Below are 1,153,433 nucleotides of genomic sequence, written 5' to 3'. Positions count from 1 at the left end.
GTTCTGGTCCTAGAGATTTTTATGTTAGGCAAGGAGGGATCAGGGCTTCCCTGGTGGCTCAGTAGTAGAGAACTCTCCTGTCAATGCAGGAGGAAAGAGTTCGATCCCTGGGTTGGGAAGATCCCCTGGAGAAGGAAATGGCAACCCACTCCAGTATTTTTACCTGGAAAATCCTATGGACATAGGAACCTGATGGGCTATAGTCCATGGGTTTGCAAGAGTCAGATATGACTTAGCAACTAAATAGCAAAAAAAAAAGAGGAGTCATTTCTCTTATGAGTTGACTGGTTTTGCCTTCTTACCTGTCAAGAACCTCAGCCTCTGCCAGTTGCAGCCCCCAACACCTTCTCCTATAGGCTTGGCCCTGCATATTTCCTGAGCCAATCTGATCAGGCAAGGGGTCCCATCTGGAGTCAGGCCATTAGATGGAGTCTTACTACCATAGAGCTGCTTCCATGGGAGCCCAGAGCCTCTGGGTGCCCAGGCTCACTGCTTCTGTCTACCTCCGGGCTTGCACCTCTTTCTCCCTTCTGGCTCACTGTCTCGTCTGCTAGAAGGAGCCGTAACTCCCTTAAGGCTTCAACCCCAGCCCTATTCCCCAAACCCTGTCTGGAGTCCACCTGAGAATCAATTATTACCCCAAATCACGTTCCCTCTGCCCTCCTGACTTTGTACATCCCTTGGGCCTGGCCTCATTCCCCCTGCACAGGCAGCCTTGGATGCCTGCATGTCTGAGCCAAGCTCTGCTGCCTGGAAACAGTCTCACTGCCCCGGACTCGGTGTCCAGGGAACCCGAGGGATGCAAGGGGAAGTTGCTGCAAGGATGGGTATGCAAGCCAGGAAGACCGGAGGTCAAGACCCACTGCATTACCTACTAGGTGTGTGACCTTAGGAAAGTTCTCTGAGTCTCAATGTTCTCACGTGGAGAATGGAGATGATACATAGATTTGAGGTAAGGATTAAGTGAGGCAAAATTCTTGGTATAGTGTCAGTGTTGAGTAAGAAGTCAAAATAGGAAGATGCTGCTGCTGATGTCATTGTTGGCCAGTCTCCTTCGGCCATTGCTCCCTGGTGGCTCAGTGGTAGATACTCGCCCTGCAATGCAGGAGACACAAGACACATGGGTTTGATCCCTGGGTCGGGAAGGTTCCCCAGAGGAGGACATGACAATGCACTCCAGTATTCTTGCCTGGAGAATTCCATGGAGAGAGGAGCCTGGCGGGCTACAGGCCACAGAGTCACAAAGAGCTGGACACGATTGAACACACACGCACTGGGATCAGCCTCTTAGCCTTGTTGGTTTGCCCATTTCTCTTCTCTTTTCTGATGCTCATCTCCTCCTCCCTTGATCATCATTGCTGACTCGGAGGATGTTGGCAATCCCACCGACCCCAGGCCCATCATAGCCTGTGCTCCCCCAGGCAGACCCTTTCCCTGGGACAAGGCAAGCAGACCCACCTGTGGGCTCCAACCCCATGGTGTTTCTGGCACGTGGAGATGCTAGAATCCATCCGCGACACCAATACATTCGTACCTCTTTGTCTCTCCAATGCTGTTTCTTGGGCGTTGCGATGGGGAAAATTCAAGGTCAGAACAAACAAACACATGAAATCAGTTTCACCTGGGGAACTAGCTCCTTTACAGAGCGGCTGTCTGATACTCATCTCCTTTGCCCTGGTTCAGCTGAAGGGTGGCGCTTCAGGGAAGGCTGCTCCCAGGATCTTTTCAGAGAAAACACAAAACAAAACAGACCTCAGGAGTCTGTGTGTGTGTGTGTGTGTGTGTGTATGTGTGTGTGTGTGGTGTGCAGGGGAGGTCTTTTATGCTTTCTCTTTCTCCTCTCTTGCTGTCAGGCTCTTCTCTCAGTGATTTTCCTTTTGCTCTTCTCCCCTTTTCTCTGATTTTTTAAAGCCTGTCTGTTTCTCCATTTCTTTCTGTCCTCTTGTTTCTGTTTTCTCCCCACCCCATTTTTCTCTCCTCTCCCCAGATCTCTCTGTTCTCCCCTCTCTTCTCTCCTCTTTCATCCTTAATCTCTCTCCTGCCTTCCTCTCCCTGTTTCCCTCTTTTTCCTCACTGCCCCTCCCTGTCTCTGTCATCTGTTTCTGTACGATAGTAGTGGTTTACCATCGTTGCTATTGTTGTTGTTTAGTCACTAAGTCATGTCTGCCTCTTTGTGACCCCATGGACTGCAGCACGCCAGGCTTCCCTGTCCTTCACTCTCTCCCAGAGTTTGCTCAAACTCACATCCATTGAGTCGATGATGCCATCCAACCATCTCATCCTCTCTTGCCCACTTCTCCTTTTGCCCTTAATCTTTCCCAGCATCAGGGTCTTTTCCAATGAGTCAGCTCTTTGTATCAGGTGGCCAAAGTATTGGAACTTCAGCTTTAGCCTCAGTCCCTCCAGTGAATACTCAGGGTTGATTTCCTTTAGGATTGACTGGTTTGATCTCCTTGCTGTCCAAGGGACTCTCAAGAGTCTTCTTCAGCACCAAAATTCGAAAGCATAAATGAGACATTTCTAATTAGGTTTCCTCCTCCCTCACAATTCAGGAGCCCCTGGCTTTCCTCTGACCAGGTTGGGTGTTAGCTGGCCTGCTTTATCTGCAGTGGATCTGAATGTGTATCCTGCTTCCTTCTCAAGCTACCAAGTCAGGACCTTCATTAGTCTCTGTCTCCATACCTGTGAAATGGAGCCAACAATAGCCCTACCTTAGGGTATTTCAAAAATGAGAATTCCTTGAAATAATGTATACATTCTCAGAACAGCACCTGACAACCAGAAGGTGCTTAAAGTTTTCGCTGGGTGAATGGGTGAATAAATTAATGACAGATTTCACATAGCACCAGGAACATGGTAAGGGCCCTATGAATCATTAGTATCAGCTAAGGGCTTCCCAGGTGGTGCTAGTGGTAAAGAACCTGCCTGCCAATGCAAGAGACACCAGAGATGCAGGTTTGATCCCTGGGTCAGAAAGATTCCCTGGGGTAGGAAATGGCAAACCACTCCAGTACTCTTGGCTGGAGAATCCCACAGATAGAAGAACCTGGTAGGCTACAGTCCATAGAGTCCCAAAGAGTTAGACATGATTGAAGCGACTTAGCACTCGGGCAAGGGAGACTCAGATGAGATGATTTGTTGCCATACTTGGCGGGGCTGGGCAAAGGTGGAGGTGGGGTTGGGGCTGGGGCACAGACTCCCGTCTGCTTCATGGTCATGGCAGAGGCAAGGGGCAGGTGGTCACGTGTTTCTGCTTCTGTGATCTTGGTCGCAGACCAACTGACCACTTCATGGCAGCCTGTTCGGATCAGGAGCGAAGCTGACACCAGAGACCAGAGATGAGCATACTGTGGTTTTCCTCTCCTGGTAACCTGCCTCCTGAGATTGAAGCGAACTTTTGCTCTAAGCAAGAGGTAAGAGTGTCCAGACTTTGAGACTTGCTGAATTTTTTAAATGAGTCAATTCGCCTCTGGCACCTTAATGTGCTCATCTGCAAGACAGGATTATGTGTCACGACTCACCGTCCAGGAAATCCTGTTAAAATGGCAATGTGTTAGCGTGTAATATCTGCCCGTGGCACCTGGACTCTGATCTTGCATATTTTTTAACTGTAGATTTTTCTGTTTCACTGGTTCAAGCTCTCTATAGGTTTAGGGGAAGAGGACAAAATGAAGAGAGTCAGTTAAAGCCTTAAGGAAGGACATTTTCTTAGAGACATTCACAACCAAAGATTTCCATCAAAATCAAACATGATTTGAAAGTTAAAATATATATATATATATATATATATATATATACAAATACACACACACACACACACACACACACACACACACACACACACATTCGGGATTCCCTGGTAGCTCAGCTAGTAAATAATCTGCCTGCAATGCAATAGAGCCTAGTTTGATTCCTGGGCTAGGAAGTTCCCCTGGAGATGGGTAGGCTACCAACTCCAGTATTCTTTGGCTTCCCTGGTGCCTCAGATGGTAAAGAATCCACCTACAATGTGGGAAACCTGGGTTTGACCCCTGTGTCGGGAAGATCCCCTGGAGGAGAGCAGGGCAACCCACTCCAGTATCCTTGCCTGGAGAATCCCATGGACAGAGGAGCCTGGCGGATTACAGTCCATGGGGTCGCAAAGAAAGAGTCAGACATGAGTGAGTGACCAAGCACACGCACATACGCACATTCACCGTACGTGTGTATATAATATATATGTGTATTATATACATATTGGGGGCTGTTTTCATTACATTTCGGAATTTTATTTTACCTGGGAGCTAAAATTCTCCTTTGAGAGTGAATCTCTGTCTTTCCAAAGGCCACTTCTCTGCTGGAAGCAGAAGAAAGCCCAGTGGCACTTTCTAAAGACACCAGCCCAGCCTAACAACAGCCCTCCACGAGGGATTGAGGCGTAAAGAGAGAAATCAATTTCACATCGAGACCTGATGCCAAACACGCAGGTGTTCAAGTTGAGTCCTTCTCTGAAATGGCTCTGACTGGAAACTTCCTAGGAATAAAATCTCGTTCCGCCCCTGCCCCTTTCTTGACCTGGTAAAAGAAATCAAAGGGAATGTCGGTTCCCCACTTGGACCACTCATCACTATTGTTTGGGGTTTGGCTTGGGGTCTCTCATATTAAGAGGTTGAAAGCTGACCACTCATGGCTGGAGTGGATGAAAGGCTAGCTGGTTGAATGCTCAGCAGCTTCCCTATCTCTTTCTTGGACCATTTATCTCTTTCCCCATGCTTTATGTGGGTTTCCAGCCCTGGATGCTTTTGGAAAATGCTCATGACAAGTTCCCACCACTTGACTCATATCTTTGGGGATGAGTCCCAGGTTTTGTCATTTACAAAAATCTCCCTGGGGAGAATGGGTACATGGATGTGTATGGCTGAGAGCCTTTGCTGTTCATCTGAAACTACCATAACATTGTTAATCGGCTATACCCCAATACAAAATTAAAACTTTAAAGTTTGAAGAAAAAATAAAAAATCTCCCCAGATGACAGTAATGTAATCCAGGCCAAGAACTGCTGATTTTAAAAGAGCCTTAATTCTAAGCCTTAATTCCCCCTTGCCAGGCCTAACCCCCAACCTAACCGAGCTCTGATGCTGTCCACTCCCCACCCCTGGTGCCCTCTGGCTCCCTCCCTACATCCTGTCCCTGGTTCCTTCTTCTCCATCACCTTTTCCTGCCCTCACGCTGCTCCACTGACCATCTGCTCCCTCCTTCTTTGCTTGCAGGGCTGGTCAACTTTGGGTTAAATCTCTGATCCTTGGCCTTCTTTTCCCTGCAACACATATGCCAGGACTTTCTCATCTGTCCAGTCTGCCTCCACAGTGGTCCCACCATGGTTAGATTTTGATAAAGCACTTCCTTTATTTTGTAGTTAAGGAAAAACAAGGCTCTGTACATAATATGAAATCCCTGGGCTTCTGAAGAATGTCAGTTCGGACCTGAAGGACTGATTCCTCTGTCCACAGCCAATTTCTGGTGTCCCTCATATCAGGGACTTACCTGGTGGTTCAGATGCTAAGGAGTCTGCCTGCTGTGTGGGAGACCTGGGTTCGATCCCTGGGTTGGGAAGATCCCCTGGAGAAGGAATTGGCAACCCACTCCAGTATTCTTGCCTGGAGAATCCCACAGAGGAGACTGGCAGGCTACAGTTCATGGGGTGGCAAAGAGTTGGACACGACTGAGAAACTTCACTTTCTCTCTCTCTCAGATGCATCACTTTACCATCAAAGGTCCATATAGTTAAAGCTGTGGGTTTTCCAGTAGTTGTGTATGGATGTGAGAGTTGGACCACAAAGAGAGTTGGACTGAGTACTGAAGAATTGGTGCATTTGAACTGTGATGCTGGAGGAGACTCTTGAGGGTCCCTTGGACAGTAAGGAGATAGAACCAGTCAATCCTAAAAGAAATCATCCCTGAATATTCATTGCAAGGACTGATGCTGAAGCTGAAGCTCCAATATTTTGGCCACCTGAATCGAAGAACTGACTCACTGGAAAAGACCCTGATGCTAGGAACGATTAAGGGCAGGAGAAGTGGGCGACAGGATGAGATGGTTGGATGGCATCACTGACTCAATGTACATGAGTTTGAGCAAACTCTGGGAGATAGTGAAGGACAGGGAAGCCTGACGTGCTGCAGTCCGTGGGGTTGCAAAGAGTAGGACAGGACTGAGTGTCTGAAAGACAACAGCAACTCCCCTTGGCCAAGCCCCTCCCCTGTAAGAGTGGTCCTCACAGTGTGTGCCCCTCTTTTAAGGTTAACTCACATCTGTTTAAGCTTATTTATTTTTGCAAAAAAGAGAAGGAGATAAATAATTCACAAACTTGGATGCTTTGTTATCAGAAGCAGTTTGATAGCAATAACTCAGCCTCATAGCTCAGTCGGTAAAGAATCTGTCTGCAATGCAGGAGACTGGGGTTCGATTCCTGGGCCGGGAAGATCCCCTGGGGAAGGAAATGGCAATCCACTCCGTTATTCTCACCTGGAAAACCCCATGGACAGAGGAGCCTGGCGGGCTACAGTGCATGGGGTCACAAGAGTTGGACACGACTTAGAGACTAAACCACCACCAGCAGCAGCTATTAATAATATGTACTAGGCTTTCAATGTGTACTGTGGTAAGTGGCAGGTACTGTGAGGAATGCTTGATTCATTTCATAGGCTCATGTCATCCACAAATGACCCCAGGAAAGGCTCTTCTTGCTCTGCCTATTTGCAGAGAAGAGAGCCAAGGTTTGGAGAGATCAGTCTTAGAGGTGAACCCAGACAGAGTTAGGGTCCAAATTCTCATTTCTTGCATCTGAATCCAAACTTGTAACCCCTTCATGGTACACACTCTCATACTACATTTTAGAGTGGATGACACCAGTGTGTTGTGAAACCATAGCTGTCTCCAGAGAAAGAACACCAAGAGGATAGATACAGAAATAGAAGTAGAAATAGATGTTGATATAGACATAGACATGGTTTGCTCTTAAAATAGATTTATTATAAGGTATTGGTTCACCAGGTGTTGCTAGTGGTAAAGAACATACCTCCCAATGCAAGAGATGTAAGAGAGGCAGGTTCAGTCCCTGGGGTGGTTGGGTTCCCTGGAGGAGGGCATGGCAAACCACACCAGTATTCTTGCCTGGAGAATTCCATGGACAGAGGAGCTTGACTGACTACACAGTCCCTAGGGTCTCAAAGAGTCGGACACAACTAAGCCAACTTAGCCTTGGTTTGCCAGATTGTGGAGGCTGAGAAACTCCAGATCTACTATCTGCAAGCCAGAGATCCAGGAATGCTGGTGATACAGTTCCCAGGCCAGAGAGTCTGGGAGCTGATAGTGTAGATTTCAGTCTGAGTCTGAATACTTCACCACCAAGAGTTTAAGGGCAGGGGAAAGCTCCTGTCCCAGTTCATCAGTCAGGAAGAGTGATTTCAACCTTTATCCATGTTTTGGGTTCTCTTCAGGCCCTCAATGAATTGAATGATGCCCACCCACACAGGGCAGGACCGCCTGACTCAGTTCACCAATTCAAATGTTAATTTTTTCCAGAAATACCCTCCCAGACTTACCAAGAAATAATGTTTAACCATCTGGGCATCCCGTATGTTGACCCATAAAATTAACCTTCATGCGTGCATGCTCGGTCGCTTCAGTCATGGCCGACTCTGCAACACTATGGACTGTAGCCCACCAGGCTTCTCTGTCTGTGAGACTCTCCAGGCAAGAATACTGAAGTGGACTGTCATGCCCTCCTCCAGGGAATCTTTCCAACCCAGAGATCAAATCCAAGTCTCCTGCGTCTCCTGTGTTGCAGGCAGATTCCTTGCTGCTGAGCCACTGGGGAAACCCAAAACTAACCTTCACCGCAGCTTCAATTTGAATGTGCGCGGGAGTCACCTGTTGAATTGTGGGATCTAAGTCAGGAGGCCTGGGGCAGAGTCGAAAGTCTACATTTCTAACAAGTGCCCAGGTGAGGCTGATACTGCTGGTTGCAAGTCACACTTTGGACAGTCAGTTTGGAACACTGGTCTTAGCCAACAAGGACTGCCTGCATGCTAATTTGCTTCAGTCATGTCCAATTCTTTGGCTGTAGCCCACTAGGTTCCCCTGTCCATGGGGATTCTCCAGGTAAGAACCCTGGAGTGGGATGCCTTGCCCTCCTCCAGGGGATCTTCCCAACCTGGGAATTGAACCCGCATCTCTTGCACTCCTGCATTCAGGTGGACTCTTTACCACTAGAGCCACCTGGGAAACCCATGGAGAAGAGGGAGCAAGTGATCCTCTAGATCCCTGGGAATGGTAGAGGCCAAGGTGACTCATTGTGAGATGCTAAGCTTATCTCTGCCACCGTCCTTACAGAACTGCAGTGAAATCATCTGCTTGTTTCATGCAAGGCCCTGAGAGACTCTGCTATGTACAAGAATCTAGGAGCTTTTATTGCTGGCCTCCTCTGTTTCACTGCACAAGCCCTTCCCACCCCTCCCCTCCCAGCCTTCCTTTCTTCCCCGGACTTCATCTGAGGTCAGCCCTCCAAAGGTCCATTGGGATGGGTGATGGGGCTCTGAGGCTAAAAGCAGAGGTTCCCCTGGGCCTTCACCCTCACCCAAGACTCTCACACCAAGTGGATGAAATTCCCAGCTGGATACCAGGTCCTGCCACTGTTCTCAGGAGGATGTCAGCTTCTTCTTTCTCCCCCATCAGTCCTGCAGCCCTGATCAGTCTCCCATCAGTAGCTGCACCAAGATGGAGAAAAAGCAGGAGCTCAAGTTCTGCAGCTGTGCAGACAGGCGAGGACGTCAGTGGTGTCTACGGGAAGGGAGACCATGCCCTCCAGGGACATTCATTTCTCAGTGTGTGTGGTCGGAAGTGTGGCAGCTTAAGGCTGGCTGACAGGCCCCTATCAGCCTCAGAGCTAAAGGATAGCTCTGAGTTTATAATTCAGTTCCAAGTAAGGCCCACCTGAGGCTTCCCAGGATGAAGCTAGTGGTAAAGAACCCACCTGCCAATGCAGGAGACATAAGACACGCAGGTTTGATCCCTGGGTCCAGAAGATCCCCTGGTGGAGGGCATGGCGACCCACTCCAGCATTCTTACCTGGAGAATCCAGTGGACAGAGCAGCCTGGCAGGCTACAGTCCATAGACTCTCAAAGAGTCAGACACAACTGGAGTGATTTAGCATGCATGCATGGAAGGTTCACCTGGCTGCCGCCCCAGAGAATCAGGTTGGTGGGCAGACAGGAAGGAGGGGGACACTGATGTACCCTCTGAGCACTTGTATGTTCCATTCAGGATCCCATTTAATTAATTTCTACCACTATCTGGGTGGCATATCATGGCTATACCCATTACAGAGATGAGAAAACTGAGGTTCATTTAGATGGGGTCAATGTCATACACCACATTCATCCATTCTCACTCATTCAACAAATACTGATGAGAAACTACTTTATGGCAGGAAGTATTCCTGGCCTTGGGGACACAGTGACCACCAAGACAGATACCGTCTCCGCCTTGTGGGGTCCTGTATTCTAGTAGGAGAGACTAAAAATGCAATAATTCAGGTTGAGAAGCAAATAATCATGGGACCAAGAAGGAGGGTGCATTGTACTGTGGCCGCCATGTTTCTACCTTGGAACCAGTCACTGGACCTGACTGTTCTCTCCTTCCTGTCTTCCCATCTTCTTTTGATACATGCAAATCAACCTCTGCAAATAGACCCCAGGAGGTGGGCTTCTGTGCCACCAACTCATTATTTACACATAAACTAGTTGGAATCTTTCTTGAGGCTGAGTTATAATATCAGGTAAACACACACACACACACACTCGCATACACATGCACACACACCCAGAGGCAAGCAGAGCTCTCTGGGTCAATCATGTGTAAAATGTCAGCCTGGCCTTCTTGCGAATGTTTAGAAACAGGATGAAGAGCCCTTGATAAAAAGTTGGAGGGGGGTGTTGTTTTCCAAAGAAGGTTCTGTCAATATGCCTGGCACATGAGTTTTTATTATTATTATTATTTTTCTCTAGACAATGAGAATCTCCTTTTTGCAGAGGGAGGAAAATAAACAATGCCTGTTGGATAGGTATGTAAAGTAGCATTATTTCAGGTGTATTGTGTTTGGGGAATCAGCCTGGCTTTGCCACCTGGCCGCGTGAAGGTGTCAGAAACCCTGGTTCACGCCAGACTCTTTTGGCCCAATCTCCCTTTTGTTTGGAAGGATGAAGAATATGCTTTTCTTTCCTTTCCAATTCTGAGATACGTCCACAGCAAATCATAAGCAGCACCACTGTTCCAAATATATATGATGTTAACCTTCCATTTATTAGTAATAGTAACTTCCCAAGTGGTTCAGTGGTAAAGAACCTGCCTGCCAATGAAGGAGACACAGGTTCGATCCCTGGGTTGCCCCTGGAGGAGGGCATGGCAACCCATGCCAGTATTCGAATGCCTGGAGAATCCCAAGGATGGAGGAGCCTGGCGGACTACAGTCCGTGGGGTTGCGAAGAGTCAGACAGGACTTAGCGACTAAACAGCAATAGTGACTGGCGTTAAGTGCTGGGCACCATTCTGGGCATCATACATTGCATCGACTCATTTAATCTTGTATCAGCCCTAGCAGATAAGCTCTATTCTTCGAAACCCATTTGTACCTGAAGGAACTGAGGCGCAGCAGGATGAAGCTACTTGGCCAACAAAAGTGGTTCATTTCAGTCGCTTAGTCGTGTCCGACTCTGTGACCCCATGGACTGCAGCACCAGGCTTCCCTGTCCATCACCAACTCCCAGAGCTTATTCAAACTCATGTCCATTGAGTCAGTGATGCCATCCAACCATCTCATCCTCTGTCACCAAAAGTGAAAATGGGCAATAAACGCTGATACCACCTTGCATGTATGGGGCTGTGTTGGGTATCTCCATCCAATACCCAGGCTCTAAGGAGGCCACGTCCCTAAAGTGACCTACCCACGTCCCAGTATTTCTGGGCAGGTTTAGCTAGGGAGAAGCACATCCGGCTCTCCCTGCATTTGCTGGTGATACCCGGTCAAGGCCAGCCAAGTCTGGCAGCAGGAGATAGCAGGGGGATTTCTTCCTCCCGTGCCTCTTCCTCTCACTCTCCTCCTTATTCAGAAGCTCTGAGGAAATCCTGCAGCTTATGTAACTGCTTCTTGGAACCTCTAATTGCCCCATTTCCTAATACAGGCATTTCCACCTCAACGCCAGATGCTCTGCTGTGAGTCAGCATCACTGCTTTGGGAGGTTTTGCCTGTGAAGAAATAGCTTGGAGGGTCCTCGTTCTTTCCTGTGTTTATTTTTTTTATCATCACTTGTAGACTGAGAGCACGACTGGGACCCTGACAGTGTCTTCCAGTGTCTGTGCTTCACTGATGACATCTTCTGGGCCCTAGCTCACAAGCTCATACCCCTGGCCTCCAGGAGTCCAGTCGTCCCCTCTCTCTGTGCTTCTGATGACAAAACCTGAGAATCTAGATGGGAGGGTCCTGAAGAATCTTCCAGTCCAACCTTTTAGTCATCTGTCAAAAAGCATTGTTTGTTAGTAGTTGAATCTATATATATTTTTCCAACCAAAACTTACATACAATAGATAAAGCACTTCAGGTTGAAGGGATTGCTCTCAGTTCAGTTCAGTTGCTCAGTCATGTCTGACTCTTTGTGACCCCATGGACTGCAGCATGACAGGCTTCCCTGTCCGTCACCAACTCCAGAGCTTGCTCAAACTCATGTCCATCAAGTCTGTGATGCCATCCACCATCTCATCCTCTGTGATGAGGATGTGCCCTGCTTAGCTCTAAATAGTACCACCCTCACCATTTGACCGCCCTAATTCCCATTTTTTATTTCCCATCCTATTCCCATCTTCCCCAGGGCTCTGCATTGCACCAATTCAAATGCACTGCTCTGTGGGTTGGGGTGGGGGGGGGCTTCCTGCTAATCTGGTGCCCCAAAGCATCATGCAGGCTCAGCTCACATGCTCCCAGCATAGCAGCCCTCTGCCAGGTTAAAATAAGCTCTCTTTAACTGACTCACCAAGTCACCTCTCTTATCCGCTGTGCTCACAAAGGACATGGAGATGCTTCTGGCCATGTCACACAGCGCTGAAAATCCACCCCCTCTTTCCTGTCTTTTCTTATTGACCTGAGGATGAAGTCTAAACTCCTTCACAAAGATTCAAAGATGCTTCCTGTCTGAGCTGCGGCCTGATTCTCCAGCCTCATCTTTCACCATACATCTTACATGCAGCTGGTGGGACTTTGAGCTGGACCTGAAATGTGCTGGGCTTGCTCTGTCTGGGGTTTTGTTGAAGATGAGCTCTCTGCCAGAGGCACCCTTCCCATTCACCCATTGCACATTTACTGACCTCAGCTGCCGTCATCACTACCTTCTTTCACCTCTTCTTCCCTATTATGACACTGTCCCCCACCTCTGCTCCTAGAGCCCCATTGGCTTTCTGGGTCACCCCAGGGGCCATGCCTTATTTCCTATCTGTTGCCCTCACTGAACTGTAATCTCTGTGAAGACAACGATCACAGGCATCTTGGTCTGTTATGTATTCTCAATGTCTAGTAATGCTTGGTACAAAAAAAGATGCTTGGTGGGGATTTTCTGAACGTATAACTGACCATCACTTGCCCTGATCCCTATCCATTGATTTCCAGGCTCCCTCCATCCAACCTGGCTTGATCGTGGCTGGTAACTGAGGCTTCATCTGGCTGTAGACCTCACCAATGACCTACAGTTTCCATGATTTGTGCTTCCTTTCCTGGTCCCAATCTTCCAGCCACACTCTATGACTTCTTCCTTGTAGAGATGACAAGGTCCCCAGCTCCATGAGGGCAGGGATCTCCTCCATCTTGCCCATGGTGGTGTTCTAGTGTTTGACACTTACATATGTGCTGGTGCTTAGTCGCTCACTTGTGTCCCACTCTTTGTGACCGTGTGGACTGTAGCCCGCCAGGCTCCTCTCCCCATGGGAGTTTTCAGGCAATTACTAGAGTGAGTTTCCATGCCCTCCTCCAAGGAATCACCCCAACCCAGGGGTTGAACTTGCGGCTCCTGTGTCTCCTGCACTGCAGGCAGATTCTTCACCTGCTGAACCAGCGTGCAAGCCCAAACGAGGTGCTCAATAAAATATTTGTTGAGTCAATTTAAAAAATCAGTTCTGTAGTTCCTAGAAGAGCGTGGGGTCAAGATTTCATACAAAATGGGAGCCTGAGCTCATTACTGTCCACTGTGTCTGAACAGAGCTCTTCTTGGCCTCCTTGGTCCATTCATGGAATTGTTTTCAGGGTTGAAGCTTTTCCAGGGCACAGCTGCTTGTCTTGGAAACTCCTCTGATGACATTTAAGCTCTGGCTCTGATTTCCTCGGCCTGGGAGAAGGTTCCTCATGTTTTCACTGCTGTGTCCTCCCTCCCGCCCTCTCAGCATCTGCATCATAGACTATTCAAGAAGCCCAGCTTCCTGCAGGAGGAGAGATTTCAACTCTTAGGAGAATTTAGTGCCGAGATGCGATGCTGCCAAACTCTTCAATATCAGGTCGCATTTAAACACGCTCAGAAATAGAAATGAAATTCCAGTTGTCTCTTCAGAAGGCTTTTGCCAGCTTCAGAAAGCCACGGCCTGTCCTGGAGGATTGATTTTCAGGAAGATGGTGAGGAATGTCTGGGCATTTAGTGACAAGGCACATCTTTGCCAAGAAGGTCCAAAGAGCTCAGACACAAAATTCATCAGGGGGAAGGAGATGCTGTCACTCTTGTTTACCAATTGGGAATTGTTATCTTTGAAACTCACTGACATCAAGACTCCCTAGTTCCCACTTAAAATCAAGAGAATTTTATAAAATAATGGCATGATGAAATAAATTAAGCTGAATAGTGTCTTTTTGAAAAGCAGCAAAAATTTATAACGTGTCCATCACCCTGACTAAAAAAAAAAAGAAAGAAAAATCTGACAAAATGAAATAATATATATATATATATGTATATGGCAAAAAAGAAAATTCAGTTTACTGGGATGCTTAAATGGATTCACAACAATGTTAGGGTTGTGGGAATGAAAAAGTAAGATGGAACATAAAATGAGCAAACTTTCCTGAAAGACAGGTCTGGGCTCCAAACACAACTTGACTACCTTCTAGCTGTGACCTCCTGCTGCAAATCACAGGTCTTAACTGGGTCTTAACTGGGTCTTAACTGGGTCTCTTTCCCCATTTGTAAAATGGGTTTTGAGATATCGTCATGTGCTTTTGTTGTTCGCATCTCAGCATTCCTCTGGGGATATAGCCCTATCCCACTCATCCTCTTAGAAGAAGTCGGTTCTTACATCTCAACTCAGAAGTGAGCACATGGCCTATGTCTGACTCATCTCAGTCCAGTGTAGGGTGAGGACTGTATCAATGGAACCAGTTTTTCACTCTCCGCATGTGCGCTGTGGCATTCTTCTTACCAAAAGGGTGGACTGTGATGGTGGAGCTGGCTTGGGATGTGTTTTGACCAACTGGAAGTGGCAGAGTGGTGAATCATGATGCCAGTGAAGTCTTTCATGCATCCACCTGCTACTCTTGTGCCTCTGCCATCACTATGAGAACATGCTTTGGCTGATCTGCTGGGGGAGGAAAGGCATGTAGAATGGAGCTGTACCACCCCAGTTGCCTCAGTTGGTAGCCAACCAATCTCCAGTTATATGAACAAGACCACCAAAGATCAGTAGGGGTAGCAACTGACCCAAGACTGATCCCAGATGCAGGATGGATAAATGTATTTTTATGTGATTGAAGCTTTATAGTAGTTTGTTGCTCTGTGGCAGTAGAAAGCTAATACAGTCTGTGACCACACCTCAGCCAATCAGAGTTGGGATGGAGACTTTCCCTGGAACAATTAGAAGAAAGTTATTTATTTTTCTATGGGAGTTGCTATGCTGACAAGATACAAGTTTCAGGGAAAGCCTGCCTGAAACTGAAGTTTAAACAGAAGAATCAAACAAAGTTGAGAAAGAAGAATCTTACGTCTTGATAACTTCTAAATTAAGCTTACTTATAACAATTATTGTTTCACTTAGAAGGAATGATAGCTTCTTATTTTTGCTACAGTTAACTTAGGTTGGATTTTTTTGACCTTTGCAACTAGAGTCTTGATCAGTGAAATTTAAAGGATTGTTTTTTGGGGGCTCCAAAATCACTGCAAATGGTGACTGTAGTCATGAAATTAAAAGACACTTGTTCCTGGGAAGAAAAGTTATGACCAACCTAGACAACTTATTAAAAAGCAGAGACATTACTTTGCCAACAAAGGTCCATCTAGTCATAGCTCTGGTTTTTCCAGTAGTCGTGTATGGATTTGAGAGTTGGACTATAAAGAAAGCTAAGTGCTGAAGAACTGATGCTTTTGAACTGTGGTGTTGGAGAAGACTCTTGAGAATCCCTTGGACAGCCAGGAGATCCAACCAGTCCATCCTAAAGGAAATCAGTCCTGAATATTCATTGGAAAGACTGATACTGAAGCTGAAACTCCAATACTTTGACCACCTGATGTGAAGAACTGACTCATTGTAAAAGACCCTGATGCTGGGAAAGATTGAAGGCAGGAGAACGGGACCAAGAGGATGAAATGGTTGGATGGCATCACCAACTCGATGGACGTGAGTTTGAGTAAACTCTGGGAGTTGGTGATGGACAGGAGGCCTGGCGTGCTGCAGTCCATGGAGTCTAAAACAGTTGGCCACAACCGAGCAACTTAACTGAACTGAACTGAAGGACAAATGAGCTGTGAATGTGCCTCAGCTGGAAAAACACTCTAGCCGAATATTGCCATGAAGTTCCAAGCAGTAATAAAAATAATATTTTCTATGTATCCTTGTGCATTTTACTTTCTAGGGTGTCAAGGACTTGGTAAGAACATTTTGCACCCCTCTGAGTTATAGAGAGGAACTGTCCCCAGTACCTGGAAACAAGGGTGACTCAGTCCTTATTTGGGCTTGGTGACAAGGACACAGCAATTCTGAGAAAGACTCACCAGGGCGCTCTATGTGTCAGTGATTTAACTCACTTCATACTTGACAAAAACCAACTATTTTAGACTAAAAGAGATGGTAAAGAGGATATCACCCAAGATTCATGGTTTACCAATGAGGACACTGAAGCAGAAAAGGAGAGGCCAGTGATGGTAGAGCATGGTACCCCATGGTGCCATGATGGAAAGATGATGGGTGTTGGGATCAGAGAGACTGAGATTTAAACCCAGATTCTGTTATCTATATATTTAACTACCATGGGCAAGTTTTTCAACATTCTCAGGTCTCCAGTTTTACTTCTGTAACATGAGCAATGCCACACAAGATGAAATCGTATTACCCACAGAAGAGATTTTTGATATATGTAGGCACTGCCCACATTGGAAGGCACATTGCCCACACTGGAATCTTTCTTATCTCCCCTGAACCTGTGCCAAGGATGGGCTTGACTTAGTGACTTGCTTCCAATGAACAGAGTATAGAAAGGGGAAAATAGTAACCGAACAACAGGGAAATCTAGAAAACACTACCTGAACCAAATGATGAAGGTTAGGATCACCATTGACATCATGTGACTAGCACCTACTCCCTGATACGATGTGATGTACCGGGCACCTCACTCCTGTGGTTGTCTTCTCCCAAACTCTAAACTCCAGTCTGATTGTGAGAAATACATCAGACTAAGTGAGACTGGAGGACATTCTTCAAGGCACCTGGCCAGTATCCTCATGACTATATGGTCATAAAAATCAAGGGAAGACGGAGGGACTGTAACAGATCAGAGCAGACTGGGAGATGGCACCACTCAGGGAAACATGGCATCCTGGATTGGATTTTGGAACAGAAAGAGGATATCAATGAGGAAACAGGTGATATTAAAATGGAATCTAGAATTTAGTTCAAAAGACTGAGAGCAGAAGAACTGATGATTTTGAATCACCATGCTGGAGAAGACTCTTGAGAGGTCCCCTGGATTGCAAGGAGATCAAACCTGTCAATCCTAAAAGAAATTAACCCTGAACATTCATGGGAAGGACTGATGCTGAAGCTGAACCTCCAGTACTTTGGTCATCTGATTCAAAGAGCTGACTCACTGGAAAAGACCCTGATGCTGGGAAAGATTGAAGGCAAAAGGAGAAGGGAATGGCAGAGGATGAGAGAGATAGCATCACCGACTCAATGGGCATGAACTTGAGCAAACTCTGGGAGATGATAGTGAAGGACACAGCAGTCTAGCATACTGTGGTCCATGGGGTTGCAAAGGTTCGGGCGTGACTTGGCAACTGAACAACAACCACAATGTTGATTTTTCAGGTGTGACAAATTTACCATGGTTGTATAACATGTTAATAGGGGAAACTGGGTGAGGGTACATAGAAATCTTCTGCACTATTTTTAAAACTATTCTGTAAGTCTAAAATTGCTCCTAAAGCAAAATAATAATGATGATATATTGTAAATGAAATATTGAATTGATCTTAGTTAGTTGTAGGCATTGTCCCAGTCTTTTACCCCTATGGCCTCAAATCCTCTAGATCCTTGGACTTTGTGATCCAGGAGATAAACTTAAGAGCAGCACATCAGCTGCAGTAGTTGTCACAACACCTTTTTGCATCATCTGTGTCAAGGACACTATCTCCCAGTGGAATTTCCTGCGTTACTTCCCTGGGGAACTCATGCAACCAGAAGTTGATCCAGTTACCTATTTGCTTACAGTCCCTTGAATTTAAATGTTTGCAGCTATCATGTTTTGTTGAAGGCAGAGAATTTAAATGTCTATTTACTGATCACACGCTCTGTGCTAAGTACTCTACAGGTAGGCACATTTTCTCATTTCATTTTTGCAGGTACATGAGATCAGGGCAGGATCCAGAAGCTCAGAGAGGTTAAGGGACCAATCTAAGGTCACACAGGAAGAGAAAGAGCTGAGGTTTGAACAAAGTTCTTTCTGACTCCAAAGCATGTCTTTTTAACCCCTACATCCAACTATCTTAACATAGGTTGTTAAAACCTCGAAGTAGATCTTGCTGTGATTTATGTCAGAGAGTGTTTTGCCTATGTTCTCCTCTAGGAGTTTTATAGTTTCTGGTCTTACATTTAGATCTTTAAGCAATACCACTTCTGGGCATACACACTGAGGAAACCAGATCTGAAAGAGACACGAGCACCCCAATGTTCATCGCAGCACTGTTTATAATAGCCAGGACATGGAAGCAACCTAGATGCCCATCAGCAGACGAATGGATAAGGAAGCTGTGGTACATATACACCATGGAATATTACTCAGCCTTTAAAAAGAATTCATTTGAATCAGTTCTAATGAGATGGATGAAACTGGAGCCCATTATACAGAGTGAAGTAAGCCAGAAAGATAAAGAACATTACAGCATACTAACACATATATATGGAATTTAGAAAGATGCTAACGATAACCCTATATGCAAAACAGAAAAAGAGACACAGAAGTACAGAACAGACTTTTGAACTCTGGGGGAGAACGTGAGGGTGGGATGTTTTGAAAGAACAGCATGTATATTATCTATGGTGAATCAGATCACTAGCCCAGGTGGGATGCATGAGTCAAGTGCTCGGGCCTGGTGCACTGGGAGGACCCAGAGGAGTCGGGTGGAGAGGGAGGTGGGATGGGGGATCGGGATGGGGAATACGTGTAACTCTATGGCTGATTCATGTCAATGTATGACAAAACCCACTGAAATGTTGTGAAGTGATTGGCCTCCAACTAATAAAATAATATTAAAAAAATAAAAAAAACCTCGAAGTATTTTACCCAATTGATTGTTTTCAAAGTGTGTTCTTTACACACTTCTTTGTTTTGGTAAATGTGTTGACATGGATGTAGAAAGAAAAGTAGAAAAAATAAAAATTACATAAATTACTTGAAAAAAATGAGATTTTTTTTTCAATATATCTATTATCTAATGCAGAGATCAGAAAATGGTGGTCAGTGCTCTGTGATGCCCAAGGAGGGTGGGATGGGGGTGGGTTGGAGGGAGGCTCGAGAGGGAGGGGAATACATGTATACATGTGGCCGGTTCACAGTTGTTGTAAGGAGAAACCAACAAAACTTTGTAAAGCAATTATCTTCCAATAGTAAAAATAAAAAGAGATAAAACTGAGATTCACAAACAGAATCCCATCTTCAACGAGCAGATGATTTCACTTTGGAGCTGGACAATTTTGTTTTGTGTTTTTAATTTTTGGTTGTTGTTTTCTCCTTAAATTGAATTAATGACCAAAATTGGCTGTTTCACTTTCAAATGTTAGACTTCCATTTTCCTTGGATAAAAATGAAGACTCTGGCCCCATTTAAGCCTCCATCGCTGCCTGCAGCTGTCCCGACTGCCCTGTTAGATTAGGTACATGTGCCCCAGATAACCTGGACGTCCCAACTCACTTCCCTCATTTGCTTTCTCTGCCTGTCCGTTGTAGTTAGCAGTATCTGACTGACTCCAATTTATAGGAGAAAAAAATCGCCATTCAGAGAGGGCGAGTGACTGGCCAGAAGTCACACAGCAAAAACGGTGCTGTTCTGGCGGGTCCTCATTCATGTTGCTGGAATCAGGCGGCCCACCCTAGGTCCCGGCTTTCTGTCTTCTGTCTCCTCTGTGACTGACCTGTTTCAGCCTCTTACTGGCCACATCTTCTGGATCAATCTTCCCCACTTAGTCACACCACGGAAGCGGCCAGGTCACATATTTTCACAATTCATAAAAAAAATCTTTGTTCTTATTATTATCCTCAGAATTCATTAAGTTTAAGCCTTTCCTCTCAGGAAGATGGAAAAGTAGTTGGAACCTTTTGAAATTTAATTTCATCAAAAAAGAGGGAAAGGGAAACGGAGGGAGGGAGGGAGGGGAGAGGGAGGGAAGGTGATCACGAATCCGAGAGTGGAAAGTCTGCAGCGCTTATCCCTTCCCTTGGTTAGTTCTGATTGAACTCCCACCACCAGGAACTCTCTTTCGCTTTCTTCCTGGAAAGAACTAGAGATGTGAAGTCAGATTTCACAGGAAAGCTAGGGACTCCCACACCCAGTCCCTAAGCCAGCCCTGACTTTGGGTGGGACATACACATCAAGGTTCCCTGAGAGCCCAGGACCACAGAAAGACTTGTAGGGGCATCACAAACCCTCTGACAAGCTCTAACTGACCATTGGGAAAAGAATGATCCTACATGCAGGGCAGCAAAGGAGACACAGTTGTAAAGAACAGACTTTCGGACTCAGTGGGAGAAGGTGAGGGTGGGATGATTTGAGAGAATAGCATGTACCTTACCATATGTAAAATAGATGGCCAGTGCAAGTTCGATGCCTGAAGCAGGGCTCCCAAAGCCGGTGCTCTGTGACAATCCAGAGGGGGTAGGGTGGGGAGGGAGGTGGGGGAGAGGCTCCAGAATTGGGGAGACACATATATACCTGTGGCTGATACGGCAAAAACCATCACAGTATTGGAAAGCAATTATCCTCCAATTAAAATAAATTAATTTTTAAAAAGAAAAACAAAGTAAAATGTATTTTTTAATATTTGGTATCATACACAAGAGTAAATAATGAATAGAGCATACATGCACAGCTTATGGGACATTAATAAAATGAACATCTGTGAGTGTCTGCCTTTTTAAGAAACAAAGTTCTCCACATTGGTAGCTCTGTATACTCTTCTCTGATTCCATCTCTGCTCTTCTCCCTGCAAGGCTGCCACTTTCCTGTTCTTTGTGTGATTATTCTCCTTATTCACGTATTCTGTCCTGTATGTTTCATCTTTTATTACAACATTGATCAAATATGCAGAGAATTATAAGGGATGGTACTATTGAATTGAATGGAATCTGTAGGTATGTATATCCACAACTGTATTCAACAGCTTTAATCTTAATTTTTGTGCTTTCATCTTTTATTTGCAAAGCCATTATTTAAGGATTTTATTTTGTTAAGTAGCAAATCCATATAAAAGCAGTGGGTCCCAACTTCGGCATCCTCCATTTGTGGACAATCTCGTTTTATCCATTCCCTCAGTCACTCATTGCCTCTTCCACCCTGATTCTAGAATTACTTTGAAGTGAATCCCAGACATGATATAATTTCATCTGTAAATACTTCAGTTGCTATCTCTGAAAGATAAAGCCTCTTTCAAAAATATAATCACAATGTCACTATCATACCAAAAATAATAATACTCTCTGAATGTTATCATATAGTTAGTATTAGAATTGAGGGCTTCTCTGGTTGTTCAGATGACAAAGAATCTGCCTGCAATGTGGGAGACCTGGGATTGGTCCCTGGGTCAGGAAGATCCCCTGAAGAAGGAAATGGCAAACCACTCCAGTATTCCTGCTTGGAGAATTCGTGGACAGAGGAGACTGGCAGGTTACAGTCCATGGGGTTGCCAACAGTTGGACACAACTGAGTGACTAACACACAGTCTTTGAATTACTTGATTTCAGGCTAGAAACTAATACAACATTGTAAATCAATTATAGTTCAATAAAATAAATTTTAAAAAATACTTGCAACAAGCATTGCCCAAAAATGAGGGTATTATCCTCATGACTCAGCACAATTATTTTACCTAATAAATGAGTAATTATTCTCTAGTGTAATTAGATAATAATTTCTATTAAAATTATTTTTGTTTCTGTTAAAAATTTCCCAATCCTCCTCATTTTTAAAAATGCTGTCTTGAACTTTAGAAGAGTTTTAGATTTACAGAGAAATTGGAAGATGATACAGAGAGCTCTTATATACACCACATCTAGTTTCTCCTATAATTACCACCTCGCATTAGAGCACTATTTTTGTCACAGTGAATGAACCAATACTGGCACACTATTGTTAACTAAAGTCTATGCGTATTCAGGTTTTCTTAGTTTTTACCCAGTGTCTTTTTTGTGTCCCATAGTCATTTTTTTTAATTTATTTTTTAATGGGTAGAAAATTGCTCTACAATGTTGTGTTGGCTTTGTTGTACAACAGAGCAAATTAGCCACACTTATACATATATCCCCTCCCTCTTGAGCCTTCCTCCACTCCCCGCATCCCACCCCCTAGGTCATCACAGAGCACCAGATTGGGCTCCCTGTGTTATAGAGCAGCTTCTCACCAGCTCTATGCTTTACCCGTGCTAGGGTATATATGTTGATGCTACTTTCTCCATTTTGCCCCACTCTCTGCTTCCCCCACTGGGTCCACAAGTCCATTCTCTATATCTGTGTTTCCATTCCTTTCCTGTAAATAGGGTCATCAATACCATTTTTCTATATTACATATATATGTCTGACTCCTTGTGACCCCATGGACTGCAGCCTGCCAGGCTCCTCCGTCCATGGGATTTTCCAGGCAAGAGTACTGGAGCGGGGTGACATTGCCTTCTCTATAGTGGCTGTATCAATTTGCATTCCCACCAACAGTGTGGGAGGTTTCTCCCTCTTCTCCACATCCTCTTCAATATTTATTGTTTGTAGATTTTTTTTTTCTGTCCCACAGTCACATCCAGGATACGTATCAATTACATTTAGTCATTATATCTCCTTAGGCTCCTCTGGGCTGTGACAGATCCCATTTGTTTTCTGATTTCCTTTTAATCTGAAAGCTCATCTCCTATTGTCTTGAAGACTGTCCCACATTTTGGCTTTGTCTGTGTATTTCCCTTAATTTGTTCTTGTGTCCCTTGTATTTCCTAGAAACTATCAATAGAATTGAGAATTAGAGGCTCAGTTAGATTGATGTTAAATATTTTCCCTGGAGTATTTAATAGGTGAAGCTGTGTCCTCTATATACTACCTCACAGCAGTGAGGGATTAGGGTGGAAAAAAACAGAAGAGGCAGGACGGATAGCATAGTGATGAGAAGCCCAAGGCTGAAGTGGAAATAAGTCTCATTTTCCTAAATCCAGGAGAGGCTATTCCAAATGTCTCTTATATCTTGTTTTTCTTTCCTTAAACCTTACTCTGTAAAATCGATCCAATTCTAAATGTTAATCTGTATGATTGGGAAAATTGTGCTATTTTGTTTTCTTGTCTTGGAATGTGGCTGGTTGAGTTTACAGAGCATTGATTTGGGCAGAATTCAGCTATCAAAAAAGCTTCATGTAATTGACTCAAGTGGGCTTCCCAGGTGGATCAGTGGTAAAAAATCCACCTGCTAAGCAGGAGATGCAGATTCGATCCCTGGGTCAGGAAGATCCTCTGGAGGAGGGCATGGCAACTCACTCCAGTGGTCTTGCCAGGAAAATCCCATGGACAGAGAGCCTGGTGGGCTACGGTTCTTGGGGTCACAAAAAGTCGGACACAACTGAAATGACTGAGCACGCACACATACACAAACTAACACAACACTGTCAGGCAACTATACTCAAGTAAAAATCAATTTAGAAAATAAGTGAAATGAAAGGTTTGAGCAGCTGCGAGGGACACCAGCAGGCAGCTGATCTCCAGCTAAATCTCAGGAGGAAACAAATAAATAATAAAAATAAAAAAAAAAATTTCAAATGGTTTATAGTGTTAGTTATAGAAAGCTACATATATGATAGAATTGCATAAAACTAAAGACACACAAATGAATGTAGGAATGATGATATCTGAATAATTCTGTGGGTTGTACCAATGGTAGTTTCCTGATTTTGTTATTATTCTGCAATTAGCAAAGATGGGTATACGAAGGAGGCAGATTAAAGGGTGCAAGGGATCTCCCAAGAATCCTTCTTTGCAACTTCCTATGAATCTATAATTATTCCAAATAAAAAGTTTAGAAAATTAATGGGAACAATTCGTGTGCTAAATTTTGTGACCAGTGCAGAAGGACAAGATAAAGAAATGAGCTAGAATTTCAGAAGGGAAGAGATACAATTATCATTATTTGCAGGTAATACGGCTGTCTACTTAGAAAATTGTGTAAAACATGTTCTGAACCAATATAAGAGTTCAATAAGGTACAATGTAAAAGATTAATAGATACTATTCAGAATAATAGCAGCAAAAACAAATTAAAATATCCGGGAATACAACTTACTAGCATTGAACAGACCCTGTAAGAAAAACCACTACCCTTACTAAAGGATGTAAAAGATGAAAAAAATTGAAATAAGAGATTAATATCTATATTTATTATTTAAAGTTTGAAAGGCAATTAGTTTTCCTTGATTGAGCTATAAAGGACATTAGCAGGCAATTGGCGATATCTGAATATGACCTGTAGGTTCAGTAATAATGTTATATCCATGTAAATTTTTTATTTTGATAATTATATTGCAGTTATGTAAGAAAGTGTCCTGATTTTCCTAAAACACACACTACAGAGTCTATAAGTTGTTTTATTCTGTTCAGGCTGCTATAACAAAATGCCATAGACAGGATGGCTTAGAGACTTACAAAGAGAAGAAATGTACTGCTCACAGTTCTGGAGGCTGAAGTCCAAGGTCATTGTGGCAATGGTTGTATTTCGGTGAGGGCTCTCTACCCAATTACTGACTCTGTGTCCTTACAGGCCAGAGGGCAAAGGAGCTCTGCCAGGCCTCTTTTATCAGGGCCCTGATTCTACTCATGAGGGCTCCACTCTCGTGGGGGCTTCCCTGGTGGTGCTAGTAGAAAAGAACCTGCCTGCCAAAGTGAGAGATGTCAGAGACCCGGGTATGATCCCTGGGTTAGAGGGCATGGGGGGTATCATCCCTGGAGGAGGGCATGGCAACCCACTCCAGTATTGTTGCCTGGTGAATCCCATGGACAGAGGAGCCTGGCAGGCTACAGTCCTTAGAATCACAGAGTCAGACACGACTGAAGTGACTTAGCGCTTAGCATACCACCCTCATGACCCAGTCCCCACCCAAAAGCCCCACTTGTGGATTTCAGCATATCAATGGGGGTGGGGAGGCACAAACTTTCCATCTAAAGCAGAAGTAATGAATATCATTTTTATAATTTTCTTTCCAACAGTTCAGAAACTAATATCAAATAATAGTAGTATAAATCCTTATCAATATGTTATGATATATATATTTAGAGGCGGAATGTTACTTGTGGCATCTGAGTGAAGGGTATACAGAGATTCTTTTTAAAATGTTTACAACTTTTCTGCTATTTGGAATTATTTCACAGCAAAAGGCTCAAAAAACAGTAGCCACGAGAACAACAGGAATAGGGCTTCCCCAGTGGCTCAGGGGTTAATAATCCACCTGCCAATGCAGGAGATACAGGTTTAATCTCTGATTTGGGAGGATCCCACATGCCACAGAACAACGAAGCCCAATCACCGTAACTACTGAGCTTTGCGCTCTAGAACCTGGGAGCCTCCAACAAGAGAAGCCACTCCAACAAGAAGCCCACACATCACAGCTAGAGAGTCGTCCAGGCTCTCTGCAACTAGAGAAAAGCCCACACAGCAACACAGACCCAGGACAGTCAAAAATCAGTCAATAAAGAGAGAAATAAAATTATATTTAAAAAGAGCAGCAGAAATAATATAGTGATGAAACATAGGTCTCAGGGGAGGAGAAAGGAATGGTGTAGTGTAAGTGAGCTAAATTATAACATTTCGTATCTAGGAGACAAATAAGCATTTTCTGAGTATGACAGATTAATAAATGCCCTCCTATACATATATACCTAATACCATGTTATAAAGGTAATCGCCAGAAGAAATACAAGCCTTGACCATGTAAGATAGCATCCACAGGTGATTGCCCTTAGGATGCAGAGAAGTGGAGTGTGAGCTTTTGCTATTGCGTCTTTAATCCTTCTGATCTATATTCTCATCCACGAATCACACTGATAAAAATTAAAACGGCTGGTTAACAAGCAAAGGATGAATTTTTCAATGGCTGCTTCTGGTATAAGTAATTAAAAATAAAACGGTAACACATTAGGGGGAAGTTAGGGAGAAAGAGAAATGTAGGTACTCTTTGGTGAAAGGGGACTCCAACCTTTCTGGATAATAGCTGCATGGTACAGCTAGAATATCCAAAATATGTGTGTTCTCTCCTCCATTTCCATAATAAACTCCCAGAAAAATTCCCAGAGAGTGAGGAAAAGATATGCACAGAGATTTCCCTTGCGACAGTGTGTATACACAAAAACAGCCACAAACCTAACTGCTCAAGACCAGGGCATCATTTATATGAACTAACAGCAACCCCATGAAGCAGTGTCACAGTTCCAGTTTAGACTCCTCAGTGATGGGAGAAGTCATTAAGGTAAGTTGCAGTATTTAAATTTGTTACAAAATAGCATTTCTAGTGGGATGTTTGTTGTGTTTAAAAAAGGATGCATTTTCAGAATGGAATGGACTACGACAGGATGTCAACAGTGGTTATCTTTTATGTGGTGAGTTGTGGGTGACATGTATGTATGTGTGTCTGTCCCTCTGCATCTGTGTGTGTTTTATTTTAACACTGAAACTTTTTGGTCATCAGGAAAAAGAATTCTTCAGGTAAGGAATGTCTAGAACTAAGAAGAGTCCTAGAGGTGTCAGAGTAGGATGGTGTATTTGTCTCCTTGCAAAACACATCAAGGATCAGTGAGTGAACAGTGAAAGTGTTAGTAGCTCAGTCGTGTCCAACTCTTTGTGACCCCATGGACTGTAGCCCATCAGGCTCCATGGGATTTCCTAGGCAAGAATACTGGAGTGGGTTGCTCTTTCCTTCTCCGGGGGTCTTTCTAACCCAGGGATCAAAGCTGAGTCTTCTGCATTGCAAGCAGATTCTTTACTGCTGAGCCGCCAGGGATCAGTTCGTTACTTTAAACATCTCACACATCTCCATGTAATCAAATAAGATAAGGCATTGATGGAATCTGCTGTGTCCACAGAAGCCACACCTCTGGGATGGATGGCAAGGGACTTTATTTGCCATCTAGCCAAACCGTCTGACTCAATCCAGGAGGTTCCTTGCGTGTTACCTCCACTGTGGACAGAATCTCAATGTGGCCCTACCTCCACCATATGCCAGCATTCTTATTTGGAACCTTAAAGGCACAAGTTCCTTGCTCAAGACCACCTTGGTGCACCTTGACTCACCTCCACCTCTCCTGCCTTCATTAAACAACTCTTAATTTCACCATACACTGGAGTAGACATTTACCATGTGCCCGACAGTGCTCCAGTGTAGATGAAGTGAAATGAAGTGAAGTGAAGTCGCCTAGTCGTGTCCGACTCTTTGCGACCCCATGGACTGTAGCCTAACAGGATCCTCTGTCCGTGGGATTTTCCAGGCAAGAATACTGGAGTGGGCTGCCAGTGTAGATATATCCTGTCAAATAGAACACATACAGTGTTTCCTTTGTGGAACTCACAAGCTTGTGGAAGAGACACAGTTAAGGAGCTATGTGGTTTCAAATTACTAACAATATGACAATGCAAAGGGAACTGATGTTGTAATGACAGGGAAAATTAGCAGGTGCCAAACCGTGGGTGTATCTTGTTTTATTTCAGCTACGCTGACCCCACCATTGTTAGTGAACACCGCAAGCAAGTGCTGACCTCGGTGCCTTTGCACTTGCTATTCCTTCTGCTTGGGATGATTTCACCCAGATATCTACCTGACTCATGCTCCTATTAAATGTAGGCCCAGTATCACCTTCTCAGAGACATTTGCATTGAGTACACCACCCCCAACCCCCCTTATACACACAGATCACTCTCCGGGCTTGTGGCCTGCATTATTTTTCTTCAGGAAGGACTCGCTGAAGAGGTGAGCTTTGAGCAGAGGCCTGGATGAAGTGAGGATAGGAACCATGAAGACATCTAGGAAATGGGCTGTCCATCTCGAGGAAATGCAAAAGGTGGCGGAGGGCCCACAGGGAGGCCAGTGTGCCTGGGCACAAGAGGAGTGGGATTCTGAGCCTTGGAGCTGCAGTGAGCACTTTGGAACTTACTCTGAATGAGACAGAAAACCATGTAAAGGGATTTTTAAAATATTTTGAATCACTTTATTGAGTTATAATTTGCAAACAATCAAATGCTCCCATTTTAAGTACACAGTATAACGAGTTTTGACAAAGACCAACACCTCTGTAACTACCTCTCAAATCAAGCTACAGAATATATCCATCACCTCCAAAGCTCCCTCCTGCCATGCTAGAGTCGATTCTCCCTCCACTCCTGGCAACCACTGATGTGCGTTTTGTTGCCATACATTAGTTTGCGTGTTGTAGACCTTCAGATAAATGGAATCATCTAGTATGTAGTCTTCTGGACCTGGATTCTTGCCTTCAGTGTAACTTTTTGAATTTTTTTTTTTTTGAAGATTTATCTATCACTGGCTTGTTCTTTTTATTGCTAAGGTGTATTTCATTCAAAGAAGGTAGCATCGTTTATTTTTTCTATTCATCTGTTGATAGATATTTTGGTTGTTTCTACCTTTGGGATATCATGAATTGCTCTGGTATGAACATTCATGGGTAGGTCTTTTTAAAAAAATATACCTAACTGGCTGTGTTGGGTCTTCGTTGCCCCAGGCGGGATCCCTCATTGTAGCGCATGGACACTGGCTGTGGCGGGCAGGCTCCGGGGTTGCGGCACACAGGCTCTCTCCTTGCGGTGTGTGGGCTCTGGCACACGCGGGCTTGGTAGTTGTGGCACATGGGTTCTCTAGTTGTGGCACGTGCACCCCAGCACTCATGTGCTCAATAGCTGCAGTTCAGGGGCTTAGTTGCTCTGTGGCATGTGGGAGCTTAGCTCTCCAACCAGGGATTGAACCCATGCCCCCAGCATTGCCAAGGTGAATTCTTAACCATTGGACCACCATGGAAGTCCCACGGACAGGTCTTTTAATGAACATGTGTTTTCATTTATTTTGGGTAAGCTCCTAGGAGTGGAATTGCTAGGCTGTCAGGTGGATGTAGGTTTAATTCCTAAGAGATTACTAAACCATTCTCCAAAGGGCTTGTACCATTGTGCACCAGTAATGCATGAACATCAAAGAATCTTGAGCAAGGTGATAGCCTGAAAGACAAACATGGATAGATTCATGTCTAATAATATCCCTGCAGCTACTGTGTGGAGCATAGACTGTATACAGTCAAGAATGGAAATAGTGAACCACTGTACAATTGGTTCACAGGAGGCTGTTAGGTTGTTCTATGGATGATTAACACACAGAGAAGCTGAGAAGCTTATCCAAGGTAGCACAGCTAGGAGGCAGAGAAACGAAAAGGAGAACCAATCCTTGTCTGTCTTCAGGGCCCAAGTCTTGTGCTCCATTCGGTATTACCCTCTTAGACCTTCTGGATGTTTTAATAATTCAACCAGAGTAGATTATACATAATACGCATATTATATGTAATGTGTATTTATCCAGTTTATATGGGTGTACATCACCACCACTTCCTATCTACTCTATGGCATTACTTTACTTTAAGTACACAAAAACTTTCTTAATTGTAGACAGTTTGATTTCTTGTGTGCCCCTAATCCAGTCATTGAGGGGCTGTGTCCATCCATGTAAGAAATGTCCATCATTGTGACATTCTGGGTTCAAATTCCAGTCTATGGAATTCTCCAGGCCAGAATACTGGAGTGGGTAGGCTTTCCCTTCTCCAGGGGATCTTCCCAACCCAGGGATCGAACCCAGGTCTCCCTAACTACAGGCAGATTCTTTACCAGCTGAGCCACAAGGTGGGGGGCAGACAGTGCTCCATGGATAACTCTATTCAGAATTTCTGTTTGCAGTCACAGGATTTGGCCCCAAGCAGGATCCATGCAGTAGCAGACATAGTTCTGTGTTCACCCTGTTTTCCTTTCCTCCTGGGCGCACAGCTAGATTCCAGTACCCAGACTTTCTTACAGTCACTTAGGGCCAGGAGACAAAAACAAGTTTCAGAAAATGTGGGCATAAGTGATGCACCCCCTGCTCTTACCGGCCCGGATGAAGACAGGACATTATGCATTTCCTTTCGATCTTGTTTACATGTTCCATGTGCTTTGAAAGTGTTCATTATTTCAGAAGGAACAGAAGAGTCGTTTAATGGTTACCATCTAATGGAAGCTAAATAACTAGGAACTCTGGAGCAAGAATGAAAGGGAATCTCATTCTTCACTGTCTAACCTTTTGTATTTTTAAAACTTCTGACCATGTAATTCATTTACTAAATACATGTTTTGTAGTGCAAGTATCAGTGGCAGTGCACTATGGTTTCAGCATTTTCTGGGACAAGAACCTACTACGACTGATGATTACATCTTAGACTCTCAGCATATGGTCTGTCGTGAAGCAGGCAGCATTGTAGAGAGGTCAAAATGCAACTCCAGTGACTTCCCTCCTGGTCCAGTGGTTAAAAATCTGCTTTACAATGCAAGGGGTGCAGATTCAATCGCTGGTCAAGGAACTGATTCCACATTCCATGGAGCTACTAAGTCTTCCTGCCTAATCTACTGAGCTTGCACTCTCTGGGGCCCATGCAACACAACTAGAGACCCCGTGGGGTGCAACTACTGAGCCCACACACCACAACTAGAGAGTCCATGTGCCTCAACAGAAGATCCACATTATACAACAAAAACCTCCAATGCCACAATGAGGATCCCACTTAGTAAAAAAAAAAATATTAAAAATATAAAATTTCTTAAAAAAAAATTATCAAGTTCCAGAAGCACACAGACCTGGATTGATCCTGCTGCTAAGAGTTCCTCTTTGTGCCACCACGAGCATGCTTCTTCATTCCCCCAAGCCTCAGTATCTTCATTAAAATATAACATAACGCTGGGACCTATTTCCTTGGATTGTTGGAAGGCGTGCATAACACCATGGGTGCCAACATGACTTAGCACAGAGTCTGAGATGGAGCCACTGTTTCAATAAATGTTAGCCATCGCAATTAGGCATTGAGTAAATGTTTTTGAATTCCTGCTGAACTAAATAGGCAGGTCCTGTCCAAAATAAAACACAGAAAGTATAACCCAGAGACATGCTCGCATCCTAAATTAATGCTGTCCAGGTTAGTTTATCTGGATGCATTTTGACTGTAATATAATCAAACAGCCACAAAACAGTGAGTGGCAGAGGTCTCTCCTTTACTCTGTCCTTCTCATCCTATTTGGCATTTATTGATAGCTGTTTAGGAAGAATGTTTATTTTCCCCCGCAATCGCATTTTCAGAAAGAGTGAACAAGGAGGGGGAGTGGTAACTCGAGGAGGAAATTTTATTAAGAGATTATTTAATGTTATTGATACATTGCACCAAGAGTCAAGGAAATGCACCGATCGATAGATGCCCACATCAATGTTTCATCTACTTTTAGCCCTTTGCTGGAGTATTTAATTAGCTTGTGATTTCGAAAATTGCATGGAGGACAAGGCAATGAATGTTCTGGAACTAAAGACAGAAGTGATTATTTTGCTTCCAGCATCTTATGAAAAACAGTGGCCGGAAAATGTAGTGATGTGCAAAGAGAACTTAAAACTGGCATGATAATGGAGAGAACACTCCACAGGGACTGGTTTGCTCTGGGATTCATAATTATTCATATATATTTTTGTCTCACTTAAATCTCATTCCCCGCCTATGGGGGTTGCTGTCTCCACTTTGTATGTTGCTGAAGCTCCAATACTTTGGCCACCTGATGTGAAAAGCTGACTCATTGGAAAAGACCCTGATGCTGGGAAAGATTGAGGGCAAGAGGAGAAGGGGGTGATAGAGGGTGAGATGGTTGGATGGCATCAGCAACTCAATGGATATGAGTTTGAGCAAACTCCGGGAGATAATGAAGGACAGAGAAGTCTGGTGTGCTGCATTTCATGGGGTCACAAAGAGTCAGACATGACTTAGTGACAGAATAACTTTGTTTTTTCATCTCAAAGCTCCTTCTTGATTTGGAGGATATTATTCAATATATCTTCTGTCTAACAGATGCAAAGAGATGGCAACATGAAAAGGATTAAGCCTGAAGTCCCTGACTTTGAAGATGGAGGAAGGAGCCACAAGCCAAGGAATCCAGGCATCCTCTAGAATCTGGAAAAGGCAAGGAAACAGGTTCTCCCCTGGAGCTTTCAGAAGGAACACAGCCCTGCTGACATTGTGATTTTATTCTGGCAAGGCTGTGTCAGAATTTGCCTTTCAGAACTGGAATCTATAAATTGATGGCCACTAAGATATTGGGCTTCTGAGGTGGCTCAGTGGATAGGGATTCTGCTTACAATGCAGGAGACGCAGACAGACGAGAGCTCAATCTCTGGATTGGGAAGATCCCCTGGAGGAGGGAATGGCAACCCACCCCAGTATTCTTGCCTGGAGAATCCCATGGACAGAGGAGCCTGGTGGGTTATATAGTCCATGGGATCAAAAAGAGTCAGTCGTGAATGAAACAACTGAACACACACACAAGAGAGTAATTTGTTACAGCAATAGGAGATCAATACAATCAACCTCTTTTTAAAAAAATTGGAATATAATTACTCCCAGGTGGCGCTAGTAGCAAAGAACCTGCCTGTCAATGCAGGTAGCTGTAAGCAATGTGGTTTTGATCCCTGGGTCAAGAAGATCCCCTGGAGGAGGGCATGTCAACCTACTTCAATATTCTTGCCTGGAGAATCCCCATGGACATGTGTTAGTTTTTGCTATAGGTTATAGCAGTTATATGTACACACATATCCCCTCCCTCTTAAGTCTTCCTCCCTTCCCCCCATTCTACCTCTCCAGTCATCACAGAGCACCAGCCTGAGCTCCTAGTGCTGTATACAGCGGCTTCCTCCTAGCTGTTTTACACATGATAGTGTATATGGGTCAATCCTAATCTCCCAGTTCGTCCCACCCTCCCTCTCCTTCCCACAGCGTCCACAAGTCTGTTCTCTACTTCTACATCTCTATTCCTGCCCTGCAAAGAGCATATATATAATTCCATATAGAGAGAGCATATATAATTCCATATAGATGTGTTAATACCATATTTGTTTTGCTCTGACTTACTTTACTCTGTATGACAAGCTCTAGTCTTATCCACATCACTACAACTGACTCAATTTTGTACCTTTTTATGGCCAAGTAGTATTCCATCTGGAGAAGGAAATGGCAACCCACTCCAGTGTTCTTGCCTGGAGAATCCCAGGGATGGGGTCGCACAGAGTCGGACACGACTGAAGTGACTTAGCAGCAGCAGTATTCCATCAGGCAGTCTTTCTTATACTGTACTCTCTTTGTCTTTGCATTTGAGATTACTATTCACAAAGTCCTGCCCATCTCTTAGAAGGAGAAAATTCTGATAGATCAGGTTCTAGGGTAGGACAGTGTCTGGGCCATGTTTCTCAGTGGGTTGGCCACTGGGAGAGAAAAGGTAGTTAGTGCAAGTGTCTGACAAGTGTTTCTGGATTCTACTTCTCACAGAATGTAAGGCTCAAATGTAGTTCTAAAGGGAGTTCAGCCTAGCTGTCTTTGTTTTCTTGCATATGTATACCCTCGCCCCTTCAGGCTATTGTCTGACTTGGATGGCCAGCTGGTAGCCTCATTTAGCCTTTGGATGGGAGGGGAAGGGAGTACCTTAAAGACAGCAGGCTCAAACCACAGGCTACTGCTGGTTTATCAACAAGGTCCACTCTGGCCTTTTGGGTTCATGTCTAATTTAAATTAAAGTAGCGGTTGGATCTCCCATTTTTCTTTACCCTTTGATGTGATAACTCAGTCAGCGCTCTCATGGGACATGTGTTTGTGGTTTGGGATAGTGCTTAGGCATCTGACTCTATGCTATCTTAATTTCATTGAGATTTCACCTTAAACTCTAAGACGTATTCACTTGTGACCAGTTCCTTCCTGGTCCATCAGCTAATGGAGGAGGCTGCCTACCTTAGTGTCTAACAGCTTATATGCGATGCTGAATCATTGTCATTCATCACAGCAAGTATTATTATTTAAGAAACTTGGAAACAGAGTCTAAATCTTGCTAACACTGCCTCATACCTATTTATCACCAAGCAATATATTTGTACACGAATGAACGAATGGATGCACCCACTGTGATTTCCAAGTGTCTCAGCTGGGAGTCCCGGGAGTGCTCAGCTCTGTCCTGTCTCCCTGGGCTCCTGGTATGACCTGTTCATCACTGAGCATCTTGTCTGTTGTTCTCCACATGCCCCTTCCGCTGTCTGTGGGGCTGTAAGATCTCTGATGCAACTGGTTCCATCACTGTGCTGAGTCAACTTGTTCCTGTGCTGTTTGTCAGCGGGAAGGATTTATGGGGTGGCGAGACTCCCTTTTTGGGGACTTTCCTCTTCCCTCTGCACCCACGTCCTACATCACCCCTCCTCCCAGTCCTCATCCGTCAGCTACCCTGATTGTGTGTGTATATATATATAATCCTTCCCTCTCTCAGTTACCTTCCATCAAGTCAAACGCAGGTAATCAGTAGTGGAGATAAGGCACAGGCTGGTTTGCATTAGTGGCAGAGAACTCCAAGACTCTCTAGGAATGAACTTTCTGCTCATTCACGGTCTCTGCAGCTGAAATATGATCATGGGGTGCTCGGGCAACAGGCCCCAACCTCTTTTTCCTGACAGAATTGAGCCATCTTTTTCCTAAGTTGCTGCCTGCTACCAATGCTGAAAGGTTAATCTGTTCGTTTTCTCAACTAGTGCATGTATCATAGGGAAGGGGTCTGTTGTGGAAAATATTGATCAAAGGCCTGCTAGGTTCTCTGCTGGTTTGAAATTGAGTGTCGCAGTCAATCAATGGCTTGGTACTTGGTGGGGGTGAAGAGAATGCGGTGGCTTCCACATGGGGCGAGGCTAATGGAAGAAGGGTACTGAGAGACTGCCTCTCCTGATTGGCCCAAAGGGTGGGGTGGGATCAGTGTTGCTGGGCCAGGATGGGGAATCTCTGATGAGGGATCTTGGGGACCTCAAAGCCTCATGGATGGCCAGGCTCTTTGACATCAAAGGAAATGTTCTCTTAAGCCAAGCCGGTCAGAATCTATAGGAATAATGTCTTTAAAAGAAAAATGTTTATTTGTTTATTTGACTGCATCAGGTCTTAGTTGTGACATATGGGTTTCTCTCTGTTGTGGCATGCAGGCTCTAGAGGGCTCATGCTGAATAGTTTCAGTGCAAGGGCTTAGTTGCCCCATGGCATATGAGATCCTTGTTCCCCAACCAGGGATTGAACTTGTGTCTCCTGCAATGGAAGGCAGATTCTTAACCACTGAGCCACTGGGGAAATCCCAGGAATAATGTCTTAATGTAGAATTGCACTCAGGAAATTAAATTCAAACTCAACTGAGGTGGTAGAAATGGACTACACTCTCCACAAGTAAGTTTTTGTTTCCAGAAATTCAGTCAACCTCCTTTGCACAAAGGGGCTTCCCTGGTGGCTCAGATGGTAAAGAATCTGCCTGCAATGCAGGAGACCAGGATTTGATCCCTGGGTTGGGAAGATCCCCTAGAGAAGGGAACGGCTACCCACACCAGGATTCTTGACTGGAGAATTCCAGACAGAGGAATATGGCAGACTACAATCCACAGGGTCACAAAGAGTCAGACAGGAGTCAGTGTCTAACACTTTCACTTTTTTTTACTTTGCATAAATGATACCTTAATTTAGTATTATCTTTGGGCTTCTATCAGTAACTTGAATCTCCCCTCCCTCTCCTACCTGTCTGCAGGCCTCAAGTGTATGCCGCAAAGTAGCTGCTCCCTGCCAGGCATTTTGCTAAGCAATAGGAATAAAGAGAAAGTCCGGGGCATTCTCTCCCCTCCGTTTGCTCTCATCTTTGTGTAGAGAAAGACTGTCTCACCAGAAGTTGTTGTGCAATTCATTAAGCTCACTGATTGAAGGAGGCCAAAGTGATTCAACTGAGAGGGGAAGGTGTACTCCGCTTAGGGGAGTAGCACAGCAAGGAGGGCTTCAAGGAGGAGGTGGCATTGAGCATTGTCTTAAGGAATGACGAGGAATGCATCAGAAAAGGCAATGTGAAGCAGGGATAGGAGTATGCATATAGAAGGACTTGCCTATGCAAAAGAGACCAACAGTTAATTCAGTGTTGACAGGCATGAAAAACGTTGAGTTTGACTGATAAACTGAGTCATTCTACAGAGACCTGTGTGACAAAGAAAGGAGGTTATTATGAGAAGCGAATGGGGTAAAGTAAGCGATGGGCTTAACACAAGGCTTGCCACAAAGCAGGAACTCGAAATATTTTATTTTCCTGTAATAACTGTGATTATTGGTTGTAAGTGACAGAAAATCATCTGTATCGGTCAGGGTCTCAGCTGGAAGCAGATGAACATTCAATATGGGCCATAGAGGTAGAGTTGAATAAAGGAACTATTTACAAAAGTGTGGAGCAACTGTAAGGAAAACCACAAGTAACAGGAGAGCACCCAAGGAATAATATCAACAGAGTGAAAGTTGCTCCGTCCTGTCCAACTCTTTGCAACCCCACGGACTCTACAATCCACGGAATTCTCCAGGCCAGAATACTGGAGTGGGTAGCCTTTTCCTTCTCCAGGTTATCTTCCCAACCCAGGGATCGAACCCAGGTCTCCTGGATTACAGGCAGATTCCTTACCAGCTGAACCACCAGTGAAGCCCAAGAATACTGGAGTGGGTAGCCTATCCCTTTTCCTGTGGCTCTTCCTAACCCAGGAATCAAACCATGTCTCCTGCATTGCAGCCAAATTCTTTACCAGTTGAGCTACTAGGGAAGCCAGTAACAGCAAGTACCATTCCTATTGTTGTTTTAGTAGCTAAGTCATGTCTGACTCTTCTGTGACCCCACAGAATGTAGCTCATCAGGCTCCTCTGTCCACTGAATTTTCCAGGCAAGAATACTGGAGTGGGTTGCCATTTCCTTCTCCAGAGGATCTTCCCAACCCAGGGATCGAACCCAAGTCTCCTGCATTGGTAGGCAGATTCTTTACCACTTAGCTACTAGGGAAGCCATTACTATACCTAGGTCTGAAATGGCAAGAGAGAGAAACCATTGCCATATCCAGGTGGGGAGGGGGTGGAGAAAGAGAAGGACAGACTGAAGCAGGGAGCACAGTGCCATCTGCTATGTTTGGTCAAGTTTATTCAACCCACCCTCAGTGATGCAGCAGTCAGGGAGCCAGAGGATAAAACTCCGGCCTCACTCTGCCCCCTCCCTCTGATACCCTGCCAGTGTGACCTATTGGCTGAATTCTACTGGAAGTTAGAAGTCTCAGAAATGGTGATGAAGCCCACACAGGTCAGCATCCTGGGGTGGTGACCAAGGTGGAGTCGGGAGGCCGATGAGTCCAAATGGAGCACAGAAGACAGGCAGTCTGCCAGCTCAAACTGAAGTAAGTCAAAAAGAGATTTCATCAGCTATGGGAGTAGAACTGTCTTTAGGCTTTCTGATTCCAAAACACCTCTAGCCCAGCTTTTAGGAGATGGCTAAGTTTTCAGACACTATGAGACGGCCTGACGCCTTGGGGCTCACCCATGTCCAACTAGTTTAGAAACACAAGTGGAGAAAGAGTCTTTCTCAGAAGTTTCAGTAATAATCCATGCCCAAGTTGGGTCCTACCTAAATATCCTGAGTCTCATTTTCATCATTGACTCAATGGACATGAGTTTGAACAAACTCTAGGTGTTGGTGAAGGACAGGGAAACCTGGCGTGCTGCAGTTCATGGGGTCACGTAGAGTTGGACATGACTGAGCGACTGAACAACAATTTCCTCATCTTTAAAATGAGAAGAGGTTTATCCACTTAACCCAGTTGTGGAAAGGAAGGTGAAAGAGTGGTCAAAATCATGGGCTTTAGAGCCACATTGCTTAGACTTCAACCTAAGATCATAACATCTACAGGATGGCAACCTTGGCTGCGTCTTAATCCCTTTATCTTCACTTTCTATTTCATCAACATGATAGCAGCACTTATTTTATAAGGTGATTAAGCAACAGAGTAGGTAAAATAATGCATGAGAATTCTCAGAGCATTTGGAACCTACCAGGTGGCAAAGAGGTAAATAATTCACCTGCCAGTGATGCGGGTTTGATCCCTACGTTGGGAAGATCCCCTGGAGGAGGGCAAGGCATCCCACTCCAGGTTCTTACCTGGAGAATCCCCACGGACAGGGGAACCTGGGGGCTATAGTACATGAAACTCACAAAGAGTCAGACTGAGCACACACACACAAAGTATGCAATAGCTATTAGTTGATGTTGTTGTCATTGTTATTACTTTCATGCTTAGATTCTGTACAGATGAGAACAAAACTCTTTCCTTTTGAGTTTTCAGTCCCAACTGCCTTGTTAGGAACGCTCCTCTGCTATGCTAAGAATGGTACCCAGGTGTAAATTTCTAACCTCCAGTCATGGGAGAGACTGATGATGCTGACTTGCTTTGCTTCTCACATCTCATTCCTAGCTTTATCAATGAGATTGTCTACTGTTGATTCCAGCTCTTCCATATTGTCAAGAACAATCTCATCAGCCCTAGAGGTTGGTTTCCCTTGGCCTGCAGAAGCCAGGTGGCACAGACCGCTGGTCACTCCCATGGTGCCCAGATTTTTAGAGCTCGCTGTTTGTATTGTGTTCCTGTGAGCATCTGGTGAGAGCCCTGCTGTATGTGACTGCCATGTTAATATCACTAGAGATTGGAAGATGGGCTCCCCAGATCAGCCTTCCACACACTCATTGAACTTCCTTTCCCTGGGAAATGTGCAAGCTGGGAAGAATAGGGGAAAACCTCTTTATTTTCTTTTGCTTTGCGAAAAAGCCAATTGTCCGTGAAATCAAATAAAGGTGAAATACATATTAAAATATAGATGAAATAACAAAGCTCCAAAGTAATGCCAGTCATGCCTCTGAGATTTATAATCATATTACACTGCTTGTGGTTTGGTAACAACAACAACAACAGAAAATAAGTGTGTGAGCTTAAAATATGGTTCTGAGCAGCATGGTATAGTGGGGGGAAAAAAAACAAAAAACAAAAAAAACACCTTTCAGCCCAAAATGAGGTGGCCAGATTCCAGTCTTCATCCATCCACCTCCATGTTGAGAAATTACATCTCCCTGATGATCCAGTTCCCTCATCCATACAATGAAGGTATAAGGCCAGACACACCAGAAACCACTTCCACCTCACACTTTTTTGTTTGTTTCTTTCTATTATTGTTGGATTTTAAAGACCATTCAATGGGATTTTCTCTGTTAAAACGTGAAGGGATAGATGAAGCCAGCAGAAAGTTTTGCAAGCCCACCTTATTTCAACCTTCCCTGGGTATCAGTACCCTTTTAAAAAATTTATTATTTTTAATTGGAGGATACTTGGTTTGCAATATTGTGTTGGTTTCTGCCATACATCAACATGAATCAGCCATAGGTATACATGTGTCCCCTCCCTCTTGAACCTCCCTCCCTCCTCCCACCCCTTCTCACCCCTCTAGGTTGTTACAGAGCCTTGGTTTGAGTTCCCTGGATCATAGGGCTAATTCCCACTGGATATCTATTTTACATATGGTAATGTATATGTTGGTACTAATTGTTGGTACTAATGGTAAAGAACCTCCCTGCCAATGCAGGAGGAATAAGAGATGCAGGTTTGATCCCTGGGTCAGGAAGATCCCCCGGAGTAGGGCCACTCCAATATTCCTGCCTGGAGAATCCCATGGACAGAGAAGCCTGGCAGGCTATGGTCCATAGGATCAGAAAGAGTCGGACATGACTGAAGCGACTTAGCAGCAGCAGCAGAGGTGTATATGTTTTCCTGCTACTCTCTATGAGGTAATAGCTCGCCACTTTTTCCAGCAAGAGTAACGCAGTGGATGGACCTAGAAACTGTCACAGAGAATGAAGTAAGTCAGAAAGAGAAAAACATGTATTGTATATTAACACATATATAGTGGAATCTGAAAAAACTGGTAGAGATGATCTTATTTACAAAGCAGAAATAGAGATGCAAATGTGGAGAACAACCGTATGAAAACCAAAGGGAAAAGGAAGGGGGTTGGGATGAATTGGGAGATTGGGATTGACATATACCTGCTATTGATATGATGTATAAAAGAGATAACTAATGAGAACCTACTGTCTAGCACAGGGAACTCAGCTCCACGCTCTGTGGTGACCTAAAGGGGAAGAAAAATGGAAAAAGAGAGGATATATGTATATGTGTAGCTGATGCATTTTGCTGTACAGTAGAAACTAACATAACATCATAAAGCCACTATACGCCAATAATTTCTTTCTTTCTTTTTTTTTTTTTTACAAAAAGAGCAACATATTGAGCTAAGACTGCCTATGATGGGTACATACCATTAGGGTGAGGGTTCATTTCAATCTCTGCCTCCATCTAATGATCAGAACTGAAGCATGTCCAGCCCCCTCTGATGGGGAAAGGGGACTGTTCAGACAGAGCCAAACTGGGTGTGGATTGGATAATGGAATAAATAGATGACATTCTGCTAAATGGTCAGTGAGTCACTGAACGAAGACCTGATCAGTGTTCTCAGTGAGGCCCACGCCGGTGGACATGGGGGCTATAGGGGAGGACTTAGCTCTACTTGGCCCTTGGCCTTGGCCAATCCCCCTTGAGAGGAGGGAGGCTGAAGGCACAGGATGCTGAATCCATCTTCTCTACGGGGGAAGCTCTACTATGCCCTGAACGAGTGTCCTAATGCTGCTGCAATGAATTAGCACAAATGTACTGGCTTAAACCCTGGTGGTTCAGATGGTAAAGAATCTGCCTGCAATGTAGGAGACCTGGGTTTGGTCCCTGGGTCAGGAGGATCCCCTGGAGAAGGGAGTGACTACCCACTCCTGTTTTCTTGGCTGGGAAATTCCATGGAGAGAGGAGCCTGGCAGACTACAGTCCAGGGGATCACAAAGAGTCAGACACGACTGAGCGACTAACACTTTCACTGGCTTAAAAGAATGCAAATGTATTTACATTGCCTTATAGTTCTGGAGGGCAGACATCCAGAGTGGCTCTCACTGAACTTCAAATTGAGCTGCGACAGGATTACATTCCTTCTGAAAGCTTTAGGGGAGACTGTTTCCTTGCCTTCTCTAGCTCCTAGAGGTCACCCTCTTCTGTATCTCATGGCTCCCACCTCCAGGGTCAGAGCCATCAGTCACACTGCTCTGCCTTCCACTTCCATCATCACATCTACTTCTCTGACTCTGAGCCTCCTCTCTCCCTAGTATAAGGACTCTTGTGACTGCATTGGGCCCACCCCAATTATCCAGGATAACTTTCCATCTCAAGATCTTCAATGTAATCACATCTCCAAAGTCCCTTTTGCCACATAAACTAGCATATTCACAGGTTCCACAGATTAGGACATGAATATCTTTGGAGGAAGGTGGGGACTATTATTCTGCCAACCACAACCTGGATCCTAGTCTTTCCTCTTTATCCCCTCTCTTTAGTCCTGGAATTGTCTACCATTCTTGAAAAAGTGAAAGTGAAAGTCATTCAATCGTGTCCAACTCTTTGTGACCCATGGACTGTATAGCCCTGAATTCTCCAGGCCAGAATACTAGGGTGGGTAGCCTTTCCCCTCTTCAGGGGAGCTTCCCAACCCAGGGATGGAACCCAGGTCTCCCACATTGCAGATGGATTCTTTATCAGCTAAGTCACAAGAGAAGCCCAAGAATACTGCAGTGGGTAGCCTATCACTTCTCCAGCAGATCTTCCTGACCCAGGAATGGAACCAGGGTATCCCACATTGTAGGCAGATTCTTTACCAACTGAGCCATCAGGGAAGCCCTGAAAGCAAGCCTTGAAAGCCTTGGAAGCTTGTGGTAAAAACAATTATTTGGATCTTATAGTCTTCCAGAAGTCCAAAGGCTCTGGCTGCTGATATTCCCAAATCACTTGTTCCCCCCCTCACCTTTTTTTCCCTTGCTCTAAAATCCTTCCTGAGGCTATTGGTGTCTCATAATTTGACTGGCAAATAATGGCAGGCCTTGGAGTAAAAAAAATGATTGGGGCAGAAGAGATATTAATAAATGCATCACCACATTATCCTAATTACAGGGCATCCATCAATTGTGATTCTGCAGCTGGACTCTTGAAGTTTATGTTGATAGTTCTTGCAGGAGTCCAAGGTGCCTAAGTCACAGTCATTTAATCATTCTTTTATTTGCAAACTTTTCTGAATATCTACAAAATAGAGGGTTCTAATGGTCTCAGGTCAGGTAGAACTGATACAGTTAGAAGAACATCAACTGTTCACACCCAACAGAGTGACTAAAACAAAGAAGACAGAAAATACACACGTTGGTGCGGACCTGAGGCCATCAGAATCCTCCCACACTGCAGGAAGGTGTGTGCATTTTTACAAAGAAAACTCTTTTCTGGGATGCCTTCAGTGATCACACGCATACCCTAGGACCTAGCCTTTTCCTAGAAAATGGATGCATATGAGCACCAAGGAACACACACAAGAACATTTACAGTGGCCACAACTGAAATGGGCCCAAATATCTGAAGACTGATAAGAACATACAGTACAAATAGCGGACTACTGTACAGCAAATCTGTCTCAGTCTGTCCAGGTGCTAAACAAAATACCATATACAGAGTGACTTACACAACAGACTTTCTTGCAGTTTGAAACGCTGGGAAATCCATAATGAAGGCCCCGGCCCAATCTGGTGTCTGGTGAGAGCTTGTGTCCTGGTTCACAGACTTTCATCTTCAGAGACAGAGAGAGACATGGTTACTTTCACATGTTACCTTTCATATTTTTCACATCTTCTGTTTTAAAGATGATGATAAACCAGGCTCAGAGAAGTTGTGACTTTCCCCAAATCTCATAATTGATGTCAGGCCAGTAGATTTAAAACCTGCTCTTTCTGCAATGCAGGAGACCTGGGTTTGTTCCCTGGGTCAGGAAGATCCCCTGGAGAAGGAAATGGCAACCCACTCCAGTATCCTTGCCTGGAAAGTCGCATGGAGAGAGGAGCCTGGCGGGCTACAGTCCATGTGGTCACAAAGAGCCGGACATGATGGAAGTGACCACATCCATCCATCCTTTCTGGCATCATCGGGAATTGCCAGCCTTGGCTTGGCTCTATGGAGATTCTGGGTGCTTAGCAGAGTCTCCAACCCCGCTCATGAGCTGCCACCCTAAGTCACGACAACTGGAAGTGTCTCCAGATATTGCCAAATGTCCCCCCCAGATACAAAGTCACCTTGGTTGAGAATCACTGCTGTAAATTCAGTAATGGAAATCCAGAATTTGCCCCTTACCGGCTCGTGACTATTGAGTGAGTATGTCATTTTCACCAACAGTGAAACATTACAAACAGTGAGACATCAGTTTCCTTATCTCTAAAATGGGAATCAACCCCATAATACCTACCTACAGCATGAGTATAAGATATTTAGCCACTGCTTGGTACTTTAAGTGCCTCGTCTCTGGTAGTTGAGATAGTCTGTCTCACCAACCTGACTATAATTTTACACAGAGGATTTTTTTTTTTTTTTGGCAAATTAAAGATACACTGAATTACAGATGAGGACAGGCATTGGAGGCCCCTCCCGTCTACCTAATTAGTACAACTCCATTGACAGCCTGGCTCCTTCAAAGGATGCTCCCTGGGATGCGGGCCCTCTGCAGAGCTGGCTGGGAACTTGGAACAGAGTCAAATGTCCAACATCAAACGTTTCAACGCTCAGAAATGAGGCCATGTTCTCCAAAAGGGAGCTGTCTCTGTAAACGTTCCTGTGCTTATTAAATTCCTGCAGTGACCACTTTAATTGGACCCGCCTCCCTCACTTGACTAATCACGGCTGCAGAGTCCTGGGCAAGTTTTGTCTCAAGAGTGGGATTCCCAACCAGGGGCTCCCGCTTCTGTCTGGCTCAGGTCCTCAGTGCTGACTCTACAGATGCACTTCTTGGCTCTTCGTGTCTCCAAGTCAATCTTAATCAATAGCCTCTCTTCCTGCCCAAATTAAGTCACCCTCGCTGCTCCGGCGAGCTTCCCAGGTGGCTCAGTGGTAAAGAATCTGCCTGCCAATGCAGGAGATGTGGGTTCAGTCCCTTGGTTGGGAAGATCCCCAGGAGAAGGAAATGGCCATCCAGTCCATTTCCCATGAAAGAAAATAGGAAATCTCATGGACAGAGGAGCCTGGCAGGCTACAGTCCATGGGGGCTCAAAGAGTAGGACATGAGTTAGCAACTGAGCATGCATGTCTTGCTCCCTCATCCATTGTCCCTTCTTGTGCACCTCTGTGTCCACAGCGCATGGCCTGACACTGAGGAGCTCATCAATAAGTGTTAAATAAATTACTGACTGAATGGGTGATGAGTATCAGTCTTGCTCTTTGGACTCAGTGATCCCCATCAGAAGCCGTATCCAGGACCCCACATGTAAAGCCTGGGGACTGAGGTGTTCTCCTAATTGCAAGTTTCTCAACTTCTCCCAAAGTACTCCCATCATCAGAGGTCACAGTTTGGGGGCCTGCATGTGACTGTTTTATCTGACCAGATCAATGCTTTGGCAAACAGGTCATTGGATTATTTTTGGTTAGGGCACATGCTCTCCAGTTTGCTGTGGTCTCCATCATCATGCACATACTCAATCACTTAGGTTTTCTACCCATATGCTCCAGGCACCTGAACTGGGATCTTTGCTAGGACAGGACCCAACTCACCCATAAGGCTGTTCTACCTCGAATCCAACACCCCAAGCTGGATTCTAGATATCCACGTGGGTCTCTGTCCGTTTGGCTGAAGTCCTGGTCCATTGTACACTCCCATCCATTTGGGTCCCATTTCGCTCCCTCCATCTTCCTCCTGCTTTTCTTGCAGCTGGTGGTCAGCAAAGGCTAAACCGAGATGTCAGTGTTGATCATGGAGGTCCCCTGGCCCCTCTTCCTTCACTCTTAACCTTGTCTCTGATCCTTCCAAAGAGCTTTGAGTAAGAGCAGATCTCCCAGAACTATGGAAACTGACTTCCCGGCTGAATGTCTACTTCTGCCAGAGACCCAGATAGAGCAGGTTCTGAAGGATTAGGGAACCTGAAGGTGAGAAACATCAAAATCAACAGGGAGAAAGTTTCTCCCTTTGGACTCAGTTCTCAGACCACACAGCTATCCACCCCGTGCCACTCAACCCAGCACAGTCCTAACCAGCATATCCCCTGGTCCCCCTGCCCATGTGAATTTCACTCCTAAGCTGGCCACGGGAAGGACCTATTCCAGGGTGACCTGAGTAATCCCAGGATTCGGGTGGGTGAGGAGCAGCATGGGACATCGATGATGCTGACCAGGAGGGGATGGCATGAGGACAGGTCAACGGTATTCAGGGCAAGTGCTTTAGTCCCCTTTCATTTGAAGCATAAGCAAATTCTTTGCACCACACGCTGGGGTAGCACTTTACATCCAAGCAACGATAGGATGTGGGAATTCCTTGAGAACAAAGGTCCCAGAGCGAAACTGGTTATTGCTCAGACGCAAGGTAAGAGCAGCAAAAATCCCATTTTAATGAACTTGAAGGAACGCCAGAATTTCTATGTCAACGGGAGGGTTATGTCTGAGGAAACAGGGCTCAATATCACGCAGGACTTGCTCAACACTCAGAAGGCTGGTTTCTTAGGATAATAAAGTTAGAGCATTTGAAAGACACTCCCCTGATCTAATTTTAGAGGCAGGGAGACTGAGGCACAAGGGATGAGTCATCAGCATGGATACTGGAGGAATCTGGAAACCCGGCTTTCAGATGTCTTTTGACATTGGGCAAATAATATTCTTTGCCTGTAACTCACATTCCCCATCTGCAAAAAGAAAAAGTTCGAACATTTCTAAATTGGAATTGGAAACTTGGAATAACTTCTTGATCATGTCTGTTTAGAAATCCTTGACCACTATTGACCAGACCCACTATGGTGTTACATTGAAAGATGCAAAACCCAAATACGAATTTCAGCCTCTGGTCATGTATCTTTCAGACATTTAATGAAATCCTGTGGGCTTCTCTGATGACTTTGACGCAAGAGACCTGGGTTCGATCCCTGGGTCAGGAAGAACCCCTGGAGGAAGAAATGGCAACCCACTCCAGTATCCTTGCCTGAAAATCCTGTGGACAAAGGAGCCTGGCTGGCACAGTCCATGGGGTTGTGAAGAATTGGACATGACTGAGCGCATGTCATATTAATGGAAACTTGTATTCATCCTGCTATGACTCTCAATAACATATTCTTTCTTGTATATACTGATATGTGTTGAGGTTCCAGTGACTCTGAATACCTTACCTACTTTTGCTGCTAACAGAGACTCATTTACAGTGCTTTAAACAAATTAGGGGCAGATGATTTTACATACAAGAAATTCAGAGATGAGTAGTTCAGAGTTGGTTTCGTGCTTCCCAGAGTCATTAGGAAATTTCTATTTCCTATTCCACAATCCTCAAAGTCATTTGATGGCTGCAAGAGCACTGGCCTTCATGGCACATAGCAAACAATAAGAAGAGAAAGAGCAAGGGTCAAGTCTACTCCTTCTGAGTAAACCCCATTTAAAGGGACTTCCCAGAAACTCCACTCAATGATTCCCCCTAGCAACTCATTGGCCAAGCCTAGCATCAAAGAGAAGCTTCAAACACTAATATTGTCACTGGGACACTTCAGAAAAATAGGAATTTACTTTTATCGGAAGAGGAGAAAATTGATACTGAGTAGGCATACAGCAGTCTCTGCCACATTGCACCCCTCTCCTCAAACCAATATGTTCTCACCATCTTGGTCATTTCATGTTCCCACTCCTCCATGCAACCCATAAGATCTGCTTCAGACAGGCCATCTCTCACCCAGTAGGTGCCATTATTCTGCTCTGACAGTCCCTTCTTTGTGACCTATTACTCTGTGGTACAAGGATGCTGCCCAGCTTGGACAAACTCAGGCAAAGTCTCTGGTTCCCACCCACTTAGCACCCACTCCCCAACTTTCTCCTTTGTCAGGAACCTGATCTGTAAGCCACCTTGGATTCCAACTTCAGTTAGATCTCTAAAACCCTGCTTGGACTCTGGCTAGTATCCAATAAAAATAAGCTGATTCCTACTAGGCTGATGGTTCTTGGTTTGGAATTCTGATTTTTTTGTTCCCTCTCCACCTGGCTCACTCCTCTCCTGCCTCTCCTTCCCTGGACCTTGATCCTTGAGCTCAGAGAACTCAAGTGCAGGTCCACAGGCTCTTCTTAACAAACTTTGCTTTTTATTGGACCCAGAGAGCTCCCGAATCTCATAAATAAATGGAACTTTTCTCCTCCGTAGTTTAAAATCCATAGTTATATATTGATAGCATGGTTATACAGGAATTTGTAGTTGTTGTTGTTTAGTTTCTAAATCATGTCTGATTCTTTTGTGACCAGGCTGTAGACCACCAGGCTCCTCTGTCCATGGGATTCTCCAGGCAAGAATACTGGAGTGGGTTGCCATTTACTTCTTCAGTGACTTTCCAATCCAAGGATCAAACTCAAGTCTCTTGCATTGCAGGTGGATTCATGCCTTTGAAATTCTACAGTTTGTAAATGGCTAAGAAGCCAGAAAAAAGATATTCACTGCTTCAGCAAACATGCATATGCAAAATATAACATCAAAGATACTATGTCACACCCTTTTAATTGCAAAACATTAAAAAGTCCCACAATATCAAGTGTTGGTGAAAGTTCTGAAAAACTGAATATCTTATCCACAGCTGGTATAACTATCAATTTGAGCAACTTTGGTAAAGAATTTGGAAATATAAAGATGTGTGTATGCAATGAACATGCAATTTCTTCCCTAAGTTTATACATTAAAGAAATGCTTACACATTTATACAAGAATACTTGGATATGGACGTTTTTAGTGGTACTATTTGTATGGAGATTTTGCTCTAGCTGAGAAATTGGCTTCCATGCAGTCTGAAGCTGAGCACAAACCCCAGTGAATTCTCCTTCCACTCTCAACAATGTTCCTTAAGGTAATTTTCCCAGTTACGGAGGCGTGTAGCTCAAAAGGTGACTGGAACGGGTCCAAAATAAGAGCATCTTCCAGTTTCCATGTGACTCCTAACATACCAAAAGCAAGAGATGCTGAAAGGAATCATTGTTTCTCACCCAGCTTTCCCAGAAGAACTTATATTCCTAGTTAACCATTGGATGGTCCAGGATACAACCTAAGCAGATGAAGCAAGTGGGCAGTGCGTGGCAGCAAAGGAAGGGGCCAGAGGCTGTGTTCTTGGAGATGCTTAAAACCACAGCCGATCGATTCTGAGTAGTGACTGGGACAGTGAAAACAGACACCCCCATCCTCGGGTGAGGATGGCAGAGCCTCAGGAGGATGACAGATCTTGGATATTGAGAGAATAAATGAAGCTTCAGGGTCAGGCTCCAGTCCCAAGAGGAGCTAGGATTGTATAAAGATCATAAATTATTATCACCATCATAATAGCTAATTCTTATTAGGCATTTATCATGTGTCAGGAACTACGTAAAGTGACTTTCCTACTATGGTGGTTATTGCCAATTGCATACTAATAGTCACTCTCCCCTTATGCCTTATTAATGGGTCTGTGATTTCATTCAGAATGGCCATGTGCACGGAAAAAATTTTCCTACAATATCTTGTGGCTAAAGGTGACCATATGATATAGTTCCAATCACTGAGATGAGACTAGAGTACTACTTAATGGTCCTTCCAGGAAAGCTGACCTTTTGCCTTTTCTCTCCCTGTTTCTCTGCCTGGAATGTGGTCAGGATGCATCAGTTATATCATGATCAAGAGGAAAAGGCACTCAGGCTAAAGAAGGCAGTGCAGGAGAACAAAAGAACCTTGATGATGATAGCGCCATGTATAGCCTGCTTTTATGTTTCTCTTTTTGTGAAAAAAAAATCTACAAATTTTGGTTAGGACCCTGTGGCATTCAGATAAACACAATCCTTTGAATTGAAAATAACATTATCTCACTTAATCCTCCCAGCAAACTTCTGCAGCAGGCACTCTCATATACCCATTCTCCAGATGAGGAAACTAAAGCTCAGAGAGGTTAAACTAGTTTCTAGCAGAAGCTTGGCTGGAGCTCCCTCTGTCTCATACAAATTCATCCTTATTATTTTGCTATTCTTCCTGCTTCTTCACGGCACATTAAGAAGGGGTTTAATCCAATTCTTGTGTGGTGAGTCAATAGAGAGTTCATAGGGTAGGGGTCAAGGGAAGAGGGATGGGAGGCTCCACTGATGTTGATTCTGAGAGACAAGATAATAGAAATCTTAAGTCCCATCTATTTCCCCTTTCCCTGGCCACCTCCTGCTGGGTAGAGAATGCCTGCAGGAATTCCAAGGGAGGAAATAAGTTCAGTTCAGTCGCTTAGTCGTGTCCAACTCTTTGCAACACCATGAACCGCAGCACGCCAGGCCTCCCTGTCCATCACCAACTCCCGGAGTTCACTCAAACTCATGCCCATCGAGTCAGTGATACCATCCAGCCATCTCATCCTCTGTCATCCCCTTCTCCTCCTGCCCCCAATCCCTCTCAGCATCAGGGTCTTTTCCAATGAGTCAACTCTTCGCATGAGGTGGCCAAAGTACTGGAGTTTCAGCTTCAGCATCAGTCCTTTCAATGAACACCCAGGACTGATCTCCTTTAGGATGGACTGGTTGGATCTCCTTGCAGTCCAAGGGACTCTCAAGAGTCTTATCCAACACCACAATTCAAAAGCATCAATTTTTCGGTGCTCAGCTTTCTTCACAGTCCAACTCTCACATCCATACATGACCACTGGAAAAACCATAGCCTTGACCAGACAGACCTTTGTTGGCAAAGTAATGTCTCTGCTTTTTAATATGCTATCAAGGTTGATCATAACTTTCCTTCCAAGGAGTAAGCATCTTTTAATTTCATGGCTGCAGTCACCATCCGCAGTGATTTTGGAGCCCCCCAAAATGAAGTCTGACACTGTTTCCACTGTCTCCCCATCTATTATCCATGAGGTGATGGGACCAGATGCCATGATCTTAGTTTTCTGACTGTTGAGCTTTAAGCCAACTTTTTTGCTCTCCTCTTTCACTTTCATCAAGATGCTTTTTAGTTCCTCTTCACTCTCTGCCATAAGGGTGGTGTCATCTGTATATCTGAGGTTATTGATATTTCTCCCAGTAATCTTGATTCCACCTTGTGCTTCTTCCAGCCCAGCGTTTCTCATGATGTACTCTGCATATAAGTTAAATCAGCTGGGTGACAATATACAGCCTTGACGTACTCCTTTTCCTATTTGAAACCAGTCTGTTGTTCCATGTCCAGTTCTAACTGTTGCTTCCTGACCTGCATACATGTTTCTCAAGAGGCAGGTCAGGTGGTCTGGTATTCCCATTTCTTTCAGAATTTTCCACAGTTTATTGTGATCCACACAGTCGAAGGCTTTCGCGTAGTCAATAAAGCAGAAATAGATGTTTTTCTGGAACTCCCTTGCTTTTTTGATCATCCAGTGGATGTTGGCAATTTGATCTCTGGTTTCTCGGCCTTTTGTAAAACAAGCTTGAATGTCTGGAAGTTCTCGGTTCACGTATTGCTGAAGCCTGCCTTGGAGAATTTTGAGCATTACTTTACTAGTGTGTGAGATGAGTGCAATTGTGCGGTAGTTTGAACATTCGTTTACCTCATCCAAGGTAAGGAGCAGTGGCTGTGCTTTACTGGAGCAGCCATGAAGAGATACCCCACGTCCAAGGTAAGAGAAACCCAAGTAAGACTGTAGGTGTTGTGAGAGGGCATCAGAGGGCAGACACACTAAAACCATAATCACAGAAAACTATCCAATCTGATCACACGGACCACAGTCTTGTCTAACTCAATGAAACTAAGCCATGATGTGTGGGGCCACCCAAGATGGTCGCATCATGGTGGAGAGGTCTGACAGAATGTGGTCCACTAGAGAAAGGAATGGCAAACCACTTCAGTATTCTTGCCTTGAGAACCCATGAACAGTATGAGAAGGGAGGAAATAGTGGTGGCCAAATTGACTGACGGGGTGGGGCCAGGGAGGGGGGATGTTTTTCAGTGGAGCCATTCATCCTTTCAGTTACACAGAATGGGCAGAAACCACTGAATTCAGAAGGCCAGTGAATTGAGAGGGAGACTGATGTACAGGTCTAGGGTGGGGATCGGATGAGACCCCCTCTGGTTTGGAGTATCTTTGGAGAAGCTGATTACTGACAAAATCCTGGCGAGAGTAACAGATAGGATGTTTGTATCTGCCTCTCACCCCAACCCCAGAGAAGCAAGGATATCATCCTGTATCCTCAGGGAGGACAGACTTAAATGTGGGTCGTGAGAGATGATTAGAAACTTCCCAGAAAGAGGCAGTGGGAGACAACTCTGGGTTACAAATCCTGGTGCCTCAACTTAATATTTCTGTGATTTTTAAATGAGTCACTTAACGTCCCAGATTATCGGTAACCGACTCATGAATCCTCGTGAGGATGTAAAGAAAATCTATGACTATACCTAGCCCATACTGGGTGCAAAGACCATAAAAAGTGCTTCTGTCTTCTTCCCATGTGAGCCTGAAACAGGAAAGGGAATGCTTCCCTTCTATTCTCCCTCCTCTCTTGGAAGAGCTGCACGGCTCCCCAGAGGACATCCCAGGGCTGCCATTTGTCCCCAACACTCAGTGCTTTACATTTTTCATGGTTTAAAATGCTCCCATGAGCCCTTTGAAGTAGGGATTATGATCTCCTATTAAACATAAAAGAAAGCCAAGGTTCGGGGAAGTTCAAGTAATTCGTCCTTTGGCATAAACCTAGCAGGTGGCAGAGCTGCATTTTGATTCCAGCGCTTGACCTTTAACCATCACAGTATTCTTCTTCCCATCAGGAACCCAGAAGCTGAGTACCAAATCCAATTTGGACACCTAGGCTTTAGCACTCCATTGATCAAAAGTGGGGCAATTGTACACTGGATTGTGTGTCGCAGTCTATGCAGAGATGGCTGCACAAGCGTGTGGCTGCTCTGACTGGCTCTGTGACTCCTGGAATTGCGTTATTTCCTTCCTGACTTCCTCTCTTCCTTCCTTTCTTCCCTCTTGTCCTCTTTCTTTTTTCCTTCCTTCCTTCTTTTCCTCCCTCCCTCCCTTTTTCCATTTGTCTCTCCCTCCCTTCTTCCTCCATCCCTTTTTTCTCCCTGCCTCCCTCCCCCTCTATTCTTCACTCTCTTATTCTCTCCGCCTCTGTCTTATTCTCTCAGAAATATTTAGGAACATCTTCTGCTTGGTACGAAGTCCTACTTGGGGCAATGGATGGCTCATGGAGATGGATAAGAAAGACATTGTTTTACATGACTTAGATTCTTTTGACAGCAGGACACAACACAATGACTCTTGGAGAAATGAAAGGCAGAACTCTTTTTCTTATAGCTCCAAAGGAGAGGTGTCAGGCAGGGCCGCATAGGAAGTTGCATTCAGATTAGTGTAACAACAATCTGAAGCTCTAGGGGCAGCTTAAACATGGCAAGTGGGGTGGGGTTAGCTAGACCTCTGAGGTTGTTCAATGGCTCAATCGTGTCCAACTCTTTGCGACCCCATGGACTGCAGCTCGCCAGGCTTCCCTGTCCATCACCAACCCCTGGAGTTTACTCAAACCCAAGTCCATCGAGTCAGTGATGCCATCCAACCACCTCATCCTCTGTCATCCCCTTCTCCTCCTGCCTTCAATCTTTCCCAGCATCAGGGTCTTTTCTGATGAGTCAGCTCTTCGAATCAGTTGGCCAAAGTATTGGAGTTTCAGCTTCAGCGTCAGTCCTACCAACGAATATTCAGGACCGATTTCCTTTGGGATTGATCTCCTTGAAGTTTGATCTCCTTGAAGTCCAAGGAGCTCTCAAGAGTCTTCTTCAACACCATAGTTCAAAAGCACTAATTCTTTGGTGCTCAGTCTTATTTATGGTCCAATTCACACATCCATACATGACTACTGGGAAAACCATAGCTTTGATTAGGTGGACCTTTGTTGGCAAAATAATGTCTCTGACTTTTAATACGTTGTCTAGATTTGTCATAGCTTTTCTTCCTAGGAGTAAGCGTCTTTTAATTTCATGGCTGCAGAATCACCATGTGCAGTGATTTTGAAGCCCAAGAAAATGAAGTCTGTCACTGTCTCTTTTGTTTCCCCATCTATTTGCCATGAAATGATGGGATCAGATGCCATGGTTTTCATTTTTTTGAATGGTGAGTTTTAAGCCTGGCCCTGGGGCACTTAGGATGGGTGCCTACTGTGACAGTCTGATAAGGGAAGTGATTGGGGTATGAATTGCTTTCATTCAGATTATCTAGGACAGCCTTAAGCAGTTTCATCATTAATTCATTGATTGATTAAATCAGTCAACAAATATCTGGTAAGAACTCATGATAGACTTTGGAGTTAACACAATAATCAGAGCCTCTGACATTGGGGAATTCCTAGTCTGATGGAGGAGACAATTCAGTTCAATCACTCAGTTGTGTCCGACTCTTTGCGACCCCATGAATTGCAGCACACCAGGCATCCCTGTCCATCACCAAATCCCAGAGTTTACTCAAACCCATGTCCATCGAGTCAGTGATGACATCCAGCCATCTCATCCTCTGTCATCCCCTTCTCCTCCTGCCCCCAATCCCTCCCAGCATCAGGGTCTTTTCCAATGAGTCAACTTTTTGCATGAGGTGGCCAAAGTATTGGAGTTTCAGCTTCAGCATTAGTCCTTCCAATGAACACCGAGGACTGATCTCCTTTAGGATGGACTGGTTGGATCTAACATTACACAAATAGGCACACGGTTGTGTACAGGCAGCATAAGATTATACTGCCTTCAGGCATGTTTTTATCCAGTGTGGACTTGGTCTATCTCCATGTCTTTCTGTGGTTTCCTCTTATTGGCTTTATTTTTCTTTCAACATTTAAAAGTCTGATTTTATTTGTTTTTGGCTGTGCTGGGTCCTTATTGATCTGGCTTTCTCTAGTTGTGGTGAACAGGAGCTACTCGCTAGTCAGTACACAGGCTTCTCTTTGCAGTGACTTCTCTTGTTGTGACGTATGGACTCTAGGATGTGTGGGCTTAAGTAGTTTGGTATACTACTGAACTACTCAGGCTCAATAGTTGTGGTATACAGGTTTTGTTGCTCTGCAGCACGTGGGATATTCCCAGACAAGGGATCAAACCCGTGTCTCTTGTATCTCCTGCATTGGCAGGTGGATTCATCACCACTGAATCACCAGGTTCAATCCCTTTTCCCAAGATTTTAAAAAACTGAAGTATAGTTGATTTACAATGTTGTGTTAGTGTCAGGTGTGAGTGAAGTGAAAGTTGTTCAATCATGTCTGACTCTTTGTGACCCCATGGACTATACAGTCCATGGAATTCTCTAGGCCAGAATACTGGAGTGGGTAGGCTTTCCCTTCTCCAGGGGATCTTCCCAACCCAGGGATCGAACCCAAGTCTCCCTCATTGCAGGCGGATTCTTTACCAGCTGAGCCACAGTATATTAATTCAGTTATGCACACACATATTCCTTTTTTTTTTTTTTTTCTGATTGGCTTTATTCTTCATATATTACAGGGCTGTGTCCCCTGTTAGCATCTAGCTTCATGAAAGAAACTGATTTAGCCATTTCCATGAAGGGTTCCTGTTCTCACAAAAGGCTGACTCTTTTTAAACAGACTTGGTGAGAGGGATGGAGTTGGCTCACTGGACCATATCTGAGTTGCATGGCCTTCCTTGGAGCCCAGGAGGAAGGGGTATGGGCAGGCCCACCTATACTGCTAGATTTAGTGTGTTTGAAGAGTGCTTCCCCATAAAAGCGGAGTGTGACTTCCAGCTTGCCTAGATGTTAGCCAAGCAAAGGCAATCTAAATTCACTGATAGAGGAAAGACCTTGGAAATGCTTGGAAGGAAGTTGAGACCAGGTACCTCTCTGTGGGTTCTTGGCCTCTGCCTGTATTTTAAACACTGGACTCTCCTTAGTGGCCAACTCTACGAGTGGTTGGTTCCTCATCTCTGTGTGACACTCATCACCCCTCTCCCCAGCCTGACTTTCTTGTTGAGACCACCCAGTTCTATGATATTGACCAGAACCTTGCTCATAAAAAGCATCAATATAATTGCAAAGCCAAGTGGATCATGGGTGAGGTTGGAACAGTTCTTGAAGGCTATGGTGCAAGCAATTGATGTTGGCTAGGATTCAGTTTGTAAAAATTTTTTTATTTTATATTGGGGTTCAGCCAATTAAAGGGGACGACAGAAGAGGAAATGGTTGGATGGCATCACCGATTCAATGGATGCGAGTTTGAGCAAACTCAGGGAGTTTGTGAAGGACAGGGAAGCCTGACAAGCTGCAGTCCATGGGGTCAGAAAGAGTCAGACACAACTGAATGACTGAATAACATAGCCGATTAACAATGTTGTGATAACTTCTGGTGAAGAGTGAAGGGACTCAGCCATATATATACATGTATCCATTCTCCCCCAAACTCCCCTCCCATCCAGGCTGCCATATAACATTAAGCAGAGTTTCCTGTGCTATATAGTAGGTCCTTGTTGGTTATCTATTTTAAATATAACAGTGTGTACCTGGAATCATTTTTATCATGCAGTGGTAGTTAGGGTAAAAAAAAAAAAGCCCACATAGAAAGGTGATTTGACTTCTAAGTCTTTTGAACAAAATTCACATATCTCTACTCATACATCAGGGAAAAACTGTGATGCCGTTTTATGTGTCCTGATTTATATGTCAGAAAGCAGCCTCCTCTTGGGCCAGTCCTAGGAAAACTGTAATTGGAGCTACACACATAGGATGTATCAAATATGCTAAAGAAAATTAATGACTCAATGTTTCATGACCCTTTTTAAAGAACTGTAAGGCAGACCTTATTCACAATCATCACAACAGGCTCAGGTACCTCTGCAGTGGGGCTTTGCAGTGTGGGGGTGGAGGGACGGAAGATTGATCTCACCCCCCAATACAACAAGGAACAGTGGGAAATAATAGCCAAGGTGCAGGGTAGGGGCTTAGTGGATGGATGATTACTAAGGGGGAAATACCACGGTAAGAAGGGGTGCTGGCTAAACGTACCTAACAGGATCCTTGCTGGTGGAATTCCAGGGTGATTAGCCATCGCCTGGGAGAAAGTGCAGGATGAGGAACCCAATCAGATATTGAGGGTGGGTATTCTGGCTAAACCGACTTAGCAGGAATCTTGCTAAAATTAGATTATCAGAGGCAAACAGAGAAGCCCCCAAATCAGGGTCTAGTTGAGAAGACAGTTCAGAGGAGCCTGAATTTGATCAAAGGGAGATTTTTGTCAAGTATATCCCAGGTGCTAGTACCTCTTTTTCAAGCAGGGTTGTCCTTTGGAGAGCTTTGGAGTAAATCAGAGCTGGATTGGTGTTCAGAAATTTAGGAAGTGTTTTCCTTTAACAAAAAGATAAGAAGTCTTTGCATGCCAGAGTAACATCACAAAGATTTAATAAACCCCAGAATTAAACATCCCCACCCCTTTCCCATATCAGCACAAAAGAGAGAGAAGGTTTTGATCCTTATTTGGGGGCCAGGTGTAGAGAAGCATTTATCTTTTTGACATTCTTTGATTTGCATCACAAATGAATGGGCTGGGACTCAGAGAATGCCTAAAGATCCAAGCTGCTCATCACAAATCCTAACTTGAAAAAGTTCCATTCCTCAGCTAAGGGAGTGGTCTTTCTTCCCCTTTTCAGTCTGTGCCCTGGTCTGCTGGGGGTTATAACTAGCCCAAAGTTATACAACCCCCAACTATCAGCAGGGTATCCTAAGATGATTAGCTGGAAACACATAAAACGAGAGGTGAGCCTTGAAACAAGCAAATCAGGTCCCAGGAAGAGTGTGGAAGCAGAATTGAGAGGTGTGTGGTCAGCTGAGTACTGGCCAGTGTTGCTTGTTTATTAGGCTTTTGATGGGCAAGGCCTCAATGTCAAAGACACGTTTTCCCACATTTAAGCTTTCTGCATCAGGATTTATCTAACAATTAATGTATGTATTTGATGTGATTGAAGATGTGTGTGTGTGTATGTGTGTGTTGATCTCTTGTTTGTTTTCCTCAGCAAAGCTGTTAATAAATCCATGGCACATCTTAAAATAAATGGTGTTTCAGAACTAGGGAGTGAAATATTTCTGGAACAGGCAGGAATGTATAATCCCAACTAGATAAAATTCTGTACAGTGTTCATCTCTATCATTTTTTATGTACTGTTTCTTCATCCATCCATTCATCCATCCACCCGTGCATCCATTCATCTAGTTAGCAGAAATTTAGGAAAGTTATTTAACATTTCTGTGTCTTGGTTTCTTTACCTTCAAAGGGCAGTTGTAAACATTACATGAAATATTAAAAATGTAAGGTTCACATATAGTATTTTAACAGTTCCTGGTACAAAAGAAGGGCTCAACTAGCATTATTAAATTGTTAATCCCATTCATTTATTTTCATTCATTCATTCAACGATCTTTGCTGATGCCTGGCATATGCTAGACTCTATGAGGCACAGAGCTTGTCGAATTGTGGTGCTGAACTGAAAGGATACCTTTGAGGAAGGTGAAAGCAGTTTGGTCTGGATCATCCCAAAAGGCATAAATGTATAGCCGTGTTGCAGGAGGTTAATCTAGGCAGCCCACACATAGTTCTTTTCAATTACCTGCTTATTTCTCTTCCTGTTTTCTACCTCAGCAGCTCCCGTGGGTGCTGGTGAAGAGTATTTATACTAGGTGGAGGAAGGAAGGAAAGAAAGCCTCTTTCTTGCTTCCATTATCCTATCACAGAACCCTGTTTGCACTGTTGCCCATCTCTGCAGTTTTGTCATGATCCCTCACCTCCTTTCCCCCACGGGCCTGTGTTCCACTCTCAGCCTGGACTTCAACCCTGCCCAGCCTTATCCACCAGTGTCAGCCTTCCTATAGATTGGGTTGTGTCCACCAATGAGTTCCACTGTGGCCATGGGAGAAGGTTCCAAACTTCCATGGTTTCAAAATGCCCTTGTCTGACATTGACATATCTGCTGAGTTGGATACAGTCTTGGGAGAGTGAATGTCACTTTGGCAATAACCATGGGGCAATGTTCTGAAGGCTAAGGTGAATCTCTGGCTCTACGTGCATGCATCTGGGGACTAAAAATGTAAGTTCCTCAAGGAAAGGTGTTGTTTGAATGTTTTATTCACACTTTTGAATACCCAATACCTGAACTAAGCCTGACACATTCAATAAATATTTGTTGAGTGAATGAATTAATCAATCTATAAAAATCATTTCTAGAGACCTAGAGGTGAACTTCTGCTTTTTTTCCACGAAGGTAAGGAATATTTCAGAGCCTGTCCGCATTTGAGATTCTCTGGGAGTTAACTGGCCTAAAAGATGAGCAATGAAAGGAATTTGCATGGCTGCATAGGTAGGTCTAAAATTATGTACAATTGCATGTATTTGCACATTCATGGGTGCACACAGCATGTAAATGCATGTGTGTTTAAATCAGAGTGGGAATGCACACATATATATCAATTTTTCTTCCTATCAGTTCAGTTCAGTTCAATCGCTCAGTTGTGTCCGATCCTTTGCGACCCCATGAGTCACAGCATGCCAGGCCTCCCTATCCATCACCAACTCCCGGAGTTCACTCAAACTCATGTCCATCTAGACGGTGATGCCATGCAACCATCTCATCCTCTGTCATCCCCTTCTCCTCCTGCCCCCAATCCCTCCCAGCATCAGGGTCTTTTCCAATGAGTCAACTCTTCACATGAGGTGGCCAAAGTACTGGAGTTTCAGCTTCAGCATTAGTCCTTCCAATGACTGCATGTATGTACATGATATACATGCCTGTGATTTCACTTTTGATATGTGTGTGTATGTGTATGCCTTCCCAGATGGACTTGTTTGTGCATGGATGTGCAAACCACCTCAGGCATATAACTGTTCTTATACATGTATACGTGCATGAACACAGATACATGCATGTCCATGCTCACACATGCATAAATGTACTTTTGTAGTTGAGTGCCATGATTGGAGGAGGGAATTATCAGCTTGTCTGTTGGCTAATATGGTTCACAACAAATGCAGGAAAACTATCAGCCAGGGTCTGAAGATTTCTAATTTGAGGTCCACCTGTGCACCCTGGTCTCAACCAGAACAGCTAAAATAAAGGAGACTTCCTAGGATGATGGGAGAGGTTCCTGGATTTAATTTCCTAGAATAGGTAAGTGAACCACACTGTTCACACAAAAAGAAGGGAACTTTGCAGGAAAAGAAGCTCTAGATATCAGTATATGCCTCCAAAAGACTCAAAGAAACCCAAGAACTGAGACTTGTTCTGGAGTCAGACTGCCTGGTCTTGATTTTAACTGTTACCAACTCTGTAGCCTTAGACAGTTATCTGACCTCACTGTGCCTCTTGTGCATCTGTAAAATGGGAATAATAATAGGGTCTACTCCATAGTGGCCAGGAGAATTAAAAGAGTTAATATATGTGAGCATGTAGTAGGTGCTAGATAGTAAGTGACTATTTCTGACTGGACCACACAGACCAGGAATTATTTTCTTATTCCTAGGAGAAAAAGGTAGCCTTGATTATTTTACTTACATAAAACTAGTACATATTCATTCTAAACAATATCAAAAATACAGATAGATCAATATAAGAAGGAAAATCCTACTTATAATCTCTCCCTGTGTCAGATAAACATTGCTAATGTGTTAACGTGTATTCCCTGGGGTACCTCTCCCATAAACATGCTTTTTTGTAACTAGGATTCCATTAACACATACTGTGGTTGTATGTTACATCGGTGGCCCAGAGTGCAGCGCACATCCTATATTTATACACTGTGTAGTTTCCTCCCCTGGCCTCTGGGCTGGTCCTATGACTTGCTTTAACCAATAGGATGCAGTCTAATAAGGCTGTGACAACTCCAGGCCACAGCCTTAAGAAAGTTGGGCAACTTCTACTGTAGCTGTCTTGGGAGCTCTGAGCCACCACATAGGAAGTATATGTTGCTGAGAAACCACTTTGGGAAGGAAGAGGTCCTGAGACTTCATGAAGAGAGAGGCCCAGTTGGTCCAGCCTCCCGGCTGAGCCCAGCCCCCACCTGCTTTGCCCTACCCTGTGAATGTACCCATGCAAAAGTCTACTAGCAAGCCCCCAGAAGAACCACCCAGCTGAGCCCATTCTGGATTGCAGAACTGCAAAATTGCTATAAAGTGCAATAAAAATGATTGCTACTTTAATCTGTTACTTTTTTGGCAAGGTTAATTATATAGTAATAAATAACTGGTAATTGTTCCATTCTATAACTTGCATTTTAAAACTTAAAATTAGATCATATTTCTATGTAATTACATTGTGGTGAAGAGTAAGTTCTGGGTCAGTTTTCCTGAGTTTTAATTCCAGTCACACATCAATTGTGACACTAGGCAAATTCCTTTACTTCATCTATAAAATGGGCTTGATAAAACCTCATAGATTTTTGGGAAATTTTAATGGGCTGATACATGCAAAGCATATTGCCTGGATCATAGTTAAACATTAAATAGATTTGTATTTTACCAAATCATCTCTTAATGGCTATGATATGTCATTGCATGGGCATGTCATAATTCAGCCAGTCGCCTGCTGTTGAGCATTTATGCTGTTTCAAATTATTTTCCTACATGGAATATGCAGAGCAAAAATTCTCATTTCCATTTTTCAATGGCAGAAACAGAGTGAGGCTGGGAAAGTCCAGGCAACTTGCTGAGGTCACACAGCAGAGTTGAAATAAGCAGCCTCACATTCTCATTCCTAGGGCGGTGCTTGCTCCTGTATCCAGCTTGAGCATTTAGCAATCCACCTTCATACAAGTTTTGTCTACAGTCTCTGGCATTGCATTATAATACTGTTTCCCTGGAGACTAGAGTCATCATAGGCAAGAAAAGATTTGTGACATGCTAATTTTTGGAGAAAGTGAACATTCTAAACTTCTCAACTCAGCTTCAGGCTGGCAAGAGCATCTCCTGGTAAGGAAGGATGGAAGCCAATGATGAGAGCTGGTGTTTGTATCATGAAATGAACTTGACTTGACTGTTGGCTTTCAACAATCCTGTGTTTAAATTTTAGTTCTGTCTGTTCCCAAGTATATGATCAAAGGAAAGTCACTTGACTCTCTGAGCCTCTGTTTCCTCATCTGAAAATAGTGGTGTTTATCCCTCCTCTCATCTCCACCTCATAGTCTCCCTCCATTGTTGTGACAATTGAAGGAGATAACTGATGTATACTGCATGACCTAAGTGCTCAAGACAGGATAATTATCACTGGATTTTTGGTATTAGTTTAGGAATCAGCAAAGGGGGCCGAAATAGCTTTTATTCTTTCTAGCTGAGAGAGATTATAGCCCTGGGAATGGAAAAACATTTGAATCTGAAATCTGAACCTCTCTTGGTATTCTCTGAGATGTCAGGAAAGAGGAAAATAAAAAGTAAAATTTTTTTTATACAAATGGGAAGGCTTAGGAAGATAGTGCATGTCAAATTATCAGTGGGTGAAATTCTAACTTCTCACACAGCTAGCCACCTATCATAAATTTCCTCTCCCCAACATCTGCTTAACTTCTGTATATGGTACCCAATTCCATAATAATCTCCAAATGAGTGGGGGTGGTGAGAAGGAAGTGGGAAGCCATATCCATGGTGGTGGCCACAGTGGCCCCAGAAGTGTTCCTAGTCCATGGCTCTTGTCCATTCTTTCCTGTCACCCTCTTCATCTCCTTCAGAGAATGTCGTTGTATCAGTCAATGTCCAGCCACTGCCAGGAGTAATTTCATCTTCATAGGAGTTGGACAGCCTTAAAGATGGTGAAGTATCCTAGTTCCATTCTTTCTAAAATGAATTTAGGTTGATAGATGGTCATTTCGGTAACATTCCATTCTGTTTCTTTTTTTCTGAATCTTTCCTGACAGTCGCATTGGCATGGGGCTTAGTCATTAAATTCAGGTGCCAATAAAAAGCAGTTTTAGCAAAGGCTTTTGTGCTTTACTGAGAATAGTATCATTAATTTTTTCTTCTTTCCTTCCTTCCTCTTACCCTCTCGGACTCTCTCCTTCACTGCTTTCCTCCTCTTTTCTTTTCTCAAACATACACTGGACATTTTCCTTGTGCCAAATCATATGTTGGAAGTGGGGGGTGTAGATTTACATGTAAGCGAGTCTCCGCCCTTCAGTTGCTCAGTTTTAAAGGGGCAGGGAAAGCAATTAAAAAAGCAAATATTCATCATTATTGCCACACAATGCTGTATAATCAACCACTGGCTTGCAATAAGGAGTATTTGTTCTCATGCTTGCAACATGGCTAGGGCTGAGCTCAGATGGTCATCTTTGCTTTAGGTGCCAATCAGCTGCATTTTGCTCCAGTCTGAGGGCTCGGTTCCAAGTCTGTTCTCCATATATTCATTTTGAAGCCAGTTTGAAGGGTCAGCAATTATTCAGGGAAGTCTCTTTCCCTAGTGGATCATAGGAGAACAAGAGTGCAAGCCTAACCAGGCAAGCACAAGTAGGCCTCTGCCTCACATCTATTATTATCCTATTGGCCAAGCCAGCATTAGCGGGGCAGGGATCTGTTTCCCCTCACATATACTGGAAGGCAAAGAGAGTGAATATTTGCTTTAAAACTATTTCAAAGTTTTTCAGGAGGAATAAGCAGACAGATGTAGCAAAGGGCATTGTGGGGGGCACGAAGGCAGAGTACCTAAACCAGTGTAACCAAAGAAGACATCCTGGAGGAGGTGAATCTTCAGCTGAACACTTAGAATTTCAGGAAGTGAGCTGGTTGTAAGATATAGGATGGTGTTTTCTGTTCAAGGCAGACAGAGTTGCCCATTTAAATGTTTCAGAGTTAGCAATCCCAGGATCCTTTTGGTAGCTAGTGTTTTGAGCCCCCACAATGGTTTCACAAGAGATGTTCTTGGAAACAGGGATGAAGGGAGATTCTCAAGGCATGACTTAGAGGACAGATGTTGAAGAAATCTGATAGCCAGAGCTGAGGGCAAGGCAGAGAAGGGTGCTTGGCAGGGATAGGACTAGTCATAACTGTATCTTTGAAGTTTACATGGAAGAGGTTATGAAAATAAATAGAGGGGTGAGAACCTGGAACTGGGGAGACCAGACAGGGGCCCACTTTGACCTATAGGTGAGCAATGACCTCCCTTCCCACTTTGGAAGGGAGAGGGGAATGGGAAGAGATATTTAAGAGATAGAATGCCCAGGACATACACACTGAGGAAACCAGATCTGAAAGAGACATGTGCACCCCACTGTTCATCGCAGCACTGTTTATAATAGCCAGGACATGGAAGCAACCTAGATGCCCATCAGCAGACGAATGGATAAGGAAGCTGTGGTACATATACACCATGGAATATTACTCAGCCATTAAAAAGAATTCATTTGAATCAGTTCTAATGAGATGGATGAAACTGGAACCCATTATACAAAGAGAAGTAAGCCAGAAAAATAAAGACCAATACAGTATACTAACGCATATATATGGAATTTAGAAAGATGGTAATGATAGCCCTATATGCAAAACAGAAAAAGAGACACAGATGTACAGAACAGACTTTTGGATTCTGTGGGAGAAGGCAAGGGTGGGATGTTCTGAGAGAATAGCACTGAAACAAGCATACTATCAAGGGTGAAACAGATCACCAGCCCAGGCTGGATGCATGAGACAAGTGCTCAGGGCTGGTGCACTGGGAAGACCCAGAGGGATGGGATGGGGAGGGAGGCGGGAGGGGGGATCGGGATGGGGAACACATCTAAATCCATGGCTGATTCATGTCAATGTATGGCAAAAACCACTACAATATTGTAAAGTAATTAGCCTCCAACTAATAAAAATAAATGAAAAGAGAGAGAGAGAGAGAGAGAGAGAGAGAGAGAATGCCCAGGACATAAAGGATAGAAGAGAAGGGGGAGCTGAAAGACTTCGAGGCCGTGTCTTACTAACATGATTACTCTAACCAATGGTGTCCTTGACTGGGCTACAGAGGGAAGTGAACAGTCAGAAAGGAAAATGACGATTATCAAAAGACATCATAGATGACTCACCCCATTTCTTTCTTTAGGAGAGTCATTGGATGTGGGGGAAAAGACTAAAGTCTTGGAAGCAGATACACAAGGGTCTGAATTTCATTTCTACACCTACTGATTCTATGACAAGTTCTTTAACATTATTTAGCAGACTTTCACTTCACCACACTGGAATTCAGCTTCCTACTTGTAAAATGGACAAAATCTACATAATGTGGTCACTGTGAAATTAAACAGGACCGTGAATGTAAAAATTCCTAGCTCAGGCCTGACAAGTAATCAGCTCTCCACAGACAAGTTAAGTGGCTGACATGAATTAACTCATTATATCTTTTTCCAAAGTCACTCTATGAGATGGGAATTATTATGGTCAACACCCTGGTTTTTCAGAGTAGAAAATGAAGCTCAGGGGAGCTGTATTACTTGCCCTGCATCAGAGAACCCATTACTGAGAGATGCAAGATTTGGACCCAGAGAATCTGTCCAAAGGAGGTGCATCTATTCATCACATTCCATGCCCACCCTCGGGCTTTCCACTTGCTCTCTTTTTTTTGGCAGATGAGTGAGTGCAGTTAATAAAGGCAGCATGTTGGGTCAGGGTTTGCATCAGAGTCGAAGCAGTTAATGCTGCTCTGTGCTCTCTCTCCTCTCCTATGCCGCGTCTTCATCCCCTTCTGCCTCGATCCTCTTATAAAGCCTCAGGATCTAGCAGAGGACAGCACTTGACCAAAGCTGAACAGAGTAGGCTGGCACCAGTCGGTATTTGGTGAATGAATGAGTGACATGAGAAAGCCAAGGCCATGAAAGGTTTAGAAACTTGTGTTAATGTGTTAAGTCGCTTCTGTCGTGTCTGACTCTTTGTGACCTCATGGACCATAGCTTGCCAGGCTCCAAACTTGGCCTGAATCAAAACTGTTGGAGGTGGGATTCGACCCCAGGTCTGCCTGGTTCAAAGCCTTGGATGAGTCTCAGTGCAGTCACCTTGCATGCCTACAAGGCTGAGAATGACTGATGTAGCTGTTGTTTTGACAAGATTGGATTTTGCAGGAAGTTTTTTTAAAAAACTCTTTGTCTGTAAAAGTTTTTCTTTTTATTTTTTTTTGTCATCCTGGGGAGAACAAACGATGAATGGAGGGAAGGCTGAGATGCTGTTTGGAGGCACTCAGCACTTCACTCTTGTCTCCATAAATAAATGTTCTCATGTGAAACAGGCTTCCATTTTCTTGGAAAATGATCAATTTATATTCAGGTACAATGTATTTGCACAATGCACTGCTTCTCAATGTTGATAAGGGTGCCACTAAATTTTGTGCTAAAGAACATTAGCTCTGGAGTCAGACAGACTCCTGGATTCGCCACTTAGTAGGTGGGGGACTCTTTGAGGCTCAGTTTACTCACTGGTAAGATAAAAGTAAACGTAGTGTCTACTCGATGTGGTTTAACCCCATGTCAGCCATTCTGTAGGGAAGGGTCCATGCCCATGCTTAGACCTGACTGATAAAAGGAAAGCTGGGTGTCAGGGGATGTGGTGCTTCCCAGGTGGTGCTAGTTGTAAAGAACCTGCCTGTCAATGCAGGAGACATAAGAGATGCAGGTTTGATCCTGCATCGAAGATCCCCTGGAGGAGGAAATGGCCACCCATGCCAGTATTCTTGCCTGGAGAATCCCATGGACAGAGGAGCCTGGTAGGCTACAGTTCATAGACTTTCAAAGAGTCAGACACAACTGAAGTGACCTAGCATGCAACTCAGGAGGTGGGGAGCAAAGATGATCTACAAGGTCAAGATCAAGAAGGAGAAACTTAGGGAAAAGATATCAGGATTGGAAGTTTCACCCTTCATTCACTCCTGTTATAGTGATTTTTCTTTTGCTCCCCCTTTGTTTTCTGTTTCTTTTTGTTTTGTTTCTATTTGGTTTTTTTTTTTAATTTTACTAGAGTGTAGTTTATTTACAATGCTATGTTTGTTTCCACTGCACAGCAAAGTGAATCAACTCTCTCTCTCTCTCTCTCTCTATATATATATATATATATATATATTTTTTTTTTCCTGACTTCCGTGGTGGCTCAGACTGTAATGAATTTGCTTGCAAATTAGGAGATCTGTGTTCAATGCCTGAGTTGGGAAGGTCCCCTGGAGAAGTGAATGTCTACCCACCTAATATTGTTGCCTGGAGAACTCCATGGACAGAGAAGCCTGACAGGCTACATTTCATAGGGTTGCAAAAAAGTTGATCATGACTGTATGACTAACATTTTCACGTTTTTTTAAATATATATATTCACTTTTGGGGGGGATTCTTTTCCCGTACAGGTCATTAAAGAGTATTGAATAGAGTTCCCTGTGATGCACAGTTGGTCCTTATTAGCTATCTACTTCATATATGGTAGTATGTATTTGTCAACCCCAGTCTCCCTATTTATCCCACTCCTTACCACCCACTTTCCCTCTGGTATAAGTTTGTTTTCTACATATGTGATTCTATATCTGTTTTGTAAATAAGTGCATTTGTATCCTTTTTCTAGATCCCATGTATATTAATAAGTGACATCATATATTTGTCTTTGTCTGACTTCTATAACTCAGTGTGACAACATCTGGGTCCATCCATGTAGCTGCAAGTGGCATTATTTCATTCCTTTTTATGGCTGAGTAATAGTCCATTGCATATAGTTACCACTTCTTCTTTATTCATTCCTCCATCCATGGATATCTAGATTGCTTTCATGACTGGGCTATTGTAAATAGTGTTGTAATGAACATTGGAGTGCACGTATATTTTTGAATTATGGTTTTTTCCAGATATATGCCCAGAAGTGGAATTGCAGGGTCATATAGTAGCTCTATTTTCAGTGTTTTAAGGAACTCCTATTTTGAATAGTAAGGAGTTGGTGTAGGAAGATGCTACAAGTACCTTTGTGTGACCAAGGCACAGCCATTTAATCAGAGTGGGGCAAGAGGAAGTGCAAACTCCTCAAACTTTCCTACCATTTTAAACTTTTTCTTGATTCTGCATTCATTTGGTCTCTATAAATTTTTGATCATTTTCCAACGTCCTGACCAAGTTGGTTCTGACAGTTGCTGCTTGTGTTTTGATGTTTGTTTCAGAGGATGGAGTTTGGGGCTGCTCACGCTGCCATTTTACTGATTTCACAGTTCACAGTTTTTATTCATCTCTGCCATCTCTCCCCTCCCTCCCTTACCAAGCTTGCTCTGAAAGGGTGGGATAAGGCAAAGGGCGGTGGTAAAGAGCAGGACTCTAAAGCCCAAAGCCTGATTCCAAATACCATTGCCATCACTTCCCCAAGCAAGATACTTAACTTTACTGTGACTGGATTTCCTTGTATTTGAGAAAGGGACTAGCAAAAGTCTCCAGGGGCTCCTCTAGGGGCTTTGCAATAAAATGATACAAATGAACTTATTTACAAAACAGATTCACAAAGATTTAGGGAAAAAAACTTATGGTTATCAAGGGGGAAGAGTGGGGAGAGCAACAAATTGGGAGTCTGGGATTGACTTATACACACTACTATTATCTAAAATGGGCTTGCCAGGTGGCGTAGTGTTAAAGAACCTGCCTGCCTATGCAGAAGATGCATGAGATGCGGGTTTGATCCCTGTGCTGGGAAGATCCCCTAGAGTAGGAAATGGCAACCCACTCCAGCATTCTTGCTTGGGAAATCCCATGGACAGAGGAGCCTGGTGGGGTCACAGAGAGCTGGACACCACTGAGTGAGCATGAATCATCACCCTATTTAAATAGATAACTGACAAGGACCTACTGTATAGCATGGGGAACTCTACACGATATTCTGTTTTAAACTAAATGGGAAAAGAATTTGAAAAAGAATATATCTATATCTAAATCAATTTTCTGTACATCTGAAACTAATACAACATTATAAATCAACTATGCTCCAATATAAAATAAAAATTGTTTGAAAAAGAATAATTGGCAGTAGAAGACTGGCTGCTGCTGTTGCTAAGTCACTTCAGTCATGTCCGACTCTTAGCGACCCCATGGACTGCAGCCGACCAGGCTCCTCCATCCATGGGATTTTCCAGGCAAGAGAACTGGAGTGGGGTGCCATTGCCTTCTCCAAGAAGACTGGCTAAGTGCTATGTAAAAGTTAGATATTTTCTCTCTGAATATCTCATTTATCCCCAGCTTCCAAACTCCCCCTCTGTAGAATAGGTGCAAGAGAAGCTCTCTCATTTCCCTTATCCAGATTCTGAAACCACAGTCGTGTAGGCTCCTGTTAACCAGCCGCCTTGGGAAATCATTCTGGTGACATAACTTCTTCCCAAAGAGAAGCAAAGCCTCCAGGAAGCTGAGCAGCAATGCTGTGCAGGTCCCCACAAATCAATGAGTCTCCCTCTGTGCAGCTTTATTTAATTCTGTTGAGTTAGTTCATTCATTCCACAACTATTTGTTAACCATCACTATGTGTTAGTTCACGTTCTAGGTGCTGTGGTACAGAAAACGTCTTATTTCCGTGGAACTGGCATTCTGGTACATAAAGATAGATTACAGAGGGCAGACGAACAGAGCAGCAAATAAATATCCATCAGGAATTCCAGTTACCGAGGAGTGCTCTGTAGAGAGGTAAACTAGAGGAACATGCTGGGAGTGACTGGTTGGCTCTTTTGGGAAGGGTGGCCAAAGAAAGCATACCTAAGGAGGAGGCATTTAGACTGAGATTTGAATGACAGCCTCGGACAGCAAGAATATCAAACCAGTCAATCTTAAAGGAAATCAACCCTGAGTATTCCCTGGAAGCACTAATGCTGAAACTGAAGCTCCAATACCCTGGTTCCCTGATTCAAAGAGCCGACTCATTAGAAAAGACTCTGATGCTGGGAAAGATTGAGGCCAAGAGGAGAAGGGGATGACAGAGGACGAGATGGTTGGATGGCATCACTGACTCCATGGACATGAATCTGAGTAAATTCTGGGAGATAGTGAAGGACAGGGGAGCCTGGCATGCTTTTGTCCATGGGGTTTCAAGGAGTCCTACATGACCTAGCAACTGTACCACAACACAACAACAGCAAGGATTCAGCCATGGAAAGATACAGAGGGATGGGATTACATGTGGAGGAAGCAGTTGGAACAAAGGGACTAGCGTGAGAGAGACTGCCCTGGTACACACCCAAACATGGACTTATTCCAGTGCTATTGATAGACATCAGCCAAATAAGTAAGGTGATGCTGGGTTGTGATACAGCTTATGAAGTAAATAGATGCAATCATGTAGGGGGCACCGTAGGTAGAGTCCCTGGTAAAGATCTCTTGGAGGAGATGAGAATTTGAGCTATAGGCGGGGACTCTGGATACCAGGTCCAGAAAATTAAGACTAATTCTGAAACCATTCACTTCAGATTGGGACTTGAACCCATGTGCTGGAACTTGAATCCAACCAAAACCCTGTGTGGGATTCCAGTCCATGGTCTTTTAATCAGAATTACTCATTTGGTGTCTAGACCTCCTGAGGCTCAGGTTCCTTGTGTTCCAGTGCAGAAGGAATTCAACAAGAGGCAAAATGATAGGCAAGAAGCTGTTGTTGCTGTTCAGTTGCTATGCTGTATCTGACTTTACTCCTGCTCTGAGACAGTCATAAAAAAGTTCCTTTCGATTCATACCTCTCGTATTATCTTTTTCTTGACTGTGAGGTCCTATATACCTCCCCTGCTAAGCAGGTTACAGAAACAACCCCTCTCTGCATAAAATCCTGAGAATAAAATTCCCTTGGACTCAGCTATGGGAGTTAGTGTTCCTATGGCACAATGAACAGGGAATTACTGTTGGAATCATTTGGTCTTTTTGTTTTTTTCATTTGGTCTTAAATTTTGTTAAGAGGTATGTGAATAGATGACCCCTTTGCAGCTCATATCCTCATATGTAAATAAGCAGTAGGGTCCACCTCATAGGGTTGCATGGGACTTTGGGTTAATTAAGCAGCAAATCTGGGGTGTGCAACACATGGGGTCTGATGAGCCCCATTTCTTCCTTTCTTCAGTGTTTCCCTTCAGGGGACACCGACACACCTGATCTTCTTAAAACTACCCTGGTTTGGGCCAGAGGGGCATCAGGCTACTAGTCAGTAACATCTGAAACTAGTCTTAATTCTCTCTAGACCCAAATTCTTACTTCCTCACAGAGATCTTTGCTTATGACATAGTCTTCCTTTAGGGAGCTGGTTCCTGAGCCCCGAACTCTCATCACTGTCTGGAATCTTGCAGCAGCTGCAGTGGCTAAGTAGAACAGCCTGGTGTCCTCTTGAGCGCTTACATCTGTGACTTGTCTGAATCCTATTCCTAGACAGAGGAGAACTATGGCCAGAAAGCACACTCGAGTTTGGAAGTGTCCAAACTCCATGTCTTATTTCCCAACTGCTTGGATACAGCCAGTCACAGGCATAGATGCGTGTCTTCTTTTTTCTTTCTTCTTCAACATTATGTGAAAGTGAAAGTGTTAGTCACTTAGTCGTGTCCCACTCTTTGGGACCCCATGAACTGTAGCACACAAGTCTCTTCTGTCCATGGAATTCTCTGGGCAAGAATACCGGAATGGGCAGCCATTCCCATCGCCAGGGGATCTTTCTGACCCAGGGATAGAACCCGGGTCTCCCACACTGCAGGCAGATTCTTTACCATCTGAGCCACCAGGGAAGCCCATTATTACCGTCATCACTATAAATACAACCATTGCCTTTACCAATATCATCACAACCCTCACCATCATCTTTGTTATCATCTGTACAGCACAGAGGTTAAGAACTTTTTCCTTATTTGCATTCAAATCTTGCTCCACCACCAGCTCTATAAACTTGGGTCAATCACTCAACCTATTGGAGTCTTATTTCCTAATCTACAAAGTAATGATGATAATAAGAAGCTATCATTTTGAGGATTCAGTAAGGAATGAATGACAGGGATTTCTCTGGTGGTCCAGTGGTTAAGAATCTGTCTTCCAAGGCAGGAGACACAAGTTTGATTTCTTGTTGGGGAACTAAGATCCCATGTGCTACAGGACAACTAAGTTCGTGCACCGCATCGACTGGGCCCAGAAGCCCCTGCATGGCGACGAAGAGCCAGCGTGCTGCAGCTAAGACCTGGCACAGCCAAAAATAAAAAATGAAGTATGTTTTAAAAAGTAATACTTTTTAAAAATGCATGCTGATGAGCATAGCATATATAGCACTCTAACACCTATGAAGTGTTATTATTAATATTGTTACCACCAGTATCACCTTACTACCATTTATTATACATGAGCTTTAACTAGAAATCAGGGGTTGAACTTTGTTGAGTTCCTTCCATTCATTAATTCATCCATAAAGAGAATGCCTGCTCTGTGCTAGGTATTATTCGGGACTCCGTAAGTTCAGTAGTAAACACAGTGGGCATTGCCTCCACTCTCATGGGGGTTACATGTAGTGAGAGAAATAGACAATAAGTAACCTCACACAGACACTTCTGTCTAGAAAAATCATTCCCATTTTACGTATTGGCACCTCGGAGTGGTTGGAAACATGGGAGTTGAGGTGCCCAGGCCCTCTCCTCACCACTCCTGGCATCTTTCCTCCTTCTGCCCAATCACGAGGCCAGTGCCCCCAGCATCCTTCACATCATGAGTGCTCAGTCGCTATGTCATGTCTGACTCTGACCCCATGGACTGTAGCCCACCAGGCTCCTCTGTCCATGGGGTTTCCCAAGCAAGAATGCTGGAGTGGATTGCCATTTTATCCTCCACGGAATCGTCCGCATTCAGGGATCAAACCTGCATCTCCTGCATTGGCAGGTGGATTCTTTACCCCTGAGTCACCAGGGAAGCCCCGGTCCACACATCAGGCTTGGCCAAAAATACCTTCCTGGATCTGCCCCTAGAGATCTTCTTCTCTCCTGCTCCCTTTGTCCCTCAGGGCACCCTACTGGCCCTGGAAATCCTTCTGGGCTGCTTTGGAACGGAGGAATAGCTGCATCTCTAATGAGCATCTTGCTTTCCTCTGAGCATGAAAATATACAGTGCTGGATTATCTGTCTCAGCGGGAACAGCGTGTCTCCTCGGTGAAGGACAATTTTCAGCTAAGTGCATCTTATTTAAGGCTCTAAGAATGGCAGTTAAGCAAATGCAGGAGGAGAAATGTATGTGAAAACTCTCTATTGAGAGCCCCTCGGCTAAATGTATCAACTGCTGAGGGATGGTTTCCAGGTAATGGAGCACAATCGCCGCTCTCTGGTCACGGCGGGATCCAGGGTGGGGGCAAAAGGCTTCGGGGTTTGATTTGCTCTCATTGATTTTCTTTATAGATCAGTTTGATACTAGATGTTATAAGGTTAATTTTGGATGATTAACTTCTCCATATTGGGATATTTGATTTAGTTCTCCTTTCAAACACTTTCTCCCCATTGATTTTCAATATTGTACCTTCTAGGAGGGAGGGAGGCAAGCTTCAGCAAAGATGTGGCAAGCAGAGGTTCCCCCAGGCTGCCCAGACTCCCATCTAAACATCCTTCCTGGGCAGGAGGAATAATGTGTAGGCAACTGGGGGAAACTCCTGCCTTGTGCCAGCCTGGGGAAGCTGGCAGTGGCCACTTACCCCAGATAAACTTGCACAGGTCTAGGCAGATGTGAACTAGGGCAAGGATTTCAGAGTATGTTATGCCTGGGCTTAAAGTCTCATCTCAGGCTTCCCTGGCGGCTTAGACAGTAAAGACTCTGCCTGCAAAGCAGGAGACCTGGGTTCGATTCCTGGGTTGGGAAGATCTCCTGGAGAAAGGAATGGCTCCAGTATTCTGGAGAATTCCTTGGACAGAGGAATCTGTCGGACTACGGTCCATGGAGTCTCAAACAATTGGACACGATTGAGTGACTAACACTTTCAGAGTCCTACCTTGCCATTTATCTGATGATTGACCTTGACAGTCCTAACAAAGTTTCCAGAAGCTCACAGAGGTCCAGCCCATTGCCCCCGCCCTGTGCCACCTGACCACTGGTTTGTTCCCTGGTGCGGTCATCGGAAGCCAATTAGTACCTGAACCTTTATTTCAAGCTGAGGAAATCATCTCATTCCTCCCTCTTCTCCATGTTTCCTGCCCTTGAACAATGGAACACGTCAATCCTTTGTTAATCATTCAGCATATTCAATCAGAAAACAAAAACAAAAACAACCGGTTGAGCTTTATGGAGTCCCTCGTCTGTCACCCACCCTCCACCAGGCCAGTCGTGGCAGAGAAGGGGAGAACAGCAGGAGAATGGACAACTGCAAATCATCATGGTAAGTGTCAGAGAAACCTGAGTTCAAATCTGAGCTCCCCTGTGCGTGTCTGCTAAGTCACTTTAGTCGTGTCCAACTCTTTGAGACCCTGTTGACCACCGCCCACCAATCCAAGGGGATTCTTCAGGCAAGAATACTGGTGTGGGTTGCTGTGCCCTCCTCCAGAGAATCTTCCCAAGGCTGGGATCGAAACTGTGGCTCTTATGTCTCCTGCATTGGCAGGCAGGTTCTTTGCCATGAGTGCCACCTGGGAAGCCTCTGAACTTCCCTAGCCACTCACAGATTAACCCACACATCTCTCGGTTTCCTCATGCAGGAGTGGAGTAGTACAGGAAAGCATGGAGATAACATTTACTTTGCAGGCTAATTAAGAGAATATGCATGCAAAACCACTCACCCTAGGAACAGGCACACAGAAGACCTCAACAATAATAATATTGTTTAATGTTCATAACGGTTATAATTATATTATGCAATAACGTTCTGGGGAAGCCCTGATGGCTCAGGGGGTAAAGAATTCACCTGCAATGCAGGAGCTGCAGGAGACATGGGTTTGAACCATGGGTTGGGAAGATCCCCTAGAGGAGGAAATGGCAACCCATTCCAGTATTCTTGCATGGAAAATCCCAAGGACAGGGGAACCTGGTGGGTTACAGTCCAAAGGGTCACAATGAGTCAGACACAAGCACACAAGCACAATGACATTATTAAATGTAATAACTATAATAACAATAGCAATAATAGTACATTGTTATGAAAATGATGATGATGATAGTGATGAAGACAGACGGAATCACAAAGAGAACTGTGTAAATAGCACATGGGTATGTGCATGCTCAGTTGTGTCCGACTCTTTTGGGACCCCTTGGACTGTAGCCCGCCAGGCTCCTCTGTCCATGATATTTTTCAGGCAAGAATACTGGAGAGGGTTGCCATTTCCACTTCCAGGGGATCTTCTTGACCCTAGGATTGAACACACATCTCCTGTGTCTCCTGCACAGCAGGTGGATTTTTTACCTGCTGAACCATTGGGGAAGTCCCAAATAGCAGGTAGAAAGTGTATATATCTGGTTTGGGAGTCGGAGAAAGATGCTTGGTGCAAATGTCCCAGGAGAAATGATTCTTTAAATGACTTGGAAAATAACCTAAGAACAGCAAAGGGATTGAGGAAAAAAGCTGGGTCAGGAGTCAAAAGAATTTCCTAAGCAGGGAGAAGACCTGCAAAGGCTTATAGGCTAGAGAGAACTCGTGTCAGGCAACCCATTAACTAGCAGGACCCTCTGGGTACCCTGCATAATTAAAACCTCCTTCCAACATTTGACTCAAAATCTGACTCTTGCTCCTCATGCTGCCAAGTTCCCATTTCCAGCACCTCGTATCACTCAGAACATATTTAGCCTCCTTTCTGAAATCATCTTTCTGCCATTTGAACTCAGAATTGGTTCCCTCTAAGTCCCTTCTCTCCAGGCCAAAGTGTCCAATTCCTCCAAGCATTCCTTTTAGCGCATTATAGCTCTTTTTTAAAAGATCTGTTTAATTGTTTGACCGTGCTGGGTCTTTGTTGCTGCATAGGCTTTTCTCTAGTTGCAGAGAGTGGGGGCTACTCTTTCTTGTGGTGTGTGGGCCTCTTATTGTGGTAGCTTCTCTTTTTGCCAAGGATAGGCTACAGGCATGCAGATTCAGTAGTTGTGGCCCATGTGCTTAGCTGCTCCAGGGCATGTGGGATCTTCCCGGACCAGTAATCAAACTGGTGTCCCTTGCATTGCAGTGTGGATATTTAACCACTGAACCACCAGAGAAGCCCTCCTTCTATCTTTGAGTGATCTCGCCCACCTGATTGTCCCACTGAATCTTTGCTTTTGATCCTAATTTCTTGCATATTTGCTGGGAGGGGAGAACAACTGAACAATTAGTGAGTCACTTTCTCCCCATCGTAACACTGGGGCAGACGTGGAAGTCTTTGAAGGCAGTGCCTCCATGGTGCACAACTCCAGGGTCATATTCATCTCATACAATGAAGTAATGAGAAGCCACCCTGCTTAAAGGTTTCAAAAAGACCAATTTTGACTTGTGACTCTGTTAAGACTGTGTTTCCAAGCCCATAAAAACTTGTCCTTCACTGCTCCCCTTCTTCCAAACCATGTGGCCAGCCCCCACCCAGTCTTCTTATATTAAGAGCTATTTATGCTGATTAAGGAGTGTTTGCTTGGTCCCATCCAATGCTTGTGAAATTGAGGTCTGCTGCTGCTGCTGCTAAGTCGCTTCAGTTGTGTCCGACTCTGTGCGACCCCATAGACGGCAGCCCACCGGGCTCCACCGTCCCTGGGATTCTCCAGGCAAGAACACTGGAGTGGGTTGCCATTTCCTTCTCCAATGCATGAAAGTGAAAAGTGAAAGTGAAGTCACTCAGTCGTGTTCGACTCTTAGTGACTCCATGGACTGTAGCCTACCAGGCTCCTCTGTCCATGGGATTTTCCAGGCAAGAGTACTGGAGTGGGTTGCCATTGCCTTCTCCAAAATTGAGGTCATTTGACTTCTAATCAGAGTTCACATACCAGCTGGGAACTGTGAAGGATTTCCTCCCAGAGCATCATCTGGGAGGAGTCCCAGAATGTAGGGAAGACAGCAGTAAATTGTGCACGCACGCAGGTGATGGTGGTAGAAAGGACACTGTGCAGGAGACCCAGGGAGGGGAGGCAGAGGTCCAGGCTAGACAGCCAGGAGGGGAGTTTATAGCCAGCAAATATCATACTGCCCAAGGTCATGGTCCTCATCACTGACTGCCTCAGCCTCAGGCATTCCTCAGTGTAATACAACCCTTTGGACATGACAGAGATTTTTTATTTGTTCCTATATTCAGAAAAGCAGGTAAGTAAAGCACTAAAATAATTCATAATTTCTAAAACTGTTCATGATGGTTTTTGAGTAACAATCACTTCTTATTGCTGCCTCTTAGAGAAGAGAACTGATGACAATAATATCTTAAACTTGCTTTGTCTCTTCTCACGGCTCGCTTCTGGGAAACCAGCCCTTTCCCATCCTCTGTTCTTATGATTTCAGTGGTCCTCGACCTATCCCCTGGTTCAGGGAATGGGCACATGACTGAGCCTTGAGCCTATAAAGTCTATGATCTTGAACATGGCTGGAGCTATGGATAATGCAGGTATCTATTTTTCCTGCAATCCTGACTTTAGGGAGAATATAGATCGAAAGTTACTGGTATCTCTACTGGGAAGGAGCCAATCTGAGAATGAAGCCAATAAGGAAGGAAGTAGATCCGTGTACCAGAAAGAGACTCATTAACACAGAATGTTTAGATCCAGCTGTGCCACCCTTGAGGGTACCCAATCGCTGCATGCATGTGCACTTAGTCGTTCAGTCATGTCCAGCTCTGCGACACCATAAGCTGTAGCCAGCCAGGTTTCTCTGTCCCTGGGATTCTCCAGGCAGGGATACTGGAGCGGGGAGCTATTCCCTTCTCCAGGGGATCTTCCCGACCCAGGGATCAAATCCAGGTCTCCTGCATCGCAGGTAGATTCTTTACCATCTGAGTCATCAGGGAAGCCCATCCAATTGCTGAGCCACTGGTACATTTCTATTTCAGTTGAAGACTGATCAACTTGAGTTTCCATGGCTTATATCCAAAGATTCCTAAGACACCACTCCTAAAATGAGGGGATCCAGAATATGGGAAAGCAAGGAATGGGCTGAAAGTTTGGAGGTGGGTGGGAGCTAACAAACATGGCAGAATTCGAAGTAGGTTTTTCAAAATGGCAGTGACATAAGTTTCTGGTAATTCTGGAGTAACTGGAAATAACTTTAGACCCAAGTTTGACAATGCTATGATTTCGGTTATTTGTGCTTCTACAGTGTAACTTCTACCTTCTCCTCAAACCTTCATGAAAAATCTTCTGTACACACTCAATTAGGTTAATGATTTGGGGCAATTCAAAGGTGCATATAAAAGCTGCTTCAAAGCGCCAGTGAACAAAACACCCAGGAGAGGTGAGATGAAATTTGTCTGAGCTTAGGTGTGTATCAAGCAGTAGTTCCCTGGGGATGTTAAAGTTTCAAGAGACAGTGACTCTTATGCTAGCAATGAGAAAAAAAACCCAGATAATGTGCATCCTCATATTTTGGGGAGGCCAACAGAGAGCTAAAGTTATAAGGAAAATACAGAGTTCCTGAATTCCAAAAGTCAGCAAGCCCCACGGAGGAGCAATGGAATCCACAAATGATTACATCTTTGGCAGAGCATGACCAAAAATGAGCAGTCACCATTGAAGAAAGTAAGAATCAATCAATATTTAAAGATTCATGATGACAGGAAATGGCTTCCCAGGTGGCTCAGTGGTAAAGAATCCTCCTGCAATGCAGGAGATCTGGGTTCAATCCCTGGGTCACGAAGATCCCCTAGAGAAAGAAATGGCAACTCACTCCGGTATTCTGGCCTGGGAAATTCCATGGACAGAGGAGCCTGGTGGGCTACAGTCCATGGGGTCACAAAGAGCCAGACAAGATGGAGCGACTGAGCGTAAGGACAGGGCAAGCATATCAGGTTAGAATCCCTGGATGTTCCCGAGACCTAAGGAGAGGCTGTAGCCACTGATGGGATTTGTTCCATGGACCTCTAGTACTTTATCACAGGACTCCTTCAGTGTCTCAAGTTTATAGGACCTGCCAAAGTCCAGGGGTGGAGCCAGAACACTTGAAGAAGCCATCTATGCCTTAAGCTCTCAGTGACTCCAAGACCATGACCACTAGCCACCTGCGGCAGGCATGAAACCCATTTGTAACAGGTGAGACACGTGACCTCCTAGCTGCAATAGGCAGCTTTTGCTGCTTACAAAACAGAAAATTGAAATCTTAACGGCTTCTAGGTCTGCAAGCCAGTTGTAGTACAGCTGACCTAGAAAGGTTCAGCTGTGTTGCTCTGCTTTAAGTTGCAAGTCAGCTAGGTGAGGACTGAGTTCAGCTCAGTATCTTATCCTTTTGCACCAGCAGCTACCAGTGTTACGTGCTAAAGAAAAATATATTCATGACACTTGTTGAAGATGGTAAGGTGTCCTTTCTCCAGGAGGGGCCACTGTGATAGGTGTAGGTGGTGGTGGTGGTGGTTTAGTCGCTAAGCTGTGTCTGACTCTTGTGACTCCCTGGAGGGAGCTTGTAGCCCCCCAAGCTCCTCTGTCCATGGGACTTCCCAGGCAAGAATACTGGAGTCCATAGCCATTTCTTTCTCCAGGGGATCTTCCTGATCTGGGGATCGAACCTGGGTCTCCTGCATCACAAGAGGATTCTTTACCTCTGTGCCAGGTGTAGGAACAACTGCAATGGGATCTTGTAGTGAGAGAGAGACATTGGACTCAACTCTGAACACAACAAGCAAAAGTGGGAACTTACAGCCAAGGAGCACAGTGTTGGGGGAGGTCAGAGGATAGAAAATTACTAATAGGAAACATCAAGTCTAAGAAGTGTGGTAGGGAGGATTCTGGTTAAATCAAACTAGCAGGCTTCTTGCTGAAGGCAGTTCAGTGTGATTAAATATCACTTGGGTGATGGTGGAGGATGAGGAACCCAAGCAAATATGGAAGGTGATCAGATAAAGAGAATGGGGGATTCTGGCTAAACTGAGAGCAGGGTTCCTGCTAAAGTTGGAACAATATAGAGACAAACACAGAAGCCCAAAAGCTGAGGACTAGTTGAAAAGTTCAGGGGATCCTGAATAGAGCTTGGTTAAGGTCACCAGAACACAGAGTCAGGTCAAAGCACATGTGCATACTTAAGGACTCTTCTTGTGTCATATCTGAATAATTCTTTGGGCAAAGCAAGTCATATAGCTGAACCCTAAGTCAATGGTTAGGGAAACTATACACCTCCTGTATGCTTTAAAAATTCCAAACTCTTCTACTACATATGTGGACTTAGATTATTTACTTAATATTTCAGCCTCAGTTCTCCTCTAAAATGTGTTATCTCTGACCCAATATTATTTCTGTGAAACTTAAGTGAGCTAAAGATACAAAGCTCTTAGCCCACCGCCTGATGGTGGTGGTGGTTTAGCTGCTTAGTCGTGTCCAACTCTTTGCTACCCCATGGACTGTAGCCCACCAGGCTCCTCTGTCCAAGGAATTCTCCAGGCAAGAATACTGTAGTAGGTTGTCATTTCCATTTCCAGCCTGATGGTAGATGTTTATTAATAGATTTTTGGCAACTTATGTATTCACTTAACAAGTAACTTTAGTGTGCTCCATTGACATGGAATCTAAAAAAAAAAAAAAGAGCTATTGTTATGCAAAGCTTCAGAATGTTGGGGGAAAGTGAGAAATTTAAAGAATAATCTGTCTTTTAGTGAAGAATGGTTTTGCAACACTCAGACACTCCTCCTGAAATTCAGATTTAATTAAATCTGTCAAGATGTTCCACATCGAGGCAAGGTAGCAGGAAAAGGCAATGGTGCTCTTGAGATAAAATTACTCTGGAGATAAAAATTGCAAAACCTCTGTCCAGTGTGAGGGAGCATGGTGGTTTTGGGTCCCCAAGGTTCTAACTACAGCGGTTTATCTCCACTTATCCTTCTAGTGCAGACTTGATATCTGGGAAGTGTTTTCAAGGCAGTTTTGCTGTGGAGCATATTTAGCTGAGATTAGCACTGAGGGAACGATTGTCTTGCTTAAACCTTGAACCAGTACGGCCTCAGAAGTGCATTCTGGAAGTGTGAGTGGCTGGATCTTGGCAATAAGCAGCATCCTTATCTTCTAAATGGCAGAGATTTCAGTAGGTGGCAATACTGGACCTCTGGTTTTATGATCAACAATGATGTAATGTTGCTTCCAAGAGGAACCAGCTTTCGGTTGTGTTTAAGAACTTCAACCTGAATTACTAAAGCATGTGAGTTTCATCTCTGGGAATGCAAAAACCAGCTTCTTTGAAGATGAGTAAGAATTTCAGGTAGGGATGCCAGATACTATACAGAATTTGCAGTTAAATTTAAATTTTGAGTAAATGAGAGAATTTTTCAGTGATTAGTAAGTTTATACTAAAAAAAATACTTGTTTACCTGAAATTCAAATTTCAATGGTTGTTTCGAAATTTTGTTTGGTAAATCTAGAAATCTTAATTCCAGGAGGAGAAGGACCCTGAGAAACGTAAGCCTGAAGATCTGGGGAACAGACACTAAACTGATACGGGACTTCCCAGGTGGCTCAGTGGGTAAAGAATCCACTTGCAACACAGGAGATGCAGGCAGACACGGGTTCAGTCCCTGGGTCAGGAAGATCCCCTGGAGGAGGGTGTGGCAACCCATTCCAGTATTCTTGCCTGGAGAATCCCATGGACAGAGGAGCCTGCAGGGCTACAGTCCATGGGGTCCCAAAAAGTCAGAGACAAATGAAGTGACTGGACACGCCTTAAGCTTGTATGGGTCTTGAAGGAATTGCAGCAAAGACATCTAAAATGGTCTGGGAGAATCAGGGAGGACTCTGAAGGGAGGGCCAGTAAAAGAGACTTGTCCAGGTGAAAGGTGATGGCTGATGTGGAGTACAGAGCAGCAATGGCTAGTGAACAAAGCAGCAAGAAAATCATGCAAATTTTGTGGAAATGAGAGCCAGCATGACATATTCAAGACATAGGAGTCATTTTGATATGAATGGATTATAGGAGGTGGGAAGGGCGTGCTGGGAGGTGAAGAGGTAAAAAGCGGCTAGATTCTGTTCAAGGCTGTTCTTCACAAGATGAAGGCATTGCTTCTAAGTGAAATAAGTCAGACAGAGAAACATGGATATTGTATGATACCATTTACATGTGGAATCTAAAAGGTACAACAAACTAGTGAATCAAACCAAAAAGAAGCAGACTCATAGATATAAAGAACAAGCTAGTGGTTAACAATGGGAAGAGGGGAGGTGGGGTGGGACAAATATGGGCTGAGGAGCAGGAGATACAGACTATTGTCTATAAGGAGGCCTCAAGGATGTATTGTACAACACAGGGACCATAGCCAATATTTTGTCATAATTGTAAATGGAAAGTACCTTTAAAAATTGTATGAAAATTAAAAAAAAAAAAAAAAACAGAAATAGATCCAGAGACAAAGGAAACAAATGTATGGTTAACAAAGGGGATAGAGCAGAAGGATAAATCAGGAGTTTTAAGATTAACATATACTCACCATTATATATAGGTTTCCCTGATGGCTCAGTGGTAAAGAATCTGCCTGCCAATGTCGATGTGGGTTCAGTCCTTAGGTCAGGAAGACCCCCTGGAGAAGGGAATGGCAACCCACTCCAGTATTCTTGCCTGGGAAATTCCACAGACAGTGGAGCCTGGTGGGCTACAGTCCTGGGGTCCCAAAAGAGTTTGACATGATTTAGTGACTAAACAACAAATACTACTATATATAAGATAGGTAACCAACAAGGACCTACTGCATAGCACAGGAAACTGTACTCAAAACATTGTAATAACCTGTAAAGGAAAATAATCTAAAAATTTATATATATACATGTGTGTGTGCGTGTGTGTGTGTGTGTGTGTGTGTGTGTGTGCATGTGTGCAGGCTAAGTCACTTCAGTCGTGTCTGATTCTTTGCGATACCATGGACTATAGCCCACCAGGCTCCTCTCTCCATAGGATTCTCCTGGCAAGAATACTGGAGTGGATTGCCATCTCCTCCTCCAAGGGATTGTCCCAACCCAGGGATCAAACCTGAATCCCTTAAGTCTCCTGCATTGGCAGCTAGGCTCTTTACCACTAGCACCATCTGGGAACCCCATATGTATGTATGTGTGTGTCTATATATGTCTGTATATACATATATATGGGTTTCCCTGGTGGCTCAGACAATAAAAACTCTGCCTGCAACGCAGGATTGTATACACCTGAATCACTTGACTGTACACCTGAAACTAACAAGACTGTAAATCAACTATGCTTCAATAAAAAATGAATTGTAAACAAAAATTTTAAAGATCAAAAAAAAAAAAAAATTAAGGCCTGGGTTTTGTGAGCACAGTTAAGGACACTCACAGATGCCACCTCATTGATCCTCACAAGGACCTTGGGAAATACGCAGTGTTTCACCTAAGGTCATGCACCTGTGGCCGGAGCCCAGCAGCCTCCGACGTGCCAGTGCAGACTCAGCCCAGGGGAGATGTTCTGCACCAAATGGCACCAGGTCAGCCCGGTCCCTCCTCCCCTGGTGAGCTGTAAATGCGGGGAGCACAAGAAAGAGGTGGGGCTCCAAGATCACTCACCTACCTTCCTTAGCAGCGTTTGGCAATCTTCCCCGGCTTCTTAGAAAGCCCGCTGTGCATCCGAGAACCCGGGAGGCTGGGAAACAGTGTGAGTCCTTGGGTGATGGATGAATCTCTCTTGCACTGTATGATCCTGTATATTCTTAAAATCCATTTACAACAAGCTAAGTGATCTCTGAATGTCTCTTCTTTAAATCTTAGGAGACAGACCTCCTGGATCATTATAATTGCTGGGCTTTCTTGGCAGGCCACTCTCTGAAATAAGAGCAGACTTTCTCACAAAACAATATTGGAACTTGGAGTTAAACTCATGTGTGTTTCCTTTAACCTACGATGGAGTTGACTAATTATAGTCCATCTTAGATCGTTGTTGTTTAGTCACTACATCGTGTCTGATGCTTTTGAGATCCCGTGGGCTGTAGCCTTCCAGGCTCCTCTGTCCATGGGATTTCTCAGGCAAGAACACTGGAGTGGGTTGCCATCTCATTCTCCAGGTGATCTCCCTGTCCCAAAGATCAAACTCACATCTCCTGCATTGGCAGGTGGGATCTTTATTACTGAGCCACCAGGGAAGCCCCCTATTTTAGATACTAGGCAGAATGTTTACAGTTTATTATCTTCAGCTTCTGACTCCTAACAGTGGGATGAATACCAGATCTCTTGCACACCCAATTCCTCACCCAGGATAGTGGGAGAAGATCAGCTAGAATTAATTGAGGTTAAATTAACTCAATCTGATTTCCCCAGTATTTCTGAAACCACTGACGCTCAGGACCAGAAGGGGGGACAGAGACTCAAACACAGCGCCCCTATTTCCTAATACAACTAAATCTTCCATGCTTGTTGACCACCAGAAAACTGACTATCCCTTTTCTTTCCCAGTAAGGAAGTCTGGTGCCCCAGATAGAAAGGATAGAATACCAGGCCAGTGCCTCATGCATCATAGCTGCTATGAAGTATAATGAATGCATGACCATGAGTGAATTGGAGACATAGTCAAGGAAGGAATGAGAAAACAGGGAAAGGTAAGTTTGGTCTGAGATAACTGACCTCTAGTCAACCACTGCCCAGGTCATAGTCCAATAGATTCTGGTGAATCTGACCTTGGTCCAAGTTAGGGTTGATAACAGAATGGAGTGGGAAGAAGTGCTTTGGCTGCATCATGGTCCAAGTTTCCACTGTTGAAGCAGATATGTGATAAATAGCACCCAACTCAGTATCACGTAACCTTGGGAAAATTAACAGAGTGGTCCTCAGTCTCCTTATCAGTACAATGGGCATTATAATATTGCCGAACCCAGAGACTTGTTCATCCCACAAATGGTTTTGAGCGCTGACTCTGCTCATAGTGCTCTTCCTGGCAGTGAAGACTTGACAAAGAGCAAGGTAGAATGATTCCTTACTTCCCACCCCCAGTTTCTTACATCCTACTCTGGGAGACAGGTAGAAGTGAGTGAATAAACTTCACTGTGTTATAGAGTGCTAAGTACCATTAATAGCAATAAAAGAGAATGTGATTGTGACTGGGCTGGATGATGTCCCAGTAAAATTGGGATCATCAGGGAAGTCTTCTCTGAAGAGATGGTATTTAGCTTGAGGCTAGGATGAAAAGAAGAAGGCAGCTCTTTGAAGAGCTGGGTAAAGAACATTCTAGGAAGCTGGTGCAAATGTTCTGACTGTGGAAGAATTAGTATGTTTTAGGATTAAATGAAATTATGCATAGAGAATATTTAGTACAGTGCCAAGGACATTAAATATGAGATGAATAGTAGCTGTGATAATGATGAGGATGAAGATGAGAAGGAGGAGAGGGGGAGAGCGTAATGGATTATCACGAGAGTCTGGCCAGAGATTGGCCACAGGATCCAATCTCTCTAGAAAGACACCAGCAAGTACCAGGCTGTATGTACTGTTGTCCAGAGCAGATGCTATAGACAAACTTGGTGAGATAGAGAGTAAAGCTTCCACTTGGTAGGAAAACTTTTCCTGAGCTCATCAGACAGTTATCTTTGAGCCACAGGATTGGGGGACAAAGGGGATCCTCATAGCCCTTCTCCCTCTGGTAAGTTCTGGCTCTGAAACCAGGTGGAGTTGAAGCTGCAGGTTGGAGGTGATGCTGTCTGCAGTTGAGCGGAGCTGGGTCAGCAGGAGCCCATACTTCCTGCACTCGATTTACCAGTCTAATCCACAGCCCAGGGAAGCTTCAGGATATACACTTCAGAAGCTCTGGCAGCTCAGCACCAGCTCAGAGGGAACCCAGAGCTGAGTTTATAAACATGCAGGTGCCCACAGAGAGGCTGGCAGAGAAGTGCTGTTGCCGAGCATGTCCTATTCTTGGTTCTTTGTTACTGGCACCCCGGTGCCAGATCTCATTACTGCTCTGAGAAGGTCCTTGCATGGGTTGCTCCTTCCCCGACCCCTCCTTCTACGTGGGCTCAGACTGTTGCTGGCTCCGTTCCTCCTGATGCTGGGACATTTATATTTGATGGTGTCGGGATGAATTATGCACACACCCCACTGAACACAGTTTTAATGAGGGGATTTCATTTCTGTTCCTTGCTTTGGCTTTTAATGGATTCTAGCCTTTGAATTAAGCATTGGCTCAGCAAATTCACGCTGCAGGAGAGAGAGATATGTCCCTCCAACTGGGGACTTGGAGGTGGCTGTTTTGGAAATTAGCTCTGTCTGTAGGTTTGCTCCATCTGGATCATATGTCTAGGTCTCTTGGGTGAACCCAGGGATGAGGTCTTACATTAGGGTCAGAGAACAAAGAACATGCTGAGCAGGTGAGGAATAAAACAAGAGCTCTAGGAAGATGGAGAACCTAGAGATCATGATCAATCCTAGCTGAAGAAGTATAGTTCTGAAGGGAAAATATGGACCTGCAAATAGAAAGATTTTCAGGGACTCAGGAATTGGGTTGTCACTGCCCAGCATTTATCTGTTTTAATCTGTTATCAATAGCTTGATTTTTTTCTTATAGGAAAATTACTTCTCTATTTCAAAATGATATGATTCAAGGAGGGATGGACTGCCCCCTCCCTCCATCTCAAAGAATGGACTATCCAATCAGCCTTATTTCCCTTTGGCTAGATAATTGACTCAGGTGTGGGTGGTGTACTAACCAAAGCTAGAATCAGTCCCTGGATATTTGCCAAAAATTATGAAAAGAAGATGCTTTTTTTCCCCTCTCTCTCTCTCTGCAGTTGCTAAGTGGTAGAAGATACATCTATGGAACTCTTGTGGACCATCACATGGAGAGGACTCTGGTCATAAAAGGCTGATCGAGAGCAAGTAAAGCACATCTCAGAGAAACAGAGGGCAATGCTGAATGTTTATGACATTATTTGAGTTCCTGGATCCAACCATACCTGAAGCTAGTTATACACTAATACATTGCAACTTTTATTAAACCATTTTGAGCTGGCTGTGTCTCTTTTAAAAAAAAGAAAGAAGACTTGGCAACGTTTTCATGGCAAGACTTGGCAAAGACTCCATGCTGCCAGTTCAGGAGGCCTGGGTTCAATCCCTGGTAGGGGGACTAGATCCCACATGCAGCAACGAAGACCCAGCACAGCCAAATAAATTAATTAATTAAAATAAGATAAAGTAATAAAAAGAAAAGATCTTGACTTATATGGAATCTGAGAGGAAACCACAAATATTAGGAAAACAGCATAAATAAGCTCAAGGAGAAGTAAGTCAGGACATAGCAGGGAATGAAGAGCTATTTATACAAGATGTTGGTTTTGGGCATGCAGCTAAATCTCTTGCTTGTAGATAAAGGACTGGTCTGGCCATGTCTCATTTCCTGTGTCATTCTTGTCAGAGTCTGGACTTGGAACTTTAATAAGAGCAAAGTTTTTACTGTGAAATTGATCCATATGAAATAATCCAAATGAAAACTGAAAAAAAAAATTAGGAGCCATTTGTACTGTACAGAAAATTGATCCAAGTGTTAAATGGGTTTGAAGAGTTTCAGAAATAATTTCTCCTTGAAAATATAGCAAGTATATTAGAATCTTGATTAAAATAGTTAAATCATCTCTCTGTCTGAATACTTACAATGGTTTCAATCATACTTAGTATGAGTTCTGAGCTCTTTCTAAATAGTACGCGGTCTGGTTCTTGCCGACCTCTTTGATGATGTGGTTTATATCCGCTTTCTGCCTAAATAACCTCAAGTCACAACAGCCTCTTTTTGTTTCTTAGGAGTCAAGCTTGATCCTATTCCTTTGTACATGCTCTTCCCTCTGCCTGAAATGCTGTTCCTCATCCTCACCGTGTTCCTGGTGCAAACATCCCCTGCTCAGAGAAACCTTCTCGGAACAGCCCACCTAAATTAACTCCTGCATTCACTCCCTGTTCCCCTGGATAGTGTTTTTCATTATCTGAAATCCTCTTGTTTGTTTGTTTACTTGCTTATTGCTATCTCTCTCAATTACCTATAAAGTTCGTAAGATCAGGGGACACAGGTCTCTTGCTCACTGCTGAAACCTAGTAGTTATTCAACAAATGAATTCCTACCTCACACCCCAACCAGAGATGGCTCACTGAACACCATTACCCATTCTTCCTGAGTCTGCTTCAAGGCACGTACCACCTGGGTAGACCCTGAAATGTGCTTGAGGGATCCCTTTTAAAGGAGGGACTTGTTGTCCAGTTGTGGGGAGGGTGTTCTGCAGGCGGGTTTTGTATCAGCTCTTTCAATGTCTCCCTGTCATCATCTGAGTTGGTGCCCTTTCTGGGTAGCTTGCATCTAGCAACTGAGGGATGTAGAGGTAAAAAGATGCAGACATCTCAGCCCATCATGGCTCAGTTCTGATGGGTGATTCTTACTCTAGAATTTCCTATCAGGTTTTCTGAGGCATCACAATTTAACTTCTCTCTGCCTAATCCTGCTTCATAATTCCTTCTACAGGTTCTGATTCCTGATACCCATCTTTTACCCTACCCACAGGTCCAGCCTCTACTATTGGAGGATCCAAACTGTACCAAAATAAACTGTAACTTTATTTTTGGGGGCTCCAAAATCACTGCAGATGGTGACTGCAGCCATGAAATGAAAAGATGCTTACTCCTTGGAAGAAAAGTTATGACCAACCTCGACAGCATATTAAAAAGCAGAGACATTACTTTGCCAACAAAGGTCCGTTTAGTCAAAGCTATGGTTTTTCCAGTAGTCATGTATGGGTGTGAGAGTTGGACTATAATGAAAGCTGAGCACCAAAGAATTGATGCTTTTGAACCCTGGAGTTGGAGAAGACTCTTGAGAGTCCCTTGGACTGCAAGGAGTTCCAACCAGTCCATCCTAAAGGAGATCAGTCCTGGGTGTTCATTGGAATGACTGATGCTGAAGCTGAAACTCCAATCCTTTGGCCACCTGATGCTAAAAGCTGACTTATTTGAAAAGAGCCTGATGCTGGGAAAGATTGAGGGCAGGAGAAGAAGGGGACGACAAAGGATGAGATGGTTGGATGGCATCACCAACTCAATGGACATGGGTTTGGGTGAACTCTGGCAGTTGGTGATGGACAGGGAGGCCTGGTGTGCTGCGGTTCATGGGGTCGCAAAGAGTCGGACACGACTGAGCGACTGAACTGAACTGAACTGAAACTGTAGCAGTACTCAGATAACCTGACATTACCCTTCATCCCTTGCAGCTGGATGTGACCAGATGAGTAAGTTCTTGTCCATGGAAACGATGCATAAATCTTCTATCATTTCTTAAAAGTGAATTGCCTGCCCTCCTCTCTTTCTCTCTGTTTAGAAGCTATACTGTAGACAAGATGGTGCTGGGCAACTTTTGACTGTGCAGATCAGAGTAGAATGAAGAGAAGGAGTACCATGGCCTTTGACAAATTCATAGGACAGAAGCCTCTGTCTGCACTGGACCAACTTACCTCTAGACCGTGGCAAACTAAAAAGACTTCTATTTTGTTTGAGAAGCTGCACTTTGTCCCCACCCCCCACCCCCCAGTTATGGCCATTTAGCTTATACCATAGTTAACATGACTTGGGAGAAATTCATCCCTCTTGACACATCCATTTACTCCAAAGTCTCCTTTTGTATCCAAGCAGACCCAAGGCTCAATAATCCAGGATTGAATTCTGGATATCTAGGTAAATCTTTCATGTGATGGTGCTCCTAACCTTTCCCTGTGTGGACCCATTTCTACCTCATTCCTCAATCTGTCAGCACAGTGGTGATCAGCCATCTGACCCCTGGGTCACCACCACCTGGCTTCACTTTTTTCTTTTACTGAAGTATAGTTGATTCACATTGATATGTTGTATTAGTTTCTGGGAAACAGCAAAATGATTCAGTTATACATATATTCAGTTTCATATATATAGGTTCCAGTGGGATGGTTCAGCAGGTAAAGAATCCATCTGTAATGCAGGAAACGCAGGAGAAGAAGGTTTGATTCCCGGGTCAGGAAGATCCCCAGAGGAGGAAATGGTAATCCACTCCAGTATCCTTGCCTGAGAAATCCCATGGACAGAGGAGACGAGCAGACTACAGTCCAGGTGGTTTCAACGAAAAGACACCACTGAGCACACACAAATACATGTGCTATACAGTAGTTCTTCATTGTTTGACTATTTTATATATAGTTATTTATAACCTGCATTTGCTAATCTCAAACTCCTAATTTATCCTTCTCCCATCCTTACCCCCTGGCAACCATAAGTTTATTTTCTAAGGCTGTGAATCTGTCTTTGTTTTGTAAATAAAATAATTTATATAATATTTTAGGTCCCACTTGTAAGGATATTGTGGATATTTGTCTTTCTCCTTCTGACTCACTTTACTCAGTATCATAATCTCTAGGTCCACACATGGTGCTGCAAATTGTGTTATTTCATTCTTTTTATGGCTGAGTAGTATTCCATTGTATGCATATGTATGTATATATATCACATCTTCTCTATCCATTCATCTGCCAGTGGACACGTGGGTTGCTTCCATGTCTTGGCTACTATAAGTAGTGCTGCTATGAACATAGGGGTGTGTGTATCTTTTTGAATTAAAGTTTTATCTGGATATATGCCCAGAAGTGGGATTGTTGGGTCATATGGTTTCTTATCTCCACACTTCACTCACACCACTGGACACCCCTGTACCATCATTGCGCTGTTAGGGTGCGTTTACTCACACAGACAACATGCGTGTCCTTAGTTCTCACATAGCTGGCCTCTTTAAGACCACTCAGAGCACTGCTTCACTGAATTGAACTGTTCACTGAATTGTTCCTCCTGTCTCAATCTGGGTGACTCCAAACTCCTTAGTCGTAGCAACAACATGTCATCTCTCAGACCTGTTGGCATGAAATGAACACACAACACAGACATCCTCAAATGTGAATCTTAGATCACATTACTAGAATCATAATGTTTAGACTGAGGGAGGCAATAATTCTGTCCTTAAATAATCAGATTAAAGTTGAAAGACTTTGTCTTCAGCCCAAAGTGTCCTATTTTAATAGTGCAGTAGAGAAAATAGAGGATGCTTGCAGGAGGATATCAGTTTATACATTAATTCATTCAAGAAACATTTACAGAGCACTCACGATGCTAAACTTTGTGCTGGGTGATAAGGATGTACAGATAAACATGATGTAACGAGAGAGGGTGGATTGAAATGAGAAATCTAAATGTTCTCCACAAAACATTTGCCACCCTCTCCAGTATTCTTGCCTTGAGAATCCCACGGATAGAGGAGCCTGGTGGGCTACAGTCCATAGGGTTGCAAAGAGTCTGACACAACTGAAGTGACTTAGCATGCACACATAAAATAGATAATTAACAAGAACATACTGCATAGCAGAGGGAAAGTGAAAAGTAAAAGTGTTAGTCGCTCAGTCATAGCCACCTCTTTGTGATCCCTTGGACTGGGGCCCCCCAGGCTCTTCTGTCCATGTGATTTTCCAGGCAAGAATATTTGAGTGGGTTGCCATTTCCTTCTCCAGGAGAGCTTCCTGAACCAGGGATGGAACCCAGGTCTCCCAGGTTGCAGGCAGATTCTTTACAGTCTGAGCCGCCAGGGAAGCCTAGGGAACTCTAGTTCACGATGGTGACCTGTATGGGAAGGAAGTCCAAAAGGAAGGAGATACGTGTTTATGTCAGACTGGTTCATTTAGCTGTATAGTAGAAACTAATGTAGCATTGTAAAACAACTGTACGCCAATAAAAATAATAAGAATCAATTTAAAACACTAGAGATGGAAGGTGTAACACAGCTGCATGAATGTATCATTTACCTTCATGCATCCTCTCATGCATGAATTCATGCATCCAACCCTTTCTTTACATCCTAGAGAGTGCAAAATGATCCTACTTTGGTGAGGTAGGATTAAGCAGGGTTCTAAATGGGTCTATGTACTCTGTACAGTAAAAGAGTCAAGACCATATTTGTATAGATTATTCTCACACAACCTCCATCTAGAGTCACTATAGATTCCAGAAGGTCATACTTGTAGACAAGCCGGGTATAGGATTTCGTACCTTGTAGATGCTCAGGAAGTGTTTACCAATCTGCATTTGAGTAAAGAGACTTGTTTTCTATTAACTGAGCTTAACTGACCAGGGTAATTCCAGTCGATTGAGTTCCCTGGGGAGCCCCAAACATCATTAATAGAAGAAATTTGATAGTTGTGTCAGAGGCTTGCATTGTGTAGATTCTGCAAGTGGTTCATTAATTCACAATTCTGAGTTTTATTAAATTAATTTGAATTTTAATGAAAAAAAACTAAGCCAGAGTGACTCCTGTGCCAAGGGAAAAACAGTGTTTCTATGCAGGTTCAGGAAGTAGGAGGCCAGAAAGGAGACAGAGGCCTCCTTAATTTCCCCAGAGTTTAGAATCCACCGACTTACAGAACAGGAAGTTTAAAAAGGATTATCTTCTACACAGACAGGGTGAGCTTGTCATAAATGGGAAAATGTCACTTAAAGTCAGGACAGGACATGAGCAAAAATGGGCTACTAAGTAGGAGGAAGTCAGGGCTTGGCAGGACAGGGACTGGGACATTTGTCCTAGTTACAAGTAGAGCCCCCAGGAAGGTCTTTAGTAGCATATACAAGCCTGAGAATTTGGATTATTTCTGAAGGTGATCCAGTACACAACCAATGTGGTGGAAGGACAGTCCTCATTATCTAAAGGACAGGTGGTGTTTCTTCTTCAGTGGGTGAATGACGCTTCTAACCCTTCAGTCTCCAAAGTTAATGTCAGACAGTACTCAGGAAGGCTTTGGTTCCAAGCACTCAAGCACCAAATAAAACTGCCTTAGGCAATAAAGCATTTGCCTGAATTAACAGGGCTTCCCTGGTGGCTCAAATGGTGAAGAATCCGCCTGCAATGCAGGAGTCCTGGGGTCAATCCCTGGGTTGGGAAGATCCCCTGGAGAAGGGAATGGCATCCTACTCCAGTATTCTTGCCTGGAGAATTCCATGGAGAGAGGAGCCTGGTGGGCTACAGTCCTTGGGTTCGCAAAGACTCAGACACGAGTGAATGACTAACACACGACAGAAAAGGTCAAGGGTAAGGTTTTAGGAATAGCTAAACAGGTGTTCAGATGAGGCCCTCAAGAACTCTGCCCTTTATTTTCTTTGTTTGTTTTTCCCAGCACTGGCCTTAATCTCAGGCAGATTCCTGCCATATGGTCATGAAGTTGGTCACAAGCAACTCCAGAGCTTCAAGCTTATATCATATCAGCCTAATAATCCCAGCATGAAGAGAGCATATCTTGGTCAATATTCTTGTGGTAGTTCTGAGATTTCATTTTATTGGCCCAGCTTGGGTCACATGCCTTTGTTGTTGTTCAGTCGCTAAGTCATGTCTGACTCTTTGTGATCCCATGGACTGCAGCATGCCAGGCTTCCCTGTCCTTCACTGTCTCCCAGAGTTTGCTCAAACTCATGTCCATTGAGTCAGTGATGCCATCAAACCATCTTATTCTCTGTCACTCCCTTCTCCTCTTGCTCTCAACTTTTCCAGCATTAGGTTCTTAATCAACGATCCAGCTCTTCGCATCAGGTGGCCAAAGTATTGGAGTTTCAGCTTCAGCATCAGTCCTTCCAATGAATATTCAGGGTTGATTTCCTTTAGGAGGGACTGGTTGGATCTCCTTACCTTCCAAGGGACTCTCAAGAGTCTTCTCTAGCAACACAGTTCAAAAGCATCAATTCTTCATCACATGCCTATCCCCTAGTTATTGTCGTAAGAGATTGTGGTGGGATCTGATTGGCCAACTTGGGTCAAGTGCTCATCCCAAGAGCTAGAACCTATATGTTTGGGTTTTCTTTGTTTTTGTTTCATTCGCTAAGTTGTATCTGACTCTTTTGTGACCCCATGAACTGTAGTTTGCCAGGCTTCTCTGTCCAAGGGATTTCCCAGGGAAAAATACTGGAGTGGGTTGCCATTTCCTTCTCTACGGGATCTTCCTGACCTAGAGATATAAATCAAGTCTCCTACATTAACAGGCAGATTCTTTACTGCTGAGCCACCAGGGAAGCCAACCCCACAAGAAAGATACAGTCATAAACTGAGGTTGGTTAGTTCCTTTCAGGATAGTTGGGGTTCCAGTATCTTCAGGGAAGACAGCTGTGGTCTGAAATTCTAGTATCTGGGGCAAAGTGAAAATTAGGATCCGAGTCAGGAGATGAATTGTAAATTTTAGAACAACTTTGCAGGATACATGTGAGAACTTTTCTTATTTAGTACCGTATCCCTAGGACCTCTCTTTGTACCTGGCCTATGGTAGGTGTTCCATAAATATTTGTAAAATAATAACTAAAAGTATACCATAACAACAACTACTACTTCTACTAATATGATGATAAGAACAGTCATGTATAAACAATAAACTAAGCCAGATATTCAAAAGAAGCAACCAACTGCTATATAACAATTGATGAATATGTATCAAGTGATTTCAATGTGCCAAGTACTGTGCTAAGCTCTTAGTTTATAGTATCTCATTTAATCCTTACCACAATCCTGTAACAGCAAGGTCTTCATTATCTCAATTTTATAAATGAAGCCCAAAGATATTATGTGTTCAAGGTCACTGGACTAGTTAATCTAGACTGTAACAAACAACTCCCAAATGTCAGGGTGCAGACAGATGATTTTTTGCTCAAGTCCAGTGTAGCCGGGTAGATCGGGTTCTCATCCATACAGTCCAGGCATCAAGGTTGCTCGCATTGTGGAGCTATTTCTCTCTTCTAAGGCCAAGTCCTGCTTTACATCATCCAGTAGATGAGGAAAGAAAGAACATGGAGAAAATTCACTGGCTCTTAACCAGCGTGATGTGTAAGGTGCACCTCACTGCTGCTCACATTCCACTGATAGAATCAGTCAGGAAGCCTCACCTAGATCCAAGGACAGCTGGGAATACAGTCTCTCTGTGGGTCAAGGACATGGCACATTATGTATTGTTGCTGCAACAATCCTGTGTTCACCAACACTTATGACAGCTCTTCTTCTTAAACCATCCGTCTTTCCAACCTCTTTAATCCTTAGATTTGTTCTTAATCTCCCACACAGTCATGCACAAGTCAGAACCACACCACACTCATGCAAGCGCACTCAAGCACTTACACTTGTCTTTTCAGCATTATTCAAACTCTCTTTGCCTCACCCCCACTTTTGTGCTGTATCTCTACTCTGACCTCTACCTGGACTTCCCCTGTGGGCAGAGGGACCTTTGTGGGAGACCTTTGGGCCACAGTTACACAAGCTGAGCATTCCCGTGGGGACTGGATGCAAAGCATGATGACCTTGGCTCTTCATCTCAATCAAATTCCACCTGCAGAAGTCCCCTCGGCTGCGGCAACCCCAAAGCAGAAATAATCTGATGATCTGATTCTAAGGAGATTCAGGGATATTAGTTGACTGAATAAGAAATGTGCCTTCTAAAACCACCCCTCTCTCTGATCTCTTTGATCATTAGATTTGTTCTTAAGCTCACACATAGACATTCTGTGATTTCCTTTTCTTTGTGCCAGGTTAATTAAGCCTGTCTTTAATTTTTTCTTTTTCTAATTCTGTCTGAGCACTGTAAAAAGGTCCAAGTCTCTCATCTCTGGTGGTATTTGTTGTGGAATATTTCAGATGTTTGGAATCATAAACCAACCCCTCACTGAACGTGAGCTCCCCGGCACTGGTCCTTTCAGGTTGCCAGGACCCACACCTCATTGCTTTAGGAACTCTAACTTGGATGGGAGGGCCACTTACCAAGAAAATTGAACAATAAAAATCATGGGAAATTGGATATTTAAGCATTTGAAGTAATTGATGTTGAAGAAAAAGTATGATAGACTAGAATTATATCCACACTATCTACTGCCCAATAGTTGGGACATTCACCCAACCCTAATCTAAAATGATGGGAGTTCATTACAGACACAATCAGACACAATGGTCTTCATTCCATATATAAAATTCCATGTGCTCGGAAAAAACTCCCTTGTCTTTGTGTCCCTACATTCCTAAAGCAGAAGGGAGATCTGACTTTTTTTTCATATTCGATGACAATTTCTAGGGCATTGTGTCCTAGAATTTCCACATTAAATATACGACTTAGAAAAATATTAAAAATAGATAGCTGGAAGTAAAAATGTGAGAAGTGATGCCCTTAGATGATGAAAAGAAAAAAAGGTTAAGAAAAGGAAGAAAATTGCTCTATATTTATGGCTGTAATAGACTGTTGGAAGAACTCTTTACCAGCTCAAATACATACTGCAACTTTGCACAGTTGCTCTCAAATGTGGTTGGTTAACACATACCATGATGCTTAGTTTAATCTCAACACGAGCCTCAGATAACGGAGAGAAAACAAAACACAAACCAACACAAAACAACCAAAGCATGGAATCTGAGCCCAAGCCAAAGAAGCTTTGATTCACTCAATGTTTCCAGCCTCAAATATCCCCTCTGCACCTGGACCTCATTCTGCCTTCTTCCATCCCTGCTTGCTCCAGTCTGAAGGTTTTCCAGCCTCAACTGGTAGAGAAGAAGCCCTCTTTGATTTCACATTCTGTTTCTGCTACCTCTTCAGTGTATTTTTCTCTCTCCCACTTTGCATTCTGGGAGCACCAGTGGCTTTTTACATGTATGCCCGTGGTACTTGGCTCACCTCTGTGGAAGAGTTATCACTCTCCATTTTCCCTGACTCGCGGGCTCTTCCTCTCCTTTGTTGAGAGGTGGTCTCAAAGCAAGGGACTGAGTTTTATCCATAACTGCAACCCCAGAACCTTGTGTAATAATTATACATACTAATAGAATACACACACAATAATTCCAGACTGGATTGAATTGACTTCATCATCTATTACTCAACTGATATTTAAAAGAGGCTGTAAATAAGTTTATCTTCAATGTCTGGTTCAAAGATTTTCAAACTGTGGATTGCAACTCAATACAGGTGATGAGATCATTTTAAATAAGTTGCAAGTTGTACTAAGAGAAAAAAGTAAAATAGAGAAATATGAAATAGAATAGAATGGTATAGCTAGATTGACTAGAATAAAATGGCATAACTAGATTAGGCTAGATTAGGGTAGCATAGGATAGAAAATATCAGCGTGCACCTCATAGGGAAGGTTAAGTATTATTTTTAAAAATAGATATTGTATTGATATATATATCAATTATATATATATGTGACACACATATGTTGTGTCACATTGTATACATATGTGACAATATAAATATGTGCAGATACACACTTGTGTGTGTGGGGAGGTGGGTATGTTCTGGGTCATAACCTAAAATGCTTGATGGTCCCTGATTTAGATAGTTTATGCTAAGCTCCTGGTAACAGAAAGTAGATGACGACAGTGTATTTTTGTCAAGCTGCTGTGACCATCAGGAAGTTCAGAGTCAACTTTCAACACTAGTAAGGCAAGTTAATTAGCCCCCATGGGCTGCTTATTTGTGTTCTATTTTTAACGTTGATCTTGACTTTCTATCCCAATTTATATTTTCCTTGGATCAGAAACATACTTATGTATAAGATTTGCTCAAAGCCACTCTAACAGAACTTGTTGTTTTCAATTTCCTGTTTTCTACTGCAAGCATGTTAGTTTAATATAGGGGAGACATTGATCCCTCATTCTCAGCCCATATTGGTCAGATTTGGAGGACCTTGCCTCTCCCAGGACCTAGGAGTCCATAATCCATCAATGGCCAGTCCTCATAGTTCAGGTCAAGTCAAGTCCCTCCGGTTGATCCAAGGAGAGCTAATTCTGGAATCTGGGCTGGAATCTGAGAGACTTTCTTTACAAGACAGTAAGACTGGAGTCCCAGCAGGCCATATCTTGGAGACAGCCCATCCGAGGACAGTATTACGCCAAGAAACACAGATCCAAGAAACAGAGTGAATTCATATAATTCACGCAACCCCACAACCAGCCATGGCCAGATCCAGGCATAGTTTCTTTTTCAAAATCAAGCCTGTGTGAGCTGCTTTCATTTGTTACAACTAAAACAAGAGCAGAGCCTGGAAGACACAGCCATGTTAAAGCCTCTGTGACATGGGTATTGAGGCACACGTGTATGGTTATTCTCAACTATTCACTTTTCCTCCCTTTGAGAGCAGTACCTCTCCACCCCTGACACCTGATGTGCCCGTTTGTATTCTGCTTCACCATGCCCTGGACTTCAGGGTTGCTCATAATGATGGGGACAGAGGAAAGGGAAAAGTAGGTGATTAAATAGTTAATCCCACCAGGGGATTGTAAGTAGAAAATATATGGGAGACCCCTGTAAGTTCATGATTTCTCAAGAAAGCAGGTTTACTTAGCAACAAAACATGAACATGAGACAAACAGGAGCATGTCCTGAGACATGTCCTCAGGAACATGTCCTGAGACAACAGGAGCATGAGACATAGCCCAAAATAGTGATACAATGGTGGCATGGGGCTCACATTATGCCTAGTAAGCATAGTAATTTAATGCTCCCTAGGACATGCTCTTTGCATATATATATATATATATATATATATATATATATATATATAACAATAAAACAATATATAACAATATAAAACAATATATAAAACAATAACTTGTGAACCTAGCTTGACCATTTTGCTGTTATTTTAGTCACTAAATTGTGTCTGACTCTTGCAACCCCATGGACGGTAGCCCACAAGTCTCCTCTGTCCATGGGATTTCCAAGGGAAGAATCCTGGAATGGTTTGCCATTTCCTCCTCCAGGGGATCTTCACGACCCAGGAATCCAACTCATGTCTCCTACATTGGCAGGCAGATTCTTTACCACTGAGCCACCTGGGAAGCCCAGCATCCCCACCATATAGGGGCAAGAAAACTCCCCTGCCCAACCTGGAGGAGGAACTGATGATGGAAGCATGACATCTACTCCAGAAAGAAAAGAAGGTCTTGCCTCCCTCCCCACTTTTCCTTTGATTATAAAACTGTAACCGTAAGTTCTCAAGGCACAACATTCTCTTGCCTACCTGCTTGTAAGCCTTGCAAGCATTCTATTCTAACAAATCCCTTCCTATCTACCAACTTTGCTTCTCACTGAATTCTTTCTGAGCTGAGACATAAAGGACTAAGGTACTGGAGCTCTTCATAGCCCTCAGAACACCACAGAAGGGTTTCAGTATGCCTTGCTTTGGCCAGTGAAAGGTGAGAAGTGGCCAGATGTCAGCACCAAGTCAGAGCTTTACGAATTCTTGTAGGAACTTTCCACCTGCCTCAAGAAAGGCAGGTCTCAGATTCTCCCTCAGCCTGGGTGGTCCTGTGATTGAAGACACGTGGAACAGAACCACAGTCCACCCACGGCCAACCACCTACAGCCTAAGCAAGAAATAAAAGCATGTTGTTGTGGAATCGGGGCTTGTTTTCAGAGCCATAAATAATTGATTTACTTTGCCTTCATCACTGCATTCACCCCATAAGTCATTTTCCAATATAACATTGTGAGTGGACACACACAGGCATACACACACACACACACACACACACACATCCAACTCCCTTAGAGTTCTTCTCCACTGACATTTTCGCTGATCCTTAACAAGTAGACCTAAAATAGAAAAAAAAAAAAAAAAGAAAGAAAGAAACATTTCAAAACCCTTTGTGCAGATTCCAGAATGACAGAATGGAGAGAAGAAAACACTGTGCTGTAAACCAGATGAAACTATTCAGCCTGGAAGACTGGCTTCAGGAAACAGGGAGAGCAGACACCACTGTCTGCCATGGTTAGCTTGCAGCCTGCAGATCTAAGCTATAAAAGGACACTGGGCAATAGAGAGACGGGGTCTAAGAGGTCTGCTCCATCTTTTCTTCTAAATTGTAATATAATTGCTTTACAGAGTTGTGGTCATTTCTGTTGTACATCATTGTGAATCAGCCACATGTGTACATATATCCCCTCCCTCACTTACCTCCCTCCCACCTCCACCTCCTCATCCCACCCCTCTAGGTTGTCACAGAGCCTTGGGGTGAGCTCTCTGTGTTATACGGTAATTCCCCACTAGCTCTCTATTTTAGATAGGGTAAAACTTTATTTTGGGGGGCTCCAAAATCACTGCAGATGGTGACTGCAGCCATGAAATTAAAAGATGCTTACTCTTTGGAAGGCAAGTTATGACCAACCCAGACAGCACATTAAAAAGCAGAATCATTGATTTCCCAACAAAGTTCTGTCTAGTCACGGCTGTGGTTTTTCTAGTAGTCATGTATGATGTGAGATTTGGACTATAAAGAAAGTTGAGTGCCAAAGAATTGATGCTTTTGAACTGTGGTGTTGGAGAAGACTCTTGAGAGTCCCTTGGACAGCAAGGAGAGCCAACCAGTCCATCTTAAAGGAGATCAGTCCTGGGTGTTCATTGGAAGGACTGATGCTGAAGTTGAAACTCCAATACTTGGGCCACCTGATGCGAAGAGCTGACTCATTGGAAAAGACCCTGATGCTGGGAAAGATTGAAGGCAGGAGGAGAAGGGGATGACAGAGGATGAGACGGTTGGATGTCATCACCGACTCAATGGAGATGAGTTTGAGTAAACTCCGAGAGTTGGTGATGGACAGGAAGGCCTGGCATCCATGGGGTCAAGTAGAATCGGACACGACTGAGTGACTGAACTGAACTGAACTGAACGTATATGTTTCAACGCTACTCTCTCACTTCTTCCCACCCTCTCCTTCCTTCGCTGGGTCCACAGGTCCATTCTCTAGTCTATTCTTTACGTTTGTACCTCCATTCCTGCCCTGAAACTCTCTGATCGCTGCAGAAACAGAGGGGTTCTGGCTGTCTTCGATTGGAATAAACTCTGAATGTGTGAACTCAGCTGCACTGTTGTAGATGCCGCAAATAAATCAGCAAACAAGACACCTGGTTCCTGCTCCTATGATTGAAAGGAGGTAGAGCCCTAGGACAGACAAGAAATAAATAAATGCATTAGAAGATTTCAGAATGTGTTTTGAGCTGTGAAGACAGAAGCTGAAGCGGTAGAGAATGTGGTGGTGAGCTGTGCAATGTACATGCTCAGTCATGTCTGATTCTTTGTGGCCCCATGGACTATAGACCTTCAGGCTCCTCTGTCCATTGGGTTTCCCAGGTAAGAATACTGGAGTAGGTTGCCATTTCCTTCTCCAGGGGATCTTTCCCACCCAGAGATCAAACCCATGTCTCCTGTATTGGTAGGTGGGTTATTTACCAGTTGAACCACCAGGGATGCCTGGCAGTGATCAGTGGGGAGTTCTTCTGTTTAAGGAAGTTTAGAGCTGAATAATGAGGAGGCAGGGGATGATGGGGGCTGGGGGAGAGTGTGCAAAGACTCTGTGGTAGAGAACACTAGTTATTACCAATATCCAAGTTTGGTCTCCCTTTCCTGGGCACATCACTGGACTGGGTCTCCAGTCCCCTGAGGTGGGGCAGGGCCACATAACTGAGTCCTGTTCAATGGCATATAGGTGGAAGCAATTCACCATTTCCAGGCCTGGCCTTAGAACCCTCCCAGTGTTCCTGCCTGTTCTCCTTGGGTCACCAGCTTATGTAACCCTCCAGAGTCATGAGCTGAAGATGGCAGAGCCTCTGTCAGCAGTTCAGTATCCAAAGGAGTGACACCCCCTCCTCCACTGACTTCAATTAGACCGAGATGAGAGTGAATAAGAAGCAAACATGGTGTTGAATCATTCAGCTCTTGAGAGATGCTTTTTAGAGTGTAAGTCATATCTGACTCTTTGCGACCCCATGGACTATAGCCTGCCACACTGCTTTGTCCATGGTATTCTCCAGGCAAGAATACTGGAGTAGGTTGCCATTCCCTTCTCCAGGGGATCTTCCCAACTCAGGGGTCAAACCCAGGTCTCCTGTATTACAGGCAGATTCTTTACCATCTGAACCATCAAGTTAGAGTAGCTATTGATATTGATTCTGGCTCACAATTCTCTGAGGCAGGAAAGAACTTTCCATGGTATTTGAATAGAACGTCTGTGAGGGCCCTAGAAAACCCAGCCTACTCTTATGAGGAGGGCAAGAGACGTGTCCTGGGTGCCCTGCTTATTGACTCACCTCACTGCAAACCTGCCACAAGCTTCATTCTAGGCTGAGATACAACAGTCAACAAACCCATTTGTTGGATAAGGAAACTGAGTCCCAGAAAAAAAAATCTGGGTTTCCAACTTATTTTAAAACCTTGAGAAATGTAGCATCATACCCACATTACTGAAGCAAGTGAGTGGTCATCGCAGGTTCCCTGTATTATATTCTTCTGACCCTCTTTATACTTTATGCTTTGCACTTATTTGAAAAACACGCATGCAGCACTTACTATATGCCAAGCATTATTCTATGAGTTTTGCAAGTATTAACTCATATAATTATCTTAACAACCCCATGAAAGGGTTGATATTATTACACCCATTTGACTGAGGAGGAAACTGAGGTGATTTAGAGATTTGCCAAAGGTCACACAGTTAGCAGGGATTGGAAGCCAGATGTTTTGATCTCCTCACTGCTGCTTTTCATCACTACACTATGAGGCTTTTTGGTGCTTCGTTGGTCTCTTTATTTGTGTTTGCAGCCCTTTAATAAATGTTAGATTATTTTACATGAATGGAACGGAGCTGCCTTTGTTATTTCCCCTCCAAATTTCTATCTATCAGCTGGGCGATTATCATAAATTCCTTCCCACCTCTGTCTAGGCTGCTTCCTGGGTGAGAAGGTGGCTTATATGATGTCCACTGAGCCCCTTTCCTAAGTAATGTTAGGAAAAGCTTGCAAATTATTCTAAACAGAAGTCAGACAACCTTGCAAGAGGTTGTCCGTGGGAGGGAACCTCACCAACACACACGGGTGAGAAAGTGTTCCATGTGTCAAATCCAATGAGTCTCTCTGCACCCTTTCACTTTCAGAGCTCTCAGAGTCCCAGTGTCTTGAAGAGCTGTCATTTTCTTTTCTCCCAATTCCTCAGCCTCTGCCTACAGTGTCATTCACAGTGACTGCTGCTTCTTTGAAGCCCTCCAGGGAAATGCCCTGTGAGAAGTAAGTTTTTACTATTTTTTCCCCTAGAACCAAAATATTTAGGCTCTTCAGAGAATGGCCTTCCCTGGAATACACAGCATCCTATGGAAAGATTTTGTCTCAATCTGGCGCTCCAAGCATCACAGAAAAAATGTCAGGAGAACTGAACTGAGAACTTAGCTAAATCAGTTTCCCATTCAGTACAGAAAGTGCCACCACTTCATCTGCAACAAAGAAGCACTCTGCTACCACTGAAATGAGCTTCAATGACAAGGAGCTCATTACTTTCCCATTTCTAGACAGGTGGTAGGAACTGGGAGCCAACTCCTTACGTTGAACCAAATCTTGTCTTTTTGTAACTTGAATCCACTGGTCTTGCCTTGATCCCTTGGTCCACATGTAATTAACCAGCCCAATTCTCTCGCTCTCTGTTTTATTCCTATTCCTATTTCTCCTCCTTCTCTTCCACCTCATCTCACCTTTTACCAAGCACCGACTGTGTCAGGCACTGTCCTAAGCTATTGCCTACATTTCCCCATTTGGACTCTCATGACAGCAATATGAGGTTGGTGCAATGAAGACTGCCACTCTGTAAATGAGGAAAGTAAGGCTCAAAGAGGTTAAGTAAATTATTGAGAGGTTGACTTCTCCAGGATCGCCCACTGGTTAGCGGAAAAGCCACTCTCTTACCAGGGAGCTAGCAGGCTGGCCAACCATTATGTGAACACTTAACTGGCAACGCACTCCAGTCTTCTTTCTGAGAAATCCCATGAACAGAGGAGCCTGGTGGGCTATACAGCCCATAGGGTCTCAAAGAATCGGATACGACTGAAGCAACTAACACACACACAGCTAGGTTTAATGATGGCTTATGATCAAATATAAGCATGATATTCCCTCTAGTTTCTCCATTAAGTCACTAAGAAAGTGATGCATAAATGTAATCAAAACAGCATTTTTTTTAATACCTGCACAGAGCCTGCCCTCCTAATTCAGAGGTCTTAGTTGAACTTCTCAGCTTATACTTAAAGCCTAGTAAAGACCTTGATTCTCCAAACCCAACATCCTGTCCTTTTGTATTAATCAAAGTTCTCCAGAGAAACAGAATCAATATTGTTGTTGTTGAGTCACTCAGTCATGTCCGAATCTTTGCCACCCCATGGACTGCAGCATGCCAAGCTTCCCTGTCCTTCACCATCTTCCAGAGCTTGCTCAAACTCATGTCCATTGAGTTGGTGATGCCATCCAACCATCTCATCCTCTGTCGTCCCCTTCTCCTCCTGCCTTCAGTCTTTCCCAGCATCAGGGTCTTTTCCAATGAGTCAGCTCTTCGCATCAGGTGGTCAAAGTATTGGAGCTTCAGCTTCAGCATCAGTCCTTCCAGTGAATATTCAGGGTTAATTTCCTCTAGGATTGACTGGTTTGATCTTTTTTCAGTCCAAAGGACTCTTAACAGAACTAATAGGAGGTTAGTTATTATAGGAATTGGCTCATATGGTTATGAAGGCTAAGTCCCACAGTCTGCAGTCAGCAAACTGGAGAACCAAGAAAGCCAGTGGTGTAATTGAGTCTGAGTCCAAGAATTAGGGCATTGATGATGTAAACCTCAGTCTGAGTCAGAAATCTTAAGAACCAGGAGCTCTAACTTCCAAGGTCAGGAGAAGATAGATGCTCCGGCTCAAACAAAGAGCAAATTCACCCTTCCTCTGCTTTTTTGTTCTGTAGGGATTTAACGGATTGGATGTTGCCCTACTATATGAGAATGTTGACCTTCTTTCCTCATCTACTAATTCAATTGCTAATCTTTTCTAGAAACACACTCACAGACACTCCCAGAAATAATGTTGCCAGCTATGTGGGTATCCCTTAGTCAAGTTGACACGCCAAATTAACCATCATGCCCTTCTTCCCCTAAATCTAAATGATAAGACAATGGTCTCTAGTAATAATCTCTGCTGTTTGTTCTGTAACTATCCTTCCCAACCAATCTTCAGCTCTCCAAACTACATCTGATATTCCCAAGAGTCTGAACCTACACACTGCATCACCCAGACTCTCTTCCAGTTGAGTTCAGCTAGTGAAAGGCTTGGAGAAGGAAATGGTAACCCACTCCAGGATTCTTGCCTAGAGAATCCTGTGGACAGCAGAGCCTGGTGAGCTGCCATCTATAGGGTTACACAGAGTCGGACATGACTGAAGCGACTTAGCATGCATGCAAGCCTTGGAGAAGGAAATGTCAACCCACTCCAGTATTCTTGCCTGGAGAATCCCAGGGACAGAGGAGCCTGGTGGGCTGCCCTCTATGGGGTCACACAGAGTTGGACACGACTGAAGTGATTTAGCAGCAGCAGTGAAAGGCGCTTGCAGGAACTCAAGTATGTTCCTTGAGAACATACACAAGTATGTTTCATACGCAGCTTCTGTATGAAAGATATGGCCAGGTCACTGAAGCAGCCCTAAGTCTACTTGCCCATTCATTGACATTGAATCAGAAAGAGAGATTTACAGGGTTTCAATGGGGCCTTGATCCTAATTTACGTATACCTGAGGAATGGGGAAAAGAAGACAGAGCATCATGTACAGGCAGTACCTAACATGACTCAATGAGTCCACTTACTAGCAACCACAGATAGATCAGAATACCACCTTCTACTGATTTGAGCAGGGGTATGGAACAAGAAGAAGGTGTGTAGAGGCAAGCAAGCCAAGGGGAGAAAATTCTAAAATCTCCCTCCCCTGATATGTTACATTTTCTCCATGACAATTCTTTGAGCCATAATATATATGCCAAGTCAAACTCATTGGTTGATTGCTGATTGAATGGCTGCTTGATTGATATATATATATAATCCAGTACCTTCTATTGCTCTTCATTTGATATCGATTCTAGTTGCCTCACCACTTTTCCTTCACATGCTCCAAATCTTTATGGAGGACTAGTCACAGAAGGAGAACAAGATGCCAGCTCAGATGGGGGATGGGACAAGGGCAGGGGAAGATCTCCTTCCTCATTCTGAGCTCAGTCTGTCCATGTCTGTAGCAGTTTGCCTTGTCAAAGCATCACTCTAATGATTCAGAGTGTGCTCGGGGGTGCAAAGAAGCTTCAGGCTCTTTTTTTAATTGAAGAATAATTGCTTTACAATGCTGTCCTGGTTTCCACTGGACAACAATGTTCATAGCAGCGCTATTTACAGTAGTCAGGACATGGAATCAGCCTAGATGTCTTTCAACAGGAGAATGGATAAAGAAGTTGTGGTACATATATGCAATGGAATGTTACTCAGCCATAGCAAAGAATTAATTCGAGTCCACTGTAGTGAGGTGGAGGAACATATAGTCTATTATAAAGAGTGAAATAAGTTAAAAAGAGAAAAATAATGTGTATTAATGCATAAATATGGAATCCAAGTTTCTGAGATGTGAATAACACCTAAACCATATTTCTAATAATACTACAGTTGTTTTGCTGTTTAGTTGCTCATTCATGTCTGACTCTTTTGCAACCCCACAAACTATAGCCCTCTGGCTCCTCTGGCCATTGGATTTTCCAGTCAGGAATACTGGAGTAGATTTCCATTTCCTTCTCCAGAGGATCTTCCTGACTCAGGGATCCAACCCTAATCTCCTGCAAGTCTCCTGCATTGCAAGTGGATTCATTGTTGCTGAGCCACCAGGGAAGTCCATATGTACAATTATACATGGAGTAGAAGGCATGAGCTATATATACTTGCACTGGCCAGCTGCTTCTTCTCAATCATCCTTCTTGTTTGGATCCAGAGTGGGAGAAATCCCTTTAGTTTACACTCCTGTTTGAAGGAGAAGAACTGCTTACCATGTGTCTGACACCATGCTAAGTGTTTTGCATTTATTATTTAGTAGAATATGCACAACAACCTTATCAGCTGAACACATACTACCCTACTTTACACGTATAGCACTCACACGCACCCTAATTTTACAGGTGATTAGAACAAGCATCAGAGACACAAATTGTCCAAGGTTAGAAGTGGTGGAGCTACTGTCCAGACCCAGACTGGCTAACTCTTGAGGAGAAGCTTTCAATCACTCAGCCATACTGCTTTTCATGAAAATAGAATTTGGGATCCAGAGAAACCCTCTCTCATGCCAGCTCAGTCCAGGCCAGAAAGGGGATCAGTGTTCCTTGATCTTCTCATATCAGCCAGCCAGGAGCCCTCAACCTTGAAATCCCTCTAAGTAAGTTCTGAGCCTGTGTTTCTCCAATTTGCAAAGAGTTGCATTTGGCATCCAGGAAATGATTTGAAGCTGTGCCATTGCTGGTTTCATTTCCATAGCCTCCTCATGAATTTTGAGAAATAGCTGGTATTTTCTCCAAGCCTTACCCTCTAATCCCCTGGAGATGAGGACGTAAGCCAGATGAAGCTCTGTTTCCAAGCGAGACTTTCCCCTTCTATCTTGGTGGTTCTTGGATATGACCACCTAACCCACGCTCATTAGTTATAGAGACTCTGGGGGATTCAGCCACCCATGCAAATGCCACCAGGGCAGAGAGGAGAGAGGCCTTGCATAAACAGCCAAACATAGGAAAATGTTTCATTCATTGTGTATTGCTCCATTGATGTGCGTTGCCATGGTGACCTCTGATTATTTTTGAACCAGGAGAATTAATCCTATTGAATTTTCCTCTCCTAATAACTTAAGAAATTAATTTTCCATATTATAAAATTCAAATGCACAATCTCATGAACCAAGGTTTAGCAAGTTAAACTAATCCATCCAAATGCATTCTGGGCTCAGAAATGCTGTTTTCCAGATGGGAAAGGGAAGGTCCTGGCCACAGATGGGCATGGCTGACTGCACTCTTGCTCTGATAGTTGGTATTTTAATTACAAAAAGCTGAAGCTCTTATAGAATTGTTAGAATCTTCCAGAAAGGGCAAGGCACACTGAGACATATAGAGCTCTCTTTTCTTCTGCTTATATTAATAGCTTTTCAAAACCTGCCTGGTCAGCCTGAGCATGTCTCAACTCCCCTTTTCTTCACTCTAAGCTCATTCTTGTCCTAGTTTTTGAAACAAGAGCCAGAGACCTCTGAATGGATGAGTCCCAATGTTAAGTTTACCCAACTGGACTCTAGAATTGGGTGACTCAGGGAACCTTTTGTACTGCTTTCATAATATCCTTTATGAACAACTTTGGCCCCAGGCAACCCAGCTGCCTCCTAATAACAGAACTGTCATGTTAGTCCTACACTGTCCCCCTAACCTCATCCATTTTAGCTCAGATTATAGGATTCATTTTTTATGCCTTGGTCTCTACCTCACTGTTCTGTTCTCCCATCCATGGTGAATTTCACCATCAAGAGAATTAGATATCTCTTGCCTTAAACTATCTCCTATTCACTATCCCTCCTTCAAGATTAGAAAAATGCCATGAGAAGATTTTCATAGGCTTTTAACTAGCTATTTGGGTCTTCCTGTGTGGTTTAGTGGTAAACAATCCACCTGCTAATGCAAGAGATGCAGGTGACGTGAGTTTGATCCCTTGTTTGGGAAGATCTCTTGGAGGAAGAAATGGCAACTCATCCCAGTATCCTGGCTGGAGAATCCCATGGACAAAGGCGCCTGGCGGGCTACAGTCCAAGGCATCACAGAGAGTTGGACAGGAGTAAGCGACTGAGCACACAGCACGTCTGCCTGCTTCCTCTCAGCTCTCTCACCACTGTGCCTTGTCACTGTTTCAGGATGATGATGGAGATGCTTGGACCCTTGGGACACAACGTGTCACAAGTCTGGAAGAAAATCCAGAGTTGGCCTTTGCAAATGAACCATCTCCTCCAGATCTTATTCTGCAAAAGTATGTAGGTCTTTACCAGGCTCTGGGTTTAGCCTCTTCCCACCTGTCCCATTGCCATAACTACCATTATCTTCCCAACAGGAGAGTAATATCTAAACAAAACCCACATTGTTGGCAGCTTCGGTCCTGGTTCTTTTGGTTTAAAAGAGCAGAAACACTCTAATACTGTTAATAAAAGTGTTGCGTTTTATGGCAAGATTGCTCAGGGGAGGGTGGGGCTCATGGAATCATGATAGAAACCAAAACAGATCAAGATTTGCAGAAAAGGGAGCCGCTGAGATTGAAGCATCTCAGCCTCCCATGCTGACAATTTCTCTATACTTATCGGTTTCCTCTTTAATCACTTAGGTAGTGAGTCTCCCTTTCAACTTTGACTCATATGTGGTCCTTAAGTGGCCACCAAGGCAGATGGGCACTTTTGTTTATGTTGACTCTGTAACAACTTTAAAGCATTTTTGATTATAGTAAAGTTGATTTACAACATTGTGTTTGCTTCTACTGTACAGTGAATCAGTTACACATATACATATACCCACTCATTTTTAAGCTTCTCTCCCTATGCAGGTCACTACAGAGTATAGAGTAGAATTCCCTGTGTTATCCAGTAGGTCCTTATTAGCTCTCTATTTTGTATATAGTACGGTATATATTTCAGGGTTTCTCCAATGGCTCAAACAATAAAGAATCCGCCTGCAATGTAGGAGACCCAGGTTTGATCCCTAGGCCAGGAAGATTCCCTGAAGAAGATAATGGTGACCCATTCCAGTATCCTTGCCTGGAGAATTCCATGGACAGAGGAGCCTGGTGGATGTATATATTTCAATTCCAATCTCCCAATCTATCCTTCCCTCACCTAACTCCTTGATAACCATAAGGTTGTTTTCTACATATATAAAAATGTTTCTGTTTTATAGATAAGTTCATTTGTACTTATTGTACAAAGTTCATTGTTGTCATACTTATTGTATAAGTTCATTGTTCTTTTTTTTTTTTTTAGATTCCACTTACAAGAGATAGCATATGATATTTGTCTTTCTCTGTCTGACTTACTTCACTCAGTATAACATCTTTAGGTCCTACACTATCGGTGGAAATGAAATTGGTGCAGCCACTATGGAGAACAGAATGAAAGTTCCTTAAAAAACTAAAAATACAGCACTCTTTGCAATAGCTAGGACATGGAAGCAACCTAAATGTCCATCACCTGATAGATGGATAAAGAAGATGTGGTACATATATACAATGGAATATAACTCAGCCAAGTAAAAGAATGAACTTGAGTCAGTTCTAATGAGGTAAATGAAATTTGAATTTGTTATACAGAATGAAGTAAGTCAGAAAGAGAAAAACAAATATCATATATTAACACCTATATGTGGAACCCAGAAAAATGATACTGATGAACATTTTCACAGGGAAGGAATGGAGACACAGACATAGAGAAAAAACTTGTGGACACAGTGAGGGAAAGAGAGTGGGACGGATGGAGAAAGTAGCATCAAATATATACACTACTATGTGTAAAACAGAGAGCTGGTGAGAAGGTGTTATATAACACAGAGAGCTCAGTGTCATGCTCTGTGATGACCTAGAGGGATGTGTGGGGAGGGGAGGGAGGGGTGTGACATATGTGTATAATTATGGTTGAATTGCATTGTTGTATGGCAGAAACCATCACAACGTTGCAAAGTTATTTTCTTCTAATTTAAAAATAAATTAAAAAAAAAAAAACTAAAAAGAGCTACCATATGATCCAGAAATTCTACTCCTGGGCATATACCTAGAGAAAACATGATTTGAAAGGATACCTGCAACTCAGTGTTCACTGCAGCTCTAGGGCTTCCTCTTTGGCTCAGATGGTAAAGAGTCTGCCTGCAGTGTGGCAGACCTGGGTTCGATCCCTTGGTTGGGAAGATCCCCTGGAGAAGGGAAAGGCCACCCACTCCAGTATTCTGGCCTGGAGAATACCACGGGCAGAGGAGCCTGGCAGGCTACAGTCCATGGGGTTGCAGAGTCAGACACGACTGATTTTCACACGCAAACATGGAAACAATGATGCCCATCAACAGAGGAATCCATAAACACCTTTTAACTCAATTCTGAAATCTACCCTAGAAGATATGGACAAAGTAGACAATGGCTATTGAAGATAGTAACTTTCTTTTTTACTTCCCATCCTAAAGCCTGCAGGGATGTAGGTCAAGTTGGACACAGACCAAGGAAAGAGGAAAAATCAAGTCCAAGATTTTGATGGATTACACATCTTAAAAAGCACAGCGGCTGAAGGACAAAATCTGAATCCAAAATCAAGTAATAAGAAACATTAGGGCAAGAAGTTTTGCGAGAATGACCCTGATAGGATCTGTCTGATTACTGCTGTCCTAGAAAATGACACAAGAGCTGGAGGACTCAACTTTAAAGGCTCAGCTCCTCACATGACCAACACTGGGATTAAAGTGTGCCGATCGGGCCTCAGAAAATTTTAAGTTACAATTTCCTGTAGACTCTCTTCGTTTCTCATAAGTTCTCAGAGACCCTGACTTCTGAGTCATATAGCTTCTAATTGATTCTAACCAAGGTTCTTGACCTTCCTCAATCAATAGAAATTGACAAGAGGCCAGACAAGAAATTCAGGCAAGGCTTTACTGGGGCTCCCGTACTTGCAGGAGGGGGCAAAAGAAAATAAAAGTCTCCCTAGCTTACTCCCCAAAGTGGGGAGAGCTGGGTCCTTATATGCGATGAGGGTAAGTGTGAGTCCAGGGGCCAGGCTGGTTTAGACAGAGGTGGCTTTGTGGTGTTGACTGCAGAGGGAATGCATAGTACCCTGTTTTTGCTCCCAATACCCAGTTTTTTTCTCCTGTCTTTTCAGATGTGGCAGTTGGGTTTTTCTTAGCCTTTTTGTATCTTTTTTGCCCATAATTTACCCCAACTGTTCATGCGTGCAATTATCTCTAGTCCCTTACAGTTTCTTTGTATTGTGTTACCAAAGGAGAAGTTTGTCCAGTTGCAAGCATTGCCACATTTTCAGCGAGGGGTCCCAATCTCAGTCTGTCTCATATTTAGTGTGTTTACTTAGGTGAACCAGGCTCTCCATCAACCTGCTAGGCTGTCCTCTGTGATGTCCAGATGTTGTGAATATGTTCTTAAGCCACCTCTTTTCCAGTAACTCTTAACTAGACACTGTGCTTCAGGTAAAAATCATTCAGAAGAAGAAGAAGGAGGAGGAAGGAGAGGAGCAGGAAGAGGAGTAGGGAGTGGAGAAGAAAGCATTTGGATTCACGATGCCACAAACATTGAACTAGTTTCGTGGAGTGAGAGAAGCAAAGGAGAATAACTTTGACCTCAATCCAGTGTGGGAGATTTAGTACCAATTAGGATCAGTGGTTTGCTGAAGAGGCTGGTGGACAGGGGGGAGGAAGTAACTTCCTGGGAGATTCTAAGAAAGCTTAACTGAAGAGGTGACATTTGAATTGTCACTTAAAAGATGGAAAAAAATGCATCCATTAGAGAAGGCAAGAAAGACATTCTAGGTTAAAAACAACAATGACAACTTATGCAGAAGCGTGGCTCTGTAACAGAACATGACACATATTGAGCAGGAACATTTTATCTGGAAGTGATAGAAAACCCAGGTCAAACTAGCTTCAACAACAACAGGACCCAACCCAAATAAAAAGGGAGTCACTGATTCATGTAATTGACACATTCAAGAATATATTATGTTCAAGAAGGACTGAATACAAGTGCTCAAGCAATATCATCAAAAACCTCTGCCTCTCTCCCTCTGTCTCATGTTCATGGACACATTCATACCAACACACAGAATTTCTAAAGTCTTCGCTCTTCACCTGTACACGCTCTTTTTTGCATTTTCCCCTGCCCTTCTTTCCCTACTATCTCTTCTAGTCTAAGGCTGACTTGCCTGTGCAAGGGCGCGTGTGCCTATAAACACACACATACACACACATTCCCCGCCCCCATACACACACCTGACCCCACCTCCACTCCGTCTCATATTGTGATCTTTTTCACAAACATCTTATGTTTGTCTCATAAGCAATTTTCATACACAGAGACTTTTCACTCACTTTCTCTGTCCCTGGAAATCTCTCATATTATCTCTTCCTCACTCTCTCTTTTCCTGTTTTTCTCTCTTTTTTTTTTTCTTCTTCCAAACCTCTGTCTCTTCCCTAGTTCTCAATTCCCTCTGGGACATTTGGAAAGGGGAAGGGATGATAATTTTGTGTTTCGAGAGCCCTTTTCTCTGTCTCTCTACCAAGATACATCTCTCTCCTCTCTCCCGCACTTAGCCAGTTCAGTCCTGCCAGAACTTCCTCTGATAAATAACCAACAAAGAGAAGGTATAATGAAGTCAGCGCTGACCGCAGCCCTCTGCTTTCAGCAGGAAAAATGACTGAGAGGCTTTTCCAGCAAGGGCAAGGCACTTACTGCCATGACCAAGTATCTCTTTACTCTCATTGCATCCACAAATTAATATCAGCAATTGCTAAAACAAAGATTGTGGAAGAAAACATAGCTCTCAGTCAGATAGGCTCACAAACAATTGTGTAAAGGGTAGAGGGAAATAAAAGTTTTAAAACTGACTCTCTTTGTTGCAACCCCTCTTCTGATAGGCTCTGATTCTTTGCCAATGGGACTCAAGTTTGACTTTCTTAAACACCCAAATTACTGTCATGGTGGAGATGATGCTCATCCACTCCCACCAGTGGACTGGCCATTCTGTAGGTTTTCTATGTCCTTCCATCCTTCAAGCTAAAGCCTCAGTGGCCCAGGAAATGGATGTGTCCACATCAGTATGTGTGCCTGGGTCTGATGATGTATGTTTCTATAAGTCATTGTTACAATGTATTAATCCAAGCCTCTGAGCCCTACCTATATACACTGGGGTCTGTGGTTGTACTCCACGTTGGAGGAACTGAAAGGCAGTGTTTCTGAGAGTGTCTGTGTGTGCTTCTTTATCTGGGCTTTTGAATGAATCTGAATATTTGTGTGTGAACGACATTTATTTAACTTTCAATCCAACTGGGGACATGCTATTTTGAAACTCAATATAAAAAATAGGGAGATTGTTTCTTGTCTTGGAACATCTATTCTTCCAGTGGTGGATGGTCAATGTAATGATAATTGGGTATTTTAGCCTCTTGTGAAAGAAAAATCAAGAAATGGCGCGCCTCCCATCCTCATCTTCAGAGAACAGAGCTGTTAGCGCAGGAGAGAGCCATAAGCAGCGGGCATGATTCATCTGGGCTTCCCGAGATACACTTTTAGACATGAGAAGCGACACACAGTGAGACTGAATTAATTGGAGTGTGTCAAGGGAGCAGGAGTGGGCCAGGGAGAGAAAGGAAGGTGGGTTTTCTGTCTGGATCCAGGGGTCCCCTCTTGCGGGTAGAAACTCACCAGTCTCCACTACTTGACGCCTCCCTCTGTCCTATCCTTCAGTGAAAGCCCTTTCTGTTTTCCAGAGGATCAGAAGCAACGTCTTCAAGGTCACCCACAGCACAACAAGCCCCATGCTTCCCTTTGAGGCTTGTTATGTAGAATCTGCTTGAAGTTTGTGTTCCTTTGGGGGTCTCCTCCAAAACGCTTGCCTGGCTGGGCCTGTGAGTGTTTAGGTGCGAACACACGCAGCACTCCGTGTGCTGGTATCCGGCTGTGTCTGAGAGGACCCGCATGGATAAGGATGGGGAGGATACCTATGGTGTGTGTCTTTGTGTGACTTTGCTCCAAATTTGTCAGATGTGTGACTGGTCCTGTGAGGCTGGCTGCATGTGGCCACTGGTCTCTAGGGTGAAAGCATTTGTGTGAGCCCAGATGACTTTTTATGTGCATACGAATCACTGTGGAATCTTGTCACAGTACAGATTCTGATTCAGTAGCTCTGAGTGGGGCCTGGGACTCAGCATTTCCAACAAGCACTCGAGCTGTTCTGCCGCTGCTGGTCTACAAGTTTCTAAAGCACTGGTTCTCGAACTTGGCTACACAGTCAGCTCACCCAGGGTGGGGGATGTCTGGGTTCCATCAGAGAATTTGATTTAATTGCCTGAGGGTGATACCCAATCATAGGCATTCCCAAGGCTTCCTGATTATTCTAACATACAGCAAAGTTTGGGGACCACATTTCCAGGCAAACACTCCACCCCGCCCCCATGATATCACAACAAGAACAAATTCACCTGCTCTGATCCTCTGATTCCTGGTTATACGCCTCCCCTATGATACACTTTCACATAGCCCCAAGAGGGATCGTATCACTGATCCCATGCTGAAGCTCCCCTTCTGCTTCTTATAAAGGGTGTGAATTTTATTCTGCATTCCACAATATGTGAATTTCTCTTCTAATAGTAGTTTTCAAACTTGGCAGCACCTTAGAATTACCTGAGCCCTACCTGCAGAGATTCTAATCCAATTGAATTGTGATTCATATTTAACAAGACAACCATACAAGATAAAACTAAAGCCTAGGCAATCGTGATGCATGGCCAGGATTGAGGTCGACTGACTTATAATACCGAGCCCAGACCACTCTTGATGGTGAAGGTGTCTGTTCTGTTGGTCCGTCTCCAGCGCCCCAGCTTAATCCCCTCCCTCTTGTGTGGACTGTGCCTGCCTCACCACGTTTCTGGGCATTTCTCTGTATGTTCTATTGTTCCATACTTCTGCGATTTTGCACATTATATTCTGTTTTTCTGAGATGCCCTTTCATACTTTCTGTATTTGGAAAATTCCTCTTTCCAGGATTAACTCTTTAGTGAAATTCTTTCTGATCCACAATGATAGATTTAATTATTCTTTCTTGGAGGCTACCTCTGGTTCATTAGCATATACCTATGATAACCCATTGTAAGTATATTATACTTATATACATCTCATCTCCCACCTAAATCAGGAGCTCAGTGAGGAACCTGCGCTTCAGAGTGGTGTGGGAGAAAGAGTCTGGCAGAAGTGAGCAAGGATCTCTCTTCTTCTCCTACTTAACTGAAACTGTGGACAAATTATTGACCTCTGTGTGGCTTATTAAAAAGGAGAGACATTACTTGGCCAACAAAGGTCCATCTAATTGAGGCTATGGTTTTTCCAGTGGTCATGTATGGATGTGAGAGTTGGACTATAAAGAAAGCTGAGTGCCGAAGAATTGATGCTTTTGAACTGTGGTGTTGGAGAAGACTCTTGAGAGTCCCTTGGACTACAGGGAGATCCAACCAGTCCATCCTGAAGGAGATCAGTCCTGGGTGTTCATTGGAAGGACTGATGCTGAAGCTGAAGCTCCAATACTTTGGCCACCTCATGCGAAGAGCTGACTCGTTTGAAAATATCCTGATGCTGGGAAAGATTGAAGGTGGGAGGAGAAGGGGACGACAGAGGATGAGATGGTTGGATGGCATCGTTGACTCAATGGGCATGAGTTTGAATAAACTCTGGGAGTTGGTGATGGACAGGGAGGTCTGGCGTGCTACAGTCCATGGGGTCGCAAAGAGTCGGACATGACTGAGCCACTGAACTGAACTGAACTGTGGTTTGGTTTCTTCCTTTGAAAATATGAACAAGAACATATGCCAGTGAGGGCTGTGGTAGAGAAGCAAAAGGAAATGATCAGAGTAGGTGTTTGACAAATGATAGAGTTCACTATTTCCCATTACCTCTGGGCTTAGTGCTCTTTCCAGACTACAGATGGAGTTAAGGCAGTTTCATCCACCTGACCTGGAATGTTAAAACTGGGAGGTATGCACATGACCAGGACTGTAGTAAGTTCTAGAAAATAGTTTTTGGAAATTAAATGTTCTCAGTAGTAACTATAAAGGTGTTGATAATCTTTCACCCATGAACTTCACTGTGGTGAAGCCTAGGTGAACCTCCCTAGGCTTAGGGAAATGAGAGAACAAAATGAACAAGCTGCCTGCACAAAGATCTTCACGGCTGTGTCATTTACATTAGCAAAAGGAGACAAAAGGCCTGAACGGCTTCTAAACGGTAAAAAATGGAACGGGTACGGTGAATTATGGCACAGCTTTATAAAGTCATACAAAACAGTTTTTCAAAAGCTCAAAAACTAATGACAGAAAGTGAAAAAAGACTACAGAGTCTCTTCATAAGGGTGAAAGAGAGTGAAAAAGCTGGCTTAAAACTCTTCAAAAAATTAAGATCATGGTATCTGGTCCCATCACTTCATGGCAAATAGATGAGGAAAAAGTGGAAACAGTGACAGTTTTATTTTCTTGGGCTCAAAAATCACTGCTGATGGACACTGCAACCATGAAGTTAAAAGACACTTGCTCCTTGGAAGGAAAGCTATAACAAACCTGAATAGCATATTAGAAAGCAGAGACATGACTTTGCCAACAAAGGTCTGAATAGTCAAAGCTATGGGTTTTCCAGTAGTCAAGTGCAGATATGAGAGTTGGACCATAAAGAAGGCTGAATGCTGAAGAATTAATGCTTTTGAACTGTAGTGTTGGAGAAGACTCTTGAGAGTTCCTTGGACTACAGGGAGATTAAATCTAAAGGAACTCAACCCTCATATTCATTGGAAGGACTGGTGCTGAAGCTCCAATAGTTTGGCCACCTGATGAGATAAGCCAACTCACTGGAAAAGACCCTGATGCTGGGAAAGATTTAAGGCATAAGGGGAACAGAGTGAAAGAAGATGAGATAGTTAGATAGCATCACTGACTCAATGGACATAAATTTGAGCCAACTCCCAGAAACAGTAAAGGACAGGGAAGCCTGGCATGTTGCAACCCATGGGGTTGCAGAGTCAGACATGGCCTAGCAACTGAATGAACAACAACAGCCAAAGACCTATAGAAATGCAGGGAAAATGCTATGTTCCAATATTAAATTTTTAAAGACAAATATAAAATGATTATGCTGGGATTATTATTTATCTAAATTTCATCTGCAGGTGAAAAATACTCAAAGGAAATGTGTTGAAAGGAAATGTCATGCTTCTGCTTTGTGGTTGTATATGTCTTGTTTTTTCTTCCTTGGTATAGAAAGGAATTTATCTTAAAGTCTCTTTTTGATGAACCTAGTCCTTCTCTTTTCTCAGGTACAGAAATTGGTCTATTTCATAAGTCTTTGTGGAGTGCCTACATCAGATGAGAGCTAGGAAGTATACTCAGAAGATCAAGCTTCAGCCTTCTTCTTTGAGGGGCTATGGTCTCATGGATCAGACAGGAAGTGAAATAGAAAATGATACTGAGATGTGAAAAGGAGAAAGCAGTATCAGAATAAGGAAAAAGGCAAAGGGTTTAGAATGGAAAGACCTGTGTCCTGGTTTAAATCTGTTTGGGTCAGTTCTTTCCACTCCTGTTAAAACCCCCTGAGGCCTCCTTGACTCTCCCAGCAAAACAAGCCAAACTACTTACAATGGTCCCCAAAGTCCCACATGACCTGGGTCAGCTCCCTGACCTCATCACCTAGCTCCTTCTGCCATGCTCAGCTGTCTGCAGCCACTTTGGTCTCTTTGCTGAAATTCCACACACTGAGCCAAAGATGCTGGTTCCAGGGCTGTTGCAATGATTGCTTCCTCCACCTAAAATCTCTTCCTTGCCACCCAGATATCACCAGCTCTCTCATTTCCACCAAGTCTTAATTCAAGTGCAGTCACATTGCTGCAAGTGGCATTATTTTGTACTTTTTATGGCTGAGTAATATTCCATTTTGCTGGGCCTAGAGATTGTTACACTGAGCGAAGTCAGACAGAGAAAGACAAGAATCATATGATATCACTTACATGCGGAATCTGAAAAATGGTGCAAATGAACCTATTTACTAAACAGAAATAGAGTCATGGATGTAGGAGGAAAGGCAGGGAGGGATAAATTGGGAGTTTGAGACTGGTACATACACACTACTAATATATAAAATAGATAACTGATAAGGATCTACTGTATAGCACAGGGAACTTTTCTTGATCCTCTGTGATGACCTATATGAGAATATACAGCAGGACCTAACACTACATTGTCAATCAACTATACTCCAATCAAAATTAATTTTAAAATGTCCAAAAAAGCTATCATTTTAATGAGGCTTTCCTTGACCATTCTCCAAAAAACGACAACCCCTAAGTCTTCCTATGCAATGCTCTGATTTATTTTTTATAGCACTTGTCACTATCAGATGTACTATGCATTTGTCATTTAGTTTCTGCCTCACTCCACTAAAACTTAAGCTCCTCACGGGCAGGGATTTTTGCCTGTTTTCTTCACTTGCTGTTTTGCCAGAGCCTAGAATGATGCCCGGACATCGCTGGTCCTCAATAAAAATTTGTTGAATAAATAATGAGCAAGTCACAGTGTTCATCTAGAAAAGGGGGCATGTTGATGCTCTCCTTTTGTTGAGTCATGGTGTCAGAGCAGCTGACACTCAACAAGCCCTCAGGCAGCGTGGGTAAAGGGTAACTATTGAGTTTATCTCCATAAAGATCAGTGGGCTGGACAAGCAGAGCTCCACCAACCAGAATCCGCTATAAATGAGACAAGGCACCACCAACAAAGCTTCCGTGCCTACCTTGGAGACTGAATTTTAATGGAAAAAAAAAAAAAAACCAGGCTTCTTTGCTGCGCTCAGTGGCACAGGCTGTCAACAGCCCAGGGAAGAAAAAAAAGAAAAGAAAATGAAATGCACCTCGGCTATTTTTGCATCCAGGAAAGTGTACAGTCTTTTCTTTAAATAATAAAACCAGAAAAAACAAAAAGTAATCAGTTTAACAAGTTAGATCTAGCTCTTGTCAAAGGAAATCTTTTTTTAAGCCAACACTAAACAACACTCCCAACGCTGCAAAGCCTTCAAATGTGAAACTCTTGGAGCTTGAAAAGGTCTGTCTCACCCAGTGAAAATGTTTCCAATAATACCCAGAAACAAGATTCATTAAAAGCTATCTTTAGCAATATCAGCGATTTTGTTATTATCCTGTGTCCTTCATAAATTGCACCACAGATCTCCACTGTGAATCACAAAAGGGGGAGCGAGGGAAGGATGGAAAGAAAAGCTTCCCTGGCTCCAGGGAATTGCCTTCCTGTGATGGGAGAGTGAAAGAAAAACAAGAAGAGAAGGATCGAGGAATTTAAAGATAAATTCAAGCTAGGAGCAGCAGGATCTTTAAAAAAAAATAGTATCATGCCATTGGGATATATTTCATGAGTAAAAAGAGTTTTATATGTCTTCCATATGTCAGAGTAGTGACACAAAGTTTTAATAATATTTGGGATGGGAACAAAAGACAGAGTTCAAGGGACTGTTGGGGATTGTCAGAGGGACAGATGGACAAAGGGAAGTCCTAGCTACAGTGGAGTTAGCACTCGATCAATATCTGTTGAATGAATATGTAAGTGAATAGATGGATACAAAAATGAAGCGATGAACTGCCAAAATCCTCTCACATCCCATATCTTAAGTAACATGAGATTTAATTGACGGAGTCTCCCCAAACTCAGGGAGTGGGGAAGAGAGAGACCAGGACCGCTGAATTCATATGGGACAGTTAATTACCCCCCCAAAAAGAGAGGGCTTGATCATCATAAGAACCAGCAAAACGGGTGCAGGAATCAAATATCTGAGGTTAGTCTAAGATGTGTGGCAATTAATCAACCATAGGTTGTGCAGGAATAAAATCAATGAGCAAAGCTACTTTGTTCTCTGAAATTCTTTATGGAACTGTACTGCCCAAACCCTCTGTTCCTTGTGAGACTGTAATCACTTTCAGTTTATTAACATACACTTATTTTTCAGTGTATGTTGATTAGCTATCAGGCACTTACTCTGTACCTGGCATTGTACTAAGCACTTTACATGCATGAACTTAATCCTCCAAACAGCATCTGACGAAAATGTGGTTAGGTCAAGGACTCTGAAGTTATCAGGGCCAGAATCTAGCTCTATTGCTTACAAATGGAATGGACTTGGGCAGTTATGCAACCTCAGTTTACACATCTGTAAAATGGGGATAATAATAGTATCTATCTCAGACACTTGTTAGGGCTAAATCCATACCTACCACTTACAACATATCTGACACCAATAAGGGCTATAGAGGTGTTAAGTAATATTATTGCTATTGTGTGGATGAGGAAACTGGGACCCAAAGAGGCGAACATCACACAATCATGATGCTGAAGAGCTAGATTTACAAGAGCAATTTTTTTTCCCTACATTCATCTTCATTCTCTCCATTCCTCAAATTTTTATGTCAAGGAACCCAAAATCTTGAATCATATAAAAATAGTTCTTACATCAGCTCTTAAGCTGTTATATCACAATTTTGGGAAACTAGGAATGGAAACATATGGATACCAGAGATTTTTAGAAAGCAAAAATTTATAGAACTTGGAGCTTTGATCGGTTGCACAGGAGGAATGAAAGAAGTCAGTGTAATTCCTTATTTTCCAGCCTGGGAACCTGGGGATGAAGGAGGAAGACTGATTTTGAGGTGATGGGCTGGAGAAAGGATGCAAAGTGCTGGGTTAAACTTCTGGGTTTAAATTTTTTTTTGTACATCTTACTTAAGAGGCAGCAAGGTATCTGGGTCCTCACCTAAGCTTAGAATTTTGGGACAAAGTTCAGATCAGAGAGCCATCAGAATATAAGAAGGTGAAATTGGAAATATGATGGAGGTCCCCCCAGGTAGAGTTCTGAGCATGGGAGAAGTGGGGGATCCAACAGGAAGCACTCAGAAATACATAGAGGAATAAGTGGAAGAAAAGAAGCCCCCAAGTGCATTGAGATAGTCGAATTTCAAAATCAAGAGTATGTTGTCATGCATCTCCTCTCCTCAAATAAAATGCATATAATTCACAGCAAGCAATTCAACTATGCAGTTTGGAGGGAGAGAGATTGTTGTGGTTCAGTTGCTAAGTCATGTTCGATACTTTGCAGCGCCATGGACTTCTTGGCTTCCTGTCTTTTGTTATCTGCTGGAGCTTTGCTCAAACTCATGTCCATTGAGTCGGTGATGCCATCCAACTATCTCATCCTCTGTTGCCCCCTTCTCCTCCTGTCCTCAATCTTTCCCAACATCAGGGTCTTTTCCAATGAGTCAGGTCTTCACATCAGTGGCCAAAGTATTAGAGCTTCAGTTTCAGCATCAGTCCTTCCAGTGAATATTCAGGATTGATTTCCTTTAAGATTGACTGGTTTGATCTCCTTGCTATTCAAGGGACTCTCAAGAGTCTTCTGCAGCACCACAATTTGAAAGCATCATTTCTTTGGTGCTCAGCCTTCTTTATGGTCCAGCTCTCACATCCCTACATGACTACTGGAAAAACCATAACTTTTACCATTGTCAGCAAAGTGATGCCTCTGCTTTTTAATATGTTGTCTAGGTTTGTCATATGTTTTCTTCCAAGGAACAAGTGTCTTTTAACTTTGTGGCTGCAGTCACTGTCCACAGTGATTTTTGAACCCAAGAAAATTAAATCTGCGACTGTTTCCACTTTTTCCCGATCTATTTGCCATGAAGTGATGAGACAAGATGCCATGATCTTAGTTTTTTGAATGTTGAGTTTTAAGCCAGCTTTTTCACTCTCCTCTTTCACTCTCATTAAGAGAATATTAAGACAGAAAGGTAAAGAGATATACCTATAAAGACAGGAAAACACACAGAGAAAAAGTAAAGAGTAGCCATGAATTCACCTGTGATTTTCCTCAGTGAAAGTAGGTGTTTAGAATGACTATGAAACAGGACATTCAAGTCAACTGATCTTAGAAGCTACACACAGTATAGACATCTCGCTACTCTGATTGACAGCTATTAATAAACAAAACCACTAGATTTATTCTGCCTTATAGTTGAGCTAAGAGATGGAGGAATATGGGGTGGCTTATGATATACTTACTTGAGGCTTTATCTCTCTGGGAAACCTGGATTCTATTATGAAATAAACACCAATGCTGCTGGAACAGGCTCCCTGAGTGGTATAAAAGAGAAGAACCAGGGGAGATGGACCACCCAGTGAGTATTTTACAGCTGTTGAAAAAGCTATAGATTTTCCCTGGACAAGTCTGGCGTGAGAAGTGAGGCTGCTTATCTTCCAAAACTAGCTACTGAGGATTCAGTCACTCCACAGGTTGGGCTTAACCCAGAGAATGCAAATTTAACAAACACCACAGCAGTCCTTATTTGCAGATAATTTGGCTAAGACAGACTTGCAAAGAGGAGAGACAGAGGGGAAGTAGAAGCATGAGACTTGGAATCAGTAAGTTAAATTCCCTCTCCTACAACATACCAGCTGCGGGATCCCTAGCAAGCCTTTTCTCCCAATCTGAGTCTGGATTTCTCTCTTTTTCCTGGGCAATAACACTATAGTGTTTGTCTCTCAGCACTGTTGGGAGGATGTATGGTGAAATGCCAAGCTCCTGGTCCACAGGAAGTGATCATTTACCACTAGTCCTTCCAAGAGGATACGCCAAATGACATACAACTGCAGTCTAATGGAGATCTATCAACCTCCTTATAAGCAGGAACTTTGTCAAGAAACCTATGCATAGTACCTGTAGATGTTTTATTATGCTTTAACATAATAAAAAAAAAAAAAGTTTTAAATAGAAGGAAAACCAGATAAAGTAAATTTACAACTACTGAAAGTCTATTTGGTCCATTACATTAACTCCTTTAATTCTCTGAGCCACGAGATAAGTAAAATTATTCCCCGTTTAAAGATAAGGAGGCTAAAAGACATGGAGTCATTTACATAAGGAAGAGCTGGAGAACTTGGAGTTGAACCAGATTTGTCAGATACTTGAAAGTAAAAGTGAAAGTCACTCAGTCATGTCTGATTCTTTGCGACCCCATGGACTATACAGTCCAGAGAATTGTCTAGGCCAGAATACTGGAGTAGGTAGCCGTTCCCTTCTCCAGGGGATCTTCCCAACCCAGGGATCAAACCCAGGTCTCCCACATTGCAGGCAGATTCTTTACCAGCTGAGCCACAAGGGAAGCCCAAGAATACTGGATTGGGTAGCCTATCCCTTCTCCAGGGGATCTTCCCAACCCAGGAATCAAACCAGGGTCTCCTGCATTACAGGCGGATTCTTTACCAACTGAGCTTTCAGGGAAGCCCTGTCTGATACTTAAGTTGACATTATCTCCCTACTGCTCCCTTTGAACAATGCTTGCTATCATTAAGTCCAGGAGAATAGACACAGGACTGGCATAGACTTCTTTGATGCTCAGAACTAATTTCCTCATTTTATTCCCATTTTATTCATCATGTTATATTTATTTTTTACATAAGACACTTCAAATTCTTCTTGGAATACTCTCAGTTTTAAAAAAGATAGGGATTTCCCTGGTGGTCCAGTGGTTAAGAATCAGCCTTCCAACGCAGGGGAGACAGGTTCCAGCCCTGGTTGGGGAACTAAGATCCCACACGTCCCAGGGCAACTAAGCCTGTCCGCCACGACTACAGAGCTTATACACTGCGGAGTACATACACCACAGCTAGAGGAAAGCCTGCATGGTAATATAAAGTTCCCACATGCTGCAGCGAAGACTAGACACATCCAGAAATAAATAAAATATATGTTTAAAAGTTGAAAAAAAATATTTCACACATGTGTTAATGTGTACATATTAGCATGCATGTACTTATTAGCATTTACATGTATATATGAATACGTGGACAGCATGGCACCCAGTAGGTCTTCATGATGATGACTGTGCTTCACCCCTTACTTCACTGCATGAGGGCACTTGCTAGCTTTCACTGCACCTGATAGGAATAGGTGTAGTAGGCTCCAGGCTTCTTAAACCAGCAGTCCTGTCTTCTAAATTAATGAATAGCCTTGAATACTGGTAAAAGCCATTTTGCAAAGGGGAAGGATTTTATTTTTCATCTGCCTGCCATCGCTGCTGGAAAATTCCCTCTCTACTCTGGAAGCCTTCCTCACAGTCGGTGGAAATTGCAGGTTTCTGGATCCAGACAGGAGGCAATTAGACACTGAGAGTCAGTTAGCAAACATTGCCGCCCACCCATGCCCCTAAGATCAGGCAGATTTGCAAGACAGCAGGCAAGCCTAGACTTGCCAGGACCCTCACCGACTCAAGGTCTCTGGCTGCAGCTGGAAACCTCTCACCTGGGGCAGCCTGTGGGTGGTTCCTCAATGTTGGAAGAGCCCCACTGCCCTGACTTCTGCTCTGCCTCCTTGCCTCCTACACTCCCCTTTCCTTATTCCTCCCTTTCACTCTCTCTGCCAAATCACCCCCGCCCTGTGAATGTGGAAACTGAGGGCGGTGGCCTTGGAGGTGTAAGCTCCCTTTCCCTTTGAGAAACAACTTGTTATTTATCTGCAAGGAGTGCACCAAACTGAGATGCCCTCTGACATAAGTGAAAGATTGAAAGGTGATTGATTTCAACAGATATATAAATGAGTCCCTACTATGATCCAGGCATGATTATGGGTCCAGGAGATCTACTTTATGAAAAACAAAGATGGTACCTACCTCCATGGTGCTTGAGTTTCACCAAGCTGGGGAAGAGATGATGACAATAAAATAACTAATTAAGTCATAAGATTTCAGGTGGTGAGAAGTGCTACAAAGAAAATGAACCAGGGTGATGAAATCCAGAAGGATGTGTACAGGTATGTGCCTGATATACCATTTTAGCATGGATGGTCAGGGAAGGTTTTTGAGCTAAAACCTGAAAGATGAGAGAAGGCAGAACTTATAAAGGTCCCAGGTGGTGTCAGTGTACCCAAGGTAACAAAGGTCCCACCTGTCCCAGGTGGCAGGCTCCTGCCTGCCAACACAGGAGACAGAAGAGAAGTGGGTTCGGTCCCTGGGTCGAGAAGATCCCCTGGAGGAGGGCATGCCAACCCACTCCAGTATTTTTGCATGGAGAATCCCATGGACAGAGGAGCCTGGTTGACTACAGTCCATAGGATTGCAGAGTCGGACATGACTGAAGTGACTTAGCACTCATGAACACATAAAGATCTGGGGAAGAACATTCAAGGCAGAAGGGAAAAGAAGGTCAAAATTTGGTACAACTGTCATCAAAAAGCTTTTTCAAAATTGCATTTTGTGCCATATCAGGAAATCATCTAAGGGCCATCAGTAGTTTGTCTTATATTTTGGGAAGCAGAAGGCGAAATGATCTCTAAATTCCTTCTTCTTTAATATTCTTTTTTGGTGTGAATCTCCCCAGGCAAATCCAGTGTCCACATGCAAAGAAAGGTTTGGAGGAAGAGAAAGGGCTACAGGCCATGATACTTCCCACAACTGTGCAGCCCCCGACTTTCCTTACCCTTCTTCCCATTCAGGATCAGAGTAAACAACAAAACACGAAATAAGTTTGTTCCTTCTCTTCCACCACCTCCTACCATCCACCTCAATCACCTCCCAACTTTCTAAGCTTTCTGAATCCAGAAAAGAAAGAAGACCAAATAATATTGGTTGAATGCACTGTTAAGATTCTGAAGACTCAGGCCCATAATTCATTCTGGACTTTGCAATGCCTCATCCTCAAAAAGCAACAATGACTTCTCACCAAGTTATAGCAACTCCCTCTCTGTACAGTTCACTCAGCTTCTGAGCCCTGATCATGATTCTTAGGTAACAACTCTGTCTCAATCTGCTGAAGAACAAGTCAACGCCTTCTATAGATTCAGTTTCATGATGTAGTGACAGCCTGCATATAAACCTTCTCAGATTTATGTAGAACTTTGGCTATTCATATACATGGTAGTCTCCTGGACTCCTGATCTGTAAGAGATCACACAAATATTCCCTAGCCTAGGGTTTCTCAACTTTAGCACTACTGTAGCAGAAGGTATTTGATTGAAGATAAGAACACATTTCTGATTCATTCACAAAAACTGAATATGCACTGACTCCACAATATACTTGTAAGAATAATTTCAGTCATTTTTGATAAAAAGGTTGTTTAGAGATCTTCAATCTGTACCATCTATTCAACTGGATGTTCGTACACTGGGGGAACCAAAAATTGAAATTAAGAGTTCATATAAACCGAAAAATATTAAACATGCTCAATGTCACACATGATAAGAAGTGCTCCAACAGCCCATGTACTTGAAGATGCCCCCCCTTGAACAATACTAGAACTGATCAGCCACACTAGGGGTTTGTATGGTCTTGTTATGTGTCAGCTTGACTAGAGTGAGATTCATATCCCTGAATTTGCCTTCTTATGTATTTCTGATTAGAACGGCCGTAAGGAAGATTCTTGGGAGATTTGAACGGTGAAGGGAGCAGTAGCCATTTTGCAACTCAAACATGGTGTTGCTGATCTACTGACTCACCTCCTTGTCATGAAGCCTGGTCTTCCATTGCTTTACCTTCCGCTAGATTCTCCTTTACCTCTAACCCAAGGCTAGAAGTGTGTATCTAGCCTCATAAGGAAGGGCCTCAGCTTTGCAGGACACCTCATGACCAAGGACAAAGGCAACAAGATTGGACATGGGTTTCAATCCATCTCCAGCTCATGCTTATGGGTTCTAGCCCACTCATGACCTTTCATTCCCAGCCACCTGTTTTGTGGACCACAGACCGCAGCATTATACACAAACCAGCAGCTTAAGAGAATGTTTAACAGGCCCCTACAACTGCATGAGCCAGTTTTCTAACAAATTCCTTACATGTATATCAGACACAACTCCTTCCTTTAGGAATTTACACTGTAGCATTGTAGTATGCTGCTGCTGCTGCTGCTGCTAAGTCGCTTCAGTTGTGTCCGACTCTGTGTGACCCCATAGATGGCAGCCCACCAGGCTCCCCCGTCCTTGGGATTTTCCAGGCAAGAACACTGGAGTGGCTGCCATTGCCTTCTACGAGCATTGTAGTATGGGAAATACTTAAATACACTGTTAAATATTTCATAGCTACACATGAGAATGCTGCACATGTACATACCCACTAGTGGTCCAGGCAGTAAAGAATCTGCCTAAAATGCAGGACACACAGGTTCAATCCCTGGGTCAAGAAAATCCCCTGGAGAAGGGGATGGCTACCCACTCCAGTATTCTTGCCTGGAGAATTTCATGGACACAGGAGCCTGGTGGGCTACAGTCCATGGGGTCGCAAAGAGTCAGACATGACTGTATGACTAACACACCAACATACAAATACCCACATGGGCACATATGTGTACATGCACACACACACACACACACACACACATAATCTTCCTCTACTTCTCTGGCTGAACATTGACTGCTACACAGTCATCCCCACACTGATCAACACTTGAATAGCATCCAAAGATCTGTCCTTGGAAATATTAGGATTCTCGATATGGCACTCCAAGGAAGCTTTAAAAGGAAGTTGTATGATTACTGATTGGAGCTCAAAAGACATATTTTTGACACCTCGTCTTGCTGTTGAAGAACTGTGAGATGTTGAATAAGTCAAATAATTTCTTTGACTCATAGTTTATTCCCCTGTAAATTGTGGGAAGGGACAGGTGTTGCAAACATATACTGCCAGGCATCAATGTTGTCACACCCACCACCCATTTCCCGGGCTTCTTGTGGCTAGGCAGGACAATTAACTAATTCTGGCCAATAAACTGCACGTGGATATGAGGTACCCTTGCTGCTGAGACATTTAAGACCCAATGTGCATCTCTTCAGTTCTTGCGTCCCCTGACACAACAATTGTAGTGGCTACATGATGCGTTTTCAGAAACCTGGGTCCCTAAGTGACTACGTGAAGTAGGACTTCCCACTGAAGTCAGCCGGACTCTTAGCCTGAGTGAGACATAAGCTGTTGTTGAGGGAAGCCACTGAAATTTCAGGGGTAATTGGCAAATTAAACCATAACTGAAAATCATAACCAATACGCACTAACCTGGTTGATTTGAGGACCATCTGAAAGTCCTCGAGTGAAAACATCTAACAGGATGCTAGGCATAGAATAAGTGTTCAATAATCACTTACCCTCATTTCTTGATATCCAATTTCCTATTGGGTGGGTCTGCCAACGTCAAGCTCTCCTTTCTTCCCTGCATGTGAAAGCCCACTTAGGAAAATGTGAATCTGTTAACACCTCTAAATGAGGGCAGGAGAATTTTCTGCTTGGCAAAATGTTCTTTCATTTTTTTTTTTTTTTTTAAAGGATTCCACATAGGAGTCCTGAGAAACAGCAGGTGCATCTGTACAATGGATATGTTTGCTGATAAACGGTGGTGGAAAACCACCTGCTCTGGAACCTACAAACTGTGTTTCACCAAATGAGCAGCTGGCTGCAGGTGCTATTGGAGACACACAAGCGTTTTGTTATAACAAAAGCCCCAAGACCTGAAGAACAACCACTCCCTGGGAGAGAGCGACCAAGGCCTCCTATTCTGGGATCTCTTAACAGCATGATTTTATTGCCGCTGAGCTGCATATAGTGAAAATTGGAGTTATGGAGGAATCTTTTCAATGGTGCAGTTGAAAAGCACATTTACACTGGTGACTAGCACAAATAAAGCCTCAAGCCCAGCTCAGCACTAACTACCTGTGTGAATCAGCCTGGCTTTCATCTGCAAGATAAGGATAAATTATCATGCATCATGTCTACCTCATGGGTTACTGAGAAGACTGAGATACACAGATAAAGCAATAATAGTTTCTCAATAAATGTTTATAGTAATACTTTCTCAATAAATAACACTTTCTCAATACATGTTTATAGTCATAATTGTGATTACTGTCTTCATCACCATTATTATTTTCAGAACCTCATCTCTTGTTTGGCTCTGTCTTCCAGGATTACATGGACTAATAAGGAAGTGCTAATAATTACACTTAAGAGGAAAAATTTCAAGTTCTGTCTAACCTAAACTAAATTTAACAAATTAAACGTTTCTCAGTCACTATATTATGTTTCCACAAAAGTTTTTTCAACTTATTTTTATGAAACTTCTATATGATCATTAAAACTCTACAGATGGAAACTTCTGGGCTAAGGATTCAGTTCTTTGGCCCAAATGTCACAGTTCATGTTTTTTTTAATTTTAAATTTTGGAGAGCACAAACTAAGATCTTCTGGTTCTACAGACGTTGCATTGCCCATTCTTCGCTAGTTTCTAGGGACTTAAGACAGCCAGCCACCTCAAGATACGGGTGCTCTTCTTCCCCTGGCCTGTGTAAGTTTGACAAAAATATATCCCTTGTTTCTCTAAAATTAAACATTTAGTAGAATTCCTATTAAAGAATCCACCTGCAAGGCGGGAGACCTGGGTTTGATCGCTGGGTTGGAAAGATCCCCTGGAGGAGGGCAGGGCAACCCACTCCTGCATTCTTGCCTGGACAATCCCCATGCACAGAGGAGCCTGGTGGGCTACAGTTCATGGGTCGCAAAGAGTTGGACACGACTGAAGGGCTAAGCACTACCCTGCGCTTTAATTCAAAACTGTGTTTACCGGGACTTCCCTGGTGGTCCGTTACAATCTGCCTTGCAATGCAGGGGACACAGGTTCCATCCTTGATCAGGGAACTAAGATCCCACATACCATGGAACGACTAAACCCACAAGCGACAGCTATGGAGCCAGCACATTCTGGAGCCCCTGTGCCACGACTAAAGAATCTGTGCGCAGCAACAACAGATCCTGCATGATGCAATGAAGACCTCGCATGTGGCAGCTGAGACCCGATGTAGCCAAATAAATAGTTTGGTTTTTTTTTTTTAAGTGTATTTAGAGACTTGTTCTCATTTGAGTCTGGCAATAACTTTCTCGTCCAGTAGAGGTTCAGTGACCCTCTTTTTCCCGACTGAGTGGGGGATTAAGGCCCAAAGCAAGCAGGTGGTCTGCCTGGGGTCCCAAAGATACTCAAAGAGGTAGTGCAGAGGACTCAACTCAAGTTCTCAGATTCCCAGCATATGACTCCTCCTCTTCTATCCATCATCACAGAGGTCACCTGTGATTGTGTGCTGATCATCATAATAAGAGAAAATGATATTAAAATTTGGTTCTGAATGCATCCCAGGAAAAGCAAAGCACTTTACAGTTTTATGCAGCCAAACACTTTTCCAAGTCCTTTGTTTTCTATGCTGTGAAGAAAATGCAAAAGGAAATACTTACTGCTAGAAAATAACCCCCAAGGGTATGCCAATGGACTCTTTGCCTAAAAATAAACTCAATTTGGCAAGAGCCACCTGCTGTTTCTTGTAAAGGAGCTGGGGATACATATTTGAAAGCCTCAGGGATTTGTCCTCTTTCACGTTTCTTTCCAAACTCCCTATATTCTCTTCATTTTAAAATCAGCGTCACGTCACTGAGATACAATTAACATACAACAAAATGCATATATTTTAAGTATACAGTTCTATGAATTTGGCAAATATGTAGACCTACGTCACCATCATCCCAATAGAGATACAGAATTCTTCTTTCACTTCTGATAGCTTGCTTATGAGTCTTTGCAGTAAATCTCTAACTTCACATTCCAGGCAGTCACTGGTTTGATTTTTTTCACTATAGTTTTGCCAAGACTTCGAATTAATGGAACCATGCTTTTTTTTTTTTTTTTTTTTTTTAATCTGACATCATGTACTCAGCATAATGTTTTGGGGTTTCATTCATGTTAGTCTGTGTATCAGTAATTTGTTCTTTTACATTGGTTAAAAGTACTCCATGTACAAACACATCACGTATTTTAATGCATTCACCTAGACACTTAGTTGTTTCTAGTCCTTGGTTATTATGAGAAATGTTGCTATGAAATATTGATGTAGAAGATTTTTGGGGAACATAGAATTTGATTTCTCTTGTGAATTGCTAGGTCAGATGAGAAATGCATGTTTAACTTTATAAGAAACCTCCAAATTTTTTTCCAAAGTGGTTGCAAAGGGTGAGTGTTGTAATTTCACCACATCTTTTATCACTGTCTTCTCCCAATACATCCTCAGGCAACCACTGGTCTGCTTTCTGTCCCTGGAGCTTAGCTGGCCATAACATTCCGTAGCTATAAATAAAGGCAAAAGGAGAAGAGGATGGCAGAGGATGAGATGGTTAGATAGCATCACCCACTCAATGGACATGAATCTCAGCAAACTCTGGGAGATAGTGAAGGACAGGGAAGCCTGGTGTGCTGCAACCCACGGACTCCCAAAAAGTCAGACCCAACTTATCAGCTATAAATAAGTGGAATCATACAGCATGTATTTTTTTGTCTGACTTTTTCTGTAGCATCTAAATAAATCAGACAGAGAGAGATAAATACTGCATGATATTGCTTCTATGGGAAAACTTTAAAAAATGATACAACCGAACTTATTTACAAAATAGACTCACAGACTTAAAGAATGAACTTATGTTTACTCCAAGGGGAAAAGTGCAAGGAAGGATAGTTAGGGAGTTTGGGCTTGATGTGTACACGCTGCTGTATTTAAAATGTATAATCAACAAAGACCTACCTTATAGTGCAGGGAACTCTACTCACTATTCTCCAACAACAATTCTCTAAATGGGAAAAGAATTTGAAAAAGAATAGATACATGCTTAGGTATAGCTGAATCACTTTGCTATACACCTGAAACAACACTGTTAACTATACTTTAATATAAAATAGAACATTTAATAAATAAATAATAAATGTAGTCAAATAATATGTACCTGGTTTTTTTTTCACTCAGCATAATGATTTGAGATTCATCTATTTTCATGTGTTACTTCTTATTGCTGAATAGTATACCATTGTGTTGATATATCACAATTTGGTTTTTCATTAACCTGTTGATAGACATTTGGGTTATTTCTAGTCTTTGACTATTATAATAGTGTTCCTATAAATTTTCATTTACAACATTGTGTGAACATTTGCTTTTGTTTTTCTTGAATAAATACTCAAGAGTGAAATAGTTGAGCCATATATTACATGTAAATGTAACTTTTAAAGATACTGCCATATTGTTTTTCAAAAGGGTTATATAATTTACTAGTTGCTTCCTATCTTTACTAGTACTGGGCATGAGTATTCTTTTTAATTTTAGCTATTCTAGTAGGGACATAATATTGTCTTATTATGGTTTTAATTTGAACTTCCTCAATGGCAAATGATCTTTTCTTGTGCTTATTTTCCATGTGTATATGCTTTTTGTTTTGGTGAAATGTCTGCTCAAATCTGTTGCCCCCTTCTTATTTGAAATTTAGCTCTTCTTATTATTGAGTTGTAAGAATTCTTCATATTTTTTAGACACAAATCATTTTATTATTGTTTTTATTATCAAGTTGTAATAGACCCAGGCTTCCCAGGTGGGGCGGTGGTAAAGAATTCTCCTGCCAGTGCAGGAGAAGTGGGTTCGATCCCTGGGTTGGGAAGATCCCGTAGAGAAGGAGCTGGCAACATACTCCAGTATTCTTGTCTGGAAAATTCCATGGTCAGAGAAGCCTGGTGGGCTACAGTCCATGTGGTTACAAAGAGTCTGGCATGACTGAGTGCACAGACATATAATTGACTTACAGTTATAGTTACAGTTAGTTCCAGGTGCACAACATAGTAATTTAATGCTCTATATATAAAAAATGATCACTGAAATAAATCTAGTTACTCTTTTCTGCTGCTGCTGTGGTAATTTTCACTACTGTGTTTTGCAGCATGCCAATCTGTTCTTCTGTATCATCTAATTTTCTGTTAATTCTGTCTAATATATTTTTTATTTCTGTCATTGTGGTCTTTATCTCTGATTGGGTCTTCTCTTTATTGTCTAAATATTTGTTAAATTTCTCACTGTGATCATCTATCCTTCTCCTGAGTGACCATTATCTTGAACTCTTTATCAGACAGATCGTTTATCTCCTCTTCACTTAGTTCTTCATCTGGGGGTTTATCTCATTCTTTCATTTTGAATATACCCATCTGTCAGCTCATTTTACCTAATTCTTTCCTTTTACTTCTATGTACTAAGTAGGTCAGTTTCATTTCTTAATCTTGGGGAAATGGCCTTATACAGGAGATACCCTATGGAACCTGGGGCTTCTCAGGTGGTGGTAGTGGTAAAGAAACTGCCTGCTAATGAAGGAGATGCAGGAGACATGGGTTCAATGCCTGGGTTGGGAAGATCCCCTGGAGAAGGAAATGGCAACCCACTTCAGTATTCTTGCCTGGGAAATCCCATGGACAGAGGAGCCTGGTAGGCTACAGTCCATGGGGTTACAGAGTCAGATGCGTGCAAGCTTAAGTTTATGGGGCCCAGCAGGACACTCCCGTCTGGTCACCAGAGCCATATGCTTTAATGATGCCCCCTCTGTGGGTTGTCTAGACCCTTCTTTTTCAGTGGGGCCAATTACTGTCAGTATGCTAGTAGGCTGACCTACCCCCTGTACCAGTTGACTGCCAGGCTCTTCCTCATTTAAGGAATACTGTCTGCTGGTGGACAGGGCTCTGTCCTGGCATGAGTGGAAGCAAGGTCCACTGGGTCCCAGAGTTGGTGCTAGCCTGCTGTTGAGTAAGGGCCATGTCTCTGAACGTACTGGTGGCTGGAGTCAGGTCCTACGGCAGCTGATTGTGGGGCCCTCAGAGTCTCAATGCAGGGGCCAGGTCACTGCTGAGTGATCTTTCTCCCCTGCAGCTTTGTTAGTGTATCAGTATAGGAAATGTTAGGGCTGATCTAGAAAGGTCTTCCTTTTTTTATAACTCTTAAGCTGTGAACTTTCTGGTGTTTCTTACTAAAAGGCTGGAGCAGAGTGAGTAACAAGTTGTTAAGGAATGAAGCCTCTCTTCTGACCAACCTGGAATGCTAACATCTTGTCACATTTTGACCTCTGCATTGTCTCGCCCTGCATATGGATAGTCTGGTCTTTAGCTAAGAGCTCATGAGGACCCCTCACACAGACTTCTGGGATGCTCTCCTGTTCATATCTCTCTTTCGTTTAGGTGTCACAGATTCCAGCTCCTTCAGCTACCCCAGACTCTATTGTCTGCTTCCTTGGTGCAGTGCAACTGATGTTCTCTGCTTGGACCACAGTTGCTTCTTCACATGGGAATTTATCCCCTGATGGAGAGCTAAGGCAATTGTAGGACTCGCCTGGTTAATTTTCCTCCTTTCAGATACTGTAGACTTGAGCATCTGCATCTTGATGTCCAGTCTCTGAAAACCATTACCTCGTTTATTTTGTTTAATTTCATAGGTGGCTACTTTTAAAAGGTAAGTCCACTACTATCACAGCTGGAAGCAGAAACTCCCTCCAACTTCTTTTGACAAAGAAGAATAGAGAAGACCAATGGGCTAACCTCACCTGCATGTTCTAATCGACTGATCATGTCCTGAGAAGGATTTGGGGTCTGGGTCCCAAGCCATGAAATTGACTAGTAAGTTCTTCCATAGTTAATAGTGGTTAAAGTCCAGACTCATATTACTTACCAGTGTATGGCATTTTTCTTGAATCCTAGCTCTTTAAAGGAAGAAAGGTCATCTTGTTTTAATATACACAAGACAGTCAATCTTTGATGGATAAGTAAGTTTGCATTTTATTTTGGTCCAAACACTCCCCTGGACAAAATGTCATATTGAGAATGTAATTCCGAGTTTCCTTGGTTCCAGACTTCTTGTAGACAATTCCCAATGGCATAAAGCACTGCCAGTACTCACCTATGTCTGGTTTTGTCATCCTTCTTAGAAACACAGAAAGATTATGATTCCTAACTCATGCCAGTCAGGCAGGACCACATGACTAGATCAAGGTAAGAAAATGTGAGCCGAAGAGTTGACGCATTAATGGACCAATGTGCTACACACATTCTTCTCATGCCGTGGTGATCTTGGAAGCCACGTGATAGCCAGAATCAAAGGAAGAAGACCAGGTCCCTGAGTCACTGAATAGAGTAGAGCTCCCACCATTGCAAATTGACCCTTTAAAAAGTGCTGAATAAACATGTATTGTGCTGAACTACTGAGGGATTACCTGTCACAGTAGCTATTTTGTAGTTATCTAGCTTAAGACACCCTATTTCTTCACAAATGTCTTCTATTCCACTAAAATATCAGCATCCATCCTTTCTTTCTCTTCACCCTTGGATTAAAATTCTAAACCCTTAATGTGGCTTTTAGAAATGACTCAACTTCTGACATTATCAGTGAACGTTGCCAGTTTTAACCCAAGAGACTCTAAGGTCTGCAGTCCTATGCAATGGCATCTATCTACCACTTCTGGTCCTGCCTTCAGTGGTCAAGTAGTAGGTTTCTGTTCGTTAAGGACCTTATTCCTAAGCTGAAGTCTTACCCAGGCCTTACATTCAAACGGAAGGACAAGGGATTTGGTGGTGGTGAGGGTAATTGCCTTGCATGGCAGAGGCAAATCTCCTGAGACAAGTTCCTTGAGTGTTTTGATATAACTTTCTTAAATTTGGATCATATAAAACCTCTCTATCTGAATAAAGTCCAGGCTGAGACGTGGTCATGTTCCCATGGCCAGGGATATGGCATGTTGGCCAAAAATCTTTGTAAGGCCAATTGTCTCTTTTTAATTTCGATTATCCCAAGAAAATGAACCAACAAGCTTTGGCAGCCCAGTGTTCATGGAAGCATTCTTTACAAGAGCTAAGATAGGGAATCAACCTAAATGTCCATTGACAGAGGATAAAGACATTGTACATATGTACAATCGAGTATTACTCAGCCGTTAAAAAGAATGAAATAATGCCGTTTGCAGCAACATGGACGGAGCTAGAGATAGTCATACTGAAAGAAGCAAGTAAGCCATACAGAGAAGAAGTATCATGAGATTCCTTATTTGTGGAATCTAAAGCAGAAAGACTTCACAGACTTAGAGAATGATCTTATTATTGCTAGGAGGAAGGATTGGGGAAGGGATAGTTAGGGAGTCTGGGATGGACATGTACATACTACTATATTTAAAATGGATAAACGATGACTTAACTGTATAGCACGTGGAGCTCTGCTCAGTGTTATGTGACAGTCTGGATGGGAGGGGAGTTTGGGGGAGAATGGCTACATGTATATATATATATGGCTGTTCATCTGAAACTATCACAGCATTGTTAATTGGCTATACCCCTATACAAAATAAAAAGTTAAAAAAAAAAAAACCAAAAGAAAAGAATATTACCACCTGTTAGGGAAATTAAATAAATAGTATTGTTTAGGCTTTAGAGACAGAGCAGAACGGGCCTCTGACCTTGCTTCTAACATGCCTGGACATTGCCCTGACTGGGAGCGACTGGGAGTGACTGCCTGCTGGGAGTGCAAGACTTGCGGCGCCTTAGATAAGAAGGGGGAGGAATCTTGAGATTGTTGAGCCCCTGGAGGGGGCCTGGCCAACCAAGCCCCAGGCTTAACAACATTCCAAGTTTTAAGGCAATGCCAAAGAATGCTCAAACTACCACACAATTGCATTCATCTCACACGCTAGTAAAGTAATGCTCAAAATTCTCCAAGCTAGCGGGCTTCAGCAGTACATGAACTGTGAACTTGCAGATGTTCAAGCTGGTTTTAGAAAAGGCAGAGGAGCCAGAGATCAAGTTGCCAACATCCGCTGGATCATCAAAAAAGCAAGAGAGTTCCAGAAAAATATCTATTTCTGCTTTATTGACTATGCCAAAACCTTTGACTCTGTGGATCACAATAAACTGTGGAAAATTCTGAAATAGATGGGAATACCAGACCATCTGACCTGCCTCTTGAGAAATTTGTATGCGGTCAGGCAGCAACAGTTAGAATTGGACATGGAACAACAGACTTTTTCCAAATAGGGAAAGGAGTATATCAAGGCTGTATATTGTCACCCTGCTTATTTAACTTGTATGCAGAGTGCAGCATGAGAAACCCTGGGCTGGATGAAGCACAAGCTGGAATCAAGATTGGTGGGAGAAATATCAATAACCCCAGATATGCAGATGGCACCACCCTTATGGCAGAAAGTGAAGAAGAACTAAAGAACCCCTTGATGGAAGTGAAAGAGGAGAGTGAAAAGTTGACTTAAAACTCAACATTCAGAAAACTAAGATCATGGCATCTGGTCCCATCACTTCATGGCAAATAGACAGGGCAACAGTGGAAATAGCGACAGGTTTTATTTTTGGAGGATCCAAAATCACTGCAGATGGTGACTGCAGCCATGAAATTAAAAGACACTTGAGTCCTTGGAAGAAAAGCCATGACCAAATGAGATAGCACATTAAAAATCAGAGACATTTCTTTGCTGACAAAGGTCCATCTAGTCAAAGCTGTGGTTTTTCCAGTAGCCATGTGTGGATGTGAGAGTTGGACTATAAAGAAAGCTGAGTGCTGAAGAATTTTTGAACTGTGGTGTTGAAGAAGACTCTTGAGAGTCCCTTAGACTGCAAGGAGATCCAACCAGTCCATCCTAAAGGAAATCAGTCCTGAATATTCATTGGAAGGACTGATGCCGAAGTGTAAATTCCAATCCTTTGGCCACCTGATGCGAAGAACTGACTCATTGGAAAATACCCTGATGCTGGGGAAGATTGAATGTAGGAGGAGAAGGGGACGACAGAGGATGAGATGGTTGGATGGCATCATCAACTCAATGGACATGAGTTTGAGTAAGCTCCAAAAATTGGTGATGGACAAGGAGACCTGGCATCCTGCAACCCATGGGGTCACAGAGAGTCGGACATGACTGAGTGACTGAACTGAACTGAACTGACTTGAAGTTTTACAAGACAAAACAAACAGCATTAACATAAAACCAGGCTTGCAATTGGTCACAGATTGATGGTGATATTAGTTTGCATCCATCACTGACTCAATGGACCTGAGTTTGAGCAAACTCCAGGAGTTGGCGATGGACAGGCAGGCCTGGCGTGCTGCAGTCCATGGGGTTGCAAAGAGTCAGAAACGACTGAGTAACTGAACTGAACTGAACTAAACTGCAATCTTTGAAGTCTCACCCACGGAGCCCAGACACTGCCTGGGACCATTTCCTAGCTGGAACTCCAGGGACTTCCCAGTACTGTTTGAGTCTGAATGTTGGTCAAAACCCAATTTGGCAATGTAGTCTCTGCTCTTTCTTTTTCTCTTTTCTTTTAATGTTAGTATGTTGAAAGTAAGCTATATAATTCTCTAATAAATATCTGTATTATTTATTTATATAAAACCAGTGGCTTATTTTATTAACAAATCCTTTGAACCTGAGATGAAAGTGAAAACTTTCTGCAAAACACCATCATTTAACAGATGAGGACATGAGGTCTATACAAGGTGGTACTTTCCCAAGGCCATTCAGCTAGTAAATAATAGCAGCCAGGGCATGCCTGCTGCTCAGTCATGTCTGACTCTTTGCGATCCCATGGACTGTAGTCTACCAGGCTCCTCTGTTCATGGAATTTTCCAGGCAAGAATACTGAAGTGGGTTGCCATTTCCTACTCCAGGGGATCTTCCTGATGCAGTGATCAAACCAATGTCTCTTGTGATTCCTGCACTGACAGGTGAATTCTTTACTATGTGCCACCTGGAAACCCCAAAATAATAGCAGACCAAAGAGATCTTTATATTGGTTAAAAACAAACAAACAAACAAACAAGCTTTGGCAAATATTGATATAATCACCATCAACGCCTCCATCACTCTTATCAGCTTCAACACTATCACTACCATCAGGGGAGCATCATTATCATCACCATGACAGTGGCCACTATGATAATTAAAATCAGTACCACATCCTTCCCTGATGGCTCAGACCTTAAAAAGTCCATGTGCAATGCAGGAGACCTGGATTTGATCCCTGGGTTGGAAAGATTCCCTGGAAAAGGCAATGGCAACTCACTCCAGTATTCTTGCTTGGAGAATTCCATGGACAGAGGAACCCGGCAGACTACAGTCCATGGCGTTGCAAAAGAGTGGGACACAATTGAGCCACTAACACTTTCTTTCACCACATCCTTACCATTTATGTAAACACCTTCATCCATATAAAGATCGCTTCTGTAGTAATTTCCACCATTGTGCCATCATCTTTGCAATTTTCACCTTTATAATCAATCATCAGTTTTGCATCGTTTTCTATAAGGAATTATTATTAATATAATAAGTATAGCTGTTATCTTTATCAGTCAATCTATTTATTAAACAAACATGTATTGCTCATCTAATGTGGCCAAGCACCATGACAGTAGTGAACAGGTAAGTCAGAAATGACTCTTGTCTGCCAACGAAGACAGACGTTGAAACAAATATTTACAGAAAGTGTTATTATATTGATATTCATGGGGTATGGTACTGTGACAAGGCATAGGGAATAATTTAGTTTGGATGAGTCTGTGATGGTCTCTGGGAAGAAATGATTTTAAGTTGAGCCTTAAAAAAAATATGTGGGAGTTATCTAGATAAAGATGGTATGGAGATAGGAAATCTCAGGCTGAAGAAATTGTAATTCACAAAGGAAACCAAAAGCTTATGGCAGATATATGATGCTCTAGCCTCATTAGTAATAAATATTTAATTAAAAAGAAGTGTCATGGTCACCTATCAAGTTGGCAAAGAGTATTTAAATATTAATGCCCAGTTTTGTTAAGAATACCATCAGAGTAGCATTCCCTTAGACTACATGAGAAACTTGCACAGATATCTGTAAGGCACTGTCGAATAGATCAAAAACTTTTAAAAAATGTTACAATTTTAGAAATTATTTTCTAGGAATGTATCCTCATGTTCAAATAAAAAACCACAGAGACTAAAACAGTAAAAAAAAATCTGGTACAACCACATGATGAATGAATGAATGAATATTGCACAGCCATTAAAATTACATTTTAGGAAATATGTATTGACATAGGAGATTGCTTATCATATAATGTAAAATGACTAATAATAGAATATGCATCAGTGTATGCAGAGTCTGTAGTCAGGATAGGCTGGGGCATGCTGTACTGATAAACATCTCTTGAATCTCAATGGCCTAATCCTGCAAACGTTTGCTTTTCTTGCTCTTGTCTCAGGTGCAGATGACACAGCTCTCCTTTGATGAGAAAACCAGGGACTCAAGGATACTTTTACCATAAGACAGATGAGGCAGAGATAGCATGGAGCTGATAGTAAAGGGAGTTTTGATGTCAGACTGGGAAAGGTGTGCATCATTACCCTCCCGTTCTTTCTCCCAGGTTGTCTCATGTCCCAGCCAACTTTAAAGAGGGGGGATTGGGATGGGGAATACATGGAAATCCATGACTGATTCATGTCAATGTATGGCAAAAACCACTACAATATTGTAAAGTAGTTAGCCTCCAACTAATAAAAATAAATGGAAAAAAAAAAATAAAGAAAGTAGACAGGGAATTACCCGGTGGTCCAGTGACTAAGACTCCACACCTCCAAAGCAAGGGGCAATCCCTGGTCAGGGAACTAGATCTCACATGCCTTGTGGTGCAGCCAAAATAAACATATACAGTGGAGAGATGTACATATGGAAGAATATATGGATAATTGGTGAGAATGAATAATCTCTGATACATTATGACCTTTGTTTTTAGAAAATCAGTCTGCATATCTATTTGTGTATCTATTGATCATCAATTTGACTATCCACCTATTCACCCATCCATGCCTCCATTCACCCATTGATTTGTCAAATTATATTTAGGAAGAGATTGGAAGGAACACATGGATGTGCTTAGAATGATTATATACAGACACACTGGGTGAATTTTTTCCCCTTACCTTGTTCTAAATTTTTCTAAGTTTATTATGTTGTAGGGGCACTTATATAATCAGAAGAAAAGATGTTCCATTTAGTTTTAAAAAGAGCAAGCCAACACACTTCAGTAATTTCCTTGATTGAGGGGGAGGCTAATTTGAATTAGCAACATCCTGAGTTATAGACTGTTTGCAAAGAGATACAGCTTTATTACTTTTAACTAGCATCTTGGACCTGCTTTAATGAGTAGGTAGGAATGATTTATAATTAGCCTAGTAATTGTTTGCATCTAATTGAATGCTTCTAAAGTGGCTTGAGAACTTTCTTACGTGCTTCCAAATGTCAACTAAATTTCTCTTTTTAGTGTCACAAATTCTTGAATGGATAGAATCCAAATTCATGAGCTTTTATTGTGAACACATCAAAATATATGCTCACACTAAGAGGAAAATGAAACTCTACATGATAGGGGAGAAGCATTGCCCAACAGAGATATTTACTAGTGTCTCCTATGAGAGCCTCAGGAGTAACATGATTTCCATCATATAGGAATACACAGGAACTTCCCTGGTGCTCCAGTGGCTAAGACTCTGCATCTTCAGTGAGGAAGGCCCAGGTTTGATCCCTGGTCAGGGAACTAGAATTCACATGCTGCAACTAAGAGTTCATGTGCATTAATTAAAGATTCTGCATGCCAAAACTAAAACGTATTCTGAAGATCCCACATACCACAACTAAGACCTGCACAGCCGAATAAATAAATAATATTTTTAAAAAACCCCAAATGTACAGAATTATTTTTCTCTAACCCACAGAGGCAAAGATCCTAGATCCTATCCTCTACCCTAAGATAGACTCAAAGGCCCCTCTTATTTTCATTTTACCCATCCAGGAACACTTCCTGAAGGAAAGTTTGAATGTGTTTGACCACCTGTTCTATTTCGTCTTGGAGGACACACTCTCAGTTTTGCCAGAGTGGCCTTCCCAAACAGCATGCTTCCCATCACCCAAGGACCTTTGCATATGCTCTCACCATAGTCTCACTGAGCTTCCTTCCTCTTTTTCTCTACTTAACTTTCACCAATACTTCAGTACTCAGTTCAGTTTTCCTGGCAGAACCCCCCGTTTAAGCCAAATCCCTCCATTACATAACATGTATCTCTCTTTTAAGTGCTCATCTTAGGAATAGCTTTACAATTTATATGGAATTTTGATTTCGGCCTATTTCCCCAATTAAAATGCAGGTTCCATGAAGACATGGGTAGCCTGTCATTTTGTCCTTCTTTGTTTCCCCCAGGTTTAAACACTGGGGCTTGGCACAGAACAGACACTCAATAAATATGTGGTGAACTCAGGGATAAATGAAGGATTTGGTGAGAAAGACCATGGCACAGAGAGTTTAAGTAACTAGCTTTATAAGCAAAAGAAGCATTCTGCCTCCTTACACAGTTGTATTATGAAACTAGAAAAGAAAAGAACAAATAATAATTCACTTAAATAAATAATGCTAGAGATGTCTAACAGAGATAGCCCCCATTTATTGTCACAAACTTGGTGCCAAGTGCTTTAGTATGATAGTCAATCCTCACACAACCTCTGTGGTTGGTCTATTATTCAAATTTTGCAAATCAAATGTTCAGGAAGTTAAATAACTTTGGGGGAGGCATATTAAAATTCTTTAAAAATATAAACTATTTTAGACTTGTTAAGAAATAATGTGACAAAAAGTCATAAGATCAGACAGAATTAACTGGCAGAATGAAGATTCAAATTCAGAACTGCCTGACTCCAAACACCTTAAGTACAACTCTTTTGCTCACCTGGTCCCTAAAATTCAAACAATGATAACTGTTATACATTATAGAGAGTGATTAGGGAAGGATAGTGAGACTATGAAAGTTCACAGAGTAAAGAGAGGAGCCTTGGCTGGAGGAAACAGGGAAACCTTGGTAGGAAATTTGATATTTGAGTTGGTCCATCTGTGAAGACATGGAGATGGGCAATGACATAAGAAATAGCAACTATACTCCAATAGTGCCAGTGGTAAAAACCCGCCTGCCAATGCAGGAGACAAAAGAGACACAGGTTCAATCCCTGGGTTGGGAAGGTCCCTTGGAGGAGGGCATGGCAATCCACTCCAGTATGCTCGCCTAGAGAATCCCACGGACACAGGAGCCTGGCGGGCTGTAGTCCATAGGGTTGCAAAGAGTCAGACATGACTGAGCACACATACACATATATATGAGAGAGAGGAAGGGAGAAAGTGTTTACAAAACTGGCAACCTGTTTACCACCAGGAAGGAGACAGGCTGAGATTCAGCTTTAGATTCTTGGTCAAAAGGAACTTTAGAATTTTCTCTATTTTGGTAATCTGTTGCATGGAGAAGATATTCATGTAGAATCTGTGTAATTAAGTTTTAATTTTAGAAACATAGAGATCAGGTTCATTTCAAGAACAAATTTGGAAGCCAGACTTTCTCCTCTGTAGACTGAAACTTATTTTCAGAACAATCAGGTCCCTGGATGGAGTCTAGCCTGCAAGGTAACAGTCTACTCACTATGCACAGAGGTGGGGGAAGGGCAGAAGAGCAGGCAAAGGCAAGCTAAAGAAGAAAAAGAAGGCCATTTGCTGCTGCAGGGTCAGTGTTCTGGACAAGTTTAACAAAATGCCTGCTGGAGATACTGCCCCATTGTGGAAAGTCTCATTAATTCTAACACCTCCCACAAACTTTCTTTTGACAGGTTTTTTCTATTATTTTTTCCCAGTTTTATTTAGATATAACTGACATGTAGCTGTGTGTAAGTTGTGTAGCATAATGACTTGGCTTATATATATTTTGTTGATGAACTTTCTATATGGATCTCTTCCCTGGTATCTCAGGCAGTAAAGAATCTGCCTGCAAGGCAGAAGACAGGTTTGATCCCTGCGTTGGGAAGATCTCCTGGAGAAGGGAATGGAGACCCACTCCAATATTCTTAACTAAAAATTTCATGGACAGAGGAGACTGGTGGGCTACAGTCTATGGGGTCGCAAAGAATTGGACACAAATGAGTGGCTAACACACACACACAGTTTGGTTTAGATGTTACCCAGGCTTCTGGGTAGACGATTATTGGTACAGGATAAGCACTTGACCTCCTGATCTAAAAATCGATGGTAAGCAGCCTACAACATGGCTCATAATTTTCTGAACCAAGCAGACATTCCACTTTAGGAGCTTAAAATGCAAGATAGAGAGAGTGCAGTTTATAGAAATCACCCCCTGAAGCAACAGCGGAAGCAAAGAGGATAGAAAGGAAAAGTCATGACCCTGGTTCGATTCCTGGGTTGGGAAGATTTCCTGGAGAAGGGACAGACTACCCACTCCAGTATTCTTGGGCTTCCCTGGTGGCTCAGATGACAAAGAATCTGCCTGCAGTGCGGGAGACCTGGGTTCGATCTCCTGGGTTGGGAAGATCCCCTGGAGGACAGCATGGCAACCCACTCCAGTATTCTTGCTTGAAGAATCCCCATGGACAGAGGAGCTACAGTCATTTGGACGTGACTGAGCGACTAAGCACAGCACAGACATGAATAAGGAGACATCCTAGGTTGCCAGGCACTGTGGGAAAATAGATGGGGGAAAAATAGAAACAGTGGCAGACTTTATTTTCTTGGGCTCCAAAATCACTATGGACAGTGACAGCAGCCATGAAATTAAAAGACACTTGCTCCTTGGAAGAAATGCTATGACAAACCCAGGCAGTATATTAAAAAACAGAGACATCACTTTGACTACAAAGGTCTGTGTAGTCAAAGCTATGGTTTTTCCAGTAGTCATGTACAGATGTTGGACCATGAAGAAGACTGAACACCAAAGAACTGATGCTTTCAAAAGGTGGTGCTCGAGAAGACTCTTGAGATTCCCTTGAACAGCAAGGAGATCAAATCAGTAAATCCTAAAGGAAATCAGTCCTAAATATTCATTGGAAGGACTGATGCTGAAGCTGAAGCTCCAATACTTTGGGAACCTGATGCAAAGACCCTGATGCTGGGAGAGATTGAGGACAGGGGGAGAAGGGGGCAACAGAGAATGAGATGGCTGGATGGCATCATCAATTCAATGGACATGAGTTTGAGCAAACTCAGAGCGACAGTGAAGGACAGGGAAGCCTGGCATGCTGCACTCCATTGGGTCCCAAAGAGCTGGACAGGACTGAGTCACAGAATAACGATATAGAAACAGGAGAAGAGAGTCAGGAAAACTGGAGACACAAACGCTCTGTTACCAAAATGGTGGAACAGTGAGTAGAGAGCAGTGGAAGATGGTGTTCAGATCTGTGCTCACAATGACCAAGATTCTACTGCTGAGAGACTAGATGGCCTGGATATTACAGAGATGTCATATCCTGAAACCTTCCAGGGGTGTTCAGTCATTCTGGGGTTCCCACTTTGTCTTACATTTTACAGAGAAAGAGAGAATTGCTAAATGTGTGGCTTTGAAACCAGATTATCAGAGCTTCTAACTGTGACTCTACTATAAATTGTGTAGGTCACAGATCAGAAATTTTTAAAATATCACAAGTTTTTGAGGCTCAAAACAATAAAGCTTTATTTCTTGCTTCTTTTATGTACTCATTAAACCTCATTGGGAGGTTCTATGCCTGGGGGCACAGTGGTAAAGAATCCACCTGCAATGCAGGAGATGCAGATTCAATCCCTGCGTTGGGAAGACTCCCTAGAGAAAGGAAATCCCATGGACAGTGGAACCTGGGATTGCAAAGGGGTCATACATGGGTTAGCCACTAACAACAACAACAACAACAACATTCTATGTCATATATGTAATATTCACCAGGCTGATGAAACTGCCACCACCGGAAGTCTTTGCTGATGGGAAAGGTGAATACCGACTTCCACAGGGCAGGGAAGTCCAATAATTCCTTGTATCTAGAGAAGTGGAAATCCAAGCATATTTGGATGAACCCCACAGATGAATACTATAACTGCCGTTAGCAGTGTGACCTTGAGCAAATATCTTAACTTTTCTCATCCTCAGAATGGAGGTAATTATAATACCTAGCAAATCTTTCTGAAAAAGAAATGGAAGCCTGTAGAAGTACTTAGCCCAAAAAATAACTCACAATATATTTTCAATAAGTATTGCCTTTATTGTAGCTTGAAGAAACTGAAAGTGTTAGTCACTCAGTCATGCCCAACTCTTTTCGACCCCGTAGACTGTAGTCTTTCAGGTTCCTCTGTTCATGGGATTTTATAGGCAAGAATACTGGAGTAGGTTGCCATTCATTTCTCTAGGGGATCTTCCCAACTCTGGTACTGAACCGAGGTATCCTGCAATGCAGGCAGATTCTTTTCCATCTGAGCTATTATCCAGAATTATCATAGTTTGGATTTAACCAACTCCTACTGGTTAAGGGGTTTGGTTCAGCTTTTCTCCAAGCTTAAACCAATACAATGAGATATCTCTCCTTATGATTTGTATGAGCTAAGTTCTCTGACTAGCCATCCATTGTCAGGATGTCGAAAAGTTATGTCTAGAAATCTATGGCTTTATAAAGAGTTTGAGTGAATTCAGAAATGCAGCCAAATTTTTTTGATGGGTCATTCTTTGTGCCAAGGAAAGAGAAGCATGTGATTTGGAGAGTGAAAAATTGGACAGAGGGAAAGCCCAGCTGGGAGGAATGGGTCTAAGAGGTAATCTCCAAAGCTTACTCAGGGCCAGGGATAGCGACCAGGGAAGCTCACAATGTGGAAACAGAAGGAAGAGCAGGAGGCAGACGAGCAGATGGGAGTTATTTTTAAAAGGAAGCAGCAAAAAAGTCGTGGGAGGAGAATTCTATAGACAAGGGAGCCCAGGAACCACAGGTTGGAAAATGGTTCGGAAGTCCTATGGAGAAAAATGTTTGTCTAGATTGTGAAGCTGGACCACTAACCTGGGAAGAGAGAAATTCTTTGAGATAATAGGAAAATGCATATCAGAAGTATCTCCCATTTATTTCCCACTTTCCATGCCCCGGTGATCTTGGCCTGGTGGCTCAGATGGTAAAGAATCCACCTGCAGTGCAGGAGACTTTGGTTCAATCCCTGGGTCGGGAAGATCTCCTGGAGAAGGGAATGGCTGCAGACTCCCATACTCTTGCCTGGAGAATTCCGTGGACAGAGGAGCTTGGTGGACTACAGCCCGGGAGGGTGCAAACAGTCAGACACGACTGAGCAAGTAACACTTTCATGTTGACTTCCCATGCCCCAAGCTTCAAAAATAAGAACATCATTGTTTAAATCAGGGACAATGTTCAAGGGACAGAAGACTAACCTTGAGCAACTTTATTGGTCCACACAGTTGCAAAGTCCAAGGGGGGGCAACAACTTCCGGCAGAAGTGCGTATGAACGCTCAAACAGTATCAGCAACAGCATCAGCAGGGGTATTGATTGCTCTCGGTTTGGTTTGGTTTTCTCAGTATTGTTTGCATTCTCAGGCAAGTTCTTCTTTCGCAGTGCCTGAGAGCAGGCTCACCCCTCTGGCTTGCTTCTTTTCTGCCCATCTTTCTTATTACAAGAGCATACCTCTCTCCCAGTCACTCTAGCGAGCGTCCTGGGATATTCTGTGATCGCTGTTGTCAAGAGGGATGCGGTTTTCTGATTGACCAGGCTTGGGTCACATAACCACAGATGGGGTCCTCAGACCACAGATAGAATCAGCTCTACTTGAATGACATGCACTAAGTGGAAAAATAAAAAAGAGTAACTGTAAGGAAAATTACAGTGTTAAAAATGTGGGGAAAACTGGGGGACAGCGAAACAAGATAAATGAACAATTTTTGTACATCTTAGGGACAACTGCAGTTTCAGCAGCAGCACCATTGCCACCACCACTCCACCACTTCGGAGAGCATCACTCTCAGCGGTACGGAGGACATCTGTCAGGTAAGCACATCTCCAACCTGGCAGGAATTTCAAGACCCATGATGCCTTAGAGCCATAATCTCCCTCAGGCCTACCAATGGGCAATGGACATTGGTTTCCCTGTCTCAGAGAAGCGCAAATCTTTCTTTGAATCCCAGAAAATTAGCTGAAAGCATAAGAGCATGTTTATTTGTTGCTTATTCCATATCCCCAGGCCTATACAACTTTCCCTAAGACATTGACTTACGGCTCGCTCTATGTTAGACACATAACCTGGAATCAATATACCAAATCCACTTGATATTTGGAGTGAAACTGAGAGGCAAACCCTGATCTTATTTGGGGATGTACTTGGAAATGTCCCTCCAAGGACCTCCCTGGTGGCCCAGTGGTTAAAAATCAACCAGCCAATGCAGGGAACATGGGTTTGATCCCTGGTCTGGGAAGATTCTACATGCCACAGGGCAATAAAGCCCACATGCGGCAACTACTGAAGACTCTGCACCCTAGAGCTCACGCTCTGCAACAAGAGCAGCCACCACAGTGAGAAGCATGTGTCCTGCAACTAGAGAAAACCCATGCACAGCAGCAAATAAATGAAATTTATTTATTTATAAAATTTATAAATAAAATTTTAAAAGAATATTTCCTAAAAGTCCCTCAGAGAATGGGAATTTTTCATTTCTGGTTGGATCCATCACAGCACAATTTGAGTTATATAGAAGCTGAAGTAAAATCATAAGCATCTTATTTGGGACCTTCCTTCTCAACTGGACACCCTATACTAGATCAAGGCTCATTTTAGGTATCACCTGCTTTCTGGGCCATGGCCAGCTCCTCTCAAAACAATTAGTTATTTCCTTTTTACCTTGCTTCCATAATGCATAGACCATGTCCAAAGAGCACTGAGTTCCTTTAGGTCAATCTTATTCATTCTGGTATTACCAGCTCTTGGGTGGTGGTAGTAGCTCAGTTTTGTCCATCTCTTTGCAACCCTATGAACTTCAGCCTACCAGTCTCCATGCGATTTCCCAGGCAAGAATATCAGAGTGGGTTGCCATTTCCTCCTCCACGGGATCTTCCCAATCCAGGGATCGAAACTGGATCTCCTGTATACAGGGTCTCCTGTATTGCAAGCAGATTCTTTACCACCGAGCCATCAGGGATCTTGGTGATAGGTAGGCACTTAAATAAAAATGTGTGATGGATGAATGGAGGATTTGCTTATGCAGATTGAGGAGGAAGAAACATTAAGCATGTATAAAATCCCAATAATTAACTATATAGAAAAAAATTGTCAGCCGGCAAGGGCAAGCGGGTCACATAAAAACACACAGAAAATTCATAGCTATGTGAGAATTGAGGTGTCCTAATTCTCAAGTCAGAACTCTTACAGAATATTACAGCTCTCTCCCACAGGGAGCACTCAGTCTTGGCATGTTATATACATTATTTCATTCATGCTTCCTGGTAAGCCTGGCTATTCCTTATTTTAATGATAAGGAAGCTGAGTGTCAGAAAAATGATTGCTAATGTGTTTTCCAACTCGGTGAAAGCTTTAGGAACTGACTATCCAACTCTGTCTCTGAGACTTTTCCTAACTGGTAGAGAAATTGGAAAGTATATGGAACCCAGCCTATCTAGCAGAACATGCATTCAAAGGAAAACTGTGTCAAGATCCAGTAACTTGAAGTAGAAATGCTTTAAGTATTAATACAAACCCGTGTCAAGATGCCCATGGCATGGAAGCCTATTTCAACATGCCAAAAAGAGCAGGAAGACTTTGGAGCTTCCCACAACTGATTCTGCCCTGGTGGCAGACCAAGACCTTGACACAGGGCTTCCTACCACTCCCAACCTAGTCCTATTTGAGAAAGGAAAGAGATAAGGGAACATACACCAAAAAAAAAAAAAAAAAAATGGTTTATGTTGAAATTTTTCATGAAGCGTCTTTATTTTCTTCCCTGGAAACCCAGTAACTAAGGCAGGATATATTCATTCTTAATTATAATAATAACATCTTACATGTTACCTGCCATATGTACATTATGTATATTCTCAGTTGATCCTCAGGGACAACTTCACAAGGAAGTACTATAATTATCCCCACTTTACCAGTGAGAAAAAGTGTAATCATATCATGTTAAGCAACTTGTTTAAGATCACCCACTTAGAAACTGGTAGAGTACAGAATAGAACCCAGGAAGTCTGACTGCAGATTCCACGTACTCAGTCACTGAACAAAAATAAGTCATGAAAATATCAGAAATATTTGAGCTCACATCCTGTTTTGAGTTCTCTATAACTGTGGAACTCTGTGCAAGCCTTGGTTTCCTTGTCTGTAAAATGGATCTAAAAATGCCCCACTAATGAACTTTTATGATAATCAACATTGTGTCCATGGATATGTAATGTGAATGGTAATTTTTCAGAGGTAGTATAGAAAGCTTTTGAATGAAGACATGATTTGATATCTAGTCTCCTTCATACACTAACTCTGTGTTTTCAGACAAATTAAGTTTTGTGAAACTCAGACTTGAAATTAGATGTGAAAATTTTTTTGTCTGTTAAGCAGTAATAATAATAGCTATTCATTAAGTGTGGTTGTGATCAGTCCAGCATAGTGACTTGTATACAGTCAGCTCTCAGGGATGCTAGCTTCTGTTCTTCCCATTTTGCCAATTGGCTGCCTGTCACGTCTTTAATCATTCAGCCTCAATCTACCGGGAGGGCCAAATCCAAGATCCAAGCTGCCAGATGCAGACTGGAAGCGCCAAACCCAAATGAGAGAAAGTCTTTGGGGAATAAGAACATTTTGGGAGTGGGGATGAAATCTGAGAGTTAATGAAGGATTTCAGATTTTGAAGGGCACAAGGCAAAACTTCATTAGATACAGCTTAAGTCAGAAGCTGCTTAGGCAAGGTAAAGTTGAGTTATAAATATCTAAAGACAATTCACATAACTTTTATTGTTCATGTTGTTCAGTGTGTAGGGAATTTCAGGGAATACCCCCAATGCACAAAACTTCTAGAACTAATGAGCAAGTTTGGCAAGATCACAGAATGCAAAACTAATATACAAAAGTCTACTGCAATTCCTTTATATATAAAAAAAAACTCAATGAAATTAAGAAAGCAATTTCATTCAAAATAGTATCAAAAAATCAAGTATTTGTGAGTAAGTTGAACACAATTAATTCAAGTTTTATACAAAGAAAACACCACAAAACATCACTGGGAGAAATTAAAGATGATTTAAATAGTGAAATATACCATGTTCATGGATCAAAAGACTCAATAATTGTTAAGATCTCAATTTTCCTCAGATTTATCTATAGATTTTGTTCCAGTTATTTAAACTCACCATGACTCAGTTTTTCTTTGGCAAAATATAAATTATGATTGTACTTTATATGGTGGTAGTACTTTATATTAAGCATTAACTTAACCACAGGATATATCCATCAAGAGCACTATCCAGTTAAAGCACAAAGCCTGCTATACAATGTTGTTGTTTAGCCTCTAAGTCATGTCTGACTCTTTGTGACCCCATGGATGGTAGCCTGCCAGGTTCCTCTGTCTGTGGCATTTTTAATATTGGGATAGGGAGCCATTTCCTTCTCCAGGGGATCTTCCTGGACCAGGGATTGAACCTGTGTCTTAGGTACTGGCGGGTGGATTCTTTACCACTGAGCCACCTAGGAAGCTGTGACGTACAACAAGGATTTAATAAACTTCTGTTGGAAGAAAAAATATAGGAGTTGTCCAATGTGGCATAATTTTGCAAATTTAATTAATTTAGTAGAGATTGCTACCAGTTTCCAATCCAGCCAGCATGACCCAGGTAAGAAATGCAAGCCACAATTGAAGAGGATGAATTGTTATCTAAGACAGAGCAATTGCATATGCATATAATAACATACACATATGTATGTATACATAATACGCATTAAATATAAGGATATATAAATATTAATATATGGATATATATATATGAACTATGTCAATATAAGTATAATATATACATAGTCTGATTGGTTGGGGAAGTAGTACAGACAGACATATTAGGAATTAGTCTAGTTTCTTGGCTTGAACACTGGGTAAATGTTGGGACCTTTCACTAGGAAAATGGAGCCTCAGAGAGAACGAGGTTTGGATAGTTATCAGCAAATTCATCTGTCAAGACCTAGAGATGAAGAAACATGTGAAAGTATCTCGGAGCTACATCATCCAAATCTGTTTTCACACTTCCTAATATCTCATTTGGCACGGGGCTGCTTTAGTTTCCCAGAGCCAGGGTCCTTTCCTGCTCCATTTCTACTAGCTACTGTGCTTTCTCATGCTTACACAAACCACCATCTCTAAACTTAACCCATCACCTCTGTCAGCCCATCCCTCAAATGTTTAGGAGAATTTGGCTTTGACTCTGGACCCCTGGCATGGAGCTCTGTCTCCTTGGCCCCATGCACCTTCTTCTCAAATGCTATTTATCTGTTTAGGAGCTTCTGTTTACAAAGAGGTTAATGATGGAAGATGGGAAGCTGTATAAAATATGGGCCGGTTTTCAAACACGAATGTGATAAATGAACAGATTTTCCCTCAGATTGCTGAGCAAACATCAGCAGAGTAAACTAATGTAAAGATATAATCGTGATTAATCTCTTGATTAAAATAATTAATCTTGGTTAATTCCGCATTTAATCATCTCTTTTTATCAATGTCTAACATGCAGCTTTATAGAAATATTCATTTAGACTAATGGATATTTCATTCCTCCAATTAGTCTGTTTATTCGGAGCTTCTAAATGCCTCGGATTCCAGCTCTTTCATTTGCAGCAAACTTTACTTTGGTTGTATTATCATAGCTGTAGGCAGAATGTTCTTTTTATACCCAAGAAGTCCCTACAATGTTTAGTTAAGGACAAAAAGAGGAGTACCTGGGTGGGTATTAAGGAGATCTGAGGGCTTTAGGGCCTGAAGGAAGCTAGAGATGATCCTGATCAAACATTTGCTTTAGGATCTGGAGTTTTACTTTGTGGCCACTAATTGCTTGTATTGTAATGATAATATCATGCACTTGGTAGGAATTTACAATTCATTCTTTCATATCTAATATCTGACTTAATTCCTGCTAATAGAAGAACTTGCTTTCCATTTTATTAATGAGAAAACAGAAGTCTAGAGTGATTATGTGGCTTCCTCAAGTTCATAGAGGTAACAAAAAAGGTAACATTGGATTCTGGCTTCTCAGACTATCAACACTCTTTGCTAGTCTGTGTACAGATATGCAAAAACCAGAAGTGGCTGAGAAGGTCGAGGGCTGTGAATCCTTATATAAACTCTAAAGGGGGCGGACTGAGTGAGGCTGAATCAGTATTTCTCCCATCTGGGTGAAGCAGCAAATCATTCATGCCTCTGGTTTTTCATGCATGCATTCAGTGAATGTTTATTAAATATGTATCTATTTTATAACAAGCATTGACCTAGGGACAGGGATATATTGTGGTTATTGTTTAATTGCTAAGTTGTGTGACCCCATGGACTGTAGCCTGCCAGGCTCCTCTGTCCTTGGAATTTCCTAGTGAAGAAAAATGGAGTGGGTAGCCATTTCCTTCTTCAGGGGATCTTCCTGACCCAGGGATCAAACCCAAGTCTCCTGCTTTGCAGGCAGATTGCATACCACTGAATCAGCAGGGAAACCCCAAGGGATTTATTTTTGTTCAGTCACCAAGTTGTGTTTTAATTCTTTGTGACCCCATGTACAGCAGCACACCCGGCTTCCCTGTCCTTCACTCTCTCTTGGAGTTCACCCAAGTTCACGTCCATTGAATCAGTGATGCCATCCAACCATCTCATCCTCTGTCACCCTCTTCTCCTTCTACTTTGAATTTTTGCCAACATCAGAGTCTTTACCAATGAGTCAGCTCTTTGCATCAGGTAGCCAAAGTATTGGAGCTTCAGCATCAGCATCAGTCCTTCCAATGAATATTCAGGACTGAATTCCTTTAGGATGGACTGGCTTGATCTTCTTGCTGTCCAGGGTGCTCTCAAGAGTCTTCTCCAGCACCACAGTTTGAAAGCATCAATTCTTTGGCACTCAGGCTTCTTTACAGTAAGGAATACAATAAGGATACAGTAAGGAATAATGAAAAACCTTAAAACTATGATTTCCAATCCCAGTGAAGCCACATGGTTCAAGTTTCATACCTGAATCACTAAATCACAGCTTGTTCAACACAGCACTAGAGAAATATATGACAGGACAGGGGTTCAAGGAAAAGAAGTGGAGAGGGGAGTGAACCATTGACATGGGGACAGAATTAGGGGAGATGAAGTTTTCCCTTCTCAGTCATTCACTGAAACATTTCCTTTCCACCCTATTTAATTTCATCATCTCTCTTTCATTTTCATTAGATCACCTGTACTGCATGAATTTATGTGATTTATTCATTGATCTCCTTCCTCTCCTTCTTCTCCTTCTCCTCCCCCCTCCTCCTCCACCTTTTCTTCCTTTCCCTCCTCTTGCTTCTTTTCTCCTTCTCCCTCTTTTTTGGTCTCTCCACTAGAAGATAAGCCTCAGGAGACATCAAACAAGCACCTTGTTTCTTGCTTCATGCTCAATACATGAAACTTACTGACTCACAGAGAACTCTGGTAAATTCTTGCTGAATGGAGAAAGGGGAGCATATAGTGTCTGTGTGACCTTAAATAACACTGAGCACTGATCATATACCACACTCTATACATTTATTATTTCATTACATACCCACCATATCCTTAGTTATTACTGGACTCATTTTACAGATGAGAAAACTAAGACATAGAGAGGTAATTATCTAACTTTTGAACCGTGGTGTTGGAAAAGACTCTGGAGAGTACCTTGGACTGCAAGGAGATCAAATCAGTCCATCCTAAAGGAAATCAGTCCTGGGTGTTCATTGGAAGGACTGATGCTGAAGCTGAAGTTCCAACACTTTGGCCACCTGATGCATGTAGTCGACTCATTAGAAAAGACCCTGATGCTGGGAAAGATTGAGGGCAGGAGGAGAAGGGGATGACAGAGGATGAGATGGTTGGATGGCATCACCGGCTCAATGGATATGAGTTTGAGCAAGCTCCGGGAGATGGTGAAGGACAGGGAAGCCTAGAGTGCTGTGGTCCATGGAGTTGCAAATAGTCGGACATGACAAAGCGACTAAACAACAAAAGCTTGCTCATAGTCACAGAACCGTCAGACAGTCTGACCCCAGGGCCTGCCTTCTTGAGTACTATGCCCTAAAGCCACTGTGTAGTAGCTATAAGACACCCTGGAGGGAATTACTGACACCATAGGACATCTTACAGTGTCCCTAGGAGCTAAACCTTAGGAGATCCTCTTGCTGAGAGCTTCTCCATCCTGGTGTGTAACTGTCATTTTGGGAAAGATGTTGCAAGCACCATGGATTCTAATGTAATCGCTCTTTCTATAAATTATAGCAGATTCAAAGCTATAACTATATGGTAGGCACCTTTATCCTTATTTTTATTTTGATTTCTTTAGTGAGAACTGAAAGCCATTATGTAGCTAAAAAGGCAGGTTTCCACTCATTCTATAGTGACTCATAACTCAGCAGATAGGGCTGTCCTAAAAATAACCCTATTTCCCTGAAAAAACCTTCAGTGGGGGAGAGATGTCACCAAAACGTAGGTCAACACTTTGGGCTGTGTTATATGGGCATATACCTTCTATTATGCTCCAATTTAGTCTGCCCGCCACTCTCATTTTGCTTATGAGGCATCTGAGACTCTGAGAGGGAACGTGGCTTATTCCAGGTCACACACAGTTTTCACTGTGACCGTAAGGCTTGCCATCAACACTGCCATTCATCCAGTTCAGAACTGTGCATGCCTGCTAAGTTACTTCAGTCGTGGCCGACTCTTTGTGACCCTATGGACTGTAGCCTGCCAGGCTCCTCTGTCCATGGGATTCTCCCAGGCAAAAATACTGGAGTGGATTGTCATGCCCTCCTCCAGGGGATCTTCCCAACTCAGGGACTGAACCTGGGTCTCTTATGTCTCCTGCATTGGCACTTGGGTTCTCTGCCACTAGCACCACCTGGGAAGCTCTTAGAACTGTACTTGACACCTATTTTCAGGCTAAATAAGTGATGCTCTTTCCATCATCCCACTTGAATTCCACTTTACATCAAAACCCTTCTAAATTCTCCTCCACCTTCTGACAAACTTTCCTTGCTCAGATTCCTTCTTGAGCTCTAGATATTGTGAGGCTTGATTCTCACCTCTACTGTTTTACAAGATATAAAGTTTATAATGCAATTATAAAACAGATTTCAAAATAATTTGAAAACCACCCACCAACCTATCACCCTAATCCATTTTATTTCCACACTTTAACTTATACTGCAATTTCTCTTTAAAAAAAAAAAAAAAAAAAAAACCTAGATGTTGTCTTCTAGCCCCAAATAACCTTCATTCCTTGCTTTTACCACCTGAGGTAGTACTGCCAGGTAAGCCACTAGTACAGAGATAAAATTATAAACTCTGGGATAGGCTGTGAGAAATCACTTAATTTGACCCCTGCCTTCTGCAGATAAGGAAAGAGAGGCCAAGAGAGATAGTGACCCAAGTCACACTGCTGGCTAGTGGCATAATAGGGATTTAAACCCACTCTGTCTTTCTAGCTCTCATTTTCTTTCCACTGTGTCCATCCACTCTCAAGAAGATACCTGTTCTGAACACCAAAACCATCCTAAGTCCTTGGGGTAATCAAGCTTCAAAAAGCCCAACTCTACTGGCTAGCCCAAACCAGTCAATCTTGAAGTCAACCCTGAATATTCACTGGAATATTCACTGATGCTGATGCTCCAACACTTTGGCCATCTGATGTGAAGAGTTGACTCACTGGAAAAGACCCTGATGCTGGGAAAGATTGAAGGCAAAAGAAAGGGGTGACAGAGGATGTGATGGTTAGATAGTAACACTGGCTCAATGGACATGAATCTGAGCAAACTCAGAGAGAGAGTGAAGGACGGGGGAACCTGGTGTGCTGCAGTCCATGGGGTCACAAAGAGTCAGACATGACTTAGCAACTGAAGAGCGACAATTGGCTAGGACCCTCTCCTATACGCAAAGGTTTAAAAGTCAGCTAGAGTCACACTTTCTGAACAGCCGCCTTTTATAGGGTGTCCACCATATGCCAGTCATAGCAGAGGACACAGTAGAAATCCCTGCAGTAGCCTGAGGGCTACCTGCTATTATCCGTGGTCTGCAGGTGGTGAAACTGAGACATAGCAAGGTCATCAGTCACATGGCTGGTAGGTGGTGGTGGGGCACTTGTGAAGTGGTCTGGCTCCACCACCCAGGTATGCTCTTTCCATGACATTAGTTTCCCTATCTTAGAAAATAAATATGTTCATCAACCAGAAAGTGGGATGCTTTTTGTTTCATGGTATCTGAGAGTAAACTTGACTTTCCCCATGAGCTCTAAACTAGAACAGAGATTTGATAAAACGAGACAGAGCAGAGATAAAGTTACTTGCAGAACTTTCGTTTGTCTTTCCATTCAACAAATGTTTGAAAGATGCTTACTAAGGGCTAGTCCTGTGCTGAGACATAATACTGGACAAGGAATGTGACCCAGGGCCAGGGCTCTAGCGCTACATTCATCAGCTGAGGGTTTCCTTAGGATGTCTTCTCTTCTCTCTTTCGACTCTTTCGACTCAGTACAAATGTGATGGACCTGAAGCTTCCTTCTGATTGATGGGAGCTTCCTTGCTCTCTGAAAGGCAACTCAAACAGCTCAAATCAAGTCTTCATGGAGACAGACACACTGTTTATCTTCACATTAGTGGTGATTACTATTATGGGCCGAGATAAACTGTGGGCCTCAAGAAATGGGCTTAACCACATTTAAAGCTTGTAGGTCTAGGTTTTTTTCTAAGCCAGTTTGAAGGCTTCCTTGGTGCCTCAGTGGTAAAAAATTCACTTGCCAGTGCAGGAGATCAGGTTTGATTCTTGGATCAGGAAGATCCCCTGGAGAAGGAAATGACAACTCACTTTTTGCCTGGGAAATCCCATGGCGAGCAGAGCCTGGTGGGTTACAGTCCACGGGGTTGCAAAAGAGTCGGACACAACTGAGCAACTAAACAGCAGCAAGCTAGGCTGCTGGACTCTTAGAGCTACTTGTAATATCCAGTTCACTGGAAGTCTGTAGTATCCTTTGGAGAAAAATCCTGGTAAAAATGATTCTCAACTTCACCTGACCTTCAGAATCAACTGGAGTGAAAACAATAGGTATATCTGTCCTATCCCTAGAAATGCTATTTCAAAGGGTCTGGGGTGACTGCAGTGCACCTTCCCTCTGTCCGTGGGATTCTCCAGGCCATCCGCTGGAGTGGATTACCATGCCCTCCCCCAGGGGATCTTCCCGACCCAGGGATAGAGCCTATGTCTTATGTCTCCTGAATTGGCAAGAGGGTTCTTTACCACCAGCACCACCTGAGAAGCCTCCCAGTACACATTCAGGGATGGTTTAAAATGATAATATCAATGCTTTTGTGTGGTGGATACCTTCCCCATGTCGTCTTTTGGTCTTATTACGAGAGGCAGCTGGCTGGGGATTTGAACATTTGGACGTCCAAGTCCCAAACCATATACCACGTCCTCATTACTACAGAGTTTGTTTGAGGTCCAGAGTTGGCCTCCTTCACTTAAGGACTTTGCTTTTACAAGCAGTCTAAGGACTTTGGAAATGAAGGAATGGATTGGAAAATGATGATGGAATTGCATCACCCTCCCTCTCCTTTCCTGTCCCCCAAGAATTCAGATCTAAAAGAGAATTTTAACTCTTTCTGCTTAGGAGCCATTTCACAGCAGAGAAAATGCCCCAGGTTCTCTTTCAGTGAAACTTGAAACAAAGCTTACCTGCCTCAGTTTCTCCAAGATCAGAAGAAGAGTTGAGATGTTCTTCTCTCTGGGGAAGGAGAGGGGCAAGACATGCTCAGAGGCAGAGGAATAGCCTGGATGACCTGTCATCTTACTAGGTGCAGATTCAGACAGAAATCCTGTATGTCATTCTGAAACTGACATCCTTTAATTAATCTCATAAACTTCTTCATTCAGGAGGTGCAGTTGCAGCTTTGAGAACTGGATATAGTAGATGGGGCGGGGGGTGGCGGTGTCGCCAGTGTCCAGACACAGAAGTAGCTGTGTTGCATAGACAACTGTACTCTAGGGTCTAGAGCTACAGGGCTCAGGATATGGATTGGAGGCTGTGTGTACCATTTGGCAATATTGAAATTGGATTCTTCCTGGCTGGGGACCCATCACCCTGTGGAGTCGGATCAAATGTTCAGAGCATGATGCAAAGTCATCCTGGGTTTCCACACAGGCACCACCCCCACTGCCCCTTCCCACCTTTTGACAGTCAGCTGTTCAATCAATAAACAATTATGTGCACCCTGCTGTATTCTAGGCCCTGGGCTGGAGATTTATTTATTGCTGCTAAGTTTACACTGTGCACGGGACCCTGGGCTAGGTCTCCATTCATTCTCTGTTGCTTCCTGAACCTCTATGTAACCATTATTATTGCCTAAAGTAACACTAAATTTTTACCAGGTGCTATTCTACATGCTTGATGTATATTTAGGTATTTGATCCTCCCCAAAACCCTATAAGATAGGTATTATCTTTATTCTAATTTTACAGACAAGGAAACTGACACCTGGTGGGGGCCACAGAGATAATGAGGAGAAACTCTGATTTAACTCAGGCTGGGTAATGCAAAGTATCAATTAATTTTTTTAAATAAGATTTTGATGTGGACCGTTTTCAAAGTCTTCATTGAATTTGTCAATATATTGCTTTTTTTTTCAGTTTTTTTAGTTTTAAATTTTTAAGATTAATTAATTTATTTTAATTGGAGGATAATTTCTTTGCAATTTTGTGGTGGTTTTTGCCATACATCGACATGAATCACCCATGGGTGCACACTGTTTTATGTTTTGATTGTTTGGCCTCAAGGTATGTGGGATCCTGGCCCTCTGACCAGGGTTTGAACTCACATCCTCTGCATTGGAAGGTGAAGTCTCAACCACTAGACCACCAGGGAAGACCCAGAGTTGATACTCTCAACTATTCAATATGTGCTAGGCCCGTATCATGATACAAGAGTAAAGACATTGAAGTTGGTCAGGGTCTGGTTCACACTGCCACAGTTCAAAGCTTGCACCTACTACTTACTCCTTATAATTCATTTAAATACTCTGCCTCATTTCCTCCATCTGTAAAATGAGGTAAGTAATAGCTCTCATCTTCAAATTTCTTATTAGGATTACATGACAATGTGTAGCACCTTGTCAAGTATAAGGCCTGTAGTTATAAATCAGAAAATATTAGTAATGACAATAACTACTAATAATTATATAATACAGTAATACTATAATCAAGCAATATAACCACACAGAGCAATGCATATCTGTCCTTGAAATTCATCATCTAGCCAAAAGAAAGAGTTTCCACCCCTAAATCTTTTACAGTCTAGCTAATTTATGTGTAAGAGTTGGGGGACAGACAGAGATGTGCAGAGAAATGGTTCTCAACAAGTTCCTTGAGGGCAATGAACTTGTTGCTCAGTCACTAAGTTGTGTCTTTATGACCATATGGACTGCAGCACCCCAGGCTTCCCTGTCCTTCCCTGTCTCCCGGATTTTGCTCAAACTCATGCCCATTGAGTCGGTGATGCCATCCAACCATCTCATCCTCTGTCGTCCCCTTCTCCTCCTGCCCTCAATCTTCCCCAGCACCAGGATCTTTTCAAATGAGTCAGTTCTTCACATCAGGTGGTCAAAGTACTGGAGCTTCAACTTCAGCATCAGTCCTTCCAATGAATATTCAGGGTTGATTTCCTTTAGGATTGACTGGTTTGATCTCCTTGCTGTCCAAGGGATTCTCAAGAGTCTTCTCCAGCACCACAGTTCAAAAGCATCAATTCTTCAGTGCTCAGCCTTCTTTACATTTACTGTATGTGCATCCTTAGTACCTATCTTTCACAATGTAGGTGGAACCTAAATATAACACATTTAATCAATCAACTCACCAGAAATAAATGTATGAAAATAACAACCTGCAAAATAAAAAAAAAGAAAATAACAACCTGAATCTGATCTATGTCTAAGTGTCATGAATCCACCATATTCTTACTGGATTTCCAAAAAAAAGATAGAAACTTTATAAGGCATCTTGAGGTCTAGACCTTAAAAGGGCTCTAAGATTTCACAGGTGGGAAGTACGGTGTTGAGAGTGTTTAGCAAAAGTGAATGACAAGATATTAAAAAGTTTAGAATGCATCTGGGAGAACAGGACTGGTTTAGTCTGGCTGAGACAGAGTATGCCATTATTTATATAATATGAGTAATAGAATAAGCCTGCAAAAGAGGCTTTGAATTTGATCATAGTTTGAGTTTGCGTTTGATTGTGAAAGAGTTTGGACTTTATCAAGTCATCACTAAAATTTTTCCACTAGTTGTGACATACTTGAATAGACCCGGGACCTGGCTGGATCAGAAAGGGTGTGACTAGAGCCTGGGATATTCCATAGAGACACTTGCAATAATCCAAGCGAGAGGCAAAGAATCCAGGAGAGGGACAGGGTCAATAGAAAGGAAATTAGCTAGCCTGTTGCTGGGATTCTGCTAATAAGAAAGAATGGAAGATGAGACACTGGGTCGACAATAAGCAGAGTCTACCTAGAGGTAGACTCCACCACCATCTCTGGGAGCTATACCATGGAAAAAACCATGGTATCAGATGATTCTGGAATTGAACCCGGATCATTTCTTACTGACTATATGAGCATGGGTGGACTCAGCATTCTCTCTGAGGCTCTGTGTTCTCTTCTTTAAGAAACAAATAGCGAGGAGTATACTTGCATTGTGTTTGTAGATGTGTGTATGCAGGAGTATATGTGTGTGTAGAGGGAGTGTGCATGTGTGTATATCACCATGCCTGGCCTGAGTAAAGATCCTATTGTGTACGGCAGCTTTTAATCTTCTTTGTCACTTATTACCAGACATTGAAGAACAAAGACTGTGGCATGTCTTGCCTTTAGAGGTCAGGTGCTGATTCTGAAGATAGCAGTGCACTTAGGAGCAGGTAACTTGAAACAAATCTTCTTAATGTCCCTGAGCCTTAGTTTATTTATTCGTAATACATGACAATGATATCTGCCTCATAGTATGGCTGAAAATGTGAAACGAGATACCAGCACATATGATACCAAGTGTCTGGGACATCATAGGTACACAAGATAAACAAAAAATTAAATACTCTATCATTTTTTGACCCTTTGAAGATAAAAGCACTGGCAAAAGTTGAGGGAACATGTCCCAACTTTTTGAGAAGCATCTAGGGGGATACTAAGTTTAGGGTACACATCAGTGCCCAGTCTGGGGCCATCTGATATGTCTGTGGTCTACAAACCTTCTAAAGTTGTGATTTTTCAGCCACAAAATCTAATATATGTGACCAAAAAAAAAAAAAAAATGCTAAGTGAGCACCACCTGATTTCCCTCTGGAATTTAGATTTTCTCTGAGTTTTTTACAAAGCTGGAGCATGACAGGTAGCAGCCTATTTTGGAAATAAAAGCCCCAGTTGCATTTTTATTGCAGATGTCTGCTTCAAAGGAGCAGTCCCCCCACCCCAACCTGCTGCCTCCTTTCCGCAGAATCAATCTCAGGTTATTTTGGTAACTCTATGTCTTTATCTCAAAATCACTGCTCCAAATATAGATGCAAATATTTTTTTTCTTTGTCAAAAACACCTCCTACGCTCACATTGTGACTTAGCAGTTCCATGCCTCTCCAGAGCTTTTGGCAAGCCTCTCCTTTTCTTTCAAGGGGGTCTTCTCTTGACCTAGTTTACCACATAGGCTAGACTGGACAAAGGGTCTGCTGTCCCAATGCTGAAAAAAGGTCAGTCTCACTCCTCCCATCCCCACTCCTAGGAGGACATGTGCAGAAGGAGAATATGTGCAGTGCCTGTCAGGCCCTGTTTTCCCAAGAACATTCAGCCTGATTTTCTAAGGGGCACTCATCTGCCCTGTAGGTTCAGGCCTGAGTCAGACCTGATCTTAAAAGCTTTAGCTAAAAGTTGGATTGAAATGGTACAGCCCATCAGAACCAGAAAGTCATAGACTTTGACACCAGGCTCTCTTCGACCCCCACCTGGGCACCAGCTGATGAACTGGTAACTTAATTTCATGTTCTCTATGTTTCTCTCCCTTGACTGTTGCTTTCCTTTCTCTCTTTACTCATGTATTCAACAACCACTTCTCTTTGCCAGGTCACTGTTAGTGTGAGGAAGGTAAATATAGCGGACGCAATTCTGTGGAGTCACAGTGTGGCACTGCAGTATGGGAGACAGCTGCATGCATCGATAATTACTTCATAACCACACAACAGAATCTGCGTGTGTGAAATTTTAGGTAGAATTACGCTCAAGAAAAAGTTGAATATAGGCTGAGGCAACTAGTAGCTTTGCCTGAGGTGGTGAGCAGGAAGATATACACAGAACCTAAACACTGGATTTGGGCTTTGAAGGATGAATAGGAGATCAATGTCTAGGCCAGGTTGGCATAAAATCTTCTGGGGGAAAGCAACAAGGTATAAAAGAAACAGACATAATTTCATAATAGATTATCTGGGCAGTCTTGACTGCTTCTTGGCGGCTAGACTGAGCAAAAGAAACCACCAATTGATGATGATAGCAAGAAAGTTCTTATGTGAGAGTAAGCACCATAAAAATATTTCACCTCCTTGGTTACATTTCTTTCTAGGTATTTTATTCTTGATGCTATTGTAACTGGGGTAGTTTTCTTAATTTTCTTTTTAGATTGTTGTTTCTGGTTGATGTATTATGGTTGTTATTGTAGTTCAGTCGTTCAGTCGTGTCTGACTCTTTGCCACCCCATGGACTGCAGCATACCAGACTTCCCTGTTCTTCACTATCTCCCTGAGTTTGCTCAAGCTCATGTCCATTGAGTTGATGATGCCTTCCAACCATCTCATTGTCTGCTACCCTCTTCTCCTCCTGTCTTCAATCTTTCCCAGCATCAGGGCCTTTTCCAATGAGTCAGCTCTTCGCATCAGGTGGCCAAAGTATTGAAGCTTCAGCTTCAGCATCAGTGCTTAGAATGAATATTTAGGGCTGATTTCCTTTAGGATGGACTGGTTTGATCTCCTTGCAGTCCAAGGGGCTCTCAAAAGTTTTCTCCAGCACCACAGTTTGAAAGCATCAATTCTTTGGTGCTCACCCTTCTTTATGGTTCAACTCTCACATTCACACATGACTAATGGAAAAGCCACAGCTTTGACCACACAGACTTTTGTAGGCAAAGTGGGACAACTAATTTTATTTTTGTGTTAATATTGTACCCTACAACTTTGCTGAACCCATTTACTAACTCTAGTGAGTTTTGTGTGTGTATGTATTTTTTTATTTTTCTACATATAGAATCATGTAATCTGTGAATAGAAAAATTCTACTTCTTTCTTTCAAATCTAAATAATTCTTATTTCTTTTTCTTGCCTGATTTCCAAAACTTCTAGTACAATTTGGGCTAACAGTGGAAAAATAGGCATCGTTATCTTTTTCCTTATGTTAGGTAAGTCAACCTTTCTTCATTCTGTATGGTTTAATTCATTTTCTAATATCATTGAATCATATTCCAATGTCTGATTTATTTTTAAGTTAAAATATTTGCTGTTTCTAGAATGCATTCATTATAAGGAGTGAAGTAGGACTCTAGGTCATATGGTTTCCAAATTTCTCAATAAAATTTATTAATTCACATTTCCCCCCACTAAAATGCACTTCCTGTATCATCTCTGTAAATTTATCTTTATACTTGTTTCAATTTTTACATTATCTATTTCTCTCCATTAATCTGTCTTTATCCATGTGCTAGAACCACATTACTTTAATTATTATAGTTTTTGAATATTTCATTATATACAATAACATATATATGGTAAAGTTAATCCTCATCAAAGTTCTTACTGTTCTTGAGCATTTTTACTTTTATGTAAACTTTAATATCAATTTCTTTGGCTTAAAAATGAGCTTGTTGATACATTTTAGTGAAATTATATTCAATATATAGAGATAATTAGTAGTTTATATTCACTTATAACCCAAGAAAAGAATATTCCTTTCCATTTGTTTATGTAACACTTTATGTCCTCTAATATCTTTTAAAGATTCTTTTCATGTGTATCATAAGCATGATTTTTTAAAATGTATTTCTAGGCAAATTGAATCATTTCTTACAGAAAACCTTTCATCTTTATTTGATTTTGAGGTTTGAAATATCCCCACAAGCACCAGTAAATCCGGTGTTATTATCCTTGTATTATGCACAGAGAATCAGAGCCAATATTTGTACTGAAGTCTGTCTGACACCAACATCTGTGTTCTTAATCACAATGCTACAACACGTGGTTGAGGGGGAAGGACCGAGTTGCACTCAGCAAGTAAGTATTTCCCGAAGAAGGTTGGAACATACACCCACTGCCTATGCATAGATTTGGACCTTTGAAGCTTAACTAATAACAATTAAAATACAAGCAGCCCTGAAGCTGAAACTTCAATACTTTGACCACCTGATATGAAGAGCTGACTCATTGGAAAAGACTCTGATGCTGGGAAAGAATGAGGGCAGGAGGAGAAGGGGACGACAGAGGATGAGTTGGTTGGATGGCATCACCGACTCAATGGACATGGGTTTGGGTGGACTCTGGGAGTTGGTGATGGACAGGGAGGCCTGGCATGCTGCAGTTCATGGGGTCGCAAAGAGTCGGGCATGACTGAGCGACTGAACTGAACTGAACTGAACTGAACTTCCCACTCCTTTTGTTTAAGAGCTGTCTTCAAAACCAGACAAGGCCCTTCCCTTTTCACCCCCATCCCCAACATGACTCATGTATCTATTTCAGCACTGAAGGTATCGGAGAAGAAAACACATCCTACTTACCCTGATGAAGAAAGTGTTGATGGAGAAGATGATCTTTGAGTGCAGGTTCCAGGATGCCAGAAGGTAGAGAGCTATAGCCTGGGACATATTGCATTCCAAGCTTTTTAGGAAAAGTTAGATTTTGCTCCACAATGATCTATTTGTGATGATCAGAAGCATGAGTCAGTATGAAGGAGGTGGGAAGCTATGAAGTAAAAATGGTAAAATTTCTCAAATAGTTGATGTAACTGGAAATATGTGGGAAAAAATCACTTTAAAAAATTCATACCGATTTATTTATGGGGTCTGGATTCTGAAATTTTTGCAACAGCCACACAGCAAAGAATTTTGCCTGTATATTGAATCTGGTATGTAAAGATACTACTCTTTAATGCAGTGGTACTTTAAAGAAAATAGGATTTTTTTTTAAATATAGAAGACATTTCTCCATGTGGTAGGACATTTCAGGCTTTGCTTTAATACTACTTGAGGATTTAGATTTAGTCTCTAGGCATCTGGGGAGTCTTCAGTCTATGAAGCACTAACAGATAAGTAACTAATGTTAATATTTTGATACATTTCCTATTCTACCTATTATCAATGTGTTTGTGTGTTTGTACATTTCTGTACTGGGCTCATTATGCATGGATGGATGCAAGCATGCTCAGTCGTGTCCAACTTATTGGAACCCTATGAACTGTAGATCTCCAGTCTCCTCTTTCCATGGAATTCCCCAGGCAAGAATACTGGAGTGGGTTGCCATTTCCTCCTCCAGGGGATCTTCCCAACCCAGGTCTCCTTCATCTCCTCCATTGATAGACAAATCCTTTACAACTGAGCCAGCTGGGAAGCCTGGCTTATTTTTCAGCCCACCTTAATTTTTTATATTACAATACACCTCATATAATCAAACACTTGTTTGAAATATTATAAGTATGTAACATTTGTATTATGAATATACATGATTACTTTTCTTATTTTTCTTATGTGGGACTTTGTTTTATTATTAAACATGAGACTGTGAGAATATCTATTTGTGTTTTGTTCAACTCTATGAACAAAATCTAGCCAATATTATCTTCTACCTTGAAATACAGGCCAAAGACAAATGCATGAATCAGGGGTCCATGTGAGTTCACGAATGCCTGTGGCTTTCCTCTGTTACTCTGGGAGGGACCAATGGACAAATGCTCCTGGTAGTAACTCTGACTTTTGGAAAGATGAACTAGAAGAAGTATATAGCAATAATAACAACACAATAACAATAAAATATTAGCAACTAACGCTCATACAGCACAAAACACCAGCCAGGCATTATCCTCAGCACTTTCCATATTGTCAGATTTAATTGTCTTGACAACCCTGTGAGATATTGTCACCACTTAATGGTGAACTAAATGAAATCACAAAGTTTAAATGAGGTGCACAAGGTTGAAGAGCAAGTAAAATGGCAGAACCACGGCTCAAGCCCAAGTGATGTGACTTCAGAGTTTACGTGCTAACAGCTGCATCAAATTCCCTGGTGAGACCATAGAATCAGATATGAATGACTGGCAAAGAAGCCAAAAAGAGGGGCAGAATGAAGGTGAAGGACAGAAGGGATGGGAGAGGCTGCAAGAATGTACAGGCACTATGCTGGTTACTTCCGTATGTCTTCCTGAAGTCTCCAAATAATGCTAATTGGTAGAAATGTTTATCCCCATTTTTAGATGGGTAAACAGAGGCTCAAAATGATATTTTATTTGCCTAAAGAGACAGAGCTTTGGATGAAACCCATATTCTCCCAGGAGAGCCCCCCAGAAGAGTCCCCTGAAAATCTTTTTTTAAAAAAGGCTTTGTGGTCCAGATTTGGTTCCTGTCTGGGTGCATCTTTAAGTTACCCAAACCTTTTGCATGCTCACCCACAGAGCATCTTCCAGGCTTCCACCGCAAGGAGACATCTGTCATCAAAAAATGGCTCTCCAGCCACCCAGCCAATCTGCTGAGGACTGAACAAGCTGAAGAATTGCTTACCACCTGATTTTATTGACTCTAACCCCAAATCATCCTTCTTTAAATAGGCTGTTTTCAAAGGGTGAGTGGAAAGGAGTGACATTCTATCACACAACAGCCAAGACAAATCATCAAAGAGGTTGGCAGCCTGGAAGAAAACCCTTCCTGAAGTTACAGATGTGGAATTAACCTTGACATCCATCCTACCAAGTGGGAAGACACAGGCAAGTGAGAGGTAACTGGGGAAATAAAAAAATGATTCTTACCCAAGGTTCAGACAGAAAGCAGAAAATGCCAGAGGAATCTATTACAGTCTAGGGCAGGCATCTCGAAATGTTAGAATAGCCACGGGCTTGGCTTCCTCTAGCACCTTTCATCTCTGAGCTCTTTACAACATATAAATACCCTGAGCTCTCTTCACTTAGTGCTGTGAAGTTGTCACCTCTGAGAGAGAATGTAACGGTCATTTATCGCCAGAGTCACTACCTCCAGCATCTAAACTTCCCTCTTTCAAAATTCTCAGACAGGAGGGCTTCCTCAGGAAGCCACTTGATGACTTGATGATCGATCATACCCTTTGGTGTATTCAGTGTACTCAACCTGAACTCCACCCATTGTTTTGATATCACCTCTCTCCATCTGCCCCTCTAATCTCTACATTTCTACCACCTCAGGCTCCATTCCAATTCTCCCCAGCTCCAAAAGCTTTTCTGCCTCAGTATTTTGAATTGTTTTTTTTCTTTCCTCTTTTTACAATGTTGTCCTTCTCTCATCTTTCAGATCTTAAAATATATCCAGTCGCCATAAAGATCTTCTCTGTCTCCATCATGTAAAGTAGAGTTCTTGTCCCTCTCAAACCCAGTTATTCTCTGTCACCTCACTTGCTTGCTATCTTATTGAGCTTATCACAATATATCCTCTATGTATTTTCTTGTTTATTATCTGTCTCCCCTGTTAGCCTGGAGTTCCAAAGGAACAAGGGTCTTGTCTATCTTGACTTTTTTGCTCCCCCTCCCCTCATCTCCTTGTATCTTAACACCTAGCAGAGATTTTGGTCTGTAGGAGAAACTCAGTAACACATATCTGAATGAATGAATCTATGAATTCATGAAATATGTGAAGTAGCCTTGTCATTTTAGTGAGCTTTCCTTTCCTTCTTCATGCTGTGGCTTAAGCTATTTTCTCTGTTTCAGTGCCCAGTAGAAGTGGAAAATATCCATTGAGAGAATGTAGGCAAGAGGAAAAGCTCACTAGAACTGGAAATAAAAGAGCAGACTCTAAGTCTTATTTCTGTTACTTAATTACTGAGTATTTTACAGAACTACAAACTTTTAGAACATCAGTTTCCTCAGGGAGTTAATGGGGCTTCCGGGCAAATGGAGCAAGCTCAAGTTGAATCACACATTTACATTCCCTCCAAACATTCATGAAATTAATAAAAATGGTAAATGAAAGGGATCCAACTTAAAACCTTAAAAAATAAGAATGAGGAAAAGAAACAGAATACTCTGTCAAAGAGCAGCAGACTAACCCAGCTTGAATTCATGAAAGAAATACTGGGTGTTGGGAGGGAGGAGAGGAGAAGTCAATAAAATGCTTATCGATACTTCCTACTTCAAGGAGGTATGGTCTGAGGAGCTGCCCATTAAAAGTTATAGAACAGATTTTAATCTTGGCTACTTACCAGACAATTCTTTTTGCTGTGACCAGTGGAACCATTAAGTTCTGCCTTTTTTTTTCAGCTCCCTTAGACCTAATTAGGCATAATATCCAAAGTGTGAATTAGTATTCTCAAGGCATTGACATATAACTTCAACTAAGGGGAGAAAACCTAGATCTTGGACATTTAATGAGTGATACACAGAGATAGAAATATAAGGATGAGAGGGAGAGAAAAAAAGGGGGGAGAGAAAAAGAAAGTGAGAGAGAGGGGAACCTTGGAGATATAACGATTTCTATAGCAGAGCCTTCATTCGGCCTTATCTCACATTCTTCCTATGTTTGTGTATGGAGAAGTGTATAAAACCAATGTCCAGACTGAAGATCTTGCTCATCAGAAAGATATGCAGCTTTCAGATAAAGAACAAAAATGACAAAGCCAGTTCACTTATATATTAATATATACTTCATATAAAAGCATTGAGAGAGCACTTAGGGTTAGTATGAACAAGAGGCTTATAAAGGCATTGCAACACTGAAAGTCTGCTAATGCAATTAAAAGAGAAATAAAGAAGCATGCAGTACGACTCACAAAAGATAGGTGAAGAAACCTGTTGGAAAGAAAACATAGCTCATAGAATTGCATGAAGAGCACTTCAGGCTATAGAAGAAACTAATTAAAATAAGATTTCAATAATATGAAAGCTCAAGGTTGAGATAATAGAACAACAGAATGAGATGAAAGGGCTATTGCAGACTTCAGGGAACAAATTGAGACCCAAAACAGCATTATTATAAAATTAATGAATTAAACAGAAATCACAAGAGTAAAATAGGCTCGGCTACAAGTAAAATAACTGTACAGAAAGTCAGCTTTAGATAACCACACGAATAAAAAGGAACTACACAAGAGATTAAAATGTTAAAAAGAAAATAATAAGTGTGGGGTTTTTTTTCATTTTTTGTCACCACGTGGGGAGAGCCGACTTCAGTATAAGACTAACAGAGAATAAATAGGGGCCAAGAAATAATAAAGACAACTTCCAGACAGTATCACTTAATCACCTGGTTCAACTGTGCCTGAAACTAGAAATTCCCGCTATGGAGTTTCCAGTTACCAGAGCAATAAATCCTCCACTTCTTTGCATAAAACAGTTTTAGTTATATTTTTTCACTTGCACCTAAAATCAAACCTTTTAACAGAGTGCTTAGGCTGAATGATTTGAAGTAACATTGTAGGCTTTCAGTGTCTTATTTCTTCACCTGCAACATGGAGATAATAACTACATATATCCCATAAAGTTGTTCTGGGTACACCTAGCATGTTTGCCACATAGTAGATGGTATTGAGTTCAGGGTGAATTCCACTATGCTATTACACCTGGAGAGATAAATTGTGTTCATATTATTTGATTTTGAAAGATTTTTTTGACTAACTCTTTTAGGGCACTTAATGTCTAACAAGGATTTTGTTAAGCAATGTTATGTACATTGATTTGTTTAACCCTTACAAAACCTATGGAGTAGATGTTTATTATTCCCACTCACTCACATTTTTCAGAGATGCAAGGAGCTTAAGTAATCCTCCCAAGATCACATAGCTAGTTAGTGATGGAGGAGGCATGACTTCAAAAGCCATGCTCTTTGCCAGAACTTCATGCTGTCCCAAAGATAGCACTGTAAGGGCTTGTTGCAGTAGGAAAGAATCATTAAGAATTCTTGAGCCAAGAAATGACATGATAGGAGTAAGGTATGAGTTCCAGGCAACATAATGCAGAAATCTCAAAGTGTGATGCTATTGCAGCTGTGTCTGTCAAGCTTGTCTGTGAATAAGTATCTTCTGTCCACCCTCTCAAAGAGAACTAAGTGAAGACAACCAGTGAGTTCAAGTTTCAGCACCCTGGAGAGAACTTTAAGAGTCAACCAAACTTTACCTGATGACTTCCACGCAATCCTACTTCTAGCATCTAAAACAGTCCTTTGACAAAGGTAATTAAAATGTGCATAGAGCAAATAATCTTTATTAAGACAATTTCTGAAGTTCATGCAATGTGACTCTTTTCTCTTGTGATGTGTAGTCAATCATCTTAACAATATAACAAGTTACCATTGTGCATCTCAAATGGAGGAGCAATTAAAAGCCAAGGAAGGGCTGCTGGTGGTTGGAATGAAGGCAGCCTCCTTCCTGAGCTGCGGGGGTGAAGAAGGTGCTGATACAAACCTGACAGGAAAAAGGTGGGGGTGGAAGGCAGAGGGCGGATGCCAGGAGCTAAGAAAGGAAACAAGAGCAAGAAAAAAGAGGACATGTTCAAAGGAACAGGAAAAGGAAGAAGAGCCTGCTATATCCTGGCAATGTTAGAAATCTTAAATGTATTCTTCTACACTTTAAAACAGCCATAAAAATTTCAGTTATTTTTTTTTCTTACTATACAGATGTAAAAATAGGAAGAAAGGGTGAAATGTGGGGGGAAGGAATGTGTAAAGCAAGGATGTGGAGAAGAGAAAAAGGAAAGAGAAAAGAGAAGCCAAAGGCCAACATATAAATGGAGAGGTAAAAAAAGAAGAGTGTGGCTAAAAGGAGATATTGTTCTTAAAGAGAAAGAAAAATAAGAAAACCAAGATAAATCTAAACCCAAATAACCTTAAAGATAAGACATCTCTTATTTTCCAAGAGATGTTCCATGGAAAAGAGATAGTTTTGATTCTTGTCTGTGCAAAAGATGCACAAAGGAGACTTCCCTGATGGTCGAGTAATTAAAACTCTTCACTTCCACTGCCGAGAACTCAGGTTTGATCCCTTGTTGGGGAACTAAGATCCCACAAGCTGTGTGGTATGGCCAAAAAGTAAAAAAAAAAAAAAAAAAAGACACATAAGAAAGAAGAGATACCACATTAGTTGAGAAGGAGGCAGAGGTTTGGAAACTGCTTCCAGAGTGGGGGAAAAAAAATCAAAGGATCTGCTACAGTGGCTTAGATGATGGGTGACTGGGGAGCCTGTCTTCTTTCCACAGTGATCCTTTTTCTTGAAAGAGATCATCAAGCAGTTCTGAGGACCAATTACCCCACCCAGCTCTTTAAACAACCTTAGGAGGTAGATACTATTATTAACACCATCTCAAAGCTAATAAGCAACTGAGATGGGATACAAATCTGTATGTTTAACCATAGACCTGATGTTGTAAACACTTCTGCTTTTATTGCTGAATGAATAGAAAGAAAATTATTATGATTCACTCATCTTATGAGGACAGCAGGATAAAATGCTCAGCCATCCTCTTTATTTGCCCTTCTTTGACCACTCTGGATGAATAGTTCACAGGGCTGATCTGCAGGCATGTCTTGTTGAAATGTCTATGCCAGAGTTTACAAAATGCACCACTCACTGGTTGCAATCATTCTTGTAAATATGTTTTACTTGGAAAGTATATAGCTTCTTTTAAAAATTGAATTAGTTGTAAATATTAAAACATTGGGAGATTTCACATAAAATCCTAGGTATGCTTCTCTTTAAATGGTGGATTCTGGAAGCTACAGAAGACCCCAGTAAAAAGAATCCTTCTCTTTTGTAATACGACTAGCAGAAGCCCAGAAGCTGATGTCTATTGGCTCTCAACCAATCAGAGTTTCCTTGTGAATTAAATGCCCTGACTTGCCAGATTTTGGTCATATGTCCATCATCCTCATATCTGGGGTTATGGTCATTCCCATTAATACAACAGGACAGGTGCATTGGGGAGAGTGGCTTCTCAAAATGAGACCAGGATACTGTCACAGAAGGGTATATCCACATTATATGGATACTATGAAAGCAAATTTCTACTACCATTCTTAATAAACAGTGTCTGCCATTAAAAATGTTTAATGTACAAATAAAAGGAGGATGATAAACAAAAGCCATCACAGGTATGATCTTGGAGATCTTTAGATGCGGCTGTGAGTTGTTAGGGTCTCACTCATGACAAACACAATTCTGGTGTCTGAGAACTACTTTGGGCATTTTCAAGGAGCCAGGCATCAGTAAAGACACGCTGGGTCTATTCAGACACATCTCTTGGCTAATACTGTTCAAAACTAATAAATTAGGAGTTTGAGATTACCAACACACACTACTACATATAAAATAGCACAGGAAACTCTATTCAATATCTTATAAATAACCTATAATGGAAAAGAATCAGAAGCAGAACACACACACACACACACATATGTACGTAACAGCACCATTCTGCTCTACACCTGAAAATCACTCAGTGTATCATAAACATACTTGAATTTAAAAAAGAAAAGTTTAATAAAGTAAATGGCTTCCCTGGTGGCTCAGTGACAAAGAATTTGCCTTCCAATGCAGGAGACATGGGTCCAGTCGCTGGGTCGGGAAGATCCCTTGGAGAAGGAAATGGCAAGCCACTCCAGTATTCTTGCCTGGGAAATCCCATGGATACAGGAACCTGACGGGCCACAGTCTACGGAGTCACAAAAGAGTCAGTCATGGTTTAGCGACTAAACAACAATAACTAATAAAATAAATACTGTTCAGTAACAGAAGCTACCTCATTTACTCTCAGAGAGTGAAACCTGAGAGGTGAAGTGGATGTAGGTTTGGGAAAAATGCTTCCTTTCCAACGCCTGCAACCTGTCTAATATCTGAAGAAAAGGCACAGGGGAGTGATTCAAGGGAGAAAACGTCAAAGGTACCTTATTTCACCTAGATCCCACCATTTTCCAGGAGCAATTTATATTTGCTCTTTCAATCAGCCTTTACATCATCCCTGTAAGCTAGACGGGGTTTAGCACAATTAAAAATGGGGAAACTGAGTCCAGAAGCTTTCTCTGCCCTGTGATCAAGGTCACATATCTAGGTGCTTGTTGTTTTCAGACGAGCATAAATAGTGATCCCCTACGCTCCTTCTTCTGCAAATTTCCCGTTAAAGCACTTCTAACACTATTGCATTTGCTCATTTACTCACACCTAACATCACAGCATGGCACCCCACTCCAGTACTGGAAAATCCCACGGACGGAGAAGCCTGGTAGGCTGCGGTCCATGGGGTTGCTAAGAGTCGGACACGACTGAGCAACTTCACTTTCACTTTTCAGTTTCATGCATTGGAGAAGGAAATGGCAACCCACTCCAGTGTTCTTGCCTGGAGAATCCCAGGGACGGCGGAGCCTGGTGGGCTGCCATCTATGGGGTCACACAGAGTCGGACACGACTGAAGTGACTTAGCAGCAGCAGCAACATGACAGCAGACTGCAAGCTGCTTGTAAGTATATATCATGTCCGTTGCATTTGCCTGGTGAAGAATCCGCCTGCAATGCAGGAGACCTGGGTTCAACCCCTGGATTGGGAAGATCCCCTGGAGAAGGGAAAGGCTACCTACTCCAGTATTCTGGCCTGGAGAATTCCATGAACTGTATGGTCCATGGGGTTGCAGAGTGAGACACGACTGAGTGACCTTCACTTCACCACTATAACACCCAGCAAGGTGTTTGACTCAGTAACGTGAATGCATATATGGATGCACAATTTAACTCATAAAATTCAGGACATTTACTTTATTTGTTCATCACCTTGTGTGTTTCTGTAAAGTATCTCTTGGCTACCTCAGCCATTACTCACATAATCATATGCAAACCTGCACACAGAACAATGTTTTGTAAAAATTGTTTATTTTACAAAATTAGGCAATACTCAAATAAGTTCTTGCTCTTTGTTTTTCTCACTTAACAATACATTGTACATATAACTCTAGAATAATGTGTAAGTCTAATTTAGCCTTTTTAAAAAAAATAACTTCATATTATTTCATGGAATAAATATACTGAAATTTGTTCAACTCTTCCTTTATTCGTCAACATTCAGGATGTTTCTGACTTATGTATTTGTCATTTTAAGCATGCATTGATAACATTTCTGCATCCATATTTTTATTCACTCATACAGTTGTATTTATGGAATAGATTTCCTGAAGTGGGCTTTCTGGTTTGGAGGCTACATGTGATTTTTTTTTTAAGTGTAATAGACATTGCCAGACAGCTTCCCAAATAGACTGTAGCATTTCTTATTTATAGCAGAAACACATGAAAGAATCTCTTCTCCTCATATCTTTGCCATACTTGTGTGTTAACACTTGTATTTTTTTCAGTCTATTGAATGAGAGGTGGTATTTTAATTTACTTTTCTCAAATACTTATATATGCAAGGATATTATCCTATGTCTATTGGTCACTAATACCTGTTCTTGTGAATCGCCAAATTATGGTAGTCTTCCAACTGATCATCAGATCCCATTTTTCTCTTTTTCTGGAGCACAAAAGAGACACACTTTCCAGACTTTCTTGCAATTCATTAGGGTCATGTGGCTGAGTTCTGGCCAATGAATTGTGAGAGGAAGTAATGTCCTTCACTTCCAGGTCTGTTCCTCGAAATCCTCCCATGTGTGATCCTTCATCCTTTTTCTTCCAACTGTCATCCTAATGCAGAGACCTCAGCCTTAGAGATAGGCACAGTTGCAGGTGGAAGGAGCCTGGTCCTGTAACAATTGCATGAATAGCCACTTAATGCACAGAAAGACCTATTCTAGTCTTCATGTTACTGATACAGAGGCTTGTATAATGTTCAGCTGTGGAGACTTGGATGTCATTGAGCACCTATGGTTACCTTTCATAATACTCTATCGGTATCATTTGGCCTTGGTTTTTTGTATTTTTTAGATGCTTGATTTTTTTAAAAAAAATTTTTATTAGTTGGAGGCTAATTACTTCACAAGATTTCAGTGGGTTTTGTCATACATTGATATGAATCAGCCATAGAGTTACACGTATTCCCCATCCTGATCCCCCCTCCCCCCCCCTCCACCAGACTCCTCTGGGTCCTCCCAGTGCACCAGGCCCGAGCACTTGTCTCATGCATCCCACCTGGGATGGTGATCTGTTTCACCATAGATAATATACATGCTGTTCTTTCGAAACATCCCACCCTCACCTTCTCCCACAGAGTTCAAAAGTCTGTTCTGTACTTCTGTGTCTCTTTTTCTGTTTTGCATATAGGGTTATCGTTACCATCTTTCTAAATTCCATATATATGTGTTAGTATGCTGTAATGTTCTTTATCTTTCTGGCTTACTTCACTCTGTATAATGGGCTCCAGTTTCATCCATCTCATTAGAACTGATTCAAATGAATTCTTTTTAATGGCTGAGTAATATTCCATGGTGTATATGTACCACAGCTTCCTTATCCATTCGTCTGCTGATGGGTATCTAGGTTGCTTCCATGTCCTGGCTATTATAAGCAGTGCTGTGATGAAAATTGGGGTGCACGTGTCTCTCTCAGATCTGGTTTCCTCAGTGTGTATGCCCAGAAGTGGTATTGCTGGGTCATATGGCAGTTCTATTTCCAGTTTTTTAAGAAATCTCCACACTGTTCTCCATAGTGGTTGTACTAGTTTGCATTCCCACCAACAGTGTAAGAGGGTTCCCTTTTCTCCACACCCTCTCCAGCATTTATTGCTTGTAGACTTTTGGATAGCAGCCATTCTGACTGGCGTGTAATGGTACCTCATTGTGGTTTTGATTTGCATTTCTCTAATAATGAGTGATGTTGAGCATCTTTTCATGTGTTTGTTAGCCATCTGTATGTCTTCTTTGGAGAAATATCTGTTTAGTTCTTTGGCCCATTTTTTGGTTGGGTCATTTATTTTTCTGGAATTGAGCTTCAGGAGTTGCTTGTATATTTTTGAGATTAATCCTTTGTCTGTTTCTTCATTTGCTATTATTTTCTCCCAATCTGAGGGTTATCTTTTCACCTTACTTATAGTTTCCTTTGTAATGCAGAGGCTTTTAAGTTTCATTAGGTCCCATTTGTTTATTTTTGCTTTTATTTCCAATATTCTGGGAGGTGGGTCATAGAGGATCCTGCTGTGATTCATGTCGGAGAGTGTTTTGCCTATGTTCTCCTCTAGGAGTTTTATAGTTTCTGGTCTTACATTTAGATCTTTAATCCATTTTGAGTTTATTTTTGTGTATGGTGTTAGAAAGTGTTCTAGTTTTATTCTTTTACAAGTGGTTGACCAGTTTTCCCAGCACCACTTGTTAAAGAGGTTGTCTTTTTTCCGTTGTATATCCTTGCCTCCTTTGTCAAAGATAAGGTGTCCATAGGTTCATGGATTTATCTCTGAGCTTTCTTTCTGTCCCATTGATCTATATTTCTGTCTTTGTGCCAGTACCACACTGTCTTGATGACTGTGGCTTTGTAGTAGAGTCTGAAGTCAGGCAGGTTGATTTCTCCAGTTCCATTCTTCTTTCTCAAGATTGCTTTGGCTATTCGAGGTTTTTTGTATTTCCATACAAATTGTGAAATTATTTGTTCTAGTTCTGTGAAAAATACCGTTGGTAGCTTGATAGGGATTGTATTGAATCTATAGATTGCTTTGGGTAGAATAGCCATTTTGACAATATTGATTCTTCCAATCCATGAACACGGTATGTTTCTCCATCTGTTTGTGTCCTCTTTGATTTATTTCATCAGTGTTTTATAGTTTTCTATGTATATGTCTTTTGTGTCTTTAGGTAGATATATTCCTAAGTATTTTATTTTTTTTTGTTGCAATGGTGAATGGTATTGTTTCCTTAATTTCTCTTTCTGTTTTTTCATTGTTAGTATATAGGAATAGATGCTTGGTTTATTCCTAAACATTTCTGAATCACCTGTATATGAATGTGCATGCGTGCTAAGTCTCTTCAGCCAGTTTCTGGCTCTTTGTGACCCTGTAGACCATAACCTGCCAGGTTTCTCTGTTCATTGCATTCTCCAGTCAAGAATATTGCCCTCCTCTAGGGGATCTTCTTGACTCAGGGATCAAACCCGTGTCTCTTATATCTCCTACACTGGTAGGTGAATTCTTCTTTGGGTACTTGCACCACCTGGGAAGCCCTGTATATAAGTACTAATCTTCTATTTGCAATGTTTCAAATTTATATATTTTCCCAATCTATTACTAGTCCTTTGATTTTTATATTATCTTTTTCCTTCATTTATTTTTCCATTAGTGGTTTTTTAATGTTTTCTATTATTTAAGAAGCTTCCTTTCAACCTGAGATCTTACAAATATTTTCCTTGAATTTGTATTCACATTTTAGTATGAATTACTTTCATTACATCTTTTGTCCACCAGGAGTTCATTTCCATATGTGTGGTCGTGTGTAGTAGGGATTGAGCTCTGTATCTTCCTAGATACAGATAGAGGGAGGATCTGTTATGCCAGAACCTTTAATTAAATGGATCTTTATTTTCTCATTTAATTAAAATATCATCTATGTCATATATTAAGTTTATTTGCATACCAGGATCTATTCTATATTCTGTATTACTTTCTACTACAATATCTATTATTACACCAATACTGTTCTGATTAGAGAATTTTTAGAGTATGTTTTTATATAGGTAATAGCATAATTTCTTCTCCTCTGTTCTTCTCTTTTAAAAAATCCAAAATTTTTAGTGAACTTATTTTGCTTTATTCCTCTAAGAAATAGACAAAACAAAAAAGAAAAAAGAAGAAGGAGGAAAAAGAAAAGAAAACATGAGAAATTCTGGAAATTTTAGTAAATAGTTTTATTAATTTTAAAAGGGTGGATATTTTATGATACAAAGTCATCCCAAACAGGAGCATGCTATGTCTCTCTATTAATTCAGATCATGGTTTATGCTCTTCAATAAAATTTTATAGTTTTATTCAGATAAGTGTCATGCTTGCTAAATTTATTCATAGATATTTTATAGTTTTTATGACTATTGTGAATGGGCCTCCCTTCCTCCCACTTTCATTTCTAACTGTATATTTTTAGTATTGAATGATCTTTGATTTGTTGCTTCTATAATTCACACTACACTGTGAAGCCCTCCCCATAATCATTGCCATAGAGAATATGGAGGAATGCTTGCTCCTTTATTCTGACAAAATCCAGAACTTCACAAGTTATGCGTTCTAGTTGGAATATTCTGAGAACCAGATATACAAATTGTTGGGTCATATGTGTCTAAAGAATGGATGAATGATAGGGGTATGGACAGAGGTTGTGCTAAACCTACTTATCTGTTGCAGTTGAGCTGGTCCCTCTTGAAAATACATGGCAAAATATCTTGGGAAGGATGTCTCTTGGGTAGGAGTTAATACCTTGGGGGATAAATTGAGTGTTATAGCACGTTCCCAGTGATGCACTTAGGATGAACTTGGTCATCATGATGAGGACGTGATAGGACCAAGAACACATGCAAGGACATTGGGACTGAGGCAAGTAATAAGAAATACTCAGATGCTTAACAGAACGATTGAGCATAACACGAATTGGAGACCAGTGGAAGACACAGAGAAATAGATTTAAAGTAATATACAAGGTACATGATATAAGTTCACTTGTATTTCTGTATATTAGCAGTGAACATCAGAAAATTTTTTAAATGAAATGCATAGGAATAATTTTGCTACAAGATGTTCAATACCTGTACACTAACATTTAAATTGACAGAATAAAGAAGACCTAAAAATGGGAAGATATACAGAATTTGTAGTTCAGAAAACACAGCCTTTTTAAGAAGTTTATTTTCCTCAAACTCTAATCAAAATCCCAGCAAGCTCTTTTCTTTTAGTAATTGATAAGCTAATTCTAAGCTTTATATGGAAGCTCAAATAATTTAAAATAACCAAAACAAATTTGAGAAGCAGAGTCGGAGAGCTTTTACTACCTGATTTCGACACTGGTTACACAGAGGAATCAAGGCAGTGTAGCATTTTTGTAAATATATATTTATATTAGTGGAACAGAATAGGGGAGTCACAGACCCACACACACATACGTGTATGGTCAACTGATTTTTCACAAAGATTCTAAGACAATTCACTGGAAGAAAGAATAATCTTTTCAATAATAATTGATTAGCTATAAAAATATATCATAAATTAAAAAGAACCTCAGTACTTGCATGACATACAAAATTTAACTGCTGAGTTATGGATCTAAATATAAGAGCCAAAATATAAAACTTCTAAAGGAAAACACAGGAGAAAATCTCAGTGACCTTAAGTCTGGCAAATATTTCTTTAATAAAACATGCAGACACACACATACACACATACACACACACACACACAAAACCCAGAAATGATAAAAGAAACAATATCAATAAAATAGAACTTATTAAAATTTAAAAATGCTATTCTTTAAAAGAAAGAAATCAAAAGCAAACCAGAATCTAAAAAGGAATATTTTCAAAACACATATTTGACAAAAACTTGCATCTAGAATATATGAAGAACTTTTATAATTCAATACCAAGAAAATGATCAACCTAGCAAAGTAATGGGCAAAAGTATTTGACATACGCTTCACCAAAGAAGATATCTAAATAGCAAATAGGCCTATAAGAATGTGTTCCTCATGTACATCCATGGCTGGTTCATGTCAATGTATGGCAAAAACCACTACAATATTGTAAAGTAATTAGCCTCCAACTAATAAAAATAAATGAAAAAAAAGAATGTGTTCCTCATTAATCATTATAGAAACTAAAATCAAAACTCTAATGACATACAATCACTGGAACGGCTAAAAATTAAAAGACTGTCCACACCAAGTGTTGGCAAGGTGAAGCAAGAAAGACTTTCATGTTCTGGTGGCAGGAAAGTAAGTAATATGAAGAAAAACCACTTTACAAAATAGTTTGTTAGTTTCTTTGAAAGTTAAGCATTCACTTATTATACAACCAGTCATTCCATCCCTAGGAATTTTCCCAAATAAGTGAAGGCAAATACTACAAAAAGACATTTGCATGAGTATTCATGGCAGCTTTATTCATAATAGACCTAAATGGGAAATTATCCAAACACCCATCAGGAAGTGAATGGGTTAAAAAACAAGATGGTATAGTCATACAGTGGAACACGATTCAGCACTAAAATGTCATGAAATGTATTACATGGATGAAAATTAATTATGCAGAGTTAAAGAGGCCAGACTGAAACACAAAGTCTATTCTGTATAATTCTCTTTACATAAAATTATAGGAAGTGCACACTAATCTTGAGTGACAAAGCAGGTTGCTTGGAGATGAGAGTTATGTGATGGGAGGGATTACAAAATAGCTCAAAGAGACTTCGGGGCATGAGGGTTGTGTTCATTAACGTGATTCTGATAATGGTTTTGACAGTATACACATCTATTAAAACTCATCAGAGTTTACACTTTAAATAGTACAACTATAATATGTCAGTTATACCTTAATTAGGCTGTGTGTGTGTGCTTAGTCGTGTCCGACTCTTTGCAACCCCATGGACTGTAGCCCGTCAGGCTCCTCCGTCCATTGGATTTTCCAGGCAAGAATCCTGGGGTGGATTGCCATTTTCTAGTCCAGGGAATCTTCCCAACCCAGGGATTGAACACGTGTCTCCTGCATCTCCTGCATTGGCAGGTGGATTCTTTACCACTGAGCCCTACAAAGATTCAAACGCTGCCACTCTCCCCCTCTCTTGGCTGTGCTTTTTCTCTCAGCCAGGCTCTTCCCGTGAGCTGGAAGGTTTGGTCCAGCAGTTACAAGTTTCCATGCTACCTATTTAACAATCCCGGGGGAGAATGTCTCTTTCTCAATAACTCCAACAAAAAGAGCCCATGGCATTGGACTTCATCACACATCCACCCATGAGACATGTTGTGTGACACAAATAGACCTAGATTGCATTATGGGTGCAAATCTGGAACCAGAGAGTAGGGACAACTTGAAACTGACTGTAAGGACTAAAAGCTGAGGGTAGGGGGTCACAAAGGAAAATTGGGACACCATTACGAGGCAGACGGAGGGAATGGATTCAAGGCACATTCAGTCAAGAGGTCTTTACCACCATTGCTCATTACAGGATTTTAGATGGGTTTGATGATATAGCAGCCCCAAGCCAGATTGGAATAGGTTCTTATAGAAGGTCTGGCCTAAGAGCTAGTGATGCCTTCATCCTGCAGATACAGCTTTTGAGAAGAACCACTCAGAGATGAAAGTAAGCTGGTAACTTATGTTGAAACCATCAACTTCAGAATGATTTTCTCCTCCAATTTTGAAGGTCCTGAAAGAACTGAAGCTGATGGAAGAAGTAAAAATACTTGAGCTCCACAATAAATGTTTTGTAAAGGTGGCATCTGCCTAGAACCATAACAGTGCCAAGATGAGCAATTTAGAGCACCAAATACTAATAAAACAGGGAGCTAAACTCAGAAAGGATGACAGCAGCAAATGTTGTCAGGGGCATGAGCAACTGGAACTCCATCTTGCTGCTGGGGATATGAAACAAAACAGTGCAACCACATTGGGCAGGCTGAATGGGGGAGTGGGCTGTGATAAAGTCACTATCCTTGAAAACTCCTCAGCAGTAAAAAGGAACCAATTTCAGATCCACAGAGCATGTCCATAGCCCAACATTCACAAATCTTAAAATAAAAATTATGTTGAGAATAAGAAGAAAACTCTGCACTCAGAAATATACTGTGATTCCATTTCTATGACTTTCAAAGACAGATAAAACTAATGCATGATGACAAATGTCAAAAAGTGGTTGCCTCTTGGGGAGGGGTGAGAGAACTTTCTAGGATGTGATAATGTATTCTTCGGGTGGTGGTAACGTGGTTGATGTCACACTAAACACTTAAAATCTGGGCATGTATTGCATATGAGTCATACCTGAATGAAAATTTTAAAACTGTGTGAATAGTCATAATATAGTAATTTTTATTACTATAGTAGCTAACATTTATTTACTTCTTACCTGAGTTATCTCACTGACGTCCTTACCTCAACTCTGAAGGATTATTATTCCTGTTACCCTTATTTAAAAAAAAAAATTGGAGGATAGTTGATTTACAATGTTATGTCAGTTTTAGGTGTATAGCAAAGTTGAATCCGTTATACATATACCCACTCTTTTTTAGATTCTTATCTCATATGGACCATTACAAAGCATTGAGTTGAGTTCCTGTGCTATACAGTAAGTTTTTTTTTTAGTTAGTTATCTGCTTTATACACAGTAAGGTGATAAATTAGAAGCTTGAGATGAATCTGTATCCTCATTTTTAGTTGAAGAATTTGAAACTCAGAGAGTATAGAACATGACCCAGGCCATGCATGAGTCGGTGACAGGTCTGGTATCCAAAATCTGATTTTAGAGACTGCGATCTCAATCACCTCCATGGAGCACCTAGCATATTGGATTTGAGTCAGAGGTGTGCTGTCTGAGCTTCCCTGGAGGCTCAGACAGTAAAGAATCCGCCTGCAACGCAGGAGACCTGTGCTTGATCGCTGGGGTGGGAAGATGCCCTTGAGAAGGGAAAGGCTACCCACTTCAGTGTTCTTCCCTGGAGAATCCCAGGGACAGAGGAGCCTGGCAGGCTACAGTCCATGGGGTTGCAAAGAGTCGGACGTGACTGAGCAACTAGCAATCTTCATCAGCCATCCATGCTATCTCTGGGACATCTCCCTGGTGAAAGGTCATCATGAATGAACGTGAGACCCCAGGCTCCACAGCCTGGTGTGAACAGATGGAGAAAGAAGACAAGAGAAAGCTTCATGGCTCTGGCGTGGTGACCTCCTATCCACAGAACTGGTCTGCATCTGGGCAATTTTGTTGGACCAGAGCATGTAGTCTGAAAGATAGCATGGCATCTTCAGCACCTCTGAGAGACTGGGGTTTCTTTTCTTTCTTTCTTTTCTTTCCTTTTTTTTTTTTTTTTTTTTTTTGCCCTATGGCATCTCTTTAAAGCTCTTCTTTATTTTTGAAGATGTGTGCTTTTCCAGGGACTTCACTGGTGGTCCAGTGGCTTAGATTCTGCACTCCCAATGCAGGGAACCTGGGTTTGATCCCTGCTCAGGGAACTAGATTTTACATGCTGCAACTAAGAGTGTGCATGCCACAACTAAAGACCCTGCATGCCACAAGGAAGATCCTGCATGTGCGGCAACAAAGATCCCACGTGCTGCAGCTAAGATCCAGAACAGTCAAATAAATAAAGCTGTTGTTTTGTTGTTGTTCAGTAACCAAGTCACATCCAACTCTCTGCGATCCCATTGACAGCAGCACGCCAGCCTCCCCTATCCTTTACTATCTCTTGGAGTTTTCTCAAATTCATGTCCTTTGAGTCAATTAATATTTAAAAAAAAAGATGTGTGCTTTCATGGAGTAAGTCTAAGGGATACACTGTCTAGGATATCAGCTCCTTAAGTGTGGGGATCTTCTCTGTCTTACTCACTGGGATCTCTCCAGGGTAGTATAACCCTCACTAACGATTTGGTATTAAGTAAGTCCATCCACCCCTTCTTCCATTATTTCATCAGCCTCATGCCTTCTGACAACTGTCTGCCTTGTTGAACTATATCATAAATTTAGGCCTGGCATTTATTATTGCTCATGGCCATTCAAACTCTCTAGAAGGCATTGCTAAGTCTCAGATATTGACTAGTACTGATGGCCTTTCTTCCAGAGAATGAGAAGAGTGGATCTCCATGGCCCCCTGCAGAGGCCGAATGGAAGAGGACCCCCAGCCTCTCCTCACTTGGCCTCCTGCCTCTTCCTGGAAGCTCACAGGGCCAGCATTGGACAGGACTAAGATTTGATTTGACACCCCACGGGGGCACCGTTCAGGAGCTCAATTGTGCTGAGCAATGGAGTAGCACTTATTGGTTTCAGAGGGGATGGAAAACAATTTAAGCAACCTCTATTCTCTTCAGCCCAGACACACACCATTGCTCTGTTGACTTAGGAGCAGCTGCTGATGCTGAGCAGAGACAGGAGCTCTTTATGAAACCCATCCCTCATCTGTCTTCAGCACATCAAGGGAAGAGCAGCCTGCCCAGATCAGTCAAAATCCTTTCTTCAGACTATCCTGCTAATTCAAGTCCTGGCTGCTTTTCTCCAGGAAGGCAGGGTGAGGCTGGGTGATAGCAGAAGTCCTTGAGCCTTGAGGGGATGAAAGGCAGAGAGAATGTCAGAGTTTTTTGGGTTTTTTTTTTCCCCTTCTTCTCTAAGCGTATAAGTTAGACTACAGGGAAAGTTGAAAAAAATCTAGAGAAGTCAAGGGAGTGAAGAGATGACAGAGGGATTTTAACTTAGACTCAGTGGGTGATGTCTTTATTGCAAACAGGAAGACACTCGGGCCCTCATTTATTTCCCAAAGTCCAAACAGCAAAAGAAAAACAAAAAAAAAGCAAACAATAACAACAAAAAACCAGTTCAATGTGGACCAGAATAATATCCAGGTTGTGATAGTTTTTTGTGTCAATTTGACTGAATGAATCGATGATCAGACGAATAGTAAAACATTATTTCTGGGTGCGTGTAGGGGGGTGTTTCCAGAAGTGATTGGCACTGGAATCAGTTGATGAGGAAAGTTCACCCTAACCCATTGGGCATCGTCCAATGCATTTCGAGGACGTAAAGATGGAGGATGGGCAAATTTGCTTCTTTTTGTCTTGAGCTGGGACATCTACCTTCTCCAATCCTTAGACATCAGTGCTGCAGGTCTATAATGAATCTGGCCCTGTCCATGTTGTCAGGAGTTCACGGTCTAGTGGAAAGAACAGAAGCTCTGATGACAGAGTGAGCTATGGAATGTATAGTGATGAAGAGGCATGGGGTGCAGTGAGTGGAGATCAGGTATGTTTTCTTGAGGCTTTGAGCAGGACTTATCATATCAAAGGCAAGCATGTGTGTGTTGTTTATAACATCCTAAGAAAAGATGACAATTTGAACAAGGGCATAGAAATAGTACATCTTAAGGTCCAGATGAGAAACTACAGCTTTCAGGGGAGGCAGAGGTTAGAGCAGTGGTTTTCAAACCTGGCAGCAATTTGGAATCACTGAGGATGCTTTAAAATACTGATGCTCAGTCACCACTCCCAGAGATACTGATTTCATTGGTTTTGGAAAGGATTTTAGAATTTGAATGTTGGTAAATTTCCCTGGTAGTTCAGTCGGTAAAGAGACCACCTACAATACAGGAGACCCAGGTTTGATCCCTGGGTTGGAAAGATCCCCTGGAGAAGGAAATGGAAACCCACTCCAGTATTCTTGCCTGGAGAATCCCATGGACAGAGGAGCCCAGCAGGCTACAGCCCACGGAATCACAGAATCGGACGTGACTGAGCCACTAACAGTAAGCTCATCAGATGACATTATGTACAATCTGAACTGAGAGACATGGGTTGAAAAGAGCTGGCAGACATTAATGGATTTATTGATTTATTTGGCCAGTCAGCACAGACCCTCAATTCTTTAGTGATAATCCTTAATTCTATTTTAAGGAATTACCTCTCCCCACTGGTGGGCAATCATGACTAGGCGGCTACATGTGGTTGAACAGGTTGTGTACTGTACAAGGGTACAGGCCAAGGCTGAACTGGAGGCTGAAATCGAGCCCTGATTCTGTTCGCAAGCCATGCCTAAGGGAAGAGAGCTCTGTTTATCTCAAACAGGACATTTTCCCCAAACTGACACCAAGGTACCATCCAGGCTGGCAACCACTCTGATTATCAATCAAGATACCCTGCTCTCCCTTAGCCAAGAACGAGGTAAATGGTCAGATATGGCACAAGGAATCTAACTCTCCTTGGAATTTGCTTCAAGGATGAAAAGATGGAGAGAGTTAATTCGCCCTGGTGACCTGACACAATGCTATGAGCTCCTGATACAAGAACCTCCCAAACTCCCTCATCCCTGCTCTCTTCAAGTATCTCCCTCCTGCCCTCCTGTTGATTTAGTACTTTGAGAAAACAGATGCAGTTTAGGGGAGTAATATGGAAAAGGAGAAAAATACTAGTTTATGTAGGATGGCAAACTTATTGGTAGAGGTGATGCAAGAAACTACACAGTTTATTTTTTAAAAGAAAAGCCTTTTATTTTGTGTTGGGGTATAGCCAATTAACAGTGTGGTGATAGGTTCAGGTGAAGAGCAAAGGAACTCAGTCATGTATATCCATATCCCCATTCTCCCCCAAACTTCCCTCCTCTCCAGGCTGCCCCAGGACATTGAGCAGAGTTTCCTGTGCAATACAGTAGGTCCTTGTTGATTGTCCATCTTAAGTACAGCAGTGGTACAGGCAACCGTAAGTTCATTCTCTAAGTCTGAGGGTCTCTTTCTAGTTTGTAAGTAAATCCATTTGCATCATTTCTTTTTAGATTCCACCTATGAGGGATGTCATACAATGTTTCTCTTTTTCAAAGCCACAGAGAGTTCAGATGGAGGAAATTTCCAGGCAGGTGGGACAGCAGGAGAAAATGTCCTGAGGTTGGAATGAACGCAGCACATTTGACAAACAGTCTCCATGACGGTAGTGAGACTAGAGCAGGGTGGATGAGAAGGACAGGCTTTCGGTATGGGAGAGGATGAGAAGGACAGGGTGAGGAGACCCCAGACAGCGTTACGGTGTGGGAGAGGATGAGACCGTGGGCCCAATCATGTGGAATTCACCACCTTCCAGCTGTGTGTCATTGGTCACATCACTTAACCTCTCTATTCTTCAGTGGGCTTCGCTTGTGGCTCAGCTGGTAAAGAATCCACCCGCAATGAAGGAGACCTGGGTTTGATTCCTGGGTTGGGACGATTCCCTGGAGAAGGGAAAGGCTACCCACTCCAGGATTCTGGCCTGGAGAATTCCATGAACTGTATAGTTCATTGGGTCGCAAAGAGTTGGACATGACTGAGTGACTTTCACTTCACTTCATCTGCTAAAGGGGGCTAATAATAGAGCTTAGCCCACAAGGTTGTTGTGGCATGTTAATACATGTCAATTGCTTAGAAAAACGTCTGGTACGTAAGTGCTCCATAAATGTCAGTTATTTTGTTGCAAATAGTGATGGAGATTTCATTTTTATTCTCAATGAAGTGAAAGAGTCCTTGGAGGATTTTAAACAAGGGTGAGGCACTGACTGATTCAAGGTTAAAAAGATCACTTTGGCTATTATATTAAGAACAATCTTGCGACTTCCCTGGTGGTCCAGTGGTCAGGACTCGATGCTTTCACAGCTGTGGCCCCATTTCAATCCCTGGTCAAGGAACTAAAATCCCACAAGCTGAGCAATGCAGCCAGAAAAAGAAAAGAACAAGAAGAGAGCAGCCTGGATCTGGCATGTAGCGAGTCAGAGAGGCAGGCATGTGACTGGCAGCTTACGGTCAGGTGACAGCAGTCTTTATTGTTCCTGCTCTGCCGCGGTGAGTGGGACCTGCTTCGCGCTGCTTCCAAAGATCCCTAACTACGAAGGAATGTGAGGCTAAAGGTCAGGGGAGATGAGGCAGGAGAGCTAAGCATTGGTCAGATTACGTAAAATCTTAACTGTGATTCTAAGGAGGCTGATCTTTTTAGGAAGGCAATGGATACTCTTCAGAGGGCAGACGAATGATATGATCAGATCTGCATTTCCTGAAGATCCCACTGCTGCTATGTGGAAGATGAATCGGAGAGGTGAGATTTAGAGATCAGATATCCAGAAATGAGCATCATTAGCCAGGAGACTAGAGAGAGAATGTTCTGATTGTGGCTTGAAGGCCTTGGAAATAATAGCTATTTCTTGCTCCTCCCAGTGGTGGGTTAGGACTTTTAACAGGAACTTTAGCTTCCAGGTTTGCAACGGGCTGGGTCCACTAGAACCTGGAGAAATACTATCACCCATTGATTGGTTTTAAGGCAGTGCTGGAAGAATTCTATAAGGCAGAAACAGCAAGACTTAATCAAAGCTGGTGGAACTAATCTCGGATTCCAGCCTCCTGGCCAGAGGTTATGACAAGACAGCAGGTGGGCCCAAAATGACACAGACATGTTTTCTTGGCCCTCTTGTGATTGACAAATGTTGTTATGGGGATTTCATATTTGTATTTGAATTTGCTATACCCAGAAGTCTGGCTGACCAGGCAGGGATCCCCATTCCCACTGGTGGGATGGATTGAAGGCGGGGCATGGTGGTACCTGGTCTCCAGTCTGCCCCAGCCCCCATCTGGCCCATCAATGAATTTACCCTTCTGCCCAGCCCCTGTAAGCCTTTGGGTTTGTGACCCCTGCAAAGACGTGCTTTGCCTACATTCTGCGCTAAAGAGTACAACGGAAGCTGTGGTGAAGTTCAGAGCCTACCTGTAAATAGAAGCACCTGGGGTGAGTTACCTGTTCACTCCACCGGATATGCTCAGCCTACCTCGACACCCCATGCTTTGCCCCAACAGTATTCTGGCAATTGTCCCTGGAGCCCGCTCCCCCTGGCAGCCTGTTCCCTTTCTTCACTCTACGCACCACTTGTGCCTGGCTTCTCGGCTCTCAAAATAATTGGGTCTGAGCAAGCAGTCCCTCTATAAATATTAATCTGGATATGCTTGGAATACTCTGCCTCTTTTAGATGAATTGTTAACTAGATTTCTAATCGGGAGCTTCTTGACGAGCAAAGCAAGATCTCTCTGCTGGTTTGTTCCTTTATTGGGAGTGGGAGAAAGTGGAATTCACTAGAAATGGCAAGGATTTATTTAGGAGAAAGGAGTTATGCATGGTCCAGTTCCCTGAAGCCATAAGCACCCCGAGATTCTTCTGAACAATCTCAAGAAGACTACCTTGGCCAGAAAATCAGTGCTGGTTAGAAGGTGAAAGTGAAGTGAAAGTGTTAGTCATTCAGCTGTGTCCGACTCTTTGCGACCCCACGGACTGTAGCCCGCCGGGCTCCTCTGTCCATGGGATTCTCCAGGCAAGAATACTGGGGTGGGTTGCCATCTCCTCCTCCAGGGAATCTTCCTGACCCAGGGATCGAATCCCGGTCTCCTGTACTGCAGGCAGCTGGGTTTTAGCAACTGACAGATCATGATGAGAATTTCAGCTCTGTCACTGGATGAATTTGAGCAAGCTGCTTCCCTCTCTGGCCCTTGATTTGCTCATCTGTAGAATGGGGGTGATACAATGGCTGTAACATGGCTGTGGTGGGGATCTAATTAGGCACTGTGTGGGTTAGATAATAGATAGATAAGATAAAACTTAGATCTCAGTTTCTCAGAAGAAAAAGAAATATTAATGAAGGAAGAGAGAATTTTAGAGCAACTTCGGGGAGGTCAATGCATTTCCACACTTCTGGCCACTTGTACAAACTTCAGAGCTGCACAGTTTTCAGCTTTCCTGGATCCTAATTAGAGTGTGGAGGTGGTCCTGCCACACAATTGACACATGTAGGTCACAAGTGTGTCTCAAGGCAGCAAATGCAGCCACCCATTCATTCTGTGAACAGTAACTGAGTGCCCACTATGTGCCTTGTTTGGTAACAATCCTGAGGACACAGTGGGAAAGGGATGCAGAGGATGGGGTCTGACAACGGGAGGGTGTTTGTGGCTGGGAGACAGGGATTCTGATGGTTTGCAGCACAGATTTTGGAAGTAGAGAGACTACTGGGTCCATTGTGTGTGGCTATGTGATCGTCAGCTCACAGAGGATCCCAGCTCACCTTCTTCATCCGTCGTATGGAAACTGTATCTCCCACCAGAGTTGGGGATTATAGTTTCTGCTTCTCTTGCTTGTCAGAGCTTATTTTTTTTTTTAAGGTTCAAATTCAATGAACCAATGAGCGTGAACCCACTCTGCATGCTGCAAAATGCAAATGAGTGTGTACTGTTCCTCTTCTGAAAGGAAATTCACCACGTTCCAGCTTTCTCAGGGTTTGGGCCAGGCTCATATCACTGTCATGGGCAGCCCACCTTGGACTGACCAGCTAGCCAGTGACCCGTCCACTCTGTCCCAGCTGACAATCAGTTTCATTTCCTAAGAGGATGGGGAGGCAAGGGAGGTGGTTTGGACCAACAGGCTCCCTTTAGAGGTGATCATGTCTGAGTGCTTTCCTGAAAGGCAGAGGACTAGAGTTTAGGCATCTTCCAGGAGCCCTCCTCATCTACACAGGGTGGAATTACACTCCTTAATGAAATTCTAGGCCTTACTATAGCACTGCTTTCCTGCACAAAATGGCATTGGCTTGTTAACCTTTCAGGAGAAAGTTCTAGACTAGCACCTCCCTAGCAGTACAGCATTATGTTTAGTTGCTTAGACTCTGATGCCAGGCTCTGATGCCAGCCGGCTGTGCTCAACACCTGCTCTGCCATATCTTTGGCCGTGTGACCTTTGGCATGTTACTTACCCTTTCTGGACCTCAGGTTTTTTGCATAATGGAGATACTAATGAAACCTAACAGGTGTCCTGTAAAGTCAGGAGAGGTAACACAGTTACCATGACGTCTGACACATAGCAATTACTCAGTTAGTCCTATTATTACTTGAAAGTCTACATTCTTGGTGTTTCATAGTGCCAACAACTCAGACTGGACCTTCAATAAGTATAATATTAAAGTACATATATAAAGTGACTGATGGTATAAAGGCCTCAGTTTTTTTTTTTTATTTGTTACTATCATTAATATCATTTGTCATTATTCTTACTAGGAATGAAGACAAAGCTGGTGCTAAATTTGGGTGGGGAGCTTCTGGTTTTCACCCATAGGTTGGTGAGTAGTGATTAGACTGCACCAGACTGCTCAGGGAAGGAAGGCTTCAGAGAAAACTGGCCTGGCCCAGGGGGCTGTCATCATTTCCATTTTTTTTTTTTTTTTTTATCATCCTAGGAGCAGTTTTCATCTGAGATTATAATAGCTTCCATTGAGGATTGTTATCCCTTCTTTGGCCAGGGCTCAGATGGACAATGCAAAGGCATCTCTCATAAGCAGACAGAGATCACATTCAAAGTGTTATCTGCCTCCAGGGGTGTGATTAGGGACCATCCTTAAGGTAACTGGTGACAACCCTGGCAGGAACAGCCCCTGAGGCTAAGAGCTGCTCCAGCACTTTCCTCCTGCCTACTGAGGTTAAACTTGCTTCTTCCTCTAATTGCTTAGAGCTACCTGGGCCAGCTGTGTCCAAAGAGCCTCCAAGGTGAGTTTTCAAGGTAAAGGAAGCCACAAGGTTCTCTCTATATGAAGAGTTGACCTGAGAATAAGGTACTAGTCACTCCCTCTCATCTCACTAGTCTTTGAGCTCCAAGAAGGCAGGGTCCATGTCTGTCTATTTGTCTTTTGCATCCATGATGCTCAGCACATAGCAGAGTAGGTGTTGAGAAGTACTGGATGGATGGGTGGATGCATAGGTGGAAGGGATGGGGGTTAGACAAGTGGATGAGTGAATGGATGAATGAGTGGAGGGATAGGTGGGGGTACATGGATGGATGGGTGGATGAATGAATAAATAGGTGGAATAGGTGGATGGGTAGATGGATGGGTGGATGGATAGATGGGTGAGTGGGTAGATGGATGGATGGATATATGCAGGGTAGACAGGTGGATTGGTGAGAGGATGAATGAGTGGAAGGATATATGGGTGGGTAGATGGAAGAATGAGTGGATGAATGAATGAATGGGTAGCTGGGTAAATGGATGGGTGGATGGGTGGGTGGGCAGATGCATGGATGAATGGGTATATGGGGGTAGATGGGTGGATGGATGAGTGGAAGGGTAGACTGGTAGACAAATAGACAGGTGAATGAATCAGTGTGTTTCCATACATCTCTTAGTTGCAGCACACCCACAGATGTGTTCCCTAATGTCCACGGCCTAGCTCCCAACTCTTTTCCCTAAAGCAGAGGCTTCATAGTCCAGTCATTGCTTGGTATTTCCATAAGATGAGCTCAGCTCCACCTGTCTTCACTGCATTGGCTGACTCCACTCCAGGCTCCTCAGAGCTAATCAGATCTTATAGGTCCAGTATATACTTTTTCCCAGCACTCACCTCCAAACACAGGTGTTTTAATCAGGGTAACTTAGGGTAATTTCAGTCTTTAAGTTGGATCTTCATACTCTGAATAAAGAAGGTGAACCAAGAATCTAGACCTCGGTATCCACTTGCTTGCTTGCTTTGTTGCTCAGTCATGTCCAAGTCTTACAGGAGCCTGCCAGGCCCATCTCTTCATGGGATTCTCCAGGCAGAATTACTGGAGCAGGTAGCCATTCCCCTCACTAACAGATCTTCCCGACCCAAGGGTGGAATACAGATCTCCTGCATTGCAGACAGATTCGTTACCTTCTGACCCACCAGGGAAGCCCCCAGTATCCACTGTAAATGGCAAATGATGGCCAAGATCCTTAGTTAACTTTCCTTGCCTACCTGGATATCAAGCGCTCCATCTTGCAACACCATCTACCCAACTGATGAAGCCAGAAACCCAAGAGAAATACTTGACTCATCTCTTCCCTTCTCACCATACATCAAATCTATCAGTAGGTTCTATTAGATTTTTGGATCTATCGCCAAAACTTGTCTTCATTTCTGTTAACTTTATCATTTATATGGGTATAACTTATACTCAAAACATAAGTATGAAACTCCATTTTATTTTTACATATGAATGAAAAATAGTGTATAAAATTTACACACAAAATTGTATATAAGTATTGCACTCTTTTCATTCTTCCTATGAATGCACTTGTGCTACCATTTGCAAAATACACATTTCCTGCATCTGAGAGGTTTACCCCATGTCCCTTTCCAATGAATATTCTTCTAAGGTGACCACTGTGCTGACCTCTATCCCCTCTTATTGACTCACATGTTAACAGATGCATACAGCATGCACTCTTTTGCAACTGACATTCTTTTGCTCACCATGATCTGTGTGAGTTGCATGCACATTGTTGGGTGATTCAGTAGTCTGTTTACTTATTTTCCTGCTGATGGACACTTGGTTTTCCAGTTTGGGGTTTCCATGAATAAAGCTTATATACATTTTTTGTTGTTGTTGTTGTTTGGGTTTTTGTTTGTTTGTTTTGTTTTGTTTTTTGCATTTTTATGTGAATGTGAACATGAGCACTCATTCTTGTTGAACATATCCCCAGGAGTCAATTTCTGAGTTTGTAGATATATCTTGAGCTCTAGAAGATGCCTTCAAGTAATTTTTTATATGTTTACATAAGTTCGTACTCCTACCAGCAGTATGTGAGGGTCCCAGTTGTTCTACTTTTTTGCCATCAGTTGTTATGTTACTCTCTTTAATTTTATCCATTCTGGTGCAGATGGAGACAACACCTTTCATCATCTCCACCACCATCGCCCTAATCCAAGGCACCATTGCTTTGACAGCCACAGTAGACTCCTAACTGGTCCCTTTGTCTTCTGCTCTTGTCAAACCTCCTTCAATCCATTTTCTACTTAGCACCTAGAGTCCTTCACTTCCCTACTCAAACCTTTCAATGGTTCCTGGTTGCCCTTAGAAAATATCTACGCTCTCATGGTAACTTCCAAGCTTCCACATCTCCTCTTTCATCATTGAGATTATATATATATATAATGTCCCCAGAGAATCACCACCTATCAAATCCATTGCTGTATCTTCTACACATCTCTTATCACTGCCTCCATCATCGAAGTATTGACTCAACTCTGAACTATCTCTTCCCACTCACCTTGAATTCCCATGAGAGGAGGATTTGGTGTTCCCTGCTGAACCCCAGCACCCAGCCTAGTGCTGGGCACACTGGAAGCCCACTGAAAGTGTTTTCTGGGTGCATCTGCCTCTATCTGGAGGTGAGGTGTTAGGAGGCCGCCAGTGCATGCTGTTGTAGCTGTTTCTGTTGTCATCAAGCCACTACATTTCTCAGGTCAACCTCAAATTGTGGTAAATGATATAAAAGCATCAGGACCAGATGTTCAATTCCAGGCAGGTGGCTCTGATTGGAATTCAGCTCAGCAAGAAGTTTCTGACTCAGCCGGGCCAGACCCACAACCCAGCAGCCCACCTTCTCTCACTCAAGGCTTTTGACTTGTGCCTCCTTGAAACATTCACTGACTCCCAGACTAAATATCTCCCCACCTCTGAACATGCCAGCCCTCTCCCTCCCCGGCACCCTCCCCCACAGCTTCTGTAAAATCTGCCTTCCAGGGGAACTCTTGGAGATTTACTCTCCTCTTCCAGAGTCACCTGGGAGGGCAAGAAAGGTATTGTTATTATTTGCTTCATTTTTCACTTGAACAACCTGAGGCATGATCTAATGGGATCTCTCCTCCCTGCTCCCTCCTTCCCAGGATAACCTGGAGGCCTGGCCACCTCGCTGCAGAATTGAGATGGGTTGCGGAGTATCCATCTACCTCTCTGACACCGTGTTTGAGAGAAAGCAGAAAACACAAAGAGCTGCTTTTAGCAGTTTGGGGGGAAAATGAGGTCTTTTCCTAAGCAATTTCTAGCTGTGTGGAGGACTGACATGCCATAAAACAGGTAAGGTAATCACAGCTTTCAGGATTAAAACCCCTGCCAGGAAAGCACAGATCCCCCGGGGTGACAGGGGTCAGCTAAGAGCAGCAGGCAGCCTCTGTGCTGGGCGGTACTCCCCCGCCGCCTCTCTCTACCTCTCTGACTCTGTCTTCTCTGTCTCTCTCAGACTCAGTTTCTCCTTCTGATTCTTCTTCCATTCCAGTTCCTCCCTCCTACTACCCCCATCAACCAGCGCAAGCCCATGCAGACCTAAAATCCAGAAAACAAATTCCATCCCTCCATCCCTCTTTGCTTTAAGTGCACAGATACCTCTGAATGGAGAATTTTCAGAGACAGCTTGCAGATGTTTCTCTCCTACACAGATACACAAATAAACATACCTGCACACAATAGCTGGTGCACACCCACTTGCAGCACACAAACATACCCACACATGTACCATACCCTCTCATATGCCCCCTCTGCCCATATGGAGCACCTCAGTCTCTTTCACTTATTCATTTGCTTTCTAATCTCCAGTCTCCTGTCTCCTTCCAGTACCTTAGATATACTCAGACCCCTGAAACAACCTCCCTTGGAATCCTCATTCTGGATGCCTTGGTTTCACTCTGTCTCTAGATGTAGACATTCATGTATTTAGACACGCCTCTCTCTTATTTTCCTCCTGCTCACGGGTACTTACTCAAGTATCTGTGAAACGGCAGCCTTCACATTCCTGCCCCACTTTGCTCCTCAGTGGAGCATCAATGAATTCTTTCCTCAGTATAGCTCTTCCCTTGACGGACCATGCACGGTGGTGACTTTCATCAGCTTCTTTGCCTGGTGTCACCATGATTGATGGCAGTAACAGACAGTCCTGGTGTCTCTCCTTAGTGAGAGAGGATGCACAACATCATGGCAACAGCCACGTGCAGTGGCGCAAGGACCCCTACAACTGGGATCAACGGAGTGGGACCTTAGTTTAGCTCCCAGTCTGCTCTGGCTGTGTGTCAATAGGCCAGCTGTTCTGCTTTAAGGACTCCAGTCTCTTCTTCTACAACTTGAGGGTAGCACAGAAGTTATTCTTTATATTCACCAATGGCCTATCATTTATCCTTTTTTTTTTTTTTTAACTTGTTCAGTAATGACTAAGAAAAGCTTAAATAGTCAATGATCCTCTTACAGAAAATCAGTTAATCCTCTCTGAGTTCAGACAGCAAGAAATCAAGGACAAAGGGCCTAAACTGTGCATGCTTTGTCACTGAATTATCCATCTATCTATACATCCATCCAACCATCCATTCATCTACCCATCCATCCATCTATCCAACCATCCAGTCAACCATCCACCCATCTATCCATCCACCCATCCATCCTTTCATCCATCCATCCACCTCTTTCCATCTCCACATCCATCATCCTGGTAAAAGTTAATATCCTCTCCATCTTGACTGCTACAATGTCCTTCCAGCGAATCACCTGCTTCCATTCTTTGTCACCCTTCTTGCAATCTAGTTTCCAATTATAGCCAGAGTGATCTTTAAAAGATATAAAGTGATTCAACTCACTTGCTGTCTAAAACTCTCTCATGACTACCCCTTGATCTTAGCATATAATTCAAACTCCTTATTTAATTCAAGGTTCTGAAGGATCTATCTTCTCCCCACTTATTTGATGTCCTTTAGACCCCTATCCCTCCGTCTCACTATGCATAAGCTACTTGAGAATTCTTTCAGTTCCTTTCTCACCAAGATCCCACTCACATAAGGTGTTTCTATTGCCACTTAGATTTCTGTCTCCCAGTAGCTGTTCCATAGTCTTCCTGCACATCTATAAATGCCAATGCCTGATGAAGTCAGAGTTAACCTTAGTCCTGGGATGCCCTACTGGGCCATGTCATAGCTGGGTGCCATTCTCAGCTGTGATCATACGCAAATCCTCACCATTTTCTCCTTTCATTAGCCCAGGTTAATGAACTTCCACCTGACATAATATATTCATATTATGACACTCTTTGATTCAAATTCAAGTCACACTAAACACTTTTGAACTCAGAGATCAATAGACAAGATATGACACCCAGTACCACTTCCTAATATAAATAATGGTGTGATTCTATAACTAGTCTCCAAGGATGACAAGGTCTTCTATATGAAGGGCAACTGGCTTTGCTTCTAAGTGAAGTACATTTGGCCTTGACCTGGCCAAAGCCAGGGGCTTGGACTCTGGGTCCTTGCTGATTTCAGAATTCCATCACTAATTCTCAGCGGCATGTTCAGCTTTTCATATCAATACCTCGGATGTAACTTCTCAACTCCACCTAATCTTATTAAACCGCTGTTCCTGCAAAGTACCTGGGTGATTTTCAGTCCGTTCACGTGGAGATTTAGTGCAGCATGCAAGCAGCTGAGCAGATGTCAACTTCTGAATCATGAGCAGCCATCTGGCCCCAGCCTCCCCTGCCCCTGCCTCAGCCAAGGGCTTCCCCTGTCCTGGCTGGATGGCTGAGATGTCTCCGAGGGCTGCTGGACACTGTGCTTTTCTGGCTCCTGAGAATAAGGTACACAGGAAGATCAGAGGTGACTGAAGAGGGGCAAAGGGGAAAGATTTCTCCTGATCCTCTCCATCATGTGAAAAAAATTTTAAAAGACTGGGAGTTAGGAAACCTGGGTCCTACCTGCAGCTCTGCCCCTCCCTTCCTGGATGACGGCTCAAACTGTAAAGAATCTGCCTGCAATGTGGGAGATCTAGTTTCTATCCCGGGGTCAGGAAGATCCCCCGGAGAAGGGAATGACTACCCACTCCAAAATTCTTGCCTAGAGCATCCCATGGACAGAGGAGCCTGGTGGGCTACAGTCCATGGAGTCACAAAGAGTAGGACATGCCTGAGAGGCTAACACCTCACTTCCTGGGTGACAACCAGGTCACCTTCTGTCTCTGGGCCTCAGGACGCCCCAGGCTCCTCATTTGCGAGAAGGTGATTCCAACGAGTAGTTCTGAGTCTATTGTACTCAAACGCGGATCAAGTTCTTCGAGCCTGTGACCTGCCAACTGCCCAATCCAAGGCTATGGCAAGTCTGACAGGCTAACCAAATAATGTGGTGTGTGTGTGTGTGTGTGTGTGATTTTTTTGCTAACTCAAAGAGGGACAGAACTGGCTCCCAAAAAATTGTCTGCAGGATGTTGGGTTATTATAAACACACATAAAGGGACTTCCCTGGGGCTCCAATGGTTCAGATTTTACCTTCCAGTGAAAGAAGTGCAGGTTCGATCCCTGGTCAAGAAACTAAAATCCCACATGCCTCAGTCAGGGTCAAAATAATCCAAAAACATGAAACAGAAGTGACATTGTAACAAATTTAATAAAGCCTTTAAAAATTGTCCACATTAAAAAAAAAAAGATTATTCCTCTTCAACACACACAGCTAGTATATTCTCTCTCTCTCTATTCCTTTTTGTCCTCTTTCCTTCTTCCTTCTTCTTTCATTTCCTCTTAACAAATACCTATTGAGCAGTAATTACATTCCAGGATGTTTTTATAGGCACTAGTAATGTAATGGTGAGCCAGATGCAACAATGGGTTCTCATCATAATGGATGGAACATGGCAAGTGGAGGACCTAGGAGGTGCTCCAGGTTTACTCGTGATTAGCAGTACACAGATCTAAGTAAATTCAGATGCCTCAGCATGCCCCTACGATTGGAAGCCTGGGGGACAGTAAGAGTCATTTTCTTTCATCCAACTCAAGCAATATGGGAGGCTTAGTCATTTGTAGATCACTGGTTTGGTCATTGACATTCACCAGGATGATGCTATAACCTGGTTGTCTGAAGAATGGGCTCTGGAGCCAAACTGCCCAGGTTCAAATCCAGGCTCTGATGTTCACTAGCTATGTGACATCAGGGAGGTTGTTTAACCTTTGCACGTCTGTAAAACAATAATAATAATAGAAAACCTCCCTCCTAGGATTATGAGTATTTAATGTGTCAGTCGTTAAAAGTGCCAAGAACTGGACCTAGTCAACTGCATGTGCTGTCAGTGCTGGTAAACGGAATTCCTCTAACTTTGGTCTAAAACCAAGTGCATTATCTTTTTGTATATAACAGTCTCTTTTATCCATCTTCCCCATTTCCACCAATGATACCACCTGGGTCCCAGACTCTCAGGTTCATTTGGAATCCACACTGGGTGTGTTCCAGCCCTGTCTTGGTGGGTCTTTGATGAGACAGAGTGATGGAGACCCAACTCTCTGGTGAGACTCTCAAGATCCCCAAAGTTCCCTCTGTAATGAATCAATTTCTCTCCACCACTTGGAGGCTGAAGATATTCAGTGACTCCTAATCAACAATTCTCCAGCTTAGCATTTTACATCCGTTTTGTTCTAAGCTACCTGTTAAGCCTCCTGAGCACCTCTTAGAGAGGTTCCCAATAGTCTTGTCTTCCTGGACTATGCCATTCCGTCCTTTGTCATTCCCAGGCCTTTGCTTGCATTATCGTTCATATCAAGCAGGCGTCCTCTTCTCTCTCTATCCAACTAAGTGCATCCTTTCCTTCAAGGGCCAGCACGCTGTCCCTTCCACTTTGAAGCCTGTCCTGAGTGTGAAGTCACCTACCAGCAGTGGTTTGCTCCCTCTCTGAACCTCCAAATGGAAATATCTGAGCCGTGTTCAATAAAGATCACATTCTGGTTTTGACTCTGGTTATCAAGGAGATAGTAGATCACAGGTGTTAGTGGCAGAGATTCTGGGGTCAGAACACCCTGGCTTCGTCCTCTCGTTTTCCCACTTACTAGGGTTGAAACTGGGCATCCTTGGTGGCTCAGCAGTAAAGAATCAAACCTCAGGAGACGCAGGTTCGATACCTGGGTCAGGAAGATCCCCTGGAGTAGGGCATGGCAACCCACTGCAGTATTCTTACTTGGAGAATTCCATGGACAGAAGAGCCTGGAGGGCTACAGTGTTGCACAGAATCAGACATTACTGAAACGATTTGGCATGCATACAGGCACAGAGTTGAAACCATAGATAAATTTTAGCTTCAAGTTTCAGTTTTTCTGCCTTTGGAATAGTAAGACTAGTGCCTGACCCTCCAGATCTCCTAACTAGTTCTCTGTACTTCCTGGTCCTTGCAGTTCATCCCCCTCTCTGCAACTACCATAATTCTTTGAAAACTTAATGTGACCCCTCTGATTTGAAATCCTCCAAAAGTTTGTTTTTTTTTTTTTTTTTTTTTTTATTGTCATAAGAATTAAATCCCAAGCCCTTCCCTGGGCCCGTAAGACTTCTCTGGCCTCATTTCCCACCCCCTCCCCCTCTCTGCTTCAGCCTCCTGACTATGTTCCTTGGACCATGCAAACATGCCCCAGGGCCTTTACACTTGTTGTGTCCCCAATTTGGAAGCTTCTTCCCCCAGTTAACCTCATTATTCAGTTCTCTTTCATTCATTCTTTGGGGAGACTTTCTCCAAGCTACTCACTGTAAAATGTCACTTTCCCCTTACTCTGCATTTTATCAAGTTATTACCTCCAGAACTTTTTACATGCTTTGTTGTCTACCTATTTCTTATTTGTCTCTCCTCAACACCACCACATAATATCTAAACCCCATGAAGGTAGGGGACCGTGGTTCACTAACTTATTCCAGGCCCTGGAAACAAACAAAAAAAAGTCTTGGCCTACACTTGGCACTCTAGTAACAATTAGTCAATAAATGACTGAGTCTCAGCCCCGTGCCAGGATCCAGGTGGGCTCTCAACCTGCACCCACCATTATTGTTCTACCCTGTCTTCCTGCTGGTTTGCAAGATCTTCAAGGGCAGTGACTGTGTCTCATTCATCTCTCTATTACCCCAGAACCTAGCACAGAGCAGGAGCCAACCCATGCATGTTAATGTCAAAGACCTCTGCAGACATCAGAAGGCAAAAGCCACAAAAAAAGAGTGACAGTCAGGGTGAATAGGACCGGGGAATATTGCATCACTCTGTTATCCCTGGCAGCAAAGACAGATGGACAGAATGGAGCAGGAAGAGCTTCAAGGACCACGCTGGGTCCGGGCTGTTCCCTGTGGGGTCACACACCTTCCAGGGGGAGCCCACGCAGGAGTAGCTTCGGCTTCGGTCCTTACCCCACTTACCTCTGGGCCTTCTGTTCCTTCCTTCTTCCAGGAGTTGTTTCCCGACACTCAGCACCCAGCTCTGCTGTCCCAGACCCTGCTGGAACAGAAACACAGACTCCCTCCTACATATGCCTGAGTCACTCTCCAGGAAAGAACGGTGACAACATCCCATGTCAGCAGTGTCAGGAATCCGACACCTGGAGAGCCTGGTGTATTTTCCCCTAATTCTGTGTCAAGCTGTGAATGTTATTAAACTGCCCTATTTATCAGAGTGGGAAAAAAAAATCTCAGCTTAAACCAAGCAGACACAGGATTTCAAATACAGGCTGTTAAAGTAATTTCCACGGGAGCCTGATGAACCAGTAAAGGGAGGTGATTTATGATTCTCCCGGGGGAAAAACAGAAGGAAGGCAGACACTCAGAGGTGATTCTCTGCTCTCCTTCAGTCCAGCTCAGACCACCCCCTTCCCTGCTCCCTGTGGTCTTTGGAGCAATGTGGTTCCCAGCAGAGAGCTCAGCTGGTGATGCTGCCGATTGAGGGGGGTGATGATCCTGCCAGTTTCAAACATCTGGAGCATCCCCAGGTGCGTTTACCTAAAGAGAGAAGGATCACCGGGTAATGAGTATAAGGCTGCTGATTTAAAAAGCAAAAAATATAGACAATGTGCATCCCTCCCCAAAACTTGGCATCCACACAATGGAACTAACTAAGCAGAACTCAGCATAATAAAAATAGTCCACCTTTATGACTATTTTCTATGTACCATGTGTCATGTGTCGGACTCTGCCCTACGTGCTTCTCTTGTGTTACTTTATTTAATCCTCACAACCAGCCTGGGGATACTATTATTAGTCTCCTTTTCTAGATAAGAAAACTGAGGCTCAGAGAGGGTAAGAACATACTCAAGGCCACACAGCCTATAAGTGGCAGGTGGATTTGAAGGCAGACAGGTTTCTTTGATGGAGGGGAATGCCTGGATCCCACTACTGCTGTAAACATCACCTTGCATTTGAACAGTTGCTTTGCACTTTCTTATAATACTCAGAATAATGATGTGCCATGTATTCAGTCGTGTCCGACTCTTTGCCTCCCCACTGACTGCAGCCTGCCAACCTTCTCTGTCCATAGAATTTTCCAGGTAAGAATACTGGAGTCAGTTGCTATTTCCTCCTCCAGGGAATCTTCCTGAACCTGCGTCTCCTGTGTCTCCTGCATTGCAGGAGGGTTCTTTACCCGCTGAGCCATGGGGGAAGTCACAACGATAATAATTAATATTTATTGGTGCTCAGCAGGTGCTGGCCCTAGCACTTCTCTTGTGCCACTGCCTCATTTATTCCTTACAACCCCACCTTTCAGATACAAAGACTGAGGATCAGGAATGTGGAAGGATGAGCCTAGGATCTCATGGCTAAAAAGAGGAAGAGCCAGAGGTAAACCCAGGCAGTCTGGTCCCAGAGGACACACTCCTGTTATAGTCTGTGCTCTCACAAGTGCTTCAGACACAAGAAGAGATTCTAATTCAAAAGGCAAAGCTTGCCCGTTAACAGACACAGTTTCAGAATATCTCCAAGAGTGATGTACGTGTTGGAGGTATGTGCAATGCACTAGGTGGCACATGGAGGAATCATCTTAATTTACCCACGATTGTATTATTTTTACTGTGCAATTCAGGGAAAAGTTCCAGGCTCAGGTATACACTGGCCGTGTGAACCTGTGCAACTCATTTACGTTCTCCAAGCTGCAGCCTCTTCGGTTTCATCTATGAGATGGGCACATTAAGACCTACCATGTATAGGAAAGAGTCTAAACAAGTGTCTGATGGGTGGGAGGCCTTCTGTGTGGTGGGGAAGAAGGCAGGATCCAGGGAGGGAGGAGGAAATAAGGGATGTGGAGGGAAGGAAAGGACAGAGAGGAGAAGAGACGGGGGTTAGGGAGAGGAAGAGGGATGGAGGGAGGAAAGGAAGGAAGAAAAGAAAGAAACAAAAGCAGAGAAGGAAGAAGGGAAGGAAGGAAGGAAAGAAGACAGGCAGGGAGGGAACAAGGAAGGAAGCAAGGGAGAGGGAAGGCAAGATGGACTACAAATTGATGTGCACTCTTGTGCATTTAAAAAATATCTTTAAGTCGTAATAATCCTTTGAATGGGTACTTGCCCTGTACCAGGTCCATCATGCAGATGGAGACACTGAGGCCCAGAGGGTTAGATATCTGCTGACGATGGCTGTGCTAACATCTGGCACAGCTGAGACTTGAGCCCAAGTAGCCTGGCTGGAGTCCATGCTATTGACATATGGCTGCTCCATCCAAGGGTGAGAGGCACAGTTGTGGTCAGCCTTTGCCAACAGAAAAACTGACTCTGTTCCCTTCTAGTGGCTGAGTTGGCCATGGCCCCCACACTGAGCACTTGGCAGGGACCTTCAATTAATTTTGTCATGTTAAGATCTTCATCATCTGTGAGGCCAGCATTGAGAAAAGAAGAGGATGAGACAAGTAAGTCCCGGCTATCTCCTGGGTGCTGTGTTCAGCTAGGGCCATACCCTTTTCCATGCAGATTGCCCTCACGTGCAGTCCGAGTACCCCTGAGGTAGCATATGGGGGAATCAATCAGTCTTTAAAGGTATCTACTATTTTAATCTGTATTAGGAAAGACAATGTTGGTGAGATTTGCAGGATGTGCTTCATAAGGTCATGGATAAATGATATTCAAGTTAAGAATAGAATAAAGTCAATTTAAAGTGAGAAAAGTAAGGAAACCTCCACCCTGGAGGTGCAAGTACATGAGGGCAAAACAAGAGTTATGGAAGCTTAGGAAATTGCTTTGTTTCATCAGATTTTCTCTATAACATTGCTTTGTTGTTGGTGGTGGTGGTGTTTAGTCGCTAAGTCATGTTCGACTCCATTACAACCCCATAGACTATGGCCGGCCAGGCTCCTCTGTCCATGGAATTTCCAGAGAATACTGGAGTGGATTGCCACTTCCTTCTCCAGGGGATCTTTCCACCCAGGGATTGAACCTGTGTCGCCTGCACTGGCAGACAGATTTTTTTTTTTTTCACTGCTGAGCCACCAGGAAAGCCATGACCCTGTGGTATGAGTTGGTTATTCCCATTTTACAGATGGAGCTTAAATCAATCAAATAGCTTGTCTAAGGTCTCAACACTTGAAATCAGCAAAGCGGAGTTTGGAATGCATATCCAAGACTGTTTGGGGGTTCTCTCCACACCCTCTCAATGGTTTATTCCTTCTGTTACCCTTGCCCTTGAGATCCAGACCAGGCAGCCTCTCTCCTACCTCCATCCCTGACTTCCCTTCTTGTCAAAGAACCCACTGAAATTTGGAGGAGTCACTAAAGCCAAGAGAAGTGTGTTTATTTAAACTGTCAAGATAAATTAACTTTTAGAGTCCCGTTGGAGGAGTCCTGCAAGCCTGGGCTGTGGGTTGGGAGCCATGAATATGCAAGTACACGCAGCCATTGAATTAGGCGGCTGCAAACATATTTGGAGGCAGCTGCTCATTTAATAATCTGGGACAACCACAGGAATAGACAACTGGTCGCTCTGGCCCATTTGTGTGGGTAAAGTGATAATTTTATAACACAATTGCAGCAATTAGCTTTCCCCAGACAAAGCCAGGGGAACACCAGTTGGGAGCAATCTTGGGTGTCGTCAGCCGAAGCTGGCTGCATGCTCACCCCAGCTGTCAGACAGAGCAACCTGTTTCTGTAGATGCAGATAGTGAAAGGGTAGGGAGCAAGGTGCAGGAGCCAGACAGAGTCAGGTTTTGAGTCTCAGCACTGCTACCTGTGAACTATGTGGCCCCTAGGCTTGCTAAGTTTCTTTAGTCGTGTCCAACTCTTTGCGACCCTAAGAACTGTAGTTCACCAGGCCCCACTGTCCATGGGATTCTCCAGGCAAGAGTTCTGCAGTGGGTTGCCATGTTCTCTTCCAGGGGATCTTCCTGACCCAGGGATCGAATCCATATCTCTTATGTCTCCAGCATTGGCAGGCAGATTCTTTACCAGTAGCGCCACCTGGGACGCCCTAACTGATTGCCTAATCTCTCTGGATCCCAATTCATTCATATCTGGATGGAGATACATTGGTACTTTCCTTTAACAGGTCACTGTAAGGATTAAAAATGATCATGTATATAAAGTCTTAGGAACACTGTCTAGAACAATGAGTCTCAAACCTCTCTGGACACCAGAATCACTGAGAACCTTCCAAAAAGGTACTGATGTCTGGAACACACCTCTAGAGATTCTAATTTGAGTATGACTCTTCTAGTCTTTTAAAATATTCCACCAGGGGAGGGATAAATTAGGAATTTGGGATTGACATACACATACTACTATATATAAAATGGATAATAAATACCTACTATATAGCAAAGGGAACTCTACTCAATATTCTGTAATAACCTATATGGAAAAAGAACCTGAAAAAGAATGAATATATGTTTATGTTAACTGAATCCCTATGCCGTACACCTGGAACTAACACTATAAATCAATTATACTCCAATAAAAATTTTAAAATAAAATATCCCAGGTAATTCCAGTGCATTGCCAAGACTTAAATATCACTGTCCAAGTACAAAAGTGATGCTTAATAGCCAGAAGCTAGAGTTATTTCCTCACCATTATACTTGCACTCATGGGGCAAATACAAAACGTCTTTCTCACTTCTAAGGGAAATTGAAGTTTATTGGCAATTCATCCCTTGTCCTCATCTCAGATCTGGTCAATGTCTGCTCTTCTTAGAAGGGGAGAAAAGTGGGATTTGGTTGGGTTGGGGAAGCATAGCTTTGAGGAGAATTGGGTGATATGAGTCATTACCTCTCAGTACTTTTTCTAAAAGTAGAGTTTTTAAATAGTCAGTAAATTTAGCCACTGGGGCTTCCCAGGTAGCACTAGTGGTAAAGAATGTGCCGGCCAATGCCAGTGACAAGAGACATGGGTTCAATCCCAGGGTCTGGAAGATCCCCTGGAGGAGCACATGGCAACCCATCCCTGGAGAATCCCACGGATGGAGGACCATGGTGGGCTACAGTCCACAGGGTCGCAAGGAGTCTGACATGACTGAAGCAACTTAGCACGCACACACATAACCACTATGGAGCACAGTATGGAGGTTACTTTAAAAACTGAAAATAGAGTGATCACTGCTGTTGTTCAGTTACTCAGCCATGTCCTACTCTTTGTGACCCTGTGGACTGCAGCACACCAGGCCCTCACGAACTCCTGAAGGTTGCCCGAGCTCATGTCCATTGCATTGGTGATGCCATCCAGCCATCTCATCCTCTGCCGCCCCCTTCTCCTCCTGCCCTCAATCTTTCCCAGCATCAGGGACTTTTCCAATGAGTCAGCTGTTCTCATCAGGTGACCAAAATACTGGAGCTTCAGCTTCAGCATCAGTCCCTCCAATGTGTATTCCGGGGTTGATTTCCCTTAAGATTGACTGATTTGATCTCCTTGCTGTCCAAGGGACTTTCAGGAGTCTTCTTGGCACCACAGGTTAAAGGCGTCAATTCTTCGGTGCTCTGCCTTCTTTACAGTCCAGCTCTCACAACCATACATGACCACTGGGAAGACCATAGCCTTGACTACACACACCTTTGTCTGCAGAGCAATGCCTCTGCTTTTCAACACACTGTCTAGGTTTGTCATAGCTCTCCTGTCAAGAAGCAACTGTCTTCTGATTTCATGGCTTATCATATGAGTTATCATATTTCATGAGTGATCATATGATCCAGTAATCCCACTCCTGGGCATTTATCTGGAGAAAACAATGGTTTGAAAGTATACATTCATCCCAGTGTTCATGGCAATGCTGTTTGTAATAGTTAAGACGTGAAACCAACTTAAATGTCCATTGAGAGAAAAATGGATAAAGAAGATGTGGCACATATATAAAATGAAATGCTACTCAGCCATAAAAAAGAGTGAGATAATGCCATTTGCACCAACATGGATAGACCTAGAGACCATCATACTGAGTGAAGTAACTCAGACAAAGACAATATCATGTCACTTACACGCAGAATCTAAAAAAAAAAAAAAAAATGATACAAATGAACTTATTTAGAAAACAGAAATAGACTCACAGACATAGAAAACAAACTTATGGCTGCCAAATGGGAAAGGTAGCATGGAGGGCTATATTGGAATTGACATATACATACTATTATATTTAAAATAGCTAAGTAACAAGGACCTACTGTATAGCATAAGGAACTCTGCTCAATGTTCTATAAAAACCTAAATGGGAAAAGAATCTGAAAAAAATTAGATCTATGTATATGTACAACTGAATCACTTTGCTATAAACCGAAACTAGTGCAACATCGTAAATAAACTATGTGTGTGCGGGCTCAGTTGCTTCAGTTGTGTCCAACTCTTTGCAACCCTATGGACTATAGCCCACCAGGCTCCTCATTCCGTGGGATCCTCCAGGCAAGAATATTTCAGTGGGTTTCCATGCCCTCCTCCAGGGTATCTTCCTGACCCAGGGATCAAACCCAGTCTCCTGCATCTCCTGCATTGCAGGTGAATTCTTTACTACTGAGGAAAAGAGGAAGCCCAAATCAACTATAGTCAAATGTAAAAGGAAATTTTTAAGTTAAAAAAAAGTCACTAAAGATAGTACATAGAATTGTTACAGTTATGGTGAACAGTCACTGGAGAAAACAGTGTTCAAGCAACACCATGGAACACACAGACAAAGTGGTCAAAGTATGTTATCTTTTAGGATGCTCATCCCCACCCTTCCCCACCCCCGCCTTGAAACAATGCTGCTGAACCAGATTGCTTACAAGGTCTCCAACCAGTGCTATAACTTGTTCTTCTAGGAGGGGCATGAAGCATGAACCTAACCCCTGGGCATCTATGTAAGAAACAAGCGGCAGCATCCTAACTGTTCATGGCCTTTGTTCTGGTCCTCTGCGTTTCCTCCTTCATTTCCCTGATAAGACTGAAATCCATCCCAAATCCTGACCATATTGACTGAGTCATTCACCTCATGCCCAACCTTACCCTCTTCTGCCTCTGACATCTTCCTTTTCATCTGGGCTGTTCAGAGTCATGGTAACATGTTGGTAGAATACCCGAGAGCCATTCTCAGTTGCTTTTGTTGGCAGAACCCACTTCTTATCCTGGAAAGCCAGATACACTCCCAGACTTCTTTGCTGTCAGTGGTGGCCAAGTGACCAAGTGCTGTCCGATACCATAATAGGTAAAGCATCTTCTGGGAGACTTTGAGTTTCAGAAAGCAGTGAAGTTACTGATCAGCACAGCTTTATTTCACAAAGGATCAGCCTTCCAAGTCTTTGAAACTATCATAAGGGTCTTAGGAAGGTTCCCATCTGACCATAAAATAATAATGGACTCCAAAATGCCCACTGGTGATCTGATGATCTGACAGTTAAGCATGATGATAATGAATTATTGTCCATGGTTCATGACCTGATCTTGTGACTACTCCTTGCTTTTGAAAACATTAAGATGGGAATTCTCTGTCCTCTGATCTAAAGACAGCAGTCATGTACAACTAGAGCTGGCTCCCTGTTGGTGGAATCTGGGATTCTTAGCTGATGACTAGGGTGGCCTAGTGAAAGCTCTCTGGAACCCCTGGAGCACTGATAGGGAATATTATGAACATCCAGTTGGGTTATTGACTTAGAAAGCACAGATGCTTGAATACGGGGCTGGATTACTTCTAAGAATATCACTTGAAATATTTCTCTTTGGAGAAAAATAAGACCTACAGATGATTAAGGTCACTGCTATGGATTGAATTGTGTGCCCCCAAAATTCATACATTGAGGATTCTTATGATAGTTTCAGATGCTAGAGCACCTGCTCTCTCTTTCCTTCACTTTCTTTTTTAAAATATTTATTTATTTCTTTGGCTGTGCCAGATCTTAACTGTGGCACAGAGGATCTTCAGTCTTCAATGTGACATGAGGATTTTCTGCAGCAGGCAAACCCTAGTTGCGGCATGTGGGATCTAATTCTGCGACCAGGGATCCAACTGCAATGAGTGTGGAGTCTTAGACACTGGACCATGAGGGAAGTCCCCTTTCTCTCCTTTTTTTTTTTCTCTCTCTCTGTCATGTGAGGACACAGCAAACAGGTAGCCATCTATAAGACAGAGGCCTCTTTTTAAACATTTGTTTTTATTTTTAATTGAAGGATAATTGCTTTACAATTCTGTGCTGGTTTCTGCTGTATGACAACATGAATTAGCCATATGTATACATATATCGCTTTCCTGTAAGCCTCCCTCCCCCGACTCCATCCCACCCCTCTAGGTCATCACAGAACACCAAGCTGAGCTCCCTGTGTTATATAGCAACTTCCCACTAGCTATTTTACAAAATTCCCACACTGTTTTACACACGGTAGGTTATATATGACAATGCTACTCTCTCAATTCTCCCACTCTCTCCTTCCCCCACTGTGTCCATAAGACTGTTCTGGATGTTGTGTCTCTATTCTTGCCTTGCAAGCATGTTAATCAGTACCATTTTTCTAGATTCCATATATTTGTATTGATATATGATATTTGTTGTTCTAGAAAGAGAGCTCTTATCAGGAGTCAAATGGACGGGCATCTTGATCTAGGATGTCTAGCCTCCAGATCTATGCAAAACTAAATTTCTATTGTCTAGGGATGCCAGTCTATGGTATTTTGTTATGGCAGCCTGAACAGACTAGCGCAACTATATGCCAAATCATTCTGATTACTTACAGAAAGATCTAGTGGCCTAAAAGGAGGACAGGCCCTTCTCTGTGTTAAGGGGAACATGTCCAGCGGGCAGCTGGTAAATGCCTGAGTTGACTGTCTGAGGGCCCACTTCCCTGGGCTGTGGTCTAGTAAGTTGCCATTTCCTTGTACGCTTTTTGATGTGCTGGACAGAAAAGATACAGAGCATTTTCTAAGAAGTTTAGCTGGTATCTCCAGGCCTCTAATGTTCTCTTCTATCTGCTGAGACCAGAATTAGTGGGATCCTCATCACACATCTGTCAGCCCCCTAAGCATCCCTTCTGTCTTTTTGTGGGTGTGATTTTCTACACAGTCTGGAAAAGTACACAGAAGTCCTCTGTGGGTATGCTCCACGACACTGTGGCAAAAGCAAATTAAAGAAGTCTGGATTTTACATGCAAGGGAAAAGAGGCTCAGAAAGGTTATTTAACTCATCCAAATAAGGGGTGGAACTAAGACATGAAATCTAAACCCTTGCATGATCTTAATCACGACTCAGTGTTGGAAATGAAGTGTAGTGTAAGTGAGACAGCAGAACTCACCCTTCCTCCCATAACCCCAACATGATCATAATTGTTAACACTCTAGTCTGTTTTTCTCCAGCTTTACAACTTGGGATCATACCATATATATTCTGTATTTATCTTTCACTCAACCTAATATAAATATTTCTTATGACATTAAATCAGTCCATGGGGTCACAAAGAGTCGGGCACAACTGAGCGACTGAACTGAACTGACTGATGACATTAAATATTTTTCTAAAACATGAAAAAAAGAGAACTGAATGGAAGCTTCTTTTTCAGGGATATGTGTAAATATTTTATCTTCCATTTGATGAAGAGAATCCTGTACACAAATCTGGAAACTGATCCATGTTGATGATCAAGAGCTGTGTTTTACATGTAGTCACATACCTTAGGAAATCACCATGAAATGAGTCTTTATCTTAAAAGAAGGGGACAATATGTAAAACCTGTTCAATTCAGTCTCTTAATCATGTCTGACTCGTTGCGACCCTATGAACCACACCACACCAGGCCTCCCTGTCCATCACCAACTCCCGGAGTCTACCCAAACCCATGTCCATCGAGTCGGTGATAGCATCCAACCATCTCATCCTCTGTCATCCCCTTCTCCTCCTGCCCTCAATCTTTCCCAGCATCAGGGTCCTTTCAAATGAATCAGCTCTTCGCATCAGGTGACCAAAGTACATGGGCCTAAATCTCATCACTTTCAGCTATGATTGCCATCGTGTTTCTGATGAAAGAACATATCCCCTGCCCTTAAGGGGACCTACATGCCACAGACTAACTGGATGGTTGGCTTGACTTCATCTGCTAACATCACTCTTCCCTCAGCAGTTGAAACCAAACTCCACCAAAATCCAGTCTGAAGTGGAAGTGAGAGAAGAGAAGTCTATCATCCACTATGGCGTAGAAATTTCTGTCTAGCTGCATGCCTACCACGTACGGTAGTCTTGCATTCTTCGATATGCTTTTACGTTCAGTAAAATACCCATAGTTTTCAAAAAAGAAAAAAAAGAATAATAAGCTTTCTAAGGACCTATCTTATTTTCTCAGAGGAGCCCTCACATCCATTCAGCCAATCTCAGCTACTCCTGATTTTCTCCATCACGAATTTCTAGGATCTCAGGAACATAAACTTCTTTGATTAGAATAAGAAATCCATGATAAAAGGGACCAGAATAATGCCTGGCACATGCTAGTGCTCACTGGTGTTCACTGAAGGGAAGGTCTTCTTAGACCCCTTCTACCAGAGTGTCTGTTTCCTTGATTGAGAGTCACCCATTCCTCATCATTCTTCCATCCTTCATCCTTATTTGCACTCCTGAGAGAAGTGAAAAGAGGCTAAGGAAGTGGACAGGCAAGAGAAAGAGCACTGAGCTAGGAATCAGAGGAAGTGAAGGTCCAGCTACCAGTTGGGTAAGATGCTTAATTCCACTGAGCCTCTCCTGCTAAATAATAATGATGATAATGATCATAGATAATCATTGAACTGCTTCATTCAATGCTAATCATTGAGTTGATGACCCACAGATAAATAGTGTGATGTTCTGCTAAATCCCCTCTTTGGAGCTAGCACTCTTTCACCAGGTGCTGGGAATATTGGCTGTCAATGACTCTGTCCTCTGCACCAGGGAACTGACTTCCTTGCCAAGATGATGCCCCTTCTCTGGAGTGACCCAAGCCCATGAGTGACTGGTGTGCAGACACAAAGGAGCAGCTCCCTTGTGTTAGTTAGGGCTAACTCTGAAGGCCATCCCACTCCTGAGTTCCCTGTGGGAGTGTCGGAGTCATCAGTTGCAGCCACGTGGCAGGTCAGTTTCCTTTTCCGCCCAACCCTGCCGTCTCCGCTTTCTCCCAGGTGTGTCTCCAGAGAGTAACCCCAAGTAAACCTTCTGCCTGCAATTGTCCATCTCAGAGTCTGTTCCCAGGAAACCGTCTCTAAAACAATGCTGAGGACAGTGAGGACAATGATGATAGTTTATCCAACAGAACTGTGGGAGTCTGGGATGATTTAATGAGTGCTGAGAGGGCTTGGGGGCTTCCGAGTTAGCACAGTGGTGAAGAACCTGCCTGCCAATGTGGGTACATAAGATATGTGGGTTCAATCCCTGGGCTTGGAAGATCCCCTGGAGTAGGAAACAGCAACCTATTCCAGTGTTCTTGCCTGGGAAATTCCATGGGCCAAGGTGACCTGGTGGGCTACAGTCCATGGGGTCGCAAAGAGTCGGGAACCACCGAGCGACTGAGCACAGGCATGAGCGTGAGAGGGCGTGGAGTTGCTGCTGTCCCATCTATGAGAGTTAAATCTGAATCTGAAGTTTTTCTCCAGCAGAAAAAAAAAAGATGATTGATTCCCTCGAGAGGCATTCGGTGTGATTTATTTCTCCTTGTGATGTCGTCCCAGGAGGCAATCCATTAGTCTTTCTTTTCTAGCTGTTACTGTCCTGGGTGCCCATGGGGAGTTTCTCCACAGGGTGGGGCCATACCCTGTAATATGCTCTGAGCCTTTGGTGTTCTGTAAGCTGTAAATGCCTCACTCCCTCTGGGTGCCTTCATCAGAATCCATCCCCACCAGCTACCGACATCCCCTATCACCTCCTCTCTTAGCTTCCAAGAGAGCTAATCCCCTGTCTAGTGCTTTATCTGTCTATTGAGAAACACCCAAAGAAACCTGCCAGTCTAAACAGAATATAGTGCAGGAAATCGTATTAGACCTTCCTGTAATTCGCCAAACATTGCAGGCAGTAAAATTCTAATACCACACTGATTCTTTTATTGTAATGAGAATAGAAATTGAGGCAATGTCAATCCATCCTTATTGCAGTGTTAAGATTCTCCTAAAATACTACTCTGAATTCCAACTCTGGGGAAATCCCCTGCTAACCTACTCAAAACTGCCCTAGAATCAGCTGTAGATTGTTCAGAATTTTTAGTCTGATGATATCAAGAGAGAATTGCAGTTCTTAAAAAAATATCTTCCCCACTGAGATCTTGAAAGAGAGGCTCCTAGAAAATTCAGTAATGGAAGAGGGACGGATGAGATAGAAATGCAGACTGACAACTTGAGACATCCCCCATGTAAAGGATTTTGGTCTATATTTATTATTTTCCTGGGATAGCATCTTCAGGCCTTCCTGCCAAAGAAGAGCTCAGTTATGGCTCCAGAAAAATTCACAATCAGAGATAGAACCTGGGTGGGGGAGGCAGGTAGATGGTGATAGGAAAAAGAACACACTACCTGGCAAGGTGAAGTAAATGGGAAGATGTCCAGGACAGTGACACCCATACGACTTCAGACAAATTCACATTTCGTAGAAGGACCTGAGAGAATAATCAAGGGAAGGTGGCAAAGTGTGATGGTACCCACTTGACATCAGTCCTGTTTCTTTATGGTTTCAAGAAGCCTCATTTTGATCAAGTAGCAAAGTCCTGAGCACCAGGGAATGCATCAAATCTCTAAGCCAGTCAAAGTGATCTGTGGCTGGTGGATTGTTTCAGGGAAAACTTGTAATGAGCCAATTAAATGAAACAGAAATGCTGCTGAGGCTTGTGGGAAAGACATTCTTCCATGGAAAGACAAAGGAAATCCCTATTACCCTACTATTCCATCCTCAGGTTATTCCAACACATGTGCATTTTACACATAGTCTCTAAAATATGCATATGGGGAGGCATAGCAGCAGTATCCATGATCTGCACAACTTGGAAGCGACTCAGATAACTATAAACAATAGAATAAATAAGTTCTCATATATTTATGCAATGGAACACTATGCAGCAATGACAGTGAACAAAATATACTCTCAAGTAAGTAGATGAATCTGTCACAGCAAAAGCAGGATTCCATTTATATGAAGTTTTTAAAAGGAGGCAAACCTCATCTACAGAGTTTGAAGTCAGATGAGTGATTTCCCTTGGGTACCAGCTGAGATTAGAAAGTAGCCAAGGGTACTTACGGGTGCTGGTGATATTTTGGATCATGGTTTGTGTACTTTGTTTCATGCCTGGATTTACTACCTGAAAAGTCATCCAATGCACACTCTTGATTCATGTACTGTTTGCTGATTTCAGTTAAATATCAGTGACAATGTAAAGTTAAAGGAGACGGGGACTTTGGGGAGAACCCTCTGTTACTGCTACCCATCCCCTTGCTTCCTCCTTTGATGGTGTCATGTGAAGAGGCAATGGCTGGAGCAGGGACAGCCATTTCATAACCACAAGGAAACACTCATAAGGATGAAAACCCAGTAGCCAAAGAGGGTGGAGAAGAAAGATTAAAAGCGCCAGTCTTGGATGGTATGTCTGAGCCATTGAATTATCCTTAACACTGTTCACCTCTGGACTGGGATTTAAGAGTAAAACAAACATCTTTGTGGTTCAAGCCACATGGTTGAGTTTTCTGTTACTTGTAGCCCACAGAAGTCTGATTCTGAGAGTGGAAGATATATTATACAAAACCCTGTAGGAAAAAGGGACTTGGCAGGATCAGAGAGAAGTTTGGGGTAGTAGCTTTGTAATATGAGCTCTAAATCCAGCTGATTTCCCACCACTGGGCTTGGTGGGAAACGAAGGGAATGCTGAGATTCATCGGTGCCACCTCTTTCAGGTTGAATCATAGTTCTCCAGCACAATTCTCATTTAAACCAAGTTCTTTGTATTGGGGCTATGACTGGACTTCTGGTCTTTGCTCAGAACTGGCTCAGGAATTAGAATAAAACCTCTAAGGGTGGGGGTAGGGGATAGGATATCAGTGACAATTGTTGACAGAGACTTAGAGAAGGTCTCCACACAAAGCTGCAATTTATCTTCTCTTGGTTTGCATGTTAGGTTTCATTTCCTTTTCACTTTAAAAGTGTGATTGTGTTTTTGGAAAATCCCAAGTCTCTTTACTCTTCATCTTCATTCCTGAAAATCCCAACCATCACGTATGACTTCATGGCTTGGCAGGAGTTCCCTTCCAAAGATCTTATTAGAAAAACTTACAAAGGCAAGCCACCTTCTCTTCCCGGGGCTTTTGAACAAGGTAAGCTCCTTTCCCTGCTGACCTGATAATTAAGCTCCCAGAGCATCAGGAAGGAAGGGGCCCTGCAGACATGGCTGAATCCTGATGTCACAGCCTCACTGAGCTACAAAGACTTCCTCCTCCCACCTGTCTTGGAGAGTGCAGGTCAGCCAAGAGGTCAGGGAGAACCCCACCGGTTCCTGTGTAAATCTCACATGATAATGACCTGTGGTTCAAACTGGGTTCTGGCAATAGCCAGGAGGCAGAATTTGTAAAGGAGTGCGAAGGTCATTGTACCTGGGAAGGTAGCAGCTACAAGGTCACCCGATGTTCCTGTCCCCTCCGCCTTGCTCATCCTCTCCTAAACCCAGAGCTGGATTCACACAGAGCAATGGGCACCAGGCTCGGAGACCTTAAGAAGTGAGGGGCTCCCCTGGTGGGTGCAGTGGTTAAGAATCCGCCTGCCAATATAGGGGTCACAGGTTCAATCCCTGGTCTGGGAAGAATCCATACGCCGCAGAGCAACTAAAGCCTATGTGCCACAATTACTGAGCCCGAGTACTGCACCTACCAAAGCCTGTGTACCCTGGAGCCCGTGTCCTGCAACAAAAGAAGTCACTGCAGTGAGAAGCCTGCGTACTGCAACGAGAGAGTGACCCTCGCTTGTCACAACTTGAGAAAGCCTGCATGCAGCAACCAATACTCACTGCAGCCAAAAATAAATAAATAATCATAATAACAAAAAAGAAATCTGAAGTTCTGCCCTTCCCCCAGAAATGGCTTAAGGGCCCACTGCAAGGCGCAATACTGATGATGGCAGTGATTTTAATAGCGCACACATTGCGGGAAGCCTTCTTATTGTGGCATGCATTGCTCATGACCACCCTTCTGTCACCTCTTACAGAGGCATCATTCAAGGTCATGGCCTAACTTTCCCAAAGTCGCATAATTTAGTAGCAGAGCTGGGGTGTAAGGTAAGAGGAGGGAACTCCTGACTGCAACAGCACTGAGAGTGTTGACCTACTTCTGGGCCATTTTTCTGTAAGGAATTGAGCAAATTTCTTTCTCTTTTAACCACTCAGTCCCTACCTGGGAAATAAGGGCTCTAAATAAGGCCCTTATTTGTGAGTTTTTTAGCTCAATCTCCTAGAAACCAATGATTTGATAGTGAAAAATGTGCTCAGGACCACACAGAGGGGAGTGTAGAGTGTTACAACAGGGAGACCAGAAAGTCAAAAGGAAAAAAAGTCAATAGGAAGCATAGGGTCAAGAAAGAAACCTGCATCCATTAGGTGTATTGTGGCCTGAATTATGCCCCTTCCCCCAGTTTATTCTTTCCATTTCTTCTTGATCTCTTCCGTTTCTATTAGGTCTGGGTAAGTGCCAGACATCCTGGAGTGTGAAGTCAAGTGGACCTCAGGAGGCTCTGTTGTCAATAAAGCTAGTGGAGGTGATGGAATTCCAGCAGAGCTATTTAAAATCCTGAAAGATGACGCTATCAAAGTGCTGCACTCAGTATGTTAGTAAGTTAGGAAAACCTAGCCGTGGCCACAGGAAGGGAAAAGGCCAATCCTCATCCCAATTCCCAAGAAGGGCAACGCTAAAGAATGTTCTAACCACCAGACAATTGCACTCATCTCTCATGCTAGTAAGGTTATGCTCAAAATTCTGCATGCTAGGCTTCCATGTCACATGAACTGAGAAATTCCAGATATTCAAGCTAGGTTTAGAAAAGGCAGAGGAACCAGAGATCAAATTGCCAATATTCACTGGATCATAGAGAAAGCAGGGGAATGCCAGAAAAATATCTAGAGCTTATTCATTGACTACGCTAAAGCCTCTGACTGTGTGGGTCATAACAAACTGTGGAAAACTCTTAAAGAAATGAGAATACCAGACCAACTTACCTGTCTCCTGAGAAACCTGTATGCAGGTCAACAAGCAACAGTTAGAACCTTACATGGAACAACTAACTGGCTCAGGATTGAGAAAGGAGTGTGGCAAGGCTGTTTATTGTCACCCTGTTTATGTAACTTATACACAGAGCACATCATGTGAAATGCCAGGCTCACTGAGTTACAAGCTGGAATCAAGATTGCCTGGAGAAACATCAATAACCTCAGACATGTGGATGATACCACTCGAATGGCAGAAAGCAAAGAGGAACCGAAGAACCTCTTGACGAGGGTGAAGGAGGAGAGTGAAAAAGCTGGCTTAAAACTAAATATTTTTTAAAAAAACTAAGATCATCGCATCTGGTCCATCACTTCATGGCAAAGAGATGGAGGAAAAGGTGGAAGCAGTGACAGATTTCCTCCTCTTGGGCTCTAAAATCATAGCGGGTGGTGATCGCAGCCATGAAATTAGAAGGCGATTGCTTCTTAACAAGAAAACTATGACAAACCTAGACATTGTGTTAAAAAGCAAAGACATCACTTTGCTTACAAAGGTCTGTATAGTCAAGGCTATGGTCTTTCCAGGAGTCACATATGGTTGTGAGAGCTGGGCCATAAACAAGGCAGAGCACCGAAGAATTGATGCTTTCAAACAGTGGTGCTGGAGAAGACTCTTGGGAGTACCTTGGACAGTGAGGAGAACAAATCTGTCAATCTTAAAGGAGATCAAACCTGAATACTCACTGGAAGAACTGATGCTGAAAGAGAAGCTCCAGTACTTTGGCCACCTGCTGTGAACAGCCAACTCATTGGAAAAGATCTTAATGCTGGGAGAGATTGAAGGCAGAAGGAGAAGAGGGGGACAGCGAATGAAATGGTTGGATGGCATCACTGATGCAATGGCTATGAACTTGGGCAAACTCTGGGAGATGGTGAGGGACAGAAAGGTCTGGTGTGCTGCAGCCCTTGGAGTCGTGAAGAGTCATCGGACATGAGTAGTAAAGAACTCACCTGACAATGCAGGAGATCAGAGAGACACAGGTGTGATCCCTGGGTTGGGAACATCCCCTGGAGAAGGAAATGGCAACCCACTCCAGTATTCTTGCCTGGAGAATTCCATGGCCAAGAGCATAGCACAGCCCTAACTGATATGATGAAATCCTAATCCCCATTCCTCAAATGTGACTATTTGAAGACCGGGCTGTTACGTAGATAATTAAGGTGAAATGAGAAGGAGATGGCAACCCACTCCAGTATTCTTGCCTGGAGAGTCCCATGTACAGAGGAGCCTGGTGGGCTGCCATCTATGGGGTTGTACAGAGTCAGACACAACTGAAGCGACTTAGCAGCAGCAGCAGAGATCCTACGGGAAGCGGACAACTCAGACCAAGGGAAGAGCATGTAAAGACACCATGAGAAGGTTCCCCTCTGCAAGCCAAGGAGAGAGGCCTCAAGAGGAAGCAAATCTGCCAGCACTTTGCTCTTAGACTTCCAGCCTCCAGAACTGTGAGAAAATCAATTTCGACTGATTAAACCCCCAAGGACATGGTATTTTGCCTCGGCAGGCCAAAAAGACAAATACAAGATCCAGCAGATGTTGGGAAATATACCTTCGCTATATCATCTTGCATATTTTATCTATTTAGTCATTTCCAGCCTTCCTTATGTATCAGAGCCACTTGGGTCATGAAACAATGCATGTGTTTAAGGCTTACTCTCCAAGACCCTCATTTCAGCAGGGCTGGAGGTGGTCCCTAGGTGATGCCAGTGAGCACCTTGGACCTAGAATCATTGCCCCAGATCATCAAGTCATTGTCTTTTCTTACCATTCAGATCTGGGCTAAATGGTCACAGGGAGCCCCACCCTACACCCTGTGAACACCCCATCCAAGGCAGTCTCTCTCCAAACACTGTTTCAATTTCTTTAGAGCACACATCACTCTGTAAAATAATTTTTTACTTTTATGTTTATTCCTCTCTGTCTCTCTCTATTTCTCTAGAAATATAACTTTCATAGGGCCAGAGACCTAGACCATTTTCTCTTTTAATTCTGACAACACTTCTGTTAGTTATATCCTACGATGCCTATTTGTGGACAAGGAAAGTAAGATACAGAGAAATTACTGACTCACCTCCCTGCTCCATCACACAGAAGTGGTAGAATTTGGGTTTGTTCCCAAAATGGACTGAATTCAGAGCCACCCTACCAGCCCACTTACGCATGAATGATATCCTTGTTGCATTATATTTTATAGACTGTTTCTCCCACCAGAGAATCTCATTTACTCTCACAATGGAACTCTAAGGTAAGAACTATCACTAACCCCATTTTACAGATGAGAAAACTGAGGCCACCAGGGGGTTAAGTGATTCACTCATGATCATAAAAGCGCAGAGTGGGAGGGGTCAATTACCTCTGCCCACAGATTCCATGATTTTTCCCACTCTATTATCCTGCTTTCTGTTGCCTTCCCTCACCTGCCAGTCAAGTTTTTCTTCCTTCTTGAGGAAGCAGCGGCTCTCCTGGGCAGATACCTCAGGACAAGGAACAGCCCTCCAAGGAGCGTCCCAGCAGAACTGCTCCCAGCAATGAGCTGTGCCTGCCTTCTTCCTGGCAGGTTCACCAAGCCAAAGCCATCTGCTGCGATGTCACTGCTGAGTTAGAAAATGGGAAGTTTAGGGGAATGGAATTCACTGTTGGTCCAGTGGTTAGGACTTGGAACTTTTACTGCCATGGCCCAGGTTCAACCCCTGGTTGGGGAACTAAGATCCCACAAGCTGCACAGTGTGGCCAAAATGATAATAATATGGTTAGAACATTCTAGAAGGTAAAAGGGATTAGGGTCCCAGTTCTCCAGGTCTGCAAAAGAATCAGCGGGAATCAAATGGCAGAGAGCTTGTGAAAATAGAGGGACAATAACTGGAATTTACTGGGCACCTATGGTGTGCCAGACACTCGCCACACATGAGTTCATTTCATCTTGAAGTGGCTCCGGGGGGGTCTGAACGGGACACATCAGAGTCACCATTGATGGCTTCCTCCCCTCACTGCCCAGATTCTGCTCAACGAATCATGTAACAACCCCCTCACTTTGCCTTCTGCTCCCATCCTAGGGCCTGCTTCCACCATTTCCACACAAGTTGCTTTTGACCCCGTCTCTCAGCATCCTCTCCCCTCCAGTTTAGTACCCCGGCTATAGCCAGAGGGATCGCTTCAAAGTGCAAACAGGAGCGAGTGTTTCCTCTGCTTACAGCCTTTGATAGCTTTAGATTTTGCCTAAGATGAAAACCAAATCCTGAACAAGGTCCTTGGTACAAATTCCTGGAGGACCCACTGTCCCCAGCCTTCCCAGATTACCCGCTGGACTGGTCCTCTTGCCTGCCTTTCCTTTACCCTGACACAAGTGCCTTCCAGTCACCAGCCTTTGCATGAGCTGCTCCCTCTCCCGGGTACACTCGCCCCCTCCCCCAGCCCTCCGTGATAAACACCTGCTCACCTTCAGACCCGGGGCCAGTTTTCCTGCTCCTGAAGCCCCTGGACCAACACACGGCCCTTGGTCACGTGAGCCTGCTTCCTAGCCTGACTTATGCGTTCAGGAGAGCCACTGAGTTTTGTTGTTGTTGTTGTTGTTGTTGTTAATGTTTGGTTTGGTTTGGTTTTCTTTTTAACAATGTTCTTGAAAACAGAGACTTCACCTGCTTCTGCCCCCCGCCCCCCCTCCCAAGCCTGGAAACTAGCACAGTTCTGGGCACAGAAAAGCCCCCTGGTTACTGTCAAAATGCATCAAATGTATGACTTCATTTTCCAAGAGAGAAAACTGGGACTCAGAAAGCCTGGATCGCTTGCCTAAGGATGCCCAGCAGAGCTGATTCACCAGCTCCTCAACCGTCTGAGACAGAGCCTTGCTCAACCTGCAAATATGTTAGTTGAGGAGGAGGGGTCTCTGCTGGGGGTAAGAAGGGAAAGGTGGCTGGGCATTTCAGCTCCTGGGAAAATAAATGGGTGTGTTGAAGTCGGAAGCCCATCTCCACTCCATCACCAGCTTCTTAAGAGGCCGGGCTCCTCAGAGCCACCCTCAGCTGTGAGGGAGAGACTGATGGTCCCGAAAGACCCATCTCATTATCCCAGGGGCCAAATTGACACCCGGTGAAAGGCTAACTGGCTCATAAATAAACCCCACTAATTTTGCAGCTGCACAGGGCAGAGACACTGACCAAAGGCCCACGGATGCGGCCTCTTGGCACCCTCCCATCTGGGCTGATGGTAATTCTCAGAAAATAAATCGAGCCGTTCCCCAGCGCCCAGAAGCCATTTGCTATAATGTGGCGTGACCGTCTTAAGTGAGCGCCTGATGAACTAATGGGCCAGGTAAGCACAGTTCATTGTGCTTCTCCGTTCACAGGCGGTGTGCGCCGGTCGGAAACGGAGGTGTTTGAAAGCCCGGCCGGCAGCTGTTAAATCTGGACGAGAGCAGGGCGCGGCCGTGTGTGCGCGCACATCTGTGCACGAAGCCACGTCTGCAGCTGGCCTGTGCCTCTGCAGGCGTGTGTATCTGGGTATGCGTGTGCATGCAAGCATGTTAGAGCATAGGTAGGCATGTGGTGCATGCATCGCCTGGTCTGAGCCATACACTCGTAGGATCACACCAGTCATGCCGCCCTGCTTTATTATGCAGTGTGCGTCCACACTCTACGGCATGGTTCATAGGGGTTACTCATTAAATACGGGTTGTTTTAATGAATAATAAAGACTACTTACTACTACCACTCTACTAATAATACTTCTACTACTAATAACAGTAGCATAATAAACAGAGAGAATGAAGCTTTTCTAGACAGCATGAGAAAGTTGCACGTTCTCAAGGCCATTAGCTAGCTATGGCTGTATGTTGGAGAAGAACATTTTTCTCCTCTGATCCTCGATTTCTTACCTGTCAAAGGAAGACTTCAATTAGCATAGCGAGCAGGAAGTTAAGAGAATTGATGCCTACAAACCTATCTTTTCTTGTAAGAGGCAAAGTCATTCCGCGAGAAAGGGGTGGCTAGAGGACCATGGAGGGGGGTTTGAGGACAAGTGGCTAAATCTTGGAGGATTTTCCCAAGATAGATAAGAAGATGAGATGGCCCAGGTCTACAAGAATAGTCCTGAGATGCTCTGGGGGCCTGGGTGATATTTTACTCTATGAATTAGGGAGTGGAGGCACCATCCTGCATTTTCAGGTGCATTTGTAGGTCAGCATAAAGGATAACACAGGGCAGTGAGGATGCTGGGGGAGGGGGTTAAGTGATTGCCCTTGGAGTCCAGATTGCATGAGGTAGGAAGCCAGACCAGAAGAGAGAGAGGAGGGGCTTAGCAGCTTTCAACCTGCTGGTGAAGCAGAATCGGCACAAAGAAGGGAAAAAGCTATTTAGACAAACGGTTGTGGTCAGGAGGTCAGAGGTGATGGTTTCAGAGGTAGGGCAGATGGGGTTGATGCTGGGCTAGTCCATGGTGAAAGTTGATGTCATTGAAGAAGGAGAGGGGTTAGAGATGGAGGCCTATGGCAGCGACTGGTTCTTTCTGGGGGAAGTGAGGATCCTGTAACTCTTTGAAAATCTTATAAAAATTATAGGCCTTTTCCCTGTGGAAAAGCCATTTTCTCACATAACATGCAGAGACCTCTGAAGTCGCTGGATCAGCCGGACCCCTGGTCTATAGTATAACTAGCTGGCTGGCTGAACCCAGCTCAGTGAAGGCAGGGCTTGGAGAGTGCGGGGAGACCGGGAAGCAGAGTCCAAGTCCCTGTGGAAGGCAAGGCAGTGATGAGGAGGTGAAGTGACAAGGAGGCAGAGTGTGCTGCCGCGGGGGCTGCAGCTGAGACGCCTGGCTGGTCAACTGGCCTCGCGGTTCCGCGTGCAGCTCTGACATATAGTTTCCCTGGTGGAATCACAAAGAAGCACTCTTGGGCCTGACTTACTTACAACTGCCATCTCTGGGTCCATGGGTCTCAGACAGAAAGAATGAGAATCACGAGGATGGTCCCAAGATCTCTTTCCCACAGCTGCTGGCTTCTCATTTATTTTTTTCCATTGAGCATGACTTATTTCTTCTTTTTTTTTTAAATTCCTGTTCCTCCTATCCCAAGATCTGCCTCCAGCTGTCTGTCTGGCACCGCTGAGTGCTGTGGTGTCCTTACCCAGCTCCCTTGGCAGTGCTCCCAGCCTGCCCTTCTTCCCTGGGGTCACTGAGCTTCTCTCCTTCTAGGAGCTACTTCTTTGCTCACCTCCTACCTGGGGAACCCTGTGGCTACATCCACAGCGTCAGTCCCTCTGCCCTCCCTCCCTACTGGACTTCTGTTTGCTCCTTCCACCTTCCCAGAGCACATCCAGATACACTTTAGAATCTATAGAAATGAATAGTGGTGCATTTTTCCTCCCACTGCTTCAAGCAGTACCAGACTGTGCAGTGAACCTGCTCAGTGACTCAGAAAAGTCAAACCTTGGCCATTCACCAATGATGCACATGAGCAAGACACAGAGGAATGCACTGCAGCCAGCCTGACCACAGAAAGCATATAACCAAGACTTTGTCCCTGAATGAATGGCATCAGTGTCCATTAACCATCATCCTGAGTTTCTTTGCTGCTCCGTCAGAGACCTCAGCCCAAGAGTGGGGAGGAGCCAAAAACTGAAACAGACAGGAAGGACAAAGTAGGAATCTGTGGGTACAACTGAGCCAGGCCTGGCAAAGCATTTTTGGGGGAGTCTGAAAAATTTTTTATTCTCTAAAAAGTAAGGATGAGGAAGGTTCAAGAGGGAGGAGACGTATGTATATTTTTAGCTGATTCATGTTGATGGATGGCAAAAAAGAACACAATATTGTAAAGCAATTATCCCTCAATTAAACATAAATACATTAAAAACAAGTAAAGCAGAGGATCCCAAGGATGTCTGGGTTTCTTGTCTTTGTCCCAAGAAGATGTTAAAAATGCAAAGACTGGTCATGAACCCCCAGTGGTTCAGGCACAGTCCTGGGAGCCCCCACATTTGCCAGCACTACTTTATACATGGTTCACACTCTAGATATGTCATTCTGTATTAGAATTGCCTGTTGACCAGTCAGTTTTCTCATTAGACCCTGATCTCCTCTTGAGAATATATTTTGTTCACTGTTGTACCTCTAGCGTCCAACACAGGGCATGGTGCATAGCAAGTTCTCAGTGAGTATTTGTTGATTGAATAATGGAAGGCAGCTATGCTCACCACTATACCACCAATGCTATGGATGGATTAATGAATGCAACAAATGATGAAGGCTCTAATCCATAATTCATATCCTGATAATGCATTCAGGAAGAATTCAGTGTTGTGGACCACTTCATTTAAAATCTGCAAATGGCTAGAATTTAGTTGTAAGAGAATGGTCAACATTGTTCCCAATTAGAGTTTATGTATTCAGTATCTACTATATGCCAAGTTCAAGGTGCTGAATTGCACAATGAGTCAACCAAAGTTTGGAGCATGTAAGGGCTCTGCATGGGAAAATGGTGGAACATTTGCAAAGTTTATCTCAAGAACTTCCAGAAAAGTCTGAAGTTCAAGTCTGAATTCCCATGACACCTATCAGACCCAAGGCTGGCATACAGGACTGAACTGGAGTTCATGAATTATAGAACACAGCTTGGATTAAAAACTTGTACCATAGTCGACAAGTTGATAGGAAGCATTAAGCCTTTATCTTCCTAGAGAAATGTTTGTTTTTATTCTTCTCTCTATATCTCAAATGCGGAAGTCATGGAAAGTGGAGTTGAAAGACAGCTTTACAAAAACAGTAGGGGCATTTTTGCCACCTTGCTGGGCAGAATAATTCAGTGTAAAGATACAGCCGATCAAGACAATAAGACCAGAGGGATCACTGCCACTTTTTCAATTTACATAGCAAGGGATGGTGTCAGGATCAAGGGGGAGGTGTTCTTCTCTGTGAAATTTCCTTTTGTTACTCCCAGTTGAGGGTCATCAGGGGCTGCTCAGAAAGAGGCCAGGATTAACAGGCCTGAGTGGCAAATGTTTGTATAGGAGCAGGTGAAATGAAATTGTTAGTCGCTCAGCCATGTCTGACTCTTTGCAACCCGACGGACTGTAGTCCACCAGGCTCCTCTGTTCATGGAATTCTCCAGGCAAGAATACTGGAGTGGGTAACCATTCCCTTCTCCAGAGGATCTTTCCAACCCAGGGATCAAACCCAGGTCTCCTGTATTGCAGGCAGATTCTTTACCACCTGAGCCAAAGACAAGACACAAGGTGACACCAGATAATGAGGCATGGGAAACTGAGGTGTCAAGGTTACTGATCTTGGTGCAAGGCTAAGACACAACATGGAGGCAGATGACAACATAGGATAGGAAAACAAGGGAAAAGTGGACTTGATGCAATAGATGAGTGCCTGAAATTTGGAATCAGGTAGACTTCTATGGCATTCTTGCTCTGAAAACACAGGTCATTTTCTTTGTTTCTTATTTTAATATGTATTTATTTACAGTTGTGTCAGGTCCTAGCTGCAGCACTCAGACGCCTCTCCAGTTATGGCACACAGGCTCCGGTGCATGAGGCTCTGCAGGTTATGGCACATGGGTTCTCTAGTTGAGGTGTGTGGGCTCAGTAGCCCTATGGGATGTGGCATCTTACTTCCCTGACCAGGAATCGACTCTGCATCCCCTGCATTGGAAGGTGGATTCTTAACCACTGGACCACCAGGGAAGTCCTCCCAGGTTATTTTCTTAACATCACTTATAAAATGGATATAAGCACACTTTGCCATGTGAAGGAAATACAGTCTATATAAAACAATGCCCAATTTATTTATTCCTTCATTCAACACAGTTGCAATCAAGGATGATAACGAGCACTTGTTGGGTGCTTACTATGCACCAGGTAATGTTTAAAACCCTTCATGTGTATTAACTCTTTCAATCTTTAGAATGACCCTATGAAGTAAGAATTACTATCATTATCACCAGCTTAGAAGTGAGAAAAATGAGGCACAGAGAGGTTTAGCAACAGAAGAAAGGTCCCACAGCAATGAACTGCACACCCACAATTTGAATCCAGGGCAGGTAGCTATGAGTCATTTTTTCTTAATTGAAGTATAGTTTATTTATAATATTGTGTTAGTTTCAGGTTTATAGCAAAGGGATTTGGTTATACATAAATATGTATATATTATTTTTATTCTTTTCCACTATAATTTATTATAAGATTTTAAATATAGTTTCCTGTAGTATACACTAAGTCCTTATTTATTTCATTTGTATGGGAGTTTGCATCTGTTAATCCCATTCTCCCAATCTATGCACCCCCCACTCCCCTTTGGTAACCATAAGCTTGTTTTCTATGCTACTGTTTTATAAATAAGGCCACATTCTTAACCACTATGCTTACCAATCATGGGAATGACTCTAAGCATAGGAGATACAGTAATGCATAAGACAGCCAATTCCCCTGTTGTTGATAGCACTAATGTTACAGTGCGGGAGAGAGATGGTAAACAAATAAATGAAGAGAGTAACTGCAGCTAATGCTGAGAGCCATAAGGAAAATGTCAATAAAACAAGCTGAAGCGATCGGTGACAAGAAGGGCTACTTCTGATAATCCAACTTCTCTGAGTAAATGAAATTTGAGTTAAGTTGAGATTACAAAGGCTAGAAGGAGCCAACCAGATCATGACTTTCAAGAGAAGTGTCCCCAACAAAAGGAACAGAGCGAATGAGCCCCCAAAGTGGGAACAAGTTGAGAAATGTCAAAAAAACAGGTTAAAACACACACACACACACACACACACACACACACACACACACACACAGAGCCATCCTACCATCCTAATAGGTGTGAGGTGAAATCTTATTGTGGTTTTGATTTGCATTTTCTTGATGATGAGTGATTTTTGAGCATCTTTCCATGCACCTGTTAATCATTTTTATATCTTCTTTGGAGAAATGTCTATTCAAACCCTGTTGGTGAAGATATGGAGAAAATTGGATTCCTTGTACACTGCTGGTGGGAATTCAAAATGGTACGCCACTGTGGAACACCAGATGCATGTGTGTGAAGTCCCTTCAGTCATGTCTGACTCTATGCACTCCTATGAACCCACTAGGCTCCTCTGTCCATGGCATTCTCCAGGCAAGAATTCTGGAGTGGGCTGCCATGTCCTCCTCTGGGGAACTTCCTGACCCAGGGATCAAACCCACATCTCCTGCATCTCCTGTTTTGCAGAAGATTCTTTGCCACTGAGCCACTGGGGAAGCCCAGAAAACAAAATAGAGTTTTCTTAAAAAAAACAAAAAGGGAACTACCATAGGATCCAGAAAATCTGCTTCTAGGCATTTATCCAAAAGAATTGAAATCAGGTCTCAAGGAGATAGCAGCATGCCCATATTCACTGCAGCATGATGCATCATAACCAAGATGCAGAAACAACCTGACCATCCATCAACAAAGAAATGAATAAGAAACACATCTTATATATTCACAATGGAATAGTAGCCTTCAAAAGGGAGGAAATCCTGCCATATTCCACAACATGGATGGACCTTGAGGACGCTACGCTAAGTGAAATAAGCCAGTTATAGGAGAGAAATGTTGCATGGTTTTACTTATCTGAGATGTCTTCAGCACTCAAACTCACAGAAGCAGAGACCAGAATAGGGACTTCCCTGATGAGTCAGTGATAAAGACTCTGCCTTCCAATGCAGGGGAGCTGGAATCGCTCCCTGATCAGGGAATTAAATCTCATGTGCCACGGAGCAACTAAGCTGGCAAGCCACACCTACAGAGCCTACACAATAGAGACACCTGCATTCCACAACAAAGACCCAGTTCAGTTCAGTTCAGTCAGCCATGTCCGACTCTTTGTGACTCCTTGAACCGCAGCATGCCAGGCCTCCCTGTCCATCACCAACTCCCGGAGTCCACCCAAACCCATATCCATTGAGTTGGTGATGCCATCCAACCATCTCATCCTCTATCGTCCCCTTTTCCTCTTGCCCTCAATCTTTCCCAGCATCAGGGTCTTTTCCAATGAGTCAGCTCTTCACATCAGGTGGCCAAAGTATTGCAGTTGCAGCTTCAACATCAGTCCTGCCAATGAACACCCAGGACTGATCTCCTTTAGGATGGACTGGTTGGATCTCCTTGCAGTCCAAAGGACTCTCAAGAGTCTTCTCCAACACCACAGTTCAAAAGCATCAATTCTTGGTGCTTAGCTTTCTTTATAGTCCAATTCTCACATCCATACATGATCACTGGAAAAACCATAGCCTTGACTAGACAGACCTTTGTGGACAAAGTAATGTCTCTGCTTTTTAATATGCTGCCTAGGTCGGTCATAAATTTCCTTCCCAGGAGTAAGGGTCTTTTAATTTCATGCTGCTTTCACCATTTGCAGTGATTTTGGAGCCCAAAAATATAAAGTCTGACACTGTTTCCACTGCTTCCCCCTCTATTTCCCATGAAGTGATGGGACTGGATGCCATGTTTTCTGAATGTTGAGCTTTAAGCCAAGACCCAGCACAGCCAAAAAAAAAAAAAAAAAACAAGCAGAGTAGGAAAGTGGTTGCCAGGGCCTTGGGGATGGGGGAAATGTAGAGTTGTTCATCAGTAGGCACGAAGTTTCAGTTATACAAGATGACTAAGTTCCAGAGATCTGCTGCTTGACACTATGCCTCCAGTCAACAAAGTTGAACTGTCCACTTAAAAATTGTTAAAAGGTAGATCTACTAGGTGTTGTTACCACTAATGGGAAGGGGGAAGAAAGGATAGCAACTGAAATGTGGTGAGCATATGTAAGAAGACAATAGTCAGATCAAGTAGGTCAGGACAGGAAGTTGGATGGTACGGATAAGAAGTCAGATTTTTCTGAATGTGAAGGAAATACCGCTTGGATAGTCTTTAACAGAGAAAAAAGAAAAACAGGATGCTACTTTTCAAAAGATCCCTCTGTCAGATGTGTCAAGAATGGATCAAGCTCCTGCGTGGCAGAGCTTAAGCACTCAATAAGCGTATGTTCCCTCTGCAGGCTGGAAGGTGTCTGGAGGAGAGACTGGGATGCCAGTATTCAGTGCAGTAAGTGTGTCTCTCAGAACCCTTTCTCCTCCAAGAATCAAGGATGCGATAGACGTCTGTAGGGGAAAAGGACTGTAAAACTATTTTGTTTGGTCCTGTGCTTCAGACAAGATATCTTGCAGAGAAATGAGGTGTAACCTTTGCCAAGCTCTATCCTCTGTTCAGAAAGCTCTTTCTTTACCCATCTTGTGTGGTGAGTATCTGCTAATGTTACCCAAACTAGCCAGTCCTTTCAGAGCAATATTCCTGCATCAGTATCCCAATTAGACCAATCAATTTGGCTGACGGCAAAGGCAGTAACTTTATGCCCATTGACCATTCAAGACATCTCTAATCAAAAGAATATTTCCTCAGATTGGCTGCTGAGACATTAATCCCTAATGCTGATGCCTGAAACTGTTTTCTTCTTCTTCTGGACCAAGAAGGCTGACTCATTCTTCTGGTTGCCAAAAACAAGGATGACAAAACCAATTTCTTGTTTATAAGGAAAGAGAGGCAATGGATTTCATAGGAAATGCAGCACTCCAAAAGGAAAATAAAGTGTGTTAGAGGTGGTCAACCCAGAGATGCTGGACACTGTACTTCATGCACAGCATCTTCACACCATTTTCTTTTCTCTTATCTTTGAGTAGCTGCCCACAGAACCAGATGGATCCATAAAGGTCAGAGCTGAATTATATGGTCAGAAACCACACAGAGATCTTATTTCTTCTAACAAGTCACCCCCAGAGTATTCTCTCAATTTCATCATGTCTATGCCATATCTGTATGGAGACCATAATTGCCTGGCATCCTGATTGGTAAGAGAATCCATAATGGATACCCTCACACCCTGGATGATGTCACAAGCTTAAAAGTGGTAGCAAAAAGCTGGTGACAGAAGGCAGGCATTGAAAGCCGGTGCAGGTCTCCTGGTAAACAAAGTGAAACAAAACCATTGTGCAAAGCCCTATTTTTCTAAACTTGAAACCGTTACATTTCTAGATAAAGTAATTTCAAATAAATAAGATAAAATTTGCTGTCCAAGTCAAGAAAGGTGAGCCTCAGGTACTCTAAACATGGTGAGAGACCATAAGGGCTCAGAGGAGAGGAAGATCTATACCTCTGAAGTGGAAAGTTGATGTTGTCAGAGAAACTGTGGTCCAGGGAACAGGCTCTGTACGCTGCAAGGAATAGGAATGGGGACCCTTGGATACATTAGGGTGCCAGGAAAGATGCTAAGTCTGGAAATGAGTAAGAGAAATTACCTTCCAGCCCCACGGCTAAGCCCAGAAGTGAACGTATTCCCAGGTTGCTGAGAGAAAACGAGTTACTGATGAAATGTTAGGACCATGGATGTGCATAGGATGTAGATGATAAACCTGAGTTCTAAATCCTCACACAGATGTATAAAATAAACGTGTAAGCTAGCCGGGAACTGCAGAATCTCTGGCAGAGGCAACTCTGAAACCAGACTGTGGCATTCTTCCCAAATGTGCCTGTGCACAGATCCTGTGGGTGACAACTCCTACTGAAAGTGGGATCATGGGCAAAAATTACAAAATAAACTCTGCTAAAAGCTATACAAGAACTAGGGGAATTTACTACCAGAGAGAATACTTGCTGAAAGAAACTCTAAACACTATAACCTAGCAAGAAAAAAAATTGAATCCAGGTAGAAGAAGACAGATGCAAGAAGTAATACAGAGCAAAGAAACAGAAGTGAAGGGAAAGGAAAAAAGCAAAGTAAATATGGTCCCTTCTTGGCCAGACAACTGACAAATTAGCAAGTGAACACAGATCTAGCTTGAGGGTACTCCCTGACAGATAGGGGAGTACCACAAAAAACAAAGCTATGACAAATCTAGACAGCATATTAAAAGGCAGAGATGTCACTTTGCTGATAAAGGTCCATATAGTCAGAGCTATGGTTTTTCCAGTAGTCATGTATGGATGTGAGTGTTGGACCATAAAAAAAAAAAGGCTGAATGCCAAAGAACTGATGTTTTTTATTTGTGCTGGTGAAGACTCTTGAGAGTCCCTTGGACTTTGAGGAGATCAAACCAGTCAATCCTAAAGGAAATCAACCCTGAATATTCATTGGAAGGACTGATGCTGAAGCTGAAACTCCAATACTCTGGCCACCTGAGACGAAGAACTGATTCATTGGAAAAGACCCTGATGCTGGGGAAGATTGGAGGCAGAAGGAGAAGGAGGTGACAGAGGATGAGGTGGTTGGATGGCATCACCGACTCAATGGACATGAGTTTGAGCAAGCTCAAGGAGGTAGAGAAAAACAGGGAAGCCTGGCGTGCTGCAGTCCATGAGGTGGCAAAGAGTTGGACACAACTTAGGAACTGAACAACAACAGGAAGCAAGAGGAATTAGGTTTCCAGCTATTAATACATTTCCTCTTGGACGGCTGGCTGCTCATTGTCTCTGGAGCCAGGAGCTAGTCCTCGTTTTCCAGTTCCTAAGTTTTCTCACAGCCTCAGTAAATGTGTTTTCACCAGAATGAATAAGTAGAAGAAAGCTAGATTTCCTTGACCAATGTAACATTCCAATGTGTGGCTTGATGCATCCACCTGCTCCTCTGAACAGACCTAAGTACATCATTGTGTTTGGTCCATTAAGAAACTGAAGGAAGTCAAGAGCCTTTTTCTTTTTTCTTGCTTTTCACTGCAGTATCTGCTGAACTAAGCATGGCCTCTCGTGCAGCACACATGAGCCAGTGATGGCAATAGTAGACAAATCACATGATGTCAGCACTCACCTATGCATTTGGATGTGAACCTGTTGGCAAATTACAGCCTGTCACTCTCCAATGAGTGAGCTGAGATGGAAATGTCAATTTGAACGATGCCTTTATTCCTTTTTGAGCTACAATTTAAGGAGGTGGCACGAATATCAAAAAGTGCATGTCTAGTGGATGAGCTTGAAATTCAATAGTGAAAGAGGGAAGAGGTCGAAAGAGGGTGACAAAAGGATTTTTATGAGCAATAAACATGGGTAAGAGGAATAACACAGACTGACAAGACCAGCTCTTTTCTTTTACTTAGGCAAGATGCAATGGAAAAGACCAGAGCTTGGTTTCAAAGACCACCTAGCCAGGATGGAAGAGAGATCTTAGCAACATGTCTTCAGGAAGCTCAGCCCCAGTTAACAAAGTGTCATGGTGCTGGGGCTACCCCAGGGATCTTGAGAGCACAAGCAAGTCTCGAACACGGCAACATGTCTGCGGAGGGGACCATGGTATGTGGTGAGCATAAAGTCCCTTTGGGTCCCTTTCGAATCCTATGATATTAAGACTTAAGGAAAAGCAAGTTCTGTATTCTAAACTCCTCAGAGCTTTTCAAAGTAAAGAAACTAGGTTCTATTTACAGTTTCTAGCAAGCGGAGTGTAAGACAGCAATGTTGTTTATTTTCTGAAAGGATTACTTCTCCCTGCCATGGGCTCCAGGCATGTGGAGCAAAATATAAACATCAAAAGACAGCACAGTAAGCAATCACTGCATTAAGGTTCCTACTCCTCCTTGGTTCTGGTTCAAGAAGTGGGAGGTTCAGGGCAGGGGTCACTGAGAATGTTAGAGGTGAAGTCTCAGACTTTGTCACTATTTTTTGCCCACGAAAGCACAAAATTAGGACAAGTTTACAAAAGGGGACTATGAAAAGGATTTGGGGTGAACTACACTGGGTACCCAGATAAAGAGCAAAGGATATTTCAAATCGTTTGGACCTGCATTTTTCTCCTTTTCCCCCACTCTGGGCAGTGTTTCCATAGCTTTCAAAGCATCCTATCTTGGCTTCTCTTTTAGACACTTTGACAGCCCCGAAGTAATTTGAGTTGGAATCTTTTATCTTTCCCCTATTTGATGTGAGTGTTGGTAAGACATATAAAGAAGAAAAACAGCAGCTCACATTTATTGAACACTTACTAGGAACCAGAGATTAGCTTGCTTCATCCTCACAACAGTCTTCCAGGGGAGTGCTAACATTTCTCTGAGTCACTAGTTGAAGCTCAGACTCCTAAGCTCAGCAAGAGGTTGGGCAGATGGACTCCGGAAATGTAAGCTTATCCATTACTCCATAAGATCGCCCTTCTAAACAGTATACTGACAGCCAAGTTGATCACAATGACAACAGCAACTCTTTTGTTGGCAGGTGACAAAAACTATGAAAAGATGATGATGATTCAGTCATCAAATGAAATCTTTGAGAAGATATACTAATGAATTTGAAGGAAGTTTTTGGTAACAACCAGAGTTCTTGGTTAGAAATTGATGAGGCCAGACAAGAAGTTCAAATAAGTCTTTATTTGGGACTTGTGGCACCCTCTCGTTGGGGGAGGTAGGGGGCAGGGTCAGAGGTCAGACCCAGGGGTGGGGGTGGCTTACACAGTCTGCTCACCCCTCTGGTGGTGCTGTTTTTGCTCTTAGCTTCTCAGAAGTGGCAGGTGGGATTTTGGTCATCTTGCATCTTGGTGCTGATAATTTGCCCCAATATTGCTGCATGCATGCAGTTATTTTTAGTCCCTTGTAGTTTCTTCATATTTTGTTGCTCGAGAAGACGTTTGTCCGGGTGCAAGCATTGCAGAGTCCTAGGACCTAGGTCCCAGCTGGTCTCAGTTTCACTTCCAAGGTCTCTCTGCCCCTACCTGATGGCATCCTGGGCTACGGATAAGTTATGGATTATCTTAGTACTTATGACAAACTTTTCAAAAAAAAAAAAAAAAAACAACTAGTAGTTTTCATTTTTAATATAGTTTTAGTTTCACAGGAAAATTGAACAGGGTTCCATATAGACACTTCACCTCCCTGCCACCATCTCAGAGCATCAATTCCCCTACCATGAACGCTTTTGTGCACTTGTGTGTTGCATTTTTTACAACTACTGCTGCTGCTGCTAAGTCGCTTCAGTCATGTCCGACTCTGCAACCCCATAGACGGCAGCCCACCAGGCTCCCCCATCCCTGGGATTCTCCAGGCAAGAGTACTGGAGTGGGTTGCCATTGCCTTCTCTTACACATTATTATTTACTAAAATCCTTAGTTTACTACCTTAGTTTAAGTTACTTTCTTTCTGTTGTACAGTTCTATGAGATTTGATAAATGCATGTACCTACCATTATGGTATCCTACAGAATAGTTTTATCATCCTCTAAATTTTCTATGCTTCATCTCTTCGTCCTCCTCTACCCTCCTTCTGAACCTCTGGCAACCACTGATCTTTTTACTGTCTCTATTCAGTTCAGTCACTCAGTCATGTCCAACTCTTTGTGACCCCATGGACTGCAGCACACCAGTCTTCCCTGTCCATCACCAATTCCCAGAGCTTGCTTAAACTCATGTCCGTAGAGTCAGTGATGTCATCCAACCATCTCATTCTCTATCATCCCCTTCTCTTCTTGCCTTCAACCTTTCCCAGCATCAGGGTCTTTTTCAATAAGTTCTTCTCATCAGGTGGCCAAAGTACTGGGGTTCAGTTTCAGTATCAGTCCTTCTAGTGAATATTCAGGGCTGATTTCCTTTAGGACTGACTGGTTTGATCTCCTTGTTTTATCTTTTTCCAAAATGTTATCTAGTTAGACTCATATCCAAACTAGTTTCCTCCACCAAGAAAAATGTCATTTAATTCTTCTCAAGGCTTGACAGCTTACTTCTTTTTATTGCTGAATAATATTCTCTTCTACAGATATATCATGGATTGCTCATTCGCTTGTTGAAGAGCATCTTGGTTACTTCCAGATTTTGGCTATTATAAATAAAGCTGCTATAAAGCTGTGTGCAGAGTTTTCTGTGTACGTAAGTTTTCAACTATTTTGGGTAAATACCTAGGAGCATAACTGCTGCATCATATGGTAAGACTATGTTTAGCTTTGTAAGAAAATGCCATTCTATGTTCCAAAGTCACTGTATTACTTAGCATTCTCATCAGCAATGAAAAATCTTTCCTGTTGCTCTGCATCTTTGTCAGCATTTGGTATTGTCAGGTTTTTTGTTTGTTTGTTTTTCCTTTGGGAATTTTAATCATTCTAATAGTTGCGTAGTGATACCTCACTGTTGTCTTAATTTGTGATTCCCTAACATATGATGTTGAACATATTATTATATGCTTTTTTTTCACTTGTGTATGTTTTATGAAGAGGTATATATCAGATTAGGAGAAGGCAATGGCACCCCACTCCAGTACTCTTGCCTGGAAAATCCCATGGACGGAGGAGCCTGGTAGGCTGCAGTCCATGGGGTCGCAAAGAGTCAGACACAACTGAGCCACTTCACTTTCACTTTCTACTTTCATGTATTGGAAAAGGAAATGGCAACCCATTCCAGTGTTCTTGCCTGGAGAATCCCAGGGACTGCGAAGCCTGGTGGGCTGCCGTCTCTGGAGTCACACAGAGTTGGACACGACTGAAGTGACTTAGCAGCAGCAGCAGCGGCAGCAGCATATATCAGATCTTTCACCTATTTTTTTAAAAATTGGGTTGTTAGTCTTATTAATTTGGGTTTGTAAATTTGGGATAAAAGTCTTTATCAGATATGTGTTTTGCAGTTATGTTCTCCCAGCCTGTGGTTTGTCTCTTCATTGTCTTAAGAGTATCTTTCTCAGAGAAAAGTTTTTGATTTTAATAACGTCCCACTTATCATTTTTTTCTTTTATAGAGAGTCCTTTTGTGTTGTATCTAAAAACATATCAACAATCTCAAGATAACCTAGATTCTCTCCTATATTACCTTCTAGAAATTTTGTGATCTGCAATTTATACTTAAGATCTATTTTAAATTAATTTTTGTGAAACATTTTTTAGACATGCAGATGCCCAAATGTTTCAGCGCCATTTTTTTGAAAGGCTGTTCTTCCTCTACTGAATTGTTTTTGCTCCTTTGTAAAAGGTCCGTTGGCTATATTTGTGTGGATCTATCTCTGTGTTCTCCATGCTCTTCTGGTGATCATTTGCCTATACTTTCACCAATAATATGTGTCATGATAACTGCAAATCTATAGTAGGCCTTAAAGTCAGGTCTCCCTTGGACCGCAAGGAGATCCAACCAGTCCATCCTAAAGGAGATCAGTCCTGGGTGTTCATTGGAAGGACTGATGCTGAAGCTGAAACTCCAGTACTTTGGCCACCTCATGCAAAGAGTTGACTTATTGGAAAAGACCCTGATGCTGGGAGGGATTGAGGGCAGGAGGAGAAGGGGACGACAGAGGATGGGATGGCTGGATGGCATCACCAACTCAATGGGCACGAGTTTGAGTAAACTCCGGGAGTTGGTGATGGACAGGGAGGCCTGGCATGCTGCGATTCATGGGGTTGCAAAGAGTTAGATACGACTGAGCGACTGAACTGAACTGAACTGAAAGTAAGGTGGTGTCAGTATTCTGATTTTGTTTTTCTTCAGTGCTATGTTGACAACTCTCTTTTGTCTTTCCGTACAAACTTTAGAATCAGTTTTTCAATAGCTACAAAGTGAAATTGTGATTACTCTGAATCCATAGATTAAGTTGGGTAGAATGGTATCTTAACAATACTTAGTCTTCTTATTATGAATATGGAATACCATTTATTTAGCTCTCCTTGATTTTTTTTCTTTATTTTTGGTGTTGAACCAGCATTGCATTTTGTTTTTTATTTTAAATGATAATTGTTAATTTTTGGTAGCCAGGGAAATAGACTTTAATGTATTAATCTCATATCTTATAACCTTGCTATAACTGCTTATTGGTTCCAGAAGTTTTTTTGTTTTTGTTTCTGCTGATTCCTTGGGACATTCCTCTGAGACGATCATGTCATACGCAAACAGAGATAGTTCTATTTCTTCCTCCCCATGCGTTTCATTTCCTTTTCTTATGTTATTGCAATGGCCAGAACTTCCACTCCGTGGTTGAAGAGGAGAGGTGACAGGGGAAATCAGTTCCTAGTTTATGATCTGAGGGAAAAGAATTTACTTTCCCACCATTAAGTATCATTTTAGCTGTAGGATTTTTTAAAATACTTTTTAAATCAAGTTGGGATTCCTCTTTTCTGAGTTTTTATTATGAGTGGGTGTTGGATTTTGTCAAATGCTATTTATTTTATTGATATTATCATATGAGTTTCTGTTTTTTTTGTTTTTTTTTTAACCTGTTAATATAATCAATTACATTACTTGATTTTCAATGTTGAAACTCTCTTGTCATCCTGGAATAAATCCTGCTTGGTCATGCTATATAATTCATTCCATACCTTGTTGAATTCTGTTTTCTAATGTGTTGTTGAGGACTTTTGCTTCTATGTTCATGAGATATATTGATATATAATTTTCCTTTTGGATAATATTACCTGGGTTTTGCATTAAGGTAATGCTAGCCTCATAAAATGAGTTATGAAGGGTCCTCTCCACTTTTATCTTTTGGAATGTATTGTATAGAATAGCTATCATTTGTTCTTTTAAATTCTTGGTAGAATTCACCAGTGAAACCATTTGTGTGTGGTTCTTTCTTTTTAAGGGGATTGTCAATAATAACTTCATTTTATCTACAGATATAGGACTATTTATATAATCTATTTTTTTTTTGCATGAGTTTTGGTGGTTTATGTCTTTCAAGGAGTTTATTTCATCTAGAGGCACAGAGATATTCTTAATATTTATTTACTACCCTTTCAGTGTTGCTGGGACCAGTAGTGATGTCTCCTTTCATTTCTAATATTAGTATTTTGTGTCTTTTTTCTTGGTTACCAGTAGGCCCAGGGTCAGGAAGATCCCCCAGAGAAGGGAATGGCTACCCACTCCAATAATCCTGCCTGGAGAATTCAATGGACAGAGGAACCTGGCGGGCTACAGCCCATGGGGTCACAAGAGTCAGATACGACTGAGAGGGGAACACACTGCTGTTTCTTGGTTACCCTAACTAGAGGTCTATCAATTTCACTTTCCTTTCCAAAAATCGGCTTTTCATTTCATTGATTTTCTCTATTCATTTTTTTGTTTTCAATTTTACTAATTTCTGCTTCAACTTTAATTATTTCTTTCTTTCTGTTTTAGGTTTGAATTGCTCTTCTTTATTTAGATTTTTTAAATGAAAGCTTCGACTATTAACTTTTTTTTTAATTTTCTAAAGTATACATTCCATGCTATATATTACCCTCTACACTAGCTGGAAGGACTGATGCTGAAGCTGAAACTCCAATACTTTGGCCACCTCATGCAAAGAGTTGACTCATTGGAAAAGACCCTGATGCTGGGAGGGATTGGGGGCAGGAGGAGAAGGGGACGACAGAGGATGAGATGGGTGGATGGCACCAACGACTCGATGGACATGAGTCTGAGTAAACTCCGGGAGTTGGTGATGGACAGAGAGGCCTGGCATGCTGCGATTCATGGGGATGCAAAGAGTTGGACATGACTGAGCAACTGAACTGAACTGAACTGAACTGACAGTAGCTGGGTGTGGGGGTTGAAGGACCCCCAGAATTCTTGTCTGGATTCTGATACCGATTCTGCGTTTCTGTAATACTAACATTACAGGCAATTTCAAAAACAGGAAAACTCAGCTGGAATCCTTCTTTCCTAAAAAGATCGCTGTTACTTTTTGGTTAGCTTTTCGGGTGTTTTCTCTCCTTTTTCATCCTTTGGCATGTCTTTTTGTGTGTGTTTGTGTGATAGGTACACACAACATAAAGATTCCCTTCATAACCATTTTAAGGTGTACAGCTCAAGGATGTTACATTCACGATGTTGTGCAACCATCCCCAGCATCCTGCTTTAGAACACTTTCATCCCCCCAAAAAGAAACCCCAGACCCATGAGCAGTTGCTCCATCTTCTCCCCTTTCCTCTAGCCCCTAATAACCATGATGTCTGTCTTTCCGTCACTAGTAATTTTGCCTATTCTGGTTATTTCATGCTGAATGGCATGTTTTTAAGCTAAGCTTATTTGTAGTATATAGGATATTTAGTTTTATTTTCAATTTACTATTATATGTTACATAGTCTTCCATATAGTCACTGCAATCATCATGTTTGGTCCTGCATAATAGTCTACTGAAAAAAATTTCATTACTGACTTAATCCTTTCTTATTTTGGTTTTGTTGCAAAATATCTTCGGGGTTGGGGTTTGCTGCTATAGCTAACACTATAATGAACATCTTCATGCATATAGTTTCTTTCCAGGTTGTAGTTATTTCCTTAGATTTAATTTCCATATGTGGAGTTCCTAGATGGAAGCATGAAGCATGCTGGTAGCTTCTAAGTTCTCTTTTAACATCTCCAATTTATTTTTCAATAGGATTATTTTAATTTTCAATATTACTGGCTCTATCTGAGATACCTATTTCACCATATCCTTGCTACAAGGAGCCACAAATAATTGTTTGCTGAATCTCCTTGGTTTGTGACATATGACTTTGAAAACAAAGATTTTTTAGCTCCTCCATTCCCTCACCACTGTGAGTGATTTTCTCCGAAAAACTGGCATATCAAGCCAGATAACATTTCCAATTTATCGCTCCTGTGAAAGTGGCTTCAGGATAAGAACAAATACAGTCTGTGTTCAATCTATTCAATTAGAACAGAACAAGGAATTTATTTCAGCACACACAAATCAGCATATCCCATTCTGGTTGAATCCCATTTAGCATTTATGTAAGCTTAATTAAATCACCAATGGGGTTTCTTACAAGGAGAACGGCCTTCAGGAAATATGCTTGCTAAATACTCTTCAATAATGGTTGGGGGTAATAAATAAGTTATATGGGCTGGTTCTCAGAGATCCTCACATCTCTTCCAAGTTTCAGATCTCTGCTGGAGCTCTGAGCTTGTAAACAAAGGAGTTAAAGCTTGGGTAAGGGGTAAGGGAACATTGTGTAGCTAGATTTATAAGCATCAGGCTCTCTGCCAGCCCTTTTGGAAATAAGCATGTATTCTAACACACGGTTGTTCCTACATAAACAACCCAGCACTCATCAAAGTGGAGAGTCAGGCAGGAGGGAGGGAGAAGGAGGCCACTGGCTTGCTCAGTGCCTATCACCTAGCTGGTTTTGCAACCAAGTACACATTTTAAATGCTCCCTCTCTCTCTCTACAATTGGGAAGTACCCAATACAAAGTAAATGACACAACTTATAGGTGACAAGTTTCCTGTGCTCCTACCACTCAAGCCAGGATGGTAACATCCTGAGAAATTCAAGCAGTTCATGGCCCTGTGGATTTCATCCTTGATCAGCTGAGCTTCTCACTACCTTTCAGGCATGCAGCTAAGCTTGACATGAATGTGTTGGGTCACACTGAAGAAAGGAAGTACAGTAATTACCTTCATTTTAGAGGAAGAAACAGGACCAGAAAGGTTAAGGAATAGAAATTAGAGACAGACCTTTCTTGTCTGGCTTCTGAGGTCAAGTTTTTAACTAGTAAACTCAGATTACATGGAAGGGAAACCTAAAGATGCCTTTCTCAAGTGCAAGTCTCTTGTGTGGAGCCCCAGGAATGAACCAACATAATTGCCCATGACTGTTCTTTTCTGATAAAGCTTGGGATTCTGTGTCTTAAAGCATTTAGGAGAACCCAGCAGCTAATTAGACTGGCGGGTGAGATTCAACATATTAATAGGTAGGCAGAAAATGAGAAGCATTTTTTAAATTGTTTCGATTAGTCATATCTTGTCTCCTGAATTTCCTTTTATTGAACTCCCAGGTTCTGAGAATTTTGAGGTCTATTTGGGGGAAATTACTGTAAATAGATCCCATCCCAAGAAGGCTAGAGGGGCTTTGGAAGCACCTCAACAGTCCCCCTCAATTTACAGATTAGGGCCCCAGAAAGGAAGTCACTTTGTCAGGATCACACAGAGCCAGAGCCAGCTCTTTGGTCTATATACCCTCTGCTCGCTGCTCCTTGCAGGAGAGCAATGCCACTTGTCTTCTCTTTGAAAGGCAGGGGATGGCATTTCCCTGGGGTGGATGAGTTCCAACTCCAGCGATGCTTATATACAAAGATGCTAACTCCATTTGCTTTGCTTTTCAGGCCTCAGGCGGTAGTGATGGGATAGGTTAATAGCCTTTTTGAATATGAAGACATGTAAATTGGAAAGCAGCTGAGTGTCATAGAAAAATAAATTTGAGAGTTGAAGACTAGGGTTGGGATTCTGGTTCTGCAGCTTGCAACTTGTTAGATCTGGAGGAGCTCTATAATCTCACTCCAGCTGTACTATTCACCATGGTACCCAGGGTGTCTATGGCGGAGCCTCACATATATTAGGTGACACCCACATACACCCAAACATAACTAATCCTTTTTGAAAATGTCATTGAATAATTATTAACTTGGCCTCAGTTATCCAGCTGCCTGGGTCAACTTTATGCTAAATATGTGACCCTAGGCAGAGCATCATTTTTATTGTTTGAAAAATAAGGATGGATCACAGGATACATTCCAAAGGTTTGTTGAGAAGACTAAATGAGAGTGTAGGCAGAGAACCTGGCAGCTAATAAACTCTCAATTATCTTTCTAGGTACCGGTGGGGAGAGGTGGCCAGAGATGAAAGTTCAGAAGGGACCCTGTTTTGAATGACCTTGAATATTACGCTTGGAATGGAACTTATGAGCATCAAATTTTATGAAACTAATTCCAAATTGTGCATTTCTATTATGCTAGAAAAGTGTTCAAGACAAGCATATCAGAAAGGTTTCCTTCCCTCCTTCTTTCCTTTTTTCATTCTCCTTCTCTTTTTTCCTTCCTTTTTCGGCCTGGACATCAGATTGCTGTTGTTCAGTCACCGAGCTATATCTGACTTGCTGCCACCCCACAGACTGCAGCACGCCAGGTCTCCTTATTCCTTACCATCTCTTGGAGTTTGTCCAAGTTCATGTCCATTGAACTAGTGATGCCATCCAACCATCTCATCCTCTGTCACCCCCTTCTCCTCTTGCCCTCAATCTTTCCCAGCATCAGGGTCTTTTGCAATGAGTCAGCTCTTTGCCTCAGGTGGTCAAAGTATTGGAGTTTCAACTTCAGCATCAGTCCTTCCAGTGAAAGGTAGGTGTCCTTTAGGATAGATTGGTTGGATCTTCTTGCTGTTCAAGGGACTCTCAAGAGTCTTCTCCAACACCACAGCTTGAAAGCATGAATTCTTTGGTGCTCAGCCTTCTTTATGGATATCAGATGGCAGGTCTCACTTGCAAACTTTTCTCTTGGTTGCCAAATCCCCAGTTGGCTACCCCTTCCAGAAGCAAATTACCTAACCTTAAGTGGGTGGTGAACACAAGGAGAAGTTTAAATCCATCCCAGTTAGCAGAAAAGCAAAACCCCCAAATCTTATTATAATTGCCTGTTCTTTCTTTCTGTTCCTTGTCACCAAGGTAGTTGGAACCTCTGTCTTCAGCCTCCTCCTCCTCCTCCTCTCATCCTGTCTGATTCATGTGTTGATGTCTCGATTCTGAGCCAGCTGCTGCAATGAACTGTGATATTACAGGCAGGATTTATTAGTAGCAAAAGCATCTGTTGGGAGAAAGCAGGAGAGGCTGGAGAATGCACCACAGGGAGACAGATGGGCCGAGCACAGACTGGACAATGAATGAGGCGTCTGTACATTGTTATTTACTACTAAGAAAGAATAACCTATGTACTAAGTGCTTTTAAACACATTAACTTTCTTTTTCTAAATATCCTAATACTATGAAGTATGTACTATTATACCTGTTTCATAGATGAGAAAACTAAGATTCAGAGGCATTAGGGACTTGCCCAGCTTTGCATATCTAGTCATTGATAAAGCTAGGGTTAAATGTAGGTCTGAGGGAGTATGGGCTTCCCAGGTGGCTCAGTGGTATCTCTGACAAGTGGGAGACATGGATTTGATCCCTGGGTCAGGAAGATCCCCGGGTCAGGAAGATCCCCTGGAGGAGGACATGGCACCCACTCCAGTATTCTCGCCTGGGAAGTCCCCTGGACAGAGGAGCCTGGCAGGTTACAGTCCATGAGGTCGCAAAGAGTCGGACACAACTCAGCCACTAAACAACAACAACAAGTGAAGCAGTATAAAGTCTGTCTCTAACTTGAACTTTCTCCCACTTGAAGACCTTCCTCTAACATGAAAAAGAAAAAAAAAAAAGTGCGGGACTATTTTCTGCAGGGTAAGAACAAGGATCATATATTAAGACTGAGTAGAGAAATGTGTGAGAATTAGCACGTGGTTTATGCAGGAAGCAGAGAAAATGCACTGGCTTGGATTAGGCAGAAGATTTACCCTATAGGTTAGAGCAGCTACTGAGAAATCAATCTGGCTGCAAACACTGACCTCAGAGGTGCAAGTAAGCAAGTAAAGTCTGGTGTTAATGCAAAAACTTAATTCCACATATCTGTAGATTGTAGCAGGCCCTAGTAATACAGAAGTCCAGTGAGCAAGCAGGTAACCCCCCCCCCCCCCAGGTGACTCAGTTCTGAGAAGAGCAGCAAAAGATGAGACTTTAACTTTGGTAAGGAAGGCTGGCTAGAGGCAGGCAGATTTAAACTTCTCCTTGTGTTCACCACCCACTTAAGGTTAGGTAATTTGCTTCTGGAAGGGGTAGCCAACTGGGGATTTGGCAACCAAGAGAAAAGTTTGCAAGTGAGACCTGCCATCTGATATCCATAAAGAAGGCTGCCTCTAGCCTTCTAGTAAGGAAGTCAGAACCATGGACAGCGGTGAAGGCCATGGGGTAAGGCTCAAGGATGACATCCATGTACCTGAGAATTAGTCCACAATCCACTAGTAGATAATTGCAATGTAGCATGACACATGCTAGCTATCATGGGGAAGCATGTATTCCCATGAAGGGGCAACTACCTCAGCTTGAAGTGGTGATATTAAAGAAGGCTTCATGGAGTGAGTGCATACTGCTGTCTAAGCCAGGAGAAGAAAGGGGTAGGAGGTAGAGGGAAGTCTGAGCAGAAGGAGCAGCAGATGCAGAGACTTGAAGGTGGGAAACTTCCTGGTGCATATTGAAAATCAGAGTCAGATTCCCATGACTGGAGGGTGAAATGCAGATAGGGGTGAGAGAGAGGAGTTTGGAAAGTGAGAAACAGAAGCAAAACCTGAAAGCACTTTGAAAAACCTGATGGGGGGTTTGAGAAATTGTAAATACCAAGGAACCCTAGATGTCTGGCTTTTCTTACAGAAAGAGAAGAAAAAATCTTTTAACACCTGGACCCATGCTTCTGTATAATTTGGAGATGAAGAATTGTTGTCCCCTATAGGATGTTGAATGTACTCTGATTTCCTGTATCTTTCTTCTCCATGCCTTAGCAAGCCTTGGTAGGACAGTGAGTTTTATTTTGAGTATTTATTTCAAACAGAAGAATGTGATCCAATCTCTACAAACATCAGGTTTCCCTAGTGGCTCAATGGTAAAGAATCCACCTACCAATGCAGGAGACAGAGGTTCAATCCCTGGATTGGGGAAGTACCCTGGAGAAGGAAGTGGTAACCCACTCCAGTATTCTTGCCTGGGGAATTCCATAAACAGAGGAGCCTGGCGGGCTACAGTTCATGAGGCTGCAAAAAGATGGACACCACTTAGCTATGAAACAACAGCAAATTATAAACACCACCTTTACCTCTTGAGGAAGGAGGGAGTGAAGGGAGAATTGTCAATTAGCTATCAACATTCTGTAGGTGACAGATAATGGTGACCTAGATCATGATGATGCTGGAGATGGAGGCAAGGATAGATGGAGGGACAGGTAGGTAGACAGATAGATAAACAGAAGAAAGGAAGGAGGAAGGGAGAAAGAAAATGAGAAGGGGAGAGGGAGAGGGGGGTTTTTAAGGAGGAATCCCACCTAACACAACAGTAGAGGGTGGAAAGTCCAAAAGTTGCAGAGTAGACCTGCAGGCTGAAGACTTAGGGAGAAGTTGCAGTCTGAGTCTGAAAGCATATTGGCAGAATTCCCTTTACCTCCTCAAGGGAGGTAAAGCCCTTTTCTTTTTTCTTTTTACTTAAATCTTCAAGTGATTGGTTTAAGCCCACTCACATTCTGGAGGGTTCTTTGATCGACTTAAATTCCACAGCTTTAAATGTTAATTTCCTCTAAAAACACTTTCACTGAAATGTCTAAAATAGTGTTTGACCAAATACCTAGGTGTTGAGACTGTTGCCTAGCCAGACTGATGCATACATTTTACCATCACAAAGAGGAATTCTCAAGCTTGTTAATATCACCTGCTAAAAATTCAAGTGGAAAAGGAAATGACAACCCACTCCAGTATTCTTGCCTGGGAAATTCTATGGACAGAATAGCCTGGTGGGCTACAGTCCACAGGGTTGAAAAGAGTTGGATGTTACTTAATGACAAAACAACAACAACAACAACAGAAATTCAAGACTGAGTATCATATAGGTTAATGATCAGTGGTATATACGGCCCCTGAGCCAAAGCTTGCCTGCCACCTGCTTTGGTAAATAAAGTTTTATTGAAATACAGTCACATTATTCATTTATGTATTGTCCATGGCTGCTTTCATGCTAGAATGACAGAGTTTAGTATTTGTGACAAAAACCACGTGTATGTGTTAGTCACTCAGTCGTGTCTGACTCCTCTGTCAATGGAATTCTCCAGGCAAGGATCCTGGAGTGGGCCGCCATCCCTTCCTCCAGAGGATCTTTCCAATCCAGGGATCAATCCCAAGTTTCCTGCATTTCAGGCAGATTCTTTACCATCTGAGCTACCGGGAAAGCTCAGACAAAAACCATGTGGCCTGCAAAATTGAAAATATTTACTCTCTGGCACTTTACAGGGAAAGTGTGCTGTTTCCTGATATAGACAATCAAAGAGATGTGTCCGGAACTCGACTGTCAGAAATGAATTAAAGACAGGGAGGTAGAAGAGAGTATAGATTGGAAATGGAAGGACTATCTGGACAGGTTTCTGAGGTGTCCTAACATTTGGAGGTCAAGCAGAGGACTGTGAATACAGAAAGGAATCTGAAAAGTGAGACTGAAGGAAAACCAGAAGAATGTGTGACAACAGCCCAGAGAGAAAGCAGCCTCAAGAAGGAGGTGAGCTGTGTCAACTTCTCCCTAAATACAAAGTAAGACGGGGACCCCTGGACTTGACAACATGGTGAGGAGGGCAGCATTGATGATTCTTCAGTTATATCAATGAAGCTGTGAAAAAGATAGTAGATTGGAAAAAAAAAAAAATGAAAAGGAAAGGAGACTTGGGCAAGTTGATCTATCAAGAATAGACATCGTTTGCAAAAAGTTTTGCCATAAAAGTAGAGAAACAAGATGTTAAAGAAAAGGGGTCTTTTATTTAAAATTAAATATTTCTGTTAAAGTATTACTCAGCCATTAAAAAGAATGAAATAATGCCATTAGCAACAACATGGATGGACCTAGAGACTGTCATACTAAGTGAAATAAGTCGGACAAAGAGAAAAGTTGTGTATGTGGAATCTAAAAGGGAAATGATACAAATGTACTTATTTATCAAACAGAAACAGACTCACAGACTTAGAGAATGAACTTATGGTTAGTAGCAGGGAAGGGTGGAGGAAGGGATAGTTAAGGAGTTTGGGATGGATATGTACACACTAACATATTTGAAATGGATAACCAATAAGGACCTCCTGTGTAACACGGAACTCTGCTCAACCATTATGTGTCGGCCTGAATGGGAGCGTAGTTTGGGGAAGAATGGATAAATATATGGCTGGGTCACCCTTCTATGCACTTTAAACTATCACAACATTGTTAACTGGCTATACACCAACATAAAGCAAAAAGTTTAAATTTTTAAAAAATATAACTTACATAGAAGAAAGCATAAATCATAGACGAGCAGATCAAACATTTTACACAAAGTGAACATACCTGTGTAAGAAAACTTCTTCGATCATAAAACAGAATATTACCAGCATTTCTGAAGCCTCTGTGTTGGTGTCTCCCCAAAATTTATATGCTGAAATTCCAACACCCAACATGATGGTGCTTGGAGATGTGGCTTTGGGGATATAATTAGGTCATGAGGATGGAATCCTCATGATGGGATTCTTGCCCTTGTAAGAAGAGAAAGAAGAGAACTTGCTTCTTCCTCTGCCACATGAAGAAACAAGAAGATAGGCACCTGTAAGCTAGGAAGACAGAGGACCAGAATGCACCCATTCTTGCACCCTGAACTTGAACTTCCGAACTTCCGGAAATGTGAGAGATATATTTCTGTTGTTTAAGCCATTTAGTCTGTGAAATTTTGTTATGACAGCCAGAGCAGAATAAGATGCCTTCATTGTACACCTTACAATCTCTGGTGTAATCTGCTCTCGAGATGAATTTGCAGGTTTTGTTTGCTTGATATGTCTTTATTTCACCTTCATTTTTAAAGGACATTTTCATAAGGATTACAATTCTTTTCTTTCAACACTCAGAATAAATCATGATATTTGCTTCTGGATTCCATCATTTCAGCTGGGAATCAGACCATCAGTTTTACTGTTTCTCCTTTTAATGTAACCTCCCCGACCATGCTCTCTGCTAGCCGCTTTTATAATTTTCTCTCTGTATTTGTTTTTTAGCAGTTTTCTACAATGTGCTTGGGTTTTATGTTTATTTGTTTTGTTATCCTTCTTGGAGTCTGTAGTGCTTCCTGAATCTATGGGTTTCATTGATTTGGGGGGAAAAAAATCTATTTTCTCTCTAATTTCAGTTTGTGTCTCTGTCTCGATCTCTTTTCTCCTTCTGTGATTCCGATTACACAAGTGTTAAAAAAACATTTCATTTTGCCCAATATGTCTCTTAAGCTGTTTTCTTTGTTTTGAATCTTTTTATCTCTCTCTCTCTCTCTCTCTTTTTTTTTTTTTTTTTTTTGTTGCTCTGTGGTGGAGCATGTGGGATCTTAGTTCCTCCACCAGGGATTGAACCCATGCCTCCTACAGTGGCAGTACAGAGGCCTAGGCCCTAGATTGCCAGTTAATTCCCCTTTTCTCTCTTCTTAATACAGTCTGTATTTTTTTGTTTAATAAAGTCCTGTTTTCCAGTTCAATTATTTTTTTCCTTCCACTGGTTCTAATCTATTATTAAACCTTTCCATTGAATTCATAAAATTAAGATCATGGCATCTGATCCCATCACTTCATAACAAATAGATAGGGGAAAAAATGGAAACAGTGACAGACTTTATTTTCTTGGGCTCCAAAATCACTGTGGATGATGACTGCAGGCACAAAATTTTTAAAAATGTTTGCTCCTTGGAAGAAAAGCTATGACAAATCTAGACAGTAATAAAAAGCAGAGACATCACTTCATGGACAAAGGTCCATGTAATCAAAGCTATGGTTTTATCAGTAGTCATGTATGGATGTGAGAGTTGGACAATAAAGAAGGCTGAGTGCCAAAGAATTGATGGTTTTGAACTGTGGTGTTGGAGAAGACTCTTGAGAGTCCCCTTGGACATCAAGGAGATCCAACCAGTCAATACTAAAGGAGATCAATCCTAAATATTCATTGGGAGGACTGATGCTGAAGCTGAAGCTCCAATACCTTGGCCACCTGATGGGAAGAGCCAACTCATTGGAAAAGACCCTGATGCTGGGAAAGATTGAAGGGCAGGAGGAGAAGGGTGTGACCTAGGATGAGAAGGTTGAATGACATCATCGACCCAATGAACATGAGTTTGAGCAAACTGCGGGAGATAGTGAAGGACAGGGAAGCCTGGTGTGCTTCAGTCCATGGGGTTGCAAAGAGTTGGAGATGCCTGAGTGACTGAAAAACAACAGATTGAATTCTTAAGGGCTTCCATGGTGGCTCAGTGGTAAATAATCTGCCTACAATGCAGGAGAGTCAGGTTCTATCCTTGGGTCAGAGAGATCACCTGGAGAAGGAAATGGTAACCCACTACAGTATTCTTGCCTAAGAAATCCCATGAACAAAGGAGAGTGGCAGGCTACAGTTCATGGGCTCAGAAAAGAGTTGGACATGAGTTAGTGACTAAGCAATAACAACAACTGAATTCTTAAACTTAGCTTATTTTCTTTCTGTTTTTCAATTTTTAATTTAAAACTTTTAAAATATATATTTCAGTTCTCTGGTAAAATTATCCACCTTCTCACCTATTCAATTAAATCTACTGACCTACTGAGTTATTTTAACATCTATGCCCCAAGATCCAATATCTGAATCATCTATAGGTCTGTTTCTATATAGTTCTTTCTTTGGTTTGGTATCTCTTTATTTGGTAATTTTTTATTGCATGCTGGACATTGCACATGAAAAATTATGAGTCTATAAATGAAGTTATTTTCCTCCAGAGTATTTAGTTTAGCTACTCTAACAGATTGAGATAGATCACCTTAACCCAATCAGGTATGGAGGTAATTTAAGATTGCATATCAGAATTTGTAAGGTCCTAAAGTCTACCTTTAATCCCAGGGTATAGCTCTTTAGGAATACCTACTAGACTCCTGAGTGTTTTCAGGGCCCTGGAAACAAAAGCCTTGCTTAGATTCTAAGCCTCTTAAGAGTAAATTATATTAAGTTTCTTAATCTTATCCTGTGATGCTTCTGAGCTGGCAAATGCCTTTGGGGTGAAAGTGTCACACAGGTTTAGGGTTACTTCCCACTGGTGTCTTGTCCCCTCAATTTCTGGCTGCCTTAGGAACTTAGAATATCAATTTTCATTTTCCTAGTTCCAAAAGACTATTGGAAGCCTGTTTTCTGCTGCTCCAGTTATTGACATCTTGACCCTTGGTAATTAACAAATATTTTTCTATGTTTGTTTTCTTCCAATGTTGTCCTCAGAGGTTCTTTATTGATGATTACATCCAAGTGGAATGTGGGTCTATTTATAAACATGTTCTGTTCAGGCAACAAACATTTTTCTTATGGTAAACTATAGCATAAAATTTACCATTTTAACGATGTTAAAGTGTACAGTTCAGAGTAGCATTGACATATATACACTACTGTGTGTAAAATAGATAGCTAATGGGAAGCTTCTGTATATAGCACAGGGAGCTCAGGTCAGTGTTTTGTGATGACCTAGATGGTGGATGGGAGTGGGGAGGAGGGCAGGCTCAAGAGTGAGGGGATATATGTACGCTTATAACTGATTCACACTGTTGTACATCGGGAACTAACACAACATTGTAAAGCAAGTATATGCCCATTAAAAATAAGCAAAATAAAGAGTACGGTTCAATGTATTAGGTACACTCACAATGTTAGGAAACCATTACCAACATTCATCTCCCCCGATTTTTTATCATCCCGAACTGAAACTCTATACCCATCAAACTTTAACTCCCCATATCCACCTTCCCCCGCCATTCCCTCCCTCTTTACAGGAGGAAAGTCTAAGACGAGTATGAGTATATTAGTGGTGAGGTAGTGAAAAATTTCCATCATTGACTTTTATTTTCCCAAAACACATGAAGTCTTATCACTGTGAAAGAATGGCACAGAAGGCAGGGAGAATTAGAATGAAGTGTGTGAAGAGAGCAGAGAAATGAAATCGTTCTCTGGAAGATAGGAAGAAATCCTAGGGGAGAAACACTGTAGAAGGGTGGAGTGTCCGTGTGAGGTGTGTGGTCATGAGTTTTAAGCAGAACTGGTTGGTCTGTCTGTTCCAGTTTTTTTCCTCAGTGATATTTAGCTAGTTAGAAGAATTTAGTCATCTGAATGAATGAGATGCAAGGAAAGAGAGAGAAGGGAGTTGCCATGTTTTCAAGGGAGTAATTATTAAAAAGGGTCATGAAATCTAACCCACATAAGGAGACAAGCCAAGATAGGAGAAGACTGATGAACAGTGGAAAGATAATGGGGGTAATGGACTGGAGGATTGTGAACAGGAAGAATTGTTACATTGAGGGTTCTGGCATAGGTGAACAGAAATATTCAGTGATGATTTAAGATTGAGTTCTTTTAAATATGTTTTAGATGTGCAGAAGGGGTAGCATTACTGGTAGTGCAAATTTCAGGGTATGAACGCTGGAGAGAGTGATAGAGGTGGGTAGAATGAAAGGTAATTGGAGGACAGTAAGTCAAAGAATGAAGTGACTTAGTTACATGAATTTTTTGGCCACTGAGAATGATAAAAATGAGTTGGGTTATGAAGAAATGTTGTGAGTCAGAAGCTAAAAAACACAATGAATACAGAAATCCAAGGGGTATCTGTCTCCACTTTTGGACATACAATCTCTCTCTCTCTCTCTCTCTCTCTCTCTCTCTCTCTCTCTCTTTCTCTCATCAACTCTGTCAGAAGTCATCCAATGGGGGCTTCCCTGGTGGTCCAGTGGTTATGAATCTGCCTTGCAGTGCAGGGAATGGGGGATCCATCCCTGGTCAGGGAACTAAGATCCAACGCGCTGTGGAGCAACTAAGCCCATGTGCTGAAGACTGTGGGGTGCAACTAAGATCTGAGTCACCCAAATTAATTAGGTAATTAAAAAAGAAGGCATCCTATGAACAGCAGATCAAACCTCCTGCACTTTAAAGTAGCTTTATTCCACCCTGAGATAACCTTCAGAAATTTACCTGGATTTCCATGTGTCTCACTTTGAGAAGAGATTGTACGTACTGGCAAAGCCAACATTAAAGTACTTTTGGAATTTAGTTTGTACCTGCTCAAGTTCTCCCTCATTAAAAAAAAAAAGAAGAAGAAGAAGAAGAAGAACTATTAAGGCCTGGAGAGGAAGTAACCACATAGGAAGTGTTGGCTCCTTCCCCAATATCCATTTATCTTATTAGGAAGTAGCTATGTGGTTTGGAGAAGGAAATGGCAACCCACTCCTGAACTCTTGCCTGGAAAATCCCATGGATGGAGGAGCCTGGTAGGCTATAGTCCATGGGGTCGTGAAGAGTCAGACATGACTGAGCGACTTCACTATCTATCTATCTATCTATCTATCTATCTATCTATCTATCTATCTATCTATTCTCTTCTTAGGTTAATCAGCCTAACGTCATTCCCACGGACAAGATTGACTTAGTATTAGGCAAGCAAACTAAGTTTTATCGATCAGAGAGAAGCTCAGAATGTTGTATGGTTGAGAAGAGGAGCTTTGGCAGGGTCTGGTATGAATTCTAGACCTGCTTTCTGCTATTTGACTATCATGAGGACAAAGTTGAGTGGGCAAGCCTGGAGGATGACAGAAATTGAAGAAGAATCCTGATCAAACAGTGCCTGAAACCTAATGACCCTAAACTTTTTTTTTAAATATGAACCCATAAAATTCTGTCTTTTTAATCCAGTTTGCTTAGATGTTCAGTAAATTGCACTTGAAAACATCCTTACTAATACAGAAATACTTGACATGCTCCCTTCTGTGTTTATGTGAAATACAGCCGAAATCACAGCATCTTCGGATGGATGCTCATATTTAACCAGGACTGAAGCATGACCAAGGCACACACTGATAAGCTCATTTCTGTTTTCTGCCATGCTTTTGGCAAAAGTTTTCCACTGGGAGCTCCCCAGTAAAATAACTGAATGCTGAGTGACCTGAAGATTTCATTTGAATTCAGATGCCCCTGTTCACAGGAAAACCACTCGCGTGGCCACAGGGTCTCTGGCTTGGTTCCAGGCAAGGAGTAGATACTGTGCAAACACACTTGCCACCATCACAAAGGTTCTTCTCTGCATATGCAAGCTTCCTCTAACATTATTTTTTTTTCTTCAAGTCTTTGCTCCTTGATATTGGAGCTGGTTTAAGCTGTTAGATTGTAAAACACAGCTTGCTCTGATGCCCTGAGGGAACTCAGCGGAGAGACCGCTGGCAGCTGATTAGGTCAGAAATTCAGCCGTATCAAACATGCCTATTGACAATCTAACTTGAAAGCCAAGAGTTTCCCTTGCCTATTAGGCCGCTATGGTTGGCCTCGTCTCTGCGTGCACATAATGAGGAAAAAGACTCAGAAAGTGTTTGTGGAAGAACAACTTCCTCCTAAACCAGCAGCCAAGCTTGTCATTGCATAAAGAACCATCTGATTTACCTACTGGAGGGAAAGTTGGTGTTTAAACAGCTTGCAGGATCTGGGAAGAAAACAGTCTATCTAGGCTCTCCTTTAGAAACCTGGGCTTACTGGACTGAGGAGCAAGCAGAAGCCAGGATAGAATGTGTTATCCTCTTTGCCAGGGTTTTACTTAATAAAAAATAAGTTTTACCTTCTGATTTCCTCAGCTCCATTTGACTGCAGGTATTTTTTTCAAGTTCGCCATGCAGAACAGAGCTTCCCAGAAACTAAGACACCAGGTAAGGACTACATCAGTGTCTTCATTTGCACCCTTTGTCCAGGAATACTATTTTAGACACATGTCTATTTTACAGACCAGGAGCTAAAGCTGTAAACTTATCCAAGGTCACAGAACTAATAAATGTTGCAGCTGAAATCTAACCTGAGCCCCTCTAGTGCAACCCTTTTCTCTATCAGAGATTCTCAACTCAGGTTGCACATTAGAATCACCTGAGGGACTTTTTAAAAATTGTCAATAATAAGATCCTACCCAGGTTTCCACTCAACTTGTCAGAATGTTTTGGAGTGGGGCTTGGACACGAGCGGGCTTCCCTGGTGGCTCAGAGGGTAAAGAAGCTGCCTACAATGCAGGAGATTCAGGTTTGATCTCTGGGTCAGGGAGATCCCTAGAGAAGGGAATGGCAGCCCACTCCAGTATTCTTGCCTGGAGAATCCCATGGACAGAGGAGCCTGGTGGGTCACAGTCCATGGGGTCGCAAAGAGTCAGACATGACTAAGGGACTAACACTCTCACTTTTACTTTTTTTGAATATCATTATGTTATAGTATCGTCCCATAAGAGCTTAAGTTGCTGCTGAAGATAAGGAAAACAAGGACTATCATGGAGCATCTTTAACTTTAAAATGCAAATCATGGGGGTTATTGGTAAAATGCAGATCCTGATTCAATAGGTCTGGGATGGGGCCTGAGATACTGCATTTCTAAGAAGCTCCCAGGTGATGTTGATGTTAATAGTTGGGAACCACACTTTTAGTAGGAAGACTCTGCAACAATGTTCCTCAAACTTTAATGCGTATAAAAATCTAGAACGCTAAGAATAAATACATAAGCTCAGAGTTGTTGGTGTAGAATAGGACCTGGGCCTCTGTATTTGTAATAAGCTCCCCAGAATTAATGATCCAACATATAATGCATTTGATTCTCAAACTTTCTGCACATGGGAATCAACAGGGAACTTACAAAAAATGACACCAGGTCCCACCCACAGTGGTTCTGCTTATGACTGGTTTGAGAAAGCCACCAGTATGCGCAATATTCTACAAACTTGCCTTCTATAAGAAGAACAAGTGGATTCCTTGGCCACATTTCAGGCATTCCTTGTCAATTTAAACCCTTGGAAGGTGAACCTGAGAACCTATATTTTTAGCAAGCATCGCAGGTTCTTTTTCATTCAAGAAAGGTTTAAAAAGAAACACTAGGTATAATCAAATGATTCTGAGAATGTATAAACAAAATATTTTTCACTTTTCTTTGGAATGAATTGCATCTCTCTTGCTGAATCTTGGAAATTTAGATTGCATCTTCTAAAACTTGAAAGTCAGATTTTGGTTTTAATATTTGGTCCCTCTTATTAACTAAGGTTGTTGCTTTGCCTCAAAGTTCTTGAGACCTATTTTCTCCACTTATAAAGTGTCTGATGTCCCACTATTCAATCTCTAAAAATTTTTCTATATCATGTCGTAGGAAGATTAGTGAACTAGACTCCAGCTTCAAGAGCTGAAATGTGGAGGCTTCCTTGGCGGTCCAGTGGTTAAGATTTTGCCTTCCAGTGAAGGGGGTGTGGGTTCAATCCCTTGTTAGGGAGCTAAGATCCTATGTTCCTAGCAGCCAGAAAATCAAAACATAAAACAGAAGCAATATTGCAACAAATTCAATAAGGAATTTTAAAGTGGTCCACATCAAAAAAAAAAAAACAGTTGATATGTGTCTTAGTACATGTGAAGCAGAGATATACAGAGATAAGGAAAGAGACAGACAAAAGGAGAGAGAGAGAGAGAGGAATTTATTTTGAGGAATTGGCTCATGTGCTCATAGAGACTGAGAATTCCCATGATCTGCCATCTACAAGATGCAGACACAGGAAAGCTAGTGGTGTAACTCCAGTCCAAGTTTGAAAGCCTGAGAACCAAGGGAGCTAATGGCATAAATCCCAGTCTAAGGGCAGGAGAATATGACATAAGATGTTTCAACTCAAGTAATGAGGTACGGTAAAGGGGTGCTTACTCCACCTTTTGTTCAATTCAGGCCTCAGTGGATTGGATGATGCCCACTCACATTGAGGAGGGCCATCTACTTTACTGAGTCCACTGATTAAAATGCTAATCTCAGACCTCACAGACACACCCAAAACAAAGTCCAGTTAAGATGACACATGAAATTATCACACCACAGAACATAAAATAGACATAAGTCAGTCAATGTTTCTCACAACCCTGGCCCACAATTGGTTTAAGAATAAGAGTGCGAATAGGCTGGTGACCTAAATAGAGTAAAATAAAACAAGAAATAGTCTTTTTGTTTCTGGTAGTGAAGCAAGTCCTTTTTTCTCCCCTGGGACTGAAACTGATAGCAAATGAAGAAGAGATGCTATATTCGTCTTTCTTTCTCAAAGAGAGTTTGCTTGGGTCATTGAGTTTGAGAATAAAACCAACATAATACTAGAACTGGAAGTTCAGCAAAGAAACCAAATTCTGGATATATTGTTTAGCCCCTGGATTCAGCCATGCCTAAAGAAGCCCCCAGCTGATCTTCTGTAATGTGAACCAATCTGGATTTTGCACAAGCCAGCTTGTTGGAATCAAAGAAGAGTTTACTGATATAGTTGGTGTTTAGAAGGTGACTCAGGTATACTCCACAAGAATAAGGAAGCTGACCTAAAACTACAAAGAATATACATTAAAAACTGGTATATTAACAGAAAAAGTTATCCCTGATGGATATTTTTTACCACTTAATAAGGTATTAGGAGGCAAATAAGAGAGTGGTTTGCAAAGGTAGCTGCATTACATAGTAAGAGACAATTTCCTTTATTCATCATTAGAATATGTGAAATATCCAGTGACCTCTCCCTAGAATGGTACTGACTCACACCTTACATCAGATCACTTAGTGGTCATCTAATGACTGCAAGAACTGTGAATTGTTCATATTTTTTAAAAGATTCATCACAATTTTTTCAAATAATAAAATGAGCATATACCATTTCATCAGTTATTAATAAGGACAAAGCTCTCCCCAGGTGGTTCAGCGGTAAAGAATCTGCCTGCCAATGCAGGAGATGCAAGAAATGTGGGTTTGATCCCTGGGTCAGGAAGAAGCCCTGGAGAAAGAAATGGCAACCCACTCCAGTATTCTTGCCTGGAAAATTCCATGGATAAAGGAGCCTAGTGGGCTACAGCCCATGAAGTCATAAAGAGTTGGACTTGACTGAGGGACTGAACACATACACACACACACACACTCACACACACACACACACTCACACTCACACACACACACACACATACACACACACAAATAATAAGGACAAAAGTGTTCTTTCCCACTAGGGCAGTGGTCCTTAATCAGGGGCTATTTTGCCCCCAGGAGCCTTTCCAAAATATTTGGACTTTGTGGTTTGTCACCTGGTGGGGAGGAGGTGTTGCTTTCATGTAGTCGACGAAGACAGCTAAGAATGCTGCTAAATATTCTATCCTGTACACAAAAGCCTTCAAATATAGAATTACTTAGCCTCAAATTACTGTAGAACTGAGGCTGAGGACCCTCAGTCAGCTTGAGGTCTGATTATGTTTGCAATCTTTCACCTAGATTAATCATGGTTGACTCAGCATAGGAGAGGCACAATACCCAAATTTGTTTTCATTTTCTACCAAATTAGAGAACCCCAGTGCACTATTAAATATTGCTGAAAAGAGTATAAATATTCAGTAGCTTTGTTACATACCAAGGAGATGTCTTGACTGAAAATAGACCAAAAAGCTATTCAGGAACCAAAGCAAACCAGGATACTGTTTGCTTTCTCTAACCCATATGCCTTTGGTTGGATATTTTTCGTGGCACTTGTCTTTTGCCTTTACCTGTTTCAGTCTTCTCTCCTGTTGGCTGGCTAATTCCCAGCTGAGACTGATATATAGACACTACTGTATATAACTTTTCTCAGGGTTCTGTGATGATCTCAATGGGAAGGAAATCTAAAAAACTATATGAGTGTACATAACCAATTCACTCCACCATCTTAAGTGTCCTTAAGATGAGAGAACTCCAAAATTACAACTCACTGTTGAAGAATCATCAGCAGGAGACTGTTGGATCCCACCAAAAATATACTCCAAGGCCAAAGGAGAAGCCCCAGCAAGACGGTAGGAGGGGCAAAATCACATTTAGAATCAAACCTCATGTCCACCTGAGATGCTCAGAGGGCTCAAACAAAACCTTGTGCACACCAGGAGACACCCCAGAGACGGAGCCAGACCTGCCCTTGAGTGTTTGAGTGTCTCGTGTGCAGGTACAGCAGTGGTCTGCCACAGCAGCAGGGGCTCTGGGTACAGCAGACTTAGATATGCCGTGAGCCCTCTTGGAGGAGGTTGCCATTAACCCCACCATGGAGCTGCCAGAACTTACACAGGATTGGGAAAACAGATTCTTGGAGGGCACAAACAAAAGCTTGTGTGCACCAGGACGCAGGAGAAAGGAGCAGTGACCCCACAAGAGACTGACCCAGACTTGCTGGGGAGTGTCTAGGAGTCGCCAGCGGAGGCGTGGGTCAGCGGCAGCCTGGTGCAGGGTCGGGGGCACTGAGCGCAGCAGTGCATGTGTGAGACATTTTGAAGGAGGTCACTATTATCTTCATCACCTCCACCATACTCTGGCCTCAGGTCAAACAACAGCCCTGCCCATTAACAGAAAATTGGATTAAAGATTTACTGAGCACGGCCCTGCCCATCAGAACAAGGCCTAATTTCCTCCTCAGTCAGTCTCTCCCATCAGGAAGCTTCCATAAGTCTCTTATCATTATCCATCAGAGGGCAGACAGAATGAAAACCACAAACACAGGAAACTAATCAAACTGATCATAGGGACAATAGCCTTGTCTAATTCAATGAAACCATGAACCGTGCCATGTAGGACCACCTAAGACAGATGGGTCATGGTGGAGAGTTCTGACAAACTGTGGTCCACTGGAGAAGGGAATGGCAAACCACTTCAGTATTCTTGCCTTGAGAACCCCATGAATAACACAAAAAGGCAAAAAGATAGGACACTGAATGATAAACTTCCCAGGTCGGCAGGTGCCCAAAATGCTACTGGAGAACAGTGGAGAAATAACACCAGAAAGAATGAAGAGATGGAGCCAAAGCAAAAACAACACCCAGTTGTGGATGGGACTGATGATGGAAGTAAAGTCCAATATTATAAAGAACAACACTGCATAGGAACCTGGAAGGTTAGGTCCATGAATCAAGGTAAATTGGAAGTGGTTAAACAGGAGATGGCAAGAGTGAACACTGACATTTTAGGAATCAGTGAAGTAAAATGGACTGGAATGCATGAATTTAACTCAGATGATCATTATAAATACTACTATAGGCAAGAATCCCTTAGAAGAAATGGAGTAGCCATCGTGGTCAACAGAAGAGTCAAAAATGCAGCACTTGGGGACAACCTCAAAATTGACAGAATGATCTCTGTTCGTTTCCAAGGCAAATCATTCAATAGTGCAGTAATCCAAGTCTATGCCCCAACCAGTAATGCTGAAGAAGTTGAAGTTGAATGGTTCTATGAAGACCTACAAGACCTTCTAGAACTCACACCCAAAAAGATGTCCTCTTCACTACAGGAGACTGGAATGCAAAAGTAGGAAGTCAAGAGATACCTGGAGTAACAGGCAAATTTGGCCTTGGAGTACAGAATGAAGCAGGGCAAAGGCTAATAGAGTTTGGCCTAGAATATGCACTGGTTATAGCAAACACCCTCTTCCAACAACACAAGAGAAGACTACACATGGACATTATCAGATGGTCAACCCCAAAATCAGATTGATTATATTCTTTGCAGCCAAAGATGGAGAAGCTATATACAGTCAGCAAAAACAAGACCAGGAGCTGACTACGGCTCAAATCATGAACTCCTTATTGCCAAATTCAGACTTAAATTGAAGAAAGTAAGGAAAACCACTAGACCATTCAGGTATGACCCAAATCAAATCCCTCATGACTATACAGTGGAAGTGACAAATAGACTCAAGGGATTAGATCTGATAGAGTGCTTAAAGAACTATGAATGAAGGTTCATGACATAGTACAGGAGGCATTGATCAAAACTATCCCCAAGAAAAAGAAATACAAAGAGGAAAAATGGTTGCCTGAGGAGACCTATTTGTAAGAAAAAAGAGAAACTAATGGCAAAGGAGAAAAGGAAAGATATACCCATTTGAACGCAGAGTTCCAAAGAATAGCAAGGAGAGATAAGAAAGCCTTCCTCAGTGATCAATGCAAAGAAATAGAGGAAAACAATAGAATAGGAAAAACTAGAGATCTCTTCAAGAAATTTAGAGATACTAAGGTACAGTTGATGCAAAAATTGGCTCGATAAAGGACAGAAATGGTATGGACCTAACAGAAGCAGAAGATATTAAGAAGAGGTGGCAAGCACACACAGAAGAACTGTACAAAAAAGATGTTCGTGATCCAGATAACCACAATGGTGTGATCACTCACCTAGAGCCAGACATTCTGGAGTGTGAAATCAAGGAGGCCTTAGGAAGCATCACAGGAACAAAGCTAATGGAGGTGATGGAATTTGAATTGAGCTATTTAAAATCCTAAAAGATGATGCTGTGAAAGTGCTGCACTCAATATGTCAGCAAATTGGAAAACTCAGCAGTGGCCACAGGACTGGAAAAGATCAGTTTTCATTCCAATCCCAAAGAATGTTCAAACTACTGCACAATTGCACTCATATAACATGCTAGCAAAGTAATACTCAAAATCCTCCAAGCCAGGCTTCAACAGTACATGAACTGTGAACTTCCAGTTGTTCAAGCTGGATTTAGAAAAGGCAGAGGAACCAGAGATCAAATTGCCGACATCTGTTGGATCATTGAAAAAGCAAGAGAGTTCCATAAAAACATCTATTTCTGCTTTATTGACTACCCTAAAGCCTTTGACTGTGTATATCACAACAAACTGTGGAAAATTCTTTAAGAGATGAGAATATCAGACCACCTGACCTGCCTCCTGAGAAATCTGTATGCAGGTCAGGAAGCAACAGTTAGAACTGGACATGGACCAAAAGGCTGGTTCCAAATAGGAAAAGGAGTATGTCAAGGCTGCATATTGTCACCTTGCTTATGTAAATTATATACAGAGTACATCATGCAAAATATTGGGCTGGATGAAGCACAAGCTGGAATCAAGATTACCGAGAGAAATATCAATAACCTCAGATACGCAAATGACACCACCCTTATGGCAGAAAGTGAAGAAGAACTAAATTAGAGCCTCTTGATGAAAGTGAAAGAGGAGAGTGAAAAAGTTGGCTTAAAGCTCAACATTCAGAAAACTAAGATCATGGCATCCAGTCCCATCACTTCATGGCAATAGATGGGGAAACAGTGGAAACAGTAGCTGACTTTATTTAGTGGGAAGCAAATATCTTGCTATCTGTGAAAGAAACTGTAAGTAAACAAAGAGGAAAGTGGAGAATGCATCCTGAGGTATTGAACTAGAGCCAGGAACCTTTGTATTAATTTATATTTAATTTGTAAAAATTAAACATACATAATATATATTTCACATAATTATTATATTATTTTATATTATATTATATATACTAGGTATATATACTAGCCACCTTCTCTGGTGGCCCAGATGGTAAAGAATCTGCCTGCAGTGCAGGAGACCTGGATTCGATCCTGGGGTCAGGAAGATTCTCTCGAGAAGGGAATGACTACCCACTCCAGTATTCTTGCCTGGAGAATTCCATGGACAGAGGAGCCTTGTGTGCTATAGTCCATGGGGTTGCAAAGAATCAGATGTGACAGAGCAACTAACACTTATACTATGTTTAACTATTATATATATGTGTGTGTGTGTGTTTGTGTGTGTCAGATAGATAAAGAGATAAATAGTTATGGATAAGTGGGTATACATGGGTTGTGTACATATATTTCCTAGTTCTGTCTGCTGAGAGGGATCAGAAATAGTGACACCTCTGTAGCACTGAGTAAATTATAAAAAATTTAAAAAGAAACTTTTAAAAGAAAGGTGATCTTCCACATCAGTCTCCATGAGTATATACATGCAAACACATAAATACATACTTTGAAAATCACCAGTGTTTGCTTTAAATAGATTATACTAAACACATCCCTTTGCAAGTTCTTCTCATTTAGTTGCATAATATCCCATGAAAATATGCATATGCCACCATTTACCTGAACATTCTTTTCTTGATAGACATTCAGTGTATCACATTCTGTTTTCAGTATGTCCCACTGTCTTGCTCCGTAAACCATGTCTGTGATGTCCATGTTAATGCTTTGGGCTAGAAATCTTCGTGGATGGTTTTGTGATCCCCTCCTGACAAAAGGTATATCTTCTCTTTTTGTCTGTTGCAAATCCTTTTCTGTTTCCAACCGAACAATGGCACATTCTGAACGGGTGCCCACATCTCTGGTTTTGGATTCACTCTTTACCTTCTCAAGCCCTCATCTGAAAAACCATTGTCCCCTGTGCACTGAGGCAAGAGGCATTGTGCATTGCTCAGCAACATAGGGGCAGTGAGAATAAAAAATAGGAGAGTGAATGGAAATTGGTCAGAAACAAGTTCACAGGGGAGGTGGATGGGGTGAGGGGAAATTAAGACCAGGTCTGGAAAAGGCAGTGGATGGTCCAGGTTCATCATATTAAGTGGTACCATGTAGTATTTGTCCTTCTGTGTCTGGCTTACATACCTTAGCATAATGTCCTCCAGATTCATCCATGTTGTCACAAATAACAGGATTTCCTTTATAAAGAAGTTAAACAAAGAACTGTCTCCTAATAGGAAGCATGGATATTTCATTGCAGGGTTAAGGACTCATCTATCTTGAACTGTTTAAACAGACCTGGCAGAATAATAGTCAATCCAGACTTGAGTGTTTCCCAAAATTCTTACATATTCTGTAGAATTTTCAGGGCAGGTATGGAAGTGGGAGGCAATCTCCATCCCTCAGAGAAGGGAAATGGGTGTTTTGCAAAGCAGCAGGGCCCTGCCACATGGTCTAGAATTCAAGATGAAGTTCTTGGGAAATAGGCAGGCGATAGTTCGTATGAAGTAAGGAAGACCAGTGTGGACCTTTGATTCTATGAACTGGACGATCACAGAGATACGAGTTTCTGTGGGTTTCTTTTGTAGTTGTTGTTTTGTTTTTCTTTTTGGTGAGTTTGGGGGTTTGTTTGTTTGTTTTTGGCTATGCCACACGGCATGTGGCATCTTAGTTCCCCAACCAGGGATTGAACCTAAGCTCTCTGCATTCGAAGTGCAGAGTATTAACCACTGGACCACCAAGGAAGTCCTCAAAGGTCTGTGCGAATGGGGACAGCACTCATCTGGCTCATCCTTGTGTCTCCACCACCTGTACTGCACCTACATAAAGAAATCTCTCAGTTATTTGTTGAATGAAGAACTGGATAATGGAATGAATAAATAAACCAGTACGTGCATGCATGCTAAGTCCCTTCAGTCTTGTCTGACCCTTTGTGACCCTATGGACTGAAGCCCACCTAGCTCCTCTGTCCACAGGAATTCTCCAAGCAAGAATACTGGAGTGGGTTGCCACGCTCTACTCCAGGGGATCTTTCCAACTTAAGGATTAAACCCGTGTATCATGTCTCCTGCACTGACAGGCAGGTTCTTTACCACTAGCACTACCTGGGAAACCCAAATAAAGCAGAAGGGAAGTTTTTGCTTTTGCTTCTAAACAAACATGTAGTTTTCATCTTGAAGGAAAGGGGCTGCCTGTCCTAGAAATCTCAACAGCTATACTTCGCCTCCTAATTCCCAGGCTTCAATGTGAAGAAGAAGAATTAATATCCCATTTTTCCTACCTTTTCCTGAGAACAGCAACATCAAAAAACCCTAAACCTAGACTTTAGTCTTAGCTGGGTGTGAGTGAAACCTGCAGGAATGAAGCCAACATGACTGAGGTGGTTAACACCTATAGCAAGTTAGGGATAAGCACTCACATTTTTACCCATACATTGGCAAGTATTAATGCTTTTTAAAAATTTAATTATGAAAAACAGTGGTGAGGCTATGAAGAAAGAGTGACTTTCAGGTACTGCTGTTACAAAAGTAATTTGGCAATACCTTTTAAAATCAGAAGTGCTCTAAATGCTTCCATGATTGCTACCTGCCCTGGAGACACACTCCCATATGCACTGCAGCATAACTTACTTTAGTGAAAAGGTAGGAGCAACTTAATATCTATTAGGAGGGGAATAGTTAAATTAAATCAAATAAGATGGCATAGAGCTATGAAATGGGATATTTTTGAATGAAATAAAAATTTTTCAAGAATGATGCAGAATGATAGCACTAATTTAAGTCACAGAGGAATTCTATTTGTACACTTATAACAAATAATTCCCAGGTTGATGGTAATCTCTACCTTTGGGTATGGGAAGAAGAAACAGAGATTGGGTTAGTGATCAAAGGTAACATTTCCTTTATATGAAAAATTTTAACTTACTGGGAGAGTGAATATAAGTTAACTAGGGGCATCGGCTTTTTAAAATTTGATTATTTGAATTCTATCTTTGCCACTTCCTGGAGAAGGAAATGGCAACCCACTCCAGTATTCTTGCCTGGAAAATCCATGGATGGAAGAGCCTGGTAGGCTACAGTCCATGGGGTTGCAAAGAGTTGGTCACGACTGAACAACTTCACTTTCACTTCTGCCACTTACTAGCTGTGTGACCTTGGGACTTCCTGGTAAATCAGATGGTAAAAAGTTCACCTGCAAAGCAGGAGACCCAGGTTCGATCCCTGGGTCAGGAAGATCCCCTGGAGGAGGAAATGGCAACCCACTCCAGTATTCTTGCCTGGAAAATCCATGGATGGAAGAGCCTGGTAGGCTACAGTCCATGGGGTTGCAAAGAGTTGGTCATGACTGAACAACTTCACTTTCACTTCTGCCACTTACTAGCTGTGTGACCTTGGGACTTCCTGGTAAATCAGATGGTAAAAATTTCACCTGCAAAGCAGGAGACCCAGGTTCGATCCCTGGGTCAGGAAGATCCCCTGGAGGAGGAAATGGCAACCCACTCCAGTATTCTTGCCTGGAAAATCCCATGGATGGAGGAGCCTGGCAGGCTACATACTCTGGAGTTGCAAAGAGTCTGACACAACTGAACAACTTCACTTTCACTTTTTTTTTCCCCAGCTGTGTGACCTTAAGCACCTTGGTTAACCTCTCTGTGCCCCCATTTTCCTCATGTGTAACATGGTGTCATCATAATATCTGCTTTCTAGCACATTAAGGAGATTTACAATGTTAATACAAATAAAATACTTAGAAAGGTGCCCAGCACACAGTAAGCCATCAATAAATGTTAGCTATCAATGTTACTCATATAGTTAAAGTCAGCTAAAATATTTTTCAGGATATAAAAGAAGGAAAGAAAAAAAGAAGGAAGGAAGAAGAGTTTACACTACTCTCTCCAAAGTAAAGACAGCCTTTGATCAAAAGAGTGTGTTTGCAAAGCGAAACGTCCTCTTGAATCATTCAGAAATGTCATCCTCTTCCTCCCACCATCAGAGTAATTATCACGGCTGGGAGCTATTTCTTTAACACATACCCAATCATGATGTGGCGGCCCAAGAGTTCAGAGACAGGGAAATGTCTTTCTCTCTCTTTTTCTTTTTAACATAATCTAAATTTAACAAGCCCATTAAAGCAAATGTTTCAACAGTCGACATTGAACTGATTACAATATTTAATAAATCCTACTCCCAAATGAGGGTTTTTAACCGCCAGCCAGAAACCAAAGTTGTACTATATTCATCCCTTTTGTGCCAAGATTTTGTGGGAGTGTGCAATGGGGAACCCCCTTTGTGCTCCATCAAAGCGATGGAGGTAATTATGATCACCTCTTAAAGTGCCATTTGTAAGTCCCAATTGACTTCACAATGCTTCAGAAAGCTGGAGTCCAGGTTTTTTTTCCCCTACAGCAGAATAAGATGCTATTTTGACGGAGAGGAAAAAGAATCTCACCATTCTGAGACCCTAAAACACGGCCAAGGATATTTAGTTCCACCCTGGATCTGTGATGTGAGGGAAGCCACCTCGCTTTTCTAGACTTGGCTCAGCTGTAAAACAAAAGGATTGGATCAGATGGGGATTTTGCTTTGCTAGTTTATGCTTCTGTGGTTACAGTTCCAGAGTCACTGCCTTTTGCTACATGACTGGGGGAGGACACATTCCCCATGGAGATGGAGTCACAGCCTCTGTTTCTCCTATGCAGGTGTCTTCCTACACATTGAGGTCCTGCTTCCTGCTGGAATCTGCAAAGGAGAAGCCCTGCTCATTAGTGTGGCAGATGGGGTGGGGTCTCCACGTCGAAGGAAAGGGGGCTCTTTCCTTCCAAGGCCCAAGAGTGGACTCTTGTCTAACACCCAGAAATTAATTTTTCGAGGAGACACACATGCTAGCAGAGGAAGAGACTTTATCGGGAAGGAGTTCCCAGAGGAGAGAGCAGGAGAACTGCTCTGCCACGTGACTCACAGTCTTGGGTGTTATGGTGATTGGGCGGATTTCCAACCCTGGCCGATCGTTCTGACTCAGGGTCCTTCCTGCTGGTTTTGTGCATCACTTCCAGGATGGATTTCCGCAAGGAGGATTCTGGGAGATTGGTTGGACATATGGACTGGAGTTTTCTCTCTCCTTTTGACTGTTCTTGAATTCTTCCAGTTGGTGGTAGCTTATTAGTTCTGCATTCTTTACCACAACCTCCTATTTAAGATAACTCATGCAGGTGTTTACTATGGTGTCTGGCCAGGGCAGGTAACATCCCCATTCTGGAAAGGTCTTTCCTGCTTTGAGGAAAAGTGAAGTGTCTGCAGACTGGAAATAAGAAGCATGGAAAAAGTGGATCTCAGAGGTATCTGGGACTGTCCTGGAAAAGAATTGTATCTCTCAGATCATCTTTCTCTCAAAGCACTTGAGGATATATCAGTGTCACCGAGCCTCTGAGTAACTTACTCTCTGACTCTTGCCTACATCATTTTCAGGTAAGACCCAATCTTCTCAGGTATGCATATGTCTCTCTATCTCGTTTTTTTGTCTCCCAAGGGGCAGCTTTTTGCTTTTCCTTGGGGGCATGTATCCCTTGACTGTTAGCGACTTGGTCTATCTCTGCATTTCCTTCTCTTTTCTTTTTTTCTTTTTAGCCTGAAATTGACTGACCTTCTTGGCTTATGGGCTTGTGTCTAAAATAGTTGAGACTGTTAAAGATTCAAAATTTACAGCCGGATAAAAGAAAAAGGCAGCCTCTGAACATTCCAGTGCGAGGTACCAGCCCAAGGGTAAGTGCCCTTGACAGCCAGCATTCAGAGCCTTAGGGGAATCCTTCTCTCAGAGGCTCTCAGCCGCAGGCCCGATGGGAGCCACTAAGATGAATCAGCCTAGCCCCAGGTTCCCCAGGGGGAGGGAGAGAAAGCCAGAGAACTGTGTATCATCTTTGTTTTCCTGACTCACGGCTGAGGGGTTCTTAGAAAACCACCCAGGGAGGTCCTTATATCAGATGGGCTGCTGGCCTCACACCCCTCTGGTTCCCAGGGAAATCATGCTTTGGCTGATTGTAGGATGTTTTTTTGGAACAGTAGCCTGGGCATCAATATACAGCAGAAAGGCGTGTGTCCTCCTGGAAGATGGACAGGGTGTTCCAGAGGCTGGCAGCCAAGGAGATCTCTCCTTCCCCATCCCTTCTCCAGCACCTGGCTGCATCAGGGAAGGGCAGGAGGCTGAGACACAGAAGGCCAGTGCCTGCTTAGGCCATGTGGTCCTCCCAATCAGCCAAGGCCATACTGTTCCCGCCTGCTTCAACCCCCAGGCCCAGGGTCACACGAGGGCATGATCTGGTCTGTACTATGGGGTCTAATATGATGCTTGGCACGCAGTCAGGAAAAATAACTATTGACTGAATTTGTAAAGGGTGGTTTAGGCCCCTGAAGAAGGTCTCAGTTCTAGCAGAAGATTTTACACCACCCCCCGCCCCACCCCACCCCCCACACACACTGTTCCCAGCCAGGGCTGCCTCTTCTTGACTCCCCTCGTTTTTCCACTGCAAAAAAAGCAGAATGATAGATGGGAGAAAAGTAAAGTGGGTGCTTCCAAGGAGGAGCTGGGACACATTGAGGAGGAAATTTTAGACTCTGTGAACCTGTGCTGAATCGAATCTCAAAGACAGTTTTAGGTGGAGTAGAAAAGACTAGCTTTATTGCTCTGCCCAGCAAAGGGGGAACACAGCGGACTCATGCTCTCAAAACGGTGAGTCCCAACAGAGGGGATGAGGGAGCAGGAGTCTTGATGAGGAATTTTATATCAATGGTTTAAGAGCTCAGGGGAGGGGCTGCTGATAAGGATCAGGGTGTGTGGAGGGCCTGCATTCCTTTAATCTGGCCTCAGGTGGTTTGAGCTGTGGTTTTCCAGGTTATCAAACTGTGACCTTCCATCTGGAATGAGGAATGCTTCGTTAACTAGTTAACACCTTCCACTTGTTGGGGGTTTTAGTTCTGCAGAAGAGCTCAGAGATAATTTTATATATATATATATATACAAATATATATATATGTATATATATCCCTCGAGGGGAATCAAGGCCCTGCTCCAAGACTGCACTACTGTTTCTTGACTGCTCCTCCTTCTTCTCCACATCCCCTCTCTTCCCTGATTAGCAACTGTGTGAACCTTTAGAACTCAGGGAAAGTCAGGAAATGGGGGACACAGAAAGTCTCTTGTGCCCAGGAGCCCCACAGGGTCCTGCTCAGCTTCAACATCAGGGGTGGAAAGGAGACTTAATTTAACCTGTTTAGAAATAATCTTTGATCAGGATTTTCTTTTTTTTTTTTAATTATTTATTTAATTTTTAAATTTTCCAGTGGGTTTTGTCATACATTGATATGAATCAGCCATAGAGTTACACGTATTCCCCATCCCGGTCCCCCCTCCCACCTCCCTCTCCACCCGATTCCTCTGGGTCCTCCCAGTGCACCAGGCCCGAGCACTTGACTCATGCATCCCACCTGGGCTGGTGATCTGTTTCACCATAGATAATATACATGCTGTTCTTTCGAAACATCCCACCCTCACCTTCTCCCACAGAGTTCAGAAGTCTGTTCTGTACTTCTGTGTCCCTTTTTCTGTTTTGCATATAGGGTTATTGGGAATTTAGGATTTTCTAAAATTGGATTACAATTAGTTAGAAAAATGTTGTACCCAGATCGCGGAATCCCACCAACACCACAGGAGCCGCGGATCGATGCAAAAGCAGTGAGGAACTTTATTACAAGCTCGAGCAGGGACTCTCTTCACACAACGGCGAAGGAGCCCCTAGTGAAAGCGGCGAATCTTTTTTATACTGTATAGCAGGGGAAGCGGGAAGGGAAGCTTAAGGGGATTGGTTAATTCTTCAACTAAGGATGTCTTGTTAGCTACTGATTGGTGGGTTAGAGTAAGGAGGGTGAGGGACTTTCCTGTCCTCCCCTGATTGGCTCGTTGAGTTTCTTTGTCTTAAAGTTTCGTTTTCTCTCCCTGGGAGGGGGTTTTACTCAAAATGGCGGTGCTATGTTTTCTCTCCTTGGGAGGGGGTTTCACATTTCACATTATTAGTTTAAAATTTGAATACATAATTTAGTACTGCACATGGCAAAGTATTTGAAAAGTACTATGTGTGGGTGGTAATCGCTCAGTCATGTCTGACTCTCTGCGACCCCAAGGACTATAGCCCGCCAGGCTCGTCTGCCCATGGAATGCTCCAGGCAAGAATATTGGTGTGCGGAGCCATTCCTTTCTCCAGGGGATCTGGCTGACCTAGGGATTGAGCTCAGGTCTCCCGCATTGCAGGCGGATTTTTACCTTCTGAGCCACCAGGGAAGCCCTTAAAAGTGCTATATCCACTGACAATGAAGTTTCCCATCGACCCTTGCAGTTGGCAGAATAACGGTCCCAAGAGAGGTCCACGTCCTGCTTCCTGCAACCTTGTCACCTTTCATGGCAAGTGGGACTCTCCTGATGTGATTAAGCTCAGGATTTTGAGTTGGGAAGATTTTCCTGGGTTATCCAGATGGATCCAGTGTAAATACAAGGGTCCTTTTCAGAAGGAAGAAGGAGGGTGACAATCAGACTCCCAAAAAGAGATGTGATGACAGAAACAGAGGTAGAGGGAGGCAGGGCCATGAGCAAAGCAATGTGGCTGCCTCTGGAAGATGGAAAAGGCAAGTACACAGGTTCTGCCCTAGAGCTTTCGGAAAGAATGCCGCCCTCCCCACTGGTTTTAGGACTTCTGACATCGAGAAGTGTAAGATAAAGTGTGTTGTTTTAAACCGCTGAATGATGATTTGTTAAAGCAGCAATAGGTAATTAAAACAACCTCTGACTTCTTAGGTCCTCTTCCCAGAGGCAATTTACTCCCCCCGAACTCTGTCTCCTTCAAGAAACAAGATACTGTTGACCCTTGAACAAAGTAACGGTTAGGGACTCCAATCCCCCTGTGCAGTTGAGAATCGACGTATAACTTGACTGTCAGCCCTGTTATCCAAAGTTCTGCAACCCTGGATTCAGCCAAGTTCAGATCACATAGTACTGCAGTAGGTATTCAATGAAAAGAATCTGTGATAAGTGGACCCCTGTGTAGCTCAAACCTGTGTTATTCAAGTGTGAGCTATATGTATAACATATATATATATAACATATATATATATAACAAATTATTATATAGCAAAACTATATACACATATTACAGGCATATATGTGGTAGATACATAGATGCAGAGATGGGTGTGTGTGTGTGTGTGTACGTGTATGTGTGTGTGTGTGCGTGCATGCTCCATTGTGTCTAACTCTTTACAATCCCTTTGACTATAGCCAGCCAGGCCGCTCTGTCCATGGGATTTTCCAGGCAAAAATACTGGAGTGGGTTGCCATTTCTGGATATATAAATACATAGGTAATATAGATAATAGGGCTTCCTTCATAGCTCAGTTGGTAAAGAATCCGCCTGAGATGCAGGAGACCCCAGTTCAATTCCTGCGTTGGAAAGATCCGCTGGAGAAGGGATAGACTACCCACTCCAGTATTCTTGGGCTTCCCTTGTGGCTCAGCTGGTAAAGAACCTGCCTGCAATGCGGGAGACCTGGGTTCAATCCCTGGGTTGGGAAGATCCCCTGGAGAGGGGATAGGCTACCCACTCCAGTATTCTGGCCTGGAGAATTCCAGGGACTGTATAATCCGTGGAGTCTCAAAGAGTCAGACACGATTGAGAGACTTTCACTATTCACTGTTCACTAATATAGATAATATACATGTCATATCTATAAAATGTAGATATTTATTAAATATAAATATCTGCACCCAGATCTTAAATATAAAAGCCGTTAAGAATCCATGCTCAGGTACCTATGTATGTTTGCTTTATTTTACACAAAGAGTTTGTATCCTACATTCTTCCTCACCTCGCTTTCTTCTCATAACAGTGCAGCTTGGAGACTTTTCAATATCAGTGCACACAGATACACTTTGTTCCTCCAAATAAATATTTTAATAGAAAAAAATCAGCAAGAAATTCCTTGAGACTTGTGTTTTGATTTCTAGATTCTTGCTACACTGATGTGCTTCCTAGGTGCTCCTTCTTTAGTTCCCTGAAGGGCTTTATTGATGAGTCAGTGGGTGGTGATGAAGAGGAACAAAGCTGTCTTATTTCTGATACCCTATCTACTTACTACTTTCTGCCTCCCATTCTTCTCATAGGGAAGTGCCTTCTTCTAACAGAAAGAAAACACAGTCAGGCCAGAGGAATTGGTGTAAGTAGTGCCTGAACACAGTGTGTTTATCCCATAAATGGATTCAGTCCATTTTGAAATCACCAGCTACTTATTTCTCTGAAACCAGGGAGTCCTGGTTTCAAATTCTGTCTGAACACTTAGAGTTGTGAACGTGCCCTACTGTTTCATCTTGGAAGACAACCTCTGTGCATATCAGGTTCATCTCTTAGCGGCATTGAATATCAAATTAAATGAGACACCACAAATAAAGAACCCAGCACCATGCCTGTGTTGGAGGTTCCCAAGACTACCCTCAGTTTTCAAGATTCTCTAGAAAAACTCAGAAAAGCTGTTATACTCACAGTTATGGTTTATGACAGTGAAGTGAAAGTGAAAATCAGTCAGTCGTGTCCGACTCTTTGCGACCCCATGGACTATACAGTCCATGGAATTCTCCAAGCCAGAGTACTGGAGTGGGTAGCCTTTCCCTTCTTCAGGGGATCTTCCCAACCCAGGGATCGAACCCAGGTCTCCCACATTGCAGGCAGGTTCTTTACCAGCTGAGCCACAAGGGAAGCCCATGACAGTGAAAGGTTGCATATTAAAGGCAGCAAAAGCAATAGATATGTAGGGTAGAGTCTTTCCATTTTTGTTCTCCATAAGGAGAGAACTTAATGCTCCCAGCTATGACTTGTGACAACACTCGTGAAGTATTACCAACTAGAGGAGCTCACACCAGCTTTGGTGTGTAGGGTTTTTGTCAGGGGTCAGTTACATAAGATGGAGTATCCCCACATTTCAATGTCACATTGATACATCATGCTCCAAAGCTCCAGGCATAAAAAGTGATAATTTGCCCTACATCACATTGCTAGTATAAACAACCAGGCATGACCCAAAGTTCAGATATCCAAAGATGCTATTATCAGGCAGAAGAATATTTCAAGGATATTCACAGGTCATCTCCCAGGCACTGATCAAGGACCAGTCTTGAAAAGCTTTGTAATGCGCTGGTTTTGGGCAAACCGTGTCTGCTGAGTTAAACCTTTCTGCACAGTCATCATCACAGTGAATAAAGGCTTGTTTCTCTCTCCAAAACCCTACCTTCCTTTCAACTCAAAGACACCAAGCTCTGCCGTTGCGCATAAGAGTTTGTTCAGCATCAACAGTTCGTTGACGTCCACAGTGATTTTCAGTGGCATCATTTGTTTCCTGTTTTACAGACGATGAAACCAAGCCCAGAGAGGTTGAGTAATGTCTTTAACCTCACATGCCTACTGTGTTGAGGGAGAGGATTCAAATCAAGCCTCTGACAACACAGCCCGTACTATAATCACTTCTGCTTTACCCACATTTACTGAAACGGAGACCAAACAGATGACTGACATGGCATTTTGCATGGATGCTCAGCAAATTCATGACGTTTTTTTCATCTTCTTCTTAAACATCACTTCCCCAAGAAAGACTTCTGTGGATCGTCAAACTTAATTCAATCTACCTGTCAGTACAGTCACGAGCAATTTGTACTAAGGACAAACAGAAAGAAATGGAGTTTAAGTCACAAAAAGAAGTGGATGAAGACAGGGTATCTCATTTGCTGCCATGGGTCATTGGCCACCCTGTCCTTGGCCGAGAGGGTGGGGACCACTTTCTCTGTCAGTTGTCAAGGAAGCTCATCCTGGACAAACACCTGATTGCTCCCATGACAGGGGAAGTGGCAGATTTTGATGTTTGTAACAAAGGCATTTGCCGAGGGAGAAAGGGCATGACATTTGTACAGTCTTTTAAACCATTATTTTAAATGTTAAATGTTTCAATTTCTTGGACTCTGGGCCAGATTCCCAAATCACACCATTATTTAAAGCTTGCATAGTGGTGCATTTTAACGCGTCTTTGAGGTACACAGGAAAACTGCAATAACAATTATTTTAAATTCATAATAGCTATTTTTCCTATTATGTATTGTAAATTGCTTGCAAGCAAGAATCCTTTCTGATGTATTCATCAGTATTATCAATGTCTACGACAATGCAGGACACTTAGACTTTCAAGAAATACTTGATGAATAAGTACATGCATAAATTAATATAGTGAATTAGAAATGTATTCTCCTTATGGATAGTTTCTTACACCCTCTGGGAGCACTGACCTCTTAGGGAGGAAACGCTGCTTTGTTAGTACAGGCGGAAGGGCATATAGACTGAATTGCGTAGCCCAAGAATTCTTATATTTAAGCCCTAATCCCCAGTGCAACTGTATTTAGAGACAGTATCTTTATGGAGGTAATTTAGGTTAAATGAGGTCATAAGGGGGCTTCCCCAATGACTCAGCAGGTAAAATATCTACCTGCAATGCAGGAGACACAGGAGACAAGGGTTTGATCTCCGGATCAGGAAGATCTTCTGGAGTAGGAAATGGCAAATGACTCTAGTATGCTTGCCTGAAAAATTCCATGGACAGAAGAGCCCAGTGGGCTATTGTCCACGGGGCTGCAAGGAGTCAGACAGGACTGAATGGCTAAGCACAGATGCACACGTGAAGTCATAAGGAAAGAGCTCTGATCCCATAGAACCAATACATTGTGAGAGGAGATGCCAGAGTTCTCTCTCTCTCCAGCATGTGAGGACAAAGTGAGAGGTTGGCCATCATCAAGCAAGAGAGCTCTCACCAGAAACCTCACTGGTCAGCACCTTGATCTTGGACTTCCCAACATCTGGAATTTTAAGGAAAAAAATGTCTGTCATCTAAGCCACTCAGTCTATGTTATTTTATTATGGCAGCCTGGGTAAAATAAAACAAAGGCTGTAGAAGTTAAGGGCACCTGCCTAGAATATAGATTTGCCTGAATTCAATGCCTATTTCTGCAACTTTCTACCTCTGTAAGTCTTATCTTATTAATGACCCTCTCCCTGCCTCTATTTCCCCACCCATAGGATGATGATAATGGCAATAATCTATCTCACAAGGTGTTGAGGATTAAAGCTCTCATTGTTACATTGAAAGTGCTTAGAACAGAACCCAGGATATGATAAGAGCTATATGAATGAGGCAGGTTGTGTTTCCAGAGATGATCAGAGCAAGGTCTCATTCCACATGTTCTTTTGTCATGAGATCTCATAACTCACTCATGAAGAAAGAGGTGGCATCCGTGTTCTCTTTGCTTAAATCTGGGTTTCCCCATGACCTGCTTGGACCAACTCAATGTGACTGGAGAAGGCGGTGTAATTTTAGGCTTTAAAAGATCAGCTTCCATCCTCATCTTTTGGAACATGACTTTCTGGAACCCAGTCACTATGTTATGAGGAAGCTAAATAAGCCATGAGTTGGCCCAGATGCAAGAAAACCAAGACCCCAGCTCTAAGTGGTATCTGACACCAAGTGTCAGCCATGTGAATGAAGTCATCTCCGCTTTCCCAGAACTTCAGTCACACCATCTGAAGCAGGAATACCACCACCAAAAGCCCCACAAAGTCATGAAAACAATATAGTGCTATTGTTTCAAGACGTAAAATTTGGAGTAGATTTAACACAAGAGGTAACCAAAACAAAAATTAGTACCAAAAGTTGTGTCCTGTGAAAAAATAAACCTAAAGGTGTGGCACTATCTTTGGGACTAGAAGACAGCATAAACTGAAGGGCAGTGAGGAAACAGTTAATAGAGGCTGGAAAGGTGGTGAGAAAATAGTTATTGGTGGTTTGAGAAAAGGAAACCCACGCTTGGTAATAGCACAGTATTTGGCAACACTTTACCTATAACAAGGTGGCAGGTAGAAGGTATATCTAATAAATCTATGGTTGATATATCTAATAAATCTATGGATTAAGATGGTTGTCTGAATAGTATTAAAATTACCAAATGGCTTTGTTTTTTTTCAGCTGCCTATAATAAAGTACGGGCTTCCCTGATGGCTCAGCAGATAAAGAATCCACCCACAATGCAGGAGACACAGGAGATATGGATTCAGTCCCTGGGTCAGGAAGATCTCCTGGAGGAGGAAGTGGTAACCCATTTCAGGATTCTTGCCTGGAAAATCCCATGCACAGCAGAGCCTGGTTGGCTACAGTCCAAAGATTTGCAAAGAGTTGGACATGACTGAGTGTCCTCCCCACCATAATAAAGTGTGTGTGTGTGTGTGTGTGTGTGTGTGTGTGTGTGTGTGGCAGGGGGGGAAGATAACCTAAGGAAAGAAATTGTCAATATTCAAGCAGAAATTAGAGATAATTTGGACTTGCATCTTTAGAAAATAAAATTGTTTCTATTTTTCAGGTTCTCTATGCAATCAATCCTAAGTTAAAAAAAAAACAAAACCTTCAGGTAAAGATCAAATCTAGGATACTGCCACTGAAGCATAGCCTCAGGTCAAGATCAAGTAAACGTTTCTGGTCTTATATTTAGATCTTTAATCCATTTTGAGTTTATTTTTGTGTATGGTGTTAGAAAGTGTTCTAGTTTCATTCTTTTACAAGTGGTTGACCAGTTTTCCCAGCACCACTTGTTAAAGAGGTTCTTTTTTCCATTGTCTATCCTTGCCTCCTTTGTCAAAGATAAGGTGTCCATAGGTTCGTGGATTTATCTCTGGGCTTTCTATTCTGTTCCATTGATCTATATTTCTGCCTTTGTGCTAGTACCATACTGTCTTGATGACTGTGGCTTTATAGTAGAGTCTGAAGTCAGGCAGGTTGATTCCTCCAGTTCCATTCTTCTTTCTCAAGATTACTTTGGCTATTCAAGGTTTTTTGTATTTTCATACAAATTGTGAGATTATTTGTTCTAGTTCTGTGAAAAATACCGTTAGTAGCTTGATAGGGATTGCATTGAATCTATAGATTGCTTTGGGTAGAATAGCCATTTTGACAATATTGATTCTTCCAATCCATGAACACGGTATGTTTCTCCATCTGTTTGTGTCCTCTTTGATTTCTTTAGTCATTGTTTTATAGTTTTCTATGTATAGGTCTTTTGTTTCTTTAGGTAGATATACTCCTAAGTATTTTATTCTTTTTGTTGCAATGGTGAATGGTATTGTTTCCTTAATTTCTCTTTCTGTTTTTTCTTTGTTAGTATATAGGAATGCAAGATCTTCTATGACCCACCTCCCAGAATATTGGAAATAAAAGCAAAAATAAACAAATGGGACCTAATGAAACTTAAAAGCTTTTGCACAACAAAGGAAACTATAAGTAAGGTGAAAAGACAGCCCTCAGACTGGGAGAAAATAATACCAAATGAGGAAACAGACAAAGGATTAATATCAAAAATATACAAGCAACTCCTGAAGCTCAATTCCAGAAAAATAAATGACCCAATCAAAAAATGGGCCAAAGAACTAAACAGACATTTCTCCAAAGAAGACATACAGATGGCTAACAAACACATGAAAAAATGCTCAACAGCACTCATTATCAGAGAAAAGCAAATCAAAACCACAATGAGGTACCATTACACGCCAGTCAGGATGGCTGCTATCCAAAAGTCTACAAGCAATAAATGCTGGAGAGGGTGTGGAGAAAAGGGAACCCTCTTACACTGTTGGTGGGAATGCAAACTAGTACAGCCACTATGGAAAACAGTGTGGAGATTTCTTTAAAAAACTGGAAATAGAACTGCCATATGACCCAGCAATACCACTCCTGGGCATACACACTGAGGAAACCAGATCTGAAAGAGACACGTGCACCCCAATGTTCATCGCAGCACTGTTTATAATAGCCAGGACATGGAAGCAACCTAGATGCCCATCAGCAGACAAATGGATAAGGAAGCTGTGGTACATATACACCATGGAATATTACTCAGCCATTAAAAAGAATTCATTTGAATCAGTTCTAATGAGATGGATGAAACTGGAGCCCATTATACAGAGTGAAGTAAGCCAGAAAGATAAAGAACATTACAGCATACTAATACATATATATGGAATTTAGAAAGATGGTAATGATAACCCTATATGCAAAACAGAAAAAGAGACACAGAAGTACAGAACAGACTTTTGAACTCTGTGGGAGAAGGTGAGGGTGGGATGTTTTGAAAGAACAGCATGTATATTATCTATGGTGAAACAGATCACCAGCCCAGGTGGGATGCATGAGTCAAGTGCTCCGGCCTGGGGCATTGGGAAGACCCAGAGGAATTGGGTGGAGAGGGAGGTGGGAGGGGGGATCGGGATGGGGAATATGTGTAACTAATGGCTGATTCATATCAATGTATGACAAAACCCACTGAAAAAAAAATTAAAATTAAAATTAAAATTAAAAAAAAAAACAGACAAAACCCCCCAATGGTGATAGAAGTCAAAATAGCCACCCTCTGCAGGTGAGGGTGAAGGGAAAATTGATTAGAAAGGGGCACGAGATGTTCTGAGGTGCCAGAATGTTCTATATCCCAATCTGGTGATTACATAAGCATGAACACACATGCAACACCCAACTGTAAATTTGTGATCAACACACTTAATTCAGGTTATGTATTTCTGGCATGCATGGTTTATCACAGTAATAAGTTTTATTTATTTTTTTTTTAATGAGGCACCATCATTGTTGTCTTACCCCTAAAAAAAAAAAAAAAAAAGATCAAGTAAACGGTTTGGCTATAACATTCTTTGTTAAAGCCTCAGAAAAATGTGAAGAGGTAGGTCCCAGACCTCATCACTAGACAAAAGAACTTCAAGTAATGCTGTTACAAGGTCTTGCCTACACCCCAAAGTAGAGAGATATCTTTCCCATAGAGATCTGTGGAGGGATTTTTGTTTGTTTTGTTTTGGTTTTTTGATCTGATATTATAAACCTTCAGTTCAGTTCAATTCAGTTCATTCGCTCAGTCGTGTCTGACTCTTTGTGACCCCATGAATCGCAGCACGCCAGGCCTCTCTGTCCATCACCAACTCCCGGAGTTTACTCAAACTCAAGCACATCGAGTCGGTGATGCCATCCAGCCATCTCATCCTCTGTCTTCCCCTTCTCCTCCTGCTCCCAATCCCTCCCAGCATCAGGGTCTTCTCCAATGAGTCAACTCTTCGCATGAGGTGGCCAAAGTATTGGAGTTTCAGCTTCAGCATCAGTCCTTCCAATGAACACCCATGACTGATCTCCTTTAGGATGGACTGGTTGGATCTCCTTTCAGTCCAAGGGACTCTCAAGAGTCTTCTCCAACACCACAGTTCAAAAGCATCAATTTTTTGGTGCTCAGCTTTCTTCATCTTAACAAGATTCATAAAAAACAACAAAATTTTAAAGAGAATTGCATTAATGGGAGTGACACCAACTTGAAGTAAAGATACAGAGGCAATTCAAAAGAAGAAAAAAGAAAAAAAAAGACCTCTGGGCTCCCAAATTTCTATAAATAGGGAGCCATAGACAGCAAGCAACTCAGCTATAAAAATGCCTAATGGAAAGGAAAACAATTACTCAGAAGGAAAACACCAGAGGTCAGAGACCAGAGTCAAATGCAACTGAGAACGATTCCAGGAAGCAGAAGTGGATCTTAATTAATATCTATTCTCCTCCTGCAGAGCAAGGAGAACTGGCCATGTGCACAATGGATTTCAGAAATGCTATGGACCAGCAGCAACCCTGAGCCTCTCGGTCACACTGCTTCTATTGTTCTACTTTTGCTGAGCTCATGGAATCAGATGGGTTGTTCTTTTGGCTCATAGGCCTCCTCATCTGAGGAACTATATTCAAGGAACTGAATCCTAATATCTTCATTCAGGTTTAGGTGACTAGATCTCAAATCTTGAGACTGAGCCTGAAACCATAATGAAATGGAAATATTAGTGGTCTTGGGAGGAAATGAATGTAAATTGCATACCAGAGGAATGCCAATTGTGGCCATAGGGTAGACTATGCTGGACCTTTTTCTAATAGTCCCAGCCCTGCCTTTCATTCCACATACCCTTTTTTAACAAAGGAAGTTGTGGCAGTGACAAATCAGAAACAATCTAAGTGTCTAACATCTGAGTTTGGGCACATACAAGGTATTGTGGTACAAGGTATTAAAATAATGGAACAGTTGAATATTTCATGGCATAGAGCAAATAATGCTCATGACAAAATTTTTAAATAAGACAAAGTACAAGTCAAGTGTATATATAATATTTTTTGTACTGGGTCAGTCAAAAAAAGATGTGTTTTCATAAGATGTTATAGAAAAACCTGAACAAATTTTTGGCCAATCCAATAGCATATTATGTGTGTGTGCTAAGTCACTTCGGTCATATCTCACTCTTTGCGACCCTATGGACTATAGCCTGCCAGGCTCCTCTGTCCATGAGATTCTCCAGGCAACAATACCAGAGTGGGTTGCCATGACCTCCTCCAGGGGATATTCCAGACCCATGGATCAAGCCCATGTCTCATTATGTCTTCTGCATTGGCAGATGTGTTCTTTACCACTAGTGTCACCTGTGAAGCCCAATATGTGTGTGTGTGTGTGTGTGTGTGTGTGTGTGTGTATGTGTGTGTGTGTGTATTCAAAAACAGTACCCTGACACTGTCATGTTTCCTGGATTTTTGGATTTCAGAGCCCATCTCCTTCTAGTGAAAGTTCTGAGGGATCAAGTATGCAAATTCCTGTCACTGAGCCTTTATTTCTTCTTCTGAAAACTCTGAGCTGACCCTGTGACCAGTGGAGTTGGGTGGGAGAGGGCCATGCAACCTCTAAGGCTGGACCTGAAGAGTGAGGTGGCCTCCGCCAATGTCTCTTGGAACACTGACCTTGGTGCTCAGTTGCCATGCTGTAAGAAAGCCAAGGGGCCATGTGGAGAGGCCACCATGGAGGAGACCAGAGGGTGATATGCCAGCTGAACTCCCAGACATCGTCCACCACCACCTGCTCACAGCATGCATGAGGCCAAGTTTTACCTTCTAGGTTGCCTGTGCTGCCCCCATCAACATCCCATGAAGCAGAGGAACCATCTAATCAAATCTCAGAGTTATGAGACATTGTCAGTTGTTGTTTTATGCAACTATGCTTTGGTGTGATTAATTACCAAATAAGCAATGTTTATTTTTACTCTGATTTAAATATATATATATATATATATATATATATATATATATATATATATATATATATATATATATTTCCAGGGCTTCCCTGGTGGCTCAGTGGTAAAGAATCCACCTGCCCATGCGGGAGACATGGGTTTGAGTCCTGATCTGGGAGGATCTCACATGTCACAGAGCAACTAAGCCCATGAGCCACAGCAGTTGAGTCTGTGCTCTAGAGCCTGGCAGTCGCAGCTATTGAGTCCATATGCCCCAACTACCAAAGCCCAAGTGCCCCAGTGCCTGTGCTCTGCAAGAAGAGAAGCCAGCACAATGAGAAGCCCATTGCCTCCACTTGCCACAATGAGAGAAAAGCCTGTACAACAACAAAGAACCAGCAGAGCCAAAAAGGAAATATATATATATATATATATATATATATATATATATATATATATATATATATATAATGAAGCAACTCTGCAAATCACCTCTTACGCAGCCTGCTGGAACCCAAATAAAGTCACCCATCGGGATATGCCTGCGTGACACAGATATCTGTCAGACAATATGATGACGTTTAACAAGGATGAATGCAAGGCCTTGAATTTGTAGGAAGAAGTCAGGTGCCCAAGGTCGTGTGGCTTAGCAGAAACACACATTTAAAAACTCAGCCTTTGTGTGTGTTGTGTGCATTAAGCTTATAAGTATTGCAAGAGTGATGAAGCTGCCAAAAAACCTGATGAGATTGTAGATTCTCTTAATAGAAGTAAAGCACCCAGAATAAGGAAGGCTATACACTTACTGTAATGGGGTCAGACTATGTGTAAAAGACTCAGTGTTGCCCAAAGCTTAAAAAGTGAGATGGACAAACGAGTAAATTCAGACGAGAATGGCAAGACAGTTTGCAGTACTCAAGGAGACACATATTACTCTCAATTTCAAAAATACCTTGAATTAATGAGTGTATAGATGAATAAGTAAATGAGCAAGTGAATACGTTTTAAACACTTAAAAATAGCAACACCATGTCTTAATTTCATCTATGCATTGAACAAATACTTACTAAATAGAAACCGAATTATGAGCATTCTTCTAAGAATTACAGAGAGAGCAGAGAGTTCCCTGCCATCTTGCAGCTTGCATTTTATTTTATTTTATTTATTTATTTATTTATTTTTGCAGCTTGCATTTCAGATAAAACCAAGTAAACCAACAAGGTAATTTGGGAGAGTTATGTGCGGATTGGGTAAAAAAAAATCCCTGTGGGATCAAACATCTCTATGTTGGTTATTTAAAGAAAGCCTCTCCAAGGAAATAACATTTGAAATGAGATTTAACTAATAAGAAGAAAGTTGTGTAAAAGAACTGAAAAGTATCTTTCCAGACAATAGGAATAGGAAGTGGAAATACCCCCTGTAAGAGACAAGCTGACATGTTAAAATAAAAAGAGACAAGAAGTCAGTGTGGTTGGAGCATAAAGAGAAGAGGAAAATTGTGTGAGCTGAAATTAATCAGGTAGGCACATCCATCTTGAATTCAAATATTGTTCCACTGTCCCAAAGAATTGTTGACTTAGCCCTATTTGGGGGCTTGAAGTTAGATCTGAGGCTTGATTAATGCGGAAAATATATATATAGTATCTAATATAGAGAAGCAGTCAGAGGAATATTCTAGTTCCCATAAAAGCAATCATCAGCTCTCTGGAAGGCTGGCGTGGAGAATTCAGGTAGGAGTTGGGTCAGGGTTTATATGTCCCTGAGAGGTTGCACTGTGATGGGTCGATGAAAACTACAGGGGGTTGTTCAGCTCAGCAAAGGCAGCATTTTCAAACTCATACCCATACCCAACGGCAGAATCTGCCTTGGTGGGTGATGGGTTTCTCATCACAGGAAAATTCCAAGTGAAGTCTGGATACACACTGCCTTGTGGTTACAGTAGTCGTAAATCAGCAATTGATGTTAGACTGAAATTAGCATTTCCAAACTGTAGGGCACATGCCAGAGTTGGCAACATAGACATTACACATGCATACAATTAAATAACAGCAAATCAAGCAGTAAAGAGGTTATTCCTTTTCCATTTACTTTCAATTATTCCAATTTTGTCAAGGAGAACATCTCATTTGTCTTTAATACCCAACACTTGCTTTGTATCTCTCTTTTTAAAAAGGAAATAAATCCTTAGATGAAGACTCTTTTACAGGTAATAGTATCTTGCAAGACTTTTTAAACATGATTTTGTCCTCATTATAATTATTTATGTAAGCATTTATATATGCTTACCTTATGGTTCAGTGGTAAAGAATCTGCCTGCAATGCAGGAGACCTAGGAGATGTGGGTTTGATCCCTGGGTTGGGAAGATCCCCTGGAGTAGAAAATGGCAACCAGCTCTAGTATTCTCACCTGAAAGATCCCATGGACAGAAGAACATGGTGGGCTATAGTCCAAGGAGTCACAAAGAGTCAGACACAACTGAGCTTGCACACACACACAAGCATTTATATATTTAAGGTAAGTGATGTGGGATTTATATTTATGGCAGTAATATAAAGATTGGGACTGGATGCCATGATCTTAGTTTTTTGAATGTTGAGTTTTAAGCCAGATTTTTCACTCTCCTCCTTTACCTTCATTGAGAAGCTTTTTAGATCCTCTTCACTTTCTGCCATTAGAGTGGTATCATCTGCATATGACTCAATGGACATACGTTTGAGCAAACTCCGAGAGATAATGAAGGACAGGGAAGCCAGCTGGTGTGCTGTATTCCATGGGGTCCTAAAGAGTCAGACACAACTTAGTGACAAGCAGCTGAGCAACAACAACAACAGTAAATATTACTTTCAAAAGTAAATGATGTTAGTAAAGGATAATATTTATTTAAAGAGAAACTATGCATACAGGCATGGGTATTTTATGTGATGGACTGTAACTATGGGAAAAGTCATTAAAGCGTTAAGAAAATAATTGAAATTTAGAAAACTCTGGTAAGACTTTAAAGTCTTTCCCAACTCTAAACTCTTTAGATTCATGGAACAAAATTGGGCTTAAACTGCTTTGCTAATTTTGTTGAACAAAGGCAACACTTTTTAAGAAGGCACAAAGCCAGTTTACAGTTATGCATGTTCAGTTAAGGGGATGAGTCACCCCTAAGGATTATTAGCCCCATTCAACCTTTTCAATTGCAATTAAAACCCAAGTGTGATAGTTAATTTTGTGTCAACTTGGCTAGATTATAATAACTGGTTGTTTGGTCAAACATCAATCTAGATATTGCTATTGAAAATCTAGATAATTGCAGATGTGATTAACATTTATAATCAGTTGACTGTAGATAAAGCAGATTAGCCTCCATAATGTGGTGGGCCTCACCCAATCAGCTGAAGGTCTTATGAGCAAAGATTGAGGTTAGCCCCCACCCCACCCCCTGCACATGCACATAAAGACATTCTGCCTCCAAGAATGAAATATGAGAAATTCTACTGAGTTTCAGCTTTCAAACTCAAGACTGCAACATCAACTTTTACCTGATGTCCAGGCTGCCAGCGGGCCCTACAGACTTCAGATTTGCCAACCCCCGACAATCATGTGAGCCAATACCTTAAAATAGAATGTTCTAGATGGATAGAAAGATAAATAGATGTTAGATAGACATAGCTAGCTAACTAGTCAAATAGATAGAATATATCTCACATAATTTTTGCTTTATATATATACATATTTAACTCTAGATAGATAGATACATATATACCCACAAAAACAGACATATCTTTGTATCTATGTTAGATAGATATGACTAGCCAGTTAGCTGGCCAAATAGATACAATATCTCTTATATAATTGCCTCTTTATGTATGTCTCTAGATAGACAGATGGACAGATAGATATAGATGTAACTGTAACAAAAACATTAAGAGTATTCACTGTTTTGTGTTACTGATTATACAGAGATGGAATCTTAAGACAACACTTGATCCAGGGCCTCAAGTGATAGTGTGAAGATTTACTTTTACCCACTTCTTGGCTCCTGATTGTAGTTTTATCATCAGACTTTACAAGGTGGCCTTTGGCAGCTCCAGGCTTGCATCCTTCAAAGGTCAACTACAAAAGGAAGATAGTATCTCATCTCCCAATAGTTCAAACAATTGTCACAGCCTGCATGCCTATGCCCTCAATTATCAGATGCTCATCCCTGAACTAGTCTCTGAGATCAGTGAATGAGATACACTGATTGCATCACCCATGAGCCTGAGGGTAGAGTGGGTTGACTCCCCAAAAAAGAGTGAATTCAGGGCTTTATCCGAAATGAGGTGAGAGCATTTGGAACAGAGCTCCATTGTAGCATTGCTTCTCAAACATTAATGTATGCTAGAATCACCTGGGGATTGGTCAAAACAAAGATTGGGATTCATTAGGTCAGTGATAGGGCTGGAAAATGGCATCTCTAATAAACTCCAGATAAATCTGATACCGCTGGTCCAGGGACCACACTTTGAGTACTAAGCCATTATAATGTATATTAATATATCCCAGAGGCTGGCTGAAAACCATTCCTAATTACAGTAACTAATCGCTCTAAGCAGGGAGGGAGATTCTGCTTCAACACAGCTTATTGCCAGCCACTATTCACTACTGCAATAAAGACCTTGGCTTTCACATCTAGTGGGAGCCTGGCTCTTCTTTAGCTGCTGGAGGCACGAACAGAAAGGTGGTCAGATACATACATCATGTAACATGAGCCCCTGAGGCTGCTCAGTCATGCACAGGGTACATGAGGACAGATAGAGATGTCCCTGTTACCTGGATGCCTTTGTAGAGAAGCCTGAAATCCTCGGGATTTACACAATTCACCAGTTGGATCAGAGAAACAGCCCAGAGCTGCTGTTTGTATTCTATGAGTGAGATTCACTGGAGAAAACCAGAGGTCAGGTAGAGTCATATAATTTCATGGTTGAAGACTTTAGCCCATACTGCATACTTCTCAGATAAGGTGTTTATTGCTGTAGGGGAAATTTGAACTTTGTTGGACAAAGGAGACCAAAGTCTTTTACTTTTTAAATACCATGTTAGTCTTTCAGCCAAAGGCTTACAGTCAGCCTTCTGTGTCTGAGTTTTAAAGAGGATGGGATTGGGGAGGGATCTGACATGAGAGAACCACTGAGCCTTAGAGACGATGTCTACAATTGGATCAACTAACTGTTCCAAGTTATATGCCAGATAATCAATAGCTGATTCAATCATGGATTTTAGCTATAATGAGAAAGAGTTATATGTTTGTCTTTAGGGGGCATCTGATTAATCTTTTCATAGCTGGTCCAATATCAGATTTAGATATTGGCCACAAAGTTTATCAGGCTGATAATTAAAACAAATACAAAAAAAAAAAGATTTCAGTGTTCTTCAAGAAGTTGTGATTATATCACACAGGATGGTGATGTGACTCGTAATAGTAATTTCTAGCCACATTTCATAGACAGGCAAAATATTGCTCAGCCAGGTCAAGGAAACTTGAGTTCACGGTATGAGATAAAAGCTGAGTTTCAAGCCATATATTCCAGCTTCTTTGCACATCTGAATGAGTCTGAAAGCAATCTCCCTTGTTGAGAATAAATTTGAAATGATGGAGATTTATTTCTAAAGTATCTTACTTCATTTCATCTAATCATTTGATTTTTAAGTTCATCCATGTGTTCCTATATTGCTTTCCAAGATAAAATCAAATCTATAATGGAAAAAATAACGAGGAATATGTGAGTATTTTCCTTAACTGAATAGACTTCCCATGAGGACAGAGAAAGCAGGTCTTGTCCAACATGGATCTCTATCACCCAGCACAGTGCCTGGCATGTATAGGGCATATGACTGTGTTAGCAAACAGATGATACAATAGATAACTGGATTAAAACATCTAGAAACACACATTTTTCCTCGCACAGGGTTGAATCTCTGGTAGGAAGATGAAACTGTGTAAGGAAATGAAAATGTGTGTGCAGAGAAACAGAGACATAAGATTGCCTGGGTGCTTCAAAATAGGCAAAGATTTTGATACAAATAAGATGAATGGCATGGTAGGGAAAGGAGAAGGGTTAAGCATAAAAAGGGAAGGGGAGAAGTTTATGACGTTTCTTTGCCATGTTCTTTCAGCTGCAAGTGGCAAAATACAATAAAAATTGGTTTAAGCATAAACTAAATTATATTGGCATATGTAACTGAAAAATCCAGAGTATCTGGATTTAGGCATGGTTAGATCTAGATGTTCAAATGATGTCCTCAGGTATCTCTCCTTCTCTATAACTCTCTCTCTACACACACACACACACACACACACACACACACACACACACACACACACACACATATACACATATGTGTGTGTGTGTGCTAAGTTGCTTCAGTCATGTCCGACTGTTTGTGATCCTCTGGACTGTAGCCCGCCAGGCTCCTCTGTCCACGGGATTCTCCAGGCACGAATACTGGAGTGGGTAACCCTTCTCCAGGGGATCTTCCCAACTACATGATTAAATCAACTATACTCCAATTGGATGGCATCACCGACTCAATGGACATGAGTGTGAGCAAGCTCTGGGAGTTGGTGATGGACAGGGAAGCCTGGCGTGCTGCAGTCCGTGGGGTCGCAGAGTCGGACACGACTGAGCGGCTGACCTGGACTGACTGATACTCCAATTGTATCTATATGTAGTTGGTGTAGAGTTGATTTAAGATGTTATGTTACTTTCAGGTATACAACAAAGTGATTCTATTTGTAACAACAGGAACTGACCTAGAGATTCCCATACTAAGTGAAGCAAGTCAGACAGAGAATGAGAAATATATGATATCACTCACACATAGAATCTAATTTTTTAAATGATGCAGATGAACTTATTTACAAAACAGAAATAGACTCACAGATATTGAAAACAAACTACGGTTACCAAAGTAGAAATGCGGTGGGGAAGGATAAATCAGGATCTTGGGATTAACATACACACACTACTATATATGAACTAGATAACAAAGGCATACTCTCTTCATCAATATTTTGGTTCAGTTTTTGTTCTCATTTTCACCCAGGCTCTCTCCTAGGGGTAAGAGGGTGAGCATCAGTGAGGAATCCCACTGCAAACAGATACCCCCTTACCCATGGTTCAGAGAAAACACCAGGGTCTGATGCTTATTAGCTTTGGTCCAAGAGCTTAGGCCACAGGCTCATTCTTTAGCCAATCAATCAGCAGAACCCAGAGAATATGGCATTCTCATTGGCCATCCTGGATCATGATCTTATCTCTGTCTCCTAGAAGTATGATCTGTCCAACCCAAATGTCATGGATTAAATTTGGGACAAATAGGAATTCTTTAAGAAATACTAGATCAAGTTGAGAATACCAGACCAAAAAACAAACAAACAAACAAAAAACCACATAGCATATTGTATAACCCAACTTATACATTCTACAAAATGCAAACTATTAAATAATCTAGAGTGATATAAAGGAGATCAATTGATTGCATAGAGGAGGAGGAGTAGACAAGAGGAATTACAAAAAGGGCAGGGGAAACACTTTTGAGGCGATGGATATATCCATTATCTTGAATGATTCTTAGGTGTATCCACATGTCAGAATTTATCAAATGATACACTTTAAATGTATACAGTTTATTGTATGTCATTTATACTTACATGAAGATATAAAACATTTTTTTTTAAAGGAAAGGATAAGGGTCAGACAAAACAGCTGACTAAGATAGTAGCCCACAAAGCAATATGGAATGGTGCAAATCTTTAATCAGAAGGGTAATAGACTGAGGACTTTTGAGATCTTTATAGAAACTGATGAGAAAGCATCAGAGTGACAATGGTTAGGATAGGAACAAGTAGATCCTTTAAGAGGTGTATTGGATATTTCTTGTGTCCTGTCTTATATCTCTCACCCCTTCTTGTACTTGAGGCTTTGGTTTGACAACCAATTTAGTGGAAGTGTACCCTGACAGTCCCTCACCTCAGCTCCACCACATCTCTCAGGTTCTGCCCTACATCTGTTATGTGGCCAAAGCTAACCAGCCTGCAGCATCCATCCTGGCATTCAAGTATGATTCTACCCTGGAAATACGTGGGAACCAATGCCCCATGGAAGGTGAAAGTCAAATGATAAATGCTCCCTCTTCTGTCACCTGGATGGATCATTTCTTGTCATGTTTTAATCACCTCTTCAGAAGGCTTTGGGTTTCCCCAGTGGCTCAGTGGTAAAGAATCTGCCTGCAATGCAGGTGCAAGAGATGCAGGATCAATTTCTGGGTGGGGAAGATCCCTTGGAGAAGGAATGGCAACCCACTCCAGTATTCTTGCCTGGGTAATCCCATGGAGAGAGGAGCCTGGTGAGCTACAGTCCTTGGGATCTCAAAGAGTTAGAAATGACTGAGCATGCACAAATGCACCAGAAGGCTTCAGCTGGACCAGGCCCGAGTTGCCTACAGTGATAACCAGGTTATTAAGTGCCCTCTTCTGCTGGTTTCTCTCTCACCTCTTTCATTCTCCCTGAATTGCTTCCAATGCTGAAGTACCTGCATGAAAACTGTAGTCTCTGCTTTCCAGGGCTTTAGAAAACTTGGACAGGATGATAGGTGAATGGGATGATCTAAGTGAAGCTGGGAGTCTGAACTAAGGCACTGGTTTGAATGGAGAAGCAGGGAAATATGTACCAAAAGGGAAGTGATAGGACACAGTGACTAGACTTAAGGACAGTGGGAGAGATCATATGCATCTGTCTAATTCATCCAGGAAGTCAGTAAAAACCAGAGGAAACCCTATGAAAAGAATGATCATTTCACAAAAAAAAAATACAGTGTTAGAATTATCTAGGATCAATGACTCTGAGAAGGAGTTAATATTTCAATCCAATGAACATTTAAATTGTGGATAATTTAATTAGATTATTATATTTTTGCAACTCTACAGTGATTGGTTATCAATGATCCCAAGACATTAAACAAGATGCCTTTTTGAACTGACTGGTTCAAAATTGGGAAAGGATTATGACAAAGCTGTATATTGTCACACTGCTTATTTAACTCATATGCAGAGTACACGTGAAATGCCAGATTGGATGAATCACAAGCTGGAATCAAGATTGTAGGGAGGAATATCAACAACCTCAGTCATGCAGATGATACCACTCTAATGGCAGAAAGTGAAGAGGAACTAAAGAGCCTCTTGATGAGGGTAAAAGAGGAGAGTGAAAAAGCTGGCTTAAAGCTCAACATTCAAATAATAAAGATCATAACATCTGGTCCCATTACTTCATGGCAAATATAAAGGGGAAAATTAGGAACAGTGACAGATTTTATTTTTTGGGCTCCAAAATCACTATGGACAGTGACTACAGCCATGAAATTAAAAGAGGCTTGCTCGTTTAGCTATGACCAACCTAGACAGCATATTAAAAAGCAAAGACATCACTTTGCTGGCAAAGGTCCATAGAGTCAAATCTATGGTTTTTCCAGTAGTCATGTATGGATGTGAGAGTTGGACCATAAAGAAAGCTGAGTGCCAAAGGATTGATGCTTCTGAACTGTGGTGTTGGAGAAGATTCTTGAGAGTCCCTTGGACTGCAAGGAGATCAAATCAGTCCATCCTAAAGGAAATCGGTCCTGAATATTCATTGGAAGGACTGATGCTGAAGCTGAAGCTCCAAAACTTTGGCCACTGATATGAAAAGTTCCTGATGCTGGGAAAGACTGAGTGCAGGAGGAGAAGGGGACGACAGAGGATGAGATGGTTAGACAGCACCACTGACTCAATGGACATGAGTTTGAGCAAACTCTGCACTGCAGTCCTTGGGGTCACAAAGAGTGGATCATGACTTCATGACTGAACATCAACAAAAACTATACTGAAGAAGGATTCCCAAGGAGAATTAACATTTGTGTTCAGGTCAAGAAGGTATGAGCCAGGAATTTTCAAGTAGCTAGAATAGGAAGAACTTTCAGGGAAAGGACATATGTTCTATGCTGTGAGTGTGGAAAAGGACTCAACTATCCAGAACTCATCTTTTCCTGGGGTGGGATCAATTATGTTGACATTGTTTGGGGTCCCTGGAGCAGTAGGAAAGTTGATAAGGGAGACAAAGGATATTAAAGAAAGGCTGTGTCCATCTATCAACTTGCTGGGGACCTGCCCTTCAGAAACTGATTTTGTGGCCAGTACCAAAGGGAGAAAGAAGGAATGAAATTTTATTATTTTTTTTAGGACCACATCAATACCATTGCATTCAATTAACTATTCCCAAGGCAGCTGGCTACTACAGAGAGCAGAATTAGGAAGAGTGGCAAAATATAAAGCAAATGATTGAAGATCAGCAAGTCTGCCTGGAATTGCTTACTATTCCCTCTATTGCACCCTTGACCCTACTCCTGATTCATTAGAAGAATGTAGAAGTTAGAATTGAATTCTCTCTGGGAGGTGAGGTCTTGGCATTTGGTTGTATGCGATGTCAGTCTATTATTTAGACTTTTAGAGATTACCATCAAAAGAACTTCAAACATAGTTACGTAGTCTGATTGCCCATCTAATAATATGGTTATTAGGAAAATTTAACTTACCTATGTGGATTGTGTTATATTTCTACTGGAATGCATTGAACATAGGATTAAAGATGTATCACTTTTAAACTGCCACATTTGTGACAATCTGTTACAGCAGTAAAAAAAAATTAACACACAATTCCATATGTAGCATGATGTTGATAAACCTCTATCAGAATACAGAGTCTATGACCCCTTGATTTGAATACAAACAGATTTCTGTGGCTCTTTCAATCAATAGAATGATACTGCATGACTTACCGTCTCCCTCTAAGAGTGTGGGACCCAGCCATGGTTGGGGGAGACCCCCAGCCGACAGCCAGTATCAACCCCAGACATGTAAGTAAATGAGCAAACAGCTGATCCCAGGCCCTGGCCTTAAGAGTCTTCCAGGTGCAGCCCCAGCTAACATGGTGCAAAGACAAGCCATCACCAATGTTCTTGTCCAAATTCCTACATCTCCTTCCTTTCCATTGTTGTTCTGTTGCTAAGTCGTGTCCAACTCTTGGCAACCCCATGGACTGCAGCACTACATGATCTTAGTTTTTTGAATGTGGAGTATAGCTAGACTCCCTCTTTTTTTCATTCCAAATCCTCCTATATACCTTCCTTCTCTCAGAGCCCATTTTACTATGATCGTTTACTCCTTTTTCTGCCACCCTAAGATATTGCTACATTTTCCAGGGAAAAGACTATGCCACTCATCTCTTTATTCTCTGTGATTATCACAAAGTTTTTTTTCCATAGTAGACACTCAGTCATGGGGGCTTCTTTGGTTCACTGAATAGAGGGAAGCTAATTGGCCCATATGGGGGAATAAATGTGTGACATTGGCTTTATCTCCGTGAGCTTGGAGACAAGATTTGCATGCTTTTGTTGTCCTGGGTCAAGGGAGCCACATGCACTTCAAAGGACTAGGGGGTGACTACAGAGATATTTGACTATATAGCTCTATAGCTAGATAAAGGGGACCTATTTGTATACTGTGAGAAGGGAATCAATGAAGTTCCTGGCCCCTTTGACTTTCACAACAGTCTTTCCCAGCAGAAAGAGAGAGCCTCTAGGAAGGTGATTAATGTGAGATCCTGCTGAGGACTTCAAATTGATCTTAGCAAAGAAAATGCCATTTCCTGCCTGTCCCTTGGGTTCAGAGAGAAAATATGGAGAATTTGAAAGAGACAGGAGAGGATTCATAAGATATCTTCAAGGGAAACAAGCTATCCTAGGGTAAAATCAAATGCATTCATCAACTCAATAATTAAGGTTCATTCCAAACTGCACTGCCTCCACATAGAGTTGCCTTGCTGATTACTATCATCTTTAACAATGACACACCTGACCCTCTATGTGACTTCCGTTCATTTTTTCGTGTACTAATAACGTACACACTATTTGTCTGACACAGTCCTTGATTTTGAGGAAGGAGAAATAAATGAGACATGGGCCCAACACTGGAAAGTTTGTATTCTAGTACACAAACATATATCAAAACAAGAAATTATCATCTCCTGTCAGATATGTTCTAATAGCTTTACAATGAAACACATTGATGATAGAAAAAAAGTATTTACTTTTTTTGTCACTTTGTTCATTCAAGGCATATATATTAGCAATGACTAGGTGGTGTAGCAGGCTGTGAGATTAGAGCAGTGAGAAGAACTGAAAAGAGCTAAGTTGCTATTTTGAAATGTCCCTAAGATGATAAATGGGCTTCCCAGGTGGCGTCCGTGGTTTAAAAAAAAGAAAAAAAAAACAAAAAACCTCCTGCCAGTGCAGGTAGATGTAAGAGACACCTGTTCAAACCCTGGGTCTAGAAGATCCCCTGGAGGAAGGCATAGCAATCCACTCCAAAATACTCCAGTATTCTGTCCAGGAGAATCCCATGGACAGAGGAACCTGGCAGGTTATAGTCCATAGGGTCTCAAAAAGTCAGACATGATTTAATCAACTTAGCATGCACACAAGTTGATAAATACTTTAATTGTTCAGAGATCTGAAGAGATAAGAGTGTGGCTAGAGCTTAGAGGTCAGAGGGCAGGGTGACATAAAGTGAGGCTGCAGAGCTGGGTCACATCATGAAGGGTTTTATAGGAAATGTTAAGAAGTGAGTTTTTCATGTACTTTTTCTAGGTGAAGGTAAACAGGGAGTAACAAAATATGATTTAAACTTTTCCATGATCATTCCGACTGCCAGGTGGAGAATGGATTTAGGGTGGTTGAGGGTAAAAGAAGTCAAACTTTGAAGCAGAGAGATCAGTTGGGCAGTAGTGGTAGTCATTTAGGTGAGAAATTATGGCACATTAGACTTGGAAATGACAGTGAAGATGGAGAGAAGAAAATGAGTGGGAAGACATTGTTCAGACATACAGAAAGGCAGGGATGAGCAAGAGGAAGCCAGGGAAAGGGGGAAATGTGTAAACAATTACAGAGGCAGGACATAGTTCAGGAAATTTGATCTTTTCCAGAGTCATCAATAAGGGTATAATCACACCAGAAACATCATGTCCCCCACGCCACCATCATCCCCCTCATCACCACCAATCACAATCATGACTGTCATCACCACCACCTTCATCATCTTCTTCCAGAATACTGTCATAAGCACATATGTGGAATTTAGAAAAATGATTCAGATAAATCTATTCCCAGGGCAGGAATGGACATGCAGATGTAGAGAAGGGGCATGTGGACATGGACGGGTGCAGGGGCTGGAGGGGAGGTTGGGACAAACTGGGAGACTGGAATTGACATATATACACTTCCATGTGTAAAATGGAAGCTAGTGGAAACCTGCTGTAACACAGGAAGTGCCGCTCACTGCTCTGTGAATAGCAATTTGTAATGCACAACTGTTTTAATTTAAAAAATGAATTTTTGTCAGCATGAATTCATTTGGATTTCTCAAGTCAGCTCATCAGTTCTGAGTTCCCAGTCTCCGGCTACAACTTTCTTATTTGAAACCTCTTTTCTCAGCATTCCATCCCTTGTCGCTAGATGTTTGTTCCTACACACCTCTCCTTTGCCCTAGAGCTTCTCTCTCCTCTATCTTCTTCTGCCTTCCTTCCTAGGTTTATCACTTGGTCAGACATCCCAAAATAGGCCTTTACAACCCTGTAGATTTAATCATTTGCTTGAGATCTCTTACATACTCACCAAGTTCTTAAACTTGGATTACACGAGTATTCAATTTTTCTAATCATGAATATCACAAAATATTGAAGAAAGGATCATAATTCATGTTTCCTCTTTTAATCTCCTCAGGAAATACCTTTCACTTTTGAAATCATCTCCACGGCATCCCAGCCTTGATAGCATCTTGACCCTTCTCTATGCAGCAGTCAGCTCCTTGGAGAAAATCACCCCATAATTCCAAGAAAAGACAGAGAGAACCTTCACACAGGTCCCTGGACCTCCTCTACCCTGCACCTTAAACTCTTTCTTCAGATCAGTCTTTCTGTGATTTTAACTTATCTTTGTGACTGATGCTGAAGCTGAAACTCCAATACTTTGGCCACCTCATGCGAAGAGTTGACTCCTTGGAAAAGACCCTGATGCTGGGAGCAATTGGGGGCAGGAGGAGAAGAGGACGATAGTGGATGAGATGGCTGGATGGCATCACCAACTCGATGGACATGAGTTTGAGTAAACTCTGGGAGTTGGTGATGGACAGGGAGGCCTGGCATGCTGCAATTCATGGGGTTGCAAAGAGTCAGACACGACTGAACGACTGAACTGAACTGAACTGTGTCCAACTGTATCTTTTCTCAATGTCACCAATAATAGGTAACAGACTAGTTACCTGATTTAGTTCAGTTGAAACTCCATGAGCTGCTCATCAGAACAAGCTCTCTTTTGAGGGCTTTGAGGTCTATTTTGACCAAATCTTATATCTAGATAACATCTGCCTTAATGACAGTTAAGATCACCATTATTTCATTATCTCTATGCAGAGTAGAAAATGAGGACTTGATTTCTCACTCATTTCTCACCCTGAAGTGAATAGAATACAGAGCTGTGCTTTTGGGTTATCACAAAAAAAAAGTGGGATGCCCTTTTAGTCAGGGATGTATCTTGTTAGATTTCCCTGAGTCTCTGCATCCCAGAAACCTAAGTGCTCCCCCTGCAACCTGGACACTGGTCTGTTAAATCAAAACAATGTGATTTCAAATGACAACAAAAGGAGTTGATCTATTTTTTCACTGCCACCATAAAATACTCTTGAACTCAACTTAGTAATTTCTGTTAAGAGAAATCCCATATAGAAGGTTGCTTAAAAGCTATAGTCCATGATGTTGGAAATTTCAAAATATCTCTCTGGACAAAACCAAGTCACTATAGACTGCTGAGAACCTAGAAGACACAGATTCCTGAAAAATTGCTTCTTCTAAATTTATAGTGTGATAAAGTAACCACAAACTCCATTGACAATCATTATTAATAATGATTAACCAAAAGTGTTGCTGAGTACTCTGTTCTTGACATCACAAAGATCTTTTATTATGAAGGGTAACAAAAATAAACTGTGGTCATCATATAGTTAGCATGACTAACTCAAAATTCCTCTTGGAAATGGGAAAAAAGTTTCCAAAGATTGTTAAGCCTGCTGTTGGTGTTCAGTTGCTAAATTGTGTCCGACTTCTCGTGACCCCATGGACTGCAGCATGCCAGGCTCCTCTGTCCTCCACTATCTCCTAGAATTTGCTCAGATTCATGTCCATTGAGTCAGTGATGCTGTCTAACCAACTCATTCTCCGCCACCCGCTTCTCCGCCCTCAATATTTCCCAGCATCAGAGTCTCTTCCAGTGAGTTGACTCTTCATATCAGGTGGCCAAAGTTTTGGAGCTTCAGCATCAGTCCTTCCAATGAATATTCAGGACTGATTTCCTTTAGGTTTGACTAGTTTGATCTCCTTACTGTTCAAGGGACTCTTAAGAGTCTTCTCCAGCACCACAATTTGAAAGCATCAATTCTTTGGCGCCCAGCCTTCTTTATGCTCACCAAATACCATGCTTATCCATTATAAACAGAAGTTCTGGGGAACAGAGGACAGGATTCAGGCTCTCTGCAGAGGGAGGTTCAAGAGGGAAAGACACGTGTATACCTATGGCTGACTCATGTTGATGTGTGGCAGAAACCCACACAGTATTGTAAAGTAATTATCCTTTAATTAAAAATAAGTGATCATTTTTTTTTTAAACTGGGGCAGGACAGTGTGGGTTTGAATTTTAATTTCTGGGTTTTTTTTTAGCCCCTAAGTCATGTCTGACTCTTTGCGACCCCATGGACTGCAGCATGCCAGGCTGAATTTCAGTTTAGCCACTTACTAACATTGCAACATTGGAGACCTTATTTGACTCTTTCATTCTTTAACATCATCATTTCTGAAATGGAAACATAATAATATCTGCCTTGTTGGAATGTCCCTCCGTGGTTCAGTGGTTAAGACTCTGCACTTCTAGTGCAGGGGGCATGGGTTTGATCCCTAGTCATGGAAGTTCTGCATGCCTTGTGTACCCAGGGTGGGTGGCGGAAAGGTTTAAAAAGTCCATAAATGTACAGTAGTATAATATCTGGCACATACTCAGCATGTAGTAAGTTTCTGTTGCTAGAATATTGGGATACAATTTGTAATTTCTTTTCACAAGTAAATAAAGTCGGAAAGTTGACACAGTTTGACACATTTGACATATGTTCAGATTCAAATGACACATGATCAAATGTTGACACATGTTCAACATTTGACACAAGTTGACAGCATTTGACACATGTTCCCTGTAGCCTGTGATTTTGCCATTATGCATGCCTGTGTGGTGTGAACAGTCATTCCTTTTGGATGTTGGCCCTAGGCCATCTACGTCCTTACTATAGGTCATCTATGTCCTTACTATACAACTCCGAATACTGTAAAGTACTCCTTATACCTGAAAAGTTTTCATTAACATGGTTAATATGTCTTCCTTTGACCCCCAAAACACCAATAGGTGGCAGTTACTAGAAATCAATTTCAGAAGAACAGAAGCTGGAGGGAGTTAGTATTTTTAAGACTAGTTCTTTCTAGTTGAGATATTCAGTTTCCAGTGCTCAAATATGAAACCATTTAGAAGAAGTGAGAGAGAGTGGGAAGTGCAGAGCCAAAAATGTGCCATAAAAACCAGGTAGACAGCAGGGGATTAGTAGGACATGAGGTACAGAGCTGAACAGGCATCAGAGAACCTCTAGTCTTAAGGGTAAAGAGCAGAGGACTATATAACTTGGCAAAAGTTATTTAAACTCTTCTAAGCCCAGTAAGGGCTTCCCTGGTGGCTCAGTGGTAAAGACTCCACCTGCCAATGCAGGAGACGTTGGTTCAAGCTCTGTGTTGGGAAGATCCCCTGGTGTAGGAAATGCCAACCCACTCCACTATTCTTGCCTGGAAAATCCCGTGGACAGAGGAGCCTGGTGGGCTACAGTCCCTGGGGTCACAGAAGAGTTGGACATGACTTAGTGACTGAACAAGAACAACAAACACAATAAAATGCAAATAACAAACAAACAAAAAATGTAACTCAAAGAGATTATATTCAACCTATACACTTAAAAACTACCCACATTTTTAGAAAAGGGAACACTCCTGCACTGTTGGTAGGAATGTGCGTACAGTCACTATGGTGGTTCCTCAGAAAACTAAAATTAGAATTACCACGTGATCCAGCATTCCTACTCTTGGGCATATATGCAGATGAAAATGTAATTCAAGAAGATACACGTTAATAAATAAAATAAAATAAAAAGTTTAAAAAAAATAAAAATTAAAAATTAAAAAAATGAAAATTTAAAAATTAAAAAAAAAAAAGAAGATACATGTACCCCTATGCTCATAACAGCACTATTCACATTAAGCAAGAAATGGAAACAACTTAAATGTCTATTGACAGATGAATGGATAAAGAAGATGTGGCATTTATATGCAATACTCTATACACACACACACACACCCCTATATATATATCAACCATTAAAACAGAATGAAATAGTACCATTTGCAGCATCTTGGATGAACCTAGAGGTTATCATACTAAATTGAGTCAAAAAGAGACAGACAAATACTATATGATATCACTTGTATGTGTAATCTAATATATGACACAAAGGTACCTATCTATAAAACAAAACAGACTCGTGGTTACCATGGGAGAGAGGATTACAAGAGGGGGTGTAGTAGAAGGTTGGAGTTAAGCGGATGTAAGCTGTTATATATGGGCTGGATAAACAACAAAGTCCTACTGTAGTGCACAGGGAACCATATTCAAATATCCTATGATAAACCATAGTGAAAAAGAATATTTTAAAAGAATGTACATATAAATATATATATATTTATATATAAATAACTGAATCACTTTGCTTACAGCAGAAATTAACATTGTAAGTCAACTACACTTCAATAAACAAAACTATCCACTTCTTGCTTGTTTTTATTCTTATATTTTTGCCACTGCAAACAAATTAATGAGTTTGGAGACAAGTACATACCCATGAAACCATCACCATCAACAAAGCCATAAACAAATCCATGTCTTCCTAAGGGTTCCTTCTGTCCCCTTAATTATTATGACTGTGATTATTGTTACTACCACTAATTTTTTTAGTGGTGAGAGTGCTTCGTGTAAGATCTACTGTCTTAGAAAGTTTAAGTATATAATACAGTATTGTTAGCTATGGACACCTTGCTGTATATTAGCTTTCAGTATTTGTTTTTCTTGCACACTTCAACCATTCACCTCCATATTTTCCCCTTTCTCCAGCCCCTGCCTACCACCACGCTACTCTCTGCCATTTTAGATTTCACACATAAGTGAGACAATGTAGTGTTACGTCTTTCCGTGTCCAGCTTATTTCACTTAGCATCATGTCCTCCAGATACATCCATGTTGGCACAAATTTCCCTGCCCACTTCTTGGCACCCCTACTATTCTGCTCATCTCTCCCTGACTTCCATTTATATGGTGTTCATTTTTCCTTTGAAAATGTCTACTCCTCCCTGCTTCAGAACTTCGCATTTGTTCTTCTATCCTAAGTTCTTTCTCCACCTGTCCCTGGCTGGCTTCTTCTCATCACTCAGGTCTCAGCTAAAGACTGTCCCTGTCATCTGCCCTTCACATCTCCCCATTGCTTGCCTTCACTGCTCTCCTAGAATCAGTGGTGGTGGTTGGTGGTTTAGTTGCCAAGTCATGTCCAATTCTTGTGACCCCATGGACTATAGCTCACCAGGCTCTTCTGTCCATGGGATTCTCCAGGCAAGAGTACTGGAGTGGAGTGCCATTTCCTTCTCCAGGGGATCTTCCCCATGCAGGAATCTCCTGCATTGCAGGCAGATTCTTTACCAACTGAGCTAATGACTTTATCCCACTATTTCCTTGGTCAATGAGCACTCTTGTCCTAAAGAATGTGAACTTTATGAGGGCCAGGTCATTTTACATTTGGTTTCTTATAGTCTGTCTACTCCCTATCATAGAATCTGGAACACAGTGAAATTTTAATATACAGCAAAAATAAAAACAAGAAACATTAATGGCGTCTTTGTTGTTGCTCACTTGCTAAGTAATGTCCCACTCTTTGTGACCCCATGGACTGCAGCTCAACAGGTCCTCTGTCCTTCACTACCCCCTGGAGTTTGTTCAAGCTCACATCCATTGAGTTGGTGATGCTATCTGACCGTCCCATCCTCTGCCATCCCCTTCTCCTTTTGCCTCAAGTCTTTCCCAGTTTCAGGGTCTTTTCCAATGAGTCAGCTCTTCACATCAGGTGGCCAAAGTATTCGAGCTTAGTGTCACTCCCTGCAATGAATATTCAGGGTTGATTTCCTTTCGGATTGACTGATTTGATCTCTTTGCAGTCAAGGACCTTCTCCTGCACCACAATTTAAAAGCATCATTTCTTCAGCTCTCAGACTTCTTTACGGTGCAACTCTCACATATGTATATGACTACTGGAGAAACCAAAGATTTGACTATGTGGACCTTCGTCAGCAAAGCGATGTCTCTGCTTTGTAATATGCTATCTAGTTTTGTCATAGTTTTACTTCCATGAAACAAGTGTCTTTTAATTTCATGGTTGCATGGAGTCCTTACACCTGTGTGATTCTAAGTGCCTTTTACATATCTATCCTCACCAAAATCCAAGGGGTTTGTTGTTGCTGTTATTATCATCATTCCTATTTTATAGATGAGATAGTAAGCTCAGGGAAGTCAAATACCTCACCCAGAGTCACACTGCCATGGAGCAGCAGAACTGGAATTCTGCCTCAAGATGTTTAGTTCTAGAGCCCAAGCTCTTAGCTACTTCTATTCATACCCTCAATCATGTTGATATCTGGAACAAATGAATGATTATCCTCAAGATTATTGAGTGCTCTAGGACTCAGATGGTCTTTTCTGACTTCTCAGCCACATTTGTACAGGTTAGAAAAACTCATTAAAAGGAATTGAACTGGGGAGGCTCTACACCAAGTGGACTCAAGGCTTTGGGTCCACTTATTTTTCTAGGGAAGCACACCCACCATGGCAAGCTGGCCCATCAAGCTAAATCCACAGCGTGTGATGGGAGGGTTACACTTCCTAGCTATGGTTGTGTTATTAATGACTGGGGTCAGTCCTCAGGGGCTTGATAAGGGGTTAAAATCAGAGTTGCCCTTTGAAATTCTCAGTCCTTGCTTGCTCCTTACCCTCTGAAGTGTGGGAGCAGAGTCAGAAACAGCCCCCAGACTTTCTTCTTGTTTCTTTTGCCTTCTAGACAGTCTCTTAACATAGCAAGAATGAAGGACTGTGTGAATTTTTGTGTCCATGTGTGGGATGGTCTGTTTTATCATCTTGTCATAACACTTTCCTAAATGTTTCCAGAACACAAGTCTAAACACCGTGGTTGGGCTCCGGGAAAAATTATCTCCTTTCACTTTCAGGTCTTAGCAATTTTATTCCAATAGTGTCATCAATATTGATTATGCATCTACTCTCTGCATAATGAAAATATTAATGACCTATATTTATATAGTCTTTGTATATCCTCGAGTTTTCAAAGAAGCTTGAAGGTCATCAACTTTAACATAGCAGTCCCCACAACCCCCCTACCATTTACTCTCAGCATTGATTTTATCTTTTTCAATCCTCACAACTGTGAGAGGTAAGTTACATTTTTGGTTCTCCTTTAAAGATGGAGGGAGGCAGCAGGAATGACTTACCTGAGGTCACATCAGCATAAATAACAGAGCTGCCACTCAAACCATTGTCATTGTGAAGTGACATGATGTGACAGGCGTGACAATCTTCTGACTCTACCTGGCATGTATTGCTATCTAACAAACCTCCCCTAAATGTAGTGGTTTAAATAGCAGTCTTTTGGCTACCATGAATTGGCAAATTAGCCTGAGATCAATCAATGGGGTGGCATTTGGGGCCTCACTTGGGCTCTCTTAGGCAACTGTAGTCAGGGACAGAGTGAGCTGAGAGCTGCTGGCCTACAATGGATTCAGCTGAGATGGCTCATCTCTAATGGTTTCATCCTTCAGCAACCTAGCCCAGGCTTTAAATGATGACCAGCAGAGTTCCAAAATGGGAACTTAAATTGCAAAATCTCTCTTGGCCTAGGCTCAGAACTCAAATAACATTGCTTCTGTCACATTCTAGTAGCCAAAACAAGTCCCAAGACCAGCCCAGCTTCAAGAGAAGGAATATAGAATCTATCTCTTGATAGAAGGAGCTGCAAAGGCTGAAAGGCTATGAAAATAGGAAAAGAAGTCACCTATGTTTTTCTTTTTTTTAATCTACAAGGTATTTACATTTTTTAAATTTTTAAGGAACATAACCCTTATAAGCAGGACATTTATATTCCAATGATTAGACACCTTAAAGTACAAATATAAGAAAATAATCATGTTAAACAGTTGAATTTAATGTATGTAAATTATACCTTAATAAAATATGTAAAAACAGAGACTGATCATTTTCATCTATAAATATATTAATATTTGTCTTACTAGAAAACTAGTGTTTTAATGTATTTAATAACAGATCTAATTAGCCCATCTGGAAAAAAGTCAGTGGTTTTATTCTCATAAAGGTCTAAGAAGCCATCAAATTTGGAATGCTAGTGAGTTTTGAAATTTTATATTCAACTCATGACTAATTTTTCTCAATAACAGAATCTATAAGATCTCTGCATATTTCTGCTTGTGTGTATATATATATAGATATATGTACTTTTTAGGTGTGTGATATTTTTCTGCCTCTGGATGATATAACCAAAATTAATTTTTTAAAAGCTGTATTTAATTGGTTTAGAATTAAGCACTTATAAATAAATTAAATATTCCTAAAGTTCTCAGAAATATATTGAAAGACAACACAAATGCCTTCCATGAGGTTTACATGAGCTGGGAAAATACTAATTATTAAAGTTAACAAATGTGTCAGTTTCATTAAAATAGGAATGTCTTAGAGTTATCAGCATTAAATATAAAACTTTTATTCTATTAGGTTTTCTAGTCAAATAAGTTCCTGTTATCTCTCTTACAAAATCTGTCAGCAAGAAAAATAACTTGGTATGATAAAATTTTTATGTCATAATTTTTTTAAAACAAATTATTTAAATGTAACTGAGAAAAGAGTTTTTAGGTGCAGTAATTATGCCTTATGATATGTGTACTTAGCTTTCAAAATCTTCTGGTAACTTGACTCTTTAGGATTTTGCTAAGTTAATGATAACAACATACTGATATCTAGATTATTTTCAAATGGTACAAAATATTGAACACTTTGGTTCAGTTCAGTTCAGTCACTCAGTCGAGTCCGACTCTTTGCAACCCCATGAACCGCAGCACGCCAGGCCTCCCTGCCCATCACCAGCTCCCGGAGTCCACCCAAACCCATGTCCATTGAGTCGGTGATGCCATCCAACTATCTCATCCTCCGTCGTCCCCTTCTCCTCCTGCCCACAATCTTTCCCAGCATCAAGGTCTTTTCAAATGAGTCAGCTCTTCACATCAGGTGGCCAAAGTATTGGAGTTTCAGCTTCAACATCAGTCCCTCCAATGAACACCTAGCTTTTACTAAAAATTAAGATTTGTAAGGGTTAAGAATTCTAATTAACTTATGTAATTAAAACTACTAAATATAATAAGAGAAATATCTTGATATGCAAGAAAAATAAAATACATGTTTTTGGTAAGAGAAGGAGTAAAAAATAGAAATGCATTTTGTTTAAGGGAAAATAGTTTTGTCTCAGAAAGAGGCAAAAGGAAGGAAAGCATTAGAAAAAATCTGAATGTGTAAAGGAAATTATAAAGATGTATGGGAAAGGAATATTTGAAAAGAGCTTTATGCATGGTAATGCTGACTAATTGAAGTAAGTTTAATTAAGTAAATGAGTTTTAATACCAAAAGTAAGCTGCTGCAAAATTATTCAATAAAATCTGAGTTCTCTATCTGCTAAAAGGACAAACTATAAACATAAAAAGTTGAAGAGAGAAAGTAAAGGAGGAAATCTTGCATAGTCAAGTTGACTAAAATGGAATTAATATAAGCATTTTTTAAGTTAAGCTTTAATACCAACAGTGTATTTATGTAAAACTAAAAACTCAATTTCTTTCGTCTGCTAAAAGAACCAAGTTTCTTTGGTTGCTCTTAATAAAGAGATTATAAAATGTTTTTATTTATCTTTGAGAACTCTGTCTAAAAAGCAAAGATTTTCTGTTTTATCAAAGAAACTTCCTATTTGTTTATATCAGGTTTTTTTAATTGCCAAAGAAAACTTAACTTTCTCTATTATAACAGATAAATTTTACTTATAATTACTTGACCTTGTGGGTTTACCTGTGAAGTTTCTAATTGTTACTATGGTTAAATGAGTAAGTAAATATTGTTTATAGTCACTAAAGTGTCTGCCTCAAATGTTGGAGAACTGGGTTTGATCCCTGGGTTGGGAAGATCCTCTGGAGAAGGAAATGGCAACCCATTCCAGTACTGTTGCCTGGAAAATCCCATGGACAGTGCACCCTGAAAGGCTACGGTCCATGGGGTCGCAATGAGTTGGACATGACTGAGCAACTTCACTTACTTAGTCACCTATAATCCAATTTGACCAAGTGTTTTAAAACTTCTTGATATTTCTGATGAAGTGAAGTAGAGTGAAGTAAAAGTCACTCAGTTGTATCTGGGTCTTTGTGACCCCATGGACAGTAGCCTGGCAGTCTCCTCTATCCATGTAATTCTCCAGGCCAGAGTAGTGAAGTGGGTAGCCATTCCCTTCTCCAGGGGATCTTCTGAAACCAGGGATTGAACCCAGGTCTTGCTCATTAGAGGTGGGTTCTTTATTGTCTGAGCCACCAGGAAAGCCCAATATTTCTGATAAAATTCCTCAAAATAAAATTCTAAATAAAGTCTTTTTGACTTGAATGTAATTTTAGGATTTTCCCATTTAACTTACATGCAGAGTGTATCATGCAAAATGCCAGGCTGGATGACTCACAAGCTGGAATCAAGATTGCTGGGGAAAATTGTCAACAACCTCAGATATTCAGATGATACTTTAATGGCAGAAAGTGAAGAGGAACTAAACAGCTTCTTGATGAAGGTGAAAGAGAAGAGTGAAAAAGCTGTCTTAAAGGTCAACATTAAAAAAAAACTAAGATCATGGCATCCATTCCCATCACTTCATGGCAAAGAGAAGGGGAAAAAGTAGAAACAGTGACAGATTTTATTTTCTTCAGCTCCAAAATGACTGCAGATGGTGACTACAGCCATGAAAGTAAAAGACACCTGCTTGTTGGAAGAAATCTGTGACAAACCTAGACAGTGTGTTAAACAAAACGGAGACCTCACTTTGCCGACAAAGGTCCATATGAGTCAAAGCTGTGGTTTTTCCAGGAGTCACGTATGGATGTGAGATTTGGACCAGAAAGAAGGCTGAGTGCTGAAGAACTGATGCTTTAGAGCTGTGAGGCTGGAGAAAACTCTTGAGAGTCCCTTGGATTGCAAGGAGATCAAACCAGTCCATCCTAAAGGAAATCAACCCTAAGTATTCATTGGAAGGACTGATGCTGAAGCTGAAGCTCCAATACTTTGGCCACCTGATGCAAAGGGCTGACATTGGAAAAGACCCTGATGCTGAGAAAAATGAGGACAAGAGGAGAAGGGTACAACAGAGGATGAGATGGTTGGATGGCATCACTGACTCAATGGACACGAGTTTTAGCAAACTCCAGGACATAGTGAAGGACAGGGAAGCCTGGCTTGCTGCAGTTTATGGGATCATAAAGAGTGGGACACAATTTAGCAACTGAACAACAACAATAGTGTTCCTGGAAAAATCTCAAAAATGTGTTCTCTTTCCCCTCGTAGAACAAAAATATTAACCTAATCACACATATATGGTATGTTGAATTGTGCAGGAAGTTCTGTCAATTAAGAAGTAATGCTAAACTTCTATATTTTTATTTTTTAGGCATGTAATTATTCTAGAAATTATATGAAATTCCTAAAAATCTGATATGTTTTAATATGATTTTGTCATCATTTTTATCTTAAAATGTTGTACATCACAAAATAACTATACTTCCTTATGAAATAAGCTCTAACAATGGACATTTTTTAGTCTTTCATCATTTACCGACAGTTATTGTGGCTCAGCTGGTAAAGAATCTGCCTGCATGCAGGATACCTGGATTTGATCCCTGGATTGGGAAGATCCCCTGGAGAAGGGAATGGCTACCCACTCCAGTTTTCTGGCCTGGAGAATTCCATGGACTGTATAGTCCATGGAGTGGCAAAGAGTCAGACACGACTGAGCAACTTTCACTATTGTTTTACTCAGGCACTTTTACAAAAGCTTCCTGCAAATGTGTTTCATATTTAGAGAAGTTCATGGAAAGAAATCTAATAAATACTCTAGAATAAAAGTTTCTGATAACCTTTAAGCTATACCACTGAGCTGGGTAAGAATTTACATAATTCTAATGGAAAAATGCATGGCTTCATAAACCTTCTAAGAAAAGAAGAAGAATTAATTACATAGGACTAAATGAACAAAGAGGATGATTATAATCTTTATGACATTTATTTTAAGTATTTCTGATTCTTTACTTTCTTGTTTTCCAGATATAAAGAGGCTTTTCCTCTTAAACTAATTAAACTATAAGAATTTGGTAAATTATACCTTCATAAGTAGAATTAATGCATTTAAATTTTTCTCCCTATCTGATCCCTCCAGAACTTGCAAACTCGTAGTGAGTATTCTTATTTTTATGGTAACATGCTTATTTACACAAGTCAGTAAGAATCTCTTCTCTATATAACAGAACACAACTAGAAATACTGATTGTATTACCAAAGTATAGGGATGCAATATTTGCAAGAGACATGGGTTCCCTGGAAGCTCAGCTGAAAGAATCCACCTGCAATGCAGCAGAGCCTGGTTCTGTTTCTGGGTTGGGAAGATCCCCTGGAGAAGGGAATGGCTACCCACTCCAGTATTCTGGCCTGGAGAATTCCATGGACAGAGGAGCTTGGCAGGCTACAGTACATTGCGTCATGAAGAGTTGGACATGACTGAGCAACTTTCATTTTCTTCACTTTCACTTTTCTTTGTATAGATTCAGATATGACCAGACAACTTTTACAAACTAAAGTTGACTTATAGAGCCCAGAAAAGTCCTTTAAAAAAACAGCCTGGGAGCTTGCTTACAGGGTTCCCAACAGCCTTATCAGGTGAATAGGGGAAGTCACTTCCTGGCAGGTAGAGAAATCTCAAGATATTTTAGGGACCTTAAGAAGGAAGGAATTCCCCAAACTTAGAGGTATTGCAGGTGGTTCTCATGAATGATTCTTGACTTGGCTTCCTGGCCTCAAGATGTATTTAAAATTTCAATTTTAAATCCTTTGTGAAAAATTCCACAAAGCAGATTTAAAGATGAAGAAGTGAAGTAGTGTGAAGCAAAAGTTACTCAGTTGTATCTGACTCTTTGTGACCCCATGGACTGTAGACTGGCAGGCTCCTCTGCCCATGTCATTCTCCGGGCCAGAGTACTGAAGTGGGTAGCCATGCCCTTCTCCAGGGGATCTTTCACAATTTCAATTTGAAATCCTTTATGAAAAATTCCACAAAGCAGATTTAAAGAGCCTATATGTTCAATCACTAATGTGGTGTAAATAAAATGTCTAAATTCTTTGAAACTAAACTTCTTTTGTAAACAAATTACAACTAAGTTGGTTATCTTTGGTAAAAATGAGGGAAAGAGAGAATAATTATGTATCCACCTGTATGGATATGAGATTCTAGGGCTTCTTACTGGCTTTTAAGGTTCTGTTTTCTACCTGTAAACAAGACTGGATATTGCATCCTTCTAGTTTCCTTCTGTATTTGGCAACAATGCTTCAAAATAAAGTTTCTGAATTTCTTTTCCAATCCTTTTGACTTGGAATCATTAAGAACTACAAGTATCCTTTTTTCTGAAACCTTGCAAACCAAATTTGAAAAACTTGAGAAAAATCACCACAATAGTTCATGTACAGATAATCTTCATGGGTGTTGCTGTATTGGGCCACTCAGAAAAGATCCCCCAAATCTAGGAAGATCTATTAGTTTGCCACTCCCTGCCTCACTCCATCTAAAGATGTTTCAAGCTGGACATCTAGAAATCTCAACTGCCTCTCTTCAGAACTCAGAACCTAGGATTATGGTTTGCTCCAATCATTAACAGCTTATTAAACACCTGATTGCTTGCATCATAGTGATACCAAAAGCTTGGCCTCTGTGCACCATTGTGGAGTCAGAACTTGGAGACAGAGTTTTGGGTGAGGTAGAGAAGAATAGCTCTATTGCTTTATCAGGCAAAGAGAGACACAGTGGGCTCAGGTCCTCAAAATGATGTGCCCCAACCTGGGATATTTGGTGAGAAGCTTTATAGTAATGGGCTTCCCTGGTGGCTCAGCTGGTAAAGAATCTGTCTGCCATGTGGGAGACCTGGGTTCTATCCCTGGGTTGGGAAGATCCCCTGGAGAGGGGAACAGCTACCCATTCTAGTATTCTGGCCTGGAGAATTCCATGGATGTATAATCTTAGGGGTGGCAAAGGGTAGGACGTGACTTTCACTTTCACTTTACTTTCACTTTATAGCAATGGTTCAAGGACTGGAGGGAGGGGTTGCTGATAAGGATCAGGGTGTGTGCAAGGCCTGCACTCCTTCAACCTGGCCTCAGGTGGTCTCCTGATGAGCTTGTGTTGTTCATCCTGGCTATTATTGGGGATTTTAGTTCTGCAGAAGAGCTCAAAGGCATTGTTGTGTGTATTCCTTGAGGTGGAACCAGCACCAGTATGGTTTCTCGGCTGCTCCTCCCTTGTCTCTGCATCCCCTCCCTTCCCTGATTAGCCACTGTTTGAACCTGCCATTTGGGACTCAGGGGAGGCCATGGAAGCTGGAAACTTCCTTACAACAAAGGAGTGACACAGTAAGGCTTCTGCGCCTAGGAGCCCCACACCACCCTGCTCCGTTTCAACAGGCCTAACTTTGGATGGCCACTTACATCACTCACATCAAATGAGTTTAAATAAATTGACCCACTCTCAGGACTAAGAGATCGATTTGGTGTGATAAAACAATCCACAAACTTGACTTCTGGACAGAAATTTCTTGGAGAAGCTTCAAAGGCAGTATTATTGAGGAGCAAAATTTACTGCCCCAAAATGTGTCTCTTTGGCATGAGGATTTTAGGCTTTTTTTTTTTTTTTTTAAGAAACAAAAAACCCATGTAATCTTCCATTTTACCTCCCCTGTAAATGCCTCAAAGAGCTAACATAGAGAGCTGGGTCCAGGAAGAGCACTCTCACCAGAGATGACCTATAAAGAATACGGGTTAGGTGTAGTAGGGAGAACTCAGGGCCAGAAAACCAAAGTCTTCTCTGAGTCCCACTGTCTCTGCATGGAATAGAAAACATTTGTTTACCAAATGTTTGCTTTGCCATCTCCATCTGAATTGCCTCCTTCCCCTTCCTGTCAACTACAAATTGGTGCTTGCCAAGGGCAATCTGCCTCATGAAAATTTGCCATCTGCCTCTAGGAAAATTGAATCCTGTGCTGCTGAAGCTATTGACCTTTGACATGCCCTGAAGGGAGTGCAGGGTGGAGAATGAGGCATTTTGTAAAACTGGAGCACATCAAGGATTTAGCTCAGACAGTCAAGAGTCTGCCTGCAATGCCAGAGACATGACTTAGTGGCAAAACCACCACCAAAACTGGAAGAGCAGGTCTTTAGATAATCTAGATATTTTCAGAAACTGATTCCATGATCCCTATCCTGGCATGTCCTCATATCTAGAAAAATAATTAATCACTTCATGGTGATTAGCTCCTCATGAAAGTGAAAATGTTAGTCACTCAGTCCTGGGCAACTGTTTTTGACCCCATGAACTGTAGCCTGCCAGGCTCTCCTGTCCATGTGATTTCCCAGGCAAGAATACTGGAGTGGGTCGCAGCTATACTCTTCTCCAGGAGACCTTCCCAACACAGGGATTGGCCCCAGGTCTCCTGCATTACAGGCAGATTTCTTACCATCTGAGCCAACAGCTCCTCACGACTAGCATTCATCTTTTGTAAGAGGAATGCTTGATTGTGTGAACTCTCCCTTCACCAAAATCACATATATTGACCTTCTTCCTCTACCTCTTTGGAGCAGTTTATCAGAGCTAGCCGAGATGCTGTCTCCCAGGCTGCAGTCCTCATTTTGCCCCAGATGAAACTTAGCTCACAACTTGCACACTATATTATCTTTTTTAGTCAACATCCTGAACAGCTGCCCCTTTCTTCTGTCAGATGGCATATAAACCTCAATCGCATAAATTGCGCTTGGTCTCATTTTTCTTATGGGGCTCCAGAACACACATAATCAAATTTATTTTTTCTCCTGTTCACCTATCTTAAGCCAATTTAACTATTAGACCATCTAGAGGAATCTAGAAAGGGTAGAGAATAATTTTTTTTTCCCTTCCCTAACACACCTAACAGTGCTATTTGTGGGAAAGTCACTTAGACTTGCTTAGCCTTAGTGTTCTAAAGCAAAATAGGGTGCTAGTGCTTATATAGCTAGGAAAATTGCCTGAATGATTTCTATTAATAGTCTTAGTGTTATAGCCACGCTCTCCAAGAAACAAACTCACTCAGAAGGACAATGTAGATAGTGGAGTGCAGTTTATTACACCGGCGGGCCCAAGGCAGAGCCTCCTCTTAGCCAAGGACCCCGACCAGCATTTGTGAAAATCTTTTATACCCCATGTGGACGTGTCCAAACCCACCACCCCAATTTCCTTGAGACTTACCTAAACAAAGGGAGGGTAAATACAACTACAATAACCCCATCATTCACGTGTTATGTGTTCAAACAGTTAATAATCAATAAGCCTGCAGTTACATTCCAAGCAATTAATAATCAATAAGTTTGTGGTCACGTTCCAACCAGTTAATAATCGATAAGCCTGTGATTACATCCTGATAGATACGGAAAAATATTTATGACCTATCCGGAGACGGGGGTGATTACAGTATGTTTCCTCTTAGGCAATGAGTAACCTGGCTGTGATCTTCAAGATTCCCCTGTCCGGAGGGGATCTTATCCTTCCATTGTCGTTCCCACAGGCACTAAGCAGAGAGTTCAGAGTCCACTGGAGAGGTGGCCGAGGACGGTCAGCACGGACAGGCCTCAGATGGAGTCCAGGCCCTATGAATTCCTTCTTCATTAGTAATAAAATCTTGCAGAACTCTGTGGGGCTCCTGGACACATAAATTTTTCTGTGTCCCCATATCTTGTTTGTAGGTCAAGGGATACACATAACAGTATATTTGACCTCTTCTACAGAAATAAGTTCAGTTCAGTTCAGTCGCTCAGTTGTGTCCGACTCTTTGTGACCCCATGAATCACAGCACGCCAGGCCTCCCTGTCCATCACCAACTCCTGGAGTCCACCCAAACCCATGTCCATCGACTCAGTGATGCCATCCAACCATCTCATCCTCTGCCATCCCCTTCTCCTCCTGCCCCTAATCCCTCCCAGTATCAGGATCTTTTCAAATGAGTCAACTCTTCGCATGAGGTGGCCAAAGTACTAGAGTTTCAGCTTCAGCATCAGTCCTTCCAATGAACACCCAGGACTGATCTCCTTTAGGATGGACTGGTTGGATCTCCTTGCAGTCCAAGGGACTCTCAAGAGTCTTCTCCAACACCACAATTCAAAAGCATCAATTTTTCAACACTCAGCTTTCTTCACAGTCCAACTTTCACATCCATACATGACCACTGGAAAAACCATAGTCTTGACCAGACAGACATTTGTTGGCAAAGTAATGTCTCTGCTTTTTAATATGCTATCTAGGTTGGTCATAACTTTCCTTCCAAGGAGTAAGCATCTTTTAATTTCATGGCTGCAATCACCACCTATAGTGATGTTAGAGTCCAAAAAAATAAAGTCTGACACTGTTTCTGGTGTCTCCCCATCTATTTCCCATGAAGTGATTGGACCAGATGCCATGATCTTAGTTTTCTGAATGTTGAGCTTTAAGCCAACTTTTTCACTCTCTTCTTTCACTTTCATCAGGAGGCTTTTTAGTTCATCTTCACTTTCTGCCATAAGGGTGGTGTCATCTGCATATCTGAGGTTATTGATATTTCTCCCAGCAATCTTGATTCCAACTTGTGCTTCTTCCAGCCCAGTGTTTCTCATGATGCACTCTGCAGATAAGTTAAATAAGCAGGGTGACAATACATAGCCTTGACATACCCCTTTTCCTATTTGGAACCAGTCTGTTGTTCCATGTCCAGTTCTAACTGTTGCTTCCTGACCTGCATACAGGTTTCTCAAGAGGCAGATCAGGTGGTCTGGTATTCCCATCTCTTTCAGAATTTTCCACAGTTTATTGTGATCCACACAGTCGAAGGCTTTGGCATAGACAATAAAGCAGAAATGGATGTTTTTCTAGAACTCTCTTGCTTGGAAGTGGTCAAACAGGAGATGGCAAGAGTGAATGTTGACATTCTAGGAATTAGCAAACTAAAATGGACTGGAATGGGTGAATTTAACTCTGATGACCATTATATCTACTACTGTGGGCAGGAATCCCTTAGAAGAAATGGAGTGGACATCATGGTCAACAAAAGAGTCCGGAATGCAGTACTTGGATGCAATCTCAAAAATGACAGAATGATCTCTGTTCATTTCCAAGGGAAACCATTCAATATCACGGTAATTCAAGTCTATGCCCCAACCAGCAACGCTGAAGAAGCTGAAGTTGAACAGTTCTATGAAGACCTATAAGACCTTTTAGAACTAACACCCAAAAAGAAAAAAAGAAAAAAAAAGAACTAACACCCAAAAAAGATGTCCTTTTCATTATAGGGGACTGGAATGCAAAAGTAGGAAGTCAAGAGATACCTGGAGTAACAGGCAAATTTGGCCTTGGAGTACGAAATGAAGCAGGGCAAAGGCTAATAGAGTTTGGCCAAGAGAATGCACTGGTCATAGCAAACACCCTCTTCCAACAACACAAGAGAAGACTCTACACATGGACATCACCAGATGGTCAACACCAAAATCAGATTGATTATATTCTTTGCAGCCAAAGTTAGAGAAGCTCTATACAGTCAGCAAAAACAAGACCAGGAGCTGACTGTGGGTCAGATCATGAACTCCCTATTGCCAAATTCAGACTTAAACTGAAGAAAGTAAGGAAGACCACTAGACCATTCAGGTATGACCTAAATCAAATCCGTCATGACTATACAGTGGAAGTGAGAAATAGATTTAAGGGACTAGATCTGATAGTCTGATGAACTATGGATGGGGGTTTGTGACATTGAACAGGAGACAGGGATCAAGGCCATCCCCATGGAAAAGAAATGCAAAAAGGCAAAATGGTTGTCTGAGAAGGACTTACAAATAGCTGTGAAATTAAGAGAAGCGAAAAGCAAAGGAGAAAAGGAAAGATATTCCCATTTGAATGCAGAGTTCCAAAGACTAGCCAGGAGAGATAAGAAAGTCCTCCTCAGCGATCAATGCAAAGAAATAGAGAAAAACAACAGAATGGGAAAGACTAGAGATCTCTTGAAGAAAATTAGAGATACCAAGGGAACATTTCATGCAAAGATGGGATCAATAAAGGACAAAAATGGTATGGACCTAACAGAAGCAGAAGATATTAAGAAGAGGTGGCAAGAATACACGGAAGAACTGTACAAAAAATATCTTCATGAGCCAGATAATCACGATGGTGTGATCACTCACCTAGAGCCAGACATCCTGGAATGTGAAGTCAAGTGGGCCTTAGAAAGCATCACTACGAACAAAGCTAGTGGATGTGATGGAATTCCAGTTGAGCTATTTCAAATCCTGAAAGATGATGTTGTGAAAGTGCTGCACTCAATATGCCAGCAAATTTGGAAAACTCAGCAGTCGCCACAGGACTGGAAAATGTCAGTTTTCATTCAAATCCCTAAGAAAGTCAATCCCAAAGAATGCTCAAACTACCACACAATTACACTCATCTCACATACTAGTAAAGTAATGCTCCAAATTCTCCAAGCCAGGCTTCAGCAATACATGAAACGTGAACTTCCAGATGTTCAAGCTGGTTTTAGAAAAGGCAGAGAACCAGAGATCAAATTGCCAACATCCACTGGATCATCAAAAAAGCAAGAGTTCCATAAAAACATCTGCAGAACTAAAACTCCCAACAAATGGAAGATGCTAACTACTTGTTGAAGCACTCTTCAGAGAAGATCCGGAGACCATTTGAGGCCAGATTAAAGGAACCATAGAAGCTCCTCAGGACATCACCTGAGGCCAGACCAAAATAATACAAACTCTGAACACAATCTGATCCTTACCACCTGCCCTTGAATCAATCATTGCTACAGAACTCCTCACCAATTTCTCCCTCTCCCCCCAGCAAGTTGGGACACACAGTTTTGGAGGCACAAGCTGACTGTGTTCCCCTTTGCCTGGCAAAGCAATATTCTTTTCTACTTCAACCAAAATTCTGTCTCTGAGATTTGATTAGACACTGGTGCATAGTCACCTAGCTTGCATCATCAGTATCAGCTGTCTTTTCCACAATGTTGATACACAACTCATGATCAATAGAAAGTAGTGGTTATTGTTAGGTTGTTGGTTCTGAGCTTGCTTATTCTTAGATGGGTTTCTTGCCCATCCTTTGCTCTGTTCTACATTTCAGGGGGGGCTTCCAATATGCAGCTGCATTTCCTAGGCTTCTGAAGGTGAGCAGAATGTGACAACCCAAAATATGCCTCTTTAGCATAAGAATTATTTTGAGCTGGTTATTTTTAAAAAACAGCAGAAAAGCTCTAAAATCCGAGTAAGTTACCCTTTTATAAAAGATATTTACATTCATAAGGGAAATTTCTATTTGTAAAAGTGTTGTTACCTGAAAACTGGGCTTGCCTCTTGGTAGGTGTTAAGCTGATCAACTCGATCAATCCAAAGTGTGGGAGAAGGAAAAGTGTATTGTGACTTGCAGTAAGAAAGGAGAACACTGGGGCTCTTTCCCAAAGCAGTGTCTCTCCGACAGCAAAATTAAGGAGGTTTTAAGGGAAGGGCATGGGCTTCCCTGGTAGCTCAGTCAGTAAAGAATCAGCTGCAATGAAGGAGACCCAGGTTCGATCCCTAGGTCGGGAAGATCCCCTGGAGAAGGAAATGGCAAGCCACTATAGTATCCTTCCCTGGAAAATCCCATGGAGAGAGGAGCCTGGTGGGCTGCAGTCCATGGTGTCACAAAGAGCCAGGCAATACTGAGTGACTGACACTTAAAGGGAAGAAAGGGGAAAAGTGGAGAATTCAGCTTAGAAATGGGGCAAAGGTCAGCCGATTCCAAGCTGCTTTGGAAGATTGAAGTTAGGAAGGTCAACATCCTCATTCCATTCACCACCTGGGTGGGGAGCTTAGTTCCTGCAGAGCTCAAACATGCATATTCCTTGAGGAACCAGGGCTCTGCCCCAAGGCTACACTACTGTTTCTTGACTGCTCCTCTTTCTCTGCATTCTCTCCCTTCCCTGATTAGCAGCTGTTTGAATCTGCCCTTGGGAAATCAGGGAAGGTCTAGAACCTTGACTGAAACTTATTTCCTATGAAGAAGAAACAGGGGACTCAGAGAGGATTTGTACTGAGAGCCCCTGAGGGTCCTGCTTGTTTCAACGTCACTTTTTCTGTATCACTGAAGAGGAAGATGATCAAATCTCTAGAAATTTATCAATAAAGAAGGAAGTAAATTAAATCTGATTAACAGCCTTTCCCTTGTTCATTGTGCTTTTCCTGGTCACCTCCCATAACTGGCCTTCCTTTTGCCTGCATCATATTTTGGTATTTAAGGTGATGGCTTTTGGCCATTTCAAGTAAAAACATGCACAACCTGACAGTTGTGAGTTAAGTTTTATTGGGGGCAAAATGAGGACTGCAGCCTGGAAGACAGCACCTCAGATAGCTGAGAGACTGCTCCAAAGAGGCAGTGGGGGAAAGGTCAATATATGATTTTGGTGAAGTGCAATCAAAAACTTACTTTACAAAAGGCTTTCTGCTCTTCGTGTGGAGCTGATGTCATCATGAAAGGATTTAGTGATTTTCTAGATGTGAAGAGATACAAGGATTGGGATTGTGAGGCTGTGCCATGACAGGCAGCCTAGATTAGGAGTAGGCCTGGTTTTCCAGGGTAACATGATTATCAGGCCACCTGGAGCCAGCCAATCAACATGCGCCTAGCAAGAAAAAGGGAACCTATCAGGGGAAAGCAGAAAAGCCTGCGAACGCCCAAGTTTGAAAAAAAGCCAGCGAAGGTTTGGGCCAATAAGATTACTTTGCAAACATGTAACCAATCCGCTTAAGTCAGCTACCAACGACTTATGCACACCTTATAAATTGGGTAACAGCTTGAGCTCAGCGCTCTCTGACCCTGTACCACTGCATTGGATGCGCGTTGGATGCGAGTCAGCAATAAACTTCGCTTTTTTTTTTGCGAGTTGCATTGTCTTGGAAGCCTTCTCTCTTCCCGCTCAGGGATTTGGACATCGGGCATAACAGGATCATGAAATCAGTGGCTGAAAATACCTATCTAAAAACCTATTCCACCAGTTTCCCTGGAGCACAGAGTGCCTCACTATCCACCCTGAATTCCCCTCAGGGAGTGTTGAAGGTTGGCAAGTTACAGAAGCACAGAGTTCCATCTCCGGCAGAGGCAGATGGCAAATGTCCTTGTTGTCATTGTTCATGGCAAATGCTCTTGGCAAGTGCCAATTTGTCATTGACAGCCATTTGGGGGAGTTACTATTTTTCTGGATATCTCCCATGTATACATGTTATTAAACTTCTTTTTGTTTCTCTCTTCTTAATCTGTCTTGTATTACAGCAGGTGTCTCAGTCAAGAACCTAGGTTAGATGGAAAGTTATTTTTCCCCCTCTGCACTTCTAATGCAGCTGAATTCCTATTCAGCGTGGTCAAAGACAGGCACTGGCGGGATGTGGGGAAAGGAGAGGCAGGTTGCTTCCCCGTATCTGCTCTGTGTAGATGGCTTCTGAGGCAGGGGCTGTGTACCTTCCATGGCTTCCGCTCTTCCCAGGTAGATCCATCATGGTTCTAGATTCTGCCAGGTGCCCCTAAATTCTGGTAACACCACCTCTTCTTTTTGCCTCTCTGGCCTAGAGTTAGGAGCAACATCCCGCTGTATCTCATCTCTGGGTCACTTCATCATCTTATGTTTGGTCTCAGCATCTCTCTTGTCTGCATAAATAATTCCCTCCATTTTATTCCTTCTGTTTTAAATACTTCAAGTCATTTATGTCTTCCTGCTTAAATACAGACTAATAATTGTATTATCATCTCTGAGGTTTTTAGAGCTCTCAATTCAAAAAACATGGATCCAATATCTGACCCCTAATTCATCATGGATTTACTTGTGTGACCTTGGCCAAGGTAATAAATAGTACTGTTCTCCCAGTTGTAAGAAAAATGTGTGCAGGGGGCTGTTATTGACTAGAAGCCTGCTTCCAAGACTTGGACTCATTTTTTTTTTTTTCATCATTAGTCTTACTAACATATATCTCTATTCTCTTTATCACCAGCATCTGCTTGTGTGGTTTCTCTAGGTGGCTAAGCCAATTACAGAATAAGCTGGACTGGATCCAGGTTGTGGAGAGTGAGTGGAGTGGTTGAGCAAGGTGGAGGCGGCCTCCTCATCCCATGCCTACAGGAAGACCAGACAGAGAGGGTCCTCAGACCAGTCACACAAGGCTTGCCCTGCACTTGGAGAAGTTGCTGGCTCTTCATTCAACTACCCTAATGCGCACAGCCAGCAGCCCTGCTGGCTCCGTGAACATCACAGGTTGAAAAACCTAGAAATAGGAACACTCCCATCTGAGTTAATTAAGATTTCAGCCTCCAGCAGATGCTTCTGTGACTATGGAAAACACACACACACACACAAAAACCCAATTTTTTTATTCCTGAACTTTTCCTTCTCTTTTTGTAGATATGCTCTCTTGAGGGTTTAATGGAAGGAACACTGATTCTGACTCCATTTTCACCAACCATCATAACAAGCATGGAGCACTTATAGTCATAACAATAACATTATTAACAATAATAATAATCCAAGCTATCACTTCCTAAATGTTTTCTATGTTGCAGGCACCTGGTCAGGTGCATTCAAACTAAGCACCTCATTCAATCCTCACTAGAACCTAAAAGCAAAATAAATCCCATGTTCCACACTTTCAGAGGAAACTCATCTTAGGAGTAACGTCACTGCTCAAATGCTTGTCACCTTATCAAGGAGAATTCCCCTGACCCACCTTGTCTGAAATAGAATGCACTCAAATAGAAGCACATGTACGCAGATGTAGTTTTCACCTCATCTGTTCTATCTCTTGTCAAAATTTTCATCACTAACCAACATTTATGTTCATTTTTCATTGCCCATCTTTTCCCGTGGGAATATAGACTCTGAAACTAGAATCTGCTGTCCTCAATCTTTGTATCTCCAGCACCTAGAACAGCACCTGACACAGAGTAGGTGCTTGATGAACATCTGCTGTATTGTTACAGGAATGGGGACTCTTCCCAGGACTCTGGTCTAACACTTAGAAATGAATTGTCTGAGGAGACACACGTGCTGACAAAGCAAGAGAATTTATTGGGAAGGGGCGCCCAGGTGGAGAGCCGCAGGGTAAGGGAACCCAGGAGAACTATCTGACACGTGGTCGCAGTCTTGAGATTCATGGTAACTGGATTGGTTTCAGGGTTGTCTCTGGCCAATCACTCTGACTCAGGGTCCTTCCTGGTAGCATATGCCTCACTCAGCCAAGACAGATTCCAGCAAGAGGGATTCTGAGAAGTTGGAGGACATATGCTCTAGAGTCTCCTTGCTCCTTTTGAGTTTTCCTGAATTCTGATTGGTGGCAGCTTGTTAGTTCCACAATCCTTACCAGGATCCCCTCTAGTAAGATAGCTCATATAAATGAATACTGTCATTTTTGGCCAGGGCAGGTGATTTCGGTCGGTTAAAACCCCTAGTAGTATTAACTCATTACATGACTAACTCATTACCCTCACAGCATTTATTCTTGTACAGAATTATTTTAATTATCTGTATGTTGACAGTGACTGTCTGCCTCCCTGCACTGGGATGTTAGACCTAGGAGAGCAGGGTGAGGCAGGAGATAGATGGGCTTCAGGCTGAAGTGTTTCTCCCCTGTGAGCAGAAACTCCAAAAAAAAAAAAAAAGCAGGATGATGGAGGAGGCTAGGCCCTGCAGATGGAAAATAAAAATCACATAGTCCTCATTCTTGAAGTCAAGGAGACCTCCCTGACTACATGCACAGAAAGGCTCCTTGGAGGTCAAAAAGGGAGGGGGCATCACCTCATAGTAAGTGATGTCAACCTACCCATAAGGCTCTCCACTAGAATCTGTCTTGCCTAAGAGATGCAAGGCACACACATGGGAGGACCCTGATATATACGGACTTAGAATGAGGCGAGTCAAAATGGCTGGCCAAAGGAAACCTGGAAGAAATGCCCCATAAAAGTGATTCACACCTAATTAGGCTTTTCCATTTTTTTAAAAAAGTGATTCAAACCACCAAGAGGGCTTGATTCTCTCTGAGTCTGACTGTCTATCCACATGTACTGTACTTTTTTAACTCATAATAAACACTTTACTTGCTTCACTATTTTCCATTATTGTGGGAATTCTCTGCAAAGCCAAAGAGCCAGGGCCTTGTCACTGACCACTGGTCTAGTGGCTAGGATTTGGTGCTCTCACGGCCACACCCTGACTTCTATCTCTGGCCAGGAGCTGAAGTCCTGCTTCAAGCCACTGCAGGCTAAAGCCACTTGAGGATCAAGGCACCTTGTCCTTTTGGGTCCGAGCTGTATTGCTTGTGCCTAAAACCGTTCTTTGCACCTATCAGGTGGTCAGTAGACATCTCTTTAGGACCCAGAGCTGATAAAAAAGAGAAGTGGCATAGAGCTCAGTTTTCCTTCATTCCAAATGCCCTGTTTTTGTCTCCCAGAGTCAGTTTAGTCCTCAGATTAGTCGAATCACAAACATTCCTGCAACCTGAATGAGAAGAAGATCCCAGCTCCATGTCCTTATTGAAAGGGAACTCTGGAAAGTGAGGGCTATTTACACAGCATATCTTCCTTTCCGGGCACAGTCATTGCAATGGGGACACCTGGGGAGACTGGGATGTGAATCCCAATCAACATCATTCTCCCAGCTTTCTCAAACTGAGAAGGTCAGTGGAGGAATGGCCTCAAGTATTAAGTAGAGAAGCATAGGTCCAGGCGCAGGCCTGATGGAATAAAATAGGAGGAGTGCTGTTTATTCAGGAATGTTTATCTGGCACTGGCTCAGTGGTGAGGTTTGTCAACTACAAATTGGCACTAGTCATGGGCACTTGCCATCTACTTCAACAAGGATTACATCCAGTGCTGCTGCAGTGGCTGGCATGCAACACCCCCTGAAAGGAATTCAGAGTGGAGATAGGAATGGGGGCAGTTTTTGTGTTCTGGAAAACCTGACAGAACAGGTCTTCAGATAGTTATCTTCAGGAACTGATTTTATAAGTCCAGTTCTTGCATCTCTTCATATGTAGAAAAGCACTAAATTCCTCTGTGGGGACATCTGCTTCTCATGACTTAGCAAAAAACTTCTGCAAAAATATGTGCCTGATTACATGCATTCCCTCTTCACTAAACTCTCATATATACTAACCTTCCCTTACCTCTTAGGAGCAGTTTCTCAGACCTATCTGAGATGCTATTTCCCAGGCTATAGTCCTCATTGTGCCCCGTATAAAACTTAACACACAGCCCTTACATTCTGCTTCTTTTCTTCTTCTTCTTATTTTTTTTTAACATCAGCAGTCTTATTCCAGGTGCTAGAGATCAGTGGCTGAAAAGGGAGATGACAGTGTCTCTGACTTTGAGGATCTCTCATCCCTGCTCTGTGCCCAAGGTCCTGAAGCCAAGACCTTAATGCAAGCCCATCTGAGCTCCAAGCCCATGTATTTCCATGTTATATAAATGGTGGCACACACGTACATCCTTTTGGACAATAGTGCAACCTGAGGATCTCAAAGACTAAAAGATGTATGCAACTTCACCCAGCTCATCAGTGCCCCATCCAGCTTCAAAGATGACAAGTGGTTATACTGAGCTAATATGTGTTTTTCACTGAGTTAACACTGCAGACATAGGGGAAAACAGGCGGGTGTGGTTCCTCCAGGAGAAAACAAGTCGCCTCCACACCTCCTCCCTCCTCCTTTGTATTCACTGAACCAAAAAATATCTTTTTAGTGCCTTGCTTTTGACACATTCTTTCAGAGTGCTGCTGCTCTAGTCCATATTGCATTTCTCCATAAATCAGAGAAGCCAGAATTGCTCCTGAGGAAGAGGGCTCTCTGCTGGGAACCTCAGCCTCCAAGTCCCCCACTTCTTAAGCTGAAGTCCACTTCCATGACCCCTGCCCCAACACCTCAGTTCAGATCAGCCCTGAAATTCTTTCAAGTCATGACCTCTTTCTTCCAGGTTTCAGGACTTAGACTCTGTAAAGCCTGCATTGTTCCTCCATACCCTGGAATCTTCCTCTAAGTCAGACTTGACTCAATCTTCTCATTTTTCAGCTAAGTAATAAGGATCCCTGCAGTTTCCTGGCTGAGCCATGGTCAATCATCCAAGAAGCTGGACTCTGATTCTGACCCATGCTTACTTTGTCCTAAAAGTATTTTTTGTTGTTCAGTCACTAAGTCATATCCAGCTCTTTGTAACCCCATGGACTGCAGCATGCCAGGCTCCTCTGTCCTCCACTATCTCCCAGAGTTTGCTCAAATTCCTGTCCATTTAGTCAGTGATGTTGTCTAACCACCTCATCCTTGCCATCCATTCTTCCTTTTGCCTTCAATCTTTCCCAGCACCAGGGTCTTTTCTAATGAATCAGTTCTTCCCACCAGGTGGCCAAAATCCTGGAGCTTCAGCTTTAGCATCAGTCATTCCAATGAATATTCATGGTTGATTTCCTTTAGGATTGGTTGGTTTGATCTCCTTGCTGTCCAAGGGACTCTCAAGAATCTTCAAGACTCTCAAGAATCTTCTCCAACACCACAGTTCAAAAGCATCAATTCTTCAGTGCTCACCCTTCTTTATGGTCCATCTCTCACATCAGTACATGACTGCCCCCCAAAAAACCATAGCTTTGACTATACAGACCTTTGTTGGCAAAGTGATGTCTCTGCTTTTTAACATGCTATCGAGGTTTGTCATAGTTTTTCTTCCTAGGAGCAAGCATCTTTTAATTTCATGGCTGCAGGCACTGTCCACAGTGATTTTGGAGCCCCGCAAAATAAAATCTGTCACTATTTCCACTTTTTCCCCTTCTATTTGCTGTGAAGTAATGGAACCGGATGCCATGATCTTTGTTTTTTGAATGTTGAGTTTCAAGCTTGCTTTTTCACTCCCTTCATTCACCCTCATCAAGAGACTCTTTAGTTCCTCTTCACTTTCTGCCACTAGAGTGATATTGGCTGCATATCTAAACTGCTGATATTTCTCCCAGCGATTTTGATTCTAACTTGTGATTTATCCAGCCTAACATTTTGCTTAATGGACTCTGAATATAAGTTTAAAAAGCAGAGTGACAATATACAGCCTTTCCCCAATTTTGAACTAGTCTATTGTTCCATGTGTGGTTCTAACTGTTGATTCTTCACCTGCATACAGGTTTCTCAGGAGACAGATAATGAGGTCTGATATTCCCATCTCTTTCAGAATTTTCCACAGTTTGCTGTGATCCACATAATCAAAGGCTTAATGTGGTCAATGAAGCAGAAGTGGATGTTTTTCTGGAATTCTCTTGCCTTCTCTATGATCCAATGAATGTTGGCAGTTTGGTTTCTGATTCCTCTGCCTTTTCTAAACCCATTTCATACATCTGGCAATTCTCGGTTCATATACTATTGAAGCTTAACTTGAAGGATTATGAACATTACCTTGCTAGCACGAAAAATGAGTGAAATTGTACAGTCAATTGGAAATTCTTTGTCCTTGTCCTTCTTTGGGATTGGAATGAAAACTAAACTTTTCCAGTCCTGTGGCCACTGCTGAGTTTTCCAGATTTGCTGACATATTGAGTGCAGCACTTTAACAGCTTCATCCTTTAGGATTTGAATTAGTTCAGGTGGAATTTCATCACCTCCACTAGCTTTGTTCGTAGTAACGCTTCCTAAAGCTCACTTGACTTTACATTTCAGGATGTTTGGCTCTAGGTGAGTGACCACATATCATGGTTAACCATGATAGTCATTAAGACTTTTTTTGTACAGTTCTGTGTATCCTTGCCACCTCTTCCTAATTTCTTCTGCTTCTGTTAGGTTCTTATTGTTTCTGACCTTCATTGTGCCCATCCTCACATGAAATGTTCCCTTGGTATCTCTAATTTTCTTGAGGAGATCTCTATTCTTTCCTGTTTTATTGCTTTCCTTTATTTCTTTGTATTATTCACTTAGTAAGGCTTTCTTATCTTTCCTTACTTTTCTCTGGAACTCTGAGTTCAGTTGGGTATCTTTCCCTCTATCCCTTGCCTTTCACTTCTTTTCTTTCCTCAGTTATTTGTAAAGCCTCCTAAGACAACCATTTTGCCTTCTTGCATTTCTTTTCCTTGGGATGGTTTTGGTCACAGCCTCCTGTGCGATGTCATGAACCTCTGTCTGTAGTTCTTCAGGCCCTTTGTCTACCAGGTCTAACCCCTTGAATCTATGCATCACCTCCACTGTATAATCATAAAGGGGTTTGATCTAGGTTTTTGACTAGAGAGAGGGCTTTTGTTGGAGCTAAACCCCTAGATGTTTCCAGGTTGCTGGATGCTTCAGTCCCAAAACTCGGATGCATGAATCATTTAAAAAGCATAAATAAAAACAAAATTAGGACCTCATCTAGCTGAGGTACCTAGACAGTCTGTCTGGGCTTTTAGTTGTAGATCATGGGAGGAATAAAAGAAATATCTACTTTACATCCCCCAAAGTGAAAGTCCTTTTAACCTTTTAAATTAAGTACTAACTCAAGTCCTGACTTTCAAATTCTTCAATAATCTGATCCCTACTCACCTTTTCCAATATTATCCTCTAGTCTTCTTTATATGTATGCTTCACTCTCTACTTACTTGTGGGTGGGGAGCTGGGTTTCAATTCACATTATATCACTTCTTTTAGGTAAGATATTTGTAAGTATCTTATCTAAACTCCTTTGTGAAATATTCTGCTTATATGTGACATGTGCCCGGTCACTCAGTCATGTCCATCTCTTTGTGACCCTTTGGACGGCAGCCTGTCAGGCTCCTCTGTCCATGGTATTTTCTCAGCAAGAATTCTGGAAGGGGTGCCATTTCCTACTCCAGAGGATCTTCCCAACCCAGGGATCAAACTTGCATCTCTTGCACCTCCTGAATTGCAGGTGGATTCTTTACCAGTGTACCACCTGGGAAGCCCAATTTTGCTTATAAGCTGATTTAAACTGGAGTTGAAGGAACTTCTGAAAGTGTCCTGGTACCATGAAGCAGAAATCAACAACAGTGCATCAGAACCATAGTATAATTCTTGTCTGTGTTCAGTCCTGGTTCCTACATTACCATTCAGGTAACTTGTGCACATTATATGACAATAATAGGAGCACTTACCTTTTAGGGTTGTTATGAAAATTAAATGAGTCAATTTGTGTATGTACTTAGAACAGTACATGACAGAGTAAATGGAATATATTAGATTGCTAAATTAAAAGAAAAATCCTGAATTAGACCCCCAAATCAGAATTTCTGGGAGCAGTCTTGGAAACATGCCTTTTAACCTCATCCACACTCAAGACTGGGAGCTCTTATACTAGCCAACCTTACCTTGCCCCTCTGAGCAAGCCCATCATTAGATCACTCTACATGCTTTTGTTTTGGTTGTGGTTTCTAGAGAAAACCTTTATGAAATTTCCTTTGTCAACATATTCTTTCCCAGACCAATGAATTTTCTTGCAGTCTGACTCAAACATCATTTGTTGCAAAGTTACCCTTATTTTTTTTTTTTTACTTTTTTTTTACCCTTATTTTTAATGCCTAAAGTTGGTGCTTTATACGGAAAGACCAGTGAGAATTATATGTTTGCTATGTATGCTCGTTCTTTTATTCATTCATTCATTCATCCAACTGCTATTTAATGACTCATATCCTATTCCAGGGCTTCCCTGGTGGCTCAGATGTCAAGAGTCAGCCTACCAATTTGGGAGACTAGGGTTGGATCCCTGGGTTGGGAAGATCCCCTGGAAAAGAAAAAGGCAACCCTCTCCTGTATTCTTGCCTCAGAAATATCATGGCCCAAGGAGTCTAGCTGGTTGGGCAGTCTGGCTGGGATTGCAAAAGAGCCAGACATGACTTAACAAGGAAATGATAACAACAACTCTGTTCTAGATATATATGTGTGCATGCAAATGTGTGTGTAATTACATTTCTTTCTGGAGGAGGCAGTCTTTAATTACAAATAGAGTGAGTAAAGTCGCTCAGTCATGTCCGACTCTTTGTGACCTCATGGACTGTAGCCTGCCAGGCTCCTCTGTCCCTGGAATTCTCCAGGCAAGAATACTGGAGTGGGTTGTCATTTCCTTCTCCAGGGGATCTTCCCAACCCAGGGTTCAAACCCAGGTCTCACCCATTGTAGGCAGCTTCTTTACCATCTGAGCCACGAAGGAATAGAAGGCAACAAATCAAAGTACATCTGAGGGATACAGAAAAAAAAAAGATATTCCAGGCAGGACTTCCCTGGTGGTCCAGCAGTTAAGAATCTCTCTGCCAGGGCAGGGGACACAGGTTTGACCTCTGGTCCAGAAGATCCCACGATGCTAGGGGGCAACTAAGCCTGTGCACCTCAACTACTGAGACCTGAGTTCTCTAGAGTCTGTGAGCTGCAACAAGAGAAGTCACTGCCGCGGGAAGTCGGTACACCACAAAGAGAAGCCCCTGTTCGCCACAGGTAGAGAAAGCCCACGCAAAGCAATGAAGACCCAGTGCAGCCAGACATTAAATTAAATATTCCAAGTAGTTAAAGACAGTCTTTCATTCAGAAAACCTTCCAGCCTCAACTTTTCTCTGCTATGGGTGAGGAGAAAAACTGCCTTATCCCTTGATTCAGTGCTGCAGTGCAGGGCATGACTAGGCCAGAGTCGCAGATGCTGGTTCCTTAGGAAACAGAAATTCTATGTCAAAATTCATTTATGCTGCAGGGAGGAGCTGAGTAGAGGAGGCACGAATCAACAGGAGGTAGGACAGGGGACAAGGTATACCTGATAGCCATGTACCGAGGTGGCTAGCATCTTGGGGCTGGGAGCCAGACAGACTTGTGTTCAGATCCTTATTCTGCCAACTACTAGCTGTGTGAACTTGGGCGATTCCTCAGTAAAATACAGGTGTATAGTCAAGACATAAAATACAGTACAAGTAAAATTGCACTTTCCTTAAGGGATCTGGGAAGATTACTGACATAATGCTTATAAATATTTGGGCTTCCCAGATGGCTCAATGGTAAAGAATCTACCTGCCAGTACAAGAGACACAGGGTGAATTCCTGAGTTGGGAAGATCCCCTGGAGAAGGAAATGGTAACCCACTCCAGGATTCTTGCCTGGAGAATTCCATGAATGGAAGAGCCTGGCAGGCTACAGTCCATGGGGTCACAAAGAGTTGGATACGACTGAACGAGCACAACTTGTAATTTTCTATAAATACAGGAAGAAATCCTGTCCAAGGCTAATGTGAAATTTTGCCTAATTCAATGATTTCTAAGTTCTCAGTGATGAGTTCTAAGGGATCTGGGAAGATTACTGATATAATGCTTATAAATATTTAGCCCAACATCTGGCACATCATTTTTTGAAGAAAAGTAGCTGACATGGGTGGGTTTTTGACTGATAATGGTAGGGCTGGGTATTTTTATTTGTATCTGTTTTGTTTTTATTTTTTGTTTATTATCAGAGTAATGAATGTAATACAAGTTTATTAGCAGGCAAGAAAACACCAAGTGCTTATGTTTCTCCTGGGCCCCTTCACCTGGCCATTTAAGGTACCTTGGCAACCTACCTAGGACTCTACTAATACAGCTGAAAACCAGTAATGTAGACAAATGAGACCTTCATGATTGAGTCAAGAAGATTCTGAAGTCTCTTAAACAAGTGCCTCCCTTCCTCCTGGCCCCTGAGGATGGCGTAGCCTAAGAGCTTCATGATGAAACTTAACTGTTTGTCATTGTTTAGTCACTAAGTCATGCCTGGCTATTTGTGACCCCACGGACTGCAGCACATCAGGGTTCCCTGCCTTCCAGTATCTCCCAGAATTTGCTCAAATTCATGTCAAGTCAGTGACGCTAACTAACCATCTCATCCTCTGCTGCCCACTTCTTCTCCAGCCTTCCATCTTTCCCAGCACCAGGGTCTTTTCCAATGAGCTGGCTCTTAGAAGAGATGGTCAAAGTATTGGGATGAAACTTAATTAGGAGGTAATTGCTCTTCCAATCAACCTGGAATATATCCCGGTTCATGGACAAGGTGTTTCTGGAGCTGGGTAGAATGTGAAGATGCTGTTTGACCTGTCTCTGTTGAGTTTTCAGCACAAGGCATACTTTTCTCTGTCAAGGCCTGGAGAATGCATACTCCCTTTTTAGAGCTCTATAAAACACCAGCAGTTTATAAACTGTGGTATCAGAGGTAGTCGAGTGCCATCATTTTCCATTCTTCAAGTCTCTGCCATTCTTTCTGCCCCACACAACATAGACAACTTTAGAAGTAATTAGGGCAGCAGAATGCTCTCAGTATATTAAGCAGCAACTGATCACTGAGCACCTACCATTTATCATTTTCTTAACAGATATGCCCTGTGTGTGTGTGTGTTAGTCACTCAGTCATGTCTGACTCTTTGTGACCCCACGGTCTGTAGCCTGTCAGCCTCCTCTGTCCATGAGATTCTCCAGTCAAGAATATTGGAGTGGGTTGCCATTACCTTCTCCAAGGGATCTTCCCAACCCAGAGATCAAACCCAGGTCTCCTGTAACAGATAAGTTGTGATGGATGGGAATTAACCAAAAGTAGCAAATCTTTCTACAGAATAGAATGTGAATATGTAAAGATCAGAGAGGAAGCATAGTGTCAAGGTTAAGGTCAAGGACCAGTGTTAGAGCATTTGGCTCAAATTCTAGCTCATCCATGGGCTTCCCAGGTGGTGCTAGTGGTAAAGAACACACCTGCCAATGCAGGAGACCTAAGAGACGCAGGTTCTATCCCTGGGTTGGGAAGACCCCTTGGAGGAGGGCATGGCAACCCACTCCAGTATTCTTGCCTGGAGAATCCCATGGACAGAGGAGCCTGGTTGACAACAGCCCATAGAGTCACATAGAGTCAGACATGAGTGAAACAACTCAGCACACACACATGCTAGCTTATCCTCTCACTACCTGGATGCCTGGGTAACCTTAGGATGCTGACGACCTCCATGTGGCTTATCCTCCTCATCTACAAACACAGATCACATTATTATCATGAAATAATACTATATATTTCACCAGGGTGTTGTGAAGACCAAATGAAGCCCCTTTGTGCATCTACCTGTTTAATTTTTATAAACTCAGTTCACAAGTGCCCTGACACAAGATATCTCTGGCAACAGTGCATTTGTATGCAAAAGTTTTAGCCACGTGGACCCCAACAAGTTCCTGAGCCTCAGGCTTGAGAACAGAAGAAACAGGGCGAAGAATTACAGAAGACGAGAAGAAAGATCTCTTGGAGTCTATTAAGGAGTTTCCACATATAGCAAAGAAATTGGTATTTGGAAAAACAAGAAATCAATGTGCTGACTGAATCACTCGATCGGTTCACTCACTTATTAGTGCACAGTCTTGCCTCTTGGCATTTGGGAGGGGAATGGATTTTTATTGCTTAATTCCCTGTAAGTGAAGGACTAGTGAATTGTAAAATCCTGTTGCTTAACATGTAACATTAAGTATTGAACTAGCAAAGAAAAATCAATTCCAGGTTTGGTTGCTGATTAGCTTTTCTCAGGGAATTGAGAGTAAAGTGCCATTATTGCTCTTCTCTTTAATTCATAAAACACTGTGCATGAGACACCTTAGCCAATGCTTGCTGTCCTGGAGCACAGTTTGAGCTCAGTGGCCAGCATGCTACAGGCATTTCACAGGCTCCCTTCTGACGGGGTCTCAGCAGCTGCTCTGGGTGAGCCAGAGTTCTGGAGAAGAGGGAGAAGTGTGCCTGTGCAGGGATTCCAAAACTTTGGAGAAATTCTTCGCAGGGGCTCTCCTTTGAGCATCAGTTCCCTGCTGTCCTCAGGCTCATTTAACTGATTGTCTAACCACTGGACACAGGCATTCAAGGCAATAAAACCCCTATCCCCGAGGGGATGCTGCTAAGTCGATTCAGTCGTGTCCGACTCTGTGCGACCCCTTAGACGGCAGTCCAGCAGGCTCTGCCGTCCCTGGGATTCTCCAGGGGATAAATGTATACAAATAACTGACTCTTGTTGTCATGCAGCAGAAACCAACACAACTTTGTAAAGCAATATTTCAATAAGAAAATTAAAATAAACTGGAATTTTATGGATCACATAACTACATAGACTTTTACTCCCTGCTTGTAATAAAGACTAAAAGCTGACTTAAAAAAAAAAAAAAGAAAGAAAAGAAAAAACCTACCTCCACCTTCAGGTTGTATCTACAATTGGGTTTGTCTCCATAAATCCTGTGATTGTCTGACTCCTGTCTGGAGTCCAGCTTCATGGCAACCCAGTCTACTTGACTTGGGCAACTTTTCATTTCTTATTCAGCCATCTATATCAAGAGAAAGCAGAGATCAATATTTCTATGACATTGTTTATTTTCACTTGTTTACATTGAAACAGCAACAATTTGGAGCCAAATAGTCCAAATTCAGTCAGAGTAGCTTTGTAGTTTTTGAGATAAGACATCCTGCAAGCCAAGAGTTCTTTTCCTTCTTCCACAGACCCTTCTCCATTCTTCAAGCATCTCTTCTTTAAGTTTACTGATTCAATTCATTTCTGAGAGACTCTACTTTTCCAGCTCTCTCCTTTTAAATTGCTTGCACAGTTTCTAAGTTACTATAGCCAAATTGCTGCTTGTGCTAGTCTGTCCTAGAGAATCCTTCTCTTTCCTCCTTTCCATCTTTTTCAAAAATAATAATAATGTGTTGAGTATATCCTAGGCAGTGAGTTTGGAAAATGAGTCAGAAAGCAGGAAGAACTCACAGACAAGTGGGGTAGGTGGACAGACGATCAGGATGTTATGATGCAGCATGATAAACACCATGGAATTGAAAAAGAGAAAAAGAATCTTCAACTCTACCCTAGGCAGGGTGAAGAAGGCTTTTCAGAGAAGGTAAACTTTGTGGTAAGTCTTGACAGATGAGAGGGAGGAGAAAAGGGCTTAGAAAAAGTCACTAAGGAAAGTAAGGTACATTCAGGAGATTACAAGTCACTCATCACGAGATATGACCTAGAAATTGACAAACAGGAGACAAGGGAAGTAGGCAGAGCAGTGCCCAGTTCGAGAAGGGTCTTATTTTCCACACCAATTCTTGATCCTGCTGTGACTGGGCCATGTAAGATTCCCAATATGAGAATGAGCATGTTTGGGTTTGCTTTGAAGAGAGTTCTTGGTCTACCCTGCCTGGCTCAGTGGTGAAGAACCCACCTGCCAATGAAGGAGACACAGGTTCAATCCCTGGTCCGGGAAAATCCCACCTGCCGTGTAGCAGCTGAGCCTGTGCTCCAGGGCCTGGGAGCCCAAGTGCCACGACTACTGCAGTCTGCACTCCCTAGAGCCCGCGCTCCAAAACAAGACAAGACATCACGATGAGAAACCCGCTCACCGCAGCTGGAGAGTAGCCCCTGCGGGCCGCAACTAGAGAAAAAAATGCCCAGCAACAAAGACCCAGCACAGCCCAAAAACAAATAAATGTTTCTTTCTTTTTTTTTTTTTTTCCTAATAGTAAGTTCTTTTGGCAACAGTATGGAGAATGGATGGAAGAAAAGGGGCAGACTAGAGGCAAGTAGACCAGATGAGAAATTAAGAGGGTGATCTGAACCAGGACAAAAGCCATAGGGATGGAGAGGAGGCAGTAGATTTGAGATGAAGGTAGAGGGAAGAGTATCCTCCCAGTGCCTAACCCAAGCTGTCCTCTTTTCTCACTTGGATCACTGCAGCAGCCTCCTTAGTCATCTGCCTGCCTCCAGCCTCTCCCTTTCCAATCTATCTTCTACCAGAAAGGTTATTCTATGAATCAGTATGGATCCAGTTTACTCAAGTCCTTCAAAAACTATTTACTTCTTTACTTAGCAGTAGCAGCAGCAGCAGAAGCTATATGAAGGCTTAGGGCTTCCCTTATGGCTCAGCTGGTAAAGAATCCGCCTGCAATGCAGGAGACCTAGGCTCGATCCCTGAGTTGGGAAGATTCCCTGGAGAAGGGAGAGGCTATCCACTCCAGTATTCTGGCCTGGAGAATTTCATGGACTGCACAGTCCATGGGGTTGCAAAGAGTCTGACACGACTGAGCGACTTTCACTTCATTTCAGCTATACTGTGCATGCGTGCATGCTATCTCACTTCAGTCGTGTCTGACTCCATGTGACCCCATGGAATGTAGCCCTCCAGGCTCCTCCATCCATGGGATTCTCCAGGTAAATAAACTGAAGTGGGTTGCCACGCTTTCCTCCGGGGGATTTTCCCCACCCAGGGACTCAACTCCAGTCTCTTAAGTCTCTTGCATTGGCAGGTGGGTTCTCTACCACTAACATACTTGGGAAGACCATCAGCTATATCCGTGATTCTCATTTTGTCCCCATTGTGACACTTCATGACATCTGGAGATGCATTTGTTTTTCACAACTGGAGGTGGGGTGTTGGCACTACCATCTAAAGAATGGAGATCCAGGATGCTGCTAAACATCCTAGAACTTCCTACAACAGACTCGTCTGGCCCAAAATGTCAATGGTCTTGAGATTCAAATACATTAAGCTGTAGTGTAAAACCCCAAGCTCTCTGAATGCTATGATATTACTTCTTTCTCTCCAGTCTCATTTAATGTTTAGGGGATTTTTTTTTTTTTTTTTTTAAATATCTTCATGTCCTTGCTCATGCTCTGTGCTCTATGTGAAATGCCTTACTTCTCTACCTGAGGAATTTGTTCTCTTCTTCCAAGATCTGTTTCAGACAGTCTCCTCTCTGAGATCGTGCCAGTTTCCCTTGGGCAATGTTAATATCTACCTTCTTGTACACATGAGACATAGCCCTATCATAGGCCATCCATCTTTTTTCTCTTTTCCCTGTGTATGTTTTTAAAAATACATTAAATTTTTTCATATTATTCAAGTGCTTTGATTGAAATAATGCAATAGAAAATTGTATATATGCAATCCGTCATTTCCCTGTTTTTCCATTTCTCTGATCTCTCCTCCTTTTCACCCTCACAACCCTTGACTTGATAGAATGTGTCAAATGTTCTTCTAAGTTATACAGTTATACGTCATCATATGTATATGATTGATCTAAAAAAGTTGCTGTTTATTTATGTGTTACTATGCAGTTGGATTTCATGCTTGACAATCTACAAGTCAACAGATATAAATATAATCTTTTTACTAATTTGCTTATGCATATATATGCAGATATCTGTAGCAAACCAAAAAGGATCATATAGTGAGTGGGGAGTTCTATTTTTCTATTAGAATTACTCTTTTCCATCCCACTCCCGAGTCCCATAATCGTATAATCTATACTAATAAAGCACCTGTGAATTCTTCTCTGCCTTTCTCTATTTCATGTAACTATTTGCAAACTTACAAACACACACACACACACACACACACACTTTTTTGTCATTGTTAGCTTAATAAAATAGTATCATAAGCACATTTCTGTACCTTTCTTTTCTTACTCAACAATACCTCATAGAAATCCTTCTGTTACACCTGTAATTCATTCTTTAAAGCAGTTACAAAATATTCAATAGAATTATATAGATTTTTCTACACTTCCTTTGTTATTGGCACTTATTTTTTGCCACTACACGTAATGCTACTATAAATAACCTGGTGTATGTGTCCTAATATATTGATGTTTTTATTATTAAGGGTGAGATTCCCAGAAGTGGAATGGCTGGGTTGAAGAGCATATATACTTTTAATTTCAAGAGATATTGCCATTTTACTTTCCAAAAGAGCTGCAAAAATTCATACTTCTTTCAATAACCTTTGAGACAATAGTTTACCCCTTATGCCTACCAGAAATACGCTAAATTTTCCAATTTTTTTCCAAACTCTTGAGAGCAGAGTGATATTTTTGTATTACATTGACTTAAAATTTTCTGACTATAAATGAATCTGAACCCCTACCTCACATCATATAAAAAATAGATTCTATATCCACACCAAGATTGCATAGGAGCATTCTTAACAACATTCTTCATAATGGCCAAAACTTCATCAACTGGAAAATCAATCAACTTATAAATGAAATCTAAGCTGAAATATTAGGGAAAAATTGAAGAGACTACACCTACAAATTCTTAGGATAGTAAAGCTTTATGAATTGGGACAAGAATAGTTTCCCTGGTGGCCCATATGGTGAAGAGTCTGCCTGTAATGCACAAGACCTGGGTTTGATCCCTGGGTAGGGAAGATCCCCTGGAGAAGGGAATGGTTACCCAGTCCAGTATTCCTTCCTGGATAATTCTCCTTCCTGGAGAATTCCATGGATAGAGGAACCTGGCAGGCTACAGTCCATGGGGTTGCAAGGAGTCAGACTTGACTGAGTGACTAACACTTTTAATTTTGACACAAGGACTACAGAAGGATATATAGGCAATTTGATTGAGTACAATTTTATGATGTTTGCATGCTAAAGGAAATTTTAAACAAAGTCAAAAGACAAATACAGGTTTCAGGGACATTTGCAATAGAGATGATGATGCGTGATCAGTTGCTAAGTCATTTTCGACTCTTTTGCAATCCCATGGATTGTAGCCCATCAGGCTCATCTGTCCATGGAATTTTCTAGGCAAGAATACAGGAGTGGGTTGCTCTGCCCTTCTCCAGGAAACAGAGATGATATGCAATGGTTAAAAATCTACATTAGTGAATGGACTCTTCCATGTTGAAATAAAGAGGCCAATAATAACAGAAAAAAAATGGCAATGTCTGTCAAGTCATAGAAAAGCAAATCCAAGAGGCCAGGGGAAACAAGAGTTTTTATTTTCTTAATTTTAGTTTTTAAATCTATTTTTGACTGTGCTGGGTCTTTGTTGCTGCATGGGTTTTTCTCTAGTTGCAGAGAGCAGGGGTGACGGTAGTTTCCATACACAGCCTCCTCATTGCAGTGACTTTTCTTATTGTGGAGAACAGACTCTAGGTCCATGGGCTACAGTAGTCGCAGCATGTGGGTTCAGTAGGTGCAACTCCCTGGTTCTAGAGCACAGGCTCCGCGGTTGTGGTACACAGGCTTAGTAGATATGCAGCATGTGGAATCTTCCAGAACAGGGATCCAACCCGTGTTTCCTGCGTTGGCAGGTGGATTCTTCATCACTGAGCCCCCAGGTAAGCCCGACAACAAGGCTTTTTAGTTAATCACAAAATGAATACATGATTATTGTGAAAAAAGAAAGCAATGAACACTAAGAAATATTTATAATGAAAAGTTAAGCACCTCTTGTATGAGACAGGGTGGTGTCAGAAAGCAGAAGACCCGCTCAAGGGGTTTCACTGGAAAGAATTCAATTATGGTGCAGCATGCAGAGCGTGTGGGCAGGGAGAAGGAAATTGACAAGGCATGGTGGAGGACTAAGCCCCACCAGCAGCAGGAGGCTCTTGACACACGAGGTTGAAAGTGGCCAGGGAAGAGTTTTAGACCAACAGCTGGACCCGTGGAATCAAGGCCATGCTGACGGACAGAAGCTGTGACCACAGAGGAAGGCAGGCTCTATGAGAACCACGGCAAGGCAGGCAAGGTTTGGGAGGACACACCCATTCTCCTCTCTCCTCCTGCCCTCTGATCCAACGTTGCTGATGCCTATTTGCCAAAACCAACTGGAAAACAGAAGGCAAGGGAATCCTAAGAATCCGTTGCAGAGAGGTCAACCTCTTGAAGCGCAGAGCAGGATAGGAAATTGGTCAGGTGAGGCAGGCAAACAGAGTAACTAGCTTCCGTCGTACCATTTACCCTGATGTCCAGAGACAGAATAATGATTACTGATGATCTAGTTTATTCCACCAGCATGTTTCCTATGCACATTCTTTAATTTTTTATTTTGCGTTGGGATGTAGCCAGTTAACAATGGTGTGATGGTTTCAAGTTTACAGACCATAGACTCAGTCATCCATATGCATGTATCTATTTTCCCACAAACCAACCCTCCCATCCAGGTTGCACATTCTTATCATTGGTCTTTTAATGTATTTGATATGTAAATAAACTTTGGGGATCAATAAAGAAATGAAAAGAAGAACACCCAGTAGAAAAGAAGGAACATAAACTGACTCTTCACAAAGGAAGAAATACATATGGATCATATAAGGCTAGAAGAATCATCTGATTTTGTAATTAAAATACATGCAAATTAAAACAACAAGATGTCATTATTCATCCATCAAACGGACAGAGTGAGATTATATATGGAATGCCTCTTGTTATCAAGAGTGTGGTGAGATAATACACTCACTGATGGTAGGAGGATAAATTGTTTTATCCTTTCTTGAGGGCAATTTGGCAGGATATATCAAATGACTTATGCAAGTGTTTATATTCTCTCCCTTAGTAATTCTGCTTCCAGGAATTTATCCAAAGAAAATATTCAGAAATGTACATGTGATATTATCACAGCAGTATTTATAATAGTGATAATTTTTTTTAAATATTCACAATAAGAGATTTGTGAAGTAAATTATGGTATGGACATACAGTGAAACATTACTACATCATTAAAAGCACATTGAAGAGGATATTTAGTAATGCAAAGTAATGCATATGGTATTTTATTTTGCAAAATATCTGAATGTAAGCTAGGATATATTGTATATTCTATAATCTTAATTTTGTCAATAACAAAAAGTGTGTGTGTGTGTGTGTATATATATTTAGTTTCAGGTCATTTAAGTACCCAGAGTAACTACTATTTATTTGTATAGATACAGATAGATACTTATGTCTATTATATCTATATCTACATGTAGAGAGAGGAAGGTTAGACCCTATAGGGAAATATACTTAATATTGACAGAGTTTCTGTTTGTGGAGTCAGATTTTAGAAATTTTTGTATTCTGTACACTTGATTTTCCACAATGAACATGCTTTGTTACCTACATAAATTATGTGGAGGCAAGCACGGGTATTCCACCAAGTCACCTTCTATTTGGGCAGCATCCATTTCTCCCATATATGTCTACTGAGTTATGTTAAATGCCCAAATAAGATCTATGAAGTTCCTAGAATTTTTTTTTTTACATAATTACTTTTATTTAGTTAGTTTTGGTGAAAACATTTAAGTTCTTTCTTAGCAGCTTTTGGTTGCACAGTATAGTGTTATCATCTTTGAGTCACTTTGTTAGACTTTAGGTTGGCAGACCTTTTTCATCTTACTACTGGTAGTCTGTACCTTTTTATCAACCTCTCTCTACTTCCCACACTCCTGAGAGCCACTTTTCTTTCTTTTTTTTTCCCCCCAATTATTTTTATTAGTTGGAGGCTAATTACTTTACAATATTGTAGTGGTTTTTGCCATACATTGACCTGAATCAGCCATGGATTTACATGTGTTCCCCATCCTGAACCCCCCTCCCACCTCCCTCCTCATCCCATCCCTCTGGGTCATCCCAGTGCACCAGCCCCAAACACTTATGAGAGCCACTTTTCTTCTCCTTCTATGAGTTTGTAAAGTTCCTAGAATTTGAATAAGAATTGTCAGTGCTCTTCCAAATCTGTTGAGATGCCAAACTCTATGAGGTTAACTGTTTGGATGATTTTCCTATTGATGCAAAAATAAGTAGTTGGATTTTTAAATATCTATATTCTGGAAGATAAAAAGAAATCATCCCTTTGCATATATTTCAACCTCAGATTTCTGTGTTCTGCTGGCTCTCTAAACTGTGGTTGCTAATGAATAAACTGTCCCTAACAGAAAGGATTTGTAGGAGAGAACTTGGATGAGAGCATCCCTGTGTGAAACTGGCTTTAACTTTGTGGATCCTGGTTTGTTAGGACACAGTAAGTCTGTGTGCTACAACATGTACACGGAGGAGGCTGTATCTCCCAGGCTGGAGTAGTATGCGCCACATAAGGCAAAGTTTTCCACCAAAACATATTTATTTCTACCATGATAAAGTCAAAAAGAGTTAGAGTTCCTGCAAAAGAAAAGTCTAGTCAATAGGTTGGCGTAGTTCCCACCATACGTTTTTTGAGACCCTACCTCTGATCACAGCCAAGTAGGAACCAGTCACTAATCAACTATCACAAAGGCTTCTTTCTGGCCACTGAGGGCCCAAATCATGTTAATTGGTGGATGGGACTGAGATCAGGTGTCTGCAGACTTTCAGTTGGGCCAATATGCCTTAGCAGGTAAAGAATCTGCCTGCAATGCAGGAGATACAGGAGATACGGGTTCTATCCCTGGATCGGGAAGATCTCCTGGAGAAGAAAATACAAGCTACTCCAGTATCCTTGCCTGGCAAATCCCATGGACAGAGAAGCCTGGGGAGCTACAGTCCATGGGATGACACAGAGTCAAACACAACTGAACGACTAAGCTCATGCATAATCAGAGCAAAACTTGCAGACACCAGATTTGGAAAAGGGAGCTACTGAAACTGCTATAGGCGTAGGGAGCAGAGCAGCTCTCTCTGTGTGAGCTGAGCTCCAGGGACCACCTTCTGTGAGAGGCCCACACACCCAGCACCTGTCTTCATCCACATCTGGTTTCCTTGCTGCCATTATCACACCCCTGACAGCTTACACCCTGAAGCTGGTGAGCAAGGAGACAGGCAACAGTAGAAAGAGGAGTGTTATCTCAAAATACATGCATATGGCAGTGCACAGTCCCCAGCTTAACCGCTAACCTGGGAATGTGACCATCTTACAAGCTAATATGATGCCCTGATTAAGGAAGAACTCCTGACGCCTGGATCCCACATACTGGTGAAAAAGAAAAGTGAAAGTGTTAGCTGTTCAGTTGTGTCCAACTCTTTGCAACTCCATGGACTGTAGCCCACCAAGCTCCTCTGTGCATGGGATTTCCCAGGCAAGAATACTGGAGTGGCTTGCCATTTCCTTCTCTAGGGGATCTTTCTGACCCAGGGATTGAATCTATGTCTCCTGCATTGGCAGGCAGGTTCTTTTACTGTTGAGTCACCAGAAAAACTCCTATCTTCTCATACTATTCCCTAAATACATTGGGTTTTTTTTATCAACATCCTTTTGTAGCAATGCTTGAAGAATTATATTATTATTTTAGTTATTTCAATGAAATAGATTTATTTTCAATAGTTTATTAGTGTTGAAAACCTACAGGTTTTTTAATCTGAAAACTATCCCTAGAATAAGAACAAAATATCCATATAGTCAAAGCTATGATTTTTCCAGTAGTCATGTACAGATATGAGAATTGGTTCATAAAGAAGGCTGTGCTGTGCTTAGTCGCGGGCTGAGTGCTGAAGAATTGATGCTTTCGAATTGTGGTATTGAAGAAGGCTCTTGAGAATCCCTTGGGTTGCAAGGAGATCAAACCAGTCAATCCTAAAGGAAATCATCCCTGAATATTCATTGGAAGGGCTGATACTGAAGCTGAAGCTCCAATACTTTAACCACCAGATGCAAAGAGCTGACTCATTGGAAAAGACCTTGATGCTGAAAGAATGGAAGGCAAAAGGAGAAGAGGGCGACAGAGGATAAGATGGTTAGACAGCATCACCGACTCAGTGGACGTAAGATTGAGCAAACTCCAGGAGATAGTGGAGGACAAAGAAGCCTGGCGTGCTGCAGTCCATGGAGTCACAAAGAGTCAGACATGACTTAGTGATTGAACAACACAACAAGAACAAATGGTAAGATAATCCCCTTCACTTCTTTAAAAAGAGTTAAATTCCATTCAACTCTTGTTGAACACGTGGGGTCTCACAGGTGGAATCTCGGTTGTGAGGAATGCTTTAGCTTACAAACTCTAGTCTGCACTATAGCTTCTGTGTCACTCAGGCCCCACAGTCATTCTCTTTGGTGTGACTCCCTTCTTTCCAAGGCATTACTTTTCTGAGAATAATCTGAAAAGGCCACCCTCCCCCCATTCCCTAAGCTTTGGCAAGATCGTATCTGTGTGTCATTTTTTTTTCTCCTTTTATGTAGCTAACAAATGTGAATGCTTACTCTGTGCCAACAAAGAATTTTACAAATTTACTAATGTATCCTCATAACAACTTTATAATGTAAATTTCAAGTGTGGGGTAACTAAGATTCAGAGAAGTTACTTTGCTAAAAGTTACCCAGCTAGAAAGTGGTAGAATCAAGATAAGAAGACAGCAAAGTTCTTTTCCTTTCCATGTACTTTCACTGATGGAAAAGAGTGACAATTACCATTTAAAGTAACATAAACCATAAACTCTGAGGTGTGTGTGTGTGTGTGTGTGTGTGTGTGATGTTTCCATAAGAGAGTGATTTTTTTCAAAGATAAGAGAACCTCTTCATCCTTATTTTCTGGAATGAAATAATCACCAGCCAAGACAGTGATGGAACCTAAGGGGCCAGGAAGGTGTGACTTGTACACTCTTGCTTCATTTAAAGGAACCATATCCTTCCTGTTACAGTATCCAAACAAATTAGGACTTAACCTTTCAAGCCTGAGAGAAAAGGTCAGCTTTAACTGGAGAATGAAAAAGAGCCTGCATTTGAAGGGGGTGCAGACTTTTCCGAGAGTCTCAGCTCCCCCGTTTTCCCCTCACCCCAGCAATGCTGAAAATTCAGCTGCCTTTGTAGGAATCCAATTCCTTCTGCAGATTACACAGAGATTATCAAAATTGTAAACAGCAGAATATTTGCAGAGATCGGTGGAGTACAGCAAGGCTCATATGTAATGAGAGAAATAAAAGGATAGGAGCTTCTGCAGCGAGTGACCGAGAAGTATAATGTCACATTGTCAGGCTGAAGGTGAAGATATAATTGGAATCAACATGATCGTACAATGAGATGATGTGTCCTCCAGCTCTCCTGCACTTTGAGAGCGCAATTCTGATTTCATATCTGAGCAATTCATTTGCCTTAAGCAGCACGATTAGAAGGGTTTGTTTATTATGTTGCCTCTCCCTGATGTTTGAATTCAGTTAGATAGTGGCAAATTAGGTCATCTTTCAGGAAACTAGATGATGACAGATTGTTCACAAAATCCCTGCATCCTCATATTTCCAGCCAGATATTTAGGAGCTGAGGCCAAAGCAGGATTTTACAGAGGTGACAGGCACGGACTTTGATGCTGGCAAAAGGTGGCCTCTGGCTTCGTTCCCCCACGTGCTCGTTGGGTAAACTTAAGGACCTCACTTGACGTCTAGATGTAGGCTGTTATTGTTAGTTGCTAAGTCCTGTCTGATTCTTTTGCTCCCCCAGGACTGTAGCCCACCAAGCTCCTCTGTCCATGGGATTTTCCAGTCAAGAATACTGGAGTGGGTTGCCATTTCCTTTTCCAGGGGATCTTCCTGACTCAGAGATTGAACCCACTTCTCCTGCATTAGCAGGCAAATTCTTTACTGGTGAACCACCAGGGAAACCCAGACATAGGCTACTTCATCTGTAACACTGGGTCTTCTTGGCAATTAAGTGGGTAACACACGATTGGCTTATAGCAGGCACTGATCCACATTATCTAGAACTTGTGCCAATACAATGCAGCAAACCATCATCCACAACACCTCTTCCAGGAAGCCTTACTTAACATCCAAACCAGAAATGATTTCCCGACTCTGAGTGCTCTTTGCACTTAATTGTTTTTATTAGCAATTTTATTGAGGTATGGCTTACATACCATAAAATTAATTGGCGTTAAGTATGTGATTTAACAGGTTTTAATAAACTTCCTGTGTTGTGAAAGCCTCACAATAATCCAATGTTAAAGCAGTTTTACTAATATCCCAATAACATTCCTTATGTCTGGTTAGAGTTCAAGTCCATCCCACTCACAGACCCATGGTATGTCCATACAGCAAAATACTATTTGATCATAAAAAGGAACATAATACTGACATGTACAACAACACGGAAGAAACTTGGAAACATAATGTTAAGTTAAAGACATACATTGTACGATTCCATTTATATAATATGTCCAGAAAGGGCACTTTCCATTTTACTCTCTTTCAATCTTTGATAAATTTGAGTCTCTTTTTCCTTTTAATTGACCTGAAGGAGGAAATCAAACCCATCACTATTCCCCCCCATGATGCCTAATAAAATGCTTTGTAAGTTACTCAGTTAATTTTTAACATCTGTGGATAAGTTAGATCAACAGGAAACTAGCTAAGTTTTGTTGCCTACAGATGCAGCTTCAGTGTTGAAGGTATTTCCTTTTAACATCAAGAAAGAGCACTGGTTTTCCAGGGTTGGTAACTTCCTGGAGGAAAGACCAGTAGTGGAGCCACTGGTCCAGAAGTTGGGAATTATGCCCATTTCTTGATGGACCGCTGCTACAGGCAGCAACCATTTCCTGAGGTGCTCCCATGTATTAGGAAGCATCGGGTGATTTCCTTTTTGTTTTAACTCTTGCAGCAGCCTATGAGGTGAGCATTACTACTGCTGTTACTGCTCTTATTGCTGGTGAGGAAAGCAAGATTTCGAGGGGATACGGCATTTGCCCAACATCACGCAGTCAGTGAGGATGGAGACAGACACACATGTCTTAACCAAAACTATGGCGGCCATTGTTTCCTTAACTCTGCACAAAAGGTAAGAAAATGATCCTGGACTATTCATGATACTAAAGACATGGAAGCAGCCGAGATGTCCATCCACAAATGGATGGATAAAGATGTGGTACATATCCAAAATGGAACACTACTCAGCCATAAAAAAGAATGAAATAATGTTGTTTGCAGCACAGATGAACTTGGAGGTTATCATACTGAATCAAGTGAGTCTGAAAGACCATACCAAGTATCACTTATATGTGGAGTCTAAAATATGACATAAATGAACTTATCTATGAAACAGACTCAGACACTGAGAATAGACTTGCGGTTGTCAAGGAGGAGGAGGGTATGGGGCGGGGGGTGGATTGGGAGTTTGGGATTAGCAGATGAAAACTGATAAACAACAATGTCCTACTCTATAGCACAGGGAACCATATTCAATATCCTGTGATAAACAATAATGGAATGACTCGTGACTCTGAAAAAGAATGTATCTGTGTATAACTGAATCACTTTGCTGTGTAGCAGAAATTAACACAACATTGTAAACCAACTAAACTTAAAATAATGTTTAATATATTTAAACCTTATTGATGTTGAATACATTTAAACATTATTGATCTTGATGTTATTTTTTGGGCTCCAAAATCACTGCAGATGGTGATTGCAGCCCTGAAATTAAAAGACATTTGTTCCTTGGAAGAAAAGTTATGACCAACCTAGACAACTTATTAAAAAGCAGAGACATTACTTTACCAACAAAGGTCCGTCTAGTCAAAGCTATGGTTTTTCCAGTAGTCATGTATGGATGTGAGAGTTGGACTATAAAGAAAGCTGAATGCCAAAGTATTGATGCTTTTGAACTATGGTGCGGACTCTTGAGAGTCTGTTGGAATGCAAGGAGATCCAACCAGTCCATCCGAAAGGAAATCAGTCCTGAATATTCATTGGAAGGACTGATGCTGAAGCTGAAACTCCAATACTTTGGCCACCTGATATGAAGAACCAACTCATTGGAAAAGACCCTGATGCTGGGAAAGGTTGAAGGCAGGAGGAGAAGGGGACAACAGAGGATGAGATGATTGGATGGCATCACTGACGCAATGAACATGAGTTTGACCAGGCTCCAGGAGGTGGTGATGGACAGGGAGGCCGGCGTGCTGCAGTCCATGGGGTGGCAAAGTGTTGGACATGACTGAGCGACTGAACTGAACTGAACGAGAAAAGAAAGAAAATCATACTGGAGTAAGCACACTTTCCTAGAATTAAATTTCTATCCATAATTTTTTTGTAAAAGACAAAAGCAAACCAAAAACAATAGTAATACCTAGTATTTACATAGTGTTTACCACGAACACCCATCATTCTAATGCTTTACAAGTATTAACTGTTTGAGTCTCATGGCAACTCTGTGAGATAGGCACTGTTATTATCTACACAGATAAGGAAACCGAAGTAGAGAGATGTTAAGTCTCTTGCCCAAGTTCCTCTCTCTAGTAAAAGAAAGTGTTGAGGTTTTAACCCAAGCAGTCCAGTTCTAAAGTGTGTATCCTATCTTGTCTTCTTAAAGAAGAAGCACTTTAAGAGTGGCATTCACACCCCTTGTTCCTCAATCCAAGCATAGTGTATGTCCCAATGCAGGCAAAAAATATGTGGGAAATTTTCCCAGAAAATCACTGTGAAAGGGCAGTTATTCATATGGGAAGTGAGGAAATGGCATCCTCTGAGCATCCCTAAATAGAACCTATGTGTGCTAAGTCAGTTCAGTCATGTCCGACTCTTTGTGACCCCATGGACTGTAGCCCACTAGGCTCCTCTGTCCATGGGATGTTCCAGGCAAGAATACTGGAGTGGGTTGCCATGCCCTCCTTTAGGGGATCTTCCCAAGCTAGGGATTGAACCCACATCTTATGCTTGAACCCACATCTTATGTCTCCCTCATTGGCAGCCAGGTTCTTCATCACTAGTGTCACCTCAGAGGCCCTAAATAGAGGCTAGGGGCTGAAATGAGTATGGGGTGGCAAGAATGTGTTAATTCTGAAAATCAGAAGACTCAGTTTCTATGTTCAGTCTTGGCACTAACTTGCTTTTCATCCTTCATTTACCCATTGTTTCATTCAACACACACTAACTCAGCACCTACTATGTTCCAGGCGCTGATCTGTGTCCTGGGAATACAGTAGTGTGCAAGCCAGACCTGGTCTCTGCTACTTGCAAAGGAAGAACAAACGATAACCTAGTGATTGTAAGGATGATGAGGGTTATGAGAGGGCAAATTATGATGCCAAGTGTGTATAAAGCAAGCGAATCTCCCTTGTCAAGGGGTCCAGCAAAGGCCTTCATGAGGAAGTGGCTTTCAGATGAGGCCCGAAGGAGAGCAAAAGAGGATCAGAGGGAGAGATGAAGGGAATGTAGTCCAAGCTCAGAAAATCAAAGGAGCCCCACGCCAGGTCTAAGTGTTTCTGTTCAAATGGCAACCCACTTGAGTGTTCTTGCCTGGAGAATCCCATGGACAGAGGAGCCTGGCAAGCTACAGTCCATGAGGTGGCAAGAGTTGGACACGAATTAGCAACTAAACCACCAACAATATTACTGGTCATTAAGTGGAAACATACAGAAAGGATGGTGCATATGTTGATTCTCTGAATGACTGAAGAAGTAAATGATCTCTTCTTTATTATCTGCACATACAGATATTAGCAAGCTTCAAATCATGGTAGTTGAAACCTTCAGGTACTTGGGTTTGAATTTCACTTCTTAACATGACCACTTTTCTTCTCCGAGTTTCTTTATGACAACTGCAATCTAGAAGCCTGGCTAGAACTGTATGGTTTCTTCCACTTCGGTAATTTAAAAAATCTTATATCTCTAATTACTTAACTGCAGCCTGTGATATCTCTCTTGGATCCACAGATCAGGTTTCACCATCACTTTGCTGCTCTAAAATCACTTTGTGATTTGAGATATTTTGTCTAAATTGGCTACAAATCTAAGCAACATCTAAGCACTAAAGTGTGGTTTGTAGGTTAGTCCTCCATCTTGAAGCAACACGGTGTATAATCAGTAGAGCCATTACCTATAATTCCCTAATGGCCTTATCTTCTACAATTTCCACCACGTTGCAAGGGACTCTGAAACAAGGACAGATATTACACACATATAGATAGATAACCACTCTGGACAGTGACTGAAGCCTTGAAATTAAAAGACGATTGCTTCTTGGAAGGAAAGCTGTGACAAACCTAGATATCATTTACCAACAAAGGTCCATATAGTCAAAGCTATGATTTTTCCAGCAGTCATGTATGGATGTGAGAGTTGGACCACAAAAAGGGCTGAGTGCAGAAGAACTGATTCTTTCAAATTGTGGTGCTGGAGAAGACTCTTGAGAGTCCCTTGGACTGCAAGGAGATCAAACTAGTCAACCCTAAAGGAAATCAACCCTGAATATACGTTGGAAGGACTGATGCTGAAGTTCCAATACTTTGGCCACCTAATGTGAAGAGCCAACTCATTGGAAAAGACCCTGATGCTGGAAAAGATTGAAGGCAATAGGAGAAGGGGTGGCAGAGGATGAGATGGCTAGATAGCATCACCAACTCAATGGATGTGAATTTGAGCAAAATCTGGGAGATAGCAGAGAACAGAGGAGTCTGGAATGCTGCAGTTTATGGAGTGGCAAACAGGCTAAATCATGACTTAGCCACTGAGCATCAACAACAATATACACATACATACATATCACATGCACATATGCACACACACACATATATATATGTTACATGTATAAAATGGGAACTAAATATATTTTCATATATATTATGCATGTATATATATAGTTATAATTCTATAACTTATAGAGTTAATAAACCACTTGAATTTTTCAGCCATTCTGTCTGTGAAGATCCAACCATGTTTTGTGAGTGGGGTCGGGAAGATCCCCTGGAGGAGGAAATGGCAACCCACTCCAGTATTCTTGCCTGGAGAGTCCCATGTACAGAGGAGTCTGGTGGGCTACAGTCCATGGAGTCACACAGAGTTGGACACCACTGAAGCGACATAGCACACCACTCAGATGAGGCTTAGACAGTGGCAAATGATACATTTCAAAGAAATTTATATGACCATGAGTCCAAGCTATAGGTTCCAAAAGTTCCAGATTACCCATACTGAAGTGTTTGGATCATGGAAATCTTCATCTATGTTCAGCAAGTAAGATGCTTGGAATTTGGGATACTCAAAGTCAGGCAAGCAGTAAGACCTGGGTTCTGGGCTTTTGTACAAAACAAAGGGTTCAGGCCAATAATGGAAGCACAAAAAGTAGAACCTGATTCTTAGGTCAAAAGTTCCAGGTAAGTGGGCTGATTTTCAGGATTGCAGTTCATTCTTTGCAGAGAGAAAGATAAAGCTTAGACACAAAGGATGAAAGAAGAATTCAGGTAGTAAAGCAGATCACACAGGAGTCTTGCAGGAGATTATGACTCAGAAGATATTTGGATACTCAGGTTCTTCTTCATGTCTGCAAATACCAGCTCCCTACCATAAAGAAAGTGAAAAAAATAAATAAAAAACTGCAGACATTTCTGCTACTTGTATAACCAAGGAAGACTGCATAACTACTACAAATCGACAAGAAAAAGGAAGAAAACTTCACAATAGGGAAATGAACTTTGAAAGGAAAGGAAACATGAATAGCCCACCAATGTAATATTTTAACATCATTATTAATCAAGAAATTTATTGAGATATAGGACTTAACCTGACATTCTTTGGCCAGCTGTTGCAAAGAGCTCATTTGAAGAGACCCTGATGCTGGGAAAGATTGAAGGAGGGAGGAGAAGAGGACGACAGAGGATGAGATGGTTGGATGACATCACTGACTCCATGGACATGGGTTTGAGTAAGCTCTGGGAGTTGGTGATGGACAGGGAGGCCTGACATGCTACAGTTCATACGGTCACAGAGATTCAGACATGACTGAACAATAGAACTGGCAGTCCAGTGCTGGGGATGCAAGTTTGATACTTGGTCAGGGAGTTAAGATTCCACATGCTTCGTGGCCAAAAGATCAAAACATAAAACAGAAATAATATTGTAACAAATTCGATAAAGACTTTAAAAAAATAGTCCACATTAAAAAAAAAATCTTTAAAAAAAGGATCTAGTGAGACACCATTCTATCTCATCAGACTGGCAATATTGAAAGAAAAGGTCTAAAATTCTAGTGAATGTTGAGGATGTAGTACAACAAGACGGCTTGTTCACGGCTTTTGTCTGTGTAAACTGTTACACCCACTTAGGAAAGGGTCTGTCGCTTACATGATAGAGTTAAGCACGCATATTGTCAGGGTCAAGTGATTCCTTTCATGGGTATACATTCTAGAGAAACTTTTGCACGTGTGTCCTGGGAAACAAGTTCAATAATGTGTCACAGCAGCAGCATTTGTAGTAACAAAAGAATAGTATTCCAAGTGCCCATCTTCAAAGGAATTATAAATAAATTAAGGTGCATTTGTATAGTAGAATGCTATGCAGCAATCAGAATGAATGAACTACAAAGCCACATGCATGGATCTTAAAAAAATTTAAGCACAAAAAGGTAACCTATAAAAGACTGATTTACCTATGATTCTTTGTATATTATCTAAACCAGGCAAAACTAGTGTTTGGGGATGCATACTTCTGTAGAAAATCTATAAAGTAAAGCAAGGAATGAATAACATAAAATCTGAGGAGCATTTGCCTCTAAAAAGAAAAAAAAAAGAGGACATGATCAGAAAGGGACACAGGGATGACTCTCAAAATTCTGATAATGTTTAATATTCTACTCCTCAAGCAACATCACAGATACATAGTATTTGTTTGAATGCTATTTCAAATTACTTTCATTAAAAATATATTTTTACTAAACTTTTAATTTTGTATTGGAGTATGGCTGATTAACAATGCAGTGATAGTTTCAGTTGGGTAGCTAAGGGACTCAGCCATACATATGCATATATCTGTTCTCCCCCAAACCCCGCTCCCATCCAGGCTGCCACATGACTGAGCAGAGTTCCACGTGCAGTATTGTAGGTCCTTGTTGGTTATCCATTTTAAACATAGCAGTGTGTACCTGTCCATCCCAAATTCCCTGTCATTTCCCTCCATCTTTCCCCCTGACAACCGTAAGTTTGTTCTCTAAGTCTGTGAGTCTGTTTCTGTTTAATAAGTAAAAACTAATTAAAAATGAGGTACAGTTATGTATCTGTTAAGGAAGGAGGTTGGCTTTCAAATGTCTCTCATAGCATCAAACAGGAGAAGATGGGAAAGGTGAGATTTATTCCACAGTGTTATGAGAACATCCAGCAATTCCTTCATAGCCATAAGTTTCCTAGCACATTTTTTCAAATCCAGTGTTTGCTGATAGTGGTGGGAAATGGTAGAGAATCTTACATTCTTTTAGGAAGAACTGAAGCCATTTCACTCCACTAGTAGTAAAAGTAAGAGCTAATATTAGCTGAGCACTTGCTGTAATCCAGCCACTCTCCTAAATGTCCTAAATCTGTATAAGAATTACTTCCTTTAATTTTCACAATAATTTGCTAGACATATTTTTCCAATGAGGAAACTGAAACTAAGATGTTTGTTTGAAATGAAGAAGCTTGAAAGTGATAGAGCCTGAATTAAAACTAGATAACATTTGGATCCAAATCCTTTGTTCTAAACAGTAATGATGAACTGTCTCCCTGAGTTTCATAGGATTGTATTTAAACATCAGAATCTGAGTTCAGGACTTCCTTGGTGGTCCAGTGGTAATGAATCTGCCTGCTAAGGCAGGGACATGTATTCAATCCCTGGTCCAGGAAGATTCCACATGCTACGGGGCAACTAAGCCCATGCGTCGCCACTACTGTGCATGCACTCTGGGGTCTGACATCGGCAACTACCAAGCCCATGGCCCCGCCAAAGCCCATGGTGCCCGAGAGCCCAGGGCTCCCCAGCAAGAGAAGCCCGTGCACCACAGCTAGAGAGCATCTCCTTCTCGCCACAGCTAGAGAAAGCCCGTGCTCAGCAGCAAAGACCCCATACAGCCAAAAAGATAAGTACTTTTTAAAAAAAAAGAATTTGATTTCAGAAGCTTCCATTTATTCCTCTCTCTTTCTCTCTTTATTTTTACAAAGAAATAAATGCATTCACCCTCCTCTCTTTTGGACCTCTTACTTTAAGCACTAGCTATATATTGTGTAGAACAAAGAGGGATGGATTTTGGTGTATGATTCCACTCATGTTCACTCTGTTTTTGATGGTAATTCTTAGATGTAACAGGAAAGCCCCCCCCCCAAAAAAAATAGGAAAGGCTGACTGAGAGAGGCCTTCTGGGATTTCTTCTAACAACTTATTATTAAATCTATTATTATGAGTAATAACTTTCTCTCTATTAGTTTTTCAACAGGCAAATTTTTTTTGGCATTATTTAGAACATTTTAAAAATAGGTCTATATCCCCTAATTACTTTTATTTCTAGGTACTAAATCAAAGAAATGTCCAGACAGGTGTATTATGGAGTCATTTTCAGTTGTCCAGCATCCCTTCCTTTATTTCTAATTGAAATCCTTGGATTTTTCTTTGGGAAATGATCCTGTCTCTTTGTGGTTTTGGTAGGACTGTAAATAAAGATGCCAGGTGCTCTTTGGGCCAAATGGTGGATTTGGAGCAAATTAAACTTTACAGACCTTCTTCCCTGGACTTTGCTGGAGGTGATTCAAGGTCAGAAAATATTTGAAGTTGATTCATGTCCATGGCCATGGCCTCAACAGACTTTCCTGCTACTTTGATCTTCAGAGCTTCCCAGATATATCTCCTTTCTGATGTCTAGTTTGTGATGCAAATTTGTAACTTACAAATTTGTAAGTTTGTCAATTTGTAAGTTACAAATCATTCCAGTAAATGCTTCATCCCTTCAGGCTAGCCATGCTTGACTTCTGTTCCTTAAAATTGAAGGATCTTGGTTGAAATATCCAAAAATACATTGCAGGAGACATATCACTGCATTGTTCATAATAGTGGGGGAAAAAAAAAGAGGAAATGTCTTCATGTTAGGGAATGCTGACCAAGACTGTCCTCCTTGGCCGGGCACAATGATAAATACTTGCTTGGGTTGTTTCAGAGTAGGAGGTCCTGATAAAGAACACAGCAGTGAGTTCTTCAACCCCCTGGGCAGGTAAATTTGCATATACACTGTGAACACGTTCACTGTGTTCTGAAAACTAACCAGGAAAATGTGGGCAAAAAGGAGGAAGGAGACAGCAGTTCATAGTCTTGTAAAACTAACCTGAAAATTTCAGGAAAAGCCAAAAGGAGGAGGGAGGAAACGATGCATCTGGGCAACCTCCCAGCTGCCCTCACACTGGAATCCATTTAGGCTAAGAGATACATGTGCCAACAGGAAGGACCCTGAAGCAGACAAAATATGAGCCAAGAAAGGTGATTGGCCAGAGAAAACCCAGAAACTAACCCCATTACCATAAACCCTGATACCGCAAGCCACACGGCAGAGCAGTTCTCCTGGGTTCCCTTACCCTGTTACTTCTTCCCCCGGGGCTTCCCTTTCCAATAAAGTCTCTTGCTTTGTCAGTATGTGTGTCTCCTTGGATAATTCATTTCTGAGCGTTAGTCCAGAGCCCACTTCCTGGCCCTAGAAGGTGTCCCTTTTCTTGCAATATTACAATGTGAGAATAGTTAAATAAATAAGGATTTATTCAAATAATGAAATGCTCTGTAACTACTCAAACTGGTGGTGTATTTTTATAATTATTGGCTTGAAAAGTGTTTGCAACATATTGTTAAGTGAAAAGGCAAGTTACAGAACAGGATTTATAATATAATTCATTATACAATATTGTTATACACCAATGTATTAATAGTGATCATTCCTGGGTAGTGAGGTTATGAAGGTTATATTGCTTCACTATATTTGCTAATGGTTCTTCAGTGTATTTGCATCTCTCAAGAGGAAAAATATATTTTAATTTATGCTCATTTGAACAAATACATTTTTCTAGAGGAATTTTTAAGCTACAGATCTAAGAAATAAAAATTAGATTCCCAAGTATATTATTGCTAAGTGTTCCAGTAAAACACTACAGATTTTCATAAAACTAGATTCCCACCCCATGTTTTGGCAGTCTAAGTGATGCACCAAATCAGAAACAATGAAAATTACTCGAGAGAACAGTATCAATAGCTTAAAGAAGGAAAAGAAACTACTGGTCAGCTTTATCACAAATCAGAGTGTGATCAGTTATCCTTTAAAATGAGTCAGAGTTATGTAGTGGGAAAGTCACTGAACTGAAGTCAAAAGAAATGGGTTTCACCCCGGATCTGTCACTAACTAGCTCTATATCATTGGACAAGTCACTTAACCTTTTAGTCCTGCTCATACGTAAAATCAGAGTCAGAAATAGATTATCTGTGTAGTTTCTCTAGAGCCCGAGTCCTCAATTTAAAAAAGGGTTTAGAAACTCATTTTTATGTCCAACCTGTTGCACTATTTGTCTAGCATCTTCTCTGGTTATAGGATCTGATGTTGAAATGGAAGGCAATTCAATCAAAACCCATCAGATGTTAATAAATCAGACATTGTCAGTAAGCTTGTTGTCTAGTGGCGAGTCAGTGGTTGGTTCATGTATCACTGTAAGCCCCAAATATCCCCACTGACATTTCCAGGGTGGGTTGAAAGAGAGACAGTTCCTTTCTTCTAGAATGGATAAAATGGCAAAATAGTGGCCCTTGGATTCATCTTTGTCACCACAAAAGGAGACCATGGATGAAAATTATACCTGTAGAGAAGGAACTAAATCAAAGTTGAGAACAAACAGAAAATTCTAATATTGTCACTTGAACAACTGAATCCAACCTTTCCTGAAATCATTATGGTAGCTAATCAATTAACTTCCCTTTTAGAAAGCGTGAGCCCATTTAAATTAAGTTGCTATAATGATGAATTTTATGTGCCAACTTGACTGGACTAAGGGATGCCCTGATAGGTGGTAAAACATTATTTCTGGATGTGTCCATGAGGGTGCTTCCAGAAAAGATTAGCATTAGAATTGTCGAACTGAGTAAAGCAGATGGCCCTCCCAATGTGAGTGGGCATCACCCAGTTCACTGAGGATCCAAATAGAATAAAACATGGAGGAAGGGTGAATTTGCTTGAGCTGAGACATCCATCTTCTCTTCTGCCCTGGGACAGTGAAGCTCTTGCTTCTTAGGCTTTCAGATTCAGATAGAGACTTACAATACTGGTTCTAGCCTCTGCCCCCTCCTCCCTTCCTTTCCAGACCTTATACCACCAGCTTTCCTGGGTCTCCAACTTGCAAATGGCAGATTGTGGGACTTCTCCAACTCCATGAGCACATGAACCAATTCCTATAATTAATTAATTAGTTAATTTATCATTTGTTCTGTTTCTCTGGAGAACCCTGATACCATTGCCATACCAAAAGGGTCCTATTTTATAATATTTCTTTCTAGGTTTGCAAACTTCTTTATGAAGTAAAACTGCATAATATTTATTCTAAAAACCAAATCTATAACAACAAATTTGCCTGCATAGGGAGTCACTAATTGCATCCTCATTCTCACAAAAATCTGGGAAAGTAGCTATTATCTTTGTTTTAGGGACACGGACTATGAGGTTTAATGAAATATTAAGAGCTTGCCCAAGATAAGTGAATCAGTTTGTCTTCCTTTGAAAAGACTAAAGAATCACTAGTTACTGACAATTTTTGGATTACTTATTTCTCATGGGATTTGTTTACAAAACTGAAATTTAGTTTCCCTTTCCTTTGCACTATCATCTAACATTTTTATTGCATTCTGGCAAAAATGTTGCTTAGTTTCAATGATCTGTTCTATACAAACAAGTGTCTGTGGTAACTGCCAATAGTTGACCCCACTCTTTCTTCTCTGCCTCACTGGTAATGGAAACCCAATCACATGGAGGAAGGAAACTAAATTTCCCAGCTTTCTTTCCAATTAGGCGTGGTCATTTGACTAAGTCCTAATTAATGGAATGTGATATATCAGTGTCATGTGGCAGCTTTCTTAAAAGAGAGTGATAATTTACCCTCATTTATCCATTCGCTGCTTGAAACATAAATATGCTGCGTGGAGATCTAGGCATCATCTTGGGTCACAATGGATATACAAGAGGAAGAAACTTGGGTCCCTGAAGATTTTGTGGGGCAGAAGTACCATACTAGCCTTGAATGGCCTTCCTCTTGATTTTATACGAGAGATAGAAACTTAATTGTTTCTTTCTGGCTGCACCAAGCAGCTTGTGGGATCTTAGTTCCCACAACCAGGGACTGAACCTGGGCCCCTGCCGTGAAAGTGCCAAGTCCTAGCCACTGGACCACCACAGAATTCCCAAACTTCCATTTTTTTAAGCTACTTTTTTTTTTCCCCCAATCTCTCTCACTTTCTATCAAACCTAATGCAAAGTGATCCAGTTTATTTGATGGGACAATTGACATATCATAGAACTGCAAGATTTCAGTACTGGAAGGAAGCTTTCAGGTCATTAAGTTCTCTATCTACATTTTAGAAATGGGGACCTCAAGTCTTTAAAAGAGGGGAGTGCTCTTTCTTTAAAAGAGGGGAGTGCTCTTTTAAAGATGAATCAGTAATAATTTTAGTTCCCTTTCCCCTTGATATGACAAATACACTTACTATTTTAATCCAGTGGCATACATTTCAAGACTTCTCTGAGTATTTAGCCAGTTCGGTTTTACCTTTCTTAAGGAATCAGTTTTTGTTACTGTTCAGTTGCTAAGGCAAGTCTGACTTTGTGCAATCCCATGTACTGCAGCTCACCAGGCTCTTCTGTCCTCTACTATCTCCCAGAGTTTGCTCAAATACATGTTCATGGAGTTGTTGATGTTATCTAACCATCTCATCCTCTGCCACCACCTTCTCTTTTTGCCTTCAATCTTTTTCACCATCAGGATCTTTTCCAATAAGTTGACTCCTCACATCAGGTGGCCAAGGTGTTGGAGCTTCAGCTTCAGCATCAGTCCTTCCAATAAATATTCAAGATTGATTTCCTTTAGGATTGACTGGTTTGATCTCCTTGCAGTCTGGGGAACTCTCAAGAGTCTTCCCCAGAAGCACAAATAATCAAAAAAATAAAACATAAACTTTGATTTCATATACTCATAAATTTGGATCCCAATATTAGCCACTTTTTGACTCTGGAACTTCCTAGTCCTTACTCAGTTCAATTACTTGTACATTTCAGTTGATAATGCCTACTTTATAAGATTTTTTAAAAAGATGAAATAAGATAAGTTAATGTCTATGGAAACACCAGTGTCTAATGCATAGTAGGAGATCAATCAGTCTTATGTTATTCTTTCATATACTTCCATATATTTTATTCTTTCACAGTTTCACTTTATAATTTTAATAGTATGGTATGATGTAATAACCATTTATTTGAAATGCAGACACAATCTGGGTTTGATTCTATCGCCTCATCCATTAGGTATATGAGTCTGATGGTACTTCTTAAATTCTTATTTTTCAAGATTTAAAATAGGTTTAACTGTCTATCACGTGAGATGTGACAGTGATTAGATGTAATTGGTCCAAAAAATCTAATATATAGTCAGTGTTCAATAAACAGAAGCTGTTATTAAAGTTGTGGTCCACTGGGATTCCCTGAAACATACATATCTTAATATAACAGAAGTTTCTGGATTCACTGTGTTAATGAGAGGAAGATTAAGAATAGTCTTACTTAGGGGGTCTTCAAAAATTTTTATTGAATGATGACATTATGGGATAACTCAAGTTCTTTTTAAGTACATTAAGAGGTGCATCATTCACATGAATGTATCATTCACAAAAACCACCACAATATTATGATGTAATTAGCCTCCAATTAAAATTTAAAAAAATTTTAAATAATTTGAATTAGCTTGATCCCTTTTGGTTATAATGAACACCTACATGATCACACACTCCAGAAAACTTATTGTTACATAATTGAGAAGTTCAAGGAAGCTCCAGCCACGACTGAATCTACATATTTATTCTGCACGTCATTATGACACCATTATGCACATTCTCTCCCTTCCCCTCCTCCTACTTATAGCCCTGCTTACATCTATTTTGGCTTTTTTGCTAGTTAAACTTTCCCCATATGATGGAGAAGATGTCAACCAATAGATATAAACTTCCATTCTCTCCACTTAGCCATCTATTAAAAAGAGAATGTCACTCCCTAACTGTGTTTAAAAACTAAGTTAGTAGAAAAGAAGTAGATTATGAAGAGCTCTGTGTGCATATCTCGGAGTGTTGACTTCATCATGAAAGTCGTAGGAAACCACTGGAAGTTTTCAAATTGGAAATACTATTTCTCCATAAAGGCTTCCCGGGTGGCTCAGTGGTAAGGATCCACCTGCCAATGTAGGAGATGCTAGAGATGTGTGTTTGACCCCTGAGTCAGGAAGATCCCCTGGAGGAGGAAATGGTAACCCATTTCAATATTCTTGCCTGGGCAACGCCATGGACAGAGGAGCCTGGCGGGTTACAATCCATGGGGTCACAAAGAGTCAGACACGACTCAGAACACACACACTATTTCTCCATAATAGAGAATGTAAGAAGGTGAAAAGGGAAAGAGAAAGTGTTAGTCATTCAGTCATGTTCAACTCTTTGTGACCCCACTGGTGGTAGCCCACCAGGCTCCTCTGTCCATGGATTTCTCCAGGCAAGAATACTGGAGTGGGTAGCCATTCCCTTCTCTAAGGGATCATCCCAACCCAAGGATTGAACTCGGATCTCCTGCATTGCAGGTAGATTCTGTACCATCTGAGCCACCAAGGAAGCCAAGAGGTTAGCAAGGGTAAAAGCATGAACAAGAGTTAGAAGGTAGTTGCATAAATTTAAGTCGGACATTATGTCATGAGTTATAACCATGGCAAAGGAGACAGAGAAGGTAGTTCTGAATCCAGAAATAGTTCTGAGGTCAAATGATAGAATGTGGCAACTTCTACAAGAAGGAGAAATAAAGAGAGTGATTCAGGGTATTTCTAAGTTGAGAAAATTAGATCCTAGTGGAGTTACCTGAAACTGATACTCTAAGAATAATGTTGCTAGGAGGAAGTGAGGAGTTCAATAGACAATTTGAATATGACATGCCTCCAAAAGCAGAGATGTTTACAGATGGAAATATGTCCAGAACACTGTAGAATTATGGATACCAGAGATGTAGTGTGATAAAGAATTGAAGACAATTCCGAGTCACCCTTCAAGTTGATAATTGACAAATAAGAACAAATTCAGGGAAGAAAGTCATGACGATTAGGGTGCATGAGAGTTATCATTGGGTGGCCAGATGTTTTATCTATCTGCTTCTTAGTATTATGGTGAATGATTAAAGTATTTCAATGAGTGTAGGACTTTCTCAACATTACTAAACATTCAATGAAAGGAAACTCTTATTAAGAATCAAAGAATGAAAAAGTTGCTTGATTCTAGAAAGCAAATAATAAAACTACTAAAGGATTGAGTGATACACAATTACATGTATAGGTTTTCCTGGTCGCTCAGTTGGTAAAGCATCCGCCTACAATCCAGGAGACCTGGGTTCATTCGATCCCTGGGTCGGGAAGATCCCCTGGAGGAGGGCGTGGCAACCCACTCCAGTATTCTCGCCCGGAGAATTCTCATGGACAGAGGAGCCTGGCGGGTTGCAGTCCATGGGGTTGCAAAGAGTCGGACACAACTGAACCACTAAGCACAGTACATTACCTATTTATTTATATCAAATCATTGTTCTGTGCACCTTAAATATATTATACTTTTCTCAATTAGACTCCAGGAAAGTTTGGAAAATTAGAAGTCATTCACAACTATTTTCAAGGAGTAGAAAAAGAAATTCTCTGCCTACAGGTAAAGAGCATCCTGAGAACACTCCCCATGACTCAAGTAACCCTGCTCATGACCTTTGGGACTTTGTAGAAATACATTTCAGAGGTAAAAGAAAAGCAGTGTCTAACAATGTGCATTAGACCCAGAGAAAATTGAAAAATATAATGTCAATTGTCCTCTATTTGCAATTGAATACCTTCTGCATATGCCTAGTGAGGCTTGTCAGGCTAATGAAATTTGGCACTTAATCGCATTTCGATGGGAAATGAATCAGAAATTGGACTCACAGAAATTTTAGTACTGTGAAGTGCCTTAGAGATGTTTGGTACAACCCACTTACTTATAAATGTGAAAGTGAAGCCAGAGAAGTCAAATGACATCCTCAAACCCTTGAAGCTAGTTTTAGTGAAAGAGTTAAGTGTCGGAACCAAGTCATCTGGAAGGCGTCTGTTCTCTCTCACGCTGTAGAAAATATATAGATGTTAGTGCCAATCCATGGGAATGATTTACCTTCCCATGAGGACACACATAAAAAAGAAAATAATGATTTGATTTATTTGTAAAGGGATACCTTTCCTTTTTTTTTTTTTTAAAGTTTGCAGAAAATATGAAGCATTCAACTTTTCTCTAAAAATCAGTAATAGGAAACACTCTTTTCATAAGAATTAAAGAGCTTGTTTGGAACCCTGAGCAAGAAAGGCAGAGACCAAAAAGAAAAGACAAAGAATCAGAGAAAGAAAAAGACATTTGCTAGGGTGTAATAAGGAATAGGAAAGGTAGAAGATGAAGAGAGAAAAAGCTAAGCAAAGAAGTAGAGAAGAGCAATAAGGGAAGAAGAGAGGAAGTAATTGAGAGGAAAATTTGAGAACCCAAATGGAAACCCTGAAACCTAATATTAGGAAGAAAATGAGCAAATAAGGTGAAGGATACTCCAAAATCAAAAATCACAGCGGGTATAAAATGAACTTACCGGATCCTGCAATATTGTATTAAGAGTTATTATCTGGCCATACACCCAGGAGATTACATTAGAGAAAATCATGGCCAATTAGCACCATCTTTTGGATACAACCCACTTGTATTTCTATTTATCTGTTTCAGCATTTTCTATTTATCATTAATAATGATTCATATCTACCATTTTGAAGCTCCTACTGTGTACCAAGTGCTCTACAAGTGTCATTGCTAACCCTCAAAACAGGATGCCAAGCATTATCATGTTTCCTGACCAAAAAGCCAAGGTCTTGAGAAGTTAAGTAATTTGCCCAAACTCATCAGAAAACAACTTTCTTCTTTTAAAGTGTTATTATATGAGGAATAAGGCTAGTTCCTTCTCCAAATGGTAACAAGAAGATCTTACAAATTACAAAGGAAGAACTTTGATTTTAGAAATCCTTTCGTTCTATAATTTAGCACCAAAATTTATTTTTGGAATATCTTGGGCATTTAAGCCACATGTGTTGAATGAATAAGTCAGTGGATGGATGAATGGATCTACCATTATTTGTTGAGAACTATGCATCCCATACTAGATATTGAAGATTCAGACATGACTACGTATATAAGCGGGTTTCCCAGGTGGTGCTAGTGATAAAGTGATAAAGTGATAAAGCTCCAATGCAGGAGACACAGGAGACTTGGATTCAATCCCTGGGTCAGGAAGATCCCCTGGAGAAGGAAAAGGTAATCCACTCCAGTATCTTGCCTGGAGAAGTCCATGGACAGAGGAGCCTGACGGGCTACAGTCTATAGTGTCACACAGAGTCAGACATGACATGCACATATGTATGCAATTCAAAGGTAGTGTGATGACAACCGAGATTGTGGTTAGAAAACCCACATAAACCAAACAGAGCAGTTTTTAGGGTCCTAGACCCTGAATTTTCATTTCTTGGAGGTGAGAGGATTAGTAATCTATAGTATAAAATTTTCCCCAGGTGACTCTTATACACATTGTTGAGAACCACCATGGGTTCAGGGTTTCTTAAATTTGCCCTATCATACAATCCCCGAAAAATAAGGATACAAGTTCAGGGCCCCAGCCCAGACCAAGAGAATCAGTATATCAGGGAAGTAGTATCTTCGTTTGCTGGTCAGCTAGGGCTTGCTGAATATTTGATAAATTGCAGAAAGCTAATGAAATATTGTGGGGGTCAGTATTGCCCAGTTATACTGAGGAGAGCCCTGATTGCAATTTTCTTCTTCAAAATGACCCCTGAACAAGAATTCCTAATACAATCATGATAATCATTAGTGAGAAACTGTCTCTCTGCAGGGTACTGGGCTAGGATCATTCATGTCAAACAGCATGCTATTACACTCTCGTCACAACAGAAAGAGGTCAACATTCTTAGCATACACTTGTTAGAAATGGGGAAACTGAGAACTTGCCAAACATGTCCAAGATCACCCAGCTAGATCTGAGAGAGCCAGAATTCAAATCAGGTCTGACTCAATGGAACTCTCCATCAGCAATGACTACAATCCTCTATCAACCACCGTTTTGTTTATTCCGCTCCCAACCTCTCACCTGCCTGGGTTTCCACATTTTCCCTGGCTTCCATAAAACCAACCTCCCCAGGAACATTTTCCCCCCAGGCTAACCATGACCTTTAGCTCCTGATGAAATCTGCTAGGCTATGTCTGCTTTGGGCTGAAGCTGGACTAACAGTGGCAGCTGGGAGGCTAATTAGGAAGTTGTAGGATCATAGCTAAGTCCTGAAACTGCAGGCAAGTCCCCGGTTATTTTATCTGTCAAATACGGATGTTGAAGTATACCTTGCTAGGCTGCTGTGGGAATGAACCAAATAACATAAATAAAGAAACTGGCACATGTCTGGCAGGGCTGTGACAGATATTAATTCCCTCCCCTTCTCCAACTGCTGGAGCTGAACTTCGCACTAAATCTGAGTGGCAGAAAGTTCTATCGTCACCGGGAATTAGCTTGTGAGTGCGAGAAGACTCATGCTCATAGAATGCTTTAGGTCTATTTTAAGAGCGTTAAAGACTATGACCTTCCTCTCATCCATCTATATTCCACTCCCCTCCCAGTCCATGAAGCTGTATCTGGCATACAGCAAGTATCCAATGAATATTTGAATGAAAGACTTCCCAATGAACACATGGCAAGTCTGGTTACATCCACCATCTATCTTATCTTTCTTGCAAGTGTGGAGAGTTTAACCTTAGCGAGGTTTAAAGCACTTGGAGGCTTGTGTCAGAACACCTGAGATTAAATCCCGCCTCTTTCATTTACAATCTGTGTCACCTGGAAGAAGTCAAATAATGCCTCCATGTCTCAGTTTCCTCATCTGTAACAAGGGGATAAGATACCAACATCTTAGTGTTGTCATGACAACATAATTAATATTATTTAGAACAACACGTGGCAGGTGGTACATGTTATAAAAAAATCAGTTCTTGTTATAATCTCCGCATCATATGGACGAGAAAGCTAATGCTCTGAATGTTCAGATGACTTGTCTGCAGTCATAAAGTGGGTCTCTGTCATAATAACCATCTTGCACATCTAGCCATAGGCTCTGCCCAATAATCTGGGCATCTCAAGTTTTCCCTTGGGATTGGAGAAGTGCTGTGGAGGGTGGAAGGCAGGAGAGGAAAGCAAAAGTCAAGCATTTTCCAGGAGGGAGCAAGCCCCCTTACCCCTCATCTCTGGGGAGCTTTTAGCTCTCCCCCATCTTCCTCAACCTCCTGCCCCCGTACGCACATTGCAAGCTGCTATTCTCACAGTTGGCAAGCAACGGGATGCTAAACATCCATTGAAAGAAGTGACCTGTGCTAAACACCCATGGTCTTAACACAGCTTTATTAAAAACTAAGTCGCAAATTATCACACTCACTGGGGAAGACTTGCTTTCCTCCCAATTACAGCTAATAGAAGAAAATTAATGTAGCAATTAATGTGGCTGTTCTTATAGCCCAACGTAAAGTGTGCAGGGCTGGAGTCCCCTTTCTAACCGTGGCCTGATGACAGAACGAGGGCCTGGAGCTTAATAAAGTTTTGCTTTGCCTGCGTTTAAACTCTCAGGCCATAACTTACTTAAGAAACACACAAAAGAAGAGATTATTTAACATTTTAGAGGTTCCCATGAGCCATAAATCATGTTCACACACGCCATATTTGTTGAAAAGGACAGAATACATTCAATTTTACAGTATATTAAGCTTCATCTAATTTGAACGTAAGAAGAGACCAGCAAAATAAATGACCAATTTCTGAAGCAGAAATTACCATTTGCTTGGTGCCATTACAGAGCTGCTGGTATTTTATCATGTTCTTAACATAATATTGCTTGTCTAGCGATGCATAGTTATAATGCTATTCCAAATTAGAAGGCGGTGAAAGAGAAGTGCATGCGTTTTTTTTTTTTTTTTTTTAATAGGCGTCATTTGTCAGATGTTATTCTGAGGGCTTTGTGCTGATGATAATATGCAGATTAAAGAAGAAGTAAGTTAGGAAGAAGGAGCTGCCAGGAGCTGTCCCCTCTTTTGGGCTTCTAGGAGCCCCAGGTATCAGGGAGAGAGGAGCGGCCACAGTCCCAGATCCAGATAGCAGTAATTAATTTGCCCTGACAATGTCCAAGGAAAGGAGGCTCATGCTGCTGGACAAAAAGAAAAATGCCCCCCAGAATTCCAACATGGGAGTCTTAGCCTGGGCAGTAGCGATTGTAATACCCACTGGCAGGGTGGCAAGTCATCTATGAGATGTTTCACATTCGTTATCAGGCTGGATGGGCAAAGAAAGCCCCAGAGGTCATCACTTCATTCCCTAATTAAACCTAGGAAGAGCTTTATTTTCTTAGGCTCCAAAATCACTGCAGATGATGACTGCAGCCTTGAAATTAAAAGACGCTTGCTCCTTGGAAGAAAAGCTATGACCAACTCAGACAGCATATTAAAAAGCAGAGACATTACTTTACCAACAAAGGTCTATCTAGTCAAAGCTATGATTTTTCCTGTAGTCATGTATGGATGTGAGAATTGGACCATAAAGAAGGCTGAGTGCCAAAGAATTGATGCTTTGGAACTATGGTGTTGGAGAAGGCTCTTGAGAGACTCTTGAACTGCAAGAAGTCCAACCAGTCCATCCTAAAGGAAATCAGTCTGAATATTCATTGGAAGGACTGATGCTGAAACTCCAATACTTTGGCCACCAGATGTGAAGAGCTGATTCATTGGAAAAGACCCTGATGCTGGGAAAGACTGAAGGCAGTAGGAGAAGGGGATGACAGAGGATGAGATGGTCGGATGGCATCACCGACTCAATGGACATGCTTTTGATCAAACTCCAGGAGTTGGTGATGGACAGGGAAGCCTGGTGTGCTTCAGTCCATGGGGCAGCAAAGGGTCGGACACGACTGAGCGACTGAACTGAACTGAACTTGGCAGGAGAAAAGAACTTGCTGGAGTGGTCACAGCTAGGAAGGCAGGGCAGGGAGGCAAAGCCTGGCTGGTCAAGTTCTATTCATCAGTTCAGTCATTCATTTGACAAATGATAAGGTGCCAGCCTCCATGCCAGGTTCTATGAATAATAACAGAGCTTAGACTCCGACTTTCTGAAAAACTCATGGTTTAAGGAGATTTAAACTGAGCGCATAAATTAAATGCATGGATTTGGAGTTAAACTGCCTGGGTTTGAATACCAGGTTGTCATTTAAAGCTGTGTGATTTTAAGGAGATTACGTAACCTCTCTGTGCCTCACTTTTCTTATGCAAAGAGAACTTACTAGTACTACTAAGAGCTTACTAGTGCCACTTATAATGACTTGTAGAAGTGAAATCAGCCAAGTTTTACTTGGACAGTGCCCAGCTCACTGTAAGTTATTATCTGCTTTATGTCACACCAGTAAACTCTTTGTCACTGGCTAATCCAGGTCACATCATCTCTCACCTGGAGTTTCCTGCATGCAAGCTGGTCTTCCAGGCTCCTCCAGTCAATTTTGCATAGAGAAATTCTCTGGAACTTTGTAGAGAGAAAAATTTGAGCTTGTTGTGCCCTCTTCCCATTTCCCTTTGGATGAAGTCCAAACCCCTTTATCCTGGCTGGAAAAGGTCTCTACAGTCAGACCCCTGCCCATCTCTCCAGCATCTTCTCTTACCACCCACCCCCTCCAATCTATGCTGCTCCCCACCATACCAAAGGATTAACCACTCCTGAGTTTTCCAATTTCTCTCTCCCATTTCTTTGATTTCTGAAAAAGATAATCCTTCTTCCTAAAAGTCACATTCATGGTTAAGGTTAAAAAGCCCCTCCTCTGAAAAGCTAACACTCATGATCAAGACTAGCTTAGACGCTTCCTCTTTCCCCACCTTGGGCTTCCCTTGTGGCCCAGCTGGTAAAGAATCTGCCTGCAATGTGGGAGACCTATGTTCAATCCCTGGGTTGGGAAGATCCCCTGGAGAAGGGAATGCCTACTCACTCCAGCATTCTGGCCTGGAGAATTCCATGGACTGTCCATGGAGTCAGAGAGAGTCAGATGCAACTGAGCAACTTTCACTTTCACTTCCCCACCTTGAATTTAGTTCCTGGACCCAATTCCCATGTGTGTGCACAGGCTTCATACCAGCAGAAACCAGCAGAGTGTCCAAGAGTTCAACTCAACTCAATTCTGACATTATTTTCCCAGAGATAGAAGCAGATTCCCTGGTGGCCCAGACAGTAAAGAATCTGCCTGCAATGCAGGAGACCCAGGTTTGGTCCCTGGGTCAGGAAGATCTCCTGGAGAAGGGAGTGGCTATCACTCCAGTATTCTTGCCTGGAGAATCCCATGGAAAGAGGAGCCTGGTGAGCTACAGTCCATGGGGTCTCAAAGAGTCAGACATTACTGAGTAACACACAATTTCAGAAGCAGACTCTACAGGTTAAGGATTCAATCCCCCAGTCCACCCTCAACTTCAGATGCCAATCAAAAACCCAGCTTGTCACCTGTAATTGATCCCCTTCTTGAGTTTCATTAATTTACTAGAATGACTCACAGAACTCAGGAAACCCAATTTCTCACTAGATTATTAGATTAGATTATTGAATTATTACAAAGGATATTAAATGATAGAAATCAACAGCCAGAAGAAGAGGTACACAAGGTGAGGTTCTAGACAAAGGAGCTTCTGTCCTCGTGGATTCGGGGGCTTGATACAGTGGCAATGAGGCAGGAGATATATGAGCCCCAGGCTGAGCAGCTAGAGTCCATCCTCTGTGGACAGACACTTCAAAATAGCAGGAGCAACAGAGGAGCTGAGGCCTGTGCAGATAAAAGTTGTTGTTGTCTTTGTTCAGTCACTAAGTCATGTCTGACTCTTTGCGACCCCAAGGACCGCAGCATGCCAGGCTTCCCTGTCCATCACTATCTCCCTGAGTTTGCTCAAACTCATGTCTATTGAGTCAGTGATACCATCTATCCATCTCATCCTCTGTCACCCCCTTCTCCTCTTGCCTTCAATCCCTCCCAGCATTAGGGTCTTTTCTAATGAGTCAGCTCTTCACATCAGGTGGCCAAGGTAATGGAACTTCAGCTTCAGCATCAGTCTTTCCAATGAATTCAGAGTTGATTTCCTTTAGGATAGACTGGTTTGATCTCCTTGCCGTCTAGGGGACTGTCAAGAGTCTTCTACAAGATAAAACCCAGAAACCACATATTTCTCATTCTTAAGGTCAAGAAGCCTTTCTTGACTATACATATGTAGAAAGTCTCCTTGGAGGTCAAAAGAGGAGTGATGTCAACCTACCCATAGGCCTCTTTGCTAGAATCCATCTTGGCTAGGAGATACTCATACACACATGGGAGGTTCCTTTGCCAGGCAAAACAAGATGATTTGTCACAGTAAACCTGGAAGAAATGCCCCATATAAGTGATTTAAACTACCATGGGAGCACGCCTCCCTCTCTGAGTCTGCTCATGTGTCTATCCACATGTACTCTTTTTCCTTCTAATAAACACTTCACTTGTTCACCTCACTTGTCCACCATTTCTTTGTGGAAATTCATTTTCTTCAAAGCCAAAAAGCTGGGTGGGGGGCCTTGTCACTGGTCACTGACCCTGGTGGTCTAGAGGTTAGGGTTCAGTACACTCAGTCTGACTTCAGTCTCTGGAAAGAAACCAAAATCCTGCTTCAAGCTACTGCCAAATGAGAGATCAGCAATGGAAGGGTTCTGGTTGCCCAACATGGAAACTCTCAGAACCCCTCCTTTTGGGTGTCCATGGAGGCTTCATCATATAGACATGATTGATTCACTCACTGACCATTGATGACTGGTTCAACACTTTACCCCTTTCCCTTCCTGGAAATCAGGGAGTAGATGGAAACTTCCAACCCTCTATCCACAGTTGGTTCCCCTGGCAACTAGCCCCCAACCTCAGGTGCTTTCCAAAATTCACCTTCATGACATAAACCCAGTTGTGGTAGAAAGGGGCTTGTTATGAACATTCATTTCCCCTTTATGACTCTAAAGTGTTTTCAGCAACTGAGGACAAGAGACCAAATATTATAACAAAAGATACTCCCATTGTTCTTACCACTCAGGAAATTCCAAGGGTTTTGGGAACTATAAGCCAGGAACTGTGGGTGAAAAGCAAATACATATGAGACACACGTGTTGGTCATCTGAATGACCAAATATGTGTATTTCTTATAATCACAATATTGCACTCCCAAGACACCTTGTATGAATGCTCAGTTGCTTATGTCCCAAGTACCAAGCACAGAATCTGACACAAAGAAGGTTCTCAGTACTTGTTGGTTGAATAAATGATTGAATGAATGAGACCTCAGCATCCTCTGAGCTTGGACCTTGATCTCATCCTTTGTAACACCCACAGTAAAGTGAGAAGGGGCTCAGGGCTGGTGCTGTGCCAAGGTGTGCCAGGCTGAATCAGGGCTCCCTGCAAGCCTCAGATTTATGCTGTATGCTCCTGTCTGTGGGGCCAGCCTCCCGGATCACATAAATCACCATGCAGCAATCTGGCTTCTGAGTTGGGGAGCCTCCTAAGCTCATAGCACTTTGCAGAGGAGCCGCTGGAATTAGGCATAAATCCACCTCTTGATTGAATAAGCAAACACCCTACTGCTCAAAATGATTTACTAAATTACAGTGTACAATGATAGGCTTGGGAGATTCCGAGCATGGACCTGCCTAGCAATCACACCTCCTCTAACGACATGGCTTCTCCCAGCTGTGCTCCTCTCTGGCACTGCCTGTGACTTCTCTCTGCCCACTTGCATGATCAACAATCATGGAGCCCTGACATCTCACCAGGTTAGGTGCTTACACATGAATAAGTTCATTTAAGTTTAATCTATGCAGTGAACCCCAGAAATTTGGTATCACCCCCCCCCTTTCAGCTGAAGGAACTGAGATTCAGAAAGGTTAACCAACACCCAATATCATGCAGCTAGTAAGTGGCAGAGTTGATTCAACCAGCAAAACATCCATCAACAAACCCTAGAATATGTCTACTGCAATATATTCTCTTGTCCTGTTTCTTCTTTTTGTCCACAAATCCTTCTTTTCACTTTCTATTTTTATGTTTTTTCTATTTCTTCTTTTTTCCTGCATCTTTACTGGAAAAATTGTCATTGCTCTACAAAAAAAAAAACAACTGTGCATAATTAATGTGTACCTTTTGAAGAGTTTAGACAGAGGTATACAGTTGTATTACCACCACTGCAATCAAAGTAATAAAAATAGCCATCCCTGCCAAAAGTTCCCTTTATTATTTTTTTGATTGTTTTGGTTGTTTGTCTGTTTCTGGTGGTAAGAGCATTCAGAATGAGATCTACCCTCAAGAAAATTTTAAATGTACAATAGTCTATTATTATTAACTATGTATGTGCATGTGTGTGTAGTTGTGTCCGACTCTTTGCAAGCTCATGGATTGTAGCCATCCAGGCTCCTCTGTCCATGCAATTTTCCAGGCAAGAATACTGGAGTGGATTGCCATTTCCTTCTCCAGGGGATCTTCCCAACCCAGGAATCAAACCTGCATCTCCTGCCTGTCTCCTGCATTGCAGGCAGATTTTTTATCCTGAGCCACCGGAGAAGCCCTCATATTTACTAGGGGTACTATGTCATACAGCAGACTTCGGAACTCACCCATCTGTTTAACCGTAACTTCATATCCTTTGAACAACCACCTCTCATACCCTCTCTCTCATCCCCCAGTAACCATCATTCCATTGGTTACTTTTGTATGTTAGATTGTTTTGGACCTCTTAGGTACACAGAATCATGCAGTGTCTGTCCCTCTGTGACTGACTTATTTCACATGGCATAATGTCTTCCAGGTCTATCATGTTGTTATTTTCCTTTCTCCTCTACATGCCTATGTCAGGATAGGATAGGTTATGCTGAAGTGACTATATGTCCAGATCTCAGTGGCTTGATATACAGGGGCTTTTCTATTTTTTGCTCAAACTCCATGTTTAATACAGCAAGCTCTGAGTCTTTGTTCCATATAGTCACTCAGATACTTAGGCTGACAGTCTCTGCCCCTCTGGAGGGCATCATTTGGAACACATTATCATATTGGTCATTAGGCAGTAAAAGAGAGAGAATGAAATGTGCAGAAGTGACAACTAATGACTCTGACTGAAAGATGCAGCCAACATTTCTGTTCTCAAGCCACTTGACATAACTAGTCATGTGGTCCCACATCCCCACAACAGGATTCAGACGTGGTCTTCCATGTGCCTTAAAGGATATGATAACTCTTTATGGATGAGCACTACACAACATGCTTCTCCCCCTCCTCTTGTTCTCATTCACTTACAAGGTGAAACAAAGCAGACATATCTCTGCACCCAAGAAGCTTACTTTATGATTAGGACACATATACTAATTCAATAAGTATGCAGGTAAACCAGTGTCCAATTCTGTGCAAGATAAACAAATGACTTTATGGAAATCTCTAACAGTACTGTGATCTAACCTAGGAATAAGTGAAAGCTTTTTGTCCAAGTAAAAATTTTTATGACAAGTTTCCCTGATAACTCAGTTGGTGAAGAATCCACCTGCAGTGCAGGAGACCCTGGTTCGATTCCCGGGTTGGGAAGATCCACTGGAGAAGGGAGTGGCTATCCACTCCAGTATTCTGGCCTGTATGGTCTATATAGTCCATGGGGTCACAAAGAGTCAGACATGGCTGAGCGACTTTCACTTTCACTTTCATCTCTGACCAAATTAAATAGACAAGAAATGTAATCAGAGGATATTAGGTGGATCATAGACTTGAATCTACATGAGTCCTGATTCTTTCAATTTGAAATCTGGGACACATACTTTTGTTTGGCGAAGTGATGTCTCTTTTCTGGCTCAAAGAAATCCTGGAAACAGAATTATCTGGCTTCTACAGATGCCAACAAAGAATGACAAATGTCCATTGCAGCTACTCTGACAGTGTAACAGTGGAGCTGAGATTTAAAGGAATAATAGGAACTAACAAAAGGAATAGGAAAGGGAGCAATACTCTTATACTTTCCTGCTCCCATCCAAAGAAAGTCAAATGCATACAAAAGCAGAGAAGATAATATAGTGAAACTCCATGTACCAATCACTTTGCTTCAACAGTTATAAACTTCACATGGTTTTATTTATACCCTTACTCTCTTTCCCCTATGAATTCTCTGAATTCTGCAGTTAGGGAGGTCATGGGAAAAAGTAATTTCCAAATATTAGATAGGGTTTAGAGTCAGAAAGATTTAGACAATGGTGGGATTTTGTTGGTGTTGTTGCTTTTGTTATTATTATTTTTTTAATCAAAGTCTAGTTGACCTACTCATCTAGAGCCAGACATCCTGGAATTCGAAGTCAAGTGGGCCTTACGAAGCATCACTATGAACAAAACTAATGGAGGTGATGGAATTCCAGTTGAGCTATTTCAGATCCTAAAAGATGATGCTGTGAAAGTGCTGCACTCAATATGTCAGCAAATTTGGAAAACTCAGCAGTGGCCCCAGGACTAGAAAAGGTCAGTTTTCATTCCAATCACAAAGAAAGGCAATGCCAAAGAATGCTCAAATGACCACACAATTACACACATTTCACCCGCTAGTAAAGTAATGCTCAAAATTCTCCAAGCCAGGCTTCAGTAATACGTGAACTGCGAATTTCCAGATATTCAAGCTGGCTTTAGAAAAAGTAGAGGAACCAGAGATCAAATTGCCAACATCTGCTGGATCATCAAAAAAGCAAGAGAGTCCCAGAAAAACATCTATTTCTGCTTTATTGACTATGACAAAGCCTTTGACTGTATGGATCACAATAAACTGTGGAAAATTCTGAAGGAGATGGGAATAGCAGACCACCTGACCTGCCTCTTGAGAAACCTGTATGAAGATCAGGAGGCAACAGTTAGAACTGGACATGGAACAACAGACTGGTTCCAATAAGAAAAGGAGTACGTCAAGGCTGTATATTGTCACCCTGCTTATTTAACTTATATGCAGAGTACATCATGAGAAATGCTGGGCTGGAAGAAGCACAAGCTGGAATTCAGATTGCCAGGAGAAATATCAATAACCTCAGATATGCAGATGACACCACCTTCATGGCAGAAAGTGAAGACAAACTAAAGAGCCTCTTAATGAAAGTGAAAGAGGAGAGTGAAAAAGTTGGCTTAAAGCTCAACATTTAGAAAACTAAGATCATGGCATCTGGTCCCATCACTTCATGGCAAATAGATGGGGAAACAGTGGCAGACTTTATTTTGGGGGGCTCCAAAATCACTGTAGATGTTATTGCAGCCATGAAATTAAAAGATGCTTACTCCTTGGAAGAAAAATGATGACCAACCTAGACAGCATATTAAAAAGCAGAGACATTATTTTGTCAACAAAGGTCCATCTAGTCAAGGCTATGGTTTCTCCAGTACTCACGTATGGATGTGAAAGTTGGACTGTAGATAAAGTTGAGCGCCAAAGAACTGATGCTTCTGAACTGTGGTGTTCGAGAAGACTCTTGAGAGTCCCTTGGACTGCAAGGAGGTTCAATCAGTCCATCCTAAAGGAGATCAGTCCTGGGTGTTCATTGGAAGGACTGATACTGAAGCTGAAACTCCAATACTTTGGCCACCTCATGCGAAAAGTTGACTCATTTGAAAAGACCCTGATGCTGGGAAAGATTGAGGACAGGAGGAGAAGGGGACGACAGAGGATGAGATGATTGGATGGCATCACCGACTCAATGGACATGGGTTTTGGTAGACTCCGGGAGTTGGTGATGGACAGGGAGGCCTGGCGTGCTGTGGTTCATGGGGTCGCAAAGAGACACAACTGAGCGATTAAACTGAACTGAACTGAGTTGGCATACAATGTTGTGTTAGTTTCTGCCATACAGCAGAGTGATTCAGTTTATACATGTATGTTGTTTTTTAGTTGCTAAGTCGTGTCTGACTCTTTGTGACCCCATGGACTGTAGCCCATCAGGCTCCTCTGTCCATGAGATTTTCCAGGCAAGAATACTACAGTGGATTGCCATTTCCTTATATATATTCTCTTTAGTATTCTTTTCCATTATTTTTTATCCCAGCATTTTGAATATGGTCTCTTGTGTTAGACAATAGGATCTTGTTTATCCATTCTGTACATAATGGTTTGCATCTGCTAGTCCCAGACTCTCAGTCCAGCCCTCCCTCCCTCCCTGCCCCCTGGCAACCACACGTCTGTTCTCTGTAGACACTGATGTTAATGTGCTCTCACTTGTAATCACAGAATAGCAAACCCAGGGCATGTTGTTGCTCATGCTTTCCTTGTATCCTTAGACTTAATTCCCTCTCTCTACAAGTTTCCTTTCTTTTTGACTATAGTGAACCGAATCAACCTAATCAACATCATTAAAGGAAATGAAATTACAAATTTGACAGTCACTGGCAGCCTATAGGTGACAGCTAAAATATTTTCCAATTAACCCCTTCCTACCTGATAATCGAATTTGGGCTCTGTCAACAGCTCAGGAATCTGGCAGTTTAATTTATTAGCCATCTACATTGTAAGTATTGCCCTCAAGCAGTTGATGTGGCAGCCTTTATCCTTTCTCTTGCAATCTCAATGATGGCAGTGATTAGACCGGTTCTTTCCATATCTTTATTTTCCTACCATAAGGTTGCTAGAACAGTAGCAAACCCAAGAATATGCTCCATAAATGCTTCTTATAGATAATAGGGTTTAATTTTTTTTTTTCCTGTATCCTATGCCTTTTTAAAAGTCAGATAACCGGTCAAGGACCAGGTGCTTGTAGAAAAGCATAAAAGTGAAAGTGTTAGTCACTCAGTCATGTCAGACTCTTCGAGCCCATGGACTGTAGCCTGCCAATCTCCTCTGTCCATGGAATTCTCCAGGCAAGAATACTGGAGTGGGTTGCCATTGCCATCTCCAGGGGATCTTCCCAACCCAGGGATCGAACCCAGGTCTCCCACATTGCAGGTGAATTCTTTATCATCTTGTTGCAGAGAGAAAGCCAATTCTGACTCCATATTGGAAACTGTTTCTTTGACTTGTTTTTCATTGCTTTTATTATTATAATCATCGTTAGTGGCTTGCCTGAAGGACCCTGCCCCCTGCTTGACTGTAAAGTAAAGTGCCTTTGTTCAGCTGGTGGAGAGATAGTTTGTCCCTGCCCACCTGTGAACAGAAGAGATGAACACACCTCTTGTGAAGGCTGGACATTCCCTTGGAGATGTTTTGCAAGCCTGAAGACCCGTTCATTTTTCTTCCCCACTGCATGTCCCTCTCTATTCTGCCTTTTGACTTTAGTCCTCATTGCTTCTTTCTCTCTGATCTATAAAAGAAGCTGACATCCAGGCCCCAATATGATGGTTATTTTGAGGCACTAGCCTGCCATCTTCTCAGACTGCTGAGAAGTCTGCAGAAGTCACTTCCTTGCCACAATACCTTGTGTCTCAGATTCACTGGGCTATGGTGCAGCGAGCAGAGTGAGCTTGGACTTGGTAACAATCTGAGCCATAGAAAAGTATGGTCTCAAGTAATTCATTGTAAATTCAGTGTCATTCCCATCTGTCCAGAGATATCCCTTACTCAGCATTTTGGTCTGGAACACAAGGATTTGCTGGGACACTTCCACTCGTGCTGGTGGCACTGGCCAAAGCAGATGACAAACACGGACTTTCTTCTATTTTATTTTAGGTAATTTTTCTTGCCCCCGCTTGACCTCTCTGACACGTTGCAATCCACTACTCTGAGTAGAGTGGCAACTCCATCAAGCTGCCACTGGATTTGCATTCTGTGCCCTTGGGGAAGACGTGGTGGCGGGGGGGGGGGGGGGGCTGGTGAGAAGTGGTCATCCCAGCCTGGAAAAACTGCCAACATGTTTGTGGTTTTTCTTATATTAGTCTAAGCTCTCATCATCATAGTCAAATGGAAGAACAGAGACAGGCTGTCAGAACAAGGCCAAATTATTGAGTGGCTAAGATGTTAAAGCATCTCCCTGCCATGCGGGAGACCTGGGTTTGTTCCCTGGGTCAGGAAGATTCCCCGGAGAAGGGAATGGCTATCCACTGCAGTATTCTTGCCTGGAGAATCCCATAGACAGAAGAGCTACTGTCCATGGGATTGCAAAAAATCAGACACGACTGAATGACTAACACTTTCACTTTTCAGCAGTTTCTTTCCAACAAGACTTTTAATTTAATTTTTTATTTGGTTCCCAAACAAGCCTGGCATTTCAGCATTGTTATCCCCATTTTGCAGACCAGAAAATAAAGCTTATCCAGGGGCAGTGACCATACAGTTCCATTCTAGATCCTCTTGACATTGAAGACTGTGAGCAGGGTCTTCCTTGGTGGTTGAGTGGTTAAGAATCTGCCTGTCAATGCAGGGGACACAGGTTCAATCCCTAGTCAGGGAAGATCCTACATGCCTCAGGGCAACTAAGCTCATGTTTTAGAGCTCCTGAAGCCCGCATGCTCTAGAACCCGTGCTCTACAACAAGGGAAGCCACTGTGTTGAGAAGTCTGTGCGCCACAAGGAAGATAGCCCCTGTTCACCACAACGAGGGAACGCCTGTGCACTGCAACAAACACCCATCTCAGCCAAAACAGACTGTGCACTTTTACCACCATGAAAGCAGCTCTTTCCTGTTTGCCCATTTTATTCCCCTCTAACCTTCAGTTCAATTCAGCTCAGTCACTCAGTCATATCTGACTCTTTGCAACCCCAGGGACTGCAGCATACCAGGCCACCCTGTCCATCACCAACTCTTGGAGTTTACCCAAACTCATGCCCATTGAGTCAGTGATGCCATCCAACCATCTCATTATCTGACATCCTCTTCTCCTGCCACCTTCAATCTTCCAGCATCAGGGTCCTCACCAATGAGTCAGCTCTTTGCATTAGGTGACCAAAGTATTGGAGTTTCAGCTTCAACATCAGTCCTTCCAATGAACCCTCAGGACTGATCTCCATTAGGATGGACCTCTAACCTTAAAATAACTTAATTAAAGGAATGAGATCACTAAGCATGCATGCTTGCATGCTAAGTCACTTTAGTCCTGTCCGACTAACTCTTTGCGACCCCGTGGACTGTTGCCCACCAGGCTCCTCTGTCCAGGAAATTCTCCAGGCAAGAATACTGAAATGGTTTGCCATACCCTCCTCCAGGAGATCTTTCCCACCCTGGGATGGAACCCACTTCTCCTGCACTGGTAGGTGGGTTCTTTACCACTAGCACCATCTGTTTAACCTAATTCCTGACTATGCTCTCCTGATTGCACACCAAGCCTTGTCTAACCTGTGGATTCTTTTCCTAGATAAAAAGAAGAATGAGGATTAAGTAATTAAAGGATGACTGCCTCTCTACCCCCAACAGCCCCCTAAGGAATCCTGCAGGCAGATCATACAGGCAAGATAAGATCAGAAGAGAGAGATTGAGAGTCAGCCAATCTGCAGCACTGAAGACTGATGCAGATCCCAGCCTCCTGCCTCAATGACTCACTGAGCTTCTTGCCCCCTTTTTTCCTTTTAAAAGTGTCCTGGCTGAGCAGAATCATGGGAGTTGGTCTCTAGACATGAGTCCACCTCCTCCCCAGGTGGCCGGCTTTTCTGATTAAAGTGCCTTTCCTTTCTACTGACACTTTCCTTTTGAGTTACTGGCTTTTGAGTGGCGAGCAGCTAAACCTGAGTTCAGTAACAACCTCTTGTTGCTGTGGTCCAAGCTCCAATGACACCTCCTCCTTCTCAGAATAAAAGCCAAAGTCCTCAAGGTGACATCCACGGCTGGTCATTGTCAGCATGACCCCCTCCCTAGAGCCTGCTTTACTGCTGTATCCCAAGCGTCTGCCATGTAGAAAACACTCAATAAACATTTGTCCAGTGAAGAGTAAATGAAGCAGAAGTCCCTTGCAGGAAGGTATGCTGAGGTTACCATGATAAGGAATAGTTCTCAATGATTCTTGCCTCTTGATGTTCACATCTTTGTATAATCTCTTCCCCTTGAGTGTAGGTGAGACTGTGACTTGCTTCGAACCGTCTGAATGTGGCAAGGGTGATGAAATGTGTGTGATGGTGTGTATGTGATCATATACTAAGATTTTAGAGTTCACCTTGCGGGAGGTCTCTCTCTCTTTCATACCCTGTTGACTTTGAATAACAAATTGTTATGTGGTGGATTACCAATATTGAGAGGTTCACATGCCAGGAACAGAAAGTGGCCTCTAGAAACTGAAGGCAACCCCCAGTAGATAACTGGCTTCTAACCAGTCTCATGATCATAAGGAATTACAATAACCCAACAGAGGCAGTTCTTTGCTGACTGCAGCCCCAGCTGACACCCAGACTGCAGCATTATAAGCATCTTTATGAACAAGGGGTGCTGCTAAGTCATGCCCAGCTCACAGAGCTATAAGATGAGAAATATGTGTTGCTTTCAGCCACTAAATTTTTGATATAGTGTTTGCAGGAAGAGAAAACCAACACAAATCGACCGATACTCATGGTCTGTTATTCATCATATGAAGGATTCTAGGTCTGAGATAATGTATCAGTTAGCTTTCACTGTGTAACAAGTCATTGCAAGAACTCAGTGTCAAAACCACAGCATAGTTAGTTTATGACTCTGGGTTAACTGAGGGTTTCTTATGGTCTGGCCAATAGGATTCATTTCTGCTCAACACTCCCATGCATCTTTGGGCAGCTGACATTCAGTAATAATTTGAGTTCTTACAATGAACCAGGACTTAAATAATTAATTCTTTCATTTATCCAAACCATTCTTTCTTATGAATAATCTTTTTAATACATCTAGCACAGACGTACATTAGCATGTACTTGTGTACACACACATACACATTCTTATAGACTTCCCTCTTATCCTTTTCATTTCTTCATGCGAGTCAAGTGGATCTTAAATAAAAGAAGCCTTTCAAAACTTGCTACTCATGTCCAAACTTGCTCTGTGGAAGAGAAGGAAGCACTTGCAAAACAAAACATTCTGGAAGCCAGACTTCAGGGGGTAAAGGTAAGGTGTCCACTATCAGCCACCCTTTGTAACATCCAGCATAGAGAAGTCTGTACTATATCCCTTTTCATGGGAATATGAAGAAAAAAGAGATGAGATTTTAGTAGGATCTTCAATTTTTCATTTTCTCTGGAAAAACTGAGGTTTTCATTTCCCACAGACTATTGTGAAGGAAATAACCATTGGGATTACTAAATAAATCCTTTCAACATAGAGGTACTCTGTACCTCCTACATGCCTGGCACTGTGCTGGCATCCCAGGTACTGAGAGTGGGTGGAGGAAAGAAAAGATCTGCCCTTGTGATACTGTCTAGTGAAGAGAGATCCATGTCTCACTAGTAAACACATAGATACATAAGATACTCTTAGAGTGCATTAAGTGTTATTTGGGCTTTCCTGCTGGCTCAGACTGTAAAGAATCCACTTGCAAAGCAGGATACACAGGTTCGATCCCAGGGGCAGGAAGATCCCCTGGAGAAGAAAATGGCAACCCCCTCCAGTATGCTTGCCTGGAGAATCCCATGGACAGAGGAACCTGGTGGGCTACAGTCCATGGAGTCACAAAAATTCAGACACAACTAAAGTGACTTAGCATCCATGTACGCACAAGTCTTATTTTGGACAGAAAGTAGGGTACCGGGGTAGAGTGTGAAGAAAGGAGAGGCTGGTGTGGCTGGTGTTGGTAGGAGGCTCCTTCCATGTTTCTGGAACCTACCCAGAACCACATGTGAAGTAAGACAACCCAAGCAAGAGACTGGGAGCTGTCAGGCAGGTGGGACCCAAACTGAGAAGAAGGCAAGGGTGAAAGAGGTACAGCTAAGACATGTGGCTAAACAAAGTCCAAAGTCAAAGATTAAAGTTTGGGGGGTGATGGGGGCTTGAGAAATAGAAGAATCTCAGCAGAGATCGCCAGTGCCGGCTTCCTACTGGAATCACTGGGGAACTTTAAAACATAATAATATTTGCGCTTCCGGCCCCAGTGAGTCTGATGCCATTGGTCTCAAGTGGGGCCAGGGTATCAACTTGTAATCAAAGTTGGGAATCTTACTAGGCAGTCATGGGCAAGAAATCCTGGGCCAAGGAACACCCCAAAGGTTTTGTCTTTCGTGACACAACCCACATAAAATTTTGAATTCTCAGCTTTCTTCCCACACAGTTTTTGTTAATTTTTATTGAAAGAGTTGATTTACAATATTGTGCTATTTTCTACTGTACAGCAGAATGAATCAGCCATGTTGCTGATGTTCAGTCAGTAAGTTGTGTCCGACTCCTCGTGACCCCATGAACTGTAGGATGCCAGGATTCCCTGCCCTTCACCATCTCCCAGAGTTTGCTCAAATTCACATCCGTTGAGTTGGTGATGCCATCCAACCATCTCACCCTCTGCCACCCCTCATATATCCCCTCCCTTCTGGACTTTCTTCCTGTTCAGGTCAACACAGTGCATTAAGTCTATAAAAATGGTACAGACGACCATATTCACAAAGCAGAAATAGAGATACAGATGTAGAGAACAAACATATGGATACCCGGGGCAAAAGGGTGGTGGTGGGAGGAACTGGGAGATTGAGAGTTACACAAATACACTGTTGATACTGCATATACATGCATATATCATCAGCAGACGAATGGATAAGGGAGCTGTGGTACATATACACCATGGAATATTACTCAGCCATTAAAAAGAATTCATATGAATCAGTTCTAATGAGATGGATGAAACTGGAACCCATTATACAGAGTGAAGTAAGCCAGAAAGATAAAGAACATTACAGCATACTAACACATATATATGGAATTTAGAAAGATAGTAATGATAACCCTATATGCAAAACAGAAAAACAGACACAGATATATAGAACAGACTTTTGAACTCTGTGGGAGAAGGCGAGGGTGGGATGTTTCGAGAGAACAGTATCAAAACATGTATATTATCTATAGTGAAACAGATCACCAGCCCAGGTTGGATGCATGAGACAAGTGCTCGGGCCTGGTGCACTGGGAAGACCCAGAGGGATGGGATGGAGAGGGAGGTGGGAGGGGGGATCAGGATGGGGAATACATGTAACTCCATGGCTGATTCATGTCAATATATGACAAAACCCACTACAATACTGTAAAGTAATTAGCCTCCAACTAATAAAAACAAATGAAAAAAAAATAATAATTCTGGAGTGGGCTGCCATGCCCTCCTCCAGGGGATCTTCCCAACTCAGGGATCAAACCCAGAAAAAAAAAATAGACAGCTAAAGAGAACTTACCGTAGAGCATAGGAAACCCTACTTAATCCACACCCTTTTCTTAATTGTCCTGTTCTTGATCTTGTTTCCCTGACTCCAGCATTGACAGCCCTAGTTTCTGCTCTTAGCTAAGTTTTACCCATCTACTGCAAGCGAGGGTCCCAGCTTTCATGCATAATGCAAGGTCGCACTACCAGGAAGAATCACAACATGATGGAAAGAATACACAATCTAGTGTCATAGAGTAAGAATGCAACAAGGTGAAGGAAAAGCCAGCAGGGGGATTCAAATGATGCAGTGCTATACAGATATTTGGTATGGGGGCCGCAAGGCTACCCATTTCAAAGAGCTTGAACTAGAGCAATTTATTCCAGCACAGTGGTTCTCAAAGTGCCATCCCCAGACCAGCAGCATCAGCATCACCTGGGAGCTTGTTTAGAAATACAGATTTCATACCCTTTTAGATCTACCAAATTAGCATCTCTGTGTGGGAAAGGTAGGTTACAGGAATCTGTGCTTAGCCAGCCTCCAGATAATTCTCGGGCAGCCACAAGATTGAGAATCATTGTCCTACTGGCTGTTTAAAATAATGGCCATGCACAAAATTAAATTATGCATTGAGAAGGTGATGCATGTGTGATGCAGGTTAAACAGATTTCCACCAACATATATTCAGTCTGTGGGCTCCCAAGGCAGCTTGGTGGTGAAGAATCCGCCTGCCTAGCAGGAGACATGGGTTTGATCCCTGGGTTGGGAAGATCCCCTGGAGAAAGAAATAGCAACCCATTCCAGTATTCTTGCCTGGGGAATCTCATGGACAGAGGCTGCAGCCCATGGCTGTAGAAAGTCTACAGCAGAGTTAGACATGACTGAGCGACTAAACAACAATCTTCAGTCTACATTCCCATGGCTGTGATAAAGATTCTCTCCTGTTTACTTGACCTATATTCAGTTCTTCTGTTAATTCATTCAGTCAGAAATTACTGAGCACTGACTTCATCCTAAGCACACAGTGATTGCCCTCTCTTGGTGGGGAAGATGTGGACAAATCATGATGGCACAGGAGTCGCTAGACCTTGGCCATGTCTTTGAAGCCCAGAGGAGGGAGGAGCTGCCTGGAACACCACATTTCACAGACAAAGTCTGCTTGACCTGGGTCTTGCAAAGGGGCACTCATTCCCCAAACTCAGAATGGGGACTGGGAGCCCAGGCAACAAAGGCAGAGACAGAATAGAACACTGCATCTCAAGGCATCCCTGGCCCCTTGAATGTCGAGGGTTGCCATCTTCAGAAATGGGATGGGGAGGCTAGAATTCCGAGATCTGATGAACACAAGAAAATGTTTTTAATCAAGATTCTGCTGCAGTGGAATTTTGCACAGGTAAAGTATAAACTTTTCCATCTGGGCTCACCCTCTCCTACCATTGGATCCTTCAGTAAAAACCTGTCAGCTCCTGAAATCAATATTTCTGTTTCTTCTCCTCAGCCTGTCTCCCAGTTTCTCTTATCACAGTGCTTCAAACAGGGCCTGTATCTTTCTCAACTCATGCCTGTCAGTGCTTGCTAGAGAAGTGTGAGTCTGTTATGGAAAGTGGGCCAAGGCCTCAGAGGTGCATTTCTTGGAGTGTGTGTGTGTGTGTGTGTGTGTGTGTGTGTATGTATATGTGTGTGGGGGGTGGATACATACACAGGCACAAATATGGAACAGAGAAGAAGACCTGACAATTCCAGTGACTGTTATCATGGCAAATTTTAGGGCAAGAAAGTCACTTAAAAAGCATCTTTTTGCAGTAAGTTAAAAAAAAAAAAAAAAATATATATATATATATATACACACACACATTAAAGAGTGTTTATGTATCTATAAATGAATCACTTTCCTGTACAGCAGAAATTAACACAACATTTTAAATCGACTACACCTCAATTTTAAATTTTTTTAATAAATATATAAGGGACTCTAGTGAGTTCAGTGATTTTCCAAAGTCACACAACAATAATCAAGTGGATAAACAGCATGGAATAACACTAATTACTATGCTAGTGTTAATAATAATACTAACAACTATATTCTCCAATTTAACTGCCTGTTAAAAAAGTCCTGGGAATCTTTTAAAAAATAGATTGTTAGGCCTCTTACACTGATGGAATTAAAAGTGCTTAGAAAATCTGTGTTTTTTATGAAGCTCTCTAGATATTCTAGGAAGCCAGGTCTGGGAGCCAGGATATGGGAGAAAAAGCAAAGGTCTTGGAATGTGATATATTAAGATTATTTTCTTTCGAAGTTCTTAATTCATACTGGCAAAAGTCAACACAGAGATTTATTCTTCATAAAACTAATTCCAGGATTAACAGTTTCAGGCATGGCTGGATCCAGGGGCTTTGAATAAGGTCATTTGCGATCTCTCTTCATCTCTCAGCTCTGCTTCATTCTCAGCTCGGTTCTTTTCCTACAGTGGCAAAGACCATCACTAAGGTCTCAGAGTTTGAGTTTTATCTTTTTAGTAACCCTAGCATAACAAGAGCATCTCTTTCACAATTCCATCGAAACTATTTGGATTAGGTCTCATGGCCCTGCCAGTCTGATGCCATTTGCCCATCCTTAAATCAATCACTGTTGGCGAAATGCTCTAATGAGTCAGGCCTAAACCACATTCCCAACCCTGGATCCGAAGATTTGTGGAACATGTTCTACAAATAAAGCAGGAAACATTATCAAAGAAAAAACTGAGGCTACTGGAGAAAGGAAGGTAAGAGTCAGCTCAATAAAATAACAAGATATTCACTACCCTTGTGTCCAAATTTGGAGGCCATAAATTCTAGAAATGGGACTGGAACTCAGGTTTCCTCAGTAGGATCTTTCATTACATCAGGAGGTGAAATGCTTAAATATCACTTTCTGTCAATATCACATAAATGATGATGATCATCATTTCTATCATCAGCAGCTCTAAGTGTTGTTCAAGTGATTGATTTCTGGCCACTTGAAACAGATCAGAGCACAAGCCTCAGAAAATTCCAGTTGTAGGTGCTGCTTCATTGCTTTGTTTGAAACAGATTGTTGGTTGTTCACCACTCTCCAATCTGTTCTACAATGCCATTTCTGCTGGACATATTTTCCAGACTCCCTTGCAGCTATGCGTAGTGGTGTGCTGATAAACTGGTCACTGCTAGACTAATTGGCTCCCCTGATCTCCTCCTTTTTAGATGGGGAGAGGGCAAAATGGGGAAGCTGATCTGAACCACAAGAGAAAGCTTCATGTTGAGGATGTCACGTCAACCTGCTCAATCTTTCTGCCACATGTACCCCTGGACTGTTCTATGAGAGAGAAATGAAACTCCATTTTGTTTAAGACACTTGAGCTTGGAGTTTCTCCACTGCAGCAACTCAGCCTTCTCCACTATAGCAACTCAGCCTTCTCCTCACTAATAAGTCATCCTTGTAGTTCATCCAAATCACCTCCCTTTTCCTTTCAGCTTACTGATCTCCATTCCATCCTTCTCTGACTTTCTAATCCACTTACCATTTCTTTACCTTAACTCACAATATGTGCCTCAGGACCCTGACACTGAAGGTCTATTTTCCATATGCAGATAATGACCAAAGTCATATAAACGTTTGGTTAGACTGAGGAACAAGACGTAGATTCCCTGTCTCCTACTAGCTCTTGGAATTCAGAATTCACTTCTAAGTAAGTTGCCAAGACATGGCATTCCCAGACACAGACATCACGTCCTCATCAGGAATCCTCAAAATATAGGTAAAATCTCTCCCTTCTTAACACACGGGGAAGGTATGTATACCCCAAGGCAAATCAGCTGATTTATCCAATGTTCTCTTTCAAGGCTTTTCCACGGTGGTTCAGAGTATGGAGTACATCAGTTGGTCTAAGGGATTTCATGACCAAAAAAAAAAAAAGAAGAGAGAGGAGAGGAGGGGAGGGGAGGGGGAAGGAAAGGGAGGAGAGAGGAAGGAAAAGGGGAGGGAGCAGAAGAAGAAAGACTATTACAGATAACAGTCTAGAGAAAAATCTTTGTACACGAAGATATTTTCTTTTCCTGGATTACAAGTAGAGAATTTTTTTGAGGACATATATGTAGGTATATACATGTATATGTGTTTGTTGGATCATAAGGAAGGCTGAGTGCTGAAAAATTGATGCTTTTGAACTGTGGTGCTGGAGAAGACTCTTGAGAGTCCCTTGGACTGCAAGGAGATCAAACCAGTCAATCCTAAAGGAAATCAATCCTGAAGATTCACTGGAAGGACTCATGCTGAAGCTGAAGCTCCAATATTTTGGCCACCTGATGTGAAGAGCTGACTCACTTGAAAAGATCTTGAGTCTGGGAAAGATTGAGGTCAGGAGGAGAAGGGAACAACAGAGGATGAAATAGTTGGATGGCATTATTGACTCAATGGACATCTGTGGGAAATAGTGAAAGACAGGGAAGTTTGGCATTGCTGTAGTCCATGGGGTTGTAAAGAGGCAACAGGACTGAGCAACTGAATACAACTGAATATAATGTATGTAGTTTTAACTTTACTTTCTTAAAGGAAAATATTAATTTCTATTGTTTTTTAACATATTATATAAAATATATTTTAGTATCCATAAACAGTGTGTCTATGTACATGTGTGTATATATGTGTACACACACACATAAATACATACATAAAAGTAAGTCATAAAGCTGACTAATTGGATATCTTTTTATTCTGTTGAGAAAGAACCATTGCTTCCTATGTTCATTACAGTTTATGTTTCCTGTCCTAATGACAACAATGATCGTAAAACCCATGATAACCATAACAGATTAGATGGATTGAGAGCTTACTGGCATATATTAGGTTCAATGCTAAGTTCTTTTTAGACACAGTCAAGGAGGTACAATTACTATTAATTCCAGTTTAAAAATTTAGAGACGAAATAATTAGAAGTTGAGTAACTTACTAAACTGGCAAGGATAGAGCCAGAATAGTGCCGCGTGTCTGAGGCAGAAGCTCTACTATGGGAAACAAAGAATAAAAGCTATAAAAAGTCTCGGCCGGGTTTCTTCCACACAGACAACTTTGCAGACACCTCTCTGGTGACTTAGATGGTAAAGAATCTGTCTGCAATGCAGGATACCCGGGTTCAGTCCCTGGGTCAGGAAGATCCCCTGGAGAAGGAAATGGCTACCCACTCCAGTGTATTCTTGCCTGGAGGAGTCTGTGGATGGAGGGGCCTGGAGGGCTACAGTCCACATGTTCATGACTAACACTTTCACTTACTTTTTTCAGGGCCCTGTGGAGGTGCTTCATTGGCATTCTTTTATGAAGCCAATACTTCCTCTGCCAGAGGGCACTCCTTAGGTTATTAAGGGGGTAACATACTTTCTTCAACATTGGGGTACCCACTGTTTGTATGCCCTGAGGTAAGCTACTTTCTTGATTATCCCTTTTCCCACTGTTTTTTATCAGTTAATATACTGGAAGCCTATAACCCAGTAGTTCTCTAGCTTCAGCTGTTTCTTGTATAGTCCCAGCATGATTTAGATTAACTATGCAGTATCTGTTCTATAATACTAATATTACATTAATCAAATTAACTATGTAATATAAATGTTAATAGAACACAAATGCCACTTACTGAATGCTTATCAAGCTTACCATGTATTAACTCACTTCAAATTCACTACAATCCCATACCATAAATACTGCCCACCCCTATTTCTAATACGAAGAAACTAGAGGCACAGAGAGTTTAAGTCACTTGTCACAAGTCACAGGACTGATACACGGTAGAGTCTTACCCTTGATTGTTAAACCTAATTATGATAATCTATTCCATTTGTCCTAAAGTGAGTAACTTTTTTTTATCCATTTTTAATTCTCTATGTCTCTCAATCTTACACTAAACCCAAGATTCATGAACCGCTGGTTGGATGGGCTGGTTACATATTTTTTCTAAGACACATTAAAATAAATGCATAATTATTACAATAAAAATTACCTCCATAAAGTCAGTTCATCCACCTGCAGCAGTGTGAGTGCACACTTTAGAGAATTCTGCTGAGCAGAGAGAGACCTCAACTTTACCTTAACATCCCACACTGAAGCCCTGAATTTTTCACCTACTGAACGAGTGAATATGGGGGCCGCTTCACCTTCCTGTAATTGAGAATCCCTAAAGATCTTCTTCTATAAAATGGGAATCGGATCACTTACCTCTGTGAGTGGGACCTAGGGGTGATAATATTTATATAAGAAACATGAAAACAGCCAATACCATGCTTAGCACAGAGTGATTAAGAAAAAAATGTTAGTTTGGATAGTGTCTGTTCTGTGCCCAGAACTAAGGAATGCATATACATGCCTTTTTGTTTTCATGTGGATCATTTTTAAAGTCTTTATTGAATTTGTTACAATATTGCTTCTGCTTTATGTTTTGATTTTTTGGCCTGTGGGATCTTAGCCCCCTGACTGGGGATCGAACTCGCACCCCTCAATTGGAACACAAATTCTAGGAAAGTCCCATGCCTTTTGAATACACACACACACATATATTCTCATCCTCATTCTCATAACAGATCTTCAAGATACACATTGCATTTTAAAAACAGAAAAATAAAATCTAAGAAGCTAAGAAACTCATCTATAATGACACAGCCAGTAAGTAAGGTAGTCAGGACTTGAATCTGAGTCTGCTTGTATCCAGAGTCTGCATTCTTTATTATTTCCAAATTACATTCTGTTCGTCTTTTAGATATATTTTTTTTAAACAGCACAAATGAGCATAATTGAGCTGTGTTCCAGACGCTAAACTAGGCACTGAACAGAAAATAAGATACGTACTTTGCCACTGGGAAGTGCAAAATTTGATGTCTGAGACAGAAGAATAATCAAATAAGCACAGTGTCGAGAGGTAAGTCCTGTAAATGAGATTTTCACAGGATGTTTTGGGGCCCAGAGGTAATAGCTGGGCTATTGGAACTCGACAGAGACAGGAGCTGGAAAACACCACTCGGGGTTTTAGTTGTTTGTTTCCTAGGCTGGACATCAGATGGTCTTTACTGGGGTGGGGAGCAAGGGCAATTAGGGGTCTCTTTCAGCCGACGGAAACTGGATCCAGTGCAGGTGACAGGCACTGGAATCCCCAGCTCTGCTCCTGTTTAGCATCTAACTGAGGAGGATCCATTCAGCAAAAGACATGATACTGATCACCTGCCCATGGAGATGCAACTGCTTCCAGCGAACAGAACATCGCAGTCCTTCTGGTCCACGCATTCACTGCTGGCCTCCGTGTGCCTGGCCCTGTGCTGGACCCCAGAGTCTCAGAGATGCTCTGGGAGCTTGTAGGAAAAAGCAGCACAGCCAACCCTGAAAAACTGCAGTGTCCCCTGGGGTCAGAATGTAAATGTCCTGAGAGCCACACTGTGGAGTAAGGCAGGGGGGAAGGGGTGCATATCTTCCAGATAATGGGAGCTCTCAAAGGCTATTTTTTAAAAAAGATTTCTTGATATGGACCATTTTTAAAGTCTTTATTGAATTTGTTACAATATTGCTTCTGTTTATGTTTTGTTTTGTTTCTTTGATATTTTGACCATGAGGCATGTGGGATCTTGGCTCCCAACCAGGTATCAAACCTGTACCCCCTGCATTGGAAGAGAAAGGTGTGTGTGTGTGTGTGTGTGTGTGTGTGTGTGTGTGTGTGTGTGTGTGTGTGTTTTAATAATTTTATTTATTTATTTTTGGCTGTGCTGGGTCTTCGATGATGCAAGGGCCTTTCTCTAGTTGCGGCAAGAAGGGGCTACTCTGTAGTTGCCATGCACCAGTTTTTCGCTGCAGAGGCTCCCCCTGTTGCAGAGCAGGGGCTCTAGGCCACTCGGGCTTCAATAGTTGGGGTCCCGGGCTCTAGAGCACAGGCTCAGTAGTTGTGGTACACAGGCTTAGTTGCTCCAGATCAGGGACCAAACCCAGGTATCCTGCATTGGCCAGTGGATTCTCTACCACTGAGCCACCAGGGAAGCCCGGAAGGCAAAGTCTTAACCACTGGACCACCAGGGCAGCCCCCCGAAAGGCTATTAAATAGAAAGAGGCAGAATCTCTATGCTTTACAAAGAGCATTCTGGGAGAATCTTGGGAAATGGAGACACATGGTTGGAAGCCCAGGGGTCAGGGAACTCAGACCTGGAAAGTTCACCTGTTTCAATTTACTTTCCAAAAACAGCAACGTTGGCAAGAGACCAGATTCACATTTTCTTGACTCCGAAAAAGAACTAGAAGTTGAAAAATATAGCTGGAAAAAGTCAGGTATTTTTCCAGTTGCAAGGGGTGGAAAGCCAATCCAAATGGACTACAGCCAAAAGACAGTTCTTAAAATGTGCAGGAATAAGGGAATTCCCTGGTGATCCAGTGGTTATGACTCCATGCTTCCAGTGAAAGGAGTGCAGGTTCAATCCCTGGCCAGAGAACTAAGATCCCACATAGTATGGGCATGTGCCCCCCCCCCCAAAAATTTTAAATTAAAAAAAAATTTTTTTTAATGTGCAGGAATGATTGAGCCTTGGGTGAAGCTTCATCCAAAGGCTCAAACAATGTCTCCAGGAATCTAACTGTGTCAGCACTGTTTTTCTCTGCACTAGACCTATTTCAGGCAAACTTTTTCCTCCTGCTGACGAGATGGCTGCCAGCAGCTCCAGACCCATCTTTTTTTTTTTTTTTCTGAGCCCCCAGCAGATTTTGGAATTCTGCTTTCTAGTGCCTCAAAGATAGTTTTCTTTGGTGTAATCGACCAACCTAAACCAAATATTCTGGGAGAATGAGTGAAAAGTAGTTACAAAGGGAAAATGAGAATAGTGATTTTTTTTGTTTATTTTGGGTTTTTTGTTTTGCTCTGTTTTACTTAAAAGAAAAATGGATCCTAAGTGATCAAAATCAATAGATGTAGCCCTGTAATAATGTCCATATTCTATTGATAAGATGACTGTGAGTCAGTGATTCTCAATGAAGAGCAATTTCCCCATCCCTGGAGGACATGAAGCAATGTCCAAAGACAATTTTGGTTATCACAGTCTAGGGAGGGGGTGGTGCCACTGGCATTCAGAGAGCAGAGACCAAGGATGCTGCTAACATTCAGTGATGCCTTGCACAGTCCCCTGCAACAAAGTGTAATCCAGCTCAGAGGAGTAATAAGATGTTAACTAAAAATAACACGCCATGAGATAGTCATCATCATGGCAAAGGGAGACAGAGTAACTTTACACTGAACAAACCTGGCAGACCCAGGCTTCACCACATGATCAAAGTTAGCATCACCGGTAGGGAGATGAGTAGACATCGTGAGTCTCTGAATACAATGCATGGGAGAGAACACAATGGCCCCTGGATGGCATTTCTGCCAAAAGTACAGTGCCTGACTCTCCCATGAAGAAACAGCAAACAAACCCAAGTTCTAGGACATTCTAGGTAGCAACCCACTAGTACTCTTCAAAAATGTCAATGACATGAAACGTAAAGAAAAACTGAGAAATGATTCTTGGTAAAGCAGACAGGATGTAATGTACAATACAGGATTTTCTTATTGTGAAGACATCTAGGGGATAATTGATGGAGTCTGATGACTAAGGTTTGTACTTAAACAATTTTGTTGCATCAATGTTAATTTCCTCATTTCATAAAAGATTAAGCAATGAATAAGGAAGGGAAAAGTAAATTGAATACATATATGTAAGTTGAATATATATATTACAGATATGTATATATATAATAAGCTGTAGAGTATATAAAAGTAAGTTTTATATATATATATATGTGTGTGTGTGTGTGTATATATATGTGTGTGTGTGTATATTCTAAAACTTACTTTTTCCCCTCCTTAATTATTGTTTGGGGGTTCCCAGGTGACACAATGGTAAAGAATCTGCCTGCCACTTGCAGGAGACACAAGAGACACAAGTTAGATCCCCACGTCAGGAAGATCTCCTTGAGGGGAGCATGGCCACCCACTTCAGTATTCTTGCCTGGAGAATCCCATGGACAGAGGAGCCTAGTGGGCTACAGTCCATGGGGTCACAAAGAATCAGACACGACTGAAGTGACTTAGCACACACAGGCTCTATTTAGGGATGTCCAGAAGATGCCATTTCCTCACTTCCCATATGAATAACTGCCTTGTCACAATGATTTTCTGGGAAAATTTCCCACATATTTTTTGCCTGGTGGGCCTCCAGTCCACAGGGTTGCGCAGAGTGGGACATGACTAAAGTAACTTAGCCTGCATGCACATATAGAGATGAATTTTCTAAGCACAAAGGAAAGGCAAGAAGCATTAAAAACGGAGTCATCCAACCCAAAATATCAACAGTGCTGAGACTGAAAAGCCCTGAGATAAGTGACAAGTGATAAGCCTTGGCAGGTAGAGAGCTCCCCAGCAGGAAAGGTAACCAAACAGAAACTGTTTGGCTGTTGGTCCGGCGATGCTGCAATGAAAAAGTAAGGTCTGATGGTCAGACTACACCAGAATGTCTCATCTCTTAGTTCCCCTTTGGCATGGCATACAGGCTGCAGGGATCCTTCAAATGGCAGATAACATAGAAGGCCTATGAAACTACCCTTAATTTTCCCCTCTCTCTTCCACTAAAGAAAGCGTAGCCTAGGGACTTCCCTGGTGGTCCAGTGGTAAAGTATTCACCTTGCAATGCAGAAGATGTGGGTTTGATCCCTGGTCGGGGAACTAATATCCCACGTGGCAGCTAGTAACAAAGCCCACAGGCCACAACTAGAGAGTCCATGCACCACACTGAAAGCTCTCCCCTCGCCCCATAAGGCAATGAAGATTCTGTGTGCTTCAGCCAAGACCCAACACAGCCAGATAAATAATTTTTTTTAAAAAGACAGTGTAGCCTATGCCTATTTAGACTGCGTTTTATCCTCTGTTCTTCCTTATATACAGATATAGATTGGTTCTTCCTCAAAAAGCAAGCATCTTCCCAACCAGACTTGGTAATCACTGACATTCTTATTATAAGATGCCTCTAGTCCTGACATATAATTATTTGAGGCATTGAAATCTTCAAAAATGAAAGCAATCCTGGGTGAACAAGCTTAACCAGGGGAGACTGTAGGACTTATTTATACCTCTATTCCTTCATCAAGAAACTTACCAAGCACCATTCTAGGTGCTGAGAGAGAAAAATAGGAAATAAGATATATATTTACCCAGCTCTCATGAATATCCAGGTTTGATAGGAGAAGAACATAAACAAATAGAATAGTAATTATAAAATAGGATGATGAGTATTTTGATAAAGTTATATAGAATATGTTCCAGAAGCACAGAGCAGGGTCATCTGAGCCAAACTTGGGTTCAGGGAAGGATTTCAGGGAGATGACATTTAAACTGAAGGATATGAAAGAGGCTTCCAGTGAGAGTGAGGGAGAAGGGCCAGGCAGAGGAAGCAGCATGAGAAACGGCTTGGAGGTAAAAAAGATCCCAGCAGTAAGCGTTTGCCAGCTTGAAAATCTGCACCACCATGCACAGGCTGGGGAGAACAAGGTGCTGGATTTGATGGTTCTCTGGGTGAATTGTCCAGGAATTCAGTTTGGGGCCTGACCCATCTGTCTTGACATTTCCATCTCTCCAGAAGTGGATCATTTCCCACTCACTCCTGGGGTGACATTTTCCTTCCCAAACCACGAACTGTAAAATGAAATGTCTCAAGCAGCCCTGCTCTCTGAAAGGAAGACGGCGTGTTCTGAGCCTGAGCTGGAAGACATGTGTGTGTTTCTGTCTTCTTCCAGGAGAGCTGGACGGAACCCAGACATGGCAACTGCCAGAGACATTTGGGAGGAAATAAGAGGGTGTGAAATATGCTGGGTTTTTGTATGGGACAGGCTTACAGCTCTGATGCCTTGGGTATGAGAACATTCAGAAGGCTAGTGAGGAATTAGACTGCTAATAAGTGAGTCCTGCATATTTCAGAATTTTAATATGACAAACACGACCCTTGATCCAACTTCTCTTTGCTTCTTCTTCCTGCTGTCCTGTCACTTTCACTGCCCCCAATCACACCAAAATCCTTTTACTTTCTTCAAGCTGCCATATTGTCTCCTGATCCCAAGCCTGGTTCTCCTTGTGCAAAGAATAAGGGAACAATCTTCCTCTGTGTGACTTTACCAAACCAGCTCTCCTCACTCAAATGGCCTTTTCTCTCCCAGCCTACCTCTCAAAAGGAGATTATATTTCATATGTTCATCCATAGTATAACTATTTATCCTGAAAGAAAGTGAAACTGTTAATCACTCAGTTGTGTCTGACTTTTTGCAACCCCATGGACTGTAGCCTGTCCATGGGATTCTCCAGGCAAGAATATTGGAGTGGATTGCCATTTCCTTCTCTGGGGGATCTTCCTGACCCAGGGATCAAACACAGGTCTCTTGCATTGCAGGCAGATTCCTTGCCATCTGAGCCATCATCAGGGAAACTGGTAGTTTATTTATCCGAGCACCATCTTTATCACATAGCACAACAAAGTCTTTTAAATTTTCCATCTATCCTTCCAGATTATACATTCCATAGGGACATGATTATGTGTAACTTGCTAACTACATATAGCTGACAAGAAATAAAGTGTCTTTTGTACATTTTCAATAAATATTTGATGAATAAGTAAGCAATTGAGTGAAGATGTAGAGGGAAAATTTAGAGCTAATAAAAAGCACATCCTCTGTTTCTGACTTACTTCACTCTGTATGACAGACTCTACATCCACCTACATCACTACAAATTACCCAAGTTCATTCTTTTTCATGGCTGAGTAATATTTCATTGTGTATATATACGTATCACATTGTCTAGATTCACTCATTTGTCATTGGGACATTTAAGTTGTTTCTCAGTCCTGGCTATTGTAAAGAGTGCTGCAGTGAACACTGGAGTACATGTGTCATTTTGAGTTATGATTTTCTCAGGATATATGCCCAGTAGTGAGATTGCTAGGCCATATGAATGCAAGCTCCAAAATCATTGTAGATGGTGACTGCAGGCATGAAATTAAAATACTCTTACTCCTTGAAGAAAAGCTGTGACCAACCTAGACAGCATGTTAAAAAAGCCAAAGAATTGATGCTTTTGAACTGTGGTGGTGGAGAAGACTCTTGAGAGTCACTAGAACTGTAAGGAGATCCGACCAATCTTTAGGATCCAATCCTAAAGGAAATCAGTCCTGAATATTCATTGGAAGGAGTAATGTTGAAGTGGAAACTCCAATACTTTGGCCACCTGATGCAAAGAACTGACTCATTGGAAAAGACCTGAAGCTGGGAAATATTGAAGGAAGGAGGAGAAGGAGACAGCAGATTATGAGATGGTTGGATGGCATCACCAACGTGAGGGACATGAGTTTGACTAGGCTCCAGGAGTTGGTGATGGATAGGGAAGCCTGGCATGCTGCAGTCCATGGGGTCACAAAGAGTGGGACACGACTGAGTGACTGAACTGAACTGATGAATGCAGAGTTCCAAAGAATAGCAAGGAGCAATGAGAAAGACTTCTTAAGTGAATAGGGCAAAGAAGTAGAGGAAAGCAATGGAATGGGAAATATGAGAGATCTCTTCAAGAAAATTAAGGATACCAAGTGAACATTTCATGCAAAGATGGGCACAATAAAGGACAGAAACAGCAAGGACCTAACAGAAGCAAAAGAGATTAAGAAGAGGTGGAAAGACTACAAAGAAGAACTGTACAAAAAAGGTCTTAATGACCCTGATAACCATGATCGTGGGCTTCCCTGGTGGCTCAGATGGTAAAGCACCTGCCTGCAATGCGGGAGACCTAGGTTCAATCCCTGGGTCGGGAAGATCTCCTGGAGAAGGAAATGGCAACCCACTCCAGTATTCTTGCCTGGAAAATCCCATGGATGGAGAAGCCTGGTAGGCTACAGTCCATGGGGTCACAAAGAGTCAGACACGATGGAACGACTTCACTTCTTCTTTAACCATGATAGTATGGTCACTCACCTAAAGCCAGACATTCTGGAGTGTAAATGCAAGTTGGACTTAGGAAGCATTACTATAAACAAAGCTAGTGGAGGTGATGGAATTCCAGCTGAGCTATTTCAAATCCTAAAAGATGATGCTGTGAAAGTGTTGCACTCAATATGCCAGCAAATCTAGAAAACTCAGCAGTGGCCACAAGGCTGGAAAAGTTTAGTTTTCATTCCAAACCCAAAGAAGGGTAATGCAAAATAATGTTCAAACTACTGCAATATTGCACTAATTTCACATGCTAGCAAGGTCATGCTCAAAGTCCTTCAAGCTAGGCACTTCAACAGTTCATGAACTAAAAACTTCCAGATACTCAAGCTGGTTTAGAAAAGGCAGAGGGACCAGTGATCAAATGACCAACATCCACTGGATCATAGAAAAAGGCAAGAGAATTCCAGAAAAACATCTACTTCTGCTTCATGGATGACTCAAAAGCCTATGACTGTGGGGATCACAACACACTGCAGAAAAATCATCAAGAGATGGGAATACCAGACCACCTTACCTGCCTCCTGAGAAACTCTGTATGCAGGTCAAGAAGCTACAGTTAGAGCCTGACATGGAAAAACAGACTGATTCCAAACTGGGGAAGGAGTACGTCAAGGCTGTCACCCTGTTTATTTAACTTATATGCAGACTACATTATGTAAAATGCTGAGTTGGATGAATCACAAGCTGGAATCAAGATTGCTGAGAGAAATATCAAAAACCTCAGATACGCAGATGACCCCAGCCTAAAGGCAGAAAGCAAAGAGAAACTAAAGAGCCTCTCGATGAAAGTGAGAGAAGAGAGTGAAAAGGCAGGCTTAAATCTCAACATTCAAAAATTAAGATCATGACATCCGGTCCCAACACTTCATGGCAAATAGATGGAAAACAATGGAAACACTGAGAAACAGGCTATTACAGAAGAAAGTGTCCAATCAAATGCAACGTTAGGTAAGTTAATTATTGTCAGTTCAGCCTCAGACTCCTCCCTTGTATCTCTGTAAACTTCCAGAACTTCCAGAATAAGTCCATCTCCTGTTTCCTCCCTGGCTGTCTTCGCTGCATCTTTTTCAGATAGAGATAAGTCAGTGGAAACAGTGTCAGCAATTAGTACCTCAAGTTTAGTTCCTACAGATTCTATGAGAGAAGGTTCCATGTCAGATAAGGAAATCACAGCATGATCAATACTAGTTCTACCATCCAGTATGTTTGTCTGATCTAAAGGTATACTTCTGTCTTCTGGATAGTCTAGAATGCTGCTTATTGATGAAGAAATTCCCTGTTTCTTGGGCTCCAAAATCACTGCAGATGGTGACTGCATCCATGAAATTAAAAGAGGCTTGCTCCTTGAAAGAAAAGCTATGACAAACCTAGATAGCCTACTAAAAACCAGAGATCATTTTGCCAACAAGGTCCGTATAGTCAAAACTTCGGTTTTTCCAATAGTCATGTATACTACTGGATGTGAGAGCTGGACCATAAAGAAGGCTGAGTGCAAAGAATTAGTCCTTTCAAACTGTGGTGCTAGAGAAGACTCTTGAGTCTGGAGAAGACTTTTGAGTCCAAGAAGACTCTCTCCCTTGGACAGCAAGGAGATCAAACCAATCAATCCTAAAAGAAATGAACCCCGAATATTCATTGCAAGGACTGATGTTGACGTTCCAATACTTTGGCAACCTGAGCTGAAGAGCTGACTCATTGGAAAAATCCCTGTTGCTGGGAAAGATTGAAGACAAATGGAGAAGGGGGCGGCTGAGGGTGAGATGGTTGGGTAGCATCACCGACTCAATGGGCATGATTTGAGCAAACTCTGGGAGATAGTGGAGGACAGGGGAGTCTAGTGTGTCCATCGGGTCACAAAGAGTTGGACAGGACTTAGGGACTGAACGGAAACAAGCAATGTGCTAAGTGCTATGCCAACACCACCTCAATTAATCCTCATCACAATCTTACGAACATGGACATATTGTCATTACATTTTCTAAATAATGAAGCCCATTCTCAGATTAAAAAATGACACTTGAAAAAAGGGTCCAGTGGTTATATGTTAGGGTATTCTTAGGTAGTGTGCCTTACTGATTTAGTGAACAGAAGGAGGAGGAAATAATTGGAAAGTAGGGGGACTTTCTGGCTGAAGTCTTTTACTCCAAGATAAGAAGTCTGGATCCAATTCCATCAGGAATTAGGAGTCTGTCAAGGTAAGGAAACATAATCAGATTTGCCTATTTTTCTTGTTACCTTCCAGTGTGAAGATGGATGTGAAGGGGGAGAGATAAATTTAGCATAAAGAAATTAGAACGTTTGGAAGAGAGAAGATAGATTTTTTTTTTTTTTTTTCACAATAGTGGTAGTAGAGAAACAGGGTAGATTAGGGATTTCTGTGGTTTGAGGGAGAGGGTTTAGACTCATGAAGAGGACTCAAAAGATAGCTGGATAAACAAGAAAATGAGCTCCCTAAAAGGGAAAAATAAAGATGCTCAGGCTCTAAGAGTCAGACTTTGGCACACAGCATGGAGAAGTACACCCAGGTCTAGTTACCCCTCTTTGTGAAAGGCAGAGCCAAACTGTCACACGTCCAGAGGAGTCTGCCAGCCCTGTTATTTCAACTCAGTGAGAGAAGCCATCCACTCGCTTGTTCAAGGCACACTCCCTCCCCTGCCTTTTTCCCACACTGAGTTAGTCATAGCGTCCAGCCTCTTCTGTCTCTACTGAAGTCTCCTAAATCCCCCTGCTCATCACCATTTCCATGCCCCTGCCATGGGCAGACAGGATCACCTCCTACCCAGATGGAGGGCCTCTTGCATCTTCCCTTAATGGACTTGAAATTAACATATTTCAAGATTTTCTGAATGTTCTTACTTAGATCTGTAAGATGATTAACAAGGGCCTGCATGATCTCTGCCTTTAACTCTGCCTTACCTCTCCAGCTACTTTTGATTTTATATATTTTAGTAGAATTTCAGATTTCCAGAAAAGTTGCATGAACTCCCATGTTCTCACTCAGATTGATCAATTATTTCCATTTTTTCCTATTTGAATTACATTTTCTCTAGATAGGTAGAAGATAGCTAGCAATCTAGACAGGTGTTAGATAAGTAAATATCTATAGAACTATTTCTGTTCTGAGAAATGATGTGCTTTTCCAGGATCTCTCAAGAATGAAAACATTCTCTCACATGGCCAGTTAGCAAAATCAAAAACATGTTGATGTTTGGCAGAAACCAACACAATTCTGCAAAGCAATTATCCTTCAATTAAAAACGAAATAACATTAAAAAACATTATCACTGATCCAACAGTATTATCTAATCCTCAACCATATTCCAAACTTGTCAATTCTGCCAATATACCCAATTAAGCTAATTTTTAATCTAGGATCTAATCTAGAGTCATGCATGGGATTCAGTTGTCAGGTCTTTTTTTCATCTCCTTTAATCAAGAACAGTTCCATGCCTTTGTGTGTTTTGATCTTGACATTTTTGAAGCGTGCAGGCCATTCTATTTTGTAGAATGTCTCTGATTTTGAGTTTTCCCCCTGTTCCTCATGACTGGATCTGGGTTAAGAGTTTTGTCAAAATTCCACGAAGTGTTATTGTGTTTCTCTCAGCACATCATCTCATCAGGAGGCCCATGATTTCAGGTTGCCCATAATCTACAATTCTAACTTGGGTCAACTTGTTAAAACGGTATCACTAAGTTTATCTGTAAAGTTTCTGTTTTCCCCTTTTTTTTAATTAATAAGCATCTTGTGAGAAAGTATATAAATATCTCATGTCTCAGAAACTTTTACCCACAAATTTTATAATTCATTGGTAATCTTCCAAATCGACCATCCCTTCTATATTTATCATTTGTACTTTTCTGTAAGGAGGAGCTGTCCTTTCATCTAGTGTTTATGTAGATATTTATTCATCAGCTTATGACAGAGTTGACTTACTGATTTGTATTTCCCTGGATGGATTAGGATCTATTCTATAAAGATTTATTTTGATGATCAAATTGTCCCTTATTTGACCAAGGGTAGCCATTTATTTATTTACTTATTTATCTATTCATTCATTTATTTTACTGAAATATAGTTGATTTACAGTGTTGTCTTAGTTTTAGGTATACAGCACAGTATTCAGTTATATATAACATATATGTATATTCTTTTTCAGATTCTTTTCCTTTATAGGTTATTACAAAATATTTAGTACAGTTCCTTGTGCTATATATTAGGTCCTTGTTGGTTATTTACTTTATATATAGTATACACTTATAAAGAATATATGTTATAGTATATGTTAACATATGTGTGTATGTTAATCCTAAATTCCTAATTGATCCCTCCTTCTCTCCCCTTTGGTAACATTCCTGGGCTTATACGTGGAAAAAGCTCTAATTTGAAAAGATACATGAATCCCAATGTTCATAACAGCATCACTTGAAATAGCTAAGACATAGAAGCGACCTAAATGTCCATTGACAGATGAAATGGATAAACAAGATGTGGTACATATATATAATGGAATATTTCTCAGCCATAAAGATGAATGAAATAATGCCATTTGCACCAACATGGATGGACCTAGAGATTATCATACTAAGTGAAGTAAGCCAGACAGAGAAAAATAAATGTTGTATGATATCACTTCTATCAGTCAGTTCAGTTCAGTCGCTCTGTCGTACCCCACTCTTTGTGACTCCATGGACTGCAGCACACCAGGCCTCCCTGTCCATCACCAACTCCTGGAGCTTGTTCAAACTCATGTCCATTGAGTCAGTGATGCCATCCAATCATCTCATCCTCTGTCATCCCTTTCTCCTCCTGCCTTCAATCTTTCCCAGTATCAGGGTCTTTTCCAGTGAGTCAATTCTTTATATCAGGTAGCCAAAGTATTGGAGTTTCAGGTTCAGCACTAGTCCTTCCAGTGAATATTCAGGACTGATTTCCTAAATGAACCCACCTACAAAACAGAAATAAAACAACAGATGTAGGAGGTGGCACCTTAGATTTGTTCCTTGACCTTTCAATATGTCCTTATCTTTCTGAGCAGCTTATCACTTATAAGGCAAAAGATGTCCCAGCTTAGCCAATTCTAAACTTCTCTCTAAGATAATCTCTTACCCAGTCATGCTGGGCTTTTCCCCCATTTCTTTAAGCAATACGAACTCTTCTTTCTGCAGTAGGGCTGTGTTGCGTGCTTGTCCAGCTATCTACATAGCTTTCCTTCCCATACATCTGTCAGATATATAGTAAGAGTACAACAACCAGAGTTGACTAAATAAAAATGTGAAATAAGCAAATTTCTTTTTGAGTTCAGAAGACAATAATATGGACACATGAGCAGCAATTATAGTGTCAGGATTCTACTCTGCGCAACAAGGAACTTGGGAATATATTCAAGCAGTTTCTTTTGACCTCTTGCCGGCGATGTCACTGAGAGAAAACACTCCGTGGGAAAAGAATGGAGTAGAGCAGATGACCTCTGAGGCTCTTCTGATTTTAAGAATCTATATTTCTGGTATTCTACAAAATATGCTTGGGCAGACATTTTCAGGGACTCTTAGAGCCCAGCATGTAGCTGGATTTCTAACCTTCTTTTTCTTCTAGCATTTTCTGAGATTCCTGAGCACTGTAATGATTTTAAATGCAGATTTTTCCATTGAGGTTGTCATCAGTTAAGAGATGTTAACAAGCATACTCAGAAAGAATTCAGTTGTCGCAATTCATTCTTTCCAACTTTGGAAGGCATAATTACATGTCTTTCAGCAGGGAGGGAGGATGCAATCACTAAGAATCTTTTGTCCTAGAAATCAGGGTGGTACCAAGGGAGGGCAGCTGGACTAGTGATGAAGAAAGTGGATTTGTCTTATAGATTCCATGCCTGCTGGTTAAGATTTTAGGCTGGGTTAAAATGAGAATCTTAGCTTAACTATCCAAGAAGTGTGGAAAATTTATAAGGCTCCAAGTCAGTGAATCTCAATTTCTTCATTTACAAAATGGGCAAATAAAGTCTATCTATCAGGAATGCTGTAAGGATAAAGAGACAATATCAGTGAGAACTTCCCTGGTGGTCCAGCTGTTGAGAATCCATCTGCCAATGCAGAGGACATGAGTTAGATCCCCAGTACGGGAAGATTCCACGCGCTTTGATGTTACTGAGGCCATGCTCTAGAGCCCCGGAACTGCGACTACTGAGTCCCAAGACCCTAGAGATCAAGCTTTGCAATACGAGAAGCCACCCCAATGAGAAGCCTGCAACTAGAGAGTAGCACCCACTCGCTGTATCTAGAGAAAGTCCTCACACAGCAACGAAGACCCAGCACAGCAAAAGTAAGTGAATACGTAATTTTTTCCAAAAAAGAGATACTACTGGTGAATCTACTGGCAAAGCTCAAGGCACACAGTAAGGGTTAAAAACATAAATGGTTGTTGCTATTATATAAATGACATTAAGCAAGTTGCTTAAGCTCTTTGAATTTCACTCTCTGCATCTATTACACTGAATGATAATTATAGTCAGCCCTCTGTATTCACAGATTCCACTTCCATAGATTCAACCATCCTTGGATCAGAACTGGTGGATAAAGAGGGCTGACTGTAGTCTACCTTTTTATGTAAGAGACTTGAGAATCTCCAGATTTTGGTATCTGCGAGGGTCCTGGAACCAATTCCTCATGGACACAGAGGAACAACTGTATGCTTACCTTGTGAAAAAAAGTGAAAGCATTATTCGCTTAATGGTCTCCAATGGTCCAATGGCAACCCCAGGGCTTCTCTGTCCATGGAATTCTCCAGGCAAGAATATTGGAATGGGTAGCCATTCCCTTCTCCAAGGGCTCTTTCCAACCCAGGGATCGAACCTAGGTCTCCTGTATTGCAGGCAGATTCGTTACCATCTGAGCCACCACAGGGTTTTATTAAGTCTTTACTGCACTAGAGTTTGTATGAATTCCCAGCATACTGACAAGTTCTAAGTAAATGCTCTGAAAGGTTGGTTAAAATTTAATCTGATATGTAGCAACTTATACAAGAGGAAAGTTTAGAGTTTAGCAATATGATGCTCTTTAATCAAATTCTCAGACCAAAGATTGGCAAAATATAATTTTTCCGTGCAGCCTTTACATTTACAAATTTACACCAGACAGGACTTAATTGAAAAATACCTCTTTCTATTTGGTTTCCAAAATATAAAAGTAGCTAAAAAGGCTATGACATTTTAAAATATTTCACGTCTCCCTGAGAAAATAGTTTTCAATGCAAAATACTTTGGGCTTCTTACTTTTACTAATGAGACTGTATAGGTGACAGAGATGGGGGACAAGTCCAGGGTTGGCTTGTTCTAATCAAGTCCTTTTTAATTTCCTGGTCCTACTCTGTCCACACATAGTGGATAACTCACCAGGAAACTCACAATTAGACTTTGGGTTCTATATAGCATGGGTGGCATATGTACTGTAGATGTGAAATACTCCTCTCCTTCTGTACATCATTTTACTTGACTTTTCATCCTCTGGAATGTCCATCACCATGGTCACTCTACTCATCCCAGTCCTCCCGGAAAACCCCTACTCTGGTTTCAAATTCTAGCCCAAACAATTAACAATCTCTTTGCATGTACTCATTTGCTCAGTTGTGTCTGACTCTTTGCGATTCCATGGACTGTAGCCCACCAGGCTCCTCTGCCCATGGGATTACCCAGGCAAGAATACTGGATTGGGTTGTCATTTCCTGCTCCAGAGGATCTTTCCAACCCAGGGATCAAACCCATGTCTCCTGCATCTCCTGCATTGGCAGGTGTATACTTTACCACTGAGCCACCTGGGAAGCCCAACAATCACTCCGTGGTTCATCAAACTAGAAGAGATGTTTCAAATAACCTGTTTGAGCAGACAGGAGGCACTAGTAGAATTACCAAGAACTCTGGGGTATAGTGAAGGACAGGGAAGCCTGGCATGCTTCAGTCCATGGGGTCGCAAAGAGTCGGACATGACTGAGTGACTGAATGACAAGTGATATACCTATATTAGGAGAAAGAAAAGAGGGAAGAAAGTTTATGTTAGGTAGCACAAGAAAGTCAACTCACCATCTACACAATGCGAGGTCAAAAAAAAGTATAAAGTTGATAAATAAAAAGCAATACAATAAGAATATTACCTTAAAATATAGAGGTTACCACCTAGAGAGCTAAGAATGATACTGGTTAAAAGTGGAGACAAAAAATGGGGGAAACCATTTAGCAAATGACTGTTGCTTTTTTATGGTCTGTTCTCTTCTTTTACACTTTTAAAAATCCATATTCATAGATTGTTCTGATACGATAAATTAAATTGCTTCTCTCATGTGCCCAGATAGTCATTCCTGGGTATCTCTGGGATCCCCAAATACAACAACACGTTGTTTATAATTATGTTTTTATATTTAACTCTTTTTATCAAATATGAGTTCCTCATTGGCACGTATTAATATTATATCTTAATTGTCTCAGTTACCCAATGAGTCCAGCACACAGTAAGCATATAGAAAAAGATGATTGAATGAGTTCCAGGGAACTGGGATTGGAGAAGGAAGTATATTGACATGAAGCTTTCATTTAGAACTTAATTAAGTCATCATGTTACTGAAATGTAATATTCAGTCATATTGAATATTTAGTAATATGGGGAGCTTCCCAGGTGGTGCTAGTGGTGAAGAATTCACCTGCCAATGCAGGAGACATAGGAGACATGGTTTCCATCCCTGGGTTGGGAAGATCCCTTGGAGGAGGGCGTGGCAACACACTCCAGTATTCTCGCCTGGAGAAGCCCATGGACAGAGGAGCCTGGCGGGCCAAAGTCCATGGGGTCACAAACAGTCAGACTCGACTGAAACGACTTAGCACATGTGCAAGCAATAACAAACTGGCAGTAGTGTCCTGATGAGTAAGTATGCAGTTCTAGGAAACAGGGAAACCAAGGACCTGAGTTAGGCTAGTGGGGGTGATGGGGTGGTCAAGGAGGTCATAGAGGTCCTAAAGGATGATATTCTGAAAACTGGTACTAATGGGTCAAAATAAATCAAATACAGTCACTTGTAAGAAGGCAACAAAGCAATGCTCACTAGTCCAGGCTTTACATTCTGCTTCTGGTCTTATTGCAACTTAATGGCTCGGGAGAGAAAAAGGAGCTTTCAGCCAGATGTTTTCAGAGTTCAAGACAGAGAGAGATTCAGGAGCCAAAAATGTTGAAAGTGAAAAGGACTGCCATAGGAAATGGTATAAAACACACCATTCAGTGAAAGGGGGAGGGAAATGGTGTTTACAGCTGAGTATGTTGTGATTTCTCCCATTAGAAAAATGAAAGTTTTGATGCCCCTTCTACCGCTAGCTTCTGTCCTATTTCTTTTGTCTCCGAGGCAGTAAAATGTATAGTATTCTGCATTTTCTATCTCTAATTCTTCTCTTCTCTTTCTCTCTTAAATGTGCTCCATAAAAACTGCTTTTTTTTTTTTTTTTAAATCGGTAGTGACCTCTAAGTTACCAAATCCTGGTATAAATGATTGGTCTCATTAGACCTGAACTCTCAGGAGCACTTCCCATCATCATTCATTCCATTCACCAGATGTTCTATCTTCACTTAACTTTTCTGGAGTTTCCTCCCATCTCATTGGTTCTCCTTTTCAGTTTATTCTGTAGATGCTCATCTTTCCTTAACCTCTTAACCTTGAAGTATCAAGAACCCAGTCCTCAGACCTCTTCTCTAATTTGCACACAAACCCTTGGTTTCATTTAATTTCATGACTATTTCTGGTGACTCTCAGTTTTGTATCTTCAACCCAGAATTCACTCCTAATCTATAGACTCATAAAGCAGGCTCTTAGTCAGTATTTCTGTTAAGATGTCCAAGAGACATCTCAAACTCACCACGTCCAATACTAAACTCTTGACATCCCCAAATCCTGCTCCAAATACAACCTTTCCCATCTCATGTTAAGGCAGCCACAACTGGTTATCAGTGTGGAGGACAATGAACATGCATCCTTATCTAACACTATTCAGAAAAATAAAATGGATCATGAACCAAAATTTAAAAGATAAAACTAAAATGTCTATAACAAGAGAGGAAAAGATACCTGTGATCGTGGGTTAGACAAAGATGTCATAGGATAGAACACAGAAACTCAAAATCTTCAGTGATTTGAAGGAACTGCTTGTGTTGCAAATACTCAACAAAAATGCTTTCTAATTCAGTTTCCCAGGAAGCTGAAAATGCAGGTAGGGCTGAAATATGAAGGAGAGGATCGCCAGAAGGCTTTAAAGAAAACATCAACTCCGCCCAATGGTCCTTACTAACTTCTTCTTCCCTGAAGGTAGAACTCCTCAGGGTTAAGCTTGGCTCTAGAGCTGATGTTCTTTGAACAGTTATCCACTCAGTTCAACTCAACACATACTTAAACATGCCAGTGTAGAGCTGGTACTCTGCCAAAAGCGTAAGCACGCATCAGAATCACCTGGTGGGCTGGTTAAAACAGATTGCTAGACTCTAGACTCCACCTCAGACTTCCTGATGATGGAACTCTGGGCTGTGGGGCGGGGTGTAGGGAGGCCGGAGTGGGGGGCAGGGAGAATTTGCAATTCCAAAATGTCAACACTCTCCTCTGTGATTCTGTGATGTTAATGGTGCTCTGTTCCTTCTCTGGGTACTTCACTTCCAGATCTGCTGCTCTAAGCTAAGGAATCTGGAATTGAAGACACAGTTTTTTAAAATGAAAAATGCTATTTCAAGAAAAATAAATGTATATAACTTTTTAAAAAACTAAAGAGTTTGTGATTTCTTGTTAGATCAGTGGTATGGTGGAGCCAGCTTCTACTGACTTGCAAGAGCTGATTGATGGCTTGAAATCCATTATGATGCGAATATTTACACCAGAGAAACTGTCAGACTCTACAAATGAGGACTTTGTTTTGTTTCCTAGAGAGCTCCTTGCTGACATTGGCAGACATGCTGATGAATCAGACAGAACCACCCAAGATCAAATTCTAATTTTCCTGTATCTGTTAATAAGTGAACCTGTTAGCAAGGCATTTAAATCATCACTAAGCCTCAGTTTCCCCATCTACAAACTGGCTCACTTACCTCGACAGGATTGTTGTAAAGATTAACTGAGGATAACATGAAGCATTTAGTACATGGCACATTTTTATGTTCCCATAAAAGAGCTATTATTTCATTATTAGTGGGAGCAGACTGAAATGTAAGTGCAAATAGACAACTTGGATACACGTCCTCATAGAAGGATGCACAGAGGGTCATCAGGATGGTACAAAAGAAGGTTATAATTTCCAGATTGGAAGGGAATGGTCAGGGACATCTTCCTTTACCATTTCTTTAGAATCCAGTAGGATGGATATATGAAAGAAGGAGAAGGGAGGGACCCAAGAATCTGGCTATCAGGGAGGATCCTTATGAAATTAGATAGTGGGACTTGATTCCCACACAGCGAAATCCAGGTTCTGTACATCTTTTAAAATGTGTAAAACTCCTAGAGGAGAACATAGCAAAACACTCTCCGACATAAATCACAGCAAGATCCTCTATGACCCACCTCCCAGAATATTGGAAATAAAAGCAAAAATAAACAAATGGGACCTAATGAAACTTAAAAGCTTTTGCACAACAAAGGAAACTATAAGTAAGGTGAAAAGACAGCCCTCAGATTGGAAAAAAATAATAGCTAGCAAATGAAGCAACAGACAAAGGATTAATCTCAAAAATATACAAGCAACACCTGCAGCTCAATCCCAGAAAAATAAATGACCCAATCAATAAATGGGTCAAAGAACTAAACAGACATTTCTCCAAAGAAGACATACAGATGGCTAACAAACACATGAAAAGATGCTCAACATCACTCATCATCAGAGAAATGCAAATCAAAACCACAATGAGGTACCATTACACGCCAGTCAGGATGGCTGCTATCCAAAAGCCTACAAGCAATAAATGCTGGAGAGGGTGTGGAGAAAAGGGAACCCTCTTACACTGTTGGTGGGAATGCAAACTAGTACAGCCACTATGGAAAACAGTGTGGAGATTTCTTAAAAAACTGGAAATAGAACTGCCATATGACCCAGCAATCCCACTTCTGGGCATACATACCGAGGAAACCAGATCTGAAAGAGACACGTGCACCCCAATGTTCATCACAGCACTGTTTATAATAGCCAGGACATGGAAGCAACCTAGATGCCCATCAGCAGATGAATGGATAAGGAAGCTGTGGTACATATACACCATGGAATATTACTCAGCCATTAAAAAGAACTCATTTGAATCAGTTCTAATGAAATGGATGAAACTGGAGCCCATTATATAGAGTGAAGTAAGCCAGAAAGATAAAGACCAATACAGTATACTAACGCATATATATGGAATTTAGAAAGATGGTAATGATAACCCTATATGCAAAACAGAAAAAGAGACACAGATGTACAGAACAGACTTTTGGACTCTGTGGGAGAAGGTGAGGGTGGGATGTTCAGAGAGAACAGCATCAAAACATGTATATTATCTATGGTGAAACAGATCACCAGCCCAGGCTGGATGCATGAGACAAGTGCTCAGGGCTGGTGCACTGCGAAGACTCAGAGGGATCGGGTGGAGAGGGAGGTGGGAGGGGGGATCGGGATGGGGAATACATGTAAATCCATGGCTGATTCATGTCGATGTATGGCAAAAACCACTACAATATTGTGAAGTAATTAGCCTCCAACTAATAAAAATAAATGAAAAAAAAAAATTGTGTAAGATTCAGTTTGCCATCCTTGATCATGTCGAGAGTCCTATTCCTGTTAGCCCAGACTTCATAGCTGGTTGCTCTGGCGTTGGAGCTGTCTGCTCAAGATTTTCATGATGAAAATGACCGGGGTTTATGCAATACTTTACAGTTTACACAGGATCTCGGCTTCCTTATTTCATTTTCACAAACAATGTGATAAGAAATACAGGCTTATTTGTTCATTCACCTATTTATTCAGAGACTGTTCAATGGGCTCTGATATTGTGCCAGGCACTACACAACATCCTTAAGACGTTGCAGTGAATATGAGCGATAAGATCCTTGCCCACATAGAAAGTGTGGATTTAACCCACTCTTCATTCACTTCCTAGTCTAATTATCATTGGAAAAATAAAATGTGAGCTCATGATTAGGAAACCCAAAGTCTGAGAAAGTGACATTTACCCTGATACCTAAAAGGATGAAGGGAAATTAGCCAGTGATGTTGGGTAGGAGATACACAAGAGGACTCCATGCTCAGGGAGAACTTTGTACGGGGGAAGCAGCAGAAACTGGGATTGTTGATGATGTAAAAAAGGGCAGTGTGGCTAGAGATCAAGAAGCAAAAAGGAAATGCATGACATCTGCCTGAGAGAAATATCATGATATGGTTATGCAGGGCCTTACACGCCAGGCTAAGGATGTGGGTTTTTATCTTAAAAGAATTAAGGATACTAAGCAGGAAAGTAGCAACATGATCAGATCTGCATTTTTGACAGCTCTCTGTAGAAAAGGGAAAGTGTTTGAGACAAAGTTTGGAAGGAGATTCTGCAAGATTTCTTGATTCTTTGGATGTAGATGGTGAGAAAGAGGGTAAGGTCAAAGATGAGTCCTAGATTTTAGATGTGCATGTCCAGGTGGGTGGGATGCTCTAGATGGAAATGAACACAGGGGGAATTCAGTTTGGGAAACTGTGGTTGCTGTGGGGGAACTTGGGACCATGTGCAATATCTAGATGATGATCCCAAAGCCAACAGATATCTGGGAATGGACCTCTGAGGAAAGATCTGGGCCGGAATGATAAACATCCAGAAAAGTAAAAGTGTACGTTGCTTGATCATGTCTGACACTTTTGCGACTCCATGGACTGTAGCCCACCAGTCCCCTCCGTCCATGGAATTCTCCAGGCAAGACTAGTGGAGTGGGTACCCATTCCCTTGTCTAGGGGAATCTTCCCAACCCAGGAATCGAATCCAGGTTTCCCGCTTTGCAGGCAGAATCATTATCATCTGAGTCAGCAGGGAAGCCCAAACTTCCAGAGTTATCAGCAAATAGATGACAATGAAAGCGCTGAGTGTGAATGTTTTCATCTGGAGGCAGGGAGGCTGGTAGAAGAAACAGCGTCTGGGATCTCGCCCTAAGTAATTACAGTGAAAGAACCAGACAAGGAGCGTCAGAGAAGACAGAGAAACATGATGGGGAGTGAGATGGGAAATAAGCCAAAGAAAGAGATTTTTTTCTAGAAAGAGAAAGTGGTCAATAGTCCACATCAGTTAACCTGTAATGTTGACAGGTTAACTTGGCTTGTAAGCCAAGCCAGGAATGGAAAGAACTCCTTGGACCTAGCCCAATGGAGTAATTAGTGAAGGAAAGGAAACTTCTGGGGGACTGCTGAAGGCAGGGGGCCAGTTTGGAGGAGGTGGGTCTCAAATGAAGGTGAAGAAGGGGCATCAGTGAATTCACTGAGACTTTTTCTTTGAGTTCTTCACCATGAAAAGGAAGCAAAAGAGTGAGAGGTAGAGGACATTTTTGTCTTACATTCCCATTTTGTGCCCCTGAGGATGCCTCTCTGCATCAAGTAACAATGGCAAATCGATCAGCGAATTGATTTTTTTTTTCTTTACAGTTTGATTTCAGATGAATTTCAGTAAATTGACCTAGAGCCAAATCCAGAAGTCCAGGTTAATTTAAAAAAAAGAAAGAAAGAAAGAAAGAAAAACAACAACAATGGAGTATTTTCTACACAGCAGGCTCCCAGCTGGGTCAGTTCTCTACATTATCTCATTAATTTCTCACAGCTCACTAGGAAATCAGGTTGTTCCAGTCTCCATTCACCAGTCAGGGAACAGAGGCACAGGAAGGGGTCTGAAACTTGCCTAAAGTCACCCAGCTGGTAAGGGATGGAGTCTAAATTCAAGTTGGACCTGCCTGGCACCAAGCCCAGAGCTCTTCATTGCCATGCCTGGGCTCAGGTCCAGTGCACGGAAGAGGTCTGGAGTGCTATGCCAAAAACTGTCATTCTGAACCATTAGCAACAAGAGACAATCATACTTCAGATCCTAGAGTAAGAGTTTGAGCCTCATAAAGCACCATGTAAAGTTTTTCTCTGATAACTGAGAAAGGTGGGCTTAAAGTGGGGAGGTCTTCCTTCTTCTTCCCTGCTGGCTCAGATGGTAAAGAATCTGCCTGCCAGTGCAGGAAACCCAGGTTCGATCCCTGCATGAGGAAAATTCCCTGGAGGAGGAAAAGGCAACCCACTCCAGTATTCTTGTCTGGAGAACCCCACGGACAGAGGAGCCTGGCGGGCTACAGTCCATAGGGTCACAAAGAGTAGGACACGACTGAGTGACTGATACTTTTCCTTCTTCTCTCCTTTACTTAAATACAGTTTCTTCTCTCAGAGTTCAGTGTAATTGTCATTTTTCTCACTAAGTGGGGGATTTCCCTTTATGACGTGGAGTCCCATAGCTCCGTGTTTTGCGGCATTTCAGCAATTAGAGTTTTCATGTGATGTTGAGATGAGTAGCATCTAGCTTCCCCACCCCCCTTAGAAGTTAGATTTATGACATCGGGGAGTCTTCCTTTGCTCCAGCACACAGCAGAGTCCTTAAAACGTATCAGTGCTCCATAAACATTCATTGGATTAATGGATTGTGGGAGCATCTCAGCAGGCTAATGGGGATGAGGTGTCATCACAACCTCTGCCCTTATTCTGAATACCCTACAATGCTGAGATGAGCAAGATGTGAGTTCCCTGGGAGACAGTCATGAGGATGGAAAACAGGAGGGTGGCTCAGGTACTTAGGTCTAGAGATCTGTCTTAGTAAATCAAAGAGCCCAAAAAGCTAAGCCATGCTTTAAATCCTGTGCTGGGGACTCCTGGCTGATGAAATTTGCCTCCGGATCAAAAGGACATTGAACTGGAATAATCAGATGTTTCTGCTGTGTTTTTTAAATGAAAGGCCTTTGGTGTATTAAGCAGACTACGTACAAATGTCAAATCAGACTTGATGGGTGGGGACACCATGATCAGGATGTCCAATCACCTCCTCCATCCATTCTAGAATTCTCCCTGACCCACCCCCCAACATCTCTTCCCTCTGCCTTCCTCTACAACATATGCTCAGACTCATAATTATGGAGTTGTTACTGTTGTTGTTGTTGTTGTTTAGTTGCTCGGTTGTGTCCGACTCTTTGCAATGCCATGGACTGTAGCCCACAAGGCTCCTCTGTCCATGGCACTTCCCAGGCAATAATACTGGAGTGGGTTGCCATTTCCTTTTCCATAATTATGGGGTCTTCCTCACAAATCTCTCCCTAATTTATCCTCCCCTCTTCAATCTCATTGCCCTAATTCAGGATCTCACTATTTCTTACCTAGGCTTTCATTTCAACCTATTGGTATCACCTGCCATCCCTTCACTCAGGAGAAATGGTCTTTGTCAAACATCAGTCGGCTCATGTCACTCTTTTTATAATGCACATCAGCAGTTCTCGCCCTATAGACAGAGTGCATACTCTCCAGACAGGTGATGATGCCCCTTCCTCCACAATATAGTTTCATTGAATCCCTCCCACTCCATCTCTGGCTTTTTCTCTGAAGGAGAACTTTTGCTTTAGTCCTGGGAAGTCCCTGGTATCAAGGATTATGAATATTCAAGTCACCATGCCTATGAAAAGGCCACTTTCTCCACCCAGAAAGTCAGGGCCATGTGGCAGAGTCCTGCTTGTAAGAGAGTTTGGGGGGAGGCAATAAAGAGATAGAAGACCTCAACGGAGACAGTTTACCTTTATTAAGGCAAGGAGGGGTGACGGTTGGCCTGGCGACCTGACTGAGGCCCTGAGGGGACAGAGAAGCTCTCATTAGGGAGTGGTTTGCAGAAGTATGAGCAGCAGGGAAAGCTCAGTCAGGCGAGGCGGTTGAAAAGTTCTAGCTGATGTGGCGGTAACAGTCAAGCTACACCCAGGGAGTGGGGGGTGCATGGTTATACTGGGTAAGTCCAGGGGATTTTCTGAAATTTCCTCTTCCGGGTCCAGTGGCTACCTCATTACAGATCTTGAAGTCATAAAAAAAAGATGCAAGTTGGGGTGCCCTGTCTTTCTGTCTACTTCCTGCTGAACAGGGGTGATGATCTGGGGTCTGGAGCAAAAGATCGCCCTAGGGCTCCAGATCCTTATTATCTAGTGAGGAGGTGAGGCTTTGGAAGAGAAGCACTGTCTTAACTTGGTCCAGGGAGATGGCTCCAACCCGGTCTTGGAGGAACCTCTGAAAGAGATTGAACATACAGAGTCTGAATAAGAGAAGTAAGATGATGAATAGTAGGAGCCCTACAAGTGGGGCTAGCCAGGTCCATTCTCCCAACTGTCCCCAGAAGGAGGAGCTGGTTTCTCTTAGTTTAACCCATTGGTTGAATCGATTTTTCAGTTGAGTTAGGGTCTCAGTTACTATGCCCAACTAATTGGCATAGTAGCAGCATTCTTCTGACAGAAGGACAACAGCTTCCACCTTGTTGGGTTGTTAATAAGTACACAGCCCAACTGTTTTGCAATACCATGGAAGCCAGGGAATTGATCTTTTGTGGGAGAGAGGCTGCCTTTTAGACATCTTGGAAGTCCTGGTCTATCTGTTCAGCTAGGCTCTTTAGGGAAGTCTGTGGTATTCTCAGTGCGATTGCTCCCAGGGCTGTGCTCCCTGCCCTCAAGACTGTTAGGAGGATTAGGGCCACTCTTGGTGACCACTGTGTCCTATGTGGGTAGGACTGGGTGACAGGTAACAGGTGATAGGGACTGGCACCTCGTCTCCAGGGTACTTATTGATGTCTGGGACCAGGACTGCCAGAGCGCAGCAGGTATTGGTGGGCTCTATTACTTTAAAGATTCCCCAGGGGCATAGAAAATGGGTGTTGTTGGGGGCCCCTGTGATTCTGTTAGTTGTTAAGGTGTTATTTCATTCCCCCGGGATGGGGTCTGTTAGGTCATTGGTAGAATTGGTAGAATTGATGCAGGTGGCTGGTCCTATCAGTTTTATTTGGGTTTTGAAGAGGCAGGTAGAATTGGAAGTGAACGTGGACTGTTTAAGTCAATAATGACATACCCAATGGCTGTATAGCCTCATCCTTGTAAGGGGATGCAGAGCCAGCAGTCCTGGGTAATATTAGATCCTGTTGTCTTGGGCAAGGAATGGGTTGTATTTGCTAAAAGGAGAGCAGGATGTTAGGGGAGAAAAAGAAGGGAAAGTCGAAGAGTGGGTGATGCTGGGGTGCTGAGGGCATGATGGTCCTGGGCTGTACTGTAACCCTGGGTCTTCAGGGGGCCGGGATAGGGATGAAGGCCTTTTTAACAGTAAATTTTTGTCCGGGTCTTGGCCTCTCCCATATATGTGGATGCTCGCCTGGATTCCAGAGAGCCAGCATGTATGGTCTTTAATGGTATACCCTACCAGATTATCATCATTGGTGACACAATTAGACTTTGATCTGAATTGGGCCAGGGGGAAGCTCGGGTATCCTGAATATGCCATGGTACAGCTCCAGTAGGGCAGAAATAGTGAGGGGGTTCACCGCTTGCACAGTCTGAACTGGAGCCCCACTGGAGAGAGCTTTTCGGCACAGATATTTGGAGTTGGTAGTGTACTCCCTTTCCCACTGGAGGCCCATACAGGAGCCCCAGCTGTTTCTGAGGTTAATGATTCAGAATGCATCAAAACAAAGGGTTACTTGTGACCCTTGTAGGATGGTTTGATTGATGACTTGTTGGTCTTTGGAAACCTGAAACACCCAGCAATTGGTGCAGGTGACATTAGTTGGGAGAGGGGTAACAATTGACATGCACATTAGTAAGGAGAGCTGAAAGAGCATGTTAAGAGATGTTGGGGGGAGAGTGGTGTTAAGGGATGGCGCAGAAGGCATAGCACCCCAGAAGTAGGGCACTGCTGATAGGATAGGAGGCAATGAGGAGGATATGGGCGGTGGGAGACCAGGATTGAGGGGTTGTGGCTATTAGGCCTATGGCGAAGGCTATTGATAAGAGGATGGCCATGGTGAGATAGAAGGGGAGGGCCCAATCGAGGTAGGGGTAGTGGCCTTTGGGGTCAGGGGTGACCTTAGTCAGGGAGAGAGGAATGTTCATTAGAGTGTAAAAGGATCCAGAGAATGAAAGGATAGAAATCGATCTTGTCTAGGCTTATGTTATGGAACGTCCCCTGAAACCAGAGTTGGGAGACCAATGTGGTTACGTCCTTGAAGAAGGTTCCCGTTGGGGTACTAGTCCAGAGGTCCTGTAACAGCTGGGTCAGGAACAGCTGTAGGCTGAGAGTTGTCCAGATCATTCAGTCTCCTCTTGGATGGTCAACAAAGGCTGTTTCCAAGTGATTTTTAGAGAGGTGGGTCCTGTGAGGGAAACTTGATAAGAGTTACTTGGGGACAATGGTTTGCGTTCAGTAGTGGCCCTTTTGAAGCAGGTAAGGTGTATCCAGGTGGCAGTCTCCTCAAGTTTGGCTACAATGGGGTTAAGGAGAATGATTTTGAAAGGTCCCTGTCATGTTGGAGTTAGACCACTCTGGGGGTTTTCAGATAAGTAAACCGTGTCTCCAGTTTGTAGGGGAGGCAAAGGGGCTTGAGGATCTGGGGTGGGTAGGTTATGGTCGGTGTAATTCTGGAGGGCATTGCAGAGTTCAGTCAGCAGTGGGAGGTGAAGGGTGGTTGGGAGAATGGAAGCTTCAGGGAGAAACCCAGGTGTGACTATGGGCCTTCCGTACATGATCTCGAAGGGACTCAGCTTGAGGGGCTTCCTTGGCAGGGCTCATACTTTAAGAAAAGCAATAGATAGGAGTTTGGTCCAGTCCAGGTGGATTTCAAGGGTTAATTTGGTAAGGGTTTCTTTGAGTATCCTGTTCATCAGTTCCCTCTCCTGAGGCTTGGGAGTGGTACGGGATATGGAACTTCCAGGGGATCTGTAAGAATTGAACGATCTGTTGTGTGATCTTAGAAGTGAATTCTGGGCCATTGTTTGACTGGAGGGACAAGGGTAGGCCAAATCTGAGGATGATTTCTGTGAGAAGAATTTGAGCTACAGTTCGGGCTCTTTTATTGGCTGTGGGAAATGTCTCTACCCATCCTGAGAAGGTGTCTACGATAACCAGAGGATATCTGATTCATCGAACCAGGAGCATATGAGTAAAGCCTATTTGCCAATCTGCCGCTGGAAGGCTGCCTCACATCTGATGAGTAGGGAAGGGTGTGGGTTTGAAGTTAGAGTGAGGGTTAGTGCATTGGCAAGTCTGGCAGGAGCAGGTGAGATCATCTAGATATTGTCGATCTGTGGCTGATGTGTAGATGTGGTTTCAGATGAACTGTTGGAACACCTTGGTGGAGGGGTGGAAGAGAGAGTGTAGATAGGAAAGAATTTCTTTGGTTGTGGCTGAATCAGTCAGGGTTAGGGTTAGGACAGTGTGGGGTTGGAGGGAGGGATGGGTTAGGGCTCCTTCTTTGGCTTTTTGATCTGCAACCTTGTTGTATGTTGATATAGGGCCTTCCTTTTGGTGTACCCTGCAATGGAGGATGGCGGCTCTCTTAGGTAGGAGTGTAGCCTGTAGGAGCTTGTGGATGAGGTCAAAGTTGACGATAGGTGACCTTTTGGGGTAAGGTATCCCCTTTCTCTCCAGATTAGAACATTTGAATGGAGTATGTTGTAGGCATATTTAGAGCCAGTGTATATATTGACTCACAGGCCTTTAGCAAGGGCAAGAACCCGAGTGAGGGCTATTAATTCTGCCTGTTGGGAAGTGGTGTGAGGTGGGAGGGGCAAGGCCTCAACAGTGTCTGTCTGGGGGATGAGGTGGAGGTCCCCTTGGATTATGGCATATCCCACTGCAAAGGGTGGGGACTTTGGGGAACTACTATCAATGAACCAGTTAGGGGTGTAAGGGTCTAGGATAGGTTGACCTGTTAGGTGTTGGAAGGGGTTTTGGGTAAGATCGACTGTTTGGATGCAGTGGTATGTGGGTTGGCTCATGTTAGAGGCTGTGGGCAATAGGCTGGCAGGGTTGAGGGGGTTACAAGGGGAGAAGGAGATCTGGGGGTCAAGTCGAAAAGCATGTAGGATCTGTACCCGAGATGGAGGAAGGGAGAGAAAAGCCCGGTGTGATAGGAGATCTCAGAGTGTGTGTGGGGAACAGGCCATTAGCCGGAGCATGTCTAGAGAGTTTATTAGCCTCAGGTACCAGGACTGCAATGCTGGCCATGGCTTGTAAGCAGGGGGCCACCCATTTTTCACCATGTCAAGCTGTTTCGGTAAGTATGCTATCAGAGGCCAAGTGTCCCCAGCCTATTGGCACAAGAGGCCCAGAGCTTGGCCTTGGTTGACATGAGTAAGGAGAAAAAATGACCGGGTGTACTCAGGCAATTGGAGGGTTGGCATTCAGAAGAGGCTCTGTGCGAGTTGGCATGTGGGATAGATCAGTGAGAAGGGGCTGAAAAGGGGTTCATCTAAGGGACCCTTTGTAGCTTTGCACAGTGACTTAGCGATGAGGGAGAAATCGGGAATCCAGATGTGGAAAATGTTTAAGAGGTCAAGAAGAGACAGAAGCTCTCATTTTGTCCAGGGAGGAGGAGAGTCAATTAGGGCCCGGATCCTGTCGGGCAGGATAGTCTGTTGCTGGTGTGTCAGGGAGAGCCCCAAGTAGGTGATGGTCGTCTGGGCCCCCTGAGGCTTGGATCGGGACACCCGGTAACCCCAGGAGCCTAGGGCATTAAGGAGTTTGGCTCTATGTTGGAGGCAGAGTTCTCAGTTGGACCTCAGAGAAGGAGGTCATCTATATATTGAAGGAGGTGACTGGGGTCTAGGTTAAGTGATTGTAGGTCCTTTTCTAAGGCTTGTCTGAAGAAGTGGGGACTATCCTGGAATCCTTGGGGGAGATCAGTCCATGTCAACTGCTGGGAGATTTGGGTCTCGGGGTCTTGCCAGGTGAGGGTGAAAAGGGGTTGAGACCAGGGGTGATGGGGGATGGTAAAGAAGGCATCCTTAAAGTCTAGAACTGTAAAGAAGTTCACGGCCAGAGGGATGGTGGACAGAAGGGTATAGGGACTGGGGACCACAGGGAATGTGGGTACGGTGGCTTCATTGATTTTTCGGAGATCTTGGACAAGTCTCCAGGAAACTGATCCCTTCCTTACTGCCAGGATAGGGGTGTTGTGAGGTGAATGGGTGGGAACTAAGATAGAAGCTTGGAGAAGGTGTGTGATGATGGATTTAAGTCCTTTATGGGCTTCTGGGGTGAGAGGGTATTGTGGTTGGGTGACTGTTATTGATGGGTCTTTTAGGGTGACTAGGACAGGGGGATGGTGATCCGCTATGGTGGGGTAATCAGTTTCCCAGACCCTGGGATGTATGGTCAGAAGATCATGAGGAAGTTCAAGAGCTGGGGTCTGGGAGGATCCAGGTGCCATCTGCATACAGAGCATAGAGACTGAGTCGAGAGGAGGTATAGTAATGGAGACCCTTAGTTTGGACAGTAGATCCCTTCCCAGGAGTGGGATTAGTCACTGGGCATTATAAGGAAGGAGTGTACATGGGTCAATTTTCCGAGTGTGCAGACTAATGGGGGACTTACTTTAGGTCTTACTTATGGGGACCCCCAAGACTCCCTTTATTGTTACTTCGGATATTTGAGTCAGACCAGAGGAGGTCAAGAAAGAGAAGGCGGCTCCAGTGTTTACTGTAATGGAGATCTTTTGCCCAGCCACCATTCCATCTACCCTAACTTCTGAGCTCATGTCCAGGACACAGGCCGGGGGGCTGGAACCCGAGTCCCATCAGTGGAATAGTTCTCACAAGATTGGACTGGGGGTTCGAGGGGAAGCATGGACCCCCCAGGGGCACCAGGGCGTCCCTGCGTGCAGTCTATCTTCCAGTGTCCCCACTGGCCGCAGGTCAGACAGGCCTTGGTGGGAGGCCATGGGTTTGGGCATGCCTTTGTCCAGCTGGTTGCATTGGAAAGAGGGTCCAGGAGGGGTCTTAAACCCAGGTCAGGGAGGGTTTTGGCCATGTTGATCTTGTTCTCTTATTGCTGCTGTCAAAAAGGAATACTTAGCCCTTCTCTTGTGGTCTTTTTCCTTTTTGGCTTCATCTTCTCTGTTATTAAATACTTTGAAGGCCAACTCTAGGAGGTCCTTTTGGGGAGTCTTGGGTCCCTTCTCTGGTTGTCTGAGTTTACGTCTAATATCTGGAACAGACTGGCTAATAAACTGGACATGGAGGTAGAGGGTTCCAGTGGGAGTAGTGATATCTAAGTTAGTATAATTTTGGACAGTCTCCATGAGGCGGGCCAGGAACAAGGCAGGATTTTCACCTAATCCCTGAGTGACCCCTCTTGCCTTATCGTAATTGACATGGGTATGGGCATTTTTCTGCATGCCCTCTAGGAGGCAAGTGATCGTGTGATTGAGCCTCCAGGTGCCAAGGTCATCAGGCTGGTATGTCTATTGAGGTTCAGTATGTGGGACTCCCTCATCAGTGACTGGATTATGTTGGTCCTGGTTGTGTAAGTAATCAGTCTGGGCTCTAGCCACTTGCCAGATGAGGTCTTTCTCGGCAGGAGTGAGGGTGGCATTAAGGATATAGTATATATCACTCCATGTGAGATGATAGGCCTGAGTAAGCCATAGGAATTCCTTTTTATACTTGCTAGAGTTTTCAGAGAAGGATCGCAATTTCTCCTCTATCTGGCTCATGTCTGATAATGAAAATAGCACGTGTACTCGAGGGGGGCCCTCCAGTTCTGCTACCTCTGTCAAGGGAAACATATATTGGGTATGTGATTGTGTGGTGGGGAGTGAGGGAAGGGGGAAGGGGGTCTTGGAGAGTGTGGGGAGGGGGCCAAGGGTGGCTTGGAGGAGGCCCCAGAGTCGGAGGGAGAATCGGGATATGTAGGTCAGCGCCCAGGAGGAGGTGGGGTGGGTGTGAGGGTGTGTGCAGTATGGAGGGGGTTCATCTGCAGGGCCAGACTCAGAGGGGCAGAAGGTCATGGTCGGCTGCTAGGTACGGAGGAGGGGTCTTTTTGTTTCGGAGGCGAAGTGCCTGAGAACCTCATGAGTGGAGCAGCTTTTGCATAAGGAAGGTCTACTCCAAAGAGCCCAAAAAGCTTGGGCATAACAGACCTCCAACCACTTGCCATTCGGTTTGAGGAAGTTGGTGAGGTCTTTGAGAATGTTGAAGTCAAATGTGCCAAATTCAGGCCAATGGTTTTGGTTATCCAAATGGTGTTGAGGGCAGATTTGCATGCAAAACCGCTCTAGGCAGTTGGCTTTGAGTTCAGTGAGTAAGAGCAGTTTGAGATTTCTGAGGACACAGGCCAGGGGAGTCCTTTGGAATAGATCAGCCAGACCCCATGATTGAGAGGCAAACAGAGGCTCCTATTGTGTGTCTGAATCATCACCCATGATCAGAATAGGAGTGTGTAAGGAGATCTCTGTATCGATGTGGGGCATCCCCACTGTCGATTACAGAGTGGCTGAAAACCCAGAGAGGACAGTATTCTAAGGTACCGCTAGAATATGTCCGGATCTTACCTCGATTCAGGTGCCGGCAGGAGTGGAGTGCGGCATGGAGAGCGGTCAAATGGCAAGAGTTCCCCGTTCCGGAGGTCATCAGAGGAAGAGGGAGGAAAGCAGTGAAGCTGAAAGCCTGGGGGTACGCAAGCCAGCAATAAAGCCTCAGAACAAGACTTGCACTGCTCACGTAGGCACAGGGCATCCCCAGAGGGAACTTAGGAGCCCGGGGAAGAAGTGAGCTAGGTGGGTAGCTGCGCTCCCAGGTCTCAGAGTATAGAAAGGAAGGGAGAGGGGAAGCATAAGGGAGGCTACCTTGCCCCAGTTCTGGGTTTTGGCACCAAAACTGCTGACTTTACAGGACTCGAATCAGACATTTAGATCTTTCAAGCCATCCTCCAAAGCCTAGGATAATTCAGCCATATGCAGTTGATACTCAGAAAATAATCCATTGTCTCTGATCCCCCTGAAACTTTTCCAGTGATCTCAGAGCTCTTAACACATTCTGCTGTATTTATCTACATGTCTGCCTCCCTCACTGGGAAACTTGGAGGTTTAGGGAAATAGAGCCAGAGGTTGAGAATTCAGGCTGTGGTCTCATAAAGTTCTAAGTTTAAATCTTGGTTATGTCACGGTATGGCCCTGGAGTATTTATTTACCTCTACACTTGAGAAATTTTAATCTGTAAAATGGGCCCAGTAGTTACCAACTTGTGTTCTTTCTATGATAGGGGCTGAGTATAGAATGCTTAGCAACACCACTGCCTGGTTTAGCATATCGCACATAAAGCATACAGAGGTAAAAAGATGAAAATCATCAAGACACATTCATGTCCATTCATCTTCTCATCACTACAACACAATGCTTGGAACAAAGGAGGTATTAAATACTGTGGAATGAATGAAGTAAGCTTTCATAGTGAGGTGTGGGGACATACCCATGTCTTCTATCTCTACTTATGACTGGAATTTTACCATCCAGCTTTATGTTCTTCCAAGCACAGAAATTGGAGATTTGGTATTTTCCCAATCAGCCATCCTTGAACCCTGTCTGTGTTTCAGGTTACTGTGCTGTATGCTTTCATGTGTAAGCCCGATAGGAGCACCTCCATTTGTATTTTATTTGTTGCCCATGTGGCATGTGGGAATCCTAGTTCCCCAACCAGGAATGAAACCTGCGCCCCTTGCATTGGAATTGCAGAGTCTTAACCACTGGACATCCAGGGTAGTCCCCAAGCATCCCTATTTTTAAATAAGAAAATAGATACAGTGAAGGTAAGTAAGAGGTAAGAAGCACTAGAAGGGTTTAAACCAAGATCTGCCTGATTTCAGATTCTAAACTCCAGCTCCTCTAGTTAGCAGTAGCAGGATTTTTCCCAGTTGGAAAGCTCTCCCAGGTTTCCCATGCGGCCCTGGAGTTTCTTTGCAGGAAGATTCAGAGGATAGCCCATTATGCCGAGGCTGTTGCCTTGAAACATAAATAGTCACTCACTGTGGAACTGTTTGTTATGAAGAATGTGCGGACTGGAGAGAAGTGAGACATAAAATCATTATTTCATGCAGAAAGGCATTGCCAAAGGATAGAATCACTTACTATATTAATTCTGTCCTTCAGCCCCAGCTCATCTCTCTGCATAATGTCTTAGTCACAGAATCTATTGTTGGGAACTTTTCCACACTGATTTTTTGCAGAATTTGAATCATCTAAGACTTCCCAGTCTATTCCCTTTCGCTCTAACTGTCTCTCTTCTGTGGGTCCTTCAAATCATCTCCCTCCTCTCCACCCTATTTCACCCTACTTGTTAGTCCCATTTCTTCCCACCAACCTCTCTTCCTTCTACTACTCACTCATATGCCTCCTTTATTCCCTTTTGTCTTCCTCCAAACCCCTCTGTCAACCCTCCATTTCTTCTCTCTCATTTTTCCATCTGCCAGAGGTCATCTTCTACAATAAGCTGGAGGAGCTCCCAGTGGAAATTCCACATTAGTCTTAAAAATGGTACTATGGGGAGGGTGCACATAGGTCATCATTTGGAGACTCATCTGGAAGATCCTATAGACTCACCCTCTGGAATCAACCCATAGATTCATCCTGTAAAGCTACCCTAGAGAACTATCCTAGAAAACCGTCACACAGACCCATCATATAACATCTCAGAGTTAGAATAACAATGACTAAGACAGTGGGGAGGTAAACAGCATCCGTTTACGTAACTCTGTTTATATATCCGTGAATCATTCTTAATACAAGTCATTCTCTTTTTTTTTTTTTTTTTTTGGCACTTTATTTTTTTTAATTGAAGGATATTTGCTTTATAGAATTTTGTGGTTTTCTGCCATACTTCAAGAATCAGCCATAGGTACACCCTTGTCCCCTCCCTCTCGAAACTCCCTTTCAATCTCCCTCCCCATCCCACCCTTCTAGATTGTCACTGAGCCTCTGTTTGAGTTCATTGAGTCATATATCAAATTCCCATTGGCTATCTATTTTACATATGGCATTAAAAATTTCCATGTTACTCTCTCTATACATCTCACCTTCTCCCTCCTGCTCTCCCACTGTGTCTTTAGGTCTGTTTTCCATGTGTTTCTCCACTGCTGCCCTGAGAATAAATTTATCAGTACCATCTTTCTAGATTCCATATATATGTGTCAAAATATGATATTTATGTTTCTCTTTCTGACTTACTTCACTCTATATAAAAGGCTCTATCATTCTTAATGGCAGAACATGATAGACATTTCCAATTCAGTTAGAAATCCAATAGCTTGAGCTGTTGGTGGTTGATGGCTATTCCCTGGTGGCTCAATAATAAAGAATCTGCCTGTAATGCAAGAGACCCGGGTTGGATCCCTGGTCTGGGAAGATTCCACATGCCACGAAGCAATTGAGTGCCACAAGTATTGAGCCTTCATTCTAGATCCTGCGAGCCGTGATTACGGAAGCCCATGTGTCTGAGCTCATGCTCTGCAACAAGAGACGCCCCACAGTGAAAAGCCCTCGCATGGCAAGTAGAGAGTAGCCCCTGCTTCCGCAACTGGAGGAAAGCCTGAACAACAAAGACCCGGTACAGCCCAAAATAAATAAATAAAAATAAATTAAAAAAAAAGAAATCCAATAGCTTTCATTTGATGTAGTTGGATGGATCTAGCAGGAAGTGTAAGGCAGGACTGAACAATAACAAAAAAGAGTTAAAACCACAATATTCCAACTTGGATGATGTTTGCTGTCCTGTGGCCTCACTTCAAAAGATTTATGGGCTAATTGTACCAGGTGCATAGAGAGTTGTCATGTGGAAGAGGAATTTTCTTCATGGTCTAGCATGATCGCGATTATCTAATGCTGTTCTACAATTTCTTTTAAACCAACACCCACTCTTACCATCACGAGTTGAACACCTGGTGTGTTGGGCCCTACTCTGGGAGTTTTGAATTTACCACCTCATTTAACCCTCACAGCATCTGTGAGAGGCAGGGCAGAGCATGTCCAATTCAAACATTAGCAGAGGAAGCTCGGAAATGGGAAGTAATTTTCCTGATATTACAATGCTATGAAATATAAATAGTAGTTATAACTGTTGCAAGGAGGACACAAAATCTTCAAGATCAATTTAAAAAATGCTGCAAATATTTACTGAGAGTTCATAAAAGTAAACTGAAAAAACTGAGACTTATTTTTGTCTGGCAGAATAATATTTTAAAACTATTAACTCTCCTAACTTATGAGTGTAAACAATTTCAACCCAGATCTGAGTAGTTTTTCATTGATTCTTAAATTTTAAAAACAAACCTCCTGGAGCAACTAGAAAAATATTAATAAACAGTGAGAAGAATGTATGTAAGTGTAAACTAATAAACCAGTTTACTAACATAATGTGTTTCTGTTCAGTTGCTCAGTCATGTCTGTCTCTATGACCCTATGGGCTGTAGCACACCAGGCTTCCCTGTCCATCACCATCTCCCAGAGCTTGCTCAAACTCAAGTACATTGAGTCAGTGATGCCATCCAAACATCTCATCCTCTGTCATCCCCTTCTCCTGCCTTCAATCTTTTCCAGTGAGTCGGTTCTTTGCATCAGGTGGCCAAAGTATTGGAGCTTCAGCTTCAGCATCCTTCCAATGAATATTCAGAGCTGATTTCCTTTAGGATTGACTGGTTTGATCTCCTTGCAGTCCAAGGGACTGTCAAGAGTCTTAAAAGCATCAGTTCTTCAGCATTCAGCCTTCTTTATGGTCCAATAAAAAATCATTATATATAACAATGTAAAGATATGCTAATGAATAATATGTATATAAATTATAATACTAATAAAACTAATATACTTGTTTAAAGCATTGTGGAACTGGTTCAGGAATGGATGCTTTGATCAAAGAAAAAAGCAGAGATGTCCCATGAAGAGATCAATATATATGCATTAAAATGAAAAGTGAAAGTGAAGTCGCTCAGTCGTGTCTGACTCTTAGCGACCCCAAGGACCACAGCCTACCAGGCTCCTCCATCCACGGGATTTTCCAGGCAAGAGTACTGGAGTGGGGTGCCATTACCTTCTCTGATATAAATACATACAATATGATAAATATAGCATTTTCCATTCACAAGAAAAGGAAGACTCTTATTCTATATATGGTCAATCCACTATACATTTTTAAAAAATGATAACAGTAAGAAGAAGAAAGACAAGCAGAAAGGAAACATTGAATGGCTACTTGAATATATTAAACAAAATGAATAGGTGGATTAAAGCATTGCAATTTTACAAGCAAAGGAAGAGAGGAGGGAAAGAAGGAAGGAAGGAAACTAAAAATAATGAAAGATACTCTAGGTAACCAAATGTGGCATAGATAGGAAGACTTTTTAGTGTAACTCAAAAGGAAAAATAAAAGAATATATTGACAGATTTGATTACCTTAAATATTTTTAAATAGAATACTGTATCAAAATATAAAACTGAAAGACTAGTTACAAACTGTGAGAAAGATTTTATAAACAGAAATAAGATAGTTAAGTTTTTTAATGTTTAGGTTTACTCCTTTACCATTTATGTAACATTTTAAATATGCAGAGCTCTTACAAATCAGTAAGAAATTATTGATAGGAAATTACTGATAGGAAAAATGGACAAAGAGTATGAACTAACTGTTCCCGGCAGCTGTGGCGGGGGGTACTTGTGTTGGATTCACAGCAGTTAAAAAAAGCAAAAAATGATTGTGAACCACGTTTCACTCATTGACTTGGGAGTGAATTAAAATCACTGTTGATGAGAGTGTGAGGTTAAATACATGCTCATACAACAATGAAAATGGTCAAGGAGCTATGTATCAAAAGCCTTAGGAAACATGCATTATGCTTGACCCAGCAGTAAACATACGTGTAATCCAACTTAATGAATCTCCTAGAAAAGGCATTCCAAATAAGCAACAGGTACATCAATATGTATGTGGATGACGACATCTCCATCTAAGGGTATAGACTTTCACATCAACCCATGGTAAGCAGCTTCTGACTTTCAATTACCCTATCTTCTACTATTTACATCTCTGTGTCACCCCACTAGGTTTGGGCTGCACTTAGCCATTTGCTTGTATAGCAAATAGAATATAGCAAAATGATGGGCTGTATCTTCTGTGGTTTAAGTTACAAAAGCTGATTTCTGTCTTGCTGGCACTCCCTTCTCCCTTTTGCTTTCTTGATTGCTTTGATGAAGCAAACTACCAGGCTACGAACTATCCCATGCAGAGGTCTGCCTCCAGCCAGTGTGAGGAACTGGGACACTCAGACCACCAACTTATAAAGAACTGAATCCTGCCGACAACCACATGCATATGTAGGAAGTGGACCCTTCCCAGTCAAGCCTTTAGATAAGATCAGATCCCCAGTCAAAGAATCAAGGGGTTCCTTGATTATAGCATGTGAGGCCCAGCGAACCCATGCTCAGATTCCTGACCACAGAAACTGTGAGATCATAAAGGTAGTTTTAAGCTACTAAACTTGAGGATAATTTGTTATACAGCAATAGATAGAGTTGTCTATATCTAGACAGTTTCATTTATAATAATACAAAACTGGAAACAATAAAAATGTTCATTGAGAAGAGACTGAGTCAACTATGAAGGATCCAGAGAACCATATACTATGATTATATTAAAATTTTATTTAGTGCTACAGGAAAAAGTTTATGACATACCGTAAGTGAAAAAGCGAACTACCAAACAGTATATGCAATAGGAAATTATTTTTATAAACTAAATAAATCTGTATGAATGGAAACATACTGAAAGAATACACAAAGCTTTCATTATCCCTTTTGGTAAGACTAAATCTGTGGGTGGCTGGAAGGTAGCAAAACATAAACAGTAGGAATCTCACTCATTCATTCCTTAATTTCCATTTAACAAGCTACTGTGGGTAAAATGGGGAACACAAAAAATCCTTATTCTCATGAGTTTTACATTTTAGAGGGAGAGACAGTTTACCCATCTGTCCATAACATAAAGCCATGGGTTCAGGAAGGGATAAGTTTATGAAGTGAAGTGAATGATATAAAATAAAGGGGCAGGTTTTCTTGCTGGCTCAGTGGTGAAGAATCCACCTGCCAAGGCAGGAGACCCGGATTCGATCTCTGGTCTAGGAAGATCCCACATGCCTTCGAGCAATTAAGCCCATGAACCACAACTGCTGAGCCTGCGCTCTTGGAGCTCAGATCTCAAAGTTCCTGAACCCACTTTTCACAACTACCAAAAGCCATTTCCCTAGAGCCTGTGCTCTGCCACAAGAGTAGCTACCACAATGAGAAGCCCACACACCGCAACTAGAGAGTAACCCCCCACTTGCCAAAACTATAAAAAAAAAAAAAAAAAAAGCCCGTGCATGGTAAAAAAAGACCCAGCCCAGCCAAAAATAAATAATCAAGTAAAACTATAAAAAGCAAAACATAAGGGAGAATGCTATTTTATACAGAGAGGATGGGAGGTCTTGAGATGACCTCTGTGCAGAGACCTGAACGTGTGCATGCTAAGTCACTTCAGTCATGTCCGACTCTGTGCAATCCTACCCACTGTAGCCCACCAGGCTTCTCTGTCCTTGGGATCCTCCAGGCAAGAATACTGAAGTGCGTTGTCATGCTCTCCTCCAGGGGATCTTCCGCAACCAGGGATCACACCTACGTCTGTTACACCTCCTGCATTGTCAGGCAAGTTCCTTACCACTAGGGCCACCTCAGAAGTCCCAGAAACTTGAATGAAGTGAAAGTAAACCACCCAAATATGTAGGGGAGACGATTTTCAAGCAATGAGAACAGCACAGGTCCTGAGGCAGCATCATGTTCCTAAAATCCAAAATTAAATTTGCTGCAGTGCTATAAGAAGTCACAATCGGAGACCTTGAAGACAGGATTCAAGGGCTGAGCCCTACTTCCTTCTGGGGGCCCTTGAAAGAAGCTGATCAGACAATTTTAAGACACAGTTTTTCATTGTCTCTCCCAACGGAATTTAATCTCTTCTCCCTCTCCAGAGTCTCCCTTCCCTATCTCAGACAGTCTTGACCAGCATGAGAATTAATTGTTGGCATCTGGGACCTGGAGTCATTATCATGAACCAAAGCAAAGAGACAGCCTTCAAGGCAGCATCTCCCCACCAATGTCAGCTTGTTGGCATCTGTCTGCACCAGATGTTGTAAAATCCAGCCTCCCAAGGAGCTCTGTGGGTGGATGTTGGTCACTACATGTAACTGGACTTCTAGGTTATGCTGTCATGCTACTGATTAGACCAATGGCCAAAGCTCTTCCCCCAGTCTGCTTAATACTGACTATTGCTATAATAACTGACAATTATTAAGTACTTGTCTGTGATAAGAGCATTGTAGACACAATCCCATTTCATCCTCTCCACAAATATATGAGGTAGGTGTGACTATGAGAAAACTCGGGTTCAGTGTGGGGTGAACTCATATACTGTCATAAACTCAAAGTGTCAGGATTGAAATAGGAGCCCAGATTTCCCTGGTTTCAGGATTTTTTATTTGTCTTTCCCCAAGAAATCACATTTTGATTTCCTGATTTTTTCCTTCTTTCCTATCTCATAGTGTCTGACTTGTGGTGCTTCTTGGTTTTTGGAAACACATCCAGCAGAACTGCTTCCTGACCCTACCACTCCTCTCTGCCTGCAGTGCTAGCCTCTGAAATTGAATCTACCCCTCATCCCAACATCATCCCAGTCAGGCCTTGCCTTCTCATCCATGCTGTCCCCTGCTATGAAATGATGGAGGCCAGTTGCAATGCAAACTGTAAAGTGGTGAGTACCTGAGGGGGACCCTATGGATGATGTGGGATCCTCAAGGCTTCTGCTCTGGGTCCCTGTGTACGGCTTGTTCAGTGTATAACCTAGGCAGCCTATGAGGCAGCCCTGCATCCCTTATTGAGAGTTTTGGTGTCTACAAACCACTGGTTTCCCACCCAAACCTAGGCTGCATAGCAGAATTGCCTGACATCAGAGAGAGAGAATAGAAAGACAGGGAGACTGAGAGAGAGGCACAGCAAGGGCGGGGCGCAGAGAGAGAGTGTGGGAAATCCCCACGTTTCACTCCAAACTCAGAGGATGGAAATTGGGGAGCGGAACTGGTAATCTTTATTTTTTATAAGTATTTCAGGGAATTTTCAAGAAGCCTCTCTATGTCAGACATTTCCTTTGCCTAAATGGATTATGGGCTTTCCTGGTGGCTCAGATGGTAAAGAATCTGCCTGCAATGCAGGAGGCCCTGGTTCGATCCTTGGGTCCGGAAGCTCCCCTGGAGAAGGGAATGGCAACCCACTCCAGTGCTCTTGCCTGGAGAATCCCGTGGACAGAGGAGCCTGGTGGGCTACAGTCCTCGGGGTCACAAAGAATCAGACATGACTGAAGTGACTAGCATGCACACAAATATATCTATAGCACCATTCAGGTCCTTTGCAGGTGAATGCCAGGTCCTAGGGCTGATTGTCCAAGAGGTGAATTACCCATTCATCCTCTAGCCTTCATCACAGAGGATGGAATTTCAGACATGGTCAGTGAATCTGCAGGAGGTCGTGTGAAAGGCCGTGTTAATGTCTCACTGGGAGATAACCACAGAGCAGTCTATTGGCTTCACCCCTCAGACAGTCTTGTTTTTGAGCCCAGCCAGGCCTCAATTAATTTACTTAATCCATGTAACTCATAGACTGTAACAGTGTGCTAAATCTATGTTACAGGCTTCATGATGTTCCCTCAAAGATCATGTTAAAGTCCTTTCTCCCATAAGCCCCAGTATTTGGATAGTGCCTTCAAAGAGGTGACGAAGTTGAAGTCCAATATGACAAGGCGTCCCTGGTGGTCCAGAGGCTAAGAATGTGCCTTGCAATGCAGGGGACACGGGTTTGGTCCGTGGTTTGGAAAGATCCCATGTGCAGCGGGGAGACTAACCCAGGCGCTGCAGCCTCTGAGCCTGAGATTAGAGCCCATGACCCACAACAAGAGAAGCTACCGCAGGGAGAGCTGGAGAGTAGCCCTCACTCGCCAAAGCTAGAGAAACCCCATGCACAGCAGCAGACCCAGGACAGTAAAAAAATAAAATAGTTTCTGGTCTTACATTTAGATCTTTAATCCATTTTGAGTTTATTTTTGTGTATGGTGTTAGGAAGTGTTCTAGTTTCTCCCTTTATTTTACAAGTGGTTGACCAGTTTTCCCAGCACCACTTGTTAAAGAGATTGTCTTTTTTCCATTGTATATCCTTGCCTCCTTTGTCAAAGATAAGCTCTCCATAGGTTCGTGGATTTATCTCTGGGCTTTCTATTCTGTTCCATTGATCTATATTTCTGTCTTTGTGCCAGTACCATACTGTCTTGATGACTGTGGCTTTGTAGTAGAGTCTGAAGTCAGGCAGGTTGATTCCTCCAGTTCCATTCTTCTTTCTCAAGATTACTTTGGCTATTCGAGGTTTTTTGTATTTCCATACAAATTGTGAAATTATTTGTTCTAGTTCTGTGAAAAATACCGTTGGTAGCTTGATAGGGATTGCATTGAATCTATAGATTGCTTTGGGTAGAATAGCCATTTTGACAATATTGATTCTTCCAATCCATGAACACGGTATGTTTCTCCAACTGTTTGTGTCATCTTTGATTTCTTTCATCAGTGTTTTATAGTTTTCTATGTATAGGTCTTTTGTTTCTTTAGGTAGATATACTCCTAAGTATTTTATTCTTTTTGTTGCAATGGTGAATGGTATTGTTTCCTTAATTTCTCTTTCTGTTTTTTCATTGTTAGTGTATAGGAATGCAAGGGATTTCTGTGTGTTAATTTTATATCCTGCAACTTTACTATATTCATTAATTAGCTCTAGTAATTTTCTGGTAGAGTCTTTAGGGTTTTCTATGTAGAGGATCATGTCATCTGCAAACAGCGAGAGTTTCACTTCTTCTTTTCCTATCTGGATTCCTTTTATGTCTTTTTCTGCTCTGATTGCTGTGGCCAAAACTTCCAACACTATGTTGAATAGTAGTGGTGAGAGTGGGCATCCATAGGCAAAACACTCTCTGCCATAAATCACAGCAAGATCTTCTATGACCCACCTCCCAGAATATTGGAAATAAAAGCAAAAATAAACAAATGGGACCTAATGAAAATTAAAAGCTTTTGCACAACAAAGGAAACTATAAGTAAGGTGAAAAGACAGCCCTCAGATTGGGAGAAAATAATAACAAATGAGGAAACAGACAAAGGATTAATCTCAAAAATATACAAGCAACTCCTGAAGCTCAATTCCAGAAAAATAAACGACCCAATCAAAAAATGGGCCAAAGAACTAAACAGACATTTCTCCAAAGAAGACATACAGATGGCTAACAAACACATGAAAAGATGCTCAACATCACTCATCATCAGAGAAATGCAAATCAAAACCACAATGAGGTACCATTACACGACAGTCAAGATGGCTGCTATCCAAAAGTCTACAAGCAATAAATGCTGGAGAGGGTGTGGAGAAAAGGGAACCCTCTTACACTGTTGGTGGGAATGCAAACTAGTACAGCCACTATGGAAAACAGTGTGGAGATTTCTTAAAAAACTGGAAATAGAACTGCCATATGACCCAGCAATACCACTTCTGGGCATACACACTGAGGAATCCAGATCTGAAAGAAACACGTGCACCCCAATGTTCATCGCAGCACTGTTTATAATAGCCAGGACATGGAAGCAACCTAGATGCCCATCAGCAGATGAATGGATAAGGAAGCTGTGGTACATATACACCATGGAATATTACTCAGCCGTTAAAAAGAATTCATTTGAATCAGTTCTAATGAGATGGATGAAACTGGAGCCCATTATACAGAGTGAAGTAAGCCAGAAAGATAAAGAACATTACAGTATACTAACACATATATATGGAATTTAGATAGATGGTGGCGATAACCCTATATGCAAAACAGAAAAAGAGACACAGAAGTACAGAACAGACTTTTGAACTCTGGGGGAGAACGTGAGGGTGGGATGTTTTGAAAGAACAGCATGTATATTATCTATGGTGAAACGGACCACCAGCCCAGGTGGGATACATGAGTCAGGTGCTCGGGCCTGGTGCACTGGGAGGACCCTGAAGAGTCGGGTGGGGAGGGAGGTGGGAGGGGGGATTGGGATGGGGAATACGTGTAACTATATGGCTGATTCATGTCAATGTATGACAAAACCCACTGAAATGTTGTAAAGTGATTGGCCTCCAACTAATAAAATAATATTAAAAATAAAATAAAATAAAATAAAATAAAATCCAATATGACAGACGTCCTTTTAAGAAGAGAAGACGTGAAGAATGCAGATGCGCAGAGAAACGACCCCACAAAGAGGCAGCAAGAGTGGCCAGCTACGAGCCAAGGAGAGAGGCCCCAGAGGGAAACCAAACCTGCTTGTTCAAGCTCTCCTATCTCTGATTCTTTGCCAGGGCACCCTGGGCTCATTTTCTAGGGCTGCCATAGGCAAAATGCCACAGACTGCCATTTCCCTGAGTGTCTATGCCCTAATCTCATCTCCTTTTAAGGATACCAGTCATAGTGGATTAGGTCCCTTAGGACCTCATTTACCTTAATCATCTCTTTAAAGATCCCATCTCCAAGTTCACTCACCTTGTGAGGTCCTGGGAATTAGCACTTCTACATATGAATTTGAAAGGGATACAATTTAGCCCTTAACAGAGACCTTAAGAAAGATAAGGAGAAAAACCAGGACTTCCCTGAGGGTCTGGTGGGTTGAGAATCCACCTCCCATTGCAGGGGATGCAAGTTTGATTCCTGGTCAGGGAACTAAGATCCCTCCATGCTGCGGGGCAAATAAAGCCTGAGCCACAACTACTGAGCCCACATGTTCTTTGCCCGCACATCACAACTAGAGAGAAGCCAGCAACAAAGATCCCACATGCAGCAAATAAGACCTGACCTCGCCAAATAAACACATATTTAAAAAAGGAAAGAAAGAAAGAGAAAGAGAAGAACACTGGCTTTCTCTGGATAATGTGCTTTGGCCCAAACCCTGTACTGGGTGCATCCAATTCTTACAAAAGTTCCAGGAGGGAAACCAGATGGTCTCCCTTTTAAAAGTGAAAGAATTGAGTCCTAGAGAGTAAACACCAATTCACCTCCACCCCCAGGCAGCAGGGAAGGACTTGTGCGGTCTGAATTTCTTCACAGGGCAGGCCTGGGGCGCCTAACCAGCCTCATCTCTGGCCTTTCACAGCTGCCCACCAGAACCAGTTTTTGCAGAACTGATCAGTCCCAACTGGGAAACTAATGAGACCGAGCTCTTAGGCTCGCAAAGGCCTGAGATCGCTCTGCAGAGCACTCAGCGAAGTGCTCAGACCTGGCAAATGCTCTAAACAGTGATGGCTCTGCTCATCATGATGATTATCTTGTAGCCTCGAAAACTTTGAGTGCAAGAAAAAGAGGCCATCAAATTGGTGATTTTACCATCTGCCTCTAGGTACCTCGGCCGACACAGGGAAAGTGAACTAAGGATGTTTTCACACACATTAGCAGCACCAGGACTGCAGTCCCTGGAGTCTCAAAGAGACGGACATGACTGAGTGACTGAACTGAACTGAGTATCCCTGGGAAGGAGGCAATGTTATTATAGTCTGTGTAGCGATATCCCTAAAGAGGCCCAGATGAAAGTGCGGAAGTCCAAGCTTTGTCAGCTCACTTGAAGGGGCTCATCTCAATAGGATCGACCACCAATCTCAGCTGCTGCCCCACCTCCACCCCTCACACTTCACTGTGCTTCTGCTCTGAGCATCCATCCCTGAGATGTAAAGCCCAGCAAATCTCTTCTCAGCCAGAGAACACAGGACCTCATCCTGTGTCACACCTTGATTCCTTCCAGTCTTTGCTTGTCCAAGCTTCCCGGTTTTAACAGGTCATCCCTGCAGGTCCATTCCTGGGTCTTCTCTAGTCCTCTGAGGAATCTTCCATGTCAAAGGGTAGAGGAGAAATACCTAGTGGATATTAGAGCCAAGGATGGACCCTTCACACCACATATTCTTTACTGCTCCTAACTGGTCCAGACTAGGGATGAGTGAGGTCATAAAATTTTTCACATATTTTTTTCTGTATTTAATTCATAAGCCTCCAACCAATGTTACCAGTAAGGAAACCGAGAGCAATTTGGTGAGATGCTAAGGTCAGTTAGCTTCTGAGATGAAGCCGGGATCAGAAATGAGTTCTTCTAAGTCCAGTGGTCCAATCAAGGATCATGTATGTATTCAACATAAATGAATGGAGCTGAAACAAAGAAGCAACCTCAATCCATTGATGGATGAATAGATAAGCAAAATGTGTTCTATACATGCGATAGCATATTTTCCAGGCTTAAAAAGAAATCCTTACATATGCTGTGAGGTGGAGGGACCTTGAGGGCATTATGCCAAATGAAATAAGCCAGTCATATGTGGAAGAACACTGTGTGATTCCACTTGTATGAGGTACTTAGACTCGTCCAACTCATTAGAGACAGAAAGTAGAATGGTGGCTGCCAGAGTTTGGGGGAAGTGGGCGATGGGGAGTTACTATTTAATGGGCCCAGAGTTTCAAATTTGCAAGTTGAAAAGAGCTATAGAGATAGAGGGTGATAACTCTTGGATGACATTATGAGTGCATTTAATACCAGTGAACTATACATGTAAACACGGTCTGATGACAAATTTTATATTATGTGTATTTACCAGAATTAAAATAACAGAAAAATAAATGGACTAAGCACCTACTGTACCCTAGGTCACCTTCTAGTCACTGAGCATTCAGTCTCATCCCTGCCTTTCTAGTAGGGGGAGGGTAATGTACAATAAATGTAACATGGACAATCTGAATAATATGTTAAGAGGTAGGAAAAGTTTAAAAGTACAGGGCAAATGGTGGAAATTTTATTTATTTTTATTTTGAGTTTTTTTTTTTTTTTTTTTTTTTTTTTGATGTGGAACCTTTTTAAAAGTCTTTGTTGAATTTGTGATAATACTGTTCATTTTGTTTTGGTTTTTTGGCAGTGAGGTATGTGGGATCTTAGTTCCCCAACCAGGGATTGAACTTGCACCCCCTGCATTGGAAGGCAAAGTCTTAACCACTGGACCACCAGGCAAGTCCCATGGCAGTTTTAACTTTTTGTTTTTGGCTATACTGGGCCTTCAGCTGCTGCTTGAGCTTTTCTCTAGTTGCGGTGCACAGGCTCCTCATTGCAGTGGTTTCTCTTGGTGTGGAGCATGGGCTCTAGGGCACACGGGCTTCAGTCGTTGTAGTTTCCGGGCTCTAGAGTCCAGGCTCAACAGTTGTGGCACCGACTCCATTGCTCTGTGCCACGTGGGATCTTCCCAGATCAGGGATAGAACCTGTGTCTCCTGCATCAGCAGGTGGGTTCTTCACCACTGAGCCTCCAGGGAAGCCCCCACGGCAATTTTAAATGAATAAGAAGGCAGCCTTTGAGCTGGAAGGAGGAAGAAGAGCGAGGCTGTGGTTACCAGCATGAAGAGCATCTCAGACAGAGCGAAGACAGAGGGCGCTGGAACACACTGGCTTGGTACACCGCAAGAGGGTCACTATGAGTGAAGCAAAGGCAGGAATAGATGATGCCAGGGAGGAAGATGAGTCAGGAAAACTGTTGGAAAGACATGGCTTTCTAATATGAGAAATACAGGAAAGCCCATATCACAGACTCAATTGTCCCCTGGACCAAGCTGCTGATGTCCCCCCAGGACGGCCCAGGTGGGACTGTAGCAAACAGGAGGGCTTGCCCCATCTGATTGGAACAGCCCCTACTCACCTTCACTACAAATGTCCCCAAAGGAGAGGGCAAGCCTGATGTTACCTGATCTGCTTTTCAAAAGAAGCCAGAAATCTGGATTTTTATATGAAGACTCCTGATTTTTTTTTTTTTTTTTTAATGTTAGCAATGAGTTCCTTTTTGTCAGAGCACCATGTCTGCCCCTGAGAAACCTCTGATCATAGAATTGCAACAAATTGACTCAGTTTGAGGTCTTTGCATTGCACAGGGTTGCCCTGTGATTCTCCATCACCAGGCCTATCTGATAGATTTTAAAGCATTAGAGAAGAATCAGGCCATTATATTCATTACCTGCATTCAGATAGGAGATTTAACCTCTGTCCACGCAGTTACCTCTCTGCGCTGCAATGATCTGTGTGTATGTCTGTTTCTTGCACTAATTTGTGAGCTAGTCAAGGCCAGATACTGGGTTTTCCTTGGTTTTGCACTGCTAGAGGAAGGCCACACCCATAAGAGGAGTCCAGTTGAATTTTTTGAATAAAACCATAATGGTGAATGTAAAAATAGCTTGCATATGTATTGAGCATAAAACGGAAAGAAAAGACACAAAAACAAAATGTGGATTGTGTTAGAGGCTGGCATTCAAGGAATTTATTTTCTTTTGTTTCCAAAATTCCTCATAATGTTATTACACTGATTTTGGAACTGTTAATGGGAGAAACTGAGATGGTTGGATAACATCACCAACTCAATAGACTTGAGTCTGAGAAAACTCTGGGAGATAGTGAAGGACAGGGAAGCCTGGAGTGTTGCAGTCCATGGGGTCGCAAAGTCGGACACAACTTAGCGACTGAATGTCAGTAGTAATAACAATGAGAGAAAATGTTACAACAAAAAAAGATCCGTTAGTCCTCCAGGCCTCTCTTTCCAGAGCCGTGCCCTGGGATACAGATTCTACTGGGGAGAGGTCTCTACAACATCATCCTTGCTGGCTCTAAGAACTTGCTCGCATCACTGAGCTCAGAACCAGTACATTATAGTTGTACATATAGGAATTCCCAATCCAGCCCAGCACAGATAATTCTCACTAAATTTCCAGGATCTTTCTAAGAGAGGTTGTATTTAAGAAATACTGGTGTTTCTGCAGTGAGGACAAGCCTGGAGAGAAGCAGGGTCTGGGTGACAGAACAAAAAGAGATGACATGTTGACCTCACAGATCATAGTGGATGATCCACGTACCACGTCTTAAGAGGTGTGAGTAACTGTGTGGGAATTCAACTCAGCAGCCAAGGCATCAAGCAACAGAAGCCAAGTGACGATTGAACACTGGGGACAAAATACAAAATAAACATCCATCCACTTCTTTTTGAGTTTACCACTCCATGTATTCCATTTTGGGAAAAGGATGTGATTTGGGTATTTATAAATGTGCCATCATAGGCAGATGCACTGTGCATGGGGGGGAGGGGGTCCATATAGGCTCTGATGTGTGAACAAGACACTGGTATATGAGACAGCAGAACTGATCAGTCCTAACTGGAAGGGCCTATTTACAAAATCTCTGTTCTGTGAATTAAACCAATAGAGTGAAGAGAAAAATGGAACCAACTGGCTATGATGGATTCTGTTACTGAAGACCCAGCTCAATCCTGCTCCAGGGTCTGACAACAGAGAATAAAGAAACTAGTAGTCACGTGAGAGCTCAGCCATCGGCTTTATGAAAAGCCAAGTCCCTCCTTGACCCCCTTCTCTCCACAGTGGGAGGGCTTGCTTTGAGACTGACCCTAGAGTGGAGGCTTCCAATTCTACTCCTGATGCTTAGGGGTGATGTTGTCCTGAATAGCCGACCCAGAGCTTTCCATTCCATGACTGAATAGAAAGATGCTGGGGAACTGAGCTACCTCCTCCTTCAATAAAGGCAGGTCCAAGAGATCAAGATCCAAAGTTCCTGTGAGCAGTGACCAAATCCACAGGCAAGAGCTTCTCAGCACATGGCATGCTCTCAAGAGTTACAGTGGCTACCCTACCTCCCATGGGGAAGAATAAGGAAGATGGGTGGAAGCTCTCCTTACATCCTTTCTTGAAAGGTTGGAAGCTTTAACAAACATGCCTCTTTCTGAGGAAACAAAAATGAAGAGGAACATACCTACTGTGGATTAGACAGTGTCCACTCTGCTTTGTAGGAATGCTACCCTGGATCGAGGGGCCTCCCTAGTGGCTCAGCAGTAAAGAATTTGCCAATGCAAGAGACATAAGAGATGTGGGTTTGACACCTGGGTTGGGAAGATCCACTGGAGGAGGGCATGGCAACCCACTCTAATATTCTTGGCTGGAGAATCCCATGGACAGAGGAGCCTGGCAGGCTACAGTCCAGGGTCACACCGAGTTGGACACGAAGCAACTTAGCACACACGCACGCACCATGGATCAAGCCCTTTCCAGTGCTCCAGGTGTCTTTCCATATATTCATTCATTGAACCCTTCAAACAATCTTATGAGGTAGCTAAAATGAGATGAGTCCCAGAGAGACCAAATGATGCAGTTAGGAAGTGACCAAGCCAAACTAAGAACCCAAGGACATCACACCAGAATGTGCACTCTGCTTTGGAGCTGATGCATGCAACCCCTACACCAGCCCTTTGTCCTTATTTGACAGGTCAAACCTGAGGTTTGTCCAAGATGCCAAAGAAAGGTGGGTCTAAACTCTATGCCTGCTTGAATCCAGAGCATGTTCAAATACACCGTGAAAAGGTTGCTGCATATAAACTGAATAAAACCCTGAAAGCCTTGTATTGGATGGACAGGTCAAAACTCACCTGAGAAGATCCCACAATTCCAGTTGAGGCAATGCATCATGGTTCAGGCCTGTCATTTAATCTTAAACTCTGGTCAATGGAATGCACATGAGACTGGGGGGAGGCAGAAATTAATGTGCTGTCTCCCTCTCTGGTCTGGAAGGTCTGAGTCTGCAGCTGATGAGGGTGCAGGCTGTCCTGTCATCTGTGGTTGCATATTAGAACCACTTGGGATAAATGTTTAAAAGCATTTTTTTTCACATTTCTTTAAATTTATTTCTTTTTAATTGAAGGACAAATGTGTTGGTTTCTGTGTGTGTGTTAGTCACGCAGTCATGTCCAACGCCATGGACTGCAGCCCGCCAGACTTCTCTGTCCATGGAATTCTCCAGGCAAGAACACTGGAGTGGATTGCCATTCCCCTCTCCAATTTGGTTTCTACCAAATATCAAAATGAATCAGCCATATGTCTACAGTTCCAATGTGACTGAGCTGAAGTGGAGCCCTGGCATAAAGATGTTTTTGATTTAAGTTCCCCATGGGATTCTAATGCACAGCAATTGTAGAGAAACACTGGGCCAGGAAATACACCCCAAACTGACAATTAGAATTAAAATCTTCCCCTAACCTAAACTTCATCTAAGATACCTGGGGCTTGACTGAGCAATGACACTTGAAATGGAAACAATCTGCCATTATTTTTGGAGTTTAATTTCAGCTCCTGATACTAATGCTGGAATCTGGGAGGAGGGCTTGGGAAGGGGAGCTTGGGGGGAGGGTGAAATTGAAGGATGAGGCCACACAGATGTGAAGAAAACCAGCAATGCACAGCCCTTGTTTAGCAAACATACCCAGTGCTTAATGGTGCCTAATGGTGCCTGTAATTGATGTCTAAAGTTATTTAAAAATAAATTTACTAGAAAATAATTAGCAATTTTATAGTTCACTACTTCCTCGTTTTGTGGATAAAAATTCCCGTGGTTTTGAAAAAATCAAGCACCACAATCCTGCAGCACTATGAAATCAGTTGCCCAAATGGAGGGAGACATGGATCCCCTAAAGAGATAAATACACTTAAAAATTGCTTGATTAGTTATTTTCATTCATTGGAATGTAAGCCTATCTTTCCCTCCACCACCACTCCCACCCTGCCTATCTCCCATTTGAATCTGTAATGAATTATCCTTAATCAACATCAAGGGAAAGTCGTAGGAAGGCCGTTTTGGGATGGCTTAGATTTGACCTTGGGAGTTCTTAACCTTAGCAGTGGGAGTAGAGAAGAAAATTGTTTTCTCATTAGGCCAGACACATCTTTCCTTAATGAGCTTGTAGGAATATTCATTACCCCCCATTAGCTCACCTCTTCCTCTTTCTGCCCAGCTAGTCCAGGGCTGCACGGAGAGATGGAATGATAGAAATAAATCTACTAAAGATTTTGTTAAACATTTTACTAGAGAATTTGCTAGTATGTCTCTTTCTGGAGTCTTCTGTTCACAGCCACTGGGGAAAGGAGTTGTTACTGTTTTCAGTTCAGATAGAGGCTCTCCACGTCTTTTACAGATTTTCTGTGAGTACCACTTTCCACATCTGTGAAATGGATGAGATAGTCTTTCTTCTGCTTGTTCCTAAGAGTTTGGTCCATGGATTTGCAGTGACGATATCCCTGGAAGCTTGTTAGTAATGCAGAATTTCATGCTCCTTCTCAAAACTACTGAAAAAGCATCTCCAGAGATGTGGAGTAGATATTCATGTCTTGGTAAGCTTTCAGGTACTTCTGCATGCTTGAGTTTAAGAAGCAGTGCTTTATAGGAATACTGTGAACAGCAAATAAGGTAAATGAGAATATACTCTTGGGAAAAAATTGGAAGATGCTCTCAAGATTCTGGTTATTACTATCTCTGCTCATGTTATAAAGTGTATATGTTACAAAAATATTAAGAGGTTTAGGTCTAGAAGACTCATCCTGCAGCTTCTTCAAAATTCTCTATGTTGTTAAATCGAAACTTTTAGAGGTGGATGCATAGCATAAAGCAGACTAATGCAAGACTCTAAGGACAAGTGGGGAATGGCACGAAGTAGGGACCTACACTCTTCCCAGGAGCACTCCAATTCTGTATAAAAACAATGGAATTGTGTAGGCCAGAGACAGTGGTTCTGCAAGCTGAATTTGGTCTAAGGGCTAGTGATTTGCATGGGACAAATGTTTGAACTGTGCAAGAAAACTGTGTTCCCAATATTCATTTTATTTCTTTTCTTCAGTTTTTGATATTATAGAAACCAGTTGTTTAGGAGTCTAGTGGATGTCAGTCCAAAAGGTTCTGCCTCATATTAGGTTTCCTGATCATTTAGTTTTATTTTCATATGACTGTTGGTTAGCTGTGTTCACTGAATATTTTCATTTCTTAGATAACAGTTGTTAGGAAAAATTGCTAAGTATGACACTTTGTTACTGAATGTATTGGGTCTATGTCTGGGTATTTATGAATTATTTCTGCTAGGAAAATATTATGGCTGCAATATTAACTTCTTTTAGCATTAATATTGTGTTTGAAATGTGAACTAAACTCTTTTAAAATATTTTTTCCTATTTTAAAATCCACTACGGTAGCAGTTAAGAATATGAGTTTTTAGAGTAAGACAAGCTTGGGTTCAAATAGTAGTTCTGTATCTAGTTGTGTATCTCTGAAAAAATAACTTCAACTCTTTATACCTCACTTGTATTATCTGTAAAATGAGGTTAATAATTTCTACCTTACAATGCTGCTTTAGGAATCAATGAAACTGCGTCCCTTGCAAAAAATAAAATAAAATAAAATAATCAATGAGATAGGAGGGACTTTCCTCTCAGTCCAGTGGTTAAGGATTTGCCTTCCAATGCAGAGGGCATGGGTTCAATACCTGGTTGGGGATCTAAGATCTCACATACCTTGCGATCAAAAAACTAAAACAAAAAACACAGAAGCAATATTGTAACAAATTCAATAAAGACTTTAAAACTGGTCCACATCTAAAACAATCTTTAAAAAAAAGAATAAATGAGATGAGAAATCAGTTCAGTTCAGTCGCTCAGTTGTGTCCGACTTTTTGCGTCCCCGTGGACAGCAGTACGCCAGGCTTCCCTGTCCATCATGAACTCCTGGAGCTTACTCAAACTCATGTCCATTGAGTCGGTGATGCCATCCAACTATCTCATCCTCTGTCGTCCCCTTCTCCGCCTTCAATCATTCCCAGCATCAAGGTCTTTTCAAACGAGCCAGTTCTTCCCATCAGGTGGCCAAAGTATTGGAGTTTTAGCTTTAGCATCAGTCCTTCCAATGAATATTCAGTCCTTTAGAATGGACTAATTGTATCTCCTTGCAGTCCAAGGGACTCTCAAGAGTCTTCTCCAACACCACAGTTCAAAAGCATCAATTCTTCGGCGCTCAGCTTTCTTTATAGTCCGAATCTCACATCCATACATGACTACTGGAAAAACCAAAGCTTTGACTAGATGGACCTTGGTTGGCAAAGTAATGTCTCTGCTTTTTAATATGATATCTAGGGTGGTTACAACTTTTCTTCCAAGGAGCAAGCATCTTTTAATGAGTTAGTATCATGCTATATGTGTCACTTATTATTATCATTATTAATTTTAAAATTTATATGGTATAATATTGCTGCTATGTTTGTTCCTAGAACAGTATATTGTATTGGCAGATGATATCTGGTAGGAGAATGGTTCCTTATGAAATAAACCAATTTTGAAAAAGAAGCTAGTGGAGTCCAGTAGTTTTCCTAAGTGACAGATCATTTGAGGCATCTCCCCATTGTCTAATAGGATCACCTGGGAGAAGATGTTATCATTTCCTTCTGGGGAAGGGGGCTCTGTTTATTCTTTCTGGACACAAAGTACTTTGTAAGATCAAGAAAGCAGAGGGGAGAGGGCGCTGGCTAGAGTAAGGTCATCTGGGGGAGGCTTTCCTCAAGGTCATCCTTAGTAACACTGGTTAACCATGAAGAATAGTCCTTTTGTTTGAATGAAATATAATAATACAATGACCATTTTTTAAAAAAGGAAAAAAGAGGGATTTTGCAAATGGTATGGTCCTTACCCAGCAAATTGGAGAACTGTGAGGAAGTTCCTTTCTAGCAAAAATGACCAATAGCCTTGCATATTCTGGGGGGCAGAAGGCCTTGGTGTAAGTTCCTGTTCTTCCTGCCTGCTTCCTATGTGGCTATAAGCTTTCCCTGACTGGGGAGGCAAAGCAGGAAAAGGAAACTAGACAGAGTTGGAAAACCTCCTCTGCGGCGGATCACTTAACCTCTCTATCTTTGGTTTCTTTCTCTGCAGAATGGGAGTCATAACTGAAATCTGAGTCCGTGGATGGGAAAACAATTTATAACCTTCGAAGACAAGAAGTCAGCCCATAACTCATCTATGTCGGTCCAGCAATAGCTCAGTAAATCTCTTTCCTCTGGGGTCCACATGGTGACAGAGAACGGTCGGCCTGGGAAAATGTCGCACTAAGAACTTGAATGTAAAATCTCCTCTTGGCTTTTCTAGAGGAGCCTAGAGATTCTCCAAAGAGGGAGATGTTCAACTGGGCCCTGGGTGGAATCCTGGTACTGCCACCTATTAGTTATATGACCTTAAAGTGACCTCTTAACCCCTCTAGGCTTCAACTTCCTCACCTATAAAATGGAACGATATTACTACGTACCTTATAGGGTTGTTTCAAGTAGAGAATGGCAACCCATTCCAATATTCTTGCCTGGAAAATTCCGTGGACAGTCCAGCTGGGCTACAGTCCATGGAATGTACTGGTTGCAAAGAGCCAGACATGACTGGACATGCACGAGCTTAGGGTTGTTAGGTAAACTTGAGTACAATAATCTATGTGAGGTACTAGATATGTCTTCATTGGCTTGGTGAATATTTATTGAGTGCTTACTGTACGCAAGGCACTCTTGTATATCCAGGAGCTCAGGACAGAGGGGTAGACCACATCCAGGAGGGTTTTTGCCCATCTTCACTGCCCCCAACCCCACTGGGTTAGGTTCCAGTGGACAAGACAGAGTGAGCAATCAACCACACCGTGTTGATGTACACTGCCATATAACAACAGGCACTGGGAAGTGCTATGAATAAAACAGTACAGGTTAAAGGTACACGACTCCAAGGTGGAGAGATTGTGACTTTAGATGGAGTGGCCACTTAGAAATGGATGGTCTTTCTAAGATAGGGATCTTTGAGCAAAGACCTGGTGGAATGAGGCCATGGGTCATACAGACATCGGGCTAAAGAGCATTCCAGGTGGCGCCAATAGCACTTGACACTTAGTACTCGATGAACACTAGCTTAAAATAAAGGGAACAGATGGCATCTCATGTTTGCACTCAGTCGCTAAGCCGGGCCCGACTCTTTTGCAATCCCAAGGACTGTGGCCCGCCAGGCTCCTCTGTCCATGGGATCCCCAGGCAAGAATACCAGAGTGAGTTGCCATTTCCTACTCCAGGGGATCTTCCTGACCCCGAGATCAGACCCACATCTCCTGCATTTTGACAGGTGGATTCTTTACCACTGAGTCATCTAGATGGCATCTCGTCAGACATAAATGTGGGAATTTGTATCCATGATGATAACATGCTGAAAGTAACATTGATTGCGGTCTGGAGTCTCCAAGGCCTTGTCTCCAAAGAGATAAAAACTGTCTGGACAGTTTACCTTACCTTTTGGAGCCCTTAATGATGATTTCAGAGGAAAAATCAGATGCCCATCCCAACCTGGCAAAATACACAGTGGAGATGTGCGCAGCTCTTCTCTTTCTTTTTCTCATTGCTTCACAAGAGGGCAGTATGCTCAGTGGGTAAACAAATAACAATAGGAAAGTGAGATTAAGAGAAGGTAATGGGCCCATTCAAAGTCAAATATTGCATATTAACACACATGCACAGGATCTAGAAAAATGGTACAGGCAAACCTGTTTTCAGGGCAGGAGCAGAAACAGAGATGTAGAGAAAGGACATGTGGACACAGGGGGCGAAAGGGAGGATGAGACGAGCAGGAAGATTAGGTGTGACATAAACACACCAGGCTTCTTATGTGGCACTAGTGGTAAAAACCTGGCCTGCAAATGCAGGAGACCTAAGAGACATGGGCTTGATCCCTGAGTTGGGAAGATCCCCTGGAGGAGGACATGGCAACCCACTCCAGTGTTCTTGCCTGGAGAATCCCAAGGACAGGGAAGCCTGGTGAGCTACGATCCACAGGGTCACAAAAGGTGGTACACAACTGCAGCGACTTAGCATGCCTGCACAGTACCCAGTGTAAAATAGATAGCAAGTGGGAACCTGCTGTAAGGCACAGGGCGCTCAGCTTGGTGTTCTGTGATGACCTAGAGAGTTAGGACGGAGGGTGTGGGAGGGAGGTCCAAAAGGGAAGAGACGTACGTATACATATAATTGATTCACTACATTGTATAGCAGAAACTAACACAACATTGTAAAGCAATTATATTCCAATTAAAAAAGCCCCCCTCCCACAAAAAGCATATAACTATGTAGCAGAGAGAGCACTCAAGTGAACACAAATGAAGGCTGAAATCTCTTTCCCTGGTGCCCTCCTCAGTAAATAGCATGTTTACTCATTCATTGTGCTCTTCATTCATCCCTTTGTTCAATATTTGCTGTATCAATCCTAAGATGTGGCATCAGTGGAAAAGAGCTGAATGAGACATCCCTACCCTATCCCCCCAAATGATGGCTCAGAGGAATAAATGATGGGGTCTCCATGGCATTGTCGAGTATTTAAAATGCAGAAGATGGTACAGCCAGCTCAGCAAGGGACTCATGGAAGGAACATTTCCATCAGGTCTTTATGCATGAATACTATTTTGTAGGAAAAGAAAGAATTGTTGTAGGGAAACGATCACAAGGATAGGTAGAGCAGAAACTGTGTATGGCGTGATGACAAATCAGCGTGGCAGGACCACTGGGCATGCAGTGTGCCAAGGAGGAGACTGGAGGGGTCGGTTTGGGAACAGATTGTAAAAATCTTCAAGTGCTAATGAGGAACTTGGAATCCATCATGAAAACGAGAAACCGATAGGGAAACATGAAAAACATTTTATCGAATTCTCAGCATCTCCTTTTGGAATAATTCTCCCCCTTTCAATAATTATGTTTTCCAAATCATAAGGGCCAAGGGCTGGCTCTGTTTGGTCCCCAGGTGGGACTTAAGCCAGGCTAGGAGAGTGCTTTAGGTTCTCGGTCATAGTGATTGGTTCCCGAGTGACCATGTGACCAATTTTTGGTGGAGTTCTTAGGAAAATATGTTTTCTGGGGAATCGTTAAGTGTTATGTAGGTTGGACTGCAAGCAGTCATAGTAATATAATGTGAAAAGACTCTGAGAATAAGACTCTTAGAAGAGATCCATGAAGGTGAAGGCAAAATATCAGAAAACAGAGTGAGTGAAGGAGAAAGGATTGAAAAAGATGAAACTTACTGATATTATTCAACCCTTGAATTCATCTCTACCTCAAGCTAACACCTTTTAGAAATCTCAGGTTCAATGAGCCAGGAAGTTCCCCTTAGTCCCTAATCTCATTTGAGTCATGCTGTCTGTCACTGCCAGTAAATGAGGTGACTGATTAATATAAGAGTCACGAGTAGTTTATTAGTTGTTGTTCAGTTGCTAAGTCATGTCCAACCCTTTGTGACCCCATGGACAGCAGCATGCCAGGCTTCCCTGTCCTTCACCATCTCCTGCAGTTTGATTAAATTTATGTCCAGTGAGTTAGTGATGCCACTCAACCATCTCATCCTCCATTGTCCCCTTCTCCTCCTGCCTTCAGGCTTTCCCCACATCAGGGTCTTTTTCCAGTGAGTCAGCTCTTCACATCAGGTGGCCAAATTATTGGAATAGGATGTTATCATTAGTTTCCCTTGTCAGCTTACGTAGCTCCAGATTCAGAACTGATTATAAATAAGAACAGGACTAAATTAGTGGAGGGGTGACCACTGATGAGAAGACCTCAGAAGACCATAAGGGAAATGTAAATTTTGAGTATAAATATGTTTTATGCAATTGTTTGCTAAATCTGGTAGTCCTAAGTGGAGGTGATGAGAAGTAGCTGAATTCTGGATATACTTGCTTTTAAAGTATATGCAAAGGATGGAAGAAAGAGAAAAATGAGGATGAATATAAGTTTGGGGCTCAGAAAGACAAAGTAGTCATTTACTCAGATGGAGACATTGGGGTAACAAAAGTGGCTGGGTTAAAACATCTGGAATTTGACCTGAGTGCATTATGATTGAGACACCTTTGCAGTCCCCAAATGGGCAAGTCAAGAGTTGTTTGATGTAAGATTCTGGAGTTCAATAGAGAGATCTGGGCTAAAAGTATGGGATTGAGAGTCATCAGCATAGGTATGGTGTTTAAAACTATGAAAATATATGAGATCATGTGGAGTAAATGTAGATGAAGAAAAGAGTAAACCCTGGAAAATGAGGAACAAGAAAGTAAATTTGAAAAGCAGCCAGTAGTGTAGAGGGAAAACAGAAAGTCAGTGATGTGAGGCCAAGTAAGGAAGGTGCTGCATGGATGGATGAGTGATCAACTACTGCACACTGCTCTTAGGTTTAGAAGGATGAATATACAATTATTCAAAATACATTAACTATCACTATTCTCAATATTCGCCCTTAACTCAGGATAGAGACTTTGGGAGTTGTTTACCCTAAAGGGGGTTGTTGACATCCTGACTGGGATTTAATAGGATTCTTCTAACTTGGAATTAGAAGAATTGATGCTTTTGAACTGTGGTGTTGGAGAAGACTCTTGAGAGTCCCTTGGACTGCAGGGAGATACAACTAGTCCATCCTAAAGGAGATCAGTCCTGGGTGTTCATTGGGAGGACTGATGTTGAAGCTGAAACTCCAATACTTTGGCCACCTGATGCGAAGAGCTGACTCATTTGAGAAGACCCTGATGCTGGGAAAGATTGAGGGCAGGAGGAGAAGGGGATGACAGAGGATGAGATGGTTGGAAGGCATCACCGACTCAATAGACATGAGTTTGGGTAGATTCCGGGAGTTGGTGATGGACAGGGAGGCCTGGCGTGCTGTGGTCCATGGGGTCACAAAGAGTCAGACATGACTGAGTGATTGAACTGAACTGAATATGCAAGAAATATTACTTATAACTGCAAGTGTCTCAAGCCCCAAAGATGTTTCTTCTGTCACTTGACAAAAAGTTTGGAGGTAGATGGTTACAGGGTTGCATGATTCAGCAGATCAGTAATGCCAACAAAGAGCCAGGCTCTTTTCTTCAGTCCTACTCCAACATCCTCAGTGTTGGCTATGCTTGTCCTCATGGTTACAATATGGCTTCCACAACTCTAAATCTATCATCCTTCCACAATAACATTCAAAAGAAGAAAAAATTGAATTCCTATCCTATCTTATCCTATCATTGGCCACTCTATTTTTTAATCTTTAAAGATTATATTTCTCAAAAGCCCTGAGCTGTCCACTGCTTAAGTCTCACTAGCCATAAGTGTCACTAGCCATAAGTCTCCTGGCAATGGGGAATTAAATGAGCATAATTGCTTAGATTGGTCATGGCTCATTCCTTGGTGCTGTGGAAGAGGCCCACTTTCTATGTGCATATTGTCACATTTTTCCAGAACAAAGCCAGTGTTCTGTTATCAAGAAAAAGGGGACTAGATAGTTGTTGAATAAGCTATCAATAATATCTGTCAAAATAATTATGGTGATTGACCCCATAGGTTTAGGGGTTAGCTAATGACATAATTGAAACCATGGGGATAAATGAGGCCATGCAGAACATCCACATAAGGAGAAATGGACCAAGGATAGCAACCTCCACCATTAATGGGGGAAAAAAAGAAAGAAGAGGAGGAGTCTATGAAGGAGATAAAAAAAGAGGTGGGAGAAGTTTGAGAGAGATGATATGGAAGATAAAGCAGGAGTGCTCCATGGAGTGAAGGGGTAATCAACAGTGTCAAATGTTAAAGAGAGATTGAGTAGATAAAGGTCGAAAATGACCTCTAAATTTGGCAATTGCAAATTTTATTTTTGTTCTTTATGGGTTGCAAAGAGTCGGACACGATTTGGCAACTGAACAACAACTGATAGCGTTGTTAACAATAGAAGCTGATAGCGGAGCTCAGGGGTGTGAGAAGAGCAAAGTGAGAGAATGCAGAAGGTAGAATCTACTTTCCAAAACTTGAGCTGCAAAGGTGGGATAGTGTATGGGGTCTTGAAAAGTGCTACAGAAAGTTTTTGTCTTTAAATTAATGATGGGACCATCTGTTTTAGATTGGCATTAAATGTGAAGACCAGTGGGGGAGTGGGGGAAAGGTGAATGAGTAAGGTACTTGATCCCAGAGGTTAAGAACTGGGAATTCCAAGGAACTTCCCTGTTGGTCCACTGGCTAACACTCTGAACTTCCACTGCAGGGGGTATGGGTTCAAACCCTGGTCAGGGAACTAGATCCCACATGTCACGTGGAGCAGCCAAAAAATTAATTAAATAAATAAATGAAATTAACAAAGCCAAAAAAGCTTTTGAAAACTGAGAAATAACAATAGAAAAAGAGTTAGCGATTCAAAGCAAAAGTAGGACATGAGTCATGGGTGGAGGAATTAAGGATTCATACCATAGCTAGCAATTTATAATTTAGAATAAGAAATCTATAATAATAATATAATGGCTGGCTTACTGAGCTCTTTCTTTCCGCCAGTCCCTCTTTTAAGTCCCTTGACTGTGTCATCTCTCTTAGTCTTCACCCTCTCCTGTGAAGTAGGCACAATTGTTTCCATCTGATGGATGAGGGAAAGCAAGACCAAGAAGAGGCAGAGAAAGATGACCTCGACTTTCTCCATGACATCTCACTTTCTTGACCAATCAAACACAGGGGAGGGGACTAGATAGGGAATAGAAAGTTTGAAAAGTGATGGAAATCTCTGAAACAAATACAAGGGACCTGGGGGAAAAGAGATACCCAGGGAGAAATACAGGAATGAGTAACAGAACTGAGAACCTAACTGAGATCAGAAACCAGGAATTTACAGAGACCCGCATCTGCATTCTTTGCCAAGAGCTCCAGAGCAGAATATATGGATGGTGGGATTCATCCTGGCTGGAGGACTGGTCTGCGAGTCTATGATTTAGACTCAGTGTTCAGATGTGCTGCCTGTGGCATAAACAGTTTGCATTTCATTTTATTATTATTATTATTATTTTGCTTTTTCTTTCCTCTCAGCAGGATGGCCAGAGTAATGAAAGCCCTTATTTCCAAAAGCCTTCCCCCAAGCATTCCCAGAAGCAGATCCTCTCCCCTGGCACCCTTTAGAAGCCCTTCTACTGGGATAAAAATGAAGAAATCTTTTCTTCCTGAAATGACAGAAGAGAAGCTATCTCCTGCTCCATCACACAGTCTTGCCTTTGATCATCGAAGCCACAGTGGAATCTGTAGCCGTCATCTTGAATGTTACTTGCTCTTTCCTCTTGGGATAGAAGGAAGCAAAGTGATTGCTAAATATTGCTTTTTCCATGAGTTATCAAAAAGAACACACACAGCTGTTTTTTTTTAATACCATTTATTGGAGATTTTTTTTTTTATTATTATTATTCTCAAGGCTGTCCCATGATCTTAGGAACAAAAGCTCATCCCCTAAAGACATGTACATTGAAGGGGAAATATACTTTATTACACAGACACTGGTGTAATTGAGTTGTTAGTAAAGATATGACAGAGGCGGGTCTGCCAAGGGGATTGGGGTTCTTGAAATTTTTTAGGGAAAAAAGACTAACTCCTCCTATCCAGCAGAGAGCTGAGTGAAGGCTGCTCTGTACTGTCCCACCTCTGCCTTGGTGAACCCACTGTCAAGGTGTGCAGGACGTGAAGTGAGGGACTTTTAAACTTTCAACAACTGCCATTTGTCATTTTCCCAACCTGGTTCTAACCTAATCCTGCAATTTCAGCTCTTCTCACTCTCCTTCCCCCACCAGGATATTTTGTGTTTCTTCCAGGCAGGGAAAAGTTAAAAAAAAAGAAGGAAAAAAAGTTAAACATGTCCAAAAAGCTTAATACCAGCTCCTCTCTTGAGTTGAAGCTTAAAGGAAGGACATATTCAACATCTTCTATAGCCCCAGAGGCCCTTAACAATCAAATTCCAGAACTTAATGTCCCCTGGGAAGCCATCCTCGCCATTCTCACTTATTGACTGGATGGCTCTTGTATCTTTCCAGACAGATGGGCTTCTCTTTCTCCTATTAAAGCTTCATGAGGATAGGTCACCAGACTTCTTGTTCACAACCTTTCTCTTAACAGCTAGCACAGCTATGAAACAAATTCCTGCCAAGTAAGTGATGGAATAGAATAAGAGGCAGGGATTTGACAGCCTATTTGGTTTGCTTTTTTCAGTTTTAAAAAAATTTTTTGTTTTTTTAATGTTTACAGTGTTGTGTTGGTTTCTGCCATATAGCAATGTGAATCAGCCATAATTATACATACATACCCTCCCTCATGAGCCTTCCTCCCTTCCCCAACCCACCCCCTCTAGGTCATCCCAGAGAGCCAGACTGGGCTCCCTGCATTATACGGCAACTAGGTTTGCTTTAACAATAATCACTGCCTAAAACTTCCCTCTTGAGACTAATTCAGTGGATTCTAGATAAAGCTGATTCCCTGTGGTCTCCTTGGGACTTCATCTTGCTCCTTATTCAGAGGTGCCTCTTCTGGTTGACAGATGAAATGTAGACTTGACAAAGAGCAGTGGAAAGATGTGTGCACTGGTCAAACACGCACAGGTCTAGGTCCACACAAAGGTGTGCTCTTTGCAAAACTCTAGAACACTCTTACCCTTGGATCATTCATATCTTGGAAGGTAGGGCCTCTGACTTTGGGAAAACCATTAAGAAAGGTTGGACTGCATTCCAAAAAGACAAGGCAGGGGCATATTCAGAATGAAGCATAAACTCAACCCTTGCTTCCTGAAAAAGTCTCCCTGTCAGTATCTGTAGAAGCACCTCACCTCTGAGATCCATCTGTTAGACAAAGCTACTTTTAGTACCCTTGGTTGGTCTCCTTAATCTCTGATGTGAGGATATGGATAGTACATTGGGCTACAAGTCAGTAGATCCAGGTTGGGAGAGTGGCTCTTCTGTTACCCTAAGTTAAATAGAGCTTGCTTGCATGCATGCTAAGTTGCTTCAGTCATGTCTAATTCTTTGTGACTCTATGAACCATAGCCCGCCAGGATCCTCTGTCCATGAGATTCTCCAGGCAAGAATACTGGAGTGGGTTGCCCACTTCCTCCTCCAGGGGATCTTCCCGACTCAGGGATTGGACCCTTATCTCTTATGTCTCCTACATGGGCAGCTGGGTTCTTTACCATTAGCACCACCTGGAAAGCCCCAAGTGAGACAGGATGCTCCTTAATTTTGCATGGATAAAGTGAAGACTTAAGATTCTCCACAAATTCTCTCCAGAGAATTCTCTCCAGAATTTCTCCAGAAATAGAGACAAATTTCTCTATTGGCCTGCACCTGGAGTCCCACATTACCTTATTCTAGTTCTCAGAGAACCCTAAAGGTTCTTCCTGACTTTCTATTGCCTTTCTTCTCAGAATAACCTGTCCTGCAGCTCCAGGATCCAGATTCCCTGGGCACATGGAACAGATAATCTGGCATCTCTGTAAGGGAAGGTTTCTCTCAGTAGAGACAGTGAGATATAAGGGTGCGGGAAGATGAGAGCCAAGGATGAAAAATTAATTAGGGAAATAAGCTGTCCGGGAAGGAGGCATCCAGGACACCTGCTAGATAGTACTTCCTGGGGCCAGGTAGCTGAGAGAGGGATCAGCTGCTCTGAGTGTCACTGTGAATACAGGTCATGTTTTTCCTTAAAGTCTCCATCAAGTTTGTCACAATATTGCCTCTGTTTTATGCTTAGGTTCTTTGGTCCCAAGGTACACAGGATCTTGGCTCCCCAACCAGGGATCAAACCCACACCCTATGAACTGCAAGGTGAAGTCTTAACCGCTGGGCTGCCAGGGAAATCCCTAGATCTTTGTTTGATCTTAGACCAAGGGGCAGGGAATGAGTTCATGATGCTTAAGACTGGCCAGTGAGGTGTTAACCCAAAAGAACTCTTTGTCTCACATTCAGCCCTACTTGTCCCACAATTAACAGCAGGATGTCATGGGTTCACTCAGAGCCAGAAAGAAGCTGTGATGAAGAGCTTCCTGACCCCAAAACACACAGACTGTTCTAGCTCTCATCTACTCATGGCCTCAAGGATGAGCACTGACTGGTCATTCATTTTAAAATTATCCCTTCCCAAGTGGTCCAGAATGATTAGATGGAATCAGAGCTATTCAAGGAAAGCTGCTCAAGCCCAGGAGAGGTCTTCAGGAAGAGATAACAAAAATATCCTTTGAAATGTTTCCTGCTTTCCTTTAGGACAGGCTGTACTGACACCTTCTCTCCTACAATCCCCTAGTGCAGCAGCCTGTGTTGTGATCTTACTTCAGTCATTACGTTGATGTGCAACTTTGGGAATGTCCCTTCAGTTCTAAAACCATCACATTTGCCATCCGCAAATTATAAGCTAAGACTTGTTGGTCATCCCCGAACTGGAGGACAAGTCTGTATCTAACTTAAGATGTGTGAGTGTGTGTGTCTTCATTTTTACTATTATTGATGAACACATTTTCAGAAAAGTTGGCTTTCTATTGATCTGAAGTCTTTCTTGCTATGTGAATCAACAAGTAACCCACAGCCAAGGAAAGAAGGGTACCACTTGACCTTGGACTTAGGCAATGCCAAGGTGGTGGGGGTGGAGGTGGGGTCTCTGGAATGACTTGCGTTCCCTATTAATGGCTTGGTTATGGTCACTTGGAGACACACAACTTTTCTTCTGCCAAAAGATTAACTTTGATAGCAGTAATCCTCATGCACACTTCTCTCTTTTCTCACCCCTGCCCTCCAACCCCTGCCAATCTCTGCCTGATAGCCTTCTGAATTATCCAGTCTTGTAATTTTCACATTTTATTTTGTTAGTGTCTACCTCTTAGTGTGTTAGCTTAACTCTAAAGCATAAGAGTAGTTTTACGATTTGAGAGGAGGCAAAATGCTGCTGAGTAGGGTCTTAGATGCCATGAACTCGGTGGCCTTTCCTCTGCCTTAGTTATTACCATTACCATGTTTCCATGGCCCCCTGTGCACCCCCTTGTAACAATGCAAATCTATGTATTTCATTTTTCCCATATCCTTCTTCCCCACGAGACTGGGGTCCCTGTCAAGGCAAGTCAGCTTTGCTCTCTATCAACTGCCCCTTAGTTACTCTACACATATTTGTGGAATAAAATCCGAATGAAACATGGTTGTTTCTGGACAACAACTGGTTTTCTGTTCCCAGGGACACTCAGGATGCTTGCCTGTCTTCCATTCTGGGATTCACATTTCATGCATTTTCTTGCCCTTTATTTTTTGTCCTGATGGTGGATGATGTACTATTGTTACCTTGAAATAATGTATTTTCACAATTTAAATAAGTGGTTTCCAGTATCTCTTATATCTGGAAATGACACATCCTCACCCCCGTGATAACCTAGAAATCACATGAGCTCATCTCCCCCCACCGCACCCTAGTTTGTTACACAAAGAAACCGAGGAGGTCTCCCAAGCCCACTCTATTATGAGACTTGCTCCCAAGCCCCTGCCCTGATTCTCAGCCATCTTCACCTTCCAGGTAAACTCTTAGGAGTCAGAGTCCTAAGCACAGAATTCATAGCTTGGAAGCTTGAAAATGTCACCCCCATTTCCATCTCAAGGGGATCTTGTGGCCCTTTGTGAATGAACCTAGGAGTCTTGTAGCTGCTAAAAGAGCCTTGTAGAGTGAAGAGACAGAGAAAGGCCAGAGTGAGGTGACGCCATCTGGGTAGGGGGTGGTGGCGGAAGGGGTCTGACCTGGGTAGGAAGAAGGTTTCTCATTTAATTGCCTGAAATTCAGCCAGTTCTGAGCAATTTATAGACGGTAATTTTCCTTTTGACCTCCGCTCACAGCAAAATCAGTGGTGGTTCTCTTCCTCCTAGCATTCTTGTAATTGTCCAGTCTAAGTAAAGCTACACCCTTGAAACACTTGCTGTTCTAGAAGGGCTATCAGAAATCCCCTTTCTCTTCTTCCTCCTCCTCTTCTATATTCTTCATCTTCTTCATGATTCTCATCATCATCACTATGATCACTACCCAGTGTTGCCAAGGAAGCACTTTATACTTTTCAAATACCTTCCCATCTATTAATTCAATTTGGTCCTCACCGTCACTCTGGATGATATTCCAGTAGAGATTCAATATGCCCATTTTCGAGATAGGAAAACTAGAGTTCAGATGGGGAAGGCAATTTGTCCAAGACAGAGGTAAGGATAAAACCTGGCTACTTCTCTTCTGAAAGTAGTGAGACAGAAGTTTTTTTTTTGGGAGCGGGGGGGAAGGTGGGTGGGATGGTGAATAAGGAGGTGGAGGATGGGCAAATGAGAAGGGGCAGGACAGATTGGAAAGATCTAGAAGGCAGAACCAAGGGACCGAAGTTTTAAAGACGTGAAACTCAGATGAAGACTCTCAGTACCATGGAACTGAGAGGACCACTCTTTCCAGAACTAAAAATTGGCTCTTGTTTAGTTGCTAAGTCATGTCTGACTTTTTTGCAACCTCAAAGACTGTAGACTACCAGACTCCTCTGTTCATGGGATTTCCCAGGCAAGGAGACTGGAGTGGGTTGCAACTTCCTAATCCAAGGGATCTTCCCAAACCAGGGATTGAATCTGAGTTTCCTGCTTGGCAGATGGATTCTTTGCCACTCAACCACCTGGGAAGCCCCAAAATTGGGTCTGAGAGGCTCATAAGAGTGCAGGGAATTCCCAATGAATGGCCACATTCTTCCAACTCTGAAGTGAGGACTTCCATAGACAGTCTAAAGATAAATGGGGCTACTGAATGTTTTTGTTATTATTGCTGTTGTGTTTTGAGCTGGGAGGTATCAGTTAAAAGGTCAAGGCATTCATGCCTTTCAGGTACAGATCATTATGTGCAAAAAGCAATGACCATGAGAACAATGCCTGCTGCACTATTTGGAAGGACGAATTCTCCTTCTCATCTCTGAACCACTCGCAGCTGCCTTTCCAGGGCTGTGAATCATCCATTTGAGGGAAGGGAAGGGAATAGAATGTTAAATACAATTTATGCTTTGCTAATTGAAATCAAATATAAAAATCAGTCTCCTGTGAGTTGCCCCGCTCATGTTTAAACTGGGTGAAAGTGTCATTAACCTGAGACCGTTTTCATAGACTGACTTGGCTTTGATGGATAGGAAGCAATTCCTTTGTCAAATTTCCCTACCAAAGAACGGGATGTGGCTTGTTGACTTGCTTCAAGTCACAAGAACCAAGCTAGAGGAGACACTGCCAAAAAGGGAACTTAAATGTGCCAAGTTGGCATTTTTCTTCAGAACCATGAGCTTGCAACCACATCACCAAACAGATGCTTAAAATAAAAATTCTCCAGATATCAAGGCTTAGGCCTCTGCCCTAGTTCTCTAGAGAACTTTAGCCTACTGCTCTATGCAAAAGGGATAAATACTTAGGGAGAGTTTCCCACTTTGATTTTCCAGGTCAGAATGGCTCTTAACCATGGGCTAACCATTTAAAAAGTGGATTTGCTTTTCCTATCCAAGTGAGGATGCATACTCCCTATGTTTCTCTTTTAAGCAGCACTTTAGGGCTTCGCTGGTGGCTCAGACAGTAAAGAACTTGCCTGCAATGCGAGAGACCTGCGTCCAATCCCTGGGTCGGGAAGATTCCCCTGGAGGAGGAAACGGCAACCCACTTCAGTATTCTTGCCTTGGGAATGTCATGGACAGAGGATCCTGGTGGGCTACAGTCTATGGGGTCACAAAGCATTGGCCACCACTGAGCGACTAACGCTTTAAGGTCTTGGTATTCTGGGTTTATGGGGACAGGTAGACAGCCAGGGAGGTGGGACATGGACAGCGGTGTGACTGAGGGGCTGAGCTAACGTGTCCACCCACTACATAAGAGATGGAGTAGGCTAGAGCAGTGCTCATTCTTGTGTGAATGCATGCACAGTTGCCCAGTCATGTTTGACTCTTTGTGACCTTATGGACTGTAGCCTGCAAGGCTCCTCTGTCCATGAGACTTTCCAAGCAAGAATATGGGCATGGGTTGCCGTTTCCTACTCCAGGGGATCTTCCTGATCCAGGGATCAAACCCGAGTCTCCTGCATTGGCAGGTGGATTCTTTATTGCTGAGTTACTGGGGAAGCCCACTGGTCATTCTTAGCTCATGGAAAAATATCTTTCAAGTTTTCCTACCATGAGCTGCTCCTTTGACCTCCTAAGCTATAAGGTTACCCCTTACTTGATTGTTATTGAACTCCAAAAGAGACCTATTCCTCCAAGGAAACCATCAGTCCTAGGGACCATCTCATTCAGAAGTGATCCCCGCAAAGGCATGAAAGCAGGGGAGGAAGGAGGATGAGAGGGACAAAAAAATACACAGGTGAGACTTCTTGTTCTCAAACCCAGCTTCCATAACACTATTTTTGAAAGGGGAGATGCCCAGGCCCCACCCTAGAGATTCTAACCCTTTAGAAATTCTGCAATGCAGCTTAGGAAGTTGTAGCTTGGAAATACCCCCACAGCTGCCTCTAATATGTAATCAGAGCTACTCCTTGCTTTGCTCATGAAATTAGTTACTTAGTGTTAGTCACTCAATTGTGTTGGACTCTTTGCAACTCCATGGACTGTAGCCCACCAGGCTCCTCTATACATGGAATTCTCCAGGCAAGAATACTGGAGTGGGTTGCCACTCCCTACTGCAGGGGGATCTTCCCGACCCAGGGATTGAAAACAGCATTTCCTGCATTGCAGGCCGATTCTTTACTGTCTGAGCCACCCGGGAAGCCCTTGCTCACAAAACAAGGCCCTAAATCAGTCATCCCACAGTACATTCTTCTGATCAAGCAGGCCCTGTCTTCTTCCAAATAGGTGTGGATGTGTACATTGGCACAGTTTTATTTGTATCTTCTTTTACTTTGGTGGTTTAGTCACTAAGTCATGTCTGATTCTGTGACCCCCATGGACTGTAGCCCACCAGGCTTCTCTGTCCATGGAATTTTTCAGGCAACAATACTTGAGTGGGTAGCCATTCTCTTCTCCAGGGCATCTTCCTGACCCAGGGATGGAACCCACCTCTCCAGCATGGCAGGCAGAGTCTTTACCACTGAACCACCAGGGAAACCCTTTTTACTTTGGTAGTAAAGGGATATATGCTGCCTTAACTCAACCATTTTTTTAATCTGGAAAAAAAAATTGTCAGATTGTTTCTGAATCTTGCACATCAGTCTGTTCCTTGCCAGGATGGGTTAAGAGGGGAGGACACTGCACCTCTTACAGGAACTGCTTCCTTTGTGCTATTTCAAGAATCATCCTGCCCTGCAGATAGAATTCCCTGACAGAGTTGCTAACCTGGGTCCTCCTGGCTATCCCAGAGAAGGGATACTCCTAGAATTCAGGGGGGTGGAGGTGGAGGTGGGAATGGAGATAACCAATACAAACACACCATCAAAATCCATCAATCAGATTGCATTAAGCTTTATAACAACACAGTTTTCAGTTAGCGAGAGAAATGACAGTTTAATAACAGTTGAACAGATTTCACTCCCTCCCCCCACTCATACATATTTCCAATTTTGCTAGAACAGTTCCTGGTTCTGGAGATCTGTGAAGAGTGCTTCATGTCAAATGCTGCATTTTAATGGAATCAAACTAATGGGAAGGGACATTTGATGCAGCAGCCCTTGATGGGGGTGTCCGCAGACAGCCCTTACCCTCCCCCACCCCCTGACACTGGGTCTGACAAAAGAAGTCAGTCTGCTTGTTGCTGCCCCAATATATGCCATCTCTGAATCGAGCAAATGAAGCGTGAGATGACCACGAAGGGGAGATGGTGGGACAAAGAGAGAGATGGTGATCAATCCCCTGTGGGTTGGGTTGCTAAAGGTTATTCATGACAAAAGACATGCCAGCTCTCTGGTCCCTGCCCCTCGGGGGACCCTAAAGGAGACAGCCCCTCCAAAAGCTTGTCTCAGATCCATGCTGCTGACAGTCTCAGAGATGGAGACCTCCCACCAAGAAGACTGGTTTTATTCTTTCACTCCCAGAGATGGCATTCCTCTTTCCCAACCTCAGAGCTCTGGGCTCAGCTGCAATTCCCTTGCTCTAAGAGCAGTCCTGTGAGCCTGATTCTAAGAAGGGCCTAGACTAAGCTTCTCCACCACCCAGGATACTCATGAAGAGAGGGACCCAACTGCCCTTCAAAGGCTCTTAGAAGGAAGGCTTCCAGGGATGTCAGCTTTTTGTTTTTGGTGAGGAACGTGCATGCCTCTGCCTTCATCAGATGAGGAGTGAGGAAGTCAAAGGGTTGTGGGATGAGACCTTTAAGGAGAAGGCTTGAGACACCTTAAGAGGGAGGATCTTGCTCCCTAGGAGTCCTGGAGCAGTCACCCACAATTAGTATTCTGGCGAAAAGCCAAAGCAGAGGTTGACAGAGCAGAGGGCCTTTGCCAGATATGGGGCTAGAACTCGGGCTTCTCAAGTTAAAGTGAGAGGTCCCTGCCCAAAGTAGACCTTCCCTTCTTTCTTATCATTTAAACAAACATTCATGGCACTATCTCTGACCTTGACAGCTATTTATCCTGTCTTCATACTGGATTAACCCACAGAAGACAAGAATTAGCAGTGGATTCTGGTGGCCAGCTGGTCAACCAGATGCTGCTACCCAAGCAGGCCTGGTACCCTATGAGCATGCCAGGGGATCCATCCCTCTGCCAACAGCATTGGAAGCAATCCTGACTGGACAAAGAAGGAGATCTACTTGGCACCCCAGCAAGGCTGAGGCTACAGATCTGGGGGATTCAGGAGTCGGGTCAGGAGCCTCCCTAGCAACTCGCCAGGCTTCCCGCCACATCGCGAGCCTCATTTGTCACCCTCTTCCTGTTCCCACCGGAAATCTTGACCAGTCATTTGGTAAAACATCATGTTGAAGGGTTTGTAGAACTTCCGCAGTCTGTGGATCACATCCGGGTCAATGCGAGGATGAGTCCGACCCTTACTCTTGCCTAAGCACCGGGGGGCACTGCTGTCTTCTGGCTTCTTTAAGCAAGGGAACCCCTTGGTTTTGTTGAAATAGAAATGTTTCTCAGTCACAACACGCTTGAGACCTAGAAAATCCTGTACTTTGGCCATTTCCCCGGCGGGGTCCACTATGAGTCGCTCACCGCTGACGAAGAGGATCTGAGAGAGGGGGAAATACTGGAGCCAGTTTTCCAGATGCAGAGCATAGATTCCTATTCGAATGGCGCTCCAGGAGGCGTCGATCAGTCCTAGGGTCCTATTTTTGAAGGCCAGCACCTCGAAGGTGGGGATTTCGGGTTTCTTTGACAGTGTCTGGGTGTAGTCGGAGATGGCCCTGGTCACGGGGTTCCTCACCACCACGATGAGTTTGATGTCCTTGGCCATGGAGTGGATGCGCTTGGGAGCCTCGTTTGTCACAAAGTAACTTGGCGTCTTCTCCATGGTTAACTGCCCATCCAAAGTCTTGGGCATCACATTTCTAGAAGAAGGAGGAAAACAAAAGAGTGGTTATTCCTATCCAGAAATAACTGAACTTGTCCCACTAAACATATGATATAAACAGCTCAGTGGGGAGCTACCAAATAAAATTCATATACACTTGGAAGTTCTTTTTAGACGTGTTAGTTGCTCAGCCGTGTCTGACTCTTTGCGACCCCATGGACCACAGACCCCCGAGCTCCTCTGTCCATGGAATTCTCCAGGCAAAAATATTGGAGTGAGTATCCATTCCTTTCTCCAGGGGATCTTCCTGCCCCAGAAACTGAAGATGGGTCTTCTACACTGCAGGCAGATTCTCTACCATCTGAGCCAGTAGAGAAGCCCTTTTTAGACTGTATGTCTCACTATAGTTCTGATTAAAGTATTATCATAAGAGGCAGCAAAAAGCTTGTGCATTCATTCTTGGGAATGCTATACACCTGGCATTTAAATTGCAGCTCTAGCTCTTGCCAGTTATGTTTAACTTAGTTGGACTCTTAATTTCTCTGTGTATTAGTTTTATAATCTCTGAAATAAAGATAATGATAGCACCTACTTCACATGGTTGTAAAAGGATTAAAGGAGATAATGCTTTTAAAGCATTTAGCACAGAAGCTGGCATGTGTAAGAGCTTAATAAATCAAGGATAGGATTGTTGTAGTGACTTTTGGAAAGTGTTTGAGCTCAGCAAGACCTCAAAGGTGATCTAGCCTAAGGGTTGGCAAACTACTACCTGCCTCCTGTTTTTGTATGGCCCACAGGTAAGGATGACTTCTCATCTTTAAAGTGAAGTGAAAGTGAAAGTCATTTAGTCATATCCTACTCTTTGTGGACCCCATGAACTGTAGTTTGGATGGGGGAAAAACAAAAATAATAAGACTAACATTTTGTGGCACATGAAAATTGTATGTAATTCACATTTCAATGCTTATAAATAAATTGTCATTGGAACGTGGAGACTCATTCCTTTCTGTAAAGTCTGTGGCTGCTTTTTGCATCTACATCAGCAGAGTTGAATACCTGCAAACAGAGACCATATCACATGCAAATCTGAACACATTTTCTAACTGGCCCTTTAAGATATCATTTGCTGGCCCCTAACCTAGATGAAAAGGTCCATCTAGTCAAAGCTGTGGTTTTTGCAGTAGTCATGTATGGATATGAGAGTTGGACCATAAAGAAGGCTGGGTGCCAAAGAATTGGTGCTTTCGAACTGTGGTGTTGGAGAAGACTCTTGAGAGTCCCTTGGACAGCAAGGAGATCAAACCAGTCCATCCTAAAGGAAATCAACCCTGAATATTCACTGGAAGGACTGATGCTGAAGCTGAAGCTCCAATACTTTGGCCACCTGATGTGAAGAGTCGACTCACTGGAAAAGATTCTGATGCTGGGAAAGATAGAAGGCAGGAGGAGAAGGCAACAATAGAGGACGAGATGGTTGGATGGTATCACCGACTCAATGGACGTGAGTTTGAGCAAGCTCTGGGACATGGTAAAGGGCAGGGAAGCCTGGTGTGCTGCAGTCCATGGGGCTGCAAAGAGTCAGATATGGCCAAGCAACTGAACAAGAACAAACCTAGTCAAAGGGTTTCCGTGGTGGCTCAGTGGTAAAGAATCCGCCCGAAATGCAGGAGACTCGAGTTCAATCCTCGGTTGGGAAGATTCCCTGGAGAAGGAAATGGCAACCCACTCGAGTATTCTTGCCTGGGAAATCCCATGGACAGAGGAGCCTGATAGGCTACAGTCCATGGGGTAGCAAGTGAGTCGTATATGGCTGAGCGACTAAACACACAATTGTCCAATCTAGTCCAAAGGCGTCTTTATGCAAATGAGGAAACTGAAGCCCAGAGACAGGGAATCAGACAGGTTTGGTGACTTCAGCAAGTTGAGTCACATCCTTGAGCCTTATTACCTTCATCTTCAAAGTCCTGAAACTTACCTCAAGTTCAGCTGAGAATGAAATGAATGACATATATCAATAGTATGACATACAGAGTGACAACATCTAGCACAGAACTGGTTTCAGACATGGGATTTCTTCCTTCTTGGCTCCCAAGTTTGCTCAGTGAGGCCATGATAGATCCCACGCCCGTGTGCTCAGTTGCTTCTTTTGTGTCCGACTCTTTGTGACCCACTGGACTGTAGCCCACCAGTCCCCTCTGTCCATGGGATTCTCCAGGCAAGAATACTTGAGTGGGTTGCCATGGCCTCCTCCAGGGGATCTTTCCAACCCAGGGATTGAACTGCATCTCCTGTGTTTCCTGCATTGCAGGTGGGTTCTTTACTGCTGTGTCACTGGGGAAGCCCAATAGATCCCACACCAGGTCCCATATCTCTTGGTTTCCTTCCCAAGGTTGCTTCTCAAACCCACCCCTCCATCCCTGTTCACCTTCAGAGTGGCCTTGTCTTACTTGGGAGCTTCAAGGGACTAAAGGAGTGTGATGCTATTGGTTCTTTAATACCAATGTGACCAGTCTATCAGTGAGAAAATGAGGCTCAAGATCCTATTATACAGTCAATTTGCTGTAGGCATATGTGGACCAAAGTTAATTGACGATAAACCTGTTCCATACCTGTTGGTACGGCAGGCCATCTGCCACCATGTACTCCATTAAGTCTATTCACTTCTGAGCCTTGCACCAAAGTGGTACATTTAGGATTACACAAGACCTCTTTGTTATGATGACACGCTTTTAAATGTCTCAGCTAATAAAACTTAATACAGACGAAGATCCCTCAGCTTCCCCTACCATAATTAAATTTATTTACTATCGCCTGTGTGGAGAAAGAATGACTTTTCTTTTATCTCTAATTCACATGCTCTGTCAATAATTAATTGCTACTGGGTTTTGAGCTTTCTCGGCAAGCACTTTTATTAGGCAAGAGGAATGTGCCTCTTGTCTAATGCAGAGAAATTCACATGGAGTTTGATGTCGTTTGGGTATAATGATTGGGCAGTGAGCAGTTTTCAGATCAAAGCAATAGCTCTGGCCATAAATAATCATACTCATCTTGAACAGACATCCTCTCCCCAGTATTTCAAATGTCTTCACATTTGTGTGCCTCTTTGGTTTTCGTCAGATTTAATTATGTTGCTTGGAGGGGCAGTGCTAAGGAACATAGTTTTGGGGGAGTCACACTTGTCTGATTTCAGAGTTCTGACTACCCATGTCACCTTGATGAAGTGACTAAACCAACCAGTATTCTTGGGCTTCCCTGGTGGCTCAGTTGGTAAAGAATCTGCCTACAATGAGGGAGACCTGGGTTAGATCCCTGGGTTGGGAAGATCCTCTGGAGAAGGGAAAGGCTACCTACTCCAGTATTCTGGCCTGGAGAACTCCATGGACTGTATAATCTCTGGGGTCGCAAAGAGTCAGATACAACTGAGCCACTTTCACTTTCACAAACCACTCTGACTCTCCATTTTCTCATCCAAAAAAAATAGGGTTAATAAGTGAATGTGTTAGTTACTCAGTCATGACCGACTCTTTGTGATCCCATGGCTCCTCTGTCCATGGAATTCTCCAGGCAAGAATACTGCAGTGGTAGCCATTCCCTTCTCCAGGGGAATCATCCTGGCCCAAGGAGTGAACTTGGGTCTCCTGCATTGCAGGCAGAGACTTTACTGTCTGAGCCACAAGGGAAGCCCAGGGTTAATAAGAGTCCTTCTCTTATAGGATTGTAGAGAAGATAATACAGGTGAATCACTTGGAATAGTGTCCAACAAATGCCAGAATTTTAAAAGCTTAAGCCAGGGGCACACAATCATTGGAACAGCAATTGTTAGAGAAGAGCAAGGAGAAAATATTTATGTTTGACTAAATGGAAAAATTGAACAACATGGAAACTAAGGAACTGATCTAGAAAAGAAAAAAAAAGAATATTCTGATTCAAGTCCATATCACCATACTTCCTGATCAGGGGAGCTGCAATTAGTTTAGCTGGAGGTGAAGGAGTATACTGATATCCCACTTTTAATCCAATTAGAGAGATTCTCTTATTTTATTATGAAACTCATGTCATAGTATAAAAATACTAAATAAATGTTGATTCAAAAAATACTAAAGATAGATATTTTTAATACATGGCTTTTTCCAGAATTTTGCCCCTCAGTATATATATACATTGCTCTTTTATTTTGTTGCTTTTTTTTTTTTTTTAAAAGCTGCTAGGGTTTTCTTCTCATCCGGTCTCTGCTGTTGACTTCTTAGAGCTCAGTGTTTATCTTTATACTGACCTAGTTCAAATTCATCTCCTTCACTTCAGCTAATTGCTGCAGTCTGTCACGATCTTTGTGGATCTTGAGTTTTTTATCTGAAGCATCTGAGATAAATGGTATCCAGCCTGTAAGCCAGTGTATATAGGGGAGTAAGTGCATGCCTAGTTCAGTAATCAATGCAAATAAACGGTATCCAGCCTATATGGCTCAGATGGTAAAGAATTTGTCTGCAATTTGGGAGACATGGGTTTGATCCCTGAGTTGGGAAGATCCCCTGGAGGAGGGAATGGCAATCCACTCCAGCATTCTTGCTTAGAGAATTCCATGGACAGAAGAGCCTGGCGGGCTACAGTCCACAGGGTGGCAAAGAGTTGGACACGACTGAGCGACTTTCGCTTTTACTTTTCAAGTCAGTGTATATAGGGAAGTAAGTGTGTGTCTAGCTCAGTGATCAATGCAAACAGCAGTGAGCGGAGGGGGGCTAGAGAAGGCAACAGAGAGAGTAGTGGGGAACAGAGATGCCTAAATGACTTTGATTGTCATGTTACAGATGGATACCGCCATGCATTTGAGAAGAGTTTCTGCACTTGGGGCACATATGGGAAAACCGTCTCATATGTGGAATCTAGGAAAATGGTACAGATGAACTTATTTCCAGGGCAGGAATAGTGACACAGACATATGGACATGGGGTGGGGGGAGGGGAAGGTGGGATGAATTAAGAGATTGGAATTGACATATATACACTGCTATGCATAAACTAGCCAGCCAGTGGGAAGCAGCTATATAGCACAGACAGCTCAGCTCAGTGCTCTGTGATGACCCAGAGGGGTGAGATGGGGGTGGGAGGAAGGTCCAAGAGGGAGGGGATATATGTATACTTACAGCTGATTCACATCAGAAACTAACACGATGTTGTAAAGCAATTATACTCCAATTAAAAAAAAAAGACAACTATCATTGTGTGAGATATACAAGAATTTTCGCCAGTAACTAGGTATCCAGTAGATGCTCAAAATCAATGAAGTAGCAGACCCCCCTTTCCAAAAAAGATTCTGAATCAGTTATACTCATTCATTCTTTCCATAAATGCTCACATCCATAAATGGCAATATACTAGTGAACACAACAGACAAGGTCCTTCCCCCACCCCCAAAGCTTCTAGTATAACTGCTACAGCTGATAAAAGGAGAGTTCTGTATAGTATCACATAAATAACTATTTTGATCAAAAGAGCACGTATTATTACTTTTCACTTTTACAAAGAAGGAAACAGACTCAGAACCTACAGATACTTTTTCAAAGTCTCACTGGGTGAGCTTATTCTTGGTTCCTAAGCTTAATGGCCAAGCAAATATCTACCACCAGCTCCTGGCAAATAGCAGGTGCTCGGTAAATATCTGTTGAATGAATAGATGAGTAAGACATTAGGCTCCTTTTTCTAAGGTGAGGCTTTGTTGTGATGGCTTTTGCTACCCCAATCTCACCAATTCTCAGCCCTTATCCCCTCACCAATCTACTCACCTGGGTCCTTATTTCAGCAGCAATTTCTTTACCTAGAAATAGCTAGATATTTCTAGATATCTGTCTGTCTGTCTATCTACCTAGGTATATCTAGATACAGCTATTTCTATATCTAGAAATACAGCCTCCCTATTCCTAAAAAAGAAAAAAAAAACAACTAGAGGAGACAGCTCTCTAAAGTGTAAGACCAATCCCTCCCCACAAGGGCTTTGCATCTTATCTCCTTCTACCTTCTCAGGAATTTTTCATCCCAACTTTCCTTCTCTCTCCTGGTCTTAGGTAAGTTCTTTTTGACTGGATCTGACATTTCACCACGCCCGTGCTCCCACATCTTTATGTGCTTGAGGAACGGGGAGGTGGCCAGTCGTGCCAGAGGGGAGTGAGCAAGGCTAAGGAAGTAAGGAAACAAGGTCAGGGGGTGTGGAGGAAAAGACCATGAGGTTGAGGGTGGGGGCTGCTGTTCATATGGGCCACAGGCAAGACACTGGGTTTTATTCCATATATGATGAGGAACCATTGGAGAACAGGAAACAGGAGAACATAAGCTTTACATTTTAAGAGATCTTTCTCCAGCTGCTTTGCTGAGAACTCACAGGTATGTGGCAAGAGCAGAAGGAAGGCTGCCTGCTAAGAGGCCATTGCTGGAGGGTAGGTCAGAGATGGGGGTGCAGGGACGCAGGTGGAGAGGGCAACCCAGGAAATAGCATTCAGAATTGGGATGTCTTTAAAAAGTAGGGCCAATAGTCCCTTAGGATGGCTGGGATGTGTGTGAAGAGAGAGTGTCTTAGAAGACTCCAAGACTGTTGGCCTGAGCTGATGATTCAGTAGTAGTTTATCAACATGGAGAACCCTGGAAAAGAAGCCAGTTTCAGGGGAAGAAACCAAGTCTGATTTTGGACTTGTAATCTGAGATACTCGCATGAAGGAGTTGATACCAGAGTCTGAAACTCAAGGGAGATGCCAGTTGGAAGTGGGCATTTACATCACGTGTTCACAATCCACTTGCCAGAAAAGTAGGGTGAAGGAATATCAGAGTCTCTTTAACTTCACTAGGAGAAGGTGGGAAATGATTTTTGCCTATCTGGGGAGTCCTTTTGAAGAGACACAGGAGACACGAGTTTGATCCCTGAGTTGGGAAGTTCCACCAGAGGAGGAAATGGCAACCTACTCTGGTATTCTAGCCTGAAGAATTCCATGGACAGAGAAGCCTCGCAAGCTATAGTTCAAAAGGGTCACAACAAGTCAGACATGACTGAGTGACTAAGCACACACTTGAACAGGAAAAGTGTTGATAGACACTGATGTGCAAAAAGAAATTTTAACTCCATCACCAAGATTTTCACCAACTCCTTTGAATTCGCAGGGTCTCTGATAACTTTCTGTGTTACACAGCTTAAAATAATGCCATCATATGGTTAAGATAATGTCATAATGACAGAAGGAAATGGCAACCCACTCCAGTATTCTTGCCTGGAAAATCCCAGGGACAGAGGAGTTTGGTGGACGACAGCCCCAGGGGTCCCAAAAGAGTCAGATATGACTAAGCAACTGAACAACAAGCATCATAATATGGTTGGTCCCCATGCCCTCCATGACTAAGCTCAGTTTCTGGAAGACTTAGGCAATGTTTCATTCACCTGTGTATCCCCAGTGCTTGACACGGTCCCTACTGCATGGCAGCTGTCCCATAATGATGTGTGGTTTTTGGGAGAATGAATGAATGACATACAAATGGAAACATGATCCTTGGAAGTCAGGAGAACTGGGGCAGTTTGGAGGGTTCCTCTAAGTAGCTTTGTGGTGCATGGGGTTCAGCATTTCTGAATTCCACGTCATCTCCTGTCTGAAGGACCCTGCACTGCAGCATGGACCATATGGTGAGAAAACACTGCATCTGTGCTTGGAACGGCTTGTTAACAGTATCTGGGGTGCCCAGAGCAGCCGCGACATCGGCATCAACACACCATCCCGAAGCCGAGAATCATCCCGCAAGATCACGCAGTTGCTCTCACAGCCTCAAATGTTTATGAGACACGAGCCAACATGCTCTCCAAGCTCCCCCACCTCCGATCTGCCGGTGGTGGTAGTGGGCTGGGCGCAAGCCCCATCTGGATGCCGGTCACCATCTGGGGCAACAGCTTTAACAACAGAGATCCCACAGTAGTTATCAGGTGCCATTTACTGTACGTGCTGTTGGGAGGCTGAGAGTTCAAATCCTGACACCAGCTCCAGGTCTCCAAACACTTTCAGACCCTGGGCTCCACATCCTGGTGGTTAAAAAGCACAGACTCCAGATGAACCGAATCTGGATTCACTTACTGTGACAGAGCAGATCCTTCCCAGCACAGACCCTCCCCATATCCTTTACTTTAGTTCCTCTCTGAAGTCTCTAGATAACAGTAACTGATGCATATTTCCTGAGTTGTCTTACAGATGTTAAAACTCCCAGCAAATTAGATGTTAAATATCAATACTAGATAACCATGCGCACACAGCCCCCAGACTTCTCAGAGCCTAAGGACTGGTAACATTAACCCCTGTGATGCTGCCATCTGATTGGCTCATACTTTACCATCAGCCAATCAGAGAATTGTGCACAAGCAGATCACATACCCTGTGATCCCCCTCCCTCTCTCAGCCTTTAAAAATGCTTTCCTGAAACCCCTCTGGGAGTTTGGGTGTCTTGAGCTCTAGCTGTCACGGACTCCTTGTGTGCTGCCGTGCAATAAACATTGCATTTTTCTTCCCCACAACCAGCACCTGGTGTCAGTAGGTCGGTTTTATTTTGGGTGGGCGAGTGGACCTAAATTTGGTTTAGTAACATTAGTAGCCACTTGGCTCTGGGCAAATTACTAACCTAATATTTTTGGGCATAATCTGGGGAAAAAAAAAAACAACAGCCGTCATACTGATAATACCTATTTTATAGGGATTCTGGGAAGGTTATATGAGTTCATGGGCTTCCCAGGTGGGGCTAGTGGTAAAGAACCTACCTGCCAATGCAGGAGATGTAAGAGACACAGGTTTGATCCCTGGGTCGGGAAGATCCCCTGGAGGAGGTCATGGTAACCCAATCCAGTATTCTTGTCTGGAGAATCCAATGGACAGAGGAGACTGCAGGGGTACAGTCCATAGGTTTGCAGAGTCTGAACGACTGAAGCGACTTAGCACACACGCATATGAGTTAATATCTGAAAGAGTGCCTCACAGATAGTAAGTTCTCAATACATTAGTTGTGAATTTTTTTAAAAATTTTCTTTAAAAGGTACTCCTATCCTTCCCACTTTAGAGGTCAGGAAACTGAGGCTCAGTGAAATTGATTTGTTAGTCCCAAGTCACAAGGGGTGGAACTGAAATTCAAACCCCAGATCCATCCTGCACATTAGCCCAAGCTCTTAGTTACTGCCTAGCAATACTTCACCAAAAAACAGAGGCTCAGCAAAGTTACATGACTGGGTCAAGGTCACTCTGATGGTAGGTGGCAAAGGTGGATTTTGAGCCTCATTATATGTGTTGTAAAGGTGGGCTGTTACTGACTCACCACTGGGAGTTACAGAAACCCAGGCCAGAAGCCCCAGAAATTCTTGCCAGATCAAACTCCATCGTTTAATTTGTGATATCTCTCTCCGGGGCGTCATCAACTGAAGCAAATGGACACCATCATGGACACCGAGGGAGAAGGTGATCACCCATGTAAGATGTAAAGAGTCCATTCTCTCTGGAAAGGTCAGTAACTGAGCCTGCTTTTGGCTTCCCTGAATCAGATGTATACAGATACCTCACATTTTCCCAAATGCATTATCCAGTGGGATAAATGGTGCATAAATGAGCAATATTTTCTGAGCCTTCCTTATAAACTGTAACTCAAGAGAATGGCTGCTAGAGCAAGGGCATGAGGTAGGGCTGTCTCCTCTGCAATGAAGAAAGAAACTTAGAAAGTCAGTTGGGTACCCGCTACTTGCCCAGCACTGAGCCAGACAATTTCACGTATTATGCTGGCTCAACCTCACCAGTGCCATATGAATCCCTGTGCCCATTACAGAGATGTGGAAACTGAGTCCAAGAGACAATAAACCCTGCTCCGGACCACAGAGCTAGACCCTTTTCTGCCTCATTCTGTTGGAGTTCATGCTGCTTTTCAAGGTCTACTTTTATGAATCTTGAAATCCCTGAAGGTGAAAAGTCAAGCCCTTGGGAAACCACATTTCTTATAAAGAAGACCCAAGAAAAGCAGCCTTTTCCAGGGCCATGTGGCTAAGGACCACACTGAAGCTGAGAAAGAAGGGATCCTGAGTGAGAGCTCTGACTTAAGAACTAACTAGCCAAATGGGTTTAAGACAGGGATTTTTCTGTTTCTGGACCTGTACCATGAAAGGGCTATGCTAATACAAATTCTCTGGTTGATTGCATCCAGTTTTGCTGGTGCTTATTATGTCAGGCATACAGTGATGATAAAGCGGGCATGGTACCTGCCTGGCAATAGACCACGAGTTCCCTGAGGAACACATGTGAATTTCCCATTTAAAAAAAAAATTATTTATTTACTTATTTATTATTTTTGGCGGCACTAGGTCTTCGCTGTTGCACACAGAATTTCTCTAGTTGCAACAAGCAGCGACTACTTTCCAGGTGTGGTGCACAGGCTTTTCACTGTGGTGGCTTCTCTTGTTGTGAACCACGGGCCCTAGGTGCACAGGCTTAGTTGCCCCGTGGTGTATGGAATCTTCCCAGACAAGGGGTCGAACCCGTGTCTCCTGCATCGGCAGGCAGATTCTCAGCCATTGGACCAACAGGGAAGTCTGAGTTTCCCATTTCTGTCAAGTGACCTGTGGTTCAGATGCGGCATCTCTGTTGTGGGCAGAAGTCTCTTTTCAGACAAAATTGCATCTGCCTCCAAGAGAGAGAAGGGGGTGACAGAAAAAGTGTGGGTAGAGGAGAGAAGAGGAGGGAGAGAGGAGAAGGGAAGGATGAAGGTGATTAGAAAGGAGAAGAAAGAGAGAAAGACAAGAGGAAGGGAAGGAGTGGAGAAGGAGGAGGAGGAGGAAGGAAAGGACCTAGGCTGTGAGAAAAGGCAAAGAATGTAACTAACTGGAAAAGAAAGAGGAAAGCATTCCAGTTTTGAATGACATACAACCGCATGGTGGGAGACAGCCATATACCCAGATCGCAGGAATTTTTGTGGTTTCAAAGTTAGTGCCAGGCAGACACAGATATGTTAGGATTTATGAAAGAAAACGACAGAAAACCATTTCATTAATTTGGCCACTTCTTGGTGCCAACTCTGTGCCGAGATCAAGAGAGAAAATGAAGAGCGAGATCTCGCCCTGAAGAAGTCTTCGTCTTCTAAAACAGCAAAGACAGTCTAGGAGGCCAATCCTTGTGTCTCAGGATTCACAGAGATCCACAAGTTTCAGAGAGTGGAGTCATTGACTGAGGGCTGACTTGATTCCAGAGTCCCCGATCACCTTCTTCAGAAGCTCATCAGCGGGTGCTCATCCCGACAAAGGCAGGTGACTCAGTGTTCAACTTTGGGGTTCCATCTCTGAACCACAACTCACTTTGAGCAAAAGTTTCATGTCTTTGGTCCTCAGTTTCATCATCTGTCAAATGGGTGTAACAGCACCTCTTCCTCATTGACAGGAAAACGTGCCCAGCACAGAGCAAATATCAGTCAGTGTCCCCCCTGTTATTACTGCTGTGTAACGCAGCACAGAGCAGATGCCAATAAATCTGTGTGTTGAGTGAGTGACGGAGATGAGTCCTGCTTAAATTTTGAATCCAAACACCTATAATTGGTTGCCTAATACATATGCTGTTGTTGTTTAGCCCCTAAGTTGTGTCCGACGCTGCGACCCCATGGACTGTAGCCTGCCAGGCTCCCCTGTCCATGGGATCTCCCAGGCAAGCGAACTGGAGTGGGTTGCCATTTCCTTCTCCAGGGGATCCTCTCGATCCAGGGATTGAACCTGCGTCTCCTGCATTGCAGGTGGATTCTTCACCACTGAGACATCTGGGAAGACTCCCTAAAACATATACCCCTCTGTGTATGATGACCCTGATTCACAGAAACGGACTTCTCCAATGGGCATTGATATGACCCATTCTGAAAGTACCGAAATGCTTCTGTTTGGCATAGAATCCAGGGAATTTCTAGAAATCTCATTTGCTGTGCCATCCCAGGGTGCCCAAGCACTTGGGAAGCTTCAGTGATAGACAGAGCTTGGCCACTTTATAGGGCCCATGCCTCAAACTGCATGAATCGCAGGCTTGCTTTTATTTCTCCTTATCATTTCTGGCTTCTCCCAGTTCGCCCACTGGGCTTCAGCATCAACAGACCACCACATGATAGAAGTTGAATCGCTCATATGGTCTGATTTTAGAAAACACATATGGACAAAAAGCAACTATGAAGCCAACAATCCCTTAAAATGTATTTGTGACTGAGTCATCACCACTGAATCTACATTTTTAAAATTGGCTATCTGTGTGCCTATGGGATTTTTAGATTAAGTTGACACTTATTAAGTGTTTGGTATCTCTAGGGATGTGAAGGTCCTGTGCAATAATTCCCAAGCCCACAGGCTGGGTAGCAGGGCTCTAAAACCTAAGCCTTTGCCTGCTGACAACCTCAGCTCCATCAGCGTCTTCTTATCCACAACGCTCCCTCCAATCCTTCCTCTTTCGTTATTGGCCCACCTCACCCCAGAGATTGGAAAGCAAGATGCTCCCTGATTTTAAAGGAACAGGATTATGGCTCATTTCACCTGCCCCTGACTGGGGACTCCACCCGGAACGTACTTCTCTGTTACTTTATTCATACACATTCAAAGAGCGCCCCGCCGTAGAACCTCACACACCAACTTCTATCAGCTGTTTTACTGTAGCTTCTTTCCTCAGGTTCAGTGTTTCCAAGGGCAGGTGCCACGATTAACTCATGATTACAGAGACGTCAGCATTGTCTGCCCGGGCGCCATGTGCCCACGATCTAACAGACGGTGACAGGAGAAGGCACCTCTCGGGAAGGCGGCATTCCAGGTCTCTGCACCTCACACTGCACTCCCAGCTGTGTGTCAGCTCAGTACTGCCTCAGGGATACTGCCAGCCCTGCTTCCTTCTCACCAGCATTCTGTGGCTGAGCCAAGCCCTGCTTGGTCCGGCTGAGTCCGCCTCTCTCATCCTTATTTATGCACATCTTAGACCTCCTGCCTGGCTCTGCCATCCTCACCCTAAAGGACTTTGGGCTGAGACTTTCCCGGCAGTCCAGTGGTTAAGACTCCACACTTCCCATGCAGGGATGCTGGGGATGTACGTTCGATCCCTGGTCTGGGAACTAAGATTCCATGTGCTGCATGGTGTGACCAAATAAATAAATAAATGATAAAAATAAATACAGGACTTTGGGAAACCTATTTAACCACCTCCAGCCTCAGTTCCCTCAGATGATGAGGATCCCAAGCAAGATCTATCTCAGAACATGTCAAGTTGAAACGGGTGGTGCTTATGATACTGCAGTAGAATGAGTGTTTGTGCCCCACCCAAATCACATGTTAAGTCCCAACACCCACTGGGATGGAATTAGGGGGTGTGGCGTTTGAGAGGGGATTAGGTTATAGGGTGGTGCTCTCATGAATAGGATTAGTGCCCTTGTAAAAGAGACCCTAGAAAGCTCCCTCCCTACTTCTGCCAGGTAAGTACATAGTGAAAAGATAGCCCTCTCTGAACCTGGAAACAGGTCTTCAGCAGACAGTGAATCTGCCAACACTTTGATCTTGAAATTCCCAGCCTTCAGAACTGTAAGAAATAAATGTTGCTTAAGCCACGCAGGCCATGATACTTTTGTTTCAGCAGCCAAACAAATGAAGGCTCAGCACAGTGCCTGGAAGTAATGAGCTTCTCAGTACAAGTGTTAACTACTGTGTTGCTATATTTATGAACCCTGTTTATTTACTATGCATTCACAGGGAATGCCATCTTTAGGACTTGTGCTGACGGTGAGGTTATTTCATGTTTACCTCAGGTGCACCTTAAAACAAACTTTGTTTTTGTAAATAATTTGTACACGTCTCTTCCTTGTTGATGCAAGGAACCTGATCGGCTAGAGGGATATGGCTCAGTCAAAGCACTCTATGTTTTATTGGTGGAAATGTTGCTCAGGTCAACTCATGCCTGGCCATGGACATTTGTAAATAACTCGATCAAGATAGAAGCATCCACCCATACTTGACAGCTGTGAATTGTGCTGGGAAGAAGAGTGCTTCATCATACGGCCAGGCACCAGCTCTAGTGCTGAAGGAAACTCTTCTCTGTGATGAGAGACTGCAGCCCAGAAACCCTTTTTCTCTACGTTTGGCCAGAATGACAGGACCTCCTATCCTATAAAATGCCCAGGTAAGAACCTTCCATGAATGTCTTTCAGATATTTCCTTCATAAAGTTGCTTCCCCAAATCAAGATCTCTAGCTTCAATGATGCACAGCACAATCATTAATTAATCCATGCACCCTGCCAGGCCTGTACTTAGACCTGACTTTCACAGCTTGAGGTGCATGAAATACTAAACAGATTTTCAAACCCATCCATCCGATCATATAACAGATGGAGAAATGACAGATAGGAAAGAAGATCAGTGCACAACTAGAAAGATATACACAAACACACACACACAATGCCTCAAAGATTCTAATATTATATCATCAGATATTCATGCACACCCATCCCCTACAGAGTGTTTCTCTCTCTCACCACCCCCCCGCCCCACCCATCATCCACCCCTACCCCCGCTTTTCCCGTTCCTAGCTCCTTCTAATTATTCAAGTCTTGGCTCAAACATCCCCAACTCAGAGGGGCAATCCCCTTACCCAGGCACCATCTAAATCACTATGCTTCACACTGGCCTCTTTTGTTCACTTCCCAGGGCTCCTTTTTTATCTGACATTATCTTGCTTATGTGTTCATTTTCTTGTGTCTGGTCTGTCCCTAAAGGAAAGTGAAGTGAAAGTCACTTAGTCATGTCTGACCCTTTTCGACCCCATGGACTATACAGCCTATGGAATTCTCCAGGCCAGAATACTGGAGTGGGTAGCCTTTCCCTTCTCCAGGGGATATTCCCACCCATGGATCGACCAGGTCTCCTGCATTTCAGGGGGATTCTTTACCAGCAAGCTCCAAAGAAGGAAGACAGTCTGGCACTCATGTATATTGCTGACTCACTCAGCATCTCACTTAGTGCCTAGAATTGAGACATGGGTCACAATAAATATTTGCCCAAGAATTGGAAGAGATAAAGGAAGGAAGGAAAACACAGAGCCCAGTTGGAAAGATGAGAAGGGAGAATAAAGGAAAAGAGGAAGGAAGAAAGGGAGGGAGGTTCGGAGGGAGGGAGAAAGGATGGGAGTAAGAATGGAGAGTTGACTTCTTGTCATCATTTGGGTCTTACATTAAATGCATGACTTTGGGCTATTATGAAAGCCACGAGTCACATGGAAATATTTAAATGTAAATTAATTAAAATTAAATTGAATTAAAGATTTAATTTCTCAGAGATGGTAGCTATATCTCAAGTGCTCAATAGCTACAAATGGCCAATAGCTACTGTGTTGGAAGTACAGCTCTAGTGCATTCCATCATCACCTAATGTTCTATAGGATGACGCAGGTCTGGTCCATCAGCTATGATTTTTGCGACATCACACAGCACGTAAAATTCATCTCTCAGAGAGGCTCTCCCTGATCATTCTACCGAAAATCATGCCTGCTCCGAGTCACTCTCTATCCCGTTGTTCTGCTTTCTTGTCTTCTTCACACTTTGTGGCGTTGGTCAAGATTTGGAATTATCCACTTGTTATTGGTTCACATGACTTCTGATGCCTTTCTATCTGAAATTGAACTCTACAATGGCAGAACTTTGTCTTGTTCACTAGGTATTATATCTATCTTTAATAAAGCATGTTATATAACAGGTACTTAATAAATAACAGGAAATAAATGGATGACCCCTCTGAATGGGCACACGCGCATTCTTACACACTATACACTCATTTCATGCATTCACACAGCGGGAGAAGGAAGGTGAAGTAAGAGCTAAGTTGGTGGCAGGTGGGCCTCTGTCTCTTTACCACTAGTTAATGCGTCCATGCTTATTTGCTCAGTAGTGTCTGACCCTTTGTGATTCCACGGACCATAACCCGCCAGTCTCCTCTGTCTGTTGGATTTCACAGGCAAGAATACTGGAGTGGGTTGCCATTTCCTCCTCCATGGATCTTCCCAACCCAGAGATCAAACCCTTGTCTCTTGCATCTCCCACATCGCCTGCATTGGCAGGTGGATTCTTTACACTGAGTCACCTGGGAAAGTGAGAAGGTAGAAAAGGCTGAGTGCTGATAACCTGCTCTCGTCCACAGCCCGACCTCCTTCACTGAGGCTCTACACAGCTTGCCAAACTCGTCAGAGGCTGGACTCAAGAATCCTCGCCAGGCTCAAGCACCTGGTGGAGGGAATCTTGGGACGATCCAGGTCCAGGGTGTGGAATCTGTGCTGCTGGCTGGTCAAGGAGGGGCACACACAAAGTCACAGCCTTTGTTTCATGTCTGATCAATTGCCTACAAACTTCTTCTCATATCTATCTACCACGATCAGGCAGTCGTTATATCAATGTGTTAGGATAACTCCATTTTTGGAGAATGATTTCAGGGGGAATAAATATTCCCTTGCTGTTCTCCTTCTATGTGCCCACCGAGACCCTCTCACGATAGTCCCAGCAGAGTAAGATTCTGCTTTTGCTGAAGGATCCCAGCGAAGCAGGGCACTGCCTTGAGATGATTGTGAATCTCATCTTCTGCTTGGACTCAGAATTCTGAGTCCAGGTCCAACTTCTGCCTGGGTCTACAGAATTTCGGGTCCCACTCTGTAGCCCAGCACACACTTCTTCTGCTGCCTGGGGAAACAGGCTTCCCTTTTACTTGTCAACCTCTCTATCCAGTCGCTCTTTTTTTTAAAAAATTTTATTTAGTATTGGGCAATAGACAATCAACAAAGTTGTGATAGATTCAGGTGCGCAGCAAAGGGAGTCAGGCATATACATCCATGTATCCATTCATCCCCAACTCCCCTCTCATCCAGGCTGCCACATAACATTGAGCAGAGCTCCATGTCCTGGACAGCAGATCTGTTTAAATGTTGTCCATTTTAAATGTAGCCATGTGTACACATCCATTCCAAACTTCCTAAGTATCCCTTCCCCATACGTTCTTCTTTTTTAATAATTGCATTTCCTTTCATACGTTCTTCTTTTTTAATAATTGCATTTATTTATTTATTTTTGGCTGTCTGGGCCTTCATTGTGGCATGCGTTTTTCCCTAGTGGTGACAAGCAGGGGCTACTTTCTAGCTGCGGTGCACAGGCTTCTTTTTGTGGTGGCCTCTCCTGTTGCGGAGCTTGGGTTTCAGGGCATGTAGGTTTCAGTAGCTGCAGCTGCTGGGCCCTAGAGCACAGGCTCAGTAGTTGAGGCACATGGGCTTAGCTGTTCAATGGCATGTGGGATCTTCTGACCAGGGATCAAATTCATGTCTCCTGCACTGGCAGGCGGGTTCTTTACCACTGAGCCACCAGCCCCCCGCATGTTCTTGTGAAAGTACTAGTAGCTTGGTCCTGTCCGACTCTTTGTGGACTGTATCCCACCAGGCTCCTCTGTCCATGGAATTCTCCAGGCAAGAACACTGGAGTAGGTAGCCATTCCCTTCTCTGGGGATCTTCCTGATTCAGGGATCGAACCCAGGTCTCCTGCACTGCAGGCAGATTCTTTACCATCTGAGCCACCAGGTAACAAGCCGCAAACCAGGGTGCTTGAGCTGGGATATGCACGCTACTCTGATTCCAAGGGAATCAAATGTTTCCCTGTCCAGACCCGAATGGCTGACTTGTTGAGAAATATAAACACCATTGCCCCCTTTCTGGATAGAGACTTCCCACCCCCTAGAGCTCCCCATCTGCCTACAGCTACCCCTGATTCTCTGGCATCATTCATCTCATTGCTTAGCCCTCCTCCACGGAGCCCTGTGTCTTTAGCTGAGCATGGACGCACATGAGAGTATGCTGACACAAACAGTATCCTACCCTGCGTAGCATTCTAAAATTTGGGCTTTCTACTCAAGAATACTTCTTGGGATTGTCCTTTATCAGTTCACATCCCATTTTTCAATGGATGCTGCATTCTGTAGCATATGCAAGCCACAACATGCAAACCAAATATGTTTACTTATCCATTTTCCTTATACAGCGTCTTGGACTTTCATCCATTTTCCACAACAACAAATAAGGCTAAAGCGAGTAGCCCTGCACATGCCTCTCTTTGGATGTACTTGCTTATTTTCCTAACAACAGCCCTACAGAAGTTGGATTGTTGGGTCATGGGAGTTTGATACTTCATAGATACTGGCACATTGCTCTCCATAATGGTCATGCCAAATCATGCTTTCAAATTATGTGTAAGGCTTCCCTGATGGCTCAGTGGTAAACACTCTGTCTGCAGTGCAGGAGATGCGGATTTGATCCCTGGGCTGGGAAGATCCCCTGGAGAAGGAGTTAGCAATAGACTCCAGTATCCTTGCCTGGAGTATCCCATGGACGAGCAGCCTGGTGGGCTACAGTCCATACGGTCTTAAAGAGTTGAACACAATTGAGCACACACACACAAGCTGTGTAAGAGTACCCTGTCGCCTCAACTAACTTCCAATTCATTTTCACACAAAGGAAAACTGAAAGTGGATGTTTTCAGATTAAAGCTCAGCGGTTCATTTTTTTTTTTCTTTTGTATGTGTCCAGATTCTAAATACTCCTGATGTGTATGCTGACCTTCTTCATTTCCACCATCCTGGTGGTAACCATCCTTCAGGACTCAGCTCACACATGATGAGACACCTCCCTGCTCTGGACTCAGCTGCCTGTTCTCTTTCCACCATTGACCCATCACACCATATGGCATGTATGTATTTCCTTGTCTTCTTTATCAGACTCTGAGTAACTTGGGGAAAATGCCAAAATAGGCTCCCGGGAAAAGATTAACACCCTGCTCTGTCCAGATGTTACAGTAGGTCTTTGCCAGGAATACGTGTGCCCCTGGCGGCACGAGGAACAGGTGGAGTGTCATGTGAACTTTGAGCATTAAGGAATATTGATGGGAAAATAATTCTTTGTAGGAATGAATGTGATTGGATATAAGTGAGCAGAAACAGGACTTATCTGGTGGCTCAGACGGTAAAGCATCCGCCTGCAATGCAGGAGACCCAGGTTTGATTCTTGGGTCGGGAAGATCCCCTGGTAGCTCAGCAGGTAAAGAATCTGTCTGCAAAGCAGGGGAGACCCCAGTTCAATTCCTGGGTTAGATGATCCCCTGGAGAAGGGATAGGCTACCCACTCCAGTATAGAAATGTCCCGTATATATATATATATATATATATATATATATATATATATATATGGAAAGTAAAGAAACAAAGTATGCAGCTCTCTGGGAGAAACCTGTTCTAAGCACAGGGAATTTAGTGCAGAGGTTCTGGGGAAGAAGTGCTCTTGGTGTACATAGAGTCAGCGTGGAGGCCAGTGGGGCTGGAGACCACAGCAGAAGATGGGATGAGAGGGGATGGGAGGTCCAATGATGAAACTTCACTCTAAGTGTGATAGTAAGTCCTTGAAGTTTTTTTGAGCAGAAGTATCATGATCTGAATTGTAATCTTCCAGGACCACGTGATCTGATGCATTGGAAGTGACTAAACAGGGATGCAGAAGCTGGGTAGCTCTGAGGAAGTGATTGCAGCAGGCCAGATAAGAGATGGTGGTGGGAGTGATGCAGTGGGAAGAGTATGGGCATCCTTGGAAGAAAGAGCTAATAGAATTTTGTAGATGGATGATATTTGGATTGTTAGGGGAAGGGAGGTGTCAAGGTGACTTCAAGGCAACAATCCTAAACAACAGGGCTGGAGGATCGAGGGAAGATTTGGGTACGGATTGGGGGGAGATCGGGAGCTCTGCTTCAGATATGTTATCCTTGAGATGCTTTGTAGACATCCAGATGGAAATGTCAGGTAAGCAGTGAGTCCAGAAGAGATCTGGGAGGAGAAACACTTAAAAGTTGCCATATACAGATGGTATACACTAAAGTATATACAGAGATGAGAAAAGGTCCAAGACTGAGCCCTGGGACATTTCTACACTGACCTCACAGGTTGGGGGTGTGGGGAGACGGACATACCAGGAGATAAGCCCAGGAGGTGTCTCCAAAGGGACAGTGCATTTCTCCCCCAGCTCTGCACCAATTTTTGCCTCCCAGAACTGTGACCCACTGCCAGGGTACCAGCACCATGCCCATTTGCTCCCTCCCCTCTCTTCCTCCACCCTGAAACGAATTACTAGCACCCGTTAATGTTTGCTCTGGCTCATAAATGCATAATGCCTACCACACAAACCTCAACTGCCTGTAATTGAGACTCATGCCCATGCAGAAAAGATTGTGTGCGTGGAAGATATAAATGATGCCGTCGCCTGAGGTTGCTGCAGGAAACAGGGCCACTGACATGGAAATTGCATTCTGCATTTACTACCTAAACAGCCTGCCTCCCTTTGCCATTGCCACCCTGGAAGGCAGAAGGAATTAGTTGTAAATATTTTACAGTTGGTAATTTGCAGGAGTAAATCACAGTTCGTTTTGCCAGAGAGTGAATGGAACAAGCATGAAATTTTTTCCTTTTAGGGGTTATTTGTGATGTCATCGTCCTGATTTCATCCTGCATTTAATTTAGTCCTCAGCATGTTTATGTCTTTTTGGTAGGGCTTCCCAGGTGGTGCAGTGGAAAAGAATCTGCCTGCCAATGTAGGAGAGGCAAGAGACGCAGGAGAGGCAAGAGACGCAGGTTCGATCCTTGGATCAGGAAGATCTCCTGAAGTAGAAGATGGCAACCCATTTCAGTATTCTTGCCTGGAGAGTTCCATGGATAGAGGAATCTGGTGGGCTACAATCCATGGGGTTGCAGAGAGTCAGACACAAATGAGCGCGCCTGCACATACATGCACATGCATGCACAAACACACACACAGTGTAAGTTATTCTGTGTCTTTTGTATAGGCAGAAGGGGTAAGGTAGGGGTGGGGTAGGGAAAGGAAGCATGATTCTTCTTAGTGCACCAAGACTGAGGCCCACTGGGTACCAATGCTCATCACCCAGAAATTTATTCATTCATTTACTAAGCAGTTTCTCATTGATCACTAGATGGTCTGCTAAGTCCTAAAAGATGAAGATCAATATTACTGGTCCCTGTCATCAAGGAGTTCATAGTCTATTTGGGAAATCCCTGGTAATACCTAAAACTTACTCATACCAACAAATGTTCAATATTACTATTTATTGAGATCCTACTGTAAGTTCTAAGTGCTTTACAAGATTAAATCCATCTCACCCTTACAACAATCCTCTGGAGTGAAAATTACTTTTATCCCTATTTTATGGATAAGAAAACTGAGGCTCCAGTTCAATGACTGGTCTGAGGTCACACAATGAGCAGGATTCCAACAAGGCAGCTCCCTTAACCCCATCAATGCTTCCATGTGATACGTAAACAAGTAAGAGGAGGAGGTTAATGATGATTAAGCATCTATTTCATTTGCTTTATGATGTAGATCTGTGCTTGGTGGTTTCTACAACAAATTAATTTCTAATTCTGGAAAATAAGCTCTATGATTTTATCCATCTTACCAAAAAATGAGGCTCAGAGAGTGACCCCCAAGGATATCCAAACAACATGCCACCAGGCTGAGATTTGAAGCCAGAACGTTCTGCCTCTACACCAGGCTCATTTCATTCTTCCGTGGGATGAGGGCTGTTGTAGACAGAGATCTACTCAAGGCAACATGAAGCAGGGAATAACTAACACGTGAGAGCTTGGGGGGATGGTGAAGAGTGGGGACCTAGTCTAAACTGTGAAGACGAAAAAGAACATTTTAGATAATCAAGGGCTGTAATGGCAAAATAGGCAGCGGCCAGCAGGCGAGCAGCACATACCGAAGTGAAATATCTTCCCTGGCTTTCTTTGCCTAAGTTCTTGCACACAGGGCACTTCAAATCCTTCTGCCCCCAGCAGAGGAGGAGAGATTAAGCAGGCAGATGACACAGTGAAGGCTCAGGAGAGAGGCTTGGGAACAGTTCCCATGAGATCTCCCCCTCCCTCCACATCTGTGCTGGGGGACCAGCACCAGAACAAAGTTATCTGGTATCTGGTTCTATTCTTTTCCATTTACATTTTTGTTGTTTCTGAGCAGGTCACTGGTCTGGGTTTTTACCTGCCCTCACTGTTGTTAATTGTTGTTCAGTCACTCAGTCGTGTTTGACTCTGCGACCCCATGGACTGCAGCACGACAGACTTCCCTGTCCATCACCATCTCCTAGAGCTTGCTCAAACTCATGTCCATTGAGTCAGTGATGACATCCAACCATCTCGTCCTCTGTCGTCCCCCCCTCAATCTTTCCCAGAATCAGGGTCTTTTCTAGTGAGTCAGCTCTTCACATCAGGTGGCCAAAGTACTGGAGCTTCAGCTTCACCATCAGTCCTTCCAATGAATACGCAGGGTTGATTCCCTTTAAGATGGACTGGTTTGTTGTTAATAATATCCCCCAAAAAATATAAAGGCAGGGGCTGAATGCACTGTCCCTGTTCTCAGCAGAGTCTTGGTCTGAGCTTCCTGATCATGAATGAAGCCCCTTTGGGTTATTTAAACCTCACACCCTTCAATATTCAACTCTTTGCTTTTCCTTCAAGTTATATGTACACTTTTTGGTTCATCATTTAGAACACTTATTTTCAACAGGAAAAGTTTCTGGCTAGCTATCATAAATAGGGAATTTACTCGAAGTACATATGAGGTGATTCGTAAGGAATAGCTTGTGAATAGGCTTGGAAAGGTAGGAAATGGGGAAACTTGGGGACACCAGCTATAGGACCCAATCTATAGCTATTTTTAAGGCATCTCCATAGGGATGGGACAGATTCAACTGTCTGCCTTTCTCCATTTAATTCTTCTTTCATTCAAATATCTCTTCTCCTTCTTAAAAAAAAAAAAAATTATTTTTTTTAGGCTTCACCACGGAGCCCCTGGGATCTTAGTTCCCTAACTAGGGATCAAACCCCAGGCCCTTGGCAGTGAAAGCTCTGAGGCCTAACCACTGAAGTGAAGTGAAGTGAAGTCACTCAGTCATGTCCAAATCTTTGCAACCCCATGGACTGTAGCCTACCAGGCTCCTCCGTCCGTGGGATTTTCCAGGGAAGAATACTGGAGTGGGTTGCCATTTCCTTCTCCAGGAGATCTTCCTGACTCAGGGATTGAAACCAGGTCTCCTTCATTATAAGCAGATGCTTTACCATCTGAACCACCAGGGAAGTCCACTATGGCCAGGGAATTCCCTTGTTCTTCTTTCTCTTCCTTTTCTTCTCCTTTTATATACCACCCCACTAAAGATCGAAAGTCCTGGTAGAAAACATCTGATGGCTCCAGTTTATCATTCAAATGAGTGACAGTCCCAAACCACACACAATGCAACAGAGGCAATTCTCTGAGTGCAACCTGGGATGCTTTAAAGCATAAGACAAGGTCAGAGGTAGTATCTGAGTAGGGTTACAGAAGAAGCCTGATTGTAACCCACATAGAGGAAGGTAGAGGAAACCACCCTTGCAAAATTCTGGGGTGAACGTATGTCTGGTGTGTTCAAGGAGGGAGGGGGCAGAGTGACTAAAAAGAAGTGTGAGATTGGAAGAGTGGGAGAGGATCAGGGTAGGAAAGCAGATAGGACCTCTACCTATCTGGTAGGGGTCCAGATAATGCCTTCGTAAGATCTCTGGATTTTGAGTAAGTGAGGAGCCTGGACCTTGGACTGCAAAGAGATCAAACCAATCAACCCTAAAGGAAATCAGTCCTGAATAGTCATTGGAAGAACTGATGCTGAACCTGAAACTCCAATACTTTGGCCACCTGATGTGACGAATTGACTCACTGGAAAAGACTCTAATGCTGGGAAAGATTGAAGGCAGGAGGAGAAGGGGGTGACAGAGGATGAGATGGTTGGATGGCATCACTGACTCGATGGACAGGGAAACCTGGTGCACTGCAGTCCAGAGTCAGACATGACTGAACAACTGAACTGAACTGGACTGAACTGAGGAGCCTGGAGGAGGGTGCAGCAACCCACTCCAGTGTTCTTACCTGGAGAATCCTGTGGACAGAGGAGCCTGGCTGGCTACAGTCCACAGAGTCACAAAGACTAGGACATGACTGAAGCGACTTAGCACACATGCACGCAAGCAGAGAACCAGTAGATGGCTGTGAGGAGGAGAAGGACTTGGTCAGCCTTACACACTGGAAAGATCATGGGGATTCCTGTGTTGGGAAGATGTTCTGGGGGTAAGTACTGAAGGAAGACCAATTAAGAGGCTAAGGAAATCATCACAGTAAGAGACAATAGAGGCTTGGGCAAAAGAGTCGTGAAGACATGTGGCAACAGCATCAGCCTTTGCTTATAGATTGAATTGAAGGCATGCAAGAAAGAGAAGAACCAAGGATGACTCCAAGATTCCTGTCCTAACTAAAAGGAGGAGCAGAGTCAAGGTTTTCTGAAAAGAGGAAGAAGACTCAAGAGGAGCGGAGTTTAAAGAGTTGAGAAACAAAGAACTTGCTTTTGGACATGTTAATTTTGAGGCACTTCTTAGATATCCAAGTGTGAATGTTGAAGAAGCAGTTGGGTTTACAAATCAAGAGTTAATATGTCTGGATTGAGAGCTGTCACGTGAAAACCAGTATACAGGAAATGCATTAAGCTTTGAAAGTGGCTGAGCTCATAAAAGGAGTGGGTGAAAACAGAGAAAAGTTCTGAGAACTGAGTCCTGGGTTCTCCATGAGCCCCGACCGAGCTTTCAAAAAAAGAGATCAACTAATTCTTTAACAAATGTGCCAGCCCCCAAAACAGTCATGTTTCAGTCATTTATAGAGTCAAAAGAGTGAGTTTAAGATGACTTCATCTTACTGGCATATTGACCTTTGTCAACCAAGTCAATCATGAACAGCATTAAGCCTGGAGACACATAGAGACTGGAATTGGGGTGGTGAGAGAAAGTCTGGGTTCTCAGACTTCCATGAGAACAGTGTGGTCTCTGACATATTTAGGGAGGGTGACTGGTTACAGTTAGGGTACCAGAAGAAGGGACACCTTCATACAAGATAAGGCTTAGGTCTACAGATGGTTTAACTGAAGCCAGTTCATCTAAATCAACTTCTCTTAAACAGCAACCCACCTAGTGGTCAAGTTGTAAAACTCATACTTCCTTTGAAGAGTTCCAAATCTAGTCAAACTATTAAAAAAACAAAAAAAAAAAAAACCCCAAAAAACAAAAAACCCTCATTAACAGCATTTTAAGATCTAAATGATACATTTAAAAGCATTCCAATTTAGCTTTGTGTTTGTAGTGTGTGTGTGTGTGTGTGTCTGTGTGTGTGTTTTTATCAAACTTGCACATTTTATGAAAGTGGGGCTTTCTCTCTCTTGGTGTGGGCACTGTCTTATATTTTATCTACTTTCAAACACTTCACGTTGTTTTTAGTGACACTGATAAAAACTCATTCTTTAAAAATTTGGTTTCCAGGGGTAAAGAGTATAGGATACCCAAATGGATGTAGAACACTCAAAGGTATCGAATTTTAAAGGATATGATCATTAGGTGAACTTATTGTTTGATGAAACAGCATTAGATTAATTGAGCTGGGAAGGTTTGGGTTAATCATGTACCAAAAATCTCATTCATGGAGATCAAATAAAGTGGCCAGACAGATTCTTTTGAAGGAATAAAGCCAACGTATATACAGAGAAGACATCTGGGGATATAGGAGGTAAGGTAGGTGGATAAGAACTTCCTAACCAGGACAGCAAATGTTACTCCTGTCTATCTATCCTATGAAGCCAATAGCCAGGGGGAGTTTACGCCCCATTACAGCTCTCAACGCAATTTCAATGAGAGCCAGAGTGAGATCTTTTTCTTAGAGAAGAACTGTGATTCCTGAGAGGAAAACTGAGGTGGAATCACATAGATCTAAGTTCAAATCTAGATCCTACAACTTATTAACAGTAACAGTGGTGTGTTCTCTTGCAGTTTATGTCTTGGGTCTCAACTTCTTCACTGATGATAGTGATGATCAGATTTCTTGGCCATTGTGAGGATTAAACAAGGCAATTATGTAAAAACAGTCAGCTTTGGGTGGAAGAGTTAGGCTAGCTACTACCCCAAACTCATTTTCTCTTTCTTCTGAGCAGATAACTAGGGTGCACTTCTCACCTTCCCTGACAGTTAGCTGTGGTCACATGATTGAGTTCTGGCCAAGAGGATATATGCTCAAGAGATATATTCACTACCAGGTCTGTCCCATAAAAGTTCCCCACTCATGATGTCCACGGTCTTTCTTCTCCTGCATGGCGGATGTTTACATCCTAGACTAGTCTTAGCAGCTACATGTTTACCGCATCAGAGCCTCTACGAGCCTGAGCTCCTGAATCACCGTGTGGAGGAAACCTTTTCTCCTCTCGCTCAGTAATCTGCAATCCCTTGACTGCTGTTGTAAGTATAAAATAAGCTCCTATTGTATTAGCCTGCCCAAACAGAAACAGACAGATTCTGACACCTAGTAAGAAAGAACATGAGCAAATGAACAAAAACCCAGAGAGAGTAAATCACCGAACATTATACGACAGAGATGGCAGGTCGACATAACACATGGCGATTGTCGGGTGGAGATGCGATGTATTTGTTTCGTATGTACCAGATCTTGAATGGGATAATGAGCCTCATGCCGCCCAAGGGACAGCTGTTTCAAGGAATGGTATTTTGCTTTGCTTGATTTGTTACCATGTGAGGAAATGGATACGAAGAAAATGGTCACAGTAGGGGATAAAGAAAGAAAGAGGAATGGTGGTGGGACCCACAAGAAACCCAGAGGCTTTTCCCTGCAGCAACACGGAGAATTCAAAGAACCACCATTTGTGAGCCTGGAGGATCAGTGACAAATGCCCCAGCAGGTAGGTAATATCAGAACTCAGGATCCTAGGTGATGATGATGTCACATACCTTGGAGGCCTTCTTGATCGAAAAATCCTTGCGAGACTGAGCCAAGATTATAGAGACTGGATTTTTGCATGACTTCAGGTTTTCAAGTGCCATAGGCCAGTTTCAGAATTGTTATATTGACCCACTCACCCTGAATTGAACCACTGTATACAAACTAAGAGTGCTCATAGATGCAATATGCTTTTGTATTACACAACTGGTTTTTCTTATATCCTTGCAAGAAGGGAACAGATACCCCAAAATGGTAATGTTTTCCAAAAACAACCCATGGTATTATGGTAGAGCCCCTCCAGTTGGGGTCACAGAAGAATCTCTTGTCTGTTGAAAGTGAAAGTGAAATTGCTCAGCTGTGTCCAGCTCTTTGAGACCCCCATGGACTGTAGCCTACCAGGCTCCTCTGTCCATGGGGTTCTCCAGGCAAGAATACTGGAGTGGGTTGCCATTTCCTTCTCCAGGGGATCTTCCCAACCCAGGGATCAAACCCGGGTCTCCCTCATTGCAGGTAGAGCTTTATCCTCTGAACCACCAGGGAAGCCCTAGGCACCGTCAAAAGAGGGAGGAGTAGGTGGTTCCCCAATGGCTGGGATGATCCTCCCACTTATTAGCATATGAATTCACTCGCAAAACCCATCCAGACCACATTCCTTGGCCTGGGCCCTTGCCATGGGCAATAGCCCACACCCTGAAGCATGGCTTCTCTCTGAATCCTAACAAATCCACCTCTTACTTTTTGGCCGGGTTCCAGTCCTGGGATAGAGCTGAAGGACAGGAGAAAAAAGCAGTGGGAAAAACGTGCCAAGGAATCCCCTTCATAGCCTGCCAGAAAATTTGCTAAATATCTGACCGGTACTCACAGTTTTCTTGTCTGTTAAGAGAATACAATCCTGAGACACATTTCAAAAGGAGATAGAATATTGCAAAAAGGAAAAGGGGCAATCATGTAAAGAATATAGCTTGGGGACTTCCCTGGTGGTCCACAGGTTAAGAATTCACCTTGCAATGCAGAGGATGCAGGTTCAATCCCTGGTTGGGGAACTAAGATCCCACATGCCTTGGGGCAACTAAGCCTGGGTGCTGCAACTACTGAGCCTGAACTCCACAACTAGAGAGAAGCCTGTGTGCTCTAACATAGAGCCTGCACACCCTAACAAAAGATCTCACATGCCACAAGGAAGATCTCACCTGCCACTACTAAGACTTGATGAAGCCATAAATTAAGTATTTAAAAACCAACATGGCTTGGTGATTTGGTTATGAAAAAAAGAAAAAAATCTGAGATCACAAAGAAAAAAGTATATATCCATCTTTCTATCCATCCATGCATGCATCCATCCCCACATCCCTCCAATAACCACTAATTGAAGAACTTCAGTACCTAAAATGGGCTTCTCTGGTGGCTCCGTTGGCAAAAAAAAAATCCACCTGAAATGCAGGAGAGTGTCTGCAATGCAGGGAACCTGGGTTCAATCCCTGGGTTGGGAAGATCCCCTGGAGAGGGAAATGGCAACCCACTCCTGTATTCTTGCCTGGGAAATCCATAGACCAGCGAACCTGGTAGGCTGCAGTCCATGGGGTTGCAAGAGTCAGACACGACTTAGTGACTAAACCATCAATACTTAAATACTATGCACGTAAATGCAAAAGTATCAGGACAACTAACCAGGAATCCTATGGAAAAGAAGACAGTGGGACATAATGATTAATAATATATGTAAGCAATGTAAGGCTTCATTTCACAGATATGTTTAAATTCATGCATTTATTCCACAAGTGTTTACTAAGGACCACTGAGATCCTGGGCAGTGAGATGATAGCCACATTCTCACTGGAACCTACTCTCCAGAGGTGATAAGCTGCGTGGGTTTCAGACCATGAACACATGTAAACACATCACAAAATAAAGGACTAACAAATTATAAATTTTAACGAAGGAGGGGTCAGGAAACCTACCTGCAGAGGTGACACATTTAAGTTGAGATCTAAAGGAAGAGAAATGGGGTCACAAAGAGGCAGACATGACTAAGCAACTGAACTGAGCTAAACTGAAAGGAAGAGAAAACAAACCCCAAGAACAGTCAGAGGCAGTAGCATTCCAGGTATAAGGAGCAGCATGTGTTTGGGCCCTGAGTCAAGGATATAAAAAGTAGCCAACTGGCCACAACATAACCAGTAAGAGAGAGGATTGTGACACAAGGCTGGAGGGGAAGGTGGGGTCCGGGTAGGGCCCAGGAGTCTGGATTTCATTATGATTTGGGGGGTGAGTCCACTGGAAGCAAGACCTCAGTCCTTCTCTTCTTTGAAGAAAGAATTCAGCAAAAATTTCCAAGACTGTGAAACAGATAAAGGGTTTATCCAAAGCAAAGAGAGGCTTCCCTGGTAGCTCAGCTGGTAAAGAATTTGCCTGCAATGCAGGAGACCCAGGTTCGATTTCTGGGTTGGGAAGATCCCCTGGAGAAGGGATAGGCTACCCACTCCAGTATTCATGGGCTTCCCTGGTGGCTCAGCTGGTAAAGAATCTACCCACAATGTAGGAGACCTGGGTTTGATCCCTAGGTTGGGAAGAACCCCTGGAGGAGGGCATGGCAACCCATTCCAGTATTCTTGCCTGGAGAACCCCCAGGGACAGAGGAGCCTGGAGGGCCACAGTCCATCGGGTCACAAAGAGTTGGACATGACTGAGCGACTAACCACAGAAGCAAAGAACATGTGGAAGAGCACATGGGTGAACTCAGAGAGAGTTGTACCCAATAGACAGGGGCTGGATTGCTCACATGGGGCAGTCTTCTGGGTTGTCTTTGGCCAATCATCTTGCTTGTGCCCATATCTGGCCTGACTCAGAGACCCTTTCTGGTACGCGTGTATATCTCTCAGCCAAGATGGAGCCCAGCATGAAGGTTTCCATGAGGTTGGCAGGATATATAGGGCCTGGCAGCCCCCCCCCTCCTCTGGCCTCTTACCTCCTCTGAGGACCTGTTTTGCATGTATGGGGGCTGAGAAATCCCCTGGACCATAAGAATGAGAAAAATACGATCACTTTGTCTTTGACCCAATCAGTGCTCGGCTCCTGCTGGTCTCTTCTCTCAAGGGTCAGCAGGAGACTGGGTGCAAATGCTCAGCCTGGGGTCCATCTATCTCCTACCTCAAATAGAAAGCCCTTAAAGTAAAAGGATGCCTTGAAGTGGGTCGATTTTGAAGAGTCCACTCAAGCTCCAGTTGGGGAAATGGACTGGAGATGTAGGGGAATTTGAAAATAGAAGTGAAAGGCTATTTAAGGAGAGAGATGGCAGCTTGATCTTGGTGGTGCTATTTACACAACTGGAAGATGGTTAGACCCAGCCCTCATCTCTTGCCTTTAGCCCTGACTGAGCTGGGGCACTCCTGCTGTCCTATCTGCAAAATGGGGATAATTATAGCTCCTTAAATAGCTCCTAAAACTAGTAAGAGGCTCGCAGGAAATAATGGGGTAACAATGAGAAGGCTAATGCAGCAGTTGTGGGAAGAAGGAGGCTCTCCATAATGCCAGGTGATGGTTCAAGCACATTTTTTCAAGACCTGTCCAGATGATTCCAGTTTGGTTGGGGAGATTTATGAGGTATGAAATACAAGGGGGTTCAGTTTCAAAATCAGAGAGGAAAAGTTTTCTCCTTGTTGTATGGTTGCACCATGCATTGGGAAGAGGTGAAAGTGAAGTGAATGTTTGTGACCGCATGGACTTAATAGTCCATGGACTTCTCCAGGCCAAAATACTGCAGTGGGTAGCCTTTCCTTTCTCCAGGGATCTTCCCAACCCAGGGATCGAACCCAGGTCTTCCATACTGCAGGCGGGTTCTTTACCAGCAGAGCAAGGGAAGCCCAAGAATACTGGAGTGGGTAGCCTATCCCTTTTCCAGGGGGTCTTCCCGACCCAGGAACTGAACCGGGATCTCCTGCATTGCAGGCGGATTCCTTACCAACTGAGCTATTAGGAAAGAGGTGGAAGTGAAGGTCAAAATGGGTGACTCAAACATACCATAATGAGCCCTGCTCTCCTCAAAATCTAGGGCAACTAAGTCATGTTTAGATGCCTTGGGGAACCAGGTAGGCACTTGCTCATGGGCATGGATCTGGAGCATCTGAGAGGGCATCTGTGGCTGAGGATAACCAGACTGGTCCCAAATGTGCTGCCACTCTGTGGGTTTGAAGCAAGCACCCGGTGTTAAGTAATCACACCTTTTCACACATAACACTGGAGAGGATAATGTATTATGGATACCATTGTGGTGAAAATGACATGATATAATAGACAGGAATGTTCTTCCCCCAGATATCTACTTGGCCCCTCCATAGTTTCTGTTCTTTCCGCTCAGGGACACCCCATTCCTTTCTCTACTGAATCGGTACTGAAAAGGTTCAGCCCCTAAGTCGTGTCTGACTCTTTTGCGACCCCATGGACTGTAGCCCACAGACTCCTCTGTCCATGGATCTCCCAGGCAAGAAGACTGGAGTGGGTTTGCATTTCCTTCTCCAGGGGAGGAATCAAACCCTCATCTCTTTCATGGCAGGCACTGAACCACCAAGGAAGCTTTTCTCTACTGAATAGAGATAGGATAACCCCTACCTCATTCCTCCTGTGTCTCATCACCCCTGACATATTTTTGTTTCTGTATTCACAGTCTGCCTGCCCCACTAGGATGTGAGTTCCAGAAGGGCAGGGGTTTCTGTCTGCTCTGCTCACTTCTCAGTCCCTTGGTACCTGGCTTATAATGGCCCTCAGTGAACATTTGTTGAATGTATGTGAGCAAACTTCTCATGATGTGGAGCACAGGTTGGATTTCCTTTCTTTGATTCCCCTGTTGGCAGTGGGAACAAGGTTTGCCCCAGTTCATCCCAGATCTGTTCTTCATCTTGAGGTTGGAATACAGGATGGAGTCTGACTGCCTAGGTTCAAATCCTAGCAATGCTACATTCCAGATGTTTGACTCGGGCCAAGTTACCTCACCACTTCATGTCAACACTCTCACTTCTTTCCTCCACCCATCAATCAATCCATCCACATGTCCATTTGTATATTCACCCATCATCATCCATACATTCAAACTTTCATATATCACCCAGATCATTCATCGATCTGTTCATTTATTCAACAGACATTGACTGACCATGGGCTCTGTGTCAAATTTCATGTCATATCTTAGTGATCCCAAGGTACCTAAGTGTGATGATTACCTTTATGCCTCAACTTGACTGGGTCATGGAATGCCCAGATATTTGATTAAACATGATTTCTTGGTGTGTCTGTGTTTTTGGATGAGATTAAACTTGAATTGGTACACTGAGTAAAGCAGTTTGCCTTATCCAGTGTGGTTGAAAGCCCCAAATCCCTTGAAGGGCTGAGTAGGACAAAAAAAAAAACAACAACAAACAAACCCTGAGTGAGAAAGAACTCCTGCTCTCTCTCTTTGCCTGTTTTCAAGCTGGAACATTGGTTGGTCTTCTGTCTTTGGACTTGGACTAAAATTTATCCCATTGGCTTTCTTGGTTCTCAGGCTTCCAGACTCAACTGAACTTGCATTGTTGGATTTCCTGGGTCTCCAGCTTGCAGACTGCAAATCTTGGGACTTCGCCTCCATAATGGCATGAACCAATTCCTTATGAAAAATCTCAGTCTCTCCCCTTCCACCCACTCTCTCAATAGATAGATAATCTCCTATTGGTCCTATTTCTCTGGAGAATCCAGACTAACCCAATGAGACAATATTTCTCTGATAGCTCAGTTGGTAAAGAATCTGCCTGCAGTGTAGGAGACCCTAGTTCAATTCCTGGGTTGGGAAGATCCCCTAGAGAAGGGAAAGGCTACCCACTGCAGTAATCTAAACTGAAGAATTCCATAGACTGTATAGTCCTTGGAGTCGCAAAGAGTCGGACATGACTGAGGGACATTCACTTTTTCATTTTCACTTTCCATCACAGGTTCTACAGCCAGCACCTAGAGCCTCTACCCCACTAGACCTAATGATCATCAGATATGATGCCTTGGGGTAATGGTGATTAACAAAGAGCAGTGGGAGTCACACTGCTTAGCTGTGGCTGGTCTCCTAGTGACATCCCCATGCTTATTGGGCTGATCCAGTTCACATCATTTCACTCTGTAAGCCAAACAGAGCTGGGAATTGTCCTGTGGAGAAACTTGTTATGGCCAATTCTCCACCATGTTTTGGTTTTTTTTTCTGCCAAGGGAAGTGCAGCCATGAATAGCATCAAGGACAAGACAAAGACATCCCTGAACAATTCCTCAGGAGGAGGAACCTAGAGGTCCAAAAATATAATTTCCTATGCCCACCCCATCCTGTTGTTTTTTGAGAAGACTCTGGTTTCCCCATGCAATGATGCTCAGAACATATACATAACCATCAAGGATCTCAATTCAGCATTTCCAGATTTTAACCAAAACCTTTGACCTCCTACAACTCTATCACTTCTAACTCTATAACATACGTGCATGCTAAGTCACTTCAGTTGTGTCCGACTCTTTGTGGACTGATGGACTGTAGCCCTCCAGGCTTCTCTGTCCATGGAATTCTCTAGGCAAGAATACTGGAGTGGGTTGCTATGCCCTCCTCCAGGGGGTCTTCCTGATACAGGGATCGAGCCCATGTCTTCTGCAGCTCCTCCACTGAAGGTGGATTCTTTACCACTGAGGCACCAGGGAAGCCCTGTCTAACATGATCCTTCAGCAGAATTTACGCTCCATGAGGGCAGGGGTTTTCATCTTTTTGTTCATGACTGTGTTCCCAAACCCAGAGTGGTACTTGGCACATGGCAACTGCTCAATACATATTTTTTGAAAATGAATTCTTGAAATGTTTGCTTCCTGGGTCTCACTTAGGTTTGGAGTCCTTGGTTTGAATTCTATAAAATTCTTGGCACATGGGACACTTCATCAATACCACTTCCTTCTCTTCTTCCTTCCTACCTATTCTTGATACTGCAATTACTGGCTGGGATTACTGCAGTTACTCTTTTGGGTGGCAGCCCAAATATTCCATTACTAACTTCATCTTGGCATCTTCTTAGGACACGTTACCTTTCTTTTGCATCAATATCTGCGGCTTAGTAGCACCCTTCTTCAGCTTGTCCTTTGCACAGGGGTCCCCAACAGCAAAAGTGGAACAAAGGCTGGTCACAGTGTGTACCTAAGGTGTCAGGAAACCAATGCCCAAGGACATGAAAGATGGGCTTCAATAACAAACACCGCCTTGGAAAGGCTGGAAGCAGGTGGTCATGTTCTCTGCTCCTTTAAAAAAAAACCTGTATATGGATCTGATCAGGCATGATTTATATCCAGCAAGCATTTATTGACTATCTCTATGTGCCAGATCCTATGCTAGATGTTTTCAATATATCCGTTGATTAATCCACACAACAACACACCTGACAACATCTACTGAAGTTATAGAGGCTTAATATGATCATAGATCAAGAGAAACATTCCAAGTGAAAAAAGAAAGAACACACACTTCATAATTCCCCATCTATTCCTCTTCTTTATTAGGAATTGGTTAATTATCCAGAAGGCAGAGTGATTTAAATGTGCAGACATCTGCATATAGACATTGCTCTTGCTTCTTTCTTTAGTCTAGCTTCATGGTTCTCAAGCTTTAATGTGCCTAAGAAAAACTTTACAGGATTGTATAATAAAACCTCATAGACTGTGCTTTAAGGGTGATTTCAGGAATTCTCAAGGGTAATGCTCACTCTGGATGTTGAGTGAGTCTCACGTGCTCACTCTAGAAGCTAACCTAATAAATGCGACTTGACTCCATTCTATGACCTCCTCTTTCCAACACAGGCTCCTCACAAGTTCCCTGATGCATTTTTAGGGCCAGGGGAAGGGGGTCCAGGCTGGTGGAAGATTCGTTAGCTCTTTCTGGCACCATTCCACTATTCTTATAACTCAGCGTTACTGATTGTTTTCGTTGTTGCTTGGAGGTCTGGCATCTCCAAATTAAGATCTCTGATGACTATTTATGATTGCACACTCTTCGGATGGTGGTACCAATCTTCTACATGGCTCCCTGGGCTCTCCGTGGGGAGGGATGCTGTGTGGCAGTGCAGGACCCTCAGGTTCCTTTTTATGAATCTTGCCACTTTTATGTCTTTATGTTGGCATTTTGGGTGTGTTTTACTGATTCTCGAGGATGCTCCTTGTCCTGGAGGAAATTAGATGCACCCTTTCCGTGTTCCTCTGCAGAATGAAAAGAATGGGCCGTTCTCTAGGTTGGGCCCTGAAGGCTTTATAAACAATCATCCCCAATATCTTTCAGCCCATATACCTCAGGGAGTCCTGGCCAACGTGGACACAGCTCAATGATTAATGACTCCTCCAGGATGGATGAAAGAACCATAAACATCCAAATGCTGGGAGGTTTCATGTGATTTATTCAATTCTTCTTTTCAAGGAGAACTCTGGAACTGCAAATGGCTTCCAGGCCAGTCTTCCTCGTTGCATGTTCCAGTTGTGTGATCTAGGAAAAGTTTCTCAACTAATCCGACTCCCAGTTTCATTTTCTGTAAAATTATCCATAAGAGAGTTGTGAAAATTTGGAGAAAGGAAAAGAAGGGACTGACATTCAGTGATGGCAGTGTGCCTGCTACTCACAGATAGAATTTCATGGAAGGACTATTTAAAAAATTATGAAAGTAGAATTAATAATAATAATAATGAGAGGGGGAATATCTACAATGAGCCTGGTACCAGGTCAACTGTTCTCTGTGCATTTTCTCATAGGGTTCACAGGGTCCTATCAAGTAGGCGGGGCTATTTGTCTGCAGAGAAACTGAAGCAGAGAGGTTAAGCAACTTGCTCCAAGTTGCACAATCCAAGCTGTGGGCATCCAGGATTCAAACTACCAACACACTGGCACGAAAGCCCACATGTGCTCTCTTACCTCCTAGTATCATTGTTTTAATTTTTTCACGTGTGGAAAATAAAACTATGAGAGACAGAACAACTGGCCTCCAGTGACACAGCTTGGGGTCTGCCTGATCCTGAAACATGCTGCCTCTAGGATTTTCTTAATGGTTTTTATTTACTTTTTTTGACTGTGCTGGGTCTTCATTGCTGCACATGCTTTTCTCTAGTTGCAGCAAGCGGGGGCTACTCTCCAGTTGTGGCGTGAGGGTTTCTCATTGTGGCGGCCTCTCATTGTAGAGGACGGGCCCTACAGGGAGTGGGCTTCAGTAGTTGCAGTTTCCAGGCTCTAGAGTGCAGGTGATAATATAGTTATGGTACATGGGCTTAGTTGCTCCATGGCATGTGGGATCTTTCTGGACCAGGGATTGAACTCGTGTCTCCTGCATTGGCAGGCAGATTCTTTACCAATGAGCCACCAAGGAGGCCTGCCTCCAGGATTAATACGACCATATTGTCAGGGCCAGCAGACCAATTCCTGGCATGAAGGAAGCATTCAGCATACGTGAGCAGCCTTGCCTCTTTCCTTCAAGTGTCCTTGTCCTTCGAGCTGCTCTTCAGACACTCTCTGCAATGACACTTGGTGAGCTGTCCCTGTTCACAGACCTACCGTAACCTCTCTGGCTTGGTCATCAAGCCCTCGTCCTCCACCAGGCTTGACAACAGCTTGCAGAGTCGGGCTGGATACGCCCTCCGTCAGGACTGACAGGTGGTACCTGCTCTGCTCTCAGCTGCCACAGGCTGGGAGCTGCCCTTCTGCCTTTCAGCTGAAAGAAGTCAGCCTGCACCATCTGGAGATGCAGACGGTCCTGCTCTGATTTCTAGGGGTCCTTAGGTTGCTTCCTCATATGCACTTTCTCTGAGAGGTGCTGAGAGGTTTAGATAAAGATCTCCTAGGATGGAGAGTTATACCTGCTGAGAAAAACTCCCAACTCTAGGGACATGTAGGTGCAGGTGTGCATGTTTATGCACACACACACACACACACACACACACACACACACACACACACATTTACACAGACCACACACATAGACACGGAGCCTCTGCAGGAACCCTGGAGCAAATCTCCAAGCAGGCAACAAACAAGAGAAGACAGGTCCTCCAGGCAGACTCATTCAGAAACAATTCAGCTTCCGTTATTGGTGTGTCTTGACTACACCAGAAAACGACTGGATGTATTTTGTGGATTTACAGGATGTCTTTTGGATGGTTTGACATGAAATGTAACCTACATGGCCTAAGAATGATTCATGATTGGGGGTGCTTGAAGAGATCCCAAATAGAAAGAGAGTTTTGCTCCAGAGCAGCTGAAACAGAGAAGCTGAGAGGCCTGTGTGATGGCTAACTGGAGAAGGCATGGCATCCCTGCTCACCCACCCAGGATGGATGAAAGTGCGATTCACCATCTGATCTGAAGCTCTAATCACAGGTGCTGCTTTGTAATGCGCAGCCTCCCCCATGATGACCTCACACGGGAAAGTGAAAGTGAAAGTGAAGTCGCTCAGTCCTGTCCGACTCTTTGCAACCCCATGGACTGTAGCCTACCAGGCTCCTCCGTCCATGGGATTTTTCAGGCAAGAATACTGGAGTGGGTTACCATTTCCTCTTCCAGGAGATCTTTCCGACTCATGGATTGAACCTGGTTCTCTCGCATTGTAGGCAGACACTTTACCATCTGAGCCACCAGGGAAGTCCTGTAAACTCCTCCCTCATTCATTCATTGATGGGTTTGGGGCATTGTACCTGAAGTTAGAGTTGAATGAGCTCATCAGCCTCCCATTCACAGCACAATCAGCCAGCCAATACCACCAACAACCAGACAACCCAAACACAATCCACAGGATCATCAAATACCATTATAACTAACCACACACCTTGACACCCAATCAATCATGACAGCCAACCAAATATCACAGCACAAAACCAGCCAACACCACAGTTGGTCACTTTCTCAACCAACCATCCACTACAACCTACTAGGCAAGATTGCAAACAATCACAACAATCCATCAACCACAACCATAGTTAATGAAAGATCATCAAAGCTAATCAATCATCTCAACCCACTTCTAACACAATCAACCACCAACATAAACAACCAATCAAATACCTTTATATTCAACCAGTCACTCTCACAACCCAACACCACCACAGTCAACCGACATCTAGTACATTCAGCAGCCACCCCTATTAGGTAACTTTTAGTTAGCATTTACTATATGCCAGGAGGGCTTCCCTGCTGGCTCAGATGGAAGAATCTGCCTGCAATGCAGGAGATCTGGGTTCAATCCCTGGGTGGGGAAGATCCCCTGGAGAAGGAAATGGCAACGCACTCCTGTATTCTTGTCTGGGAAATCCCATGGACAGAGGAGTCTTGCTGGCTACAGTCCCTGGGGTCACAAAAAGTCAGACACAACTAAGAGACTAATGACTAACACTTGCACCTCACGTGCCAGGAACTGTGTTAATTACATCCTGTGGGTTGACTCAGGTTATCCTACCTAACCCAGCAGGATAGACATTACTGCTGCTGCTGCTGCTACTACCACTAGCTGATATTACATCATAATAGTTATATTGTACCCTGAGGCAGGGGTTGTCACAACCATGGATGCAGAAGGTATGCTGGAGAGGTTAAGTAGTTCGCTCAGAGTCACAGAGCTAGTAAAGGGCAGATTTGGAGACGGAATTCAGGGGCACTGGCTTGAAGCTAAACACTCATGCACTAAATAAAATGTCTCTGAATGAGAGGCATCATAGGTAGATTGGGCACCTCCCCAAAGACCAGGGTTATGCACTGCCACCCCACAAGAGGTCTGTCCTCTTGGTGGAGATGTCTCCTGTCAACACCATGTGGGTGCTGAGCACTCCGCTAAGTCCTGGGAGAGGCAGCCCATCACGTTCCCCGGTGAACCCTGCATGTTCTTGCTGAGTCTGCCAAACCACCAGACTGCTCCGATTCTGCTCAGGTACTGAGTCGTTTCTCCAGCTGGTCACATGGGCAACTAACTAGGTCAAGGCAACCATGGAACTGCTCACTCTCAGGGGAGGGGAGAGCCTCGTTCATGCTCGCTTCTTGTGGTGCTGGGCTCTTGGCTCTTGGTTCCTCGGCAGTAAAAACAGAATGGGCAACATTTATTTGGGGAGTGAGGGAGCCAGAGGCATAGATAGATCCTGGGTGTGGGATTGGCTCAGCAGAATGACAGGTGTTCCTTGGTTCCCTTAGGGAGCCTGGGTTCGGCTGAATCCCAATTCTGGTACTAGCTTGTCCCTTATAGGGAAAGGAGGGTCCCTGGTGAGCAGGTGGTTCATTATGGAACTCTCTGGGGGCAGCATGGGGCTTGTTCTAACCAAATCCAGGGGATTGAAATCCTATTCATTGTAAGTAAATACATTTAGCCCCTCAGAGGTGCCCACTCTGCCTGGCCAGCATCATGCCTGCCCCTGACTTGAATGGTCCAATCACATAAGCTGGAGCCCCATCAGGCGTTTGTGAAAGAGATGCTGGCACACCCTTCATGATCCTGGCCCTTCATCACAAAATAAACAGGTGTGGAAACTGGAACCCCCAACGTGTTTAAAAAACAGTTAGTCAACACGTTCTACATTAAAGGCTTGGGAAAACATCCCCGTAAAATTGAGGTGGTCTGGAGGGAGAAACTTTGCTTGACAATGACAGCAGGCGGTGAAGAAGGCTGGAGAGAAGGAAGCAGCAGTAGCAGATCTGCGTTGGGGCCAACATGAGAAGATGCCCGAGACCCAAATAAACTGTGGTCAGGTTATCAGAAAACACAGAGAAGAAAACCTAAAGATGCAACTGAAGATTACCTGATAGGGAGAAAAGTGAAGGAAGGAACCCACATTTCTTAAAGGTCAAAGGCCTCCTGCATTTCATTCATTTGGCTACCAGTCAGGCATTGTTCCAGATGTTTGGAAAACATGGCAATCCTTACCCTCATGGTGCCAACGATCCAATGGGTGCATCAGACAACAGAAGATAAGCAAATAAATATGATGCACTTGTTTGTAATTATAAGGACTATAAAGAAAAATAGAGTTCCAAGAGGGAGAGTTCAATGAGGGGGTGACATTTGAGCAGAGGCCCTGAGTGACCTGAGGAAACAGGCATTGGGATTAACTGGGGGAGTCAGCATTCCAGGCACATCTCAGATAAATTCCATTGAAAGTTCACAACCTGTTTTATAAACCCATTTTACAGATGAGAACATTGAGGGCCAGAGAGTTGAGCTGATAGATCTAGAGTTGGAAAGCTTGTATTTGGCAAAGCTGAGGTTTGAACCTACACTGGTCTGACTTTCCATCTGCTACTCTTTCAATTACACTCAACTACCCGTCTGCTGTGACATTTCATCAAGGCTTCCATCAGTGTTCAGTTCCTCAAATAACTAAAGATAGATTCTATCTTTAGTCATTTGTTCAGTCACGAAGTTGTGTCCAACTCTTTTGCGACCCCATGGACTGTAGCTTACCAGGCTCCTCTATCCAGGGATTTCCCAGGCAAGAATACTGGAGCGGGTTGCCATCTGCTTCTCCAGGGGATCTTCCTGACCCCAGGATCAAACCCACATCTCCTGCATTGGTAAGCAGATTCTTTACCACTGAGCCACCTGGGATAAGGCTGGCTTAAAGAACCAGGTCTCGGCTGACAGGAGACATAAAGGGAAGTAGAGATGGACAAAACGTCGGTCACAGAAGACAGGAGGATGGATCTCTATTCCTAACTTGACTTACCCAGAAATACTCCACGTGGTTCACTTCCCTATATTGCAAAATGTAGGTGCTAAGGTTAGGAGAACATTGGGTAGATCTCAGCTGTAAACTAACAGTTCAATCAGTGACAGCTATGACGATGGCTACAAACCTCCCATGTGTTCTTTGAGACCCAAGGATCACCCCCTTGTTGAGAGTTTCTGGATCCCTCCAAGCACAATTCATCTCTCGTATTCTTGTTTTACAAATCCCCATTAAAGTATTTATTTACCCTTTAATAGATACATAAAGAATGCTTTTTGGAGGATGAGACTAAAAACTTTTATGTGGCTTTAAAAGCCTCCGCTATACCCTGTGGAATTTTAATCAATGTCTTCATGGTTAACATATGATATACAACCTAAGATGCCCTAAGGATTCTTTTGCATTGGCATATATGAAATTCTGAAGGAAAAAAAAAAAAAAAGAAGTATCTGGACCATGAACTACAGGCTTTAAACAATCATTATAAGAATTAAAAAGATTCTGCTCCTACCCCAGAAAAGCAAGACCAAATAAAATAAAACCAGTGCTGAATACTCAAACTATGCTTTCCAAGGTTTTAACCAGAATAAACTTGCTTCCTAACCTGCACAAAGCCATAGATTACAGCATCTTTCCACTGTAATTGAGCAGCATACTTTATTGGTTAAGAACATGGTTTTAGAGGCAGATTGATCCACCTAAGACCCAAATCCTAGCTGTGGTCCAATGGTTGTTTTTTGTTTTTGTTAAATATTTTACTTTTCTTTGTTTAAAACTATTTGTTAAATACAAAATGATATAAGAAGTGAAAAATTTTCAAACACAACATACAACAGCAAGAAACGCATAGTGGGAAATTCACCATTCCCATAGCATTTGAGGAGGTGGACTAGTTTCTGTCATTATGAATGAAGAAAGTTGGAAACCACCTTCATTTTCTCAGTTTGTGAAAAGTTTCATACGATAACCTGGCAGGCAGGAAGGAGAGAAAGGGAAGCCACAAAATTGAGCATTAAAAACATTTTTATGCAATGGATCCAAGGAATTACTACCAGGAAACAAAATCGGACCCCCAAAGTATTAAAAAACTACAGGCAGTCCTAGATTGATACAAGGCAAAAAAGAAACGGACACTCTTGGGCAGGATGATGTTTTAAAAGATGCAAGGAAGCTCTGTACTGTTAGAAAATGATGAGAGAAATGAATTCAGAAAATACCCAAAATATTAATGAATGGTTAGGTTTCTTTTAAGAGGAAAAAGGGGTCTAAGAAAGAAATTCAAAGGTTTATCAGATTGGAAATCTATTATCTGTTGACCTTGGAGTTAGTTGCATAGCTTTTTAGCCTCAATTTTCTGACGTCTGAATTTGGACTAATATATATATCTTTTTCATAAGGACTAATGAGATCATTCACATGTAGCACAATGTATGGTTAAAATCACATTCAATAAATGGCAGGATATTATTATTTCTGCCCAGAGTGTAGGCCTCATAAAGGCAGTACCTGGGCCCAGTACTATTCACCAGTAATCTATAACACTGCTAAATCTCTGGATTCCTACATAGGGTCTGGTATATACAATACTCTCAATAAATGTCTGTTGAATGAATAAATGAATGAACTCACTTTGAAACATGCTGCTTCATCTTTATGCAGTCCTGTGAAATGGATATTACTGATATGGTTCCCATGTTTTTTTGTTGTTCAGTTGCTCAGTCATTTCTGACTCTTTGTGACCCCAAGGACTGCAGCATGCCAAGCTTCCCTGTCCTTCACCATCTCCTGGAACTTGCTCAAACTCATGCCCATTGAGTTGGTGATACCATCCAACCATGTTAAGAGATGAGATAATGGAGGTTTCCAGACAGGAGGAAGATAACTTGCTCCAATTACAGAAATGCTAGGGAAGAGTCAGGACTTGAGTCTAATTTTTCTGGAGCTAAACCCTCGCCTCATTTCCCCTCACTGAATTCCCTCCAGAAAATGCCAGGATGCTGAATGGGAGAGGAGGCAGGACTTTCATTCAGAGTCCGATCTGGAAGGCCAGGAGCTGTATCCCACTGGGTGAGCCACTGAACGGATGAGTTACCTTCAGATGCAGGGTCTGCAGGGAGCGTAGCAAAGGCATTAACAACCAGGACTCAAGGAGTTTATAAAGAACAAAGAAACCTATGACAAACTCTGGTCCTTTGATTGTCAAAAGGAGGATCTTAGGAGACAAAAAAATAGTGATGGAAGCGAGATCCCTGTTCAGACCAAGGAGCCTTCAATACTTCAATCCCAATAATCCTGCAGGAGAAACAAATGGGAGGTTAACTGCGGTGTGAGGTTTGAGACTTGACTTCAGAAAGAAAAGCAAAAGGAAGCAGGGCTGGGGAAAGCGAATTTCAGTGGAGAGGCTACTTCTGAAGGTCCCTGGAGGCTTGAGAAAGACAAATTCTCTAGTCTCCACAGAAAGCTCTTGGCTGGAGGCACTGAAGTAACAGTGAGGGTTTAAAGAAATTAAGTCTGCTTAGTTTGGATAAGCAGGGCTGAAGGGGAGGTATAATAACCACGCACCAACATCTTAAGAAAGGAAATTCCTGGCAGGGGTAGGGGCAGATATTATAGAAGCTTGCCCATGGGGATCTGGCCAGGAACAAAGGAAGGAAGCTAAGCCAAGGGAAGTTGGACCATCAGGGCAAAGTCTAAATTTGGCAGGGAAGCCATCACTCCAGGAGCTATTAGTCCTTTTGCTCTTCCTCAACATACAGTGTCTGTTCCTGCCACAGGACCTTTGCACAGTCACTCCTCTGTAATTCTGTATTTATTTGTAATTCTCTCTTCCCCAGATCTGCAAGCTCATCTTATATGTTCACTGCCTCAGAGAGGCCATCCTGACTTCAAATCAAGTTAGCCCTCTAACCTCCTCCCAGCAACCATCAAATGGTTTTCTCTTATTCAGGGCACTTGTCACATGTGAAACTGTTGCCTTTATTTAACACTCCATGGGCTTATTTTTATCTTATCTGCACTAGAATATAAGAATATAAGCCTCCATCTGTCTAGATCAGAGATTTGGCCAAGTACCTGACCATGGGCCATATCTGGCCCTTAACTTACTCTTGCAAATAAAGTTTTATTGGAACACAGTAACATCCATCCACTTACATATCACCTAAAGCCAGTTTCACTTCACAAAAATGAAGTTGGGAAGTATGACAGAGACCTTATGGTCTGCAAGGTCTAAAATATTTATTACCCAGCCCTTTACAGAAAAAGTTTGCCAACCCCTGGCCTGGATAGCACTGAATACTCAAGTGCGTGAGATAGATTTTATACAATTGATGAATAGAATGAAATCAAAGCGGGAAGAGGACAAAAGTCTATGATGCTCAAATCAGAAATATTCAAATTAATGCAGCTCACTCAGTTTAATACATTTTTCCAAACACCCACTCGAGTGCCAGGCACTGTGCCTACAGCTGGGGAAGAAATAATAGAAATACTAATAGACAGTGTTTGAGTGTTGGAGATTCAAAGAGTTGCTGTTGGGGAGAAACTAACAAATTGTCATAATTCTATGTGCTGCAGAGGTCTACAGGATGTGTGGTCAGAGGGCAGAGGAAGAGTAAGTAATTATTCAGATAAGGGAACAGAAGCATGTGAGGAAGAGCATCACTGAATCCATGTCCTTTCACCTTGGCCTTGAACATCATGCATAATGGCTTCTATTTATTGAGCATTTCCTTTGTGCCAGGCACTGTATTAAATCTTATCACATTCAGTCCTTACAATAGGTTAGGTTATGCTGTAGTGACCACTGATGCCATGATTTCAGTCTTAAAGTAACCAAGGTTGATGTATTGTTCATATAACTTGTGCAATACTGAGGGGATTGGGCTGAGTTGCAGTGTGAAGTCAGCATATAGGACTCCAGGGTGTCAGACACTCCACCATCTAATGAAGCTACATTTTTAATGTGAAGCTCCAGGTTTACTACTCCAGGGTCCAGGGTAGGAGAGGATGGAGAATTATATACTGTTCTTAAAATCTTCTGTGCAGAAGTGGCATGTGCCATTTTTCATTGGTCCAAACAAGTCACATGACCATGCCTAATGTCAACGGTGCTTGAAGTGCACCAGAAGGAGAAACAGGAAATAATGGTTGAGCATTAGTGATATCTACCAAAGTGTTAATCTACAAATGATGAAACCACAGCACAGCAAGGTTCGGTAACTTGCACAAGTAAACACGACTAGTGAGAATGCAGTCTGGATTCAAAACCCAGTCTGTGTGATCCTACCACATGTGCCCTTGACCAGGATGGCTAAAATGACCCTAAAGGTTGGACAAGAGCTTCTCGGGGACAGAAGGGAAAAGTTAAGACATCTTTAAGTCATGATTTAAAAAAGAGAAAGAGAGAGAGTAAAAATCAGTCAGGCAGTGAGAACTGATCAAACAGGGCTTGTGTGCCAAGTCAATTCAGTCATGTCTGACTCTTTGCGACCCTATAGACTGTAGCCCGCTGGGCTCCTCTGTTCATGGGGATTTGCCAGGCAAGAATACTGGAGTGCGTTGCCATGTTCTCCTCCAGGGGATCTTCCCAATCCAGGGATCGAACCTGCGTCTCTTATACCTCTTGCATTGACAGGCGGGTTCTTTACCACTAGCGCCACCTGGGAAGCCCTGGAACACAGCACAGCCATCACTGATGCCTGGAAATGAAACTTGATGAAGAACAACTTCAATGATGTCAAAGTTGGAGAATTTTAATAGAAAAGGAGTGATTAACAGGATACTCAGAACTCATCTCCTTAAAGCAATGCTACGCAAACCCTATGGAATACGAGTTCTGCTAGTTTCTACCTCCCTCCCACTTCAAAGAATACATCCTCTGAGTTAAATGGCATCTGCCTCTACAGGCAGTTCCTAAACGACTTGATGTCCACTTCTTGGCTCCCAACTCTTAGTTCATGGCATCTCCCCTCCCTTAGACATTCTTCTGATTGTTTTCACCTGGATCAGCCCCCCTGGCCCTAAGACACAGTTTGGACACATCCTCCCTTGGAAGCTGAGCAGAGTGTGTGCCCCAGAGTGGACCTCCCATGACACCATAAACTTACTTTAATCAACAGACCTAGCAGACAGGATTTGCAATGCCTCATAACTCCTCAAGGACCCAGACTGGGACTTATCCATCCTGGGCTCCTCTGCACCTAGTAGAGTGTTTGGCACCCTTGAGATGCTCAATAAATGTCTACTGAATGAATGACTATATTTGGAAAGAATCCTGTAACCACTGCTTCCCAAACTTTGATGTGTATATTTATTATTTAGGGATATTTAACACCATATTTTGAATTAATAGGGCTGGGCTGGCGCCTGAGATTGTACATTTCCAATAAGCTCTTAGGTGATGCTACTAGGTAGGTATGTGTCCATGGACACACTTGCATTGGACACATACAAGGCCGTAGGGATGCTATGGGTATCCACCCATATCCTCTCATCTCATTGTTTCCATAGATGCTTAACTGGGCAGAATGCAGCTGCCAGCACCTGCAACTTTTTGCTTGAAGTCTTTCTCTGGCTGCCAGACCCTGCTCAGCCACAAAGGGGGCAGACTGGAAGTGGCTTAGAATTAACACCCCCAGGAGAAGCCATCAATTGGTGACTGATGGGTATTGTTGAATAAATCCCCAGCTCCCTCATCCTTGGTTGGAGGAGACCTGATATGTCCTCCATGGTGTCTCCCAGAGTTTCCCTGTGGAACTATGCTTGCATTGTCCACACTGGTAACCTGCCCGATCATGGATTAGCTATTTGCTTTCTTTGCTTCTGTCCTATTCCCCTCCTAGTGTTTCCTGGAATAAATACCCAAATGAACCACTCGTGTTCCCAAATGAACCAAATGAACCCTCATGGTCTCAGGAATGCTTTCAGAGCAAACCAACTTAACACAGATCCCTAAAACTCTAGCTATTGGCTCTGTCTGGCCTTGGATTTCTATTAGGTACTCATTCATTCCTTCACTCCACAAGTAGGCAGTAGTGAAAGATCAATCAGTAGTTGGGGATAGGGAATAATTTTGTCTTTTTCTCATGTTCCCAATTCCTAGCAGAAAAGCAGATAAAAACAGGTTTCCAGAAAATGTTGGTGGGTGAGGGAAGGACAAAAAGGAGGAAAGAGTTATTTTGCCCTGACCTTTTGGCCATGGTGGATTGTACTCTCCAAGTATGAGGAGTGAGGCTGTCAAGTAGATACGTTCAATTTTCTCTTCTGCCAATTTCTCAAAAGGCACTTGAATTCTCTGCCCTTTGGTATCCCCATCGTTAAAACCAAGCTATCAATAGGACTTATTTCTCAGTATAGTTATCATTAAGACTAAATGAGATAATGGATGAATATCAACTCCCCAAACATGCCTGACACAGTGCTCAGAAAGCAGTAGATTTCATGATGTCCTTATCATTAGCTTCATCCAAAAAGTCAACTCTGGATGTGAGAGTTGGACTGTGAAGAAAGCTGAGTGCCGAAAAATTGATGCTTTTGAACTGTGGTGTTGGAGAAGACTCTTGAGAGTCCCTTGGACTGCAAGGAGATCCAACCAGTTCATCCTAAAGGAGAGCAGTCCTGGGTGTTCATTAGAAGGACTGATGCTGAAGCTGAAACTCCAATACTTTGGCCACCTGATGGGAAGAACTGACTCATTGGAAAAGACCCTGATGCTGGGAGGGATTGGGGGCAGGAGGAGACGGGGGAGACAGGGGATGAGATGTCTGGATGGCATCACCGACTTGATGAGCATGAGTTTGAGTAAACTCCGGGAGTTTGTGATGGACAGGGAGGCCTGGTGTGCTGCTATTCATGGGGTCGCAAAGAGTTGGACACGACTGAGTGATTGAACTGAACTGAGTGCTAAAGCCTTTATGATGCCTATATTGTCTGAAAAAGTTTGAACAGAGGCAGGAGGTGGAGCTTGATATGTGGACGCTAAGAGGAAGTTCTCTTCTCTCCACCTGAGCATAAATTATTTTGCCTATCACAGTGGAGGCCCTGGAATCAGACAGACAGACCTGCATTCAAACTCCAACTCTGCTACTGGTGATTCTGGACAATTACAAAAACCTCTCTGGACTCAGTTTCCTCATCTGTCTAATGGGCATAGTAGTAGTACTCGCCTTAAAATACTAAGATACTTTGATGTTTAAATGGCATCAGGAATATGAAGTACCTGATAGATTATAAGAGTTGGTAATGCTGCTTACATTATCAGCATTTGTTATTCACATCAGACCACTGGAAGTGACGGGGCTTTTAGTTCAGCCAGCGTTTGCTCTTTTGTGAATCCAAGAGTTCAGCCTGGATTGGTTCTCCTTGCCTGCCAGCTTCAAAAGAGCGCTTTATTTTTCAAAGGATAGGTTTGTTAAGTTTGTGAATTTGCATGCTGCCCAAAGCCCCCCGTGGCGCCTGTAAATCCAGATTATTCTGTTTATTCCTCTAGTCCCAGCTGCCATTGATCATGTAGCGGTATCTCATTTATTATGTCTCTGACTTCCCAGGCGCCTGCTCAAGGCAGCCTTTGTGAACTCCAGCTGCCAATGCTGCCGCCGAGCGACATGTTGACGGTGGCACCCGCGGTCCTGGTCAAGGAGCCTGAGAAGATGCCGGGGCTGAGACGTGCCCAGGAAAAGCCCCTTCGTTGCATCCTGCCGGGCACCAGCAGCCACAGAGTTGCCTGTTTCACTATCACTTCTCCGAATTAGTACCAACAGCTGCTTTCATCCTCATACAAGACAAACATAGTCGTTTCCCTGTTTTATTATTAACACATTCTGGCATAATTGCTTGGGCTCTCAACTGTGACCTGTTAGAGATGCACTCAGCTGTGGAATTTTCAAGGGGAATACAGCATCATCGTTAAAGACAGCAATACGCCAGTTTCCCGACCAAATCTATTCGCCTGTAAGCCCCCAAGTCAAATCTCTTGTTGAATTTGTTCAAACATAAATTAATAGTTGAATTTACATAGATTTAATGTCTCATAATCTTTCTGGTCTGGGAATCTATATTCAAGATTAGATGCATCAGCTCAGATAGATCGCATTTAAGGCTGGAAATAATTTTAATCCCTCCAAAGCCCAATCCTTTTGCACATTACTAAGCCAGAACAGCCAATCCTTTCCAATAAGACGCACAAAACCCACTGCCGCCGAAAGGTAAATACACATTTCTAGGATTTGGGCCATGTGCATGGATCTGTTTAAAAAAAAAAAATTAAAGCACAAACAAGTTGTGCAAGGGAAATGTAGTCATTTGTTATTTTTGTTGCCCCCCTGCCCCAGAAAGTGATGCAAACAGTGTTCATCATTGAGGGGCATTCAAAGTGCCTGGGATAAACATTCCTTCAATCACATCCACACAAATGTCAGCTGAATGAAAATTCATGTGTGCAACCAATATTCATGGAGTCTCTGATATGTGCCAGGTCCCAGCCTGGGTGCTGAGCGCACAGCAGAGAACAAACCTGTTGAAGGCCCTGGTTTCCTGTCAATGGGGGAGGCAGATAAGCAAACCAACACAAATAAATGTGTGAGACGTGGCAGGTGGTGCTAAGTGCTCAGAAAGTAAGTACAGCAGAATAAAGACTAAAGTGACACTGGTGTTCAGGACACACTGGCATTATAGCTTATTGGATGACGGTGGTCAGCTTCCTGCAAAGGCTGAGTGAAATGGGCAGAGAGCCATGCAGATAACCAGATGTTGCAGGTGGTGATCATCATGGCCCTGCATCAATCAGGCCTCACAGGGACCACACCCTTTTGTAACATCCATGTTGCTGCTCCTCCCATCAAGAGGTGGCATCTATGTCCCCTTGCATCTGGGCTTGCCATTGGTCAGAATAAGCCATACTTGCAGCTCTGTCTCTTGGAAGCCTGAGATCACCATGATGCAAAGAAGTCCAGGCTAGCCTCCTGGAGACCAAGGTACCCCAACAGCTGGACAAATCAGTGAGGTTACCAAGGACCATCAGAGGATTGAAGCTGCGTGGATGATCCCAGGTGAGAGAAGCAGAAGAACCACTGAGGTGTCACTCCACCAAAACACAAGAAAATATAAATCAGTGTTGTTATGCAACATTATGTTTCTAGGTAGTTTGTTATGCAGCAATAGCTTGCTGCAACAATGCGGGGAAAGTGTCCCCAGAAGAGGCAGTAGTAATCCAAAATCCTGAGGCAAACTCTACTTATTGGTGGTGGTAGGAAGACAGGGGTGGTTCAGAAAATCACAAAATGGCCAGTGTGGCTAAAATGAAATGTGTAAGAATTCTTAACCAGTCTGAATAATTTCTAAGGAACGCAGAGTTCCAATTCTATGAACCTATAAAAGCAGCGGCTACTCCTGCCTCCTGCCATCCTCATATTTCAATAACAAGTGCTGCTTGGATTGAGATACTTTCTTGATAACTCATTTAATTCTCACAGCATCTTATGTGGAAAATCTCATTATGCTCATTTTAGAAACGAGGAAACTTTGCTTGGAGAGAAGTTTTATGTCCATTGTGGCTTAAAACTCAACATGCAGAAAACTAAGATCATGGCATCCGGTCCCATCATTTCATGACAAATAGATGGGGAAACAATGGAAACAGTGAAAGACTTTATTTTGGGGGGCTCCAAAATCACTGCAGATGGTGACTATAGCCACGAAATTAAAAGATGTTTGTTCCGTGGAAGAAAACCTAGACAGCATATTAAAAAGCAGAGACATCACTTTGCCAACAAAGGTCCATCTAGTCAAAGCTATGGTTTCTCCAGTAGTCATGTATGGATGTGAGAGTTGGACTATAAAGAAAAGCTGAGTGCCAAAGAATTGATGCTTTTGAACTGCGGTGTTGGAGAAGACTCTTTAGAGTCCCTTGGACTGCAAGGAGATCCAACCAGTCCATCCTAAAAGAGATCAGTTCTGAATATTCATTGGAAGGACTGATGCTGAAGCTGAAACTTCAATACATTGGCCACTTGATGTGAAGGACTGACTCATTAGAAAAGACCCTGATCCTGGGAAAGACTGAAGGCAGGAGAAGGGGATGACAGAGGATGAGATGGTTGGATGGCATCACTGATTCTATGGATTGGGTTTGAGTACGCTCTGGGAGTTGGTGATGCACAGGGAAGCCTGACGTGCTGCAGTCCATGGGGTTGCAGAGAGTCAGACATGACTGAGGGACTGAACTGAACCGAGTGAGTGAAAAAACCAAAAATGGTTCTAACTCCAAAGGCCGTGTTTTGAGCATGATGCTTCCCTGGTTCCTAACCAGGCTCAAACAGTGGGATAACTTCTTCCAAACCCACTGTCTTGACTGCAGTCATTCTCATAGTAGTAGTGAACCTGAGATGCTCTTCCTCAATCCAGTACTTCGATTGATGCCAACACCTTTAGCCTATTAGAATGTGATCTTTGGGGTAGAGAAAGCCCTTTCAAGCCAGAGTCACTGTTCTAACCATGTAAACCTCAACATTGTGCTCTACTGAATTCCTGGGCTGCCCCTCTCCCTCCCCAGCAAATCCACGCAGATACAAGCACCGACTTCTCTCTGCCAGGCACTGATCTTGGTCTCTACTTGCGAGTGATATTGTACTTTAACAAAGCTTGCAGTCTCAAGCTACAGCCTCTGATACAACCAAGATTTCTAAGAAGGTACTATAAAGTAGATCCATAAAACTGGCTGGTCTGGGACCAGTAGTAAAGGTTGAAAAGAGGATTTTTTTTTGTCACTGATGGAGAAATAGATTATACTCAGGAATAAAGGCTGGGGATAAACTATTAAATTTCTAGATGACAATATCTAAGCCTTGTGGACATCCCAGGGAGGAGTGTTGTCACCAAACTGAAGATGCAGAGAATTATCGCAAAAAAGGAAGTGTCCCACAATGCAGAAGATAATACATTCTTTTTCAGTAATGAAAAACCAAGCTGGCATCAATGAATAATGAATGTGTGAAAGAACCTGAGGATGCCCTTTGGGAATGTATTAGGCAATATATTTAAGAAAAGTGAATCGCAACCATATTTATATCCCAACCAGGTGAGAAAAGTATGAGAGGTTCATGGTATATTGTGTCCTAACCACTTCAACCCAGTTCATTGCCATGTTCCCAAAGGTCCATGGAATATTTGCATAAAACTTCACAAGACCACAACCTGGGATGGGGCCATGCAGGTCTCCAGTTAGACTCATAATAACAAATTCCAATAGAAAATATTCAGTTATTCATTCTTTTTAAAAATTTTATTGGATGAACACTGCTATATATTCACTTATTCTTTCAGCAAACCTTTGTTAAGTATCTATCACTGATCAGGCATAGCGCTACGTGCTAGAAATACAATGTCATCCTCGTTCTCAAGTAACTATTATCTGACAATAGGGGAGACAGCATGTTAATGATTGGAATAGAGTGCCCGCCTCAACGTTCACTGCAGTACTATTTACTAAAGCCAGGACATGGACACAACATAAATGTCCATCAACAGAGGAATGGATAAAGAAGATGTGGTACATACACACAATGGAATATCACTCAACTATATAAAGGAACAAAATTATGTCATTTGCAGAGACGTTAATGGAACTAGAAATGGTCACATAAAATGAAGTAAGTCAGAAAGAGAAAAGCAAATATCATATATTAATGCATATATGTGAAATCTAGAAAAATGGTATAGATGAACCTATTTGCAAAGTAGAAATAGACACAGATGTAGAGAGCCAACATCTGGATACCAAGGGGGTAAGAGGGCATGGGATAGAGTGGGAGATTGGGATTGACATATATATGCTGTGCTTAGTCGTTCAGTCGTCTCCAACCCTTTGTTCCATGAACTGCAGCCAGCCTGGCTCCTCTGTCCGTGGGGATTCTCCAGGCAAGAATACTAGAGTGGGTTGTCATGCTCTCCTCCAGGGGATCTTCCCGACCCAGGGATCGAACCCAGGTCTTCCACATTGCAGGCAGATTCTTTGCCATCTGAGCTACCAGGGAAGCCTATGTATGTGTGTGTGTGTATACACACACACAGACACACACATATATATATACACATATATATGTATAAATGTATATGTGTAAATAAATAATATATATTATAATAAATATTCTATTATACATATGTATGTATAATAAAATAATTATATATGTAAAATATATTATAAAATATATCCTTTACTATATAAAGAATAGATAACCAAAAAACTTAAAAAAGATGCTTGCTCCTTTCCTTTCTTGGAAGGAAAGCCATGACAAACCTAGACCATGTATTAAAAAGCAAAGACATCACCTTGTTGACAAAGGTCTGTATAGTCTGTATAGTCAAAGCTATGGTTTTTTCAGAAGTTATGTATGAATGTAAGAGCTGGATCATAAAGAAGACTGAGTGCAAATAATTGATGCTTTCAAACTGTGGTGCTGGAGAATACCATTGAGAGTTCCTTTGATAGCAAGGAGATCAAACCAGTCAATCCTAATGGAAATCAACCCTGAATATTCATTGGAAGGACTGATGCTGAAGCTGAAGCTCCAATACTTTGGCCACCCGATGCAAAGAACTGACTCACTGGAAAAGACCCTGATGCTGGGAAAGACTGAAGGCAAAAGGAGAGGGGGTGACAGAGGATGAGATGGTTGGATGGTATCACTGCCTCAATGGACCTGAATTTGAGCAAACTCTGGGAGACAGCGGAGGCAGAGGAGCCCAGCGCGCTCCAATCCATGAAGCTGCAAAGAGTCAGACGTGACTTAATGACTGAACACCAGCAGCAGATGAGAACTAACTATACTGCGCAGAGAAGCCTACTCTGTGCTGTGGTGACCTGAGCAGCAAGACGATCTAAAAAAGAGTGGATATATGCACTTGTGAGGCTGATTCACTTGCTGAATAGCAGAAACTAACACATCGCCGGAAAGCAACTGTACTCCAATTAAATAAAAAAAAATTTTTTTTAAGGATTATCCTAAGCCCGGGGGCAGAGACAAACTAGTGGTAGGCAGTCTCCCCGTATGTCAGCCAGCCTATGCCATGAGGGAGAGAGTTGGGGGAAAAAGATAAACTGGAGAAGTTTCTTAGACTTAGTAACATGTTTTTTGAATCTTAAAGTAAGAGTTAATCAGACAAAGGAAATATGGACAGGCATCCCTCCAAGGAAACTCAGACGCTCCTCTTTCTTGCTTGGAGCTCAGAGTCAGCTCTGAGCTGGCAGAATATATATGGCGAACATGATAGTTGACGGACAGTGGACAGGAGATAAAATTAGAAAATAAGAATACTCACATTAAAAATGGCATTATATGCCAAGTCTAGGAACTAAAGCTTTTTTTTTTTCTGATTCCAAATGTCAAGAATTCATATAATAAGAATGATAAAAACAAAAAAAGATATTCAGCTGATAAGCCATGGCTTTTAGGGACCCAGCCTCTTTCTAATTTCCTTCCATCATTCTCAGCCAGTTAACTTTCACCTTTGTGGCCTCTCATTGTCAGATGGCTACCCAGCTCCAGGCATCACATCAACATTCAAAATGGGAAGAAGAAGGGAAGGAGGTGGTACCCTTCCTAAGTGTCCTCTTTATCAAAAACCAAAAGCATTCCGGGAACTGCCTCCACAGATGTCTATTTACATCTCAGTGTCTGGAAAGTGCCACAGGGCCCCTATCTCGTTGCCACAAAGGATGGAAATGTCTAAGCTTTTCTAGCCACAAAAGTAGACAAGGAGCCGTTTGAGACTGGGCAGGCAGACAGTTGTGTCTGATGAGGGATTTTAAGCAAAAAATTTCATCTGTGGGAGGAAAAAACAAAAAGTGTTTCAGAAAAGAGAACTCCCTGGTAATCCAGTGGTTAGAATCCCCTGGTTAGGCTCTCATTGCCAAGGGCTCAGATTCAACCTGTGCTTGGGGAACTAAGATCCCACAAGTTGTGGGGCACAGAAAAAAAAAAAAAAAAAGACTTCTGGAAGATGTGGAGAAGCCACAAGTTTCCTGCCCTTAGCGGGTCCTGAGAAGTGAAGTGGAGTAGGGGTGAGGGGTTACAGTGATCCTTCATATTAAGTGAAGGGCATTTAGTCTGGAAACTAGAAGGCTGAGAGAAGACTGCTGAAATATTCAGTAAAAAGAATCAAAATTGAGAAACTAATGCAAGTTGCCTACCAATTTCTATAATTTTTCATAATAATATCCAGACAGTGCCTTAGCGCATACAACATAAATAGTTACGATTTATCTGGTGACAGCTCAGATGGAGAGAAAACTAAGGAATCAGACTGAAAGCAGCAAAGTACCCATCTCAGGTGATATAAGTAACAACTGGCAGAAGTTGTCTCACCCAGGATTTTGGGCACCACAACCCTGACAACACCTTATCTCTTGGGAAGACTATTAAGGAAATTTAATGATACACAGAGTATGTATGATGTTTTAAAAATAATTTAGGTTTTAAGAGCACAGGCTCTAAAGTAAAAAAGCATTGTAAGTCTCCAAATTTGCATAATCCTGAAGCGTTTGCAGGAATCATTTTGACACTATACAAATTTCACCCTCAATGTTGACATCAGAACCCAGTCTCCCTATAGAATGGGACTGTGCTCTTTCTAATGGCGACTGTAAAATACAAAATAAAATAGTTCATGTAAAGTCCTCAGCACAGGGTCTGGCACAGATTTAGGGTTCCATAAATGTCTGTTGAATACATAAATGAACAAAACAGTAAGAACTTACAAAAGTAAGAACTTAATAATAAGATCTTATAATTGCAGAACTATTAAAAAGTGCTGAACATTGTCCTAAGTCTTTGCATGTATTAACTCATATAAGTCTCTGAGATAAGTGGTGGTATTTTGCCCCATTTCATAAAACTGCTCTTGGCTAGTATACTACACTGCCTCTGATGGACAAGAAAAGGATTTATTACCTCTTGGGTGCCATCTTAAATGTCTGAGGCCACCATCACACAGATATCCCTTCCAACCATGCCAGGGGCTCTAGAGACCACTGGTCTGATGTGGGTACCCATTCTGATGCTCCACATCCCATACTAAAGTCACCACCAGCTCATCAGCCAAGATTCTTCCTGGCAGGTAGAAGAAGAAACATCCATCTTCTAGACCACTCTTCCAAAAGCTCATACCCCCCCATCATCCAGAATCCAAGGTGGTCAGAATCAGAATGTCCCTGAGAAATAGCCCATTCAAGGATTTTCTGAGAATTGGAAACACCTTAGATAAGGTCACACAGTAAGTAGCTGACCCACCTGCATCCGGAATCCATTCCTTCTGGGGCTGAGGTTTCTACATTACTCTGTGCTGACTTTCTCAAATGATCCTTCCAGGTTTGATGGTCCTTCCTCCAGTTATGTCAAAACCCAAGGACAGCAAAGGTGGGGCCCCTCGGAGGAAAAGGTGGGAGGGCATTTGGCCCAAGTCACACATCTCTGATTGGGTTTCTGACGAACACTCCAAATGAGATCATGCATTCAGCAATGGTGATATATTGGCATGACTGAAAGAAAAGATGCATTCCAGGAGGGCAAAGATGAGAGTGAGTGCTATGAAGTGCCTAAAGCACCAACCTGAAGGGGGCTCCATCCTGACAGTGAGTTTTTCTTAAAGTTTGCCCACTTCAAGCTTCCCTTGCATCACCCTAGTCCTGGTCCTGGAGCATCCTAAGCTTTAAACCTGAGTCCTGGGACCAGTTATTGGTGTACTACTAGGGAACACATTGAAAAATAAATCTTCTCATTACTTTGTGAAGAGTATGACTATTTTGCATCCTATTTCCCTTAGCAAAAGCTTTAAATGTAAACATCTGATAAATGCCACCACTCATCACCATTCTGACAGTTCATGATGTTTGAATGAAGCAAAATTGCAGAAAAAAAGAAAATGTAAGTGCCCCCAAGGGTCTCAGAAATGGAGACATTTCTAAGCTCTGAAAGACGTTCTTTTCACTCTGAAATCTGTTTTTGGACTTAGACGTCCTGACTCCTGGCTCCCTGTCTGGCCTCCCTCTTCTCTCCTGACAGGTCACTCAAACCACGCCGCCTTCACCTCATCCCCCCACCACGTGACTTCCCTCTCTCCATCCCTTCCCTAACCCGTGCTGTCCCTCACCCTTTGTCTAATCCCACTGATGTGTCTCTGTTTCTTGTGCCTCCTCCTCTGATCACAAAGAATTTTATCCCCAGGGTTTGTGGAGCTGTGTGTAGCGACGCCTATGGGGCTTCATGCATAATTAATGACGACTCAGCTACACATGTTTTCTATTAGCAATTCAGGCTCTTTTAGGACTTTTTAAAACATACTTTGCAATTCACCAAAATTCTGAGAGGCATTTAAATAGGAAAAATCCATAAAAGCACAGAATGTCGGAGGGCTCTGGGAGGAGGTTTTAATGAAGAACTTCTCCCCAGAGAAGCATTTCCTGAAATGCTTTTTGCTCTGTACCACAAGTTTCTCCAGACGAGTACAAAACTAAATCGCAGGTCTCCTCAAAAACAATGTCAATGGAATGCATTTTTTTTAAAAAAATGGTCCCAGGTTACCATAACAACCAAGGTTCCAACATCGTGTTGACTAACTGCAAAGTGATATGATCAGGAAGACCAGAGCAGAGAACAAAAGTATCGGGTTGCTATAGCAACTGGATATACAGAAAATGGAGTTGTTTCAATAGGGAAGTTTTCAGTGCCGAAGTAAATGTACAGCATCCTTCCAGGGTGAATGATCACCCAAGCAATTTCTACATTAGTCAAGCGTTAGTCCATCATTTTGTCTGGCTAGCAAAGCTGTAAGGCAGGAATTTTATCAGCTAGCTATTGCTGTATAACAAACAATCTGAAAACTCAGTGGCATTAAATAATAAACCATTTCTTTTCCCCATGAGTCGATGGGTTGCCTGGGGAGTTCTGCTCATCTAGACTGAGCTCAGGTTATCTGTTTCAGGCTCATCTGATTTCAGTTGGGCTTGTTTAAGAGTCTGCAGTCAGCTAGCAGGCCAGCTGCAGGCTGGCTAGTCTAGGAATGTGTCAACTGGGATGACTTGCTCTGTTCCTTTCAATCTTCACTCTTGAGCAGGCTATCTTGAATTTGCTCTCATGTTGGAGCAGTTCCAAAAGAAAAGCAAATCTCAGAAGACCTCTTGAGCCCTTGAGTCAGAACTGGCAGGCTACCCCTTCTACCCCATTGTACTGACTAAAACAAAGCACAAGGTCAGCCCAGATGCAAAAAAGTACAGAAATAGACTCCATTCCCTTATAGGAGTGCCTGTAACATCTCATTGTAAAGGGTGTGCATAGAGGCAAGAGTGGAGAATTGAAGCCCTTTTCGAAAACAATATACCAAGATGCCAAATTTTACACATGCATGCATACTTAGTTCTGTCTGACTCTTTGTGACCCCATAAACTGTAGCCTGCCAGGCTCTTCTGTCCATGAGAATATTCAGGCAAGAGTACTGGAGTGGTTGCCATTTCCTCCTCCAGGGGATCTTTTTGACCCAGGGATACAATCCACATCTCCTGTGACTCCTGCATTGGCAGGCAGATTCTTTTACCAATGAGCCACCTGGGAAGCCTGTCAACTTTTATATATAACATACCCTTATGTTATATATAACATACCCTTCTTAAAATCTGAAGAAGGAAATGGCAAACCACTCCAATATTCTTGCCTAGAAATTTTCAGGGTCAGAGGAGCCTGGCGGGCTAGAGTTCATGGGGTCACAAAAGTCAGACACAACTGAGTGCACATGTGCACACCCACACACACCCTTAAAATCACTCACAAAAGTTGAACATACAAAAGCCAAACAATCCACCTCCATATCAAAAGCCATTTAGCTTCCAGAGAGCAAAACAATATTATAAAATGCCAAATTACAGCTTGTGCACTTGCTCTTTAATTTCATTTCCTTCCCTCAAAACTGAGGAGAGTCAAGTGACCACTTCAGTCCCAAGGGGCATGTAATTGAAGCTGGGTCTGAGATTGCCTGAAATGTTCATTCATCAGCTGATAGGAAGAGACAGTTTGGTGAAGTGATTAACAAGTGGGCTTTGGAGTCAGATTAGTACTAGTAGTGTTAGTTACTCAGTTGTGTCCAACTCTTTGCGATCCCACAAACTGTAGCCCGCCAGGCTCCTCTGTCCCTGGAATTCTCCAGGTAAGAATACTGGAGTGGACCGCCATTCCCTTCTCCAGAGGATCTTCCTGACCCAGGGATCGAACCTGCGTCTCCTGCGTTGCAGGCAGATTCTTTACCACTTGAGCTACAAGGAAGGCCCTTGGAGTCAGATTGGGTGGGTTCAAATTTTCTCTCAAACTCTGGTTACATGAACTTGGGTAAAATAACCCCATAATCCCCAGTACTCTTAATTGTAAAATGAGGGTAGACACTTTGTGGGTTCTCAGATACACTTTTCACATATTAATATCTTTGAAATTGAAGTTGGGATGTACCATATAATTGATGCCATGTTAAAAGTCACACATGAAACTGCTGGGCATCCAATGAACGGTATCCTAGTGATGGCATGTGAGGGTTAATGGCATCATAGTTGTCAACAGTGACTGTGGTGGTGTCTTCTTCAAAGAGTTGATTCATCTAAGTTTGTTGACCAGAACAGTGTCCATCCCCAGTAAGGGCCCACTAAGCGAGATTTGTGAGGAGGAAGAGGAGAAAAATCCACACCTGGCTAATATGTTGGAGGTCTAGGGAAGCAGACTTACGATTATGTACATTCCAAGTTGTGCACGGTTTGAATGCTTGGAAGGGAAAGACAGTCCGAATCTGCTCTTCTGTAGTGTCTTTTCAGGAGAAGTGAAGAAACTGAACTTCCCTGATGACTGGGTGGTGCCAGCAGCAATTTTTCTAGATTGCACAAAACTGTCACATCAACCCCAGGAGGACAACATCATCTTCCCATTTTACTGAAGAGGAAACTGAGAATCAGCGAGTTGGGAAACAATGTGCTTGGGGTCATAAAGTCAATTAGTGGCAGAAAGACTCTGAACTCAGATTTCTCTGACTCTAAATTGCCTTCATTCATCTCCCCTTCACCACTACCCCCAGGACAGGAAAAAGCAGAAAAGGGAGCATGTAGGACTCCATTGTTTTGATGCTTAGAATTACTGTGTTTACTAGTAATTACTAGTAATTACTGAGTCACTGCTGATCCAGAACCTCTCTCTAGAAAGAATCAGAGGCAATAGTTTGGTTGGAAGTGGGGCTGATGATTTTGTGTTGTGAACTGAATATCTGTGTCCCTCTCAAACTTAACATTCAAAAAACAAAGATCATAGCATCCAGTCCCATCACTTCATGGCAAATAGATGGGGAGACAATGGAAACAGTGACAGATTTTATTTTCTTGGGCTCCAAAATCACTGTGGATGGCAACTGCAGCCATGAAATTAAAAGACGCTTACACCTTGGAAGGAAAGCTATGACCAAACTAGACAGGATATTAAAAAACAGAGACGTCACTTTGCTGACAAAGGTCCACAAAGTCAAAGTTATGGTTTTTCCAGTTGTCATGTACGGATGTGAGAGTTGGACTGTAAAGAAGGCTGAGCACCAAAAAATTGATGCTTTTGAACTGTGGTGTTGGAGAAGACTCTTGAGAGTCCCTTGGACTGCAATGAGATCAAACCAGTCAATCCTAAAGGATATCAGTCCTAAATATTCAGTGGAAGGTCTGATGCTGAAGCTGTTACTCCAGTACTTCATCAACCTGATGCAAAGAGCCAACTCCTTAGAAAAGACCCTGATGCTGGGAAAGATTGAAGGCAGAAGGAGAAGGGGATGACAGAGGATGAGATGGTTGGATGGCATCACTGACTCAATGGACATGAGTTTGAGCAAGCTCTGGAAGATGGAGAAGGACAGGGAAGCCTGGGTTGCTACAGTCCCATGGGGTGGCAAAGAAATACGACTGAGTGACTGAACAAAAACAACAAAAAGTATATGCTGAAATCCTATAGCAGGTGAAGACTTTGTGAGCTAATTAGGTCCTAAGGATGGACCTGTATTTATATAACTTATATGCAGAGTACATCATGCAAAATGCCAGGCTTGATGAAGCACAAGCTGGAATCAAGATTGCAGGGAGAAATATCAATAACCTCAGACACTGAGATGATACCATCCTTATGACAGAAAGTGAAGAAGAACTAAAGAGCCTCTTGATGAAAGCGAAGGAGGAGAGTGAAAAAGCTGGCTTAAAACTCAACATACAAAAAACTAAGATCATGGCATCTGGTCCCATCACTTCATGGCAAATAGATGGGGAAGCAATGGAAACTGACAGACTTGATTTTCTTGGGCTCCAAAATCACTGCAGATGGTGACTGCTGCCATGAAGTTAAAGGACACTGGCTCCTTGAAAGAAAAGCTATGACCAACCTAGACAGCATATTAAAAAGCAGAGACATCACTTAGGCAACAAAGGTCCATCTAGTCAAAGCTATGGTTTTTCCAGTAGTCATATATGGATGTGAGAGGTGGACTATAAAGAAAGTTGAGTGCTGAATAATTGATGCTTTCAAACTGTGGTGTTGGAGAAGATTCTTGAGAGTCCCTTGGACTGCAAGGAGACCCAACCAGTCCCATCCTAAAGGAAATCAGTCCGTAATAGTCACTGGAAGGACAGATGCTGAAGCTGAAACTCCAATACTTTGGCCATCTGATGTGAAGAACTGACTCCTTGCAAAAAATCCTGATGCTGGGAAAGATTAAAGGTGGGAGGAGAAGGGGAGGACAGAGGATGAGATGGCTGGATGGCATCACCGACTCGATGGACATGAGTTTGGGTAAACTCAAGGTGATGGACAGGGAGGCCTGGCATGCTGCAATTCATGGGGTCACAAAGAGTCGGATACAACTGAGCAACTGAACTGAACTGAATGGACTAACAGAGTCTGGAAATAATGTTTTCAGAGAAAACATGTGATTTTTACTTAGCTTTTATGTTATTTTCAGGGTGGTTGGTAAGTGTCAGTTAATAGAGATAATGAGGGACAAGCTACTCCATCAGAACCACATTTCAGCCTGTCAAATGCTACTCAATACCCTCTACCTCCCAGATCCATGTGCTTACAAAGACCTTCCTACCCAGTCACACTCCTCAGAGTCCCTAGATGTCTTTATCTGTGTCTGTATCCCTGGTCCTTGGTACTGACTTTACCACTGCTTACTACATTAAATCTCCTGATGCCTAAGTAATTTTACTGGAATTCATGCTATCTACAGATTTGATGTTGAAGCAACAAATGTCCCTGAACTTCACACTGCAAATGACCCTCCTACCTTTGGACTTAGAAAGACTCTAGAGTGAGTCTCATTCCAAAGTGCAAAGCAAGAAATTACTTGCCAGTGAGACAGGAGGAATTCAGCACTGTACTCCCACTGCACTGATGTGGGTGTACAGATAGCCTTCTGTTCATTAACCTCTCACATGCATAAACACTGCAGCTGCTGGTGGCGAGTTTCATGTCGCCTAGATTTCCATTTACCCAAGAGATAGATTTTTCTGTTGGGAGTCCATCCAGGTTTCTTGCAGATATTCAGTGAGTAAGTAGAAAGAAAGAGACAGGAAAGGACAGAGGGATCCAGAAACAGAAGGGAAGAACCTGAATGCACCAAAGGAGAAGAAGATGAAAACATTTCCACTTTAGTTCATTTTTAATGTAGGAGAGATTCATTTCCTCAGTTAACAAAGATAATACAAAATGACACAATGATAATATTCTTCCTCTCCAGGGAACTGTCTTGTTCAGTTGGCACTGCTCTAACAAGGTGCGATAGACTGGGTGGCTTATAAATAACAGAAATCCATTTCTCATAGACCAGAAGTTCAAGACCCATGGGCTGGCATGATTGGCTCCTGGTGAGAAACCTCTCTGGTCTCAGACTGCCAAGTTCTCACTTTATCTCCACCTGGTAGAAAGACAGTGAGCTAGCTTCTGTTCTCTTCTTTTTTGAAACTTTTTTATGTGGACCATTTTTAAAGTCTTTATTGAATTTGTTACAATATTGCTTCTATTGTTTATGTTCTGTTTTTCTGTTGTTTTTTTGGTGATTGTTGTCATTGTTCGAGAGGTATGTAGAACCCTAGCCACCTGATCAGGGATCAAACCCACACCCCCTGCATTGGAAGTTAAAGTCTTAACCACTGGACCACCAGGGAAGTCCGTGTCCTCTTCTTTTAAAGGCAATCATCCCATTTGTGACGGCTCTATCCTGATTATTTTCCAAAGGCCCCACCTTCCAACACTGAACATTCACTGGAAGGACTGATGTTCAAGTTCTAATACTTTGGTTACCTGATGCAAAGAGACAACTCATTGGAAAAGACCCTGATGCTGGGAAAGATTCAGGGCAGAAGAAGAAGGGGGCAACAAGAGGAAGAGATTGTTGGATGGCATCATGGACTCAATGGACATGAGTTTGAGCAAACTCCAGGAGATGGTGGAGGACAGGGCAGCCTGGTGTGCTGTAGTCCATGGGGTTGCAAAGAATCAGACATAACTGAGCAACTGAACAACAACCACCTTCTAGTGCTATTACATTGGGATTAGAGTTTCAACAGAGGAATTTTAAGGGGACACAAAACATTCAGTTCATCACAAGGATCACATCTGCTAAAGTGTTCCCTATCTCTTGCAGAAAGAACACTATTTGCCCCACCTCCTTTAACAAATTATCTTTGAGGTTTAGGGACAAGAAAAGGAAGTTTTATATGATGGGCAAGTGTAATTTCCTGTATCTCACAATTTGCTCACTTCTCTCAAATTGTTCATGAGAACCTTCAACATCTCTGCCACTGCCCCACATGAAGGTTGTTGTGTCACAAGCAGCTCACTAGCCAAGCAAACCTCCTATTGAGAGGGTCTTCCTTGCATCTTGCATTTTAGGGTTCATAGTGGAGACCACCCTCTATCTTCTTTATGAGATTGTAATGACCTGGCATGTTATACCCAACACTCAATTCCAGGGGTCACATAATATCCTCAGGAAGGTCATCTCAAACACAACCTCCAGACTTTGTGAAATTCCACTCGGTTCTTTACAATGGACAGAAATATATTTTATTAATGTAGATGAGATGTAGATGTAGATTTTATTGTCTTATTCTGCCCTTTTGCACCATAGAAGCTAGAGCAAAGCTTTTTTTTTAGCACTTGGTATCGAATTGACTTCTCTCTGTGAGTCTTTGTATCAGGTTGTGAGTAGTTCAAGGTGGGATCTGTGTCCTATCTATGTTTGGTCTCCTGTAACTGGGCTTCCCTGGTAGCTCAGCTGGTAAAGAATCTGCCTACAATGGAGACCCTGGTTCAATTCCTGGGTCGGGCAGATCTGTTAGAGAAGGGACAGCCTACCCACTCCAGGATTCTTTGGCTTCCCTTGTGGCTCAGCTGGTAAAGAATCCACCTGCGATGTGGGAGACCTGGGTTCGATCCCTGGGTTGGGAAGATCCCCTGGAGAAGGGAATGGCTACCCACTCCAGTATTTTGGCCTGGAGAATTCCATGGACTGTGTACAGTCCATGGGGTTGCAGAGTCGGACATAACTGAGTGATTTTCACTTTCACTTTCCTATAACTAGGCTGGTGTGTAGAACTTAGAAACTGGACATCTCCAAGATCTGTTGACATCCATGGGCAAAGTTTTCCCTCACCTCCTTTTTTATTTCTTGTCTTGTTGTTTAGTCTATGCTGACTATCCAATCTTACTGCACTGTGTTTTTCTTTTACCAGAAAATATGAATTTTATTATTGACAACAAATACTGTCAGTAGTCTTCTTTTAAGCGAAGTGCTCATTTTGTTCAATTTTGATAGGTCATCCAGGTAGCCAATTCTGAATAATCACAGTTTATTTCTCAGTTACTCTTTTAGATTAAAAACAGAGCTCCAAGGAAACATTGGCTAGTTCAGCTCACAACAGGGAAGAGCCAAACTCAAGGTGAGGTTCATGGAACTCTAGGGTTCCCCAGGACATTTCTGGGAATTTACAAGATCAAGTCTAATTTCATAACATCATGAAGACATTATTTTTTCCCCCACTGTGTTGGTCTTTTTTACTAATGGTGCAAAAGCATCAGTGGATGAAACTGTTGATAGTTTTGCAATAGTCACTTGTAGTTATGTTTCTCACTTGAAAATGAAACCTTTACAGAGCCAGTAAATTGATAATTTTAATACATGTCAACCCCTGGGTATTCATCTTTTTAATAATCTTGTGAACAAATGGGAGGTGTGCAAAATGAACTTAGACTACATATAGATTTTCTCGGGGGAAAAAAAAAAAAAACAAAAAAACTCACACACCATGTTTTAAATTCAACCTGAAGTTTGCTTTACCACTGGACATGGAATAAATCAGCTCAGTGCTCAGTCGTGTCCTGTCCAACTCTTTGTGATCCCATGGACTAGAGCCCACCAGACTCCTCTGTCCATGGGATTTTGCAGGAAAGAATACCGGAGTGGGTTGCCATTTTCCACTCCAGGGAATCTTCCCGACCCAACGATCAAACCCACATCTCCTGCATTGACAGGCATATTCTTTATCACTGTACCATCTGGGAAGCCCATGGAATAAATAGCCAAATATATTCCTAACTTACATTCTCTGCTGGATTTATTCCCTAGATCCTCACGCTCAAGAACATACAAGGATTCCCCACAGCCCATGAATCCAATCTAAACTACTCTGGCTGACTTCATGTCTCTCTCTTACTTAGCTCTTCTTACCCCATGTTCTTCCCATCAGTACTCAGTCCCTCCAGGCCATCACATGCCTAACTCTGGCTTCTGAAACAATGCTCAGTCCTGCTTCTGGGTCTCTGTCTATGGCCCACCCACACCTGGGCTGCCTCCTATTCTCTGCTATGCACCCTCAAGACCTACTCTAAATACTAAGACAGGTGTTGGAAACTAATTTATTTTTTTTTTTGCTAGTGATTAAAAATAGCCAATATTTAAAAACTGAGTTTAGGAACTTCCCTGGTGGTACAGTGGATGGGAATCTGCCTGACAGTGCAAGGGGACATGGGTTCGATTCTTGGTTCAGGAAGATCCAACATGCCATGGAGTAACTGGGTCCTGGCGTCACAACTACTGAAGTCTGTGTGCCTAGAGCCCGTGCTCTGCAAGGAAGAGTCGCCCCTACTTGCTGCAACTAGAGAAAGCCCACTTGCAGCAACGAAGACCCAAAGCAGCCAAAACTAATACATAAAATTTCTAAAAATTGAGTTTATTTAAAAAATTCAGATTTCCATCATCTCTTGAAAGAGTGGGAGATTTGGCTACACTGTCTTTTCCTTCCTGTATGACAACTATCAGAGGGAGCTGAGAAATGGCTCATTTCTTAAAAAGAGGACTGCATTGTCTGTGGATCACAGCCCCCATCACTCCAACGTGTGTGTAAATACCAGCCCTGTTTTACCCATGTACTTTATGTACCTAGCTTCTTATTTATTTCAGTAGTGAACCTCATTGAAGCCATAAGACCTAATTTAAGGCCATTATCTCCATACGGTAAATCTTCATTGTGTTTTGTTTTCCTGAAGAAGTATGGGGTATCAATTGCCAACGGAATATTCTAATTTACTGGGGTTGACTAGTCAGCCACAATTTTGTTGGAACCCTAGGGGTTCACAACTGGCTTCCCAACAACCCTCTCTGTATCTGGCCCCAATCACACCACTAGGAATTTTCCCACGGGAGTGAAGCCAAATCAGATGACCTCTAATGTCTTTTCCAATGCAACTCAACATGGTGCTGTGAACATCTCACCCACTCACTTTCTCCTTATTACATCTCCTAACAGGGCTGAGCATGGAAATGGCTAGGCCACAACAGGGAAAAGCCAGGGGCTAGTCAGTGAACTAAAAGGATTGGGAGAGATGTTACTGTGATGCAGATGAAGCTCTAAGCTATAAGAGGAAGTTAGACTAATGAGATAAACTCCAGAGAGTATTGACAAATTCATGGGAAGGTTCACTATGGGGTAGAGGGGTACCCACAGTGCATGATGCATGGCCGTGAAGATGATTCAAGATGGAACAAGTATGGCAGGTATGTATCCAAAAAAAAAAAAAAAAAAAAAAGGCAGAAAGAGAAGGGGAAGGGATAGTTAGGGAGTTTGAGATCGAAATATACACACTGCTATATTTAAAGTGGATAACCAACAAGGACCTACTGTATAACACAGAGAACTCTGCTCAACGTTGTGCGGCAGCCTGGATGAGAGGGGAGTTTGGGGGGAATGGATACGTGTATATGTATGACTGAGTCCCTTCACTGTTCACTTGAAACTACCACCATGTTGTTAATCAGCTATGAAAGTGGAAGACTCCAATATAAAATTTAAAAAGTTAAAAAACAAGTAGACATGCAGGTTTGCAGACACCTAGCCAAAGTTCAGGTATAACTATCTCATCCTTGGAGAGAAAAAGAGAGAGATAAGAGGAAAGTAGTCATCACTGGACTGACAATACCAAGAAAGTTATGATGATAGAAATCTAGACAGAAAGACCAAGCCAGACCCCCATTGGTTAAAGTTTAATGTACACCAACACCTGTGCTAAGCAATGTAAAAAAGCTATTACTATCCCCATTTTAAAGATGAGAAGACTAAATTCCAGAGGCATTAAGCAGCAAATTAGTATTGAATCCAGCAATTGAACCAGATCTTATTCCTATGTTCTTTTCGGCAACTTCTCTGAACTGGATCTGAGAATTTTAGTGGAATTTGGACTTGAGGATCCAGCTCTGAGACAGAAATCTAATGGCTGGATAGTGGACACATGCTCTTTTAGCAACTCAGCGTTCATTAACCTCTGACTCCCACTTTCAGTCCATGTGATTCAGGGGGAATTCCATCAATTCCAGAAGGTAGGACACACGAGCTGGCCTACGAAAGTTCGGTCTCCTGGCCACAGGATGATTTGTGCAAGGATGAACATGTGACGTGAACCAATCCAAACGGATGAATCTCAAGAATTTTATAGAATTTCGAGAGAAAGGGGGAAATGGCCCTTTTTTCCCCATGGGACCTGAACCTTGACAGAATTTGAGACTTAAGCCGCTGCTTCCATCTCGTCACCATAAAATCAGAATTGATCGATCAGAGAATAAAGGCAGCGCACACAGAGATCTGAGCCCTGAGATGGAAGAAGAAAGAGAAACTGAGAAACAGTCTTGATGACATCGTTTGAGCCTGAGATCAAACTGCACTTGAAACTAGACTGACTCTTACAGTCTTCATATTTCTGAGCCAACAAACTCCTCCTAGTTGCTTAGAACAATGTGGTCAGATTTTCTGCCACTTACAATGAAAAAGTCCTACCCCAAATCTGGGCATGAAGTTAAGTTAAAAGGATGCTGAGCTCCCAATGAGCTGGCCAGGATTTCTTAAATCCACCCTCCCTCTGGTCATAATTGTTCCCAGCTGCTGCTGTGCAGCCAAGACGGTGGGTGGAGGTCAAGGAGAGCTGGAAGAAGGAAGAGAGGTGTGGAGACCTGGAACTTAGTGAGTGTGGGTTTTCTCTACCATGGACTAGGCGTGCACTCTGAGCCAGGGCCACAGCACAGGGCCCAGCAGTTAAGTAGAGATTGTGCAATGAACCACCTCTTATTAGAGAGATCGTGTAGGATCTGCAGTCAAGCTCAACCAATTTATGAGTGTTTTTTGACAGGGCAAAGAGGTATCTGGCTAAAGGAGTCTGTGGAAATAATTTAATGAGACCCCAAAAGGACAAAGACAAAAACCTTTGGCAAATTCCCACATAGAAAGCTGTTCAAAACACCGAATCATCATAGGAAAGGGGCGGGGGTGTGTGTGTGCCTTTGGCCATGAATAGAGAATGTGTTCAGAAAACAAGAACAGAGAAGAAAACAGGCTCTTGAAAGGATGGGGACACGTAATAAATGGTGCTCCTCAAGAATCAACGATAGCACTTGTGTTACTAAACATCTTTATGAAACATCGAGGATTCGTTGTAGAGTAGAAAACACCATTCCATGACTATGAGAGAAGTCTTCCAGTTAGTGAGAAGTCAAAGGGAAGGGAGAAAGAATCCCATTGGAATTCTCAGACACTCAGTAATCAATGACTGATCAGTTCATTACAAATCCAGTCTGATCAGTTGCAGGGCGGGGGTTTGAATCTACTCTGCTCTTATGGACTTTTCTAGACCAAAGATAATTAGAAATTACCTTCTTGTTTCCAATACAGTATTTGCTAGAAGGCCGAACACATACCAGGCACTCAATCAATATGCGTCAGTTGTTATACCAGATCTCAGATAACAAATATGCCGTTACCCTGCGTATCGTCTACCTTGTGGCTAATTAGAGAACCACGTTGAGAAAGAGTCCCAGTGCCTGTCATGGCCAAGTGTCAGTGTTATGATTGATTGGCAATGTCTGCTGTGAAGGGAAAAAAAAGCAGAGGGCAGTGCAAATACGTTGAGTGTCTGAAGACTGTACAAACTGAGCCATCTGAGAGCAGGAAGCAAGGTGCTTGGGTGGGAATGAATTTCAGTGATTCAATGACCACCAGGAAACTCTCAGAACAAGCATGGAAGATAACAGCTGTTGCGGAGCAGAAGTGGGGTCTACTCGGGGTGGAAAAGTTTCCAATTAACATTGTCATTGGACTTCCCAGGTGGCTCAGTGGTAAAGAGTCTGCCTGACAAGTAGGAGACCCCGTTTGATCTCTGGGTCAGGAAGATCTGCAGAAGGAAGTGTATTCTGGTATTCCAGAAAGGAAACAGATTCCAGTATCTTGCCTGGAAAATCCCATGGACAGAGGAGCCTGGTGGGCTACAGTCCATGGGCTCACAGAGTCGGACACAACTGAGCGACTAAACAACAACATTGTGTCATTGGCGTCTACCCCAGGTTACCAGCCACAGCCCCCACCAAGACTCTAATAGGAGAGCATAGGTCAAATTCAGGCTCCTAGTACCTCTTACAGAGTTTGAGTAGTCATTCAGTCTTTCCATGGAGGGCAGGACGGGGTTTCTCTAAATTGGCCATAAGGAAAACCCTTTTGCACAGACGCGGGGCTCTGACAACAGTCAATACAATCACAAGTAAAAGAACAATGATAACAGTGGGGCTTTGTGTTTTATGGATTTCAGAATGCAATATGTTCACTTGCCTCTTACTGTTTAGTCGATAAGTTGTGTCTGACTCTTTTGGGACCCCATGGACTGTAGCCCTCCAGGCTCCTCTGTCCATGGGCTTTCCCAGGCAAGAATACTGGAGTGGGTTGCCATTTCCTTCTCCAGGGGATCTTCCCAACCCAGGGAACGAGCCCAAGTCTCCTGCAATGGCAAGTGGATTCTTTACCACTGAGCCCCAGGGAAGCCCTCACCTTTCTAGACTAACTCATTTAATCCTATCAGAATCCAGTAAAGTGTCATCATCATCATCACCATGTTCGCAACTGAGGCCTGGAGCATTTATGTTTTCTGCCTGCCTCATAATGAAGAACAGAGCTGGGAGCTTAGCATATAAAAAAGCATATTAATGAATCTGTAAATGAATGAAGGAATTGGTTAATGAAGCCAGCCTTTCTGACCTATGTTTAGCACCTTGCCTATTTTTTTTTAACATTGGTACCTAAAGGATCCTCTCCAGTTCACTGTTAAGATAAAGATTTGTGAAAACAGTTCTACCTCTTTGGCCTGTGAGTTTTCTGTAAGCAAGTCAGATCTCACATCTTACAGATAGTATTTATGAAAAAGAGAAAGAGGGGAGAAAAGAGACAAGGAAAGAAGAAAAAGAAACAGCCCAAATACCACAATATTCATCATCCCAAACCCATCATTTGACAAGGCCTTTCATTGCCTTTGCATCATCTAATGCTGCCTTTTCACACATTCTGAGGTTCTGGCTAGATACGTCTCATTCTATAGCCTCATTCTAGAGGCTCAGGACAAGCTGGTCTGAGGATCTTCCCTGAAGGTCCTGACTTGAAATCATCACACTCTTTCCACCTCCCTCCAAAAGGTCTGACCCACGATTTGCTCCCTACCCTGCAGGCTGAACCCAGATGATGGATGGGGTCAAAGGATGCTCCCCTGGCACATGTTCATTTGACCTGATTGTCAGAACACCAGGGTCCAGCTCTACAGTTCTGGTTCTCCCTCACCCCTCCTCCTTCTCTGACCGTCAGCTTCTCCACCAGGACCAAAACGGGGCTGGGTGAGACATTCCATGAGGATGCTTCCAAAGCCAAGATTCTGGAATTATCTGCCTTCACGTGGAAGCAGAACATGTAAGAGAAGCAATTTCCAGCCCCACCCTCACCCCCTGATTCTACCTTTGGGAGCAAGAGGGCCAAGCAGAAATACAGCAATTCTTCAGTGCTGCTCTGAGGCTGAGACGTGATGGACAGGAAAGAATCCTGTAATCACCGAGCAGGAGAGCACGCAATCCATTAAGGCCTTTTAGTCAAAGCCGCCACCAAGCTGTCTACCTCCTTCTATGCCGGTGAGCGCTGTCACTCCCTGGGTTTGATGGCTGAGGGGCTTGCTCCTGCTGACCCCTTTAGCTGACTTGCGTCTCCATCCTCCCCAAAGCCCACATTTAAGCTGACCAAAAGGTCTGAATGAAGCCACACAATCTAAAAATACTGCCATCACTTGGGAGCCAATTTCTTTCTCTTCCTTTGGCAAATGGAAAATCTCCAGGGGTTGCTCTGAGCTCATGCCCAGATAAAGCTCCAGCACCCGGCACATGTGCAGTCCCTAACCCGGCCCCTTTCCCCTGCAGAGGAGGAAACTGGGCTTCAGAAAGGTGTGGTGATTGGCACTTCCCTGACAGTTCAGTGGTTAAGACATCCCCTTTCAATGCAGGGGCTTCCCTGATGGTTCAAATGGTAAAGAAGCTGCCTGCATTGCAGGAGACCCAGGTTCAATCCCTGGGTCAGGAAGATCCCCTGGAGAAGGGAATGGCAACCCACTCCAGTATTCTTGCCTGGAGAATTCCGCAGACAGAGGAGCCTGGCGGACCACAGTCCACGGGATCACAAAGAGTCGGATAGGACTGAGCAACTAACACTTTCACTTTCACTTCAGTGTAGGGGTGTGGGTTTGATCCCTGGTGGGGAGCTAAAATCCCACCTGCCTCCTGGCCAAAAAGCCAAAGGGAAAAAAAAGCAGTAACACTGTAACAAATTCAATAAAGACTTCAAACACGGGCCACATTTTTTTTAAAAAACAATCTTGTTTTAATTTGAAAAATAAGAAAGGTGTGATAGCTTCCTAGAAATCACACAGCCAAATTATATAGCTCAGAGAACCTCTATAATTCAAAGCTCTAATAGGGCCATTTTCTTTCCATGACACGTGTGACTCCCACTTTTCATGGTACACTTATCTCCTCCATCAGGATCTGATTAAATGCCCCCTTCTCAGGAAGGATGTCTCAGATTGCCATCCCTCTCTACTTTAACTCTCTCTCACACTTTCTGGGCAGGACTGTGCCCTCTACCTTGGACCCCCTCTGAGATGCCCCCCTCTTCTCCTCTAAGACACTCCATGATACGGTAGAGACCCTGCTGGTTTCTAGGCTCCTACATCTCTCCTCCTGACACAGACAGACTGTGATACATTACTTGATCTTCATCAGCCTTGGTTTTCCCATCTATCAAATGGGGATAATATCAACTTCACAAGATCATCTTCAAGGCTAAATATGACACTATAATGGGAACAACTCAATAAAATATACTTAATGCTAAGTGTAAACAGGAATACATCTTATAATATGAATCATGACACATACATTGAGCTTGACATCTGTGAGTATGTACATGTTAAGGATGCCAAGTTGATAGGCTGATCTTTGTTATCATGAAAGTTAAGAAAAGTCAATCAATCAATAAATGCCTGTATTGCAGCTCATTATTGGGTGAGACACAAGGATATCCATTTGTGATTTTTTTAGGGCACTGGGTGCAGGGCATTGGCAGAAACTCCTTTTAGTGAATGAGAGAAGAGCTTAGAGTTTCAAAGAGTAGAAACACATGGATAAAGAACTGCTGTTTTGTTGCCCTGAGATGGATGTTGGAGCATCTCATAGACTTGACCTTCTCACTATGCATTCATGGAACCCATGGCCACATTCTCTGTCCTCAGCTCAGGCTCCTTCTGGAGACTTTGGATTCTGACGGGGTCTTTGCCTCTAAAATAATAACCTGGTGCTGATCCACTTTGACTCCCATTATCTTCTTTCTATTTCATTTGGGTGGAGATGGCGGCTCTCCTTGGGACTCTGTGGTAAAGAATTCGCCTGCCAAGTAGGAGACGTGGGTTTGATTTCTGAGTTTGGAAGATCCCCTGAAGAAGGAAATGGCAACTCACTCCAATATTCTTACCTGGGAAATCCCATGAACAGAGAAGCCTCCAGGCTACAGTTCATGGGTTCACAAAGAGTCAGACATGACTTAGCAACTAAACAATAAGTCATTCTTCTTACATGACCCCTTTCCTGATCACTAGCTCTCAAAAATTTCCAGCTTGGCTCATTGGCTTCAGTTCTGACCATTCAACTGCCCAGCCTTCCTGGCCCCTTAATAGAAATTGACAAAGATTTGTGGAAGAGAGGCATTTAGCCCTTGCAATGGTAGGTAACCTGAGTCCATTTTCCATTCCTGAAATGGACAAGAGTTACCATCGTTCTGAAAAGTAAGAGATCTTGATGTTTATTCTTTTCTTTCTCCCCCTCTCTCAATGGTGAGGACACATTAAGATGTGAATCTATCCTGTCAGGTAAGGTACTGTGTTTACACTCCTAGGAGATCTTTATTAAATGTCCAGTGAGCCTCAACCATGGAGATAAACAAGCCAGGCTTTTTAGAACTCTGAGCCCAAACCGTAAAGCTCCCCTGTCTATATGAATCAAATCAATCAGATGTTTAGTGTGTAACTGCTTTCTGTGCATATTCAGCTGTTGTGAATTACCATATACTAGGATGGCATTCAATTCAAGGACACCTAAGAGGAAAGAAATAGAGTCTCCATATGCACCCTCACCCAATGACTCTGCAGACTCTGCAGATGTTTAGTAAAGAAACAGTGACAACTCAGAGGATTTTCTTACATGGGAAGTTTTTCTTCAAATCCTTAAGTTTTGGGGTATATTTACAGCCTTATTTCCAACCCCTAGAACACAGGTAACCCCTAGAACACAGGTAACTTTGAGAACTTAGGTAACTGCTGGAACTTAGGTAACCCTTGGAACTAGGCTGTTGCCATTGATGAGCGGTTAAGGCTGAGACTTCCCTGACAGCCCCTGGACCACCCAAATCACCACACTCCCCAGCCCGCATCACCATGACCCAAACACAGATTTAGGAGATTCTCTCTCCTAAATCATCATCATCATTGGTCCCATGCCTGCTGTGAGCTAGGCAAAGTATGGTGCTTTACAATTATCACTTCCTTTACCATCATCCAACTCGATGGACATGAGTTGGTGATGGACAGGGAGGCCTGGCGTGCTGTGATTCATGGGGCTGCAAAGAGTCAGACACCACTGAGCGACTGAACTGAACGTACCATCATAACTGGGAGTTGAGTTTCAGAGAGAGTAAATCACTTAACCTGAAGCCACACAGTTTCTGAATGCCAGAGCTGAAAGTTGGGGCTGGGCCAGTCCAACATCAGATCTTCTTGGATCTCAAGAAGTTGGGAGCCCCATCCCTCTTATCAGTGATTCACCTTAAATGGTAATCTTGGACAATCCAAAAGACCAGCTCATCAATTTAAGACAGGATAACACAGATGTGGCAAAACCAAGCTGACTGACTCTGAATGCAGTCTCATAGGAACAAAATAGAACAATGCAATTTAATCTTCATCAAGTCCTCAGAGAACCTCTATCTATTCCAGGGGTTGGGAATGCATATGACTTCAGGGGCCAGCTATGAGATATTGGGGATCCCAGATTCTTTGCTGAGCGGGAAAACAAACACCTTTCTGTGGTCAAAAATAAAGCCTTCACAAATATTTGCTTCTCTTGCCCTGCACACACAGTATAATTCTGTGTCTTCACCCACTCACCCTCAGACATGATTGTATGAATTGCTTTGACCAGTGAAGTGTGGGAAGAAGTGACATATGTCATGTAATATCCAGGGCACCTCATGACATACTTTCTTTTGCTGGACTTTGTGGTAGCAGATGTCTATGTTTCAAAGATGCCTCCATCAGCTTCCATTCCTGAACCACATGCTGGGCATACACCCGAGTTGATGCATGATAAACATGTTTTCTGAATGAGGAATAAACACTCTGAATTATTGATATTTTCATTGTGATTGCTACTACAACAAAGCCTAACCTATATTTATACTTGCCCAAATATCCATAGGAAATGCTAATAATAATAGTAATATATGAAAATTTATATACATATAAAACTATATTGGGAAAAACATATATACATGTAAGATTCTGATTTCAAGTCTCTAGGCAAGTAAATTGGGTCCAGAGAGGTCCTTTCTTGACCCCAGTGGTGCACAGGGACACATGTAGCAGTCTCTAATCAAGATCTCCTTGTACATGCTGATTAGGTCCACGCTGTCTAAGTCCCAATTTGAGTCTTTCTGAAAAAGAATGACCCATGTTCCCTTTCGTTGTTGTTGTTCAGTTGCTATGTTGAGTCCAACTCTTTGCAACCCCATGGACTGCAGCACACCAGGCTTCCCTATCCTTCACCATCTCCCAGAATTTGTTCAAATTCATGTCCATTGAGTCAGAGACACCATCCAACCATTTCGTCCTCTGCTGCTCTCTTCCCCTTTTGCCTTCCATCTTTCCCAGCATCAGGGTCTTTTCCAATGAGTTGGCTCTTCAGGTGGCCAAAGTATTGGAGCTTCAGCTTCAGCAACAATCCTTCCAATGAATAGTCAAGGTTGAATTCCTTTGGGAATGACATGTTTCCTTACATCATCATAAAGTCTGCTTCTTTCCTAAGATGCTACTATTTACATTTTCTGGAAGTAGATATGTTTATCGTCCTCTACACGGTATTTCTTTTCCAATGAGGAGTTTGTGATGGACAGGAAGGCCTGGCGTGCTGCGATTGATGGGGTCACAAAGAGTCGGACACGACTGGGTGACTGAACTAACTAACTAACTAACACGGTATTTCTATGACATGGAAGGTTCATGCTGGATGGCAGAGCAACAAGTGTTAACATTCACCAGTTGATCTCAGTGTTAACATTCACCAGTGATATCATTGAAAATGACTTATCACACTTAGACTTTCTAAATGAGAAACCTCAAACTTCCACCTGCTCTCACAGACCACCACAGAAAGATGAGTCTGTCCACTTATATGAGAAAAGGGGTTTTTGAGGGGTGTGTCTTATGTTGCCATGATACATTATACATGTAAATGGTAGAACTGGAAGAATGCCAAGAGAGTATCATTCACAAATGGGGAGAATAAAGCCCATACTGGGAAAAGGGCTTCCCGAAGGTAACACAGTAAACTAGTGGCTTAGGACTTAAGCCTAGGAATCCAGTCTTGTGGTCTGCTTCTCTTTCTCCAACAAACCTCAGAGAATCATCTGAAGGCAGCTAACAACCTATGCTATATAAGATGAAAAGAGTTCAAGAAAGTAGGCAGAGAGATTTTTAGTAAATCAGAAGTCCCAGCCTCGATTGAAATCATCTGCAGAGATAAAGGTCCCTACAAGGAAGAGAAGTCGCACAGAGTACAAAGAAGGACACAGAAATATCATCTGGTTTTCAGGGTTCAGGAAATGTCAGAAGTAGCAGGGGCCACCGCAAAGTGCAAATCACGTGGTCTTCACAGTTGCACACTCCAGCTGCTGTCACCATAGAACACACTGCCAGCATCACCAGATCTTTTGAGTTTTTTCAGAATAAGTCACAATTCTAGGTCTTGTGTTTTGTTTTGTTTTGTTTTTAATATACACAGCCTCCTGACTTTTAAATGTTACCCCTTCCCCACCAAAAGAACATTGTGTAAAACAGACAGAAAACTTTGGCAACATTTGGAAAGCAGGAGTCTGGGTGAGCAAGCTCAAGGCAATGGGAAGCGGGAGATGCAGAGGTCAGGGTGTCCCTGCCCCACTGGCTCACAGCTCCTTGTCAGCACATGGAAGGTCTCTCTACCTCGGCCTACAAAGCTGGACATGATCTGCTTCCAGCTGTCTCCTCTCTGAATGCATGCCCCCCTAGACTCCCCATTGTTCACTCAGGCCCAGTTCCAATGGACCTTCTCACTAACCTTCAAACACACCAAACTCATCCCCACCCAGCACTGTGATAGCTCAATGTTTGTTTTTCCCCCACATTCACATGTAGAAGCTGCAACCCCTCATGTGATGGTACTTGGACATGGGGTCTTTGGGAGATTATTAGGTTTAGATGAGGTCATGAGGGTGGTGCCCCTAGGAGGGAATTTGTGCCCTTAGCAAAAGAGGAAGATATGCAGAGCCTCCTATCTCCAATGAGAAGGCGGCCATCGGCAAGCTCAGAAGAGAGTCTAGACCAGGAACCAAACTGGCCAACATCTTGATCTTGGACTTCCAGCCTCCAAAACTGTAAGAAGTAAATGTTATTTAAGCCACCTTGTCTGTGTTTTTCTTGGTTGTTGTTGTTGTCGTTACAGCAGTCCAAGGAGAGTAATAACAGGCACCTTTGTGCTTGTTGCTGCCTCCATCTGGAACTCTCACTGGACAGATTCCACAGAGTTCATTCCTTTATCCTATTCATATCTCAGAACAAATGCTGCCTTCATAGGGAGGCCTCCAATGGACCTCTGCTTGAATGAGACTTCCTTATTGTCACTCACCATCACCTTGACCCTTCCCTGAAGTTATTTTACATGCTCCCTTACTTGACATTACTTTTGTTTCTTTCTCATCTACCTACCCCAGTAACAACGTAAATACATAGAAGCTGAAACATGGCGCAGTTTTTCCATTTCTGCATCTGCAGTGCTTAGACCAGCATCGATGGGTATCTCATTTGTATCTGTTTAAGCAAAGAGGAAGAGAAGAAAGCAAAGAAGAAAGGATGGGAAGAAGAAGAGAGAAAGGAAGAGAAAACGGATAACAGAAAGAGAGGGGTAGGAAGAAAAAAGAGGCTACAGAAAGAAAACTGTCCACTGCAATCTGAGTGATCCTGGACATGTCATTTCAGATCTTTAAGCCTCAGTGTCCTCCTAGATAAATAAATAAACACAAGAACACTGATTTAAAAGAAATACCCCAGGAGAAAATATGAATAGATTTAACTTGCCTGGGAAGGTAGATAAGATTTTGTGAAATAATGTTCACCCTCATCAGGAGCGCTGGTGGGAAGACAGCTGTGTTACCCGTGAGGAGGGGGCCTAGGCAACCTACACAGAGCTCCAGCACTTGTCAATCTCTGCCTGAGGTTTGCCGGGTAATTAAAGGTACAGTAGGCAGATGTCATTAACTTGTTAATCTGAAGTTTTCTTCCATCCCCGCCCCACTGGAAGAGAGCTTGCAAATGGGTTCTCATGAACCCGGTCTGACTTAGATGATTTCCTTTCAATTATTCTCCCCAGAGCTCTGCATATTTGTTGGGCTCATTATTAAAATTCAGGGGCTGCGTTGTATTAATCTGCAATACCTTTTTGGATGAACACACGAAGGATGCCAGACTCCTTAAAAGTAACTGTTTCCCAAAGGAGATCCAGGACCTGCAAACTTGCAAGGTCCCCTCCATCCTAGCTCCCTGCTGCAGAGAGCCCCGCCCCCCACAGTTCCAGCTAAATTGTCCGAGTCAGGCAATTTGGTCTTCTGAGAAGCTGTATCTTTTGCAGGCTTCTGAGTGAGGGCTGGAAAGGCAAGGATTCTCTCAATGGCACGTTGGAAACACAGAATGCAAGGCTCACAGTGAGAATGCTGACAGTGTACTTCCCCACAATTTGCAGAACGTGTTGGTACCTCTTGTCTCGTGTATCACCAGGGTGGATATATGGGGTAGGTCTTGGCTCTTTCCACATGGGGGGAAGAGAATGCTCAAAGGCTCAAAGAGTTCAAATTGCTTGACCAAGGGAGGAAGAGCGGCTGTAGGCAGTCACAGGCAATTCTCTGACCTCTTAGCTGGGACCCTGTCTGTTTTAACTCCTGAAGTAACCAGAGCATCTTGCAAGGGAATTACTCAATAATTTTTTTGGGGGAGTATAATCGCTTTATAATGTTGTGTTAGCTTCTGCTGTACAATAATGTGAATCAGTCATACACATACATATATCCCCTTCCTCTTCCCCCTCCACCTTCCCCCTCCATCTCCATCCCAGTCCTCTAGGTCATCCCAGAGCACCAATGAGCTTCCTATGCTTTATAGCGGGTTACCACGGCTATCCCTCTTACACGTGGTAGTGTATATATGTCATCCCAATCTTCAAATTCATCCCACCCGCCTCTTCCCTCCCTGTGTCCACATATCCATTCTCTACAACTGTATCTCTATTCCTGCTCTGCAAATAGGTTCATCAGCACCATTTTCTAGATTCCATATATATGTGTTAATATATGATATTTGTTTTTCTCTTTCTGACTTACTTCTCTGTATGATAGGCTCTAGGTCTATCCACAAATGACCCTATTTCGTTCCTTTTAAAGGAAAGGAAAGGAAAGGAAGTGAAGCTGCTCAGCCATGTCCGACTCTTTGTGACTCCACGGACTGTAGCCCTACCAGGCTCCTCCGTCCATGGGATTGTCCAGGCAAGAATACTGGAGTGGGTTGCCATTTCCTTCTCCAGGAGATCTTCCCGACCCAGGGGATGAACCCAGGTCTCCTGCATTGTAGGCAGATGCTTTACTGTCTGAGCCCCCAGGGTTCCTTTTAGTTGCTGAGTAATATTTCACTGCAGACTATTCCAGGTGGCCCAGTGGTAAAGAATCTACCTGCCAATGCAGGAGATGCAAGACACAGGTTCGATCCCTGGGTTGGGAAGGTTCCCTGGAGTTGGAAATGGCAATACACTCCAGCATTCTTGCCTAGAAAATCCCATGGACAGAGGAGCCTGGTGGGCTACAGCCCATGGGGTTGCAAAGGGTAGGACACACCTGAACACACACGCATGCAATGTATTTCCATTGTGTGTATGCACCACATTTTCTTTATCCATTCATCTGTTGTTGGACATTTAGATAGTTTTCATGTCCTGGCTATTGTAAACAGTGCTGTGATGAACATTGGGGTACACATGTCCTTTAGAATTATGGTTTTCTCAGGGTATATGTCCAGTATTGTGGCTGCTGGATCATATGGTAGTTCTATGTTTAGTTTTTTAGGGAATCTCCTTACTGTTCTCCACAGTGACTGTGTCAATTTACATTCCCACCAACAGTAATTTTTGTTGATAACCATTTCCCGAAAAACAAGCAGAATTCATGTTATTATGTAATTTAGAGTGTATGGATGTAGTCAATTCTGTTTATAAAGAGAAAACAAAGGCAGACCCAATCTTCCTAATTCATCCTGGCTGATGGGGGTGATTTCAAGGTATGAGAGAGCACTCACATGCACATACACACAGGTGCCCCCTTAAATATGTGCTCAGGCACACACATACACACACACACACACACCCCTACAGACACACAGGTCCCCCTCCAACACATACACAAGCACACACATACATACACACACATTCACAACTGCATCCTTCCCCAGATGCTTTTCCCAATAGTTATCACCATTCTCCTTCTTTTTCCTTGCCTCAGTCGCACAACCATATTTCCCAGGATGCAGGCTTTTGCATTCCACTTTCATCACTTTTGCCATGGCTTATCAGAATTAGTCTATTTTTCCCCCAAGATTTTCTTTAAATCCACCCACTTTAAAACAATCTTGGCTGCCTTTAGGTAATAAAGCAAAGTTTTCTATGATTATTGTAAGCGGAGGACCAGAATCGTCTGTCACAAATGAAAGGCAAGCATAAAAATTAAAGAAGATGAGAACAAGAGAATTCTCAAGTTCGAGCTGGATTCCATTATCTTCCAAGGTTCCTAGTCTTCCTCTTGGTTCAACAGGAGATATTAGCAAATATCAGAGAGGTGTGAAAGGCATGTTAGTACCCATGGCAATACTCTTCCTGAAAAACTGGAAGAAAAATGAATAGTGAGTGACTTTCTTTTGGTGGGTTGTGGTTGTTTAGTTGCTCAGTCATGTCTGATTCTTTGAGACCCCATGGACTATAGTCTACCAGGCTCCTCTGTCCATGGGATTTCCCAGGCAATTCTACTGGAGTGGGTTGCCACTTTATTCTAAAGGGGATCTTCCCAACCCAGGGATCAAACCTGCTTCTCCTGCAAGTCTCTTGCATTGCAGGCAGATTCTTTCTCATTGAGTCATCAGGGAAGCTCTTGTAGTGGGATGTAATGTTATTTAATATTGCATCCTAGTACCAATTAAAATCATGTCAGACACCATCACATGTGTGGGTGTGCTCACACACAACCAGGAGTATGGGTTTTATACAGTGAAAAGGTGATCTTGAGGGATGGAAAGAGACGAGCTGGCAAAAAAAAAACCTAGATTCACCCTCACCAACTTCCCACTGAGACATTCATGGAAAAATACAACAATAAATGCAAATTTGCAGACAAAGAAGGCCAGGCCCTTCTGCGGCAAATTCTTAGTCACGGAAACTTAGGGCCCAGGGACTGGTATCAGCTAAAAGCAGGAAAGCTCTCTGCCTTGCGTGAGAACTATTTCAGGAGGTGCCCATGTAGACTTTACCATTTTATTCCTCTAATCAGTGCATCCCTTGCTGTACTCACTCAGGACTATGATGCTCAGTTTGAGAACTCAGCTATCACATCACTTCTTTTAAATGCGAAAGGAAATAAGAGACAAGAAAACCAAGGCAGTGGAAAGTGTTTTCCACTTTCTTTCAAGAAAGGAATGAAAAGGAAGCATATCATAGTAGTTAAAAGCACAGACTCCAGATCCCCTTTCTTCAGCTTCGAATTCTGGCTCAAATACTTAATAACTATGTGGTCTTGGATTGTAAATGATACTGACTCTGTTTTCTCATCTGTCAAGTGGGGATAATAAGATTGTCAGCTTCATAGGGTTATTATGCAGATTAAATAAATGTAAAAGGCTTTGAAATAGTGCCCAGTACCACCCAGTGTTCATTGGAAGGACTGATGTTGAAGCTGAAACTCCAATACTTTGGCCACCTGATGCAGAGAGCTGACTCATTTGGAAAGACCCTGATGCTGGGAAAGATTGAGGGCAGGAGGAGAAGGAGATGACAGAGGATGAGATGGTTGGATGGCATCACCAACTCAATGGACATGAGTTTGGGTACACTCCAGGAGTTGGTGATGGACAGGGAAGCCTGGCGTGCTGCAGTCCATGGGGTCGCAAAGAATTGGACATGACTGAGCAACTGAACTGACTGACTAACTGACCACCCCAGTAAGCAATGTGTAAAAGCAGAGACATCATTTTGCTGACAAAGATACATATAGTCAATGCTATGGCTTCCCTGGTGTCTCAGACAGTAAAGAATCTGCCTGCAGTGTAAGATCCGGGTTCGATCCCTGGGTCAGGAATATCTCCTGGAAAAGGGAAGGGCTACCCACTTCAGTATTCTTGCCTGGAGAATTCAATGCACAGAGAAGCCTGGTGGGCTACAGTCTGGGGCGGGGGGAGGGGTCTCAAAGAGTCAGACATGACTGAGCGGCTAACACTTTCACTTACATGGTTTTTCCAGTAGTCATGTATGGATGTGAGAGTTGGACCATAAAGAAGGTTGAGAACTGAAGAATTTATGCTTTTGAATTGTGGTGTTGGAGAAGACTGTTGAGATTCCCTTGGACTGCAAGGAGATCAAACCAGTCGATCCTAAAGGAAATCAGCTCTGAATATTCATTGGAAGGACTGATGCTGAAGCTGAAGCTCCAATACTTTGGCCACCTGATGCAAAGAGCCAACTCAATGCAAAAGACCTGATATTGGGAAAGGCTGAAGACAAAAGGAGAAGGGGACAGCAGATGATGAGGTCGTTAGATAGCATCACAATTCAATGGACATGAATTTGAGCAACCTCTGGGAGACAATGAAGGAGAGAGGAGCCTGGCATACTGCAGTCCACTGGGTTGCAAAGAGTTGGACATGACTTAGCAACTTAACAATGTTTGTTAAGTAAATTATGCGTGCGCGCTCGCGTGTGTGTGTGTGTGTGTGTGTGTGCATACTGCACAGATACATTTCTCTGCTTAAAGCATAGAAAGAAAATTCCTCCTGAGTCTTAAAAAACTACACTGGCTAAAAGTCTTCCAAGACATCAGAAATTCAGCTCAGGGTGGTATCACTGAAAGAAGAGAAAATCTAAGAACAACCAAAGTGCCATGTGGGAAATACAAATGAATCCACACAGCCTAACCTGGGGAAACAACAGGCCCGAAAAAGAACTCTTCTTGTCTTTTCATGAAAAACTATCTTCTAAGTGCAGTCAAAACTTATACAGCAAGAAACAAAGATGCAGCATTCACACTCATGGAGCACCAGCAGAAAATGCCCATGAAGAAGACACACTCTAGACAACAAAAGAAAATTTCTGAAAGCAAAAAGGTGTTATGCTCTCTTTAAAGTTTCAAAACCATACACTCGATGAGATCAGAAATAAAGCAAAACCTATAAAACAAATAACTTCAATGGAAAGCACTGTTTCAGATAAGCTAGAATGGATGGAAAACAAGAATAACATCAGAGAATTAAAATGTGCATTAGGCATGGTAAAGGAGCAGGTCATCTTCGGCGGACAAAAATATAATCATTAATGTGAGAGGACCATTGGGATGTCATAAAGGTGCAGAGAAACAGCAGAAGATGAAAACGTTGCAAGAGATGGAAAATTCACAGATGAACTTCTTTGTTCCTAAAGAAAAGGGCATAACACACAAAAGCAACATCCCCAGGTTTAGGAGAGCACCGCGGTGAAATGTTAGACACAAGGCCTGCATGCGCAGAGCTCACCATCCAGGATGGGAAGATCCTGGCAATGAGGTAAAATCCAACAGGGAGGACAGTCTACACTTCTCATCTTTCTACATTCTGCAAGTTCTACTGTTCTACTTCCGCACTCAACTAAATCAGTATTTTCTGAACTGAATCAGTATTTTCTGAACTGAAATCTCGGGGCAGGGCAGTATGGACAAAGCTTTCAATGCTATTGGCTCTTCTGGGTAAAAATAGTACTCTGGTCAAAGAAATCTGGACAAGAATATGCTAAATTAAACTAAAACCACATTCTTTACTGCACAATTTTAATGCTGAGACGTATTATGAATTTTGAAGACAGTGCAATATGATGCCGCATTTTCAAAATTCAGAAAGGGAAGAGGTTGTTTCTGGCTCATTCTTTTGACCATGATGCCACCCCTCCGCTGTCTCTTTCATCTCTCGTAACAGCTACTGACATCTTTTAGACACGGCTCAGAAATGCCAAGGTAGACCCTGAGCAAGCAAATGCCAGGATTGTAATATGTCAGGCTCTCACGGACGTGCCCTCAATGCTACACCCGCAGCCTTTAGAGCAGCTTGATATACAAATTACACATCCACACAAGCTGTCGGTGTGATTCTGCAAAACTCATGGTTGGGGAGACCACTGTCAACCTTGCAGGAGAACACTGAGATCCACAGGCTGGTCAGCCTGCAATCCTTCCCAGAACTTAAGTGCCTCCATTTATTTCTCCTGCCACTCTAGCACTGATAACCACAGAGCATGGGAAAGCCCAGAGCAGCTCCTTCTGCCTGCCTGCAGCTTCACTGGGACATGGATGATGTGTCCCTACGGAGCTACATACGGCAGCATGTCTACCTGGGATCTTGCTCCAAACCAGCAGCCTCTGCTCCCACTGGAATCCATTCATGGTGAGAGAGAGAGAGAGAGAGAGAGAGAGAGAGTGTGTGTGTGTGTGTGTGTGTGTGTGTGTTTGTATGTGTTTAGTCATGTCCGATTCCTTGTGACCTTATGGACTATAGCCTGCCAGTCTCCTCTGTTCATGGGATTCTCCAGGCAAGCATACCGGAGTGGGTTGCCACGCCTTCCTCCAGGGGATCTTCCCCACCCAGGGATGGAACCTGCGTCTCTTGCATTGCAGGTAGATTCTTTACCACTGAGCCACCAGGGAAGCCTCCAAACATCATCCCACCTTGTAAACTTCCCATATCCGTCCCCACCCACTGGGTTGGATCCTGGAATGATGAGATGGATCTGAAAGCCTCCTTTCTCAAACACCTCTAGTCCAGCCTTCCTCCTTTCTGTACGCGGTCCAGGTGTGCCTCTGAATAGCACACGATGATGCATTGAAGGTCTCCCCCTTCCCACCCCCACCCTCTCCCTGCTGCCCCAGAACTCATTTGTCGATTTCCGCCTTTCCTCCTCCTCTTGCTCTCTTCCTGTGGAATGGCTTGGTTGCTCCTTGGAGCCCCTGCAGAGTCCATGTAACAATTAGAGCAGCTCTGATGAAACATCTGGTGAGAGAGAAACAGGACTCACTTGGGGTGCAATTACCAGATGTAGGAAGTCCTGCTGGGTTTCTTCATCCAAGTAATACAGTATGCCCAGAACTCCAAGGCAGAGAAAAGCAGAGACCTTAGAGCTGGACTGCTTGGGTTGGAATTCTTGTAACACCACTGACTAACCGTGCAAATTGGGGTTACTCATTGAATCTCTCCGGTCTCAACTTCTTGATCTATAAATCGGAACTAGTAACAGATCATGAAGGCAACCAAACTGAAGACAGTGAGATTGGTTAAATGATTCTTGCATTAATCCAAGCAAAAAGTAGTAAGACCAGGATTGAGGCAGTGACAGAGAGGATGAAGATAAGGAGGTAGAATTTGTAAATTACTTACAGGAGGTCAAATGGCACAATATGGTGATCAAGTGACCACTGGGAGGGAGTGCAGGCAGAAGAGGTGGAGTCAGATGAGAATGAAACAATTCACGTGTAGTTTCTAATTTTATACCTGGGGTAGTCAGTAACAGTGTAGTGTTAGTCACTTACACGTGCTCACTCACTCATGTCCGACCCCATGGACTGCAGTCCACCAGGCTCCCCTGTCCATGGGATTCTCCAGGCAAGAATACTGGAATGGATTGCCATTTCCTTCTCCAGGGGATCTTCCCGACCCAGGGACGGAACTCCAGTCTCCTGAACTGCAGGCAGAATCTTTACCATATGATCCACCAGGGATTTAGGTGTTAGTAACCAAGGCAGTTCACAAAAGAGATTCATATTTGCTGCGTGTGTGGCGGGGAGTAGTGTATTCCCAGGAGTTCTGTTGTAACGATGACTATCTTCTTTCATTTTTCTCACCACATTGTGGTTACAATCCTCAGATGAGGAAACTGTGTCTTGTTACCTTCCTACTCCTCAATCCAGCCCCAGGAGGAAAATGTTCTTCTCTTAACTTGAATCATGTAACAAAGTAACTGAGCATCAGAGAGGGAAAGCAACTGGCCCACAATCACAGAGCACATCAGCTAGGATTTATTTCTTTTTTTGGTGATTTTTATACATTCCTTGTTTATTGTTTGCTTTCCAAGCTCTTTTTGATTTTTTAAAAATTTTATTAAAGTATAGTTAACTCACAATGCTGTGTTAGTTTCAAGTGTATAGCACAGTGATTTAATTTTATCTATCTATACCTGTTGTTGTTGTTTAGTCGTGAAATTGTGTCTGACTCTTTTGCGACCCATGGACTGTAGCCCACCAAGCTTGTCTGTCCATGGAATTCTCCAGGCAAGAATGTTGGAGTTGGCAGCCACCCCTTTTCCAGGGGATCTTCCCAACCCAGGGATCGAACCTGGGTCTCCTGAATTGCAGGTAGATTCTTAAACATCGGAGCCACCAGTGAAGCCCATATCTATCTATCTACTTATCTACCTATATTCTTTTTCAGATTCTTCAGCTGGGATTTCAACCCAAGGATGAGCCTCCTTGAATTGTCAGCCTTCCAGTATTACACATCACCTCTCAAATACATTCTACCAGAAGAGGCATTCTGAATATTATCGTCTGTGTCATCTTCCTGCATGAAATAGTTCAGAGTCCTCTACATAATTTTGTTTGAACCCTTCTTTGTATAAGCTACCTCCAAGGTGTTTTACATAGTATGCATTGGTCACGGCTCTTTTACAAACCTGTGTGAGCAGTATGTTTGCATGGCGTGGCTTCTGTGTCTAATGACAGTGTTGAAAGCTACAACATGCACAGATAGATATGTATACAGGAACACACAGCAATACCATTTTAACATCAAAGCACACGTGCCTTAGAAGAAGCATAGCCTATTTTTAACTCTCGGGCACTATTTGCTTAGCTGATAGCTAAGTGAAATTGGGGAGTGTTAGAAAGCTGTGAATATTGTTCAATATTAATATTATAGGTTACCTGGGAACAGGGGATTTTATGGTATAAAATGAGACTGCCCAAATCCAGCTAAGGGCTTAAAAAGTCCAAACCACTCTAAATACTGATTTTACTCAATTGTGCAATTTAAAACATTCCTATTTCCCCGAAGAGGAGTCATTCCTGAGGAAAATTGTGAAAATGGAATGCAAAAAAGAAGAGAGGCGAAAAAGTAATATTGCAGATCTGCAGCGGACAGAGTTCACTTTCATCTTTGGGGAAATATCTTTCCACCTCCCGAAAAAGAGAGCTGCAAATAATGGTTCTCCCAATGAAGCCATCCCAGCTGGATCATGCTAAAAAGCTTTTAGGAGCGAAGCAGTAAGTAAATTCAACTGTTCAGATGCATTTGGATGTAATCCTAAAGCAGTAGCCCGGGTAATCGCCAAGCCATCAACAACTAAAAGGATTGAGACTATTAGATGCGGACAACAGAAAAATAATGGATGTTAAAGAGGTCGGGAAACAGAAGTGATTGCATTCACCCACCACATAGCTCTAAAGCTGATGATGGGAGAACTGAAGCTCCATTTTCTAACCACCGAACTATTAACACACACACACACACACACACACTGACAAACGTCAGCATCAGTTTTATCCTGTAGGTGGTTGAACAGTTCTTCTTCAATGTTTTGAAACAGAAGAGGGCTTTGGTTTTTTACTCATCTCAGAGTAGAAGGAGAAGGATGTCTTTCTTCTCTGCCAATAGCTCAGACTGGGAGGATTGGATGCTGGGGCATCAAAGGTTCCAGAACCTTGGAGTCAGGATGCTGGAACATACGGCAGGCAGGGACACACAAAATATCTATCCATGATCTTACAGGATTTTTGAAGAAGAGCCAGTTCTGCTTCTCCAGCCAAGTTTCTGCTACTTGCCAGGAACATCACGCTTCAATAGATCTGGGATCCTTGCAGTATGAACCCATAAAGGCTGCCAGTTGCTTGTTGAAATATAGAATCTCAGACAAAGGTCCCAGTGTATCAAGGCAGAATTGCTTGATTTGGGCAAGGATTCTTATGCCTTTGACCTTGAGGATTACCATGGTCATCAGTGGCATCAGAAGTTGTGGTCTGAGTGGGGAAAATATTAAATTCCAGGCTCCTTGAAGTTATTATGATATAGAGCAAGGGTCAGCAAACTACTGCCTACCGCCTCCTGGCCAAATTTGACTGCCCCTTTGGCAAATAAGCTTTTAACTGGACCACAGTCATGTTCATTTATTTTTGTCTTTGAATAGTTGCCACAAACACCACATGGCTCACAAAATCAAATATTTACTATCTGGCTCTTTACAGAAAAAGGTGGCTCTTCTCCAAGGTAGATCAATGGTTTTCAATCATTTCTATGCATCAAAATCATTTACAGATTTTTTTTTTTTAATGTCACTTCTCCAGATCTATTCCCAGAGATTCTGAATCACCTCACCTGGGGCTGGAATGGGATATAGGTATTATTTAGAAGGTGGTTCAGATGATTCAATGCACAGACAGGATGAAGACTACTGCTATAAAAGGAGACTGCACATGGTTTGTGAACAGGTTGAAAAGAATTTGCTCCATAGTCCGATCTCCCCACAGCTGAGTGTCTTTGGGTAGCCTATGTAACGTGTGTGTCTCAGTTGCCTTATCTATAAAAAAGAGGTATCAATGATCAGTTGGTTGGCCGAAGTGTTATGAAGATTAGAGACAAGGAATGCATACCTCCCAAGACACAGCTTAGCACCTAGGAAATCTACATAAGTAGTGGGGGTGATGAAGGTGATGGTAAAGATGACAACTGTGATGGAGGGTGATGCCTAGGGCTTTAATAATGCAATTATGTGTGCATTCATTAAGCACCAGCTCTGTGTTTGAGAAGGGGAAACCGAGATAAGTAAGACATTGTGATGACCTTCTGAAGGAGCTCACAGCCAAGTGAGCTTGGCTCACGCATAAAAAGATATTGACTGTAACAGGAAAGAAAAACAGGCAAAGAATATGGGCAGACAAGTCACAGAAGAAGAGAAACTCAATTCCAATAAATATACACAAACAAGTTCAACCTCAGTAATAATCAGGGAAATGAGAAATAAAATGTGAGACATTTTCTCCCAGGATACATGAAAATATTAAAAATACTGCAAATATTCTGCTTTCATGGAAGTGTAATTTTATAGACTTTTCAGAGGGTGAATAATCAAGTTAATATCTGTCTTCTTTTCAAATCTTCTATTTCTCTTCTAGGTGTCTCATCTGTAGGAATATATATGCACTTGCGTGGCAGGGTTACAACAATAGAAACCATCCAAATATCCCATAAGATGGGGAATGGCTAGCTAAGTCATCACTCTATACAATTTATTGAGATGTTCTTTTTAAAATGAGGAATGCATACAGGTTTAAAACAGACAGTCACCCAAAGTATTTTATGGTGATGTTGCAAAGAATAGAAAATGCCAAAACCCACTTATAATAAAGCACACATACCTACACACAAAACAAGACTTAACATTTTTATCCTCTTGTGCATATGTAAATTCCCAGACAAGATTCCTTCTGGGAAAGAAAGGTAGATTTAGAGTAGAACAGAGAAGATCTTTCACTTCACCTATGTTGTTTGAATATTTAATCATGTGAATGAATGTATTCATGTACTTCTTATATACATTAAAAAATAAAAAACAGGACAATAATTCAATATGGCAAGTATTATAATAAAAGGGTGTGTAAAGTATGATGGTGCTACTAAAAAATAAATTCTGATGGGGTGGATGGAGAAGCAGAGATGCCACAGAGCCAGGATAACACGGAGTTAGGTTTTGAAGGATGAGCCATGTGAGAAGTTGATGGCAGGCATCCCAGGCAGGGGATGAGGGGACCATAAGTAGAAGCTCTGGGCCATGGATATAAACACTTCCATTCATTTGTTCATTTATTCACTCAACATATATTTCAGTATCTCTTCTGAGCACCAGAACATTTTGGTGCTGGACATACAGTGGGAAAAACAACAACAACAACAACAAAGGTCCCTGGTTTCATGTTGCTTCTGTTTTAATCGGTCTAAACATTAGTCTGTCTAGACATTCCAGGAAAGCAAAGTCAAGTGGGCCTTAGGAAGCACCACTATGAACAAAGCTAGTGGAGGTGATGGAATTCCAGTTGAGCTATCACAAATCCTAAAAGATGATGCTATGAAAGTGCTGCACTCAATATGCCAGCAAATTGGGAAAATTCAGCAGTGACCACAGGACTGGAAAAGGTCAGTTTTCATTCCAATCCCAAAGAAAGGCAATGCTAAAGAATGTTCAAATTACCACACAATTGCACTCATCTCACACGCTAGCAAAGTAATGCTCAAAATTCTCCAAGCCAGGCTTCAACAGTAGGTGAACTGTGAGCTTCCAGATGATCAAGCTGGATGTAGAAAAGGCAAAGGAACCAGAGATCAAATTGCCAACATCCACTGGATCATCAAAAAAGCAAGAGAGTTCCAGAAAAACATCTATTGCTTTATTGACTATGCCAAAGCCTTTGACTGTGTGGATCACAATAAACTATGAAAGATTCTTAAAGAGATGGGAATGCCAGACCACCTGACCTGCCTCCTGAGAAATCTGTATGCAGGTCAAGAAGCAACAGTTAGAACTGGACATGGAACAACAAACTGGTTCCAAATTGGGAAAGGAGTACATTAAGGATGTATATTGTCACCCTGCTTATTTAACTTATACGCAGAGTACATCATGTGAAATGCTGGGCTGGATGAAGCACAAGCTGGAATTAAGATTACCAAGAGAAATATCAATAAGCTGTGATACACAGATGACACCACCCTTATGGCAGAAAGTGAAGAACTAAAGAGCCTCTTGATGAAAGTGAAAGAGGAGAGTGAAAAAGTTGGCTTAAAAGTCAACATTCAGAAAACTAAGATCATGCCATCCAGTCCCATAACTTCATAGCATATAGATAGGGAAACAATGGGAACAGTAAGAGATTTCATTTTGGGGGTCTCCAAAATTACTGCAGACGGTGACTGCAGCCATGAAATTAAAAGATGCTTGCTCCTTGGAAGAAAAGCTATGACCAACCTAGATAGCATATTAAAAAGCAGAGACATTACTTTGCCAACAAAGGTCCATCTAGTCAAAGCTATGGTTTCTCCAATAGTCATGTATGGAAGAGAGAGTTGGATTATAAAGAAAGCTGAGCACTGAAAAATTGATGCTTTTGAACTGTGGTGTTGGAGAAGAGTCTTGAGAATCCTCTGGACTGCAAGGAGACCAACAAGTCAATTCTAAAGGAAATAAGTCCTGGATATCATTGGAAGGACTGATGCTGAAGCTGAAACTCCAATATTTTGACCACTTGATGTGAAGAGCTGACTCATTGGAAAAGACCCTGATGCTGGGAAAGATTGAAGGCAGGAGGAGAAGGGGATGACAAAGGATGAGATTGTTGGATGGCATCACCAACGTGATGGATGTGAGTTTGAGTAGGCTCTGGGAGCTGGTGACGGACAGGGAGGCCTGGTGTGCTGCAGTCCATGGGGTCGCAAAGAGTCAGACACAACTGACCAACTGAACTGAAGACAGCCAAGATAGAATCAAACAAGTAAAATGCAGTGTGATGGTGAGTGCTATCCAGAGGGAAAGGCGATGGGAAGGGCTGATTAGAAATGGGGTCCCCCAAATCAGTTAGGGTTACCTAACTATGGCTGTGCTTTGAGGCACCATAGACAGAGAGCTGAAGGAGCTGAGAGAACTAGCTATGGAGGGGAAGAACATTCCAGACATAAGAACATCAGGTGTCAGAGGACCTGATGCAGGGCTGATCTTGAGTCCCAGCAACAATGAAGAAAGCATGCTGGTGTGGACCTGTAAGAGGACTGGGGGTCAGAGGGCAGACAGACGCTGGGACAGGTCATGTAAAGCTTTGTAAAATATGAAAAGGACTTTGGATTCTTTCTGAATGATGGGGGTCCCTGGAGGCTTTTGAACTGAGCAGCGGCTTGATCTGTTACACATTTTAAAAGATTCCTCTGGCTGCTCTGCTGAGAAGACTCCAGGGGCAAGGGTAGAAGTAGAGAGATCCATTGGGAGGGTCCTGTGTTTGTAGGAGCTGCTAAGGGTCTGGACAACTGGGTCTGCAGGGACTGGATCATTCGATACAAGTGTGCAAAAGAGGACCTCGGCAGCCTGTGGACATTGTTGATGCCTCTTTTTTAGGTGGGTGCACACATGCTAAGTTGCTTCAGTCATGTCCTATTCTTTGCAACCCTATGGACTGTAGCCTGCCAGGCTCCTTTGTCCATGGGATTTCCCCGGTAAGAATACTGGAGTGGGTTGTCGTACCCTCCTGCAGGGGATCTTCCTGCCCCAGGGATTGAACCCATGTCTTTTATGTCTCCTGCACTGGCAGACAGGTATCAGATTCCTAATCCTCTTCAACAAACCTGCCCATGTCATTGCAGAACCCAGGGTAAGAGTATAAACCAAGACCTCTATACCATATGCCAAGGCATCTGAAAGTTTTAAAGCAATCTCATGGCAACCCATTCCAGCATTTCTGCCTGGAGAATCCCCATGAACAGGGAGCCAGGTGGGCTACAGTTCAAGGGGTCGCAAAGAGCTGGACACGACTGAGCGACTAAGCACAGCACATTACTGTGTCCTATAAAATACACACTATTCTTGAAGACTTCTTGATGACCTGGAAGACCAAGTTCACATCTAGAATCCTCTAACATCTCAGGTTCCCTTGCCAAAACATGGCAGCATGAGGACAGCTGGTGCCTGGCTTACGGCTCCTGGATCTCTACCCTGTCTGTCCCCCACTTTTCTTTCTCCTGCCAGCTCTGTACCCCAACCCCCACACCCAACCCCCCCCCCATAGCCCCCCACTGTAGTGGCTTCTTGCACATGTGTGGGTATGTTGCAACCTGTGCATTAAAAATTGGTAGACAACTGGCTTTACATTTCCTCTGGCTTTGGTATGCAATGTGTTCTCAGGAAGACAGATCCAGGGAAGAGACAACTTGGGCAGGGAAATTCAGGTCCTCTGGTACCAAGAGAATGTTCCAGGAGGGAAAGTGCAGGCTGTGGTGAGCAAGTGCCATTGCCCCATGGTCTTCTTATCCCATGGAAAGACAGGCACTCGGAGAAGGGCTACAGTGGAGACCTCTCCACTGGGGGGTACAGAACCCAGGGTGAGGCTGCATCTTGCATGGGCTTCTTAATCAAGATGGCAAAGCTTAGGTCACGGCTCTGTACCCAAGGGACACAGGATCCTTCGATTGTTAACCCTACTAAGAAGTCACCCAGTGCAAGGGGCGTTTCTAGGAATTTGAATTGTGAATGGAGGGGCTGAAGGAAACATTGTGGTGCTGGTTTGTATGATCCACTGGTTCTTGAAGAGACGATGCCTTAACTGCTATTCTCTGGAATATTGGAGATCCTCTGGTTCCAGTCCTTTCTTAGGAAACTCTTTGTTCAGCTAAGCCTTCCATTCTGTGAGGTTTCCCCAATGCATTCTTTTTAAGGCTTGTATGGTTCAAGAGGTTAAGTATGGTGCCTGTAACCAAGACACCCTACAAGATGCAGGTCAGGTTACAAAGAATTTCATGTGTTAAGGCTTCCCTGGTGGTCCATTGGTTAAGAACTCGCCTTGCAATGCAGGGGATGTGGGTTTGATCCCTGGTCATGGAACTAAAATCCCACAAGCTGCTGAGCAGCTAAGCCCTCGTGCCACAACTAGAGAATGTGCGAACTGCACTGAAAGATGCCGCATGCCGCAACTAAGACCCAACACAGCCAAATAAGTAAATTTAAAAATATATATATTTTTGAAAAAAGAATTTCATGTGTCACATGACAGTGGGTGAACTTTAGCCCATCGAAAAGTGCAGGCTTTTAAAGAGAGGTTGGAGAAGGAGATGGAAACCCACTCCAGTATTCTTGCCTGGAAAATTCCATGGACAGAGGAGCCTGGCACACTGCAGTTCATGGGATTGCAAAGAGTCGGTCACAACTGAGCGACCGAGCACAAACGAGAGAGGAGGCCTAGGCTGTTTTTTTGTTGGTGGTGGTTTTGGTTTTATTTTCAATGTTTCTGGAGAAACACGGAAGTCGGATGGGAAGGGAAGAAAGTATTTCTGGCTTTCCTATCTCCGGCAGCCCTTTAATCGGTGCCATAAAGAGAGGCATTCATGAGGAAGTACAAGTTGAACCTCAAGAAAGAAAGAAGAAACATTCAGGTGAGCAAGATGCCAGGAGATTAATGATGGGCTAATGAGCTCATTTTCAGACAAGACCTAAGAACAAAAAGCTGCCTCCCAGGACCTACAGATTGGGCAGCATCACATCAAACCCCAGTTCAATTCTAGAAAACATTGTGGAACAGATGGTTTTTGAGCAGAGAGAAGCCAACAGAGGTTCAGTAGTGACCCAGCCATGCCAGACTCCTGTCAGCCCCAGCCTTCCCTTGTCCTGTTTAGCTGCACAAACTGAAATGCTGTAGCAATAGGCCATGTGTTAGGTGCCTCAGCCTCACTAGCTACTGTGCTCTTAATGGGGCTGCCATGAACTTAGAAGACATGTCTTGATTCCATTCAGCTGAAGCTTCTCCCTGAACCTTCCAGGTCTCCTAGTCTCTTGCTGGAATCAGTACTTCAGTCCACCTGTATAGGGTCAGGAAATTACCAACCACTTATGAAGTTATCCCTTTGAGAAATTCTCCCTGAGGGACTGCCCTTAGGGTGAATGTCTGCTGTCTTTACCTGGCCAGTATCCACTTCCTCCAAGACTAGTAAAAGCTCTGTATCTGACCTTGAGAAAAGACCATTTCTCCAATCTCAGTTCCCATGCTCAGTGGAGTGAGAGGTGAGGGGGAGTGTTGACTTTGCCTCCATCTCAGAGCTTCATCTTTGTCATCTGCTGGTAAAGAATTCACCTATAATGCAGAAGACCCGGTTTGATTCCTGGGTCAGGAAGATTGCCCTGGAGAAGGGATAGGCTACCCACTCTAGTATTCTTAGGCTTCCCTGGTAGCTCAGACAGTAAAGAATCTGCCTGCAATGTGGAAGACCTGGGCTCGATCCCTAGGTGGGGAAGATCCCCTCTAAGAGGGCATGGCAACCCACTCCAGCATTCTTGCCTGGAGAATCCTCATGGACAGAGGAGCCTAACAGGCCACAGTCCATGGGGTTGCAAAGAGTTGGACATGACTGAGTGACTAAGTATATGAGGACAAGGTCAATGGCAAGATGATGGAGTCAGGAGTGCACTGGGGAGCATTCCTGAGACTCACTCTGAGGAAGAGTTGGCATGCAACAAGACCAGTTGGGAGACTTGAGTGTTTTGAGGATAGAAGATGGCAGTTTGGACTAAAATACTGGCAGGAGTAAGAGAAGTAAATTGACTCGAGGTACTTCTAAGAACTAAAATCAACAGGCTGGTGATGAATTGTGTATGGGAGGTTGAGGCAGAGAGAGATGCTGCGAATGATCCAAGCTTGTGCTCTGTGCAACTGAATGGATGCTGGAGACGTCACCAACAGAGGAAAACCTCTGAAAGAGAATCAGATTTGAGGAAGGGATTCATGAGGAGCAGATTTGGAATATTCTGAGACTTCCTAAGAGGAAGGGTTTACAGGTAGGTGGATATACAAATATGGAAGACTGAGGATATGTCTGGGTTGGAGCTATTAACTTGCCAGTCTGTGTACACAGCTAAAGATATGCACAAGGAAAAGTGAGGAAAGAAGACACAGACCAACTTGGTAACTGCACCCCCACCCCGTGTTTACTCTGAAAACTCTTTCTTTCAATGTTACATGCATGCTGCTAGTTTTCCTCGCTTTCAAAAGGTACCCACCCATGACTTGTTCCTACTTAATTCAACCTTATCATCACTATGACTAGCCTCTGGGGATGGCAGTTTGGCTTTGTTAACTACTTTCCATGGCACAAATATAACAATGCCTTGCATAGGAATGGCTCAAAAGATATGACTAGATGATAAGGCTAATTTTGCTTTTTTTTTTCTTAAATTGCTTTTCCTAATGGACAGTCCCTCCATCTCCCACGTCAAGGAGCATCACCAGTTTGGGGATTATGTATCAGGGCCAAAGTGGACAAGTTAGGTTATGTCTTGTGGATAGGGATCCAAGACACAGAACACCTTGGAGGCATTCAGGATGGAGAACAGGTTAACCTGGGGATATTATCGAGAGGGTTGGCAGGAAAAAAACCCCACAAAACTGATTTACTCTGTTCCTATATGACCCATAGAATAAGAGCAGGATCTACGACTTCTACCTCTTGTGTTCTCGGATCAACTGAAGTTGAGTACAATAAATGGGTGTCGAATGACTCTGTAGATGATGATGATTGTATGGAGCAGTGATGCAACTTAGCTGAGGATGCTGAAGATGTCATTTGGGCATTCCATGCATACATCAGCCTTCAATGCTGCCTGGTGGCTGGCTATCTGCATTTAACACCCAGCAGAGTCCTGCCCCTGATATCATGATATCCATGGTATCCATATCATGACCTCCAGCCAGTCCCTCCCTCACTCTGCCCTCTTCCCTGGAAACTGTGGAAGCCAGAGTCAGACAGCAGTGACTCCAGAAAGATCCCGGGAAAGAGGAAGAGGAAGAGGGGAAGAGACAGAAAGGTGAGACTCAGCCATCTACTGCAGCTCTCACTGTCTTTTCTGGGATCACCCAGAGCTGAAATCTGACTGTGGAGCCTGGGACTCTAGACAGTGGGGCCAAGGATGGGAGAACATTTATTAAGCAAGACAGTATGCAGCGTAATCTTACCAGCCCCTTCTCCTGTCTTTGTCCATGTGATACTCATCTTACACTGGTATTCTCACCAGATTTCTTTAGAGGTGAGGGAGTGAGGCTCAGAGAGGCTGGGGTCGATCGCCCAGGCTATACGCCAAGGAGCATATTTCAAACTCCAAGCCTGTGTTCTTTCCATTAGACTTGGTAGCTTCTCTCCAAGCTCCTAATGAGCAGGTCTCATCTCATATATGGATGTGAGAGTTGGACCATAAAGAAGGTCGAGTGCTAAAGAATTGATGCTTTTGAACTGTGGTGTTGGAGAAGACTCTTGAGAGTCCCTTGGACTGCAAGGAGATCAAACTAGTCAGTCCTAAAGGAAATCGACCCTGAATATTAATTGGAAGGAATGATGCTGAAGCTGAAGCTCCAAAACTTTGGCCACCTGATGTGAAGAGCAGACTTACTGGAAAAGACCCTGTTGCTCAGAAAGATAGAGGGCAAGAGGAGGAGGGGACAACAGAGGATGAAATGGTTGGAAGGCATCACTGATTCAATAGATACAAGTCTGAGCAAACTCAGAGAACAGGCAAAGGACAGGGAAGCCTGGTGTGCTGCAGTCCATGGGGTTGCAAAGAGTTGGCAACTGAACACCACCACCACCTCATATACAACCTCCAGGGAATGTAAAGAGAATACCTGAGCTCAAGCCACTTTTTCCCAATTTATGATGAGGCTACTTTGGGTCAGAAAGCAAATCAAAGTTCAAACCACTCCTCCCTCTGTCCACTCATGCTGCTGGTGGATTCGACCAAGAGCCCCCAGTTGACGTGCTTTCTAAATGATCACTCCTCCTGCCTTTTTTTTTTTTTTTTTTTTTTTTAAATTCAGGACCAATTTGCTCCTCTCTGCTTGCTGGGGATCTAACACTAGCCTAGCTGAAATGATGTCATGATAACCAGTGTTTGCCTCTGTACAGCCTGTTATTGGAGCAAGCCTTCCCCAGCTCCCTGCCTGGCTGGAATACACGCTTCCAGCAAGTGAAGTCCGACTGTGATTCATTCATTTCTATCAGAATAGGTTATTCTAAACCCATTCTGATAGAAATGAATGAGACATCTCTGCCTGAGGGGGTCGGGGCTGGAACTGCCCCTACTGCTGCACGGCTGGGAGCTGCTAAGGTATCTGTAGATAGCTGTAGCATCTCCTTTCCCTGGTTCTCCTGGAAGGTCCATGTGCCTGGGTTTATACTTCGGTTCCTCGGCCCCTCATTGCAGCATTGGATCCCTCCGCTCCATTCCAGCAGCAAACCTGGGCAGGGAGCAGGGACTGGCAGTCCTGCTCCAAACAGAGCTCTTGGCTGGACCCTCAGTATTCGCACCCACCTGCCTTCATAACATCCACAGCTGTCGTCTTCCTGAGTCTGCCGTGTAGGTGCCCATATCCACACTTGGCACTTTGCAGAAAACATGTTACTTTATTCTCTCAACAGTCCTTTCCTTCACAAATATTTACTCTGCATTTCCTGCGTGTGAGGCATGGCCCAAATGGAGGCAGCAATGAACAAAAAGCAGGCAACTCTCTACTCTTCTGGGGATCGTGTTCTTCAGTGGGCGAGCATCTCTTTATTTTTTTAAAAAATTAATTAATTTCTTTAAATTGGAGGCTAATTACTTTCTAGTATTGTGGTGGTTTTTGCTGCACATCAACATGAATCAGCCATGGGTGTACCTGTGTCCCCCCCCCCCCCCACATCCCTCTACGTTGGCCCAGAACATCCCACCTCCCTCTCCACCCCATCCCTCTAGGTTGGCCCAGGACACTGACTTTGAGTGCCCTGCTTCATGCATCGAACTTGCACTGGTCATCTGTTTAACATAAGGTAATACACATGTTTCAGTGCTATTCTCTCAGATCGTCCCACCCTCGCAGTGAGTGAGCATCTCTTAAACGGGCTTCACTGGTGGCTCAGACAGTAAAGAATCCGCCTCCCAGTGCAGGAGACTTGGTTTTGATCCCGAAGTCGGGAAGATCCCTTGGAGCAGGAAATGGCAACTCACCCCGGTATTCTTGCCTGGAAAAATCCATGGACAGAGAAGCCACGGGGTCACAAAGAGTCGGACATGAGTGAGCACACACAGACATCTCTTGAAATGGTAGTGTTATCTTCATTATTAAAGAGAAAATAAAGTTCAGAGTTTTCATAACTTGAAATCTCACATAGCTGATAAGTATAAGAGATGGAACTCAAGCATTGGTTTCTAAAACCAAAACCCACCTTCCTTCTATTACATGGGACCCCTTTGTGTTGTTGGCAGGCCTTCTTGAATCCTATGACTGAGAGTGTGAGATAGGATATAACAGCTAGCACATTCCCAGTGAAAGTGAAAGCATTAGTCGCTCAGTGGTGTCTGACTCTTTGCAACCCCATGGACTGTAGATCACCAGGCTCCTCTGTCCATGGGATTCTCCACGCAAGAATGCTGGAGTAGGTAGCCATCCCCTTCTCCAAAGGATCTTCCGGATTCAGGGATGGAACCCAGATCTCCTGCATGGCAGGCAGATTCTTTACCATCTGAGCCCGAGAGGCCCCCAGGCATGTTCCCAGGAAAGCTGCAAACTGGTTGTGATTGACTCTACAGGTCTCTGACTTAATCAGGTTATGCAGAGTGGAAGAGCATGATAATTCTAGAATATCCACAGCAGGCCTCCTATGCATGTAGGCAGGTGTTGCTTCAGGGGCTTTATTTGCATTGATTCGTTTTCTCTTCATAACTAACCTACAAATATGGGTACTTTTAGGATCATTTCCTTTTTACAGATGAAGAGACTAAGGGATGCAGTGTGTGTGAAACGCTTCCCAGAGTCACCGAGCTGGGGAGGGGCAGAACTGGGTGTGACCCAAGGCTGGCTGGGCCCAGGGCTAGTTCTTGGGCACTCCTGGCTGCGTGAAAGATGAGATGCAGTTGCTCTCCTGCTGAAGGAAGTCTGCATCCCCAGACGTCCCTCGGGCCATGCTAGCCACATCACCCGCTCTCAAGTTTGGAGGGTCTTGCTCTCATAAAGAACAAGAGATTTGAAGGACCAGGAATCTGGTTTTGATAGACAGGCAGGGAAAAGGTGTACTTGGCAAAGAGGACAGTGTGAGCCAAGGTGCAGAATGCATCTCGGTTTCTAAAAAAGACAAGTCAGAGGATCATTCATCACTCATTTGGACACTGAACACAGAAATGGAGTCACCCAACCAGGAAGAGCTCCTCTCTGGTAAATCCCTTCTGGTAAATCCTTTCCCTCCTGGGACTGGGGCAGAGATAGACCAGGGGACTCTGAAAGGCAGAAGCAGCTACATACTTGGCAGGGCCCAATGCAAAGGAAAAATGTGGGGACCTCTGTCAAAAATTATTAACAATGTCAAGACAGCAACAGAGCAGATCATTAAACCAAGAGTGGGGCTCTTCTAAACGCAAGTCACAGAGACTTCCCTGGTAGTCCAGGGAAACCCTCCTCACATCCAATGTAGGGGGCACAGGTTTGATCCCTGGTCAAGGAAGTAGATCTCACATGCACAACTAAGACTCAACACAGCCAAGTAAATAAACAAATGTAGGGTGCAGCGCCCCCAAGCCAGTCCTGCCCCCGCATCCCTCTGAGCTACAATGACATTATCACCTCCCTTATCTTTTCCTCAAGGCAGTTCTGGGAACTGAATATCATCACATCCAAGTTCCAGGTAAAGAAACTGAATCTCCAAAGCCAAGAAGGATGTGCTCAAATTCTCAGAATTAATGAGTAACTGCATCAAGGTCAGAACAATAATAAAATGACAACCAACAGTTAACATTTGTGGAGCTTCAGAACTCAAAGCTGATTCTCTAAGCCAACATCCACGTTTGTACACACACATTGCCCACTCTGTCTCCTGCCTGTAGCTCGGGGCTCCTGTGTCTAATGCAGAGCTGAGATGGTTTCATGCATGGATTATAAAGTCTGACCTGGACCACTTCGGTTTTTGCCCAGAGATGGAATCAACACATGTATTAACAGCTGACCAGTGCCATGAATGCCTTCCTCAAAGCTGGGTGAAGAGTTCCAAGAGGAAACAACGGGTAGCATCTTTATAAACTGCTATTGCTTCCAAGTCAGCCTCAGCCTCAGATTGGCACAGGGACCAGGCCATCATACTCTATTCAACACAGAGTTGGAGGGCTTGCTTTTCTTGATAACTAGACAAGCCTGGTTAGAGTTTTCTATTTAATTATCACAACTTTTTTCTTCCCCGATGGTGCAGTGGTAAAAGAATCTGCAATGCAGGAGACCTAGGGAGATGTGGGTTCCATCCCTGGGTGGGAAGATCCCCTGGAGAAGGAAATGGCAACCCACTCCAGTATTCTTGCCTGGAGAATCCCATGGACAGAGGAGCTTGGTGGGCTACCATCCAAGGGGTCACAAAGAATCGGCCATGACTGAGAATGTGCGTGCGCGCGCGCACACACACACACACACACACACACACACACACATCACAATTTATAAAGTGAGTTTAAAAATATAGCCCCTTATTCATACTCATTCTGTTACCCTATTCAGTCTATCTAGTTAAATATTAAGACTTTCTTATCCAGATCATTTCTTTCCTGTGTGGTGCAATCTAGCCATACCCTTAGATGAGTAATGTGTTTAAGACCAAAGGCTCAGCATAATTGAATTTAGGTCCATCCCCTGGTGTTATCAGAGGTGTCAGCTCAAGCAAGTATTGTTGTGTGTATGCTCAGTTGCTCAGTCATTTCTGGCTCTTTGGGACCCCATGGACTGTAGCCCACCAGGCTTCCCTGTCCATGGGATTTTCCAGGCAAGAATACTGGAGTGGGTTGCCATTTCCTCCTCTAGGAGATCTTCCCAACCCAGGGATCAAACTCACATCTCCTGCATTTCCTGCACTAGCAGATGGATGCTTTACCACTGAGCCACCTGGAAAGTCTCAAGCAAGTATCAAACCTCTCCTAAGCCTCCGTGGAGGACAGAGAGGTCTGGCGTGCTGCAGTCCATGGGGTGGCAAACATCAGACATGACTCAGCAGCTGAACAGCAACAAAGCCCCATCTCTCCAAGTCTGCTGAGATTAAATTCGTAAATGTGTAAGTCTGCGGTGATTTCAAGAACTACATCTGATGGATATTCAAGTCCTTCCACAAGATCTGCTATGAGGTTTGAAAGCTGCAAACACTCAAATAAGCACAATCACATTTAATGAGTGCTTGCAATATGCATGGTACTGTTCCAAGTGCTTTATAGCCTATTCCTTTAGGAGGCAAGGACCATCTTCATCATCCCCATCCTACAGATGTGAAAACTGAGGTACAGAGATGTTAATTCACCTTGAGGGGACTGGGTTTAGGTGCAGGCAATGTGGGTTCCATCGTGGTTATCTGGGTCATGTAGATATTTTTTGTATAGTTCTGTGTATGCTTGCCACCTCTTCTTAATATCTTCTGCTTCTGTTAGGTCCATACCATTTCTGCCCTTAACTGTGCCCATCTTTGCATGAAATGTTCCTTTGGTATCTCTGATTTTCTTGAAGAGATCTCTAGTCTTTCCCGTTCTATTGTTTTCTTCATTTCTTTGCATTGATAGCTGAGGAAGGCTTTCTTATCTCTCCCTGATATTCTTTGGAACTCTGCATTCAAATGGGTATATCTTTCCGTTTCTCCTTTGCCTTTAGCTTCTCTTTTTTTCTCTATTTGTAAGGCTATTTGTAAAGCTATTCGTAAGGCCTCATCAGACAACCATTTTGCCTTTTTGCATTACTTTTTCTTGGGGATGGTCTTGATCACTGCCTCCTATACTGTGTCACGAACCTCCATCCATAGTTCTTCAGGCACTCTGTCTATCGGATCTAATCCCTTGAAATCTATTTGACTCTTTCACTGTATAATTGTAAGGGATTTGATTTAGGTCATACCTGAATGGTCTAGTGGTTTTCCCTTCTGTCTTCAATTTAAGTCTGAATTTGGCAATAAGGAGTTCATGATCTGAAAAACAGTCAGCTTCTGGTCTTGCTTTTGCTGACTGTATAGAGCTTCTCCATCTTTGGTCGCAAAGAATACAATCAATCTGATGGTCCATCAATATTGACCATCTGGTTAGGTCCACGTGTAGAATCTTCACTTGTAGAATCGTCTCTATGACCAGTGCGTTCTCTTGGCAAAACTCTGTCAGCCTTCGACCTACTTTGTTCTGTCCTCCAAGGTCAAATTTGCCTGTTACTCCAGGTAGCTCTTGACTTCCTACTTTTGCACTCCAGTGGCCTATAATGAAGAGGACACCTTTTTTGGGTGTTAGTTCATTAAGATCTTGTAGGTCTTCATAGAACCGTTTAACTTCAGCTTCTTCAGCATTACTGGTTGGGGCACAGACTTGGATTACTGTGATATTGAATGGTTTGCCTTAGAAATGAGCAGAGATCATTCTGTCATTTTTGAGATTGCATCCAAGTACTGCATTCTGGACTCTTTTCTTGACCATGATGGCTACTCCATTTCTTCTAAGGGATTCTTGCCCACAGTAGTAGATATAATGGTCATCTGAGTTAAATTCACCCATTCCAGCCCATCTTATTTAATTGATTCCTAAAATGTTGATGTTCACTCTTGCCGTCTCCTATTTGACCACTTCCAATTTGCCTTGACTCACAGACCTAACATTTCAGGTTCCTATGCAATATTGCTCTTTACAATATCAGACTTAACTTCCATCACCCATCAGATCCACAACTGGGTGTTGTTTTTGCTTTGGCTCCATCTCTTTATTCTTTCTGGAGTTATTTCTCCACTCTTCTCCAATAGCATATTGGGCACCTGCTAACCTGGGGAGTTCATCTTTCAGTGTCATACCTTTTTGCCTTTTCACACTGTTCATGGGGTTCCCAAGGCAAGAATACTGATGTGGTTTGCCATTCCCTTCTCCAGTGGACCACATTTTGTCAGAACTCTCCCCCATGACCCATCCATCTTGGGTGGCCCTACACGGCATGGCTTACAGTTTCATTGAGCTAGACAAGGCTGTGGTCCATGTGATCAGTTTGGTTAGTTTTCTGTGATTGTGGTTTTCATTCTGTCTTCTCTCTGATGGATAGGGATAAGAGGCTTATTGCAGCTTCCTGATGGGAAAGACTGACTGAGGGGGAAAATAGTCTTGCTCTGATGGGCAGGGTCATGTGCAGTAAATCTTTAATCCAATTTTCTGTTGATGGGCGGGACTGCTTATCATTAGGAATATTGCTAGAACAAAGCTAGTGGAGGTGATGGAATTCCAGTTGAGCTACTTCAAATCCTAAAAGATGATGCTGTAAAAGTGCTGCACTCAATATGCCAGGAAATTTGGAAAACTCAGCAGTGGCCAGAGGACTGGAAAAAGTCAGTTTTCATTCCAATCCCAAAGAAAGGCAACGCAGAAGGATGTTCAAACTACTGCACAATTGCACTCATCTCACACGCTAGCAAGTAATGCTCAAAATTCTCCAAGCCAGGCTTCAACAGTATGTGAACTGTGAACTTCCAGATGTTCAAGCTGGATTTAGAAAAGGCAGAGGAACTAGAGATCAAATTGCCAACATCTGCTGGATCATCAAAAAAGCAAGACAGTTCCAGAAAAACATCTACTTTTGCTTTATTGACTATGCCAAAGTCTTTGACTGTGTGGATCACAACAAACTGTGGAAAATTCTTAAAGAGATGGGAATGCCAGACCACCTAACCTGCCTCCTGAGAAATCTGTATGCAGGTCAAGAAGCAATAGAACCGGACACAGAACAATAGATTGGTTCCAAGTCAGGAAAGGAGTACATCAAGGATGTATATTGTCACCCTGCTTATTTAACTTACATGCAGAGTACATCGTGAGAAATGTTGGGCTTGATGAAGTACAAGCTGGAGTCAAGACTGCCAGAAGAAATATCAATAATCTCAGATACGCAGATGACACCACCCTTATGGCAGAAAGCTCAAAACTAAAGAGCCTGTTGATGAAAGTGAAAGAGGAGAGTGAAAAGTTGGCTTAAAACTCAACATTCAGAAAACTAAGACCATGGCATCTGGTCCCATCACTTCATGGCAAATAGATGGGGAAACAGTGGAAACAGTGACAGACTTTATTTTGGGGGGCTCCAAAATCACTGCAGATGGTGACTGCAGTCATGAAATTAGAAGACGCTTGCTCCTTGAAAGAAAAGCTATGACCAACCTAGATAGCATATTGAAAAGCAGAGACATTACTTTACCATCAAAGGTCCATCTAGTCAAAGCTATAGTTTTTCCATGTATGGATTGAGAGTTGGAGTATAAAGAACGCTGAGCGCTGAAGAATTTTTGAACTGTGGTGTTGGAGAAGACTCTTGAGAGTCCCCTGAACTGCAAGGAGATCCAACCAGTCCATCCTAAAGGAAATCAGTCCTGAATATTCATTGGAAGGACTGATGCTAAAGCAGAAACTCCAATACTTTGGCCACCTGATGCAAAGAACCGACTTACTGGAAAACACCCTGATGCTGGGAAAGATTGATGGAGGGAGGAGAAGGGGACAACAGAAGATGAGATGGTTGGGTGGCATCACTGACACAATAGACACGAGTTTGAGTAAACTCTGGGAGTTGGTGATGGACAGGGAGACCAGGCAAGCTGCAGTCCGTGGGGTCGCAAAGAGTCCCACACGACTGAGTGACTGAACTGAACCTGAATGTGAGTTCCAGACTTTGGGTTCTTCTGCACTGTGGGCAGATCCTTTACCATTGGGTTCTTAGCCAGAGCTTTTTACCCTTTAATGTATAGTACACACAGATCATCTGAAAATCTAGCTAAACCCAGCTTCTAGTTCAGGAAGTCTGGGTGGGGTTTGAGATACATTGCTAACAAGCTTCCAGATGATGACACTGGCCCATGAACCACACTTTTGAGTGCTGTGTGTGTGCTCCGTCATGTCCGACTCTTTGTGACCCCATGGGACTGTAGCCCACCAGGCTCTTCTGTCCACGGGATTCTCTAGGCAAGAATACTGGAAAGGGTTGCCATTTCCTTCTCCAGGGGATATTCCTGACTCAGGGATCAAACCCATGTCTTGTCTCCTGTGTGATTCTTCAGAGGAGCATCAGTGACAGTGTCTCACGGGGGTTCCTTAAAAATGCCATTCATCAGGTCCCATCCCAAGCCTCAAAGTCTGGGGGTGGGGTGCAGCGATCTGTGTTCACCAAGCCCTGCAGTAGATTCTAAGGAAATCTCAGGTTCTTAGAAATGCTAAGCCTCAGTCAAGCGGCTCCCACAGCCCCATCCTTTCTGGGCATCCATAGCGTGGCTATGGGAACACTCAGAGTGAGCCTTCTGCCTGCCTCAGGACTTTGATTCTTGCTGGAACCAGGGAGACACAGCAAAGGGTGCCAATGACTCCGAGTTTATCTATAATTCATGGGGCCCCCCTAAGGGACACTATTTCCTTAAATAGAAGCCAGGGCTGTCTGTTACACACCTTTAATCTTCCACTCAGGTCAAGATCAAGTGAGATAAAATTATCCCAGTTTGACTCAAGTCACCGCTTTGATTCCACTACCAATTGTCAAAGGTGACTGCCACTGTGTTCTCTGGACTTGACATCCCTTCTCAGAAGTTCCCCATGTCCTGTGCTTCAGGCATTCATAGACTTTGGGAGGATAAGGCTGGTAGGAGCTGGGTGTAGTTGGAGGGGGCTATCAGGGGAGCACAGACACTGCGCAGCTGTTATCTGGAGCACCAGAAGTGTTTTGACAGTTTTCGAGATGGACATTAAATCACACACTGGAGAGAGAGTGAAGTGGGTGTCAGTCAGGCTGGGGATGGGGGTGGTACAGCTGGTAAGTAGCAATCGCAGTGACTGTGTGATGGGACTCAGAATGAGAATCATAAATCTTGATTATTCTCTGTCTCAGCTGATTTGATCCAATGCCGTGGACAGGGAGAGAGTTCACATCTCGCTGGAAACCGCAAAAAAACTGATTAAATGTACAAACTGATATAAATAGCCCTCGATCCATGTTAATGTTCAAACTGTCACCACCAAGGAAAAGAGGTTGCATTTTGCAGATCGGGGATCTGTTTTGATAAGAAGAGGCATGCTGGACCCCTGGGAGCCAGAGGAACCCAGCGCCCTTTCTCTGTGTCTTCATTCTAGTTCCAGGAAATAGCTAGCTATCTCCGAGATGCCAGAATGCTAGCTGCTCTTATAATGAAGGCAATTAGTACAGCCAGCCCTCCTGATTCTGAGTGCCCTCCTGTTAAAATCAGGCACCCTATAGAAAAATGGAAATGCTGCATCGTTACCATAAAGCAGTAATTAAGTAAACCATTCAATTATGGATGAAAAAAGGCACTTGGATTAATAAGAATATTGTATGCTTAAGAGCATTAAAATACCAGCATATTACCATTTCTGCATACATAATGAATGAACTTGGAAACCAGAATGATTAGAATATAAAAATACTAAATGATGGTGCCCTTCCTCATAAACCACTGTTGCTGCTTGGGGTCTAGGGGTGGGGGAGGGGGATGGTGTGAACAGCACAAGACCCCTGGATACTCCCATCATTGCTTAGAAATAGAGGTTGAGGGGCAAGATGGGAAAAGAGATGAAAAAGGGAAATTGAGTAGCTGGCAGCATCTACTTGCAGGATGGGGCCGGAAGAGTTGTCAGCATCCGGATGACAAGATGAAAGGTAACCACGTGGAGCAGGGGTTGCATGCCCGCAGAGGCATCACTAACAGGTGAATTGGGCCAAAAGAAACGTAATGAGGGTGAGGTGACTTAATGAAAGTCAGCGACTCTCTGCTCCTCAGCTCCTGCCATTTTTCTGCCACCAGGAAGCATGGGTTCAATGTTGCCAGATCATGACTTTCAAGAGAACTTAGAAAAGCTGATGTTTGCCTGAAGTCTCCCAAGTAAAACACTATGTGCGTGAGACACCCTGTTGGTGAGGACCAGACACGGCTCCTGAGTCACTAGCTGTGGTCCTCCGTGTAATCTCGGGTGCTTAAACACAGAGGGTAGGGTCAGGAAATTGTGTTCTTTCCTGACCTTGTCAATGAGTGTGTGAGTGTTGAGTGTTGGTCACTCAGTTCTGTCTGACTCTTTGCAACTCCATGGACCAGAGCGTGCCAGGATCCTCTGTCCATGCGATTCTCCAGGCAAGAATACTGGAGTGGGTGGCAATTTCCTCCTCCAGGGCATCTTCCTGACCCAGGGATCAAACCCAGGTCTCTTGCATTGCAGGCAGATTCTTTACCGTCTGAGCCAACAGGGAAGCCTTGTCAGTAATTGGCTGTCTTACTCTAGAAAAATCGTATTGCCTCTCTAAGACTCAGTTTCCTCATGTGTAAAATAAAGTCTCCTAGACTGTAAGCGCTCCGAGCACAATTATAACGTCCCTTTTGCTCACCTCGAAACTCCCAAAGTGTAGCAGCATGCCTGGCATAGAGCAGATGCACAGAGAATGTCTGCTGAATGACTGACTAAGTGAAAGAATGAATGAGAGTCCTGCATCTAGTCTCCTGGTTTCTTACCACCAGTTCTGACCAATCCCATTCGCCCAGCTCCTCGGCCTGATCAAAACACAAACTTTGACCCCTGACTGCGTCGCTTTCTCTGTTTATACTTATCCATTTTCCCACATCTGTTCATCCATCTGTGAAATCTTCAGGTGGTCTCCTGATTCTGGGTTAGGTCTGTGCTGGGCACGGGGCACAGAGAGAGAAAGAGGGACATCCCTGCTCTTGAACAGCATCCGATCTAGAAAGCTCAAATATCAAGTGAGCTTCAAAACAGAATACAGCGAGATCAGGTCTACGACGGAGATGTGTGCAAGGTACCATATTGGTTTACTGATTAGATCCAGGAGTCGAACTTGCCCTATGTTGGAAAAAGGATTCCAGAATCCTGGTGCAGCTACCTAACTTCTGAAAATTCATGTTGGAAGTTCTTCTCTGCTCCTTCCTGACAGTCCTTATACCCATAACCCTGACTGCTCTAAATCTCCCCTTAGACCCATTTGCGGGAGTTGTCTTTCCTTCCAAATGCCCCCCCACCCCTGCCCTTTTTCTTTAAAGCCTCTTGCCTTCTTCCACTTTTAAGAGCTAAACATCCTAAACCTAAACCTATATCCTAGCTTTATTCATCAAGGGACTGTAAATTCAGTTGCCTGAGGATACTTTCCACCTAGAAGATCTCATAGTTCTAATCTCAGATAAACTCCATGAAGGGGTTGATGGCTTATGGGAAGAAGCATCTTCCTGGTATCATAAGACTTTCATTTTGCAATAACTCTTCAACAGAAAGTCTTGCTTTGACACAGCACCGCCATAAAACTGTTTCTACTTTTGCCCGATCTGCACACCTCCTGTTCTATCACTATGCAAATAATTTCTGGAATTTCAACTGCCTTTTATTTCTGACTGCAACCTGGCCAGTCTTTTTCCAGCTCATGGCTTTCATGCTATATATCACAACATGCAGCGAATATCAACCAACACACAGTACCGATGTCCTATTTTCCAATTCTTTTCCTGGAGCAACTAGTTAAGCAGGCACACGGGCAGTCTGTCTCGCAAGTTATCTATCATGAGACAGCCTGACCCAGTGTGGACCACCACCTAGCAAGGATCACCATGCTAATAGCCTCTCATAGTTTTCTCACCCCTCGCCTTCCAATTGTCGAGCTGTTATTGTTTAATCACTAAGTCATGTCCAACTCTGCTGTGACCCCGCGGACTGTAGTCTGTCAGGCTCCTGTGTCCAAAGTTCCTCTAGAATTTTCCAGGAGGGGGTTGCCATTTTCTACTCCAGGGGATCTTCCTGATCCAGGGATTGAACTCATGTCTCTTGCATCTCCAGCATTGATAGTTGGGTTCTTTACCACGAATGCCACCTGGGAAGCCTGTCCTGCATGTTTTAACAAGAGTTCTAATCCAAGATCTGGTCTTTTTCTGACCTCTTTAAACACATTTGGACCTTTCCTATGAATTTATTATCTGATGTATTTATTTAATGAGCATTTATCAAACACCTGCTAAATTGCTGGCCCTTGAACAGGCACTGAGAATATAAAGAATGTAGCCAGACCTCTACACTTGCTGGAGCATGGGCGTAGAGACAAGTGCAAAATTGTAATGCACTATTTCAAGCCTTGAAACGTCATTTCACTGTCTTATGTGCCTTCCACTTGTCTTCCCAACAGGGATATGTCAACAGAGGTCGTGATGTATGAAATGTATTGCTAGTGTATCTGGACATTTTCATAAACAATGGAAAAATATTAGCAGTGTGTGAGGAATAAAAAATTACAGTGGTAGAATTACACATATTAAGAAGTCTTCAATTATGCTTAGAAGAGACTTTGCTAATCAAGTTTTCTCACCTTCTCAAACCTTCATTTTTTTGTTCCTTGATCTTCCTTCTTTATTCAAAGCTCTGGCTCATTGAATGAGACACAAAGCTTGTGTTTTTTTTTTGTTTTTTGACTACTGTTGTGTATAATATTCTTCTCTCTCAGGTCCTCAAGCTTATACATTGGACAGGAGTCTTTTCCCCACGTGCCACATGAGAAGAGGTAAAGACATGAATTTCTGTCTCCTTGTTTTACCGTAAAATAGGATTACCTGTGAAAACCACGCCCTGCTGGCTTATCTACTGAGACACAGGCCCTGTTGCCTTGGCTGATTAATTCTTGAGATTGACTTGGAATTTGTACGTATCTCCTTCACCATCATTAAAGAGACATTAATTGATTTTTCAGCTGTAGAATCTACTCTGTTCTCCAACTTTACAGCCCTCTCAATCTTAGCCAGAAATTGCAAGGGCTGTTTGGCCCTGGCGTGATTGTCATTCATCTTGGCTTGAGTAATACATGGTAAAAGAAGCCTAGACTCTGTAGACTTCATGTCTGTAACTCACATCTCCACCTGATATACGCCTGATAATACTGAGGTGGCCAAAAAGTTCGTTCAGGTTTTTCTGTAACTTCTTATGAAAAAACCAAACAAATTTTTAGCCAACACAATACCTGTCCTAGATTAGTAAAACATGGATTTCACTTTCCTTTCTATTATACTCTCTGCTTGGTCTCCATTCCAACTATATTTCCTACTCACACACACACACCCACCAACACGTGTTGTCAGAATGTGACTGGGCAGTCCGTCAGCCAAGCCCAGTCTGAAGTCATGTTTTACTGTCCTTGTTCATGTATTTTAAACAGCTCGGTTGAAATGCTTTCAAGTCATACTGGGGCTCTCCAGTAATGGTGGGTACCAGAGAGCCCATCAATCTTTATTCTCCACTTTAATCTATGTATCTCATCTGCCTGGCTGCTGGAGGAATCTGAATTGGCACTCCTCAGCCACAGAAAACTACTTCCAATTTCCTAACTATGCCATGCTATGCCTTCACTTGATGCCACTGCACATGCTCAGAGACAGAGACGGAAATGGCAACCCACTCCAGTGTTCTTGCCTGGAGAACTCCATGGCCCGAGGAGCCTGGCGGGCTACAGTCCATGGGGTCACAGAGACTCAGACAGGACTGAGTGACTCAGAAACACACAGATGCTGATATTCATGCTCGGACTTTTTTCCTTCCCAAGCCAGGACTAAAAGCTGAGAGTCTGGTACAGGCAGGTCTCACTCTGATAAGCATTCAAAATTAAAGAAACTGTTGGCATCCCATCTTATAGAAGAGGAAACTTGGGGGCTCCAGAGACCAGGATAATTGTGTAATATCATGAAGCTAATAAACAGTAAATCCCAGCTTAGAAATCAGACCATCAGCTCCCAAACACACCTTCCTTTCCAACAAGTTATCTCAGTCATGCTGCCTTATTCTTCAACACTCAATTCAGATAATCCCTCCTCTGGGAAGGCTCCTTTGAGTTCCCACGGGCAGAATTAGTTGCTCCATCTTGAGCATCCCCACAGGATTATACATAACGAGTCTTTGTGAAGTTATCACACTTGGTTGCATCTATTTGATTTCATGTAAATATCCCCCTGGACCAGTATTTCTCAGACTTGAAAATGACAGCACCCCAGAGTGATCCACAGATTCCCAGGTTTTCCTTGAACCTCAGTTTAAAAGCCCTACCCTAACAAACACCAATATATTTAAAAATTACAGTTTTGACATTGTAAAGCTATTTAGACTATAAAAATGTTAAAAACTTCCACCTAAACTAGTCTTGAGAGAAGGAAATGGCACTCCACTCCAGTATCCTTGCCTGGAAAATTCCATGGACAGAGGAACCTGGCGGGTTACAGTCCATAGGATCGCAAAGAGTCGGACACGACTTAGCAACTGAACAGCAACAGCATTCTAATCTATGCCCCCCCTTGAAGTCAGAGGCCATGTCTCATTCATTTTTAGGTCATTATTGCACAATTTCAGACTTGGCCCAGAATGCAGCTCCTGAAAATGTCAGTTGCATGAATAAATGAAAGACAATGTGGGTTTCCTAAGAAGCGAGGAGCCACAGCCCATGCTGTTAGGATAAATTAAGGTAAAATCAAAGACTGTCTTTGCAGGGCTGATGCCCCAAAGTAAGCGGCTGCAGTTTATACCAGTCTCAAGAGTTGAGACAGTTGAACTGGTTTTTGGCCACATCTGCATTCTTCTCGCAACATGGAAAGGTGTATCCCACCTCTGATAGGGTTGGCATAGCATGTGACTTCCTTTAGCCAATTCAATGTGATTAGAAGTGAAATACATTGCTACTGGGTGGAAGGTTGTAAGAGTTGCTGAACAATCTGCCATTTTCCTTTATTTGGAACATTTCAGATGGCAGAGGCTGCATGTACTCGCATATCCAAGCAAGGATGCCACAGGGCAGAGGCTGGAGCCGACCGCAAAGGATGGGGATCATTGCTAAATGGGAAACACCCCTTTGTGGTTGTCAGCCATTTGGCTGCTAAATTGTGTCTGACTCTTTGTGACCCCATGGACTGTAGCCTGCCAGGCTCCTCTGCCCATGGAATTTTCCAGGCAAGAATACTGGAGCAGGTTGCCATTTCCTACTCCAGGGGATTTTCCTGACCCAGGGATCGAACCTGAGTCTCCTGCATTGCAGGTAGATTCTTTACTGCTGAGCCACCAGGGGCTCATTTACTTAACAAACATTTTTTGAGCACCTAATATGTTCCAGGCTCTGTGCTAGGAGCTGAGGATAGAATACTGTGAGAAATCAGATAGGGTTTTTGATCTCATGGAAGTCATAGTCTCTTGGGGAAGACAAATATTTATCAAAGAAAGACATTCATTTAAATATACAATGTGACAGATGCTTGAGATGAGGAGCCTGTCACCATGAAATAAACTAACAGAATCAGGTGATGGGAAGAGACTTCTCCCAAGGAATTCACAGTTGAGCAGAGAGCTGAAGGAAGAAAAAAGTGACCAGGTAAAGGTTTTGGAGGATGGGAGAAGAATACGTGAGGTAGGGTGCATGAGTAAAGAGCACAGAACAAAGAATCCATGAATTTAAGGAACTGAATGAAGGTCAGTGATAGCACAATTAAGACCAATTTGGAGCTTCCCCACTTTCTCTGACCACCAGGCAAGATGGAAGCACTGGCATTCTATCACAGTGCAGTTAAGTGAGATAGTACGTGTGAAATTACTTAGGACTTGGAAGGTTCTAGAACCTAGTAGGTACTTCACAGATGCCAGTTAAGCCTGATCTGCAGTAGGATGTACCAAATTTTTGACTTCCTTCTTTTTTCCCTTTTATTATCTTCTTTTCCTTGTCTTTTTTTTTTTTTTTTTCTTTCTTTTTGCAATCGAAACCCAATATCTAAATGCCTTGGGTCCCTAAAGTTTATGTCCTTGGAGAGGAAAGAAAAAAGCAGTATGGTGAAGCAGTTTCCCTGGATATGGCCTCATAAAGCCCCATCCCTATTCCTAATTCATGAAAACAAAGTGTGAATTCCCTGCAGGACATGGTCACGTGACAGATAGAAGCTTTGGTCTTCACTGCCTGAAAGTGCAAATTAAAAGAGAGGAGATGGCCTAATCTCATGTCTGCACACCTTCTGAGAAGTACCAGTGGGGATATGATAAAAATGGGATGGGGCAGCAATGCTTTATTAAGTTCTAGGGTGCTTTCAGATACTGCTTCCGTAACATCTCTAAACTGTACCTGGAAACACTCTCATTTTGCAGATGTGTACAGAGGCTAAACCAGTCCACAGATGGAAACTGAGACACACAGAAGTCCCAAAGCTGGTAACTGGTCAAACTAAAAATCTGAATCCAGATCTAACGGACTTTGAATCTTCCCAAGGGTAACAAAGATTGGACTGTGCAAAAATTAAAGCAGAAGTAATAAAAGCAAATACCTCCAGGAGCCTGTACAGGGCAAATGAGGGGGAAGAAGCCTGAGAGAAGAAAGAGGGGGCCTGGTCAATATATGCTTTTTTGAAAAGGGGCAGCTATTAATTGGCTTCTATAGGTTATTGTCATGAGGCAAATGAGCACAGATCTTCCCATACTTCAAGAGAATACTCAAATCCAAATAATTTGTAAAATCTCCAAGCTGTTAAAATGCTAGCATCTAATAGAAAAGGTGTACTTCCTAGGTGGCTCGTGGTAAAGATTCTGCCTCCCATTGCAGGAGACACAGGTTTGATCCCTGGATAGGAAAGATTTCCTGGAGTAGGAAATGGCAAACTGCTCCAGTATTCTTGCCTGGAGAATCCCATGGACAGAGTAATCTGGCAGGCTATACAGTCCACGGGGTTGCAAAGAGTCAGACATAAATGAGCACACGATACAGATAAGTAGATAGATAGACAGACAGATAGATAGGTAAGTAGATGGATGGATAGATAAACAGACGGATAGAGACAGACAGATAGACGGATAGATAGATAGACTGACATATAGATTCCCAGCCTCTGCAGAGACCAAAGCTGTATTAAATCCTCATTTAACTCAAAGGTTCTCAACTGGGTGTGGTTTTGGCTCCCAGGGAACATCTTCCAATGTCTGGAGACTCTGAGTTGCCACCACCGTGGGCAGGGAATGCTCTGTATTCTGGTGGGTAGAGACGAGGGATGTTTATAAATATCCTACCATTCATAGGACAGTCCCCCCACCCCAAGAATCATCCAGCGTCAAATGGTCATTGCACCAAAGTTGAGAAACCCTGAGTTAACCTGGAGTCCCTGAAGCTCTGATCTCTGGTTGAGAGGTGTCTTTACCCAGATGAGTCTTCTCTAGGTTTCATTTTCATCACCCCTCATGGCAATCCTATGGCAGGGATGGCATATTTACTTGCTTTTCATTTGGTTTGCCTTGTTCCAGATCAGGCTAATTCTTACTAATGCTGAAGGTCTTGAGCTATACTTGCAAATCCAGCTTAATGTTCAAGTGTGTGTAAGAAACCGGAGCAATTCAACTCCAGTCAATAATGTAAACAAAGCCTGGTTTAGATAAACCCTATTACCAGGCCTGAAGTGGCCCAGGGCAACTCTGCTACTGCTGATTAGCGTAAATGCTAAACACAAACCAATTAACACACTCTAAGGCCGCTTATCTCCTGTCACTTAGCACAGAAATAAAGCCCAACGCTAAATACACATATTGATTTAGCCATTAAATCCAACATCACTCAAAATAAAACTCATTATATTATTGAGTAACAACAAAGTCACCTCAGTTTTCAGGATGGGCCGTGTTATTAAGAAATTTCACTTTTCTACTTTTCCACTGATTTCCCAAACCGCCCTGAGTACTTCCTCCCAACGTGGGTCTTAACCAGCTCCAGGACAAACCTAAAAGGAAGAGTTCTGCGTTGCCTTTAACGGGTGATCTTTGCTTTTAGCTCTAAAGAGGTACCTTCAGAAGGGAATCCTTTTCCTTTAAAATGCTATTTTAGCATAGACAAGGAAACTTTATGCTTGAAAGAAAGGATATTAAATGGGAAGCTGAACTGGGATATTAAACAACAAATACAAAAACCACAGGCGTTATAATAAAAATGAGTTAACTTTGAACATTAACCATAAGCACTGATCCGATGCTTATGGGAAAAAAAGAAAACCTGCAGAAATACCTTCCTAGTTTAGGTGTAAACAACAGGCTGAGGCATCTGAAAAACTAATCATGAAATCAATTTGAACAGGCATTTTAATTTATTCTGTATCAGGTGCCAAAAGCCCTGTTCCATGTTCTGTCATTTTCGCAGTTGTCACCTTTTACCAAAATGATTTAAATAGTGACGGACCAAGCCCCAGTGAATGCTTTGTTTTACTGACCTTCATATGCCATGGTAGTTTGGAGTATCAGCATGCAGAGGACACTGTTCCTTACAGGTAACATAGAAGACGTCAGTCCTGAGTTATCTCAAGAAATAACCTGCTTCTAGAAGTCCCCGGCGGCACTAGTGGTAAAGACTCCGCCTGCCAATGCAGGAGACATAAGAGATGCAGGCTCAGTCCCTGGGTCAGGAAGATTCCCCTGGTACCCACTCCAGTGTTCTTGCCTGGAGAATCCCATGGACAAAGGAGCTTGGCCAGCAAGGGTCCATAACGTTGCAAAGAGTCAGACATGCCTGAAGCAATTGAGTACTCAAGCACAGAAGTTAAGTGTCTGCTTTTTGGGTTGTATTTTCCTATAGATTTGATATTTGACTGACAGGATTGGACACATGATCCGAGTCCTTGTAAATATCTCTCTATCAAATGCTGCTATTACTAGAGCATCCTTATAAAGTACTTAATAACTAGTTCATTTATCAGCTGCTCTTAACACATGGCTCTGGTGTGTTACAGATCGATGGTAGAGAAAGAAGTACCCTTACAGTTCAGGAAGAACACATAATCCATTGTATCTCCTATTTACCCAACACACCTTATTGATGGAGATCTATTGTACTCAAGAACCTTAATTATGAGGATAGCAAGAAGCCCTGTCTTAAGGGAAAAAAAAACCTTCTGTCAGGACTCAGAATGATAACCTGGAGTGAACATATGCATTTATCCCCTTTCCCTCTAGAAAGACCATTAAAATGACAGTAAGTATATGTTAAACTCTACTTTCTAGGTTTGTTACATATGTATAGAAATACATACAGACAAAAAGAACTGGTAGGGGACAAGAGTAGATGAGCAAACTGACGTGTCAGGATGGAAGAAAATTGGAACTGAGCATCCTCACTGGCAGGTATCAAAAAGAGGCAAGAACATTTGTTCCAAGGAAACTTGGGAGGCCCAGAGCTTGGAGGTTCCAGGCAGAAGGGGTGGGTGCAGGGCATGGAGCTACACACAGCGTTGTTAGTTGAAAGTCTATTCCCTGGGCTGCAGTGCCAGGAAATTTGTCTACCTCACTCCATCCCAGCATCGAATGCCAAGCTGAAAATACCTCCAACATGAAAGAAAAGGAATCAAACACAGTCTGTGGCTTCAGAAGGGGGACATAATCAAAATCAATGCAGTTCATCTGACTATCCATAGTTACCAGTTCATGGGTGGGCATACTACCAAGTCATTCCAATGAAAGTCACCCTTGGAATGTTTTAAAAAAAAAAATTTTTTTTTTGATGTGGACTATTTTAAAAGTCTTTGTTGAATTCTGTTACAATACTGCTTCTATTTTATGTTTTGGTTTTTTGATCACGAGGCATCAAGGCATGTGGGAATCAAACCCACACCCCATGCATTGGAAGGTGAGTCTTAACCACTGGACTGCCTAGGAAGTCCCACCCTTGGAACTTTTACTGGAAATATTAAGTAAAAGATGCATTTGTCCTGTTGGGACTGCTAAACTGGTAGCATGCAAGTCTGCAGTTTCTGGGGGTCATCATTATCCTAGCGGAGACTGCCTGAGAATAAAGTCAATAGGAAATGGTCCACGAAATGAGAGAGGCAGATTCATGATGAGTAGCTTGAGCACCAGGATCCAGCCATACCTGAAGCTAGTTATCGCTGGATAGAAATCAGCAAACACTTAGTGAGTAGTTACTATGTGTCAATCTTTCTTCTAAGAGATTGACTTAGGTGTAATCAATTAACCCTCACCACAGCCTGTGATGAAGGAACTCTTATTATCTCTGTTTTACTGACAAAAAAGTGTTTGGACAAGTTAATAGGAGATCAATGGTTCTAACTCAGGAGGTCTGGTTCCAGAGTCAACAAGTTTAAAACATATTATAAATTCCCTGGTTGTTAGCTCTGGGAGTCAATATATTCCTATAAGTCAGTTGGACGTGGATTTCTGTCTCTTTCAACCGATAGAGATTCAATCATTCTACTGTCTTGTCTGATGGGAGTAAGAAAAAAAATCGCTTCTGATGGGAGCCTGCCAAGTACGTAAACATTATTTGTGTAAAAGGCCTTGATTGACCCTTCTCCTGTGAGTTGTTTTCAAGTAAGGAATTCTAAGGATACTTCTGGGAATCCAAAGCCCTTTATCTGGAAACACCAAATTATCCAAATCTTTCTAAAGTTCAACTGTTCCGCAGTTCTTGTTTCTGGATTTTCCCTAAGATCTAAACCCACTTTTCCACCATTCCTCTGGGTTTGTCAGCTGCTCAGATTTCTGGTCAGCAAGGAATTTAGCTCTTAACCCTTTCCACTATTTCTGGTTTACTTCCTCTTATAATAAACAAACTAGACCTTTGCCTGACTTTGTCCCACGTGGTCTCATGAGATACATTTTAAGTGTGGTGACTATTTATTGTCCCAAGTGCTCTAGAGTGATCCTTTAAAAAAACATTCACAAGTTCCTATGTTAGTTCCCCCTCCCCCCTTTTTTTCTATGCCTCCACTTTTCCTGAGTAATCTCAGCCATTTGCAAGGCTTTAATGACCAACTATACACTGATAATCCCCAAACTTCACAGGGAGTTTTGACTCTTCTGAACACTACACCTCTGATTCCAATTCCCTACTACACACATGCACCTGGAAACTCCACGGAAACACTACCAAAATAATTTCAGTTTCTTCCATGTTGCTCTGCTCCTCTACTTATATTTCAATTCTGTTAATGGCATTATCATTCATTCAAGATTCTAAAACAGACAGCTTGGTTTTTTCATCTTTCTTGCCCAGAACCCCTTGTTCAGTTAGTTGCCAGATCCTGAAAACCCTCCTATAAGATATCCCTCAGAGAAAAAGAAACCCTCTTACACCGCAGGTGGGAATGTAAACTCATGCAGCCATTATGGAGAACAGTATGCGGGTTCCTTCAAGAACTAAAAATAGAACTACTATATGATCCTACAGTCCCACTCCTGGGCATATCCTGGGTTAGGCAAAAAGGTTGTTTGGGGTTTTGTATCAAAGATTATGGAAAAAATCCTAATGAACTTTTTGGATAGCCCAATATCTGGAGAAAATTCTAATTTGAAAATATACCAGCACCCCTATGTTCCGAGAAGCACTGCTTATAATAGTCAAGACACAGGAGCAAACTAAATGTCCATCAGCAGATGAACAGATAAAGATGTGGTACACATATATAATGGAATAATACTCAGCTATAAAAAGGAATGAAATGATGTCATTTGCAGCAACATGAATGGACCTACAGATTATCATAGTAAGTGAGGAAAGCCAGACAAAGACAAATAACATGATATCTCTTTTACATGAAATTTTTAAAAATGATAAAAATGAACTTAGTTACAGAAGAGAAATAGACTTACAGACACAGGAGACGAGCTTATGGTTACCAAAGGGGAAAGAGCTGGAAAGGGATAAATTTGGAGTTTAGGATTAACATATATACACTGCTGTATGCTGCTGCTAAGTCGCTTCAGTCATGTCCAACTCTGTGCGACCCCATAGACGGCAGCCCACCAGGCTCCTCTGTCCACAGGATTCTCTAGGCAAGAACACTGGAGTGGGTTGCCATTTCCTTCTCCAACATTGCTGTATATAAAATAGATAAACCACAAAGACTTACTGTATAGCACAAGGAACTAAATTCAGTATCTTATAATAACCTACAATAGAAAAGAATCTGAAAAAGGATAGATTTATATATATGTAAATGGAATCACTTTGCTATACGCCTGAAACTCACACAACACTGTAAATCAGCTATACAGTTGAAAAAATAATTAAATGAAGGGGAAAAAGGGAAAAAATATCCCTCAGAGACATCCTCTCTTCTCTCCCCTCACTATTTCTTGGCTGAACTCTTGCCAATAGCCCCCTCAACCTCCCCACAACCCTAGGTCCTTTCCATCCTAATCTGCCCTCCTCACTGTAAACAGCACAGTCTCTCTTCAAAAAACATCTCAGGGCACTGGAAAAAAATGGCACAGTAGGTGCAAGCAGTCAGGAAATCCTTTCTTGAATTCCTTTAAAATGCCCTCAAACAACCAATAAGAGGATGGTGTGGTATTTTCACAAACAGGATAAAATCAATCATATTCTGAATCAGGGCTGAGTTTATATTAATTGCAGTGTCTTTCAAAATGGGTTTTAAAACATATCTTATTATATCACAAGCTTGTTGAAAAATATCAATTACTTTGTTATTGCCTAGAGAAAGATAAATCCCAATATTTTTTAGACCTTTTATTTGGAAGTAACTTCAAATTTAGAAGCTGCAAGAATAAAAATAGCACAAAAAGCACCTGTACTAAGATTCACATATTTTTAACATTTTGTCTCTTGTGCTTTATCATATGCTCTATATAAATATTCACACAGACACACAGATTGATATTTTCCACACCAATTTTCGAGTACATTGTACGAATCGTGGTCTTTGACCTTTAAATAGTTCAGTGTTTATTTCTAAGAATAAGAAGTGTTTGTATGTATCCACAGTACAGTTATCCTCTTCACTAAATTTAACACTGATTCAATATTTTTTTTATCAAATCTACCATCTAAATTCCAATACTATCAATTGACCCAATAGAGTGTCTTATTGCTTTTCCATTCCGTTTAGTACAGGGCCTAGTCAAGGATCAGAGATTACATTAATCTGTAACGTTTCCACAACCTTTCTCTATCTTCTATAACTCTGACATGTTTTGAAAAATACAATCCCCTTTTGTCTTTTAAATAGAACTTTCCTTCATTTGGGGTTTGTCTGATTGTTTCCTCACGATTAGATTCAACCACTCCCCCACTGAATGCCATATATGCATACCCTGCCCTTCTCAGGGTAATATGTCTGAAAGTCCAAACATGTCCAATGTAGCATTCAGGGTCTTTAAATTCTGACTCTCCCTAGAGTCCATATACCCATAGAACCCTGCCTGGCTGACCGCCCAAGGACTAGTCTTTGGAGAATCTGATCTGCCCATCATCCATTCCTTTGAGGAATGCCCTCCCCCAATTCCTGATGAATCTCCTTTATTTTCATAGGGGCAGACCTTCTTTCTCTTGTTTCAGAAATATCATCTGGGACCAGGAATGGACAAGAAGGCCCTTCCTCTCCTTAGACACAGAAACGGAATCAAGGATGGGTACGTATCACTATGGAGGACAGTATGAAAGTTCCTCAAAAAACTCAAAGTAGGACTGTCATATGATTAAGCCATCCCACTCCTGGGCATATATCTAGAAAAAACTATAATTCGAAAATAGACATGCACCCCAGTCTCCTTAGCAGCACTATTTACAATAGCTAAGACATGGAAACAATCTAAATGTCTATCAACAGATGAATGGATAAAGAAGATGTAGTACATATATAGGACAGAATACTATTCAGTTATAAAACAGAATGAAATAATGCCAGTGCAGTTACATGGATGAACCTAGAGATGATCATAGGAGGCAAAGTAAGACACAGAGAGAAAGACAAATATCATATGATATCTCTTATATGTGGAATCTAAAATATGACACAAATGAACTTAACTATGAAATAAAAACAGACTCGCAGACATAGAGAACAGACTTATGGTTGTCAAGGGGGTGGGGGTTGGGGGAGACAAAGATTGGTAGTTTGGGGTTAGCAGATGCAAACTATTATATATTATATCATATAGAAAGAATAAGCATCAAGGTCCTACTGTACAGCACAGGGAACTATATTCAATATCTTGTGACAAATCATCATGGAGAAAAATGTTAAAAATAATATATATGCATAACTGCATCACTTTGCTGTATACCGGAAACAGTCACCACATTGTAAATTAACTGCATTTCCATTTAAAAAAGGATGGCACATATCCCAAGTTAGGCCACACTGGACTTTCTCTGGACCTCTGAGGATATCTCTTTTCTTTGAGCTTTGTGAATTGTGAGGAGAACATATGTTTGGCTCCTTTAAGGAAGAGCATCTTATCACAATACAGGGAGACCATCCCTAGAATGAGGGAAAATTAGCTATAATGTGACGTTATATGAGATGGAAAGAGATAAGTGATGGCCTCATTTAGGAACCTGAGTCCTGCCATACCTTCATTACCCAGGACTTTCCGGTTACATGAGCTAGTAGCTTCCTGTATTGCTTAAGGTAAGAGTGAGTATCTATATCTTGTAAAATGCATTAGCCTGACTTTGTCACCTTTTCCACACTAGTCTGTGTTGCTGATGTCCAACAAGATATCAGATTGGACAATAATACAAACCTTTGTGAAAATTTATTTAAAGACTAGATTAGCATTTCTTAGACTCTGTATTCACATATTGCTCTACAGACTGTTCAAACCTGCTCATGAGTAGTCTGATAGAAGAGACAAGTACATTACTATCTGAAATTATATTTTAAATAGAAAGTTCAATATGAATTTTTGAAAGCCCTTAGGATGTGTCTAAAGTAGTTCTCAGAGGAAAACTCATAGTTCTAAATGTTATGAATTTTAAACTATACACAGGAAAATAAATTATACTTAAGGATCTAGAAAAAGAATAAGATAAGTACAAAGAAAACAGATGGCAGCAATTTAAAAAGACAAAAACAGAAATTACTAGATTACAGGATAGAAGAAAAATACTTGAAATGATGAATACAATCCCAAACATAGTTTTCTGAAAAACCATCTGTTCACCTAATCAAAAGAAGAGAAAAATGCGAATTCACAATATTGAAGTAAGAATGGAGAAACAGTCTCAGATGCAGAGGCAATTTCATTATGCAAGAAAGAAATGTATGCCAGGAAGCTTCAGAAGAGAATTATATCATAACTGTTAAGAACAAAAAAAAAGTCTTGTGCCATTTAACATGTTACAGAGCATTCTTTCAAAAGCATGATGTGATAGATGCTTAGAGAGAAATCCTAAAAAAACTTACCAGGGCATTCAGTAGAATCATTTCACTAGTTCTCAAAGTTTGACTATGGAGTCATCAAATGGACAAGAGCAGAAAGTACATCCCAGACAAAGAGAATTTGGGGAGAATGACTTGGATTGTGAATAGGCAGAGGAAATAAATATTCATCAAATAGAACAAGCCTGGGAAGAGTGGAAAAATGGATTAAATGTCAGGACTAGGAAAGAAAAACACTCTGATAATCAGGAGTGTTTTATGATGGAATTGATTTCTAATAATATCTAGATATGCTACTGAACTTTGGTAGATAAGGCCAGGAAAGTAGTCACACCTGTGATATCAGGTATGCTGCACTAACTCATGATCAGAAATATGACGTGGGTAGAAAAAATGTGAAGTAATCTTAGGTTATATTGCAGAAGTATACTGTCTGGAAAGAAGATGACAGTCTCCATCTGCAGTGCTCTGGTCAGTACACTTCGATAGAATGTTCAGTTACAGAGTATTGGATTTTGCAAAAAAAAAAAAAGAGAGAACACATCCAGAGGAAGACTAGGATAATTAGGAGTCACTTGGTAGAAATTATTGTTTTGCTTTTTCTCATTCTTCGAGGAAAAATCATTCACTTCTCCTTTGGGAAGCATTTGCCATCACCCCCCTCCATACACATATGACAGCATCCGTAGCCCATGGCGGGTCTTAAAATCAGGCAGAGCAATGGATACATGATCCAGGCTTGCCCAGCCAGTCTATCCTCCTGGCAAAAAAAGGGAAATGATTAGTTTTTAGGCTCTTGATCACCAAATTAACTCAAGATTTGAGTTGCAACTATTGGGAAAATGTTCACTGGAATTGCTGAGTTGAGGGGACAAAAGTCTGAGGCTACTAGGGACACTGGGCCCATGAAGCCAGTGAAGAAAATAAAATGCACAAGAGACGGGGAGAGAAAAGCTCCTGATGCCATTAGTGAGAACCTTGGTCCAGTCAATACGAACTCTTCAGCTATGCAAATCTAAAATGTTCTTTTAACTAGTTTTAGTTCAGTTTCTGCCATTCACCACCAAAAGATTTCTAGTTAATTCAGCATGCCATAAGAGAAATGATTAATGGAACTGTTGGTTCTGAACTTGAAATGACACAGGGAAACCAAGACTGCCCTTTTTAAACTCAGAAACAACTTCACCGAAATCAAGACAAGGTAAGGATGACCTACATCATAAGTATTCATTTTGCACTTTTTGAGGTTTAAATAATACAATAAGACAAAAAAATCAATTAATTTCTGAACTACTAGATAAACAGAGGAATTTTTTTCTCTTTGGTGATATGATTATCATCTTGATAAATCATTCTGATTCAACAAAGTGGTTGAATCAAAAACAAATACACAAAATCAATATATTTTCTAAATCAAGCACCATCTAAATAGAAATTAAAATGAAAAAAACTCATAAACATGATAGGAGAAATACTTAGAAATGCATTAAACCCAAAGAATGTGGTTTATATCAAGAAATCTATTAATATAAAACTGTATTTAAGAATATCAATATACATATCAATAAATGGGAAGATATAGTATGTCCATGGATAGAATGACAACATACTAATACTACTATATCAATTATTTGAAAATAACCTTATTAATTCAGTGTCATTTCAATTGGATAACAAATTTTTGCTAATTTTATAAAATGATACTAGTTTTTACATGGAAGAATAAATTTCCCAGAGCAGTCAAAAATATGTGTCAAGAAGAATAGTGAGGAATGACTTCCCTTGTAAGGTATTAATACTAAAAGATACTATGAAATTAGCATAATACAAACAATGTGGTATTGAAACAAAGAAATAAATAGATGGAAGGTGGCAGTAATGAGTAACATAATATATATATATTATATACATGTACATATATATATATCTCCAGTAATGAAAGCAGAGTTTTACTTAATAAATAGTGCTGACACAGCTGTCTATTTTCTGGAATAAAACAGAACCCACTATCTTATACTGTATATTAAATTTTTGATAGATTAAATTTTCTAATGTAAAGAAATAATAATATAGTTAACTTCTAGATTATAATTTAAAATTATATGCATATTTCCAGATACTTAAACCACACAAAACACCCAGAAGCTCTAAAACTCTCTCCAGACACTTTATCTTGTCCTCAGTCTTATCCCAGACCTCTGGTGGAAGACGATGGATACAAAACAGTCATATAACAAATAGATGATTCTTAGGATCTATGAAGGTATCAGGGGATGGTGTTGTCACCACCAATGCCTGCAGAGAACTGCTATAACTAATCATTAGAAGGCATTTGGTCCCAAATCCTATCTAGTCTCTAATCACATTTCTTTGCTAGTTCTCAGCCAAGGGGAAAATTTCCTGTATCATTATTTCTACTGAATATCTCCTGGTCCATCTTATCTACAAAGATACCGCTTTTTTAATAAGGAAGAAGAACAAATCAACTGAGGCAAATGTGCTTCTTAGCAAGGTGACATACAGTCAGTTTCAAATGCGTAATCCTGGTAGAGTCAGGGAAAATGGAAGAGAGACATCAGAAGACGAGAGAAAAATTTACATTGACTGTTCACCTTCTATGTGTAAAATATTTTCGATATCCAAAAACAGAAAAAAATCACACACAAAAAAACCAAACACAAAAAAAATCAGTGCATGTCATTATCCCTGTCTTCTAATGAGAAGATGCAGCAAGTTTAAATAACTTGTTCGAGGACTGTGATAAGTATTCTGATGCGTCTTCCTGCCTGTTCTCTCCTTTTAGCACCCTGATTTCTCTTGGAGAAATCATCCACCCCCATCCTCAGTCCTTGTCTCTCCAGGGATGGGCACATGGTTGGGGCATAGACAATCACTTTGTTTCATCCCCTCGCCACAGTGACTGGGACAGGCATGGGACTCGGGTCAGTTCTATTAGAGCAAATTTTAAAATTTTGTTGGAATTGTTGAAAAACATAAATTTATTTCCAGTTGGGTAGCTGAGCTGGTAAACTACAAGGCTAGAGCTGCCAGAGGCTGCCCTGTGGACAGTCTCAACCTAAGAACTGAACTGAAGAGATGAAAGCATTTTTAAGAACTAAGGCAAGAGACAGAGTCTTGATTCCACAGTTTGAGCCCCTGGATCCAGCCATACCTGAAGCGAATGCTGACTTTGGATTTTGCAAGTATAAAGATCAATAGATTCCTCTATTTACTTAAATCATTTCATGTTGGGCTGCTGTCCCATGTGCAGAAAACATCTTGATTAATTGAGTCACCATGGAGTTGATTGAGCCAAAATATAAATGTCTTTCTTTCTGACTCCAAAGGTCATAATCTGTCCACAGGGCCATGCTTTCTGGAAAAGCACTATTTATTAGCTGGAGGAAAATAGTACAATTCACAAAATAATCTGCTGTGATTCCTGACACGCACTTAGCCTGCTGTGAACACTACACTGTCTTTGATGAATAGGATTAAGGAAGAACATTGGGAAAGTTGTTAATGGGATTTAAATCGCGTTGAAAAAGAAAAAAAAAAAACAATGAAGTTCATTTCCCAAGGACTTGGCTTTATTCAATAGGTAGGTGGTACTTGGTAAAAAGTACATGCTGAAGTAGAAAGAACAATGCACTCTGAGTCAACACAACAGAAAGGTAATTCTGGTTTCACCATTCAGCTATGTGAGTTTAGGCAAGGGAGGGTAGTTCTCTGAGCCTTAATCCTTTCTTGTCCTTCTAGCAGAGATCTTGTAAAACAAAAATAAGATCTTGGCTGTTAAAGTACTTTTATTATTATTTTTAATTGCAAAGGGCTATAAAGTAATATTATTAGATGTTGCTGTGGCATTTGGGTATGGTTTAGATTGCCAGTGCCTTTATTACAACATATAAGAGTGAATTTTAGACTCAGCATTAAAAACAAATAATATATTTAAAGAAATGAATATTCGTTAAGAAATAAGTAAGTAGGATCAAGTTAACTGCATTTACTAACAGAAGACATTAGCTCAAAGGCAGTATTGCAAAGATAAAAATGGTGACTCAAAAACAGCATATATAATACTCTCATTTCATAAAGTACTGTATGAAATGGTAAGATATGTAGATATTGTCAATAAGAAAGAATGGGCAAATAAAGAGAATAAATAATAATAAGATAGAAAAAATAAATTTAAAAGATTAAAAATGCCAAACAAGACAATGTAGAAAAAAAAATTAAAATGTGATTAGGTCCTAATAGGGAAAAGAGGTTAAGTATTATAAAGCTAAGAGAATTAAGTAAAACAATATACAAAGAGGAATAGAGGGATTCTAAAGCCAGAAAACGACCTGGATCTGTACATTTAGTGAGGGCATAATATGCTCCAAAAACTAGGCATTTCATATTCAGTATCTCATTTGTCTTAATGGTGACACTGCATTTTACCAACACGGAAGCTGAAGCCCGGAGTGGCTAAAGGAGGTGCAGTGGCCTCACAGTAGCCACCAGTGCAGCCTAGATGGGGGTTCTTTAGTTTTCGTTTCTACGGTATACTTTGCCCCACACACTGCCTCTGAAACAGCTGTGTTTACGTTTCAGCGCCCCCGCAAAGGCTGTTCCTAGGTGTCATTGGGATTTCAAGACAGAATTGCTATCGTTAGGGTGTGAAGGAAAAGCACAAAGAGGCCCAAGGGCCAGCCCACGTCCTTTCAGTAACCACCCTATTCTTCCCTTAGTCCTGTCCGACTCTTTGCGACCCCGTGGACTGTAGCCTACTAGGCTGCTCCGTCCATAGGATTCTCCAGGCAAGAATACTGGAGTGGGTTGCCATTTCCTCCTCCAGGGGACCTTCCTGACCCAGGGATGACCCAGGGATTGAACCTGGGTCTCCCGCATTGCAGGCAGACACTTTAACCTCTGAGCCTCCAGGGAAGACCCCTTGGGCAACCAGCCTACCTCAACTCTTAGCGCATCTCACCTCTGGGCGGAGCGCTTACCCCGGCCTCAGCCAATCAGATTATTGCAGATTATTGGAGCAGGGACGGCTCCAAGGTGGTCAGCTGACCCAACCCGCGCCAACTGGAGCTGCAATCTCAGATTACAGGGCTTCCTTCTGAACTCAGAGCTTTGGATTCTTGTCCTCACCCACCCCACGTCGCCTAGCTTGACTTAAACAGGAAGTATGCTCTATCACGCTGGCAGCAGCCAGGTATCCACCCCGGGGAGGAGGGCCTGCCCGAGCACGGGGCACAGAGTGAAGGGCGGAGCAGGGGAGACAGAACGACAGTGGTTTCGCGGCGCTGCTTTACCCTCAGCCACACCAACCCTGAAGCAGAATTACCCCCACATTTTATAAGCAGTTGAACCCGTGTGCCTGAGGGTTTCTCTTACAGTTTAAGACTTACAGAGACATCAACCGGAAGCCTTATATCCCTATTGTGAGAAGCCATGAAAGTAACCAAAAACATTTCTCACCCCTAGCCTCAAAGCCCCAGCAAGATGCTGACTGTAAACCTGAGGCCGTGGGTGTCACGGTCAGATTGCCGTGGTCCTAACTGGGAGCTCCCAGGGAAGGTTCCCTGGAGGAGGGCATGGCAACCCACTCCAGTATTCTTGCCTGGAGAATCCCTATGGGCAGAGAAGCCTCCTGGGGCTGCAAAGAGTCAGACATAACTGAGCGACTAGGCAGAACTCAGCACAGTGCATCTCTAACGACATGGATGTTTCCTTTGAAGATTATGTGACTAAGAAGATAACAGATTCCCTTTTGTGTTGGTTTCAGTGGAGTCAGATAATCCTGGATTCAAATATTAGCTTTGTCACATACTAGAAGCATGATCCGTGGAAAGTTAGTGGCTTTTCCCTCCCTCTGTGCCTTGATACATATTCCTCTTCCTGGAACATTCTTCCACCCCTTTTCCACCACCACCTCCCCTTTGCCTGGATTAGCACTGGTCATCATCTAGATCTCAGTTTAGACATCACTTCCTCCAGGAAGCCTTCCTGGACTAAGGTCTAAATCAAGTCCACTTTATCCTATTCTCAAGGCACCTCCATTCTTTCTTGTTCCAGCACTTGTCTCCCTACAATAATCTTAATCAAAAGATAAATATCTGTCTCCTAGCAGGATAGAAACCCCATGAAGCAGGGAGTGCACCATAGTACTCACCACTGGATTCTCATGGTGAAGTAGAACAGTGCAGAAGTTTTGATGAATGAACAAACATCTTAGTCTTTCCATTTTCTCCTTTGTGTAATGGACACCATTATAGCCAGAATTATAGCATCGCTAGGAGATTTAACTCTGGATGTAGTTAGCCCATCAAATGACTGGCACACACTGGATGTTCAATAAATGTTAACTATCTTCTACTTCATTTACCCTTTTCAAGAAATTAATTTTTTTAGTTAATTTATTTTTACATTAATTTCATTGATGTACAGTTGCTTTACAATGGTTTGTTAGTTTCTACTGTATAGCAAATTGATTCAGCTATACATATACCCGCTCTTTTTTGGATTTTCCCCCCATTTAGGTCACCATAGAGAACTGAGCAGGGTTCCTTGAGCTAAAAATGTAGGTTCTCACTACTGTTGTTCAGTTGCTAAGCTGTGTCCGACTCTTGCGATCCCATGCACTGTGGCCCACCAGGCTCCTCCATCCATGGGGTTTCCCAGGCAAGAGTACTGGAACAGGTTGCCATTTCCTTCTCCAGGGGATCAAACATGCATCTCCTGTATTGGAAGGTAGAATCTTTACCACTGAGTCACCAGGGAAGTCCCAGGTTCTCATTAGTTATCTATTTTATACATAGTATAATAGTGTGTAATTCTACACATAGTATAATATATAATATTATACATGGTATAATATCTATTCTATACACAGTATAGTAGTATAATAGTCCCAATCTCTCAATTCTACTCCCTCCCTCCTTTCCTCTCTCGGTGTTCATATATTTGTTCTCGACATCTGTGTCTCTATTTCTGTTTTGCAAATAAAATCATTTACATAAGAAATTTGTTTCTTTTGGATTCATTCTTTGCTATTCACTCATTTGATCTCCCTGAATGTCAGTAATAAAATCCTCAGTATTTCTTCAGAAATCAATGACATCTCAAGGGTTAATAACAATCTTTCTCAGCATGACAGTAATTCCTGGGTCACAATCACCATAGACGGCTCTTTTTTCCTCTTAGTAGCTGTCAACATGGAAATAAAGTGATTAAAACTGTTAAATATCATATATAATAAATGGCACCAATATAAAACTTAATACCCCTAATATTTCCTTTGAGTTGCTACCTTTCACATTAATTGAAGCAAGAAATGTTCCACTTAGTTAAAATATCTACTTAGTATCCTACTCATAAACACCTCTGCAGCCCGAGCTCACTGGTTCAGTGGGTTTAAATTAGTTGGTATCAATGTTATTGATGATCCGAGGATTCAGAGAGCATGCTGAGGCCGTAATTAGGAGGGTGATGCTCTAGGTTTTCCTATTCTTCACAGGCATGGACACAGTTCTGCAGACATGTGTGGGTGAGCTGACCACAGCGCTTTACAACAAAAGTTACAAGGCTTTATGGAGACATTGACAACCTAATAGATCCTTTGTGAAAATGAATGGAAACTACCCTGATGTGTGCTGGCGGCAGAACATTTTTATTGAATGCCTATTGCCATACAAGGCAATGGGTGTCACAGTGGTTAAGGGCACTGATCCCAGCCAGGCAGACTTGGGTTTGAATCTGCCTCTGCACTCCCTCTATATCCTTGAGCACAACACTTAATCTCTCTCATCGGCTGTTTCTTTATCTGCAAAATGGAGATAATAATAGCACCTGAGTCATGAGGTTGCTGTGAGGATTAAATCACTTAGCATAGTGACTGGTACATGCCAAATGTTAGGTATTATCATTATCATAATACTTGTGTGATGTAGTTTTATCTTCACATGGGTCCTATCAGACTTTATTATCATCATACTAGAGGGCTCAATGGATTTAGAGCCAAAACATGTGGATTCAAAAGTTTAGAATGGCCCAAATCCAGAACACAGACAACATGAAACGCCAACCAGGACATGGACCAGAAAGTCTCATTCATAGCTAGTGGGAATGCAAAATGATACAGCGACTCTGGAAAACAGTTCCAACAGCTTCTTACAAAACAGAACCACTCTTACCATACAATCTAGCAGTCGCACTCCTTGGTATTGTCCCAAATGAGTTGAAAGCTTATGTCTACACGAAGACCTTCACCTAGATGTTTACCGCAGCTTCTGTCATAATTGCTGAATGTTGGAAGCCACCGAGATGTATTTCAGTAGGTGAATGGATAAATAAGCTATGGTACCTCCAGAAAATGGGATATTATTCAGTTCTTAAAAAGAAATGAGCCAACAAGCCATGAAAAGACATGGAGGAAACTTAAGTGCATTTTACTAAGTGAAAGAAGCAAAATCCGAAAAAGGTTGCATATTGTATGATTCCAACGACATGAGTTCCTGGAAAAGACAAAACTATGGAGACAGTAAAAAGATCAGAGATTGCCAGGGGCTGGGGATGGGGGAGGCAAAGGAGATGAACAGACAGAGTACAGAGGATTTTTAAGATAGTGAAACTATTCTGTACAATACAATCACGGTTGATGTAGGTCATTATAAATTTGTCCAAACCCACAGACTGTACAATAACAAGAATGAGCTATATTACGAGTGTTCAATGATTGGAAAGAAAAACATCCACGAGGTTAAGTAGCTGTGTCACCTTAGACCTTATATTAACTCTCTCCAAACCTCCATGTTCCTATCCAGAAAATGGGAATAAACAACCCAGGTGAGGTCACTGTGCATTTCTATTGGTCATGCATCAGAAATCCTCTAGTTCAGGGTAGGTGATTAACAAGTCAGTACTAGACTCAAAACTAAAAAGTATCCGAGATCCCGCGTGGCCTCAGCTTGGGGGAGGGGCACGTTACCAAAGCCACAGCCTGGGATGGTGGGGGCTGGAGATAGGCACCGAGCCAGCGCTGACTGGAGGAAGCCAGAGTTGTTTACATTCCTAATTACAGGAACCAAGGCTTCAGCACAGCCAGGTGTCATTCCAACAGACAAGGTTAATAGGATGTGAACGGGCCCAGCTGCCGCCACTCTGTTCACGGACGTCAGGCGTGGAGGCGAAGTCAGATGAATTAGCCGGCAGCCAGGCCACGCTGGTCAGCTTCAGCGACTTGGAGGCACAGGTTAAAATTCAATCTTGCGGATCCTGAGTTTGTCCTACAACCTCCTCAAGGTTGCTGTAGGTCTGTTTCACAAAAAGGCGCTGCCACGCAGGTGGAGGGCCATGGCCAAGTCAGACATTTGGCCGCTGGCTTCCAACGTGATTCTCCTTCTCCTCCAGGGGTGAAGTTTAGGGAGGACAAATGCACATGGCCAGTCAGGGCACAAGGTTCAGGGTCCAAAGCCTGGGGGACATCCCAGCTCTGCCACCTTCAACTTGTATGAACAGCAGCGAACCATTTAACCGTTTCGAAATTCAATTTCCTCATCTACAATAGAGGAATTTTTTTTTAGGGTTGCTGTGAGAATACACTACTTACAGGCACATAGCAAATGAGCTTAATAAATATTAGTGAAAATTATTTAGCAGTAATGCTTTAATGGGCTACCTGGGCAATCTCTGAATCTGGGCATCCATCAATCTACCATCCTCGCCCCACCAGCCGGCAAGATGCTTTAACCAGCCCGATTAACAACCTGTTTCTGATCAATGATTTATGGCTTATGTTTCCCTGTTAATGAAATGTAATTGCCAAGCCTGAGATGTAACACGGTGGCAAAACAAACCGCCATCTGAAAATTACATCCCAGGTCCCAGAAGGAAAGCTGCAGCAACAGGCCGGAATGTCTTATGATCAGAGGCGAGCGCTGCCAGGCCTTGCCTTCCAGGCGCCTATTCTGTTCGAAGGTGGAAGAGATACTCCTGGCCAGTGCATTACTCTCCATAAAAATGAACACCGCAACGGGACGCCAAATGGCTTCAGCTAATAGGCTTTTGAATGAGGACTAAATTTTATTCATAAGCATCCATGTCAAGACTAAAACAACATTTTTATGGACACCGAGAGCATAAACAGCAGTGCTGACTCAACCAGGTCTGCTGCTGAATTGACTTGTTTCCCTCCGTGTGGCTGTTCAGACAGCAGGGGACTGGAAACCAGAGAGCCCCGGGCTGGGGTCCTGCTTCTGGCCTCTCCTCTTTTGAGATATTGGAGGCAAATTAACCAGAAACAAAAATGGAAACACACCACCCCTGACCTTCAGTCTCATCATCTAGAAACTGGGGTGATAATGAAACTCACTTTCAGAGAGACGCTGCGAATATTAAGCTCACTTATTCATTCATCCATTATGCTGCTTTCCCATCTTGGTTCTGGGCACCCGGCAATCATCAAAATAGAAACAACACTGATCTCATGGAACTTATATTCAGACAGAAGAAAATGAGTAAGTATAGTGAATACTACGCTAACGAGAGGTCATTGCTAGTGAGAAAAATTAAACAGAAGGAGATTGGTCATGCCAATGGGGGTGAGGATGCAGGCAGTTTTAAAGAGGATCATCAGAGAAGGCCATCCTAAGAAGATGACACTGAAATAATTCTGAAGTGGTAAGTCTATAGACATCAGGGCTCGAGCAAAGAGCCAGACTCACACAGTAAACAGCCAATAAATGGTAGCCACTGCTGCTGCTGTTACTGGGAGAATGGTGTGCAAAATACATGTGTGAGAGCTTTGAAAACATCAAAGAACCATGCGAACCAGGTCAATGAATTTGTGCATGTAAATGTCCAAGTAGACTTTTGTCACCGCTTTCTGCAATATAGATTACCCTTAAGATGGGTGCCCTGGGCAGGAAAAGCTGTCCTTGACCCCAGGAAGCCCCAAATCTCCTGACTCACTTGTTTATCAGTGGCTTCCCTCTACTTCTGACAGACTCCCATATGGGATGCTCAGATATTTGCCCAATGACTAAATGAGGCCAGGAGATGTGGACAGGCAGGGAGGAGCTGTGGTTTTTCAATAACTACCTGAATTCTTGAGGGCTTTGGGGGGTGGGGTAGGCCACCTTGGCATGTGAGCCCTTGAATTTCTAGAGACTCCTAAAGTTAAAAATTCTAGATTGTCATTTCCCCTTTCTGGAATCAAAAGACCAACATTCAAATCTGTCTTTTGAAACTTAACAGTGTAATGTTGGAAAATATCACTTACCCTAAAACGTGCATTGAAAGAGTAACTTATGAGGCTCAGAACAGGGGTAGAAATGGGATGTAAATGCAGGATTTTTTTACTCAAAATCTCCTGCTCACATGGATTTAGGATGGTGAGGGCATCCCTCTTTTAAAGGCACAAGGGAAGACGCCATGCAGTTTGACCCTGCCTTAGCTATCTAACTGTATTTCCTTCTAACAAAAAACTTTCTGATAACAAGAAGGCCGTGAACTTGGGATTCAGAGAGAGGTATACCACATGAGTGACTTGCCTTCATCTGAGAAGGAGGAATCAGACTGTTCTTATGTCACTGAGCGGATTAAAAATTATGTTGAGAGACTTCCCTGGTGGTCCAGTGACTAAGAATCCACCGACCAGTGCAGGGGATGTGGATGTGACACCTGCTCAAGCAACTAAGATCCCACCACAGGGCAACTAAGCCCTTGAGCCATCACTATGGAGTTTGCGTACCTCAACTAGAAAGAAGCCCGTGTACAACAACAAAGATTCTGCATGCTGCAATTAAAGACCCAATGCAGCCCAAAACAAATCTTTTCAAAAATAAAATAAAAATTATGTGGAACAAAGATTGAGCATTAGTATGACACATGCTCAATTCTAAGCACTTTGGGGACATTGCTGGCTTTCATTCTTGCAGAAAGAGTGTTGTACCCCCATTTTGCAGAATAGGAGACTGAGCCTGGCAAGTTAAGATTTGGCCCAGTGTCACACAGTTAGAAAACTAGGCTTAAACCCAAGCATTCTGACGCCAGAGCCTATGCATGGCATGCCCTACTCCAGGAGATCTTCCCGACCCAGGGATCAAACCCAGATCTCCTGCATTGCAGGTGAATTCTTTACCACTGAGCCACCGGGGAAGCCTTTCTGGGTATACAGTAGGTGCTTAATCAAGAGACACTAGTTCTCATCTTTCTATAAAGCCAAACCCTTTCCTTAGTGCCTATGCAAACTGCTCCTCCTCCCACATCCAGACCTTTGTTTAGAAGGGTCTTCCTGCCTGAAGGGTTTCTCTTGCTTCTCTCCACAACAAAATAGCTGTTCTGTTTATCACACTTAAAGGGAAGATCCCCTTCCCCTGAAGCCAATAGAAATTGTGAAGGGATGACTTGGTCCACCTTAAACTCCAAACATTCTACCTGCAGTGCAAGTACAGTGTAAGGGTTTGTGGGGTTTTTTGCCTGCCTATGTCTCTTTTCTTTTTCTTCTAAAAATAAAACAAATTTTACTTTGAGGGAAACTTCACATCCAAATTATCAGTTCAAGTTCAGTTTCAGTTTAGTTGCTCAGTCGTGTCCGACTCCTCGCGATCCCATGGACCTCAGCACGCCAGGCAGCCCTGTCCATCACCAATTCCCAGAGTTGACTCAAACCCATGTCCATTGAGTCAGTGATGCCATCCAGCCATCTCATCCTCTGTCGTCCCCTTCTCCTCCTGCCCCCAATCTTTCCCAGCGTCAGGGTCTTTTCCAATGAGTCAGTTCTTAGCATCAGGTGGTCAAAGTATTGGAGTTTCAGCTTCAGCATCAGTCCTTCCAATGAATATTCAAGACTGATTTCCTTTAGAATTGATTTTTTGGATGTCCTCGCAGTCCAACGGACTCTCAAGAGTCTTCTCCAACAACACAGTACAAAAACATCAATTCTTTAGTGCTCAGCTGTCTTTATAGTCCAACTATCACATCCATACATGACTACTGGAAAAACCATAACTTTGACTATATGGACCTTTATTGACAAAGTAATGTCTCTGCTTTTCAATATGCTGTCTATGTTGGTCATAACTTTTCTTCCAAGAAGCAAGCATCCTTTAATGTCATGGCTGCCGTCACCATCGGCAGTGATTTTGGAGCCCCCCAAAATAAAGTCTGTCACTGTTAATAAAGTCAGTCTAAGTGGTTTATCAGAAATAACTCCAACCCCAGGCTCCACATCACCCAACCTGGGTCACCTAATATACCCCAGAATGTTTACTAAAACTATACTGGGATACACACAACTTTCCTCTGGGATGTCCAGTCTGGTAGTATGTCAACCCTGGAGAGGCTCATGCCCATCTCTGCCCTTACTGAGGAAAGCCTTGGTAATAATTAAGAATAAAACAGAAGGAGACAGATATCTGATGGCATTGCTTGAACTCCTTGATCCAGCCATACCTGAATCACTTAAATGATCCTATACCTCTTTTATTTTTTTCCTAAAACCATTTCAAATTGGGTTTCTGTCACATGCAACTAAATGATTCTTAATGCACACACATTCCTTAACATTTTAGCCTTATGGTTCATTTTTTTTTTTTTTTTTGGTAATTTTTATTACCAAAAAATGTATGCTATTACCTCAGTGATCTTACAGACTCCTTAAGGACACCATCCGATATATTCCCCAAGTCACTAAGAACTTGTAAGAGAGTTAAGGGTTCTTGGTACCTGATCACATTAATTAGAGTAACCTATTTAGCAGCCTTGGATTTTGATGCTTATAGCATCTATGGTGTATGGACAGAGATGAGTATATGAAGTCAAGTTCTAGAAGTTTACTGTGGGACCTTGGCAAAGTCCATTCACCTATCTAAGTCTCAGTGCCCTCATATAAACTGGAGAAGATAATAATGTCTAGGACGTTGGGTGTAAAAGTGAGGTGATAAGACTCTTTCTTGAGAAAGGCAAGCAGCTTCCCCTAACTCTGTCTCTATCCACACAGGATACATCTACTATTCCAGGCAAGTAAACAAGTAGAAATTAATTTATCTAGACAGACATGTCAGCTCTGCTTGGAAACACAAGGGAAGCCTGTTGGGCTGGCTTATACCACAGCAACAGGAAAAGCACCATCCGTCACCTACCACAGGGCTCTTGTGTGAATTATATGAAACCTGAGAAAATCATCTGCAAACTGCAAATCACTGCATTAACGTGTACCAGGAGACAAATGTGAAAGTCACTCAGTCATGTCCAACTCTTTGCGATCCCATGGACTATACAGTCCATGGACTTCTCCAGACCAGGATACTGAAGCAGGTAGCCTTTCCCTTCTCCAGCGGATCTTCCCAATTCAGGGATTAAACCCAGGTCTCCTACACTGCAGGTGGATTCTTTACCAGCTGAGCTACCAGGGAAGCCATAGAACCAGGTAACTAAGGAAAACAAACTTTCTGGAAGTCAGCAAGGGGCTACAAATCCTTCTCAAAGTTCAAAAACATCCCTGAGATGATGCTTTCTTTTACTGGGCAAATAAAGTACAATACAATGCAAAAAGAAAAAAAATTCATGAAGTGCTTTCTAACTATTGCATATTACACTGAACTTTAATACATATCTCTAATCATCATAATTCATTCAAAAGACATGTACTGAGTCCTTGTTATATACTCCTTAACAAAAGGATTAAAGAGATTTTAAGAAGAGAGATTAAAGAAACAGTCCCCAGAAACGTGGGTTTCTCAGGTGGCGCTAGTGGTAAAGAATCCACCTGCCAACACAGGATATGCAGAGATGCGGGTTTCATCCGTCAGATGGGATGATCCCCTGGAGTAAGGAATGGGAACGCACGTCAGTATTCTTGTCTGGAAAATTCCATGGACAGGGGAACCTGGCAGGCTACAGTCCACAGAGCCGCAAAGAGTCAGACGTTGATTGAGTGACTGAGCACACACATACACACCCAGGAACTCAGATCAGTGTTGGAGAAGAATGTGTGAACAGCCACACAAGGAGAGAGTGTTGTTTGGGGAACTGAATGAGACCCCCATGGAGTAGACACTGTCAGTCCTAGTCTCTGTTCCTGGGACCCACTAGTAGAGCCAGTGACTGATGGGAGTTTGATGCACAAATACCCCAGCTCCCTCACCCCTTGCGTGGGATGGTCTTGAAGTTCAACATATGCCCCCAGAGTTCCCAGTGGAATTAAAACTGTAACTTACCCATTATTGAATGTCTTTCCTGTCTTCTTGCCCTTCCCCACTTCCCTACCTCTGTCTCCTAGAATCATTTTCCAAATTCACTATTTGCACTTGAGTTATTGTCTCAGGTCAGCTTCTGGGATAACCCAAACCAAGACATCTTATGAGATGAGAATCACTGTGCCTGCTTTCTAAGCCAGGGAATTGAGACTTAAGGTCACATGGGTGCCTCCTCAGTGCCCTCCCAGTTGGATATTGGTGTTCACACCAGGTTATGTAGCCACATGCACCTCAGGCAAAACAATGAGAGGTCTTTCCTGAGATTCTCCACCATCATAATGTTGGCTAACACTACTCATTTCTCTCCTGCTGATGAAACACCAGGTGGCATTAAGTGGTGAATAATTCACTTCACTCACCTTTATTAATATGTATTGAGGTCCACTGAGTGCCAAGTGCTGACCTATGCCACGCTATAAATATTAAATCAGGACAAGGACATGGTCCATTATTTCAGAAGCTTGGTTGTAGAGATGGAAGCAGATTCTTAACGCCAGATCCCATAGCTCTACGAAGCAACTCAATGAAGTCTAAGAATGGGATTTAGAAAGAAAGAGGGCCATGGACTTTCCTGGTGGTCCAGCAGCTAAGACTCCAAGCTCCCAACACAAGGGGCAAAGACTCAACCCCTGGTCAGGGAATTAGATCCAATATGCTGCAACTAAGAGTTTGCATGCTGCAACTAAAGATCCTGCATGCTGCAATGAAGGCTGATGATCCCAAGTGCCACAACTAAGACCTGATGCAGCCAAATAAATAGACAAATACAAAAAAAGAAAGAAAGAAAGAGGGCCAAAAGGCCAGAAGGTATCTTCCCCAACTCTGGCAGGCCGTATCACCATCCTTGTCTGCCACCCTGTTTTACTTCTAATACTACACTGCCTGGAGCAATGGAAGTGCTCAAGAAACATTGAATGCTACCTGTTTTAGACTGTTTGGCTGCTGTAACAAAATATCAACAGATCTGGGTGACTTATAAAAAAACAGATAGCTATTCCTCACAGTTCTGGAGGCTGGAAGTCTAAGATCAGGGTGCCAGCATGGTCAGCTTAGAACCTCTTCTTGGATGCAGACTTCTCATCGTGTCCGCATATGGTGGAAGAATGAGGTGGTTATTCTAGACTTCTTTTGTAAGAACACTAATCCTATTCCTGGATGCTCTACCTTCATGACCTAATCCCCTTCCAAAGGCCCCACCTCCTATTACCGCAACCTTGAGGGTTACAATTTCAACTTATAAACTCCAGGGGGGGATACAAACATCCAGACCTTAACACTACCATCATCATTATCATCCCCATCATCATCCTCACCACCACCACCACCACCACCATCATCACCATCATCACCATTACCACCACCCTCATCACCATCACCACCATCATTATCACCATCACCACCATCATCACCATCCTCATCACCATCACCACCATCTTCATCACCATCACCACTGTCATCATCACCATCACCACCATCATCATCACCATCACCACCATCATCATCACCACCATCCTCATCACCATCACCACCATCACCATCATTACCATCATCATAATTACTATCATCATTATGATTTTTATTTAACAATTCCTACTATGAAGTAGCTTCTGTAATATGGGTAACAAACAGGGATGTGTTATCCTATTTAAACCCCAAAACTGATGTTTCAAGATGCAAATCAGAGCCCCTATTACTAGGCCCTCATATTAGCTAAAATATTTTATTCATTTCCCAGTTTCCTTATGATGTGAATCAAAATTTCTGCCTTGCTGTTTCAGGCTTCTCCCACTCTCTCTGTGTCAGCCACTCTGGCTCTCTTTAAGTTCCTCAGAAACCCCCTTGCTTCCTCCCACCTCAAGGTGCCCACACCTGCTGCTTCTGAGTATGCCAGGCTCTCTCCCGCTCTGTGCCTTTGAATCCCTGAGTTCTCTGAGCTGTGCTCAAGCTCTCCATTTTTATCTCCCTAGCTGACTATTGCCCTGCCTGGAGGCTCAGAATACATACTCATCTCTTCACTGCACCTTTCCTACAGCTGATTTTCTTGATTTGTTGATATTTTAATTTCTATCTCCCTCCCTGAATCCTGAAGTGCATGAGGGTAGAAAATATGAATGTCTCTTTTTGTTAAACATTTGAAGCATCTTGTTGGGTACACCATCTTTTCTTTAGAACTCCCAGCAGTGCTACACTAGTTAGGCCTTAATATGTACTGAATGAATGAGGCAAAGTTTACTATCCTCAAAATTTTTTATTTCTTGGCCATGACGCACAGCATGTGGAATCTTATTTCCCTGACCAGGAACTGAACCTATGCCCTCTGCAGTGGAAGCATGGAGTCTTAACCACTGGACTCCCAGAGCAGTCCCCTACTATCCATAGTTTTAAAATAAAGGAGTTTAGAAAGGTTAAGTAACTTGCCCAAATCACACAGCTGATAAATGGCAGAGCCAGGATTTTTACTCAGGCAGTATAAAGCGTTAAGGTCTTTAGGCAACCCTTGCACAAAAAAGCATTGCCTGCCTCAGGCCTTTACTGTCCCCTTTCTTGATAAACCTGAGACCATTGGAAGTACTTTTCTCAGACTTGTCTTAAACATCTGTTTCTTATATAGCCCCAAACCACAGGATGTAGGAATCTATTTGCCCTGGGCTTACTTACCTTGGGTCATCTTTTCTGTGAACTAAGAATAATGAACAATGGAACTCCCCTGCTGGTCCAGCGATTAAGAATCGACCACGCAATGCAGGGGATGTGGGTTCAATTTCAGGTCAGGGAACTAAGATTCCACATGTCACGGAGCAACTAAGCCTGCAGGCCAATACTAGAGAGACCATGGACCACGATGAAGATCCTGCATGCCCCAACTGTGGCCACATGCAGCCAAACAACTAAATAAATACTTAAAAAAAAATGCTGAACTAGGCTCTCGAATGCACGTCTCTAGACAGTAGACTCTCTGTTCTGGAAACTGACAACAATGACCTAATTTTACTAGAACTGCATTTCCTGCTTTTTAGTCCTCATCCTTATGAACACATCACGTCTCTCCTAACTGTCAGGGGTCTAGCACAGTGTGAATTTTAGACTTTCTCCCCTGCAGTAGTGGAAATGAAGGTTTTTCTTTCCCCACCTGTTTGTCTGGTGAGTTTACCCTAGGACAGTGATTCTCAACATGTGACGCTGGACTAGACCCATCTACATTCCCAGGAAACTTGTTGGAAATTCGAGTTCTTGGGTCCCATTCTCCCTACTGCATCAGAGATTCTGCAGGAAGGGTGGGCAATCTGTGTCTTCACAAGCCCTCTGGGTGATTCTGGTGGAGGCTAAAATTTGAGAACCATCACCTGGCAGACAGATTAACCCCCATCCCACCTTCCCTCCACAAGAAAAGCTTTCAGAAGGGAATGAGTCAAATTACAGCATCAGGAAAGAGGTGAGGGCTCACCCTGGTCAGAGTGATCAAGATCAAGAAGTCTACAAATAATAAATACTAGAGAGAGTGTGGAGAAAAGGGGACTCTTCCACACTGTTGATGAGAGTATAAACTGGTGCAGCCACTATAGAAAATAGTATGAAGATTCCTTAAAAAACTAAAAATAGAACTACCATGCGATCCAGCAATCCCACTCCTGGATGTATATCTGGGAAAAAAATGAGAACTCTAATTCCAAGAGATATATGCAACTCAGTATTCACTGCAGCACTATTTACAATAGCCAAGACATGGAAGCAACCTAAATGTGCATCAACAGATGAACGGATAAAGAAAACGTGGTAAACATATACAACGGAATATTAGCCATAAAAACAATGAAAAATGCCATTGGCAGCAACATAGATGGACCTAGAATTATCATACTAAGTGAAGTGAGACAGAAAAGACGAATATCATATGATATCACTCATATCTAAAAAATAGTACAAATGAATTATTTACAAACCAGAAAGAGACTCACAGACCTAGAAAACAAACTTATGGTTACAAAAGCTGAAAGTGGGCGGAGGGATAAATTAGGGGTTTGGGATTAACAAATACACACCACTATACATAGACTAGGTAAACTACAAGGATGTACTGCATAGCACAGGGAACTATAGTCAATATCTTGTAATAAAATATAATGGAAAAGAATAGAAAAAAGAATATAGATATGTGTATAAATATTCTGTAAAATGTTATGTGTGTGTTTGTGTGCTCAGTCATGTCTGACTCTTTGGGACCCCATGGACTGCAGCCCGCCAGACTCCTCAGTCCGTGTAATTTTCCAGTCAAGAATACTGGAGCCGGTTGCCATTTCCTATTCCAAGGGAATATCCCAACCCAGGGATTGAACCTGAGTCTCCTATGTCCCCTCCATTGCAGGCGTATTCTTTACCCCTGAGCCATCAGGGAAGCTAAAAATATTACGGGGAAATCTGAACAAACATGTTGGCCAACATATATCTATATATGGCTTCCCTGGTAGCTCAAGGGTAAAGATTCTGCCTGCAGTTCAGGAGATCCCAGTTCAATTCCTGGGTTGGAAAGAGCCCCCTGGAGAAGGGATAGGCTACCCACTCTGGTGTTCATAGGCTCCCCTGGTGGTTCAGATGGTAAAGAATCTGCCTGCAGTGTGGGAGACCGGGGTTCGATCCCTGAGTTGGGAAGATCCCCTGAAGGAAGGCATGGCAACCACTCCAGTATTTCTGCCTGGAGAATCCCCATGGACAGAGGAGCCTGGAGGGCTATAGTCCACGGGGTTGCAAAGAGTCGGACATGACTGTATCTACAAGACAGCTGACAGGATATGGCTCAGAATATTACCTAGAGCCCTTGAGAGGAACTAAAGGGCCTTGACTTTGCTTACTGATTATTACTGCTTTGTTCTGTCAGACTGCTTTTGTTTTTGCATTTTCTCACTTTTCTGATTACACTTATTCTTTGGCTAAAGTTTTTCCACATACAAAAGGCAGGCAGAGGACATGGGGGGCAAGGACCATAGTGTCTTGCTCCATTTCAGCACCACTTACCTCCCTCCACTGGAATGTAAGCTCTGTGAGGGCAGGGTTTTACCTGTTTTCTTCACCCTTGTCTCCACAGGGCCTAGAATAGCGCCACCTACCTGGGGTTCAATAAATGTGTGTGTGTGTGTGTTCAGTCGCTCAGTTGTGTCCCATTACTTTGTGGCCCCATGGACCACAGCCCGCCAGGCTCCTCTGTCCATGGAATTTTCCAGGCAAGAATACCAGGGTGGGTTGCCATTTCCTTCTCCAGGGGATCTTCCCAACCCAGGGATGGAACCCACGTCTTCTGCACCTTCTGCATTGGCAGGTAGATTCTTTACCACTGTGCCACCTGGGAAGCCCATTCAATAAATAATTGCTGACTAGATAAGTGATCATTGCAGACTAAGGACTAGGACTTCCAGCAACGGACCCAGGTTTTGAAACAGAGAAGTTTTATTTTAATAAGAGACCTGTGGCTGGGGAGGCTTTCGGCCCCAGGAAGTAAAGCCGGGCACTTGTTTATAACAATGAAGCAGAGGCCAAGGCAACAGAGGGTCAGGATGATCCTGCACATGTGACCAGATGTTCCTCCAACTTGAGGCCTCTTAGCAATCCTGGCCTGATCTGCTTGGGGCTTCTGGAAGGCACAGGGATGGCTATTTGTCCAAGGACATTAAGAAGTTGGGGACTGAAGAGCAGGGAACACAGTGAAGATGGAACAGTTCGTTCATCTGGAGCTAACATCCTCCTGCAGCCCCAGCTGGGTCCTAGGCCAAGTGAGATGCTCTTTACTTTCCTGAAGGTGGAGGGTGTAGGCACAAACAAGGGCCATGGGGTACGTGGATAGAAATCCCGTCATACATGTACATGTGTGTATGGATATACACATGCATGCTGGCATGTACTCATGGACAATCTCCTATATTCCCCATGGAACATAACTGCAGCTATTGATAAGATTTCAAGGTACCAGAGGCCAGTTTTTGAGCACTAATTACAGGTCACAACCATGATGAGCATGTCCCATTTATTACCTATGTGATAGGAATTACTGTCATTATCCCCATTTTGTCTGTAAGGAATTGAGGCTCCAAGATCGGGTAGTTCTCATAAGGGGAACCAAGATTTGAAGCTGCACTACCTACCTTCAGGGCCTACACCCTCAGAAACCACACATACAGCTTCCCTATGGAGGCTTGGCCCCTCCATTTCAGTCCTTCTTCAATGACACGGCATGGTTACCTATAGGATGAGGTGGCAGAGGAAACCTGTAGACCCCGTCCTGTCTACACAGTGACTCTAGATAGGCCACAGGTGAAAACTCTCTGCTCCATGGGCATTTACGACCTTCCTGAGCGGGCCTGGGGCCCTGTCATGGAATCCAACTTCTCTGTCCTGTAATAATCACTCTGAGTAATCACCACCCTGAACTCTCCACTTAGAGAGTGGGAAATTATGACCTCTACGGAGAATCCAGCCATTTCTTGTTTACGCGGAAACAAGTTTTATTGGAAACACACCCACATCCATTCATTGATAGGTGCTCTATAGCTGCTTGAAGGCTGTGACTACAGAGGTAAGTAATTGCTACTAAGACAGACTGGTCAGCATAGCCTAAAGTATTTATCATTATGCCCTTTAGGGAAAGTTTACTAAGTCCTACTCTACTGCGTAATTTCCAAGGCTGGTTGAAGAGAAGAATGAGCCAATATTCTTGAGCACTTACTATTTACTTAGCATTTAAAAACTCCTAAAAGAGTTTTTATTTCTTTTACTTAAAGTAAAAGTAACATTGTTATTCAAATAAAGTTCAATGTTGAAAATTCAAATTTAAAAAATCTGAGATTATATCTATATCTATCTATATGTGTGTGTTTATATAAAATTACTACCATCTGAATTTTCACAATCCAGAGTTAAATATCATTAACGTTTGTTGAACAGCATTCCAGGCGCACAGAGACACTGTATTTGTGTGTATGTGTATGTATGTGTAGATTTATATGTGTGTGTGTAGACAAATAAGATCATGCTACACATGAGCTTTCATAACCTGCTTTTCGCATTTAATAATATATTACAAAACTCTATGTGAATAAGAAATCAAATCAATCAATCCTACAGGAAAACAAAACTGAATATTCATTGGCGGGACTGATGCTGAAGCTAAAGTTCTAATACTTTGGCGCCTTATACGAAGAGCTGATTCATTGGAAAAGGTCCTGATGCTGGGAAAGACCAAAGGCAAAAGAAGAGGAGCAGAAGAGGAGATGGTGAGATAGCATCACCGTCTCAGTGGACACGAATTTGAGCAAACTCCTGGAGATACTGAAGGACAGGGTAGCCTGGCATGTGGCAGTTCATGAGGTCACAAAGAGTCAAGCACACCTTAGCGACTAAACAATAACAACAACATATGGGAATGAATATAGATACAAATACAGAACATAAAAGCTGAAGAAAGGAATTATTAAAACAGAAAGAAAGTTTTAACAAACTAGAAAAGAGAAGAATGATAGTGGTGGTAATCTCATATACTCATTTAACAAGTATTTATTGAGTGCCTACTATGTGCCAGACTGAGATGATGACGCAGAGAAATACATCTGCACTTCTGTCCAATTATTTTATAGTCCAATGTGGGATACACATGCTTATTCTAATAACCCCATATTAAATCAGCTATATGATGAAAAGGTATCATGTACTATGTATGATTAACAGTCTAGCTGGAGAAGAGATTAGAGCTCAGGGTTGAAGTTTGAGTAGGCGTATCGAGCTTGTTTTTTGATGTGTTTTTCTTTTGAATTTTGATATTTTGATAAGTTGGGGCCTTGGGGCACTAGAAAGGATTGCTCCACCCAGGGTAACTGATTCCTAGAATTGGCAAACAATCCAGCCTAAAGCATGCCTTTCATATGTAAACCAAGCAATCTGAAGCGCCTGTCCCCAGTGAGGTCTTTTCTGGGCTCTCACCTGTCAGGCCTCTGTCCCTCTGCTGTAACCACTCTAAGGCCAGGAACCAAGTAACTAGGTCGCTAGCGACAGAAGATGTGGAAACTATTCAAACTAGCCTATCCTAAACCTGCTTAGCGTGCTTCCTATACCGTGCTCATTCCTTCCTAGTGAAGAGAAAGTCGCTCAGTCGTGTCTGATTCTTTGCAACACCATGGACCATACACTCCATGGAATTCTCCAGGCCAGAATACTGCAGCGGGTAGCCTTTCCCTTCCCCAGGAGACCTTCCCAACCCAGGGATCGAACCCAGGTCTCCTGCATTGCAGGCGGATTCCTTACCAGCCCAAGGGAAGTCCAAGAATACTGGAGTGGGTAGCCTATCCCTTCTCCAGCGGATCTTTCCCACCCAGGAATGAATCGGGGTCTTCTGCATTGCAGGCAGATTCTTTACCAACTGAGCTATCAGGGAAGTGCATTCCTTCCTAAGGAAACCACAAAAAAGTTGTTTTTTCTTTCCACTTTTAAAATGAATTTGTTTAAACTTTTTAATGAATTTGTTACAATATTGCTTCTATTTATGTGTTTGGGCTTTTTCGCCTCAAAGCATGTAGTATCTTGGCTCCAAACCAGGGATCAAAGTGGTGCTCCCTGCATTGGAAGGCAGGGAGATGGTCGCCTTGCTGGGCATATCGAGAGTAGAGCAGTGGCTGGCTTCTTGGAACTCACTGTGATAAATGATGTGGTCGGGAAGTAACCAGGGGTTCCCAGAGCAAGAAGAGGGGAACTTGATCCAGACTCAGAAAGAGAAAGAGGATCAAAGAACATCTCACAGACAAAATGACATCAGGTCCATAGGTCTTCAGGTCCTAGCTCATCTCATTCAGGACTTCTCCCCCTCCCCGCCTGAGCCATGCTGTGCTTCTTTCTGCCTTTCTCTGTATTTTCTGTTCTTAATCCTGAGGAAGTCAGTCATGAGAAGGATAAGAAGAAGAAAGAGGAGGAGAAGAAGGAGTCTGAGACTTGTCCATGTTAACCTAAATTTTGGCACAGCATTCACAAAGAAGACAGTGATCTTCATTCTCATTTTCAGATGAAGAATTGAGGTCTGACTTATTCAGGATCACCTGCATGAGCAACAAAAGACATGATATATGAACTAACTCTCTATCTCCATCTTCATCTCCATCTGTGTATCTATATCTATACTGTTATTGTTTAGGCCCTAAGTCATGTCCAACTCTGTGCAACCTTGACCCCATGGACTGCAGCCCGCCAGGCTCCTCTGTCCATGGGACTTCCCAGGCAAGAATACTGCAGTGGGTTACCATTTCCTTCTCCAGATCTTCCTGACCCAGGGATCCGTGTCTCCTGAACTGGCAGGTGAATTCTTTCCTTCTAAGCCACCAGGGAACCCCACTTATATCTATGTGTGTATGTGCTAAGTTGCTTCAGTCATATCTGACTCTTTGCGACCCCATGGACTATAGCCTGCCAGGCTCCTCTGTCCATGGGATTCTCCAGGCAAGAATACTGGAGTGGGTTGCCATGCCCTCCTCCAGGGGGTCTTCCCGACCCAGGAATTGAACCTGTGTTTCTTACATCTCCTGCACTGACAGGTGGCTTCTTTACCACTAGCACCACCTGTATCTATATTGAAACAGGATAGCCAATTGGTGTCAGTTACAGTCCAAGTCCAAAGGCAGAAGAAGACCAGTGTTTCAGTGTGAGGACTGTCATGTAGAGAACAGATTATCTCTCTTCTTCAGCTTTCTGTTCAATTCTTTCCTACTGTGGGTTGATTAAAGCTCATCCATTTTGGAGAAAGCAATCTTCCTTCCTGAGTCTACCAATTCAAAAGTTAACCTCCCCTGGACACACCCTCACAGACACACCTAGAATGATGGTTAACCAAATATCTGGGCATCCAGCATCTGATCAAGCTGACACATAAAATGAACCATCTCAGAGGTTGAACTATGGCCCCAGGCCAAATGCAGTACCCATCTGTTTTTGTAATAAAGTTTTATTGTGACACAGCTGTGCACAATGGATATATTTTATGACTGTTTTTGCACTTAAAATGGCAGAGTTGAATAGTTCCAACAGAGACTGCACGGCCTGAAGAGACTAAAATATTTACTATCCCTTTATAGATAAAGTTGCAGTCCCTTGCCAGAAAGCACCCCTGTTCTCTCTTCTAATGGTTGGAATTTCTGAAACTGGGAAAACCAACCGCCATTGTTCCAGGTTATTGTATATCACATGGCAGTCTCCTTCCCTATCTTTAATTCAAAGCCAGTTTTGGCTGAAACAGTACTAGTTACACCCTCCAAGCTGGAGTGCCTATTGTGGATCAGATATTTTAAGGACAGCCTCACTCTCCTCCACCACATTCTTGCCCTTTTCCCCCCCTTTTTATTTTACACTGGAGTATAGCCAACTCACCAACTCAATTCAGTTCACTGGGGTATAGCATCACTTACTCAGGGGACATGAGCTTGAGCAAGCTCCGGGAGATGGTGACGGACAGGGAAGACTGGGGTGCTGCAGTCCCAGAGATGGCAAAGAGTCAGATACGACTGAGCGACTGAACAAAAAAATAGCCAATTCACAATGTTGACAGTTTCAGATGCAGAGTGGAGCGACTCAGCCACACATATACACACATCCATTCTCCCCCAAACTCCTCTCCCATCCAACTGCCACATTCAGCAGAGTTCTCTGTGCCACACAGTAGGTCCTTGTTGGTTATCCATTTTAAATACAGCACTGTGTACAAGTCCATCGCAAACTCCCTAACGATCCTTTCCCTTCATCCATAAGTTGAGGGGAACCATACATTCATTCTCTAAGTCCGCAAGCCTGCTGTTTTGCAAATAAGTTCATCTGTACCATTTCTTTTTAGATTTCACATATAAGGGGTATCATATGATATTTCACTTTCTCCTTCTGAAATACCTCACTCAGGATGACAACCTCTAGTTCCATCCATGTTGCTGCAAATGGCATTATGTCATTCTTTTTAATGACTGAGTAATATTTCATTGTATACAGTTACCACATCTTCTTTACCCATTCCTCTGTTGATGGACTTTTAGGTTGCTTCCATGTCTTGGCTATTGGAAATAGTGCTGCAATGAACACTGGGGTGCATGTATCCTTTTGGATTGCGTGTTTCTCTGGATATATGTGCAGGAGTGAGACTGCAGGGTCATATGGTAGCTCTGGTTTTAGTTTTTCTTTATTTCTTTTTTGCTTTTTAAGTCTTTTAAGGAACATCCATACTGTTCTTCATAGTGGCTGGACCAATTTACATTCCCACCAACAAGGTAGGAGTATTCCCTTCTCTCCACACCCTCTCCCGCATTTACTGCTTGTGGATTTTTTAATGATAGACATTTTGAATGGTGTGAGGTGATATCTCACTGTAGTTTTGATTTGCCTTTCTCTAATAATTGGCAATATTGAACATCTTTTCATGTGCTTTCCATAGGGGAGTTTAAATCAGACTGTCAACAACTGTAACATCAGCTACTGCTTTAATAGAAAAATAAACAATACCCTTTCTCTTTCCTTCTATAGGCCAAGAATGGGACTGAGGATTTGAATTCCAAAGAAGCCAGAAACTTGCTGTGATGGCAACAGGGTAATATTGGGGATGGGCTTTTCAAAGTCATTCGAGGGAAATTCAGACAACTTGAACATGATTCTATAGGAGGAACTATTAACCTGTATACTCTGTTATATTTAGAACAGGTAACCAACAAAAATCTCCTTGAGCACAAGGAACTCCGTTCAACATTCTGTAAAAACCTAAATGAGAAAAGAATTTGGAAAATCATATATATATATGTATAAAACTGAATCACTTTCCTGTACAACTGAAACTAACATAACTTTATCAACTGTGCTCCAGTCTAAAATAAAAATTAAAAAATAAAATGAAGTGAAGAGCAATTAAACAGGTAAAGAAATAAATAAAAGCAAAAATACTTTGGGTTGGAGAATATAATAATGAATGTATAAAGATCTCTTAGGTCCCAAGGCTCTTTTAGTATTATTTATTGTCTCAGAATTTAGAGGAAACCAGTTGGGCTATGTTTAAAGGATTAATATACAGAAGGTGGTGAGAATTGAAAGGTGAAAATGGGCATGGTGTATTCAGAGAACTAAAAGGATTTCAGTCTACTGAAACACAGCAAGCAGTGGGGAGCAGTGACAAGCTATTTATATTTACACAGGGCAAGAGAAACAAAAGCATTAAATATCTGTGATGTATCAAGGATGTCCAGGCAAATTAGATCATTTTAGTCATGCTCCAACAAGTATATAAGATGAGAATTAGCTCTTATTTTTAAAATGACAACTCTGATAATATGTTACAAAATTGTATTAGTGTAATAAGAATAGTAATGATATGTGCTAAACTCTTAGTCTGTGCCAAACAACAGGCAAAGTTATTTACAAATATTTTCTCATTCTGTTGGCCCACAAGGGAGCCAGTTCACTAGGACAGGGGTCAGAAAACTCGAGCCCTTGGCACAAATCCCACCTGTGAGCTAAAGATGGCTTTTTACACTATTATACAATTTTATTTATAAAAGGAGATTTTGTGAAATGTGAACATTATGTGAAACTCAAATCTTAGTGTCCATAAATAAAATTGATTGGAACACAGTCACGTTCATTCATTTCCACGTGGTCTATGGCTGTTTCAGCACCACAGTGGCAGAGCTGAATTGCCGCAACAGAGACTATATGGCCCACAAAAGCCAGAAACGTTTACTGTCTCTAGTCTTTTAGAGAAAAAATTTGCTGACTCGGACTCTGGGAAATAGGCAGGCATTCTTCCTAGACCCATTTTACTGGTGGTAGAGCTTCAGAGAATTCTCTCTGGCCAGCTTTACATAGCCAGGATACAGGACAGTCATGGCTAAAAGCTAGTCCTCTGATTTCAGACACTGCATGTCTAAATGAGACTCCACACTGCCTCCAACCAACCGCTCCTTTGTAAATGTGGATGTACAGGAAACCCCAAAACTTTCCTGGAGTTTCAGAGATGAGGCCAGTCAAGAGATAAACTGACACTCTTGCAGAAATAAAGGTAGAACATACAAATAGACAACTCACACATAGTCAATAATGGTTAGAAGAAAAATATATATAAGCCATTTGTAATAAAATAAGCGCCATTAAAAACAGATATAATGTTTAAAATGATAAAGTTGGGATACAGGAAATATTTGTAAAATTCACTGCTATTGAAGGTATAGTTTTTAACATCCTCATACACATATTTGGTGGAAATATAAGCTGGGACAAAGTTTCTGGAAAGTAAACTGGCAGCATTACTCAAACTTTTCTCATTCCCTGATAAAACTGGAGAGTTTCCTTTATTTAGTTCCTTTTATTTAGTAACTCCACCTCTAATCATCTTAGGGACTTCCCTGGTGGTCCAATGGTTAAGACTTCACCTTCCAGTTGCAGGGGGTGAGGGTTCAATCCCTGGTTAGGCAACCAAAGTCTCACATGCCTCCCAGCCAGTAAACCAAAACATAAGCCAGAAGCAATGTTGTAATGAACTCAATAAACATGTAAAAAAAAAGAGTCCATCAGATAAATCCTATGAGATGCAAAGAAAGATCATTGTTCACATGTATCATGGTTCACTGTTCATAAAACTGGTGGTGGGGGAGAAGTCTATCAATAGGTGAGCAAATTTACTGGCATACCACATTATTTAGCCATACTAGCCATTTTTTAAAATCATGTTTTTGAAGAATACTTTATATATGGATTTTATTCTGAGTGAGGTCAGAAGCCACAGAGAAATTTGACAGAGAAGGAACCTGCTTGGACTTAATATTTAATGATCTCTCCACCCCATAAAGAATAACTCAGAGGAAGGGTGAGATGACTGATGAGAAGGCTACTGCAGAGAATCCCTGGCTATCCAGTGGTTAAGACTACACCCTTCTGCTGCAGGGGGCATGGATTCAAGTCCTGGTCAGGGAACTAAGCTCCCTCATACTGCGTGGCACTCCCAAAGAAAAAAGAAAAAAAAAAAAAAAAGGATACTGCAATACTCTAGATGAAAAATGATGCCAGTGTGTTTATGGTAAAAAGAAGAATTCATCAAGATATTTTTCAAAAATAGAGATGACAAGACTTGCTGACCTGTTATTGCATGTAACTGGTGAGAGCACAAGTCAAGGATGATTCTAGGGTTTCTGACCTGAGAAACAGCTCAAATGGAGTGGCTATTTACCAAGCCAGCATCGGAGGAGGTTTGGGAGGAGATAAATAAATAAAAGTTTGGTTTGGATACATAAAGCCCAAAATATTAATAATTATTATGGCAAGTTCATGTGATTCTGTAATTTTTTCTAAGTTTTTTTTTTTTAATTTTAATGTGGATCATTTTAAAGTCTTCATTGAATTTGTTGCAACACTGTTTCTGTCACATGCTTTGGTCTTTTGGCCGCGAGGCATGTGGGATCTTGGCCCCCCAACTGGGGATCAAACCCACACCCCCTGCATTGGAAGGCAAAGTCCCAACCACTGGGCCACCAGAGAAGTCTCGATTTTGTGATTTCGAATGTCAGTGATCTATGACAAGTTATTAAAGGACCGGAAGTATACCGTATTTTAACGACAATTTTCTAATTTTTTGTAAAAATTATAAAGTAATGCATTCATTAGAGAAAATGTGTAAAAATCTATACACAAAGAAAATTAAAATTGCTTATAATTCTTCCTCTCACAGATAACCACTGTTCTCAGTTGTCTTTAGATGACACATTTCATGCTATATTCTTGAAGCATGGTCCTCAGTCACTACCAAAGGGGAGTTTCTTAGCTATCCTGAGCTTTAAAGCAACTTCCTTTGGTGGCTTCTTCAAGAAAGGACCCCTCTGGGGGAACTTACATCACTTAGTTTCTGAGCTTCAATTTCAACATAATGTTCATATTATAACGGAGGCCTTCCTGAGATGCTGTGCTGAAGAGTGGCTCAGTAGCTGAGTGCCTCTATGCCCTGTAAAGCTAACGGAGACGTCGCAAGGGGGAGTTAAAAACAGCTTCAGAGGCCAACAGCCCTGGAGACCACGGAGAGTCGGCTGGTGTATCACAAAATCCAATGTCAGAAAGAAGACGGTAACAACAAGTAACTTGATGACTGCTAAAAAGGTATTACACACAGCTCAGACACATGTAAAAGTAAAAATCTTAAAAAGAAGACTGACAGATAATGGAGAAACATGGAGGATATATAAAATTTAAACTGCTCCCGTCATGTCATAAGCATATATAAGAACCTTCTCTGGTCAGACCTGAACAAGAAGCTGAAGTAAGTCTTGCCTGCTCACTGTCCTCATGAGAAAGCTGTCTCAGGAAGACACAAAGGCTCCTCCTTTTTTCTGACAGTTTGTTTGCAGAGAGGGAAGGGCCATTTCTTAAGTTCTTAGGCACTGGCACGACAGGAGAGGCACTTGGGCTACAAGATCAAACAGCCTGAGGCTTTGCTCTGTAAGTCATTAACCTTTCTTCAAGTCTCAGTTTTCTTATCTGTAAAATGGGTATAATAAAACCTACCACACTGTTGCATTCTTTAAAGGTGCTCCATAATGGTAGCCATTTGTGTGTGTGTGTGTGTGTGTGTGTGTGTGTGTGTGTGTGTGTGTGTGATTGTCAAAGTATTCAAGGTTAGAGAAATCATCCCAATGTCAGATGAGCAAAATGAAATGCAAAAAGTTCAAGGGCAAGCCCAAGGTCACAGAACTAGGCACTAGATTCCGACTCAACATTAGCCCCGAGTCCTTGGGATTATTTTCCAGTTTGCCAAGCAGGACTCAGATTAAGAGGAAGAAAACGGTGCTCTCCTTATGGAGAAGGGCCTTTCAGAAGAAACAGCTGGTTTTCTTGCACTGGATTTTCTTCTATTGGACTCTCATGACCAAGAAAGATAATCTGTTTTCTGAACTTTAATAGGTAACTTCAGAGCCTCTGGTTTTGTTCCCTCCTTTGCAGACTATTCATTTATGCCTATAACATTCCCCAGCTTAAAAATCCTTCCTGGTTTCCCACCCCATAGGAAACAGACTCCAAATGCCTGTCACAAACTGGCAGTAACCTAATTTTCTAACCTTCAAGCGTCCTGCTTTCCAGCCAATCTGAACAACTGCTAATCCCTGTGCACATCCAGGGCTTCCAGCGCTGCCTCTCTGCCCTCCCCTGACAATACAACAATCATTTTCTACTCTGTGGTCTTTACTTTTTAAATGAATATCCCTCCCAGAGTAGAGCAGGAGCTCTTTGAGGAAGGACCCACTTATAATTCATCTGCTCCTAGGGATCCTTCTAATAACTCCCAACAGCAAAGAAGAGGATGACGATATAGTAGAAAGCTCTATAAATATTTGCTGGAGAAACAAGACGTAAATAATAACATTAGTAACAATAATTGCTAAGAGTTTTTAAGTGTTTTTAACTATGTCCCTGACACTTCTAAATCAAGGGTCCTTAGTCTCTAGGATCAAATGCCTGATGATCTGAGGTGGAGCTGGTGTCATAATAGAAATAAAGTGCACAATAAATGTAATGCACTTGAATCATGCGCAAACCACTCCCCAACCCCCAGTCCATGAAAAAAGCTGTCTTGCATGAAACTGGTTCCTGGTGCCAAAAGGTTTGAAGACCACTGCTCTAAATGATTATCATGCATGACTCATTTAATCCTCGAAACCTCTGTGATGGGAGCTTTAGACATGACTCTCAAGAATCCTCCCATCCTGACATTCATACCCTGTATAATCCCGTCCCTTGAGTGTGAGCTGGGCAGGGAGATGTAACTCCTGTTGTAGAGAATACACAAAAGTGATGCGGTGTCACCTCTGAAGTTAGGTTACAAACGACGAGGACACCTGTCTTGCTGGCATTCTTTTTTCCCTTGTCCTCTCACTTGATCTCTTTGATGAACCAGGCTGGCATGTTGTGAGCTTCTTACACAGAGATTCGTGTGGCAAGGGACCGAGGGAAGTCCCTGGCCAACAGCCCTGAGACCTGTAACTCAGATCCAACAACCCTCAAGGAATTAAATCCTGACAGTACCCTCTTGAGTGAGTTTGGAAGTTGACTTCCTTTAGCCTTAAAATAACTGTAGCTCCTACTCACACTTTGATGACAGCCTTGAGAATGGCCCAGAAGCAGGACACCCAGGAACACCATGCCTAGATTCCTGACCAATAGAAACCACGAGATGATGCGTGCATGCACACTAAGTCACTTCAGTCATGTCCAACTCTTTGTGACCCTATGGACTTTAGCCCTCCAGGCTCCTCTGTCCATGAGATTCTCCAGGCAAGAATACTGAAGTGGGTTGCCATGTGTTCCTCCAGGGGAATCTCCTGGACCCAGGGATCAAACCCACATCTTACATCTCCTGCCTTGGCAGGTGGGTTCTTTACCTCATGTACCACCTGGGAAGCCCCTATGAGATGAAGATAAATGCTGTCTTTTCAAGCCGCTAAGCTTTGGGCTAACTTGTTACATAGCAATGGGTTGCTAATACAACCACTTAGGTACTCTTACTATCCCATTTTATAGTTCAGTAAACCAAGGCCTGGGATCGGCTCAGGAATTTCATGTAAACTATGTAGCTAGGAAGCAGCAGTGCCAGGATATGAACTCAGGCAATCAGGCTCCATAATCTTCACTCTTGACCATGATGCTAGAAGAATAACAGGGGATGAATGGAGGAATAAACAGGTGGACGGTTTTTTCCTTTCCCTCATTGAAGTAGCCTGTTCCTCTCTCCTGAGAGAGATCTCACTACTAATCTCATCAAATTGCACTATCAGCCCCTGACAGAGTATATTACTAAAAAGTAGCCCCTGCAAGACTGTCTAGCCTTGGTGAATGTGGTGTTTGTGTGGGAGGGATGAGAACAATGCATGGAAACAGATTGCATGCTTGAGGAACAATGCAATCATGCAACAGCTGTGAGCTTGGAGAAGGCTCCCCACAGATATATCACCTTATCAAGTCTACTATATTACAGGTAACAATTTTCTTTCTCTTAAAAACTGTAACATCGTCAAGTGAAGTAGTTGGTGTTATTAATTTTTGTATTCCCAGTGCTCCTTAAAAGGGTGTCACTCTTTGAGGAATGAATGAGTGAATAAGTCCAAAGAAAATATGAATGGATGGATAGATGGATGGATGTATGGGTGGATGGATAGATAGATGAATTTATGATGATTAGCATGTGAATTGTTCAACCATGAGTTTCTTTAACATCTAATCCAAATATAAAATGATTACTCAAAGGCCAAAGCTTTCCTTCACTCTAAAAGAGCCAGAAGAAGGGGAAAAGGAAACTAACATATATTGAGCACCTATCTATTCAGGACAGGAAATCACCCCTAAGCTTTGGGTTCCAAACACTTTGGGGCTGCCTGAGAGCATGAGAGAAGCATTAAAATAACACGAAATCAGCCATTAGTAATTCAAATATTGGTGTGGCAGGTATATACTATACAAGATGCCTGGTAGTAACAGTGATCACTGGTAGGCATCATTAGCCTTGGCTGAATAGTGACGAACTTCAGGCACTATTCTATGTCCCTCACTTGTATTAACCCATTCATATCTCACAGCAACCTTGTTTTATGAATTTTAAAACTGAGGAAATACCATGCACAGAGGATTAAAGAAGTAGGCCAAAGTCACACAGCCCGTGAGGGGCAGAGGCAAGATCTAAACCCTAGCAATTGGGATTTAAACTCCATAGTCTTTATTTTTTTTATTGACGTACAGTTAACTTACAATGTTGTGTTAGTTTCAAGTATACAACAAGGGATTCAGTTATACCTTGTTGGTGGTGGTGTTTAGTTGCAAAATCATGTCCGATTCTCGGCAACCCCATGGACTGTAGCCTGCCAGGCTCCTCTGTCCATGGGATTTTCCAGGCAAGAATACTGGAGAATGTTGCCATATATATATATGTACATACATATATATATATATAAATTCTTTTTTAGATTCTTTTCTATTATAGATTATTACAAGATAGTGAGTAGTTCCCTGTGCTATACAGTAGGTCCTAGGAATCTATACTTTTGAATACTACATGGCACCACTTATCATTAATAGGAATATGGGAAGGAGACTGTATGTAGGACAGTTCAGTTCAGTTCAGTTGCTCAGTCGTGTCTGACTCTTTGCAACTCCGTGGACTGCAGCACGCCAGGTTTCCCTGTCCATCACCAACTCCCGGAGCTTGCTCAAATTCATGCCCATTGAGTCGGTGATGCCATCCAACCATCTCATCCTCTGTCGTAGGACAATAGAACACAAATGAAATAACTGACACCTGCTATTCAACCTCAGTGAATGAGTAGTGTGACAGGGGACTGGAACGTTCATGCCTCATCTGGAAGGGCAGTCCCTGTCCATCTTCCACTGCTGGCAGCCTGCAGAGGAGATGGCTGCTGTGTTTCCAGACATCTGGCTTTTCCAGAGTTGAGGGGAGATTTCCAGATTTTAAAATGTTGGGGCGGCATCAGCCACACAGAACACACCCACACACTGCCCATGTGCCACCACCCTCAGGTCTCAGGCCATGAGCCCTCCACTTCATCAGGCAACCCTTCCAATTCTGATTGTGGGATCTCTTCCCAAACCTGAGTTAAAATCTGCCCCATCCAGTCTCCATCCCCTGAAAGAGCCTCCCACTTCTCCTATAATCACTGAGAGATTAATCTCTCTTCCTTCTGTCAGCCACATATTTTGATCATTGGAATGATTTCTGAGCTGACATAAATCTTATCCCATCTAACAGGAATGATAAAGCGTGTAACATATTCACAGGCGGATTAGAGCAGCAGAGGTCACTGCCTCCAGGGCAGCCCCCCACTTCCTGGCTCCAGGCCTCCCCCAAGGCAGGCACAGAGGCTCACAGCCACTAACTCCCCCCAGAGGCTCCCAACCCCATCACTGGTCAGATGCAACCTTATCTTCTTTCCCTTCTCACCTGAGTCCAGGAGGTGATTCTCAGATTAACTCACTGAAATTAGGGCAAACTGGTGATACCCCTATTATGATTGAATCGAGAAAAGTCTCAAGAGAAACACTCATAATGGTTATCTCCTACTAAGAGATAAGACTGATGGGCAAGTTTACTTTTTGCAATTCCTAATTTTTCTAAAAGGCCTTCCCTGGAGACTTAGTGATAAAGAATCTGCCTGCCAGTGCAGGAGATGTGGGTTTGATTCCTGGGTCGGAAAGATCCCCTGGAGAAGAAAATGGCAACCCACTCCAGTATTCTTGCCTGGGAAATCCCAGGGACAGAGGAGCCTGGTGGGCTACAGTCCATGGAGTCTCAAAGAGTAGGACACGACTTAGCGACTAAATGACAACAATTTTTCTAAAAGAATATCTTACTTTCAATATCATAAAAGTAAAATATTTCAAACGTCTGATTTTAAAATAACTGTAAAATACATTTCTCACTCTGGACCAGCAGTCCTCACACTTAAAATTGCACCAGAATCATCTGGAGGACTTGTTATAGCTCAGATTTCTGGGACTCATTCCTAGAGTTTCTGAATCAGCAAGTCTGTGGAGGTGCCCAGAAGCTGTTTCTAGCAAGCTCCTGGACAACGCTAAGGCTGCAGGTCTAGGAACTGCATTTGAGAATCACTGTTCTAGAACATTCTGAATATATTTAAAGTTAGGTAGAGTACTATCTGTTTCCTGGGTCTGCCAGACACTTTATTTCAGAATTGGAGGCCCACGAGCTTTTCTTCTACAGGGCTCCAGGGACATGCTCCAGGGACATCTCCCCCCTCCCTCACTGCCCACCAGCATATTTCATATTCAGGAAGAACTGGACAAGCATGCGTGCTGCAAGCCCATCTCCCTGCCAGTCAGCTCCCCGCTTTCCCAGAGCAGAGAGGAAGGACACTGGTGTAATTCTCATTTCTACTCAATGTGCAATTTCACTGGAACTTTCAGATACTCATCATGTGGCCATTCCCTCGTTAAACATCAACCTGCCCCAGCTGGTGGCCCATACCTGCAGGGGCTCATGCTACTGGCAAAGACAGAGAATCCAGTGGCAGGCTACAGAGCACCCTAGGTCCAAGGCTGTGGGTGGGATATGAGGTACAGTCTCCCAGGGAGGAGAGGGCTTGATGCTTGAGTAGAGCCTTGGTTGAGCCACTCCATTCAGCCCTGCCAGGAGTCAGAGCATGGTTTCATAGGTTCATTCCTGAGAAATACACTGGTCCCACCAGCCTTCCGGTGGGGAAGAATTATAACATTATTCCACAGTGAAAAGAAACATACAGCACAGTGGTTAAGCATGCAGACACTTAAGTCACAACTGCATAAATTCAAATACCCAGCTCTAGTATGTGATCCCTGTGTGACCTTAAACATGTCCCTTGGCTTCCCTCAACCTTTACTCCGTCCTCTGTAAAATGGGTATAACAACCCTGCCATCTTAATAGAGAACTATGAAGATTAAGGGACTTCCCAGCTCATGGTGAAGAGCCTGCCTTGCCAATGAAGGAGGTGGAAGAGATGTGGATTTAATCCCTGCGTCAGAGCAAGGCAACCAACTCCAGTACTCTTCCCTGAGGAATTCCCATGGACAGAGGAACCTGGCAGACTATAGTCCACAAGTTACAAAGAGTTGGACACAACTGAAGCGACTTAATGTGAGCACATATGAAGATTAATTGAGATCCTCTGGACAGGACACTTAGAATAGTGTCATGGCCCCTGGGAGGCACTCAGGAAATGCTAGCTACCACTTTTCAAAATAAAGACATAATATTAAATAACATGTACAGGGGAAGCACTTATAATCAAGTATTTGTTGTTATTGTTGTTTAGTTGCTAAGTCGTGTCCAATTCTTGCGATTCCATGGACTGTAGCCCGCCAGGCTCCTGTGTCCGTGGGGTTTCCCAGGCAAGAATACTGGAGTGGGTTGCCATTTCCTTCCCCAGGGGATCTTCCTAACCCAGAATCAAACCCACATCTTCTACACTGGCAGGCGGATTCTTTACCACTGGGCCACCAGGGAAGCACAATCAAGTATATTTGTAAATATTGGGTTGGCCAAATAGTTCATTCAGGTTTTTCTATAACATCTTACGGAAAAAACTGAATGAACTTTTCGGCCAAGCCAATATTTTGTTCATTATGATCCGAGGTAAAGAATAAAATGCCTCAAGTCAGTCTAGCTAGGTGAGCATGGTGTGGAGAGTGAGGAGGTAATGTTTCAGTTAGCAGCGTATTTGAAGATGCAGGCACGATAAAAAGGAAAGGACTTGCAAGGGAGAGTTTTGCACAAGACAGGGGTGGAGCTCCTGAGCGCAAGGGTCAGAATTATCCACAGAAGGAAATGCACAAGCCTGTGGACTCAATAACTCCTGGGCATGAAACATCCCAAGCTGGGAATTCACACTACCTGCCCTAACTGTTAATATCAGTATGTGGAAGGAGTCTGGCCCTGGAGGCAGCAGAGTCCATCTGCTCACAGCTTCATAAGCAGACTTGCCTTCCCGAGGATCCAGGATGCTCAAGTTAGCATCCCGCCATCCCCGCGGCTCCTCCACCAAGAGGAGCTAACCTCCCAGACACGCAGGGTGGGGCTCCTCCCACCTCCAGTCCTCCAACCCCTTTCATACACAGAATAATTGGTACACATCTCTTGAGTTAAATCTATCACCCTTTTTGAAATGTTTTTATTTCACTGTAGGAAAAGTCACATAATATAAAACATACTGTTTTAACCATATCTAACCGTGCAGTTCAGTGTCACTAAGTACACTCTCATTGTGCAAATCTCACCATCACCTATCTCCCCAATTTTTCACCTTCCTATGGACATCAAGCGGGGAGGGGCTGGGATGAATTGGGGATTGGGATTGAAGCATGTTCATTGCTTCATGTGAAGTAGATAACTGGTGAGCGCCTATTATGCAGCACAGAGAGGAAAAAAAAAGGAAATGCAATCTGTCTGTAGGACATATGTTAAGTTAACCTTAAAAATGCATTCCAATATATAAATACTGTTTGACTCCACTTATATGAGGTACCTAGCACAGTCAGATTCATAGAGTCAGAAAGTACACTGGAAGTTGCCAGGGGCTGGGGGTGGAGTGGGCAGGGAGGAAGGGGAATCAGTGTTTAATACGGATTCACCACATTCGTCTATCTGTTATGATGTCCCCAGTGCCCCATCAATGTCTTTAGAATAGAGACTCTGCCCAATTCATTTTTATGTTAACTAGTACTTAGCCTAATGCCTGGCACATAGTAGCTACTTTTAAATGTTTGCAGAATAATTGAAACAAAATAAATAAATGGAAAAGTGATATATATGGAACATCATGTCATATGATACTGTATCATCATCAAGATAACTGGTAACACAAAGTAATGTTGATAAGCTAATGCTACATAAAATGACAGGCAAAGAGGTGATAGGTAGGTGAGGATTGAAGTGATAGGGGAAATATTTACTTCTGGGCTGAAACTGGAATAAGTAAGAAGTGTTGTACTAACCATCCTTTACTGAGTGGCAGAACCCAAGGGATTAAGAGTGCAGGCTCTGGAATCAGCTTGCCCGTGATCAAAACCACTCTACCATTTCCTAGCTGCGGGATTCTGGACAGGTATTTAATATGCCTCAGTTTCCTCTTCCACAAAATGAGGCATCATAGGGCTACAATAAGAATTGTTATCAGTCAAAACACATCAAGCACTTAAAACAGTGTCTATCACATACATGGTAAGTACCCACTGCTATGTATAATTTCATGATGAAGGGATGTGTGACATATTTTTTTCTCAAGGTTCTTTAATCGTGTTGAGTGGTCCATATTCAAGAGCATCCTTTAAATGCTGTCTACAGAGCCCACTGAGTCCCCTCACCAGCTCCTCCCCTCCCACCAGTCAGCAGCTCCCCAGCACGGCTGCCTGACTCAGTCAAAAGACCTCAGGTCTGCAAAGGACGGGGATGTAGGGCTAAAATGGAAGGATGATTGCCTCCAGCATTACAGCACTAAATTCTTTGATGATTTCCAGAATAAAATGCTGATGAAATCCCTATGGGAGTACATACTGGAGTGTCAGAATCATTGAAGATATTCAGTCTGTCCAGGTAGGGAAATTCACAGGACAGGCAGAGATAATAACAGCATCCCTGGATGGAAGTCAGAAGGGCAGGCCTGAGGTCTAGCTGGACCTGTAACTGGCTGAGGTTTTTTTTATCAGAATATAGTGGGAATAGTTCCAATATTCCTGGGCTGTAAAATATGCCAAGATTGTCCACAGGGGGCAGCACTTCAGAGAGTCAACCTAAGACACTAATTAATGAGGGAGTGGAAAGTCTAGGGGCTTTGTGGGTGGCGCTAGTGGTAAGGAGGCCACCTGCCAATGCAGGAGAGATAAGAAATCTGGGTTCGATCCCGGGGATGAGAAGATCCCCTGGAGGAAGGCAAGGTAAACCACTCCAATATTCTTGCCTGGAGAATCCCACGGACAGAAGAGCCAGGCAGGCTACAGTCCATAGGGTCGCAAAGAGTTGGACACAACTGAAGTGACTTAGCACACGTGCACAGAAAGTCTAGAAGCTGGCAAAGGAGAACTGGTACAGGCATGGACGTACAAGCAGGAGCACGAAGAACCTGAATTGGGCAAGGAAGGGCAGACATGGTAAGCCTTGCCTGGGGAAGGGCATTGCTTCATGGTTCAAGAACGAAATTTGGCAGCTGAAGATTCAGACTGTGTTGCATCTCTTTGCTTACAACTTGGGGTACAGAGGTGATGCCAATGGAACATCAAGTAAGGGATTCTGCATTTGTTCAGAAGTCCACATTTGCTTTATAGAGCGCACCTGATTTTTATTCCACTTGCTAATAGAATTGCTGCCCCAGAATTTCTCCCTGGCATCCTCCCTGCTTTGATAGGACTACACTTTTCTCTGCATCTTAGGTGGGAGGAGAAGTGTTGAGGAATAACAGTAGCTGTGGTCACAGTATCTATCGAGTACTTATTCCATGCTGGACAGGGTTCTAAGTGATCGTACACATGTTAACTGATTTAGTCACAGCAATCATATAAGACAGTATGGGAGAGAGAGATTCTTGGTGTTCACCATTGACTCATCCATATCTCCCAGCCCCCTAGGTTTGGCCAGCCACGCATCTCATTTTGAATGGTATAGGACAAGGTGCGTCACTCCAGGCTGAGGTGCTCAGTGTCCATCTTGCCTTCCCCACGTTTTCCAGCTTGGATTTCAGGGCCAGGAATTCCAGAGCAGTAGAAGCAAATAGTGGACACAGTTGGAGCCCCCAATCACTACTTGGAGGAGAGCCATCCTGGAAAGATATGAGACCTTCAGTGGTCTGTATGAGGAAGAAATGTTTACTGTGTGGAGGCACCGATATTGGGTTTGTTTTCATGGAAAGCTAGCATGAACTGTTGACTGAGGAAAACAGGTAAAGACTCTTACCATGTCCACTTTACAGGTGAGAACACTGAGGCAAAAAAAAAAATAGGATACACAATATGTTCAAGATCAAAACCCAGTGACTATAGGGCTGAGATTGAACTCATTTACTGAACTGTAAAATTTGTGCACTTCTGTTGCTTTTTTGTTTTTTTTTCCTCATCATGTTCATGTTTTTGTGACCCTCTTTACATTTTCCAGGACAGACATCATCTTGCACCAGTTCCAACAGTTACAACAGGGGGGAAATCTCTCCTTTTCCCTGGATATTTGGGAATAAAATTCATGATTCTCTACCTTTTGTCTTCCCTGGGTTTTACATGAGAGCTACCCACACCAGAAGATGCCACTGAGTGTGTTCAAGAACCATTTTTCTGCAATTCCCTTCTTTTTATAATCTCATACGACAATCACACCTGGCTAAAGAGAGAATTAGTGACCAATAACCTTGCAAGTTATCTCAAAGCCTAACGAGTTTTATTTTCTAAATAGCACTACCTTCATATCTTGCAAATCTGTTTCACACTTTACCGAGCAAATATGCATATATAATTGGGAGCACAAAGAAGGTACAGCCAGAAAGTTAATGTCATGAACTTTTTCAGTCAAAGAAAACAAGTTCTTTGTCTAACTCTTTCATTTACTCCCATGTGACCAGATATAAGTCACATAATCCATGCATCGATTTATTCCTTTTTAATAACAGACATTTATCTCACCAGATTGCTTGAATAATTCAATAAAATAAAGCTTTGGACTCCTAGCTAAGAAACATACTCTGTGTGTTTGCGTGTGTGTTCAGTCACTTCAGTTGTGTCTGACTCTTTGCAACCCTACGGACTATAGCCCGCCAGGCTCCTCTGTCCATGGGGATGCTCCTGGCAAGAACACTGGACAGGGCTGCCATGCCCTCCTCTTCCTGACTCAGGGATTGAACCCACATCTGTTTCTGTCTCCTGCATTGGCAGGTGGGGTCTTTACCACTAGCACCACCTAGGAAGCCCATACACTGTGTGCGTGAAAGTCGCTCAGTCCTGTCTGACTCTTTGCAACCCCATGGACTCCAAAGTCCATGGAATTCTCCAGGCCAGAATACTGGAGTGGGTAGCTGTTCCCTTCTCCAGGAGATCTTCCCAATTCAGGGATCGAACCCACGTCTCCCACATTGCAGGCGGATTCTTTAGCAGCTGAGCCACAAGGGAAGCTCATATACTGTGTAGTTACTATTAAGTCTCATTTTCATTATTTCTCGAGTGTAGGGAACACATCACAGAAGCCACGTGGAGCACTCTGCCTGGTTACAGCGAGCTCCAGCGAAGAGCCCGCACTGATCTGCCCGCCTCCTGAGTGAGACCATCTTAGAAGCATCTCCTGCAGCTCCAATGAGCTGGCCCAGCTGATGCCGCAGAGATCAACGAACTGCCTTCTGCTGGATTTGCAGAATCATAAACCAAAGTATGATTGTCACTGAAGCCACTAAATCTGGAGTTAGTTTGACAGCAAAGATAGCCAAGACTGCCCATGGCTTCTGCCCCATCAGAGCGGTTATTATTCTGAGCATTGATTATGGTCTCTTTAGGGATATCTCCCTAATTTGACTCTCTAGGGCTTGCTCCCTGTGGAGTACCCGGAGTCCAGAAAGGTGCCTGGCACATGTGTGTTAAGCAGCTTCAGTTGTGTCCGACGCTTTGTGACCTAATGAATTATAGCCCACCAGGCTCCTCTGTCCATGGGATTTTTCAGGCAAGAATACTGGAGTGGGTTGCCATGCCCTTCTCCAGGGGATCTTCCTGACCCAGGGATCGAACCTGCATCTCTTACATCTCTTGCATTGGCAGGTGGATTCTTTACCACTAGTGCCACCTGGGAAGACCTGGCACATAGTAGGCATGCAAAGATTCCTCACAGAAAGAAGTGGACTGTGACTCTGAACCAGGCTGTGCTCTGTCTAGCCGGCAGTCAACACACCTGCAGTGATGCCGCCTAACTGCACCACAGAAGGAGGCTCCGATAGACTCCATCTGTCTCCACAGCTACCTGCATCTCGGAATTCACAGCAGCTCCAAGAAAACACTCAACTGAGCCAAATGACGAGCTCCCTTCCTTCACGCGGTTGTTTGGCGACATAAAGGACTGTTGTTAAGAGGGCTGTGGAAGGTTCGCTGATTTTTCATGGGCTACGCAGCTGCAGATAAAATTTAATTAAACAGATCCCTGCAGTCACATGCTCACCGCCCCAGATCGAGTCAATTATTTTCCTTTCCCGGCCTTTCCGAGAGAAGATGCAGGCAAAGGGGCTCAAGGTGGTGATGTGCAGCGTGACTGAGACATGGGAGGATTTCCTCCCCAAAGGAGGAGTCAGGGTGGAGGAGGGGATCTGTAGGAGAGCCAGGAGTGGGAATCCTGTCTAGCTCTGACCACAGAACACTCCAGATCCCTCATTCTCTGATCTCCTCCCAACCTCACCAACACTACCCCCGTGTGGGATCTGATGGTCTCTCTACAGAAATACTGCCATAGCCTCCTTGTCTCTAGTTTCACCCAGATCCACCACCAAACCCACACTTAAATCAGATCCCTCATCCTTTCTTTTTTTCACTTTTTAAGACAAACTTAATCATACCACCTCTTGCTCCTGGAAGGCATCCACAGGAAATTAGAATCTTTCATACTCTGGCCTTGCCAGTTCCTCTTCACGCCACTTAGACCCAAGGTGAGGGGGTCAGGTGGGGAAAACTGGCCAGTGAGACCTCACCGTTGCATTCTAGGAAGGGTTTCGGGTGTGCTTGTGTGTGTGTGCTCAGCTGCCTAGCCATGTCCGACTCTTTGCAACGCCATGGACTGTAGCCCACCAGGCTTCTCTGTCTATGGAATTTCCCAGGCAAGAATACTGGAGTGGGTTGCCATTTCCTACCCCAGGGGATCTTCCTGACCCAATGATCGAACTTGTGTCTCTCTTATCTCCTGCACTGGCAGGTGTATTCTTCACTACTGTGCTACCTGGGAAGCCCCAGGAAGGGTTTTACTCCATGAAAAAGGAAACAGGGAAGTGATCTGTCTCTTCTTCATGCCATGAGCATGGTTTTGAGAGAATGTGATGTTCCAACTTGGGGCGGGCATCAAAAGACCACGAGGCAACAAGTCAGCATCCCAGGGGGAAGCAGATTGGAGACCCAGGCAGAACTGTCATCAGTTCAGTTCAGTTCAGTCACTCAGTCGTGTCCGACTCTTTGTGACCCCATGAACTGCAGCACGCCAGGCCTCCCTGTCCATCACCAACTCCCAGAGTCCACCCAAACCCATGTCCATCGAGTTGGTGATGCCATCCAACCATCCCATCCTCTGTCATCCCCTTCTCCTCCGTACCTCAATCTTTCCCAGCATCAGGGTCTTTTCAAATGAGTCAGCTCTTCGCATCAGGTGGCCAAAGTATTGGAGTTTCAACTTCAGTATCAGTCCTTCCAGTGAACACCCAGGACTAATCTCATACTGGATGCTAGTTATCAATCACTGGACCAACTCTGTATAAGACTAAGAAATATTTTTGCTGTCCATGCCTCCAAGTAAGTATGTTGTTGCAATGAAACCTTTACTACCATGATCAGTAATAATAATACATATAATGTACTGTGTGATGAATTACTTAACCAAAGGAAATGGGCTACCATGCTGGCTTAGATCAACCAAGTTTTATCACCGTGGCCTGACCTCCCAGAAATGTTGCCCTTTCTCCCCAGATAAGATTAAATAAACACGGAGAAAAGGAGAGCAACTTTTGGGTAGACTGCCATCACAGTCTGCCACAGCCTCCAAATACGAATATGATTTTGTCAAGAACAGTAGAAAAGATAACGTGTCTAGGCAGAGGCATCAATGTGAACAAAAGGATGGGACTGTGTGAAGTGTGGAGAAAAGTTTAGTGCTAGGGGAGCACAGGTGGGTTGCTGCTTCTCCAACCCCTCCAGATGAACTTGGTTATACTTTTCTCTATTTGACACCTTAAAGTACATATGTCATTTTAATATAATTGCGTCTATTTTCCCCAAGACACTGCAAACTACAGTACCACGCCCTATTCATCTTATTCCTGCTGGTATCATCTTCCACTGTTCAGTGCCTAACACATACTAATCACTCCAATAAATGCTTGTTGAATAAATAATATTAAATGACATTATCTCATTAGAAGTGCCCTGGGAGTGAAATAAATCAGACAGAGGAAGACAAATACTCTATGTTCTTCACTTATATGCAGAATCTAAAAACAAAACAACACCAGACTCAAAAAGACAGCTGCAGAGGGGGAATTGGAGTAAGGTGGTCAAAAGGTATAAATGTCCACGTATAAGGTAAATAAGTTTGAAAGTGTTAGTTGCTCAGTTGTGTTCAACTCTTTGCAACCCTATGGACTATACCTCATCGGGCTCCTCTGTCCATGGGATTCTCAAACCAAGAATATTGGAGTAGGTTGCCATGTCCTCCTCCAGGGGATCTTCCTGACCCAGGAATCAAACCCATGTCTCTTGCGTTGTAGGTGGTACTTATGAACAAATCAGACTCTAGATCTCACTCTCAGAATGGAACTCATTTGTGTGCAGGGCACCTACTACATATACTAAGAGTTCTCATCCCAAGAAGACTTATATTTTTTTCTTTTTAGTGTATCTATATGAGAAGATGGATGTTAACTAAACCTATCATGGTAATCATTTCACAATATATGTAAATCAAACCATTATCATGCTTACACTTGAAAGTTACACACTGATGTATGTCAATTATTCCTTGATAAAACTAGAAGAAAAAAAGAAAAAGCTCCTTGGGAATATATCTATCACTAGATAGCCTGTGGGCAAACTCTTCGAGTCCAGGGACTAGAGGGATGCCTGAACAGGAGATAAATATACTTTGCATACTCATCTATTTACAGAGCCATTGTAAAGATTCCTAGTGGGAAATGCACTGTAAATGCTCACAGCAAAGGCAATTGCTCACAACTCTAGGCTTGTATGGGTTTCCTAGGGACAAACTATCAGTAAATGAACACTCACACAAAGAAAGAATGGACGTTTGCCCATGGTGGACTGGAAATGCATTCTGAAGGCTATGAAGTTACAGACAAAGCTCATTACAACTTTAGGACAGCATGTAGAGCCTGTCTTGTCTAGTCTTTCGGCTCAGTGCCATGGCCCTCTATAACATCCATGACCACTGGCCAACCAGTCTGTGTCTGAACAACTGCAGGGTAAATGCCTCTGTGCTGGGGACCAGGAGTACCTACAAGGTTAATTGGTCTCAGGTTCAGGAGATCAACAAGAGGAGCTTTGACTGGCAAGGGAGGAAAGGAGTAGGCTTTCCAGAAATGCCTTGTTCTGAGTCCCACTCATGAGGACCAGCGATAACCTGGTCTGGCCTGGGCCTTACAGACTTTCTAGGATAAGAGCTGATCCTGTCCTTTGCTATGAGCCTTGGACTCAGCTCCTTATGTTGACTTTTCATGAAAATGATCTATTTTATAAGCACCTTCACAGCTTCATCCCATCCCAGGTTTTTGTCTTTGCCAAGACCCAAGCTCTCAGGCATTATACTTCAGTCATTTATAGAATAAAATTTCTAAACTTTTCACCATAGCCCAGGGACTAAAACCTGAGGAACTGGAGGGACTTCCCTGGTGGTCCAGTGGCTAACCCACTCCCACTAGCTTTGATCCCTGGTCGAGTAAATAGATCCCATGTGCCACGACTAAGACCCAGTGCAGCCAAACAAATAAATATTAAAAAAAGAGAGAGAGAGAGCTGGGGAACTGGAAACAGACTGATCAGGGTTGAAATCTTGACTTTTCCTCTAATTTTTTCTCAGTTATTCCCCCATTCTATAAATATTTTTGGAATGCTTTCTAGGTATCAAACGCCCTACTAGGTACTGGGCATGAAATAAGTCAGAAAAGTTCTTATAACTTTGTGTGTGTGTGTGTGTGTGTGTGTGTGTGTGTGTGTGACTGAGTAGACAATAACAAATAGACTCTAGTATCATGATGCTGAAGCTTCACCACCTGATATGAAGAGCCAATTCATTGAGGTGACTCCTTGGAAAAGATCCTGATGCTGGGTAAGACTGGAGGCAAGAGGAGAAGGGGGAGACAGAGGATGAGATGGTTGGATGGCATCACTGACTCAATGAACATAAGTCTAAGCAAGCTCCAAGAGACTGCGAAGGACAGGAAAGTGTGGCATGTTGCAGTTTATGGGGTCGCAAAAAGTCAGACATGATTTAGCAACTGAACAACAATATGTGGTAGCTATCTTTATTTATGACCATCTTAATCATCATTGCCATTATTTAATGCATCATTTAGTATTAGGTTTGGCTGTGAGTGACTGAAAACCCAACAATGGCTTAAACAAGATAGAGGTTTTTCTTTGACCTAAACTCTAGAGGTCAGCTGTCCAAGCCTGGTGTGATGGCGCCACCATAAGCAGGAACTAAGGCACCTTCTTGGACTTTGCCTACTCGACCTCTTGGTCTAGAGCAGTTGTTGCCAGTGCCTCTGTATCCCAAAAGGATTCGATATTCCAAACATGCTAACAGTTCATGACTGCAAGCGTCTGAGATACTCAGTGTTTGGTCCACATATGAAAGCCTGAAAGTGCTGGAGAAGTAATGCTCCCAAGAGCAACCCTCAACCAATGACAGACAGGTGTTGGTGTGTTAATACCCCAGCTCCCCCACCTTTTATGCAGAACGCCTCTGATGCAGGTGCTTCCCAGTTTCCCTGAGTTTTCCAGTAGGACGACCCACCATAATTGGTTCATGGACACACCATACACTAGCTTCCTTCCCTCCTGTTTCACTTTCCCATCCCCTATCAGTGTTTCCTGGGATCACTCGGCACATTAACTCACTCTCAAATTTCTGATAGAATCTACTCTTCTGGGAGAAGCTCATCTAAGACATGGCTTAAAATGGTCACTTATGCTCCATCCATTTCATCCAAATTTCAGCCAGCAGGAAGGAAGAAACAATGAAAAGGGATGAGGCCCTCCCTTTAAACAAAATTTCCTGGGAATTCCATTGGATACTTCTGTTTATACCTCATCGACCAGAACCTACATGGCTTCTTTGGGTAATGAAGGAAGCTGGGAGGTTTAGTTATTATTTTGAGTGGTTTCATTTCCTGTGAGATAGTGCATTCTATTAATAAGGAAGAAGGGGTAAAATAAGCCGGCCTGTCAGTGTCCAGGGAATAGAAGAGCTTTGTTGTAGTGTCAGCTGAGGACCCACAAGCAGGTGTCTGGGTTCCTGATCAACCATAAATAGTATTTCACAAACACCTTGGTGCCTGTCTCCCCACCTGCTCCCCAACAGTCTAAGCGGAACTTACTTGATCTCTCCAATCCTGGGAGAAAAGCCAGAACTTAGCTACATCAAACCATGCCAGGATACAATTTGTATATTAAAATCACTCAACCTGGTTTTTCCTTCACCTTCATTTTATTTTTTAATTAATTTACTTAATTGGAGGCTAATTACTTTACAATATTGTAGTGGTTTTTGCCATACATTGACATGAATCAGCCATGGGTGTACATGTGTTCCCCATCCTGAACCCTTCTCCCACCTCCCCCCCCATCCCATCCCTCAGGGTCGTCCCAGTGCACCAGCCCTGAGCATCCCGTCTCATGCATCAAACCTGGGCTGGCGATCTGTTTCACATGTGGTAATTAATATACATGTTTCAATGCTATTCTCTCAAATCATCCCACCCTCATCTTCAAGGGACACACAAGACCCCAGACCTCAAAGGGTTCAGATGATTCATAAAGAGGCATGACAGGTGCACTAAAAGGATATGGGATTGTTGTTGCTGTCCGGTCACTAAGTCATGTGTGACTCTTTTGCTACCCCGTGGACCAGAGCCCACCAGGCTCCTCTGTCCATGGGATTTCCCAGGAAAGAATCCTGGAGTGAGTTGCTGCTTCCTTCTCCAGTGAATCTTCCCGACCCAGGGTCAAATCCATGTCTCCTGCATTGGTAAGCAGATTCTTTATCACTGAGCCCCCAGAGAAGCCCTGATGAAGCATGATAGGTGCATTAAAAAGATGCGGGATGATACATGGCTAATGACAAGTGAGTGGTCCAGGGATAAAAGCCACCCCCTGAGGGATGCAGGGAAATGGGGCGGTTTAAGAAAACATCCACCACACACTTACCACATGCAACAAATGCACTGTCTGAAGACATTTAACCTCCCCAACCACTCCATGAGGTTTTCTCTATTGACATCATTTTAAAGAAAAAGCTAAGGCTTTGACAGACAGAATAACCTGCCCTCAGTCCCACAGCCAGGAAGAAGAGACTGAGAATAACAGCTTTTAAATGCAGATGATAATAATAATAATAATAATAGTAATACACATTTTAGCTCTTTTTTGGGTGCCAGGCACAGGGTTGGGTACCTGCCATGCCTTTGCAATCAAAGCCTCATGAAAGCATTTGAGGTAAGTACGATTATTAATTTCCATTTTACAAATGAAGAAGCTGAGTAAGAGAGAGAGTTAAAAGCTTGAAGAGAGTCACACCAGGATTTAAGATACGATCTTGTCCAACTGCCAATCAAATGTCTGAATCCCCTTTGTGGACATGTCTGCCCATGGGGCCAGCATGTCAAGTTCCCATCTCAAGTTCAAGGTCTAATTTCAAGGTAAGCCTGCAACCTGAAGATTAGAATGGAAAGGGGAGCTCATAAAGCAAGAGCCCATGCAGCCTCGCTAAGCAGATCGAGCTTTTTATAAGTTGCCACTGGGTACATAGTACCACGTGACAGTTCCTGGGATTAGCGGGCTAGTGTTCTATTGCTGCCTATCTCCATCATGACGCAGGAATGTGTTATTATCCCCACTTCACAGGTAAGGAAACCAAACCTTAGAGAGGTTAAGTGTCTTACTCACATGTGGGGCTGCCCGATGCCAGGGTCTAAGCGCTGCGGATGCTGCCTAGGATGAGCAGAGACTTGAAGCACAGTCAGCTTTGCCCCTGGAAAAACTGGCAGTGGCTCCAAGCTGGTCTGCTGCATATTCACTGCTTTAGGCCTGATCTAGGAACATCTCCTGCTGACATCAGTCTCTAACCTAAATCCCCTCTTAGCTTCCAGTGCTACCCCAAACCAAGTGATGCTGGAAGGCCTCTGTCCTAGCCGCAGATGGGCTTCAACCTTCGAGAGGGAGGGATCAACTAGAAGACTCAATGAGATGCCCCTTGTATAGAATCCGAGGTTCCTACAAAAGCAACCTGTGCTGCAGTCCACGTGCTGCTCAGGACAAGCAGTGCCTTCTAGGGGCGCGGGGTGGGCAAAGGAGTTGATCCATAGGCCGTGTTTTCAGTAATAATGGCAAGCGTGATCAAAGCGGGCCTGGTGGAGGACCTTTCCTCAAGCTGGGCTTGGGTCAAGAGGCATCACATGTATGATTTTACTTAATCTTCAAGACAACACCAGGAGGTGGGGGGTTTTACTGCACTTATTTGCAGCTGAAGGAACCAGAGCTCAGCTGATCAATGCATCACGCTGAGCATGACTGTTGACTCCAAAGTCCATGCCCTTTTACATGCTGGGCTCAGGAATGCAGCTTGCTTCTTTGGCTTACAATGCCTCAACAGCAATTGACTGGGATAAGTTTGAAATGACCCAACAGAACTGGTTCAACATTTCAAGCGGGGATGGGCAAGGTCAGGGTATGGGATGAAGAAATGCAAACTATTATGTGTAAAGTAGACAAGCAACAAGGATATATTGGACAGAACAAGGAAATAAACCAATTATTTTGTAATAACTTTAAATGGAGTATAATCTATAAAAATATTGAATCACTATGCTGTACATCTGAAACCAATATAGTACTGTGAATCAATGGTACTTCAATATAATTTTTAAAAGTATTTACATAAGGAAAAAATTTTAAAAAGTAAATATCTCAGGCAAAGAGTAGTGGAATCCATACAGCATCAAACCAAGAAATTTGATAGTCATCATTCATTCGTTTATGCATCCGGTCATCCATCCATTCATTCACTCATATATCCACATACTTGTCCATCCAGTCAATTAATCAGTTATTCATTAAAACATATGATCAATATTGCCCAGGGGACCCCTATTCAGCTGCTACTGTGCAGGGCCCGGTGTGACTCTTGGGCACAAGCCCTCTGTCTTTCCTATTTCTTTGATTACAGGAAATAGCCATAAACAGGCAAAGGGAAGCAGGAACCTACAGACAGACAGAAAACCACCCATTCTGGGTGATAAGCGACCAGGTGGCATAGGGGATGAAGGAAGGTGGGGAAAGGTGGGAATCTCCTGTATCCAAATGTATGAATCAACTTTTGCTCTTTGCACTCTCATTACCATAACACTAGTCTTTCAGATAAGAAGTACTCATCATGCACTGATGCTACAATTCTGATATAAGCAAAGTAAGGTTAAAAAAAAAAAAAATGCCTCCTCCCCTGGGGAAAATGGAGCTGGGATGAAAATTGGGGAAGATGATCCCCCAACTCTTCCTTCCCCTTCTCTATGACCTTCATAACCAGCCAAAGAAATCTAGGGCAGCAGCTCTTCACTTGCCTGCCTACTCTCCCTCTGACAGCGTATCCTTGCTTAAGTAAACTCTCACTTTATTTTCTTAGCCTCTTCGCTTTGTCTCCAAATTCTTTCATGAAATAGGAAGAGGCTCAAATTCACTGACAAGAGTAAAACAAAGGTACTTTGTAAGGTTGTAAAAAGTTCTTCATTAGAACTGTCCTCCAAAGGGATATGCACTAGAAGGTATTGGTTTCTCTGGGGTTACTCAAGGAGACTCTGATGACCATCCCCTTGTACAAGATCCACTGCTTGACCAAACTTGGGTCAAGCTGCCCACAGTTCCATGTTGATAAGACCTAATCTTGGGCTCTATCCTTGGCTCCTTGGCTCCAGTCTTAGCAAGAAAGCTGCAGAAAAAGTTTAGCAAAAATCTCCCACCTTTGATATCTGATTGGATGTCTCCTGGACATCTTATCATCCCAGATTGTCTTCAGCAAGAATCCTATTGAGTCAGTTTTGCCAGAATGGCACTTACCCCTGATGTTCCCTCTAGTGATTTTTCCATCCACTAACCTCCACCTTGATTCTTGGCTCTAAATCCCTACTTGTCTTTTGTTGTGTTGGGAATGGAGCCCAGTTCATACTGAAGTTTCTTCCCCTAATTTAATGATCCCTGAATAAAACTTGCTTTCACCTATTTAAATTCTATCTGACTCTGGTTGGCTGTAACACATGGATGCCATGGAAGAAAAGGCCATGTGAAAGATTCATTTGTTCTCTGAAAAACAACTCACTAGGTGATACCTGTTCTGAAAAGCAATGTATCTCAGTGGTGGTGAGTCAGGGGGAGTAACAAATACCATCTGAACATGGAAAGTCTTTGGGCTGATTGTCAACTCAATACTCTCATTATCAGACTCTGGCTTTTAATAGCTGGCAAAGTCGTAAATCTTTCTTTGTTCCGGTTTCTTCATCTGTAAAACAGACCTAATAACAACATCACTACAGACAGACCTGAGGATCAAGTCAGTTGATGAGTACCTAGGACAGAGGCTGACACCCTGCAATGCTCAACAGATACTAGCAGTGATAACCATCACTGCTAATGGTACCTGCTACTACTAGCCATTGATACCCAGTATGAGAGAAAGGACTAGGTGACGGATGTATATACCATTTGAATCAGAGGTCATTTATGGAGTGCCTGGAATTTTACACAATCCCTAAACTCAAGAATCAATACAAGTAATTAGAACAAGAGGGTAGAGTGCTCAATGCAGTGATAAGGCAGCAGCAGGAGAAATTATTTCCAGGTTGGGAGATAACAGGTCTTCAAAGAATGAGGTGATGTTTGGGATCAGGGCAGGACTAGACTTCATCCATGAAGAGGGGTCTGGAGGGCATTTTTTAAAACTTGTGTTCTTTTTTTTTTTTTTTCTGGCTACTCTGGGTCTTAGTTTCAGCATATGGGATCTAGCTCCTTGACCGGGAATCAAACCCAGATCACCTGCATTGGGAACATGGGGTCTTAACACTGGATCACCAGGGAATTCCCTGAAAGGAACTCCAAGGGAGAACACAGCACACACCCAGACACCCATGGACACACCATGTTTCAAAACTAACATTGGCCATCATCCTTTTCCCCAACAAGCCTAAAATCCAAAATGTTCTGAAAACCAAAACCTGAGCTGCTGTGATACAAAAGTGTTTACCCTTTTTGTTTTTCCATTTTGTGTGAATGATTACATTTCATGGCAGAATATTCAAGGCTCTGGTTATCAGTTGTTGCCCCAGAACCCACTGGGGATATTATATATTTATTACAGGGAGTGTGTATCACGTGACCTTTCTAAAACTGAAATAAATCTAAATTTCAAAATAAGTCCGGTTTTCAATAAAATGATATTTAACAAAATTAATCCTCCTGATGTAGGTAGATACTGTGATCTTATTTATTTTTTTGCATGAAAGAGAAAATTGATATACACAGAGGTTACTCACTTGCCCATACTCACACAGCTAGGAAGTTTCAAAGCCAGGATTCAAAGCTGTGCTTTAAAACTTAAATACCACCCTCTTAAATATCACCCTCAATCACCTCTATACACTATGATTAAGTAAGGGCAAGTGTGGTTAATTGTATTATTTTCTCATTATTCTTCTTTCCTTCCTTCTTTCTCCTCTCTTTCTATGCATTCCCCAGAAAGACTATATGTCCCACTGCATTGAGGTTGGCTTGCTTTAGCAATGAAATATTAGTAGAGATTACAGGAGCAGAGGCTTTAAATGTGCTTCTGTGGTTTGACTTGGCCTCTCATATTCCCAAGATTTATTATGGAAAAAGCCTGATCCAAGTAGCTAATGCATCTCAGAATAAGGAACAAGTAGACCAGACCTGTAGCCAGTCCAGAGCATGAAGCAGAACTGCCTTAGTCAACTCACAGACTCATGAACGAGGGAAAAAAAAAATGCTTGTTGCTGTGAGCCCCTGAGATGTGGGGATTGTTTGTTACCCAGCATTATCATAGCAGTAGCTGACTCATTTTAATTGCTGAGCATGAGATGGATAAGGCAGCATTTCCTGAGATGAGAATTTAAAGCTGACATTAGCCATCATGGGAAAAATCCTAAAAATAACGCTAAATATTTTGAATCCCATTCTGAAAGCAAGGGTGTTTTCAAGTGATTCTATGCAGAAGCATAAGATGATATGATTTCTGTTATTTGCATTGCAACAGTCATTTCCTGAAAACACACAATGAATCACTACCTTATGCCCCATCACCACACATTTGTTGTTGTTGTTTAGTTTAGTTTCTAAGTTGTGCCTGATTATTTTGTGACCCCATGAACTCTAGTCCACCAGTCTCCTCTGTCCATGGGATTTCCCAGGCAAGAAGACTGGAGTGGATTGTCATTTCTTCCTGCAGGGGATCTTCTCAACACAGGGATTGAATTCAAGTCTCCTGCATTGACAGACAGATTCTTTATCACTGAGCCACCAGGGAAGCCATCACCACACATTCACTTACTTAATGCCTGTCAACAGCTTTCCACTGACCTTAGGATAAAATACCACATCCTTAACATAATCCAAAGTCCGTGGGTTTGCTCAACTTCCAAATGCATCTTGCCCCAAGCTTCCTCTCCACCGGGCTCCACCTCCACTGTCCTTTCATCAGTTCTTTGAGTGTCATCATTCCTTCTCACCCCAGGACCTTTGTACATGCTTTTCTTGCTACTAGAAAAGCTCTTTCACTAACATTTTGCCTGTTTAACGCTCAGTTTAATGGTCACTTCCTTCCAGAAGCCTTTCCTGAGCTCTTTGGTAGGTCAAACTTCCCTGTTACAGGTGCTCTTAAGCCCCATGCATTTCTCTTTTATTTCACTTACACAGTTGTAGTTTCACATTTGCTCATAAAATGTGATAAGTGTCCATCTCAGCCACTAAATTGTCACCTTCCTGAAAGCAGCAGCTGCAGCGTCTTTTACTCCCAGTTATCTTTGCATCCCCCAGGATTAGCACAGCCCTTGATACATGGCTGATGCTCAGTAAAATTCGCTAAATGAAAGAATGCTGTCAGATGATAGCTCAGATAGCAGTGAGGACAATGGATTATTGTGGTTGCCTAAAGCACACAAGAACAGAACTAATCCTTCTTCCTTTCCTCAGCCCTTTCAACTCCCTCTTGCATTCTCTGAGACTTGGCTAAGACAGATCCCTCGCAGAGCAAGAGTGCAGTGAGAATGCATTATTTATCTGTGAGGATCGACTGGGAAATAGGACCTCTATGCAGTGCAATACGATCTATCTACGTGGCAGATGTGCGTCCTGTCTTCCCCAACATCACCTTGTAATCTCACAATCCCAAAGACTCTGGTAATTGGAGGAGGATGAAACATCTGGATGCTGCAAACTCCCTCGACAGGTTGTCTATACCTCCATCTTCAAAATCAATGCACAAGAAATGAGAGTTTCTGGAGCAGCAGAAATAGTGGCTGGCATCAGAACATGCTGTTTAAATCCCTTCGTGGCATTAAGCAGAGACGACCTGGATTTCCTTTCAGAGAGATGGGAAAATGGAATCTGGCCAAAAAAGAAAGAGGCCATGGGTAAGACAGATGATGACTTCATTTCAAATGTGTCTGCACTTGGGGAAAGGACATCCCTGTTATTCACATAATATCTGTGAAATGGGGCTTCCCTTGTGGCTTAGACAGTAAAGAATCCACCTGTAATGCAGGAGATTCAGGTTCAGTCCCTGGGTTGGGAAGATCCCCAAGGGAAGGGAATGACTACCCACTCCAACATTCTTGCCTGGAGAATTCCATGGACAGAGGAGCCTGGCAGACTACAGTCCATGGGGTCACAAGTAAATAAATGAACTGAGTAAATAATTGATCAGTATCCTAGGATCATTCTGATCATAAGATGGAAGACTGTATTTGAATAGAGGTCAAAGGAGGGGCAGGTAAGGGTGAGCATGAAGGTCCAATGGAAAAGCTAGGACTGGAAAATGGGCAATAAGAAAAGAGAGTGCTAGGAGCTATGATACAAACTCGCTGTGATTCAAAAATCAAGTGCAATGACACCAAAGAGAGAATCAATTTGAGAGAGCATAAAAATCCAATCAGTGATCTCAAATGTTGGTGAAGACTCAGACGGGAGAAGAAATTGTCTTGACTGCTTTGGAAGGCACTCGGGCATTACATTTTAAGAATTGAGACACATATACATTTGCCGTACAATTCTTCTCAGTATATTCCTAGAGGAACACTCACCCAAGTGCAAAGGAAGGCAAGATGATGGGCAGTTCACTACAGCATGTTCATCACAGCAAAAACTGGGTGCAACCCAGCTACCCAAGTATTAGAGGACTGAGCTGACAAACTCATCTATGCAGTCATCTATGGGATACTGGGTAACAATGAGAAACATGTTAATACAGGTCAACACTCTACAGCAACACCAGTTACAACAGCTAGAACATTCAAGTGGCCTAAATGTCCTTCGACAGATGAATGGATAAAGATGTGGTACATATATACAATGGAATATTACTCAGCCATGAAGAAAGAACAAAATTGGGTCACCTGTAGAGATGTGGATGGACCTGCAGTCTGTCACGCAGAGTGAAGTAAGTCAGAAAAACTATTGTATATTAACACATATATATATGGAATCTAGGAAAATGGTATAAATGAACTATTTGCAGGGCAGGAAGGGAGACACAGAAATAGAGGATGTATGTATGGACACAGTGAGGGAAGGGAAGGGTGGGACTAACTGGGAGATTAGGATTGGACATATACACATTACTAGGTGTATAACAGATAGCTAGGGGAATCTGTTATAAAACATAGGAAGCCAGCTTGGTGCTCCGAGATGACCTAGGGAAGTGGGACATGGGTGGAGGAGAGGGAAGTCCAAGAAGGAGGGATATACATGTAAACATATTGCTGATTCACTTCACTGTCCAGCAACATTGTAATGTTATTATTTTCAGATTAAAAGAGAAATCCAAAAGATACTGTAAAGAAGGTGCCAAATGACATAAGTAGCTTGTTATAATTATCCTAAATATACATATCTAAAATAACAATTCTCTATATTGTGCATTTTTTGCTGACATACGTATGTGTGCAATGGAGTAGCAGGTGGCCCGATAAATGACACCCCAGATAGGTAACAGCAGTCATCTTTGGAAATGAGGTGGGGACTGGAATTGGGTGTAGGGGGTCGTCAAGATTTCAGCACTGTCTATAATATTCTGTTCATTTCACATGGAACAACAGAGGCAGACTTAACCAGTGAAATTAAACTTAAAAAAAAAAAAAAAACCAACTTGCTCCAAAGCATGAATGCGTAATAAAGAAACCAAGGAAGTGAGTGGAGTGAAATTGCACTTGAAATTGCAGCCGAGAGAAAGGGGAAAGTTGCTCAGGGTGAGACTGAGTTTTCTTGACGCCTCGATGTGGTTCGGAGGCCTTTTATTGATGGCTGGGGTCTCTCTGTGGACATTCTCAGCCCCATGCTACCTCTGGGTATTAAGGAACTTCTGACAAATGTGGAAAAGGAGACTGTTTCATTATGGATCAGCAACTTGATGGTGGAGGGGGCGGGGGTGTGTGGAGAATAGAAGCCAAGAAGGAGGGAAATCACCAAGCTCTGAGATCAAGAAAGGTTCCCCAGGCACCTCTGCTGACACCGGGCTTATTTAAAGTTTCTATGCACCATCTGAAAGGGATTTAGAGTTAAATATCTAAAAGTACCAAGTACATTGGAGCTCTGATGTAGGAAAATACCAAGCAGATAAGGATAAACAAACTACAGAGCAGAAATGACCACAGGTCTGACCCAGTCTAATAATTCTTAACATCTCTGGGAGTTGTCGTTGAGGATTAAATAAGATTGCTCATGAATGCCCCAGGAAAATTGTAAAATGGTACACAAATGTTGCTTATGACTGTGATTATGTCGTAGCTGGTTTTACATCAGAATTTGATAACAGAGCTAAAAACAGAATCCTTAATGGAGTCTAGGATTCTATTCAGCCATCTACCCTGACTGGGAGTACTTTATAAGAATGATTTGGCTTTTTCAAGTAATCAGCCTCAGTTTTTTGTTTGCTTTGGCTTTTAAAATAAAAAATGCCACATCCAAATTTAAAAGCTGGGGAAATAGAATAAGGAAGAAAAAAAGCCATCCATTGCCTCAAAAGCCCCTCATGTCACCCAATATTTGCTGTATGAGTGATGGAATGAATGAAACAACAGAGCCACTTTTATCATTTTGCTGCCTTCCTATCAGTTTGCTGCGTGAACTCATGCTCCCTACATTGGCAATGTGGAGTCTCAACCAGTAGACCACCAGAGAAGTCCCTGGCTCTACATTTTTATAATCTGCACTATCTACTGGCATCAGAGACAGTTCCTCATGGTCCTTCATGGCCTTCAGAACTGTGCAGTATTTCCTGGATTTGATGCACTATAATGTATTTAAACCATCCTTCATGTTGGAACAGTTGACATACCCTCCATATCCCTTTCCAGGGATTATCTTTGTACAAAGCCTTCTATTCTTTGACCAATTTCCCAGTGCTAGGGAATTACATTTAATATCTTTTAATAACCTATAATGAAAAGTTTTATACATACACACACACCCACATATATATGACTCACTTTGCCGTACACCTGAAGCCAACACAATTTTGTAAATCAATTATCAGTTCAGTTCGGTCGCTCAGTCATGTCTGACTCTTTGCAACCCCATGGACTGCATCACTCCAGGCTTCCCTGTCCATTGCCAACTCCCGGAGCTTGCTCAAACTCATCTCCACCAAGTCGGTGATGCTATCCAACGATCTCATCTTCTGTTGTCCCCTTCTCCTCTTGCCTCCAATCTTTCCCAGCATCAGGGTCTTTACCAATGAGTCAGTTCTTTGCATCAAGTGGCCAAAGTATTGGAGTTTCAGCTTTCAGTATCAGTAGTTCCAATGAATATTCAGGACTGATTATACTTCAATCAAAAAAAATAAAAAGAATACCCCAGTGCTTAGAATATGGTTGATGGCTGGTGGTTGGCAGGGGCTCCATTTTACAAACCTTATCATTAGTGTTATAGCCCTGGTTATTGTTATCATTTTGTGTTAATGAAGTAGATTATCTTCTGAACTTCTTGGTTTATTGATTTAATGTTTAAGCTAAAGAAAGAAAACATTCTCAGGAACTATAGAATTTATGGTAAAAAGGACACAGGGCAAAGAACACATGTTACCATAAATTTCAATATGAAATAGTCTCCACAGAAATAATTCTATGGACAGACAGATGATTCGAAGGATGAATCAGCCTGAAATGATGAAAAGCTCTTTCAGTACTCTTTGAGCAAAGATATGGAATAGCAGATGGTCCTTCTCCCTGAGGCCATCACAGGGCAGCAAATACAATAAGACATGTGATTGCAATCCTGTGATACTAACTGCCCCCAAATTATACAGAATGTGTTCATTTGTTCTTGACTTCCTTCTTCCTAGAATTCTGCTATTGGCCAGGTTTTTCAAGATCCACTTTATATTGTTCACTTTGTGATGAATAATCTATCAGCTCCTGTTTCTTCTCCTCCAGTTCCCAGGTGTGGGGCCTCAGGTCCTATACTACTACTGAGTTTTGGAGTTCATCCACTGGAACTGTCCCCACTACCAAATAATTATGGGACCAAGTTACACCTGGGGATTTCCAGGAACTCGTGGTAAAGAACCCACCTGCCAATGCAAGAGACATAAGAGACGCAGGTTCGATCCCTGGGTCGAAGAAATACCTTGGAGGAGACCATGGCAAACCACTCTAGTATTCTTGCCTGGAGAATCCCATGGACAGAGGAGCCTGGAGGGATACAGTCCACAGGACTGCAAAGAGTTGGACAATGAAGCAACTTAGCACGCACAAAGTTACACAGGGGGATTATATTTATACCCTGAATTCTTTTGAATAGGCTAATGGTGTCCAATGGACCAGCCTGCTATTTGTTTACTGTTTCATTCAGTAAACAATGATTCAACATCTATTGTCTACCATGCATTGTTACAGCTCTGAAGCTAAATGAGAGAACAAAGATCCTGCCTTCAGGGAATTCCATCCTAGGGCTGGAAGATGCATCGTTAAAAAGGGAATCAATAAACAACGCAAGTACACCCAGAGATGCTATGAAAGATTTAGGACAGGGTATTGGACTGAAAGTAACTGGGGGTGGAGGGAGACTGCTATCGTGTGGATGGTCAGAAGAACAGTGAGAGAAAGGCTCCACAACAGAAATGACGCAGATGTGTTCAAAGGACAGAAATGGAAGGCACAGGTTGGTTTTTCCTGGTTGAAGTTCAAAAGGCAAGGGGGAGAATAGCAGGAGATGAGGATGGTGAGGAGGCCAGAAAGCAAATAACTTGAGTAGTAAAGGACTTGATAAAGAATGTAGCATTCATTAAAATGAAAAGCTTTGGCTTTGTTTAGCACTTTGTCCCATCTGGTCAACCTACCTTAGGCTCCATTATCCCAAGAGAGCTGGAGTTTTCTCCTAAACCCCTCTTCCTATATTTGTTTAGAGCTCTTATAAATCTTCTTCCCTAGAGGACTGCCTCTGCTCTCCGTGTTTCTAATCAAGACTTGCAGGCTTGCCTAAAAAGGAGTTCTCTCCCAGCCCAAGGCACGTGAGATCTGATTCCAACCTTCTGGTTCTCTCTGTAAATCTCGGCTCATAGCAGGCCTTTTGAACCATGTCTAATTCTGCTTTGCCTTTTGGACTTGATATGTTGGGCATTTTGAAAGTAAGTAAGCACACCCTAAAACCCATATCCTCTCCCTACAAAATGGGGTTCCACCTGATCCTGTGTCCTTCTTCCTCCCCAGTGGCCCTGGGGTTGATCTTAGCACGCCTTGTCCCAACCATGCTCTTATTAAAGCTTAATTGCACATCACAGTGCTCCCCAAACAGTACTGTTAGGCTTAATCATCAGACTAATTCATTCAACTTAGCTCCAAATAACTGTTGGCTGTTTCAAAAAATCAAATGTGGAGATTTGTAACAATTTAGGGCATTTAAAAATTTATGTTCAGACTCTGATAGCAATTTTCAAAGAGCAGTTCCCAGAATAGCTGGGAAATTGCTATGTAATTGGAATAAAACTATGACCTCCTCAGGGGTCCTCTTGGAAGAAGGACCACATCCAAGTGGATACAGAAGAATCAATGAATTTGTTAATAATTGGCCTCATTACCTACCTACCACCCATGTAGCTGTGGTTGTAACTCTTGTAGCACTTTGGGGTCTAGATTCTTATCTGGTAAATTAGGTACCAAACTAGGAGAGCCAGGGCAACAAAGCTATGTGAAACAGTCCTATTAAATATCCCCATTTTGGGCAACTGCTCCTTTCATGGCATGGCTTCTAGACCCTTCATCATATGGCTGCCCCATTTTCACCTGTAGCTTTCAGTAAACCTTTTTTTTTTTTTTTTAATGTTACTGAGGACAGAATTCTCTGCTCCAGGGCAGTCTGAGCAGTGCAAAGAGGCATACGTACTGAGCCTTTCTCCAGAGAAGGAAACCCATTCTCCACAGGACCAAGGGCCAACTCCTACATGTGACTACTTTGATCAATATAGTGTCTCCTTTAAAAAAATATTGTTGTCAACATTAAAAAATTAGAACTGGGACTTCCTTGGAGGTCCAGTGGTTAAGACTCCGTGCTTCCGCTGCAGGGGCATGGGTTCAATCCCTGGTTGAGGAACTAAGATCCTGCATGCCACGTGGCATTGCCAAATAAGTAAGGGAGAAGGAAACCCACAGAGTCAAGAACTTCAAAACTTTCTAAACAATATTGCAAGTCCTATCCACATTGAGTCCACAAAGTTGCTTGGAAGGCGACCAACAGCCAATGCACAACAGCTAAAGCATCTGCTCCTTTTTGGTCAGGATGTGAGCACCCACTATACCACTATCCCACCTGGCCCAATGGGGTGTATGTGTTTCTGATCTCTGCATGTAGGTTTCACAAGCTGAACAATTCACAGAAGCAAACATATCTGATTTGGAGTCAGAAGGGTCCACTTGATCCATCCCTGAAATCACCACTGACCATTCATTAGGTGTCCAGACTCTGAAGATACAGTTCTGAGCAAGAAGACACAGTAGTTACCCCTGTAGACTTCTAGTTTAGCAGTGGGATGGGGGGGGGGGGGAGCTGGAGGGGAGCAGGGAGGGCATAAACAAATAGTTACCTTTATTCCTTGTTAATTGCAAAGGTGAGAAAGGTTTTCAAGAAAAACAAGACAGCACCATTAAAACAAATACAAGAAAAAAAAAAAATCTGCTTTCTCCAGAGAATCAGGGAAGCCTTCTCTGATACAGTGACATTTAAGCTGAGGTCTCAAGGACAAGGAGAAGTAGACAGGAGATGTGAAAAACAGAGGGAGGCAAATTCTAGGACGGGAAAATACCAAGTGCAGAGGCCTTCAGGCACGAAGGAGGTTGGTCCATCTTGGGAATTAAAAGAAGGTTTTCTTTTTGTTTTTTTCATTTTTAATACTGTAGATAAAACCTGGGGAGGATTTTACGACTGTTTCTTAAGAACAGGTACCAGCTCCCTATCACAACAACGATCTTTCCAATATGCTCCACTGAGCAAGAGATAGGTCTGTGGACTCCTGCCTGTGTCCTCACACACAAATGCATGAAACCCTGGCAGATGATGTGCACTTCTCTTTTTTTCCCCCTAAAAAGACAATGAAATATATGTAACTCATAAGTCCCCAACCTCATCAGCCCATGACTACAAAATGAGATTATGCTCTTCTTTCAGAGGCAAATTATTATGGCCTGAGGCCCTCCAACTGTCTCCCAGCTGTTTCTGAGAGCTTCCCTGGGCCTCCTGTGTGTCCAGAATTATGTTTTTCGTTTCAGTTTGCTCTGAGCTTCTTATCTTGCTGGGCCCATCTGTCCTCATTGGCGACTATAGCTGATGGTGTTCTCAGCTTTGGGGAAAGGATCTGTGGTTTAGGTCTAAAGGGACCACCTTGGTGAGTTTCAACACTTGCTAGGGCAATCTGAAGTGGAGAGGGAAATGGCAACCCACTCCATTATTCTTGCCTAGTCAATCCCGTGGACAGAGGAGCCTGGTAAGCTGCTGTCCATGGGGTCACACAGAGTCGGACACAACTGAAGCAACTTAGCATGCATGCATGCATTGGAGAAGGAAACGGCAACCCACTCCAGTATTCTTGCCTGGAGAATCCCAGGAATGGAGGAACCCGGTGGGCTGCCGTCTATGGGGTCGCACAGAGTCGGACACGACTGAAGTGACTTAGCAGCAGCAGCAGCAGCAGAGAAGCCCTGTTTACTAGATAATCTTGAGTTAATTGCTCAATCTCTCTGTTCCTGATTTTGAATTTACAAAAGGGCACACTCACCAATTTCACTGTGTCCCTAGGAGGACAGAACAAGCAAATGACTGTAGAAGGACACCGTACAGCCTGAACAATAACCACAGAAGCCTCACACAACAGATCCAAGCTCTGCCCAGGTAAAGCCGTAATTATCATCTCAGTACCGACCAGACAGCACGGCACAGTGTAGGCCAGGGCTCTTCAGGACCCACTATATTCTAGCCTCTCACCTCTCTCTAGCTGCATCGCCCACCAGAACTGCTGCAAACCCAGTGACACACACACCCAGATTTCATGAGCACACAATGCTTCCTGTGCCTCCGTGTTTCACACATACTGTTCTTCTGCCTACAGTGACCCTTCTCGCTCCACATGGGCACATAAAATTATATAGGATTCTCCAAATTTGAAACTGAAGAGATCATTCAACTCAAAGTCATATAAGAAAAGTAAAAGTGAATTGACAGGTTAGTTTAACTAAACAGTCCGTGTTTAACTAGATCTGGGGCTTCCCTGCCAGCTCAGTTGGCAAAGAAAACACCTGGAGTGCAAGAGACCCCTGTTCGATTCCTGGGTCAGAAAGATCTGCTGGAGAAGGGATAGGTTACCCTCTCCAGTATTCTTGGGCTTCCCTTGTGGCTCAGCTGGTAAAGAAGCTGCCTGCAATGCGAGAGACCTGGGTTCGATTCCTGGGTTGGGAAGATCCCCTGGAGAAGGGAAAGGCTACCCACTCCAGTATTCTGGCCTGGAAAATTCCATGGACTATATAGTTCACAGGGTCCCAAAGAGTCAGACACGACTGAGCAACTTTCAGTCGCTCAGAGTTCAAGAGAGAAGGAAATGGCAACCAACTCCAGTATTCCTGCCTGGAGAATCCCACGGACAAAGGAGCCTGGAGGGCTACAGTCCACAGGTCACAAAGAGGCAGACACAGCCGAGGCGACTGAGCATAGTACAGCACAGGGTTCAAACGCTAGCACCAGGCAGAATTTCTCTTTGCTGCTCATCTTTTTTCCTGATATTGACTCTATTCTTACCCTCTATAAACTCATAACCCAGATCAGGTAGCTTCTAAATCTATTGTCTCTCTTGTTGGCAACTAACTATATAGATGTTCAACTTTCCTATTAACTTAAAAAGTAGTCCCATAAAGGTATCACCTTGTCCCTAATTAGTCCAACCTGGGTGGCCAGCAGGTAGAATGCCCTGAATATGCATTCCACCTGAGATGCTGGAGCTGGGTTAACTTCACACATATCACAAGCTCTGAGTAATTCCCATAATTTCAGTGCCACATGCCAAATACTGGGGATAAAAAGCACAAGGATCTACTACTGCTACTCTTGCAACTGTATTCTCCATTTTTCATGTGAAAAACTCCTCATCGTCCTTCAAAACCCCATTCTGTAAAAAGTCTGCATCACAAGAAAAAAAATTGTGACCACGTATGATAATGGCTGTCAACTAGATTTACAGTAGCAATCATTATGATATGTATTACAAATATCAAATGGCTATGTTGTACATCTAAAAATAAAACAGTCGTCACTCTCTAATTGCAGAGGGGTGGTTCCAGGACCCCAGCCCTCCAGGATATTAAAATCCAACACTCACACCCCTTATATAAATTGCCATAGTATTTGCATATAAACTATATACAATCTCCAGTATATTTTAAACGATCTACAGATTATTTGTAATGCCTGAAGCACCATGGGCTTCCAAGGTGGCTCAGTGGTAAAGAATCTGCCTGCCAATGCAATGCAAGAGAATTTGCAAGAAATCTCCTGGAAGAGGAAATGGCAACCTGCTCCAGTATTCTTGCTGGGAAAATCCCATGGACAGAGGAACCTGGTGGGCTACAGTCCATGGGTCACAAAGAATCAGACATGGCTTAGCAACTGAGCATACAGGCACTAAAGCAACAGAAATGCTATGTAAATAATTTTAAATATAATGTAAATACTATTAAATTGGCAGGGTGGCAAATTCAAGCTCTACGTTTTGGAACGATCTGGAAATTTTTTCCTGAATATTTTACTCTGCAGTTGGTTTAAGCCTAGGATATGGAAAATGTGGATACAGAAGGCTGACTGTATAATGTTATATGTCAATTATACCTCAATTAGGAACAAAAAATTGTCTACCTCCTATGTGAAATTACATAATGCTAGAAAAGCTGGCACTGTATATTCTAGATTCCCATAATCCTCTGTAGGAATCTTTTCTGTAGAATTTATCCCACTGAATGGTAACATATCCGAATCTGCTTCTGGGAAAGCCTCAAATGCAGAGATGTGGCCTTATTCATCTCTTTATAACTTGCATGTAGTACGTTCTTAGACCACTGAAAGTGCTTAGTAAGAGTTAAAGAATGGATGATGATCTATATATATTTTTGGCCCCAGTTTTTTTTTTTTTATTATTATAATCTTTATAAAATTTCTGGTTATATTCATCTTGTGGTCAAACAAATCCTCCTAGCTCTGATCCTTTCTCCCCTTTTATATGGACACATTGCAAGTTGGGTGTTTCTTCTCATTTGGTGAGAATGCAATTCATATTTTAGACCTAAACACCAGACTCTGACTTTCTGTTGTTCAGTCGCTAAGTCAGGTCTGACTCTGCAACCCCATGAACTATAGCACACCGGGCTTCCCTGTCCTTCACCAACTTCCAGAGTTTGCTCAAACGCATGTCCATTGAGTCGGTGAGGCCATCTGCCTTAGCTCCTACTAAGTTTCAGCTTCACTGGGGTGTCTCTCATTCTCCAACTTGATCAGAGAGTTCTGAGTCCTGATTTCATCATTCTTCCTAATAACTATTATACTTGGCTTGGTGTCATCTGTATATCTGATTAGTAGACCTTCTGGGTTCTCGTCAAATCACTGATTAAAATGTTTACTAGGGCAGAACCAAACAGAGAGGATCATTAGTGGACTCATGGATCATGAATAGGAGTCGTTCTCCAGGTGCAAAAAGAACTATTCATCTCATTTTGAGGTTCCGCCAGCCGGAAATCCACAGAATGGTGTCATCGTCAAGGAAATACATCACTATCTTAATCAACAGGGACACACAGAGATGCTCCCTCAGTTATCTATCAGAAGTCATGACATCCTGGTACCCCACAGTGCTTTATTGGTGCCATAGATTGTTTTTAAACTTGCCATTTTTTTTAATGTGGGAGATTTCACATAAAGGTCTCCATTTTTGGCTTTTAAAAAAGCCCCCAAGGGCCTTTCCAGATGGTCCAGTGGTCAAGAATCCACCTGCAGGTGATGTGGGTCCCGTCCCCGGTTGGGGAACTGGGATCCCACATGCCACGGGGCAACTAAACCTGCGTGCCCCAACTAGAGAGTAGTCTGAGCCATGGTGAAAGATCCCACATGCCACAACTAAGACCTGACAAAGCCAAAAAAAATATGAAAAAAAAAAGAAAGCCCCCCAAACCCAACACCATGGGGCCCACGGCACCAAACTGCTGCCACCAACTAGAGCTCGGTATTGCAAGAAAACGTCCTTCAGTCTGCCGTGGTCCACATCCAGACTCTTCATTTACCTGCCTGGCCCTCACCAGCATGGGAATTTACAAGCCCTGGCCCTTGGCATCCCTCCAGTATGCTCAACCAACTGTCAAGGGCCTGGGAGAACAGCAGGTGCAGACTCCCATGTGGGTACCTCCTTCAAGACTCCAGCAGCAGAAGAGCAAAGAGCGAACATGCCCAGTCTTGAAAGCCCACCAGGCTGCAGTGTCAACTTTGTCTTTCCTAACAGTTGATCATTAATGTTCTTTCTCATGGGCTTCCCAGGTGGCATTACTGGTAAAGAATCCACCTGTCAGTGCAAGAGATCTAAGAGACCTGAGTTTGATCCCTGGGTGGGGAAGATCCCCTGGGGGAGGGCATGGCAACCCACTCCAGTATTCTTGCCTGGAGAATCCCATGGACAGAGGAGCCTGGTGGGCCACAGTCCCCAGGGTAACACAGAGTTGGACATGACTGAAGCAACTTAGCACACACACACACATGCACCCACACTCTTTCTCAAGAGAAGGTAAAATCTCCCCCTCAACCTCCCTTCTTTCTCCGTTAGACTGGATCTTATCCTCCGGGGCCATGCTGGAAATCACAACCACCTCTTCCATTCGCCAGTGCCTCTATATTTTCAGGTCTCTGCCCTTCTGTTTCCCCGTGGTGGAGTGAGTCTTGTCTTTTCCCATGTAAATAACCTCAGTTCCTTCATCATTTTTACGGGTAACGGTTTCTAGATCCTACTTATATGCCTGATCACCTCCTCTTAACCCTGTGAATGTGTAGAAGTCTTCAGAGGGAGGAATAACATCAAAAACCAAACAAGGAGCAGACCCTTAGAAACAAGGCAAATGAGTATTTACCTGAAAGGCAAGCACCTCCTGCCAGGAATTATCACAGAGTCTCAAGGTTGGAAGGAACCTAGGCAATCACCCAGCCGTTTCTAAAATAAATGTGAAGATGTCACAGACACTGAGAAAACCAGATGTGATTCACCTTCCTTGAGGTGATCAGAAGAAAGAGCGGATGGACTTGGACAACAAATGACCTCGTGATAACTACCAGAACATTCCGAGGGCAGGGTCAACCTTCACCACGGCATCTAAGATTTCTTCTCTGCCCCGAAAAACAGGGATTTTTTTTCCCCCAACTGTGCTAACCCTCACTTTCAATGCAACTGAAGGTGGAAAACCAATGCAAGACGCCTCTGTTCAAGATGAGGCTTCACCTGGGAACCAATTATCACCAGGAAGAGTGTTAGAGAATTAGGGAAACTAACCTCTTCTAATCCGCTGTCTAACAGAAACGTCTCAGCAGCCAATCAATAAGGGCTGCAGCGGAGGGGGCACCTGAGGTTCCTCTCTGAATCTTCACATAAGTAATTAAAGCCGGTTTAATGAGATTGCCCACGAGCTGGGTGTCGGAGAGCAGGAGGGGAAGACAGCAGCAGCAGCCAGAGCGAGCTGGTGGGTGTGAATCACCCTGGAACCTCCTCTGGCAAAACGGGATGAGGAGCGCAGGAAACAGGCCCCTGAATAAAACAGAAAGGCTGTGATTGCCTGCTGCGACTGACAGCCGAGGGAAGGAGAACTTGAAAAAGGATCCGCATTGTCTGAGATCTGCTCTCCCATCCCCGACCCCCGTTCCCATCTTTGCAGAAAACTCCTCAGCTCCGAAATTTCACCGACCCCTATGGAGTGGTGGCAAGAGTCGAGATGTAGAAGCCTGATTGCACCGAGTTGAAAGGCCAGTTCCGGCAGTTCTATTTGGAGTAAGTCTCTTCTATCATAAGCAAGTCCTTTCATCTTCTTAGGACTCAATCGCCTCTTCTGTAAAATGGGATCATAACAATACATAACTCTGAAGGATTTCATGAGGGGTAAGTGAGATCGTGCATTTAGTTACGAAACCGAGTTACAGATGTAGAAAATAAACTTATGGTTACCAAGGGGTAAGGTGGGGGATAAACTGGAAGATTGGGATTGACACATCACACTACTATTTATAAAATATCAATAAGTAACTAATAAGGACCTACTGTACAGCACAGGGTATTCTACTCAATACTCTGCAATGATCTATATGGGAAAACAATCTAAAAAAGAGTGGATACACACACACACACACATATATAATAGACTCACTTTGCTATACAATGCAAACTAACAACATTATAAATCAACTCTGTTGTTACTATTGTTCAGTGGCCAAGTCATATCCAACTCTTTTGTGACCCCATGGACTGCAGCCTGCTAGGCTCCTTGTCCATGGGATTTCCTAGGCAAGAATCCTGGAGTGGGTAGCCATTTCCTTCTCCAGGGGATCTTCCTGAGCCAGGGATCAAACCCGTGTCTCCTGCATTGCAGGCAGATTCTTTACTATTGAGTCACCAGAGAAGCCTGCTACTGAAGATAACATACTACTTTAAGGGATGGTTCATAAGAAGAGTTCCAGGTATTTTCACTACTGCTGAGCCAGCAATCAACTATATGTCAATAAAAATTTTAAAAATAAAAATTAAAAAGTGCCAATCACAGTGCCTGTCTCCAAGGGAGCATTTGCTCCATCACGTTTGGTTATCAGCTATTGTTTCCCTCTTTATCTCAGGCTCCTCACCCAGGAAATAGGAATAACATCCCACACAAGGTTAATGTTAGGTTGCTACAAGATACAGTATATGAAGGGCTTAACTAGACCCAGCAGGAAGCAGCCACAAAAAACAGCAACTCCTATTCTTTCTCTAGGCTAAACACTGCAGATAGAACATCAGCAAAGAATTACTAGGTAGAAAACTGCTTTACAGAGTGCAAACACTGCAAATTTTAGGGTGGCAGGCAGAGATCAGGGGAATGAACTTTCAATACGGTGTTCTGCTCCTTTTCTTTCAAAAATCTCCACTCAAGGGAAACACAGCCTTTGGAAACCAAGCCCCATCCAGTAGAATCATGTTCCCCCCGCCCCCAACCCACCCATTGGAAGCAGCGAGGTGGCCTCGGCCTTGACACCTCTCAGAGACGGAAAGCCTCGAAGGCAGAGCAGCTGCAGCCAGGGGTGCTGGCAGCCCCCAGGCAGAACCATCTGGCTCGATACACGTTGCACATCAATTACCTTTTGGCACTGAGCTACACAAAAGAACTGAGAATCCTCCTGCATCTGAATAACAGCCTCTCTTTCTGCAGCATCCTCTCCTACCAAACAGAATCTATCTGCATATGCCGGGGCCACATGCATTCTGATCCGCTGGCCTGTGATTTAAGATCAGTTATTTCTCATCTCCATCCTGCATAATGAAGTCAGTCACATTTTACTGCCAGACGGCCCTGGTAATGCCTCGGTAACTGCCCATCAAGGGTGCTTTGGCTTTCGGGAATAAAGAACGCAGCTGAATTTCACCAGGATAAACTCATGACTGGGTCAATACATCGGATGGTTAACGTGGGTGCCTTGTACTTTATTTTTAGGCTCTGTTCCTACAAGGAAATTAATAACGTGAGTGTGTAAAAGACAGGGGTCTGAGGGAAAGGACGAGGAGCATTGAGGAACTGTTTCTTTGTAAGGTGGGGAACAGATAAAGCAGGCCTTCACTGCTGGCAGGGAAAAAAAAAGGCAGTGGGAGGGGAACTCAAAAGAAGGGAAAATCACTTACTCCAGCACCAACTTTGCAATTTATAAAGCCTTTTTCCCCCCATGAGTGACAGTCAGTCCTCCAAGAGTTTTGAACAATGAGTCTCATTTTACACAAGGGGAAACTGAGGGCCAGCCAGTGGAAGGGGGTGTTTTCAAGTTCCCACGGGGACTCTGGAATTGAGATGGGAACCATGTTTCCAGTTCTCTCTCCTTCTAGACACATGGGAAACTCACACTCCTACCCCAGTCGGAGGGAGGTGTGACCCATGACTTATTTTAGACCATACATCTTGAGCAAAGGGAAGAATATCACCATGGGTAGAAGCTTGGACAGCCAGAGTGCAACTCACGACTCTCTGCTGTGATCACACAAATATTCCAGATGGTGGCCACCTGGCAACATGGGAGTGAGAGGACATGAAGCAGAGCTCCTGCCTAACCATGATGGACACGAGAAAAAGTGAGGAAGAATGCTTTGCCTTTTCTTGCCCCCGTGACCCTGGTGCTGATCGTTGCTGCAGCACACTGAGCCCATCCTGACTCTCAACTCCTATGCTAAGCTCTTCCCTCCACTGAGCAAAGCCAGAAATGGAGTTCAGGTTGCCCACATCTAAGTTCTCAATTTTTCTTTGGTCCTCTTTCTTCTGTTAGGAGAGCTTCAATGTTTAATTTTTTTTTTATCCCTACTTTGTAGACTATGAAATTAAATTTTGGAGAAATTACTTCCCTGACAGCACAGTGCAGATGAGTAGCCTGATGATGTCGGCTTTAGCAGCAGAGCTTCCATCAGCATCCTCTCCTTTTACCCTCTGGTCCCCACCTCCCAGGAAATCCCTTAGTCCAGGGATTAGCAGCACAGGCGGTGAAACTGGATTCAAACATGACTTCGGGCAAGTATCTAATCTTTCTGAGTGTTCATGTCGTCATCTATATAAAGAGTACTAATAGTATCTACCCCATGGGGTTATTGCAAAATGTGTAAAAGTGCTCTACACCTGTGGTCCGTCTTGGCACCAGGGACCTGTTTCATGGAAGACAATCTTTCCAGGGACCAGGAGGTAGGGATGGTTTGGGGATGACTCAAATGCATTACATTTATTGTGCACTATATTTCTATCACAATTATATCAGGTCCACCTCAGATCATCAGGCATTAGATCCCAGAGGTTGGGGACCCCTGCTCTACACCATCCATGGCAAGCATTAAGTGCCCAATGTATGCCCCCCCCAACCTCCTTCATTCAACAATACCATGCTACTTATAGAGGATGCCAGCTTCCTTTGGGCATAGTTACTGCCAGCTTAGTTCTCCCACTGTGTCCACTCCCACCAACCTGTTTTGCTGAGATGTCAGCAACTCTGCCCTAAACCTCAACAGTGCAGAAAGGGGGACCCCATTCACAATATGCATCCTGAGGGTCCATGAGCAGATGGCTTCTGGCCTTGGGTCAAGGTTGCCCAAATTTTGCCCTCTGTGGCTCACTCAACTTCACAAATTATTGGTATAATCACCTGTCTTAAAACTGTTATCATTACTTCAGGTCTCTAAGAACTTACATTCCTTTTTCTTCCATTTTCATTCATTACTCAGGGAGTGCCTGCCAGGTACCAGGCGTGTGCTAGGGAGCTGGAATATAAATGGTGATTCAGACAAAGCCCCTAGGATTCACAGGGAAGCAAGGGAGGCAGACCCATAGGAAAGCAAATCAAAAACACTTTGATGAGCACTTAAGACAGAAGATGCATATGGGGTCCTGGAGACAGAGTGCTTTACTCAACAAATACTTACTGGGCACCGATTCTGTATATGACATTTTGTTAAACACTGCAAACACAGTGGTGGAAAAGCCAGGAACTATTTCTTCCCAATATTCATAGGAAGGACTGAGGCTGAAGCTCCAATACTTTGGTCACCTGATGCAAAGAGCCGACTCATTGGAAAAGACTCTGATGCTGGGAAAAGCTGAAGGCAGGAGGAGAAGAGGATGACAGAGGATGAGATGGTTGGATGGCATCACCAACTCAATAGACATGAGTTTGAGCAAACTCCAGGAAACAGTGAAGGACACGAAAGTCTGTATCCTGCAGTCCATAGGGTCGCAAAGAGTCAAACACAGCTGAGTGACTAAACAACAACAAACTTCTTCCCACACGGAGTTTAGAATCTAGTATATGCCCCAGCATCTCTTCTCCCCAGATCCTCCCTACAGCCCATCTAAATGGCTTAGGCATGCCTGGCTCTGCTCTGAATCCAAGGATGGGTTTGTAATGAAGACTTGGCCGGTGGGAGTTTGGTCACAGTTACTGGTTCATGAGTAGGCACATGATCCAAGTGTCCACTGAGGGACAGCACCTAGACATTTGCTGGAGCTACCGAAGAAAGAGGTCATTTCAATCTGCTGGTATTCTTACATTGGCAGGACGTAAAACCTGGAGTGACTAATATATCTTTATCAATATTGAGGGAGGACCAGGCTAAGGCTGAAACCAGCAGCCAGGAAAAGAGATGAGGAGAGAAGGTCTTTGTTGACATCCTCTTAGCCAGTCATACTGAATGGTGGTGGATCTAGCCATACCTGAACACATTATTACATCTCGATTTTATAGTTAACTGAGCACTTTTTCACTTCAGCCAGTTTGAAGGGGTTCTGTCACTTGCAAACAAAGGAATTCTAATTCACTAGACAAAGAAGGGGAAAGTATAAGGTTCTGCGAAGGGAGAACAGCATTTCCCAGCCCAGGACTTTGCAGATCTTGTATCAGGTAGAGACGTGTGGAAAGAGAGGTTTGAGGGACAAGCAACTTATTGCTCCAGTGATTCTACTGGATGGGGCTCGAGCACCAAAGCCAGAGGTTATAAACTGGTCCATGGACCAAATCTGACCAGCGAACAGGATCTCTCATTTGTCTACATGCTTCTAGTTGTCCAAGCAAGACAAAGGCTTTGCCTCTTCTGTTCAGATATATCCTCAGCACAATGAGTATGCTCACTTAATTAATGTTCAATAAGCATTTACCGAACTGCTAGGTAAATGGATACTGGAATTGTGTGATTTTCTATCAACATTCAGATTTCTAGCTCCTTTAAAATCTCAGGAAAAATATAGGAGAAAAGTAAGCTAGGGCCAAGTTGCCACTGTTCCCTAAAGACAGAAGCCATTCCCCCCATTTTACCACAGTCCTCACCACTCTCTATTGTCTCATTCTGAACCTACTTCATTTCTATACATCATTGCTGGCATGTAAGCATTTGTGTTCTCTGATCTAAGCCATTATGAGAAATTTCCCAGTTAAATCAACACTAGTCCCTAAACAGGGTGCAGCCAGAGAGTCTGGTTATCACTTGCCTGACTAGTAAGAGAATCTATGGGTCTTAGAAGTCAAAAATGTCACAGCCTCATCTTTCTTTGCTTCCAACATTTCCAAAATGGGGAACACGAATCCTTCAAAATTCAAAATAACCTTGCTCAGTTTTTTTTAGTAAGACCATAGGCAATTTTCTTTCTAAAAAGCTTTACAAATGCTAGGTTTGTTATTATTACTGCATATTCCACTGGATCACTGTCTGCAAGGAATCAATGGGGAATGCAGACACGTAGTTGATTGAAGAGAGCAAGAAAATCAAATGACTTCTCATTAAATTACCTGAAGACCTTACAGAATTCTGAATGGTCCCACACTTGTCATGCAGTGGAGGGTACCCACTGACTAAATCACAAATTAAAGTCTAAAAGTACAGACCTATTGAGATCCCAGGAAACCCACTAAGCATGCTTCTTGTGGACAGACTATCAGCAGCTGGGAGGCATTGCAGTTTGTGGCTCAATGTTAAAGAATCTGCCTGTGATGCAGAAGACCTTGTTTGATCCCTAGGTCAGGAAAATCCTCTGGAGAAGGGAATGGCTACCCACTCCAGTATTCTTGGCTGGAGAATCCCATGGACAGAGCAGCCTGGCAGGCTACAATCTATGGGGTCACAAAGAGTTGGATACAACTGAGCAATGAACACTTTCACTTTTTTTTTCTGTCACTGACTATCTGAAAGTTCTGAGCTTCTCAGCCCTAGTCTCCTCAGTTTCTGTAAATGACAATAAGAAGAGAAAACACTTCTTCAGTTGAAGTGAAGTTTCAATAAGGATCATGAGGTTGCAATGTTAATGCAAACAGTGAGCAGAGCTTCTGGCACCCAGGAAATGCTGAGGATACATTAGCTATGCTATTCTGAAAAACAAATGGCATGAAAGTTTTCCCTGCATTAAGCAATAAACTCATATATAGACTGATCTGTTTGACCTACCACTAGCAGGTGTCTGCTAAGTCCCAGGATAAGGAAGTGATCCTGGTATTTAAACCCAACTTGGAGAAACACACACATGAACAACAATTACCAGACCATTTTACAAGTTCATACAAAGGATGTTAAGAGCCTGGAGGATGAAATGACTCTGCCTGGGAGAGACTGAAGTTCTCAAAGAGGCAAATCTAAAGCAGCAAAAAGTAGATGAGTGGTTGCCTGGGGTAGAGGGTAGGAATGGGGATTGATTACAAAGGACATGAAAGATCTTTCTGGAGGATAAGGAAATGTTCTAAGTAGAGCTCTGTGATGGTTGCACAAACTATGTAAATTTGCTAAAATCCATTGAGTTGCACACTTAAGTGAATTTTAGTAAACCATATCTCAGGAGAGTGTTTTGTTGTTGTTGGAGTGTAATTGCTTTCCTCTCTCAGTTGGGAAGATCCCCTGGAGAAGGGAATGACTACCCACTCCAGTGTTCTTGCCTGGAGAATTTCAGTGACAGAGAAGCCTGGCGGGCTACAGTGCATGGGTAGCAGAGAGTCAGACATGACTGAGCGACTGTCAGTCACTCACTCCTAACTGCTTGGCAGTGTTATGTCGGTTTCTGCTGTACAGTGAAGTGAATCAGCTGCATGTACACGTATATCCCCTCCCTCTCGGCCCTCCCTCCCACTCCCCCTCAATCCCACCCATGGAGGTCGCCACAGAGCACTGAGCTGAGAGTGTTTTTTAAAAAGAAGTTCACAGAGGAAGTGCCATGTAAGCTCTTTAGCTACAGGATGGGTAGGATTCACTATACAGGGAAGATTTGGTTTCCTCCCAGGTCCTGGCGCAGAAGCAACGGCAGAGAGCCAGCAGAACTCAGCTGATCAGGGACCAGCAACAAGGCAGGTGGAAGGAGAGATGGGGGAACAGGCAGAATGAGGGATCCCATCGAGCGCTGAACTGTGGGACCACGGACTTCCCAGGACACAGCTGTATGCTCCCAGCCTCAGCAATGACCGGCCTCTGCTGTTTCACCTTCCATCTTTCTAGCTAACAGGGGACTCTGCCCTTAGCAAAAAAAAAAAAAAAAAAAACCATAAAAAAATCCATGCTGACTGAAACCAGAAATCCCCTCACAGGACAAGAGAACAGAGTCGAGTGTTTGATTTCGCTGCTGTTTCCCCAGTTGAAGCTTCCCCTTCACTGGTACTTAGGGGATCTGTAGCTTCTTGGTGGAAATGGCACAAGAGGTTTCTCAGCTTAATCCCCAGGTCTTGAGAGTCTGGGCTGCATTCGGCTTCTGTTTCAAGAGCGCCCTGGTGAAATGTGACAGCAGGCTTCGAGCTCTTTGTGCAGGGAGCAAGCGGGAGGAAATCAAGGCGCTCAGGAAGCTTTTCAAGATGAGAAAGCTGAGGCCAAAGCAGCACCTGATGTCAAGATTTCTACTCAGACCACAATTTCCTCTCTGGCTGCCCCACCTGCCACCTCTGCAGATGGGGTAACAGTCTCTGATCCCCACCCTCCTAACCTATGGTGGTTGGATCCCAGGTCCCAGCTGGGACAGTCACCTGATCTCATCAAAGGATGGAGAACCAAACTGATGAGTGTGCGTTGTTCTGGGCGGGTCAGTGGACCTGCACCCATGAGAAACTGACATCTGCCCTGGAGAGACTGATGTGAGTTCACCTCCCCCCACCCACCCACCCACCCATTCTGACAGCTGTCTGGTTTCTAAATCTAGTCCTCCATGAGGTTTGGGTTCAATTTATGACACCCCTGGGATTTATCAGACACTCTGGATGCTTCCAGTAAATTCTTACATTTTGCATACACAAGTTAGAAATGGATTCCTCTCACTTGAAATCAGTGTCCTAACTGAGTCAGAGAGTGGTGGGCCCAAATCAAAACATAAAATTGACACCAGATTCCTTCTCTCCTGCCAGACCAGGGATCTTGGTGTTCATTATCCAAGATGGCAGAGGTCAACTGCTCATCAGGTCTGGGGACCACATAGAATTCACGTGATTCTTTCCAGAAGCAAGTCCACCTCAAGTAAGACCTGAGAAGGGACTGCATTTTATAAAAGAGGGAAAGGTTGCAGTGTGAAGTCACAAATAGAAAGACAAATCAGGAGAAGAAAGTAGGGGTTATTGTCACCAGACTTTATGTACTGCGATAATTTTAGTTTTGCAGTGGGGTGATACAAGGAAACGGGTTGAAACAGGTAAAACGCAGGACAGTGTCTAGTACAGCAGTCTGCTGCTGCTGCTGCTAAGTCGCTTCAGTCGTGTCCGACTCTGTGCGACCCTAAAGACGGCAGGCCACCAGGCTCCACCGTCCCTGGGATTCTCCAGGCAAGAACACTGGAGTGGGTTGCCATTTCCTTCTCCAATGCATGAAAGTGAAAAGTGAAATTGAAGTCGCTCAGTCGTGTCCGACTTTTAGCGACCCCATGGACTGCAGCCTACCAGGCTCCTCCATCCATGGGATTTTCCAGGCAAGAGTACTGGAGTGGGGTGCCATTGCCTCCTCTAGTACAAGTGCTAGTTACTATTAAATAAGAATGATTATCCTAAGGGTAATGGGGAAGAATGGGACTTCCCAGGTGGCGCAGTGGTAAAGAATCCACCTGCCAAGCAGGAGACGCAGGTTCGATCCCTGGGTCGGGAAGATCCCCTGGAGACTAAAATGGCAACCCACGCCAGTATTCTTGCCTGGGAAATTTCATGCACAGAGGACCCTGGTGGGCTATAGTACATGGGCTGCAAAGAGTCAGTCACAGCTTAGCAACTAAACAACAACAACAGGAAGTACTTGAAAGACTGTTAACAGAGGTAATACCACTTTTAGATTTTGCAAGGTCCCCTGGATTTGGGGTGGAGGATAAACTGATCAAGAGCTTCAGAGGGTCGAGGAGGCAGATGGAAGGCTAGTGTCATCCTTATCATGTGAGAGGACAGTCTCTTTAACTAGAATGGTGTTCGTGTATGAAAAGGGAAGCTGATATATTAGAGACATGCTTAATGGGTAAAACTGACAGGACTTGGTGATAGACTATTTGGAATAAAAGCTTGCACTTTAGAATGAGCTCTCAGATTTTGAATTGAAGAACCAGAGAGCTTGGTCATGTCATTTAACTGAGACAAACACTTGAATAAATCTAAGTTGTGTGGGGAGGTGATAAGTCTCATCTCTGGGCACTTTGAATGTGAGGTGAATGTGAAATAGCAAGTGAAGATGTCAAGTAAGCATCCAGATATTGATGTCTGAAGCTTGGAGGAGAAACCTAAAAAAGGAAACATTCTAAGTCACCACTGTTGCAAAGTGGAAGCCAGAGTATGGATGAGATGTTCCAGTGGGGGTGCCTGCGGTCACATTCCAGAGAAAGCCAATGAGATCTACTTAAGCATGATGGATGCTATAGCCTGGGGAGTCCCACCCCCACCCAAGCTTCAAGCCCCAGTTCAATCAATAGTTACTTATTGAATAAACAAATCAATCAATCAATTCATGAGTGGGACTGAAAGCTGGAGCAGCATATGAGATCCTTCTGTGGAGTCAGTGAGAAAGAACCATGGCCTGGAACCAAGTTTTGTGGTTCTTTTTTGTTTCTCCCAGTTTTACTGGTAAATAATTGGCATGCATCACTGTATATGTTTAAGGCATACAGCATGATGGTTTAATTTAGATACTGTGAAATGACTACCACAATAGGTTCAGCTAACATCCATCTTCTGAGATAGATACAATAAAAAGAAAAGAAAAAGAAATTTTCTCCTTGTGATGAGAACTCTCAGGATTTAGTCTCTCTCCTATACATCATAGAGCAGTGCCAACTAGTCATCATATAAGATACATCCCCGTACTTACTATAACTGAAGGTCTCTAGCTTTTGACCACTCTCCTCCAATCCCCCCTCCCCAATTTTGATAACCACAAGTCTGATCTCTTTCTATGAGGTGTTGTAGTTGCTATTTTGTTAAAAAGATCTCTCTATTTATTGGCTGTGGTGGGTCTTCATTGCTGCGCTTGGGCGTTCTCTAGTTGCAGTGAGCAGGGGCTATTCTTCCTTGCGGGGCTCTGGCTTCTCATTGTGGGGGCTTCTCTGGCTGCAGAGCACCGACTCAAGGCGCGTGGCCTTCTGTAGTTGCATCATATTGGCTCATGGGCTTGGCTGCTCCCTGGCATGTGGAATCTTCTTGGCGAGGGGATTGAACCTGGGTATCCTGAATTGGCCATAGGATTCATAACCACTGATCCAAGCCAGATTACTGTTGTTTTTTAAGATTTTACATATAAGTGATATCATACAGTATTTGTCTTTCTCTAACTGATGTCACTTAGCATAAGACCTTCAAATGCCATCATCCATGTTGCCTCAAATGGTAGGAATTCCTCATTTTTAAGGCTGAATAATATTCATATATCTATATTTACATACATATTCACCACATCTTTATTTATTCATCCATCGACCACTTAGGTTGGCTCATGGCTTGGCTATTGTAAACAAAGTTGCTATGAACATGAGAGTGAAGACATCTTTTTGAATTCGTGTTTTCATTCCCTTTGGATATATTCCCAGAAGTGGAATTGGTGGATCATATAGTAGTCCTATTTTTTCTTTTTGGTGGGTTTTCCATACTGTTTTCCATAGTGACTGTACCTGTAAGCAATGTTTATTTCCTGAATTCTAGGCTCTCTCTCTCTCTCTCTCACACACACACACACATACATACATACACACACAAAGAGCTGTGTCTGACTCTTTGTGACCCCAGGGACTATATAGCCTGTCAGCCTCCTCCATCCATGGGGATCCGCCAGCCAAGAGTACTGGAGTGGGTTGCCACTCCCTTCTCCAGGGGCTCTTTCTGACCCAGGGATCGAACCCTGGTCACCGGGACTGCTGGCAGATTCTTTACCATTGAGCCATCAGGGAAGCCCATATATAATATACACACACACACATATATATATGTATGTGCATATTAAGATACATACAGATGCAGAAGTTGCAGGTAAATGAAACATACCTGAAGTCTCACTCTCAAAATGAACAACAACAAAAAAACCCCAAACTTGATTATATTGTAGAAATCCATTCATTGTCATTCTTCCATTACTGTCTTTCTCTTTGATAGATACCTTAGGTTTCAGGTACCAGAATTCTGGAAGTGCCAAGCACTGAGCATTCCAGCATGGACAGAGGGAAACAGAGAAGAATCAGGCAACCCTGCCTGGGAGAAGACATTTAATAACTTTGTTTCATACAAAGGCAGAAAATAGCCTTGAGTATTGTACCTTCCAACTAACATCAGCTTTCTCTCTTAAGTCCAAAAGCTCTAAAAAAAAACAAAAAGCAAAACAAAACAAAACAAAACCCTGCCACCTCCTCAAAAGAAATTTCAGAGAAGAGTTAACTGATTCTGAAGCATGTCACCCCATGATGCCTTGGTTGAAATTCATGCAGCTTATGGATTTGTGCAACAGCAGTGGAAAAAAAAAATGGAAGAAGCAAGAACAATAAAAACAAAGTCAGTGAACTCGATGTAGTGGAGTCAGAAAACCTAATTTTTAAGGGTGGCTGCTATCGTCATCAGCGAACGTGTTTCTATCGAAGAAGTTTATATTGCATTCTAGATGCTGCCACTCCAATGGGCCCTTCAGAGGAAAAGAGACTGATGGCCTTGGCCTTCTTCCATAGCTGAGTGGACCAGGGTGAGACCTAGCCCGAGGGCAGCTATTCTATGTGGCAGCAGCTCTTAAATCTTAATGTACAAAAGAATAACCCAGAAAATTTGCTAAAATACAGTTTTCGAGGATGCATGCTCCGAGACTGGAATTCAGTAGGTCAGCGAGTAACCATGAATGTGTATTTCTATCAAGCTCCTTGTGATGCCGATGTTGCTGGTGACCAGAACAAGCTGCAAGCATTGTGCCTAACAGCTGTTATTTCTGCCATGGCAGGGATGCTCAGGTATCCAATATAACTAGAAGGGTGCCAGGCCACAGTCACTGCTCAATTAAACATTTGTTGACTAAACAGTCCTCTCATAAGGAGTTGCATTATTTAGACATAGCCAGTTAGCAGATAAGAGAAAGACCAAAAACACAAATAAAGAAGGTGGTAGAAGCCATGAAGTAGAAGCCGTAAGACATAACCAAAGGTATAGGCTTGCATGTCGCCATATATGAGTCAAACTTCAGAGAGAAAAGGGAAATTCATCGGCAGTGTCTAGGGTAATAAAAGCAAATCCTAAGATTCACTGACTCTCCTACAAATAGCAAATGCTGGAGAGGGTGTGAAGAAAAGGGAACCCTCCCACACTATTGGTGGGAAAGTAAATTGGTACAGCTACTATGAAGAACAGTATAGAGCTTCCTCAAAAAGCTAAAAATAGAGCTACCATATGATCTAGCAATTCCACTCCTGGGCATGTGCTATGCTCAGTCGCTCAGTGGTGTCTGACTCTTTGCAACCCCACGGACTGGAGCCCGCCAGGCTCCTCTGTCCATGGGGATTCTCCATGCAAGAATACTGGAGTGGGTTGCCATGCCCTCCTCCAGAGCATCTTCCCAACCCTGGGATTGAACTTGGGTCTCCCGCATTGCAACCAGATTCTTCACCGTCTGAGCCAGCAGGGAAGCCCAAGAATACAGGAGTGGATATCCTATCCCTTCTCCAGGGGAACTTCCCAACCCAGAAATTGAACTGGAGTCTCCTGCGCTGCAGGTAAATTCTTTACTAGCTGAGCTACCTGGGAAGTCCAAATCAACTATATGTCAATAAACATTTTTTAATTAAAAGAAAACAATGACGAAAAAGGTAGGAAGAGGAGCAGATCTCATAATTACATGAAGCAGAAGACTTTGATCCACACCCTTTGCCTTACAGATATTTAGCCCCTGGTTTCAGTGATAGTGAGAAGGAACCAGCCCTTTTATTCAGGTCCCTTTTATAACAAAACTTCTCGGAAGACATTTACAGACTGAATTTAGTTCCTTTCCTCCGTTTCATCTTTCAATCCCCTCAAATACGGATTCTTTCCTTATCACTCCTCTACAATGACTGACAATCCACAGGGCACCTTTAGGGCCCCACCTTCTCACACCTCCCATAAGCCTTCAGGCACAGGAGGCTATGCCATCATTGTGAACGCTATCCATTCTCAACATGGGCGGCACCAGCTGTTCTAATCTCCCACCCAAATCATCTGGCCACTCTTTCTCCTAACCTGGTCCTCATATTCTTCCTACCACGTTGAATCTGCCAGGACTCAGGCCTGGAGCACTTCTCACTCCACACCATCTCCCTAAATGGTGTCCTAAGTCCCATGACCTGCAAAACCAATTATTGCCAATGACATCCCAAATTCACTGATGCTCTGACCTCAGGTTGATACATTCAAGTGTGTTCTCAACCACTCCATTTGCCTACTAGGCATCTCACACTTAAACAGAATCCAAACAGAATTATTTTTTTTTTAATTGGAGGATGATTGCTTTACAATGTTGTATTGATTTCTGCTGTACAATAGTGTGAACCAGCAGTAAGTATATATATACCCCCTCCATCTTGAGCATCCCTTCCCATCTCCCCTATCCCTATCCTCTAGGGCATCACAGAGTCCCGAGTTGAGCTCCCTGCACTGGGTCTTCATGGCTACATGAAGGCTTTCTCTTGTTGTGGAGAGGGGGTCTTCTCTCCAGTTGCGGTGTGCAGGCTTCTCACTGCAATGGCTTCTTTGGTAGCGGAGCACGGGCACTGGGCTGGTGGTCTCAGCCGTCGTAGCACACAGGCTTAGTTGCCCCCAGGCATGTGGGGTCTTCCCGGACCAAGGATGGAAACTGTGCCTCCTACACTTGCAGGTAGATTCTTAACCACTGGACCACCAGGGAAGTCCCTGGATACGTATTGCTGGATAGATAGATCCAGCAAAACCATGAGGTAGCATACCATTTTATTACATTTTTATTCTCCAGGAGAGAAAGACTATTCTACTCATATTTGTATCATGAGCACCTGGTATAAAGTTACTGGCCAACGAATGTGTGTCCCATTGAATTGCTATTATTATTTGCCAACAGAAAGCGCAAAGGAAAAGTTGATGGCAGTTCCCCAGTCCACAGTTAATGCTCCTCCCCATCTGTCTCCTGATGCTTTGACCTGATCATAAGGCTTGGAGATCTTAAAGTCAGCATGTTTGGGGTGAATCAATACATTTATGGCCTAGGGCAAAAGGGTTTTCTGTGGATATTTTTTTTGGACTGAACAAGTTTGTTTCTTACCTGTTTGTTTTATCTTTGGAAAGGCATCTGAAGTTCATCAATAAAGGCGATGTTCATTACTTGGAGGCTTAGCCAGCAAAAGAAAATAGCTGTAGATTATTGAATGTCAGTTTTCACCCAAAGATGTCAAACATTTAGATCTCATGTACAGCAATGGTTAAAGCTAAGCTATACAACGACAGGGACTGGATGCCCAAAGCTGGTCTGTAGGTGTGGGCAACCTAAGGATACTTACATGTGTCCAATAAGGTCACCCCCATGACTCTCCAAGGCACATGTGAGCGTAACCCATGTAGATTCAGTGTACGCAGTCCGTCTATGGTTCCCCGACCTGGTTCACAGCCTGGCATGATTAGAAAGTGTGATAATAGCCCGCATGTTTACTGAGCCCCTACTATGTGCCAGAATCAAGCAAGGCATCTTCTCAGCTCATTTAACGCCTACCTAGGAGGCACTGTTATCTTTTTAGAGATGTGGAAATGGAAGTTCAAGTAGGTTAATCTGCCCAAGATCACAACATTGGCCAATGATGAATGGCTGTGGCACCTGTATTGAAGAATGGATTCAAACAACAACACAGCAACAACAAAAGATGCAGTATCCTTGACACATGTGCATTTCAGAGACTGTGAGGCCCCACAGAGTGTCAAATAGCCAAGCGCTTTCTTCTTGAGCCGGCACGGCCATATCTCAGCGCACAGCACGCCGCTGCTGAAGGAGTATGTGTTTTGGACTCACATCTCGATTTGAGTTCTCCTGCTACTGACAAGCTATGTGCTGCCAAGAGATGTGCCTCTCTCCACCTCTGATCAGGCGATCATGAGTTCAGTGGTTGTCTGACCGATAACAGACTCAGAATGAATGATATTTCCACTATTCCTCCTTCCTGCTTCAAGGAAGGAAAGATCACTATGGTGTTTAGCCTAAAAAGTGACACTAATAACTTTTCTTTCTTTCTTTTTTTTTTTTAACATGTCAGGCACCTAGCTAAGCCCTGGAGAGGTTAAATAGTTTACCCAATCTTAGTAATCTACCTGTAATGCAGGAGACCTGGGTTCTATCCCTGGGTCAGGAAGATCCCCTGGAGAAAGGAATGGCCACCCACTCCAGTATTCTTGCCTGGAGAATTCCATGGACAGAGGAGCGTGGCCGGCTACAGTCCATGGGGTCGCAAGGAGTTGGACACAACTAAGCGACTAACAACCAAAAAAAAAAAAAATCTTAGTAATAGGGCAGGACTCTGACTTGAACCCTAGCCTACTTTAAGCTGCAGCAAAAGCTATCGAACTACCATGCTACACTGCCTCTCCCCCTACCCTCCAAGACAATAAATACTAAGAAAGCATACGCTTTTTTCGTTCATTCATGTTTTTCACAATAATATTCCCTAACCGGGCATTCTGTGTATGCATAATCACCAGGAAAATGTAAAGGTAGAAAGATCAGGAGACATCAGCTCAGGCTGTATAAAAATCAGCCAGCCCGATCTGTTATCACAATGGACAGGAAATTACTAGAAATTCAATATCATCTGTGGGGGTCTACCTTGGGTATTATGTTACTTTATATAGTATCCTTAGAACTCCAAACACATCCACAGACGTTAAGGACTTGAAATTTTCATGACATGATTGTATTTTCCTCGACAACTCCTCCTGCATTAAGAAGGAAAGGGCCCAGAAATGGAGAGAAGAGGCCAATAATTCTGTTACTTTTAAAAGAGAATTGAGAAGCAGGTGCACTTTGTGCTTCTCACTCCAGGACAGGCTCTCCTCTCCTCGCTGTGCCTTCAGAGAAGCAGCAAAGCAGATCGATCTGGCTCAGAGGTGGTGCTCTTCACAGAAGCTATTCCAGGCATCTTGCGGGGCTACTGAATATTTGAAGGATCCAGGTTTCCACGGAGAGAATACAAAGAAGAATGAAACATGTCATGCTTTAAAGCAGTGGTTCTCAACCGTGGGCTATTTTGCACCCCAGAGGACATCTGACAATATCTGGGATCATTCTTGGTTGTCACAGTTGGGGAAAGGATGTTCCTGGCAGCTCGTGGAGAGAAGCAAATAAGTATGCTGCAATGCACAGGATGGCCCTCACAAGGAAGAGTGATCTGGCTGAAATGTCAAGAGTCCCAAGTGGCTCAGTGGTAAAGAATCCACCTGTCAATGCAGGAGACACAGGTTCGACCCCTGGGTCGGGAAGATCCCCTACAGAAGGAAATGGCAACCCACTCAAGTATTCTTAGCTGGGAAATCCCATGGTCAGAGGAGGCTGGCAGGCCACAGTCCATGGGGTTGCATAACAGTCAGACACAAATTAGCAACTAAACAACTATAATGTCAACAATGCCCAAATCAAGAGATCCTGATTTAAGGAAGTGTCTCTGTTTTTTAATTAGAAAAAAAAAAAAAATATATATATATATATATAATTGGAAAAACAAGTTACCGTCAGGCTGTCAATGAAATGGTCTTTGTAAAACATACTCCTTTCGATTACTTCCTGAAGAGACTCCACTGCTCCCTGCCTCAGCCTTACAGGATGGTCTAAAGCCCTCAGCAGAGTATGCAAGAGTGTTCACCACTCTGGCTAACTTCTCTGTCGCATGTCCTACCCCAATAAAAGCCAAATGAGCTGGGCTTCCTACCATCTCCCAGGATAGCCTTGAACCTGCACTACCCCCCATGTCTCTGCACACCACTCTCCTTCAGCCTGGGAATCCTCTCATCTCTTTTCCACCTCGCAAAACTCAATTCATCCCTCAAGGCTTCATGACATCACCTTCTTCACCTTTCTGAAAACCCTTTTCACCGAAGCTCATGGACCAAGAGATCAGCATTACCTGGGGATTTACTAGAAAAGTAGAATCTCAGGCCCTCATCCCAGATTTAGTGAGTCAGAATCTGCCATTCAACAAAACCTGAGGTGCTCTATTTATCCATTTAAATGCAAGAGAACTGTTGTAGGGAATGTGAGCTGTCAGCCACATCCTCTACTCTCCTCTGTCCATAGGAGTTTCGAGGCAAGAATACTGGAGTGGGTTGCCATTTTCTCCTCCCAGGAACCTTCCTGACACAGGGATTGAACCTGCGACTCTTGTGTCTCCTGCATTAGCACTGCGCCATCTGGAAAGTCTGTCTATTTTATTTACCTTTGTATCACTGACATCAAAATACAAGGGACATGGAGAAGAAAACCAATGTATGACTCCTTAACAAATGAACAGCCTACCCATCCATTCCTCCTCCATCCCTGCTGGATGAAAATCCTGCATCCTCCTGCAGACTGCTGAGCCCAGCGTAGGTCCAGGACCGGCCACAGGCATCTAAGGACACCCTTGGCAACCCACCCAGCGGTTGTTGCTACTGTTCAGTCATGAAGTCGAGTCTGACTCTGAGATCCTATGGACTCCAGCACACCAGGCTTTTCTGTCTCCCAGAGCTTGCGCAAATGCATGTCCATTGAGTTGATGATGCCATCCAACCATCTCATCTTCTGCTGTCCCCTTCTCCTCCTGCCTTCAATCTTTCTCAGCATCTGGGTCTTTTCCAATGAGTCAGCTCTTCACATCAGGTGGCTGGCTCTTCACGTCAGCTTCAGCAAAAGTCCTTCCAATGGATATTCAGGGTTGACTTCCTGTAGGATGGACTGGTTTGATCTCTGGGCTGTCCAAGGGACTCCCAAGAGTCTTCTCCAACACAATTGGAAAGCATCAATTCTTCAGCATTCAGCCGTCTTTATGGTGCAACTCTCACTTCACACACATGACTACTGGGGAAACCAAAGCTTTGACTATATGGACTTTTATCAGCAAAGTGATGTCTCTGTTTTTTAATATGCTGTCTAGATTTGTCATGGCTTTCCCTCCAATGAACAAGTGCAATCCTTAGAATTAATAAGATGCAGAACCCACTCTGTAAAACTTCACTGGAACGTACTGTGTACCAAGCCCTGCTCTTGGCAGTGGAGATACAATACTAAAGAAGGCATACCTGAAGGCGACTCGCACCAGTGTTTAGCTGAGTTATCAATCGGCACACGCATGTGAGAAGCCAAGAGACCTCAGTCGAGGGAGGGAACCATTTGAAAGGATTAGCTGGAACCCTCTGTGTCAATCAAGGTCAGAAGAGTGCCTATCCCATCAGCAAGACCAGAAAATGTCACAATTATGGAGTACTTCGTGGAAAACTCAGTCTACCTTCAATAGTGTGCACTAGTTAGTCCTCAGGTAAACAATGTTTTAAATATTCAACTATTCAAAACATTTAGTAAGACATGGAAGACATAAAGACATAAATGACATTTCTAGCAAGGAAAACTACAATGCCTAAGATAAAAATTACACTGGAGTGGATGAATGGAAGATTTTATATCAGTGAAGATAAGATTAGTGAACTTGAAGGCATAGGAATAGACAACCCAAAATGAAATACAGAGAGGGAAAAAGTAAAAGAAAAAATCATTAACCTGTGGGTCGACTTCAAGTAATCTATGTGTCATTGTAGTTCCCAAAGTCAGGTGGACAGAAAAACACTTGGAAAAATAATGGCTGAAAGGTTTCCATATTTGAGGAAAATTGTAGACCTCGAGAACTGGGGAATGGTTTCCATATTTGAGGAAAATTGTAGACCTTGAGAACTAGGGAATTCTGGAAATCCCAAGCAAAGGAATAAAGAGCCCTAGAAATGGAAGTAAGGAAGGAAAGAAGGAGGGGAGGGAAGGAGGGAGGGAGGGAAAGAAGAAAGAAAGAAACAAGAGAGACGGAGGGAGGGAAGAAAGAAAGCAGCAAGCAAGCAAGGAAGAAAACACCTGGCCCCTAATTACTGGGGGCTAATATTCTGAAGAGGAGATCAGCAATGAACAAGGCATCTTCGGTGGAGCTTACCCGGGCTCTCTTCCCTCCCTTATCCCCATCTCCTGTTCCCCAGTCCCTGGCAAAGTCCAGAGAAGGTGGACAGGGTCGAAATTCCCCAGACCAGGATACCGGAGTGGGTAGCCTTGCCCTTCTCCAGGGGATCTTCCCAACCCAGGGATCAAACCCAGGTCTCCGGCATTGCATGTGGATTTTTTACCAGCTGAGCCACAAAGGAAGGTGGTGATGGGCCTTATCTTCTTTGCTTGACTAGTGCTTACTTCCTGAGCTGGATCTGAGATCTTCTCCATCAACAGCCCTCTTAGCCAAGACCTAGACCCCCTTTCTAGGCTCCTTAGAAGGCTAGATCGTGCTTTCCCAAGCCCCATCTTTTACCTGTTTCCTGATGCATTTAGACAGGTGGCTATCCCTCACTCATTCATGCACTCACTCAGGATATTTATTTTGAGTCCTTCTTCATGTCAAGTCCTGGGGACACAGAGGTGAGTAAAACAGATATAAAACCAAACCAAACCCCGTCCACCTTCTCTGGACTCTGCCAGGGACTGGGGAACAGGAGATGGGGATAAGGGAAGAAAGAGCGCCCAGGTAAGCTCCACCTAAGACAGCCCTAAGATGCCCCACCTGCCCAGGGGCCCATCGCCAGGGCACTCAGACCTTCCCACCGCCCCCTCCAGTCTACCGTGGTGACCCCCATTTCTGCACATCCCCTGAATAAATGGGGTGGTGTTTTCCAGTAATTCGGCTTGTGTGATTCTTTAAGGAGCTATGGGGCATGAAAAGCACCGGGACAAAGCAGCCTCCTGTGACTGATAATACCTGTCTGGGTTCCTCTGTCTCAAGGAGATTCATTCTGTAATTTCTGGGGCCTCAGAGGGAATGTCTTCGTATTTCTCAATACAATAAACTACAGTCACTATTCATTGGCTCTAACAGCTCCACTATCAAAGAGTCCAATATTATTACCAGGCATTAAGTTTCCTACAATTATTTTGTTTTATTCTCTATTTTGGTGAGATAAGCCATGCAGAATGGGCAAGTTGGGGCATCATTTGCAATTTGTTTGTGAGCTCAACAGAGCTCCATCTCCAGCCTGGAGCCTTATCTAAACATCCTGGGCTTTCTCACCGGACCTCTTGCTGTGCCTTCTATTTAGTAAGAATATTATAATAATGTTCTATCCCAGGGGTCAGCAAACTATGGCCTGCGGCAATTCTGGCTGCTTCTGCAAATATAATTTTCCTGAAAAAATGGCCACATCTGTTTGTTTACGTATGGCTCGTGCTGCTCTCATGATAAAATAGCAGGGCTGACTAACTGCAACAGAGATCTCGGGCCGGTAAGCCTAAAATATTTACTATCAGACCTTTTTCAGGAAAAGATTGCCAATCCCTGTGCAACAGCTTAAGTTTCCAGTGTATAAATCCTGTGCAAAAGTCCTTTATGTGGTTTGCATCTTTTAATCCAGGGGTCCCCAACCTCCAAGTGTGTGAGTGCTTGTGTGCTAACTCACTTCAATTGTATTTGATTCGTTGCAACCCTACAAAGTTGCAAAAACTATTGTCTGGTGGGCTACAGTCCCCCAGGCTCCTCGGTCCATAGGGTTCTCCAGGCAGGAATACTGGAGTGGGTTGCCATGCCCTCCTCCAGGGGATCTTCCTGACCCAGGGATCAAATCTGCATCTTCTTTACCACTAGTAAAGTTGACTGTATTGACAGGCAACTTCTTTACCACCAGTGCCACCTGGGAAGCCCCGCCATGGACCAGCACTGGAGTCAGATCAGTGGTGGCATTAGATCAGAAGTAAAGTGCACAATAAATACAATGCTCTTCAACCTTCCCGAAACCAGCCCCCCAACCCCTAGTCTGTAGAAAAATTGCCTTCCACGAAATCGGTTCCTAATGCCAAAAAGGTTGAGGACCACTGCTTTAAACCATGTAAGAGCCCGGTTTACAGATGAGACTCTCAAGGCTGAGAAGTGATGGCCTCAGGGTCCCAGAAGTGCTAAATAGAAGAGACAGGTCCAAGCCTTTGCTGCCTCAGCTGTGTCTGACTGACACATCCACACGCCTCTTGAGATCTGAACTTGCACTGACCCTCACCAGCTAAGGGACCCTGTCAAAGGAGGCAACTAAATCACTTTGTCTCACTTTGCACATTAGTTCAAAGAGGCCCCTGATAAAACCAAGTGGGCTATTGGGGGAGTTAGATGAGGTACAGTGCGTTAAAACATACTGAATCTTGGTTAAACATTCTGGTTGCTTCCCAGGTGACACATGCCCATCTGCAGAGAGCAGGCTCTGTTCCCTGATGCTCTCCAGCTGAACCCAGTCTGATAAGCCTCCTCTACTCCTTCGCTTCTCAAAGCTTGGCCTGCAGACCACCTAGGAGCATGCCAGAAATGCAGAATCTCGGACCCCACCCCAGACCTACTGATCCAGGATCTGCTGGCCAACAGGATCTCCAGTGACTTGGTGGGGATTTGAATGCTCTGTTTGAATCCGCACCCTGTTGAAATCCTGATGCTAATGCTGTCAGCCTCAGCCAGTGTCACAGGCTGGAGCATCTCCACAATGTCACCACACTGGCCAAATGGACTTCTGTCTGGGTTTCCTCTCTTTAATCCTTTCCAAAAAGAGTACCCCAGTCTGTCTCCCAAGACTACGTGGTTGGGCTCTGATGCCTTCCCGGGGGCTTGTGGGTCTCCTCTCCTAAGAATTTACCCCTTTACACCTCTCCTCATCTCTTCCATACCTGCTGTGCTGTGGTTCCTGACACTTAAATGACAACACACTCCTGGCATTGAGTATTATACTTCATCATGCCAAGGTGAGACAGGACCCCCGAACACTGGTAGAGATGAGCTGACGCTGTCTTCTTTTTCTTGACCTAGAGGGCATATCCTCACCCTGGCTCATATTCCTGATATTCCAGTAGCCTCATGCCTGGGATGTGACACTCAGGAATTCCTCATGGGCAACGCAAAGGATATACGCCTTCACCATAGGGTGGGCTGCCTCATCCATGAGGATCTGGAACGTGCCTCACAGAGCCCCAGCTTCCAGCACAAGGCCCAGCAAACAGCACACCCTCAATCATGCCCTGATGATTAACCAACCAACCTCCAGAATCTATGAATCCCAAAGCTGCATTTCTGACTGCAGGCCTGCCATCCTTCACCTCCTCCATCTCTCTCAAGCATATAAGAAAGAAAGGAGACTTCCCTGGCAATCCAGTGCTTAAGACTCCCATGCTTCCAGTGCAGAGGGCACGGGTTCGATCCCTGGTCAGAGAAGATCTCACATGCCGCATGGTGCAGCCAAAAAAATAAATAAATAAAAAATAAACTAGGAGACTTCCCTGGTGGTCCAGTGGTTGGGACTCTGCCTTCCAAAGCAGGGGACATGGGTTCAATTCCTGGTTGGGGAACTAGGATTCTACATGCTGCAGAGTAACTAAGCCTGAGTGCCGCAACTATTGCGCCCATGTGCCGCAACTAAGACCCGACATGGCTAAATAAATAAACATTAAAAATAATTAATTGATGTCTTCAAATCATGGTGCTGGAGAAGACTCTTGAGAGCCCCTTGGACTGCAAGGAGATCAAACCAGTCCATCCTAAAGGAAATCATTAGAAGGAATATTTGTTGGATGGACTGATGCTGAAGCTAAAGCTCCAATACTTTGGCCACCTGATGTGAAGAACTGACTCATTGGAAAAGACCCTGATGCTGGGAAAGACTGAAGGCAGGAGGAGACGGGGATGACAGAGGACGAGATGGTTGGATGGCATCACTGACTCAGTGGACATGATTTTGACCAAACTGAGGGAGAGAGTGAAGGACAGGGAAGCCTGGCATGCTGCAGTATATGGGGTCACAGAGTCGGACATGACTTAGTGACTAACACTTTCACTTTCACGAGGCCCACGGACTATAGCCCACCAGGTTCCCCTGTCCATGGGGATTTTTCAGGCAAGAATATTGGAGTAGGTTGCCATTCCTTCTCCAGGGGATCTTCCCAACCCAGGGATGGAACCTGGGTCTTGGACTGTAGCCCGCCAGGCTCCTCTGTCCATGGGGATTTTTCAGGCAAGAATATTGGAGTGGGTTGCCATTCCTTCTCCAGGGGATCTTCCCAACCCAGGGATGGAACCTGGGTCTTGGACTGTAGCCCGCCAGGCTCCTCTGTCCATGGGGATTTTTCAGGCAAGAATATTGGAGTGGGTTGCCATTCCTTCTCCAGGGGATATTCCCAACCCAGGGATGGAACCTGGGTCTCCTGCACTGCAGGCAGACTCTTTTTAATTAATTTATTTATTTTAATTGAAGGTTAAATTACTTTACAATATTGTGGTGGTTTTTGGCATCCATCAACATGAATCAGCCACGGTTGTACACGTGTCCCAGATTCTTTACCATCTGAGCCGCCAGAGAAGCCTGGTGCATGCCTCATGGTGTGGCAAAAAAACGTAAATAAAGTAAATAAATTAAAAATAAATTAAAAAAAAAAAAAAGAATGGCTTGAGCAGTGAGTTAGCAGTACAGCCAAGTGAAGCCAGAAAACACTTCACCCTATGAACTTGACCTCATCCCTGCCCTGACATCTGGTATCTCAGCTTCCCAGGGACTCAGCAGTGGCAAATGACACCAGGTCCAAGCAGCCCCAGCCAGGCTGAGCCCACACTATTTGCCGACCTCCTAAAATCAGTCAGATGTTCCGGCGCAGATGCCAGCCGGTTTTCTCATCTCTCTCCCCACACCTATGATTCATCCTCCTCCTCCCCTCTTCTATCACAAACACACATCTGTTCCGACTTAGGATAACTAAAGGAAAATTAAATGAATCTGTTTCGTGTGCCTCCAAGGTTATTTATAGAAGACTTTAATACAGGCTGATACAAAAAGAAAGGAAGAAAGAGAGAAATAAAAATAAGTTATCTCCTCGGGAAGCCAAGCAAAGTTCAAGGAAGAGAAAAATAAGTCATGTCCTTCGGGCTGATGAAGCTGTACGCGTCTTTGGCTTATCATAGCCTTTCTTCCAGGTCCTGGGAAAATCAATGAGGCCTGTTGGATTTGGAGGGATCAATATTAAAAATATGCTCTTTGCAATGCAGAACATGTGCACGGTGTGTCTTTCCAGGGGCCGCATCGTAATCCAGCCCTGGGAGGAGTGTAAATATTGACTGTGGAGATAAGGGCATCATAGGTCCTTCTCCGCGCTGTCCCTTCAACTCGGCACACTCTGTGCTGCCGCGGTGGCCAGTGGCCCAGGCTTTGGGTCATTGATGAACTTTAGTTTTCTTTAGTCCCTTCTCGTGAGGACATCTTTCAGAAATCAGTCAGAGTTCAGGTTTTATCTTTTATTCGATTATAACCTATAAAAATGTTGAATGACTATGTGGTACACCTGAAACTAGTACAATATTTTAAGTCAACTATAAATAAATACATTTAGGTGAAAATGCTATTAGGGACCTGCAGAGCCACGGGGACGTAGTATATTGTTTCCAAACAAGCACTTTCTGAAGTTCTATGTTAGAGAAAGACAACACAGCATCGCTGCTTTTTTTTCCTTATGGTGGGAGATACAAAACTAGCCAGAAATGGTGTGTGTGTGACATTAAAGAACACGAAGAGATGGTTCCTGGACATGAACAGGAAGAGATGGTGCCTGGAACCCTACAAAGAGTCTTCATGTACAATACTGGACAATAAACCAGTATGTAAGCACCTCATCTAGAAAGAGAGAAAGAGAGAGAAAGACAAAAATAAAGAGAAAAAAAGAAAGAGGTGGGGAGAAAGGAAGGAAGAGAAAAAAAGAAAAAGAGGTGAGAGAGAAAACTATAGGCTTCAGAGGAAATGACCAGAAGGGCTAGATCAACATTACTTTCATCTGGGCGAGTAGGTACCCTGTCCACCCCAGACACCTTCCACTCACTTCCCTCCCTCCCTGCATCCCCAGAACCATCCTCTGCTCACCAAACTTCCCTCCTGTCTGCTAGAACCAGTCCCCAGGTCCAGTTTCTCCACCTCTCCCCTATGGTCTCGGTTTAACCCATGTCTGCCACCTTCCACACGGTTGCCAGCAGATCCTTTATGAAGACAGGCATCTTACTCTGTTTCTCTAAAGCTTGAAATTGAACACTTTTGGCAGTTCATTAGGAATCGATTTGATTTTACCTTTGTCGGGAGCTATCCCCAAACGCACTTCCCCGATACCATCACTTAATGTGTCTTGTGTTTTCACACCTCCACAAAGTTGCTTAGTAAACAACAAGTTGTTAATGTGCACTGGACTTTCCCTCTGTTCTCATTTCCTGATTTTCTTCGGCAGGTATAAATGGTTTTTGGTTTTTTGTTTTTTTCTGTAATCCCACAGGATCCCTCCACTTCAGTATTGAAATTATAATATTATCATAGTATTAATGTTATAGTTCATATTTATCTGTTTACTTGTTTCACTGTCTTCCCCACTGGAATACAACCTCTCTGAGGACAGTGATTTTGTCATGCTTATGGCTCTAACCCCAGCACCCCTAGAAGTATTTCCCAGCACGTAATAATCACTTAAAATATATTTGTTGAATGAATGAATATCTGCAAGTCTACCCCCCACCCAGGGGGGTGAGGGGATGGATTGTGAGTTCACTGAAGTCAGAAATTCTCATTCATTTCGTATTCTGGGTCCAGGGTCTGGCATAGGGTAGGAATTCAAAACTAATGTTTGGCTGAAATGAACTGGCTTGAAAAGCAACTTTGCAGGGGGAACTTACCAATGGGGTCCTCAGAACTGCTTCTCCATCTCTGTATACAAAGCCAGATTAGAAGCTGAAAACTGAGACTGCCTTCCACACAAAGAGAAGGAAGTCTTCAGTGAGGCTCAAGGACAAAAGATCCCCAAGTCTCAACACCCCAAATTGGCAATTATGCTTCTCGGGCTTCACAATTCTATTTATGAACATAAATCCTCACCTTATCTCGAGGAAACATACTGCAATGTCAACTCGATTTTCAAAGACCTTTATAGTCGCCACAACTTTGATATATACATTTTATTGTGGCACCATTTGCACTGCTAAAGTTAAGGTTGAGTCAGCACTTCTGGAAGGAAATCCATGTTCTGGGGATTTATAACTCAGCCATAAACACTTAGCTTTGGCTCTGGTGATAAAGGAAACAAAATCTGCTCCGATGTGCCAAGATGTGTAAGTGAACCCAATGAGCTCAAGGAGAACCCAAGGATGTCCCTTTTCGGAACTCTAATTCTAAATCAATATCAAGGAGAATATATCATTAACGAGGAATATAAGCTTCTTCCATTTCTAAAGAAGCAGAATCCAGTACATATATATGCTCAATTATGCAGACATCCTAACTCCTAATTAGTTATATCCCTTTTACCCCACATGCAGGTGGTCACCATATCCTAGTGGGTCTACCTGTTAATGAGCCAGAAATCTTGCTGGCATGAAGCCTGAGTTTGAGCCCCAAATTATGTACTTCCTTTTTTTCTTTCTTTTTCTTTTTTTTTGGTTGAGTGGCATGGGGGAATCTTAGTTCCCTGACCAGGGATCAAAGCAGTGTCCCCTGCAGTAGAAGCACAGAGTCTTAACCACTGGACCACCTGGGAAGATCTGAGTGCATTTCTAACAAGATCTCAGGTCTTGTAGATGCTGCTGCCCCAAGGACCAGCCTTAGTAAAGACCAGTATTAGACAGCCCCCAGTATGTCCTTGGGCTTCGCAGGTGGCGCTAGTGGTAAAGAACCCACCTGCTGATGCAGGAGACCTTAAGAGATGCAAGTAAGATCCCTGGGTTGGGAAGATATCCTGGAGTAGGGCATGACAACCCACTCTAGTATTCTTGCCCAGAGAATCCCATGGACAGAGGAGCCCCACAGGCAGGCTTACAGTCCATAAGGTCACTAAGAATCGGACACGACTGAAGCTTCTTAACAATATGTCCCCACCTTTGCACCACCCCCTTTCTTAATGCAGACACTTCTCATTTCACACCTGGTCCATTTAACACCTGTCACTCTATCGACTTTTCTGCAGCCCCATCTGCCATTGTTTTATTTCATCCTTCCTTATGCCACCAAGGAAGTTTTAGAGGAAAAACCAAAATCGTATCACTTCCCAGCTTAAAACATTTTATCATTCCACATTACCTTCCCTACATTATTAGGCCAGAATTTCTTAGCCATCCCCAGCCATGATCCCTATCTCCCCCACAGAGAGGGTGATTCATTCTTTTCCTGGTCCTACCACTTCCCACACTCTGCCATTAAATCTGTCAGAGTTTCTAATTATTGACCCATGTGTCTGTCAACCTCGACTGACTGTACGTCTCAAAAGGCAGGAAGCACATTTTACTCAGCTCAGGGTCTGCCAGTCAATAGGAGTTCAATATGTGTTGGATGACAGGAGGAATTAATAAATTAGGGGGTTTATAATAAGAGCTATTATTTATTGAGCACTGCCTGTTTACCAGGCAGTGTGCAATAGGCTTAACATTTATTAAGTCATGGGCTTCCCTGGTGGCTCAGTGGTAAAGAATCCACCTGCCAATGTAGGAGATGCAGGTTTGATTCCTGAGTCAGGAAGATCCCCTGGAGGAGGACATGGCAACCCACTCCAGTATTCTTGCCTGGGAAATCCCACGGACAGAGGAGCCTGGCGGGCTACAGTCCATGGAGTTGCAAAGAGTTGGACACAACTTAGACTAAACAATGGTAACAAAAGCTTAGAACAAAGCTAAGAGTTAAATACAGTGCAGGCTACACTATGCAGGAGAACGGTGAGGCTCAGAGAAGCTACATAACTGTCCCAAAAATGCACAGCTACTAAGTGTCAAAATTGAATCCAAACTCAATTTGATTAAAATTACAAAGCTCTTTCCCTTAATTGCCAAGCTATCATCAAAGACTGATGGAATAGTCAAGTGAAGATGGGAATGAAGTCATGAATGACTTCTGTTATTCATTATGTTTTCCTTGGGGATCTGTGAAGCCAAGCAACCTTCTTCTCTCCCACAAGTCAATGAAAGTACCCTGCTTGGATGGCCAAGTGCTTATATATAAGAACAAAAAAAGGTGTCTTATGCCTCTGGTTTACCACTCTGACCTCTGGCAGCTCAAAATAAGATTTGATTTTTAAAATCAAATGCCTCTACCTGTTATTTCAGCTCCTTGACACCGAGATGAAGAACATGAAGATGCTTGACTGATATTCTGGACCCAAGGATATTAAGAGAAGTGAATGCTTTACCTAAACAAATCACTAAGGTGTGAGAGGTCAGAAATACCATACATCATTCACTCACTCATCCATCCATCCATCCTTTCACTCACTCATCTTTCCATTCATTTCATTTTATTCACTTATCTATTCTTTGAACCATCTTGATGTTGATTTTTTCATTCACTCAATATTGATCAAATCTTAGTGTGTTTTTAGAACTGTTTAAGTCTGAATATATGGTAGGGCTGGAAGGGAATTTTCCAACAAAATTTCCAACAAAATTACCTCTCAACTGATACTTGAAAGATACATAAAAATGATTCAGGCAAACAGGTGTAAGGATTAGAGTGTGTTACACAATGGATAAGGAAGGGATGAAGGTAGTTCTTGACATAAGTAACAACGCGTGCAAGCTGTGCATGGGGGCTGGGGGAGTCTGGCATGGAAGGAGGTCTGGGACAGCTAAACAGAAATTAGAGTGCAGAGCTCTAGGAGGAAGGGAGAACGACGAGATACAGCGATATGGGGGCAAGAGGGCTCGGTCCTCCTTTTTGCTTCCAGTAATTAGAGGATATCAGTAGCTCTGTGGATCTCAGGTGCCCTGAGACAGGACTATGTGAAGTTGAAGGGATTTGATAAAACCATATTCATATGTGCATCCATAGCCTTTGTTGCTTTTGTTGTTTAGTCGCTAAGTCGTGCCCAACTCTTTCACAACCCCATGGACTATAGCCGGCCAGGCTCCTCTGTCCGTAGAATTCTCCAGGCAAGAATACTGGAGTGGGTTGCCATTCCCTTTTCCAGGGAATCTTCCTGACCCAGGGATCAAACCTGTGTCTTCTGCATTGGCAGTTGGGTTCTTTACCATTGAGCCACCAGGGAAGCTCGTCCATACCCTTACAGATTAACAATTAAATGAAGAATCAGATGTGCATACAACACTCATATGTAGAAGTACAAATACACAGCTATACACATGCATATCTGTATCTATGTTTGTCTATGTGTCTACCAGTCATTTTTGTCTTTTTGTAAAGCAACTTCAGTTTTGACCCTAAGCCTTTATTATATATACAGAGTACAGCTGGGGAGGGTGGGATATCCCAGGTTCTTCCTGATGCTTTTCCCTGACCTAGAGGTTCAAAGCCACAGTGCCGGAAGTTTGAGCATAAGATGCTGATGACGCCAGTGATCTATCCAATGGCTGTTTTAGCACTGCCCTGCCGCCTCAGAGGTTCTCTGCTACTTCTGCAGCATACTCAGCACCTGAAATATTTTTAAAGCTGCCCGGGACCTCAGTTGCCTAGAAGTTCCATATCAACATTTTCTTGTGGAGTCTTGTGGTCTCGCCTGCATGCATCCAGGAGGTGTGATCTCCTCTTTTTGGCACCCAGAGATCTCTCTCTCTCTCTCACTGCTTGGTACTTATTCTCCACCTAGATGGGCTGAAGGACTCTCTTTCTGGGATGGTATGGAGGAGGCCCACTCTCTCCCCTTAATGCCACTTCATATCCCAAATCCCTGCTTCAGCTTCTGAACACAAAAGCCACAAAGACAGTGTGGAGCAGGCAATACTGGTTTTCTCCCTATCAGATTCCCTCCCCTTTTAAGCAATGAGTACTGAGTTGAGTAGCTCATTTACTGGGGCAGGACCAAGAGAGAAAAGAAAGAAAAGGCAGGAGACTTGCAGAAAAAAAGAAACATAACTGAAAACCATATTACCATAAGCAAGTGCTGTGGAGATGAATATAGAGCAAGCCACAGTGATAGAACCAGTAGATAGTAGACATATGCATAAGATAAGATAAAAACAATGTTAATATGCTTGTATTTCCCATCTTCTAATCCCTGCAGGCTAAACTCATTTTTCCCATTTTCCCAAATTCTAAGGAAGCTCCTGCCTGACAGTTTGAGGGGGAGTTTTGTAATGCAAAAAAATGAGCAGCAGGAGGTAGAGGACAAGAAAAGCTGAGGGCAGCAAGGGCAGAAGAATACTGCCAGCTGGTTTAGCAAGAGAGGTGCTGAATCAGCTCTTCTGTGTGAGACTAGGAAATAGAAGGGGAAGGAAATGAATGGAAGGGAAAGGAAAGGAAAGCATGCTGCTGCTCAGCATTTCCTACCACACCTTGGAGCTGGAGGTAGGGTACTGCACTGCCAGCTCCCATAGGGTTGGTTAAGTTTCTGCAGATGCTGAGAGCTGCACTCAGATGACTGTCTATGGCCCTGGGACCTCATGGAGCCACAGTGAATATCCGAGGGTAGAAACTGAGAAATGTGACTGAAACAGGAGGAAACAGTGCAGGGCACAGTCTTTAAAAGAATGACATAGCCATAGGACATGACAAAAACTGGTTAGCACCAACTAGGTCCAAGATAGCATAATACTTGACTTGCAGTGGACCTTGGACCTCATCACATGTTCACTGTAACATATCAGCTAACTGATCACACTCAAAGGCACCATGACAATTCTGAGCAGACCATCAAAGAACAAAAAGTGCGCAGTGGCCCAGTTCCTGGAAACACCCACCCTAAAGCATCTACCTGCAATGCGGGAGACCTGGGTTCGATCCCTGGGGATCCCCGGAGAAGGAAATGGCAACCCACTCCAGTATCCTTGCCTGGAGAATCCCATGGACGGAGGAGCCTGGTAGGCTACAGTCCACGGGGTCGCAGAGTCGGACACGACTGAGCAACTTCACTTTCACTTTCTCCGAAATAGTTGGAATAATCCTCACACTCATTAGCCTATGAAACAACTAAGTCCATAAAAACCAACCACCCCATATTTCAAGGCCACTCTCACCCTTCTGAAATGGCCCACACTGTCTGCAGAATGTTTCCCTCTGAACAAATCCACTTCTTATCTATTACTTTGTCTCTCTGAATTCTTTCTGTGATGAGTCATCAAGAACTTGAGCTTCATTAAGTCTTGAAACCAGTGTGTGATATTAGTTAAAAGACCCATGGGTTCAAGTTCCAATCTGAGTTACAGGAGTTCCTGTTCAGGGACAGAGATGAACTTCAACTCAGGTTTTTCATCAGGAGCCAGAAGAGGAGGGGGGGGAAAGTAACTATTCGCCATGGAAGAATGAATGCATATGGGCTCAAAGAAGCAAAGATACTCTCCTAACACCACAGAGGCACACACCCAGCTAATTCACTTCAGGGATGAATCTTGGGGTCCCTGTACTGTCTTCTAAGGAGAATGGATCAGATTTCAACAGTAGGGTATCATAACGTCCTCCCAGATGGCCCAGTGGTGAAGAACCTGCTTGCTAAGCAGAAAATGCAGGTTCGATCCCTGGGTCAAAAAGATCCCCTGGAAAAGGAAACGGCAACCCACTCCAGTATTCTTATCTGGAGAATCCCATGGACAGAGGAGCCTAGCAGGCTACAGTCCATGGGGTTGCAAAAAAGTCAGACATGACTTAATGACTAAACAACAAGAAGCAGGTGTCATTCAGGTAATAGAGTAGGCAGAACAGAACATCCAGAGTTTCACAGGCTGCATCTTCAGTCTTCCTAAATCTGCCCTTCCTCTGGTAAGAGCTACATCCCAGTTAGTGTTACGTTAGTCCACACACCTAACTCACTTGGCACATAAGAGGATCTGAATCCACCCTATCTGTCTCCCGTTATCGACCCCCTAGAAGCTCAAGAATATACATTTTCATGAGTTCGAATAAATGAAGTTGAAAAAAATAAAAACAAAATGCAGAAAAAACAACAGAGCCTCATCTTTTAAATCCTAATATAAACTCTAATAAAGTTGTGAAGTGAAATTGGCATAGAAACCAATTTCTGCAATTCTTCCTGCTGATAAGTTATTCATTCATTTATTCACTCATTTCACTTTGATCAGCCACCAGAATTATACCATAGGGTGAAGGATGCTGGCTCTGGAGCCAGACAAACACAGAATTTGAATAACTATCAGCTGTTTTCATTGATAATAAAAGTAATAAACACTACCATGCTCCAAGCCCTATGTGAGTGAGGGGATTATAAAGATAAACACTCTGTGTCTATCTCAGAATTGCTCAACATCCAGCCAGGGATGGAGATCAGTAAAGAAACTCTGTTAGAAATGTTTTCAACTATATGTAATAGAACTTGTAGTTAATTGTGGCTAAAACCATGAGGACATTCCTATTTATTTAACAAGAAGATTAAAAGTAGGTGGCCCCATGGTTGGTCTGGCAGCCCTGTGATCTCCCAATTTGATGTGTATTTTTGCACTCCTGGCTTATTATTCCTATGCATATTTCTGTGTGATCATCACAAGGCTGCCCCCAAAAGAGGTACCATGTTTGCCTACAAAACAGAAGAAAGAGGAAGAGAGCTTTCAGGTGGAACCTTCTCCCAGGCTTGCTTTAACCATCAAGAAGCAAAGCATCTTTCCAGAAGGCATGCAACACACTTGTCCTAAGATCTCATTAGACAGAACTGGGTCACAGGTTTTTCCCCTGTAGGTTCAGGGGAGGCTGAAAAGCTTGAGCTTTTCAGTTTCTAGAAGATGAGGTGAGGATGTCTGTTGGGTTGGCCAACTAACAATGTGCCTCTCTCAGAAACTCCCAGCATGCCAGGACCACTGAAATGAAGGGAGCACATTTAAACTAGGAATAGAGGAGAGATGGACCGATTCTCTTTTGAGATTTGGGAAACACCTTAGAGAGGAGGCAACGCTGGAGAAACACCTGGAGGAAACGTGTGGTGATGGGCCAGCTGGAGTTGGAAGGGCTTCCTGGGACAGAGAACAGTGATGCAAAGGCAGAGATGAGAAAGAGTAAGAAATTTAAAAATTGTGCGACTGGAGTTGCTAGGGGGAGACACTATGCTGAGAGTGGAAAGACTGACACAGCCCAATAGAACAGGGTCCCACTGAGCCTGAGCTTGTCACACAGGACTTTTCAAAATGAGGGACCGCTTTAGGAGACTAGGAGATGATTTTAGGAGAGGAATACACTGAAGAGCATTGAGTCTTATAAGAAGGATATTCCCCTCGTTGACATCTTGTTTTCACATCCGGGAGAAAGTCTTGGTTTGGGGTCGCTGTATCTTTAACATCTAACTCTTGTTTACATCCCTCTGTAACACAGAGAACACAAGCCTCAGGCAGGGAATCTTGTCAACAGTCCCCAGTTAGGATCTAACAACTCCGTCCAGTTTTGTTTGCATGATATTTATTCTCTTGGTTACCTTCTCTGGTTGGCATCTGACACTGCATTTGAACGACACCATGCATTTCTTTGATTTCGACCTATGCAAATTTGCTTTCAAAAGGGAGTTAATTTAGAGGAAAAACTTGAGTAACTCATGGCACGGGTTCTATACCATAGGACAGATTCATGATTACTATCCACAGGGTTATTTTTCTATTGGAAAACCATGAAGATGGTGGGCAAGACAGGGAAGTTTGAAAAATCTCACCCCAGCTCCCAGGGAGCCACGCATATTAGTGCAGAAAGGGATGATCAGATCTGTTTTACAAAGACTTGCTGTGATGAGTATATGAGTTGATACATGCAAATAGCTTAGAATTGTGCCTGGCACATAAAATAAATATTAACTATTAGGGTTCTACCAGGACTACTAATATCATCATCAGCTGAGAGGCAAAATGTGTTCAAGGATGGATGACTGGACACAGAAAATGAATCAAGAGGTTATTAGTTTGATAGAAACTAAACAAAATCTGGGGTTTCCCAGGCAGCTCAGTGATAAAGAACCCACCTGCCAAAGCAGGAGACACTGGTTAGATCCCTGGGTCAGGAAGATCCCCTGGAGGAGGAAAAGGCAACCCACTCCAGTATTCTTGCTTGGGAAATCCTATGGACGGTGGAGCCTGGTGGGCTACAGTCCATGGGGTCGCTAAAGAGATACGACCTAGCGACTTAACAATAACAAAATCTGAGGACCGTGGGGATGATGAGAGAGGCTGGAGATGTTTAGGAAGAAGAATCGGCAGCTCTTGGTGTGACAGAAGTCAGGGTGAATGCTCCCTTTCTCTCTGCTGAGGCTGGAGGCTGCCTGAGACCCAGGCTCACTGCGGCACACTGCCTGGTCTCCCTGCAGACTGACTCAGATGAACACCAGGCACAAAAGATGAAACTCCCCGAGCACATTCTGTCTCCAATGTGGTGCCTCGTCATTTTCAGAGTATCAGCTGTCACACATAGCGAGAGTTCTGCTGAAATGAGAAAGCAGGGAGGAAAAGGGAAAGAACCTGAACATAAACCAAAAAAAAGATCCAAAATCTTGGTCTGAAGAACATATCATTGGCCATGGAGTCCCATTAACAAGATAGCCTCTCCAGGAACACACCTCATACCTTTCCCAGGCAGGAGGAAGAGGGAGGGTAGAAGCCTGGGCTTCCCTGGTGGCTCAGTGGTAAAGAATCTGCCTGCAATGCAGGAGAGTCAGGAGAAGCAGGTTTTATCCCTGGGTTGGGAAGATCCCCTGGAGGAGGACATGGCAACCCATTCAAGTATTTCTGTCTGGGAAATCCCGTGGACAGAGAAGCCTGGCAGACTACTGTCCATGGGATTGCAGAGTCAGACAAGACTGAGCAACACACACAGGCACATGTCTCCAGCAATCCGCTCCCACCCACTCCCACCCACCAACACCACAATCCCCATCTAATTCAGTCCTCATCAAGAGTCCTGCAAAGAAAACAGAGCACAGAGGAATTACATAGATTGCCAACATAAGTGTTGTCACACAACAACCAAAAGGTGACTCTGGGTTATGAATCATGTTTGACCAGCCTATGTTTTTCCCAAACTGTATCTATGGGCCAATATTTAAGGAAACCCAAAGAGTGAGCTCAAAATCCTCAAGTGAGGCTTCAACAGTATGTGAACTGGGAACTTCCAGATGTTCAAGCTGGATTTAGAAAATGTAGAGGAAACAGAGATCAAATTGCCAATATCCACTGGATCATAGAAAAAGCAAGAGTTCCAGAAAAACATCTACTTCTGTTTTATTGACCATGCCAAAGTCTTTGACTGTGTGGACCACAACAAACTGTGGAAAATTCTTAAAGAGATGGGAATACCAGACCACCTTATCTGCCTCCTGCGAAATCTGTATGCAGGATAAGAAGCAACAGTTAGAACCAGACATGGAACAGTGGGCTGGTTCCAAATTGAGAAAGGAGTACATCAAGACTGTATATTGTCACCCTGCTTATTTAACTCATATGCAGTGCATATCATGTGAAATGCCAGGCTGGATGAAGCACAAACTAGACTCAAGACTGCCAGGAGAAATATCAATAGTCTCAAATATACAGTTGACACCGCCCTTATGGCAGAAAGCAAAGAGGAACTAAAGATACTTTTGACGAAAGTGAAAGAGAAGAGTGAAAAAGCTGGCTTAAAACTCAACATTCAAAAACTAAGATCATGACATCCAGTCCCATCACTTCATGGGAAATAGATGGGGAAACAGTGAGAGATTTTATTTTTTTGCAGTCCCAAAATCACTGCAGATGGTGACTGCAGCCATGAAATTAAAAGATGCTTGCTCATTGGAAGAAAAGCTAGGAGAAACCTAGACAGCATATTAAAAAGCAGAGACATTACTTTGCCAACAAAGGTTCATCTAGTTAAAGCTATGGTTTTTCCAGTAGTCATGTATGGATGTGAGAGTTGGACCGTAAAGAAAACTGAGCACCGAAGAATTGATGCTTCTGAACTGTGGAGTTGGAGAAGACTCTTGAGAGTCCCTTAGACTGCAAGAAGATCAAACTAAACAATCCTAAAGGAAATCAGTCCTGAATATTCATTGGAAAGTCTGATACTAAAGCTGAAGCTCCAACACTTTGGCCACCTGATGAAAGAACCGACTCACTGGAAAAGACCCTGATGCTGGGAAAGACTGAAGGCAGGAGCAGAGAGGACGACAGAGAATGAGATGGTTGGATGGCATCACCGACTTGATGGACATGAGTCTGAGCAAGCTCTGGGAGTTGGTGATGGACAGAGAAGTCTGGCATGCTGCAGTCCATGGGGTTGCAAAGAATTGGACATGAAACTGAGTGATTGAACTGAACTGAAAGAGTGAGCAAAATGAGGGCGTGAAGGCTAATAGAAGCCTGGAGCACTACTAACTTGACTATGTTGACTCACCCAGGACTCTTCTCACTTCACTTCTCTCTAACCCAGTCTCAGCTTCTTTTAATATTTACATAGATAGCTGGGTGGCAGACTGAATAAGCAAAAGGGCCCTGGAATCAGATGACACTAGCTTCAATCCCAGGAGAATCTCTAAGCAGGAACTGAGATTCTGTTGGTCAGGGGTGGGGCTAAGAGGAATGGGGGGGAGGAGATGGGGTCGGGGACTGAGCGTAGCCCATCACTTCCTATTCCCTGAAATGAGTCACTGGGTCACTCCCAGGGCTGTTGATGTTATATCTACTCCATCTCCCTTCCTTCCCCTTCCCTTTATCTCAGCCATTGCTATGGATGAAATGTTTGACTGCATGCAGACACTTCAGTCATGTCTAACTCCGGGCAACCCTATGGACTGTAGCCCTCCAGGCTCCTCTGTCCATGGAATTCTCCAAGCAAGAATGCTGGAGTGGGTTGCCATGCCCTCCTCCAGGGGATCTTCCCGACTCAGGGATTGAATCCATGTCTCTTGTAGTTCCTGCATTGGCAGACAGGTTCTTTACCATTAGCACCACCTGGGAAGCCCAATGGAATGTTTGTATCCCTCCAAATTCATATGTTAAATCCTCATCCCCAGTGTGATGGTGTTTGGAGGTGGGTATTTGGCAGGTGATTAGGTTGAGGGTGGGGCCCTCATGAATAGCATTAGTGCCTTTACAAGCAGAGAAGCACCAAAGATGATCTCTCTCTCTGTCTCTCCCTCTTTGTCTCTCCCTCTCTCTGTCTTAAGAGGAGGCAGCAAAAAGGTGGTTGTGAGCAAACCAAAAAGAGAGTTCTCACTAGATGTTGAATCAGCCAGCACCTTGATCTTGGACTCCTCAGCCTCCAGAGCTGTGAGAAATACATTTCTGTTGCTTAAGCCACCCTGTCTATGATAGCCTGTTTGTAGCAGCCTGAACTGACTAAAATAGCCACCATCTCAGCTGTGGTTTTCATCCTGCTCTAGTCCACTGCTAGCTCATCAGTCTCCTGTCACTGGTCCCTTGACCACCCTAGTTTCTGCCCATGCTCTACAAATTCATCAGAATGATCTTTCTAAAACACAACTCGATCATGTCACTGCCCATGATTGAAGCTCTCAATCATTACCCACTGCCCTCATATACCATGTCCAAACCTAAATTATCTGATCCTTGTCTAACAGCCAAGCTTAATATCTGGCCACTGCCCAGCTATTCTTCCTCCCAGTCATATTTGAACCCATATCACCCTGTTCCCTCAGGTCCTGCTGACTTTCTTGGTACACAATGTCCCCACTGCCCAGCACACACACACACACACACACACACACACACACACACAGGTGCCCTGCCTCCTTCAATTCCAATCTCCCAATTCCTCCTCCAACCCCACTTCTTTGCCATTACTGATTCTCTTCTCTGTCTCCCATCTAGAGTCCAGGAGCTTCATTTGCTCCTTCCTACAGCCCTACTGTCCAGTACCTGGCAGGTGGTAGGTACTCAACAGATGCTCACTGAATAAATGTATGACTATGAAACACAATGAAAGCCGCACCAGAGGAAAACAAGATGGTATGGGAGAAACATTTCTACAACTTTGCTCCTGTTAAAAAAAAAGAGAGGCCCATCCATGGCAGGACATCACAAATGTTACAAAGAGCCCAAAGACCCCCAGGAATATGTCCTCCTAGGAACTCCCATTCTGCTTTTTTTTTAATTACTTTATTTTAATTGGAGGGTAATTACTTTATAACATTGTGATGGCTTTTGCCATACATCAGTATGAATTGTCCATCGGTCCACACGTGTCCCCTCCATCCTGAACCCCCCTCCCCAACCCCATCCCTCCAGGCCGTCACAGAGCACCGGCCCTGGGTGCCCCCTGCTCCATGCATCCAACTCACACTGGTCAAGTCGCTTTTTGTTCAACTGGTCTCCCCCATATTGATATTTATTGACTAGTGACTTCTTTGTTTAGAGCTGGAACAACTTCATTTGCATATTTTACTGTTTTATTTCAGCCTAAATCAGGTTTCAAGTAAGAAATGACTCCCGTGAAACTCGGAGCCCCCTCTCCATTAGGACATTCTCAAGGCTGGTGCCTCGAGAGCTCTGGGTTGCCCTGAGTTCATCTGAGAGGCCTCGAGAAAAAGATGTAAAAGTTTCTTAGCACCCTTTCACAGGCGCTCGGTAGTTGTTTAATGAGCAGACTGTTAATAAGCTAATGGGAGAACGTGCAAATTGACTTAGCTGCTGTGACGCTTGACTTAAGTACAGTAATTGGAAAGTATTTTGCCAAAAAAATGTCTCGAGGCATCAACCCAAGAATGTCCATCCTTGCCAGTATATTCCCTACAGAGAACCTGATGACCTCTCAAGGAAAGCATCCAGAATGGTAAAGAAACTGTGACCTAGGTAGAGAAAGGAATGAACTGCAGTTATTTAGGGCAGGAAAATAAATATTTGAGATGTTGCTATTCCCTTCCAAAGGGCTATATGGAATGGAATGTGGGCTCACCTGACAGGCTTCAGAAGGCAGAACAAGAACTCATGCAGGTGAAAACTGCCCTAGTTTAAAACCTGGAAGAAATGCCTTGCCATTCAAACAACTCCCTAGTGGCTACTCTGGTGAGTGATGGCGAGATACTCCCTGGATATCACTGAATTTGCTCAGAGATGGGATGTCTACACCTCAGGAATTTTATGAGGGGCACAGAGGATGTCTTCCACTTTTGCCTACCAAATATTCATCACCCCATTTGTTAAGTGTACCCACAATTTTCATTTAGGGAATTACCCTTTCATTCTCAGTGGCAGGGGCTCCAGAAGTGGGTATGGGATAATTCAAAATACCACATCATCATGGCCACAGTGACTGGCCCATTAATTTGCATGTTACCCAAGGCTGACCAATGAGATCCCTCCCTGGGACTTTGTCTGGAGGGTTTGCTAACTGGAAAGGATGCCAGCCTGAACCCGAGAATGTCCATCTTTGCCACTACATTTCCTACAAAGCAGAAACAGTGAGCTTTTAAAAAGTTGAATACGAACAAATATTTCCCCTACTTTAAAATCGCCAATGGCTTTTCCTTACACTTAAAACTTAAACTCCTTCTCATGGCCACAATCCCTGAACTATCTGCCTCTCTCACTTGTGCTCACATGACTTTTCCCTTTGGTCACTAAGTCCCAGCCATAATAGCATCCTTTTAACTCTTCAAACACAGCATGGTCATCTCTGCCTCAAAGTCTTTGCCAGTGCTGTTCCTTCTGCCTACAACACTCTTCCCTGCATCAGAACATAGTGGGCTCCCTCTCACTGCACATGAGCCTTCTTACAGGTCACCAGCTCAGAGAGATGCTCTGTGATCATTTTCTGCACTCTCATTCTCTGTCTCTGTATCCAGCTTTATAGCCTCCATTACACCATTCACTGCAATTATACACACATTTTCATTTGTCGACCATAAGTCCCCTGCATACAAACTTTCAAGTTGGGAACTTTCAAAGACGTGAACGTAAGTTTGCATGTCCAATCACGTTCAGTTAGTTCTATTTGAGGAGGTATCATTAATTTTTGAGGCCCAGGACTCAAAGGTAGAATAGAACACAAAGGTTGCAGAAGCTATTCAGAATGCAAACTAGTGAGGCCATGTCATCTGTAATGAGAAAAAAAAGAGCTACTATCCAGATATCATTGGATCATTTTTTTTCAAGAGGGTAGATAGAATTGAATCCAGCAAGGAACCAGAACCTGTGCCATCAACATCAGGCGAGAGTGAAACTGCAGCTTGCCCTCCACCTCCTATTGCTGACGATCTTTCCGCTCCACCATCTCCCACCTCCTCCCCCTCCTCCAGTCAGCAACTCTTCCTGCCTGTTCACTCCATGTCAGCCCCTGCATGTCAGCTGTATTGCACCATTACACTTTTCAAGGTGCTGCACTGTAAGATTTAAAATGTTTTCTTCATTTTTTGTGTGTTTGTTTTTCATGTATTACTTGTGTGAAAAGTATTATAAACCTATTACAGGACGGTATTACATGGCTGATTGTGTTAGTTGGGTACCTAGGCTAACTTTGTTGAATTTACAAACAAATTGGCCTTACGAACATTCTCTCAGAATGGGACTTGTTTGTATGTACGGAACTTACTGTATTTATTTATATCTTTCCCCCTATGGAGATAAAGTCCATGAGATCAAAGACTCTATCATCTCATTCACTGCTGTACCCCCAACACCTAAAACATGCCTAGTGCAAATGAACCACTAGTATTTGATGAATGAAAGAATGAATGGATTTAGTCCAACTGAGAATAGGGACAACATTTTTAAAATAATAAAAAAGGAAAATAACTTTGGAAAATAGACAAGATTCCTAACCACATCTTTGAACACATGGATCAAAGCAAGGTTATCTTTATCTGTACTTGTCAGTTAAACAAGCAAGTTGTTTTTTTAGCTTAAGCTGGCCTAAACTGAGTTTCTGTCACTTGCCACCAAAGAACTCTGACTTACACCCAGTGAGTACATATAGCTAGTGGTGGAAGCTGATCATCAAATCACTCTCTTCTGTTTCAACTCATATATTCCCAAAACAGATTCGGACAAGTTTTGAGTACGATAGTTTAGACCTGCTTCATCTGTCACCTGCTGATAATTTAACGTGGCTTGGATCCATGCCTTCTACCTGGATGTAAGATGAGACACGGAGGGGCTTACACTGAGAAAGGAGAAAAGAAGTGTGGTGGGGCCAGACATTTATTAGATGTGGCAGAATCAGACCCTGTATTCTTTGCGTGTCTGGGGCCAATCTCACTCCTATAAGGGCCATTGGCCCCCATATCCTGCCTCCCCTTAAAAGAGAAACCCAATCTCAGAAACCCCAGTTCAGATCCAAAAGAGAAGCAGTTAATGAGCTCTAGTACCACACTGTATGTCAGCATTAGCACCCACTTCCTAACAGTCAGCCTGACACTTGTTTTCTTGGTTTGAGTTTCTGAATGTTCCTGGCTGGTTCCCTAAGCCTGAGTTTCTGTCTTGGAAGTCTTCTTAGTGATGATAATAATAGTAAACACTTGCCTTTAGTTTACTACGCTCTGTTCTGAGTACTTTTCTTGTTCTTAGTTCTTTTAACCTTCCCAACAATCCAATAAGATAGGTATTGTTAGCAGTCCTGTTTCTCGGGAGCAGGGAAAATTTAAATGACTTCCCCATCATCACACAGCCAGTAGGTGGTGGGGTCAGGATATGAAGCCAGGCAGTCTGGCTCCAGAGCCTATGCTATTAATATTCACACTGCAATAATTTAGTTAGATTGTAAACACCTGTGGCAGACTAGATTCCAAAAGGATGACACTTTTCTGACATTGTCACTCTGACATCCCTCTCACAGTGGAGTGGGGCATATGTTTTCTCCCCTTCAACCTAGCGTATGTGATACTGTGTGTCTTTGAGGCTTGAAAATAAAAAAACACCATGCATTTCTGCCTTGTTCTCATGGGACACTTAGTCTTAATCCCTAGAACCATGTTGGCTTTGGGAGCCTAAACTGCCCACATGGAGATACCACAGGGAGTTATCACTTGTAGTGTTCTGCCTGACATCCCAGCTCTGGGCCCAGGTGTAACAGCATCATCACTAGACGTGGAAGTGGAGATGCCTCCAGATGGTTCCTGCTGAGTCATTGAGTTATTCCCATCCCTGAGTCTTCTGAAATGAGGACCCAGACATCAAGAAGCAGAGAGAAGCCCACCAAATTCCTGACTCACAGGACATGTGAGCCTAATAAAATAGTCATTGGATGTCCCTAGGTTTTGTCATGGCTTATCACATAGCAATAGTATTCAGGACATCACCTGCAACCAAAACCTTGTATATAATGTCCCTAGAGCACTGCCTCTGAACAGTATCTGGCTCAGTCCTTAATATCCAATGACAGGTTCATCATATTCTGCTAGCCTGATAAGTCACCCCATCATTCCTTGTTGGACTTCCGGAGTGCCAACAGCCACTCTCAATTACCTCTCTTGTCTCTAGCCAGATCTTCATGACACCAAGTGTTACCAGCTAGACTGAACTCACTCCTACTTCCTGACCCTTCCAAGCTTGTCCAGACATCTGTTTTCTGTCTCATTCCTTTCATTCAGGCCCATCCATGTTCATGTGACTCAGTCATGGTTTAGAAATGAAGATAATCTGGTTTCCCCATTCAAGAGATGTAAAAATAGAGACCCAGCAAAATAATGGGGACTGATCAAGATGGCAGAGTAGGAAGATGGGGAGCTCACCACCTCACATGAACAGATCAGATAAAATCTACAGTGTGGAACAATTCTCACTGAAAACGAACTGTAAACTAGCAGAACGACTCCTCTATAACCAAGGCTGCAAGAAAAATCCACACGGAATCCAGTAAGAAGGGGAGAGAAGCAATCAGATCAGGGGCGGGCACTCCAAGGAAAAGGGAGATGATTGGGTACCTCCCTGCTGGGGTCTAGTTGGGGGAGACGGGGGCTCTGGGCTGGTTGGAGGACCACTGGGGCTCACAGGAAGGCTGTGGGAAGCCTGGACTCTACCGTGAGAAGCGTGTGCACTCACCTGCCCCAAGCAGAGCCGAGAAGGCAAACTGAAACCTCACAACTGGTTGGCTCGTTTCCCACAACTGCCTGGACCCGTGCCCCAGCCAGAACCAAGGAAAACCTTCAGCTCCACAACTGTGCAACTCTGGATCTGGGATGACCAACCAGGAAAGAGACTTGACTATGGGACACAGAGGTGACCTGGTCCTGGGGCAGAGCCTGGGTGGGACATGGACTCACACAGCACATCAGAAGCAGCCCAGGTCTCTGAGGCAGCTGCTCCTCCATGTCTCATGCCCTGATACACATCGGGGGGCAAGGTGGGCCCCACCTGCCCTGCAGTGCAGCTCCACAACACCGTAGGAGAGGCAGAAGCTGTGGGGGCTGACTGGCTGTGAGGGGCAAAGAGAATTTGGACTCGGGGCTACATCTGAGTAGAGCAAGGGATGCAATGGAGTCAGCTCAGACCTCTGTCTCCGGCTGACGCCAAGTTGAGAGCCGGCATAGCTCCGCACCCCCAGCTTCCTTTGATGCTCCTTCTCTCTGGAACAAGGATCCCAGTGCTGGGAGAGGAGAAAATACACACTTAAGGGGAACAGAGTCACCTTGGGTGCAACCCTCAGATCTTGTGCTCCAGCAACTTGGGATAAGACCCCACCCTGATAAGGTGGTAACAGCCACTCAGCAGACGGGAGACCCGGTCTCACACCCAACTCCAGTTCTAGCCTCTCCATCTCCAACCTCACCCCACCGGAAGTGAGAGCAGCCAGCAAACCCTAGGGAAAGACATGACTTGTGTCCACATCGAATCCAGCTTTCCCACTGAAAGCACTGGGAATACAGTATGTATGGGGGTGCTTTCACACAAGAACACCCCCTCAAGACTGTACTAGGTAACTCTTTCACCTAAATTCACATGTGCTCAGTCGTGTCTGACTCTTTGTGACCCCATGGACTGTGGTCTGCCAGACTCCTCTGTGAATGAAATTTTCTAGGCAAGAATACTGGAGCAGGTTGCCACTTCTAATTAGAGTTAAGTAAAATGAAAAGGTAGAGGAATTGGTCTCAATTAAACGAGCAAGAGAAAATTCCTGGAAAAGTAAATAATAAAACAGAAATAAATAATTTATCAAATAAAGAATTCAAAACATTTATAATAAGAATGTTACCTGAATGAGGGAAAAGAATAGATGAATAAAGTGAATTTTTTAACAAGGAACTAGAAAATATAAAAATGCCCCAGAAATGAAGAATTCAATAACTGAGATAAAAATAAAACACCAGAAGGACTGAATAGCAGACTAAGTGATACAGAAGAACACAAAAGTGATCTGGAAGATAGAAAAATGGAAATCACCCAATCGGAATAGCAAAAAGAAAAACAAATTTTAAAAAATGAGAACAGTTTACGAGATCTCTGGAATAATAACAAGCATGCCAACATTCACATTATAGGAGTCCCAGAAGGAGAAGAGAAGGGGATCAAAATGATTTGAGGAAATTAGGGCTGAAAAATTCCCAAACCTGAAGAAGGAAACAGATATTCAGGTACAGGAAGGACATAGAGTCACAAAAAGATGAAACCAAACAGACCCACATAAGACACATCATAATTAAAACAGCAGAAGACAGGAAATTCTAAAGAAAAGTAAGAGAAAAACAAAGAGTTTTTCTCTCTCCTCCTTCATATGCAAAGGAATCCTCCGAAACGCTATCGGCTGATATTTTTGCAGAAACTTTACAGTCCAGAAGGGAGTAGCATGATATATTTAAAGTGCTGAAAGGATAAAACCTGTAACTTAGGATACTTGGTCCAACAAGAATATAGTTTAGAGTTGAAGGAGAGATAAAGAACTTCCTAGACAAGCAAAAACTAAAATAATTCAGCAATATTTAATCTATCCTAAAATAACTGTTAAAGGGTTTCTTCTAAGTGGAAAAGAAGCAAAATTCCATAGGAAGGGAAAAATACCACTAGGAAGGACAAATATGTAATAATAAACCATTTAAATAAGGCAATAGGAAGACTAAAATAAAAAAATTATAATAGCAATTATAAATACAATAAACAGTTAAGGGATAACTTGAAGATATAAAATATAACATTAAAAAATATGAAGGAGATGAGTAAAAATGTAGAGATTTTAGAATGTGTTTGAACTTAAACTGCTGTCAGTTTAAAATAAGATGATATAAGTCAACATACATGAACTCCAATGGTAACCACAAATCAATAAACTACAGTAGACAAAGAAAAGAAAAACAGACAAGCATACTACAAAAGAAAATAATCAAAATGCAAGGGAAGAAAAAAAATGCAAGGGAAGAAATGAACAGAGAAGAACTACAAAAATAACAGGAAAACAAGTAATAAAATGAGAGTAAGTACATACTTATCAATAACTATTTTAAATATCGATGGACTAAATGCTCCAATCAAAAGACATAGAGTGGCAGATTGTATAAAATAATCCTAAAATCCATAACCACAAAGACCCTGAATTGACAGAGCAATTTTAAGAAAAAAGAACAAAGTTAGAGATATCATTCTCTCAGACTTAACTATATTACAAAGCTACAGTAATCAAAATAGATAGTACTGACACAAAAACAGACATATAGACCAGTGGAACAGAACAGAAAGATGATAAATAAACCCATACACTTATGGTCAATTAATCTATGACAAAAGAAGCAAGGATATATAATGGAAAAAAAAGTCTCTTCAAAAATGGTACTTGGAAAACTGGACAGCAACATGTAAAACATAATAAGATTAGAACATTTCTTCACAGCATATACAAAAACAAACTCAAAATGGATTTAAGACCTAAATATAAGACCTGAAACTATAAAACTCCTCTAAGAGAACATAGGTAGAACATTCTTTCACACAAATCATAGCAATACTTTTTGGATTTGTTCTCCTAAAGCAAAAGAAATAAAAACAAAATGTGGAACCTAGTTTAAAAGATTTTGCACAGCAAAAGAAATCATCAACAAAAGAAAAAGACAACCTACAGAAGAGAAGAAAATATTTGCAAATGATATGACCGACAAGAGGTTAATATCCAAAATATGTAAACAGATCATACAACTCAATATTAAAAAAACAAACAACCCAATCAAAAAAATGGGCAGAAGGTCTGAATAAACATTTTTCCAAAGAAGACATACAGGCAGAAAATAGGTGTATGAAAAGATGCTCAACACCACCAATTATTAGAGAAATGTAAATCAAAATGAGATACCACCTCACACCTGTCAGAATGGCTATCATTGAAAAGAATACAAATAACAAATGTTGGCAAGGACGTCAAAAATGAAAACCTTATACGTTGTTCATGGGAGTTTAAATGGGTGCAGCAACCAGGGAAAATATTATGGAAGTTGCTCAAAAGAATATAAACGGAACTACTCATATGATCCAGAAATTCCTCTCCTGAGTTTACATATGGAAAAACAAAACCACTAATTAAAAAAGATACATGTACTCCAGTGGCCAAAGCAGCACTGCTTACAGTAGCCAAGACATGGCGACAACCTAAACGTCCATCAACAGACAGATGAATAAAGAAGATGCTGTTATACATACAGTGGAATATTACTAAGCCATAATACAGAATGAAATTCTGCCATTTGCAGCAGGGTGGATAAACCTACAGGATATTAATGAAATAAGTCAGACCCTATATGCAAAACAGAAAAAGAGACACAGATGTACAGGACAGACTTTTGGACTCTGTGGGAGAAGGCGAGGGTGGGATGTTTCGAGAGAACAGCATGTATATTATCTATAGTGAAACAGATCACCAGCCCAGGTGGGATGCATGAGACAAGTGCTCGGGCCTGGTGGGCTGGGAGGACCCAGAGGAATCGGGCGGAGAGGGAGGTGGGGGTGGGGGTGGGGTTGGGATGGGGAATACGTGTAAATCCATGGCTGATTGATGTCAATGTATGACAAAAACCACTACAATATTGTAAAGTAATTAGCCTCCAGCTAATAAAAATAAATGAAAAAAAAAAGAAAGATAAACACTATATATCATTTATATGTGGAATCTAAAAAAAAAAAAATAAAACACATCAATCCATAGAGCAAAACAGAAACAAACTGACACAGAAAACAAACTAGTGATTACCAGTGGGGAGAGGAAAGTGCAAGAGGTAAGACAGGTGTGGAATTAAGAGATACAAACTACTATGTATAAAAGAGATTGACAACAATATTATACAGCACAGGGAATTATAGCCATTATTTTGTAATAACTTTTAATGGAGGATTATCTTTAAAATGTTGAATTACTATGTTGTGCAGCTGAAACTAATATGATATTGTAAATCAACTATATCTCAATAAAATAAACACTCCCGGGACTTCCCTGGTGGTCCAGTGGCTAAGACTTCACAGTTCCAATGCAGAGCGTCTGGGTTGGATCCCTGGTCAGGGAACTAGATCCTACATGCAGCAACTAAGATCCAGTACAGCCAAGTAAATAAATAAAAACATTTTAAAAATAAAGCACTCCTATATGATATAAAGGAAAGTTCTTAAGAGATATGATCCTAAGAGTTCTCATCACAAGGAGAATTTGTTTTCTTTATTGTATCCATATGAGATGATGGATGTTAATTAAACCTATTGTGACAAACATCTCACAATATATGTAAATCAAACCACCATTCTGTGTACCTTCAACTTACACATTGATGTATGCCAATTATTTCTCAATAAAAATGAAATGCAAGTGCCCTTAAAAGAATAGTAGCAAAAAAAAAAAAAAAAAAAAAAAGAATAGTAGCAATCGACATTTATGAAATCCCTAATGTACATTACTGAATTTAACCCTCATAATCTCATAATTCAACTTATGTAATTAATAATATTGTTGATTCCATTACACAGAGGGCTCAGAGACAGTAAGTCATTTTCAGTCACGCAGTTGTGTTAAGCTGCGTTGGTGTCCCCTGAGAGGTTAAATCTTGGAAGGTAGAAAACAAGATAAATCATGGATTCCAAGATGGAAAAACCACTGAGTTTTTCTCCAGGCAAAGAAAGAATCCACTTGATATTCCAATAAGTCTGGTCCAGACTGCCTCTACTTTAGAAATACATCCTTTATTCTAAATATATCTAGGAAAAAAATGGTCCTTCCTCCTGAGTTGCTATGATGGGTGTGCCCAATACAGAGGATTTATGCTGGCCAGAACCCTCCAGTTTTTATTTTTCTCTCTGTGTCACATTCCAGGGCCCTTATAGTATGATATCCACCTTTGATGAGTGTACAATGGCTTCTCATGTTCTTTTAGAATGGCTTTTGAAAGAACACACTTATAGCATCAAACAAAGATATATAAACACAGGTCCCACTGGTCAGCAATAATATTAGTCGTGTGACCTGTGGCAAGCAGTGAACTAGGTAACTTTCCATGCTATCATCAGCAGAGGGGGATAATAAGACCCATGTCATGGGGCTGCTGTGAATGCTAAGTGAGATAATGTAGACAGCCTACCACACAACACCCTTCACCCCAAAAATGACCATCACAGTTGTTTTTATACATGGAAATGGAATGGGCCACTATCAAACAGAAATAAGCAGACTCTTAACTATATTCTATAAAAACCATCAAATGATCTCAAACTACGGTATTAATAATCCCTAAGTTCCCATAAGCATTTCCTAGGGAGCTCAGTGATAAAAATCCCCCTGCAATGCAGGAGACACACATTCAACCCTGGGTCAGGAAGATTCCCTGGAGAAGGAAATGGCAACCCAGCCCAGTATCCTTGTCTAGGTAATCCCACTGACAGGAGCCTGGTGGGTTATAGCCCATGGAGTCACAAAGAGTCAGACACGACTGAGCAACTAAACAACAGCAAAAAAAAAAAAAAAAAAAAAAAAACCCACAAAGAAGCAAGCAGGCCAGATTCCCAAGTGTTTACCACACAATTCCAGCCCCTTGTTGCTAAGAAACACTTTAAGAAACACATCGTTCCCTGCCATCTCAAGACACTGATGACTACATTTCAATCTTTTCTGGTCAGTGTAGTGACTGGAAGACCCAGCGTCTGACCTAGGGGCTGGAGGTGGGAGCCCTGACCTTCTTAATTTCTGGTCTAAAATAAAAAAGGAAAATTTAGGCAAATGATATCAGAGTTCCACCCTTCTGGCAGACAGGAAAGTCCATAAAAGCCAGTGAGAAAAGATTCAATTGTAATCCGACTAATGCATCTCCAGAAGGGTTGCTATCCGCTGCAGAGCACTCCCCATTAAAGAAATCGATTTAGCATTCGACTTCTCCTGTGGCACATATTGAAGTGGGATCTGACAAGGATGGAAAACAGATTTGTGTTAAATACTGCCAATAAAGCCGGTAGCTCAAGGTTAGAGCAGTCAACAGAAATCCACTGCTGTGGATACCCAGAGACCCTCATCTATCAGCCAGATAAGCCATATGTCTGGTTCAGGAAAAGGGACAGTTAACAAAATCAGGTTGGGGGGGCATAGTAGCCTAAGATGCTGGTTTTGCATTAGGTCCTTAAAGCCTGAGCTTCCAGGTCTCCAAGGATCTTGCTGGTTAGTTTTTCTTGGTTGCAGAGGAAAGCTCTTATTTCCGCTTGCATAGCATCCATTCAACTCCTTTACCATCAATAGCATCCAGTTTATCTCAGGGAACAGCCCCTTTTCTACTTCTAAGTCTGTGAGATTTGGGTGGGATTTAGTCCCCCTCTAGCTCTAAGGGTAGACAGGCATGTTAACTCACCTTGTCCAGTCAGAGCTAAACAACATCTTGACCCCAGTGAATGCTTCCAGGATGCACACTTGACCCACAAAGATCAGTCAGGGCCAGAGTGACTCGGTCTTGAAATTTATTGTTTAAAAAAAGTTCAAATAAGTCTTCTGTCCACTAAGTTGGGTTGGAAGATAGGATGAAAACCTAAAGCTTGTAGAAAATCATCTTATTATCCTAAAAGAACAGAATCAGCCCAGAGAAAGACAGAGATAAAAAGATGGAGAGACATAATCCAAAATCTGATTAGGTCACTGGAGCTCCGAGAATCAAGCTGTGTGTGTGAGTGAGTCGCTCAGTCGTGTCTGATTCTTTGTGACCCCATGGCCTGTAGCCCGCCAGGCTCCTCTGTCCATGGAATTCTCCAGGGGAGAATACTGGAGTGGGCCGTCATTCCCTTCTCCAGGGGATCTTCCCAGACCAGGGATTGAACCCAAGTCTCCTGCATTGCAGGCAGATTCTTTACTGTCTGAGCCACCAGGGAAGCCCCTGAGAACCATTCCCTGGATTTTCCAAGTCCAAGATCTGTATGTTGAATTTTTCTTGGTTTTAAGCCAATTTGATTTAAGTTTTCATCACTGCAAGTAAGAAAGACCTCATGACTCCAAGGTCACTGCATATCCAAGATAAGGCAGATTTGCTTGGGCAGCACCAGCTCCCTGGGGAGCCCAGTTGAAGGCCACACTCGGCAATTAGTCACATCCTTAAATCAGATTCAATTTTTCAATATATTAAGAACATACAGGCACACTGTGGAAGACCGAATATGATTCCTGGGAAAGCAGGTGTGTGTGTGTGCATGTGTGCATGTGCACACGTGTGTGTGTGTGTGTGCGTGTGTGCTCAGCTGTGTCCAACTCTTTGTGACCCTATAGACTGTAGCCTGCCAAGCTTCTCTGTCCATGGAATGTTCTAGGCAAGAATACTGGAGTGCGTTGCCACTTCCTTCTCCTGGGGATCTTCCTGACACAGGGATCAAACCCACATCTCTGGCATCTCCTGCATTGACCAGCAAGTTCTTTACCACTGAGCCACCCGGGAAGCTGGGAAAGCAGATACAATGTACCAAACCAAGAGAGCAGATGCTGGTGACCCTCACATACCCTCTCAAACTCCCCACCACTTCCATGCAGTCCATTCAGACTTCCAGAAGTCAGAGCCTCCATCTTCCTGTGAAAGATGTCCCAGGCTTCAGAATTCTGCTTTGCCCATGCCCATGACAAATCGGAAGTGCCTGGGAATTGAGCAGCCTTTCCTTCACCATTCACTCACTCTGGTAAGGCTGATTCAGGGGCATTTTCATTATGCTAACCATTTTTAAAGTCTTTATAGACTTTGTTACAGTATTGCTTCTGCTTTGTTTTGGTTTTTTGGTTGTGTGGCATGTGGGATCTTAGTTCCCCAACCAAGGATCAAACCCATACCCCTTGCATTGGAAGGAGAAATCTTAGCCACTGGACCCCCAGGGAAGTCCCAATTTGGAGGCATTTTTAAACCTCATGTACAGGACTGAGTTTCAGGCCCCCATTAGCAGGTTTACTAATGCACCCCAATCAGTTGCCTCCTCTTCCCCATTACCTCCCAACCCACTTAGTGGTGGCCCCACAACTCCTAAATCACCTACATGAGCTCCATCACTGTGTCAGTGCTGCTTCTGCCTTGAGAGCAGAAATGTCATCAAATCTCCCATCAGTCACCTCTGTTATTGCCCTAATGGAGATTCTACCCTCAAAAGCCTTTTTCTCTTGAGCTGCCCAATGTTTTATTAACTCCCTTTTGTGAGCTCTAGAAACTCATCTCCCACCTTACCCTGCATATCCCATGAAGCAAAACAAAATCCTGGAAGCTCTCACACCCTTCCCACCCTCCCCCAAAACATATCAATAAATTCATGCAGGAAAAAAAAATTCTTCTAGAAGGGAATGCTGTGCCCACCCAAACAGGATGCATAAATACCAGTGCAGAGGTGGCAGCAAGCACTTGGCTGCTGCCAAAGCAGAAGTCAAAAGTTTAGGAGCCTGGCTTGCTGCTTCCCCAGGGTCTGGTCTGCCCCCCGCCCCCACCTCACCTCTCTCCACCTTCCCATCAGCATTTTATGTGGATCCAGACATACTGAATCAACTACTTGTGATTTCCCTAAAATAGGCCTTGCTGTCTTTTTCCTTCTGTCTTGTTAAATGCTGTTCCATCTGCCTGAAATATCGTGTCTTCTCAGAGGTTCCTAAGGACCTGATCCACTAGTCACTCCACTCAGACTCAGCTCTTCTAGGACCTCCTCACCCTAAAGAGACAAATCTTGGAACGAACAAATCTTCATCAGAAAACTGAGCTTCCTTCAGAGCAGATGATCAAGATGGGTCTGATGATAACTTGGCGACATGTTAGAGACAGGACTGCAGATTTGAATAACGAAGTGGTTCCCGATACTCTGGGCAAACAGAGTGATTATTTCAGAAGTTTTCCAGATCTTGTTAAGGGATACATAAATATAGCAACCGACTACGAAAACACACAGCAGAAAACACACTCCTCAAATTTCCTCCATTCCCTCGGATAACTTTAAACAAGGAAAGTCTAATGATCATTAATCATATGTCTTTAACACCTAATATTTACTAATCTCTCATTTTTAAAAGGCACAGCCTTAGTCATATTGTTTTCCTCTCGTATTAATTTTATAATTCCCTTCTACTTCAGGTGAGCGATACCTTCGGTTTCTTTTCTATTTATATGAATGATGCAAAATCTTCATTTAAATGCAGAGTCAAAATAATTAGAGATATTAAGTAAATGTTCCCAGGTGGCGCTAGTGGTAAAGAACGTGCCTGCCAATGCAGGAGGAGTAGGAGACTCGGGTGTGATCCTTGGATCCAGAAGATTCCCTGGAGGAGGGCATGGCAACCCACTCCAGTATTCTTGCCTGGAGAATCCCAAGAACAGAGGGGCAGGGAGGCTACAGTCCATTGGATCGCAGAGAGTCAGCCACAACTGAAACAAATTAGCACACTGCATGCACACAAGTAAATGTTAGATATGAGCACAGGTAAATGCACAGATATTTACACATATATGGGTAATACAACTCTATATTACATACACAACATAATATAATACTATACATATAATTTCCTATATTAACTGCAGGTGGTGCTTGGATATGAAAAAAATCTGTGAAGTTGGCACCCAAATAAGTCAAATATAAGGAAAAAACCTAGAAGGAGCTGGAGCAGCTGGCTTTAAGATGCCCTCCTTCCATGATACCATGAAGGGTTTAGTGGAAACAACCCAAGGGCAGGTGTACTTCAAATTCTCCGAAGAAGCATCAATTTGTAAAATGGGCTGAAGTTTGTCTTCTGAGCTTCATAAAAGGCTTCAGAAACCAGCTAATTTGAAAAGTCCAATTCTCCCTCCTCCTAGAGTGTCTAAGCAGAGTTTTCATATTCCTGGATTATTTCAGAGTTGAAAAGCTACTGTTTTAGCTACATGTGGCTCCTCTGAAGTTCAAGACCAAGGAAGTTCCCATCCAGCCACATCCTAGCTGTGAGGCCTAACAAAGGCTCCAGACTGTCTTTGATAAACAAATGAAGCTAAACATTAAAAGGTGCTCTCTGATCCTCACTTAAAGAGGCAGCGCCAAAGCAAGCCAGCTAGACCTTCCTAAGCAGCTTCTGATGTCCAGGTTGAAAAGTAATGAGTGGTTAAGCTTGTCATTTTACTTGGAAATGTGGCTTAGAGATACGAAAGATGGGGCTTTTCTCTTCCTCGTCTTTCTGATCACTCCTTCTCCCTCAACCAAACTCATTCAAATATATTTATCAAGCAGGCTTTTCTGAGCCCTGCACTGTTCTAAACACCAGGGATAAACAAGAGGCTACAAAATACCTGTGCTCCAGAGGGCCTAGAAAGGCAAGACAGACAGCAAACACATATGAACATCAACAAATGAAAGATGATTTCAGATGAGGTAAGGCTATCTAAAATATAAAATTTTGCTGTTTAGTTGCTCAGCCATGTCCAACTCTTTTGCCAGACCACGGTCAGTAGCACCCTAGGCTCTTTGGCCAGGCAAGAATACTGGAGAGGGTTGCCATTTTCTACTCCAGGGGATTTTTCAGACCCAGAGATCAAACCTGAGTCTCCTGCGCTGGCGGGCAGATTCTTAACCACTTGAGTCACCAGAAGTGAAGTGAAGTGTTAGTCATTTTCAGTCCTGTCTGACTCTTTGCAATCCCAAGGACTGTAGCCTGCCAGGCTCCTCTGCCCATGGGATTCTCCAAGCAAGAATACTGGAGTGGGTAACCATTCCCTTCTCCAGGGGATCTTCCCAACCCAAGAATTGAACCTGAGTCTCTGGCATTGCTGGCGGATTCTTTACCATCTGAGCCACCAGGGAAGCCCCAAAGAGAAGTCATCAAAATATGTCCTAGCAGGTGTATGTGTGTGTGTGTACATGGTGGGTGATTAGCTTGGTGATCGATGATAATCTCTCTAATATTTCATCCTGAAACTTGAATAATGAAAGGACCCACCCTTAAAAGATATGAGGGAAGAGCACTCCTGGTAAAGAGAAACAGAGATACAACAACCGTGCATTGAGAGCCTTTCAATTTTTTCTTTCAACTTCCCAAGTATTGACCCTCCTTCATTCCCTCCACTTCTTTTCACGTGACCTAAACATGGCTCTCAATAGTTTTGATTCTCAGTTCCATCACTAACTAAGCATGTAACTAATCTCTCTTTTCCCATCTATAAAAATTAACCTGTTTTCCCATTCATAAAATGGTAACAATAACACTTAAAGGATTGCTGTGAAAATACCATGGTGGATCTAAAATGCTCATTTGAGGGACTTCCCTGGTAGTCCAGTGGTTAAGAATCCACATTACAAAGCAGGGGATGGGGCTTCGATCCCTGGTTGGGGAACTGAGATCCAGCATGCCACAGGGAAACTAGGGCCACACACCTCAATGAAGATCCTGTGTGCCACAGCTAAGATTTGATACATGCTGCTGTTGTTCAGTCGCTAAGTCGTGTCCGACTCTTTGCGACCCCATGAACTGCAGCAAGCCAGGCTCCCCTGCCCTTCACTATCACCCGGAGTTTTTTCAAACTCATGTCCATTGAGTTGGTGATGCCATCCAACCCTCTCATCCTCTGTCGCCCCCTTCTCTTCAATCCCTCAGTCTTTTCCAGCATCAGGGTCTTCTCAAATGAGTCAGCCCTTGGCATGCAAACAGCCAATAAAAAATAAAATAAATTATATAGATATTTAAAAAATTAAATAAAATGCTCAGTTGACTTCCTGGGTAAACACTCGACAACAGTTACTCATCACTCTAGCTTCCTTCCATGGCTTTCCTTGAACAAGCTCCAGAGCACGCTGAGATTCACCCAAACTAAAGGACTAGTTTTTTGCAAATACGGACCTGAATTTGGATTCTGAGTCTCTTCTTATTTGAATGAATTTGGAACTGAGGATTGTGTAATAGAAGCTGAGGTAAATTTTATCTGAACTTTTTTGGTTCCTGGTATTTCCTGTTACCCTTTCAATATCTAGAACATTCTATGCTCACTGTCTTTTCCTGTAGAGTTGGCTTTTTTTTTTCCCCCATAGCAGGGATCCAAGGAGAGTCAGTTTGGCCTTTAAAGCTGACATTTGAAGCTCAAGGCAAGGACTACAGTCTTGAGAAAAAAGGCTTTCTGAGTTTCAAGAGCCTGTGTCCTTTGAGTTTCAAAAAACCAAAATCCCATGCTAAACAACAGACATAGAAGAATATGCTCATTGATCTGTGAGAATGAGGTTTTCTTCTGCCACAAAAAAATCCCACAGGCTGGGGAGAAGTAGCAGAGGAGAAACATAAGGGTTAGAATACCGTCAGGGTACCTACAGAAGCCAAGTCCATTGGAATATAAGAGGAATAAAGTTGAGACATGAGGGAATAGCGGAAACTTTTCTCTCCCAAGTGGAGGCCAGGAAAGTGAAAATGAAACCAGGCAGGACCCCATGGGGCTCCTGAACATAGAAGCCTTTCTGTGTCCCCTTCCCTGAATTTCAAAAGGCAGGTTCAAACAGCCACCTAATCCGGGAAGGGAACAACTGCAGAGACAAGAAGGAGCAGTCAAGAAACAGTGCAGCCCTGGGCAGTTATTCAGTGCCCTTGGGGTAGGCAGCCGTGTTCAAACTACCGCACAATTGCACTCATCTCACACCTAGCAAAGTAATGCTCACGATTCTCCAAGCTAGCCTTCAACAGTTCATGAACTGAGGATTTCCAGATGTTCAAGCTAGATTTAGAAAAGGCAGAGGAACAAGAGATCAAATTGCCAACATCCGCTGCATCATAGAAAAAGCAAGAGAATTCCAGAAGAACATCTACTTCTGCTTCATTGACTATGCGAAAGTCTTTGACTGTGTGGATCACAACAAACTGTAGAAAATTCTGAATGACATGGGAATACCTGACCACCTTACCTGCCTCCTGAGAAATCTGTATGCCAGTCAAGAAGCAAATTAGAACTAGACATGGAACAACGGACTAGTTTCAAATTGGGAAAGGAGTATGTCAAGGTTGTATATACCACCTTACTTATTTAACTTATATGCAGAGAACATCATGTGAAATGCTGGACTAAATGAAGCACAAGCTGGAATCAAGATTTCCAGAAGAAATATCAATAACCTCAGATATGTAGATGGACTGCCCTTATGGCAGAAAGCAAAGAACCAAAGAACCTCTTGATGAAGTGAAAGAGGAGAGTGAAAAAGTTGGCTTAAAGCTCAACATTCAGAAAACTAAGATCATGGCATCTGGTCCCATCACTGCATGGCAAATAGATGGGGAAACAATGGAAACAGTGACAGACTTTATTTTCTTGGGCTCCAAAATCACTGCAGATGGTGACTGCAGCCATGAAATTAAAAGACACTTGCTGCTTGGAAGAAAAGCTATGACCAACCTAAACAGCATATTAAAAAACAAAGACATTACTTTGCTGACAAAGGTCTATCTAGTCAAAGCTATGGTTTTTCCAGTAGTCATGTTTGGATGTGAGAGTTGGACTATAAAGAAAGCTGAGCACCAAAGAATTGATACTTTTGAACTGTACTGTTGGAGAAGACTCTTGAGAGTCCCTCAGACAGCAAGCAGATGAAACCAGTCAATTCTAAAAGAAATAAACCCCGCATATTCATTGGAAGGACTGATGCTAAAGCTGAGGCTCCAATAGTTTGGCCACCTGATGGGAAGAATTGACTCACTGGAAAAGACCCTGATACTGGGAAAGATTGAAGGCAGGAGGAGAAGGTGACGACAGAGGATGAGATGGTTGGATAGCATCAGTGACTCGATGGACATGAGTTTGGGCAAGTTCTGGGAGCTGGTGATGGACAGGGAGCCTGGCATGCTGCAGTCCATGGGGCTGCAAAGAGTTGGACACAACTGAGACAGAACTGACTTGGGGCAGGGTCCCGGTTTCCCCTTATGGGATATACATAACATTATCTTTGAGCTCTTCTGGAAAACTAAAACTCCCAACAAATGGAATGTGTTAACAACTTGATAAAGCACTCTTCCTTCCAGAAAGGTCAAAGTTCACCCATCATCGCTAGATGATCTTTGGATTGAAGCAATGTGGGCCCTGCACGCACCTTGATGCTTATCAGCATCCAGCCCTGGCTATAAGACTTCTCACAGCTTCCCCTGGGTTGAGACAAACAGTTCTGAGGGCATTAGCCTGCTGTGACCCACTTGGCCTGGCCAAGCAATAAAACTACTCTTTTCAGAAAAAGTGAAAGTGTTAGTCACTCAGTCACGTCTGACTCTTTTTGACTCCATGGACTGTAACCCACCAGGCTCCTCTGTCCATGGAATTCTCCAGGCAAGAATACTGGAGTGGGTAGCCATTTCCTTCTCCAGGGGATCTTCTCAATTCAGGGATCAAACCCACGTCTTCTGAATTGCAGGCAGATTCTTTATTATCTGAGCCACAAGGGAAGCCCCCACCCAAAACTCTTGTCTCTGAGATTTATTTCAGTGTCAGCTTACAGAGACTGGATTCAGTGTCAAACAGGATTCAAACATTCTCCAACCATCCTCCTGAAGGTCAACACTGGCCTGGTGTCATGGATAAGAGTAAGAAGCTAGGGTTTCTGGATCTGGAGGCTCTGTGGGGATAAAAGCCGAAGCCCGTGCCTGCCTTCTACCATCCAAGTGAGCATTAGGCATTGCCATGTTAAAGACTCTTCTCCTGGACATCTGGTAAGGATAGCAGCCAGCATCCTGAATAAAAAGAAACCTGTCTATACCCCAAGACTCGGCTTAGCACCATCTGAATCACCTCACGTGGACAAATCCCCTTTACAATGGCTCAGAGTGGTCATAAGCCCTCAAAATGGGGGCCATCAAAATCAAGATGAATCAGCCTTGGCATGGATACTTCAGTGGGAATGAAAGGACCCCTGGAGAGTTTCCCCTGGAGCTAGAAGGACACTAAAACACGTCTTCATCATACAGTTGCAATCAAAAGAGATTTGCTGGAAAGACAACCCACCATCAATAAACTAATGGTCTAGAGAAAAAGCAGCCAAAAACTGCCTGATGTGAAGTTGGCATAGCTCTCTGCCTTTCCCTCTTCATTCACCTTTTCTCCTAGAACTGAAATGAAATTTCAGGAACATAAGCTTCTGCAACCTAGAGTTAGATGGTTTCCCAAGCTCATTCCTTTCAGTATCTGGACTCCACACTTCAGAAATTTTTCATGGGATGCTAACAACTAACTGGGAGAAGCATATGGCAACCCACTCCAGTATTCTTGCTGGGAGAATCCCATGGACAGAGCAGCCTGGTGGGCTACAGTCCATGGAGTTGCAAAGAGCTGGACATGATTGAAGCAACTTAGCACATAGCACAAAATAACTAACTTGACAAAAAAGGGATGGAGGAAAGTTTCTCAAAGGTGTATTCAGTTAAGGGACAGGCCTCAGGCCTGGGCTGCCATCTGAGCCCCGAAGCAGATGAAACACAAGCCACTACCATGACTGGGTTTACAAGGACTCTATGTATATTCACAACAATGACAGCGAGGGACGGAAAGTAACTGCCTCTGTTTCCCCAAGGAGACTTGGGTTTGTGAAACCAAAACAACCTGAAGATACTAAAAACAAAACATTAATACAGGAGTAGGGGAGTGGGAGTACAAACTGTTGGGTGTAAGATAGGTTCAAGGATGGCTCACACATCACAGGGAATACAGCCAATATTTTATCATAACTGTACATGAAAAGTAACCTTTTTAAATGTTTTAAATAAAAAGAAAATGGTATAAAATAAAAATGTTTGACCAACTAAAAATAAAAAGTAAAAATAAAATTCTACCAATGGGAAAAATAAATAAAAGCAAATCATTAAGAAGAAAAAGGTTAATTGGCTGACTCTGCTCAAAAAGTAGAACTTTCCATTAAGACCGCTCCTAAAAGCCACTGTTAGAGAGACCAGATTCAGACTCTGAATCTGAGTAAGTTTTCTTATCAATGTTCATAAAATACAGCACAGTCAACGTGACTTGTACTGAACATGAACAAGCCCTCTGGGTCACTGGGTTTGCTGAGGTCTGAGAATTCAGTTGTTCTAGAGCTCCAAGGTTCTAGAGCTCCAGGAAGCATATACTGCTCCTGTCCAGATGTTGGCACCCCAGTCCCACTCCCCAGGCCAGCCCCACCCAGTCAAAGGGAGCTTGGCAGAATGAAAACAGCCCAACAACTGCACTTCTAGCAATGTATCCTAAGGCCATAACCATGCATCTCTGTGGAGGTTTAACTACAAGGATGCTCATCCCAGAATCAATTAAAATAATGAATGATAATTAGTGAAAACTGTAAATAACTTAAATACATGACAACAAGGTAAGGATTAACTACATTATGAGATATCTCTGGGATATTACACTGTCCTTAAATGTTCTGTTTTCAAGAATATTTAATAAGGTGCAGAACTGCTTAGGGTATAACATTCTTAAAATCATATTACTGTGAGTATGTACAAGGTTTGCAAATATTCACATGTATAAAGAAGTTCACCAGAATAAAAGAGCAACTCTCTTAATGATGGTATCATGGATGTATCTAAGCTTATTATGTGTGAGGGTTCAGGCCAACTGCAATGTTTGAGGGCATGGTCCCCAAGACCGGTATCTCACTTTGATACCAACTACAAATGTGCGGGGTTGCTGGGCTTCAGTTTTCCCCAGGTCATGCACACTTTAAATCTTATTTGTGAGAAACTGATTGTATTTTCATTTTAGTATCTAGTTCTTTTGTTTATTTGTGATTTCAAAAGGGGAAAGAAAATACTCAGACACATAGTGGTTACCTAACAATGTTTCTTTTATTCCATATTCTCAAGCTAATTACTCTGAAATGGTTTGGTAATGTCAATTACTGTATGTAATTGTTACTATTCTTTTAAATAAATTGAGTTACTCATGAAATTTTAAAAAACAAACAAGCAAAAAACAACCAAAGAAAACAAAAACAAACAAACCTATCACCAGCCTAATGTTGGGCAATTGACTAGAAAAACTTCACACTTACTGAAAGCTGGAATGCCCGTGGTTACAGATGATACAAGGAAAGGATACAAACTAAGATGAGCCAATCAGAAGAGAGGCCAAGGGCAGAGTCCAGGAAAAGTGCTGAAAGGGAACCTTCCATTGCTTTCTCTCCACAGAATAAGGATGCATTACTCTGGGGGCATTCATGTGCAACAACCCTCATCACACACTGCCAACCAAGAACATTCCCTTAGCCTCAATGCCCAGTTTTTTGGTGGTTCCATTACGCAAGCATGACTAATGGCCCACGCCACTAATCTGTCTCCCATCTCCACTGGGCTTGACCCAAAGCCCCCATCCCACATCACACTGTTGGTCTTTCTGGCATGGCTCATGTTCATGTGTGATGATCTCTCACCCTAAATCATACTGTTATACCATCCTGTGTGACCCAAGAGCCCAAGCAAACACTTTCCATTATATCAACTTTGTCAACAAAGGTCCGTTTAGTCAAGGCTATGGCTTTTCCAGTAGTCATGTATGGATGTGAGAGTTGGAATATAAAGAAAGCTGAGTGCCGAAGAATTGATGCTTTTGAACTGTGGTGTTGGAGAAGACTCTTGAGAGTCCCTTGGACTGCAAGGAGATCCAATCAGTTCATCCTAAAGGAGATCAGTCCTAGGTGTTCACGGGAAGGACTGATGTTGAAGCTGAAACTCCATTCCTTTGGCCACCTGATGTGAAGAGCTGACTCATTTGAAAAGACCCTGATGCTGGGAAAGATTGAGGGAAGGAGGAGAAACGGACAACAGAGGATGAGATGGTTGGATGGCATCACCGACTCAATGGACATGGGTTTGGGTGGACTCCAGGAGTTGGTGATGGACAGGGAGGCCTGGCGTGCTGCAGTTCATGGGGTCGCAAAGAGTCAGACACAATTGAGCAACTGAACTGAACTGAGGAGTCAAAAAAAATTAAGACTAGACTTCCTAGGCAAGGTCAAATTCTTCACTATGCACTATGAGAAATAATAAAGCTATTTAAGCAATAATATTAAGAAGTATTCCTGCATTAGGTAACTGGTGTATTTGAAATCTGATCCTGGACACCCAGAGATGCCAAAGAGCTAATGAGCCCATCCTTACCACCTGGACACTCTCTAAATGGGTCTCACCTTTCTTTGGTTACACTTTTAAATCTTCAATGGTGCTCTGACCCTTTGCCATTTTGTTGTTGCCATTTTTATTCTATTGCAATCTCAATAATCCCAAAGGTATTAAGTAGCCATCACTGCTCTCCTATATTGATTCCTGACAGTGTTCCAAGACGGAAATACATTTTTAGCATAAGCAATTAAATATTTTCACCTAAAAATCTGTTCCATATGTGCTAGATTCACCCTATTTTGCAGATAAGAAAACTGAAGAATGAACAGGTGAAGTTCTGCATCCAAAAATCTCACTAAGAGACAGAGATTAGATTCAAACTCAAATCTGTCTCATTCCAAGTGCCCTTGACTTTGCTGTTGCACTCACAGTTCCTGACCTGGGAATCACCATTCTCTGATTCACGGTCCCCTTCTCTGGCTAGTCCTTCATCAACCCAGGATGACCACCTAGGAAACCAGGCGGCTACCCACCTGAGGCCAAAGATGAAGCTTCTACCAGCCACAAGTCCTCTGAAAAGAGCCTCATGCCCATAACAAAGCCCAGGAGACTTCTGTCTGGGTGCTGGGTACCAAGAAGGATCTCCTCCTCCACTTCACCCAAAAAACCACTTCACCTGGACTCAGATCACCCCCCAAAATTCCACTCCCTCTTGGGTGTCTATCCATTCATCCATCTATTCTTTGCTCTCAGTCTCTGACACCTAAAGACTAAGAAAACAAAACATTACTAATTTGTCAAAGGACAATGTCATCATAATTGTACCTGTCTAATAAACACTGAACAAATCTCAAATACATTCTCATAATGTTCTATATCCTGAGGGATTTCGTTTTCAGTTTACTTTTTTTAACTTCGATTCTCTAAAGAGTCAAGTTTCGGTTAAGTGCCTTACTCCAAAATGTGTATTAATTTGTACTGACAGATGAAAGGATATGAAGACACACAAAAAGAAGTGGAAAGTCTTGGTTATGAAGTGAAAAGTGAAAGTCGTTCAGTCGTGTCCGACTCTTTGCGACCCTATGGAATATACAGCCCATGGAATTCTCCAGGCCAGAATACTGGAGTGGGTAGCCTTTTTCTTCTCCAGGGCATCTTCCCAACCCAGGTATTGAACTCAGGTCTCCTGCATCGCAGGCAGACTCTTTACCATCTGAGCCACCAGGGAAGCCCCATGAAGTGGAAGGCTTTAGATAAATTTGGCTGCCAGGGGCTTTCATGAAATGAACTGGTCCTCACCCTTGTCCCCGGACTTGGGCCATCCCTGTTTATTTCTCTTTCCCACTAGAGGAGCCCCTCTGTGCATTTCCTGCTTGTTTGCAATCATTGCCCCAAAGGCGTTTTCCAGTTGCTGCTTTGTGCCTGCTCTAGAAGCCAGCTGGTTCTTCTCACTTACCTTCTTCACGGGCAAGCCATCTGTACCGAAATCAGAGCCGAAGAAGACGAACTGCCCTCATTCCACAGGACTTCAGGCAGAACTAGAGGAGACCACCCATCAAATACAGACACCGCCTCCTCCCTCAAAACCAGCGAGCTAGCCCAAAGTCTATAAAAATCCATTCTTGCAATCCTAACAAGAATCATGCTCTTTGTTTAAGAGACATCCAAGCAGAGTAAACCTCCGTATCGGGACGTCTCTATTCATTCCACACGCCGGTTCCTATTTTCACTCTATTATTTCATCTATTAATTTAGCAACCCAAGTGCTCTGTGAGTTATTTAGCAATTACTGGGGGACGCAGAGGAAGGGGAGGAGGTTGACAAACACCCATTAGCTCCGGGCCCACTAATGGACCCATAATGCTGCCTCGCACTTAGCCAGATGAAAGCAGCTATACATTGTAAGGAATTTGAAAGGGTGTCACCAACCTTAATTAATTCTCACCGCTCTGGGAGGAAAGGATTTACTCCCATTTGGGACTCAGGGAACAGCGACCATAGATGGTTGCATGTCAAAAGAAATAAACCTTAAATCAAATGTACCGTCCAGTCTACTGAAGTGTGTTTCCAGTCCATTCGTGTCTGAAGCCCTTAGCTCATTAAACAAATATTTACCAAGTGTTAGCCACGTGCGGGGGGAGGGGGGGGGAGGGGGGCAGGGTACTAGGCTATAGGGGTGGAAAGGCAGCCGAGAAGACATGATCCCTGACCACACGAAACTGAGTCTCAAGAAGTAAATATATTTCATTAACTGGTTAATTACCCAAGCATCCCTCTGAACTTGACTGAAGGCAGGAGGAGAAGGGGACGACAGAGGATGAAATGGTTGGGTGGCATCACTGACTCAATGGACATGAGTTTGAGCAAGCTCCAGGAGTTGGTGACGGACAGGGAAGCCTGGCGTGCCGCAGTCCCTGAGGTGGCAAAGAGTCGGACATGACTGAGCGACTTAACTGAACTGAACTGATCCCTCTGAGCTATACACAGAAAAGTCACCTGATGCTAAGAGAGGAGCCGGGTGTAGGCCAGAGTCTCAGGGAAGACAGACCTGGGTTTGAGTAATCACAGGGCTTCCCAGGCGGCATTAGTAGTAAAGAATCCGCCTGCTGATGCAGGAGATGCAAGGGACGCAGGTTCGATCCCTTGGTCAAGAAGATCCCCTGGAGGAGGAAATGACAACCTGCTCCACTCTTCTTACCTGGAAAACTCCATGGACAAAGGAGCCTAGTGGGTTACAGTCCATGGGGCTGCAGACAGTCAGACATGACCAGGCTAGTAGTAAAAAGGACCCACTAGCAGCCACATGACTTTAGACAGCTTTTCAACCTTTTTTAGACTCAGTTTCCACATCTACCAAGTAATGTTCACATCAAAATTCTGTTCAAAGGATTAAGTCAGTCAGTGCGTGGTGCCTGCCCCAAAGTAAGTGCTGAATCAAAGTGAGGGGGTATAGTTATGATTATTATTCTCCAACAACCACCAAAAGTGAGGATTCACTGTTCATTCAAAGACACACCAGTTAACCTGGAAGAAGTTTCTGAAATCTTTGAGAACTAATTGGACCTCTTGTGGTTCAGTTGCTAAGTCATGTCCAACTCTTTTCCGATCCTATGAACTGTAGCCCTCCAGGCTCCTCTGTCCATGGGATTTCCCAAGCAAGAATACTGGAGTGAGTTGCCATTTTCTCCTACAGGAGATCTTGCTCACCCAGGGATCCAACCAGCATCTTCTGCATTGCAGGCGGATTCTTTACCAATGAGCCACCGGGGAAGGTCTACTAAGCGCCACTGTGCTTAGAGTTAACCCCAGGGAATTCAGCTTAGACGCTTGAGGCAGCAAGTCACCTATCCTCCTAGGATAGGATCTTTCCCTGAGGTTCTTCTGAAAGTAATAGCCAGGAAAGAGCAGCAGTGTTCTTTCTAAGCAGAGGATGGCTGATTCGGGGTGCCCTTTCTGAAGCCACCACTAGGGGCCCCAAGATAATGCCAGAGTAGAGTCCTCACCACTTAGCCAGAAGGGAGGGCGGTCTCAGCCTGTGGCCCAATAGTCACCATTTTTATCAAGGGCTTGAATAAAGGCTGATAAAATCTGCATGTGATACAAAGCTGGGACTTTAGCATGTAGGCAATATGTTACACAACAGAATCAGGTTCCCAGAAGACCTCCACCAGCTGGTGTGAAGACTGAATTACACAGCGTGAAATGTATCAGAGATCAATGCAAGGTCCTGCCCTCTGGGTCCAACAACCATCTGGACAAGCTCTGAATGGAGAAGCAGGTGTGAAAGCACCTGGTTGGTATTCATTCCCTATAAGCTCAACACAAGTCAGCAGTGTGATGTGGTTCTCAAAGGGCAGTCAGATCATTTTTGGTTGCATCACTCGAAGTCAGGGTCTAGAGAAAGGGAGGTGATATTTATATTGCACTCTGCTTTGCATTATAGGATTGAGTATTGTTCTCCTACATATTGGGCTTCCCTGGTGGCTCAAGGGTAAAGAATCCATCTGCCAATGCAGGAGATATGCATTCGAACCCTGGGTCGCAGGATTCCCCGGAGAAGGAAATAGCAGCCCACTCCAGTATTCTTACCTGGAGAATCCCAAGAACAGAGAAGTCTGGCAGGCTACAGTCCATGGAGTTGCAAAAGAGTTGGACATGACTTAGCGACTAAGCAACAGCTCTTAGATATTAGCACTCTTGAGCATCCCTGGAATAAATGTAACCAGGGAGGCAATGGAGACATGAAATCACATCCTTTGTGGCTGAAGAAACTAAGAATGATTAACAGACAGAGGGAAAGACTAGGAGTTGCACAATCATTATTTTCAATTTTTTAAGAAGCTATAAAAACAGCAACATATTTGGGCCAGGTGATGGTCTGAACACTCGACATGCAACAACTCTTTCCATCCTCATCACCACTCCATGTGACCCCCAACTGAAAAAGGAAATTGAGAGTGACATGGGTTAGGCGAATATGTGCCCAAGATCATACATCGGCTGAGCAGATGAGTTAAGTCGTTCTGAGTCCTATTCAGCACATTAACCAAGATGCAACATGTTCTACGGAAGACACCCCTCTGGGAGACACATCAGAGAATAAGGCTGATACGTGGGACGCCTATGTGCCTGCTCGCTTGCCAAAAAGATCCTGACCATACTGGCCCTGTCGTGGCCGTCATCACATCCGCAGTGCCCAGAACACAGTCATATCTAATAAACATGTGAGGAAGAAATGAGTGAATTAATGAACAAAGACAAGCTGCAGACTCGCATAAGGAATCTCGCTATTCTCGATAGCAAGAATCATCACTACTGGATCCCAGGGCTGTTGTAACAAAGCTTCATAAACTGAGTGGCTCAAAACAACAGGAATTTATTCTCTCGCAGTTCTGGAAGCTAGGAGTCTGAAACCAAGGTGTCAGCTGGGCTCCATTCCCTCTGCAGTCTCTGGGGAAGCATCTGTCCTGACTTTCTGGTTTCTGGCAATCGCTGCTAATCCTTGGGGTTCCTTTACTTATTGCTGCATCTCTCCAATTTCTGTCTCTAGCTCTGTGGTTCTTCCAGTAGTCCTGTACGGATGTGAGAGCAGGGCCATAAAGAAGGCTGAGTGCCGAGGAATTGATGCTTTCAAACTGTGGTGTTGGAGAAGACTCTGGAGAGTCCCGTGGACAACAAGAGATGAAAACGAGTGGAGCCTAAAAGAAATCACCCTGGATATTCATTGGAAGGACTGATGCTGAAGCTCCAATACTTTGGCCACCTGATGTAAAAAGTCAACTCATTGGAAAAGACCCTGATGCTCTTCCAATGAGTCAGAAAAGCAATAAAGATAGAAGAAGAAGGGGGCAACAGAGGATGAGATGGTTGGATGGCATCACTGATTCAACGGACATGAGTTTGAGCAAACTCCGGGAAAGAGTGAAGGACAGGGAAGCCTGGTATGCTGCGGTCCATGGGGCTGCAAACAGCTGGACACAGCTTAGTGCCTGGGCAACAAGCACCCTGTGGCTTTCTCCCTTCTGGCTCCGTGTCCCTAGAGCTCTTCTTAAAGGAACCCAGCCTTCGGTTTAAGTCTCACTTTAGTCCAGTATGTGCGTGTGTGTGTTCAGTCATATCTGACTCTTGGAGACCCCATGGACTGTAGCCCACCAGACTCCTCTCTGTCCATGAAACTTCCCAGGCAAGGATACTAGAGTGGGTTGTCACTTCCTTCTCCATGAGATCTTCCCGACCCAGGGATCAAACCTGTGCCTCCTGCACTGGCAGGAGGATTCTTTACCACTGAGCCACCTGGGAAGCCCAGATATGACCTCATGTTGACTAATTACATGTGCAAAAGTCCTGTTTCATGACAGGATCACATTTACAGGTTTGGGGTGGACATGAATATGCGTTAGAACACTAACACAATCTTTGAATAAGATGAGCAATTTTTACTAGGCATGGGATGGCTCCATAATAGGAAAGATTAGGCAGGAGTTTTCAAATTTAATCATGAGGACTCAGGCAGTAAAATTAAAGTTCTATCTAGAATATCGTCCTTTCATTCAATAAACATTTACTAATCCCAAGTGTCTACCTAACACAGAGTCATATGCGTGGATTAGCTCAACATGAATAAGGCACCATAGATCCCTTGATGGGTCTCAAAGCCTGGTGGGGGAGACAGCAACCAAAAGAACAACCAAAATATAATATAGGGAAGTTTGCTCTGAAGCCCTATGAAAGCACGGAAGTTAAAGTAATTATTTCAGCCTGAAAAGATGAGAGTGAACTAAAGTGGCCATTCTCCAGGCAGAAAAAATATGGCAAAAAAAAAAAAAAAGAAAAAAGGAAATGTGTCTCTAGCTCAAGTTCCATCTTTCTTTCCTCCTTCTAGTAAAAACATTGAAATTTCTTCTGGGAAACCACCCCTTCTCCATTCTCATCACTGCTTACTGAGTAGACTAATCTCAACCAAGGCTCCTGGAGTTTCAGGCCAGTCAGTATATCCCATGTTTTTGTCTAATCAGAGCCAATAAGAGACAAGGAGACAATGGCTGAGGATGAAGGAAAGAGAGGTTTGGGTTCCACTCATTCGGTGCTTTAAGAATATGAGATTTGCAGCCACTGGAACCATCCTAAAACCTAAAGCAGAAAATCTAGAAGTTGCCAAGTAAAACAGCAGATCCTGGGAATGGAGCCATTCACAAGAAGCACAGTCAAAGGCTGGTCCTGTTAGCATTATTTATGCCCTGAATCTAACCATACCTGAAGCTAGATCTATCCATGGACCCTTTATTACAGAAGTCAATAGATATATTCCATCTTGCTTAAGTCCTTGTGACACCTACAGCTAAACGACTCTCCATTGAAACAGCAGTCCCGGAGGCAAAAATGATATGCCAGAAGTTACAGAGGCCAAAATAGCAGGTTTTTTTTCTAGAAATGGTTAGTGTGGTTGATAAGTGAGCAAAGAGATGCTGGAGGTCTCATCAGAAGGGACTTTAGGTCAAGTGGGGTTTGGGTTTCATTGGGAAAATTCTACACCCCTTCCAATTTTGAAATTCTTAAGTTTCTGAGTCTGTGTTTCAGAAACTTTTGCAGGAGAAAAGGAATTTCAGCCCATGAGTAGCAGCCTTTCCTGAGATACAGCCTCAGATCTGAATGTGCCTGTTATTTGGGCATTTTATCTGTATACATCAATCTACAGGGAGGCAGGGAGTCTGGGGTAAGAATTACTGCCCAGGGCCCCTGGAGCTCATGACCCTGGGTGTGCTGACCACACATGTGGCCGTAACCTTCACAGATTGCATGTGCTACACCCCCATGGCTGAGTCTCCCCCTTCCTCAGGTTCCTGCAACCCAATCATACTTAGGGATGCTAGAAATTTCCACTTCTGGGCCTGAGCAATCACAGGGGTAGGCAACAGAGCTGAAGCCAGCAGTCACATCTTAACATTCACACAGTCCCTAACCCTCATACCAGGCTTAGCAGCTGCAAGTCACCCAGGGATCACCAGAAATTTATTCCAGCCACTTCACACAGATACATCTGTCTGTGTCTGGGGAAGAGATGGGGCTCAGAGTCAGCACTCAGGAGGCAGACTGGACTGGGCACAAGAAGACTGCTTGGCATTTTCATCAGTGCCATGAATAATCCACACAGAAGGAGCAGGGTCCCCTCCCTCCTCAAAAGACGCCAAGGGGAAAAGAATCAAGGTTCCCATCTACCTGGGTATTGAGAATCAATGACAGGGACAAGGGGACAGATTCAGGTAAAAGTAACACTGCGAGAGTCTGCTTATATGAACTTGTTTTGGTGACCTGAGAAACTGACCAAAATGTAGGTTCCATGACAACAGTGAACTTGTCTTTTTATGATGAACACTATATCCCATTTACTGAGCAATGATAAAGCAACAGAACTGCAGGGGGTGTCACAGTGTTCAAGTGGTAGTCTAAGTGTGTGTGTAAGAGAGACAGAGAATGTGTTTTATCCTTTCAATAATCCCAGGAAGTGGGCACAATCATTGACCCCTTGAACAAGGGAGTAAGCTGAGACAGAGGCTGAATAACTTGTACAAGGTCATACAACTCGGGTTTCAAGCCAACATCTGAATCGAAAACAAAATTGGCTCCAGGGTCCACGCTCTCATGATTTCTGTGCTTATACTGCTTTCCAACTGCTTAGAATGTTCATTCAACAAGTACTAATAGACTATTGATGACAGTCCAGGTACATTTCTAGCTGCTGGGGATTCAGCTATGAATAAAAAGAAGTCAGGAGTTCATTAAACATTTGCTGGCTGGATGGATAGATGGATGTAGAATGGATGGCTAGAAAGATGAATGAATTGATGGATGAATGAGCTGATGGATGGGTGAAGAACATGGTGGAAATTAGAAATATGGAAAGGATCCGTTGACTATTACAGGTGAGCCATCAATAAAAGAGACCATGGATCTCTCTTCATGTGTTTTTTTCCTGCTTTTGACAGTAATTTGTCAGCAGAATGCATCATGTAGGCTCTAGGACCAGAAGCCTGGCTCCATTCCTCTACCATCTGCATCATCTGGAGCAAATCACTTAACCCCCGGACCTGTTTCCTCACTTATAAAATGAGAATAACCCCAGCTACACACACAGTTGCTGTGGTTTAAATGTTATTTGCTATTGTTTGGAGCCCAATGCAAATGTTATCTCTTTCTCTGTAGCTTTCAAGTCAATTCAATGTTTATGAAATGTGTCCTTTCTGCAAACATTGTGCTGGGGGTAAGGATATGACAGTAAATTAGACAAATATGGTCCTTTTATTTGAAGAAATTTTAGTTCAGCAGGAAAAACAAGAGAGAAACGTAGCAGATGAGCGTTAAGAAAAGGACCCTGTGGGGTGCTAGGGGATTGTTCAATCAGGATAGAATTAGTCTCTCTTTGAGGCTCCCGTATTATTTCACTTGGTTTGGCTACTAGCGTACACATCATCTCACCTGTCAATCAAAGCTCTTAGAGAGAAGTCTACACAACCCTTAAAGAGGAATCAATTGTATCAAATGCATGTATGGATGGATGATGAACAGATGGAGGGATAAATAGATGAAAAGAAGGAAGATGGGGAAGATGGATAGATGGATTGATGAATGGAAGGAAGGAAGGAAGTATTGACATATGAATGGATGCATGGATGGATGGATAAATGGATGGAGGGAAGGAAAGAAGGAAGGAAGGGAAATGAAGGGAAGGAAGGAAGGAGGAAGGAAAGCAGGAGGGAAACACTGAAGTATGGATGCATTGATGGATGGATGGATGAAAGAAAGGAAGAAAAGACAGATGTATGTATGTATGGAAGCATGGATGGACAGATGGGCAGAAGGAAGCTGAAGCAATAGCCCACAATCACAGAACAGTCAGGACTTCACAAAAGCCAAGTCCACGGGCAAAGCACAGTCTACTCTGAGCCAATGTCCACATATTTGAAAGTTGAATGGAACAAGAGGCTCAGATGCAAACCTGGGGCAAAGCCAGAAACTTCAACTGATGGCGCAGGGAAGATGAAAAACAGGGTTCAGAAGTAGGAGATGATGTTGGCATAAAGAATTCTTTAGATGGCGGGATCCAGCGGGACATGCGTAGAACATTACAAAAATGGCCACAAATATCTCCCACCCTTACAGAGGCCCCCCTTCCCAATATGACTTTGCAGCTCCTCTCATCAAGAGGGGGAATTTTTCATCTGCGCCTTGATCTGACCTTGCCCATGTGGTCAGTGGGACTTCAGCAAATGAGATACTAGCAGAAGCAGAAAAGCACTTGAACACTGGAATTCACTCTCACACTATTTTGGGAGCCCCGTGATCACTATGAACCGCCAGGCTCACTAAAATTGCTGGATAAGGAGAGACACGTGGCTGAGTCATTCATGCCCATCGCCCTGGCTGACACAAAGCCAATCATCAGGCAGGGATGGGACCATCCTAAAGGGGCAGTATCTAGTGAGTTGCCATCTGACTGCAGACATCAGGTGGCGTTGACCCATAAGTAGAAGAACCACTCCCACCAGCCACAGAATCAGAGGAAATAATAAAATAATGACTCTTTCAAGCCACTAAGTTTGGGACAATGCACTATGCTCTGAAAGTTCATTGAAATACAGGGAATCATGAGTAGCCATGGCCACCCCAGGACACTCCGAAAACGTGTGGATGAAGTTGCTTGTTTCTATTTGCTGATCCTGGGAGCCAAGGGATAATTTCAGCAAAAGCCCTTCTCATCGGCTCGGGTACATGAGCTGACCACTCTCTGGAATTCAAGAGGCAGCTTGTATGCATGTGTTTATTCCATCTCTTAAAACTCATGTGCTTGTTTCTTTATTTATTTACTTGGCTGCCCTGGGTCTTTGCTGCTGCACACGGGCTTTCTCTAGTTATGGCAAATGGTGGGGTGGGGGGCTACTCTTCATTGCGGAGTGCGGGCTTCTCATCGCAGTGGTTTCTCTTGTTGCGGAGCATGGGTTCCAAGGCACCTGGGCCCAGTAGTTGCTGCGCAGGGGCTTAACTGCCCTGTGGCATGTGGGATCTTTCCAGATCAGGGATTGGACCGGTGTCCACTGCATTAGCAGGTGGATTCTTAACCACTGGACCACCAGGAAGTCCCTCCACCACTTTTTAACTGTTGAATAATTTATTCAGCAAACATTAATGGAGAGCCCATAAGAGTAAAGCTCTGTAAAGACAGGGAGGCAAGATAGACATGGGTCGTGTCCTTATACAACTGCGATCTAGTCGAGGTCTGGTAGCCAATTTTTTCGCAGAGAGTTTTGAGCTGACAGGGGGTACAATGACAATTGTCTGGCCTGATCCTGGACCCTTAGCCAAAAAAAAAACCCTTCTATACCCTGCTTGCCAGCACCTAGGAAGAAGGAAGGACAGTTGTCCTCATTTCTTCACAGAATGGTTAACAGGACAGTCTCCACTGTATGAACCTGGATTCAGGACTCAGTATTTGTGTTCATTAATTTCCTGGTGCTTCATTTTTCTTATTTGAAAAAGAGAGCTGGTAATGGTCACTAGTTTGTAGGGTTGTTGCAAGGATTAAATAAGGTACACTTAGAGTACCTGGTCCTAGGCACAACACATGCTGTTTTTAAAATTTTTATTTTATTGGAGTGTAGTTGCTTCACGATGTTGTGTTAATTTCTGCTGTTCAGCACAGTGATTCAGTTATACACACACATACATTCTTTTACATATTCTTTTCCGGTACAGTTCATCATAGGACATTGAATAAAATCCCCTGTATTATGCAGGAGGGTCTTGCTGTTTATCCATTCTCTATACAGTAGTTCACTCCTGCTAGTCCCAAACTCTCAACCCACCCTTCCCACAGCCCACAACCACCATGGCAACCAGAAGTCTGTTCTCTGTGTCTGTGAGTCTGTTTCACAGATAAGTTCATTTATGTCATATTTTAGGTTCCACATAAATGTCATTATTCTGTATTACCCTTCTTCCCTGTCATCCTATTCTCACTCTTCACTCTATGAAGCTCCTGACATGTGGCTCTGACTTTTTCACTCCCAAATGGATTTCCTTCCCCAATTTAGATCCTGGGAACCCTCTCTGAGGCAGCCATGAAACTTTCCTTCTACAGTCCACTGCTGTGGGAACGTAACTGATAGATAGTTCTGCTTTCAGGATGGTCCATTGGTCTGGCCAGATTTCTTTTAGAACTGTGTCAGTAACAAGTTCTACTCAACCTTCTTTCTTTTCCCTCTGCAGGTGACAGACCCACACTGCAGTCTAAAAATTACCCCTGTCATCTCCATCTGCCTCGCCTTTTTCCTTCACACACTCCTCTAAAACTCTCTTATGTCTCATCTCCTACTGGCATCCGCTTCTGCTTCTTGCATGAGCATTCATGCTAAGTCATTTCAGTCATGTCCAATTCTTTGCAACCCTATGGACGGCAGCCTGCCAGGTTCCTCTGTCCACGAGATTCTCCAGGCAAGAACATTGGAGTGGGGGACTATTCTCTTCTCCAGGGGATCTTCCTGACTCAGAGATTGAACCTGCATCTCTTACATCTCCTGCATTGGCAGGCGGGTTCTTTACCCACTGAGCCACCTGGGAAGCCCCTTCTGCTCCCTGGGAGGATCCAAAGTAACACAGCCTTTGACACGATATCCTACCCAAGTTCTCTGATTTCCTCCGTTTAATGCTACCACAGGCAACAGCCTCCCAAACAACTGGATTTCAAGACCTAGAGAATCCAGGAGAGATGTGCAAGAGTTAGAAGCATCATTCCACCTCACAGCCACATCTTATCACCTCTACCTTAAAATGCAGCTGAAACCTGACCACTTCCCCCACTACCATCTTGGGGCAGAGGCCATCCATCCTCTCCTGTCTGTGTGCTGGCAGTAGGATCCTGGAGGCTTCCTGTCTCTGCGCTAGACTCTCTCCAGTCTGCTCTGTTAGAAAGAAGTGATGGGAGCAACATGAATAGAGCACTATATATAAAACAGGCAACCAACATGGCCCTGCTGTACAGCACAGGGAACTATATGCAATATTTTGTAATAACCTATACTGGGAAACAGTCTGAAATAGTATATATATTTAGACACCGTTGTTGTTTAGTTGCTCAGTCATGTCTGACTCTTTGCGACCTCATGTGTAGTCCACCAGGCTTCTCGGTCCATGGGATTTCCTAGGCAAGAATACTGGAGTGGGTTGCCATTCCCTCCTGCAGGGATCTTCCTGACCCAGGGATCAAACCTGCGGCTCCTGCATTGCAGGCAGATTCTTTACCACTGAGCCACCAGGGAAGCCCACATTATATATAATAATATACGATATATTATTTTATATACACACACACACACACACACACACACACACACATATAAATACACATGGGCTTCCCTGGTGGTTCAGCGATAAAGAATCTGCCTGCAATGCAGGAGATCTGGGTTCGATCCCTGGGTCGGGAAGATTCCTGGAGAAGGGAATGGCAACCCATTCCAGTATCCTTGCCTGGGAAATGCCATGGACCGAGAAGCCTGGTGGGCTACAGTCCATAGGGTCGCAAAGAGTCAGACATGACTGAGCACCTAACACACACATAAACATATATAAACATATTCAATATGTTTAAATAAATATAAATAAATGTATAAAAGTGAATCACTGTACTGTACACTTGAGATTAACACGACACTGTAAATCAAGTATACTTCAATTTTTTTTAATTAAAAACCAAAACTCTGTGTTCCTATTCAAGTGGAGTCGGATGATGGATCCCCTCTGCTTAATGTCTTCTGACAGATCCCGCAATTCAGACCAAAGGTTAGAGTCCTCACCATGTTCACAAAGACCCTCCCTGACCTGCTCCAGCCCAGCCACTTGCTCATTTGACTATATTTACAGTTTTCCTCTGATGTTTCCACCTCAGGGTTTCATCACTTGCTGTTCCTCTGTCTGTAAGCTTCCTTCTGAAGACACCGTTTCGTTCAATTCCCTCTCTTTACTCAAATGCCACCTTCTTGGGGAGACCCTCACTCTCCACACTGCCTGAAATTCCACATTCCCCTCCCTACTTTCTTGCACCATTTGCCCCACAACATTCCTCATGATGTAACACAGTTTATAATTGAATTAACCTATCTGGGGTATGGTAGATCTCTCCCTAATAAAATGTAAATTCCAATGACTGCAGGTAACTTTGTCTGTTGACTGTTGTATTCACAATACCTACTATGGTATCTGGCACAAAAGAGAAGGAGGGAGGAAGGGACAGATGGATGAATGAATAGATAAATGAAGGGAGAGCCAGAGATGGATGAATCAATGGAGAGATGAATAGAGGGAGAGATGGAGGAATAAAGGGAGGGACCCTGGAGGGAGGATAAGGGGGTAGTGAATGAATAGATTCAGAGAGGCATGAAGGGATGGAGGGAGGGAAGGAGAGAGGTAGACAGCGGTAGAGGAGGACTCAAGGGAGGGATGGAGGCATGGGTGGAGGGATGGAGGGACAGAGGAAAGGAGAGGAGAAAAGAAGGGAAAGAGAGAAGGAAGTACGAGAAAGGCCCAGCCAGGTGCCAGAAGTACCACAAGGTTCATCAGAGAAAAGCTAATTGCTACCAGCAAGGACATAACTGATGCCCATGGAGACTGAACCCATGTATTTACCCTGGAAAATCTCCCACTCTGATCTAATGCCATTCATCCTTCCAGGCCCTGATGTGAGTGGGATAGCAGATTGGATGGCCTGGGACTTCCGCCTGTTAATATCCCAAAGATGAAGATGCACACAGCAAGAAGATCTGAAGTTTTAGAGTAAGACAGACCAAGATCTGAATCCGGATCCTGTGCAGTCATGGCCAAGTTACTAAACCTCTCTGAGCCTTATCTTCTTCCTCTCTAAAACTGAGATAACAATACATTTATATCAAGATAACAACAGAGATATTCTAAGAATTAAATGACACATATAAAAAGCTTGAATAATTCCTGGTGGCTCAGATGGTAAGAAATCTGCCTTCAAAGCAGGAGACCTGGGTTCGATCCCTGGCTTGGGAAAAGCCCCTGGAAGAGGACATAGCAACCCACTCCAGTATTCTTGCCTGGAGAATCCCATGAACAGAGGAGCCTGGGGCCGAGGTGGGTGGGGGGGAGGCCTATAGTCCTCGGGTCACAGAATCAGACACGACTGAAGAGAACTAGCATGCATGCACTGTTAGAGTCGCTATGAGGATAACACAAGCTGACTGTGGGCTCTGAACAGGTAACAGCTCAGTAAATAAGCACAGTATTGCTGCTTCTGTTGTTAAAGATGATAAGCTCTGCAGACCTGAGATGTGCACCCAACATCCTGCAGATACTCTGGAATCGGCCACTCAACTCCTGAGTCCTCCCTTGTAACTACCAGATTGACCAAAATGTTCGTTCAGGTTTGTCCGTAAGATGCTATGGAAAAACCCGAACAACTTTTTGGCCAACCGAGACTCACAGTCAAATAACTTGCCCAAAGCCCCAGAGTTTACAAGTGGCAGCCCTAAGATTAAACCCACAGGTGAGGGAGGTCAGCCTTCAGCATCTTCACTCCCCAAATCCCCCAGGCCATTCTGACCATCCCCACACACAGGGGAAAGTTGTCACAATCCACCAACTTGTTCAGAGAGCAATATTACTTCACAGTCCAGACTCTCTTCTGCTCAAGGGGAATCTGTGAGCTTGTACCATCCGTGCTGTTTCTCCATGGAGGACCAATCACCAGCCTGGCCCCTGGTGCTGGGACTCAATACAAGCCCCGCCTGCTACCCAGGAGCAGATGGCTGTCTCCAAAGCCATCTTTCACTGAGCTTCTTCCTGGTACCCTAGGAGCTTTCCATAATTACTGCTATTATTCTTACATTCAATGAGTTCATGAAATCAGAATGCCAAAGGTACAGTGGAAACACACACACGGAGAAACACACAAGCACAAATAAAGACACACACAGACACGAGCACTCAGATGCCACAGGGATTCTGAGAAGCGGAGACACAAAGAAGTTCCAGCAGCGGGCATCATTCTACCCGTGGGTCTGTCTACGTGGAGATCTTTTCATTTTGCTTTCTCTTCCAGGCAGATGCAGTGTTTATTAACCACCTTACCCGCAACGTAACTGCAAGGAACGTGGCAGGGGGAGTAGGCGATGACCACGGTTGACAAGGGCAATCCCTGCTTCTCTTGATTCCTAACCAGTTTTTAAAGTGACTTGCTCCTTAAGGAAATGACTTATAAAGAGTTTTAGCCTCCGGATGACATGCTCAGGTTTTCTTCTGTTGGTTGGAATTCCGAACCTTTTCAAAGTGAGGGCTCACCAACTGGTTTCTGTTGATGAAGTCTTTTCCTCTCCAACCTAAGCAGGGGTTGCAGTTCTTTTTCTTTTGAGATGACCCAGCCGGCTGTCGCTCTGTGTCAAGGTGCCGCTGGGTGTCTGCTACAGGCTGACAGAGGGACATCTGTTGTCAGGGCCACGGCCTCCTACAGAGGGGAGGGGTGAGGCGAAGACAGGAGCCGGTTGAGATGCCTGCTGTTCCATCCGAATTTAGTATCTTACAATGAATCTTCAATTTGTAAGAAAAAAAAAAATCAGCCTCTTGGCATAGAAGTCATTGCAGCCACCCAAGTTATAAGTCTGTTCCATTCTCTTTTTCAGGATTCCCAAGAAAGTGGTCCTCGCATTCTCCATCCTGGGAGCACCCATACCTCGTTCAAGTTGGAGGCAGAGGCAATAGGAGCAACAAGACGAGGACACGATTGTAGATTCCGATCTAGCTGATTCCTGTGAATCCGATACAAACCATCCGAGGATCTTTACTGTTTTATTTTTCTGACATCTCACAAGAACACAGGCTTCCCAGGCGGCTCAGTGGGAAAGAATCCACCCGCCAATGCAAGGAGACTCAGGAGACACGGGTTCAATCCCTGAGTGGGCAAGAGCCCCTAGAGGAGGATGAGTCAACCCACCTCCGTGTTCTCACCTGGAAAATCCCACGGACAGAGGAGCCTGGGGCTACCATCCATGGAGTTGCCAAAGAGTCAGACATGACTGAGCGACAGAGCGAGCATACCAAAGAACACGCCGAAGGAGATACATAGAAACCTAAATCTACATACTTACCTGTCTATCTATCTACTTTTCTGTGTGTGCATTTTGAAAAAGCAAAAGTGTTAGTGACTCAGTCATGTCTGACCCTTTGCTATATTTTACAGCTGAGTAAACTGAGGCCCAAAAGATACTCACCAAGCTCCTGTTGCAGGTCATGCTCTGCAAGGTTTAAGCAACTTGTTTGGATATGGGTGAGTGGAGATTCACTCAGCTCTCCTAACCTCACTCCCAATAGTCTTAAGCAAGATCCCGCTGAGTTGCTATTTCTTAATCATGACTAGAAACGATTTCAGCATTCACTCTATCTAGATTTACTGAGCATCTAATATCTGCCAGGGCCTGTGGCTAGTGTAAAAGATACTGACTGAGTCCTAGGGATTAAAAACCCCATAGAAAATGCATCAGTAGGCCTGTGTGCATTGAGTAGTGTGTGTGTGTGTGTGTGTGTGTGTGTGTGTGTGTGCACATGCGTGCACACGTAATTGCTAAAGGCGAACATGGATGATACACAAATCTAAAGCAGAGGGACTGCACTGCACCAGGATGTGTTCAGCTACATGAAAGAAGTCAGTCCGCGGAGACTTTCCTGCTGGTCCAGTGGCTAACACTCCATGCTTCCAATGCAGGGGGCTCGGGTTCAATCCCTTGTTGAGAAACTAGATCCCATATGCTGCAGCAAAGATCAAGGATTGTCAGTCTGCAACTAAGACCCAGTGCAGCCAAATAAATAAATGGTATCTTTTTCAAAGGAGTGAATGTTACTAGCACAAGATCCTAAAGCCACACAGAGGATATTATAGGATCAGCAGACTGCAGAGAGTATCCAATCTAGTGGGTGACTTAATTTCTTCCCTTCCAGCTCCACCAATTCAACAACACAGGACAAATGACAGCTTGGATCCTCCATCAATAAGGTTGTTAATGGCCCCATCACCCTCGTTCACCCTAACCCTATCCCATGATTATCCTCTGTAAATCCTCCTTACGCCTTTGTGGATTTTCCTGAAGCACTCCAGGGCTCTATAACCTGGGCCCCAGAATCCAGGCTGGACATAAAGTGTAGGGTTTGACAAGTCGTCTTTACTCTTGGTGGAAGGGAGGATTTGAAGGATGGAATTTATTTTAAAGTTTGTTTTAACTCTATCAGAGAAAAGACAGCTGAGTTGGATATGTTACTTGTGACTCTGTGGTCGGGTAAGAATAGGTCCATTCCCTCTCTATGTGAAATGGATGAGTGAGCCTTCCAGGGAACCAGGAATCCCTAAATATTCATAAAGCAGGAATATACGGTTCAGAGAAACCAATGAGATGGATGTTCTGACCATTAAAATTCCTCTGCAAGATCCCAGTGCATGGAAGAATAAACCTTACTGCCTCCTCTGCAATAAATGCTATCTTTAATACAGAAGAATAAGCTCTCTAAGCACAAGGCAAGTCTCTAGCCCTTGAGAGAGATCCGTGAATTACTTAGAAGTACAAGTGAGCTCACGTCAATGGATGACACATAAGAAGTTTCAGATCATTAGGCTCTGTTATGGACTGAATCACGTCCCCTCAAAATTTATATGTTGAAGCTCTAGCCTCAATACTTCATAATGTGACTGAATTTGAAGTTAAGGCCTTTGGGGAGATGATTCCATTGAAATGAGGTCATCAGGTAGACCCCGATTCAATGTGACAGGTGTTTTTAGAAGAAGAGATTAGGACACTCAGAGAGAGATGGAGGGGGGGAGGGTGTCCTGCACAGAGGGATGACCATGTGAAAAGGAAGCAAGAAGGTGGCCCTCTGCAAGCCAAGGAGTTGTTGTTGTGTTCGTCGCTCAGTTGTATCAAACTCCTTGTGACCCCAAGGGCTGTAGCTCGCCAGGCTTCTCTGTCCATGAAATTCTCCAGGCAAGAATACTGGAATGGGTTCCCTTCTCCCAGGGATCCTCCCGGCCCAGGGATCGAACTCGGGTCTCCTGCATTGCAAGCAGATTCTTTACCACATGAGCCACCAGGAAAGCCCGCAAGCCAAGGAGAGGCCTCCAAGTAAAGTCAACCCTGCTGACACCTTAATCTTGAACTTCGAGACTCAAGAAGCATGAGAAAATAAATATCTACCGTCTAAGCCCCCCAGTCTATGGTATTCTGTTACGGCAACTGGAGCAGACTAACACACGAGTCCAAACGTTGGGCATCTTGCATAAAATGAGGACGCACTGGAGGAAAATTTTATGCACAAAGTTTCTATGTTCAGGTGACTTTAAAAGGAAAGAGATTTTCAAACCTCTATCTAGCTTAAATCTATCTTTCCAAATGCACCCTATGGCACTCGTCTGTAAAATCAAAGCAATGTTTAATTTTAGTGGATGGCTTGATCTTTTAAAGTAGGGTAGAATATTTTAAAAATACATATCCAACTGGTCAAAATTACAAGACTTTTAGAGGATCGTATAAGAGAATACCTCCATGCTATCTTAGTAGACAGAGAAACTTTAATAAAAACCAAGATGTTCAACTTATAAAAATAAACAACACTTCTGGGCATACACACCGAGGAAACCAGATCTGAAAGAGACACGTGCACCCCAATGTTCATCGCAGCACTGTTTATAATAGCCAGGACATGGAAGCAGCCTAGATGCCCATCCGCAGATGAATGGATAAGGAAGCTGTGGTACATATACACCATGGAATATTACTCAGCCGTTAAAAAGAATTCATTTGAATCAGTTCTAATGAGATGGACGAAACTGGAGCCCATTATACAGAGTGAAGTAAGCCAGAAAGATAAAGAACATTACAGCATACTAACACATATATACGGAATTTAGAAAGATGGTAATGATAACCCTATATGCAAAACAGAAAAAGAAACACAGAAGTACAGAACAGACTTTTGAACTCCGTGGGAGAAGGTGAGGGTGGGATGTTTCAAAAGAACAGCATGTATATTATCTATGGTGAATCAGATCACTAGCCCAGGTGGGATGCATGAGACGAGTGCTCGGGCCTGGTGCACTGGGAGGACCCAGAGGAGTCGGGTGGAGAGGGAGGTGGGAGGGGGGATCGGGATGGGGAATACGTGTAACTCAATGGCTGATTCGTGTCAATGTATGACAAAACCCACTGAAATGTTGTGAAGTAATTGGCCTCCAACTAATAAAATAAAATTAAAAAAAAAAAAAGAAAAAAAAAAAACAATAAGAACTTATGATTTAATTAAAATTAATAAGTTCTGTTTCTCATAAAAGATCATTAAGAAAGAGAAAAGTCAAGCCACATGGTGAAAAATACACTTCAAACACGTAAAACAAAGGATTCACATCCAGGATATGGTATAATAAGAAAACAGGCTACATAAGAGAAAAATGAGCAAGATACACCAAGAAAGAAAAACATCTAAATAACCAAAACCATAGTGCCCAATTCCAGTAGAATTAGGGAAATGTCTAACAAAAGTTCAATAAACTACCACTACACCTTTTTGGCAAAGAGGAAAAATTCAAACAATATCAAGAATAAGCAATATGAAGTAACAGGAACTCTCATACTCTCTGCTGAGAGTAAAAATTGACAGAATCACTTTGAAAAGTAGTTTAACATTCTCTGAAGTTGAGGATACAAATACCCAATGAACCAGAAATTCTACTTTCAGAGAAGTACTCTAGAGAAACTCCTGCATACACATACCAAGTAATGTTTCAAAAACATTCATAGCTATTGTGATATTGTGATATAATAAGAAATAAATATGTCCTTATTCTCCGCTCCTAGTCAGAGCTCCATAACCTTTGTAATTTGGGGGGTATGTATAGGGAGGTTGCTTGCTTATTTCATTATTGGTTTTTTTGTTGTTGTTGTCATTGATAATTCTACCTGGACAAGATTTATATCATGGGATATTATCAAAACATAGTGCTCAAGAAATGGTGGGCATTCGTAAGGGCAGGTATTCATAACAGAAGCCAGGCAGTTCAGCTTTTTTTTTTTTTTTTTTTTTTTGCAGGTTGATGAAACGTTATCAGAGAAAAAACAACGTAGCTGCTTAGAGGAAAGCATGTGTAAGGCACATCAGAAAGACTGATCGCGAAACTGATTTTGTCCTGACCCTGTACTTACAAGGCAAATTTTCTACCTCTCTGTGCCCTTGGTTTTCTCCGCTATAAAATGGACATCATTATAATAGCTACTGTACAGTACAGTCATGAAAATTAAACAAGATAAGGGACATGAACTAGCTTGACAGAGTATGTGTGTAGAAATGCTCAGTCGCTTCAGTCCTGTCTGACTTTTCTGCAATCCCATGGACTACAGCCCACCAGGTTCCCCTGTCCATGGGATTCTCCAGGCAAGAACACTGGAGTGGGTTGCCATGCCTTCCTCCAGGGGATCTTCTCGACCCAGGAGTCCACCAAACCTGTCTTTCTTACAGCGTCCGCACTGGGGGCTCCTTCACTACTAGCGCCACCTAGGAAGCCCGGAGAGAGTGCGCCCTTATCTAATTTCTCTTGTTTGCCACTATTCTTCTTAGAAGTTTGCGAAGAATTCCATTGTATCTGTACTGTCTGTCTCAACAAACAAACTTTTGTTAAAACTGCCAATCCATTAGAAATACACATAGAGATGGATTTCATGTGTGATTTTAGAACAAGTGCCTTTTTTCTCCAAAATTCCAAGCAATGCCGAAAAACACATTTTTAAAAGAGCAAGCTCAAAAAAATCAAGGAATTCTGACCGGTCTATGGGGCGAAATGCTGGAATAATCCCCAAATTGCAGGAAATGACTGTGTTTCAGAGAAAAGAGTGGTCGACACGTTCCAAAACTAAAATGAACAAGTACAAAAAGATGTAAGTCCCCAGGGATATTCTCAAGTTGAAAAACTGGGGAGTTACATTCAGAGCTGCCGGATAAATAAAGAGAAGATACACACACAGCATTCAGAGGTCTACACAGGTGGGGAAGAATTGTAAAAATTATATGAAAGCACTATGTAAAATTTATAACAATCCTGAAAATCCATGCAAAATGAATGACTTCTTGGGAAAATATCATTTCCTGAAACTGACTCAAGAAGAGGTGGAAAACTCGAATAGACTAATAATTATCGAAGAAATTGGAAATGCTGTCAAAAAACTACTCAAAACGAGGAATTGGTGAAAGCAATTTGGAAGTAGCTATTAAAATTAAAAACACACATACTTCTCAACTCAGAAATCCCACTCCTGGGAGTCTGTCAAATAGAAATGAAAGTACCAGTACACAGCATATATGTTAGGGTTGTTAATGCAGAATTATTTGTAGAAGAAAAAAGCAGGGGAGAAAGTGAATGACCGACATGGAAAATTGTAGAGTCATAGAAAAAGTGAGTTAGATTTTTATCAGCCGATTTGGGGCAATCTACAGAATGTATCAGGGGCTTCCATATTGGCTCAGATGGTAAAGAATCTGCCTGCAATTCAGGAGACCCGGGTTCAATCAGTACAGATCAATACTGAATATACTGATAGAAGAAACAGCAAGACACAGAGAAGCACATATAAGTGTTTTCTGATTTTGCAAAACAATCATCAAAACAATTCCCTGTGTGTGTGTCTGCATATACATACATTCCTATATTTTATAAACATAGAGAAAGTTCTGGAAAGGTACATAGTAGGCTGTAAATATTGGTTATAGAATGAGGGTCAGGGAATGAGTTGTTAAGGAAAGTGGAGGAAAATTTAAAAACAAAAGTAAAAGAAGAAGAAACAAAAGATTACATGTAAATTAAGGATTCCATAACAAAATGCTTGCATGCTATGACTCTTCTGATGTAGCATTAGATATATGTATGCATGTGTGTTTGTGTGTATTCATCAGTGCAAAAAGTGAAAATAAAAAAACAAAAACATGAGTAAATGAAAAAGACACTGACACAAGCTTTTCACAGGCTTCCCAAACCTTTAAGATATGATAAAAAGACCCAAAATTTAAAAAGAAGGAAGCTTCTTATTCTTAGCTCATTCTGTGATTCCTGATGGCAAAGCTGTACAAACAGGATACACAGACCAATGGAAAACGACAGCCTAGCCTAAGTGGGCCTCCCGGGGGTGCTAGTGGTAAAGAACTTGCGAGCCAAAGCAGGAAACATAGGAGATGCAGGTTTGATCCCTGGGTTGGGACGATCCCCTGGAGGAGGTGATGGCAACCCACTCCAGTACTCCTGCCTGGGAAATCCCATGGACAGAGGAGCCCAGTGGGCTACAATCAGGGGATGCAGAGAGTCAGACACGACTGAAGTGACATAGCATGCATGCAAGCCCCACTGGTGGGCAGAAAAGCAGACTATGGGGCGATCCTCTCCAGAAGTGAAAGGAAGAACATTATGGCCATGCAGGACTCATTCAAACAATGAGGAGACTTCTGGCTTTAGTTCCAGCATGTAATGAAAGTGATGGGCATGATGGGACCTTGGAAGTCATCACACCCATCCGTCCAAGAAGAAAAAGTTGAACAAGTGAAAAATCAACGACTTCGCTTGGATCTATCAGAGCAGTGAAGTTATAAGGCAAACCTCCTTGTAATGTACAAGTGAGTCAACAGTTATGGTCAAGATCTGCTTGCCTGGAGCAACGGTCGGAACACTTACATGGTGATTTTGACAAATTGCTGGAGGCCACATATGGACTCGTGTGAGAGTGAGATATTCCTGGGGACTCCAGTCTCAGGAAGTCTCCGATTCTTTGACACCAACTGGGTGTCCAAAAATTCAACTTAACTGTGACACTAACTACCCAGAACTAGTGCAGCCTCCACAGGTTCACAGGCTTAGTCCAAAAAGACAGTTCCACATAAGATGTGGCCACAAATGGGGTGCTCAAGCTACCCACACTTTTGCCAGCCAAATACAAATTTGATGGTTCCTATGACTGTCTTCTTAGATTCTATAACTTGCTAGAACAAGTCACAGAACTCAGGAAAACACTCTATTTACCTTTCTCAGTTGATTACCAAGGACACAACTATTATTACATTATTATGACTGCCTTCTCAGATTCTATAACTTGCTAGAACAAGTCACAGAACTCAGGAAAACACTTTTGTTTACCTTTAACCAGTTGATTACAAAGGACAGGACCTCCCTGGTGGTCCAGTGGATAGGAATTCACCTGCCAGTGCAGGGACATGGGTTTGATCCCTGGTTCAGGAAGATTCCAAGGAGCGTCTAAAGCCTGTGTACCACAACTACCGAGGCCTTGTTCTAGGGCCAGGGCTCCACCACCAAGAGAAGCCACTGCAGTGAGAAGACGTCGCCCTGCAACAAAGAGTGCCCCCACTTGTTGCAAAAAGAGAAAGACTTCACACAGCAACAAAGACCCAGCACAATCAAAAATAAATAAATAAACTTTATAAAGGATATAGCTCAGAAACAGCCAAGTGAAATGGATGTGCAGGGCAAGGTATGGGGGTGAGGTTTCCATGCCCAGTCCAGGGGTGACACCCTCCCAGTGCCTCAATGCATCCATTAACCCAAAAGCTTTCTGAACACCATGTATGGTAAAGGGTGTTTTGGAGGCTTCATTAATTACACAGCCATGATTGACCCCTGGTAACTGAACTCAATCTCCAGCCCTGCTTCCCTCTCCCGAGGTTGGAGGGTGGGGCTAAAAGTTCCTATAATCATCATCTGGTCTTTCTGGTGACCAATCTCCAAAATGATGCTCTCTCGGGGGCCCCTGCCAGGAATTATCTCATTAGCACACAAAAGAGAGTAAATGCCAAGGATTTTCGGAGCTCTGTGCCAGGACCTGGGAACAAAGAATACACATTTCTTTTTTAGTATACCATAGAGAATATAATACTACCGGAAACCCCAAGAGCATCTTACAGCGAGGAACTGAGAAAAATCAGCTTGTGGTTCAAATAGGGGGGAAGAAGTGGACCTAACCACAGCAGAATGTGTCCAATGTGTGTGTATGTATACACTTTCAGTCACTCAGTTGTGTCCAGCTATTTGCAACCCCCTAGCCTGTAGCCCGCCAGGCTCCTCTGGCCATGGGATTCTCCAGGCAAGAATACTAAAGTGAGTTGCCATTTCCTCCTCCAGGGGATCGTCCTGACCCAGGGATCAAACCCACATCTTTGGCATCTCCTGCATGGGCAGGTGAATTCTTTTTTTTTTGGGGGGGGGGGGGAGCAGAATTTTTTTTTCCATTTATTTTTATTAGTTGGAGGCTAATTACTTTACAATATTGTAGTGGTTTTTGTCATACATTGACATGAATCAGCCATGGATCTACATGTATTCCCCATCCCGATCCCCGCTCCCACCTCCCTCTCCACCCGATTCCTCTGGGTCTTCCCAGTGCACCAGGCCCGAGCACTTGTCTCATGCATCCAGCCTGAGCTGGTGATCTGTTTCAAAATAGATAATATACATGTTTCAATGCTGTTCTCTCGAAACATCCCACCCTCGCCTTCTCCCACAGAGTCCAAAATTCTGTTCTGTACATCTGTGTCTCTTTTTCTGTTTTGCATATAGGGTTATCGTTACCATCTTTCTAAATTCCATAAATATGCGTTCATATACTGTAATGGTCTTTATCTTTCTGGCTTACTTCACTCTGAATGATGGGCTCCAGTTTCATCCATCTCATTAGAACTGATTCAAATGAATTCTTTTTAATGGCTGAGTAATATTCCGTGGTGTATTAAAGATCTAAATGTAAGACCAGAGACTATAAAACTCCTAGAGGAGAATATAGGCAAAACACTCTCCGACATAAATCACAGCAGAATCATGTATGACCCACCTCCCAGAATATTGGGAATTAAAGCAAAAATAAACAAATGGGACCTAATTAAACTTAAAAGCTTTTGCACAACAAAGGGAACTATAAGCAAGGTGAAAAGACAGCCCTCAGATTGGGAGAAAATAATAGCAAACAAAGCAACAGACAAAGGATTAATCTCAAAAATATACAAGCAACTCCTGCAGCTCAATTCCAGAAAAATAAATGACCCAATCAAAAAATGGGCCAAAGAACTAAACAGACATTTCTCCAAAGAAGACATACAGATGGCTAACAAACACATGAAAAGATGCTCAATATCACTCACTATCAGGTGAACTCTTTACCACTATGTCACCTGGGAAGCCTGAATGTGTCCAGAGCATGTACATAACATAGGACAATTTTCTGGGGATGAGGCTGTATCTGAGTTTTATCCCACCTGGGAGAAGGGCATCCCCACACTCCTGGACTTTGAAGTCCCTGACACCTGCAGCTACAGTAACGTGAAACACAGCCCAGCCCGTAGCCACGTTAACATAAAACTTCACACTCAGGGTCTGTTTACCTCGGTTCCTATGCCGCGTTGCACTTAGTCATTCAGTCGTGTCCACCTCTTTGCGACCCCCTGGACTGTACCCCACCAGGCTCCTCTGTCCATGGGGATTCTCCAGACAAGAATACTGGAGTGGGTTTCCATGCCCTCCTCCAGGGGATCTTGCCAACCCAGGGATTGAACCCAGGTCTCCCGCATTGCATGTGGATTCTTTACCAGCTGAGCTATCAGGGAAGCCCACCTTAGCACCTGCTACCCAATAGTTCATGTCCAACTTTCAACAAAAAATTACAAGGCATGTGAAAAGACAAAGAATGAAAGAACTGACGAGCTCTAGAGTTTCTATTCATACCATTCACTATATGACAGTTTAAGAGCTAATGTATTTGATTATTTATATAGTCAGTGGAAAAGCATTTCATAAATTCCAGCCTTTATTTTGTTATGGAAATTCTCAGAAAAGTCTTTCCCAACTCAAGAAAGTATATCTACCAAAAGTCTATAAAAAATGTCAACATTAAAAAAAATTTGGGGGGAATTCCCTGGCAGTCCAGGGGTTAGGGCTCCACGTTTCCACTGCAGGGAGCACAGATTTTGATCTCTGGTCATGGAACTAAAATCTCGAGGCCAGACAGGTGTCAGTGAAAAATGTTGCCTGCCATATCAACAAACAAAGGATGCTGGAGCCCTCAAGATGCTACAGGCACCACTGAAACGTGGTAAGCCCTGAGGGAACTCAGGTTGTGCCCAACGTCAAGCCCGCAGCCACCGCACTCACCCCAATGGTGCACCCTGAGGGGACTCAGGATGGGAAAGAAGAGGGTACTGGCCCAAGATAGCTAAAGTGGGCATCAAAGGAATAACTTCAAAGAGCCCAGACTCCTGCATCTTCCCATATATAGAAAAGTACTGAATCTCTTAATCTGAGATATCAGGTTTATCTTTTGATGTTTTGACTACCTGATTTTTTTGTTGCAAAAACTCCTATATAAACCGGCTCCTCCCTTACTTCTTCAGAGCTGCCCCTCAGAGCTATCTCAGGGGCTACTCCCAGGATGAACTTTTTGGCGAGTGAAGTGAAAGTCACTCAGTCATGCCCAACTCTTTGTGGACCCCATGGACTATATAGTCCATGGAATTTTCCAGGCCAGAATACTGGAGTGGGTAGCCTTTCCCTTCTCCAGGGGATCTTCCCAACCCAGCGATCAAACCCAAGTCTTCCGAATTGCAGGTGGATTCTTTACCAGCTGAGTCACCAGGGAACTTTTCAGAAAGTCTGCCAATAAAACATAATTCTCAACTTTTAGGTTATGCTTTTTTTTTTTAACTCGACATAGGAAGGACAAAATCCCGATATCATATTTGCTACACAATGTTATTCTAGAGTTTGAATGAAAGCAGTAAGACCTTTAAAGGAAATGAAATATTGGAAGCAAAAAGGTGAGAGTCATTATTAGCAGAAGATATGATTGACTTGCCTTGTTAAATGAGGAAAAGCACCAAAAAAAAAAAAAAACCCATTCAAACTAATAATACAATCTTGTTAGGCGGTCAGATACTTTATAAATATACAAAAGTTGTTTCCTGTTTGGTACACAAACAACAGTGAAATAAAAAGATTAATGATAAGATGGATCTTCTCCAAACAAATGAAATATACAGGAAAAACTAGGAAAGACAAATATAAAGAAAATTGTGTAAATTTATAGAAGTATCTTAAAGAAGATCTGAATAACTCAATAAGACAAATACTTAAAATCTTCCCCTGAAAATATTAGTTCAGTCCCCCATAAATTAAATTATCCACAGTATTTTAATCAAAATTGACAACCTATTTTTTTAAATTTTGTAAAATAAATACAAAAAAAACAAAACAAAACAAAACAGTGGTGGACACATGCTCTGTGTGCAACCAAAACACATGAAAAAGCTAAATTTAATAAGTGTGTTGAAAGTGAAAGTGTTAGTCGCTCAGTCGTGTCCAACTCTGCGATCCCATGGATGGTAGCCTGCCAGGCTCTTCTGTCCATGGAATTCTCCAGACAAGAATACTGGAGTGGGTAGCCATTCCCTTCAGGGGAATCTTCCCAACCCAGGGATCAAACCCAGGTCTCCTGCACTCAGGCAGATTCTTTACCTTCTGAGCCACCAGGGAAGCCCAAGAATACTGGAGTGTTATTGACATAAAATTAGATAGATTAGCAAAACAGAAGAAAGTCCAGAAATACAATCATGACTTGAAGAAAAGTTTGTGAACCATGAAGGTGACATTTAAAATCAGAGTAAGCTCATAGAACTGACTTCAAAACTGGGGTTGGCATAACTGATTATACATTTGAAAAAATTTTACTGATATTTATCCTTCACATTACACACACATAATTAAACTGCAGATGAAACTTCCCTGGAGGTCCAGTGGTTAAGACTTCGAGCTTCTAAAAAAAAGAAAAGAAGAAGAAGACTCGGAGCTTTTTTTGCAGTGAAAAGGAAAAAAGAGGAAGGAGTTTTTCTTTTCTTTCCTGAGAACAGAGAAGGTAACAGTGAGCAAGTCTGACCACTCCCAGTTTTCAGTTTAACTGCTCCTAACCTGAAATCCATAACTAAGTTCGCTTTTGGGCTCCCACCTCTGTACGGGGTACATTTTGCACCTATTATGCTTTGCCTCTATGCTAATTATACACTGTATCTGGTGTCCACCTTTACAGCACTCTCTTTGCAGACCACCCCGGGTAGTTTATCTCTTAGGGCATTATAGAAAGAAAGCCTCAGTACAATACATTAAAAACAATGGACCACCAACTACCCTGCTATAGGACTGCCAGACTCAATTACTGGGTTACCTGACGCCAGCCTATGACTGTTTTTGAAAACAATGCAAGAGGAAGAATACAAGATCCTTACACCTTTGTTCCTTATCACCAACCCCTGACTTCAAGCCTTCATCTTATATAAGCCCCTAGACCCCTGGTGGCTCAGAGGGTAAAGAATCGGCCTGCAATGCAGGAGACCCAGGTTCGATCTCTGGGTCGGGAAGATCCTCTGAAGAAGGGAATGGCTACCCACTCCAGTAATCTTGCCTGGAGAATCCCACGGACAGGGGAGCCTGGTGGGCTACAGTCCATGGGGTCACAGAGTCAGACACAACTGAGCCACTAACATTTTCACTTTTCATACTCCTCATGGAAGGGGCAGCATAGTTCTTGAGATAGGAGCCTACTATGTTCTCCCCCACTGCCAGCTGAGGATTAAAGCCATCTTTCTATTTCCTCCAAACTCTGTCTCCATATTTTTTATGCTGCTTCGGTGGGCAGAGAAAGCCAAGATTGTGGCAGCAACACTCTCATTGCAGGGGCTCTGGGTTTGATCTCTGGCCAGGGAGCTATGAACCCACATGCCACCTGATGTGGCTGAAATAAAACAGAAACTGCAGATGCATTAAAGACTTGAGCATTAAAAACTAGATTAGAGGAAAATAAAGTATAATACTTTTATAATCCTGGGATGGAAAAATATTAAGCCGTAAACAAGAGAAAAATTAAAGGAAAAAAAATGATTGATCTGACCTTGTGATAAATTCAAAACGTCTGTTAGACCAAAGACTCTGTAAAGAAAGTTGCAAGGTCAGATTCTAGGAGAAATGATTGCCATCATATATGACAGAGACAGGACATTGAAATCCATTATATTTGAGAACTCTTACAACAGATTTTTTTAAAGAAAAAACAAAGACTACCCATTTTTTTTTAATGGGGGGAAAGATACATAAATTCATAAAAGAAGAACTATAAATAGTAGATAAATTTTTGAAGAGATGTTCAAGTTTACTTGTAATAAGGGAAATGGACTTGACCCTCAAGCCATTGAAACAAACGGAGGCTGTTTAATAGTATCAACAAGAAACGCAATTTGTTCCTGTACCCAGGCCTCAGAACTGGGTGGGTTCCCAGTCTTTCTGCAATCTTTTTACTCAATGTGATCTTTAATCCCACAGGCCACCCCGTATCTTTCCACTGTCATTGCCCTTATGTTTTCTAGGTACATCTTCTGTTACCTAGAATCTCAGCTGACAGAGACTTTAAGGAATACTTAGCAGTTCAAACAGCTACTTTTTCTACTTGTATTATTCCTGTTGCAATAAAGTATCATGAATTGGATGGCTTAAAACAACAGAAATGATCATCTCACAGTTCTGGAGGCTATAAGTCTAAATCAAGATGCCACTGGAGGGCCTAACTCCCTCTGAACCCTGTAGGGAAGGAGTTTTTCTTTGCCCTTTCCTAGTTTCTGGTGGCCCCTGGAGTTCCTGGACTTGTGGCAGTATGACTTCAATCTCTATTTTCATCTCCCCCTGGCTGCCTTCTCCTTGTGTGCTCTCTGGGTCTTCTTTTTCTTTGTATAAGGACACCAAGTCACAAGAGATTAAGGACACACCACACTTTGCAATAACCTCAGCTTAACTAATTATATCTGCAAGGATCCTATTTCCAAACGTTGCATTCAGAGGTACTAGGGAATAGGACTTCAACAAATATTTTGGAGGGGGGACACCAAACAAATATTTTGGAAGGGGGACACAAACAAATATTTTGAAGGGGGGACTCCATATCTCTGCAATAAAGAGAATGAAGTATAAATACACACAGACTTGGATGGCTCTCAAAGACATTATACCATTAGACCAATAAAGGTCACATAGGCATGGTTCCAGGGATAGGATATTCTCAAAAAGTTTGAACTTCGTGACAGAGAACAGATCCATCAGTGATAGGAGTTGGGAGAGAATGGGACAGGAAATATTTTGGGGGGGGGGTGACAGAATTATTCAGAATCCTGACTGTGCTGGTGGTCACATAAATCTTTACATGTGTCAAAATTCATGGAATTGTATACTAAAAAAGGTGACTTTTACTGCATGATAATGTAAGAAAGAAAAATTTTAAAAGCCACAAGTTAGAGTGCTGTTAGACCTTCAGACTGTACTCCCAGAGCAAAAGGCTGATGCCTTGAGGATCATCCAAATATTTAGACTAAAATCATACCCTGTGTTCTTTCTGCCTCATAAAATCAGCCCCAAGCAGAACTAAATGATTCTGACATATTCCCAGCTTTACATGTATAGTCCTTGATTTGATAGTTTTTCCTCCATTGAGAACTGTAATACAATATTGTTTACTCATCACACAACCTCACAAATTGATGATTTGAGAGTCAATCCTACACAAACCATAGAAGTTTTTTTTAAATAAAGAAAAGGAATAGTGGAAACTGAGCTATTGTGATGTAATTAATACAGCTCAGATGCAGAATCTGTTGCTATAGACAAATTTGTAGTGATCTGAGCATTCCACTTCTATCAGAATTAAAGTCTTTAGTATTGCCCAATGATGGTGTTATTTTGCTCTTCCCACAGCAAAATACCTGCCACATAACACATAATGTGCACCTCTTCTTGATTCAGTCCCTATTGATACATAGACTTATGTCCAGAGCAATGTATGACTTCTATGGATGGTGCTGGGCTGTGCTGTGTTCACTTGCTCAGTCCTGTCTGACTCTTTGCAACCCCATGAACTGTAGCCCGCCAGGCTCCTCTGTCCATGGGATTCTCCAGGAAAGAACACTGGAGTGGGTTGCCATGCTCTCCTCCAGGGGATCTTCCCGACCCAGGGGTCGAACTCATGTCTCCTGCACCGGCAGGCAAGTTCTTTAACCCTTAGCTACCTGGGAAGCCCAAGAATACTGGAGTGGGTAGCCTATCCCTTCTCTAGGGGAATTTCTGACCCAGGAATTGTATCTGGATCTCCTGCCTTGCAAGCAGATTCTTTTACCAGCTGAGCTATCAGGAAAGCCCTTTATGGATGGCATGGAGGCCTGTTCTTGGTTTTCACATTGTGGCATCTGAACAATTTCAGCCCATCATGCACCAAACTGCACTGAACCCCAAAATGTGCCAGTATATTAGCATGGACATCATCATCATCACCACCTCCAGCAGTAGCACCTCGAAGAGCTGGCATTTATTTATTTCTTACTCCCACTCTATACCCACAGGCTAGCTCGCTGGCTGGTTGCTGAGTCCCATGTCTGCTCTTTCCAGGAACCAGTCTTCTGGTCACTTTGACCAAAAAACTGGGGAAGAGTCTGAACATCTCAGGTGGGGCCGTGGGGGGTTTGCCATTGGAAGAGATTGGCAGCAAAGGCGAACGGCTAAGAATAGTCTCTGAATTCATACCACCTGAATCTGAACCTCTGCTCCATCACTTACTATCTCTACAACCCTGGAAAATAAACCTCTCTGTGCCTCACGTCCTCATCTGTATAATGAGGGTAAATAACAATAACTACTTCATAGAGTTGTAACCATACAGAGAATGGATACTCAACAAATTACTGTGTTCTGTGTCTGATACATTCTTAAAAGTGATGCAGACCACTTAGGACTTGAACTAAGGAGTAACAACATCTGCCTTCATTGCTTTCAAAACAGAACTCATTCTAGTTTTGCTATGGAAAATGAATGGAAGGGGGATACAATGGATATCAGGTGGACGAGTTTGCTGTCCTTCCTTAAATGTTTGCCGTCCTTCCTTAGATGTTGGGGTGGTTAGGCAGTGGAGGCACCTAGCATGGATTTCAAGTTTCTATGAAGAAATTTCATTAATCAAAAGAGTTACCAAAATGTTGAGCTGAGGATTTGTGAACCATCCAAACAGGAGCACCCAGCATACATGTGTCATGACAGGGAAAGCTGTAGCCTGTGGATGTCAATGTGGGACAGTCAGCATACAGATTCAGGGGAGCAGAAAGAGGTGATCATATTTCAGAAAGAGTTTGGTGGAGTAAGAAGTCAAGGCCAGAAGTACGTAAGGACTTTCTGAAGACAAGGATTCAGAAAAGAGATGGACAAAGAGGATTCAAAGAGAAAAAAGTGAAACTAAAAGGATTGTTTCTGTTGTTGAGTCGCTAAGCTGTGTCTGATTCTTTGTGACCCCATGGACTGTAGCCTGCCAGGCTCCTCTGTCCATTTCGATTTGGATTTCCCAGGCAAGAATACTGGAGTGGGTTGCCATTTCCTCCTCCAGCAGATCTTCCCGACCCAGGGGTCGAGCTCACGTCTCCCGCACTGGCAGGCAAGTTCTTTACCCCTGAGCCACCTGGGAAGCCCAAAACTAAAGGGAAGTAAGAGCTTATTTGTAATGAGAGACCCTGCTAATTTTCTCATCTCACCTTAGCAGCACTGATTCAAACCCCAGCTCCATCATCTACTCACCCAACTGTGGATGAGTCCCTTACGTCACCATCCTCATCTATAAAATCAGGTAACAGAGAACTCATTGACACTACTGTCATGGACCATTCACAAGTGAGTGCATAAAATGTACAGACGAAAACACGCAAACCATGGTCCCTAACTGCCCACCATTGCTACTACATCATCAAGGCCAGACCTTTTAATAACCTTTCTGAAGTGTCAGTAGGTATTTTTTATAAGACATTGTATGTCACCATCAAAACCAAACTGAACGGTACCTTTTGGAAGCAGTATCAACATATGATAAAATTCTTGGTTACTAACTGGTCTAGAATGAGTGTTTCAAGCATGCTAGCTCCTGATCTGCCTGTCCATACCCCACAGTTCTCCCACTCAAGCCCACTCCCTTCTATTGAAGCAACCACCCAAGTCCTCTTACTGCACCCCACTAACTAGGCTCCAAAGCTTTCTTTCAGAGGAAACTGAGTTTCAACTACCTCTAGGTCACTGGGATATGGGGAGGTGGGATGGGGATATGGCAGTTTCAAGAGTAATCACAAAAAATAACAGTGATGGAAATTACGGAGGACATGCAACAAGGACAACGGAAGCTGGCTGTCAGTGGCAGAGGAGAAGTGGGAGGCTCTTTCCCCAGTCAACAATATCACACAGGAGCATCCACACTCACAGAGAGTGGAACAATGGGAAACAGTCACTTGCAACTTGCCCTTAGGCATGGAATCAAGAATAGTGAGCAAATAATAAACAGGAAATAAAAGGGGCATAGCACCCAACCTGCCAGGCACCTGTGCGGAAAAGCGAGCATATATTATAAATCCCCAATGCAATCAGGTGCTAGTAGGCATGGGGCAGGAAAGGGGAACGTGTGGCATTATTTACGAAAGCCACAATCCTCCGCCACATTTCCGTTTCCTTGGAAAAATACTCCATGAGGGATTGCTCTAAGTTCCCATTCTTTAGGAGTCCAAGGACTACCAGCTGTTCAACTCTAGGAGTTAAATGGGAAATTACTAGGTAAAAGGCCCAAGCTGAGCCCAAAGACTTTGTAATGGGCCAACAGACTCAGCATCTCCTTTTGCAGGAAAAGAGGATTTCCACATCAAACACTATGCCTTCTTCATCCTCACCTACCACCAATTCTTGTTCCATCCTTAATAGAAAAACAGGAAAGTCCCAAATGACCTGCTAGTAAAGTCCCAAACAGGCCTAGTTCTTTCCTGCCTTGGTGCCTCTATGAAATTTCCTTTTCTTTCTTCACTTTGAAATCCTTCTGCATGCAGCAGGCATACAGCCTCTGAATACTCAGGAGACCCCAGGTCTCTGCAGGGGGTGTTGAACTGAGAATAACAGTTGTAATTGTTTTTGGCGGAGGTGCTGGGAGCAGAAAAATTGAAATAGCAAGAAAATAAGAATTTTGTTTTCTTTTTCATTAATCCTAGAGAAAGTTAGTTGAGCTAAAATTTAAATGTAATAAAGTGACAGAAGTAGGAGAAATCCACTTATACTCAGGGCTAAGAATTTCTAGAAAGGTTTCATATGGGAGGTGATATTTGAATATCAACTCAAAGGCTGAGTAGGATTTCTCAAGGCAGTCAAGATGTGAGGGTTTTTTTTTCAACTGATATAGAATTTTCAAACTTCTGAGGCCATAAGGAGAATTTTTAAAAATATATACATAGATGCTCCTGACAAAACACACTCCTGGAACAAAGTAACTCAAAAAGATTGAAAATAAAATAAAAGGGCAAAATGTCAGCTAAATAGAAAAAGAAAATGGAATGAGTAATTTAAATATCAGAGGGAAAAACAGAATTTAAGATAAGAGACATCATGAGGGACAGAGGAAGAAATTTTATTAATAAAAGATGATCAGGTAATAAGCTACAGAAGTCATGGAAAGTTATGCATCAAACAAAAGGACTTCAACATAAATATATGAAAATCATTTGGCATTCCAAGGAAAGATTACACATTTCCTGCTCTGATTTTCATAGATCAAAAGAAAAATATAGAAAGGATTTCAAATTAACAAGCCTGGGTAAACAGAGATATGTTCATATAAATGCTTACATGTATGTATATGTGATTTGGACTCTTCTCCAAACTATTTTCTATTAGTTGTTGTTCAATCGCCCAGCCATGTCCAACTTTTTGTGACCCCACTGACTGTAGCATGCCAGGTCTCCTTGTCCCTCACCATCTCCCAGAGTTTGCCCAAGTTCACGTTGATGGCCTTGGTGATGCCATCTAGCCCAAACATCCTCTGATGCCCTCTTCTCCTTCTGCCCTGAATTTTTCCCAGCATCATGGACTTTTCCAAGGAGTCAGCTGTTTGCATCAGGTGGCCAAAATACTGGACTTTCAGCTTCAGCATTAGTCCTTCCAACGAGTACTCAGGGTTGATTTCCCTTAAGATTGGTTTGATTTCCTTGCTGTCCAAGGGACTTTCAGGAATCTTCTCCAGCACCACAGTTCAAAGGCATTAATTCTTTGGTGCTCTGCCTTCTTTATGATCCAGTTCTCACACTCTTTAGTTTAATAAAAATTATAGTATTTATACACATATTTAATATGTTGTGGAGAAGGAAATGGCAATCCACTCCAGTATTCTTGCCTGATAATCCCATGGACAGAGGAGCCTGGTGGGCTACAATCTATGGGGTTGCAAGAGTCAGACACGACTTAGTGACTAAATCACCAAACCACCATGTATGTAAATGGACTTCCCAGGTGGCGCTAGTAGTAAAGAATCCAGTTGCCAATGCAGGAGACATAACAGATGTGGGTTCAGTCCCTGGGTAGGGAAGATTCTCTGGAGGAGGAAGTAGCAACCACTCCAGTATTCTTGCCTGGAAAATCCCATGGACAGAGGAGCCTGGTGGGCTACAGTCCATGGGGTCACAGAGAGTCAGACACAAATGAGGGACCATGCCGTAAAGCAGCAAGGATGCATGTAAGTACAGTTGACCCCTGAGCAATGTGGGGACCCTTGAGACACTGATCTTCCCCAAGTAAAAATCTGCATATAAATTTACCATTGGCCCTGTATATCCAAGTTTCCACATCCATGCATTCAACTAACCACAGGTCATGTAGTAATGTAGAATGCACTTACTGAAAACAATCCACGTGTTTTAAGTGGGCCTGCATTGTTCACACCCATGCTTTTCAAGGGTCAACAGCATGCAGGTCTGAACTTTACACATACACTTTGTACCCAGAAGACATACATCCTTTAAAAATAAACTTACCAAAACTTCTAATGTTTTTCTCAGGCCATAAACAAAATCTCAAATTCAAAAAAAGCCAAAACTATTAAAGGTGCATAGGGGAATTAGTGTGGTACATTTAGAAATTATTAACAAACAGACAAAGACTAAAAGTAAATAACGTCCTCACCAAACTATCTATTTTGATCCTGAACACTGTTTTCATAATAACTCTTGGGTTAAACAGAAATCCTAAACTGAAACTACAGCCTGCTTAGAAGAATGGATAAAGAAGTTGCACATATATGTGGTGGAATATTACTCAGTCATGAAAAGGAATGAATCTAAGTCAACTGAACCAAGGTGGATGAACCGAGAGTCTGTTACACTGAGTGAAGTCAATCAAGAAGACAAAAACAAATATTAGCAATATGTGTTTATCAGTTATTATATTATAGTTTATTATATATTATATGTAATATATATGATAGTTTATCAGTTAATATATTATAGTTAATATATTAAAATTAATATATATTAACACACATATATGGAATTAAAAAGTGGTACTGATGAACCTATTTGTAGGGCAGGAATAGAGACACAGATGTAGAGAAAAGACTTGTGGACACAGTGGGGGAAGGAGAAGGTGGGGCACATGGAGACAGCAGCACTGAAATACACACATTCCCATGTGCAAAATAGCTAGAGGGGAGCTTCTGTGTAACATAGGGAACTCAGCCTGGGCTCTGTGATGACTTAGAGTGGTGGGGTGGGATGGGATGGAAGGGAGGCTCAAGAAGGAGGGGCTATATGTATACACATGGCTGATTCACACTGGTGTACAGCAGAAACCCACACGACATTATAAAGCATTTATTCTCCAATTAAAGATTTAAAAACGTAAAAAGAAGTGAACAGCTAGAATGCTTTGTATCTAAATGATGGAATATTGCAGCACTGAGGAAAATCTGTAACAGTCAATGCTTGTGTTAGAAAAGAAACAAGACTGGAAATAAATAAACTAAACACTCAACTCGGAAAGCTGGAAAAGATAAACAAAAATGATAATAAATGGAGACGCAAACAGAGAACAGACTTATGGACAAGGGTGGCAGGGGAGAGGGAGAGGGTAAGATAAATGGAGAGGGTAGCATGGATGCATATACACTAACATATGCAAATAGGTATCCAATGGGAATTTGCTGTCTGACTCAAGGAAGTCAAATTGGGGCTCTGTAATAACCTAGAGGGGTGGGAATGGGTGGGAGGTGGGAGGAAGACTCACGGGGGAGAGGATATATGTACAGCTATGGTTGATTCATGCTGAAGCATGACAGAAAGCAAACCAATATTGTAAACCAATCATCAATCAATTAAAATAGATAAATATTTTTTAAAAACTAAAGAGTAAAAAGAATAATGAATAAACATAAAAGTAGGTAAATAAATGAAACAGAAAACTAAAGAAAAATAGGAGACTGCAGTAACAAAACTAAAAGTCAACTTGGTAAAAAGAGCAATAAAATAGACAAACTTCTAGCAAGACAGATCAAAGAAGACAGCACAGAGAACAACTTCAAGAATGATCAAGTGTACATAACTAAAAATGTAAAGGATATTACTATATATATATAAACCATATATAAACTTATATCCATAAATCTGAAAATTCAGACTAAATCTTTTATTTGTTGTTGTTGTCTAGGTGCTAAGTCATACTTTTGAGACCCATGGACTGTAGCCCACCAGGCTCCTCTGTCCATGGGATTCTCCAGGCAAGAATACCTGAGTGGGTTGCCATTTCCTCTTCTAGGGGGATCTTTCTGACCCAGGATCAAAATCACACCTCCTGCATTACAGGCAGATTCTTAATGCTAAGCCACCAAGGAAGCCCATTTTATTACTAAGGATGGTTAGCTTACCAAAATAAATTCAAAAGCCTTTTCAAAACGGCAAAGATAAATTTTTAAAAATTAAAAGTCAGCAAAATTACACCCCCAAATCACCAGACCTAGATAGTTTTATGGATGAGTCCTACCAGCATTGTCATAGCAAATAACCTGTACTTTATTGGGACAATTTTAGAACGTTGAAAAAGATAGAAAGCTTTGCAAGCCATTCTCAAAGACAAACATAAAACTGGTACAGAAACCAAACTGTATTTCACCAGAAACAAAAAGAACAAACCAATTTAATACATAAATATAAATGCCAAAAATTAAAACAAAGATCAGTGGTTTTAATCTATCCTTGTCTTCACCAATAATATAACAGGATCAAGTAAGAGATTTCTCAGGAATACTATGATGATCCATCATTAGGAGCTGAAATTAAATACTTTCATGAAATAAAGAAGAAACTCTATCTGACCATCTTGAAACACACCAATAACTTTGATAAATATCTATTTAAATTCCCAAGAAAAATTCACAGCAAGCTAGAAATAGAAGGAGATTTGATTTTACCTGATAAAGAATATCCAGCAGAAATCTATCAGAAACGCCACACTTAGGAGTGAAACAAGATAGGCATTCCAATTAAAATGAAGGATTACATTCAAAAGTTTATTACCACTGTTATTATTCAAAATTCTTTGGGATATTATAAACATTGCACTTAGTGAAAAGGGGAAAGGAAAAAAAACCTCAGAGAAGTTAAAATTATCAAGAAAACCACAAATTGCCCTCTTTTGCATGTGTTTTAATATCTGACCTAAGGGAAAAAAATCTGCTAAAATCAACTTAATTTTTTAAGTTAATAAGAACATTATAAACTGCCAGCAAAAAATCAATAGCTCTCCTCAACACCAATAAGAATTTATACACATTATTGTTGTTTAGCCGTTCAGTCATGTCCAACTCCTTGCGACCCCATGGACAGACTGCAGCCCACAAGGCTTCCATAACAACAGAAAAAACAACTATGGGGTGAAAAAACATTACATGATTTCACCGAAGTACATTAAAATAATTAAAAGTTTAAGTATTAATCTTCTATTTGATTTATTTTATTGAATATCTATCACTTCAATGCAATCCCATGAAAAAAAAATGTGAGTGCAAATGAAACTTAATAAACAGCTTGTAAAATTTAACTAGAGAAGCAAATAGAGAATATGCCAAGATAAAAATCTGGTGTTAAGAGGCGGCTGGAATAGGCAAAAGTATTTGCCACTCTGGGCATTCATATTGGCACATACAAGAAGCTGCAGTAATTAAAAGAATATGGTTCTGGGAGAGGGATGAATGAGTGCAACAGAACAGACAACATGGAAACAGGTGGAAACTTTGACTAAGATGTAAGAAACTCACTGTCCAGAGGGTGACATTAGCAAGATGGGGGGCTAGGAGGTCCCCCAACAAAAACAGTGATCTAACAAATGTTGTCATTTGTTTGTTGCTAAATGTCGCTCGCAAAGTTGTGTTCAAATATTTCACAAGCGCATGGACTGTAGCCCACCAGGCTCCTCCGTCCATGGAATTTTCCAGGCAAGAACACTGGAGTGGGTTACCATGCACATCCTCTTCCAGGGGATCTTCCCGACCCAGGGATCAAACCTGCATTTCCTGTACCAGCAGGCAGATTCTTTACCACTTGAACCACTAGGAAAGCCCAATTTAACAAGTACCCATCAACAAAAAAACATTCTGGAAGAGCTCTGGAGTATAATTAAGAAATGGGAGCAACTGAGCCAAGAAGCGCCAAAAGAGGATGACTGTGCAGAGAAGTGTAGAAAGCATTTCCCTTGGATTATTTCATCCCCTGGCTGGCACAGCCCAGCATCAAAAGGGATCTCCTTGGACACAACTCCACCCCATGGGGGAAAGGAGAGCAGGAAGACTACAGCGACCTCCTCTGCCACCGAGGATTTCAGCAGCCCTTGCCACACTTCAGATGCCTGCACCTTCCCTGCGGAGAGCCCTGAAATCGTGGCCAACACCCGCACTGATCCCAGCTAGTAGAGCTGCCTGCAGTCCACAGCTCTGGGAACTGGAGCCCCAGTTGCCACTGCTCACCCCAAAAATAAAGCTGTTCCACCGGAACAAGCCCACCATACGTTCTACCCAGTCCACGCCCATGTGCTCAGGCACGGGTGAAGGTCTCTCCCCACAGAAGCCAATCCATAAAGTCTGTAAGGAATAAGTGCTCATTCAAATGCACAAACATAAAAGCAAGCCTACAAGGTACATGAAAAGTCAAGGAACATGATACACCAATAGAACACAAAAGATTTCCACTTGTTGTGCAGTTCTTCAGTCACGTCTGACTCTTTGAACCTAGCATGCCAGGCTTCCCTGTCCTTCACTATCTCCTGGAGTTTGCTCAAACTCATGTCCATTGAGTCGATGATGCCATCCGGTTGTGAGGCTGTGCCCTGACAGGCAGCCTACATTAGGAGTAGGCTTGGTTGTCCAGGGTAACATGATTATCAGGCCACCTAGAGCCAGCCAATCAACATGCGCCTAGCAAGAAAAAGGGAACCTATCAGGGGAAAGCTGAAAAGCCTGCAAACGCCCAAGTTTGAAAAAAGCCTGTGAAGGTTTGGGCCAATAAGATTACTTTGCAAACATGTAACCAATCGGCTTAAGCCAGCTACCAACTGCTTATGCACACCCTATAAATTTGGGTAACAGCTTGGGCTCAGCACTCTCTGACCCCGCACCACTGCGTTGGACGCGGCAGGAGCCCTGACTCGAGTCAGCAATAAACTTCCCTTTTTTTGCGAGTTGCATTGTCTTGGAAGCCTTCTCTCTTCCCGCTCGGGGATTCAGACATCAGGCATAACACCGGTAACCATCGCATCCAATAACTGACCCCCAAAAAATAGCGATCTATGAACAAAGAGGGGCTTCCCAGGTGGCACTAGTGTTAAAGAATCTGCCTACCATGCAGGAGACGCAAGAGATGTGGGTTCAATCTCTGGGTCAGGAAGATCCCTGGAATAGGAAATGGAAATCCACTCCATTATTTTTGCCTGGAAAATTCCATGGATGGTATAGCCTGTCAGGCTACAGTCCATGGAGTTGAAAAGATTCGGACATGACTAAGCAACTACTGAGCACATGAACAAAGAATTTAGAATAATTATTCTAAAGATGCTCAGCAAGCTACAAGAGAACACAGATAAGTCAATGCAATCAGAAAAATACAAGAAGTTCAACAAAGAGTTAGAAATCACATACACACACAAAGAACCAAAGAGAAATTCTGGAGCTGAAGAAAACATTTAAATTTTAAAAAATGTAAATCCCTGTGAGCCAAAAGATACTGGAAACTTCATTAAGTATTTCCAAATGGATGACAAATGGGGAAATGTGACTTAAATGGCAAATAACAGGAGGTGTTAATACCAAAATGGCAGGCACTGTTGGTGCGTTAACCCAAAACTCCTTATCAATGTCTTTTGACTCTTCCTGTCTTCACTCCAGCCATTATAAACTTCCTTGCAGATTCAAGGAAAGCTGTAGCTTCTGATAAAAAGGACAGATGTCACTGGCACTAATATTTTGTGATCAAGAAGAAAAAAACAAACCACACACAAAAAAAGAAAAAACAAAAATCCAAGAGATCCCACTGCTGACAAGACAGAACCACAGAGCAAAAGCCAACAGTCGTATTTCTCCAGGCTTCTTGGTGCATAAGAACACTCAGCTCCTATCCCTTAAAGTTATTGCTAATCTGGTTCCCTGTTCCTTGCAGGGGACATTTTCAACAACCATCAGTAACATAAAAGGAGTATAATAGGAACCACTAAGATAAAAACAACCCAATGGAAAAACAGGCAAAGGCCAGAACTGGTCATTTAAAGGCAAAGAGAAACAAATGTGCATTAAATTCAAAAGACTAAACTCATAACAAAGGACAAAGTAAACAGTGAGATGGCATTTTTCAGGCTTCAGATTGGCAAAAATTAAAGAGAGAGAAATATAGTATCCAATGTTGCCAAGCACAGGGAACCGCTATCATTATTACATGCTATTCCTTGGCACAGCCACTTTGAGAGTCAATTTTTCAGCATCATTTCATTAAAATTTTAACTAGGCTTTCTTTTTGACCCTTGCCCCAGCATTTCTACTTCTTAGACTCCATCTTACAGAAAAAAAAAAAAATGTGTGTGTGCCCAAAGGTACATGTTTAAAAAAGATCATTGTTGGACTGTTTATAATATTAAAAAAAAAAATGGAAATACTATGTGAGCATCGTTAAAGGAAGGGCTAAATGAACAATCTCATTCAGCAACTAAACAGTGTGAGGATAACTACATGTATTGTTGCAGAAGAATGGTCAAGATATGTTGTTTAAAAAAGAAAACTGCAGATCTACTGGCACTCAGCAAATCATTTCTGAACCAATAAATGTGGATGTCTAGTTGAATGAACAAATGATCCTAACTTTGTTTAATACACCACCAAACTGTAAATATACCTTTACAAAAGAACAGAAAGCAGTCTAGGAGGATGGACGCCATGGCATTAGAAAGGAACACATATAGGGAGAATAATTAATGATGGGCCAGAGTGGAGATGAGGCTTCTTGCTGCAGATATGCTCAGGGATATCAACATAAAACTTAAATTGGAGGGAAATACTGTTTCAACAATCTAGTATACAAACTTCAGGAAACTAGACCAACTTGAGAGAAGACATTCAAAACCCATTAGAATGAAATTCAAGCAGTGTCACAGCCGATCACCTTGCATCAAGCAATCCCCATTCTTCAAATGATAATGCAGTCCAAGACTTGCATGATAATCAAAGAATCTTGCACAAAATGCCGCAGGCTGCTACTGCATTAGTAACAGGACTCGTTAATAGCCGTGACTGAAAGACTGAAGTTGATTATAGTTGTTAAAGGTAGAGGATCATCTGACAAATCACCCCACCATGTTTATTTCCAGACTCTCTGCCGGAGGAGCTGAGCTCACTTAGGTAGCTCATCTCAAAAGATAACCTCCTACCCCTCCTCCTCCCATAAAAGCATGTCTCCTGGTATTCATACCTGGATGTAACTTCCTTTACTCAAATCTGGGCTTGCCCTGGGATTTAGTTTTGACAAACAAAATACCTTTGAAGTGATGCAGGTCTAAGATTAGGTCAGAGAAATTCTGAATTTTCTCAGAACGCTTCTTCTTAGGATTGTTCCCTGTTAGAAATTAGCATTTTAGCAATCCTGCAGATGTATTCTTGGGCTTCCCAGGTAGCTCAGGGATAAAGAATCCTCATGCCAGTGCAGGAGACATAGGTTCAATCCCTGGGTTGGGAAGATCCCCTGGAGGAGGAAATGGCAATCCACTCCAGTATTCTTGCCTGGATAATCCCATGGACAGAGGAGCCTGGCAGGCTACAGTCCACGGTGTCACAGAGTTAAGACATGACTGAGGACTAAACAACAACTACAAGAAATTAACTGTCCTGGAAATGGACTACTTTCTTGAGACAGTCATAAAAATTCCAAGCCTTATGGAGAGGACATGTATAGGAGATCTGGCAGAGAGCTGCCAGCTGACAATCAGTACCAACTGTCAACAGAGTAAGTGACCCCAGACAAATCTTCAGAAGCCACCATGTAAGCAGATAGGTTGGGGGTCCCTGGAGAAAGAGAACCAGGAATGGCTTTCTTGACATAAGAGAACCCATTTTGTTCTAAGCCATTTTGTGATCTAAGCTTGGCCACGATGCTTGCCCTTGAATAAATCTTAGTAATTATTGATCTGAAGGGAACAAAGAAATGAAAGAACAGGGAAATAAATGGCAGTCAAACAATCGTGCAGTGATAAGGGGATACACATAATAATACACCTTTGAGTTCTGCAGGACCTAAGGCTCCGCCCCAAGTGGAGGATGCAATGATGTTGTTGACCCCTCCTGACTTTTATCAAGTAAACCTTGGGTTCTGTCGACCTTTGCCCCAATTCTATTGTGAATTCTCTTCTGCTCAAAATTCCTTCATGAATATACATGTGCATATTCAGTTCAAGTCTGCAACTCTATGGACTGAAGCCCACTAGGCTCCCCTGTTTATGGGATTTCCCAAGCAAGAATACTGGAGTGGGTTGCCATTTCCTTCTCCAAGGGATCTTCCCAGCCCAGGGATTGAGCCCACATCTCCTGCACCTGCTGCATTGGCAGGCAGATTCTTTAGCACTGAACCACCAGGGAAACCATGAATATGCACGTACTCTTCCCTTAAAACTTCCCTAATTTTACTGGTGATGACACACTGCTTGGGGAAAGATCTCTGGAGTCCTCCTTATTTGCTGCAAGAAATAAATCCTTCCTTCTTGCAATCTTCGGCATGGTTGTGTCTACTGGCTTGACACCCACCAAGAGGCAAATCCAGTTTTCTGGTCAACTATTTTAGAGGAGCTGCTTCATAGACCAAAATGAGAACTGCCCAGCTAAGGCAAGTCAATCCACAGAAGTCTGAGATATAATGATAAGTTGTTGTTTTAATCCGCTAAGTTTGGGGGTACCGAGGACAACCATTCACTTTCCAAGAAGACAACGGTCCTGTAAGAGGAGGGAATAAAAGTTCTGCCGGGGAAGTGCAGGGAGGCCTCCATCCTTCTCGAGATTTAGCCAATGACTGCTAGTCACGACTCCTGCTGCTCATCTCTTCATATGCTAATTTCAGGAAATCCACTACCTCATAGATGCTATTCTGAGAGATTTTTTAATTGAATTAATTATTTTTGGCTGCATCATTTGGCGTGCAGGATTTTAGTTCCCCAACCAGAGGTTGAACCTGTGCCCCCTGCAGTGGAAGCAGGGTGTCTTAACCACTAGACAACTTGGGAAGTACCTGGTATATACTATGATCAGCACCATTTTCTAGATGAAGAAACTAAGGCTTTAGAGTCAGAATAACTTGTTCCAGGTAGCACAGCTGGTAAACAGTGGCGCTAGTACATTCAAAAGTACTTATTTTCTCAGGAAATACTGATAGAACACCTATGCATGCATGCGTGCTAAGTTGGTTCAGTTGTACCTGACTCTTTGTGACCTCAAGGACTACAGCCCACCACGCTCCTCTGTCCATGGGATTTCCCAGGCAAGAATATTGGAGTGGACTGTCATGCCCTCCTCTAGGGGATCTTCCCAACCCAGGGACTGAACCCAGGTCTCTACGTCTCCGGCATTGACGGGCAGGTTCTTTACCATTAGTGCCTAGGAAGCCTAAGAACACCTATATGATAAGGTATATTTACAAAATGGCACGAAGCCCCTTGAGTTCAAAATAGTCACTGGTCTCTGAAGATTCTGATTCCTAGGATTCTGGTGGTAGAATCATATTTCAATGACTTCCTAATAAGAGGTTTAATAAAGCAAAGACGCAAAGAAGGTTTTCAGGACTCAATTCAATGAATTTACTAGGTATCCAAAATGTGCCCATCCAGGTCCTAGATTCTTGGAATAAAAAGATGAAAAAGACACAGTTTCTGCCTTCAAAAATATCCCAGCTCATACTAGGGTAAGCGCGAGAAGGAAAAAAGAAAACCTACAGTACAGTATGATACATACAGATACCAAGTCGTTCGAAGTGTTTTTAAAGTAGAGAAGAAACAGCCCACATTGTTTCAGTATATCCATTATCCAAACTTATCTTAACATAAACTCAGCTCTTCGGGTGTGAAATTGTTAGATTTCTACATCAATACCGCGAGTATTTCACTCAGCCTAAAAGAAGTGCTTCACAGCGCCATATGTAATCCTCCAACTTAAGCCAAAGACTCAAGACTCCTGGAGGTGACCTCTTCTTCAACAAAACCCAACCTCATCTGAGCCACTTCCCTGCCCACTAGAAAAGGGCATGGTCTGAAGCTGAACTTGCCATATGACGAAGATTCCAAAATGTCAAGGAGCCATTGCCTTCCGTATTTGCGCCAACGCATCACAAATATGGTTTCTTGTAGTGGTGGGGCTGGGCTCAGCCCCAAAGTGCCAGATGGTCCCGAGCACTCAGAATAAAACCATCTGTAGAACAATTCCTTCTACGGCCGTTACAATTTGTACTGATTATAAGCCTCCATCAGAATGTGTTTAGAACTCTTATCTATGGATAATCCTGAGCCTCTTCATTACAGCTCTGGGTTTAAGACTATAGTTTCGGCTGTAAGAATAGGACAAACACATTGCATGAATATTCTGCTTATCATCCACTGAGGTAGGTCCTAATGTGCCACCTTCATGGGAAACTCACAGACGAGAGGACAATTTAGACCCACTTGTGAAAGCTAATGATACAAGATGCTACATGGGAGTAACCCTGGTTTCGAATTAAATGCGAAGGAATAAAATGTTAGAAGAAGTAAACAGTGGGTTTTATTTGGCAAACGGTTAGACTCTTCTGTCTAGGATAAAAAATATTTGGCCACGGGTGGCCTGTGGATTGGAAGCAGCACCACAAGCTCACCCATGTGTAATATTTACACGGGTGCTGCCTGTAACAATAAAAACTCTGCATTGTTTATCTGATCCAGGACATTAGGATGCATAATATCTAAAATAAGAGGATATTCCCTAGGTGATGAAATCCTTTTCTGAATCAATTCTGGCCCCAGTAGGTTGATACATTATTTCCTCACCGTGGTCAAAGCATTAAGGTACTCATAAAATGAGTTAATGATCCATTTAAAAATGCCCTTTATGGAAAAAAAAATCACTTTTCTATTTCAGGAAGCTGACATTACATTATCTTTATCATTACAATGTGATAGCATCTGAGAACTATTTACATGAAGGCACTGGCTAGGCTAGAAGTTACATGATGACCAACAATGTATTTGATATTGGGAGTAAAATAAAATATGAAAGCTATTTAATGTAACCTATCAAAACACTCTCTAGTGGAATAGTTGAGATGTCATGCTCACTTGACAGAACCATACCATGGAGGGAGACTTCTGGGTTTTAGCTGCTTCTCAAAATGGCAAGAGGAATCCTAAGCCAGTTGAAAATTTCTGTTGTAATAACCAAACCTTTCAGTCCAACATTTGTACCAGGGGGCTTCCCATAAAGATTTTTAGTGTATTTAAGGAATTCTGGACAAGAGTTTTTCCTTAATTGTCTCCATTACACCCCTCATAGTCCAGTGAGTTATCAGGATGAAAGGGATGATCAAGACATCTTATGTTGTTGTAAAAAGATAGCAACCAAAAAGGACACTCTGGTTTCCATTGATCAACACACCATAGGCAGTATAACTCAACCATTTCACTCCGGACTGAAGCAATGTCTTATATGACAAATATCTCATAAGAAAACTATTTCAGGCTTAGCTTCTTCTCTTCCTATACTTTTCTCCTTTTAATTAGTAGTGTTTGCCTTTTCCTTATAAAGGACTAGACCTGCCCTAAAATTCAGCCTAGGATCCTCAAGGCACATAAAGTTCAAAATGCTGGTTGACTTTTGTGATCATTTCTTTATCAATAAATGAGGGGACAGGACAAGGACAGAAAACCTTGTCTAGGACTTCTGAAGGTTGGCATTCTAAATCCTCGCTCTGCCAACTTATCACAGACAAACCAGTAGAGTGATGCGCACTGACCACAATGGTTGTTCTTCAAGGCCGCTGTATTTTAATAAACATTAGAATAGAGCAGAATACCTTCTTCCCAGAAAAAACATCATGTAAGTAACCATGGAAGGATCTCTTGGATGTCAGAGATCATCGAATCAATAATTCTGTGCATGGGCCTAGAGACTATCATACTGAGTGAAATAAGTCAGACAGAGAAGGAGAAGTATCACGTGACATCCCTTATATGTGGAATCAGAAAAGAATTGATACAAATGAGCTTCCTTACAAAACACAAAGAGACTCACCAACTTGGAGAATGAACTTATGGTTGTTGGGGGGAAGGATGGGGAAAAGGGACAGATAGGGAGTTTGGGATGGACATGTACAAACTGCTATATTTAAAATGGATAATCAACAAGGACCTCCTGGAGAGCACAGAGAACTCTGCTCAAAGTTATGTGGCAGCCCAAATGGAAGGAGATTTGGGGGGAGAATGGATACAGTCACATGTGTGGTTAAGTCCCCACGCTCTTCACCTGAAACCATCACAACATTGTTAATCAGTTGTATTCCAATACAAAACAAAAACTTTTTAAAAATTAAGTTAAACATAATAATAATAACTGTGTATTTGCATCTGCATGCGGGGTGGCAGATGGGAAATGAGTGGGAGGTGTTTTCATTTTGCTAAAAACCCCTCATAACTGCTGAGGAGCTACTACTAATTGTCCTAAGGTACAAAATTCTGGAAAAAAACTATTTAAAACTAGAGGAAGGGGGGGTCTAAAAGGGAATGTTATTTTTTTATTCGCTTGTCTCTCATGAGAAGAAGGCCATGGTAGGACAAAGAGTCTTGCTTTGTGAGATTTCCTTTCTTGTCTGTATGATGTCTTGATCCACCCAGATATTTCCAAACAGATACATAAATAATATATTCCATTAAGTCATTATCTTTGTTCCAAGAAGTCAATCTTTAAAGATCCGTTTTTAAAGGATCAATATGAAAGAGGATATTCACAGAGTGCTGGATTTACATATGTCAGATACTTTAATCTTCCAAGGCTCTTTGTGCAGGGTTGGTTCCTGTCTGGTTGCAAGTCATCAGGTTACTTGACAACCTCAAAGTGAGGATGTACCTAAACCTGCCAGACTCCCTTAACCGATGGTCAAATTTCACAGTGCCAAGGCCAATCTGGTTCCACTTTATTTATGTAGAGCAGTGACACCCAGTGGCAGGGAAGGGAAATCACATCCAAATTCTCTGGTGGTACCTCCCCATCCCTCAAGGGATTCTTCGTTTCTTGTTGGGATTAGCAGAGGAAAAGTGACCCCAAAAAGGCTTAGGTATTTTATTGGCTGAGATCTGGTCTGATTTTGAAGATATCCAGTGACTTATGATTCAGGGTCAGTTCAGCTGCCTGGATCTATTCCAGCTTCTTTGGGAAAATGCAAATCCATTATAGTGCTCAGAAATGGGAGGCTCCATAAAAAGACACAGAAGGTACTGGTGTTCTAAAGAAGGACCATGAGCAAACAGGGCATCACAGCTATTCAACATCCAACCGAGAGTACTGGATGACTATCCAAAGATTCTGGAGTGAACGGCACGCTGAGGACATTTTACCAATACACAGAGAGATGGAAGCACGCACTGCAATATGAATCACCATCACGGACTCATTGGTTTTCTGCCATTAGACTGTGAGTTCCCTGAGAGCTGAAACTATTATCTTCTCCTTTTGTTAAAACCAGCTACATGTGTCTGACAAACAGCAGGTAACAGTAAATGTTGAATGAATGAGAAGAACGATAAAGAGAATGAATCAGTCAGAGAAGTACTTCTGGGAAGACTGCATAAGATAAGAAGCCTGCAGTATATGTCCACTAAAGCTGAAACAGCTTTTAGCAAACTTGATGCAGTTAAGTCATAGTACTAGCAGTTGATATGCACTGAATACTTAGACACTATTCAAATGTATTCTCCTCTTGGCATTCCCATTTAGCGGCTGGGAATCCAAAACATCCTTCATTTCATCTAGGGAACTGCAGAGTTGGGATTCCAACCAGGCAACTGGCTCCAGCAACTGTGTTCTTCCCCATGACACTATGCAGCCTCTCTTCAACAAAAGTGATTCTTTAAGTTCTAAAAGAAGCGCTTCACTTAAAACAAGACTTCTTAAAGTGTGAGATCCATTATTGCACTGAAAATATCATATACATAGATTATTTCTGTAATGAATCTGTTATATCAAAGGAATCAAGCCTTACATACACCATGCAATGAATGGGCTATCATGCTTGTGTGTTCTCAGCAACTCAATCGTGTCTGACTCTTTGTGACCCCATGAACTATAGCCCGCCAGGCTCCTCTGTCCCTGGGATTCCCCAGATAAGAATACTGGAGTGGGTTGCCATTTCCTACTCCAGGAGATCTTCCTGACCCAGGGATACAAACCTGTGTCTGCTGCATTGGCAGGCAGATGCTTTATCACTGTGCTACCTGGGAAGCCTGGAAATCCCGCTTGGAACATACACACACCCCCGTCAGATGGAGCCCTCCCTTACCCAAAGGCATTTGTTTTTTTTTTAATAACTTAAGCATATTTTATAAAAGATAAGCTCTTCCCTTCCTTTGCTCTCCCCTGCCTCAGACATTTTTAAGAACACGGTTATATCATTTCTTAAGAGTTCCTGGAAAATGTCTAGAAACTGAACTTCATAGATTTCTTTCTTATTGAAACGCTCCTTCTCCAGAGGACACAGGAAACCCCAGCTTGTCTACTTAAGGCACTGTTCATTCAGAGTGAAAGGAAAGCAGGATATGGGTATATTTCATATTCAGAGTTCACATATGTCTCATTTGCACATGAATGAACTGTGTGGCATCCAGTGAGTTTTCTGATTTGCTAACATTCTGCAGTGGAAAGATCTTAGTTGGCCTCAGTTCCCCAAAAAAGGTCAGCTGTTCAAGAAGGAAATATAGTATCTCCCAAGTTCCAGCTGTAATCCTCCATGAATTGAAGATTAGAAAATCCGTCAAGATTGGCATCAACTCATACTGAGCAGAGAAGATCTGAGGTCCCCAAGAGGGCCCATGAGCACATAACCACATAGCAACTCCACTCTAAATTCTCTCTCTCATTATTATTGTACCCAGTGTTACTGAAAAATAGCTCTTAGATACATTTGGGGGTGCACTTAGAGACCAAATCAATAGTCTCGAAGTCACCTTAACTATAAATTGCACAGCCTTTCTTTCATCTGAATTCTTGCTACCTTGGGTTTTCTGTTCCTCGAACCCTTTATTCAAGAATTATGCAAGGTTATATTCTAGGTCTATTGTAATTTAGCATTTATAGTCCACGGTGCCTTTGGGACTAGATTACCTCCCTGCGTGATATTGTTTTTCATTTCTATGCTGACAAATACACCATTTCAACTGTCACTTAAGCAACCAGTTCAAGCTCTACTGTTATTTTAGCTCCATATTGTCAACCAGGTGGATTTATAAATGTGTTACCTGAAGGAAACGTTCCCCCAAATAGCAGAAGTGGAGATTTTATTTATTTATAATTATTTGTTAGATTTGTAAAAATGTTCCTGTTGCCGGAAAGCCTCTGGCTAAATACAAATTAAAACACTTTTGAATGTAGCAAAAAACAGCAGTGACATCATTTTAATTACCCATTGGGGGATGGCAGGCAACAAAGATGTATTTATTTATTTCTTCCCTTGTTTAATGTGACTGCCTGCTTAGGGATATGAACTTCCTGTCTGCATGTCTGCCACACAGACTGCATTGCCAGCATCCATTTACCTCTTCTTAATAGCATCCTGTTTTTTTTGTTTGCCTGTTTATTTTGGTGGGGGGTGGTGGTAGCAGAGAGGAACAGATTATTCTCTCTTATTTTGTAGGTTTGGGAGGAAAGGAATTCAGGATGACTCTCTCCCAGAAGAGGAGACTAGATCTTCCTTCCTCCTAGCCTGAACACAGTTGTGGCTTTTGCTGCCCAGCCCGCCAGAATATCCTTCCATCCATTTCCATTTCTTCAAGTCTTCTTTTTCATTTCTCTTGATGTTTTCCCACTAAGTTCTCTTCTGCTTACATGAGCCAGCATCAATTTTTATTACTTGCAATCAAGAAACCCGACTTACACAGAAGGTTAAAACAAAAACAGCATGGACCACCCTTTAGCGTAAGAGACAGGGTGTTGATTTATTTCAAACCCTATCAGTCTTGGGCCAGTTAGGAAACCACATTGTTCTTTAAAGAGAACAGTCATTGACGCAAGATTTTAACCTTCATAAAGATCGGATTTTGACTTCTGATTCTGCACATGCTGGACTTGACCAAGTTCCTTTAAACCTCTCCAAACCTCAGTTTCTTCATCCATCAAATGGGGTCACTCTAATGGCTACATGAGAAAATACGCATAAAGCACTTCTCTTCTGAGATGGCAATAAATAATGCTCAGTAAGTGTTGGCTCATTTGATTTTTTTCATCATCTGTCAACTGAGGAATAATAATATCCACACTCACTTGCAGAGTTATTTTCAGGATGGAATGTGTGAGACAATACTTTGAAACATATAAAGTCTGCAAATATGAATCCAGAAAAAAATAGACAAGCGGCCCTCTGGCTCGCGCACAGAACTGAACTGGCTCATATAGCAAGGCAATGCTGGCCCCGCGATCCCTCCAGTAAGAAATGTTTAGCAAGTAGCTGGAAGTTTTCACAACAAAGGTGGGTAAAGGGGAATCTGCCCTGGGGACAAAGAGACATATTTTAGGAAAGCTACTTTTTTTTTTTTTTTCTCCCATTGAGTCTTCCTATCCATAAGCATGGACTATTGTTACATTTATTTCGTTCTTTTTTATCTTCATTCATGAGAGGTTTGTAGTTTTCTTACATACAGGTTCTGCACTTATTTTGCTATATTTATACCTAAGTATTTCTTATTTTGGATGCTATGGAAATGGTACTGTGGTTTTTTTAAATTTATTTTTTAATTGGAATATAATTGCGTTACAATGCTGCGTTAGTTTCTGCTGTACACCAACGTGAATCAGCTGCATGTGCCCACATGCCCCCTCCCTCTGGAGCCTCCCTCCCACCCCCACCCCCATCCCAGCCCTCTAGATCATCACAGAGCACCAAGTTGATAACAGCAGCTTCCCACTAACTCTCCATCTGACACGTGGTAATGTGTATGTGTCAGAGCTACGTTCTCAACTCGTCCCACCCTCTCATCCTCCTCCTGTGTGCACAAGCCCATTCTCTACATCTGCGTCTCTATTCTCGCCTTGCAAATAGATTCATCAGCACCATTTTTCTAGATTCCAGATACACAGAAAGCATCTCTTTTTAAAATTAGTTGATGATGGTACATTTTCGACATTCAAACATAAATAATAATTTAATGAAAACCAACATGCCCATCACTCAGCTTAAGAAATAAAACCTTGCTAATGGTGATGAAATGGTTCGTGTAGCTTTTCCAATCACATTCCTTACCCCATCCCCTAAGTTTTCTACATATGCATTCATCCCTGAGGGCTTCCCCAGTGGCTCAATGGTAAAAATTCCGCCTGTCAAGCAGGAGATGCAGGTTCGATTCCTGGGTTAGGAAGATCCCCTGGAGCAGGAAATGGCAACCCACTCCAGTGTTCTGGACTGGGAAATCTCACAGAGAGAGGAGCCTGGTGGGCTACAGTCCATGGGGTCGCAAAAGAAGCAGACATGACTCAGAGACTAAACAAAAGTCCCTAGACTATATGTAACTATACACACATATAATTATTTTTGCAAGTTTTAAAATTATAATATAAGTAGTGGTGATATACTACCTGGATTCTTAGGAAACTTGCTTTTTTTTTCCCTCTCACATTTTTTTGTTTCAAATTTTATTGCATTTGATTTACAATGTTGTTAATTTCTGCAAAGTGATTCAGTTATATACATATATATTCTTTTTCATATTCTTTTCCATTGTGGTTTATCACAGGATATTCAACATAATTCCCTGTGCAATCCAGTAGGACCTTGTTTATCCATTGTATACATACAATAGTCTGCATTTACTAATCCCAAATTCCCAAGCCTTCCCTCTCCCACACTCCCCACCCTTGGCAATCACAAGCCTGTTCTCCTCAACATTATGTTTTTGAGACTCAATCTTTGTTGTGTCTGGTGTTGTTCAGTGCTGGATTGTATGATTTCATAGGAATGTATCGTAATGATGGTGATGCACATCTGGATCATTTCCAGTTCCAACATCCTCTCATCCATCTCCTTTGTGCTTCAATTCCAAAGTCTCTCTAGTCTAGTAGTTCTCAAACTTCAGAGCCCACCGGCATCATCTGGAGGGCTTCTTAAAACAAAGGCTTCTGGGTCCCTCCCCCAGATTCAGTAAGTCTGAGATGAAACTCAAGAATTTGTACACAAGCCCCTGTGTCCCTGTCCTTTGAAGGAAAGGGCTTTTGGTTTAATCTCCAGACCTCCCTTAAGTTTCAAAAGGCTGACTCAAGAGTTAAAGATTGGGAATGTGAAAATGTAGAAACAAAGAATAGCTGTTGGCCTGGACAACTAGTAACAAGTTAGGCTATAAACGTTACGCATGGCAGAATCACAGAACTCACCAGCCCCTGAAAGATGTAGACAAAGACCAGAGACATATTCTTAATTTGTGTTTATAGGAAGCAGACCCCCTCCAGATGAAAACTGCTGAGTGCAAGAACACAGGCCTCAGACTGGTCAAAACCATAAAATTGATGATGATTGAAACTTTGCCCTTGATCCAACCGATCAGAGAACGGTGCATGAACTGATCATGCACCCTGCAGACACCACTCCCAACACCACCACACTGTCTTTAAAACTTCATCCCCAAAAGCTAATGGGGAAGGTGTGTCTTTTGAGCACCAGCTGCCCATTCTCCTTGCTTGGCACTGAGCAATAAATGCTCCACTCCCCTTCACCACAACCCAGTGTTAGTAGACTGGCTTTACCACACAGGAGAAAGATAACCCAAATTTGGTGAAAGTGAAAGTCGCTAAGTCATGTCCGACTCTTTGCAACCCCATGGACTATATAGTCTGTGGAATTCTCCAGGCCAGCATACTGTAGTGGGTAGCCATTTCCTTCTCCAAGGGATCTTCCCAACCCAGGGATCAAACCCAGGTCTCCCACACTGCAGGAGGATTCTTTACCAGCTGGGCCACAAGGGAAGCCCCAAAAGTGCACTTTTAACAAGTTCCCAGGGATCCAGACATTGCTGGCCCAGGGACCACACTTTAAGAACCATTCCTCTGGGTTATATTTAACAGAGGAAGTGGTAGGTCACAGAATACAAACACCTTCAGCTTATATATATAATATATTCCCATTCTCCAAATTCTCATGGGCCCTGGAAAAATACCTTGGCCATTTTTTTTCAAAGTTGCCAATCTGTATTTCCCACCAGGCAGAAAGCTTCTCATACTGTATTAGTTTCATCAGACCTAGCACACAGCACACTCCAAAAAGCTGGTTACGAATGGATGAGTCCTTGGAAAGCCTCCAAGTTCACCCAGAGCATCTTTACCCTGGAGGTAGAGAAAACCCCAGTGTGTGAGGCTAGAATATCTTCCATGACATGGACATGCTTGGTGACTCTATTAATTTCCTTGGATTTCAAATTCTGCATTTTCATCCAATAATCCTCTGTATATAACCCAAATGAAACTCATGCTGGCTGAGTCTCAGCTGTTCTTCAGGGTTTATATTACATGAGCCCTCACGCAGTAGGGATGAGGGGGTCTGTCCTCATGGACTGAGTTTCCACTGCATGCCCGGCACTTGATCTTGTTTAATTTCCATAGAAGTCTATGTTGCAGGCATCATTATCTCCAACACGTATAGTCACAGTGATAATAATAATAACATCAGGTAAAGTTATGGAGTGTATCCTGTGTATAAAGCACTCTTCAAAACTCCTTGTATGGATCAACTCATTTAATCCTCACCACAGTCCACAGTATGATGAGCAATAGTTTAGAGCAATTAAATAATTTGATCCCAGGTGCATCTCTAGTCAATGAAATCCTAATCTGTTTGACTCCAAGATCACCGTTTCTTCCTATTTTACCATTGGCATCAGCCAATTCACTTGTTCACACATGAATGGAATCCCAAGTTTGGGGAGATGCAATCTCAGCTTTCTTTCTTTCTATCAATTCAGTTGAAATTAGTCCCAAGGATCCCAAGCCATTAAGGGGAAACACACAAAGAGTTATTTGAACAACCTTCTTTTTTTCCCCCAAAGGAAACTAGCTAGTTTCAGTGGACCAAGATTCCAACTGGACAGCTGTTAAGGATGGCAGAAAATAAACATGAAATTTAATTTGAAAATATATTTACCAGTACCCCTCTGTCAATCAGATGTCCACCTTGCATTTGCAAGCGTCTAATAGCTGTGAACTTCAACTGAAGAAAGGCTTTCTGCTACCAGTCAAAATTATCATATCACAGACCATTCACATTCAGAAGCTGCTGCCTTTTCTGTATCTTATTTTTTTGTTTTGGAAAATACTGAGAGAGTCTTTGCTACAGATTGTACTATCAGACAAGATGAATGATCATCAAAATACAGTCAGCAAAATTTTTAAAATATGGATAAAGAAAAGATATTAATATCCTTTCTAAGGTAATCAGTACCTTTTGTTTGACAAAGAAATTGCCCACTGTTTATGGTTTATGCAAATAATATATGTTAATGTCAAAGCTGCAAAGTATATAGCTTTGCATATAAGTGTTTGTGGAAAATACATGCCAATACATTTTAAACCTTCCCTCATATAAATACAGCGATTTCATAAATATACAGTACCTTGTTTTTAAAAACATTTATTATAATTTTATGCAATGCAAATCACATTAGAATAAATTATTTTTTGCTAAAAGGGCAAAGTCAGCAAAATTACAGGGAAATATAAAGTCCCCGCTGTTATGTGGTCTTCAATTACCCCAAAATGAGCGCAATACCAAGGTGAACAGAAGTGGTGAGAGAAACAGACAACCCAATCAAAAACTGGGCAGAAGACTTTGATGGACGTTTCTCCAAAGAAGGCAAATGGTCAGTAGATTCATGAAAAGATGCTCAACATCACTACTTATTAGAGAAACACAAATCAAAACTACAATGAGGTAACACCTCACACCTGATAGAATGGCCATTACTAAAAAAACCTACAAATAACAAATGCTGGAGAGGGTGTAGAGAAAAGAGAACTCCCCTACACTGTGGATGGGAATGTAAGTTTGTGCAGCCACTAATGGAAAACAGTATGAATGATCCTCAGAAAACCATGGCACCCCACTCCAGTACTCTTGCCTGGAAAATCCCATGGATGGAGGAGCCTGGTGGGCTGCAATTCATGGGGTCCCTAAGACTTGAACACGGCTGAGCGACTTCACTTTCACTTTTCACTTTCATGCATTGGAGAAGGAAATGGCAACCCACTCCAGTGTTCTTGCCTGTAGAATCCCAGGGACGGGGGAGCCTGGTGGGCTGTCATCTATGGAGTCGTACAGAGTCGGACACGACTGAAGTGACTTAGCAGCAGCAGCAGAAAACTAAAAATAGAATTACCATATGACCCACCAATCCCACACCTGGGTATATACCCAAAACTATAATTCAATATAATATATGCACCCCTATGTTCATAACAGCCAAAACATTCACAACAGTCAAAACATGAAAACAACCTAAATGTCCATCTACAGATAAATCAATAAAGAAGATGTGGCATGTATATACAGTGGAATACGACTCAGCCATTACAAAGAATGAAATAATGCCATGTGCAACAACATAGGTGCAACTGGACATTATCAAGTGAAGTAAGTCAGAAAGGGAAAGATAAATACCATATAATATCATTTATATGTGGAATCTAAAGAAAGAAAACAAAGAAAGTGAGTCGCTCAGTCGTGTCCAACTCTTTGTGACCCCATGGACTGTAGCCTACCAGGTTCCTCTATCCATGGGATTTTCCAGGCAAGAGTACTGGAGTGGGGTGCCACTTCCTTCTCCAGGAGATCTTTCCAGCTTGGATTGAACCTGGGTGTCTCACATTGTAGGCAGACGCTTTACCATCTGAGCCACCAGGGAAGCTTGTGGAATCTAAAATAAGGTATAAAAGAACCTATCTATAAAACAGAAACAGAGTCACAGAGAGAACAGACTTGTGATTGCCAAAGCTGTGGGGAGAGGGATGGATGGGAGTTTGGGGTTGTTAGCTGCAAACTACTCATTACAGAATGGATAAACAACAAGGTCCTACTGTATAGCACAGGGAACTATATCCAATCTCTAGGGACAGACAATAATGGAAAAAATGTGTGTGTGTGTGTGTATGTGTGTGTGTGTCTCTGTGTGTGTATGTGTATGTGTGTATGTGTGTATATGTATGTGTGTATATGTATGTGTGTATGTTTGTATGTGTCTGTGTGTGTCTGTGTGTATGTGTGTCTGTGTGTATATGTGTGTGTGTATGTGTGTATGTGTGTGTATCTCTGTGTGTATGTGTGTGTCTCTGTATGTGTGTGTATGTGTGTATGTATGTGTGTGTCTGTGTGTGTATGTGTGTGTATGTGTGTGTCTGTGTGTATGTGTGTGTCTGTGTGTGTATGTATGTGTGTGTCTCTGTGTGTCTGTGTGTGTCTGTGTGTGTATGTGTGTGTCTGTGTGTATGTGTGTGTCTATGTGTGTGTGTGTCTGTGTGTGTGTATATATGTGTGTGTATGTATGTGTCTGTGTGTCTGTGTCTGTGTGTGTGTCTGTGTGTGTGTATGTGTGTGTGTGTGTGTGTGTGTGTGTGTAACTGAGTCACTGTGATGTACATCAGAGACTGGCACAGCCTCCCACACCCTCCCAAACAGCATTCACTGTGATTCTCAGCCAGCGAGCCTCTCAGTCAACTGAGGGATTCTCTGTGTTCGCAGCATTAGTCTTGCCTTTGCTGCTCGATGTATTTGAGAACCAACATGCTTTATTATGGGCTTCCCAGGTAGCGCTACTGGTAAAGAACCTGCCTGCCAAATGCAGGTTAGATGTAAGAGATGTGGATTCAATCCCTGGGTCGGGAAGATCCCCTGGAGGAGGGTATGGTCACCCACTCCAGTATTCCTTTTGGAGAATCCCTTGGACAGAGGAGGCTGGCAGACGACAGTCCATATGGTTGCACAGAGTCAGACACGACTGCAGTGACTCAGCTTGCATTCATGTGCTTTATTGTGGATTGATGATGAAGACTTTCAACCAAGATAATTCCTGAAGATGTGAGAATCAACCCTAGTCATTACAGACGGAGCAAGGACAGGCCCTGAGAGAGACCATTCTAACAGGGCTCCAAAGAAAGACCTAAGAGAAAAAGATGTATATAATTGCAGAGAGTCACTAAGATGAATCCTAACCATTTCTTCATTCAAGGATCCACACATGTATTCACTCAGCAGGTAATTAACTGTGCCCCTAATATGTGCCGGATATGATTCTATCCTTGGAGATGTTGCAATGTACATGTCAGAAAAGGCCCTTGTGGAATTTATAGTCTGATGCTTAGATAAGTGAGCAAATGAGGACATGTGATTATTTCAAAGAGTGACGAGTGAACGTCCCTATCATGGAAGACACTCTTGGTGGGGTGACGTGGGGACACTTCTCTGAGGAGGTGACATTTGAAGGAAAATCAAAATGAAGAGATGCAGCCAAACAGAGGATGATCAGGGGAAGGTACTCAAGGTCTAGCCAGAGCCAAGGCCAGAAGAAGGATGAGAAAGGTCAGAGAGGCCAACACAGAGAGGGGACAAGAGGCAGGGAGGCAGGACACGGGCTGGAGAAATGACCAGGGGCCATGTTTGGTGGAGTCTTGGAGACCATATACAGGCCTCAGAGTTAATCCTAAGTGCATGGGAAGCCACTGAGCGCTTACCCAGGGCACTGACACTTGCTGAAATGTCACTGTGTGAAGAATGACTTGAAAAACAGGAAGTGGGGAGCCTGGATAGAAGGCCATTGCCATCTGCAGGATGAGAGGTGGAGGTGGACTGTAGACATGTGGACCAATGCAGGATATATTTGAGAGAGAAAAAGACAGAACTTGCTGATGGATTGAAGGTAGAAGGTGAAACAGAAGAAGGAATTAAGACTGACTCAATGAGTTTTTTATATCAGCAGGTCAGAAGACAGGGGTTGACAGCAGGTCAGAAGACAGCATTTATTGAGAAAGGATTAAAAATAAAAATGGAAAAAGAAAAGAAACAAAGAAAAAAATAACAGAGAAAGACATAGGTATGAGGGAAAGCAAGACATCTATCTGTCTCCCCCTTTACCTTTCCACAAAGGTCCCATGACTGCCCTCATCTGACACTCCTTGGTCTTTATTCAGAACTCAGGCCAAAGAAGAGGGATGTTATTTATTTACTGCCCACCCACCCTGCGCTGCAGACCCCCACAGGCACCCTCAAGGGCATGAAATGCTCCCATCAACTTTACACTTTCATTCCTATGATCCACCTTCAAGAAGAGAAAACTGGTGTTCAGGGAGGTTAATTACTTATCCAAGTTCACAAAGCTAACCAGTGATACAGCTTCTCTGAATCCACAGCTTCTGAAGACAGTACTGGTTGAAAAGCCAGCTCTACCAATGGCAACTTCTGAGGGTTGCAATGAGTTTCCTCATCCATTAAATGGAGGTTAATAACTTCACAGCAAAGTACTTTGCAGATGAAATGAGATGAAAGTCACCAGCCAACCTGGCACGTCGTAGGGCAGATTTACTCTTGAAAGTGGTGCCTGCAGATTAACTTTAAAACTTTAAAGCTACTCGATACAGGGGAGAAATCAAAATAGACTACATGCATCTTCAGAGATCTTTGTTCTAAAAACTTTAGTTGTTTAAATCTGATTCCTTCAGTAAAAGAGTTCCACCCAGATAGAAACAAAATGTCTGCTTTTTGATGAAGAGTATATTTTATGTTTTGGTTGTTTTTTTTTTACAATGACAATTAATAGCAAGTTTCAAAGAAAAATCTTTAAAGGAATTTGAAGAACTGCAGTTTATTTCATAACTGTCAGTTCATGTTTTGGATGCCCAGACTCCACTTGAATGATGTCTGTGTCTGTCTTAGACGCTCGTGGGGTGGAATCAGGGCATGGATGACCATCACTCCCTGATTATTGCTTGAATAAAGGAGACACAAGCTCTGAGACTGTTGTGAGGCTGACCCCACACTTACATGATCAGAAGAAAGCCAGTCTGGAGGGCTGTGTGGCTCTGTGGGTGGCTTCAAGAAAGAGGCTGAGAGAGCAGCTACCTTGGATCTCAGTGGCTTTCTAACTCTTAGTTCTGGTCCCTCATTCCTGCTGAGTTTCCAATTTTGGATTCTAGCCTTCCAAGAGGTCTGGCTCTATTTCTTACTAAGTTCCACGTTACATCTTTGAATCCTTATAAATCTCCCTTTCATTTTTCCTTAGCCTGATATGAATGATCTCCTGTTACCTGCAAATAAAGGCATCACAAGAGATGCAGATTTCACTAAGGTGGGAGCTGAAATCGTGGATCATCACTGTCTTGAAGGGTGCATATTCTGAAAGGCTTGAAAAGGGCAAGCGTGTCTATGCTTTATAAAGAGACAAATGGCTGAGAGAAATTATATACCATGGAAGGTACTGAGATCACTAATACAATCACCCCACTCTACAATGACTTACCCATCCCTCCAACTTGCCTATTCAACTGCTTCCTTCACGACCCCCTTTGGCTTTATCAAGACACTTGGTCCCTGGTTCTTCTACTGTCTTCCCCTTATTTTTGTGCCAACCCCCATACTTTCATCTCTCTCTCTAGTTCCACAGTCCAGGGTCTTATTTCTGCAATTTTCTTGGTAATATTCTTACTACCCTGTTCCTTCTCATTTCCCTACATTCACTGAGACAAAAATCGCAGCCCCAAATGAACCATAGTCTCCCCTTTGCCATGTATCACAGTATGAACAGTGTTCCTCCAAAAATTCATGTTGAAATCTTAAACCCCAGCATTTCAGAATGTGACTATACTTGGAGAAGTGTCTTTAGAGAGATGGATGAAGTGAGACCCTGGAGGTAGGTCCAATCCAATATGACTGGTGTCCTTAAGAGAAGCTAGGACACAGACACACAAGAAAGAAAGACTATATGAAAACAGAGAAAAGACTCATCTATAAGCCAAGGAGAGAGACCCTCAGACAAAACCACCCTGCAAACACCTTGACCTTGGACTTCTAGTCTTCAGGACTATTAGAACTAAATGTCTGTTACTTCAGCCACCTCACCTAAGGGACTTTGTTATGACAGGCATAGCAAACTGATACGTGATCCAAGGCCCTGAGCATCTGAGAGGTGCTGGAGAAAACCACACAACTGAGCAGAATACACTCACAATCAACTTATAGTCATTGCCAACCCTCCCTGAACCCTCGGCCTAGGAATTCTGCTACAGTTCTGAGTAACTTGCGTTTCCACTCTCCTTAATGTATATTTCTACTTTTTTTCAGATCTCCAAATATCCCCCATTACACTTTCCATCCCTCTTTCTGACGACATTCATTCCTACTGCTCACTCCAACAAGTCATCAGGAGCAAGTGCATTCAGCTTCCTACCTGTGTACCTACAGTCTCACCTACACCCTGCTTCACTCAAGCTCTGGTTCCCGGGGCACAGCCTACCCCTTCCTTCTTAGAATCTTCTCTGCTTTCATCATTCTAACTCAACCAGCTTCTCTCCATCAGTATTTATCAATAAAAGTGCTCAAGGCTCTTCCAGGTTATAGCAGTCTCCCCAACTATAAAGTGAACATAATTACAGCTCCCTTAAATAGCTGTTGTGAGTGCTGTGTGCAAATATCCAGCATATGCCTGGAACACCATAGAAACATATGAGCCTGCTTACATTTCCATCAGAATGGCAATGTCTCCGTGTCTCTATCAAACACATAGTGTCTCTCTCTATATGAGAGACAGAGAGATTTATATTATATATTTACACACACACAAACACACACACACACACACACAAACACATTTGGGGCTTCCCAGGTGGAGTTAGTGGTAAAGAACCTGCCTACCAATGCAGGAGACTTGAGAGATGCAGGTTTAAAAAAAAAGAGAGATGCAGGTTTGATCCCTAGGTCGGGAAGATCCCCTGGAGAAGGGCATGGCAACCTACTCCAGTGTTCTTGCATGGAGAATCCCATGGACAGAGGAGCCTGGTGGGCTACAGTCCATAGGGTCACAAAGAGTCGGACACGACTGAGGTGACTTAGTATGCACACATGCATGCATATATATACATATATATATTATTATTATTATATATGAAACCTGTATCATAGATTTTGCATATAAGGTAGAAGAAATCCCAGTAGGTATTTAAAGTTTAAAAATAATTATTTTTGTCTCTAAACTCTGACACTCTGATGCAGACTGCTTGATGAGACCCCTAGGGAATAAAATACATTTTGTGTTACCTGGAGAGGGCAGAACGAGTTGTTTAGCATAAAACCAGCGAGGTTGCTGGGACTGCGGCTAGTGATGTACATGCAGAAGATGACACTACAAAGAGAAGGCTTCTTCTGTTAAAGAAAAGCACAGGCCCTTTTCCAGATGACAGAGAGGGAGCATGAGGACCAAGGACGTGAGAAGTGCCTCCCTGGGACAGTCAGGCTGGGGAGGATACACTCAGGAGTGTAACTGGGGGCAAAAATCTCCATTATAGTTGCTGCTCTGGGATGGAAACACCAGTCCTGCAGCCTGGATATCATCACCATGGAAACATTTGAACCCCCCACCCCGGGCATCACCATCAAAAGAACCAAAACCACCCACATATACAATTGTCATTGTAGATTCTCTAATCCTCAGCATCAGAAAAGAAGGACCATATGCCCGTTGTCATCCATCATTACTGCTCTGACCTGGGTCCCTTCGTTCCGAGTCCAGTGTGCCCTGATGCCCGAGGAGGAGAAACCGTTGGTGCTTGCTGGGCAGCTACTGGAGAAGCTGTGTGGCCAGAGGTGTGTTCAAGAATCTGGTGGTCACCACGGTGGGCACAAGTTCTGCCGATGTTCTTTGGAGTCAGAGCTACGTCTCAGGACAACACCAGGCTGATGGTGGTGATGCAGTCATTCAGCACATTGACAGGCTCCTCATCCACAATGGGCATGTCTGCAGAGCTGCAGAAGGTGGGCCTGTGTCAGGGTCCCCATCGCTGTCAAGCTGGCAGTGTCCCACATCTGACTGTGGATAGCACATGGGAAGGCTGGATTTGCTCACAAAATATGCAGGCCAGGCCTGGGCTCTCCTTGGAAGGGTCCTGAATCTATCTGAGCTAGGCTACCTCATCAACAGGCCTCTCTGCTACTGTCTGCCATGCAGGGATGTGTGGCTTATCCAGGGCCCTCCCAGCCCCAAACTCAGTGAGTTTCACTCTCCACTCAGCCCTGTTTCTCCCAGGGCTGCCAAGCCACCACCAGGCCACCCACACTCTGTTACCAGGAACAGTGCTAGCTCACTCCACCCTTGTTCCTTCCCAAAGGGATTGCAAGGTACTCTAGTTGAGGCTTCTATTGTTTCCTAGACTGTGTATAAAGCTGATTATTTTTTAATTTAAACAAAAACTGAGCAAGCAGGCTTCCCTGGTGGCTCAGTGGTAAAGGATTCACCCGCCACCACAGGAGACATGGGTTCGATCTTTGGTCCACATGTCATGGAACAGCTAAGCCCATGCTTAGCCACAACTGTTGAGCCTGTGCACCAGAGCCCGGAAATCGCAACTACTGAGCTCATGTGCCAAAGCTACTGAAACCCAAGTGCTTCCCAACAAAAGAAACACTGCAATGAGCAGCCCACGTACTGCAACTAGAAAAAAGCCCATGCAGCATCAAAGATCCAGCACAGCCAAAAATAAGTAAATAAATAAAATTATTTTACAAAACTGAAAAAGCAAAAATATGTAAAGAAATAAATAGTAGCCTTAAAGGAGATATCCTGAAAGTCTTATTAATCCAATATATAGTAAATCATCTCAAATGGTTAAAGGAAAATTTAGATTGGGAAGAGTTGTGTAATGAGATTCACACTTCATTCCTGTGTTTCCTTTCACCTGTGGCCCTTCTTCCTTTTGGATAGATAACAGTCATTGTCAAGGGGTGGCTAATCAGAGAGAAGCATGGAGGAGTTCTCCTGTTTTAGCCTTTGCAAAGTTTAGACCTTTGAATTCTGGAAAAATAAGCCCTAAGGGAAATCAGGCAGCAGAAAGTACAATGTGTAAGCACATCCCGTGAAGAGAAAGAATTCCCTGGGCTGAAAGAATCAAGGCCACAAATAGGACCACTGGTGCAAATTTCTAGGAATCCTTTCTTGACAAAGCAGGGATGGGACTAAATGTCAAGAAGAAACTGGGATCTGAATTGCAAATCTTCTTGAGAAGGCAACTTGTTGTTAGGAACGTTAAAGCAGGAACCTATGGGAAAACCACCAGCCCCTCTCCCCACTCCCAGCTCCTCTAAGTGGAGGAACAAGTATAGAGTCACAGACACACTGTGTTGGGGACTGGAGGGATTTCTCTAGCCCAGTGGTTCGTAGCAGGGGATGACTTTGGCCCTGAGTGAACACTTGGCAATGTCTGGAGATGTATTTGGTGTCGTAAGTGGGAGGGAGGTGTTGCAACTGGCATCTAATAGATAGAGGCCAGAGATGACTAATGACTCAGCAATGCACAGGCCAGCCCCCCAACAAAGAACCATCTAAACTGAGATGTCAGTGGCAGAATTCTTAAGGAGGATGAGCTGCATAATTTGCAGGGCCCAGTGAAAACTAAAATATAGATCCAACCGTGTTCGAAAATGTTAAAGTGGTGATGGCAGAGCATTAAACCAAACACAGGTCTTTCTATGCATATGGACCTGAGAAAGTATACAGGCTGCATAACCATAAAGCTATCCCTGCTGCTGAGAAGTTTATACAGACAGCCCTTTCATCATCAAAGGGCCAAGAGGCCACGCCCCTCGAAGAAGGTCTGGGAATGGCTGGGCTTCCCAGGGACAGTCCTCTGACCTACAGAAGCTCCAAAGAAGAGAGGGGACCTAGATGTATCATGTACCTGGAATGCAGGGGAGGACAAAAAACAATACAAGTAGATTTAGGAAGCCAAACTATGAAGCATCAGATTCATCCAATTAGAGAAGAAATATCAAATATGCAAAGCTCCCCAACTGTGACTGCAGAAGAAATGAAAGCATGTTTCCAAAAGCAATTACAAGGAAAGAAATCATATTTAAAATATTGATTGATTTAATCACATAAAAATAAAAATCACCTATAAGCTAGCAAGTAGCCTTCAAAAGGAAATGACAGTCAAGGAAAAACCACTTATAGCTGATCAGGCAGATGCAGAACCAAGAGTAGTACTATGTAAAGAGTTCTTATAAATCAATAAAGGGAAAAAGCATTAGAAAAATGTAATTGGTTAGGACGATTATCTTCCCAGGAGAATTTGGCTTAAGAAACATGGTAAGGCTGATCCATTGGTGGGGGTTCCAGGTTTCCCCTGCTGGCTCAGACAGTAAAGAATCTGCCCAAAATGCAGGAGACCCAAATCCCTGGGTCTAAAATCCCTCCCCAAATTGTAAATGTCATAGTCAGAAATGTAATAATAGATTTAGTACCACTAAAAAATTGAAAGGTACAAAACTTAATAATAAAACATTTTTTATCTATCATTTTGAAGAAAGAACAAAAATAATTATAACCCTGGGTTTGGTAGAAGAAAAAGATAGTAGAATACTTTTCACACTCTGCTGTTAAGTTTATATATTGATATTATATATTGATAGGAGTTTTCTGGATGGGAAAAAGGCAATATGCATCAAGATGCTAAAATGATAAACTCCTTTGGTAATTTCATCCATGTGCCTTAGTTCCTGAGGAAATCTTGAGGCAAGTGAATTAAAAAATCAGTTAAAAAAGAGGTTTCCTAACTTGTCTAAATTCTTTCAGCTGCTAAGCAGCAAAACAGGTATTTGAACCCAGAGCGGCCTTCTCCAGAGGAAGGTACATCAAAAATAAGCAGGTAAGAGATGACACAAAAGGTCGATAAGCAACTCTCAGTGAGTCAAACTCAGGGCCTGGACCATCCCTCTCTCTGCACACGAGGTCAGAATCATCATGTGGGATGCGAGAATGGCACACTTCTAGGGATCTAAACATTCAGCAAGAAGAGGAAGATAACTCAAATCCTTCTCACACAGTGGGCATTTCCTCAGGACGCCAGGTCAGGATCAGACTTTGTGATGAATATTGAATCCTTTGACCTGTCTGTTCTACAAACAGCCAATCTATGGCATGAATGAAAAACAGCTCTCCCATTAGTAAGAGGCTTCAAGTTATGAACGAGAAATCACATTCATTCAGAGCACCCCCAGAGCACGTGTCCAGTGGAGCTGAAATGACACCCGGGACCGCAGCTCTGTGAGTGATGACTGGATCCCATGGATGAATGCCCGTAGAATCACCAGCATAAAACAGATGGGCCATGAATTTTCACAGGCAGAAGTAACTCTGGTGATGCCATTAGAATTAAGAAGGAATGGACACAAGACTTTCAGGGTGAGACTCGTGATCTTTTAGCGCATTTCATTTCTGGAAATATGCCTCTCTACAGACCACACATACATCACCAGAAACTGCACAGGTTTCAGTGGGACCATGACCCTCTGTGGTTTGTAACACTGCCCTGGGAAACTCTCGAATGTCATGTAAAAGCGAAAGCCCAGACTCCAGTGGGTTGATGGAGGAAAACCTTTTGTGTGAGAACACACTGTTCATGTGTGTGGTGTGTTTTCTGGTTCTTCCCAACTCTGCGGGATTGTAGAATCTGGAAAAGGAAAGTGTTAGCCGCTCAGTCGTATCTGACTCTTTGGGACCCCACGGACTATAGGCCCGCCAGGCTCCTCTGTCCAAGGCATTCTCCAGACAAGAATACTGGAGTGGGTTGCCATTCCCATCTCCAGGGAATCTTTTCGACCCAGGGATTGAACCCGGGTCTCCTGCATTTGGGGCAGATTCTTTACTGTCTGAGCCAGCAGGGAAGACCTGGAGCCCCCACCAATGGATCAGCCTTATCATGTTTCTTGAGCCAAATTCTCCTGGGAAGATAATGGTCCTAACCAACAGCTAGGGCCTGGGTGACCCTGGGCCAGTCTTCTCTGACTTCTCCTCTCTGCTCAGTCCTCAGGCCTCTTATGCAGGCCATGCTGAGTCTGGAGTCCTGTAGGGATCCCCTGTCTATTCGCCTGTCCAGTTCACACCCTCATAGTTCTCTGAAGTGACCCATGATGAAGGTAAGTCTGACTTCCATCCTCTAATCTGCCCCCTCTTCACACCCCCAATGCCAGCACAGTCCTGTCTTCAAGGATCACCACTCCTGAGAACATCTCTGGATGAGAAAGATAAAGACAGAAAGTGGGAGTGAAAACAGAAAGAAATCAAGACTTAACAATCAGACGCCAAACCGGGAGCTTTTATAGCATCGTGTGGAGGCTAAATGCAGACACTCAGAAAGCTTCTTTTCCCTCTTGCCTCTATTTTCTAACTTTTTCATTTCTTTATTGAAGATCTTTAGAGCAGCGCTGTTTAATATCTATTTCTTGATACAGAACTGACATCTCTCATAGGAAATAAGCATGTTCTCTTCTTGGCCAAACTAAATCACATGTAAGCCAAAAAAAGATGCTTGCCACCTAGATACTTTGGACTGGTAGAACATTTACCCTGCAGGTTCTGTGACATTTATAAACATGAAGTCATATGTCCCACCCAACACTGCTGGATCCGTGTTTCCCTGGTGAAGAAACGTTGGCCAAGAAAAGTCAACTTATGACTCCATGATGGCAGCGAATACCAAGGCAAGGATCTTTATGACTCCCAAGTTCCAGGCATCAGCTAGGCAATACACATTAATTCCAGCCTTCCTACACCAGTCTCACCAGAGAAAAGTATTGATAACATCACAAATGCATAATTATAAACCATAATAAGCAAAACTGGAGCTCTATCTCCAGCAGCAGAGGAAAAGCCAAATAAACCATGGTTCATCCATATATAACAAATTACTATTGTAGGCAATAAAAATGAATATGCATAAATACATTTATGTATTTACAATATGTCCTCCATATGTTGCTAAATAAAGAGAAAATAGGGTACAGAACAGATTATAAAATGTGTTCCTATTGTCATTAAAAGAAAAACAAAAGACAAATATATGTAGTCCAGGTTTTTATTTTTATTTATTTGGCTGCACCAGGTCTTAGTAGAAGCATGCAGGATCTTCGATCTTCATTGAGGCATGCAAGATCTTTAGTTGTGGCCTGCAAACTCAGTTGTGGCATGTGGGACCTATTTCCCCAACCAGGGATGGAACCTGGGCCCCTGCATTGGGAACGCAGAGTCCTAGCCACTGGACCACCAGGGAAGTTCCAGTCCAGGCTTTTAGCTGCTATCTGATACTGCCCTCCCTCTGGGTACAGACCCTCCTGTTAGCCCATGCCTTAGTTCATGGATGAGAAAACCATAGTCCATGGACCATAGCCACCCTCCTGCCTGCCACTGCAAATAAAGTTTTATTTATTTATATACTGTCTATGGCTCCTTTCACGCTACAACAGCAGAGCTGATCAGTTGTAGCAGACACTGGATGACAGCAAACCCTAAAATATTCATTATCTGGCACTTTACAGAAAAAAAATTGCGAACTCTTGTACTAGTTTATCCAGGGATATGGGGGGTATGGATATTCTGAAATTATAGCACCTGGATTCCATCTAAGGGCTGGTCCTCCTGTGAGAATTTTGCAAGCATCGCTCACTCTCTTCTCTCAACACCCCTATGTGATAGGTACTGCTATTCACCTCACTTTGTGTAATAAGGCAGAACAAATATGACTCCATATTAGATCTGTTTGTTTCATTGTAACCTTTGTGTTTTTCCTGCTTTTACAAGTTAAGAGTGTCACCTATAGCCTGAAGCATACAAGATAAGCCATTCTCAAGGCTCTGGCCTTTAAAGGTTGTAATACTTATCCATTCAGAAATAAAAAGTTGCAGAATAGAGAATAACATGTTTATTGTTGGAGGTTTGTAGAAACCTTATGACTGGACCTACTTGGACAACTGCAAGATCAAAGGATTCCAAGAGCAAGAAGTTTGAAGCAACCGACCATGCCCCTCCTTTTAAAATAAAACAAGCCTGAACTATAACTTGGAGAAGAGGTTCTTTAGAACTCTACTCCACCATTTTCTTAGTCTGCTGACTTTCTGAATAAGGTCACTCTTCCTTGCCCCTTCATCTCATCTCTTGATTTATTGGCCTGTCATCCAGCCAACAGTAAGTATGACCCTAAACTCAGTAACATTTGCAGATGAGGAAACTGGACTTCGTGGAGGTTAAGTAGCCCGATCAAAATCACACTGCTGGTGAAAGAAGAAGCTGAGATTCAAACAGCTTTCGCAGGCAAGGATGGGCTGACTCCAAAATTAACTTAAGAGAGATTCATCCTCTTGCTTCTCCTCCTTGCCTTTGTGTTCCAGCCTCTGGCTTCATAAATAGAGCCACTGTCTAACTTTATCTCTGCCTGAAGTCCTGTAATTCTGTCATTATCTCTAACTTTGGATGTAAATGATTAATAATATCAATCAGCTTGGACATCACTAGGAATGTTATGGTACAGTCAGAGGAAATCACAAGTCTGGATGGATGTCAGAGGTACAGAGGGCAATGGTATTGATCACTGCGGGAGCAGTCAGCTATCAATGGAAGCTTCTGGAGGGGGTGGGATGAGGGTCACCATCTGAGCCTTGATTCTGGAGGATTTTAAAAGATAATACAGTGGGGAAACGGTAGTCCAGAGAGAAGGCATAGGGCATGCTAACAGCAGAGCTGTAAATGGTCTCATGGAATGCTTCCCAACATTAAAGGCACCAAGGCCTGCAGGGCAGTGGGGGAAAGAAAAGGGAAGGATAGAAGATCATAAGTATATATTTAGCCTTTTGGTAAAGTCATGAACAAGCATTTACACAGTGGTATGTATATTACTGTATAATAAATTCCTTTCATTTTAATTTCTCCTTTATATTACAATTAGGTCATACTGATTTTTTAATTATGCATGTGGATGGGTTACAATATCTATGAATTTCATTTCAGGGGGTCTTACAAATTATTTTTTATAGAAATGGAACATTGAGTTTCAAATGGATGTTAAAACCAACAGCCTAGTAAACTCAGGGAGGAGTGGGAGTTCCATGAGGCTGGAGCTGGGTGGAGAGGTGGAGATACGAGCTCTAAGGGGATGCGCTGAATGAGACAGGTAGGAAGCTCATGGGAAAATCCTTAAGCACAGAGGCCATTTTACCTTGAAGCCAATGAGGCCTAAGCTTCGGTTAAGTCTGCAGATGCTGAGGACCAGTCCAAGACTGGGAAAAACCTTACACCATGTTCAGATGGTCATTCTCTTTTTAATTTGAAACATATTTTAGTTTCCATTTTGCTCAAAGGGGGGCCTTCCCCAAAATTGCATATGGAGGGCCCCCAAAACTCTAGACAGCCTTGCTTGGGTGGCATTCATGCTTCAACAATGAGGAACAGGGACTCCCCTGGTGGTCTAGTGGATAAGGCTCCATGCTTTCAAGGCAGGGGGTGTGGGTTTGATCCCTCGTTGGGGAACTAAGATCTCACATACTGTGCAGTGTGGCCAAAAAATATAAAATAAATAGGTAAACATATTAAAAATAAATAAAGGAGCTCTTTTAAAAAATGGGGAACACAGAGGTGTGGTTTAAGTAAAGTGACACATTCCACGGTGCAGAAAAATCACTGGGCACTCCCTCAAGAAGATGAATGTTCTTATCTCTCATTTTCCATTCCAGAGCAGTAAAACAGGCAAGGTGGTTCAGATTTGCCTTGTAACTATCCACATATGGACCAAGATACATCAATGAATGGTCATCGTGATCTCTCCACCATCATGCTCCATTTATCAAGACCTGCACATCTGACTGTCCTAGGCACATTTTTCTCAGTAGAACAAACGAACTCATACCTGGACTGGAGGTATGAAGGCCAGTCTGCACCAATCCTAGCAGGTGCACACATCTATATTTCTCATGCCTGTGTGTGTGCTAAGTTGCTTCAGTCGTGTCCAACTCTTTGCAACTCTATGGACTGTAGCCCACCAGGCTCCTCTATCCATGGTCCATTGGAGTCTCTAGGTAAGACCTGGAGTGGGTTGCCATGCCTTCCTCCAGGGGATCTTCACAACCCAGGGACTGAACCTGTGTCTTCTGTGACTCCTGCATTGCAGGTGGATTCTTTACCGCTGAGCCACCGGGGAAGCCCATGTTTCTTGTACCTTTCTGAATGTGTGGCTCCATTACCTGGGTAAAGAAACAACTACACCAGTGCTCATTGCAAATCACAGACCATTCGCTGCACTCCTGCTATACCCCAGACTTTGTGGTGGATGCCAGAAAGACGGTTAACAGGGTGGTTCCCGCGTAGCCTTTGGCATCTTTGCACACCATGTACTAGTTAAGGGAAATTGTGCATGATGTGAAATGATTTCACATTTATCTTTACCATAAAACAGAAGTGGTGACAGTGAGAATCTTCTGTTTCTGTCTGTCCCACAAGTTCTTCTCTTTAATTTTCCACTGTATTACATAATTATTTTATGAAGTAGAGCTTTCAGAGGATAAGATACCGTTCTTAAGTGTTTAGCTTGATGGGTTTGGACAATTGTGTTCTTCCAAATACACTCCACTGGGAACAAGATACAGAACACTTTCATCACCCCAGGCAGTCCGCTAGAAACAACTGCTTCTTATCTCTATGACTATGAATAAGTATTTTCATACATGTATCGTTCATGCCTGGTTTCCTCTGCTCAATATCATGTTTTTTGAGCCACATTCATGTTGTCATGTAGATCAGTTGCTTACCTTGTCATTGTTGTTGAGGGGGATATATTCCATTTCCTCTGCATATCCACAATTTATCTATCCTTTTCCCCAGTGATGGACATCTAGGTTATATCCAGAGTTAGGCTATCATGAATATAGCTGCTGTGAGAACGGCTGGGCAAAACTTTTTGTGGCCACATGATTATATTTCTCCGGGTAAATATCCAAGAGGGGAATTTCTGGGTCACTGGGTAAATTGATGCTTAACTTTATAAGAAATTAACAAACAGTCCTCTAAAATGGTTGTAACATCTAATACTTTCCCGGCAAGCAATGTAATGTTCCAGCAGCTGCTCCAGATCCTAACACTTGTTCTGCCAACTTAGGCTTCTGTTTTGTTTGTTTTTGCTATTCTATGGTCATAAAATGGTAATTCATTGTGATTGGAATTTGTATTCCTTGTTGAGTAACAATATTGAACACCCTTTCCATCTACTTATTGGCTATCTGTCCATCTTTTACAAAGTGCATGTTCAAGCCTTTTGCTCATTTTAAGGTGTCTGTGTATCTGCCTTGTAAAAAGGGTTGGCATACTTTATACATTGTGTACATGAATTCTTTGTCAGACAGTCATACAGTAAATATTGTTTATCCAGTCTGTGGGATGAACCATAAATGTAACCATACCTACCACCAGCAATTTCAGTGATATGAACCAATAAAATCCAGCTTTTTAAAGGTCAACTAAATTGAGTCCTTGGACTCTGTCCTTTGCAATTGGGAGTTCTGATCAGAGACACTGAGAAGTACCTACCCTCAAGGAGCAGGCGTGAGGATTAAGTGAGACTGAAGATGATAATACACAGAAAGTGTTTAACACAGCCTCCAGCACATAATAAACTGTTTTTGTTGTTTTCACTAACATAAAAAACAAACAAAAAGCAGCCCTTTCTATTATCAAGAAAACAATATTTCCATAGGAGGAGAGACGCCAGAAGAAACTATGAGAATCCATGGGATAATCTTGTAATCGAACATGAAAAGGCATATCAAATAAACTTTCCAGCAAAAGGCTGGAAGATTATTAGGCAACAGAAAGACTTGGAAAGGACGATGGCTGAGGGGATGCAGTTTCTAGGCAAACGAAAGGCGAGGTAAATAGGATGAACAAAGCCCAACAGGATTCAAATACCTGCAGTATTCAGGCAAGGCTGCAGTGTGTAGTGCAGGCTAGGACATGACGGGAGATGAGGTTAGGGATGTAGGTGATGTCAGATTACTGTGGGTCTTTGCCACACAGTGTTTATTCTACACACCTAGTTTCTCAAAATGCATCCTGAGAGCAGCATTATGAACACCAGCGTTACCTGGGAGCTTACTATTATTGATCAAATCAAAAACTGAAATTTTAAAACATTCCATGTGATTCATATTCAAATGAAGTCTGAAAAGCACTGTTATAGACAATGAGAGTTATCTGAAGATTTGACCAGGAGAATAATTTGATGAGATTTACAGGTTAGGAAGGGGCTTCCCTTGTAGCTCAGTCAGTAAAGAATCTGCCTGCAATGCAGGAGACCCAGATTCAATTCCTAGGTAGGAAAGATTCCATGGAGAAGGAAATAGCAACCCACTCCAATATTTTTGCCTGGAGAATCTCATGGACAGAGGAGCCTGGCAGGTTACAGTCCATGGGGTCGCAAGAGTTGGACATGACTTAGCAAGTAAACCACCACCACAGGCTTGGAATTTGGAGGCACCATGGAGAATGGTTTGAAGGGGGCTAGATCACAGACAAGATCATTTAAGAGTCCACTGTGGTTAAAGCTTAGCAGATCTTAGGAGTTAGTGTTATTTTTGGTTAAAACACTTTCAGGACTCAACTTATATTTCCAGCATCCTTCCAGTACTGTTTTCTAAGAACTTTCTAGAGACACTGACTAATATTCCTGTGAACCTGTGTTTGTTGCTCAGTCATGTCAAACTCTTTGCGGTCTCATGGACTATAGCCCATCCATGGGATTCTCCAGGCAAGAATGCTGGAGTGGGTTGCCATTTCCTTCTCTGAGGGATCTTCCCAGCCCAGGGATGGAACCCGGGTCTCCTGCATTGCAGGCAGATTCTTTACCATCTGAGCCATCAGGAAAGCCCTCCTAAACCCTAGTGGCAATCATCATCATTATAATATTCAGGGTTATTTGACAAATGATGAATTATGCCAGACACTACAAAGGGAACCCTCTGCATATTACTTCTAATTCTCATAGCAACCTTGAAATACTGGCAACTATAATAGACATGCATTTGTCTTCCTCTCCTGCATTCACTTTCCAGTTAAGACCCAGAAAGACTCCATATTTTCAGACAAGTGGTTCTACAGGGACTGACACCACCCTTCAGTTCAGTTCAGTTCAGTCTCTCAGTCGTGTCTGACTCTTTGTGAACCCATAAACCACAGCACGCCAGGCCTCCCTCTCCATCACCAACTCCCAGAGTTTACTCAAACTCACGTCCATTGAGTCGGTGATGCCATCCAACCATCTCATCCTCCATCATCCCCTTCTCCTCCTGCCCTCAATCTTTCCCAGCAACAGGGTCTTTTCAAATGAGTCAGCTCTCTGCATCAAGTGGCCAAAGTATTGGAGTTTCAGCTTCAAAATCAGACCTTCCAGTGAACACCCAGGACTGATCTCCTTTAGGATGGACTGGTTGGATCTCCTTGTAGTCCAAGGGACTCTCAAGAGTCTTCTCCAACACCACAGTTCAAAAGCATCAATTCTTCGGTGCTCAGCTTTCTTTAGAGTCCAACTCTCACATCCACACATGGCTACTGGAAAAACCAGTCAAAATAGCTTTGACTAGACGGACCTTTGTTGACAAAGTAACATCTGTGCTTTTTAATATGCTGTCTAGGTTGATCATAACTTTCCTTCCAAGGAGTAAGTGTCTTTTAATTTCATGGCTGCAATCACCATCTGCAGTGATTTTGGAACCCAAAAATATAAAGTCTGACACTGTTTCCACTGTTTCCCCATCTATCTGCCATAAAGTGATGGGACTGGATGCCATGATCTTAGTTTTCTGAATGTTGAGCTTTAAACCAACTTTTTCACTCTCCTCTTTCACTTTCATCAATAGGCTCTTCAGTTCTTCCTCACTGTCTGCCATAAGGGTGGTGTTATCTGCATATCTGAGGTTACCGATATTTCTCCCGGCAATCTTGATTCTAGCTTGTGCTTCTTCCTGCCCAGCGTTTCTCATGATGTACTCTGTATATAACTTAAATAAGCAGGGTGACAATATACAGCCTTAAGGCACTCCTTTCCTGATTTGGAACCAGTCTGTTGTTCCATGTCTGGTTCTAACTGTTGCTTCCTGACCTGCATACAGATTTCTCAAGAGGCAGGTCAGGTGGTCTGGTTTCCCATCTCTTTCAGAATTTTCCACAGTTTATTGTGATCCACACAGTCAAAGGCTTTGGCATAGTCAATAAAGCAGAAATAGATGTTTTTCTGGAACTCTCTTGCTTTTTCAGTGGTCCAACAAATGTTGGCAATTTGATCTTGGTTCCTCTGCCTTTTCTAAAACCAACTTGAACATCTGGAAGTTCACATATTGCTGAAGCTTGGCTGGGAGAATTTTGAGCATTACTTTACTAGCATGTGAGATGAGTGCAATTGTGTGGTAGTTTGAGCTCCTGTCAAGGAGTTCCTATTGGAGTTGCCCAAGGAGATGCTCACCCTGTCTATGTATACTGTCATGGGAAGGTGAGAACCTGTGACATCTGGAACAATGGAAGTTATTTACACTACCAAGAGGGAAGGCACTCTGAGGTTAAGACTACCACTGAAGACCACAATTACAGAAAATCACGAAAAATATAGCTAGATTCCCCGATGAGAAAATGAAGCTCATACTGATCAAGGCACACCTGGGATGAGTTACCTCTGAAATTTTCTGTTAAATAAACCTATTCTTTGCTGTTATTTAGGCCAGCAGTTCTGACAACTGTCACCAACAGTTACTCAATGAACAAAGTGCCATCATTTTCATTTTCCAACTAAGAGGCTGAAAATTAAAGAAGTTAAATTATCTGTTTGATCACATAGCAGATATTTAAAATCAAATTTGTCTCACCCAAAAGCCCATGCTCTTTCAACTAAGCTGTGATCCTTCTCAAACTTAACAATTTTTGAATCAACATTAAAAAACATAAATGAGAAATAAGATTTAATTGAAAACTATATAATGCATAATTTATACAACCAAGGGGGAAAAAAATCACAGCTTGAGAAAGTAAAGTATTTTTCCATCTGTCACTCATGTAATTATTTAATTTTAACTTGCTAAGTCATTTGGGGAATATCTGCTGAAAGCCTATATTACATGTGGGCACTGTATTAGAAATACAAAAATGAATGAGAATGATCCTAAATGTGCATTCACCAAACAACAAAGCCTCAAAAAATAAATAAATTTAAAAAGGCAGTTTTTTTTAAAGGAGAAACAGACAAGTCTGCAGTTAGAGTTGGCCGCATTAACACTCCAATCTCAGCAAATGATAGAACTACTAGACAGAAAATCAGCAAAGAAATGGAAGTTCTGAACAGAATTAGCCAACAGGTCCAGTGAACACATACAAAACATTCCATCCAACAAAGCAGAATGCATATATACTCTGACATATATTTATATATATATATATATATATATATATGTATATATATATTCACTAGATATACAGAGTTATTTAATGAAAATGTATATTCTTCCAAGACAGATCATAGTCTGACATAAAATAAATCTCAACGAATTTTAAAGAACTGAAATCATACAAAGAATTTTCTTTGATCACAATGGAACCAAACTAAAAAGTGATAATAGAAAGATAACAGGTGAGGTCTCTAAACATTTGGGAAATACACAACATGCTTCTAAATAATTTATGAGTCCAAAAGAATTTTTTTTATTTCCTCAAAGGAAATAAAAATTATATATAACTAAATGAAGATATATCAAAATATTTGGGATGCGGCTAATGCAGAGCACAAATCTATAGTATTAAGTGTTTACTCTAGAAAAATGGGAAAATAACAAATCAAAAGGCTAAGCTTATACCTCAGGAAACTAGAAAAAGAGTAGAATAAACCTAAAGCAAGCAGAAGAAAGCTATGATAAAGGTAAGAGCAAAAATCAACAAAACTAAAATAAGAAAACAATGGAGAAATCAATGAAACAAAAAACTGTTTCTCTGGGGGGCGGAAATCAATAAAATTGGTAAAGCACAAGAAAAACTGACAAAAATAAAAACAGAGAAGATACAAGTCAACAATATCACAAATGAAACTGGGGATACCACTATAGATCTTAGAAACATCAAAAAGATAATAAGGAACAACCACATACAACAGTACATTCATAAACTTAACAATTCAGAAGAAATGGACAATTCTTCAAAAATCACAAACTACTAAAATCAGTGAAGATGAAACAGAAAGTCTGAATAGTCCTATAACCTTTAAAGACATTGAATACACAATTTTATCACTACCAGAAGAGGAAATCTCCAGATGCAGGTGCTTTTACTGGAGAATTCTAACAAACATTTCAAGAATAAAATGCTAACTGTATATAATCTCTTTTCAAAAATAGAAGAGGAACAGCCACTTTTCAAATCACTTCATGAAGCCAGGATTACCTTTTATAAAAAAGATAAAGACAATACCAAATAGAAAAACATAGATCAATATTTCTCATGAATTTAGATACAAAAACACTTTAAAAATATTAACTAATTTGACAACATATAAAAAGAATTATACACCATGACCAAGTGGAATTTAAGGCTTCTCCGGTGACTCAGACGGTAAAGCATCTGCCTGCAATGTGGGAGACCTGGGTTCGATCCCTGGGTCGAGAAGATCGTCTAGAGAAGGAAATGGCAACCCACCCCAGTACCCTTGCCTGGAAATTCTCATGGACAGAGGAGCCTAGTAGGTCACAGTCCATGGGGTCGCAAAGAGTCGGACATGACTGAGTGACTTCACTCACTCATTCAAGTGGAATTTACTTCAGGTGTGCAAGGTCAATTAAAAAATCAATCAGAAAAAAAAATCAATCAGTATAATTCATCATAACAAACTAAGGATGAAAAAGTAAATGTACCAAAATCATTTGACAAAATGAAACCCAGCTGGCTCAGTGGTAAAGAATCTGCCTGCCAATGCAGAAGATGCAGGTTCGATCCCTGGGTAAGCAAGATCCCCTGGAGAAGGACGTGGCAACCTGCTCCAGTATTCTTTCTGGGAAATCCCATGGACAGAGGAGCCATGGGCTTGAAAGTGAAAAAGTTAAAAAGTAAGTGTCAATTGCTCAGTCATGTCAAACTCTTTGTGACCACACAGACTGTAGCCCATCAGGTTCCTCTGTCCATGGAATTCTCCAGGCAAGAAAACTGGAGTGGGTTGCCATTCCGTCCTCCAGGGGATCTTCCCGACTCAGAGATGGCAAGAGTTGGATACAACTTAGCAACTAAAATACCACCACCACCATTCATGAGAAAAACTGTCAGCAGGTTAGAAATTGAGGGGGACTAGATCAACTTGCTAAAGATCATCTATAAAAAACCAAAGCTATAAATAAAAAAAAAAGGCAAAAAAAAAAAAAAAAAACCAAAGCTAACATCATAACTGCTGAGAGAAATACATGCTTTTTCACTATTATCAGAAACAAGGCAAGATGTCCACTCTCAACACTCTCATATGACATAGTACCAGAAGGTTGAGCCACTGCAATATGGCAAGGAAATAAAAGTAAAAGCTAACCAAATTAGGGAAAAATAAAACTACCCCTTTTTGCAGACATGACTGTCAACATAGAAAATCCCAGGCAATCTACCTCCAAAAACCTTCCAGAACTAATAAATGTGTTCCTCAAGGTTGCAAGATACAAAATCAACACACAAAAATCAACTGAATGTTCATACTAGCCATGAATGTGTATAAACCAAAATTTAAAATATAGTATCATTCACAACTTCTCCAAAGAAAATAAAACACTGAATTATAAATTTAAGAAGACATGCACAGGTTCTACATGTCAAAAATTACAAAATACTAATAAAAGTAATCAAAGAACATCTAAATAAATGAAGAGGCACATCATGTTCAGGAATTGGAAGATTCTACATAGTAAATATGTCAAGTCCCACCTAGTTGATTTGTATATTTAATGAATTCCTGTCAAAATCCACACAAGGTTTTTGTAGAAGTAGACAAATACACTCGAAAATTTACTTGGCAAAACACAAGCACTGAAATATTTAAAACAATCTCAAAAATAAAAATATGGGAGGAGGAATCACTCACTTTAAGGTTTACTATAGTAATCAGGACAGTGTGTATTAGTAAAAGGTGAGACACACAGGTCAATGAACATAACAGATAACTCAGAAATAGATGTAAAAAGAAACATGCCCAATTAATTTTTGTCTAAAGTACAAAAGCAATTCAAAGAAGGAAAGGAAGCCTTTTTAACAAATGATGTTGGAGCACCACATCAACAAATGATGTTGTACAATCAGTTTGTACAGGCAAAAACCTGAACATGGACCAAAACCTGAAACCTTAGAGGAAAGTTAACTCAAAGTAGATCATGGACTTAAGTGTAAAATTGTAATACTTTTAGAATAAAGACAGAAAAAAAATCTTTGAGGCTTAGACAAAGAATTCCTTTGAGATCTAGGTTAGATAAAGAATTTCTTAGACACCAAAAACCAGATTCATAAAAGTAAATTTTGATAAACTTCATCTCATCAAAATTACAACTTTTGCTCTGCAGAAGACCCTAGCAAGAAGATAAAAAAGACAGTCTACAAACTAGAAGAAAATATATGCAAATCACTTATCTGACAAAGGTCTAAATATCTAGAATTTATAAAGAACTTTCAAAACTCAGCATTAAAAGTCAAGCAATTCATAGTTAGAAAATATGCACAAGGCATGAACTGGAATTTCATTTCATTATAGCAAATAACCACATGAAAAGACAATCGACATCATTAACCATTAGAGAAATGCAAATCAAAGCCACAATGAGGTGTCACCACACACCTATCTTAAAAATAGAGATGACTCAAATGTTGGCGAACACGCAGAGACACCGGATCACTCATCCATCACTGCTAGGAATGTAAAACGGTACCACTCTGGACAACAGTTTTGACAGTTTCTTATAATACTAACCATGTGACTACCATATGATTCAGCAATTGCACTCTCGGGCAGTGAGGCCAGAGAAACGGAAACTTACATTCATACAAAAATCTGTACATGAGTGTTCATAGTAGCTTTATGTATAACTGTAAACAGCCCAGAAGTCTTTAAACAGATGAACAGTCAAACAAATTGAGTTACAGCCATACCATGGAATACTGCTGAGCAATAAAAAGGAATGAATTATAAATATATGCAAGAACTTGGAAGAATCTCCAGGAAATTACATGAAGTGAAAACAAGCTAACCTCAAAAGGTTACATGCAGCATGCTTCCATTTATATAACATTCCTGAAATGACAAAGTTCTAGAAGTGCAGAAGAGAACAGTAGCTGGCAGGGCATTGTGGGGAGTGGCGCTGGAGGAAGCTGGGTGTGGGAACATGAGGGAACTCTCGTGTTGCTAGGATCTCTGCTATCTTTTGGCTGTGGAGTCACAGATCTGTACATGAAATAAAACTGCACACAACTAAACATTTATGCACCTATGAATACACGCACACACATGAATGAGTTCAAGTGGAACAGTAAATCCAACTAAGATCAGTGGATTTCATCAATGTCAGTATCTCGGATGGGATATTGTATTACAGCCCCTGGTGGCTCAGATGGTAAAGTATATCTGCCTGCAATGCAGGAGACCTGAGTTTGATCCCTGGATCAGGAAGATCCCCTGGAGAAGGAAATGGCAATCCACTCCAGTATTCTTGCCTGGGAAATCCTATGGATAGAGGAGCCTGGCGGGCTAAAGTCCATGGGGTCACAAAGAGTCAGACACGACTGAGCGACTAACACTTTCACTTTTCACTGGCAACATGTTACCAAGCTTCCATTCAGGAAAACTGCATTAAGTGTCAGGTGTGATCTCTCCCTATTATTTCTTACTATTGTCTGTGAATTCATGATCATCTCAGAATAAAAAGTTCCATTTTTTTTTTTTAAATGAGTGATCAGTCTCCACTCACTCATTGTGCAGGAGGTGGTGATCAAAACCATCCCCAAGAAAAAGAAATGCAAAAAGGCAAAACAGTTGTCTGAGGAGGCCTTACAAATAGCTGAGAAAAGAAGAGAAGCAAAAGGCAAAGGAGAAAAGGAACGATATATCCATCTGAACACAGAGTTCCAAAGAATAGCAAGGAGAGACAAGGAAGCCTTCTTCAGTGAACAATACAAAGAAATGGAGGAAAACAATAGAATGGGAAAGACTAGAGATCTCTTCAAGAAAATTAGAAAGACCAAAGGAACACTTCATGCAAAGGTGGGCACAATAAAGGACAGAAACAGTACGGACCTAAGAGAAGCAGAAGATATTAAGAAGACGTGGCAAGAATACACAGAAGAACTATACAAAATAGATCTTCATAACCCAGATAATCAATGGTATAATTACTCACCTAGAGCCAGATATCTTGGAGTTTGAAGTCAAGTGCGCCTTAGGAAGCATCACTACAAACAAAGCTAGTGGAGATGATGGAATTTCAGCTGAGCTATTTCAAATCCTAAAAGATGATGCTGTTAAATGCTGCACTCAATATGTCAGCAAATTTGGAAAACTCAGCAGTGGCCACAGGATTGGAAAAGGTCAATTTCCATCCCAATCCCAAAGAAGGTCAACGCAAAAGAATCTTTAAACTACTGCACAATTGCACTCATTTCACATGCTAGCAAAGTAATGCTCAAAGTTCTCCAAACTAGGCTTCAACAGTACATGAATGGAGAATTTCCAGATGTTCTAGCTGTATTTAGAAAAGGCAAAGGAACCAGAGATTAAATTGCCAACATTCGTTGAATCACAGAAAAAGCAAGAGAATTCCAGAAAAACAACTACTTCTGCTTTATTGACTATGCTAAAACTTTTGACTGTGTGGATCACAACAAAGTTTGGAAAATTCTTAAAGAGATAGGAATACCAGACCACCTTACCTGCCTCCTGAGAAACTTGTACACAGGTCAAGAAGTAACAGAACTGGACATGGAACAGACTGGTTCCAAATTGGGAAAGGAGTACATCAAGGATGTATGTTGTCACTCTGCTTATTTAACTTATATGCAGAGTACATCATGTGAAATGCCAGGCTAGATGAAGCACAGGCTAGAATCAAGATTTCAGGGAGAAACACCAATAACCTGATATGCAGATGACACCACACTTATGGGAGAAAGTGAAGAGGAGCTAAAGAGCCTCTTGATGAAGATGAAAGAGGTGAGTGCAAAAGCTGACTTAAAACTCAACGTTCAAAAAATGAAGATCATGGCATTGGGTCTGATCACTTCATGACAAATAGATGGGGAAACAGTGGAAACAGAGGCTGAATTTTTTTTCCTGGGCTCCAAAATCACTGCAGATGGTGACTGCAGCCACGAAATTAAAAGACGCTTGCTCCTTGGAAGAAAAGCTATGACAAACCTAGCTAGTGTATTAAAAAGCAGAGACACTATTTGATGACAAAGGTCTGTCTGGTCAAAGCTATGGTGTTTTCAGTAGTCATGTATGGATGTTAGAGTTGGATGATAAAGAAAACTGAGTGCTGAAGAATTGATGCTTTTGAATTGTGCTTGAGAAGACTCTTAAGAGTCCCTTGCACTGCAAGGAGATCCAACCAGTCCATCCTAAAGGAAATCAGTCCTGAATATTCATCAGGACTGATGTTGAAGCTGAAACTCCAATACTTTGGCCACCTCATGCAAATAGCCGACTCATTAGAAATAAGATCCTGATACTGGGAAAGATTGAAGGCAGGAGGAGAAGAGGACGACAGAAGATGAGATGGTTGGATGGCATCACTGACTCAATGGACCTGAGTTTGAGCAAGCTCCAGGAGTTGGTGAAGGACAGGGAAGCCTGGTGTTCTGCAGTTCATGGGCTCACAAAGATTCAGACACGACTGAGTGAATAAACAATAGTCTCCACTCAACAGAAGCATGGTCTTAGAAAAGGACAAACATTTAAAGAAATAGCTCAACTTGAGTGTGATAACTTTCAAGCGTGTGTGATCAATGCAGGGACGGAGTGGATGTGACTCTGATAGGTGAGCTGACACTTGATGATGTGTGTAGACATGTGGGGGAAACAGAACTGGAAGGATAGAACTAATGTCCTATCTCCACTGTGGACACGCACTCACACACACAGAAGAACTGACCAGAGAAGCATCATAAAGGGGGGATTTTGTCCAGATAATGAATCTAGCAAAGGGTGCCACTGACTTGTCAATACTTTTTTAAAAAGTAAGACGATATGCACTGCAGATATAAGGACACCAAAATAAATGACCACAGACAAGCTCCTTTCTGGAAAGTATTGGTAGCAAGACATAATTTGAGGCAAATTGAACAGCATGCCATAAGGGCCCTCTCAGGATAGGAAGCCCCAAATCAGTAATCAGTAAGCAGCATCACAAAAGGAGCCTAGTTCAGTCATACCACTTTGCCACCCAGTCACCAAACAGACAGAGGCACCAGAATTTAACAGAGAAGTTGCTGACTGGACTGCCTTAGTCCCCAGAGGACCTCTGCATCCTACCTGAGGCTGTGGTCTCTTTGACTTTCTGATGCCAACTTCAATCATCCTCTTCTCCAGCTTGAGAAAACACTATAATAACAATAACAGTAACTAATAATTATTAAGTGTTAGTAGCAAGCATTGGGCTTCCCAGGTGGCGCTAGTGGTAAAGAACCCACCTGCTAATGCAGGAGATGAAAGCGACTGGGGTTCGATCTCTGGGTCGGGAAGATCCCCTAGAGGAGGGCATGGCAACCCACTCCAGTATCCTTGCCTGGAGAATCCCATGGACAGAGGAGCCTGGCGGGCTATAGTTCATAGGATCACAAAGAGTCAAACATGACTGAAGTGACTTAGCATGCAGCAGCAAGCATTAGTCAATGAATGAAACTCATTTAATGCATTATTTCACTTCATTATTCATGTTATGTGATCAAAGATAAGAATCCCAGAGGACATAAGGACAAACAGAAGAAAATCCTGGAAAAATGTTGTGAAACTTTGGGACAAATAACAAGCTGGAACATGACTGTCCACATTCGAGGATAAATTTGAAAGAGAATGAACACCACCTCCACCACCACAAGAGGCTTGTGAAAAGAACGTGGAACTTTGAAGGAGGATTTAAACATAACATACAACAAGCAGAGGAGGATCATATTTTCAAGAAAAACTGCTTGGGAAATTTTAGATACCATCTGCTTTTCGCTCTCAAGGAAATCACAGAAAACACAGACCTCGTAAAATAAGAAGAAATAATAAGGCAATTTACTGCAGGAAAAAATAAAAGAGAATGCTGATAGAGTTAGGGAATTAATTCCAGAAAAGAAATAATGGTTTGCAGAATTAAAACATTAAAGGGGCTAAAGAGCTGCATTGACAATACAGGAAACTTCAGCTCCTTGTTGAGCAAAACAAATTGAAGAAGCTCTTTCTGAATGCACAAGAAAAAGGAAAGGAGATAAAACTAATTAGAAATGACTTTCATAGTGATTCCTATAGATATGTTGATGATGCAAAATACAGACTCAAAATCCTGAGGGAGAACACAGGACCGATGGGGTAGAAACTATCTGACCACAGCCAGAAAGATACAGTTGGTCCTCACTTCATACTGATGAGGCAGACATTTTTTATAAGCTACATTCTATAGACAAGGAAGTGGCAACCCACTCCAGTACTCTTGCCTGGAGAATCCCATGGAGTTTGGTGGAGCTACGGTTCATAGGGTCGCAAAGAGTCGGACACTGAGCGATCGAGCAGCACGCACAGACGAGAAAACTGAAGCCTTAATAACCTAGGGACCTGCTTAGGATTATGAGGCTTAGGAACAGAGCTGCAATTCACACCCAGAGGCTAGTCTGCCTCTAGAGAAGGGACAGGGAAACAGACAGAGGCAGACAGAGGAAGAAGAGAAACTGGACGCACAAATGGAACTCAACTACAAAATGGAAGAGCTTGTTTTTTAATCATAGGAAAAAAGTGAAAATACAGCTTCATCTGGACACACCTTGATACTGCACAAGTTGGTTCCAGGACCCCTACTATTGATACACAACAAAGCAAATAAAATTTTGCTTTCTGAACTTTCTGGGTCCCTCTCCTACCCACCCAATCTTTCTCCAGCCAGGGATCTGGAAGCTGCAGATGAGGACAGCCAACTGTATGCAGTTTTGATGAAACACTTGTAACCAGGAGACTGTATATGCAAGTAAACTGAAACTCCCTTGTTAAAGCAACAGAAAAGAAATTCTCTTGACTGAAATTGACCAAGGAAATGAAGCCCTTGTTTACCTTTCAAGAAAGAAAAAAATAAAGTCTATAAGAGTACTCGATAAGGAATGAATTAAAAATATAAAAATAAAAACCTCCCCTGTGGGTAAGGCATGTCATAAAAGAACCAAACTCATGAATTGAGTGCTGAAAACATCTGCACGTAAAATTCCCCAGACCTCCAGCATAACACAATACCTGGAAAACACGGAGTACCTGAGAAACGCTGGCTCCAACACGCCTAATGATGATACAAGGGAGGAACTCTCAGTAAAGTCAAGAACAGGGAAAGGATATTGTCTCATTTTATTTTAACATCATTCTGGGAAATTTTGGCAACGTGAAAGTATAAGACAAAGCAACAGATAAATTTTGGAAAGGAAGAAGTAACTGTAATATTATCATTGGATCATATATACCACTTAAAAATCCAGATTCCACTAACCTTACTACAATTGCTCAGTTGCGGGTCATCAATACATATCATTAAGTTATTATAAATTAAATTATGTACTTAACTTAAGATCCACTAGCTTCTCCATATGGCAATAATATCCAGTTAAAAAGCATAATACCTGATCACTGCATTCAGAAGAGCAACAAAAATGTAAAACATCTTGAAATAACTTTATAGAAAAATGCACACAACTCGGGTGAAAAATATTTATCCTTTGATGGAAAACATAAAGTGAATAGAATACACTGTTATACAAGTCAGGTTCTTAGATAAGACAACTCAATACTGTATCGATTGGTGTTAAGTCTTTAAACATTAATCTACACATTTAATACCACTGACTAAAATCCACAGTGATTTTACTTGAAACTTGATAACATGATTCTAAAAATTATCAGCAAGCAAAAGAAGATCAGAATAGTCCAAAAAACATTGCAAAAGAGTAAGGGGGAAAGGTGCAGTCTTAGCAAAGAAAATATACAATAACAACAACAACAAAATTATTTCTAAGACCATAACAGAGGTAGATCAATTGAATGAAGTTTAAAAAAAACAAAAAAAAGGAAAGAATATGACCCAAATATATGTGTTAAGTGTGCCCTAAAGATATTTCAGAAAGGTAGAAAAAGAATAATATTTTTAATAAATAAATTTAGATAAAAGACAAGGTAACTTATAAATGAATAAACAATTAAAAATTAAATTATAAAAATAAACAGAAGAAAATTTACATAAATATGTGTGCTTCCCTCCCCTTCTCTGTTTTTTCTCCATAGTACTCACTAGTTTCTAAAATCTTATATCAGTTCTTTATTATTTTGTTTACTATCTAGAATGGGAGTTCCCAGGTGGTGCTAGTGTTAAAGACCTCACCTGCCACTGCAGGAGACATAACAATTCCTAAGTTGGGAAGATCCCCTGGAGGAGGGCATGGCAACCCACTCCAGTATTCTTGCCTGGAAAATCCCATAGACAGAGAAGTCTGGTAGGTTAAGCCCATGGGGTTGCAAAGAGTCAGACACAACTGAAAAGAGTTGGATACAGCTGAAGCGACTTAGCACACACACAAGCATGCACCCAAGATGGCAAGATTTTTAACTATTTATCCCCAATGCCTTGGAAAGCTTCTAGTATGTAGTAACTGAGTAAAAAATACATGCAAACTAAACAACAAAGAATATCAGATTATGAAAAGTATACGATGTAAAAGAAACACACATAAAATAGAAGACAAGTTAAATTTTGTCTTCATCAAAAAAGCAAATAAAATTATATGACAGAAGGGTAAAATATCTGCAACCCTAAAAGCTGACTCAGTTCAGTCACTCAGTCATGTCCGACTCTTTGAGACCCCATGAATCGCAGCACGCCAGTTCTCCCTGTCCATCACCAACTCCAGGAGTTTACTCAAACTCATGCCCATCGAGTTGATGATGCCATCCAGCCATCTCATCCTCTGTCATCCCCTTCTCCTCCTGCCCCCAATCCCTCCCAGCATCAGGGTCTTTTCCAATGAGTCAACTCTTCGCATGAGGTGGCCGAAGTACTGGAGTTTCAAAAGCTGACAACCTATGATTAAATGACTAGCTTTCATAAAACAGTAAGAATGAAAAGGGACAAAGATGATATCCAAAAGAAAACATGCTAATGACCAATAAACATTGAAAATGTGTCACGTCATAAACACAAAAGACATCACATAAAAAGTGAAATGTAATTTGTTTCTCCTCTGACTGGCAAGGAGTGATCATACTCTGGAGAAACTCTTGTGCCAGGAAGCGAAAATAAATTTTGGTATGACTTTTCTGGAGAGTAATGAAAATGTGTCAATTTTATATGAGCATGCCCATTTAGCAGCAATTCCATTTCAAAGAAATTGTCCTACAGAAAGGCCTGCACAAATACGGTATCCAGACAAATAGGAACATGGATTTTTGATGCATTGCTATCATAATAATAAAATTACAACAACTTAAATGCCTCTGATATCAAATTAGGCTACATCAACACAATGGAATAAGGTGTGTTTTGTTATATACACTGGTCAGTCAGAACTACATGAATATTATCTGTTCTAAGCTGGGCAAAAGACAGGAAGTTACTGAGCAGTATGGTCATCCTGTCTGCATGTCTATACAATAGTCGTTCTCAACTTGTGGTTCCCCAGGCCAGCGTTGTCAGTATCACCTGAGAGTTCGTCTGAAATGTCAACGCTCAGGCCTTACCCCACACCTACTGAATCATAAACTTATGCATAAACATAATGCACACTAAACGCTGAGAACCAATAGCAAATTTTGAAAGACAGAGACCAAACTGTATAAAAAACCTGCCTTAGGGTATAATTTCAAGAGATATTTCATTTTTCCTCTTTATATATTTTGATATTCCAATGATGCATATTGCACTTAAAATAAGGAAAATTATTTCTATCAGAGGGAGAAAGAAGGGAAGAGAGAAGGAGAGTGGGAAAAAGATTAAGGGAGAGATGTATGACTAACCAATAGAAAAATGGACAAGAGATTTAAATAGGTGGTGACATTCCCACAAAAAGGGCAAAAAATTTCTAACAAAGGTATGTTTTACACACTCAATTTGACTAGATTTAAAAGAAATCTGTATTAAAATATAGCAGTTGTTTCCATTTATCTGACAAGTATCATTAAGAAAAATACTAAAGCTGAATGAATTCGTAGCTATGAATTCATAGACTCAGAGGCCTCGGGCAAATGAGCAAGTATGGGGAATTTATAGCAAAAAGTGTACAATTGGTCATATATTGGATCCAGTAACCCAAATTCTAGGGATTTCTCCTAGCTAAATATTTGAGGGTATATTTTTCAATAACAATAAAATATTGAAAGCATTCTAAATACTCTACCATATAAAACTGATTAAAAGAACCATGTTATGCAGTGCTATTGTAACAATTATTTCATCAAAAAGGATGGCATGACTATAGATATATGGATATAGAAATATAATATGTAGACTATCCAGAAAAAATATACCTGTCTACATTAAGAACTTAATATGTTAGGAGGTATTTTAAGAACTTTGTAATGGAATAATTCACTCAATCCTAACAACCATATGAGAAAGTAAAACAACCACTTTACAGATGAAAAAATGCATTTGGAGAGTTGGAATAACCTGCCTAAGACCACCAAGATAAGAGTGGTGAGGCCAGCTTGTGCTGTCAGCGTCCACATACAATGCATGTAATGTGATTTGTGTTGCTGGTGATGATTCACGGAGAAAAGTCTAAAAGGTGAGCCACTAAAACAAGAACAATGGTTATCTCTGGGTCACAGAATCAAAGGTAATTTAAATTTTGTTTCCTTCCAGTTCATCTTTTGTCTCTGAAGATTATATAAGACTTGTGATAAATATTTAACTGGGGACTTTTTTTTGGTATATTAACAGAAAAGAATGAGTAAGAGCTCAGTATGAGGGCAAGTCCTACAAAATCCAGCCAGCAGAGAAAGAACCTTTTTTAAAAAGAAATGGTACTTTAAAGTAACAATGAGGCTCTGAATGTGGGTGGCATGGAAACCACTTATAACACCATCATCTCACTTCAAGACTGCAGCTACCAAAAAAAAAAAAAAAGTAAAGCTCAGGAAAATTGTGGTTCCAGCCTGCTCTATGAAAATTAAAATGGCAACACATCCTCATTGAAGAGACTCCAACAACTGGGGTATTCAAATTGCACATGACCTCTCTGTTCCATATATACCACCACTCAGATTATTCCAGAAAGCCTTTATTTGCTCATTCAAGAGGTCACATATGTTAATACCTGTGCTAGGGAATCAACACTCTCAACTCAATGTCCAGGGAAATGGCGAAGGAGTAAGACAGGTGCATTCCTGATGCATACAGGTCTCTGCATGAGACTATGCCATACACGATCACGGCTCCAAGAGAGGACTGGAGGCGAACATCTGAGTGATCGGGATGCTTCAGAACCTTATGTGGCTCAATGCTTCCCAAATGCCAGCAGTCAATGATCAGATTTCTCCAATCAAGTCCCCTTTTTTGTGGGTGAAGTTGTCCTTGTAGATTATATGATTGCTCAAAGTTTTCACTGCCTCTCCTGTGGAAGGCTTATTTTTCTCCACCCCACTGACGTCAGGCTTCCCTGGTGGCTCAGACAGCAAAGAATCTGCCTACAAGGCGGGACACTGGGGTTTGATCCCTGGGTTGGGAAGATCCCCTGGAGAAGGGACTCCGGTATTCTTGACTAGAGAATTTCATGGACAGAGGAGCCTGGTGGGCTACAGTCCGTGGGGTCGCAAAGAGTGAACACGACTGAGCAACTAACACCACTGATGTCAAAACTGTCTGTGTGACTTTCTTTGGCCAATAAAATAAAAATGGAAGTTTCACATAAACACTTCCATTCAGAAACTTTAAGAGTCACCGTGTACCTCCAGTATTCAGCTATGTTCTCTTTTCTCTCTGCCATAAAACTGTCGATACAGCAGCTCTCTTAGCCTGAATTCTAGAGCAAATAAGTTATGTAGCATAATTACAGGAGACCCAAAATGGACATGAAGTGTGAGACATAAATCTTGGTGGTTGTTAAGCCAGGGACTTTGGGGCACTTTGTTACTGCAGCATATCTCAGTATAAACTGACTTATACATTATCATATCCGTGCCTCCATACTTCGAGATGCACTCAACACCAAGACTAACTTCTTCTAGGAGCTCTGTGACCACTGTCTGCATTGTTAGAGATAAAAAAAGCTGGCCTGTGTGCATCTTCCGTGTTGGAATTGAAAGAGTTTTGAACGCTCCTTTGAATTTGATGGTTTATATCACTAGTCCCACTCTGGCACAGAATAGCAAGCTGATGTCCTTCCACCTAGCCCAAGCTCACCATGCAATTATATCAAAAACCTCTCCTTTCTCCCAGGATGTCACACACCCTCTGTCACCCCTGTGATGGCAGGACATGAGAAGCAATGGACAGCTTCCCCAGCAGAGAATGAAGTGGCCTTCAGACAGCAGCCGAAAGATGACAGATAAGAAATCCCTTGTTCCAGCCAATATCCTCGCGGGCCTGTGGTTTCTCCCGCCTTGCATAAAGACATTCACAGTTTGAGTAACACTGTTTTCTAGGAGTCTAGGATTCTGGCTGTTATTCATGGTTCTACCCATTGACAATGAAGCATAGTTGTCACTGGCAATAAAATGCAAGCATCTGCTTTCTGAATGGTTTTTGAGCAGTACTTTTGGACCTCTGCAAACCTAGCATTGACTATTACAGGGGAAGACTTGGAAGAAAATGAAAATATAGGGAGCACTGGGAATGGTCAAGAAGCACTAGTAACAACAACAGGAAAAACAATAATAACATTAGTATGAAATATAACACCTAATAACATCTTGTGTTTGATGGCACATAGTATTCCAAGGTCCCCACTTGCGTTAGTTCTTTTGCCATTCCTAACTTACCTGAAAATAAGTACAATTTATTATGTATACTTTAAAGATGACAAAATTAGGAGATTAAAAAGGTAACTTGCAAAGAATCATATCATAATTCAATGAAATATTTTAAATTTGAATGTGGATCTCTCAGCATCAGAGTCTGAGAAGCAGTTCATCATATTATATTGCCTGAGATTAAGGATACAAATGCATACCGATACTTGGGCATTCTTCCTTATCTAGAATCTTCTTTCAAGAAAAGTAAAGAAGATGAAGGAGAAAAATTTGCTATGTAGATGGCTTTGCTTTGAGTCCAAACAATGTACTTTTTCACTGTATGATCCTGAATAACCCATTTCATCACTCCTAAAAGATGTTATCTCATTTACAGAATGAGGAAAATGATTCTCATTTTATAATATTGCAATGAAAATAAAAAGTGGTAATGAATGGGAACAACTATAAACTCCAAAATGCTAGTCATTTATAATACATAGTTCATTTTCGCAATGCCATAATTGGTTGCTCAGTGGCAGCAATGAACTGATATTGACCAGCACTATTAAACCAAAGGCAGGATATCTGAGTATAGTATCAAATTCAGAGCATCCAATGTCTTCTAAATTGGAGTAGCTTGTACGAGACCAACATTCTCACCAAGAATGATGATAAAAAAAATCAGTAACATATCAAAAGTCATTTGCTTGAAAGCATCACAGTTTCTGTGGAAGCCAAAATTTAAAATCCAGACCCCAGTGAAAAGGAAAGCTCACTGAGGTGAGCCCAACTTTCTGAATGCTGATGTTGACAGGACATCTGTCAGTTCTTGCCACAAGTTAGGAAGCAGAAAGGATAAGTAGGTATAAGTGTTACAAAGGATAGAAACCAAAAAAGATACAGGCAATTGCACAGGGCTCTGGTCAAAATAAGCTGGAGTTGAGGGCTGCCAAGTTAGCCAGAACTTGAGGAGCAGAGATCAGAGACAGAAGGAAAGAACAGAGATTTGAGACCCATATTCAGTTATCAGTTTTCTTCCTAAGGCATTTATCTATAAATGTCACAGAACAGGAGGTTAAGAAGCCAAACTAACAGAGATAAAGAGAAAAGGGGGGTTTTGACAGTCTCACAGTGCTAGAGAGACAAAAATTAGATTTGAAGACCTGCCAAGCGGACCAGTTCTATGAAATCTGATAAACTCTTAAGTTGGGACCCTACGACTGAGGTTGAACAAAAGGTAGATGGGGCCTTATAAAGAATTCAATCCAACTTCAAGTCAGCTCTAACCATGATGATATGAGATGATCTGTCCCCTGCTGCCTGCTAAAGAAAAAGGTGAATCTTCTCTGAAGAGCAGAAACACCATCCAGAAATTCTACAATTTGACATCTATAATAACCAACATTTAACTGAAATCACCAGGTATATCAAAAAGTAGTATCCATGAGAAATAACTAAGCAATAAAAAGGAAACCACTAGTGACTTAGTTATTGGAGTTGTAAGACTCAGATTTTATTTTATTTTTTAAGACTGAGATTTTAAACTGTGATCAGAATGCCCAATAAAATAGCTGAGACATTAGACAAGTTGACCAAATAACTGAAATATATTTTAAAAAGTAAAATGGAAATTCTAGAGCTGAAAACTACACTAACTGAAATTTAGAACACAGAGGGCAGGTTAATGGCAGATGGGACATAAACAAAGAGAGCTGAAGGACACACGAGTAGAAATACTCAAAATAAAGCACAAAAGGTAAAAAAAAAAGACCACAAGTACATAAAAGAAAATGAAAGATATGTCTATCTATATCTATATCTACACGCTCAGTCATGTCCAACTCTTAGCTACCCCATGGCCTGGAGCCTGCCAGGTTCTGCTGTCCATGGGATTTTCTAGGCAACCTGGAGTGGGTTGCTGTTTCCTCCTCCAGGGGATCTTCTCAACCCAGGGATTGAACCTACATTTCCCATGGCTTCTGCATTGGCAGCTGGATTCTTTACCACTGAGCCACCTGGGAAGCCTACAAAAAGGATTATCATATGTCGTATTCGAGATCTAAAAGAGCAAAACAGAGAGAAAAGGCCCAGATCAATATTTGAATAGTTATTAACTCAGAATTTTCTAAAACTGCTGAATGGCATTGAAGCCATTAAAGAAGTGATACAAAGGACACCAAAAAGAAAACTACACCTACATATCTCATATATAATGACTGCAAATGAAAGAAATAGAAAATCTCAAAGCATGCAGTTGAGGGTATGTCTTCAAAGGAGCAAAGTTTAGACGAGCAATTGATTTTTCAGTAAAACAGTGAAAGTCAAACACAGTAGAATGCCACCTTGAAAGTAGAGAAGGAAACAACCATCAACCTAAAATTTTATATTTCTTCACTAAAGAACTAAGTGAAATAAATGAAATGGATTAACTGAATAAAGGTAAAATAAAAATATTTCCAAACAGACAACGCTTCAGAGAACTTATCGCCAACAAGCCTTCACCAAGGAAATACTATAAGGAATTATTCAGGAAGAAGGAAAATCATCTCACACAGAAACAAGAAATGCAGAAAGGAATTTTAAAGTTTAAATATGAGAATTAACTTATTGAAACATGTACAAAAAGTATAAAGTTTTGTAGTATATGTCATATGATTCACTTGTTCAAGTGTGTCGAACCCCATCCATTTTTCAGGCAAGAATACTGGAGTGGGTTGCCATTTCCTCCTCCAGGAGATCTTCCCGACCCAGGGATGGAACCTGTGTTTCCTGCATTGCAGAAGGATTCTTCCCTGCTGAGCCAAAATTAAAATACATGACAACAATAACATAAAAGGCTAGAGGGGTAGAAGAAGTTAAAGTATTCCATAATCCTAGCATTATTTGTGAACTGATTAATATTAGGCTATTAACAATTCAAAGATTCGTTTTTAACCCCTAGGGAATTCATAAACAGAAGGGGCAAAATGTGAAATTTTTGTAAAATGTTGAGCTAACCAAAACGTAATCAAACACAGAAAAAGAAAGAAATATAAAACACTGGGAAAATTAAAATTAAATATTTATGTAAAAACAGCATCTCAGTAATTAAGTTAAATATAAACAGTTTAAATGCACTTTTTTAAGGTATCATGCTGAATTAAAATAAAAAACTATCCACTGATTTTATGAGTGGTGGTTTAGTCGCTAAGTTGTGTCTGACTCTTGTGACCCCATGCACTGGACCCCACCTCTGTAGCCTCCTCTGTCCATGGGATTTTCCAGGCAAGAATACTGGAGTGGATTGCCTTTCCTTCTCCAGGGGATCTTTCCAACCCAGGAATCAAACCCAGGTCTCCTACACTGCAGGCAGATTCTTTACCCACTGAGCTATGAGGTAGGTCCATAATTTTATGAGACATACCTTTAATATAAGAACACATAAAGGCTGACTGTAAAGGGCTGGAAAAACTTACATCTTGCAAACACTAAATCTTGATGTAGCTATAGTTATAAAAGGCAAGGTAGACTTTAAAGCAAGAGATGTAATTAAAGATAAAGAAGTGTATCTCATACAAATAAAATGACCAATCCTCTTGGAAGACATAAACATTTTAAATTAGTCTGCAACAAATAGCATAACACCAAATATATAAAGCAAAAAATATATACCTAAAGGAAGAAATAAGCAAACACATAAATACAGTAGAAAACTTTAACAAACTCTTTCAGTAACTAGCAGTAAATAGTAAAACAAGCAAGGCAAAACACCAGAAAAAAGTTTTTAAATCTTAACATGACTAACACTAGTTACCTAAATGAAATATACAGAAATTTAACAATGACATAATAAAACAAAAAATTTTCAAATGCATATGTTTATTAAAATTTATCATGTTCTGGATCATAAAGTAAGTCCAAGCAAATATAATTTGAGTATAACGTTTGACTATATTAGAATTCAGCAAAAAATCAATAATTAAATAAAATGTAGGAAATTAGAAATGTTTAAGAACTAAGCAATATATCTGTAAATAACCATGGTGAAAGAACTTATTAACATAGAAATTAGAAAATAGTTTCCTCTGAATCTTAAAGAAAATAAAATTGGCAGAACACAGCTAATGCTGTAATTGAAGGGAAATTTATAACCTTAAATGTACCTACTAGAGAAGAAGAAAAGCTGAAAACAATAATCTATAATTTAGTTCAAAAAATTAAATAAAGAGCCAAGTAAACTAAAACAGAAGAAACTAAATAATAAAGGCAAATTTAATACTAAAATAGAGAAGATCAAAGAAGGTAGTTCTTCAAAAACAATATAACATGAAAGTTCATAAACACCTAACAGACAGTCAAGAAAAAAGAGAAACAGCATAAATTACAATATCAAGAGCAAAAGAACATCAAGTCTCAAAAAAATATTAACAAAACAAATTCAATAGTACATTAAAAGGATCATACAACAAGATTAAGTGGGATTTATCTTACATATGCAAGGATGGCTCAATATCTGCAAATCAATCAGTGTGATACATCACATTAACAAACTGAAGAATAAAAGTCATAAGATCATCTCTATAAACCCAGAAAACGTTTCTGGCAAAATTTAGAATCCAAATTTGTGATTAAAACTCTCCAGAAAGTGGGTATAGAGGGAATATACATCAACGTAATAAAAGATATATATGGTAGGCCCACAGCTAACATCATATTCAAAGGTGAAAAATTGAAAGCATTTCCTTTAAGAGCAGGAACAAGACAAGAATGCTCACTCTCACCACTTTTATTCAACGTAATATTGAAGGTTCTTGACATAGAAAATAAAATATTTAAAAGGAATCCAAATTGGAAAAGAAGAAGTACAACTCTCACTGTTTGCACATGGCAGGATATTATACATAGGAAATCCTAAAAGATGCCACCAAAAAACTACTAGAACTCATCAGTCAATTCAGTCAAGTTCCAGAATGCAAAATTAATATACAGAAATCTGTAACGTTCCTATACACTAACAACAAACTCTCAAAAAGAGAAATGAAGAAAGAAATCCTGTTTACCATAAGATGACAAGAATAATATAACTAGAATAAACCTTAACTTAGGAGGTAAAAGATCTGTAGTGGGAAAACTATAAGATGATGAAAAAAGAAATTAAGGAAAACACAAAGAGATGGTAAGATAAACTGTGTCCATGAACTGGAAGAATATTGTTAAAATAAACATACTACCCAAAACAAACTATGAAATGCAATGCAATCGCTACCAAAATGTCAATGGTATTTTTCACAGAACTAGGACAAATAGTTCTAAAATTTGCTTGAAAACACAAAAGATTCCAAGTAGCCAAAACCATCCTGAGAAACAGCAAAGCTGGAGGTATCACACTCCTTAACTCCAGGTTATACTGAAAAGGTACAGTAATCAAAACAGTATGATTCTGGCACAAGAACATAGATCAATGGAACAGAGAGACCAGAAATAAGCACATGCACTTATGATTAACTAATCTATGACAATGGAGGCAAGAATACACAATGGGGAAAAGACAGTCTCTTCAACAAGTGGTGCTAAGAAAACTGGACAGCTTCACATAGATGAAATTAGAACATTTTTTGACACCATATATAAAAACACACTCAAAATGAAGACTTAACTGTAAGACCAGAAATCATAAAACTTCTAGAAGGAAACATAGAGCATTCTTTGACATAATTTACAGTAATATGTTTTGAATCAGTCTCCTAAGGCAAAAGAAGTAAAAGCAAAATAAACAAGTGGAACCTAATTAAACTCAAAAGATTTTGCACAGCAAAGGAAACCATCAATAAAACAAAAAGACAAGCTGTTGAATGGAAGAAAATATTTGCAAATAATATGACCAATGAGGGGTTACTGTCCAAAATATATAAATAGTTCATACAACTCAATATCAAACAAATAACTTGTTCTTAAAAAATGGGTAGAAGACCAGAACAGACATTTTTCCAAAAAGATATACAGAAGACCAACAGTCACATGAAAAGATGCTAAACATCAATCACTAATAATCAGAGATATGCAAATCAAAACTGCAATGAGATGTCACCTCACAGTTGTCAAAATGACTATCATCAAAAATTCTACAAATAACAAATGCTGGCAAAGATGTGGTAAGAAGGGAACCCCTGTACACTGTTGGGAGAAAATGTAAACTGGTGCAGCCTCTATGCAAACAGTATGGAGGTTCTTCAAATAACTAAAAATAGAACTACCATAAGATCTAGCAATTCCACTCCTATATATATATGTCTGAAAACAAAATCACTGGTTTGAAAAGATACATAAACCCCCAATGTTCATAGCAACATTATTCATAAGACATCAAGATATGGAAATGATTTAGTTCAGTTCAGTTCAGTTCAGTCACTCAGTTGTGTCCGACTCTTTGTGACCCCATGACTCACAGCACGCCAGGCCTCCCTGTCCATCACCAACTCCAGGAGTTTACTCAAACTTATGCCCATCGAGTTGGTGATGCCATCCAGCCATCTCATCCTCTGTCATCCCCTTCTCCTCCTGCCCCCAATCCCTCCCAGCATCAGGGTCTTTCCCAATGAGTCAACTCTTCGCATGAAGTGGCCAAAGTACTGGAGTTTCAGCCTCAGCATCAGTCCTTCCAATGAACACCCAGGACTGATCTCCTTTAGGATGAACTGGTTGGATCTCCCTGCAGTCCAAGGGACTCTATTTAAGTGTCTACTAACAGATGAGTGGGTAAAGAAGATGCAGTGTGTATATATATAATTCCATATATACACAGATATATATAATTCCATTTCCATATATACATATATAAATATATATAATTTCATATATATGTGTGTATATATATATATCCATATCCACATATCCATATATATTATCCCAGGCAAGAATAATGGAGTGGGTTGCCATTTCCTCCTCCAGGGGATCTTCCTGACCCAGGGACTGAACCCAGATCTCCTGCATTGCAAGCAGATTCTTAATCATCTGAGCCACCAGGTAAGTCATATATTATATATATATGTAACTCTATAATAATATATATATTATATATATAATTTCATATACACATGTGGAGAGGGAAAGAAAGTACAAAAAGATGGGATAGAGGATTAAGAAGTAAAATAAATTATCTACATGGATATATTGTACAGCACAGGGAATATAGCCAGTATTTTACAATAACTTTAAATGAAATTTAATCTATAAAAATTCTGAATCACTACGTGTACAACTGAAGCTAACATAATACTGTAAGTCAATTATACCCCAATAAAAAAGCAAAAAACAGCAACAGCATTAAAGATCCTACAGACATTTAAAAGATATTGTGAGAATATTAAGAACAATTTTTGCCAACACATTGGAGAATTCAGATTAATGAAAACACTCCTAGAACAACAAAAATTTGAAAACAAGTCTGTGACATTACTTTAAAAGTTCTCAGATAAAATTGGGGGCTTCCCACATGGCACTGGCGGTAAAGAACCCGCCTGCCAAAGCAGGAGATGTAACAGAAGTGGCCAGATGACTGGGTCAGGAAGATCCCCTAGAGAAGGGCATGGCAACCCACTCCAGTATTCTTGCCTGGAGAATCCCATGGACAGAGGAGCCTAGCGCGCTACAGTCCACAGCGTCAGAGTCTGACACGACTGCAGCCACTTAGCACGCATGCAGCTAAAATTAGAAACCAAACAGGCCTGTAGGGAAAGTTCTCATACCCAGCCATACATTGACAATTACTTCAAACAGGAAGAGACTTATGCATACACGCATGCAACATCCATCTCCTACAAGAAGATGCTGCCTACTTTACTATCCAGCCGGAAGAAAACCCTCTGTCCAGAGACAGCCCAGCCAATCAGAGGCTGTGGCAGCCCAACCAATGAAAAGACTCTATACTTTGAACTTTCAGCTTCCTCCAATAGACTCTTTGGTTACTGTAGCCCTTCCCAATGCCCTCTTTTTCCCTATAAATTAAAGTTCCCCTACCCTGATCTCTTGGTTTGCCTAGATCTGCCTTAGTTCATTGGAGAAGGCAATGGCAACCCGCTCCGGTGTTCTTGCCTGGAGAATCCCAGGGACGGGGGAGCCTGGTGGGCTGCCGTCTATGGGGCCGCACAGAGTCGGACACGACTGAAGCGACTTAGCAGCAGCAGCAGCAGCCTTAGTTCATATATGCTGAATTGCATTTCCTCTGGCTAGTCCCAAATAAACTTGGTTTTGAGAGTAAAGTGAAAGTGTTAGTTGCTCAGTTGTGTCTGATTCTTGTGACTTCATGGACTGTAGCCCGCCATGCTCTGCTGTCTATGAGGATTCTCCAGGCAAGAGTTGGTTGCCAGTAAAATAACTAGTTATTATATTACTAATGTTCACAGATTCAAGAAGAAATGGTAAAGCTAAATAGTTCTATATCAATTAGGAAGTTAAATAGAAATTAAAACTTCCAAATATAGAAATCTCCGGTCCTGATAGATTCATCAGTGAATTCTTACAACCATCTATATAATTAATGTATTACACAAAACCTTACTGAAAATAAGAAAAAAAAAAAAAATCAGGAGTACATGCCAACTTGTTAGGCTAGCATTACCTTAAGCAAATACCAAAATCTAGCATTACAAGTTCAAGAAAGGAACATTACAAAGCAATCTAACAGACATGGATGTAAATATACTAAATAAAAATTATCAAATGTATCCAACTAATTAACATAATAATATATCTCAATATGTTTTTTAAAAAATCAATGCAACTCACCATATTAACAGAAAAAAAGGAAAATCATAACAGATGTATGAAAACCTTTTCCTGAGATACAATACCCACTCATGATTATTTATAAGCAAAGTCCTGATATATTTCCTTTATCTAATAAAGAGCAACTTAAAAACCCTACAGCAATTACCATAATTAAATCTGAGATGTTGAAAGTTTCCTCCCTGAAATAAAAAACAAGAACTTACCATCCCCAATGTAATCCAACAGTATGTAGGAGATAAAGTGCCATAAGACAAGAAAATGAAATAAAATGGTCTTATTCACAGCTCACTGGTTCATATACATTAGAAATCCAGAAGAATATACAAATTACAAGAAATGAAAGACTTTGGACAACATCCAAAAAATCTACTGTATCTCTATATATTAGTAACAAATGATTAGAAAAATGAAAAATTTTATTAAACATACCATTTGCAGTATCAGCAAATACTTAGGACCAAACCTAGCAAAAGATGTGCACAACCTGTACCCTGAAAATTAGAGAACATTACTGAGATAAATTAAGACATCTGAAGAGATGGGAGAATATACCACATTCATGGGTTGAAAGAGTAATTAAAGTTCCCAGTTGCCCCACAAATCAGGCCATAGATTTGATGCAACACCAATCAAAATCAAATACATTACTTTTGTGGGAATTGATGCAATGATTCTAATATATGTATATATGGAAATACAGTGCATGTGTGCTCAATTGCTCAATCGTCTCTGACTCTTAGTGACCCTATGGACTGTAGCCTGCCAGGCTATATATATATATATACATATACATACACACACACACACACATATGTGTATATATATATACACACACACACACATATACATAAATATATATATATATATATATACCACATACATATATAGATATATAAAGCACACACATATATATACATACACCACATCATCTTTATCCATTCATCTGTAGGATAGCTTTTTGATGGAATTATGTGACAAAAAGGCCAAAATTGCCATTGATATTGATAACTAACTAGTGAACACAATCCTTAGCACTGCTATTACACTGTGAGATTCTGCCCAAGAATAAAGAAAAAACAGAGAAAAGCAGAAATGATGATGATGATAATGACAGACAGACAGACAAGAGATGACAGATAGAGCCACAGACAATACACAAATGATAGATGGATAGAAAGACAGAATAAATAGATTATTCATAGACACTGCCTTATGATGACATATTTCTGAGAACCTGGTTATAATCACATCCAACTTGGACTTTTCAGTTCTGTAAGTCAATAAATTCCCTCTTTTGCTTGAGGCAGTAAGTTGGGTTTCTGTTACATGAAGCCAAGAACCCTAACTGTTAAAATTTTCAAGGCCACTTCCAGCTCTAATTCCATAACTTGGACAATGCATTCCAAACTTTTCCAAATAAGCCTCCTTTATGGCCTAAGACTTCCCTGGTGGTTCAGACGGTAAAGCGTCTGTCTACAATGCGGGAGACCTAGGTTCGATCCCTGGGTCGGGAAGATTCCCTGGCGAAAGAAATGGCAACCCACTCCAGTACTCTTGCCTAGAAAATCCCATGGATGGAAGAGCCTGGTGTTCATGGGGTCGCAAAGAGTCGGACACGACTGAGTGACTTCACTTTCACTTGATGGCCTAAGGAGAATGAACAGTAGATTCAGGAGTCAACCCTTTCATTCACGAACTTGATGGTTCTTTGAAGTCTCAAATATTACTTTTTTAACAAAGAAAATCATGCAAATTTTCAAACCTATTCCATATTTTGTCTTAATATTAAAATACTTCCTCCATATCATGTTGTAAAATCAACACTCCAAGAACATGCACCATATTATTTTAAAATTATCCATGTAACCCATACAGTACCAGGTACTCCGAGGGGTGGCATATCCCAGGCTTAAAAGAATAGACATAGGGAAGGGTTTCAGAGTCAAATTCCTGAAGGGTCAGGCAGGAAAGACAACGGGGTACAGAAGAGAGTGAATACAAGCCAGCCAACGGGGGGACACTCAGCTTCACTCACTTTTGCTACCAAGGAATATCTTTCCAGTCCTCACACAGCCAAACACATCTGCAAGCTGAATAAAGTCTGGGCACAATCCCTTCCCCACCTCTGATTTTGAACGCATGTTGTTCTATTTTTCCAACTAAGACTCAGGCAATACTTACACCGTTGCTAACATCTGTTCTCCAAACACCCAATATTTTTCTTCTTATAAAAGATATTTCTTTCAAACAGAGATAAGGCATAGAAGCTTTGGCATATATTTATTTAGTGAAACTATATTATACTCTCTGAAAATCAGATGGCTTTACATATGTGAATTCTAGAAGGAAAATTACCCTATTCCAATAGGCACCTTCATATTTTATGTGACATTTTTAACAGCCTCGAAGTTTCATCCTCAACCAGCAATGTTTGAATTGCTTTTAATTCAAAAAGCATGGAGAAGAGAATAATCTGGCGGCTCCTTCTTGATACATGTCAGAGGCGGGATCTTCCCAGGAGAATGTGGCATTCATAAAAGTAATTTTTCCCATTCATTCTGCCGAGCGCATCCTCTTACGGGAGTCACGTGGCTGTCACTCTTGAGACAGAAACCAGCCTCTGAAATTACAGGGGTTTTTTTTTCTCTCTTTTTGGATAATTTCATGTAATCAAGAATTTGATCTGAACTACTGAAGGAAAAAATTAAATTAAAAACTGACACTCGTGACCTTTACAATTATGTATTGTGGCTCTTGTACAACATGCATTCAAAGGTGACTGTTTGCCTGATTTATTTGTAATAGAATGTCCTTTATGGGGGACAAGATCTCATTGTTCAAAGAGTCCATTGTTAAAGTCAGGAAGAAGGTTTAATTGGTACATACTGAAAAAGTAAAGAATTATCTATCCTGTCGCCTGGAGGTCCTCCAGTATTTTAGTTACAAATCATTTCAGAATAATAACAATGGTGATAATGATAAAGATCTAAGTAGACTGAGTACTTACCATCAGCAGAACATTGCATTAACTGCTTCACACACATTTTTTATTTAATCCTCTCAATGCCTTAGGGCAGGTATGGATAGTAGCCCTCTGATCCAAGAGGAGACTGAGTGAGGCTCAGAGGACAGACTCGAAACTGCCAGAAATTTCAGAGCATGGGCTCAAGTCCATGTCTGACGCCTGAGAATATGTTCATGACCACTCAACCATCAGACTATGAAGCTGGAGGGCCCTTCAGAAATCAACTGTCCAACGCTCAAAACTCTGCACATTAATAATACCAACTTCCTGATCTTTCCCCCCAAGTCCTGCCATTTTCCTGTCTACCCTCCCTCAGCTATCACTGCCTCCCATTTAGCTGCCCAAGCCAGAAAACCTAGAGACATTATTGACTCATATTCTTTCTCCCTCCCTCCCTGCCCCAAATCAATGCAGCTCCAAGACTTGCTGACTCTACCTGTTTAACAACAACTGTTAAGCCAATTCACTTCTCTTGCATCTCCACCACCAGCAGTTTTATCCAAACCATCAACATTTCTCCAAATAATGCAACAACATCCACCATCCACTCTGATCTGTATTCAATATGTTCTTAGTATGGCTGACATCTTGTAGAAATGCAAACACCACACTTCCTGCTTAGAATCATTTGATGGTTTCCTAGTATTCTCAGAATAAGGACCACAAACCATACCTGTCATCACTAGCCCTGGGCCCTGCCTGCAGGAATCCCATCCCTCCCCACTTGCCTCACCCACTTCCCCTCTTCCTACCTGTGCTCCAGAAGTCATACCAGAGCCCTGGGTTTCTCAAAGCTCTGTGCTCGGCCTCTGATCACAACTGTCCTGCATGCTGTTCCCTCTGCCCAGAAATCTCTTCCCTTCCTCTTTACCTGGTTAATTTACCTATGTCCCTCAAGTTCAACTCATTATCATTTTCCCAGAGAAGCTGACAGAGGGAAGGTTGGACCAGATCAAAGCCCTCTCACAGAACAATGGACCTCTCTGGTGAAACACACTCACCATAACTACAATGTTATATTTGTATGTGTGACCACATAATGCCTGGCCCACTTACTGGACTCATTAGAAACAAATTCTTGCTGAATTTCTGAATTAACAAGTGGTCAGAGGCAGCCTGGTGAAATGGTCGTCATCCATGTGTCAAGGTCAGGGACCGGAGGACGTTGTGACTCTACTTACCAGCTGTGTGACCTTAAACAAAACACCTGAACTCTCTGACTCTGCATTTTCTCAAATACAAAATGAGGATGGTGTCCAACACCTACCCCTTCCCCTGACTCAAGGTGGTTGTTAAGATCAAATGAGACAGAGAGATGGAGATATTAGCTCATCGATCCTGCCATGAGGTAAGGACTCAACAAGCATTTGTTTGAAGCTTACATATAATAACTTTGGATTCACTCCCAAGAAATCAGCTCAGTTCAGTTCAGTTGCTGAGTTGTGCCCGATTCTTTGTGACCCCGTGGACTGCAACATGCTAGGCTTCCCTGTCTATCACCAACTCCCAGAACTTGCTCAAACTCCTGTCCATCAAGTCGGTGATGCCATCCAACCATCTCATCCTCTGTCATCCCCTTCTCCTCCTGCCTTCAGCTTTCCCAGCATCAAGGTCTTTTCCAATGAGTCAGTTCTTCACATCAGGTGGCCAAAGTATTGGAGTTTCAGCTTCAGCATCAGTTCTTCCAATGAATATTCAGGGCTGATTTCCTTTAGGATTGACTGGTTGGATCTCCTTGCAGTCCAAGAGAGTCTCAAGAGTCTTCTCCAACACCACAGCTCAAAAGAATCAATTCCTCAGCACTTGGCTTTCTTTAGCATCCAACTCTCACATCCATCCATGACTACTAGAAAAACCATAGCTTCGACTAGACGGATCTTTGTTGGCAAAGTAATGTCTCTCCTTTTTAATACGCTATCCAGGTTGGTCATAGCTTTTCTCCCAAGTAGCAAGCGTCTTTTAATTTCATGGCTGCAGCCACCATCTGCAGTGATTTTGGAGCCCCCAAAAATAATGTCTGTCATTGTTTCCATTGTTTCCCCATCTATTTGCCATGAAGTGATGGGACCAGATGCCATGATCTTAGTTTTCTGAATGTTGAGCTTTAAGCCAACTTTTTCACTCTCCTCTTTCACTTTCATCAAGAGGCTCTTTAGTTCCTCTTCGCTTTCTGCCATAAGGGTGCTGTCATCTGCATACCTGAGGTTACTGATATTCTTCCGGTGATCCTGACTGTGCTTGGATGTGCCTGTGAAGCCTGTGCTCCACCCAGCCCAGCGTTTCATATGATGTCCTCTGTACAGAAGGTAAATAAGCAGAGTGACAATATACAGCCTTAAGGCACTCCTTTCCTGATCTGGAACCAGTCTGTTGTTCCATGTCTGGTTCTAACTGTTGCTTCCTGACCTGCATACAGATTTCCCAGGAGGCAGGTCAGGTGGTCGGGTATTCCCATCTCTTTAAGAATTTTCCAGTTTGTTGTGATCCACACAGTCAAAGGCTTTGGCATAGTCAATAAAGCAGAAATAGATGTTTTTCTGGAACTCTCTTGCTTTTTCGATGATCCAACAGATGTTGGCAATTTGATCTATGGTTCCTCAGCCTTTTCTAAATCCAGCTTGAATATCTGGAAGTTCACAGTCCACATACTGCTGAAGCCTGGCTTGGAGAATTTTGAGCATTACTTTGCTGGTGTATGAGATGAGTGCAGTTGTACGATAGTTTGAACATTCTTTGGCATTGCCTTTCTTTGGGATTGGAATGAAAACTGACCTTTTCCAGTCCTGTGGCCACTGCTGAGTTTTCCAACTAAAGAGCCTCTTGATGATAGTGGAAGAGGAGAGCGAAAAAAAAAGCAAACTGTAGGTGCTCAAGAAGTACAAACTTCCGGGACTTCCCTGGCAGTTCAACGGTAAACAATCCTTGCTTCCAGCGCAGGGGGCAAGGGTTCAATTCCTGTTCAGGGAACTAAGATCCCATGTGCTGCACAGTGTGGCCAAAAAATATAAATAAATTTGTACTTTTATACAAACTCCCAGTTAAAAGACAAGCATTAGGGATATAATATACAGTAAGATGACAATAGCCAACACTGCTGTATAGGGCTTCTCTGGTGGCTCAGTGGTAAAGAATCCGCCTGCCAATGCAAGAGATGCAGCTTTGATCTCTGGGTTGGGAAGATCCCCTGGAGAAGGAAATGGCAACCCACTCCAGTACTCTTGCCTGGGAAATCCCATGGGCAGAGGAGCCTGGCGGACTACAGACCATGAGGTCTCAAAGAGGTAGCATATGACTTAATGACTAAACTACAAGAATGGTGTATTTAAAAGTTGCTAAGAGAGTAGATCCCAGGTGTTCTCAGCCCAAGAGAAAATTTAAAAAGAACTTTTTTCTTTTTTTTAATACCTATATGAGTCAGTGAATGTTAATTAAACTTACTGTGATCATCATTTCATGATGTATGTAAACCAAATCATTACACTGTACACCTTAAATTGACACAGTGCTGTATGTCAATTATAGTTTAATAAAACTGGGGGAAAAAAAGCAACTTGCTCAGCCATACACACAATATAATAGCATTTCTGTTTAAACAGCCATGAAACAGGGCTAGAGACTACAATACCTATGGAGAAAAAAAGACTATACTAATATAATCCAAATACATTACTGGGATGGAGTCTGAGAGAAGGCTGGCAACAGAGATCAAAGTAAGGAGACTGGCTTATTTTTCTGAAAAGGGTAACATACCAATATGTGTGTATTAAGTTAATGAGATGTAAATCACTCCAGCCAACACACTAACTTATGAGCCTTGTGTCTTTCTAGTTATCACTACACCTATAATGAAGCCTACATTAGCAAAAACACGCAATAGATACATGTTAAAAGAGTAAAAAAAGTTACTGAAGGATAGTTGGTGTACAATGTTATATAAATTACAGGTGTACAATATAGTTTCACAATTTTTAAAGGCTATACTCCATGTATAGTTATTATAAAATACTGGCTATAGTCCATATGTTTTACAACATATCCTTATGACTTATTTTATACATATTAATTTGTACCTCTTAATCCCCTCCCTCTATATTATCCATCCCTCTTCCCTCTCCCCACCAGTAACCACTAGTTACTTCTCTGTATCTGTGAGTCTGTTTCTTTTTTTATATTCACTCATTTGTTGTATTTTTAGGTTCCATATATTAAGCGATATCATATAGTATTCGTCTTTCTCTGTCTGACTTACTTCAGTTAGCGTAATACCATCCAAGTCCATCCATGTTGCAAATGGCAAAATTTCATTATTTTTATGGCTAGCAGTATTCCATAGTATATATATACTATGTCTTCTTTATCCATTCATCTGCTGATAGACACTCAGGTTTCTTCCATATCTTGGCAATTATTAAAAAATATATTTTAAAGAATAAATAAGAAATATATAATGATACAAAAAGTGCCTTAAAGGTGTTTAACAAACTTGGTCATCCAAGAAGTTCAAAATCTCTGATATCTATATAAGTTCTGAAAATGGATAGTGATGTTGGCTGTACAACATTGTCAATGGACTTAATGCCTTTGAATGAGACTTGTAAAAATGGCAAATTTGATGTTAGGTATATTTTACTAACAACAAAAAAGTTTACACATATCTTTCTTCTGAGTGTAGGGGGAAAAAGTCACCTCCTGTCTGAATTACCACAAATTCTTTTATTAATCATATTTTTCACTCTCACCTCGCCCTACCCTTCAACAGAATAAATTTCCCCCTGAGAGTAGTTGCAGCTTCAGAATGGCTCCAACGTCTGGAAATCAAGAAACTGTCATCATGCTACAGGCAGAAAAAAAACCTAGAGTTGGCTTAATTGCCAAAGCTCTAGTGGAAAGCAGCGATGTGATTTTCAGTGACAACCACCGACAACGGAGTTGATGTTAAAACCTAGGGCAGTCAAGCCAAATCTCTGTGGTTCTAATTGCAAAAACTAGAAATATGGGCAATCCACAGTAGCTTTAAGAAACGGAACCATTCTGGAAAGTCTTAGAAGGTTTGGAAGAGAAGTCACAAGCTATAAATAAAAGCCGCGGTGAGTTAAAGAGATAATTAGATTGGTGGAAAGAAACACAGTGGAAAATGGAAAAACAATCCTTTCACCAACAATGACATCTTCAGATGTATTTGCAGCCTACAAAATATGAAGAAGAAGAAGAAAAAAAAGAACAGGATTCCTCTGATATAAGAAATTGGCTAAATAGCTCCCAATCTTCCTCTTTTTTTTTTTTTTTTTTTTTTTGCAAAGAAAGCAGTAAGATGAGGGGTGGATTACGTTTTCTTTGTGTTAAGTGGAGAAAGAAAATGCTGATGACAATGAAAGCATCTAACAAGAGACCTAATACCATTGAAACAGACAAGCTATTACCACAAGAGAACTAAAATCTATGAAAAGTATTTTTAAACTGATAAGCCAATAAGACTGGCAGTTTGATTTCATAAACTCATGTTTGCAAAAATATATGGATCAATTTTATTTTCACCTATTTGGATCTTCTAATTTAATAAAATCTCATTGATTTTAAATGAGGTTAGAACATTAACAAAAAACTAGCTGATATTTGATTTGCTTGCACTTGATTATCCAACATTTTTATTCAAGAACAATGAATTAGGCAAGCAGTGACAAGGCTCATCCTTCCTTAACTAATCTAGCACTTTCTTAATCAATTTGGCTTTGAAATAATCCTGGGATTATTTCATATGTGGCATGATGACAGATACATGTGTAAACAGATACAGAGGGTATGCCATATAAACTGATGGAGTGTAATATATTCTTCTTATAAACTGAATCCCAAACTAGAGTATTCAGATGTGACAGTGGAGAAAAACCAAAGTGTGACCTGGAGAGAACTGGTGTGAAACACACAGAAAGGGCAAGAGGCACAGAGAGAGCCCCTGGGAAAGGGAACTGGGTACCACTGAGACCCAAGGTCTAGTTCCAGGATGCTGGACCAACAGACACCAGCAAAAGACAGGGGGGTTTCTGTTTGGTGGTTGAGTTTGGTTTTGTTTTTCTGTATAGTGAGGTCTTTTTGGAGCAAGAAACAGGAGGGAAGGAGACCACTAAATGAAGATGAAGAGAACTTTTTTCAGCCTCATTACCCACCAAAAAATACATAAAAGAAGAAAAAGAATTGTACATAATCTTTATACATCCTTTCTTAGACAATAAAGGAAAACAGTAACACTAACTTTTTAAATTGAAAGTATGATGCGGGTGGTCCAAACTTTGGGCTGTGGGGTCACGGGACTTGGATTAAGATCTTGACTTCATCACTGGCTAGACGTGAAATCCTGAAGAAGTTATGTGTATGCCCAATAGCTCAGCTTCTGCCTCTGTCAATGCAGATAGTAACAGGTCCCATTCAGGTCCCATACCCTGGTCTCTATCCACCAGGGGAGAGAAAGAAAAAAAGGAGTTTGTGAGGAAATTCATGTGTCTGCAGATCAGATGGAAGCCGCATGTGACAGAAGGTTCCGTTCAAGAGAACTACTTGGAAGGAAAAATGGAAACTCAGTGGAAAAAGGATGGAATTAAGAACCTGCCTTCTGAAGGGTGGAAGAAGAAGCTGTAGGTGACAATGCAGAAATAGAGATGCAATGACTACCATCCAGAGAATTGCTGGTGAGAAGGCTTCAGCAATGAGGAATGGATATGTGTACGGGAATCTCTAAAAAAAACTCTTAAGGCAACCGTGAGAGGAAAAGACTGCTTGAAACATCTACCACTTCCAGAAAGGAACAATACAAGCTCACAACAGTTCCGGTCATCCCCCTGTCTCCCTCGCCCCACTGGGGCCCTTGCCAACCCTGGAGACGGCAGAAACTGACCAAAATGATGAGCAAGGAGCTAGAGGTTGGCTTGCCACCCCCCTTTCATGATAGTCAGCTGCCTTGCATGTAGAAAGCCCCAGAAACAAGTTCAAGATGTCAGCAATTGCACTGGACTGGATACTTTAGTTACTGATATGCATGCAGCTCATTTATGCAACTTACATAGGCTGTGTGCATACCGTGCTAAGTCACTTCGGTCATGTCTGACCCTTTTCGACCCCATGAACTGTAGCCTGCCAGGATCCTTTAACCATGGGATTCTCCAAGCAAGAATACTGGAATGGGTTACCATGTTCTCCTCCAAGGGATCTTCCCAACCCAGGGATCGAAAATGCGTCTCTTACGTCTCCTGCATTTGGCAGGCAGGTTCTTTACCACTAGCGCCACCTGGGATTTCCACAGGGGCTGTAAGACCTTCAATTACTGAATAGGTACCAGAAAGTCAGTAGGACCTTTCAGAATTTTCATCCAGAGGCGGCCACAGAACTAGCCCCACTGACTGAAAGTGAAAGTGAAAGTCACTCAGTCGTGTCCAACTCTTTGTGACCGCATGGACTATACAGTCCATGGAATTCTCCAGGCCAGAATACTGGAGTGGGTAGCCTTTTCCTTCTTCAGGGGATCTTCTCAATCCAGGGATCAAACCCAGATTTCCCACACTTCAAGCAGATTCTTTACCAGCTGAGCCACAAGGGAGGCCCAAGAATACAGGAATGGGTAGCCTATCCCTTCTCCAGCAGATCCTCCCAACCCAGGAATTGAACCGGGGTCTCTGGCATTGTAGGTGGATTCTTTACCAACTGAGCTATCAGGGAAGCCTCCACTGACTAAATCTAAAGAAACAAAACAATGCACAAATAAAGCCATTTTTAAGATGACACCACACAGATCATGCTCATTTAATATAGTGGTGAAATGTTTGAAGATGCACAGTAATTGCTAAAAATGATTGTGTCCAATTACTGAAATTAAAAATACTCTAGAAGGAATCAATAGCAGAATATCTGAAGCAGAAGAACAAATCAGTGAGCCGGAAGATAAAGTGGTGGAAATAACTTCTGAAGAGCAAAATAAAGTAAAAAGAATGAATAGAGCTGAGGACAGTCTCAGAGACCTCTGGGACCATATCAAACACACAAACGTTCAAATTATAGAGGTCCCAGAAGTAGAAGAGAAAAAGAAAGGGTATGAGAAAAATTTTGAAGAGATTATAGTTGAAAATTTCCCCAAAATGGAAAAGAAAATAGTCAATCAAGTCCTAGAGGCACAAAGAGCCCCATACAGGATAAATGCAAGGGGAAATACACCAAGACACATACTAATCAAACTAACAAAACTGAACACAAAGAAAGAATATTAAAAGCAGCAAGGGAGAAGCAACAAGTAACATATAGGGAAACCCCATACACTTAACAGCTGATCTTTCAGCAGAAACTCCGCAGGCCAGAAGGGAATGGCAGGATATATTTAAAGTACTGAAAGGGAAAAATCTACAACCAAGATTATTGTACCCAGCAAAGATCTCATTCAAAATTGATGGAGAAATAAAAAGCTTTTCAGACAAGCAAAAGTTAAGAGAATTCAGTACCACCAAACCAGCTTTGGAACAAATGTTAAATGGACTTACACAGTCAAGAAATACAACAGAAGAAAAAATATATACAAAATCAACCCCAAACAATTAGAAAATGGCAATAGGAACATATATATCAATAATTACTTTAAATATAAATGGATTAAATGCTACAACCAAAAGACACAGACTGGTTGAATGGATACAAAAACAAGACCCATATACATGCTGTCTACAAGAAACCCACTTCAGACCTCAAGACACATATAGACAGAAAATGAGAGCATGGAAAAATATACTCTATGCAAATGAGAAGCAAAAGAAAGCTAGAGTATCAATCCTCATATCAGACAAAATAGACCTTAAAGAAGATTACAAAAGATAAGGATGGACATTACACAATGATCAAGGGATCAATCCAAGAGGAAGGCATAACAATTGTAAATATCTATGCACCCAACATAGGAGCACCTCAATACATAAGACAAACACCAAAAGACGTAAGAGGAGAAATTGAAAGTAACAAAATAATAGTAGGAGACTTTATCATCCCACTCACACCAAAAGACAGATCATCAAAACAGAAAATTAATATGAAAATACAAGTCTTAAATGATACATTAGATGAGATGGATCTCATTGATATCTTCAGGACATTCCTCCCAAATGCAGAAGAATACACCTTCTTCTCAAGTGCACATGGAACACTGTCCAGGATAGACCACATCTTGGGTCACAAATCAAACCTCAGTAAATTTAAGAAAACTGAAATTGCATCAAGCATCCTCTCCAACCACAACGCTATGAGACTAAATATCAATTACAAGAAAAAAACTGCAAGAAACACAAACACATGGAGATTAAACAACACGTTTCTAAATAACCAACAGGTTACCGAAGAATTAAAAGGGAGATCAAAAAATTTCTAGAAACAAATACAATGAAAACACGACAACTCAAAACCTATGGAATGCAGCAAAAGCAGTTCTAATAGGGAAATTTATAACGATACAATCCTGCCTCAAGAAACAAGAAAAATATTGAGTAAATAACTTAACTTTACACCTAAAACAACTGGAAAAAGAAGGAAAAAACAAAAATAGCAGTAGGAAAGAAATCAAAGATCTGATCAGAAATAAATGAAAAAAAATGGAAGAAACAAATAAAGATTAATAAAACTAAAAGTTGGTTCTTTGAGAAGATAAACAAAATTGACAAACCCTTCGCAAGACTCATCAAGGAAACAAGGAGAATCAAATCAACAAAATTAGAAATGAAAAAGGAGAGATTACAACAGACAATGCAGAAATACAAAGGATTATAAGAGACTATCAGAGAAGGCAATGGCACCCCACTCCAGTACTCTTGTCTGGAAAATCCCATGTACAGAGGAGCCTGGTAAGCTGCAGTCCATGGGGTCGCAAAGAGTCAGACAAGACTGAATGACTTCACTTTCACTTTTCACTTTCGTGCATTGGAGAAGGAAATGGCAACCCACTCCAGTGTTCTTGCCTGGAGAATCCCAGGGATGGCGGAGCCTGGTGGGCTGCCGTCTATGGGGTCGCACAGAGTCGGACACGACTGAAGCGACTTAGCAGCAGCAGCAGCATAAGAGACTATTGTGAACAACTACATGGCAATAAAATAGATAACCTGGAAGAAATGGCCAGATTCTTAGAAAAATTCAATCTTCTAAGACTGAACCAGGAAGAAATAGAAATTATGAACAACCCAATTACAAGTCCTGAAATTGAAGCTGTGATCAAAAATCTCCCAAAAAAGAAAAGCCCAGGACCAGATAGCTTCACAGGAGAATTCTATCAAACATTAAGAGAAGAGCAAATGCCTATCCTTCTAAAACTTTTTTAAAAAATTGCAGAGGAAGGAACACTTCCAAAATCATTATACAAGGCCACGATCACCCTGATACCAAAACCAGACAAAAACAATACAAAAAAAGAAAACTACAGGCCAAAATCACTGATGAACATAGATCCAAAAGTCCTCAACAAAATTTTAGCAAACAGAATTCAGTAACACATCAAAAAGTTCACACACCATGATCAAGTTGGGTTTATTCCAGGGATGAAAGGATTCTTCAATATATGGAAATCAATCAGTGTGATACACCATATTAACAAATTGAAAGATAAAAACCATATGATAATCTCAACAGATGCAGAAAAAGCCTTTGACAAAATTCAGCACCTATTTATGACTAAAACTCTTTAAAAAATGGGCAAAGAAGGAACCCACCTCAGCATAGTAAACATATGATAAGCACACAGCAAAAATTATTCTCAATGGTAAAAAACTGAAAGCATTCTCCCTAAGATCAGGAACAAAGCCAAGGGTGTCTACTTTTGCCACTATTATTCAACATAGTTCTGGAAGTCCTTGCTACAGCAATCGGAGAAGAAAAAGAAATAAAAGGAATCCAGATCAGAAAAGAAGTAAAGCTCTCAGTGTTTGCAGATGATATGATACTGTGCATAGAAAACCCTAAAAATAGTGTCAGAAAATTACTAGAGCTAATCAGTGAATTTAGCAAAGTTGCAGGATACAAAATCAATACACAGAAATCACTTGCATTTCTATATACTAACAATGAAAAATCAAAAAGAGCAATTAAGGAATCAATCCCATTCAATGCTGTAAGAAAGAGAATTAAATATCTAGGAATAAACTTACCTAAGGAGATGAAAGAACTGTACACAGAAAATTATAAGACATTAATGAAGGAAATCAAAGATGACAAAAACAGATGGAGAGATATTCCATGTTCCTGGGTAGGAAGAATCAATTTTGTGAAAATGACTACACTACCAAATGCAATCTACAGATTTAATGCAATTCCTATCAAATTACCAATGGCATTTTTCACAGAACTAGAACAAAAAATTCCACAATTCATATGAACACACAAAAAACCCCAAATAACCAAAGCAGTCTTGAGAAAGAAGAATGGAGCTGGAGAAATCAACCTTCCTGACTTCAGGTTATACTACAAAGCTACAGTCATCAAGACAGTATGGTACTAAAACAAAAACAGAAATATAGACCAATGGAACAAGATTGAAAGCCCTGAAATAAACCCATGCACTTATGGGTACCTTATTTTTGACAAAGGAGGCAAGAATATACAATGGGGCAAAGACAGCCTCTTCAATAAATGGTGCTGGGAAAACTGGACAGCAACATGTAAAAGAATGAAATTAGAACACTTCCTAACACCATACACAAAGATAAACTCAAAACGGATTAAATACCTAAATGTAAGACCAGAACCTATAAAACTGTTAGAGGAAAACATGGGCAGAACACTCAATGACATAAATCAAAGCAAGATCCTCTATGACCCACCTCCTAGAGTAATGAAAATAAAAACAAAAGTAAACACGTGGGACTTGACTAAACTTAAAAGATTTTGCACAGCAAAGGAAACTATAAGCAAGGTGAAAAGACAACCCTCAGAATGGGAAAAAATAATAGCAAATGAAACAACTGACAAAGGGTTAATTTCCAAAACATCCAAGCAGCTCATACAACTCAATATCAGAAAAACAAACAACCCAATCAAAAAGTGGGAAAAAGACCTAAACAGAAATTCCTCCAAAGAAGACATAGAGATGGCTAACAAACACATGAAAAGATGCTCAACATCACTCATTATTAGAGAAATGCAAACCCAAACTACAATGAAATATCACCTCACACCAGTCAGAATTGCCCTCATCAAAAAGTCTACAAATAATAAACGCTGGAAAGGGTGTGGAGAAAAGGGGACCCTCTTGCACTTTTGGTGAGACTGTAAATTGATACAGCCACTATGGAAGACAGTATAGAGATTCCTTAAAAAACTAGGAATATACGCTGAGGAAACCAAAATTGAAAAAGACACATGTATCCCATTGTTCACTGCAGCACTATTTACAATAGCTAGAACATGGAAGCAACCTAGATGTCCATCGCCATCTAGGATGTCGATGAATGGATAAACAAGCTGTGGTAAATATACACAATGGAATATTACTCAGCCATAAAAAGGAACACATTTGAATCAGTTCTAATGAGGTGGATGAACCTAGAACCTATTATACAGAGTGAAGTGACTCAGAAAGAGAAAGATAAATACCATATTCTAACACATATATATGGAATCTACAGAAATGGTACTGAAGAATTTATTTACAGGGCAACAATGGAGAGACAGACATAGAGAACAGACTGACGGACACGGGGAGAGGGGCGGTGAGGGTGAGACGTATGGAGAGAGAATAACATGGAAACTCACATGACCATATGTAAAATAGATAGCCAACGGGAATTTGCTGTATGTGTCGGGAAACTCAAACAGGGGCTCTGTGTCAACCCAGAGGAAAGAGATGGGGTGGGGGATGGGAGGGAGGTTCAAAAGGGAGGGGATATATGTATACCTATGGCTGATTCATGTTGAGCTTTGACAGAAAATAGCAAAATAATGTAAAGCAATTATCCTTAAATAAAAAATAAATAATTTTTTTTTAAAAAATGATTGTATTTATTAGACGTTTATTAAATGCCAGAGACTGGGGTCAATGCTTTCCAGGCAACAGCCCATTCGACCTTCACAACTCTCTGAGTGAGGGTGGGGTTGGAAGAGTAACCATCATCATCCCTATTTTACAGAAAACTTGTCCAAAGTCATGTTAATTAGTGACAGATCAAGAGCTTCTAGCAACTGTGCCAATTCTCTGCTTTTCTGGTCTTAAAGTCGTCTTAAAGATGACTACATAATACAATAAAAATAATCATTCTCATTTATTTGGGGTTTACCCTGTGATTAAAGTGGATTAGCTCAAATTTCTCTCCACAGGAGCTCCCTATGAATGTACATGCTTTATTGATGCTAAAACCAAGGTGAAGAGAGAAGGTGACCCAAGTTTATCTACCCTGTGATTGCTAAACTGGGATTTGAACACAGACAGCTTCCCAGGTGGTGTCGGAGGTATAAGAACCCACCTGCCAATGCAAGAGACACAGGTCCAATCCCTGGGTCAGAAAGATCCCCTGGAAGAGGCCCTAACAACCCACAGCAGTATTCTTGTCTGGAGAATTCCATGGACAGAGGAGCCTGGCTGGCTATGATCCATGAAGTCCCAAAGAATTGGACAGGACTGAAGCAACTAAACAGGCACATATGCAGTTGGGTTCCAAAAACCAGGTTCTGAAGTACTGTGATCTACCTCCTCTCTAAAAGGAGAAGGTATATTTTATAGTTTTGCAAACTATAAAATGCTCCTTGAATGTCAAAAGGGACCGTGATCACTATTATTACAGCCTGGCCATACGGGAGGAGCAGTTTTTGGACTGATCTTCAGTAACAGGGGGCTTCCCAGGTGGCTCAGCCCTAAAGACCCTGCCTGCCAATGCAGGAGCCATGGGAGAAGAAGGATTGATCCCTGGGTGAGGAAGATCCCCTGGAGGAGGACATGGCAACCCACTCCAGTATTCTTGCTGGGAGAATCCCATGGACGGAGGAGCGTGGTGGGCTACGGTCCATCGGTTTGCCAGGAGTCAGACATGAGTGAGCATCTGAGCAGGCACACACAATAACAGGGAGGGCTCATCAGACAAAGGCAAGAGCAAAGGCCCAGAGGCAGGAGTGAACATAGCAGGTTCTAGAAGCAGCGAGGCCAGGGCTGCTCTCACAGCAGAACTCATTCACGGGGGCAGGGCAGGAGAGTGAATCAAACAGCAAAGAAACAATAAATCCATGAAGCAACTGTTCACACTCATAGACTCGCTTGCCTCCCAGGACACCCTCATCACTCACGTAAAGACGAAATGGAGCAATAACCAACCCGGGGACCTCGGGAGGAAAGGAGTGGAAACGAACCCCTCCTTTGGCAACACCCGAGCCATAAATCCGCAGCCGCCAAGATGCTACGCCAGCTCCCCACACAGGAGCCGTACATCTTCCTCTGAGCCATCAGGAAGACTTCTCTCTTGTAAGCTGCGGTGGGTGCTGCTGTCGTTATCATTGTTCTCTGTCTGCCTTCATGCGGTGAATTGGAAATGAGTGAACTTGGTAGAAAAAGAGTGTGTACTCATCTCTGAGGACCAATCTGGATTTGAATGCCCCTGCTCTGAGAAGCTCAAGGAAGGCAGATCTTGTTCAGAATATCTGAAAAATGGTCTCTAGCACAGGACAAAGTTTTTATCTCTTGTGAGGGATAGTTTTAAGGTCAGATGGTTTGTATTCCTCAGGGTCCAGCACAGTCTATGCCTGTCAATAGTGCTGACTTTTTGCAACCCCATGGGTAGAGTCACCTGAATTCTCTAGGCCAGAATACTGGAGTGGGTAGCCTTTCCCTTCTCCAGGGGATCTTCCCAACCCAGGGATCGAACCCAGGTCTCCTGTGTTGCAAGTGGATTCTTTACCAGCTGAGCCACAAGGGAAGCCCAAGAATACTGGAGTGGGTAGCCTATCCCTTCTCCAGCAGATCTTCCCAACCCAGGAATCAAACCAGGGTCTCCTGCATTGCAGGCATTTTCTTTACCAACTGAGCTATCAGGGAAGCCCAAGCAACAAGTAAATATTAGCTTAATGTGGACTGTTTGGGTAGTTGATTGCTTGATGAATGAATAAGTAAATTAATTAATGAAATGATCTGTATTGAGGAAAGAATATAGACTTTAAGATCAGGCCCCATAGGCATGGATCCTACTCAATCACCAACATCCTTTTTGACTTGGATCAAGTCACTTAAGCTCTCTGAGCTTGTTAACAGGTTTGTAAAAGGGAATAATGTTAGCTCCCATGATGGATTTGTGTTCTCTGCCTTGTTTTGTTTCTTTCCAGCCTCCACTTATTTAACTTCCTGTAAAATAAGTTTGGTGACCCATCCCTCTCCCATCCTTGGTACTCTGGTCATTTGGATGGATCTATTAATAACTCTACCCACAGCCAACAGGAGTGAATGTATAACCATAGGCTAGGCCAACCAGTGGGTTCCATTCCCATCGAGAAAGTCACTGTCTCAGGGGAAGGACCAGGACTCAAGCCAGGCTAATCACAGCTGTATTAGCAGGGTTCTCTAGAGAAAGAAAAACAATAGTGGGGAAATATAAAGAAAGAGAGAGACAGACATACATTTATACAGACACAGATGGTGCCATGCTATGCACAGTCACTCAGTCCTGTCTGACTCTCTGCAACCACATGGACTGTAGCCCACCAGGCTCCTTTATCCATGGTATTTTCCAGGCAAGAACACTGGAGTGAGCTGCCATTTCCTACTCCAAGGGATCTTCCCAATTCAGGAATCCAACCCAAGTCTCCTGCCTCTCCTGCATTGGCAGGCACTCACCACTTTGTCACCTGGGAAGCCCAGACATAGTATAGACAGAGAACATGATAGAAATGGAGGTGGATACAGAGATGGAACCAAAGACAGAGAAGGAGACAGAGATCGATGAAACTGATCTGATGAAGCCCACCCACATTACGGTGGGTAATCTGCTTCACTCAAAATCTACTGATTTAAATGCAGGGTGGGTATGTACACACTGTTGTATTTAAAATGGATAACCAACAAGGATCTACTGTATAGCACACGAAACTCGACTGGATATTGCCAGCCTGGATGGGAGGGGGCTTTGGGGGAAAAGGGATATATGTATGTGTGTGACTGAGTCCTTTTGCTGTTCACTTGAAACTATCACAACACTGTTAATCAGCCATCAGTTCAATTCAGTCGCTCAGTCGTGTCTGACTCTTTGCGATCCCATGAGCCACAGCACGGCAGGCCTCCCTGCCCATCACCAACTCCCGGAGCTTGCTCAAACTCACGTCCATTGAGCCGATGATGCCATCCAACCATCTTATCCTCTGTTATCCCCTTTTCCTCCCGCCTTTGGTCTTTCCCAACATCAGGGTCTTTTCTAATGAGTCAGCCCTTCATATCAGGTGGCCAAAATATTGGAGCTTCAGCATCAGTCCTTCCAATGAATATTCAGGACTGATTTCCTTTAGGATGGATGGGTTTAATCTCCTTGCAATCCTAGGGACTCTCAAGAGTCTTTTCCAACACCACAGTTCAAAAGTATCAATTCTTAAGTGCTCAGCTTTCTTTACAGTCCAACTCTCACATCCATATATGACTACTGGAAAAACCATAGCTTTGATTGTATGGACCTTTAATCAACCATAACCCAATACAAAATTAAAAGCTTTTTTAAAATGTTAATCAGATCTTTAAATATTTCTCATTCCTGCTGTACTTGAGTCAAAAAGGATGTAAGAGCAGAAAACTCAGGGCGGGAGGTCCAAGGCTCAAAGGGAGGGCAGGAGACAAGACACTGGGTTTCAAGCTCAGGAAACCAGTCACCAGCCGTGCAGACCAGACGGGCTCAGGATTGACTGTCCCCAGACATGTGGCCAAAGTCCCTGAGGAACTTATGGTGATGCCAGGAAGAAAATCTCTCACAAAGATGACTGTGCAGCCTTCTAACTAGTCTCTCTTTCCACCTTTGGGCCCATACAGTCTGCCCTCAACACAAGAGCAAGAGTAATGACATGAAAACATGAAGTTAATCATGTTTCTCCACTTGAAACTCGCCGGTGTATTCCCACCTCACTCAGAATAAAAGTCAGAGTCTCTCCACTGATCTTCCAACCCCTACGCGATCTGCCTCCGTGATGAAATCCATCAAGCCCTCTTCCTCCTTGGGGCCTTTGCACCTGCTGATTCCTCTTCCTGGAATGTTCTTCCCCCAAGTATCTGCCAGGCTTCTTCTATCACCTCCACTGTTCTCCACAGTACTCTCCTCTTATCTTCACAGTATTTCATTTAATGATGTATACAAAGGATCCACTATACACAGTTGTACTTTCTGCTGTATCCCTACTGCCTGGAGCAGTGCCTGACACAGAAGGCAAACAATAAATATTTGCTGGGGAAAAAAAATCAGTGATTACTGAATCCTGGCAAAGCTATGGAGGTGTGAAGGGTATTGGCAGGTTTTGCATAACAGATTCAAGAAACAAACAAAACAGACAAAGCGGGGACAGGTAATGCTAATGTATCGGTTGTGCCCATTGCCATGTGAGTTCAACCCGCCAATGTGGAGACCAAGGTGCTTGTGTCAACAGAGAATTCTGCCCCACACTGCAAGGGCACATCAGAGACACATAAAGCTTTGCAGAGAGGAAGGGTGCAGGATGACACTGATCCAGAGGGACACAAATTAAAGTAAGGAGAACATGAACTTCCCTGGTGGTACAGTGGTTAAGAATCCGCCTGGCAATGTAGGGGGCATGGGTTCGATTCCTGGTCCGGGAAGACCCCACATGCCAACTGGACCCTGGTCCTAGAGCCAGTGGTCCAAAACAATGAGAAGCCCATGCACCGTGATGACCAGTATCCCTGCTGGATGCAACTAAAGAAAGCTCACACGCAGCAATGGAGACATGTGCGTGCATGGTCAGTTACTTGGTCGTCTCCAACTCTTTTCAACCCCATGAACTGTAGCCTGTCAGGCTCCTCTGTCCATGGGATTCTCCAGGCAAGAATATTGGCGTGGGTTGCCATTTCCTCCTCCAGGGGATCTTCTCGACCCAGGGATCAAACCCGAGTCTCCTGCATCTCTTGCATTGGTAGGCGGATTCTTAACCACCCCGCCACCTGGGAAGACCTGAGGTGCATGTACTGTTAGAATTATGGTTTTCTCTAGATATATGCCCCAAAGTGGCATTGCTGGATCATATGGTACCATGAACTCATCTTTCATCTCTCTAATAAGCATAAGGCTAGGAGTATGCCAGAAATTCTAGATAAATGGACTCCGCCATCAAGGAATATGAACTGGGGTGCTTAGTTGTCCAGTCATGTCCAACTCTTTGCAGCCTCACAGACTGTGGCCCCCCAGGCTCCTCTGTCCATGGAATTTTCCAGGTGAAAATCCTAGAGTGGTTGCTACTTCCTACTCCAGGGGATCTTTCCAACCCAGGGATCGAACCTGTGTTTCTTACATCTCCTGCATTGGCAAGCAGATTATTAACCACTAGTGCCACCCAGGAAGTCCCATGAACTGGTAGAGAGATGGAACAAAAAGTAAGTGAATCCATTATCAGGTCAGAGAAGAGCGTGGTAGATGAAGAGAGGGCAAGTAATTTGGTTTATGGATCTTGCAGAGGGCTTATGCAAAGGGAGAGTTATCATATCTGGGTTTTGAAGGGTAAATAGGAGTTTGCCATTGGAAAAAAACGAAGAAGGGCATTCCATACAAAACAAAAGGAAGAGAATATGCAAAGGAAAAAGCTATAAATGAGCATAAAATATCTGCAGATAAATCCAAAAATTCAATGGCAAGTGACTATGGGGTGGGTGCCTGTATGCACGCTGCTCAGTTATATACAACTCTCTGTGATCCCATGGGCTGTAGCCCACTAGGTTCCTATGTCCATGGGATTTCCCAGGCGAGAATATTGGAGTGGTGTGCCATTTCCTCCTCTAGGGGATCTTCCTGACCCAGGGATCAAACTCATGTCTCCAGTGGCTGCTGCATTGGCAGGCAGATTCTTTACCACTGAGCCACAAGGGTACATGTGGTGGAAAGGGATGGCTTTTTGGATACAGCTGGAGATGGGGTGCCTAAGACCGCAAAGACTTTATGTGCCATGCTGCGGACTTTAGGGTTGATTTTGCACCTAACGAATAGCTAGAAGAGGTCAGCAAGGAGGCAGGTAAGATGACTGAACTGGTGTAAAAAGCACTTTTCCCCCACTGAACCATCTAACAAGCCATGATGTTTTTTAATGACAAAATCGGTGTCCTTTCAGCCACATAACACTCTGCGGTCATGTGCTGCCTTCTTTTGTGGGAGGGCAAGAACCAGGCAACAGCTACTTACTCATCCTGCAGACACAGGCCAGCCACATTCGTTGTCCAGATCCATTCTCTAGAATCTTCGGTATTCACGTCCCGTGAACTGGGGGCCCACAGCAAAACCATCCCCCAGTATATCAAACAGACAGGGTGGCCAAGGTCTTCCCAGAATAACAGAATAAAATGTGCTCCTGCTTCTGGAACCCTTGATGAATCAATCTGCCAGTTCGCAAACGACACATAAACGTGGTGGGTGCAACAGCAGCTTAGCCACCAAGGTCCCTGCATAAATAACATCCTATTTCATCAGCGCTAAAAGAGAGATCTCTGGGATGTATTGTCTTGCAGAAGAAAAATAATAAAGACACCAGATTTTTAAGCTACAAGCCAGGGCATTATGCAGCAAAGGTTTCTGTGTCCCTGGAAAGTCAGTGCTGCCCGGGAGAGGGATGGTGGGTGAAAAGTACATTGTGATATGCAAACAGACTCTGCTGTCAGCCAACTGGCCCATCAGGAAGATGAATGCAAAACTACACAACAAATAGATCAAGTAAGTATGGTGTGTGCATGGAAGAAGCAGTCCTCTGTAATAATAGTAAATACTTGCGCAGTGCCCGCTGTATGTCAGACACCATTCTTGGCACTTGACACGTATTACATCATTTACTTCTCATAATGAGGTACGAAGGTATCAGTAATCTTCGCTTTACCGATGAGGAATCAGAGACACAGAGAGGTTAAGCCACTTGTCCAAGGTCACACAGCTTACAAGCAACAGAGGTAGAAGCGAAACTCAGTCTAGAAACTTGCCTTCAGAGTGCATAGTCAAAACCACCATGGCCACAGCAAGGGAAGAGGCTGTTTCTTGCAAGTGGAAGACCTGAGTTTGAGTCCCTTCAATGCTCTACCTCTGTCTTTGGGAGAGTTGCTTAATCTTTTGAACCTTGATTTTCCCAACCGGGAAATGAAAACCCTTGTAGTGCTTCTCTTCAAAGGTCTTGAACCACCTGAATGAGAGTCTGGGCACACAGCGAACAGCCAGTGGATGTTGGCTAACATCCAAGCTGAGAAGCTATACAAAGGGCTCTCCCTGTGACTGCTTATTCTAATTTACGAGTTCACCCAATGAGCATGAATCACTTCCCCAAGAGACTCCTTTAACCTGTTCACCTTGCCCTCCAATCACCCTGGATCAAACCTTCTTCTTATCTATGTAATGGCCATAACTATTACTAGTCCACGGTGTCAAAACCTTCAGATCCTGATATGCTCCTTGAAAAGTGGCTCCTTTCTCTAGGGCTCCCATGAAAAACACCCTACAAGACTGATATTTGGAATGACAGCGCTGCCAGCGATAGAGACAATCACAACAGGTTTTGAATTATTTTTTTCCTCACCAAGATGCTCTGAGATTCATCAAAGACTTATTAGCAGGGCTGGTTTAAAAGACTGACCCACTCAACTCTGAAGTCATCACAAAACTTTTACTTTGCAGACTGTCAATATTTCCTAGACATTTTCAGTATATCAACTTGCACACATCTCTACATTTATAAATTATTTCCTATTTACAAATTCAGCAATATATATCAGGTTTTTATTAAGCACCTGCTACCATGCTAGGTCCTCGAGCTGAGGGCATTAATAAGATATGGTCCCTGTCTTCAAGGAGCTTTTAATCTCTTACAGATAAAAATTCACGACTAAAGTCAATACCACGTTGTAAGTGTTCCTTGAAAGTGAAAGTGTTAGTCATTCAGTCATATCCAATTCTTTGCGATCCCATGGACTGTAACCCATCAGGCTCCCCTGTCCGTGGGATTTCCCAAGCAAGAATACTGGAAGAAGTTGCCATTTCCTTCTCCAGGGAATCTTCCCGACCCAGGGATTGAACCAGAGTCTCCCACATTGCAGGCAGACTCTTTACCATCTGAGCCACCAGGGAAGTGTTCTAGGGTATTATAAACAAAAGGCTGTGGGGCTGGACCGGAAGTAGCATTTCAATCTGCCTTGGGGAGGGGCCAGGTCATGGCCGCAATATATAAAAGATCACCAAAGCTCAATGGTATAAGTCATGAAGAGATGAAGCTAAGGAGCCTGGAAGTCAGCTTGGACCAGAGACATTTTTGAACATTTGCAGAGATGCTGTCTGGGAACAGAGCTGGGGAAATGTGGGCAGATGCGGAAACTGACAGTTCTCTGTGTGACATTTAATTGCCCTACACCATATGCAAGTAGTTGCAGAACGTGTAAACTCGGTGTGTGGTGTGCATAGACGTATTATGGTGGGTTAATCCAGTCTCTTCTTCTTCCTGATGGAGAGTCTCAATTCTTACTCCTTCTGGCCCCAGAACATTTCACAAGAATCCCTTTGATATTTTGTAGGTATCCGATCTACCTGCCTTGAGGAGTTCAGCACAGCATCTCTGTCCTGGTCTGTTGACCGCTTACCCTGCCGCTGCCCTTTCTGTGTCCTCTGACGTCACAGCCTCCTTTGAATCCTAGGCTTGTAACATTACAGGTGTGAAACTGAAAATGTCAAAATTTTCTCACTCTCTCTCCAAAAGAATGGTGAGATGGTTAGAAACGCTGAATTCCTCAGACTGAAATGTCTCTCACTTTTCAAACACTCCTTCTAGAATTCCAAAGACACCGGGGCCTCCTTGGACTCTGCTGGCTTTCACAGTTTACATTTCCATATTTCAGTTGAAAGCTTGAGCTTTTGGATAAAAGTCTGCAGGAAGACAAAGTAACTAGTACTTACTCAAACTCTATTATGTGTCTGAAACACGCTAAATATTTTCTGCCCGTTAAAACCCTACAAAGTAAGTATGAGGATTGAAGCAGCAGAACTGACAAAAGTGAGGATCACAGAGGCTCAGTAATTCACCCAGGATCACACAGCTCAAATGCAGAATTCAAACCAAAACCTTATGCTTTGACTCCAAAGCATAAGGAAGTCCTTTCCAACATAACCTCTGGTAAAATGATACCTAAACGGTATAGCAGTGATGTACTCAGGGTAACACATATATGACATCAAGCACATAATCTTTCCTTCAAGGTCTTGTTGTTCAGTCATTAAGTCGTGTCCGACTCTTTGCGACCCCGTGAACTGCAGCATGCCAGGCTTCCCTGTCCTTCACTATCTCCTGGAGTTTGTTCAAACTCATGTTCATTGAGTCGGTGAGGCCATCCAACCATCTCATCCTTTTGCCTTCAATCTTTCCCAGCATCAGGGTCTTCTCCAATGAGCTGGCTCTTCGCATCAGTGGCTTAGGCACCTAAGCTCATCTTGTCTGTGATAAGAGAAACCCAAGTAGCACCTTGCAGCATTTGTCATGACAAGAATATTTCAGATCGGGGATCAGTGAGCTTCAGCCCCTGTACCACATCGAGCCTGCTGCCATGTTTTGTCAGCAGAGTTTCATTTCATGCTACAACAGCAGAACTGAGTGGTTGTAAGAGACTGCACAGTCTGCAAAGCCTAGAAAACTTACTATCTGTCCCTTTACAGAAAAAGCTTATCAACCCCCAGACTAGAAACATCATTCCATCTTCCACTATATGCTATTTGAAGCCAGATAATAACAAAGGAGGAGGAGAGGGAGCAGAATGATGGAAAACCATCATCAAAAATGCACTAAATACTGTGATGGTTAATTTCATGTGCCAACTCAACTGGACAAAGGAAGGCCCAGACAGTTGGTAAAGCATTATTTCTGGGTGTATCTAGGTCGGTGTTTCTGGAACAGACCAAATCAGTAGCTTGAGTAAAGAAGATCTACCCTTATCAAAGTGGAAAGGCATCATCCAGCCAGTTGACGGTCTGAAGAGACCAAAAAGAATAGTAAGTGAAAATGTTAGTTGCTCAGTTGCCTCTGAGTCTTTGTGACCCCAGGGAAAGCAGGCCACCAGCTCCTCTGTCCGTGGAATTCTCCAGACAAGAATACTGGAGTGTGTTGTCATTCCCATCTCCAGGGGATCTTTCTGACCTAGGGATCAAACCCTGGTCTCCCGCCCTGCAGGCAGATTCTTCACCGTCTGAGCCACCAGGGAAGCTACATAAAGGGTAGAGAAAGGGTAAATTCTCTCTTCTTGAGCTGGGACACCCATCTCCTGCCCTCAGACATCAGAGCTCCTGGTTCCAGAGTCTTCAGACTCAGACTGAATAACAGCCCCTGCTTTCTGGGTTGTCCGCCTTGCAAATGGCAGATGCTGGAACTGCCTGGTCTCCATAAACATGTGTGAACTAAAAATCAGTAAACAAAGGATGATGCAGCCATCAAGCCATCACATTATAGTGCCCTGACAGTGAGCCCTGGGGGAACTCAGGATGGAGGCAGGGTTTGCACCCCCATCTAGCAGTCAGAAACTGCAGCCACCCCTGACAGTGCACCCTAAGGAGACTCAGGATGAAAAGCATAGGATACTGACCCCAGAGAGCTGAAGTGTGTATCAAAGGAATGATTTCAATGAGCCCAGACTTTGCACCTTCCCTAACATAGAAAAGCGCTAAACTCCTTAACTTGAGAGTTCTGGTTTTCTTTGATTAACAGTAATCTTTTGATGTTTCAACTTCTTGATCTTTGCTCCAAAATCTCCTATATATGGTGCCCCTACTCCCTTGCCTCTTTAGAAGCAGTCTGTCACAGCAATTGAGATGCTGTGTCCCAGGCTTAAGTCCCCAGTTTTGTCCGACAAATAAAACATAACTCTCAACTTTGAGGTCATGTATTTTTTTTTCAGTTGACATACATGAGAGCCAGTTCTTAAAATAAATCTCCCCTTACATGCATCTATAAAGGCCCTATTGGTTCTGTTCGTCTCATGCAAATCTGCAGCGACTCAGACAGTAAAGAATCTTCCCACAATGTAAGAGACCCAGGTCTGCTTATCTGGAAAGCCTAATCAAGCACTTAATACAAGTGACTTATCATAAGTGCTCAATATGACTGCTGCTGTCTTTCAAGCTAGGATCCAGCAAGAGAAGGACTCATTTACTCACTCAACAAATATTTACTGAGCACCCACTATGTACCAGACGCTGGAGCGGGGACTGGGGAGACAATGATAAACGTAAACTGCATATTCTAGTGAGATACATACCTCATAATTTCCACCTCCAAGAATTTACAACTGCGTGAGCTATATAAATTTTAATAACACACTGTACAGAGGCTAATAAGAGTCTGAGACGCTAGGCTTCCCTGGGAGGAAGGAGGAAGAAGCAACTAGATTTTTTCCCCCAGAAGATGAGGAAAGTTTTTGGGGGTAACATCTGAGCCAGGTGCTAAAGAATAGTTGGTTAAGCAGAGAAGAGGAAAGGTGTGCCAAGCGAAAAGAGAATGTGCAAAGGCCCCGTGGTAGGAAATCACCAAGTATGTTAAACTAACAGCAAGGAACCATCCTGGGGCTGCAGCAGAGGCCAATGAACAGGGTGAGCAGAGAAAGAAGCTACAATACCATGGGCTGTCTGGTAGGTTCTGCAGACAAATTAAATCTTAACTATCCATCCTGGTTCAAATCCTGGCTGTGGGCTCACAGTTGGTGACTTGCATACTCAGCTCTCAAAGTCACCATGCGGGCCAATTTGAAAATGCATTCAAAGCACTTAGAACTCTCCCTGATATATCAAAAGCACTGAATTTTTCCACTTCTATTGTTAATAGCATCTTGTGGGGCTGACTCCAAAGGTCCTGCAAACTAAGCTTCGTAAATTGCAACATTCCACCTCCACTGATCTTCAACTAATGGAGAGGAAAGTATCAGGAAACAGTGGCAAGATGAAAGGTATCAACACAGGCTACAGTGTAAAGATGTGTTCCACTTAAACAGAACAAGCAGAGCTCAAATCCAAACACCACCATCCACACTATGTGGCCTGAGAGAGGTTCCCTAACCTCTCTGATTATGCCTTTGGTCTCTTGAGTCATAAAGTAGGGATGATAACAGAACCAACTCCCTCTGTACTTGTGAGGACTGCAAGAGGTGATCAGGGAAAGCACATAGAACAATGTAGCGATGCAGGGAGCGATCCATAAATGTTATCCACTTATCATCTTCAAGCCATCATTACGCAAGTGAAACGAGTATACATTGTCTTTCTCACACTCTAGGAAGCCCTGATGGCAGAGCAAAGGCTTTTACTCATCTCTTGGCAAAACCACTTTAGATTCCAGACATCTCTAGGAAGAAAGAACAATCTTCACGAGGTGGGAGGCAATGATGAATCCTGAAATTCCTAAGTTCCATTTTAATAGTCAATGCTGTCTCATCACCTTTACTGGAAACTCTACTACATAAACAATCAAATAATACTACCTTGTCTGTGTTTTAACTTTTAGAAGTGGGGCAAAAAAAAAAAAAAAACGTATAGAGTGACGACAAAAATATGGCAATGGAACTAGAGAGAGAAGTAGAGGCAAGACAGAGTCTGTATTGAAAGGACTGGGGAGAGGATAACGAAGTCCTTCTGTAACTGCATTGGAGTCTTCTCCCTGCCCCCCACCATTGTCAATAACCTTGTAAATGTTAGGTTTGTCCCCAGGCTAGTGAGGAATTACCCACAGATGGCCCCTTTTGTGATCTAGGAGTGGAATCAATTAGAATGTTGTTTGCTTGTTGGAAGAATATAATCCAGCCAGTATTTCAAGCATCAACAGTTAAAAACGTGCTGATTTAAAAATCAATCTGAAAGTCAAGGTTCCCTTTTCAAATCCTTTCCATAGGAGGGCAGTGGTGGCGGAACGCAGGGACAAAGCTTTGATTGGTACCACCTGCTGAATGCCCGCATCTCAAGGAGACTGCTACAGATTTCAGAGCATCACAAATGGAAAATGATTGTGAGGGGGGAACAATAGGTAAAACGCCAAGATCACCAGCCACTAAGGGGCCATGCCATGAACCAGAAGATGCCTGGTCATCCCTGCATTAAATAGCAAAAAGTCACTTCACCAAGCCTTAGCGTCAGTGCTGAAGACTGCAGGGATAACCACCGAGTAATCTGAAAGATGGAAACAGACATGACAAGGATCAAAACGGCATGACACGTGCATGCACAGAATAAATGCAGGTGTGCACGCACACAGAGGGCTTTCCTGGTGGCTCTGCAGCAGAGAATCCGTCTGTAATGCAGGAGCCGCTGGAGACACAGGTTCAAATCCCTGGGTCTAGAAGATCCCCTAGAGCAGGGCATGGCAACCCACTCCAATATTCTTGCCTGGAGAATTCCATAGACAAAGGAACCTGGCGGGCTACTGTCCGTAGGGTTGCAAAGAGTAGGATATGATTGAAGTTGGAAATGACCTAGCTCATGCTCACACACACACACACTCAAACTCATACAGAGATACACAGGCACACGGACACACACACAGAGATCTTACGCCAGATGCAAGTAAAATGGAAATGAATCTTGAAGTGAAATGATTCTGCCAGGACTTGCTTTGTTCCTGAGAGTTATTACCTGCTTGGGAAGAGCTCGTGCCCTGATTCTTGCTGATTTTTGCTGTCAGTCCACACTGATGTCGGGTGAGAAGATATGCCCCTTTTGTGTTCTGACCCAACAGAGATTTCAACCTGGGATCACACATTCAAATGGCTATAGGAGCCCGAAAGAGCACACTGGTAAATGAAATGGACCAGAGATCAACCATAGGGACTGGTGGGGTCTGTGGCAAAAATAAAGAGCACCTAACTATCTAGAGGGATTGCCACCACTCAACACCAGTAGACCATGACTGGGTAAGAATGTGGGCCACATGTTTTCCACTGCTCACTATTTTTTAAGACAGAAACCCAAATTTTTAAAGTGAAAACTCCAATTTTAAAATAGTAGCCATGAATTCAAAATAGTCTCAAAACCCTAAGAGCTAAACAAAGCAAATCCCTCACCGGGCTGGCAGGCCGGGTTCCACTTCACATCCAGCCTGCAAAATGTCTAATCCGCTCCCTCCAGCACCATTCTGGCTTGTCAACACCTGGTCTGCTCGTGCCCAAAGGGACCCCCTGCCCTGAATTCCTATCACCCAGGAGCTGGGCTTCTGAGCACTGTGTGTGTTCAAGAACCAAGAGAAACAGAGATAGAGGTAACACAGCGACCCTCCTAGGGCCCTGGGATCAGTCTGATTTCCCCAGGAGACACACTCCTCTTTCAAGTAAATAGAAGTGCTGTGATGACTGTCAAAGCATAAATGACACTGGAAGGGTATGATCCACAGAAAAATTATATATATATATATAGATAGATAGATAGATAGATAGATAGATAGATAATGTATATATATAAAAATGTGTGTATCTATGTATATACATATAATATATTGATATATAAGATATTGATATATCTATCAATAGATATACACATATATGTTGTTTTGTCCACTAATCGTTGGAACTCTTTTGTGACCCCATGGACTGTAACCCTCCAGGCTCCTCTGTCCATGGGATTTCCCAGGCAAGAATGCTGAAGTGGGTGGCCATTCCCTTCTCCACAGGATCTTCCTAACCCAGGGATCAAACCCACATCTCCTGCATTGGCAGGTGGGTTCTTTACCACTGAGTCACCAGGGAAATCCATGTGTGTGTGTGTGTGTGTGTGTGTGTGTGTGTATACAGTATGATTTCATCTCTGTTGACCAAAATGTGCATGGGCAAAAAAGACAGAAAAACCAAAAGCTTAGAGTTTCAGAAAAAGTGTAGGCTTTTGGTCAGGAAGCGAGTTTGGGGGAGAATGGATACATGTGTAGGTAGCGCTGAGTCCCTTTGCTGTTCCCCTGAAACTATCACAACATTGTTAATTGGCTCTACCCCAACAAAAAATAAAAAGGCACAGAGATGGCTAATGAAAAGATGCTCAATATCACGTATTATTGGAGAAGTATAAATCAAAAATACAATGAGATATCACCTCACACTGGTCAGAATGGTCATCGGCAAGAAATCCACAAACAATAAATGCTGGAGAGGATGTGGAGAAAAGGAAAGCTTCTTGCAATGTTGGTGGGAATGTAAACTGATATAGCCACTATGGAAGACAGTATGGAGACTCCTTTAAAACCTAGGAACAAAACCACCATGCATGCGTGCTAAGTAGCTTCAGTTTGCAACCCCATGGACCGTAGCCCTCCAGGCTCCTCTGTCTATGGAATTTCCCAGGCAAGCATGCTGGAGTGGGTTGCCATTTCCTTTTCCAAAACTACCATATGAGCCAGCGATCCCACTGCTAGGCACATACTCTTGAGGAAACCAAAACTGGAGAAAACACATGTACCCCAATGTTCACTGCAGCACTATTTACAATAACTAGGACATGGAAGCAACCTAGATGTCCATTGACAGATGAATGGATAAAGAAGCTGTGGCATATATACACAATGGAATATTACTCAGCCATAAAAAATGTGTGCATTTGAGTCAGTTCTAAAGAGGTGGATGAACTCAGAGCCTGTTACACAGAATGAAGTAAGTCAGAAAAAAGAAAAACAAATATCGTATATTAAAGCACATATATGGAATCTAGAAAGATGATACTGATGAATCTATTTGCATGCAGGGCAGCAATGGAGACACAGACATAGAGAACAGACTTATGGACATGAGCAGGGGGAAGAAGGAGAAGGTGGGTGAACAGAGAGAGTAGCATGGAAGCATATACACTACCGTACACAAAATAGATAGTCAATGGGAATTTGCTCTATGACTCAGGGAACTCCAGCTGGGGCTCTGTAACAGCCTAGAAGGCCAGGAAGGGGTGGGAGGTGGAAGGGAGGGTCCAGATGGAGGGGACACATGTATACCTATGGCTGATTCATGTTGATGTTTGCCACAAACCAACAGAATATTGTAAAGCAATTATCCTTCAATTAAAATAAATTAATTTAAAAAAGAAAAAGCACAGGGTTCTGAAACCTAGTTCTGCATCTGACTCCACCTCCCATATGTGACATGGACCTGGTCCCTTCATCACCTGTGCCTCTGCTTCCTCCCTTATAAAGTGGGAAGGTTGGGCCTCAAGCTTTAAATTTCTGATCTCTACTGTGAGGTCCACGGTGACATAGATGTGATTCAATTTGTCCACATACCCACATGGTGAAGGCACAGATCTGCTCAGGCACCATAAGAAACTAAAAAGACCAGCCAACAAGAGTCTGAGTCGGGGGTTCATTGCTTACTAGCAGCCCTAGGTGTGTGACTTAACCTCTCTGGGTTCCTGTCTTCACTGAGAAGCATTTATTGGGCATTTGCAATGTGCCAGGCATTGTTAAGTACTCAGGCACACAGTAGCTGCTTTGAGGAAAGCAGCCGTCATTGTTCCACCACCAGTATGCAGTAATCCAGAGATCGAAACCTCTCAGCCTGTGACCCAAAATGCCCTGGCCCACAGGTGTGTGTGGCTCGGCCCACACTATGGGTTTTGTTTCTTTTTGTTGAAACTGAATTAAAATTTAAGTTCAAGAGAGTAGAGAGACAAGCTTTCCTGATGGCTCAAAGGGCAAAGGATCCACCTGCAGTGCCGGAGACAAAAGAGACACGGGTTCAATGCCTGGATCTGGAAGATCCCCTGGAGGAGGACATGGCAACCCACTCCAGTATTCTTGCCTGGAGAATCCCCATGGACAGAGCAGCCTGGCGGGCTGCAGTCCATGGGGTCACAGAGTCGGACATGACTGAGTGATTTAGCACAGCATATAATACTATACAGAAATGTTTCTTGGTGTTTTTCTTAAAGTAGAAGCACTGGCAATGAGCACCCTGAGCACCACCCCCTGGGTGGGAATGGACGGAGTTGAGTGGTGGCCGCCTGCCGGAGGGTGGTTCACGCTCTGGTCCCCAGCATCCCCACCAGGCTCCCTTCACTCATTCTGACACCTACTCGGTCCCACTGGGCATTTGCTTTGTGGGCCCTGGACTCATCCAACAAGAAAGGAGGAGGGTCATCAAGAATGCACAGCTAATGTTAAAGCAGAATAAGACTATGCACTTGACCAAGGCATTGCATTATCTGTAAGGATACATATTTGCCTGGTGTTAGGAGAAACTGAAGTGACCTGAACCACTCAGAGATAGTGCGCTATGGGAATTTAAAACCAGCAATGAAAATAAAAGTAACGGAGTGAGCTATTTTTTCCTCCTTTGCCATTCATGGAACTTCTTAGGGTTGATTTACAAACTTTTATTTGAAAAACTTTCTCCTTTTTTCTGACATTTCATATTTCTTCCTTTGGCTAGGAAGTTACATGATGGAGAAGTCCATAATAGGCAGGATTTGGAGTTAGGAGGCTCTGCCCCAGACTGGCTGTGGCTGCCTGGTGAAATTGATGCCTCCCCACCCCTCCGCAGAGCCTCACCTTCTTTATCTCTAAAATGGGATGACAAGACCCATAAGAGATGCTGCAAGGACAAAAGAGGTGATGCACACAGAAGCTCATCACGGTGTCCCTGTTCACAATGAGTCTGCTTTTACGTATTATCTTTTGTGTCATCTTTGCACCCCAAATGTAAGCTCTATGAAGTCAGGAGGTTCATTTTCTTAGTCACTGGATTCCCAGTGCCTGGCACATAACAGGCATTCAATAACTATTTCTTGATGAAAAATATGATGTGTGTGTACACAGATGACTGACAGGTGGAAGGGTAAATATATGATACAGAGAAAACAGTGGAAGTGTTACTTGCTCAGTCATGTGCGATTCTTTGCGACTCCATGGACTGCAGCTCACCAGGCTCCTCAGTCCATGGAACTCTCCAGGCAAGAATACCAGAGTGGGTAGCCATTCCTTTCTCCAGGGGAGCTTCCTAACCTCAAACCTGGGTCTCCTGCTGCAGGCAGATTATTTACTCTCTGAGCCACTGGAGAATCCCCATGATACAGAGAAAAAAATGGGTTAAATGATGAGTAAGAAAGATAAACAGAACTGTCACCACTCCTACTGTCTATATCTTGCCTCTCCAGACACTGATCCAAAGTTTGGCCACACTCTGTTAAGCTTTTTTATCCACAATTACTAAAATCTTTATACACGTTATGCCCCTGGGTGGACACAGTCATGACAATTCATTCCACACTGAAAGGTCACTTGTAAGTGACCTCGACTGTCGGGACACTAATGTGATGATGTGCCTCCGGATACCAGCAGTGATAGCAGGCACCGTCTTCCTACCTCATCCTCACAACCCTGACATTCATCTAGCTCACAGCGCAAGAGACGTGAGGCTCTGACTGATTCGCTGAACTCCCCAAGACAACACAGCCATGAACTGGTGGTGCCTATCTCTGCACCCTGCCATTTGATTCAAGTTCAGAGATATACCCACAACCCTGAGAGAATAGTCCAGATAAGCCTTGGAGGGTCTTTGCATTATCCTGGGATTCTTGACTTGCTACTCAACGCATGTGTTCTTCTGGTCCCATTTTCTAAGCCCAGCAGCTGAATAACACATCAATCTGTTACCCAGTCTGATAACTCTTAGCCACCTTTTCTCACGACAAGAGAGTGTGCCTGGGGCCAGTCAGCCATGGTTTAGCCTTGTCCAACTCCCCACTCCCATCACGGTGCACTCAGCAAAGTAACAGGCTTTGTCTGAGTTGGTCACTGATCAGTCTAGAATGGGTGAAGATACATCCACAAGTTGACCCACAATTACCAGGAGGTTTGCTATAGAGAGTTCCATCCACTAGGGGGCAACGGTACCTGGGTAAGCCAATGAGGATGCGCCCTTTGGACAAGCGGAGCAAACTTACTGAATTGCAGAGAAGCCAAGAGCCAAGGCGGGATCTAAAAGGGACCTGAAGACTGTCACGGCCCTTCAAGTTAAGATGTCCCAGTCCTGAATCCTACTCACAGAAGATCTCACTATCAAAGCAACAACAGCCTCTCTTTGGATCTGACTTAGAATCTGCCCGCCAGCACAGGGGCTGCAGGAGACACGAGTTCAACCCCTGGGTTGGGAAGATCCCCTGGAGAAGGAAATGGCACCCCACTCCAGTATTCTTGCCTGGAGAATCTCACGGACAGAGGAGCCTGGCAGGCTATACAGTCCATGAGGTTGCAAGAGTCGGACACAACTTAGTGACTAAACCCCATCACCACGAGCTCTGATTCCAGCTCTGAACCCCATCTGCGTTGACCCTTATTTCAGAGGCCTTCAGGAAATCAGCACTTTCAGTCCCAGCTCAACCTAACAATGTCAAAGGCAACCAGCTGCCCGCGAATGGGTCTTAACAACCAGAGTCCCTTAGAAATGCCTTCTGGGTGGCATTTCTGGATTTTCCCCAACGCCTTGGCACACTACACAGGAGCATCTTTCAGAAAAAATGATTCTGCCAACTCGCCGCAACCCCAAAGACAATACAGTCCATGGAATTCTCCGGGCCAGAATACTGGAGTGGGTAGCCTACCACTTCTCCAGGGGATCTTCCCAACCCAGGGATTGAACCCAGGTCTCCTGCATTGCAGGCGGATTCTTTACCAGCTGAGCCACAGGGAAGCTATTAGAATAAATGGTGGAACAGAATTTCACACTAGGACTCGTCTCCTTCACACACACACACACACACGTCTGCTTCCAAGGATTAAAACGTAACTTTTAATAAGATGACGGTGGCTTCTGGAAGCCCAGTGCCTCTGGCCATGTCCTCTGCGATTTCACAGGCTGTTTCTTATGGTCCCGCCCTATCAGGCTCCAACAGCCAAGTGCTCCACAGACACGGCTCTGCTACCCATCACTGCTATTTATTTCTTCTCCCTCTTCCATCTCTTCCCCTTAAGCTATTTCTCTTCTTTTATGTCTCAGCGTTTTTTTTTCCGGGTAAAAGAGAGAACTGGCAGGATCAGAAGGTGGCCTTTCGCAAGGTTACTCTTACCTCAAATAATTCTGTGGCAAGTTCATGAACACATAGCGCCGCACGGAAATATTTTCTGATCTCCGGTTCTTCAGTTGGAAAGTGATTTTACCAAGATCTATGTTCATGGCCACGGAAGCTGCCCATGTGGCAGGGTGCAAAAAAGAACTTGCTACATCTCGCGTTCACCACTCGTGGTTACTTTATTCTCCCTGCGTGTTCCGATCCATCCAGCTAGCACCGATTTGAGTCCCACATTCCTGGTATCAATGTGCCATCCCTTTCTAGGGGCCGTCCACACTCGATGGCCCATAGAAGGAAGCCAATGATATGCGCCAAGTTGGCAAAGGCGACTGTGATATTTTCAAACATGGGCTGGCACAAGCAAGAGTGATGACAGGACCGCCTCTTGGGAAAAACACACACACAAAGGATGTGGTTCGAATCTCTGCTTGGATACAGAGCCGTGTATGGGTCTTAGCCTGATGTGCCTCTGTTTCCTCACCTATAAAATGGGGTTATGGTATGGATTTTAAAGGAAACGACTTCAGTGAAAGTGCCTGTCCCAAGTAAGGACTAACCCACCCTTTTTCACCCTCCCCTTCTCTGGCAGCTCTGCGAATCAACTCTGGCCCAGATCAACTGCTGGGCTCAGGGTCTGATTGCTCACAGGCACCTCCCTTCGATGTCCCAACACATCCCCAAGAGAGTTCATCATCTTCCCACACACACCTGCTCATCCTTCTGTGTTCCCTGCATCCTTCCCATCCCTGCATCACTGCCTGGGACCACCTTCCACCTGAGCCTGTAGTCAGCCTGGAATCCGTGCCCTCCTTCACACGTCCTTTAGAATCTGCCTCCTATTTCCTGACTTTATCCATTTCTCTCCATCCCTGCTTGTCTCTCTAATGCGATCCGGGCCATTACCTAGACGAGCTTTCCAACTGCTCTTCCAGTATCCTTCCTTGGTCTATTTCATCCATCTCCAAGCCCACCCAGCTAGAGTGATTTCTCCAAACATTCAAAACTGAACAAGTCACTCCTTTGCTTAGAAATCTTCAGTGGCTCGTCACTGCCTTCAACATAAAATACAATCTGTTTACCGCCCCAGTTTAGGAAGCCCTTCACTGTCTGACCTTCTCCCTCCCCCTCTGCAGCCCTACTTCTGGACCCTTCGAGGCACAGAGGAGGCATTTAAGAAATGTTTATGGAGTGAATAAGTAAATTCTGCCCTTCTAAGATCTCGACAAAGTGAATTTTTTTCTGTCTCCTGAATGCACCCTTCAGAACTCTAAATATGTTCCTTCCCTCTGCCTGCAAGACCCCAAGTTCCTCTCCCAACCACACCGCCTCATCTGGCTAACTTCTCATCCTTCCCATATTTGACCCAGACCTTGTCTGTCCTGTCGGTGCCTGTATCCCAGCGCCCATCACAGTGCCTGGTACTTGACAGATATTTGATAAACACATGAAACATGTGACGCTCAATGAGAGATGCCAGCAAAATATCTGTTCTGGACCCCTGAGGGCCTGGCTGGGTTTACATCTGCCAAGTCCATTCTTAAAACTGGCTTAAGCCTGTGGGGAGGAGAACTAGGAGGGGGTTATCAGATGGCATTTCCGATTGCCTGGGCTGTCTTCCACCCTGCAGAAGCAGCTGAGCAGAAAGCAAAACAGCCTTGGAGATCATAAGTGCTATAATGTCCCCAAGGGCAAGTTTCTCCTTTAAATCTGAAGTTTCCTCCCATAACTCCTGGGCCTCGGATGACCTTGCCTGAGGTCGGAGCAGCCTTCTTAGGGGGTAGCCTGGCTACCTGAGCTTGCCATTGCTCTAAGATGGATAAGGTGTGGCTGCCAGTGGGGTAAGGGGGTGGGAAGTGATGAGAAGCAGGTAGAGGAGATCAGCTCCTCGACTTTCCCCATCCCCTCTGCATCCTGGGCACCTGGATGTCTGTTCCTATCCCCACCATGCATTTCACAACCCTATAGGTTTGTGAAAATGCAGAACAAACTCTGCATTTCACCGTTGGCTTTTCCCAGGCTTTCGCTTGAGTTAAATCCTTTGGCTGAAACCTGCAGATGCCACGCCCACAGCATCCTCACACTCCCGCTCATCTTGCAAGTGGCAGCATCTCTACAGCCAATCAGATGTGCTCCTTCTTGTCTTGCTCTTTGTGGAATACTCCCTGGCCTCCACCCCTTGCCTGCACCCCCTCTCCAATCAGATCTTCCAAAAGAGGACAGTGATTATGAGTGTCGACTCCGGAGTCAGACCGACCGGGGTTCCCATCCTGCCTCTTCCAATGACCTGGGCAAGTCAATCAACCTCTCTGAGCCCCACTCTCCTTGACTATAAAATGAGAAAGAGAATAGTTACCTCATTGTACATATGGTAATGTACACACTTCAGTGTTATTCTCTCAAATCATCCCACCCTCTCCTTCTCCCACTGAGTCCAGAAGTCTGTTCTTTACATCGGTGTCTCCTTTGCTGCCCTGCATGTAGGATTGTTGGTACCATCCTTCTAGATTCCATATGCATGAGTTAATATACAGTATGTGTCTTTCTCTTTCTGACTACTTCACTCTGTACAATAGGCTCTGGGAATGCCAACGCCATTATAATATTGTAAAGTAATGACCCTCCAATTAAACTAAATAAATAAATAAATTTTAAAGGTATATGGATAATAGCTACCTCGGAGGACTGCTGTGTGGATTAAATTAATATACGTAAAGCATGTGTAGCTGGTACATGGCAACCACTCGGTAAACAGTCTAATTAGGTAATAACGATGATGCCAGCGGAGGACAGTGGTGATGACAGAACAGAGGCACAGGGTAGGCATTTAAGAAATACTTACTGAATGAATAAGTAAACTCTGCCCTTTATTTAAAATACTGGAGAGCAATCTCCCCAGAGCTGATTCCCTTCAGCCTTTCGGCTCAGTCTCCCTGTCAAGCAGATATGGATAAACCGCTCCACGCAACACAGGCAGCTCTCACAGTGGGAACCACCCCAGCCTTGGTTGGGGTCATGGAGTCCCCAACTTCTTCCTGGATGATCCACCACTCAGGTCAGATCCTGACTGCACTGTCCAGGTCTGAGGTATCCAGTATGGTAGTACAGGACCTTTTAAATATTTTTCCATAGCCCCCAAAACGAACTTCAATGCATCCTTTGCTCCACAAACAAAAACTAACACAATTAATCATGCATTTACATTTGCATTTTCCTTCTGAGTAATAACGTTTAGTATCTTTTCAAATGACCGTTTGCCATCCATATGCCTGTTTTTGGTAAAGTTTTATTCAAATTTAAGGATATTCCCTGGCAGTCCAGTGGTTAGGACCCTGTGCTCCCACTGCCGAGGATCCAAGTTCAATCCCTAAGATCCCACAAGCTGTGCATCAGGGTAAAAAAAAAAAAGATTAAATTTAAATTCATTAAGCTAAATTAAAGCCTCAATCACATTCACTAGACACATTTCAAGGGCTCCACAGGCACAGGTGACTGGTGATCACTATGTTTGAACACAAAGAGAACATCGTCATCGTGGCAGAAGATTCTGTTGAGCCAGGCAGGTGCGGGGCCATCTCAGTTAGATGGTGACTGTGGAACAATGCATGGTGATGACCTGCTGAGCAAGATGGGACTGCAGGAAATTCTCCAGAGAGAGCCTGAGCAGGTCCTGCTTTCCCCAGGACCCAAACTTCACCTGGGCTCTGACCTGCCTCTCTCTGACTCTGGTATCTAGTCTGGAGAACACTCTGCATGCATCCAATCACTCTGGCAAGCCATAAAACCCCCTACCCTCTCTGGCTTGGCTTCCTGTCCCAGGCCCCATATCTGGGAGGTTCTGGAGTTCATCCACTTTTGTCTCTGAGTCAGCACCACCTCTGCAACCCGCTTCCACAGACTATCCTAAATCCTCTCTTCAGGGGAGGGTCACTATGATGGGCTGAACTGTGCCCCATGCACACAAAAGGGGCTTCCCAGGTGGCACTAGGGGTAAAGAACCCGCCTGCCAATGCAGGAGACACGTAAGAGACGCAGATTCCATCCCTGGGTCAGGAAGATGCCCTGGAAGACAGCATGGCAACCTGCTCCAGTATTCTTGCCTGGAGAATCCCATGGACAGAGGAGCCTGGCGGGCTACAGTCCATGGGGTTGCAAAGAGACAGAAGAGACTCAGCTTCTGCTGAAGCAATTTAGCACACAAGCATGCATGCTACAAAAGTTCTCATCAGGCTGAAGCTCTGGCCCCTCGCTACCAGAATATAACTGTACTGGGATTCAGGGACTTTAAAGAAATAATGAAGCTAAAATGGGGTGATTAGGGTGGGTCCCAATCCAATATGACCGAAGTCCTTCTAAGTAGGAAAGATCAGGACACAGACAGACCCAGGAACATAGAGATCAAGGGACAATCATGTGAGGCCACAGAGAGAAGGTAACCATCTGCAAGCTGAAGGAGACAGACCTCAGGAGAAACCAATCCTGTCGGTACCTTGATCTTGGGCTTCCAACCTCCAATACTATGAAAAAAATATGTGTCTGCCCTTGAAGCCCCCATGGTATGCGACATTTCATTAGGGCAGCCCAAGCTGACAAACACAGTTTCCTAGCATGGAGTACCAGTCTCTTTCATTTACATCACCTTAGGCGGCTTTCTGAATCACAGCCTGAGCTTTCCTATTTATAAAAGAGGGAAACGCCCATCTGCTATTTCCGATGGTTTCTGTTCCCCCAACTGATCACTCTTTCGCTCCATGTGTGTTTCCTCTACTAAGGAAGTCTTTCCCTCCCTCCCCTCTTCTGCCACCAAACCTTTGCCTCCAGATCTCAGTTGACCAGTCACTCCCCAACTTTCCATCAAAGACCTGTTCTAAGCATGTGGTCCCCATTGTCAGCTCAGGCGTGGCTGTCTCTTCTCCTAACACCTGTTCTCAGTGTCTCTGTGGGTAGTTCATTAACATTGACTAGGACAACTAGTCTGTTAACCTATAAGACAAGGGCCATGTTTTCCTGCTCATCTTAGCATCCTCAGACCTTGTACTGTGCCTAGAACATGGCAGACACTGTTGATTGAACAAATAAAAGGGCTACTGGGAAAATCAAATTAGATAGTCCATACAAAGCACTTAACACAGTGCCCAGTGCAAGGTAAGCTTTTCCCAAATACCAGCTGCTGCATCTTAGTAAATTCTTCAGTGAACACTGCTCTGATCATCTGCTAGTTAACTCTGTGACCTTATTTAGTCCCTGGTTTCCTCTTCTTAAGCATCATCTCTGAACCACGCTGACCTTTACTGGCACCTTTGTTTATACCAAAGGCCCCTCTTCCTCTCTGGCTACAACTATTTGGAGCCAGGCAACAAACTATTATTATTCAAACCACCCACTTTATCTGCCTTCATACAGGATAAAAACCGCTGTACAGGTGGCTGAAGCCCTCCCAGCTAAGGTGGGAGGGGATGGAGGATGAGCAAATGGATGATCCCTTCTGAAGTTCAGATAAAAGAGGAAAGCCAGGTCCATGGATGGTCCAGACCCTCTTAAGGATCCTGGTAGTTATGCCCACATGGAAAGAAGAACTTTGAGAGAAGCAGGCTTGACCCAAGGACAGAGGAAGAGATGAGACTGGGTGCCCTCGAAGAATTCTGATGATGGGTAAAATCTACCAGGCAATAGCAGTCTGACACAGGTATTGATGGCAAATACGATCTGCTAGCATCCACCAGCATTCACCCAGTGGCTCAGACAGTAAAGAATCTCAAACCACCCACTTTATCTGCCTTCATACAGGATAAAAACCGCTGTACAGGTGGCTGAAGCCCTCCCAGCTAAGGTGGGAGGGGATGGAGGATGAGCAAATGGATGATCCCTTCTGAAGTTCAGATAAAAGAGGAAAGCCAGGTCCATGGATGGTCCAGACCCTCTTAAGGATCCTGGTAGTTATGCCCACATGGAAAGAAGAACTTTGAGAGAAGCAGGCTTGACCCAAGGACAGAGGAAGAGATGAGACTGGGTGCCCTCGAAGAATTCTGATGATGGGTAAAATCTACCAGGCAATAGCAGTCTGACACAGGTATTGATGGCAAATACGATCTGCTAGCATCCACCAGCATTCACCCAGTGGCTCAGACAGTAAAGAATCTGTCTGCAATGCAGGAGACCCAGGTTCGATCCCTGGGTCGGGAAGATCCCTTGGAGAAGGGAACAGCTACCCACTCCAGTATTCTTGCCTGGAGAATTTCATGGACAGAGGAGCCTGGTGGGCTACAGTCCATGAGGTCCCACAGAGTCGGACACGACTGAGCGATTACACTTTCATTTTCACTTTCACGATCGGCGAGGCAGAGACCATGGTTAACATCTGTAATTAGAAATATTACAAAGAGGATCAATGATAAGATCGATACTGGTATAGGATTGGAATGATATAATGATTTGACCAAAGACATTGTTGAAAAGGGTGAGAAAGAGTAGGGAAGTGCCTGCTCTATTCAGAATTTCTTATTCCATGCTCACTTGGGATGGATAGAGTTGGGGAAGATGGGTGGAGGATTCTCCAAGGAGGACTGTATTGCAATGCAGTGGCCAAAAAGTTCATTTGGGTTTTTTCCACTACGGAAAAATCCGAATGAACTCTTTGGCCAACCCATATCTCTCCTAGTCCATCTGGGGCCCGGAGAATCTTTTCCTGACATCATGTTAAGGCTGCAAGTTATTCTGGGGACTCAGGAGAGAGGCAGGGGAGACAGAGTTCAGGGATTATAGGTGGCTTAGATTATCTCTACAGAACAGACACTACCTTCAAGGTCCCCACTGGGAGCATATATATTGAACCGTTATTCTGAATTTTCAGTGTTCTCAACAGTGTGATAGGGGCTGGAAACTCAACAAGACAGGTTCAGTCCTCGACTCCCCCATGGTTTTGCTTCTCCTTGTTCTCCACACTCAGACAGTCTCCATCTTAGTGTCTAGGAAGAAAGGCTGAGCAGTCTGAGATGCCCTCTAAATCAGGCACATCAGGAAATGCAAAGAAGGAATCCCATAACATAGGACAAAAGTGTAATAGTTAGATATAAAAACAAATTCAAAAGGATGTCTCACCTGCTGCATACATAACACAGGGATCTCAGTCCGGTGCTCTGTGATGACCTAGAGGGGCGGGATAGGGGTGGATGGGAAGGAGGGGACATACGTGTACTTATGTATACTTATTCAAGCTGTAAAGCATTTATCCTCCAATTAAAACTAAATTAAAAAAAATGATGATCCATATCATACATCATCAAGGAAATGTGAATTAAATAAACAGAGAGACCACTACACACCTATCAGGATGGCCCACATCTGGAACCCTGACAGTACCAAATGCTCGCAAGGATGTGGAGCAACAGAAAAAGTTTCATTCACGGCTAGTGGGAATGCAAAGTGCTACAGTCCCTTTGGAATATGGTTTGGCAGTTTCCTACAAAGTTAAACATCCTCTTGGCATAGGATCCAGCAACAGTGCTCCTTGGCATTTGTTTACCCAGTGGAGTTTAAAACGAATGATCCCACAAAAACCTTCACATGGATATTCAAAGCAGCCTTCCTCACAACTCCCAAAACTTGGATGTAACCAAGATGCCCTTCAGTAGGTGAATAGATAAACTGTGGTACCTCCAGACAACAGAATATTATTCAGCACACAAAAGAAATGAGCTATCAAGCCATGAAAAGACATGGAGGAAATTTAAATGCATATTATTAAATGAAAGGGGCCAATATGGAAAGGCTATATATTGTATGACATTCTAGAAAAGGCAAAACTATGAAGGCAGTCAAAAGAAGATCAGGGGTTGCCAAGGGTTGGGGCCAGAGAAATGACTAGGCAGTGGCCAGAGGAGTTGGGGGGCAGTGAAAATATATTATACAATATTATAAAGTCTGATGCGTGTTGTTGGAAATTTGTCCAAACCCATAGAATGTACACCACGAATGAAAGCCTGTGGAGTTTGGTAATCATGATGTGTCACTGCAGGCGACACAAAGGTACCATTACACTGCGGTTGTAACAAAGGCACCACTCTGGGGGATGCTGACAATGGGGGAGGCAGTGTGTGTGGGGGGAAGGGGAGGATGGGAAATCTCTGTACCTCCTCAACTTTGCTGTGAATATAAAGTTGCTCTTAAAAAGTCTGCTTTTTAAAAGATGCACAAAATGGCAATCAATAAATTTTGAAGTATAAATGGCAAATTAACCAATCAAAGTAAAACTTCAAAGTATAGAAAAGATTGTGTGTCTTAATTTAACTTTTTTTTTTATTGGAGTACAGCCAGTTAACAATGTTGTGATAGTTTCATGTGCAGAGCAGAGGGATTCTGCCATACACATACACATATCCATTCTCCCCCAAACTCCCCTCCCATCTAGACTGCCACCTGACATTAAGCAGAGTTTCCTGTGCTATACAAAGGGTCCTTGATGGTTATCCATTTTAAATATAGCAGTCTGTACATGGTGATTCCAAACTACCTAACTACCCCTTCTCCCTATCCTTCCCTACCCCAGCCCTGGAAACCATAAGTTTGTTCTCTAAGTCTGTGAGTCTCTTTCTGTTTTGTAAGTAAGTTCATTTGTATTACTTCTTTTTTAGATCCCATATGCAAGGGAATAAACCTTTAAAGTATAAAATTAAATATATTTTTATACAGAGTAGGACTCTCCTACTATTCTTCCAGGAAAAGAAACTCTTATGATCTCCTGCTTCAACGGCTTGAACTGGGATTACTTCATTCTAGTCTTTTCAAGACCCAATTGGCAAGGCTTATGTACCTTCCCAGGTGGCTGCTCACTGGTAAAGAATCTGCCTGTCAATGCAGAAGACACGGGAGATGGAGGTTCAATCCCTGGATCAGGAAGATTCCCTGGAGGAGGGAATTGCAACCCACTCCAGTATTCTTGCCTGGGAAATCCCATAGACAAAGAAACCCGGCAGGCTATACAGTCCATCGGGTCGCAGAAGAATCAGACATGACTTAGCGACTAAATAACACAAAAATGTAGCACATATCAGTCATCCAATGAACTGAAAACCTACTATGTATCAGGCCCTGAGATCTTCTCAAGGCCCTACAGAGCAGGGGGCAAGTTCAAGGGAGGATATAAGATCCTAAACCAACAAAACAAGTAATATTTTGCTCTCAGAGTTAAAACAATCAACTTCATTGCTCTATTACTATATACCAGATGTTGCATCAAGTGTTCAACATAGCAACAGCTGGCCTTTATAACACCTACTATGTGCAGCTCTCTCTTCTATGCACTTTACATATACTCACTCATTTAATCCTTGATAATTCTACGATGCACATGTGCTATTATCATCTTATCTTATGAATGATAAAATGACAGCACAGACAGTTTAAGTGAGTTTTGTCAAAGTCCTTCAACCAGAAGGTGGCAGAAAGAAAGGCACAAACCCAGGCAGTCAGGCCCCAGAGTCTGGGATGAAGATAGGTATCATAACTGTATCTCATTGAAGGGTAAGGAACATAAGGCTCAAGGTAGTTAAACGTCTTGCCCAAGGTCACAAGCCCATAAGTGTTTGATATTTGAACCCAGGTTTCAAATGAAGTTGGAGGAGTCACACTTCCCATCTTCAAACATACAACAAAGCTACAGCAGTCAAAACAGTGTGGTATTGGAATTAATTTAATCTAACAGGGCCACTTAGTATAGCCTTGTGGGGTTGAACAGGGCATAAATCTAGGAAGCATCATTTACATTGGGTTCTAGGTGAAATGTCCTCCTAGAGTTGTGCAGGCCCCAAGCAGTTCAATCTCACATGACAACCCTGAATACACAGGAAATTGATTTTAATAAACTATAAACACAGGTAGAGGTTTGCTGAATTAACATAGGAAACATATGGCTAGGTAGCTACCCTCAGGTTATTCTTGATCTTATTAAATAGATTAGACATACTTCCAGGACAAGAGTTGAAGGAGCTATTCTAATGAATTCTTTGCTCCACTTCTTTCAATGAAACATGAAGTTTCACAGACTTTCACCATCAGGTGCAGAAAAGACAGCATCAAAGAAGTTTCACTTCTTTGCAGTGCTACATTGTTAGGTCCTTTTTTATTTTTTTAAACAGTGTTTTCCACTCCAATGTAATTCTTTATCTTTCCTTATCTTTCTGCACCAGCACCAGTGATATCTGTTTCACTAAGCATCATCTTTATTAACAAAACTGCTTCACTACAGGGAGAGATCGTAGGTTTTGAGAGACTGCAGGTCTCTCTGCCTCCACAGGAAGGTTTGTGGTCAATACTGAATCCGAAGACCTGAGATCTTCTTCGGGGTGAAATGACAGAAGGAGAAGGGATACAACTGATCGCTATGTGACTCATCCCTTACAGGCTCCATCTCCGTCTCTCATCTTGCCCTTGCTCTCAATTCTTCCTGCCGTTGTCTTACTCTCATTCAGACTCAGCTTCAACTAGAGAGCTGGAACCCCCTTTCTATCTGTAGGTTTGTCCAGCATCTTCCCCTCCAACTGTAAAACCATCATCATCCACAACCGGAGTGACTATACTAAATCAGGGTTCCAACCACACTTCTGTGTCACTTCTCTGCTTAAAATTCTTCCAAGATCCTGTGGCTCCTGCAGTAAGGGTTACAGACTCCAATGTCTTTCCTGAGCAAAGAGGTAACAAAGGAAAGAAAAGGCGGGCATTTGGGGGGAATGGATAAATGTATTTGTATGGCTGAATCCCTTCGCTGTTCATCTGAAACCATCACAACATTGTTTGTTAATCAGCTATGCTCCAACACAAAATAAAAAGTTAAAAAAAGAGAAAGAAACAAGTAGGCGTGTGTGTGTGTGTGCATGTATCTATAATGCCACCCAGAGCTGTATCCCTTTCACACTGACATACTTTGCTTGCATATTAAAGATGAAAGAATATTCTCCACTTCCACAAAGAAATATGTTTTCTCCCTCTCTTTTCTTGAAAGAGACAGACCTCTCAGTCTAGCTTTTGTTTTCTTGCTTTTTAATAGAGACATAAGGGAAAGAAATATTTTACTTTCCTCTTTCTTCTCAGACAAACAACAGTGCAAGTGTGATGATAAAAGAAAAGTGATATTCAGCTTCAATGTGGGGGATACCATTTGGGAGGGCAGGACTGATGCATCGTGGAGGGTGTGTGCCCCGGTGGAAAAGAGCAGCCTTGACTGCATGGTCAGCCCAAGGTGGACCCAGCATTGCTGAAGTTTCTGAATTTTCCAAGAGAAGCTAGAAGTCTGGAGATCTGTGTATGAATCTCCTAATTAGAACTGGGAAATGGGATTTATTTTTTAAAATCTCCACCCAGGCTGAACGAAGCAGAGCGGCAGGTCAAGTGTAACCTGTGACTCTCATTTTATAACTTCTGACCCAGAATACAAAGGTGTCCTCACCTCGTCACATGGCACAGTCTCACTCCATCACTCTTAGACCCCATCCATGGCTGCCATGGATTTCCTAAAGGAAATCAGTCCTAAAGGAGATCAGTCCTGAATGTTCACTGCAAGGACTGATGCTGAAGCTGAAACTCCAAAACTTTGGCCACCTGATGCAAAGAACTGACTCCTTGAAAAAGAGCCTGATGCTGGGAAATATTAAAGGCAGGAGGAGAAGGGGACGACAGAGGATGAGATGGTTGGATGGCATCACCGACTTGATGGACATGAGTTTAAGCAAGTTCCGGGAGTTTGTGATGGACAGGGAAGCCTGGCATGCTGCAGTCCATGGCGTCACAAAGAGTCAGACACAACTGAGCAACTGAACTGAACTTACTGAATGGGTGCCATGGTTTACCCACCTCTGCATCTTCACATATGCACTTTCTTCTTATTCCTTTTCTATCTGGGAAAACCTCTTTTTCTCCAAAGCAGGGATGTCACCTCTTCAGTGAAGTCTTCCCTGGCTCTCCTGGCAGAGTTCATCACTGCCTCCCAAGGCTCCTCTAGTACTCTGAACATTATATCGTGTACACACTTTTCACATTGTTTATATTAATTTCTGTCTTTCTCAATAGCATGCTAACTTCTTAAAGGCAAAAGTTATGTCTTACCCATCTCTCTGGTTCTGCTGGCAATGGGGCTTGTTGTAGAGTAAATCTGCATGAATACTGGTTGTATGGATGGGTGGCAGGCTTGATGACGGACTGGCTGGCTGGCTGGGAGGATGAAATGCATGGATGGGTGGTGGATGGATGACTGGCTGAGTGGGTGGGTAAGTGGGTAGATGGATGAGTGGGTAGGGGGGTGGCTGAATGGATGGATGAATGGAGTATAAAGGAAGGCTCCTCACCAAGACCTTAGGAACAGCTGTCAAGGGTTAGTCCAGACACTGGCTTTATTTTAAGTCCCTCAAATTTACCAAGCTCATTCCTTTACCAGGGACTTTGAACTTGTTCTTTCCCTAGCTCTTTCCAAGACAAGCTCCTTCTTATGATTCAGGCTTCAATTCAGATGAAACCTCCTTTGAAAAGCCTTTCTCAATCACCCCAATCATAAGAACCACAACAGAGTCAATAATTATTACACTGTTGTGCTTGTTAGTAATTCTCACTGAATAAAATTTGCTTTGCCTGTATTTTTGTTTACCTGTGCTTTTTATGTCTCCCATCCACCTTCTTTAGAAAGCTTCATGAAGACATTGCCATAGATTTATGTCCACCATTGTATCTGGAACATTGTAGATGCTGAATAACATGAACAAAATGATTACTAAGGGAGGAAATAATCAATTGAATGAGCAGAACCCACTTCTTTGGTGCTTTTAACTGGCCTTTGTGGCAAAGCAAAATAAAACAAAACACGAAACAATATTGGGAATTAGAAATCTCTTGTCCTTATTAAGATTTCCTCCAGGAAGCCATATATTATAGCTGTTGAGAGTCTGGGGTTTAGAACCTGATGACAGATTTAAGATTGAGACAAGGACTTGTCTCTTATTATCACTGAGTGACCTTGGAAAAATCACTTAACTCACTAAACCTCAGTTTCCTCATCTGTCAAACAGACATCATAATAACAACACAAACTCATAAAGTGCTTCTGAGGATTAAATAAGATCACCGGGCAGGAAAGGCACAGAACACAAAGCTGCCTAACTAAACACCCAATGGAAAGGCAGCATCGCTGCGGGGAGAAGGGACTGCGAGGCCACGCTGCCCACTGAGCACTAACGTCATGAGACCTGGCCTCTAAAACTAAGATATCAACACTTGACTCCTTTCCAAAGCACTTTACTTACTGGGGCTTTGCAAACCTCCACATCTCTGTGAAAGCCCGTTGGTCTGGACAAATGCCTTGAGTCACCCTCTGTGCTATTCATGAGATTCAGGGTCCCCCAGCTCCTGCCCGCTGCAGCCGAGGAGGTAAGGCGTCCACACCCAGCGCCAGGCTGATCAGAAGCAACCCATGCCGGGACCACACTTGTTTCCAGGCTGACTTCCTCTCGGCAGTGCCATCCTCCCGGGGAAATGTCTCCCGAGCCCCACTGCCTTGGAGGTCAGGCCATCATATAAGTGAATTTCTCTGCGAGTCTGGCATATGTCAACATGGTATTTTGCTAGGAAAACTCATAAAGAGGATTGCCGGCTGCAATACGACACTCACTCTATAATACCGTCAGTCTAATTGTTTCCAGAAGCAAACAATTAAACGGTTTATGAGAAAAACTCTATCTGTAATTGTGTGGCCCCCGCACAGCTGCTTCCTAAGTAAGGCAGTTGGAGCGGAGTTGGTGCAGATATGAAAGTACAGTATGTATTTAGCAATATGGCACCTAAATGCATCATAGAAGACCTATCGGGGAAATAAACAGCGTTCAAGTGTATTTTTGGAAGACAAATACTCGATACTTCATTTAATGTATGGTTTGCAGTTAGTGGTTAATCTCAGGCAATGAAGAGAGAGCCTTGTTTCACGTGGCTATTGAGGAAATGCAGAATTGATTGTGAGGATGACTGAGGATTCTGAAAGAGCCCAATTCCCAAGCCAGCAATGCCCTTTGTTGCTTTTTTCCTCCTTCTTTTAAATTTGCCTATAATCCATTCAGACAAATCCTTTTATCACGTTGATTTCCTCTCCTCATTATAACCAATGTGATTAATTGCTAAACTTTTCTCTCATTCTTGCCCAACTCTAAGATCTCATTTTTCATGTGCAGAATGGCCTTTCTTGTCCAAGTACACGTATCTGCACCCCCCTCAAAGCATCTCTATTTTACGTCTCCAGGTTATTAATAATAGTGTTCAATTGGCCCATTCGGCTGGTCATTTGCAAATGTGAAATATATCTAGAGCGGGCTGAGTGCTGCTGGAGAAGAGCCCAACACCTTGATTTGATAATTACTCTGCATAATTAGTGACTGTGACCCTCAGGGTCTTTCATGAAAGTCCTCTTTTCATGACATATTTATTCACAGAGTAAAAGGAACTGGGATGCCCTCTCTGGCTTGGAAGCTTCCAAACAACCCCAGATTAAATCTTAGGATAAAAAAGAAAATAAAAGGAAATGGAAGCAGTAGAGCAGATTTAAAACTTACACGAGCCACAGAAACACAGTGGGAAAGCCATTTTTTTTAACAATCGAATGCATAACAACTTAGGGACTTCCTTTCAACCACCAATGGCAGCAGACCTGTCTTTTCTCACTCTAACCTCCCAGCAAACAGTCTAATCCTCATTCCCCACAAATACTACCACTGCGTGTAAGCCAAACAGCAGTGGAAAACATGAAAGGCAATTAGATTGAAATCTAGTCCTGCCTACTCCCAACCAGTTCATTTTTTTTTTTTTTCCACTAAGAGGCTCTTCAGTCTAGTAACAAATATGATTCCTACTTAGCACAGTATGAAGCAGGAATCAAATGCAGGTCTGTTCGCACTATTCAGCCAACTGATGACATTTCAAACTCCTGAATGGGGACTCTACAGGCAGATTCCTAACAAAAACACGAAGTGCATTGTAATTATTTCTATGTCATTTCTACATAATCTGTGTCGCTCCGGTGCTCCCAGAGCTTAATTCCTGGCTTTGTGTAACATTCTCTGACATTCTGTGAGTCAGATTACAAGGATCCTCAGCTCAGTCTCTGCCACCTTCTGCATTTTCCCAGTGATGGCCACAATGAATGAACATTTCCGTGACTGGAGAGTACAGAGGGGGAAATGAATGAAGCCAGGCACACGTGCCCGTTAGCACACATGCACCCACCAGCATCCGAACACACGTTCATGGAAAAGCCCTCTTCTCAAGTGGGCAGAGATGGCGATGAGCCATTTCAAACCAAGCTCTGGCCAGGACCCATGCGACCCCCTCCTGAAAGGTCCTGAATCTCGGCATGTGCAGACACAAGCGGGACGGTGCAGCTTTAAGCATCTTTCATCAATTTTTTTATGTATCACAGGCACATTAAGTGGCAGCCTCTTGGCTCCTCTTCAGCGGCCTTCCCACCATACAACAGGGACTCCCTGCAAATTAACATTCCGCTCCTCCCGCCTGCCCTGCCCTCAAGTTTTCAAACATAACAACAGTCTCAATGAAATAATGAGAGAGGTTCATTCGAATGCTGCGGAGGGAACTGCTTTATTGCTAAGGCAGCAAAGAGAACTAATTGAATCCACTGGAAAGAAAGAATTTAGAAGCAAAGAGGAGAAAAGGAGAATGAAGTAATAGGTTGGAATGATGAACACGCACACACAAGAGGCAGGACAGGTGAGTGGCAACAGAAATACTCAGAGAAGAGAAACTCCACATGTGTGAATGCAAAGAGCTTCCAAGATGGCAACACCACCGAGGGCTGGGCTCATGAGTACTGAGAAAGTTCCTCAATCACTGAACACTCTGTGCTGTCCAAGATCTATACCGTATTAGCTGGAACAAGTAACAGTCTACATCCAGACACAAAGGTAACATCAAGTCCCAAGAGCACATATGGGGGCTAAAAAACACTGCAAAGTGTTTGAGCCTGCCGCAAACCCTGTGACACGTGATTCATGGAAAAGGGAAGTCAATCCAGGTGGGCTCACCACCTTTGACGCCTGGATAACAAGGTGATGCTATGTGACGCCCATGGTCATTAAGGACTATGAGGCCTCCGTGTGGGTGCTTAGTCGCTCAATCGTGTCCAACTCTGCAACCCCATGGACTGTAGCCCATCGGGTTCCTCTGAACTGGAGTGGGTTGCCATTTCCTACTCCAGGGAATCTTCCTGACTCAGATATCGAATCTGTCTCTTGCATCTCTTGCATTGGCTGGCAGATTCTTTGCCACTAGTGCACCTGGGAAGTCCTTGAGGCTTCTACCTCTATCACTAGAAGGCTCACTCTGGGAGCCTTGAGCAGAAGTGTGAGGAGTCTGACTTCCCTGAGGTCACCATGCTGTGAGGAAGCCCAAATGATGGCATTGTAGTCAACCATCCCAGCTGAGCCCAGCCTTTGTGACATACCAGCCCAGGCCCCAGATAAATGAATTAAGAAGCTTTCAGAGGATTCCAGCACCACCCTATTCAGGTTTACCCAGCTAAGGCCCCAGGCAGTATGAAGCAGAGACACACCAAACTTGGGCATGATTTATTCCTTCCCCACAGAATCCATGAGCCTAGTAAACTGCTTCCTGTTGCACAATACAAAATTCTGTGAGTTAGTTATGCCACAACAGCAAACCAAAATAGCATGTGTTTATTCTCTCGGCTTCTTCGGAAAATAACCCATTTCTACGTCATTAGCCTTAATGTCAGGAACTGGAAAATGGAACTAATAATGTCTAAAGTTTTTTGAAGAGCCACTAAAATATCATAATAATAACAGCAGTAATAATAATAATAATAAATTATCAACATTTGTTTAGAGCTCCTTGTGTTTCTAGATGCATGTTACATAATTTAATTCTTTTAACAAACTCATGCAATACAAAGTTCCCTTTTAAAAATGGGAAACTGAGACAGAGAGAATAGCAGTCTATTGAAACTCACACATTAAGAGACATAATATGAATTCAAAACCAAAGCAGGCTTCTTCCAGCTTCTTAATCACTCTAAAAATCTGCTTATAGATAAGACAAGCATGAAGATAGTGCCTGACACGTATTTAAACTTGAGTAATGCTTTATTGTGTAATTATCATTGTTGTTGCTGTCATTGTTGTTTAAGAATCTGATCATTAATTGACACAGACTCAGGAGATACCAAGATGGGTTTTCCTGCTTCCTCGTGTTAGCATATACAGATGACTTTGGCAGTGGTTTGTCCACTGTCTATAATCTGCCACCACCACCCCCCCCCAGAAAATGGGAAGAACTATTCATATTGTACATTTCATACACCAAAAAAAATTCAATTTCATGCTGTACTGAACCTTACAAATGCCCCCCTTTAATCCTGTTTTTATTCTAAACCAATATAAAAACTTTAATATTTCCTAATGGAGTGTACATTTATTCATTCTTACCAACCTAATGGCAATTCTTGAGAAGTCAGGCAATAGACAGTTAAGATAAGCTTGACGCTTTGGTTCCAAAAGTTCAATCAGTTAACCTAGGACAGCAATCACTTCCCCAGAATGAATAATGATGTGGAATAATATTTGGATGGAGATAAACCCTTTTTGCATAGAAAATTGCATTATCATGGGCAGTATCTCAGCTGGATATGTAGGTTTACCAATAAGGATATTGCTTCATGCATTTTTATCATGGAGCTTTTTGATTCTGAGATTTCCAGAGGATTCTGCCTTGAGAGAGGAATCCTTAATGTCTGTATAATGTGTGATGCTCTCTGAGCTGTAGATGTGAGGGTGGGAAGGCAGGAGACAGGCTCTGCAGCTTGTGAAAAGCTGCCACCACACTCTCCCAGGGGTTCTTCATTCCACTTAGCAAGAGGGAAAAGCAAGCAAGGCACAGCGAGACAGAGTTCTTTAAAGAAACGGCATTGAAAATAACCATCATGTCAATTTCAGCTAATGGGGCACAGTATGGGCTCATTTTAAAGTGAGGAGGAGTGTCATGCAACCATTAAGAAGGAAATGCTTATGCCATATGTAAGCACACCCATCCAAGCAGAGCCAGGAGTTCTCTGGGGAGAGCTCAACACATCTCTCCCACAGACTTGGAACTTGACCTCCCACTGACCAGAACCCAGACCATCATTAAGGAAGCATAATTACAAATGAAATTAGTGAGAAAGCAGCCAAGGTTTTTTCCACTGGAGCTTCAAAGACTCCTAATGGCAAGAGAGAGAAAGAGACTTAGTTCCTGAATTTCACTAACTCCCCTTTCTCAGGTGCAACCGCTAGAACATTAAGATGCATACACCTGCTTGCCAGCTGACACATTTATCTGTGAGCATCCTTTCAAACTCGGGAGGAAGCAAGCTAGGAAAAACCCTCTTTCCTTCCACCACTCCTGGCTATTATTGAGCTGGCTCAAGCAAGATTCCAACTATGAATTATCTACAAAGCTGGTGCCCCACTGAGAAGATACCCATGCCTGGGCATCAGAAGGAAGTTGGAGAGTTCCACAAGACTCTTAGTGCGGGCTGGAAGACAAGTGTAGTGGCCGAGAGCATAGATACTGGTGTCAGGAAGACCCAAGCTTGAGTCCTAGACCTGCCACCCATCTCTTCTCTGTTTGCCTCAGTTCTCTGTAAAAGAGCAGTAAAAATGACATCTACCTGAATAATGAGAATTCTATGGGGAAATGCAATACTCCTGGGCCAACGAGGTACTTGTTACTTTTGTATTTGGAAGCATAAATGCTCTGGACCACAGCTTTAGAGGCTTATCCTTCCCCATGTCCTGCATGGGGACATGTAGACATGTTAAATATCTTGGCCTCTTGGCCTGTTGCTGTTTAGTCGCTCAGGCATGTCTGACTCTTTTGTGACCCTAAGGACTGTAGCCCGCCAGGCTCCTCTGTTCATATGATTTCCTCGGCAAGAATTCTAGAGTTGGTTGCCGTTTCTTTCTCCAGAGGCTCTTCCCAGCCCAGGGATCAAATCCATGGCTCCTGCATCGGCCACTCTTTACCAATGAGCCACCGGGGGAGCCCCCATCTTGACCTGTAGAAGGCAGCAAAAGCTCAACTTTGCAATAGGTGCTGTCCACAAGCATGGTGCTGAAACAGATATCTAGTTTTACCTTCAGAACCAGCACTCAAGGCTGTCACTGACTATCATGTTCACAAGCCTCTAATTGGCCAGAAATCAATGGAAAGAGGACTTACATGAGTGTCAAGGATAATGCCCAGGGTGTTTTTCCATGTCAGAGATATGCTTCTCTCCCTTCTTTCAGATTATTTAATAAGTATTAGTCACTCAGTCATGGCTGACTCTTTTTGATTTCATGGACTGTAGCCTGCCAAGCTCCTCTGTCCATGGAACTCTCCAGGCAAGAATACTGGAGTGGGTAGCCATCCCCTTCTCCAGGATATCCTCCCAACCAAGGGATCAAACCCAGGTCTCCTGCATTGCAGGTGGATTCTTCACCACCTGAGCCAACAGGGAAGCCCAATGGTTAATAGCAACTTTTGATTCACAGCTTGATCCCCTCCTCACTTTCTATACACCTTATGCTCTGATCACTTGTAACTCTTCTTTCCTCTTCAAGCACCCCACATTACTCATAACTCCATGCCTTCTGTGCCCATGGACTGCTTTACTCAGGCCGCTCTCACCCCATCCTCTGCCTAGCAAATTTCCTTCAAGGTTCAGATGACAATTTCTACAAGTCATTCTCTGAACCTCCTCAGCCACATAAACCTATAGCACTTTACATCAAATTATTGCACTGGTAACACCATTTTGAGTTCATTTAATCGCTTGAAAAAACAAAAGGTATTGTCACAAAAAGTAGGCACTGGGGATTCAATGATGAGCAAGGAACAGGCACTACCCTTAGGAAGCTCACTGTCTAATTAGAGCAGACTTAGAGTAAGCTGAGAACCAACAGGTTAAATCCATGAAACAGTGAAGTGTATAGAACAAGCACATCTGATGCATGGCAAGAGGAATGAAGAAGACTTTTCAGTGGAAGTGAAATCTCATTAAGATCTAGAGGATGACTTAATTGGATGAAAAGGAAAGGAAAGGCCAGTATACAGTGCAGATTCACGTCTCAAACTTTGTCAAATATAGTATCTGACAAGTTGTCCAATGATCCTATAGACACCAGACTAAGATGAAACAATAATTAAGTCAGAGCTTCTTTTTACTGAAATCACATAGGTGATTGCACATCAAATTTTAATGGGATACAAATAACTATGTACTATATAGTCTTTTTATATAAAATTCTAGACAGTTCAGTTCAGTTCAGTTGCTCAGTTGTGTCCTACTCTTTGCGACCCCATGAACTGCAGCAGGCCAGGCCTCTCTGTCCATCACCAACTCCCTGAGTTTACCCAAACCCATGTCCATTGAGTTGGTGATGCCATCTAACCATCTCATCCTCTGCCATCCCCTTCTCCTCCTGCCTTCAATCTTTCCCAACATCAGGATCTTTTCAAATGAGTCAGCTCTTCGAATCAGGTGGCCAAGATATTGGAGTTTCAGCTTCAACATCAGCCTTTCCAATGAACATCCAGGACTGATTTCCTTTAGGATGAACTGGTTAAATCCCCTTGCAGTCCAAGGGACTCTCAAGAGTCTTCTCCAACACCACAGTTCAAAAGCATCAATTTTTCTGCACTCAGCTCCCTTTATAGTCCAACTCTAACATCCATACATGACTACTGGGAAAGCCATAGCCTTGACTAGACAGATGAGGCAAACATAAAACTGACATAAATTATATTTCTTAGGAAGGGACAGCAAAGAGAAACAAGGAAACTTTCGGGGTGAGAGAAATGTTCTATACCTTGATGGTACACATGACTGTATATACTCATCAAAACACAATTTAACACTTTCATTTTGTGAATGGTATTGACTGTAAAGTATGCTTCAATAAAATTGATTTTTAAGGGCGTAATAAAATATTTAATGTGTATAAAAATATAGGACATGGCCCAGGATTCTGCATCTTTAATAAGCATCCCTAGCAAATTGGATATGGTCTAAGAACAACCCTTTCAGAACGCTGATGGAGTGATCATCTACTCAGAGTCATATTCGGGAAGGTCTCTGGTTGTGCAACACATGACCAAGTGCTTGACGTTGTTCAAAATGTTATCAACAACATATCTGTGGCCAATACTGTCAGTTGCCCTTTAGTCTTTCTTCCACTTTTAGTAACAGAATTCTCGTTTTTATTTGGGATACCTAGCTCCCTAGCCAAAAGACTATTTCCCAGCCTCTCTTGCAACTAGACATGGCCATGTGATTATGTCCTGGCCAATGAGGAGTGTTCTTCAAGATTTCCAGGAAGACTCCTATAAAAGGATGAAATGTGTCCTGTATTTTCTCTTCTCTATTCCTCCCACTTAGAATATGAATACAATGGCTAGAGTCGCAGCAGCTGTCTTGAACTCTGAGGCAGCATACTAAAGACAGAGAAACACCTGTTAAAAGGAGCCTGAGTCCCTGATGGCCTTGGAGAATTTATAGACTATGCTACAACAAGCTCAACTCTGGGATTTCTTTTATGTTGAGGAGAGAAACAAACTTCTGTCTTATTTTAAGTCACTGTTATTTGGGACATTTCTACTATATGCACCTGAACCTCTTCTGTCTCATATGTGCCATTTATTAATTTTGTATTTCACACCAAGCTTGTTTCATTACCCAGTGTGCTGGATGATAGAATCAAATTTCAGGCAAATCCCTACACCCACTAAAAATACAACTATAAAAAATATCTGGGGTGTGAAGAAAAAGGAAAAGGAACCCTCCTACACTGTTGGTCCAAATGTAAATTGGAAGGAACTATGGAAATTCCTTAAAAACCTAAAAACAGAGCTACCATATGATCCTGCAACCCAATTCCTGGGCATATTTCTGAAGAAAATTCTAATTTGAACAGATACATTCACCCCAATGTTCACAGCAACACTACTTAGAATAGCCAAGACATGGAAGCAACCTAAATGTCCATTGACAGAGAAATGGATAAAGACATGGTATATATGATGGAATATTACTCACCCATAAAAAAGAAATAACGCCATTTGCAGCAACATGGACGGACACAGAGATTATCGTACTAAGCGACGTCAGGCAGAGAAAAACAAGTATCATATGATATCACTTATGCTTAGTCGCTCAGTCATGTCTGACTCTTTGTGATCCCATGGACTGTAGACCGCCAGGCTTCTCTGTTCATGGGATTTCCCAGGCAAGAATACTGCAGTGGGGAGCTATTCCCTCCTCCAGGGAATCTCCCCAACCCAGGAATCAAACTCCCACATAGCAGGCAGATTCTTTACCCTCTGAGCCACCATATCACTTACAGATACAATCTTTAAAAAATGATACAAATGAACTTATTTACAAAACAGAAACAGACTCACAGACATGGAAAACAATCTTTCGGTTACCAAAGGGAAAAGGAGGGAGAGGGATAAATTAGGAGCTTGAGATTAACATATACACACTTCTATATATAACACAGATAAAATAACCAGGACATACTGTATGGCACAGAACTATATTCAGTATCTTACAATAACCTACAATGGAAAAGAACCTGAAAAAGAATATGTGTCTGTGTATGTAACTGAGTCATTTTGCTCCATACCTAAACCTAACATCACACTGTTAATCAACTATACTTAAATTAGAAAAAATGGTTAAATAAAGATATCTGGTCAAAATTGGGACAAATGGAAATGTCTACTGGGAATCCTGGTTGACCACAGGCTCATTTTTAGTCAACTTTGTGATGCAGATAATTTTTAAAAAATAAATTCAATGTCAAATTACATTAGTGGATTAAAGGAGGCAGAGTATAAAGAACAGAGAAAATGAGGCTTCTAACAGGCAGTTTAGACAGTAGATGGAATATTGAATTTATTTCTGAACATTTCTTTTGAAGAAGAATGTTGACAAAACTGAGGGGATCCAGAGTGGAATAGAGAGGATGGTCAAAGGCCTAGAAAATGTCAACTAGACATTTAGACTAGAGTTTATACTATCTAAACTGGAGAAGGGAATAATGGGATGGAGTGACACAGATGATGGGAAAAATCTGCACAGCCACCAAGTTCTAGACTCATCCCGAGTAGCTAGAGAAGGAGGCAGAACAGCATGTTCAAGTCAAAGGAAATCAGTATAAGACCCATCAAACAAACAAAAAAAGATTAACTGCCTTACAAAATATTGACTTCTCTGATATGCTGATTGATTAATTGATTTACTCTTCACCTTGTGCCCAAAATAAATATCTAACATTTTAAAATGATTATGTGATAACACTCTTCTGAGCGCTTTATATGTATAATTCATTTGATTCACACAACACTCTTAAGTAGTTACTATTATTATCCCTATTTTTATGGATGAGCAAACTGAGAAAGAAAAGTTCAATAACTCACCCAAGGTCACACAGACAAGAGGATGGATTCAACAGCCAAGATCCAAAGGCACGTGCACTGGCCCTGGAAGCCCACGTGTTTATTATCAGACAGCTCCATTGCTTCTTTCTCGCTGAAACATGCAAGGCTTCCTATGACTGTCCTGTTACTGGAGCAGACCATACTAGTTAACTGTCTGGAATGTTAAGGTGACGACTGGGTATTGTGGACCCCCTGATACCTTCAATGACTTGAGATTTGGGGAAGCCCGTGGACATGCTGGGTGTGTAACATGGAGAGTTTGATGTGAATATTAACCTAACTGGAAGGTAGTTCAAGACAAGCATTAGAAATCAGAGGCACACATGTGTCACAAATATCACAGCTAGAGATACAGAATCTGAAATCCCTCTTTGGATATGTGACCAACAAAGCCATGAAGCACTCACATTTGAGAAGGTAGAAAGCAGAGACCAAGGGAGAAAGATGCTAAAGCTTAATCCATGAACCATGCCCTGCACACAGAGACAGGAAAAAGAAGCCAACAGCAGCTAAGCATGGAAATAGCCTCATGCTCCAGAAGATAATACAAAAGTCTTCGAAAGGCTGGGAAGTGAGATCTCGGTTGCTTTTGTTTGCCTGGAATCCATCCCCCCTTACTCTTCCAACAGCTCCACCACATTTTCCTCTGGGAACCATCCCTCTCAGTCCCCTTCTCCTGGTGTGACTGACCCATTCCCTGGGGAATCCAAGGCTGCCCATGTTTAAAACCTGGTCAATAAGAAGAGTCTTTGCCCTGATTCCCCATAGTTGGTTGATAATAAATGTAAGACCCAAGTGGGTCCAGTGACAATCAACACTGAAACATTTGGTGGAGTTATTAGGAAAGCCATGCTCCCTTTACTACCCAGGGGACCTAAGCCAGTAAGATAAACCCATGGAGCTGCCAGGACCATCTTTGCTGCTCTGCAGAGAGCTTCTCCTTAAACAAATCAACATGAAAGAAAGTAAAACCAGAGGACTGAGTGGGGTGGGGAGGGGGGCACTGTACATCAGATTCTGCTATCTGAATATTTACCTACATTCTCCGGATTTTTTTTGGTTATGTGAGCAAATAAATTCTCCTTTGCAGTTGGTTTCTGTCATTTTCCACTGAAAGTGATGGCCAGTATATCATCTATGTTTCAGAGACCTCTTTCTTTACGAACCCACCCATGCCTCTCTCTGCCATGCTGTGCTGGGCTAAGATGCTTCAGTCGTGTCTGACTCTTTGCAACCATATGGACCACAGCCCCTCAAGCTCCTCTGTGCATGGGATTCTCCAGGCAAGAATACTGGAGTGGGTTGCCATGCCCTCCTCCAGGGATCCATGCCTCTCCACTACATCAGAAGCCCCTTGAGAGCAATAAATGTGCTTCCTCACATGGCAGCACCAAGCCCAAGGCCAGGCACACCCTTGGCAAGAACAAACCTCACTGAATAATTCTGAACCAATTAGATGAAATAATACTGGCAAGAGGGTGCTATAAGCATTGTTTTTAAGTATTATTTCAAAGAAAGATGATATAACAGCCTCTCTATATTTTTTAAGCTTACTGAATCTGAAGTTCAATCCAGTTCATTAAGAAGTGGTGCCCTCAAAGTATCTGTTCAGCTACATATAATCCTACCCATCTTGGCTCACTGCCTTCCACCCCCCCCCCCCACTTCTTTCTGGAATGCACCCTTTAAGGAAATGGAGAGCTGGTACTTAAAATCAAATCTTGGCAAGGTACATTCTTTCTTTTATACAAAAACAAAACAAAAAGACTGAGGAGCACATCATTTAAAGTAATAAAAAAAAACAATTTATGATCCATCTCTGATGTTCAAATGCAAAATGGGATGGAAAAATGTCTGTGTATAATGAATCTTGCAACATTTGCTAAAGTCCTGCAAGAGAAGGAAAGAAGACAAATGATTCAAAAGTAGAAATCTCAATTCAAATACTTTTCACAAAAGGAAACTACACACACACACACACACACACACACACACACACACACACAAGCTGTATAGTATAATCAGAAATGTAATAGTGACAGACTCAAGAGAGAAACCAAAATTCCATGATAGGCTCAATAATGAGAAACTCTCACCATATCTTTCAACTCTGTTTACTCAAATACTCTCTCTTTCCCTGGATCTGAGCAAATAAGAGATTAAAAAGTAAATAATGAGATGGAAGGGAACCCCATCCACTCTAGCAATTAAGAATGCAGGTTTGGCTATTATATATAAAACAGAGCAACAACAAGGTCCTACTGCATAGCACAGGAACGACATTCAATATCCTGTGATAAACCACAGTGGAAAAGAATACAAAAAAGGATGCACATGTGTGTATAACTGAGTCACTTCACTGTACAACAGAAATTAACACAACACTGTAAATCAGTTTTACTTTAAAAGAAAAATGTGGGTTTGGGAGAGCAAGGAATATGAGAGTCCCTAGCTCTGGCACTGTGACCTCAGACCAGTCACCCCACCCCTCTGAGCCGGACTCCTCATCTACACAAAGGGTAACATAGTAGCGCCCTCACAGGATGGTGGGTTAGAGTGAGAAAATGGCATGGACAGTGCTTGGAATGAAGTGAAAGTCGCTCAGTCGTATCTGACTCTTTGCGACCCCATGGACTATACAGTCCATGGAATTCTCCAGGCCAGAATACTAGAGTGGGTAGCCCTTCCCTTCTCCAGGGGATCTTCTGAACCCAGGAATTGCACCCAGGTCCCCTGCATTGCAGGCAGATTCTTTGCCAGCTGAGCCACAGAGGAAGCCCAAGAATACTGGAGTGGGTAGCCTATCCCTTCTCCAGAGGATCTTCCTGACCTTCGAACCAGGGTCTCCTGCATTGCAGGCAGATTCTTTACCAACTGAGCTATGTGCCTACCACAAAGGAATTATCATTCTTTAAATCATCCTTTCATTGTGCATGGCTTAAATCAGCCACCATGACATCAACAAGCCTCCTTTACAGGAAGGGAGCCACACCCAGAATACCTGGCTGCCAACTGTGGCCCTGTTTCTATGCATCCTACCCTAACCAAGTTAAATTCACCCTCTTGCAAAAGAGTCACTCAGAACCTAATATCTTTGAGGCTCATTCCATCTAAGAGGCTCAACCTGTTCAGAGCAGGCAGGTATTTATCTTATGGGAACAGGCAGAAATGTGCCGTTGGCTTAGAAGGAGCCCTGAGCACTAGTTACACAGTCTCTCCTGAGTCTCCTCTCTTCCTTTCTGAAGGAAGAGGTGCTGATACTTTAGTCACCTCAACCACAGGCAGATGCCAATGCACCTTTGCTTCCCTGTAATCAAAAGGTCTGTGAACTCGCACTTGAAATCTCAAACAAAGCTTAAGTGGAAAAGACGTCTTTCAATGACCAACATCATAATCCTCCCCACGTCCTGCCATCCCAGATAGAGACATCCAGGGAGTCGTGGGCCAGAAAGCACTTTTCAGGAAACAATCAGCTTAAGACATCACCCATCCAATTCACTTTGACAATGATGAGCAACGACACTATTCCTTAGAAAACAGAAACAGGAATGGCAGATCATCACTACGACAGCCAACTAACTATTGGTGAGGCTTTTGAGTCGTTTTTTTTTTTTTTTTTTTTTGCTTGTTTGTTTTGTTTTTAAGCGTGTCATTCACCAAAAAGGAGACAGGGAAAGTGAGCAAGTTAAAAACAGCTCCCTATCTAATTGGAAGCTTGAGGTAGTTAGCAGACAATTCCAAGTCTTCATTCATTTGTTCACTTACTCAATAAATACTTAAGTATGAGGTTCTGTTCTGGATTCTGAGGATACAGCAATAAACAAAAGAGGTGAGAGGCTTGCTCTCAATGTATATGCTAGTGGAAGGCCACCAACCAAAATTAATTAAGTAATAACGCCCATTTTTTCCTATCAGTGTTTTCATTTTCTCTGGCTAAATACCTAGGAGTGGTATTTATTAAATTGCTGGATCATACAGTAGTTCTATTTGCAATTTTTTGAAGAACCTCCATGGAAGCAACCTGAGTGTCATGTCCATCAACAGATGAATGGATAAAGATGATGTGGTGTGTGTGTGTGTATACACTCAGCCGTAAAAAAAAGGAATGAATTTTTGCCATTTGCAGCAACGTAAATGGACATGGAGGATACTGTGCTTAGGGAAATGTCAGAGAAAGATAAACACTGTACGTTTTCAATTATATATGGAATCTAAAACTAAAAACAAACAAATATAACAAAAGAGAAACAGACTCACAAATACTGAGAACAAACTAGAGGTTACAGAAGGGAGAAGGGTGGGGGGAGGGGCATCACAGATGAAGGGGATCAAGAGGTACAAACCACTAGGTATAAAATAATTTACAAAGATGTAATGGACAGCACAGGGAATCTAGTCAACGTTATTTGGAGCATCATCTACAAAATCTTCAGTCCCTATACTGTACAGTTGAGACTAATATAATTTTGTAAGTCAACTATACTACAATGAAAATAACAATAATCCGGTAAACAAACAAGATAATCTCAAGCTTTGACAAGTACCGCAGTGGGAATAAACTTAGCGGTATGACAGTAGTGACCCGGGCTGGAAGGAGCAGGGCTACAGCCAAGGCAGGCAGGTAGGTTGTGCTCTGAGCACTTCTAGAAGATACTATTCATACTGCGACTGACCGACGAGGGAGAGAGAGTCAAGAAAAGTCAAGGGCAAAAGCCACTGATGGCAGGCTTTCTCGGAGGGAGTGTTATTGGCATTTGTGTGGGATTGTTTTCCTTGTGTGGGTCTGTCCTGAGCAATGCAGGACATTTAGCATCCCTTGACCCCACCCAGTATCTTTTTTTTTTTTTAGTTAAATTAAATTAAAAATTTTTGCTTCTCCGGTGGGTGCAGTGATCAAGAATCCATCTGCCAATGCAGGAGACAAAAGAAATGCAGGTTCGACCCCTGGGTCAGGAAGATCCTCTGGAGAAGGAAATGGTAACCCATTCCAGTATTCTTGCTTGGAAAATTCCATGTTCAGAGGAGCCTGGAGGGTTATAGTCCATGGGGTCACAAAGAGTCAGACATGACTGAGCATGCACACACACACACACAAACACACATTGACAAGCTGATTTATAGTGTTGTGTTAGTTTCAGATGTACAGAAAGTGATTCATGTGTGTATACATACATACACACATACATATGTGTATACATGCACATATCATATGTATATACATATATGTGTATATATATATCTGAATCTATGCATATATATATTCTTCTTCAGATTCTTTTCTCTTATAAATTATTATAAAATACTGAGTAGGATTCCCTGTTTCCTGTGCTATACAGTAGATCCTTGATGCACAGGAAATTCTTTAAAAAAAAAAAACAGCAAAAGCACCTGGGCCTCCTGAGAACTCACTGTAACTTTTTTTTAATTGTAGCATAGTTGCTTTACAATGTTGTATAAAAGAGTTAACTAATGAGAACCAACTGTATACACTGGGAACTCTATACTCAATGCTCTGTAGTGACCTAAATGCAAAGGAAATCCAGAACAGAGGGGAATCTATGTAAACACACAGCTGACTCACTTTACTGTATACGACCCACCCAATATCTATAGGGTCCCCTGTGTAGACTGGGTTAGCAGAAAATGTCCCTACTCCTTTCCCCAAAGGAAGGGCCATCACTTCCCTTGTTGAGAACCACTGATACAGGAGAGAACAAAGGCCAGGGCCCCGAGTTAGAAAGAAGCCTGGGCTGTGTAACGAGCAGGGAGAAGGCCTGGCATATAATGAGTGATGGGGAAAGAGGCGAGAGTCGACTTTATAGCCACAGATGCTTAGCTGCGGCAGACTGAGTTTGCTTGCTGTCAGCTGGGGAGATTTCATGTAGGAGAAAGAGGATGAGCTGAGCGCAGAAGTTACCCACACACTTTCTGAACTACATCAGAAAAGGGGACATGATTCTATGGGCAATTAGATGACATTTTGCTGCCCCAGTGCTGCAACTGGCAAAGCTGGGAGGAGCAGAGGAAGTTGGGCAAACTACTATAGTTCATTAATCCTAAAATGTGTATTTTTAATGCACATTTTAACCTATCTGAAATTAAAATATGTGTCACAGTCATCATCACATATTGTCACTTCCTGAGCCTGTGCATCAAAACCAACAGCAGCCTGCACAAGAAATTCTAGGCACAAGGATGGAGTGCTCTTTAAGAAAGGCTGCCAGGGCAACCGCCTGGGTGAATTAAGAACTATACCACGAGGAACATGCAAGAGAAAGACATTGCAAGCTGAGGGTGGCTTAGACGGGTCAAACTTTGAATAGGAAATGTTAAGGAGTCCATGGACCAATTTATTTCATGTATTTTTTTACTGATGCATGAATGCAGGAGATTGATGGATGATAAATGTTCAAGCATAAGGATGCTCTTTCCAATAAATACAAAAGTTTAAAAATTCTAAATGTAAAAGTACTACTGTGACGGTTTAATTTGCAATGCTCTATTCCTAGTGATAGCATATTAAAAAGCAGAGACATTACTTTGCCAACAAAGGTCCGTCTAGTCAAGGCTATGGTTTTTCCAGTGGTCATGTATGGATGTGAGAGTTGGACTGTGAAGAAAGCTGAGTGCCAAAAAATTGATGCTTTTGAACTGTGGTGTTGGAGAAGACTCTTGAGAGTCCCTTGGACTACAAGGAGATCCAACCAGTCCATCCTAAAGGAGACCAGTCCTGGGTGATCATTGGAAGGACTGATGCTGAAGCTGAAACTCCAGTACTTTGGCCACCTCATGCGCTAAAAGACCCTGATGCTGGGAGGGATTGGGGGCAGGAGGAGAAGGGACCGACAGAGGATGAGATGGCTGGATGGCATCACTGACTCGATAGGCATGAGTTTGAGTAAACTCAGGGAGTTTGTGATGGACAGGGAGGCCTGGCATGCTGCGATTCATGGGGTCGCAAAGAGTCGGACACGACTGAGCGACTGAACTGAACTGATTCCTAGTGATCCTAAGAGCAACAGTGCATATGATAGATTCAGGGAAATCTGAGAACCTTTATTGAATATCCAGTGGGTGCCAGGAATTTTATGTGTGCTATACAACACACAATCTCAGAGCAACTGTCTCAAATCCACACAATGAATTTCACTTCACAGACACTAACAAGCCACTTCCTGTGGCTTGCTTTCTCTTCTCACTTCAAATGAACCACACCCAATATTTAAGGGGCCAAGGTCACTCTGCAGGGACAAGAAGATCAAGAGTGGTCACATCTTCAAAGACAGGTTCTAACATCGTTTTGGATTGTCACTCCAACCAGCCTTCTCACTCTGCCTTTGTGATGGTTCATGTTAAGCATCAACTTGGTTGGGCAAAGGGATGTCCAGATAGCCAGTACAACATGACTTCTGGATGTGTCTGAGTGTGTTTCCAAAAAAACACTAGTATTTGAATCAGTAGACTGAGCAAAGAGAAGCCACTCTCACCGGGGTGGGAGGGTACCATCCATTCTTTTGAGGGCCTGAAAAGAACAGAAAGGTGGAGGAAATGGACTTCCCTGGTGGTCCAGTGGTTGGGAGTTCGCTTGCCAGTGCAGGGGACACGGGTTCAGTCCCTGGTCTGGGAGGATTGCACATGCCGCGGGGCAACTAAGCCTGAGTGCCACAACTACTGAGCCTGCACTCTAGAGCCCAGGAACCACAGCTACTGAAGCCCACGCACCTAGAGCCTGGGTTCCACAACAAGAGAAGTCACGCAAATAAATGAATTTTAAAAAAAAAAAACCAACAACTTCGCTTTAAAGAAAAAACAATGGAGGGCAAATCTGCTCTAGGCTTGAGCTGGGATGCCCACCTTCTCCTGCTCTCAGACGCTGACACTCCTGCTTCTTGGGCCTTCAGACTCGGAATGAATGACACACCACCAGCTTTCCTGGTTCTCCGACTTGGAGGTGGCAGGTCATGAGACTTCTTGACCTCTGTAACCACATGAACCAATTCCTATAATAAATTAACATCTTCCTCTAAGTGATGTAGAGATACAGATATAGGTACAGATAGAGATTACTCCAGCCCAACTCCAGACATAGTTAGGTATAGGTAGAGGTATGCATTCCGTCGTCTTTAAAAAGAAGGCTGAGCACCGAAGAATTGATGCTTTTGAACTGTGGTGCTGGAGAAGACTCCTGAGAATCCCTTGGACAGCAAGGAGATCAAACCAGTCAATCCTAAAGGAAATCAGCAGGGGGCCAGTGGTGCAATGGATAACACGCCTGACTATGGATCAGAAGATTCTAAAGGAAATCAGCCCTGAATATTCATTGGAAGGACTAATGCTGAAGCTGAAACTCCAATACTGTGGCCACCTGATGCGAAGAGCTGACTCAGTGGAAAAGACTCTGATGCTGGGAAAGATCGAAGGCAAAAGGAGAAGAGGGTGGAAGTCGATGAGATGATCAGATAGCAACACCGACTCAATGGACATGGGTTTGAGCAATCTCCAGGAGATAGTGGAGGACAGAGTTGCCTGGCATGTTGCAGGCCATGGAGTCACAAAGAGTCGAACACAGCTTAGTGACTGAATGACAGCAAACATGTATATGTACAGGCATAGTTAGAGAGAGAGAGAAATCGAATACTATTGGTTCTGTCTCTCTGGAAAACCCTAATACAGCTTTGGAAAATATCCTTTGATCTCTGCTCAGACACCACGGGGAGGTGGTGTCCCAGAGGCCACTCTGAGGCAGGAAGGGATGCAACCTGCACTACGACAGATGGAGAATGTTTCCTAAGAATCATTGCAAACTTGAATGGAACTTAATGATTAATAATAAAAAAAAATTCAACTGTTACATAAAGATCCCAGACAAAGAATTTGACCCATTAAAGCCTCTCTGCCTAGGTTTTATTCTTCAATCTCTAGTAATTAGTATTCCAACTTTCCTTTGGGGAACAGCCCTCCTTCCTCTTGGTCTGTGTTGTTTGGGGCAGGATGCCTCCAGCCCAGCTGGTTCAGGGATGGATATGTTACCCAATCAGGGCCAATGAGAATCACCCTTGGAACTTCTGCTGAATCTTCTTGAGAAAGCCACATTCCCTCTCCTCCGCTATAGGCGGGCCATCTGAAAGTAAGCCTGGAACTATTGGCAGTCACCCCATGCAGGAGGCCTGTCTGAGAAGGAAGCCAGCACAGGGCAGAGCAAAGAAGTAGAGACAGACCGAGCCAGGATGGTTTTGAATCCCTGGATCCAGCTTTGCCTGAAACCACTAAGGATGTTATATTTTTCACTTAGTTAAACAAATTAATTCCTTTCTTGGGGAAGGGTGCTATCACTTGCAAAATACGGAGCCCTGACTTACAAACATAAAGGCATCCCCCATTTTCAAAAGTTCGCTTTACGCCACCTTGCTTTTACAAAAGACTGACATACCGGTAACGCAAAGAGTCAGACACAACTTAGCAAAATACTACCCAGGGTTTGTTTTACTGCAAGTTCAGCCATTATAGAGGCAGAACTCATCCCCTGCCATGAGGGGGCACCACCAACTGCCTTCCCCAGGAACCACACTCAGCATCTCTGCCTCAAACCGCCGTGGCTCTGAACTGTGTCCATGAGCACCTGTGCTTTACCTTAATTGATTCTGTGCATCAACAAGCACAATGTGTCCTAAGGTAACTTGCTTCTTCGCTTTGCACCACTTCAATTTACAAAAAGGGTTCATGCTCTGCTTTCAGATAGCAGGGGACTCCTGCTCACTACTAGATCCTGTAGGGCTGGTGGCTTCAATGTTCAAGCAGGTGGACTGTGTCGGCCTCTTACCTGAGCTTAGGATGAGACTTCTTCCACAAGCGTGTAAGCGACTAGCGGCCATGCCCTTCAATGCACGGACACCAGTATGTCTGCACTGAACAACATGCGGGGAGGATGTTCACTGCAATATCCTAGGAAATCAGTTACATTGCCAAGGGGTTTCTAGATCAAAGCCTGATTCAGAGTTCACAAAGCACATTCCACAGTAGAGAGGACTCCTGGTAAGGTGACCCCCCCGTAGCCTGGCATGAATGTCCCAGGGAGAATCATGTAAGAAATAGAAGAAAACTCTATTGGGCCAATGAAGCTACTGGTCCCTTCATCATTCCCATAATAAAGCCTAATATCCCCACCATCAGGTGCCCCTTTGGCTTCTAGCACACTCACTCTCTCTCCCCCAAAGGCTTAGGTTGGGATATGTTTGTGTCACATGGGAAGGGTCACCTGAATTCACTAGCTCACCTGTCCAGATCACACAGGGCTGCTCACTACACTAGCTACAGCCTCCTCGTGGAATCAGAAGGGCCTGGGGTTGTTGGCTTGTCTATGGCTCCAGCACTGTGTAAATTCCTTAAGGAGGAGAAACTGTCTCTCCTCAGGCTCCACTGTACTCCAGCATCTCATACAATGCCTGGAACACAAGCATGCAATCAATATGGACAAATGGTTGATGGTAGACAGGCTTGAGGTGGGAGTTAGGACCTGGTTTCTGGTCCTAAACCTGCCAAGTCTACACACCCATTCATGCCACACTCCTCTGGGGCCCTGGGTCCTCATTCCAACAAATGAGGAGGTGGGCCTCTTAGATCTGAGATCAAAGCCAGGAGTCCTACACAGCTGCTGTGTTTGCCCCATCGTGCAATTTTACACTTTGGTAGCAATCTAAAAAGCCAGGAGATTTCATATGAAAATTCAGATTTGTGGTTTTTCTTTCAGTATGGAGGCTCTGGCAACACGGAGTCCGCAGTGTACATGGCAGTGAAGGGCCAGCGAGAGTAAGGGTTGAGTCACTGGTTGGATGGAGCCTGAAATCTGCCCCTTTCGCAGTCCCCATGTGGTACCTGCACCAAGGCCAAGGGTCAGCTACTCATGATCACATGACTCTGTTTTCTTTTAGTAAATAAATATAAAGATAGACCAAGAGAGCCATGTTTTAAAAAGTGTTTATAGAGAGAGCACGTTCCTTTGTAGGAGCAAATTGAACCCTCATATAATAATCATACATCCTCATATAATAACAATAATAATATATCCATCACCCATGCAGCATCACTAGAGATGCCAAGTACCATTCTAAGCACATTACATTCATTTAACCCATTCAAGGCTTCCTGACATCTCAGTTGGTAAAGAATCCGCCCACAATGTGGTAGACCTGGGTTCAACCCCTGGGTTGGGAAGATCCCCTGGAGAAGGGAAAGGCTTCCCACTCCAGTATTCGGGCCTGGAGAACCCCATGGACTGTATAGTCCATAGGGTTGCAAAGAGTGACTTTCACTTTCAAGCATATTCATTTAACCCATTTAGTCCTTATAGCAACTTTATGCTGCTATGAATATGCGATAGATACTGTGACTATCCAAAGTTTTAGAAGGAAGAAACAGGCTCAGAAAGGCTCAGCAATCTAAGATCACACAGTCAGGGAGCGGCCTCTAAGCCTGACCTGGCAGCCTTCACACCCATCATAAGCCACTGCCACATGCTTTTAAGCTGAAAGGACCAAGCCTAACTGAGGCCAGACATTTGTACTCACCTGTTAACCAACTTAGTCGCCTCTGCTTCCCCACCATTTTTCAGAAAGGGAAACTGAGACCGACGGGAAGTTATTTTTTCCCAATTTTCCCAAAAATTCATACACACACACACAAAATAAAATGGAGACAGGACAGAGGCCACAATCCAAGCCAACCAACTTCCAGCTTTGCTCTTTTTCTCTAATACCAGGAAGTTTAGTCCTAGAGCCTAGACTGGAGATAAATTCTCATGTAGCTTCTTCAGGAACCAAGAGAACGGAATTCTTTTAGAAAGTCTCACTCACTACCTCGTTGCTACATGACCAGGCTTGAGGTTCAAGGACCTGAAGAAACAAGTCCAAGTACCAGAGGTGTCCAGTGTCACCTTGCGCATGGGAGTCTCCTGGCGGACAGATGGCTCCCAGTGAGCTCCTTGTATCATGCACTAAGATGCTTGAGAAAGGAGAATATGTAACAAACTCAGTTATTTGAGCCCAGGCTCAAGATGTAAAGAGCCAAGATTACACAGAGGTACAATAACCAAAGACACTAGAGAGTATCTCATATCACCAATTTATTGGCACTTCTAAAGTAATAAGTTGCGTGTGCATCCATCTTGATAACCTCTAAATCCATCATTCACTGTTTCCAATTCCCCGTATCTTGGAGGAAGAGGAAGTCTAGGCTCTAGAAATCCCCTCCATGGGATGGATCTCAGAGACTATCTTATTGGGAAGGCATCTTTCATCTATAAATCTACAAGGTAAATACAGAAGTCCTTAGCTCAGTATCAGTTTAGTATCAGAATGTAACATTTTTACTACTGCTACAGATGCTGGCAACAACGTTGTCCTTACATGGCTAAGTATTAAGCAGCCAAGGCTTTGCTGGTGGAAAGTATTACTAGCTCTACCCTGCAAATCAGCATAACTATCCAGTAAAATAGCTACGACTGTTACTCTGCTGTAATTGATGAGGAAACAGACGGCCTGAAGGATCAGATGACACGTCCCAAGTCCCACAGCTAGGAAGCATCAGCAGTTAAGATCAAGTATAATCCATGGCCTCCAGTAATCCACACAACCCTGCCTCCTTCCAGAAATCTAACTGATCTTATTCATGCAGTGGGATGCTTTGGGGATTGCTATTCCATCAGCCAAGACTGCATGAGTCTACTGCCAAAACCCATTTCTTAAAGCCTCTTCAGGGTGTCAAGCGCCCCATGGGGTCACCCAGGCTCTACCCATCCACTATGCCACTCAGAATGCCAGCTGAAGGTCAATGGGTAACAGTGTGAATAGCCAAGGGGAAAAAAAGCTTGTTTTTCTCCAGTGCTTGTTAGCACGAAAATAATCATTTATTTCCTACTGTTTGGGTGGCAGGGTTACAAGGATCAGCCCAAGAGATGGCATATCAATGCAGTTCACCAAATGAGTCATCAGAATGAGAATATCCATTTATTTGAGCAGACATGTGTTGACAGAATTCATCCAATGTAAAAAGGTAGCTGATGTAAACAGCCTCCAGAAAGTACCACCTGTTCCGCAATCTCTCCTGATGTTCATCCACTGTCCAGGGTTTGAGGAGGTGGGGGGCAGGGAAGGCAGTGAGAGAAAGGAAAGGAGAGAGAAAAGCTACAATATTTGCTTTAGGATATTTGTTTTAAAGACTTAAGTTTCAAAAGTGGAAAGCTTGATCCAGTTGCTTTGACTGCCACTTATTCCCTGGATCCTAAAAGAGGGCAGGCCATCTCTAGCAGGCCTTGTGGGGTTTGCAGTGTTCCTACCCCAATCTTGGACCAGGAGAGGCCAAGTAGAAATGCAGCGGTATGATGGAACTGCTCCTTTGCAAACATCATGAAAAGTTTTATCCTTCCGAAATAGACTCTAACCAAATGGCTTGCTCACTGCGGGACAGCAAAGTGACAAAGGCAAACCTCCTAACAGCCTCCAAGCAAGTCTTCAGGTTTCCATGTAATGTAAGAAAGCATCTTTATTTTCCCCAGAAGCTTACACTTGCCTGACCTACAGTCCATGCTGGGATGGGAGTGCATTAAAGCGTTAACTCAGCACGTTTGCAGGCCCCAAATCCTGCACGCTGCAAAGAAAAGCCTGACCCTTCACCATGCCCTGGGAGGTAAACTCTGAACCCTTGGAATAAATACCCCACCTGAGAAGTGTCTCTATAACTGAGACATTGAAATGTGCCAGTTTATTGCTAACACTGTGATTTACAGTGAACAGCTGTTTCTGTTTGCCTGGGGCCCTGGGCCATGCCAAATCAGCTGGACCTTTGGAGGGGCGGATCTTGGAGGCTGAGTAGCTAAGGTCTTCACACGGGCACTCCAGGCCTAGGTGACTGGTCCCCAGCACAATTCCTGGACAGCAAGCCTCGGTGAGCGTCCCTGGTTGACACCATTTAGCACATCTGTCACTGTTGCTGGGAGAATTCCTGCTGTCAGTGCGGCTCCACTGGGAGGACACATAGGGAAACCTGGGTCTGGTTTCTCCTGGACTCTGCTCTCTGTGTCTTTGTCCTTTGCTGATTTTAACGTGCATTCTTTCAGCACTATAAGAATAACAGCTTTTCTGAGTTCTGTGAATCCTGCTTGCAAATCACCAAACAGGAAAGTGGTTTTGGAGATCCCCCTACCCCCACCCCAACTCAGGAAGGAAAGGAGAACAGGAGGGAGGGAGGAAGGAGAAGGGGAAGAAGAAAGGAAAGGAGGAAAGGAAGGGGAAGAAGAAGGGAGAGGCAGGAAAGCAGTAAAATGAAACAAGAAGAAAACAAGCCAAGGAACTGTTCTCATGTCAAATCTCTTACTGTTTGGGCTCAAAGTAACAACAGGAAAGAAAATACCATGTATACAAGTGCCTCAAAAGACAAAAAAATTAGATTAAAAAGCAGAGGCTGCCGGTGCAACACCCAGGGCATCACTGAAGACTTCAGCATGCAGTCATCCATCGAGCCTGCTTTTTCTAACTGTTTCCCCAGTATAATGACTAACCTCCGCCTTTGAGAAATCCTAACTATTCCCTTTTGATGAAAACGCTCCACTTCAGAAATAAAACTTTCAGAAGTGATCTGGGAGAGACTGAAACAGATTATAGCATTGAATAAGGCTTTTTTTGTGGTCAGACAAGAGAATCAAATGGATTGCTGCCTATTTCTGTGCCACCAAGGCAACTGCACATCCACATCGAAGGCTCTGGCAAAGCTGAGGGGATACACTCCACGCCTGGACCCGATGCTGGAAATTCAGGCCTCCATTCATACTCCTAACCCTTCTCAATTCATTGAAAGCCACTTCAAGCAAAAATCATTTGAAAGAAATTACCTCTGTGTATTACACCATGACCAGTGAAAAATGTCCCACCCGAGATTCGATGGTCCCGAAGCAATAAAATTTTTGCTGAAGTGCAAGATGTAATAACTCAGGGAAAAGATGTCCCCATGACAACAAGAAGGGGAAGGAAATGAGTGAGAATCTGAGGCTTCAAGTCTGTCACAATACAAGACACCAGTGCTTTGTACTTGGAAATCTGTCTTTGGGATTGAAATCACGGAAAGTAACTTCCCCTCTATCGCTTTCCTGCCTGCCCAGGTGGTGTTGTTAAACCAAACTACACTTCATCTAAAGAGGAAGAGAATCCGAGCACCAGGACAGAACTTGCATTTATTCTATGTTTTTTGCATCTCTCGAATCAAAATGATGCAGGTGAGTTATGGATCTGATGGCAAGACCAGTATTTCAAAGGGTTCAATATGCAAACATGTGGAAGTTGTGGGCAGTAGAGAAAGCTACAGGCTTTCACACCATATGTCTGGGAAATTTTCCAAACACTGTGTCCCATTTCTTTATTTTTAAGTTTATATTATTTTTATTTTATCATAATAATTTTTTAAAGGAGGGAAAGGTATGGTCCTAGCAATAAAAACAGTAATAGTTTTGGAGTTGACACACCTTCAATTATATTTGCTGTCTTCTGTAATCCATATAATCTGAAGGGGCATTGGCAATTAATGAGTCAAAGTTTTATGCAATAACTTGCTTTTTTAAAAGCCTACAGTACTCAGTACTTCCAGGTGGTATCCCACCCAAGTAACAACCAGGCCTCACTGTTCTTAGTTTCCAAGATCAGACAAGATTAGAAATGTTCAGTGTAGTATGGCTGGAGAGAGCAATGATTTGCTTTTAGAACAGGTGCACTTTTTCCCCTGGTGGCTCAGTGATAAAGAATCCGCCTGCAATTCAGGAGACGTGAGTTTTATCCCTGGATCAGAAAGATATCCTGGAGAAGGAAATGGCAACCCATTCCATTATTCTTGCCTGGGAAACCCCATGGACAGAGGAGACTGGCAGGCTACAGTCCATTGGGTCGCAAAGAGGCGGACACAACTGAGGAACTAAACCACTACTACTGTAGTTGATGTACAATATTGTGTTAGTTTCAGGTATATAGCAAAGTTATTCAGTTTTATATAGATATAGATATAGATCAGTTCAGTTCAGTCTCTCAATCGTGTCCAGCTCTTTGCAACCCCATGGACTGCAACACACCAGGCCTCCCTGTCCATCACCAACTCTTGGAGTTTACTCAAACTCATGTCCTTTGAGTCAGTGATACCATCCAACCAACTCATCCTCTGTTGTCACCTTCTCCTCCTGCCCTCAACCTTTCCCAGCATCAGGGTCTTTTCCAATGAATCAGTTCTTCTCATCAGATGACCAAAGTATTGGAGTTTCAGCTTCAGCATCAGTCCTTCCAATGAACACCCAGGACTGATTTCCTTTAGGATGGACTGGTTGGATCTCCTTGCAGTCCAAGGGACTCTCAAGAGTCTTCTCCAACACCACAGTTCAAAAGCATCCATTCTTCGGCAGTCAGCTTTCTTTATAGTCCAACTCTCACATTCCTACATGACTACTGGAAAAACCACAGCCTTGACTAGATGGACCTTTGTTGGCAAAGTAATGTTTCTGCTTTTTAATATGCTGTCTAGGCTGGTCATAATTTTCTTGCCAAGGAGTAAGTGTCTTTTAATTTCATGACTGCAGTCACCATCTGCAGTGATTTTGGAGCCGAAAAAAATAAAGTCTGCCACTGTTTCCACTGTTTTTCCATCTATTTGCCATGAAGTGATAGGACCGAATGACATGACATGACATATATATATATATACATACATGTGTGTGTGTGTGTATTCTTTTCCAGGTTATTTTCCACTATAGGTTATTATAAGATGTTGAATATAGTTCCCTGTGCTATACAGTATATCCTTGTTGTTAATCGATTTTATTTATAGTGGAATGTATCTATTAATCCCATACTCCTAATTCATCCCTCCTCCCCCACTTTCCCTTTCACAACCATAAATCTTTTTTTCCCCTATGTTTGTGAGTCCACTTTTATTTTATAAATAAGTTCATTTCTATTATTTTCCAGACTCTATATATATGTGACATCATATTAATATATTTACCTTTCTCTGTGCTTCATTTCTTTTTCAGGAGAATATCCCAGGAAAAAACTCCTCATTTCCCTACTGAATTCTCCCAGCTTGGCTCCTTGGTCGTGCCCCGTCTCTCCAGTCCTGTGGATTTTCATGATCCCCCAAAATCCACAGTACTAAAGCATTTTAAGGTGTTAGCTATCATTGCTGAGAAACAGGAGACACCAACACTGAAGATTCTTCTGGAATCTTGATTTGTATAGCCTCCTTCCCACTGAGTCTCTGAGTCCTTATTTCTAAGGGGTTGTTGCTGTGGGCCTCCCAGTCCTGCACAGGCCAGAGACCTTCCATTTTATAACCTTTGCTCAGATACAGTTAACACACCAAACTGCACACAGTCAACATATGCATCTTAATGAGGTTTTGTGTTTTTCTGGCCAGGTCATGTGGTATGCAGTCTTAGTCCCCCAACCAGGGATGGAACCCATGCCCCTTGCAGGGGAAGCTAGGAGTCTTAACCACTGGGCCACCAGGGAAGTCCCTGCCCCAGAGACCTTCTCAGTTCCCACGAGCACCTTGTAAACAGGAGGCCTCTTTTCCCAGAACATCATAAAAACAAGCAGCAGCTTTCAATTAACCAGCCTCTACCAAGGGACAGCATCGGGGTAGGGACTTGATATAATTTTGGCTCAGACAGTAAAGTGTCTGCCTGCAATGTGGGAGACCCGGGTTCGATCCCTGGGTCAGGAAGATCCCCTGGAGAAGGAAATGGCAACCCACTCTAGTACTCTCGCCTGGAAAATCCCATGGACAGAGGAACCTGGTAGGCTACAGTCCATGGGGTCGCAAAGAGTCAGACACAACTGAACCCAATCAACACTCCAATGGCAAAAGTATTATATTTTTCACTTTGTAAGATCAAAAAATATAGTTCAGAGAAGCCAAGCAACCAGCCCAAGGTCCCACAGCTGGGACTGGGCAACCCTGAGATTTAAGCCTGGGTCAGAATGATGCTAAAACCTGACTATAAATCTACTGGAGGGTGGGTGGGGGAAGAAGAGGGTGGGGTAAATGGAGAGAATAACATGGAAACACATTTTAAAGAAAAATCTGCTGAAAACCCAATCAGAATAAAAGAGTAGTTAAATTCAGGTGATAAATGGTGTAAAATGTATCACATACGTTCCCAGGGTCTTCACATGAAGCCAAACCTCCTGCCTTTAAGCTCACCCCAGTATCTCCACCCGGTCCATAACACTGACGTCATAAATACTGACTTTATCACTTTAAAGCATGTGCCTCGGTGTCTGAGTATGCACATGTGCTTTTTGTCAGTTTCAGTTTTCCATAAAACACTTGAGTGATCAGCAACCCCAGAAGCGAATCATAATTCTAGTCCTGCGGTGTACCACCTGGCATAATTCAGCTTGGAAAAGGTTCCCTCTAAATGGATTAAGTCTGACTGAATGACGCAGGTTCTCCCTGGATGTGCTTAGGGTGGTAGTGGACGGGCATTTGGGGGAATGGGGTTAATTCTTTTCAAGTGTCTATTTGAACCCCAATAGATTTCCACTATCATGGAAGGACTTAGCTCAAAATTCCCAGGGGAAGAAAGGATGGGGGTGGGATAGAGTGGGAAGCTGGGGTGAGGAGGTATAGACTGGATAAACAAGGTCCCACTGTATAGCACAAGCAACTATGCTCCATATTCTGTGATGAACCCTAACGGAAAAGAATATGAAAGGAATATACATATATGCATAACTGAATCGCTCTGCTGTATGGTAGAAAGCAACACACAACATTATAAATCAACTAGCCTTCAACAAAATAAACTTTTAAAAAATTCTCAATCAGAAATAGCACAGCATCAATATTAGACAGTCGAGGTGTTTTGTTTTTCTGATAAACATTTTTGTGAAATATCTTAGAGACTTGCTAATCTTTACTTTTCCCCATTATCTATTTTGATTGAAGTAATACACTCACAGGATGGTGCACAGTGTCAAGGATTTACACTAAACACTTCTCTGCAGCCTGTTTTTTCCTCATCAGCCATAGATCTTGAAGACTGTTCCACGTCTGTATGCACAGCGCTATCTCATTCTTTTCAACAACTACATTGTATCCCTTCTGTGGATAAGCCATAACTTACCCAACAGTGTTCAACTGTGTACACTTAGGTGGTTTTCAATCTATTGTGATTAAAAATAAAACAACTTGTACATGCCTTTTTGCTGGACAACTATTCCTCCTAACAGAACACAGAGGAGTGTTGCTCTTAACAAGGGCATATACCTGTTCTTACAGAGATGCTACGATCCAACTCAAAAGTAAGGACAACAAAGAAATATATCTAGACCAAGGAAGAGCAGGAACTTGTGAAATGAAGTCTGTCCCGAAGGTTGCATGACACACGGTTACTGCATCTATATTCTTTCTGAGAAAATCAGAGGGCCCATGGCCAAGGACGATGGGACGGTCTACAGAATCTAAAGAGCACTCTGCAATGTTTAAAATACACACTTTCTTTCTGGAGGCACACAAGAGAAATTTACATACTAAACCTCACCTGCAGAGCACGCTGCATGGGACATTAACATATACAATTTAGACACAATAGCAATCTTCAGTCATAGAGCAGACCTTGATCACTGCCAAAAACATTTCTCCCCTCATTGTTGAATGCTCTGGGAATTTCATCTGTGATTGAGATTCTAAGTGAACTCAAAGAATTTCATTTTTATGGGTGATGGCAGGAAGAACTGGGCATCCCCAGACACAGCTGGCAAGAATGTAAATATTTATATAAGCTTCCTGGAGGGAAATTCAGCAATGTGTACAGAAAGCTTTAAAATCATGCTCACTTGCTCACCTTTTGACCCAGTAATTATATGCCCATGTATGCCCTGGAACTTGCCCTCAGAAAGTGTGTGTGTGTGTGTGTGTTTTCTGTACCATTTGCTCACTGCAATGTTGTAGGACCAGGGAAACACTGGAAGCAAGGTGAATGGAATGTCTGGCTGTAGGACATCAGTTAAATACATTATGATACACTCATACTATACAATGAACACTACACAGCCAATACAATTCACGCAGTAAAGGAGTAGTTTGCAAATCGTGGGTCACTAATCCCTAATGAGACATGAAACCAGTTTTTGTGGGCCATGGACAGCTTTTTAAAAAATATGTATTTATTTGGTTGTGTTGGGTCTTAGTTGTGGCACCCAGGCTCACAGGCTTAGGTGCTCCGGGGCATATGGAATCTTAGTTCCCTAACCAAGGATTGAACTCACATCCCCTACATTGCAAGGTAGACTCTTAACCACTAGACCACCAGGGAAGTCCTCCCTCTTTTTAAATAGAAGAATATCAGAGTGCACCATACAAAGTGTAGTTATGGTTTTATGAATTTTTTGAAATGCACGTGTGTTTATTTTAGGTCATTATGTGAAATGTATCTCTTACTGCAGGCAACCCAGGGACTGAACCCAGCTCTCCCGCATTGCAGGAGGATTCTTTCCCAGCTGAGCCAGCAGGGAAGCCTACTGCAGGATACAGTAAAAACAAAATTGAAAACCACTGTAGTAACAGAATTTTCTAGCACGAAAATATGTCGACATTCTATATTTAAGTGGGGGGAAAATAAGTTAAAAATTACAGAGGATAATCCCAAATATAACAAAATACCAACAATCAAATATATATGCATATATGTGCACAGAAAATAAACCTCCTCTGGATAGTAAAATTATGGGTGAAGGGAATTTTTCTCTGTTTTCCCTACATGCTTTTGATATTTTCTAAATTTCCTACAATGAACAATTATTATGTTAATATGCAGGGAAAAAACAGGCTATTTTCAAGTGAGGTTTTGGTAAGTAAGTTAAGTGTTTAAAGATGCTCCTAAAAATGAGTCAATGGTAACAAATGAAGGAGGTCACCTGGCAACCATTCCATCCTGTGACATCCTCCTATAAAAAATCCTTTCAGAAATGCTACATGCCAACGCATTGGAGCAAGCAGCAATGGTCCTATGAGAAGGTTCACAGGAAAAATAAAATGATAGTAGTTTAAAAATTAAAGCATTCTGTATCAAAGTATACACAAAAGTTGTTTCTTTTTTTAAAAAAAAAGGAAGGAAGGAAGGAAAGGAGGGGAAATGGGAGATAATAGAAGGGAAGAATGAGAAGGAAAGAAAGTATCAAAAATACCTGATATCTTAAAAAAAGAGACAGAAAGAGATAGAAAAAGGTTATCTTTAATATATAGTCACAAAAAATTGAACAGAACTTTCACTTTATAACTAGAGGTTTCGGCCACCAAATATCCTTCTGAGGTTAATAAATTTTACAATGTCCAAGAACTCAATAAACCCTTTGTTTTAATTCATAATGAGGCAATGAAGTGGCCAATGACCTGACCTCTCTTCGAACCAGATGAGGAATTTGATAGTCAGTGCTAATTCAGGTTCAGGTGATGACTTCACTGTTAGGAAAACCTAGTTACATGGAAAAACAAGTGTGGGGAAGGGACTTTAGTATGGAAGCATAATCATTAGTGATGCTATTTAAAATCTCCTGCTTCACCTCAGTGGTACCCCCGTCAGGCACGTGGCTGATAACATTGCCAAATATGGAACAAGGAAAAGGCAGCTTTCCTGTCTGAATTCCATTTCTTCATTTTCCAAATCTTTCTCAAGTAGAGATGGGACCCTGAACTCCTAATGATTCTCTTCTGTTGGGAGAAACAATGGCAGCTCTGGGATTTCTATTTAAGTAGGTGATGTAGAGGTTTACTCTGCTTGGAAGAGAATCCTTGCTGATGGAAATGACTGGCGAAAAGACTTAAAGCCACCCTTCCACATATAAATGATATTCTACCATATTCGGTTTTCTCTTTCTTATTTATAGGTGGAATCTAGAAAAATGGTAGAGGTGAACTTGTTTGCCAGCAGAAATAGAGACATAGATGTAGAGAACAAACCTATGGACACCAAGGCAGAATGGGGAGGTGGGATGAGTCGAGAGATTTAGACTGACATAGATACACTACTGCATATAAAAGAGATAACCAATGAGAACCTACTAGCACATGGAACTCTAGTCAGGGCTCTGCGGTGACCTGAATGGCAAGGAAATCCTAAAAAGAGGAGATATATGTATACACAGAACTGATTCATTTTGCTGGACTGCAGGAACTAACACAACACTGTTAAGCCACTATAATAAAAAAATTTTTTTAAAGCCACCCTTCCTATTGCCACTCAGATGAGATGTGAGTAACAAGATATGAAGGACAATGTGCTCACTCTGGAAGAGTGAAATCACTTGTAGGTTGAAGGGAAAAAAAGCATTTCAACCTCACTAATTCTATTTTGGGAACAAGAGGTACAAAATTGTTAGACAGATGGACAAACCCATCCTTTTGGATGCTACTGTGAAAATTTGGAGCCAAACTCAAGTAAATTACATATGATTTTCAAAGAGTGTATCGGTCAACTTTATACCACTTTTTTCAAATCTTGTGATTTACTTGTGTTTTCCCAGCAATTTGCAAAGCACCAGAGACAGCAGTTATAAAGTAATTATCCAATATTAGACAAATATAGCTACTTGATTTTTTAGTGGAATCCAGTAAGGATTTGAGAAAAGAAACATAGATGCTCAAGGAGAACAACTGGTATTTAAAAAAAAAAAAGAAATACCAAAGGTACCAAAGTTCATTCGTCTATACTGACAGATAACAGACTTCTCATTTTAAAAAATGCCCACATGATCCACTTTGCTTTATTGCATTTATTTTCCAGAGCTTTGCATATGTACCTCATTTAATCCTTATAACTAACCTATAAAGTACATACTGTTAATATCCCCATTTTACAGATGAGGAAACTGACTTGCAAAGCAGTTCAGTAATTCATTCAAGGTCACACAGCTCATACTCACAGCCAAGCTATTGACTCCAAAGCACACGTTACCCGACTGCTCCATATTTCCAAGGCAGTCTAAACACCTGGCACCTTAATTCTTTCTCCCCAAAACGACTTTAAATCACTTGTTAAAACACTGTGACCTTTCCCAAGTCACTGTATATCCACAAGCCCTTGCTGGGTATTGTCTGAGAGACCAAGGTAATTTCCCAGAAGGCCAGCTTCATTCCTCATGAGCTGAAAAGCAAAGCAAAATAAACCAAAAGAAAAGGAACACAAGGCGTTCGTTGGGCATTCTGTGAACTGGACATAAACAAACTGGTTTTAATAAAGGGCTGGCAAGTGAGAACATATATCGTCACCTGGTACCTTGGTAGACCAGATAACCCTCCTCATAGAGTCTCAGAGATATGAAGATGTACTTTATGTCCTGGTTTTTGTACCCTCCAAAAACTGATAGAGATCTGCAAGTTTTAATAAAAAATAATTTGCATTGTAGAATGTACAAGGTAGCAGGCTAATTTTAGGATGGAGTTAGTTGGTTAGCTTTATTCTATGAAAAATCTGGTTATGTCAGCCTACTCCCAGGACAAATTTCCCAGACAGTTATCTAATAAACTTGAATTTCCCAAATAAGCTACACACTGCCAAAACAAATGCTGACAACAAAGGGCCTTTTCTGAGCATGGAAGAAAACTGGGTGCATTAAGGCAATCTGGTCAGACAAGAACAAGAAGACATATAAGGATTCCCCAAAAGGCCTTCCTCCCAGCCTGATGTTTCTTGTCAAGAGAAGGAAAACTTTCACTGTAAACATGCATTTGAATCATAAAACAAATCCACCCAGTACTTTTGCAGAGAACAAGAGAAAAACAAAAGAGGCTCCAGGATAAATGTCTAAGTAAAAATTATTAAGTGTTTTTAACCCCTCTCACCTCTCTTCACAATGCCCTCCCTCCTTCTCTTCCAATCGCCTCCTGCACTGAGCTGTATGTACACTTTACACAGAATGTCAACTGTAATTCAACAGCGTCACTATGAACGTGGAGGAGGCAGTGGCCAGAAACAGCCTCTCCAGGGTTGTCTGCAGAAAAAGACACTGACTGGCTTTGATTTTCAAGGCAGCGGTCAACTGCACACGGTCAACCCACATGTAAGCGCAGAAATTTGTTCCTGAGTCAGGTGAGATGGGAATGCTAATTCATTTGGATGAGATTTGTGAAAAATATTCCTTTCAGTGAAAGAAGGGTATATCTCACTGCTATGCAGACATGTGCTACGGGGGGGGAGTGGGGGGGTGCAAAAAAAGACTAAGGCTAGCCCAAATAAAGTAGTTAGCCCAAATAAGGTAGTTCTTCAAGGCAACCCTCAATTCAGAATATAAGGGTGCCTCGGGGATCACCACAGTTAGACTGTGGTTACAGTTCCCAAGCCCCAGTCTGTAGTAATCCACACTGAAGTCACATTCAAAGACAAGAATAGCATCATTTCACCATCAGATGTGTATCATTCACATCTTCTCTCTCCCCCAATCCTCTGCACACTGTTCCTCATGCCCAAAACATTTCCCTCACCATTGGCCCTTAGCTTAAATGGCTAACCCCTACAGGTCCCTTACTTCTCAGCTTAAGAGTCACTTCCCTTATTTTACCTTCAAATGTGCCTGGCAGATAGCAGTGATGAACAGATTTTTTAGAATAAATGAAGAGGACGCATTTGTGGCCAGTGGGTGTAAAGAAAATACACTAGATTCTTCTAGAAGGAATTTTCTTCTTAATTAAAGGCAGGAGTTGTCTGGAGAAATAACCTTCTTGACACTTTTCCTCCCTCCCATCTTTGCAAACTCTCAGGCGAGAATACCTAAAGCTGCAGCCATCTTCGGATCACACTGTAACAACCCATAGTTCAAAATCCAACAGGCTAACATGGCAGCATGGAAGGACATAAGCAGCCTGAACCCTTTATAGCCTGGTGAACTGCTGACTCTATCCTGGGACCGTCCCCCTGGATTTTTTACTAAGTGAAATCTAAATATCCTAAGTCACTGTTCATTAGAATTTTTCTCACTTACAGACAGAAGCACCCAGACTGACACATTCTGCACTTATTAACCTAAATTGTGACTGGCATTTGCTTGTCTGTCTTCCCACCTAGGCTATGAGGTCCAGAAGGATGAAAGTGTCTCACTGTTTACCATTTCCCTGGCATCTACAGCACCTGGCAAAGAACCAGTTGCCTTAAACATTCGTTAAACCTTAAACATTCGTTAAACAAGAGACTCATTTTCCTCACACCTGCCTCCCCTGTTCCCAAGAACTAACGCTCAATGCTGACCCATTTCTATCTTTCTGAACCTTTAGAGATATCTTTGATGTTGGATCTGGCATCTCTTAGCTCTCAGAATGCTATGACACATCTTAAAAAGTCAACTTTTCTTCAAGCTTTAGAGTAAGTCAAACGGATATTTTTCAGACTTCAATTTAGAAAATGTCTTAGTGACATTCAACATAGTAGATTATGCCTTCCTTTTTAAAACCCTTAGTGCCATAAAACTGTATTTGCCTTCTTTTTATTGATGCAACATTGACTTACAGACTGGAAGAAAATATTTGCAAATGGTAAAATGGACAAGAGGTTAATATCCAAAATAGACAAGTAGCTCATACAATTCAATATATATATATGTATGTATATATATATATATATATATATATATATATAAAACCCAAATGAGCAGAAGACCTGAATAGACATTTTTCCAAAGAAGACATATGAATGGCTAAGAAGCACATGAAAAGACACTCCATGTCACTAATTATTACAGAAATGCAAATCACAACAATAATGAGATATCACCTCATACCTGTCAAATGGCTATCATGAAAAAGTCTACAAATGTTGGCAAGGACATGGAGAAAAGGAAGCACTTGTACACTGTCGGTTGGAATGTGAATCAGTGCAGCTACCATGGAAGACGGTATGAAAGTTCCTCCAAACACTAAAAATAAAACTACTGTATGATCCAACCATTCTGCTCCTGGGGATATATACAAAAACCACAAAAGCAGTAATTCAAAACATACACCCCAATGTTCACAGCAGTACTATTTACAATTGCCAAGATACAGATGCATTTGCTTTGCTATTGTTCTCTTACACTTTTTTTTCTTTTACAAGTTCATCTTTCTTTATTCTGTACCAAATGTCTAAGCCTTCCTTTCTAGCCACCATATGCTTACACAATCTTCACTGACCAGGGCTTCAACTTTCACCTTTATGTTGACAACCCCCAAAGTTATATCTCCTAGCCCTGCCCTCTCCTCTGAGCTCAAGCTACATGTATCTAACTCCAGTTTCATATCTATGTATAGATGTCTCATAAGAGACCAACTCTCCAAACCTCTAATAGGTTACAGCTCTTAGTAAATGTTCAAACTGCACTCCCTTTGTTACAGCCTTTTACAGTACTGGATACTTCTTGCTGTACTGGATACTGTTCTTTCATAGCACTCATCCTGCTCATTATTTTAACTTTTTTGAATATTTATTTATTTGGCTGCGCTGAGTCTTAGTTGCAGCACACAGGATCTTCAATCTTCACTGCAGCCTGTGGGACCTTTAGTTGTGGCATGCAAACTCCTGTTGCAGCATATGGTATCTAGTTCCCTAACCAGGAATCGAACCCAGACCCCCCTCACTGGGAGTCATGGAAATACCAGGAAGTCCCTTCTCATTTTAATTTTCTTTACCTTGATTGATTTATACCTTTCTTCTCCACTTGGGAAGACAAGTGCCCAAGCCCAAGAAATCAACTGCTTTTGCTTACCTTCGTGTCTCCAGCCCCAAACACAGTACCTGTCATGCTGAGAGGCAATCAACACAGAATGAGAAATGCCCAGAACCATTTCTGGAAAGCACATAGATTAAAAGGGGAGATAGTGGAGTCAAACAAGTTAAAATCCTGGGCCCACAGAAAAACAAGGTATGCCATCTTAGACATGTCATTTAGAGTCTCTCTTCTTTAAATTTCAATTTCCTCATCAGTAAAATATGGACAATAATAAGGATTCATAAGACGATCTCCATAAAACACCTAGAACAAAGCCTGGAATGCAGAAGGCAGGCGTATCCATTACAATGAAGTTTATCCAAGAACAATTAAAACCCAATATAGCATGGCTGAAGCAATACAAATGGTATCTCTCTCTTGTCCAGAGGTTTCCATCAGGCTCCTCCAGTCCTCCTGCTTCTTCATCTTCAAGATGATACTCTCTCCACGTGGGGCCAAATTTCTGCTCAACTTCAACTCTTAAATTTGCATTCTCATCCACAGCAAAGAGGATCCTTGTAAGGACCTTCCTCTGAAGTCATACCCAGGATCTGCTCTCAAATCCCATTGGCACGAACTAGCCTTGTCAGCCACATCAAGCACAAGGATGGCCAGGAAATGCGGGTTTTATTTCAGATTGTCACGTGCCCAGCAAAAATTGAGAGACAAACAGCAGTCTCTTTTATAGCTAGACAGTGAAAGGAAAATTCTTACACAGAAATTGAGCATTTTATGTCAAGGAGCGCCTCCATAAAAGATCATGTGGATGAATGAGATTGTGGAAGCACCCTCCATGAAAACACATCTGGTCACAATAATGGACACATAAACGCATTTGTTGGATTTTAATAAAAACCACCACCACCATCCCATATGTGAACTTTCTAAATCCCTGGGCCCCGGACTCCAGTGGAAGTATTCAGCTCTGGTCTTACCCAGAAAGAATCTTTCAGAGGTTCATCCCATTGTCACTCATATAATGCCTGTCTTGAGATTTGCTCTCTGAGTGATGCACAATGCTAACAGGTGCCCAGCTGGACTTCTCAGGGGGCACTGGGGCAGTCTTTTACCCACAGAACTACCCCCCCACCTTCCTAAGGCAGGTCACCAACAGGATGGTGGCTTTGCTTACCTGCCACACCAAGGGCTCCCCCACCTGTCACTAACCACTGCCTTGAAAATCTCATCTTGCTTTACAGCTAAAGCAGTCCTGTCACTCCACTTAAATTCGCTTGGGAAAAGTTTAAAAAAGGAATCTTTGCCCTCCCTGCGAATCCTCAAGACTGAAAGGGAAAAAAATGATTCTGCCACAGTTCAAAGAGAAAAAGGAAGTATTTACTTTTCCCCCCTTTCACGCAGAAGGGAAAGGAGCATTGACTATTATTTTAATAATGGAAACTAAACTCTAAATAAGATCATCCAAGAAGGACAACAATATTCCATATTTAAACTGCCTATTTTTTTTCATCTCATGGAAATGGTACATGGAATCACCATCCTTACTATTAAAAGCTTTGTATCAAGATGTCTGGGGCACAAAGGGGGCTGAGTTTTACTAAATCTGTAACATTACTTGGGGACAACATGGAGGTCTCTCCCAAGAACTTAGAAATAAGATCACCACTTGTCAGCTTATCAAAATATATCAAAGCGTATCAAAATTTTAAAAGTGCATCCTCCTTCTATTTTGTCTACAGACGCACACATTCAAGAGCAGAAGGGTATCATCCGCAGCCTGTTTGTAAAAGGAAAAGGTGGAAGTGACAGAGATGTTCACAAAGAGTGGAGAGGTTAATTATATATCAACATATAACCCTACTGAGAACACACAATGTCAAGATTACAAAACACTGAACTCAACCTCTGTAGAGTGTCGTGGAAGGGTGTTCACAATCCGGTGAGATTGCCAGTGCAAATGCAGGCTATGAAGCCAAAAGGTCTGGCTCAGTTATTTTCTCGCTCTGTGACTGTAAGTTACTCAAGATCTCTAAGCCAGAGGATGTTCATCTGAAAAATGGGAATAATAAGTGGACCACCTCACAGGGTCCCGTAAGGATGAAATACAGCACTCAGCCTAGTAGATGGTGAACTGCCATGGGGTAACTGTTAACTCACTACAGATGTGTGGCAGTCCTAGCCGTATCAAGGGCATGTCATCAGTGTCAGCAGGCTGTATCAGTTTCCACATCTTCCTCTATACTGTGTGAATCACCCAAAGAGAAGTAAACGAAGTCATCAGTAAGCAATGGTGACCATCTGGGAATGAAGCTGGCATTGCAGAAAGCAAGATGTGAGTGCTGGGGAAAAGAAAAGTCTTTGGCTTTATTTTCATTTACGTGTTAGTGTTTTTTCTCTTCTAAAAACCAGTTCATGTTACTTTTATCATACAGTTTTGTTTTTTTTTTTCAAGACAGGCCTCTAAGAATTAAACTTTAATTGCATCTCTTCATGGATGCAAGCAGAGATATGCAAAGATACGCAGGTAGAGGTTTCTGAGTCTCAGGACCTGATGTAACAGGACCGAAAATAGTCACATATCTAAAGAAAGGATGTGACTACCTATGGGCTGGAGGTGGGGATGGCGCTGAGCCCTAGAGGTTTAGGAAGAATAGAGTGCAGAAGTAGCAGGATACCCAAGCAACTCACAGGGGAGAGGAAGCCCATAGACTCGTGTTTGCAAATGTGTCCTCCAGGCTCTTCACTTCACTGGATTGAACTGTGTCCCCCAGCCCAGATTAATGTGTTGAAATCCTAACCCCTAAAACTCCAGAATATGAGCCTATTTGGAAATAGGTCTTTCTTTAAATATATATATATATATATATATTTGGTTGTATCAGGGCTTAGCTGCATCATGCGGGATCTTTTGCTGCAGCGAACGGACTCTTCAGCTAGCACACGGACTCTCTAGTTAGGGTGTGAAGGCTTAGAGGCCCTGAGGCATGTGGGATCTTGGTTCCCTGACCAGGGATGGAAGCCAAGTCCCCTGCACTGCATAGCAGATTCTTAAGCAAGGGACCACCAGGGGAGTCCCAGAGATAGCATCTTTCAAGAGATAATTAAGGCAAAATGGAGTCATTAGGGTGAATCCTAATCCAATATATCTAATGTCCTTATAAGAAAAGGAAATCTGGACACAGACACACGGAGGGAAGACCATGTGAAAACACAGGGAAGAGGTGATAACCATCTACAAGCAGAGAGACAGACCTGAGAGGAAACCAACCCTGCCGACACCTTGATCTTGGACTTCTAGGCTCCAACACCATGAGAAAACCCGTTTCTTTTGTTTAAGCCCTTCAGCGTATGGTATTTCCCTATGGCAGACCTGGCAAAGTAATACACTCTGCTAGTGATTCTTTTTCCATACATGAATATTACATTTTCTACATGCAAATCTGTCCATCTTCCCCTTTATAGATGCTGGGTTGTCATTTTCCTTTTTAAATCTTGATTTAAAAGGACCCTGCCACTCCCACATTACGAAGATATATCCACACTGCCTTCTTATCGTTTTTGTCATTGCTACCATTGCTACTGTTGTCCTGTGGTACCTCTTTTGTGTCGTTCTTTATCTGAAATATATTTCTGTAACTTGGGTGTGGTCAGGCCCTAACTTTGGGGAGGCGCATTGTCTATATTACTTTTGTGTTCATAAAACTGCTGTAACTATTATCAAAGTGGATTTTGGACACAGGAAAACATTCATGATACACATTTAGGTGAAAAGAGGAAATAATATTTAAAAAATACACTTTCAAAGTAAAATGATTCATATATACTTTGTAAGTGCTATAAAATGTATGAAAAACAGACACTAAATTACTAGCCACAGTTACCTCTGGGTGATAGGTTTTTTCTGCTTTCAGTACTTTCTAGTTGACTTTACCAAAATAATATTAATTTAAGTGAAACCCTACTGTGTCTCAGATTGCCTTTTCTTATAAGGACACTAGTCATATTGGATTAGGGTTCACCCTAATGACCCCAATTTGCCTTAATTACCTTTTGAAAAGACCCTATCTCCAAACAGGGTCATATTCTGAGGTCTTAGGGGTTTCAACATATGGATAGGGGGGAGGAGGAGCAACTATGATCATAATATAGAATGTGATAGTGAGACCCTGGATTCAGACCAACTCATGATTGGATCAGGGTGACCTTGGGCAAGTTATTTCATTTCCCCTACCTTAGCTTTCTCATGCATAAAATGGGTATAAGAGCAGGTGACCAGAGGGTGGTCTGTTGTTTGGGAAGAGAGTGATCTTGGTGGGAATAACACCCATTCGGTCAATGGCTCTGTGACATCCCTTCCGACTTCAAAGAAGGGCAAAGCTCCAGGAACAGCAGGTGTCTCTCATCATGAGGAGAGGAAAGTTCATAGGCCTGGTCCATGAGGTGTGGGCAGTGGAACAAGACATAAAGCTAGAATTGAGACAGCAGCATTGACATATATATACTACCATGTGCAAAACAGATAACTAGTGGGAAGCTGCTACATAACACAGGGAGCCCAGCCTGGTGCTCCTCGAAGACCTAGAGGGATAGGGTGGGAGCGGGAGGGTGCGGGGAGAGGTTCAAGATGAAGGGAATATATACATACACGATTATGACTGATTCAAGTTGTTGTACCGCAGAAACCATCACAACATTGTAAAGGAATAGTCCTCGAATTAAACACTAAATTTAAAAAAATTAAATAAATGAAATAAAATATTTCCCTTAAAAAAAGAAATATTAATAAAGCTGGGCTTAAGGTGGAGCAAGGATTAGGAAAGTCTTCTACTCCACACCAGCCACCTTGCACTTTTATAAAGACTAGGAGTATTCATGTCACAGAGATTTATAACAAGGGGTGATGTGATCACTAAAATTGCAGCCTAAGTACTGTTCATGAAAACACTTTCCCAAAGGCAGTTATGAAGCTGGTGGCAGGGGGGGACTTTCTTCATCAGGAACAAGAACCTGACCACATGTTCCTGAGCAAAACAGCCTCTGCCACCAGCCCCTCCCAGAAGAGACACCCCGTAACCAGAGCAGCAGGTGGGAAACATCCCTAAGCAAAATGCAGGCAAAGGATGCCTTCCCTCCCTCTCGCAGCTTGGAAATAGCCAAGGCCGAAGGATTTTTTTCCCTCTTACCTTTCTTTTTAAAAAAATACAAAACCCAGGGCAAATCTCATACCTCTGCTGCCCCAGGGAAGGGGTTGCTGAGTCACGGGATGTCTGAAGCTGCCAGCTCACAGCAGGGCCTGGAAAATCAATACCTCTCTCTGAAGTTATCCCAAGTGCTGAGACCTTTAACCAAACTCCAGTAGGCAGACACTATCAACAGTCTTTCATGGAATCAGGAGATGAGGGTTTATCTTCCCAAACAGCCTTGAGAGGCGACAACGGGAGCTGTTCTCTAAGATGCAGACATGCAGGATTCAACTGCGGAAGTGGCTTCCAACTCTGTCTGCCGACAGGAGTAGGAGACAGCTGGACTGTGGATGGAACACTCTCTCAGCATCACAGCCTTCTGGCCACAAGAGCACGCCCTAAATGCCTATTTTGGCATTCTGATCACATCGCTAATGACGTGTGTATCTTAGGGTATCGTTCTTCACATCTCTGTGCCTTAGTGTTCACCTAATATCAGGTACCCTAGCTCAACAGGGACCGCTGTGAAAATTAAATAAGAGGGACACGCAGGCCCCGGGGTTTCCTTTTAATCCTATAAGCACTCCAAGGAAGTTAACAGTTGTTATTAAAGAATGCGTAATATGCAAAACCACAACTGCCAGAAAGGAGAAGCCACAAAGGTTCACTTCCCACCTAATCTATTCATCTTGAAATTCTGCCTTTTTCCAAACTAAGAATTTTGAAGAGGTCTTCAGACTCAAATCGCAAGGAATCTGGACTCTTCCAGAGCTGAGAACCTGGACCCTCTGGAAACAAGGGTTCAAACACACTCTGTTAGGTGGAAAGGCTAACAGAGGCTGGGTGTATTTATGGCTTTTCCTAATTCATCCATCTCTTTTACCTCCAGCAGCCTGTGTTAGTTGCTGTTGTATTCGACTCTAAGCAACCCCATGGACTATGGCGTGCCAGGCTTCTCTGTCCATGGGATTCTCCAGGCAAGAACCAGCAGGCAAACCCTTACAGAGAAGTGTTCTGTGGCTTTCTTTGCTGAGTGGGGGGTGTGAATAAGGAAAGAGCTAGACTTCCATCCCACAGATGATAGAGGACGGACCCTAAAGGAAAACATTACTTTGCACTAACAAAAAACCCCAGACAATACACAAGGTACCTATTTTTAAACAAAACACCAAGACACTAGATTTGACCCCAAAAGTTTTTCCCTAAAATGTGGGTTTATTTTCATAAAAAATATTACAAAAGCGTAAAAAAAAAAAATTAAATCGCACTTTATTCTCCAACATCAGCATTACCTTAACTGCAAAGAGGAAAAATGACACAGAATCAGGGTTGTTCTAGAAATTCTGGAATATCTAGTTGTTACATGAAGGCTGATGAAATGCCAAATCATTTTTCCCTCTCGACTTGAAGGGAATCTGGGCAGGAAGACTTCATGTGATGAAACGATTTCACTTGCTATTTGAAGAATTTTCTGGTAAGATATACAATCCCTTTAAATTTTCCCAGGCAGCTGGTAGGGGTTGCTAAGGAAATGATGGAAATAGAAAATATTCTAAATAAATAATTAGTGATTTCTGAGGAGTAGGTTCTTGAGATATTTTTTCCAGGCTGTCATACATCATAGGTAGCAACACTCGACAAGTGTCCTGTCTTGCCTTCCCTCCCTCTCTCTCTTCTCCCCTTCCTTCTTTTCTTTCCATGTTAAAGAAGAAAACATAGATAACTAATAAGGATCCCCTGTATAACCTAGGGAACCCTACTCAATACTCTGTAATGGCCTATACAGAAAACGAATCTAAAATAAAGTGGAGATATGTATATGTATAACTGCTTCATTTTGCTATACACCTGAAACTAACAAAAACACTGCAAATCAACTATATTCCAATAAAAATTACTTTTAAAAAGAGCAGTGGAATCTTCAAGCAGTGAGCCACAGAGGGAGCTTTGGAGTCACGCTGTGCCCACCTTGGTGGAAAGACACAGACCGAGGACCCAGGCCCCCCATCCCCACACAAGTCAGCGGAACGCTCGCTGGATCTGTTTTATTCTGTTGTGCTTCGGCAAAAGACTCTGTCTGAACAGAAGAAGCTTGAAACAGACATCTGTTGTTTTGGCACCAGCATCCACTTCCTTTCCTTGATAACCGCATCCTGGTTCTGCTTTGGGAAAATACCCATATCTCATCCTCCGTGCCCCCAGGAGAAGCAGCCCCACTCTGCTCCAGAGGGGCATGTACCTCAAGCCTCACACTGGCTCTGGCAGCAAGGGCCGGTTGCAGAATGTCTATGTGCAACTCCATAAGAGGCAATGAGGCATCAGCGGACACTTCTGGAACAAAGATGGTGCATCTACTGCATTTAGGGTGAGAAGACTGCGCTGGCACCCAGTGCCATCCACAAGGGGATAGATTTTCAGAAAGCAACCAGTCACCTCAGAGGCAGTGGAACCCAAAAATGAGACATCTGCTGGGACTTCCCTGGCAGTTAAGACTCCAAGCTTCCACTGCAGGGAGCACGGGTTTGATCCCTGGTCAGGGAACTAAGATCCCACATGCCACACAGCAGGGCCAAGAAACTTTTTTTAATTCAAAAATGACAGATTTGCTGACATTGCTTAAGCCTGACTTAGGCCATTCCAGGGCTTCCCTGGTGGCTCAGGTGAGAAAGAATCTGCCTGCAGTGCTGGAGACCCAGGTTCAATCCCTGGGTCGGGAAGATCCCCTGGAGAAGGGAATGGCTACCCATTCTGGTATTCTAGTCTGGAGAATTCCACGGACAGAGGAGCCTAGTGGGCTACAGTCCATGGGGTCGCAAAGAGTGGGCCACAATTGAGCAACTTTCACTTTCCAGTATTCTTGCCTGGAGAATTCCATGGACAGAGAAGCCTGGCAGGATACAGTGCATGGGGTCACAAAGAGTTGGACACAACTAAGCTACTAACAGTTTCACTTTTACCTTTTTAGGCCATTCCCACTCAGGACTTCTCAAACATATAAACCATAAAATTCCTTTTTGGTTCATGCGTGGTTCAGATACTATGTGGAATTTCTGCATATTATAACCAGGAGAATCCTAACCAACAGAGTTCCACAGCTACACTTCTAACCACTGGGAAAAATTTTCTTTAAACATGCTCTAACATATTATGATGGGGACAGTTTCTTCCTCCTAATGGAGGAAAGGAAAAGAGACTAGCAGCACACATAATCCCAAGAAATCTAGGAGCATCAATGTCAAGAGTTGAAAGTAAACTAAAAGAAGACTCTCACACAGCAATTCATACATGAATAAGAGCCAGTGAGTACCGAAAAAAACTCATATTTTATTCTAAATAAGAAAAATGGTGGTTCCAGGTAAGGTTACAGGGTTTTTGTTGGCTGAGATCACCATGCAATTTTCAGAGTCTAAATGGATAGTAATCTATTTAATATCTGGCATATACATTATTATAATAATTTCTAACATTAAATGTCTTAAATATTTATGGAAACATGGTATGTTCATTTTGTTTGTCCGTATTCAGATATCCATAGCTAGTAAGGAAAGAAAAATGCCACCTGGCAATATACTCTTTGTATCCAAAAATAAATCTTAAAAATTGGCTAAGAAGTGGGTAGAGAGAAAAGATAGCCAACTGTGTTTGAGTTTGTTTGTTTTAAACGTTCTCTAAACATCTGTTTTGCCTGTTTATTGTTTACTGAATGTGAGCCTTTTATAAAGTCTCTCATTTTGCAGGGGCAAAATACATGGGATTAGCCCACATTGGAAGCAACCTGAGTTCACTCAAACATCTTTTGACTCAGGAAAAGCCTTGCTTTGAGATCAGTCTGTGTCACATGACCACCACCTAGTGGCGATGTACTTAAATAGCAGGAATAGCTCACAGTTCCATAAACATCTTTTAAATGGACCCCAGCACTGTCCTGGCCATTTTTTTTTTTTTTTTTTTTTTTAATCATGCTCATTTTGATCAGAACGAGATCTTCCCTCCAGGATGGCAGAATTACAAACCAGAAAATTAAGAAACCAGACTCAATGGACATGAGTTTGAGCAAACCCCGGGAGATAGTGGACAGGGAAGCCTGGTGTACTGCAATCCATGGGGTTGTGAAGAGTCGGACACGACTTAGCAACTAAACAACAAGAAAACAGAAGTCTGGGCAGAATCAAAATAACCATGGAATTAAGAAAATATTAATGGTGACACTGTTTTATCAGTGCTTTCCAATGACTGGAGCTCATACCACTAGGAGTGCACAAAGTCAGTCCAGGTGAAAAGTGAAAGTGAAATTTGCTCAGTCGTGTCTGACTCTTTGTGACTCTATGGGCTATACAGTCCATGGAATTCTCCAGGCCAGAAGAGCAGAGTGGGTACCATTCCCTTCTCCAGGGGATCTTCCCAACCCAGGGACTGAACCCAGGTCTCCCACATTGCAGGCGGAGTCTTTACAGGCTGAGCCACCAGGGAAACTCAAGAATACTCGAGTGCGTAGCCTTCACCAGGGGATCTTCCCAACCCAGGAACTGAACCAGGGTCTCCTGCATTGCAAGTTCTTTATCAGTTGAGCTACTAGGGAAGCCCTGGTAAGTCCAGGTAGTACAAGAAAAGGTCATATTGAGGAGAGACAGTTGAGCAGAGGCCCGAATGAAGAGCGGATGCAAAGTATGCAGTTATCTAAGGAAAAAGCATTACAAGTGGAGGAGACAACAAGTGCAAAGGCTCCATGACAGGCCACGTTTGGTTTCTTGCAGCACATACAAAGCGAGGAGATTAGTATGATTCAGGCAAAGAAGCAAAGACAAGAAGGCTCTTGACTGTGGGTAAAGAGGTGGGCAGGGATCTTTAGGGCTTTATAAATCATGATCAGGACTTAGAACTTTCTTTTAGGTTGATAAAAAGTCATTGGAAAATGTGGAGTAGGAGAGTGATGTGATCTGCTTTATGTCCTAAAAGTATCACTCACTCTAGTCAATGTGAAGAGCAGACTACAGAAGTCAAGGGCATTAGCAGAGGGACTTCCCTGGTGGTCCAGTGGTTAAGAACCCACCTTTCAATGCAGGGGAAACAGGTTCAATCCTTGGTCGGGAAACTAAGATCCCACATGCTGAGGGTTAAGTAAGTCCAAAAGGCATAATACTGATGCCCACACACCCCAGAGCCCGTGCTCTGCAACAAAAGAAACCGCCACAATAATAAACCCACACATCCCAACTAGAGGGTAGCCCCTGCTCGCCACAACTAGAGAAATTCTGTGCAACAAAAGGCCCATGAGCCAAAAATACATAATTAATTAATTTTAAGAAAGAGTGTTACCAATACAGTATATTAACACATATATATGGAATTTAGAAAGATGGTGATGACAACCCTATGTGCAAGACAGCAAAGGAGACACAGATAAAAAGAACAGCCTTTTAGACTCTGTGGAAGAAGGCAAGGGTGGGATTATCTAAGAGAATAGCATTGAAACGTGTATATTACCTATACACATCTATATTATGTGAAATAGATGACCAGTCCAAGTTCGATGCATGAAACAGGGCACTCAAAGCCGGTGCACTGGGATGACCCAGAGGGATGGGATGGGGAGGGAGGCGGGAGGGGGGTTTGGGACGGGGGACATATGTACACCCATGGCTGATTCATGTCAATGTACGGCAAAAACCTCCACAATACTGTAAAGTAATTAGCCTCCAATTAAAATAAATTAATTAATTTAAAAAATAAAAAAGAGTATTAGCAGAAACAAGGCTAGAAGTCTACTGGGCAAGAGATGTGTGTGGTACCAAGGCAGATCAATAGATATGTAGATAGATAGGTATACAGCTACCTAGGTATACAAACACAGATGTGTGTATGTACATATATCTTCATCTGATCAAACACATTTATCATAATAACATAGTCTTTACAAATACAGAAGAAAATTATTATTTTTAATATGAAAGATCAATATAGGTAAGTACATTTTTATGGCATAAAAAACCTTGACTGATGTTTAGAAAATATTAAATTCTTAACAGAATTAGAAAATCAGGTAAATTTTATGTGTCCTTCTAAAATATCCCAAGACCTCCTAAAATAGTTCCATGTTCCATGCAAAAAGCATTGCATGTGTGCTAAGTTGCTTCAGTTGTGTCTGACTCTGCAATTCTGTGGACTGCCGCCTTCTAGGCTCCTGTGTTATGGGATTCTCCAGGAAAGAATCCTGGAGTGGGTTGCCATTTCCTCCTCCAGGGGATCCTCCCGACCCAGGGATCGAACCCATGTCTCTTACATCTCCTATACTGGTGAGGTGGGGGAGGGTTCTTTACCACTAGTACCACCTAGGAAGCCCAGCAAAAAGCCTTATGCCCACTCGATTTATTTCATCCTTCCAACTGGATTCCCTTCTGGATGGAAGATAATAAAAAGAGGTCAAGTATAATCACATCCTTGTGTTAGTTACTTTAGCAGATACTTTAGCAAATGACCCCAGACTCATTCTCCCCTCCCTCTTGAATACAGAAACATTCTTATCATTCCTAGAATCCCCTGCAGTTCAGTGTGGTCCTGTAGTGGAATTCTCACCAAGAGAAAGAGCAGAAGTCATGAGTGTCACTTCCTCCACTTGCTTAAAAGGAAATTACTTCCTGCACTTTGCCCTCTTTGCTGAACTGTTTGCTGGAAGGTAAATGGGGTAGAGTTTCAGCTCTGAACCTAGGAGAAAAATCCTTTAAGGCAGGGGTTCTCAGTCAACCACAGGCAATTTTGCTCCCCAAGGACACCTGGCAATGTTTGGAGGTATTTTTGGCTGCTCAGATGGAGGGGGGGTGGGGGTGAGGAGTTAACCACTGGCAACTGGGAAGGGCAGCAGTCAGAGGGGTTGCAAAACATCTTACAACGCATAGAGCAGCCCTCCACCACGAAGACATTCCTGATCCCAAAGATCCACAGTGCTGAAAGCTGAACAGGTTTACTACAAAGCAACCTTCTTCAAACTTTGTGCAAAATAATTCCCCAAGTGTCTTCTTAAAATGTAATTCTGGGGCTTCTCTGATGGTCCAGTGAGTAAGAATCTGCCTTGCGATGCAAGGGACACGGGTTCGATCCCTGATCCAGGAGGATCCCACATGCCTCGGAGGAATTAAGCCCAAGCAAAACAACTACTGAGAGCCAGCTCCAGAGCCTGAGAGCCACAACTACGGAGCCCACGCACTACAGCTACTGAAGCCCATGTGCCTGGAGGACCAAGCTCTGCAAAAAGACAAGCCACGGCAGTGAGCTGCCTGAGCACCACAACCAAGACCAGCCACCCACTCACCGCACCTCGAGAAAGCTGCGGGCAGTAATGAAGACCCAGCACGGCCAAAAACAGATAATTAAAATCTTTTTAAAAATTGTAAATTCCGCTTCAGAAAGTTTGGGGTGGGATCTGGGGTTCTGCATTTCTAACAAGCTCCCCAGGGGATGGCAGAGCAACAAGATGGAAAGAATGGAACTTGAGTCTCTGATTGGTCTTCCTGAGCATGGCCACCCCAGCAGTCCAGACTGGAGTACCCAGGGGGTGCTGCGACTCAAACATTCATGCCCACCCACCTGAACTCACAGTTTTCAGCTTGGGTTCCTCCTGAGAGGTTGGTCTCAGGCAGCACTGATTGCTACAAACTTTGAATGTTGACATTTCATTTTGAATATTGAATATTCAATTTGAATACTGAATTTCAGAGAAAAATCATCTTTCTTATGTAAAGCCACTGTAGGTTGGGTTCTCTTTGTTGCAACAGTTCAGTTTTTCTCCTAACTAGTACAGTGCGTGTATGCATGTTCAGTCGTGTCTGACTTTCTGACCCCTCGGACTGTAGCCTGCCAGGCTCCTCTGTCCACGGAACTCTCCAGGCAAGAATACTGAAGGGAATTGACATTTCCTTCTCCAGGGGATATTCCTAACCCAGGGACAGAACCTGTGTCTCCTGCATTGGCAGGCAGATTCATTATCACTGCACCACCTGGGAAGTCCAACTAATACAGTGACCATCTGCAAATAGCCCATGGTGACATCTATGCTGCTATCTAGCAAGACACCTCAGGAGCCCGAGAGGTGATATTTTCCAGAAAAAGAGGAAAAGGAAAGGGAAGAAAAGAAACAAGATGGTGGCTTCTAGAGAGCACTGGGAAGAATGTTTTGTTGCTGCAACAAATGACCCCAAACTAACTGGCGGCACACGCTGGAAGTCGGAAGTCTGAAATAGGTCTCCATGGGCAACAAAGTGTCAAGAGGACTGTATTCCTTCTGACCTTCCAAGGAAGAATCCATTTCCTGGCCTTTGTTGTAGCTTCTGGAAGAGGCCTGAATTCCTTGGCTCCTGGCCCCTTCTATCTTCAAAATGAGCAACAGAGGGCTGAGTCCCTTCTGTGCTGCCTTCCCTCTGAATCTCTCTCTTCTGCCCCCTCTTCCGTTTGAAAGGACTCCTGTGATTACATGGGGGCTCATCCAGATAATCCGGGATGATCGCCCACCTCAAGGTTAGCTGTTGAGCAATCATAATTCCATCTGCAACCTTAATTCTTCTTTGCCGTGTGATGCAGCATGATCACAGGTTTGGGAGATTAGGATGTAGTTATTGGGAGTATGTGTTATCACGCCTTCCACAGCTTAGATAGTAGGCCAGTCAGGCAGCCAGAAGGTGGGACATTACTATGCCCACCTGGTAAATGCAGAGAGGGTACACAGGAAAAGGGGGTGACCAGCCATTTGAGAGCAAAAGGAGAGAATCTTCTGGTCACTCCCAAAGCTCATCCACTGCAGGGCACTCCTCAAAAGCACATGTGCCCTATGGCTTTTTATGTTCTTTCAGTGTGAAAGAAAGATGCCTCAGTGGTCATGAGTCAGGGAAAAGAATTTTGCAGACAGAGGTTCTCCAGGAATTCTCTGGATCTTTATACAGTCTGCCCTCACAATGTTTGATATCCATGGTATATAATAGTTCCTGTAAATTAAACTTCTTAATCTAACTCGATGATAAGAGTGCCTGTCCTGTATTTCAGGTACTCCCTGGAGTGCAACATTCCAGAAAACCAATTACCTGGGGGAGTTCACGGAAACGTGTGTGGATTAACAACAACTACAGGATGTAGACAAAGCAGATGCCAGCACGTCACCAGGATTCTGCCCTTGCAAAATCACTCAGGGCTTATTAGAAACTGATGTTCCCATTTCAAAGATGAGAAAACAAAGGCTCAACGGCTAAATACTCTCTAGTCACCCAAAGCAAGGTAGACACAGCACTCAGACTCCAATCTTTACTTTCTGATTTTAGGTTCTGCTTTCTTTCCTAAATATCACAGAGCTCCAAACAGGCACGTGGCCCTAGGATAAAGGCACTCAGACTGAGGAAACAACTCACATTTCCTCAGCTCCAAACCTCCAACCTTTTGCTGAGGCCTTAACGTGGAGGCAGAAAGGTGGATTTACACCTATCATGTGTAACAAATCGAACACAGCCTCCACTTAACTGTTTGATGATTAAGTGGCAATTATGGCATTTTGATCATGCATTTAGAGAAAGATAATACCAACTACTCTTGGAGTATAACAGCCTATCAGGAATAATCCAGGCTCTCCTAAAACTCTGGCATCTATAGCAACAAAGGCCAGGAACCAAAGGCCACCTGTCAACAATGGAAAGGGGCCTGGCTTGGGAAAGCCTGCGGTGTGACCCCGCGACTGTCACCTGCCCTGCTGAAGTCTCATTCTCTTGATTTTGTGATACTGGGATAAGACGGTACCTACTTCATGAAACCGCTGTGAAGGATAAATCAGGTAACGTGGTGTGCCGGCGGGACCTTTTGGGGAGACTGTCTAGCCCACACAGCTTGTTTGAGTGGGCTTCTCTTTCTTGTACCCAAAATAGTCTTGCAAAAATAGTACGTGAGAGAACTGAGAACAATTCTTAGCCAGAGTTCTCAAGGAGTGTGAGTGCGTGATTTCTTTGCAGAAGCCTGGAGTTTTGTAAGAAAATGGCACAGAGAAGGTACCCCTTTCATTCAATAAACTGTCACTGATTCAGAATTAGTGATGAATAAGCCACCATCATGAAGTGCCTACCTGTGCCAAGTACTGCTTCTGGCTCAGAACCCTGGCGAAAACAGGTGGGACAAGACCCATGCACTTGATCTTCTGGGAGGGACAGCGAAGTCATTAGGAGGATTTGAGAGAGTAATACATACTCTGAAGAAAACAAAACAGTAGAACAAGCTCTGAAGTGGAAAAGGGTCTTTAAATTAGGTAGTGAGGAGAGGTCTTTGGGGGAATCTGAAATGTGAGCCAAAATCTGAAGGACAGATAACCAGATACGCATTGCAGTAGTGGGATTTGCAGGGGGCCATGGGGGCGGAGAATTCCCAGAAGAGGAAAGAGAGAATTAAACTGTCCTGGAGCTTCCCTGGGGGCTCAGTCGTAAAGAATCCGCCTGCCAATGAGGGAGATACAGGTTCGATCCCTGATCCGTGAAGATCCCACATGCCAAGGAGCAAGTAAGCCACAAGTACTGAGCAAGTGCTCTACAGCCTCGAGTCTCAACTCCTGAAGCCTCCGGGCCCTAGAGCCCGTGCTCCGAAACAAGAGACGCCACCGCCACGAGAAGCCCATGCACTCAGCTACAGAGTCGCCCCTGCTTGCCACAGCTAAAGAAAAACAGTCCTCAAAGCATCGAAGACTCAGCAAAATCAAAACAATTACATTAAAAAAAATTTTTTTAATAAAATAAAATGTCCTGAAGTGAGACTGAGCTTGGTCCCAGAAGAGAAAAGGAGACACTTTCATGGTCCGTTTTGGGGGCAAAACTCCACAATCAGCCTGTCCAGCAGGCAGGCCAGGCACGCGTGGGAAACCAGAAGCTTCCAGCACAGAAATACTGGCATTTACTATTCACTCCCAGGAAGCTGGAAGACCGCCCTTCCAGTGGAAAACAGCGTGGGGACAAATGAAATGCTGTATGTTTGGAGCCAGACGCCTAGGTCTGAATCCCAACGCCACATCGTGACCAAGTCCCATGACCTGTCTGTGCCTCAGTTTCCTGACCTGTACAACATGGGCGATCACAGTAGCTGTCTCACCAGGCTCCTGGCATGACTGAAACCGCTGCTTGGGGCAGAGCCTGGCACCCACCATATGTGTCCACCACTGAGATTCTTACCACATTACTACTATGATTCTTTCAGGTCCAAATCTTACATCCTCACCTCCTCGTTTCATTAAAGAACCATCACTTGTCTGTGATTCATTGCTTGGTGTTACTTTGTAACAACAGAAGTGCACCTAAATTTACTCATTTACACCAATTCACCAGTTAATCTACACTAGGAATGATTCTTGCTGTTGTTTAATCACTTAAGTTGTATCCGATTTTTGCAATCCCACCAATCTCCTCTGTCCACGGGATTTCCCAGACAAGTATACTGGAGTGGGTTGCCATTTCCTCCTCCAGGGGATCTTCCCAACCTAGAGAATGAACCCATGTCTCTCTCTTTTTTTTTTTTTTTTAACTTATTTTTTACTGAAGGATAACTGCTTAACAGAATTGAGATGTTTTCCGTCAGACCTCAACAAGAGAAACCGTGTGTTTTGCATGGGCAGCTGGATTCTTTACCACGGAGTCACCAGTGAAGTCCCTTCAGTCTGAGATATAAAGCGGTCAGCACCAGCCCTCCATGAGGAATTCCAACACTGTTTATGAACCTGAACAGTAGTAGTTGTCTTACCATCCTCCCCTCAGTTAAGTAAAAGGTGGAAAGTAAGGGAATCTTGCATATGAAGTACAACATGTTGACTATGTTCATAGAAGCAATATCTTCAGACCACTCTCGAACATACCTGACCTAAATGTAGTAGCAAAGATAGCCAATAACAAGTGGGTAGGGAAGGAAAAGAAAGAAATGCTATCCCAGAGAAAGAGGACTCGTAGTGACTGTCTTCTTCTCTGACACCCCTCACTAAAGTATTAAAATTTTGTTCTTGCAAGTCCTTTGCAAGTTTTGCTAAATTTATTCCTGGTTATTTTGTCTCTTTGCTTGGTTCTATAAATAGGATATTTTCTCTCATTATATTTTCAAAATGCTTGGCATGGGCATATAGGAAAACGATAGATTTTGCATAGTAATTTCCTTACCAGTCACCTTAAAGAATTCCATTATTATTTCTAATAGTTTTATGCGTGGGAGTGGGGATTGCTTATCTTAGGTCTTCCAAAAAGAGATGAAATTACTAGCAACCAGTGATAATTCTATCTTCTCCATTCTTATTCTCTTTCACCTCACTGGATTATCTATTTATTCCTGAGCAATGGTAAATAGCAATGAGGATAATGGGCATTCTGGTCTTGTTCTGGATTTAACGGGGATATTTCTAGTGTTACACCATAAAATACGATGCTGGCTTTGGGTTATGATCTGATTTTATCAGCAAATGTTCTAAAAATCAGGAATAAATGCTTAGCTTTACCAGACTTTTTAGCATCCATAAAATAAATAAGATTTTTCTCTAAGTGAAAAGTATGAAGAATAAATCACACAATTTATTAGGTTTCCCAAGATCAAACCATCCTTCCATTCCTAGAATAAATGGCACTTTGTCAGGACTTTACCTTGTAATGTAATCACTTAATTGTCCATTTCTCCACTTGAGTTCTTTCAGATCACTGGCTATGACTGATTTATGTCTGACACATAGCTGACATTTAATACATGTTTAATGAATAAATAACTGAACTAACAAGTACACTCAACTTCCCCAAACTAACCACTTGTACCTCTTTCTGACTTAAAAAAGTGGGAGAGATCATATACCGTTTCCAGAGCGGATCTTCAGAGGCTTAATGTATATGTGGTGTTAAGTGGTCCCTAATTCTTTTATCAATAGAACCCTTGAATATCTCATTCTTTACAGGGAAACTCTTCCCTATGGTTGCAATGGGAATAAGCCTCCTTCCCTACTCCCATCACCACCCCAAGCCAAAGGGGTGGCTACACCCCCCGGCCTGATGAGAGCACCACACAGGTTGCTTAGGAATGAGCACATGAGCCAATCTGGGTCAACAGCATCTCCAGCAATTTCTTACAGAAGCCCTTAAGAAAAAAAGTTTTCCAAAAGAATTGATAAACCAAACAATGCTTGTCTAGGGTTGCTGCTTACCATCCTGCTTAAAGTGCAGTGAGATGACCTGAGAATGGGGCCAGGCAGAGCAAACACAGCAAAGACCAGACAGAAACAGAGACCCGGATTCAACTTCTCCTGAAACCACGACCCCTTAGACTTTCCAAGTAATAAACCTATAATTACCTTTCTCAATTTACAATAGCTTAAACTCAATTTCTACCACTTATAGCCAAAAAAAATAAGGCCTAATGCTTTGTTTTCCTGCATATATGCTTTATACATTCTTAAATAAAGGTTGAAAGAAAAAAGTGTTTTTAAAGAAAGGCAATCCTAACTAGCGTGTGTTAAAAATCAACTGCCTGCTTTTAATTAATGGCAAGATAGGCAGAAGGGCTCCCTCAGTGAATTATAATTTCAGATTGAAATTCCCAAGACAGTTATAGAAGAGCTTGTTAAGCCGCAGAAACCAATAGAATCAAGAGATTCTTTAACAGGGTGGTGGTTCCATCAGTTCCAGAGATATCATCCATTATGCAAAACCAAAACCTTTAAAACTTTCTACCGTGCAACCCTAGCAATCCCTCAATCACCTGAAGTCTCACGGCTTCTCTCCTGACTCAATTTAAAAGTAAAAATGACTGGCATGATTTACAAAAATAAAAATAAATAAATCATGTTGTGATGGCTGGAGAACTCCCTAGTGAAAACTGCCAAATCTCAAGACAGGGAGTTCTGTGGGGTCTCCCCGAACCATCCTCATTCTCAAAAGCTTTCAATTCTGCTGAAAAACTGAAGACAAGCATGGCCTTGGCATCCTAAACTCCTCTGTACCTATCGGGGCAAGTGGCATCAATTTCTATCACAGGCTATAGAAAGTGTCCGCAGGCCAACCCAGAGAGCCTCACCAGCTCCCTGTCCCATCCCCGTGATGGAGAATTTTGGCTTCACTTGCCTCCTGAAATCAGACTCTTCTCCTTCAGCTCGAGTTACAACAGACTAAATTCTGGAATCTGGTTTTGATTATTCTCTGGAGAGCTACTTAAGAGATGCTTCAGGGTTGGAAATCCCTCATTCGGACATAATCTTGAAATAAAAGGCTGTGTTCAAATGAAAAATGCATTACAGCATCTCTTTAGGGCCTTCTGTACTGATGGGAAGGATAAAAGGAAGGAATGGAAGGAAAATGAAGAAGAAAAGCAAAAAGAAGGAAAATGGGAGAGAGAAAAGGGGAAAGGGAAATAAATTATATCATAAACTGTGTGGGGCACTTTGAATGTCATTTCATTTCTTTCTCACATCATCCCTTGGAAGGAAATACTATTGAGCCCATTCTGCAAATGAAGAAATTGAGGCTTGGTGATATTAGTTCATCCAAGGTCTTACAGTGAGGATGCTATATGACAGGTTCAGAGATACAAATACATATTCTAAAGTGCATTGCTTCTAGCCGACTAGCTTCTTTCCTCTGAAGAGTCCAAGACAGAAGTTTATTCTAGAACCAAAATATGTTAGTGACTGAATGGACCTTATGGAGATTATAAAGTCTCATCATGTAAATGGGCTTCTCTGGTGGCTCAGGGGTAAAGAATCCACCTACCAATGCAGGAAACACAGGAGAGGTGGGTTTTTTAATCTCTGGGTCAGGAAGATCCTCTGGAGAAGGAAACGGAAACCTACTCTGGAATTCCTTCCTGGGAAATCCTATGAACAGAAGAGCCTGGTGGGCTACAATCCATGGGGGTCACAAAGAGTCGGATGCAACTGAGCATGCATGCATAATGTAAATAACAGAGAAAGAAGGAAGAAAGGAGAAGGAGGAAGAAAGGAGAGAAGGAAGGAAGAAGCTTTTAAGAAAACTTGACATCCAGTAAAATTAGTGTGTAGCGAAGAAAAACCTAGAACCCAATTTTTCTGACTCAGTTCACAGGACCAGAATCTATTTTCCTGGTGCAACTGATCTATATGGATCAAATATAGGCACTCCTGATTAAGCAGTGAACAACTTGAGAATCTTCCCGCCCTCAAGAAAATGTTTGCTGGGAACAAAAGGGAAATTTATTTACAATTGTCTTTTTCTGCTTCATGCTCCTGTTTATATCCAGCTTCCTTTGTTGTTGCTACAATACATCTGAGAGACTTCCCTCATGCTGTTGCAAAATTGGTTAAGGGGGAAAACACCTAAATTGAAAGAGCACACTTAAGCCACAATTCTGGCAACTGCAGAGGGTACCAAATTCTGGCAACCGCAGAGGGTACTGGTATGCCAGTTACTTTCAGAAATGAGTTTAAACCAAAGGTCACTAACCAGTAGCCAGCTGGCTGTAACCAGCCCACAGATGTGTTTTGCTTGTCCCGCAGTGCTGGCCCACATGGCACTTTTAAGAAATCTCAATCTATTGCCAATGTTAAAAACCAGGCCACTTCACATCAAAACCCGGATTTCCAGTTTCTCTTCCCAAGTGGAAGACAGGCTTCCTCTGATGCTACATTTGCACACAGAACAGGCGTGGCTGGAACAGAGCAGCGGCTGCCCTTTTGGACAGAGTGTCTGTGGCCCAGTTTCTCCCCACCTAGTCTATTTCACTCGAATGTATTACCCACATGAGCCCTGAAGGCATCTGATGAGTGACCCTCGGTTTAAAAGGTTAAGCAGATATAGATTGCAAAGCCCATCATTATTAGTCTTTTCCCAAAAACATCCCCAATAAAAGCCTCCGGTCAATGTTATGGCAGCTATGAAGGGATATTCATTTTTTTAGAATATATATTCACTTTTATCATTCCACTTATTCCTCCCAACAACCCTGCAAGGAAGGAATTGCTCTCAGATAAACTGAAGCTGAGTGATATTTAAGTCAGTTATCCAACACATATCATTCAACTAGTAAGTTGCAAAGCCGAGTTTTGAACCCAGTTTTGCCCAGCTACAAACATTGTAGATTCCTTTGAAAAGTCATGAGGTTTGTTTCTACCTCAGGGCCTTTGCACTTGCTGTTCCCTCTGCTTGGCAACCTCTCCACTCAGGTCTTCACATGGGAGAATCTTACTCATTCACGATACTTATACCACCTCTAGAGAGGTTTTCCCTCATCATTGATAACACGTATACACATACACATGAATTACTTTCTATGCCCCTGCTACTCAAAGAGAGGTCCAGAAACCAGCAGAATCAGTATCACTTTAGAAATTTGAAATTCACACTCTCTGGTCCCTCCCTTAACCTATCGAAGCAGAGTCTGCATGTTAATAATACCCCCAGGTGACCTGTGTGCATTTAAAGTTTAAATAGCGATGCTCTACAGGAACACTGCCCAATGGAAATAAAAGTAACAGGAGTCACACATGTAATTTCAAATTTTCCAGTAACCACACTAAAAGAGTAAGCAGAAAGACCTGTTTGTTCGCTGTCTCCCTTTTCCCCACTCCCACCCCCACTAAAATGTCAGTTCCAGGAGAAGAGGTGCTTCATCTGTCTTGTTCACTGTTGTATCCCCAACACCTAAAACAGTACTGGAAACAGGGTAAGTATCATTCAATGTTTGCTGAATGAAAGAAGGAAGGAAGGAAAACATTTTACTAGCACTCTACGTACTAGCCTTTGGACAACTGCAGCTTCAAATCTCAGCTCAACCCCTGAACAGCTAAGCAACCTCGAGCAAGTTGTTTTCCCCTTTGAGGGCCAACTGTAAAGCAAAAAGGCTCCTCTTTTGCTCACAGCCCATCATGCCACCTAGATGTGATTACACGTCTATAAAGCGTGAACTGCCATGATAACACATGCTCAATAAACACCAGTGCCTTACACGGCCCTCCTTCCTTCTCTCTCTAGACACCGCATCTGAACGATGCTGAGGATTACACTCCTCTCGGTAACACAAGCGAAACTACTGATCCTGCTTCTCCGGGCTCTTTCCCTCCAGCCAACAGGACGTGTGTCGTAACTGCTGGCAGTGAAAACATCTTGACCCCATGGAGGGTCACTTCCCATTGCCCTACAGCTGAGAGGCTTCCAAAGCCAAGAAGTCACGTTCCCTGGATGGTCTGTAATCCACAAGACAGACCACGGCTCACTCATCTCTGTCACTTTGAGGAGTTCTGCCATGGCAGCAGCCACTTGGCTTGCCACAAGGCCCCATGCCTTAGAGGACTGTAAGGTGTCTGCCAGACAGTGGGTATCAGCTCATATTGAGAAGCATATTGTGACTTTGTCCTTTTACTTTGGGGGGGGGGTGTTTATCTACCCCCACTTATTAATCACTGGCCTGTGTCAATCCACCAAGTGAGGCTTGCTGTTCCGTAGCTTTCACACACATCCTAATCCATCAGCCTATCTTGCCCTGCAAATCTGATGCACACGTTCTAATCTCAAACGTGTTTTTAAATCACAGTAGATCCACAGCATAGGCGAAAGCAAAACCCGGATTTAGACAAAACCGGAGTGACACAGAGGAAATAAAACCTGGGCTGCTTAGCTAAATGCGAGCAAACTCTCGCCAGCTCTGCCGAGAACAGCCCCAGTTTCTTCTTGCTCTCCCTCTCGCTGACATCACAACCACCGGAATCACTCGCCAAATCAGTAGGCTACTGGGAAGCACGTTGAAAAGAAGAGGAAAACAAATAATGGGAAGAGGGGATCAAAACCTTTAATTAGCCTGTGACTCTCCAACCAGGCAAACAGTAGAGTAAGATTTCAGATAAAACGCATAGCATACTATAACCATTTAACAGGGAGGTACTATAACCATTTAAGTAGAGATGCTACCCTTTAAAAGACTGGAACCAGGGAACCAGGAAGAAGGGTTTCTGTTACTGGTTTGAATCAATGCCACTGCTTCCGTTCTCTGACATGGTGAGGATGCCATCCCCTCTTCCTACATGGGAGGGAGAGAGAGAGAGTGTGAGTGTGTGTGTGTGTGTGTGTACTCAGCTGGGTCCAACTCTTTGCAGCCCCATGGACTGTAGCCTGCCTGGCTCCTCTGTCCACGGAATTTTCCAGGCAAGAATACTGAAGTGAGTTGTCATTTCCTCCTCCAAGAGATCTTCCCAACCCAGGGACTGAACCTGCATCTCCCACATTGCCAGGTGGATTCTTTACCACTGAGCCACCTGGGAAGCCCGTGAAGAGAGGAGGGAGCTAAAGACATGGAGTCAACAGAAATCCCTAAAATGCCCTCAAAGCACTGCTGAATCTGTTAAGGCTGGAGAGCTATCCTAGGATCCGAAAGGTTTCTGGGAGTCTTCTCAACATCCAGATTTGGGTGGAAAATGACTCCTCGACATTAGATAGATTACCCTGCAGTAACTTCAATCAGCATCACTAAGTGTAATAAGGACTTACCCTGGGTCTGATGCTGGGGCAGCAGATGGAAGATACAGAGATATCACATGGTCCTCTTAAGTGAGAATCGAGTGAACCTAGTTCCATTTGCATCTCTTAGTCCTATGGGATGCTAAGTTCCAAAGACCACCCGTGATGGCTGAGGGTACCACATGTTGGAATAAGATCTTCAACAGCCATGTCCTATGAGCAATGCAATTTACACACTTCCTTTTCCCAGCTGTAGTGTAAAAGAACGTGGCATCTGTCAGCATCATCTATCTTTTCATTCAGGGAATGCTCCCGACCCTACAATGGGACCTCCTGACATGCAGTCCACATTACACCCTTCATCAACTTTAAGTCATTTGAATAAAACACCTCCTTCTCCATTTCCAGCTGCCACAGAGCAACCCAAACACATGTTAGAAAGATTTGATCTTTATGCCTCCCTCTACCCCAAAGGGCATTTGACACTTCTCACACGATACACAGCTTTAAAATTAGAATTGGAAAAAGCCATGGTTACCCCCCTAGAGCCACAGTTACCCCACAGCAGAACCTGAACATTCCTACAACCAAAAATTAAACAACTGAAACCTTCCCAGACATCATACCCCATTTTTTTTTTTTATTTTGCTGTTGTTGCATTAATCATCCTAACACCTTTTTAATTATAATTGCAAACTGGAAGCCATGGCTTGTGATGTTATAAATACTGATTTTCCAGTTAAATTAGGCATTTGCTGTTTTATGTTTTGATAGAAAGGGACTGTTTGAAGCCTCCTAAAATATTGCAATTAGTTCTCTCTGTTGAAACAGACAAGACATGAACAGACACATTTGCTGTTTCAGTTTAATGTGCTGGAATGTTTATGCCTAAGTGTACTTCTCTCAAGCTGAAAGCATAAGGCATATTTTTTAAAGGGGAAGAAATTAATCACAATACACACATTTATTATATATTTCCAAAGTTAAGTTATTTCTAAAACTTCCCCAGCCTGTAATTTAAACTTTAAAAGCACGTCTCTTCTACAAGAAGGCGACCTGTCAGGAAACAATCCTTATTTTACCTATTGGCTCTGTTAAGATGATAACATCACTTTAGCTGACAAAGCCTGTGTTTCTGGTTGACAATTGTAATTAATTACTGAGATGCAACCGAGATGCAGCCAGCCACCCAGATCTGTTTTCCAGAGTGATAAAAAAAAAAAAAAAAAGGAAAGAGGGGAAGGGCAGGGGAGAACGCTGGTCGATTAATTTATTTTACCTGCACTTAACTTACTACTTCTCCCTTTCCCTCGCTGCTTGCAGAAGGTGGAAAAAGAAGGAGATGAACAAACAACTCACTAGACACAAGCTCCAATCTGTTGCAATGAGGCACGGGTTAGAAAGGGCGCAGGTGCAGGGCATGAAAACTCCTAGGGTACCCAACTGTCATGTAGACACAGATGCTCCTGATGCAATATCAACCCGGGGTTCAAGCAGCCCAAGAGGGACGGAAAGTTCTGGAGGTGGGGGCATCCTGAGTCTTTACGAGAAAGCCCAAGCTCGCCAGTTTTTAACTGTTCCCGGTCCATTCTGCTCTAAACTGAAAATACTGAAGTTGGATTCCAGCCACGCAAATGCGTTTGAGGGCGATCGTGAGAGATTCCAGGAAATCCCAAAGCCCTTTAGTCAATCCAGCTTGTCCAGCTCCATTCCTCGGGGTCCCCAACACAGACGCGCACCGCCCCGCAAGAGCCTGGGTTAGGAAACACCCCGCGGACACGAGGGCTGGGGATTCCCAGACTTGGAACTAGGCAGATTCCGAAAACAGCTCCCGGGATGAGGAGTCTGAGGCAAGCAGAGCAGGGGGACCCCTCTCTCCTCGCCCTGGAATAAAGTGATCCCTGGCGAGCCTCCAGCCCTCTCCGCGTTCCCCCAGAGCTGCCCCGCCAGGGCGCGCAGAGCCCTCGCGGGGCTCAGGGCTCTCGGAACGCTGCCGGATCCCCAAGGGCAGGGGGAGCGGCTGTTTCCCGCGTGGGTCTGCCCCCACGCGCCCATCCCATCCGCCGAGCCCGGGGTCCTACCTGTACCACTCCAGCCCCTTCTCGTAGTTCCTGTCGAAGAAGTGCGGCTCTACGCCCACCGCCCGCACGTCCGGGTGCACCCGGATTGCCTCCAGCAGCGCGCGGGTCCCTCCTTTCTTGACCCCGATGATCAGCGCCTGGGGCAGCTTCTTCTCGCCGTAGTCGGGAGTGCTGACGGCGTTGCTGCTCCCGTTGGCCGCCCTCCGGCCTGCGAGCTCCTCGTCCGTGGTGCTGGACTCCGGCGCTTCCCTCTCCAGCAGCGCGCTCTGCGCCGTGCCCATCTCGCCGGGGGTCAGCGGGGTCCGGAGCCAGGCGTCCCGGGCGCCCCCGCTGCCGCTCGCCAGCCCCCAGCCGTCGGCCCCGGGGGCGGCGGGCTGCCTGGGGGTCTCGGGCGGCTCCCCGCGGCTCGCGTTGTCCGGCGGCGGCGCGGGCGGCTGCGAGGGGGCGCCGAGGCGCACGGGAGGAGGCGGCAGCGAGGGTGGCGGGGGATCGGCGGCGCCCGGCGGCTCCTGCAGCGCCAAAGGGAACTGCAGGGAGCCCGAGCCGCCCAGGAGACTGTAGCACAGGTAGGTGACGGACAGTGACAAGGTGCACATGAAAAGCAGCTTGCGCGCCGGCGGGCCCTTAGCCGAGACGCCGGGCGGCGGCGGCGCCGCGAGAGATGGAGGCGGAGGCGGAGGCGGAGGAGGTGCGGGCCACGGGGCCATCGCGGCTCCCGGCTCGCGGCGGCGGCGGCGGCGGCGGCGGCCCCCGGCGCTGCCCGGACATGGTTTCAGCCGCCGCCCCCGCCGCCGCCGCCGCCGCCGCCGCCGCTGCCCAGCCGCCCCGGCTGCATGAAGCGACGCCGCTGCGCCCCCGGCCCTGGCCGCTGTCCCGCTGCGCCGGGGGGGAGCCCGGCCGCATGGCCCCCCTCCCCGCTCTCCCCGCGGCGTCCGGGGGGCCCCCCACCACCCCCCTCAGCCTCTGGCAAGGGGACCGAGGGGGGCGCGCGGACCCGCCGGCTGCACCTGCTCCGTCTGCAGCGCCCCCGCTTCCCCGGCTCCGCCGCGGCTCCCGCTCCAGCTTCTGCCGCCGCCGCCGCGCGCTGTGGCAGCCCCGAGTTCCTTCCCCGCTGCTAACTTTCTGCCGGGAGAGCGGAGAGACGCGGAGGGGGCCGGGTGCGCGCCCCGCGCCGCCGAGGGAAGAGGGAGTGCGCCTTGCGCGCGCCTGCGGAGGGGGGCGCGGGCGCGGGGGCGTGCGCTCGGGCTGGGGCACCCGGGGAAGCGGAGATCGCGCCCCCCACCCCGCGCGCCGCACGCACTCGCTGGAGGTGTTCCCCGCCCCGCCCCGCGTGCTTCCCCTCCCCTGGGAGCCCGGGACGCCCGGTTCTCCATTCCTCTCCCGGTACTTTTGAGGGACGTATAGCCGGATGCCCGCCGCCGGTGCTACTCGCCGGCGACCTGGGGGGCCCGAGGGCAGCGACCTCTCGCTGCCCCTTTTCCCCTGGGACTCCAAGTCAACTCCGCCCATCCCCCGACCCGCCCTTCTCTCACCCAGGATATCCTCCTGCCTTTGGTCCAGGAGTGGTTTCCTCTCCACAACAGCTCTCTCATTCCAACTTCCATCTTTCCTTCCTCCCTATCTTATCTTGAAGCTCCTGACGGGTGGAGCGTTGACACAAACCCCCAGCTTTCTCTACCCCCAGAGCTTTCGCCTCCGTCCCCGCCACCGGGTGACTGCGCATTCTGCTCCAAAAGATGAGGCTGTTCCCTCATCCACACCCTTAACCACAGGTACACCTGCGCCCCTTGGAGGCGTTGCCACTAAAGGAGTTAGATTTCCCTGGACTGAAATAGATTGCGACCATCATCGCTCTAAACACCTTATAAGCAGAGGCAAGTTGGATTGCAGGGTGTCTGTGCATCGCTTCATTGTATTTTTTTTAAGTATATTCTTTTCAGCGAAATTTCCACCCCTCACGTCCCTCTCCTGGGGAGGTAATGGTAAACATCCAAAGGCTTTGGGAAATTCAAAACTAGACTTGCTTCTCAGAGGTGGGGAAAATCAGTCTGCAAAGGGAAGATGGGGCAGAGTCATTAACGGAGCAGCTCTAGAGAACTCTGCGTCCTGGGTTTGGCCCGGCACACACCCGCGAACAGGACCTCCCACGGTGCCAGCTCTCGGGATCCCATTCACCTTGCCAGTCACAGCTGGGTGCCTGCCGGGTCTGTCTGTTTTCACCTGGCGGCTGATCTGGTTGACATCTCCGGTTTTTGTTTGATCACATAATAGGAACAACAGTGGAAAGAAAATGTATATAGTGTCTAAATATTAACTAGATACCTAGTACCAGAGAGGGGAAGAAAATGTTAATCAAATAAGACGAGGAACGCGGACTTTTCCCTGAGTGAACAAAAGCTCACTGCTGCTCTCAGCTGGACACGAGTTTCCTTCACTACAGCTTTAGTTCAGATAAAGATTATTCCTTTATAATATATATCTATTTATGGTACACGTGAGACCTCCGAAATGCAGAGTCTGGTGTCCTATAAATCATTCCGTGTAACTACTGATGCTTTTTTCAGACACCACAGGACTATATTACTGTAATGTTAATGGGAAGAAGCCAGCTAGAGCTAGGAGAAACCCCAGGCTTGATCCATCCCTCTTCCCACTCCAAGGCCCCCGCGGCAGCAAATATTGCTGCTGCTGTGCCTCCATCTCCCTTCCAAGGCCCAGATACCAACCTTGCAAGGGATGCTCAGCATGTGGTCCAGGGCCACCCTGAAACACACATTCCCAAACTTTTCCATCTGCTCTCAGCAATGCAAATGAACCTGCTAGGCATCTACTTTTACTCAACATGTGCTTTCTCGTTCGGAAAGGTTTTGATAAAACGATGTTAAAATTTAACTCAGAGGTATCACACTGGTGACCAACAAAGCCGAATGTGGCCAGCACAGTGATGTGAAGGAATTTCAAATAGCTGCAATATTTAAGCATAAAGGGCCTTCCACCCCACAAAATCTGGACATGTGGTTTCTGTTGAAATGGATCCCTCAGCCAGAGCTGAGAATCCCCCTACAGGTGGGGCATGTATGCCCTCTTCTTCATGAAGCACCCAGATTGCCACTCTACATTTATGTTACTTGCCTGGATGATGCTAATGAGGAAATTTCCTGGGATCCCTTTTCCCTCTTGTCCCCACATTGTCACATTTTAATGAAAGACTCCTGAAAGAAGAGAGCCCACTAGTAAGACGACAGGTCCCCCAGTGGATGGGAGGAGCTGATTTGGGGGGCAGCAGAGGTTTGTAGGTTCCTCACTTAGGCAGCTGTCTATTTTTTTTTTTTTTTTTCTAGTCTTGATCCAGCTTTTCTGAGAGTGAGTTCTTGAAAAACCTGCGATAAAAAGCAGAAGCTATCTACATAGGGAGAACTCAGCCTGCATTCAGCAATTCCCAGTGGATCTGGAGACCAGATAGAATTTTTTTTTTTTTTTTTTTCCTGTTTCCACTGCCAACACCCATGCTCATTCAGGCCTATCCAAGTGTTTGCGATATTCCTCCAACTGCTCTCCAGGCCTCCTGTGAGCCTCAGGAGCCTGTTTCTATCCATCTTAGGCAACAGTGTTTCTGAGACAGCTCTGCTGATGCTCTGTGACTCAGAACCCCTCCTCTCCCTCCCAGACTAGTAAGTTCCAACCTCTTAACCTTTGCACTCAGAGTGCCCTTCCACCTTTTACATATCTCACATTCATTGCCAAACCAAACAGCACCTACCATTCAGACATCACACTGGATCCTTGTTTCATCTCTATGTGATCGGACAAGAGTTAAAGCTGTCATTTGCTAGCTAAGTGGCTCTCGGACAGGTCATTTCACCTCCATGAGCCCCATTTTCTGCATATATATAAATTGTGAACAATTAGACTCACTCCAAATGGTTTATATAGAGAATCAAATTGACTTATAGAACATATGCAAAAATACCTGACTCCCATCCTGACATGTGGTAACTACCAATAATCATTTGGATCTAAATATTGGCTCATCCATGTCAGGCTTCTTTTCCTATTAAAACCTTATTCTTGAAAAAATGTGTGCACCTTTTCTTTTTTTATTTTTATTTTAAATTAGGAGCATAGTTGATTAACAATGTTGTGTTAGTTTCAGATGTACAGCAAAGTGATGCAGTTATACATATACATGTATCTATAGGCTTCCCTGGTGGCTCAGACGGTAAAGAGTCTGCCCACAATGTGGGAGACCGGGGTTCAATCCCTGGGCCGGGACAATCCCCTGGAGAAGGAAATGGCAACCCACTCCAGTATTCTTGCCTGGGAAATCCTATGGATGGAGGAGCCAACACGACTATATATAGTCCTTAGGGTCGCAAAGAGTTGGACACGACTAAGTGACTTCACTTTATTCTTTTTCAAAATGTTTCCCATTTAGGTTATTACAAAGTATTAAGCAGAGTTCCCTGTGCTATATAGCGAGTCCTTGTTGGTTATCTATTTTAAATATAGCAGTGTGTACATGTCAATCCTAAACTCCCAATCTATCCCCCTTCACCCTTCCCCTCAGTAACCATAAATTTGTTATATAAGTCTGTGAGTCTATCTGTTTTGTAAATAAGTTCATTTATATCATTTTTTTAGATTCTGCATGTAAACAGTATCATATGATATTTGTCTTTCTCTGTCTGACTTAACTTCATTTAGAATGACAATCTCTAGGCCCACCCATGTTGCTGTAAATGGCATTATTTCATTCTTTTTAATGGCTGAGTGATATTCTATTGTATATATGTACCACATTTTCTTTATCCATTCATCTCTTGGACATTTAGGTGGCTTCCTTGTCTTGAGCTTCCCTGCTGGCTCAGCTGGTAAAGAATCCACCTGCAGTGTGGGAGGCCTGACTTTGATCCCTGGGTTGGGAAGATCCCCTGGAGAAGGGAAAGGCTACCCACTCCAGTATTCTCACTGGAGCATTCTGTGGACTGTTTAGTCCATGGGGCCACAAAGAGTCGAACATGACCGAGAGACTTTCACTTGTCTTGGCTCTTGTAAACATCTTTGCAGAGAACACTGGTGTGCGCGTATCCTTTCAAAACACGTTTTTCTCCGCGTGCACACCCTTCCTTCAAATTCAGCTGAATGCGTCAGCTGAAGTTCACTTTCTTAAGCTGCTGCTCAGCTGCCTTGGGAATGCCAGATCCAGTGCTTTTGACAGTTTTTTGGGCTTTTATAAGCAATAGAAACTAACTCTGGCCAACTTTGGTTTTGTTTTTTTTTTTTTAAATAAAAGAAAAATTAAAGAAATTAACCAGAAAGATATATAACTCACTGAGGGAATTTTTAAAACATCAACAACAAACAAAATGCAACAGTCAGCTCTGAAAAGACAATAAATGGAGTGGACAAGAGTATGGTTGCCATCACTTCCATTTATCAAATATTGGTTCTCTGTGGGCCCCGGGAGGGGTGTGTTTTCTCAGCCTCTTGAAGTCAGGTGTGACTGTGTGCCCTGCTGGCTAATGAAACAAGAGGAAGTGAGACAGACTCTTTGGGGAGAAGCTTTGGCAGCCAGTGGGAGATTTCCGGATGGAAGTGATTTTCCTGCCTGGCAACTGTGCAAGGCGGGGGGGGGGGGGGGGGCCTTGAGCCCCTCTTCGCCACCACCTGCTCAGTCCTCCACACTGAGCAATGACAGGGAAGACCCAGCCCCTGATCACTTGTTCCTCAGTCACTACTTCATGTCCTGCTCTCTGCAGTCCCATCGACTGCAGCACTCCATCTTCCCTTTGTCCTGCAGTATCTCCCGGAGTTTGCTCACATTCCTGACTACTGAGTCGGTGATGTGATCTCACCATCTCATCCTCTGCCACCCCCTCATCCTTTTGCCTTCAGTCTTTCCCAGCATCAGGGTCTTTTCCAATGAGTCAGCTCTTCACATCATGTGGTCAGAGTATTGGAGCTTCAGCATCAGTCCTTCCAATGAGTATTCAGGGTTGATTTTCTGTAGGATTGACTGACTTGATCTCCTTGCAGTCCAAGGGACTCTCGAGAGTCTTCTCTAGCACCACAATTCAAAAGCGTCAGTTCTTCAGCACTCAGCCTTTTTTATTGTCCAACTCTCGCATCCATATGTGACTACTGGAAAAACCATAGCATGATCACTTGTAGCATGAATGAAATATAAACCTTGCCTGTTTTCAGCTCCTGGGACTTGGGGGTTGGTTGTGAATACAATACAGCCTGGTCTATCTGACTGATGAAAACATACATATCATGAATATTCTCTGCTGTTGACCAAAATGACTTCCACAAGCCAATATTAAAATTCCCTTTCACAGAGGTGGATGAGTGACAGATTAGAAGCCTACACTGTCCAGCAGTGTAAATGGAAGCTTTGCCTCATATACAGAAAATATATTTCCCCATTTTGCCTTTTTTCTGTCAACAAAAAGTATACCTGTAGAAATCCAGAGGTAAAGGTCCAGCCAAAAGCAACATAGTGCCAAAAAGGAGTGTTATATTCTTGTAAAAAAAAAAGCAAAAGATTAAAAAATCATAATAATGGCTACAGACTTATAGGACCTTGCATTGAAAAGGATCTCCCATGGGAAATCAGGAACTACTTAGAGCTGAAAGTGTTACATGACAAAATCTGGTGGATGGAATTCAGCAATACTTATAAGAAAGATTATATCTTCAATATACTTATCCAAAAAGAAGAAAGATTAAAAGGAAATGAGCTACGTGTTCAACTCAAGAAGCTAGAGGAAGAGCAAGAGAGTCAAGTAAGGAAGAACAGAAATGATAAATTTATTGCTGTGGTTTGAATTGTGTTGCCCCCAAATTTATATGTTGTAGCCCTAACCCTCAATGTGGCTATATCCAGAGACAAGGTCTTTAGGAAGTAAGGTTAAAACACGGTCATGCTGGTGGAACCCTAACTGGATAGGATTGTGTGGCTTCCCAGGTGGCACTGGTGGTAAAGAACCCGTTTGCCAGTGCAGGAGAATTCAGAGATGCAGGTTCGATCCCAAGGTCGGGAGGATCCCCTGGAGGAGGGCATGGCAACGGGCTCCACTATCCTTGCCTGGGGAATCCCATGGACAGAGGAGCCCGGCAGATTACAGTCCATGGGGTTGCAAAGAGTTGGACATGACTGAAGCGACTTAGTATGCACGTGTATGGCCTCGTAAGAAGTCAAACAATACCTCTCAGTTCGTTCACACATGTAAACTCCCCACCATCTGAGGACACAAGAAGAAGGAGACCTTATGCAAGCCAGGAAGAGAGTCCTCACTAGAACCTGACCATGCTGGCACCCAGATCTCAGACTTCCAGCCCCCAGAACCGTAAGAAGTTCCCTTACCATTCCCTTCTGTGGTACTTCATTGTGTTAACCCAAGCTAAGACTTTATGGTTTGTAGATAGGTCCTTGTACCAATTCCAATGTGTGTAAGTTTTTCTGAGAGGGAGGGGCATGGGGGGCAGTCCCCACATTAACAGGAAATTCTTGTGACACCAGCTGGGTGCCCTGTAGCTCAACTAATTCTGACACCATCTTCCTAGAGATACCATCAGACTCCACAGGTGAAGGGCTTAGCCCCACGAGACCTACCCCACTGCAGATGCCAATCACAAATTCAGGTTGTTGCTAGTGCTTCTGACCCACTGGCTATAAGTCAGAGGTTCCCAAAGACCCCTCCTCAGGTTCGATTAATTTGCTAGAAGCATTAGTTGCTCAGTCTTGTCTGACTCTTTGCGACCCTATGGACTGTAGGCCACCAGGCTCCTCTGTCCATGGGATTCTCCAGGCAAGAATACTGGAGTGGGGTTGCCATTCCCTTCTCCAGGGGATCTTCCCAACCTAGGGATCGAACCCAGGCCTCCTGCATTGCAGGCAGATGCTTTACCGTCTGAGCCACCAGGGAAGCCTAATTTGCTAGAAAGGCTCACAGAACTCAGGCAAACATTTTACTGACTAGGTTACCAGTTTATTAGGATACAGTCCTACAATCAGGAACAGCCAAGTGAAGAGATGCTTAGGGCAAGACCAGGGGCAAGAGCACCGAGCTTCCCTGCTCTCTGAGTGTTGCATTCTTCCCAGGTTCACCAACCTGGAAGCTCTCCAGACCAGCCTTTTTGAGTTTTTATGGAGGCTTATGGACCGAGGAACCTGGAAGGCCACAGTCCATGGGGTCACAAAGAGTTGGACACGGCTTAGCACCTAAGCAGCCGCAGTGCTTTACAGTCTGGACTGATTAAGTCCTTGGCCATTGGCGATTGATTCAACCTCCAGTTCCTCTCCCTCCTACCCCCAGGAGGCTGGAAGGGTTGGGAGGGTGCAGCAGGGACTGAAAGTTCCAACGCCGTGTGCACGTGGTTTGTTCCCCTGGCAACCAGGCTCCATCCTTCGGCTACCTAAGGCCTTTCCAAAAGTCACCTCGCTAACACAACAAATGGCAACTTTATTGTTTGATATTGTCATGAAAATTCCAAGTATTTTAGGAACTCTGTGTATGGAACCAGGGTGGGAATTAAATACATTTTCTTTAAAGCTTTCTTTGATGTGGACCTTTTTAAAAAATCTTCATTTGAATTTGTTACAGTATTGCTTCCATTTTATGTTTTGGTTTTTTGACCAAAAGGTATGTGGGTTCTTATCTCCCTGACCAAGGTTTGAACCTGAACCACCTGCACTGGAAGGTGAGGTATCAACCACTGAACCGCCAGGGAAGTCCCTTATATTTATTTCTTTTATGACTCACAGTATCTCAGTCCATCCCATGGTTTTCTAACAGGATCCCTTCTAGCTAAACAGTCATAAAGGTCAAAAAATATGGACACATTACTAGAATCCCACTCTGTCATTAATAACTGTCATCAAATGGTGTGAAAAAGCCTCCCAGGACCAGCCCACTCAGGTTTCCAAGCTTCCTTTCAATCTTATCACATTCCATCATGTTCCAAAAGCACAAATGGTGTCGGCAATATATGGCTTCAGCCTTTCAGGCATCTGGTATCATCAGGCTAAGAGACAATAGCATCTCTTTCCCTCAGCCATTGGAGGTGTTAATGTAACACTAGATTTCCTTCATTATATAACCTACCCACTCATTCTCTTTCCCTCAGCTACTTTTTTCTTTCCTTTTATTTTTCCATTTTTACCCAAACTTTTCCACCTTTGGAATGGACTGTAGTTTCAGCCACTGTGCTGGTCTCGATTGAAGGCAGCAATACTGGTCTAGCAAGCACCTCTCTTTCAATTCCACTTCTGTTCAGATAAGTGATAGTGATACTGGCACAGAGCTAGCAGGCTGTCTTTCTCCCCAGACAGTATAGCTACGTGCCTATATGCTAAGTCGCTTCAGTCATGTCTGACTCTTTGCAACCCACCAGGCTCCTCTGTCCATGGGATTCTCCAGGCAAAAAAACTGGAGTGGGTTGCCATGCCCCCCTGCAGGGGATCCTCCCAACTCAGGGATGGAACCCTCATCTCTTATGTCCCCTGCATTGGCAGGCGGGTTCTTTGCCACTAGCGCCACCTAGGAAGCCCTAGTATAGCTACACTTACTATTAATTTCAATTTTGCTGGGTTGGGTGAAGGCACAGCCTGCCTTATCAGGCCCTTAGAAATTCTGTCTGACATACGGTTAAAAACCTAGTTACAGTTCTTTGCTTATGAATCATCGCTATGTCTCACCCCTGTCATTGCAGCCCTGGTCCTCTGACCACTGCATCAAGTAAGCAGCGGGGAAAGTTCAAACGACATAGGGAAGAAAATGAGAAGTAGAGCCATAATGACCAGCGTGCTCCCTGGAGTCATACTGAGGGAGCAGATAGATGGGCCCCTGGGCTAGACAGCTGATGTTTGCCCAAGTGGAGTAAAATGGATGTTTTGTTCTCACCCAGACACACCTAGGACACTCCTAGGATTAGCTTTAGTGGTAGAAGCTGAGCTTTGCTAAAGTAAAGAGATAAGATGACCACTCCTGAGGTCAGGAAGACTTCCCTGTCTGTCTATGCACAGGAAGGCGCCGCAGAGATCAAAAGGGCAGGGTTACCACCCCATAATAAGTGTGGACATACATCCATAGGCCTCTGCAATGGGATTCATCTTAGCAGAAGGTTGTGCATATATCATGGGAAGGGTCAAAGGAAAAGTCATGTGTGAAGAAACAAACAAGATAACTGGCCAAAGATAAACAAAGACCCAGAAGGACTATCCTGTATCAGTGATTTGTGAGTGAGTGAAAGTTGCTCAGTTGTGTCTGACTCTTTGCAACCCCACGGGCAGTAGCCCACCAAGCTCCTCCGGTCCATGGAATTCTTCAGGCAAGAATACCAGAGTGGGTTGTCATTTCCTTCTCCAGGGGATCAAACCCAGGTCTCCTGCATTGTAGGCAGATTCTTTACCATCTGAGCCACCAGGGAAGCCCATATAAGTGATTTAAATCATATCTCATCCCTTTACTGCACTTCCCCATTCCGGAGGCCTGCACTCCTCTCCAGGTGTGTATTTCTGCTTAGCTTCAGACTTACTGCGCTCCTCCTCGTTATAAAGGATGCCCATACCCTTTCTCTCTGGGTGTGTATTTCTGCCTAGCAGTAAATTGTTTCTCTGTGTTCTCTCCTGTACTTTGTGTTGTATCTCTCCAAGATACAATACCAGCATCCTTCCCCACCCCCTCTTCCCCAGATCCAGCAGAATAACCAAGAACTCCATCCAGTGGGACATGCTTGTAGCCCCACGCATGTTCATGTTGAGTCTGAGCATACTTTTGTGAAGGTGTCTGTTTTTAAAGTTTTCTATTGGGCTTCCCTGGTGGCTCAGTGGTAAAGAATCTACCTGCAATGCGGGAGACCCAAATTCAATCCCTGGGTCGGGAAGATCCCCCGGAGAAGGGAATGGCAACCCACTCCAGTATTCTTCCCTGGAGAAGTCCAAGGACAGAGGAGCCAGGCAGGGGTTGCAAGGAGTCAGACACAACTGAGCGACTAACACTTTCACTTTCATTGCCTAGCTGCTATTTCTTACTGATTAAAATAATAAATAATTTTAATAAATAATTTTAATCATTTAATGATAAAAGCCTCTAATGTAGTAAGGATATCAGATTTTTCATCTTTCATATATTTTCAATTATTAAATTATCAGTTTGCCTTCATCAGTAAATTGCTTTTTAGTGTTTTTAATTATGTAAGTTTTTCATTTTTATATGCACAGTTTCTCTGTTGTTTCCTCTGTAGTTTCTACCTTTGGTGGAAAACCATGTCCCCAACATATGTAAATATACATTTTCTTCTAGTACATTTTTTGGTTTATTTTCTACATTTAAATGTTTAAACCATCTGAAATTTATTGAAGCCTTACATGAAGATCTAACTTTATTTTTTTCTTCACTTTCCTAGCACTAGCTATTTCCCATCAATTTGAAATGCCAGTGTCACATAATAAACCCAGAATGTTGGAGTTTTCCCATCCAGAAATATAGAAAGCAAATCTCCATTCAACGTTCCCTCTTATTGGACATCTGTAACTTTATTGACATAAATCCTACACAAATCTTTGGGTGAGTGTTTTGACAGCTAATTCTGCTTTGTTCAATTTTATAGTTTCTTGCTCTCTTTTTGTTTCATTCATTTACTCATTCTTTCAGTTGTCATTTTGAAGAGACTAACAGTCTGGGTCCTGGATTAGACAGGGAAGATAAAATAGTGAAGCAGAACGCAGTGTCCCTGTTCTCATGAAGGCAGAAACACAAGCAAGTTTAATAATGTTAGGCATTTAAAAGAGAAAAAAACACAAAATATGATGGAACACATTGTTGGAGATTCCGAATTAGTATATGGGCTTCCTTGGTGGCTCAGCAGTAAAGATCGATCTGGAATGCAGGCAATGCGAGTTCAACCCCTGGGTCAGGAAGATCCCCTGGAGAAGGAAATGGCAACTCACTCCAGTATTCTTGCCTAGGAAATCCCATGGAGACAGAGAAGCCTGGTGGGCTACAATCCATGGAGTCACAAGAGTTGGACACAACTTAGCCACTAAGCCTTCAAAGAAGAAATGACATTTAAGTCCAAGTATAGAGGGAAAATTGAATTAAGCCAGGTAAAACAAGTTTATTTTTAGCATATGCAACACCTCACCCACTTCATTCATTATACATACACTTAGCAAACTAAATTGAAGGTAACTTCCCTAAGAGAAAGGAAGTTTTTTCCCTTATCTGCCAAAAACCTACAGCAAACATTATAACGAGACATGACAAAACATTAGAGCTGAACCTTTAACGACAGGAGTAAGACAAGTATGCCTGACATCACAGATCCTATTCAACCTTAAACTGGGGCTCCAAGTGAGTGCAATAAGACAGGAAAGAATAATAAAAAACACAAGAGATGGGAAACCAGAAACAAATGATCATTATTTGCATACTATGTGTTCGTTAGCAAAAGAAAATATATGAAACTCTACAAACAGAAGAGTTTGGCAAGATTGCTGAATAAAATTCAAAATACAAAGAGTTATCGCATTCTGATATATAATCTGGATACAATTAGAAAATAAAATTTTAAGAGAAGATAGCTTCCCTGATAGCTCATCTGCTAAAGAATCTGCCTGGAATGCAGGAGACCCCAGTTTGATTCCTGGGTCAGGAAGATCTCCGGGGAAAGGATAGGCTACCCACTCCAGCATTCTTGGGCTTCCCTGGTGGCTTAGATGGTAAAGAATCTGCTCAAAATGCTGGAGACTTGGGTTCAATACCCGGGTTGGAAAGATCCCCTGAAGAAGGGAAAGTCTACCTGCTCCAGTATTCTTGCCTGAAGAATTCCATGGACAGAGGAGCCTGGCAAGCTATAGTTCATGGGGTTGCAAAGAGGTGGACATGACTGAGCGACTTTCACTCACTCACTATTCAGAATCACAATAAAAATCCATTAAGTACTTAGAAATGAACTTAATAAAAGGCAAACAAGTCCTTTATAGAGGAAAATTATACAGCTATTTAGAAAGGCACTGTGTTAGTCTCCTACATGCATGCTCAGTCCCTTAGTCCTGTCCGACTCTTTGTGACCCCATGGACTGTAGCCCACCAGACTCCTCTATCAATGAGATTTTCCAGGCAAGAGTGCTGGAGTGGGTTGCCATTCTCTTCTCCAGGGGATCTTCCCAAATCAGGGATTGAACCTGCCTCTCCTGCATTGACAGGTGGATTCTTTACCCCTGAGCCACCTGGGAGGCCCCATTAGTTTCCTGGGGCTGCCATAACAAAGTACTACAAGCTGTATGTCTTAAGATGCAATTTATTCTCTCACAGTTCTGGAGCCTGGAAGTCTGAAATCAATTTGTCAGCAGGGCCATGCTCCCTCTGAGACTCTCACCAGAATCCTTCCTTACTGCTTCTTTGCATCTGGTGGTGACCATCCATCCTTGGCCGTCCTTGGCTTGCAGCCACATCACTCTGACCTCTGCTTCTGTTGCCACGTGGCCTTCTTCCTCTGTGTCTCTGTCTTCATATGGCACTTTCCTCTTCTTATAGGGACACCAGTCATGTTGACTTAGGGCCCACCCTGATAACTACCATTTCAACTTACTTAGATCTACAAAAGTCTTATTTCCAAATAAGTCCCCATTCTCAGGTACCAAAGGGTAGAACTTCAAAATGTCTTTTGGGGAGACACAATTTAACTCACAACAGGCATAAACATGTGTGCCTAAACAAACCTACACATTTCATTTGTTCATTTATCATATTTATGAATGAAAAACACAGTACTGTAAAGATAAAATTTCTTACCATTAGTCAATAAATTCCAAGTATTTTCAAACAAAATCCCAATAGGATCACGTGTAGGTATGGATTTTGTATATCTTAATAAGTTATTTCTAAATTTCACATGGAGTTATGGAAGCAAAGTGACATAAACTTTGCTCTTTGAGAAAAGAAAAGAAAATGTGTAATCTGAAATACTAGTCTCCCTTTAAGAAATAAATTTAAAGAAAAATTTTATTGGAGTATAGTTGCTTTACAATGGTGTGTTCGTTTCTTCTGCATGGCAAAGTGAATCAGCTATATGTATACATATATCCTGTCTTTTTTGGGGTTTTCTTCCTGTTTTGATCACCACAGAGATTGAATAGTTCCCTGTGCTATCCACAGGTTTTTATTAGTTATCTATTTATACAGAGTATCGATAGTGTATATATGTCAAATCTCAATCTTCCAGTTTATCCCATCCACCCTGCTTTCCCCCTTGTCATCCATACATTTGTTCTCTATGTCTGTGTCTCTGTTTCTGCTTTGCATATAAGAACATCAGATTTTTTAATTAAATAGAAAAATTAAAATAAATTTCTTAGTCTGAAAATTATTTTGTTTATTCAAGTACTATGATATAAAGTCTTTGCATATTCTGATAAGAAAGCTAAACTGACAACTTTATGGACTAATCAGGGAGCTTAGGTTTGTTGATATTAAACTAAGATGAATTCTCAAGTCAGAATATTGCAAGTATAAACACATGTGACTTTATAATCTGATCTCCATCATAAGTGACAGGTTTGAGCCTGTGTGTTTTCCTGCCCTTCCGTGTACAAAGAAAAGAAGTCCCTAGCTGTGAAGTAATTTTTAAAACAGAGTATGTCTTTACCTATGTGAAAGGTAAATATTTACATGTGCATGAATGTTGAAATGTGCAAAATACATTTTCCATAATTATGAGAAGCCATAAAACGTGACTCATGTAGGAAAAAGTAATGACTGTTGTCAGTGAACTCATTTCCGATGGACTCACTGCGTTTTAAAAAAACCTTTTTATTTTACAATAATTTCAGAATTACAGATGGGCATCAGGATAGCACCAAGTTCCCTCATACCCTTCATGCAGTTTCCCCTAAGGCTAACATCTTACATGAAACAGGGTTCACATGTCAAAACGGAGAAGCTAACCTTGTACACACTACCAACTAACCCACATATTTTATTTGTATTTCACTATTTTTCCACTAATATTCTTTTCCTGTTCCAGTAGCCAATTGTGTTGCATTTTATTGGCATGTCCTCTGCATCTCTTCTGGTCTGTGCATTGAAGGAGGTCATTGAGAGTTTGTGACCACTGATGACCGTGGAGCTGGACTCTGGCAATTGGAGGCTCCTCACTCCCATCCCTGTCCTTGGAATGTATGTTCTGCTCACTGTTCCCACAGTTGGAGCCTTTTTCAAGGAGTCAGCCTCGAGAGAGTAATGTGTTGTTGAGGCCATCTGGAGGGTACACATAACTAAGCCCCATTAGGGTCTCTATATAAACCTTTAAGATTCTAGAGGGCAGATGTAAAGATTTACTCACATTGTGGCCACTCCAGACAATGCTTGTAAATTTCCTTGCTTAATACACCAGCCACCCACCAATCCGGAGTGGCTGCCTCTTTCTCTCCTCTCTCCTTACCCTCTGTGTATGGGATTACTTTCCAATTTCACCCCAGGGGAACTTCGGAGGCTGTGAGCCAACACCAAAGAAATTTCTCAATCTTATCTTTCATGACCTTAACACTTTTGAAGAACACCAGATGGGCATTGGGTTTCCCAGGTGGCACTAGCGGTAAAGAACCCACCTGCCAATGCAGGAGACGTGAGAGATGAGGGTTTGATCCCTGGGTCAGAAAGATCCCCTGGAGGAGGGCAAGGCAACCCACTCCAGTATTCTTGCCTGGAGAATGCCTTGGGCAGAGGAGCCTGGTGGGCTACAGTCTACAGGGTCACAATGAGTTGTACATGACTGAAGTGACTTAGCACGCACACACAGATGGAGGTTATGTAGAATGCCCCTCAATTTGGGATTTTTTTTTCCTCATGATCAGTTTGGGATTATGGCTTTGGAAGAAGAAGACCACAAAAGTAAAGCACTCTCCTGATCACACCCCATCAAGGGCACGGGACAGCACCATGACTTCCTGGTGATCATTAGCTTAAAAATGAGATTCACAAGGTGTCTGCCAGATTCTCTGCTGTAAAGTCATTTTCTTTCTCTTTCTAAACGCTGTTTTAGATGTGAGTGACTAAGTCCAGGCCATACTCAAAAGAAGAACCATTAAGTTTCACTTCCTGGAGGGAGGACTATCAAAGATTATGCAAACGTATGCTAAAACCAGTACAATAATTAATAATTATTTGGGGGGAGATATTTGAGGTTATGCAAATATCCTTTTTCTCTTTAAAGTTCCATCCACTAATTTTAGCATTCAGCAGTGGCTGTTACCTGCAGCAGTTATTACTGTGGTGGTTATAATAGTAATTTTTCTATTTCTCTCATTTTTTAACCTTTATTAATTGGAGTTTTCATCTATGAAGACTTATCCTTTTTCTTCCGTTTATTTGTTTATTCAGTTGCTTGTGTACATCAGGATGAACTCATGGTCGTTTGTTTTATTCTTTGATCTACACAATCAGTATAATCCTGTATAACTGTAATTTATTTTGTTGTTGAAAATGTTCCAACTTTATTCACTGGGAGTTCTTTCATGCTGATTTCCTATGTCCTTTGTACTTGCTCTCACACTTGTTTATCGTTGTTGTTTGACATTTCCTTACTTCTTTCTGACCACCTCAAGATGCTCCAGGCTCATCTGTCTATGTATGTATGTGTGTATGCATGTATGTATCTATCTCTATTTGTAAACATTTATATTTATATTTATATATGTTTTCAAAGAGGTATGTATGAAAAGTTTATATATATATACACACACACATATGTGTACATGCTCAGTCACTTCAGTCATGTCTGATCCTTTGTGACCCTATGGACTGTAGCCCGCCAGGCTCCTCTGTTCATGGGATTCTCCAGGCAAGAATAGTGGAATAGGTTACCATTTCCTTCTCCAGGATATCTTCCTGACCCAGGGATCAAAACTGCATCTCCTGCATCTCCTACACTGCTGGCGGATTCTTTACTGCTGAGCCACCAGGGAAGCCCATTTATATACATATATATATATATACACATATGTATATATATATATATTACAAAGATAAATATATATTTATTTATGTTTTTTACAAGTTCAGTTCAGTTCACTTAGTCGCTCATTCGTCCAACTCTTTGTGACCCCATGAACCACAGCACGCCAGGCCTCCCTGTCCATCACCAACTGCGAAAGTCTACCCAAACCCATGTCCATTGAGTCAGTGATGCCATCCAACCATCTCATCCTCTGTCGTCCCGTTCTCCTCCTGCCTTCAATCTTTCCCATCATCAGGGTCTTTTCCAATGAGTCAGCTCTTCGCATCAGGTGGCCAAAGTATTGGAGTTTCAACTTCAACATCAGTCCTTCCAATGAACACCCAGGACTGATCTCCTTTAGGATGGACTGACTGAATCTCCTTGCAGTCCAAGCGACTCTCAAGAGTCGTCTCCAACACCACAGTTCAGAAGCATCAATTTTTCGGTGCTCAGCTTTCTTCACAGTCCAGCTCTCACATCCATACATGAGCACTGGAAAAACCATAGCCTTGACTAGACGGACCTTTGTTGACAAAGTAATGTCTCTGCTTTTTAATACGCTGTCTAGGTTGGTCATAACTTTCCTTCCAAGGAGTAAGCGTCTTTTAATTTCATGGCTGCAAGCACCATCTGCAGTGATTTTGGAGCCCAGAAAAATAAAGTCAGCCACTGTTTCCACTGTTTCCCCATCTATTTGCCATGAAGTGATGGGAATGGATGCATGATCTTAGTTTTCTGAATGTTGAGCTTTAAGCCAACCTTTTCACTCTCTTCTTTCACTTTCATCAAGAGGCTCTTTAGTTCTTCACTTTCTGCCATAAGGGTGGTGCCATCTGCATATCTGAGGTTATTTTTACAAATAGAGATATATAAATACATGTCATAGATATATATTTTAAACATATATCTATTCTAAATATATATCTATTTTACAAACCTATTTGTAAAATGAAGTGAAAGTTAAAGTTGCTCAGTCATGTCTGACTCTTTGCAACCCCATGGACATGGAATTTCTCCAGGACAGAATACTGGAGTGGGTAGCCTGTCCCTCCTCCAGGGGATCTTCCCAACCCAGGGATCAAACCCAGGTCTCCCACATTGCAGGTGGATTCTTTACCAGCTGAGCCACAAGGGAAGCTCAAGAATACTGGAGTGGGTAGCCTATCCCTTCTGCAGGTGATCTTCCCAACCCAGGAATTGAACCGGGGTCTCCTGTATTGCAGGCAGATTCTTTACCAGCAAAGCCAGGAACAGTACCCCCTTACTCAAGAAAGCATCAGCCTTTTTGCTTTATTAAGGCTTCCAACTGGTTGGAGAAGGCCTGGCTTAGGGAGGGCAATCTGCTTCATTCTTTCGACTGATTCACATGTTAGTCTCATCCAGAAACACCCCTGTGGGAATACCCAGAATAATGTTTGAGAAAATATCTGGGCACCCTGTGGCCAGTCCAATTGGACCATAAAATTAACCATCACATCGCTAATATAAAATAAATTATCCAGCTTTTACTCTCAGCTCCTCTCAACCTCTCTGTCAACCAATTCCTCATATAAACTTTGAAATTTTGGACTTATCATTGCTAAATCAATATTTTAACAATATATCTTCCTTGCTGTTACATGTGTTTCCCATCTATGTCTATATAATCACATATTCTCAATGCATACTATGTTGAACTTCAATTATTCATTCCAGTCCTTTTATATTCCCTATACTTGAGATATTTCAACTTGACTCTTGGTTTTCTGGAATATATTGTTCCACAGGGTTTGAACTTCTAACTGGGGGCCAGAACCTGGCAGAGTGCCCAATTAAATATAGTCTGCTTTTATATAAAAGACAATGACTTGTTGTTGTTCTGGACACAAAGGATACTCCAGCCATGATTAGATCCAAACAAGTAAACAAACCCAGTACATTTTTCATAAGAATATAGAAATGTACCAAAATGCAATTCATTCAGTCCACCAGTAAATAACACAATTATAACACATCTTCATGTTCTATTGTTTTCTGATTTTGTAATTACAAAATGAAATATGAATACATGGTAGTGAATTTAGCAAAAAATAAATCCAAGAAGGCAGATGTAATTGGAAGCTTCTCTATTAACAAATACTGAACTTACAAATTCTCATAGATACCATGAAAGCTACTTTTCAAAGTCAAAATTTGTCGAGTCTACCGCTGGCTGATGATGTGATCCTGTTTACCCTGATCCTTATGGGACCTCTCAGCCTACACTGTACTTCCCATGTTTCGACTTGGTGTGGAGATAGTTTTCAAGTATTACTGAAACCATCGTATCTGATAAATAGAAAAGCAGCAACTGGGATATTGAAAAAGTTGCTAAGAAAGGGCACATGATTAGAAAAGAATAGAAGAGATTTCTGGAAATAAAAAGCAAGAGAAGGAAGAAGGTGGTATGTGTGTATGGCATGAATTGAGAGTGTGAGTGATTTTGTGAGAATGAATTGTGCAAGATAAGAAGAGAACTGTGACTATGAAATCCAGTGTATTCATCAATAAGAGTGAAGTTAAGTCAGAAAGAGAAAAACAAATATTGTATATTAACACTTCATGGAAAATAGACGGGGAAACAGTGGGAAAAGTGTCAGACTTTATTTTGGGGGGCTCCAAAATCACTGCAGATGGTGATTGCAGCCATGAAATTAAAAACGTTTACTCCTTGGAAGGAAAGTTATGACCAACCTAGACACCGTATTAAAAAGCAGAGACATTACTTTGCCAACAAAGGTCCGTCTTGTCAAGGCTATGGTTTTTCCAGTGGTCATGTATGGATGTGAGAGTTGGACTATAAAGGAAGCTGAGCGTCGAAAAATTGATGCTTTTAAACTGTGGTATTGGAGAAGACTCTTGAGAATCCCTTGGACTGCAAGGAGATCCAGCCAGTCCATCCTAAAGGAGATCAGTCCTGGGTGTTCATTGGAAGGACTGATGCTGAAGCTGAAACTCCAATACTTTGGCCACCTGATGCGAAGAGCTAACTCATTGGAAAAGACCCTGATGCTGGGAGGGATTGGGGGCAGGAGGAGAAGAGGATGACAGAGGATGAGAGGGCTGGATGGCATCACCAAGTCAATGGACATGAGTGTGAGTAAACTCTGGGAGTTGGTGATGGACACAGAGGCCTGATGTGCTGCAATTCATGGGGTCACAAAGAGTGGGACATGACTGAGCAACTGAACTGAACTGAACTGAACACTATGTATGGAACCTAGAAAAATGGTGCATATGAACCTTTTTACAGGACAGGAATAGAGACTCAAATACAGAGAATGGATATGTGGACACAGTGAGGGAAGGAGAGAACGGGTCGAACTGAGAAAGTAACATTAATGTACATACACTACCATGTGTAAAATAGTTACCTAGTGGAAAGCTGTTATATAGCACAAGGAACCCAGCCTGGTGCTCTGTGATGACCTATAGGGGTGGGATTATGGTGGGGGGGAATGGGCGGGAGGCTCAGGAGGGAGGGTATATATATGTGTGTGTGTGTGTGTGTGTGTGCGTGTGTGTGGGCATGCGTGCACACTCAGTCATGTCCAACTCTTTGCGACCCCATGGTCTGTAGCCAACCAAGTTCCTCTGTCTATGGGATTCTCCAAGCAAGACTACTAGAATGGGTTGCCATTTCCTCCTCTAGGTTATCTTCCTGACCCTGGGATCAAACCTGCATCTCTTGTATTTTCTGCATTGGCAGGCGAATTCTTTTACCAACTGTGCCACCTAGGAAGGCATATATGTGTGCGCACGTGTGTGTGTATTTATGGCTGATTCACGTTGTATGGCAGAAACCAACATAACATCGTAAAGCAATTATCCTCCAATTAGAAAAAATTTAAGAGCAAAAAGCTATTTGACTGAGTGAAAGAAAGAAGTCAGCTATCCATCCGCCTAGTGTTCATTGTTGACAAGATTTGATATGGAGAGTTGAAGGTCTAAGTAAGTCTTAACAGGCCTTTCCTGATTCTTTTGTGTCACAGATTATTCCCACTAGGGCTGAAAGCATATCTGAATCAAGACACCATCAACGTGAGTGGCAAACTGGCACATGTGGACTTCAAATTGCTAAAGAATAATGTATGACACCTGCAAAGATTATGCAGGAAGAGACAAATACCTGCCTTAACAGATTTCCAAGGAAGACAAAATTTATCTATTTGGGGAAAATAAATCTGTTGGAAAATATATGTGTAAGAGGGAGAAGAATATGCCTGCTTTTCAAGCTTTAAAGAAATTGATTCACGTTCCTGTTAAGCAGAAACGCAGTGGGGATCACAAGTTTAAATCTGTCTTAGTTACTTTGGAGTTGAAAACATATGGGCTTACTATATCCTTTCAGAACCTAATCTATCCTGGAGTATAGACTTGCTTTAAGTAACAATTGTTAACAGTTTGATTGCCACTAGTCTCTCTTTTTTATACACAAATAAAAATAGGATTCTATAAAAAATAGTATTACTTATCAAATTCATTTTGTCACAAAGATTTAGGAGAACTTTTAAAAATGCTTTGTTTATTTATTTTTGGCTGAGTTGGGTCTTTGCCGTGCACAGGCTTTCCTCTAGTTGGGCTGAGCTGGGGATACACTCTAGCTGCGGTGTGCTGGCTTCTCTTGTTGTGGAGAAAGGGCTCTAAAGTGCAAGGGCTTCATTAGTTGCAGCTTTTGGGCTCAGTAGCTGTGGCTCCTGGGCTGTGAGCATAGGCTCAATTGTGGCACTCAGGCTTAGTTGCCCTGAGGTCTGTGGGTTATAAAACATTTAAATCCTTACTTATTTTGGTACTCAGTTTTCCCCAGATCTGTCCAGTGGGATCCTCTTTAAGTAGAATCATGTGTCCTTTTGATAAATCCCTGTAAATTTGTTTTTGTTGTTTTTTTTTTCAGTACTTGCTTACCTCTTGGCACAATAAGATTTTCCAAGTTCTTGGATGTTCTAGTCCTATAATTAGTACTTCCTTCAAGGATTTCTGGTCGTCTTTGGTGGGGACTGGAAACTAAGATCTGGGCTCTGGGTTTATTTGTTATCACTGAGATGTCATTGCCTTTAGGTCTTTTCAGTTGTCAGAGCTATGAAATTTTTATATTTATTTGTACATAAGAAATCATGAGATGATACTGATACTCCCTCAAATTCCAATCTAATCCTACCAAGTTCTTCCTGGCTTTTTCATCCACCCCATTGAGAACCCTGGCTCCCAAAACATCAACATACTTACTCTTTTGCACAATCTGGCATCACACAAAACAGAGTTTCAGAATTGCCACAACCATGTACTATGGAAAACATATCTAATAATAAAATGTTTGAGATTAATTTGTAGTTTTTTGTTTCTTAGATCAATGGTCTATAGTAAAAGTGCCTGCTAAGTAGCTTCAGTCACGTCCAACTCTTTGCAACCCTACAGACTGGAGCCTACCAGCCTTTTTTGTCCATGTTCTCCAGGCAAGAATACTGGAGTGGGTTGCCATGCCTTCCTCCAGGGGATCTTTCCAACCCAGGCATTGAGCCTGAGTCTCTTATATCTTCTGCAACTTCTTATAAATAAATTTGATTTTTATTTTCTACCTAGAAACCCAAAGGACTTTTTCTCTGTCTCTGAATTTTAATCATTTTACTAGGATTGGCTTAGAATTGATTGTTCGAAGTCAGTTTTCCCAAGACCACTGTGGTACCATTCAAAATGAATATTTAAGTTTTCAAATTTTTCCAGAAAGTTTTCTTGAATTACTAGTTCTATTCAGTTATTTTTTTCTTGGACAAGAAAATGGCAACCCACTTTAGTATTCTTGCCTGGGAAAAAAAAATCCCAATTTTTTCCTACCTCACTCCCAAACCCCAGAATCTCCAATTGTGTATAGCTTGGAACTTCTTGGCCTATCTTCCATTTCAATTATTTGGTGATTTACTGCCTCTTTTCAATGTTTTTATTAATTTTCACATTTAAATGCATTCTTGCAAGACACCTTCAATTTTAATCTTCATTTCTTGAGATAATTTTTTCCCTTAAGTTTGGTCAAGTTTCTCTTTATTTCTTTCTATGCCACATCCATTTCTCTTCTTAATATTTGGGTTTCTAAGTCTAGGTGTTTTTTTTAAAACATTTTCAAATGCTTGTTTAAAATAATTAAATATGGAGTGTTATGCTATAGCTTTTCTCCATGTGTTTGGAAGAGAGGAGAAATTTTTTATTAACTGAGATGTTAACATTTTATTAACTGAGATGTCATGATTCACTTTTCCTGTTTCCTTCTTACAGTTTAATGAAAACATTTTTCTGTTCCCAGGTATTTTATGGACAGAATTCCAAGTTTTAGAGAACCTACTTCTGTCAGCATAAATAATGAAGCGAGGTTTCTTTAACCAATAATGTTACTGGGAAATAAGAAATAGATTTTGTTTCTTTTTCATATATGCAAGATCCTTGTTCTTCCTTTCTAGTTTCTTTACTTCATTGGTCCTTCATTGCCACATCTTTAAGGAGTATTACCTCTTTTCCAAATTTCTGATTCTCCCATAGAAGCAGTACTTTCATGGCTGACACCTCCAGAGCCTTTCATTTTCTTTTTTTTTTTTTAATTTATTTTTTAAAATTTATTTTTAAACTTTTCATTTTGTATTGGAGTATAGCTGATTAATAAACAATGTTGTGAAGTTTCAGGTGAATAGTGAAGAGACTGGGCTATACATATACATGTATCCATTCTACCCAGAGCCTTTCAGTTTCAAGCTACTTGCTTACGGCCAGTGCTTAGAACCACCACATCTGAGACCTGTATTTAGTATTTTAGCATTTAGTACTGAACTTATTTTGGAGGATTATTTTATCTGTGTTTCCTATGATTCCCCCATGACTCTCTCCTCCTTTTCATCAAGTCTCTTAAAGCTTCTAGTCTTCCATTCTCCTAAAGACTTTCAGTAGTGGTGGAACTGGGTTGGAATTTGATGGGTTTTTTTATGAAAATACAGATAATTTAAAGTTTATGGTAGTCTTTGTCTTCTTGTAATGCCAAAGTCTTGGTTATACGTAGTTCTGTCCATTCTTCTTCCTGATTACACTTATTGGAGGGAGCTGACTGATGACTGTGGAGAAATTTGGATTCAGAGAGCTATAATTATCTTGCAGACCCTGAAAGCTCTCCCTATGATTTCACAAGTACCTCTTTTCATGTGCTTTTCCTTCACATAATATTATCAGCATTATTCTTCTCAATATGATGGTTGAGGAGGATATTCCATTGTCAATTTCATTTTAAATTAATTAATTCTGATGTCTTTGCCTACTGGTCATCTGTATTTATTTCTAAGTAAATTGTTTATTTCTATCCTTTACCTGTTTATTACTTGGGTTTACGGAGCTCCTTCTTCAGTATAATATTAATCATGTGTCTATTTTGTGTGTTGATATTTTTTTCTGACTCATCTTTCAACTATGTTTATATAATTGTTACTAAATGGAGTAGTATATAATGTATTTTTGAGACCTTGCATATGGATGCAAATGTTTCTTTTTCTTTTTGTTTTCACTCATGACTGGGAGCTTGTTTGACTATAGAATGCTTATCTCACATAATTTTGCCCCTCATCTTGATCTGAAGACATAATTTCATTCCATTCCAAAATTGCAGATGAGTGGTTTAATCCAACATGACCCTTTTTTCCTCTTTCTTCCTAGATACCTAGAAATTTTTATTTATTCTTTAAATTTAAAAACTTTCTCAATATGTGTTATGGTAATATTTTTTTTTATTGAAAGTGTTAGCTGCTCAGTCATGACGACTCTTTGTGACCCCATGGACAGTAGCCTGCTAGGCTCCTCTGTCCATGAAATTTTCCAGGAAAGAATACTGGAGTCGGTAGTCATTCCTTTCTCCAGGGGATCTTCCCAGCCTAGGGATCAAACCTGGGTTTCCTGAATTGCAGGCAGATTCTTCACTGTCTGAGTCACCAGGAAACCCTTTTCTTTATTACTTTTGCCTAGTATAGGACATGCACTTTTGATGATTGGGGCTCTTTTAGACTTCAAGAAAGTTTTTCTTTCATATCTTTAAATATTATTTTCCCCATTTTCTCTGTTCTCTCCATCAGATATGGCAGCCGTTCTCACACTGGGAATCTCTTCCATTTCTGGAATCTTCTCACTCATTTTATCTCTTTTTCCTCATGTCCTTCTTTCAGAGAGAATTTTCCAAGAATGGTTTCAACATTATTGATTTCATTCCCAGGAGCAGATATTCTACTTTTTATTGTTTCTAAGCTTCATTTAATCTTGAGTTAAATTCATCCTTTTCAAAATATTTCCTTTATCTATTTCTATTTATTATACTTCAACGTCCCTTTTCATCTCAATCTCTCCACTTATTGTATAATTTTTTGTTTCTTGGTTGATAGAAGCAAACAATTTCCTGAAATTTTATTTAGAACACAGACACAACTGATAGTTTGCAGGGTATGTACTCTTTTAAAGACCCTTCCTCTGACTCTTGATCTTAACATTTCTGTCCTCATGCTGTATAATCTTGAAAAAAATAAGGCTAAGCTAAATGGCTGAGATATACGTTGTTCATATTTCTACTTCTGCTTATTCATCAAGGAACAAGAATTTTATGGCTTTTCCTCTTTGCTACATGTATAAATTTCCTCCTTAGTTCCCCTGAGTGCCCATCAGGTTGCAATGTGATCTATTCCTTCTTTTTGTTCTGATGTTGGAGAGTTATTTGATGTGCAGCCTTTGACCAACTTTTTAGTTTAATATAGCCAACTATCATTAAACAGTCTAGTTGAAAAAGCCAATTATTCTTAAATATTCTGGTTTTCTAAGGAGGGATATTTTAGTGCTACTCCCTCATTGTCCTCTACAGTATTTAGAATTTATTCCTGAATAGACTATTTCTGCATTTATGACTAAAAATCTACAGTCTTTACCATGGCCACTCCACAGCTCATTTCTTTGCAAATGCAGATTTTATATCACAACTGATGCTGTGTAAAGGTGTTCAAAGGCTCTGAATACTCTAGTCAACAGTTTCCATATGAGGCTCTGATGGAAGAAAGTCTAAGTTTTTGAGATTTCTTGAAATATTTTTCCACTAATGGTTCCATCATTATACCTATGGGCTTGAAAGGTTTGACTCCTGGGTAGTCTTCCTGTTTTGCAGCAGGTCACTGTATAATATTCCTAATTCCCAGTGCTACTGAAATTCTCCATCTCCTCTTGAGTTTTACATCTGTCTGGAATGGCTAATCAGAAGTCATTGTATTTCTACCATCATAACTCAGAATGAAGTAGGTTGTGATTATGTCACTCTGCTGTATAAAATCCTTCAAGGGTTTCCAACTATATGTAGTGTAAGGCATAAAAGCCTCTCAGAATAACATGTGAATTCTTTACAATATGGCACCAGACTATCTCTTCAACTTCATTTTTATTCACCTGCTTCCATGTATCTTAAATTCTCAGCAAGCTAGATTATTAATCCCTTTTTCTAAATATGCCAGGTAATTCCAAACCTTTTCATTTCTGATCATATACTGTTTCCTCTGCCTGAAATGCCTTGCCTCTCTTCGATCAGTGGGAAATTCCCATTTATCCTTTGGAGTGGAACAGAAATGGCTCTCTTCTTTAAAAAAAAAAAAAAAAGAAAAAGCTTTTTATTTTATATTGAAATATAATCAATTAACAATGCTGTGATAGTTTCAGGTAAACAGCAAAAGGACTCAGCCATTCATATTCATGTATCCATACTCCCCCAAACTCCCCTCCCATCCAGACTGGCACATAACATTAAGCAGAGTTCCATGTGCAATACAGTAGGTCTTTGTTGGTTATCCATTTTAACTATAGAAGTGTGTCTATGTGGGTCCCAAACTTCCTAACTACCCCTTCCCTCATCCTTCCTACTGCCCCCGCTCCAGCACTGTTCTCTAAGGCTATGAGTCTGTTTCTGTTTTGTAAGAAAGCTCATTTGTATCATTTCTTTTTAGATTGCACATCTAAAGGGAAAACACCTCTTCTTTGTTGTGCACCCAGATGCTCAAAGCAAGATGATTGTACCATTCTCTGCGGCCCCATTGCTGTGGTCTGAATGTTGTGTCCCTTTAAAATTCGTATGTTAAATCCTCACACCCAATGTGATGATACTCAGAAGCTCTGCCTTTGGGAGGTGATTTGGTCATGAGTGCATAGCTCTCATTAATGGGGTTGTTGTTGTTCAGTCACCCAGTCGTGTCCAACTCTTTGCAGCCCCATGGACTGCAGCACATCAGGCCTCTCTGCCTGTCACCATCTCCCGAAGTTTGCCCAAGTTCATGTCCATTGCATCAGTGATGCCATCCAGACATCTCATCCTCTGATGCCCTCTTCTCCTTCTGCCTCAATCTTTCCAAGAGCCGGCTTAAAACTATTAAAAAAACTAAGATCATGGCATTCGGCCCCATTACTTCATGGCAAATAGAGGGGGGAAATGTGACAGATTTTCTCTTCTTGGGCTCCAAAACCACTGTGAATGGTGACTGCAGCCATGAAATCAGGTGATTGCTTCTTGGCAGGAAAGCTATGACAAACCTAGACAGTGTGTCGAAAAGCAGACATTGCTTTGCCAACAAAGGTCCATATAGTCAAAGCTACAGTCTTCCCAGTGGTCATGTACGGTTGTAAGGGCTGGATTGTAAATAAGGCTGAGTGCTGAAGAGTTGATGCCTTCAAACTGTGGTGCTGGAGAAGACTCCTGAGAGTCCCTTGGATAGCGGGGAGATCAAACCAGTCAATATTAAGGGAAATCCACTCTGAATACTTGTTGGAAGGACTGATGCTGTAGCTGAAACTCCAGGATTTTGGTCATTAATGGAGTAGTGCTTTTATAAAAGAGGCCCAAGGGACCTCCGTAGCCTGTCTCAGGGAAATTATTTTCTAACAGAAGATTTCATTTTTCCTTCTTTTTATTGCTTCTGTTCTCTGTCTCCAGAATCCCGATAAAAGAAAGAGCAAACATCCATGCAGCTTTACATTTCTTTCATTGTTGTTGTTCAGTTGTTAAGCTGTGTCTGACTCTTCGCAGCCTCATAGGCTGCAGCGTGCCAGGCTCCTCTGTCCTCTGCTATCTCCTGGAGTTTGTTCAAATTCATGTCCATTAATTTGGCATAAACCATCTCATCCTCTGCTGCTTCCTTCTCCTTTTGCCTTCAATCTTTCCCAGTGTCAGGGTCTTTTCTAATGAGTCTGCTCTTCGCATCAGGTGGCCAAAGTACTGGTGTTTTAGCTTCAGCAACAGTCTTTCCAATGAATATTCATGGCTGATTTCCGTTAGGATTACATTTCTTTCATACATTACATACATATTTTTTGCATGTATTCCATTGTTTTGCTTTTGGCTCAGGTCTGAGAGATTCCACTGACTTTATCATCAGATCATCGGCATGGTTGTTAAACATAGTCATTCTCTTCTTCAAAACGTTTTTAGTGCCAAACATATTTTTAATTACCAGGTACTCATTTTTGTTCTGATTGCCCCTTTTTCGCAGCAGCAGTCTGTTATGACTTATGTGTGTGCCATCTTTCCACTCTCACTGGAATCCTTTGTTAATGTTTTTAAATTGTTGTTTCCTGCATAATCTTTATTTCCTAAAAGCACAGTTATTTTATTTGTGAATTTTAACATTTCTCATGCACATGACTTCTTTTCCTCTCGAGTTTGTTGACCCTGGGTTTCATTTGTGTTTATGAAGAAAGATCTGGCTACTAAGTAATGAGCATTTCGTTTGGATTTGTATAGATCTGTTCCCCTAAAAACATCTCCCTTGATGAGTCTGTACTAGTAGGTGGCATGTGAGAACTGTAAAACCCTATTTAAGAGTTGTCGACAAGGAATCAGCACGCTGTGGATAGCAAATCAGAAAAAGGAGGACTTGACTTTAGCAGTGGGTTATTTTGCTGTATTTTTGTTGAGAAAGGTTGCCTTGCCTTTCTTTTTCCACTGGGTAGCTAATGTGTTCTAGAGTTTCCTAGAACTCTGCTTTGCTTCCCATTCATGATCTTATACTCAAATAAGGAGGCATCTCCACATGAGTAAGACACTTTCTTTAGAGTGCACAGCTTGGGTTTTTAAGTGGGGGCCACAAATTATCTGCTATATATATTTGGGAAGAGGTCAGAGAAAAGAGACGGCATCCAGCTAGCCCAGACTTACTAGCTTCGGTCCTTTATACCAAATATATTCAACATTTATTTATTTAATAGTATGACTAGAGTAAAAAAAAAAACAAAAAAAAAAACAAATAGAAATTCTACCCATCTCTGTCCCCATGCACCTTTACAATGTGACTTTGGAACTCCCCCTGGCATGAACTAGGGTCAATTTCTCCACCCCATTGAATCTGGGTTTGGCCACGTGACTTTCTTTGTTCAATGGGACTGTTAAAAAAGTGACCTGAAAGAGAGACTTGAAAATCTCTTGAACACTGGGGCTTATTCTCTCTTGCTGCTCTTGTAAAGAAGATAGATGAAAGGCCAGACAGTTAAAAATACATTCTTTTACATATGAATTCTGAGATATCAAAAGCAACAGCCCTGGGAAGAAGCCCAAGAGGCTATAAGAAGAGGCATGTGGCCCATTTGCCTTTATGACTCTGATCAATGGCCTGTTGGATATTAAGCATGTGAAAAAAAAAAAGACTTCCCTTAATTATCCAACCAGCAGCCAATCCACAGCTGACCATGGATGCTTGAAAGAGTCCAGCAGAGATGAGCTGAGCTCACACAGAGAAGAACTGCCTAGCTGATCCAAATCATGAACTGAATAAAGAGTTTTTATAGGTTTCTTGTTTGTTGTTTTTTCACTAAAACTCCTTTAAAAAAGTGGGAAACTCTTAATGATAAACTCAACAGCTGAGAAACAGGATGATGGTTCAATGGTAGGTAACCATTATTATTTAAAGCCCTTAACTTTTGGAGTAGATTGTTATACAGCAAAAGCTAACTGATACAAGCACCAAATTGTTTTAGTATTCCAGGTACTATGCCTACAAAATAAAGTAGATAAGGCCTCTGCCCTCAGATGGTGATAAACAAGTAAAGGAAGAAGACAGTTTCAGAGAATAATATACATTGTGAAGGAATGAAAACAAGATGATGTGACAGAGTGACTGTCTAGGGTTGGAATCTAATATAGATTTTGTGATCAGAGAAGAATTCTTTGAAAAACTGAAGTGTAGGTAAAGATCTGAGTAGTAAGGAGGAGCCAACTATGAGAAGGTCTAGAGATATTTGTTCCAGACAAAGGAAAAGCACTTACAAAGGCACTGAGGTGGTGACATACTTCACATATTAAAGGGACATAAAGTTCAACAAGGCTATAGTAAAGTGAGTAAAGGAGAGACTGGGTCAAAGGCTGTGAAGTCAGGGAAACAGACCATGCCAGAGGACTTGGACTATTATTAACATACTATTTACCTTAATGCTTGTGCCATATCTCATCCCTGTGTTTTATATTTGTGGACTAGGAGCTTGGAGCTATTGTTGTTGTTCAATCGCTAAGTCGTGTCCAACTCTTTGAGACCCCATGAACTTGAGCATGCCAGGCTTCTCTGTCCTTCACTGTCTCCCTGAGTTTGCTCAAACTCATGTCCATTGAGTCAGTGATGCCATCCAACCATCTCATCCTCATTGTCCCCTTCTCTTCTTGCCCTCAATCTTTCCCAGCATCAGGGTCTTTTTCAGTAAGTTGGCTCTTTGTATCAAGTGGCCAAAGTATTGGAGCTTCAGCATCAGTCCTTCCAATGAATATTCAGGGTTGATTTCCTTTAGGATTGACTGGCTTGGTCTCCTTGCAGACCAAGGGGCTCTCAAAGGTCTTCTCCAGCACCACAGTTCAAAAGCATCAATTCTTCGGTGCTCAGCCTTCTTTATGGTCCAACTCTCACAGACTACTGGACAAACCACAGCTTTGACTATATGGACCTTTGTCAGCAAATTGATGTCTCTGATTTTCAATACACTGCCTAGGTTTATCATAGCTTTTCTTCCAAGGAGCAAGCGTGTTTTAATTTCGTGGTTGCAGTCACCATCCACAGTGGTTTTGGAGCCCAAGAAAATGAAATCTGAAAAAAAAAAAAAAGAAAGAAAATGAAATCTGTCACTGTTTTCACTTTTCCCCCATCTATTTGCCATAAAGTGATGGGACTGGATACCCGTGATCTTCGCTATTTGAATGTTGAGTTTTAAGCCAGCTTTTTCACTCTCCTCTTTCACCTTCATCATTGGAGCTTTTAAAAGACTCCTTTGAGAATGATGCCTCTTCCCTCCAGTATTTTGGGTTACAACTTCCCATGATCCATTTTCATCAATCAGATCCATCTGCTTTTCATCTTCTAGGATTTCTTAAAAATGTCCTCCAGTTGCCTACCTTTCTAGTTTTCTAACATTATTATGCATTAATTCTTTTTAAAAATGTATACTTGGTTTACAATATTCTGTTAGTTCCAAGTGTACAAAAAAAGCAATTCAGCTTTATATATATATTCAGTTCAATTCAGTTCAGTTCAGTTGCTCAATCGTGTCCGACTCTTTGCAACCCCATGAATCACAGCACACCAGGCCTCCCTGTCCATCACCAACTCCCGGAGTTTACTCAAACTCATGTCCATTGAGTCAGTGACACCATCCAGCCATCTCATCCTCTGTCGTCCCCTTCTCCTCCTGCCCCCAATCCCTCGCAGCATCAGGGTCTTTTCCAGTGAGTCAGCTCTTCGCATCAGGTGGCCAAAGTATTGCAGTTTCAGCTTCAGTATCAGTCCTTCCGATGAACATCCAGGACTGATCTCCTTTAGGATGGACTGGTTGGATCTCCTTGCAGTCCAAGGGACTCTCAAGAGTCTTCTCCAACACCACAGTTCAAAAGTATCAATTCTTCGGCACTCAGCTTTCTTCACAGTCCAACTCTCACATCCATACATGACCACTGGAAAAACCATAGGCTTGACTAGATGGACCTTTGTTGGCAAAGTAATGTCTCTGCTTTTTAATATGCTGTCTAGGTTGCTCATAACTTTCCTTATATACTCAATTTTCAGATTCTTTCCCATTATAGATTATTATGAGGTATTGAATATACTTCCCTGTGCTATAGTGCAAGTCTTTATTGTTTGAATCAATGCTTTCTGAAACACAGAATTGTTGGTCTTTTGTTTTTACATATTTAAGGATCTTGGTATATGTCAGTCCTCAAGTCAATCTTTAATTGAAATTCTTATATCTCATTAAAAAATTTGTAGCTTTTTAAGCTTATCTTAATCTCTTTTTGCTATTCTTTTCATCTTTGTTTCTTCTCCTTTCAGCTTGTCTTTAGAGTGGCTGGTAAGAGGTGAGGCCTCAATAGTGTATTTGCTCACTACCCAATAAGTATTTATTTGGCATCTTTTACCTGCAAAGAAAGTTGAAGTCCTTCTCCCCAACTAGTTGTTCTTGAGGGCACCTGCCTTGCTTGATTCCAGCTGCCTGACAATAGCTCATCAAAAAAATCTCATTCTGAGACACTGAGGAAACCCAAGGGTTAATTCCTCCCTGCACCTTAAGTTTCACTGGACACTTCAGGTGTTTCATTTCCTAGGGGGGTGTTGCTTTTGATACATCAGAATTCATATGCTAAAAAAATGTATTTTAACTCCCTGGTTTCCTTCCTATCTATCCATCCATCCATCTATCCATCCATCCATCCACCTATCTTCTTTCATCTATTACCTATCTTCTGTCTATGTATCACCATTGATTTTGAGATGCCATAAGTCAGTTGAGGATGGCACATAGGATGTCCTACCTGGAAGGGATGGGTCACATTATACTGTTGAGAGCAGAAGACCCTTTGCCCTTATAAACCAAGAATTTGGCCTTCGTCGGGTGTTTTGCAGAACCCCAAAGTACAAAAATGGTTGCCCATTCTGCTGTTGCCTTATGGGAACTATATTCCTTTATTAAACTCAAAATCAAGAGGCCAAACCATCTTGAAAGAGAGAAAAGGAGGTTTCTTCTCTGCCGTGGGGCCACTCTATGTTCCACGTCCTTTACCGGGGACATCCTTCTCCCTGCTCCTCTCATCCATGTCTCTTACTTATCCTAACTCTTACCCTTCTGATCTAAGCTTTAAGCTGTTTATTCAGGGAGCCTTTCCTTCCTGCTTTGCTAATTTTCCCAACCCTTCCCACCCCTAAAAGTATAGAGGATGCTGCTGCTGCCCTGCCTAGGTCCCCTCACTGGTGGGGTGTGTACCCCTCAGTTGCTGTGCATATTCGTTGTTAAATGGAGTTGCCTTGTCTGGGAAGTTACTCCTGACCAGGTGACAGTCAGTGGCCAAATGCTGTATCAAAGGCTGGCTGCCTGGCCTCAAAGTGGACCAACCTTTCCAGGGTATTGGGCTAACGTTGGTCTCCAGCTGAGACCTCAACTTTAGTTTTCTTCTCCTGTTTTGTCCTGCTTCCTTTACACCCCCTCTGCAGAGAGCACTCGTCCAATGATTCACTTCCACCAGAGTCATCTCAGGCCCTGCTTCTAGGAATTCTGACTTTAGCCACTTGCAAGCACGCAGGCTTCTCTAATGACTTGGCAGTAGAGAATCTGCCTGCAATTCAGAAGACACGGTAGACTTGGGTTTGATCCCTGGGTGGGGAAGATCCCCTGGAGGAGGACATGGAAACCTACTCCAGTACTCTTGCCTGGAGAATCCCATGGATGGGGAATACTAGGCTACAGTCTATGGGGTCCCGAAGAGTTGGACATGTGCTGGGTTGCTCAGTCGTGTCCAGCTCTTTGGGACCCCACAGACTGTAGCCCACCAGGCTCCTCTGTCCATGGGTTTCTTCAGGCAGTAGAGTGGTTGCCATGCCCTCCTCCAGGGGATCTTCCCAATCCAGGGCTCTAACCCGAGTCTCCTGCATCTCCTGCATCAGCAGGTGGATTCTTGACCACTGAGCCACCTGGATATGTGTCATGTAGGAAGCTTTATTTAAGAGGTTTATCTATTTACATGACTGAAAACAACTCTTCTTTCTGACCCCTGCACATCTAACCATGGTGGAGATTCACATGGGCAGACACAAATGTGAATGGCATCCCCGGGACGAGTCACACAGTAGCTCCCACAGCCTACGGCGCATAAGAGCTTCTCATCTGGGAAGTGGAGGTGGGGACAAAAAAAAAAAAAAAAGGAGAGACATTGCACACAAAGAATTCACCCTGGAGGCAGTGCTGGCATTTCAGAAGCAAAGCTGTTTGTCTGACCTGATAAAAAGTGCTATTTTTTAGAGGCTTTAGTAAAATCATTTAATCTAAAATTCAATATAAATGCTACTCTGTGTTAATCTTTGAGAACCAACAAGTCGATCCCAGATCTGTTCTTTCCCAGAAATGAAACTAATTTGGTTAAAGACAGGGTTTTAGGGGGTTTATTTACCAGAAAGTTCAAAGTTCAAAGACATGATTAAGTATCTTTTCCCTAGTGTAACCCCTCGGGAGCCACAGCAACAGCAGAAACTAATAAAACATGATGAATTCATGTTTGAAGAGCCTATGGAGACATTGACTAATAGCATGAGACCTACAGAATGGGTTAGAAATGAGTTCATATGCAAATATTGTTAAACACCGGTCCCCTGTTGCTTACATGTTCAGTACTTAAAATTTAAGACTATTTGAAAATGACTCTGAGATGTAACAATTGCGAATTCGTACATGAGGTAGTTTCGGGGGAGCACAAACTGAACTCACACATGGAATTGGATGCTGAAATTGGTAAATGGTGAATGAACCAGCTGACCACTGAGCATTGACTTGGCATATGTGTGGAAACTCACGAAGTGATTTCAAATCTTTACAACTGTTACTGTTCCTAATGGAAGTGCAGAGGTAGAGGAAACAAATGGTAAGTGTGGATTTGAGCAGGGAGTCCCCAACCTCCAGATCACAGACTGGCACCTCTGCTCAGATAAGTGACAGCATTAGATTAGAAATAAAGTGCACAATAAACGTGATACACTTGAATCATCCCAAAACCATCCCCTGCCACCCCCAGTTCATGGATAAAATTGTCTTCCATGAAATCAGTCTCTGAGGTCAAGAAGGTTGGGGACTGCTGATTGAGGACATCCAAGACCTAATATGATTTTTCCAGTGGTCATGTATGGATGTGAGTGTTGAACTATAAAGAAAGCTGAGCACCGAAGAATTGATGCTTCTGAACTGTGTTGTTGGAGAAGACTCTTGAGAGTCCCTTGGACTGCAAGGAGATCCAACCAGTCCATCCTAAAGGAGATCAGTCCTGGGTGTTCATTGGAAGGACTGATGCTGAAGCTGAAGCTCCAATACTTTGGCCACCTGATGCGAAGAACTGACTCATTTGAAAAGACCCTGTTGCTGGGAAAGATTGAAGGCAGGAAGAGAAGGGGATGACAGAGGATGAGATGGTTGGATGGCATCACTGACTTGATGGACATGGGTTTGAGTAAACTCCAGGAGTTGGTGATGGACAGGGAGGCCTGGCATGCTGCGGTCCATGGGGTCGCAAAGAGTCGGACACGACTGAGCAACTGAACTGAACTGAACTGAACTGAAGCCCAAAAGTCTTGCAGCTATCAAGTTATTACCATAGTGCATCCCTGTCAGTCACCACGATGGCTGCTTTAGAAACTGATTTTCCAAATGTACAATTAAGGAAACAAAGGGACTAGCATTCCGTCTTAAGGAAGTCAAGGTGTAGCTTGGACATCTGTTGACCCAGAATTGGAAGAGGGTCAAAGTGGCTGTTTTCCCTCCGATTTCCCCCAGGTTCCCTACCTGCAGTTCAAGAAGCCATCTCTTTTCAGTCTCAAGCAGGTCCATCTTACCCAATCCCTTCACAGTGTGTGTTTGCTTTTCCTTCGGCATCTTTCTTTGTATTGAAGGCATCATCATCGTCTTAGTTGCTGAAGTTTCATACCTAGACCTCTGGCTCCTATACGTTTATTTCTTATTCAGATATATTATCCTCAAGGCTGCTACATCCATAGTCTGTTAGCTGTGATTTCTTGACCTCCTCTTGGGTTGTGACCATCACCTTCATACTACCTGAGTCATTTGCAGGCCTGGCCACACCTTGGATCTTTGTATTGCTCTGAGTCTCTTCTCCCCTAAGAGCATCATTATGGGGACCCACTGGGAGAATCCTCTACTTTGATATATTTCCCCCTACACCAGCTTGTGCTGATTTTTTTCTTACCACTTGAAGCATGTAAGAATAACTGTTTTGACTCTTTTATCTTGTTTTAAGGAAAATAACACCAAGATCTGTGTGTTTTCTCCCAGTAAACACAGATATATACAAGGATAGAGATTTTCTCAAGGAAAAGAAATATGTGTTTGCAAATCTGTTCCTTCAAGACCTATGTATTTAAAAATCATTCTGCCTTTTTAAAAAAAAGATTTTTAATGCAGACCATTACTAAATTTGTTATAATGTTGCTTCTGTTTTACATTTTGGTTTTTTTGACCATGAAGCATGTGGAATCTTAGCTCCCTGACCAGGGGTTAAACCTGCACATCCTGCATTGGAAGGCAAAGTCTTAACCACTGAACCACCAGGGAAACTCCTAAAGATAATTCTTGTTAGACTTTTATATTCCTATAAAAATGTATAGAGAATCTTATCCTTCTGTATTCCAAATAAGATTCAAAAAGTTTGTGTTTGACAGTACATAAAAGAGGAGGGGACCCTACCTCTCTACTGCCCATGAACAAAGGCTCACTTGTAAGCTAAAGCAATCATGCTGAAATCTGTTCCACTGCTAAATGAACCATAGTAGTTCTGGGGCCCAGGACTGTCCTGATTATAACCAGAAGACAGGAATAGTGTAGGTAAGATACAAACTCCAGGACATAGTGGAGGACAGGGAAGCCTGGCATGCTGCAGTCCATGGGGTCGCAAAGAGTTGGACAACTTAGTGACTGAACAACAATATTACCTGACTATTACCTAGTATTGGGTTTGATCGATAAACCCTTAAACCAGTTTTGTTCTTTTAACATCTTATTGTGTTTATTTCCAGCTTCTCAGGTGGCTCAGTGGTAAAGAATCCACCTGCCAATGCAGGAGACCCAGGTTTAATCCCTGGGTCGAAAAGATCGCCTGGAGCAGGAAATGGCAACCCACTCCAGTATTCTTGCTGGGAAATCCCATGAACAGAGGAGCCTGGAAGGCTCCAGTCTGTGGGGTCACAGAGTCAGACACAAATGAGTACACACACACACGAATGTTTATTTCATTTCCAACAAATGGAGTAAAAGCATGCTATTGGCTGGCGAGAAGATGTAACCCTTATGTTGACCTTCCCAGGATCGAACCTAGGTCTCTGGCACTGTAGGCAGATTGCTTACCATCTGAGCCACCAGGGAAGCCCTATGTTGACCTACCCTACACTTAGTATGAATTCTGAAATCAACCCCATTGGTCATAGCTTCTCCTACCTCTTTGCCTCTCGTTTCCCCTGGAACAGTCTATCTAGCCCAGAATCTCCAATCTCACAACTCTCTGATCTCACATGTTTCAGGCCAGGGTCAGCCACTTCCCTGGTTCTCACGAGCATCCCCCATGCCCTCACCTCCATGAACTTGCATTACCCCTGCCCATTACACATCCTGAGTATGCCACTCACCACCCCTTCAATATCTGGAATGTCAGGCAACACTTAGCAAAGTCACAAGAGTTATTCGCTCTTTATCTGCTGGGTCCTTTGGTAGTTCTAACATCCTTAACTTTTACCTGGTTGACTGCATAACACATTCTTAAAGGACTTCAAACCTATTCTACTCTGATCAAGGTACATATTCCGTTACCACCTCCAGACCCTACAAAACCATGTTTTGTGGGGACGAAACCCATCCAACGTGAGTTTTCTCTTATCTACATCAAACTTGAATTTGCCTCTCTTTTTTTCTCTCTCACCTCAAATAAAGAAATTTCCTTTGGCATTATCTAATAAGGTTGAAAATGTACAAAGTCTATGACCCAATGGTTTTTTTTTTTTCCTATCTGTCTCCTATTTTCCTACTGACTGACTGAACTCACTTTTTAGAGGCTCTCTTTCTTTATTAGGGGCCTGAGACTGTACATATAACTATACTAATTTTGTAGATTTCTTTCCTCCAGAATCTAAACCTTCCCCCAAAGAGACATAGAGGGGCTTCCCCAGTGGCTCCGTGATAAAGTCCCAATGCAGGAGACACAGGTTTAATCCCTGGGTTGGGAAAATCCTCTGGAGAAGGAAATGGTAATCCACTCTAGTATTCTTGCCTGCAAAGATCCCACGTGCTGCAAAGCAACTGGGTCCACCCACCACATCTACAGAGCCTGTGTTCTAGAGGCTGGGAGCTGCATGCCCGAGAACTCCTGTTCTGCAACAAGAGAAGGCACCGAAAACTGCAATAAGAAGCCCACCCACCGCAACTAGAGTGTAACCCCCATTCTCTGCAACTAGAGAAAAGCTCGTGCAGCAACGAAGACCCAGCACAGCCAAAAATAAATAAATAAACAAGTAAATAAATAAATCTAAAGATCCCACACGCCACAGCTAAGCTCCGGCAGAGTCAACTGAAAAAAAAAAAAAATCAATATTTTTTAAAAAGAGACACAGAGGTCAGACACTGTCATCATGGAGCTCGGAGTTCAGTGGGGAATGTAGGGTATCCATTACAATGCAGCATCAGTCTTATAATGGATGTCTACTCAGGGTACACTTGTAGCACAAGAAATGGATTAGCTCTCTGGGGGAGGAAGAACAGCGTTATAGACAAGGTATAGCTGAGCCAGGTCTTACAGAATTAGTAGTTGAGTAGACAAGATGGGGAGGTATCCATTCAACATCTGTTAGATCAGCAAATGAAGGGCATATCACATGGAGAAAACAAGATGTGCAGCCAGAGTGACAGAGTTCACTACTTCAATCTCTTCAGGAAAAGTGCCGACTCAGTGCAGCTAAATCAAGAGGGAGGAAAAGAGTGGGAGCAAGTGGGCCTGAGAGCTCAGAAATAGCATACTGAAGAAAAATTTTAGAAGAAAGAAATAATATTAATACAAGCAGAAATTATTGAGGAGCAGAAAAACAGGAGAATTAAAAACGAATTCCAGGGACTTCCCTGGTGGTGCAGTGGTTTAGAATCTGCCTTGCAAAGCAGGGGACATGGGTTCAGTCCCTGGTCAGGGAACTAAGAACCCATAAGCCTTGGAGTACATAAGCCTGCTCACACAACTAAGAGTTCATGTGCCACAACAAAAGATCCCACATTGGGCAATGTAGATCCCATGGCCTCAACCAAGACCCCATGCAGTCAAATAAATAAATAAATATTCTTTAAAAACGAATCCCAAGAGTTGTTTCTACACAGAAAGAAAAAGCAATGGAAGAGAGGCAAGAGACAGGAAAGAAAGGAAGCAGGGGTTGGTGGAGGAAGGATAGACAAAGGTCTTGCAAGTTTAATCAAGGGGAAATGGAAACTACATAGAAAGTAAATTTACTGAAGATATATTTACAGAGTGTTTAATACTTGCCAGATCTTGGAGTAGCTGTTGGGAGAAAAAAACAGCTGTATAAAGAGATCCATCCTCTGCCTTGGAGGAGCTGAATTTTGGATGAGAAAGTGCTTCTTTAAACATATAATTATCAGATGAAAATATAGCTGCAAATTGAAAGTGGTAAGAAGGAAAAATAGAGTCCAATGAGAGGTTACGGCAAGATCAGATCAAAAATTAATGCGAGTCTGGGTGCTGTATCATGAGAGGCTTTTGAAGTTGTGACATTTAAGCCAATGTCTGGTGAAGGAGAATGAGTTAACCAGAAGCAATTGGAAAAGCAACCCAGGGGGGAAACCAGCCTGGGTGAAGGTCTTGAGGTAGGAAAGAATGTGGTTAAGTTCAAGTAACTGGAAGCAGGCCGAAGGGCAGTGCAAAGAAAGCAGAGAGTTACAAAGACTTACAGGTAGGGTGACCACCCATTCCAGTTTGGCCAGGATTGAAGGGTGGGGGTGGGTCCTTGGAAACGGGGCTTTCTGTTTCAAAATTGAGACAGTCCCAAACTAACCTGGATAAACTGATCACCTTATTTACAGGCTTTATTCAAGACTTGGGACCTTAGCAGAAGAACAATACAGTACCTATAATCAAGGCAGCTGTAGTGAAGATGGAAAGATGTGGATGGGTTTAAGAACTATTTAGGGGTAAACTGATAGAACTTGATGACTAAATGAAGTAGGACAGAGGGCATAATAAAGAATGAAGTGATAATTTTTTTTTTTTTTGCTTTAGAAACCAAAGGAATATGCATAAAAAAGAATGAAAACACAAACGAATAAAACTAAATTTGTTCACTGACATCAACTGTCAAATCAAGGTTTTCAACTTTATCACTGTTGAGTTACAAAGGTTTACATTTTGGTACCTTCCATCTCTTCCATTCCCTGCAGTTGAAATGGAAAGGAAGCCTGATGGAAACCCAAATGTGCTCCTGAAAGAATTCAAAAGTGAGTTTCAACTTTTAAAGAGGGGGGAGTGTTCCTCACCCTGGTAAGGGGGTATGACTCAACATAATGAGAAAAGAAAAACAGGAAGCCTTTAATACAGAGTGCATTCATCTCACATTCAGATGACATGTCAAGGAATGTATTATTCTTGCTCCTCCCCACTCCCCAACTCTCAGACTTCAATATTTAACCCAGAGGAAATTGTAACTGAATTATGAAGTCCTTTCAAAACTAGATATTTGACACATCTGTTATAGAAGCCTTATAAAAAGCACACTGGATGCCTGTAAATTTTATAATTATGTTAATTCAAACTCAAAGACACTCCCATGAATTTTTTAAAAAATATTTCCAGCTCAGATCTCAGAGTTTGTTCTGCCTGCCTTTGAGATGTGGGGAATATTTGCTGTATGCACTAAATTCTCTTCTTTAACTGCCCATGTCAGGAAAGCACTGGACCAGAATGAAGATGAGCACAGTAGGCCAAAGAGAGTTTATTGAACCCGTAGACTTACTCCTGGTTCAAAAGCACAGTCCCAGTGAGATCTAAACCAGGTATCTGGACAGGTGAGAATTTGCCTTCCAATACCCCAGAATCCCAAGGGGAAGGATGATTTTTTTTGGACACGGGAGCAGAATGCCAAGGCTGGGATGGGCCATTAAAATCATTCAGGCCAATCTTATATCTTTGGCTTGTTTTTCAAGCATTTATTTACTCATTCATTAGTTTATCAAATAGTTGTTGAACACCTACTGTACATGAGGCATTTTTCTAGGAATCTGGGATATGTTAGTGAAAATAGAAATCTTTCCTCTCAGTGATTTTAGATTCTAAAGGAAGGATTCAAGTAATAAGCAATAAGGATAAGCAACACACATAACGAATGAGTAAGTTATACAGTACCATCTGTTGGAAGGTGGAAACAGTTCCATAACGAAAGAAAAAGGAGGGCAGGATAACCGAGATCAGAGTGAGAGGAGGGGCAGGTTTCAATTTAAGTGAGACGGTTGAGTAGCTTTCCTGGTAAAGATGATGCTTGAAGAAAAGATTTGAACAAGGTGAGGGAGTCATCCATGGGGATCATTAGAAGGAAAATCTGGTCGATTGTTGATTTCTCCAAGGGAGTCCAGAGTCATTTAAAATGGGATTTTTAGCCAAGTGCACCACTAGGCTCAGAAGCTGGCTTTTGCTTAGGTCCTACCCATAAGTCATGTGACCTGATCAATGTCTTCCTTAATACTCTAAACTTAGCCCATCACCCTTATAAGTTTCATGCTTCCAGAGCCTCCTCTCCAGTCCTTCCACATTTCAGCTTGATGGAATGTCATGAACTTGCCAGTTTGGTTGTTTATCTACTGCATGAGTCAGTAGAGAAGCTCAGAGACTAGGGCAAATCAAGATAAACTTGGACTCATCACTTAACATTGACTGTCCTTGGGCAAGTTATTTCACCTCTACTATCTCAATTTTCTTAATCCGTAAAAGTAAAACAGTCTCTGTTAGAGTTGTCATTAGTATTATCAGAGAAATTGTAGACCACTTAGCATAGTGTTTGGCACACAATAGTGAAAGTTCCTCAGTCTTGTCTGACTCTTTACGACCCCATGGACTATACAGTCCATGAAATTCTCCAAGCCAGAATACTGGAGTGGGTAGCCTTTCCTTTCTCCAAGGGATCTTCCCAACCCAGGAATTGAACCCAGGTCTCCCACACTGCAGGCAGATTCTTTACCAGCTGAGCCACAAGGGAAGCCCAAGAATACTGGAGTGGGTAGCCTATCCCTTCTCCAGCGGATCTTCCCAACCTAGGAATCAAACCGAGGTCTCCTGCATTGCAGGCGAATTCTTTACCAAATGAGCTCTCAGGGAAGCCCTAAGCATATCATTAAAGGTGGTGCTTCTTGGTGGAACTCACATCCATGCCATCTCTTTGGGGCAAGCTCCCGCTCATCTTCCAAGCTAGTTTACTAGTGCCCAGCTTAGTGTGTCATGAGTAAGTATGGTTATGAGCAATGAATCCAGTTTGCCCAAGAATACCTGGGAAAACATGCCTGAAGTCCCACTGGAGAGCTCAGCCTCTGGTTGGTAAATAGCTATCCATTTATTCACCAGGATAAGAAGTTTAAACACAGAGACAGTAATTGGATTTTATCCCTTTTTTTTTTTTTTTTTTTTTTTGCCCTGAATTTACTATTTTGGATAGAGAGGAGTAGCCAGGTAAAGAAAATATTTGACAAAATTTTCTTTCCTTGTAACAGGCTATTAAAGGAGACAATTTCTTATCCAAATTATAGTATTTCCTGGTCCTCTTTCAAAATGTATTCTTTGTCTAAAATTAAAACATAATGATAATAATAAGATTAATTCTCTGGTGTGTCAGGATGTAAGATAAAGGTAGGATGTGATTCTATATATAGAAGGACTTCATGAAAAGAATCAGTTCTCTGATCCCAAATGCCTTGCAGTGTGGGAAGAAAGTTAGGTACCAAATTAAAAAGATTTTCTCCAAATCTCCTTTCTTACTGCATTTTGAAGTTTCAGAATTGTAACATCATGGTGCTCAGACTCTGTTAGTAAGCATTAGTCTCTGGTGGCTAATTGGCAAAGTCCATAATTACCTGGGCCTTCTGGATGTCCCAGTGAGAACCAAAAGGTTATGACTTGCAGACATCTCTGAAGTCTCTTAAAGTTGAGGGTCTTTGTGTAGAAACCACATGCTGGAACAAGGAAAGTGGCAATGTGATCATTCTTGCTGTGGGCTGGTTTGGATACAGATGTTAAGAAAAGAGGTTCTGGCTATCTCACGCTTTTCTATATCCAGAGTTGACAAGTCATGGTTTGTGGGCAAAATCTAGCCTGTTGCCTGTTTTTGTAAGTAAATTTTACAGCTGGTTGTAGTGGTGACTCCTCCTCTGTTTATGTGATCTCTTGGCCTATCAAGTATATGTCCACAGCTGAAGAGAAATTTGCCAATTTTCCACTTTCCTGGTGGAAGTTCATGATCTAGAATAAAGGTTACCAAACTATAACAGCCCACAGGCCAGTTCTGGCCCACTGTTGGCTTTGTCAATAAAGTCTTACTGGAACACATACACACTCATTCATTTATGTTTTTTCTGTGAGTGCTTTCAAGTCATAACAGCAGCATTGAGAAGTTGCAACAGGGGCCCGCTAAGCCTAAAATATTTATCATCTGACTCTTTGCAGAAAGTTTTGCCAATCCCTCATTCTGTATGAATAAAGTTTTCTGAAGAATTTGCACCCAGAGAAGCTTGTGAAAGAATTAAGTCATCACCGTGTATAGCAGTGGACACCTGCAGTCACACTCAGGCGAATCTGGGGACTGGCCCTGGGCCTCAAAGCAGCAAGCTTGTTGCAGCAGAAAGCTATCATCTCTCACATTAAAATAAATCTGTGGTTGTGAAATGCGTGGTTCTTATAGTTGTGTTTAACTTTTTCAAGTTTTTTTCTTTGCTTTATAACACTGTAAGAACTAAAAGAGTAAAGAATTTTTACCAAAATGCCTTGTTTGTAAATATTTAATTTACATTTGAATAAAAATAGTTTAAGTGACACTAGAACTCCCAGAGAAGTTTTGTAAGGGAAGCTGTACATTCTTCAGGTTTGAAAAACACAGGGGAAGAATCTTCTCCCTCACACCTTTGCACTGAATTCCCTGGGCTCTTGTTTTTATTGTATTTATTTACTTTAGGCTGCACTGGTCTTCATTGCAGTGCATGGACTACTCATTACAGGGGCTTCCCTTGTTGTGGAGCATAGGGTCTAGGTGCATGAGCTTAGCACACGGGCTTAGTTGCTCCACGGCATGTAGGCTCTTCCTGGACCAGGGATCACACTTGTTTCCCCTGGTAACCGCTGTACCACCAGGGAAGCCCTGCCTTCAGTGTTTTATCTCTGCTCTAACCTACATCCTTTAACCAGTGGCCATCAGAATTTTTCTATAAAGTATAGAGAGCAAATGTCATAAATGATCTCTATTATTAATATTTAGCACAAGACATGAACAAATGGGTGTGGCTGTATTCCACTAAAACTTGATTTATGGACACTGAAATTTGAATTTCATAGAATTTTCATATGGCATGAAATCTTCTTTTGATTGATTTTCAATCACCTAAAAATGCAAAGAAGCCCACTCTTAGCTGAGCCGTAAAATAAAAAGATGAGGGACTGGATTCATCCCACAGGCCATAGTTTCCAGAATCCTGTTCTTCATTTTTAAAGAACCGTATCTTTTTAACAGTACATTTTATTGAATTCCTGCTTAAAATTGACATTTGATCCTGTGTTTCTTATAGGACTAAGTCCATTCACCTAAGCATAGCATTTCTTAGGATATTTTTTCTAGTTCCACATCTTTCCATACTCTTCCATGAAAACTATGCTCTGAAGACACTGACCAAAATCCCACATTATTCTGTTGCTGTTTGAATGTCACCTTACCTTTTTATATGGTCTCATTAGTTCAGAATACCTTTCCTTCATTCTTCATCTGGCATGGCACCTAAATATTCTTCCTGACTCATCCCTTCTGAATAGCATCTAACCTTACATATAGCTAGCTGCTCCCTACACAGTACCCAGTACCCCTAATATAGAGAGCATTTACAATACTGAATTCTAATTGTTTATCTAAGGGTTTAATTGCCTGGATCACAGAGCCTTTTGACAGCAGGGATGATGGCAATCCCTATAACCCTAACATCCAGCATAGTATTCTAACACCAAGTAGATATACCACAAAAATTCTACCTAATGAATGCTCCAGCAATTATGAGTAATAGAAAAAAAAAAAGAAGCTACTATTTATTACTTGTTATGCTCCTGTTATGACACTGTACTGAGTATTTTGCATATATGATCTGATATTAGTTTAATGTTCTTTTTTTCCTCCTTAATTTTTTTTTACTGGGTCACACTTGTGAAATTTCATAATGTACTTACTATACATTCAACAGCAGAATTTTAGGCATCAGAGACAGGCTGATGGGGGAAATTCATGGGCCCCTCAGATCCCATTGGCTCTGCTTCATGATTAACGCAGTTCCATCTACTTGCCCTATAGCAGCCTCATGCTCTCCAAGGAGGAAAAGTCCACCAAGTTCTTACTAAAGAAAAAATAAAAATAAACTGTTGGCATTTCAGCAGAATACTGCTTCGTTTTTGTGACTGGGCAAAATTAGGGGTACGTCCTGCTTTAGTGGAGTTGCTGGAACATAAATGAAGCCCAAGTTGAGTTAAAGAGGGCCCCGGGGACCTGACTGTGCATCCTCCCCCTGGCTGAGGCGAGAAAAGAGTCCCTTTGCTTGGCAGTGGATGCTTTCCAAATTTAGAGAGTCCTTAATGACTCTTCAACCGCATTACATCCTAAGGATAATTAGTAATGTTGCTGCTCGGCGGTTCAGCACCAATCAATCAACGAAGATACACAGAACATGCAATAAATCCAAAATCTGAACCTGCTCCAGGGAGGAAAAGACATCTCCTTCAAGGTTCAATAAAAGAAGTTCATCCTTCTGGGAAACAGATGGAGAGGGGCAAAAATTAAATAAATAGGAAGCCCTTGTTAATGTTTGTGCAGTCAGTTTGTTTGACTTGTTCTCCAATTGTATAGGATAAATGGCAGGGAGGTATGTGTGGGGAAACATTACTTAGTGCAAAGCAGGTGAGATACAGAATTTTTCTGAAAACCTGTTATAGCACCAGGTAGTACTTTTTCTAGCTACGTGTTCCAAAGCTACTTTTCAGAAACATTCTCTGCATCGTTCCTAGTCCCTGGCATGAACTATGCTAGATACTGGGCCGACTGTACACTGACTCAAGTATAACGTCTGCCTTGGCACTGTCTGGGCCAGAAGAGTCTTCCCAAAGGTAAATGAAGAAGGGAGTTTCAACTCTTCAGGGGATGTTGCTGAGCAAGGTTGAGAAAGATGATGGTAAAGAAATGCTCACTGGATTTAACAACATGAAAGCAAAGGTGAAGTTGGTTGAGGAGGAGCCTGTGGAAAGAAAAGTAATGGGGGGAAAATGGTTTTTGATAAAAATTTATTGTGAAAGTCAAAACAATATTAGCTATAGTGTGCAGGAGAGGCTGAGATTCACAAGTCTTTTGTGAGTTTGTTTGTTTGTTTTTTTAATAAAAGAGTCTTCTCTATTTAAATTTCAAAGTAAATCCTGTTGATAATTATTGATCTGTTTACTGTCTTTATGATTTTCTAAAATGTCATACAAGTAGAATCATGTAGTGTGTCCGTTTCTGAGTCTGTCTTCTTTCACTTAGCAAAACTCTTCAGATTCATCAGTGCTGTTGTGGACACAATAGGTCATTCCTTTTTATTACTGAGTAGTAACCCACTGCATGGATGTACCACTGTTTCTTTATCCATTCACTACTTAGAGGGCATCTGCATCATTTCCAGGTTTTGACAGTTATGAAGAAAGCTGAAATAAACATTCTCAGGCAGGTTTTGGTGTGATCATAAGTTTTCCTTTGTCTTGGGTAAATCCCCAGACGTGGTGTTGCTGATCACTATATGTTCAATTTTATCATAAACTGCCAAGCTGTTTCTAAAGTGGCTATGCCATTCTGTTGGGTGTAATTTTTTCCAAAAATGAGTGAATGAAATTAAAATGCATAAAGAGCCGAAGACAAGAACCTGGTACAGAGGAACAGAATGAAGATAGAGAATGGAGTGGGGATAGATGAACCTTAAAGATTCCAAAAAAAGAACGGGATGAGATCCAGAGGACAGAAGCTGAGGCTGCTCTTGCTCAGAGAAATATCACCTTTCTCACTGTGAGAGGAGAGAGGGAGAGAAGATTGGTGCAGGCATTGACTTGTTCTCAGAGTTGACAGGCAGTTTCCATCGTTGAAGCAGAAACTAGCAAAAGAGGAAAGGAGGCTGAAGTTTGAGAAGACTGGAGAAAGATTTACAGCAATCTTTGCAGAGTGTAGACAAACAAGTTGCCTAGAGAAATGTAGTGAGATGTAAGGGTGGTGTTGGGTGGGTAATCAGTGCTACCAATCTGCTTGTTTGGAACAAATGAGTTTATGATATCAGCCAGAGAGTAACTGAAAGGCTTATAATTAATCTGAAGCTGGACAGACAAGGAAGTGAAGACAGGTGGAAATGATGGATAGGAAGAAAGTAAAAGAGTTGTTTCAATTATTAAGCTATTGTTTCAGCTTCTAGCTCACCTGGAGCTGGCTTTGGTACTCTGCAAGTAACATTTCAGTATGGCCAGCTGGCTTCCTGTTAGCCAGTACCAACATATAGAGAGACAGAGAGAGAGAGAGAGAGAGAGAGGACAGAGAGAAAGAAAGGGAGAACTAGAGGGTGAGTGTAAGGATGGAGGTGGGAGAAGGGATTTGCTCGTACCTGTATGCCTTTTGTTCCTCTGACCATCACCCCAGCAATGCTTCTTCATGTTGGCAGTGACACTTCCTTTGTAAAGCAGCAGCTGAAGCCAGTTTGCAGCTTTTCCAACACTCTCAGACGTGGCTTCAGGGCACACTTTCAAAGACAGCAGTCCCTGCCAACCAGTTGCCCCTCCTCAGAGATCTGGGACCTAGCACTAGGGACCCCTCCTCCAAGCTTATGTATTTGAGCAATTCCAGCATCTTCTCTTTGTTTTCTCTTCTAGTGATATTAGCTGCTTCCTGCAGCTATACCTGAAAATAAGAGAGCTTTGCCTTTTCAATTCTTTGATACTCATTAACACTTTTCATATTAAACTCTTTACACTCAACTAAGTCACATGGTGCTTTTTCTTGAACGTGCTCTGGGAGATATAGGAAACACTGAACTAGAGGCACCTAAGAAGTGCAGGAAGAGTAGTAATAAAAATATGTGAGGAAGTAAACTGGAAGGATAGGAGGTGTGCATGCTCAAATTAGGAATTTTTAGAGTGGAAGAGTTGGAAGTGATGACAAGGTGGGGGGTGCTTTGGTCAGAATAGATGGCTAAGATGGAGAGGAGGGGAAGGATATTAGAGATGAAGAAATCATAGACCTGACACGCATGGCAAAACCACTGAAACCAGCTCAGATGCTGGCTAGGGCTGGGATGGAAAGGAAGAATGTGTGCCAAGAATTAAATGAGTAGAGTAGAAGGTGGTCAAAAAGTACAAACTTCCAGTTATAAGAAAAATAAGTACTTGAGTATAACCTACAACATGAAGACTAGAATGAAGACTGTCATATGGTATATCTGAACGTTGTTAAGAGAGTAGATCCTAAGAGTTCTCATCACAAGGGGGAAGAAAGCATTTTCTTTCTTTTTGTATCTGTAAGAGATGATGGGTGTTAACTTACTATGGTAATTATTTCACAATACATGTAAGTCAAGTGATTATGCTGTATATCTTAAACTTATGCAGAACTGTATGTCAGCTGTATCTCAGTAAAACTGCGGAAAAGATGAAATAAATAACAAAATCCTGAATGACATTAGATGAATGGGATGTGGAGGGGATAGGAGATCAGAGTTGAGTGACTTGAACTTTAGAAGAATAGTCTGTTTTTTAATGAGATGAAGTTATAAAATTTTACTTAGAGGTCTGGGAGATGGTAAGGGACAGAGGAACCCGGAGTACTGCAGTCCATGGGGTCCCAAAGAGTTGGACACGACTTAGCAACTGAATAACAATGAATGCAAAGACTTGAATAAATGAAAAACATACACCTAGAAACCTGAAGGGAAAGACTCAGTTATCTCCAATTATTTCTAATCTTAATCCCAGTGGAACTTCTTTAGACTTTGATGATAAATTTCTAATCCTCATCTATAACAATATCATGCCAGAAACAAAGAATAAAACTTTTTTGGGGGGGTGGTGAAGAGTAAAGAGATTCAGTAAATTTTAATATGTACTATAAAGCTAAATTATAAAACAGCAAATTGATGACAAAGGAATACACAGATCAATGGAACAAACTAGAGTCTAGAAATATATCAAAGAAAATTACATGGAAGTTTAAAATGTGATAAAGACAGTATTTCATACTTGTGATAATAATTTGAAGACAATCGCTTAACCATTTGTAAAAAAAATATTAAGACTTACACAGGTAAATACATAAAGAAAAAAAAACTCTTTCTCTCTAAGTTACAGAAGTAAGGTTAGCAATAAGTGGGGACTGACTTGATGCCGTGAGCCTGTGTCTGGCATCTAAAAGCAGTCCCTTTGGTCAGGAATCTTAATGGGGAAAGTGACAGAAAACTAAACTCAAGGAGTCTTAAGATAAAAAAGGTTCATATATGCAACTTAAGAGCTCGAAGATGAAGTTGGGATATGGCCTCCTAATAGTCTGAAGTTGTGTCATTTGAATCTGTTTCTTACTATCTTTGTCGCTCCGTTAGCTTCATTCTCCAGTTCTACCACGTGGCGACAGGCAAGACGGAGACCAGCATTTCTAAAGCCGACTCTTCTCCGGCTCAAGTATAGCAGAAAAGAGGGCACGTTCTCTTCAAGGAGCAGCTCCCAAAGTCTTATTGATTCTCATTGGCTCCAACTAGGTCACATGCCCATTCATGAACCAATCATTGTTACCAAGAAAACACAGAGCTTCTATTGGTCAGATTTGGGCTAGATGCTGGGGTAGGGACTGACTTTGACTCCATTCAAGTCTCGTGGACCAAGAGTCAGCAAATGATGATGGAACTCAGTGGTCTATTACTACAAGAAGAGGAAGATAACAGATAGCTTAAAACAAATAAACTAACAACATCAACAACAAAAACAGCAGATGTCTTCTATAAAAACTGATATGGTTGGGTTCTCCTTTTCAGTTCAGTTCAGTCGCTCAGTCATGTCCGACTCTTTGCAACCCCGTGGATTGCAACACGCCAGGCCTCCCTGTCCATCACCAACTCCCGGAGCTTGCTCAAACTCATGTCCATTGAGTCAGTGATGCCATCCAACCATCTCATCCTCTGATCTCCCTTTCTCCTCCTGCCTTCAATCTTTCGCAGCATCAGGGTCTTTTCCAGTGAGTCAGTTCTTCGCACCAGGTGGCCAAAATATTGGAGCTTCAGCTTCAGCATCAGTCCTTCCAATGACTATTCAGGATTGATTTCCTTTAGGAAGGACTGGTTGGATCTCCTTGCTGTCGGAGGAACTCTCAAGAGTCTTCTCCAACACTACAGTTCAAAAACATCATTCTTCAGTGCTCTTATTTTTTATTTTTTGTTTGTTTGTTTTCCCAAACCCCTCCCCAGTGTCCTGGAGTTCTGGCAACACTTGCCTACCTGTTTACATGAGTATGTATCTAAGGGTGGCTCAGTGTCAGACTTTATTTTGGGGGGCTCCAAAATCACTGCAGATGGTGACTGCAGCCATGAAATTAAAAGACGCTGACTCCTTGGAAGGAAAGTTATGACCAACCTAGATAGCATATTAAAAAGCAGAGACATTACTTTGCCAACAAAGGTCCATCTGGTCAAGGCTATAGTTTTTCCAGTGGTCATGTATGGATGTGAGAGCTGAAATGTGAAGAAAGCTGAGCACTGAAAAATTGATGCTTTGGAACTGTGGTGTTGGGGAAGACTCTTGAGAGTCTCTTGGACTGCAAGGAGATCCAACCAGTTCATCCTGAAGGAGATAAGTCCTGGGTGTTCATTGGAAGGAGTGATGTTGAAGCTGAAATTCCAATACTTTGGCCACCTGATGCGAAGAGTTGACTCATTGGAAAAGACCCTGATGCTGGGGGGGATTGGGGGCAGGAGGAGAAGGGGACGACAGAGGATGAGATGACTGGATGGCATTACCGACTTGATGCATGAGTTTGAGTAAACTCTAGGAGTTGGTGATGGACAGGGAGGCCTGGCGTGCTGCAATTCATGGGGTCGTAAAGAGTCGGACACGACTGAGCGACTGAACTGAACTGAACTGAACTGAACTGAAGGGTGGCTCGGATGGTAAAGTTTCTGCCTGCAGGGCGGGAGACCCGGGTTCAATCCCTGGGTTGGGAAGGTCCCATGGAGAAGGAAATGGCAACCCACTCCAGTACTCTTGCCTGGAAAATTCCATGGACTGAGGAGCCTGGTAGGCTACAGTCCATGGGGTCGCAAAGAGTTGGACACGACTGAGTGACTTCACTTTCACTTTCAAGGCAAGACATGACTTTCCTTAGCCTCAGGTGACTGGATAAAGTACTTTATCCTTAAACATCCTCTTAAATGAGACCAAACTCTTTGTAGAACAGCCTGGAGAACTTAGGTGTAATGATTATTACTTATTCTCGACATCAGCATTCTTTAATTCAGAAAATATTTATCAAACAGTCTATGTGTGGGAACTGAGCACACAGTGGAGAATAAGGCAGAAAAGAGGAATTCATTCAAATGTTACATTAAAACTATAATTTGTATTGAGATGCATCACCCTTGGTTGCCAGCCTTTCTTGCCCATAAGAGTACCCTGTGTATCTGACATTTTGAGACCCCGTGCACTGTAGCCCACCAAGCTTCTCTTTTCATGGAATTCTTCAGGCAAGAATACTGGAGAGGATAGTTATTTCCTTCTCTAGGGGATCTTCTCAACCCAGGGATCAAACCCAGTCTCCTGCATTGCAGGCAGATTCTTTACCATATGGGGCACCAAGGAAGCCCATCCATTCCTGGTTTATTGTCCTGTCTCCACGGACCCAACTTGGAAGTTTTAGTATAAATTATCCCTGGTTTATGTAGGTATAAATCATTTCACATCAATATGGTGAAAATGGCCAGAATATTTACTGATACTTTAATTTGCCTTTTCGGTCTCCATGAGTCTATCCCACTCATGGACATTGTACTCTAAGCCAAGACAACAAAGCAGGTTGACTGGTTTTGAATGGAAGTCCATCTGTCAGCCACATGGTTTCAGAATGGGAGCATTCATCCCCGAAACATGGACACGGCAGTGACCAAAGGGTTGCATGCGAAGAGGATGATGAATAAAATGTGAGTTGAGCATACCAGGAGCTTGCCATCTAGGTGGGAAGGAAGGCATGTCTGCAGCTGGTAGCACAACAAGGAATAGTATAATGAAAGACATGTAGTAGCAAGAACAAGGAGTCATGGAAATGGAAGCATTTTCTGGCCGGGTCTGGGAGGGCTCAGGATTGGAGACGAGAAGAGTTGCTTTTGGAAGGTGGGCTCTGTGAACTTGAGTTTGTGGAATGGCTGTTGGACTTTATCATTTATTCCAAAAAGTTTCACTCCTTGTCAATTCTCTGTAAACTCTGAGCTTCGGTTCCAAAATATCAACTGCCCATGTACACTGAAGATAGAAAACATTCTCAGGCTAGTAGTGGTTATGTGCTGTGTAACAAATTCCCCCAACACTTAGCAGTTTAAAACAGCACACATTTATCTTCTCACAGTATCTATGGGTCAGAAGTTCAGAGCAGCTTAGCTGAGTGGTTCTGATTCAGGATCTCTCACCAGGTTACATTTAAGATGTCAGCTAAGGCCACAGTTCCTGAAGGTTTAAGGGACACCAGAGAATCTGTTTTGAAACTCACTCACATCACAGTTGGCAGGTGGCCTCAGGTCCTTTCTGCCTATTGGCCAGATACTTCGTATCCTCACCATATGGATTTCTCCAGAGGGCTTCTTGAGCATCCTTACAACGTGTAAGCTGGCTTTCCTCAGAGCCAGTGATCTGAGACAGAGAGAGTGAGGATGTAGTCACTGTGCTTTTAATAACCTAGCCTTCGAAGCCACATATGATCACTTCTGTTTTCCTGTATTCGTTAGAAGCAAGTCACTAAGTCCAGCACATACTCAAGGAGAAAGGAGTTAGACACCACCACTCGAAGGAAGAAATATCAAAGAGTTGGACATCTTTTTTAACCACCAGCATACATCCATGCCTTTGATGACCTTGAGGCTATGTTCTTTTGGGTAGTATGGCAAAGAGGCTAAAAACAGGCTCTAGAGTAAAAATGCTTAGGTTGGAATCTCAGGTCTGCCACTTATCATTTCAGTGTGACTTTAGGAAAATAGGGCTTCCCAGGCGGCACTAGTGGTAAAGAACCCGCCTGCCCATGCAGGAGACATAAGAGATGCTGGTATGATCCCTGGGTGGGGAAGATCCCCTGGAGGAGGGCATGGCAACCCACTCCAGTGTTCTAGCCTGGAGAATCCCATGGACAGAGGAGCCTGGCGGGATACAGTCTATGGGGTCGCAAAGAGTTGGACACGACTGAAGTAACTGAGCTCACTCAGGCAAATAACTTCTTGGGCCTCAATCTCCTTTATCTGGAAATGGGAATAATATTAACACCTACTTCGTATGGTTGTTATGAGGATTAAACGAGTTAATACATATAAATAGCATATGCATAATACAGACAAAGCAGTGATTCCCAACTTTTTTTAGCACCAGGGACCAATTTTGTGGAAGACAATTTTTCCATGGACTGAAGGTAGAGGGTGATGTTTGGGGATGATTCAAGTGCATTACATTTATTGTGCACTTTATTTCTAATCTAATGCTGCCACCGATCTGGTAGGATGTACCAGTCTGCACCCCAGACACTGGGGACCCCTGATATAATGTACATAGAGGGGCTTCCCTGGTGGCTCAGTTGGGAAGAGCCTGCCTACCAATGCAGGAGACACAGTTTGATTCCTGATTCGGAAGGATCCCATTCGGGGCAGCTAAGCCCGTGCACCACAAATATTGAGCCTGTGCTCCAGAGCCTGGAAGCCGCAACTACCAAAGTCAGTGCACCCTAGAGGCCCTGTTCCGTAGTCCGCAACAAGAGAAATCCCCACAGTGAGAAGCAGCTAGAGAGTAGCCCCTGCCCGCCACAACTAGAGAAAAGTCCTTACGGCAATGAAGACCCAGAACAGCCAAAAATAAATAAATAAATAAAATTATTAAAAAAAAAAAAAAAAAAAAATGAAGCACATAGAACAGTAACTGACCCACACTGAGTGCTCAAAAATGTTATATTATTATTATTATTATTCACTCTCATTTCCACTTAACTCCTGTCTTTCAAGACAAAATTTGAATGCCTCCTCTTTTTCTAAGCTTTCCAGATCTCCTGGGCAAATTTTCTTCTTCCTACCTCTAAGGTACTCTAGCATTTTTGATTATTCTTAAAATTGGTACTTTTCAAACTATGTCATCACTGCTCAATTATGCCTCTGTGTCCCACACCAAATGGTGTGGCCTGGGAGGACAGATTTAGATCTTCTTAGAGGCACATTCTCTGGGACGAGTAAGAAGGCAGATTATGAGCAGCCTGTGGGAGACTCAATTTTTCACCCCAGAGTTGGAGCCATCAGGAAAGAGAGGACTGAGGTTTTATGGAAAGTGGTTTCCCCACCATAGCAGCCTGAAGTTAACACCAACTGCTCCCCAGGGTGGCCTAGTGGAACGTTGGCTCGGGAAGAGAATCCTCTCTATCAGCGCTCTGACACCGGGAGCCTGGGCTCTCATTATGTGTTCAAACACTTCCCGGGGGAACTGTTAGCAGGCTTCATGTACAAGGAAGTGCATTTTCAGGAGCATGTGGTAATCTGGAAATGTCTTTATGCAGGGGAAGAACAAGTAAGGAGGAGGGATGACTTCAAATTTCCTGAGCGTCTGGGGACCCTTCTTTTTGCACAGTGAGGTATTAGAAGGACTCAAATTAAATCAAAACTGTGCCCCTTCGTCCAGCATGCCACAAGGAAGGGGTGAGGAATGAAGAGGACTCAGGCCGCTCTCGACAGAAAGTTTCTTGTATAGAAGGGGTTTTATCAGCCTTTCCATCATCCAAAAATAACAGACTGTTCTGCTATGTAGAATGATGGTTAGTGAATTCCCTGGCAGTCCTGTGGTTAGGACTCTGTGATTTCACTGCCATGGGCCAAGGTTTGATCCCTGGTTGCGGAGCTAAGACCCTGCAAGCCATGCATGCAGCCAGAAATGAATAAATAAATCAATGGTCCTATGGCTGTTCCAAGTTCAGACTTTCATCTCTGTTGACTCCACATCATAGATGTAACAGGCAAGTACATTCCCTCTCTTCCCAGTCAGTAACACTGTAACATTGAAAAATATAGCCTAGGATTTCCCTGATGGTCCAATGGTTAAGAATCCATCTGCTAATGCAGGGGACATGGGTTCAATATATGGTCTAGGAAGATTCCACATGCTACAGGGAAACTTGGCCAGTGCAGGTGCAGCTATGAAACCCACAAGCCCTAGAGTTCATGCTCCACAACAAGAGAAGCCACTGCAATGAAAATCCTACACGCCACAACTAGAGAGCAGCCCCTACTGTCTGCAACTAGAGAAACGCCATGTGCAGCAATGAAGACCCAGTGTAGCCAAAAAATAAATAATTTAAAAAATAAATGACTATAATCAACATAATCAAAGTTTGCTTTAAAAAAATTATAGCCTAGATTCTAGAAGATGTATGAAGTGGAAATAACTAAAGTTATTTCAGTTATTTCAATGGAAATAATTCATGTTATTATGTCCAGATGATTCTGAACATTTTCAAAAGCAGCTTTTATCTAGCTGAAGGGTGTCCTGAAGCCCCCATGTCCATATTATGGGCCTTGTTGACATCTGTTTTGGCTTGCCTACACCATCTCCGTTACTCTCCTAAGTCATAAATTGGAGTAGAGGGACATCAGTTGATAACTCCCATAACATCTGCCTCCAACAACGGGCATGTAACATGGACCTGACCTGGAGAGTCAGAGCTTTCAACCATCAGAGCTGGTGAAGGATGAAGAGTAGACACGTTTGTCCTGATTCACGTCAAACTCCTGGATCAGGTCATACCTGAAACCCACCACGCTACATTGCAAACTCCCAAGTTACCTGCCCTTTTAAATTATTTTGTTGATTCAAGTCATTTTTAATTGATTGTATTCTTTCCCTTGAGACTCCAAACAGTACTGACTTACATGGTAGAGAGAAACAGAATAAAAAGTATCAATCACCATTGCCCTCTTGCACTACACATCAAACATCTATCTGAAATTTTTGTACTGGAAATTCTTCCTGACAGATAGCAACACTAATAGTTTTTAGTATCCCTTAAAACTCTGAGGAGACACTTTTATAAGTACTTTAATTAGAAGATTTTTGAAAAGTAGATTAGCAATACATATCAAGAACCTTAAAAAAACAATCTTGTCTACTGTATCTCAAGAATTCCACTTTTTAGACATCCAACCTAAAAAGATTATTTACAGTATAAGTTTATGATAAGAATACCTGGGAAATTAGGAAAGACAAGAATCTCATTTGCTGTACTGCCAGTTCTCACTGAGACTAGAATGTCATTCAGGGTTAGATAATTCAGGATTTTAATACTCTTGTAAACCCTATGTTATCTTGACACAAGCTCAGAAACATGTTGCTTCCTACCCTATATGATGGTAAATTATTTATACTCTACTTAATCTATACTGTTACTGCTAAGTACTCTCTACTCAGGGGCTTCCCTGGTGCTCAGTGGTAAAGAATCTGCCTGCAACGAAAGGAGCCACAGGGGATGTGGGTTTGATCCCTGGATCAGGAAGATTTCCTGGAGGAGGGCATGGCAACCCACTCCACTATTCTTGCCTGGAGAATCCCATAGACAGAGGAGCCAGGTGGGCTTTAGTCCACAGGGTCATAAAGAGTCTTACGGCCTTTATGGAAAGGACATGACTGAAGCGACTTAACAACATACGCACTCTCTACTCAACTTCCTGTTACTCTGTAGCCTTTGCTTACTCATGGCTTTCCACCATGAGTGGCATCATCGGCCACTTCCAATCTCTTTCCATGTGTCTTTTAGCCTCTGCTCCCATCACCTACTGCTGACTCTCTCTGGCTGATGTAGGCTTCCTACTGACAATAGTTCCTACAGACCGTGGTCCTGATGGATAAAAGCTCCTACTGAACCCTATCTCCTGTTGACCTTCTGCTGACTCATGACGCTTGCCAACTGTTGGTTTCTGTAGATCCACAGTTCTTCCTGACCCATGGCTTCTGTTGACCCTTTGCTTCTATTGTTCCATGGATCCTGCTGAAATATGACTTCTGATGACCCTGACTCTTGGCCCCTATTCATTTAGGTCCTCTACTGACCTATGCCCTTTGCTGAAACATAGCTCCTGCCGACCAGCGCCTTCTGTTAATCCATGACTTGTATTGGGAAGATCCAACCCTTCAGAAGATTCAGGGTTTCAGAAAACTAGATCTCAGTTCAGGGTAGACCTGGAATTTCAACAAAGATCTGTAGCCCTGATTATGGAAACTGCCGAGTGGTACGTGTTCCCTGTACATACTTTTTGTGCTCTCTCCAACCCTCCTCAGTTGACTCCATTGCCCATTTTCAATCATAAGGTATCTGAAAGGGACCATGAAAAATCTTCCAGCTCTAGGCTAGTGAAACTGGGCTAACTTTTGCAGAAAATCTCTAACTCAACTTCTTAAAAGCCTGCTTTCTCTGTGAAACCCCAGAGAACCAGCTTATGCAGTATGTCAACCCTCTAGAAAAGTTTTATCTTCTGTTTTAAAAGAAAGAAGTTCCTTAAGTGGAAATACTACCTGAATAGGAAATGTTCAAAAAAGACAGAAAGAAACACAGATTTATAGGATTTCAGGGATGAGAGAATGCTTAAACTTTGAATCCTTCCTCTTTTGTATGAGTGTCTTTACAAGATCCTAAGAACCACCCAGTCTCTCCTTGAATGCCTCCAGTGAACACGAGCTCATTAATTCTGGAACTAAACCATTCCATTTTTGCATAGTTTTATTATGACAAAGATTTCTTACCCTGATTCCAATATCTTTCTCCCTGTAGTTAATTCAGCCCTATGGGTCAATGGGTTTTGGGAGGAAGGGGGGTAGTTAAATTTCTCATATCATAATTCTTCAAATATTTAAATGCAAACTGTTAAATCATTCATTCATTTATTCACTCACTAATTTATTCTTCAGTCCCCAACAACAAATAATTATTTGGCCCCAGATGTCAGTAGCACCCAGACTGAGAAACATTCCATAGCCCATTCTAATACATAAAAATGTTACTGTTCCCAAAGAAAGGATTTACCTGACATGAAGGATTATTTTTTCTCAAAATGAAATATGCTTCAGGGTTGAAGAGAGAGAATGTCAGGCCTCAAATCATTTTTCTTTTCTCTAAATTTACCACAGAGCATGAAAATGAAGCTCTTATCTGTCTTTGACTTCATAGTCTTCTAAACAAAGTTTTCATTACATTGTTTTTTACCTCCTTGTCCTTATTTGGATAAGGATGGTGAGGAACTCAATGCCTGGTGGCTGCACATAGAACAAAGACAGCCTTTTGCTCAAGTCTTACAGTCAACCTCAGAAGATCCACTCTGTATTTCCTGGCTGCCTCCTGTTTTGGCTGATTTCTACCCTGAAGGTGTGAAAGCACAGCCCAGCATGTTTGCAATCCATAGCAGAGTCTGTGCTAGAAGTCATGGCTAAGACTCTCTGCTTGGGATTTCTAGCCACCTGGCAAATTCTACTCAGAGAGGAAATATTTCCTCTCTTTACTACTCTTGCTGTTAGATGGGTTGAATGCTAATGATCAGAATATCCTTTGCTATGAATAAGATGACAAGTAAATGGGGATGAGTTTATCTTCCTTTTAAAGGTAAATGAAAATCTAGGAATAATATTTGCCAGAAAAAGAATTTGTAATGTCTTTAACAGATAAAGGACTCTGACAAATCCATAAGAAAAATCTCAAAGTCCCACTATGTAATAAAAATCAAAGTAAAACTTTAACATTTTAATTCACAAAATAATTAAATTTTAAAAAATCAGTTGTTTATTTGGGATTCAGTATAACTGACCTACTGAGGGGAATGAGAATTAGCACAAATTTCTTACAAATCCAATCTGAAATTATGTATAAAGAATTTTAAAAATAATTGATACCCTTTGGAGCAATCAGTCTCCTTCTAGGAATTTATCCTGGGGAAATAACTGGAGATTCAGAGAGAGGTTTATATACAACAGTTTAATCAAATCATTTATGATAGAAAAAAATAGGGGGTATCTAAATTGTTAAAACTATGCTACATTCTGTAATGAAAAAATATCCAATTATTAAAATTATGATTTTATTAAGATTTAATAATTCAAGAAATTGCTGTCAATCTTATGTGATTAGTAAAAATACACAAAATATTTTCTTTAGTATGAAATTTATGTAGAAGGAGCTTGGATCAAGATGGGAAAAGAAGCATCAGATTGATAACAGAGATTACTTGGGGTTGAGGAATAAAGAGTGTTTCTTTGTCACTATCTTTATCTTAATAATTGTTCTAGTTCTTGAACAATAGACACGTGCCACTTTGATAAATAAAAAATTGTGAAAGATTTTTAAAACCTAGAAGCAGCAGATTTGGAGGGAAGATCACTGAACTTAGACTGAGAATCAGAATCTAACTTCAAGCTCAGCATCTCACGAAGAAGGGACCTTGAGTATCCTGCTTTATCCTCTGGGAACTCAGCTATTAAACGGGGAAAACAGTGCTACTCTACATAGCTGTCCTGATAGGTAGGTAAATAGATGCACCATGATAGGTTTGTCCAGGCTGCCTGAAAATTGTTACATAATTTAAAAACTGAATCTAGGATATGGGGAACCTGATGATGAAACTCCCCTGGGAAGGAAAAAGCTTACCTAGACAGTATCTTGTATGAAGTCCTTAGTTGTATGGATGAAAATATTGCCTGCCATGTCAGCAAACAGAGGATGCTGGAGCCATCAAGCCAGCAGGCACTCTAGCTGCCCTCAACAGTGCGCCCTGAGGGGACTCTCGGATGGAAAAGAAGGGATGCTGGCCCTAGATACCTAAGGTGCATATCAAAGGAGTGATTGCAATGAGCCCAGACTCCTGTGACTTCCCATACAAAGGAAAAGCGGAGAATTCATTAGCATGAAATATCTGGTTTTCTTTAATTAACATTAATCTACTGAAGTTCCGACTAGTACCTGGTGTCTGTCACAAAACCCCCTATATATCCTGGCTCCTTCCTTACCTCTTTGGAGCAGCTCTTCAGAGAAGTCCTCAGAAAGTCCACCAAATAAAATATAATTCTCAACTTTTAGGTTGTGCATTTTTTTCTGTAGACAGTTTCAGTCCTGAATTTACCACTTACCGCTCTGGGATCTCATGCAAGTTACTTTATCTCTCTTGGATTCAGTTTCTTTATCTGTAAAATGGGGAAGAATAATAGTACCTACTTCCCAGTATCATTTGGGTCAATGAGATAATGCATAAGGAGTTAGCATCACAAGTTAGCTTGTGTTGCAAATTGGCCCACCATATTTTTTTAATAAAGTTTTATTAGAACACAGCACACACATTTGTTTACTTATTACCTAGGGCTGCTTTTGTGCTACAAGGACAGACTTGAATTGCTGTGACAGAGAGCACAGAGTCCACAAAACCTAAAATACTTACTGTCCAGCCCTTTATAGCAGAATTTTGCTGACTCCTGAGATAATGTATATAAGCTACCTAGAATGATGTCTGTCACTCAAAAAAAAAAATGCTGTTGCTATTATTATCAGTGTTATTACTATCATTATTGATTGATTCCTCTGCTTAGAAATAATTCTGAAAAATTATATCATCCAATTCGATTTCCATCAATATTAGACCAAATGAATCCCAGATGGCTGAGTCATTCTTGCTGCCTCACTCTTTAAAAATGATTGGACCAAGAGTTTCCAAGGAATTCTTCTGCAATACATCCCAATACATATCTATCATCACCTTTAGGAAAATATCTTGTCTCCTAGCTTTCCCTTTCACTGATTTTCCAAAGCATGTTGTATTCCCAATTGAGACAAAGAAGTTTTATGATTCTAAGTCTCTGCTGTTTACCCAGGCAGGATCTGGTCATAGTCATCCTGGGACTCCAGGAGCTCAGCCAGTGTTGACAGGGAGAGAAGGGGGCATCTAGGAAACTGACCTCACCATAGAGCTTGTCCAAATATCCTGGCAGCAGTTCCAGGTTAGGTTGAGATGGTGTCATGATCTGAGGAGCCCAATTCAGTGAATGTGGTGAAATCCTGGGAGCCCAGGCAGCAGGTAGGACCGAAAGTCAGGACAGGGAGGTGGCTATGGCATTGGCTGGAGAGCTGTTCATTCATTTCTCAAGTGTCTCTTGGGGAAATCAAGGCAAGAGAGGCTTTATCTGGATGGGGCCAATGTGGTGAGAGTAGGAGCTGCCTGTTTGGTGAGCCTGGGAATGCCCAGGTTCACTGTAGACCATCCAGATACCAGGTCTCAGCCTAGCTCATTGGCTTAGGATGAGAGCATAGCTGAGCAGCCAGATGAGACATGTCAGAATTCCAGAGGAAAAGAGATGTGCTAGCCCCATCCTACACACCCTGACCTTTCCCCCGGTCTCTCTCAGTTGCAGAACTTCACCCACCCACAATTCTTTTTTTTTTAAATTAACTAATTTATTTTAAAATTTGGAATGTAATTGCTTTATTTTTTTTTTTTTAATTATTTTATTAGTTGGAGGCCAATCACTTTACAACATTTCAGTGGGTTTTGTCATACATTGACATGAATCAGCCATATAGTTACACGTATTCCCCATCCCGATCCCCCCTCCCACCTCCCTCCCCACCCGACTCCTCAGGGTCCTCCCAGTGCACCAGGTCTGAGCACCTGACTCATGTATCCCACCTGGGCTGGTGGTCCGTTTCACCATAGATAATATACATGCTGTTCTTTCAAAACATCCCACCCTCCCCTTCTCCCACAGAGTTCAAAAGTCTGTTCTGTACTTCTGTGTCTCTTTTTCTGTTTTGCATATAGGGTTATCGCCACCATCTATCTAAATTCCGTATATATGTGTTAGTATACTGTAATGTTCTTTATCTTTCTGGCTTACTTCATTCTGTATAATGGGCTCCAGTTTCATCCATCTCATTAGAACTGATTCAAATGAATTCTTTTTAACGGCTGAGTAATATTCCATGGTGTATATGTACCACAGCTTCCTTATCCATTCATCTGCTGATGGGCATCTGGGTTGCTTCCATGTCCTGGCTATTATAAACAGTGCTGCGATGAACATTGGGGTGCACGTGTCTCTTTCAGATTTGGATTCTTCAGTGTGTATGCCCAGAAGTGGTATTGCTGGGTCATATGGCAGTTCTATTTCCAGTTTTTTAAGAAATCTCCACACTGTTTTCCATAGTGGCTGTACTAGTTTGCATTCCCACCAACAGTGTAAGAGGTTTCCCTTTTCTGCACATCCTCTCCAGCATTTATTGCTTGTAGACTTTTGGATAGCAGCCATCCTGACTGGCGTGTAATGGTACCTCATTGTGGTTTTGATTTGCATTTCTCTGATGATGAGTGATGTTGAGCATCTTTTCATGTGTTTGTTAGCCATCTGTATGTCTTCTTTGGAGAAATGTCTGTTTAGTTCTTTGGCCTATTTTTTGATTGGGTCGTTTATTTTTCTGGAATTGAGCTTCAGGAGTTGCTTGTATATTTTTGAGATTAATCCTTTGTCTGTTTCCTCATTTGTTATTATTTTCTTCCAATCTGAGGGCTGTCTTTTCACCTTACTTATAGTTTCCTTTGTTGTGCAAAAGCTTTTAATTTTCATTAGGTCCCATTTGTTTATTTTTGCTTTTATTTCCAATATTCTGGGAGGTGGGTCATAGAAGATCTTGCTGTGATTTATGTCGGAGAGTGTTTTGCCTATGTTCTCCTCTAGGAGTTTTATAGTTTCTGGTCTTACATTTAAAAGAAGAAGTGAAACTCTCGCTGTTTGCAGATGACATGATCCTCTACGTAGAAAACCCTAAAGACTCTACCAGAAAATTACTAGAGCTAATTAATGAATATAGTAAAGTTGCAGGATATAAAATTAACACACAGAAATCCCTTGCATTCCTATACACTAACAATGAAAAAACAGAAAGAGAAATTAAGGAAACAATACCATTCACCATTGCAACAAAAAGAATAAAATACTTAGGAGTATATCTACCTAAGGAAACAAAAGACCTATACATAGAAAACTATAAAACACTGATGAAAGAAATCAAAGAGGACACAAACAGTTGGAGAAACATACCGTTTTCATGGATTGGAAGAATCAATATTGTCAAAATGGCTATTCTACCCAAAGCAATCTATAGATTCAATGCAATCCCTATCAAGCTACCAACGGTATTTTTCACAGAAGTAGAACAAATAATTTCACAATTTGTATGGAAATACAAAAAACCTCGAATAGCCAAAGTAATCTTGAGAAAGAAGAATGGAACTGGAGGAATCAACCTGCCTGACTTCAGACTCTACTACAAAGCCACAGTCATCAAGACAGTATGGTACTGGCACAAAGACAGAAATATAGATCAATGGAACAGAATAGAAAGCCCAGAGATAAATCCACGAACCTATGGACACCTCATCTTTGACAAAGGAGGCAAGGATATACAATGGAAAAAAGACAATCTCTTTAACAAGTGGTGCTGGGAAAACTGGTCAGCCACTTGTAAAAGAATGAAACTAGAACACTTCCTAACACCATACACAAAAATGTAATTGCTTTAGAATGTTGTGTTAATTTCTGCTGTATAGCAACGTGAATCAGCTGTGCGTACACATGTATCCCCTCCCTCTTAATCCTACCTTCCACTCCTCCATCCCACCATCACAGAGCCCCGAGCTGAACTCCCTGTGCTACACGGCAACGTTTCACTAGCTCTCTTTCTTACACATGATGGTGTGCACGTGTCAATGCCACCCTCTCAATTTCTGTCACCCTCTCCTTCCCTTACTGTGTCCGCAAGCCCTGCAAATAGGTTCATCAGTACTGTTTTTCTAGCTTCCGTATATAAGGGTTAATATACAATAACTGTTTTTCTCTTTCTGACTTCCACCCGTGAGTCTTGATTGAACTTTCTTCACAAAACTTATGGAGCTCATAATTGGACTTTTGATCCTGGTGAAATTCACACAAAGTTCCACCTTCCCTCTGAAACACCTATTAAGCAATTTAGGTGATTCATTAAGCATTTAGGTTGCAGGTTAAGCCTGAAAAATTATATTTTCAGCAAGTTCCCAGGTGGTATTGGGGTTTCCCTGGTGGCTCAGATGGTAAAGAATCTACCTGCAATGCAGGAGACTTAGGTTCAATCCCTTGGTTGGGAAGATTCCCTAAAGGAGGAAATGGCAAGCCACTCTAGTATTCTAGACTGAAGAATTCCATGGACAGGCTGCAGTCCATGGGGTTGCAAAGAGCTGGACACGACTGAGCAACAAACACTTTCAGATGGTGTTGATGCAGGAGATAGGTGGACTCCAGGTTAGGTGCTAAGTCATTTCAGTGGTGTCTGACTCTTTTCAATCCTATGGACTATAACCCACCAGGCTCCTCTGTCCATGGAATTCTCCATGCCCTCCTCCAGGGGTTCTTCCCGACCCAGGGATCAAGACCGCATCTCTTATTTCTCCTGCACTGGCAGGCAGCTTTACCACTAGCATTTACCACTAGCACCACCTAGGAAGCCCAAATGGCCTCCTGTTTCCATTTCATGGGTATGAAGACGTGGACTTCACCTTGGATACTTAAAACTGTTGCATTTTATAAGACAAGAGATAGGTAGGCTCCAGTTAAGATATATACAATCAGTCTCCTGTTTGCCTTCTGAAATGGAAGTGACAATAGCAACAGGATAAATAGGCAGTGTCTGTCTCTTGTAAACACTTTAAGGTGATAGTCATGGCAATAGTCAAGGTAATAGTCATGACAAGGACAAAGAGGGGCAAAATCCTATTTGAGTAAAGGATTGAAGGATCCCCCCTCTTTGGGGACAAGGGAGACACTACACATGTGCAGAGAGGCTCCTTGTGGGTCAAAACTCTGGGGATAATGCCAAACCAAATGACACTTGCTCCTCCCAGAAGCCTTCACTTGACATTCATCTTGGCTGAGAAGTATGTATGCGCCCTGGGGGAGGGTCCCAGGGTAGAAGAAGATGTGGAAAAAGAAACCAGATAATTGGCCTGAAGGAAGACAAAGACCTGGAAGAACCAACGTACATGAATGACTTAACCACCTCTTTACTGCACTCCTCCTCACTAGAGGGGACACCCACACCCTTTCCCTCTGGGTGTGCATCTTTGCCTTGCTTCTATCTTTTACTATACAAACCATTTCTCTGAGTGCTCTCCCACCATGTCTCTAATAATAAGCTTTGTACCTGCATTTACAGTTTCTGCCTCAGTGATAAATGTATTTTTCCAGGGATAATAGCTTATAGCCTCTAGCTCCTACTGGTCTGGTGACTAGGATTCCTGGCTCTCATCCAGGCTACCCAAGTTCAATTCCTGGGCTGAGAATTAAGATCTCACTTCACACCATCACTCACTGCTGCCTCCCTGAGACCAGTGTGAGTGCTTCTGATCAAAGGACCATACTTGGATAATAGAACTCTGGGAAACAACTTGTGTGCAAAACAGACATACAAGCTCAAACCACGATCTCCAGTTCCACTGAATCTTTATCAGAATCCTGCGTAGGTACTATTTAGCTATTTTACAGATGAATCAAGGGAGGTACAAAGAGATAAAAATGGGTTGGCTCAAACTGAAATCCTTAGGAGCAGTAATTCTCAACTAGAGAAGATGTGGGGAGTGGAGGGCATGAACCAAGAGCTGCAAACAGAAATGCCTCCAGAGACCATGCAGATGGCCTTAGTGAAAGTGGTTTCCTGGGAGCTGGGAGCACGTGTAGCTGGTTTCCAGCTGTCATCATGTGAGAAGGGAGCCCCAGTGGTGCTCATCTTCCAATTTTTCAAGAGAGGTAAAAACATCCCAACTTTTAAGTTTGTCAATCAATTCTAAATTCCAAAAAGTACCATGCAATCCAGGAAATGTCCATCTGCCAGCAAAATTTGGCCAGGATGCTGCACGTTTGTACTCTCTACATGGTGATGTTTTCCAATCCTATGTGCATACATATTTCCTAGAGCCCTTTTAAAAATATAGGTTCTGATATAACAGGTCTGGGATGAACTTGAGATTTTTAATTTCTAACAAGCTCCTGGATGATTCTAAGGCTGCTGGTCCATGGAATACAAGCTGAATAGCAAAGAACAGAGCTACTCAGTGTATGGTTTGTGGACAGACAGCAACAGCATTACTGGGGAGCTTGTTTGAAATTCATATTCTCAGCCCAACCCTAGAAATACTGAATACAAATTTCTGGGGTTGAGGCTTGGAAGTCTGTTTTTATTAAAACACATCCTACAGATGATTCTTCTGCATATTCAAGTTTGAGAAGCACTGAATAGATAGATCAGTGGTTGTACTACTGCGGTGTGTAAAGAATCCTTGCGATTTAAAAATACTGATGCCTACCGTCTTTTAAAATTGATTTAGAGTGGAGCTGGGCACCAGGGCTTTTAGAACTCAGTTATATTAGTCATATTGGAACTCGGTACTAATACGCAAGTAAGTTTGAAGACCTCCACCCTACGAGTTCACATCAGATTCTTCTGTGCATTTGGTCCAAACTGGAGAAATAGGAATATATTTTTTGAATAGAGGTGATTTCAGCTGAAGCTTGGGAATGAGAGTCACATTTTCATGAAGTCCATTGTTCCTGCATGGCAGCCCACATGTCTGGGAGGAACTGCTGTGAGGCTATGTAGGATAGGAGCCCTGACTCTACCCCACATGCCAAGAAGCCAACACCACTGCTTTCCCCCACCACTTCCATATTCTTCCGATAGTCAAGACCTTGCTGAGAAATGAAGCTCCATCACACTTGGCCGATTGGAGGGTGACAACCAGCCAATGCCTGGAGTGGCCAATGGCCAAAGTAACTGATCCACAAATGGCCCATCTGGTCAGGAATTGAAGCCTGGCTTTGGTGCTTTGCCTGATCGTGTAGTTATAATGCAAACCACTCTATTTTCTGGTTTTATAAGCTAATTCATGGACCAGTTAAGTGTCTGAAATAGCAATATTAATCACAGTGAGAATGACCATATGACTTCATCTCCTGGGGTGTTGTTCAAATGCTCTGGCCTGGACTGTCTCTAAAGACCCATTGAGCTTGGGAGAAAATGGGACTTGTCCAGGGCTTCAGAACACAGAGGAAAAACTGATATCTCAGAAGGAATCCCAGAGGAAAAATGGGCCTGTTTCCAGTGGTTGAGGATGGAGCAAAAGGAGAGATAGTAAGTAGAATCATAGGGTCACCAAGCATTCAAAGAGACAGAATGGGAGCTAAAGCAGATAATCTGCAATAGAGAGGAAATGAAACAAAGTAAGTGGGTTCTGGAGGCAGAATTTGGAAAGCATCCCAGAGGGTCATAGGATGCAGGTGGAATGCCTGTGGTGAGTTGATGGACTGGAAAGGAGATGCTGAGGACAATAAGCCTGTTTGGACAAAAGGACAATAAGCCTGTTTAGACAATATCTCTCATTACCTCCTTCTACTGATACATTTCAGTTGGTGAACAAATATTTATTGATCCCCCACTATGATCCAGGCAATGGGTTAAGTTGGATTGCACTTCTCCAGTTTCACTGATAAATAGTTTTAACTTGAATCAGCATGTTCTAAAGATTCATTCATACATTTTACAAATGTATTTTCTGAATTCCAGGTACTGTGTTAAACACTAGAGATACAATAGCAAAGAAAACATACTCAAAAATTGCTCTACTTTCATGGAGATTACAGGCTAGTGGTGGAGGCAAATTATAAATAAACAAGTGAAGTGAAAGTCGCTCAGTCGTGTCTGACTCTTTGTGTCCCCATGAACTATACAGTCCATGGAACTCTCCAGGCCAGAATACTGGAGTGAGTGGCCTTTTCCTTCTCCGGGGTATCTTCCCAGCCCAGGGATCAAACCCAGATCTCCCACATTGCAGGTGGATTCTTTACCGGCTGAGCCACAAGGGAAGCCCAAGAATACTGGAGTAGGTACCCTATCTCTTCCTGTCCCAGGAATTGAACTGGGGTCTCCTGCATTGCAGGCAGATTCTTTACCAACTGAGCTATCAGGGAAGCCAAAGGAATAAATAAATATTTTTCAACACCATGAAGAAAAACTATAGGGTACTAACCAGAAAAGTTTTCTTAAAGAAAATCTTCCTTTTAGAGGCTTGGATAAATTTCCCAGAAGAAAAAACATTTAGGTTGATAGCTGAGGGGAGAATGAGAGTTGAATAAGCCAGGGCTATAATGAGACTCTGGCAAATGGAACAGAATGTACAAAGGTCCAGGGGCAGGGAGGAGCATGATGTTCTCAAAAATGGAAAGGGGGGGTTGGAACATAGTGAATGAGGAGAAGGAACTAGCTCTTGCCTGGACTTGGAACTTCATCCAAAAGGATACCATTTAAAGGCTTTAACCAAACAACATTTCCTGAAGAGTGAATATGGATAAATTCTTCGAGTTGTCGATGTTGATGATCCAGCTGTCCCTGAAAAAAAAAAAGAATTTTGCCTGAATTAAAGTTCTCTCTTGATAAGAAGTTCTCAAAATCTCCAAGTAATGGAAGCTGTCATTTTCCAGCAGTGCCCCTAGCTGGCAACTAAATTCAGATTTCTTAGCATCTGATCCCCAGATGTTTAGGGGGCCCATATACCTTCTGATCCTCTTACTCAAGAAATACAGTCAGGACTAAGTGACACTGCTGGGCTCACCTGAACTCTTGGTTTCACCACGGCGTAGTTAGCTTTGTATTTTTAATAGGATCCCTTGGGGGTACTGTGTAGAGGAGAGATTAAAGGCTCAAGAGCAAATGCAGATCAGTGCACTCTCTGTATATTCATGTATTACAATGACTGAAGTAGATCTGGGATATTAGTGTGTTCTCGCTGTGTGTATTTGTCTATTAGAGTGATTGAAATGTGTTCATCATCTCCTCATTCTCGTTTCTCTATATATTTGTCCACTGTAATGGTTGAATTGGATTCTTAGTATGCCCTTGAGGTAGGTAGGTAGATAGATAGATGAATAGATAGATAGGAGGGAAGGAGGGAATAAGACAAGTTAAGATAGGTAGATGGATAGATGGATAGATAGATGGATAGCTATCAATATAGTAGATATCAATATAGATAGATATAGGTCTACCGCTTTCTATCTAGGAGACCTTGAGCACCCCTCTTTGCCTCAGTTTCCCCATCTTAATAAGCTGGAAATAATAACAGATCCTAAACCAGAGGGTTATTGTTGAGTCAGTATACAGAAGCCCTTAACATATTACCTGGCATGTAGTAAGTGTGACAAGTGATGACCATTATTTCATGAATGCTATCTCATTTAATCATCATAAATATCATAAATTCAAGGTGGTGAATACTATCCCTATTGTACAAATGAGTGTATCTCGGTTCAGAAAGATTAAAGGACGTTCCCAGGCTCCACTTCACTATGTTGCCACAACTCACCACTGGCTGTACTGTCTCTTCCTTATTCCTGCAGACTAGACTCTTTGAACCCCACAGAGTACAGCAGTGGGTTGCCATTTCCTCCTCCAGGGGATCTTCCCGATCCAGGGATTGAACCCGTCTCTTAAGTCTCCTGCACTGGCAGGCGGGTCCTTTACCACCTGGGAAGCCACTCGGGAAGCCCAAACCCCACGCCACACAGAACAAAAATCAAGCTTGCTATAGGCACATATTGGGCTTCCTAGGTTACACTAGTGGCAAAGAACCTGTCTGCTTATGCAGGAGACTTAAGAGATGCAGTCTCAATCCCTGGGTCAGGAAGATCCCCTGGAGGAGGAAATGGCAGCCTGTTCCAACATTCTTGCCTGGAGAATCCCATGGACAGAGGAACCTGACAGGCTGCAGTTCATCAGGTCTGAAAGAGCCAGACACGACTGAGGGAGTGAGCCCATACACGTAGGCATTGAACTTGCCGAGTTAGACTTTAGACTCCTTCCCGAGGTGGCCTCTGCACCCTTTTCCATCTACCTGGTATTCCAGTGGACCACTGTAACACCGAGTCACACAGAATTAACCCAAGAAGGAGCTGAGCATACCTCACTGGTGCTCAGCTCAAGGTAGGTCATATATTTTAGGCCCTGGTGTCAGCAGGCGGCATCAAGAACAGAGTCCCTGTCCTCTTGGAGCTTCGCCTCTACGGTAAGAGAGAGATAAGTGAAAATGTAATATGACAGGTACTAACAAGTGCTATAAAGAAAGGTAGAGCAGGAAAAATGATAGCACTATAAAATTCTTCAATTTCCCTTCAACTGTTGCTCTCTGTCTTAAAGCCATCATTTTTTGTGACCTGCCATCTGACATGCATGGTCTCTCCAAGTGGACAAGACATTTCAGTGCAGACAAGAGAGTAACACTTAAAAGATCAACTCCATGGCGTAGTTATTTCATGCCAATTAAACCAACCATTCAGCTGTCTGATCCATTGCTCGCTGATCAAGCCACAAGGAGCCTCTTACGCTGGTGCAGATATCTGATTGAACGTGAAAGACGCTAATGGAGACAGACCTGAGGGTCACACAGACAATGGGGCATATATTGAGACAAGGAAATTATACAGTGGCATCGTGGGGTGGTAGAGGAGCAAGGGGAAATTGCAGGATGAGAGATTGGGGTTAAAAACGCTTTATATGAAGAGGATAATGTTGGGGGGAGGTGTGACAAGGGTAATTATTCAATCCATTTAGACAAATGTTATTGCGGTAGTATACTTACTTTGTGCCAGGCTCTGTGTTCAGCCCTGGAAAGCAGGACAAGGAAATTTAGAAGTACAGAAGAGGGGACTTCCCTGGTGGTCCAGTGGTTAAGACTTCACCTTCAAATGCAGGGGGTGTGGGTTCGATCTCTGGTCAGGGAGCTAAGATGCCACAGGCCTCATGGCCAAAAAAACAAAACATAAAACAGAAACAATATTGCAGCAAATTCAATAAAGACTTTAAAGCTAAATAGTAAAGACACATAAGATACTGCACGCGTGCTAAGTCACTTCTGTTGTATCTGACTCCTGTGACCCTTTGGACTCTAGCCCATCAGGCTCCTCTGTCCATGGAATTCTCCAGGGAAGAATACTGGAGTGGGTTGCCATGCCCTCCTCCAAGGGAACTTCCTGACCCAGGGATCGAACTCTTGTCTCTAATGTTTCCTGCACTGGCAGGCACGTTCTTTACCACTAGCACTACCTGGAAAGCCCCATAAGCTGTTATCCTTGCCTTAAAGGAGCTCACAGTCTAGAGCTTGAGGCAGATTCAGAAGCAGAAAGCTGTTTGGGATTCGCAGATGTAAACTATTATACGTAGGATGGGTAAACAACAAGGTCCTACTGTATAGCACTGGGAACTATATTCAATACCCTATGATAAACCATAATGGAAAAGACTATAAAAATGCATATATATATAAATGAATCACTTTACTGTACAGCAGAAATTAACACAACAATGTAACTCAACTATACTTCAATTAAAAAAAAAAAGCGAAACAAAAAGCTGTAGTGTGAAGTCCAATGATACATAGGCAGCCACGTGATCCTGGGTGCAACTGGAGTCTATGTTTATTTTTTTAAACACTCGATAAGAAATTGACTAGTAAGGAGATTGACTGGCACATCCTAAAACTCCCTGGGCAGTGACATCACATATGATAAGAACCCAGACACTGTGAAGTCGCTGATGCTGGACCATTGTATGGCGATCCGGCAGTGGCCATTCAGAAGGCCCTGTACTCCCACACTTCGAGTGGAGTTGGCCCAAAAGTGAACAATTCCTACTGCATCAGTCATCTTGGCAAGGGCTGAGTCCTTGGACATGAGGATTTGAGAGGCAGGCCTAGACTGAAATGATCCGGGAAATTCTCTGTCTTTTTTCTGTGATTATTAGTAAATTTAGGTCAATTATAAAATTATGAAAAGACCTGAATCTCTTCCAGGGGTGAGCACAAGTTTCCCCTACCTTCTGGCAGCAGGAAAGGGGCTGAGGCAGAGTTACTGAGGAGGGCTCCTGGCATGGGTGAGGGGTTTAAGCTATTCTCTCAGCTGTCCATCAGTAGGGGCTTCTTGGGTGGCGCTAGTGGTAAAGAACCTGCCTGCCAATGCAGGAGACAAAAGAGAAGTGGGTTTGATCCCTGGATCTGGAAGATCCCCTGGAGGAGGGCATGGCAACCCACTCCAGTATTTTTGCTTGGAGAATCCCATGGACAGAGGAGCCTGGCGGGCTACAGTTCATAGGGTCACAGAGAGTCAAACATGACTGAAGAGACTTAGCATGTACAGACATTAGTAACTCCTTTCCATGATATCAAAGCTCCAGGAAAGCCTCCTTAAAAGATACAGCCTGGACTTCCCTGGTAGTCCAGTTATTGACAGTCCACTTGCCAATGAAGGGGGCGTGGGTTCCACCCCTGATCCGGGAAGATTCCACATGCCACTGGGCACTGAGCCAGAGAACTGCAACTACTGAAGCCTGTGTGCACTAGAGCCCATACTCCGCAACAAGAGAAGCCACTGCAAACAGAAATACACATACTAGAAATAGAGAAAGCCCTCATGCAGGAAGGAGGACCCAGCCAAAAAAATCATAACTAATCTTTGAAAAAAAAAAGCTACAACCTGGTACTTCTCTGGCAGTCCAATTGTTAAGACTCCATTCTTTCAATACACAGCAAGTGGGTTCATTCCCTGGTTAGGGAACTAATATCCTACATGCTGCATGATGCACCCAAAAAAAGAAAAAGAATGTGTGCTAAATAAATAAATCAAAGTAGAGTATGTATTTTAAAAACCTTTAAAAAGTTCTACCTATCACAGTGTGTGTCTGGTATGTGTGTTGTGCATGCGTGCTCAGCTGTGTCTGACACTTTGATATTCCATGGACTGTAGCCCTCTAGACTCCTCTGTCCGTGGGATTCTCCAGGCAAGAATACTGGAGTGGGTTACCGTTTCCTCCTCCAGGGGATCTTCCCAGTCCAAGGATGGAACCCTTGTCTACTGCGTCAGCAGGCAGATTCTTTACCACTGTGCCATCTGGGAAGCCCCCCAGCTGAAATGAGAATATTAAAAACTATGTGATGGAAGTGTTAGCTAGTGCCATGGTGGTAATCATTTTGGGGGATATATGTGTATCAAATTAACTCATTGGACATCTTAAGCCTACATGATGTTATATGTCCCAAGAATGCTGAAAAAAAATTAACCAAAGGCTTGATATCCAAATATATAGAGATTTCTCCAAAATCAATAAGATATAAATGCTAAAACAATAGAAAACTAGGCAAATACTATAAATAGGCAATGCACAAAAAGAAAAAATGCAAACAAAACTATGTTTAATCCTATAAATAACCAAGAAAATGTAAAACAAAACAACAATGATATTTCATGTTTTTTTTCCGCAGTGAAATAGTAAAGTTTAGGCAATATTAAGTGCCTGTGGACAAACATTTCCATACAATGTTGACAGAAAATCAATCTGGTAAAACTTTTCTAGAAAGTAATGCAATAGTATATTAATTTTTTAAAAAAGAAATACATCTGACTCCCTATCAAGAGATTTGGATGGATATCCTTTGTAAACTCATGGATGCAGAGTGATACATATAATTGGAGAGGAAGAAAATATAGATCTTCCTCAGCTTCCAAGATTTATTTTCTGATATACCCATATACGTGCGTGTTCATGCTTGCTCAGTCAGGTGTGACTCTTTGTGATTCCATGGACCACAGCCTGACAGGCTCCTCCATCCATGGAATTTTTCAGGCAAGAATACTGGAGTGTGTTGCCATTTCCTCCTCCAGGGAATTTTCCTGACCCAGGGACTGAACTCCTGTCTCTTGCACCTCTTGCATTAGCAAGCAGATTCTTTACCACTGCCCCACCTGGGAAGCCCCATAAACCCATAATAAGTTGAATATGGCTCCCCAGGTGGCTCAGTGGTAAAGAATCCACAGCCAGAGCAGGAGACACAAGAGACTCGGGTTCCATTCCCGGTCCAGAAGACCCCCTGGAGGAGGAAATGACCGCCCACTTCAATATTCTTGCCTGGAAAATTCCATGGACAGAGAAGCCTGGTGGGATATAGGCCATGGGATCACAAGGAGTTAGGCACAACTGAGCACATGAGCCACAAGTTGAAAATGCTGTAAGTCAAATATGCATCTAATACACTTAACCTACTGACCATGCGAAATTCTGGGCAGGATAAAGCACAAGCTGGAATCAAGATTGCCGGGAGAAATATCAATAACCTCAGATATGCAGATGACACCACCCTTATGGCAGAAAGTGAAGAGGAACTAAAGAGTGTCTTGGTGAAGGTGAAAGAGGAGAGTGAAAATGCTGGGTTAAAACTCAGCATTTAAAAATCTAAGATCATGGCATCTGATCCCATCACTTCCTGGCAAATAGAAGAGGAAACAATGGAAACAGTGACAGACTTTATTTTCTTGGTCTCCAAAATTACTGCAGATGGTAACTGCAGCCATGAGATTAAATGACGCTTGCTCCTACGAAGAAAAGCTATGACAAACCTAGACAGTGTATTAAAAAGCAGAGACATCACTTTACTAACAAAGGCCCATATAGTCAAAGCTATGGTTTTTCCAGTAATCATGTACAGATATGAGAGTTGAACCATAAAGAAGATTGAGCACGGAAGAATTGATGCTTTTGAACTATGGTGTTGGAGAAGACTCTTGAGAGTCCCTTGGACTGCAAGGAGATCCAACCAGTCAATCCTAAAGGAAATCAGTCCTGGTTATTTACTGGAAGGACTGATGCTGAAGCCAAAGCTCTAATACTTTGCCCACCTGATGGGAAGAACTGACTCATTGAAAAAGACCCTGATGCTGGGAAAGATTGAAGGCAGGAGGAGATGGGAGGACAGAAGATGAGACGGTGGGATGGCATCACCAATTCAACGGACATGAGTTTGAGCAAGCTCCAGGAGATGGTGAAGGACAGGGAAGCCTGGCGTGCTGCAACTCATGGGGTCTCAAACAGTCAGGTACGACTGAGTGACTGAAAAACAGCTGAACATCACAGCTTAGACTACCTTGTCTTAAACGTGCTCAGAACACTTACATTAGCCTGCAGTTGGGCAAAATCATCTGACACAATGCCTGTGTTATAAAAGTGTTGAATATCTCATGTAATTTATTGACTACTGTACTGAAAGTGGAAAACAGAATGGTTATCTGAGTACACAATGACTTTAAGTGTACGAGTTGTTTACCTTTTTGGTCGCCTGGCTGCCTGGGAGCTGCAGCTGCCACTGCCCAGCATCAGAAGAGAGCACTAAGCTGCATCTGGCTAGCCCAGGAGAAGAGCAAAATTCAGAGCACAGTTTCTATCGAATGCCCATTGCCTTAATGCCATCATAAGGTCTAAAAATTGTAAATCAAGCCATTGTTAAATCAGGGACTGTCTGTAAACAGCAGTAGCAGAACACTTAAATGATAGTGTGAACACTATGGAGCTGTTAAACAAAGGCAGTAAATTTATAAGTGTTTATCTGGAAATATCCTTGGCACATATTGTTATGTGGAAAAGTAAGTTGCAGTAATATAATGTATCAACATATAGTATGATACTATTTCTGTTCAAAGAAAGTCACACAAAGGCAAACTGTATTTTTAAAAGAAAGCACAAACCCTCCTTATATATATACATATAGATTCAAATGTAGATGACATAGGCACAGCTGTGAGTATAACTTTAGATGCTGACACAGAGGTATATACATAATACATGCAGAATAATTGAAAGACTATACATCAGAGTGATATCAAGGGCTACCTTGGGGAGGCAATTTGGGAGTGTGGGTAGAAGAATGAGAAAGGGAATTTTCACTTTGTATTTTGTATATATCTGCCTTAAATACACACACATGCTTGTGGGTAATTATGATAAGAATGTATCTAAATAGTCTGCCACTAGAAAAAGGCATGGAAGAGGCGGGGGGTGGGGTAAAGAAAGAAAGGAGAGCAGAAACAAAGGAAGGAAAGAAGGGAGGTAGAGGAAGATGGATGGATGAAATTTGGAAGAATTTGCATGGAAGTGATGAAATTTTGATTTTATCATTGAATTGGGAAGAAATCACTAGAGGCTTGTACATAAGTAAGGGGTATTCTGAGATCTGTAAGTCATACATGGATCAAATGATTCTCAGGATACCTGGAGACAAAAAAAGATTAATCCGAAACGTTTTGGAACCATTCAAAAAGACACATGCACCCTGATGTTCACTGCAGCACTATTCACAATAGCCAATATATGGAACAACCATCTATAGAGGAATGGATAAAGAAGATGTGGTACATATATACAGTGGAATATTATTCAACTATATAAAAGGAACAATATTGGGTTATTTTCAGAGATGTAGATGGACCTAGAGTCTGTCATACAAAGTGAAGTAAGTCAGAAAGAGAAAAATGTAGAAATTAAGGAAAATGGTACAGATGAACCTATTTGCAGGGCAAGAATAGAAACGCAGGTGAAAAGAGCAGATGTGTGGGCCCAGGTCAGGGAGGAGCTGCTGCTGCTGCTGCTGCTAAGTCATGTCAGTCGTGTCCAACTCTGTGCGACCCCATAGACGGCTGCCCACCAGGTTCCCGTCCCGGGGAGGAGAGATGGGATGAACTGGCAGATTGGGACTGAGGTATGCGCACTTCCATGGGTAAAACAGCTAGTGGCAACCTACAGTATAGCATAGGCAGCTCAGCTGGATGCTCTGTGGTGACTGAGATGGGTGGGATGGGGCAGGGAGGGAGATCCGAGAGGGAGGGGATAGAGGTATACATATAGCTAATGTCCTTTGTTGTGCATTATGCTAAGTCGCTTCAGTTGTGTCCGACTCTGCACAAGTGTGTGTGTGTGTGTGTGTGTGTGTGTGTGTGTTTATGTGTGTGTTAGTCACTCAGTCCTTGCAAAGAAGCTATATCCTAATGTAAAAATTAAATTCTTAAAAAAATGATGAAGGCCTGAACTAGGGTAGCGATCCAAGAAATCTTCTTGGAAAAAGGTTAGATTTCCAGGTGGGGCGGTTTTAAAACTTCCAATGAAGGTGGGGCACAGAGCTGTGGAATGGTAGAAGCAAACTTCAGTTCAGCACACTCTGATGCAAAAGTCTCTTCTCTTAGCATCTATGCTGGACAAAGACTTTGTTATTGTTTTTACCACTTCCTCACTATTTTGCCTAGAAGACCCAGAAAGACTTAGTGAATGCTGAACAGTCACACAGCTCGCATCCTCTGATTTCAAATTCTGTGTTCTTTTAAGATATCTTCGGACTGAATCAGCTTCTTTCTCATAATTCCCTGTGAGCTGTTCACTTTCACTTCCATTGTCACCGGAAGAAACTCAGGCTGAGAAACTCATTTGAGAAAATGTTGTTCATTGTTAGTAGTAAGGGCCTAATGGTAAAAAAAAGAAAATTAAATTTTCAGTCAGTTGTTTAAATGTATTACTTTTAGTTGTAAAGTTTTATTCACTAGAAATAACTTTATTTTGTGATAAATGTTTCTAAGAAACTTTGCTAGTAGTGGTCCAGTGGCTAACACTCTGCACTCCCAATGCAGATGGCCTGGGTTTAATCCCTGGTCAGGGAACTAGATCCAACACTCTGCAACTAAGAATTCACTTGCTGCAGCTAAAGATCCCACATGTCACAGCTAAGATCAAAGATCCCACATGCCACAAATAAGATGGGGCACGGTCAAATAAATAAATAAAATAAACATTAAAAAATTAAATACAATAAGTATTTCTAATTTTTTTAAAAGAAAATATTGTTCAATTATTGTCTGGAGGGGCTAGATTCACAACTAGGTCACTCAGTGTCAAAGATCACGTGCTTCCTTATGTTGCCCATGAATCAATCTTTGTAGCCGGCTACTATAACAGAATCATTATCTATGATAATAATAGCACTTATGTGCCATTTATTCAGTGGGGAATTGTGGTGGATGTTCTTCTGAGTGCCTAGCCAGTCCATGCCTCCCTCTCTAAGAACTGTGCTCACCACACAGCCCTGATCCCAGAGTCCTATCTGTGCCATGAGCTTCCAGTTCCTTATGAGTGAGTGAAAGTCGCGTCCAGCTCTTTGCGACACCATGGACTATACAGTCCATGGAATTCTCCAGGCCAGAATATTCGAGTGGGCTGCCGTTCCCTTCTCCCGGCAATCTTCCCGACCGGGAGATGGAACCTAGGTCTCCCACATTGCAGGCGGATTCTTTGCCAACTGAGACTCCAGGGAAGACCGTTCCTTAAATGGGGCTTCCAGTTTCTCAAACTATAGCTAATCAAGCTTTCTATAATAGTTCATTTTATATATATATATATATAATAGTTTGCATCTACTAACCCCAATCTCCCACTCCATTCCTCCCCCAGCCCTCTTCCCTTTGGCCACCGCAAGTTTGTTCTTATACCTGTGAGTTTGTTTCTGTTTCACAGATATGTACATTTGTGTTGTGTTTTAAATTCCATATACAGGTGATATCATATGGTATTTGTCTCTCTCTTCTCGACTTACTTTGGTTAGTATGATAACCATACTAAGCATGGATATAGCTTGTATCCATGTTGTTGCAAATGGCATTATTCTGTTCTTTTTTATGGCTGAGTAAAGTTTGCCTTATTTTTAATACTCAAGTTTGGAAAGTAACTTCAAGAATACATCCAGTGGAAAGTGTGATGGTTTGAGAACCTCTTTCTTTACTTGTTTTTCACGGATCTTGGTTTTAATGTGAATTTTGAAAAGGGAAAGAAAATCTCCATTCTTTGTTCGATTTCATTTCTCTCCAGCTGTGGGGATGGGGACAGTCAAGGACAGGGTTCCCTTGGACCTGGTTCCTGAGATTCCTGCAACAGTTGGAGCTCTCTCAGGACCCAGTGACAAGGCTCAGAGCACTAGCTCCATCAGATCCCTTGGACTGACAGCTTGGGAAATCTCGGGACTTTATTTACCGAGGGTGATCAACCTCAAAAGGTTCTCTCCAAGTGCCAGTCTCCCTCAGCAAGTTAAGCCAAATGTATTCAACAGAGGGCTTGACAGAATATACTGGCCTGAATTACTGTGAACAAATTACCCGAGGCTGTTGTACACTCCATCATCTATCCACGCCATACTCTGGGAACTCGATTTTGTGTTTGGGAGATAGTGAGGGCATGACTTTGCATAACAAATGCAGAGCAGGGTGCCGCCTGCCCTGTCTGAGCTGCTAACTTCCGTGAATCATTCATTAGCAGGGTTGGTGCATCTGAGAGGGAGAAACACCGAACCTGATTAGAAGGAGAATTTATCACCCTGCCTGGAACAGTAAACAAAACACAGGAGCTGTCCATCACACTGGGCTCTGGCGCCGCCTCAGCAGCCAACATCTGCTCCACTGGCTGAGCGTTCACCCCAGGAACGGAAGAGCAAGCGGGACGTAAAGCATTTTTCCAAATGGACCAGAAGTGCCTAGGGTGCTGTGAGTTCCAGAGCAGCAAGGTAGTCTTTAGGAAAGAGGGTGTGTTAGTGTCACCGATGCACCCATGTTCCTCTGCCCTCCTATACATGCCCCTCCTCGTGGGAGGGCTGTGCATCCTCATTCCAAAGACGTCAGCCTTTATCATATGACTAACTTGGGCCGCTGAAATGTAAGAAGTGATTCTTCCAAATGCAAGCTTTAAGAGACCGTGTGGTTTGCCATGTTGCTTTTCCCTTAGCCATGCATGCCACATGGACCGACCCCGACAGGAGCTGCTCTGTCAGCCTGACTCCGGATGAAGATGTAGTGCTGCGAGACTGCAGCTAGCAGTGACGGACATACAACGAGAACCAGAAATAAACATTTGTGGTTATAAGTCACTGAGATTTGGGATCATTTACTACTATAGCATCTTCTAGCCTAGCCTGACTGAAAACATATCTATCCAATTTCCCTCCCATACATCCATTTTGTATTGCATTCTGTTATAAATGGCACCAAAGTGGTGCCACTGTTTTGTAAGTTTTGGTGAAACAAATCCTCTAGTTTTTATAATAAGTACAGGTGTCTCTGGGCTTCCCAGTGGCTCAGCTGTAAAGAATCCGCCTCTGTGATGCAGAAGACACAGGAGACATGGGTTTGATCCCTGGGTTGGGACGATCCCCTGGAGGAGGGTATGGTAACCCACTCCAGTATTCTTGCCTGGAGAATCCCATGGACGGAGGAACTTGGAAGGCTACAGTCAACAGGGGCACAGAGAGTCAGACACAACTGAAGTGGCTAAGCACACACAATTAGTGCGCAGGGCTACACAAGGACAAAATCTGGTGGATCCAAAAAAGAAAAATCCTTAACTGTAATCACCACTTCTAGATACTGGGTCAAGTTTATCATACCTGACTTATGTTTCCAACAGTTGAATGACTTTCAAAGAAGGTTTTTTTTTATTGTTGTTTAGTCAGTAAGTCAGGTCTGACTCTTTTGTGACTCCATGGGCGGTAGCCAACCAGGCTCCTCTGTCCACAGGATTTGGCAGGCAAGGATACTGGAGTGGGTTGCCATTTCCTTCTGCAGGGGATCTTCCGACCCAGGGATCAAACCTGAATCTCCCGCATTGGCAGGCGGATTAGTTACTGCTGAGCCACCAGGGAAGCCCATTTAGGAAAGTCATCCCTAACTAAATTTTATATTACATGTTCACTAACATTTCTTTCACATCATGTTATGTTTACTTTTCCCATTTAATTTCTTAATCTATTGGAGATTGTGTGTGTGTGTGTGTGTGTGTGTGTGTGTGTGTGTGTGTAGTGTTAAATGGGAATTTAAACTTTGTTCCCAAATAGTTAACCAATTGCTTCAGAGAAATTTACTGAAAATGTATCATCTTTTTACTTATTTAAAATGCCAATAAACCTGTATAATAAATAGTTATTTGTGCTGAAATCTATGTCTTTCTTTTCTGTTCTGTTTCAAAGATCTTTTGGTCTTTATGTGAATGACACAGTTCCAATAGATTATGTCTTCATAACATGTTTAAATACTTACATGTATCACATTATATTTCTTTTTCAAAATAGTCTTTCCTATGATCTTATGTCTTCTAAGAAATGAGCTGTTATTTTGTCATCCTCCTAGCTTTTAAAAACTATTTTGGTATTTGTATTGGGATATCCTTAAACTTCAATTAATTTCAGGAAATCAGAAATCTTTATGAAGTTCCATCTTCTCTCCAAAAACTTGATAGGTCTCTTCATTATTTGGCTCTCTTTATTTTTAAGTCTTTTTTCACATCCCATAGCCAAGTTAATTTTTCATAAGAATGCCACTCTTCTATTTTAAGTTTAAACCTAGATATTTTATTTTTAGATCTTTATATGCATGGCACCTTTTGATCCATTCAATTTTCTCACTTTCTAAAAGCGTATTTAAAAGTTGCTAATTCTGTATTATTTCTCTTGTATTTGGCCACATTACTGAGCTTTCATTTTAATCCCAATAGGTTTTAAATTGATTTTCATGGGTTTTCAATGTAGACTTTTGTATCATTTAAATTAGTAAATTGCTTAAATTAGTTTATCTTAGTAAATTTAAATTGTTCTGCCTTTCCAATATATAGACTGATACTTTCTCTTTTCTTGTTTTATTAAGTTGGCAAGAAGCTCTGGAGCAGTGTACAGTATGTTTTTCTACAACTGAATTATTTTTTTAAAACACATTGTAAAAGTTTCAAAGATGCATTGTAAATGTAGAGTCCATTGGAAAAAAAGATAATTGTGGATCTAGAGAGTTTTAGGTTTATAATTTTTTTTGTCCTGCAAGAATTTAAAGTGTAATGCTTTGTATTTTTGTAATTATAAGCTAAAAATGTCAACTTTGCCAAGTTGACAAAACCAGACCTAAACATTTCCTTATTTGTTCTCCATTCTATATACTCAGCTATTTCTTGTTCTCCCCTATCATCCATGACCTTGACTTTGAAGTTTTGACTGATATTCAACAACCAAACAAAATAGTGCAATAAAAAGGAACAGTCCATCTTTAAAGCAAAGCAAGTATGTGTCTCTGGCCTAAACAACAGCTTTTTTCTCTGTGTATGTACAGTAAGTCCCCTACATACAAACCTTCAGGTTTGAACTTTCTAGGATGCAAACATGCATTCACATGTCTGATCACATAAATTAGTTTATTCATCTAGCAAATATTGACATATGTGTGGTTGAGCTTTTGTATACTTTACTATACAGACTGTATGTTATGTTCAGTCACTCAGTCATGTCCAACTCTTTGCCACCCCATGGACTGCAGCATGCCAGGCTGTCCTCCACCATCTCCCAGAGCTTGCTCAAACTCATGCCCATTGAGTCGGTGATGCCATCCAGCCATCTCGTCCTCTGTTGTCCCCTTCTCCTCCTGCTTTCAATCTTTCCTAGCATAAAGGTACAGTAATACAAGCCCAGCATGTTTGGAAGCAAGTATAAAATAAGTGGTGATGTAGCTGGTACTGCTAAGGAGTGCCAACTGTTGTACTATACTACTGTACTTTTCAAGGTAACGTACTGTAAGGTTAAAAATGTTATCTACCTAAAGAAACAAAAGACCTATACATAGAAAACTATAAAACACTGATGAAAGAAATCAAAGAGGACACAAACAGATGGAGAAACATACCATGTTCATGGATTGGAAGAATCAATATTGTCAAAATGGCTATTCTACCCAAAGCAATCTATAGATTCAATGCAATCCCTATCAAGCTACCAACGGTATTTTTCACAGAACTAGAACAAATAATTTTGCAATTTGTATGGAAATATTTTTTGTGTTTGTTTTTAGGTACTATTTGTGTGAAAAGTACTATAAACTTATACATTATAGTAGTATATAGCTATATAGCTGACAGTGTTAGTTGGATACTTAAACTAACTTCATTGGACTTATGAACAAATTGGACTTAACGACCACACTGTTGGAATGGAACTCATTAATATGTAGGAGACTTACTGTATTAAAAATGGAGATTTTTTTATAACTTTAGTGGACTACATGGTACAAACTGTGTTCCCTAATTAACTAGTCATGTTTTATCTAATTCTTCTTTTGAAAATTTATTCTTTTGTGGAAATGCCTATAATAGTGATAATGCCACCATTCTTGTCTTGCCCCTGACTGCAGTGGAAGAGTCTCTACCATCTTACTTTATACTGTTAAGTAAAGTGTTGGTGATATCTGTTTTAATATGGCCAGTGGCAAACAACTTCAGGTATAATCTCATCTGTCTACTCTCTAAATATGACAAAGACACTCAAGATGAATATTTAAAGCAAAAATAAGTGAATAAAACTGACAAAATTTTTAATGTGTAAATCTGGGGAGAATTTAATTCAGTTACAGGGTAAATGGATCTATGGGCAGAAGAGTGTTAGTCAGTCAGTTGTGTCCAACTCTTTGTGACTCCCTGGACTGTAGCCTGCCAGGCTCCTCTGTCCATAGAAAGCTCCAGACAAGAATATTGGAGTAGACAGCCATTCCCTTCTCCAGGGGATCGTCCCAACCCAGGGATTGGACCCACATCTCTTGCATTGGCAGGCAGATTCTTTACCATCTGAGCCACTGGGGAAGCCCAAATGAATCTAAATGAAAAAAAATTAAGACCTGCTTGGGTTTCTGTTTATGTTGATTCATGAAAGCCAAGGGCACCAGAAAAAAGCAAGTCAACTTTTCAACAGTCCAATACTTCCCCTGGCTCAGATACGAGGCGGCTGTAACTACAGAGAACTGGTCAACCCTCCTTCAAGGACTGCCCAACACATGCCCACATTCAGTCTGAGAAACAGTGGAAGTGGATGGAACTTGTGGAGGTGCTGTCTCCATGAGAAAAGCACCAGGGGTGAAGTAGTAAGAGTCTGATAGCAACTCATGAGAGCAATTGCTGCTTCACATGTAGTATTTCAGTTCAGAGGTGTGTGGAAGCTGGTAGTGGGTTTAGGAAGAAGCAGTCCCTTCAGAGGACAGGGCTTCATGAGGAAAGGAACTGAATACAAACAGGATTTGACAGGAGATCTGCATCCTGCCTTTTGTTGGAAGTTTGGGAAGATCTTACCAGTTCCAATCCATCATTCTCCCTGACTTGGGCTTCTTCAGTGGTTCCCTGAGGGTCTCCCTGCACCTTCCCTTGCCATCTCCTCTAGTCTATCTTGCAAACAGAAGCCACAGAGATGCCTTTATGAAGTAAGTCAGAAAGACCTTGTATATTTGTTAATATAAAAATATTGAATATTAACACATGTATGTGGAATCTAGAAAACTGGTATAAAAGATCTTATTAGGAAAGCAGAAATAGAGGCACATAGAAGACAAACATATGGATTCCAAGAAGGGCCCGGTGAGGAGAGACAGATTGGAAGTTTGGGACTGACATATATACATTATTATATATCAAATAGATAACTAATGAGAATCAACTGTATAGCACAGGGAACTCTGCTCAGAGCTCTGTGGTGATCTAAATGGGAAAGTGTGTTAGTCACTCATTCATGTCCAATTCTTTGCAACCCCATGGACAGGAACCCTCCAGGCTCCTCTGTACATGGAATTCTCCCAGAAAGAATACTAGAGTGGGAATCCATTCCCTTCTCTGAGGGGAAGATCCCTGAATTTCCTGACCCAAGGATCAAGCCAGGTCTCCAGCACTGCAGGCATATTCTTTACTGTCTGTGCCACCAAGCAATCTTGATCTAAATGGGAAGTGGGAATATGGGTACATGTATAGCTAATTCATTTTGCTATACAGTAGAAACTAACAACCCACTGTGAAACAGCTGTATTCCAATAAAAATTGGTTTTAATTTTTTTTAAGTGTAAGTCAGATCATGTCCCTCCTGCTCAAAATGCTGTAGATGGTTCTCATCTTACTTGTATAAAAAATTCAAGCTCCTAATCATTGTCTCAGAGCCCTAATAGTCAAACCCTATCCACCTATGTGTCTGAGTTCCCATCCTAACCACTCTCCCCTCTCATACACTGCTTCAACCAAGCACACCTCTTGCCCTTCTTCAAACTCTCCAGCAAGCCCATTTCCAGCTCAAGTCACTTGTACTTAAGGTTCCTTCTCCCCCAGGATATCTGCCTGGGCTGTTTGTTCAGTTCATTTGGGTTTCTGTGCAAATGCCAACAACTTGGGGAAGAGCAGTTTACCTCTCCTCCACTCTCTTCCTTGAGACCACTCTGCTTCTCTTCCACAGCATATTTGTTAATGATTTTCCTCTCCCCCCACTAGGAAATAAGTTACACATGAGTGAGAGCTGTTTGTTTGCTGATATAACTGCAGTGTCTAGAAGAGTAATTGGTGCAGGGTAGGTGCTCAATAAATATTTGGTGGATGGATGGATGAAGAAAGGATGGGTAGATGGGTTGGAGGGGACTTAGGTATGTAAGGGTAAACAGTGAAAATAAGAGCTTTTAATGTGGTGTTTTTATGAACTCCTGAGCCTGGAAAGATTTCTTCTTTTTCAAGAATGAGAAAAGGAAAAGGGAACACGAGGGACACTTAAAAAAAATTACTACCAGCCTAATACCCTGCCTTTGTAGGTAATGGTTTTCATATAGTCTTTATGCTTATAGAATTCTTTCTTTATCCTTAAAAAAAAAAAAAAAAAAAAAGATAGCTCAGAGTTCTTTTTAAAAATTTTTTTTTCTTTTAAATTTGCCCACAACTAGCTGGAACCTGGACATCAGTGGGTTTGGTTCTTTCTTCTGTTCAGGGGGGCTGTTTTCAATTTTGTCTTTGATTATTATATAATATTTATTCTCTCTCTTTCTCCCAAGGACCAATTCTTTATGTCATGAATCTTCACCCTATAAGTTGCAACCGTCTTTCTCGTGGCTTTCCTTACCTTTTCTTGTATTTTACCTTCTAGAGTTTCCTAGGTTTTGTGTCCTATTGCACAGATTTAGTTTTCTAATGTCATTTAAAAGTTTACACTGTCATTATTGGCTTTCTTGTATTTTCTCTTTATCTCAACCTAAAATTTCATCACAGACTGCTGTGATATCATCCTATCTTTCTACTTTCACTTCAGAGAGAGTGGAAAGTACATGTTATCTAAAATGTGCTTCCTTTTTTCTTTCTAAAAATATCTTCTTTTGAATCCTATATTTTCTTTCCTCTTTTATGTTGAAATATCTTCCCATGAGTCTCAAGTTGTTTCTTTTTCTTATTTTTTAGACTTGATGGAAGATATTTTGATCCTTGCCTAATATTTCTGAAAGATTGTGTGAGCCATTTCCTTAAGTTCTCTCCTGTCCATCTGGATGCTTCAATAGCATCATGATTTTTTTCATTATCTGTTACAGGATCTAACAGACTGTACAGATTGGATGAGAATCTAGGTGCTACAGAAGGTCTCTGTATTTTGTATTTGGTAAGGCTATTGAGCGGGGCACCAGCTATCTTTTTTATAGTCTATGACTCTTGACCTCTTCTTCAAGTAGGTACAGTGATTCCACTGACCTTCCCAGTTGTGCTGCCACCTTGATTGGGGGAATCATACTATGTCATGGAAAAGTTTTGTGTCTTCTAGCTTCCTATTGCATGTTACTATCTGTGACCATGGAAGCAGCAGCTTCTTGGCTGATAAATGAAATTCACACATAGTTTTCCCTTGACATACCATGATTTATCCTTCCTTTGACAGCTCTTCTCCACATTTAAAGAGCAATGCCATGTCCTTCTAACTTTCCAAGTCTCTTGTTATGACTTTTGCTGCCTTTCTGTAATAGTCAGGCTTCTCTAGAGAAACAGAACTTATAGGATACATATAGATATGTCAGAGATTTAGTGTATGGGAACTGGTTCACATCATTATAAAGGCTGAGAAGTTCCATGATATACTGTCTGAAAACTGGAGAACTAGGAACACTGGTGGTGGAATTCAGAGTCCTAAGACCTAGAACAGGGGAGCTACTAGGGTAAGTCCCAAAGTCTGAAAGAACCAGCTCTGATGGCTGAGGGCAGAAGATGGATGTTCCAGCTCAAGAGAAGAGAGAAAGGATTCATCCTTCCTCTGCCTTTTTGCTCTATTTGGAATATCAGCAAATTGGGTGATGCCCACCCATACTGGTGAGAACAGAACTTCTTTATTCAGTGTACAGTTTTCAAATGCTAATCTCTTCCAGAGACCCTCACAAACACATCCAGAAATAACATTTAACCAGCAACCCAGGCATCTCATTGCCCAGTCTAGTTGACACATGAAATTAACTGGCATATATTCCTTAATCTAGTCCTAATTTCTTTAACTCTAGGAGAATTTCTTGAAGTTTGTAGCGTATATTTGCCATCTTCCTTAACTTTCCTTTGTACTCCTCTTTGTGTCCTCCTTGGGTCATTTTTGGCAAAACCTTGAACACTGAAAGAAAGAGAGAGGAACTGGACCACTGATTCTGGATCTTCATAATTCCATGCCTGTGACTTAATAGAAAATTAATAAATCCTTTTTGGATGTATTGATAGATGTAGAGGACCTAAGAGATTGGGTGATTTTCCCAAATTCTCACAGATCATCTGTAATTCTGATCCCTTTCATAAAGTTCTTGTTTAGATTTTATTCATGCTTCAAAGCCTGGATTAAATACTTTTTTTTTTTTTTAAACCCGGTAAAGCTTTTTCTGTTCCCCAAGGTCTAAAGTAGTTTTTCCCACACTGAGCTCCCAGAGTACCTTTCTCTGCATCTCTTTTACTACTTTGATTTTTGTGTTATAGTTATTTATGGACCTTTCTTACATCACCTATACCTATACAAAATAAAAATACTTCCTCTTTAGATGGAGTGGACTTTGATACACTCTAGCATCTTTACAGGGCTTAAGACTGGAAAAGGAGAAGCAAGTTTGAATTAAGTCAGTTCATACAATTGCTTTGCAACTTTCCCAAACATATCCTGGAAATTCCAGCCATCTCATGAGCAACAGGACACATCTGAACTGTTGATCTAAAACAAGGGTTGGCAAATTTTTTCTACAATAGACCAGATAGTAAATATTTAAGGTTTGCAGGCATTAGAGTATCTGTCACAACCACTCAAGTCTTTTGTAAAGCATAAAAGCAGGCATAGACAATATGCAAATGAATGGGTGTGGCCACATTCCAATAAAACTTTATTTACAAAAACAGGCAGTGGCCCTTGGGCCATAGTTTGCCAACCCCTGTTCCAGATCATGGATTTCTCCACCAAGAAAATGGAAAATAGGCAGGGTTTTTTCTTCTGTGAACATTCACTTGGCAGGCCAGTTGACCACCGTAGACGGAGGCAAGGTTTCCCCTACAATCAACCAAGTACCACATCTGCACTTGTGTAGTGGTCATCACCAACCCACAGCAGAATGGGTTGAAAGTCTGCCAGAGTTAACTGAGAGTCTGGGGTTTCAATGGGGTTGAAACTGGGGTTATTGAAAGTTTGTTGTTGCTGTGGTTTAATAACTCAGTCATGTCTGACTTTTTGTGACCCTATGGACTGTAGCCCACCAGGCTCCTCTGTCCATGGGACTTCCCTAGGCAAGAATACTGAAGTGGATGCCATTTTCTTCTCCAGGGGATCTTCTCAACCCAGGGATTAAACTCACATCTCCTGCATCCTCTGCATTGGAACACAGATTCTTTACCACTGAGCCACCAGGGAAGCCCATTGAAAGTTTCCTGGTAGCATTTAGAAGAGAGTTTACACTTCCAATCAGATGTTATCAAGTTTTGTGGAAGAAGTGACCTATTTCTCAATAAATCAGTATGGAAACATCTCATAAAACAAACTTAAGAAAATTCAACAGCAAGCACCACTCTATGGCATATTTTAAAGAGGTCCCATCTGTGATTTTTTTCCCAAGCTAACACAGGTTCCAGCTAAGGCAGCTGTTTGCAGAATCTTATGACAGCTAACTCTGCAAACTGACCTACTTCTTCCAAATTCAGCTTTGCAAATTGCATGGTTTGAACAAGCCCTGTGTGTGACAAGTTTCTTTTTCAGAGACTGCAACCTGACTGCTATTTCATTATTGCCAACTTTGAAATTTCCCTTGGTGATGTCCCAGGTCTTATAGGAAATCTTAAGGAAAAGATAGGCAATAAAAGAAATGGTCACATGCTGAACATGAATGAGGTTTTTCTGGGTTCCCATCACATCCTCCCAGGCTATGTATCTTAGAACCAGATTAATTTCTAGTTCATTCAGTGTCATCCACAAATACTAGTATTAAAAACCAGAGACATCACTTTGCCAACAAAGGTCTGTATAGTCGAAGCTATGGTTTTTCCATAATTATGTACGGATATGAGAGTTGGACCATAAAGAAGGATGAGTGCCAAAGAACTGATGTTTTCAAACTATGGTGCTGGATAAGACTCTTGAGAGTCCCGTGGACAGCAAGGAGGTCAAACCAGTCAATCCTAAAGGAAATCAGTCCTGAATATTCATTGGAAGAACTGTTGTTGAAACTGAAGCTCCAATACTTTGGCCACCTGATGTGAAGAACTGTCTCATTGGAAAAGACCCTGATGCTTGGAAAGATTGAAAGCAAAAGGAGGAGGCAGCAGAGGATGAGATGGTTAGACAGCATCAGTGACTCAATGGACATGAGTTTGAGTGAACTTCAGGAAATAGTGAAGGACAGAGAAGCCTGGTGTGCTACAGTCCACGGGGTTGCAAAGAGTCGGACATGACTTAGTGACTGAACAACAGCAAGGACATAGAAGCTGCTTGATAAATATCAGTGCAGTGAGTACATGCATGTATGAGTGAGGATGAGAAGAAATAAGGAGGCGGACAGACAAGGAAAGTGTGGGTAGGAGGGAAGAATGTTTACCTTAGTTTCTCAGGTACATCAGCTCTATTCAATCATTCAGTTATTCATTCATTGATAAATATTTATTGAGCACCTTCCTTGTGCCAAGTATTCACATGATCATTGGTTATCCTCCACCACTAACAGGGGCACAAAATCTGTTTGGCCAACACTGGAAATGGTTTCATAGAAGCCTTGTGTGGGACTTGATTTCAAATGAAAGGTGCAAATTTGAATTCTGAGTATGACTCTTATTTGTATCCGTGACAGTGTCATTAATAAATATTAGATATTTTCACGTCATATAACTGTTGTTGCATATAGAAATATCACTGATGTTCTTCGTCACTTTAAAATGAGTTATTAGGGACTTTCCTGGAGTTCCAACGGCTAAAATTCTGAGTTCCCAATGTAGGGGGCCCAGGTTTGGACCCTGATCAGGAAACTAGGTCCCATATGCCGCAAGTAAGTGTCTGTATGCTGCAGTAAAAGATTCCGCATGATGCAGTAAACAGTGAAGATCCCGTGTACTGCAACTAAGACCCTACACAGCCAAATAAGTAAATAAATATTTTTTAATATAAAATGAGTTATTAGACCCACTACAGGGCTTCCCTGGTGGCTCAGCTGGTAAAGAATTCACCTGCAATGTGGGAGACCTGGGTTTGATACTAGTTCTTTTTTAATTTAATATGTTAATTAAAAGCACATATATTACCATATTACAGATTTGGGGTTCTCTTTGTACCTTGGTAACTGTATTTCAATATAATTAACTTCCCTTATGTATTTCATTTTATGTACTTAAAAGCATTATTTTGAGAAGGAGTCTACGGGTTTTAACAAACTCCTAAAGGGGCCCATGGCATAGAAAATGGTTAGGAATCTCTGTCTTAGAATCATACAACATTTTTGCTTTAAGAATCTCAAAGCAAAGTACATGAAAAGACCTATTAATCTGCCTCAGATCTGCAAGAAAAAGAGAGTGGTTAAAATTGCTATTCCTTTTTGTTGCCTTTCTAGTTTTACTAAGGTATAACTGACAGATAAAAATTGTTTATATTTAAAAAGTACTAGTTGACATTTATATATATATGCATTGTGGATGGTATCACCGATTCAATGCACATGAACTTGGGCAAACTCCAGGAGATGGTGAGGGACAGGGGAGCCTGGCATGCTGCAGTCCATGGGGTCGGGAAGAGTCTGACATGACTTGGCAACTAAACAACAACAACATTGTGTATAACCACCACAATTATCCATCACCTCACACAGTTACCATTTTCTTTTCTTTTTTAATGGCAAGAACACTTAAGATTGGGAATTCCCTGGCAATCCACTGATGAGGGCTTTCCCTGCAGGGGGCATGGGTTGAATCCTTTGTCAGTATGCCCCTTCCCCCACAAAAAACCAAAAATAAGCAAACAAAAACACCTAAGATCTACTCCCTTAGCGAATTTAAAGTATCTAAGTATCTTAAAAGTTTTGTCTTAATTTGAAGTATAGATGATTTACAGTGTTGTGTTAGTTTCAGGTGGACTGCACAGTGATTCAGGTATAGTACATATCTTCTTTTCCAGCTTTTTTTCCCTTACAGGTTCTAATAGAGTATTGTTAGCTATATTCATAGTGCTATACTTTAAATGGGGAAATGCTGGTCAAGGGCACACAGTTTCAGTTATGCAAGATGAATAAGTTCTAGGGAACCATTAATTTACTAAGATTTAAATGCTTTTGAGTTTTCTGAAATCTTTGGTGGTCATCACTTAGAACCAGAATGAAGAAACCACCAACAGCATGCAATGGAATTCTGGATTCAATTCTGAGCTGAATTAGGGAGAGAGGTATTTTTGTTGTTTATTTTTGCTCATTTGTAGCACATCTGTATAGTTTTATATTTTCAAAGCATTTTATTGATCACTTCTATGTGTTTGGACCGGAGGGTAGAGATCTCTGAGGTCCTCTCTCTACCACGTTGCTTAGAAGTCTTCAATCCATTTTGATTCTGTTGCCAGAATGGAGTGTCTAAGAGGTGAATTCAGTGCCTTCTCACTTCCAGCAGAATGAAGGAAGTGGCAAACAAACCTGGCTTCATCCAGTCTTTCCACTTTGATGATTGACAACTCCCTTCCCTAACTGCATGCTTCAATCATATTACTTTATTTTCTCTCTTCTCATAATGTGCAGTGAGTTAATATCATGAGTGAATACTCAATGCCCAGAAAAAAATGTCATCTCTTCTCTCTAGATTTCTGTGATGCAAATTAATTACCCTTCATCTGTGTTTCCAAGCACTACAAGTAATGGTCTATTAAAGCATTTACTATATAGCCCACCAGGCTCCTCTGCCCATGGGATTCTCCAGGCAAGAATACTGGAGTGGGTAGCCATTCCCTTCTCTAGGGGATCTTCCCAACCCAGGGACTGAACCCGAGTCTCCCGCATTGGAGGCAGATTCTTTACTATCTGAGCCACTAGCGAAGCCCAATCACATGATATCCTAGACTAAATGTCTTTCTTCTCCACCTGACTGTGAGCCCCTCTAAAATATGATGATTTATTCTTTATCTTTGGAGTCCCATGACCTACTATACAGTAGGTGTTCATATGTATGTAATTTGTTGAATTACAGCATATCAATTCGTCACTGTCTCTGAAAGCATGTTTCAGGTATATATTCCATTTCATTACCCTGGGGCAATTGATCAAAATCTATAGAGCAACAGAGAACTTGAAATAGAGCGAATTAACTTTGATTTAATTCACACAGTCACATAGTCTCAGGCTAGGAAGACATACTAACAGCTATGCAGTCCAATCACCCAACCATCATACCAATATTCTCTGCAACTTCCTAACCTAGCAATCACCTAGAATTTGACATCTTCTAGTTGGCCTGTCTTTATCCCATGCACACACAGTAACAGCTGGGTCTCCGTTCACTCTCTGGGACCTTCCAACACTTCAGAGTTCAACGGTATTGAAAAGGGATTTAGAGTCCAGTGGTCTCAGATGCCTTCTAGCCTCCAGTCATTCCTGTTCCAAGCTAGCAGATGATGGATGAGTTCTATTCATTTTCTACTGTAATTTTAAGAAGGAGGATTGGCTTCCCAGGTGGCACCAGTGATAAAGAATCCACCTGCCAATGCAGGAGATGCAAGAGACGCAGGTTCCATCCCTGGGTCAGGAAGATCCCCTGGAGGAGAAAACAGCAACCCATTCCAGTATTCTCACCTGGACAATTCCACGAACAGAGGAAACTGGGGGACAGCAGTCCATGAGGTTGCAAAGGGTTGGACATGATTGAGTGCAACACAGCAGTGTGCCTTTCCACACTGATTTCTTTTGTATGCGAGAAGAAGTTCCTTATCTCTCTTGCCCATGGATGGAATTCTTTCCTAGTTCTATTGAAAATGTGGATTTCAATCCTATTTTTATATTCCTTTGATGAGATTGATGAGAATCTGAGAAAAGAGGGCAAAGTATAAGGGTTAAATGCTTGTTCCAGTAAGGAAACTAGGGCAGACACTTTCTCCTACCTTCCACCTCATTCTTCCTCAGAAGGGATAAATGCTAATCATGTGTGGTCAAAATAAAGGGTATGGACTGGGACATGTTTTCTAATGAGCAGAGGTCATACATGGTGAAGGTCATACCCTCTCCTTTATGCTTCTGTGAGACCAGCAGTAAGTTTACCCTGGATATCTCTGACCTTCTCATTACCTGAGCATCTTTGGACATTTTCATCTTATTGATGGAACTTCCAGATGTGAGTTTGGGGCTTAACAGGAAAGACGGAAACCCTGTAAGCAATAGTCTTATTGCTTACATATATTGACCATATATTGTAACCCCACTTGTTGGAAGTTATGAACTGATTACAGGACATGTGTTTTGATGATCAGATTGAAATGGCATTTGATTTCCAATGACCCCTGGATGGATTCCCAAGTAACTCAGTGGTAAAGAATACGACTGCCAATGCAGGAGATGCAGGAGACACAGATTCGATCTGGGTCAGGAAGATCCCCTGGAGGAGGAAATGGCAACCCACTCCAATATTCTTGCCAGGTAAATCCCATGGACAGAGGAGCCTAGTGGGCTACAGTCCATGAGTGACAAACAGTCAGACACGACTGAGCTACTGAGCACGGATTTACAGCCCCTGGATACAACTCCATCCAGAAGAATCTATCAGATGGCTCACTCGATCTGAATATAGCTAAGACAGATACTACAGGCCTAAATAAATAGAGGGTAGTTTCCACTTTAAGCAGTACCCATATGAAAAACTTAGAGAAGATGAAGCTTGAAAGGAGGATCCTTCAGTGCCAATGGCCCTCTGGATTCCAGTGGATGAGGAAGTCAAGGGAAAAAGTCACTAAGGCTTTCAGAAAAAGCAGAAAACATAAACTAGCTTCAGGGCTGGAGAGACCCTCATGGCAGAACCTTCACATGCTGGAATAATATTATTCTTTCCATAAAGAGAATTGGTTTTCGCCTCAAAATCATCTCTCTCTATCATGCTTGCTTTGGAAACCAAAAGAAGTGAGGGTATAATGCCCAGCACAAAAAAATAGACATCTGCCACTCATGGTCACGCACCATCAATTCAGCCAAATAACTTCATTCTCCAAATGCATAATACCTCTTACATTTGGACAGCTGTCACCAAACAGGCATGGACTCAGAGCCCTTCCCAGACAAATCCTTCTTTAGCAGAGCCAGGTGGGGGAAGAGGTGGGCTCATTTGGAGAGTTGAGATTTCATCTCAGGGGATTTCACTTCAACTTTCAGAGGACACTGACTGCAAGTGATGCTCTATGTCTTTGTTTATGTGGTTCCTGGGCATAGAGGAGGCAGTAAAGAACTGTGCTGGAAAGGAGACAGCTGTGATACAGTAGGAAAAAAGAACTAGGTGCCAGAAATAAAATGAAGAGTGTAAACAGACCTGAAATGTACAGTCTAGTATAAACCTATTCTTGTATCATCCACAGACATGTAAAATGCAGTCTCCAAACTGAAATGGACACGTGCACTGAGTTCTCATTCTCCATGTGCCAGTGGAAAAAAAAAATTCTAAAGTAAAACCTTTGAGAAAATACAGGATTAAGTCTCTAATCTGGATTGCAACTATAAAATTAGAGGTAAAAGCCAGAGACATTTTAAAGAAATGGTGTTCCTCCAGCTACATTCACTCTTCCATGGGCCCTTAATGTCACTGAATACCAGTTCTACGCTAAGAAGCTGTGGAATTTGGCACAAGTAACACCATCTCTGCCTCTCGGTTTCCTTATGTGTTAAATGGGGATAATAAAACCAATGTGATAAACCTTAGATGAACCAATATTTCCAAATACAAGTCCAAAAGATTGAAACAAATAGTTTTGTTTATTCAAACCCATCCCAAGAGAGACTGGGGAATTACAAATTCTACTTCTTATCACTTGTCCCATCGTTCCATTGCAAGAATTTAGTACTATAGCATGTGAGAGGATTCTCCCTCTCCTGGGATGAGGACAAGGATAAGAAAATTACAAATAAAAATGAAGCATCAAGTAATAAGAAGCCACTTCCCCAGAAACTGTATGAGGTCTTCTCACTTGCTTAATTGTTTGCCCAAGCCTGAGGCCACTGGAGGGAAAGAGTGGTGGTATGTGGCAGTGAGGAGAATGGATGTTGTTGGGGATTGACCTCATGCCCAACATGAGGATGGAAGCCTCATCCCCAGTCATCTGAAAATGAAAAGTGTATCATGGGAAAACTCCAAGAGAAACTAATGGTCTCCTCTGTGCCACAGACTTTTGTTTTCTCTTTCTTTGGACTACATATGGAGCCACTGTTCCAATTCTGCTAACTTAAATCTACCCTGCCATTTGTGATGGGCATAGTTGTGCATGGGAAAGTCAGCTTTCTCACTGAATTCTCTCCCAGTTGGAGGATTAGGAATTATTATACCCAATTTGCAGGTGAATAAACTGAGATTCCAAGGAAAAATTACTGATCAATGTTATTAATACATGATTAATAAAGAGAGGAGTTCAGTGTCTCTGCAGTAGCCTAGTAGAGGTTTTGTGATTTCATGAGTCCTTTTCTCATTTAAATAGACATTGTGATTATTTATTGTATCTGCTCTCAAGGTGAACCTAAGTCTGCCACTCTTCAGTAACTTCTTCAAGCCCATTTCTCCTAATGAAAAGTAGCAGCAGGAGTTCGGGAACACAATTATGAATCTCCATTTACAGATGGAAATCAATGAAGCTTAGATATTCAAGGTTATTCAAGATTCAAGAGAGAATAGGAATGAAAATATCTAGCCAAAATTTTCAAATTGAGATTCATTCCTTTTGATAAAGCTCCAATTACTAGCTATAAGATGCTGAGTAAGTATCTTAACTTCTCTGAGCCCTCACTCTTAATCTGCACCATGGGAATAATAACACTAATCTTACACAGTGTTCGAATAAAAATAACAAACAGTGAATATTGTTGAGGGTTACCTTATGCCAGGCATTATCTAAGTGCTCCTTAAATTCTCCATCTATTGCTAAATGCAAGATTCTACCTCAAGGATGAAGGAGTAAGTTTCAGTAGACTGACACTCCTACAGAAAACAGCTATAAACTCAGGACAAATACCCCCAAGACAACCACCTGAAAGCTCCAGAGCATGAACAAAGGCAAGAGATTTGGGAGGAGAGTCAAAACTTGGAAGGAACAATCATGATAAAGTGAGCTTCCCATTGAGGATGAGGACTTTGCTCTGATAGCACACTCCAATCATAATTAAGGGAATCTAAAACCATGGAAAACCCAATTTTCTGGTCTAAGGAACAAAGGGATGGAAACTGGAGCAACTGTGGCTGCTGAGATCAATGGAGGGGATCTCCAAAAACGGAGAGAGCCAGAGAAGAGCCCTAAATTCTGCACAGAGATCCTGCTCCAGGCTGATGCATGGGCCACATATGTATGGGCTACAAATAGCCCAGCTAAATATCCATTATGAAAACTGAGATTGGAGTTGCTGCCTACCTAACCAAATTAATGCAAGTTATATATGTTAATAATTTTCAGAGAAATATAACTGAATTCACAACATTCACAATGTTCAGAATACAACTGTGAACTATTCAACATATGCAGAATAAAGAAAATAAGACACTTTCTCAAAAAAAAAAAAAAGAACTTTAAAATGGTATAAATATGCTCCACAGGTAAAGGAAAGTATGCTTATAATGAATGAAAATATAGGATAACTCAATAGAGAAACTGAAAATATGAAAAAGGATTGGTTGGAAATTATAAAACTGAAACCACAGAATCTGAAATTGAAATTTATTGGATGGCATTAATAGCAGAATGAAGATGACATAGGAAAGAGTCAGTAAAAGTAAACTTGAAGAGAGGTCGATATAGATTATAAAAAATAAAGAAACAAAAAATACTAGAAAAAAATGTACAGAGATCTGTCGGGGGTAATCAAAAGATCTAATATATGGGATTTTAGGGTTGCTGAAACAGTGCAGAAAGAATACAGCAGAAAAAATAACTTAAAGAAATAGTGACTGAAAACTTGCCAAATGTGGTGAAAGACATAAGTTTATAGAATCAAGAAGGTCAGCAAATAAAACAAATAAAAAAAAAGAAAACCCTGCCTAGGCAAGACGTAATCACACTGCTGAAAATCTATAACTAAATCCTGGGAGCAATGTCTGTCTAGAGCTTATCTTTCTGTAGGAGTATATGTCCTTTGAAACTCTTTTTGTTGTTTGGTTGCTCAGTCATGTCCAACTCTTTGCGACCGCATGGACTGTAGCCCACTAGTTTCCTCTCTGTCCAGGGGATTTCCCAGGCAAGAATACTGAAGAGGGTTGCCAGTTCCTTCACCAGGGGATCTTCCCGACCCAAGGATGGAACCTGCATCTCCTGCATTGGCAGGTGGATTCTTTGCCACTGAGCCACCAAGGAAGCCCATCTGTTTAATCAGAGAAATAAGTTGTCTCAAATATTATCTCTACTTCTCATTATTCTTCACAACCAGCTTAGAGGCTATGATTTTTCCTATTTTACAGAGAAAGGAACTGAGGAACACACAGATGACATTCACTGCTTGGTATCACATATTATGTACGTGGCAGGAGCAGAACTTGAACCTGACTCTAATTTCAAAACCCATACAAGTAGTCATCCTGATTGGTTCCATCATGTAGGAAGTTAATAACTGTGAAAGTACCAAGATAGTGACTTGTCTATGAAAGTGAAAGTGTTAGATGCTCAGCTGTGCCCAACTCTTTGTGAACCAATGAACTGTACCCCAGCAGGCTCCTCTGTCCCTGGAATTCTCCCGGCAAGGATACTGGAGTGGGTAGCCATTCCCTTCTCCAGGAGATCTTCCCAACCCAGGGATGGAACCTGGGTCTCCTGCATTGCAGGCAGGTTCTTTACCATCTGAGCCACCAGGGAAGACCAACAGGTGCCAAAACTTTTTATTACAATCCTTCCTTTCTTCCTTTTGCTTCTTGGCGGCATTTGCTGCTAACATCCTCAATTTGTCAATATTTATTTATTCATAGTGTAACTATTCTTAAGTACCTTATTAGTTTTCTGTGGCTGCTGTAATAAACTGGATGGCTTAACACAACAAAAAGAGTATTCTTTCATAGTTCTGGAGGCCAGATGTCAGAAATCAAGGTGTTGCTTGGGCCCCACTCTAATTTTTTCTTGCTTCTTTCAATGTCTGGCACCTCCAGGTATTCCTTGGATTGCAAATATATAACTTCAACCTCTGCTTTTATTTGTACATGGCCTTCTCTTCTGTGTCTGTCTTCTCTTCTGTCTTTAGTACTGACACTTGTGTTTAGATTTAGGTTCCGGAATGATCTTCTGCATTGCAGGTGGATTCTTTACCATCTGAGCCACCAGGAAAGTCCCCTAGGCAAACATTAATCTACCTTCTGGCTCATTGGTTTTGCCCTTCTTAACATTTCATGTAGATGGAATCAAACAATGGAAGCTTTTGTGAGCAACCTGTTTCACTCAGCATGTTTTCAAGGTTTATCCATGTTGCAGAATGTATCAGTACTTGATTACTTTTTATTGCCAAGTAATATTCCATCATATGAATAGACCAAATTTAATTCATCCATTCATCAGTTGATGGACATCTGGGTTGTTTTCACTTTTTGACTACTACAACAACACTTCTATGACCATTCACATAAAGTGTTTATGTGGACACATGTTTTCATTTCTCTTGAGTATATACATAGGAGTTGGATCTGTTGGTCATAGCTACCTCTGTGTTTAATTTGGAGGAACTGAGAATATGAAAGACATTCTCAGCAGTAATGTATGAGGGCTTTGGTTTCTCATATCCTTACTTACACTTAACATCTATCTTTTTTATTATAGACAAGTAGGTGTGAAGTGGAGAAGGCAATGGCACCCCACTCCAGTACTCTTGCCTGGAAAATCCCATGGATGGAGGAGCCTGGTAGGCTGCAGTCCATGGGGTTGCTACGAGTCGGACACGACTGAGCGATTTCACTTTCACTTTTCACTTTCACACATTGGAGAAGGAAATGGCAACCCACTCCAGTGTTCTTGCCTGGAGAATCCCAGGGACGGGGGAGCCTGGGGGGCTGCCGTCTACGGGGTCGCACAGGGTCGGACACGACTGAAGTGACTTAGCAGCAGCAGGTGTGAAGTAGTATCTTAAAACAATTTTAATTGTATTTGACTGAAGCCTAATGATGTTGAATAACTTTTCATGTGTTTATTGGTCACTTGTATATTTTCTTTGGAGAAATATCTATTCAGATCATTGGTTCTTTCTTTAAAAAAATGAAAATTGGCTGGTCTTTTCCACTGCATCACTTCCTTGGCAGCATAAAAGCTCTTCATTTTGATCAAATCCAATTAATCTATTTTTTTCATTTTTCCCTTTGCTGACTTCTGATCCTCGGGTCACCCATAATGTTTTCCTCACAGCTTTTATGCTTCCATGCCCAGGTGGGTACAGTCATCTGCCAATGCAGGAGACACAGGAGACGTGGGTTTGATCCCTGGGTCGGGTAGATTCCTTAGAGGAGGAAATGGCAACCCACTCTATATTCTTGCCTGGAAAATCCCATGGACAGAGGAGTCTGGCAGGCTACAGTCCATGTAGCCTCATGACTGAGCACACACACATGCAGGATATTTATTTATTTGTAGTTATCCTTGGCTCTCTGCTCTCTCCCACTAGACTATTAGCCCTCTGATGGCAGAAGCTTATCTACTGTGCTCACATTTCCGTCCTCCCTGCCTAAAATAGTCCTTTCCCAAACTAGACATTTGATAAATATTCTGCGTAAATAAACATAAGATTATTTGTACTGTCCCGGTAAAAAGCAGGACTGTGAGGGACAACACATTAGCCATGAGAAAAGTAAAGGGTTAAATGGTAAGTTTGTTCCCCCTCCCTCCACCAAAAAAAATCAGTTTTAGGAGCAATCCCTGCAGCCTCCTCCAGTCTCACCTAGAACCACGGCACTGTGAATTCTGGGGAAGCAAAGACTCTTGCTCAGAGGTTGCCTGGGACAGGGCACGGGCTGCTTGTATGGAAATGAGGCGAGCTATGTTAGGCAACATCTGCTCATTGAAACCAGCCAAAGACATCGGCAGCCTCACACAGCTTTATTCCAAGGACTGACAGCCACTGCGCATCCCTGAAGGGCTCTCGCTTGGATATGGCTGATAGCAAACCCGATAGTTGCTCAGCTCTGCAAGCTAATGGATCATTGTTTGGCCATTAGCATTGCTTACCTCCTGTACCACATTCCAGGCTCAATCCTCTCTCTGTACATCACCATCATCCGCAGGGTTTGTTTTCAGATGGTTTTCTTTCCTAGTTAACTCTGTAAAAAGAAGGTACTTGGCCCATTTCACTCGAAAAGAAGGCTCTTCAATGGTCCATTTTATCTTCTATGCATCTCAGGTCTATAGTGTCCTCTTATTGTAACAATTTAAAGGAGACTCCTGGAATGGTTTTATGTTGGAGAATATTATTACAGATGTAATTTTAATGGGAAGAGTGATGTGAATAAAATGTCAGTCCCTGATACATCCAGGTGTGGTCAGTGGGGTCTTCCACTCCTAACTTCAGTTCAGTCCAGTCCTTTAGCTGAAATGCACCAGGGAGTTCTTTGGTGGTCCACTAGAAACCTCAGCTTCTCAGTTGGTGGAGAAGGAAAATATAGACTAGAGTACGACTGGCAGATCTGAGAAACATCATGAAACGTGTATAGGTTGGCCTAGTCTATGATTAGGTTTGCTTTCTTCTTCTGCTTCATATTCCATTTCCAAGTCGGAGCTGGTACCTTCAATCTGATTGCCACCACCAAGCTCTAAATCCTATTCTTTTTTGGTCAGTAGTTCTCATTATGGAGACCATGCATTTGAAATTTCAAAAGCTCCCTTCAAGATTCCAATGTGCTAAAGTGCTAAAGTGAAGAGCCACCCTTAGCTTCAGATGATGGCAAGTGACAAGAAGTAACTTTTGCCAGTAACACCACTGCCTACAGTTGCCTGACTTCAAACACTAGCTGATAGAGGAATCCGAATCAATTTGTCATGCCCTTGCAGAGGATCAGCCTGTCACTCTTGTAGAATGTCAGGGTCAGCCTGAGTTCATGGTGGTGCTCCAATCTTCCATCATGCCATATCTTGGTTTACTTCTCCTTGCTACTCAGTTTCTGAGTACCTAAGTACCTAAGCTTTTGAACTGCAGTGTTGAAGACTCTTGAGAGTCCCTTGGACTGCAAGGAGATCCAACCAGTTCATCCGAGAGGAGATCAGTCCTGAGTGTTCACTGGACAGACTGATGTTGAAGCTGAAACTCCAATACTTTGGCCACCTGATACGAAGAGCTGACTCATTGGAAAAGACCCTGATGCTGGGAAAGATTGAGGGCAGGAGGAGAAGGGGACGACAGAGGATGAGATGGCTGGATGGCATCACTGACTGAATGAACATGGGTTTGGGTGGACTCCAGGAGTTGGTGATGGACAGGGAGGCCTGGCGAGCTGTGGTCCATGGGGTCACGAAGAGTCGGACACGACTGAGTGACTGAACTGAAATAAAATGAGCTGAACTGAAGCACATATAAGGGATCTAGACAGGCTGGGTTGAGCTTGTGGCTAAAGCTGAGTCTATGCCATTAAGTAGGATCACTGACAGGACTGTGGCATGGCCAATCAAGCTGGAGTTCCAGTCTCTTGAACGAAATAAAAACTGGCTGGAGCCCTATATGCCAGAAGTGCTGCTTTTCAGGCCCTGTGGGCACTGAAAGATCGCCTGGGACTCTGAATCTGATACCTAGTGACTGATTACCAGCAACTTACGTCAAGGCAGTCTTCTGCAGTGGCTTATTGCATCAAGCTCTTCCAGAAGTTAATGTCAGCTCCATTCTGTCCATTCCAGGTTGAAAGAAATCTATCAGTTATAAAAAAGATATAAAACAGAGCAAAGAATAAATCAGTTTCTTAGATTTCTTTTGCTGTCATAGCATGATGGTAGAAAATTGGGACTGGCATTGATAAAACTGACTTGGCACAGACTGGGGGACTAGACAATGTAGACATAGCCCAAGGCACTATGACTTCCTTCCTCAGCACTAATTCTTGGAGGCACCTGTAAAGGCTGGGGAAGTGATCACCCAGGCCATGGTATCAAGTCCAGTCAGCTGGGGAATATTTAGGAGTCAAATGGATGTGGTTACAGAAGACAAAATAGGGCTCAGAGAGTTATGCTGAATTTGAGCTTGAGGTGAGCCTAGGAACTCCCCTGGTGATCCAGTGGTTAAGAATCCTCCTTGCAATGCAGGGTACAAGGGTTTGATTCCTGGTAAGGGAGCTAAGATCCCACATGTGGCAGAGCAACTAAGCCCATGAGCCCCTGCTACTGAGCCTGGGTGCTCTGGAGCCTGTGTGCTGCAACAAGAGAGTCTGTGCGCTCAAGGGAAGGTCTCGCACGATGCAACAAAGATCCCACAGGCTGCAATAAAGGCCCAATAGTCAAATAAACACATGCATAAATATTTTTAAAAATAAATTAAGGTGAGTCTAGAGCATTTAACAGTATTACTGGGAGGTCGATCAAGCCCAAAGCCCTGTTGCTCAAATGGATTAAACATTGAGTGAAATCCCATATTCCAGGAGTTCTGCCTTCAGCACTCTGTGGGCAACTAGGGATCTCCTGGAACTATCAGTCCAGTGAGGGGTGTCTGATTACCAGTAACAGAGCCTGGGAAGGAACAAGGAGGAGGGAGGCAGTCAGAGGCCCAGTTATTGGGTTGGCTCTATTTTCTGAGAATATGAATTCATTCTGCTCCCTAACAGTCTGGGAGTGGAGACTACTAATAAACTCTGTGCCCCAGAGGAAGTCTCCCCAGTACCTGGGGCATGTTCCTCCAATAGGTGGGAGGTCTTTGAGACCCCAAATTTGGAATTTGGGGAAAGGCAGAGGTTGGACCTACCAAAGATGGGGAGCTAGAGATAGCCAGCTCCTTCACAGTGTGTGTGGGGTTACCCTTCTGGTCCTTCTCACCCCTTCTTTCCAAGCTCCTTTCTGTATTCAAATTCCAGCTAACAGCCAGACTCCACAGGGATGAGAGCACTCTTTAAAGGCAAAAGTAAAGACCTCATTAAATCAGGGAATGCAGAGAATAGAATGAATAGGAATGAAGCACTTTCAGCTACCCCTCAGGAGGCCCCAGTAGAATAGCACTTCTCAGTGGAAAGCATTAGCACCAAGCTAATTCCTTAATGGACTGCATCTCTACAGTGCCCCCAGAGGCCCAGCGGCATTGGTGGGGGGTGGAGGAATTCACACCCAGCCCTCCTCCGCCCGACACATTGGTAAAGACTCTGATGCTGGGAAAGATCAAAGGCAAAAAGAGAAGTGGCAGAGGTTGAGATAGTTAGATGGCATCACGGATGTAATGGACATGAATCTGAGCAAACTACGGGAGACAGTGAAGGACAGGACCCTGGCAGGCTGCAGTCCGTGGGGTCACAAAGGGTTGGGTGAGACTTAGCGACTGAACAACAGCAACCTCCCCCACCCCCACATTCAGCCTCAGATGCAGCGTCCCAGGACTGTAGGTGAGGCCAGGCAGGGAAAGACCTGCAGAATTTGACTTCCAACCACTCACATGCTCTCCCAGAGAGCTGTGTGAAATCCTCCTAGCAGGCTGGGCTCTTTGAGATAATAGACTATGAAAAGGAGAAGTGAGGAATGGTAAAAAGAAAAAAAAAAGTAAATAATTTCAGTTGTCCTGATGACCTGGGAATCCTAGATAAATAAAAATCTCTGCTTGGGCCAAAAGTGCTCTCCATTAAAGAGAATGAGCTCTTTCATGTAACCTGCTGGTACTGAAATCTGGAGCCCATGAAACCAAGGACATCAATAAAGACAGCATGTGGGATTCAGAGTTACAGAACCTCAGTTTGAATCCTGACTTCATTGCTAGATTGCTGTGGGATACTGTTCAGCCTCTTTAGGGGTTAATAATTTTGCTATGTATAAACTGGGGATAATAAATACCTATCTATGAACATGATCAACTCTTTGCTCCAGTGAAAAGCAAACATCATTACAAGTCTGTGGCATTTTAGGTAGTCCAGGAGACCTTCCTGATAATGACATTAATACTAGATGTTGAGACTTCCCTGGTGGTCCAGTGGTTAAGAATCTGCCTTCCAAAGCAGGCGATGCTGATTGGATCCCTAGCCCAGGAACTAAGATTGCACATGACAAGGGCAATTAAGCCCATGTGCCCCAACCACAGAGTCCACACACACCAGAGCCAAGTGCCCATGTTTCACAACAAAAGAAGCCTGTGGGCCACAACTAGAGAAGTCCCCATGTGCTGCAACTAGAGAAAGCTGGCATGCCTCAGCGCAAACCCAAAGCAGCCAAAATAATAATAACAATAATAGACAATAGGCCCAAAATGGAGTCACTTGAGCTAAGCCCCACGTCAACAAACAGACTCAGCTAACGTTTTAGCTCTCCCAAAAGTGGAATCTTAAACCAGCCACTCAGGAATCACACGATGAGAATTGGCTAGGTCATCTCCTGATAAACCCTGCCATTCCAAACAGGAAGTAACCTTGCAATAACCAATTGCCTTTTTGTCTTATCCAACTGCCTTGTTCATTTTGCCTACAAAATCTCTTGCCTTGTACAGATCTTTGGAGCTTCTTTCCATCTGCTAGACTGGATGCTGTCCAATTTGTGAGTCATTGAATAAAGCCAATAAGATCTTTAAAATTTACTCAGATTAAATTTTGTTAACGTAAATAAAAATTCTAAGCATTTACTATATGCTAGGCCCTGTGCTCTAAATTTGCATGTATCAGCAAATTTATTCCTCTTAATGATGCTATGGGTCAAGTTCTCTTTTTTATGCCCATTTTACATGCTAGAAAACAAAGGTTCAGAATATATAAGTAATTTGCTAAAGACTACATACTTAGTGAGGAGTAGAACTGGGACTTGAATTTATCATATGCCAAGCACCTCTGTGCCACACTGCCACCCAGAGAAGCAAGATGTCCCATGATTTGTCATGCCCATTTGGGGAACAGAAAAACGCCACAACTGCACAAGGGGTACATGGTGTTTAGGTCTGGAATTACCCCAGTAGTCTCCATGTCCAAGAGAGCAGTTCACCTACTTAATGTCTGGCGTATGTACTAAATGATATTTTTGTTTTGTTGTATTTATGTTAAATCTGTGACAGATGGACGTCTAAGATCCTAAGATCTAAGGTCTTAGGATCCCTAAGGTGGCACCCAGAGATCCCCATCACCTAGTGTCACACCCTGTGGAACCCTTCTTCCTAAGTGTAGGCTCAATCTAGTGACTTACCTTTAATGAATAAAGTAGCAACAGTGATGGAGAGTAGGTTTCCTATGTTTGCATGTATTAGTCAGCCTTGGCTGCATAAAAACATACACAGACGAATGGCCTGAACAGCAGACATTTATTTTCCCAGAGTTCTGGTGCCTAGAAGACCAAGATCAGGTTGAAGCCAATCTGGTTTCTGCTGAGAGCTCTCTCTCTGGCTTACAGATGGCCACCTTCTCACTGCATCCTTTCATGACCTTTCCTCTGGTGAGAGTGTATGGAAAGAGTGAGCCAGCTCCCTGGTGTTTCTTCTTTTAAGGACACTAATCCTATTGGATCATGGTCCCACCCTATGACTTTCAGTTCAGTTCAGTTAGTCGCTCAGTCATGTCCGACTCTTTGCAACCACATGAACCGCAGCACTCCAGGACTCCCTGTCCACCACCAACTCCTGGAGTCCACCCAAACCCATGTCCATTCAGTCGTTGATGCTATCCAATCATCTCATCCTCTGTCGTCCCCTTCTCCTCCTGCCCTCAATCTTTCCCAGCATCAGGGTCTTTTCCAATGAGTCAGCTCTTTGCATCAGGTGACCAAAGTATTGGAGTCTCAGCTTCAACATCAGTCCTTCCAATGAACACCCAGAACTGATCTCCCTTAGGATGGACTGGCTGGATCTCCTTGCAGTCCAAGGGACTCTCAAGAGTCTTCTCCAACACCACAGTTCAAAAGTATCAACTCTTCGGTGCTCAGCTTTCTTTTGAGTCCAACTCTCACATCCATACATGACCACTGGAAAAACCATAGACTTGACTAGACAGACCTTTGTTGGCAAAGTAATGTCTCTTTTTTTTTTTTAATATGCTGACTAGGTTGGTCATAACTTTCTTTCCAAGGAGTCAGCATCTTTTAATTTCATGGCTTTAATCACCATAAAGTCAGTCACTGTTTCCACTGTTTCCCCATCTATTTGCCATGAAGTGATGGGACTGGATGCCATGATCTTAGTTTTCTGAGTGTTGAGCTTTAAGCCAGCTTTTTCACTCTCCTCTTTCACTTTCATCAAGAGGCTCTTTAGTTCTTCACTTTCTGCCATAAGGGTGGTGTCATCTGCATATCTGAGGTTATTGATATTTCTCCCAGCAATCTTGATTCCAGCTTGTGCTTCCTCCAGCCCAGCGTTTTTCATGATGTACTCTACATGTAAGTTAAATAAGTAGGGTGACAATATACAGCCTTGACTGTGTGAATCACAATAAACTGTGGAAAATTCTTAAAGAGGTGGGAATACCAGACCACCTGACCTGCCTCTTGAGAAATCTGTATGCAGGTCAGGAAACAACAGTTAGAACTGGACATGGAACAGACTGGTTCCAAATAGGAAAAGGAGTACGTCAAGGCTGTATATTGTCCCTATGACTTTATTCAACCTCAGTTACCTCCATATTGGCCTTATCTTCAAGGTGGGGGGAGGAGGGTGTGGATAGAGCCTTCAGATGTGAATCTGAGGGTAGAAGAAGACACAGTCCAGACTACAACAGGGCACAACAAATTACCACACAGAGAGAAGCTTAAAGCAACACACATTGATTACCTCACTCTTTCAGGGCCAGGACTCTGAGTATAGGTTAGCTGGGTTCTCTGTTCTAAGTGTCTTGAGTTTGAAATCAAGTTATTGGTCAGGCTGAGTCCTTGTCTACAGATTCTGGAGGAAAATCTACCTCCAAGTTCATTCTTGCTGTTGGTAGAATTCAGTTCTTGCAGTTGTAGAACTGAGGTTCCTATTCCCCGGCTAGCTATCATCTGTGGGCTCTTCTCAGCTGCCAGGGCCCCTGGCATTCCTCACAACCTAGTCTGTTTCATCTTCAAGTCAGCAACAGCATGTCAAACCCTTCTTATGCTTGAATCTCTGACTTCCCTCATCTCTGACCTTGAGACCAGACTTCTTAAATATACATGTGGTAGTTAGCCTTCTAAAGACCTCGTGTGATTAGGTCCGTTCCCCCTGGATAATCTCCCTATCTTTAAGTCAACTGATCTGAGACTTCAATTACATTTGCAAGACCCTTTTGGCCGTATGATGTAATAGAATCATGGGAGTACCATCCCATCATATTTGCACTCCTGGGTCATACAGGAGGTGTATGCCAGGAGAATGTCTTAGAATTCTGTGTTCCATAGTCACCTCCAAGAAAACATGATGACTTCTGTATTGCTCACCCTTTCTTTCTCTAGCTTTATTCTCATCTTCCTCTGCTGAAGCAAGTTGCCCTGTTGTGAGCTGCCCTGTGGAGAGACTCATGTGGCAGAAATTGAGCACAGCCTCAGTCCCACAGCCAATGAGCATGTGAATCCCACCAACAGTCAGATGAGTGAGTTTGGAAGAGGACTCTTTCCCTCTATTTGAGCCTCACGGTGAAGCCCTGATCACACCTTGACTGTAGTCTCATGAGAGATGCCCAGCCAGAGGACTCACCTAAGCCACACCCCAATTTCTACATGCTGCTACTTTAAGCTGCTAAGTTTGGGGCGAGGCGGGCAATTTCTTACACAGCAGTAGATAACTAATACAAGATCTCTTAACAGAAGCAATGTAATAAGACCTATGTATGTATGACTTTTATTTGGTTTATTTCCAAGAGGTTGAATGAAGAAAGAATGATATGGTACCCAAGAATATTCCATAAAACATAGCTCATATAAGTTACATATGAAGATGCATGGTTTACCATGTTCTTGTTTAGTCACTAAGTCACATCCAACTGTTTTTGACACCACAGACTATAACCCACAAGTCTCCTCTGTCCATGGGATTTCCCAGGTAAGAATACTGGAATGGGTTGCCATTTTCTTCTTCAGAGGATCTTTCTGACCCAGGGATCAAACCTGCATTTCCTGCATTGGCAGGCAGGTTCTTTACCATTGAGTCACCTGGGAAGCCTCCTTTCTGTTTAAACAAGGCAGTAAATCTCTTCCGTGTCTCATGAGCTACTGCAGAGTCACATAGAAAGCAGTCAGGATTCTCTAGTCTCTAAATGGTATAATCCATCGATGATTAGCAATTGGTACCTGGGTACCATCTGGCATCTTGTGGCTGTGCCCAGATCTAGTATCTTCATGTTGGCAAGACAGACACCATGAAACACCTCTCCCTGGGAGAAAATAAAATTTACCAGATTTGACTGGTTTATGAAAGATAACTGTACAATGTGAGCCCACCTCTAACATTTACAAGAGTCAAGAGCAAGAGTAAAAACATAAGACCCTTATACCATATGCTAAACAGTTACAAAAAGAAAACCTATATAAAATACACTCTACCTTCATAACAACAAGGCCAAGTTCTCATGCAGAATTCTCAAACCCATTCCATGTATGGGAAAAGTCAACTCTGAGCCCTTGGCCTACTCCCAGCTCTGTTCTACAACACATCCTCTTGTATAAGCCTGTGGATACATAAGCCTGCATGTCCAAGACCATCCACACTGCTTCAAACAGTCCTCAGGCCTCAAAAGGCACATACCCACACAGGCCACCCTCTGGAACACAGACACAAAAAGACTCCCAAACAGGCTTTGAATGTGAGCATGGGGCCATTTGAACAGGAAATGCAGGATTCTGATGAGCAGAGTATGGTCTAGGAGAGCACTCTCTCTGGTTACATATGTTCTTTGGCATGTTAATTTGTTGTTGTTGTTGTCGAGTATAGTTGATTTACAATGTTGTGTCAATTCTTTCTGTACAGCAATGGACTCAGTTATACATACATATACATACATTCTTTTTCGTTGTGGTTTATCACAGGGTATGAAATGTAGTTCCCTGTGCTCTATCATAGGACCTTGTTGTGACAGTTTTTCATATTGTGTGTGTGTGTGTGTGTGTGTGTGTGGTGTGGGGAGGGGAGGTAGGCAGGGAGGAACCAGAATGGGGCCTCCAAACACGGGGATCCCTCTTGCCCAGCTCTGAGTGCGATGCCGTACCCTTTTTCCTAAAGCCTGAAGTGGGGTGAGCTGCACAATAGAAGGGGGATGAAAAGTCCCATTAGCTGGGACTTGACGGAACCACTGCACTGGAATCCGCATTGAGGGGAGTGCAAAGTGAAAGCTGGTTACAGATGGAGAGAAAGCCTAGAAGACAGGGTAGATTTTCCAGTGAGGTTATGTCAGTAACAGGAGTGGTAGCTCAGCCCAAAGTCAGCACAGCCCTGCGTGAAGTCACAAGAGAAAGGGAGATGGGGAAAGGCATCCAGACAGGGCGGAGAGCCAGACTGTCAGGGAGACAGCCTCAGTCACTGGTCAGGGAAGAGGAGCTGGAAGGAGGGGCCAAGTTCTTCTCTCAACCCAGACACTGAAGTGCCTGATGAGAGGGATGGGCTTGCAGGTTCCCGGATGTGGTCACCAGGACAAAACCAGACCAGCAAAATGAGGCGATACCACGTCCAGTGTCCCATGTCGTTTATCTCAATTAATGGCGTGCCAAATCACTCAGCTCACCTGCGCCTGAAAGCTTCAAGGTGCCAAGCGAAATGCACTTTCCCTGTGACCATTTTCTAGACCCTTCTCCAGGAGAACCAACAGCCTTCCCTGTCCTGCCTTCTAGACACATCACTCACATCTGCAAGGCCACAGAGATGGCAAGAGAGGCCAGGCAGCTAGGTTCGCAAGCAAGCGGATATCTGAATCCCAAAGATCTGGGTTCCAAATGCTGTTCCTCCATAATGTTGTGAACCTGTCTCAGCATTTGCGTCCTCATCCTTAACCTAAAAAGACATTAGTGCCCATTTTATAGGATTGTTATAAGATTTAAAGGCAGTAACAGGCAATAAGTATTGAGCCTGGTGCCTGGAATATAGTAAGTGCTCAATAGGCTTTGGTCACTACTACATTAGAGTTAGCTGTTCACGAAACTGTCTTCCACCCTAAATTATGATCTGCTTAAGGTTAATGGCAATATCTTATATCTCCAGAATCTGTCACAGTGTTTGGTTAAAAAAAAAAGAAAGAAAGAAACTCATTTAGAGTCCATTCTATGCCAAACACTGTATGAGGCCGATAATCAGCCATGGCTAAGTATGGATTTGTCAAATCAAATAAAGAAGTCAAGAGACTGTAACTTATAATTAAGAATTTCCCAACTCTCACTTAAGCCATAAAGTATCTAAAACTAATCTTGAATATTTCTTGTTTGAACGTTAGGTTTTTTCCCTCTCCCTTTTTAACCTCTTGGGGAAAGGAAAACAATTTTTTTTCTTTGTTTTCAAACAACTTGATATTTTGAGTGGATCTACAAGACAAGACTTCCCCTGGGAGTTCTCTGGTAGTCCAGTGGCTAGAAACTCTACCTGTCAATGCAAGGGGCTGGAGTTCGATCCCTGGCGCGAGAAGATTCCACGTGCCACAGAACAACAAAGCCTGAGCACCACAATTACCGAAGCCCACGTGCTAGAACCTGTGTTCTATAAGAAGAGAAAGTGCCAAAATGAGAAGCGCAGAGAAGCTCACACACAATGAGAAGCAATTTGAAAGTAGCCCCTACTCACCCCAACTAGAGAAAGTCTTTGCAGAGCAATGAAGAAAGCTTAGTATAGCCAAATAAAATTAATTTTAAAAGAAAAAAATTTTTAATAGAAACAGTAAAAATAAATTTAAAAAGAGTTCCCCTTGGATGTCTCCCGTTTCCCTGACCTCATGTGGGCAAAACTGTTATCTGTCTTTCGGTTGTTATATCAGTAAAATAGCTCAGTCGGTGTAAAATCACTCCTTTTCAAGAGGCAGTGCTGAGCAGAAACATATTTATAAGAGTCACAATACATATTCACCACATCGCTTCCAGCAGCACAGCCTGTGTGGAAAGTACCTCTACTGATTACCGGTAAACTGCCACCAGAATTGATTTCCACATTTCATTTATAAGCACTAATGCAAAAGGTTGAAAAATAAAAGACAGAAGGAGAAAGAATGCATTATGTTACCTGTCTCCTCCTTTTGATTTGGCTAGAATGCCTCTGCCATGAGACCAGGTTGATTTCACCCCTGGATCTCAAGTTCCTAGGATGAGAAAAATACCTGGCACAGAGTAAGAATTTGATAAGCATTTTGTTGCATGACTGAATGAATGACTAACTAAGGGAATGAATAAATCTTGCCTGAATATTTTTACTACACCTGTCACCTTTGCTGATACCTGATCCATAGTGGTGTGATCTGCTTCAGATCTTTCGTGGACTTGTTCTAATGAATTTTGAAAACATGCTCCGTTCAGATTCTGAATTCGTTTTCAAACCGCTACACATAGAATATCAACTCCTATAGCTAGATGAGAGGATGACACATCTGGGCTGGCCCGCAGACATGGTGGAGTGTTAATTTCCTGTGATCTGCTTGCTCTGTCTGCTAAAGGTTCCTGCCTGAGTGTTGTAGGCAGCATGTGTATTGAATATTGCTCTTTTAAACTTCTGAGACAGGTGGAGCTCCACTCAGATGACTGAGAGGGTTTTCTTCTGGAACATCTCCTTGGTCCCCCTTTCCTGTCATGTATTCTATATCCCCCTAATTTAGCTCTTCCCATCCCCCACTGTGTGTAGCAAATGACCTGAGAATACGTGAGGAAAATTAGAAGTAGCAAAATCTGAAAATCTTCAGGTCTGGAAGAAAGTAGACAAAGATGTATTCCAAGGATTTAAGGATAAGATTTTCACCTTGGGGGGGGCACCTGGTTAATATCAGGAAGAAATGCAATCCTCTGAGAAAAAAAAAGCAAGTCAGTGGATGCCTGTGATGGCAAGATGATTCAGGAGATTTAGGAGATTCAGGTTGTCGATTAAACAAAATGCACAAGGTGAATGTTGCAAATTAAGTTTTATTGGGCGCAGAACGAGGGTTGCAGGGACTTCATCGGTGGTCCAGTGGTTAAGAATCCACCTTCAAATGCAGAGGACACTGGTTCAATCCCACATACCCAGAGCTGAGATCCCACATGCCACTGGACAACTAAGCCACAATGCCACAGTGAAAAATCCCACGTGGTATAATGAAGACCCCACGTGCTGCAACTAAGACCAGGTGCAGCCAAATAAATAAATAAATACTTTTTTAAAAAACAAGGACTGCAGCCCAGGAGATAGCACTTCAGATAGTTCTGAGAAACTGCTCCAGGAGGCATGGGGGAAAGATCAGTATATATGTGATTTTGGTGAAGGGAGAGTACACGTGATCTTATTTTCCCAGAAGGTTTCTGCTCCTCTCATGAACCTTTCTGCTAGTCACAAGAAACAGTTATCACCATAAAGGGTTTTAGTGCTTTTCTAGATATAAAGAAATACAAGAATTGGGCTCATAAAATTGGCTCCTGAAAATATCTAGTTATCTGAAGACCTGTCCTGCCAGTTGCAGCCCCGCAGCCCCTACCCTGGCTGAGCACAGAGTGTCTCGTTTCTACCCTCCAACCTGAACTCCTTTCAGGGGTGTTAAAAAATCAGCAGCTGCAGCAGCACATGACTGAACCCTTGCAGAGGTAGAGGCACATGCCCGTTTGTAGTTGACAAGGTAGCGGTAAATGGAAGAAAAGTCAGGGAAGGACGGAGCTCTGGATGCTCAAGGATCTACAGTGCTGCACGTGCTGAGGATGAGAATAAAACTTGCCTCCAGGAAGCTCACATGTGCGTGCTCAGTCCTCCTTGAGACCCCATGGACTGTAGCCCACCAGGCTCCTCTGTCCACGGGATTTCCCAGGCAAGAAGACTGCAGTAGGTTGCCATTTCCTTCTCCAGGGGATCTTCCCAACCCAGGGATCGAACTCATGTCTCTTTCGTCTCTTGTGTCTCCTGCATTTGCAGGCAGATTCTTTACCACTGCGCCACCTGGGAAGCCCCTCCAGGGAGTCAATCTTCTCTCAACTCCTAGTCCCAACTTGGAGTAACAAGAGCAGATGTGGACGACAGAGGAGAGCTAGACACAAAATGACCCTCAGAGATCAGACTGACATGGTCAACAGATACATGAAAAGATGCTGAACATCACTAGTCACCAGGGAAATGCAAACTAACCACTGTGAGATATCCCCTCCCACCTGTTTGGATGGCTGTCTTCAAGAAGGAAAGGGATACCAAATGTTGATGAGAATGTGGAGAAAAGGGAACCCTTGTGTACTGTTGGTCGGAATGTAAAATGCCACCATGGAAAACAGTATGGAGGTTCCTCAAAAAATTAAAAAGAGAGATACCAGCCATTCCGCTTCTGGGTATGCATCCAAAGGAAATGAAATCACTGTCTCAAAGAGGTATCTGCATTCACATGCTCATTGCAGCATTATTCACAATAGCCAAGATATGAAAATGATCTGTCAAAGGATGGATGGATAAAGATGTGGCATATTTATACAATGGAATATTGTTCAACCCTGAGAAAGAAGGAAATCTCGCCACTTTTCATAAATTGGGAGGAACTTGAGAGCATTATGCTAAGTAAAACATGCCAGACAAAGACAAATACCACAGGTATCATTATATGTGAAATCTAAAAAAAGAAGTCAAACTCACAGATTAGAAAACTGGTTGCCAAAAGCTGGGGATAGGAGAAATAAGGAGAAGTTGGTAAAAGGGTGCAAACTTTCAGTTATAAAATGAATTACATGGTGACTAGAGTTGAAAACACTGTATTGTATAACTGAAATTTGCCAAGAGAACAAAACTTAAATGTTCTCACCAAAAACAAAAAAAGAAAAATATGTGAAGTAATGGATGTGTTAATTAACTAGGTCAGGGAAGTCCTTTCAAAATGTAAATGTGTATCAAAATACCATGATGTACACTTTTAAAATCTTATAACTGTATATGAAATATACCTCAATAAAGTTGAAATTTAAAAAGATCCAAAAATCATTTATGGTGGACATATTTGCTGGGATTGGCATTATTTTTTGTTTTATGGTGATGTTGGGCTTCCCTCATAGCTCAGTTGGTAAAGTATCTGCCTACAACGCAGGAGACCTGAGTTCAATTCCTGGGTCGGGAAGATCCCCTGGAGAAGGAAATGGCAGCCCACTCCAGTATTCCTGCCTGGAGCATCCCATGGACAGAGGAGCCTGGCGGGCTACGGCCCATGGGCTCACAAGAGTCGGCCACGACTTAGAGACTAAACTCCTACTACTGCATGGTGATGTCACTGTCACATTGCTTGTCTTCTAACATTGCTATGAGGCAGGAGAAAGAATATAGGTAGTTTATTCCAGATATCTCTCCTTAAACCTGAACCACCCTAGTACCAGCATCAACAGATATTTAAACAGTCTTTGCAAATACAGTCATTTAAACAATGTGGTACATCAGTTCAATTAGACATAACAAATAGCTTAGATTACACTTCACTATATGTGAGAATTTAGTATATAATAAAGAGAGGAAAAATAAGGGTATTGAATAATTTGTATTGGGACAAATGATTAACTATGTGAAAAGTGTCTTCAATGTTATGCAATAAAACAAATTCCAAATAGATCAAAGAGCTATTTTTTAATCAAAGCATAAATAAATTATAAGAAAAATGAATACTTATCACCTTCTGCAAAGAGGAGTGTCTAGATTTAGAAAAGAGTTTAAAAAAAATCACAAAGGAAAAGATGGGTAGATGTGGTTACAAAAAATTTAAATCTTCTGTCCATAAAAAAAACTAATTAAACTTAAAAGGAAAACAACAAACAGGGAAATACATTAGAAGCAGATATAACCAAAAGGAACCATATACCTATACATTTGAATTAATACAAATCTTTAAGAGAAACAGAGATACCATGGATGAATGGAGAGATGGCTTAAACAGACATTTCCCCGGAGACAAAACGTTACTGTTTAAAAAACATGGGAAAATGTTCAATATCACTACTAATCAAAGCCATGCAAATAAAAACAATCACATTTATGCTTTTTAAATTAGCTGGTCTTTTAAAATGGTAATAGGTATATTAACACAAGTTTGGCAAAATGGGTATTTTCTTAACATTGCAGATCAGAATGTAAATTGGCCCAGCCTTTTTTTAAGAGAGTAATTTGTAAATGCATATCCAGTGCCTTAAAATGGTCACACCATTTGATCCAGTAATTACACAATGGAGTGTATCGCTTAATGAAGTCACTGGAAATACTGGTGGTGGATTGGGAACTGAGAAGGGGTGAATGCATGCACCAAGATTATCGTCACAACAGCATAAGTAATAGTAAGATAAATTCTTTTTTAACTTAAATGTTTCATTAACTAATCTATGTCATAATCCTAACATGGAACATTATGGAATTGTAAAAATGCAAAGTTCATAAAGTCTGTATAATATGGAAAATGCTTGTGATATAATAGACACTGAAAAAAACACAGATAAAAATTGCATATAGGGAATGGATATAATTATGTTTAAAAAAAAACTATGCATAAAAAAAGCCCAGAAGAAAAGACATTAAAATGTAAATAGTGGCTAAGCATGGATGGTCAAATTATGGATGATTCTTTGTTTTCTTTTCTATGTTCCAGGAATTCACTCTTTTTTCCAATAGTATGAGAAAAACATGCATTTATAAACATGCAATATTTCTATTCCCTTTGAGATCTTTGGTGGCTCAGACAGTAAAGAATCTGCCTGCAATGCAGGGGACACGCGTTCGATCCCTGGGGTTGGGAAGAGATGGGAATGGCTAATCACTCCACAGTCCGTGGGGTTGCAAAGAGTCGGACATGACTGAGTGGTTAACACTTTCCCTTTGACATCTTGGGTTATTATGGATGCCAAACATTTGTTTCAGACAAAAGGCACCTTTGGAGAGCTTTGGAATGTAGTTCACGTACAAGGTAATGCCCAATAAGACACTGAACATAAAACCTCTGTCTTAGTTCAGGCTGATATAACAAAGGTCCACAGACTGGGTGGCTTATACATAAAAGAAATTTATTCTCACAGTTCTAGAGGCTGGGTGTCTGAGATCAGGATGCCAGTTCTGACGACGATCGTCTTCTGGGAGGTAAACTTCTCCTTGTGTCTTCACATGGCAGAAAGGGGGCAAGAGATCTCTCTGGGGTCCTTTTTATAGGACACCAACCCCACTCATGATGGCTTCACTCTCATGACCTCTTTTCCCTCCAAAGCCTCCATCCTTCCCAGTGTAACCGAAAGTGGGGTCCAGCTGCTAGGTGCTCAAAAGCCAATATAGAGGCCGGGTTAGTGGAAAGGAAAGTTTGGTTTATTTTGGATGCTGGCAACCAGGAAGGTGGGGTGGGGGGTGGGGAGTGGGAGGGGACACCTGTCTGAAGGCTGACCCCCGCTGCCCCCACCAAACACACACACACTGATGATCAGTGAGCAAGAGATTTTATTGGATGAAGGAGGGGCCTACTTGTAGAAACAATCTGGTCAGCTCCGACAGTCATCTTGAAATTAGTCATTGGTGGTCTGACCAGCAGCATCTTGACTGTTTCAAGTAGAGTAAATCTTCCGTTCCATGGTCAGTTTGTTCCCATTTCCCTGAGGCTGATTCTTGGAATTGTGGCAGCTTATGTCATGGCTATAATTTAGTCATCGTGTAGTTAACTTCTTGTACCTGGGGGGTGGGGGCAAGAAGGTTTCAGTATCTAAAAGACAGCTCGCTGTGAATGGCTCAGAATATTATCTGTTGCCTTTGAGAAGGAACTCAAGGTCCCTGACTGTGCTTAATGACTACATTATTATTATTTGGTGTCCTTTGACTGTTTTCCTTTGTTTCTGCACTTTTCTCACATCTCTGATCAAATCCATTCTTTGGCCAAAGTTCTCCCACGGATGAAAAGGAGGCAGAGGACATTAGGGGCAAAGAACCATAGGGTCCTACTCCATTTCACCAATACCATCATATGAGGGATCAGAATTTCAGCATATGAATTTGGAGGGGTGGGTGGACACTAACATGCAATCTATTGAAACCTTTCAATGCAAAATTGAGGTAGAATCAGAGTGCTGGCCATAAAGTGATACTCAGTAAAAAACTGTAAATTTAGCAAATCACCAAATGCTGATAGCTAGTACTCACTGAGCACTCACCATCTGCCTGGCACTCTTCTAGTACCTTTACACATTTGAGCTCATTCAATCCTCCAACAACCAGGAGATAACCTTAACAAAGTTCTACAAAGTTGTTTTTGTTCAGTCTCTAAGTTGTGTCTGACTCTTTGCGACCCCATGGACTGCATTATGTCAGGTTTCCATGGCCTTCACTATCTCCTGGAGTTTGTTCAAACTCATCTCCATCGAGTCAGTGATGCCATCCAACCAATTCATCCTCCGTCACCCCCTTCTCCTCCTGCCTTCAATCTTTCCCAGCATCAGGGTCTTTTCCAATGAGATGGCTCTTCCCATCAGGTGGCCAAAGTATTGGAGCTTCAGTTTCAGCATCAGTCCTCTCAATGAATATTCATGGTTGATTCTTTTAGGATTGACTGGTTTGATCTCCCTGCAGTCCAAGGGACTCTTAAGAGTCTTCTCCAGCACCACAATTCAAAAGCATCAGTTCTTCAGTGCTCAGCCTTCTTTATGGTCCAACTGTCACATCCATTCACAACTACCGGAAAAACCTTAGCTTTGACTACACAGACCTTTGTTGGCAAAGTGATGCTGCTGCTTTTTAATATGCTACCTAGGTTTGTCATAGCTTTTCTTCCAAGGAGCAAGTGTCTTTTAATTTCATGGCTGAAGTCACTATCCACAGTGAATTGGGAGTCCAAGAAAATAAAATCTGTCACTGCTTCCACTTTTCCCCCTTCTATTTGCCATGAAGTGATGGAATGCCATGGTCTTCACTTTCTGAATGTTGAGTTTTAAGCCAGCTGTTCTCACTCTCCTCTTTCACCTTCATCAACAGTCTCTTTAGTTCCTCTTTCCTTTCTGCTACTAGAGTGGTATCATCTGCATATCTGAGATTGACAAAGTTGGTGCCTTTCAACAATGGAAATTTTACACTCTCATTGTTCTGGAGAAGTTCAAAATCAAGGTATTGGCAGGGTTGGTTCCTTCTGGAGGAGAACATACCATGCCTCTCTCTGACCTTCTGTGGCTCTGGATATCCTCTGGTTCCTTGACTTGTAGAGGACTCATTCCAAACTCTACCTCCATCCTTATGTGGTTTTCTCCTCTGAGTGGTTTTCTCCTCTCCTCCTCTCCCTCTCCTTTCTTTCATAAGGACACCAGTCATTGGATTTAGAATCCACCCTAAATCTAGTATGATCACATTTTTAACCCTTAATTATAACTACCAAGACCTTATTTTCAAATCAGGCCACATTCATAGGTATTGGAGTAGGACAAAGTTCAGCCCCCTACAGGGCTTTACAAAAGAAATGAAAAAGTGTCAAGAATCCCTGGAAAAAGACTAAGTGGAGGTCACTTGAGAGCACTTTTTGGGTGTAGTGCAATCTAAATTTCAATCTCCATCACTGAACTGTGAGCTCCTCAAAGGCAAAGACCTTTTAATTTTGTGCCCCCCAGGCTTGGCATATTGCCTGATGACACTCGGTTAACATTTGCTGATTTGAGCTCTTAATCTGTTCTGGCTGTCATAACAAAATACTGAAGACTGGATGGCTTAAACAACAGAAGTTTCTTTTCTCACAGGTGTCGGGGCTAGAAGTCTGAGATCAGGATGTCAGCAATGGTTGGGTGCTGGTGAGGGCTCTCTTCCTGGCTTGCAATCAGCTGCTTTCTCACTGCATCCTCACATGGTGGGGAGAAGAGGGAGAGCTGAGCTGAGCTCTCTTTGTAAGGGATCATGGGGCTTCCCTGGTGGCTCAGTGGTAAAGAATCCGCCTGCCAATGCAGGAGACATTTGGTTTGATTCCTGGCCCAGGAAGATCCCCTGGGGAAGGAAATGGCAACCTACGCCAATATTCATACCTGGGAAATCCCATGGACAGAGGATCCTGGTGGGCTACAGTCCATGCGGTCTCAAAGAGTAGGGCATGACTTAGCAACTAAACAACAGCAAAAATCCCATCATCTGAACCTAAATATCTCCCAAAGACCCCACCTCTAAATGCCATCATTTCAACATATGAATGTGGATGGGACACAGACACTGAGTCTATAGCAAGTTTATAGCCAGTTAAGAGCCAGGAGTCCTTTGGAGAAGGGTACTCTACCAGATGTTATAAAATTTTCTTCGTATGTAGAGGGATCTGAGAAACGGAGTATCTGCTGCCACATCAGTAAACAAGGATATCACAGTCATCAGCAATTGCAGCACTCCAGTGTGATGCTCCCGATTCCTGAGGGCACTCAGGGAGAAAAGAGTACCTACCATCTAACAGCCCCACCACTTCCCCTCCCAATGATGAGCCCTGAGGAAGCTCAGGATGTGAAAAACACAGGACACTGGCCCCAGACAGCTGAGGTGCATATCAAAGGAAGGATTTCAGTGAGCTTCTTGCAGCTTCCCATACATTGAAAAGTGCTATATTCCTTAACATGGGTTATCTACTTTTCTTTCATTAAAAATAATCTTTTGATGTTCAGAGTACCTGCCCTTTATTGCAAAATTTCTATATAACCTGGTTCCTCCCCTCACCTCCTCAGAGCAGTTCTCTCAGGGTTACTTGAGGTGCTGTGTCCCAGGCTTGAAGTCTTAAAGATTCCTACCAAATAAAACGTAACTCTCAACTTTTAGGTTGTGACCATTTTTTAAGTTAACAGATCCATCCTCAGTGTTAGATATGGGATGAATACACTGTTGTCAAAACTCACCCTTCCTTTTCTTGTGCACATGGAAACTTTCCTGCCTTCACCTGTCTTAAGATCACTGTAATCTATAACTACACAAGATCAAAAAGATCAAGCATGCAAACATAGGGTCAGAGGCAGGTTCACATATGGAAAGTTGTATGCAGACTCCATGGAGCCCTATACCAAGGTCACAGGATAAAATTCTCTGGAACTGACCAAGCCCCATGACAACTGTTGCCATGAGCCTCCGGATCAAAACTGGCCTGTTCCCTGACCCCATATTAGGTAAAATACCCACACTATTACCCTGGGTTGCCATGCCCTACTCCAGAGAATCTTCCCAACCCAGGGATCAAACCCACATCTCTTATGTCTCCTACATCATCAGGCAGGATTTTTACCACTAGTGCCAACTGAGAAGCCCATAGCATCCTAACCAATCACCTAATGACACCCTTCCAGTGGAATTTTCTGTGTCTTGAAGCTATAAAAATTGGCTACTAGCCTGAGAAAGGGGTTGGCTCTCCCTTGAGCTGGTCTGCTGCTCTAGCAGCATCTCCCACTCTGATAAACTTTATTCTCCTCTCATTCTGCCACATGTCTGAAAATTCGTTTCCAACTTGTGCACAGACGACTACATGTTAGTTTGAAAACCAACCCAAGAATAACATCCTAACCATGAACTCAAGTGGAATCTTAGAAATAAATGTTTAGGGCATATAGATTACTCCAGCAGTTTTTCAGAAGGATGAATAGTCTACATGCTGCTTTTTCAAAGCATCCACCTAACCAGAGATGATTATATTTGGACATTTATATGTTTATTGTCTTCCTCCCTACTCCAAATTATAAGTTCTTTGGGAAAGAAAAGATCTGTCTTCTTTATTGTTGATTCTCCATTCCCTCATACATAATGAAGAGCCCAATAAATAGATAACTGATGAACAGACCCACCTGATCTCTCCCACCACCTACAAGTGACAGGACAAGATAAATGTGGTGAGTAATATGACTAAGACACAGAGGGAAGGCTGTTCAAAACAGGTGGCATTTGGGTGGTGTAATACTGTGATTTGTAATAAGAAATAGGTATTTGGTCTTAGTCCACATTCCTGGCTGGCAGGTCCCCAAACCCTAGGAATTTCCTAGTTTGGAGAGTGATAAAGTGTCTATTTTTATGTTCATGAACTTCTGGACTATACCTAAATCTATGGCCTGGTTGCCAGGGGAAACAAGCTGGATTAGAGAGTTAGAATTTACAGTCCCGCTCCTTGACCTCCCAGGGATGGGAAAGGGGCTGGAGATTAGTTCAACCAGCCATGGCCCACAATTGTGATAGGGAAGAACTGACTCCTTGTTGAATCTATTTTTTTCACTTTAACTTTTCTTTCCATTGCTTTTGTTTACTGAAAGGATACTGTTTACACATAATGGCCTGCCTCGGGGATCCCTGCCCCTCTGCCTGAATATTAAATCCAAGTGCCTTTGTTCAGGACTCTGGCCACCTGTGGATGGCTGCAGGAATGAAGAAATTAACACATCCAGTCCCCAAGGCTAGCCATTCAAGGAGATATTTGCAAGATTAATGGACTTTTTTACTTTACTTCCTTACCTCTCCCCTCTCTGTTCTATAAAAGAACCTGGCACCCAGACCCCAATAAGATGGTTATTTTGACACATTAGTCTTCCGTCTTCTCAGACAGCAGACTTTCTGAATAAAGTCATATTCCTTGCCTTAGCACCTTGTCTCAGGTTAACTGGCCTGGGTTAACTGGCCTGTTATGCAGTGAACAGAGTGAGTTTGGACTCAGATATAATCAATCATGCCTTGGTAATGAAGCCTCTGTAAAACCCCAAAAGGACTAGATTCTAAGAACTTCCAGGTTGGTGAACACATGGAGATTTGGGGAAAGTGGAGTGTTTGTAGATAGCACAGAAACTCTGAACCCCTTTCCTAGACCTTGCCCTGTGCATCTCTTCCATCTGGCTGTTCCTGAGTTAAATCCTTCATAATAAACCAGGAATCTAATACATAAAATATTTCTCTGAGTTTTATAAGTCACTCTGGCAAATTAATCGAACCTGAGGAGGGGGGTGAGGGAACCTCTGATTTACAGCCAGTTTGTCAGAAGTACAGACAACAACTGGGACTTCCAACTGGCATCTGAAGTTGTGAAGGACAGTAGGACTGAGCCCTTAACCTGTGGAATCTGACTGTATCCTGGTAGATAATGTTGAAATTGGGTTGAACTGTTGGACCCTAAGTTGAAGTCCGTAGTTTGGCTTGTTGGATGTATGGGAGAAGCCTCTCCATAACCCCTAACACTGGAATTTAATGGACAAAACACAAAAGAGGTAGAGTCCTGAAAAATGACGGGGACGCCAGGGGAGGATGTGGGAACAGAGTTCTGAGCAGAAGAAGCAGTCAATACAAATGTCCCCTGAGAGAGACCGGTTTAGCAATTTCAAGGAAAGAAGAGGAAACCAGTGTGACCAGTCAGAGCAGAGGAGCAGCATCATGGAGTGGATGAGATGAGGTCAGAGAGGCAGGTGGAATGGCACAGCGCATCTAGGAGCTGAGGAGCTTTGATGCTGCTCCTGGTGCAGTGGGCAACCGTGTAGGGCCTGGAGCAAGGATGAGCTGGGAGAGGCCTTATTTCTGCTTTAGAAACATTGGAGTCAGTGGATCTGATGTGTTTGTGTGTGTGTGTGTGTGTGTGTGTGCGCGCGCTCAGTCATGGTCTGGCTCTTTGCAACCCCATGGACTGTAGCCCGCCATCTCCTCTATCCATGGAATTCTCCAAGCAAGAACACTGGAATGGGTTGCCATTTCCTCCTCCAGGGGATCTTCCCAACACAAGGATCAAACCCAAGTCTCTTGCATTTCTTGTGTCTCCTGCATTAGCAGGTAGATTCTTTACCACTGCACCACCTGGGAAACCCTCAGTAGATCTGAACTCATCATCAAAATTCCACCTGTTGCTAGTTTGGTACTGAGATATGCCCTCCAATTAAAGACCACTGCATGTGCTACAAAGGCCACCAGCAGGGAAGTAACAGAGCAATAATGTGCAGAGAGCACTTTTGTTAGAAGAAACACTGACTGAAACCTCCCATCCTGGTCAAGTACCAGAGTAACCATTTGCATGAGCTGTTTTATGACAGGAGATCCCGGTAAGGAATATGGAACTAACAAGCCACCCCAATCAGAATAATTTGGGAAAAGTCAAAAGAAAATGTCACATGTCCTACCAGCCTCCCAGAATCCTCCTTGCTAGAGTCCATCTTGGTTGAACAATGCATGCACCACCAGGAAAGACCCTGAGTCAGAATGATTGGCCACACAGGACCTGGAAACTAATCCCATCAACAAAAAGCCTGGGACTGCCAACCATGTGGTAGAACAGTTCTCCTGGGTTCCCTTACCCTATTGCTCTTCACCTGGGCGCCCCGTCCCAATAGTCTCTTGCTTGGTCAGCACGTATGTCTCCTTGGACAATTCATTTCTTAATGTGGGACAAGAGACTCTTGGGCCCTGGAGGGGGTCCCCCTTTCTGCGACGTTTTCAGTTGCCTTGAGTTTCCGATGCAGGAATGGATGCTCTGAAAAGCCTTTGCATTAAAACTCACAGAACTTCTCTGCTGTTCCAGAGGTTAAGAACCCACTTGGCAATGCAGGGGAGCAGAGGACACGGGTTCAACCTCTGATCAGGTAAGATTCCATATGCTGTGGGACAACTCAGTCCATGCACCACAACAGCTGAGCCTGTGTTATAGGTCCTGGGAACTGCAATTAACAAAGCCTGCGTGCCCTAAAGCCCATGCACCACAACAAGAGACGCCACTCCTGCAATGAGAATTCCACACACTGCAATGAAGAGTAGCCCACTGGCTGCAACTAGAGAAGGCCTGCATGCAGCAATGAGGACCCAGAACAGTCAAAAATTAATTAATGAATTTAAAAAACTCACAGATGCTATTATGGAGTGAACTGTGTTCCCTCCAGTTTTATATGTTGAAACCTTAACCCCCTCTGTGAGTCTGGCGATAGAACCTTTATAGACATAATGAAGATTAAATGAGGTCATAAGGGCAGGCCTCTCATCTAATATGATCCATGCCCTTATAAGAAGAGGAAGAGACACCAAGGATGCCTGCAGACAGAGAAAAAGGTTATGTGAGGACACAGCCAGAAGACAGTCATGTGCAAGCGAGGTGTATATTGTTCATTTTTAAAACTTAATTATCCTGATGCCTCCCCATCCCCACAAATAGGCTGTGAGCAACTGCCCAGGTGACCAGCTACATTGATGTGGTAAGGCTATTTTGTGTCACAAGTTCCCCGTCTTGCCCTCCTGAGTGGCCTAATAGTAGTGGTGTGTTAGTCGCTCAGTCATGTCCAACTTTGTGCGATCCCATGGACCATAACCCACAAGGCTCCTCTATCCATGGGATTTCCCAGGCAAGAAAACCAGAGTGGGCAGCCATTCTCTTCTCCAGGGGATCTTTCCCAGGGATAGAACCCTGGTCTTCTGCATTGCAAGTAGATTCTTTACCATCAGAACCACCAGGGAAACCAGAGTGTAACCTAGTGATGTTCAAATGCACCAGTGAACTCCCTCTCTTGTTTCTGTAACTCTACCCCGATCCCCAGTCAAGGTACTTCCTACAGGTCCCCGCCCCTCCTTGGCATCCTCCCTGTTTGGATGAACCTGTTCCCTGGACTCTCCTCCCATGTGTCCCCCTGTACGGTATGCCATGCCTCCCCTTCTAGAGATCTCCAGTGGCCTCGGCCTGCAAAGGCTTGGAGCAGGGCCTGGGTTCCCTGCCAGAGCTGGACTGGGTTGTGGCGGTGAAAACACCAGATCTTAGTCACTAGACCAGTGATCAGTGACAAGGGCTCTGGCCCTTCAGCTCTGCAGAAAAGAAATTTCCATAGAGATGGAAATTAGTGAAGCAAGTCAAGTATTTATTAGGAGGAAAAAGTACAGTACGTGTGGATAGACACATGACAGATTCAGAGGGAGAGTTGCTGAGCTGCATCCTCATGGTAGTTTGAATTACTTTTATGTGGTATTTCTTCTGAGTTTTCTTTGACCAATCATTTTCATTTCCCTGGTCCATGGTCCATATTTAGTAATTCTCAGGATCCTCCCATGTATGCACATGCATCTCTTAGCCAAGATGGATTCTACCACAAAGGCCTATGGGTAGAACATCCCTTGTCATGACTCCCCTTTGGCCTTCAAGGAGCCTTTTCTGCACATATGTGGTTAGGGAGGTCTACTGACTTCTGGAACAAGAAATATGTGGTCTCTGCAGGGTTCAGCCTCCTCCCTTAATTGCCCTGAGATTCTTGTCTTGGAGTTTCGGTCAATAGAGAATGAATCTCCAATTGTTTTACCCTGGGGGGAGGGGGGGCCCATCTGCCTCCTGCCTCACTAGCACACATCAGTATAATAAATCTAATTTCCTATGCCTGCTGCTTCTGCTACGTCGCTTCAGTCGTGTCCTATGCCTAACCAAGTATAATTTCCACGGCTGTGCTGGCGTGACCCTTAAAGACCTCACAAGGGAATTTACAATCTCCATCCACAAGACAAGCAGAAAGGTCTCAGGAGAACCCAACCTCAGTGACACCTAGACCTGACTTCCAGCATCCAGAACTGCAAGAAACAAATTTCTCTTCTTTAAGCCTAGTCCCTGGTGTTTTGTTATGGTGACCCTAGCAAACAAATACAGTCTCAAATCATACATTCATCCTCCCCAAAGCCCAGCATCAGCACGTCATACTTCCTCCCGGTTTGTCTGAAACTGGAGAGGGCTCCCCGAACCTGGGACTTGGGATGCTAACCCCTGGAAAGGCCCAGACAAACCAGGAAGAAGTTGGTCACCCTATACTACCACAACCTTCCTACACCAGGCCCTTGGGAAAGGACAGGAGAGTGAAGAGGAAAAGTTGACTTTAGAGCCCCATGTTCTGTTGCTTATCATCTGGGACATAGCGATGACCCACCCAGACCTGTGAGCAACAATGTAGAACTTCACCTGGCCTGAAAAGATGAAGCAGAATTTAAAGGTTTCAATTAAGAAATACTTATATCTATTAATGCATATATATGGAATCTAGGGACTTCCCTTGTGGCTCAGCTGGTAAAGACTCCTCCTGCAATATGGGAGACCTAAGTTTGATCCCTGGGTTGGGAAGATCCCCTGGAGAAGGGAAAGGCTACCCACTCCTGTATGCTGGTCTGGAGAATTCCATGGACCGTATAGCCCATGGGATACCAAAGAATTGGACACAACTGAACAACTTTCACATTACACATTACATTACATGGAATCTAGAAAGAAGTTACTTATGAACCTATTTGCAGGGCAGCAATGCAGACACAGACATAGAGAACAGAATTATGGATGTGAGGTGGGGGAGGAAGGAGAGGGTGGGATGTATGGAGAGAGTAACATGGAAACATAGACACTACCATATGTAAAATAGATAGCCAACAGGGATATGTTGTTAGACTCAGGGAACTCACACTGGAGCTCTGCAACAGCCTGGAGGGGTGCGGCGGAGAGGGAGGTGAGAGGGAGGTTCGTGTTGATGTTTGGCGGAAAGCAACACAATATTTAAAACAATTATCCTTCAATTAAAAATAAGTAAATTTAATTTTTTTTTAAAGGAATACAGTCTTTAGTGCATGCCAGGTGCTCTACACACAGTGATCAGGGAATCCTCATACAACCCCGTAAGCTGGTACCACTACTCCCCAGTTTTGCAGAGGAGGGAACCAACGTGCAGATGGCATGACTGGTGCCAGGTCACACCCTGTGGCTGACACATCACTGTGCCCAGAGTTGCAGGCATTCCTCTTGGCATGCTGGTCATGGTAGGACAGTGCAATGCATCATCAGTAAATCTAAGCAACCAAGGCAACCAGCGTGAGAGTTACCCTGGTTTATTTTCCACAGATGTATGTGGCCATGACCTTGATACTAGACGGCAAAAAGCTTCCCAGGGCTATCTGTCTGGCCTGCCAGATTGGGTGGTATCCCAACAATCTCAGTGGTTGTTAAGAGGCTTAATGAGGATAACTCCTGCAACGCCCTTAGCAGAGTGCAGAGTACAGAGCATTCAGTGAATGCAGTAACAACAATAATGGGTTTCCCTGGAGGCTAGCAGTAAAGAATTTGCCTGACAATGCAGGAGACTCGTGTTTGATCCCTGAGTCAGGAAGATCCCCTGGAGAAGGAAATGGCAACCCACTCCAGTATACTTGTCTGGCAAATCCTAAGGACAGAGGAGCCTGGTGGGCTGCAGTCCGTGGGGTTGAAAAGAGTCACACAACTTAGCAACTAGACAACACAACAACAGCAATAATAATAACCACCACAGCCACCAGCGCCTTTTCGATGTCAGTCTCTGCATTAGCTTTAAGAGTTTTCTGATTTTCCAAGCAAGTATTCAAGAGCAGCGAAGTGATCTTCCAACTCAACACCTTAGACAAGCTTCAATTGAATAGATTCAAAAGACAAGGTCAGAGCGCCCTCACGCCCTGGACCAGCACTTGAAAGCAAAAAAAAGCTGCCTGGTTCTCATGATGGAAAAACTCTGCCATTGATTCTGCCCAGCCCGCCGGAGAGCAGTAACCTATCCCATCTTCCATTTCAGAGATAACGCTTTAGAAGCCCCCAGTTTATTTACAGCAAACGTTCAGCTGCTGGTCTTCTCCGATGTAAGTGAATTTCAAAACACTTTAAATTCAGGATAAAGCAGTGAAATGGGAAAATCTTTACACTCCAATAAGACATCATTACTGGCAAGCATATTGCACTTTCAATATCAGACTGAAAACCGCCAGTGCATGAAAGGGAATGAGGGCATCTGTGTGGGCATCGGGCAGCTTGATAGATAGGTCTCTGCTGGGGAGGACGAAGCTCTGGGGGACTCCTGACGAAGGTCTCCCCCTGCCTTTCTGGACTGTTAGAAGTTTTCGAAGGATCGCAGCGTTTCAAGCCCACATCCTGTACAAAAGGTGGGGGAGGGGAGTGTAGCTCCTCTTTGCTTCCGTGCAATTCTTCTAGGGGGTGTTCTATTTATCAGTAGAGGGGGACAAAGGAGCAGGCTAGGCAAGGATCATTAGCATTTAGATTGCACAACTGAGAAACTGATGAGTGGAAGAAACAGGTTGGGAGGGAAGACCAAGAGCGGATACCACAAGTCCCTGAAATTGATCAACTGCCCTTAAATGGACATCTCAAGAATGGGCAACTTAAGGAGAGAGGAGGAAGGGAAGGAAGAAGGGAAGGAAATCAGAGCAGGATGGAGGGAGGAAGAGAAAATAGGAGAAAGGACAGAAGAGAGAGAAAAGAAAAAGGGAAAGAATTAAAATTGAGAAGGAAAAGAAAAGGAAGGCAGTGACAAAGAGGGGTATATTGCCTGAGGATGCCAAGCACCCCCTTGGCATCCTCTGCTTTATTCTGTGAGAGAAGGATCTATTGTCTTCGTGTGCTAATAAGGAACTGGAAGTCAGAGAAGTTCAAGTTCTTATGGTCACAAGGCAGACCCCAACCCCATGCTCTCTGCAACCCACCATACCGCTTGGTCTTCCTGTTTTCCCTGAGTCAAATGTTCAAGGGCACCTGCTCCTGTTCAAGGCCATGAAGAGTAGCAGGAATGCTGACCATCACTAATTTTCTGCTCCATGTTAGATGCTGTGCTGGACACTTCTGAATAGTGTCTCACTTAATACCATTTAATAACACTATCCCCATTTTACAGATGAGGACATAAAGCCTCAGAGAAGCATGACTGAGGCCACAAGCTACTCTGCCACAGAGGCAGAATTCTCACCTGTTGTGTCTTAATTTAGAACCATTAACCTCAGTTCTAGTAACAACTCAGCTATTACCTTAAGGAGTGACCAAGGGATTTCAACCTTCATAGGCCCATGGTCGCTGAGTAATTCTGTCCCCAAAGATGTCCATATCTTAATCTCTGAAACTTGTAAATATGTCACCCTACAGGACAAAGACGGTTTTGCAAATGTCATTAACTTGGGATTTTGAGATGGGAAGATTTTCCTGGATTACTTGGGTGGGCCTGTAGGACAAAAGTCCTCATATGGGAGGCAGAAAGTTCAGGGGCAGAGTCAAAGAGATTTGAAGATGCTGTGCTTTTGGCTTTGAAGATGAAAGAGAGGGTCACCTTTACAAGCTGGAAATGTCAAGGAAACAAATTCTCTTCCAGACCCTCGGAAAGAGAGCAGTTATGCTAACACTTTGATTTTAGCCAATAAGATTCATTTTGAACTTACTTTGTGTCATTTGAAGCCACTAAGTTTATGGTAATTTGTTGTAGCAACAGTAAGAGGCTAATAACTGTTGAGGCAGTCCGAGCACAGGTTAGAAAAGAATTTCCAGATGCAGAGCATTTTAGAAGGGAGTGAGTTTATTAAGAACAAGGAGCAGAGATAATGTGAGCACTGAGAGCACAGTGGGCTGACCTCCGGACAGACCAGGGAATGTCGACAGTTTTTGTGGGTTAGTAGCCAATTTTTACAGCCTCAAGACAAAGAAAATTCCTGCTGGAAGATTGGCATTAGGTGATTGGTTAGGGCTTCCCTTGTAGCTCGGCTGGTAAAGAATCTGCCTGCAATCCTGGAGACCCTGGTTTAATTCCTGGGTTGGGAAGATCCCCTGGAGAAGGGATAGGCTACCCATTCAAGTATTCTTGGGCTTCTCTTGTGGCTCAGCTGGTAAAGAATCCACCTGCAATGCGGAGACCTGGGTTCAATCCCGGGGTAAGGAAGGGGTCACAAAGAGTCGGACATGACTGAGGGGCTTTCACTTTCACTAGAGAGCTATAGGGTGACTACCAAGGTGGGCATTTTTGCCTCATTTGGAGTCAGGAAGCTTGTTAATGATGATCAGGGGGCTTTTTGGCAATGGTTACAGAAGGGCTCTGTCAGCTTTGGAGATGATCTTGGTTCTAGGCTCTGCCTCTGTGGCCTTGGTACAAGGCTTACCCCTGTGGCCTGGGGGCAGGACTCAAAAATACAGAGCTTCAGTTTCCTTATCTGTCAAACAAATTATAATCTTGGATCTGCCTATTCCGTGTGGCTTTGATGTAGACTCAATGTCTTGGATCCTTATGTTGGCCCTGAATGTCAATGTCAATGCCATGCCCTAGGACATCCCACAAGAAAACCATGCTGCCCATACTAACTTTGCCCTGCCCAAAGAGGGCTGTCAACTATACTTTCCACATCTCAGTCCATATTCCTTCAGAGCTTTGTGCTGCTTACTTCAAAAAATAACCAGCTGGCCTGCTGGACTTGGTCAAGGATAAAGTCAAACTCTGAAGAAAACAGTGCCCCAGATGGACAGTGACTGAGTCCTGATGGCTTTGCATAAGCCCCTGGATCCAGCTATGCCTGAAGTCAATTCATGCTTGAACTTTTCAGTTTGGTGAGCCAAGAAATTCTCATTTTTGCTTAAGCTGACTTGAACTGAGTTACTGTCACATATAACTTAAAACATTTAGGCCATCCCAGGCCCTGGACCACAAAGATATGTTCTAACAATCATATACAGTGGGATCTCTCCCTTTAACAGATGAGAAAACAAAGGCACAAATTAGTTAAGCAACTTGCCCAAAGTGAAATAGTTCATAAGTGAGTAACAGCAGCATTCTAATCCAAGTTTGAGTCCAAAATCTTTGTTCTTTCCCCAGCACTAATTTTTAAAATTTCACTTAGCTGAAACACAACTTGGGGGGACCATAAAGTCAAATCGAAAATACTATTTCTCTCAGGTCTTTACACTTGCACTAAAAAGAATAGATCACAGTTGTTGTTAAGTCCTATCATAGATCCTCTTAAAATCGCCACTGAAAATCTTATTAAGTTTTCTGTTCGGAATGTAATGCTTGGTAGTAAAAAGATACAAGCTCTTTGTGAAACAGTTTGTATCAGAAAATATGTTGTAAAAGCTGTGGGCTGCCAGGTAGTCACCAAAGGAGTCATTTTACTTAAATTCAAATAACATCTAGAACACTTAACAGCTGGAGATTTGTGTTAGGAAGGGGTTTGTTTGTTTGTTTGTTTGTTACAATGTAAGGGAGATTGAAAGTTGCAACTAGAATGGCTGGAAATATTAACGTTTAATCCACAGATCATCTCCTTCCACCTCACCTCAGAAGGTGCTTTATGTGTTTGTCTGATCAGCTGGGGTTTTTGGTTGTTGGTTTGATCTGGACCTGGGTGGGTGAGAGGGGGTCTTTTTGTTCTGTCAATCTGATCTAGAGATCAGAAACTCAAGTGCCAATAGGAATATTTAGATGAGTGAGGAGCCAGGAGTGTAGTCTTTTTTCCAAAGAGCCTTGATCTACTTTCTTTCTTTTTAATCTTCAAACATGGGTGATTACTGTTTGCATCCAAAGTAAAATATGGGGTCTTGACACACGCACTGTGTCAATGAGTCACTCTACCTTTCAACGTTCTTATTTTTAATGATGCCTAGAAACAAGCATGGATGGGACCAAGATTGAGGGATGAGGAGACAAGCGGGGTTATGGTGGGGATGAGACAGACTGGAGAGTGTGTGACTGGGGAGCCAGGGGTGTAGCTCTCCTCTTGCTCAATCTTTTGGAAATGAGGCAAAGTCAAGCCAGGAATTCGGAAGTCAGTGTGAAAGCCACCGATTTTTCAGTGTTAACCTAAAATTATTTTTAGAATTGCGTTGGCCAAACAGAAACATGCAGGTGGCTAAATACATTGGTTTGGGGCACTTGGTATAGAGAGGAGAATTGAATAAAGCCAAGAATGGCTTGATGAATTTTTATTTTAAAAGGAACAGAGCTACTTCCTTATGTAAAGACATCTGAGATGGAAGGAGGAAAAGAGGGGATAGCAATGGAGAGTTTGGGGAGAACAGGGGAGAAACTATAGGTACCAGCCACGTTATGATGTGTGAACTCTTAGAAAAAAAGTGGGGCGAGGGAATTATTAGAGGCTTCTTTTTATATCCAGTAAGGTAATTCCCTTTGCTGCTCCTATAGAATAATTCAGTGTGTATTAAATTGCCTTTTTTTTTTTTTTGAACATAAGTTGAAAGTTTTTTTGACTCTACCACATAAAGGCTAGGTGGCCCTGGACCCAGCATGTCATACCTCTCTGTGCCTCAGTTTCATCATCTGTAAAATGGGACTCCTAAAGACACCTACCCCTTGGAGTTAATGTCGCAAAACTCTTGTAAGTGCCTGGCCCTTTTAAATTCTCATTGCATGTTAGCCATTATTATTTATTATCTCATTTACCTTGGATAAATTGTCTAAACTCTTGGAATTTCTCTTTCCTTATATTTCAATGGGATATTTTAAGAAATCTGCCCCTTATATGTATAACAGAGTCAGTTTGTGGTACAGTAGAAATTAAAATAACATTGTGAAACAGCAGAACTTTAATTTTAAAAAGAGGAAAAATATCTGCCCCTTTGGGAGGATTATTATTAAATAGCTTGGTATACAGCAGGTCCTTCTCCACTTATTAGTGGTTTCACTTACCTGTGGGCAACTGCAGTCCAAAAATACTAAATGGAAAATTTCAGAAATAAGCAATTCACGAGTTTTAAATCGAATACTGTTCTGAGCAGTGTGATGAAATCTGCCTGTTCTGCTCTGTCCCACTTGTGACATGAATCACTCCTTTGTCCAGAGATCCTGCCTGCTAGACACTTAATAGCTGCCTCTGTTATTGGATGGACTGTCCCAGTATGGTGGTACTTGTGTTCAGGGTTCAAACCCTTGGGTATAAAGTTCAGTACTCTCCACATTCCAGGCATCTACTGGGGATTTTGGAAAGAATGTAGACACTGTAGACACTCAATTCATTGTTCCCAGTGTCCCTGAATCTCCTCTTCCTCCTGTTTCCCTCTTTCCTCTACTCTCCTCTTTTTCCTTCTTCCAGGGAAGCTCTGCTAAAAGCTACTTGCAAATATATTCCAAAAGGCAGGTTAGGAGCAGATCCTGCAGCTGAGAGTCCATGGCTGTGGGTTTTATTTCAAGGTGATGGGGAGTCATGGATGGTCATTAAATAACAAGAAGGTCTGCAACAATTTTGAGAGTGTGTGTGTGGTGTGGGAGAGATCAAAAGCTTTGAAAGCAGCCAAGAAGCTATATAGGTAAAGAAAGAGGTGAACTTAACTAAAGTACCAGAGGTGGGCAAGGAGTAGGAGAATCAAATTAAGGAAATGAAGAGGCAGAATCAATAAAGCTGGGCAACAGATTCGATATGAGGTTAACAGAGAGAGGAGTGAAGAATGAAGACAAGGCTCAACCTCACAACTAGGAGATCGTGATGCTCTTAACAGAAGTCTGCCCGGAAGAGGGATAGGTTGGATGAATAAAGAGAATATATCCTCCCTGGGAGGGGTCTGAGGAACACAAAAGCCTAAACATCTAACAGACAGCTAGAAGAACAAGGATGGAACCTCCCTGGTGGTCCAGTGGTTAAGAATCTGCCTCTAATGCAGGAAACAAGGATTCAATCCCTGGTCCAGGAACTAAAAATCCCACATGTCATGTGACAACTAAGCCCATGCACCACAACTACTCAGCCCAAGCTCTAGAGCCCATGTTCTGAAACAAGAGAAGCCACCAGTGAGAAGCTGGTGCACTGTAACTAGAGAATAGCCCCTATTCACCGCAACTAGAGAAAGCCCAGTTGCAGCAGTGAAGACCCAGGGGAGCCAAAGTTTCCATGAAGATCATGTCCATCTTGTCATATGTCCAGTGCCTATGGCAGGATCTGACATAGGGTCAATGAACACTTTCTGAATGAATGCATGAATGGACGCTGGGCCAGAATTCACACAAGAAGTTGAGGCTGAAAATGACTATTTTGGAGTCTTCTTATATAGAACCATTAGCTGAAAGCACACGACTTAATGGGGCAGCCCAAGCAAAGAGTGAAGAGGCAGAGAGAAAAGGAGGTTCAGGGAAAGATCTTCCTGGGAAGATGCTGAGAGATGCCATAGGTTTTCATACCAGGGTTGGCAAGAGAGGAAAGAAGAGTCAGCAAGGTGAATGTACACCAGAGAGATTATCAGAAAGTGAATCTTCTATTCCGAGGCTGAGAACCGTTACATCAGCCTTCTGAGAAGCTACAGCTTGGAATCCTAGAAGGGAGGATGAGGGCCCGCTGGCACCTGAACAAGAAAAGAGATGCAGAAAAAAGCAACAGAGTGAAAACCTCCCTGGCTTGTTAAATCCTGCTGGAAGCAAAAGAAATTCCAGCAGTTTCCAGGAAACTGTCGGGAGGAGGAATTGTCCTCCCCAAGACAGCGCAACAACCACATCCCAGTAGGGCCAAGACATCTTGCCAGGGTGTCCTGGAGCAGGACTGCCAGCAGCGATGAAGCCAGTCTGCCAATTAAGTATTGATCCCCCATTGTCTCACTCTGCCCCTCCCAGTGATTCCAAAGATTCCCACATTCCCCCTGGGGCTGAGCTGCTTGCAACCAAGTGAAAGTATCCTGTTGGCCAAAAACTTTGGTATGATATAACAGAAAAACGCAAATGAAACTTTTGGCCAACCTGGTAATTTCCCACTCACAACTATGACCTATGCTAATCTTGCTTGGTCTTTCTTGATGGACTTTGCTCATAATTGACTTATCTCCTTGCTGTCGTTCCTGGGTTACCCCCAAGTTATTGGAGGGAGAAGGAATTTCACCCTGCTATAACAGGGCTTGAAATTGATCTTCAGAAAACAATGATGTTATTTATTTTTAATTGGCATGTATGCTCTCGTGTTTCTTTAGAAGGGAGGAGGAAATATCCTTGCTGGCTCCATTGGAAGAGAGGAAGAGAGACATAAAATATTCAAATCCAACAAAACAAAACAAAACAAAAAAGACTGTTTTGACCTTTACCCCTGACACAATCCCTGTTCCAGGTTCCAGAATATGGTGGTTGTTGCTCAGTCGCTCAGTCGTGTTTGACTCTTTGTGACCCCATGAACTGCAGCACGCCAGGCTTCCCTGTCCACCACCAACACCCAGAGCTTGTTCAAACTCATGTCCATCGAGCCGGTGATGCCATCCACCCATCTCATCCTCTGTTGTCCCCTTCTCCCACCTTCAATCTTTCCCCAGCATTAGGGTCTTTTCTAATGAATCAGCTCTTCGCATCAGGTGGACAAAGTACTGGAGTTTCAGCCTCAGCATCAGTCCTTCCAATGAACATTCAGGACTAATTTCCTTTAGGATTGACTGGTTGGATCTCCTTGCAGTCCAAGGGACTCTCCAGAGTCTTCTCCAACACCACAGTTCAAAAGCATCAATTCTGTGTTCAGCTTTCTTTATGGTCCAACTCTCACATGCATACATGAGCTTGAGGTCTTAGTAAATGTTTGGTCAAGCAGATTCATGCAATCAGAGGGCATTCACTGACAGACAGTGCTTATTATGGGTAAAAATACAAAGATTTCAGACTTCAAGGTCAAAAACTATTCTTCCAGCTGGGTGTTCTGTCTCTTGGAGTGAAGTCACTGTTCTCATCAAGCCAAACACCCAAAGTCATTACTGACATTCCTCCTGCTTCTTCATTTAGTTGCTCACCAAGCTATCGGGTTTTTACTCTACAAATTCCTTCCAGATCTGCCCTCATTCCTGTATCCCTATTGTCACTGCCTTCCTTTAAGGTTTATCATCTGGAGCTAGATAGCATCATTACAATAATTGTGTCTCTCCTGGTTCTAGCCAGGAGGAATTTATTCTAGTAACTATACCCAATACGTCTGCTAGTTATCTTTGTCAAATACAGTTAGATGATTATTCTCTTATATAATAAACCTCCTGGGAATCACATTTTCCCACCAAAATAAACTGTAAACTTCCTACAGAACTTTCCAGTCTCACCCTCCTCCCCCCACAGTGGCTTCTCCCATTTCAGCCTGTGTCCCAACCACTCTGAGCTACTCATTGCCCCTCAAATGCATCTGACACTAGAATGTTTGTGTACATTTCCTTTCCTTTCCCTCTTCTGCTTGAAGAGTATTTTATCTTCGAGAATCCCCTTGCCAGTCCTTCCTGGGTCTCAGACTTGGTCTCACTCACCCTAACTCCACTCCACTTATGTCCTAAGTGTTGAAGCAAGTGATCCATCATCCTTTGTCCTTTGGGGAGACCAAAGACATCGGCTGTATCCTGTAAGAGAGGACACAGTCCTTCTTGGTGGAGTCTATCTCCACTATTTCTTTCCTGAAATGCTCCCACAGTGGAAAGGATAAACAGTATCATGTCCATTCGGTATGTGGAAGGAGACAGTCTCAGGCAGGAGTTGTCACAGCAAGGCAAAATGTAGAAAACAGCACAGAAGCACTGTCTCTGTACCTCCCTGACTCACTCACCAAGCATCTCTACAAGGCACCACATCGTACCTAAGAGCTTTTGTTACTCAGAATTCCAAGAAAAACAAAAACAAAAACCCAGCTCTCAGTGGGAGCCTAGGATGACCTGCTCTGTCCTGCCAGCCAGCAAGCCTGGTGCTTCCTTCTAGAAATCTGTACTGTGTGACGTCGCGAGTGCATGTGCTCAGGCTCTCAGTTGTGTTCAACTCTTTTGTCACCCCACGAACTGTAGCCTGTCCATGGGATTTCCCAGGCAAGAATACTCAAGTGGGCTGCCGTTTCCTGCTCCAGGGGATCTTTTTGATCCAGGCATTGAACCTGCGTCTCCCGCACTAGCAGGCAGATTCTTTTACTACTGTACTACCTGGGAAGCCCATAATAGTCATATCCAAAGAGGCAGAGAAAAGACTTTTAGTAATTTAAGATCTAGGGCTTCCCTGGTGGCTCAGATGGTAAAGAATCCACCTGCAATGCAGGAGACCTGGGTTCAAGCCCTGGGTTGGGAAGGTCCCCTGGAGAAGGGAGAAAGCCCACTCTGGTTTTCTGGCCTGAAGGATTCCATGGGCAGAGGAGCCTGGCAGGCTACAGTCCATGGGGTCACAAAGAGTTGGACATGGCTGAGTGACTTTCACTTTTTTCACACTCAATTAGAAATAAAGATGTAAACCTGGAGTTGCAAACTCATATACCTACATAGCCCCATCACCACACATATACAGAGACACACACCTGTGTTATGACCAAGCTGAGTGGAGATCTCAGGTCCAGTCCAAAGGGGGCTACCCACACTCAGTTCAGCTCCTCTTCTGCTCCCTCCTGGGACAGCTGGCCTGCTGTCACAAGGCTTTACATGCCTCTGGTGGCTCAGCTGGTAAAGAATCTGCCTGCAATGCAGGAGACCCCAGTTCGATCCCTGGGTCAGGAAGATTCCCTGGATGAGGAAATGGCTCCCCACTCCAGTATTCCTGTTTGGAGAATTCCATGGGCAGAGGAGCTTGGCAGAACTAGAGTCCCTGGCATTGCAAAGCATCGGACATGACTGGGTGACTAACACACACACAAGACCAATTAGAAATCTAGATTTGTATGTAAAGCTTCTTAATATTATAAAATTTGAAAATAGTATTTTAAAAAGTTAATCTTAGGGGAGTTGAAAAAATGCATATTGTTAGATTAGGTCCATGAGCCCTCAGATCTCTCTAGTCTGTTTCCCCTCCTTCTCCAAACAAAACATCCCAATACTCAGCACCGATGCTTCCAACCTAAGTGATAGAAATACACTAACGTCTCTGACTTACAGCTGAAAGAGAGGCTAGAAAGCAAACCCACTAATGTTGAAGAGAATATTCTGAAGGAATCTCTGAGCCTTGTTCCAGCTGTCAGAATGAGGCTCACGTATGAAGCAATTCTGAGGACCTCACAAGACAACTTATAATTAAGAGCTAAATTATATATGACCAGCTGGCAAGTTGAGTGTATTGGGCCATAAAACAATGATCAGTCAGATCAATTTAAGAAAGCGACATTGCTTTATTGTCAACCCTGAAGCTGCTTCTTATCCAAGTCTTCTTGACCATTTCCTACTCCCCAGGTGGTATTCCTTCCTTTTTTCTTTGAAATGAACCATGTACTCCTTCCTAAAGTACCTCAGAGGAAGCACAGAAAATCTGGGGGCTCCTCACACCCATCCTTTCCATTCCCTCTTTGAGTGGGATGTGCAAATTTGCTTCTCCTTGGAACAGCATCTTGTACATATGGCATGTTCTTGGAGGAGATGTGCCTGCATCTCAGGGAACTCACTTGGGGCCAGGCTGGCACTAGCATATGGCCTTCCCTATCAAAACTGAAACAGCAGGGCATGAGACTTTGGGTCAGCAGTCAATAGCACCTCAAATCTGGCTACTATTGTGTGTACATGAAAACGAGTGTGGATCTAGATGTATTTAACCCTGATTTTTCTGTTACTATGCTGAAATGTGAAACACTGGGAGAGATCTGAAGTTTTCCATGTCATATATAAACCTTGCTGGGAAATTAAAAGCATCTCTCCATATACTCCCAACTCTGTTGGCTGCCCAGCACCCATTCAATTGTCTTTTGATAATATTACCCTGATTTCCTTTTAGAAAAATTACCTCTTCCGCACTGTCTTAGGGACTATTTTTCCAAATGTTTTATCTTACCCTAGTCAGAGTGAAATACTGTCATTTCTTCACTGGTTCATTTCACAAATACTCACTGAGCATCTACTTTGTTTCAAGCGCTGTCCTTGGTGCTGAAAATATGGATTCATAATTAATAGCGTCTTCTCACTTTTCAGTTTACGAAGCTTACATGTTAGTGTACAATCTGGTTTCCTTTGACATAAGTGGAACTAATTGTCAAGCTCCCTCTATGGAATTAAGATCTTATACAGAATGACACAATAACTAAAAGTGATTGGACTCATCTATTCCAGTATACTTCCAATAAAACTCTCCTGTTTTTGTTTGTTAGTGTCGATTTTTATCACTTGTAAGCAAAGAGGCTCCACTAATGTTGGAGCTGCTTCTCAGCCCATCTGGCCACTAAGCTGTCTTAGGTACAACATCTTACCAAAATCTGGAGGGTTGTTATTTTTTTTTTTTAATCATTCTGATAAAGATAATAAAACAAATTAGTTGAAAATAACAGAAGCTGGGCTTCCCTGGTTGTCCAGTTGTTAAGAATCTCCCTCACAATGTAAGGGACACTGGTTCAATTCTTGGTTTGGGAAGATCCCACATGTCACGGGGGAACTAAGCTCATGGGAAACAATTACTGAGCTCGAACTCTAGAGCCACAAATACTGAGCCCCATGCACCTAGAGCCTATGCTCTGCAACAAGAGAAGCCACTGCAATGAGAAGCCTGGGCACCGCAACCAAGAGAAGCCCCCACTCACCACAACTAGAGAAAGCCCACGTGCAGCGACAAAGACTCACCACAGCCCCCCAAATAAATAAATCTTAAAAAAAAAAACAAAACTGAATCTGTGCTGTAGAGAACATTACATGCAGTTTGACATTCCCCATCTCTCCCTCTCTCATCCCCATACAAATCAAGGATACCCAAAGCACAATTTTAATGATAACCACTGGTATCTTCTCACTAGGATACTGATGCTGACCTCAGGCAGTGGTGGCTAGAAGTACGCCTGCTCTAGTTCTTGCCTATCTTGGTTCTTCCATATTTTAACTTATCCACTTTTCCATCCCTCAGTGACTGGCATAGCTCACTGTTCGGAGCAAGCTTTCGTAACTGTTTTTGTAGCAGTATATGCATGCCAAGTCGTTTCAGTCATGTCCCAACTCTTTGTGACTCGATGGACTGTAGCCTGCCAGGCTCCTCTGTCCATGGGATTCTCCAGGCTACAATACTGGAGTGGGTTGCCATTTGCTCCTTCAGGGGAGCTTCCCAACCCAGGGATTGAACTGCCTCTAATGTCCCCGGAGTTGGCAGACACATTCTTTACCACTAGCGCCACCTGGGAAGCCCTCTTGTGTCCATTCAAGCATCCTAATGGCTTGTCTTTCCTTCTGTCTGCATAGTGCAGCTTCATGGGAGTCATGAAGGGAATGTGAGTCTCTGAGATGTGCCACTAATGCAGCCTATCTCTATCTAAGCTGAACTGCTACACGGCAGCAGAACACAGCACTTGTTTTGGTTATTTCCAGAGTCTAAGCAGATAAGGCAAGCAAATCAATACAGAAAGACACAGGGCACTCTAAGGTGGTGGGAGCCTGGGTATCAGAGAGTATGTGCCTTGCTTTATAGAACCAGCCACCACTCATCTGTTGCCATACAGAAATGTGGGGTCAGAATTGCCAGATCCTCCCAAATTTAAAAAAATATTTATCTATTCATTCATTTATCTATTTTTGGTTGCTCTGGGTCTTTGTTGCTGCATGTGAGCTTTCTCCAGTTGTGGTGAGTGGGGGCTACTCTCTATTCATGGCACACGGGATTCTCGTTGTAGTAGCTTCTCTTGCTGCCGAGTATGGGTTCTAGAGCGTGCCAGGGTCAACAGTTCCTGCATGTGGGCTCACTGGTTGTGGCTCATAGGCTCCAGAGCACAGGGTCTGTAGTTGTGGTGCATGGGCTTAGTTGCCCTGAGGCATGTGGGATACTCCCAGACCAGGAATCAAATTGATGTCCCCTGCACTGCAAGGCAGATTCTTAACGACTGGGCCACCACGGAAACCCATGCCTTCCCATTGTTCAAGAGAAGTCTTGAAATCTGGACTTGTGGGTAAATCTACCAATTTTTGGATTTTGATGATTAACTAAATGGGAATTAATTATTGAAGACCAAACGACATGTTTATGGATAGATTTTAGTATAGGCACTCGGTTTTCAGCTCTGGATCTTTCTTAATCTCTGCAATGCATCCCAAAATATATCCGTTTCCTGTGTTTCTGGCTACTTTAAACTTTATGCTTTGTTCTTCCTTATTCTCTTGCTTTGTTTGAAATTGATAACCCTATTCCAGACCACTTGCTTTATGGTGTTGCTCTAGGAATTACCCCACACTCTGATCCTTAGTTGCCCTTTGACTTCATTCCAAGCCTGAGAATGGTTGGCCAAGTCTTCCAGCTTCCAGCCTCTGCTTGAATGATCTCCATGACAGGGAATTTACTACCGCCCATCAGCAGATTCCATCATATGAAGCCATATAATGTAATGGAAAGCCTGCAGATTTTGGAGTAAAATAAACACAAGTTCATCCCAGCTTGGTTACTTAGGCTAGGCAAGCCACTTTCATCTGTTAAACAAATACTCATTTGAGGAATTAAATGTGATGACATTGGTCAGCATTATGTCCCTGTCACATAGGAAGTGCAAGGATCATAGCAGTGGTTTCCAATCTATCATTTCTTGTCCATTTATCTCGGGAATGCCCTCCCGAGTATATGTCAAATCTCACTGTCACATTGTGGTCTTTCAAAAGAGCGAGCCATGTTCATATCTTCCCATGTGTTTTCTAGACTCAATGGAATTGGTCATTTCAAGTGTAGAGAGACCCCATATGGCCATTAACCCCAGTCATCCCTGGGTTTCAGACAAGATGGGGAGGTGTTTATGCAGTCATGATTATTTGGAGAGACAGCAATGAGCAGTCCTTATGAGACCTCTTAGTTCCTTCCTCAGGAATTGAACCTGGGTTGCCTGGAGGAAAACCAGGAATCTTAGACCAACAGGGGCTAGAGGCTAGAAGAAAATTTTCCTTGGCTGTTGCCCTCATTGAAAGCAAGAAGGTTTCAAAGAGGCAAAAACTGTAAAAACAGGTACAAAGCATATTATTAAAGACAGCACAATATGTGGGAGAACACACACAGGGAAGCAGATTATTTATGTAAGTCAAAATTGAGGCAGAGATACACACCCAGTGCGAAAGTGTAGGGTGTCCTCTATAAAGAGGAGGAGCACAGTAAGGAGGAGACTTAAATCACTTATATAGGACAGTCCTTCCGAGTCTTTGTTTATCTTTGGCTAATTATCTTGTTTCTTTCTTCCCTCCTGACTGGCCCTAGGACCTTCCCCAAGATGTGAGCACGACTTCTGTTAAGATGGACCCAACCCCAGAACCCTGTGGGTTCATATCCACACCTATAATGGGGTAGCAACCCCTCCATTTTTGACCCCCAAGAAGGTTTCCTGATCATGTGAAGACAGGAAAGGTCGTCCTTGACCTTAGGAGTAGTCATCTTATCTCTTTACTTCAGCAGAGCTCAGCTTCTGCCATTAGCTTTGTCCTTGAAGTATCTGGGTGAGAACAAAGCTTGAATTTTATTACACTTGACAAATACCAGCTGTCCAGTCCAGGGGCCCATCTATCTCCTACCTCAGTGATAGGGCCTTCTGGAAACCTGTGTGGGGGACTGAGGATCCACTTGGGAAAGGGGTCATCTTTGGAAGAGGTTCTCAATGGAGAGGGTTTCATTCAGTTTCAATGCTCCAATTTGAGAGGCAGAGGTGGGAGAAGGGTAAAGGTCTTTCTCAGCACTGGGATTTGTGTCCATAGCACCTGTGGACACATGCCCAGCTGAAGGCAGTGCATCAACAAATGAACACAAGAAGAACAAAAGGAAAAGAGCTGCTCTGACTCTGTAAAACACAGGGACCCAAGGCAGGATGGTTTGGAAGCTCATGAAACTAACTGGACTGTGAGGATGAGAGAGTGTCCCTATTGACACAGCCTTTGCTTCTCACCACTGCCATCCCCAGTAGACAAACTCCTCTCAGGATTAAAGGAATACTGGCTTTTGCAGTGCTTTACACATGAGACTTGCAATAATTGCTATTATTCGGTGTGATGGTGTGTGGCTTATAGCGTCTGTGACTTGACAATCTAGTAATGAGCTATTGATGAAGGAAATGAACCTGATGACAGCTGGGGCTGGAGACCATTAATGTATGAGCCTTTTCCTGCTGATATTATCACCTTTGATAATAGCTAATAATTATAACCACATTTATTGAGATGTTACTCTGTACAGTGAGCGCTTTATATGAGTTGTCCCATGTAAGCCTCACAACACCTCTATGAGAAAATTGTTATTACTGTTCTTATTTACAGATGAAGAATCTGGGCAGATGAAAACACCACACTTCCACTTCCCAACCTCTAGAGAGTTTAAGAGACCCAAGTAGAGAAGTGATAGAGTGTAACAGGGAAGAACAAATCTAACTCCACATTAGATCTGTTCCTTTTACTTTAACCTTTATATTCTATTGCTTTTGCTTTGAATTAAGAATGCTGCCTATAACTTGAGATATACAGGAGAGTCCATTCTCAAGGCTTTGACCGTTAAGGGCATAACACTTTTCCATTCATAGAGAGATAAAAAGTTGTAGAATAGAACAACACTTGACTTGCTGGAGGTTTACAGGAACGTCATGAACTGACCTACCTGAACAGGTGCAAGAACAAAAGACTCCTGCCCCAAGAAGTTTGCAAGAAACAACCACACCCCTCCCCATTTTCGTATAAAAGAAGCCTGAATTCTGACTGAGGTAAGACGGTTCTCTAGGATGTCCACCTGCCACCTTCTCAGTCTGCCGTCTTTTCAAATATGGTTGCTATTCCTTGCCCCGACAACTCATCCGTCTCCCAACTTACTGGCCAGTCTTGTGTTGAGAACAAGTTTGGACTCAGTAGCAAGAGTACACGTGGTCCACTGAGGTCTGCTCGTCCTCAAGGTGGGCTGATGTTCAGACTGGGTAGAGATGGGCTGGAAGCATCACAGGTGAGGATTCCATAGAGATGGAATCCTCTACTAGACTCTACTTCCCTATGGTAACAGGGAAAGGCCAGGGTCCATGCCTTCCAGATATTAATGTGCATGTGAATCAGATGGGGATCCTGTTACAATGCAGACTTTGAGTCGGTAGATCTGGGGTGAGGGTCAAAATTCTGCTAAGCATAAAATCCCCTAGGGGACGCAAATTCTGCAGGTCCACAGATCACATCATGGGTAGCAAGGATCTAGGCAACTCTAAAACAATGGAGCCTGTGGTTAATGAACTGACCTTGTGGGGAAGGAGTAGCCTGATTCTGGTTTCAACTTATTCTGCCACTGAGCCAATTCAAACCTGCTGAATCAACTCATTGCTATATTAGCAGAGGGGACAGTCGCAAGGAAATGAGGTCCCACAGTCACTCACATGGATCTTTCCTTAGTTCCCCAAATGAAGCTAAAATGCTTTGCTATTACACAACTTTAAAAAATTGCACATTCAATGTAGCAAAACCACAAAGTTAATAAAGTTAATTTTTTAACGTCAGTTTAATGTGATGGTAATATGTTTAATATTGTGGTAAATCAGCACCCGTTAAATGAATGGGATATAAATTACTATAGCCAAGTTTCTTTTCCTTTTAGCAGAACCAAGTTCCTTTTCCTCTGATTTTTAGTGTGAAATAACTGCAAAATTTATTTTTGTAAAGCTCATGATGATGCTATGTGGCCTTCATTTGATTCAAAAGTATCTTTTACGCTCACCTCTCTCATTTTTGCATTAGCCTGTGACAATGAAAGTCATATGTTACTGCTTTCACGATGACAAATCAAAATTTTCATTTAATAACATTAGAAGCCAAAGTCTTCTCTCATCAAAGTGTCTTTGGATTGCAAAAAGCAATCTTTGTTTTTATTCCTGACAAAATAGTTCTAAATGAACACAAGAACCAGAAGATGCAAAATTATGTCATCTTGTTTGTTTGTTAATTTTTAAGTTACTTTTTAAAACACTTATTTTTTTATTCCATCAAAACAGTATATTTTTACTTCCTACTTCCTCATGTGAGAATATAGATACAGTATCAGTTCTGCTTTCATCTCTATTTCCCCAGCTTCTTCTGAATTATTACTTTTATAATGCCGCATTTACAATACTTACCTTTGGTTCTACAATGGTGATTAGTCCCCTGAGAATTAGACCCCTGATTAGTCAGTAGATTGATTCTGAAAATTGAAAATCAATAGTGATTTCATTATTATGACTGTTTAAATGTGGCTCACTACACATAATTTCTCTCTATGATTAAATCTTTCTCGTATGACTTTTCACCTGGAGTTCAATTTTGGGGGAACTAATTACTTTCAGCATATTTTAAATTTTGTTCAACCTCTTCCACGAATTTGATATTCTATCAAGTCTTCCTGTTTCCCTAGAGAAGACCTCCTGAAACTCACAAGTCTGATAATGTCTTTATTCTGCCATCTTATTTATTGGTACTTTAGCTATGTACTGAATCCTAAACTGACAGGGTTTTCCCTCCAAAAGTCTCCTAATGTCTCGAATTGTTGGTGAGCAGTATAAAGCTGCCTTTTCGTTTTTGTTTTGAATTTGCTCATTACTTCACCGCTACTCTTCCCTATCATTCACCTCTTGGTCAAATGTTCAGGGCTCCTGCACTGATCTGAGGGGTTGGTTTGTTTGTCTGTTTTTTAAATTTTCCACTGCTGTGTTTTCCCATTCTACTTCTGAGATATTTCCCAGATCATTTTCCCAACTTTTTGGTTGAATTATTTTCTACTCTGACAAATACATCTTTACTATCCGGGAGAAAATTTCTTGGTCTGTGTTTATTCCATTTTCTTGGTACGTGTTTATTCCACTTTCTTGTTATGTGTTTATTCCATTTTCTTGGTATGTGTTTATCCCTAACTCTACACATCTTTTAATATTTTCTTAAATCTCTCTGAGGACACACCTTAGAGTCTGAGTATGCTCCCTCCTGTTCTTTGCAAGATTCCTGTTCCCTCCAGGGTCATGTTGTGTGTCTGCCCATTTTTAATGTGGGAGGTCTCTCATTTGAAGACCTTGAGCTCTGTAAGCTCAAGAACAAGTCAGTTAAACTTGATGAGGGCCCTGTGGCATGAGTGGACCTTGCTCATTTTGCCAATTTGCTCTAAGTGACACCAGGAGGCAAGTAAATCCTAACCCGGTGAGTCCATAAATGATCAAATGTAAAAGATATTTCTCTGGAGCTTTCCAGTTTCTCCAGATGAGAATACTCCTTTTTAAAAGTATTGGAACAGAAGCCGAGCTTCCAAGAATTATGTCTCCCAGAGTGAAGTGGATTTCACCGTTTCATATATAGACTTTTCTAAATGAACTTTCACATTTTATATTGGGGCATCGTCAATTAGGCAGTTTCCTAGGTGGCTTAGTAGTAAAGAACCCATCTGCAATGCAGGAGATGCAGGAGACGAGGGTCCAGTCCCCAGGTTGGGAAAATCACCTGGAAAAGGAAAAGGCAATCCATTCCAGTATTCTTGCCTGGAGAATCCCATGGACAGAGGAGTCTGGCAGGCTACAGTCCATAGAGTCACAAAGAGTCGGACATGACTGAAGTGACTGAGCAAGCATGCATAGTCATTTAACAATGTTGTGACAGTTTCAAGTGAACAGCAAAGGGACTCAGCCATGCATAAACAAGTGTCCATTCTCCCCCAAATGCCCCTCTCATCCAGGCTGCCACGTAACATTGAACAGAGTTCCATGAGCTGTATAGCAGGTCCTTGATGGTTATCCATTTCACTAATCACCTTGTTTTCTACCCTACGATGATAATATTTACCCTCTTTTATACCTGCTATTTCATAGTTCTGAGACCCTTAAATATGTGGAAGGACACACTGGCTCCCTCCTCATTTAAATCTCCTTCCTCTACTTATGCTGGGCTGTGGCTTTCTGGATTCTGCTTCACCAGTTTTCAATTCTTCATATCTTATCCATCTTCCAGAAATTAGATGAAATCATTCTTCTGATGATTCTCTTTCATATTCTCTTATCACTAAATATTGAGATGTTATTTTCATTCCTCCAGTAATATTTTATGGAGGTATTTGGGAGAGGGAATCTTGTCAAACAGTCAACTTCAACCAGAAGTCATTATTCTTCCTTTGACATCAGAAATGCCAATCTACTGGCAGCCTGATCTGCTTCCCTAAATCGTTAAAGGTAGGTGCTTCCTTTAATTGGCACCAATGATTACTTGGTGTCAATGAAATTACAAACCACATGCAAAGACAGTACTTGATCATAAGAGTACGTGTCAGTTAAGACGGTATTTCTTATAAGTAATAGGTGGCCTCAACTCAATGTGTTTAAACAATAAGAAAATGTACTATCTTATATATCATTAAGTTGGGGGGTCATTAAGACCCATAGTAAGTAAAATTGGGACTCTGTATATTTTTGAGATTTTATTGGCTGCTTTTCTCTGTATGTGGACTCACATAGCTTCCACGTGGTGACAAAACGGCTTCCTGCACATACACAAGGTGATTTTCTGCATGAACACAAGATGACCTCCTGTATGTGTGGAAGGTGGCTTCCTTCACGGACATTACAGCCAACTAGGGAAATTGCTTTCCCACTTTTGAATCTTGTGAATGAGAAAGGACGAAAAAAAACCTTACCCCAACCACAAAAGAGAAAAGTCATCCTGGCAATCTTAAGCCTACCCTACACTTTTAAGTCGCCAGGGAATGCTAGTTTACTTAAATCTGTGTTTCTGAAACAAATAATTGCAAGCGAAATAGGATTACCATGATTTGCAAAAAGAATCCAGAACGCACTGTGAGAACATGGACCAAGTGAGATGTGGGCATACCTGAAGAAAAGATGGGGCTTTGAAAAAGGCTGGGAAATAGGACAAAGGATGAGTCAATAACAGGGTCCACCATTGGTGGATGACCAAGGACATGCTTATATTTTAAATTATTAGTGCCAGCATGATGATGTACCACTTAAGTATCCTCATGGAGAACCCTCAGGCACCTGACAACACATTTATGAAATGCCTTGTAACCCTCACCACACTACCCTTTCTCCAAGGAGCAGGTCTTTCCATCAGTCCCTGCCTCTATGCTCCCTACAGCAAGTAGACTCAATGTACCCTCTGAGATGAAAGTTGCCTGGGGGTTCTTTTTAAAAAATATTGACTTATTTATTTATTTGGGCTATGCTGGATTTTCACTGTTATGTTTGTTGCCTGTAGTCATGGAGAGCAGGGGCTACTCTCTAGTTGTGGTATATGGGCTTCTCATTGCGGTGTCTTCTCTTGTTGCTTAGCACGGGCTCTAGGGCATGTGGGTTTCAGTGGTTGCTTCACTTGGACTCAGTAGTTGCAGCTCACAGACTCCAGGGTGCAGGCTCAGAAGCTGGGGCTCATGGGCTTAGCTGCCACACAGCATGTGGGATCTTCCCGGACCAAGGATTGAACTAGTGTCCCTTGCATTGGCAGGTGGATTCTTAACCACTGGACCACCATGGAAGCCCTGTCTGGAGGATCTTAACTGTTGATACTGAGAGGAGAATCCCCATCAGAGTTTTGAGTCAGCTTTCTGGGAGGTAAAGCCATGATGCTGTCCCAACCCTACAGACATTTAAAAAATAGTGACCATTATTACTGTTCTCCGACACTACCATTCCTTTCTACTGCCTGAGTTCAATTTACAGCTCATGCTCAGTTCTTGATCACGCTGCTATCTGCCTCCACCTCCTATATTAATACTGTGTGTGGGAGTAATTCATCTTCCAATGTATTACAAAAGTGTCAACAGCACTAGGTTCATCCAGGCAACATTAAAGTTCAATTAAAACAGAAACTTGTAGAGTAAGTGAATGTTATCTTACCTAGGCCCAAGATTAATTTCTCAGACTTTGAAGGTCTAAGTTCTGTTAGTAAAATCAGAAAAAATTATGCAACTTGGGAAAGCTGAGCAGGTCAAATTTGAGTGACTTTGCTTTTATTCATGGATTTATTCCACACATGTTCCTGAATGTCTCCTATGAGAAAGCAGCTGGATGAGACCCTTAGGGAGACCCAGATGTTCTCCACCCATAGAGGGGTGTCTTAAATTGGTTAGTCACTAAGTCATGTCCAGCTCTCTTGCAACACCATGGACTATAGCCTGCCAGACTCCTGTGTCCATGGAATTTCCCAGTCAAGAATACTGGAGTGGGTTGCCATTTCCTTCTCCTGACCTAGGGATCAAACCCCCATCTCCTGCATTGTAGGTGGATTCTTTACCCACTGGACCACCAGGGAAACCTCAGTGGCTTAAATAAAGTTCCTCAAAGACATAGACTACTGAGATGGAGGCCTATTAGAGGTGCTCTTGGAATTAGCACCTGTGAAACAGTCAGTGAAGCAAAACTGACAAAAGGAAGAAATTGAACAATAATGCAATTGCAGCAAAGGACTGAGCTCATTCCCACAGGGAGCTCTGGATGCGGGATGGCCTTTTATCCTTATCCTGAACTGAAGCAAGGAAGCCAGCCAGTGTACCTCATCCACTTGACCAGCCACTGGAATTTCACAGCTCCTGAGGCAAGGCCATAATTTCCGGCAAGCCAGCTTCCTTCAGCAGAAAACAATTCTGGCAGAGTGACTCAGCTGTGAGCCATCCCCAGCCAACATTCCCAGAAGCTGAGGAATGAATGCTTTGGTTCTGAGGGGAATCTGGGCAGTTGCACCCCAGGGAGTGGAGCTAAAAATGTATAGCTTGACTTCTGGTCAAGGGAGGATTATAAGGTATGTGTCTTAAAGCTCTACTGCTATTCCAAACACATGGCAACAAATGAAAAAATATAGAAAGTAATTAGTGAACTTCCTTGGTGGTACAGTGGATAGGAGTCCACTTGCTAATGCAGGGGATGTGGGTTCAATCTCTGGTCAGGGAAGATTCCACGTGCCGCAGAGCAACTTAGCCCATGTGCCACAGCTACTGAGCCCAAGCTCTAGAGTCCACGAGCTGCAACTACTGAGCCTGCATGACCTAGAGCCTGTGTTCCACAAGAGAAACCACTGCAATTGAAAGCCCATGCACCACATCTAGAGAGTTGCCCGTGCTCACTGCAACGAGTGAAAGACTGCACACAGCAATGAAGACCTGACAAGTCTTCAGTAAAGTAACAAGTAAAAAGAATCTTAGGTTTTATAAACAGTAATCAGTAAAGATGTGCTTTCATATAAGATATAAAAACAAAAATTTTAAGGATATATTCATATATTTAAAAGCGAAAATATTAGTCGCTCTTTGTGACCCCACGGACTGTGGCCCACCAGGCTCCTCTGTCCCTGGAATTCTCCGGCAAGAATAATGGAGTGGGTAGACATTCCCTTCTCCAGGGGATCTTCCCAATCCAAGGTCTCCTCCATTGCAGGTGGACTGTTTACCGTCTGAGCTGCCAGGGAAGCCCACATATATTTGACACATTTCCCTAATATGAATGCTCTTCCTGGGGCAAAGATGAGTCTTCATCGCAATGAGATGACTTTCTACAGTATTACAGCAACATTTCCTTACTTGTATCCTATGAGAGTGACAGCGAAAAATCAACCTCTCCTATAACCACAAAATTAAAGTCTTACGCTCCAGTCTGTGTCACCCCAATCCAAAACCAGTCAAGGATCATCATCTGTAGAGCAGAAATGGAAAGTGGTACAGGGGATCCTGGGGCAGTCAAAAGGCAGCGGGGGGGTTGGCTCCTGTGAGAAGACGGAGACTAAACATCCCCCACGAGAGGAAGGGGACAAGAGCCAAGATTACTGCTTCAGTGCAGCAGATAGACTCTCTTTTCCCACCTCTGAAAGAAAGCTGGAAAAGCTGAGACTTACTACAATGAGAGAGTGAGGCACTCAGGAGGGAGTAAACACAGCCTCTCTCCAAAACTTGGATAAGCAGCCCAGTGGCTCAGTAGAGGCATCTGTGTTAGTCCAGTATGATCAACATGTACCTTAATTCAACAAGAGAAAACCCAGTTCTGGACCAGGGGTTGTGGAGAGCCAGCTGCAAACCTGGAAGTAGAGAGGAGTGAATACAGAGAAAAAGAGGAGAGAAAAAAAGCTTTTCACTGCAGATGAGACAATAACACAAAATAACAAAGTATTCAGTGAGATCTAATATTAAGAAAGAGATCCTATAGAGTCCACGATGAACAATCAACAGAGTGGTGATTAATAAAAATAACAATAAGCAAATAATAGGATAACCTGAAGTTAATGTTAAAATAATGTTCCAGAGGGTGATATCAGCATCATGGTGGCATAAGAAGCCCCTCATTTTTGTCCCCCTCTCTCCCAAACAACAACAAAGATGCAGTAGCCATCCATGGCCAGAAGTACCTTTATGGAGCTGTGAGATTCAGCATTATATAGGACCTGAGAGGAGCTGTACCCACATGTGTGGGATAATGTGCAGGTAGACCTTGGTCCTGGCTATGGACCTGCTGTGAGCCCTGAATTGACTCCAGCACCTCTCAGTTGCAGCCCGTGAGCCCCCAGTAAGCACCATCTTATATAATCATCCACAGATAAGAGAGCCTTTGCAAAAGTCTAGGTTTCAAGAACAGAGTTTCCAGTACACTGTTGGGGGAAAACAGATGAGTTGGGATGCACCAAAGTGCATAAGATGAGCAGTTTTATTGGTGTACACATATAGACACACATGGACACACACACGCACACATTTGAAACTGCAAGAAAATAAATTTAATTTAGCTTTTTACCACCTATACAAAATTAGAAATAGTCTAAAAATGTAAAAGGCAAAGCTATTCAATCTCTGAGGATCAATATAAAAGAAAGTCTCACTAGGTAGTGAGGAGTTTCTTAACCAATATAGAGAAATTACTAAATATAAAGGAAACTATGAATAAACACAAGTACATTAAAATAAAGTATTTTGTTTACCACATTTCACTAAAGAAATTGAAAAGGTAGATCATAACTTGACATTTGTATAAATCTGAATTTTATAGTCACTTGGAAATGGCAATTCTGAATTTCCAAGGACTATTTTAAAACACTATACACTCTTAAGCAAGTTCAAGTCTTTTCCTCAAACTAGATTTATACCTTTACTTTTTTCATAATAAAGTTTTGTATTTGTCACCATTAAAAGTCTGAATTTTAAACAGAAAAAAAGAATATGTGGGATATATGTGTGTGTATATGTGAAAGTGAAAGCGTTAATCGCTCAGTCATGTCTGATTCTTTGCTATCCCAAGAACTGCAGCCCACCAGGCTCCTCTGTCCATGGAAATCTCTAGGCAAGATTACCGGAGTGGTTTGCCATGCCCTCCTCCAGGTGATCTTTCTGGCTCAGGGACTGAACCCAAGTCTCTTGTGCTGCAGGCAGATTCTTTACCCCTGAGCCACCAGGGAAGCCCTGATATAAACTCTAGAGTGATATAATTAGCAAGAATTGGTGAACTGAAAGTATTATTAGAGTACTGTAAGATGCAGACAGATAAAAATATTTTTCCATTGAACAATAATTAAGGAACATAGAGAATAAATTGATAGTCTCTAAAATACATCTAACAGAAAAATTTTAAGTATAGAATAAAGTGAATAGCAGAGTAGAAATATTTAAAAAGACGATGGCTGAGAATTTTCCAGATTTGCTGAAAAATGCACCAAATCCAAGTAAACTATGTGAAAATGAATGTTCATCCAGACACATCCTAGGGAAATTTAAGGACATCAAGAAATAATGACATTTAAGTCACCAGAGGAAACAGATTACCCACAAAGGAATGACAATTACATTGTCAGCAGACTTTTCATTCATAACTATTAATGCCAGAGAACAATGGAGTAATATATCTTCACAGTGCCAGAGGAAAATAACCATAACCTATAATTTCATACTTGGCTAAATGTAAAGGAAAAATAAAAGTATTTTCAAATATCAATGATTAAATTAATATACTGCCTATAGATCCTTCCTTTGTAACTCATTTGGTAAAGAATCCGCCTGCAAAGCAAGAGACTTCAGTTTGATCTCTGAGTGGGAAAGATCACCTGGAGGACAGCATTGAACCACAGTTCAATTCCTGAGTCAGGAAGATCCGCTGGAGAAGGGATAGGCTACCCACTCTAGTATTTTGGCCTGGAGGTTTCTATGGACAGAGGAGCCTGGCAGGCTACCGTCCACGGGGTCACAAAGAGTCAGACACAAATGAAAGATTTTCACTTTCACTTTTTCATAGGCCCTTCTGGGCACTCACAGAAAGACTGTCAAAAGGCATAATTCAGGAAGAAAGAGATAATTTTTTAAATTGTTATTGGAGTATAGTTGCTTTGCAGTGCTGTTAGTTACTTCTGTAGAGCAAAGTGAACCAGTTACACACACACACAGATCCACTCTTTTTCTTAGATTTCCTCCCCATTTAGGTCACTGCAGATCACTGAAGTAGGTTTTCATTAGTCAATTTATTTTATACGTAGTAATGTATGTAAGTCAGTCCCAATCTCCCAATTCGTCCCATCTATCCCATTCCCCCGCTTGATAACCATAAGTTTGTTCTCTACATCTGTGACTCTATTTCTGCTTTGCTGATAAGTTCATCTGTACTATTTTTCTCAATTCCACATATAAGTGATACTATATGATATTCATCTTTCTCTTTCTGACTTACTTCAGTCTGACTTACTTCAGTCTCTAGGTCCATCCATGTCTCTGCAAACGGCACTATTTTGTTCTTTTTCATGGCTGAGCAATATTGCATATTATCGCATTATCACATCTTCTTTATCCATTCCTCTGTTGATGGACAGTTAGGTTGCTTCCATGTCCTAGCTACTGCAATAGTGCTGCAATGAACATCAATGTGCATGCATCCTTTTGAATTATGATTTTTTTTCAGCTATGTGCCCAGGAGTGGGATTGCTGGGCTCTACTTTTAGTTTTTTAAGGAACCTCCATACTGTTCTCCATAGTGGCTGTACCCATTTACATTCACATCAACAGTGTGGAATTTACAATCCCACCTTTTCCACATTTATTATTTGTAGACATTTAGATGATGGCCACTCTGATTGCTGTGAGGCGATATCTCATTGTAGTTTTGATTTGCATTTCTCTAATATAATTAGTGATGCTGAGGATCTTTTCATGTGTTTGTTGACCATCTGTATGTTTTTAGAGAGATGTCTATGTAAGTCATTCAACCATTTTTTGATTAGGTCATTGTTTTTCTTGATACTAACCTGCATGAGCTGTTTGTATATTTTGGAGGTTAATCCCTTGTCAGTTTCTTCATTTGCAAATATTTTCTCCCATTCTGAGGGTTGTCTTTTCATTTTCTTTTTGGTTTCTTTTGCTAATGCAAAAACTTTTAACTTTAATAAGGTTCCATTTGTTCATTTTTGTTTTTATTTTTATTACTCTAGGTTGTGGATCAAATAAGGCCTTGCTCTGATTTATATCAAAGAGTACTCTGCCTACGTGTCCCTTGAAGAGTGTTGTAGTGTCTGGCCTTACATTTAGGTCTTTAATCCATTTTGAGTTTACTTTTGTGTATGGTGTTAAGGAGTATTCTAGTTTCATTCTTTAACAAGTGGCTGTACAGTTATCCCAGCACCATTTATTGAAAAGGTTGTCTGTTCTCCACTGTACATTTTTGCCTCCTTTGTCATAGATTAGGCCACCATAGGTGTATGGGTTTATCTCTGGAGAAAGAATTTTTGACCTGAATCAGGCAGTCAATAAATAAACATTTATTGAGCATCTATTATCCATCAAACACTGGGCCTGACACTGTAGATAAATAACTCCTGCCCTACGGAGTTCATTCATTGTTGTTCAGTCACTAAGTTGTGTCCAACTCTTTGTGACCCCATGGACTGCAGGACCCCAGACTTCCCTGTCCTTCACTGTCTCCTGGAGTTTGTTCAAACTCAAGTCCATTGAGTTGGTGATGCCATGCAACCATTTTATCCTGTGTCTCACCCTTCTTCTCCTATTACCAATCTTTTTCAGCATTGAGGTCTTTTTCAGTATTTTGGCTTTTCCTATCGGGTGGCCAAAATATTGGAGCTTCAGCTTCATCATCAGTCCTGCTGATGAATATTCAGGGTTGATTTCCTTTAGGATTGACTGGTTTGATCTCCCTGCAATCCAAGGGACTCTCAAGAATCTTTTCCAGCACCGTAATTCAAAAGCATCAATTCTTCAGTGCTCAGTCTTCTTCATGGTTCAACTCTCATATCTGTACATGACTACTGGAAAAACCATAGCTTTGACAATATGAACTTTTATTGGCAAAGTGATGTTTCTGCTTTTAGTCTGGCCCTAAAGGACTAAGTTGAAAAGTATCTCAAGCAGAAGGAATGGATGGTAGAAGGGTATATGGGCCTGAAATCAGAGGGGTATTGCAAGGATAAGTAATCAAGAGTTGAGGTCAAATGGTTCATGGTCGAAAGAGCTGAAACTGAAAAGATTGACTGAGTCCAGAATACTCTTAAAGGCAATGAGGATCCATTAAGAGCTTTTAAGAGTGATTAAGTCCTGGTAATTTCAATTTGGTATCAACATGGGTTGTTAAAAATGGGAATAGAGAATGTGTAAACCCCCAAACCCTCCTTCCAGGGAGATTAAGGTGTCAGCCCTTTTCTGCATATCATCTAATACATCTGAATTTTTCCAGTTCTAGCTATTCACCATCTTTACATTTTGATGCTGTGGGTCAGAAATGGAGAGAGTGAAAACAGGGTAAATCTCAAATGAAACAGTGACAAACTAAAACAAAAGGGTAACTTCTGACCTTTAGTCTGTTTTGTTTTCTGAAGCGAGATGTGCACATGAATTTGTTTCCCTAGCTACCATGCAGGAAAATAGAAGATGCAGTATTTGGTAATTTTATGGCTATTAGGATAATAAAGTGTCACAGAAAGTTATTGCATTTTAAGACAGTGTTCTCTTTCATGCACAGACTCTGGGGAGCAGGAAAAGATGAGGAAGACATTATATGCAGAAATAGTTTGTGTGTTTATGGGTCATTTCAGAAAAGTTCTGTGTTACTAGGCAAAATGCTCATCAGCAGTGGCTATATTAGTAATATATGCTATGCTCTCAGGAATTAGTCCACAACGTAGCTCCTCTGAAGGTAGATACTATGTGATGAGTCTGATACTGGAAGTTCTTCATCAAAAGCATATAAAACTGTCTGGCCAATTTGATTTTGTGCTTGAGCGAAAAACAGATAATGTAGCAAACATAGACAGGAGCTTTCAAAAGAGGATATGAAGGACTAAAGAGTGTTTGTTACTGGTCAGGGAATGGGAATGCTTCACTTTTGTCTAGGGAACCTAATGGGTTTTACATTTTGAAAACTGCAAATTCAGTCATGGTAGCTGAATGAGAAGAAATTTAAGGGAAGTAGTTTTTATGAAGGTAAAAGTTGTCTTTACAGGTAATCCAATCCAATCTTTGGAATCCAAGTACTTCCTAATTATAATCACAAAAAGGGGAATGGATATGCCAACCACTGTGACGGCATTCTCCAGGATTCTATCTGAGAACAGAAAGTCTTTCCTTGCATTCTAAGGGGACTTGAGTAGATTACTCAACCCTCAACTTATCTTAGGCAATACTGTAGAGAAACCTTATCAGATGAAAGCCTGTCATTCAAAGAAAATGTCAACCATGCCTACTCTTTTTGTAATCTATCTCACCACCATCGGGTAAATCTTTCTAACATTGCAACATGTTGACATTGCTAATATTCTCTACCATCCACTGGTTTATACCCTTAGAATATAACCCTGAGAATAACAAAACCCCTTAGAATAACAGATATGCCTCCTCTGATCTTTCCCCTACATGCACTTTTCCCCACGTTACTCGCTGAGCTCATTTTACTGCACAGCGTGTTTGTGGTTTCTGTATTTATGTGAAAGTCGCTTCAGTCATGTCCGACTCTTTGCAACCCCACAGACTGTAGCCCACCAGGCTCCTCTGTCCATGGAATTCTCCAAGGCAAGAATACTGGAGTGGGTTGCCATTCCCTTCTCCAGGGGATCTTCCCGACCCATGGATCAAACCTGGGTCTCCTGCATTGCAGGCAGATTTTTTACCATCTGAGCTGCCAGGGAAGCCCTATATGGGAGCATCTGTGTTTGAGTCATACCATATCATTTATGCTTTTCGGGACATACCATTCTTCCTAGTCACCTGTTTCAGATGATCCTGAGCTAGCTTGATAAATGAAAGAGTGTGACCTGGGCTACTCAGTCCCTTCCTAATCCAGTCTCACAAGCAGACACATGCACGCCAATATTCACAGCAGCATTATTTACAATAGTCAAGACATAAAAGAAAACAAGTGTTCATCAACAGATGAATAGATTAAAAAGATGTGGCATGTGTGTGTCCATATATATATATAAATATAAATACATATATACATATATACATTTTTATGTATATAAGCATACACACATTTGCATGTGTATATATAGAAACACAAGCTGGAATCAAGATTTCTGGGAGAAATATCAATCACTTCACATATGCAGATAACACCACCCTTATGGCAAAAAGGGAAGAAGAATTAAAGAGCCTCTTGATGAAAGTGAAAGAGGAGAGTGAAAAAGTTGGCTTAAAACTCAACATTCAGAAAACTAAGATCATGGCATCTGGTCCCATCCCTTCACGGCAAATGGATGGGGAAACAATGGAAACAGTGACAGACTTTATTTTCTTGGGCTCCAAAATCATTGCAGATGGTGACTGCAGCCATGAAATTAAAAGACACTTGCTCCTTGGAAGAAAAGCTATAACCAATCTAGACAGCATATTAAAAAGCAGAGGCATTACCTTGCCAACAAAGGTCTGTCTAGTCAATGCTATGGTTTTTCCAGTAGTCATGTGTGGATGTGAGAGTTGGACTATAAAAAAAGCTGAGCACCAAAGAATTGATGCTTTTGAACTGTGGTGTTGGAGAAGACTCTTGAGAGTCCCTTGGACTGTGAGGAGATCCAACCAGTCAATCCTAAAGGAAATCAGTCCTGAATATTCAATGGAAAGACTGATGCTAAAGCTGAAACTCCAATACTTTGGCCACCTGATGCAAAGAACTGACTCATTGGAAAAGACTGATGCTGGGAAAGATTGAAGACAGGAGGAGAAGGGGACAACAGAGGATGAGATGGTTGGATGGTATCACTGACTGATGGAGATGAGTTTGAGTAAGCTCCAGGAGTTGGTGATGGACAGGGAAACCTGGTGTGCTGCAGTCCATGGGGCTGCAAAGAGTCGGACACGGCTGAGCAACTAAACTGAACTGAACTGATATACACACACACACACACATGCATGTGCATGCTAAGTCACTTTAGTCGTGTCCAACTCTTTGTGACCCTAAGGACCATAGCCCACCAAGCTCTGCCATTCATGCAATTCTCCAGGCAAGAATACTGGAGTGGGTTGCTGTGCCCCCCTCTAGGGGATCCTCCCAACCCAGGGATTGAATGCATGTCTCTTATGGCTCATGCAGTGGCAGGTGGGTTTTTTGCCAACAGTGCACCCAGGAAGTCCATATATACATATATGCATATATATATATATATATATATATATATATATATATATATGTACATATATATATATATATACACACACACACACACACACACACACACACACACAGATACTTGCAGCAACATGGACTTAGAGATTATCATACTAAGTGAAGTAAGCCAGACTGCAAAAGACAAATGTATGTTATCACTTACATGTGGAATCTAAAAAAGATAAAAACGAACTTATTTATAAAACAGAAACAGACTCAGACATAAAAAATAAACTTATGGTTACCAAAGGGAAAGAGTGGGGAGGGATAAATTAGGAGTATGGGATTAACAGATGCATACTATTATATATAAAAAAAGCAACAAAGATATATCATATAGCACAGGAATCTATATTCAATATCATAATAATCTATAATGGAAAAGAATCTTAAAAATATATATATTATGTTTTACATATATAATAATCAATATATGTCAGTTTTATATACATATATATGTACATATATAACTGAATTGCTTTGCTGTATGCATGAAACTAACACAATATTGTAAATCAACTAAAATTCAATTTTTTTTAAGTCATGAGAGAATATAAGAAAGAAAGCTGAGTCTCAGAGAGGTTAAATAACTCACCCAGAGTCACAGAGAGTTATCAATGGAACTGACTGGAATTCATGACTATCTGATTTAAGTAAAGCCATCAGTCATGCAGAGAGTGCCCATTCATACTAAACTAAACTTACAGAAAGCTGACCACGTATTTCACTTCAGCAATGACAGGTCATGCAAAAGTACTTGAGGTCAAGAGTACATACTTTTCTCTAAAGAAATGTGAACTATCCAGAGGCTAAGAAAATTTCCTGGTTTTGATTATTTTTTGAGGGTGCTAGGCCTTTTTATCTTTTGAAGAAGAATATAAGGATGAAAAAGCATTCACAGGTTTTTTTCAGCCTAACTGAAATATTCTCTACATCAAATATGCTCAATGTAGTAGAAACTACAGATGTTATTGCTTTAATTTTATAACCCAATTATTCTTTTATTTCTAGTTGTCTTCAGGATAAATTAACTCTTATCAGCTATTCAAATAGGTAATTATCATAAAGCTAAATACCATACAACCTCATAATCCATGTCAATTTATAGACTAAACTGAAGTAAAACCACACTCTGGAGTTACAGGAAAGGAACTCCAGATTTTTATTATTTCTCAACATTTTATCCCAGAACACCCAAATGAAATTTAACAAGGAGATGATTTCTTTTTGTGAATAAAAGGATCTAGAATCAGTTAGCTTTTTTTATTGTAGCAAAATGAATGCTAAACTTGAGGCAAAAGAGAAAAAGTTTGGATACAAGATCTATAATTTATCAGCTATGTGTCTTTGGTCAAATTATTTTATCGCTTTGAGTTTCAGTTTCCTTTTCTCCAACAGAAAGATTAGGATATTTTATGCCTAAGATGCTCTCTGTCTATAAAATCCGATGCCCTTATACTTCTAATAATGCTGTAATACTGGCCAGAATGTCTCAGGACTTAAAGCTTTGTGGTAATAATAGATGATAAGGTCAAGTCATGTGACCTTCAAGAATAAAACTGTATTCATGTGCATCACCTCAGGGCAGAGCCATGATTAAGGAGAAGAAAGTGAGACACTCACATCAGAGCAAAATTTAAGGGTGCTCCTCAAAACTCAGTAATCAAGATGAACATTATTTTAATGCAATATTTTTTAATCAAAATGAGTGCAAAAATCCACAATGAACAAATATCAACTATTTCAAAATAGGATCAATACTCAGAAAAAATTTGTATTAGTCAGAATAGGTTTGTTTACATTGCAGTTTTTTAAAAGCATAATTTTCATATCTCTGGTGGTTCAACTGGTAAAGAATCTGCCAGGATTGCAGAAGACCTAGGGTTCAATCCCTGGGTCAGGAAGATAGCCTGGAGAAGAGAATGGCAACTCTCTCCAGTATTCTTGCCTGGAGATTTCCATGGAGAGAGGAGCCTAGTGGGTTATAGTCCATGTGGTCCCTGAGAGTCGGACACAACTGAATGACTAACAACTTTACCTTCACCTTCTGATATCTCAGAGGCTAATGGAAAAAAATGTTGAGTTATTGTTTCTATTACAAATTTGATGAAAGTCCACATAGGTCTTCTCTCCCCATAGTTACACAGGGAATCGTGGCAGGCAGACAGTCTCTATGACTGCTGCAACAGAAAAGAGAGAACTGGAGGGTCAATGTATGAGTCAGCATGCCTATGTGTTCAGTCACTCAATTGCATCCTACTCTTTTCGACCTCATGGACTGTAGCCTGCCAGGCTCTTTGTTCATGGGATTTTTCTGGCAAGAATACTGGAATGGGTTGTCATTTCCTCCTTCCGAGGATATTCTTGACTCAGGAATCGAACCTGAGTCTCCTGTGTCTCCTGCATTGGCAGATTCTGAGCCACCTGTGAAGCCCCCAGGGTCCCTTTACACTCAAAAATTATTGAGGTCCTCAAAGAGTTTTACTTATGTGAGTTATATCTATCAATATTTACTGCATTAGAAATTAAATCTTGTAAATTTCCAAAAAAAAATTATTAATTTTAAAATGGTGATAATGGTTTCGTCACTAAGCTGCATCCTATTTTTGTGACCCCCATGGTCTGTAGCCCACCAGGCTCCTCTGACCATGGATTTCTCAGGCAAGAATACTAGAGTGGTTGCCATTTCCTTCTCTAGCATGAGTCAGCTTAGGTTCAGTAATGCTACAATAACAAGTGGTCCTGAAATTTCAGTGGCTTCTAGCAACAAAGGTTGATTTCTAGCTCACATTACATGTCCATCATGAATCAGCTGTTGTACATTTTTTTCACTTGAAGTCCAAGACTGAAGAAGCAATACTCATCAAGGACATGCCACTCTCAAAGCAGAGGGAAGAGATAGAAGGCAAGGATTCTAAGATAACAGTAAAATTCCTGTGCACAGTGGCACACCTCAATTCTACTTGTATTTCATGGCCAAGGAAAGTTATATAGTCTATCAGGTATCAATGGAATGGAGAAGTACAATCCTCTCCCAGAGGAAGGAACAGCAAATATTGTAAATATAAAACTATGCTCCACAGTCCACCTTCTTTTCACGGATATTCACTTCCTTTCCTTCTATATATATACACACACTCTGAAGAAGGTTGCCTGAAAGTCCCATTCAATCATGACATTATTCACAAAGTTCAAGAGCTCTACATCTTAATCCCTAAACTTATGGACTAAAAGTTTTCTGCCCCACATATTACTGTGAGTAAGGGCAGAAGAACTTCATTAATTATCTATTTCTGCATTTACAGCAAAGACAAATAATAATGGTCCCTGTTTTACCTTAACTGAACCCCATATCCAAATATGTATGATCATAATAAGCTTGTTTTTGCTTTATGCCTGAAAGATTTGTAGCGGTTGGTAATAGAACAATAAAAGATCAGATCATAAACTGATATTTGCAATGGGGTATTGTCATTAACAACACCAGAACCAAAAAAAAAAAAAAAAGACTCACTAAGATACGTGACATTGTCTTTCAGACTAAGATGTAGATAAGAACTGGAAGAGTCTCAGGGAGTCTTTGTGAAGTTGACTCCTTGAAGGCAAGTAAAGAACTTGTTATTAGAGACTGGAGTGAAAAGGATATATATTCTTTTTAATGGTGAAAAGTATGACAACATTGTTGCCTGGGGTAATGTGGAAAACAGATTTCCAGGAATAATGTTGAAATTGCCAGTTGATTTTCTTCAGCTATGTATAAAAAAAATGACAAACGGAAAGAGGTGAACTCATTTAGCTTTCAATTTCAATAATAATTTAGAGGAAACAAAAGTGAGCCAGGACTCATAGGTTCAACAAAACTGTTTCTCATTCCAAGTCTCAAGACAGCAAAATGGTCTCAATACAAGAATTGGTCTCAGGTCTCAGGTAAAGATCATCTCAAGGATGAGACCCAGATCCTTTGCTAATACTAAGAAAACATGTACAAGCATGTCTTGCAGACTCTCAACTAAGCAAAAAGGCTTCTAAACATCTTTAAAATGTTTTTTCACAGCACTGTGACTTTAAAATGAAGCCAAAGAGAGCCCATCACGAAGATTTTGTGAGTGTTGTTTCTGTCTAATGGAGTAAAGCCTAATACAATTTATAGGAAACTCACATAATATTTAAGATAATTAAATTTGTGGAAGTACTGGCAACTTACAAAAGGGACAAAATAGCATAAAATTATGAGCCTCCAACCTTCCAGAAGAAGGCTGAGAAGTCTACTCAATTGCGTACCTGATCAATTTCTTATGGAAAGGAATGGTCTTAGATGGTACAATCAAGAAATCATTCAGTTCAGTTTAGTCACTCAGTTATGTCCGACTCTTTGCAACCCCATGGACTACAGCACACCAGGCTTCCCTGTCCATCACCAACTTCCAAAGCTTACTCAAACTTTGAGTTTGAATCCATCGAGTCAGTGATGCCATCCAACCTTCTCATCCTCTGTCGTTCTCTTCTCCTCCTGTCTTCAATCTTTCCCAGCATCAGGGTCTTTTCTAATGAGTCAGTTCTTCACATCAGGTGGCCAAAGTATTAGAGTTTCAGCTTCAACATCCATCCTTCCAATGAATATTCAGGACTGATTTCCTTTAGAATTGACTGGTTGGATTTCCTTGCAGACCAAGGGACTCTCAAGAGTCTTCTCCAACACCACAGTTCAAAAGCATCAATTCTTTGGCGCTCAGCTTTCTTTATAGTCCAACTCTCACATCCATACATGAGTACTGGAAAAACCATAGCTTTGACTAGATGGACTTTGTTGGCAAAGTAATGTCTCCATGAAATTTTTAATATGCTGTCTGGGTTAGTCATAGCTTTTCTTCCAAGGAGCAAATGTCTTTTAATTTCGTGGCTGCAGTCACCATCTGCAATGATATTGGAGCCCAAGAAAATAATGTCTCTCACTGTTTCCATCATTTCCCCATCTATTTGCCATGAAGTGATGAGACTGGATGCCAGGATCTTAGTTTTCTGAATGTTGAGTTTTAAGCCAACTTTTTTACTCTCCTTTTTCACTTTCATCAAGAGGCTCTTTAGTTCTTCTTCATTTTCTGCCACAAGGGTGGAAAATCATTAGTGGAAAGTAAAACTTGGGCCCAAATCAAGGTACTAACAACACCTTCCTGGATGTATTTCAGAATTGCTTTAGACAAACAACTGCTGTGTGCACCCCCATTTCGCCCCTTTAGTGTCTTCTGTGTCTTTCTATTGCATAGTAGTATATTTAGGAGATAGATAGTATAGTATATACTATAGGTATATATTTAGGATAGTATATTTAGATAAGTAGTATATTTAGGAGATAGATAACTTAGTTTTTTAACATGTAGGTCTTCAGGTCAAGAGAAAACATACTCATGACCAAATTCAAAGAGTCTCATCTATACCAGGACATGATTTAAATGACAACAACTTGGAATTTGAGTCAATGCCAAAATGAGGTGGGACTTGGGAGGTGTTAGAAGAGAATAAGTGTGTTTTTCATGTGAGAGGAATGTATTTGTGGCCAAAGAGAGAATTATGGCAGATGAAAGATAACCACAAATTCTTTGACACCTTCCCCAATCCATTTCCTCCTGTTTTGAATCTAAGCTTGTCTGTGAATTCTTTGATTAACAATATAAAAGTGACACTGTACTATATGTAATAAATTTTGTTTCAGCTTAGAAGCATCCCAGGAAGAATGTTGAAACTACTGGTTGATTTTATTTAGCTACACACAATAAAGTGCAAACAGAAAGAGATAATCCAAAAAAGGAACTCTTTAGTTTTCAATTTCAATAACAATTTGGAGGAAATATTGGGTTGGCCAAAAAGTTCGTTTGAATTTTTCTGTTACTTTATATGCAAAAACCGAAGTGAGGTTATTGACCAATCCAGTACAAAGGAGCCAGGATCCGTAAATTAATAAACAAAACTATTTCTCATTCCTAGACTGTCAAGACAGCAAAAAGATCTCAATAAAAGAAATGTCCTCAGGGTAAAGATCATCTCAAGGATAAAACTGAGATCCTAGACAGAGCTTTGTTCAGAGCTTAAACTTTAAGAGGACTTACAGTTTCTGCCGTGGTCTCTTAGAAATATGGTTGAGTTATGCTTCAGAAGAAAAAGATGTCAAAATCTCAGTGATTTGATCCTTACTCCTATTTCAAGTTCCTTGTGAGTTAACTGCAATTCTAACCCACATCATCTTCATTATCCGTCAGGGGATGAATAAAGTGCTTCTATCTGGACAATTTTATGGCAGAGGGAAAAAATAAAATAAAGTAACCATATGTTGGCTCTTGCAGCTTCTCATTGGACATGACACGTCTCACATTTCCTCACAGCCTGTTGACAAAAACCAATCACATGGCCCAAATCTAATTGCAAGAAAGCTTGGAAATGCAAAGGAGTTTGCAAATATTTGGTAAATTTCTTCGTCGTGAAGGGAATATTATTAAACTCATAGAAATCCCTCTTGCTCTGAGTGCTCCTTCAATGGTCAGCAGTGTTTTAGGTCTTAAATCAGAAGACGCAATACAAGTCAACACCAAACCTCCTATTTTTCTGAAGCATGGGATCCTGGTGGGATTTTAATCTAATTTTTTAAACTAAAAAATATGGCCAGAGTGGCACTCTGAAAACTGTAGCGTAGTTCAAACTGCTTCAGCTAGCATCTTCCATGGAAATTTTGCAGAAAAAAAAATTAAATGACTATGCTCAAATCAAAATCTTTCCTGGAAGTCCCCCAGGAGTGCTTTTGAAAAACTGCTCTGCCAACATCTGGGATTGAATTTTAGAATTCTCAGGTTGGAAGCAGGGAGACTAGTTAAGAGATTGTTGCAATAATGTAGGCCAAAAATAATGAGTTCTTGGCCAATGTAAGGAAGTTGGAGGTGGAACAAGGGAATACATTCCAAAGATATTATAGAGATAGAATGAAAGAATTTCAGGGACAAATGGTTGTGGGTGGAAAATCCAAAAAGTTAGAAACTAGGATGGTTCAAATATTTGAAAAATAAAAAATAAAAGTCCCAGAATAAAATATGGGTGAAAGCTATTGCCTTTCATTTCGTAAGCAGGAAATCCAGGAAAAGATTAAAAGGTGAGAAATTTGACTACAGAGGCTTTAAAAATGCCTTCATGCTTTCAGATATATAAATACAAGATCAAAAATCAAAGGAAAAACATTACAAAGTGGGAAAAAATGTTGCAACTCAGATAACAGGGTTCTCATATGTAAAGACTGCTTACAAATCAACATTAAAATATAAACTCCCAGATCAAAAATGGTCAAAAAGCAACTCACAAAATAAGAAATACCAATCACTGATAATCATGTGATGTCCACTTTCGTTGGTGATCACATAAGTTCAAAGTTTAAAATGTAACATGAACTTTTCCACCAGATTACAAATACTTAAGCTATTTACAAAATCTAGTACCGGTAGTAATTTTGGAGAAACAGTATCTTGCAATCACTTTTAAAGGAAGTGCAAAGTAATATAATCTGAGAGAGGGAAGTATGACAATGTGTAAATAATTTTCAATGAAAATTTCTTTTTTGCCAGCAATCTGACTTTAAAGAGTTTATGATAAGATAATTGCACAAATATTTTTTAAAAATTATATTCAATGATGTTCATTGTGGGAATAAGCCTATTGGGAAAATTAATACTGACTAGAAAAAAAAGAACTTGTTAAATAAATTATGGTGTGTTTATAAAAAATAAAATACAGCCCTTGTAGATTTATATTTATTGACCTGGAAAGTTGGCTAAATTATATTGCTTAATTAAAAAAAAAAAACAAAGCTACAGAATTGTGATATCTGATCAAAAATATACAATTGTATGTTCACAATCAATCTAGCTCATTTGAAAAGGAGAGTTTTCCACAAAGGTGTTAGGGAATCCTACAGCCACTAAGAACAAAACTGCAACTAGACCCAGCAGCACACATTGTTATAACTCTCTCTCTCTCTCCATCCCTCTCTTCTCCTCCTCTGCATTGATTAAAAAAAAAGCACAATGTGAGAGCTGTGAATTAAGCTTTTGGGGGGACTTAAATGAGGACTATAGCCTGGGAAATAGCATTTTAGATAGCTCTAAGAAACTACTCTGAAGACGTGGGTGAAATGTCAGTACATATGTGAGTTTGGTGAGGTGAGTACATGGAAGCAAACTTACATTTTTGCAGAAGGCTGCTGCTGGTCTCATAAAGGTTACTGCTAGCCACAAGGAGCAGGTGTCACCACTAATGATTTTAGTGCTCATCTAGACATGATGAAATGTAAGAATTGGGCTCATAAAATCTTCTCCTGAACATGTCTATCTGAAGTCCTATTCTGCTGGTTTTTCCCAGCGTACACAGTGCCTCGTTCCTAAACACTCTGAATTCCTTTCAGGGTGTATTGCAGGTTGGAAGCTGCAGGGGCTCATGATTTAATCCTAATAGAGGTAGATGTTATTGTTGTCTGTGTATGCTCAAACATGTCCGACTCTTTGTGACCTCATGGTCTGTGTAGCCCACCAGTCTCCTCTGTAAAGGAATTTTCCAGGCAAGAATACTGGAGAGGGTTGCCATTTCCTGTTCCAGGGGATCTTCCTGACCCAGTGACCAAACCCAAATCTCCTGTGGCTCCTGCATTGGCAGGGGGATTCTTTACCACTCTGCCACCTGTGTCAATTTTTAGTTGGCATTTGTACACAAGGGGTTGTTTTTAAAGTCACAGTCCACCCTTCCGTTTCTGTTTTCCAGTTCATATAGCAGAAAACAGATCACCAATATCTTATCCTAAAGGAGTATTTCTTTGACTCAACGAAGTTGCCTATTTAGACCAGAAAATTATGGTCTCTCTAATATTCCTTGGTTTCCTTGTCTTTCCTTGGTGGCTCAGATAGTAAAGAATCCACCTGCAATATGGAAGACCTGGGTCCAGAAGATCCCCTGGAGAAAGGAAAGGCTACCCATTCCAGTATCTGGCCTGGAGAATTCCATGAACTGTATAGCCCAGGGGGTCGCAAAGAGTCGGACACAACTGAGCGACTTTCACTTTCACTCTTACGATCTCAGCTCCAAGTCCTCAGGGACCTCAGGGACTTTGATTGACTCAATTCAGGAAACTTCCAATGCTGGTTTAAGCAACTGTCAACTGGATAATAGTGTCATATTTTATAAAACTCTTCCTCTTGTGGTAACCAAGAGTGAGACTGAGGTGGTGCTGCCTCCTTCATACAACCTGGCTTGTATCCTAATAAGTAGGTTTGGGGGATAAAATAAAAACCATCCATCTTTTCTTGGTCTCTCCCTAATATCCCCCAATCTAGCAAAATCAACTCCACTATTACTTTTTCAATGCTTGCATTATATTTATAATATAGAAAAGAATGTGTGGATCACAAAAAACTGTGGAATATTCTTAATGAGATGGAAATACCAGACCATATTACCTGCCTCCTGAGAAATGTATGCAGGACAAGAAGCAACAGTTAGAACTGGACATAGAACAACAGACTGGTTCCAAATTAGGAAAAGAGTACAACAAGGCTGCACATTGTCACTTTATTTAATTTATATGCATAGTACATCATGTCAAATGCTGAGCTGGATGAATCACAAGCTGGAATCAAGATTGCCAGGAGGAAATGTCAACAGCCTCAGATATGCTGGTGATACCACTTTAATGCCAGAAAGTGAAGGGGAACTAAAGAGCCTCTTGATGAAGGTAAAAGAGGAGAGTGAAAAAGCTGGCTTAAAACTCAACATTCAAAAAACAAACATCATGGCATCCAGTCCTATCACTGCATGGCAAATAGATGGGGAAAATGTGGAAACAGTGTCAGATTTCATTTTCTAGGGCTCCAAAATCACTGCAGATGGTGACTGCAGCCATGAATTTAAAAGATGTTTGCCCCTAGGAAAAACAACTATGACAAACCTAGAGAGTATATTAAAAAGCAGAGACATGACTTTGATGACAAAGGTCCCTTCAGTCAAAGCTATGGTTTTTCCAGTAGTCATGTGTGGAAGTGAGCACTGGATGATAAAGAAGGCTGAGCCTGAAGAATTGATGCTTTTGGACCGTGGTGTTGAAAAAGACTCTTGAGAGTCTCTTGAACTGCAAGATCAAACCAGTCAATCCTAAAGGAAATCAATCCTGAATATTCATTAGAAGGACTGATGCTGAAGCTGAAGCTCAAATACTTTGGCCATCTGATGCGAAGAACGGACTCATTGGAAGAGACCCTGATGCTGGGGAAGACTGAAGACAGGAGGAGAAGGGGACATCAGAAGATGAAATAGCTGACTGACTCAATGGCCATGAGTTTGAGCAGGCTCCAGGAGATGGTGATGGACAGGGAAGCCTGGCATGCTGCAGTTCATGTGGTTGCAAAGAGTCAGACATGACTGAGTGATTGAATAACAACATTACATTCAGCAACTAGGAGTTCTTTGGTGACCTTGGAAAGTCTTAGTTCAGTGACTGGGGAAGCGGTCAAAATATGGCAGCTGGGGAGTTATTGAGAAGAGAAAAAGGAGAGAGAACAAATTTGAGTAGTGGATAACTGTAAGTAGTATACAGAGTCAGGAACTGCCTCTGGGTGAAGGGTATGAAAAATATAGTAAGCCTAAGATGGCCCTTGAATAGAAGGGCAATTGAATGAGCAATTGAATGGGCAATTGAAAGGGCAAATAGAATGAGCAATTGCAGTTTGAGTCTATAATTCAAACCTTGATTTATAGAAAAAAAACAAAAATTGGGGGAATTAACTGAGGGGAAATTGGAGGATATTCATGAGGAGAGTAAATTTCAATTTAGGGGCGAGTAATTTTCTCCTTCATGGAGCAATGTACTTAGAAAAAGTCCAAGTCCCAAGGAAGCCAATGCCTGCCCCACTCTACTGAGTTCCAGACTCACACAGGACAAGTTCATGCGGATGTCTACAGGTATTTTACCACTAATGTAACAAAATGAACTCATTGTCTTAATAAAGTGCTCACCTTCTTACATTCTGAACTTGAACTAATAACATCACCATCCACTTAATTTCCAAAGTTAGAAATATCATGGTAAGCTTTGATTTCTTCCATGTCTAGATGGTCACCAAATGTTCTTGATTTCAACTCCTAAACTGCTATCAAATTTTGTCTTATGTCTTGCTCCTTGCCATCTCTGGATGGTTCTTGGTCTCATCTTTTCCTATGGGACTCTGTTTCACAATTGGTCTTTCTGTCTGCAGTGTCAACATTTTCATTTCATTCTCTGTATGTGTACACAGATTATTTCTTATAAAAACTTAAGATCACTTAAAATCCAATAATGTCTGTTCATCACCATTAATTTGAACTACTTTACAAACATCATCACCACTTTCTCCTACACATCTTATACTCTTAACTCCATGCAATTACCTTAGGAAGGTTACAGCAGGGTCCCTAGGGAAGGAGATACATGGACCCCAGGCTGAGCAGTTTCTTCCCTGTGACAGAAACTCCATAAAAGGAGGAAGATGGAAGAGTCTGAGCCCTGCTCAGATAAGAGATGAAAGACCACATACTCCTCATCCGCAAAGTTAAGGAGACCTCCCCAACTATACATGTGCAGAAAGGCTCTTTGAGGGTCAAAAACAGAATGGGCATCACCTCATAGTAAGTGATGTCAACCTACCCATAAACCTCTTCACTAGAATCCATTTCTTGGCTAAGAGATGCAAACGAACACAGGGAGGAACCTGAGATACACCAAATACAGACTCAGAACCAGGCAAATCAAATGACTGACCAAATAAAACCGGAGGAAATGTCCCATGAAATTCAAATGCCACGAGGGTGCAACTCAGCAGCTCCCTCCCTGAGCCCAGCTCTGTGTTTAGACACACGAACTATACTAATTTTTCCTCCTAATAAACAGTTTACTTGTTTCACTGCCTTTTGTCTCTGTGAGAATTCTTTTCTCCAAAGCCAAGGGGTCAGGACTGTGTCACTAATCACTGCTCTAGTGGTTAGGATTTGGTGCCCTCAACATCACGATCCAGCCTCAATCTCCGACTGGAAAGCAAAACTCTGCTTCAAGTCACTGCAAGCCAAGGCCACCCCAGATCACTAGCAGATAAGAGTCTATCTACTTGGAATTCTTTCTCCTCTTTACACGGAAAACTACTTATCATTAAATGGAGGGTGAGAATGTCATTTATTTTGTGACACTTTGAGCTTCTCAGGGGAAAACACGGTGTCTTTTTTTTTATTTTTGTATCACTCATGCCTTGCATAGTACCTGGAAACCAGCCGGAGACAAAAAAAAATTGAATGTTTTTGCTCCACTCTGAGCGGTTGAAGTGCAGTCAAAACAACCACTGAATAAGCTTCAGCCAGCTCATTTAAAAAGTCACGAACAGGAGATAATGTTTCTCTTAACTTCTAACCCCTTTCCTTTTAAAACCATTGATCATTAAGTTAGTTGTTACATAAATAAATTTTACAGGCACTGCACCAGGGACTGGGAACACAATGGCAAACAGTACACATTCCTTGCTATGGAGGAATTTAGAATCTAGTGTAATTCTTAACTAGTGTAATTCTTAACTGTTTGCACTTACTTCCATTTCTTTGCCTCTGAACTCCTTGCTAAATGAAGCAATTTACTAATTAAATCTTCACCTTTGCATTCTGGACATTGATCTACAAGATGGCTTTTGGCTTCTCCACTTCCTCTGGCTTTGGACTATTCTACAATTTCTAAGAAATTTCCATTTTATTTATTCATGTTTTAATTGGAGGAAAATTTACTCTACAATGTTGTGTTGATTTCTGGCATACAACAACACAATTCAGCCATAATTGTGTTGCAGGAAGGGGGACCCCTTCCAGGGCCCGAAACTGGGCTCTTGTCTAACACTCGGAAATGAATTGTCCGAGGAGACACATGCTGACAAAGCAAGAGATTTTATTGGGAAAGGGCACCCGGGTGGAGAGCAGGAGGGTAAGGGAACCCAGGAGAACTGCTCTGCCGCGTGGCTCGCAGTCTTGGGTTTTATGGTGATGGGATTCATTTCCGGGTGGTCTTTGACCAATCATTCTAATTCAGAGTCTTTCCTGGTGGCGCACGCATCGCTCAGCCAAGGTGGATGCTAGCAAGAGGGATTCTGGGAAGTGGATGGACAGGTAGTGTCTCCTTTCGATCCTTCCCGAACTCTTCCGGCTGGTGGTGGCTTATTAGTTCCGTATTCCTTATCAGGATCTCCTGCCATAAAACAACTCATGCGAATGGTTACTATGGTGCCTGGCCAGGGTGGGCGGTTTCAGTCAGTGTGTTTTCCCTAACAACTCCCCCCTGAGAGACTTCACACTCAAGATGCTTCTTGGGAATTGGGGCGGAGGTCTCTTTCTTCTGTAACTTCTTCCTGCTGTGCCTGGGCGTAGGCCTGCCTAGCAGAGCAGAAGTCTCTCTCTACCTGATCTAAGTTGGGGTGTTTTATATCTGAAACCAGCTTTTACTCTTGTAATAACAGCGACTTAGTTTGAAACTGTCAGCACCTCTCAGAGGTAAAATAGACAGGGGCCAAACAGGAGACCTAACAGGATGGTCATCACTGGTCCCCAGAAACAGGAGGCACCGCTGGGATGATTGGCTGGTGGTCAAGCAACAGAGCTGTGTTCTAAGAATCTTATGTTTAGTCTGAAGTTACCATCTTCCACCTGGGTGGGGGCTCTAGTTCTGTAGAAGAACTCAAAAGACATTGTTATGCATTTTTTTTTTTTTTTGAGTAGGAACCAGGACCCGTCTCAAGGCTGTACCACCATTTGATTGTTTCCCCTCTGTTTCTATATTTTTTTCCTTCTCTGATTGGCAATTGTTTGAATCTACCCTTTGGAACTCAGGGAAGGTCAAGGAGGCTGAATAAAGCCTATATTTTACAGTACAGCAGATCTGTACTCCAGAGTCGCCACCCCGCAGAGTCCTGTTCAGTTTTATTTAGGGAACAGGGCAACTATGACTGTGATAACTTTTTGTCAAAATGGGGCATAGGATCGCCTCAGCTTGGAGAAGAGACACTGAATTGGAAGTATTCCTGAGTTCTAAGTCTTAGATTTGAGTCTTGTATGATTAAAATCTCAATCTCTTGGTCTGCCATTTTGTTGTAACATACCCAGTTGGTAGTAGCTAGAGGAGGGATAACTGGAGTTTTAATAGACAAAGTAAATCTCTTTCTTTTAGAAGAATAGGCCTGAAATCCAGTCTGGACCTGGCACTTCAGGGAGACTTGTAGCCATGTGGCCAGTTGCCTAGTTTTATAAAAAGTAAGATAGTTACTAGCTTCCAGCAGACACTTTTGAGAATGGTAGCATCTAAGCCTGACACGACTCAGAAAACTCAAGTGTTTAGCAATACAATGTCTAATCTGAAATTATACCCATAGTAACACCTGGTTATTTCCCAGGATGTCTGAACCATAGCTGAGTACTCTATTTGACTTTTAATTGTAAAATTTTTCTTTAATAGCCAAAGCAGATGGCACCATTAATGATGTCAGTGTTTCTCTAGGTATGAGAAGATGCAAGAATTGGGACTCATAAAATCTCTTGAAAAGATCTAACTATCTGAAGCCCTGTTCTGCCAGTTTTTCCCAGAGCACGGAGCGCCTCATTCCTGATCTTCACCCTGAACTCCTTTCAGGGCCGTTGAAAGTCAGCAGTTGCAGTGGCCATGATATAATCACTGTAGATGTAGATGGCAAGTGTCAATCTTCAGTTGGCAAAGCCCCTTTTTGCTCACAAACTTGACGACGACTTTGAGGGGGGCATTTCATGACCATTTTATCCCATGGTGCTGAGAATGTCCATTCTCAGGTTTGGCAAAGATTTTGCCGACCGGCTTCTCAATGTGCTGTTACTGGATTAGGCCATAAAACAGTATCTAAAATTCTCTGGACCACCTGTCTTACTAGCCTCTTGGTCCAGGAAAACATTCCCTCTTGTTGCTTTTTCTCATATCTAGAGTTACACTGCCATCATCATTGATTTCATAAGGAACTATATATTATTTTATCAGAGGCCTCAGTCACACATTTGGCAGTGTAAGAAACAGCAATTTTGTAAAACAGGTGAAATACAAAGAACATAGCCAGCAGTATTAGTAAAGTCACGAGTAAGACTTAAGAGCTTCCATTAGATGTAGCCCAGTATATCCCAGGTCGTCTGACTTAGTCTACTCTGTACGAATCTTTATCTTTCAGGGAAATTATACATTGGCACCACCATCTATAAGGCACATAGCCCAGTTTTTTTTAGTGTTACTAGACTGATTATCCTTAGTATGATTTAATTGTTTTTAACACAGAGGAGACTTTAAACCTAAATTACCATAGCTTAGTGTTATCTATATAAATCTATCTCATAATTGTGGGAGACTTTTTTCTCCTTTGCTAAAACTTTTTTGTTGCTCTGATTGAGCTTGAGGAATAGAAAAAGGCTCAAATTTATGGCCAGAGTCAGAGTAGGCATTATTAATTGGCCCAGTGAGGGGATCTCGTCTGGTAGTATCACAGTGACCTGAATATGACTATAATTTTCTTTTTTTAAGTAAATTTCCTCAGGGCCAACCAGTTAGAGTCTTGTAATAGAGAAATTTACCAAGGTAACCCAGAACTAGATACAGGTAATTGGCCACAAACCCAACAATTGGATTGATTTTTAAAACTAGCATAGGATCAGGCCTATGATAGAAAAGCATTTGATTTATAGGCAAAGGTCTAAGAAGTCAAGAAAACATTATAAATGATCATATGAATCAGGTCCAGCATCTTGGACAAGCTCTCTACCTCTGATGTCGTTGTCGTCTCATCATGGTGTAGTGTAGTTTCTCTTGTTTGAGCATCATTTTAAGGTGAGATCAGGTCAGCTGTCTTCTCTATAGACCAATCCAGTGTAGGGGCCTTTGGAAGTGGGAATTAATCTAAGAGTTAATTTTCTTTAGTTTCATTGTGCAAGAGCTAGTTAAGAGTACCTGATAAAAAGTCCTTCCATCCAGGTTGGAGACAGTCCCTTAAATTATGTCTTTTTCCAGTCCTGGTTGCAGGTCATGAGGCATCTAATCTTCATCCAAAGATAGATTATTGAGGTAAGCTTCAGAAACAAACTTAGGGTGTTCTTTAAGAATTTAATTAAATTTTGCATTAATATCACATAACAGCAAAGAACTATCTAAGAAATGAGTCTTACTACATACAGACCTCCATAAACAAACTGGGATTTAACATTTTTTGAAATATCTTTTTTCCCCAAAGTTACCCTCATTTTTATCAAATATAACCAAATTAAGGCTATTTTGTTTGCAAAATAGGTCTGTTCTCACTAATTTTGGTCTGATGATTTATATAACCATAATTGATTATAGACTTTTTATTTTGCTGAAACACCTATAGAATCTCAGACTGAACTTTTAATATAAAACAGGGCTGGGAAACTCACACCAAAGGCTTATCACAGATTTTGAATAACAAATCTAGGTGAACTCTTCTCTTTTTAAGGTCTCAAAAATTCCTTGAGATTTTTGTACCTGTTAGTGAGATAACATTTTTAGCTCATTTGATAAACTTACTGGAAACTTAAGAGTTTCAAATTTCTGGAGGAGTCAGAGAGAAAATACAATTGTTTTGTTCATAACGTATAATTTTACCAAATTATTTTCATAATTAGTTTGAGAGGAATCTTTTCCTTACTCCCGGAAAACACAAGATTAAACCTGTAATTTTTCAGATAGAAACCATAAAAATTATAAGCATATTCGCTGGTTCATTTAGTCCTTTGTTAACTTTTGTGAAGTCATCAGGTTTCTCATTAGAACACCAAGACATATCAAAATGTTAAGAACTCCATATAATTTCTAGGATATCTGTATTAGTAATTTTACCATACATTATAACATGAGCAGATTTTTTGCTCATTTGATAATCTTTTTCATGTAATTTAACCAACCAAATAAACACAGTTTAATATCTCTCTTTGGGATGTTTCAGGGGCCCTCTGAAGCACCCCAAAGTTAGCTAGAGGTCAAAGGAATTTTAAAAGAATTCGATTTAGGAATTTTTATCGAAAAGATCAATTAAAAGCGTTTAGAACATTTGGTCAGATTTAGTCAATGTTGATGGCTGTATCATTTAGTTTGTTGATATGTCACAATGGGCGTAAATACCAAGGCTCAAGGTCTAGTGAAAGTCAGCTCCGCCATCTTGGACCTAATTGGCTCTAAGCAGTTTTCTTACACCCATGTCATTCTTAACAAAATCCACTTATCTAACTAATTGTAATCCAATTTTAGAAAATCCTGATTATGCATAACTCTTTTTAATACTTTTTTAATACTTTTTACTGAAAGCACACTTCCTGCTTTCCTTTAGCAACCAAGAGCTAACTTTTATATTAGCATTTTATAGATTGGTGAGCATAAATACCAGGGATAAATTCTAAAACCCTTGCTTTCTTAAAACATTTTAGGATGGCATCAAACATTATTTATTTATGGTCCCAAATCTCTTTAGTTTTTCTGTAAAAGGAAATCAGTGTTTAGTAGTAAATGTTTTAAAATCTTATTTCATTTGGAAATGACCTAATTATTTAATAGACTTCCAATACTTGGTTTAGCACAACCCTTAGAAATTCAAGTTACGCCAATCTGGGGAGACTATTGTAGACAGATATTCTTAAAGAATACAAACTCATATCTCATTTACATTTTTTAGAAGTTTCTTCACTCGAGGTAATTTCCTTGTTGACAAACTTGTAACAGATATAATATTTAACTTATATTAAACCTAGGTTTAATCTTCTTCTTGATGTTAATTACTCTAAGACATGTCTATATTAGATAGGTCAACAAACAAACATTAATATCAGATATTTAATACTGAATATTTCCCAGTTCACCTGAACCTGGAATTTATTGTTTAATTTAGAATTATTTGATTTGTAAGCACTTACCTTTTTTAAGCCAATTAAATAGAGCTCATTTACAAATTAACCTAAAAAATATTACCCAGAGACAAAAACATACCAAGACATATTTAGACAGACACACTGCAAGATCTAGCTTCATTTTTGAAGTTTGGTCATGAATTAGATATTACAATATAAAATTTAAATAACATTTTAAAAGGCTTTTTTCTTTTTTTCTCAGTCTCAGGAGTTAGAGATGGTCTAGATAAGTGTTCCTGAGAGCCCTGGTCTCAAGGTACAGGGAAGGAAAATCAAGTTTTAACAAAATGGCGGCAGGTCTAAATGGTGGCCAGACAAAGCAAAATGGCCGTCACAAATCACAACACAGAACAGAGTTAAAACACACACATATAAACCTGGCAGTCCTCATCAGACACTCCCTTAAATACAAGAATGCAGTCTCTCAGAAAACCTTCTATAGAGACACAGAACTTCAGATGTCTTCAAAGATTTCAAAAGGAGGAAAGGAAGCCAGGTTGAAAGAAGAAGGAGGAGGAGGCGGGAAAGGGGGGCAAAAGGGGTGGCCTTACAGACGTCTCCTGCCACCTGCAGACACCCAGGCGTTACGGGACTTTTCCCTGGGCTTCCAGAGAAGGGAGGACTGGAACTCGGCCCTACCAGAAACAAGACCAGAATTCGAGTTCTCTGCCAAGAGGAGGTGATCAGTCTCCAATCCACAGCTCAGGCTGAGGCCCTTCGACCAGATTCCTGCGTCCAGGACCGGGGGACTAGAAAAACGGGAAGGATAGGAAGGGCTAAGGAGAGGAAAGAGAGAGGGAAGGGGAGGGAGGTCAATAAAATCTCTTGTTCCTTACCGGTCGGGGCACTCTGGCCAGTTGTCCGCGTCAGGAGGAGACCAGGGACAAAAGGGTCCCAGTTGCGGCCGCTGGGTCTGGTCCATTGGCAGGCAAGCTGGCGCCTGAGTACCCCGAGTGGTCAGGATGTCAGTCTCAATGAAGAAGATGTCCCATCTGGGTCGCCATTTGTTGCAGGAAGGGGGACCCCTTCCAGGGCCCGAAACTGGGCTCTTGTCTAACACTCGGAAATGAATTGTCCGAGGAGACACATGCTGACAAAGCAAGAGATTTTATTGGGAAAGGGCACCCGGGTGGAGAGCAGGAGGGTAAGGGAACCCAGGAGAACTGCTCTGCCGCGTGGCTCGCAGTCTTGGGTTTTATGGTGATGGGATTCATTTCCGGGTGGTCTTTGACCAATCATTCTAATTCAGAGTCTTTCCTGGTGGCGCACGCATCGCTCAGCCAAGGTGGATGCTAGCAAGAGGGATTCTGGGAAGTGGATGGACAGGTAGTGTCTCCTTTCGATCCTTCCCGAACTCTTCCGGCTGGTGGTGGCTTATTAGTTCCGTATTCCTTATCAGGATCTCCTGCCATAAAACAACTCATGCGAATGGTTACTATGGTGCCTGGCCAGGGTGGGCGGTTTCAGTCAGTGTGTTTTCCCTAACAATTGTACATACGTCACCTCCCTCCCCTGCCCCCACCCCATCCCTCTGAGTCATCACAGAGTGCCAGCCTGGGCTTCCTAGGCTATATAGCAACTTCTCACCAGCGATCTATTTTACACATGGTAGTGTATATATGTGGACCATCCTTTCTCCATCCGTCCCACTCTGTCCTCCCCGTACTGTGTCCACAAGTCTATTCTCGATACCTGCATCTCCACTCCTTCTCTGCAAATAGGTTCACCAAGGCCATTTTTCTGGATTCCATATATATGTGTTAATATACTATATATATATTTTTTATCTTTCTGACTTACTTAACTCTGTATAACAGGCTCTTAAGTTCATCCATCTCCCTAGAGCTGACTCAAATTCATTCTTTTTTATGGCTGAGTAATATTCCATTGTGTGTATGTATCACATCTTCTTTATCCATTCATCTGTTCGAGGTTGCTTCTATGTCCTAGCTACTGTAAATAGTAGAACTTTACATTTTAACCCTGGGAAATTATGGGAACACACAATGCAGCTCTCATCCTTGATGAGACGGGGGACGGGGGGAAAAGGAAAGCACACACACATTCTCCCCACCCATCTTAGGTTCTCTGGCTAGGACCCTATAAATTAGACTGGCAAAAGGCAGATCAACAAGAGAAAAACAAAGAGAGATTTACTAACAGGGGCATGGTTGGGGGCACTCAGTGCAAAGGGGTGGTTGGAATTTGGGCTCTATACTTTCTTAAGCTAAACAAAGGAGAAAGAGTTTGGAGCTCCTGAGATGAAGAGATGGGAAGGTGACCAGGGAAAGCATGGCAAACAAGTCTCATTTGATAAGATTTGTCATGCAAATTAGGTTGGTGCCATCTCCAGGGATGAGTTGTTGTAAGATCTCCTCTTACTAGAAGAATGAGAGCCCTCTCTACAAATGGAAATTTCCTTTGTAAATGGAAATTTCCTTTACAAAAGGAAAACTTGTGCCCAGTTTTTAGAGCTTTCCTTGCATCTGCTGGCTCTCAATGGCCTTTAGCTCAAAATAATCCATATGCCAAAGAGGCATATTTTGAGGTGGCATATTCTGGTACCCTTTACTAGTAACCCAATTTTACCAAACTTAGGCTTCCAGATGGCTCAGTGGTAAAGAATCTGCCTCCCAATGCAGGAGATGCAAGAGGTTCAGTCCCTGGTTGAGAAGATCTCCTGGAGGCGGAAATGGCAACTCACTCCAGTATTCTTGCCTGTAAAATCCCACGGACAGAGGAACCTGGCTATAGTCCATGGAACGCATGACCCCTGTGAAAAAAGATTTTCAAAAAATAGATAACTATAGAGTGCTTCAGTCCCAATCTCTCCTGTGAGTTGACTTAGTACTCTTGACCCACAGTAGCATTTGTATTGTTTTCTCCATTTATGTTGGGCCCAATAAGAATGCAATCTGGGAGGTCTTACATCCAGACAATAAAATTTTAAACTGTCCTTTCCAGCTTTGCAAGTGCAAGGGAGATAGAAGACTGAGAAGAGAGGGATGAACAGCCAGAGTGAGCTGTCAGTTTCAAGAAGGTCATTGAGTTTGCTCAGGCTGCCAAGTTCCTGGGATTGTTCCCAAACTCCCACAGTGCTGCTTCAATTTGGCTCCAGACACTATGCCATAGACTAGGATCTCTGGCTCATTCTGTGGAACCAAGCCAGATTCCTCTGGGGTTTCAGATGCTCTATGGGTGTTAACTGGGCACCTCAAGAAGTCACATTCTTGCTTTCAGCCTCCTCATTGATATTTTCTGTTCAGAAACAAAAGCTGGAAATGGTTTATTATACTCCCATCTATATTGTACGCTGAATTCCATCTTCCTGCGTTCACTCAAGGCATCTTTAAAATCCTCAGAATGGCCAGACTGACAGGACCACAGCCTCTATTGCAGTCTCCCATGGTGTCTGATGCACCTCTAGAAGCATTACCACAGCAATAACAACAAAAAATAATAATGTTGCCACTGGTTAAGTATCCAGCTGGATTTGGGCTGGATCATGCTGATTATGTTCCAACAGAGAGCTGATTTCAAGATTCATCCTGGCTTTATCCTGGATACTAAAAACTCTCTTAGCGTATTAGCTTGATGTTGAGTGAAATGTTCCTGTTTTTCAGTGAAACAAGGCAAATGTTGAGAGAAAAACCAGAAAGGACAACAGAACTGAAGCAGGAGGTAGATGGGTCCCCAAGGTAAAGCAATTGGAGATTCATCCCCTGCAGGACAATTAGGAGGGGAGGCTGGGCTCTCTCCAGATAGAAGACAAGAGACCACACATTTTTCTATTTCTTGAAGTCAGGAGACCTCCCCTACTACATATGCACAGGAAGGCACCTCAGAGGTCAAAAGGGGAATGATGCTAACTGATGCCAAGCTACCCACAGACCTCTTCAGGGGAATCCATCTTGGCTAAGGGATCTGTGTGCACACAGGGGAGGATCCTGAGATGTACTATACATGGCCTATGAACCAGGCAAATCAAAATGTTTGGTCAAAGGAAAACCGGGAAGAAATGCCCCATGTAAGTGATGCAAACTGCCGTAAGGGTGCAACTCTCTCTCTGAGCCTACCCTTGTGTCTGTCCACACATACTGTACTCTTTTTCCTCCTAATATGTACTTTACTTGTTTCACAAGTTCCCGTCTTTGTGGGAATTCTTCTCAGCAGAGCTGAAGAGCCAGGGCCTTGTCACTGACCGCTGGTCTAGTGGCTAGGATTTGGTGTTCCCACTGCCGCAGCTTGACCTCAATGTCTGGCCGGGAACCAAAGGCCTGCTTCAAGTCCCCTGAGATCAGAACCATGGTTTTCATGTCCCAGAACCAAAACAGAGGAGAAAGGGGAAAAAAAAAGGTATGAAGAGATGCTTACATTCCCGCAGAGGCCAAGTTTATTTTATAAATCAAAAAAGGAACATGAATAACTAAAGGATCATGGAGAGACCATATGAATGTTTTAGTTTTAACTCCCACATCTGATTCTGAGGCAGGAGCTAGATGAGCCCCAGAACTAACAGCTGAAGTTCATCCCCTGTGGATGGAAACTCTGTTAACAGCAGGATAACTGGAGAGGTTAAGCCCTGCCCAGATAGAAGATAAGACACCACACAGTTCTCATTCTCAAAGTCATGGAGATGTTTCTGACTATAAAAGCCCTTTGGAGGCCAAAGAGGGAGTGATGTCAAGCTAACCATAGGCCTCTTTCCTGGAATCCATCTTGGCCTAGAGATGGGCACACACCCACGGGAGGATTCTGAGATAAATCAAATATGGACTCAGAACTAGGCAAATCAAAATGACTGGCCAAAGGAAACCCAGAAGAAATGCCCCATATAAGTGATTTAAACTACCATGAAAGCAGGACTCTCTCTGCCCATGTGTCTACTGAATTCTTTCCCCCCTAATTAACACTTCTGTTATTTCACCACTTTCCCTCTTTATGGGAATTCATTCCTTCAAAGCCAAAGGGCCAGGATCTTGTCACTGACCACAGCTCTAGCGCCCTCATGGTTACTACCTGACCTCAGTATCTGGCCAGGAACCAGAATGCTGCTTCCAGCTGATGTAGGCCAAGGCCACTAGAGATCAATTCCTCTTTCATACGGGGAAGCCAGTTAGTATTGACTTAAACAAGCTGGAAACTACAGAGCCACTGAAAATGTGAGGATAACTTCTTGTGTTACGTAATTGGAAGTACCAACTCAAGACCTAGAATAGAAATTCTCAACCTTGGCTACATGTTAGAATAATACCAATACCCAATCTTCTGCTAGACCAGTTACATCAAAATCTTTGTGGATGAAATCTAATCATTAATATTTGAAAGCTCTCCCAACAATTCCAGTTTGGAAAGTGAAAGTTAAGTGGAGAATCTAAAATGAGTAGCAGATATATTTAAAATGGATAACCAACCAGGACCTACTCTATAGCACAGGGAACTCTGCTAAATGTTATGCAGCAGCCTGGATGGGAGGGAGTCTGGGGGAGAATGGATACAGGCATATGTATGGCTGAGTCCCTTCACTTTCCACCTGAAACCATCACAACATTGTTCATCGATTATACCCCAAAACAAAATTAAAAGTTTCAAAAAATTAAAGATTAAAAAAAACACACACACACACAAAGCGAGCAGTAGAAAATGGAAAGCAAAACTTAAGACAGTTAAAGATCCAAGAAAGAACAACAGAGGTTTAGCTGTGTGGGTGGGGGTCAGGTGGACTGTTTAATGGGACAGGATGAAATGAACACTGGTATTTGTAAGCCTCTGCTAAGATCCCCATGTTATTTTCTGGGTCTTGCCTCACTGAGGGGACACAGAAAGATCCATTTATATTCATTCATTCCTTCTTTAAGCAACCATTTACTCTCCCCTACATCACTTCCAGCATTGTGATGGATGGTAGAGCTACAACAATTAATGAAACCTGAACGTATCCTCCAGAAGTCAGTAACACAGCAGAGAAACAACTAATTGTGGTCATCAGAGTAAATCTTCTAACAGACAAAGTTAGAAATAACTATGGGAGCAGTGAGGAGGGAGTGATACAATTAAATCAGACTTATGGCTATGGAGAACCAGAAAAGACTTCAAGGAAAAGGTAATTTTTGAGCTGAGATTTCATATATGAGTAGAACTTTTCTGGATAGCAGTAGAAGGCAGAAGGAAGGAGGCAAGGAAACCAGAAAGAAAGAAATAATCACATCTATGAGGAGTTTGTTTTGACAACTAGGTCAGAGTGATTATGACTCACTGTATGGGGTAAACGGTAGTAAGAGATAAGATTGAAAAGGGAAGACAGACCTACATTTTGGAGACCATTGACTTGAGGAGTTTGTATTTCGTAGGCAATGGTACCACTTACCAAAGCATGGAACAGAGGAGATAGAACAAGTTAGTAAATAAAACAACAGGCTCAGTTTTTGACATGAAATTGCCCATCCTATTTCCAACAACTGAAAGAAGACCCTCAGCTAACTTTATTTCTCTTAAGGGTATAGAAAAATAAGTCTCTGAGTTGCTTGAAGATGGAGACAGAAAGATCCTTGGGGAAGGATTCAGTTACTTTTCATGACAGCAATCTGAAACTATTAATAATGAGTTTTACATATTAAATTATTTATATTTATTTAGGTTCAGTCATTGAGTTTATAAAAATTTGACTTTGATTTTTGGACAAACAAGTGATGCAGGTCAGGGGGTTACTGAAGTGAAAGAGAAAGTTTAAGTTCTATCAAAAAAACTAAACTTACTTAGCTTCCAAATGTTTTTTTCTGAGCTTTAACACAGGGTCTGCACCACCAGATCCTTGTATATTTCAAAGTAAGTCAAATTTTTATGTACATGGATTTTTATGTAAACTCTCCCATTTTTACATGTTGACAAGTAATTCATTAAAAAAAAAAAAACTCTCACTGTGTTAGCTGGCAGAATTCATCCATAATACCAGAACTCTTAACATTCTTGAAGATAAAAGTTTACAATTTGAGATAACTTTGTAAGGAGTGCCAAAAGTTTCTTTCAGTTACAAAAGTCGCTCTTGTCATTGGCCTTAAGTCTCATTCTTCCAAATCTCTCAGAATCTACATTGTGCCAGGAATTTAGGAACCAGACCCTGTTCGATTCATCCATGTCTTTTGTTATTTTGCTGATTTCAATCATAGCCCCATTCAATGTTCTTGTTTCTGAACAAATACTACAGATTAGTCTATGTTCATAGGACAGTAATTCTATAGATATGGAAAGTTTGTAGCTAAAGTCGCTACTATATCGGGCCATCTAAGATGAGTACGATATCCTCACATTAGAAGAAACCAGAGTCAGAGAGACAAAATGCGAGACTCAAAGATAATAGAACGAGTTTCTGGCAAAGGGGATTTGAGAACTAGCTCTGCTGATTCTCTCATGCCTGGGCTGAGGGCTCACAGTGTGTTTGATTAATCTGTTCTTGGTTGCAGCAGTTAACTATTTTGACATAGCATACAACTATAAAATATCAATGGAATTCCTTAATAGGGAATTATTTCTCACTCATGTGTCTGCAGGTCAGCTGGAGTTCAGTTGTCTTCAGCTGCACTCTAGTGCAGAATCTAGTTCTAGAATCTAGTTCTTGATTTCAGGTCTGACTCAACTCATCTGACATAGCTCTGCTCCCACTTCTGGGGCCCAGGCTACCTGGGAAGAATAGTGGCTACCTGAGGAGCAAGCAGAAACACATAATGCTCTTAAAGATGAGTCCAGGCTCGCAATTCATATGCTATCATTTCCATCTGTAGTCCTCAAGCCAAAGCAAGTCATTTGGCAAAACACAACTTTCATGAGGCATCAAGTACACAGACCCATAGAGATCTGGATGGGAGGAAGAAATGAATATACACTAAATATTAATCATATCTATCACAGCGTTCACTGAGGAAATATATTGTGCGTGGCACTGCATCAAGCACTTCATTTTATTAAAAGCAATCTTCACAAGAACTCTGCGTAGTATACATAATCACCTCCATTTTACAGGTAAAGAAATTGAGTCTTGGAGAGACTGGATAAGCTGATGGGTGGCGCACACACTTACTAGTAAGTCTGTTACTAGAACAGACTTTGAAAACAGATCACCTGTGCACTTTGTAACACTGAATCTTTTCTCTCTGCCACACTCTAGAAATCATTACCCATCTTCAGAAGCTCAGCACATTTTTGAGTCTTTGAAATATGTCACTGGTATCAGTAGTTGATCTTTGTCTGCATGCTGGACGTCACAGTCATGATCAAACCCCTGTATGGGCAAACCCCTGTGGTTACAAGACATAAAAGGAATAGAAGAGAAAGGCAGACAGGACTGTAGCAAGAAGACTGGCTTCTTACATGGCAGCAATCCCATCCATATGTTCCTAGATAGAAATTCAAAAAAAAAAAAAAAGAGAGAGAGAGAAAATGTAACTCTGAGCCAAAATAATGTACAACCATTCAGTGACATGATAGCTGTTTCACATTACAGTTTAGCCTTTGAGTAGAATCATATAAAAGAGAACACTTATTCTCTTAAAACACAGTTCCAGAGACCATATAAATAAATGGAACTGATTCAACATGGAAGTTCAGATAAAACAGACAAAGGACCATGACATTAAGTCAAATGCTATTCTCTCTCCTTTGTACTAACACAGATTCCTAACTTGGTAAAGGCACTGGCCATAAAGGGATGTGTAATGAATTAGGTCCTGAGTCAGAGATCATTGATTCCTCTGATGTTCTTCTTCTGATAGTGAGATAGCCTAATCTTCCTATCAGCTTTTATTGTACCTTAAGTCTTAATGCTGGGTTTCCAATTTGGTCCTCATTGAAAGTTGCTATTCTGATCATTTTCTGGTTTCCCTGACTATCTCTAGAGATGGAGGAATCTCCTTAATCTAACAAAATCTTTTTCCCCAGAATTAAACCCCCGGTCGTGAATTTGTTTCATTCTCTCTATTAAGGATGACTTCCAAAAAATTCATGAAGGACTTGCTGATAGGCTGTGGCTTTGCAGTCCACAAGCAAAGACTGACCAATCACTGTGCTTTCATAGAGAATCTGCATTGCTGCATCTTCAAATGTGCCAAGAGAAGTTGTATTTTTATATAAATGGATTTTTATGTGAACTCCCAGCTGGCACTTTCATCATTAAAGGAAACGTATAAGTAGCTTCAGACTCTCAGCCCCCATCAGAGGTCAGGAGAGAAAGGGTCTAAAGATACCTAATGCCAGATATGTCAATATCAGCATCACTTTTAGGTATCTGTCCCTGAGTACCGCCTTCTACATGGCTAGTCAGGAGCACAGTAAAGAACCATGGTCTAGTCCAGGGAGTCAGAAAACTGCTATCTGTGGGCCAAATTTGGCTCACTGCCTGTTTTTATAGATAAAGTTTTATTGAAACACAGTCACGATCATTTATGTTTGGTCTATGCTGGTTTTGTACTGTAACAGCAGAGTTAAGGACTTACAACAGAGACCATATGGCCCACAAAGCCTAAAATATTTACAATCTGGCCATTTGTAAAAAAAAAAATGCTTGCCAATTTTGGGATAGTCCTTTGGCTATCTCAGTTCAGTTCAGTCACTCAGTCATGTCCGAATCAGTGACCCCATGGACTGCAGCACGGCCAAGCTTCCCTGTCCATCACCAACTCTTGGAGCTTGCTGAAACTCATGTCCACTCATGAGTCAGTGATGCTATCCAACCATCTCATCCTCTGTTGTCCCCTTCTCCTCTTGCCTTCAATCTTTCCCAGCATCAGGGTCTTTTCTAACAAGTCAGTTCTTCTCATCAGGTGGCCAAAGTATTGGAGCTTCAGCTTCAGTACTTCCAATAAACATTCAGGACTGATTTCCTTTAGGATGGACTGGTTGGATCTCCTTGCAGTCCAAGGGACTCTCAAGAGTCTTCTCCAACATCACAGTTCAAAAGCATCAATTCTTAGGCGCTCAGCTTCCTTTATGGTCCAACTCTCACATTCATATATGACTATGGGAAAAACCACAGCTTTGACTAAACACATCTTTGTAAGCAAAATAATGTTTTTGCTTTTTAATACACTATCCAGGTTTGTCATTGCTTTTCTTCCAAGGAGCAAGCGTCTTTTAATTTCATGGCTGCAGTCACCATCTGCAGTGATTTTGGAGATCAAGAAAATAAAGTCCGTCACTGTTTCCATTGTTTCCCCATCTATTTGCCATGAAGTGATGGGACCGGACGCAATCACTTGGGTGTCTAAACAGAGAATTGTTCAGGTTCCTGAGCTGAGAATTATCTTCTGCACAGCTCACTTTATCTATCAGTTTTTAGGGAAATATTCTATCTTGTAATTTGGGTGGTGAGATCATGTGTTCAAAGCTTAGATAGCATATCAGTTTTGAGATATGTCCTAAGATATATCCATATATCTTATATTTTACATATGCTTATATATATATGTATATTCTTGGGCAACCTTTCCGTTCAGAGGTTGGATCTGTGGCCCTTTCTCTTGAGTCTAGGCAGACTGGTAACTCACATGTAACAAGCAATGCGGCAGAAGAAACAAGGCGTGACTGCTGACTCATGCTCCTGCTCACTGGTGTCCTATTCTTTGTAAGACTTTGTACTGTAGCTTGCCAGACTCTGTCCACGGAATTTTTCAGGCAAATTTTTCAGGCAAAATGCTACAGTGGGTTGCCATTTCCTTCTCCAGGAGATCTTCTCAACTCAGGGATCGAACTCACGTCTCCCATGTCTCCTGCATTGGCAGGCAGGTTCTTAACCACTAGCACCCCGGGAAGCCCCACAGCACCATGCTGATATCTGACTACAACTGATAGAGATCTCCAGCTGTGCCTTGCCTGAATTCTTGACCCATAGATCATGAGAAAACCTAAATGGCTATGTTATTTTTTATTGTGGCTTAAGCAAAAAACAATAAATTTACCATCTTAACCACTTTTAAGTGTACAGATCATATTGTTGTACAACAGAGCTCTAGAACGTTTTCATCGTGCAAAACTGAAATACTTATTAAACATGAATTTCCCCTCCTCAAGTCCATAGCAATCACCTTTCTGCTTTCTGTCTCTGTGATTTTGAGGATTTCAGATAATTTGTATGGGAAGAATCATATAGTTTTTGTTCTTCTGTGACTGGGTTATTTCACTTTGCATAATGTCCTTATGGCTCATTCATATTGTAGCATGTGAGACAATTTCCCTTTTTAAAGGCTGTGTGATATTCCATTGTACAGATATTCTGTATTTTCTTTATCCATTCATCTGTCTATGAACATCTGAGCTGCTTCCACTTCCTGACTATTGTCAATAACTCTGCGATGAACATGGGTCTGCTAATATCTGTTTAAAATTCTGCTTTGAAATCTTTTGGATATATACCCAGAAGTGAGATTACCAGATTATCTGATAAATCAATTTTTAATTTTTTAAGGAAACTCCATACTGTTTTTCAAATTACCATTTTATCTTTCCATCAACAATGTACAAGATTCACTTTTCTCCATATCCATGCCAACACTTGCTAATGCTTATCTTTTTGATGGTAGCCATTCTAACAGGTGTATGATGATGTCTCAGTGTGGTTTGGGTTGGCATTTTCTTATGAGCAGTAACACTGGACAACTTTTAATGTGTGTGTTGGCCATTTGCATACATTTTTGGAGAACTGTTCAAATTCTTTGCTCAGTTTTAAATTAGCTTTTGTTTTGCTTTGTTTTGTTACTGTTGTTGTCCAGTTATAAAAGGTAGCACATCATAAACCCTTTCAGATTGACAATAAACTTTCCAAGAATGTTTAGAAGATGTCTGGGAAATTATCTCCATTAAACAGTAAGATTTCCAAGAAACCGAGGGATATCTTCCCACATCAACCTCATAGGAAGCTCAGGGTAGAAAAAGACTTATTTTAAACAGATTTGTCATGTGCCTTTTGGTAGTGGAACAGATATAAAGGAATTTCTTCACATTTCTAAAGGAATTGTACTAGATGTAACTGAAAAGTCAGTGACAGCACATTTAAAAAGGACATTAGCCCCTCAATCTTTTATAAGAAAGAATCAGGTTAAGTGGTTGCCTCAATTGAAAACATGAACCAGTACTCACAGAAAAGGAAGAAAGATCCTGAGAAAGAAGAACAAGTGTAGAAGCATCACGCTTCTTAATTTCAAACTATATTACAAAACTATAAGGTAATCAAAACACCATGATACTGGCATAAAGACACAGAAAATCAATTGTAACAGAATGTAACAGTATCAAGAACCCAGAAATAAACTCATGCATATATGGTCAACTAACATTTGATAAGGACACTAAGAATATTCAATGGGGAAAAGACAGTCTCTTCAATAAATGATTTTGGAAAAACTGGATGTTCACATGTAAAAGAATGAAACTGGGCCTTTATCATAAATCACTCACAAAGTTAACTCAAAATGGATTAAAAGCTTAAATGTCAGACCTGAAACCACAGAACTCTCAGAAAAAAAAACAGAAGAGGAAAAATCCTTGACATTGATCTTAGTAATGATTTTATGGATATGACACGAAGTATACTAGCAACCAAAGGAGAAGCAAACAAGTGCTACTAAATCAAACTAGAAAGCTCTGAGCAGCAAAAGAAACAATCAACAAAAGGGAAAGACAGTCTATGAATGGGAGAAAATATTTGCAAAGCATCTATTTCACAAGAGTTAATACCCAAAGTAAACAAGGAACTCACACAACTCAAAAGCAAAAAAAAAGCAAAAAACCAATCAAATAATCCAATTAAAAATGGGTAAAGCACCTGAGATTTTTCCAAAGTTACTCAAATAGCCAAACAGATACACGAAAATGTACTCAACATCAATAATTTTCGGGGAAATGATAATCAAACCCACAACAATATCAACTCATACCTATTAGAATAACTATTATCAAAAAGACAAGAGATAAGTGCTGGGAAGTGTGTGGGCAAAGTGAACCATTGTACATAGCTAATGGGAATATAGATTATGAAGCTAGTATGGAAAAACAGTATGGAGGATTCAAAAAACCCTGAAACTAGGACTACCACATGATCCAGCAGTTTCACTTCTGGGTATATATCTGAAGGAAATGAAATCACTATTGTGAAGAGATATCTGTACCTCATGTTCATTCCAGCATTATTTATAATAGTTAAGACATGGAAACAATCCAAGTGTCCATTGATAAATTAATGGATAAAGAAAATGTGAATACACACACACATTTACTCAGCCATAAAAAGAAGGAAATCCTGCTGTTTGTGACAACATGGATGAAACGTGAGTGTATTATAGCAAGTGAAATAAGTTTGACAGAGAAAGACAGATACTGTATGATCTCATTTATTTTGTTGTTCATCGTTTGGTCTCTAAGTTGTGTCTGACTCTTCTGACTCCATGGACCACAGGCCGCCAGCAACCCTGTCCATGGGATTTCACAGGCAAGAATACAAGATTGGGTTGCCATTTCCTTCTCCAGAGGATCTTCCCAACCCAGGAATTAAACCCACGTCTCCTGCATTGCAGGCAGATTCTTTACCATTGAGCCATGGGGGAAGCCCCGAGGTCACTTATAAGTGGAATCTAAAAAAAATTTTTTTTAATACTCAGAAGTAGAGAGCAGATTGGTGGTTGGCAAAGATAGAAGTCGGGGTGGGGAATGGGTGAAGGTAGCGGTCAAAGCCGACAAACTTCCAGTTTTAAGATGAGTAACTTCTGGGGATATAATATATAGCATAGTTAACAACACTGTACTGCACATTTGAAAGAAAGTGAAAGTGAAAGTCATTCAGTTGTGTCTCACTCTTTGTGACCCCATGGACTATGTACAGTCTATGGAATTCTCCAGGCCAGAATACTGGAGTGGATAGCCTTGCCCTTCTCCAGGGGATCTTCCCAACCCAGGGATCAAACCCAGGGCTCAGCATTGCAGGCAAATTCTTTACCAGCTGAGCTACCAGGGAAGCACTGAACATTTGGAAGTTGCTAAAAGAGTGGATCTTAAAAGCTCTCATTGCACACACAAAAATTCTTGCTATGTGAGGTGATGGATGTGTTAACCTTATTGAATAATCATTTTGCAATATATCATATATCAACTCATTACTTTATATACCTTAAACTTATAAAATATTATATGTGAATTATAGCTCAATAAAGCTGAGAAAAGAAAAACAAGGAAGACTGACTCAAAGTGTAGAAACAGACACTCAGAATATGAATACCAGAGCCATGCACAACAACTCCCAAGGTACAAGCCATTCGTTTCTCCAGTGGATCTTCCTGACCCAGGGATCAAACCCAGGTCTCCCACATAGCAAGCAGATTCTTTACTGTCTGCGTCAGCAGGGAAGCCACCCCCAAAGTACAAGACTGAGTGCAAGGAGCTGACATTTGCCTGGCTAGAATTCAGAATTGTTATGGAGTGGCGGCTGATATATATCTGTCCCCCACACATAGTTTTTTTAACTGAATTGCCTATTGCGGTAATTTTATCCTTAGATCACCATTGTATATTAGAAGTGCAAAAGGGTTGATGATTTGTCTCTCTAAGTCTTTAAATTTAGAGGACACACCCTGACCTGGATCTACTGTACATAATAAAATCCTGAAATCTGAACCTGATACCAACTCAGGCTGAATTATGATCTAATAGATAGCATCAGCTTTCAGTCATGAGTGACTAAACTTTGGAAAAAATAAAGCATTATGAAGAAGGGGAAGTATATTTGAAAAGGGGCCAAATAGAAATTATAGGAGAGTAGCTTCCCTGGTGGCTCAGACATATTAAAGTTTCAATGATAAGCAAAAATGGAGATTAAGGAGATATGCTTGACACCTTTGTAATTTAGCAAACTTAAAAGCAAGCTTTTTTTTTTAACCACAGTGACATCACCTACTGTTTAAAATAGCATCAGGCAACTTTTCTTGTTTCCTGAGGGCCAACCAAAAGCTGACATCACCACCCCACCTCACTGGTACCACATACTGACACTGACCAAAGAACAAGTGACCCAGATGCCACCTTTGTGTTCACTTTTAAACATGACTTAAAGAAATGGTTAAATTCTCTACACTGTGAGTTAGAGAACACTACTTGGGTCACCAGCTGAGCAGCACAGTCTGCCATGCTCCGTCACCCTCTGATCCCAGACTGAGCAGCAGAGGCGCAGGTAGGCTGATGTAGAAAAGAAACTACCAGTTTGCCAAGTTCATCCTAAACCAGAGCCTAGCTTAAGATGTTTGCAACAATTCCCTTTTTTTTTTTTTTTTTTAAAATTTTATTAGTTGGAGGCCAATCACTTCACAACATTTCAGTGGGTTTTGTCATACATTGACATGAATCAGCCATAGAGTTACACGTATTCCCCATCCCGATCACCCCTCCCACCCCCCCTCCACCCGACTCCTCTGGGTCCTCCCAGTGCACCAGGCCCGAGCACTCGTCTCATGCATCCCACCTGGGCTAGTGATCTGATTCACCATAGATAATATACATGCTGTTCTTTTGAAACATCCCACCCTCACCTTCTCCCACAGAGTTCAAAAGTCTGTTCTGTACTTCTGCGTCTCTTTTTCTGTCTTGCATATTGGGTTATCATTACCATCTTTCTAAATCCCGTATATATGTGTTAGTATGCTGTAATGTTCTTTATCTTTCTGGCTTACTTCACTCTGTATAATGGGCTCCAGTTTCATCCATCTCATTAGAACTGATTCAAATGAATTCTTTTTAACGGCTGAGTAATATTCCATGGTGTATATGTACCACAGCTTCCTTATCCATTCATCTGCTGATGGGCATCTAGGTTGCTTCCATGTCCTGGCTATTATAAACAGTGCTGCGATGAACATTGGGGTGCACGTGTCTCTTTCAGATCTGGTTTCTTCGGTGTGTATGCCCAGAAGTGGTATTGCTGGGTCATATGGCAGTTCTATTTCCAGTTTTTTAAGAAATCTCCACACTGTTTTCCATAGTGGCTGTACTAGTTTGCATTCTCACCAACAGTGTAAGAGGGTTCCCTTTTCTCCACACCCTCTCCAGCATTTATTGCTTGTAGACTTTTGGATAGCAGCCATCCTGACTGGCGTGTAATGGTACCTCATTGTGGTTTTGATTTGCATTTCTCTAATAATGAGTGATGTTGAGCATCTTTTCATGTGTTTGTTAGCCATCTGTATGTCTTCTTTGGAGAAATGTCTGTTTAGTTCTTTGTCCCATTTTTTGATTGGGTCATTTATTTTTCTGGAATTGAGCTTCAGGAGTTGCTTGTATATTTTTGAGATTAATCCTTTGTCTGTTTCTTCATTTGCTATTATTTTCTCCCAATCTGAGGGCTGTCTTTTCACCTTACTTATAGTTTCCTTTGTAGTGCAGAAGCTTTTAAGTTTCATTAGGTCCCATTTGTTTAGTTTTGCTTTTACTTCCAATACTCTGGGAGGTGGGTCATAGAGGACCCCACTGAGATTTATGTCGGAGAGTGTTTTGCCTATGTTCTCCTCTAGGAGTTTTATAGTTTCTGGTCTTACATTTAGATCTTTAATCCATTTTGAGTTTATTTTTGTGTATGGTGTTAGAAAGTGTTCTAGTTTCATTCTTTTACAAGTGGTTGACCAGTTTTCCCAGCACCACTTGTTAAAGAGGTTGTCTTTTTTCCATTGTATATCCTTGCCTCCTTTGTCAAAGATAAGGTGTCCATAGGTTCGTGGATTTATCTCTGGGCTTTCTATTCTGTTCCATTGATCTATATTTCTGTCTTTGTGCCAGTACCATACTGTCTTGATGACTGTGGCTTTGTAGTAGAGTTTGAAGTCAGGCAGGTTGATTCCTCTAGTTCCATTCTTCTTTCTCAAGATTACTTTGGCTATTCGTGGTTTACTGTTTTTCCATACAAATTGTGAAATTATTGCAACAATTCCTTTTTAATAAAAAAAAAATATTTATTTTAATTGGAAGATAATTACTTTACAATACTGTGGTGGCCTCTGCCATACATTAACATGAATTAGCCACAGGCATACATGTGACCCTCCCACCTCCTCCCCCACCCCATCCTTCCAGGTTGTCAAAGAGCACCAACTTTGGGTTCCCTGCATCATACATCAAACTCCCACTGGCTATCTATTTTACATACAGTAATGCCTGGAAAATCCCATGGACGGAGGAGCCTGGTAGGCTGCGGTCCATGGGGTCGCTAAGAGTTGGACACGACTGAGCAACTTCACTTTCACTTTTCACTTTCACACACTGGAGAAGGAAATGGCAACCCACTCCAGTGTTCTTGCCTGGAGAATCCCAGGGACGGGGGAGCCTGGTGGGCTGCCGTCTATGGGGTCGCACAGAGTTGCACACGACTGAAGTGACTTAGCAGCAGCAGCAGCAATGTATATGTTTCAACGCTATTCTCTCAAATCATCCCACCCTCTCCCTCTCCCACTGTGTCCAAAAGTCTGTTCTTTATGTCTGTGTCTTCTTTACTGCCCTGCCCATAGGATCATTGGACTATCTTTCTTGATTCCATATATATATATGTTAATGTATGATATTTGTCTTTCTCTTTCTGACTTACTTCAGTCTGTAAAATAGGCTCTAGGTTCATCCACTTCATTAGAACTGATTCAAATGCATTCCTTTTCATAGCTGAGTAATATTCCATTGTGTATATGTACCACAACTTCTTTATCCACTCATCTGCCATCTTTATCCATTCATCCAGGTTGCTTCCATGTCCTAGCTATTATAAACAGTGCTGCAATGAACACTGAGGTACAAGTGTCTTTTTCAATTCTTGTTTCCTCGGGGTAATGCCCAGTAGTGGGTTTGTTGGGTTGTATGATAAGTTCTATTCCTAGTTTTTTAAGGAATCTCCATACACTTTTAATAAGAATACTTTTAGCCCAAAGTAGCATCTGCTGTTATTTACTACCTGTGGCAGAAGATAAACTTCTTGGTTTTGCTTTAGCAAACCCACAAGAGAAAAATCAAGCCCTTGTGACTGAGGAAAGGGAAAAGGGAGGAAACTGAGATCTGGGCCTAAATAGAAACCAAGTAACAAGCAGAATTAGTTGTAAATGGTATTTTACCCATGTAGCTTTTAGAAGTTATTTCAAGATTGAAGATAGGGGACTTCCCTGGTGGTTCAGAGGTTAAGACTTCATGATTCCACAGCAGGAGGCATGGCTTCAACCCCTGGTCAGGGAACTAAGATCCTGCGTGCCATGTGGTTCAGCCAAAAAGAACAAAACAAAACTGAAATCAATGTGACTTAAAAAAAAAGATTGGAGGCAATTAAAGGAGTTAAAGGCATCTTCACCTCTGAGCCTGTGTTGGGTTCCACCTTGCCAACTTTACTCACCATCTTGTATAAAATAGCTGGGACATTGTGGGGGGAAAATTAGCAAGGAGGAAATAGGAAGGAGAAGGACATTGGGACATTTAAGGCCACTCTAAGGAACAAGAATGAAGTAGGGATCCTGTTAGGGAATCTATTGGTTTCAGCAGTATTTTTTGCCAAACCCATTGCCAGTCATGATCCTGGTTCCTCAGGACAATTACAAGGAAGAGCATCTGGCTTGCTTCTACGAGCACAAGTATACCCCTGAAAATCTAGGGGGACTTGAAACTGGAAAAATCAATTATTAATAGTGATCACTATGAACCATGCATGTCTACATAGGAGTGACAGTTCTCTGAAACTCAAACATCTTGTCATTTGCACACCAGAGATACAGGACACCATGAGCCCCACAAGCAGTGTTGTTGAATATCAAATTCTGCACTTCAGGCACCATCCTCTCAGGGGAACCAACCAACACAGAAAATATCAGTGCAGACACATGCACAGTTTTCTTCAGTACAGAAGCTTTCTACCAGTACTGCAGGGTTAAGTAATATTGCCACAGCAATAATGGCAGGGCAGGGAAGACAGAAACAGAGGCAGGACACAGAGAAACTTTTACCCAAGGTATTAAAAGACCCAGGGAATTAATGGGGAAAAGAAAGAGGGAAATGAAAGAAGCAGCACAAGAAAAAAGAGAAAAACCAAATAAGTGGAAAAACAGAGAGCATGAAAGAAAGGATGAAATAGAACTACTTTCATCACTTTCATAGTTTTCAGAGTACAAATCTTTTGCCTCACTAGGTAGGCTTATTCCTAGGTATTTTATTCTTTTTGATGCAATGGTAAATTGGATTCTTTCTTTAATTTCTCTTCCTGATCTCTTGATGTTAGCATATAGAAATGCAACAAATTTCTGTGTATTAATTTTGTATCCTGCAACATTACTGAATTCACTGATTATTACCATTAGCTTCCTTGTAGTATCTTCAGGGTTTTCTATGTGCAGCAAGTCCCCTACATAAGAACCTTCAAGTTATGAACTTTCAATGATGTGAACATGTGTTTGCACGTCTAATCATGTAAGTTAGTCCATGTGCATCCTCTACAAGTGGTGTGCTGTTATGTACTTTACTGTACAGTACTCTATGGAGTCTGGTAGTATAGTATCTTTATTTCAAGTGCAGAATGTCTGGAAGCAAAGGTGATGTAGCTGGTACTACTATACTTTTGTAAATCTATTATAGTACAGTACTATGGAATAGATTGTATTAGTTGGGTATCTAGGCTAATTTTGTTTGACTTACAAACCAACTGGACTTATGAATGTGCTCTCAGAATGGAATTCTTCCACATGTAGGGGACTTACTTTATATTGTCATGTCATCTGTAAAGAGTGACAGTTTCATTTCTTCATTAAATTTGGATTTATTTTTTTTTTTCTTCTTTGATTGTTGTGGCTAAGACTTCCAAGACTATATTGAATAAAAGTGGCAAGAGTGGACATCCTTGTCTTGTTCCTAATCTTAGCGGAAATGCTTTAAGTTTTCACCATTGAGTATGATGTTAGCTGTAGGTTTGTCACATGTGGTCTTTATTATGTTGGGGTATATACCCTCTGTACCTACTTTCTGGAGAGTTGTGTTGAATTTTGCCAAAAGCTTTTACTGTATCTATTGACATGATTGTATGGTTTTTATAATTCAATATTTTGATGTGGTATATCACACTGATTGATTTATAGATACTGAAAACTCCTTGCATCCCTAGGATAAATCTCACTTGATCATGGTATTCCGTTCAGTTCAGTCGCTCAGTCGTGTCTGACTCTTTGCAACCCCATGAATTGCAGCATGCCAGGCCTCCCTGTCCATCATCAACTCCTGGGGTCCACCCAAACCCATGTCCATTGAGTCAGTGATGCCATCCAAACATCTCATCCTCTATCATCCCCTCCTCCTCAATCTTTCCCAGCATCAGGGTCTTTTCAAATGAGTCAGATCATGGTATATGAGCCTTTAAATGTATTGCTGGATTCAGTATGCTAGTATTAATATTTTCTTGAGCATTTTTGTGTCTGTGTTCAAAGACCTTTACTACAAAAGCTAGAAAATGCTGTTAGAAGAAATTAAATATGACATAAACAGATGGAAAGATATACCATGTTTTTGGATTAAAGGAATCAATATTTTCATAGAGACTATACTGCAGAAGGCAATCTACAGAGTCAAAGAAATTTCCATCAAATTACCAATAGCATTTTTCAGAGAACTAAAACAAAAAGATTTTCAATTTTCATGGAGACAAAAAGACCACCAAATATCCAAAGCAATCTTGAGAAAGAAAAACAAAGCTGAAGGAATCAGGCTTCCTGACTTCAGACTATACTACAAAACTACAGTCATTAAAACAGTATGGTACTGGCACCGAAAAAAGAAATACAGATCAATGGAATAGGATAGAAACCTCAGAAATAAACCCATGAACCTATGGTCAATTAATCTGTGACAAAAGAGGCAAGACTATAAAATAGAGAAAAGACATCTCTTCAATAAATGGTGCTGGGAAACTAGACAGCTACATGTAAAAAATGAAATTACAGCATTCTTTAACACCATACACAAAAATAAACTCAAAATGGATTAAAGACCTAAATGTTAAGACTGGATACTCTAAAACTCTTAGAGGAAAACACAGGCAGAACACTCTTTGACATAAATTGCAATGACATCTTTTTTGAGTTGTCTCCTACAGTAATGGAAATAAAAGCATAAAGAAATAAATGGGACCTAATTAAACTCAAAAGTACAGCAAAAGAAACTGTAAACAAAAGACAACCCACAAAAACAGGAGAAAATAATTGCAAAGGGTGCAACCAATGAGGGATTAATCTCCAAAATTTACAAAGAGCTCATGCAGTTCAATATCAATCCCCCCAAAAAAGGCCAAACAAAAACTAGGCAGAAGACCTAAATAGATGTTTCTCCAAAGAAGACATACAACTGGCTGAGAGGCACATGAAAAGATCTTCATCACTGCTCACTATTAGAAAAATGCAAATCAAACCTACAATGAGATCGCTTCACACCAGTCACAATGGCCATCATCAAAAATCCTATAAGTAATAAATGCTGAAGAGGGTGTGGAGAAAAGGGAGCCCTCCTACACTGTTGGTGGGGTTATAAATTAGTATAGTCACTATGGAGAACAGTATAAGATTCCTTAAAAAACATAAAATAGAGCTACCATATGACTCAGCAATGTCATTCTTGGGCATATATCTGGAGAAAATCATGGTTGAAAGGATACGTGCACCCCAATGTTCATTGAGGTGCTATTTCTAATAGTCAAGACATGGAAACAACCCAAATGTGCATTGACAGATGAATAAATAAAGAAGATGTGGTACATACACACAATGGAATACCACACAGCTACTAAAAAGAATGAAATATTGCCATTTGCAGCAACATGGATGGACCTGGAGATGATCATACTAAGTGAAGTCAGTCAGAAAAGAAGGACAAAATATATGATATTGCTAATATGTGGAATATTTTTTTAAATTATACAAATGAACTTATTTATAAAATAGAAACAGACAGAGAACAAACTCTGGTTACCAGTGGGGAAGAGTGGGGGTCAGGGATACATTGGGAGTTTGGGACTGAATGTATTTAGATACATTTCTGTATCTAAAATAAATGACTGACAAGAACCTGCTTTACAACACAGGGAACTCTGCTCATTATTCTGTCATAATCTAAATGGGAAAAGAATTTGAAAAAATATAATTGTATAATTCAGTTATTCATACATGTATAACTGCATTACTTTGTTGTACACCTGGAACTAACACAACTCTCAATTACACTCCAAAATAAAATGAAAACTAAAAAAAAAACAGGACTTTTAAAGCCCAGATAAGATAGAAAGAAATTTACAGGTCAATGTAGAATAGATCTAGAAATATATAATCAAGGGTTCCCTGGTCTGGTATCAATTGATTCATGTGTCATGAGGAACCTCATATGCAAAAATTTATACAGGAAAAAATAATTAAGGTGACCTAAGAAACCCAGATTTGTTTGATTCTTTATTTTGTGCATAAACATCTCATTGTTCCAGAACTGTTTATTGAAAAACATTAGTCATTCTCTATTGGGTTGTATTTAACCTTTGTTGAAAAAAAATCAATTGATTAGGAAACTTATTTTTCAAAACTATAGTCCTTATCATGTAGTATTATTAGTTTATATCTCTGATCCTGCCTTGAATTCAGGACAGGGAAAACTGCCTAGATCACTACTATAATTCTCACAACATTTTTTTTTCAATGTGGACCATCTTTAAAGTCTTTATTGAATCTGTTACAGTACTGCTTCTGTTTTATGTTTTGGTTTTTTGGCTCTGAGGCATGAGATCCAACATGAAACCCCTGCATTGGAAGGCGAAGTTTTAACCACTGGATCACCAGGGAAGTCCCCCTCATAGCATTCTTGAAGTAGATATTTAATAAATATGAATGCTAAAAGGGCAGGGGTGGGGGAGGGCAGCCAAAAAAGCTGAGGCTCGAAAGCTCAAAGTCTTTCTCTACTATTTAAATTTGCTGCCTTCCTCCCTCCCTTTGAATTTCACAGCCTGGAAAGTGTCCAGGCGTCCATAATTCCTACCTCTTCTTTGCCCTAATTCTCCATCACTTTCTTTGCTGACATTGCCTCCAAATGTTTCTTGTGTTCATCACTTCCTTCCCATCTTTGGTATCTCTGCCCTAAATCTTTATATGACAGTTTCATAATGCCACCTTCCTCTTTAGCTGCCAGTGTGATAAGAGCCAAAACAGAAGATAAATTATATCACATCCTGTGTCATATTCTGTGATGGCTCCTTATCACTTACAGGGCAAAGTTCAAGGACAGGAATGGCCCAATACTGGACACTGTCAGGGCTCAGCCCAACTCCCCTTGACTCTCTTCTGCTTTCTAAGTACCTATCCCTCCTACCAGCTCCTAAAGGCTTTGCTCCTCAGGACCACAGCTTAGACTCTCCCTGGAGGATTGTCCCTGCATGAATGGAAGCTCTGTGCCCACAGGTTGAGAGAGTCAGAAGTGTCAGGGCAGTTTACCAACTGACTGAAACAAGAGTAGGGAAACCCAACTTCCTTACTTCAAGTAAAGGCCAACTTTGAGGTGTAACTTACACTCCAGAGCTCCTCTGCAGGATTGAGTTACGTCTAGGCCTTTGCCTGATGTCACATACCTACTTGGTATACTTGTGCGTAACAGCCCCTCCCTCTAAATTAATGGTTTAAAACAACAAATATTTATCTCATGCAGTATCTGAGGGTCAGGAATCTGGGAGCAGCTTACCTGGGTGCAGTCAAACTGTCAGCTGGGGCTGCAGTTGTCTGGTGGGGGTGGAGAGCATGCTTCTAGGATCACTCACATGGCTGTTGGCAGCAGGCCTCAGTTCCTTGCCAGATGGGCCTCTCTGTAGGGCTGTTCACAAGACATGGCAGCCCTCTTCTCACAAATCAAATGATCCACAGAAGGAGGGAGCTGGTAAATAAATGAGAGAGCACCCAAAACAGAAACCTAATCTCAGAAGGGCTGTGCCATCACTTCTGTTAGAAGCTACTGGTTACCCAGATCAGTCTTGGTACAATGCAGGAGGGGATAGCAAAAAAGGATACCAGGTAGTGGAGAATTGCTTAGAAGCTACTGGTTACACAGATCAGTCTTGGTACAATGCGGGAGGGGATAGCAAAAAAGGATACCAGGTAGTGGAGAATTGCTTAGAAGCTACTGGTTACACAGATCAGTCTTGGTACAATGCGGGAGGGGATAGCAAAAAAGGATACCAGGTAGTGGAGAATTGCTGGGGTCATCTTGGACACTGGATACCACAGATGGCTTCTCCCTCTTCTGTACCCTGCTCCTCCCATTATCTTATCAGATTTTCTTAGCATTATTTCTTAATGAATCACTTGCACCTAAATCCTGTCCTCAAGTACTGCTTCTGTGGAACCCAATCTTCTTGTGGAACCCAAGACTTTTTGCAAAGTCATTCATGATATCATCCTTGTCTCCTTCTCCAACTTCACCTCTTGCCAACCAATGTGGTGTTCTTAATGCAACAGCAATAATAAAATGATTCTTGAAATCATCTGTACATGGCATGCAATCTTTCTATGCCCTTCCTCATATCTTAGTCACCTTTTTAGCTCTATCATTTGCTATAATTAGATATTTGTCAAATGAATGAATTTATCCTTAAATTGCTGTTGTTGATTAGATAAAGGAAAGGATATAGCTTTGTTCTGTAACCTCAGGCAAAGTGAAGAACCTTTGGAAGTGCATTCCAAAATTGAAATCAGAAAACCCATTCATTCAATTATTCAATCAACAAATATTGTTGAAAGTTTACTGTTTGCCTGGTTCTTTCCTGAGCACTGGAGATATAGTAGTAAAACAAAGTGACTAAAAGTTACTTTTAGGAGTTTACATTGTAGTGTAGAAAATATTAACAGCTAAAAAGAATTGAGTGTTACCAAATCCAGGCATTGTCATATGTCATAGGTTATAGACATAGATATATATCTATATATCTCACTTCTTTAATTCTTACACACAGAATGAAGGAGTCTTTTGGGCCTAGAAAAGAGAACTACAGTCTCAAAGGCCTCTTGCTGAATCATCTAACTTCGGAGAAAACAAAGCATAACTTTAGTTCCATCCTGATGCTCCAGGCCAGTTACATCTATCTGGGACTTATCACCCCCTGTCCGGAAACCTTCCAACCCCTACACCCGCCCAGAAGACTTATCACCCCCTGCCCAACTACAAGTGTCATCTCAACTAAAGAATACTCAAAATAGCCCACTTGATTGACGTTTCCCTTATCGCTTCCACAAACCTCCCTATAAGTATGAAGCCTCCCTGATCCCTTTCGGCGCTCAGCCTGGTCGTTTGGCCGACTGTCACCCCTCCTTGCCTGAATAAAGGTAACCTACTTCTGTTGAGGTCGTCTTTCCTTTTCTGCCTCGCCGCAACTGTACCTCACACAGAATCTTTAATTCTAACACAACAGGTAGTTCTCATTATTATTTTCATTGTGCAGATAAGAATAACATGCAGAGAGTAAATGGTACATCTGGAGTTCAATCCCAAGTAGAGTCACTAAAGAAAAAATTGTGTTAGGACACATTAAAAACTGTAAGTCAGATTTTGTCAGGGGACTACTGCAATGGGGGCTTGTAGAGGGAGAGAGATGAGGCTCAAATCTGAATACAACAAGGACAAGTAGAGTTATAGCTAAGGATCAGGGCAAGAGTCAGTGGATGAAAAATTATTACAAAGAAATATCAGGACTAGGGAGATTCTGGCTAAACTGACTTGATAGGATTTTTGCTGCAGGCAAGAGTGATAAGATATGAAGAGTGGAGGACGAGGAATTTGATCAGTTATCAAGGGTGGGGGATTTTTCACTAAATTGACCCAGCAGACTTCTCCCTACAGCTGGGCTAAATGCACCCAGGACAGAGCCCAAGGGTAAGGTCCAGTGAGAAAGAATACCCAGAATAGCTTGACATGAGTTGGGTCACAGGGAGAGTCCTTCAGAAGCATTCCAGAATCTCTATCTTTGTCTACTATAATCAGTGAGTGGAAATGAAACCAAGCAGGACATTGTGGGGTTCCTGGGCACAGGAGCTTTTCTGTTCCACCTCCGCAGTTCCAAAGGGCAGGTCCAAACAGTTGCTAATCAGAGGAGGGAGGGGATGCAGAGATAAGGGAGAAGCAGCCAAGAAACAATAGTGCAGCCTTGGGGCAGGGTCCTGGTTTGCCTTAAGGGATACATGTAACAATATCCTTTAGCTCTTTATAGAAGAGCAGGCTCCCTCCCCAGAAATGGAAGATGTCAGCATTCTTCATTCCAGAGAAGACCACCTGAGGCCAGATTAAAGGGATCAGAGAAGCTCACCAAGAGATTACCTGAGACCAGATTAAAGGAGTGGAGGCCCTGCACATACCCTAAACCCCACCTTTAAACTATGGCTATAAAACTCCTCATCAAACTCTCCTGGGTTGGGACACACAGTTCGGAGGACACAAGCCCACTGTGTCCCCCTTTGCCTGGCAAAGCAATAAAGCTATTCTTTTCTACTTCACCCAAAACTTTGTCTCTGAGATTCGATATGGCACCAGAGCACAGAGACCAAGCCTTCATGATCAGAAGAGCATGAAAAATGTCTTGACATGGCAATACTAACTGCAAACCTGTCTGCCTATCTGACTTCCCAGTGTGTCTCTTTCTAAATTCTGAAAGGGAAAAATAATGAAACTGTATTGAGATCTAGTTTACCTAGAATAAAACTGCCACCTGGAGCAGGAATCACCTAAGAGGCAATGCAGTGGAGAGGTCAAAGTGGGAGTCAGGAGTCAGGCTGAGCTGGAACCTGTACGATAGGTATAGGAACATGTATCGTAGGACACGATCCATGTCCTCATCTGCATGATAAGAGAGCTGAGAAATGTGGTTCTAAGATTCTTTCCTCTATTTCCCTTGACAGCAACCTTAATGGTCTAGTTCTTAAGACCCCACCACCTTTAGAGCACGTCACTTCAGTTCAGTTCAGTTCAGTTGCTCAGTCGTGTCCGACTCTTTGCGACCCCACGAATCGCAGCATGCCAGGCCTCCCTGTCCATCACAAACTCCCGGAGTTTACTCAAACCCATGCCCATCTAGTCGGTGATGCCATCCAGCCATCTCATCCTCTGTCTTCCCCTTCTCCTCCTGCCCCCAATCCCTCCCAGCATCAGGGTCTTTTCCAACGAGTCAACTCTTCACATGAGGTGGCCAAGTATTGGAATTTCAGCTTCAACATCAGTCCTTCCAATGAACACCCAGGATTGATCTCCTTTGGGATGGACTGGTTGGATCTCCTTGCAGTCCAAGGGACTTTCAAGAGTCTTCTCCAACACCACAGTTCAAAAGCATCAATTCTTCGGTGCTCAGCTTTCTTCACAGTCCAACTCTCACATCCATACATGACTACTGGAAAAACCATAGCCTTGACCAGACAGGTGTTTGTTGGCAAAGTAATGTCTCTGTTTTTTAATATGCTATCTAGGTTGGTCATAACTTTCCTTCCAAGGAGTAAGCATCTTTTAATTTCATGGCTGCAGTCACCATCTGCAGTGATTTTGCAGCCCCAAAAAATTAAGTGTGACACTGTTTCCACTGTCTTCCCATCTATTTCCCATGAGGTGATGGGACCAGATGCCATGATCTTAGTTTTCTGAATGTTAAGTTTTAAGCCAACTTTTTCACTCTCCTCTTTCACTTTCATCAAGAGGCTTTTTAGTTCCTCTTCACTTTCTGCCATAAGGGGGGTGTCATCTGCATATCTGAGGTTATTGATATTTCTCCCAGCAATCTTAATTCCAGCTTGTGCTTCTTCCATCCCAGCATTTCTCATGATGTACTCTACCTATAAGTTAAATAAGCAAGGTGACAATATACAGCCTTGACATACTCCTTTTCCTATTTGGAACCAGTCTGTTGTTCCATGTCCAGTTCTAACTGTTGTTTCCCTGACCTGCATACAGGTTTCTCAAGAGGCAGGTCAGGTGGATTGATATTCCCATCTCTTTCAGAATTTGCCACAATTTATTGTGATTCACACAGTTGAAGGCTTTGGCATAGTCAATAAAGCAGAAACAGATGTTTTTCTGGAACTCTCTTGCTTTTTCGATGATCCAGCAGATATTGGCAATCTGATCTCTGGTACCTCTGCCTTTTCTAAAACCAGCTTGGACATCTGGAAGTTCTCGGTTCACATATTGCTGAAGCCTGGCTTGGAGAAGTTTGAGCATTACTTTATTAGCGTGTGAGATGAGTGCAATTGTGCGGTAGTTTGAGCATTCTTTGGGATTGCCTTTCTTAGGGATTGGAATGAAGACTGACCTTTTCCAGTCCTGTGGCCACTGCTGAGTTTTCCAAATTTGCTAGTATGTTGAGTGCAGCACTTTCACAGCATCATCTTTCAGGATTTGAAATAGCTCAACTGGAATTCCATCACATCCACCAGCTTTGTTCGTAGTGATGCTTTCTAAGGCCCACTTGACTTCACATTCCAGGATGTCTGGATCTAGGTGAGTGATCACACCATTGTGATTATCTGGGTCATGAAGATCTTTTTTGTACAGTTCTTCTGTGTATTCTTGCCACCTCTTCTTAATATCTTCTGCTCCTGTTAGGTCCATACCATTTCTGTCCTTTATTGAGCCCATTTTTGCATGAAATGTTCCCTTGGTATCTCTAGTTTTCTTGAAGAGATCTCTAGTCTTTCCCATTCTGTTGTTTTCCTCTATTTCTTTGCACTGATCGCTGAGGAAGGCTTTCTTATCTCTCCTGGCTATTCTTTGGAACTCTGCATTCAAATGGGAATATCTTTCCTTTTCTCCTTTGCTTTTCGCTTCTCTTCGTTTCACAGCTATTTGTAAGACCTCCTCAGACAACCATTTTGCCTTTTTGCATTTCTTTTCCATGGGGATGGTCTTAATCCCTGTCTCCTGTACAATGTCACGAACCTCTGTCCATAGTTCATCAGGCTCTCTATCAGATCTAGTCCCTTAAATCTATTTCTCACTTCCACTGTATAGTCCATAAGGGATTTGATTTAGGTCATACCTGAATGGTCTAGTGGTTATCCCTACTTTCTTCAGTTTAAGTCTGAATTTGGCAATAAGGAGTTCATGATCTGAGCCACAGTCAGCTCCCAGTCTTGTTTTTGCTGACTGTATAGAGCTTCTCCATCTTCGGCTGCAAAGAATATAATCAATCTGATTTCGGTGTTGACCATCTGGTGATGTCCATGTGTAGAGTCTTCTCTTTTTTGTTGGAAGAGTGTGTTTGCTATGACCAGTGTGTTCTCTTGGCAAAACTCTATTAGCCTATGCCCTGCTTCATTCCGTACTCCAAGGCCAAATCTGCCTGTTACTCCAGGTGTTTCTTGACTTCCTACTTTTGCATTCCAGTCCCCTATAATGAAAAGGACATCTTTTTTGGGTGTTAGTTCTAAAAGGTCTTGTACGTCTTCATAGAACCATTCAACTTCAGTTTCTTCAGCATTACTTCAGCATTACTGGTTGGGGCATAGGCTTGGATTAACGTGATACACGTAACCTTGCATTATTTTTATCAGCCTGCATACCTTATCTCCCCTGCTTAACAATAATCCCTGTGTACAGTGAATGCTCCCTTACACACCATGATAAACCATACACACCATTACATCTTGGTCATGTTTTCCCAAAAAGAATGGGTCTCTATATCCAGGAGATTCCCTTGCAAAGGCTCCTTCGAGTTCATAGAAGGAATGAATAAAATAGTCAAGATTCAGATGCAGGCCTGCCCCATTTGACGCACTCCCAATGACTCAGGAAAGAGCAATTCTTAAATAGAATTCAGCTTGGTCAGCATATCATTCCTGATAGCCTACTTCAAATACTTATCCCTCAGAGACAAACACACACTGACACACTCACTCACAACTTCAACATTTACTTTTCAAAACACCCCAGATGGTATATTTCAAATTGAAATCTATCCTCCTGGGAGCAAGGCAGGTCCTGACCTGGATTCTCAGCTTAAAAAACACCATGGGCATATACTTCAGAGGATTTACAATAACAAGATTTCACCAATATTGATACTTTACTATCTTTAGATTCATGGCAATTCATTGTATTGTTCCTGGCATGCCTTTACATTTTAAATTGCTAAATAATTTTGAAAAAAACAGGGAGGCATTTTTTCCCTCCATGGAAACTGGTTTCATTGAAGCTTCAACTTCAATGTAGCTTCAACTTCCTGGGAGACCTTGGTTCCCACAAGTCACTCAGAAGGGATAAATGAGAATTTACAGAAGCAACCACTTAAAGTAGTGGGCAGAGATAAGGGAAATTAACGAGGGCAATATGACAGTTTAAGACCAGTATTAGTGGAGTTCAGGTCTTCTGAGCACAAGCCACCTACTCTCATTGCTTGGCCCTTGCAATAGCCTTTCTTTGCTTTAAAGAAAAAAGACTACTATTAGCAAGAAGTCAATAGCACCTCGAGTGAGAAAGAGTAAGACGAGGGAGCATGTAAGGAGACCTAGTGAGAGCCCGGGAGAGATCTCCAGAGAAGAGCCCAATCTCTAACCATCTGCAGGCTGAGCAGAGTGAGGAGGGGTAGATATCTCTCTCACCCCAGCTTCCTGTTTCTAGCTGGTGCTTCCCATTGGACTTACACAATTAGGAGTTGCACATAAGGGAAAGTGGGTGATGCAAGTCCCAGGGCACAGAGCAGGGAGAAGCCTGAAGAGAAAGCTGGAAGAGCAAAGTGAAACTCTAATTCAAAAGTCAACCTCTTCTGCCAGGGTCCCTGCTCTTCAGAAGTCAGATGTCAGAAAAGGGACAGAAGAGGCTGAATACAGAGTGTGACCTGTCTGCTATTCTGGGTATGAGCAAGCATCCATTTGGCTAAAATAGGAAATCTTCCTCTTCAGTAACCAATGGTTGGATGGGTACATTAGCTTTGCTTTCCATAAAGGGGAAAAGTCAATCAACAATATATAGAAGAGAAAGAAGTGAATCAAATGCTATAATTAGGAAGCATAGCATAACTGAAACAGCCATGCATTTAACATCTGAAAATTCAAATATGTTGCAAGGGTGGCCAAGGGGGAAAAAGAAACTTTAATAATGCAGGATGTTCTGCCCACCATGCACTCCATAAGCTTATGTATGGAAGTGAGAGTAAAATAGATGACATTAATCTGCTGTTCACCCATCAACCTCAGTTGCCCTGAGCCCTCTCATGGTGCAAGCATTTGTACCTCTATATTCTAGTACATGTAGATACAGTCACATAGCCTTTATTACATATTTAAGATGACTGTGTATGTTAATATTTATGCATATGTGCAGGTTTGTACACAGAAATTCACGTGGACTATTCTTTAAAAGCAATTTGAGAAATTTCCAAGTGTCTTTGGAGCTGCAATCAGCACTTCTGCAAAACTGTAAAACCCAATGAAAAGATTTTTAAGAATGAACTATTTTGTTTTCTGTTCACTGACTTTAAAATCTCACTCCTGCATAAACTATGACTCTACTGTTATCCCTTAACCACCAGATAGGAATTAGGAGAGGAGCTCAGGGAAGATCTATTGTGGAAATAGGTACAGAGAGAGTGAAAGGAGATTTTATTATAGAACATGGAATTAAAGCTTTCCGAAAAATCTAGTAACTTAGTAACTTTTGTTTCTGTATATAAAATAATTTAAATGCTTGAGAATGCCCTTGCTGCTACTGCTGCTAAGTCGCTTCAGTCGTGTCCGACTCTGTGCAACCCCATAGACGGCAGCCCACCAGGTTCCCCCATCCGTGGGATTTTCCAGGCAAGAGTACTGGAGTGGGGTGCCATTGCCTTCTCCGAAGAATGCCCTTAGAAGGTCACAAAAAGTAACCCTTAATTATACAAACAGGGCCTCCTGGTGGCTCAGCGGTAAAGAATCTGCCAAATCTGCCTGCCTATGCAGGAGCCAAAGGAGACACGGGTTCGATCCCTGGGTTGGGAAGATCCCCCAGAAAAGGGCAAGGCAACCCACTCCAGTATTCTTGCCTGGAGAATCCCATGGACTGAGGAGCCTGGCAGGCTACAGTCTATGAGGTCACAAAGCATTGGACATGACTGAAGCGACTGAGCATGCAATTATACAAAGAAATAATTTTTTAAGTATTTATTTGCCATTCAATCATAAAAGCCATTTTTTATGGATAGGACCTTTTTAAAAAAAGTCTTTATTGAATTTGTTTAAAAAATTGCTTCTGTGTTTTCATGTTTTGGTTTTTTGGTCACAAGGCATGTGGGATCTTTGTTCCCCAACCAGGGATCAAACTGTACCCTGTACAGTTCGATCAACCTGTACTCTCTGCTGCTGCTAAGTCGCTTCAGTCTCATCTGACCCTGTGCAACCCCATAGAGGGCAATCCACCAGGCTCCTCTGTCCCGGGGATTCTCCAGGCAAGAATACTGGAGTGGGTTGCCACTTCCTTCTCCAATGCATGCTAAGTCACTTCAGTCGTGTCCGACTCTGGGCGACCCTATTGTCAGCAGCCCATCAAGCTCCTCTGTCATTGGAAGGCAAAATCTTACCACAGGATCACCAGCGAAGTTCCAAGGACAAGACTTAATACTGGATGGATTTGAGCTCCCCTAGAACATACTTGGGGTTTTCTGGTGAACTTTGATCTCAAAATCAGCATAGATTATGTGGTGCTATAGTAACAGATATGCCCTCAAACTTCAGGGGCTTAAACAAGTAAGGGCTTATTTCTCTTTTTCCAGCTTTACTGAGGTATAATTGACAAAACATGTGCATATTTAAGGGATAACATGATGATCTAATATACGTATATATTGTGAAATGATTACTACAATCAAGCTAACACATCTATCACCTTATATAATTACCTTGTTTTTGTTTTTTTGATGAGAACACTTCAGGTTAACTCTCTTAGCAAAATATTACACAATACAGTATTGTTAACTATAGTCACCATGCTATATGTTACATCCTCAGAAGTTATTTATCTTATTAATATAACTGAAAGCTTGTACCCTTTGACCAATATCTCCTTATTTTCCCCACCCCACAGCCCCTGGCAACCACCATTCTACTCTCTGGTTCTATGAATTCAAAGTTTCTAGATTCCACATGTAAGTGAGTTCATATGGTATTTATCTTTCTGTGTCTGCCTTATTCCATGGACCATGATGTCTAGTTCATCCATGTTGTTGCAAATGGCAGTATTTCCTTCTTATCTTTGACTGGGTAATATTTCATTGTACACATATATCACCTTTTCTTTATCCATTCATCCATCAATGGACACTTAGGGCTTATTTCTCACTCATCTGGGGGCTCTGCTCTCTGTCATCTTGTCTTCTCTCTAGGACTCAGAATGATGGAGCCCCCCACAATATCAAACATTGCGGGAGAGTCTCACAATAGCAATCAAATGTTTGTGCTGAGTGACACATGACTCTAAAAATCATATCTCACTGACCGGAAATGTTCACATGGCTCCACTCAATGGGGTTAAGAATAGCAAGTATCAGGCATCCATAAGGTAGAGATTTTTTTTTTTTAATTTTAAAGTCTCTCAGTCGTGTCCGACTCTTTATGATCCCATGGACTATACAGTCCATGGAATTCTCCAGGCCAGAGTACTGGAGTGGGTAGACTTTCCCTTCTCCAGGGATCTTTCTAACCCAGGGATTGAACCCAGGTCTCTCCCACTGCAGGTGGATTCTTTACCAGCGGATCCACAAGGGAAGCCCTTATGGAGAGTCAGAAGTATTTGCTGTTTAGAATTACCAGCTACCATATTGATATAATGCCCTTTCCCATTTCCTGAGGGCAGCAGGAGGGACCTGGGAATCTGAACAGAGTGGAAAGCTGGGATCATCAGATTTCATGGTCAACAAATTCAGAGAGTTAAGCAGTTATATCACTGAACCTGTGCCCAAATCATCAGGACAGTACCATTTAGAAGACTGACAATGTGCTTGTTGATGTCACTTGTTATGGTTTTGGTAACTTAACCTTAGAAATACAGTCAACATTTCAAAATCATGAAACCCCATAGAAATGCATGTGACATACATACACATATCTATAAACTTCTATTGTTTTCCCAGTAGTCATGTATGGGGAGGGAGTTGGGCAATAAAGAAGGCTGAGCACCAAAGAAATGAATTCACTGAAGAATTGAATTCTGGAGAAAACTCTTGAGAGTCCCTTGGACTGCAAGGAAATCACACCAGTCAATCCTGAAGGAAATTAACTCTGAATATTCACTGGAAGGACTGATGGTGATTCTGAAGTGCTGATACTTTGGCCACCTTATAAGAGCTGACTCACTGGAAAAGACCTTGATGCTGGGAAAGATGGAAGGCAAAAGGAGAAGGGGGTAGCAGAGGATGAGATGGTCGGATGGCATCACCGACTCAATGGACATGAGTTTGAGCAAACTCCAGGAGATAGTGAAGGACAGAGAAGACTGGCATGCTGCAGCCCATGGGGTTGCAAAGAGTTGGACACGACTTAGCGACTGAGAAATAACCACAACATAAATTTCATACATGTACTAATTTGTGATTAATATGTACATTACTGAACACAGAAATATAGACCTTTAAAGGATGAAAAAAATAAATATATGGTCTAGTATTTCCCAATAAATATATTATCCCACACTCTCCTTGGAAAATTTGCACTCCACTTTGGAGACTCTCTCCCTTACAGAACCGAGAGGTTTAAACCACATTCTCAAGGAGGGGAGACTAACAAGGAAGGAGTATGTGGCTCCATGAAATTATCTGTAACCTCAGCTATAACCCTAAAATTATAACAGTTAATATCTTTGGTACATTTCCTCTCTCTCTCTGCACCACTACCCACACATGGAAGTATTTTAAAAAAGAAATTATAATGGACAAACTGCTTTACAACCTCCTGTCCCTACAGAACACATTGTGAACAATATATTGCATATTCTTCTACATAATTTTTATAACTTTTATCATTTATTTCAGCAACAATACATATTCATTGTGAAATATTATTAAATGTGTATAAGCAAAGAGAGAAATAAAGACCACCCATTTTCCACTACCCAGATGTAACCACTTTTGGAGCCTGGCAAGCTACAGTCCATGGGGTCACAAAGGTCAGACACAACTAAGCGACTAACACTTTTTTAACCAATGTCGATACTTTGCTGTTTTGGGCTTTTTTGCCCAGTTCCTTTTCAGTACATTCATCCAGTTCCAGTTCAGTCGCTCAGTCGCGTCCGACTCTTTGCAACCCCATAAACTGCAGCACACCAGATCTCCCTGTCTATCATCAACTCCTGGAGTCCACCCAAACCCATGTCCATTGAGTCAGTGATGCCATCCAACCATCTCATCCTCTGTCGTCCCCTTCTCCTCTTGCCCTCAATCTTTCCCAGCATCAGGGTCTTTTCCAATGAGTCAACTCTTTGCATCAGGTGGCCAAGTATTGGAGTTTCAGCTTCAGCATCAGTCCTTCCAATGAACACCTAGGACTGATCTCCTTTAGGATGGACTGGTTGGATCTCCTTGCAGTCCAAGGGACTCTCAAGAGTCTTCTCCAACACCATAGTTCAGAAGCATCAATTCTTCGGCACTCAGCTTTCTTGTCCAACTCTCACATCCATACATGACTACTGGAAAAACCATAGCCTTGACTAGACAGACGTTTGTTGGCAAAGTAATGTCTCTGCTTTTTAATATGCTGTCTAGGCTCATCATAACTTTCCTTCCAAGGAGTAAGCATCTTTTAATTTCATGGCTGCAGTCACCATCTGCAGTGATTTTGGAGCCCAGAAAAATAAAGTCAGCCACTGTTTCCACTGTTTCCCCATCTATTTGCCATGAAGTGATGGGACCAGATGCCATGATCTTAGTTTCCTGAGTGTTGAGCTTTAAGCCAACTTTTTCACTCTCCTCTTTCACTTTCATCAAGAGGCTCTTTAGTTCTTCACTTTCTGCCATAAGGGGGGTGTCATCTGCATATCTGAGGTTATTGATATCTTTCCCAGCAACCTTGATTCCAGCTTGTGCCTCCTCCAGCCAAGCATTTCTCATGATGTACTCTGCATATAAGTTAAATAAGCAGGGTGACAATATACAGCCTTGACGTACTCCTTTTCCTATTTGGAACCAGTCTGTTGTTCCATGTCCAGTTCTAACTGTTGCTTCCTGACCTGCATACAGGTTTCTCAAGAGGGATCACATTATGTGTACCTTTCTGTACACTGTTTTATCATTTTGTATGTATTGTATATGCGTCCCAGGTGGCACAGTGGTAAAGAATCTATCTGCTAATGCAGGAGGCGTGGATTTGATCCCTAGGTCATGAAGATCTCCTAGAGTAAGAAATGCAACCCACTCCAGTATTCTTCCCTGGAAAATCCAATGGACAGAGGACCCTGGTGAGCTATAGTCCATGAGGTCACAAGGAGATGGACATGACTGAGCAACTGAGCATGCACACACATGTATTGTTTATACGCTTCCATATAATGACGTGTTTTCCTACAACAGCATTGGAAGGGCTCTACATGACAATGTTTCGAAAACTGCTGTTCTCTGAAGGTCGTTCTAAAAGATTCTAATAGGTACATTGAGAAGAAAATGTTAGGAAAATACTGCCTATTTGAATTGTTATAATGCACATTTGCTATTAAAGTCTCTGAAAAGCCTACAACTAAAGAAAATATTTAACTTTGTTTAACATGATGTTTCTAAAATTTATTCAAGCATGACTCACTTTTTTGAGACGCCTCAAATAACACCCTTCAGAGCAGTGCCAATTACTCTGTAATTATATTCCAGTCCTGCCTTCTTAAACATACAAGTTGTCACAATTATTAACCACAAATACCTGCATTGTAATGAATACTCTTGTTACTATATATTCATGCCCTTCATATATTTTAATATAAGTTTAATAAAGCAGAATTGTCAACTTTAAGCTATGCAGATTTTGGAAGTTTCTCTCCTGACAAATCACTTTCCAGAAATGTTGAACTTATTTATACTCCCATTTCCATACAACCATGTCAGCACTGGAAATTATTACTAAAAAAGTGAATAAATACATGCATAACTGGTCTTCCTATTTTCACAGCAATTAATGTTTATTATAGAAAATTTTTTAATTAATATAAGAAAATAGAGAAAGGTAAATTACCTATAATCCACAACTCAAAGCTAATCACTGTCAACATGGGTGTTTTTTTTTAAACAAGCCTATAATTATGCAAATTCTATATCATACTACTTTACAGTTAATATTATGTCTATAAAATGTTATTTCATTGCTTAAATTTGCAGTTATTTTAATACCAGCAAAGCAGAGCAGTTTTTCATATGTTTATTATCTCTTGGTTTCTTTTAGATAATTGTTTATTCACATCTTATGTTCATATTTCTGCTGAGATCTTTATGCTTTTCTTATTGTTTAAGCGTGCTATTTATATTTAGAAACTTCACTATTTTTCAGGTATGTTGTAAATATTTTCCCCAGACTAGTGTTTAGTTTTCAATTTTACACATGAAGCTTTTTCTTCAGAAATTTCTGGTTATTCATAGTTTTTTTCTTTAAACATTGGTCATGTAAAGATGAGAAAAACCTTCCATTCTTTAATACTGTATCATTTTCAGAAAATCTAAATATACCAGTCACTAGTACAGAGACTGAAGCAGTAATCAAAAATTCCCCCCAAAGAATGTTCAAAACTAGATGGCTTCACAGGTGATTTCTACCAAATTCTCAAAGAAGATGTAACACTTAACTTTTCCAAACTATTCAAAAAATTTGAAGAGAAAGGAACACCTTCTAGTTCATTTTATAAGGCCAAAGTCACCCTGATGCCAAAACCAGATAAAGACAACAACAAAAAAATTACAGGTCAATATATCTGATGAACATAGATGAAAAATCCTCAACAAAGTATTAGCAAATTGAGTTCAGCAATACATCAAAAGAATACACTATTCACCATGATCAAGTTATTCCAAAGATGCAAAAATGATTCAACATCTGGAAATCAATCAATGAAACATACCACATTAACAGAGGAAGAAACATGTGATAATTTTGGTAGATGCAGAAAAAAAACTGTTTGACAAAAATCCAGCACTCATTTATGATAAAAAAAAAAAAAAAAAAAAAAACTCTCAATAAAATGGGTATAGAGGGACATACCTCAACATAACAAAGGCTGTATATCACAAACCCACAGCTAATATCACATTCCATGGTGAAAACCTGAAAGCTATCTTCCTAAGATCAGGAACAAGACAGGTATGCTCACTCTCACTACTCCTATTTCACATAATATTGGAAGTCCTAGCCAGAGCAATTAAGCAAGAAAAAGAAATAAAAGATATCCAAATAGGAAACAGAAAAGTAAAACTGTCATTAATTGTAGATGACTTGATTTCATATGTAGAAAACTCTAAAGACTCCACCCAAAAAAAAAAAAAAAAAAACAGCCTATTAAAAATAATAAATGACTATAATAAAGTTTCAGAGTTCAAAAACAATGTATAACACTCTGCTGTATTTCTATGCAGTAACAGTGAGCCAGCAGAAAGAGAAACTAAGAAAACAATCTGTTTAAAATCACACACATACACAAAAATATCTTGGAATAAATTTAACCAAGGAGATGAAACACCTTTACCCTGAAAACTCTAAGAAATTGTCGAAAGAAATTGAAGAAAACACACAAAAAATGGAAAGATATTCTGTGCTCATGGATTGTAAGAATCAACATTATCAAAGAGTTTTATTAACTAAAGCAAATTCTACAGATTCAGTGCAATCCCCATCAAAATCCCAAGGACATTTTTCACAGAAATATAACAAAAATTTCTAAAATTTATCTGGAGCCACAAAAGACCCTGAATAGCAAAAGCAATTCTGAGAAAAAAGAACAAAGTTGGGGGTATCACACTTCCTGATTTCAAACTATACTATAAAGTCATAATAATAAAAATATGACGATATTGGCAGAAAAACAAATCAATAGATCAATGGAACAGAATTGAGAGCTGGGAAATAAATTCACACATATATGGACTATTAATTTACTACAAAGGAATAAAGAATACGTAATGGAGAAAAAAGTCTCTGACAAAAGGTGTTGGGAAACCTGGACAGCCACATTCAAAAAAAAGAGAGAGAGCCTAGATCACTGTCTCACACCATACACAGCAATTAATTCAGAGTGTTTTAAAGACTTGAATGTAAGACCTGAAACCATAAAACATCTACAAGAAAGCACAGGCAGTATGCTCTTTGACCTCAGTCTTAGCAATAGCTTTCTATGCACATACCCTCAGGCAAGGGAAACAAAAGTAAAAATAAACAAGTGGAATTACACTAAAAAGCTTCTTCCCCGAAAAGGAAACCATCAATAAAACAAAACTACAACCTGCTGAATAAGAAAAGATATTTGCAAAAGGCTCTAGTGGTAAAGAATCTGCCTGCCGATAAAGGAGACGCAATAGATGCAGGTTTGATCCCTGGGTTAGGAAGATACCCTTAAGGAGGAAATGGCAACCCACTCCAGTATTCTTGCCTAGAAAATCCCGTGGACGAAACAACAAACAACCTGATTAAAATTGGGCAAACGAGCTTAATAGATATTTTCCAAAGAAGATATACAGGTAGCCAACAGGCACATGAAAATATGTTTAACATCACTAATTATACAGCAAGATATCACCTCACACTGTCAGAATGGCCATTACCAAAAAGACAAGAAATATTAAGTGTTGGCAAGGGTGTGGAAAAAAGGGGACTTTCATACATTGTTGGTGGGGATGTACATTGGTACAGCCACTGTGAAACAGAGATTCCTCAAAAAATTAAGAACAGTAATACCATATGACTAAGCTATCCCACTTCTACATATTTATCCAAAGAATAAAAAAAATACTAATCTCAAAAGATATCTACACTCCCATGTTCATCAGGCAATATTTACAATAACTAAGATATGGAAAAAACTCAACAATATTTGAATAGATAATCATGTCATATACAGCTGGGACATGGAAGCAACCTGAAGGTCTACTGAAAGATGAATGGATAAAAAAGATGTGGTATATATATACAATGGAATATTACTTAGCCATAAAAAGGAAAGAAATTGGGTCATTGGTAGTGATGTGAATGAACCCAGAATCTGTTATCCATAGTGAAGTAAGTCAGAAAGAGAAAAACAAATATCATATATTGACACATATATATGGAATCTAGAAAAATGGTACAGAGGAACCTATCTGCAGGACAGGAATAGAGATGCAGACATAGAAAATCGACATGTGGACAAAGTGGGTAAGGGGAAGGTGGGACAAAAGGGGAGAGGAGCACTGACATATATACAGTGCCATGTATAAAACAGACAGCTGGTGGGAAGTCGCTCTGTAGCACAGAGAGCTCAGCTCGGGGCTCTGTGATGACCTAGAGGGGTGGGATGCAGGGGTGGGAGGAAGGCTCAAGAAGGAGGGGATATATGTGTGCATAAAGGTGACTCACTTTATTGCATAGAACAAACTATCACAACATTGTAAAGCTTTGATCGTACTCTAAAAAACAAAAATGAAGTTTTACATAAATGTATGTGTATACATATATGTATATATACTGTATGTATATACAATGAAATACCACTTAGACATAAGAAACATGAAATCTTGCCACTTATGACAACATGAATGGACCTTGAGGGTGTTACACTAAATGAAATAAATCAGACAGAGAAAGGCAAATACTTCATGACTTCACTCATATGTGAAATATAAAAAACTAATAAAAATCAAAGTGAACAAATCAAACATATAAAGATACATAGAACAGAGTTATGGTTATCAGATGGGAAGAGGTTGGTGGGAGGGAGAAATAGATAAAGGGGGCCAATAGCGTGATGTACAGAAAACAGATTTTTAGTGGTGAGCCTGTTGTACCAAGTTACAGAAGTATTGACAGAAATACAATGATGTACACTTAAAATTTACATAATGTTATAAATCAGTGTAACAGAAAAATTTAAAAAGTAAATAAGTATTACCAACTAAAAAAAAAAGATTGTATTATTTTCTTCCACTATTAATGGTTTTACATCTTCGATCCAGCAGGAGAAACAAAAAGCAGATGCCAAACCCAGGAAGACGGGATTTATGCATCCTTTAATTTACATTCAAACCTTGCCCACATGATTTAAGTTATGGTGCTATGCACAAGTATCTCTCAAATTCCACCCTAGTTCTTTAACTTTTGTGGTCCCCAGAATATTAAAAGTATACCATGTCTTTCTCCTTATCATCTCTGCAAATCTAAATATCCTGTTGACTGAGGCATGTTCTTTTTGCCAGCAATTTCTGTCCATTAACTCTACTGAGTGAGGGCGTACACACACACACACACACACACAATATGTTCAAGTACATATACTCTTTTAAAGAATCTCTCATCATATATCTTTTCATCTTCCTGTTATTCAGTCTAATACATTTCTTATTCTGTTTAAACAAATTTGTGGTGATCAACACTACCCATCACAGAGCATCTGATATAATGAACACAGTGCTTGGAGGAAGTCTCAGGAGGGGAAATGGTGAGATCAGCTTTACACATTAATTAATTTGACTACATAAAAATTACAAACTTCTGCTAATAAAAAAATATAATTAAAATAAATATTTAATATCACTAATAATCAAAGAAGTTTGCACTAAAATAATAATGAGAAACATTTTTCATCTATAAAATTAGTAGAGATTAAAGAATGATAATACCCAGTGTTTGCAAGGGCAGAAGCAAAGATGAGGTTGCCACAGTGGTTGGGAATGTAAAAGCTTATACTACATTTCTGGGGGCCAAGTGGGCAGTACCTATTAAGAGTTTCTAAAGATCATTTGTCTCAGTATTTCTATTTCTAAAAAACTGACCTCGAGAAATAATCACAAGTATGCAAAGCGATTTTTGCAGAGTTTTCACTGCTGAATCACTTGTGATATCAAGGGGGGAAAAAACAGACTATAGCGTTAGTGCACAATTTGGAGTTGGTTAAATACATTTTATGCATCTACACTGTGGGTACCATGTAGCTATTAAAAATCATGTTGCAAAAGAAAAATTAATGACATGGAAAAATGCTTGCAATATACTGTTTGGTTAGCAATGGTGGTATGAGAGCTGTGCAAGTGAGGAGCTGACACCAGGAAAGACACAAGGTGGTAGATGCCTTTGATGAGCTTAACTGGGCCAGTTCAGAGACAGGCTGGAGGGAAAAATGTGATATAAGGAAACAGTTTGGAAGTCTGGAGTCCTATGTGTGAGTCAGTACAGTCAGGGCACATATAAAGTGATAGGGACAGAGAAAAGCAAGGGAAACCTTAGTGATTATTTCTTAAATTCTCTATCACATATGAAAACTCTTATGGTCAAGGAATTTTTTATTTTTTACATATAAACCATTTCAACTTAATTTTTTTATTTTTTTATTTTTTTACTTTACAATATTTATGGTTTTGCCACACATTGACATGAATCTGCCACGGGTGTACATGTGTTCCCCATCCTGAACCCCCCTCCCACCTCCTTCCCCATTCCATCCCTCTGGGTCATCCCAGTGCACCAGCCCCGAGCACCCTGTATCATGCGTCGAACCTGGACTGGTGATTCATTTCACATATGATAATTTACATGTGTCAATGCCATTCTCCCATTATTATCCCACCCTCACCCTCTCCCAGAGTCCAAAAGACTGTTCTATACATCTGTGTCTCTTTTGCTGTCTCACATACAGGGTTATCATTAACATCTTTCTAAATTCCATATATACTGTTAGTATACTGTATTGGTTAGTATACTGTATTGGTGTTTTTCTTTCTGGCTTACTTCACTCTGTTTAATAGGCTCCAGTTTCGTCCACCTCATTAGAACTGATTCAAATGTATTCTTTTTAATGGCTGAATAATATTTCTTTGTGTATATGTACCACAGCTTTCTTATCCATTCATCTGCTGATGGACATCTAGGTTGCTTCCATGTCCTGGCTATTATAAACAGTGCTGTGATGAACATTGGGGTACACGTGTCTCTTTCAATTCTGGTTTCCTCGGTGTGTATGCCCAGCAGTGGGATTGCTGGGTCATATGGCAGTTTTATTTCCAGTGTTTTAAGGAATCTCTACACTGTTCTCCATAGTGGCTGTACTAGTTTGCATTCCCACCAACAGTGTAAGAGGGTTCCCTTTTCTCCACACCCTTTCCAGCATTTATTGCTTGTAGACTTTTGGATAGCAGCCATTTTGACTGGCATGAGATGGTACCTCATTGTGGTTTTGATTTGCATTTCTCTGATAATGAATGATGTTGAACATCTTTTCATGTGTTTGTTAGCCATCTTTATGTCTTCTTTGGAGAAATGTCTGTTTAGTTCTTTGGTCCATTTTTTGATTGGGTCATTTATTTTTCTGGAATTGAGCTGTAGGAGTAGCTTGTATATTTTTGAGATTAATTCTTTATCCGTGCTTTGTTTGCTATTATTATTTTCTCCCATTCTGAAGGCTGTCTCTTCACCTTGCTTATGGTTTCCAGGAATTTTTAAATAAGACTGTATCTTAAAAAAAACTATTTATTTAATTTTTGGCTGTGCACTGCTTCTTGTTCTCTAGTTGCGGTGAGTGGGGGTTACTCTATAGTTGTAGGACTGGAACTTCTCATAGCAGTGGCTTCTCTTGTTGTGGAGCAAGGCATATGGACTCAGTAATTGCAGCTCCAGGGTTCTAGAGCACAGGCTCAGTAGTTGTGGCACATAGGCTTAGATCTTTCTGGGTCAGGGATCAAACCCATGTCTCCCACATTAGCAGGCAGAGTCTTTATCACTGAGCCACCAGGGCAGCCCTGGTCAGGATGTGGATGAACTTTATTACCAGCTGTGCACTCTCCAACCTTGAGTCAAGCCTCTTGAAGATTCTGAGAAGGAGGTACTTATTGTCTTATATATAGAAACTATAATACACTGATGAAAGAAATCAAAGATACACAAATAGGTGGAGAAATATACCATGTTTGTGGATTGGAAGAATCAATATAGTGAAAATGAGTATACTACCCAAAGCAATCTATAGATTCAATGCAATCCCTATCACGCTACTAAAGGTATTTTTCACAGAAGTGGAACAAATAACTTCACAATTTGTCTGGAAACACAAAAAACCTCGAATAACCAAAGCAATCTTGAGAAAGAAGAATGGAGATGGAGGAATCAACCTTCCTGACTTTAGACTACATACAAAGCTACAGTCATCAAGACAGTATGGTACTGGCACAAAGACAAAAATAGAGATCAATGGGACAAAATAGAAATCCTAGAGATAAGTCCATGCACCTATGGACACCTTATCTTTGACAAAGGAGGCAAAGATATACAACGGAGAAAACACAATCTCTTTAACAAGTAGTGCTGGGAAAATTGATCAATCACCTGTAAAAGAATGAAACTAGAACACTTTCTAATACCATACACAAAATAAACTCAAAGTGGATTAAAGACTAAATGTAAGATCAGAAACTATAAAACTCTTACAGAAAAACATAGGCAGGACACTCTCTGACATAAATCACAGGAAGATCCTTTATAACCCACCTCTCAGAGTAATGTAAATAAAAACAAAAATAAACAAATGGAACCTAATTAAACTTAAAAGCTTTTGCACAACAAAGGAAACTATAAGTGAAGTGAAAAGGCAACCTTCAGAATGGGAGAAAATAATAGCAAATGAAACAGCTGACAAAGAATTAATCTCCAAAATATACAAGCAGCTCATGCAGGTCAATACCAGAAAAATAAGTATCAATCAAAAAGTGGGCCAAAGAAGTAAACAGACATTTCTCCAAAGACAGACAGATGGCTAAAAAGCACATGAAAAGATGCTCAACATCACTCGTTTTATCAGAAAAATGCAAATCAAAACCACAATGAGGTATCATCTTATGCTGGTCAGAATGGCTGCCATCAAAAAGTCTACAAACAATAAATACTGGAGACAGTGTGAAGAAAAGGGAATCCTCTTACACTGTTGTGGGCACAGCTACTATGGAGAACAGTGTAGAGATTCCTTAAAAAACTAGAAATAGATCTGCCATAGACCCAGCAATCCCACTGCTGGGCATCCATGCTGAGGAAACCAGAACTGAAAGAGACACATGTACCTCAACATTCATTGCAGCACTGTTTACAATAGCTAGGACATGGAAGCAACCTAGATGTCTACCAGCAGACAAATCAATAAGGAAGTTGTGGTACATATACACAATGGAATATTCCTCAGCTATAAAAAAGAACACATTTAAGTCAGCTTTAATGAGGTGGATGAAACTGGAGCTTATTAAACAGAGTGAAGTAAGTCAGAAAGAGAAACACCAATGCGGTATATTAATGCATATATATGGAATTTAGAAAGATGGTAACGATGACCCTATATTCAAGCCAGCAAAAGAGACACAGCTGTAAAGAAAAGACTTCTGGACTCTGTGGGAGAATGGGAGGGTGGTATGATTTGAGAGACTAGCACTGTAACATGTATATTATCATATGTAAAACAGATGACCTATGAAAGTTCGATGCATGAAGCAGGGTACCCAAAGTGAGTGCTCTGGGACAACCCAGAGGGATGGGTTTGGGAGGGAGGTGGGAGGGGGGTTCAGGATTGGGGGACACATATACACCTGTGGTTAATTCATGTCAATGTATGGCAAAAACCATCACAATATTATAAAGCAATTAGCCTCCAATTAAAATAAATTAATTTTAAAAAAGAAAAAAGAAAATAACATCCTGTTTCATTGGTTACAGGGAGTTCAATTGTTTGCAATCAAGCACATTGGCTAACAGACTCTACTATAGTTACAGTGCCCATCATATGCTCAGTGTTTTAAATACATTTATCTCACTTAATCCTTCTCTACCATCCCAGTGTTACCAAAAGAGTGTGAGGGGCCTGACTGCTCACTGCTCAAAAACAAACAGGCCAGGTTGGTGGAAAGGAAAGTTGGCTTTATTTCAGATGTTGACTCCTGGGGGAAGGGGGTTGGTGGACGTCTGACTAAAGGCCAACTGCCCTCCTCTACTGCTGGCAGCCAGTGGGGTAAGAGCTTTTATAGACAGAAATGAAGGGGGACTACATGCAGAAAAATAGCAGAGACACCCCTGGCAGTCATTTTCAAATTGGTCGTCAGCATCGTTTTGGTCATTTTGGTACAGTTAGCCTTCAGTTCCAGGGTTGGTTTGTGTCCATGTCTTTGAGGCCAGCTCTTGGAACGGTGGCAGCTTATGGCATGGGTACAATCTGGTCATCATGCAGTTAACCTCTTCCACCTGGGGGAGTTTCACTATCCATAAGACAGCTCACAGGATACAGCTCAGAATATTATCTATTGTCCTTGAGAAGGAACTAAAGGTCCTTGACTATGCTTAATGACTACATTATTATTATTTGGTCTCCTTTGACTGTTTGCCTCTGTTTTTGTATGTTCTCATTTCCCTGATTAAACTTATTCTTTGACTAAAGTTTTCTACAGGCAAGAGGCAGGCAGAGGACACGGGGGAGGGAACATAGGATCTGGCTCTGCTTCACCAGTTCTTCAATAAGTGAGTGACAAAGCAGAAAATGTATCCCCAGATCTGTACGAATGCCAAACTCATTCTCTAACCAAGAGCAAGCTTCTACTCTTCTGTAACCCTCTGTGTTCTAGCTACAGAATGAACGCGTTGGAATAGAGAGATCTCTGAATTTCCTTCCATGTTAAGTAAGTAGATAGCTCTGTGTCCTGGAGGATCTTGCCCAACGCTATAGGAAATTCAAGAAATCTCTGTTGGGTGTCTGACCTTGTGGCCATGTTTCTATCATTCTAAAAAGAAGCTGGTGAAATGAGATTAATCTAGAACCTGCCAGTGACCTGGGGACTGGACCACAAGGCCCATCAGTATTGCCCAGCACTGGACAGACTCTGGAGTTACTCTTGCTAGCCCTGAACTCACATTCCCAGGAGGCCGTTTCCCACCCTGCCTACCCTCAGCCACCTGAAGCACTGCCTTCATAAGCACTTATTTCAGGTGGGCTTCCAAGGGCTTTGATGGAGAAGCTAAAGCAGTGGATTCCCGTGAATCAAGTATAGGAATAGCGCTGGGGAAACAAGCTGCTCTCCCAGCCCTGTTGGGCTTTCCTTGTAGCTCAGCTGGTAAAGAACCCGCATGCAAAGCAGGAGACCTCGTTTCGATTCCTGGGTCAGGAAGATGCCCTGGAGAAGGGATAGGCTACCCACTCCAGTATTCTTGAGCTTTCCTGATGTCTAAGACAGTGAAGAATCCACCTTCAATGTGGGAGACCTGGGTTCGATCCCTGGGTTGGGAAGATCCCCTGAAGGAGGGTATGGCAACCCGCTCCAGTATTCTTGCCTGGAGAATCCCATGGACAGAGGAGCCTGGTGGGTTATAGTCCATGGATGTGCAGAGTCCAACACAACTGACCGACTAAGCACAGCACAGTCCTGTTACCAACTAGATAACCCCTGCATAAACCACAGGACTGTTCTCAGCCTCTGTTTCCTCCCCTGAGAAATTTAGGACTGTGATTCAGACAAAATGCCGTAATGCTAGTGGAAGCTCTTTGAAAAATGAGAAAAGCATTGTACAAATGTGAGGGGCTATTATTAATTCACAGAGGAATTGAAGAATCTAAAACTGTCTTGCATTTGAATAGCGTTTCTTATTTTGCAACGTGCTTTTCTCATTTTGTCTTCACAGCCACCATGTGAGAAAGTAGGGCAGTTATTATTATCTCCATTTTATAGATGAGGAAACAGAAGGAAAAGTGGCGATGCCAGCCCTGGAAGCCAGGCATCCTGATTTCCAACCCCAGATTCGTTCTTCTATATTTGCAAGTAATTTTCTCCTATCCATCGTGCAGACGTTAGCGCACACCTGTCAGCAATGGGATTGGGAAATTGTCAGCAAGATCTAAACCAACAGAAGGATGATTAGCCTACATTGTTCATTTTGGACTAACATGAGCTTTCTATGAAAAAAGAATGTAGAGTTCTGGTTTTTCTCCATTGCAATGGAGGACAGGTTAAAAACCAGAAACAGACACACACTAGAAGCCGGAAGAGATTTGGCATACCATTTTTAGAATGCATACCCCACACCTGTCATCTTTCTGCCAGCCTAAAACTCAAGGGTCAGCATCAGCAGTGTGGTCTGTGTGGTCTATGCCAGCCTCAGGCTGTCCTTGGAGCCATCCCACAAAAAATTCATGTCTAACTAGGAAGCGCGGGTTGAAAACTCACAGCCAAGTCTGAGATTTATCATCTCTACTTTAACAATTGTGAAGAGGGTATTTTAAGTGCTTTGACTTTTAAAAACTTTTTAGAAATTATTTATTTATTTATGGCTGTGCTTGGTCTTCGTTGCTGTGTGAACTTTCTCTAGTTGCGGCGAGCGGAAGCTACTCTCCAGTTGTGGTGTTTGGGCTTCTCATTGCAGTGGCTTCTCTTGTTGCAGAGCATGGGGTCTAGCGCACACAGGCTTCAGGGGTTTCAGCACGTGGACTCAATAGTAGTGGTGTATAGGCTTACTTTCTCTGCGGCATGTGGGGTCTTCCCAGACCAGGGATTGACCCTTGTCTCCTACATTGGCAGGCAGATTCTTTACCTCTGAGCCACTAGGGAAGTTCATGCTTTCATAGAACACTTCAGCACCTACTGGAGTTTCCAAATAAGCCTGAAAGTTAGATTTTTACCACTCTTAGAAATAACTTAGATGCAAAGAACATGCATGCTAAGGAGGTTTTATCACTTGAGTCACAAGCAAACCCAACTGTCCTCTTATGTGACTGTGCTTATTGTCCAACATACTCCTTTGAGTACTGGCCATGTGATTGGCCCAACCTCACAAATGCATATTACAGTTCCAGACCTGAAGAAGCTCCAAGCTCATGTGACCCACTCCAAGAAAAGCATGCCCTAGGAAGTGGCTAATCAAAAAAGAAAGAGGAAACAAATATCAGATATTAATACGTGTATGTGGAATCTAGAAAAATGGTATGAAGTGAAGTGAAGTGAAAGTCACTCAGTCATATCTGACTCTTTGTGACCCCATGGACTACACGGTCCATGGAATTCTCCGTGCCAGAGTACTAGAATACTGGAGTGGGTAGCTGTTCCCTTCTCCGGGGGATCTTCCCAACCCAGGGATTGAACCCAGGTCTCCTACATTGCAGGCAGATTCTTTATCAGCATTTGCAAAGCAGGAATAGAGACACAGACTTAGAGAACAAATGTGTGGATACCAAGGGGGAAAGGGGTTGAGCGGGAGGAATTAGGAGATTGGTACTGACACGTATACACTATTGATACTATGCATAAAATACACAACTGGTGGCAGCACATTGTACAGCACAGAGAACTCTACTTAATGCAGCATGGTGACCTAAATGGGAGGGAATTCCAGAAGAGAGGGCTATACGTATATGTATGTCCGATTCACTTTGCTGTGCTACAGAAGCAAACACAACACTGTAAAGCAACTATACTGCAATAAAAATTAATTAATTAAAAAAAAAAGAATGAAGAGACACATGGAGGGGCTCTGAACCCAGCCTGAATGCTGATGTTCAAAGTATGGAGTCTAACCTAGCAAAACTTTGAAAAAAAAAAAAAAAGGTCATGGATGAATAAGCATGAAATAAATGCTGGGTGTTCTCGGCCTCTACACTATGGAATAGTTTGTTATGCACAATATTGCTGCAAATAGCTGACTGACACAGTTGCCTTTAAATTTTAGGGTCCATGTAGATTTTAAAAAAGGATTCTTGATTTTTCGTGGGTGGCAGGTAAGAACTTCTCAATATATAAAGTCAGAAATGCTCCATTTCTTTATCTTTCTTAAAGCAAACTAATTACAGCTGTAAGTTTGAGGTATTGAAGTGATGACATGACCAATATCATTCAGTATTAAACTCCCTCCCCACTATATAGCCTCATATAAAAAAATACCAGGCATATATATCACCAGCCAAATAGAGAAGGGGCCAAGGAGGTCCCCAGTTTTGCCTTTACTCCTTCACTACTCTGAAATTCCACCAGTATTATCACTGTTGCAGGCAAGTCAGAAGTTAGTGGTGAAATGGAAGATTTCACTTTTTACTGATTGACATCATTCCTTACTTGACTGGGTCAGGCTAAGTGGAAAGTCCTTAGGTGCTGTCAAATCTGATGGTACAAAGAGTTGGATGATAATATATTTTAGAGAGTTTACAATGAGTCTCAATGATCTCAGGAATGCAAAGATAACTATATTTCTCCATTCATTCAGGACTTCTTTGATGCCTCGCAAAGATATTTATATTTCTGTTTGGGTCCTGCACATTTCTTATTAAGTGTATTAATAAAGTTATTTCCTGAGGTTCTTCATTGACAAGGATAAATGCCAAGTTCCTTTGAGTGCCTAGAAACGGTCTTTATTTTCTGAACCCTACCTCCTTGGAAGAAAAGTTATGATCAACCTAGATAGCATATTAAAAAGCAGAAACATTACTTTGCCAACAAAGGTCTGTCTAGTCAAAGCTATGGTTTTTCCAGTAGTCATGTGTGGATGAGAGAGTTGGATTATAAAGAAAACTGAGTCCTGAAGAACTGATGCTTTTGAACTCTGGTGTTGGAGAAGATTCTTGAGAGTCCCTTGGACAGCAAGGAGATCCAACCAGTCCATCCTAAAGGAAATCAATCCTGAATATTCATTGGAAGGACTGATGCTGAAACTGAAACTCCAATCTTTTGGCCACCTGATTCGACGAACTGACTCACTGGAAAAGACCCTGATGCTGGGGAAGGTTGAAGGTGGGAGGAGAAGGGGACGACAGAGGATGAGATGGTTGGATGGCATCACCAACTTGATGGACATGAGTTTGCGCAAGCTTCGGGAGTTGGTGATGGACAAGGAAGCCTGGCATGCTACACAGTCCATGGGGTCGCAAAGAGTTGGACATGACTGAGCAACTGAACTGAACTGAACTGAACTGCACTGAACTGAACCTACCTTAGCAGCCTCGTTTCTCACTCTTCCTGGTGGCCATGTGATGTTTCATTCATGGTGAATGATGTGAATCTACTATTATATTTCCTTGTATTATGCTTTTATAGCTACCTCCCTCTTTGTGTTGGATATTCCTCTGGCATCATCTGCTTATGCTTGAAAGTCTACTTCTAATAGCGTCTCATCTTTAGTAGGGCCAGGAGTCAGAGGAGGCAAGTGAGGTACCCAGGATGCAAAATTTAGAGGCACTCAAGATCAGGTAAGTGACTCCTTGTATTTCACGCCCCAGGGACCTCATGCACCCTATGCTACTCCTGGCCCTGCTCTTTGATGCCTTCCCTGTTATACTCCACACCTTCGCCAAGAACAGATTCTTCATGGAAACTCCATACCTTTTCATGCTACAGTATTTTCCACAGTGGACTGTATTTTCTCAGGACAGAGACCGTGCCGTCTCACCTCTGTGGCACCAGCACCATGCCTGCTTTGGTATATTTGATGAATAAAAGTAAAATGATAGCCATTATGTTGTTGTTCAGTCACTCAGTCATGTCCAACTCTTAGCGATCCCGTGAACTGCAGCATACCAGACTTCCCTGTCCTTTCCTGTCTCCCGGAATTCGCTAAAACTCATGTCCATTGAATCAATGATGCCATCCAACCACCTCATCCTCTGTCATCCCCTTCTCTTCCTGACTTCAGTCTTTCCCAGCATCAAGGTCTTTTCCAAAGAATGGGCTCTTTGGATCAGGTGACCAAAGTATTGGAGCTTCAGCTTCAGCATCAATTTTTCCAATGAATATTCAGGGTTTATTTCCTTTAGGATTGACTGGTTTGATCTCTTTGCTATCCAAGGGACTCTCAAGAGTCTTCTCCACCACCACAGTTTGAAAGCATCAATTCTTTGGTGCTCAGCCTTCTTTATGGTCCAACTCTCACATCCGACCTGACTACTGGAGAAACCATAGCTTTGACTATACATACCTTTGTTGGCAAAGTGTTGTCTCTGCTTTTTATACACGAGCATTTATTTTGTATCCAAAAAGATTCTAAGTGCTTTAGTTGAGTTGCAGCTAAACCCCTCACAAAGGCCTAAATAGATAGTATTATCCCAACTTAATAGCTGAACAGACTAAAAGAAGTGAAGTACATTGCAATATCACACAATCTAAAGTGGTAACAGCTGGAATTTGAACCCAGGTCCTTCTGATGCCAGACTTTGTGTACATAATAGAAAAAAAATATTCATCACTAACTTAAACTGAATAAGAGTCAAGAAGGAGAAGAGCATTTTTTGGTTATGTTAATCAAGATCTAGGACCATCACCGCAAAGGGCAGTGAGGCTTGCGAGAGGAGACGACTCTGACATATTGTCCTCCTGGTGAATGAAGTCCTAAAATGCTGACTTTTTCTCCAATCTCCAAAGGCACCAACATTGGAGGGAGAGATGATCCTAAATGCCAGTCCCAATCTAGAAATGTAAAAACAAAACTAATGACTACTGTTTTGGATGGCACCGACCAAGGACAGTTATTGCCCAGAGGAATTTGTACCCTGTTGATAATCCAGCCAGAAAATTCTGCCTCGCTGGCAGTGGATCCCTTGCCAGTCAGGAAGTTAAAGAGATAATGTGTCTCCTCCATCAACCCAAATCCATCAGCCCTGAGAGATGAGCCATGCAGTTGGTATGTCATTGCTTCATGTTCTGCAGTGTTACTTCCTACACCAGACAACTACCTTGTACTTCTAGGTTCTCTGCTATTCACAGTGTGTAACTGAAAAACAGGTAGCTAAATCCTAGGTGGAAAAATATTCTTCACCACTATACCAGTGGGAAATTGACCAAACTAGAGACTGCAGACTCAAACACATGTAACAAATGAATGGCCAGCTGGGGACTAGGGCAAACTATAACCCACATGTTGTATTGATCATGCCCTTTTATTTTCTGTATTTCTGATGCCTTGACATCTTGGGAGATCCTATTAGAAGTGGTTTGCGTGTGTGCTCAGTCGTTCAGTCGTGTCTGACTCCTCGTGACCCCATGGACTGTCACCTGCTAGGCTTCTCTGTCCACGGAATTTTCCAGCCAAGAATACTGGAGCTGGCTGCCATTTCCCTGGGCTAGTCAATTCCTAAAGATAGTAAAGGATTTGCCCAACAGCATGCCTTTCATGTGCAAACCAACCAATCAGAGCTCACACCTCCAAACCATCTCCTTCAAAAGGCTCTTACATTCTGAACCACCAATGCCCTGCACTAATCACCCCAGGACCAGATGCTAGACACCTAGGACAGTCCCAGAGCCCCTTGAAAGTACTCTCACTGGCTATTCCTATATCTGCTTATCTTGCTTTGCCTTGCCTTGTCTTTGCCTGCAGATACCATGATAAGGTTCTGACTCATGTTCTTCCCACTTCCTCTGTCTGCTGATCAACC

At 42.4% G+C, this 1,153,433-nt stretch overlaps 1 protein-coding gene and 1 non-coding gene across 2 annotated transcripts; both read right to left on the bottom strand.

Annotated features, from left to right (window-relative positions):
* Positions 1-453,937: 453,937 nt before the first annotated feature.
* HS3ST4 (heparan sulfate-glucosamine 3-sulfotransferase 4) lies at positions 453,938-923,262 on the bottom strand. The gene is made up of 2 exons (XM_065920329.1): positions 922,556-923,262; positions 453,938-455,798 (listed from the first exon to the last, which is right to left on the bottom strand). The coding sequence occupies exons 1-2, from the start codon at positions 923,260-923,262 to the stop codon at positions 455,162-455,164; spliced, it is 1,344 nt and encodes a 447-aa protein (XP_065776401.1). The 3' UTR covers positions 453,938-455,161.
* Positions 923,263-930,414: 7,152 nt separating this feature from the next.
* Positions 930,415-930,486, bottom strand: TRNAC-GCA (transfer RNA cysteine (anticodon GCA)). The gene has a single exon. It is a non-coding gene; the product is annotated as a tRNA-Cys (tRNA).
* Between the last annotated feature and the right edge of the window lie 222,947 nt (positions 930,487-1,153,433).

The sequence above is a fragment of the Muntiacus reevesi genome, chromosome 2 (assembly GCF_963930625.1).
Source record: "Muntiacus reevesi chromosome 2, mMunRee1.1, whole genome shotgun sequence".
Lineage (NCBI taxonomy): Eukaryota > Metazoa > Chordata > Mammalia > Artiodactyla > Cervidae > Muntiacus > Muntiacus reevesi.
The sequence above is the reverse complement of the archived record's forward strand: the minus strand, read 5'-3'. Positions and strand labels throughout refer to the sequence as shown.

Coding starts and splice junctions, on each gene's coding strand:
- HS3ST4 (XM_065920329.1), bottom strand. CDS start 923,262: ATGGCCCCGTGGCCCGCACCTCCTCCGCCTCCGCCTCCGCCTCCATCT. Junction 455,799..922,555: donor AAGGGGCTGGAGTGGTACAG/GTAGGACCCCGG, acceptor TCCTTCTTCTAG/AAATGTGATGCCCAAGACTT.